At 35.5% G+C, this 1153433-nt stretch overlaps 16 protein-coding genes and 2 long non-coding RNA genes across 33 annotated transcripts; 11 read left to right on the forward strand and 7 right to left on the reverse strand.

Annotated features, from left to right (window-relative positions):
* Positions 1–13190: 13190 nt before the first annotated feature.
* Positions 13191–62641, reverse strand: LOC129004692 (protein turtle homolog A). 2 transcript variants are annotated; one of them, XM_054433257.1, is made up of 7 exons: positions 62384–62641; positions 59142–59405; positions 45470–45530; positions 41726–41858; positions 33892–34021; positions 32032–32175; positions 13191–18319 (listed from the first exon to the last, which is right to left on the reverse strand). In XM_054433257.1, exons 1-7 carry the CDS (start codon positions 62433–62435, stop codon positions 18159–18161), a joined length of 945 nt encoding a protein of 314 aa, XP_054289232.1. In that variant the 5' UTR covers positions 62436–62641; the 3' UTR covers positions 13191–18158. The 2 variants fall into 2 exon arrangements, with proteins under 2 accessions (XP_054289232.1, XP_054289240.1); XM_054433265.1 differs by lacking the exon at positions 13191–18319 and adding an exon at positions 26556–29583.
* A 19595-nt stretch (positions 62642–82236) lies between these two features.
* Positions 82237–348021, forward strand: LOC129004706 (protein retinal degeneration B). Of its 10 annotated transcripts, none has more exons than XM_054433336.1 (30): positions 82237–82595; positions 148640–148717; positions 178463–178561; positions 219902–220034; positions 248178–248381; positions 249096–249235; positions 249934–250051; positions 251345–251476; positions 252937–253141; positions 253824–253999; positions 255815–255838; positions 259828–259920; positions 274433–274603; positions 275850–276012; positions 277953–278170; positions 279623–279730; positions 280442–280493; positions 288401–288513; positions 290989–291159; positions 292119–292268; positions 294481–294629; positions 304797–304913; positions 305159–305267; positions 308805–308961; positions 309296–309445; positions 315678–315858; positions 316975–317076; positions 327192–327355; positions 329806–329879; positions 345966–348021. In XM_054433336.1, exons 3-29 carry the CDS (start codon positions 178484–178486, stop codon positions 329843–329845), a joined length of 3618 nt encoding a protein of 1205 aa, XP_054289311.1. In that variant the 5' UTR covers positions 82237–82595; positions 148640–148717; positions 178463–178483; the 3' UTR covers positions 329846–329879; positions 345966–348021. The 10 variants fall into 10 exon arrangements, with proteins under 10 accessions (XP_054289311.1, XP_054289251.1, XP_054289278.1 ...); XM_054433276.1 differs by lacking the exon at positions 329806–329879 and adding an exon at positions 332217–332290; XM_054433303.1 differs by lacking the exon at positions 329806–329879 and adding an exon at positions 332217–332290 and having other exon boundaries at positions 280445–280493.
* Positions 348022–359281: 11260 nt separating this feature from the next.
* LOC128983170 (uncharacterized) lies at positions 359282–394686 on the forward strand. Its single transcript, XM_054402350.1, has 5 exons — positions 359282–359686; positions 361149–361520; positions 381164–381317; positions 383771–383900; positions 392450–394686. The coding sequence occupies exons 1-5, from the start codon at positions 359557–359559 to the stop codon at positions 392645–392647; spliced, it is 984 nt and encodes a 327-aa protein (XP_054258325.1). The 5' UTR covers positions 359282–359556; the 3' UTR covers positions 392648–394686.
* A 7225-nt stretch (positions 394687–401911) lies between these two features.
* Positions 401912–402538, forward strand: LOC128995030 (uncharacterized). The gene has a single exon (XM_054419903.1). It carries the CDS (start codon positions 401912–401914, stop codon positions 402536–402538), a length of 627 nt encoding a protein of 208 aa, XP_054275878.1.
* Positions 402539–404554: 2016 nt separating this feature from the next.
* LOC129004750 (mRNA export factor Gle1) lies at positions 404555–504485 on the reverse strand. 2 transcript variants are annotated; one of them, XM_054433365.1, is made up of 14 exons: positions 504125–504485; positions 493012–493098; positions 492068–492454; positions 484636–484848; positions 484225–484391; positions 473246–473348; positions 461618–461708; positions 460290–460472; positions 460032–460171; positions 459333–459518; positions 442202–442392; positions 423184–423380; positions 414823–414962; positions 404555–405090 (listed from the first exon to the last, which is right to left on the reverse strand). In XM_054433365.1, the coding sequence occupies exons 1-14, from the start codon at positions 504221–504223 to the stop codon at positions 404974–404976; spliced, it is 2301 nt and encodes a 766-aa protein (XP_054289340.1). In that variant the 5' UTR covers positions 504224–504485; the 3' UTR covers positions 404555–404973. The 2 variants fall into 2 exon arrangements, with proteins under 2 accessions (XP_054289340.1, XP_054289349.1); XM_054433374.1 differs by having other exon boundaries at positions 493012–493089; positions 504125–504484.
* Positions 504486–516949: 12464 nt separating this feature from the next.
* Positions 516950–518392, reverse strand: LOC128995039 (uncharacterized). Its single transcript, XM_054419914.1, has one exon. The coding sequence runs from the start codon at positions 518390–518392 to the stop codon at positions 516950–516952; it is 1443 nt and encodes a 480-aa protein (XP_054275889.1).
* Positions 518393–531694: 13302 nt separating this feature from the next.
* Positions 531695–535629, reverse strand: LOC128995048 (uncharacterized protein K02A2.6-like). Its single transcript, XM_054419926.1, has 2 exons — positions 535481–535629; positions 531695–534359 (listed from the first exon to the last, which is right to left on the reverse strand). Exons 1-2 carry the CDS (start codon positions 535627–535629, stop codon positions 531695–531697), a joined length of 2814 nt encoding a protein of 937 aa, XP_054275901.1.
* A 2646-nt stretch (positions 535630–538275) lies between these two features.
* Positions 538276–648988, forward strand: LOC129004775 (calcium release-activated calcium channel protein 1). Of its 4 annotated transcripts, XM_054433405.1 has the most exons (5): positions 538276–538393; positions 554724–554867; positions 614237–614359; positions 640592–640797; positions 646771–648988. In XM_054433405.1, the coding sequence occupies exons 2-5, from the start codon at positions 554730–554732 to the stop codon at positions 647126–647128; spliced, it is 825 nt and encodes a 274-aa protein (XP_054289380.1). In that variant the 5' UTR covers positions 538276–538393; positions 554724–554729; the 3' UTR covers positions 647129–648988. The 4 variants fall into 4 exon arrangements, with proteins under 4 accessions (XP_054289380.1, XP_054289390.1, XP_054289406.1 ...); XM_054433415.1 differs by lacking the exons at positions 614237–614359; positions 640592–640797; positions 646771–648988 and adding exons at positions 595852–595974; positions 597898–599846; XM_054433431.1 differs by lacking the exons at positions 538276–538393; positions 614237–614359; positions 640592–640797; positions 646771–648988 and adding exons at positions 595782–595974; positions 597898–599846 and having other exon boundaries at positions 554810–554867.
* A 220-nt stretch (positions 648989–649208) lies between these two features.
* Positions 649209–726434, reverse strand: LOC129004760 (ankyrin repeat and MYND domain-containing protein 2). Of its 2 annotated transcripts, none has more exons than XM_054433387.1 (6): positions 726220–726434; positions 717155–717320; positions 694292–694431; positions 668085–668269; positions 663920–664067; positions 649209–649577 (listed from the first exon to the last, which is right to left on the reverse strand). In XM_054433387.1, exons 1-6 carry the CDS (start codon positions 726412–726414, stop codon positions 649320–649322), a joined length of 1092 nt encoding a protein of 363 aa, XP_054289362.1. In that variant the 5' UTR covers positions 726415–726434; the 3' UTR covers positions 649209–649319. The 2 variants fall into 2 exon arrangements, with proteins under 2 accessions (XP_054289362.1, XP_054289369.1); XM_054433394.1 differs by lacking the exon at positions 726220–726434 and adding an exon at positions 726072–726140.
* A 13301-nt stretch (positions 726435–739735) lies between these two features.
* On the forward strand, positions 739736–809929 carry LOC129004798 (transmembrane protein 104 homolog). Its single transcript, XM_054433442.1, has 12 exons — positions 739736–740167; positions 748885–749006; positions 750163–750268; positions 755777–755861; positions 772362–772426; positions 772953–773083; positions 775298–775385; positions 783553–783646; positions 784742–784987; positions 786080–786249; positions 803787–803897; positions 808188–809929. Exons 1-12 carry the CDS (start codon positions 740144–740146, stop codon positions 808410–808412), a joined length of 1467 nt encoding a protein of 488 aa, XP_054289417.1. The 5' UTR covers positions 739736–740143; the 3' UTR covers positions 808413–809929.
* A 4524-nt stretch (positions 809930–814453) lies between these two features.
* On the reverse strand, positions 814454–883559 carry LOC129004808 (uncharacterized). The gene is made up of 4 exons (XM_054433454.1): positions 882886–883559; positions 834647–834849; positions 831025–831184; positions 814454–815894 (listed from the first exon to the last, which is right to left on the reverse strand). The coding sequence occupies exons 1-4, from the start codon at positions 883200–883202 to the stop codon at positions 815732–815734; spliced, it is 843 nt and encodes a 280-aa protein (XP_054289429.1). The 5' UTR covers positions 883203–883559; the 3' UTR covers positions 814454–815731.
* A 7394-nt stretch (positions 883560–890953) lies between these two features.
* LOC128983256 (uncharacterized) lies at positions 890954–897362 on the forward strand. The gene is made up of 6 exons (XM_054402492.1): positions 890954–891037; positions 891875–892000; positions 892868–893044; positions 893842–893964; positions 895336–895524; positions 897067–897362. The coding sequence occupies exons 2-6, from the start codon at positions 891887–891889 to the stop codon at positions 897301–897303; spliced, it is 840 nt and encodes a 279-aa protein (XP_054258467.1). The 5' UTR covers positions 890954–891037; positions 891875–891886; the 3' UTR covers positions 897304–897362.
* Positions 897363–908150: 10788 nt separating this feature from the next.
* Positions 908151–926065, forward strand: LOC128995056 (tripartite motif-containing protein 12A-like). The gene is made up of 6 exons (XM_054419938.1): positions 908151–908346; positions 908830–908903; positions 916780–916960; positions 917687–917757; positions 925842–925926; positions 925983–926065. Exons 2-6 carry the CDS (start codon positions 908832–908834, stop codon positions 926063–926065), a joined length of 492 nt encoding a protein of 163 aa, XP_054275913.1. The 5' UTR covers positions 908151–908346; positions 908830–908831.
* A 626-nt stretch (positions 926066–926691) lies between these two features.
* Positions 926692–933658, forward strand: LOC128999133 (uncharacterized). The gene is made up of 2 exons (XR_008491243.1): positions 926692–926888; positions 933462–933658. It is a non-coding gene; the product is annotated as an uncharacterized LOC128999133 (long non-coding RNA).
* Positions 933659–953210: 19552 nt separating this feature from the next.
* On the forward strand, positions 953211–1029378 carry LOC128983041 (uncharacterized). Its single transcript, XM_054402170.1, has 9 exons — positions 953211–953477; positions 980381–980437; positions 1008012–1008135; positions 1009699–1009829; positions 1011984–1012093; positions 1014794–1014939; positions 1022927–1023128; positions 1025285–1025401; positions 1026809–1029378. The coding sequence occupies exons 2-9, from the start codon at positions 980384–980386 to the stop codon at positions 1026942–1026944; spliced, it is 1020 nt and encodes a 339-aa protein (XP_054258145.1). The 5' UTR covers positions 953211–953477; positions 980381–980383; the 3' UTR covers positions 1026945–1029378.
* A 7316-nt stretch (positions 1029379–1036694) lies between these two features.
* On the forward strand, positions 1036695–1041330 carry LOC128995067 (uncharacterized). The gene is made up of 4 exons (XM_054419949.1): positions 1036695–1036810; positions 1039275–1040060; positions 1040137–1040348; positions 1040993–1041330. Exons 1-4 carry the CDS (start codon positions 1036695–1036697, stop codon positions 1041328–1041330), a joined length of 1452 nt encoding a protein of 483 aa, XP_054275924.1.
* Positions 1041331–1050808: 9478 nt separating this feature from the next.
* Positions 1050809–1147754, reverse strand: LOC128995074 (3 beta-hydroxysteroid dehydrogenase type 7). The gene is made up of 7 exons (XM_054419962.1): positions 1147751–1147754; positions 1138898–1139005; positions 1137812–1137976; positions 1111699–1111944; positions 1108660–1108815; positions 1069700–1069871; positions 1050809–1051473 (listed from the first exon to the last, which is right to left on the reverse strand). The coding sequence occupies exons 1-7, from the start codon at positions 1147752–1147754 to the stop codon at positions 1051218–1051220; spliced, it is 1107 nt and encodes a 368-aa protein (XP_054275937.1). The 3' UTR covers positions 1050809–1051217.
* On the forward strand, positions 1088849–1105869 carry LOC128982951 (uncharacterized). The gene is made up of 3 exons (XR_008489761.1): positions 1088849–1089017; positions 1103805–1104207; positions 1105736–1105869. It is a non-coding gene; the product is annotated as an uncharacterized LOC128982951 (long non-coding RNA).
* Positions 1147755–1153433: the final 5679 nt, after the last annotated feature.

Here is a 1153433-nt window from a genome sequence, read left to right on the forward strand (position 1 = left end):
TCTTCTCAGGATCGATCCGGCAACACTGTACTTGTAAAATATTATTGGAGAAATAACTTGCTGTTAAAGAAATACCACCCACTTAAGTTAGTGCTGCTGTAATCATTGTTTATCATATCACGACAAAAGTAAAGTATCAGCTATTTGTTTCTGTTTAGTTGACAGCTGATCAAAATCACGTGACTTCCTTTTCCTTTATTGGCTGAGCACGCGCTCAACCAATCGTGAATCGTGATGATTCAATCACATTACTTCGTTAGACTATACATGTTTATTTTGAGCAAATTTCCCATTTAGGGAGTATGCTATTACCGTAGGTCTCATGGTAAGACCTAGGCCCGGGACCGATTTACTTTTTAATTTTGAGGTCCCCAGAGGCCAAAAACACCATCCGTTCAAATTCATATAATATATATATGTGTCCGTTAGCGCGATAACTCGAGCAAAAATGATCCATTTTTTATGAAATTTGGTACAAACATGTAAACCAACGTTTATTCGAACGAGTTCGCGAACCAGCATAATCGGACTATGGGAACGGAGTTTTTTTGGGGGTTTTATGGGGTAAAAATATATTTTTCCCATTTTTGACCCTAAAAACTTAAAATTTCTAAATTTTTCTCTAGACCATTTTTGCGCAGAGCTTAAAAAAACAATAATTTAGTACATTTAAGTGTTTTTGTATGTTTATTAACTACGGATGAAATTCAAAAATTGTAAATTTAAAATTCCTATGTTATTTCTATATGGAGAATAAATAAACTGTTGTAGTTTGCATGTTTATGGATATATTTTAATCAAATTTGGCAATTTGATTCATTTTATACTAAGCTATCAAAATTTCAATAAAAAACACACCTCAATATCTTCCCCGTAGCAGCAAACCTAACTACTCACTAAAATTAATGTTATTTAAATAGGAAATAAATCTGACAATTTTTAGGGAATATTTTAGTAGAAATCAAGCCGGGTAAATGGAAATTCGCTTTAGTCTGCTGGTTTGCTTCGACGGAGTTATTTGTTTCTTTGGCGATTGTTTAATATTGTAAAGTATACAATATAAGTTACAGTATTAGCTTAACACTTGCTTTTCATCGGAGTATGAACCAGCTTGAAATTAATAAAAATACCCCCACCACAGCAAACCTGCAGATTGAGCAAATCTCTATAGGTCTGACCAGGATATGGTTTAAAAATGTAAATAGTTATGCTTTATGTTTCCGTGGACAACAATCAAACAAATAATTTCAATTTTTAAGTTTAACCTGCATGGTAAATGTGAAAACTGGGACTGGCAGACATTGGCGTCCAACTAACTTTTCCATAAGGGGGCTGGTAGATCTGGTGGTAAGGATATCCCTCAGCAATGAAGGGGATTGAGGGATCGTATTTTGGGAAATTTGTAAAATTTAAATACATAATGGTTAAATTTACTAATTTCTGTACCCAATTTTTTTTTCAATTTTTTTAGAAACTTACTTTCTGCTGTGTCTACTGGAACCTCCAGTGATACTTTAATTGCGTACCATCACAATGCCTCCATTGATCTTTTAAATGGTTTACTGCAAAAACAGAAAATATGTTGTTAAGGGCGCACCGAAACTCCCCCGCAAAATCCAGGTAGACACCGAAACTCCGCCGCGACCCGTAATCCCGCCCCAGCGGCGCACCGATATTCCCCCGCTGTCCTTCCTGGAATCCAAGGATTATTATATCAAACAAACACACAAACTTTCACATTTATAATATTAAAAACACCCTTATAATCCTCACTAATTGCCGTGGCAGTTTCGGTATGGATTATGATCATAAAACGTCATGGCAGTTTCGGTACAGCCGAAAATAAAATAAGACACTTTGCAGGCATGCATCTGCAAAGTTTCATGGAAACTGGGTGGACAGTTAGGCAACTGATGAATCCAAATTTAACAGATAACAACAAAGATATGCACCAAGCTCAACAACATTTTAACCAACAGAACCTCAAAATCTTAAAATATATACACACATCTGAATTTGATCATTTAGTTATAAGATTAACAGAAAATAAATGGAGAATTTTGATCCATTGAATCATTTTCAGATTTTCACCTATAAAAGCTAGCAAACTGATTTAATGTAGTTTAATTTATCAAACCACAAAAAAAAAAAATCACAATAAACAAAGAATTTCGATAAACATTATCTTCTTGCCATAGATACATACGGCTTAGTTCCACTTGTAACTTCCTGTGTGTAATATTTATCAGTTAAAGTCTGAACAAATATAGAACATCTTGAGAGTTCATCTCTCTTCTTTCTTATCTCATGTTAACAAAACCATACTTTTTAGTCTTCTTAAACCAAGTTAACAAACCTGATAGATCTTTCACAGTAGTTACGATTAATTAACTCCAGTTTAAATAAATAATGATGAATTTTGTTTTTCTTCTCTATAGCAAGATTGTTGCTTCACTTCCATTCCAACGATTTTGATAGTTTTTGGTTTTAATTCTATGTACAGTATATGTTTAAGATAAAAAAAAACTCACCTAAAATTTTACATGACTTACCTTCCAATATGTTTTGAATCTTTGAAATAATTACCAGAAATAATAAAATAATTATTTCACAAACAGATTAATAGGCTTCTTTATTTATTCTTAAGTCTTAACTGAACCTTTAAACAATTAAATTATTTCAATACAAAATATTTAACATGTGGTAAAACAAAACACAGTAGTTTAGAAAGAATATAACAGTCAGATCAAAAGGAAAATCAATGAAGTGAAAACATATTCAATAAAGTTCACAACACAATATATTTTGAATGAACCAGAGAAGTTTTTATTGAGATTAATGATTTTAACCCGGTCAATTTCTTAAAATTTCCAGACAAATTTGACTTGGTTATCATATTAAACCCAAGTCAACATTCATTCAGCCAAATCTAGACTGATTCACTGATTGACCGAGTTGAATCTGTGTGCTACATTTATGAGTCTGTTCAGTCCGTCAATGTCGGATGTTGACAAAAGGGTTTTTTTATTGGTATTTTACATGTAAATCCAACAAAGGGACATATTTTTATATCTACTAGGTGAACCCATTTCGCACGAATAATAAAATAGGATATTATAGAAACGTTGTTAGAAGTTGTGTCGTATCGACATTTCTCTTGAGCTCGATCGTTGGCTTTTTGCATTTCTTTTTGCTGTTCAGTAGGAGTATTTTGCAGGACAGAGCTCATCATGCTGAAAACTTGCACGTATGGATTAATATCAACCAAATGTTGAGTCAAAATGTGCATGAGTTCAGTGCTGCCAAGAGCCATTAGCTTTTGTTTAGCATTGTTTCTTGAACAGCGGTTGTCGTAGATATAAATTTGGGCATATGAGGCATGCTCCCCCTGCTTCTGTGCACCTCATACAGAAAGGCCCTCCACCGTCATGTTCTTCAATTTTATTTTGAGTACTGACCATTGCGAGCGCACAGTTGTACGATCTAATGTTCTCTTTGTAGTTTCTGCTCAAATGATTTGCTCCATTAAGTAGGATCTGGATATAATAGCTTTCTCGGATATAATAGCTCTTCTATAATGGTGGTGGATTCACTTTTCCTTTATGGCAGCAGGATGAAAATTCTTCGCCTCGTCCTCTTTGTTCTTCTTTAAAATGTAGCACACCACATTTCTGACATTATAATGCCATCTCGCCAAGTGAATGCTGCTGAATTCATGTATTTGTCAGTGCAATTTTGTAAGTACAAGCTGCCATTAACTGTTCCAGCTCCTCCTAACTGTCTGGGCTCCTGAATTGCTTGCCGTTTATTACTCGCCGTGTCCGACCGGCAATATTTCTTTGTCATCGGGTCCTTGGCATGTTTAAACTAAAATAAAATGTAAAACTTTAAGGTTTCTAATTATTTTTAAAAATATGCAAACTGTTTACATTTCAACACCAGGGAACAAAACAAAACAGCTGGGATTTAGCTTGTAAACTCAAATGTAAAACCAATTATTGTACTAGTAAATCACACAAAATACCACTCTGTGACTGTCCAGCTGGACACACCTGCCCACCTCATAGTGTATTTCAATTACCTGAGACAACCTGCCTGCCTCACATAGTGTATTTCAAGTTACCTGAGACAACCTGCCCGCCTCACATAGTGTATTTCAAGTTTTCTGAGACAACCTGCCTGCCTCATATAGAGTATTTCAAGTTACCTGAGACAACCTGCCTGCCTCACATAGTGTATTTCAAGTTACCTGAGACAACCTGCCTGCCTCACATAGTGTATTTCAAGTTACCTGAGACAACCTGCCCACCTCACATAGTGTATTTCAAGTTACCTGAGACAACCTGCCTGCCTCATATAGAGTATTTCAAGTTACCTGAGACAACCTGCCCGCCTCACATAGTGTATTTCAAGTTACCTGAGACAACCTGCCCGCCTCACATAGTGTATTTCAAGTTACCTGAGACAACCTGCCCGCCTCATATAGAGTATTTCAAGTTACCTGAGACAACCTGCCCGCCTCACATAGTGTATTTCAAGTTTTCTGAGACAACCTGCCTGCCTCATATAGAGTATTTCAAGTTACCTGAGACAACCTGCCTGCCTCACATAGTGTATTTCAAGTTACCTGAGACAACCTGTCCGCCTCACATAGTGTATTTCAAGTTACCTGAGACAACCTGCCCACCTCACATAGTGTATTTCAAGTTACCTGAGACAACCTGCCTGCCTCATATAGAGTATTTCAAGTTACCTGAGACAACCTGCCCGCCTCACATAGTGTATTTCAAGTTACCTGAGACAACCTGCCCGCCTCACATAGTGTATTTCAAGTTACCTGAGACAACCTGCCCGCCTCATATAGAGTATTTCAAGTTACCTGAGACAACCTGCCCGCCTCACATAGTGTATTTCAAGTTACCTGAGACAACCTGCCCGCCTCACATAGAGTATTTCAAGTTACCTGAGACAACCTACCCGCCTCACATAGTGTATTTCAAGTTACCTGAGACAACCTGCCCGCCTCATATAGAGTATTTCAAGTTACCTGAGACAACCTGCCCGCCTCACATAGTGTATTTCAAGTTACCTGAGACAACCTGCCCGCCTCATATAGTGTTCAAGTTACCTGAGACAACCTGCCCGCCTCACATAGAGTATTTCAAGTTACCTGAGACAACCTGCCCGCCTCACATAGTGTATTTCAAGTTACCTGAGACAACCTGCCCGCCTCATATAGAGTATTTCAAGTTACCTGAGACAACCTGCCCGCCTCACGTAGAGTATTTCAAGTTACCTGAGACAACCTGCCCGCCTCACATAGAGTATTTCAAGTTACCTGAGACAACCTGCCCGCCTCATATAGAGTATTTCAAGTTACCTGAGACAACCTGCCCGCCTCACATAGTGTATTTCAAGTTACCTGAGACAACCTGCCCGCCTCACATAGTGTATTTCAAGTTACCTGAGACAACCTGCCCGCCTCATATAGAGTATTTCAAGTTACCTGAGACAACCTGCCCGCCTTATATAGAGTATTTCAAGTTACCTGAGACAACCTGCCCGCCTCACATAGAGTATTTCAAGTTACCTGAGACAACCTGCCTGCCTCACATAGTGTATTTCAAGTTACCTGAGACAACCTGCCCGCCTCATATAGAGTATTTCAAGTTACCTGAGACAACCTGCCCGCCTCACATAGTGTATTTCAAGTTACCTGAGACAACCTGCCCGCCTCATATAGTGTTCAAGTTACCTGAGACAACCTGCCCGCCTCACATAGAGTATTTCAAGTTACCTGAGACAACCTGCCCGCCTCACATAGAGTATTTCAAGTTACCTGAGACAACCTGCCCGCCTCATATAGAGTATTTCAAGTTACCTGAGACAACCTGCCCGCCTCACATAGAGTATTTCAAGTTACCTGGGACAACCTGCCCGCCTCATATAGAGTATTTCAAGTTACCTGAGACAACCTGCCCGCCTCATATAGAGTATTTCAAGTTACCTGATACAACCTGCCCGCCTCACATAGTGCATTTCAAGTTACTTGAGACAACCTGCCTACCTCACATAGTGTATTTCAAGTTACCTGAGACAACCTGCCCGCCTCACATAGAGTATTTCAAGTTACCTGAGACAACCTGCCCGCCTCATATAGAGTATTTCAAGTTACCTGAGACAACCTGCCCGCCTCACATAGTGTATTTACCTGATACAACCTGCCCGCCTCACATAGAGTATTTCAAGTTACCTAAGACAATCTGCCCGCCTCACATAGAGTATTTCAAGTTACCTAAGACAACCTGCCCGCCTCACATAGAGTATTTCAAGTTACCTGAGTCAACCTGCCCGCCTCATATAGAGTATTTCAAGTTACCTGAGACAACCTGCCCGCCTCACATAGTGTATTTCAAGATACCTGAGACAAAACCTGCCCGCCTCACATAGTGTATTTCAAGTTACCTGAGACAACCCTAAACCTGCCAATTGGCCTTGAGTAAACTTGGCTTCTCATCAGAAGTGTTGTAATATTGAAGTTGAAAGAGTGTACGAATGTTGTCTGTGAGGTGCTCTCTGTTATATGGTTTATGTTCGCCAAAAACTTAAAACCTTAATTTATCGTCATATGTGTGAAATGCACGGAAGCAATTTAATTTAATAAATGATTAATCTGCCTGGAAATGGTATATTCAGTTTGAAAATGGTCAAACAAAAGTTGATGCCCAAAATGGCAAATTGCAAACAATATATCCTCATTTAATCTCCCTTGACTACCAATCAATCAATAATCGTTGAGATGGGGACGCCACCTAGGTGCGTATTTTAACCCAAATATGAGTGAAGGATGAGTGTAGAATGGTGTGTGATGACCTGTGTAGCTTTGTTACTGACTAAGATCAGCGGTTTCACCCTAGGTACCAACACTTTTTTCAAATGACTTTCAATTGTTTCTCAAACTTGGTTAGCAACGCAGCACTTTGATGACGACGAGGAGCTCCGATTGCCTCAAATTGTTTGGTGACTATGAAGAGAAAAGACATACTGTATTTTAATTGCTTTAAAATGAATATAGTAAAATCTTTTCTTGTACATCATTTTTATTTTATCCTTCCTTACTACTGAATAGTCCTTGTAAAAAAACACATGGCTCAGTGATAACTGCTATGCGATATTGCTGATTTAAAACAAGTTATCTGCACTATATGATCAGTCCCTGAGGTCCGGGGTTCGATCCCCACCAAGTCACCAATGGATTTGATCTAAGTCATAATGCCGCAACCCCTAGGTAAAGTAATGTGAAAAACAATCCCAGGCTCGTGCCTAGCGTCCTAGGAAAAAAAACAAAAAAAACTATATGATCACTGTAGTCACGGTTTCCACTCTGAACCATCTTCAGATCACCACTACCACTAAGGTTAATGTGTTTATCAAAAAGCATCAACTTAGTTTTTATTTTAATTTTTTTTTTTTACATGTAAAGATTAATCAATGAAAATACCTTTAATTGCCATTCAATAACTTCAAAGTGTAAAAAAAGACAGATCCAAGTTTAAAAAAATGTATTTCTCAATAAACAACACAAAATAGCCTGTGACAACTAATTGCGTTATCTACATTGTGTTCTAATACAGTAGGATATTACAAACGATTAACCGAAAAATTCACAACCGTCAAACAAAAACTGTTCTATGAGCATTTGGTACAACCATGTCAATAATCTTTACACAAAATAATCTACATTACTTTCCAAATAAAATTACCCTGCAAACACTGACATCACAAGAACAACAATGGCAGAAATATGGTACTTTCATAAAAGTATAAAAGAAAACACTTAGACTACAAGTACAACACTATAAAAAGGTGTGGCAATCTTTAAATCGGCTTTAAAGTGTGGCTCAATGTAAAACCATATTGACAAGTTTGCCCATGAACAAGCTATGCTAACAACAGAACTATCTCACAATTGATAAGTCACATGTTAAACAAGCCATTTACACTACAAACCCCACAGTGAAATCAGTCTTCCTATTACTTTCGTTGCTTTTCAAACAAAATTTAATCAGAACATTTGTTTTATTTGTTAACGGATACCTACTTCAAAATTAGTGTTTAAGGTATGTAAGTTTTAAGTGCTTATAAAATTAACATACTATAATACAAAATATCAACAAAAAGGTAACAAAATGTACTCTACGATCACAGGGAACTCATCAATATTTCTGTTTCCTTTACTCCCAAAAGAAAAATTAAATCATGTTCAAAATATAGGCAGGTAAAATTAAATTAATTTTACTATAAGAATTTGAGTAGTTTGTTTAATCAGGAAATAATATATGCCAACATTAGTTTCAACCTTGTAATTCTAGAATGTAAAGTGTACTTAATTACAGCTGTACTAAATATATTAACTAAGAAAATCGTTACATTTTTATTGATACTATGGAAAGGAATGCAGAAATTTACAAGCTCCCTTAAAGGTACACCATACTTAAAACATATCAAAGAAAGATAAATAAACATAGTACAGTATAACAACAAATAATATACTTATAGACCAAAAGCCAACAACCAAAAAAGTGACATCTAATTCTGAAATAGTATTTTCATCATTAGGGCGTAAAGTGATTTTATTTTCTAGGTCAAGTTTCACGACTGAAGGGAAAATGAGAGAGGGTTGAAAAGACACTGTTTACTTTCTACCATACCATGTTATGGTTACTATACCATAGTATGGGGGGAGAATGTATTGTTTTCGTCAAAATTTTTGAGTTTGGGCTTTGAGTGGATGTATCCGTTTTGGGTTCCTCTGAACCCAAAATAGTGGATTTCTTTATGTGTAAGTCTGTATGTACAAGTCTGGATGTGTACAGAGCTACAGACCACACCTGTAGTCCGATTTTAATGAAATTTGGTATGTAGACATTAATCCATGGTATCTCCAGGTGTTTTTTTTAATTTTTTTTTTAAATTTAGATTTTAATGGTGATTTTTCCATAAAACCCATAAAATAACGGAAAATCCGATTTTCTAAAAAATGGGACGATTTTGACATAAATTTAGTATGTTATAGGCCTAGTCCTTTAAGTTTTAACAAAATGGTACAAATCCCTTTCCTGTAAAAATTATGGTTCAAAAAGTGATTGTAACTTATGTAATTTTTTCACTTAACAAACTATAAAATAACAAAATATGGGATAAAAAAACCGTTTTGATTAAAATTAGTATGTTATGGTCCTTTAAATGCTGAACATAATGGTACAAATCTCATTCCTGTAAAAATTATGGTTCAAAAAGTTATTGTAACTTATGTAATTTTTTCACTTAACAAACTATAAAATAACAAAATATGGGATAAAAAAACCGTTTTGATTAAAAATGTTATGGTCCTTATAATTCTAAAAAATAGTGCAAGCCCCCATTGCTGAAACAAATCGTACGGTTCAAAAGTTATTGCAACTTTTGACATTTTCCCTATAACATATCATAGTTACTCCCAACGATTATTCATGATAAAGGTTGTTCCCAAGCTAATGGGAGAAAGTATGTGTCAGATTGCTGATACCGTTTATTGTCCATGTGATGAACTATATTTTTTGTCATATTGCAACATTTTAACAAACAAAGTTAGAAACCGAAAATGCTTTTCATGTAGAGATAACCTCTTAAAATGACTTTCAATTTGTTTTCGATTTCACTAATGCAAACAAGCAGGGGTTAATTGATTAATCATTTCATCGATTACGATTGTGTTAGTGTACATTATACCATCAACATGTCGAATTATTGACAGGAATGCAACAATAAGCTACAAGCAATAAAATCAATATGTAATTTTGATACATTTGATTACTTACAAAGTTTACAACAGAGTTTACCACAGCTCACTTTTACTCCCTAGGGAGTAAAAGAGCTACTTTAGACCTGCAACGCATGTATTAAAAACAGCTGTTTTTTGCTGAATTATGACGGGAAATATATTTTAAAAATGGTAATTAAGTACGGTAGGCTCTTTACTATTCCCACCTCTGCCAACTCAAATATTATTGATTGTTGAAAAATTGCGCAAAAAGGTATCTAAACATGATAGTTTAATAAAGACTTTTAAAAAATCTGCTAAAATAACACAAAACAGTTAATTTCCACAAAAAACAGTTGTTAATGTATCCCTCATTTCAGTAAACATTTTGAATGGAAAATCATTAGTCCTAAAGATGTAATAAGAACTAATTATTAACTTTTGACAATCAGTTTTTCAAAACAAATATTGTGGTTCTATTTTAATTCAAGTAATAAACTTTGGAAAGTGGTTGGTATGACTATTTAAATGTAAATGATACATTTTATTGGTCATTGACTTTTACTCTATTTAGATGACTACACATTTTTTACATAAAATATTGATTAGATTATTTCGTAAGATATCAATGAAAGAGACTTACAAAATAAACTTACACTAAATCTCTCCTTACACAGACAAAATATTGCTATAATCTCATCGGGAACTGGGCATTCAGGCACTCGGCAAAAATAAACTCTTTGACCAAAATACTCAATGTTGTCACTAATTTATCTGTAAAAATATTTCAAATCAAAATATGAGGCACATTTTGGCCATTCACATAGTAGTTGCACTCTTATTTGAATAGGAAGATTTGTATTGACATTATAGTAAAATTGTTTGTTTTAGTTTTGAGTTCTTGAAGAATATATTAAAAGAAATTGGAACAGCACCTAAACAAGTTTTTTTAAGGAAACATATTTATATAGGTTTTTATTTGGTGAGTGAAATGTAAACTTAGGATGAATCCACATCTCACAAAAAAATATATTACATTCATTATTATTTTGTATGAAAACACTGTTCCAATTTTATGCATGAAAAGGATAGAGAAAACTACGCAAAACATTTGATACAACATTATAAGTGCAGAGAAATAATTGTTGGTACAAGCAGTGCAATATCATCTTATCCTACTTGACGACCAATACTATATATTTACATACGCATGATTAGACAATAAATGAGATATGTGCTGTGTATGTACGTGAACAGAATATCTTGAAATCAAAACTGATTCAAGTGTACAACTAATATGACGACTTTAGCAGTGCCGGATTTAGGGTACCTGCGGCCCTAGGCCAAATTGATCGAGCGGCCCCCATCCCAATGGGGAAAATTCCTGGCGATTGCAGAAAAAAATCGTAGACATCCCCCATTGGCAATCATGGAGACATCATCATCGACACCCACGACCATGGTAAAATCATGAACACCTCCAGTAAGCCGAAATCAAGGCGATATCAACAGTGTCACCTGCCACGGCGGCAAAATCGTGAGTATCTCCCGTACGCCATAATCCCGAGGACATCATCATCGACACACGTGGCAACGGCAAATCGTGATCATCTCCCGTGAGCCGAAAACGGTGATATCATCATTGTCACCCGCGATCTCAGCAATTTAATAATTTAAAAAAATATTTTTTTTTTTTTTGCTCTGAATAAAGAAATTGTCAAGCCTTTGCGGCTCCCTTTTGCTTGTGGCCCTAGGCCAAGGCCTAGTCGGACTAGTGGTAAATCCGGCACTGGACTTTAGTAAGTTATCAGACACATGATAATCCAAAAGAAGGTATGAGATATTTATTGAGTGGGAATCAAATCAGTTATAATTAATCCAAATATTTGAATACAGTATACTTCAATTGGCTTTTGTTATAGTAATCAGGGAACAAAACCATCAATGTTTTGGAGACAGATCTAAGTTTTAAAGGTATCTTGGACCTCTAGCTGAAAGTAAGGGTTTATTCTCTTGAGTCCTAGACCACAAAAGCCTAGAAAGGACTAAACAAGCAAGTAGGTACAGTTGTGCAATAAAACAAAGAAAAGTAAGAATATTCTAAATAATTGTATACAGGGTGTCCCACGAGAGGTGTCTCAAATTGATTACGGGATAACGGCTTAACGTACAAGGATGAAATAAAATTATTTCCTTCTAAATCAACCCCGAGGAAAAACGTAAAAATATTTTTAACTTTTTTCAAATACAGGGTGTGCCAAAAACTGAGGGTCACTAGTTCGAATCTCGGAATTTTCAAATGTAAACATATGTCATGTTATACATCATTTTAAAGGTATTAAATAGACAAACATTTTGGTGAAAACAGAAATTAATTATCTTTTTCCGTTTCAAAATGGCGGCAGTTTTTTTGAAAGAAATCTATATTTTTTTAATACTCTGTATTTCCTATACCAATGCATTTAGCACTTCTCCGGTTGCATTTTCTTACTCGTTATGAAATTAGCTTTACTGTGATTGTATGATATGCAACAAGTAACGGTTTTTTGAAATAATAAAAATTCCAAAAAAATTTATTTTTGAGAATTTGCAAATGCTCATTGTTCAAAATTTTCAAATAGCAACATATGTCAAGTGGCACATCATTTTATAGGTTTTTCAATTCCTAACAACTTTGTAATTTACACTTACTTCGTATCTCTTTTAGTTTTTGTGTAAATAACAAAAAACCTAATTTTCCTATATCAAATGCATGTTATTTGGGTTTGACATGGTTCAACACTAAATGAAATAAACCCAAATAACATGCATTTGATATAGGAAAATTAGGTTTTTTGTTATTTACACAAAAACTAAAAGAGATACGAAGTAAGTGTAAATTACAAAGTTGTTAGGAATTGAAAAACCTATAAAATGATGTGCCACTTGACATATGTTGCTATTTGAAAATTTTGAACAATGAGCATTTGTAAATTTTCAAAAATAAATTTTTTTGGAATTTTTATTATTTAAAAAAACCGTTACTTGTTGCATATCACAGTAAAGCTAATTTCATAACGAGTAAGAAAATGCAACCGGAGAAGTGCTAAATGCATTGGTATAGGAAATACAGAGTATTAAAAAAATATAGATTTCTTTCAAAAAAACTGCCGCCATTTTGAAACGGAAAAAGATAACTAATTTTGGTTTTCGCCAAAATGTTTGTCTATCAAATACCTTTAAAATGATGTATAACATGACATATGTTTACATTTGAAAATTCCGAGATTCGAACTAGTGACCCTCAGTTTTTGGCACACCCTGTATTTGAAAAAAGTTAAAAATATTTTTACGTTATTCCTTGGGGTCGATTTAGTTGGAAATAATTTTATTTCATCCTTGTACGTTAAGCCGTTTTCCAGTAATCGATTTGAGACACCTCTCGAGGGACACCCTGTATATTTATAGATAAAACCCCTGAAAAAATGTATATCAATTACTTGGAAATCCGGTTTTAACTAACCAAATTTAAATTTACAATATTGTATCTTGATATGATTTCAGGAAGTCTCAACTTTATTGCAAATAAAATTAAGTTTCAATACAATTAATTATATAAAAAAATATATATTAAACACATACAACTTAAAAATACTATCACATTTGTTATAATATCGTATTCTAAAAGCAAGGCGACTGTCTAGAAAAAGCATATAATATTCACTCGGCAAGATACTCACTCGGCAACATAATATTCACTCGGCAACATTTATAACTTCACTTTGATCACAACATAAATGCAATCTGTTTAACTAAATGTCATGACGAGACCTTCTCTGGAGGACCCCCCTACCCCCACCGACTAGCATCTCAGGGTCCTGGTCAAAAACCGATGAGAACCTCTTCTGCGAAGGAGTGGGAGATTGTGGGAGAGCCCCTCACGTCGATTTAAGAAAAATTATAAAATTAATTTTATCATTTTTAATTATAATACTAAACCATCATAACCTAACTAAACCAACCAAACTTGCTGATAATATAAAAAAGATATAAGATAAAAACCAAATAAAGGTTTACAAATCGAAAACAAAATATTTCTGTTCATAAAATAAAATTATATATGCCAAAGATTCAAACAAAAGATGTACAGTTAGTTAAGAAGTAATCACATTCTAAGCAAATCCTTTGACAAAAAGTTAGAGTCACCGGTGGGATTCTATCTGGCTATCTCATGGACATCAGCCGAGTACTCTATCCACTATACCACGAACACCAATGGCTGCACCAGGTATCGTTGCGGTAATAGTGTTCCCTCAAGAGAACACGTTCGCCCCACGGCGTGGTGGTGGGGGGTTGGTCCTCCGGAGAAGGTCTAGTAATGTCATGGTAATAGAGTACAGTAATGTAAAAAATTTGTATAAATATTATTTAGAAATGTAAAATAAATCACAAATTATATCTGCAAACCTAATAAGACAATATAAACAACAAAAAATATAAATATCACACAACAAATTGCAATGTTTTTTAAATATTAATTGCGAAAACCACTGTCAAATATATTATAGAAAATCAAGGCAGTATTAATTAGTTAAATTATTAAATTACATTGTATTTCAAAACTTGGGAGTTATTCGTATAAAAACTTTATTACCAAAATGAAAGACAAACATTTACACAGAGATGACCCTAGCTAAGCTATATATGGTGGAAAATATTGTATTTCAAGATGAACAACTTCTAGTTAAGTAAGTCAAGCAAAATAAAAAATAAAACACTGATAGGTTGATTGCTAATTTGTCTTAGGGTCAGCCCTGTGTATACTTGACTATAAAGTATCTTCTAAGCTCATTTATTGAGTTAGGTGTACATTGTATGAAACATGATCTCAATTTTAAAAGTTCATGAATAAGTGAAAGTACTACAAGTAAATAGTGTTTTCAAATGTATTTCTATAAAATTACTTTAATTGTTATTACTATGGAAGGCATGGAAAACTAATTTATTATACTTAGGTTATATGAATTTCAAAGATTGAGAATATGTTTCTTGTATTATGCACTAAGCAAAACCATTTGTAAACAAATATTAGAAAAAATATACATAGGGCCTACTATTATTTTTAGAACAAGAGAGAAGTAAGATGTGTGAGAGACCATAAAAAATGATCGAATGTCAATAATACAGAAAAAAACTTACTAAAACAAGTGATAGTAAAAAGAGAGCTTAGCTTACAACCTAACCTATAGTTTACGTTTACGGTATCACTAAGTGCTGAACATCGAGTACATTACAGGCAGGTAAGTGACGAATGGTAGACCCAAGAACTACGGACTTGTAATCACGACACCATGTCATTTAGAAAATGGAGCAAACATAACCAGACTCGACTTTGATATTTTCAATCAAATTACATTTTTAAAGAAGCTTGTTATTAATAGTCCTCAGATGGTTAGAATTAGGCCTACACCTTATATCTGTTACTACAAAATCCCTATATTAATTTTCAACTTTTTACACAAATTTGACTTCTACACTTAACTGAATTTATAGAAGGTAAAGAAAATGCTCTCATGGACAATGTTTCCCACCTAAAAAGGCATAATAACAGCTTCCTTGTAATTGTAAAATTGTCCTCTGATTTCTACAATACAATTTAACAAATCTACACATTTATACATAATTTGCCTCCAGGATTGATCTATTGACATAAAATGAGGTTACTAATCTCATTTTATGTCAAATCGACACAGTCTCTTAGTACCTTGAGTCCAAACCAAAACATCATCAATGATGAAAATGGATCTTTTTAGTTTGTTTACCACTGCTAGTGTTCTGGTGTTTCTTGCCCACCTCCAATCAGCTGATTTTGTGCAAGGAAAGTTGTGTTTCAGATTAACAGTATAAATGTTAAATTTTCCTTAATTCTGGAATTTATTATTACTTATTGTATGGATGTGAGTAATGGAACTTCAGCAAGATTGACTTTGACTATACTTATAACTAATTATGCATTTCAAATAATTTTTGTTACATATTTGGAATACCGTACTTTGTCATTGGGTACAAACCTATTTTTTTGCACTGTAATACCGTCAAATAAAAAAAATGTTTGTATGGGTAAATTTATTAATTACCAATCAAATCCACAGATTAGCAAACAAGTAATTTTTCAGAAATCTCTCTCTTGCTCATATTTTGAGTTTTCTTGTAATTTTTGTTTCATATCAAGTTCAAGTATTGACAACAGGTTGGAGTTGGAACATTTTGTGAATAAACACAACTACAACACAAACATTTCAGCAGTAGTTTGAAAACTATAAAGATCCATTGACATTACATGTATGCTTATATTAAAAATACAAAACTTACATGGCGCAATAATTCCAAAAATACAAATCACATTTGACTAGGAGCCTTGTACAAATTTGCAGGAAGGCAATAGGGGATCTTTTGTCAACTCACTCCCCATTAATGTTTATAAAATTTAGTTTCCTATGTTTAGAATATAACTATAGTTATGTCATGGGTTATTGGAAGTGAATTGGCAAAAGTGAATAGGTGACAAAACTGCTGCCAAAAGCTCCGTTTGAAAGACTGATCAGTGTTACCTACTCTCACCGGCTTGAGAAAATTATTTTCAACTAATTTCTTAAACATATCATTTATAAAGGATTCTTTTCAGAGATGATTCTGAAAGAAAGTCTTTATTATTTAACCGAGTAAGTCATCTTTTTCATGATGACAACGTCTAGTATTGTAGTCTTATTATATTTATCACTTGTTAGTCTGGAGTTGATAAAATAAAAACAGTCAGTAAAATAAGGAGAAAAAAGATGTTTACTGGAAAACTGACCACCATGCTCAGTGGTGTTAAATTTGTTTGTGTGGTTAAAACAATATAAAACAGCTTGTGTAACCTATGAAAACAAATTTAAATTGTTATTACACAATATCAAATGAATTAAATATGGTTTAAAATGAGCACTAAACAAAATAAAAGAAAACATAATGATCAAACTCAAGTAGGCCTATCAGTGCTCCATTATGCAACATTTCCCTTAATTTTGTCATCTTAATTAATTTAATAGGTTTAAAAAAAAGAATGATCTCAAACAAGATTTTTGATCTCAAATAAGGGTTTTCTATCCGGTGTTGTAACACTGACCAAGAACACAGAAACAACACTGTTGAGCAGCGACAACAGAGAGGCACTCTCTGTCAATGATGATAAGGCCTCTCGCACTGAGTATTCCTCGGCAATCAACAATTATACTGGGCACTACTTGCGTGGTATACGAGAGCTTATATCACCCAAACCAGCATGAACACCTTCTATGGCTCTGTATATCCTTTATATCAATAAAACTGAATAACCTCCAAACAGCAATTTCCATTAACTTTAGATAAGACATAATCTTGAAGAGGTTGGGTAAATCCTAGGCCTACATTTAGTTTTAGGCAATACAATTGTACACTATTGACATCATTCACTAAGACAATTTATGTGAAACAGTTTAAGAGGGATTTAAATTTAGATGCTCACTAATCAGTTGTACAGTGTTGTAGGAAAATCTAAGCTGGAGCTTTGAAAGATGAAAGCTTTGATTAATAATACAGGCTAGTATTATTTTCCTTGGTAGTTAATTCTGAGTTAGAGGGACACATTGAACCATCTTTTGTTTATTTTGTCATCTACTAGTGTTGGCCGTTGGGTGCTTATCAGTAACGCTTAACAAGGTGAACTAAGCTCTCAGCTGCCACAAAAGTCGGCGCCAAGCGTAGACTAACGCTACAACAACATTGGCTCGTGGAACCAACAAGTTTTATACGTCAGTCAATTTTGTTACAATCAGTCGCAAAAAGTCCTCAATGCTTCAAGGAAGTAATACTTGAAAGACCATCTCCACAAGTTATTGCAGTAAAAACATTCTTCAGTTTTTTTGATCAATTACAGAATCTGATGAATATTAAATTGCTTTAAACATTTGTAAACAATAAACAAAAGAAAAAAAAAACGTTTACAAATTATCTACATGATTGACTGATACACGAGCTAGGCTTTCATTTCTGACATTTGGCTTACAATACATTGCATTGCATGCTTTACAACACTATGTAACAAAATTTAAATAATAAATTTATAACATTATGAATAGCAAAACTAAAAAAGCATCATACATAAAACACTATCAATTACAATACATGTGGATTCCAAAGTAGATTTGGACTAATTTTTCCAAAACAAGCAATATCAGCAGTTAGGTAAGCCTGCAGTGATTCGCCAAACAAACCAAAATAGTCTTTTTCAATTACTAGAAAATATAACACCGTCGCAAAGATGGTTTTCCAATGTGGCACTTCCTTCGTTGTGTAGTCAGACGCGGAAAGGTCGAACGACATGGTTGTTGTTGAGTCGTGTGGTTCTAAAGTCGTTGGCGTTCTCGTCTGGATCGCTCCAGCGACTCTCGTCATGAAACCCTGGGTTGAGGATGATGTGAGGAACCAACTCCATTACCTCCTCGCCTTCAGTGATGACTGTACAATGGACAAAGACTGCATTAGTCAGGGAAAATAAACATTGACATTAGTTGAAACTAGGCAAGATGTAAAAGAGCATGAAACATTTTTTGGCTCACCCACTGCTATGATTAAAAGAAAGACAGATTTGTGAGAAAATAATAAAACTCTCAAGAGCTGTACTCATTCAGAAGCAAATTCAATGTTAGTAATCGTAAGAGAATAAGCAGCAAGAAGACAACAAGTAGCCAATACATATTTTTAAAGGTAAAAGCAAAAAGTGGATAGCGAAAGGAGCACAAGCATGAATTGAAAAAGTGTTCGTTTGAACTTAAGTGATTATAATCAAAATCATGCGACGAATATATATTATGTAAAAAAAATGTCTTTAAAACTGTTAAGTAAGGAATGAGAAATCTTTGACATGCATTAACTTGTACATTTATATTGGACATTGTATAAGCACAGGATACCAAAATCTTTGTCTTATAGAATAAAGATATTGACAAATTACATGCAAGTCATTGAAAAAAGGGACAGTGCATACTATTTTATTCGTAGGATAGTATTTCAGGTCGATTTTAGCCATGTGGTTTTAAAATAGGGATGTGCGAGTGGTCGAGTATTTCAGTAACTGGCTCGACTCAAACTTTTTAAAAACTCTACAAGTCAAGCTTCTTAATGAGTTTTCTGGAAACACTTATATTTGTATAGTATGGTGTACAATGTAGTAGGATGAACAAAAACACAGGATTAACATGAGCTTTTTTTCTTTCCAAGACTAAAAAAATGCATGCGACTATTTCATTTTAATTAAGCAGTAGCTTAGATCAGCGGTTCCTAAACTTTTTTCATTTTATTATTCTGGTATTGAACAATTACCCTGATAAGTCACGATAAAAACATGTTTAGTGTTTGGTCTCTTTTCGCGACCCACCAAAATGGCTCCTATAGTTTGGGAACCCCTTGCTTAGATAGTTCCTTTTGCAGCAACGGCAAATAAGTTAGATGTGACGAACAAAGATCTTGGTCATTTGACTATCCGTACATTACTACAAGATTTGAAATTTTTTTAAAGACGACAGACAAGGTAGGCTATGAGTGTAAAATTAGTCATCACTCATTATAAACATAACACTATTGTATATTGAAATGAAATATAAAATATTTATTTACAAAGACAAAGTTAGGGCCACATGGTCCTTTCTTACACTTAAGGAATAATCCGTGTTATGTTCTCGTAGACTCAATTTGACAAATTCGTGTGAATGAAAAATTTTGACTTCCTTTGTCACCTGAAGAAAGTTCCCTGAGGGCTGAAACTGCAGTAGTGTATTACTACTCAAAGGATCACCTGACAGTTAAGGTATTTAAACCATTTATTAATTAACTGAAGCGATTTGAAGGCTAACATAATTAAATAATCTGAGGATATATTAAGTAACACCATTAAAAACTGCATTAGATTGATTTGTAAGAATGTAGTTCACTGGTCAAAGACAAGTAACTACTGTACAACAATTTATATGATCAAATTTAATTCATGCCATAGAGCATAAATACAATTCTCTAAGCATTTTAAGTTAAAATGCTTATTTAACATAACATTATACATGAAAATTTATTTACGTTTGGTGTAAGGTTTAGTTTTATAAGGTTAAGTACAACGATAAATTAATTAAAGTAAAAAGTCTTTTAATTTGAATTTTGGAAAAGGGCAATATTGTTTTTCAGCATTGGCACATTGGCAGTGGCATTTTTTACATTTTTTTATGAATACAGCCATTACACTGGTTTTGTACCTTGGTCTTACGACAGTAACTAGATGTTAGGCCCAATTCACACCGAACGGACGTCAGGCGGAGACGTGGCACGGACGAGGCACATACGTTGCAGTGACGTGGCGTGTACAATGCACACTGAAGAGACGGTGAAGGGACGGTACAGTGGAGAGAAAACTTGTATGTAGACTAGAAGCTTTGGTTTTTGCTTATTTCTGTAGTTATTTATGTCAACTGAATTAGTTATTTCTGTCGACTGTGTCAATTAGTTTGTACGACTGTGATCGTACAAACAAAGGAATTTTTTAACTTCCTGACAAAATCTGTGATTGAATTTAATGTCGTCTCGCATAGTAAAAAGAACAAGAAACAACTCACAATTACTCTAAACACAAAACAACAAACAACGTTGGTAAGTACAATATTTGCAGTCCGAACAACGGGCGTGCTACGGACATGCCACTTCCGATACGCCAAGAGGGACGCCGAAGCGACGTGGCGGTGGCGGGAGGGCGGCCGCCCGCGCCACGTCACTTGTGTGTGCATTGACCAATTTGTTTACATGGGGAGGCGAGGAACGGACATATGTCCTCGCCTCGTCCATGCCACGTCTCCGCCCGACGTCCGTTCGGTGTGAATTGGGCCTTAGGAAGCATTACTAATCGATAGTTCATAAGATATGTATAATTTTGATTAAAGATAAAAGAACGGTTCTTGCACTGAAGTGTACATCAGATTTATGCTGCAATATTCATACAGAGTCTGTGTAAATATTGTAATTGAAACTTACTTAAACTCAAAGCTTTAATTTAAATGAGTTTGTATATACCATCAGTATCACAGAATAATATGTTAAAATGTCTTAATGCCCAGTAACTGTGTACCAAGTTAAGAAGCTCTATCTTTATTACTTTTTGAAATATTTAACTGTCATGGGACTTTTTTTGTATACTTCCATAGCTAATTACTTGGTGACTTTTTAGAGCCGCTGGTGTAAATTTCTAAAATAATTTTTTTGGAAGTCTAAAAGTTTTAAACATTGTTACGTGAAAAAAAATATTTCACTATTTCCAACAGTAGAATTCCTGATATCCGGCCTCCGTTTTACCGGTCCTCAGTTTATTCAACAACTTCAATATAAACATGTTTGTTTTGGTTTATTACCGACACGTAGTTGCAAGCACTAGTCTTACGTTTGCTTATATTCTAATTCACTCCTCAGTTAATTACTAGGTCTAACCTCTGAGTTTGTTGATTATTTTTAGTGAGGTTAGTAAAGTACAGTAATTGTTTTATTTTGTAAAAAAAAAACAAGAAGAATGAAGTTTAGCAGAAAATTACTTATTATTTTACAGCCTAATGATATTCAAGGCCAATTTATTTTGAGTGTTTTAACCTCCATCATTATTTAAAATTAGTTTCTGATGTTATCTGAAACCTTTAATATTTAATTATTCATTAAATAACTACTTAAACCTTTTGCTGACAGAATTTTTTCACTTATCTAGATTCCTTGGTGTAAACATTACAGTGAAACAGTGCAACGTGTTTTCTTAGATTTATTAATTAAAAAGGAAAGTTTATCACATACAAGACATTCCAATACCATGCAATATTTCACAGGATAATAAGAGCGATTTTTTTTTTAAATTCCATGCTATGAATTACTTTAAGTTGTTTTATGAACTTACCACTTCTTTTGAGTAATCCGAACACACTTTGCTGTTATTTTTATGTAAAAACTAAAAAAATATCCAAGCAAAATCAAAATTATACTTAAAGAAGAGTGGGAAATTTATCCATTTTTACAGTCAAAGACGTTTTGACATACAAAGATAAATCAAACTAAAGAATCTGTTATACTCATTATTAAATTTAAATCCATAAGCATAGATTTTAGAAAAATCAGTGGGAGATTATTACTTTAGCAATGATAAGCAAATAGATATTTTGATTTCCTTTTGCTAAAAAGAAACACACACAGCTACAAAATTTCACAATCCAATCCAAACAAATTTGAGCTTTCAACAGTTGTCGAAAACACCGAATAGCTATGTCTGCTCATACTTATATTTCTGTGAGTTCAGAATGATTTCAAGTTAATTTTATACAGTTTATATACAGTTTATATTTTTAACAGTAAATATATAAAAGGTTTAATTTACCTGTTGCGTCAATTGATCCTTAAGTTATGAAATAACAAAGGATTCATAACTTAAGGATCAATTGACGCAACAGGTAAATTAAACCTTTTATATATTTGCATTATCTTGATCCAGAGGCTAACCCATCATGAAATTTTTAACAGTGACTTTAAAATCTTCAATTCAAATTTGAAAATGATATTGAGATATATAGCATTACTAAAAAAGGGGTTTTATACAGTAGATTGATGCTTTAGACTTAGAAAATGAATATTCAGTTTTAAATTCAGAAGAGGAGGTAAAGAATTAGTTATCAAACTGGTTTAAAAGCACCAAATTATTTACTGTTAATATTGATACAACTTTATCAATCTTTGTTAAAATATTAATTTTTTGCATGTTTTATTTATCACAAATGATAATTTACAAGGGATTTTCAGTGATTGATGCCGATTACCTTTTGGTTCTAAAAATAATGACTGAGGAAGAAAAGTTAATACCTCAAACAAAAGTTTATTCCACCTTCTGACCAATAAATGCCCTTTGATATAGCTGACCAAAGAACTTATGTGAAAAAAAAACAAATTTCATACAATAACAAGTTTATTTGAACAAAGCTTTACAAAACGGACAAAAGCATGACAACATTGATGACAGTACAATACTGAACAAAAAAACATCTCTATAAGCGGCTAAACATAGCTAGGAAGCTGATACAACCAACAACATAACTTGCAGTGCAACAACATAGGACAGCTAGGACTGTAACAACTATAAATGCAGTGTAGGAACAACTAGTCTAGCAAGAGACTAAGGCACGTTAACCCATTATTAGCCTGCAAAACTGGTCAAACCGATTCATATATATTGTAAAAACAAAACATACAAATTTCTAGGATATCTTAAATATTATCTTCCACGGTCATGTGGACGTCATCATCATTTCCCACCCATGGTAACAGAAAATCATCATTTTCCTCCGTGATCGCATCAAAAGCGGGAATTTTCTATTTAGAAATCTTTGCAGACGTGTTCTGCGATTGTGATAATAAAAGCTCATCTTGATTCGGCCATTTTTTTTATAAAATACCCAATAGTAGGCCTACAAGTATATAAAGTATATACAAAGAAAAATCCTTTATTCTTTAAAATAGTAATTTAATAAGTTATCACTTAAACTATAGCCTATCCAGCCTATTAGTTTTGTACTGTAGTTGAATGTACCTTATTATTAATACAGTTTTAATAAGAAAGTAGGATATCAAATTTCCATAAGAAATGTGGAAGTAATAATTATTAACAGAGAATTTTTAATATTATTAAATTGTCTTGCAATAGAGACAGGAAAAGGGAGTAGTTTGTTAAGAAAGAAAACAAATTTTATGCATGCTCAAAACTTTTAACGCACACCAACACCAAGTAAAAGTCAAGCAAAACTCTTAAGTCAATCACCCAAAGAAGGGACCCAAATGCAACCCTTAATGTACCAAAATTGCAGATTAATAGAATGCCAAAGTGTTTCTATGCCATTAATTTAAGTGTTAGACTAAGTGAGATAAATATTGGATCTATTTACTGTATTTAATTTCTAAGTGTATCAAACATTAAAACTCCATGAGTTTTTAATGTCATTTAACTTTGATCAATAAATAGTTTAAAAATGATATTGTTAAGCAATACAACTAAGGGCAATACTACTGAATTGCTATTTACATGGCTATAAAGCACTTTGGCAAGATAAGTTTTAACAGTGCCTAGCCTGTACAAAAGCATTTTATGTCAGTGATACTAAATATGCAAATAAGTTCACATCCAGATAGCAGAATGTAAATGATTTATACGGATGAAATCACATTTCAGAAGACTGCTGAAGATATGGTTTAAAATTAATTTACAAACGTCAACACAAAAACATACAAAATTAGGTATACTGGCATAGAAAGGAAATAATCTCTATGCGGAATTTAATAATAAAATGGACAATTAGTTTTATAATCACTGAGCACAAACTAATATGATTATTTAATAGTGGACATGCCAAAAACCATGCCTCATTGAAGTAGTTCACCCTCCAAGTGCTCATAGTTAGTTAGTAAAACAAACACAATGTTCAATGTTGCATGAACATTTTTGAAAGTTAAAAAATAAAAAGAGGTACGGTATTTAAAAATAGTAATACACCATGTTAGAAAAAAAACTCATCTTGATTCAACTTAAAATTTCAAAATGGCGGCCATTTTAATTTTTTAAACTTAAATTACTAAAAAACGGATTATTTTATGAAAAAAAAAACGTCTAGGAACACTGTTATTTAGCATTTTTAATTACCTATCAATCGATACCAAGTTCAAAAAGATTGAATAAGAAATAGCTGAAATATTACTATTTTTAGTTGTAAAATGGGGTAGAATGGGGAAAATGGGGCTACTGTCGAATAAAAGTATAGATACTTTAATACTTTTCAATGAAATAGCTACCATACAAAGTAGGTATTTTAAGCCAAGTAAGAATGGAGATGAGTGTAGGATGAGTGGCGCGATCTTGTAGTCTTGCTAGTGACTAAGGCCGACATATTCCTTAGATACTCGAGTTTGAGCTTTTATTGCAACGTAACCAGTAGACTTAGAAAAATACAAGTTACATCATAATTTTTCAAATTTATTCCTACGTTTATGTGTGTAGGTTAAACATTTTTATGCAGTTTCAACCCATCCTTTCAGCGGGTTGAATGAAAAAAGTACACGTTTTTCGACACTTTTCTAACAACGGGCGTCTTTAAATTTTATAACAAAAAACTACTGATCTAATCGTCATGAAACTTTCGACAGCCTTTAGAACATATACTTATAAAAAATATCTGTAAGTTTCAGAATTTTTCATCGATAAAAAAAAATTCTGCTATGGTTTTTGTAAAGGCATTTTATTGGGAATGTTGCTGGAAGTCAACAGTACCGGAAGGTCAAATAATTTATACTTGTGCCGATAGGTCAAAAACTACAATGTTTGCAGTGTCTGTAGGTCAAAAATCTCATTGAGTCAAATAATATAGTCTGTGCTAAAAACGTAGTCTATATTATAACAATTGACACATTGGGAATTTGACCTAATGCAACAGCAGTGTTAATATGACGAAATACGATAAAATATAAGTTCAGTTTCGCTGAGTCAACAGTGCCGGAAGGTCAAAAATATATTCTGTTAAAAACAATGATAGTCCTCTCGACACATGACTTAAATAATTTCGTGTTTTGGTGTACTTAAAGTTGTGCTAAAATTTTGAAAATTGGCACAGAGCTTCTTGGTTAGTCCTACTTGATGACTGTTTTGTTGGAACTTCAAACTATTTACCAATCTAATTACAAAGTAATTAATAATAATAAACAAATTAATAATATTAATATAAATTAATAATTAATAAGAAATCGATGATTACAAAGATTGCTTTAAAAAATAATTTAAACATCCTAATATTTTACTATACATATTTAATTAATCTGCCATCCTCGTACCGAAGAATTGAATGTATCAATGGTCACCATTACACATAGTATAAATAAGTCAACCCTAAGTATGTCTTTTAATTCGTTTCCAAATGCTGAATTTGTGTCACAAATGCTGAATGTTTACGGCTGTTATGTTAAGCAAATTATATTGTACTAAAAGCTAGCTTAGAAGGTTAGCGTCGGCTGCTAGACTTTTTAAAAATCTAGAAATTTTTAGATCGTCCTGTTTGCAGCGTCAAGGTTATTGTTACCTCTCTTAGGTGAAATATCTCTCGAACCAGAGTGTACCAAACATTTTTCCAAAAACGTAAACGTATGTGTAGCTTATAATTATTAGCATCAATTTTTCCATAGACAAAACATCTCTGACCAATACGTAAACTGATTCCGCGCTTACTAACTATTTCATGCCACAAATTTTGACAAAAGGCTTTTCATTACCTTATATTCGAAAAATAAACTATACCTATTTACAGTTTTGACCAAACAGTTGGCAAGAAGCATTAATAGATAAGCTATGTACCAAATATGATAATTTTAACTCTATTCTAATTATGAAAAAAACACAAAGTAACTAAAAGCGCGTTCTGTTGGTTGTGAGCATTGCAGGAGGTCTACTTTACACTGAATTGACGTTACTTTTAATTGCTTTTGACCTTCCGGCACTGTTGACTCAGCGAAACTGAACTTATATTTTATTGTATTTCGTCATATTAAAACTGCTGTTGCATAGGTCAAATTCCCAATGTGTCAATCGCTTTAACATAGACTACGTTTTTAGCACGGACTGTATTATTTGACTTACTGGGATTTTTGATCTACAGTCACTGCAAACATTGTAGTTTTTGAACTATCGGCACAAGTATAAATTATTTGACCTTCCGGCACTGTTGACTTTCTGCAACGCGTCCATTTTATTTCAGGTATGAAACAAGTAAGAAACTACGACAAAAGCTTGAATTAAAGCTCATCAAAAAAGATATAAATGAAAAGTTAAGTCACACATTAGCTAATTGGCATTGGATAATTAAAATATACGTATAATCAAAGCAGTTTTGGAACGCAGTAATGCGTGAAATTTGTACCGCTATGGATTCGCAGGCAGGGAGTTCTCCCCGCCGGTCCGGTTTTCGGCAGTTACAACATACGTTAGAAACTTTACATTGGAAATTAGGATTCTGTAGTCAGAGTGGAAATGTTTTGTAATTGCGAAGGATAGGTTGGGATATTCTGGAAAATATCGGAACTATAGTTCACAGTGTTAAGAAACCATTCAGCGAAAATAGGGTCATTTGTTCTTATGTGTTTAAAGATGTGAATTTTTTTTCATTGTCTGTGAAGTTGTACGTCCTTGTTGTAAGTGCACATCGATGAGACCTTAAAGTCAAAGATGAGGTACTGTTGTTTGAAGGTAGTCGCTGTGAAGCAATCCTGTCCACACAACTGGCAAAAAGACTTGGCCATCTTCGTTAAAATATGTGCTTAGCGTTACTTAACGTTTTTTCTAGATCCTTCAGGACCTATTATGAAATATGAAGCTTCAATTTTATTTCAAACTAAATGGATTACCTCATCTGTAGTGGCTTTCTGCTCCTCAACTACATATCCGTAAGCTGTTTGTGATTTTTTCCCTCGATAACAACTGGCTAAGGCGGATGATAGGCTTTGCAGTTTCTATCTTGCTGACAAAAAAGTTGCTTCTGGTTCCTTTAGGAAATCCTCACTAAGTGCGTTTTTTAAGGTGACACACAATTAGAGTATGTTAGCGGGATAGTAGAATTTGCTGATGATTGCAAAAATCTGTGTCAATTGTTTCGGCATCTGGTAGCAACTTTGAGCAGACTATTTTGTGTCTTTAAATACCTGTTGGAGTTTTTTTTTTTGCAGCTTCCTGAAAGGAGTAGCAAAGCATCCCATCTACCCTCTGAAAGTCCTCTAAGGATTTGGGCCTGCAATGTGGTGAGTAATAAAGCAGTACTCGCAGATAATATCCAATTCATTTGGTGTTATAATGGGACGTCCCACTGATCGTTGGACCACACAAAGTATTCAGAGACAAAGTAAACTGGTTGTCAAGGATAAAGTAAAAACCAAGTAGGCCTACAGCAAAAGATTGGGAAAGTATTTTATAAATCAAAGTTTTAGTCAATCTAATTCACCTAAAAAATAAAACAGAAAGTCGAATAACATAAATCAACATTTTAAATTAAAATTAAATGATAAAATGAATTGAGTTTTTTCAAGAAACTCTTAAAATATGAGTAAATCAGTAAATTATATATTTTTCCGGTGTAGCGAGCGGTGGATGAGATCTTAAAAATTATACCTTTTTCTATAAAAATGTATGAAGAATTAAGGAAATTATGGTGAACCAACAAAAAAAAAGCACTTTAGAAACTATAAAATACATAGATTTTTTTATATATAGATGTTAGTTGGTAATAGTAGGATTTGCCAATTATAACAGATTTGAATATCCACCAGCTTGCACATCCGCGTGTTTCAGACTTCCAGGGCTGACTGTAGTCCTAAGTCTTATTGACTAGTTCAGTCATACCCCCATTAACGTTTGAAATTCCTTAACGCAAGTCATACAAAACTGATGTACCGGTACAGCAGCAGTCGGCCTACACTATTGAAAACATCATGCAATGTTAAGTCCACCTCCAAACTCCTTTCACCCATTGCATATACTTTCTCCAAACGCTCTACTCCATTTACATCCGTCATCTGGTGATAAACTTGAATAGTGATTGACGACTGAAACACAGAAATATCATCGCAGGATTTATTCTTAGCGGGAACTGTTTTTGTTTACAGCATTTTTAGTAGTATAAGTCAAATAATTGTCGCATAGGGGGTGGGAACTAGCTAGCAGTAGTGAATGAAGTAAGGAACATGAGGTTTGTTTCTTAACTAGCTATTTAAACTATCTTGCCTGGTTTTTAGGGAGCTCTCGATAGAGACCTTAGTTTACAGAGGGTACTTGTAATAAATTTCACCACCGAGACTAAAAGCAAACAATTTACTTGACACCAGTAAAAGGAAACAGAGATCGGTTTCAGTCCTTAAATGGGTAAAGGAACTTATATTTGGTTAAGAATGAACTCAAAACTGAACCTTGAAAAATATGTTCCAAATTTGGAATCTCATCCAAATCATTTAGCATTGAACTTGTTCAAGAACTCAGGCACGGTTTATAGACTTGAAGAGTCGTTGGAGCCTAGACGTTTTAACTAATAAAATAATTTAAAAAATACAAAGAACATTTCTTAATCTCACTGTATACTAGATATTTAAAAAATTATAATCACTTTGGTATTTGAAAAAATATTTTGTGATGGTTAATAACTCTTCAGCGGCTGTTTAAAAATAACAAAATTAAAATTGCTCTCATGGCATGCAAATCCAAGATGGTCGTTTAACTCCCTTGGAAATCAATTCAAAACAACAAAGACAATTTTTAATCTCATAGAATAAAATATATTGAAATTATAATCAGTTTGGTGTTTTAAAACTATTTTTGGATGATAATTCACTCTTCAGCAGCTGTTTAAAATTACCCAAGATGGCCACTAGCGTCCAAGGACTCTTAAGCAGCAAACCCAATAGTCCGACGCTCTCAATTCCATTCTGTTCAGTCTCCGACTGGGTCCCCTATTCGTTCAACGGTCTCTGTCAGTAACCGACGAGAAATTAGATGTTTCAGGAATTTATTGTTCATTTTGGCTGCATTAGTAAAATAGGTTGTTATTTGTACATCCGATGGTTCTTTATTCGCATATTCCTTTTCTATAATAGTTAGTCCACAATTTGAGAACAAATCACAACTCCAATCCATAGTACTTGCATCACTGAAAGCATCAGAATATGTTCAGGCTGCTTTTATCACTTACTGTATAAAGAAAGGGATACTCCCAAACTGCTTCAAGCAAAAGTTCATCTACATTCATGTCACACACAAAGCTTGACAATGACTAAACTAGGCTGGTGCAAGCAGACCACCAGATAACCATATATAACATATATAACCATATATAACCATATATAATAACCATATAACAATGAAACATTGGATCCGACGTCTGACAACAATGCCCCAGAGAGCAATGTCGACGGAAGAAGTCGAAACAGAACTGAACCAAGGGGAGAGCGTCGGGCTAGTGGGTTACAGTCCATTTAAAGCCTTGCAAAGTAATTCTGACAGAAGGCCTTGGAGAGTGAATGGAACGGTACGGATAGGAGAGTGTCGGACTAGTGGGTTTCCTGCTTTAAAAGACCCTCAATTATGGACCTGCCCTTTAGATTTTTGTGAAGTGGTTCATTTGAAAATAATTGTTGTTCACAGTGCTTAGCAGAATGTTAGCAGCTATTTTTAATGCCCAAACATTACTTATTTTATTAGATAACATTTACTTATTGTTCAGTTCATCATATTCATTGAACAGATGATTGTAAAGTAAACAAATGAAAAATAAATATTTTTTTTATATATATCAAACAATATGTTAATTATTATTTTTTTTAGGTTATTGTTTTTATATATCTAACAACTAAATAGTATTGTGGATAAAAGAGGTTCTTAGTTCTTAATGAATATTTGCGACTGAAATAACTATAAAATCAAATGTTGGGTAACAACTGATGAGATTGGCTTAGGAAGCATTGATTGATCCTTTTTTACTAGAAATAATTGTTTGTAAAGGTTTTTTTCATAAAGTAATTGCACTTGGAGGATGAAATAACTGTATGTACAAAAGTTAAAATAGTGTATGATAATAAGAATTAATAGACATCTCCAAAATGTCAGGTATTGAGATAACACTACCAAATTTTAATAACTTTGAGAATAATGTCTTAATAAACTATTTTTTTAAAGATGAACACCTAATAGGGACGTTACTGGTTAAAACTTCATTGAGCAGAGCAAGGGTATTTGAGGTATTTCAAAAATATGTATAGAAAAAATTTTCCTAATAATACATTATAAAAAAATGTGAAAGGTTTATAGAAATACAACTGTCCTGTAAAAGTTGTCCTTTGAAAATTTGACGCAACTTACCAGTAGTAAAAAGTATATTGTTTTAGGTATATTAATATTGTCATTATTGTCATGTTTAAATTGTGTGAATCGTGAACCTAATGATACCTATCATAAACTTATACTTGAACGATATCATGTGATTGCATTTATCTATAAAAATATTAAAAATATCACAAAATAATCAAACTTGCAACATTATTTCACAAAACCCTTAAACAACTTATGACAAATTGTATTTTATAAAACTCAAATTTATGAAAGACAAAGAATTAGGATGTTACAAATAAGGTAACCAAACAACTGGCAACAACTAAAAGACTTAAAAGGCACTTTGATTTAGATAACTTATACATGGTAAAGCTCAAAAGCGCCTTTGATATCACTTGTATTTAGAGATTTACTAAAAATTAGAAGTAAATGCTCAACTACTGTTAACATACACAGGATATTGTGCTACTATTAAGTCTTTGAATAAAAGTGATCCAGTAAAAGCATCTTGTCGAATATTTATAACATCGATTACAAACAGTACTGACTTTTTACAGTGATTTTAAAAGTCAAAGTCAAAACAAATATAAAAAAATCACAATATATTTTGGTTGTATTGAATGCAATGGAAGCACGAAATTATATAATTAATGTAAGAGAAAGATTACGTATAACCCAAAATATTATGTACAAGTCAGTAAAGGAAAAAAACACACCTTCAAATGTTAACATTAAACTATGCTAAAACTCAATTGCTATCATATATTCATTGGAAGCTTTTTAAGAAGAAGTGTAAATCAAAAACATCTACCAACACCCACTGACTACAACTAACTTGTCTGATAACTTGACTGGTAACTTGACTGATAACTAACTTGTCTTGACAGGTTTTAGTGAATTGTGTAATTTTGGGATTGGGTATTATTTTAACTACAACTCGTAATCTTCAGTTCTTTATAAATCCCATAAACAATCAACAAATTTCATGCAAACTAACCTGGCAGGTTTAGTATAAAGTGCTGAATAAACAGAATGATATCTATTGAAAACTATTATTTTAAACCATGTTCGTTTCTAGCTCATATTGTGTTTAGGTCTGCATTAAATAGGCACATTAAACATGATTACAACCTAATGTCAGACTTGTTTTGGCCTATTAAATTGTTAATAATAATATACTGTATGTTAGATACAGTGTTATTCACCGTTACAAATTACACCTTAGTGGTTTGTTGGGCCGAGCTAGCGGGTCTAGAAAGTGACGACTTACTGAGCGGCAGATGACATTCACGGTAGAGAGCGTAGCATGTTCCCAGTGCCAACACTACGAGTGTACCCATGACAACAGCGACTGCGGCTACCCAGTACCTGGTGTCAAATGTCTCCACCCCCTCTAGCAAGTGGCGGCCCAGTTCTGCGTCATTATTACCATTAAAATCGTAGTGACAAAATTAATAACCTTAAAAATACAATTTAACTTATGGATACATCAGCTATAATCAGTTTGAATATTAGCTAGGTAATGGATACTGTTTTCTGTGGCACCACTGTCATTGTTGCAGCAGCCACTGAGGTTAGTAAGAGTGGTTTCTAACCATTTAACCTAAAAAAATGGCTGTTTTTTAGAATCCAACTAGAGCTCGCCCCATGGTCAAAAACTCAACCAAAAGTATGTATTGTGCAAACTTCTCTATTTTCACCCCACACTGTAAATAAAACATATGATTGGAATTTCTTCTATTCGTTTTGATTTTCTGTTTATATTTTGTTGTTATTTCGTCACCAACATGGCAACCCATAAGGTCCATGCTAATTTTTGTTTTAATTTTAAATTCATTTTTGTGCTAATTTTGAGTCTATTTTAATTTATAAAGGTATTCTGCACATCTACAGGCAAATATCTTCCTAACAGTACCCTGCGATGCACAGTAGCTGAGAAAAAGGGTTTTCAATAAACATGCTTGTCTATTAATATATAAAATTAGCCCCATTTTAAATCTCCAAAAGAAAAGTTGAATTACCATTTTTGACCCAATTAAGATTAATATTCTCAAAATAAAAATAAAACCTGCACATATATAGGACTGATAACCTTTATTTTTAGAGATGGGCCGATACCAAAAATTGTCGATACCGATACCACCAAAGTACTCTCGATACCTATCGATACCGATACTTCCGAGGCTGTAGTACGGTCAGGCTAGCTGTCATAAGTTTTGTAAATTTTTTTTGTGTATAAGATGTTTCCATTAGTTTATGGGTTTTTATTGGTAAATCACTAAATTAGCAGCAATAACTTTTAACCCGTAATTTTACAGCAATGAGGGTTGTACCCTTTTTTAAGAAATAAATGGGCTATAATCAAAATCGTTTGGGTCATATTTTAAAATCTAATTTTACCGTTATTTTATGGGCTTTTATAGAAAAAACACATTTAAAAATAAAAAAAATTTTAATAAATGAAAAAATGCCTAAAGATGCCATGTAGTACCCACATACCAAATTTTTATAACATCTGAACCACAGTAGTCTTAAGCTTTGTACACACACACACACATATACACAGACATCACTTTGACAAAAATAATACTTTCTCCATACACTTTAGGGGCTTATTCTCTATATGGGAAATCCGCTTGGATTTAAATCAAACCCATAATGTAAATGATAAACATAAATACAGTAGACTCCCTCTTATCCGGACACCTTTTTAACCGGACATCGGTTTAACCGGACTTCACTCGGCGGAAATGACATCTCTTTAACCAGACAAATTTATCAGCACATTGGTTTAACCGGACTAGATCGGCAGGGCGTGGGCGGTAATGAAATGACTGTTCTCGTGGAAAATATTTTAGACCAGTGATCACATGTCTAAATACAATGCTCTCCTAAATTTAAGTCGAATATCACAGTAAGTGGTCCGTTTTAACGAGTTTTGGCAGACTTCGCGTTAACCGGAAAACCCGTTATCCGGACTGGCCTCGGTCCCGAGAAGTCCGGATAAAAGGGATTCTACTGTATGGAAAAGCTATCTGCACACAAATACAATATTAGAAGACTGGTTTGTCATGAAAAAGAATTTGGCCAATGCTCAAGTAAGTAAGAGATAAAAGTATGTTGATCATACCAATTTCCTCAGAGTCGTGATGTGTAGTACCCTCTACCTGGACTACTTCCCCCTCCCCGAGTTGATTGCTTGCCCAGACTTCAAACAGATAAGTAGAGTTTGGCTCAAGCTTATACACATCTATCTGACTCTAAAACAAAATAAAAACACTGCATACAAATCAATTGAAAAAATATTCTACATGTTCTGTACTCTTACAGTATTATTTCAATTTGTTGTACCATTTCTTTCTTTTGCCTATGAAAATACAGATGGCATTGATTTTGTTACTTATTTGATTGCTTGTGTTGATTCCACTAATTTTACTAATAAAAGTTCACATTTTGTATAAGAAAATAGAAAGTTAGTATTTATTAAATCACAATCTGTAAGTAAACATAAACAATTCAACAAGTAAACAAAATAATAATTTGAACACATGTTAGAAATAAAATGTAAATGAAACATATGTAAGACCTCCTCCTCTATTTACTGTGCTGCTGCACTTTACAAAGAATCAGCTGGTCAACATGTCTTCTTATTATTCGTCCATCTTCTAGCTGAACTACGTACATTACATGTCCTTGCTTTTTAGTTATATAGCCCGAATACCACTTGGACGAACCATTGACATATTCCCGCGCTTGCACTTTATCTCCAACTTTTGAAATTCCTTTTTATACCGACTTGGACTCCTTTCTTCTGATATTTGTTCGGTTTTAATGTTGGAACAATTATTGCAAGGTTTGTTCGTACACTCCTTCCAAACATTAGGTGGTATGCTGATGTACCAGTTGAATTCGGGGATTGCCTGAGCTGCATTAAGAGTCTTTGTATTTTATTTTGCAGTGTACCCTTTTCTCCCTCCATGGATTTTAACGCCGTCTGTACGTATCTTTCAGCCTGGCCGTTTGAGTTTGGATGGTATGGTGCCGTTGTTCTGTGAATAATCCCACATTCATTCATGAAGTTTTTGAACTCTTGAGAAACAAACCGTCTTCCATTATCTGAAACTAAGATGTGAGGAAACCCAAAAGTTGAGAAGATTTTCCGTAATTCTTGGACTGTCCATGTACTTGTAGTTGTTTTTGTCTGTATCACCTCTACCCACTTACTAAAGGCATCCACTAATATCAGGTACTGTTGGCCATCTGTTGGTCCTAAGAAATCAATGTGCACCCTCTCACATGGATTAGAAGGTTGTTCCCATGGATGGATAGTTTTTTTCGGGTTGTTGCATTTTTCAATGCATTGTCGACATTCAGCTACCATCTCTTCAATATCCTTGTCTATACATTTCCACCAGCAAAAACTGCGAGCTAAAGCCTTCATTTTTATTCCTCCTAAATGAGCTACGTGTAGTTCTCGAAGCACATGAGGTCTGAGAGATTGAGGTATCATGACTCTCCAGCCCTTCAGTACACAATCAGGGTGTCTACTACATTCTGGATAACAAATTCATGGACAATTCCCGTACATTTAAGGACACTTTGCCGTAACCTTTGTCGGTGTCATTAGGCCTACCGAATAATTTTTCTGATTTGTCAAACTGTATTAATCTTGTTATTCACTGTAGTTGTACCAGAGAGAAAAGTAAATAATAATAGATAAGAGTTAAAAAATACTAAATAGAAATTTATTGAAAGTAAACAAACATAGGCCTACCTATACTTTAGGTAAAGCTTTTATAGTGTAACAGAGAAACGCAATCATTGTCTCCTGCGATAGCGACAAATATCTCCATCGGTCACGTAAACTTCATAACATAGCTTATACGATCCAGGCCGATTAATTTGGCATGATTCGCCCTGGCACAATGTTAGGTTCTCGACTACTTTTGAAAAAAAATCTTTAATGCATATTGTTACTCAATTCTTAGTACAAAATCAAGGTATGGTAAGCGGCTATTAATAAGCAATAAGCACAGAGTAAGATTACTGTATTGTATTTTCATTTGCAAAGTTAATATCCACACATAGCAATCATTAGTTGTTTATCTTAGGCTCAATTACATTTTCTTAACATATTTTACAGCTCTTTCAAGAATCAAAATACCCAGGCCTAGACCTAATTATTTAGGAGGGCCTATATAAACTGAGTAACAAACAATGAGGTTATAATAGCAGCAAAGTCACTATCATCATTCTAGTTCATATAAGATTTAGATTGCTTAAAGCATACAACTCAATTAATAAACTGAGAAAAAAATAGGTATATGGGAAACAAAAAACATTGAAACCTGAATATCCAACAATATAAGACAAAGATACAGAAAATGCAATGACATACAGTAGAACCCCTCATATCCGGCCTTGGTTTTACCGGTCCTCTGTTTATCCGGCCCCTTCCAGGAAGCCAATATCAAAATGTTTTTCTCACAGATTACAGACGTTTAGATGCAAGCACTAGTCTTTCTGACTGCTCAAGTCGTCAAACAATTTGTTCTCAGTATTTATCTGTTTGTTTATGTTTATACATTTATTTGCTGTGTCACTATACTCAATTGAGCTAGTAGGCCTAACCCCTGATCAGTTGGTTGATTATTTCCAAAGCGGGGTTAGTAAAGTACATTAATCTTTGTATTTCACAAAATGGATAAGAATGTAAAGTTGAAATGCATGTACCATTTAAGTCCCATAACGATCTTCAAGTCCAATTTATTGTCTTTTTTACCACCATTTAATACCTTTTGTTACCTGGAATCATCATATTTGTACTGTACTTGTTTCATTGCTTAACGACTTTAACCTAAAAATATTTTTTGTCTTTTTACAAACATGTTTATTTTTTTAATCCCAGAAAAGGCTGGAATGATACTTTTGACTGCATATTTTGATTACCTATTATTATTAGGTATGAATTGTCATTTTCATAGTAGGTTGGTTTATCCGGCCAAATCGTTATCCGGCCATGAGCTTGGTCCCGTCGTGGCCGGATATGAGGGGTTCTACTGTAATTTGAAACCAAGCAGGCCTACATAGTGATAAAAACAATGCTTGTGGTTTTGTCAATTGAAAGATAAAATGTCCATAAAAAAGGGGTTAACTTACAAAATAAGACTGTAGATTATTTACATGTTTAATATGAAACCATAAACAGTTTTATGGCACTAGGCACTGGCCGCGGCAAATTGAATCTTCAAGCCGAAAGTACAAGTAAGAAGTGAAATTTAACAGCCATTATAAAGCTATTATTTTCATGATAAAATAGGTTTGGGATCTAATAATAATTACCCTAGTAATAAAAAAAGAAGTTGTAAAGGAATAAAAGTGATACAACTTTTATGAGCTAGCTGCTGAGTCAACAGTTCTTGGAAGTACTTGACTTGACACTTGATTTTCGTGATAAAATATTAATGGGTTTGAGATGGTTAATGGGATTTTTATTGCATAATTACTCTAGTAATAAATTATGAAAATGTAAACAAACATCTGATAAACCTTTTATGTGCTCCTAACCAACTAGCGATCAATAAAATTATGGCCCATTAAAGATTTAAGGACATAGTCTGGCATTTAAGGACAATTCCCGTACATTTCATGGCCAGTAAAAATTTAAGTACAAATCCCGGTTTTCCCGGATTTCCCGGTTGGTAGACACCCTGACAATCATCTTGAATGGACAGCTCATTATCGTGAAATCCGTATTGTTCAACAGATTGTCCCAATTTTGAGGCCTGTAGGACTGGACCCAAAACAGCATCGTTGAGAGTTTCCTTAGCCACCACGGTACTGTTGATATTGAGTGTTTCCAGTTGATTTATGTGGTACTTCGAGAGGTCATCTACAGAATGTTCTTGAACAACTTCGATAGGGAAACGTGAAAGATAATCTGCATTGCAATGATGAGCGGTTTGCCTGTACTCTATGTCATAGTCGAACCCGGAGAGAAAGTGAGCATAGTTGAATATCCGTGTTGCCGAGATTGTTGGCAAGGTCTTTTCTGGATTAAAAATTGACACTAGGGGTTTGTGATCTGTGATCAAAGTAAATTTGCGGCCATAACAAAACAGGAAAAACTTTTTCAGGCCCCAATATATTCCCAAGGCTTCCTTATCGATTTGAGAGTATTTTTGTTCAGATTTTGACAAGGATCGAGAAGCGAAGGCAATTGGCCTGTCTGTTCCATCCCTATAGCGGTGTGAAAGAACGGCTCCCACACCTACCGGCGAAGCATCAGTAGCCAAGACCAGTGGCAAGCTAGGATCAAAGTGCACCAATACGTCGTCACTTGTAATAATTTCCTTAATCTTCAGAAAACTCTGTTCACAAGCAGAGCTCCATTTAAAAGTGTTTCCTTTTCGTAGCATCTGATTCAAAGGATGTAGTAGTGTAGCCAAATTCTTTATGAATTTGTTGTAATAATTCGCAAGGCCTAGGAAAGTTCGGAGTTCAGTTACGTTCTCTGGTCTCTTACATTTTAAAATGCTCTGTATTTTAGCATCTGACTTGTGTAGTCCTTTGCTATCGATCACATGACCTAAGTACTCAATTTTGGTCTGGAAAAACTTACACTTTTCCCTATTTAGCCTCAAATCATTTAACTTCAGTCGTTCAAACACCTGTTCCAGTCGGCGAAGAAGCTGTTTCCTGTTAGATCCTTGGACAATTACATCGTCAAAGAAACATTGTACGCCTTATGTAATGTTTTGTCCATGAATCTTTGCCATAACGAGGGTGCCACTTTTACTCTAAACATTAATCTGTTCACTTTAAACAGCCCTTTATGAGTACTGATTGTTTGCATGATGGCACTGTCTTCGTCCATCTCCATGTGCAAGTATGCGTTACTGATATGAAGAGTACAAAATATCTTTCCACAATGCATCTTTGACATGATATCATCGATCCGAGGTATAGGGTAATGTTCGTCTTTAATAACTTTGTTCAAAGTCACCTTGTAGTCAGCACATATTCTGACTGAACCATTGGGTTTGACAACCGGCACAATGGGTGTCCCCCAATCGGATGATTCGACACGTGTAATTATACCCAAAGTCTCCACTCTTTCAAGTTCCTTCTCTACTTTTTCTTGTAATGCATATGGCATGTGTCTCGGTTTGATGTAAATTGGCTGGGTTTCGTCTTTGACATTAAAATGACCCTTTTCGTTTGGTATTTTCCCAATGCCTTCTTTGAAAATTTCTTCATATCAAATCATCTAGTTCTTGAATGTTCTCGTTTTCTTCACTCGAATTTAATGAATGTATGTCAGCTGCATCAAATTGAATCTCTCTTATCCATTCTCTTCCGAATATAGAGTCTACACACTTGTTAGCAATGTACAGTTTTCCAACAAAACTTTGATCTTTATACTGAACATTTACAAAAACAACTCCTCTTGGATTGATTATTTCCCCAGTGTATGTCTTGAGTTGAACATTTGTCTTGAAAATCCTTTTTGGAGAGTTTAAAAGCCTAAATGTATCATATGATACAATGCTAAGAGCCGCTCCTGTATCTAATTCCATTGTCATGAGTCGTCCTTCCACTTTTACCTCGAGCATAAACTTGTCATTTAATTTTGAATTAAGTTGGTAAATTTCATGACTGTCATCGCTTGTATTTTCTGTGGTTTCATCAGATTGTTTTACTTCTTTGTTTGGTTTTCTTAGACATACTCTTGCTAATAGACCAAGTCGTTTGCAAGAGTTGCATTCTGCATTTTTGAACTTACATTGATGTGCTCTATGTGAATCATCACCACATCTATAGCATTTGTTCCTCAGTTTCTCCAAACGAGATTGATACTCAGAGAGTTGTTTACTTGACTTACTATCTGGTTGTTTGTTCTTGCTCGATACTTGGTGTACTTCCTCTTGATTTTCATTTGTCTTTAGTATTCTGCTCTCACTTTTAGCTAGTTCCAATGTAGCAGCCTTTTCGACTACTTCTTTAAACGGTTGCAATAGTTTATCTTGAAGAAGTTGAATACGTATATCAGAGTCTTTTAGTCCCCTGACAAACTGCATTCGAAGTAGAATTTCAGACACGGATTCATTACAAATTGTACAAGTAAACTGACATTCTACACTGAGCTTTCTAAGAGCATTAGCGTAAGCTTGTACAGATTCATTACATAATTGGATACATGTCGTAAATTTGTGCTGACGAGCCCAAATACTGGGTTTTGGTTCTAGTTGAGCCATTAACATGTGAATCAATTCCTCATATGGCTTGTTAAGTGGGTCATCTGGTATGCAAAGATCGTATAGCTGTTCATGTATTTGTGGGGTGATTGCCTGTAAAAATAAATCCACTTTGACTTTTGGACTTAAGTTTCCCCGTAATTTTGTGTAGTTTTCAAAGCGTCGAGTGAAGTTTTGAAAACTTTCCTCTGGTGTATACGGCTGGAAAGGAATATTAGATACATTTTGAGATGTTGCAGAAGCAGACATTGCTGCATGTGTAATGTACTTTTTCTTTTCTGCTTCAAGGGATATTCGTATCTCTCTATATATTTCTTCTAACTGCCATCGAATTTCTAATTCACTTTCTACTGAATCTGTGTGAAGCTCAATATTTGACTGTGTAACTTCAATTTCAGTCCATATTGCTAAAAGTTTATCTGAGTAGTAAGTGCATGTATCTTGAAAATGTTCACATGTAGGTAAATCATCCTTGAGTTTGTTCAGGCGTAGTTCTAGTAGTTTCCTTTTCTTTAGACATAGGTCAAATTCTTTTCTACTTACCATTTTACTCGTCGCCATTGTTGATTCCACTAATTTTACTGATAAAAGTTCACATTTTGTATAAGAAAATAGAAAGTTAGTATTTATTAAATCACAATCTGTAAGTAAACATAAACAATTCAACAAGTAAACAAAATAATAATTTGAACACATGTTAGAAATAAAATGTAAATAAAACATATGTAACAGTTTGAAACACCATGTGATGTAAAACAATGAACTATACTGTTAGATGAAATGAGTAGCAGCAAGAATGTAGATCCCTGTCCTTGTATTGTAACTTAAATATACAATTCTGTAAAAGTACTCCAAAGTTAATTTGTAGGAATAAAACGATTTGTTAATTGTATCTCCATGTAATTTGTGTTAAAATGTATCAAAACCCCGCTTAAGTAACATTGTCCACTACGCAACGCTCAACTCCTATAGAAGGTGCTACCGCTACAACTAGAGTCCACTAGACGCTTCTACAGAGAAAGTTGTACACTACAACTAGTTGTAAATACATATACTCCTTTTACTGGCATAAAGCATACTCTTTTTTCAGCAGGCTAATATTCAATTATGAACTTCAAATGTAGGCCTATGTAAAGTCAAATCCAAAGGTTTTCCCAACCCTAAAGAGTAGGTAGTTAATTAAGTGGGTGGTCAGCTGGTACCATATTTTTGGGAAAATAAGTAGAAAAGGGTGTTTTGCTAGAATCTCTAGAAACAAGATCTTAGTAGAAAAATGTATGTGTTAAAATCCTAAACTATCCAGAAAAATTTAAGGAGTTGAAAGTTGAAAAGTCATAAGTATAGTCATAATAGGTCTAATATGTAACATGAAATACTCAGAAGAGTAGTGTATATAAATAAATAGATAATCTATTACTTTCTGATTTGGCATTAAGTGGCCTTATGCTCTTTTCACAAACAATTTAGACAAAGCAGTAGGACACATATAATTTTGGACAACTGATTTTACTATTCATAAACAATAATAGCAAGAACTATCAGTGAAAAGAGAGCCGCCCCAACTGATGTGGAATTCAATCCACAATCTACGGTGATGTCAACAGGCCTATGAGAAAATGCCATGATCGCTTGCTTGTTGATCACATCTAACGACTAAGTAACTTTAGACTGGACATTCATACATAAAATATGAAAGGCCACACTAACCGCTACGGGACTGATGCGGCCAGGTATGACTTTGTGCCATTCATCTGGAGGTTCATCAGGAGAACTGTGCTTGAGTCTGTACTGAGCTGTGTAGTGAGATATGGGGTAGCCTCCAGTGTCAGCTACATCCCACCTGCAATGATACAGACAATGCTATCATACAGATACAAAGCCACGGGACTGATGCGGCCTGGTATGACTTTGTGCCACTCATGTAGAGGTTCATCAGGAGAACTGTGCTTGAGTCTGTACTGAGCTGTGTAGTGAGATATGGGGTAGCCACCAGTGTCAGCTACATCCCACCTGCAATGATACAGACAATGCTATTATACAGATACAAAGCCACGGGACTGATGCGGCCAGGTATGACTTTGTGCCACTCATGTAGAGGTTCATCAGGAGAACTGTGCTTGAGTCTGTACTGAGCTGTGTAGTGAGATATGGGGTAGCCACCAGTGTCAGCTACATCCCACCTGCAATGATACAGAAAATGCTATCATACAGATACAAAGCCACGGGACTGATGTGGCCAGGTATGACTTTGTGCCACTCATGTGGAGGTTCATCAAGAGAACTGTGCTTGAGTCTGTACTGAGCTGTGTAGTGAGATATGGGGTAGCCACCAGTGTCAGCTACATCCCACCTGCAATGATACAGACAATGCTATTATACAGGTACAAAGCCACGGGACTGATGCGGCCTGGTATGACTTTGTGCCACTCATGTAGAGGTTCATCAGGAGAACTGTGCTTGAGTCTGTACTGAGCTGTGTAGTGAGATATGGGGTAGCCACCAGTGTCAGCTACATCCCACCTGCAATGATACAGACAATGCTATTATACAGATACAAAGCCACGGGACTGATGCGGCCTGGTATGACTTTGTGCCACTCATGTAGAGGTTCATCAGGAGAACTGTGCTTGAGTCTGTACTGAGCTGTGTAGTGAGATATGGGGTAGCCACCAGTGTCAGCTACATCCCACCTGCAATGATACAGAAAATGCTATCATACAGATACAAAGCCACGGGACTGATGCGGCCAGGTATGACTTTGTGCCATTCATCTGGAGGTTCATCAGGAGAACTGTGCTTGAGTCTGTACTGAGCTGTGTAGTGAGATATGGGGTAGCCACCAGTGTCCGCTACATCCCACCTGCAATGATACAGACAATGCTATTATACAGGTACAAAGCCACGGGACTGATGCCGCCTGGTATGACTTTGTGCCACTCATGTAGAGGTTCATCAGGAGAACTGTGCTTGAGTTTGTACTGAGCTGTGTAGTGAGATATGGGGTAGCCACCAGTGTCAGCTACATCCCACCTGCAATGATACAGAAAATGCTATCATACAGATACAAAGCCACAGGACTGATGTGGCCAGGTATGACTTTGTGCCACTCATGTAGAGGTTCATCAGGAGAACTGTGCTTGAGTCTGTACTGAGCTGTGTAGTGAGATATGGGGTAGCCACCAGTGTCAGCTACATCCCACCTGCAATGATACAGACAATGCTATTATACAGATACAAAGCCACGGGACTGATGCGGCCTGGTATGACTTTGTGCCACTCATGTAGAGGTTCATCAGGAGAACTGTGCTTGAGTCTGTACTGAGCTGTGTAGTGAGATATGGGGTAGCCACCAGTGTCAGCTACATCCCACCTGCAATGATACAGACAATGCTATTATACAGATACAAAGCCACGGGACTGATGCGGCCTGGTATGACTTTGTGCCACTCATGTAGAGGTTCATCAGGAGAACTGTGCTTGAGTTTGTACTGAGCTGTGTAGTGAGATATGGGGTAGCCACCAGTGTCAGCTACATCCCACCTGCAATGATACAGACAATGCTATTATACAGGTACAAAGCCACGGGACTGATGCGGCCTGGTATGACTTTGTGCCACTCATGTAGAGGTTCATCAGGAGAACTGTGCTTGAGTTTGTACTGAGCTGTGTAGTGAGATATGGGGTAGCCACCAGTGTCAGCTACATCCCACCTGCAATGATACAGAAAATGCTATCATACAGATACAAAGCCACGGGACTGATGTGGCCAGGTATGACTTTGTGCCACTCATGTAGAGGTTCATCAGGAGAACTGTGCTTGAGTCTGTACTGAGCTGTGTAGTGAGATATGGGGTAGCCACCAGTGTCAGCTACATCCCACCTGCAATGATACAGACAATGCTATTATACAGGTACAAAGCCACGGGACTGATGCGGCCTGGTATGACTTTGTGCCACTCATGTAGAGGTTCATCAGGAGAACTGTGCTTGAGTTTGTACTGAGCTGTGTAGTGAGATATGGGGTAGCCACCAGTGTCAGCTACATCCCACCTGCAATGATACAGAAAATGCTATCATACAGATACAAAGCCACGGGACTGATGTGGCCAGGTATGACTTTGTGCCACTCATGTAGAGGTTCATCAGGAGAACTGTGCTTGAGTCTGTACTGAGCTGTGTAGTGAGATATGGGGTAGCCACCAGTGTCAGCTACATCCCACCTGCAATGATACAGACAATGCTATTATACAGATACAAAGCCACGGGACTGATGCGGCCTGGTATGACTTTGTGCCACTTATGTAGAGGTTCATCAGGAGAACTGTGCTTGAGTCTGTACTGAGCTGTGTAGTGAGATATGGGGTAGCCACCAGTGTCAGCTACATCCCACCTGCAATGATACAGACAAAGCTTTCATACAGATACAAAGCTACAGGACTGATGTGATCAGATATGACTTTGTGCCACTCATGTAGAGGTTCATCAAGAGAACTGTGCTTGAGTCTGTACTGAGCTGTGTAGTGAGATATGGGGTAGCCACCAGTGTCAGCTACATCCCACCTGCAATGATACAGCTAGGAATGGATTTGGTGCCATCTTATACTATAAACAATATTTACACAATTCCAATTGCCTCTCTCCATTCCATTCATTTGGAATGGAATGTAATACGATTGATGTTGGCTAAGGGGTATATTGTATCTCTGTTTTCATTACAATCTGCGGCAAACTGCTATGCTTTTGTTAGTTATTTTTAATCAGCTGCTATAATTATTGTTCTAATGTGTTTTTATTAAGAGGGTTCTACCTGGTCAATTCAAGATGGCGGCTAAACATGCTAATGTTCCTGAACATGGCTCTTCAGTCTCAACATTTTAAAACTATTATTAGCTCGCTTTCTTGTCTGTTTGGTAAAAATTTTGCAATCGATTTTAAACCAACTTCCCGATGAGCTAGAGACTTGAAACTTGAAACATAGCCCACAAATGGATAACGATGCAATATTAAATCATTTTATTTACATATTTCCTTTGGGCTATGCTCCATGGGCTTCCAAATTTTTTATGTTTAAATTTTGGATGAATGTAAATATATCAATTAAATTTTTTAATTTTAAAATAATTTTTTTTTTTAAATAGGCCTACCAATTAAAAAGTAGAAAATAATTTATAAATTATTTTCAACTTTTTTATGCATTTTAAAACATTTTTTACTTTTAAAAGTTTTTTATTCATAACTTTTACAGTTTCTCTTAACTTGACAAACACTTTATTCAAAACCTCTAATACATTATAGGGTAGCTATTAAAAATGATGCTAGCAGCAATCTTGCTGATAAGAACATTTTGTATTCTAAGTAACTTGACTCACAACATGTTCTGGGTATTTCATTCAGTATTATTTGGTAATATTATGTTATATCACCTGACTATGGTAATTGTATTTAACTTGCCTCAACAGTGCCAGGATAGTGGAGGCATGAACAGTCACATTCACCAGACGAGGGGGAGGAGCTGTGGACATTATAGATGAGCTTAGAAATAAAATCACTTTGAGAACAACATTAGAACTATACCTCTAGTGAGAGTTAAAAGATCTAATCTAAGCCATCTCGGTTATTATTATTTTTACCAGTTACTGACTAAATGCAGGCTAGGAGATACAATGAGTCCTACAACATCTGCTGTACTCCATACAGGCTAAGCAAAAGTCTGGAACCCCCCAGTTAACTTTTTAACGCGTTGCAGTCGGAAAACCAAACTCGGCACATGTTTACAACATAAAAAATGCACTTTTTCATTAAAGTTAGAACTTGTACCCGGCCCCCAAAATGGGGTGTTTTGGGGGCAGCCCCAAATTTTCAAACGTAAACACCTATCATGTGACCCCTCATTTTAAAGGGTTTCTCAAGACAAATTAAATGGCGCAAACTAGAGGTCAAAATGGCAGTCATTTTTAAATATCCCCTATTAACTTTCTAACAGGTTTTAGCAGGAAAACTAAACTCAGCATCACCCTTTGGTCGGTATTAAAATATCAATATCAATATCAATTTTTTTTTTTTTTTTTTGTTTTTTTAAGTTAACTGGGGGTGTCAAGACTTTATCTTGCTTGCTCATCTTAAATAATTAAAATGGCTGCCATTGGTGGCGAGAGGTAAGCGTAAGCCCCTCAGGGGGGATGTGGGCCCTTGTGGCACCCTTCCCTCAAGACCGCTGTGAGTCAGTTAATCTGTACTGTGTCCTTTAGTCACAGCCTACATGGGGTGCCACTGTTATCACTAAAGGCAGCGGATCTATGGTGGCAGAGTGAATGTCTGCCCTAGGGTCGGGGAGCAGCGACACTAGTATGACCTGAGGCCGAGGTGATGGACACCGGTCCGGGCTCAGTGTCAATTGAGCAGCAGGCGGAGTGAATGGATCACGGTAAGGCTGCTGCATTGCCCTCCAGTTCTGGTATGTGTGCAGCAGTGCTGGAGTAGGTATTGATGAGCGGAGTGTATGGAACACGGTACGGTCTTCAAACTGCTAACCTGGTATTGTTTCAGAAGCTATGATGTCTGCTAATCAAACTACGGAAACTACCCCAGGTGGGTCAGCGCCTAGGCGTGAATCCCACCCCTCCAACTTGGAGGGCTTGCCCATGGATTCTGGGGAGGGCAAATTATCAGACAATGTTTCAGAGACGAAGGTGGAGGGGGGCAAAGAGGCTTTTGCCAGGAGCTCCCTCATTGCTAGATCTCCACAAAATCTTGGTATCGACGACGTTCAAATGCTTGAGGAAGCACACAGGGCTTTGGCGGGTAGTGTGGCTGACTCAAGCGCCCATTCAAATCTAACCCTGGGCTCTACCTCTGAGGTGGCAACACCGGATCTGAGCGTAGAGACCCAGGCATGTGCAACTGTTCCAGAACAGGAGAGAAGACAACGGCCATCTTTACCCCCTAGTGTGTGGAGGACACAGGTCAGGGCAAGGAAGTAGGCTGAGGGTACTTGGCTTTCAAAAGCTGAGTACAAAAAATCCAAAGGGTTTGTCAACAAGCCCCAGAGGAAAAGGCAGGCTGAAACTCCTAGTCCTGCTGGAGGAGAGGGCTCTGGTATTTCTTCTATGCGTAGAGTTTCAGGTCCACCGCAGCAGCATCAGACTCAGCACACCCCAAAGCGGCCGAGAAGGTGGGATGTCCCACCCCCGCCGCCAAGGAGCGCTGCAGAGGGCGATGCCAGCAAGGACTTGACCTTCAAGGACCAACTCTCGGGCTGGAAGATGGCGATTGTTCCGGAGAACTATCCTGACGATAGGTTCACTGATGAACAATTTTGCTTGTTACAGGAGAAACTGTTTGAGATGGTTATTATGGCCGCCACTCCTCAGCAGATCCTGAAAACCTACAAGGACAAAGGTGCCCTCGCAGTCATGTGCGGAAACGAGGAGACCAGAGATTGGCTCAAGGAGGTGGCTGTTGGTCTGGGTCCGGTGGGCGTGGGGGGGCTGAGTGTGATTGTGGGGGATCATAAAGATCTCCTGCGTACCACCAAGGTCCTTCTCCATACCGACTGGATCCTGGCCAGGAAAGATCCTAAAGAAATCTTTGAGTTTGTCCAGAAGCTGAATCCTGGACTGTCAACCAGAGACTGGAGAGTGGTCAGTTGCAAGCGAGAGGCGGAACACCAAACTCTGGTTCTGGCAATTGACTGCGGGAGTGCCAAGTTCCTGAGGGACAAGGGCTGGAGGATTTTCTTGGGTATAACAAGGGTTCAACTCAAGGTTCTTTCAGGTGCTCCTGATGACGATCCGAATACTGCAGGCGAACCTACAGCACAGTAAAGCTGCCACTGTGGTACTCTGTGCGAGTACAGCGGGTGGGGCTTTTGACTTTGCCCTTATCCAGGAACCCTGGGTTAGAGACGGCAATATAACGGGAATGGGGGTCTCTAGGGGCCAGGTATTCTCGGCTCAGGTCCGGAATCCTAGAACCTGCATTTGGACTAGTAATGACACCATTTGTGTGCCGGTTCTGGAATTTTGTTCCAGAGACATCACGACGGTAGAGACCAAATGCAGGGAGTCCGGACGGCGTCTTCTACTTGCTTCAGTATATATGCCGCAAGATGAGCCCACGCAGGCTCCGCAAGAGGAAGTTAGGAAGCTGGTCGAGCACTCGGCCAGGACCGGCGACGACCTCGTGCTGGGCTGTGACTCCAACTCCCACAACACTCTTTGGGGATGTAGGGATAATAACGCAAGAGGTAAGGCACTTCTTGAATACTTAGCCTCTAATGGTCTAATGATTGCTAATGTCGGTTCAGAACCAACTTTTCATAGCAGGGTTGGGGAATCTGTAATCTGTCCTTTCTGTGGAATCTCTCGTGGGCATGCATGTCACTCAGTCATGGCATGGGCTCAGGAGGAACACAGGAAAAGATGGGTTAGGCTTCAGCACCATAGAGTAAGTAAGCTCACCCTCTTCTCCCCTTCCCAGACGGTCGCCTCCAATGCCCTACGCTTGGACAGGAGGCGACTCAGACAGATCACAGGAATGGTCACTGGACATGGCTTTCTGAAATTACACCTGCATCGCTTGAGGATCCACAATGGTGACACTGCGTGTAGGAAATGTGGGCAATCAGAGGAGACTGCTGATCACCTACTATACAACTGCACAGCTCTGAATGAGGTAAGGGACAGTACTCTTGGTGCAATGACAAGGGGCAGACACCTTCCTCAGGAGGAGCTCATTGACAGGATGCTTGAGTTCATTAAGCAACTCAGGTTTGACGGACTCTGAAGTACCATGTGGGGAGCGCAAAAAGCCCATCAGTGGCTGACGTGCAACAGGACAAGGTCCGCCCCTACAGAATCAATCAATCAATCAATGGCTGCCATTTTGATTAGGGGTGCGATATTGACCTCTAGTTTGCGCCATTCAATTTCTCTTGATAAACCCTTTAACATGAGGGGTCACATGATAGGTGTTTACATTTGAAAATTTGGGGCTGGTGCAAAGTTGTAACTTTGATGAAAAAGTGCAATTTCTTATGTTGTAAATATGTGCCAAGTTTGGTTTTCCTACTGCAACGCGTGAAAAAGTTAACTGGGGGGTTCCAGACTTTTGCCTAACTCTGTATAGTGCCTTTGCCTAAAAGATTCCTAGACCTAGTTTACATCGTCCTACCCTAACTTTATATAATACTGGATCAGAAGAATTTTTAGATTTTTTTCAACAATAACTTTCTAAAACTCAAAGTAAATTAGGATTGTTTTAGGTAAACTCGTTTTAAAAATGTTGAACCACTTCCAAGCAATTGAATTGTGGATATTTATAGACATGATCTATGGATGCGATACTGCCTGGTGTGGATTAACGTCCGCACTAGTGAGTACTACAACTACCCACAGTATTATTCTGATAATTAGATCAATTCGTAAATTACACGGTAAAAATGTGGTTCGGATTCCAATATAAACTGCAGGTCCCTTAGTTGTCATTGGCTGTATCTATTAATTAACAGTCCAGTCTAAGGAACATGTTGGCCATAGTCAGTAGCAAGACTACAAGATCGCTTCACTCATCCTACACTCTATCTCCATTCATACTTGGCTTAAAATACCTACCTTCGTTTGGTCGCAGTTTCAATTAAAAAGTATTTAAAGTATTTAAAAGAAATTTTACAAAAAAAAATTAAATTACACTATGATAAGCACGCGTTTTAATATAGACTGGGACGGGTGGCGTCGTCCTGTAATCCAGCTACTAGGAGGTCACGAATTGTGGATAATTATAGGGATGCACTGTGGATGCGATGCTACTTGGTGTGGATTAACGTGCACACTAGTGAGTACTACGACTATCCGCAGTACTATCCTAATAATTAGACCAATTTGTTAATTATGAGGAAAAAATGTGGTTCGGATTCCACAATAAACTGTAGGTCCCTTAGTTGCCATTAGCTGTAAGGGCTATTAATTAACAGCTGTGTCTAAGGAACATGTCAGCCTTAGTCACTAACAAGACTACAAGATCGCGCCTACACTCATCCTTCACTCATATTTGGGTTAAAATACGCACATAGTGGCGTCCCCATCTTAAATAATTGATAATTGATACAGGGTAGAAAAAAGTCCCAGGACGGTTAAATATTTCAATAAATGAATAAATATAGAGCTTCAAAACTTTATACATAGTTACTGGGTATTAAAATTATTTTGGCACATTATTCAGTGATACACTACCTCCTCAGGGGGACGGCCCGCTTCCTAGCAATCAGAAGAAAAACTTAAATGTAAGCATCTAGGTTAATACAGATCAAATTAAAGACTTTTAATAGTAGAACACAATGCCTCAAATTTGAACTCAATCGGACAACCGAGTCAAAAATGGCAGTCGTTCAAAGATTTCCTGAATCTGCCATTTTGAATTCTTGAACGACTGCCATTTTTTAATCAGTTGTTACTTTGAGCTCAAATTTGCAGCATTGTATTCTGCTAATAACGCCCTTTAATTTTATGTGCATATCGACCTATGCATACGTTTATGATTTTCTTCGGACTTCTAGCGGGCAAACTACCAAAGACCCTTGAGAAGATAGCGTATTATATCATTGCAAATTTAATTCATCTTTGAATAGCTGTCATTTTGGACTCGGTTGTCAGTTTTGAGTTCAGGTTTGTGGTATTGTATTTTACTAACAGACATTTAATTTGATGTGCATATTAACCTATGCTTCAATTTAGATTTTTTTCTGACTCCTAGCGTCCCCTGAAGAGATAGCGCATCACTGAATAACGTGTTAAAATGATTCTAATGCCTAGTAACTGTATCAAGTTGTACCAAGTTTTGAAGCTTTATCTTTATTACTTTTTGAAATGTTAAAACGTCCCTGGACTTTTTTTCCACTCTACCCTGTATATAATAGGTATAATACTAATAATAAAAATTGTGTTATAATGTAAATAAATAATGGCATAAAAATATGTCTATGTCACCGTGGTACTGGTTGTAAGTTGCATTACAAAGTTCAATGTAGGTATCTGTTTTACACTAGTAAAGTTTTTGATTGAAATGGAAATTATGCAATTAAAACTCTTCTCACCCTAAATATTGGGAATTGTTCATCTACTGAAATCACATTTAGGCTAGTTAGTTGGCCCAAAAATGTCTGCATCCTGTACGGCAATCGTTAACACGTTAACAATGTTTTGATATTATCTAGAAGTATTTTTTACAAAGTCTATGGCCTCCGATGCTTTAGAACTAACTATATTACCTTTCAACAATTTTATTTTTCTCATTATAATTGATTTTCTATAAAAAGGCTATATATCATACAAATTATTAGTTAATGTACAATCTACAAAAAGAAATACACTCACCAAGCAAGTGTACAACTTACAAGATTGTTCAGTCAACTTTTGTGTTAACTGCAAACTAGTAATTGTCCAAATGGCCTTGGCAAGTGGTAATTGCTTTTGAACACACGAATGGGTTGTCTGTTTCCATTATTGCTCCTATTATTCAATTATTAACGCTCTCCCTGCCAGAGATAGTTTCGCAAGAAGCAGAATCTATATATATATATATATATATAATAGGCAAACACAACATTTTTGTTGGCAGAACTCCGTAGTTTCTCAACTGGTTTTGTTAGTTTATGGCTTATTTGAAAGATCTCATTAAGTAATGAATTTAAGATCTTATATGTTGAAAAAGTCTCTTGGGGCTATGCCCCAGTGGTCTTTAAAGTTCTAGTGTTATCCGAAGATTAGATTTACATTATGATCAGCTGGATTATTTTATACCATCGTATATTGGATTAAAGCAAAGTTTAAATAAAATTGTTAAAATACATGGTCTAGGTATATATACTAATAACCAACACAAGGTCAACTAGGTTACTCCCAAAAAGTACATATTGGTTGCTAATTTGATAGGTATATTGACAGATGTTTATTATAGATTGCTATATCTACAAAATAGGCTTTCTAAATATCGACAAGAGAATCAGAATGAGGGAAAACGTCAAAATCGAAATTGTAATGTACGTAGTTCAGCTGGAAGATGGACGAATAATAAGAAGACATGTTGACCAGCTGATTCTTCGTAAAGTGCCGCAGCACAGTAAATAGAGGAGGAGGTGTTAGCATATGTTTTATTTACATTTTATTTCTAACATGTGTTCAAACTATTATTTTGTTTACTTATTAAATCACAATCTGTAAGTAAACATAACAATTCAATAAGTAAACAAAATAATAATTTGAACACATGTTAGAAATAAAATGTAAATAAAACATATGCTAACACCTCCTCCTCTATTTACTGTGCTGCGGCACTTTACGAAGAATCAGCTGGTCAACATGTCTTCTTATTATTCGTCCATCTTCCAGCTGAACTACGTACATTACATGTGGGCTGAAATTGAGGTTACACAGTCAAATATTGAACTTCACACAAATTCAGTAGAAAGTGAATTAGAAATTCGATGGCAGTTAGAAGAAATGTATAGAATAGAATAGAATAGAATAGAAATCTTTATTTGCCATTGACATTATACATGTATTAGCAACAGTCAAGAATATAACTAGTCATAAGGTCATAAAATATAAAGCTTACAAGCTAAAATACAATTTTCTTCTTCTCTAAAAACTCTGAGAGGGAATAAAAGGGATTTTTCAAAAGCCAATTATAAAATTGTTTTAAAAACATTGAGTGTGTTGGATATGATTGAACAATTTTACTGAGTTTGTTATATATTACCTGTGACATCACTATGTGGCTTTTTAGAGTCAAATTTAATCTGAAAAAACTTCTTTTAATATTTAAATTGTTTCTCGTATTGTGTCTATGGATATCATTACATAAGGTTTGAAAGGGCAATTTTTTAAGGCTGTAAGCCATGATATCATATATGTACAAATTAATAGCTGTTTGGAATTCAAGTTTAATAAAAAGAGGTTTACAATGAGTATCAGGATGTTCATTACATATAATTCTAACAATATTTTTCTGAATCAGTAAAATATCCTGAATTCCTGAACTGCTTCCCCAAAATATCAAGCCATAGCGATAAATACTTTGAAAAAAGGCGAAATAAGACATTCTTACATAGCTACTGTCAACAAGTGAGATCAGTCTTCTAATTAGATAAACAACGCGAGATAATCTTGTTGATAGATAATCTACATGGGATTCCCAGCTGAGCTGGTTATCAATGTGCATACCTAGGAATTTCACACTGTGTTGTATATTATGAAACACGTGATCTGTGGGTCTTAAACTGAAAAGAATGTTTTGAGTTTTATTGTTGTTCAGAAGAAAATTATTTGACTGAAACCATGCTGAGGCATCACTCATTGCAGTTTGGGTTATTTGTTCTAATTCAATTATTGTTCTGCTCTTTGAAAAGAAAGTTGTATCATCTGCATATAAAATAGATTTAGTAGGTTTTGAAATGTTACTTGGAAGATCATTAATAGAAATTAAGAACATGAGTGGTCCAAGTACGGACCCCTGAGGCACTCCGCAATCCACTATTATCTCATTTGACATCTCACCGTTAACAGAGACAATCTGTCTTCGATTACTAAGATAAGATTTAAGAAACTGAAGAACGGTATCTCCAAAGCCATAGTGTTGAAGTTTCATCAAAAGATCCTGGTGATTCACACAGTCAAAAGCCTTGCTCAGGTCACACAGAGTGGCCCAAGCAAAGGCCCTTGACTCAAAGGCTTCAATGACATCACAAACTAAGGTATCAATGGCATCTAAAGTTGATCTACCACTTCGAAAACCAAATTGTGAAGTAGAAAAAAGGTTATTGTTCTCAAGAAACTCATAAATTTGTTCAAAAACTACTATTTCAATTACCTTAGATAGAATCGGAACTATTGAAATCGGCCTGTAGCTTTCGGGTTTGTCTCTATCTCCTTTCTTGAAAATAGGACAGATGCGGGATAGTTTTAATTGTTCTGGGAAATGTCCATCAGATAAGACTATTAATTACTATAGTTAAAGGGTGTACGATAGCAGGGATTATTTTTTTGAGAATATTATTTGACAAGTTGTAGCAGTCCAATGAATTTGAGTTTTTCAATTTTTTAATAGCATTAATGATACATTTTTGTTTTACTAATTTGAAATTGAATTTTACTGGAGCAACCTGGGCATTATTGACAAAATGCTTTGGGAAAAGATTTGGATTTATAGAGAGATACGGACATTCCTTGAAGCAGAAAAGAAAAAGTACAATACACATACAGCAATTTCTGCTTCTGCAACATGTCAAAATCTATCTAATATTCCTTTCCAGCCGTATACACCAGAGGAAAGTTTTCAAAACTTCACTCGACGCTTTGAAAACTACACAAAATTACGGGGAAACTTAAGTCCAAGAGTCAAAGTGGATTTATTTTTACAGGCAATCACCCCACAAATACATGAACAGCTATACGATCTTTGCATACCAGATGACCCACACAACAAGCCATATGCGTACCCAGTATTTGGGCACGTCAGCACAAATTTACGACACGTACCCAATTGTGTAATGAATCTGTACAAGCTTACGCTAATGCTCTTAGAAAGCTCAGTGTAGAATGTCAGTTTACTTGTACAAGTTGTAATGAATCTGTATCTGAAATTCTACTTCGAATGCAGTTTGTCAGGGGATTAAAAGACTCTGATATACGTCTTCAACTTCTTCAAGATAAACTATTGCAACCGTTTAAAGAAGTAGTCGAAAAGGCTGCTACATTGGAACTAGCGAAAAGTGAAAGCAGAATAGTAAAGACAAATGAAAATCAAGAGGAAGTACACCAAGTATCAAGCAAGAACAAACAGCCAGATAGGAAACCTTGTAAATCTAACAATATACAACTCTCTGAGTATCAAACTCGTTTGGAGAAACTGAGAAACAAATGCTATAGATGTGGTGATGATTCACATAGAGCACATCAATGCAAGTTCAAAAATGCAGAATGTAACTCTTGTAAACGTTTTGGTCACTTAGCAAGAGTATGTCTAAGAAAACCAAACAAAGAAGTAAAACAATCAGATGAAACCGCAGAAAATACAAGCGATGATGACACTCATGAAATTTACCAACTTCATTCAAAATCAAATGACAAGTTTATGCTCGAGGTAAAAGTGGAAGGACGACTCATGACAATGGAGTTAGATACAGGAGCGGCTCTCAGCATTGTATCATATGATACATTTAAGCTTTTAAACTCTCCAAAAAGGATTTTCAAGACAAATGTTCAACTCAAGACATACACTGGGGAAATAATCAATCCAAGAGGAGTTGTTTTTGTAAATGTTCAGTATAAAGATCAAAGTTTTGTTGGAAAACTGTACATTGTTAACAAGTGTGTAGACTCTATATTCGGAAGAGAATGGATAAGAGAGATTCAACTTGATGCAGCTGACATACATTCATTAAATTCAAGTGAAAACGAAAACATCCAAGAACTAGATGATTTGATGATTCGATACGAAGACATTTTCAAAGAAGGCATTGGGAAAATACCAAAAGAAAAGGGTCATTTTAATGTAAAAGACGAAACCCAGCCAATTTACATCAAACCTAGACACATGCCATATGCATTAAAAGAAAAAGTAGAGAAGGAACTTGAAAGACTGGAGACTTTGGGTATAATCACACGTGTCGAATCATCCGATTGGGGCACACCCATTGTGCCGGTTGTCAAACCCAATGGTTCAGTCAGAATATGTGCTGACTACAAGGTGACTTTGAACAAAGTTATTAAAGACGAACATTACCCTATACCTCGGATTGATGATATCATGTCAAAGATGCATTGTGGAAAGATATTTTGTACTCTTGATATCAGTAACGCATACTTGCACATGGAGATGGACGAAGACAGTGCCATCATGCAAACAATCAGTACTCACAAAGGGGTGTTTAAAGTGAACAGATTAATGTTTGGAGTAAAAGTGGCACCCTTGTTATGGCAAAGATTCATGGACAAAACATTACATAACTTAGAAGGCGTACAATGTTTCTTTGACGACGTAATTGTCCAAGGATCTAACAGGGAACAGCTTCTTCGCCGACTGGAACAGGTGTTTGAACGATTGAAGTTAAATGATTTGAGGTTAAATAGAGAGAAGTGTAAGTTTTTCCAGAACAAAATTGAGTACTTAGGTCATGTGATCGATAGCAAAGGACTACACAAGTCAGATGCTAAAATACAGAGCATTTTAAAATGTAAAAGACCAGAGAACGTAACTGAACTCCGAACTTTCCTAGGCCTTGCGAATTATTACAACAAATTCATAAAGAATTTGGCTACACTGCTACATCCTTTGAATCGGCTGCTACGAAAAGGAAACACTTTTACATGGAGCTCTGCTTGTGAACAGAGTTCTCTGAAGATTAAAGAAATTATTACAAGTGATGACGTGTTGGTACACTTTGATCCTAGCTTGCCACTACTTACACTGGTCTTAGCTACTGATGCTTCGCCGGTAGGTGTAGGAGCCGTTCTTTCGCACCGCTATAGGGATGGAACAGACAGGCCAATTGCCTTCGCCTCTCGATCTTTATCAAAATCAGAACAAAAATACTCTCAAATCGATAAGGAAGCCTTGGGAATATATTGGGGCCTGAAAAAGTTTTTCCCGTTTTGTTATGGCCGCAAATTTACTTTGATCACTGATCACAAACCGCTGGTGTCAATTTTTAATCCAGCAAAGACCTTACCAACAATCTCGGCAACACGGATATTCAACTATGCTCACTTTCTCTCCGGGTTCGACTACGACATAGAGTACAGGCAAACTGCTCATCATTGCAATGCAGATTATCTCTCTCGATTCCCTATCGAAGTTGTACAAGAACATTCTGTAGATGACCTCTCGAAGTACCACATAAATCAACTGGAAACACTCAATATCAACAGTACCGTGGTGGCTGAGGAAACTCTCAACGATGCTGTTTTGGGTCCAGTCCTACAGGCCTTGAAATCAGGACAATCTGTTGAACAATACGGATTTCACGATAACGAGCTGTCCATTCAAGATGATTGTGTACTGAAGGGCTGTAGAGTCATGATACCTCAATCTCTCAGACCTCATGTGCTTCGAGAACTACACGTAGCTCATTTAGGAGGAATAAAAATGAAGGCTTTAGCTCGCAGTTTTTGCTGGTGGAAAAGTATAGACAAGGATATTGAAGATATGGTAACTGAATGTCGACAATGCATTGAAAAATGCAACAACCCGAGGAAAACTATCCATCCATGGGAACAACCTTCTAATCCATGGGAGAGGGTGCACATTGATTTCTTAGGACCAACAGATGGCCAACAGTACCTGATATTAGTGGATGCCTTTAGTAAGTGGGTGGATGTGATACAGACGAAAACAACTACAAGTACATGGACAGTCCAAGAATTACGGAAAATCTTCTCAACTTTTGGGTTTCCTCACATCCTAGTTTCAGATAATGGAAGACAGTTTGTTTCTCAAGAGTTCAAAAACTTCATGAATGAATGTGGGATTATTCACAGGACTACGGCACCATACCATCCAAACTCAAATGGCCAGGCTGAAAGGTACGTGCAGACTGTCAAGAAGGCGTTAAAATCCATGGAGGGAGAAAAGGGTACACTGCAAAATAAAATCCAAAGACTTCTAATGCAACTCAGGCAATCCCCGAATTCAACAGGTACATCAGCATATCACCTAATGTTTGGAAGGAGTGTACGAACAAACCTAGCAATAATTGTTCCAACATTAGAACCGAACAAATATCAGAAGAAGGAAGTCCAAGTCGGTATAAAAAGGAATTTCAAAGTTGGAGATAAAGTGCAAGCGCGGGAATATGTCAATGGTTCGTCCAAGTGGTATTCGGGCTATATAACTCAAAAGCAAGGACATGTAATGTACGTAGTTCAGCTGGAAGATGGACGAATAATAAGAAGACATGTTGACCAGCTGATTCTTCGTAAAGTGCCGCAGCACAGTAAATAGAGGAGGAGGTGTTAGCATATGTTTTATTTACATTTTATTTCTAACATGTGTTCAAATTATTATTTTGTTTACTTATTGAATTGTTATGTTTACTTACAGATTGTGATTTAATAAAAACTTACCTTCTATTTTCTTATACAAAATGTGAACTTTTATTACTAAAATTAGTGGAATCAACAGAAATGTTAATGGTTTGAACAAAACTTTATATTTAATATAAAATATTTTTTTTTGTTTTAAAGCAAAAATAGTATAGAGATTGAGAATGTAAAGGTATCATAGGTTAAATGTTCATATTATTCCAAAAGTCTATAAAATGTTATTGTTATTGTACTGTAGTTGCATATGAATTAACAGTTCTACGTAGCCTATATTAGTTTGTGTGTTCTATTTTGCATGTTTTAGTCTCAAGAAACCATTTTCAGTAAAAAAAATAATTGTATTGTAATAATGTTATGTACCACACAAACAATAAATAGGATAGAGAAAAGCTGAAATGTTAACAAAAAGATTATAATTATTTTTATTTCTCTTTTTAAATATGGTTTTAATTTTAATACACGGAAATAAAGTAGATGTCACCCAAACATACCGAAAAGAGTTTTTAAGTCAACATCATCTTTACGAGTTAAACGTATATCTGTTAACTTTGTTATACAAATTAATCATTTATGCATTTTTATTTTATGCCATTAATTTTCTAACTTTTCTCAGATTTCTCCAATCAGACATAAAGAGATATCAATTATGTTTGAAACAGGTGTTTTCATGAGCATCTATTTTAACAATGAGTAAGAAAGATATATCCAGTTTAAAAAAGGGTTGAGATTCAGGTAATTAAATGATTAATCTAACATTAAAAGCCTTGATTATTGATAGAAATAGACATTCCATTCCTATGTTACAGTTGGATGTAATTGAATTGAGCTATCAACAGAGTAAATTACTGATTATTGTGCATCTTTTATCTCACATCAATTATCTTATCATCAAAAATTAAGGCAGAAGAGAGAATTGTAAACTGTGGCGCACTCACTGAGTGGCTCATTCAACTATGTTGTTTTTAAAGATAAGATCGTCCACTTCAGTATCCAAAAGTAAACGCTAAAAGCTACATAAATAAACTCACTTCGGACGAGGACTTTGATCTGCCTCAGTGTGCGGTCGGTGTCAACCTCGATGCACTTGTACGAGCCAGCGTCTTCTCTGCGCATGTGTTCTAGGAACAGAGAGTCGTTGTCCAGCACAGTGGCATCTATAGCTCGGCCCTCATGTACCCAGTACACTTGATAGTCCTCAACCTCCGTCTCAAAGGCCTCCACACATGGCAGCGTCAGGTTGCCCCCCTCGTCCACTCTCACCTCACCATCCTCCAGGTTGGCAACACTGAGCCCTGCAATAAAATATAGCTTCAATTGTCTGGGGTGAGTAAACATGCACTTACCACTACCTTTGGGTCCTTGCTGTTAAATTGAGTGACTGTGGTCCTTGCTGTTAAACTGAGTGACTGTAATCCTTGCTTTCAAACTGAGTGACTATAATCCTTGCTTTCAAACTGATTGACTTGTAACGAGTTATTTTTCCTAGGGGGGTAAATATTTGCTATTTGGCCGTGCGGTTGTAGAGGTAAGCAAGCAGCGGCAGCGAGGCTAGCGAGCGCCCTTTGACCCGGCTTATCAGTGCCGATAAGCCTGGGATATCCTAGATCTTCAGGACAGTATAGGACGGACATTCGAGTCGTGGATCCCGGACAGTGAGGATAGTGTGGTGTCTTGTGGACACGACTGGGTGGTGAACGTAGAGAGGAGTGTACGAGGTTGACAGTGGTGTCGGAGTACGTTGGTGGTGTGATTGCGCCGAGTGTTGGTATAAGTTGGGTACAGACCCACTATTGGTGAGTGGACGACGTTCCTTACTTTTTGGTTTAAGAGTTGATAGTTGATACTAAAACCATAGACTAAGCAACACAAGTAGACTCCTCATCCCATTGTAAATTTTGAAGCTTGTTTTTCATGTCTAGTTCATGTACGTCCACACTGATCGCTGGGGTAGACCACATTTTGTTTCTATTATTTTAGGGTTATTTTCATGATTTGTGCTTTACTATTTGGTTATATAACAAGGGGACCAGTTATTCTTTATGATTAAATCGTTTTATTTGATTAAATGAGGTTTTAAATGACTGAAATAACAAGAAACAAATTGTAAACAAAACATAACCTTTACAGTTGGACGTACAGAACAAACAATAAAATTGGCTTCAGCTGTTCCATAAGGATGACAAATCTACTAAGGGAGTATGATTTATCTATGCTAAAACATTCATCTCTGATTTGATTGTGAGAGTTAAGAGTTGTAACCGTGCTGGTCAAAGCCTGATGGTAGTTAGTATTTGCAGGTTTCAGGAATAATATTAAAGTATATTCCTGACGGTTCTGGGCAGGCGCTAGAGTGCAAATAATATAATTTATTGACTGTAGTAGATATTATTTTGCGTTGTACCAAGAGTTAGTTACATTACTAATGACTCTGAGGCCCGACAAACCTAGGCTGCACGATTTAGCGTGCGTAGTTGGAAGCACGTGGCCAGTAGGCTAGTAGCTAATATTATTAGCCTATTAATAAGTAGCCTAGTCCTATCTTTATTACGATGCATAAACTATTAATCACATCAACATAAATTATAGAGCAAAATAGAATTTATTCACGTAAAATATCAGTAATAGAAGCAAGGCCAAACTGCCGACATGATCATTGTCCTCATTCCAATCCAGAATCATTGACTAATGCCTCAACGTCTGTTAATGAACGTGCCATAGTGCATAATCCCATAGTACATAATCCCATTGTGTCTAAAAGTGAAAACGTGCCACAGTGCATAATTTAATGTATCAGCAACTAATAAATTATGTTACATAATCTAATCTAACCTAACCTAACCCAACCCAACCTTAATAGTAATGTTTAAATCGCATTTTATGTCAGAAAAGGCATGTAAGGAAGATAGGTCGGACTTTATGCGGATTCGTGACTGTATTAAGTCCTTTGAAGTGAGGTTAGATTAGGTAAGTTAAAGGTTAGGTTATAATGAACCGACTCATTAATTTATGCTACTTCCAGACTGTTTTTGCACACTTGAAATAGTGGGTGAAACACAATGAAATAAAAATATCAAAAATGCTTAGGCTACCCATTTTTGATATCGTTATTTCATTGTGTTTCACCCACTATTAAATTGTGCAAAAACAGTCTGGAAGTAGCATAAATTAATGAGTCGGTTCATAATAACCTAACCTTTACCTTCCTAATCTAACCTCACTTCAAAACACTTAATACAGTCACGAATCCGCATAAAACCCGACCTACCTTCCTCACATGCCTAAATAAGAACTGATTCTGATTATCTCTGGTTTCAAAACGAATTGATTTCATTCCGCATTAAGTATCGAGTACAAACAGCTGTTTGCTCTCCTCCTCACTCAATCCTCAGTCCACATACGGACCCGTCCAGACCACGCCATATTGCCATCAGTATAGCTCAATGAACCTTAGATTCGTAATGTTGACCCTCGTTTTACGATTAATTAGGAATCTCTCTGACAAAAACTGATTGCATTTTTGGATTCAGCGTGAAAAATACTGTAAGTAGACATCAAAAAAGTACATAATATCGCGTTGTAGACATACCAAATAATTGCCATTTGATTGTTTCATTCGATATATCGTTTGGTTAGTTAGGTTAGGTTAACCTTACCTAACGAACCAAACGATATATCGAACGAAACAGCCGATTAATCGATACATCAATCAATATTTTAGTTAGAATGAGTGCAGGACCTAAAGTAAAGTGCAGCCTACCCACATGACATATTTTGAGTAAAAAAAGTTTCCCGTTTTTCCATTTTTTCGGTAATTTCCGGTATTTTCCAAAAAATTAAAATGCCATTTTTGGATTCAGCGTGAAATTTAGGTCATTATGGAAAAAAATTTCACTATTGCGAGTGGTCACTACGTCGGAATAATTACCCCATCAGCAAGTTTGGTTGGTTAGGTTAGGTTATGATAGCTTTATTTTATATAGGCCTATATATAAAAATATTGATTAGGTATTAATCAGTATTTTCAATTCGATAGTTTCAATCAATATTAGCATAGCCCAGTTAAGAAACTGTACCCAAGGTGGCAACGCTGGTCTGGTGTCTAGACCAAGAAAACATCAATTTTAAACTAGGCCTAGGCTAGAACCTAGAAACCTATTTACACCTTCGCTTTTTTTAAACCATAAACTAAGTTATGTTAAAGCTCTTCCATATGTTTAAGAAGTGACAAACAAAAAAATAAACCATTAAAATCATGCCTATTTAGACTTACCTCCAATAAAAATAAAAATCAATATAACGTCAGCTACATAAGCGATATACATTCTTCCATGCCACTTCTTATTGTTGTTTGATAAAAATTAATGTTTGTTTGTAATACGTGGTACCGTAACACGAAGTGAAGACCTTTACAGCACACACTTATAACAACAAACTGTAATATCTATCCGTCTTCCATCTTTATAACTGTAAAACTTATTTCTTATTTACATCGTAGCCTACATCCTAAAACCAAACCACAACTTTATTGAATGACAGATGGAGATGGGTGGATTGGATGGGTTGTGGTTGATTGTTGTTGGTGTTAGTTTGGTGGTAATATTATTACTAACTAGACTGAACTGAAACGATTTCGATTAACGAAACTGAACTGAGAAGAGTGAGTCTGAAACTGAAACTGACTGAGCAGTGAGCAGAGCAGACTGACAAGTTTTTCAACAGACCATCTTTTGACGACCTTCTAGTCGAAGGAGGAGGTGCAGCTGTCGCGCATGCGCACAAGCTGTCGCTGCTATTTTCAAAGTAGCAGTTTCAGTTTTGAGAACTTATCACGTTACTTCCCGTTCCCGGTCACCACACACTCGACGTTCTATACCCACGAGCACCTCAGCTTCCACAAGCACAGAAGGACTTCGAACAGTTCCTGGGATAACAGGTATTTGTGTAATAGTTTCACCGTATATCTTTATTGGACCTGTTTCTGTTTAGATAGTTGTTTTTTTTTCAACAGTTACAGTTGCGAACTGTGCATTGTGATTTTAAAAAGGTGTTTATTCTTTAATCTTTACTGTTTGTTTACTTTTGACTTGAGCTGCTTGAAAAGGTGTTTTATGATTATGAAAATTAACGTTTTGTGAGTGTGCTGAAGCTGATTTGTTATTAGGTATTGACAATAAGCCTAAATGTTTTGCGTGCATGAATTATGAAGATTTAAATGTTTACTTAACCTATATTTTTCGGATTCCTCAAGAGAGAGTGATTGTTAGGTTAGGTTAGGTGTTTGTTTGTGTGTGAATTTGTTAGATTGCAGTTTTGGTAGTGGTAGGTCTAAGTTAGCCTCTAAGGTAAACTTAACTTAGGCATACTCTTATTAATAGATAAGTTATTAATTTAACTTTTTCAAAGGCAATAACTTAGACCTAAACTCCACTGAAAGGCCCAACTAACTTAATCAAAATAAACCTAGACCTACCACTACCAAACCTCCAATCTAACAAAACAAATTCACACACAAACGCAACTCAACCTAACATTAACAATCACTCTTTCTTGAGGAATCCGAAAAAGACAGGTTAAGTGAACATTTAAAACTTCATAAATAATTCATGCACGCAAAATATTTAATTGTTAATACCTAATAACAAATAATCAGCCTCAGCTCACTCACAACATTTTAATTTTCATAATCGAAAAACACCTTTTCAAGCAGCTCAAGTCAAAAATAAACAAACAGTAAAGAATAAACACCTTAAAATCACAATGCACAGTTCGCAACTGCAAACTGCGACTGTTGAAACGAAACAACTATCTAAACAGGTCCAATATTAAAGTATACAGTGAAGCTATTACACAAATAGCTGTTATCCTGTGCATGTGGAAGCTGAGGTGCTCGTGGGTACAGAACGTCGAGTGTCACCACACCACACCTTGTAATGTAACGGAGTATGTTTTATCTATGATGTAACGTTGTAACCGTTGACGGAGGGGTCTGACTTAGGGGAGGTACAAATGAGGCATTTAGTTCAAAATTCCTCCGTGAACAGCGCTGTAGTAGAGAGCACTTTGGCAATAACGGTTTTCTAATCGCAAAAATAGTTCTGTTCATAAAATAAAATTATAAATGCCTCAAATTCAATTTTACAATTTTTAATTATAAAATTAAACTATCATAACCTAACCGAACTAACCAAACTTGCTGATAAAGAAATAATATAACAAAAGTTTAGTAATCGGAAAAATAATTCTGTTTATTAAATAAAACTAGAAATTGCTCAATTAAAATTTTATAATGACTTAATAATAAAATTAAACTGTAATAACCAAACCAAACCAACCAAACTTGCTGATAATAAAAAAAATCTTGGACAAAAAGTTAATGCTACCAGCGGGATTCGAACCCGGGACCTACAGTATACCAGCCCGGCACGCTAACCATTGGACCACCGAGGCCGATGGCTATCGAACGTTTTGTTACGGTAATGGCGTTCCCTCAGCTAATAAGAAGCCCTCAGCTGTCATCGTAGCCTCTTCTATACCTCCCCTGAGTAAATACCGTTGACGGAGGGTCCACGCATACTCAGTTTGACAGGTATTAACGGACAGCATTAAGCTAAATACCCCCGCCGCAGCAAACCTACAGACTTAGCGAATTTCCATTTGTATCATTGGATTTACACTAAAATGTCTCCTTAAATATATCACATTTATTCCCTATTTAAATAGAATTAGTTTAACAAATCCTTAGGTTTGCTGCAACAGGGAGGGTAATAAAATTGTTTTTTAATGTAAAATGTTATTAGGTTTGCTGCAACAGGGAGGGTAAAAAGTTGTTTTTAATGTAAAATGTTAATAGGTACTGTAGTTTAGTAAGAAATTAATGTATTTTCCAAATTTGATCAAAATATGTTCATAAATAAGCAAACTACAACAGTTGACTTATTCTCCATAAGAATAACATGGGAATTTTAAAATTATTTTTTTTTGAATTTTCTCCGTAACCCTAAGGCGCATAATAACGCTTCAATATACTAAATTATTTGTTTCTTTAAGCTCTACAAAATGATTTGGAAAGTTATTGTAAAATTTTGTGTTTTTAGGGGAAAAAATGGGATAAACCCCATTTTTACCCCATAAAACCCCCCATAAACCCCCGATCCCATAGTCCGATCGTGCTGGTTTGCGAACTCATTCAAGTTTATCATGCTTTACACCTTTATACCAAATTTCATCAAAATCGGACAAAAATTACTCAAGTTATCGCGTTCACGGACACACACACATATATATAAATCTACTAGCAGTCATACCCGTCCTTCGTACGGGGTTGGCATATAAGTATAAAATGATTATTCCAGTTATACTCAAGCTTTGCGTTTGCAATGGGGGAAGACACAGTTTGATCAAATTTGCTTCTTTAAATTTACAGTATACTATAGTAAGACACATCTACAATAGTCATAACGTTCTACCACTTCACCTAAACAATAGAGAAAAACAAATTTAAAAAATTTGCTAAATATCACAAATTATTCATGAAATAGAAAAATAAACATAACTGTAAACAATCCTACTTTGACAGTTCTCATTGCTTATCACAGATTTTGCTGCTGCTCAGTTCAAATTAGCTGTTTTCATAAATGAAAAAAAAAATAATAGTGCTGCACTCTGTTGGTAAATCTTATAACTTTTAATGCTTTTGCAAATCATAGAACCAACTTTTTCAGTTGAAACAGCTGACTAAATTCTTCAATTTCCTTTAAATATGAATACTCATAAGGTTAACATGGGGAACTTCAGAGCCACTGGGACGGAGCCCGAAAGGATTTTTGAGATAAGAATATGCCTATATGTTAATCGGGAATGTGAGCTATCATCATGCCAAATTTCAGCCCAATCCGTCCAGTAGTTAATTCGTGATTGAACTTCAAACAAACAAACAAACAAACAAACAAATAAACAAACAAACACACAAACTTTCACATTTATAATATTAGTAAGATTTTTAACACAATATATACAATGGATATATTATATTATATAAGTTAGTGCTCCAAAACCTGTTTTCTATCCATATTAATGTAAAACAACAGCAAGCTAATCGATTACATGAATTTATTTGAAAAAGAATTCTGAAAAAAACAATTTAGAAAATAATTTTTATATTATTTTGAGAATATCTTTAAAACTAATGCATATACATAAGAAATGGATATAACCATTCTTGTAGAGAATTTTATCTTTCTTTTAGCGAATTTCCCTATAGGGAAGTAGCTATTACCGTAGGTGGCACGGTAAGACCTAGACCCGGGACCGATTTACTTTTTCATTTTGATGTCCCCAGAGGCCAAAAACACTATTCGTTCAAATTTTTATATATGTATATATATATATATAGAGACTTATATATATATATATATATATATATACGTCCGTGAACGCAATAACTTGAGTAATTTTTGTCCGATTTTGATGAAATTTGGTTTAAAGGTGTAAAGCGGAATAAACTTGAATGAGTTCGCGAACCAGCACGATCGGACCATGGGAACGGGGCTTTACGGGGGGTTTTATGGGGTAAAAATTGGTTTTTCTCACTTTTGACCCTCAAAACACAAAATTTCCCAATTTCTCTTTAGACCTTTTTAAAGAGCTTAAAAAAACAAATAATTTAGTATATAAAAGTATTTTTGTTCGATTATTAGTAACGGAGAAAATTAAAAAAATTGTAAATTTAAAATTCCCATGTTATTCTTATGGAGAATATTGTCAAATGTTGTAGTTTGCTTGTTTATGAATATATTTTGATCAAACTTGGCAAATTTATTTATTTTGTACTAAGCTATCAATATTTTACTCAAAAACACACTTTATTAGTTTCCTTGTAGCCGCAAACCTAGGTACTCGTTAAACCTAATGTTATTAAAATATATTTAACTGAAAATCAATTCAGACAAATGGAAATTCGCTTAGTCGGCAGGTTTGCTGCGGCGGGGGTATTTTATAACTTCTTGATCAGCATTGTACGTGTTATTAAATTTACGGAAAGTAAATAAAAGAAACGTCTTATAACACTTAAAACATATACTGTATTTACGCTTATACTGTTACTCAAAAGACGGTAAATATACAAAAAAGATGGTAAGTGCTTCCGGTAGCCAATAGGGTATAAGTAGGGACGCCATTCAAGATTCTTGTCATTCGCTTATTGGGTCTGATGATGATTGGAGTGTCCAATCGAAATTGATCACCACTTATCATCTTTTAGCGAATTTCCCATATAAAGAATAAGCTATTACCGTAATACTCATGGTAAGACCTGGACGTGGGACCGATTTTTTTTTCGTTTTGAGGTCCCTAGAGGCCAAAAACACCATCCGTTCAAATTCATATATATATATATATATATATATATATATTTATATATTTATATATGTGTCCGTTAGCACGATAACTCGAGCAAAAATGATTCGATTGTGATGAAATTTGGTACAAACGTGTAAACCTTCGTTTGTTCGAACGAGTTCGCGATCCAGCATGATCGGACCATGGGAACGGGGGTTTACAGGGGGTTTTATGGGGTAAAAAAAGGTTTTTCCCTTTTTTGACAAAAAAAACATATAATTTAGCAATTTCTTTCCAAACCATTTTGTAGAGCTTAAAAAAACAAATAATTTAGTATATTGAAGCGTTATTATGCGCCTAATGGTTACGGAGAAAATTCCAAAAAATTGTAAATTTAAAATTCCCATGTTATTCTTATGGAGAATAAGTAAACTGTTGTACAGTAGTTTGTTTGTTTATGAACATATTTTGATCAAATTTGGAAAATGTTTTTATTTCTTACTAACTATTAACATTTTACAAAAAAAAAAAACAGTTTTACCCTCCCTGATGCAGCAAACCTAAGTACTTGTTAGACTAATTCTATTTAAATCGGGGATAAATGTTATATTTTTAAGTAGACATTTCAGTGTAAATCCAATCAGTCAAATGGAAATTCGCTTAGTCTGCAGGTTTGCTGCGGCGGGGGTATTTATAATTTACATTTTTTCCGTACGATGCACGGTTTTCAGTGTAGAAGTAAAAAACTAAAAAATGGGGTCTTTCCCCCTTCCCCCCGCTAAAGCAGCAGGGCTAGGGGCGGGGACTTTTGGTATTTTTATCTTCTAACTACCCCGAACACATTCCCCCAGAAAAATATTTTCCCCCTCTCCATGTCCTCTACACCCTTATTTTGAGCATTCGTTGACTGGACTATATAATCAATGACAAAATAAGAGTAAATAAAATAACCTCATAGTTCCATAGTTTATATTTAACCAGCTGTTAGTTAAAACAAATTATATTGCTCTAAAACAAATCGAAGATTACAAAGATTGCTTTAAAAAATAATTTGAACATCCTAGTATTTTACTATGTATATTTAATTAATCTGTCATCCTCTTACAGAAGAATTGAACGTCTTTAGAATCTTAGCGTCGGCTGCTAGACTTTTTAAAAATTAAAACATAATTTCTAAAAAACTGGGACCCTAAACTAAAATTATGGCTTCGACATTCCCTAGTTCTCAAAATTATCTTTCTTTCAACACAAAAATCATGAAAATCCGTCGAGTGGTTGATTCAGAATCGTGAAATAAAAAAACACTGTTTCGTTTTAATATTATAGATAGATACTCATAAGGTTTACATGTGAAACTCCAGAGCCAGAGCCACTGGGGCGAAGCCTGAAAGGATTTTTGATGTAAGGATATGTCTAAATGTTAATCGGGAGTGTCAGCTATCATCATACCAAATTTCAACCTTGCCGGTTTATATTTTTCGCGTTTACTTATCACAAACATCCATCCATCCATCCATCCATACATCCATACATCCAAACTTTCTTACTTACAATATTAGTAGGATAAGTAAACTGTTGTAATATTGCTTGTTTATGGATAGATTTTTATCAAACTTGGCAAATGTATTTATTTCATACTACATTAATATTTTCCTTAAAATCACACTTTGTTACCCTCCCTGGGGCAACAAACCTAGGTACCGTACTCGTTAAACCTAATGTTATTGAATTAGATTTAATTGAAAATAAAAGTCACACAAATGGAAATTTGCTTTGGCTGCAGGTTTGCTTGGGGGGGGGGGTATTATGAAATTGTAATTGATGTAGAAAGAATACTTTGTGGTAGTACATGATTAACTCTAATTCATATAAGATACTAAATAAATCAATCCCGTTGGTCACAATTAGTAGCGCCATTTGAACAGCTACTGCAAACCAGCGCTACTATTTGTATTTGCTAGCAGCTTTACCCGTTCCTTGCAACGGGGTCAGTATGCAAAAGAGACAATGTTGGATCTTTGAAAATGCAAAATGGTTTCACTCCTACCCTTTAATTTAGAGACAAAATTTCACTGTACTACATAACTTGATAATAGTACGTTTGTGTTAACTCATACTGTGAATACTTATTTAGGCTACCTACGATACAAAACCAATGATAGATTTTAAGGTATAATAAAAGAATGTATTTCATGGTTTGCACTGTAAACAAAAAGCTATCACAATAATTCCAAACCAAAAAATAGAAAAAAATAGGAAAATAGAAATAAATATGGAAAGTAGGGTAATTTCCTAACATATTTCAGTGAAATTATAATCAGGCAAATGGAAATTCGATCAGTCTACAGATTTGCTGCGGGAGGGGGTTATATTACTGTTTATACAAAAATAAATAAAAAATAAACCTCATAAAACTCAGGATAAGGGCGTAGGTTGATACGGCAATGATTATAGAATCTTAATTATTTCCTATATCCATGAATGATTTATTTAATTTTACAAAGAATTATTCCCTGTAAAATATTAATACAGCATTTCTCAAATATTAGAACAGACTCAGTATAATAGATCATAAACATAAACAAATGAAGTAACTAAAAGAATCATATACTAATGAAATTACATTAACATATGGTTTGACAGCTCCATTTAAGTAATGTTAAATAATGTTTACATTCGGGTTAGTGACATCATTATTTTAAATTTATAATCCTTACCCTCTCCGTTCTAATATTCGTGCAGTATTTAATATGTTTGAACCAGCTGTGTGGAATCCTACTAATATTATAAATGAGAAAGTTTAGATGTATGGATGTATGGATGTATGGATGTATGTTTGTGACAAGTGGACGCGAAAAATACTGGTCGGATTGGGCTGAAATTTGGCATGATGATAGCTCACATTCCCGATTAACATATAGGCATATTCTTATTTCAAAAATCCTTTCGGGCTCCGCCCCAGTGGCTCTGGAGTTTCCCATGTTAACCTTATGAGAAATGGAATTATTGAATCTTAACAGCTGTTTCAATTAAACAAGTTGGTTCTGTTCTATGATGTTCAATAGCATTAAAGTTACAAGGATTACCAACAGGGTGCAGCACTATTATTTCTTTACATTTATGACAACAGCTAATTTGCAACCAAAAAGTGAAGGCTAATTTGCTAATTTGCTAACCTGAAGGCAAGTGAGCGCAGCGAACAAACTACAACCAGTACGTGATTGAGCCATGCGAACGAGATAATCTTGACAATTAAGAAGTTAAACGGGGCAAAGCCCGCGGGTTACAGCTAGTTTTGAAATAAAAATTCATTTGTCAGTTAGTTCTGCTTGTTTACATTTTTAAACTTTGTAGGTTTGTTCTTTGTTACCATGGATACCATCAATCAATATTTACTTTTAAATCTCTCACCTCAAATTTTTGAAAACCCACGGGGCAGAGCCCTAGGACAATATCGAAGCGGGAATAGTTCTATATGTATCCTCGGAGCTGTAGCTTCATTTGTGTGCAATTTCAGCCCAGTCGGTTCGGTAGTTTTTGAGATTATCTCATACAAACACACACACAGACACCATCTCTTCTTTATAATAGTATAGATAGATAGATATATATATATAAATCTATATATATATATAAATCTATATATATATATAAATCTATATATATATAAATCTATATATATATAAATCTATATATATATAAATCTATATATATATATATGCATATATAAAATTTTTAACGAATGGTGTTTTTGGCCTCTGGGGACATCAAAATGAAAAAGTAAATCGGGTCCGGGTCTAGGTCTTACCATGCCATCTACGGTAATAGCTTACTTCCCTATAGGGAAATTCGCTAAAAGGGTGTAAAAATGTATACCAACACATCCTAATTACTATTATAGTTATATAGGCCTAAACGAAAATAATAAAACATTCCACCACTAAATTGATAGTAATATAATGCTAGCCTAGCCGCACAATTTGTTATTCAGGATTAGTTTTGCCAACAGTGTAATTTGGAGGCTTCTGAGATTGACTGAAGGTTTACTAATTGAAAAATTAGTTTTGTTCATAAAATAAAATTATAAATGCCTCAAATTCAATTTTATAATTTTTTATTATGAAATTAAACTGTCATAACATAACCAAACCAACCAAACGTGCTGATAATGAAAAAATCAAAGAACACCCTGCAAACAGCTATAACAGTTACACGGTGGCCGTGGAACGGAACTAAAAGTTTATAACTACTACTTTAAAAATAGCAGTGACAGACAGCATGGCAGTGCTTGTATCGTACCTTGGTATCTTAGAAACCAGTGTATATTTTTTATAATTTCATACAACTGTTTTTTTGTATTTTATCCAAGTGTTTAAAAATATCATGCAAAAATATCGCAAGGTACAACCCCGTGTTGTACCTTGGGACTATGGGTATGTTGTACCTCGGGACTAGGTATGTTAGGCTATTTGGGCTATTTTATTGGGAGAATGAAGAAGAAAACAAATTCATATTTAAATAAAAATATTTATTTAAATCTTTCAAAATTATTTAAGTATTTTATCTTGTAGTAAGTTGCAACCTTATATTCAGAACAGGAGTTGGTTTGCATATTTAGTGTGCATTTTTCCAGACATGCTGGCAAAACTATTACTGTACAGGAATACATATAAACCTTCGCAAAAACAATATCTGACAGTTTCAAAGCCAAAACGAATGCTTCGCAATTAAATACCACTCGATCGTGTTATATTTTATATTTTATATCTAATGATAAAAAGTAATTGCTTTTTAGATCTATGAGTCATAGCCTTAAGGTAGGCCTGTAATTTAAAGTTAAACTTTTCACACTGGTTAAAAGTAGTTAAAATACTACCTCAACCTCACTACCGTACACTTTTTTCGGGTTGAAATTTTCATTAACAAAGGTGCTCTTGTCTTTTCCACGAAACACTGAGAAATAAGGACATTAATGCGTTACCAACAGACATACACACGCTACGCTTGCTACGCTTTAACCAAAGCAAATTACAAACAAAATAATTATTTGAAAGTTTTGAGTGCCATAAAATTTTATGATAATCGTTTTTAGGCCTAATCAAACTGTAAAATTGGTGTAAATCAGTTGGCAAATATATAAAGAAGTGAATAAATACAGTCCACAAAACATTTATACGTTAACCAAGCTTTAAAAATTCATGATGGTTAGCTAAAAAATCTTTCACTAATGTTTTATCATTTTCATAGCATAAACTTGTAACGTACTATTGTATAATAATAATTAGATTCCACTTAAAAGAAACATTATTTTACTCGATCCATTCTATTTACAAAATTGGTAAACATAAAAAATTAATTAACGAACACATATGTTTTAAAACTATACATCAACTCTCCCCCCTTAAGCCCCGTTCACACGGGGCGAGTTTACAAGCTACACGCCACACACGATGCTTTTTCCACTCGCTCAGTAGCTGGCTTGAACCAAATCCTCCAACATCTTTGAGTAACAAGCGCACAAGCACAAGCAACTGTGTTCACACTGGGCTACTTTACACGCCTACTCGCTCAAAAGCTGGTGAGTTGGCGTGTAAAGTAGTGGCAGCGTCAACTTTTTCCAGAGCCTTTTTACAAGCAGCTTTTGAGCGAGTACGTCGTTCACACTGAGCTATTTTACTAGCTACGAGTAAAAAAGCCGGCGTGAAGCTTGTAAACTCGCCCCGTGTGAACGGGGCTTTAGTGTAAGGGAAGTATTTGGTCTGAGTGACGAGTCCAAGCTAGTCCAGTGTCTGTCTTGACTTTAAACATAACATTTCCTGTTCTTGAAATTATTTTCCCTTCACTTATCTTCTGAAGAATAATTTCTCACCAGTACCTACTCTCTGACCCACCTGAAAATTTCTTTTCAGCTTGTGTTCCGACGTAGTATTTTTATTCCATTCTACTTTATCTACCATCACATTAAGTTTCGTTCTTATATCTCTCCCAAACATTAACACATAAGCGGAGAGTCCTGTAGAGTTTGGAGCTTTGCGTAACTGAGTTACAAGAAGATCTACTTTATGCAAGTCTCCCTTTTCTTCGCTCATGGCAGCCAATGATTTCTTAACAGTTTGGACGAATTGTTCTGCTTGGCCATTGCTTGAAGGGTGAAAAGGTGCACAATTTCTATGGCAAATTCCATTATTTCTTAAAAACCTTTGAAAAAGTGCACTTGTAAATTGGGAGCCGTTGTCTGTTACTATCATTACTGGCAGTCCAAAATTTGTGAATAAGTGACTTAAATTTTGAATGCACCAATCTGAAGAAGTGTTCTTTGTATGTATAACCTCCAACCATTTTGTATGGGCGTCAATAATTATGAAAAAATAATTTCCATTTACGGGTCCACAAAAATCCAAATGTAAGCGATACCACGGAGCTGTAGGTTCTTCCCAAGGGTGGTGGTTTAATTTGGACGGTTCATTTCTTTTCTGTTTGCATTTGTCACAGTTAGTTCTCTACACCAGTATCCAAGTTTTTCCAATATACATAACTTCGTGCCATAGTCTTCATTTTCAACATGTCTAAATGCCCAATGTGTAGTTCATCGAGAACTTCTTTCTGCAATGCGTTAGGTATTACAACTCGACTACCTCTAAAGATGCAATCTTTATGTAAACTTAAGTCATTATTTCGGAAACCAATCTTGTCAAGATTTTCTCCATTTTCTAGTGCTGTAACTATTGTAGCTAGTGCAGGGTATTTCTTTATGCTCTGCAAGTGTACATTGTGTAAGAGGAAGAACTGCTATTTGATTCATTTGGAACTTGGAATATAAGTCTTCGTCAGCTTGAGTTTGTTCAACTGGAAAACGAGACAAGAAATCTGCGTTACAGTGGTCTGAAGTTCTTCTACGCTCAATTGTGTAATCAAACCGAGCAAGGAAAATTGAGTAGTTCAATAATCGAGTAGCTGACATTGCCGGTAAGCATTTTGATGGATGGAATATGGAAACAAGAGGTTTGTGGTCCGTCTGAAGAACAAACTTTCGCCCATAGCAATAAGCAAAGAATTTCTTCACTCCCCAGTAAATTGCTGTAGCTTCTTTGTCTATTTCTTGATCTATTGTCTAGATCGTGAAGCAAAAGCTATGGGTTGTTCCGACCCATCAGGAAACTTATGGGAGATTAGCCTACTGCTCCCAATCCATAAGGAGATGCGTCAGTTGAGAGTATTAGAGGAAGTTTTAGATTGTAGTGTGCTAGAGTGTTGTCATTAGCTACGTGCTTTTTAACATTGATAAAGCTATTTTCACATTCTTCTGACCATTCAAGTCGCTGTCCTTTCTGTAGCAACTTATTCAATGGATATAGTTTTTCGGCCAGTCTTGGTATAAATTTGTTGTATTAATTGGCCATGCCAATGAAAGATCGTAGTTGATTCACATTTCTAGGTTTTTTTGCCTCTATAATTGCTTTAACTTTTTCTGAGTTTTTCTTCAGCCCGTTCTCACCACTCGTATGTCCCAAGTATGTTATTCTTTGTTGAAAGAATCTACATTTGTCAAAATTTAATTTCAAGTTATGCTCTAAGTTTTTCTATGACAGTTTTTAATCTCTCTAGTGTACTCTTGTAATCTGTACCTTGAATGATTATATCATCGAAAAAGCATTTAACTCCATCAATTCCTTGTAGTACCTTATCCATGAATCTTTGCCACAGTGCTGGTGCTACTTTCACTCCAAACATCAACCTGTTTACTTTAAACAAACCTTTCCGAGTGCTTATATTGTTTGTAGCATAGAACTTTAAGAGTCCATTGGCATGTGTAAGTAAGCATTACCATAGATGAAGTAATATAATATTACTATATATAATTACTTCATATATGGCATTACTACATCAAGTGTAGCCTACAGACAAATTTACCTCCATTCATCTCAGCAAAGATGTCATCAATTCTTTGTATTGGATACTTCTCATCACGGATAACTGTATTCAATGTAGGCTAGTCTTGTAATCTGCACATATTCGTACCGAACCATTAGGTTTTACTACTGGCACAATTGGCGTGCCCCATTCAGAGTTTTACCTTTGTAATAATACCAGCTTGTTCCAGTCGATCGAGTTCTTCTTCCACCTTTTGTTCAATAGCAAAGGGCACTTGCCTCGGCTTCACAAATATTGGACCACAGCCTTCTTTTACATTCAGGTGTCCTTTTTCATTTGGAATGCAACCAATTTCCTTACTGAATATATACGAATAACTGTCAAGAACCTGTGTCAACTCAGATGAGTTTTGATTCAACATTCTAATATCACCAAATTCTAAATTAACTTCTCTTATCCAGACTCTACCAAATATTGGTTCAACATCTTGGTCGATAACATATAGTTTTCCAAAATATATCTTTTCTTTGTACTGGAACCTAACATATACTACTCCCTTCGTTTGTATGATTTCACCTGTATATGTGCGAAGCTGTACATGTGATTTGAACATTCTCTTATTGATATCTAATCTCTTATAGACCTGAAATAACATAGATAATGATAATGGTTAATAGATAATGGTTTTCCTTCAATTTCCATTTTGATAATAAACTTATCACTATTATTTACTTGAAGTTTATAAGAATCATAGGTAGTATGATCTAACTGTTTTTGACTCTCTCAGTCGTCTAGTTGGTCGATTGGTTGTTTTCTTGGTCCTCCCATACATACTTTTGCAATATGCCCTACGTTGTTACATTTATTAGAAAATTCATTTCTAAACTTGCATGTATTTGCTCTATGGTATTTATCTCAACACCGATAACACCGTCCTTTCAGACCTGAAAACTTTGAACAGGAAGGAAAATATTGCTCTTTGTTTGTTGCCTACAGTGTTCTTGCTCCCAGAGTATCCGTCCCATTTTCTTGTCCGATTTTCTACAACCTTGAGCACTGGAACTTCTAGTGGTGCTGTTTGAGCAGTCATAATGTTGTTTTTAGTTCTCTAAGCTTCCAGTGATGTTGCAAGTTCAAGTGCTTCCTTAAAAGTAGTTACAATTTTCCACTGTAAAAGTTGTCCTTTCATATCATGGTCGTGAAGTCCTCTTACCAATTGCATGCGTAATAACATATCAGTTACTGACTTTCCACAATCACAGTTAAACTGACAATCTTTGGACAGTTTCTTTAATTCCATAGCGAATTCCATGATTGACTCATTCGGTTGTTGTACTCTACACACAAAGCGATTTTGTAATGTTAATACACTTGGTAATGGTTCTAAATGTTCTTTCAAAATAGAAATTACATTTTCATAGTTCATCTTGTAAGGGTCATCAGGGGCAACTATGTCCAGAAGTCGTTCATGTAGTTTAGCTGAAAGTGCATGTAGTAAACTACAAAGCTTTGTTTTCTCTTCATTAAAATCTTTAAGTACAAAGAAATTTTCAAATCGTTTAATGAAATTCCTAAAAGATTCTTCTTCATCATATGGAACAAAACTAATGTTTGATGTTGTGCTTGGTTCCTTGTTAAGTGGATGTGCTGCTGTAGGCTCTGTATTATTGTGTCGTGCCTTTTCATGTCTCAAAGCTGCTTCTAAAACGATGTACATTTCTTCTGTATCACTTCTACACGAGGCTAGATTATCTTGTTCTTCATCTTCAGTGGTAAGTTCAATTTTGGTTTGTGCGTCTTCAAATTGTTTCCAATACGATCTTAAAATGTCTAACCTCACATCTATCTCTGAACTTGTCATTTTATTAGTTGATTTATTTTCTACAATTAGTTTAAAGGATTTTGAAATTTGCCTATTTGCAACTGATCTCAACTTTTTTATATTTCCTATTTCCGTCATCCTCGTCGCCATTTATTGTATAATAATTAGATTCCACTTAAAAGAAACATTATTTTACTCAATCCATTTTATTTACAAAATTAGTGAACATAAACAATTAATTAACGAACACATGTTTTAAAACTACATCACGTACTTTCTCAGGTTTTTACCTTTTGTACAGCTATCAGACCTTTTCGGGGTTTTCAGGACACAGATTGACTGAACACTTACATGGATTATGACACATGTATTATTTCAGGATTATTTCTAGGACTATTTACACAAAAAGAACTATATACAATATATACAAATCTCTTCTGTTCACGAAGCCCAGTCTGTGGCTTCTCCCACTTGCTCGACGGCTCTCAGAAGACCTAACACCACGGCTCTACAGACTTCTCCTCTCGGCTCCGGCAGACCTTTTCTCTCGGCTCCTGCAGTCCTCTCCTCTCGGCTCCAGCAGTCCTCTCCTCTAGGCTTCTGCAGTCCTCTCCTCTCGGCTCCTGTGGTCCTCTCCTCTCAGCTCCTGCAGTCCTCTACCTGGCTCCGTCTCGGGAAGTGCTGGGCGGCTCACCAACTAGAGCCCAAACGCAGCAGCTCCTTACGAGGTAACCTGTCCCACTGTCAGATGCGGACTGCCCGAGAAGTGCTGGACGGATCGCTGTCCCAAGCGCAGCAGCTCCTCGCTATGTCGCCAGTAACGCTGACGGATGTAGACTGCCGTCTCTCCTAGACAGCACTCTTCTTAAATAGTGGAGGTGGGCCTCTTCATCCCCCTCCAGACGGATTCATGGTTCCGGGAGGCAGCTCCATTGGCCACCGGGGACTTAAACTGACAATAGAACGGATGTCGGGGCTCAACACGCCTCTAGTGCGGGAACGGAATGTACCGGGCTCAACACGCCTCTAGTACGGGAACAGAATATACCGGGCTCAACACGCCTCTAGTACGGGAACGGAATGTACCGGGCTCAACACGCCTCTAGTGCGGGGGAACGGGAAGCACCGAGCTCAACACGCCTGTAGTGCGGAGAACGGGAAGCGCCAAACTCAACACGCCTCTAGTGCGGGGACGGGATGCACCGAGCTCAACATGCCTCTAGTTCTGGGACGGGATGCACCGAGCTCTACACGCCTCTAGTGCTGGGGAACGGGATGCACCGAGCTCAACACGCCTCTAGTGCTGGGGAACGGGAAGCACCGAGCTCAACACGCCTCTAGTGCGGAGAACGGGAAGCACCGAGCTCAAAACGCCTCTAGTGCTGGGGAACGGGAAGCACCGAGCTCAACACGCCTCTAGTGCTGGTGAATGGGAAGCACCGAGCTCAACACGCCTCTAGTGCTTACCCCACCGGCGGCGAAGGCCCAAAACTGACTAGGTATCCCAAGGATGCTCCTTATATAGATAGGGTCGTAAGGTGCTTGAAGGGTGGGGAGAAGTACCCAGTACCGGCCCCAAACGAAAGTACTGGGCACTTTTTCCTCAGCAGTCAGCACTTTCCCTCAGTTCTTTTCCCTCGTGTCACTGAGTACCTTTTCCTGGTGTTTTCCCTTAGGTATGTCCCTGAGCACTTTTTCCTGAGGGAATTCACTCGGCACTCTCTCTTGTGCTCCGGGTTTTAGGTTTATTTAACGTTATCCACTTTGGCCTTTTTTAACACTTCATTACAAACTAACATTTTGGAGTCCACTTGTGCTCTCTACTACAACGCTGTTAACGGAGGAATTTTGAACTAAACCATGATGTCATCGTTGCCTCATTTGTACCTCCCTTAAGTCAGACCCGTCTCACGGCCACCTTGTGTCTATTAAGGCTATGGTTTTGTCTATTAAGCAAGGCAGTGGCTATTCGCACGTCAGACGTGCGCCGCTGCCACGCACGTCTGCTCCAAATGACGTCACATTACGTTCCTAATCTAGTAACTGTTATAGCTGTTTGGGAACAGGTTGCACACAAAGATATCCTAGTATTAGGAACGGTAACGGTAGAACCTGATATTATTAGACGAAATCGAAATGAATGGGATCAACTTCGTAAAGAGAAAGGTAAAAGAGTTGAACAGAGCCAAAGAGGTTACAAGCAATCAAAATTCAAGGTGCTGGCCAATAATAACATGTTTATTAGAAATACACAGTAGAAGATGAAGATTCAATACATAGGAATAGTAAAAAATTTAAGCCTAGGCCTGATTTTAGCCTACTTTACCTTTACCAATCAAAGGCTAGGCCTATAAAAGGTATGACCTAATATTGGTAGGCCTATGTAGTCCTAGATAGCCCAGAAGTAGGCTAGGCATTAGGATAAAATAATAATAAATCACCAGGCTGTCATCGGCTTAAAGCTTAACATTTTACAGTGTAAGCTTACAAGTAAAATCTTATTTTTGATTTGGCCGCTATCCCGAGCCCGAGCTTGCACTTTTCCTTGTACCACTGTACATGCATCTGTAAGTCAATTGATAATATTTCAAATGATCATTTATGTGTTTTGTTTTTTTTTACTTTTAACACCTTTCTTTCTGGCTCCATCGATTGTTCTGAACTAACCAAAACCAAGTAAGAAGTAACTGAAACTGAACGTTCTGAAATTTCCTGTTGCATTATTTTGTAATACTGGAACTGTAACAGAATACTGGAACGGGAACGGGCTGTGGAGCATTTTGACGTGCGAATAGTCACTTCGATTAAGCAATTCTGGGCTAGCTAAATTTAAAACCATAAAATACCGATTTATAACGTTATTTATTTATTTAGTTCTGATCCAATCCATCTATTCGTACAATACAGTCATGGCAATAATCTATTGGTGGCATCGATTATTAAATACAACAAAAATATATAGGTTAGAAAGCTCGTATACCGAACCTTCCACCATGCTCGTATGCCCATGAGAATGAGACAAATTATTTACAATTTTATGTATTACACTTTTTAATAATAGCATTGACTATATAACACCAAGGGAGTATGTTTTATCATAGATAAAACATACTCTTTGATAACACTACTACTAGTGTTATATAGTCAATGATAATAGCCTACTAGTTGGCCCGACAGACGTCGTCCTGTCCTAATGTGGTTTTATGTCAAATGCTCGTTCATTTTCAAGATGACCTCGTTCGCATCGCTCAATCACGTCCTGGTTGAAGTTCGTTTACTTCGCTTACTCACCTTTAGGTTGGAGCTCGTTCGCTGTCCTCCCTTGCCTTCAGGTTTAGCTCGTTCGCTAAGCTATCTCGCCTCCTGGCACAACCACCTTTAACTACACAGGCTGTGGCCTGGTAGAATTGGGGTCTGACTTATGGGAGGTACGAATGAGGCATTAGTTCAAAATTCCTCCGTGAACAGCGCTGTAGTAGAGAGTACTTTGGCAAAGAAGGTTTACTAATCGCAAAAATAGTTCTGTTCATAAAATAAAATTATAAATGCCTCAAATTCAATTTTATTATTTTTAAATTATATCATAACCTAACCGAGCTAACCAAACTTGCTGATAATGAAATAATATAACAAAAGTTTATTAATAGAAAAAATAATTCTGTTTATTAAATAAAACTAGAAATTGCTCTACTAAAATTTTATAATGACTTAATAATAAAATTAAACTGTCATAACCGAACCAAACCAACCAAACTTGCTGATAATAAAAAAATCTTGGACAAAAAGTTAATGCCATGAGCGGGATTTGAACCCGGGACCTTCAGCATATCAGCCCGGCACGCTAACCATTAGACCACCGAGTCCGATGACTACTGATCGTTTTGTTACGGTAATGGCGTTCCCTCAGCTAATAAGAAGCCCACAGCTGTCATCGTAGCTTCTTCTATACCTCCCCTGAGTAAATACCGTAGAATTCACTGAGCTAAAATTATAACTGGAGGTAGCACTGCCATGGCAGAAGTCTGTCAAAAGCGAGTCGCTGATTTTGTTAGGTTGGTATAGCAGTAAGTTTTCTTACCATAGCAATAACATGGCTTCTTATAACTAGGTTGGTATAGCAGTTAGTATTTTTGTCATACTTGAATACTTTTAATACTTTAATAATTTTCTTTGAAATGGTGACCATACAAAGTAGGTATTTTAAGCCAAGTATAATAATAGTTATAGCAATAATATGGCTTCTTATGGACACCCACCTCACGCAAACATGGCGGCTGGCGACACGCATCTTTGACATTCAGTGCTACCTCCAGTTAGAATTATAGCTCAGTGGTAGAATTGGCAGCGTTGCAAGTGGTGTTGTCTAGCGCTAGACTTCCCATAAGATAACATGGTAGACAAGAGACACCAGCTCATTAATTCGCGTATTATTCATTTAAATTTAAATTTCTGAACATAAATTTATTAAAAGATTGAAAATAAAATAATATATAGAATTTAAAACCAAAACAATGTTTAAATTGAAAATCTATTTTTGTACATCAAATTGGAGTAAATATTTTCATAGCCCAGTAAACAAGCTTTGGGTACAGTTTCTTAACTGGGCTATGCTAATATTGATTGAACTATCGATTCAATTAGTAAACGTTCATGCGATTTTTCACCATCAGCAAGTTTGTTTGGTTAGGTTAGGTTATAATATAGTTTTATTTTATAATAGATTTTTTTTTTAAATATCGATTATTAATCAATATTTTCAATTCGATAGTTTCAATCAATTGACGGCAAGGTCTCGTATCAATATTAGCATAGCCCAGTTATGAAACTGTACCCCAAGCGTTTGTATTCTTAAAAAATACACAAACTACCATTAGCCCCCTCAAAACAAAACAGCTGTTACATTACAACCATTCTTGCGATGTTGCCACTTCGAAGGCCACGGCATGGAGTTTAAAAGTGGCCGTGCTCGGTTGAATTTTACTTTTACAAGTGTCTGTCCTGACAAACATATGGCTTTTATAGTGTTCATTTAAATACAGCTGATGATGTTTTGCTTCTGCTAAAGCTAGGCTAGGCTACTCAAAACAAAACCAAACCAAATTGGTGTTTGGTCGAACGTCGACGTCGGGGTAGTTGTGTAGTAGAATTTCAAACAAATCTGAGAGTTTCTTCATTTCTGTTTATTTTGTCAAGTGATGTAAAATATAAAGATGTAATGTAATGTTTATAAAAATCCAATAGAATTCCATCCACGATAATTTAAATATTACCAAATTGCGGAGTGTTACACTTTCCTTTCACGTTTGTCTCGTTTGTTAGTGGTCATTCATGTTAGCTTTGGAAGGCCTACCTATGAATAATACTTAGTTTAAGACTCTGAATAATTACTAACTGGCATAAGACTGTAATAGGGCTTCTACATGTTAGAAGACATCATATTGGAGTTTCGCAGGTATGTCGAAAATAATGTATTAGCCTATAAGTGTAAGTTACACCTATCTGGACTAGCATAGGCTAGGCCTATGTTATATTTACCTTTGCAAAAAGTCCAAAGTTACTGTATGTTTAAAATTTGCATTATTTAAGCTTGTTTGTGTATCCTATTCAGTAGGTGTATGGCTGTGGGGTCATACACCTACCTTCACTCTAAAAGGGCCTGAAGTGTCCACCGTATTTACACATTAACCTATTTTAACCTAGAGGCTTTATCTTAAAGTAACTGGACTTCAAGTTGTGGTAGACAAATGAACCTGTGTGAGTGTACAGTAGCTTGAATATCTTAACACAAGATTAATTTGGTACGCTAAAACCATTGATCAAAATTTGGTTTAGACACATGTTCGAGACAAGATTGACAGTATGGACGATCTTTCCCATTTTGACATGAAATATGTATAGGTAGGTTATAAAAAAACAGGATCAACTACTGACTTCCTTGAATGGTACTAGATTAAATTAATGGTAGGCTGATAGTAAAGGTATTTATTCCCTAAAAGTGTATGTTACTTAGGCCAACTGTAAACTTGTGGTTCATACGTAAATATTGTGACTGTAATTAACCCTAAGACGCATATACAGAAGTCACTTAGAAGCGCCTTCTTGCTCACACAATACATCTTGTTTCTCATCCTATTAAGACTCAATGTCCTAACTTATAGGCTAAATATGGTGACCATAGGCCTATGTCCTGTTTTGAACGTTACAGTCCCGCTTTACTGTTGTCCCAACAAATCCACGCAGGACACTTATATATGTCCTATTTGACCAATAATTGGTTTTGGATCCACTTTTATGAATCACTTTCGTTTAACTTGGTAACTACCTACTCGGGCAAGTTGTCAGCTCAGGAATCCACCCTGCTACCGTGAAACAAAACACAACTACAAGTAGTAGTGCACAGGTGTAAGATGAGTTTGTGCATGGGTTAATTTTATACAGCATTACTTTGCAATTTTTAAAAGCCTAAACGAGTATGCATAATTGCGTCGGTTTTTACTTGCTTGTCCTGTTGTTTCTGCTGCATATTACAATATCAGCTATCAATGACGTTGTCAGTGGTGGCAGAGACAGTATGAAGATGATATGAATATAGTGAGCAGCACTTCAAATTGGACTTGGTGGTTGCCTATTCTCTCCAACTTCACTAAGTTAGCCTACCATTCTCCAACTATCGAACTCGGATTTTTAATTTCTAGTAACGTTAATAGGTCCTGAAATTAAAAAATAATGAAACTTTTTGTCGTGAACCAACTACCAATTGTAGCGTGAAAGATAGATTAGCAGTTAACTTGAGTTTTTTGGCGAGTGGGGATTCTTATCATTCTCTGATGCATTTGTTTAAAATATCCAGGAAAATCATATCACATATTGTTCCGGAAGTATGTACAGCAACAGTTTGTGCATTATCTAGCTCTGTAAAGAAGTCTTCTGCTGAAGAATGGGTTGCGGTTAAGCTGCTGAATATCGGAGGTGCTTTAAACGGTGCTTTTAAACACGTTGTGTTGCAGTCACCATCGTAGTCGGTACACCTTTAACACAGAGATACGCTATAGTTTGGCCGCTTAGAAAACGACCTGCGCGCTAATGCTAAACCAATGCTGGAGGAGGTGGCTTTCTAAGCGGCCGAACTATAGGGGCTGCAACTCAAAGGGCTGCTCTTTCGAAACCGGACGAACTGGACAAAAATTCGCTTATGGAGCAAACATTTTTGGCTGAACAAAAATTGCGACACGCTACCCCCTCCCTCGCTCTCCGAATGTTCGTTGAACGTTCGTCGATGCGTCCACACTTAATGAATATCGAACGTTCGCTGGTGAACAACGACAGGTTAGCGAGCATTGTTCGTCAAGTGTGGATGCACCTTTAACAATAAAGCCTATTTGTAAAAATTATCTATTAACTATTGAACCCTTATAATTGTGAGGAAAAGTAGCATAGTAGAAGCTACAAATTAATAGCAATACATAAAAGTTGCCCTTTCGACCAAAAAGTTAACCCTCTTTTATATTAACCAACCCAGGATCTACCTCCACTCTGATTAAAAGAACAGCCTCTGCTCTGGCGAAATTAGGATAAATTACTTAAATTGATCGGTAAATCTAGTAACCTCTTAGCGGAGCTTGGTTTAAAATGATTCGCTAGACCCAAAAAATAAGGGATTGTAAAATTGTAATTTTCTAACAGTAGGTAAGTTTTTGTTACTATTTACAGTAGAACCTCTTTAATCCGAACTAATTGGGACCGGGGGTTACAGAACATATTGTTGTTCTTACATAACAATAGCTAGAGAAAAGTGAAAAATACCTTATAAAGTAAAATACAGTGTTTATTTAATACAGTAGTAAACATAGGGAATAAACAGTACTGTATATTACAATTGAAATAATTAAGGTGCGTATATCAATAAATACAGTATACAATAAAGAACTGCTGTACTGTGTATAGACTACAGCAATGAGGCGTTCGGATTTGTGGACGTTCGGATTACAGGGGTTCGTATTAATGAGGTTCTACTGTACTTTAATTCACAGTATGTCTAATGCAGTAAACCTACTAACACATTGACTCGGTTTACACAACACTTTGAAAAAGCTATAAGAATTTTGATTTACCAACTATCCACACTTCCTTAAACTAGGCCTATCTATTAAACATAATTTATTACCGTAAAAATAACCTGATATTGATAAGTAAATATCATTCTTTAAGTTTAGAATATAACTAACACTTCAAACCTTACCTAAACTACCTATTTAACTTTTTTTTTTTAAGTAAAAGAGCACTGTAAAAAAGCACCAGTTTAGTTTGCAAAACTAACCTGATAACTGACAAAAGAGTCGATATTCTCATTTTTTCCTAATTGAGTCTTCCATTAACAAAATTGTGCCTCTCGTGATAGCTTCTAAACTGTTAATAGCGAGTGGGTCTGGTAGTTTAGAATAATTTAAATCTGCCATTATAAAATATGCAAGCTTCGTAATAAGCTGTTTTGTGAACTTGGTACAGCTGTAAATAATAAAAGACTAGTGGCCTGTAGGGGCCATAGCCCCTAACTTAGACTACAATAAAAATAAAGTATATATAAAAAGACAAATACTTGAAATATGTTTTTAAAATTATCAATTTTATGTTACTTACAATTAACAGTGTTTCTTGTTTTATATCTTGGTTTTCCTTCCGTTGGAGTCGTATATTAGTTGCTTCTGATGTGTCAATGAAATACAATTGTCCATATGAAGGCAACTCCTCATTTCGCGGTAGTATGTCAGAAATATATCTATGAATTTGTCCCTGAATTTTAAAACGGTAAGGCCCATTTCCCAGAATCTCTTTTTGTATAGCGGAAAGCGACGCAAAAGCCACTGTTGTATTGTCTTATGTTTTTTATGAAGCTAGAATCATATAAAAACTGTTCTTTTGGTTCGTAATTTACTTGGGGTTGTTGCATGTTAATGAGTTCATTGTGGCAACATGAGTTGAAATGTTTTTTGTGGCCTCCTCTGCGAAGTAAGTGCGCCACAATGCATGCACATGCAAGTGCTGTTAAGAGCACCAAGATTGTGAGAAACAACACTCAAATCATTTTCCAGCCTTCTTCTGAAGGCAGGTTGTAAACCAGCTTGTGTATTTCTTTCATAGTTAGGCCTTAAATTACGTTCTCTTTCAGCATTTCTTGTGTCAGTTGAATTCCTGGATACTCTTCCACGTCTTGCAGGTCTTCCCCTACCTTATCTAGTTACTTCACTCATAATAATAACGGAAAACCAAAAAAATTAACAAATAGGCCTACATTTCATTTCAAAACATTGTTTAACAACATTGACTTTCGGAATAAATTTAAACATTGCAAATAAATAAGTAACAGCTGATTAGAATGCAGACATTTTTCAATCCCCATGCTTTTCTTATGGTGGATATTTTACGTTATATCTCGTTTTCTGGTAACTTTATGGGAATTCTGCTATTTTTCCCGAGTCCCTGGGGTCAAGACCTTTAATTTAAGACCCCTCCCACTTTTCTGCAATTTACCAGACGTCCACAAATTTTATGGTAAAAATTTTGTCTTACAGAATTATATATAAGGACTAGCTGACCCGGCGAACTTCGTATCGCCTAAGTTATAGGTTTCCCCTAAGACAGACCACCGTTACGTTTAATTTTCAAGATGATCTCGTTCGCATCGCTCAATCACGTCCTGGTTGAAGTTCGTTCGCTACGCTCACTCACCTTTGGGTTGGAGCTCGTTCGCTACGCTCACTCACCTTTAGGTTGGAGCTCGTTCGCTGCGCTCACTTGCCTTCAGGTTAGCTCGTTCGCTACGCTAACTCGCCTCCAGGTTGAAGTTCGTTCGCTACGCTCACTCACCTTTTGGTTGCAAATTAGCTGTTGTCATAAATGTAAAAGAAATAATAGTGCTGCACCCTGTTGGTAATCCTTGTAACTTTAATGCTATTGAACATCATAGAACAGAACCAACTTGTTTAATTGAAACAGCTGTTAAGATTCATTAATTCCATTTCTCATAAGGTTAACATGAGAAACTCCAGAGCCACTGGGGCGGAGCCCTTTTAAGAATTTCGAAACGGGAAATAGTTTATGTCCGATTCGCATACCTACAGAATTTACACACCAAATTTCATAACGATCGGTGAAGTCGTTCCGGAGGAGTTTGCAGACAAACACTGTGACACGAGAATTTTATATATTAGAGATAGATCCAATTTTAGAAATTTAAACTTTAATAAAATTTTCAAGTTGTAGCCTATATTGCTGTTTAAAAAAAAATTCTGCCGCAGCAAACCTGCAGACCAAGCCAATTTCCCTTCACCACTATATCCCCTAAAATTGTCACATTTAATATCCAACTAGATAACCCATTGCCTGAAATCGAGCAAAACTGCAACTTGTAATAAAATAATTAAGAACTAAAACATAAACTGCTAGACCTCAATCTCACATTTGAATCTTACTTACTTGACTCCTTGAAGGTCTCGTCCCCACAATTTTCTGCCAAAGTCTAAAAAGATTGGACAGATGGGTTGTTGTTTTCAAGGTGTGACCCTATTTCCCACATACAATTTTATTACATTTTTGATTGAATTTTGTTTCATGCGCTGTTGGGTTCCAGTGTCAACGTCATATATAAATCTGTGCGTGTTTGGTATCACGACCTTCTTGAGGAATGAGAGGACCTACTCGGTGGTAAAACGTGTCATGGATCTTGAAAATTTTAGATTCCATGTTCTAAATAAGTATATAGTATAGAATCTAAATAAGCTTCGTAGCTGGCCATGGCAAAGACAGAGTTAAATTGAAAAATGTTATCCATGATTTCTGGGTATAAGTCTCACAGCGCTGTTTTCAAATGGTGAAATTCCGCAAATGAGGTAAATTGTCGTACTATGCCTAACTGGTTTTAAAACCTCAATATCTATTTGAAATAACCTTTGCTGAAGGCCTAGTTTTGAATTATTTCTGAAAGACTGTTTGTTAATATTGAAAATTATAGTCATGTGTTAATTTGTTTTAAACATGTAAATAAAGTTTAGTTTGTTGTTTTGATTTGCATTGAACACAAGCTCAGTTTTATTCTGCTAAATTTAATGTAGCATTTTGTCATTTCTTAATTTAATATCGTCCGTGATATCACTATTAATTGTGAATCGCGTATCAGTGACAACGACAAAATGAACCTTTCCTTTATGGCAACAAAGAGTAAAAATTTAATTGTCTCGACCAGTATTTTCTTGCTTAAAATGTAAGCCACCACAGTGTAAAATTGGATGTGAAAGCACCACGGCGGACCAGTACTGCTGCTCTGTATCCGTCAATGTTCCATTGGGAGGGTGATGCAAGCGGTCACATTCAAGTCCCACTCACAGTTCTTCGTCTTATATGTGGCATTTAATTTTAAATTAAAGCTAAGCAAACAACATACAAAAATACTAAAAATAAATTGTGATACACATGGTAAATTATAAAATGGTAATGTAGGCTAACAGATAACTGCACTGCAAAAATACGCACTTTTAATTACATTCACTTTATCGTACCGAACTGTAACCAAAACTTCATGATAATTCAGTAAAATACGATGTAAGGTGAAATCAATTTAACTAATACAAACAATTGTTGTCAAGTCTTGCTAGGAATTACTTTACTGAAACAGACCTAGTAAACAGATATAATACCCCCGCCGCAGCAAACCTGCAGACTAAGCGAATTTCAACTTGTCTGATTACATTATTACTAAATTTAAATAACATTAGATTTAACGAGTGCTTAGGTTTGCTGCTACGGGGAAGGTAAAAAGTGTTTTTTGACCATACGTCAATAGTATAGGATGAAATAAATAAATTTGCCAAATTTTATCAACATATATCCATAAACAAGTAAACTACAACAATTTTCATTTTCTCCATAAGAATAACATGGGAATTTTTAATTACACTATTTTTGAATTTTCTCCGTGACCGTTAGGCATACAACAGCGCTTCAATGTACTAAATTATTTCTTTTTTTAAGCTCTACAAAACGGTTTAGAAAGAAATCGCAAAATTTTTTGTTTTTAGGGTCAAAAATGGGAAAAACCCATTTTTACCCCAAAGAACCCCCCATAAACCCCCGCTCCCATGGTCCGATTATGCTGGTTTGCGAACTCGTTCAAATAAAGGTAGGTTTACACGTTTGTACCAAATTTCATAAAAATCGGATCATTTTTGTTCGAGTTATCGCACTAACGGACACATATAAATATATCTTATCTTACTAATATTATAAACTAGGTGAAACCCGTCAAAATCGACGGATACTTTCAAGGCTTACGCTAATTCATCTAACTGCGATAAATTGAGTAAAATTATACATATTTTGAGCATTTAGCTTGTTTAAAGATTAATAAGTGTAAAAACAATAATGATATTAATTGCGTTAGTTACCAAATATGGTTGATCATTCAATGAATAAAATATTTCCCATATTGCACGTCATCGGCGTTGTTAGTATGATATCTGGTATCTATTCCTTTGGAAGAAACTTTAAATAGTATTAAAATTTTATTGGTGGATTTTTCGTAGCTAAACACTTCCGTGATTTCATCAGTGTAATGCAGATTAATCTATGATTTTATTTGAAAAAAAAATCTGTTTGTTGGGAAGACACGTTCTAACTTCAAAGGGAGGTACATTCGTTACAGTGTAAGTTTGATTTTTCCTTCGTCACGTCACGTCAGTTCATATCGTACTTCTGTGCTAATGAATAACCCTCTAGCACAGTTTTGAGAAATTGGTTGTGGGGTTACTGTTAAAGCTGGAATTCCTTGACATGGGGGATGTCAGTTAGTTGTTTCAGCCTTATCAGTTACATAAAGTTGTCAATATAATCTATCTACGGGATGTTAGGTGTAAGGAATATACTTGAAGTGAAGTTGGCTTTTATTCTGAACTGTTAGGGGCCTCCTCATTTATATGGTCGTGCAGCTTCATTGGCAACAAACAATGCGAATGAAATAGTAATATGGCATTTCCAAAAAGCAAAAAATAATGTAAATTCGCTGTTACGTAAATATTGACGTTTACATGCAATGTTAATCAACGTATCTTATAAAGGATAATGTGATCTAGTTTAAAAGGAATATGACCTAGTGGTCATGACAGTAGCTGCTTAAATAGTATTTACTCATTGGGCCATTTTTACAGCCAAAAATGTCGTGTTATTTTCAATAATGTTACCAACCCAGTGGGCCACGGTCACGACCACTGCAAATAATTTGTCAAGATAGGTTCTATTTTAGGCAAGGTTTCTGTATTTGGATGTTATTAGAAACGGTAAGAGCACAATAAAATTCTTCTGCAGATGAATTTTCTGTTGGAAAAATATAAGCCGAATTATATATGTCACAATGCGAGTTTGAGCATTTTGTAACTATATTATATGGGTAAGTTACATAGATTTTTTAGGCTGTTGCTCAGTGCACTTTAAGAATATATATTTTAGAGATAAAAGAAATGGTTTTTGTTGCTGAGTAGCGCTAGTAAACATGCACAACCCTTTTCGTTAGTCTAAAAACATTCAAAGGCTCTTTAAGAGTTCAAGTTCTTATTTGTATACATATCTATATTATGTTTTCACTAAGCTGAATGAATACATCGTAGTGACCTCTGTGAAAAGTCTGCAGTATATTGCAGTTTTCCAGCTTAATGACTTTCTAAATCATACACATATTTCTACATAAATATTGTAAGATGTTTTATCCAGTTGCTGTAAACCACTATTAATTTAACACAATATAGACACTGCTCAAATGGGCACCGTGCCCTTCTGTACTTGTATTATTTTGTATTGTATTACACAATCGACGATTTTTCCAATGATTGAAAGCATGTATGACAATAATCTCATGAACCTATGATGATCCGTCTAGAATAATATGTTAAAAGGTGTGAAAAGGCAGACGCCAACCCGTGAAATAGATATAAGATAGTTCAATAAGAAATAATTGCAAGAGTTTATTGTGATAAAAGGATTTTCCACTGATTTCGTAATGGAACTTTATATTGCAACACATGACATGATAAAAAAAAAATCAATTTTAAAATCAGAAAATAACATTGCAAATACTTCTTTTGGGCTATTCTGTAACTCCCAATAAATGTGTGTTGTTTAAAATACAATTTTAAAATTAACAGCTGTTTTATTAAAAAGTATTATTCACATGACCAAAATGTAAACAAATCTGTCGACGGATCTTTAGAGGCTTCTGGGGCAGAGCCCTAAGCGAATTTATGTAGTTTTTCTTTTGATAACTCATCTAGAGACAAAGACCTTTCTTTGGACACCTCCACCAAGTTTCTACGCCCAGCCGTTCTCTCAAATTAGTGGAGACAAAGTTTCCAATTAAATATTTAGATTCCCCCATGTTAATCTTATGGGAGAAACCCCAACTTTGATGGAAGATCCTGCCCAAACTAATAAAGATATCAAACGAAAAACACTTTGCAAAAATAAAGATCAGGGCCATTGTTTTGACATTTTAATCATCAAAATCGGTCCAAAAATGTGGGAGGAGTTCTGTTTACAAAAATCGGCTTAGCGTATTATGTACAGGGTGTTTTTTTTAAAACTTGCATCTTTATTTATGTAAAAACTGCAATAGATAGAAATATGCAGTTTGCGGGAATCATCTATTGACGTAGGGGGACCAATTGTTTTGAATTCAACGTTACATTCACATTGCCCCCCTTTCCCCCCTGACCCCAACTTAATTTTTTTTAAATAGCAAGGTACCCCTTGTGACATATCAAATAAAAGAGCATAAAAAAAGAAAATGTTTGATGAAAAAAAATTGAAAATCGGTTCATAAATTTGTGAGATATTCCCCCCCTCACCCCCCCGGAACTTAATTTTTTTTAATAGCAAAGTACCCCTTGTGACATATCAAATGAAAGAGCATGAAAAAAGAAAAATTTTGGTGAAATTTATTTTTCATTTGATATGTCACAAGGGCGGGTACCTTGCTATTAAAAAACAAGTTATGGGTAGGGGAAAAGGGGGGTGATTATCTCACAAATTCATGAGCCGATTTTAAATTTTTTTTCACCAAAAATTTTCTTTTTTCATGCTCTTTCATTTGATATGTCACAAGGGGTACTTTGCTATTAAAAAAAAATTTAGTTCCGGGGGGGTGAGGGGGGGAATATCTCACAAATTTATTAACCGATTTTCAATTTTTTTTCATCAAACATTTTCTTTTTTTATGCTCTTTTATTTGATATGTCACAAGGGGTACCTTGCTATTTAAAAAAAACAAGTTGTGGGCAGGGGGGAAAGGGGGGGAATGCGAATGTAACGTTGAATTCAAAACAATTGGTCCCCCTACGTCAATAGATGATTCCCGCAAACTGCATATTTCTATCTATTGCGGTTTTTACATAAATAAAGATGCAAGTTTTTTAAAAAACACCCTATATATGAGGGGTTGAGAGGCCAAGGGAGATAAGTGACTTTTTAAAAAATGTCATTGTATTTTTTTCAGAGTCATAAAAAATAAAATAAAAATAAAAATAAATTCACTTATACCCCTTGGCTTCCAACTCTTAGGTGTTTAGTTTGGAGGCCAAGGGATATAAATGAATTATTTGTTGAAATTCCACCCTTTTTTAACAAAACCCGTTACCATGACAACATTTTTTAAAAAGTCACATATCTCCCTTGGCCTCTCAACCCCTCATATGTAGATGTAAAAGTTTGTGTGTTTGTTTATTTGTTTGTTTGTTTGTTTGTTTGTTTGTTTGAAGTTCAATCACGCATTAACTACTGGACGGATTTGGCTGAAATTTGGCATAATTATAGCTCACATTCCCGATTAACATATAGGCATATTCTTATCTCAAAAATCCTTTCGGGCTCCGCCCCAGTGGCTCTTCAGTTCCCCATGTTAACCTTATGAGTATTCATATTTAAAGGGAATTAAAGAATTTAGTCAGCTGTTTCAACTAAAAAGTTGGTTCTATGATGTGCAAAAGCATTAAAAGTTATAAAATTTACCAACAGGGTGAAGCACTTATTTTTTTTCATTTGTGAAAACAGCTAATTTGAACAAATCAGTACCAAAAATCTGTGATACACAATGAGGACTGTCAAAGTAGGACTGTTTACAGTTATGTTTATTGTTTAAATTTCATGAATAATTTGTGAAATTTTGCGAAGCTTTAATAGTTTATATTTTTCTATTGTTTAGGTGAAGTGGTAGAACATTATGGCTATGGTAAATGTATAGTACTATAGTATACCGTCAATTTAAAGAAGCAACTTTTATCAAACTGTGTCCTCCTCCATTGCAAACGCAAAGCTTGAGTATAATGCCAATCCCGTACAAAGGACGGGTTCTCTGCTAGTATATATTACAACAAAACTAGTGTACCTGTTCCTCGAATTCGAGCAATCGCTAAGTTTTACAGGCGTAATTTAAAATGAATAACAGTCATAATTTCTGATGACTTTAAAAGATTCGACTCAAAGATGATGGAAACACTCAAGATGTACCTACATAACAGATTGATATACTCAACATTTCCTGTAAATAGCGTTTTCTACAAATAGCCTTACTCATAGCCGCATTAGGTTGTCCATAATAACGATTAAAAAAAAAAAAAAAAAAAAAAAAAAACATTATTTCTATTTCTTCTTGGTGGTGTTCTTTGACTTTCCTATGTTTCCATAGTTTGCAAATCGACTCTTTCAATGATTACTAAGAAATACAGCACAGTGTTAATTCAGTTTTCTTTTTAGTAGGCCTATATCAAACTATCCAGGCTCTATCGCTTTTTTCCATTGTAATATTTACACCAACCCAAATTCAAGTAGTAAATATTTCATTTCAACCAAGTCAGTAAATGTTTGTAGCAAACTCCTCTTCCCACCACCACCCCTGGCTTAAGTCTGGGACTTATTTGCCAGGCCAATTCCCCATGAATTTCTTTCTTTTTAGGCTTCAGCCACTTCAATCCTCGTCCAGACACATTATGTGTCCAAAAGCCTAACAGCACAACTCCCTTCCCCATACCGCCCTGAGGGATAGGGATCATTGAGATTTGCTCTAATCTTTCCTCTACCCTTCATGGGCAAGTTATCATTCCTTTTCTTTCTTAGTTTTGCTTGCTTCTTTTTAAAATTCAAAAGCCTGTATGTATCCCTGGTTTTAGCAAATTTCCCTATAGGGAAGTAGCTATTACCGTAGGTGGCACGGTAAGACCTAGACCCGGGACCGATTTACTTTTTCATTTTGATGTCCCCAGAGGCCAAAAACACCATTCATTCAAATTTTTATATATATATATATAGACATATATATATATATATATATACGTCCGTGAACGCGATAACTTGAGTAATTTTTGTCCGATTTTGATGAAATTTGGTTTAAAGGTGTTAAGCGGGATAAACTTAAATGAGTTTGCAAACCAGCACGATCGGACCATGGGAACGGGGCTTTACAGGAGGTTTTATGGGGTAAAAATTGGTTTTTCTCACTTTTGACCCTCAAAACACAAAATTTCCCGATTTCTCTTTAGACCTTTTTAAAGAGCTTAAAAAAACAAATAATTTAGTATATAAAAGTATTTTTGTTCGATTATTAGTAACGGAGAAAATAAAAAAAATTGTAAATTTAAAGTTCCCATGTTAATCTTATGGAGAATATTGTCAAATGTTGTAGTTTGCTTGTTTATGGATATATTTTGATCAAACTTGGCAAATTTATTTATTTTGTACTAAGTTATCAATATTTTACTCAAAAACACACTTTATTAGTTTCCTTGTAGCAGCAAACCTAGGTACTCGTTAAACCTAATGTTATTAAAATATATTTAACTGAAAACCAATTCAGACAAATGAAAATTCGCTTATTCGGCAGGTTTGCTGCGGCGGGGGTATTTAATATTTCCCTAGCTACTTTTCTAAACGTCTCAATTGTTTCCTTGTCACTCATCATGTTTTATTTTCTCATCTCTAGACCCCTCTTATCCAAGACTTATTCCTGTTTTCTCCTATTTGTCTCCTGAAGTGAACAATTTATAAATACTTGACTCGTAGTTTTTATTTCTCCACATCTACATACTTCCTCTTCCAGCAGGTGAAATCTCCACAAATTCGCCTTTAAATTTTCCATGTCCTGTGACAAACTGTGTTTCATAATGGCCCATCTCCCAAACTTGTTCCAGTCTCTTTCTGATGTTAGGTATATATCCGAACGTTTACCTTTAAACGTTAACATAAAACACTCTACTCCCAACGCACTTGCCACTCATATAATATCTCCTCTCTTCTGTTTCTGATGTTGTCCTACCCGCCTCCTTGTCTTCCAAAATCAACAGCTTATGCAGCGATGTGAAATCTTCAGGCGGCTGTTGGAGAGCACACTTAAAACCCAACACGGAAGGTGCTTGCTGTATTCTGCTATCAACAACAATAGTATTATTTGTATTTCGTTCGCGTCTGCCAGTTAAAGTTTGTCGGCCTCCTCTTATTGGCCGTCCTGGTCGACGTCTTAAAGACTCCATTATGTCAAACGGTTTTTTTCTCCATTATGTCAAACAAACATTTTCTCCCTAAGAATAACATGGGAACTTTGAAGGCCACGGGGGCAGAGCCCTGATGGAATTCCAAAGTTTTTTTGTTTGATGGCAAAACTACATGCTAAGACCTTTCTAACGACTAATTATTAAAACCATTGGCATAACGATATTCTTAATTATATAATTTTCCAAGTCAAGATAGATTTAGAATTTAAACATGTGATTGTATTTATTTTCTTTGTTTACATATTAGATTTAATAACATTGTGAAAGACTGTGACCATGACATTAGTGTTGAAATGCATCAGTCATTTAAATTAGGCTAATTTTAAAAATACCCCCGCCGCAGCAAACCTGCAGACTTGGCGAATTTCTATTTCCCTGATTGGATTTACACTAAAATGTCTTTTTAAAAATATCACATTTATTCCCTACTAGCAGAGTACCCGTCCTTCATACGGGGTTGGCATATAAGTTTAAAATGCTTATTTAAATTATACTCAAGCTTTGCGTTTGCAATGGAGGAGGACAAAGTTTGATAAAATTTGTTTCTTTAAATTGACGGTATACTAATGGTATTTACACATATAAAGAAAGATAAATTGTTACAAATTCACAAAAAAATCACAAATTATTCATGACATAAACATAAAAACATAAACATAACTGTAAACAATCCTACTTTGATAGTTCTCATTGCGTATCACAGTTTTTGTTGCTGCTTAGTTTAAATTACTGTAGCTGTTTACATAAATGCAAAAAAAATGTAGTGCTGCGCCCTGTTGGTAAATCTTACAACTTTTTAAAGCTTTTGTATATCATAGAACCAATTTTCTTAGTCGAAACAGCTGACTTAATTCTTTGATTTCCTTTAAATATGAATGCTTATAAGGTTAACACGGGGAACTACAGAGCCACTGGGGCGGAGCCCGAAAGGATTTTTGAGATAAGAATATGCCTAGGCCTATATGTTAGTCGGGAATGTGAGCTATCATTATGCCAAATTTCAGCCCAATCCGTCCAGTGGTTTATGCGTGATTGAACTTCAAACAAACAAACAAACAAAAACACAAACTTTTACATTTATAATATTAGTAAGATTTAAATCGAATTAGTGTAACGAGTACTTAGGTTTGCTGCAACAGGTAGGATAAAAAAGTGTATTTTTTAATGTAAAATGTTAAAAGCTACTGTAGTTTAGTAAGAAATTAATGCATTTTCCAAATTTGATCAAAATATATTCATAAACAAGCAAACTACAACAGTTGACTTGTTCTCCATAAGAATAACATGGGAATTTTAAAATTACAATTTTTTTGAATTTTCTCCGTAACCATCAGGCGCATAATAACGCTTCAATATACTAAATTATTTGTTTTTTTAATCTCTACCAAATGGTTTGGTAAGAAATTGCTAAATTTTAAGTTTTTAGGGTCAAAAATGGGAAAACCCAATTTTTACCCCATAAAACCCCCCATAGACCCCTGTTCCCATAGTCTGATCATGCTGGGTTGCGAACTCGTTCAAATAAACGTAGGTTTACACATTTGTACCAAATTTCATCAAAATCGGATGATTTTTGCTCGAGTTATCGCGCTAACGAACACATACATAAATCGGGTCGCCGGATTTCTACCCCCATGAAAAAACGCCTACGTCATTTTGACGTCACGAGGGGCGGGGCTTATACATGGTCGAGAAACAGCCCGCGACTGTAAATCTACCCCCGGACATCTACCCCCAGACATCTACCCCCGGACATCTACCCCCGGACATCTACCCCCGGAAATCTACCCCCAGTGGTCAGCTCTGCCACGTATCGGCCAATATTCATTGTTGTAATTGATTTTATCAATTGTTTTATGTAAATCAACGTCTCTTCGGTTAATCATTACCCTCTAATATCTAGTATTAAGCATGTGATATGTCATTGCCTTGTTTAACATTATCTATCTTCCTAATAAAATAAGTTGTAACAGCCCTTTTTCACCCGAACTACTTCACTGATATTTATGATTGAGGTCTAATTTTAAATCTTAAGATTCAGCTCAACGCAAAATGGTATTTAAAACCATATGTTGATAAAGGGCTTCAAAAGTGTGACCATTAAGCATTTGATTCATTTCCAGAGAGTGATTTAAATGGTTGACAAACTTTCACATACAGTAACAGCTAACAGCGCATGCATGAGCGCGGATCGGAAGTAGTTATCACAAAAGATTGACCAATACGATTTTAATACTATTTAAAGGTTCTTCCAAAAGAAGAGAAACCGGTTAACATTGTAATAATAACTGTTATGACGTACGGTATGGGAAATATTTTATTCATTGAATGATCAACCATATTTTGTAACTAACGCAATAGTCATTATTGCTTTTACACTTATTACTCATCAAAAAAGCTAAAGAGCTAAATGCTCAAAATTTGTATTACTTCAATCTATTTATCGCAGTTATAAAATGAATTAGCCTTGAAAGTAACCGTCAGTGTCGACGGGTTTAACCTAATTCTGTTCTGTATACTACCTTAAAATGCCTCATTTTAACATTTTACTAACAGGAAACCTGCTTATTCACTTCCTATTTGGTATTCTTATGCATGAATCTTTTGAACAGTTATTTATGGACATAAGTTGACAAGTTTTGTTTTAAGGCAGGATTTTCCAATAAGACTTTATACATGCTCTGAATATGCGAATGTGCTGCAATGGGGGTATTTAGGCGTATATATATATATATATCTATATCTATCTAATATATAAAATTCTCGTGTCACAGTGTTTGTCTGCAAACTCCTCCGGAACGACTTCACCGATCGTTATGAAATTTGGTGTGTAAATTCTGTAGGTATGCGAATCGGACGTAAACTATTTCCCGTTTCGAAATTCTTAAAAGGGCTCCGCCCCAGTGGCTCTGGAGTTTCCCATGTTAACCTTATGAGAAATGGAATTAATGAATCTTAACAGCTGTTTCAATTAAACAAGTTGGTTCTGTTCTATGATGTTCAATAGCATTAAAGTTACAAGGATTACCAACAGGGTGCAGCACTATTATTTCTGTTACATTTATGACAACAGCTAATTTGCAACCAAAAGGTGAGTGAGCGTAGCGAACGAACTTCAACCTGGAGGCGAGTGAGCGTAGCGAACGAGCTAACCTGAAGGCAAGTGAGCGCAGCGAACGAGCTCCAACCTAAAGGTGAGTGAGCGCAGCGAACGAGCTCCAACCCAAAGGTGAGTGAGCGTAGCGAACGAACTTCAACCAGAACGTGATTGAGCGATGCGAACGAGATCATCTTGAAAATTAAACGTAACGGTACTTTCTTTCCATCGGTCTGTCTTAGGGGAAACCTATAACTTAGGCGATACGAAGTTCGCCGGGTCAGCTAGTATATATATATATATTAAAAGATGTTAGGCTATGCTTAAAAAATTGAATGTGGCCATTATTTTGAATTAGAATAATTGTCTTATTTTAGGTATTTAAGAGAAAATACTTTAAAATCCTTTCTTAGTACGCATCTAAAATCTTAGAAACTAAATTTTTTTACTACTAGGTGATATGAAAAATTTACCATTATACACCTGACTTTTTATTGATCCTCTTTCTCAATTTAACAGTTTACAACTGAATTGTCTTATTTTAGGTATTTAAGAGAAATTACTTTAAATCCTTTCTTAGTACGCATTTAAATCTTAGAAACTATTTTTTTTACTAGATGATATGAAAAATTTACCATTATACACCTGACTTTTATTGATCCTCTTTCTCAATTTAACAGTTTACAACTGAGTTTTGTTTTACTAAACAATTATTCCTACTAGGCCTACATTGAATAAACCGGAAGGTCACCACAGTTTATTCACTTTATCCTTTAAGAAATGTGTGTAAAAACAATGGTTCAGTACGATGTAACACTTGACCATGTGAAAAGTGCGCAATATTATATTATTTTCATAACTTTTTCATCTCCTGTTTACAGTTGCAAACGATCATTCATGTTTTCACAACCTGACTTAAAAATTGATCTGATGAGTACTCCTCACATTTCACTTTTAAACTGTTACTGTATAGTGTAAAAGTTGGTCAACCATTGGAAGCACCTTCTAGGAATAAATCAAAGGCTTAGGGGTCAACATTTTGAAGCCATAATCGAAATATCCTTTTAATTACCATTTTGTGCTGCGCTAGATCTTAAGCTTTTAAAAGACACCTCAATCGTAAAAATCAGTGAAGTAGGTCGGGTTGAAAAGGACTGTTACAACTTATTGAATTATAAATATGGATAATGTTAAAACAGACATCGACATATCGCATGTTTACTACTGGATATAAGAAGGTAAAGCAATTTATAAAATCAATTATACAACACAATGAATATTGGCCGATACGCGGCAGAGCTGACCAATGGGGGTAGATTTCCGGGGGTAGATGTCCGGGGGTAGATGTCTGGGGGTAGATGTCCGGGGGTAGATTTCCAGTCGCGGGCTGTTTCTCGAACGTGTATAAGCCCCGCCCCTCGTGACGTCAAAATGACGTAGGCGTTTTTTCATGGGGGTAAATATCCGGGGGTAGAAATCCGTTACCCCCATAAATCTAAATATATAAAAGGCAAAGCCCTGACTGACTGACTGACTCACTCACTCACTCATCACTAATTCTCCCACTTCCCATTTACCTAGGAGGCTGAAATTCGGTACACCGATTCTTTGGGCATTAAATAGGAAAACTAAGTAGTTTTTATTCTGATCGGGCTTTTGGGCTCCGCCCCAGTGGCTCTGGAGTTTCCCATGTTAACCTTATGATTTTTCATATTTAAAAGGAATTTCTTAACAGCTGTTTCAATTAAACAAGTTGGTTCTGTTCTATGATGTTCAATAGCATTAAAGTTAAGAGGATTACCAACAGGGTGCAGCATTATTATTTTTTAAAATTTATGAATACTGCCAATTTGCAACCAAAAGGTGAGTGAGCGTAGCGAACGAACTTCAACCTGGAAGCGAGTTAGCGTAGTGAACGAGCTAACCTGAAGGCAAGTGAGCGGAGCGAACGAGCTCCAACCTAAAGGTGAGTGAGCGTAGCGAACGAACTTCAACCAGAACGTGATTGAGCCATGCGAACGGGCTCACTTGTGAAGTTAAACGGGGCAAAGCCCGCGGGTACAGCTAGTATATATATATATATAAATTTGAACGGATGGTGTTTTTGGTCTCTAAGGACCTCAAACGAAAAAGTAAATTGGTCCCGGGTCCAGGTCTTACCATGAGTACTACGGTAATAGCTTATTCCCTATATGGGAAATTCGCTAAAAGGGTACTAGGGCTATGGTGTATTATTTATTAATATACATATATGAATTTTAAGGGATGGTGTTTTTGGCCTCTAGGGACCTCAAAAAAAAAATTATATCGGTCCCGGGTCCAGGTCTTACCATGAGTACTACGGTAATAGCTTATTTCCTATATGGGAAATTCGCTAAAATGAAAACACAAATTCCGGCTTTGCTTTGAAAGTAATAAGTTAAGTCCTGTAGTCTATGGTTAACCTAAAAAACTATAACCTTTGACTAAAATAGTCAATGCTATAGCTATGTCCACATTATGTTTAGTTGTAAAAAAATTGACATACATGGGGAGCAAATTTAGTTTACGTATAAACCGAGTGATACTGTAGATATAGATAGATATAGATATAGATAAATAGATATTATATAGATTTGAGTGAGTCGGTGGCTCAGTCGGTAGCGTCGCGGACTTCGGACCCAAGGCAGCGATGTCGTGGGTTCGGATTCTGGTCACTGCCGATAACATTTTATCAGTAAAGATCACCTTAGTACTGTACCGGCTCACTCCTTGCTTTGCTGTAAACGATCCACGCACGGGCGCTTAGTCTATGTGGACGGGCAAATGCAAGGTTAAAAGAGGCAGCCAACCTCTTTAAATATATATATATATATATATATATGCCGATGCTTGATGGCAAATCTGTGCGTGAATACCTTCAATTTGAGACCTCAATCATGAAAATCGGTCGGGTAGAAGAGCCAAACGTAGTCGGAAAAGAAAAACGAAGTTTTTTTAAATATATATAATATAAGATAATATACTAGGTGAAACCCGTTGAAATCGACGGTTACTTTCAAGGCTTACGCTAATTCATCAAACTGCGATAAATTGAGTGAAATTATACATATTTTGAGCGTTTAGCATTGTTTAAAGAGTAATAAGTGTAAAAAAATGATATTAATTGCGTTAGTTACCAAAAATGGTTGATCATTCAATGAATAAAATATTTCCCATACCGTACGTCATCGGAGTTATTAGTATGTTATCTGGTACCTCTTCCTTTGGAAGAACCTTGAACTAGTATTAAAATCGTATTGGTGGATCTTTTGTAGTTAAACACTTCCGTGATTTCATCAGTGTAATGCAGATTAATCTACGATTTTATAAAAAAAAAATATCTGCTTGAGTTTGTTGGGAAGACATGTTCTAACTTCAAAGCACATTCAAAGGGAGGTACATAAAGGCTATCCGTTACAGTGCAAGTTTGATTTTTCCTTCGTCACGTCGCGTCAGTTCACATCGTACTTCGGTACTTCTGTGCCAATGAATAACCCTCTAGCACAGTTTTGAGAAATTGGTTGTGGGGTTACTGTTAAAGCTGGAATTCCTTGACATGGGGGATTTCAGTTAGTTGCATCAATTACATAAAGTAGTCAATATAATCTCTCTACGGAACGTTAGGTGTAGTGGAATATACTTGAAGTGAAGTTGGCTTTTATTCTTGAACTGTTAGGGGCCTCCTCGTTTATATGGTCGTGCGGCTTCATTGGCAACAAATAATGCAAATGACATAGCAATGTGGAGTTTCCAAAAAGCAAAAAATATTGTAAATTGGCTGTTACGTAAATATTGACGTTTACATGCATTGTTAAACACCTATAAAGCTACCTAATCCTAAGGTAGTATAATCCTATAAAGGATGATGTGATCTAGTTTAAAAGGAATATAAACACCATGGCTCTCGGCTCTGAACTCGGGGGTTGGCCAGTTAAATTTGTGTTATTGATCATTTGCAAAAGGGAGGGGGAGACTCACCTGTGGCGTTGAAAGTGACGTCATCACCGTTACCAAGGCAACGACGCCGCGCCCGGCTACAACGATGACATCACAGTTGCCATGACAACGGCCGGCAGGGACTATTACGGCATAACAATGACGCAGAGTTGGCATGGTATTGTGCAGCTGCCGATGTGACGTTATAACAACGACGTGATCGTTGTCATGGTAACAGTTCTGTGGGAAAGAACTGTAAGAACCGGTTAAGGTTAGCTCGGTTCTGGGTTAGCAAACCAATGCAACACGATCTAGGGTGACACACGATTACGATTTTTAAAAGCTTGTGTTTCCAATTGTATCAAACATGGGGGAAACAGACAAATAAGCTAAAGTAAAGTATTGTCATATACTTCCTGGTGATAAAACATATTGTTAAACTAGATTGTTGAAAAATACAACACTGCACATCACTGCATCAGTGAAAGACTGTACATAAAATACAATTTTAAATTTTAACCCACCTCTCTTCTCTAATAACTCGTTATAAGATTCTCGCGTCGAAGCAGGACACACTGTATACAACTCACTTACTGTTTCAGGATAGGTAGTTGGATAGTGAATCGCCATTTTCATCTAGTAAATTACTGTAACCTTTAACCCGCAGTCAAGTTTTGGTATAGTGTATCTGAATGATTTTGGATGAGATGTTACGTTTTCTACCAAAGCACTCAATCCACCAGAAAGCATAGTTCGTGGACAGAAAAAGGATCCGAATCTAGTTAATGGCCGAAACGATCATTCACTGGTTAGTATACCCAACTTTGTGAACCAGAAAATGGCAAGCTGTATAAATAATTGTTGGTTAAAATTTAGGTCTTAAATTGAGTATAGAATTGTACCTCAACATGTTTACTGTGAATTATATAAATATATTGCAGTTTCTGTCAATAATCAAAAAACCATTTGTCAAATACAACAAACCTTGGTTGTACAAGTTATACTGGGAAACTTGGAGATGAACTGGTTCGAACACTTAATTTCGTTTGTTGACGATTGACACTTAATGTTTGAGGTAGATTCCAATAAGATCATTTGTGATAGTCTTGGCAAAACAAAAAGCTTGTTAGCTTTGCACGTGAACGTATCTCTTAATGTTTTGTGCAGCCGTATAAATACTACTTTTGTTGTAGGGAAGTTGTTTATCGAAACGCTGAAACTGTCAATTAATTAATAACTATAGACTTTGAATTGACTTGCAATAACTTAGAAAGAAAAATAGGGACATTGGCTTTTAATCTTTTAAGTTTTTTAATCATGTTTTTTTTTTAATATTGGTTATAATCTAATGGCTTTTGATACACGGGTACAAAACCTCACCAACTCCTTGTGGGTGGTAATGACAAATTACAAACATAAGAAACAGAGAAGAATACAAATTAGCAGAGGTTTACCACTGACTACCAGTGTACTACTGTATATATTTGTACACTGAAAAAATATAGTTAATCGTTAAGCTCAAATAAAGGAATCCCGTTCCAAACAAAATATTGAATATCTAGCTATTGACATTGCAGCTCGAACAACCTGGTGTCTAATACAGATCAGACCTCGTAAAATTCGAGTGATACGTTTTGTGTGCGATACATAATTGGTTTAGGTAAAAGTAATATTAGTTACAGTAATTCTGTGAGCATATCTTGACTACAATGGTGTTTTTACGCGGAAAATTATAAAAAAATGCATATAAACAATTTGACTTTATAGTTTGATATTAGAAGTTGAACAGACGAGTGATTATATTGCTCGCCTTGTAATCCAACGAGATAAGTAGCTTTATGATGGTGCGAAACTGGACTCATATGTATAGGCTTTCAACAAATGGGGCTGGCTAAAGTAAAGTACACAGGTCATCTCACTCCATTCTAAACTGACTCAAAGAAGTGTGATCGTCATGGTAACAATGACGTGACGTCAGTGGCCTGTCAAGTAATGTTGTGTGAGCCGAGTTTAATCGCTCGGTATGGAGGAGGAGGTGAACGAGATGACGCGATTATGATTGACGGGGTTTGAACTGTAACTAATCGTGGGGTTTAAATGTTATCGTAGTCGAATCTTCTATCTCCGTTATGGTAGTCATTCTGGTTTTCGGCTCCGTCATTCGAAGCCGATAGTTTTGACATTAATTTCCAAAATTCTGTATGTAAATTTCCCTGGCCAGGCTTATCGTAAGTCCGTGATAGCCAAGCGAGTAGAAGACATGTAAGAACCTTCCCACGCATTAACCGGAGATCACATCACACATCATCAGATATCACACGACTTTCTTCTCTCTGGTTGTGTTTCCATATAATTGGCCATTTTTAAGAGAACTGTTTAACCCCTGGTTTTAGCGAATTTCCCTATAGAAGTAGCTATTACCGTAGGTGGCACGGTAAGACCTAGGCCCGGGACCGATTAACTTTTTCATTTCGATCTCGCCAGATGCCAAAAACATCATTCGATCAAATTGTTACATGTGAACGCAATAACTTGAGTAATGTTTGTCAGATTTTGATGAAATTTGACTAGACGGTGTAGGGTGGAATAAACTTGAACGAGTTGACAACCAGCATGATCGGATCATGGGAATGGGGTTTAACAGGGGGGGGGGGGGTTGTTGTGGGGTAAAATTGGAGTTTCCCACTTGTTTTTGTAAGGTTATTGATTACGGAGAAAATTCAACAATTTTTTGTAAATTTAAAATTTTCATGTTTTTCTTATGGAGAATAAGTAAACTGTTTTAGTTTGTTTGTTTATGGACATATTTTGATCAAACTTGGCAATTTAATTTATTTTATACTAAGCTATTAATATTTTTAAACACCCTTAATCACCCTCCCTGTTGCAGCAAACCTAGGTATTCGTTAAACCTAATTTTATTTAAATAGATTTAATTGAAATACAATTAAGGCATGGGAATTCGCTAAGTGTGCAGGTGTGCTGAGGGGGGGGGGTATTTTAATATTTGTTTTTACCATAAGCAGTTGTACTATTAAAAGTATAGTTAGTAAGCGTGGAAGGTCTTTAGTTAATATATAGATTCAAATACCAAACTTTTTTATTGGGATGGTGTGCATTATACTTGGGATTAGCAGAATGTTATGTCTTAGGCAGCAATTTAACTTAAAGATAATGGCTATATGAGTAGGCTGACTGCCTAATTTTTAAAAACCTCATTGATAACTTTTGGTTTATTTGTTCGGAAGTTAATTACAAATTACCGTAATTGCAAATAATACCAAATAAATAAATGGTCTCGGTAATTTACCGTATGTATAATTAACATAAGGCCCTAACTTTTACCCCCTAACCTTTTGTATAGTTTGCCAAATTAATATCAATGATAAAAACTAAAACTGTTATAAAACAATGTTTTACAGAAAACAAGATAAATACAGGGTGGTAAAAAAGTCCCAGGACAGTTAAATTTTAAAAAAAAATAATGAAGATAGAGCTACAATACTTGGTACAAAGTTACAGGGCATAAACCTCTATTTTAACACATATTCAGTGATCCAATAACTCTTCAGGGGGACGGCCCACAAGGAGTCGGAAGAAAATCTTAAATGGACGCATAGATCAATATGCACATCAAAGATCTTTTTTAGTAAAATACAATGCCGCAAACCGCACTTCAAAAGGTTGATCCTACGCAAAATGACAGTTGTTCAAAGATTCATTTAATTTACATTGCTATTATACGCTTACTCCTCCTAGGGGGCACAGCCCTAGGGATCGGAATAAAATTGTTAACGTAAGTATAGGTCGATATTCACATCAAATTAAAGGTCTTCACTAGTAGATTACGATGCCGCAAATTCAAGCTAAAAAGAATGCCTGAGTAAAAAATGGCAGTCGTTCAAAGATTAAAAATGGCGGATTCAAGAAATCTTTGAACATCTGCCATTTTGCGCAGCACCAACCTTTTGAAGTGCAGTTTGCGGCATTGTATTCTACTAAAAAAGATCTTTAATTTGATGTGCATATTGACCTATGCTTCCATTTAAGATTTTCTTCCGACTCCTTGTGGGCCGTCCCCCTGAAGAGTTATTGGATAATTTAATATGTGTTAAAATAGAGTTTTATGCCCTGTAACTTTGTACCAATTATTGTAGCTCTATCTACATTATTTTTTAAAATATTTAACTGTCCTGGGACTTTTTTACCACCCTGTATATTTGATATTATTCCTATGAATAACATTGTCTTAAAATTGCATATTTGTCATTGTTTTCTACAGAAAATACGTTCCTATAATCGGTTGAATGTAAAAACAAGTAACAATAGGAAGTCGGTCTGCGAATCGCGGCACACCGCTTCCTGGTCCGATCACTGCGGCAAGTTGGTTATGGCCCACCGGTTATTCATGCAACAGATGGACAGAGCAAACGTTTGTTGTTTGTTACATATTCTTCTGTTGCAGGGGTTGTGTTGGTTCGTGTTAAAATTTATTCAATGCTCTTACGTTAAATAGTGGTTTGAAAAATGTGTTCAGTAGATCTTGTTTGTGTTTAGCAATATTTAAACTTTGATTCGTAGATAGACAATGAAATGTGGACATTTGGCGAGATACGTTAAGAATTAACGTCTAAGTAAACTACAAAATATAATTCGATTTAGTTGCCAAATTTTAGCTGACCTTATAGTAAAATTCCCTGTAGTAGTTATTATCCCGTTGTCTTCGTGGTTAGACGTAGGTCTACACCACTGTACTTTTTAGTTGGAGAGTCCACAAAGGCCAAATTCACCAATCGTCCTTTTTAGCGAATTTCCCATATAGGGAATAAGCTATTACCGTAGGTCTCATGGTAAGACCTAGACCCGGGACCGATTTACTTTTTCGTTTTGAGGTCCCCAGAGGCCAAAAACATCATCCGTTCAAATTCATATATATATATATATATATATATTTATATATATATATATATATTTATATATGTGTCCGTTAGCGCGATAACTCGAGCAAAATTGATCCGATTTTGATGAAATTTGGTACAAACGTGTAAACCTACATTTATTCGAACGAGTTCGCAAACCAGCATAATCGGACCATGGGATCAGGGGTTTATGGGGGGTTTTATGGGGTAAAAATGGGTTTTTCTCATTTTTGACCCTAAAAACTTTAAATTTCTAAATTTCTCTCTAGACCATTTTGAAGAGCTTAAAAAAACAAATAATTTAGTATATTGAAGTTTTTTTAAATGTTCATTGACTACGGAGAAAATTAAAGAAATTGTAAATTTAAAATTCCCATGTTATTCTTATGGAGAATAAATAAACTGTTCTAGTTTGCTTGTTTATGGATATATTTTAATCAAATTTGGCAATTTGGCTTATTTCATACTAAGCTATCAATATTTCAATTGAAAAAACACACCTCAACATCTTTCCCGTAGCAGCAAACCTAACTACTCACTAAAATTAATGTTATTTAAATAGGAAATAAATCTGAAAATTTATAGGGAATATTTTAGTAGAAATCGAGCCTGGTGAATGGAAATTCGCTTAGTATGCAGGTTTGCTGCGACGGGGGTATTATATTAAACCTTTTTTTCAAAATTAGAATGAGTATTGCCATTTATTTAAACGTGAAAGTCAAACATTTAGGTAATTTAATTTTTTTTTTTTTTTTTTTTTAAGGGAGAGGAGGGAAAATGCTTTTACGCACACAGGTAGCCAGCCTGTAGTGTGAGACTCCTGAATCTATCGCAGACTACTCACTAAAAAACCCCCTCTACTCTGTTGGACACAGACCTGGAATTGTTTGTCACATTACTTCAAGTCAGGCCAACATGTTACCTAAGCCCTCATGGCTCTCACCGTTTATGGCATTTGGATACTTTAAGACCTACACCGCATCCCGGTCAAGGTCGAGCTTCTTGGCGCGGAGAATACCCTGGATGTAATGTGACACACAGGTCCAATTGTCCTCACCCTCCGTCATCATCGGTATGACCGTGTCCACCGACAGCAGTCCTACTAACTGTTGAGCCTCCAGGCGGGGCCTTTCCCAACGCTGGCAGTGGAAAAATGTATGTTCCACGTCATCGGGAATGCCTGGGCAGTATATGCAATCGGGTGACACGGCTTTGCCCATCCTGAACAGGTACGACCGGAAAAAGCCGTGACCCGTCAGAAATTGGGTGAGGTAGAAGTCCACCTCTCCGCACCGCCGATTAACCCAAGGTTGGACTTGCTGTATCAGTCGCCTGGTCCAGCGTCCCCGAGTCTCCTGTTCCCAGCTCTCTTGCCACAGCTGGTAGGTGCGGGTGCGTTCCTCTGTTCGTGCCTGGTCCTCCCCACGGCGCTGATAAATTGCTTTTCTCTCCGCCGCCAAAAGTTTGACGGGGATGACTCCAGCAACCACCAGGACGGCGGGTTCGGACACTGTTCGGTAGGCGGATGCAACTCTTAGTGCTGCCTGACGCTGCACTCGGGCAAGCCGCATCCTATATACCTCCTTATTTAGAGCGTCTGCCCACACCTCAGCACCGTACAAGAGTACGGACTGGACAGAAGACATTAACAGCCTTCTACGGCTGGACCGAGGCCCTCCGACATTGGCCATCAACCGGCTAAGAGAGGAAACCACCCTAGCGGCCTTGTCCGCCGTACGGAAAATCTGATCCCGCCAGCTAAGCTTGCTGTCCACCATAATCCCAAGGTACTTGGCAGAACGAACGGTCTGGACTTCAACGGCCCCTACCCTCAACGGCACGATGGTGTCAATCAGTTTTTTTGTTAATATCACGATCTCAGTTTTGCTCAAAGCAAGCGAGAGACCGTGGTCTGTCATCCATGCGTTTATAGTACGCATAACTCGGTTCAGCTTTAGCTGAGCCAGCTCAACGCTACGTGCAGCTATCAAAACTGCAACGTCGTCCGCGTACCCAACCAAAACAGTTTCCTCAGGCATTTCAGACCTCAGGAGGCTGTCATACGCGACATTCCAGAGGTCCGGGCCGAGTATGGAACCTTGGGCAGCACCGGAAGTGACACTCATCGTCCGTGGGCCCTCTGTAGTGTCATACAAGAGGAGGCGGAACCGGAGATAATCCTCTATGATACGCATGAGGTATGCCGGGACGTGAAAGGTGTTCTCCAGAGCATCCAGGATATCGCACCACCTCGCCGAATTAAATGCGTTTCGCACATCGAGAGTGACGAGCAGCACAACCCTTCGAGAGTAGTGGTTAAAATCCTCAGCTCTCATCACGGCTTGCTTCACCTCTTCAACAGCGTCAACCGTAGATCGCCCCATCCTAAATCCATACTGCCGAGGGGACAGGTCCCCCGCAGCGACTACGGCTGAATTCAGTCGGGAACGTATCAACTTCTCGAGGACTTTTCCAGCCGTATCCAACATACACAGAGGTCTGTAAGAGGATGGCAGGTCTGGATCTCCCTTCCCCTTCCCAACAAGCACAAGCCTAGCTGTTTTCCAGCACGAAGGGAAAACTCCTTCGACTAGGCAGGCATTGTACATGCGTAAAAGGATCAAGGGGTTAATAGTCAAAACCTTTTTGAGAACTTCGCCGGGTACCCCATCGGGTCCAGGAGCCTTATTGTTCTTCAGGGATAGGACGGCCGCCTTCACCTCTCCAAGACTGAAAAGTGGTACGTCATCCACCCTTCCGAAATCCCGCAGTGGGCGCAACGTGTGAGCCGGGAAAAGGGACTCGACTATCCTCTCCATAGTGGCCCCATCCATGACGGAAGGTGGAGAGCGGGTGCCAAGTTTCTTGGTTACCAGTTTGTAACCCAAGCCCCACGGATTGGAATCGATATCGTCCCTTAATGTCTCCCAGCAACTACGTTTACTCCGGTTGATGGCTCGACGAAGAGACCTCCTAGCCACTCTGTAAGCATCCGACTTACGACGTCTGTCTACAGGTTCTCTGGCCCTGGTAGCAAGTCTTCTGGCTCTCAATGCTGACCGACGCAATTCCGCAATCTCGGCAGTCCACCAGTACACAGGTCGCTTATTGCACCGGGATCTTCCGCGAGGCATAGACTCATCGCAAGCGGAGACGATTAGTCCCATCATGGATGTAACTAACACCTCTGCATGAGCCACACTAGTTGCGGGGGGAACCACCGGTGTTCCTCGTAAGATGGCTTCATTGAATTTTGCCACGTCCAATTTTTTAATATTCCATCGAACGGGCACTTGACGAAACGCGGCTACTTGTCTCTGATGACCATCCAGGACATCAAAAATAATGTACTGGTGGTCACTGCCCGTGTAATCCTCCAGAACTCTCCAGGCTCTGATCCTTGGCAAAAGGGACTCAGATGCAAGGGTTATGTCTGGGATCGTTCCCCGCATCCCAGGGCGCCGGAAAGTTGGCGTGTTTCCCTCGTTGACGACAACGAGTCCGGCTCTGGCAGCAAAGTCCAGAATGTACTTGCCCCGGGAATTGGTGAGGGTCATTCCCCACTCGACAGCCCTAGCATTAAAATCCCCACCCACGACGACGTGTCCTGTGGTATTGCGCACGCTCTCTTCCAGGCGGTCTATCTTCTCACGAAATTCACGGATGGCCTCGTTGGGAGTGAGGTAGACACTAAAGTAAGTGACATCCCGACACCGAACCCAAACGAAACCTCGGCCCTTCGCGTGACCCCGTACTTGTACTTTCGCTGCATTACGCGCCCAGAATGCGCGTTCTTAGGTAATTTAATTGTAATTACATTCCTAATGGTTATCAACCTAAAAACAGAACCTTTCCTTCCATGTTATTCTTATGGATAATACATTCAATATACATATTGCTTATTAATGCTAATTAATTAATTTTATAGTAACCTTTTAAGTAAATACCTAAATCTCTTAACACCTCGGCACCCATTTATGTTCATTGTAAATTTCTTACCTTTCATGGATTGATTTGAATAAATGTTTTATGAATAAATTCAAAAGTAGCCTATAGTTTGCAGGTTTGTGCAACTAGAGTATTTTTCGTAAATCATGATAACAACTTAGAATGAATTCAAAATTACTGAACTACTGAACTATTGTTGTTTAAGGAGTTATTTTGTAGTAGTAGTACAGTAGTAATCATCGGGGAGGCACCCTTTATGTCCCCAACTATTCTGAGACAATAAACGGCCATTTTGTAGACTCAAAAACATAAATTTTGAAAACATAGTCGCCAACAAGTCCTTCAGTATAAGTTACCCGCTTGGACCCTCGCCCGATTGTCTTTTCCACTTGTTCACACGTAATTTGTAGGCCCCTGAATACATGGTTTGACCTAGAAATAATTAGAACACAAATGAAACCATTGTAGTTTGATAGTAAAAAGTATTGTAAATAACATATCAAAAGTCTCCAAAAATATCTTTGGTGGAACACCACCATTTTTTCAAAATGGCGGCCAAATCCAGTAGTTTTTAGCTTTTTATTGAAATTCTGACTTTCCAGTCCAAATTGGTGAAAAGTCGTAAATACATTTTATTTTCCTCCTGAAATTACCTTTAAAATGATACCAAATACATGTACGTACAACCAAAAATAAACCCCGCAGAAATAATAAAATATTTCAAATAAATTTTTCAAATAAATTAATGTAATAATCCAAGCAAACTAATAAAACAGACACAGGGATCATATAACAATTTGCAAGTAAACGTTTTATGGTTTTATTTTTATTTTGTGGTGTGCAGAGTGACATATTAAAAGTTCCAAAAATCAGTCCACGGGAAACCCCTAAATTAATTATATAAAATGGCGGCTTTTCCCAATATTGGACAAATTTAGCAAAAAGAGATACCGAATACTTTTTTGCACATTTTTCGAGATATTGACTTGGGACTACCGCCAATATTTATTAGGTCATTAGTACTGTACTTCATTTTTATAGGGGACACGTTTTTGGCCGCCATCTTGGATCCGCCATATTGGACAAATATTTTTTTAATGTAATGATAGTGTTGTGACACATAATTTCAAACCACATTCTTATACTGATTTCAATGCTGAAATCCATTTTTAAATACCTTTTTTAGTTTAGAAGATATGTTCAAACGAAAACTCTCACCCATACATTTCTTACGGACGTTTCGTAGTTTGATAATTTTTTCAGATTATTTTTCTTATATATCCAGTTCTTATTAACGGTTGCAATTCGTTCTGGCCTTAAAATATTCAGTATTGTAAGGGTTTCCATTTGAGCTCTTGAGCATTAAAATGAGTCGAGTTAAAGACCAGCTAAGAACCTCAGAACAATATCAATTTTAACTTTTTTAGAAATACATTTTTATTAAAAGATTTATAACTCGGGTTGTTAATACGTCACCATGTTCTTTCTGGTCTCAAATTACTCAGTAAGGTAATTCTGAGCAATTACTTGGTCAACCCCATTTTTTTTTCATACTTTACTACGGTCATCAGGATGTTCTTATAAAACAAGAAACATATAATTTAAGCCCCGCAAGGCCATCGTACAGGTTGCAGAGCGATAAGAACTTTTAAATTCCAAGCGATAACAGTGGCTTGCAGGAGACGCGCGGAAGGCCAGTTGGATGAGGACAAAGAACCCGGCGATTACTGAGGTAATTTCTATTTGTATATAACATATATTAACTTTCCCGGGCTGAATTATGTTTTTTTTAGTTTCACATACATCTCTAAAGCCAGTTGCGACAGTACCGATATGTTTGGTTAGGTTAGGTTAGGTAAGGTTAGGTTAATTCATAACCTAACTTAACCTAACCTTACCTAACCTAACTTAACCTTGCGGGGCTTAAATTATATGTTTATTGTTTTCTAAGAACATCCTGATGACCGTAGTATAGTATGAATAAAACTGGGGTTGACCAAGTAATTGCGCAGAATTACCTTCAGGGTATGTTTTGCTTTGATTTTATTAATTATTAAACAAAATCTGACAATTTTAAAATGAGTCATGGATCTTAATTTAACATTAAAATGTATTTATTTTTAAATTTGTCTTTTTGGACGTATATCCCCAATTCTAAATCAATCCCAAAACTCTTTATAGTCCTAAATAATTCGTAACATTGTTGACTTTTATTTTAGCTATGGATTACTTATTGGGTTCGTGATATATGTCCTTAACCAAAGACAAATTTCTAAAAAAAATAAATTACTGTCAAATAAAGATTCATGACTCATTTCAAAATTTTCAGATTTTATTTAGCGATTGATAAAATTAAAGAAAAACATTTACAGAATAATTTAAGACCAGAAAGAACTTGGTGAGTTATTAACAACCCGAGTTATAAATATTTTAATAAAAATATATTTCTAAAAAGTTAAAATTGATATTGTTCTGAGGTTTGTAGCTGGTCTTTAACTCGTCTGATTTTAATGCTCAAGAGCTCAAATGGAAGCCCTTACAATACTGAATATTTTAAGGCCAGAACGAACTGCAACCGTTAATAAGAACTGGATATATAAGAAAAATAATCTGAAAAAAATTATCAAACTACGAAACGTCCATAAGAAATGTATAGGGGAGAGTTTTTGTTTGAACTTATCTTCTAAACTAAAAAAGATATATAAAAACGGATTTCGGTATTGAAATTAGTGTAAAAATGTAGTTTGAAATGATATGTCACAATACTATCATTACATTAAAAAAATATATCTATGTCCAATATGGCGGATCCAAGATGGCGGACAAAACCGCGTTTCCTATTAAATTGAAGTACTAATGACCTAATAAATATCGGCGGTGGTCCCAAGTCAGTTTCTCAAAAATTGTTCATACAAAATGCATGTAGTATCTTTTTCCAAATTTTTCCAATGTTGGGAAAATCCGCCATTTTAAATTGTGATTTCAGTGGTTTTCTCGTGCACCGATTTTGGCAACTTTTAGTATGTTGTTCTGCAAACCCAACACTACAAAACAAAACCATAAAACGTTTTCTTGCAATTTTTTTAAGGTCATATCCTATATTTCTCTGACTAGGACTATTACGTTAATTTTATAAAAAATACTAATATTTTAAATATTTTATTATTTATACGGGGTTTATTTTTGGTTGTAGGTACATGTATTTGGTATTATTTTAAAGGTAATTTCAGGGGGAAAATAAAATGTATTTACGACTTTTCACCAATATTGACTGGAAAGTCAGAATTTCGATAAAAAGCAAAAAACTACTGGATTTGACCGCCATTTTGGAAAAAAGGTGGTGTTCCACCAAAGATATTTTTGGAGACTTTTGATATGTTATTCACAATACCTTTCACTATTGAATAACAATGGTTTCATCTGTGTTCTAATTATTTCTAGGTTTTGCTATTTTTTTCTTATTTTAAGGCGCCTATTGGCTCCCACACCAACCTCGGCGACATTCGATTAGCGAGTAGCGACGTCCCGATATTGCCAATTTGGGGATAAGAGGCTCAGTAGATTGTTTCTTGCAATACAACTGTATGGAATTGTTGGGCCAGTGATAGTTAAATGCCACTCTACAAAAAAATCTGTATCAAAATATTGTTCAACGTGATTATGCTCTGTGTGATTTTGTGTTTAACGATCTTCGTATGATCCTTATAAATTCAAACGGCTTTAAATGCTATCTCATATTGGCACATTTCTTCAGATTGTAGACCTTTTATTGTCTGGGATCCTGAATATCATCCAACATTTTTAAGATTCCGTTCTTAGCCTCATTAATATATATATATACATATATATCTATAAGTATAAAAGAGGATGTTTGTATATTTGTTTGGCAGTGATAAACTCAGACACCGCTGAACCGATTGCCACGAAATATGGTACATACGTGTAGAATTTCATGGAATAGGTTTATACACCATCAATTTCGTGATCCGTCCAATCGGCTCCGCCCCAGTGGCTCTGGAGTTTCCCATGTTAACCTTATGAGAAATGGAATTAATGAATCTTAACAGCTGTTTCAATTAAACAAGTTGGTTCTGTTCTATGATGTTCAATAGAATTAAAGTTACAAGGATTACCAACAGGGTGCAGCACTATTATTTCTTTTACATTTATGACAACAGCTAATTTGCAACCAAAAGGTGAGTGAGCGTAGCGAACGAACTTCAACCTGGAGGCGAGTTAGCGTAGCGAACGAGCTAACCTGAAGGCAAGTGAGCGTAGCGAACGAGCTAACCTGAAAGCAAGTGAGCGCTGCGAACGAGCTCCAACCTAAAGGTGAGTGAGCGTAGCGAACGAACTTCAACCAGGACGTGATTGAGTCATGCGAACGAGATCATCTTGAAAATTAAGAAGTTAAACGGGGCAAAGCCCGCGGGTTACAGCTAGTATGTATATATATTTGTTCAAAATTTATGGAGCATTGATAAATTGATAATACATAAAATCTGGAACAACCGTCACCCACAACATAATTTGAACTGAAGTGATAATTCAAATTTAAATATAATTTTTAACAACCATTGGCATAAAATATTAGTTTCGAACTAAATCTTTTTGCACCACGTAATAAGGTGAACATAGATCTTACTAAGAAAGCTAATAGATGATACATGTACAGCAGTTTTTTCTTTGGCGTTATCATTGACTATTGGATACAGGCGTTATGGTCGCCATTTGCTTCTTAGTGAGCAGATAAATTATCGATTATGTTTACACATTAATGTTTAACTTTAAATTTGTTAATTTTTTGAGGAAAGCCATTTGTGTCCTCATAATTTCGGTTAGTTATTATAATTACAAAAGTCAAACAAATATGAAGCTAAATCTGTCAGTACTTCTTTATCAACTACAAATACAAGAAACGAACATGATGGTAACAAAGAACAATATATTACACGAATTCCATAACCACACATTAGGTTGGAGTTAAATTATAAATGTCCGTAAAGCCACATCCTGCCTGAGGTAACGTACCACATAAACAGATTTTTATTGTAGAGCCAGAGGTAGTTAGGAAACGTTTGTTTGTTTAGTTATCTAAATCTGGAACAAATGTTTACAAAAAGAGACTTGTGTTAAAATAATCTTCAACTAGTGTACCTGTTGCTCGAATTCGAGCAATTGCTAAGTAGGCTATTACAGGCGTTAATTTAAAACGAATAACAGTCATAATTTCTGTTGACTTTAATAGGTTCGACTCAAAGATTATGGAAATACTCAAGATGTATATAACAGATCGATATAATCAACATTTCTTGTAAATAGTGTTTTCTACAATTAGCCTTACTCATAACCGCATTAGGTTGTCCATAATAACGATTTTAAATAAAAAAACCATTATTTATATTTCTTCTCCTTGGTGGTGTTTTATGAATTTCCTATGTTTCCATAGTTTGCAAATCGACTCTTTCAATGATTACTAAGAAATACAGCACAGTGTTAATTCAGTTTTCTTTTTAGTAGGCCTATATCAAACTACCCAGGCTCTATCGCTTTTTTCCAATGTAATATTTACACCAACCCAAATTCAAGTAGTAAATATTTCATTTCAACCAAGTCAGTAAATGTTTGTAGCAAACTCCTCTTCCCACCACCACCCCTGGCTTAAGTCTGGGACTTATTTGCCAGGCCACTTCCCCATGAAAATCTTTATTTTTAGGCTTCAGACACTTCAATCCTCGTCCAGACACATTATGTGTCCAAAAGCCTAACAGCACAACTCCCTTCCCCATACCGCCCTGAGGGATAGGGATCATTGAGATTCGCTCTAACCTTTCCTCTCCCTTTCATGGGCAAGTTTTCATTCCTTTTCTTCTCAGTTTTTGTTTGTTTATTTTTTTTAAATTTAAAAGCCTTATCATGTATTTTCTGTTTTTTCCTAATTCCCTAGCTACTTTTCTAAACGTCTCAATTGTTTCCTTGTCACTCATCATGTTTTATTTTCTCAACTCTTGACCTCTCTTATCCAAGACTTATTCCTGTTCTCTCCTATTTGTCTCCTGAAGTGAACAATTTATAAATACGTGACTCGTGGTTTTTATTTCTCCACATCTACATACTTCCTCTCTCTTCCACCAGGTGAAATCTCCACAAATTTGCCTTTAAATTTTCCATGTCCTGTGACAAACTGCATTTCATAATGGCCCAGTCTCTTTCTGATGTTAGGTATACAGGGTTGCAAATTTGTGGATACCCCTAGTTAACTTTTTAATGGGTGACATTAGGAAAACTTAACTCCACATACCTTCATAAAAAATAAAACTGCACTTTTTGGACGGTATCCCAATTTTTCCCGGGACCCCAAAATGGGGTATTTTGGGGGTAGCTCCAAAATTTTAAATGTAAAGCCCCATCGAGTGACACCTCATTTTAAAGGTCTTTATTAAAGAAGAACATCAGCGAAAACTAGAGGTCTCTATCTCAACCCAGTACGACATGGCGGTCATTTTAAATTGTCATCAGCATGAGAGAAACTCTAAATGAGGTTAAATTGTACGATGAATTTTCAAATGACCGCCATGTCGTACCGGGTTGAGATAGAGACCTCTAGTTTTCTCTGATATTCTTCTTTAATGAAGGCCTTTAAAATGAGGTGTCACTCGATGGGGTTTTACATTTAAAATTGTTGAGCTGCCCCCAAAATACCCCATTTCGGGGTCCCGGGCAAAATTGTGATACCGACCAAAAAGTGTATTTTTGTTTCTTATAAAGGTATGCGGAGTTTAGTTTTCCTGGTATAACCCGCTAAAAAGTTAATATGGGATATTGATGCCTACATTTAAATGGGTTCTCTCAGGCTGATGAAAATTTAAAATGACCGCCATGTCGTACTGGGTTGAGATAGAGACCTCTAGTTTTCGCTGATATTTTTCTTTAATAAAGGCCTTTAAAATGAGGTGTCACTCGATGGGGCTTTACATTTAAAATTTTGAAGCTACCCCCAAAATACCCCATTTTGGGGTCCTGGGAAAAATTGGGATACCATCCAAAAAGTGCAGTTTTATTTTTTATGAAGGTATGTGGGGTTTAGTTTTCCTGGTGTCACCCATTAAAAAGTTAACTAGGGGTATCCACACATTTGCCCAACCCTGTATATCAGAACGTTTACCTTTAAAACTTGCTACCAGTACACTATCGCCGAACATTCGGGTCAGATTGCGACCACGAATGTTGACGAATGTGGAGCCCGAACCATCCCGAACTAACCAAGTACACTATCGGCTAACTTCGGCCGAACTGTGCTGAACCCAATATTGCGTATTCGCGGTAAAACATTCGCACACAATTGTGTGCAACATGGACGCTAACGTCGAAGGATATTCAATTCTAGAAAATTCTAGAGGAAATTCTGTAATTTTCGTTTGGTGTTAGACACCACTACTTGAATGTATCCTAAGTTTCTTACTTCTCTGTGATTTAATAATTTAAAATTAATGCTTGTTTTTTCATTAAAATGCTTGTTTTCTTTAACGATAATGTATACATGTATATATTCAATTTAATTATCCCACGGTCACAAAACAGGCTCACTAAGGTATAGTTCCAAAAATAACAGCGTTTCCTATTAGAATACTCCATACTTTGTACAATTAATTTATCTATATAAGATCTAGTAGAAAATAATTAAATAACAGAAACTAAAAGTAACTCTTAATTACACAACCACTGCAGTAAATACTGTATAAAGAGAGCGTCCTTGACTACGAATGACCAGACGAATGACAGCGAGTGTGTACTGGCTATGTTCGTGTCCGTCTGCGCTCGGCATTCGTCCTAGATCGTCTCCTTTGATTCGCGACGGGAGACCGCCAAAAAAGCGAGCGCACCTGAACACGAATGTTGGCGATGCGAACCACCCCAAATGTACACGAGTACACCTTACATGCCTCGCCTGCAGTACACTATCGCCGAATGTAGACGAACTAAGACGAGCGCGATAGTGTACTCGGTGTGCTCGTGTACATTTGGGGTAGTTCGCATCGCCAACATTCGTGTTCGGGTGCGCTCGCTTTTTTGGCGGTCTCCCGTCGCGAATCAAAGGAGACGAACTAGGACGAATGCCGAGCGCAGACGGGCACGAACACAGCCAGTACACACTCGCTGTCATTCGTACTCACGGACGCTCTTTTTACTGCACTTAACTGCAGTGGTTGTGTAGTTACTTTTAGTTTTTGTTATTTAATTAGGCCTATTTACTACTAGATCTTATATAGATAAATTAAACAAAGTAGGTATTTAGTGTTCTAATTAGGAAACAATGTTATTTTTTAACTATAGGCCTACCATAGTGAGCCTGTTCTGTGACCGTGGGATAATTTAATTGTATATATACATATATAGAATATAACTTAAGAAAACAAACATTGTAATAAATACCCCCGCCACAGCAAACCTGACGACTAAGCGAATTTCCATTTGTCTGAATCGATTTTCATTAAATATTTAAATAACATAAGGTTTAATGATTACCTAGGTTTGCTGCTACAAGGAAACTAATAAAGTCGGTTTTTTTAGTCAAATATTAATAGCTTAGTGTAAAATAAATTAATTTGCCAAGTTTGATCAAAATATATCCATAAACAAGCAAACTACAACATTTTACAATATTCTCCATAAGAATAACATGGGAATTTTAAATTTACAACTTTTTTATTTTATTAAGCTCTTTAAAAAGGTCAAAAGAGAAATTGGGAAATTTTGTGATTTGAGGGTCAAAAGTGAGAAAAACCAATTTTTGCCCCATAAAACCCCCCGTAAAACCCCGTTCCCATGGTCCGATCATGCTGGTTTGCGAACTCATTCAAGTTTTTCCCGCTATACACCTTTAAACCAAATTTAATCAAAATCGGACATAAATTACTCAAGTTATTGCGTTCACGGAAACATATGTATATATACATATATACAAGTTTGAACGAATGGTGTTTTTGGCCTCTGGGGACATCAAAATGAAATAATAAATCGGTCCCGGGCCTAGGTCTTACCATGCCACCTACGGTAATAGCTACTTCCCTATAGGGAAATTCGCTAAAATGTTATAATTAATTTTAAAGTATTAAACCACAGAGAAGTAAGAAAAATATTATACATTCAAGTGGTGTCTTAACACCAAACGACAATTATAGAATTTCCTCTAAAATTTTCTAGAATAGTCTTCAAAGTTAGCGTGTTGCAAACATTTTGGTGCGAATGTTTTCCGCGAATTCACAATATTGGGTTCAGCACAGTTCGACCGAAGTTAGCCGATAGTGTACTTGATTAGTTAGGGATGGTTCGGGCTGCACATTCGTCAACATTCGTGGTCGCAATCTGACCCGAACATTCGGCGAAACATTCAGGCAAATGTTCGGCGATAGTGTACTGGTAGCACACTATCGCGTTCGTCTTGGTTCGCCTACATTCGGCGACAGTGTACTGCAGGCAAATTAAAGCTAGTCTCCATTATGTCGAACGTTTTTTTTGTTATGTTTTAAATTTGTGCAAATAAAAACTGGTTTAAAACAGTGAATCTTTTCAAATAATCTAAAAAATCTTTTTCTACGGTCACCCGACAAAGTTGGCTTCCTTGTACTGTTTATAGTACAGAAAGCTGCTAATTGCTGCATATTTATACTTTGCCGTACGGTTTATACTTTGTCGTACGGTTTATACTTTGCCGCACACCAGGATTCCAACGAAACAACACAAAACAGCGTGGTTCTATTATGGACGTAATCCGTGTACGCTTGGAAATAGGTTGGCAACACTTAAAGATAATAATACTATGAGCAGCTGATTGACTATTATAACTACGATTTAACCTGTCATTTCGTGTTTATAGTTTCGGTATTTCTGAACTTTCTGGACTTTTCTTTTAAACGTTTTTAAAACATTCCTACGATCTTAATAAACAAGAAAATACCTTTAAAGCATTTTTTTAGGCGCGGAAACCACTTCAAATTGCAAAAACATACGGAACTATATTCTCAAAACGCGGAGCACATTTCTTGCCGAGGATAAATAGCGGAGTGATACGGACTGCGGGTACTACTTTCTCTAGGGCACCATTTGTGTTGCCAGCTGAACCTAAAAACGTGTTGTATAGTGTTTGAAAGACTAATTATTTATTTGCTCAATAGTGACTGTAGGAAAAATATAATGTGTAACACGAGTGAAAAAGGCCTTTGCTGCACTCGAGATCAACAACATGCTCTCGTGTGCAGCAAAGTGCCACTTTCACCACTAGTTACACAAATAACCTTTTAGCACATGTCTCCAATTTTTAATATAACCAGCTATTTCAAATATTAGTGTCAATTTCAAAGAATTCATCTGTTCAAACGTAAACAAACATTTTCTCCCTAAGAATATCATGGGAACTTTGAAGGCCGCTGGGGCAGAGCCCTGATGGAATTCCAAAGTTTTTTTGTTTGATGGCAAAACTACATGCTAAGACCTTTCTAACGACACCTTGGACATGGTGATCGATAGCACCACCGCTCCAAAACAATTATGACAAAAATATTCCTAGCGTATTAAAAATATATAGATTGTGTCCATTGCTCAGGACCAAGCAGTGGAATTTAAACGAGCTCGAAGATAATTTTGAATACAATTCGAAATATAGATAGATTTTTAGAGGATGGACATTTTCATATCCCTATTATTATTTTTTTTCAATCATGTGTTAGATATAGTTAACTTTGAATTTTATCTTTGTGCATTGAGAAGAAGTTTCTAGTCTAAAATCTTGACTGTATTTTGAAATAATTTGTTTTTGTCTTCAGATGGATTTGTATAACCTATATAAGTCAGAAATAAGTAGGAAAGAAAATACAATCACATCAATACGCTTATAAATGTATTATTAAATATGACATCATAAAAGTACAGTTTAGAATATCAATGAATTTCCTATGTAGGTACCAAGCTATTACGGTAGGTCTCATGGTACTCAGGGTAAAATATGGACCTAGAACTTTTAACTTTTTTCAATTTAGTTCATGTGCGCGTCCGTTAGTACGATGACTCGAGAAAAAATTATCCGATTTTTATTAAATTCGGTATAAACTTGTGAACCTAAATTTATTCGTACAAGTCCCCGAACCAGTGTGATCGGATATGGGAACGGGTGTTTATGGGGGGTTTTATGGGGTAAAAATAGGTTTTTCCCATTTTTTACCCAAAAAACATAAAATTTAGCAATATCTTTCCAAACTATTATGAAGAGCTTAAAAACAAATAAATTACTGTAGTATACTGACGCGTTGTTATGCGTTTTATAGTTAGAGAAAAGTTCTAAAAACCTTAAATAAATGTAAAACTCTCATGTTATTATCATGGAGTAAACTGACGTAGTTTGCTCGTTTATGAAAATAGTTGATCAAACTTAAAAAAATATTTATTTCATACTAAACTATTAAAATTTTACAAAAAATTCCTTCATTCCCTGTAAAAGCAAACAAAAGTACCAGGCAAATGGAAATTCGCTTAGTCTGCAGGGTTGCTGTGGAGGGGTTATTGGTTTTTGTTCTGGTGTATTTTTGCACACAATTTAATAACACTCTTGTCATAAAGCATTGGCCTCGATTAAATATATATTTAACTACTATTACTGTACTACCTTTTGTGATTTTAATGTTAGGTTTCTACAGTTGATAGCCTTAGTTAAATTGTATTCCAGTGATTTTAAATTGAAAGATTCAATTATGGGCTCATAAAAAACGCTGCAACTTAGTTCCTTAGCTATTTTGTTCATTCCATAAATATTTTAATTCATCTATTTATATATCTTTAAAAATGTTTATTTGTCTGAATACCTGGCGCGATATTTATTCTGGATCCCTCTGCAGAGAAGTAAGTAGTGTAACGTACTTTCTCAGGTTTTTACCTTTGTACAGCATTTAGACCTTTTCGGGGATTTTAGGACTCAGATTGACTGAACACTTGCATGGATTACAACACATTTATTATTTCAGGACTATTTACACAAAAACTATACACAATATATACAAATCTCTTCTGTTCGTGAAGCCCAACCTGTGGCTTCTCCCACTTGCTCCACGGCTCTCAGGAGTCCTAACAGCACGGCTCTACCCTTCTCCTCTCGGCTCAGGCAGACCTTTTCTCACGGCTCCTGCAGTCCTCTCCTCGGCTCCTGCAGTTCTCTCCTTTCGGCTCCTGCAGTCCTCTCCTCTCGGCTCCTGCAGTCCTCTCCTCTCGGCTCCTGCAGTCCCCTTCTCTCAGCTCCTGCAGTCCTCTAACTGGCTCCGTCTCGGGAAGTGCTGGGCGGCTCACCAACCAGAGCCCAAACGCAGCAGCTCCACACGATGCCACCAGTCTCGCTGTCGGACGTCAGCTCCTCTGTCTCGAGAAGTGCTGGGCGGCTCACCAACCAGAGCCCAAACGCAGCAGCTCCTTACAAGGTCGCCTGTCCCACTGTCGGATGCGGACTGCCCGAGAAGTGCTGGGCGGATCGCTGTCCCAAGCGCAGCAGCTCCTCGCGATGTCACCAGCAACGCTGACGGATGTCGACTGCCATCTCTCCTAGACGGCACTGCTCTTACATAGTGGAGGTGGGCCTCTTAATCCCCCTCCAGACGGATTCATGGTCCCGGGAGGCAGCTCCATTGGCCACCGGGGACTTAAACGGAAATAAAACGGATGCTGGGGCTCAACACGCCAACCAGCTGCACCAGGCTCAACACGCCTCTAGTGCCGGAACGGAATGTACCGGGCTCAACACGCCTCTAGTACGGGAACGGAATGCACCGAGCTCAACACGCCTCTAGTGCTGGGGAACGGGAAGCACCGAGCTCAACACGCCTCTAGTGCTGGGGGACGGGATGCACCGAGCTCAACACGCCTCTAGTGCGGGGGGACGGGATGCACCGAGCTCAACACGCCTCTAGTGCGGGGGAACGGGAAGCACCGAGCTCAACACGCCTCTAGTGCTGGGGGACAGGATGCACCGAGCTCAACACGCCTCTAGTGCGGGGGAACGGGAAGCACCGAGCTCAACACGCCTCTAGTGCGGGGGGACGGGATGCACCGAGCTCAACACGCCTCTAGTGCGGGGGAACGGGAAGCACCGAGCTCAACACGCCTCTAGTGCTGGGGGACGGGATGTACCGAGCTCAACACGCCTCTAGTGCTGGGGACGGGATGCACCGAGCTCAACACGCCTCTAGTGCGGGGGAACGGGAAGCACCGAGCTCAACACGCCTCTAGTGCTGGGGGACGGGATGCACCGAGCTCAACACGCCTCTAGTGCTGGGGACGGGATGCACCGAGCTCAACACGCCTCTAGTGCTGGGGGACGGGAAGCACCGAGCTCAACACGCCTCTAGTGCTGGGGGACGGGAAGCACCGAGCTCAACACGCCTCTAGTGCTGGGGGACGGGAAGCACCGAGCTCAACACGCCTCTAGTGCTGGGGGACGGGAAGCACCGAGCTCAACACGCCTCTAGTGCTGGGGACGGGATGCACCGAGCTCAACACGCCTCTAGTGCGGGGAAGGGACCCACCGGTGGCGCCTACCGGCGGGGGCGGGCCCGGAGGCCCAACTCCCGAAGTCCCCCAAGGATGCTCCTTATATAGGGCCAGGAAGTGCTTCGAGAGTGGGGGAAGGTACCCAGTACCCAGCGAAAGTCCTGCGCACTTTTCCCTCAGCACTTTCCCTCAGAAATTTTCCCTCGGGTCACTGAGCACCTTTTCCTGGTACTTTCCCTCAGGTCTTTCCCTCAGTACTTTTCCCTCATGTCACCGAGTACCTTTCCTGGTGTTTACCTCAGGTCTTTTGAAACACTTCATTACACTCCCCCCTTTCTTTATGAAAACAAAAGAAAAGAAAAAAATTTCTTTCTTAAAACCAATATCCCATTCCAGGTCAAAATAAATAATGAGCTCCTTTCAACTAACTACAACTCTTCAAATATGAAAAAAATCTTCTTCACAAAATGCAAATCATAACAGCAACTTCTCAAACGACATTTAAAATTAAACCAATTTATACAGTTTTCCCTTAGTGTCTATAATACTTTACTTTCATTGTCCTATCTCTGAATTTGCGCTCTCTCCTTTGAGGCTTCTGATCCTCCTTTTGCCATTTCTTAAGCGAAAACGACTTTTCTTTCTCAAATGTAGCATTTACAATCTGAGGTTTCCCCAGAATTGTCCCTTTAAAATCTCTGGTATTGGGAACAAAATTTGATCCTCTATCTGGCAGAAATGTTTCATCTCTTTCTACGTAAAAATTTAGATTTAATTTAGGTTCGGAAAAACAGAATATAGGACAACTGTCAGTGGTACTCACGGTTTCCTTCCCTGCCTCTGGCACCTGTTGTATTGTGGTCATCGATTCTTCTTTACCAACTATTGCTGAAGATACAGTTGTCTCACATGGGGGATCCAGATAACTCTTAGTGCAACTACTGATAGTGTGCTTGTCATCTATGGTCGCAGAAGTCGGTGGACGCACAATTTTCTTCAGCACCTCCTGTAACTCATTAACTTTTCGTTTATAAATCCATGATGATTGAAAATTCACGTTATCTTTTTGTGTATGTGGACTTTGGGATTTAAAGTCGTCACCAGACATTATGTTGATAATTTGCCTAACCTTTTTCTAGTTTCAATGAGTCCACCCCTGGTCTGTTGTACAAGTGTCAGTCAATCAGGTCCCTGTTCGGGCGCCAAAATATGTAACGTACTTTCTCAGGTTTTTACCTTTGTACAGCATTTAGACCTTTTCGGGGATTTTAGGACTCAGATTGACTGAACACTTGCATGGATTACAACACATTTATTATTTCAGGACTATTTACACAAAAACTATACACAATATATACAAATCTCTTCTGTTCGTGAAGCCCAACCTGTGGCTTCTCCCACTTGCTCCACGGCTCTCAGGAGTCCTAACAGCACGGCTCTACCCTTCTCCTCTCGGCTCAGGCAGACCTTTTCTCACGGCTCCTGCAGTCCTCTCCTCGGCTCCTGCAGTTCTCTCCTTTCGGCTCCTGCAGTCCTCTCCTCTCGGCTCCTGCAGTCCTCTCCTCTCGGCTCCTGCAGTCCCCTTCTCTCAGCTCCTGCAGTCCTCTAACTGGCTCCGTCTCGGGAAGTGCTGGGCGGCTCACCAACCAGAGCCCAAACGCAGCAGCTCCACACGATGCCACCAGTCTCGCTGTCGGACGTCAGCTCCTCTGTCTCGAGAAGTGCTGGGCGGCTCACCAACCAGAGCCCAAACGCAGCAGCTCCTTACAAGGTCGCCTGTCCCACTGTCGGATGCGGACTGCCCGAGAAGTGCTGGGCGGATCGCTGTCCCAAGCGCAGCAGCTCCTCGCGATGTCACCAGCAACGCTGACGGATGTCGACTGCCATCTCTCCTAGACGGCACTGCTCTTACATAGTGGAGGTGGGCCTCTTAATCCCCCTCCAGACGGATTCATGGTCCCGGGAGGCAGCTCCATTGGCCACCGGGGACTTAAACGGAAATAAAACGGATGCTGGGGCTCAACACGCCAACCAGCTGCACCAGGCTCAACACGCCTCTAGTGCCGGAACGGAATGTACCGGGCTCAACACGCCTCTAGTACGGGAACGGAATGCACCGAGCTCAACACGCCTCTAGTGCTGGGGAACGGGAAGCACCGAGCTCAACACGCCTCTAGTGCTGGGGGACGGGATGCACCGAGCTCAACACGCCTCTAGTGCGGGGGGACGGGATGCACCGAGCTCAACACGCCTCTAGTGCGGGGGAACGGGAAGCACCGAGCTCAACACGCCTCTAGTGCTGGGGGACAGGATGCACCGAGCTCAACACGCCTCTAGTGCGGGGGAACGGGAAGCACCGAGCTCAACACGCCTCTAGTGCGGGGGGACGGGATGCACCGAGCTCAACACGCCTCTAGTGCGGGGGAACGGGAAGCACCGAGCTCAACACGCCTCTAGTGCTGGGGGACGGGATGTACCGAGCTCAACACGCCTCTAGTGCTGGGGACGGGATGCACCGAGCTCAACACGCCTCTAGTGCGGGGGAACGGGAAGCACCGAGCTCAACACGCCTCTAGTGCTGGGGGACGGGATGCACCGAGCTCAACACGCCTCTAGTGCTGGGGACGGGATGCACCGAGCTCAACACGCCTCTAGTGCTGGGGGACGGGAAGCACCGAGCTCAACACGCCTCTAGTGCTGGGGGACGGGAAGCACCGAGCTCAACACGCCTCTAGTGCTGGGGGACGGGAAGCACCGAGCTCAACACGCCTCTAGTGCTGGGGGACGGGAAGCACCGAGCTCAACACGCCTCTAGTGCTGGGGACGGGATGCACCGAGCTCAACACGCCTCTAGTGCGGGGAAGGGACCCACCGGTGGCGCCTACCGGCGGGGGCGGGCCCGGAGGCCCAACTCCCGAAGTCCCCCAAGGATGCTCCTTATATAGGGCCAGGAAGTGCTTCGAGAGTGGGGGAAGGTACCCAGTACCCAGCGAAAGTCCTGCGCACTTTTCCCTCAGCACTTTCCCTCAGAAATTTTCCCTCGGGTCACTGAGCACCTTTTCCTGGTACTTTCCCTCAGGTCTTTCCCTCAGTACTTTTCCCTCATGTCACCGAGTACCTTTCCTGGTGTTTACCTCAGGTCTTTTGAAACACTTCATTACAGTAGACATGGACATGAGCTCTTTGTGATTTCTCTAACTAATAACTAAAAGTAAAATTCACTCAATAAGTCTAGATAAGATATTGTAGTTTTAATTAGTTGGTAAATTTTAATCACGTCTCATAAAACATTTACGGGGGATTTGTCCGTTAATTCGAGCCAATTGTGATCCTGGAGCCAGAGGTAAATATTTGGGATGTGGAGACATCATCCAATTTGATGGGCTATTAGGGAATGAGGCCTGTCGGTATCGAGCGGTGAGGGCAGTAGGGGAAGTTGGGGGAGTTCTGGTACAGAAGGTGGAGGGGTTGGTGACGTCAACATGACGTCATCACGGGGCTGTAGACGTCACCGTTCACATCGGCTCCACGTCCACGTGTCCGCTCTCTGATATAGCCGGATAGCGGATGTGACACAAGCTTTCACATTTCTTATAGTTTTTGTCACTGGAACTTTTAATTGGTGTTTGATTAAAGATGGAAATATCAGTTTGTTAAAGATGGTGGTTTTAATTTTTGAACTAGAAAATGTCATATATAATTTTGAGTGCCAAAAACAACACAAAAACTACTTGGAAAAGTAGTCTGTTTTAAACTATTTCTATGATCTGATCGAAAATTAACTACTCGAGTCTTGTCCATGTTCAAGGAGAGCCCATTTACTCTAAACCAGTTACTTAAAGCGGCCCATTAATGTTGGTTTCCTTTGATATATATCCTTCAAGTATGCAGAGGGTATCCATTTCTTGTATCCACTTATTAAAAAAGTTATCGAGAAACATTATGATTTCTAAACTGGACAAAGCATTATTCGGAAAGTTAGTACATGCAAACAATTTGATCGAATAATTAAATGATATGCAATATTGTATAGGCAAAGAGAAGGATTAAAAAAAGTGGCTAAAAAAATATCCTCACATTTCCGGACGTTTTTCTTGGTATTAAAAAATGCTCTCGTATTGCCTCTAAAACGCCCAAAATCCCGTATCTTTCTTATTGCCACTACTGTGGTTCCACTTAAAAAGTTGACAGTCCGAAATAAGAAGTTTGCACAGATCACTTGCAGTTGAAGACTTTTGGGACAAACAAGGAAGACCAAGGATTATGTATGGTACACTTTTATATGGCCAAAACAATTACATTTCTGATGTATTTCAATACTTAAAAAAATAAAACCTATGTAAAATATAAGATAAGAGACCGACAAAAATAAAAGTGAAATTGAAAAAAGTAAGACTAAATGTTTGAGGGAAAACCTGGTTAAGTTTGTTTTATTACAAAATATCAAATATTTCTTAGATTTTCTATCCCCTTTACAAACACATTACAGTATCTCAATTTTTTTTTTATTTTCACTCCAATGGTAAAGACATGATTGATACATGAACATTACTATCTTATACTAACTTATATTAATGAATCGAAAGTTAATAGGTAATTACCAATTCGTATATACCAAAGGCAAAAATGTGGTTCGGATTCCACTATAAACTGTAGGTCCCTTAGTTGCCATTAGCTGTATGGGCTATTAATTAACAGCTGTGTCTGAGGAATATGTCGGCCTTAGTCACTAACAAGACTACAAGATCGCGCCTCTCATCCTACACTCATCTCCATTCATACTTGGCTTAAAATACCTACTTTATATGGTCGCCATTTCACTAAAAAGTATTAAAGTATTAATGCAATAAATAACAAACCTTATCAGTAAAGTAAAAATGTGCAATAAATGACTAACTAAACAGTATGTACAAATTACAAAGAGTTTAACAAAGAAAGAAAGAGAGAACCTTAAGTTGACATGCACATTGGTTGATAAATATATTATATACCTTATAAATATTACGACCTAGGTATCTAATTCTAATGCTTATATGGTCCCCTCAATTTTCAAACACCAAGTAAGTTTTTTTTATTTATTTACAGAATGCCATTACATCATAAAATGGCAGGACATTTGTCAATCAAATGCATTATAATACTTAAATCTAAATAGTAAAAAGTCCAAATAAAATAAATTCAACACTTAACCCTCCCAATTTCCACTTAAAAATTCATTTAAAGAATCAAATATTTTCCTCATCAACGAGTCTTTGCATTTTTGTTTGTACTTTTTTGGGTTTGCGATGTTTTTTTTTTTATATTATCAGGAATCAAGTTATACAATTTTGGTCCAATATATTAAGATGATGCTTCAAAAACTGATAAATCTTTGGCTAGTGGGCTTAATTAGGTTCTTACGTCTAGTGTTATACCTATGGTTTGTGTGACCCTCCCTGAAAATGGACAAATTGTTGAATACTCAAAACGATGCTTCTAAATTATACATGTCATAAAATGTCAGAACGCGAAAAGCCTGAAAGATGATTTTGCATGGACATATTCGAGGTACCTAAGCTATGATTCTAAGTGCCTTCTTTTTAAGCCTAAAAATATTTTTACCATGGCAAGAATATTCCCAGAAAGTATTCCGTATGACATTAAAGATGAAAAATATGAATGACAAACTGTTAATTCAGTTTTAGAATCTTTAACTTAAGAAATTGTAAAAAAAAATTCTGAAGAAAGTTTTTTCCGTAGTTTGTCAATGTGAGGAAGCCAGTAAACATTTTCGTTTATATGAATACCCAAAAATTGACTGTCTCCTCAGACATTAATTGAGAATTTAGAAAAAGTGGTCTGTTTTAAACTATTTCTATGATCTGATCAAAGATTAACTACTTGAGTCTTGTCCATGTTCAAGGAGAGCCCATTTACTCTAAACCAGTCACTTAAAGTGGCCAATTCTGTATCTACTGTGTGCTGCAGGGATTCAACATTGGGTCCCTTGCATAACAGAATTGTGTCATCAGCAAACTGAAATATATCCATCTTTTACACGTTTGGTCATTATATAAATAAGAAAAAGACAGGGGATTAATATTGATCCCTGAGTCAACTTTTTCCCAATCTAATCAGAATTTATAGTATGTCAAAATTTGATAATTTTAGTCCTTTGATATCTATCCCTGAAGTATGTATAGTGTATCCATTTCTTGTATCCATTTATTAAAAAAGTAATCGAGAAACATTATGATTTCTAAACTGGACACAGCATTATTCGGAAAGTAAATAGCAATACGTCTTAATAACACTTGAAACATTTGCACTTATACAGTTTTATACACTTATACGGTTTTATAAAAGACAGTAAATATACACAAAATATGGAACGGTGATCGATTTTGATTGGGCACTCCAATCACGTTCAAGTCCAATATAGTACAGTTATATTAGGTAAAAATACCCCTCTACCTGGAAATAATTTTCTATATGAGAAAACTTTGCATGTGTAGTACTAGCACCCAGTAACATGATATTAAAAATCAACATTCGTGCGTGCTCGAATATGTGCTAACGCTGCCATCTTAGGAAAATGGCTGCGGATTTTCAATTTTTGGACATATTTCACTAACAGTTGGAAATACAGAAATATCATTGAAACAAAAGTTAGAGAAGACACAAAAGTACATATTTTAGCCTTCATAACTGTTGTCCTATCTATGTACACAATCTGTCGGTTGCTCACATCAACCACACAACGATTTTGATTAAAAAAAGGCGACAACTTTAACATGGGGATGGAACAGGGCGGGTTACACACTGGTATCGCGGATATGATGTCGCCGATATTTCTGATGTCGCGGACATGATGTCTGCGACATGTAATAAAATGCAACCATGGGAAGAGGCACGTGCTAGCGACATGAAAGTGAAGGAATCACATCATTCATCAGTTTAAATAATGTCATCGTCAGAAGAAGATGATATGTTGTTGCTGTTGTTCTTTCTACAAAAACATTAAAGATAACTTCATGGTAATTTTTCCAAAATACATTGTAATTAATTGCATTACAGTACTTACGTAATTTCCTTATAGTGTCAATTGAAGTATTATAATATCACAATACTACATTCCACACCATAATGGCAATAAAGTAAGTAAAAAAGCACCAAAACTACTAGAAACGTGTTCTGCGCATGCGCGGGCCCAAGAGACACGAGACATGTCTGTCCAAACACCGATCGGTTGGTTCGCTCGAGACACGCGTCTGCGACACGAGTCCTGGGCAACGTGTCTGCGACACTGGTGTGTAAAGCTCCATAAGATAACATAGGTTGGTTTTCGAGGGGCACGTCGCGGGCACGAAAAATATCGGCGACATCATATCCGCGATACCGGTGTGTAACCCGCCAGTATAATAATATCAATCGATGGTACTGCAAGTATATGTGTTAAATTCATTGCATTCCAGACATTAAGAAAAACATGTGTTATAATGTAAATAGCAAACGGCTACAACGGTACGAAAATAATATGCACTAAGAAACATAATATAATAATAATCACGATTGATCGTTTCAATTAATTGTTAACTAGTGTACCTGTTGCTCGAATTCGAGCAATTGCGAAGCATTACAGGCGACTCAAAGATTATGGAAATACTCGCGATCTACACAACAGTTAGTTATAATCAAAATCTTTTGTAAATATCTTTTTTTTTTCAAAAAGTTGATCTTGTTTTTTTAGTGTTTTTAGTGTAAAAGAAAACATTATTATTTCTATTTCGTCTACTTGGTTGTGTTCTATGACTTTTTCTATGTTTCTATTGTTTGCAAATCGGTTATTTCAATGATTGCTCAAGAAATGTAGCACAGTGTTAATTCAGTTTTATTTTTAGCCTATATCAAATTGTCCAGGATTTCTTGCTCTTTTACATTGTAATAATTACACCAACCCAAGTTTCTTCTACAGATGCAATATTCCAAAGAATATCATCTACGTACAATCTCCAAGAAGTAGTAAAAAAGGCAGAAACCAACCCATACAATAGATATAAGTTAACTCAATAACATTATATTGCAAAACATGACACGATGCAGAAGAAAATCTATTTTGAAATCAGAAAAATCCGCTGTACTTCATTTTGACAAATTCAATAAATCACAATTTAAATATTAACAGCTGTTGCATTAAAAAGTATTGTACAATTATGCATATGGTCGTAATGTAAACAAATCTGAAGAGGCAACTTTAAAGGCTTCTGGGGCAGAGCCCCAAGGGAATTTACCTCTTTCCTCTTTTGATGGCTCATCTACAAAGACCTTTGTTTAGAGACCCCTACCAAGTTTCTACGCCCAGCCGTTCTCTCAAATTAGCTGTGACAAAAACCCCGTTTTCCTCCATAAGAATAACATGGGATGGGAATTTAAAGGCCACGGGGGCAGAGCCCCAAGGGAATTCACCATATTTCTCTTTTGATGGCTCATCTACAGACCAAGACCTTTCTTTAGACACCTCTACCGAGTTTCTACACCCAGCCGTTCTCTCAAAATAACTGTGACAAAGAAAAACAGTTTCAAATTAATATATAGATTTTTCTTATGTTGTCTGGCTACAGCCCAGGGCGCAGATAGGCCAAACCAAGACGGCATCGTTTTTGCATTCGCAGAAAGGAAGGCGTTGTGTGTTTTGGCATCCTACCGTCCTATTCGTAAATAATCATAGTTGATCGCAAACCTATTATACTTTGTCACTATATACATGACAACAATTAACTTAACACACTATCCTGAGTATTTACTCAACTTTATTTATATTATAAACTGTTTATGACGAGACTATCGTTAGGTTTGGTTCTATAGGTTATTGCTAAATATTATAGCAATTTATAACGGACGTTTGCATAAGGGAACGTTAGAACTGTATGTCTAATTTTACTTTTCAATTGCAGAATAAATATTGCCACGATCAATCATTTATTGATGATGATAATTGTTCCCAATTTGTGAAATAAACGTGTTCAAAACTATTTTAATACCGTTCCTCGATTATTTTGTCTCCTTGTTTCAATCAGCACTCAATCGATTGTACTATATAATGTGTATTGAAGTTTTTAAGTGTGGGAAACTTAAAATTTGATTTGTAATGAATAAAAAATATAATCTAAAAATAAAAATTCAAGTTTTACTATTGACTGTAAAACATACCATAAAATGGTTTATAGTAAATGGTCTTACTGTATAGTCGAATTAATTGTCAAATGATTTGTACTCAGATCTCTGCAGCGCATATTGTCTACTGAAAATGAGCCGTATCAATTATCAGCACATAGTAGAAAGTGATTCTGCTATTTTCCATGGCCATACGTTGAAAAGTAAAAGTTAAGGAATCAATGTTGTGAGCATGTCCAAGTAGATGGGGCCAGTTTCGACTACCCCCTCCCCCCTCCACGGATAAGTGTGCCTCAGGGACAGATACTGAAGGGCAACAGGCCTCTTACATGATTGTCTCTTACCTTTAATATGAAAACGAAATAATCTTTTCCCTACATATTACGTTCGTAAGCTACAAGCATCGAGCACGAATTAAAAATATTTTGACGTAGCCTACTTAATCCCTTTGGCATTTCATATGTGCTTTGTATTGTATAATTACTGTTGTTATTGGTTAGTCTTGAAAATTGCGTTTACAGATTTTTGTATGTCCCTAAGAAAAGTATTGGCAATGGATATTTGAACAGTCGAAAAGGCAAATAAATGTATATAGTGTGCAACAAAAGTACAACGCCTTACAGTTGGTATATTTCCTTATAGGGTGTTTCAGAACTCCCTACCAATATTTAAGAGCATTGTTACCAGGTAAGAATCATATCTAAATATCATATTTAAATTGTCCGGAAGTCCTTAGCTACTCACTCAGCCGCCATTTTGTTTTTACACAACAATTCTACTAGTAGATTATTAATATATGTAATCTACTAGATTTTTTGTTGTATAAACGCATTGAGCATATTAATAGTCCATTGCACTCGGAACACTCAGTTTTATGGAATTCCCTTTGATTTAATTTAAGCAGCTTTGTAGCAAAACACCATCAGTAAATTTAAAATATCACGACACTCTTAGTGTAACCAAGCGTAAACTGCGTACAACCAATGACTATCAATATAGTCACTATATAGTTTACCATGATATCAATATAATTACTTAAGTATACCATGACATCAATATAGTCACTATAGTATACCATGACATCAATATAGTCACTATATACCATGACTATCAAAATAGTCACTATAGTATACCATGATATCAATATAATCACTTTAGTATGCCATGACATCAACATAGTCACTATAGTATACCATGATATCAATATAATCACTTTAGTATACCATGACATCAATATAGTCACTATAGTATACCATGACATCAATATAGTCACTTAAGTATACCATGACATCAATATAGTCACTATATACAATGACTATCAATATAGTCACTATAGTATACCATGCCATCAATATAGTCACTATATACCATGACTATCAATATAGTCACTATAGTATACCATAATATCAATATAATCACTAAAGTATAACATGACTATCAATATAGTCACTATAGTATACCATGATATCAATATAATAACTTTAGTATACCATGACATCAATATAGTCACTATAGTATACCATGAAATCAATATAGTCACTATATACCATGACATCAATATAGTCACTATAGTATACCATGATATCAATATAATCACTTTAGTATACCATGACATCAATATAGTCACTATATACCATGATTATCAATATAGTCACTATAGTATACCATGATATCAATATAATCACTTGAGTATACCATGACATTAATATAGTCACTATAATATACCATGATATCAATATAATCACTTTAGTATACCATGACATCAATATAGTCACTATAGTATACCATGATGTCGATATAATCACTTTAGTATACCATGACATCATTATAGTCTCTATAGTTTGGTATATACTTGGTATATATTACTTGGTAAGTTACAGGGCATAAAACTCTATTTTAACACATATTCAGTGATCCAATAACTCTTCAGGGGGACGGCCCACAAGGAGTCGGAAGAAAATCTTAAACGGAAGCATAGGTCAATATGCACATTAAATTAAAGGTCTTCTTTAGTAGATTACGATGCCGGAAATACAAGCTCAAAAGAATGCCTGAGTCAAAAATGGTAGATGTTCAAAGATTCATTTAATTTACATTGCTATTATACGCTTAATCATCAGGGGGCACAGCCCTAGGAATCGGAAGAAAATTGTTAACGTAAGCATAGGTCGATATGCACATCAAATTAAAGGTCTTCACTAGTAGATTACGATGCCGTAAATACAAGCTCAAAAGAATGCCTGAGTCAAAAATGGTAGATGTTCAAAGATTCATTTAATTTACATTGCTATTATACGCTTAATCATCAGGGGGCACAGCCCTAGGAATCGGAAGAAAATTGTTAACGTAAGCATAGGTCGATATGCACATCAAATTAAAGGTCTTCACTAGTAGATTACGATGCCGTAAATACAAGCTCAAAAGAATGCCTGAGTCAAAAATGGTAGATGTTCAAAGATTCATTTAATTTACATTGCTATTATACGCTTAATCATCAGGGGGCACAGCCCTAGGAATCGGAAGAAAATTGTTAACGTAAGCATAGGTCGATATGCACATCAAATTAAAGGTCTTCACTAGTAGATTACGATGCCGTAAATTCAAGCTCAAAAGAATGCCTGAGTAAAAAAGATTAAAATTGGCGGATTCAAGAAATCTTTGAACATCTGCCATTTTTTACCCAGGCATTCTTTTGAGCTTGAATTTACGGCATCGTAATCTACTAGTGAAGACCTTTAATTCGATGTGCATATTGACCTATGCTTCCATTTAAGATTTTCTTCCGACTCCTTGTGGGCCGTCCCCCTGAAGAGTTATTGGATCACTGAATATGTGTTGAAATAACGTTTTATGCCCTGTAACTTTGTACCATGTATTGTAAATCTATCTGCATTATTTTTTTAAAATATTTATCTGTCCTGGAACTTTTTTACCACCCTGTATAATCACTTTGGTATACCATGACATCAATATAGTCACTATAGTATACCATGATATCAATATAATCACTTAAGTATACCATGACATCATTATAGTCACTATAGTATACCATGACATCAATATAGTCACTATATACCATGACTATCAATATAGTCACTATAGTATACCATGCTATCAATATAATAATTTTAGTATACCATGACATCAATATAGTCACTATAGTATACCATGACATTAATATAGTCACTATATACCATGACTATCAATATAGTCACTATAGTATACCATGATATCAATATAGTCACTATATACCATGACATCAATATAGTCACTATAGTATACCATGATATCAATATAGTCACTATAGTATACCATGACATCAATATAGTCACTATAGTATACCATGACATCAATATATTCATTGGTTGTACCATAGAAAAAACGTTTATCATTATACTTTAATCAATAGCAAGTGTGTAATTATTTTTTAGTTTCAATAACAAATGATAAATATGTATCCAAATGCCGTAATCTGTGGAACGTGTAGAATTTGACTTAAGCCGGCCGATTGTATGTTATTTGTTGATGTTTTATTTACAATTGTAAAATTTATGCCTTAATTAACAATGGGTTTGTTTTCTGGACGTTTTCGCTTACTTATAAATTGGTATAAAGAGCTTAAGGGATAATAGAACAATTCGGGTAAATGTCTTTTTTGTATTACAACCATTTCAACTAAATTGTTGCTTCACAGTGCAACCTGGTGCAATATTATTTAAATATAGGTAGATTTTTCAAGTAAGTACTCTTTAAGCGTAATTTTTAAAAATGTAATCACACAGTTTCATACGCTAGTTATCTACCAGGTAAGAGGTAAAACTTAACTGATTACAACTATTGTCAAAAAGGAAAAAAATCCGATCCAGGACTAAGTTTTAGAATTGATAATCCTAATCTATTTCCTATCTTCTCTCTTAAGATACACAGCCTATTCCGGAACCCTAGCCAGAGCGGGATGAATGGGGGGTGTAACCTTTGACATTTCCACCGCGCACACTCCCGCCCGGCCCACCACCCCACGGGTCGTCCGCGGCCGCGCGCCCAGTCTGGAGTGAACTGTCCTAGGGACGCCCGGCGCGACCCTTTGACATCCCGTCCTGGACCCTAGTAGAGTGTCGGTGGAAACGCAGGTGAATTGATAGTGTGTTTGCGTCAGGTGTTTAGTGGTGTATAGGAACTTGTGTTTGCACCTGATATGGTAAATAGCCGTATGTTGAATAGTTGTCGGAGCTGGGAGTAGACATGTGTTTGTGTCAGCATTGAAACTGATCGTGGTCTGATATTTTTGTAATTTAAGAACGTGAAACATGTTGTTCTGTAGAAAAATATATACTACTAGTAGTCTTCTCGGTATACTATATGTCTTGTACTAATGTTATTTTTCATTTTACGGCCCTCATAAGATAGAGGAATTTAAGCAAAATATGAACTTGTTTGGATGTAACCACGCGTCGTTGGACTAGTATATCTTCTTCTTCGTTTTCACACCTTAAACGTAAAGAAACATTGAAAGATACCCTTTGTGCGAGGTAGACAACTTGGGGAGAGAAGGAGACAACACCACGTCTTGGGGTTGGGTACTAAACATAGGTTTGGGGTTGTATTGTGTCAAGGCAGTCATCACCGAGGTGGATGATTTTATCTATTTCATACGATTGTTTAAAAGTACGAATATGAGGCTCGTGTTTCGATTGAGTATAATAATGGGCGTTCATACATAATCGCACAGATAAAGTACACATGACATGATGAATTTGTGCAGATGCCGAGTTGTTTAATGGGGTTTCATAATTAGTTTGAGCGAATGTTGTGTCATAAATCTTAAGTTATATTTTATATTGTACTATGATCCACCAACGTCCATTCGACGTGAATTGATAGTGGTGCTAAACTTAATCAACAGTTCTTGCAGTAGGCATACGAATTATTTATACCGAAGGCATTGCCCACTAATAAATAAATATAACTGGCGGATGTGCAAATAAATGAAATTTATTCGATAAACCATGGTTACCATGGTTAAACGTTGGTTACATTGCACTTAGTACTTAAGTTCTCAAATTCGACACGAAACATATACAAACACACGGTAAAAGGTGGTTATTTGTAGAGATTTTTTACAGTTTTTTCCAAACCTCTAAAAATGAACATCCCATATTTAACCAGATCCTCCGCTACAAATCGTGTTTGTCCTTCTCTACACCATACATTTATTTACTCATTTCTGGAAATGATCTTTTTAGGTTACCTTAATCATAATTGTGGCCATTATGAATGTGAACCAAGATCTTATCACATTTATAAATAAATAGTGTACCCGTTGCTCGAAATCGAGAAATTACCAAGTGTTACAGGAGTAGGTAATTTCAAATAGCTTACACCCACATACATTTGTACATGTGAAAATGCAGTATCCAACTCTTGATTTTAACTGGCCGTTAGCTTTATTAGTGGCATAGCTAAATATGAAATTACAAAAAATTGAGTTTTTTTATTAATGGATTAAAATTCACTTTGGGTATGAGATATCGTTGCTTAGGCCTACTTGAGGAACCAGTCAAACCAGTCTCTAATGTTGTTATGCAAACGTTGTTCATGTAATTACGTTCCATTAATCAATAAATTTGATAATATTTTACCACTGTTTTTTTTTTTTTTGTATTTGCTGATGTGGTTGCAGTTTACTTAGAGAACAGCATACTTGGGAATAATGAATAGAAATTCTATCGAAAAGCACTATTCGTTAGTTTTTTTGGCTAACTTCTATTTTATTCGTTCGTTTTTAAATTAACTAACTAATAACTTCTATCAGTTACTTTTTACGGGACTAACTAATAACTTGTAACTAGTTAGAATTTTCAACTAACTTTCCCAATTATGCGGAAGCATCTCAAATACGGGTTATTTATTTCACATGATCAGTTAGGGTTGCGTGCGGCCGTGAGAGGTCAGTGCCCTTGTAGACAAACAACGCGGGGGTGGGGAAAGAGAAAGTCAAAGTCCAGTTGCTTTGGAATGCAGTGGGCCTTTGGAAGGGTAGTGACGGCCATTATCAACGAATACCTGTTAATCGCCACCACTGACAATCGCTACCAACTCAAATTTTGCGACAATCGCTACCAGTCTCTACATGCGGCCGTGAGTCACCACCCTCACCGCTACGTGACGACATACCTTAACCAACATACTCCCCTCCCTTCACTAACCAAACCACCCTATTGGGAATGGCCACTGAAGTAACACCTATAGTGCTATAATTCATTCTGTGTTACAAACGGTTCATAAACGGTTCTGTGTTTACGGTACTATAGTTCATACTACTGTTGTTAGAAACAGAGGTCGACGTCGATTTTTTAATTACATTTTTAGCTGATGTAGTTTGGTTGTAATGTAACTTATACAGTATTGTACGATAGGGGGCTTCCTGCCGCGCCGCACCATGCGGATTCTGCCTCTAATCTCACTTTTAATAAAGTTTAGATATTCAACTTTGGACGTGTACAGAAAAGTTCCTAAACTACTTAGAAAAACACGGAGTACATTTAAATGTTCATAGTTTTATTCTTTGTATTCTTCTAAAAATGAATATTGTTAGCTCTTTTATAAAAATCAATATGGCAGTCAGAATATAAAGGAGCGTTGTTTTAAGAGTTTCAAAAACGATCCTGTGCCTTGATAATTCGTATATTGTAAAACAAAGTCAGAACGTTAGCAAATTTTAATAAAATATTGATACATATTTTAAATTAATTTGTATGTTTTCAGAATTTTTTTACGCCGAAAAGTTTTTGTTGTTAATGATGTAAACTAACTTTTTCGAAGAAGGTTCGGATGTTGGCTGTTGAATATTTGCATCATTGAATCATGCTCCTTCTCATGGGTAAATCTTTACGTACTGTATATATTTTTTTTAATAACACGCTAGTTATTATTATTGCAGAATATAATGCCACAAGACAGTTTTAATAGCCTATTGACCAATTCATTCCGTTGATGCATTGCAATGAGTTAATCTCAAGCTTCTGATCTTTTTGATAGCATAAGCAGGCTATTGTGTTAGTTAACAAAACCACGTGTACTGACTAAAAACAAATAGGGTAAGAATCAATATCAAAAATACATCAATATACATTGTGACGTAAACTTTTGAAATTAACTGTCCTTTGGATTTATCGCTAACTCTCCTTTGGATCGGAACTAGCTAATTCTGGTACGGTACTATGAAGTAGCCGTGATCATAGTATGACATACCCTCCCCCCCCCCCTATTTCCAAGAACGGGCCGGACTGGTAGCGATTGTCACTGGTAGCGAATGTCACTGGTGGCGATTTACAGGACACCTTATCAACACCCCAAGCACTGATGGGTGGGAAGGGGAAATGTTTGTTTGGTGATTGATATATCATCTCAAGTGTCAAAACATTGTCTTTAGTTGATGTTCATTATCTGACAAGTTTTATTTCATTTGTTTATGTTGTAGTAATGTAAAATGTGACAATGTTTGATTAAAACACAAGTACCAGGGGACCGATCTTGCTCGAGGTGTTTGATTTGTTCAAGAGGTAAAAAAGAGAGCTTATAAGCCTACAAATATTTTCAGTCTTACTACGATTAATTAAGTAGTAAAGTCAATTCGTTTTTGTTAGACATCCACTTATCCTCAATTTAGTCTACAAAACTTTTTAATCTGGACGATCAATCTATAAAATGTCCACAATAAGCTTCAATCAATATAAAACTCATGATACATAACATCTGTTATCTGACGACCGTTATTGCATTAAGTCACTGGAATTGTGGAACGTTGCAACTATAATTACGGGATGGTGTAATAACGCATCAATTCGTGCGGTGCATCGTCGAAGAATACAAATCTCCTTGGCCTTTCCTTTAGATTTTTAGTTCAATGTCAGTGTATATTGTTTTGCAGTAAAACTGTTTTTGAACAGTCGTAACTATCCCTTTGGTTAGTAAGACATCATACAATGCAAATGTATTATACAAGCAATTTTCAATAGCATTGAAATTGGAGGAAATCGTAGGAGCCATTTTATAAATCATATCGTGCGCAATCTTTACTCATATTATAGTACATATTAGTAACCAAGATGTGACATTAAAAAATACTTTAAAACAACTGCCCAACGAACAGCTAATTTCTACTAAAACTAACTTTATTTTCTATCAGTTAGTTTTTCAACTAACTAATAACTTCTATCAGTTACTTTTTAAACTAACTAACTTATAACTTCTATCAGTTACTTTTTACGGGACTAACTTATAACTTCTAACTAGTTAGAATTTTTGACTAACTTCCCCAACTATGGAGAACAGACAATATAAAATATTAGGGAACCCGCGCGGCTCAGTAAGATCAACAACGTCAACTTGTTAGAAATTGATTTTCGATATCTCTTATTCGCCTAAATGTCTGCTTTATTTTCATTGATTACTTCTAATGAATGCTAAACATGGTCCTTTAATTCCAGTGAACACGTCTGTAATACATGGTGGCTGAAAAGTAACTTGCACCCCCACCTAACTTTTCAACCATTTGAGAGATTTGAAATCGGTTTGCGGCAACCTTCTTAGATATGAGAGGCTACAATAATTATGGTCAATTTTGAAAATTTTGCCCTTAGGGGTAGCGGGGGTAAGGGGTAGCTCAAAATTTTCAAATGACAAGTATAGTCGAGTTCGGTATCATTTTACAGGTCTTGACGAAACATAACAAATAACATAAAGAAAACCAAAATCAGCTCACTAATATTTAAATGGCGCCCTAAAACGTTTCAAATCCAAATAACCATAAGGGTGGAAAAAATTAACTTGCACCCTCTTTAACTTTTTAACTATTTGAGATATTTGAAATCGGTTTGCGGAAACTTGTTTGGAAATGAAGAGCTACAATAATTATGGCCAGTTTTGAAAATTTTGCCCTTAAGGGTAGCGTGGGTAGGGGGTAGCTCAAAATTTTCAAAGGACAAGTATAGTCGAGTTTGGTATCATTTTACAGGTCTTGACGAAATAAAACAAATAAAATAAAGAAAAAAGAAATCGGACCATTAATAACAAAATGGCAGCTAAAAATGATTGAGACAATGGTTATTTAAAGTAATTTTGAACTGCCATTTTGTTAATAATGGTCCAATTTCTATTTTCTTTATGTTAATTGATATGTTTTGTCAAGACCTAAAAATGATACCAAACTCGGCTATACTTGTCATTTGAAAATTTTGAGCTACCCCCTACCCCCGCTACCCTTAAGGGCAAAATTTTCAAAACTGACCATAATTATTGTAGCCCTTCATATCCAAACAAGTTGCCACAAACCAATTTCAAATATCTCAAATAGTAACAAAGTTAAAGAGGGTGCAAGTTAATTTTTTTGCCACCCTCATGGTTATTTGGATTTGAAACGTTTTAGGGCGCCATTTTGTTATTAGTGAGCCGATTTTGGTTTTCTTTATGTCAATATTTATGTTTTGTCAAGACCTGTAAAATGATACCAAACTCGACTATACTTGTCATTTGAAAATTTTGAGCTACCCCCTACCCCCGCTACCCCAAGGGCAAAATTTTCAAAATTGACCATAATTATTGTAGCCCCTCATATCTAAGAAGGTTGCCGCAAACTGATTTCAAATATCTCAAATGGTTGAAAAGTTAAGTGGGGGTGCAAGTTACTTTTCAGCCACCCTGTATATTGCAACAGGTCTGAATAGAAACTTCCTAAAATAAAACGAAAACATCCAATAAAATTCACATTACACATAATTATAACGTTGGTGTCCGGACATCATTAAACGAATCGTCCACACATATCCTTTATATCAATTTCACTGCATCAATCGCTAAATAAATAAGTGTAAACAAAGAAAAGTAAAAACAACAACATATAGTTTGTTTTGTAAACGGTTGAGTCAAAAATAAAATAATATTCATTTGAAAAAAATAACTGGTCACATGTTGAAGGAATTTAAAACGTAAACACGCTAGTAAAGCTAGTGACGTAACTAAAATTGTCTTTGTTCATTATCCATTCCGTTGTAAGTTATAATATCCTTGATAATTAAACCACCCTCATTGAATCAATGTACATCGTTATTCCCCATATTCATTTATTTAAACTATAAAATATCCAGCGCCTCCAAACGTAACCACAACTAAACACACGCCAAACAACTTTTTAGATTTCATCAAAGGATGGTTAGTCTAATTGCAGTATCCTAGGTCAATGATGACGTTGTGTTCAATCTATGTCATTCATCTGTATATCTTTGGATAAAATCCGTCTGAGGTTGTGGTGGTAAAATTTAACATCGTATTCCTGAGGATTCTTGATCTCCTGCTTTATGACATCAATATTTCCGGGCCTAATCCAAACAAAGTTTAGGCATTCAAAAAAATTGATTGTAAACAAAAAGCCACGAAGATGAATTAAAACATGTAAAAATTGTGATTTTCCTACCCTTTCCTAAAAAAGTTGAGCAGTAAAATAATTTGCATATCCTTTTTTTTAAGACTCGTGTACATAGCCTCGACTTGTATACATCGATGGTGTTACTTATCTCGGCGGTCTACTAATCTTACTTATTTCCTATAATCAATGACAAAATCAGAGTAAATAAAATAACCTCATTCTATAGAGCATTTTTATATCTAACCAGCTGTTAGTTAAAAAAAAATATATTGCACTAAAACAAACCGAAGATTACAAAGATTACTTAAAAGAATAATTTGAACATCCTAGTATTTAACTATGTGTATTGAAATAATCTGTCATCCTCTTATCGAAGGATTGAACGTGTCAATGATTAGCATTACACATAGTATAAATAAGTCAACCCTTAGCATGTCTTTTAATCTTATCCAAATGCTGAATTTGTGTTACAAACGCTGAATGTTTACAGCTAATTATGTTAAGCAAATTATATTAATACCAAAAGCCAGTTTAGAATCTTAGCGTCGGCTGCTAGACTTTTCAAAAATTAAAACTTAATTTCCAAAAAACTGGGACTCTAAACTAAATTTATGGCTTCTACATTCCCTAGTTCTCAAAATTATCTTTCTTTCAACACAAAAATCATGAAAATTCGTCGAGTGGTTGATTCAGAATTGTGAAATAAAAAAACCCTGTTACGTTTTAATATTATAGATGAGTAATCTTTAGGTGGCTTACCTCAGTAAAAAAAAAAAATACTGATATTCCAGTTACTGAAGCTTGATATTCAATGGGATGAGCTCACCTTGTACACTCTGTTACTTATTCTTTACAATAAAAAAAAACCCATGAAAGTAAGGTTATTCGATAAAACCCCCTTTGGAACTTGAAATTCGCCTAAAATAATCTACAATTAATTATACTATCTTACTAATAATACTTTCAATTTACTATTAAATTTCAACTTAATCTATAGCTGTTGTTTGTCACTTAAAAATTGTTTCGAAAATACTATTGAAAACATAGCATCGAGGAAAAGAGCAAACAAAAATATTAGTCGAGCTGTTGTTAGCGGCTGGAGGGACTGTTTAAGCAGCTTGTTTTCTTAAATGTCGCGTGCATTTGACAGAAAACCAATCACAATGTTTTAGCTGGTTACGTACATCTTTGTAAAAAGTGGGTAAGCTCGTGTTGTATTGTGATTTATCTTAGTTTAAGTGGGGATTTAGTCTTAATTCTGTGTTTTATACATAATTTGCCTCCAGGATTGATCTATTGACATAAAATGAGGTTATAACCCCGGAACTATAGTCATCGAAGACAATAGAGGACTGATTGACGACAGGTTAGTAACCTCATTTTATGTTAATTCTGTGGTTTTAGGTGGGGATTTATGATGTTGTAGTAGCCATGGTAAAAGATTTGAATATGTGAATGCGATGTTTGATTTTTAACCGACTTCACGACCACCAACAAAAGGAGGAGGTTCTCAATTTGTCTGTGGCAATGTTTTTTTTTTCTATGTATGTTCACCAATTTCTCTGTGATTCGTCTTTTACCGATCAGCGTGGTTCCACCATCAAAATAACCAGGGGAGTTTCTATTTGGTACCATATAGGTATAACATTATGTTTAAATGTAATATTTGTTTCGTGAAAAATGCTTAAAACCTAAAATATTCAACATTTATTTTGTTTATATTTGTGCAGAGAAGTCAATAAATAATAATAATAATATTCCGACAGCTGTTAGTTGAAACCATTTTAATGAAGCTACAGACAGTTCTTCATGAAACAGTTGCTTCGTATTGATTAATAATAATATAAAAAAAAAACAATGATTTATACCTGTAGTTATATATAATCGCCTGCAATATGGACTGGACATCCTATTTAAATGTAGAGTATGTTGTGTCAAAAATCATCATAGAACTGCGCCGACTTGAAATACGTGAGCTTGAATATTACAAAAGTTTTTAATTCTTTTTAGAGCGTTTGAAGTCGGGTTTGTTTTACATAAATTATTTTTCTACATTCGGCTACGCAATTTAATAGGACATTTATATAGTTTATTATTTGTTATTTTACAGAGCAGTATGATAGTCCTATTAAATTGCGTAACTGAATGTATAAAAAAACTGATAACTCGGTTGTTTGGAATTGGATTTAAATTATCTATCTTTTTGATTTGTAGAACAATTTCCTTAATATTTACGGTTTTCATGAAATTTGAAATTTATGATTTTCAATGGCCGCCATATTTAAATGGCTTGAGATATTGGAACGAAACTATCTAAGCTCTTTTTACCTACTAAAATACACATTTATTTAAATTTAGAATTTTCTATATCAAAAAATGCCCAAGATATGAAATAGTTCTTAAAAATCACAAACAGACCGACAAACAAAAATCTAGGCGTTTTCGACCCATACTTATGTGGCAGTTTATGTCTCTAAGACAAACGTGGCGGTTCCTGTATTGACAACTTTATTACGTATATCCATGTGGATCGTTTCTCCGCTGCCGTTGTTCCAACCCGTGTATCTGATCATGATGCGATTAGGATGCTACTGTGGACACAAGACCAACCACCACAGATGAACCTGCTCTTCCGCTGAAAAGAAGCAGGCCTATCAAAGGTTTCGGATTTACTTACTTCATGCATCTAATTAGCACTTTTAATTGGCTTATTTTGTATACAATTAGTGATCCTTCTGATTCTGTTGATATTTTCCTTTCATCATTTGTAGGGATAGTTGATAAGGCTTATCCTTTAGTGCAAAATAAGGTTAAGTTGGGTAAAGGCAATGCACGTGTTAACAAATGGTATACTACTGAATTACACAATCTTAAAAGCTCATGCATTGAAATTTACAGTTCTCTCAAATTAAGTGGCTGTGCCCATGAAGTTTTAAACTTCGCTCAGCGAAGAGTGAATATTTTTCTAACCTTGTAAATCAGTCTGCAGTTAGCTCATTGACCTCCGTAAACACTAAGCCTAAAGTCCGTTTAGGTAATAATTTGAAATTACCTAAACGCCACGTGGGCTAAGACTTAGCCCAAGGAACAAGTCCAGAAAATATGTCCAGACAATTTGGAAAAACTATGTATAATCTATACTACTATAAAAAACTAATTGTGCCTGTCTGTGTGTATGTTAATAAATCACGTAAAACTACGAAACCGATTGGGCTCAAATTTTACAAAAAAAAATGTAGCTACTGTTTTATTTAAGCTACAGTTGAGTGTAAGAACCTTATTTGTTTACTTATCAGCTTACATAAAACTCAGTGTAAAAAAAATAAATTCGTCTTTTTGAGTTTGGCCACCTCTGTGACTGGTAAGATTAGAAAGCGTTGACACACACTTGACTTGAATAATGAATAGGCAAAGCTCCTCCCCTACACGTTGTCATCGCTGCTGTAAGTTTCTCCCCCATTTTTTGTCCCTGCTCATTAGGACCTTTGGTCAGTCTGTATGTTAGAAAAGACCTTTGAACCATTGGGCAATCTGTATGTGGCCACGAATGGCCGATATTTATAGGCATGCACTGTGGATGCGATGCTCCCTGGTGTGGATTAACGTCCGCAATAGTGAGTACTACGACTATCCGCAGTACTATCCTGATAATTAGACCAATTCGTTAATTACAAGGAAAAAATGTGGTTCGGATTGCACTATAAACTCGTACTACATAAACTGTGTCCTCCACCATTGCAAACTCAAATCACCAGGCATCACTGCAATAAGCTCGTTACACCTACACACCAATGCCGTATGAGGACGGGTACACTGCTAGTACAGTAATGAAAATGTATGTATAAATCAGTCATTGAACTTTGTAAGCTAATCAGACAATAATGTTTGTTTCAGTGGCGAGTGGCAAGTGTTGGTGAAGACAGCGATGTGATGAGTCACTCTAGGTCCGCGAGTCCTTCACTGAACACGCTGGTGAGTCACCACTGGGCTTGTCCTCCCCCTGACAAAATCATAACTTAAACATTTATCTAAGCTTTTAAGATTCGAGGCAGTTGAGTACTTGGTCCTATAACAGTCCCAGTGTGGTGCGGTTTCGGCTCCCTGGACTGAAACATCTCGATATGTTTTATAATTTGCTTATGTCTGAGTAGCCGAGTGGTTACATGAAATCTGCGTTGGTTCGATTCCAAGCGAGATCGTTTGCAGACCCCCAAAAGGCATTATTTGTCATTAGTCTATGAATTTATAGTAGCAAAAACAAAATGGTCGACGTTAGATAATAACAAGACAAGGGTTTGAACAGTCTGCTGCTTTCAAAATTTGGCGTAGATACAGCTGTTAAATATTTTTTTTATGTTTTCCTTTTGCTAACTAAAATATATACAGTGTGTTTAAAAATAACTAGTGTAGATGTTGCTCGAAATCGAGCAATTACAAAGAAGTAAAGTTGTTAAAAGTAGTGATTTAAAATCAAATAGGCCTAACTTATTTAAAAACTAATAAATGTCATAATTTCCGATGAGTTTAAAAGACTCAAGTCATAGATTACTTACAACGGTTCCATATAATTGACATTTCTTGTAAATCTATATCTATTTACTTATTTAATACGCAAGCAGGTTTTTTGTGACAATTACTCCTCCGAAACTATTGAACCGATTGACAAGTTTTTGGTGTCATTGGAAAGAGCGTAACGTGAAGTTGTGCAGGAAACTTTCTTTTTAGGGAAATAATTAGAGAGTGAGGCCCTGGGGCCCTTTAAAGTTTCGTATTTCTCCATAAGGATAACATGGGAGATAATTTTTATTTACACAAACATATGTTTGTTACTTGAAAATAGTCAAAGTTTACTACATAATAATTGCTGTGTATTATGACTGTTAATGTATACTACATTTCAATCAAGGATTGTGTACCTTAAAGTTTACTCATAATGGATCTCACTACTTTATTTTAATGCTGGGAATAGTAAAATTTAGTTGAGAATAAGTTACCATGATTTAGAAAACCTTATTATAATAATTGATGTATTTAAAATCACAAATCTTTGACATTACTAATTCATTAGAAACGAAACAGCTGATCGTGAAATCAAATAAATCATCTATTTCATGTAAATAATGTTTTTACACAAACATAGTTTTTTTTAACCAATAACTTGATTCTTTTTTACTTGGGTGTATTTTGAGTTAGCAGTTTTGAAAGCACCAAGCCAAGTAACTTCTATCTAATTTTCTATGTAAACTAACAGTATTAATGAATTACTACATGAACTTGAAAAGTTAGGTAATTAATTGTCAGTATGCCAAGAGGAAGAAGAGTGAGTCCTCGAAAACAGACGAAGGCGGAGACACCCATCTAGAAATTCCAACTGAGTTTTTAAATATAGAGGTCAGTGGATTGCCAAGACACAGATTATACTAATAAAAGGGGGCAGTGGTTTTATTGATATTAATACATCAAAAAGGGCCTCACAAGGCTTCATGTGATCAGAACGGTTAACAACAATGTAAAGTAGAATGTAAAGTCCTAACTGGAACAAGTGAGTAGGGACATATTTTGATTTCGAGGATAAAAATTTGCCCGTCTGAAACAAACTTACCTTTTAAAATGGAAAGATGCTAATTTCGGTTATCTTTGGCATTTGCAGCACAAGAATACAGCTAAAAATGACTGGACTGCTTCCCTTCTATTATTACTGTATTTAATTTTCGACTTCGAGTCAATATATTTAACGCGATGAATTTGTTTTCTAAATTCATATGTTTTTTGCGGGGCATTGAGCCGCACAGGTTCACTAGTTATTTTATAATTTCCAAAAGCTGATCTGGTTTTTAGTGTATTCTACACATATTTCCCACTTATAGCCGCATTAGGTTGTCCATGTTGATCTTCGTCAATGATAATGTAGTCTGCAACTACCCATTGTCCGCCAGTACGTTTACAAATTTCAGTCATTTTTTATAGCGATAACATTTTGTTCACATTACTTAAGAACTGCCTGATTTTCTGCATAACCTCTCTATCACAATTGTATTTGCTTCAATTGGCAATAATTTGGCTAGTTATTGTTATAACGTAAGTTATATCATTGAGTATACACGTATACTCAATTATATACTTGTATACTTAATGGTTATATTTACCAGAAAAAAATGCAGAATTGAAAGGCCTAATGTTGTTCAGATGGTTTTTTGTTTCCCTTAAATGTGAATAATGCAAATCCTTCAATGAAAGTTTTATTGAGGTTTCTTGGATGTAGTCATATTATTTTAAAATCACTTGACTTTTATGAAAACATATTTAATGACCTTGTCGTAACAGTTTAATTCAGCCTTAGAGTGTTTTCCTTTGCCTATCATCATAAGGTTAAGTCCGTGTTTCCTACAAAATAGTAACACTTCGGCCAACATCCTTGTTAATTGTTTGTGTGAATCTTCATATTGTAGGCGTTCTTGATTATATAGGAGGTAAAATATATCAAATTGCCCAGGCTTTCTCGACTTTTTACATTTTAAATTAAAATAGTTAATATTTAATTTCAACAAAATCAGTAAATGTCCAATGCGTTTAGTTGAATTGAAAAATAAATACAGCAATTAAATTGTACAGCTGATCAAAATGTAAACAAGTATGTTCTTCACAAAGATAACATGGGAACTTTCAAAGCCACTAGGGCAAAGCCCAAGGGACTTTTTCAAAAATGTAAGACCAGTTTGCAAATCTACGCGACACGTTCTTTCCAATGAGACGTCAATGGATAAAATCGGTTAAAAAATGGCGGAGTAGTTCAACCGACATGTAGCGTATTAATTATATAGATGGTTTTTAGAACGCCATTCCTCTGTTTTCCCCTTGTAATCGATCCCTGCGCATATGTGTAAATTACCTTTCTTAGAATAACGTCTGTTTAAACAGCAGGGTTTGTCTTTGGTATTACCCGAGTAAAACGTAATATCCTCTTTAATTTCTTGATAAGCATTTTTTTAGATAATAAATAATGATGATTACTATATATATATATATATTAATAGGCAAGCATGTTTATTGGAAACCTTTTTTCTCAGCTCGTGTGCATCGCAGGAAAAATCTACGCATACTATTTGAAATATATTTGCCTGTAGATGTACCCTTTATAAATTAAAATAGGCTCAAAAATAAGCACAAAAAATGAATTTAAAATGTTAAAATAATTAACATTTGCCTTATGGGTTGCCATGCTGGTTACGTAATAACAACGAAATAAAAAATACCCCCGCCGCAGCAAACCTGCAGACTAAGCGAATTTCCATTTGCCTGATTGGATTTACACTAAAATGTCTCCTTAAAAATATCACATTTATTCCCATTTAAATAACATTAGTTTAACGAGTACTTAGGTTTGCTGCAAAAGGGAGGGTAAAAAGGTGTTTTTTTTTGTAAAATGTTAATAGTTTAGTATGAAATGAATGCATTTCCCAAATTTGATCAAAATATGATCATAAACAAGAAAACTACAACAGGTTACTTATTCTCCATAAAAATAACATGGGAATTTTAAATTTACAGTTTTTTGGAATTTTCTCCGTAACCATTAGGCGCATAATAACGCTTCAATATACTAAATTATTTGTTTTTTTAAGCTCTACAAAATGGTTTGAAGAGAAAATGCTAAATTTTAAGTTTTTAGGGTAAAAAATGGGAAAACCCAAATTTTGTCCCATAAAACCCCCCATAAACCCCTTTTCCCATAGTCCGATCATGCTGGTTCGCGAACTCGTTCGAATAAACGTAGGTTTACACGTTTGTACCAAATTTCATCAAAATCGGATGATTTTTGCTCGAGTTATCGCGCTAACGGACACACATATATATATATACTAGCTGACCCGGCGAACTTCGTATCGCCTAAGTTATAGGTTTCCCCTAAGACAGACCGACCCGGCAGACGTTGTCTTGCCTTTGACTATTTATAATTAAAGTACCGTTACGTTTAATTTTCAAGATGATCTCGTTCGCATCGCTCAATCACGTCCTGGTTGAAGTTCGTTCGCTACGCTCACTCACCTTTGGGTTGGAGCTCGTTCGCTACGCTCACTCACCTTTAGGTTGGAGCTCGTTCGCTGCGCTCACTTGCCTTCAGGTTAGCTCGTTCGCTACGCTAACTCGCCTCCAGGTTGAAGTTCGTTCGCTACGCTCACTCACCTTTTGGTTGCAAATTAGCTGTTGTCATAAATGTAAAAGAAATAATAGTGCTGCACCCTGTTGGTAATCCTTGTAACTTTAATGCTATTGAACATCATAGAACAGAACCAACTTGTTTAATTGAAACAGCTGTTAAGATTCATTAATTCCATTTCTCATAAGGTTAACATGGGAAACTCCAGAGCCACTGGGGCGGAGCCCTTTTAAGAATTTCGAAACGGGAAATAGTTTACGTCCAATTCGCATACCTACAGAATTTACACACCAAATTTCATAACGATCGGTGAAGTCGTTCCGGAGGAGTTTGCAGACAAACACTGTGACACGAGAATTTTATATATTAGATATATATATGTGTCCGTTAGTGATAACTCGAGCAAAAATTATCCGATTTTGATGAAATTTGGTATAAATGTGTAAACCTACATTTATTCGAACGAGTTTGCAAACCAGCATGATCGGACTATGGGAACAGGGGTTTATGGGGGGTTTTATGGGGTAAAAATGGGTTTTTCTAATTTTTCACTCTGAAAACATAAAATTTTGCAATTTCTTTCTAAACCATTTTGTAGAGCTCAAAAAAACAAATAATTTAGTATATTTAAGCATTGTTGCATGCCTAATGGTTACGCAAAAATCGCAAAGTAGTGTAAATTTAAAATTACCATGTTATTCTTATGGAGAATAAATACAGTGTTGTAGCTTGCTTGTCTATGGACATATTTTAATGAAATTTTGAAATTTTGTTTACTTCATACTAAGCTATTAATATTTCAATAAAAACCCCCTATTTTCTTCCCTGTAGCAGCAAACCTAAGTACTCATTAATATTAATGATATTTAAATAGGAAATAAATCTGACAATTTTAAGGGAATAATTTAGTGGAATTCCAGATGTGTAGATGGAAATTCGCTTAGTCTGCAGGTTTTGCTGCGGCGGGGGTATTTAGTTATTTAGCGTTTATATAATAGGAATATGACCAAAAAATTGTTTATATATACCTACATATATATTATATATACATATATAAATTTCGGAGTGGGGGAAAGAAAAGCTTAAATAACTTTTTTATTTATTAATATATTTGAAAAAAACTAAGTATTTTCATGTTCCTTACAACCTACTGTAACTTTAATGGTATAATAACCATAGTAACGCAATTGTTACAAAAATTATAGCAATTTTCATAAAGTGTAAAAAATTTGACCTTAAACTTTTACCAAAAATATTTAAAAATATATTTATTTTTGATTGTATAAGGCTTATTATACCATTAAATATAGTTCATAGTATGGGGATGATGTGGTAAAATTTTGAATTGGCTATCTCAAATACTTTTGATTTTATTTAACAAGATGTTAAAAAAATACGACTTTTGGGAAATTGCGTCCAAAGTCCGCGAACACCTGGTTTGCCCAAACCAGCTGTTTTCTCAAACAGCTGGTTACATATTATATTCATATAGCTCAGGTGCATTATAGCATTTTTAACTGTTAAGTGTTTATATGTATGTGATAAATATGCCATTTTTATATATACAAATCATTCTTTACTATATTATAGGGAATATATAGATGATTAAAAAAATAAAACTAAAAATCCGAAAATTCTCACTTTTGTTTTGTGGTCAAGGTACCAATAGTAAATATGGTCAGATATGCATGAAACTTCACATGGATATTGTCAAAAGCATACACAAAAAGAAAATGACATTTTTGGAAAATTGTAAAAAATAAAAAAACACCCATTTTAGTGGTGGCGGATCCCCCTTAAGCAAAATATGGCAATATTCCAAAGTTGCACGTTAGTATCTTTTTAACTGAAACCCGTTAACTCTTGTAATTTGGGGTAGCCATGATAACAGGCTGAGATGAGATTTATTGCATACCATCAAATTTCCGTTATATCTAAACCGCCATCGAAAGAGCTGAAACCGATTTCCATTTATTTGTTGATCCACAATATAAACAAGTAAAAAGAAGATCAACATAGCTCCAAGTTTATCATTATGAGTTAAAATGTTATATCGTGATGATTTAACATCCGACCTACTCAAGTGAGCGTCAGGTGCATTCTGAACATCAACATTCCGAGATTGTAAAATCAGTCGAGAGACCAAGAGACTATTCTGATCACCGTGTCGACCAACTGGTGTAGTAATAGACCAAACCAAACTACGTGTAATACATTGAGTATAAACCTAACCCTAGGTTTATACTCAATGGTGTAATATGTAATCTTGTGTGTTGTTGCACAATCTCTAGCACAGTTTGGCAATGGCAGGGTCCGGGGTGTCGGGTGTGGCACGATCTCTTTGTAGCGGTTATACATCTGTCAAACTGTCGACGTTATCAACTGGTTATCTCTTGATAACAGTCGCTTTGGTACGTCCACGGCCGAGAGAATGTTGTTACTGTACAATATCATTAGAAAAAAAAATTGAATTTGAAGATAAAGTGTGATACTTGCATCTCACCTGGATCCTTAATAATTTTAATTTCAAGATCCTCGTGTTTTATTTTATCCGTATGATTATATTTCTAAATCTTCATGTTTTTACATTTTGTTATTTAGGTTTGTGTGTGTGTCCATGAACACGTCAACTCGAGTAATTATAGCCTTTATTATGATGAAATTTTGCATGAATGTATTAGAGCTGGACACACTTAAATTAGTTCGCGAACCGGCAAGATCGGGTCATTATAGAGGTTTAAAACGTTTCAAAAAAATGTTTTTTTCACCCTTTTTAAGCGCTGGGGGCTTTTATTATTTAAGTTCCAGTAAACTTTCAACTTATTATGATACAGCTGTCCAAATTATGTAAAAAATAGAAAAATTGCATACAAATTTTAAACTCTACCCTTAATAAGAGTGAAACATTGAGTTGATTACAGTGCATTCTGGTATAAAATTTTGGTATTGGTTTGGTGAAATTTGGTATAAAAGTGTAAATCTTCATTTATTCGGACGAGTTCGCGAACCAGCATGATCGGACTATGGGAACGGGGGTTTATGGGGTAAAAATTAAGTTTTCCCATTTTTGACCTTAAAACATACAATTTTGCAATTTCTTTTCAAACCATTTTGTAGAGCTTAATAATAATTTAGTATATTGAAGCTTTATTATGCACCTAATAGTTTAACGGAAAAAAAATAAATTCCCATGATATTCTTATGGAGAATAAGTAAACTGTTGTATTTTGCTTGTTTATGAACTTATTTTGATCAAATTTGGAAAATGTATTCATTTCATACTAAACTATTAACATTCAAAAAACACGTTTTTACCCTCCCTGTTGCAGCAAACCTAAATACTCGTTAAACCAATGCTATTTTAATGAGGAATAAATGGGATATTTTAAGGAGATATTTTGGAGTAAATCCAATCAGGCAAATGGCAATTCGCTTAGTCTGCAGGTTTGCTACGGCGGGGGTATTTTAGCAAATTTCCCTATAGGGAAGTAGCTATTACCGTAGGTGGCATGGTAAGACATAGGCCCGAGACCGGTTTGCCTTTTCATTTTGATGTCCCAGCAGCCGAAAACACCATTCGTTCAAATTTGTATACATGTATATACAGTGTATATATATAAATCCATGTATATATACATATAAATATGGGTGTGTGTGTGTGTGTCCGTGAACACGATAACTTGAGTCATTTTTGTCTGATTTTGATGAAATTTGGTTTGAACGTGTAAGGCGGGATAAACTTGAATGAGTTCGCGAACCAGCATGATAGGACCATGGGAACGGGGTTTTACGGGGGGTTTTATTGGGGGGTATAAATTGGTTTTTCTAATTTTTGACCCTCTAAACACAAAATTTCCCAATTTCTCTCGAGACATTTTTAAAGAGCTTAGAAAAACAAATAGCTTAGTACATCAAAGTGTTTTTGTACAATTATTGGTTACGAAGAAAATTAAAAGAAATGTTATTTTAATATTCCCTTGTTATTCTTATGGATAATTTGTAAAATGGTGTAGTTGGCTTGTTTACAGATATATTTTAATCAAACTTGGTAAATTTACTTATTTTATATCAAGTTATTAATATTTGGCTAAAAACACACACTTTTTACCCTACATGTAGCAGCAAGCCTATGTACTCATAAAACCTAATCTTATATACTAAAAAACTTATGCAAAACTTATGACAGCTAGCCTGACCATACTATTGGACCGAATTACACGCGGTTGGTACCAAATGAAAGATATTTTCCTGTAGATGTGCAGAATCCCTTTATAAATTAAAATAGGCTCGAAAAAGCACGGAAAATAAATTTGATATAAAAAAACATGGGCCTTATGGGTTGCCATTTAAATACATTTGATTGAAAATCTATTCAGGCAACTGGAAATTCGCTTAGTCGGTAGGTTTGCTGCGGCGGGAGTATTTGTATATGCTTATGCTGGGTGGGGACTTTTTGTATATTCTTATGCTGAGTGGGGACTTTTTGTAAAACATTATCCTGGGTGGGGACCTTTTTGTATATGCTCATGCTGGGTGGGGACTTTTTGTATATCCGTATCCTGGATGGGGACTTTTTTGTATATGCTTATGCTGGGTGGGAACTTTTTGTATATTCGTATGCTGGGTGGGGACTTTTTGTATATCCGTACCCTGGGTGGGGACTTTTTTGTATATCTGGGTGGGGACTTTTTTTGTATATGCTTATGCTGGGTGGGGACTTTTTGTATATCCGGATCCTGGGTGGGGACTTTTTGCATATTTATATGCTAGATGACGACTTTTTGTACATCCGTAGGCTGGGTGAGGGCATTTTGTGTGATGGAAACGATACACCACCATCCTAACGGTAAAACAGATTAATAACAATTTAAAGATGTGCCATATTGATAATGCAAATCACTCGTAGAATGTAATGACGATTGGATGGAATTGCAGTAGGGCATATGCTAAAACGTTTAACACTTTGTTAGCTAAATTATATATACTTTTGGATGTTTATTTTTCTTAAAACCAAATTAACAATTTACCTAGTACTTAAAGCTGTTCCTTGTTTACTAACTTTCACTTATTGTTATATGGGATTATTTTCTTGGATAGAAAATTATTAATTCTGATTTTTGATAGGCCAATTAATTATAAATACTATATAAGGGGTGGTGATATATTAAGAACTTAATGTAGACTTAAATAACAAGAAACACTTTTGTTTTTTACCTAAAAAAATATTTAGTATTTTGACGCGTTTTTGTAATCCTAGTGGCCACTGAAAATTCTAAAAAAGTTACTTTTAAAATTCTGATGTTATTCTTAGGGAGAATAATAAACTTTTGTAGTTTGATTGTTTAGGGATATACTTTGATGAAATCTGTCAAATTTGTTTTGTCGTATTAAACTATTAACACTTCAATAAAACCACACTTGATTACCTCCACTGTAGCAGCAAACTTAAGTATTCATGAAAATAGAATTAATGTCATTGAACTAAAGGGACACTAGGAAATAAATCCGACAGTATTTTAAGTGAATATTTTAGAAAAAATCCAACCAGGTAAATGTAAATTAGAGTAGTCTGCAGGTTTGATGCGGCAGGGATGTTTATTTAAAAGTAATCATCAAACATAGTAGGTTGTTTACAAAAATATTAAGAATTAACACATTTTACCTCTTCTTAAAAACCCTACATATATTCCATTCAAATGAGCCTGAATAACAATTATTCAAATAATTTTAAGTTAATTAGGTTTGTTTCATAACATTGTTGATTGTTTAAGACAAACGAAAAAATTAACTAAGGTTTGGATTCAAAGATAAATTTGGAAACAAATAAATAAGCAATGGATTCGTACTGTGTACTGAATCAACACAGGATACGTAAATCTTGTTTCCTTGGGACTTGACAACTTCTTGACCCATACACTAAAAAGAATGATGATAAATAAACCTCAGTACGCCTTATATCTTGCAGTGAGGGGTACACAGTGAGGGGGTAACAGATAAATCGTGTACAAAATATTTAGTGACTCAGAGGGTCGTGTTTGCGTGTGTGTGTATGGTGTGGATGTGTACAGAGCTATATTTTGATTAAATGTGGTATGAGCTGTCCATGGTATCTCCAAGCGGTTTTTTGTTTCATTTTATTTATTTTTTTCAAAGGCGATTTCCCCATAAAAACCGATATAATAACGGGAATATTGGATTTCCTCGAAAATAGCCAGACCGATTTTGATAGAAATTTAGTATGTTATAGTCCTTCAAATTCTAAACAAAATGGTACAAATCCAATTTCCGTACAAATTACGGTTCTAAAGTAACTTATGTTACTTTTCCATTAAAACATCGGATTCTAGGAAAAAATCCAGTTTTGATTAAAATTAACGTTCTGTGGCCCTTTTAGTTCTAAACAAAATAGTGCAACCCCCCTCATTGCTGCAACAATTACGGTTCAAAAGTTATTATTTGCGATTTTTCCCTATAAAATATCTTAGTTACTCCCACCGCTTACCCATGATAAAGGTTATGGTAGAAAGTATGTGTCAGATTGTTGATACAGTTAATTTAATATTAGTATGAAGTATGATTACCGTATATTCAACGATCACTAAAACCAACTGGTTTTATGTTACGTTGGTTATATTCCAATGATCCGCCAAAATGTATCAATCTAAATTATTATTACTAGGGGCACCGAGCAGCGCGATGCTCCGCAGTATTTTTCACAATAGGTATCAAAGATGTAAATCAATTATACAATATAAGAGCATAGTGTTTTACAATATAAGACTTTAACGTATTTTGTGTCAAACATTGACTTTTCAAATCATAGTTAGTTACAATGAACATAAAAGAATATCCCTATAAAGTTAACCTGTGAACATCGATGAATCATAAATTGAATTTAAATTGGATTTTAATTCCTCTAAATTTAGGTTGAAGAGGTCTGGGTTTCCTGGTTGGCAGACAATAGCCATTGTACCCAAGGCGCCTTGGTTAAAGAGATTTTTTGGTGGAAGTACCTACAAACTTAATCCAAATTAAGTCCCTGCACTGATCAAACTCGTAATCGTATTGCATCGTCGAGATTTCCCTGAAGTGCCGCTTTAAGTTCTTATAGCCCAATATAAATATTTAAATATATCGACATACTTTGGATTCAACAGCGAAAACTGCAAAACTCCAGACGTCCTCCATCGATCCTCGTTATCATATCAACAGTTTATTGATTAAAGAATCCACCACTATGTATGTATAGAGAGAATCCCAGTATGATGAAAATCTTTGGGCTGCGAACTGCAACTGTTTTACTGTGTAGTGGTGTCTTGTTGAACTCTCTGCAACTGTAGGCTAATAATACAATAAAATAATATAAGGACAAATAAAAAAATAATAAAATAATATAAGGACGTTTTGTTTTTGATCTTCATTAGTTTCATTAGTCCTCCAGTTTTCAATATTTCTTTTTTGAAGCCGCAGCATTGTATATTCTAAAAAATAAAATAAAATAAAGAATAAATAAATAAATATAAATTAAACTACTGAAAAAAAAAAAAAACTTACTCTACTATAAAAACCAAATTATTCAACCCACACAAAATCTAAATCTTAACGTTTGAGTTTTTAAAGCCTTTATAGTAAAAAAATAAATTAAAATAATACTTTAAATCTGCTTTAGATCTAAGACTTCTCTAAATTAGACGATTATGTATGGTCATTTAACTGTCGGTAAAGGGAAAGTTTAATGTAGATGGAAAATTTAGGAAATTATTTAATATTAAAATCATATAATGCATAAATACCATTTCTTGGAATATTTTAAGTTGTTTGTATGAAAATTAAAACGTCCATCAACAGAAGCGGTGGAAATTACTGAAGGAGGTTTATGAAAGACTGAGGAAGTAAGGAAATGCTACGAGCGATTGGTACATCGAGTTCTTTTATAGTATGATGAAAGGGAAGAGAGGGGTGGATAGAGAGGGGAGATAGTAAGGGTGGGCGAGGAGGTTGTTTTAATGAGAAGTCTCACTAGTCCCATTTTGCTCCTTGAGAACCAGATTCAGTCATCTAAGAAAACAATTTTGGTCCACCAAAGAACTATAGGTTAACTGTATATGTATATATATATATATTATCAAAGTTAGACTATTTAAAAACAAAGTTTAATAGGTACCTATAAATAAGAGGGGATAAAAATAAATGTGATGATGGTTTATCCCCGAAGATCCTCATGAGTTTGTTAAATATATACTCAAAAATGGAGTTACACAGTTGGAAGCACACTGTTCTGGTCTTTACCCTTTGGCGTACCCTTTACTATTTCCCTTTGGATATTACAAGAGTTCTAAATATGTTTCTTAGAAATTGTATAGGGTACAACTTAAGTTGATGCAGTAATGAGATATACGCATATTACAATGATAACAAACCCAACATCCAATAGTCAATGATATTAGTTAAATATTGTAAGAAACAGTCTTCCTGATGATGGTCAATGTTAATGTACGTGCCTAAGCAACGAATTGACATTTCTTGATTCACGTTGTTTTCATGCAGAAGTTAAAATGTCACATGTTGAATATAGTTTTAAAGCTTAAAATGCAGAGAAGTTTTTGTATACTTTGTATATCACAGTTTTTAAGCAAGTTGTGGTGCACTTTTTATTGATTTTTCCTAAATTTGTTCCGAATTCGCAACTGGGCTGTAACAAACTATAGGCTACGTTTTCTGATGGAACATTTAAACGAGATTTAAAAAAAAGAAAAAAAAACATTAACAATGTCATTATGTTGGCTTAAAGTTTAGAAATGTGAGATTTTATCAGGAAATGTCAAAAATTGTTGAACGATCTAAACACGGTTATTGCTAGAAGTAGGAATGAGATGTAACTATCAAAATTGAGTATTTTTATCACAATTTGTGTGCATAATAATGCCTTAAACTCTTTGACACTGACTACCAAACACCCTGTGTGTATTCTCGGTAATATAAAAAAATCATAGCATAATTTGGAAACCTTAGACCATGATTATTCCATAATAACTTAGTAAAGTAGCTCCTTTAGGCTAATGTATTCCGTTAAAAAAAACCGCTAACTATATTCACTGTAATCTTGGCAGTAAAATGTAAGATTTTGATAATGCTTTTGATAATCGAGTACAGTTCTTGAGTTTTGTGCTTATTCCTGGCATTGAGCCAATATCAAGAATCTTCAATATCTTAAGTCCTATGCTGGAAGACACAAAGGGTCCATTGAACGAGTGGACAAAAAAGGTTCAAGCAAAGAAACGATACGATCACCAATAATACAAAGACGGTAAAAAGTGCAAAGATAGAGTGAGAGAATCCAACTAGTATTTAGTTTTTAAGCCATCCAAATTCACGATTAATACATTATATAGTATGAAGTGAAACTTAGGGGTTTAACTGTTGGCAGCAGTGATGATTGCAGACTCGGAGGGTCTTTCTGGAGCTTACGAGGACTCGGTTTATGCCCCATAAAACCCCGATATCTGGCGCTATCCTTAGTCCTTCTCCCAGAGGAGTACAAAATACGCTATCATTACGTCCTTTCCTTTACCAAAGTGTTGATATTTTATATTTAGGTTTTAAGTTCCTAATTCTAGCAAAAATAACTACCTTAATAAAGTAACAACAACCAAACATTTTACCAGGCAAAATTTCTAATTTCCATTTCGTAAAATGACACAAAAAAGAATGGAAGTTGTTCATTTAAAGTACAGTACCCTGTAAAATAAACGCCTAACGACCATCCTAACAACTTACCTACTGTAACACTTTGGGTGAATAACCCTGTATTTGTGTATCAATTTACAACTACTAAATTTTATGAAATTAAACAAGGGCTTGGAATTTATGTTTATGTCAAGGGCAAGTTAAGAGAAAGATCAATGAAAGTATCTCTACATCTATTGACCATGAATCGCTCATAAAAATGATTCATTATTGGGATTGAATGTGAAATCTACATCAAGTGCATGAAGTATCTAAAACTAATGATAGAGATAGGTAGCAGCCAACGATGTGAGTTGTTTATATCGTTGGTAGCAGCTACCTCTAGATTAGAAAGCAACATAGTTAGGATAGTGTAGTAATCTAAATCATGATTTCAAAATTCATGAAAAGTAAATGGTGTGAGCATTCGGCAAAAATATACAATTTATCTCTTCGTTTTGTAACAAAAAATTTTTAATTTTTAAGATGTGTGCCCTAATCCAAACACATTTTAAGTATACACAAATTGTAAACAAATATATACTAGGATTGCATTCATGCCAGTGAAAGCCAGTTGAGCGGAGCGATCACGTATCATGATTAAAGCAATAAATTATAACAATGTATATATATATATATAATTTTATGAATTTTATTATATATATATATATGTACATATATAATACTACTATTTCATCAATTTAACTTATTGGTTTGTATCAGAATTATCAACATCTACAACTTTCATAAGTAAAGATGTTAACATTACATACATTATCGCTAACTAATTTTTCTATGTTTGCTTGCTAATGTCATCTGGTGAACCAACAGTTTTGGTTGAACCCGACCAATCAACATTTTCTCAATCTTGGCCAGATTTGGCAATTCAGACAAATAATCCTACATGGATCCATATCCAGATGTAATTTTGTAAGACTTGCCTGCTGAGAGAATTGCTCAATATGTTTTACATTTCACATATGAAAAGCATTGTTTTCAATCAAGTGCTCTGCATTCAATTATTTTAAGACATTGCCAGAAGAAGTTGTTCGTGCGTTTCGGGCGTTTATTGCTCGTCTTCATTTTCTACAAATATCAGGCAGTTTTTGAGGATGCATTCTGAAATCTTTCTTTTTATGACACTCTTATGCGAATTGGGGTTTCTTTTGTGTGCACGAAAACGCAAACACCCCTACTTTAGGCTAACTTACTTTGGAAATTATATACCCAATGTAGTTTCCAACATGCCGAACAATACAACATGACGACCAAGTGTGTTGTTAACACGATACTATCATACAAGATAAATCAAATTTTACAATAGGTTGAGAATAATTGAACGCGTTGTTTAAACTCAGTGGTAGACCGTGTTTTTTAAATAATAACCAACCTACACAAACATTAATTTAAAAATATTCTTTCTTAGTTAATAACGGCTTATTAAACTTGTTTGTTTAACTCATAATAGCCTATATTTAGATAGAATTATTGATTTCAGAATGCCTAGTTATTTAAATCTGATGATTTATGTAGTTGTTTTAATTCCCAATCGCAGAAGATAATAGTTATTTGTGCAACTAGTGAGAAAAGTGAGCAATTGACTCACTCGAGAGAAATCCTTACTCACGAGCCGTAGGCGAGTGAGGAATGGTTTCTCGAGTGAGGCAATTGTACTTTGAACTCGAGTTGCACATTATACTTTTCCTACAGTTACCATAAAACAAATAAATTGGTGAAGAAACATAACCTATTTTTACACAGAAGTGAACTCTTAATATAACATTTAATGTGAAGTGACAAATACAACAGTACAACAGCTGACCAGCTGATTTACAGCCAGTGCTGCCAACGTATTTCGCTCGCATACGACGTTGCCTGCATGTTACGCGCTCTCTATTTCGTGCCTTCACGTTGCAAATCTGGAGTGAGACAAAGTAATTAGAGTGAGACAATGTTAACATTGTCTCACTGATGAGCGAATTGGCCACTTTGCTTTCTCAAATCAGTGCGAGAACATGTACATTGTTAGGTAACTGTAGGAAAATATTATTTGTTATACCTAATTTAGATTACATAAATAACATCTGTAAAATACTATACCTATTCAATCGGTGGTAGTTTCTAAATAGCGTGTAATACTTTCTCTGTATTATTTTATCCGTGTGGTCATCATCCGAATGTTTATTCTTTGTACTGTGTTTAGGTCGTATATCGGTTTGATTTTAAACATACGCTATGATTCTTTGGATGGACCTTGCTTCAAAATTTGTTATCTGTAACTGTGTCCAAACAGCGTTAGAAAGAAAACTATAAAAATGTCTTCAAAAGAATGATAATTTTGCAACCCGATCGCTTGTGTTTGAAATGAATTGTTTAGAACCACGTACGAGTTGATGCAACTTAGACTGCAGTCAGAAAACTCGACAGTAACATACCGCCACTCAGCTAATCCAATATTGGGGAAGCCTGTCAATAGCCAATAGCCAATACCTGACTGGGTGTGCGAATTGTCACTTTGAATGTGTCGCCTCATAACAATCGTTGTTGTACGAGCGTACAATGTTGGAACGGTACCAAATAATTATGATTTTGATATTAAATGATTCAATGATTTAATCCAATGATTTAATGATTTATTTGGCCATTAAGCAAAAGCAATAGGCTAAGTCACTAACAATACAAAGTAAATAATAAATAGTCCATCTCTTGATTCACAAATAAATGCAAGTTAGATAAATATAATAATAAGGAAACAAATAAAACCATGCAAAACAAAACTGTAGCAAAACCATGCAAAAAAAAAAAAAAAACAGGCAAGAAAATAGCCATGCAAGGCAGTCAGTGCATGAGCATTACCTATAACAAAACTGGTAGTCCTACTTTATAAAATTCAGACAGGTCATAAAAAGGGTTTTCTATCAACCAGTCCTTCATTACTGCCTTGAACCTTGAAATAGGCAAGTCCCTTATGGCTACTGGTAGGTGGTTGAAAAATCTGTAACCTGAAACAGGGAAGCATTTAATTGTTCTGCTCAGCCTGTGTCTATGTGCAAAAACATTTAAACAATTTCTTGTGGCATAGTTATGTACTTGGTTGTTTCTCAAAAGGTGCACTTCATTTGCCTTAATTTCTAAAAGACATTGAAAGATATATACATTGTATACAGTCATGATGCGGTTTTGTTGGAACAGAGGACGGCAGTGTTCCAGGTACTGGGCTTCACTCAGCACCCTGACAGCCTCCTTTTGCAACACTAGAATTTTACGTACACCAGAAGAATGGCCCCAGAGCCTGGTTCCGTAAATAATGATGGAGTAGAAAAAAGCAAAATAAGAGGCTCGAATGAATTCCCCAGACAAGTCAGTACTCAGTCTTCTGAGCAGGAATATGACCCTGTTCAGCCTACTGCACACCGACTCTATGTGGTCTCCCCAGGTGAGGTGCGGGTCCAGAGTGAAGCCCAATAACTTCACAGGTCCAGTCTTTTCACATGCCATGTCTAGACTGAAGGTCATTGATTGGGTTTTGGACTCATTCAAAACAAGTTTGTTATCATTGAACCATGAGGTGGCCATGACAAGAAGGCTTTCAACCTTAGATCTAGAAATACTGAGGATGGGATCCTTTGCAAACAGGGTTGTGTCATCAGCATAAAAATTTTATATGGCTCTACCAGACACATGGTAGTACAAGTCATTAATAGACACAAGGAACAGAAATGGGCCCAAAATGGAGCCTTGAGGAACACCATGATTCACAGACAGAAGAGAGGAGTTTCTACCTCTCCAAGATACTACCTGTTGTCTATTGCTAAGATAGGATCTGAGCACCTTGAGTGCATCGCCGCGTATGCCATATCTTTCCAGCTTCAGGATTAGGATATTGTGTGAAACACAATCAAATGCTCGTGAAAGGTCACAAAGCAAAACTGACACATTTAATCTATTAGCTACTGTTTTTATTAGTATTTATAACTACACAAAATATATCGACTCTCTCTCGTATGTTTAGATGTTGTTTCTGAATAAACATCTCATTACCATTACCTAAATAATTAAAACTGCAATAAAATACTTTGTTCCTAAAACAAGCTGTACACTCATATAAAAATAAAACAAATAACACTGTGTAACATTTTATTTTTCTGATTACATTGAAAATCCCAAAACAAGCACTAGAAAGCTTACTCATACATTAAAAACTAATAATGTACAGTATATAATCTAATCTATTTCTCCTAAAGGCCTATTTTAAAAACCTTTCTATTACGGCTGGCCAACTCTCATCTCGTCAACTGTGAGTGGAATTCGTGAAACAAAGCCCGGGTGAGCTTATACAGTACAAGAATGCTCTGTACCCATGACAGCACTGGGACGCAAACCCACAACATCACTGCCATTTTTAAAATTATCACGGAATAATCGCGTACAGTGTATCTTTACAACACAATTTGCACTAGGCCTAGTTAGATTATTTGTTTATGTTTACAAGACTAAAAAATTCAAGCTCTTGTAATATCATTAATGTAGTAAACAATCCCTTACTTGAGTATTAAAAAATACTTAGATTCTCCTTAGTCTGGGTATAACATAGCTACATGGCAACTGTTGTCGGCCATCATATACTGCACAAGCCAGACAAACAAGCAACTTGGAACACGTGTTTACGATGTTTATGTTTATCATTCCATGATTGTTTGCTCTGCAAATGAAACTTGTCTAAAACTCGTTACTTTGATCTAATTGTGGGACCAACTTGTTCTAACTAGCCAGGACGAAGTGCATATTTTATTTGTTCTGAGTTAAAATGAGAACAAGTTGATTTTCATCTGTATGCTTTTAGTCCAGTCAAATGGTAGTTGAACGTTACAAAAAATAACTGTTACGAGTTTTTTTCTTAACTTTATGTTTTTTGGGGCGCTGAATCCGAATCTGAAGAGATCCAACAAAAATTCCTTGTGCGTTTTGAGCTAGACGCAAAAAATATGAAAATTTTCGCACTTATTTCAGTTTCTTGCTTATAACTCGGAAACTATACATTTTACTAAATTTTACCAAATGTGAAAATGAAAGATCATGAAATTTCCTACAAAATACATAAGTATAATTCTTTATCAAACGCACAATTAGCTCGCTAGAGTGCGCTCCAAAGAGAGAAAAATATCACATTTTTGTAAAAAACACGTTTATTGCCAGATTTTCACATTTATTACTGAAAGTACGCGTTTATTGAAGGTGGACTATGTAAGTAAATTAAGTTTAAATACTTTACATGTAAGCCCCAATTAGTGTACAATTAAAACATATCGACACTTATTTCAGAACAAATAGATGCAAAGACAATAATTGGGACCCGATCCAAAAAGACAAAGATTTTACATTGTTGTAAACAACTTTTTTGTCATATTTTCACATGTATTATTAAAAGTACAGCGTTTCCACTCATCTTCCCTTCTGTAACCTATTTCACTATCTATTTAACTCAATTCTAGCTTAAAAAAAAACCCTTTCAAATAATTACTTTCACCAAAAAAAATCTAAAATTTATCATGAACGAAAGGACAAATATTCTGTGAAACATAACTTGCCACAGTTAGACATTTATTTTTACAACTATACAGTAGCTTATGGTTGGTTAACCTGTAAGTTGAATAAGAATGAAATATTTTACAAAGTTTTAACATAAACAGCTAATTATAACATATTCTCTTTTTATTTTTGTACAAACATTGACGTGACATAAAACGCTAATTTCACTTGTAAGACGCCTTCACAATCCGTCGTCCCGATTAACTATGGTATGGCACCTTTATATACAAAACAATGGAGCAATTCCTCATGATAAGTACTAAAATTGAGGGTAGATTTCGAATTTTAATATTTCTGACAGCATATTCTTTAGATGATTACAAATGCACACATCCATAATTCACATTACCAAAGAGATGGAAAGGTGTTGTGGTGTTCACTTCGAAATCTCTGAGCAGCATAGTAGACAGTGTAGACAGCAGAGAATCCCGAGTTCAGAGGGACGACACAGAATCCATCAAAATCTTGAAATGGGAATTCTCATGTTGAATGATATTTATAATACTTAAATGTTCATTAATATGAGTCTCACATCACGTAACATTCCTTTTACATTATGAAACAATTATCCCAAAATGCGTATACCATATATACTAGCTGTTACCCACGAGCTTCACCCCGTTTTACATCATAAGTATTAATAAAACTAATTGATTGGTTACTTTAAGCTAAAATAAACAAAAGAGAATACCTTAATACAAACAAATAATCACACCTAATTTAAATAAGGTAAACAATTGAAGAATAACAAACAAATAAGTAATTTAGGGATCGAAGACAAGGAAACTCTCGTCATATTGTTAAAGTAACTTCCTAATATCCCTTCCCTTGCCCGTCAGGGCTTGGAGATGCTTAAAGTGTAACAATCAGTGTTTAAAACAAAACTCACGCGGCAGGGACACCTCAAGCGTCCTCCGACATTTTTTTTTTATATGGAAATCGTTCATTTATACAGTGAGCTATTTTCTTATTTATTTTTTCTCGATTCAATTCAATAATTTTGTATTCCAAACTGTTAACATCATTTCTGTCTTTGTACTGTTTCGTTTTAAACATTAAATTCAGCATAACCAGTGAACAACTAAATCAGTGTCTTTAATTTCAATTGTCCACCGATAACTTTAAACTCATTAAAATAATTTCAATAATAGCTACCCAGCTATCAGCGCACCAACCACAAGGAAAAGCAAGATTTTACTGAACCGTATTGTAGGCTACAGAAGAACACCAACCGCATTTGAGGGACTCTAAGCAGCGGTCTTCCACTGCAGTGGAAAAAGTCACTGAAAAAATATTGTCTTTGCTCTTATTTGTTCTGAAATAAATAAGATATTTTTAATTGTACACTAATTGGGGCTTACATGTAAAGTATTTAAACTTAATTTACTTACATCGTCCACCTTCAATAAACGCGTACTTTCAGTAATAAATGTGAAAATCTGGCAATAAACGTGTTTTTTTACAAAATGTTATATTTTTCTCTTTTTGGAGTGCACTCTAGCGAGCTAATTGTGCGTTTGATAAAAAATGATACATATGTATTTTGTAGGAAATTTCATAATCTTTCATTTTCACGTTTGGTAAAATTTAGTAGAATATATAGTTTCCAAGTTATAAGCAAAAAACTGAAAAAACAGCGAAAATTTTCATATTTTTTGCATCTAGCTCAAAACGCACAAGGAATTTTTGTTGGATCTGTTCAGATTTGGATTCAGCGCCCCAAAAAACATAAAGTTAAGGAAAAAACTCGTAACAGTTATTTTTTGTAACGTAAGGTAGATTTCCAAGACGAATTGACTGGACTATTGTTCGACCTGGAAGCACTTTACTTTTTTTAGGTCCCCAGAGGCCAAAAACACCACCTGTCCAAATTCATATGTATATATATATGTGTGTGTGGGTGGGTGTGTGTGTTTATTCAATTTAGTACAAACGTGTATTCAAACCAGCTTAATTGGACTTTGGGAACAGGGGTTTATGAGGGGTGTAATAGGGTAAAAATTGGTGTTCAAATTTTTCACCCTAATAACATTAAATGCCACAACTTCTTTCTAAGCCATTTTGTAGAGTTAAACAAATGTTGTAGGCTACATTGAAGTGAAGTATATGATTTAAAGACATCCATCACTTTAAAAGCCACTTTTTTGGGTTCAGGGGGGCCCAAAACAAATATCCCTCCCCCCAAATCACAACTTAATAATGTTGACGGAAACATACTCTTTTTACACAATGTATTGATGGCGAAAGTCTACAAACTAGAATTTTTTGTGGTAAACTATTGTTTTAAACCTTTGACACAAAGTCCGGTGTAGAAATGGCTTTATGTTATTAGTTTGAAACCTAGTTAGTGATGTGGGCCGGGTAAATACCCAGTGGGTAGGTAAATATAAATTGGGTATTTACCTGGGTATTTACCCCAGGCCCGGGTAAATACCCAAAAACTGGGTATTTATAATTTGTATTAAAGTTAGAGAAGATTGAGATTTTTTTGCAATTATTACCTTGTAAGGATAGCAAAATGATAATAAAATGTGTAAAACAAAATTTCATATGGTCACTACTAGCATTTTACTTCTCCGTATGATCGCCATAAATACCCAGGTCTGAGCATAAAGCATAATCGACATAAATACCCTGGTCGCATGGTTGCACTGGTCCTGACTACTTATGATTTTTTTAATTTCTATGATAGATAGATGAATTTATTTTATTAAAAGTGAAGAAAAATAATTTTTAAAGCAATAATTATTATTTAGAAAGACAGGAAAATTTAACCTAGTAGTGGCCTATGTGTAAACAACTTAAGAAAATAATTAAAATTCGATCTGTAGGATGGCAGGATTTAATAATATTTTTGTTCTAGATCTTTTGTTGGTAAATTTATAAAAAAAAACTAATTTCATAAACTTGCGATACAAAAAATTTGAATCTATAGCACAATAAATCTTTCAAAATTATATTATAGGCCCTAAGTTAGACCAAAAAACAGGAGATACATTTGTTCCCATCCAAGCGGTAACACAGAAAAGTTTAATGTAGACTCCCTCGTCCCTCTTATCCGGACACCTTTTAACCGGACAATTTTTATCAGCCCATTGGTTTAACCTGACTAGATTGGCAAGAAGTGAGCGGTACTGAAACGACTGTTCTCGTGGGAAAGATTTGAGACCAGTGATCACGTATATAAATACAATGCTCTCCTAAATTAAAGTCGAATATGACAGTACCAGTACACGATTTCTGTTTTAACAAGTTTTTGGGGACGTCGGTTTAACCAGAAAACCCGTTATCTGGACTAGCCTCGGTCCCGAGGAGCCCGGATAAGAGGGAGTCTACTGTACATTCAGTATTCTGCCATTTTGCCTATATCAATCAGGTCTTGAGTCTGTCTAGCCTTCCAAACCATTTACACAATACAAATTTTAACTATCATAATTTAATAACAGTAGAAGTAGATTTAGGTTCACTATTTCTCTGATGAGGTGTTGTCTTGATTTCATAAAAACAAGTGCTAAATCATTAAATAAAAGGTACTAGCAATTCAGCAAAGCTTCAAGTTACTGTAAAAGGTGAAATAGACTATCCTAATTTATCATGTAATGATAACAATAACATATTTAGGGGTAGATAAAAATGAATTTCAATCGATTTCATAAATACCCAAAATACCCGGGTATTTATGGATTTTGGGTATTTACCCGGGTAAATACCCAGGGTATTTACCCCGAGTTTTAAATACCCAGGTATTTTACATCACTAAACCTAGTACAATACATATGTTCATATTTTAGACCTAGACCTGGGACCGATTTGCTTTTTTGTTTTAATGTCCCCAGACGCCGAAAAACACCATCCGTTCAAATATATATTATATATGTGTGTGTGTGTGTGTGTGTGTCCGTTAACGCGATAACTCGAGCAAAAATGATCAGATTTTGATGAAATTTGTTACAAACGTGCAAACCTACGTTTTTCCGAACAAGTTCGCAAACCAGCATAATCGGACTATGGGAACGGGGGTTTATAGGGGGTTTTATAGGGTAAAAATTTATTTTTTCCCATTTTTGACCCTAAAAACACAAAATTTCATAATTTCTCTCCAATTCATTTTGTAAAGCTTAAAAAAAGAAATAATTTTGTATCTTAAAGCGTTGTTGTATGCCCAACGGTTACGGAGATAATTAAAAAAATCGCATATTTAAAATTACCATGATATTCTTATGCAGAATAAATAAACTGTTGTAGTTTCCTTGTTTATGGATATATTTCAACCAAATTTGAAAATTTGGTTTATTTCATACTAAGTTATCAACATTGCGATAAAAAACACACCTCAATATCTTTCCTGTAGCAGCAAACCTAAGTACTCCCTAAAATTAATGTTTTTTTGTATGAAATAAATCTGACAATTTTTGGGGAATTTTTTTGTAGAAATCCAGCCAGGTAAATGGAAATTCACTTAGTCAGCAGGTTTGCTGCGGCAGGGTTATTTATTTTTAAAATATTATTTAAACTCATCATTGAATGTAGAACAATTCTTAAAGTTAAATTTTATAGGTAATTTCGTTAAATTGCAGTCAGAGATCGGTTTAAGGCTATATAGTATCACCAAGACAGGCATTGTAAAGGACCACTTTGGTTTGGTAATGGAACTGAAGTTTCTTGCCATCACCAGCAGGTATTCACTTCATGAATGGCATTGCTATTCAATGACACCATGAAGGCTGAATAGTCAAGGGATTGAAATAATAAGGCCCCTCATTGTATCTATCACTACAGACAAATTTCAGAGAATCATTGTACAATGTTTTCATGATTGTAATTTTGTTCTTTTTGTTGGCCAATATGTGGTAAGTTATTACTGAAAAAAAAACCTGTAAGCTGAATAATTCATGATACTCTGAACACCACTCCTATAAGATTAAATGAGGGACAACTACTGCAAACTATTTCCATATCCTTGATCAAAATTGTTAACAAAAAAAACTTTCTACGTATGCCATACATGGAGGGACAAATTAAAATACCCCTGCCACAGCAAACCTGCGCACTAAGCAAGCAAATATCTATCGTCATTGGATTCACAGTTAAATGTTTCCTCAAACATGTACAATTTATTCCCTATTTAAATAACATAAGGTTTAACGAGTAGTTAAAACAACATTAGTCCTAAAACACTTCAAGGTACTAAATTATTTGTTCTCGCAAGCTCTACAAAATGGCTTAGAACCTTCAACATGACAAAATAGTAAATAGACCAAGCGCCGTACTGAAAATTACCAATACTAGCTGTTACCCACAGGCTTCACCCCGTTTGACTTGATAAGTATTAATAAACTATTGATTGGTTAAGTTAAGGTGAAATAAACACAACAGAATAAAGTAATACAAACAAATAATCACACAGATTTTAATAAGGAAATAAATTGAAATAATAACATACAAATAAGTACAGCTGAGGTATTTTTAACATTAGGTATATAGAAAGTTCCCTTTAGAAAGGAATTACGACTTTAAAGGTCAATTTATGAAATAATGGATAGTTTTGCGCAAGGTTTCTCATTATGACAAACCTTTTAAGTATATGTTTTATTGGGGTGTGACTTGTAGTTTTCTCAAACATTCATGGGTACTTTGGGATTTATATATGACTAGCTGTACCTGCGGGATTGCCCCGTTCAACTTCACAAGTGAGCTCTTTCGCATGGCTCAATCACGTCCTGGTTGAAGTTTGTTCGCTACGCTTACTCACCTTTAGGTTGGGGCTCGTTCGCTCCGCTCACTTGTCTTCAGGTTAGCTAGTTCGCTAGCTAACTCGCTTTCAGGTTGAAGTTTGTTCGCTACGCTCACTCACCTTTTGGTTGCAAATTGGCTGTAGTCATAAATAAAAGAAATGATAGTGCTGCAACCTGTTGGTAATCCTTGTAACTTTAATGCTATTGAACATCATAGAACAGAATCAACTTGTTTAATTGAAACAGCTGTTAAGAAATTCCTTTTAAATATGAAAAATCATAAGGTTAACATGGGAAACTCCAGAGCCACTGGGGCGGAGCCAGAAAGCCCGATCAGAATAAAAACTACTTAGTTTTTTACTATTTTACGCAACATGGACAGCACCTAAACAGAAGAGGAAAAAATAAAGTAGCTGAGATGATTGCAAAGTTATTACTTAATGATTACAAAAGAAACAGTCCTAGACGCCAGATCATTGCACCAAAGACGGACATAGTTCCAAGTAATGGTGAGATTCGGGTTGTCGATGCTGACATGGGAAATTTAATAGAAAAGTATAAAGATAACCGGTCAATAGCTTTTTCCCACACAATATCTAACGACTTTGAAAACAATCGCCACATGTCTGCGGGAGTGGCCGTGGTTTTCAGGAGAAAGTTTGGACGGCCGCAACGAAGTGACTGCATCAAAGAAAGACTGGCTTGCCAAAAAAACAGTAATGGGGCCACAGTGTATAGCCTGATTACCAAGGCTGAATATTCGGGGAAACCAGATAGAAAAGATTACGATGAAGGTTTCAATCAATTAAAAGAAGATTTTTTGAAGAAAGAACTTAAAACTCTCATCTGCGTTTCACCAATGGGATGCATAAGAGACCTCATCTTGCCAGAACACTTTGCCAAAAGGATTGTGGACTTCCATCGTGCTACTGGTGCTACTATCTGCATCGTAACCTCTGATCAACCTACAGCAAAGAGAGTTCTGAGGCGTGGGCCTTCCCAAGAGGAGTTTGTAACAAAGTTGATAAAGCTGATCACCACCGAAGAATTTTCAACCCCTCCACAGACAGACATCACAACCGAACTATCTCCAGACATCACCCAACCAGATGAGTCTCCTGTTATCGTTTCAGCAGATGAGCCCTTTGTCACCATTTCACCAGATGAGTCTCCTTTAAACTCTCAAATAAATTACGAATCAGACCCAAGATAAATAAAATTAGTTCAAATATCAGATTGTTTCATCAGAATATCCAAAATTTATCTACTCGTATTGAACAACTAGAAGTTATTTTAACAAATTAGATCCACACATAATCATTTTAAGCGAACATAAAATGAATGGAACTGAATTAGAACGTTTTAATCTAGAAAATTACTCTCTTGTCACACAATACTCCCGCAGCACAACAACCGGTGGGGGTACTGCAATCTTATGCAAAGAGAGTTTGAAGGGGAAACAGCTGGTTTCTGATGAAATCGAAGTGCTATGTCGGGATAAACTGTTTGAATGTTGCTGTTGTACTTTTAAGTCGGGCAGCATCGGCTTCACATTGGTGGGAATATATAGAACACCACAATTACATAATTCAGAGTTTTTAATTCGTTTGAATTCTCTTATTGAAATTCTGTTACATAAAAATAAATGTTTAATCATAATGGGAGATTTTAACATAAATATGCTTGTTGTATCACCTGAATCAAAGGAGTTAAAGAATATTCTTACACGACATGGTATGGATTATTTGATAGATTTTCCAACTCGAGTCACAGATACCTCTAAAACCTGTATTGATAATGTTTTAACAAATTTTCATAAAGAAACCGTAAAAGTAGAGGGTGTAATAACTGCTTTATCCGATCACGATGGGCAAATTATAGAACTATTATTATTACCTAACAGAATAAATCCTCCAAGCATTCACTTTCGGGGAAGAAGTTTTTCTTTTGATAATATGATATTATTTAAATCACTCTTGGCGAATGAAAACTGGATATCACTCTATAACTCGCGAATCGAAGACAAATATAAAACCTTCCATAATATATTTCACTACTATTTTGATTTATCATTTCCGGTTATTCAGAAAAAAATCACAAAAAATACAAACAATTGGATTACACATGAATTAAAAGAAGAAAAAAATAATCTTATTGAACTTAATAAAGTGGCAAGATCTTCTGGCTCAGAAATACTAAAAGCTGAATTTAAGGAAAAAAATCGACAATATAAATTCAATCTATTAAAGTTAAAAAGGGACTATTATGACAATAAAATTAAAAACTCTGAAAATGTAAGTAAAGCCTCATGGGAAATCATAAATAAAGAAACACAAAAAAATACAAACAAAGAGAATAAAAATTATTATACTTTAAGGTCAGATAATGGTGAAATTACAAATCCCAGGGAAGTAGTCAATAGTTTTAACAATTATTTTGTAACTATAATAGATGATATGTTAAAAGACATGACACCGGCACAGGATGGTTGTCATGATAATGATAATGGTTTTGATAATCATATTCCAAATTTTAGATGTCCGCCAATGGAAGAAAAAGAGCTAATTGCCATTTTTGATTCACTAAAAAATAAGTGGTCTAGTGGCTATGATGGGGTACCAGTTAAAGTAATAAAATTTGTTAGGGATCCACTCATCAAGCCATTAGTTCATTTAGTCAACGCTTCGTTCATTTCAGGAATTTTTCCAGAGCAACTCAAAATTTCAAAAGTGGTACCAGTCTTGAAAAAGGGAGATGACACAGAAATTCAAAATTATCGTCCTATTTCTATTTTACCTTCGATATCAAAAATTTTTGAAAAAGCCATGTATTTAAGATTGGTAAAACATTTGAACGATAATAATCTCTTTTGCCCAGAACAACATGGTTTTAGACAGGACAAATCTGTCAATACCGCTCTAATTACTTTCATTGAGTCAGTAATTGAATCAATGGATGAGAAAAACATAGTAACTGGAATTTTTATGGATTTATCTAAAGCCTTTGACAGCATATCCCATACCAAAATTGTTGAAAAATTAAGTAGTATAGGCGTCAAAAACTCATATTTAAATTGGTTTGAAAGTTACCTTCAAAATAGGAGTCAATATGTAGAAATATCAAAAACAGAAGGAAATCAAGTGATAAAATATCAATCAATTTTGCAACCAATCAAACACGGGACGGGGTACCACAAGGGTCAATACTTGGACCTTTATTATTTATTAGTTACATCAGGGATATGCCAAACTATCTAAGTAAACTTAAGGACATAAAAAATCAACTCATACTATATGCAGACGACTCTAATCTTATTATGTCCGCAAAGACTGACTTGGAAATGGAAATCAATTCATTCATAGAATTAGGTAAACTTCAGGATTTTTTTTCATCCAATAATCTAATATTAAACTCGCAGAAGACTAACTACATTCATTTCACTACAAAACAAAACCGAAACAAGAATGATTTTAACATTTTTATTGATAATAATATAATAGAAAGGGTAGATAAATCAAAATTTTTGGGAGTTTATATCGATAACCATCTTAGTTGGGACCTGCATATAGACCATCTTTTAGCAAAAATAAACTCAGGAATTTATGCCTTAAAACGATTGTATTATCTTTGTAATTCAAAAGTTCTAAAAAATGTTTTTCATGCCCACGTGCAATCCCATATATCTTATGGAGTTTGTGTCTATGGAGGTACAACCAAACAAAACCTTTGTGAAATTTTAATTAGTCAAAAAAGAGCTATAAGAGCCATGTTAAATCTCGAGTTTGATGAATCTGTAAGGGAGCATTTTACTAAACAAAATATATTAACCGTCTATAGTTTGTATATCCTTGAGTGTATTATGCATGTCAGGAAAAATAAAGCCAATTTTACAACACATGAAGACATACATAAATACAATACCAGAAATAAAAAAAACATAGTCTTACCTTTTCACAATTCTGAGCTATATAAAAAGAAACCATCCTATGCCGGTTCTGTATTCTTAAAACATATCCCAAAAGAAATATTGAACATAGAAAATCAAAACAAGTTCAAAAGCGAACTCAAAAGTTTTTTAATCAGAAATGCTTTTTACTCTCTTGAAGAGTTGTACAATTTAATCAGTGTGAATGCTGATGCTGTATGACTGAATAATTCAATGCAATGTTAGATTAAGGAACTGTGACACTATTTATTGTATTACTGTACATAAAACAAATAAAGAAGTTTTTGAATTTGAATTTGAATTTTCCTATTTAATGCCCAAAGAATCGGTGTACCGAATTTCAGCCTCCTAGGTAAATGGGAAGTGGGAGAATTATTGATGAGTGAGTGAGTGAGTGAGTCAGTCAGTGAGGGCTTTGCCTTTTATATATTTAGAAGATGGCTTTGGACAGTCTTAAAAATGCTTTTGATGTAAAAAGTGAAAAATTGTTAAAAACTGTGTGTGTCTTTGCTGTCTACTCAATATCATGTAAGTTACAACCTGTACTCGTATTGTGTTTATAGGGGTGAACACCTCGGGCAGCCATGTTGATCAAGGAGTACCACATCCCTCTGCCCCTCACCGTAGATGAGTACCGCATCGCCCAGCTGTACATGATAGCGGTGAGTTACCAACCAATTGTACAGTAGTAAAATATGTTAAAAGTTTTGAGTTAGATATACAGTACCAATGTGGTTGAGCTCCACTCACAGCCAAATAAGCTAGTTTAAATCCAACTCTAACTGTGATCGTTACCTCCCTGACTAGGGATGTTGCGATACCACTGTCTTTCCAATATTTGGTATCGATACCGTATCGCAAAAAAGTATCGATACCTACTCAGTATCGGAACCAAAGTATCGATACCATCAGTATCGTATCCATTCGATACCGGTGACGTCATATTCTGATTGTCTGACCTTCGATTAAAGTTCACTCGCTCCAGTACAGTACAGCCAATATAAAATTTTTATTTGAGCTGCTAAGACCTACTTAATTATGTAAAAAATTGATAAAATTAAAATTAACCAAACATAGCCAACCTTTGTTTTCAATGTTACCTTAAAGTAAAAGTTCAAGGACTTGTTGTTCTAAGCCTATATCATTTATCTTTAAAATAAACCCAATTTTATTACATTACCAACGCATACACACATATTTGTGTTTACCATCAGCCTAAATTGACAAAAAATTTTTTGAAATAACTTTAAGTGCCATCTTTTTAATTCATTTGATGTTTAATAGTCCATATGGTTTCATTTTATTTGCCTAACACTACTTTGCTAACATTGATGTGTAATAAAAATAACTCTGCAACCAAACCCTTAAGTTTTACCATTGAAGTAAAACCATTGACTGTAGGTATATAGTCAATGGTTTTACTCATAGTTCTATAAATGAATAGTGATCATAATTTACACAAAACACATATCAGACAAGCTAAAAAAAAAAATTATTTAATTGGGTTAAAGTCTGTTTCTTTTTTGGGTCACTGTTGCTCCAGCCTTGTAAAACAACCACTCAGAAGGCACGAGCGTAGCCATTTTACTCAGATTTGTCAGAAATTACCTTCCGATACTTACGATACGATACTGGCCTCTTGGTATCGATACCAAGTAAATATCGGAACAACCGATACCGATACGATACCAGCAGTATCGCAATAAAAGTATCGATACCTACTGGTATCGATAGTATCGCAACATCCCTATCCCTGACTACTCTACTACTACAGTACTACACCAGCCCTTTTCCCTTGTGATAATTTATGGCAATGTAAGGGAAATTGAAGCTCCTACCACATAAAAATTACTTTCTGTGAATAGGATATAAACTAGTTGGAATAATAGTCAGAAAAGTAGAGAACATGACACTGGGCTCAGTTTTGAACCCACATATAATAAAATTCCAATAATAAAACCTAGAGGTAGTTTCCGTTTCTTTACGTTTCTTAAACACACCAAAAATATGCAGGTTTCGATAACTGGGTATATAATGTAACTCTAACCAGTCGCAAGAGTTATGAATCAGCCAATGATTAGGCCTATTTTGATAGAATATGTAAAGTCAATTAGACCTTTAAGAGGATCAGAAAAAAATCTAGGGTTAAGTTCAGTCAATGGAATACCTTTACTTTACGCTAATTGTGTTAAGCCTTAACAAAAGGAGTATAAGATTAAAAATATAAACTGGGTAGGGATGCCAATTTAGCGGTTTTGACCAAGAACTAAGCTTATCTCAACACACCTTTATTTGTCTTTTCATATTTGACGAAGACAATTTCCAAAATTCCAACCAGGGAAGCCTTTTTTACCACCATTAACCACAAGACCAATGCTACCTTAATAAACCAGTATTTATTCACAAACAATTATATGTTTGCTGATTTAAGCAGAATTACACCTATGGAGTGATTCAAATTATTTATTGAAAATAACATCAACAAAAGCACACAAAGACAATCAACAAACTGTTTTTTACACAAAAGATGTGGTGTACACCACACCTTACTATTAAAATAAATAAATTGGCCAAGTTTGATCCAAATATATCAATAAACTAGCAAACTACGTCATTTTACAATATTCTCCATAAGAATAACATGGGAATTTTAAATTTAGAATTTTTTGAATTTTCTCCTTTACCAATAACTGTACAAAAACACTTTGATATACTAAATTATTTGTTTTTCTACGCTCTTTAAAAATGTCTAGAGAGAAATTGGTAAATTTTGTGTTTTGAGGGTCTAAAATGTGAAAAACCAATTTTTACCCCATAAAAGCCCTCGTAAAATCCCGTTCCCATGGTCTGATCATGCTGGTTCGCGAACTCATTCAAGTTTATCCCGCCTTACACCTTCAAACCAAATTTCATCAAAATCTGTTTTTGGCCTCTGGGGACATCAAAATGAAAGAAGTAAATCACGGGCCTAGGTCTTACCGTGCCACTTACGGTAATAGCTACTTCTCTATAGGGAAATTCGCTAAAAAGTATGATAAGAAATCAACAACATATACATACCAGTTCATTTTACTTGTTTCTTAGTTCATTGTATTTACATTAATTTACACGCTAGCCTAATCATTGAGTAAATATACTGACAAATATTTAATTAATTTTAGAAGCAAAAGTGAATTGTGTATAGCTTAGTTTTGTGATATTCTCCATAGTAAAATTAAAGCAGTGTTGTAGAAAAGACAACAACACCTTTTTTCTAAATGTGAAAAAAACTACGGTAATGTGAAGTGCATGTTATGAGAAATTAAGCATTTAAGCATCAGGACACTCAATCGAAACCACTCATGAAATGCAGTTCAAAAAGGCTTTAGATTTTACTATAGCATACAAAGAGTAGACTTCAAGTATTTTTAGTAAATTAAGTCTAAGTAAATAATAGAACAAATATAAGTAGTATAAACCTGGACAAAAGAATGGCAGTATAAGTGATGTTTAGTTTGTAAATTGAATACAAACAAATAATAGTGGAAATAGTCACCTAAATGTTTAAAATTATAAAGCTTTCATTTAGTTTTGAAAACAACCATCTAGTTAAAATTTTAATCCAAACATGACATGGCATGTGATAAAATCAGTTCAAATTTGTTAACAAATAGCTCCCGGTACAAAAAAATTTTTATATTGTAATGATCCTTCTGTTTCCATGAAAATATAACAATAACACTACTGTAAGTTACAGTATTATCATAATCAACTTAAGAATCTTGGGAGCAGAATCTGTACCTCTTAAACTCTGCTCTTTGAACTGTAAAATTAAAGTACTTATAGCTGACTTCAATTGATATATTTGTTTATTCATATTCTCCCAAAAGCTCCATAAGCTTAATATACAAACTTTACAGGCCAGTGTGGCTTTGTCCAATAATTCAAAACTGAATATGCCTATATGGTAATCAAGACAAAGACGAATCCAACGAATCAAAAATCATTAAAATCGGTCTAGCCGTTCTTGAGTTATAAAGTGGTGTAACTAACACAACTTTGTTTTACATATATATAGATAAAAAAAATAATGCTTTTATTCCCCTATTCAATGGCACAGCTGTGTGGCTTGTTTCATTACCTTGGATCATTAATTGACACGAGTGAGCGACCTCACTAATTGTCTGTGAATGATTATCATCACTTCCCTCTCTACAGACGCCACTATATTCATCACACATATACATGTACCAACAGTGATTATGAAACACGTATAATTGTTCTGTATCTTTCTCCTTCTTTCAATTCCGACTGCAGATGCCCCATACTTGTCAATATTATAAATCACACAGTTCTTTTCATTTTTTTATTAATAAATCAAAAATTTTCATCTTAGCAATTGACTACAGCAACACAAAATTACCACCCAAGATTTATAAAGAGCTAATGTTTTATTCAACTGTATATTTTATAGGAGTATTAGTTTTTCACGATTTTTGGATTTACAGTCAATATAGTTTAATTAATATAACTTTGATATAACCTTAACAGAACAAAGAACTTCAAAACTAGTTTTTAACCACATTGAATCACACAGATGTAACCATATTAAGCTCAACAATTTGGATTTTTTGTTGAAATTAGTTAGTTTTCTCATTTTTTTGTTTTTTAGCGAATTTCTCTATAGGGAAGTAGCTATTACCGTAGGTCTCATGGTAAGACTTAGGCCCGGGACCGATTTACTTTTTCATTTTGATGTCCCCAGAGGCCAAAAACACCATTCGTTCAAATTTTTATATATGTATATATACCTATATATATATATATAGATTTATATATATATGTGTCCGTGAACACGATAACTTGAGTAATTTTTATCCGATTTTGATGAAATTTGGTTTGAAGGTGTAAGGCGGGATAAACTTGAATGAGTTCGCGATCCAGCATGACCATAGGAACAGGTTTTTATGGGGTAAAAATTGGTTTTTCTCACTTTTGACCCTCAAAACACAAAATTTCCCAATTTTTCTCTAAACCTTCTTAAAGAGCTTAAAAAAACAAACAATTCAGTAAATCAAAGTGTTTTTGTACGATTATTGGTTACGGAGAAAACTAAAAAAATTGTAAATTTAAACTACCCATGTTATTCTTATGGAGAATATTGTAAAATGTTGTAGTTTGCTTGTTTATGGATATCTTTTGATCAAACTTGGCAAATATATTCATTTTCGACTAAGCAATAATTATTTTACTTAAAACACACACTCTATTAGTTTTCTTGTAGCAGCAAACCTAGGTACTCGTTAAACCTAATGTTATTTAAATAGATCGATTGAAAATCAATTCAGCCAAATGGAAATTCGCTTAGACGGCAGGTTTGCTGCGGCGGGGGTATTTTAAGGGAGAGGAGGGAAAATGCTTTTACGCACACAGGTAGCCAGCCTGTAGTGAGAGACTCCTGAATCTATCACAGACTACTCACTAAAAAAACCCCTCTACTCTGTAGGACACAGACCTGGAATTGTTTGTCACATTACTTCAAGTCAGGCCAACATGGGACCTAAGCCCTTAGGGCTCTCACCGTTTTTGGCATTTAGATACTTTATGACCTACACCGTATCCCGGTCAAGGTCGAGCTTCTTGGCGCGGAGAATACCCTGGATGTAATGTGACACACAGGTCCAATTGTCCTCACCCTCCGTCATCATCGGTATGACCGTGTCCACTGACAGCTGTCCTACTAACTGTTGAGCCTCCAGGCGGGACCTTTCCCAACTCTGGCAGTGGAAAAAGGTATGTTCCACGTCATCAGGAATGCCTGGGCAGTATATGCAATCGGGTGACACGGCTTTGCCCATCCTGAACAGGTACGACTGGAAAAAGCCGTGACCCGTCAGAAATTGGGTGAGGTAGAAGTCCATCTCTCCGCACCGCCGATTAACCCATGTTTTGACTTGCTGTATCAGTCCCCTGGTCCAGCGTCCCCGAGTCTCCTGTTCCCAGCTCTCCTGCCACAGCTGGTAGGTGCGGGTGCGTTCCTGTGTTCGTGCCTGGTCCTCCCCACGGCGCTGATAAATTGCGTTTCTCTCTGCCGCCAAAAGTTTGACGGGGATGACTCCAGCAACCACCAGCACAGCAGGTTCGGACACTGTTCGGTAGGCGGATGCAACTCTAAGAGCTGCCTGACGCTGCACTCGGGCGAGCCGCGTCCTATATACCTCCTTATTGAGAGCGTCTGCCCACACCTCAGCACCGTACAAGAGTACGGACTGGACAGAAGACATTAACAGCCTTCTACGGCTGGACCGAGGACCTCCGATATTGGCCATTAACCGGCTAAGTGAGGAGACCACCCTAGCGGCCTTGTCCGCTGTACGGAAAATCTGATCCCGCCAGCTAAGCTTGCTGTCTACCATAACCCCAAGGTACTTGGCAGAACGAACGGTCTGAACTTTGACGGCCCCTACCCTCAACTGGATGGTGTCAATCCGTTTTTTGTTAATATCAGTTTTGCTCAAAGCAAGCGAGAGACCGTGGTCTGTCATCCATGCGTTAATGGTACGCATGACTCGGATCAGCTTTAGCTGAGCCAGCTCAACGCTACGTGCAGCTATCAAAACTGCAACGTCGTCTGCGTACCCAACCAAAACAGTTTCCTCAGGCATTTCAGACCTCAGGAGGCTGTCATACATGACATTCCAGAAGTCTGGGCCGAGTATGGAACCTTGGGCAGCACCGGAAGTGACACTCATCGTCCGTGGGCCCTCTGTAGTTTCATACATGAGGAGGCGGAACCGGAGATAGTTTTCTCATTAGTATACATTTTAATACTAATGCTTTGGATGAATATAAATATGAAGAGGTACTTGATAAAAATCTAAAAACTTGTAAACTGTAAATGAAATTGATATTACATAACAAAAAATAACTGATCAAAAATAAAATAATGCTTTATACTTTCAAATAAATAAATACTTTTTGATACGCCTCACATACATTTGAAAAGCAACTTTGTAATGAATATACGAAATAACCTTTTGGGAAGCACAAAAATACAATAACTGTTACGGAGTAGGCACTATTAGACAAATGTAATTTAATCCAACTGAACTGTAAATTAAAAAAACAACAGTATAATATATAAATTGACAAGTGTTGAAAGATTTTATTACATCCATTGAATTGTGTATATTGAAGTAGACATCCCATCTACATGGATCAACCAGCTGTAACATATTTTTTATGAAAAAAAGGAACGTCACACTTTAGATTCCATTTTATCTTAGTTCAATGGATTTAGCCACTGATATATTTGATGTGACATGAAGATGCTTTACCTATCAATAAATTGTCCTATTAGTTGTACTTGATTTAAAACATTGGCAAATTCAACATAAATCAATAATTTACATCAGGACACCTTGTGATTCAGTTCAAATACTGTATTTCCATTTTTGGTAACAATTTTAACACGAGGGTTTAATGTATAGTTTTATCAATAGTCATGGGAATAATACAGTGTGACTGAAAAGTCCCGGAACGGTGTAATATATTTTTTACCATCATAAATAAAGTAATACAACTAGTTATATCAATAATAGCCATAAATATCTACTCTTTCAAGCTATTATTACTTTTTTACCTCTTAAGGGGGACGGCCCATGAGGGGTAAGAAAAAATTCTCAAATAACGGCATAGGTCGAATTGGTATCAAATTACATAAAGGTATTTGCTAGTAAAACACGACGCCACAAACTCGAACTCAAACGGACAATGCAGTAAAAAATGACGGATGTTCAAAGATTCCTTGAATTTGCAATGCTTAATATAGTGGGGCGCCTGCTAGAAGTCGGAAGAAAATCATAAACGTAAGCATAGATAGATATGCACATCACACTAAAGGTTTTTATTAGTAGAATACAATGCCGCAAATTTGAGCTCAAAATAACAGTTGGGTAACAAATGGCAGCCGTCCAAAGATTCAAAATGGCAGATATAAGAAATATATGAATGGCTGCCATTTTTGTCTCGGTTGTCCAATTGAGTTCCGGTTTGTGGCGTTGTATCTCCTCATGGGCCGTCCCCATTAAGAGGTAAAAAAGTAATACTGTAATAGCTTGAAAGAGTAGACAATTATGGCTATTATTGATATACTAAGCTGTATTGCTTTATCTATAATGGTAAAAAATATATTATACCGTTCCGGGACTTTTCAATCACACTGTATAACATAATAGACAAATAAACATTAAAACTCCATTATTTGTTGGTTAAATTATTAAAAACACAACCAGTAATTACGGTAAGTCGATTATCTGTAACAGCAAAGAAAACACAAGCACAGTATGACACAGAATGATGGTTTGTGGTGGTGTTCCTGTACATTGGAAGGTGGAAGGGGTGAAAAGCTGTTATTACAGCAGCTCCCGCAGCAACACTGTCTCACTAAACGTTAATTCATGTTGACATGCTTAACAACAATTTCTGCTAAACTTTCATTTGTCCTTCATGTTTATTTTACAAATTTGAGATTATATTCTCAAATAAATTTTTCAGCATTCCTAGATAGACTTTTTCAGTCAGACATGTAATTCTAATATAAAAGCTGTATCCAGTTACAGAATACAAAACATCAAGTTGCATTGAGCCACAAACAGAATCTGCTGATGCAAATGACTGATTTCTGTTGAATATGTCATCTGTTTTTTATAACCAAGCTAAACTGAAAAGACGAGTGACTGTAAAGAGTAAACTATAGATTTTTCAATACTACATAAAAAATCTTAGTAATAAAAATTTTAAGAGGTAAAAGAATTTTGACATTAGCACACTCAGTGAGATGTACAACATATGAAATGCATTGAAAAGGCACCTTTTGGCTGCATTTTTTATAGTAATTTGTAGTTCATTTTATTCTTTCAGAATATAATTTTCCACTTTGGTCGATTTCCTTACTATTTACAATTTATTTGCAAAAAAGCTAAGCAGCCTCCAAATTTATAGTGATGATAGATTAATGGCAGAAATGGGTTTGCCAGTATGGGTATGCATCAACTGATCATATGGAACATGTGTTAATAATTGTTGTATTGTTATTTCCTTGATTTTTTGTTTACATGTTGTAAATAAAGCACGTATTATCTACCACGAATATTAGAACAGAAACCGGTATGTTTACTTTCTGGCCAGTAACATTGTTCGTTTATGTTTATGATCCATATCGGAGCTATTCTAGTATTCATCTTATGTACTATTTTTCTAGAGACCGTTTAAGCACAACTTGCTCTGTTGCTCGTTTAAAAAATTTTGTTTTTTAACGTTTGCGTTCCACAGAACAAAATATTCATAAATCCCAATTTTCCCAAAGGGTAATTTAAAGCCAGTTGGTACATGTGTGATGAATGGTGGCGTCTGTACAGAGGGAAGTGATGATAATCATTCACAGACAATTAGGTAATGAAACAAGCCACACAGCCGTGCCATTGTAATATGGTGAATAAAATGATGTAATAACTATGTTTTTAGTTGGTAGTGGCACAATTTTGTCTCTATCTAAAGCACACCCGTTTTATGTTATCAATGTTACTTATCGGTATAGTTAACTAGGATTGCTTTCATAGCAATGAAAGCCAGCTGAACGGAGCAATAATGTTTCATGATTTTTAATAATGCAATAAATTAAAATTGTTTATAGATATAATACAAAATATAAACGGTTTGCACAATCCGCACTCACCACCTCCAATGTTGTGGCCCTGTTTCCCTCCCTTCCCATCGCCTTTTAGGATTGCAGATACACATTTTAGGATTGCAGATACATTTATCTAACTGCCACAGACGGTTCCCACACTCCGGACTGTTCACTTTACTACTTCCTTCACCACTTCCTATGTGTAGGACCTGTTTCCCTCCCTTCCCATAGCATTTAGGATTGCAGATACTTTAATGTAACTGCCACAAATGGTTCCCACACTCCGCATTGCCAGCCTTTACTACTTCCTTCACAACTTCACAACTTCCTACGTTGTGGACTTTTTTTCCCCCTTCCCATATCATTTTAGTATTTTAGATACAATCATCTAACTGCCACACCATGAACTTTTCCCACAATCCACACTTCTTGCCTTTATTACTTCCTTCACTACTTCTTATGTCGTGGACCTCTTTAAGTTTGCCATTTATGAAATGGATCGATGAATGTGATTCACCGATGAATTGTTTAAGATAAAATATTATTTGTTATAACCTTATTTAGTTATTTATTTAGTTATTATAGTAGTTTATTTAGTTATTTAGTAAATCAAATCTGTTAATGTACCTAAGAAAGTATGTTTTAACCATGACTGTATATATTTCATCAGTGGTCGTTTTACAAATTGAGACTTAAATGTAAATCTAAGACTTTCTCTGTGGTATTTGATCAGTAGTTGTCATTATCCATTTTTTTTTCCTTTGTACTGCGTTTAGGTCCTGGCTTGATTTTAACATATGCTATGATTCTTTGTTTTTTTTTTTTTTTTTACATTTAAGTCGTTTTTGTAACCATCATGGCAACCCATAAGACCAATGTTAAAATTTAAAAAGTTTGAGTTACTTACTTTAGCATAACTTTGGCATTATCAAAAATTTAAATTGGATACATCCAAACCATCCAAACATTTGACAAAACAACCTTGGTAAGTTTGGCTAAAATATGTTCAGCCGATATTCAGATTAAGTGTTATAACGATTGCATTGAAGTTGATCCCAAAGAGCTTCACTTTGCTCCGCTCAATGAAGGAAATGAGGAAGTTTGTTAGGTGTAATAGAAAAATGTTATATTTAATTCATCTATAGTAGAATTGTTTTGAAAGTTCAGAGTTTAGTAACCTCTTGGACTTGCATGTTTTAAGCTAATAAATGTATAATTAAAATACATTGGTTAAGCCTCAGGATTACTGTTTTATATTAGACATAGTTTGACTGAAGTAATTCTTGATTGCTGTGGAGGCTGTGGCTGGATAGAACCATCATAAGGCCTAGACAAAAAGTCAATCAAGTGATTCATTTTGAATTCTTGTAGGCCAAACCACAAGCGCTTAATTCCTTACTTACAGTAGTCCCTTTAAGAAACCAAGTATTAATTTATGCAGGTTCAAGTCATTTCATGTATAAATGACAAGTTTTTTTTTTTTAATTAACATCTATCTATTCAATCTATATATTTAATACACAGTTGTAACACTGTTTTCTCAGTAATTAATGGACTGATCTACAAGATTTATGTCTCAAATTAAAGGGGATAATGTGTAGATTTGCCAAACTTCTTTAGAATTTGCGTTTTTTCTAAGGACTACGGACTACAGCCCTTTAAAGGTCGAGTCAATACAATTCTTATTGAAGAATATAATACACAGTTTATAAATCATTCGTTAGCTGTTTAATGTTTGTCAGACATTTTTTATTATTTTTATAACCTCACTTTCAGTATGCAATTATTAAACTTGGAGTTTCTGTTTATAAACACACGATTTTGATCAAGAAAAGTGTATTTGTTAACTTATTTTTGAAATGTTTTAGTTTTCCTGCAAAGTGATCTGAAGGAAAGTGGTAATTGAGTTTAAGTTTGAGTATGGAATGTGAAATAATACCCATAGTAGGGAATGGAAACTTATTGTTTTGATCAATGTAATTGATCCTCTACGGCCACCAGAATAATCATGGGGAAATCCGCTTGCAAGTTGTACATATAATTGCTAATGAGTGGGAAACATACAAACATTTTATAGTAGGCGAAGAATCTTACTCAAGATCAGTGTTAGACGTTCAGTGGTACCAAACTTTACCTTCTCGAGATGGCGAGTACGCTGGGATACGTGGAACTACAATATATCAGTGATTTTTTTTTTCAAGTACACAGGGAAGTTGCTTGAGGAACTGTGACTTACCATTCGGTTCTGGCGAAGAAGTATGTGACTTGATGTTTAATGGCAATGTTGACTCGGGTCATTATAGCGTTATAAAACTTTATAATTAACCCCAGGGTGTGAAAAGTACAAAAAGAAAAAGAAAAGGTAATCATTAACCGGGCTTAAAGAGACATACAGAACGAAAAAAAAAATGTAGAGAACCATCGAACTAAAAAGATAAAGAGCAGTGTTGGTGTTAAATGTGCTCTGGAAGTCCCTACAAAAAAAGAATTGGGGTCGTTAGATTGGATTTGTCACTACTTCAAATCTATGAATTTCGAGTCAGAACAGACTAACTGGGACACAAAAATGTTTTAGTTTTCCTGCAAAGTGATCTGAAGGAAAGTGGTAATTGAGTTTAAGTTTGAGTATGGAATGTGAAATAATACCCATAGTAGGGGACGGAAACTTATTGTTTTGATCAATATAATTTATCCTCTACGGCCACCAGAATAATCATGGGGAAATCCGCTTGCAAGTTGTACGGATAATTGCTAATGATTGGTAAACATACAAACATTTTATTGTAAGTGATTAATCTTCCTCAAGATCAGTGTTCGACGGCCAAATTTTACCTTCTTGAGATGGCAAGTACGCTGGGATATTTGGAACTACAATTTATCAGTGAACTATACCATAACTAGGCCTATATCTGTTCGAGTAGGCCAACACAGGGAAGTTGCTCGAGAAACTGTGACTTACGATTTAGGTTCTGGCGAAGAAGTATCTAACTTGATGTTTAATGGCAATGTTGACTCGGGTCATTATAGCGTTATAAAACTTTATCATTAACCCCACGATGTGAAAAGTACAAAAAGAAAAAGAAAAGGTAATCATTAACCGGGCGTAAAGACACATACAGAACGAAAAAAAAAACACATAGAGAACCATCGAACTACAAAGGTAAAGAGCAGTGTTGGTGTTAAATGTGCTCTGGAAGTCCCTTCTAAAAAATACCAATTTTTTGAATTGGGTCGTTAGATTGGATTTGTCAGTACTGCAAATCTATGAATTTTGAGTCAGAACAGACTAACTGGGACACAAATATTTTTTCCTTATGTTGTCACAAGGGGAAGGTACAATGAACTCCTTATCAACATTTTGAGTTTATGAAAAATCTTATAACAGCGACTATAAAAAAAGTATTGAGGGTCAAAAGAGACAAAAAACTATTTGAGTAAAATATAATACAAATCTGCAGTTGAAATGGCCAGTTCTAAGTCTCATTTGAATCAACATCTTTCTGGTAGTGGTAGTCTACATAGTTTAAAAATCCACGACTCCTTTTCCATCAAATTGGACCGTTAATACCCTCTAACATTGAACAAAGTATGCCCAACTTTATATATACGACGTAAACACAGCTTTTACTCACAGTATGGGTCAAAGATTCGTGAAATGCGACCAACTGCTGATGCGTGATTTATATGTAGGCTAAGTGACTATCTTTATTCCATACAACAAATGTAATGAAAAAAACTAAGAATATAGGAATATACTTGAGTAAATTATCTAAATATCATAAATAGCTGTTTATTAGGTTATCAGCATTGCCCAGTTTGTATACTATTTATTTTTCAAATGAAACTCGAATTAATATAAAACATTCATTTGGTTAAAATAATATATCGGTTTGATTAACATAAAATAGTTTATACAGGCAAACTATCAGTTCTATTTCATGTAAAAAATTAAACAACCCCTAAATAAAATACAAAGCTAAACAGTATTTGTTAATTATTATTTCTTTTATTGCTGACAATATTCCCGTGGCGGAGCACGGGCGGTTAACTAGTACTTATTTAATACGCAAGCAGGTTTCTTGTGACAATTACTCCTCTGAAACTACTGAACCGATTGACATGTTTTTGGTGTCATTGGAAAGAGCGCAACGTGAAGTTGTGCAGGAAACTTTCTTTTTAGGGAAATAATTAGAGAGTGGAGGCCCTGGGGCCCTTTAAAGTTTCGTATTTCTCCATAAGATTAACATGGGAAACAAAAATTGTTATAAAACTCCAGCTGTTGTCAGAAATTAAAAGTGAGAAGAAAAACATATGTTAATTGTAAACCGTCAATAAGTTTGCTAATTTAACAGTATGAAATGAAATATTTACTATTTGAATTTGGGTTGGCATAAATATTACAATGGAAAAAAGCGAAAGAGCCTGGATAAATTGATATACTAAAAAGAAAAATGAGTTAATGAAAAATGAGTTATTTAGTAGATTTTCCCACCAGGGTAGTAGATAACACAAAAACTGCTATTGACAATTTTTTTGTTAAAAATATAGATAAGTCTAACATGGTGGTAGAAGGAATCACATGTCTATCTGATCATGACGGTCAAATTTTGCCACTTAATGTTCCAAATCAACAACAAAAAAAGAAACAACCTTTTAAAAAGGAGATGCGTAAATTTTCTCCTGAAAACATTAGTAATTTTTCAAATCTATTAAGGAAGGAATCGTGGGAAGATGTGTATTTGGCCCCTGTTTCCTGTTGAATTTAAATATGATTTGTTTTACAATACTTTTAATTATATTTTCAATCAAGCTTTTCCTAAAACTTTAATCACTTTTAAAAACAATAATAAAAATTGGGCTACTAAAGACATCAGAAGTACAAATAATCAAATTGTTCAATTAACAAGAGAAATTAGAAGAACTAGGAACTCTAAGTTATCAAAATTATGTAAAAAATTTAAATGCAACCTCAAGCATATGTTAGTAAAATCAAAAAGGGAATATTTTGAGAAGAAAATTAATAACTCAAATAATGTACAAAAAACTGTGTGGGGTCTGATTAACTCAGAGGTTGGGGATAAGCCCAGAAACAGAGTCAATAATGTTCAGTTAAATATTGAAGGAAAGAAAGTATCAAATCCAAAAATTGTGTCTAATTATTTTAATCACTATTTTTCTAGTATAGTTAAAGACAGTAATCCAAATGTTAATGCTTTGAATATTCAAAATAACTCGAAATGTAAAAGTATAGCAGATAGACTGCTTAAACCTATGTTCTGTTTTACTCCTGTAAACAGTGATGAGGTGGAAAAAATCATTACCTCATTGAAAAATACGAAGTCGAGTGGGTATGATGAGGTCCCAGTAACTGTGTTAAAGGAAGTGAAAAGGAATATCAGTAAAATTCTTAGTCACCTGATCAATTCTTCATTTATCACTGGTTCATATCCAACTAAATTTAAAAAATCTAACATTATCCTGGTACCAAAAAAAGGTGATGCTTCAGATGTAAACAACTATCGTCCAATATCTCTGCTTCCATCTTTATCTAAAGTTTTTGAGAAAATAGCTTCAATCCAGTTAAGTAATTATTTAGAAAAATACAATTTATTGGATGATATTCAACACGGCTTTAGATCTGGTAGATCAGTTGTTAGTGCCGCAGTCTCATTTGTGGAATCTGTAATTGAGTCTGTTGACCAAGGAAAATTTACAACTGACATTTTTTTGGACTTGTCTAAAGCCTTTGACAGTGTAAAGCACTCAATTTTATTACAAAAATTACAACCTTTAGGAATATCGAAAAATTCTCTAAATTGGTTTCAGTCATATCTTTGTGACCGCAGTCAGTATGTCGAAGTAACGTTTCTATCAAACTCAAATAAACTTATTAGTATATCTTCAGAAACTCGCCCTGTTAAATTTGGCGTCCCACAAGGTTCAATATTAGGTCCTCTGTTATTTTTATGTTATATGAAAAACATGGAAAATGCCTTGTTATTCCAACCTAATTCAAAATTAATTTTATATGCCGATGATTCAAACTTGAAATTATCATCAGAGACTTTGGAAGAAGCTGAAGTAAATTGTAAACTAGAATTAGAAAACATCAATAAATTTCTCAAGGATCATAATTTATTTTTGAATGTAGGAAAAACTAATTGTATTAATTTTAAAACAACACAAAACAGAAATAAGAGAAAACCAGTGATAGATTTGAATTCTCAGCAAATTATAACAAAACCAAATGCTCTGTTTCTTGGCTTAACTATTGATCAGCATCTAGATTGAAATAACCATGTGGACAAAATTTTACCAAAAATTAGTTCTGGAATATTTGCTTTGAGGAAAATGTCTTTTTATTGTAATATTGAAACAATGCGTAAAATCTATTTTGCATACATACATTCCCATATTGCTTTTGGGATTTGTTTATTTGGAGCAACTTCAAAAATTAATCTTGAAAATATATTAAAAAAACAAGAATATGCAATTAGAATAATGCTAAAACTACAGCGTGATGCCTCTGTGAAAAAACACTTCGTTGAACTCAATATTTTGACAGTCTACGGACAGTATATTTTTGACTGCATTTTAATGGCAATTAAGAAAGCTGATTCTCGTCCTTCAGATTATATTTCAACCCTTCATAAATACAATACTCGACATAAAGACTCCATAATAACAACATTTTTAATAACATCAAACAACATTTTTTGAAAAGAAACCTTCCTACATCGGTCAAAGATATTTAAATACAATTCCAAAAGAAATTAAAAAAGAAAGTAATAAAAACAAATTTAAAAAAAGATTAAAAGAATATCTGATTAAAATAGCTCCGTATTCTTTTGAAGATTTTTTCCACCCATCACAGTCATAATGAATACATAAACACTTTTTCAGTCTCCTGCATAGAGTGGATGAGATTGTCACTTAGGCTAGTTTGAGTTGTTGTACAACCTGACACTATTCGATGTATATATTGTACAAAATGATGAATAAAGAAGTTTGAATTTAATTGAATTAACACTGTGCTGCATTTCTTGGTAATCATTGAACGAGCCTATTTTCAACTATGGAAACATAGGAAAGTCATAGAACACCACCAAGGTGAAGAAATAGAAATAACGTTAAGAAAAAACAAGATCAGCTTTTGAAAAGTGATAAAATATTTATAAGAAATGTTGATTATATCGATATATTAAGTACATCTTGACAATTTTATAATCTTTGAGTAGAATCTTTTAAAGTAATCAGAAATTATGAATGTTATTCGTTTTAAAATAACGCCTGTAATATTTAGCAATTGCTCGAATTCAAGCAACAGGGACACTAGTACTTATTTAATACGAGAACAGGTTTTTTGTGACAATTACTCCTCCGAGACTACTGAACCGATTGACATGTTTTTGGTGTCATTGGAAAGATCGTAACGTGAAGTTATGCAGGAAACTTTCTTTTTAGGGAAATAATTAGAGAGTGAGGCCCTGGGGCCCTTTAAAGTTTCGTATTTCTTCATAAGATTAACATGGGAAACAAAAATTGTTATAAAACTCCAGCTGTTGTCAGAAATTAAAAGTGAGAAAAAAAAACATATGTTAATTGTAAACCGTCAATAAGTTTGCTAATTTAACAGTATGAAATGAAATATTTACTATTTGAATTTGGGTTGGCATAAATATTACAATGGAAAAAAGCGAGAGAGCCTGGATAAATTGATATACTAAAAAGAAAAGTTTGAATTTAATTGAATTAACACTGTGCTGCATTTCTTAGTAATTATTGAACGAGCTGACTTTCAACTATGGAAAAATAGGAAAGTCATAGAACACCACCAAGGTGAAGAAATAGAAATAATGTTAAGAAAAAACAAGATCAGCTTTTGAAAAGTGATAAGATATTTATAAGAAATGTTGATTATATCGATCTATTAAGTACATCTTAAAAATTTTATAATCTTTGAGTAGAATCTTTTAAAGTAATCAGAAATTATGACTGTTATTCATTTAAAATAACGCCTTCAATATTTAGCAATTGCTCGAATTCGAGCAACAGGGACACTAGTTAATTATTTAATACGCGAGCAGGTTTTTTGTGACAATTACTCCTCCGAGACTACTGAACCGATTGACATATTTTTGGTGTCATTGGAAAGATCATAACGTGAAGTTGTGCAGGAAACTTTCTTTTTAGGGAAATAATTAGAGAGTGAGGCCCTGAGGCCTTTTAAAGTTTCATATTTCTCCATAAGATTAACATGGGAAACAAACATTGTTATAAAACTCCAGCTGTTGTCAGAAATTAAAAGTGAGGAGAAAAACTCATGTTAATTATAAAAATAGTTATTTGTGCAACTAGTATAATTTAATATGTATCATCATTGGTAGTTGTTGAACCGTGAAATAATTTTCAGATGGCTTGTAAGTATCCATCTGCCTTAAAAGTATCAAAGTCTACCCAAAACTTAAAATACCCCCGCCGCAGCAAACCTGCAAACTAAGCGAGTTTCAATTTGCATGATTGGATGTTTTTGTACACTTTGCTGTGTGTTTTAAAAGTTTTTTAAACAATTAAATTTCCCGTCACATCCGAGGTAAGGTCAGTGATATTTTTTTTATTACAAGAATCATCCGATGCCAACATTCATCGTCAGATGGCTGGAGGTTATGACACTGATGCAAAGATACCGTGGAAAGTGCAAAAATAGGCTAGGTAGTTTAAAAATGGCTTGAAAATGCACATTTTGAAAGGAATTAAGTTTTTGGTGGGTATCCAGACTTCTCAAAGAAGACCACTAAAGCCGCGTTTATACCGAAGCTTCAAACAAAAAGTTGCAAACTTTTATTGAAAACAGCAGTGGCAAACAGTTGTTTCAAATAAAAGTTTAAAATTTTTATTTCGTGGTTTTATTTACACGTTTCATGAAAATGTTTGAAACACTTTAGACCTTGAATATGACTCGCCTATGTTCTGGTTCCTGGGATCAGTCCTTTTGAGGATGTCAAGTGTCGAGGATGTAATTTTTAATGAAATGTCTTTCTATGCGTAGTTTTTCATGTTTTTATTTTTGTAATCGGAAATAGTTTGGTTCCACAGGACTTGCTGCTCTCTGTACAAGCTAAATAACTTTAGAATGTTGTCATCTCTCCACTCCATCTCACTCAGTAAATTTTCCATTGTCACTCACCACTGATCACTCACAACAAGCACGAGGTAACTATAGTAGTCCAGACAGGGTAATGACACTTTTTTTTTTTTTTTTTTAATAGAGGGCCAGGCTTCAAGTAACCATGGGATTGCATCACAGCTAGAACAGCTTATTGTGCACCCTCATTCACAGGTCCTCATTCTTTGTCAAATCCCAGGTCATTTGTGAACCGTGAGATCCTTTTGACAATGGTGACCCGTTCTTCCCTTTGATCTCCAGTCGATAGGCCAAGGGATCTCATGCGCAGACCTTGCAGGGCTGGGCACATAAATATCACGTGGAATGCTGTCTCCTCCTCCTCTCCACATTTCCTACATAAGAGGCTTTCAACTTGAATTCCCATCTTGTGTAAATGTCCACGGAATACCCAATGGCCGCTAATAAAGCCAACCACCTTCCGCAGGGTCTTCCTACTCAGCCCAAGGGCTTCTGCCGCTATCGCACCTGTAGGTGCCTTCAGCATTCTTTTTGACTGTACATTTCCTTCTGTTCTTTCCCAGTTCCTTTGATGTTCTATGCCCATCCACTGGCGAACAGCTCTCCGTGCTGTGTTGTAAGCAATACCACACGTCGGCTCTGGACCCATGAGCGGGCTTTCAGCTCCTTTGTTTGCCCACTTGTCAGCTCCCTCATTGCCAGCAATACCTTTGTGCCCTGGAACCCAACTAAGGATGATCCTGTTGGTCTTTCCCAGGGCTTTCATGGCTTGATGACAGTCCCATACAGCCTTGGAGGTAAAGTCGAAACTGTCAAGTGCCATTAGTGCTGCTTTGCTGTCTGAGTTCATGTATATAGTGTGGCCTATAAGACCGCGCTTCAAACACACTCTCGCACACTCAGACAGGGCCACCACTTCTGCCTGGAATACAGTGGCCATTTTTCCCAAACTTACGCAGAACTGCACCTTGGGTCTGACTCCATATATTCCAGCCCCCGTGCCCGTTGGCTTTTTCGAGCCATCCGTATACCAGGTGATCCCCCTTTTCATGAATTCAGGTTCACCCTTATCCCAGGCATCCCTGTCAACAATGTTGACATTGTATGGTTTTTCTAGATCTGTGATCTTCACCATCCTGTCTGGTAGCATTTCCAAGGAGTTCTTTTGCACCTTGTCTACAATTCTTGTGTGCTCACTGGAGGCATTATACTTCCAGTTGCCACTACAAGCCATTCTGTAGGCTGCCATCCTTGCCTCTCCTTTCACAATGATGTCGAGAGGTGGCAGGTTTAGCACTACTTCCAGGGCTGCCTCTCATGGCTCCTGTGATGCTAAGGCATGCCACTCGCTGGATCTTTTGTAGTCTCTTTACAGCGGTAGTTTGCATTACCTTGGTCCACCAGACCACCGAGCCATACACCATCATCGGTCTTGCAACCCTAGTGTATAGCCAGTTAGTCATTTGTGGACTTAGACCCCAGGTCTTCCCAACAGCCCGCCTCATCATCATAAGTGTGGTCTGAGAACGTTGCGTTATATTTGCCAAATGGCTGTTCCAGGTGAGCTTGTCGTCCAGCCTTATTCCTAGGTACTTGAACTCCCTCTTAACCTGGATCTGATTACCGAAGAGAGTTGGTACTCTAGCGATATCAACATTTCTCTTCCTTGTAAATGGTACCATTACAGTCTTCATTGGATTGACCCTCAGACCTTCCTGGTTACACCACCTCTCCACTATGGACAATGCCCTCTGCATGAGTTCCAGGCAAGTGTTCATAAATTTTCCTCTTATTAGTACAACAATATCGTCAGCATATCCTTGAGCGTACATGCCCTGTGCATTGAGCTCGGACAGGAGATCGTCAACCACCAGATTCCACAGATTTGGTGACAAGACGCCACCCTGTGGACACCCTCTTTGGGCCTTGACCTCTCTCACCGTCCCACACAGAGAAGCTTGCGCTCTCTTACTTTCGAGCATGTTGCCTATCCACCTCACTACAGTGCTTTCCACATTTCTTGACACCAGCTTTGATACAATAGAGCGAGTACTGGTGTTGTCAAAAGCTCCTTCTATATCAAGAAATGCAGCCACCGCTATTTCCTTGTTCGAGATAGCACTTTCAATCTTACTAACCAGCGCATGCAGGGCTGTTTCGCATGACTTTCCCTTCTGGTAGGCATGTTGGTTCGGATGCAAAGGATGGCTTACCAAGACCCTATCCTTTATTCGTCTATCCACTAATTTCTCCATGGTCTTCAGGAGAAACGATGTAAGGCTGATTGGTCTGAAAGCCTTGGGCACAGCATATGTATCCCTTCCGGGCTTCGGTATGAATACCACCCTTGAGGTCCTCCATGCTGTTGGTATAACTCCACTGGCTAAGCTGGTCCTGAAAAGACGCACCAAGGGGAGTATCAACTGGTCCCCACCTTCCTGCAAAAACCCAGGATAGATGCCATCGGTACCAGGAGCTTTAAATGGTTGAAATGCCCTAAGAGCCCATTTGATACCGTTATAGGTAATCACAGCCCTAGCGCAGGCCCAATCTTCTCTTACCGTCCGCACTCTAGTCTCTCTTTCTATCTCCACCTGGACTGTGCTCTGCGGTTGTAAGGATCCTGGGAAGTGAGCGCTCAAAAGGCTCTCCAGCACTTCTTCTGGGCCGTCTGTATATGTACCATCCTCCTTAAGCATTGTTCCTAAAGGATTAGCTTGACCTCGAGCTAGTACCCTATGAAGCTTTGCACATTCAGAAACACTCTCCATGTTCTGACAGAATTCTCTCCATGACTCTTTCTTAGCTCTTCTAATTGTCCTATTGTAAACAGTGAGCATCTCTGAGTAGTTGTTCCAATTTCCTGTACGCTTTGCCACATTATACAGTCTGCGAACCTTCCTCCTCAGAGCTTCTAGCCCCCTATTCCACCAGCAGGCTTGCCTGGACATGTTCTTTACAGTCTCTGGGCACGCTTCTTGGTATGAGCTTAGTATGGCCGCATTTAGAGAATTCGCCATACTCTCCACCCCATGCCCTTCTGTGTCTTTTAATTGTCTTAGTCTGTCCCCTAGCACCTCTCGATACTGGTTCCAGTCTGTCCTTCTAACGTTCCTATAGGTCTCTTTTACACAGATCGAACCTATAGTGAATTCAATGTAGCTGTGATCTGACGCTGAGTGATCATCAGATACCCCCCATTTTACAACCTTTGTCGCCGCATAATTACCGGCCAAGGTTATGTCCAAAACCTCTTCCCTTAGTACCACCCCTCTCCTCTGTCTAAAGGTTGGTTTGGATCCCTTATTAAGTATAACTAAATTAGATTCAGCTACAAAACTTAACAAGCTCTCACCTCTCTCATTGATATTGCTGCTGCCCCAGGCCACATGATGGGCATTGGCGTCGCAGCCCAACAGCAGGTGTTTTTTTTCCCTGGCTCCATATTCGACAACCATCCTCATTTCTCTGGTCGGTGGTGGTTCCTGGGAGTCATATGGCAGGTATACTGAGGCAAGCAGGATTTTGACGTTAACGTCACCCATCTGCCCGTATACCTCGGTCACGGCACAATCCCTAGAACAGAGATTAGTGACTTTCAGTGTCTTAATATTTCTACTGACAAAAATGCAAGCTCTAGGTTTGTCACTGTCAGTATCATATATCAACTCACCTTTTGCGGTGCCCATCCCCATGATTCTGCCTCCTGCGGTCCATGGCTCCTGGATCAGAGCCACGCCTATGCGGCCGGCAAGAATTTTCTGGCAAAGCGTAGCCGTAGCCGCCTTGCTGTGTTGGAGATTTATCTGGAGCACCGCAACCATCCTCTACTTGTGGGGATCCTTGCTCCCATGCAACCTGAAGGTTACCCTCTCGCAGCCCAAGAATGGGCGCATCGCAAGAGACTTCAGCTTCTGCAGGGAGTTTTCGTCAATTATTATTACCAGGAATTGTCCGCTAGGGTTTGAGTTCCCCCCAACGACCGCCCAGTGGTCTGTGTCAAGGTCATTCTGCAGCTTTATGCCCTGCATCACGTCCTTCTTGGTTGTTGCCCCCGTTGTGGTGGGAACAAACACTGATACTTTCACAGCCTTTACAAGTTCTTTGGCTGGGGCAAGCTTTAGCGAGCTGCCCTCAAAGGGGCTCAGCTCCTGAACCTGTTTGACCAGCCATTCCTTTGTGGTTGTGTTAGTACAGCCGACTACTAGGCATCCACCTTCAAGATGGCAGCTGCTTATCCTGACGTCTTTGCCACGAATGGCCCGTCTGGACAGCTCCCCCTTGATTTTGTTGGCTTCAACCTCTGTCAATTTCCTGTCCGGGTGTTCAGTTCTGGCGATTGCCATCTTCTCTACGGACAATGTCTCTGAATATGTGGGTGCCGATGTCCTCTTTGAAACACCGGACCCCTCTCCTTCCTTCCTCCTTGACTTCTTTTTATCACCCCCAGCATCCTCAGGTGTCAGGTGCTCTCGTCCCCTCTTTCCACCCGTCCTTCTAGAGGCTTCAACAGAGTCGGCTTTGGGAGTGCCGCCCTCACCCTGCTTTTTCCCAGCATCCTGGTTCCCAGAGGAACCGGCTTCGCCGGGAGCAGAGTTCGGGTGCTTGGCAGCCCACGCCAGCTTTCTCTCACTTCTAGATAGCACCTTCTCGCCTTTGGCTAGAGCTTCCGCTATCCTTTGTCTTCGTAGCTCTCCCCTGGAAAGTCGTTTGTTTTTTCGTTCCTTTCCAGTTTCCGGGAGCTTGTCATCTTCATCAGATTTTAGTAGGCCTTCCTCCTCCATTAGGGTCGGATCTTCTACATTTACACTAGCAATAGAAGTGCTTTCGACCTGTAGGTCACACTTTTCTTGCTCATCAGTTATGTTTTTGTCAGTTTGCTCACTAACTTTTGTTTGGACATCCATTTTGTTCCCACGAGTACCGGGTATATAAGGTCCACCTCCCCAGTGACCCGATTAGAGAGGTAAGGGGTTCATACGACTGGGTTCCCCCTGGTTCCCAGAAGGCTCCGTTTCTGACACTGAGTATTAGGCCCCCAGTGCCGCAAGGCTCTCAGCACGGGTCGCATTACACCTTAGCCCAGGGCCCGCAGTGCTCAGACATAGCTATTGCTATGACTGAACGTCTGGGTGGGCGCCCTGCTCTAAGAGAGGCAAGCCTCATCTTAGACCAGCACGAAACACCCAGTTCTGATGGTGCTGCTGCCCCCCACCAGAGAGTCATTCAGGACTCTAGCCTAGATCCGCCGAGATCAGCGTGACAGGGGCCACGACGTGAACGGTGCAGTCATTGGGCTTGACACTTGAGTTGAGACACAGGGTGGTGCGAGTGATCACGTGAGTGAGAAAGGAAGTGGGAGCGTAGGGGATGGCCGGTAAATGTTTCTGTTTCGTGTTTCAACAGCAAATAATGACCGAAACCAGTGTTGCAAACAAAAGTTTGCAACTCCCTTTGATCTTTACCCAACCCACTTCAGGTGGAAACAACAATTTCTGTTGCAAACACTGAAAAACTGTTTGCAGCAGCAAAATGTTTTGTCTAAAATAGTACGTTTTTTAGAGATGTTGCAACTCGTGTTTCAAACTCGGGTGTAAACGCGGCTTAAGAAAAAAAGGATTGCATGGCCATTTTTACACTCCATAACCCATTTCTGCACTTTAGCCTTACTCATTGCATTAGGGACATCACCTTCAGTCTTTTGGCGATGAATGTCAGCAGCGGATCAGTGGCGAAGCCAGGATTCTGCTTTGGGGGGGCCCGATCCGGGGGGTCTGGGGGGTATGGAACACCCCCGAGGACCAAAGGGGGGTCCGGAAAAATTTTGGTGTTTTATGGTGCTAAATTGCAGTTTACAACACCTCTGGTGGCTCTAAAGTAGAGAATAATATTGGTGTATTACCACTTAAAATTAGTTTTTTACTGTTCCGAAATCTAAACAAGCTGCCTAAACTACTATTAATCTGCGTGACGTAATTTTAATAAAATAAATCAAGCTAATAAAACTACACTCAACTTATAGAATAAAGCATATGGCACTTATAATCCAATACTATGTTGTGCGTTAGTTATGTAACTTAGTAAACTTGAATATACATACTATAAAAACTGTTTGTTTTATGATACTAATAGAATACGAAAAAAGGCAGAGCACAAACAATAAATTTTCAGATGAGTTAGGTAGTACAGCACTTTACAGTAGGCCTACATTATACAATTTTTCACTTAAGATAAACTTAGATTAATAGTAAATACTGTGGTGTCAGGTTGATGGACAAGTCTATTTTTATCGTCGTGTATAGGTTAGGTTGGTTCGGGCAGGCCCGTTTGTGACAATGTCAGCACCCTCAAATCAAATCAAATCAAATCAAAAATGCCTTTATTTAGCAAGCGTTCCTCAGTATATACTGCTTTACAGGATAACTCTTGTCAATTTACTAATACTAGATAAAACTAATAACAGAAAGTATATATACAAGCAAAATATTCTATTTACATTTATTACGTTCCCATTTATCACGTACCCTAGGCACAACTAACTAATAGTAGCACCCCTTTGCAATATATATAAAAGGGTGGCCATCGACCGGGTAATCCAAGAATTATGTGTGTATTTTTTTAACCGGGAATTATGCGTGAATGTTGTATTCCTACCTGGAATTGTCAATTTACCGCGATCGCGCATGACAATAGTGACCGGGGGGGAACTTAATTTTCCCACACATGGCCGCAAGAGTTAAGAACTTTGCCACGATCGCAGAAAACGATAACACGACCACAGGAAACAGTCAAAATTTTGCCGCGACAGCGGAAGACGATGATGGTCTTCACATGACTGCGGGATTTCATAAACATTTTGCCGCAATTGCGGGAGGCGATTACAACGTCTTCAGAACCGCGGAAGACGATTATGTTCTCTACATTACCGAGGGAGATACCGGTACAATAATGATATCGGCTGCAAAGGATTATCATATTTTCACCGCAATCGCACAAGACAGATGTCTACACGACCGCGGGAAATATTCAGAATTTTGCCGCAATTGCGGGAGACGATAATGATATCAACACAGCTGCAAGGGATTATCAGAGGTTTAGGTTTACCGCAATCACATACAAATACAATCACCAAATTTATTTCTTTATTTTCCAATTTTTGGCGCCCCCCAAAAAAGCCAACCGCGCCCTAGGCACGTGCCTACCGTGCCTATTTGGTAAATCGGCTCGGGTTTGGGGAGGGGAGGGGCGTCACTCAACGTGCGGCGGCCGAAGCACTGGCGCTGCATCTGCATGTGTATTAATTGTGCATAGATATATAATAACAACACGTATTGTGTAGTGTGTACGCACTCATTTGACCGTTTCTTATTCGTGACTGTTTCTAGAACGCGCGTTGCAACGCTTCCGTGTGCCGTGTGTACAGCAGGGTGTATAGCTATGATTTGAAAAAACATTCAGCACTGAACATCGTAACCCGTGAGCAACTAAAAAAAAAAAAAAAAAAAAATCGGGGGGGGGCCCTCCCTGGATACGCCACTGGCGGATATATTTCATGTAATCAAAAAACGTATCACTGACCTTAGCTCGGACACAAATTCAAATTCAAATAATCTTTATTTGTAAGTAGCATCTAATACATACATGAATAGTGTCAAAAACAGGTATGAAAAAGTATAATCAAAGGTTTCTTAGAATTATCAATGCAAAAATTAACATTACTTCCTACAACTCATCTAAAGAAGATTTGTTGATACATTCATATTAGTTTATTTATTTAAGGGGGAGGTTTACAAATTCATCCAGCGAGTAAATTACTTTGTTAATTAAATAAGCTTTTAGTTGTCTTTTAAATTAAATTAAATTTTTTTCTTTATTAATATTTTCTGGAATTAATTTTAAAAACTGTTTACCAACATATGTTGGTTTTTTTTAATAGAGCTTCAGTCTGTGCTGATTTTGCCTTATAGAGTTCTATTTTCTAGTGTTATAATGATATGTTGGTTCGTGAGGGGCATCATTAGGAATTTTGTTCTTTGCACACAAAATGATGTCAAGAACATATTGGCCATAAACCGTCAGTATTTTTAACTGTTTGAATTGTTCTCTGGCCGAATCATCTTGATTCAATTTCAGCATTACTCTTATAGACCTCTTTTGGAGTCTTAACATACCATCCGAATTTGCTTTTTTTGTTGCTCCAAATAAACAAATATCAAAAATATGAGAATGTATGTAAGCAAAATAAATATTTTTCAATGTTGTTAAATTACAATAAAAAGACATTTTTGAAAGCGCATGAATTCCAGAGTTCATTTTTGACAAGATCTTGTTTACGTGTTCATTCCAATTAAGGTGTTTATCTATAGCCAGGCCAAGAAAGTTTATTCATGTTGAAGCCTTCCGGAATTGGTAATCAATTATAACAGGTTACGTACCTTGACGTCCACAATTCCTTAGTCGGTATTCGTTGACTATAGTTTCGACTACTGCGTAGTCATTATCAAAACGGAACGTTAAATATTACATTCGTTGAATGTCGTCAAATCTTAATACATCGAACACATAAAACAAACATAACACGAACACGGTAGACATTTAACATAATTGGCCGGCCGGCACACGTCACTGAACTGGTCGACGACGACTGACTATTTACCCCACTCCATTTCGTTTATCAGCTGTGCCTCCAGGACTCGTGTTGCCAACATAATTGTTACCAAAGTGATCTAAGACTGTGTTGAATAGTTTGTTTGAACCATAATTAAGTTTTTCATTGAGCATGTTGTACGGGTCGGATTTAGTGGCTTTGTATATTTCAAACTCTTCAAGGGTGTCTAGCATGAAGCCTTTCTTACAAACATGTAGAATTTCTGCATTATCATTAAAACTACTAACAGTATGGTTTGAATTTAATAAATGTTCAGCGAACTTGGATTTTTGTTCTGTTTGTTTTGGTTTAGGTAAATGTTCAGAAAAGCGTTTCTTAAATGATCTGCCGGTCTGGCCTATGTAATAGTTTGGACAGTCAGAACATTTAATTTTATAAGTACCAGTAGCTAATTCCTTAGGTTTACTGTTGTTTGGCAACCTTTTATTTAGTTTCGCCCCAAGTTTGTTAGACGTTCTATAGGCCAGAGTTAAGCCGTGAGGGTTCAATTCTTTCTTTAGTGTGTATTGTAGGCTATTGCTGTATTCCACAGAGACAAAACGTTTATTAACTGTTGTAGTATTACTAGGAGAGGGTTTTCGGTTTTGCATATAGCCTTACACGTTAAAATTTAACACTCCATGTTGTTAAAAGAATTGTTACAATCCACATTAAATTTCCGATTAAAACAACGAATACCGACTAAGGAATTGTGGACGTCAAGGTACGTAACCTGTTATAATTGATTACCAATTCCGGAAGGCTTCAACATGAATAAATTGAACGCTAGTCAAGCAAAATCTGCCTTTGAATATAAGAACGTTAAATTGAAACTATTGAACACGATTCATAACATAACATTCAATAAGACATGTCTACAACACCAAATCGTCCCCAACTATGTTCAAGTAAAAATTAAAAATAGGAGTTTTGCAGCTAAACGAGCTAAATCCATCGCCGAAACAACGTGGATCAAGCAGGAAATTAAAAGCCTATATGCCAAGAAAGACATGTTAAACAAACTCGTCCTCCAAAAACACTTAAAATTAGCAAATTGTTTACACCCATCAGAAATTGATAAAGTATTCGGAATTGTAGAAAGTCAGATCAACAAGAAGACATTCGCTAAAAAAAAAACCCAAGATAAAAAACTAACCTTACTCCTTAAACAACAGGATCCTACAGAAAACTTTGAAACCACTCATAAATTCTTCCCTAGAATTGTCAACCAAACTGATATTAGTTTTAATCAAGATGAAATTAACTTGCTTAACAAAGGGTCCAAGTACAATCTATCTAAACTTGGTAAAAACAATGTTTTCTCCGAAATTATGAATGCTGAAACCGCTATAAAATGTGTCGTTAACCATGAAGAAAGATCTGTTATTAGACATAATGTAAATAGAAAAATAAAGAGTAATCTTGTACATAAACCTAACTATAAGTTTAGCCATTTGCACAAAAAAGAAAGCAAAATCTTAAATGACATAAATGACAAGCTGTCTAGTAACGACTGCCTTATCACAAAAGCCGACAAAGGTCAGTCCCTAGTGGTTTTAAAATCGACTGATTACAAAGAAAAAGTAAATACTTTTATTTCCGAAAATAATATAGAACAAATCGATACTGACCCAACAATGAAATTTCACAATTTATTAAAAACCAGGCTGAATAAGTGTCAGCATATTTTAACCAAAAATGAGGCAAATTCATTAAAAATGATGAACCCACATGCCCCCTCACTCAAGGGACTCCCAAAAGTTCACAAAGAAGGAATGCCAATTAGACCACTAGTCAATTTTATGCCAGCTCCATCTTATAAATTGGCTAAAAAACTAGATAAATTATTGAGACAGCATTTAGTTGTAAATAATACCCATAGTATTAAAAATAGCATTGAATTTGTAGAAAATACCAAAGAACTCCAAATTGACAACCATATGATGATGGCATCTTTCGACATAGTTAATTTGTTTACTAATGTGCCTGTAAATACAACATTGAATGTAATTAAAGAAAATCTGTCACTGAATCCTAACTTAACATCTGACCAAATTAATGAATTAATCTCTCTACTAGAACTGGTCTTAGAACAGAACTATTTCCATTTTGACGGCAAATACTACAAACAAACTAATGGCCTAGCTATGGGTTCACCTTTGTCAAGCATATTATCAGAGGTTTATCTGAACCACATCGAGAACACCCACATTTTCTCTGATAAGAACAAGTATGCCCCGAAGATAAAAGCCTACTTCCGATATGTTGACGACACTTTTTTAATCTTCGCTGGAAACAAAAGACAGTTGGAACTACTTAAAAATTATTTGAACAACATAACAAAAAACCTCAAATTTACTCTGGAAATTGAAGAAAACAATAGTATTAATTTTTTAGATACAACTATTACCAAAAACTCTGGCAAACTCCACTACAATATTTACATAAAGCCTACAGCAACCGACCATACTATCCACTATACTTCATACCACCCTGAAACCCACAAAATGGCTGCTTATAACAGTATGGTTCATCGTCTACTATCTATGCCACTATCTGACGAGGATTACCAAAAGGAAATAAATATAATCAAATATATCGCCGTCGCAAATGGTTATAGAAGTTCCATCGTTGATAGGATAATTAATAAACAAAACCGAAAACCCTCTCCTAGTAATACTACAACAGTTAATAAACGTTTTGTCTCTGTGGAATACAGCAATAGCCTACAATACACACTAAAGAAAGAATTGAACCCTCACGGCTTAACTCTGGCCTATAGAACGTCTAACAAACTTGGGGCGAAACTAAATAAAAGGTTGCCAAACAACAGTAAACCTAAGGAATTAGCTACTGGTACTTATAAAATTAAATGTTCTGACTGTCCAAACTATTACATAGGCCAGACCGGCAGATCATTTAAGAAACGCTTTTCTGAACATTTACCTAAACCAAAACAAACAGAACAAAAATCCAAGTTCGCTGAACATTTATTAAATTCAAACCATACTGTTAGTAGTTTTAATGATAATGCAGAAATTCTACATGTTTGTAAGAAAGGCTTCATGCTAGACACCCTTGAAGAGTTTGAAATATACAAAGCCACTAAATCCGACCCGTACAACATGCTCAATGAAAAACTTAATTATGGTTCAAACAAACTATTCAACACAGTCTTAGATCACTTTGGTAACAATTATGTTGGCAACACGAGTCCTGGAGGCACAGCTGATAAACGAAATGGAGTGGGGTAAATAGTCAGTCGTCGTCGACCAGTTCAGTGACGTGTGCCGGCCGGCCAATTATGTTAAATGTCTACCGTGTTCGTGTTATGTTTGTTTTATGTGTTCGATGTATTAAGATTTGACGACATTCAACGAATGTAATATTTAACGTTCCGTTTTGATAATGACTACGCAGTAGTCGAAACTATAGTCAACGAATACCGACTAAGGAATTGTGGACGTCAAGGTACGTAACCTGTTACAAGAAAGTTTGTACATTGGATCAATTATGTGGGAATCAAACACAATCATTGGTTCTATTTGACTTCTACTTTGTGGAGTTTTAAATGTAATAAAATTGGTTTTTTCATTATTTAATGTTAAATTTTGATACGCTAAGTAATCTCCAATGTTTCCAAGTTCTATGAAAGTAGCAATTTCCGTTTGTTCTATTTTAGGTGTTGAAATGACTAAATTAGAATCATCAGCATACAGGCATAGATCACTGATAGGCTTACATGAAAGAGCTTTGTCCATGTCCTTAACATAGCACAGGAAAACCAATGGACCAAAAATAGACCCTTGCGAAACGCCATATTTTATTGTCTTTAAATCTGATGCTGTCTTAAGGATTTTATTGTTTTTATGATGTGAGATATCCACATATTGAGTTCTATTTGTTAGATATGAATGAAACCATTGCAATGAATTATTTGACAGCCTACTCCAATAGTTTCTAATTTTTTCAAAAGTAAAGAATGTTTGACACTATCAAAAGCTTTAGATAGGTCCACGACACAGTGGGAGATTTGATTGTATAACATTTTTTTTTAAACACACAGCAAAGCGTACATGACAGCCACAGAGCAGAAATTGGTGTAATTATATGTGTGATATGATATGATATACAAGTTATATAAGTCATGTTTTTTTTCTCTTTTCTAAAAGGTATATTTAGTCAGGTTGGGTAGCAGGAAAATATTTCAGTTCTGGCGGGGAGGCTGCAATTTTAGGTGGTTATATTATACAAGTTTCTGAACCTAAAACTGCCCAGACCCCAATTTTTAAGGACCTCGGTCGACCGTAATGACGTCATCAAGATGGCGGCCGTAAGAAGATGCTGGGTCGCCATGAATTGGCTATAATGACCGAATGCCTGAACCGATTTTTATGAAATTTTGCACACAAGTGCTTGAATACATTATCTCGGCCTAGGTTGTCAATAGTCAAGTTTGATCAAGTCGTTTCAAAATGGCGGCCGTTAAAAGCTAAAATAATAAAAAACTCTTTCAGTGTTTTGTGTTCTCAACTCCCTCCCGAGATCTGCAACAACCTATTCACTTTCCTTGCAATCAAAGGTTGCATTACCGTCTCTGCATTTCATGGAATAGGCAAAATACCCCCACCACAGCAAACCTGCAGATTAAGTGAGTTTCCATTTCCCTGATTTGATTATCAATTAAATCAATTGCCAATAACATTAGGTTTCATGAGTACCTAGGTTTGCTGCTAAAGGGAGATTAATAAAGTGATTTTTTATTAATATATTAATAGCTTAGTTTAAAATAAATAAATTTTCCAAGTTTCATTAAAATGTAATCATAAACAAGCAAACTACAACAGCTTATGTACTCCCCGTAATAATAACATAGGAGTTATTCTAATGGAGAGTACATAAACTGTTATAGTTTGCTTGTTTATGAACCATGTTAATGAAACATGGCAAATTTATTTATTTTAAAATAAGCTATTATATATTAATAAAAACTAACTTTATTAATGTCCCTGTAGCAGCAAACCTAGGTACTCAATGAAACCTAATGTTATTGAAATTGATTTAATTGAAGATCAAATCAGGGAAATGGAAACTCACTTAATCTGCAGGTTTGCTGTGGTGGGGAATAGTCATATGGGGAACTGTTACTATTGTAGTGAAAAAGGCAGAAGTGAATCTGACGGACGCAACAGTACACGGGGGATGAACTTAGTATCCATGCATCAGCTGATGTTCCTGTTAATACTTCACAATCTACGTAGTGTCTGTGATTCACTCTTACTCTCATCCTCATTCCGTGATGAGTTCTTCTTTGGTGCTTAAGTTTCTTAACAGTATCACCACAGCATTATTTTTTTAAACTAATTTGTGTGGTGGAAGCCCCGAAACGATTAAGTTATTAAAAATTCAGTTTGGTACTGGTTCTAAACGCTATCAACATCAGTGACAATACTGTTATATACTTTGGAGCTACCAGGCTTTGACCAATTATTTCACTGTTGATCGTCGGACAGTCCTCATTTGTTTGGTTGCTAGAATGGGTTTATTTGCTATATCTGAGGATGGCAATATATCGTTAATGTCACCACATGTTTCCTGAATTACTGGCCCACTTCCAATTATTCGATCTGGCAACTGAATAATATGTGGAACAAAATCATTGTGAATATTTAAAGACTCACCACCTGTTGTAATATTTAATACTGTGCATTTCCTTCTTTAGTTTATGTTTAAATTGTTAAATCATATGTTATTTATGTTTTTGTTAAATGACTGTTTGTACACAATTCCTTACATGTTCAAAGTAGTGTCAATCTTTAGTATTTTAAAGCCTTGTTCTATTAAGGTAATTACTTTAATTTCTATTACAATTTAATTTACTAAAACTGAGAAGAATGGATCGTCTTCTATGTCCAAATGTACTAGAGTTGGAACCAGAATCAAACAATTCATCTACAGTTTGGAATCACTGGCAACACAGATTCCAAAATTTTATTAGAAGTACAAATGCTAATGAGGAAGAGAAATTTCGTCTTCTAATCAATTACATATCACCTACCATATATGAATACGTAAGTCAATGCCATTCTCACAATGAAGCTCTAACTGTCCTCAAAAATGTATTTGTTAAACCTGTAAACGAGGTTTTTGCTAGACATAAACTCTTTACTCGCCGTCAAGAAACAAATGAGACTGTTGACCGGTATTTAGAATCATTAAGACTACTTAGTCGCGACTGCCAATTCAAAGCAGTTACAATTCAAAGCAGTTAGATTGCGGAAAGCAATCGTGATGACTGTATTTGTGATTCAATTATTAGAGGTCTTCTAAGTCCTGTTATACGACAACGCCTACTCGAAAATGAAAATTTGACTTTGGCGGATGCTCATGCTCAAGCTCGTGCTTTGGAGATGGCTCAACTACATTCCTTGCAGTATAACACTCCTTGTGCAACAATAAATGCTGTTTCAAATGACTTATTGACTAAGGACTCTGCTACTGATAAAACCACTAGTGTTAATCAAGACCCTGCTGTAGGAGCTGTGCGTTCCAAATGCTACTTTTGTGGTGGATTTAGACATCCTCGCATAAACTGTCCAGCAAAAGACCAAACTTGTAATAGTTGTGGAAAGACAGGCCATTTTCAGAAAGTTTGCCGGTCACAATCAAAGAAAACTACTTCTGCTATTCAAAATTCTGTGTGTGAAATTTCTTGTTCTATCTCACACCAGTCCAAAGTTAAAACCATTGTCACTATTAACGGTTTCAAGGTTAACGGTATGCCTGATTCTGGAAGTGACTTAAGCTTGATTGATCACAAAGTAGCTCGTCAGCTAAATTTGAAAATTCACAAGATGAATGAAGAGGTGGGATTAGCATCCAATAATCATAAAGTAAAAATCACTGGCAATTGCAACGTAACTCTTGATATGCTTGGTCATAAATACCCCCATACCAAACTTTCTGTCATGTCTAACCTCTGTTCAGAGATAATTGTAGGACGAGATTTACTGCAACTTCATTCATCAGTTCACTTTGAGTTTGGAGGGGATAAGGATCCTCTAGTTGTAAGCGCTCTTACTGCTGCAAATGTTGAACCTGCTAATCTATTTACCAACCTGACTTCTGATTGTAAACCTATAGCTATCAAATCCATTCGCCATTCACTTAACGATTCTCAGTTCATTGAAGCAGAAGTGAATAAGCTGTTAAATGATGGAATCATTGAAAAGAGCAATTCACCATGGCGTGCCCAAGTGCTCGTTACTTCTTCACAAAATCACAAGAAAAGGATGGTCATAGATTATTCTAGAACAATAAACCGCTTCACAGAATTGGATGCCTACCCAATCCCTTCCATTAATGAAATAATGTCTGAAGTTGCTCGTTACAAAGTCTTTAGTACGATAGATTTGAGAAGTGCCTATCATCAAGTCCCTATTCCTGCAAAAGACCGACTATACACTGATTTTGAGGCTGCTGGGGAACTCTACCAGTTTACTAGAATCCCTTTTGGTACAACTAACGGTGTTGCTGCTTTTCAAAGAACCTTGGATCACACTATAAGAAAAGAAAAATTGAAAGATACATTTGCTTACCTAGACGACATAACAATTTGTGGTCGCACTCAAACTGAACATGATGAAAACCTAAAAAATTTTTTGCAAACAGCTTCTAAATACAACTTAACTATGAACCATGAGGAAAGCTCATTTTCTCTACGCAATATCACCCTACTAGGTCACTCCATCAGTAATGGTGTTATTAGACCTGATCCGAAGAGATTTCAGTCACTTTTAGAGTTTCCCCCACCCACTGATACTGCTTCTTTAAAGAGAGCCTTAGGCATGTTCTCTCACTACTCCAAGTTCATACCCTGCTTTTCCGAAAAGATTAAGCTCCTAAAACCAGGTTCTTTTCCGTTATCTGAAGAAGCACTTTCATCGTTCCAGAATCTCAAACATGATATAGAGAAAGCGTCTCTGGACTGTATTGATAATGAAGTTCCATTTTGCGTGGAGACAGATGCCTCAGATACTACAATAGCCGCCACTCTTAGTCAACAAAATCGACCGGTAGCATTCTTCTCCCGATCTCTGTCAGACTCAGAGAAACGCCATTCCTCTGTCGAAAAGGAGGCTTATGCCATGTTGAGGCTGTGAGACATTGGAAACACTTCTTGTTAGGCAGACACTTTCGACTCATCACTGATCAACGATCTGTTGCATTCATGTTTGATTTAAAACATGGGAGCAAGATCAAGAATGAGAAGATTACAAGGTGGAGACTAGATCTATCGTGCTATTCATATGACATAGTGTATCGTCCGGGAAAAGACAATCATGCAGCTGATGCTCTATCTAGAGTCAGTTCTGTATCTTCTACTGTAACTTCCACTGATGCAAAACTTATCTCTCTCCATAAGTTACTATGTCACCCTGGAGTTTCAAGACTTAGCCACTGGATACGTACCAAGAATCTTCCTTACTCCGTAGAAGATGTGTGTCGAATAACATCTGCATGTCGTACCTGTGCTGAAGTAAAGCCAAACTTCCATAAACACCATGGCACTCTCATCAAAGCCTCAGCCCCTTTTGAGCAGCTTAATATTGATTTTAAGGGACCACTTCCATCTCGTTCTCAAAATAAGTATATGCTGACTGTGATAGATGAGTATTCACGTTTCCCGTTTGTTTTTCCTTGTCGTGATACTTCATCATCTTCAGTTATTTCATGTCTTCAACAACTGTTTGGTGTTTTCGGTGCTCCATCGTTCATTCATTCTGATAGAGGCTCAGGATTCATGTCACAAGAATTGAAAACGTGGCTCATGACCTTGGGCCTTGCAACCAGCAGGACGACCCCATACAATCCTAGAGGAAATGGACAAGTTGAACGCTATAATGGTACTATTTGGAAAACTGTTCAACTAGCTCTCAAAGATCTTGGTTTACCCATTACTCGATGGGAAGAAGTCTTAACGAATGCTCTACACTCTATTCGTTCACTGTTGTGTACGGCTACAAATACCACCCCTCACGAAAGAATGTTTGGTTTTTCAAGACGTTCTGCTAATGGCCTATCAACTCCATCTTGGCTTTTAACACCAGGCACCGTTCTTCTACGTAAATTCAACCGGTCTTCAAAATTTGACCCTTTAGTAGAAGAAGTGACACTCTTAGAAGGAAATCCCGAATACGCCCATATCAGATATCCAGATGGAAGAGAAACTACTGTTTCAACACGCCATTTAGCTCCTTTCGGCGAGGTCAATGAAGCTCATGAAAAAGACATTGAAATTAAGATCTACTAGATGTGGACAAGATTGACGAAACTACTACTGATGCTCCTATTTCACAAGATTCTGGCCCTACTGTCCAACTATCCGAATCCAATAGTAGAGACAATAGTTTAAAAAATAACGAGCCCATTAGAAGAAGCAATAGACCTCGGAAGCTTCCTGTCTGTTTGAAGGACTACTTTCATTCCTAAGGAAGGAAGAATTTTGTAATATTTAATACTGTGCCTTTCCTTCTTTAGTTTATGTTTAAATTGTTAAATCATATGTTATTTATGTTTTTGTTAAATGACTGTTTGTACACAATTCCTAACATGTTCAAAGTAGTGTCAATCTTTAGTAAATTAAAGCCTTGTTCTATTAAGGTAATTACTTTCATTTCTATTACACCACCAAACTTCTGGAGGAAATTAACAAAGTCCACTTCAACATGTAAAGCACACATAATTTGAATTTATTTATGCTTGACCACTGTGTGATTTATTTTACAGAGTTTTCTACATTAGTGGTCCGCTATGAATGTGGAAGAATTGGCAGGGTTTGTCGAAAGACAGCGCAAGTAAAATTGTTTTCCACCCAAAAAGTTTATCTTTGTCTCCCTCCTCCGCGATATCTATTAGAAGGCCATCTGTTATGTTTAATGTTAAAACAGGGTACAATGAAATCTCATCAATATTGACCAATGAAGCTTTAGACAACTCTCTTGCTTATTTACTATTTGGTTTTATAGATGAAACTGAAGTTTCCGTTAAGGAAATAGGCAGTTTAAAAAGGTTGTGAATAGTTCTTCCACCTTCAAAACCATATCGACAAAACCATATCGGTAGCTAATTTTTGGAAAAGGGAAGTCTGATTTCCAGACACGGAAAGTAAATAAGTATCCACTATGGAGCCAACATCATCCACTTCATCTGGATCATCTGGGTTTCCTTATCTTCCTCTAACATCTTTCGTACTCGTTCATCAAAATCTGGATCATCCACTGTCCATGATGTGCTACAAGATTTACTTGTACAGTAGACTCCCTCTTATCCAGACTCCCCGGGACCGAGGCCAGTCCGGATAACTGGTTTTCCGGTTAAACCGACATCCCAAAAAACTTGTTATGTAACCCAAATATTTGACTTAAATTTAGGAGAGCATTGTATTTAGACACGTGATCACTGGTCTCAAATCTTTCCCACGAGAAAAGTCGTTTCAGTACCGCCCACTTCCTGCCGATCTAGTCCAGTTAAACCGATGTGCTGATAAAAATTGTCTGGTTAAAGAGATGTCATTCCCGCCGAGTGTTGTCCGCTTAAACCAATGCCAGGTTAAAAGATGCCCGGATAAGAGGGAGTCTACTGTAGTAGGTCCATTGGGTTGGACAATTTTCAAGCAAACACAGGGTGAACAACCAACATAAAAGTTATTTTATAATGATTTTTGTGTGATAAAAAATCAATAGCTCCGGTGTTGTTTATAGGCTTTAATTTGAGCTATTGATTGTTTGAATCGGTTAAGTTCAAGATACTGTATTACTCAATCAATAATCATAAATTTGATTATATCTCGGATATGATATTTATTTTAACGCTGCGGAGCAGCATGGGTCATCTAGTTATATTTATTAAATAAAAAACATAAACATTACTGTAAACAGTCCTACTTTGTCAGGTCTCTTTGTGTATCACAGCTTTTTGTTGCCGCTTAGTTTAAATTAGCTGTTGTCATAAATGCAAACAAATTAATATATAGCTGCACCCTGTTGGTAAAGCTTTTAACTTTGTAATGCTACTAAATATCATAGAGCCAAATGGTTTGGTTGAGACAACTGGAAAAATCCTTTAATTCCTTTTAAATATGAATAGTTGTAAGAATAACATGGAAACTTTGAACCCTTGTGGGGCATCGCCCTATAGAATCTATATATTAATTTGAAACTGTTTTTCTTTGTGACAGCTATTTTGAGAGAACGGCTGGGCGTAGAAACTCAGTAGAGGTGTCTAAAGAAAGGTCCTGGTCTGTAGATGAGCCATCAAAAGAGAAACATGGAGAATTCCCTCGGGGCTCTGCCCCAGTGGCCTTTAAATTCCCACTTATAGTTATTCTTATGGAGGAAAACGAGGTTTTTGTCACAGCTAATTTGAGAGAACGGCTGGGCGTAGAAACTTGGTAGGGGTGTCTAAAGAAAGGTATTGGTCTGTAGGTGAGCCCTCAAAAGAGAAACAATGTAAATTTCCTTGGGGCTCTGCCCCAGAGGCCTTTAAAGTTCACTCTGCAATTTTGTTTACATTTCGACCATATGGATAATTTTACACTACTTTTAATGAGCCAGCTGTTAATATTAAAATTGTATTCAAAGGTTTACTGAAACTGTCAAAATTAAATGTTTACATTATTATTTATGATTTTAAATGGATTCTCCACTGCATGGCAAGTTTTTTATAGTTTCAACAAAATGATGAATTTATGATACGTTTGAAATGTTTTGTTCAAAAATCTATGCTTTATCTTTATTGCTCTTAGAAAATTTTAAATTATGAAATAAGTGTGACTTATCAATTTCAAAGGAACATATAACTATTCCTTATCGGGTTAGCTTATACATATTGTAAGGTTGGCACTTGCCTTTTTTCCTACTTTCAATCACCATTTATTTTTAAATTCAAGAAAGAACACCTGAGATTCATTTATTGGTATAACAGTTTTTGATAATCGGGTTGAAAATTGTGTCATAGATGAGTACGTTGAGGATGGGAGCTGTGTTCAAGTTTTGGAATAGACTAACTACGGAGTCTATGGTTTTGGTAAAGTAGGTGAACTAATGTCAATTCAGGTATTAAAAAAAAAAATGTGTACACAGTTTTTGCTTTGATGTACACATGTAGCTAGGTTACAATCTGAATGATTTTCCTAAAGCAGATGGAATTAGTGGTTAGTAATAAATATTGACTCTTTCCGTAACATGATAGACTAATTATATGAACTCATTCTCCCATATAGTGAAAGTGGCTTTGGTATGAAACAAACTCATGAACAAACAATTATAAGACTCCTAAAAAACCTTTTGGGCAACCTAAAGCCGATAAAAAGAAAGGTAGGAAATATTGTGTTAAACGAATTCATTAATCACGTTTTTTAGGGAACACAATCGTCATAGGCCTACTTATTATTGCTTATCCTCCCTTCATATAACTAAGATTTTAATGACTTCACTCTATCCAACGCAGTTAGCTGAATTTACATAAAACCTCAAGATTTACCGTCGATTTCGACGGGGTTCCACTAGTGTTCACAACTTTAATATGCCTATGTGTTTCTCAAGACTGTCAAGTACCTCTCTGCAAAATGTCAGCTCAATCAGTTCAGTGGTTTTCACGTAATGGAACTTCAGAGTTATATTTCAACATCTCATACTTTTACATTTATAATATTAAGTAGGATAGATAGGGTGTATACCCTTGACTCTAATAAACTATTGTATGACTATACTGTATTGTCACATTCCTAATAGAATAAGTGGTACAGTTTAGTTTTGTTTCTACATTAAATGGAGTGTTTGTATGTGTTCAATTTTAAAACTGTATTTAAGGAACCACATTATTCTCTTTTACTCCCCGAACCTTTTACGAAGCACAGGTAATTTAATTCATTTTTTTCATGATGGATAGCCTCTGGATTAAAATTAGCAGAATATGGTTTATTTTACCTTGCCTAAAATGATCCTGTTTAGTCATTTTTTTTTTCATAATAATCTCTAGAGATAGTATAACAATGAACATAAAATCTCAATCTGCTAGAGAAGTTTTAGTATTAAACTGCATATAGGAAAGCAAACTGCATAATGTGAGTGGAATGTGAAATTGCCATCGTCAGGTGAAATTACTCCCATGGAGTACATTTTGCCGTTGACCTGATTTTGGATGAATCATTTCATTAAGTTCTATTTGAGAACTTCATCTCCACTGCTGGTTTTACGACCGATTTATGTCATTGTCCTACATGAAGTCAGGCCCGTTCACTTTATGTTTCACTTATATAAATTAGTTAATCATTTTGAATTTCCAGTGTAACGTGTGTTTAATAGCTTTATTTTTTTTCACCACACTATGATGTTTTTGGGTGTATTACATACGTTAATTGGTGGCTGAAAGTTACGTTTTGCTGGCCATGCCAGCTGTCATCGTTATTTGGGGACCGAGCAGGTTTTTACAGGCCGGGGCCGCAAAATCAGCTGTCCGCTTACTTACTTAGAACATGAATGCATTTTAAATACACAATCAAAATCCATAGCATTGCAATAGAATTGTCTTATTGTCACCGTTGCCTAGCAACTATTTATTTTATTTTTGCTGATTCCTCAAAATATTTCTTCACATAACCTTAAAGTTGTAGTTGTGTTGACTATCAGTGTGCATTATTATAGTGGTGAATAGTGGTAATAGGGTATAGTGTGGTGAAAAATAGCGTTCGTACCATGGACCAAAATGGTTTTGCAGCTCTCGATCGATTTAAGTTCTCGACTTCGTCTCGAACTTAAAAACTATCTCAAGCCGGCAAAACCTCATTTTCGGCCCTAGGTACGAAATATACTATTACAAAACTCAATTAGACTCATGGTACTTATATTTTAGAAAGTGTTTCAATACTGTTTTTAGTGATTGATGGGACTTACATTGATTGATTGCTTATTTGATAAAAGTCATACTGTAGCATGTACTTTCTAACTGTAACATCTTAACTATAAAATTCTTTAAACAAATCTTTAAACTTGTTGGGTTTTGGGTCTGATTTTAATAATTTTTTCATCTTATGTGTCACAAATAAAGTTGAATTTTACTTTAACCTTGTCTGTATTTAGAAATCGTCTTGTATATTTGATAAACTTGTCAAACATTTTCTAGACTTTTTGTTCCATTGTAAAGTCTGAAACCAGTTTTGATGTGTTTTATGTTCAATCAATGTTTGAGTGTGCTCATGTTAGTAACATGTTTTTAAAATTTTTTCTAGGGGTTTTTTACACTGAATTCCTCAGTCTTTTTTACAATACCATATATATTTATAAATAGATCATTTTATTTGCTTAAGTTAGTGAAAACCAGAATTAATAAATAGTAAACGGATTACCATTCTACATTCATTGAATAGAAATATACTCCAAATTGTATTTAGTTGACCCAAAAGGATAACTTATCTATGAGAGAGTCGGTAAAATATATGCCAAAAATATTTTATTTAATTTTCTGATTTTTTTTTTCAGAAAAAATCGCGGGAGGAAAGCAAAGGGGCTGGCAGCGGAGTAGAAATCTTGGTGAATGAGCCATACAACGACGGCCCTGGCGGAGAGGGGCAGTACACTCGTAAGATCTACCATGTAGGAAGTCATCTACCAGGTTAGTTGTCTGCACTGCAGCAATGTTGAGCCACCCATGTAGCAACTCTGTATCTATACAGATATTGATTCATCTTTGAAAGCTAAGTACCTGGCATAATGTGGGCAGGATGGATGCCTTGTTTCAGAAATGCTGGGTTATCAGGAAAAAGGGCCAAACATAAAACCGAGACATAGATATTTTCCTTTATTCTCATATATAAATATTACTCTTACAACACGATAACATTTAAATAAATAAATTTAACTTGTTAAAGAAAATTTGTCACTTACCTTAAAATTATATACAGTATATATGTCAGTTTTTGGTCAGGCCATCATGACTCACGTCATGCAATGTCACTTAAATGTTTGCTATTGTCCCTCTCATTGTTCTGAGGTAAGTGAAGCCTTTTATAACTGGAAACAACGAGGCAAGTCAGTGGTTGAGGAAAAAGGAATTTCTAAATAAAATAAAAACACTCATTTATCAGTTTACATACAAATAATGCCAATATCACAATACCTAGTAGTAATGTGTATATATATATATATATATACTAGCAGAGTACCCGTACTTCGTACGGGGTTGTCATATAAGTATAAAGTGCTATAATTTACATGGTATGCTATAATATAGAACACTAGGTAAAACCCGTCGAAATCGACGGTTACTTTCAAGGCTTACGCTAATTCATCTAACTGCGATAAATTGAGTTAAATTATACATATTTTGAGCATTTAGCATTGTTTAAAGATTAATAAGCGTAAAAACAATAATGATGTTAATTGGGTTAGTTAATAAAACCAAATATGGTTGATCATTCAATGAATAAAATATTTCCCATACGTATTTCCAATATGAACGTCATCGGAGATAGTATATATCTGATATCTCTTCCTTTGGAAGAACCTTTAAATAGTATTAAAATCGTATTGGTGGATCTTTTGAAGTTAAACACTTTAGTGATTTCACCAGTGTAATGCAGATTAATCTATGATTTTAATTGAAAAAAATAATATATGTTTGTTAGGAAGACACGTTCTAACTTCAAAGGGAGGTATATACGTTACAGTGTAAGTTTGATTTTTCCTTCGTCACGTCGCGTCAGTTCATATCGTACTTCTGTGCAATGAATATTTGCCAATGAATATGAATGCTCTAGCACAGTTTTGAGAAATTGGTTGTGGGGTTACTGGTAAAGCTGGAATTCCTAGACATGGGGGATGTCAGTTAGTTGTCTCAGCCTTATCAATTACATAAAGTTGTCAATATAATCTCTCTACGGAATGTTAGGTGTGGTGGAATGTACTTGAAGTAAAGTTGGCTTTTATTCTTGAACTGTTAGGGGCCTTTTGGTTCATATGGTCGTGCAGCTTCATTGGCAACAAATAATGCAAATTACATAGCAATGGGACATTTCCAAAAAGCAAAAATACTGTAAATTGGCTGTTATGTATACATTGACGTTTACATATTGTTAATCAACGTATCTTATAAAGGATGATGTGATCTAGTTTAAAAGGAATATGACCTTTCTGTCATGACAGTAGCTGCTTAAATAGTATTTACTCATTGGGCCATTTTTACAGCCAAAATGTAGTGTTATTTTCAATAATGACCAACCCAGTGGACCACGGTCCGTAATATAGGCCACTGTAAATAATTTGTCAAGATAGGTACTATTTTAGGCAAGGTATCTGTGTTTGGATGTTATTAGGCACGGTAAGAGCACAATAAAATTATTCTGCAGATGAATTTTCTGTTGGAGAGATATAAGCCGAATTATAAATGTCACAATGCGAGTTTGAGCATTTTGTATCTACAGACTGTCCCAAAAGTCCCGGACCGGTTTAATATTTCCTAAACGACAACAGATAAATCAATAAAATTTTGCACATTAACACCACACTAAAAAATCTACTTTTTTAAGGAACTATCAGTTTTCTGTCATATCATGGGGACGTCCCACAAGGAGTCAGAAGGAAATCTTAAATAGGAGCATAGGTCAATATGCACATCAGTTTAAAGGGCTTAGCTAGCAGAGTTCAATGCCGGAAACCGCGCCTCGAAAGGATCACCCGTTACAAAATGGCGGCCGTTCAAAGATTTCTTGAACCTGCCATTTTGAATCTTTGAACGACTGCCATTTTTTACTCAGGCGTTCTTTTGAGCTTGAATTTACGGCATTGTAATCTACTAGTGAAGACCTTTAATTTGATGTGCATATCGACATATGCTTACGCTAACAAAAATGTTCTGACTCCTAGGGCTCTGCCCCCAAATGCAAATTAAATGAATCTTTGAACCACTGTTACTCTTGACTTGGTTGTCCGTTTGAGTTTAAATTTGCAGCATTATATTCTGCTAGTAAAGACCTTTAATCTGATGTACATGTCAACCTATGCTTCTATTTAAGATTTCCTTCTGACTCCTTGCGGGACGTCCCCATGATGTGACAGAAAATTTATATTTCCATAAAAAAGTAGATTTTTAGGTGTGATGTTGATGTACCAAATCTTGTTGATTTATCTGTTGTCGTTTAGAAAATATTAAACCGGTCCGGGACTTTTGGGACAGTCTGTATATGGGTAAGTTAAATACATTTTTTTAGACTGCTGCTCAGGGTACTTTAAAAATATATATTTTAGAGACAAATTAAATGGTTTTTGTTGCTGAGTAGCGCTAGTAAACATGCACAACCCTTTTCGTTAGTCTAATAACATTCAAAGGCTCTCTAAGAGTTCAAGTTCTTATTTGTATACATTTCTATATTATGTTTTCACTAAGCTGAATGAATACATCAAAGTAACCTCTCTGAAAAGTGAGCAGTATATTGCAGTATTCCAGCTTAATGACTTTCTAAATCCTACACATATTTCTACATAAATATTGTAAAATGTTTTATCCAGTTGCTGTAAACTACTATTAATTTAACAAAATATGGACACGGCTCAAATTGGCACCGTGCCCTTCTGCACTGGTATTATTTTGTATTGTATTACACAATCGAAGATTTTTCCATTGATTAAAAACATGTATGACAATAATCTCATGAACCTACAATGATCTGTCTCGAGTAATATGATAGAACTAGGGGAAACCCGTCGAAATTGACGGTTACTTTCAAGGCTTACGTTAATTCATCTAACTGCGATGAATTGGGTGAAATATACATATTTTGAGCATTTAACATTGTTCAAAGAGTAAGTGTAAAAACAATAACAATATTGCGTTAGTTGCCAAATTTGGTTGTTCATTCAATGATTAAAATATTTTCTATCCTGTACGTCATCGGAGTTATTATTAGTATGTTATATGGTATCTCTTCCTTTGGTAGAACCTTTAAATAGTATTTAAATCGTATTGGTGGATCTTTTGTAGCTAAACACTTCCGTGATTTCATCAGTGTTTGAGAAAAAATATAGGTATGTTTGTTGGGAAGACACGTTCTAACTTCAAAGGGAGGTATATCCGTTACAGTGTAAGTTTGATTTTCCTTCGTCACGTCGCGTCAGTTCATATCGTACTTCTGTGCCAATGAATGAACCCTCTAGCATAGTTTTGAGAAATTGACTGTGGGGTTACTGATAAAGCTGGAATTCCTTGACATGGGGGATGTCAGTTAGTTGTCTCGGGCCCTCGGCCTTATCAATAACATAAAGTTTTCAATATAATCTCTCTACGGAATGTTAGGTGTAGTGGAATACATGAAGTAAAGTTGGCTTTTATTCTTGAACTGTTAGGGGCCTCCTAGTTCATATGATCTTGGCGGCTTCATTGGCAATAAATAATGCAAATGACATAGCAATTGAACATTTCCAAAAAGCAAAAATACTGTAAAATGGCTGTTACGTATATATTGACGTTTACATATTGTTAATCAACGTATATGATAAATACTTTAATCCCTTAATACGTTTTTTTTATGGCGACCATTCATAGTAGGTAAGCCAAGTATGAATGGAGATGAGTGTAGAAAGAGTGGCGCGATCTTGAAGTCTTGTTAGTTACTAAGGCCGACATTCCTTAGATACAGCTGTTAATTAATAGCCCATACAGCGAATGGCAACCAAGGGATCTACAGTTTATAGTTGAATTGGAACCAAATTTTTTTTTGCATTGGTATTTATGAATTGGTATAATTATGAGGATAGCACTGCGGGTAGTCGTAGTACTCACTCGTGCGGCCGTTAATCCACACCAGGGAGTATCGCATCCACAGTGCATTCCTATAAATATCCACAATTCGTGACCTCCTAGTAACTGGATTACAGGACGACGCCACCCGTCCCAGTCAAAGGATTATGTGATCTAGTTTAAAAGGAATATGACCTTTCTGTCATAGCTGCTTTAATAGTATTTTCTCTTTGTACCATATTTTACAGCCAAAATGTCGTGTTATTTTCAATAATGTTACTAATTCAGTGCGCCAAAGTCCGTAATATAGGCAGGTGCAAATTATTTGTCAAGATAGGTACCATTTTAGGCAATGTTTCTAAGTTTGGATTTTATTAGACACAATAAGAGCAGATATTTCTACATAAATATTTGATATTTTGTAGAATAATATGATAAAATGTAGGCAAAAGTGGCGAAAAAGGCACACACCAACCCGTACAATAGATATAAGATAGTTCAATAAGAAATAATTTAAGAATTGCTGTGATAAAAATATTTTCCACTGATTTCGTAATGGAACGTTATATTGCAAAACATGGCATGATAAAGAAGAAAATCAATTTTAAAATCAGAAAATAACATTGCAAATACTTATTTGTTAGAATTCAACTCCCAATAAATATGTGTTGTTTGAAATACAATTTAAAAATGAACAGCTGTTTCATTAAAAAGTATTATTCTCATGGCCAAAATGTAAACAACTCTGTGGAGGGATCTTTAAAGGCTTCTGGGGCAGAGTCCTAAGGGATTTTGCTCAGTTTTTCTTTTCATAACTCATCTACAGACCAAGACCTTTCTTTGGACACCTCTACCAAGTTTCTACGCCCAACCGTTCTCTCAAATTAGTGGGGACAAAGTTTCCAATCAAATATTTAGATTCCCCCATGTTAATCTTATGGGAGAAACTCCAACTTTGATGGCCTGTGGGGCAAAGCCCGAGGATTTTTACTACATGAATTGGTGAAAGGGGGTGTCTACACAAAAAATATTTTATTTTGACACGTCGTTTGTAAAAATTCGTCCATTATTAACGGAGGAGTAGTGTTTTCAAGAAATCGCCTTCTTGTATTATATATAAGGATATAGGGAAAGGCGTGAAAAAGGTAGACACCAACCCGTTAAATAGATATAAGATAGTTCAATAACAAATAGTTGTAAGAGATACTGTGATAACAGGATTTTACACTGATTTCGTAATGGAATGTTATATTGCAAAACATTACATAATACAGAAGAAAATCAATTTTAAAATCAGTAAATAACATTGCAAATACTTCTTTTGGACAATTCAGTAACTCCCAATAAATGTGTGTTGTTTAAAATACAATTTTAAAATTAACAGCTGTTTCATTAAAAAGTATTATCCACATGGCCAAAATGTAAACAAATCTGTAGAGGGATCTTTAAAGGCTTCTAAGGGCAGAGCCCTAAGCAAATTTACTTCGTTTTTCTTTTGATAACTCATCTACAGACCAAGAGCTTTCTTTGGACACCTCTATCAAGTTCCTATGCCCAGCAGTTCTCTCAAATTAGTCGAGACAAAGTTTCCAATTAAATATTTAGATTCCCCCATGTTAATCTTATGGGAGAAAACGCAACTTTGATGAAAGATCCTGCCCAAACTAATAAAGATATCAAAAAACTAAAAACACTTTGCAAAACTACAGATCAAGCCATTGTTTTGACATTTTAATCATCAAAATCGGTCCAAAAATGAGGGAGGAGTTCTGTTTACAAAAATCGGCTTAGCGTATTATATATATAGAAGATTTACCATAGCCATAATGTTCTACCACTGTACCTAAACCATAGAAAAAAGTTCTCATTGTGTACCACAGCTTTTTGTTGCTAGTTAGTATAAATTAGCTGTTGTCATAAATGCCAAAAAATAATAGTGCTGCCCTGTTGATAAACCTTATAACTATTAATTTATAGTGCAGTAAAATAAGCGAAAAATTCCATAAACCCCAAAAAAAAAAAATAGCACAGGTGGGGAATTTGCTACAGATGTCGGGTGTACCTTCCTTTTGAACATACTAAAAGTCCCCTAAAATTGAAGCTGTGCTACGGCCGCCATATTGGAAAATGGCGACATATTTCTGTATTTTTGGTTATAGTGCCTTTATTATTAGAGATACAGGAAAAAGTTAAATATACAAAATGTAGTCCATCTAAAAATACACATTTTTTTGTATTTACCATTTTCCTCTAAACCCAACGGTTTTTGAGTTATTTGTGATTAAGTATATTTAGTTTTTCTATTCATAAAAAATAGGCGAAACCCATGGAAATCAACGGTTATTTTTAAGGTTTACGGCAATTCATCCCATTTAAATAGTGTGATACTATAAAATCTTAAAATGTAACTTTATTTTATGAGTAAAACAACTTCGCCACAGCTAACCTGCAAACTCAGCAAGTTTTCATTTGATTGGATGTTTGATTAAATGTATATAAATAAAATTAGGTTTAACAGGTATCTAGGTTTGCCGCAAACCGTTTAAAAAAATCTTGATTCATTCTAAAGTTATGGGGCCTTTTTAAAACTTTATTTTTAGCCCATTTTAACATTGTGCTTGTACAAACTAAGACCATAATCTCAAAATAGTGCTAGATAAAGATAAGTATACACTACCAGTCATTGCCAACCTATTTCTACTTGGTTATGAATGATGTATTTTTTTGGCCGCCATCTTGGATCTGCCATTTTGAAATGTGATATTATTAATTATATTAAATATAAAAGGGGTGTTGTGACCCATCATTTCGGATTACTTTTTTAAGCTGAACTTAATTCCATGGTCCATTTTTCATTTTCATATTTTGATTTTGAAATATTAACATTTTTAACAAAAATATTGCAATGTTTCATAAATAAAACTTGATAACAAAAAATGGATTGCGGCATTGAGTTTAGCTTAAATAAGTAGTTCAAAATGATGGGTCACAACACACCCTTCATATTTAAAATAATTTATCCCATTTCAAAATGGCAGATCCAAGATGGCGGCCGGAAATGACCACCTTGTCAAAATGAAGTACTCACTACCCAACAATGTTTGTAAGTGGTCTGGGATTGATATTTGAAAAAATGTAGAAAAAAGTTGGGGGGGGGGGGGAAAATTAAAACTCACCCTGTATACAGGGTGGCTAGTCATCACTGTTACAAAACATTTTTGGTGTAAGTACAAAGTAAATGAAGTGTGATGATGCATATAAGAGGTTCCAAGTCTAAAAATTGGCTTCACAAAGAATTATTTTAATTTTGTTTTTTAAAATCATGTTTTTAGACACAATACAACAATTTCTCAATTACCTGCAAATGGATTTTAGTAGATGGTGTCATTTTCGTATTCTACATTAAAATTTGAATAAGAATCATTGCAAATTATGGAGGATCAATAGCAAAAGCTCCATTGTAAATAGTTCCAAAGATTTTAAAGGTCTATGATAAAAATTAAAAAAAGAAATTGGTCTATTGCATTTTCATCTCCCTTGTTAATGACTTATTTCATATATATGTATGACCATTGATTAATCTTTATATTTGTGCTATAACTTATTTGTGAAGATTAAATGTCACATGTTTTTAATAATGTAAAATGAGTAAATAAATAGTGATTGAAATGTTGTACTGAAATTGACTATTCTCATTTTGACTTTGATAATTGACAATTTAACCCTCCGAGTGTCCCTAGTTTTGGCCTTAATGTTTGCCTATTTTTTGCGCATTTGCAAGGTTTTATTAAAACGGATCTGAGAAGCTTAAAAACAATGTTAATTATACTGTTCTATATACCATTTTGTTTGGAAAATCTTGGGCTTCAATATTATACATAAAACATAAAGAACATTTGTTTCAAAAAAATTTTTTAGGTACAAAAAAATATTTTGGAAAATTTTCAAAACAAAAATAAGTTTGCGCTCAATGAAATTGTATAAATTATAGGCCTATAAATATTTGAAAATAGCCACTTTGTTCTAAATTTTATGAGGATTACAAATATATAATAATATAAGGAAGTAGATTTGCAAATAAATAAGTTATGGGCAAAAAACAGATTTCAGTACATACCTTTAGCTAAGAATGCATAGCCTAACCATAGCTAGGAATCTGGCTGATAATTTACATCAATATCACTACCTGCTTCTTCAGGATCATCAACCAGCCCTTCAAAATCACTTAAATCTTCTTATAATGCACCACGTATATCACTACTTTTGATTTTTAACACTAAAACAATGATAAACGTAATAAAGCACATCAGTCATCGGTGCAAGGTTAACCAAGCTGTTTACAAATACGCACGTCAGCTGTCTGCTACAATTATGATCGGCTCAAGAAAAAAAAAGCGCTTAGAGACAGACCTCGGGAGAAAGCTTAGAATCTGCCAAATAAAACGATACCTAACTCGATCCAGTTCAATCCGATTTTGTCAGTCATAGAGCCTTCGCCGTAAACAGTGTTTGTGAGTCGAAAAATCTACACATAACACTACACAAAGTGTGTTATGGGTCGATTTTTTGACACATAACACTCAGAGGGTTAATATTGGTGCCGAAACTAAAAAAGAACCATGTCTTACAGAAAAAGTAATAGGGAAGTTAAACCTCCAAAAAGGTATACCCTGATCAGAAAGAAAATAATGATACTGACAAATTATCAAAGAATGTTTCTGAGAATGGAAACAATGACACTCAAGGAATAGCATTGAGACAAACCAGCATTACTTCTAGTAGTTCAAGGAAAACAAAAAGTAAATCTACAACATCAAGCAACAGGGGACAAATGGAAATAGAACTTGAAAAGTTGGAAGAAATACAAAAACTGGAACGAGAAATTGAAGAAAAGGAGCTGGAAAGACAAAGACTGATGGAGGAGAAGGATATGGAGCGACAACGGTTGGAGAAGGAAATGGAGCGACAACGGCTGGAGAAGGAAATGGAGCGACAACGGCTGGAGAAGGAAATGGAGCGACAACGGCTGGAGAAGGAAATGGAGCGACAAAGGCTGGGGAAGGAAATGGAGCGACAACGGCTGAGAGCAAGAGGGAGCTAGAGCGACGTAAACAAATGCTGGAAATAAGGGCTTCTATGAAATCACTATCGGCAAATGGTAGTCAAGTCTGGGGATCTGAGGTAAGCATATTTCAAAGCTTAATATCTCAGAGAGAGAGAATCTGAGAGTAAAGTCGTAAAGTGGCTGAATGATAATGAACCGACAGTTCATCAGTGTTCATCAACCGCTATGACCACGGCTGCACAATTACTAGCAGATTCAGTTAAAAAAGCTATTTAACCAACCTCTCTTTGCCGCCAACAACTACCAAACTTTAGTGGTAGACCAGATGAGTGGCCTATGTTCTTTTCTACATTTGAAAATACCGTAAAATTGTATTCTGATGATGACAATCTAGCTAGACTTAGAAACTGTCTTGAAGGCGAAGCCTTCAAAATGGTGAAACCTCTTTTTGTTTCCAGTAAAAACTTGCATGCCATAATTAAAACGTTACAGATGCGTTTCGGTAAGCCCGAGTTTATCATTGAGTCTATGATGAACCAAACTAGAATGCTAGCCCCTGTAACTGAAGACGATATTGTTGGCCTCATAGAATTTTCTACAACCATTCTTAACTTTACCTCGACAGCTGAGTCCCTTCATATGGAGTACTACATGACAAACCCTCAACTACTCAGTGAACTGTTAGGAAAATTGCCTTATCAAATGAAGTACCATTGGGCTCAACATGTGAGCAGTATGTGTTTAACTAGACCTAGCCTAAGTGATTTTTCAGATTGGTTAGAGAGACAATGTTCTATCATGAGTATCTATTTTCATCCAAACACGGACGTCCCGACTAGAAACAAAAATGACTTCAAACCTGTGTTGACCAACTCTTCAAAAGCAGCAGTTTGCAGTTGGCCCACTTACCTGTGAGTTCTGTGGTGAAAGCACGAAAATGACAAATGCTCTATACTTCGGAAAGCTGATATTTCCGAAAGGTGGAAAATGGTAGGTGAGAAAAAGCTATGCTTTTCATGTTTCAAACGACATCAACTTACATTTTTTAAGTCTAAAAGAGCTTGTAGCTTGTCTCTTACATAACTCCAATCTTGAACGACCTCCAATGAAAAGAAATGAGGGAGATTTAAAATCTAGAGGTGAAGTAATCGGTAATCATTTTGAAGATAACATATCAAACCGTGTTTTGCTTCGTGTTTGTCCTGTCACGTTGTACGGTCCCAAGTCCCAGGTAGATACTTATGCCCTTTCAGACGACGGCTCGACTGTATCACTTCTGGATTCATCAATTGCCGATGAACTTGGTATCAAGGGTGAGATTGTTCCTTTGACAACATGTTGGTCTAACAACACAAGACACTTTGAATCTCAATCAAAGAGAATAGATCTAAAAATAAAAGGATTTTACGAGGATGAAATCTTTACATTGAAAGGGGTTAGAACTCAGTCCACTTTAGAGTTACCACACCAACAAATAGACAGTGTCAAGTTGAGGAAAATCTGGCCACACTTAGACTCGATCAACCAACCTCTTCCAATAGCGAGTGTCAGGCCCACACTCTTGATAGGCCAAGACAACTGTAATCTTATTCTAACCCGTAAGATTATTGAAGGTCCTACTAACGCCCCAGTACTGTCATGGTGCCTTCTTGGTTGGACTCTACATGGGAAGTGTGCACAATTCAGAGATTGTGTGGATGAGAATTTTACCCTACTCTCATATGAAGAATCTTCACTTCTTGACATGGTAAAGAAATCCTTTGAATTAGAGAAATATGGAGAAACTAGATCAAAGAACCTGAAATTGTCCATAGAAGAAGAACGTGGAGTATCAGTTCTTAAGGATACCATAAAGAAAACAGGAGATCATTACGAAGTTGGTCTTTTATGGAAAGATGACGAATTTAATTTTCCTCCAAGCTATGACAATGCTCTTAGAAGATTAATTATTCTTGAAAAGAAAATGGAAAAAGATCTTGAATTTAAAGAGGCTTACACAACCAAGATTGAGGAATATATGGAAAAAGGTTATATTAGAAAACTCAGCCCTGAAAAAGCTGCTATCATAACAGGTCGAACATTCTATCTACCCCACAACAAACCTAACAAAATAAGATTGGTTTTCGATGCTGCTGCTAAATCTCACGGAGTCTCGTTCAATGATGCACTACTCAGCGGCCCTGACTATTTGAATCCATTGCCATCTGTGCTGTTGAAATTCCGGTTGGGAAAATTTGCCATCGTGGGAGATATAAAGGAGATGTTTCACCAATTAAATATAAGAGATGAAGACGTTGACTCACAAAGATTTCTGTGGCGAAAAGACAAAACCAAACCCCCAGATACCTACATAATGAAAGCGATGACCTTCGGAGCAACATGTTCACCAAGCTCTGCACTGTTTGTTGTAAACCACAATGCAAGACAGTTTCACTCTTTGTATACTGAAGCTAGTAATTCCATACTGACTAAAGAATATATGGACGACCTGCTAGATTCGACCGACACAGAAGAGGAAGCTAAACGACGTGTTCAAGAAATAATTGAGATACATAGAGCTGGAGGATTCCAAATTTGTAACTGGATGTCTAATTCAAAACAAGTACTTTCGAAAATTCGTGAAAACCTGAAAGCCAGCCAAGCCAAACATTTGATGCCCGATACCTCCTACAGAACGAGTACTTGGATTATGGTGGGACGCTGAATCCGACTGCTATGTGTTCCATCGCAATGTCGAAAAACTTGAATTTCTCGAATCTGAGTATCCGACGAAACGAGAGATTCTTAAAGCGGCTATGTTAATTGTTGATCCCCTAGGTCTGATTTCCCCTACCACAGTGAAAAACAGACTACTGGTTAAGGATATATGGAGAACGAAACTAGGTTGGAATGATGTTGTGACACCTGAACTCAGTCTGAAGTGGAAAGCTTGGATGGATGAAGACAAACAAACTATTCCACCTGAAATTAATTAAATAATCAAATTAATTAAATTAATTGGCAATAATCGTAGACAAAAACAATGCACGTAACACCTGGCCCCTTGGAAGAATATCTGCCCTATACCCCGGTCGAGATGGACAAGTAAGAGTTGTTGACATCACAACACCAAAAAGTACTTTTCGGCGTCCGATGACAGAAATTGCCATTCTACCTGAGGAGGGGAAAGATGTTAATGACTAATTTCATATATATGTATGACCATTGATTGATTAATCTTTATATTTGTGCTATAACTTATTTGTGAAGATTAAATGTCACATGTTTTTAATAATGTAAAATGAGTAAATAAATAGTGATTGAAATGTTGTACTGAAATTGACTATTCTTATTTTGACTTTGATAATTGACAGTTTAATAACCCTGTAAACAAGAAGGTAGGGAAATATGTTGAAAACTATGATATTTTACAAGCTTTTCTTATATGCTACTACACTATATTGAGGTTTAAATTTGATTTTGTTTGTTTTAGTGGTTTTAATACTAGAAAACACAGGAAACTTTTGTACTTTTTAGCGAATTTCCCCTATAGGGAATAATTAGCGAATTTACCCTATAGGGAATAAGCTATTACCGTAGTACTCATGGTAAGACCTGGACCCGAAACCGATTTACTTTTTCGTTTTGAGGTCCCTAGAGACCAAAAACACCATCCGTTCAAATTCATATATATATATATATATATTTATATATGTGTCCGTTAGCGTGATAACTCGAGCAAAATCATCCGATTTTGATGAAATTTGGTACAAACGTGTAAACCTATGTTTATTCGAACGAGTTCACGAACCAGCATGATCGGACTATGGGAACAGGGGTTTATGGGGGGTTTTATGGGGCAAAAATTGGTTTTTCCCATTTTTGACCCTAAAAACTAAACATTTAGCATTTTCTTTCCAAACTATTTTGTAGAGCTTAACAAAAATAATAATTTAGTATTGAAGCGTTATTATGCGCCTAATGGTTACGGGGAAAATTCCAAAAAAACTGTAAATTTAATATTCCTATGTTATTCTTGTGTAGAATAAGTAAACTGTTGTAGTTTGCTTGTTTATGATCATATTTTGATAAAATTTTTGGAAAATGCATTCATTTCATACTAAAATATTAACATTTTACAAAAATACCCCCGCCGCAGCAAACCTGTCGACTAAGTGAATTTCCATTTGTCTGAATTGATTTTCAATTAAATATATTTTAACAACATTGGGTTAACGAGTACCTAGGTTTGCTGCTACAAGGAAACTAATAAAGTGTGTTTTTTAGTAAAATATTGATAGCTTAGTACAAAATAAATAAATTGGCCAAGTTTTATCAAAATATATCCATAAACAAGCAAACTACAACATTTGACAATATTCTCCATAAGAATAACAAGGGAATTTTAAATTTACAATTTTTTAAATTTTCTCTGTTACTAATAACCGAACAAAAATACTAAAAAAAAAAAAACTAAAAATACAGTACTAAAAAATAACTAAATATACTAAAAAAAAAATAAACTAAAAATACTAAATATACTAAATTATTTGTTTTTTAAGCTCTTTAAAAAGGTCTAAAGAGAAATTGGGAAATTTTGTGTTTTGAGGGTCAAAAGTGAGAAAAACCAATTTTTACCCCATAAAACCCCCCGTAAAGCCCCGTTCCCATGGTCCGATCATGCTGGTCCGCAAACTCATTCAAGTTTATCCCGCTTTACACCTTTTAACTAAATTTCATCAAAATCGGACAAAAATTACTCAAGTTATCGCGTTCACGGACGTATATATATATATACATATAAAAATTTGAACAAATGGTGTTTTTGGCCTCTGGGGACATCAAAATGAAAAAGTAAATCGGTCTCGGGTCTAGGTCTTACCGTGCCACCTACGGTAATAGCTACTTCCCTATAGGGAAATTCGCTAAAACACCTTTTTACCCTCCCTGTTGCAGCAAACCTAAGTACTGTTAAACTAATGTTATTTAAATCTTACTAATCTTACTAATATTATAAATGTGAAAGTTTGTGTGTTTGTTTGTTTGAAGTTCAATCACGCATAACCCACTGGACGGATTGGGCTGAAATTTGGCATGATGATAGCTTACATTCCCGATTAACATATAGGCATATTCTTATCTCAAAAATCCTTTTGGGATCCGCCCCAGTGGCTCTGTAATTCCCCATGTTAACCTTATGAGTATTCATATTTAAAGGGAATTAAAGAATTTAGTCAGCTGTTTCAATTAAAAAAGTTGGTTCTATGATATGGAAAAGCATTAAAAAGTTATAAGATTTACCAACAGGGTGCAGCACTACCTATTATTTTTTTTTTTTGTATTTATGACAGCAACTCATTTGAACTAGCAGCAACAAAAAGTTGTAACATACAGAACTGTCAACGTAGGATTGTTTACAGTTATAGGTTGTTTATGTTTTAATTTAATAATTGGTGACAAGCATACCTAACAGAGATACTTGGATACTTGATGTGAGTTTTAAAATGATGCAATGGCATACCACACAACAATAGAGTATGAAGAACACAAATTATTAAAAGTATATCAAACTGACAGAGAGTGTATACACTGCAGAGCATTGAAATGTAAAGATGAACCTTCTGGAATGTGTTGTTCTGGTGGAAAAGTTTCTTTACCAGAATTAGAAGAGCCGATACAGTTATGAAAGAACTATAAGCAGCATTATAAGCAGCACCAGACAACGCTTATCGGCTTGGCTTGTGGAGAGACCATTCTACACAGTTGAGGAGTTCATGAACTGGAGAACATCACCGATGTTCCAGTGAGAACTAAACAACCCTCGAATAGTAATAACCATCACTACCGACAGCGCCTCAAAGCCCAAAACTGTGTGCTGTTTTATATTTAAATCTCTGTAATGTTTGACGCCTATTCTGTACTCTATGTTCAAGAATAAAGTATTCTGATTCTGATTCTATACTTGGAAAAGCTGAAGAGTCGTGGCATTTTCAGTTTCTTCTAGATTTTATGTTGTAAGATTTTTTTGTCGGAGATTAAAAAAATAGTTTTAATTTTAATTGGAATTTAATCGCTGTAGAATTTTTAATTGTATCATAATTTTTTAAACTGCACGTGATGCAATGAATAATGATGATATCTTATTTTTGTGATAGTTGGCGAAGCCACTATGGAAAATTATTGTAATGATTGTAATACTCTGTTTATTTCTTATGCTGTATGATGTTTACAGTATGGTTATACCATCTGTTGTGACTTTGAATGAGAGTTCATAATAAGCACGCATTTGAAGAAACTCTTTTATTGAAAAGTAATTTTTACAACTGCAAATTGAAAAGGTAAACATTGTTTTGTAATTAATGACAACAGCTGATAATATACAGTATAAAGAATACTACAATCTCCCCCACTTATTTTGAACTCATTTTGTAACATAGTCTTTAAGGTAATCTGGAGCTTTATGAGTGCGGGTTGAACATCGTATTCGTGGTCGTGGTGATGTTGGTTGTAAGTTCTCTTCAGCTGGTAATCTGACTAATTCTGTAACTTGTCTTGGTAATACGGGAACTTGCATAGGGACTTGCTGTTGCGGGAGTATGGGTACTTGCATTGGAACTTGTGGAATTTGATTAGGTACTTCTTCACATTCGTTGAAACGAACCTTCTTTACTTGAGTTTTCCGGAGTTGGTCTAAATGACGTTTCAGTGTTCTTCCAGAATCTAACCTTACAATATAGTGAAGAGCCCCTAGTTTCTGTATAATCTCACCAAATGTCCATATATATTTATTATTTTGTGAATACTCCCTAATGAGAACTCTCTCCCTCACATTGAATGTTCGAACTCTTATCATCGAAGGTGGATTCTTTGCCGGATGGTAAGGTTGAAGAGCATCCAGCTTGATGCGGATCCTACGATGAAGATATCGTTCTGCAGGTGATTGTCCATTTGAGAGGGGAGTGGTGCGATATTGTTGAAGAATCTCTTGAACCTTTGTATGTATTTGACGATGGTCATCTTCCAATGCTTTTAATCTTTGCTTCAAAGTCTGGATAGTTCTTTCAGCAAGACCATTTGTAGCTGCATGTCCAGGTGCAATCAGTTTCTGGAAAATTCCATTGGATGAACAGTATTTCTTGAATTCTGCTCTGGTGAAAATTGTGGCATTGTCTGATACCATCACTTGAGGATAGCCATTAGATGAGAAAATGTTGTCGAGAAGAATAATAGTATTAGAAGTTGTAGGAGCATTTCTCAATACTTTAACTTCTACCCACTTTGACTTGGCACACACACAAACAAGAAAGTAGTGGTTTTGAAAAGGCCCCGCGTAATCTATATGAATACGCTCCCAGTTTTCTTCTGGCTCTACCCATGGATGAAGGGGTGCTTTGGGAGGATTGAATTTTATGTGGGCGCAAATTTCACACGATTGGACTAATTTCTCTATGTCCTTGTCAATCCCTTGCCAATAAACGTATCTTCGGGCTAATTGCTTCATCTTTGTAATACCAATGTGAGTAGCATGTAGTTGCTGTAAGACTTGAGGTTGAAGGCTGTTAGGAATGACAGCACGAGTTTCCTTGAAAAGTACTCCGTTGTCCAATGTGTATGGTAGGTCAGCAGAAGAAGACAAAAGTTTCCTTTTAATTTCTCTAAGATTTTGGTCAGCTTCAGTTTCCCGGGCTAGAATAGTTGCATTTAAATGTTCTGAAGATATTTCAAAAATTGTTTCTGAATGTAGCAAGGTAACTTCATTGTTTAGGAAAATGTCTAAGGTTTCAGAACGTTGATTTACTGGAGCTCTGGATAAACAATCAACATTAGCATTTGCTTCCCCTTTCTTGAAACGTATTGAATAGTTAAACCCTGATAGAAAAGATGCATAACGGAGTAGACGGCTGGAAGTCATGGGTGGTAAGGTTTTGCTTTCATGGAAAATTCTTGAAAGAGGGGCATTATCTGTAATTAAGGTGAAGTGAAGTCCATACAGATAATTGTAAAAATGACTGACTCCAAACACGATCGCAAGAGCTTCTCGATCGAGCTGACTGTAATTTCGCTCTGATGGAGTTAAGGATCTGGATGCGTAAGCGATCGGTTTCTCTTCATCATCAATTATGTGACTCATTACAGCTGCAATTCCGGTAGGACTGGCATCACATGTTAGAACGATTGGACGATGGGGGTCATATGGTACTAGATCTCTTTTAGAAGTTATTTCCTCCTTGAGACAATCAAATGCAGTTTGACAATCTATTGACCAATGAAATCTTCTATTTTTCTGTAGAAGCTGTCGAAGAGGTGTTGTTTTTGTAGATAGGTCTGGGATGAACCGAGCGTAGTAGGTAACCATTCCAAGAAATTTCCGGACCTCATCAATATTCTTTGGTTGAGGCATATTACAAACAGCTTTAATCTTTTCTGGACTTTTTGATTGTACTTAATCACATGACCAAGATAGTCAATCTGTTCGCAAAAGAATTTGCATTTGTCTTTGTTTAGATGCAAGTCGTTCGCATGTAGACGGAATAGACACAACCGTAAATTATTGTAGCATTCATCTTTTGTTGCACCGTGCACGATTATGTCATCAAAATAAACTTCAGTCTTTGGTAACCCGTTTAGAATTTGGCTTAGAATGCGATTGAATTCGGCAGGCGCGGTCTTGATTCCGAAACTAAGTCTGTGCATCAAGTATGTACCGCGGTGTGTAGTAATAGTTTGAATTTTGCTGCTTGGGGCATCAACTGGAATGTGCAAATAAGCCTTGTAAATATCAAGCTTGCAAAAATATTTAGAGTCTCGCAATCAGTGTAAAACATCTGGAATGTGTTTGATCGGGAAATTAGATGAAACAAGACGATCATTTACGCCTGTTTTGTAATCGACGCATAACCTCACTGTGCCATTTTCTTTAGGAATAACTACCAAAGGTGAACCCCAATCGCTAGCATCGACTTTAGATATTATGCCGGATGATTCAAGACTGTTGAGTTCTTCCTCAACCTGAGATCTAAGGGCAAACGGAACATTACGTTCTTTGGTATACACAGGTTTAGCGTTTTCACGTAATTGAAGTGTAACTTTGTGGTTGGGCAAGCGTCCAATTCTTTGGTCAAAAACTGTGGAAAATTCAGAAAATATGTCATCAATTGAATGGAAGGTTTCGGAGACATTGAAAAAGTTAGGTTGATTTGAACCATCATCTATTTCTTGTAGACTTATATGTAAGTGTTGAATCCATACTCTTCCTAGGACTGCTGGACAATTATCAGGAACTATAAACATATCTTCAATTGATTTATGGTTTTTGTAAGTAACCTCAACTGTAACTTTGCCCAATGGTTTAAATACATTATTTGTATAAGCACGGAAATACACATTAGTTGGGTCAAGTTTGACGTTGAGATTTAACTCATTGAAAGCCTTTTCTGGTATTAATGTAAATCCTGCTCCGGAATCTATCTCAAAACGCATTGGCTTGTTATCAATTGAAACTGTAGCAAAATACTTATGTGAATCGGGTAAATTTGATCGTTCGTTCTGGTCAAATATGTCTATGATATTAGGTTTGGTAACTGGATGAACTTCAGTGATTTGATTTAAGCCTAGTGGAATGTCATCAGAGGTTGAAGAAATGTACTTTGTTGAATTTAACTTAGATTGATTGGTAGAAGACTTATTTTTCATTTGGGTTGAAATGCAAACTTTGGCTACATGGCCTTGTTTCGAACAGGAAGTGCAATGAAGTGATGACTTGCTAGTGCGACACTCAGTTGCGCGGTGATTATTTCTACCGCATCGAAAGCAAAGATCTCCAAAACCTAGGCGATTGAAATCTACTTTTGATTGAGAACGATAAGTATGACCAGAATTTGGATTCTTACGGTAGTTTGAACGACTTCTCTGATGTTTTGTACCTACATTTGAAAGTTTATTGATATCTACATCAGTTGGAATTGAATGCTGATGTTTGTTCAAAGCCTGGGTCTCTAATCGGGAAGCTTCCAAAGCAGTAGCTTTGGTTACAATGTCTTTGAATAAAGTAGTGTCTGATTGTAATAACTGTTCTCGAATCCAGTCATCTTTTAAGCCTCTTATGAATTGAGCTCTTAAAAATGTATCTGAGACTGAAACTTGTTTTGAACATTCACACTGGACTGTAAATTCACATTCAGACAGGTCTTTTTGTAGTGAAGCTATGTATTCAGGAATTGATTGATTTGCTTTTTGATAAGTGTTTAAAAAGTAATGTTGTGAAACTACAACGTTTCTGTGTGGTGAAAGCATGTCACGTAGTGATTTGACCAAAGTAGCAAAATCTAGGTCTTTGATAGGTTTTTCAGGTCCAATTAATGATGAAAGATTATTGTAGTGAGCAGAGCCAATTGAAGCGCAAAGAAGTTGTGCTTTTTTCATTTCATCTGAGATGTTTTTGACAGCAAGATAATTTTCAAAGCGTTCCAAATAGTTTTTAAATTTCTCCTTTTTCTGATCGAAATTTTCAAATGGTTGAATACTTACTAACGTATTACTCTGCTGTACTGGAGGTTGAAGTTGAAGTTTTTCTGTAATCTTCGTTGCAAGTGTAGCTGCAAGTGTGACTTGGCTCTCAGTGAATGCTTTCAGTAGTGCTGTAAATTGTTCTGCATCCATAATGTACAAAATCGAAATTTAGAAAAGGTTTTAAATCCAAATAATGAGTAGAAATTTTGAAAAACTTTTTCTCGTCGCCAATTGTTGTGACTTTGAATTAGAGTTCATAATAAGCACGCATTTGAAGAAACTCTTTTATTGAAAAGTAATATTTACAACTGCAAATTGAAAAGGTAAACATTGTTTTGTAATTAATGACAACAGCTGATAATATACAGTATAAAGAATACTACACCATCGCAGGCGAAGCTGTGGATACAAGCTAGTCTTATACATACATACACAAGACATACAGGGTGGTAAAAAAGTCCCTGGACAGTTAAATATTTAAAAAAATAATGAAGATAGAGCTACAATACTTGGTACAAAGTTACAGGGCATAAAACTCTATTTTAACACATATTCAGTGATCCAATAAATTGTGTCCAGCGCAAAATGGCAGATGTTCAAAGATTTCTTGAATCCGCCATTTTGAATCTTTGAACGACTGCCATTTTTTACTCAGGCATTTTTTTGAGCTTGAATTTGCGGCATCGTAATCTACAAGTGAAGACCTTTAATTTGATGTGCATATCGACCTATTTTTACGTTAACAATTTTCTTCCGATTCCTAGGGCTGTGCCCCCTGAGGAGAAAGCGTATAATAGCAATGTTAATTAAATGAATCTTTGAACAACTGTCATTTTGCGCAGGATCAACCTTTTGAAGTGCGGTTTGCGGCATTGTATTCTACTAAAAAAGATCTTTAATTTGATGTGCATATTGACCTATGCTTCCATTTAAGATTTTCTTCCGACTCCTTGTGGGCCGTCCCCCTGAGGAGTTATTGGATCACTGAATATGTGTTAAAATAGAGTTTTATGCCCTGTAACTTTGTACCAAGTATTGTAGCTCTATCTTCATTATTTTTTAAAATATTTAACTGTCCAGGGACTTTTTTACCACCCTGTATATACATCTCACATTAACTTTGTACGTATACCAAAATTTTGTAACACTGATGACCAGCCACTCTATATAATATGGTGGGATACAACCATCAGCAAGTATTATTTCCTGGGTGCATGGTTGAAGAGTTTTCGGGTAAAAAAGGTAAAAAAAACTTGAGGGAAAAAAGTTTTTCAAAATTTACAGCCTACTAAATAGTAGATAACGCGAAAACTATACAAGATTATGAAAAATGATTCTGATTAACACTGGTTGTAAAAGCTGCAATTCGCTAAAGTTAGTCATTTTGCTAGGTCGCATAGATTTTGAGATTTCAGCAAAAAAAAAAAAAAAAAAAATAGTACCTTCAAGTACCCTACCCCTCCCCACTGGCTCAAAGACTACAGGGACTTTTGATCAGTGGTGAAGATGTGATTTTTCCAGTGTGGAAACGCAAACCATCATCCAAAAACTGACCACCATATTAATTTATCAAAATCAGAGTGGGTTTTCCTGCCCCACTAAACCAATACTTTTGACAAATTCACCTCATAACTTGTCCAAACAAAGTTACAACATCAAAAATTGTGTTCCAAACATTTCCCTCTGTACCTATATTTGAGCCTGAACTATCTCCCTTGTTGGGACAACTCGTGACCTTGTCAGGACTCGAGTTAGTGCAAATGTGAATTTTTACATATCAAAACCACACTTTATCTGTGCACTATTGCAAAAAATACTATACTGGGTGTTCAAAAAAGGCGGGGACATAATTTACGTAGTGATTCCTTTGGTCAAACTCAAAATAAAAAGAAAATCAGGAATAACATTTGTTCCAAAATGGCTTCGTTAACCAGATATCCGCCATTTTGTTTTTTTACATAAACATTTTTATCTTACAATTTTTTAGACCGATCTTTATGAAACTTGGTATGTATGTTAAAATAAAAGAGACCCATGTTGGAAAAAAAATTCATCTTGATTCAATTTAAAATTTCAAAATGGCGCCCATTTAAATTTTTTAAACTTAATTTACACAAAAACGGTCAATTTTATGATAAAATGTCAGGGACACTTTTATTTAGCATTTTTAATATCCTATCAAACGATATGTTCAAAAAGATTGAATAAGAAATAGCTGAAATATTACGATTTGTAGTTGTAAAATGGGGTAGAATGGTAGAATATGGCTAAGATAGTCCGGTTTGCCCCATTTTACAGAGTTTTTCTTGACGCCCCTATCTAGGTTTTAGTTTTATTTCTTAGAAATTCATCTACATATATCGCATAGAATTTGTTTAGTTATAAAATTTGTTTTTAAAAGAATGTACAAATTTCCTAAAATATGACTAACCTTTTACTTCATTATAAAATCAATATTTTTCTAGTATAATTGCTTCATTGTATTTAATTGAATTTGAATCAGCTGCATGTATTTTCTTTGATCTTCAAAAGGCATTTAACATGGTTTTCATGAAATTCTTTTAGATAAACTCAAAGAGATTGGTGTTAGAGGGGTGGCAAACAAATGGTTTTGCTCCCTTTTAACTAGACGTCGTCAGACCATTAAATTCTCGATCAAAAAATGTGGGATATTGAGGAAATTTAGCTCTAATGTCAAATTGGTAAAGGCAGGTGTACCCCAGGGTTCAATTTTGTTGAATATTCCGAGAATCTACAAATTATCACTAACTAGAAAACTATAAAAAAGTTATTTTAACAAAAAAACCTGAATGATGTTGTTTATTCAAATTCAACTTTTTTATAGTTTTCTAGTTAGTGATAATTTGTAGATTCTCGGAATATTCAGCATGGTAGCAGAAGCCCGTGGTTCGAATTCACTAACTAATTTCATGTTGTCTTGTGTCAATGTTAATTTATTTTGCAAAAGTCAAAATTAAATATTTGTGTTGTTTGTAAACCTCTTCAAGATTATTTGTTAGTAAATATAAATAATGGAGTTTACCAAACTGCAAGTAGGACTTTTTGATGGCAAAAATTGGTCAACTTGGAAATATAAAATATGCATACTTCTAAGAAGCATACCAAAAGCGTTGGACGTTATGGAGGGAAATCTGCAAATGCCCAAGGAGCTGAATCCAGGAGCAACAGAAGAGGAGAAGGCTAGGTATGATTTAGATGTAGCTAATTTTACCAAGGCTGACAGCATGGCACTGATAGTTATGACAACAAACATGACTGAGGAAACTTTACAAAAAGTTATGCGTTTTTCAAAGGCTAGGGAAGTATGGCTAGAACTTCATAAGCTGTACGATGGTGTCTCAGAGGACAAAGCTTATAATATTTGTTTGGAATTCTTTAGCTACAAAAGAGATTCCACTGATGACATATCCAGCCACATGTCAAAGCTCAAAAACCTATGTAATGACTTAAAGCTAGAAATTAGTAAAGACACTCAAAGTAACTGTAACTTACCTGAATTATTTCTAATTTGCAAAATTCTAGACACTTTACCGGAGGAGTTTTTCTCATTTAAGTCTAGTTGGATGTTAATGGGGAAGTCTGAGAGAACCATTGACACACTTACTACACAGCTTTGTGCATATGAAAAAGCATTGAATGCCAGAAATGAGCAAAACTGTAGTGAGGCTTTAGTGGTAAAATCTGGAAGAAAGATTAATGACCATGCCTTGAGTAAGAATTCAGGAGTAAAGGACAGTAAACATAAGAAATGCTTAGTTTGCCATTATTGTAAGCAATCAGGTCATAAAGTTAGGCAATGTAATAAGTGGAAAGCTGATGGTAGGCCAGTCAAACCTTCCAATCAGATATCTAACTTTAGCAAATGAGAGGGAGGAGATTCTGGAATGAACATGGGTCTCATGACAAGTAAATTTAACTGAAGGCTCTGATGAAAATTGCTGGTATGTAGATAACGGAGCAACTAATCACGTAACTTTTAAAGAAGATTTATTTCAGACCTTTGAGCCCTTTGTAGACAGTCGAGTGATGAAGACAGCAAATGGAGAGTCAATCTGTGCTCTAGGGAATGGTACTGTAGAGGTGGAAGCAGCAGTAAATGGAAAGTGGATGAAACATAAACTTCTTGATGTCTGGTATGTACCTAGTATTAAGAAAAACCTATTTTCTGTGCTTGCCACTCAAGATTTGCATCTCAAGAGTGAGTTCATTTCAAGAACTGAAAGTTGTTTTTTGAAAGTTGATGGTGAGGTAAAACTGTTTGGTTCACGCACCAGGAGAGGGGGTTTGTACAAGCTAGCATTGAGAGCAATCAAACCACTGAACTCCATTCAAGTCAACAAACTAACTTCAGATGAGAACTTGTTGCAGATCTATCATGAACGTTTAGAACACCAAAATAAACGTCATGTGAAAGCTACAATTGAACGAGAACTTGGAGTAAAGCTGAAACTGGACAGTGAGTTGTGTGAAGGATGTATTTTTGGTAAAAGTCACAGGTTGAAGTTTGGTACTCGAAAACAAGCGACTAAGCCTGGTGAGCTGATTCACACAGATGTCTGTGGTCCATTTGTAAGTTCAGTATCAGGTTATCGATACTTTGTACTGTTTAAAGATGATTTCTCTATATACAGACAGGTGTATTTCATGAAGCAGAAGTCAGAAGTACCAGAGAAACTTAAGCAGTTTTTGGCTGAAAGTAAGACTACAGGAGTGATTGTAAAGGAAATATTAAGTGACAACAGTGGTGAGTTTGATAGTGGTATTGTGAGACAAATATTACAGCATCATGGGATTAAGCACAGGTTAACAATGCCATACACGCCTTAGCAAAACGGCTGTAGTGAGCGAGACAACCGGACATTGGTGGAGACAGCACAAGCAATGATGCACGCCCATGAGACAATACCAGAAATGTTATGGGCTGAAATGGTTAACACAGCGACCTACATTTTAAACCGAACTGGTCCATCAAGTGTACAAGAGATATGCCCTATTGAGCTGTGGTCAAGAAAGAAGCCAGTAATAAAGAATCTAAGGATCATAGGATGCAATTGCTATGCACATGTTCCTAAACCTAAACGAAAAAAGATGGAAAAGAAGTCAGTAAAAGGGATCTTAATCGGTTATGATGATAACGATGGATATCGAATTTGGTGTAAGGAAAATAACTCTTTGATTAGATCAAGAGATGTAACTTTTCATGAAGAACCATTATTTCAGAGACCCTTGTTACAGTTACCAAACCATGAACCATCAAAACCTCAAGAAGGAAATACTTCAAAAGAAGTAGGAACTCGGGAAAATATCGTTGGACTGGATTCTGAGGAAGAATCAGAAAGAGAAGATAGTCCGAAATACGAGTTGCGAAAGCGTGAAGACATCAAAGCTCCCAAGAGACTTGAAGACTATGTAATGTTTGCAATGTGCCATATACATGAACAAGACATACACATGAAGTGACATACATGAACCGCAAACGGATCCTGAAATGCTCGAAGACTTCATGAAAGACTTGAAACAAGAGTTGAAAATAGTAGAAAAACCGGCATCTTACTTTCTTGGGCTAGAAATAAAGCAAGAAGAAGGTGGATCTATAAGAATTAACCCGGAGGGATATACCAAAAGAATTCTGAAACGATTCGGCATGGAAGACTGTAAACCCGCAATGACCCCTATCATAAAGGACACAACAGTAGGGAAAGTAGACCTTGAAGAAAAAGTGAAATCTAAAGAATTCCCCTACAGAGAATGTGTTGGAGCATGTATGTATCTGGTGACCGGAACCATAGATAAAACATACTCCCTTAGTAGATTTCTCATCCTTATCGAACAGCTGAAGACAATTTTATTGATAGTTCTGTACGGTTTATGTAGAGGTCGTGTTTTGTTTACAATTTGTTTCCCGTTATTTCAGCCATTTAAAACCTTGTTTAACTAAATAATACAATCTAATCATAAACAATAACTTGTCCCCTAGTTATATAACCAAACAGTAAAGCACAAATCAAGAAATTAACCCTAAAATAATGGAAACAAGTTTCATCGACACTAGCGCCTTTGTGTCACGTACATCAACTAGACACGAAAATCGTGCTTCAAAATTTACAATGGGATGAGAAGTCTACTTGTGTTGGTTAGTCTATGCCGGAACTCGTCCTGATATTGCTTTTGCTGTGGGGAAAGCATCTCAGTCATTGGAGAATCGTTCATATGAAGACTGGATTAAAGTTAAAAGGATACTAAGATACTTGAAAGGTACAATGAATTTATCTTTGGAATATAAGTCAAATTATAAATCAGGACAGCTAGAATGTTACAGTGATGCTGATCATGCTGGGGACAATAGCAGTGGACGTTCGACAACTGGGGTTGTTTGCATGTATAGTGGAGGAGCTATAACATGGTTCAGTCAGAAACAATCATTTGTAGCTATTTCAAGTACAGAAGCTGAAATTGTTGCTGCAAGTGAAGCTTGTAGGGAAATAATTTGGCTTGTTAGATTGCTAAAGGATATGATAAATCTAAAGCAGTTGCCAATCCTGAATATAGACAACATAGCAGCAATACGCCTAGCTGAAAACCCTGAGAATCATAGAAGAACGAAACATATTCAGACTAGACACTTCTTTGTGAGAGAAATGGTTTCAGAAGGCAAACTGGCCGTTAATCATATGCCAGCAGAATTTCAGTTAGCAGACTGTTTGACCAAACCACAGCACAGACCACGACTGAAGACCGTGTGTGAAGCTATGGGGTTGAAATAAACTTTATTGAAGCAGTTATAAATATGAGGGAAAGTGTTGAGATTTAGTTATATCTCTAATCATGTTTCTAACAGTCTGTGTTTAATATTAATTTATTGTTTATTAACAGATGATTTGTTAGTCTTAAAGTTGAATTTGAATAAACAACATCATTCAGGTTTTTGTTAAAATAACTTTTTATAGTTTTCTAGTTAGTGATAATTTGTAAATTCTCGGAATATTCAACAAATTTTAGGTCCCGTATTATTTATCACATTCATAAATGATATTCCACAAAGTGTGTCTGATGCTGAGATATTTTTGTTTGCTGATGACACATTTGTAAAGGATAAATGTCGGAAGAACTTGGAGATTAAAGTGTTTCTTCAGTCCAATGCCGTTCTTCAATGGTTTTTAGACAACAATCTAATTGTGAATACAAAAAAGACTAGTTTAGTTGATTTTAGGATTGCATCTCACCTATCCGAGGAAATGACTTTGCACGTGGATTACGTGGAGGTCGAGTCCGAACATAATGTCAAATTTCTAGGCATCTCTATCAATAGGAATCTGAACTATTTCTCTGATACTGATTGTGTGACTGCGAAGTCAGGATCTTCACCATTTGTTCTTTGCAGACTTTCAAAATTTATGAGCAGAGATGTTTTGCGAACTGTATATTTTTCCCTCGTATATCCACATTTGTCATATGCCGTTGGTATTTGGGGATCCGAAATCGTCCACACCAAACCAATCTTTAGGATGCAGAAGAAAGCCATCAGAGTCTTAGGTCATCTCAATAAAAAATAGGCCCTAATCATGAAAGCATTTTTTTTTCTGAAACGGGTTTTACTTTTCCGTGTGTTTACATTTTTCATACACTGCTTTTTCCTAAGAAAAACTCTTAACTTTATCGGCATCTTATACCAAATTAAATGTATAAAACAAGATTTTTATCAGATGTTTTACAATTCTATCATTTTTTTAATGCCCTCCCAAATAATTTCAGGAGTGAAATGGACTTTTGTAAATTTAAGAGACAGCTTAAAGAGTTTTTAATTTGCAATTGTTTTTATAGTATTGAGGATTTTAGTTGTTAGTGAAAACAATGCAACATGTTTATTTTGTATACTTATTGATTGTGACGCTTGCCAATGCCTGTATTGAGTTTAACTGCAATAAACACAATTTTATTGTGGATAAAATCTCAGCATGCACCCTCTCCCGTTACACTGACCTTAAAAACCACTAAAAACTATTTTTTAAACTCATTATCTTTTTTTAAATATTACTCATGACTAATTGTTGTTCAATTTAGAATTTTAAACTAAATTGGTTCATTATAAATTTAGTTATAATTTAATTGCAAAATTACATGATAAAATAAAATAAAATTAAATAAATTTGTATGATTACGTGATGTGAAAAAAGCTTCGGCAAGTGCTTTCTCACGTTTTAAAGGTTAAGCACCCGAGGGTTAAAAAGGCTACAACAAAGCAGCGGATGAGTGCAAGTGTGATGTGACAGTCAAACATAGGCCTACTATGTCTTCCACACCATTCAGACTAAACTAATCTGAACTGAAAAGAGTCTATGAGAATAAGGAGTATGCATAATAAAGTTTCAAACCATCACCCCTCATCACTTTTAGTACCAGTGTAGTGTAGTAATCTAATCCAGCAAATTAAAGGTTATTGTTTGCATCAGGATGGATCAAGTCTCTTCTGCCCAAGTCAGCACTCAGTGTGGAGGAAGAGGCGTGGAATGCTTACCCTTACACCAAAACACGCTACACTTGTCCGTTTGTGGAGAAGTTCTCCTTGGAGATAGAGACCAAATATCTGCCGGACAACGGAAATCAGGAGAATGTCTTTCAACTGAGTGGTAGTGAACTGCGCAACAGGATCATTGGTCAGTCGCTTAGTAGTTAATACTCTTGTAAATATGTAATCAAGTAGATCTGTTAATATAGATTATAAGACTCTCTCCACTGAATGAATAAATGAATGAATGAATGAATGAATTCTTTATTATTTCAGTACAGTACATCAGTTCAATGGTACTAAAAACGATTTATGAAATATAATCCCCAAATGGGCTATATGCCTGTGGTTGGACTGTTGGAAAGAAAGCAAATTTGTAAACAAATATTATCGTAGTTTCTTTTAGAATATAAAATTAATATTTAGAGAAATAGATAAAATACCCCCGCCGCAGCAAACCTGGAGACAAAGCAAATTTTTATTTCCCTGATTGGCTTTTCTCTAAAATATTTCCTTAGATTTGTCAGGTTCATTCCTTATCAAAAACATTAGGTTGAATGAGTACTTAGGTTTGCTGCAACAGGTAGGGTAGTATATTGTGTTTTTAATTAAACATAAAAGCTTAGTATGAAATAAATAAACTTACCAAAATTGATCAAAATATATCCTTAAGCAAGCTTGATTATTGTCATATATTTTTATTAGTTTTGTAATCCTGCTTTTAAACATATCCATTACAAAATCCTTAAAAACCCTGGCCCTAAAGCCATAATACCAAAAAAATTTCATAACCTATCTATATGTAATTCTTTTACGTTCAAAGTTGTCGTCACCATCTCTGTTACCCCTTGCCTACTTGTAGATTTGATTGATGTGGTGAAAGATCAACTGTACGGGGGAGACTATGTTAGAGAGGAAGACCCTACGATATACCAGAGCCAGAAGACAAGTCGGGGGCCTCTGACAGAAAACTGGCTGCAGGACTACTGGAATGAGTGCAAGGTGGGGTGGCATTGGTTGTACACAATCTAACCCAATGAATATAGGTTTTATTTTAAAGTAATCTGTTTCAGTGAACACAAATTATTTTTTAGTCTGATTAATCAGTCGGAACTCAAATGGAGACATGATCTGATTGTAATAAATTATTTTCTTTATTTAAAGGACAATAATTCCAGTCTATGTTTTTGTTTGTTTTTCATTACATATTGTCCTATACAAATTTGTCTGTTATAATTAAGGCTATCACATCACAATCCTTCTCAAGTCGAAAAAAAAGGTTTAACATTACATGGCTATTTACAATCGGTAGCAAAAGAAGTATTAGTTCAAATTAACTACTAACGTCCACAATTAATATCCTTTGATTATTGTTCTGGATGCACACACTAAACACCTTTCCATCTAGCCTCCTAGTAACCATATTAATATTATATTCAATTACTACTAACCATTTCCAATCTTAAGTTGTCAAACTACATCTTTGTCCTATATTAGAATCAAGTTCTGAGGTTGCAAAACAGTGTTTTTTATATTTGCTTATAAGTAAATTATAGTAAAAAAATCTTGAGTTTGAGTTAAGTTTTAGGCTAGGCTATGCTCCAAAATCGAGCTGCTCACATACATATAATTTAAAGCATTGAATTGTATGCTTCTAGCACAAGTTAATCAAACATATATCCTTCTATTTGTTTTCAAAGGGGAAACAAATGCCTCTTCTCAATGGGAAATCGCTAATGTGTGCCTACAAGCTATGTAAGGTGGAGTTCAGGTATTGGGGCATGCAGACCAAACTAGAGAAGTTCATTCATGATGTTGGTAAGTCTTGACACAACAAACTATGATATAAGTTAAATTAGGTAAATAGTAAATTTATAGGAAATAACTATTTAAATTAATCGCTAGAAATGATCACGATATTTCGGTGAATGCAAGAGATTGCCATGACATTACAGGAGATGATTAGGATGTTGATGTGATTGGGAGGCTGGACCACGATCATTGTGATATTTCCGTGATTGTAGAGTATAATCTAATACAGAATTTTCGGGTGCTATCTTTGACTATTAATTAATACAACTAGACATTCCATCCCCATGTTAAATTTGTAGCCAGGCTTTTTAACAAAGTCGTCGTAATTGATGTGAGCTACCGACGGATTTCGCTGATCTAAATTACTAAATTCTGTCAAATACACAAACCTTTTTACCAAATCAAACTTAGGGAGTGACTTATGGTGAGCTATAGCAACTGTTATGACCCATCAACCTGGTTAGCGACAAAAATAAGGTATAAAATAGAATTTTAGACACTAGCGCATTCTGTGACTGGCTCACACAACTACGTTTTTTTTTTTTAAATTGGCCACAGCTGGATATAGATGGGATGTCTACTTCAGTATCCAATAGTCAATGGTGCTATCTAGAGAAGTGTAATTTGCTACTTTTCCGTTGATCTTAGGCAATGAACACTGCAAACCAGTAGCTGCATTCAAGCTATTTTTGTGAATTATTAGTAATGAATCATCAGTTAAGTATATAGTGTTTTGGTTTCTGCTGCGACAGCTACAAAACCACACAAGTATTTAATAGCAGCAAATTTGAAAGGATCCAAAGCAGTGTGGGTTGTCTAATCTTAAAATAAAATTCAAATTAGGTTTAAAATAGAAATGGGGAAATTCTTTTGGTCCCCAAAAGGTGATCTAGTCTTAAGAAGGCAAAATACTGACGAAAGTAAAGAGCACCAACCCTGAAAGGATAGCTATAGTAGTGTAGGTTACCTGTCCCTAAAAGAAGCTCCAAACGGAAATAAGTTGTTTCTTTTATAACTTGAAAAAGGCAACCATGTATATAAAACAAAGTTTTTAAAAATTAAATACAAAATGTTTCACAAATTTTGACAAATTTTAATGAGGCCATGGACGCTTCGTCAATGCCGACGTGGGTCTCGCCAAATCTATCAGCCTTTTCAGCGCATAGGCCTCTTCTCCGTAGTGCACACCATGCAGCCGTATGGTCCTTGACCCAGCCCTGTTAGAAGTTAACTAGCTGGGCTTGTATGAATGTTGACTTGTTAGTTGACAAATGGGTAATTTTCATGTTCTGTTGGCAGCTCTGAGGAAGACCATGTTGAGAGCTCACAGACAAGCTTGGGCGTGGCAGGACGAGTGGTATGGATTGACTATGGAAGACATTAGACAAATAGAAAAACAAACACAAGAAGCTCTCAAGGCAACCATGGCTGGTAATGTTTGAAACTGTATAAAATGTCTAGCAAGTCTTGTTCTTGATTAATAATTATCTTTTTAGATTATTTACTGTTTTTATTATTGTTTCTTCTAGTTCTGTTTTAATTAGGTGGATCATTGGATTAGTCAGATTAATTCTAGCTCCAACCGAACCTACAGGATTTTCTGCTGTACTTAGTTTTAAATTCTACAACAGGAATTAAAATGGTAGTGTTAAGAAAGTAAGTAGATTAGATTAAGAGTTATTTTTGACTAAGTTAAGCTAATTTGTTGATCAAAACCACTAGTTATTCATCTAACAAAATTTAATATTCTTCCTTGAATTAAAAATTAAGTTTTTCAGTTTTACAGTAAAGTTACACAAACTTGGAATCCAAAATTCCTGCAATACGGATTTCTTGATGAACAGGTAAAGAATTTTTACATAAAAGTTCCGCATAACCCTACACTTGTAATAATGATGACCCTGGGGGTAGACTACACAACGTGGTGGCTTCAATAGCTACACAGTATTTTACCATCCTCATTTGTACTCAGCGCCACTTGCGGACATTTAAACCAGGATATGTGAATCATGCATATCTGACGACTGGAGTGCTTGGCAGTCAATATATCTTGAAGTAACTACGAGGCATGTTTTTTAAGTAAGTACCGTTTTTAAATTTCTCCGTTCCAGCCCTGCGATTGGCATTTTCGACATTTGCACTGTGTATGGGCAAATATTGGTAATACCTAGCCGTAAATTCGAGAACAATCGGCCGTGTTTACGTCTGGTTACAAGCATTCAAAATGTTGCCGCCAATTGAGACTGCCGCCGGCTGTGAAGTGCGCGCTGTAATTAGATTTTTAAGTGCTAAAGGTTTGAAAGCTATTGAATATCATGGACAGATTAGTAAAGTGTATGGCGAGAACATTATGAGTGACGGAATGGTACGCAAGTAGGTAAGGGCATTTAAAGACGGTACCACCAACGTTCACGATGAGTAACACACTGGGCACGGGGACAGTAGACGCCGCCCATTTTGAATGCTCGAAACCGGACGTAAACACGGCCGATTGTTCTCGAATTTCCGGCTAGGTATTACCAATAGATGCCCATACACAGCGCAAATGTCGAAAATGCCAATCGCAGTGCTGGAACGGAGAAATTTAAAAACGGTACTTACTTAAAAAACATGCCTCGTATATGAAGAAGGACTAACTTCTAGCACCATAACCTTAAAATTTATGGTAAAAAGTTAGCAAGTCAAACTTTAGTATTTAAATGTTGTTGTGTTGTAAATGTAGTTTTTTTGTATGATAAATAAAAGAGAAATGTTATTAATATGACTTAATATTAATTTTCCTCCCACTTTATGGATAACGTAGCTTCTGGTCCAGTTTGTGACACTGTACTATATTGAAACACTGGCGACCTTATAACTGATAATGATGGATAATCTTCCCATTCCTGCAGGTATGGAGGACGGGGAGGGAGGAAGTAAGGAAGATGGGGAAGGAGCGACACCGACAACCAACAAGTCTCTGGCCGTGACACTGGGCAGCATAGAGAAGACAGAGCCTGAGGTGGCGAGTCCGGTGACCAGCCACAGAGACAACAAACCTAACAACACCAGCAGCGACGCAAGTCCTGACGACTCTCCCTCAGACATCATGCACAGGTAGGGCAAAGTAGGAATAATAATGAAAACGTACATAAAGAACTTTTTGCCAAAACAAATAAACTAACATAGAATGGGGAATATACTGACCTAAATATGCTGAAGCCAAAAGCCTGTGGATAGGTTAAGTTGCTGTCAGCAACTTAACAAACTTCTTGTGCATTAAAGGAATTAATATGAAAAATAAAATTAAGGATCCAAAGACAAATTTTTATGAAAATTTATCATCTAAAAACTTTGGAACTTGACGTGTAAATCAAATCCTCTATTGAGGGAAAATTGTGTATGACAGTAGTTATGGAAGGTATTGTCATGATTTACAGCAACAGCAAAATCTTTAAAAAAATTTCATGATAGCGTATAAACGGTGTTGCTACATCATAACCATTTCTCATATTGTAATAAAAAGACAGTCAGTAAAACTATTTTCACTAAAAACTACATGTCTAGTGTACTTTTGAAGAGAGAGTAACACAATGCTTGTGAGTAAATGCTCTTCTAGACAGTGTTCACCTTTAAAGTGTACCATGTATTTAAATCAGGCCCGCTGTTTTTATTTGATGCACTATGGACCTGAGAGATCATTGCGCTCCACACTTGTGGGGGAATTTTTCTCTTCCTTGCACCCCTGGACCCGTTTAATAAAGTGGCCCTGATTAAAATTATCCCTGTTTGCTCGCAGGGACCTCCAAGAGAATCGTAGAGCCGTTTGGACGAGGAGTAACTCCAAAGCTCACCTGTCTCCGACGACGGCGCAGAGCTTTGACATTGCCACGGCATCATGGCGGATGGAGAGCATCGTCCGAGATTCCGACGACGACAGTTGCGACGATGATGACGAATTCTTCGACTGCCAGGGTAAGTTTGGTATGCTTTTTCACAAATTGTCTATTGGCGTTTAATATTTTTTAAATAGCCTACTTTTTATATATTTTCTTAAACACTTTTATGTTTATGTCTTGTTTAGTACAATTCTGTCTGATTACTGATGAATATTTTTTATCCTTGGACTTGTCAGATAAATCTAACCCAAATATATTTGACTGTTGATACGTTTTTTAAACAATTGGCTATTGAAAAGTTTCCAAGTTGTACTTTTCACAACAACTCACATGGTACACAAAAGAATTATAAAATAATTTTGTACAGTTTTAATACCTACATTTTTATTTTGACTAAAAATTGTAATATCTGTACATTTTTGTAGTTTTAAAACTCACCTAACCCCTGTGTGTTTAGCTAGTAAGTAGTATTTTCAAGTAATTGCTACTAAATCATCTTGGATCCAGGGTAGTTTACCTGTTGATGAATGATAGTTTTGATCTTAAAATAGTAAAGACCTTTAGAATGTAAAATTTATACATTGTAGTTGGAAGTATTTATTGTATTTTATTTAGTCTGTTTCAACTTATTTTATGAAACTAACAGAAACTCACAAAACTATGTGACATGTTAGTACTTTAAGCATGGAGTGTGTATAAATGTTGTTCACTTACTATTTAATTTTGGTTGGTAATTGAATATTTGTTCTATTATTATGAATGATTTTTACTTGTCTTTACAAATTTATTTGAATACCTCAAAAGAGGATTTGTTTTTACTGTTCAAACCCCTTATTTTTTTGTACTGTTAACAAATTTTTAGATTCCTTCATTCACCTATCAGTAGCCTTTTTAAATTAACTCATAAAGCTTGTATAATGTTGTTTCATTTACAGAGTGTTAAAATGCCTATTCACTATTCAGTGTCTGTTTTTAATCGAAGAAGAAATGTTTTAAATTATACTTCAAGAACACCGTTCAGTGCATGCTGTGGTGTAGATACATAAGTCCAAAGACACATATCTTTTTCGTCTGATAATTCAGTTATGTACACAACATTTCAACCTTGCCAGTTGTCTAGTGCATTTTTATTTTATGATACTAGCCCAAATTTAAAAGTAACACAATGACAAGTAAGATTATTGAAACCAAGCTATGTTGTTAGTTATTTTAGAACAGGCACACATTTCAATTAGACACACAGCAAATGTTATTTTTTAGTAAATTCATTGTCAACAACCACTTATACCATATACCACTTATACGAATATGTTTGCCAATAAAACTGGCTCACTTGCTAAAATAGTCATCTATTTATTTATTGGCCCAAGTTTTTACTTAATTTATACTATGTTTAAACTTTTGGTAAAGCAATTTGTGCTGTTAATAAAATTTTACACCTTTTCAAATGTTCTTTAACCACACATTTTTCTGTTGTTAATTTTTGTTTTGTTCAGTAAAATAGAAAATTTGAGTTTTTGTATTATTTGTGTAAACATTTTTTTATTTCCAACCCAGTAATTTTTGTAGTTTTTTTCACAACTTATTATATCTATGTCGAGTTGTATATTATGAATAAAGAAATTCCTTAACTTCTATGGACTTTTTGTTTTGAATGTGAACAAATAAAATAAAATGTTTTGGCACAAAAAATTACATATATTACTCAAAGCAATCACTTGTGGCTTGTCGAATTATCGTATGTTTATCTACAAACGCATACACCTTTTAAAATACAACAACTAAAGCGTGTATACAAAACTATTTACCATTTATAAAATATGATAAGCTATGTGTCTTGGGCTGAGTTAAGATGGTTTGCTAGCTGCTCTCATCGATTCTTTTTTCCCAGGGTTTGTTATCCCTGCCATTAAGGGTACGTTCTCTATCTTTCTCTCTCACCCTTTGCTTGTAGGTAGGCCCCTAGAGAACCCTATATCTCCGTGGAGACTTGGAAAATGCCTGAATAAATGTACTGTTTCAGCCCTTTGCTTTGCTACCTTTTGTCTTTCTCAAGTACAAACCTGATAAGGTTTATTAATGTCCAGTATATATATTTTAGTTAGGGATGTGTTGATTCTCGATACCACTGATACTTGGACGTTGGTAAAAAACCTCCAAACGTAAACTTTGTGTTTGTATTTTTATTTTTATTGAGAATCGATTGTCAAAAGTCGATAACCTTTCCCGTCACGCCTGCGCGATCGGAAAATTACCACTACAGCCGCGATTGTTCAAAACGACAATGGCGTTTCGGTGACCACGGGAGATAATGATGACGTCTACACAGCTAAGGAGATGTTAATGATTTTGCCATAATCGCTGAAGATGATGATGATGTTCATAATTTGGCCACGATCACAGACTTTTTCACTTTTCTAATTTTTCTATTGCTACTCATCAAAGTATGCCTCTACTTATGTCTAGTTGATAATTTATAGAAATGAAGAATTAATGCTATAATTTTTTACTGATACAAGAGGTGCATGGAATAACAATGTTTGGTTAATCTTTAATGTTCTATGTTTAACTTTGAGACTTTGAGGTGATGATTCTAAAACATGAGTCAAATAAACGGTATCAGCAATCTGACACATACTTTCTCCCATTAGATTGTCAACAACCTTTATCATCAGTAAGAGATGAGAGTAACTGACTATGACATTTATTAGGTAAAATCAAAATCACAAATAAAAAGTGGCATTCACTTTTCAACAGAATTTTTTACAAGATTGGTGGGTTGCACTATTTTTTTACAATTCTAAGGACCATAGCAGACAAATATCAATCAGAATCGGTTGTTTTAAATCTATTTTTCCGGTTTTTTCATTGGGTTTTATGGTTAACACAAGTTACAATAACTTTTGAACCATAGTTCTTACAGATATAGGAGCTGCACTATGTTGTTAAGAATTATAACAACCATCACATACTAATTTCAATCAAAACAGGTTTTTTTTTAAATATGATTTTCTCTTATTTTATGGGTTTTTTTAGAGGGACCCAAAACCCAAACTTGAAAATTTTGACGAAAACAATACTTTCTTCATATAGGCTACTAGGTATAGGGGGAGAAAGTAAAAATGATCTTAATTTGCAATATGATTTTTCTTTAAATTAAATTTTCTTTAAATATTATGCTTGCTAACAACATCTTTCTTGCCATTAAGTGTGGATACCAATTTGAATTTTCAACCATTCCATGCAAACTAGATTTTCATAACCTATCAACAGGTCAACTTATTTTATTTCTGACGTCTGTTATTGCTTATTCTGGCTTGATTTCAAATCTCCATGGAATACATTCTGATAAATGTGTCAAAAACAATTGTCACGCCAAATTCAAAACCAACTACATAAATACTAAGAGAGATTTCCTTGTACTTTTCATTCCGATTTCCTTTAACAAGTTTTTACATTTTTGACACATTTTCAGTTCCCCACATAACTATATTCAATCCTTTAGTAGTAGCGTTGTTTGTATAGTGCATCTCTTTTATATCTAGGTGTTATAATCTTTATATTATGTTGATTTGCCCTATTTCTTTATTCATTGTTACACTTTTAAATCTTTAGTTAAATAATTCCTCATAAGATTGTTTAAGAAGTAAAAAAAAATTCAATTTAGTATTATAAACAAATTAATTTACAACAAATCATCTGACATTTAACAATACAGTATGAGTATAGTTTGATTCAACAATTCTAATAACAGTATTTCATATGTTATTAAAATATGCCATGCAGTTTTAGCGAATTTCCCTATAGGGAAAGTAGCTATTACCGTAGGTGTCATGGTAAGACCTAGGCCCGGGACCGATTTACTTTTTCATTTTGATGTCCCTAGAGGCCAAAAACACCATTCGTTCAAATTTATATATATGTATATATATATAGATTTATATATATATATGTGTCCGTGAACGCGATAACTTGAGTATTTTTTGTCCAATTTTGATGAAATTTGGTTTAAAGGTGTAAAGCAGGATAAACTTGAATGAGTTCGCGAACTAGCATGATCGGACTATGGGAACGGGGGTTTATGGGGGTTTTGTGGGGTAAAAATAGGGTTTTTCCATTGTTGACCTCAAAAAACAAAATTTCACAATTTCTTTCTAAATGATTTTTAGAGCTTAAAAAACAAATAATTTAGTATAATGAAGCGTTATTATCCGCCTAATGGTTACGGAGAAAATTCAAAAAAATTGTAATTTTAAAATTCCCATGTTATTTTTATGGAGAATAAGTCAACTGTTGTAGTTTGCTTGTTTATGAACATATTTTGATCAAATTTGGAAAATACATTAATTTCTTACTAAACTACAGTACGTATTAAAATTTTACAATAAAAAAACACGTTTTTACCCTCCCTGTTGCAGCAAACCTAAGTAGGTACTCGAAACTAATTCTATTTAAATAGGGAATAAATGTGATATTAAGGAGACATTTTAGTGTAAATCCAATCAGGCATATGGAAATTCGCTAAGTCTGCAGGTTTGCTGCGGCGGGGGTATTTTTATGTTTTTTTGTTGTTGTTGTTTACCGTAGGAAAAAAACAACCCATCAAAACTACAGTTAAGATCTTATGTTTTTTCCAGTAGACATTTCATTAAACCATTACTGTATTGGTATCTTAATAAGCATAAATGTATAGATGTTTTATTTTAATAAAAAGCCAAATAAGTCTCATTGCCTAACCTATTTATCATTTATTATTTTATTATTTTAAATGTCTTGTAATGGTACTTCTTGTAAAGGTATGAGTTAGTATTGATTGATTCTTATTGACCATTTTGAAGAACTGTGTCTTTGATACTTTAAAGTAAATTTGACTAATATGAATTAAATTATCAATGTTACTTGTACAAAATTCTTTATTGTTGACATTACAACTATGGATTGACTTAATACTGGGAAATAGTATATTTCACTACTAGTCACGAAAGTGACCCATTTCGGGGTGAGTCTTGAGGTCTTCGACTCGCAAGAAAAACACTATCGAGCCCCAAAATTGGACTTTCATGACGAGTATTGAACGATACTTTTTATCACAATGAAAAAACAAACACTTCATCAAACTTTAAAAAAATTATTGGATATTTTGTTAACCATTTATTTTTCTAATCCAAACACAATACTGCTGTACAATTCATTAATTTTAGTAAAAAATTCAGCTGATAGAAAAAGAAAATAAATCAATTTTCTGTTATGTATTTTAAATGGTGCTCGCACCTTTTGAGTTAACCGGGAACTTCAGTTGTAACTTTGTTGATGTCAGGCAAAGTATTGTTTGCGTGGCGAAAGTAATGTTTATGTCAGGAAAAGTCAGCTGATCACCCGTAGTCTGTGCCCATACTACTAGGTGGTTAAATTAGTTTTTTTGTGTATGGAAATTGAAGATTTTTGAAGATCTCCGCTGTATGAAAATGGGCTATTTTCGAATACAGAGTGATGAAAAAACAGAGTTACATGATGTAAAAGAAGACATTTTATGTACAATATTACTTACAAGTTATTATTTATCATCAAATATTGGATTACAATTTGTTTCTTTAAATATTATAATTTGTTTTTTTTTATTGGATTTATAAATCAATCCTACATACAGTTACAGTAGTATTGGAGAAAGAAATGACCAGTAACGATTGTTTTCTAAATATATCAAAAATTTAAGTTCGAATTCATCTTTGAGATCTCATTGATCATATTTTTGGATATGTAAAGTCCATTAAAATTGTTCAAACTCAGTTTTATTGGTCTGGAAATTACTTTAATGAGATAAAGCATAGTTAGATAGAAAGACACAAGTACACAACATAATACACAAAAATAAGTGCAATGCTTGTAATTGTTGTTTTTGTTTAGAAGACTCTGCCTCACTAGCGAAATGGAGTTCTCTAAATCTTCTCACGGAAGAAGATGACTCCATGTCTCCCTCTGTCATTGTTGAAAAACAAGGTGCGTATACATATATCTATTTCATCAATATTTAAACACTCTTAATAACTTACATTGAGTATTTAAAACATGAAGATATCAGTATGCTATACTGTCGTTTTAGTACTATCAGTTCATATTGTACTCAAAATTGAAATATTTAAGAACAATTTGTATTTAATTTCAATTGTAAAAAGAAAAATGTAATCGAAGGATAAAGATAAAATATCAAAAGTAAAATTAAAGAAAGTAATTTTAATATTTATTTTCTATTTAAATAACATCATGTTACGTTTAGTGACTGAATGAAATTTCATCACTAAGTGACTCTTTTCGACCGGAGTTCGCTGAGGTTGGTAAATGAGCGATGGTTGAAAAGACACTTTTAGCATGTGTGATGAACTATATTTTTTGTCATATTGCACCATTATTTGGACAAACTATGTTACAAAAATAATAGACAATAGACAATAGACAATTAATCTTTATTTACACATTCATTAAGAATAGTAGTAGCGTCAATTTACAATTTTATCTAAATGTGTGGTTGAGGTGTTGTTTAGTCAAAGACCTGTTGATGGTAATTTTTTTAAGGAATAGAAAGGTCGATTAATGAGCCATTGATGCAAAGCTGGTTTGAGGTCATCTTCTGACTTGCTTCTTAGATCTGGAGGTAGCCTGTTGTAGATTTTCATTCCTGCGTATGAAGGTTTCTTTTCAAACTGTGTCGTGCGATGTTGTGGAAGGTTGTACTGCATGGTGTTTCTCAGGTTGTGTTGGTGCATTTCGCCACACCTTGTAGGGTTATTTCTTACTGCAAATAACACAACTTCCTGGATGTAGAGTGCTACAAGGGTAAGTACTTTGAGTGACCTGAATGCTTCCCTGCAGCTGTCGAGTCTGTGGAGTCCTGCAGTTATTCTGACTGCCTTTTTTTGTTTTCTGAGAACTCTTTGCACGTTAGTGGCAGAGGTTCCACCCCATGCTACAAGTCCATATCTCATATGCGACTCGAAAAGTGCAAAGTATGCTACTTTTGTTGTCATGTCATCTGTTGCATTTTTTTATATGTTTAAGAGCATAGATGGTTGAACTTAATTTTTTACATATATTGTCGACATGAGGGGTCCAGGTTAAATTCTTGTCGAGTGTGATGCCCAAAAACTTAGCTTCATCTTCCACTTCTACATCTGGGAGTCGTGGCACTTCATGAGATTTACGGCCAAAAGCTATTTGAGTTGTTTTAGACGTGTTTACTGCGAGATCATTGTTATAGCAGTATTGGTAGGCCATACTGAGTGACACATAGGATTTTACTTCTAGATTTTCAGCTAGTGGTTCATAAAACACTAAGGTTGCGTCATCAGCATACATAAGAGTAAGGCAGGCGTCTCCTATTTGTTGCGGCAAATCGTTGGTAAAAAGAATAAACAGTACCGGACCCATAACTGACCCTTGGGGAACTCCTCGATTTATTGGTTGAAAATGTTATCTTGCTTTTCTTATTAGGCTGTTATCTCTGTGCCTTAGTTCTACAAACTGACTCTGTCTGTAAGGTAGCTTTGAAACCATTCTCTTACTATCCCTGATACCCCCAGGGAATCCAGCTTTTTAATGATTAGCTGGTGGTCAAGGCAGTCAAATGCCTTACTGAAATCAAGAAAGATTCCTGTTGTTAGATTTCCTTCAGCTAGGCTGTCAATCAGGGACTCAACCATCTGAATTATTGCTGTTGTTGTGGATTTCCCTTTTGTAAATCATGTTGCAGGTTGTTTAGTAGGTTGTGATTTGTGCAGTGGTCTAAAAGTCTTTTTAAAACAACTTTTTCGTATATTTTGGAGAAGGTGGAAACAAGGGAAATTGGTCTGTAGTTGCTTGCTTCTAATGTGCTACCTTTTTTAAATTCCGGGTATACTTTAGTTATTTTAAGTAGTGAAGGAAAGATGCCTTGTTTTAGGGACTTATTTATCAAATCAGCCAATGGTAGTGCTAGTTCATTGCAGCAATGCTTAAGTATTTTTGATGAGACTTCATCGATTCCAAACGAGTTTTTTGCTTTAAGTTTGTTTATAATCATTTTAACTTCCTTCTCGTCTGTGCTTTGAAAGGAGGAAAACGGTGGACCTGTTTGAGTTAAATGTGGAGTTTGAGCTGTGTTCTTTAGGTGTTTTTGTTTCTCTACTGTTTTTTCTCCTACCTGTGTAAAAAATGTATTCAAATGCTCTGCAACATGGGTCACATTACTTATGAGTTGGCCATCTACTTGCAGGGTTATTTCATTTAGGGATGTTTCGTTTTTGGACCACACTGTGTTTATTGTTTCCCAGATAGCTTTAGATTTATTTTCAGCTTTCATCAACTGGTCAGAGTTAACCTTTTTCCGCATCGTTTTCAAGTACAGTTTTCATAGTTCTTTTTATTTTCAATAGAAACCCTTCTGTCATCTGGATTTCCCGTCACCTCAAACTTTCTTAGAGCTTTAAGAAATTCGGCTTTGAGTCTCACTGCTTCTGGGTCCATAGAGAATTTTAGTTTACGTTTTCTTTGTGTTTTTATCTTCTTTTGGGGACAGGCTGCATCCATAGCTACTCTCACTATGTTACTAAAAGTTTTGAAAGCTTCTTCACCATTGTTTATTGATGTAACATTAAGCCAGTTTTCTTTACTGAGAAGATACTTGAGGTCTTGCAGGTTTTTATTTTTTAGGCAGCGTCCAATTTGGGCTGGATAACTTGAGTTGATGTGTGAGTTGAAGTTTACAGTACAGAGTTGAGCAGTGTGATCCGAAAGTCCTGCATTGATGACTTCTGGAGTGAGTTGGTTCCATTTTTGTACATATCCAGTCAATGGAGGTTTGTGTTAGATTTGTTATTCTTGTAGGTGGAAGCTGTAGTCTCTGAATGTTGTGCATAGCAAGAGTTTCATTTTTTTTGTTTCCTCAATTAGTTCTGTAAAGGTGGTTAATGATTCCTCAAGGTCTCCGTTTGGCGGTCTGTAGGTTCCCAGTACAAACAGATTTGAGTTCTTGAATTTTATTTTTATAAGAGCTGCTTCAAATAACAGTTCTTTACAGTACTTGGAAACATCTATGGCTACTGTGCTGCTCTCAAGGCTTTCTATTACAAGAATGCACACACCTCCCTTTCTGTGTTCTATTCTACTATAGTAAGCCTTGAGGCAGAATCCAGTAGCTATGACGGTGCTACTTATTGTGTCAGGTTTCAGTCAGTGTTCTGTCAGAATTACTATGTCAGGTTTGGTATCTTCTAAAAGGTGCTGTAGTCTATTTATTTTATTTGAGACTTCCTGTGTATTTTGGTGCAGCAGGATGAGTATGGAGTTTACATCCTGACTCGATTGTCTAAAAAACAGTCAGGTTGCGTTTCTCTTGTCTCTGCTGATTTTTGCAGTTTTCTTAAAGTAAAATCAGGCTGCGTTGGAATAATCTGAGAAGGTGAGGAAAAAACAAAGTTATTATCCTGTGAAGTCAAAGTCAACTTTATTGTCACAAAACGTTTTTTTTTTTTAAATGCTCTGGCACAGCCAGACAAAACAGGTGACATTGTCAAACTATAATAAAATAAACTAGCTTATATTGGTAAAAATAAATACATAGTAGGTAACAAAACAAACAATTCACATTGATTTGTCTTCGAGAAACTGATCAATACGATAATAATTCTTTTCCAACAAAAATTCAAAAATTCTTTAAAAGATACTAATCCTATTATAGATTTGTAGTACCCAGGCAAATTGTTAAAAAATCTTTACCCATATAAGAAGGTGTCCTTTCCACAAGATTTAATCTGTGTATAGGATATTGAAAATCTGTATGAAATCTATTGTTATAGGCCTAATTGTGCCGATTATTTTCACTGTGGAGTTTTTCAAAATTTGATTTCACATACAATAAACATTTAAGAATATACAAATTAGGGACGGTTAGAATCTTTGGTTCTTTAAAAAGTTGTTTGCAAGAATGTTTTACGGGTTTAAAAGTCATAATTCTAAGTATTCTTTTTTGAAGTTTAAAAAGTTGATACGAATCAGATGTGATGCCCCAAAGGTCTATTCCATACTGTAAAATTGACGAAAATAAAGCGTGATAAATCATTAGTCTAGTGTTAAAATCAACAACATTTCTTAAGACCAACACATACTGAATTTAACTTTTTAGAGGTGTTATGAATGTGATTCTTCCAATTCAATAAACTATCTACATCAATTCCTAAAAATTTAGCTATGTTGCTAAGATATATTTTTTCATTATCAAAATAAACAAAGCCTTCAAGATCGTCCCTACACTGTGCAGTTTGAAATTTTACTATTTGTGTTTTAATGTGGTTCATTTTTAAACCGTTTACTTTAAACCATTTTGATAGATCTTGAAGAGCTTGATTCAAGGCTAAACTTAGTTCATGACTGTCTTTTGATTTAATGATGGCTGTCGTATCGTCAGCATATAACAAAAAACTAGGTTTAACATTCTTAGGTAGATCATTTATGTACATCAAAAACAATAACGGTCCTAATATAGAGCCCTGAGGCACCCCCATAACAATCTTTTCCCATTCAGAAGCATACTTAATGTTTTCTTTAATAATAGCTGTTCTTTGAAAGCAATCATTTAGATATGATTTCAACCACAAAATAACTGATTCTGAGAATCTATAGGAGGATAATTTATCAAGAAGAATTTGATGGTGTACACTATCAAAGGCTTTGGATAGATCACAGAACACGCCAATAGTGCTCTGTGACCCATCCAAGCTCTGTGTTATTGAATTTACAAAATGAGCCACAGTGGAAGTGGTACTTCGATTTTTCGTAAAACCAAACTGTTCTAATAATCTAAATCTAATAAGTTATTAGATTCCAGAAAATAGGACATTTGATTGAATGCAATTTTTTCAAATATCTTTGAAAAAGAAGGCAGGACAGAAACAGGTCAGTAGTTATCTGAATTACTCTTAGAACATTTTTTAAAATAATGGCTTCACCTCTGCATACTTCAAATCATTAGGGAAAGTGCTATTGGAAAGTCTGATTGATGATTATGGACAATGGCTCAGCAACAAACTTAATTATTTTTTTTTATCATAGTAGTTGAAATCCCATCCCAACCAGCCGTTTTTTATCGCTTAGTGACTTGACTATTTTGATAACTTGCTGAGGTGTAACTAAACTAAAGTTAAAAATTGGAATATCAGGCCTATGTGTGATTGATTTTTTTACTAGTTCCATTGCCTTACTCTTGGAAAAATTTACCCCTAAATCCTTCCCTACCTCAATAAATTTAGAATTAAAGTGACTTGCAATAACTGTGCCATCTGAGACTTTATACTTTATACTTTCTTATGAAATGGCGACCATACAATGTAGGTATTTTAAGCCAAGTATGAATGGAGATGAGTGTAGGATGAGTGGCGCGATCTTGTAGTCTTGTTAGTGACTAAGGCCGACATTCCTTAGACACAGCTGTTAATTAATAGCCCAAACAGCTAATGGCAACTAAGGGACCTACAGTTTATAGTGGAATCCAAACCACATTTTTTCCTTGGTATATACGAATTGGTCTAATTATCAGGATAGTACTGCGGATAGTCGTAGTACTCACTAGTGCGGACGTTAATCCACACCAGGGAGTATTCCATCCACAGTGCATGCCTATAAATATCCACAATCCGTGACCTCCAAGTAGCTGGATTACAGGACGACGCCACCCTAACTTGCTATCAATAACTAAATCAGGAAAAGAATTATTGATTGGCTTGTAACCAAGTTCGGCTTTAACCACAACCCATGCTGCTTCAGTCTTATTACTAGCCTTATTTATATAACTACAATTATACATTTTCTTTGCTAGGTTACAAACAGATTTAAAAACTTTTTTGTACATTTTTACATAGCCAATTAAGTTAACATCAGTAGAACTCTTTGCTAAGTTGCTTAACATTCTTTTCTTTTGGCTAGAAATTTGAATACCTTGTGTTACCCATTTTTTATTTACTATTTTCTTTTTAATTTTAACATGTTTGAAAGGGAAAGATTCCTCAAAAATTCTTTGAAAAGAACCAAAAAAATTATTACTGTTTAGAAAAAGGTCGTTATTTTTTGTAGTATTCCAATTCATTTTGCTGATAGAGTTTATAAAGTTATTAATATTTCTTTCAGAAAAAATTCTTTGCTTAAAAGAAGTGTGTAATTTTTGTCTATCCTCATCATTTCCCTGTAAAGAAATAAAAAGAGACCTGTGGTCAGAAAGACCAGTTTCAATATTCATACAGATTTTTGTATCAATTGGCTTAATTTTGAATGTTATGATATTATCTATGCATGAAATTTTGTTCGGCGTAATTCTTGTTGGTGATTCTATATTTATACCTAAACCAAAAATATCTAACAAATTCAAAAAATCCAATCTCTGTTGTGGAAAAGTACATGTATCTAAAATGTCAACATTAAAGTCACCTACAATATAAACATCCTTAGAACCTAGCTCTTTCTGCAGTAAAATAAAAATAAACACATTTTCTAATTTATTTAAACTAGGTGGCGTTCGCAGAGCCATCCACAAAATTGAGCGGAGCTGCAGTAAAAACAGTCGTTTTTAATGCATGCGTTGCGGGTCTAAGGCTACGGCCACACGTGCGATTTTTTTCACGCAGTAAAATGTAGCTTATTCTCACGCCGGTTGAAGTCCAGGAGCGGCAAAATGCAGTGGGAACCCGCAGTTGATTGGCGAATTCACGTAATTATGTTATATATCTTCCTCATGGCCGGAATAGTAACCATGTTTCTGACTAGTGAACAAGAAATATGAATGGTATATTGATTTCGATACGAAAACAATACTAAAATTATTTTATTTTGTTAACCATTCATTTAATTATTTTCATTTAGTATAAAAAAATGACTATAATATATTAATTTCGATACGAAAACAACACTAAAATTATTTTATTTTGACATTTAGTATAAAAAATAAATATAATATAAATATTTTTATGGCAAGATTTTCATCAGATCTTTGAATAATCTACTACATAAATGCCTTTCCTTTTAGTAACAAATTATTAAGTGGTCCAGTAACGTCGACCTAAGTTTAAGATAAAACGTGTAGTTCTACTGTGTAATTGGCTAGACCCAAAAATATTTTACGCTATCCTGGACAAAATTAGATAAATTTATATTTATTTTAACTTGCTAGGAAGACTTGATCAAAGCTGCGTGTTGCTCCCGCCCGTGTGGCCAGGGACAGAGCGTGAAAACAAGCTTCAAAAATGCACCCCAGTCCATTCTTCTGCGGGCCCGCGGCGGTCGATTTTGAAGACGCGCCGAATCTGCGTGAAAACATACTCCGTGTGACATACCTCATTACATTAAGTGCTGCCCATATTTCTCGCGTTTTTTCATGCTGCGTTCTTGCGTGAAAAAACGCCCGTGTGGCCGTAGCCTAAGTAGCATTTTTACTCTTTTGGGAGTAAAAATCGTTTTTAGCCTCTATGGAGTAAAACTCAGCTGTTTTAAATTTGTTGTAAATTTTGATTGCAAATGATTGCATATATCGAAAATATGTATCGATTCGTGCTTCGTAATCATTTTAACGTACGGTCTACAGTCTCTTCCCATAGAATTTTAGCATTGCAGATACATTAATCCATTCCCACACTCAACACTGCTCACCTTTACTTCTTCTTTCACCACCCCCTTCGTTGTGGACCTGTTTTCCTCTCTTCCCATAGCATTTTAGGATTGCAAATACATGAATGTAATTGCCAAAGACAGTTCCACACTCTGCACTGTTAGCCTTACTACTTCCTTCACCATTTCCTACGTCATAGACCTGTTTCCTTCCCTTTTCATAGCATTTAAGTATTACAGATACATTTATACTGCCCAAACGGTTCCCGCACTCTGCACAGCCAACCTTTACTACTTCCTTTACCTCTTCCTACGTCGTGGGGCCTGTTTCCTTCCCTTCTCATAGCATTTTAGGATTGAAGATACATTAATCTAACTGCCACAGACGGTTCTCACACTATGCTCACATTGACTATTTCCTTCACCACTTCCTACGTCTCGGACCTATTTTCCTTCCCTCCAATAGCATTTTAGGATTGCAGATCCTTTAATCTAATCGTCATAAAAAGTACCCACAATCCGGACTGCTCTTCTTTACTACTTCCTTCACCACTTCCTACGTCACAGAACTGTTTCCCTCCCTTCCCATAGCATCATAGGATTGCAAATACCCTTATCTAATGGTCATAAACATATCCCATACCCCGAACAGCTCGCCTTTACTACTTCCTTCACCACTTCCTACGTCGTGGACCTGTTTCCTTCCCTTCCATTAGGATTTTATTATTGCAGATACCTTAATCTAGTCGTCATAAACAGTTCCCACACTCCGGACAGCTCGCCTTGACTACTTCCTTCACCACTTCCTACGTCGTGGGCCTGATTTCCTCCCTTCCTATAGAATTTTAGGAATGCAGATACCTTAATCTAATCGTCATAAACAGTTCCCACACTCCAGACTGCTCACCTTTACTACTTCCTTCACCACTTCCTACGTCACGGACCTCAAGCTAGTGTCCTCATTTGATTATATTTATGATCCATACTGTTTCTGTTCTAATATCTGTGTAATAATTCTATCAGCTTTTTCTTTATCTACTGCATTCAAAAGTCAACAGCCGGTCATATGTCTTTGTTTATGTGTCAAATACTGCTTCCATAAGGATTACATTGGAACTTTGAGACCCAGTGGGGCGGATTCCTGAGAGACTTTTTTAATGCCATATAGATGTTGGCACTCACCGATATGGTCTTTATCACCATGCAAAATTTGAAAACGATCGATTCATCCGTCTAGGAGGAGTTTGCGTATTACGAAATGCATAAGAGTCGACGTATAAGAGCTTCGCTCGCTCCGCTCAAAAAATTCTAAAATTTGAAATACATGGAATTCTATAAATGGAAATAATAATTGCATTGAAACAAACTATCTCAATACAGCACATTTCAAAAACTAACTCATCACTGAATATACAAAGATCCTTTCTTTTAAAGAAATTCAAATTTATTTTATTAATATACATGAGCCTCCATGAGCTGTATTTTCTCTACAAAAATGAGCAGCAACTGTGTAATTTTCTATACCGTTTAAAATATTAATTTGATCTTTTTTAAGCCAATGTTCATTTAAGCTAAGCACAGATATATTAGACTCAAGCAAAAGTAGGCTCAATTCATTTTTTTTATCTGTAATTCCTCCTTGTATATTCAAGTGCATTAACCATGCATATTTTTTACTTAACCTAGCCTCCTCACAGATAGGCCATACAAAAGATTTCTTTTTGGGTTTTCTGCTATTATTATTTAAAAAAGAATCATGATTTGAATTACACATTACGCAAAAGTTTTTAAAATTTCGTAATTCTTTAAAATTAAAAAAAAATTAAAATCTGCATTGATGCAGCCTTCCTTTTTACTAAACATCTATAATGCTTCTTCATATGTTCTGAATAAAATCCTATATTTTTTACAAAGAAATCATTCTAATCCTCGTTTGTAATTGGCTTAGCATTTAGGGGTGGAAATTTATTTTTATTTTTAGTCTCTTTCTAGTCTTTAGTCTCTTTTTAGTCTCTTAAGCTTTTACTGTTTGTGACAGTTTTTGTGGCGGGGTTTGGCTGGTTCCCTCTGTTGATACTTGTTCCGTTGAGGTCTCAGATGACAGTTTTTTTTAGGGATGGTCAAGTCTCGAAATTTCGGGAAATTTTCGGGAAATTTTAAATCTCGTTACACGAGACGAGATTTTTTTTTGACCGAGATTTTTATCGAGACAAGAATATATATAAAAAAAAAAAAAAAAAAAAAATTAAAAACGCCTGCAGAAAGTCAATGCAATGTGCAATACAGGAGCGTGTTGTAGTTGCGTTTCCTTTGCGAAGGCGTTCTTATTTAATTAATTCTTTAAATGTAAATATTATTTTAATTATTTTAATAATATTACTTTAATAACATTTGAGAAGTTTTGTTAAGTGTAAGCAGTGTGAGGAATGTTTTATTACTATAAAAAGTCAAAACAAGTAACTATTTTATAAAAATTACAATCTTACAATTTACAATTTATTTTATGATTTATTTTATTTTAGGATAAGTTTAACTCTATCCTAACTGATATCACTATGTTTCCTAATCGTAGGCATTTTTAATAAGTTAGGCGTGATTAATAAAAAAATGTTATGCTGATGTTTTTTAATAAAAGATTGTAAATATTCTTGCCTATTATCATTATTTTTGTATTTAAACAGTCATCTAACAATGTTACAAAATCAGGTAAAAATTTTGAACGTGCATTTCCCGTTGTGTATGAGAAGGGAAATCCCGTCTCGATCTCGTCTCGAAATTTTATGAGAAATAAAAAATCTCGTCTCGTCTCGTCTCGAACTAAAAATCCAATCTCGTCCATCCCTAGTTTTTTTGTAGGAGTTTGTCTGACTCCAGGTTGTAGTCTCTGTTGGCAGTTTTTTAGTAGGAGTTTGTCTGACTCTCCCGGTTGTAGTCTCGGTTGGCAGTATTTTAGTAGGAGTTTGTCTGACTCTCCCGGTTGTAGTCTCGGTTGGCAGTATTTTAGTAGGAGTTTGTCTGACTCTCCCTGTTGTAGTCTCTGTTGGCAGTTTTTTAGTAGGAGTTTGTCTGACTCTCCCGGTTGTAGTCTCGGTTGGCAGTATTTTAGTAGGACATTGTCTGACTCTCCCTGTCGTAGTCTCTGTTGGCAGTTTTTTAGTAGGAGTTTGTCTGACTCTCCCGGTTGTTGCTTCAGTTTGCAGTTTTTTCGTTGGAGTTTGTCTGGCTCTCCACGTTGTGTTTTTGAAGGTTTTGCTGGTTCTTTCTCGGCAGTTTTTTCAAAATGAGCTGTTTGTCGGATTTATAAGGTATGTAACCTATTTATTATATTAAAAATGTTACCTTAGACCTGCAACGCATACATTAAAAACGGCAATTTTTGCTGCAGTATGATAAAATAATTTTTTTAAAGTGAGTGTCACAACCTTTCTTACATGTAACCTCCTAAATACTAAATATAAACTCAACAATACATTTTTGCTAATTTTCCTATAGAGAAAACTGCAAGCTGCAGGGAAAGACCTAGACCGGTACAGATTTACTATTTCATTTTAATGTCTCCAGTGATATATATATATATAACTCGAGTAATTTTGGGCTGATTTTGATGAAATTTGGTATTGATTGATTGATTCTGTTGGGGCGAACCTTGTCTAGTTGCACGTCAGCCACTGATGGGCTTTTTGCGCTCCCCACATGGTACATCAGATTCCGTCAAACCCGAGTTGATTAATGAACTTCAGCATCCTATCTATGAGCTCCTCCTGAGTAAGGTGTCTGCCCCTTGTCATTGCTCCAAGAGTACTGTCCCTTACCTCGTTCAGATCTGTACAGTCGTAGAGTAGGTGATTTGCAGTCTCCTCTGACTGCCCACATTTTCTACACACAGTGTCTCCATTGTGTTTCCTCAAGCGATGCAGGTGCAATTTCAGGAAGCCATGGCCAGTGACCATTCCTGTGATCTGTCCGAGTTGCCTCTTGTCTAAACGTTAAGCATTGGAGGCGACCGTCTGGGAAGGGAAGAAGAGAGTGAGCTTATTTACCCTATGGTGCTGAAGCCTAAACTTTTTTATCCTGTGTTCCTCCTGAGCCCATGACATGACTGAGTGACATGCATGGCCACGAGATATTCCACAGAAAGGCTGTGGTCCCACGAAGTCTGAGGCTGATATGACATTTGCTAGCCTGTCAGCCACCTCGTTCCCTTCTATCTCTGAGTGCCCTGGAACCCAACAGAGTGTGTTACCTTGTTGCGCCTGCCCAGGTTACTGCCGAGAGGCAGTCCCAGACCACCTTGGAATTGAATTCGTAGGAGTCAAGCGCTTTGAGCGCAGGCTGTATGGAAAAATTGGAAATGTTGGTATAAATTTGAAGAGCTGGATAAACTTGATAGACTTGAGTTTTCAAATCATTAAAATTGGGTTATGGGGTTTTGTAATTTTCAAAAATTGTTCTTTCAACTTTTTCCCTTTAAAACATTGAAATTGCATGTTTTTATTGAAACCATTGTATGGCACTTTAAAATAAAAAACAGTTTTGTAGATTAAAGTATTTTTGTACAATTGAAGGTTACTGCGGAAAAAAACTACTTTTAAAATTCCTATATTATTCCTAATGAGAAAATGAAAGCTGTTGTAGTTTGCTTTTTAATGGATATATTTTGTTCAAATTTGGCAAATTTATGTATTTCATCCTATACATTTCATCGAAACCAATTTACCTACTCCGTAGCAGCAAACCTAGTTACTTGTCAAATCCAATTTTATTTAAATAGGGAAAAAATATGACTTGTCAATGGAAATATCTGAGTTAAAATCCAATCAGAAAAGTTGAAATTTGCTTAGTCTGCAGGTTTGCTGTGGAGGGTTAGCAAAAATTGTTGTATACATAAAGCAATAACTATAAACTAAAGTCACAAATCATAGTCCTTAAGATATTCACACACACACGTTCACTCTCCGCCACATCTAGGCCTAGCACATGCCACCCTGCCAAGCCACAGTCATCTGATCGAGAAAGTTAACTTTCAGAGCCGCCGTTACTTCAGAACTGGAATCTCGGCACCCGATGGTGTAGGGTAGGGAGTTCCAAAGGCAACATGATGTGTGTTACTGTAAATCTATATAATTAATTTTCCAACATGAAATTAGTCAGTTGAACCAATGAATACAAACTCTTTAAGAAGCGAAATGCTTAATAGAGAATATTCAGACTGGAATTTCGTCACCGAAATGAGCTTCGCGCGAACGCTGCTAGGATCGCTTCTCACGGCGGCCGTGCTACTCTATCTATCCATCTCTCTCTCTCTCTCTCTCTCTATGCCGATTCTTTGTCTCACTACCTCTCACTCAGTCAGCTGACTTGGCCGATGGCCGCGCGCTTGCGATAGTTTACCTAGCGACCGCCACGGGAACTATCCGAAATTCAAATATTTTCAGACTGAATTTTTATCAAAGGCATTGGGCTACTCAAAAGGTTATATACTCATTGGTTGAAACTCCTCTGCCATTTATTAACCGATTTTTACCATTCTGTTTCATTGAAAAGAGTGTGTCGCGTAGATGTGCAAACTGATCTTAAATTTTCAAAAAATTCCCTTGGACTCTGCCCTAGCGGCTTTTAAAGTTCCCATGTTATCCTTATGAAGAACATATTTGTTTACATTATGGTCAGCTGGATACTTTAATTACTGTTGATATTAAGTTGCAATTCAAGGAAATGCCTGATACAACATTAAATTTTAATGACATGGTTGGAATTAAATATTTACTATTTGAATTTGGGTTTGTGTTCATATTACAATGGAAAAAGCGAGAAAGCCTGGACAATGTGTTATATTTCACCAAATAAGAAAACTGAATCGACAAAGTACTGTATTTCTTGAACAATCATTGAAAGAACCTATTTGCAAACTATGGAAACATAGAAAGAACACCACCAAGTCTAGAAATAGAGATAATGTTTTTTTATAGAATTTATTATCGTTATTAGCCTATATAATGAAGAACACCTACGAGATGAAGATACCTACAAACGATAAATGAGGATGTTGGCCGAAGTGCTACCATTTTTAGTTGGAAACATGGACTTAAAAGTTTGTGATCATTGCAGAGGAAAGCCCTCTAAGGCTAAAAAAAAACTGGTACATCAAGGACATGTTAAACAACAAGGATCATGTTCTGGATTAACGTTTCCATAAAAGTTAAGTGATTTTAGAAAAATATGACTACATCCAAGAAACCTTTACATCACTTTCATTGAAGAATTCAATTATTATCCACAGTTAAGGGATACAAAAATCCACCTGAACAACATGAGGCCTTTTAACTTACCATTCTCAGGTAAATATAATTGACGTTTTTCAGCAACTAACCAAAAGAAGAAAATAGACGATTACCGATGTTGCCGAGACTGCAAGACATGTTTATGGGTAGCGGGATAAGATTACCGATATCGCCGAGACTACAAGACATGTTCACGGGTGTTTCCGTGGTAGCGGGAGACGATTGACGATGTTGTCGAAACTGCAAGACATGAGTTTTGGCCATGGTGGCGGGCGACAATAACTGAAGTCGTGGTCAGATTTGAGGGGTTCTACTTTACTTTACGTTCTTATGTCAATGCCCTTTCTTTTATTTTGGTTAACAATTGGGGGCATGCTTATCATACGATTGCCGTATAGGAAGTTCACATACATTAAACATACACGAAAGTGTATACATGAAACTTTGCTCATTCAGAAAAACTTGTTGCACATTGCATCACAGAAAATGACTGCCAGTAAACTAAAAATTCTAAGAACTACATCCTTGTTAGCTTTTCAAGATTAATCATGATAGTGATCAATCCTAGGAACATGATGAATAAAATTATGATTTCCTATATTGAACAGTTCACGATGACAGCATATTCTGTGGAACGTACCTTAAGCGAGCTGCTAGTGAGAGAGGTCGTAGTGTAGATATCAGCTGTCCAGGAAGTCCGACGCTTCACTCGACCAATCATCAGAGCTCGTGTACCACCACTGTGCTGCTACTGGTGCTGCACGCTGGCAGTGTGCTCGGTAAACTAACCTAACCTTATTTCTCTGCTGTGAAAATGTGATCATTGAATATACAGGGTGAATAAAAAGTCAAGACCCTCCCTTTTAATAATTTTCCCATTAAATATACAGAGATATCCTTTTGGTGGTCGAGCAATCTTAGCAGGAAGTTTCATTTTATGATTTTGAAATTTTTGAGTGTCCCCCCAAAAGAGGGGATTTGGGGGGTAACTCAAATATTTTAAATGTAAACCCCCTTCAAGTGATGCCTCATTTTGAAGTGTTTACAAAAACTTAAAGAATGATGAAAATTAGAGGTCGCTATCTCTTCTGTATCCAAAATGGTAAAATTGGTTCGTAATGGTAATATTGGCTACCATTTTGGATAGAGAAGAGATAGCAAACTCTGGTTTTCACCATTCTTTAAGATTTTGTAAACACTTCAAAATGAGGTGTCACTTGATGGGGTTTACATTGAAACATTTTTAGTTGCCCCCCAATCCCCCCTTTTGGGGGGACACTTAAAAATTTTAAATGTAAACCCCCATTTTTTGATACATTTTGATTACACGACCACCAAAAGGATATCTCTGTATATTTACTTGGAAGAATATTAGAGGGGGGGGGGTCTTGACTTTTTATTCACCCTGTATATTTTTTATAATATACTCCTTATGTTCTATGGGATCAATTAAATGACCGTTTGAATAAAAATATTTGTAATCCAAAAAATCGTAGCAGTATATTAAATACTGTAAGATTTTCAAAGAATTGTGATTCCTTATTTTAGAAACCAAAAAGTGTAAGTTCTGGAAATATTCATGTAACTATTAGTAGTAATAATCTCAATTCCCTAGGTGTATGTTGTAAAAGTTTCTAAACTGTTTTAAGAGGTTCGATCTGTTTAATTTGTTCAACAAGTTACCACTGATCCTTAAAATTCTTTCTGAATTACTCTTTCAAAAGAGTAGGCCTAATGATAGTTGTTTGCAACAATCCTTGCTATTCAGTGATAAAAATTGCATGCCATTGTGAAGCACTTATCAATTTACTTTTGACATGCCTATTGAGTCTGTGTGCGTAATGGCTCAATTAATGATTTGATTTCATTCATGCACACTTCTTATTGTACCTATTGATGATACTTAAAGTTATTCAATGATATTCCTCTTAAAATAAATTAAACTTGAATTATTAGGTAATGCACTTCATAAATATGTTTTGAATTTTAATATTTGCAGTTTTAAAATGAATTTCCTGCCCCCAGATGCTAACGTTGACCTGACTGCCAAGAAGAGTGATATAACCACATTCCGAGGGGCGTTTGAGTGTGTTATCCGCTCCCACTACCCCACACTAGTAGGACACATTCATATCAAGCTGGTTTCTTGTCCGTCCATTTGCACTGATAGTCTCAGTGTTTTGTCCAGGTAAGCACAACGTTTAAAATTTGTTTTAAATAATCGCAGCAAAATATTTTTTACATTATACTGCAGTGAAAATAGCTGTTTTTAATACATGTATGGTATAATTATCACAAATTTTTTCATTAAAAAAAGTTTAAAAGGGAGGCAAATTTAAATTTTAACGCTAATGGGATTCATTAACGTCAGATCTAGATGTGTGTCTTTTTTAACTTTTATTTTTTTCTTAAAAAATTCATGGTAATTAATAAATGTATTATCATTGTTTTGTTAATGAAATTCATTTTTTTAAATGTTTTATCATCGTGTTACATTGTGTATTTCACTACAACAAATACCCCTTATTGATATTAGACTTACTGATCTAACAAATAAAAAACTACGGAATTACATTAAATTGAATGAGAATTTTTACTTTATTGACAGGTTAATCCCTGTTGCATCCTACAAATTATTTGAGCCAACTCATAAAATCTAACAACTAATATATATATATATATATTTATTTATTGGTTTTGTGAACCAGTTACCCTAAGAAATGGTGCTGTGTGACAAAAAAATTTACTAAACGTGTCTCTTTTACCCTTGCAACGTTGAACAAGTTACTAGAATTTAATCAAAACTTGTTCCAGACAAGAAGCACCAGCATCTACACTCTCTCGGCCATGCCTACCAAAATGTAAAGATGTAACTGAAATTTCCTTCTAAAATGCTCAAATTATGAAGTAATTAGGGCCTATATTCATCCAAGTCATCTATATAAATAAAATTAGAGTTTTGTCTGTACATTGCTCAGAATTATATATTTTTAGGTTATTTTTACGTTTCATACATTAAAGAAGCAGAAACAATTCTTATCTCTATTTCTGTCTGTCTGTCTGTCTGTAACACTCAAGATGGCATTTTACGCAATCTTCTCCATGAAAACGAGAGTACCTATCAAGATCCAAGTCATTTTAATGTATTCACTGGATTGGCGAGAGTGTCTTAAGTAATTAAAATATGGCCCCGCTACTTTTTAAATAAAATTACGGATGTTCAAAAATGCAGTTTTGTGCGATTTTTGTCAAATTTTCGTACAATTTTTATCTCATAATCATCTATGAAATAACGAACATCTGTTCGGATCAAGATTATTTTTTCTAGCTGTCACTGATATGTTTACAAATGTTGTTTACAAATACCGCAACCATTTCCGATCACGTTTTGAAAGCAAATCCCGGCCAAGTGAGATTAAAAACGTTTTTCTTACATAACGGATTTAATTAATCGCAAGTGCAATATTATAGTGTAACCGTAAATGAAATTAAATAACTAGGCATCATCCAGGTCAGTAACCAGAAATTATTTGTGTATAAAATTGTTCTTGGAGTTTTGATAACCAGAAAAAAGACCTTGAATCAGTGTTGTATACGGCTGGGACAATGAATGATCGTCGCCAATAGCTTACAAACAAGGTCTCCACTCATTGACGGCGCTTCAATGGCGATTGTGTAAAGTGTAAAGTAAAAAAATCACAACTGCAGTGGGTGATTGTAACAGAGGTTTACGGATGATGCTAAACTCGCTTTTCCAATGTGTCACTTTCTGTTTCTACTCATCGCAATCGCTGGACCATACAGCCAATAGGCCCATAGACTGTATCTTGGGTACGTGCGCCTACCTATTTATTCATAACAACCTTTTCGACGACGATCCTTGATACCGGTACTTTTCCATAGAATACATGGCCTACCTACTTAAGAAATAAAATTACAAATGTCCAAAAACCCAACATTGTGTGATTTTTGTCACATTCAACTGACTACTATAAGATCCCCGTGCATAGAACGGGCACACAGCTAGTCCTAAATATTAAATGAGGCTAATCTTAATTAATAAAACATCCAATGACATATTCAGATATCACATACATTAGTACAATTCCGCCTTGTTTTTGTCTGCAGCTTGAGCCCGTACAGTTTTGACGTATCTCCTTCATGCAGTGACACTCCCCATGTGACTCATGACTCTGTACCCATCGGAGCCATCCCTCTGCTGTCCACAGCCTCACCAGAGTACCAAGATGCTATCAGTCGCACCATCAGTGCTGCCAACCTGGCCTACCAAGACTTTATCAGGAGTGAGGAGGGGAAGGGGTTCAACGGTCAGGTTAACCTGATAGGTTAGTAAAAAGTATTTCTACAGCAATGACCGTAGTCGATGTTTTGAATGATTTATATGCTGACAATATAGTGCTGTTATGACAAGAAAACGTTGAATCTGCATTAATACAATTTTTACTTATCCATTTACATATTCATCCCTGCACACATTTTATATACTTGTCGGCGCCACACTATCCCGTTTAGCGGGATACGGTTGAGCGAAATGCGTTTTTGCCGCATTGACATTACCCTATCACACCTTCCTGCTCTACTGCAACATACTTTTCCTACAGTTACCTAACAATGTACATGTTCTTTTACTGATTTGAGAAAGCAAAGTGGCCAATTTGCTCATCAGTGAGACAATGTTAACATTGTCTCACTCTAATTACTTTGTCTCACTCCAGATTTGCAACGTGGAGGCACGAAATAGTGAGCGTGTAACATGCAGGCAACGTCGTATGCGCGCGAAATACGTTGGCAGCACTGGCTGTAAATCAGCTGGTCAGCGTTGTACTGTTGTATTTGTCACTTCAAATTTTAAATGTTATATTAAAAGTTCACTTCTGTGTAAAAATAGGTTATGTTTCTTCACAAATTTATTTTGTTTTATGGTAACTGTAGGAAAAGTATAATGTGCAACTCGAGTTCAAAGTACAATTGCCTCACTCGAGAAACCATTCCTCGTGAGTAAGCATTTCTCTCGAGTGAGTCAATTGCTCACTTTTCTCACTAGTTGCACAAATAACTATTGAGTGAAGAGCGCGAGCATCACATGCTAAGTACACTTGACAACAGTGGCAGTAGGTATAAACACTCGGCACAACCTGATAGTATGACTGCTCTCATTTATCTGCATGTGTTTCGCCATTTGTCCCGTCTTCCGGTTGTCCCACTACACCGATCAGCATGCATGCGGTGGATCCCTTCGACGCACCGCAACTGCAACAATGTGGCTGCGCCCATTAAAAACCATGAGTTTGAATCATCCCGTCAAACGAGTCCCGTTTGACCGGACCGGCGAAACGGGATAGTTTGGTGCCGGCCTTTCTTGTACTTTATTTTTTCATTCTCCCCCTATTAGGAGAAAGCACGAATACTAGAAAAATACCCGGTATGGATCATAAACATAAACAAATGACGTTGTTGGCCCGAATCCTATACTAATAGCGTTTTTGCAGTTGTTAAATAATGTTTATTTTCGGGTTAAAAAATGTCATTTGTTGATGTTTATGATCCATACCAGTATTTTTCTAGTAATCGTGGGAGAAAGTATTGTTTTCGTCAACATTTTTCAGTTTGAGTTTTGGGTGGATACATCCGTTTTGGATTCCCCTGAATATAAAAAAAGTGGTCTTTGAAGTGATATCTGTGTGTGTGAGTGGGGTTGTTGACAAGCTAAGGGGAGAAAGTATGTGTCATATTGCTGATACCATTTATTTTCAATAATGTTTGGTATTGTTGATCAGGGGACTCCATGGGATCCATCTTGGCGTATGATGCCTTATGTAGATCCAACTCAGATGCAACACCCTCGCGACAAGAGATAGACAATATACTGGATGCCGAGTTTACAGGTGATGAAATTTATTAATTACATCAAAACAACGAAGAGAAAAATTTAGATTTTACTTTTATATTGCAGATAAGTTAATTTTCAAGAATGAAGTATATTTATTCATATATAGGAACCGGAGTCCCGCGCTCAAACCACTGAAGAGAATTAGAGGGATGGTGGAGAATAGATAAGAGAATCAAAAGCTCTTGCTAGTTTTTCTTTCCGGTACCTCAAATTTTAGCATCAAGCACAGTGTATACAAATAAAGCATTTAAACATAATAATCCAATAACTTTGTTTGAGGCGATGTTTGAAACTTAAAATACAATAAATAAATCAGCAGAGTTGTATATAGAGGTAGGTCAAAAGTTTCAAGAAATATTTATAAACTTAAAAAGTCAAATGATAACTAACATACACAAACATTTGTGTTGTTGTTAGTGCTACTTATTATCAAATCCACAATCTAGCATGTTACCCAAAATTATAACATTATACTCTCAATAATAGAAAACGTTAGACTTCCTTTTTGGTATTTCAACCGATTGAATTGATTTTTTGTAAGCCTACTTTTTATTTTTTCACAAAACTTTCCCCACATATGTTTTTTAATTTGCCAATTTTCGAATAAACTAATCTGTGGGTAGACAGTTGAACGTTGTCTTCAAACCTGCTGAATAGCTGATATTGATTTTGTTTAACATTATGGCTCTTCTTTTGTTTGTTTTAGTAGAGAGTCATCTTACAGCTCCTTTACCAAGAAGAAGATCATCATCGACAAGGTAAAATTATTAATAAAAACTAGAGGATTGGGTTGGAATCAAAATAATTGTTAAAAAACTAATATCAAGAGTTATAAAATGTTAACTTAAATTAAAAGTTATAGTTAACTTTCATTTTAAAACGTTTTTATTAGCTCGCTTTCTTGTCCGGTACAAATTTTGCAATTAATTTTATACTAACTTCCCGATGAGCTAGAGACTTTAAACTTGAAACATAGCTCACAAATAGAAGACAATGCAATATTATATCAATTAATTTTCATATTTCCCTTGGGCTATGCCGCATGGGCTTGTTTTTATTAGCCCGCTTTCCTACAAATTTTGATATCAATTCTAAACGAAGTTTCCGATGACCTAGAGACTTGAAATTTGATTCATAGCTCACAAATGGATGACAATGCAATATTATATCATTTAATTTTCATATTTCCCTTGGGCTACGCCCCATGGGCTTCCAAATTTTCCATGTTTACATTTTAAAAGAATGTAAATATATCAATTAATTTAAGTCTGCTGTAAATACTTAAATTTGACAGTTCGGAGAGCAGAGGTTAAGAGGTACAAGTTATGCTCCCAAGAGATTCATTATACAAACAAACATTTCAAAATAAAGATAAACAATCTGATTGCAGATATAAAGGTGTTTGTTAATAATGACAATTTATTATTTATTTAGTATTCTATAAAGTAAACAATAAATTAAATAGTTTGATATATTTATAGTTAGTAGGTAGGTCATTACATTCAATCTAATACATAATTATATGAAAAGAAACTCAAATAAATCTTAGATTTCCCACATGCCTCTCTGTCTTAATCTGATATAGATGCTTGAAATAGATTTAACATCCATACACATTAAAAACTAAACAGTAGAAAATAATTTATAAATAAAAATACTTTTTAGAAATGCTACGTTTTTAAACGCACTAAAAAGTATAAAATAATTTATAAATATGTTGAGAGAATAAATACTTGTAAGATTTAAAACGAAAAACGTGGGCGCATGCTAATTTACAATTAATTTCGCCTATTGAACTATTATGATCCATTGCATGCCCCCCACATTTTTCGTTTTAAATCTTACAAGTATTTATTCTCTCAACATATTTAAAAATTATTTTATACTTTTTAGTGCGTTTAAAAACGTGGTATTTTTAAAAAGTATTTTTATTTATAAATTATTACTGCCCTGATTGCTATGAATGTTTCTGTCATGTAGGGTTATATGGCTAGTCTCTAGGCATAAGACCACTCTACGATAGGCCCAAGTTAAAATTTTGCCAATAACCAATGACTTTTATCCATGTTTATGTTATAATACTGGGACATTTTGTGCTTTAGTAGAGCATGGTAGGGTATTTAGGTTAAATTAAGCTGTATTGCACTGATTTATTTTTACAACCTCTGTTACTACCTCAAAAACTTTCATATAATTCTTAGTTTTGAGAAAAAAGCATTTTCAAAACTTTTGCTTTAAATTGATTAAACAGTAGAACCCCTCATATCCGATCCTGACGGGACCAGCCAAAAGGTCAGATATCGGGAGGAGCATAACCTGCAGTCTCCGGGTCATCTGTAATTGTCTCCCGCAACCGCAAAACACCCATGAGTGTAACTTGCACTTACAGTAGAACCCCTCATATCCGACCATGACAGGAACAGCCAAAAGGTCGGGTATTGAAATTCAAATAATCTTTATTTGTTAGTAGTATACAATACATACATAAATAGTTTCAGGTAGTACAGGTATTGAAAAATAAAAAACAAAGGTTTCTTAGAATTATTAACAATGCAAAAATTGACATTACTTCCTACAACTCATCGAAAGAATAAATAGCTTTGTTGATGAGGTACTGCTTCAATTTAATTTTGAATTTTTTTGTTGACACCTCATCTGTTAGTTATGCTTTTTGGAATTTTGTTATACAATTTTGAACCAGCATATTTAGGTTTGTTTTTTAAAAGTTCCAGAGCGTAAGAGCTCATTTCGATACAGCCCCGATTTCTGGTGTTATATTCATGATTGTTACCGATTAGCTCCAATTCCTGAAATCTATTTTTTATGGATAAAACTGTTTCAAAAACATACATTCCATAAACAGTCATGATGTTTTCTAATTTAAAATAATCTTTAACCCTTTTAAGGCCGACGGCTGTAATAGGCACCCGCGGGTAAAACGGCGTTCACGGCCGGCGGCCGTAATAGCCCCCCGCGGGCAAAGTCACGTTCGCGGCCGACGGCCGTAATAGGCACCCGCCTCTTTTTTTCCATTCACTGGCTGCTTAATTTTTCCAAACGTCACAAACCTTGGTATTGTTGTGTAGGAGGATTTCCAGGCTACATGAATAACAGCAATGATTGCCGTTTTCGTAATTTTTTTTTATTTCTGTGCATTCTGCTAGCGAAATCAGCTTGCTTACTCCGTGCCGTGGTCTTCCGTCGTGAGTGAGTGAGGTATTGTTTACATTTCGTTGTGCGTTTTGGTAATGTTTATTGTTGATTGTACCTTTAACAAGATTGTTGTTTGTACATTTTAACATAAATTATGAGTAAAAGACATCGTGAAAAGTCACCCACAAGTGAAGGTACTCTAATACAGAACGTTATACAAGTGGTGTTACTTTTATTGATGATGGTGACTTGTGTCCTACTGTTGAAAATGAACTGAGAGAAAATGATTCTGGTGAGGAGGATAGTGATTTTGACATAGCCGATGATACGGATGAGGACCCCGATTTCATTCCAGAGGATCATGAGGTAGAAGAAGAGGAGGGCGAAGATATTGATGATCCAGGGCCATCAACTTCCTCAGGTAGGCCTAGGCCTAGGGGTAGACTGCGATCATCTAACCTAGGTAATGATCAAAATAGTGGTGGTGGAAGTTTTGAAACTAGGCCTAGGCCTAGAGGTAGGCAAAGGCGTGTGGTAAATGATGACAAGGATGTCTACAATGTTCAATGGCCTATATTTGAGTCAGACGCCAATGCAGGGTGGAAAATCGTTTCGGAAGAAAATGATCTAGGTAATGTCACAGAGCATGGATTTTATGAAGAACCAGGACCTAGACATTGCCCTGCTAACAATGCTAGGCCTATTGATTATTTCTACCTTTTTTTACTGAGACATTACTGACAACCTTTGTTACTATGACAAACTTGTATGCTGCTAGGTACTTGGAGAAATTCCCAAATTCTTCCATAAAGTGGTCACCAGTTACATTGGCTGAAATCAAGGCTTTTATAGCAGTCATACTGAACATGGGCCTAAACAAAAGGCCTACAATTGATAGTTATTGGAGAACCAAAAGTAAAAGCCAATCCTTACCCTGGTTTAGAGAGATGTTCAGTCGTAACCGCTTCGAAATTATTTTACGATTCTTCCATATAACCGATTCAAGTGTCCTCCCTAAGCCAGGAGAACCAAATTATGACCCATGCTCTAGATTCTCCCTGTTAGTAGAACATGCCAATAGAGTTTTCCGACGTTATTATGTACCACATCGAGAATTGTCCATAGACGAGAGTTTGATTGGTACAAAAAGCCACACAATGATGACACAGTATTTGCCCAACAAACATCATCATAGGTGGGGAATCAAATTATGGATGATGTGTGATTCTGTCAGTAACTATTTGTTGTGTTTTAAATAAAGAATAGATTTGAATAACTTAATGAACTCATTTTATTAAGATGTAAACAGAAAAACAAAACTGTAAAATCAAAACATAAACAATCATATTAAAATAATGATCAGCTGGTATAGCAATGTAGGCGGTTAATGTTTGCAGTTTCTTTTAGCATTGTATTTCCATCTCTCCGGTTAATCTCATAACTTTCAGATTTAGATTGTTCTATGGAAATCGCAGTTTGTACCACTTCGTTGTAAGAAATTTTACCATCTTTTTCTTGAAGAAGTCTAATTCTAATTTCATTGTCTTTTAACCCCCGTATGAACTGCATTTTTAAGAACATATCACTTACCGTACTTTCACAGTTATAACAATAAAAATCACAGTCCGTTGCTAAACGTTTAAGTTCTCTGGCATATACGGCTATGTTCTCTCCAGGTTCTTGAACCTTGCAAACAAATTTATGTTGGTTAGCTAGTATGCTAGGTGAAGGCTCAAGACAATTTTTCAAAGATTCTGTGAGTTCATTGAAGGTTTTGTCACCTGGTAACTCAGGAGCTAATGTATCACACAATGTTTGGTGCATCTCTGGAGAAAGTGTACTGACAAACAAACATGTCTTGGTCTTTTCATCTGTAATTTTCTTTAACTGAAAATAGTTTTCAAGTCTCATCAAAAAGTTTTTAAATGTCTCGTTCTCTGTGTAAGGTGTAAAGTTAATGTTAGGTACATGGCTATCGTGTGCAACTGATATAGAAGTTGTGTGTTCATCTGTAGATTTGTTCGGTATAAAGAATGGCTGTAACAATGCTCTTATCTCTAAATATACCTCTTCTACATCAGCCCTGTAATCTTCTTCTTGTTCAAAATCATCTTCATCTTCTATTTGTAAAATATCTTCGTGTAGTGAGATGAATTTATGCCAAGCTTCCTCTGCTACATTTAATCTGCCAGGAGCATCATTGACTGATGAACCCTTGCTTTTTAATAGGTGTAGAGTTCTTGTAATCTGGCCTTTTAGTGCTCCTCTTTTATGTTTCAGTCTTCTGATATCATTTCTTTCATCACTCGTCGCCATTTGTTGTGTTTTAAATAAAGAATAGATTTGAATAACTTAATGAACTCATTTTATTAAGATGTAAACAGAAAAACAAAACTGTAAAATCAAAACATAAACAATCATATTAAAATAATGATCAGCTGGTATAGCACTATTGTTTGGGCTTTTTCTGTTATTAAGGGAAAAAAGAAAATGAACTGAATGAAAACAAGCAAGAAGGTTTGGCCCATAAAGTTGTAGTTAAATTACTAGAAGTGGGAAACTACCTAAATAAGGGATACCACATTTTCGTCGACAATTTTTTTTTGTCTATACCATTAGCTAGGTTTCTGTTCTCAAAAGAAACATATATTACTGGGACCATAAGGAGGAACAGGCAGGAAATCCCATACATAATAAAAGAGAAATTAAAAGTTGGTCAGCAGTGCTACGTAAGAAATGAAAATGAAAATATCCTTATGCTCAGTTACCGAGAAAAGAAGACCCAGAAAAACCCGGTTCTTTTGCTGTCAACTAAGTTTAAGGCAAAAACAGTGGAGAAAACAAAGAAAAGGCAGAATGATTTTATTACTAATAAAAAACCAGAGGTCATAGATAAATACAATATGTTTATGGGTGGTATTGACACTTCGGACCAGATGGTGTACTGCTATCTAGATGAACGCAGAACTCTACGACGCAGATACGATTACACAGCTGACATTATTGATCAATTAGCTGAGGAGTGGTTTGAAACTCGACAAGTTGTTGCGCCTGTGGGAGGAGGTGGAGATGGAATCGACCATTTACCTGGTAGGTTAGAGAAAAACTGTTCAGTGTGTAGCCCTATCAGTACAGCAAATGGTGGGCCAAGGAAAAGATCCAGATATTGTTGCAAAAGGTACAAAAGGGGTATCCATCCCCTATGTTTTGGACAACATCGCTGTAAATAAGCCTGTCGGCGTTGAAGATGTATATAATTTTTGTGTGTGTATATAAGTTAGGTTAGGTTGATTAACTCTTATTTTTTGTTTTTATTATGTGTAGCTGTAATTTATTTTGACTGAAATTATGGAACTACAAGTGATATGGAAGTGTTAGGGCATTCGCTTGCATTTCGCATTTTGGATGAAAATCAGTGTGGTGTCACCGTTCATATGATACGCCATAACTCAACTTCAAATAAAGGTAGGCACTTCAAAATTTGTAATTTTACTAATAATTAACTATAGTTTATATATATGTATGGTTACAAGTGATATATGAAGGTAGAATATTTTTAAGTGAAGGCTAAACATAAAATTTATAAAAAAAAAAATTAAAAAAAATATTATTTTTGAATTTTTTTTTATTTGTAGAATTTGTGGGTAATTTGTATATTTACTGAAAGCCTATTCGATTTCCAACAAGTAAAAAAAAATTATTGGTTTATGATAAAAAATAAAGCTGTTATGAATTTTTAACCAAAACTATGCTCGCAAGCTGGAAAATCACCTGGCCTTTCTGGGACAAACCACAATAAAACAGCTGGCCTTTGAGGGATGGGCGCCGTTTTGGTGCTTGGCCTTAAAAGGGTTAACTGAAGTTCTGGGTTGTAAATTACGAATAATTCTAATGGTTTTTTTTGCATTATCAAAAGAGAGTTTTAAGTTTTCTTTAGTAGTTGCGCCATAAAGAGATAGCCCAAATGATATCACTGGATGGATGTAAGATAAATAAACAACTTCTAGAGATTCTTTTTCACAAAAAATCTTCAGCCTAACCAATGCGTAAAGGCCAGAAGAAATTTTAGCGAGTAATTTTTCAACATGACGGTTCCATTTAAGTGTACTTTCTATTTCTAATCCTAAAAATTGTATGCTGTCTTTCACTTAAATATTTTAATCAAATATGGTAACATTAGGTTGAGTTATATTTTGAGCTGATCGAGTTTTAAAACAAATAATATTAGTTTTTTTCAGGATTTAAAAGCAAATTGTTGGCATAAAAAAAAATTTAAGAGAGATAGGTCAGTATTAATTTTAGTTTCTAATTCAGCATCGGTTGATGCAGTGATTTTCAAATTGGTGTCATCAGCATACAGACAAAGTTTACTGAAATCAGAAAGCTGAGGGAAGTCTCTTAAATAGCAAATAAATAAAAGGGGACCTGAAATGGATCCCTGTGGCACCCCATATTTAACAGCTGTAATAGCGGAACGATAAGGGATTTTATAATATTTGTTGTTATGATAAATAATTTCAACAAACTGTTTTCTATCATGAAGGTAAGATTTTAGCCAGTTTAAAGTATTGTTTTTAATTCCTAATTTACTCAATTTAAAAGTTAATAAATCATGTGATATTGAATCAAAGGCTTTGCTAATGTCCATGAATAGACCCGCAATTTTAACTTTGTTGCCTAGACTATCTATAACAGATTCAATGAAGTCTGTGGCAGCTGTAATAACAGATCGACCATAGCAGAAGCCATGTTGACAGTCCTCAAATAGATGATTTTTTTTCCAAAAAATTTACCAGTTGGTTATTATCTACTTTTCATAAATTTTTGAGATAGCTGGTAACAATGCTGTAGGGCGAAAGTTTGATACAATTTTATTGTCTCCTTTTTTGAAGAGTGGTTTTAATTTTGTAATCTTAAGTTTGTTTGGGAAAATACCTGAAATTAAGGAAGAATTTATAAGGTGAGTAATAGGTTTTAGTAAGACTGATTTAGCTTTTTTTTAGAAGTACCACAGGGACATCATCATACCCCATACTGAAAGAATTTTTTAGGCTGCAGATAATAGCATCTATGTCCCATCAACAAAGCTAAAACCAAATTTCCTGTCACATGGAAGTATCTCTCTCCCAGTATTACTACTGCTATGATCATCTCTGGCTTGCTCTACGAGATCAGGAGGATCATAACCTGCAGTCTCCGCGACTTCAGTAATCGTCTCCTGCGACCGCGGCAACACCCGTTATCGTAGACAGTGATAATCATCTGCTGCAATTACTGCAACATCCACGATCGGTCTTTCGATTAACTGATTGCGCTTGGCGTTATCGCCCCAGACAGGAAACAACTATGTGGTCGGATATCTTGAGGAGTCGGTTATTCCAAGGTCGGATATGAGAGGTTCTACTGTAAGGTAATATTTTATTAAAATGGCAGATGAGTTCAATTGAGTTTTTTACTAATAGACGAGTTTATAATTTTTCGGCTTGATTAAATCTTCTGTTTTCTATTCCAGTGAGCAGTCGAGTCAAAAGTTTGACTTTGAAGTGAATGAGTTATTTATGTTTGGCAGTCCACTTTCGCTTGTCCTTGCCTACAGAAAAATAGCATCTGTCGATGAAAAAACAAGTAAGTAGGCCTATCGGAATCTACTTAAAACTCAAAGGTTTGAAAACAAATGAACTTATATTGCTTATGATAAGTTTTAATTAAATTAAGAACCAAAGCTAAGATTACTTGCGGTACGCGGTCTCAAGTCTGCATTTGAGCGGAGCAATCAAAATTGCAAACAATTAAACTTATTTATAAACAACATTGTCCATTGATAAATATCATAGATTATGACATAAGAACCTAATTAATCTTTTAATGATCAATTAAATACCTTATAATACGTGTAGGCCTATCTAATTAATTTTAAACCCACCTTTACAAGCGCTCTTGAGTCTTTTCATCTCCTTTTTCTTTACTATCCAAACAGTTTGCTTGTAAGTTTGAACATTTCAACAACAGCTGATTAATATCTTGTTACTTAAGTTACTTGTTTAAGTTCTTAGTATCGGGGGGACCGAGACATGGCTCGGTATAGTTGATTTTTATGGTAAATGCAATATAAAGGACTCACCTTTTTTGACAACTAATTTTGTCACTGGAATTTAAAATTATTATGATGGAAATTTTAACGTGGCAATCCACAACACATAATTTATTTTACGCCACACTACACTATTTTGACTAACTTCCCACTAAGATTTAGGCCAGAAAACAGCTGTTTGCTGCCAGCTTAATCTAATGGGGTTTCATTAAGAATAAGAATAAGAATATTTTATTTCCATTGATCTGTTTGTACAGAAATAGGACAAGTCAATTTGTTATACAAATGTAACATATAGCAAATAAAAATAAAACAAGACATTAATGTATTAAAAAGAAATACAAACTTGTGTATTAAAAAACTCCTCAAGTTTATAAAAGGGATTTTCTACCAGCCAGGTGTACAATACAGATTTAAACCTGTTTAAACTAACCTCTCTTGCATTCTCAGGCAGCTTATTGAAAAAGTAAATGCAATTTAGTTTAAAAGAAGTTTTAGTTTTGGTAAGCCTATGTGGTACTATATCCATGTTCCCCCTCCCCCTGGTATATGGATTATGTGTTTGTACAGAAATAGGACAAGTCAATTTGTTATACAAATGTAACATATAGCAAATAAAAATAAAACAAGACATTAATGTATTAAAAAGAAATACAAACTTGTGTATTAAAAAACTCCTCAAGTTTATAAAAGGGATTTTCTACCAGCCAGGTGTACAATACAGATTTAAACCTGTTTAAACTAACCTCTCTTGCGTTCTCAGGCAGCTTATTGAAAAAGTAAATGCAATTTAGTTTAAAAGAAGTTTTAGTTTTGGTAAGCCTATGTGGTACTATATCCATGTTCCCCCTCCCCCTGGTATATGGATTATGAATATTGTGCCTAGTACGAAACATATTTAAGTTTGTTTTATAATAAACCAGAACTTGAAAGATGTATAGATTGAATACTGTAGGAATTCTGAACTCTACAAAAAGTTGCTTACAGTGTGCTACGTGATCGACTCCTGCCATATTACGAATAGCTTTTTTTTGAAGCAATAGGATGGCATTAAATGTTGTATGGTGAGTGATCCCATGCAAGCAATCCATATATTACATGTGCCTGAAAGAGGCCAAAGTATGCTAGTCACAACTAATCAGGACTAACAAAACTTTTGAGTTTCCAAAGCAGGCAAGTCAATCTTGAAATTTCGCTACAAACAGTTTAGATGAGAACAGACCAGTTTAATTTTGAATCAATATGTATTCCTAAAAGCTTGACCGATTCCATATTGACTTCTCTTTTTAAACTAAATGTTATATATTGTGTTTTTTCCAAATTAAAAGATAGTTTATTTGTCGAGAACAAATCATAAGCCACTGTCTCAGCTTGTCGGGACATTTCTTGTAAATAAATCAAGTTTTCATGATTGGAAAGTAATGTTGTATCATCAGCATAAATAATGGTATAGGTATTTAAGTTTTTGGGCAAATCATTAATATAAACTGTAAAGAAAAAAGGGCCAAGGATTGATCCTTGTGGGACTCCAGATACCACTTCAATCATCTTGGAACAATTATTTCTAACGGAAACATATTGTAATCTCTTTAAGAGGTATGACTCAATCAGTTTCAAGGAGCTTTGCGCCACACCGTAAAACTGAAGTTTTTTTAGGAGAATATGAAATGGGACACTGTCAAATGCTTTACTGAGGTCACACAGCACTAGAGAAAATAAGAACAATCAACAACAAAACATGTGTTTCTTCTAATAGACACTAGCCACTGCATCTCCGTCTGCTCCAGGAGCAGTGGTCCGCGATAGACGCTAGCGGCTGAGTTACAGACGCTGGCGGCTGTAGCGATAGATACTTTTGGCAAAATAGACTAACCTGAAACAATGCAAAGCAGTGGGCAGTGATTAACGCAGAGCAGTCATTGCTGAGCATTAGACGCACGAGCCGCTTCTGTCAAAACAGGCCTTTAACATGTTGTTTTCAAGATTATTTACACAACTGTTGTTTTCAGACCCCATCCCCAGGCCGGCAGTCCAGCAGGTGTATAACCTCTTTCACCCCACAGACCCCGTAGCTGTGAGGTTAGAACCCCTCATATCAGCCAGGTTCTCTATCCTACCACCAGTCAACATTCCACGCTACCAGAAGTACCCTCTGGGCAATGGACAGCCGTACCACCTCTGTAAGTTGACATTATAATATTACAATAACACGATTATTAATGTTATTCATATAAATATTAAATATACAGTTGGAATTAGTGTTGGGTCGGTTCCACTTTTTCAATGTCGGTACCGGTTCCTAGCCGAAATCGGTTCTCGGTTCCGATACCATCGGTTCCTTATTTTAACAGTTCAGAGGCAAAATTGTCATTGTTGCAATAACAACTATCTTGGTTCACAAAGTCTGGAAACTGCCGAACCTAAACCTAAGATAACACCTTCCATTCAATTAATTTCAACACCTTCATCTAACTCCACTTCATCCAGCCTAGCAAGCAGGCTTACATACATATTTAGTTTTTTTTTTATTTTTTTTTTATTTATAATACTATCCCAGATTTATTTACAAATACACAAAATTTAATTCTTACATTAATTTTAAATACATATTTAGTATTTATCTATACAAAATAATTTTGCTTGATCAGCTTCTAACTTCATTGTACTGTGAGTAGCCTCCGGATTGTGAAGAATAACTAATAATAATGGTTTAAATAAATACCTGATTCTGGCAATCCAAATGCTGTATCCACAACTAGTTTCAACCTACTAAGAGGTCATCATCAGCTGAGTACAAAGATCATTTACAAGAATCATCCTTATACTTACCTGATGATGACCTCAGAATGTTGGAACTAGTTGTGGATACAACATTTGGAATACCAGAATCAGGTATTTAAACCATTATTATTAGTATCTATTATAGGCTGCCATTAGGGCTGAAGAAAACTCTCTTCAAAAATCTAAATTGCTGTCAGTGTATTTGAAATATTCTAATGTTTTGTTTATAGTGCAAAGTTTTGTAACTCTAGATACAATTCTATAGTCTTTTGCTATAAAATTTGTAATTATTTATTTGTTACGATGCTCATTATTTTTGATAGCAGTCTACAATTACTAATGAAGTTCCTCTCCACAGTGGAGATTGTCCACACCAATCCGCAGCTCTTCACAGAAGGCCTTAGTGTCGCATCTCCCTCCATACATTTGCGGAGATTGTCTGAGGTCAGCATCCAGAGCACCATGTCAGGAGTGGTGGACTCATTGCCTCTCCACACCATCAACCAACGTAAGTCAAATATTAATTGGCGATTGCATAAACAAATTTCTTAAGGGTATTAAATCAAATCAAATGTATTTATTTCCATTTGGTACAATAAAGTACAATAGGATAGGTCAGATTGCATTTTACAAATTGTCATGAAGCAAATTAAAGTAGATGTAAATTTAAAATTAAACTTAAATTGTATAATATATAGAACAAAACAACTAAACAAACAATTTCTCCTTCAAGCTGGCCTGGAACATCAATAACAGATAAAATAGAAAATAATTTCTGATAACATCATATCTTAATAAAAAAAAGAGAGGATTAGTTTTCAATAATAGTTTCAATGTGAAGAATAATTTATAGAGTGTGGGGATTTGTATTTAAGTGTATAGAACGATCTAGAAAGCAATTTGGCAAGAAAAAACTCATTAAGTGAATAAAGTGGGTTTATTAATAACCAGTTATAAAACTTTCTCTTGAATTGTTTGACATCATATTTTGAGAAAAGGCCAATGAGTTTTGTAAACCTTAGGAGCTACAACAACATGGCTGTTTATAGATTTTGAGGGCCTGTGGTAGTCAATGGAAGTATGACTTTTATTTCTAGTATTATATCTGTGTTTATGGAATTTTAGTATTAGTGTGTTATTTATTAAATATACAGTTAAATCAAAGATATACAGATTAATAATAGTAGGAATTTTCATTGAAACAAAAAGAGGTTTACAATGTTCATCAAGTTCAGATTCAGCGATAACCCTAACGGCTCTTTTTTGGAGAATTAAGATTTCATTCACTCTACTGCAGTTACCCCAGAGAATTAATCCATATCGAATTATTGATTGAAAGTTTGCAAAATAGGCAGTTCTAACAGAATTTGTTTCCAAGCAATGAACCAGGCGTCTTAGGAGAAATATTGTTCTTGATAGTTTTGGAGTTATATAATCAATGTGAGATCCCCAGGTAAGAGTACTGTCTATTTTTAGTAAACAAAACCAGTAATAAATACAGCTGTATATTTTTTTAATAAATTTAATAACAATTACAACAATTAGTGTGACTTGAGATGCTTGAAAGTGGTCATTTTGTCAAATGTTGGTACAAACGTAGGTGAACCACAGGTCTGACAAATTTGTAAACTTGCTATTAATTATGCTTACAAAAATACTATACTTTCCTCCCAAATTTTCAAAAATGTTCATAAGCTTGTCACTATAAAATAAATTTCAAAATACTAGGTCACAATTATAGTTAATGGAAAAATGTGTCATTTTCATGGGGCTATAGCTATTTACTTGTTGCAATTTTTTCAAAGTAAATATCTGTTTTCACTTGACCTATGCATTTGTGTCTTTAATTTTGAAATTTGCCTTCTGAGGCCTAGTGGGCTACCCCGCACAAACACAAGGAGGTACATACAGTGCCACTATGTGCACTCCTACACATGAGAATGCGGCTACCCCACTCATTACAAAGAAGGAGTGTGTATTGTACTCACTCTCTTTCTCTTTGCCCCTTGCCTTTCCCTCTTCTCTCTTTTTCACTTCACGTGGTCGTTATAGTGTCGAATACTGGTGACTGTGCTCCTGTGCTACTATCTAACATTTTACCATTGTAATTTGAACAATCAAAAAGCTTCTAAAAAAGAAAACTTCTTTTATGCACCAGCAGGGCCGTAAGTAGGAGGTGGCAAAATGGACACTAGCCAAGGGCACCATGAAAGATAAGAGTAAACGCCAAACGGAGCCCAAAATTTCAGGAAAGAAAAATATATCCTCGTTCATGAGGCGAGACTAGATGTAATTCGTAATTATTTATTCCAACTATCATCGTCGTAAGCAATTTCTATGTCTTCATGATTGCCGGGAGGTGTTTACAATGGTGTTGCCAACCCAGGAGTCAATGATAATAACTCTGTAACTGCAGGAGATATCTCGCAGGTGATGTCCACGGTTTTACACGGGAACATTAATGCTCATTATCATTTACAAGCCTCTGTTCTGAAACAGGATGTTCCTGTAGCCTGTGACTAGCAGGAGCTTACAAGTACTGTTTTTTTTTCATTACGTAAATTATTACTGTACTGTACAGTGTTTGGCTTTAGCCAGCAACTTGCTAAGTCTACTTTCCTCATGTATAAGCCGCTATAGGTCGTATCGCAACACGGTGCGGTGTTTTCATGCCAGTTGTCAAACATAGTGTTATGTTGGATTGTGTTTGTGTTTCATAGTTACACAGAAGTGGTGGGGGGCCAAAAGACTGGACTACGCTCTCTACTGCCCCGAAGGCCTGGCTAACTTCCCCACCAATGCACTTCCTCACCTGTTCCACGCCAGCTACTGGGAGAGCTCTGATGTCATTGCCTTTATATTGAGACAGGTCAGCTGACAGATATAGCAGAAATTTATTAATAAAGGATATATTTAAGGATATATTTTGATCAAATTCGGTAAATTTACTTATTTTATATTAAGCTGTTCAGTAAAAGGCCAGCTGACCATATGAGCATATTAAAATAATCCCCACATGTCAACAACAATACAATAATAAAATGTTAAAAATGTAAACATTCCAAGGTAAACATTCTGGTTCAAGAAGTGCAACTTTTCTCTCTTGTAATATCGTTTCTTTGTGTAACATAATTCATTTCTCTCTCCTTTTATTTTGACTTATTTCATTTACCTTTTCCTTTTGTGTTCATTAAATAAACCCTTTTTAATTTCACTCTAAATTCTGTGTACCTACTGTGAGAACATTTGGACATTAATGAAACATATTATCTTCTCGACTAGAGCCAACATTCGACCAGATCTTCTTTCAAGACCTTAACGTCAAAGTGGTAACATAACTATAGTTCAGTGTTAAAAAATTATACCAAAAGTCCAATATTTTCTGTTGTCAAAATTAAATTAATAACCCATATACAGTCCACTTTATTATTTCTACAATAACCTTTTGATTACGCTACATCTTTGGTCCTTCGAGCCGGATTGTTGATTAACCAATTGATTGAACTAATTATTTGGACTTTTGGTGAAGATTAAAGACGAACATAACCTCATAAACTCTCAATATTGTCGTTCCCACATATTTTGTACTTCCCCTCTACCTCTATCTCTCTCACTCTCTCGATCACATTAGCCTAATAGGCATACTCCAATGTCTGAAAGACTCTGTGACATTATAGTAATTTTGTAAACATTATACCAATCCTTCAGTGTTTATATTTTTTGTTGATTGGTTCCGAGTTTAGGCCCACAAACTATTTAAGTTGAACTAGCCTAATTCATTTTTTTATGTAACGAAGTGAAATAACTTTTTGTGTCTTATGTATTTTGACTGTATTTTTGTTCAATTATGGCCCCTGTGAACCTAGCCCCGATTAAGGTTTGTACTTATAAAAGACTAACCAAACAATTCAAAGTTAGGCTTGGAAAAATTCAAGAAAATATAGATTATATTATCGCTCATTCAAATCATGTGAAACTCATTCGTTACCATCTGTGGACGAAATCATTAAATTTCTCAATGAAGAATGCTCAAACAGTGAAGATGCCAACCTACACTCTTCAACTTTTTGTCACAAGGCTAATTCAAAGCCTGCCCTCACATCTAGTAAAAATTACTCCAAACCAAGCACCCGCTATACTGCACTTGTAAGCTCGGGTGATCACTCCACTTCTGTAAAGACATTTCCATCATGCTTTGCCTGTCAACAAACCGATCACAAAATCTACATGTGTAAGGTTTTTGCTAAGAAATCTCCAAACGAGCGTTACAAACTTGTAAAGGAGCAAAATAAATGTATTTCATGTCTTGGCAATCACACACTCAAAGATTGTCGCTCAACAGGCACATGTCTTAAATGTAAACAAAAACACCATACCTTGTTACATTTCGAAAATGTTGTAAAGTCGGTGCAGCCTCCTCCTATAGCCAAACCCTCAAAACCTTCAACTGCTACACCTTCTGTAGTCGCTTCTGCTCAACCAGAAATGTCGCTCTCGATTTCTCAGCCTGCAACTACGGTACTTCTAGGCAGCGCTCTCATTAAAATTACCGCTACTAATGGAATCTCTCATGTCTTTCGATGTCTGCTCGACAGTGGAAGTCAACTCAACTTCATGACAGAGAGGGCAGCACAGCTATTAAACGTCTCTCGTCACCGCTCTACTCACACAATCGTGGGAATCTCTGCATCGCAATCCTCGACAAAGGGACATGCACTCCTAGAACTATCCACACTAGGCAGTGAAGTAATTGCTTCAAATCAACCTTTCCATATTCTAGATAGAATTTCCGCTCCTTTGCCTCGTACTCAACTCTCTTTTGAGGTTTACAAACTGGTAAAACCTTTTGTCCTCGCAGATCCGACCTTTCATATTCCTCAGAATATTGATATTCTCATAGGAGGTGCTTTGTTTCCAGAACTTCTTACTCATCAATCCTACCCATTGGGCTCAAACCTTCCATTCGTTATTGGAACACGATTGGGATTTGTGTTAATGGGCAATGCACCAACTTTGTCTAACTCTTCTCCCACCTCATGCCATTCATCTCTACTCTCCACTACGGACGAGCTACATAATACTCTACTTCGCTTTTGGCAACAAGAAGAGGTACCGCAGTGCAATCCTATCTCTGAAAACGATCGCCTCGCTGAAGATCACTTCAAATCAACTCACTCCCGCTCTCCAGATGGAACATATGTGGTTCGACTCCCTTTCAAGGACCAACATCAACCACTGGGCACTTCAAAATCTGCTGCTGAACATAGACTTCAATCAATTGAACGAAAGTTTGAATCCAACTCTAATTTCAAAGAATTGATCCCCTCTCACTCCTGGCGCTACGTTCCCTCAACAGACAACCCCGCTGATTGTGCGTCACGTGGTTTGCTTCCCGCTCAACTCATTGATCATCCTCTATGGTGGAATGGCCCTCCATGGTTAATTCTTTCAGATAATCATTGGCCATCTAATCGCTTCGTTCCCATCAACTTGGAAGACACTCAAGAATGTAAAACTACTCCTCTAAATGTCCTAGTTTCAACCCAACCTCCAGAATGGGATCTTCTCTCCAAGTACTCATCGTGGTCCAAACTACTTAGAGTAACAAGCTATGTCTTGCGCTTTATCCACAATGCACGAAGCTCTGACCGAAGAAATGGGCATCTCACCGTCTCTGAACTTAAGAACTCAGAGCGTACGATCATCAAGTGTGTACAAGCTACATGTTTTACGAATGAATTGACTCTACTTTGCAAAAACAAACCCAGTACCTCTAATCTTCAACGTTTAAACCCTTTTCTGGATGCTTCCGGCATAATTCGTGTGGGAGGCCGGCTTAAGAAGCTATCGCTGAAATTCAACGTCAAACACCCAATAGTACTTCCAAAGAAGCACCATATCGTTGATCTTCTCATAGACTTTGTCCACACTACTCACTTACATTCCGGACCACAACTGACTCAAGCAATCCTTTGCCAAAACTATTGGATTCTTTCGGCTCGTCGAGTCATACGGACACGTATTCATAAATGTGTAAAATGTTTCAAAGTGAAACCAAAGAACATCTCTCCACTCCTGGGAGATCTTCCTACCGCAAGAGTAACTCCAGCTCAACCATTCACTTACCAGTGGCTAACTACCAGTGGCGTTGACTATTGTGGTCCCTTTGATGTGAAAGTTGTTAAAGTGTTCCCTTTCCCTCAAAACTAAGCCATAAAACTTAGAAAGACCTGTAAATAGTTGTAAATAATATAAAAAAATATTCTTCAGTGCTCCGTTTTTTGTACAATTGTGTGCTCATTGTTATAAAACTATCGTTTTATGGAGGCCGGTATGTTCAGTAAAAGGCCAGCTGACCATATGAGCATATTAAAATAATCCCCACATGTCAACAACAATACAATAATAAAATGTTAAAAATGTAAACATTCCAAGGTAAACATTCTGGTTCAAGAAGTGCAACTTTTCTCTCTTGTAATATCGTTTCTTTGTGTAACATAATTCATTTCTCTCTCCTTTTATTTTGACTTATTTCATTTACCTTTTCCTTTTGTGTTCATTAAATAAACCCTTTTTAATTTCACTCTAAATTCTGTGTACCTACTGTGAGAACATTTGGACATTAATGAAACATATTATCTTCTCGACTAGAGCCAACATTCGACCAGATCTTCTTTCAAGACCTTAACGTCAAAGTGGTAACATAACTATAGTTCAGTGTTAAAAAATTATACCAAAAGTCCAATATTTTCTGTTGTCAAAATTAAATTAATAACCCATATACAGTCCACTTTATTATTTCTACAATAACCTTTTGATTACGCTACATAAGCTATTGACATTTTTTTACTAAAAGACACACTTAATTAACTTTCCTTTTAACAGAATACTCTTTACAGCTAATGTTATTTCAATAGAGAATAAACCTGACATGATTAGGGAAATATTTTAGTGAAAATCAAAACAGGCAAATGAACATTTGCTTAGTCTGCTGGTTTGTCACAGCATAGTTATTTAAACTTTAACTGTCAGCCATGATATATCTGTACGCGGATAAAACAATATAATGAAATAAAAGTATATTCATCCTGTTTTAATAATGTACACAATGAAGAAAAAACAATATATTTATGAAATAGCTATCATGCTTATGGGGTATCACTAGTGATTGTCGAATCCAGGAATTTCAAATCTCGAATCCGAATCCTAAAAAAAATTGAATCTCGAATCTCGAATCTTCGAAACTCTAGTCCCAAAAATAATTACAAATTGGCTTATGGTGATTAAAAAAGCAAGAATGGAATAGGAACCATTTAACACTTATAACCACCACCACGACAATAACCTCTATGGTTGGTCAATGTCACAGTACTGTATATTACGACGTCAATAACCTATATGGTTAGTCAATGTCACAGTACTGTATATTACGCGTCAATAATCTTTATGGTCAGGCAATGTCACAGTTACTGTATATAACAACGTCAATAACCTCTATGGTTAGTCAACATCACAGTACTGTATATTATGACATCAATAACCTTTATGGTCAGGCAATGTCACAGTTACTGTATATAACAACGTCAATAACCTCTATGGTTAGTCAACATCACAGTACTGTATATTATGACATCAATAACCTTTATGGTCAGGCAATGTCACAGTACTGTATATTAGGACGTCAATAACCTTTATGAGATTCGGATTCGACACATCCCTAGATAGCACCTATGTAGGCCAAACAATGAACAGCCACTACACCCTTGGCCAGCTATTAGTGATTACAGTGATAAGATGCAGGTCTCACACCAGCAATGTCTGACTTATCAGGTATAAATGCCACTGTTGAACTACTATGTATCGTGTTTGCTACTATCATTACTTAGTGGTTGTAACAAGGTGTCCAGCCTACCGGGAAACTGGGAATTGTACAAAGATTTTGTTAAATGGCAAAAAATCTGTAAAATGTATTTGAACTTGTTGAAGAACCGGGAAAAAATAATGTTTGAATAATATCTGAAAAATCTGTCTGAAATCAGGGATTTTTCTCATTTTGCGTAGCCGAAAATCATGATTGTGGGAAACTTTTACGAGTAAAAGATGTTACCCTGATCTCAAAGAAATGACCACGGGTCGGGCGAAAGATCGCGGGAAATTATCACGAATTTCGCCACGCAAAATATTTTCACGGGTGTTGAGATAATCTCTAGAGTGGAGATGATCACGAATGTTGGCAAATTTCTGTAATAATGCGCAAATTTTGCATACTTCCTACCATTAACATAAAAAAAAGTTCCTTTTCCCCCTAGCGGAAAATCGAAGTACTCGTTAAATCTAATGTTATTTAAATGGGGAATAAAAATGACTTGTTTATGAGATGTCAGATGACAGCTGACTCAAATTTTATAAACACAAGCAAAAATATTCCTTCCACTTAATTTTTACTAAAATACTTAAATAAGTGTTATTTATAATAGTTTTTATCAAATCTTTAACAAAATAATGCATTCTAAATTTCATCCAAGTGATCAACTTTATCATTAAAAGTAAAAAATAACAGAAGAGGATCAATACCATTGGCCTTAACCTCAATCAAGAACCTTTGAATGGGGACAGCAGAAGAATATTTTTCAGTTATAAGAACAGAGAAGGGTGGAAACTGCTTATTTCGTACTGTAAGTCAACACTTATTTAACAATCAAAATAGCCATTCTAATTACAAACTCAAGCAGTTCAGTATTTAAATAAACATTGGGAAGAAGTAAAAACATTTGTAGTTGATGAAAGCAAAGCTTTAGAGAAAGATAAATATATTCAACTAATGAGGAATGATGGAACATACGGCACGTCCCTTGAATGCCTTGCTCTATCCCAAATATACCAATTTAATTTTCATATATACCTTCAATCTACAGAACCAAGAATAATGACAAGAACGATAGCTATGAGGAAGCCTCCAATAAAAATCTCTTCTGGTGATAACAATAAAATAATAAATTTATTATTATCTGGCAATCCTGTGTCTGGACATTTTGACCTACTTATTCCAAAATCTAAAACTTGGGAAATAGATACAGACAGCAATTATAGTGTTATAGATTCAAAAACTAATCAAAACAAATGTACTGAATGTGAGATTATTTTCAAAAGTCATGCAAGATTCCTCAATCACTTGAACAAAGATCATTCTAAAAAAATTAATGATTCATTGACAACTCTTAATCCACCCAAACACACCGAATGCAGATCTCCTGATTATCTCTCAAAATATTTCGAAGTAAATCCAATACAAACCTCTGAGGATCAAGTACCATCTAGATGGTTGCCTCATTGGGTAAGATCGTTACTCTTAAAAGATTGCAATATAATTTGCCAAAAGGATCCATTGGAGACAAATTTGTACAATTACTAGCGGAAGAAATATCATTGCTGGCAACTGGAAAAGAAACCTCTGAAAGAGTAATATGTTTCATTGCTGTTAATTTGCAGAGAGAAAAAATGATAAAACAAACAAAAGACATCAGAAGACTAATTGATAGAAGAATTAATGAGTGGAAGGAGGAGAGGTATGATGACCTTATAAATGAGGCAATCCGATGCGATAGATCTTTAAAGAACAAGTGTGAAAAACTTGATACAAATGAACAAAAACAGTTTACAGAAACTTATTTCAACAGACTTGTTCAATGTGGAAAAATAAAAGATGCATCAAGAGCAGTAAACCAAAATATGGTAGGAGGAATCCTTAATCCTAATGATTATATCAGTGACACCAACACTGCAGTTTATGATTATATTAAAAGAAAAACATCCAGACCCAATAATTCCAAACAAAGATTTAATAAAACTACCTGAAACCATGAGTGAAGTTCCCAAACTAGAAAACACAGAAATAACAGCAGAGCATGTTGAGAAGGTAGCAAGACAACTTCATGGAAGTGGTGGCCCAGGAGGAAGCTCCTCAGAAAATTGGACGGATTTCTTGTTAAGACATGGAAAGAAAAGTGCGCTTCTTAGCTCTTCAATAGCCTCTTTAGCCACGAAATTAAATGGAGAAATAATACCTTGGCATAAAATAAGAGCCTTAATGGCAAATAGATTGATAGCCATCGACAAATGTCCCGGAGTGAGACCAATTGGAATTGGAGAATGCCTAAGACGGACCATATAAATGCATGATAGTAGCATTTGGTGATGATGCAAAACATGCTTTAGGTACTAATCAACTATGTGGAGGCCTAAAATCAGGCATAGAGGGAGCAATACATTTTATGCAAACTGTTATGGATGAGAACTTTGACAATACAAATGAATGGTGCATTATATTAGTTGATGCTGATAACTCCTTCAATAAAATTAACAGAGTAAATGCATTGTGGCAAGTAAGGTTACATTGGCCTAGAGCTGCCAGATTTATTTACAACACTTATCAATGCAACGTAGACTTGATATTCCCTGGAACTAGTAAAAGACTGTTCAGCAAAGAAGGTGTCACCCAAGGTGACCCTTTATCAATGATTTTGTATGGATTAGCAACTCTTCCACTAATTCAGGAATTTAAAAAATGCCAGATGTTTTCCAGACCTGGTATGCAGATGATTCATCTTGTCAAGGATCCCTTAATAATGTGATACAATGGTAGCAAAAACTTTAATAAATTGGTCCAAAATATGGATACTACCCTCAAGCAAAAAAACCAAACTAATTTGGAACCATGATTTTGAAATTCCCCAAAAAGTAATGAAACAAATGGAGGGAATCGAAGTTGTTCATGGCAGCAAGTTTTTAGGAGGCTTTATTGGCTGTGAGGAAGAAAAGAAAAAGTTTGCAACAGAAAAGATCAATGCTTGGACCCAGCGTGTTGAAAATATTGCTGAGATTGCTAAAAAACACCCTCAATCGGCCCATACTGTTGCTACAAAATCATTACAAGCAGAATGGACTTTTTTCCAGAGAGTAGTAAAAGTTGAACCAGAAATGTTCAGTCCAATTCAGCACACTATTAGAACATCACTTTTCCCCAATCTGTTTGGATTACAAGAAGGCATGTGTAAAGAAGAGCATGAATTACTTCATCTAACAGTAAAAAGTGGAGGAATAGGGATGGCTGATCCAATAGTACAATCTAAACACATATATGAAACGTCAAAAAGAGGGTGTGAAGTTCTCTTACAATCTCTTGCATTAAAAACCTCTTTTGAGTTCAGTGAGCATGAAGATGCTTTAAAAAAAGCATTAAAGTTCCATAGAGAACAAAAGAAAACTGAAGAAAACAAATTATTAAATGAAAATTTAAAATATTTTTCACTACAAAAGCAAAATGTAATCTTACGAAATGCTGACCCTAAATCAAAACATGGCAGCTGGTTATCCTGTGTACCATTGAAGAAAAATAATTTAGACATGTCACCCCAAGAATTTAGGGATTCCCTGGCACTCAGATATGGTCGGACACCGATCCATTTACCAACAAAATGTGATGGCTGTGGGAAAGAATTTAATACAGACCATGCCCTTACATGTCCTGTAGGTGGCCTAATTATCAAACGACACAATGAAATTAGAGATGCTTTAGGAAACATTATGGAACAGGCATGGGGGAATTGTATCAAAGATCCCCTTATAGCAGAGAATAGAAATGCAAACGGGCCTGCAATTAAAGCTGACTTGGCATGTAGAGGGGTATGGGAGACATAGAGGGAAGCATTATTTGATATCCGTGTCGTAGACACCGATGCTCCCTCATATGCTTCCAAACCTCATGACAATGTCATACAAAATGCAGAAGAAGAAAAGAAAAGAAAGTATATTTCAGCCTGTGAGATGATAACATCAGTCTGCGGAATCCTAGGCAAAGATTTTCAAACACTAATAAGAGCACTAGCTGAGAGATTGTCAGAAAAATGGGTTAAGCCTTACAGCCTGGTAATTAATTGGATCAGAACGAGACTGACTTGCTCAATTTTAAGGGCAACAAGTATGTGCCTGAGAAGATCTAAAACAAAATGGAGATATGCTCGAGAATTCGAAGATGGAGCAGGCATCCAACATATTCATTGAAAGAATCAAAATGTTTAGTAATATCTGTAAATTTAGATTTAGTTGTCTTGTAATTATCTATATTAAATTGACTTTGATTTTAAAAAAAACTTGTTTATGAAAATATTTTAGTTAAAAATCAGACATGGTGAAATTCACTTAGCTTGCAGGTATGCTGCGGCGAGGTTATTTACCCGAGTTATCGTGCTAACGGACACACACGTAATATATATTTGAATTTGCTAGGTTAATAGGAGAGAAAAAATTGGCATTGGCAAATTCACTTTAATTCTCAAGTGGAATGTACCATTTAGCTAACACTGTAAATGATATGTCATTTTTCCTAACAAAAATGAACAAATAAACACTAATTTAAAATTGTTTCACAAAACTTATCCACATTAGTTTGTTTATGTTCATAATGTTTAATATTCAAATAAGGAATTTCACAAGGATTCTTAAAGTTACATACAATAAACCCCACTCAAACATTATTTTTAATACAACTATTGTTATTCTTATGGAGATCTATTAAACTGTTGTAGTTTGCTTGTTTATGGATATTTTATATTTTGATGAAATTTGCCAAATTTATTTATCTTGTACATCCACTATAGGCCTACTATTACTAATTATAAACAAAAACTTTCCCTAAAGCAGCAAACCTAAGTAATCGTTAAACATAATGTTTTTTTAAATATGCTTGTATTTAAGGAAATACTTTTGTAAAAATACAATTGAACAAATGAAATTTGGCGAAGTCTGCAGGGTATGTTGTGGCAGGAGTATTCTTGATTAGCTATTAATACTTTACTTATGTGTGAGAAAATGTACATAAACCAAATTTTCTCTTAAAAAATCTTAGATGTGTTTCATTCTGGGCTGTTCAGAAAGGTAACAGTTAACTTTATCTTACAAAATACTTTGCGAGTGTTTTTCACTATTTTATAAATTTGTTCATAGGGCTGAATTGACAATGTTTTTTTTCTTCTTGTAGATCTGCAGGTTTGAGTTCACACCCAATTTAACACAAGACGAAAAAGACCAGTCAAACTTTAATCCAGGACAACCAAGAGAAAAATGGATTAGGAAAAGGACATCAGTGAAATTAAAGGTTAGTTTGATATTTACGATGTAAAAATATAGAAATAAAGTTGTTTTTTTTTTATTATAGTAATTCTGCAACTAAATTGGCTAGTAGTAGCTCCTTTACACACAGTCAAAATGAGTGTTTTAAGTTAATAATATAAGAATTTATAATTTTTATCTGAAATTCCTATTAAAATATTATGATCAAATATTAATTTCCAAAACTTGTTTGATTGTAATATAAAAAAGTAAATATATTTGCAATTACAGAATGTGAACGCCAACCACCGAGCCAATGATGTGATAGTCAAGGAAGGAGCAGCCCAGACACTGATGGCCAGGTTCATGTATGGACCTCTAGACATGATAACACTGGCAGGTAAGTTATTCTTCTCACTACTATCTGTTGTCAACCACCGAGTCAATGATGTGATAGTCAAGGAAGGAGCAGCCCAGACACTGATGGCCAGGTTCATGTATGGACCTCTGGACATGATAACACTGGCAGGTAAGTCACTCTTCTCACTACTATCTGTTGTCAACCACCGAGCCAATGATGTGATAGTCAAGGAAGGAGCAGCCCAGACACTGATGGCCAGGTTCATGTATGGTCCTCTGGACATGATAACACTGGCAGATAAGTCACTCTTCTCACTACTATCTGTTGTCAACCATCGAGTCAATGATGTGATAGTCAAGGAAGGAGCAGCCCAGACACTGATGGCCAGGTTCATGTATGGTCCTCTGGACATGATAACACTGGCAGATAAGTCACTCTTCTCACTACTATCTGTTGTCAACCATCGAGTCAATGATGTGATAGTCAAGGAAGGAGCAGCCCAGACACTGATGGCCAGGTTCATGTATGGTCCTCTGGACATGATAACACTGGCAGATAAGTCACTCTTCTCACTACTATCTGTTGTCAACCATCGAGTCAATGATGTGATAGTCAAGGAAGGAGCAGCCCAGACACTGATGGCCAGGTTCATGTATGGTCCTCTGGACATGATAACACTGGCAGATAAGTCACTCTTCTCACTACTATCTGTTGTCAACCATCGAGTCAATGATGTGATAGTCAAGGAAGGAGCAGCCCAGACACTGATGGCCAGGTTCATGTATGGTCCTCTGGACATGATAACACTGGCAGATAAGTCACTCTTCTCACTACTATCTGTTGTCAACCATCGAGTCAATGATGTGATAGTCAAGGAAGGAGCAGCCCAGACACTGATGGCCAGGTTCATGTATGGTCCTCTGGACATGATAACACTGGCAGATAAGTCACTCTTCTCACTACTATCTGTTGTCAACCATCGAGTCAATGATGTGTTGCTCATGGAAGGAGCAGCCCAGACACTGATGGCCAGGTTCATGTATGGACCTCTGGACATGATAACACTGGCAGATAAGTCACTCTTCTCACTACTATCTGTTGTCAACCATCGAGTCAATGATGTGTTGCTCATGGAAGGAGCAGCCCAGACACTGATGGCCAGGTTCATGTATGGTCCTCTGGACATGATAACACTGGCAGATAAGTCACTCTTCTCACTACTATCTGTTGTCAACCATCGAGCCAATGATGTGTTGCTCATGGAAGGAGCAGCCCAGACACTGATGGCCAGGTTCATGTATGGACCTCTGGACATGATAACACTGGCAGGTAAGTCACTCTTCTCACTACTATCTGTTGTCAACCACCGAGCCAATGATGTGATAGTCAAGGAAGGAGCAGCCCAGACACTGATGGCCAGGTTCATGTATGGTCCTCTGGACATGATAACACTGGCAGATAAGTCACTCTTCTCACTACTATCTGTTGTCAACCACCGAGCCAATGATGTGATAGTCAAGGAAGGAGCAGCCCAGACACTGATGCACTGATGGCCGGGTTCATGTATGGACCTCTGGACATGATAACACTGGCAGATAAGTCACTCTTCTCACTACTATCTGTTGTCAACCATCGAGTCAATGATGTGATAGTCAAGGAAGGAGCAGCCCAGACACTGATGGCCGGGTTCATGTATGGTCCTCTGGACATGATAACACTGGCAGATAAGTCACTCTTCTCACTACTATCTGTTGTCAACCATCGAGTCAATGATGTGATAGTCAAGGAAGGAGCAGCCCAGACACTGATGGCCAGGTTCATGTATGGTCCTCTGTACATGATTACAATGGCAGGTAAGTCACTCTTATCACTACTTTCTGTTGTCAACCACCGAGCCAATGATGTGATAGTCAAGGAAGGAGCAGCCCAGGCACTGATGGCCAGGTTCATGTATGGACCTCTGGACATGATAACACTGGCAGGTAAGTCACTCTTATCACTACTATCTGTTGTCAACCCCAAACCAATGATGTGTTGCTCATGGAAGGAGTACCCCAGACACTACAGTTTTTAATTGGCAAACAAAAGATAATAAATTGACTAATTTAAATCATTATTGTAAACTCATTAGTGTGTAGATCAAATGTGTAGCTAATTAGGGAAAGTAAATACTTATACTTGGTGTACGCCACTAACACAGTTATAAAAGTAAAAAAATTATCGTCTATCTGGTAATACTGCACTAAAGTGGAACTGATCTATCTGTCAAGACACAATGAGTTTGCCTCATTCTGATATATCGATGTTCCTTGCAGTGGCTTATCGGCTTCTAATACTAAACGATTAATACTAATACGAAACGATTATCGGTGTCGCTGAAACTGCAAAATATGCTCACGGGTGTTGCCGCGATCGCGGGAGACGATAACTGGTGCTGCTTTACCTACCAGTAATACTATTCTATAATATTATTTTTTTGAAAAGTTTTGTTTCAAAGTTATACTGCCTAAGCTACCAGGTTTTGAAAAAATAAATAACACAATTCCTAACTTACTATTTCTGAAGTACATTTTTAAAATACATTAGTTAAATGCATTATGTGACTAAAATGATGATTTCTTTTTAAAAATCTTTTAAAAGTTTTTTCTTTTTTATATAAAACGGTGTGATCAAGTTAAAGTTGGGTTCTGATAGCAGTTCTTAAAATTCAGGTATTTGTCTTGAATTCTCCTCGAAAACTCCTTGAATTTTTCACTTTATTTGGTATTGGTGTTTCAGGATGTCTACCAAAATCTGGTTTGAAAAATTCAAGGAGTTTTCGAGGAGAATTCAAGACAAATACCTGAATTTTAAGAACTGCTATCAGAACCCAACTTTAAGCTTGATCACGTTTTATATAAAAAATAAAAAACTTTTAAAAGATTTAAAAAAAGAAATCATCATTTTAGTTACATAATGCATTTAACTAATGTATTTTTTAAATGTGTTTCAGAAATAGTAAGTTAGGAATTGTGTTATTTATTTTTTCAAAACCTGGTGGCCTAGGTAGTATAACTTTGAAACAAAACTTTTCCAAAGAATAATATCATAAAATGGTATTACTGGTAGGTAAAGCAGCACCAGTTATCGTCTCCCGTGATCGCGGCAATACCCGTGAGCATATTTTGAGGTTTTAACGATACCGATATTCGTTTCCCGCGATCGCAGCAGTACCCGTAAGTATATTTTGCGGTTTCGACAACAACAATAACTGTTTCCTGTTATCGCGTAAACACCTGTGAGCATATTTTGCAGTTTAGGTAACACTGATAATCGTTTTCCGCTATCGCGTTAAGACTCGTGAGCATATTTTGTGGTTTTGGCGACTAAAATAATCGTTTCCCACAATCACCCACAATCACGGGCAACACCTTGCAGTCCTGGCGACACCGATAACTGTCTCCTGCGATCATGGCAACAGGCAACAACAGGCACGACAGGTGATATAAATACGAGACACAATAAAAGCGAGATTAAAGAACGGGATGGCAGCCACGAGGATGATTTAGCAATTAAATTGTGACTTTTCAATTGTAGGTGAGAAGGTGGACATCCACATTATGAGGGACGCTGGCAGTGGGGAGTGGGCGTATCTGAGCACAGAAGTGACTGACAAGACTGGACGAGTCACCTACACTATACCAGACGACAAGGCACTCAGCTTTGGATTGTACCCAGTTAAAATGGTTGTCAGGTGGGTGCCAATCATTCTAAGGGTGTCACCTACTAACTGAGTACTAAAAAGCATTATCTACATTTGAATAGGGACTAGTGTATTTTTTAAACAATCGAATATCAAATACCTTGGACACATTTTAAACTAAATTAGTCCACATAAGTCCTAAACAAACATGATGATTTAAACTTAATCACTGTAACAAAAACAAGATTACTGGACATGTAAACGTTATATCATTGATTGAACCATCAAAGTATGTGGTTATGTATGTCTGGTCCCTCTACCTTTTTGTTTGATGGATTTTAACGTAAAGCTACATATACAACCTGTGGTTGTCACCATTGTGCAGGGGTGACCACACATCTGTGGACTTCTCTTTGGCTGTGGTCCCTCCCAAGACAGAGTGTGTAGTGTTCAGCATCGATGGATCATTCACTGCCTCTGTCTCAGTCACTGGCCGAGACCCCAAAGTGAGGGCTAGTGCTGTGGACATAGTCAGGTGAGGCAACCTGAACCTGAATAGCTTAGCCTTGAGCTAATAATTAGCTTTGATAATTTTACAACTAATAATCGTGATATTTCAGTTATTTTTTATTCAATCTTTATAAGCTTGGTGTCATTTGATAGGAAATTTTAAATGCTAAATAAGAGTGTTCTAGTCATTTTTTCATAATATTAGCCATTTATCATTTTTGATTTTGATTTAAGAAATTGTCACCATTTTGAAATTTTTAATTGAATTAAGATATTTTTTATGACCTGGGCCTGTTTTACCTAAAAATACATACCAAGTTTCATAATGATTGGTTGAAAAAAATTCAAAGATAAAAATGTTTATGTGATAACCAAATGGCTAATATCTAAAACCAAATATCTGGTTAACCAGGCTATTTTGGAAAAAAATGTATTCCTGATTTTCTTTTATTTTGACTTATAGAACAATTTCCAGGAGTTTGGCTGTTTACTTACGGGACACCCTGTATAATCTTTTGTGATAAACATTGGTCCCAATTTTTTTCAACTCCAGTTTATAATGCTGTAATTATTACACACACTTCTTGTATTTGTTGGCAGCCACCACCTTATCACATCTTTTTATGTCGATTCTAAAGCTATGTGACCTTGCATCAATAAAAACTCTTTTACTTTTTACTTTCTTACTCAATATTAAAAATTAACTTTCCAAAATATTTTGTAAATGACTAAGTTTGTAGCTGAATGATATTAATTCACGCTCTGCATTATTAACTCTTCATAAAACCGCAGCATACAACAGAGTGTTTTTTGGTACTACTAGTCGTCTTTGGAATGATCTCCCTCTTGCCATTAGAACCCTTGATAGCAGGCCACGGTTTGTAGCAACACTCAAAAATCAGTTTTAGCGAATTTCCCATATAGGGAATAAGCCATTACCGTAGTACTCATGGTAAGACCTGGACGCGGGACCGATTTTTTTTTTCGTTTTGAGGTCCCTAGAGGCCAAAAACACCATCCGTTCAAATTCATATATATATATATTTATATATTTATATATATATATATATATGAAAAATAGAAAAATAGGGCTACTATATATAAATAAAGATTAAACATTAATAAACTTAGTACCCAAGGAAAATTATTTATTAAAATATTTACTACTATAGTTTCGGCTCTAAGGCCATTTTCAAAGTAAACAAAAATCAAAATAAGATATATATTTTAATAAATAATTTTACTTGGGTACTAAGTTTATTAATGTTTAATCTTTATATATATATACTAGCCAGGGTGTCTAGTAGTCGGGAAAATCGGGAAAGTCGGGAATTAGTATTGAATTTAAAAATGGTCTTGAAAAGTCGGGATTTAGTCGTAAATTTGATTTCAAAGTCGGGAATTTTCATGATTTTGCCGCGATAGTGGACGACGACGATGACGTTTCCGAAACCACGAGAGACGACAATGACGTTTCTGTGACAGCGGGAGACGACGATGACGTTACCGTGACCGCGGGAGACGACGATAACGTTTCCTTGACCACGAGAGACGACGATGACGTTTCTGTGACCGCGGGAGACGACGTTGATGTTTACACGGGCGGGGAGACTCATGATTTTTCCACGATCGCGGAGGACGACGATTACGTTTCCGTGACCGTGGGAGTCAATGATGATGTCTACACGGCCGCAAGAAATTTTCATGATTTTGCCGTGATCGCGGACGACGACGATAACTTTTCCGTGACCGCGGGAGATGACGGTGATGTCTAAACAGTCGCGGGAAATGTTCATGATTTTGCCGCGATCGCGGACGACGACGATGACGTTACCGTGACCGCGGGAGACGACGATGACGTTACCGTGACCGCGGGAAACGACGATGACGTTTCCGTGACCACGGGAGATGACGATGACGTTTCCGTGACAGCGGGAGACGACGATGATATCTGCTCGGCCGCGGGAAATGTTCATGATTTTGTCGCGATCGCGGACGACGACGATGACGTTTCCGTGACTGCGGGAGATGACGTTGACGTTTCCGTGACCGCGGGAGACGACGATGACGTTTCCGTGACAGCGGGAGACGATGATGGCGTTTCCGTGACCGCGGGAGGTGACGATGACGTTTCCGTGACCGCGGGAGACGACGATGATATCTGCTCGGCCGCGGGAAATGTTCATGATTTTGTCACGATCGCGGACGACGACGATGACGTTTCCGTGACCGCGGGAGACGACGATGACGTTTCCGTGACCGCGGGAGACGACGATGACGTTTCCGTGACCGCGGGAGACGACGATGATATCTGCTCGGCCGCGGGAAATGTTCATGATTTTGTCGCGATCGCGGACGACGACGATGACGTTTCCGTGACTGCGGGAGATGACAATGACGTATCCGTGACCGCGGGAGACGACGATGATATCTGCTCGGCCGCGGGAAATGTTCATGATTTTGCCGTGATCGTGGACGACGACGATAACGTTTCCGTGACCGCGGGAGATGACGGTGATGTCTAAACAGTCGCGGGAAATGTTCATGATTTTGCCGCGATCGCGGGAGACGACGATGACGTTTCCGTGACCGCGGGAAACGACGATGATATCTGCTCGGCCACGGGAAATGTTAATGATTTTGTCGCGATCGCAGACGACGACGATGACGTTTCCGTGCCCGTGGGAGATGACGATGACGTTTCCGTGACCGCGGGAGACGACGATGATTTCTACACGGCCGCGGGAAATGTTCTAGATTTTGCCGTGATCTCGGACGTCGACGATAACGTTTCCGTGACCGCGGGAGATGACGGTGATGTCTAAACAGCCGCGGGAAATGTTCATGATTTTGCCGCGATCGCGGACGATGACGTTTCTGAGACTGCGGGAGACGGCGATGATGTCATTGATGTCTAAAAGGCCGCGGGAAATGTTCATGATTTTTCCGTGATCGCGGACGACGACGATCACGTTTCTGTAACCGCTGCAGTCAATGATGATGTCTAAACGTACGGTACGCGGAAGATTCCATGATAAAAAAAACCAAATTTGCTAGTTAGGATTTTTTATTGCTGCATTATTTCTTTACTTGAAAACACGACATTATCATAATACTACTTTATGACAAAGACAGGGGTTGGTGTAGTATTATTTAGAAAATTTGGTTAAGCTATAAAAATTGGTATCGGTATCAAGAATTGAGAATCGATACATTTTGGTATCAACATCCACTAATTGTTGAAAAAACTAGTCTTGAAAGATCTGGAGTTAGTCTTGAAAAGTCTGGAATTAGTCTTGAATTTTGTAATGGAAATAAACTAGACACCCTGACTAGCTGACCCGGCGAACTTCGTATCGCCTAAGTTATAGGTTTCCCCTAAGACAGACCGATGGAAAGAAAGTACCGTTATGTTTAATTTTCAAGATGATCTCGTTCGCATCGCTCAATCACGTCCTGGTTGAAGTTCGTTCGCTACGCTCACTCACCTTTGGGTTGGAGCTTGTTTGCTACGCTCATACACCTTTAGGTTGGAGCTCGTTCGCTGCGCTCACTTGCCTTCAGGTTAGCTCGTTCGCTACGCTCACTCACCTCCAGGTTGAAGTTCGTTCGCTACGCTCACTCACCTTTTGGTTGCAAATTAGCTGTTGTCATAAATGTAAAAGAAATAAAAGTGCTGCACCCTGTTGGTAATCCTTGTAACTTTAATGCTATTGAACATCATAGAACAGAACCAACTTGTTTAATTGAAACAGCTGTTAAGATTCATTAATTCCATTTCTCATAAGGTTAACATGGGAAACTCCAGAGCCACTGGGGCGGAGCCCTTTTAAGAATTTCGAAACGGGAAATAGTTTATGTCCGATTCGCATACCTACAGAATTTACACACCAAATTTCATAACGATCGGTGAAGTCGTTCCGGAGGAGTTTGCAGACAAACACTGTGACACGAGAATTTTATATATTAGATATATATATGTGTCCGTCAGCACGATAACTCGAGCAAAAATGATCCGATTTTGATGAAATTTGGTACAAACGTGTAAACGTACATTTATTCGAACGAGTTCGCGATCCAGCATGATCAGACCATGGGAATGGGGGTTTACGGGGGGTTTTATGGGGTAAAAATAGGTTTTTCCCATTTTTGACCCAAAAAACATAAAATTTAGCAATTTCTTTCCAAACCATTTTGTAGAGCTTAAAAAAAACAAATAATTTAGTATATTGAAGCGTTATTATGCGCCTAATGGTTACGGAGAAAATTCCAAAAAATTGTAAATTTAAAATCCCCATGTTATTCTTATGGAGAATAAGTAAACTGTTGTAGTTTGCTTGTTTGTGAACATATTTTGATAAAATTTGGAAAATGTTTTTATTTCTTACTAACTATTCACTTTTTACAAAAAAACAGTTTTACCCTCCCTGATGCAGCAAACCTAAGTACTTGTTTAACTAATTCTATTTAAATCAAGAATAAATGTTATATTTTTAAGTAGACATTTCAGTGTAAATCCAATCAGTCAAATAGAAATTCGCTTAGTCTGCAGGTTTGCTGCGGCGGGGGTATTTGATTATAAGGTTGGTTTGTCCAAGGGAGGTACGAATTTGGGATAACTGACAAGAGAGGAGTGTGTGTGCGTGTGTGATAATGTAAAATTTTAAATGTGTTTAATTTTCATTTCTCATAGAGTTTGTTAAACTTAAGTATTATGTTTTTGTTTTTCTCCATTTTTGTAAATTTTTCATATTTTATATTAATTATATATTTTAAATATGTTCATGTTGCAATTTTGTATATACAGGTTAAGTTACAGATAAACAGGCCTGTTAAAATAAACTTTTTTTTCCTTTTTTAATATTTCATTCATTTTAAAATCTACCCCCAGATCTGATGTTGTAGAAATAGCAGAGTTGAGCTGCAGCAGTTAATTACCCTGATTATATCAAATGATTTAGACAGTTAGTTAACATGAAACTAATTTAATTGGGAATAAGATAGAATGCAACAACTGAATGTAAACAGGTCAACTATAAACAAACTCATAACAATATAGAAATATATCATAAACCATATGTTATAACAAATTAGGCAGGCAAGATGAATATGTAAATAAGACATTAAAACATCCTCCAAACTTGCATATTCCTTGCTCCTTGATACATTTCATGAGCTTGTCTTTGTCTTGTGTTATCCTTAGAATATTTTCACTTGTTTTCTTTGAACTTTTTCTTAAGAGCTTCCTTCCTTTTTAACAGTTTAATGCTTGATGATCAAGAAAATCTTCTTGTTTTTCCTATCCCGGGTTATTCTTAATCCCAGAATAAATTTTGCTGTCCCTATATCTTTAATTTTGAATTCTTTTATTAGTCGTATTTTAAGGATTTCTTTGAAATGTAAATGTTTATTATTGTGAAAAACTACTAAATTGTCCTCCCAGGCTGTAACGATTAACATCCTCCCATTTTTCACCATGTGATAAACACTGGAATCAAAGATTGACTGAGTCATTCCTACTCTAATCAAACATGAGTGTAGTTTTTGGTTCCACTGACAAGAGGCTTTTTCATGTTTAGGATGATTCATGCATATTTCTTCTGTGGGTTCTTCTTGAGGAAATGCAGAGACAGCATCCATTCGGTCTATAGGTCCCTTTCAGCAGCTAATGCCATTAAATGGTGTACAGATTTTCTTCATACAACTGAATGTAAACAGGTCAACTATAAACAAACTCATAACAATATAGAAATATATCATAAACCATATGTTATAACAAATTAGGCAGGCAAGATGAAAATGTAAGTTAGACATTACAACAACAACAAAATCAAGTACATCGACTTACTTTAAGTCAAAGCCTTCTTTAGTAGGTCAGCATAAAACATTATTGTTTAGCAACTCCTTCAGCCTACTCACACAACATTGCCAAACATGTTATCCTAAAAATTTGACGCCTCCTATTAGATAGGATGAATACAACTAGTTTACAACACAACACAAACATGTGTATAATCTGTTGTAGACACTGGCAGGAGCTAGGCTACATGATAATCTACATCACAGGACGGCCAGACATGCAGCAGTCCAGAGTGTTGGCCTGGCTTTCACAACACAAACATGTGTATAATCTGTTGTAGACACTGGCAGGAGCTAGGCTACATGATAATCTACATCACAGGACGGCCAGACATGCAGAGCAGTCCAGAGTGTTGGCCTGGCTTTCACAACACAAACATGTGTATAATATGTTGTAGACACTGGCAGGAGCTAGGCTACATGATAATCTACATCACAGGACGGCCAGACATGCAGCAGTCCAGAGTTTTGGCCTGGCTTTCACAACACAATTTCCCCCATGGCCTTGTCTCTTTTGCTGATGGACTCTCCACAGACCCTCTAGGCCACAAAGCTACATACCTCAAAAACCTGATACAGGTGAATAATTTTTCAACTAGACACTTTGAAATGAATTTTACTTTAACCCTCCGAGTGTCCATAGTTTAGGCCTTAATGTCCGCCTATTTTTGGCGCATTTGCAAGGTTTTATTGAAACGGATCTGAAAAGCTTAAAACAATGTTAATTCTACTGTCCTATATACCATTTTGTTTGGAAAATCATGGGCTTCAATATCATACATAAAACCTAAGGAATATTTGTTTCAAAAAAAATTTTTTAGGTAAAAATAAAAATTATAAAAAAAAAAAAAATAAGTTTGCGCTTAATGAAATTGTATAAATTATAGGCCTATAAATATTTGAAAATAGCCACTTTGTTCTAAATTTTATGAGGATTACAAATATATAATAATATAAGGAAGTAGATTTGCAAATAAATAAGTTATGGGCAAAAAACAGATTTCAGTACGTAGTGTTTAGCTAAGAATGCATAGCCTAACCATAGCTAGGAATCTGGCTGATAATTTACATCAATATCACTACCTACTTCTTCAGGATCATCAACCAGCCCTTCAAAATCACTTAAATCTTCTTATAATGCACCACCATCACTACTTTTGATTTTTAACACTAAAACAATGATAAACATAATAAAACACATCAGTCATCGGTCCGAGGTTAACTAACCTGTTTACAAATACGCACGTCAGCTGTCTGCTACAATTACGATCGGCTCGGAGAACATAAAGCGCTTAGAGACAGACCTCTGGAGAAAGCTTAGAATCTAACGAAAAGAACGATACCTAACTCGATCCAGTTCAATCCGATTTTGTCAGTCATAGAGCCTTCGCCGTAAACAGTGTTCGTGAGTCGCTGCAGCGACGCATGACACCACACAAAGTGTGTTACGTGTCGCTGCAGCGACGCATGACACTCGGAGGGTTAATATTTCTGGTGCGGTTTGAGCAGCCAGATGCAGCAATTTAATTGTAAACTGAAAGGTTGATTTATTTTTTATTTATCTGGCAGCGTTTTCAAACTGTACAATACATTAACATATTCAGTTAAAACAAAATCAATTCTTGTATTGTTTAAATGTAAACAAATTGATTGTTTGACTGTCAAGGCAACTAAACTCTATGAATACACTTACAGAATCATGGAGTGATCGTGCATGTTGCTTATGGAAGCAGTAAGGACATCAGTGTCTACACAGCCATTGGCCTTAAGCCCAAACAGATCTTCATCGTTGGGAAGGTAAGACTTTGTTTGCAAATTGTAATTGAATTAATCATTTTTTTAACCCGTAAGAGATACGTAATTTGTCTACTGACCAAATACAAAACTATAGGTCGGCCGGTTAGAAAGCGACCTTCGCAAAATTTTTAGCACATGTAGGGGAGGTAACGACGAGGGAGGGTATGTTCCCCCTCTCCGCGTATTTGTTTACATTTTGATCAGCTGTATAATTTAATTGCTGTTAATATTTTAGTTGCAATTTAAGGGGGCGTGTGTTCAGGAAGGGTGGGCGGCAGCGGAGTGGGGGAAGAGCCATAGTCTGTCTCACTCCCACAGCTCGGTATCTTTCTCGCACCAATGCTACGAGGAGGTCGTTTTCTAAGTGGCCAACCTATAGCTTTTTGGATTTTTTACTCCTTTTATTTGAAATCCAGCATAAACGTAGGTTAGGATTATTATTAATGTAATGTATAATTTGTAAACAAATATACAAATTTTTTTACTGTTTGTATTTACTCAACTATTTGATATTTAAATTTTAAATATTTATACTTTTGTTAAGTAGTTTTTTTAGGTTAGTTGGTTCTTGATTTGTAACTGTTTGTTTAGGAAAGGAAAACTAATAAGTTGACTTACTCAACGTGTTGAAGCCAAAGAGGAAATTTAAGGCCTTTTAAAACAATAAAATCCTAACTCTAACCTCTTATGAAATTTTATGCTAATTCCTGAGACTTGATTGCTGTGAAAAATAACAAAACACAATTTATGACAAAAGGAAATGTATTAAAGAAAATAAATATTATGCTTACAAATAAAATTAAATAACCCTTGAATGAAAATAAAAGTGTTACAAATAATATTTAAACAATTTTAAATGAGCAAAAAGATATTGCTACCAGGTAGGGTGGAACCCGGGAACGTGAGATTGTAAATCCAATGCTCTGACCACTAGACCACAGATGAGTTGAAGAGTAGCTGTATTAGCCTCAGTTAGTGACTACTGTACTGTATTGGAGCTTGTTCAGGATTGCACAATTATGTACAGCACACTGAATATAAAAGTTTGTTGAAAATATGCAGGGATACTGCTGACCCTTAGAAAATTAATAAATAATGAGAAAGGGATGCTGATGACCCTTGAAATTAATGTCTGTAAATGTCTGACTCACAACTACATGGTGAAAAATCTTCTCTTCAGTCCAAGCACAAAACACATGTCACATTCTGTCTCTATCCACTCTCTGACCACTGAAGCAACCATTGAGACCGTCCAGCATGACCATTGTACCCAACCTGGCAGCTTACCCTATCTATGAGTGATTTACTTAACTAACTACAATGAATGAATGAAACCATTTCATGAGAACTATTCTAACAAATGTAATACAAAGTTTTAAATATTTATGAAACTACAAATTGAGTTATTAAGATAAAATGAATATTTTTTAAATACAATAAAATAAAATCTACTTATTTTTAATTAAATAAAAAGATGCTTAATCACAACGTGATATATTTATTTACTACTTCTCCGTTAATAATGGACGGATTTTTACAAATTATGTGTCAAAATTAAGTATTTTTTGTGTAGACGGCCCCGTTTCACCAATTCCTGTAATGAAAGTCCTCGGGCTTTGCCCCACAGGCCATCAAAATCCCAATCTATTTCTTAAGAAGAAAATCTACTAACCCAGCTGTTTAGTAAATCTTACTAGAGTAGTGGAATTAAGTGTCAAGATATTTTGCGTCATGTGTACATGTTATACAGTATTTTATCCCAAAACCAGGCAAACCACCTAATGAAGCATCTTCTCACAGACCCATAAGCTTGCTTCCTATAGCATCAAAATTGCTTGAAAAGGTAATACTCAACAGGTTAACCCCGACTGTAGATGAATTAAACTTAATACCCAATCATCAGTTCGGCTTCCGCAAACAACATTCCACCATTCATCAAACTCACAGATTAGTGTATATTATAAAAAACACATTTGAGAATAAGCAGTACTGTTCTGCTGCATTTTTGGATGTACAACAGGCTTTTGACAAGGTGTGGCATGTTGGATTTCTGTTTAAACTCAAAAGGTTGTATAACCTCATACCCTCACACTTTGTATAACCTTCTAAAATCATATCCGACCAATCGATCTTTTCAAATAAAATTAGAAAAATCGTTATCTGATCTGAGGCCGATACAGTCTGGAGTATCTCAGGGGAGTGTCCTTGGTCCCTTGCTATATTTGATATATACGGCAGACATCTCTATGGTCCCCAACGTCACACACATTCACTACATTCGCTGATAACACTGCACTGCTGTCAAGTCACGTGGACCTTCAAGTCGCTTCCATTACTCTGCAAGCTGCCTTGAATGAGCTCCAACATTGGCTTAAAAAGTGGAGGATAAAAGTCAACAAAAACAAGTCTAAATATATTGTTTTTACTCTGAGAACAGAGTAAAATCCTCCAGTATCCATTAATAATGTAGCTTTACCGGAGGCAGAGAGTAAAAAATATTTAGGTCTAACTCTTGACAAAAAATTAAATTGGAAATCTCATTTCTGGTGCAACAGACAGCAAATGGAATTAAAAATTTGAAAACTCAATTGGCTACTAGGTACAAATTCTGAATCATCATTGGCTAACAAAATTTTAAACTATATAAAGTTATGATCAAACCAATTTATTTGGACATACAGTATTCAACTTTGAAGGACCTCGAGCAAATCCAACATCGAAATTCTTGAACAATTTCAGGCTAAGACTTTGAGAAGAATTATTGGCGCACCCTGGTTCGTATCTAACACTACAATTAGGAATGATTTCAAAATTAAATCAATGAAAGAAGAAATTACAGACCATCGCAAAAAGTACCAAGAAAAATTAGAATATCATCCAAACAGTCTGGCTTTTAATCTTCTGGACAATAGTCAATGTATAACCAGATAAAAAGTGTTGGTCATGTGTTGGACCTGAGCTACAGATTTCTATGATTGATCAACATTTCTGGTAAGACTTGTTGAAGAACAGGTGCTTGCTTCCAGCCATTTTTTTTTAGTATTTTACTTATTGTTCTTATAGTCTTATGAACAGATTGTAAAATAAATTCTGATACAAAAAAAATTGTACATGTAGGGTGTTTACTCAAGGAGGTATAGATGAGCCTACGATGACGATTTGAAGGCTTCTGATTAGCTGAGGGAACACCATTACCGCAACGATACGGTGTGTAGCCATTGGCCTCGGTGGTCTAATGGATAGTGTGCCGGGCTGGTAAACTGAAGGTGCCAGGTTCGAATCCCGCGGATAGCACTAACTTTTTGTCTAAGATTTTTTCATTATCAGGTTGGTTTGGTTCGGTTATGACAGTTTAATTTTATAATTAAAACATTATAAAATTGAATTTGAGCCAATTCTAATTTTATTTTATGAACAGAACTATTTTTTGTATTAGTAAACCTTCATTATAGCCAAAGTGCTCTCTACTACAGTGCTGTTCACCACGGAGGAATTTTGAACTAAACTATGATGTCATCGAAGCCTCATTCATACCTCCCGTAAGTCAAACCCGTACATGTTGTTAGTTGAATATAAACAAACAACATGGTTTAATATAAAGCAAGTATTAGGTTAGATACAATATCAGAAGATTTGTTTCTTGGTACCATGTGGTTAATGAATTAGACTTTTGAATAAAATATTTTAATATTGATGTTCTTTGGACCAGGATCACTTCTTGAATATTAAAATGGTATAAGATTACCTGTTTCCATCTGTGATCCTAAATTTGTTGTATTGAGCAACCGGTTTCAAGGTTATATCTTCATCATTAGGCTCTTGTTATCACTCTTGCAAGATCGTTGAGTTTTAGAAACACACAAAGTCACTAATATTTAAATAAATAAAACACCAGACATATTGACAGACGATCAACATAAATTCAGGAACTAGTTCCACACACAACGCGGCACGGGCAAACGTGATTAATTGCATTATTTGTAAACAACTTTTAATGTAAACATATCGGTGACAGTTTAAAGAAACAACCTTTATCTGGACAACGGTTTGTTATTTAATAGATAAAAATATGACAAATTCTCTAAACAATGGTTGGCATAGTTAGTAATCATTGGGAGGAAATGTGACAAAAATCGCATAAAAATGAGTTTTTGGACATTTGTAATTTTATTTCCTATGTAGGTAGCTTAGGCCATGTATTCTAGGGAAAAGTACCGGTATCAAGAATCGTTGTCGAAATGTGGTTATGAATTATTGGGTAGGCCAACGTAACCAAGAGATGGGCTTATTGGATTGGCGTTATGGTCGGTCCAGCGATTGTAGCACATAGCGGTGAGTAGAAAACGAAATTGTCTCTTTGCAAAAGCAAGTTTAGTAGTATCCGTAAACCTCTGTTACGAACACAACAAAATCAAAAAGATCCTCTTAGATCGCAGCAACATCCATTATCACCCACTGCAGTTGTGATTATTTACTTTACAATTTACACTACTATCATTGAATTGTCGTGAATAAGTGGAAACCTTGTTTGTAAGCTGTTGGCGAAGATGATTAAAATACCCTCGCCGCAGCAAACCTGCAGACTTAGCGAATTTCCATTTGTCTGATTGGATATACACTAAAATGTCTCCTTAAAAATATCACATTTGTTCCCTATTTAAACAGAATTAGTTTACTTACTTACTTGAATACTTGGATCCTTGGAGAATTCCTACCGGTATCGCATCAGCGACGTGGTCGTCAGGTTTTTATACATTTCTTGGTATTAATTTATATAGATTAATATAGATATATAGATTAATATAGATTTATATAGATTAATTTATATAGATGGATTCATTTCCTCTTCAGGGATGTACATGGCCTAGACATATATCCCATCAACACTGTAGTAGGCCACTTGACTTAAGAATGTTTTTAGCAGGTTCTTGAATTTGTTGATAGAGGACTCTTGCGTGATGTACTGAGGCAATTTATTGTAAATTTTTATACTATTGAAGTAAGGGCTCTTGCTTGCAAGGGTGGAAAATAGTTGAGATACATGTGGATTTGTTGCTCTTCTTGTATTGTAATTGTGGACCATGCTGTTTGTTACAAAAATATTGGGATTCTTCTTAACAAGCAATGCGGATTCCAATATAAAGAGGGACGGAAGTGTGAGAATGTTCAGTTCTTGGAACAAAGGTTTACAGTGTGTCCGTCTATGGACTCCACATATTTTTCTAATTGCACGCTTTTGAAGGATGAAGATGCGTTTTGCCTCACTGCAACCACCCCAAAATACCAAACCATATGAGATTATGCTATGAAAACAGCCATAATAAACCTTAAGGAGAATCTCGATGTCAACCAGCTTTTGAAGTCTAAACAGCAGGTAGGTAATAGATGACAGTCTGGGCGCTATTGCATCGACATGTGTTCCCCAATTAAGGTTCTCCGTAATGTGTAGGCCCTAGTATTTGGTTTCACTACAGGTCTCAAGTGGCACCCCGTCTAAGGTCAATACCGGAGGTGGTTCAGGCTTCTTCCTGTTATAAAATTCCATTAATTTGGTTTTACTAGAATTTAGGACCAGATGATTTTTGCTACACCAAGTTGACATTTCAAGCAAGCCAGTTTGGGTGTTTTCAATCGTGATGTTTTGATTTGGGCTTGGGACTAGGTGACAGGCGTCATCGGCAAAAAGCCATAAATTTCCAAAGGATATGGAGCCAGGCAAGTCATTCAAGTATAACAGGAATAGGATGGGCCCAAGGTTTGATCCCTGGGGGACACCAATGTTCAGAGCTGGTGATGGAGACGATTTATATGTCCGGAGGATGTTGTCAGGGCCTCTGTGCTTCAAGGATACAATCATGTGCCGATCTTTAAGATACGATGAAATCCATCGCAGTGGGTTTCCAGAAATGCCAAGCATTCGCAGCTTATCCAGAAGGATCCTGTGGTCAAGAAGATCAAAAGCCTTTGTCTTGTCGTAAAAGAGACATAGTAAGCTGTCAGATATGTCAAGGTGGTTATATACTTCCTTTAAAAAGGCGAAAATGGCATTACAGGTAGACATGTTTTTTCTGAACCCAAATTGGTTATTTGACAAGATGTTATTTGTTTCAATAAAACTTAGCAATCTTTTAAGAAAAATAATCTCAAAGATTTTACCAAAACAAGGCTGGAAAGAATAAGGCCGGTAGTTACTTGCGTTAAGAGGATAATTTTTCTTAAATACAGGGACAACCTTTGAAGTTTTCAATGAATCAGGAAAGCAACCAGTTTCAAACGACTTGTTAATAGCGCAGGCCAATGCTTCAAAGATGTTTTCATTACAAAGTTTGAGAAGGCTGCATGGGACTTCATCAATGCCAGAACTTTTTTTGATCCTATTAATAAGAGGACTTCACGAACCTCAGACGCAGAAGTAGGGGACAGTACAAAGCGACTCGCTTCGAGATCAGTGGGCAACACAGGGGCTACATTATCTTTAGCCAATGTGCATATTTCCTGGTGAAAAGATTTACAGAAATAGTCTACTATTGTCTGAGGATTTTTGACTTCTTGTCATCGATCATAAGAATCAGGTTCGATTGGGTCTGATACTTTTCATCGCACAGTGTACGGACCACTGCCCAAGATTCCTTGCTTGTGTTTTTGGAATTTAATATTTTGTTACCAAAAAAGGCCTTTTTTGTTTTGTTAACAAGTGCAGAGTGGTGACGTTTAGCTGTGCGATAAGCATTTTTTCCATCGACAGAACAGTGAGGCGACCTAGTATTCCAGTACAGGTCCAAGAGTGCTTCATGCAACTGCGATACCTCATGACTGACCCAAGAAGAGCTATGTTCATTCTTTGTATTTGAAGTAGACACAGGGAAACTTACATTAAAAACATACATGAACGAATCGTAGAAATGGTCAAATAAATCATTAGAGGTAATATTTCTTAAATTAGGTTCTGGCATCCAAGCTTCATTGCTAGATAAAATTTTGAAGGCTTCAAAAGTCGAGGCTGTAAATTTCCTCTTCACTGTCTTATTTGCATTTCTCTCTCCAAAACGTTCACACAACAAGTGTACTCTGATACCAAATGGTGGTCAGAAAAAAAAACAAGTTTGGCACTGGGGGCACGAAACATATGTGCAACAAACAAGTCAACAATAAAATAGTCAAGCTGAGTTATACAGTCAGGTGTTACTCTCGTTCGTCCTTTAAATATAATGTTCAGGTTATTACATTCCAACAAATCCTGAAGCAGCTGACTTTCCCAGGATCTCTCAAGATTGTTTATATTTAAGTCAGCGCAAATAAGAAGCGGGATATTAAACTTATCTCTGAGGGTAGAAATCAACAAGTCGAAACGATCAATAAAATCAATCACATCAGCGCTGTTGGCAGTCCCAGGCCGATACAATACCACAACAATAATTTGGAATTTGTCTAGCTGCATTAGTCCCAAACAGAACTCAAATACACCTTCAGAACAAATGTCTTCGTCAATAGATAATGTCATAGGCTTAAAATTAAGCCTAGAGTCAGTTTTAAGCAACAGAGCAACTCCACCCCCTACTCGCTTAGGTCTAGAATATTCAGAAATGGTTTTGAATCCATTTACTTTAAAACAATTCAGCTTAGATTCATTAAGCCACGTTTCAGCAACACACAATACTTCAGGGTTCTCATTATGTAACAAAACTTCGAGGTCTTCTATCTTGTTAAAAATAGACCTAATATTTAAGAAATCAAACCTAAAACTAATATCACAGTTTTTTTCCACCCCAAGACAATGTGAGTTGGGGCTTACGTCCCGTTTTTTGACCATCAGAAGTCTTTGAAGTAGGCCTAGGCCTATCATGTTGTTCAAGGTTAGGCCTAGTACTGGTCCTGTGACTATTATTAGTTCTAGGAGTCATATGATCATATCATATATGAATCAACAGGCATATATCAATTTACATATGAGTATTCCCTCAGGCCAGAGATTACTATCCAACAGGTTGTCAATAGAGTCAGAAGGTACACCTACCTTAAAAGATGAGTAACCCTGGTACTTAGTGGGAAGTTGTTCACACTGGATTTGCGAGTGTTCAATAGGACACAAGTTCCTTATATACTCGACTAGGCTTTCAGGTTTCACACATTGGTCAAATCTTGATAAAAACATCCAGGATTTCTGCTGTGCCACAACAAGAGGTCCAGTTTGTTTGGCTTTGCCAATTATAGCTCGGTTTCGTTGCACTTTAGATTGAGGACGTACTGAATTTGACTTCTCTCTGTCACCGCGACTATTTACATTACTCCTTTTCGTCCTAGTCATTTGATTCCGATTGCCATCAGCACCAGGAGACATACATAACTGAGGCGATACCACAGCATTGGTAGTGATATTGGAAGTGTTTTTACCACGATTCAGCACCTCACTATAACATTCACTTCTAGAGGGGTTAGCAAAATTACTAATACCGTCAGCGTCATCGGCCATCTTGATGAGGCGTAACGTCATCGTCAGTGCTGCCAGTCTTACAGCAATTATTAAAACTAAGTTCATCATCTCCATGCAGTGGAGAGTACGTCACAGAATTATTTCCATTACTTCCAACTACTTGAGTCAAAGTAGAGTCTGAATCAGCATTATGTACTTCGTCATTGATTTGAACTTCCGGTGGGCTCACATTGCTTTTTAACCTACAAACGTCACTGGAAATATTATCTAGCTTTGCTTTAATCAAACAATTGTCAGTTACTATATCATTCACTAATTTAAATAGCTTTCCAACATTCTGAAGTAGGTTACAGTTGTCATCAAAGCTCAGAGCATAATCCTTAAGCCTAGCTAACCTGACTTTGCAGCCTGCACAAAACCATTTGACTGAGTCTCCCAGCTCTTTTATAGATTTATCACTTTAAAATGACACACAATCGGTATGGAACGATTTACAACAAAATCCGTCACATGTAACTCCAGGATTTCCTTTATTCACGGTGTTTTTCACAGACGCCACAGGGATAACGAACTGTACGACCCGACATCTTGACCGGGGTTTAACGAGTACTTAGGTTTGCTGCAACAGGGAGGGTAAAAAAGTTTTTTTTTTAATGTAAAATTTTTAAAGGTACTGTAGTTTAGTAAGAAATTAATGTATTTTCCAAATTTTATCACAATATGTTTATAAACAAGCAAACTACAACAGTTGACTTATTCTCCATAAGAATAACATGGGAATTTTAAAATTACAATTTTTTAAATTTTATTCAAAACAATTAGGCGCATAATAACGCTTCAATATACTAAATTATTTGTTTTTTTAAGCTCTACAAAATGGTTTTGAAAGAAATTGTGAAATTTTGTGTTTTTTTAAGGTCAAAAATGGGAAAAACCTATTTTTACCCTATAAAACCCCTAATAAACCCCCGTTCCCATAGTCCAATCATGCTGGTTCGCGAACTCATTCAAGTTTATCCCGCCTTACACCTTTAAACCAAATTTTATCAAAATCGGACAAAAATTACTCAAGTTATCGTGCAGATGGACACAATTAATTAAATCCGTTATGCACAACGTTTTTTATCTCACTTGGTTTGGTTTTTCTTACAAAACGTGATCGTAAAAGGTTGCAGTATTAGTAAACAATATTATTAATATGTAAACAAATCAGTGACAGCCAGAAAAAATTATCTTGATCCAAACAGCTGTTCGTTATTTTCATAGATGACGTACTTTCAAAACAGATTATAATATTTCATAAATGACGTATGTGGTAAACATTGGGAGAAAACTAGACAAAAATCGCACAGAATTGTGTTTTTAAAACGTCCATTATTTTATTTACAAAGTGTCTAGTGTTAAGTTATTTACGTGAGGCCCCATTTTAATGGCTAAAAACACTCTCACCAATCCAGTGAATGCATTAAAATTGTAGAGCAACTAGTAATAATAATAATCTTGGCCATCAATGGAAGTCTTTCATCATAGTGAAATTCCAGCTGATTAAACATTTGTATTATGATCAACAGTTTTAAATTTTAAAACAAATCGTTTTTCAGATTGAAATCACTATAAATATAGAATAACCACGCAAATTCTAATATTACTTTATTTTAAAATTCAACGTTTTTATATCCACCAGGTTTCCAAGAAACACCACTCTCAAGCTACAATACTAGCGGAGGGTTACGCAGCGCATCTGTCTAACCTGCTGTGCCATGGAAACTCTCGTCCAGCGCAAGGCAACGCGCGGATGGTCCTCGTGCCACGAGGCTTTGGTCACAACGCTTCAATCCGACGAAGAAGGTAAATTTTAGAAAGTAACAATAATTGATTGTAATCACTCGGTGTTTTTCAACAATGAAATTGTTAGACAAGCAGTAAAATTTAATTTTAATATAAATGTCTTAGTTTTATTAGTGTAAATACATTATTTGATATTTTAAAAACTACTTTTGAGTTTTATAATTGAGATAAAGTTTTGCTATGGCATTTTAGTTTACCTCTTCTTTCCCTCTAGTATAATTTGTGTAAGGCTGAGAACTTTGCTGCTTTTTGTAAACATTATTAGTAGTTTTGGTGAATGAAGCAGGTGGTAGGTAAAGGTATGCATAAAACTATCAGATCTGTAAAGTCTTTGCTATTTATTAACAAATGTACAGAAAATATTAAAACTGTCTCAAAGTCTAGTTACTAACACAAATTTAAGGTGAAGTACCTGAGGTATTTTGCCATAATGTTACGAACAAAAAAACGTGTGCAGAACTGTGGAGATAAATTGGTATGTTTATGTTTGTAAAAATTGGTAAGGTTTGCACTTTTGATTGAGTTAGTCATTAAGGAAAAAATTATCTTTTTATGAGTCGTATGATTTGATTGATGACAGACAACGTTAAATAAATGTGGCTTTAAACAAGGTTTTATTTATTTAATGGAAGACTGAATCACCAGTGTTCTCTTAAATAAGGTGAAATTTAAAGCTCTCATAAAATAACAATGATAAAAAAAAAATACAAGTTTTGCCTTCACTTGCAAATTTTCTTACTTGTTGAAAAGAAGGAGGGAAAACACAATATTCTGATCTTGGGATACAAATTCTAAAAGCATTTACCCACACAAGATTCTCTAAAATCGCTACCAGGCAACGTCTCTAAACAATCCAATCACCTAAAGAAGATTCTTGACAATCCAAAATACTAGACTCTAAACTGGCACACACACTTATAAAATTCCTAAAAGTTCATTCATACTTTGCAAGAATAGATACAAAACTTATAAAATTCATATCCTTATCCACCACAGGATAAAGATATGGGGTAAAGCGATAACAGGACTGATTCTGACCTGGGCCAGCCTGAGTTCCCTGGGGCAGTAATGCGGCATTTTCCGAGGGTGCGACATTAGGACTGAATGAAATCTCCCCGTTCTCCCTGCCTAATTCCCATCACCCTACCCCCGCACCGGACACATAGTGTGAAATAGTGGGTTCGGCTCATGAAATCGTTCACAGAAATATTTACTCCATGTAAATTGTCAGCACTTGTCTTTATTAAAACAGGTAAATTGCCTTTTTATGTAATAAAAATATTTTAGTAAATATTGTTATGGTTTGAGGTTTGGTTAGGTTAGGTTATATTAAGCTAGGTTAGGATAGGACATTTCTGTCTTGATCTGAAAAATTATGCCACACAGTTATGTTTGATCTCTTCGAAAACACGACGCATCAATTTGGTGAACGATTCCATGAGGTGATCAGTTCTCTTGCCTGTGTGTATGTATATAGGGAGAAGGGAGCTGGCTGTGGGAGAACGGGAAGAAACCGATGCGGCAAGGAAGGTTTCCTCAGTCCTATTGTCGCACCCCTGAAATTGTTCGCATAGCTGCCCTTGCGGACCTAGGCCGAACCAGGTCAAATTCAGTCCTGTTCCACCACTACATGTGAGATATGAAAAATAATAACAACGATAAACCCAAAAAATACCTCATGACTACTAATTTAACTACAACACCTATGTTAATAGTAGATTTCCCAAACAAACAAACAAATAATAAAGGCCTTGTTCAAAAACGCAATTCTTCAGAATTGGGTAGACAGAAACGTTCTCATCATTGGATCTAAACCTGGATTTCACCCAAATAAAAAATGAGAAAGCTACCCTATCCCCAGAAAGATTTTGTATGTTGTAAATATAATATATATATGCTTGAAAATGTAGTTAATGGATTTCATTTGACACATAGAATACTTAATACTATAATGATCAAAAATGTAAACTGGACATTATCAGTGTTCCTACAGTGGGAATAACAATCTACACCTGAAGAAGGAGCTGGTACTGTAGTTCCAGAAAACTCCTGTGCTTTTTTTCAATTTATTCACTGCTATATTTTATCCACCAGACAAGTCTAAAAATGGTTGTAATGGTTCTTAACAGCAAAAAATCAAATTGTACTTGATTATTCATGTCATGTTTTTGTTTAAGACTTATCATAATACTTTTCTGGCTGGTTGAATAAATGTAGAGACATCTAATAAAAAAAGTTGGCCTTATGTTAGGTTTGCTGTAACTTTACTCATATTGTACACCCTCTTTTTTTAACTGTTGGTTTTTTAGGTACACCTTTTCCTGCATTTACTTGAAATTCAGTTTAATGGATTCACTTCTTGTCTTGATAATGATATTATTACGCTATACAAAGCCTATTTTTTTGTATAAATCGTTTTCCTACAATATACAATGTTCGATTTACGTCAGGTGTGGAGCAGGGATCGTGCCGAAACGAACAGACGTTTGATCCGGCTCTGCCGTTTAATTGCGTTTGAGTCAAGGTAACGACTGGTCTGATGATGGTGATGTGAACAGCTGTTGCATTCGCACAAGCATCTTGAATGAGACTTCCAGTTGGTCTCTCACTTTCTGTCTTCATCTCAGCTAATTGTTAATGTGTTAAACCGTAAACAAACTAACAATGTTAAACTATACTTGTGCCTAATTACATGTGATACAGCAACAGTTATGGTAGAAAAGTAATTTTAAGAAAAGAATAAATTAAGAGCAGACTGTAAATAATATTATGACTAAATAAACCATGTAAAACTTTATTAACATTTACGATTATTTAGAGTTTTGAACGGGATAAATCTTCCACTTTGAGTCCCAAGTTATCATATATTTTCATTAAACAATCGCCGAATAGGCCCTACATAATTAAAGGTATTAAAAAAAATTTAGATTTTGTTATTGGAAAAATTTATAAAATCATGTATGTTTTACATTTGATTTATTTTAACTTTATTGTTGGTTGGATGGAAAATTCCATGAACAATAAAACTTTTTCTAGAGGTTTTCTTTAGTGAATCTCTGCCAATTCATGCAATAATGACTCAAGTTTGAATACTACATTTTCAATATTATTCTCCTCTTATATAAAAATTATAAAAATTACCGCATTTTTTGTTAGCGAATTTTCCATATAGGGAATTAAGCTACTACCGTAGGTCTCACGGTAAGACGTGGATCCAGAACCAATTTTAGCGAATTTCCCTATAGGGAAGTAGCTATTACCGTAGGTCTCATGGTAAGACCTAAGCCCGGGACCGATTTACTTTTTCATTTTGATGTCCCCAGAGGCCAAAAACACCATTCGTTCAAATTTTTATATATCTATATATAGAGATATATATATGTGTCCATCCGCACGATAACTTGAGTAATTTTTGTCCGATTTTCATAAAATTTGGTTTAAAGGTGTAAGGCGGGATAAACTTGAATGAGTTCGCGAACCAGCATGATCGGACTATGGGAACGGGTGTTTATGGGGGGTTTTATGGGGTAAAAATAGGTTTTTCCCATTTTTGACCATAAAAACACAAAATTTCACAATTTCTTTTTAAACCATTTTGTAGAGCTTAAAAAAACAAATAACTTAGTATATTGAAGCGTTATAATGCGCCTAACTGTTACGGAGAAAATTAAAAAAAATTGTAATTTTAAATTCCCATGTTATTCTTATGGAGAATAAGTCAACTGTTGTAGTTTGCTTGTTTATGAACATATTTTGATCAAATTTGGAAAATACATTTTGTACTTTTTAACATTTTACATTAAAAAAAATTTTTACCCTCCCTGTTGCAGCAAACCTAAGTACTCACTAAACTAATTCTGTTTAAATAGGGAATAAGTGTGATATTTTTAAGGAGACATTTTAGTTTAAATCCAATCAGGCAAATGGAAATTCGCTAAGTCTGCAGGTTTGCTGCGGCGGGGTATTTGTTTTGTTTTGATGTCCTCATAGGCCAAAAACACCACCCATTTATATTCATATATACTGTATATATGTATGTGTCCGTTAGCACAATAACTCGAGCAAGAATCATCCGATTTCAATGCAATTTGTTAAAAATGTGTAAACTTACATTCATTTAAACGAGTTTGCGAACCAGCATTATCGGATGGAAACAGGGTTTTATGGGGTGAAAATTGGTTTTTCTCATTTTGAGCGTAAAAAATTCAGTTTTCTAATTTGTCTCTAAACCATTTTGAAGAGCTTAAAAAACAAATAATTTAGTATGTTTGTTGAAGGGTTTTTGTGTATTAATTGGTTACGGATAAAATAAAAATAAATTGTAAATTTAAAATTCCCATGTTATCCATATGGAGAATAAAATAAATAGTTGTAGTTTGCTTGTTTATGGATACCGGTATATGTTGATCAAACTTGGCAAATCAAAAGTATTTATTTTATACAAAGCTTTTTTAATTTTACTAAACACACACTTTATTGCCCTCAGTGTAGCAGAAACTCTAAGTTCTTTTTAAACCTAGTGTTATTTAGGCCTAAATAGATTTAAAGTGAGAATCAAATCAGACAAATAGAAATTCGCTTGGTCTGCAGGTTTGCTGCTCAGGGATATTTTTTATCTTTATGTTACTTACAAAGTGAACAAAGTTACTGGGGCTCAAAGTTGATAAATAACATTTAACTTTGCATTGCTAATCTATGATACCAATGCTAAATAATGCTGTAATTGCTGTGCATAGCTATCCAATTTGAGCATAAACAGTTTTATAATTATGTTATGCTAACATTTTAGATTATTTTTTGAGTTTTCATTACTAACAAAGCAAGTAACCATAACCAATCCTTATATTATTTTTTCCTGCAGGATGATTCTTAATTTCTGTCGGCGAAATATTCCAGAAAATGCACTTTTGGAAAAGGCACCCAAAACACCACTAAGTAATTATTTAATTTTTTATAAAAAGGGTTTATTGAAAGTTTGTTTTGTTACTTGTTTTGTGCAGCAGATTTGGTACACTAACATTTACTGGTATGGATTCAATTAGGATATCAGGGTTGGAATAATCTATAAATAGAACCATAAATAAAACTCTAAACATATCAGTGTGTAAGTATGTGTGTTGGCTATGATCGGACTGGTGTTATTCTGCTAAGCTGTAAACATTTCCCAGTGTGATTTTAAATGGTAAGGGCTACTTTAAATTAAGTACTCACTCTCTCACTTAATGTATAATGAAACATTAACCCGAGGTATAATTATAGTAGTTTACGCAACGATTGCGTAAAGATAGTGTTAACGACACGAGTACAAAATTTTATGTACGAGCCTTGGCGAGTGCCTTAAAAACTTCTACGATTGTCGTTAACACTGTTTACGTGTGTTGCGTACACTAACTACTTTACCTACGGCCGTTTTTTAATTACTAATAATCACTACTCAAAACTAGCAAACATAATGATTTCTAAATTTCTGTCATTACATTTACCGCAAGGGTTTTATTTATTGGTTTAAACTCATATTAAATTCCAGAATTTATTTACCTTTTGCATTTTTTATTTTATTGATATTTCAAGTAGCCCTTCAGATTTTGCATGCTTTTCAGCTTAGCATGTGACAGAATTTCTTCTCATAATACAAATTACTATTTTCAAACATATCACTTCTCCCTATTTAATTCATATAACTACAAATAACTTTTATTGGAGATATGCAATTTGAATGTACTGTACAGTAAAATGTTGCTAGTATTTTTTTTTTTTAACTAAGTGAAAATATTAGAGAAACTCTAAATCATTGAATGCCCAAGTCAAATTACCAATAATAATAAATCATAATATTTAAATTTATTATGGCTACAGATTACTTATCAAAACATTTATACAAATATCTTTGTCTGTTTTATCACACAATTTACAAACAAGTAAGTGAAAATTAATGTACAATACCTGAATATATACTTACAAATTACAAACACATAAAATTTGTTCAAAATGCAATCAGGAACATGGAAAAACATATTAATTTTAACTAAGCACCTAATCACCATATCATATTAGAGTGCGAAATTAAAAAGCTTGTCTTTTTCAAACTTGTTTGGATATTTGTACACAGTAGTTTTATGAGTTGGTGGCTCAGTCAAAGTCATTTTGTGGGTTTGTATTGATCGTGTTGCCTGCCACAAAATGTCATCAGTTCAGTTCACTCTTGTACTGTACCAACTCACACTGGCTTTGTTAAATACATTCCACATACTGGCCCCAAGTCTAGGTTGATGGTCAAATGCAAAAAGAACTTTTCCGCCAACCTCTTAAAAAAATGTTTACTGTAATAATTTGTTAGAATTGAAAAGGCATTTTTATATTACATCGTGAGGCTCTAAATAACAGTAATAAATTTAACTTTCAATTACAACACAATTTAATCCAAATAACGTTTTAGCTCTGCAAAACTTCATAAACTCTTGAAATTTGCCAAAACAAATAATTGTAGCAAAAAAAAACTTAAATATCAGGAAGATTGAAATTGATATACAATAAACTGAGAACCTACATAATATTGTCAATAGCCAGGTTTTACTGTATTTTCCTGCATTATGGTTTCATTTTTTCATCCCGTTTTTATCTCTTGGTAAAGATCGTGTCAGCCAAGGAAGGAGTAAGCGTGAGTAAAACATCCTAAAGGCACCATCCTTGTTTAATCTCCCTTCTTCACTCAAGCACATCTCCAATAGTTTAACACACAAAGTGTCACAAGCATGACACTACAACACTTGAAACACAGTTTTCGAATTGATCACTAACTTCTGTGTGTCATTTCTCTGCAGTGTTGCACTTTCTATTCATGCTGGTTGGTGCTTCTAAGTAGATTAGGCTTAGTTCTGCAGGAAAGATGGACGCTGTGAATTGGCTTTTCGTGCATCATAGAGTAAAAATGTGTCGTTTTATGTCTTAAGTAAATGCGTAATGTTAGTATTTTGTTTATCAGTGTTTTCAGGTTTAAATCATGATCTAATGTTTTTAGCCTTGGTAATAACGTATCAGATAGTTAAGATTGGAATTGGGTGAATGTGAGTTTGGGTAATTTTGATCGTTTTAAATTAGTTTGGAGATATATATATATATATATTACTAGCTGACCCGGCGAACTTCGTATCGCCTAAGTTATAGGTTTCCCCTAAGACAGACCGATGGAAAGAAAGTACCGTTACGTTTAATTTTCAAGATGATCTCGTTCGCATCGCTCAATCACGTCCTGGTTGAAGTTCGTTCGCTACGCTCACTCACCTTTGGGTTGGAGCTCGTTCGCTACGCTCACTCACCTTTAGGTTGGAGCTCGTTCGCTGCGCTCACTTGCCTTCAGGTTAGCTCGTTCGCTACGCTAACTCGCCTCCAGGTTGAAGTTCGTTCGCTACGCTCACTCACCTTTTAGTTGCAAATTAGCTGTTGTCATAAATGTAAAAGAAATAATAGTGCTGCACCCTGTTGGTAATCCTTGTAACTTTAATGCTATTGAACATCATAGAACAGAACCAACTTGTTTAATTGAAACAGCTGTTAAGATTCATTAATTCCATTTCTCATAAGGTTAACATGGGAAACTCCAGAGCCACTGGGGCGGAGCCCTTTTAAGAATTTCGAAACGGGAAATAGTTTACGTCCGATTCGCATACCTACAGAATTTACACACCAAATTTCATAACGATCGGTGAAGTCGTTCCGGAGGAGTTTGCAGACAAACACTGTGACACGAGAATTTTATATATTAGATAATATTCATCCTTTGAATTTGATGTAACCTTTATTGGCTGATTTGTGTTCCGTTTTATATTTAAGAATATCATAAGATTTTTGAACTTTTGTATTTTTTAAATAATTTATTTCTGAGGCTGGACATATATTAGGTTTTTGAAATCTATTAATTTTAAATAACATTAAAAAGAAAAACTTTCAATCAAACATTATCTACATGATATTTTTTATAAGTAATAAAAACTAGCAGAGTACCTGTCCTTCGTAAGTGTTTGGCAAATAAAGTGCTTATTGCAGTTATACTCAAGCTTTGCTTTTGTATTGGGTAGGACACAATTTGGTAAAATTAAATTTGTTTCTTTAAATTTACCGTATGCTATAGTATAACCCATCTACCATAGCCATAATGTTCTACCACTGCACCTAAATCATAGAAAAAAATATATTATCAAATATTCGCACAATATCACAAATTATTCATTAAATTAAAAACATAAACATAACTGTAAACAACCCTACTTTGATAGTTCTCATTGAGTATCACAGCTTTTAGTTGCTGCTTTCAAATTAGCCGTTGTCATAAATGAAAAAAAAATAATAGTGCTGCACCCTGTTGGTAAACCTTATAACTGTGCCGATTTAAAATCAACAGATATAAAATCCGCGCCAGGCAATGGACAAGTCATCCAACCATGACGTAACGCGGAAGGATACAAACATCCAAGGACTGGAAAACCGTTGGGAGCCGTGCCGTGTGCAAACGTCTCGTCGACACTCGTGGTCCAGTGCTCGCACAATCAACATGTAAAGTCGCGTTTGTCGCTGGTGTAGGACGATTTTATTAATATCTTCATTCCTAGCTCGGAAATTCGCGTTCGGGCGAAAATTGTACGTGCATCAATTGATCGCAATTGTCAAAATTTCGCCGAATTGCAATTGGGGGTGTGATTTTATTAGTATTAAGTCGAGACAGTTGAGTTGCTGGATTGATTGTTGATGAAAATTCGTACATGCATCATATCAATAGCAAATGTCAGTTTCTAGCGAATCGTAGATCGTCGAGACGGTATTTCAATTGAATCATTAAACGCCAGCTCGAAAAAACAAGAATTAATAAGTCCTACACCAGAAAAAACCGTGTCGTGATATTCCGCTCGGTCAGACAAAAAGTCACAAATCACCACGAGTCAGTTTTTAAATGTTCCGTACGTGTGAATCTTCGTCAGAATGAATGTGAATGTGTCGACATGTGTACATAAGTAAATGTATCGTGTTATTTGTGTTTTAGTATTAATGTAGTCCTGCCAATCTGCCACATTTTTTCACATGTACCACTAGTTTTACAAGTTATAAATCGTGTCCTGTTTGGTTTGAATATTTCATGTTTCGTTTTGGTATACCTTGAGCACATGGTCACAATTCAGGATAAAAATGTTTAATTGAATTTTATCATGTCACATAAAGAATTTAAGTTATAATAGTGATCTTAGTCAAATGAAAATTGTTTATTAAATTGAATTGAGATGATATATTAATTTTAAGAGCAATGTTTATCTGTGATATAGTATTATTTTTATGTAAAGTCAAATTCTATCATCATCTGTCTGTCACGTAAACCTGCTACAACTTTGTTCTTACTTAAATATTTTGATTTAAATCACTTCTAAAGTATATATAGAGATCTGAGAGTGTTTGATTGTGTATCAAATTCAGTTTTGGACCAGAGCATGGCCCCGGTTGAAGGGTAGGATTGAAGTACAGGCTATAAGGATAGGCTTCCATTAACGCCATAAAAGTCATTTTATTAACACAAATTAAACAATCGACTCAGTAGTCGATTTGGCCCAGTTTGCCACTGAGCAATATGGTGTGTTATACACAGAACTACGAATAGCCCCTTTGCACATTTGAGTCAGCTGGCCAGTTGTTAAATAATACCATAGACAAAAAGAATGAAATAGACTGTCAGCCGTGCTGCGGTTGCCATGGTTATCATAGGTTCCGGCGCACACCGCTGTAGTTTACGTAGCGCGTACGCCGTAACTACCGTGGTGCTCCAAGCGGTGTGCGCCAGAACCTATGGTAACTGCAGTACAGCTGACGGTCTATATTTAATTCTTGTTGTCTATGATAATACACAGCCTGATAGCCTAAAAATAGATTAAATAAATCAAACCTAGGTTCCCGAGGCTCTGCTATCAATATTTTTAGAAAACAAAAGAAGGTCCAAAATCACAATCAATACTCTCCATTTTACATAGAAGTGTCAGTAGAACAAAAACCCTTGAATTATCATTGATACTTGTAACAGCTGTAAATATTTGAGTGACAATATACAAAGCTTATTTTTTCAACAATTTTATTGATTCTCCTGTGTTGGTCTTTTATCAAGGTAATCGGCTTAACCGAACAATTGCAATAAAATACATTATCAGTCAATTGTCTATCATTATATAAATTATTACATATTGGTTTAATCAGTGTTTGGTATTATCATTTCAGTACCGGTACTACAGAATCATTGCCATATTTTAATAGAATTTCAACAAAGAGTACATTTTGCATTCAGAGTATTGGTTCACATTTTATTACATTTTAAGAGGTGTTACATTATAAGATCATTGAAGGTATTTTCAGGAGGACATATCAGACCTCTCACGGTTCATAAATCGGATTTCTGGGGTATTTAATTTCAGGGCCCACACTTAACATCTTTATTTCCACTGCGCAGCTCTGTGATTTAGTCCTCAGTTGTCTGATTAAATTAAATTAAATTTCATTTTCAAACCCCACCAGGGGGCAACTTTTTGTTATATTCACACCTGTATGGAATATTTAAATTGTATTACATAGAGGTGTGAGGTGATTTTATACTTGATGGAATGATCAATTAAATAAGGAAATAAAGTAGTAATATTTCCTTACCAAAAGAAATAAGTAAGGAATCTTTTTATTTTTCTTTAAGTAAAGAACTTTTTATTTTTCTTTACATAACTTTTTAATGCTATTGAATATCATAGAACCAACGTAAATAGTTGAAACAGCTGACTAAATTATATAATTCCTTTTAAGTATGAATACTCATCATGGGGAACTACAGAGCCACTGGGGCAGAGCCTGAAAGGATTTTTGAGATAAGAATAGGCCTATATGTTAATTGGGAATGTGAGCTATCATCATGCCAAATTTCAGCCCAATCCGTCCAGTGGTTATTGCTGATTGAACTTCAAACAAACAAACACAAACTTTCACATTTATAATATTAGTATGATTATTATTGTAAATTGACCAAAATTAATTATTTTAATTACTTATTTTTAAACTGGGAAGAGATTGTTAAAGTAATAAATAACTGTCAAAATAGTTGTATCATGTTTTATGTTTTTTCCCTATAGGGAAGTAGCTATTACCGTAGGTAACACGGTAAGACCTATACCCAGGTTTGATATACTTTTTGTTTTGATGACACTAGAGGCCAAAAACACTATTCCTTAAAATTTGTAGTATACACAGTGAGTCTTCTAAGCTTTCCTAAACAGATTAAAGATGAACAGCTTGACATACAGAGATGAAAAAAAAACATTCCCCCACTAATTCATACCCAAGGAACAACGTAAAAATATTTTTTCCATTTATTTTAAATACAGGGTGTTCAAGAAACTGGGGGCCATGGGTTCGAATCTCGGAGTTTTCAAATATAAACATATGTCGTGTTATGCATAATTTTATAGCTCTGAACTAGGCAAACAATGTAGTAAAAACAGAACTCCTTTATCTTTATCGGTTTCAAAATGGCAGCTACTTATATGGAAAATATTGATATTTACAGAATATCCTGTATTTTGGAAACCACTAAACTTAAATTTTTTGTCAATGATTTTATTTTTTTATGTTGGTAGCCTTGTAAATGAAAAATTTTGAACGGCAACATATGTCAAATGGGGAATAGTTTTGTTTCATCTCTGTATGTCAAGCCGTTCGTCTGTAATCTGTTTAGGACAGCAGAAGACTCACCCTGTATATGTATGTATACATACTTCCGTAAACGCGATAACTAGAGTAATTTTTTATCAATTTTGATGAAATTTGGCTTGAAGATTTAGGGTTGGATAAACTTGAATGAGCTCGCAAAATTAGCATGATTGGACCATAGGAACGGGGTTTTATAGAAGGGGTTTTGTGGAGTAAACATTTTTTTCTAATTTTTCCCCTTAAAACATAATACTTCCTAATCATTTTTAAGAGCTTAAAAAACCAAATAATTTAGTATAATATTGAAGTGCTTTTTACAGTTATTTTTTACGGGGAATAAAAAAATTATAATCTAAAATTACCATGTTATTCTTATGAAGAATATGTAAACAATAGTAGTTTGCTCGTTTATATTGATCAATCTTGGCAAATTTATTTTATTTTTACTAAGTTATTAATATTTTACTAAAAAAACACATCATTTTCCTCCCTATAGCAGCAAACCTGGTTCTTGTTAAACCTAATGTTATTTAAATATATTAATTCATATACAATCAGGAAAATGGAAATTTGTTTAGTCTGCAGGTTTGCTGCAGCGGGGGGTATTTTTGTTTTATGTTTGGATATAGAATACATTACATTTAGAATGGATATCCTACTATAATATTATAAACTAGGCGAAACCCGTCGAAGACGACGGTTACTTTCAAGGCTCACGCTAATTCATCTAACTGTGATAAATTGAATGAAATTATACATATTTTAAGCATTTAGCATTGTTTAAAGTGTAATTGCGTTAGTTACCAAATATGGTTGATCATTCAATGAATAAAATACTTCCCACACCGTACGGCATCGGAGTTATTATTAGTATGTTAACTGGTATCTCTTCTTTTGGAAGAACCTTTAGATAGTATTAAAATCGTATTGGTGGATCTGTTGTAGTTAAAAACTTCCGTGATTTCATCAGTGTAATAAAGATAATCTATGATTTTATTTGAGAAGAAATATCTGTTTGTTGATAAGACACGTTCTAACTTCAAAGGGAGGTCCATACGTTACAGTGTAAGTTTGATTTTTCCTTTGTCACGTCGCGTCAGGTCATATCATACTAACTTATGTGCCAATGAATGACCATCTAGCATAGTTTTGAGAAATTAGTTGTGGGGTTACTGTTAAAGCAAATAAGACACTTCTGCACTTGTATTATTTTGTATTGTATTACACGATTGAAGATTTTTCCAATAATTGAAAACATGTATGACAATAATCTCATGAACTTATTATGATCTGTCTAGAATAATATAATAAAATATTACCAAAAGTGTGTTGAAAAAGGCAGACACAAACCTGTACAATAGATATAAGATAGTTCAATAAGAAATAATTACAAGGAGTTACTATGATAAAAGGATTTTCCACTGATTTCATAATGAAACATTATATTGCAAAACTTGACATGACACAGAAGAAAATCAATTTTAAAATCTGAAAATAACGTTGCAAATACTTCTTTTGGACAATTCAGTTCCCAATAAATGTGTGTGTTGTTTAAAACACAATTCAAAAATTAACAGCTGTTTCATTAAAAAGTACTTTCCTCATGGCCAAAATGTAAACAAATCTGTGAAGGGATCTTTAAAGGCTTCTGGGGCAGAGCCCTAAGGGAATTTACTTTGTTTTTCTTTTGGTGGCTCATCTACAGACCGAGACCTTTCTTTTGACACCTCTACCAAGTTTCTACGCCCAGCCGTTCTCTCAAATTTGTCGAGACAAAATTTCCAATTAAGTATTTAGATTTCCCCATCTTAATCTTATGGGAGAAAACCCAACTTTGATGGAAGATCCTGCCCAAAACAAAAGAGATTTCAAAAAATGAAAAACACTTTGCAAAACTACAGATCAGGGAAATTTTTTTTTTAACACTATAATCATCAAAATCGGTCCAAAAATGAGGGAGGAGTTCTGTTAACAAAGATCGGCTTAGTGTATTTTTATTATCCTACTAATATTATAAATGAGAAAGTTTGGATGTATGGATGTATGTATGTTTGTGACAAGTAAACACGAAAAATACTGGTTGGATTGGGCTGAAATTTGGCATGATCATAGCTCACATTCCCGATTAACATATAGGCATATTCTTATCTCAAAAATCCTTTTGGGCTCCGCCCCAGTGGCTCTGCAGTTCCCCATGTTAACCTTATGAGTATTCATATTTAGAGGGAATTAAAGAATTTAGCCAGCTGTTTCAACTAAAAGAGTTGGTTCTATGATATGCAAAAGCATTAAAAATTTATAGGATTTACCAACAGGGTGCAGCACTATAATTTTTTTCATTATTTATGCAAACAGCTAATTTGAACTAAGCAGCAACAAAAAACTGTGATAATGAGAACTGTCAAAGTAGGATTGTTTACAGTTGTGTTTATGTTTTTAATTTCGTAAATAATTTATGATATTTTGCGAATTTTTAATAATCTATCTTTCTCTATTGTGTAGGTGAAGTAGTAGAACATTATGGCTATGGTAGATGTGTAATACTATCGTACTATTTGAGGAAGCAAATTTTCTCAAACCGTGTTTTCTCACATCGCAAACGCAAAGATCGGGTATAACTGTAATAAGCATTTTATACTTATTTGCCAACCCCGTACGAAGGACGGGTACTCTGCTAGTTATATATATAGATGAGAAAAATTGGATGTATGTATGTTTGTGACAAGTAAACGCGAAAAATACTGGTCGGATTGGGCTGAAATTTGGCTTGATGATAGCTCACAATTCCCGATTAACATTTCATATTTAAAGGAAATTAAAGAATTCAGTCAGTTGTTTCAACTAAAAAGTTGGTTCTATGACATGCAAAAGCATTATAAAGTTATAATCTACAGGCTGCAGCACTTTTATTTTTGTACATTTATGAAAACAAGCAGCAACAAAAAAATGTGATACGCAATGAGAACTGTCAAAGTAGGGATTTTTATAGTTATGTTTATGCTTTAAATTTCTTGAATAATTTGTGAAATTTTGTGAATTTTTAATAATTAATTTTTCTCTATTGTTTAGGTGAAGTGGTAGTATGGCTATGGTAGATGTGTATTACTATAGTATACCTTAAATTTAAAGAATCGGCTTGTACGTAATTAATATAAAGATATGCCAACCTCGTACGAAGGACGGGTACTCTGCTAGTAGTTAAATAAGGAGAGAAGTAGTCAAAATACTGTACCGCTATCTAGTAGAGACACTTTCAGAAGTGTACATACAGTAGTTGGAACCCTGTCAAAGTCAGGAATGGGCATACGGGAGGGACGATGGCTAAAGTTGTGGTGATGTCATATCTATAGTGGCTAATGTCTTCTCTTGAGGCAACACGATTACCGTAACGAGACGATGTGTTTCCAGCAGCGGTCGTGGGATAGTTGATAGCGCATCGGACTAGTGTTCAGGAGGTCTCGGGTTCGAAACCCGCTGGGGATACTAACTTTTTGTCAAAGATTTTGCTTTATTTGATTTTTATCGTATTTCTTTTTTAAATTATCAGCAAGTTTGGTTGGTTAGGTTAGTTTATGACAGTTTAATTTTATAATACTAAATGTTCAAATTGATTTTATAATTAAAAATTATAAGTAAACACTCATTTCATTTTTATCATATCTATTTTTTATATCATCAGCAAGTTTGGTTGGTTAGGTTATGACAGTTTAATTTTAAAATTAAAAAGTTCATTTTTTAACTAAAAATTATGAAATTAATTTAAATTTTTCAACTTAGCGGTTCTAGCGGCGAACGCTGACACTATGTTAGCCATCGTCCCTCCCGTGTGCCCCACCGGTCAAAGTCAGACTGTATAATAGCCTACAGTTAAATAAACTATCATAGAAACATTATACTTTGATACCCAACAATAACTTAAATCTTTATGTCATTCATAGCTGGAATCAGTTGTGGTTTCATTAACACTTTGGAATAAAAATTCTTCCTATAAATTTTCATTAGCAACTTTCATATTTTTTTCATTTTACTACTCAAGTCTTTAAAATTATCCAAACACATTACTCCATGAAAAATATTCTGTAGTTCCTATATGGACAGTACAAGTTTGTATATACTCAGTTTTCTTTCTGTCAATGAATAAATTCTTCTCAACACGGTACATATATATCATAAACCTCTCCTGAACAAATCAATATAACCCACATAAATAAACAGCCAAATAATAATATTTAGAATCAATTCTTTAGTTTGCTTTCAGGCAATAATAAAGCATTATACTATTTTTATAAATTATTTATCTATTACGAAGGCTATTCAGAAAGTAAGGAACGGTAGGCGCGCGCCGATTGCGTACATCTTGGTGCGTGAGTACTCGGCAACTCAGTCGGCGTCTAGCCGTGACAACGGAAACATCCTTGCGCTGCATGTATTTTGCAATCTCAACTTATGATGTGTGCTGCGATTGAAAATCCTGCCAGTTGTGAGGTGCGGTCAGTGATAGGCAAACAACCTAAAACCGATAGAAATTCATCGCCAAGTGAAGTTTGCGGAGAAAACATAATTAATGAAAGTTCCGTGCGAAAATTGTTCATTCAGCTCAAAAATGGGCGAACTTACGTTCGTGACGAAGCAAAGAGCGGACCTCATTGTGACTGATGAACTGGTTGCTAAAGTTGATGAAAAGGTTTCCGAAAACCACCGATAAACGATAACAGAGCTTTCACTTTCTTTCATACAAGTTTCACGGACTTTGTTATTTGAAATTGTCACACAAAGGTTAGGCTACCATTAATTTTGCACAAGATGGGTGCTGAAAATGCTCACGGACAACCATATAAAGGTCACAAATGGGGGCATCTATGACATTTCTGGATGCCTACAACAGACATGGTGAGTCACTACTGGATCGCATCGTAACTGGTGATGAGACGTGGGTTGAATACGTTAAGTGTGAAACAAAATAACAGTTCATAGAGTCGGGGCACACAAGCTCCCCGTAAAAACCAAGAAAAGTTTGCAAACATTTTCAGCAAGGAAGATTATGGCGACAGTTTTTTGGGACAAGTGTGCTTCTTATTGACTGTCTTGAACGTGGTGCAACAATAAACTCTGAGTGGTACTGTGAAACTTTGCGCAACCTTAGGAGAGCAGTTCAAAACCAGCGCTGAGGGAAATTTACGTCGTAAATTTTATTTGTGCATGACAATGCCTGACCTCACACAGCAAACAGCACCAAATAACTCCTTTGGCTTTTTCAAATGGAAGGTTTTCCCTCATCCACCCTATGGTCCTGACCTTGCACCAAGTGATTTTCACTTGTTTCCAAGAATGAAGACCTGGCTAGCAACACAGCACTTTGACGACGTGGAGCTCAAGGCGCCCGCCACTGAGTGGCTGAGATTGCAGGCGGCAGACTTCTATTTTGAAGGAATTTCAAATCTTGTGCACCTTTACGATAAGTGTCTCAATCGGTTTCGGGACTACGTAGAAAAAGAAAAAAGAAAAGTAATATTTTAGTTGCTCTTTCAGATGAACGAAAATATGTTTTACTTTTTAGCGAATTTCCCATATAGGGAATAAGCTATTACCGTAGTACTCATGGTAAGACCTGGACCCGGGACCGATTTTTTTTTTCGTTTTGAGGTCCCTAGAGGCCAAAAACACCATCCGTTCAAATTCATATATATATATTTATAGATGTGTCCGTTAGCGCGATATCTCGAGCAAAAACGATCCGATTTTGATGAAATTTGGAACAAACGTGTAAACCTACGTTTATTCGAACGAGTTAAGGAACCAGCATGATCGGACCATGGGAACGGGGGTTTATGGGGGGTTTTATGGGGTAAAAATGGGTTTTTCCCACTTTTGACTCAAAAAACATAAAATTTTGCAATTTCTTTCCAAATCATTTTGTAGAGCTTAAAAAAACAAATAATTTAGTATATTGAAGCGCTATAATGCACCTAATGGTTACAGAAAAAATTCCAAAAATTGTAAATTTAAAATTCCCATGTTATTATTATGGAGAATAAGTAAACTGTTGTAGTTTGCTTGTTTATAAACATTTTTTGCCCAAATTTGGAAAATGTTATTATTTTTTACTAACTATTAACATTTTACATAAAAAACACTTTTACCCTCCCTGTTGCAGCAAACCTAAGTATGTGTTAAACTGATTCTATTTAAATAGGGAATAAATTAATGTGATATTTTTAAGGAGACATTTTAGTGTAAATCCAATCAGGCAAATGGACATTCGCTTAGTCTGCAGGTTTGCTGCGGCGGGGATATTATTTTATTTAGAAACATTCCTTACTTTCTAAAAAGCCCTCGTATATCTCAATTTCCCTGTAGTTGAATGAGTGGAGAGTGCACAGAGTCTGTTCAATATGCAATGCTATGTTTACTGTGCAGCACAGATAAAACATTACTGAAAACATTATGTTGTTGTCTTGCAATTTCTATCAACTGTTCTTAAAATCCTTGTGAGGTTGCTAAAGTATATTTTACTCATTATTTCTGTAATGTTAAGCTTTTTTTAGATTGATATTTTTATTTGGTTATTTGGATTTTGAATTTGGTATTGTAAAGATTTGTACAATACGAATACACATTAGAAAATATCAAGGATTAAGAAGCATTTCCTGATGTTTATATTGTCATATAGACTGCTCCGTACTGCTTGGTGAACACGGATAGGAGTAAAGTTACTATAAAAAATACTGTAGGGCCATACATATATTTATCCTCATAGATATATCCCCCCCAAAAAATAATGTTACCGCAAAATTTAAAAAGAGCTTCCATAGTTGTATGGTTTCATGTGCTTAGTCTGGTAGCTTGTGTTGCCTCTTTGTTGTCACTAATCCACATTTGCGTGGTGACGCAGTGTTTTGCGCAGGTCAGCCAAGCGTACAACGTCGTTCCCCCTGAGTGGAGTGTCAACGCCGCCCCCCTCCATCAGCTCTGAGCGACGCCACGACAAGCTGTGACGATGGTCACTGCTCTGCGGTCACCGAGACAACGTTTAGCTGTATTTGTTGTTTCTCCAACCATTACCAAGTATTGCGGGCATTCTTGTATAAACAGGTTTCAAGTTAAAAAAAAAAAAAAAAAAAACTACTTTGTTTTATGAATACCTAAATTCCATCGTTTTATTGTCACTTAAGGTTTTGCAAAGAGACCTTTTTAAGTTGCTAGTTTCATTACATATGAAGGTTGTATTTAGCATTTATATATATATTTTTTTTCTTCTTAATTTTGTATTTTCCAACATGAAACCTTTGATTATTTTTTTGTATTTATTTTGGTAATATTATTTATAGTATTTATTTTTATTGTATTTATATTATTTTGTAATCTTTTAATTTTATTTACGTTTGGAAATTATCAATTAAAATAGCACATGTTGTAAAAAAGATATCCTAAAAGTTTGTATCTGTTATTTTAAAATGTACACAGGACTTACAGACATAATAACAAGTGTTTTGTGCAGAAAGCTCGCAAGACCCACGTTACTAGTTTGTAGTTAAATGTGCGTGTGTAGCCGAGATCTCACACTCTAATGGCTGTGAGCGATTGAAATTATAACGAACTGTCGTAAATTGTACAGGTGATATTGTTTGCATTCCTTCACTACAACTCCTTTACATAATAACTGTAAAAAAATTAATTTTTTTTTTATTTTTTATTCATGGTTAAAAACTAAATTTAAACTGAAACACAAAGCTGTTATATCTTTAAAATGCTCACTTTCTAAACTGGAGATTGCCTGTTTGACCCTGTGAAGTATTGTTTCTGGATTTATTCACTATTTTTCATTGGGCTATAAGTTAACAATGCTTTCTAACAACAGGTGTAAGTTAAATAGTAAAAGTACCAAGGTTTAATATGTTTCCATTAAAAAAAACAAGCGCATATATGCAACGCTTGGATATGCAAAGAGATTGAAACATTTTGTGAACATTTCAAATTGGTTAGGTTTTGCAAATGTGAGTAGGTACCTCGGAGCACTTATGGAATTTTGAGCAGTCTCCTAGTCTACCAGTAATCAGTATTGACGAACTATTGTAAAAGGTTGAGTGATTAATTTCTACATTGAACCATTAGTACTTTTACTTCTGGTTACTACTTTACTTGACAGTTGATATTAAACCTGAACCTAATTCAAGTCTATGTATTAAACAGTGATTCAACCCCTCTTTACTAATACAGCTAAAGAGTTGAATTTAAAGCCATGACGTGAACATTAAGAAATATAGTTTAAATGATTTGTTTATTGTGAATGACTAACAGACTAACCATCCTCCATTCCAGGTGCCTTATCAGTCTGCTTAGTACTGTTTTTCTGTTCTCAGCTGTATCATCTGCACAGTTTACAAGTTCTCACCATATGACGCTTATAGATGTTAACACTCTCTGCAACTAAATGTTGTGTGTAGAATAGAGTTGTTGCTCTGTATATAAACTGAATGTTCTGTCTTTAAAGTTTATCGATTGTTTAGAGTTTTTAACGATGTATTTATATTTTATAAAGTGTTTATACATATTCTAAAAGTTTTACTCAATAGTTTCACAAGTTCAAATATGTTGTTAGACATTTTTTTTCTTTTGTGAAATTTAGCTATAAGTTTCACGCTGTAAGATATATTTATACAGTGTTGTAAATGGTAGTTTTGTGTTTGCTTCCAATTACAATTTGCGTTTTACAATTGTTTACCCTGTTCCAATCGCTGTTTCTGTTATGTTTAATATTGATCTCCTTTGTCGATGTTTAGTGGCTCGTATTTCTTGTTATCATTAGTCAGAAGTTGGTCATAAGTTGTGCTTTTTTTCATTGTAGTTCTCCGTGTTGGATTCTTTTGTGAATGCCTAGCTAGACCATGTAGCTGTGTGTTGTAAATAATAAACTGTAAAAACTGCATTTAAATTTTTATGCCCTTAAATCAGTTATACTTGTAATACTTTTTCCATTTGTGATTTTATACTACTAATTGTGATTTCTGATTTAGATTTTCCCCTGGTTTTGCTTGGTTGCACATTATAATTGTGTTCTCTCGTCGAATACTTGCGCTTCCTTTTCAAAATCACAATTATGAAACTGAGAAGGGTCAATGGAAATGAAACATAAAGGTGACATATTCTCACTTATTTACCTTACTTATTAGTATTGTTGTATTTTAAATCCTTGTAAATATGTACATGTTAACTTTATCTTTATCATTCATTACCAATTTTACTATGTTAAATATTTTTTACGAATTGTTCTATTATTTCTACGCTTTTCATTAGATATACAATAAAGGCCTAATATTTACATATCATTTGTGGATTGCGTTGAAATTTCATGTCTATGTATTGTTTGTAGCAAATGTTTATTAATTATTGTCTACAGTTTATTTCTTCTGAAAAAGACTACGGTTCCTTATTTAAGAATCTAAAATTAAGTGTTAATGTATTTGCTAACCCTAAAAACTTAGGAGATTCCCAAAAGTGTCTAGTTGTTTAAAAAGACAAAATTGGTTAATATTTGTTTTAAAAATAGATTTGTTGAAACAAAGTATTTAAGTATTTTTGTGATAAAATTTCTTAAAAGTGCTCTCTTACATTGATATTGTTAGTGTTATTGTTTTTTAGTGTTTGTGAACTAATAGATAATTATCTGTTTACCTGGTTTTATCCCCAGTTTCACTTTAGATTCTAGAAGACTGTCAAGAAACTTTTAAAAATTGTGTAATTGTAATTACTCCCTTCAAATACTCTTAATTAGCATGTTTAACTTCACCAATAAAATAACATTGAACCTACTGAAATAGTTTAATTAAACATTTTGACATCTCTAAGCAGGACTCAAACATAAAGCTATATCTTACAAGATTAGCCCTTTCATACGGTATTTTTAAACTTTAAAACCAGGTAAGCAAATAATATCCCTACCTATTCCTACAATGTGCCACGAGTTAATCTTAAGTGTTTTCATTGACTATACACAGATTTGTATCGTCAATACAAATATACAGATTTCTGTGTATACTCAATGGCGTTAGTTATTTAAACATTGTTGTTTTTATCATTGAGAGAATATTATTATGTATGGGATGAAAAAGACCGTGTTGTAATAGTAGGTGAAAGCCTTTTAACTGTATTAAAAAATCATTGCTTTTTAATTTTTACTAATGTCTTCTTGAAAAAGAATTATAATTTGTGTAAAAATTGTTACAAAGTCTTATCATTATGGTTAACTCTTCCTTTCACCGACCACCATTATATTATATAGCCTAAATATTTTACTTTTAATACATTTTACAAGCAATGTGTACAATCTTTGACTATTAGTAAATAGTACAATATACAGTAGAGTCCCGCAAACTCGGCGTAATGTGGACTGGAAGGGTGCCGAGTTTGTGAAATGCCAGGTTATCGGGAACTAGAGTTAAAAATAAGAACAATACAGTTATTAAGCTTTTTAACCGCCTTTTTTATTTATATTTATATTACAAGTCAGTATTAAGTCATCAGATATAGTACAAAAAATCCTTAGTACCAGTTGCGAATAATTTTACTTAAGCTGGCTTGAGTCCGTGATTAACTCGGACTCAAAAAATCACTAATTTTTTGAGCCAGGTGATGGCCGAGTTATCCAGACTGCCGGGTTATCGAGTGCCGAATTTGCGGGACTCTACTGTAGTCAAATTTATTTGATAAAAATGTATAAAATCCAATATTTTTAATGATTTATATTTTAAAACAAATTATGAGTTTTTGCTTATAGTTCAAGGTATATGGATGAACTGTTACAAAAACAATCACCTTTCTCGTATTATTGTTTTGCGCAAGCTTAAATCAAATTTTGTCTCATGTCACCATAAAACTGTTATGAAAATATAAACATTGTTATTGCTAAGTGTGTTTTATTTATTTTAATCACTTTCTCTTTTATTTTTATTTTTTATTTTTATTTTTATTTCTATTTTTATTTTGGGTTGTGAAGGTTGTAAAAAGCAAGACATGATAATAATGATAATTTCGTGGTTTTGTGTGCTTAAGTTATAGGAGCAAATTTTAAAACCATAACATGGAAGTAATTATAGATTATAGTACTGTAATTATAAAGACAAAAAATTTGAATTTTTTTAAAATTTTAGATAGTGATATAAATGTTTTTTTTCAATCCTCTCTGGCACACTCATTTTAAATGCATCTTCTATTCCATTTAGATTCCTGATGCAATTTTCTTTTATTTTCTGCTGAAATTTTGATTCCTAAAGTAATCCAATTTTTCTTTTTTGTGTTTTACTTATACTTAAATTAACTGTTTTTGGAAAAACCCCATTAAATACATTTAGAAATGTATTAAGAAAGTTGTTGTAGTTTGTGTCTACATTTGGTGTGTTAATATCATAGTGTGCATTCTTTAAAGCCATTTTGAAAGTTTTAAAATTTTGTTCTGTAAATTTACGAGTTGTTCTTGGTTTTCACATCTGAGTATTGGAGAAGAACAGCTGTTAAGATTCATTAATTCCATTTCTCATAAGGTTAACATGGGAAACTCCAGAGCCACTGGGGCGGAGCCTATTGGACGGATCACGAAATTGATGGTGTATAAACCTATTCCATGAAATTCTACACGTATGTACCAAGTTTCGTGGCAATCGGTTCAGCGGTGTCTGAGTTTATCACTGCCAAACAATCAAATATATATATATACTAGCTGTACCCGCGGGCTTTGCCCCGTTTTACTTCATAAGTGAGCTTGTTCGCATGGCTCAATCACGTCCTGGTTGAAGTTCGTTCGCTACGCTCACTCACCTTTAGGCTGGAGCTCGTTCGCTGCGCTCACTTGCCTTCAGGTTAGCTCGTTTGCTACGCTAACTCGCCTCCAGGTTGAAGTTCGTTCGCTACGCTCACTCACCTTTTGGTTGCAAATTAGCTGTTGTCATAAATACAAAAAAAAATAGTGCTGCACCCTGTTGGTAATCCTTATAACTTTAATGCTATTGAACATCATAGAACAGAACCAACTTGCTTAATTGAAACAGCTGTTAAGATTCATTAATTCCATTTAAATATGAGTACTCGTAAGGTTAACATGGGAAACTCCAGAGCCACTGGGGCGGAGCCCGAGAGTCCGATCAGAATAAAAACAACTTAGTTTTCCTATTTAATGCCTAAAGAATCAGTGTACCAAATTTCAGCCTCCTAGGTAAATGGGAAGTGGGAGAATTAGTGATGAGTGAGTGAGTGAGTGAGTGAGTCAGTCAGTGAGGGCTTTGCCTTTTATATATATAGATATACAAACATCCTCTTTTATACTTATAGATATATATATATATATGTCCATCCGCACGATAACTTGAGTAATTTTTGTCCGATTTTGATAACATTTGGTTTGAAGGTGTAAGGCGGGATAAACTTGAATGAGTTCGCGAACCAGCATGATCGGACTATGGGAACGGGGGTTTATGGGGGGTTTTATGGGGTAAAAATAGGTTTTTCCCATTTTTGCCCCTAAAAACACAAAATTTCACAATTTCTTTTTAAACCATTTTGTAGAGCTTAAAAAAAAAAATAATTTAGTATATTGAAGCGTTATTATGCGCCTAATTGTTACGGAGAAAATTCAAAAAAATTGTAATTTTAAAATTCCCATGTTATTCTTATGGAGAATAAGTCGACTGTTGCAGTTTGCTTGTTTATGAACATATTTTGATCGATTTTGGAAAATACTTTTATTTCTTACTAAACTATTATCATTTTATAAAAAAATCTTTTTTACCCTCCCTGTTGCAGCAAACCTAAGGTACTTGTTAAACTAATTCTATTTAAATAGGAAATAAATGTGCTATTTTTATGGAGGCATTTTAGTGTAAATCCAATCAGGTCAATGGAAATTCGCTTAGTATGCAGGTTTGCTGCGGCGGGGGTATTTTATATAATCGTATTAATTAATTCCAATGATAAATAAAAGTCATAAGTACAATTAACAATAAATCAAACAATCAATTATTGAGTAAAAACTCAATCCTGGCAGCCCCGACCAGTTGTAACGGTTTGTTTTTATGTGTTACTTCTTTTAAATAATGTTTATTACTATACAGGGTGACAAAAAAGTCTGGAAACGGTTTAATATCTTTTTAGCTAAATCCATTAGCAAATTCAAACCTTTCACATCAACTTACATGTATAAAAACTACTTTTTCCAAGAATTATCATTTTTTTACCTCTACCAGGGGACGGCCCATGAGGAGTACCTAGGTACATAATCTTTAATGTAAGCATAGGTTGATATGCACATCATTTTAAAGGTCTGGTCAAGTGGAGTTCATTGCCGGAAACCGCGTCAAAAAAGGTTCATCCGTTACAAAATGGCGGCTGTCCAAAGTTCTTGTTGAATATACCTGCACAGGCCTTACTATTAGTAAATACTCGTATTAAACATAAGCTTGAGAGCTGAAACTGTATTTTAAAGTCAACTAGCTCATAGACTAATATTATTCAATCTTCAAAACAAATTTAAACGGGTTTCAGATTTCCCGGCTAATGTTGAATATGAGTATTTACCAATACTAAGGTCGCTGCAGGTATATTCCGCAAGAACTTTGGACAGCCGACATTTTGTAACGGATGAACCTTTTTTGATGCGGTTTCCGGCAATGAACTCCACTTGACCAGACCTTTAAAATGATGTGCATATCAACCTATGCTTACATTAAAGATTATGTACCTACTCCTCATGGTTCGTCCCCTGGTAGAGGTAAAAAAATGATAATTCTTGGAAAAAGTAGTTTTTATAAATATAAGTTTATGTGAAAAATTTGGATTTTCTAACGAATTTTGTTAAAAAGATATCAAGCCGTTTCCAGACTTTTTTGTCACCCTGTATAGTGTATATTGTGGGGGTTGAGCTCGCTTGGCAGTGAGCACAAAGAAAGGTACTCGAGATTCGATTATACAAAATTCTATATTATATTCTCAACACAAGTAGTTTTAATAATTACAGAGATAAAGGGAAAAATAGAATATAGATATTATATCAAGAACAATGAATGGCAAATACTAAATAGCAAAATATGATTTTCAATCAAAAATAATTGTTTATGTTATTATTCTCAAAATAACTATTCAACCAAAGAGGCAATAGAAATTGGTAAATTTATATATATTATTTCAAATAACTCTGTGTTATTGAGCGTGTGCTCGAATTGATCCGCGGTCAGAGGGTAGTTTTGGATCATTCAAACTGACCCGGGGGTTTGGCAGGTAGGTAATAGCGTCGCTTGAAACCTGTGATCTGATCCACGAGTCGTTGAGGGAGGCATGGGAATTCTCCCCGTCCTCTACGGGAAAATAAGTTGAGTAATATACTTAGTATTTGCTTATATACCCATACTAATATGATTTAGCCTATTAGCTCATTTGAGCAATTTAATTTATTTGGCTTGATATAGCTAGCCTAGTTTAGTTTTTTATTTAGTTTATTGTGTGTATTCAATTCCGTCCAAATATTCTATAAGTTTCGATATCAAATGGTTTCTACAATTGGCAAAAAGTTAACATAAAGTCTTTCTTAGTGCTATGACTATGGGCGTTCAACACGGTTTAGAGTACAAGTAACTATATCAATGATTAAAACATAAAATTAATACTATTATATCCTAATAATCACACTCAAGTCAACATCTTACAGCAATATCAAGTTTTTTCAAACTGCATACTTCGTCTCGACCGGGTCGAGTTTTCGGAATTCTTCACCCAAATAGACATCGTTACGCAAGACATTTTTACAGAGAAGACGTCAAATTCCTTATAGGGTGAGTGTACCTGTGTATGACCTCTTCCTCATCCTATATCGCATGGTTTGGGTACAAAAAAAAAAGTATTTTGGACAAGGCAACGTAGGCCTACAATATGCGTGTACATGAAAATATTATATTTTATTCATTATTTCATGGTTTTCTAAAACTATCTGGAATATTCTAGGAGGTCTTATAGCTTTATGAATTAACTATGGAAGTGCGTGATAGTAGTTAATCTGGAATGATCTAGAAAGAATATTCCAGCTTTGTTTAGATAGTACTAAAATTATAGATGATCTTACAGCATTTTATCATTCAGGATTGTTTTTTTATTAATATACACACCAAACAAGGTAGGTATGAAGGTCTTGAATAGAATTAAATATTCCTCCCACTACTAATTACTATATAATCGCCATTGTATTTTGATACGGGTATCGCGTAGTTCGCCGCCAATATTTTAAACATATTGTCAATACAACAATATTGTAATTGTATAGCAGTAATTACTGATTTATAGTTATGTGTACAAATTTAAATTAAATGCACACTTTTTTACACATTTAGTCGCGGTATTCGCCCAATACTATACATTTAAACACCGCATAAACATTTTAACCTAAAAACAGAAAAACAATAAACACACAAATACGTAATGTTTTCAGCTGGTATGTTTACAACAGCTTATCGAAAAACCTTAGCAGTACAGTACTTCCATTAGAAAATGACTGAATCTCTGACAGCCTGTGGTGTAGAGCAGGGGTAATTTTTGACACTTCTGATATTTTTGATATTCTGATATAATTTGTTCCCACAGTCCTTGGACCTTGAGCTTTAAAATGAATCCTCAACAGCCATTCTACCTTTTACGTAGGTCGGGATATTTAATGGGGACCGATTCGCTTACGGAAATAAATTGATAGATTTAATATCATTTACGTAATATGACTCAAATTAAATACAAGCATTGACTATTGGATACTGAAGTAGACATCCCATCTAAATGGACCAGCTCTGTAGCCAGTGTTTTGTTAAAAAAGAACGTAGTTGTGTGAGCCAGCCACATAATGCGCTAGCGACTAACTATTTTGTACTTGATTTTTTGTATTATTAATAGTCATAAGCCAATTCTGTACTTTACTTTAAAGTAAACCTATTTTTCGAATTATGAATCAAGAAACATGAATTCGCACTGAATACTTTTACGTAAATACATCACTTTCATTGTGCGCAAGGGATTTAATAGAATTCGTTTTTTTATGATTACAAAGTAATACGATAACTTGTGTATTAACAATTAAATATAAATCATATTACTAATTGTTTCCATCATTATTATCCAATTACTTTCTGTAAGTATCAAACGTACCAATTTAATAACAAATATATTGTTATCATAAAAAGCTTACAAGAACTAAGAAATACATAACCATATCCTAAACTTAAATAAAAAAACTAGGCCTATATTTTTAAATTTTAGAAAGCTACATCAGACAAAACAAATGGCACCAATGATAATTTACAACAAACGATGTATTATTTTTAAGGATAGTAAAAAGAACCCTGTAACAAATAGAGTAATACTCTAAATGTTAGCGTTCTATAGGATTAGCATAGGCGCTTTAAGAGCCCTGGCTCTGGGGCGAAGCATTCGCTACACACTGAGCTCAGCTTAACATACAAAGATTAAAATGACAAAAAAACCTTCAAAAATTGTTTAAAACTTAGAGTAAGTTATAATCACTCAATTAGAACCCTATAGCAATGTAAGTTATCACTGATGTATTTCTGTAGGTTTGTACTAAATAACAATTAGTTTTTACTAAGTGAAAGATTTTAAAAAACGATAGCAATATTTAAGCCAAATGAACTTAATTGCAAAAATAAGCTTTTAGGCTAAATCATATTACTGGTTGTACAAGGAAGGACTTTGTCTGTTGCTCAACTTATTTTCCCCGTAGAAGCCTGAAGAATTTCCCGTCCTCCCTCAACGACTCGCGGGTCAGATCACATGTTTCAAGCGACCCTATTATCTACCTACAAGACCCCCGGGTCAGTTTGAGTGATCCAAAACTACCCTCTACCGCGGATCAGTCTGTATGCAGCCGTTATTGAAAGTATGAATTTAATATGACAAGTATTAAGTGTCTTTATTAGTATTTCAAATCTATCTGTGCTCTAAGTCCAAAAATATTAAAAGAGTATAACGGCCTTACCTTGGCCAGCCGGCGCTGGTTCCTAAGGAAGAGTGAATTATTGGTAAAAGGTCTACCACCGATGGTACTTACAATTTGGCTGCAAAGAGAGAGGGTAAGGCCATGATCAGCAATTTGTTGGGTATTGAACCTACTGAATGCAAGAAGCAGCACAAAACTGCTTACACTCAGCAATCTACTTTACACAACCAACGACTGCTGTAACTGAGAATTCTACAATTGTTTGATTGATTGAAAATCATTTACAATATGAATTTTTAAATTTATTATTGAATTAAATTTTCCTCAAAACGTCCTACCATCACATATATATGTGTCCATCCATAACTTGAGTAATTTTTGTCCGATTTTGATAAAATTTGCTTTGAAGGTGTAAGGCGGGATAAACTTGAATGAGTTCGCGAACCAGCATGATCGGACTATGGGAACGGAAAATTTATGGGAAACCACAGTACCTTTTAATATTTTACATTAAAAAAACTTTTTTACCCTCCCTGTTGCAGCAAACCTAAGTACTCATTAAACTAATTCTGTTTAAATAGGGAATAAATGTGATATTTTTAAGGAGACATTTTAGTTAAAATCCAATCAGGCAGATGGAAATTCGCTAAGTCTGCAGGTTTGCTGCGGCGGGGGTATTTTCTCTAGCCTAGGAACCAGGGGGTGGAAAATGCCCCCCTGCCCCCTCCAAATGACGCGCCTGCAATTCCCCCTCGGAACCCAAAATGCTCAAATATTGGGATAGCTCAAAAATGTTAAATGCAATGCCTGAAAACTAAAAACTGCCGCCATTTTGTACTGGGTTGAGACAAGGCCCTTTGGTTTGTACCGATATTCTTTTTAACTGATAGCTTTCAAAATGAGGTCTCACTTGATGGAGTCACTTTGTGTTTAAACATTTTGAACTTTCCCTAAAATACCTCATTTTGGGGTCATGGGCAAAACTGTACGTCATATCGACCAAAAAGTAGTTTTTAGTTTCTTGTTACGGTAATACTCTGAGTTTAGTTCTCCTGGTAGAACACATAAAAACAATAATAGGTTTTTTACATACCTCAGTCAAATAGTCCAAAAATGGTATTGCTCAACAGCTTACATGTTTCGTTGCGAAGACAACATTATCAAAGCTTGCAACTCGTCAAAAACACATTTAAAACACGAACACGAACACAGAAGACATTAATACGGTACGAATACACATGAGAGGAGACGATGTGACGTGACCTCCAGTCTGCTACCAGCCCCGCGCCGCGCCGGACCAAATCAGTATTATGATAGCGCTATCTAAATGTCAATTGTGTATTCGTACCGTATTAATGTCTTCTGTGTTCGTGTTCGTGTTTTAAATGTGTTTTTGACGAGTTGCAAGCTTTGATAATGTTGTCTTCGCAACGAAACATGTAAGCTGTTGAGCAATACCATTTTTGGACTATTTGACTGAGGTATGTAAAAAACCTATTATTGTCTTAACAATATAGTCCAGGGGCCGAAAACATGAATTTTGACACATAAAAACATTATATGGGGAAATTGATGTATATTTTTACATGGGGTTTCTCAGGCTGATAAAAATAAATACCCCCGCCGCAGCAAACCTGCAGACTCAGTGAATTTCCATTTGCCTGATTGGATTTACACTAAAATGTCTCCTTAAAAATATCATATTTATTCACTATTTAAATGAATAACATTAGTTTAACAAGTACTTAGCTTTACTGCAACAGGGAGGGTAAAAAGGTGTTTTTTGTAAAATGTTAATTGTTTAGTATGAAATGACTACATTTTCCAAATTTGATCAAAATATGTTCATAAACAAGCAAACTACAACAGTTTACTTTTTTCTCCATAAGAATAACATGGGAATTTTAAAATTACAGATTTTTTAATTTTTTTCCGTAACCATTAGGCGCATAATAACGCTTCAATATACTAAATTATTTGTTTTTTAAGCTCTACAAAATGGTTTGAAAAAAATTGCTAAATTTTAAGTTTTTAGGGTCAAAAATGGGAAAACCCAATTTTTACCCCATAAACCCCCGTTCCCCTAGTACAATCATGCTGGTTCGTGAACTTTTTTGAATGGATGTAGGTTTACACGTTTGTACCAAATGTCATCAAAATCGGATAGTTTTTGCTCGAGTTAACGCGCTAACGGACACATATATAAATATATAGCCTATATATTTATGGATGTGAACGGATGGTGTTTTTGGCCTCTAGGGACCTCAAAACGAAAAAGTAAATCGGTTCCGGGTCCAGGTCTCACAATGAGTACTACGGTAATGGTAATAGCTTATTCCCTATAGGGGAAATTCGCTAAAATGGCAGCCATTCTGTAATGAGTTGAGATGGATACAGACCTCTAGTTTTCGCCGACATTCTTTTTAACTAATGGCCTTTAAAACGAGGTGTCACTTGATATGGGAGTTTATACTGTATTTACAATTTTTAAGCTACCCCCGAAATAACCCATTTTGGGACTAATAGTGTTTTTGGATTTTGGGGACAACAAAATGAAAAAAGAAATCGGTCCCGGGTCCAGGTCATTCCGTGCTGCTTACTGTAATAGTTTCTTTCCAATAGAGAAATTAGAAATTCGCTAAAAGCAAAAGTGGCAAATAACTTAAACTCACTGCACATGATCATATAATTATTTATTGATTCTTATTATTCATTTGTAACTTATCATCTTATTTTAATGCTAAAACGGTCTATTTCATTTTTATATTAGAGACCTTATTGATTTTTGTATGTCACCTTCTTGGATTTATTTTATGCAGTCCATAACATTGCACTGTTGTGGTTGTTCTACAACTTCCAATCATAAATTAGTGTCTGTCTGGGATGCTGTAGATAGTGTAGTATAACATAAGTTTCGTATCAAGAATAGGAAACGGGGTACCTTAAATCGACAACAGACAACAGGAACAAATAAGTTTTTTACTTCAAGGAGGAAATTTGAATGAGAGTTAGCGGCCACGGGAGCAGATGGCGTATACACGCCTACGCCAGTACGCCACACGGAAGCCGGAAAATGCGCGAGTCGCTGGCATGTTGGGAAGAAACGCGCATGCGCAGACTACATTTTGTGCACATCTGCTCCTCTCTCTGCTCTCCTACGTTGAGATAGGGGAGGGGAGGGGTGGGAGCGAAATTCGATACCAGCTCAAGCAGCTGTCTGTGTGCGAGTGCGGGGCGGGTGCGACGCCGGCACTGAGGTTTTCTAATAATAGAAACCTAGCTCGCTAGTCGCTTCAAACAAAAACGGTGCATTAAACTAAACTTTTCTTTTATCGGCGTTGCCATAGGAAACTAAGCTATTTACCCATCATAATAACCTAAAACCAAATAATATTGTGGTTGGGATTTAATCAAGGTTAAAATTTGAGTCAGCTGATTTGCCGAAGCCAGTTATCGATCGATACTACAAGCTAGTGGATATGTGGTAAGGACGCCGAAGTGAAATATAATGATTTTCGACGATTTGCACAAGCTTTTCCTTTACCAAAAGCTGAATTTGGGATTCGAGTGCCAGTTGTGCAAGCAGAAGTTTTACAATAGAAACGAGCATTTGGAACATTCGAGGATCTGTCAAAAAGGTAGCTTATTGTTTAGGTTGTTTGTTTACAAACAAAATCCTTTGCATCTTTGGCTATTGTATTGTAATGTATAATGATTGTATTGCACTTTTGTCTGTGATTGAACTCACTAATAACTAAGGCAATACGATTTCTCCTGAATTAATAATGGTAATAAATATAAATTGATGCTGTGTCAAACATATTTTTGATGATGGTTGTATAAATAACTTTTAAATTAAATAGACAAGATGGCTTTATATACACCCTTCCGCTCAGGATAACCGGTACCCTTCTTCCAGAACGTCTACCTACAGTAGGCTGTTGAGTTGAGCCTTCTAATAGACGAAAAACAATTGATAGCGAGGAATCACTTTTTCACCTACCTCCTCATATTTTACTTCTGCAAGTTACAGAATTTTATTATTTTTTTTTTTCATTGCTATATACCATTTTTGGTATAAACATTTCAATAAATCAAGAATTTAATCACAATCTACCCTAGAATCAAGAATTGATATTTTATTCCAGTAGACACATACATGCATATGGACACGTAAAAAATTTGATTACATGCTAAAAAAACATAAGTCAGAGATAAATACAGTACATACAAAATTCAGGCATTTAACAAAAGAAATTAAATAAAGTTATAGAGGCCATTTAGATGGCACAGTGAGGAATATGGTGTAACTTACAGAAAATAAACACAAGATATTAGTTAATATAGTGAAAAACATTATTTACAAAAAGAAAAACTTATGAACAAAGCAGTAACTATAGATTACAATTTCTTTGGTTGAACATTCATAAAATTCTCCCAGACGATAAAAAGGGTGTTAGTCAGCCACTGAAGAATTTTATTTTTGAAGGCTTTGTTGGTTGACAAGAGTATTTCCTTGGCCAGTTTATTGAGGCATTTGAGATACCCAGCACTTCATAAAAAGATTTAGTTTTTTTCTAATCTAACATAAGGGATGTAAATTTTCCCTCCATTCCTGGTATTAAAATTGTGGACATCACCCCTAAGAGTGTGGGATTTCAGGTTCTTAAAACTAGTCAACAAAATGTTATATATAAATAAATTAACAACAGTCAAACTCTTAAAATCTACAAACACAGAATTCCTTAATTGTGATAGACATTTGCCATGATCCTGATCACCTTTTTCTGTTTCAAAAGAACTTCAGTGATGTGAGGGCTGCTGCCCAAAACATTATTCCATAATCAAGAGCTGATTGGAAAAGTGCAAAATAAGCAGTTTTTATGTAGTCAAAAAGAACTACATCATTAAGTTTTCTGAAAATAAATGTCAATTTACCTAGTCTAGTACAAAAGATGTTCAACATGATATGACCATGATGCGAGTTGATCCACATAAACACCCAAAAACGTAACAACTTTGACGATTACTACCCTAGAAAGAAATTAAACCAATAACTTATAAGTTTACGATAGTCTAAATTTAAAATGTTACTTTCAGTTCCGGATCTAAAATGTACAAAATGTGGGAAGACGTTTGGCCATGTTCGTATTCTCCAGCTTCACATGCAGTTTCACAATGTGAGCGAGTCTTTGGGGCATCAGTCACCTGAGAAAGAGTCAACAACTGTCAGTGAAACTACAACACTATCAGACAATGGCAGTGGCAGCAGTGAACTCAAAGCTAATAGTAAACACATTCGAGAAGAGATCAAAACAGATGTGAAAACTATTAACAAAACCACTGCAACTTCTACCAGTTGTGTAGGAAGCGTTGATGGTAAAAATAGCATGTCTAACTCTTTTAAAATATTAGAACTCAGTGAACCAAAGAAAAAGTCTAGTCCAAGAACAAAAGTAAAGCCAAAACCAGGTATGTATGGATACAAATTTTAACTATCTCAAATAATAATAGAATAATAGGCAAATTTTTGATAGTAAATAGACTTTTATTTAGTACCCAACCCATACAGTACCTATATTTTTGTTTTTACTGTACCATTGAAATTTTCAGGATATAATGTAGATTTCATTGTTGATGTTAGCATCCGGATTAAGTTGAATATAAAAATTGGTGTAAAATACCTGCTTCTTGTAATCCAAAATGTTGCTGCTATGACGCAACTAGTTTCAACTTCCCAAAAAGTCATCTTCGGGCGTCCAGGGGATGTCAAATCACTTCATCAGAGACAGAAGGTCGTCAATAAACACATTATATACGTTCATACACGAACATGGTCACGGGTAAGAACACGAACATTGAAACGAAAAAGTACAATTTGTTTTTAACGAGTGAAAGGCTAAAAATGGTAACAAAGTTGAGGATGATGCATCACGACTGGATGGATGTAGCGTCTAGACTGCCGGTCAACGTGGTCGGTCGGACAGCTGACTGATAACAAGAACAAAATAATGATGTCACAGCGCCGACCGACTATGTTGACCGGCAGTCTAGACGCTACATCCATCCGGTTGTGACGCATCATCTTCACCGTTGTTACCATTTTTAGCCTTTCACTCATAAAAAATAAATTGTACTTTTTTGTTTCAATATTCGTGTTTGTGTTTGTGTCTGTGACCATGTTCGTGTATGAATAATGTGTGTATTGACGACCTTCTGATGTTGGTACTGCAGGTACCTTAGTTGCCATTAGCTGTATGGGCTATTAATTACAAAGTTGCTACGCCAAAAACCATGCAGCAGCTAAGATCGCGACCTATCTCTGTGTTACCTGCAATTTCAAAGATAGGCCTACTGGAAAAGATAGTAACCGAACAAATCACTTTATTTCTAGATGAGTATAATATACTGCCTAAGCTACAGTCAGGTTTTAGAAAAAACCACAGCACGTGTCGTGTACTGCACTGACTAATATTGCTGATCTATTTGAAGCCAAAGACAAAGGACTCTACAGCACATTAGCTATTTTAGATTATTCTCAAGCTTTTGACTCTATTGATCATAAATTATTATTGGCAAAAATGAAATACTATGGTTGCAACAAAAAAGTTGTATGTTGGTTTCGGCATTGACTATATAACCACAACAAGGTTTGTGGTTATATAGTCAATGGTTTCGGTCCTATTTGGAGTCCCGACTGCAGGTTACTAAAATAGGGAGTGGGACATCAGATCCGCTTTGCAAATTGCGAGGTGTTCCTCAAGGTAGTTGTTTAGGCTCTGTGCTGTTCAATTTATACTGGACCACATATTCTAATGCAGGAGTGGAGAAAATCTGACATTGAAGTCACCCTTGATGGCATGGGATTGTCTGTTTGTGACACTGTTAACACGCTTGTTGTTGTACTTGACAAAGACCTCTTGTTTTCTGACCACGTCACATCTACAGTCCAACGCGCAGTGGGAAGATTGAGGTAAATTTAATTAAAATTTTAAAAAATTTTAAATTTTAAGGTTTGCAAATTACGTTTTGCAAAAAAAACTCAAATTTTTTAAATTAACAAAAAATTAAATTTTTCTAAATTTAAAATTTCAAAAATACTTTAAAATTTTTGTTTTTAATTTAAATTTGTTTTTATTGGAATTTTTGTTAAATTAAATTTTTTTTTAATTTTAAATTAAAAGTTTGCAATTAACGTTTTGCTAAAAAACTTAGCAGTTTAAAAATCTTGTTTAGATTAAAATTTTTTTTAAAATTAGATTTTTTTTTTATCTCGTCTCGAAAATATCCCGTTAGCATTTTAATCCCGCCCGAAGCTTCGAGACAAAATAAATCTCGAAGTTTCGGGTCTTGTCCATCACTAATCAGTGGTTCAGGACACGAAATGTGGTTGCGGTGCTGTTTCTTTGCGTGTTACTAGCAATATTATTTTTGTGAATGATTTCGTTTCCAAATAAACTATTTGTCTTTGAAAATGCGTACCGTAATGTATTCAATTATTTACCTCATATAATTATCTAGGCCTTAGTACAGTACTTTGAACTTGAGGTTAAGCATTTTAAGATCTAAATAGTATTAATGTATTGTACCGATGGACACATCACACGTTTTTAAGAAGATTTGTAAGGAATCAGTTTCAGTCCAATTGAGGGGGGGCGCCAAAATAGGTGTTTGCCCCGAGTGCCTAGTTACGTCCCTGCAAAGGCAGTGTTTGCCAATCTGTCTGCAGCTTCATTTCCTTTTATGCCTGAGGGTCCATGCACCCAGCAGAGCGTAAGATCATTTCTCCTACCCAACTCAGACACAGAAGCAAGGCAGTCCCACACGAGTCTAGAGTTGAATTCGTAAGAGTTTAATGCTTTTAAGGTAGCTTGACTACCAGTATAGATATTGATTGTTTTGTCTCTGATCTCTTTGTTAAGATGTTCTCGAGCACAAACCAGAATGGCAGTGACCTCTGCTTGAAAAACAGTTGGGTACACCCCCATGGGAAGACAAATGCCAGTGCCTTCATTTATGCATGTACACATGCTCCAGTGCCCCCATTTTTGATTGATCTTAGAACCATTAGTGTAGCATTCTAAATCACCTGTGGTGATGGGCCCTTTTCTGCCAGACCAATCCTTCCTATCTGGTATTAGTACTTTCCTGTAGTAGTAGTAGTAGTAGTAATCTCCTGATAAGACTGGTCAAGGTCAGGATCACCAAGTAACTCAGGTGGACTTGTTGTGTCGTCTGTTTGTTTACGTTATTTTCTGGACTTTTGTTAATTTAACTCATTATAATAAAAATATTTTTTAAATAGTAAAACAATTTTATATTTTAACTTGGTGAACATTTTTACTATTAAAAATAAATGTTGTTTATAATTAATGAAGTAGGTAATTAAATTAATCTTTGCAGTGATATTAGCACAAGTTAAATACATTGTCTAAAATATGGGAATAAGAGAGGGTGATTTTGTATTTGCAACAGTGAAAGGATACCCTCCCTGGCCAGCTATTGTGGATCAAGTTGAGGAGAAAAATAAAATAAAGTATTTTAATGTAACATTCTTTGGTACAAAAGAAACGGCAAAGTGTAGGCAATCAAGTGTATGTCTTTATGTTGAAAACAAAAATAAATTAGGAATCCCTAAGAAAAAAAATAACAGCTTTAATATAGCACTGCAAGAAATTGAGAGGGCAGTAAAGACTAAATAAACTAAGCCAAAATACCTCGTCTAGAACACCTAAAACCTCGAAAACTGGACATTCACTATTTACATTGACAAATAAATGTAAAAACACAGTAAGCAAACCATCTCAGTGCTCTACACCCATAGTAACAACACCTGACACCTTGCTTGTTGCCCCGAATATGGTAAATTCCATTGACAAATCATATAATGAAGACCTAAAGTCTCAGATAATTGATGTCAAAAATAAGTGTATTGAATTAGAAAAGACTTTAAATGAAAGAAAACCCTCAGATAGGTACTATTTTAGAAAATACAGAAATTAATCCCAATCAGCCGAAAAACAACTTGCCACAAAATGAAGATTTTCATACAAAAATATTGAAGCAGGAGCTGGCTAAAATAAAAATTGAAAACCAAAACTCAGTAAAAACTGTAGAAATCTTACAATCGGACTACAACACATTGGAAAAAGAATATGAACAGTTTAATTTAATTGCACTCATTGCTTCCCCCGCTTTCAACCTATCCTTGGAAGCCAGTGGCCGACCTACAAATTTACAGCTGTTAACAATGAAATTGGTTTTGAAAGTAATAATTCTTTCGCTGTCTTGGAAGAAATCAGTGAGGAAAGTAATGCACAGAGTCAACCTAGCCTTCTTAATGGGCCAAATAAGAGAAAGTATCAATCACAAAAGAAACATGAAAATAGGAAGGATGCAAATAAACAAAAACTCACTATTTTGGCTGATAGCCATGGCAGAAATTTAGGACACCTAATAGAACAAAGATCATGCTTTAATGTCTTCAGTGTTGTCAAATCTAGTGCTAAGCTAAGCAATGTCATTGAAAGGGCTGGAGAGCTAAGCAAGGACCTATGAGCGGAGGATTCTCTTCTGGTGATTGGAGGCACTAACGACATGGAGACCCACAACTCTGAATCTCTCCTAAATGAAATTAACCATCTCATTTCAATCACTAACCACACTAACCTGGTTATTGCAACTTTACCATGGAGATATGACAAGATGGGGCTGGACCTGAAAATTGGAGAAATTAACAGGAAATTAGAAGACATTGTTGCCCAGCACCCTAAGGTTTCATTACTGCCGCTGTACTCTCTTCCCCGCCACCTTTCACACCACATGGATTGCACTTCAATGCCAGGGGTAAGGTAAGGGTAGCTGACATGTTCTTGAAGCTGGTGAGAGCAAAGTCCAATAGAGCTTCACAGGTAAAATCTTTAATGATGTTTGGCAATGGGAAAATTAATATTGTTGAAGAACACATGAAAACAATGATTGATGAAATGAGGAGTGATAGTTCAGTGGGTTTTGCACACAATATCTCGGTGGATTTTGGAGATCCGAAGCTCATGTCTGCAGGTGTTGCCGTGATCTTTAGAAATAAATTTGGGAGACCACAATCTACTGATAAAATCTCAAAAAATCTAACAAAGCAGCAATACTTAAATAAGGGTGCAACAGTCTTTAGTCTAGTGACAAAGGAAGTCTTTTGGGGAAAGCCATCGAAGATAGACTACGACAGCGCTTTTAAACAGCTAACAGAAAACTTTAAATCTAGTGGGCTTAAGACTTTGGTGTGCTCACCAATGGGTTGAGTCCGGGACCTAATTGAAGTGGATCATTTTATACAGAAACTAGTGGAATTCCAGCAGGCAACTGAGGCTACAGTAATCATTGTCTCTTATTTCCAAAAATCAATCCGAATTCTGAGATGTAAAATTATAAATAATAAATTATAAAATTATAAATTCTCACAAAGATTTTGTGAGAGCCCCGGAACACTCTGTGGTTAAATGGACTGCTGCCCCCCACACTCAACAGTCATCACCAGCGCAGAATGCAAAGCATCAGCAGCCAACTCCGTCAATGAGAGCCACAGCAGTCGACACTAATATCTAGCAACCACCTCAACAGCAGCCAACTACATCTTTGAGCTCCCCACCATAGACTCCTTTCTATATGTCGACACTACCGACTACCACCAACCACCCTCATCCACCATCAGCACCAGCACCTCTACACTATTAGCAGAAAGTTCTCCCAAGTGCAGTGTAACCTGTGATGATAAGAATGAAAGTGAAAGTGTAATGGAAAAAGGTAAAGAAATGTCAAAATCTTTTTTAGATTAATTTAAGTCAACGTATGTTGTTTAAGAAATAAAATTTTACAGTCAGAACATTTATGTAAAAAAAAAGGATTTGAATGTAATTTGCTTGTTTGAACACTGGCTGAAAGGTGATCAGATTAGTTTATTTGTTCCTAAAGATTTTGTTCCAGCCAGTGTTATATGTAGGGAATCTAAACTAAGTGGGTGTTTATATTACAAATTCTCTGATTTTTTTCAGTTATTGATGTTACTGAATTTTATATTGAGTCTGATTTTGAAATTTGCTGCATAAAACTTACGGATGAAAACATTTTGATTGCTAGTATTTATAGAGCTCCAAGTGGAGATGTGAATAATTTTTTTGACTGTTTTGAGCGTTGTATTAAAAAACTATTACTTAAGAACCCCTTAATAATTATTGCGGGTGATTTTAACATTGAAATGGGGAAAAATAATAATGACTTAAATAGCAGTTTCACTAGATTTAGTAATATTTTGAGATCACTTGACCTTTTTTTAACAAATAGACAACCCACACGTATTAATTCCTGCATAGATAACATTATTGTAAATTTCAGTAAGAATTTATATCAGACTACACTTGGGGATAGCTATTTTGCTGACCATATTCCTCTATTAGCGAATTTCCCATATAGGGAATAAGCTATTACCGTAGGTCTCATGGTAAGACCTAGACCCGGGACCGATTTACTTTTTTGTTTTGAGGTCCCCAGAGGCCAAAAACACCATCCGTTCAAATTCATATATATATATATATATATATTTATATATGTGTCCGTTAGCGCGATAACTCGAGCAAAATTGATCCGATTTTGATGAAATTTGGTACAAACGTGTAAACCTACATTTATTCGAACGAGTTCGCGAACCAGCATAATCGGACCATGGGATCAGGGGTTTATGGGGGGTTTTATGGGGTAAAAATGGGTTTTTCTAATTTTTGACCCTAAAAACTTTAAATTTCTAAATTTCTCTCTAGACCATTTTGAAGAGCTTAAAAAAACAAATAATTTAGTATATTGAAGTTTTTTTGAATGTTCATTGACTACGGAGAAAATTTAAAAAATTTAAAATTTAAAATTCCCATGTTATTCTTATGGAGAATAAATAAACTGTTCTAGTTTGCTTGTTTATGGATATATTTTAATTAAATTTGGCAATTTGGCTTATTTCATACTAAGCTATCAATATTTCAATTGAAAAAACACACCTCAACATCTTCCCCGTAGCAGCAAACCTAACTACTCACTAAAATTAATGTTATTTAAATCTATATATTAATTTGAAACTGTTTTTCTTTGTCATAGCTATTTTGAGAGAACGGCTGGGCGTAGAAACTCGGTAGGGGTGTCTAAAGAAAGGTCTTGGTCTGTAGATGAGCCATCAAAAGAGAAACGTGGTAAATTCCCTAGGGGCTCTGCCCCAGTGGCCTTTAAAGTCCCATCCCATGTTATTCGTATGGAGGAAAACGGGGTTTTTGTCACAGCTAATTTGAGAGAACGGCTGGGTGTAGAAACTTGGTAGGGGTGTCTAAAGAAAGGTATTGGTCTGTAGGTGAGCCCTCAAAAGAGAAACGAGGTAAATTTCCTTGGGACTCTGCCCCAGCCTTTAAAGTTCACTCAGCAATTTTGTTTACATTACGACCATATGGATAATTTTACACTACTTTTAATGAACCAGCTGTTAATATAAATTGTATTCAAAGGTCTACTGAAACTGTCAAAATTGAATGTTTACATTATTATTTATGATTTTAAATTGATTCTCCACTGCATGGCAAGTTTTTTATAGATTCAACAAAATGATGAATTTATTATACGTTTTAAATGTTGTGATCAAAAATATATGCTTTATTGCTCTTAGAAAATTTTAAATTATGAAATAAGTGTGACATATCAATTTTAAAGGAACATAATTATTCCTTATCGGGTTAGCTTATATATATTGTAAGGTTGGCACTTGCCTTTTTTTGCCTACTTTCAAATACCATTTATTTTTGAATTCAAGAAAGAACACCAGAAATTCATTTATTGGTATAAAAGTTTTCGACAATCGGGTTAAAAATTGTGTCAGAGATGAGTACGTTGAGGATGAGAGCTGTGTTCAAGTTTTGGAATAGACTAACTACGGAGTATGTTTCATCTATGGTTTTGGTGAAATAGGTGAACTAATGTCAATTCAGGTATTTAAAAAAAATGTGTACAGGGTTTTTACTTTGCTGTACACATGTAACAACGCATCTAAACCTCACTACATGCAAAGCATTCGGAAACACAACAGTGTCATCACATCTAATCGCATTTGCATAATTTGTTACCAAGGCTGGACCAGGTTATGGATTTGGTTCCGCAAATGTTCAAGATTTGTGATCAAATTTCCTATAATTGTAGGAAATTCATCCACGGTTCATTCCATCCACGAAATACATGCACAGCTTTATGTTATCGATCTGGCCAAGGCGAAACTATCCCATAAGTTAATGAATTATCAAGTAAGAACAGGATGATTAAATACATGGGTCGATGTAGCAAGAGAAGGAATTAAAATTGCTTAGTTCGAAGTAAGAATCTTACTGCTTTCTAGAGAATCAGATATTTTTATCAAATACAAAAAAAAACTGATTTAATATGCTGATAAAATTCTGTATTTTTATGACCAAAGATGAAGATTTACTTATAAATCCGGATACAATCTGAATGATTTACCTAAAGTAGATTGAATTAGTTAGTAATAAATATTGACTCTTTCCGTAACATGATAGACTAATTATATGAACTCATTCTCCCATATAGTGAAAGTGGCTTTGACATGAAACAAACTCATGAACAAACAATCATAAGACTCCTAAAAAACCTTTTGGGCAACCTAAAACCGATAAAAAGGTAGGAAATATTGTGTAAACGAATTTATCAATCACGTTTTTTAGGGAACACAATCGTCATACTTATTATGTTTATCCTCCCTTCATTTAACTAAGATTTTAATGACCTCACTCTATCTATCGCAGTTAGCTGAATTTACATAAAACCTCAAGATTAACCGTCGATATCGACGGGGTTCTACAAGTAGGAAATAAATCTGAAAATGTATAGGGAATATTTTAGTAGAAATCAAGCCGGGTAAATGGAAATTCGCTTAGTATGCAGGTTTGCTGCGACGGGGGTATTTTTTGAAATGTGTACAACTAAGTATCCACAAAGAAATGAAAACAAGGTGTGTTCCAGTGATTTGTATTTTAGAAAACAAAATTAAGAAAATATTGGTTTATTTATAGCTTACCTAAAACAAGAAAACTGGGATATGATTGGTGATTTTAAACAAAATAAAATAAATGTTGAAAACCTATTTGACAAATTTTTTAAAAGATATATAGATTTGTGGTATTCTTGTTCACCATTAATAAAAGCAAAAAACAAACAAAATATAAAAACCAATAAATTAATCAACTGGTACACACCGGAATTAGAAAAGACAAGAAACGAAATGTTACTGTTATTTTCTGTTTATAAGAATCTTCTTTCAATAAGATCAGAACAATCTCAGGCAGCTTACAATGCATATATTCAAATTAAAAGAAGGTACAGAAAAGAATTGGCAGGAGCAAAAAAATATATTAACAATGCCCCAAACAAGTGCAGAGCCGCTTGGAAGGTAATTAGAGACGAAAATTCCCCCTCTTTTACCCCGGATGTCAGCCTGGATCCAGATGAATTTAATACATATTTTCAAAACTCAATAAAAGAGTTAAGTGTGTAATTCCTACTACACCTTTTAGTATGGAACACTTTTTGGGAGATAAATCTATCTGCCAAGATTCATTCATGTGGCAAAAAGTCTCACCGGTGGACATTATAAAAGTTGTGTCTAAATTTTCAAACTCTAAGGCTATGGATTTTTATTGGTAATCTTCTAAATATATAAAAGGCAAAGCCCTCACTGACTGACTCACACACTCACTCGCTCATCACTAATTCTCCCACTTCCCATTTACCTAGGAGGCTGAAATTCGGTACACCGATTCTTTGGGTATTAAATAGGAAAACTAAGTAGTTTTTATTCTGATCGGGCTATCGGGCTCCGCCCCAGTGGCTCTGGAGTTTCCCGTGTTAACCTTATGATTTTTCATATTTAAAAGCAACTAGTGAACCTGTGCGGCTCAATGCCCCGCAAAATAACATATGAATTTAGAAAACAAATTCATCGTGTTATATATTGACTCGACGTCGAAAATTAAATACATTAATAATAAAGCCTTAAAAGGGAAGCAGTCCAGCCATTTTCTAGCTGAATGTGTATTATATTTAGTAAATTAATAAGTGTTGAAGTTCAAGTATGTTATAGGGTAGTTATTTTTTAAAGATTTTTAAAAACAGATTCATCAAACAATTTGATCATATCAAACCAATAGGCCTGTGTAGCATATTTTGAGGGTCATAAAATGCTGCTTGAAGAAAATACTTTAAAAAATAAACACTACAAAACAAAATTTTTTTCACAAAAGCACTTCCATGAATACTACGATTTTAGTCATAAAGTTACCTTCAGGAATATTACCCTGGTCAGAATTTTCCGTAATGAATATGCGTATCCTATTAAAAGATGTTGCCTTACTTAAAACAACATATAATATAGTTGCTCATGCACTGAAATTGGTCTGGGTAAGAACAGTGCTGCTCTTTAATTTAAAGTGCTTGTGCTACAAATACCAAAGATAACAGAAATTAGCATCTTTCCATTAAAAGGTAAGTTTGTTTCAGACGGGCAAATTTTTATCCTCGAAATCAAAATATGTCCCCACTCACTTGTTCCAGTTAGGACTTTTCATTCTATTAAGTTGTTGACCGTTCTGATCACATGAAGCCTTGTCCCATTAATGAGGCCCTTTTTGATGTATTAATATTCCTCATCAATAAAACCACTGCCCCCTTTTATTAGTCTAATCTGTGTCTTGGCAATCCACTGACCTCTATTTTATATTTAAAAACTCAGTTGGATTTTCTAGATGGGAGTCTCCGCCTTCGTCTGTTTTCGAGGACCCGCTCTTCTTTCCCTTGGTATACTGACAATACATTGTCAAGTCCATGTAGTAATTCATTACTACTGTTAGTTTATAAAGAAAATTAGATAAAAGTTACTTAGCTTAGTGCTATCATAACTGCAAACTCAAAATACACCCACAAGTAAAAAAGAATCAAGTTATTGGTTAACAAAAATTATGTTTGTGTAACAATATTATTCACATGAAGTAGATGATTTGTTTGATTTGTTGATCAGCTGTTTAGTTTCAAATGAATTAATAGTGTCAAAGATTTGTGATTTTAAATACATAATAGTTATTTGTGCAACTAGTGAGAAAAGTGAGCAATTGACTCACTCGAGAGAAATCCTTACTCACGAGCCGTAGGCGAGTGAGGAATGGTTTCTCGAGTGAGGCAATTGTACTTTGAACTCGAGTTGCACATTATACTTTTCCTACAGTTACCACAAAACAAATAAATTGGTGAAGAAACTTAACCTATTTTCACACAGAAGTGAACTTTAAATATAACATTTAACGTGAAGTGACAAATACAACAGTACAACAGCTGACCAGCTGATTTACAGCCAGTGCTGCCAATGTATTTCGCGCGCATATGACGTTGCCTGCATGTTACGCGCTCACTATTTCGTGCCTTCACGTTGCAAATCTGGAGTGAGACAAAGTAATTAGAGTGAGACAATGTTAACATTGTCTCACTGATGAGCGAATTGGCCACTTTGCTTTCTCAAATCAGTGAGAGAACATGTACATTGTTAGGTAACTGTAGGAAAATTATTATATTAAAGTTTTCTAAATCATGGTAGAATATTCTCAACTGAATTTTACCATTCCCAGCATTAAAATAAAGTAGTAAGATCCATTATGAGTAAACTTTAAGGTACACAACCCTAGATTGAAATGTAATATACATTAACAGTCATAATACTCAGCAATTGTTATGTAGTAGACTTTGACTATTTTCAAGAAACAAACATATGTTTCTGTAAATAAAAATTATCTCCCATGTTATCCTTATGGAGAAATACGAAACTTTAAAGGGCCCCAGGGCCTCACTCTCTAATTATTTCCCTAAAAAGAAAGTTTCCTGCACAACTTCAAGTTACGCTCTTTCCAATGACACCAAAAACATGTCAATCGGTTCAGTAGTTTCGGAGGAGTAATTGTCACAAAAAACCTGCTTGCGTATTAAATAAGTACTAGTGGTCGTCCTGTGGTCGAAACTCGACCAAAAATAATTAATGTACAGACTTCTCTATTTTCTCCCCACACTGTAAATAAAACATGTGATTGGAATTTCTTCCATTTGTTTTGATTTTCTGTTTACATTTTGTTGTTATTTCGTCACCATCATGGCAACCCATATGGTCCATGTTAATTTTTTGAAGTTTTCAAATTAATTTTTTGTTCTTATTTGTTAGCCTATTTTAATTTTTAAAAGCATTCTGCACATCTACAGGAAAATATCTTTCCAACAGTATGCGTAGATTTTCCCTGCGATGCACACGAGCTGAGAAAAAAGGTTTTAAAGAAACATGCTTGCCTATTAATATATAGATATATATATAGATTTTTTAACAGCTGTTTCAATTAAACAAGTTGGTTCTGTTCTATGATGTTCAATAGCATTAAAGTTACAATAGCCCAGTCAATGAAGGGAAAAAATAGTGCTTTGTCGGAAGTAATTAGTGAAAGGCTGATTTTTTCATGGGTGTTAGTAGATCATATAAGGAACATTTTCTAAAAAGTCCCCGCCCCTCCCCCTCTTGCTTCCCCCCCTACACCCTTTTAAGTGTATTTGTGTAAGCTTTTATTATTTGATCAATATCTCAGAAACAAACAGCAATAGAATAAATTTTGTTTTGCCATTTCAATCCTTAATATATTCTCTACAAAAAACGTAATAAGAGTGTAATCGATATATTCAGTAGTTTTCTTTTCATTTAAGTTTGAATGTAAATTTTTTCAATTTTTTAATTTCAACCTTCGTGTGTTAAGTTGATTTGTATTGAAATGAGACGAGATAGAGAAAGATTTTTTATATAAAAAGTTGGCGTATTTCTTAATCTTCAAAATGATATGGGTTTTACGTATTTTAATTCCAGTCAGTTGACAGAATCAGTCCGAAAACGAAAGGCGGCGTCGGGTGCAAGAGTAAGGCGCGGATCCGTGAGTATAGTTAGTCCGGTCAACCTGTGTTTTTAAGGGATGGGGAATTAGTAGAAAGCTGATTTTTCCCCATCGACTACTACCATTTAGACAAGAGTTTAGCCAAAAGTAACCACCCCTAAACCCCCTTGCTTCCCTCCCCTGTGCCCCCCTAAACATATAAAGTGTAAGAGTTTCGTAAATCACGTTTTTTATATTGTTAAACGACATACATATTGAATTGTAATTAGTTTTATTGTCTTTGGTATAAAATTTCCTACAATCCTGCTCAGTTAACTTTCGTCGTAGCTGTTACCGTTTGTTCGTTTTGTATAAAAATGTAAAGATTAATATATTTTTGAACACATAATTTTATGTTTGTTGCCTTAAATTTTTTCGCTGACTTTTTATGAAAATATGTTTAGAACAAAAGCTGCAGCTGCTTTTATTAGCTTTGAAATTATGTATTAATAGTACTTTAATGAAAATCCTGCGAGATTCAGCCGCTGTAATGCAGTATGTGTGTGTGTAATCAGTGGGTTTGGTCTAGGTGGGGCTAGCGCAAAATACAATCATTGTTGTAATGTGGAGAATTGTTTTTTTTTTGTTCTTAAGATACACTATAGTATTATCCTAAAAAAAATCAAAACCCCATGTAAAGTTAATAACATTTTATGTTCATATTTTTAAATTCATACAAAAAATATTTAGTTTATTATTTAAAAAGCATGTAGTTATTTTTTTAGGTATGTAGTATTTTTAAAGGATGTTATCTTTGAACAAAGATCTGGAAGTTAAAAATGTAACGCACATTGAATTGCAATTGTTTTATTCCCTTTGTAATAACATTTCTTATAATTATGTCCAGTCAAATTCCGTCGTAACTGTTACCATTTGTTTGCTATCCGTAGAATAATGTAAAGGTAAATTTTTTGTACTTGTAATTTTTTTTGCAAAACGCTGTTATTTTATGAAAGTATTTTTCAAACTAAATTGTAGCTGCTATCAGCTTTAAAATGATGTATTGAAACGTGTACTTTATGGTTATGTAACGCCATCAACCGTGAATGCATGGTGTGTGCACTATTTTTATGTGGCGCTCCTTAGCTGATCCGTTGCCGCACTCGAGCACGATGTTTCTACCCATTATTGTATTTATCTAGATTTTTGTAATTTTAAGACACCAATAAACAAAAGGAAAGCAGTCGATTTACTTCATACTGTAATTCAACTACTAAACAAACTATAAGTAAATCTATTGAAAATAGGAAAACTAATTGGGGTGATTAGGTTAGGTCAAGGCTAGAAGGATTTGTTTACCTTGTTATACTAGGTTTTTGAAACAGCCCATTCAATCACCCAATACGTGTGCAGGTCGTGGTAGACCAGTTAACGATTTATTAAAAGAATTATTCATAAAAGTTTGCGTTTCATTGAGGAAAACAATGATTGCCAGCAAAGTATTCCTAACCTTTTGCAATTGATGAAAAATATATCAGGTCAGGTGAAATGTATATGTACCAGGTTTATGAAACAAAGTACTTCAAAACATAATTTTTTAATCACTTAGTGAAAGACTTCTTATTAGACTACGAACATAAAAATAAATCCTTGATAGTTTGTTTAAGAGATAGGGTGGGCAAGATTTTCTCTGAAACTTGGTACTCTTAAAATAAAAGGCCATTAACGGTGATAAGATTAAGAGAATCGTTTCTACAGCTGCGGCTTTGATAAGACAATAAATTAAAAACCGAGTGTATGATGACTCGTCTTACCCGGGTGTTGAAAATATAAGATCAGAGGGGAAAGAAGTTGTAAGGGAAAAATTACAATTCGATGTATGAGTAATTCTTAACTTCAAATCATGATAATGCAATTATTTGTTCAAAAATAACTTCCAATACAATTAATACGAACATATAAAATTTATTTCATGATTTTTTAATACAAAGGATAGAAATAAATTGTATTAACTGTACATGGGTTTTGTTTCAGTTGTATTTTTTAGCAAATCCCTCATATAGGGAATAAGCTATTACCGTCTCATGATAAGACCTAGACCCGGGCCTGATTTACTTTTTTGTTTTGAGGCTCTCAGAGGACGAAAACACCCTCCGCCGTTCAAATTCATAAATAAAAAGTAAAATTTAAAATCATATATATATATATATATATGAGTCTGTAAGCGTGATAACTCAAGCAAAAATGATCCGATATTGATGAAATTGGATACAAACGTATCAATTTACGTTTATTCGAACGAGTTTGCGAACCAGCATGATCGGACTATGGGGATAGGGGTTTATGGGAGTTTTTATGGGGTAAAAGTTGGTTATTCCCATTTCCCCCCTAAAACCCCAAAATATTACAATTTCTTTCCAAACCATTTTGTAGAGCTTAAAAAAATAAATAATTTTGTATATTGGAGCAACGTTGTACGCCTAACGGTTATGGAGAAAATTCATAAAAATTTAAATTTCAAATTCCTATTTTATTCTTTAAAAAACTGTTGTAGTTTGCTTGTTCATAGATATATTTTAATGAAATTTATTTATTTCATAAAACGCTATCAACATTTCAATAGATGAACACTCTTCAATACCTTGGCTGTAGCAGCAAACCTAAGTGTTCATTAAAATAATCTGATCAAGAAATAATTATGACGATTTTAAGGGAATGTTTTAGTAAATATCGAGCCAGGTAAATGAAAATTTGCGTAGTCGCAGGTTTGCTGCGGTGGGATATGGAGATAATGCAATAGTGTACCTTAAGTAAAAAAAAAAAAAAAAAAAAAACTCCATATTACAACAATGATAGTATTGCAACGCCGCGCCAGCCCCACTTAGCTCACTGATTGAGTATGCTTACTGCATTACATCGTATAAATCTCGCAGGGCTTTTATTAAAGTAAGTACTATTATACATCATTGTAAAGCTAATGAAAGCAGCTACAACTTTTGTATAAAACATATTTTCATAAAACGTCAGCAAAAAAAGTTAAGGCGACAAAACTAAAATTATATGTTAAAAAAAATATAAATCTTTACATTTTTATACAAATAACTAACAAGCGGTAACAGCTACAACGAAAGTCAACTAAACAGGATTGTAGGAAATTTTATAACAAAGACAATAAAACTAATTGCATTTCAATATGTCGTTTAACAATCGAGAAAAACATGATTTACGAAACCCTTACACTTTATATGTTTAGGGGGGCACAGGGGGGGAAGCAAGAGGGGTGGGGGTGGGGACTTTTGGCTGAACACTTGTCTAAAAGGTAATAGTCGATGGGCAAAAAATCAGCCTTTCACTAATTACTTCCGACACAATCCCTTTATTGACTGGGCTACAAGGACGGTTACAAGTTACAACAGGGTGCAGCACTATTATTTTTTTTATTTATGACTACAGCCAATTTGCAACCAAAAGGTGAGTAAGCGTAGCGAACGAACTTTAACCTGGAAGCGAGTTAGCTTAGCGAACGAGCTAACCTGAAGGCAAGTGAGCGGAGCGAACGAGCTCCAACCTAAAGGTGAGTGAGCGTAGCAAACGAACTTCAACCAGGACGTGATTGAGCCATGCGAACGAGCTCACTTGTGAAGTTGAACGGGGCAAAGCCCGCGGGTACAGCTAGTCAAATCATATAATCAAACAAACAATTGAATTTATAAGTAAACCACTTGCTTTTATCTTAAATAACTGCATGCAGGAAGGTTATTTTGCTCAATCACTTAAGGTTTCAAAACATTACTTTCCAATCATGAAAACTTGATTTATTTACAAGAAATGTCCCGACAAGCAGAGACAATTAATGGCTTATGATTGGTTCTCGACAAATAAACTATCTTGTAATTTGGAAAAAACACAATATATAACATATTGAGTTTAAAAAGAGAAGTCAATATGGAATCGGTCAAGCTTTTAGGAATACATATTGACTCAAAATTAAACTCGTCTGATCACATCAAATCTGTTTGTAGCAAAATTTCAAGAGTGACTTGCCTGCTTTGGAAACTCAAAAGTTTTGTTAGTCCTGATTATTTGAGACTAGCATACTTTGGCCTCTTTCAGGCACATGTAATATATGGATTGTCTGCATGGGGTCACTCACCACATGTTAATGACATCCTATTGCTTCAAAAAAAAAGCTATTCGTAATATGGCAGGAGTCGATCACGTAACACACTGTAAGCAACTTTTTGTAGAGTTCAAAATTCCTACAGTATTCAATCTGTACATCTTTCAAGTTCTGGTTTATGCTAAAACAAACTTAAATATGTTTCGTACTAGGCAAAATATTCATATTCATAATACCAGGGGGAGAGGGAATTTGGATATAGTACCACATAGGCTTACCAAAACTAAAACTTCTTTTAAACTAAATTGCATTTACTTTTTTAATAAGCTGCCTGAGAATGCAAGAGAGGTTAGTTTAAACAGGTTTAAATCTGTATTGTACACCTGGCTGGTAGAAAATCCCTTTTAGCGAATTTCCCATATAGGGAATAAGCTATTACCGTAGTACTCATGGTAAGACCTGGATGCGGGACCGATTTTTTTTTCGTTTTGAGGTCCCTAGAGGCCAAAAACACCATCCGTTCAAATTCATATATATATATATATATATATACAAACGTGTAAACGTACGTTTATTCGAACGAGTTCGCGATCCAGTGTAATCGGACCATGGGAACGGGGGTTTACGGGGGGTTTTATGGGGTAAAAATAGGTTTTTCCCATTTTTGACCCAAAAAACATAAAATTTAGCAATTTCTTTCCAAACCATTTTGTAGAGCTTAAAAAAAAAACAAATAATTTAGTATATTGAAGCATTATTATGCGCCTAATGGTTACAGAGAAAATTCAAAAAAATTGTAAATTTAAAATTCCCATGTTATTCTTATGGAGAATAAGTAAACTGTTGTAGTTTGCTTGTTTGTGAACATATTTTGATCAAATTTGGAAAATGTTTTCATTTCTTACTATTCACATTTTACAAAAAAAAAACAAAAAAAAACAGTTTTACCCTTCCTGATGCAGCAAACCTAAGTAGGTACTTGTTAAACTAGTTCTATTTAAATCAAGAATAAATGTTATATTTTTAAGTAGACATTTTAGTGTAAATCCAATCAGTCAAATGGAAATTTGCTTAGTCTGCAGGTTTGCTGCGGCGGGGGTATTTTATTTTTATTTGCTATATGTTACATTTGTATAACATTGTATAACAAATTGACTTGTCCTATTTCTGTACAAACAGATCAATGGAAATAAAATATTCTTATTCTTCTTATTTTTATTCTTTGAAAGGCTTTCCAAAGGAGTATTTTTTGGACATGTGATCTGAAGGCAGGTCCAACTCATCATTGTGTACCACCTGAACAATTTTGGAGTGCCCTTTATTGTTTCCTGTGGTTATCCATAAGTTTTCGCATCTTAGGCTTAGGGCTGTTTTTCTAGCTACCACCTTGATAAAAATGTTGATGGTTAGCTTGTCAAGCAGACAATCTAGAGCTGCTCCAGGACAGCTACTTACTGCCCCAGTTATCATTTTACCACAATCGCATGCAAATACAACCACCAAAATCTTTTAATTTTTCTTTTTTTTTCGCGCCACTCCAAAAAAGCCAATTGTTTCGCGCCCTAGGCACGTGTCTACCGTGCCAATTCGGTAAATCGGCCCTGAATAATGCTATAATTGAATGTGAATCATAGGTATACAAGGGGGTACCGTGGCACTCTTTACAGCCAGGCTTTTTACAAAGTTAGTTCTGGTATCTATGTGCTTATTTCAGGCTATGTTTATATTTCAGGCTTGTCAGAGGCCTATAGTTTTAAGGAGCTAGTCTTTAGAAAATGTGTTAGACTATACGAGATTGATGCAGAAAATGCATGCATGCTATGAGTAAGACGTGTAATGGTGCTACAAAAGGTCTCCAGGCCGAAGTAGCTAGGGGTATGCCATTACCCCAGCCCCCACAAAAAAAAAAAAAAAAAAAAAAGACGTGTAATAGATATAATGTTTTTTACCAGAGACGGTGGGATCGACTCTGAGTGGTAGGCCTACTTGTAAAGTAAACACTGTCTGAGAGACTTCATTGGCGCGGACTGTATGAAACAGTTTCATATTATGACAGTGTTAAAACTGTATGGCTAAGTTTGCAATCACAAGTTGTTCTAGAGAACGTGGCTTTTCAAAATTAATCAATAGTGAAAAGAAAAGGCGTGTTTACATTAATTCAAGCTCACATTCAAGTTAATGGAATGCGATAGCGAACGAGTTCTGTGGCCGATTACTTGCTACGAGCATTGCTCATTATGTGTTTGGGGGGGAGGGCGCCTGACAGCATCCTGCCCAGGGCGTCAACAAACCACGTGACGGCCCTGTTAATGAATTTATGTAATCTTTTAAAATTGTATTAGAAACAAAAAATGTTTTGGAGATATATTTTTGTCTCATTATTAATTGCAAGAAAAATAAAAAGCATTATTTTCACAGTAGTTTTTACAATTTAGTACAACATAAAAATGTTTATAATTCAATACAATAAAACTTTGTAAAGCATTCAGAAAATAAATTTGGCACTTGGTGAGAGGGAGGGGATATTCAGTGATTTGGACCTTGAGCGGTGGCGCAGAGAAATGCCACGTGTCCCCGACAGTGTTATTCCGATCGCTGTCGACGTTGTCTTGTAGTTGTAGTTGTACGTGTTAGGCCTATATAATCTACTAATTTATTTACATAAGATAATTACTATTCAAGCTTTTTACTCAGACAACTTTTTAACCATTATTGTTGGGGTTTGAATTTGCTGAAATATTTTTGAATCACAAACATCAATAAGGTTAAAATCATAGTAATTTTCAATGTTTAAAAAAAAGTTTTAACAATTATTTAAAACTCGATGTTCCAGCTCAATTTTTTTTTAATTTTCATACATTTTTACTAAAAACAAAAAAATAAAAAAAACACAATGTTGGCAGAAACAATGTTTGGCTACAATGATATCAAAGCTTTTACCAAGCCGTGCTTTCCTCTTAGGACTGACCTTCACTGTTTGGGAAATTTAAAAGTAAAACAAAATAATTTTGTTCCAGCGAAAAAGCAAGTTGGCCTAACAAAGATCAGGATGGAGGATTGTTTGCGATGTGATGCTTGCTCTTGCATTTATATTGACGAGAAAGATTATTACAAACACATGAGGAACTTTCATCATAAAGATGTGAATAAAACACCAACCAAGCAACAGAGGTAAGGTCCATTTAAAAGTGAAGTCCTCGCTTTATTAACATATCCAGAAGGTTAATTACTCTAACTCTTAAGTATTAAAAAAAATTATATCACAAAAACAAACATAACAAAAATAATTTTTTTTTAATATTTACATAGAAAAAATTTAAGAATTTGAAACTGTATCGCATGTCAACAATCATATAATTTTGCAGGTAAGGCAATTCCAAGGAACTTTCAAATTGAAACCTTATCTGTAACTCTTTTAGTGTTCGTTTCATCTACTAAAAACATGATTTCCCGATATAAAACACTATTGCATATCAAACTAAAGCTTTAGCTCATAAGGAATGTAAAATTTTAATGAAAATAGAGATATATGCATTTTCAAGAAAAATATAGGACACCTATTGAGTAACAAATGTTTCACATTAAGAGCTGCTAGGCCTATGAAACAACTAATAGTAGTCAAAGTCTGATCCCACCAAAATGATTTTTATGTATTAATCAGAGTTTTAAAATTATTGTAATATGACATAATATGTTTGAATTTGACTATCAGTAGGCATATAAAATTGTGAGGTTTTAACTAGTGAATCTCTGGTTTTGGTTCATTATTCAAAAATATTTAAAATATTTTAAAGTTATTCCTTGAAGTTTATTGGGAAAAGTTTTTATTTCTTCATTGTGGGACCAATGGTTTGTCTCAAATCAATGGTTGACACCTAACAAGATTCACCCTGTATAAGTGCATTTTTAAACCTAAAATCTGTTTACTAGGGCATAAATATCCTCACAGAAGAATTCTTTATGACATTAAGGATTAAACATATGGGTGATAAACTGTCGATAGAGTTTTAGTGTCTGTGGCTTGATAAGTTATTTAACTTATTTAATTATTTAATGTGAGGGAACCAGTCAATATTTTTGTTTATATGAAAGAATACACGAACAATTGGTACCAGTGTCACTGCAGATATAAAATGAGAATTTGGAAAAGTGATCTGTTTTAAACTCTACTATCAAATTGTTATTTCCCCCCTTATTTCTTCATACTTTGATAGTTGTATTTGATATTGAAGACACTAATGTTTAGAATAAACTATTCTTTCAGTTTGGCATGGTTAAAAAGTTGGTACATTCAGGGTCTCTAGTTTATTTCCATTTAAAAATTCAAGGCGAATTCCATACTTTTCAAGACTAATTCCAGATTTTCAAGACCAGTTTTTTCAACAATTAGTGATGTGTTGATTCCAAAATGTAACAATTCTCAATTCTTGATACCAATACCAATTTTTATAATTTAACCAAATTTTTAAATTTTACACCACCCCTGTCTTTATGTCATAAAATATTATTAAAATAATGGGGTGTTTTTCAAGTAAAGAAAAAATGCAGCAATGAAAAATTCAAACTAGCCAATTTAGATTTTTTGGATTATGAAAATCTTCCATGACCAAGTAGACATCATCATTGACTGCTGCAGTAACGGAAACGTCATCATCGTCGTACGCGATCGCAGCAAAATCGTGAACACCTTCGACGGCCGTGTAGACATCTTGGACCCCTCAGTCATAACATCATTGTCGTGTCCGACGGTCACAGAAACGTTGTCGTCATCTCTCGCGGTCTTGGAAACGTCATTGTCTGCAATCACAGAAAATTATGAACATTTCCCACGGCCGTGTAGACATCATCGTCGTCTCCCTCGGTCAGGGAAATGTCATCGTCGTCTCCTGCGGTCTCGGAAACGCCATCGTCATCGTCCGCAATGGCATCAAAATTATGAATGTTTCCTGCAGCTGTGTAGACATCATCATTGATTCCAGCGGCCACGGAAAAGTCATCGTCGTCGTCTGCGATCGCGGCAAAATCGTGAACATCTTCCGCAGCCGTGTAGACATCGTCGTCGTCTCCCTCGGTCACGGAAACGTCATTGTCTTCTCCTGCGGTCTTGGAAATGTCAACGTCGTCTTCCGCAAAGGCGGCAAAATTATGAACATTTCCCGTGGCTGTTTAGACATCATTGTCGTTCTCGATCGCGGAAAAATCATGAAAGTTCCTGACTTTTCAACACCATTTCGAAATTCAATACTAATTCCCGACTTTCCTGTTTTTCCCGACCACTAGACACCCTGTAAACAGAGGTGGCTTGATTAAAACTATAACTGGCTACAACCTAAGCAATGGGATCTTTATGCAAACACTTTTTTCGGCATCAACCATATTGTCCACGATGACCTTACCCCTACACTAATTAGACCCTTCCCAGACTCAGTCCAAGCCTAGTCACTGAGAATGCCTCCTCACAGTAAGGGCAAAATGTCTGGAAAAAATTTATAATAATTGACAACGCGGTTTGACGCCGAAAACCACCATGGATTTACATGGGTTGGGATGTCTACTTAAATCCTTAGCCAATGGTAGTAGATTGAGACGGTGAGAATGTTCTGATTGTCTCTGTGTTTTGTTAGATCCAAGAGGAAGTGTCAGTCGTGTTGTAAGCAGTGCCGAGGCTCGCACTGTCTTCCTGTCAAACGTCCCCGAGCCACACAACCATCAAGCAACCTCATATTTAGGTTCAGCATGAAGGACAATATCAAGGTAAGAGTATCTCAGCCAAAGTGCAATAATTTTGCACAACCTGACTAGGAGCATATTTTAACACAAATATGAGTGTAGGATGAGTAGTGCGATCTTGTAGTCTGTTCCTAAAACACAGCTGTTAATTAATAACTCATACAGCCAATGTTTAACGAGTACTTAGGTTTGCTGTTACAGGGAGGGTAACAAAGTGTGTTTTTAGTAACATTAAAATAGCTTAGTATAAAATAAATAAATTTGACAAGTCTGATCAAAATAAAAATATATCCATAAACAAGCAAATTACAACAGTTTACTTATTCTCCATAAGAATAATATGGGAATTTAAATTTTTTTTATTTTCTCTGTAACAAATAATTGTACAAAAACACTTTGATATACAAAATTATGTATAAATCCGTTTGAGAAATATGTCTATTTTCAAAAAATTAATTGTTTTATTATTTAATTTTTAATCTGATTTACACAACAGTTTACGTTAACCGTTTAACAGTTAATCTGAACAGTTTACGTTAGTCAATTGTACAAATTAATGCTAACCAGGTACGCCAGCCGCAACAGACGGGCTTTATGTCCATTGTTGTTGTAGTTAGTGCTAAGAAGTTATTTTTTTTTTGTACGAATATTTGTAAATAAAAGCACTTTTTCATTCATTAATTCATTCAAAAATTCATTCATTCATTCATTCATTCATTCATACAAAATTATTTGTTTTTTTTTTAATTCCTTCAAAATGGTTTAGAGAGAAGTTGGGAAATTTTTAGTTTTGAATGCTAAAATTAGGAAAACCTATTTTTACCCCGTAAATCCCCCCATAAAACCCTGTTCCCATGACGATTTGCGAACTCGTTTGAATAAAGGTAGGTTTACACATTTCTACCAAATTTAATCAAAATCGGATAAATTTTCCTCGAGTTATCGTGCTAATGGACGACACCCTACTATAATATTATAAGTGAGAAAGTTTGGAAGTATGGATGGATGTTTGTGACAAGTAATCGCGACAAATACTAAACCGACAGGGTTGAAATTTGGTATGATGATAGCTAACATTCCCGATTAACATATAGACATATTCTTATCTCAAAAATCTTTTCAGGCTCCGCCCCCGTGGCTCTGGAGTTTCCCATGTTAACCTAATGAGTATTCATATTTAACCCCTTCGCTTAACGTTTTTAAAAAACAGAAAAAAGCAATCCGTATCCTAGCTGGCATAAAAAGTAGAGTTAGTTGTAAGACCTTTTTTCCTGAATACAAAATTCTCACTTTACCAAGTGTGTACATTTTGCAGAATATCATTTTTGTAAAAACAAATATTGAACAATTCTCATCTCGCTCATTAACTCACAATCATTACACCAGACTAAGGAATAATTTAGAGTTACCATCATTAAGACTGGCCTCAACACAGCGCAGCTATAAATATTTACAACTTAAACTTTTCAATGCCCTCCCTGAAAATGTACGCAACTTGCCTATTAAGTCACTGAAAAATGTATTGACCGATTTTTTGAACAGAAAGGTTATCTACTCTATCGAGGAATTTTTATCTTTCAAACATGATGATTTTCTGTAAAATTCTAATTGTTAAGTAGGGTATTGTTTCTAAAGTATGTAATAATGGTTTCATGAACTGTGATATAATAGTCTTTCATAATAATGTTATTTCTGTGAACTTTATTTAAAAATTTATTGTTATTTAGTTTTAAGCTGTATCTCTCTGCCAATTTTAGCCTTGTAATTATTTTGTTATAGGCACTTACCCAACTTGTTTGCTTAACTATAAACAGTATTATTATCATCATTATCAATACATCTCAAATACTTTTGTACAAAAACCCAGTATTATTAGTTTATTAGTATAGCATGTTCATCTATTTACACTTGACTCTGTACATTGTACTTTGAATTGTATATTATCTCCATTGACCTGGCCTATTGTATGACATGTATACTTAATGGCAATAAACTATTTGAATTTGAATTTGAATTTGAATTTAAAGCGACGGCGGTGCTCCTGCGAGCCATTGTGTGAAGCGACGGCGAATCGCCGTCCGCCATTAAAACCATTGAGGAGGCTGATGACCCCAGTTTTATTGAAAACATTTCTTTTCAAGTACCTGAGTATAGTAGAGGTACAACTATTGGTAGATCAAAGGGAAGGGGAAGACATAGAGGCAGGCCTAAAGGAAAAAATCCTAGTTTAGTGCTACCTAAGCCTACTAAGCTGTCCAAGGGCCAACCTAAAACAGCTGCAAAAAGAAAAAGAAAAAAACAAGGTTGGAAATGGACCAACACCATAGAAGATAATAGTATTTTCAAAATACCTTTTACAGGCTGCCCTGGTGTCAGGGCAAGCTTAGCCAGAAATTTAGGTCCTTCTCCATCTGAAGTTGAAGTATTCAACACGTTTGTCGAGGATGATTTTTGGCAACATGTTGCTACAGATACGAACAAATACGCCAAAGAGACGATTGAAAAAAATAATGCAAGTGGTAAAGATAAACAGTAACTCTCTGAATGGTTTGAAACAACTCCTGATGAAATGACATGTTTTTACAGTCTATGTATTTTGATATCACTTGTGAAGAAAAGGACCATTCAATCGTATTGGGCCCCTACTGCTACTACTGAGACTCCATTTTTTTTTAGAAAAGTTATGCCTTTACGTAGGTTTTGCTCTTATCAACAATGTTTCATATTTGTGATGATAAAAATAAGCCCCAGAATGACAAACTGTGGAAACTGAGGTATGTCATTGATTATATGAATCAAAAGTTTTCTCGGTTATATTTGGCCGATGAAAATATTGCAGTAGACGAAAGCTTGATGAAATTTCGTGGGAGGTTGGGGTACCTATGTGCAATTCAACCCCAAGAAAAGAGCCAGGTTCGGGATCAAATTTTACAAATGTTGTGAGTTGAGCAGTGGATACTGTTCAAAATTTAAAATATACACCGGGGCTGAAGTGAAACAAGGTAAAACAGTGGAAGAAGGGGGTGGAGACACTGCTGAGGAGGAAAAACTTTTGTTGAGCAAGGCCATAGTGATTGAAATGGCCAAGGAATGTTCCGGTAATGGTCATAACATCACAATTGACAACTGGTACTCCTCACCTCTCCTCTACTATAGATTGAAACATATTGGTTTCAATGTGATTGGGACGGTGAACTCGTGGAGGACAAATATGCCTGACAGTTTCAAAAGTGAAAAACTTGATGTCGGTGAGTATGAAGTTGGGTTTAGCTGTGACATGATGGCTCTAAGATGACAGGACAAGAAAGAAGTGTGTCTCTTGTCTACTTTCCACAGTAAGGGGGACAAAAAAAACAACTGGAAAGAGAGACAGAGTCAGCGGAGAGGTCAAAGGAATCAAAGAAATGGATTGACTCAGGGTAGCGTCTTAGCCCCAGCTCTTTATAACATATACACTAACGACCAACCGTTGCCAAACGCTACACGTCAGTAAATATATGCCGATGATACAATCGTTACTTTCATTTGGCTTTATCGTATGGAGCGGAGCTTTTTCCACTGTTTTAGAACCATTATTTGTCCTTCAGAAATTGTTAGTCAAAGTTTGTTTAAATTTCAATAAACCTATTCGTTACCCCACACTAATTTACTATTTCGTGAAGTTTCCTTGCTTAGTGTAAGACAGTTGTTCATCAAGTTTCTTTCAATTCATATTTCAAGAACTTCGATTCTTAATTTTTACAATAAATCACATTCTTATAGAGCCCGATATGCACAGAATGTAGGAATAACTGCCTCATATTTATCAAGTTCTAACTTAATGACAAATTCCTTGTAAGAAGTTTTATATCGTAATATTAACTCCCGCTGTAATTCTTATCAGTTGTTTTACTCTCCATTGATTATTATTTTCTAGAAATGCATCACTAGTCGGTTAGTAGAGGGGGGGTTGTAGAAAAATCAGAACACCTTATCTAACCAGAGTACAGGAAGATTTGACCCTACTTCATTTTCCTCCGCATCTATTACTTAACTACTGTTTCATTCCCTCCGTATTCCATTCCCTCAAAATTACCTAAATTCAGTCATTAAACTTCAGCCATACAAAAATCACATTCCATTCATAAATATTCCACTGAACATTCCTATTCTTGTCTTTCCAATACAAAATATCCACTCATAGCGACTGAGCCTACGCACAGGCTCCCAAGCCCATGTAGACTTATTTCCCAAATTTTTAAATTGAGCATTGCTTTGTGCATTATCATATGTTCTATGATGATCAAAACATTACAAATTTTTCCCTCCAAATTATTTAAAGAAATTTGTCAATTTTCAGTTTGTTATTAGCTCTGTGATATGTTTTTTATTTTACTAAACAGTTATTTTGAAATTGGAATTATGTGAATTACCTTTAACTTTAAGAAGAATGGAAAGATATGAGAGGTAAATTTTATCCTAACCTATAAACAATCTAGTAAGAACAAACATTAAGAAAATATTGTTGATATTAAGAATTTTTCTTTTAATTCGTCTTTGTGTATTGGATTCCTTGTATTCTTGTGAAGCTAGAGAGATTTCCGTAGTAATTTCCGTAGTATGAACTGTGTGATGATGGTATTTAATTTTAATCAACAGTCAATACATTATGACATTAGTTTAGAAAGGATTTTGTACGGAAAACACAAACGAATTTAGAAACAAATTCATAAAACTAAATACAGAAATGTTAATTACACATTTGCAATACTAATGACTTTAATACTCCTTTGTGGGGATGTTGAATCAAACCCCGGACCAAGGCAAGACCCTAATTCTGATTGTTCAACAGTTAGAGAGGCAAGACCTGACCCTCCAAGCACATCCACTGGTTTATATAAGACAACGATGGGCAGAGACGAGAGATACATGAGACCTTGTTTTAAGTGGCAAGGTGACGACAGCAGTTTTTCAAGTGAGTCACAGTGCCCTGAAGAAGATGTACCTTTATCAGAAGTAAATGTGACACCAGAATTTACAGATGCTATGTCAGAAAGGTCACAATTATCTGTCGAACCTTATCCTTTGCCTCTGTTTGACATAGATTGATATGATTTTTGTCCCAAATGTAAAAAAAATATACTAAAAGAGCCATAAAAATTCATATTAAAAATTGTAAAGGCACTGGTAAAGCTGAAGATTAAGTAACAAGTACTGACAGTCCATACAATGATAATGCAATTAAAATTAAAAAGAATAAGAGAAGCTATTTCATCAACAAACCAATCCCAACTAAAACACCTTGTCCTCTTAAAAAATTCTGAAACATTATATCAACCAAAGCTTTTACAGTTGGATAATTTGAATGAATGTAAAGATTTAGTAGAATCTTTCAACATAAATAATTCTATAGAAGAACACCAAATTACCTCAGATTGGAAGTCCCGTTGGAAAAAAATCATACATCTCAATAGATTACAATACGACCTACCATGTGGCTCTATAGGTGACAGATTTGTGAAAATGTTAGCTGAAGAAATTTTACTTTTAGCAAATGGTCAAGAATTTTCCGAGCGATTCATATGTTTCATTGCTGTTATATTACAAAAAGAAAATATGGTAAGACAGGCGATATTAGAAAATTAATTGAAAGAAGACTTGATAAGTGGACTAATAATGCTATGATGAATTAATAGATGAAGCAATTGGATGTAATAGGTCCCTAAAATCAAAGAATAAAGCCGAAAATAATGATAATGAAGAGTTCATTAAAACTAAATTCAATGGATTGTTTTAAAGAGGAAAAATAAAAGAAGCATCTCAGATTATTAATCAAGACAATAAAGGAGGCATATTAAGTCCTGATACTATAATAGATGGTGATAGACGCACAGTATTTGATATATTGAAAGAAAAACATCCAAATGGCACAATGCCTCATCCGGATTTGTTAAGACTACCTAGCCACATGAAAGAAATGCCTAGATTAGAGTCAGTTGAAATCACAGCTGAACATGTAGAAAAAGTTGCAAGAAAATTGCATGGAAGTGGAGGGCCAGGCGGGAGTACTTCTGAACAATGGACAGATTTTTTACTAAGGAATGGTAGAAAAAGTGCTTTTTTAAGAGCGTCAATTGCTGAATTAGCAATGAAGTTAAATGAGGAAATCATACCTTGGTCAAAAATTCAATCTCTTATGGCTAATCGGTTGGTTGCAATTGACAAATGCCCTGGTGTTAGACCGGTGGGTATACTGTAGGAGAAGTGCTCCGCCGTATCTTAGCAAAATGCATAATTCTTGCAGCTGGTGATGAAGTTATTGAAATATGTTTCACTGATCAACTCTGTGTAGGGTTAAAAGCAGGAATTGAAGGTGCAATACATTTCATGAGAGACCAATATGAAGAAAAACGTCAAACTGAAGAAGACAGCTGCATGATAATGGTTGATGCTGACAATGCCTTCAACAGGATAAACAGAGTTCATGCGTTTTGGCAGGCAAGAATTAAATGGCCAAGGGCTGCACGACTCATTTTCAACACATACCAGAGTAAGGCTGCACTAATTATGCCAGGAAGTAAAAAACAACTGTATAGCAGAGAAGGCGTTACTCAGGGAGACCCTTTATCCATGATATTATATGGATCAGCCACTTTGCCGTTAATTAATGAATTAAAAACCATCACAGATACAAACCAAGTATGGTATGCGGATGACTCATCATGTCAAGGAAAACTTTATAATGTGATAAAATGGTGGGAGAAATTACAAGAAATTGGGCCTAAAGATGGTTACTACCCACAAGCTCACAAAACCCGTTTGATTGTTGGATCTGAACCATCAACATTAGACCTATCCAACATATCAGGATTAAAGATTGTTACTGGGAGTAGTTATTTAGGAGGATTTATTGGATGTGACAAAACTGAAAAAGAAGTCTTTATTAAAAAGAAGGTAGAAAAGTGGAATTGTCATTTGGTAAGTCTGGGGAATGAATGTAGCTAAAAAATACCCACAATCTGCACACACTGTTGCCACAAAATCCATACAAGCTAAATGGAATTTCTTTCAAAGAGTTGTTGAAAGTGAAGACATTAATTTTCATCCAATAAAAAACTCAATAGAACAAAACCTATTTCCTGCTTTATTTGGCTCTCACCTAAACCAAGATGAACAAAAAATATTACATCTGCAAATAAAAAATGGAGGAATTGGTTTAGTTGACCCTACCGCTCAGGGAAAAGCATTGTTCCGAGCTTCAAAGAGATGTTGTAAATTCATCATAGACTCCCTAAAACTAAGAGGAAAATAAGTATCCAAGAACATGAAGAACATTTGATTATCACAAAAAAGGACTTGAAAGAGGAGAGAAGATTAGAACAAGAAAACATTTTGAAATCGACTATTCAAAATCTTCCTCTAAAACAACAAAAAATTATCTTGCAAGGAGCAAATACTAAAGCAAAACACGGTGGATGGCTGTCATGCATTCCTCTGAAAAAACTTAACTTAGATCTTTCTCCACTGGAGTTCAGAGATGTTCTTGCATTAAGATATGGGAAAACTCCTATACACCTCCCCTCTTCATGTGATGGCTGTGGCAAAAACTTCAATATGGAACATACCCTTAACTGTCGCACAGGTGGTTTGATAATAAGAAGACATAATGAGGTAAGGGATACCCTTGGAAGCTTGATGGAGCTAGCATGGGGAAACTGTGTTCGAGAACCAATGATCTCTGAGCAAGGGTCATTTGATACTGCAGCGTTAAAAGCAGACTTGGCTTGTAGGGGTGTATGGGAGGTTCAGACGGAAGCATTATTCGATGTACGTGTCGCTGACACTGATGCTCCGTCGTACTTGAACCTCCTATACAAAAAAGTGTTGGTGAATGCAGAAAGAGAGAAGAAGAGGAAATATTTAACAATAACAGAAACCAGAAATGCATCTTTTACCCCACTAGTCACGTCTGTGGACGGAATGCTGGGCAAAGAGTTTCAGACCTTGCTCAGAGCAATGGCAGAATGCCTAACAGAAAAATGGAAGAAACCTTACAGTTTAGTGATGAACTGGATAGGTGTAAAAACCATCTGTGCGACGTTAAGGGCCAGCAGCATGTGTCTAAGGAGGACAAGGAAGAAGTGGAGGACCCTTAGAGAGTTTGAAGATGGGACTGGAGTAACAGTTATTTATTAATTTAAATATATTTAAATGTTTTATTATTTTTAATGTCAAAATTGTACTATAACTTATTATATTAAAGTGTTTTGGATCTTAAAAAAAAATAATTCTAGTTTATAAGATTTTTATTTTTTTATATTGGTAAAGTTGGTAAGGTTCACTGGAAATGGATATTCATGAATTCAATTGTATCACTTTTTGTTGGAAATAAACTTTATTTTGATTTTCGATTTGATTATTCATCACATTAAAACTTTTTTTGGGTTCAGGGAGACCCAAAATAGATATTTCCACCCAAAACTCAAACTCAATTTTTTTAACAACATCAATACTTTCTCCAAGATTTACTGAAACGGTAAAAAATAATAGTTTAAAAATTAATGCCAGTAAATTTCTTGTGTTTTATGTTACAGAATCGATGGAGCAAAATGTTATCACAACAGCTGACTGAAAGTTCACTGGCAGGTTCAACACCTGGACTTTGTGAACCGGAACTGGTCAACATCAAATCAGATCTGGACAGAATCAAACAAGAACCTGAGCCTGACCTGAGCTACCTTCTGAGTCAGGTAGAGGTGAAAATCAAGACTGAACCTCCAGACGATTATTGACAAAATTTTAGTTTATCGAATCTTATATTCAAGGAACCAAAGATTTCATTTCCTTATGAGTGTATTCATAGACGCAGACTGCTCCTCCAGGGGCAGTCTGCTCCACTTCTAGGGAAATAGTAACATTAAATTACCATAAAGACAAGAGGAGAGCGTAATCAGCTATCTATATCTGATGCTGGGAAAACCCAACTTAAGGATTAAAGAACATAAATCATTTAGCTAAAGGATCAACTATTGTATTAATAAAGAGGTATCGGCGGATAAACTCTTAAAAAGTCATTCCTTGGTATCAGGAAATATAATTTACAACTCTTTTTGGAAAATACAAACTTTTTGAGTCCGTCTAATCCAAACTAATAAGACCGAACACTGTTTGGATTGGCCGAAATAATTTAAATAAGGTTGAACCTCAATTACTCCTACAGTACAGTAGAACCCTGGGTGATTTGGGAGAGGGAGATCACGAATAATCAAAACCAGGATAAATCCAACATGGAAAAAACATATAACAAAACAAACAACTCAAAAACCGACAATTTAATACTCTGTAAATAGACATTAATGTCATTCATCATTAGCGTTTTTACATAAATAAAATAACAATATTGCGCAATCATAAATATTGTGTTATAGTCTAGTTTATTTCCATTTTAAAACTCAAGACTAATTCCAAACTTTTCAAGACTAGTTTTTTCAACAATTTGTGATGTGTCAATACCAAAATGTATAGGTTCTCAATTCTTGAGACTATTAAAAATTTGTATAGTTTTACAAAATTTTCAAAATAATTTGGTTATACTACACCAACTCCTGTCTTTATGTCATAAAGTTATTAAGATAATGGGGTTTTAACAATTAAAGAAAAAAATGAAGCTATGAAAAGTTCTATCCAGCCAATGGGTTTTAAAACTCTTCTTAACACATTAAATAACTACCATATCAAGGGTAAATGAAGATCTAACGACGAAAAGAATATTTTATTATAACTAGAGGTGTGCCAGCCTGATATTTTCATTCAAGCCAAACTAGCGGTAATCATCCCATAGTACCATACAGCGTATCATCTGCAATCATGGTAGACTTCTGGGATTACTGCAACGTAAATTCACAAATATTTCCCACCTGTCATGTGGACATCATCATCACGCTGGGCGCTAGTGTCAACAAAGTTTTGTTTATATTATTTTAGGGTTAATTTATTGATTTGTGCTTTACTGTTTGGTTATATAACTAGGGGACAAGTTATTGTTTATGATTAGATCGGACTACAGTATTTGGCTAAACGAGGTTTTAAATTACTGTAATAACAAGAAACAAATTCTAAACAAAACACGACCTCTACATAAACCGTACAGAACAATAAAATCGTCTTCAGCAAAAAACACCATATGGAAGGTTTCCATAAGGATGAGAAATCTACTAAGGGAATATGTTTTATCTATGATATAACTATGGGCCTATTTATTTTCTATCCCAGTTTCAAGAACATATATTAGTATTAGATTTACAACAGACAACAACAGCAAAGGTAAATATAATAATTTGCCGAAACAGTTGAATATACAGCAAAATCCATTTTAACACACTAGGATTAAGAAATATAATTTTAAAACATTTCTAGGTATTTAGTCTTGTAAAATATATATTTTTACATCAGGGGAAATTATTTACAAAAATTTCTGGAACTTGTTTGAATTAAGCGGACATTCGTATTACCCGTGTTCTGCGGGACCGTTCGAGTGTAGTTACATTTTAATGTAGGTACTTTCAATAATTTAATTTAATATTTATTAGAATTAAAATTCTAAATATAAATTATCTGTAATCGGCGATGATGTAAAATAGGTTAATTTTTTTTAATTGTCAAACTTTTATGTCAATATTAGTTTACTATGGTGTTATGTAATTTGACTTGAGTGATTTTCTAGTCGATATATTTACTTGATTCATGTGCTTTGTAAACAATCTCTAGTCCAGTTATTTTGTTGTACTTAATAAAGTGAAAGTAAACCATGTTCAAATTAATTTATTTTAAATACAATACAATTGTTTTAAGTAAAATGTTTGCTTTTCATGAACCTTGTTTAGATAAGTTGCTTGATAACTCCACCAAAATGTTTCAAAATGATAAGTGACTTGGGCATTTGTTGCAAATACACAGTATTGGATTACATTCTATTAATCTGCTTCGTTATTTACATTTTTATATTCTACTGTCTACTTAGGCAATATATGTACAAGATTTATATATAGCCTACAACAGTGGTTCCCAATCTATTGGTCGCAACCCAATAGTGGGTCGTGGAAGCAATTTTGGTGGGTGGCGGGAGGAGAAAATGTGTGGGTGGTACATTGAAAATGTTTTTTTCTTGGGGACTCTTAATTTGCATTACTGAAACTGGAATTAACAGTTTAGTGAGCACCAGAATAGTACCGAGCGGGAAGCAAGAGTCACGGCTGTACATTATAACATTCACAGTTTATTGTGTGTTTTAGCTTAATAATAGGCTACTAGGAATTTTTAACAACAATTGTTTGGGAATTATTTATTCTCAATTTAATGTGTGGATTTGAATACTTTATTAGGACTTTTTGGGTGTGAATAAAGCTCTAATAATGTGACAATGTGACCAATAATAATTTTCTCTCAAGTTTTTGTAAGATCATGATGTTACCACAGACGAGGACGATGCTTACGAAGTGACCGTGGATCGTTGGAGATGATCAGGTTAATGCCGCAATTACAAGATATAGTTATGAATGAGAATGAGATTTTTATTTACCAGTTAATATTCCATACCAGCATACATTGGCACGTCAAATTAGTCATAACATAACATTAATTAAAATCTAGTGGAGTCAGTGTTCTTGACATATAATCTTCTATCGAGTATAATGGCTGATTACAAAGAAAGTTATTTATTTTAATCTTGAAATCCTTATCACTAAGTAATCTTATGGCTATTGGTAACTTGTTATAAAATTTACTGCTTAAAATTAATGGTTTTTTATTAGTTTTAGCAAGTCTAACATAAGGAAGATTTATATTAAATTTATGACGAGTATTATGGCAGTGTATATCTCTCCTATAATCTAACTTATCTAATTGTGGTCTTAAATATAACAGGCATTGCTTAATAAATAGAGAAAACAGTATTAATATTTAGTATTCTTTAAAAAAATCAGTGCAATCATGGTGCCTATCTACAGCAGCTATTACCCTAATTGCCCTTTGCTGCAAGTTGAAAATTTCTTTTGCATGAGCAGAAGACCCCCAAACAAGTAACCCATAGCTTAAATGGCTATGAAAAAAGTCCATAGTATGCCTGTATGAGAGAAGGCCGTTCTAGTTCGCCACATAATTGTTTAAGAGCAAATATACTTGAACTCAGTTTATTTTTTAAAACTATAACATGGTCATGCCAGGTCAAAGTAGAATCAAAAGTTAATCCTAAAAATTTTGAATTTCTCTCATCCATTGGCGTACTATGTACTTCACGAAGGTTAAACAAAACAGTTTTTGTCTTATCATTATTCAGAACAAGATTATTAGAAATTAACCAGTTTTCAGCCAGCTTCAGATTATGCATAGAGTCAACAAAAATTTGTTCATGATCTGCATGTCTAGTAATGGTGGTTGTGTCGTCGGCATATAAGGGATATTAACACTTAAATCATTAACTACTACCAAAAACAACAGAGGCCCAAGCACAGATCCTTGGGGAACTCCACAAAATACAGGCTTAAGAGATGATGCATCTTCTCCCAAAACTACGCAAGACAAATATAAAAAAAAATTAACTATACGGTTTTTTCCTCCTATATATTTTTTACTTCCCATTTAAATTAATCTTTTCGCAACTCGAGTCTACGCACAGGCCCTGCCTATGTAGACTTTTTCCTTTCCTATAGAATGTATTTTTTTTACACTTTTATTCACCTATTTCTACAGTATATAATTTTTGTTTTGTTATCTAGTTAGTAATGTTTTGCTGTATCATATTTAAGTAAAGAAAAAAATACAATGTACTTATCTGTAAATAATTAATGGGAAATAAAATATTATTTCATTTCATTATTTCATTTCATTTACATATTGTGTTCTGTTTGACAACTAAGATCTAAATAAATCTAACACTTTACCTTTAATGTTATAATATTCTAATTTTTTTACCAAAATTTCATGGGATACTCGATCGAATGCTTTACTGAGATCACAGAATGTAATTGCAGCAAAATCCTTATTTTCATAACAGTCGAGAATTTCATCAACCAAGGAAGTAATGGCATGTGTCGTTGAAAGCCCTTTACGAAATCCAAAATGTTCTGTACAAAGGAGTTGATTTGATTCTAAGTATTGCATTAACTGTTTACCAATAACTATTTCAAGAACTTTAGACAGAACAGGAACAATTTGGCAACAGGCCTATAGTTACCTATTTCATCTTTTTTCCTTTTTCGGAAATAGGATGAACTTTACTTATTTTAATGATATCAGGAAAAACACCTTGAGCCATACAGTTGTTAATCAAAATTGTTAATGGGGTTACTAAGTAAGGTATGGTCTCCTTGAGAGCATTTGTCATTCCAAAATGACCCATGCTTTTTTTTGGAGCTAACTGTTTTACTACATCTAAAACATCATTTTCCGTCACATATTTAAAAACTAAATCTCTAACACTATCAGGTACTACTTTTTCCTTAAATAATGAGTAAAGTTACAACAATTACTTATTCCTACATTTTGACTAGAATTTACATTATCACAGGCAGTATTCACAAAATATTCATTTAATTCATCTGACTTAAAATAATTATCTACTCTACATTTGCTTGACTTATTTTTATGTTTATTTACAATATTCCATAAAGCTTTTGTTTTATTTTTGGCGTTTTCTATGGCATAGCATTTTCCCTTTTTTGGCATTTTTAATCTTACATTTATACACATTTTTAAGTTTTCTGTACTCATTTCTATACCAAACAACATTTGTGTCTTTATATAAATGGTAGAGAGAATCCAATCTTTCTTTAAGTTTTTGTAGCTCTGAATTATACCAAGAACATTTGTTAAAGGTCTTCTTTTTCCTTTGACATTTTTTACATGTTTTACAAAACAAAGGTTAAAATAAAAACACAAAATATTTACAAAACTACTAAATGCTAAGTTAATGTCGTTAATGTAAAAAACCTCTTTCCAATTTTCTTTTCTTAAATAATACTTGAATTCTCTTATACCGTGTAGTCCTATTCCGCCCGTAACCTAATTAGTCCTAGTTCGCCCACGGTCCCAGATTGACCCTTATAATCCTCAGCTCTACCTGCGTCAGGAGTCCTATTCCATCCACGGAGGACCCCACCCACCCCCAACTATGTAAAAGCCCTCCCCTACCCATCACCCGGTTATCCACCTTCGACTAATATTTGTTTGACAAATCAAGCAAATTTCCTTTATAGTATTAATGCAAAGTTTAAACACAAAGATATCTTTAAAATATTTATAAAATTTACTGTCCATGTACTGTTAGTTACTGTATGTTTGTCTCCCTATCCAAAATGTGCATATAAGCAATTTAATTATTTAAAATATTGCGCTTAACGTCAAACAGAAACATATGATAACACTGCAATCCAAGACATGGCCAAACAAAGGCCACTAGTTAGCTGCTCCTAGTGTTAAATACCCATCTGCAACTGCACACCTTTGAGTTTTCTTTATTATACAATTCAAATAATTCGCCTATTGGAATGGTTAATGATGATTGGAGTGTCGAATCAAACTCGATCACCATTTGCCATCTTTTGTGTATATTTATCGTCTGGTGAGATAACAGTATAAGAGCACAAATATATGTTTTAAGTGTTATTAGACGTATTTTTTTATTACTTTTCGTATACAATGTAATATACTGTAGTAGTTTACGCAAGGAATACGTTGAGATAGTGTCGTTTACTTTATTTACGCGAGTTGCATACACTACTTTACCTACGACAATATTTTAATTACTTATACCACTATTCACAACTTCTAAGAGAGGTTATGTTTTCGTTTAAGTTATAAAATCTCATTGCCACTGACAGTGATGCAACGAACCATTGTACCAATGCTGTTTTGTAAATAAACAATGCTGTTAAGAGAATCTTTCCAATTCTAAGAATTGCACTGAAATGGTTAGCTTAAAAACAGTCGTTCGTATTAGTTTATAGTATCGTATTAATTGTTGTAATTTTATAATAAGGAGTAGAAAGTAAGTCATTACATATTTGAGACCATTTTTTAAGTTTGGGATTTATCAAGCACTTTAAATGGTCGAGATTATGCATAGACCCACCTTCACTAGTGTTTTGAACGTTACTCTTCGCCACACCACAAAGAATAATTATTTTCTTCATTAATAAGATTTTTTATCTTCTTCATCAAGGCATAACCAGTTTGTTGGTTATGCCTAGAATAAAAAGTTAATACTTACTTTCACCACAGACAAGGGAAACTTTTATTTCCTTAGTCAATGCTTTCACATAGTAAACATTCTTATGCCGTAGTAAACAATGTAATGAAGAGTTTTCGCAGGTGATAAACATGTAACGATAACAGGTGATTTCACAGTATTGTTGCGAAATAGTATATATATTACGTTACTATAGTAGTCCTAAAAATAAGTGTTTACCGGACCAGTGTGGTCGTTCCCGTGCGAGACGAAGTCTAGCAAGGGATTACCATACGATTCCGGTACACACATTTTGGACAAGTTACACACATTTTGGACAAGTTACGTACAATACTTAACGCCATACTACTAAATCTGTACGAATCCTTATAAATTTCCACAAACTAAAGGACTAAAAATCCATAGTCATAGCTTCTAAGAGAGGTTATGTTTTTGTTTATAAACAGTTATTGCCACCTAAATACAGTATAATCAGCTGATTGGTGTCCGGTAAAACTCATTACAGTATAGTAGTTCGCAATAAAACCCCATTTGAATAAGCTGGTGGCAAACAGCTGTTTTCTGGACTAAATCCTTGGGTGGTAAGTTCGTTAAAAAATGTAGTGTGGCGTAAAATATATAAATAAATAATAAAATAATAAAACTAGACCACCAGATCACTTCACCAGATTTATTCTCGCGTTTTTATAATATCCATACCCGTTGTAAATAAGACTAAGCGCACCTCTATTAGTAGTTGTGTACTCCATCGCGATGTGTAACAGTCAACGTCACATAAAATGGAAATGAGATTTAGCTCTCATCTCCCCAAAAAGAAGCATACCGATGACGAATCCTTAATGACCACCCTCTCTTGGAAAAATGGGAAACTCTGCTATTTCTCCCCTGTTATTTCGCACGGACAACGCTTGGACTTTCCAAGTCAACATCCCTCGCGCTTCATCCACATCCTGTCAACACATCTGGTTATTCATGAGAAAATATTGTCGTAGGTAAAGTAGTGTACGCAACTCGCGTAAATAGAGTAAACGATACTACCTTAACGCAATCCTTGTGTAAACTACTACACATTACATTGTATAAGAAAAGTAAAAAAAATACGTCTAATAACACTTAAAATATATATTTGTGCTCTTATACTGTTATCTCACCAGACGATAATTATACACAAAAGATGGCAAATGGTGATCGAGTTCGATTCGACGCTCCAATCATCATTAACCATTCCAATAGGCGAATTATTTGAATTGTATAATAAAGAAAACTCAAAGGTGTGCAGTTGCAGATGGGTATTTAACACTAGGAGCAGCTAACTAGTGGCCTTTGTTTGGCCATGTCTTGGATTGCAGTGTTATCATATGTTTCTGTTTGACGTTAAGCGCAATATTATAATAATTAAATTGCTTATTTGCACATTTTGGATAGACAAACATACAGTAACTAACAGTACATGGACAGTAAATTTTATAAATATTTTACAGATATCTTTGTGTTTAAACTTTACATTAATACTATAAAGGAAATTCCCTTGATTTGTCAAACAAATATTTGAAGCTTAAATAACCGTGTAGTCGAAGGTGGATAACCGGGTGATGGGTAGGGGAGGGCTTTTACATAGTTGGGGGTGGGTGGGGTCCTCCGTGGATGGAATAGGACTCCTGACGCAGGTAGAGCTGAGGATTATAAGGGTTAATCTGGGACCGTGTGCGAACTGGGACTAATTAGGTTACGGGCGAAATAAAACTCGAGCGGAATAGGACATAACTTCTTATACCAGCCTCAGATATTTTTGTGACTGTTTTACCTTTATATACAGGAAAGTAATCCTTCCCTTCCACCCTATAATTATAAGTAAAAACTTGAGCAAGGTGATCACTAACATGTTTATTAAGCACAGAGGCTGTATAATTATTTTCTAATGAGGTGAATATGTTGTCCAAACAATTATTACCTCGCGTAGGCTCATGAATTGTCATATGCAACCCATACATACTAAAAAGGTTTAAAAGGTTTACAGAGTCACTATCATCATTACTAAGAAAATTAATGTTAAAGTCGCCACATACAATTGACTGTTTTTTCTGCCGATTGATTTGGCTTAGTAACTTTTCTAAGATGCTAAAAAAATTTGGACATTTCCATTAGGACTACGGTATATGGTTACTAGCAATAAATTCATGTTTATTATTTCAACAGCTGCTATTTCACAGTCTAAATCAACAGATAATTTATTCATATCATCCATTACTTTGATACATGATGGGTCATAGCGAGAAAAAATTGCTGTGCCCCCATGAATTCTAGAAGTTCGGCAATAGCTAGTGACATGATGAAGGTCGCTAATTGAACATATGTTGATTTCGTTAACTTTTACCAGTGTTCAGTTACACAGAGAAAATCTAAATTCATTTCTTTTGCAATCAATTCCAATGTATTGACTTTATTCAGAAGGCTTTGACAATTTTGGTGATAAATTGTTACAGTGTTTTTTGTGTGAACATTATTATAATTTTTATTACCTGTAAAACTATTTTTTTTTTATTGTTTGTAGTTCTTATTCATTAAACCATTCTCACATTTACTGGACTTACTTAAGCTAATTTCATCACAACTAGTAAAATTTATTACATCTATGGGTGGGTCAGAGGGTCTGGTTGTTGTCGATGAACCGTTGAAGCCGGTGGGGTGGAGTTTCCCGACAGCAACTCTGTTCCTGGAGGAGGTGGTTGACTCATATCTCCTGGTCTCTGAGGGCATCTTGACATCACTGGTACAGACACACCAGGCTCTTCTGTGTTAGATTGTCTTACTAATGGTTCCAGCAGGGTTTCCTCCTCACAGCAAATCAGACTGGACCAAAGTACTGCCCTTTGTCCTTCTCGGAATAAGATCTGCTTTCAAGGAGGACATCTCTGCTTCATCGGCTGAACTGGTGTTTGGAGAACCACTACGTCTTCCGGGAGAGTTTTTCGTAATACCTTCCCACGAGAGCAACGAGCCACAAGAATTGGTATCAGGGCTGCGTAAGCATATGAATCAACTAAGACCTACACCCGCATCACGCCACATTAAACCAGGGTCGTTTGTGTTCAAGAACCTCTGTACTTGTGACTTTGTATTTCTTCGACAGGACTGTTTAAGGAAATCTTTACAGGTCCCATATTCTGGTCCTTACAAGGTCATATGCCGTGAAGAAAAGACAATTACCATCATTGTAAGAGGCCAAGAAACTAAGGTATCTTTGGACAGGGTCAAACCAGCCTATAATGTTGCCGATGAAAATCCTATTCCTGAGCCCATGAAACGTTTGGTGCCGGCTGGACAAACGGAGGAAACCTCAAACCTACCACCATCTTGTCAAACTCCATCTCCGAAGTCTTATACAACTTGTTCTGGAAGACAAATCCGACCACGGGTTACTTTTCAAAATGATGTATAGATTCCTTTTCTCCGTGGGGGGCTGTTGTAGCGTCAGCTGATGACGTTGTCATAGCAACGCATTATGATTTAGTCTGGTTTTTGTTTCAGGATTGTACACAAAATTTAACTCTTTTTATTAAAATACTTTTCTATTACTTATTTGGTCGTAATTTATTTGATGTGCACAAACAACCACGACCAAAATTAGTCCAGCCCAAAACTACTAATACATCTTTCTCTGTCAGCTTCTCACCCCTCAGGTTTGCTGGGTTAAGAACAAGCTTCGCCCCCCCACCAGGAGCTACAAAGGCCACCGTTTCGTGGGACTAAAGAATATTATTTATGTTCCGAGATAGCTCACGTCCATGACTATCAGCACACACCAACATCCTATAATCAGCCTTTTTTGGATTATCTTCTGCTTTTTTGTAGGGCTGATTCGAATGGGAATCTTTGAAAGCTGTCAGTTTAGATGATGTTTTCCTTCCAGAAATCTTTTTCTTCACAGGCTTACTAATAAACTTATTGGTGACTTCAGGTGCAGATGAAGAGTTAGGTCCAATAGCACAAATATCGCTCCTGTCATCGTTTTGTGCTACATCAGCATCAGGTGCTGTAAGAATATCAAAACGATTGCTACATGGAATATTAAATGATAGACTTTCATTTTGAGTTAGACTTGGCCTTTGTAATACCCTCCCATCATTACTCTGAACATTTTCTTAAACTGGGTAATAGTGCAAACACAGATTAGAGTTCTGAGAATGGAGATTTGATACCTCACTTTCTAGGGTATTTTTATCTTGCTCTAACACTTTAATAATAGCATTAAGATTTTTTACTTCCTGTTTTTTTAGATTTAATTCTTGTAGAATAATTTGTGTTTGATAGTCTTTAGATATAGGTTTAGTTTCAGTACATTTGCTCGATTCATCATGTATTATAAGCTCTTCCCTAAGCTGAAGCTCGGCTCTTAGCTTTCTCTCAAGAGTTTTAATCAGTGGATTTTTTTCCTCTATTCTCTCATTGTGAGTTGAAGTCATTGTTCTTATGTAAACTTCTTTTTGCGGCAACTTATCTTCAAGTTCCATTTCAAAGAGAGACTTTTTATTCTTCATTTCAACTGTTGTTTCAAGTTTTCATTTTCTTGGAGGATAGCGCCATCAATTTCTGCAGCGAGGGAAAGGTTTAATTCGGATTCAACAAACTCATTTTCCACATTGATATTAGATGTTTCAGTAGCCAAACCGTTTATACATGAAGGACAATTCCATTTACCTAATTCTAATTTGGACATCGTTTTTACATCAGAGTATTTCAAATTTATGCATCTGAAGTGGATCCATTTACCACAGGGACCTGTGCAAAGTATGGCACTACTTTTGGCGTTCTTGTTGCAGACTCCACAGCTGTACACTCTAGGTCTATCCATTATAACACTTAAGGATAACGTTAACGCACTTAATTATAACGTTAGGATTGATTTGGGATAAACGCACGATTTACTAAACAAACTTGTAAACATATAAAACATGTGTTTATACCTCTAGCTTTTTTAAACTCAATTGGGTCGTAAAAAGCGCATTTGTGTGTGAGAGGGCAACCTACTTATAAATTAAGTACAGTGATAGAATATCTGTAGAAAATGCCCAACACATACAGTAGCAGTCAGCTTTAAATTACACAATCATTAGCCACATTAAGTCACTTGTAAATATTAGGCATAAACTTTAGTTCTAAATAGTTTCTCAAAAAAAGTTTTTTTGACTTCATGCCTACTTTTATTACCATCATAATCACATTGTTTATTTAGTTGTATGTTTCTTAGTGGACATGATTATATTAATAAATTTATAATAATAAATAATTATAGTCTATTATTATGTGAGGTTGCAAAAAAGATTCCAAGGTGATGGTGGAAAAGCTAGAAAAATTTGGGATCCGCTGGCCTACAAGATACAAGAACTCCTCACTAAATCTACCAGTGATTATTTTCAATACACTAATGCATTTCACTGGGTACAAAAACAAGCAATTTGTATAAAAATGTCTTTATTCAACAATATGAAATGGATATGTACAATAAATACTACAACAATATACATGATTAAATAACATCCACATGTACGCGAGAAAGTAATATCTAACTATTACTACAGCATCCAATATTATGACTAAGGGGTAATTCACACCTTAATCTGGATTGTGTGAGTACAAATTATGAAAACTACAGTTTTATTCTTTACTGTATCAAATTATAACTAAATTTAATATATTCTTACTGCATCAAGTGATAACTAAATTTAAATATGATGAACATCATTACCTCAGCTTATTAATGTATGAGTACACTCCAGAGTCAACTAGTTTACACAAATATATAACGGAAGACCTCTTTTGAAGTTTTTGCTCTGTTTTACATGAAAACTAACTGACCAGCTGTCTAGTCTTGCACTACCAGAAGTTAGGTGGAAGCAGACCATTGGGAGGAGAAACATCTCCTTCCTTGAGAACCTTCTCCAGGAAGTTCTTTAACCTCACCACTGGACCCCCGCATTCATCTGGTGTGATCTAGATAAAAAAACTTACTTTGATATATGTATATATACAGGGTTCGGTTTATAAAAAATAGGTTGCTGCAACAGGGAGGGTTGAAAAGTGTTTTTTGTGAAATGTTAATATGTAATTTAGTATAAAATAATGAATTTTCCAAATATGATCCAAAATATTTTCATAAACAAGCAAACTACAACAGTTTACTCATTATAGTTACGCAACAATGATGATTTAGTCACCTTTCTGGTTTGGATTTTGTGGTTAATAGTCATTAAGTACGCGAAACAATAGTAACACGGATAAAAAAAACTTTTTTATGAAATAAATATATTATTTATATTAAAATCGTACAAATTAGAGTGCAAATCCTGTGTTTTTGTAATGTGTGGCATTTATTGCCATTTACACTTGATTTGTAGTTGTTTGAGCAAAGTAAAACAAACACAAAATGATATTTTTGATTTTAAGTTAGCCTACATGAAAGTCGATCTAGGCACCATCTAACAAAGGTTGTGCCATTTTTTGGGACGGTAAAAGTATTCTTGAACAGATTTATGAACATCATTTTGTTGTCAAATGTTTTGTGTTCAAACTATTATTGTTAAATATGTAATTTACCGTGAAAAATTATGTATTGTTGTTACGTGTAATTGGTTTATTGCCATTTATACATGATTTGTAAATGTTTGAGCAATGTTAAACTCACTCAACAAAATAAATTAGTTTCAATATCCTTACTAACAGTTTTTAAACAGGCTTCAATGTATTGTTCAATATAGGACCGATTTAGTCATCATTTAGTTATTAATTACACAAAATAATAATTAAATAGCAATTGTATATATGCAAATTTACCGTGCTTATATTATAAATGTATAAATTAGAATAAATATTGCATGCATCAATCACTGTGTGCGTAGTAGGGTAGTATAGTGAGAGACGTGTAGTCGCAAGGCAGCGCCCGAGCGTCGGCGGGTCCCAAATTTTGCTTCCTCTTCTACCTGATTTATTTCCAAAACTACTCATCATTAATTTTTCAAAAAAAATATATGTTATGATTCAACTCAAGCTCTCAAACTTTGCTGCTGACGAAACTCTCCTGACCAAAAAATAAAAAAAATCTAGATCACTTACTTTTTCATGTTCTAATTCATAATTTAATAATTTCTTTGGGTTTTAACGGCTGTTAAAATTACAATAAAATTAATTTTTTATATTCCAACCTTACTGTCAGTGAGAAGCACTAATTTATAGTAGCTGTGCCAAATTTGGTAATTTTAAGTCTACTCTAAGTGTGTCAAATCATCGTACATTTGGAAAAGGTGATCTACCGCTATATGCAGCAGTTGCCGCCACTTGCCCGTATAAGTGGTGGGGGATTGGCTACACTGCCTGCAATGCTTGCTGGATATACGTAGCCCCTCTATTTCTATTCTGTGCTCTCTGCATGAATCCCATTATATTTTTAACACTCTCCTCCGTCACTACAATTAGTGCAATATCAGCTTTTGATAACACAGACGACAATCCAGAAACCACGTCTTTCCGTCATAACCTGATTCAGTTTACTTTCAGTCCTGCCCGCGGCAATATACGGGACCGCGCCGAACTTGGACAACGACACACGCGGACAACGTTAAAGTTGGACAGATTAAGTTTCCAGGGTTGTCGTTTGCGTGCAACGTTACCCTTGGACACATTTGAATGTGTCCAGATTCGTCGTGTCGTGCAACGCCACCCCTGGACAACTTAAAAACTTGTCCAGGTTCGTCGTTTGCATGCAACGTTAAACTTGGACACATTTGAATGTGTCCAGATTCGTCGTGTCGTGCAACGCCACCCCTGGACAACTTATAAATGTGTCCAGGTTCGTCGTTTGCGTGCAACGTTAAGCTTGGACACATTTGAATGTGTCCAGTTTCGTCGTGTCGTGCAACGACGAATCTGGACATTTGTCTTAAGTCTCTTGTTTTGGGACCTGACTGTACATTCTACCTGTCAAAGTCCATTGTTTGGGATTTCGACCAAGGCCCCACTAGAAAAACACGCCATGCTGAAGGTTCATGACGTCACACTAGTGGATAGATTCACTACAATATCCCGTATTTTTAAGGTAATAAAGCTGGCTGTTTTCAGATTTTACGGTTACATTTTCGTACAACTATCCACCACTGTGACGTAGTGTTGCACATAGTCGGTATTTTTGCATAATTAAAAGTAAACGAATATTTTCTATTCCCTACGGACGGAAAAACTAACACTTGCTCTGTGTGTAGTATGAGTCTACTTTTTAATCGGTGAATAGCAATACAACTAAATCGCTGAACGTTAATATTTCGTGCTTGGTGACTGGCGCATGTCTGGAACCGCCTTTAGGATAAAGAAAATGCATCCCTCAGGCTTTCGTTTTACGTTGTCCATGTTCGTCGCCAATATTTCAGATCAGTTGAACTATACTTTTTTCTGTTTTCATAGCTTAGTATTATTTTTAATTTTCAGGACATTATGGATTAAATATAAATGAAATAATCATGACAGTATTAATAAGATTACATATACGTCTTACTTTGTCAATCCTAATATAGTTTCGGGCGACTATTTCAAAATATCTGTTTGGTTTTCAAGCCTCTTCATTTCACATAAAATTATATTTGATTGGAATGTGTGTATTTTAAGACCAGACTTTCTATTTATTAGCAGGTAAATATTTTATATGTTGTCCATACATAACTAATATGAAACGTAGCTTCTATCTTCAAACGTGACTTAATAAAAAATAAATAGTAGTTCAGGTTTATTTAAAAAGTATCGGTGCTATTTGCACATTTTCACACATTTTGTGTTACTGCACAAAAGTAATTGAAAACCATTGTATGCCTAAATAAACTCGCATTATTGACACAGTAAAAATTACCAACATAAAAATTATGCATTTAAAAATGGTATCATTACAGTATTATCATTTTTAAAGCTGCACCATATTATAGGCCTAAGACTTGATGTTATAACGGTTAATCACATATTTGATAGTTTATTGGCCTATATTTAACATCGGATTTCCTCTACCAATTAGACGCATCATACAGTTTTGTGTTAGGCCAAAAAAGGTTACGTTCATTCAAAACTAATGAATTCCACTGATAATAAATCTACTGTTAGAAATAAGTACATATTTTTGTATACATAAAACTGCAAATAAACACTCCGAAGACTCTAAGATGTGATTTTCTGCTGTATAATGTATTTTATAATGCTGATTTTAAGGACTTGCAAAAAAATGTCATAGTCTTTACTTTATGCTCTTGAGTCTGGAGCATATTTATCCAAGTGTTAAGAGGTTAGTTTTCTTACTGCATCTCATTAAAAATATGTCTAACGAAAATAAAACAATCATGTTTAAGGTAAACTAAACTATTAATCTGGAACTCTAGTTAACCTATAAAACATATATACCTTGTTTTACGTGTAAATCGTGTTTATTTAAAACTAGCTAAGTGCCCATTCTACGCACGGCGATAGTGTAGTCCTCACCATTGAACACTTTATCCAATTTGACATTTTCATTAACAAAAGTGCTCTTGACTTTTTCGTGAAACACTGAGTAATAAAGGCGTTAATGCGTTACAAACAGACATACACACGAAAATGCAGAATTTAATTAGTTAAGGAATTTGCTACGGTTTCACCATAGCAAAGTACATATAAAATCAGTAAGCGCCGCCAATGAGTGGAAACCTAATTTGTGTAAGTTAGTGACGACAATGATTTAAAAAAATGTAAGTTTCCCAGCCCTAAACAACACTGATTCAATGTTTTTCCCGGTTATCAAAAATCAGGAACTATTTGATACACAAAGAATCTCCGGTTCCTGACCTGGATGATGCCAAGTTATTCAATTTCATTTGCGGTTACACATTCTGCACTTGCGATTAATTAAATCCGTTATGTAAGGACAATTTTTTTTTAATGTCACTTGGTTTGGCTTTTATTTCAAAACGTGATTGAAATTGTTGCGGTATTTGTAAACAAAAATTTTTTTTACGTTTTGGGAGAGGGAAATAAATTCTTTGATAAGTCTATTCTTGAACTTCCACGCTGTTTTTGTCCAATGTGTAAGATAAGTTTCTCTCAGTTAGTTACTGTTTTTTGGCTAGGATTGAAAGTATATATTTGGAATCTGATATTTCTCATAATTAATTTTACTTATTTAAGTTGTTCATTTTTGTGGTTGAGTGGGCAAGCAAGACACTTCTCTCGCTACAATGGAAGGCCTAGTGGTAAATATTTATTAATTCTTCCAAATACATTATGAGCTATTTAAATGTATGATTAATTGGCCAGAAGTCAAACAGCATCCTAAAGATTTAGTCTCAAATGCAACATCTGTTATGATCTGGAACTAAGTTTATATGTTCCACTACAATTTTCTTACAAATTCTAATAACCAAAAAGCTTTTAGTATTTTGTTAGCCATTTCATGATGACACTTTTGTATGCTGAGGTGGCCATTTGACAATGGTAGGCTTAAACTACTAGGTGGCGTTTGCAGAAGCATCCACAAAATTGAGCGGAATCATCAAGGGTTCATAATATATTGTTTTTGCCATACTACATAAAAACAGTCGTTTTTAATGCATGCGTTGCGGGTCTTAAGTAGCATTTTTACTCTTTAGGGAGTAAGAATCATTTTTAGCCTCTATGGAGTAAAAATCAGCTGTTGTCAACTCAGTTGTAAATTTCTATTGTAAACGATTGCATGTATCGAAAATATGTATCGATTCGTGCTTCGTAACCATTTTAACCTACAGTCTACAGTCTCTTCCCATAGCATTTAGCATTGCAGATACATTAATCAATTCCCACACTCAACACTGCTCACCTTTATTATTTTCTTCACCACCCCCTACGTCCGTGCTATATCCGTGCTTCGCAACGAGAGAGAATAATTATTATGTTCCATAGATATACTGAATGAAAAGAACCAACGAATAAATAAACACAATTTCGATAGATCAGCAGCCTGATTATTTTCAAATTACTCTTCGTATAAATTTATACGATATAATATAATAAATTACGTTATACATTTGAAAATTCCAATATTAAGCGTATTCATAAGAATAACGTAGAAACGTTTAAGGCAGACAGGGCAGAGCCCTAGGAGAGTACTCTTGTGGAGAATAAGTTGTTGTTTGCTTGTTTATAAACAAAATTTTATCAAATTTGGAAAATGTATTTATTTATACTATACTGTCAACATTGAACTATAAAAACACCTTACAGCCTTCCCTGTAGCAGCATACATAAAAACTCGTTAAACTAATGTTATAGTAATAGGGAATAAATATTTCATTTTTAAGGAGATATTTTATTGACAACACAGTCAGACTAAAGTAAAGTAGCTTTTAGTCTGCAGGTTCGTTGTGGCGGGGGTAGTTATAGTTCCGTAACGATTTTGCAAAGTATTACCTGTAGTGGATTCACTAACGATCTCAAATACACGCCTGATATGTTGTCATTGTGTATCACTGCTATTTTGCTGCTTTGTTCAAATAATCCTCAAACGAATCAGTATTATTATTTCTAGGTACGATATGTGATCGTAGGATACGATAGACTGCACATTGTGAAACAGGTTTAGTCGAACAGGATCCATTTACACATAATTAAATAATCCATAACAATTTGACTGCTCTATTGCAGTTTTGCCACGAAAACGTTAAAATCTAAGGCATCGGTTTGCTTCATTTTGTTAGTTTATCCATGTTAGAGGTTGACGACTGATACATTCGTTCAATATATATATTTAATACACAGTTGTAACACTGTTATCTCAATATAATACACAGTTTATAAATTATTCGTCAGCTGTTTAATGTTTGTCAGACATTTGTTATTATCTTTATAACCTCACTTTCAGTATGCAATTATTAAACTTGGAGTTTATGTTTATAAACACTCGATTTTGATCAAGGAAAGTGTATTTGTTAACTTATTTTTGAAATGTTTTAGTTTTCCTGCAAAGTGATCTGAAGAAAAGTGGTAATTGAGTTTAAGTTTGAGTATGGAATGTGAAATAATACCCATAGTAGGGAACGGAAACTTATTGTTTTGATCAATATAATTTATTCTCTACGGCCACCAGAATAATCATGGGGAAATCCGCTTGCAAGTTGTACATATAATTGCTAATGAGTGGGAAACATACAAACATTTTATAGTAGGTGACGAATCTTACTCAAGATCAGTGTTAGACGTTCAGTGGTACCAAACTTTACCTTCTCGAGATGGCGAGTACGCTGGGATATTTGGAACTACAATTTATCAGTGAACTATACCCTAACTATATTTGTTCGAGTAGGCCTACACAGGGAAGTTGCTTGAGAAACTGTGACTTACGATTTCGGTTCTGGCGAAGAAGTATCTGACTTGACGTTTAATGGCAATGTTGACTCGGGTCATTATGGCGTTAAAAAACTTTATCATTAACCCCATGATGTGAAAAGTACAAAAATAAAAAGAAAAAGTAATCATTATCCGGGCGTAAAGAGACATACAGAACAAAAAAACATGTAGAGAGCCATCGATCTAAAGAGGTAAAGAGCAGTGATGGTGTTAAATGTGCTCTGCAAGTCCCTTCTAAAAAATACCATTTTTTTAAATTGGGGTCATTAGATTGGATTTGTCAGTACTGCAAATCTATGAATTTTGAGTCAGAACAGACTAACTGGGACACAAATATTTTTTCCTTATGTTGTCACAAGGGGAAGGTAAAATGAACTCCTTATCAACATTTTGAGTTTATGGAAAATCTTATCGACAGCGACTATAAAAAAGTATTAAGGGTCAAAAGAGACAAAAAACTATTTGAGTAAAATATAATACAAATCTGCATTTGAAATGGCCAGTTCTAAGTCTCACTTGAATCAACACCTTTCTGGTAGTGGTAGACTGGTAGTCTACATAGTTTTAAAATCCACGACTCCTTTTCCATCAAATTGTACCGTTGATACCCTCTAACATTGAACAAAGTATGCCCAACTTTATATATACGACGTAAACACAGCTTTTACTCACAGTATGGGTCAGAGATTCGTGAAATGCGACCAACTGCTGATGCGTGATTTACATGTAGGCTAAGTGACTATCTTTATTCCATACAACAAATGTAATGAAAAAAATAACGACGAAGATTGGAATATACTTGAGCAAATTATCTAAATATCATAAATAGCTGCTTATTAGGTTATCAGCATTGCCCAGTTCGTATACTATTTATTTTTCAAATGAAAGTCGAATTAATATAAAACATTCATTTGGTTAAAATAATATTTCGGGTTGATTAACATAAAATAGTTTATACAGGCAAACTATCAGTTCTATTTCATGTAAAAAATTAAATAACCCCTAAATAAAATACGATCTAAACAGTATTTGTTAATTATTATTGCTTTTATTGCTGACAATATTCCCGTGGCGGAGCACGGGCGGTTAAATAGTCATTGAAAAACCAAGGCCAAACCCCCAGACAAAAACACTCCACATATTTCGTTTCTTGCGTTTCTATAAACCATTAACAAATTTTAATTTCAGCCGCAGCTCCATATTGCAAATATATGTTTTGAAGATTCAAGCGTGCCAAAAACAATGGACAGCTAATTACTATTGAAGGGCACTAAAAATCACTTAAATATGGCAGTTTTAAAATGAGCCTAAATTAAATTTTCTACGACACTTAGCAACACGTATATTTAACAAAAGCTGTAGATTTGAACCATCCATTTGGGACACGGTGTATCCAGGTCCCATAAGTTTTATTTTTTTATTAATATCCAGCAAACATTTACAACGACCAAATAAACATGCAATTAAATTTCCGAATTTATAATGTGCAATGTGTTTCGCGGACTATGAGTCACTACAACACAGTGTATTAGTAACAATGTGTTAGAAAGAAGCCTTGTAACAATAAGGCGTATTCACGGCATTTCTGTTTTAGGAAGCTCATTCAGAGTTTATCAACCGAACCGAGCGAGACTGAGAATTTGATGAGCCTGGTGTACAGTCTGTTCAAAAACTAAGAGTGTCCAGGTTCGTCGTTTGCGTGCAATGTTAAACTTGGACACATTTGAATGTGTCCAGATTCGTCGTGTCGTGCAACGCCACCCCTGGACAACTTAAAAACTTGTCCAGGTTCGTCGTTTGCATGCAACGTTAAACTTGGACACATTTGAATGTGTCCAAGGGTAACGTTGCACGCAAACGACAACCCTGGACAACTTAAAAACTTGTCCAGGTTCGTCGTTTGCATGCAACGTTAAACTTGGACACATTTGAATGTGTCCAGATTCGTCGTGTCGTGCAACGCCACCCCTGGACAACTTATGAATGTGTCCAGGTTCGTCGTTTGCGTGCAACGTTAAGCTTGGACACATTTGAATGTGTCCATGTTCGTCTTTGTCTGCTTTTATCGTTGTCTGATTGAGGCGGTGTCTGCTTTTAACGTAGTCCACGTTTAACGTTGTCCAACTTCGACATCCTCCCCAATATACATACACGCGTGAATTGATAGGCCTATCTCTGTTATCGTTTCGTGTTTAACATATTCTGACAACACCTCCAGAAGTGGATCCTTTTGTAAGCCTGACGATAGTGGAGTTAAAGAACCACCAGAACATATTTAGCAAGTAAAATTCGACACTAAAATTTGGTACATATATATTATTAAGGATTGTCTGACAAGATGCGTTTCTACTATTATTAGTCATAAAAGGCAATCCTGGGGCTATCAAAGTGAATTATAAGATTACTTCGTCCCAAAAACCTTTTGTACTGGGGGCAATTAATTAAGGTATTGTAGGTATTTTGCCCGGCGATTTTTGTAGAAGGCAGCCTGGGAGTGGCGAGCAACAAGTCTGTCCTTTTTCATGATTCTGCCTATAATTTTGAAACAGCATACTTTTTGCCAAAGTATTATTAATTCAATTAAAGCGGTTTGAATTCTTAAGCCCAGTAAAAATTGACGCTACCTAATATATTTGTACTTGGTTGGTACTTGTACAGTTACAGTACTGTGTTGGAGTAGAGTAATTCACCGAGTATGTTGTTGAACGTTTTAAAGACGTTGTCTATTGCAATACTGAGCACATGTTGGCTGACAATACATATTCTGAATTTTAAATTGAAAAACTTCTAATTTGTCCATTAGTTAGATATAATGATGTATTGTTAAATGACGTTTCCTAATAATCATTTAATTTTGATTATCAGCAAATTTGTTTTTCTTTACCTCAAGTTTACTAAATACTTGAAATGCTCGTTTTATGATGTAAAGGGAAAATTGTCAGATAAATTGGTGGGGGGGGGGGATTGCGCCTCTGGGTTTGGGGGGGTTGGGCACCTCTGGCGGAAGCCTATTGTGTCGGCGGGACGTTTTGGACCAAGCGAGGAGTCAGAATTCAAATATTCCCAGACTGAATCTTTAACAAAGGCATAGCGCTTCTTAATAGAGGTTTGTATTCATTGTTCATACTGTGCTTTTCTTGGTAGAAAATAGGCTTAAAATGAAAATATTAGCAGAATGGCAAAACTGAATCTTTCCAACCAATTTCATTGGGAGTTTAAAAACATTTGGGTAAAACAAGTAAAAATCTGATATAAAGTTATTGCGAACAAGACAAAAGATTACTGTGGGTAAATAAGCGAAATTAATAAAATTAAACAAATAAAATTCAATTTTAATCTTACCTTTTCAATGAGTGGGAAGTAATCAGCACACAAGACGTGAAGCAATTTGGTGAACTGAAGACCGTAGATACGAAAGAACAGAAATCCGGTGACTTCTAGGAAATCCAAGATGAGTGTAGCACTGATGTCAGGACGGGGTTCTGAACACAGAAAACAAAATAAAACTATACTTTGAAAAATTTAAGTCTTAAGACTTTAGGAGCTATGTCCTGTTTGTTAAATGGATTCTCCTGTCGTGGTTATCTAGTGAATAGCAGCTATGACTTAAGAAAAGATAATTTTGATTAAAGTTATACCCACACACATTGAAGATTGGACTTTTGTCCCAAATAGAATTTGTGCATAATGAATAAACCCTTTAACAGAGACAATAACTGGGCTAAATGAATAATATGCAAGGATTCCATAACAAGCAAAAACATGTAATTTTTATTCCAAACTCCAAACCTTTAAATACTTTAGTCTTGCAAACTGTACCCTTGCTAAAATATTAAATGTAGTTATAATCTTGATAACAACTTGCAAATTAACACTTTGAATACTGTATAGATGGTTTTGAATTGGAATATACAGTTTCAAAGATTAGATTACTTAAGGGTTTGCGAGACAAAAAAGTCAAAGTCTTAATTTTATGCTCTAGAGGCTATGTGATGTGATTTTATAGGGTATAAAAAAATTGTTTTTTTTACAGTACTAACCTACATTTAGAATATTTTTTTTCTGTTATGTTCAAATGAAACTAACATGTTAGAACAAAAATGTCACGTTAGAATTCGGCACGCTAGTTAAGCTACTATTACAAATACTGTAACTTACATCATTTATTCATTTACCTTTAAATTATCTTCATTCTCAGTTTACCTACGTTTAATTAAGTTATAAAGACATCTCATGGACCACCAACTACTTATTCTTCAAATTTAATTAACAACAATTTCCATCAACCACAGTCTCGCAAGAATGGGATTGTGGAACAACCCCATTGTTCAACATTAGGTTGACCGCACCAGCACATTGTGTAAAAAACTATACAACAGCCTCCAAAACTAGACATCAACAATGGCTTTTCCTCAATAATACGAGGCTTGCCCAAAAAGTAAGTACCGTTCTGGAAAAAAACCATAAAGATAATTTTATTTCTAGAAGAGGATATCTTTCTATTTTTCTACATAGTTTCCACCATTGTTGACATTTGTCATAGCGAGGAGCCAAATTTTTTTATGTACCCTCTTCACAGAAAGATGCCATTGAAGAGAAACATTGCTGTAAGCATTTTCGCAACCCAGCGGGAATACATCTTGCGATAATTCAAGCGATTAACCACAGTATCATGGGAAGGAGATTTTGAAATTTGTGGGAATTCATCAGAAAGCATTCTTATGGTGAAACGTCTGTTTTCGTTTTCACAAATTTTTTCATTCACTTTTTCAACCAATTCCTGACTTACAACAGATGGCTGCCCGCTGCGAGCCTCGTCATGAACATTAGTTGACCCATCATTGAATTGCCGAATCCATTTTCTTAACATTCCATCACTGATAATTTTTCCTCCATAAACTTCTGTAAGTCGGCAATGAACTTCAGCAGGCTTCACGTTCCTTGCATTCAAAAATCCTATTAAAGAACGTACTTCACAGTCTGCGGGAACAGAGATTTTTTCAAAAATTTTGAGTGCACACTAACTAATGTAAACACAACTCAATTTTGCCGTAATTGCATCAGCTGTTCAACAATGAACGAAGGAGACTAGTGTGCATGCGCGTAACATCGTTGTTAGCGCTGTGCCAGAGGTAGAAGGAAACAGTACTTACTTTCTGGACAAGCCTCGTACAATAATGTAATGTTTGAAAAAAAGACTCTGCATATTGACAGACATATTTTTCCCACAGCTCAATAATACACCTTATGTATCTATATAAATAAAATTAGAGTTTTGTCTATACATTGCGTGGAATCATAAATGTTTCAGTTATTTTTTTGTTTCATACTATAGGAAAGCCAAAATGCATGTTATCTTAATTTCAGTCTCTCTTCTCTGGTAAAATGAGAAAACAGATTATGATGAATCTATTTCGACACATGCATGAGAAGGTTTTTAATTAGGTCTACTTAAAACGTGTCTACATCCATTGGTAATAAAATAACAAACGCTCAAAACCCCAATTTTTTGCGGTACTAGACTAATTTTGTTTTAAGTTTTACCATACAAGTCAAGTGATCTATTGTAAATTAAATAATATCAGCTGTTCCTGGAATATTTCACACCTAACACAAAACTCTGGATATCTTGATCTGTGATATTTATATAACATGTTTTAATATTATACTATATACAATTTTACATTTTATCCAAGAGTTACGTCCTTAGGAAGTTGCTATTCTCAGTGAAGACAGTAAATGGTGTTTTGGTTATTTCTAACTTATTTCTATTTGAAGCATTGGACGGGACATTGAACGATTAGAAACAGTCCAACCACCATGGAGAAGTAACGGTGACTGTGATGTTTTCTGGTGACTTAAGACAAACTCTAACCCTACTGTTCGGGTGCGTGGAGGAGGGCTGACGAGATCAATGTATCTCTGAAGCGATCCACTTTGTGGCCAACCAAAGAACGCCTCTCATTCACATTAAATACGAAAGCTGTTTGCATTGATCAACGTGGAGCTGAGGAATTCATAGAGATTCTAATGAAGAATGGAGACAGAACATTAGAAAATATAAATATGATAATAATTGCCTCCTTCACTTGGTGTTGTCAGATCACAAGAAAACCTGATAACCAGTGTCTTCCCAGAAGTTCATGAACTACTTAACATGGATAGTGCCTGGCTTGTGATTGTGCAATTCTGACACCTAAAAACGAGCAAGCAACGCAGATAAACGTTGAGGCCATGGCTCTCTTCCACATTAAAGAACGTATAATATTCTCATATAAAGAACGTACGTATAAATCAGTGAACACCGTCCTGAGAGGGGACGATACTGTAAACTACCCGGCAGAGTTTATCGACTCAGTATTAGCACCCGGCTTGTCTGCTTATGAACTCACCATGAAGGTGGTGGAGCTCCAGTGATGCTGCTAAGAAACTAACATCCAGCAAAATTGTGTAATGGGACGCGTCTTCGAATTCAGAGTCTCCAGTGATACATCATTGAAGCAGAGATTCTCACAGATGGGGAATTTGTAATCATCCCAATAATTGAATAATTCCATTAATTCCTAGCAACTACCCGTTAAGAGTTTTATTGTAATTTTTTATAAAAATGTCATATTATTATCGTTATGTTTAATAGTTTAACTGTCATTATTTCCATATAGTATTTCTTTTTAATGCACTGTACTTACTATTGTGTTAGTTATAACTCTTTCTTTGTATTAATACTGTAAATTAAATGCTTAAATTTATACTTGACGTAATAAGATGCCTCATTCTATTGCTTGTACTGTATTTTATTCAACCTGTACGTAGAACGGGTACACAGCTAGTTATGTAATAAAATGCAAAATTGGTATCCATTGGAATGAAATTTCTTTTGTACTCCATTCTGTAATTTTCTAGTATACTGTAGGTGGTACGGGCAGGCCCTACCAGTAATACCTCAAACAGTATGGCATGAGATCAAGCAACTCAACTTAACAAAGAAAATGAGAGGTCTGGCATCTGAACAAGAATTCATAGCTTTCCTTAAGCATATCGGGGATAAAAAGACCTACGGTAATAGCTACTTCCCTATAGGGAAATTCGCTAAAAAGAAAAAAAAATACCCCCGCCGCAGCAAACCTGCAGACTTAGCGAATTTCTATTTGCCTGATTGGATTTACACTAAAATGTCTCCTTAAAAATATCACATTTGTTCCCTATTTGAACAGAATTAGTTTAACGAGTACTTAGGTTTTCTGCAACAGGGAGGGTAAAAAAGTTTTTTTTTATGTAAAATGTTAAAAGGTACTCTAGTTTAGTAAGAAATTAATGTATTTTCCAAATTTTATCAAAATATGTTTATAAACAAGCAAACTACAACAGTTGACTTATTCTCCATAAGAATAACATGGGAATTTTAAAATAAAATTTTTTTAAAATTTTATCCGTAACAATTAGGCGCATAATAACGCTTCAATATACTAAATTATTAGTTTTTTTAAGCTCTACAAAATGGTTTGGAAAGAAATTGTGAAATTTTGTGTTTTTAGGGTCAAAAATGGGAAAACCCTATTTTTACCACATAAAACCCCCCATAAACCCCCGTTCCCTTAGTCCGATCATGCTGGTTCGCGAACTCATTCAAGTTTATCTTGCCTACACCTTCAAACCAAATTTAATCAAAATCGGACAAAAATTACTCAAGTTATCGTGCGGATGGACATATATAGGGTGTCCCACGAAGGGGTTTAAACGTTTGATTTTATATTACGCGCCCATTCATACACCGAACTTTTTGAAACTTTACACAGTTTACAAGGTAGGTTTTAAAAATATTCTGGAAAAATTTCAACTCCCTAACCTTAGAAGAAACAAAATGGCGGCATATTGAAAAAGTTACTTTAAAACATTAAAAAAGGTATTTTTTTTTTTATAAAATATTTTTATTGTTACTTTCCAGGGCAATATGACTTTAAAAAAAGAAAAAATTAGAACATAGCCAAATGGAAAACTAAAAATTAATCAAATAACTAATAAATAATAATAATAAATAAATAACTAATAATAAATCATGAAAGTAGTTTTTATAGAAAGCACATTGGTAAATTTGTCAATAAGCCGCCATTTTGTTTCTACTAAGGTTAGGGAGTTGAAATTTTTCCAGAATATTTTTAGAACCTACTTTGTAAACTGTGTAAAGTTTAAAAAGGTTTGGTGCATGAATGGGCACGTAATATAAAATCAAACGTTTAAACCCCTTCGTGGGACACCCGGTATATATATATCTAATATATAAAATTCTCGTGTCACAGTGTTTGTCTACAAACTTCTCCGGAACGACTTCACCGATCGTTATGAAATTTGGTGTGTAAATTCTGTAGGTATGCGAATCGGACGTAAACTATTTCCCGTTTCGAAATTCTTAAAAGGGCTCCGCCCCAGTGGCTCTGGAGTTTCCCATGTTAACCTTATGAGAAATGGAATTAATGAATCTTAACAGCTGTTTCAATTAAACAAGTTGGTTCTGTTCTATGATGTTCAATAGCATTAAAGTTACAAGGATTACCAACAGGGTGCAGCACTATTATTTCTTTTACATTTATGACAACAGCTAATTTGCAACCAAAAGGTGAGTGAGCGTAGCGAACGAACTTCAACCTGGAGGCGAGTGAGCGTAGCGAACGAGCTATCCTGAAGGCAAGTGAGCGCAGCGAACGAGCTAACCTGAAGGCAAGTGAGCGCAGCGAACGAGCTCCAACCTAAAGGTGAGTGAGCGTAGCGAACGAGCTCCAACCCAAAGGTGAGTGAGCGTAGCGAACGAACTTCAACCAGGACGTGATTGAGCGATGCGAACGAGATCATCTTGAAAATTAAACGTAACGGTACTTTCTTTCCATCGGTCTGTCTTAGGGGAAACCTATAACTCAGGCGATACGAAGTTCGCCGGGTCAGCTAGTATATATATATATATCTTTACTTAAACACAATATCTAACCAAATAAAATTTACAATAGAAATACAAACACATAGTATCAACTTTTTAGACTTGAAAATTACAAGAAATAATTCAAAACATTTATTCAAAGTTTATAGAAAAGAAACCCAAACAGACCTCGTTATACCAATAAATTCCAACGCCCCATGGCAACACAAAATGGCAAGTTTTAATTCACCGATACCCAGAATGCTCCAAATTCCAATGACTAGACAAGACTATGAAACTGAAAAATCAATGATTGAAAACATAGCAAAAGCCAATGGCTATAACCTTAATTTAATAAACAAGAAAATTTACAAAATCAAAAAACAAAAACTCAAGAATGAAGAAGAAAAACAGAAAAAAGACTTTATATGTCTCCCATTCAGTACCTCGATCGATAAACCATTAAGAAAAACATGTGACAAGTCAAAATTCAAAATTAGTTATAGAACAAGAAATAACTCCTTCAGATTAATACAACAAATGTCCAACAATAATCGGCAACCAATGAATAAATATGAAAAACCAGGAATATACCAAATCAATTAAAAATTATTGTTCTAAATTTTATATCGGACAAACAGGGCGATCAATTTCTTGCCGATTCAAAGAACACATTCAATCAGTAAAATCCAACAACATGACAACTCAAAAATCAATGTACGCGGAACACATTTTATCACATAACCATAGTAGTTATGGAAAAATTGAAGATAGTGTCAAAATTTTAAAATATGAATAAAAAGGAGAAAGGATGAATGTAAAAAAAGAATTACATATATATCTAGCAACAAGAAAAAATGAAAGCAACATCCTTAACATAATGCAAACACAAAATTTAAACCCAATTTATGATAAGATCCAAGAAGTAAGACAAAATTAATAATTAAAACCATTGGTATAACGATATCCTTAATTATATAATTTTCCAAGTCAAGATACATTTAGTTAAAATTTAAACATGTGATTGTATTAATTTTCTTTGTTTACATATTAGATTTAATAACATTGTGAAAGACTGTGACCATGACCTTAGTGTTGAAATACATCAGTCATTAAAAATAAATTAAAAAAAGGGTACTATGGTGTAGTGATGTGTCAAAACCAAATCTCAAATCTCAAAACCATCAAAACTTTGGAAAAGTTTCAGTTTCGAGATTCAATCACCGAGTTTTGAGATTCAAAAGTTTCGAAATAGGAAGTTTTGGCACTTATATTTTAGAAAATCATGACATTTTTGTGTCATTATTATTAACATTGTTTACACACAAGCTAGTAGCAATCGAGCAAACACATCTCCATTAACACTAATGAAACAATTAAATTGTATTCTGAACTGCAAAAGGCATCTTAAATACTGGAACAGCTTAGAATTCGGTTTCATATCGATATTTATTTAAAAAAAGAAATATTGATCACTAAATGTTCTGATTAATGTAATGTTTATGTTTATTTCAATGTCAAGAGTTTCATTTAGGCTATTTTAATGTTAGTTGTTTAACAAAAATGTTATTTTGTTTATGTGTCACATTTATGTTATTACCTATATCTGGATTAGGAGTCAATCTCTTTCAGTTTTGATCGCATAATCTCATAACCATAATGAAAATGTTATCATTACCTGTATTTTTTATTTTTTAGCAACCTTGACCAAGAAACTAAAAAGTTTCGCGTTCAAGTTTCGAGATTCGGGATTCGATTTTTTTAAGTCTCGGTTTTGGTTTCGAGATTCAAAATTTCTGGTTTTGACCATCACTACTATGGTGTTTTTGGCCTCTGGGGACATCAAAATGAAAAATTAAATCGGTCCCAGGACTAGGTCTTACCATGAGACCTACGGTAATAGCTACTTCCCTATAGGGAAATTCGCTAAAACACTGTTTGGTCATGGAACCATGTACATGTTGATACACACGCATGGTGCACGCAACATTTTCAATCAACCAAAATATAGATTTTACTGTATAGAAAATAAAATTTAAAATCCTTGAACCAAAAATTAACTTATCAAAGAGAATCATTTACCCTACCGACTTTACAAAAAAATGACAGTAAACTGCAAAAGCAATTAGGCCTTCCAACATCTCCATCTTTACCAACAAAACCGAAATACCAGAAAACGCAAAATTTTAAAAAATGACCAAAAAAAGTTTTTCTCCTCACATAAACTGTGCCTAGATTGCACTCGATTCTATGTGCCAGGTTCTCTAGTGCTTAATAAAAGTACTTTTAGTTTCCCAGGGAAAACCATACTGACCACTTCCAATTTTCCAATTAAAACCTCTGTATTGATGACAAGATTGGATGAGTAGGACTAGTGATTGGCAGGAAAACAACTAAAAATTATCTGCAGGTTTGATTTAAGGATTTTTACTGTGACTTCCAATGTTTAATTTAATAATTATAGACATTTTTTAAATCTCAACTTAAATCTATGTTTATTTGCATCCCAATCCTAAAAACCACAAGGGCCTAGGGGGTTGATTTAGTCTTGTAGTAGAAAGCAGGACTTCGGTTTAAGTCCTGCCAATCACCAATGGATTGTATCAATGTGACAATGCTGTGACCCTCAAAACATATCCTGAGGTAATGTGAAAAACTGTTCAGAGTGAGACCTAGCACCCTAAGATGTGAAGGTGGAACATAAAAACAAAGGTGCTGAGAAGCAATTATTTCAGTATTCCATGGAAGGTTTTGCAATTGTAGAATCGAGACGAGTATTTACAAGTTTAACTCACTAAGATTGAGTGATGCCGCCAGCCATCGCCATGCTTCCTGCATGCCGTAGGGGTGTGACATGGACCTGGATGCTAGGGAGCGCTTGAGTGGCGTAACCAAGATGGCAGCGTACAACCGCATCACACCGGACATTCTGCGTAGAAATTTGTTCTGTGGCTCTACCTTGCCATCCTCCGTGTACTGATATCCTAACATCCTGTGTAGAACAATGGAAGGACTTTTAGATATGAGCGGAACAGATTATACATTAAAATACCCCCGCTGCAGCAAACCTGCCGACTAAGTGAATTACCATTTGCCTGGATTGGTTTTCCAATTAATCTATTAAATTAACATTTATGTGTAACGAGTACCTAGGTATGCTGCTACAGGGAACTAATAAAGTGTGTTTTTTATTAAAATATTAATAGCTTAGTATAAAATAAATACATATGCCAAGTTTGATAAAAATATATCCATAAACAAGCCAATTACAAAATTTTACAATATTCTCCATAAAATAACATTGGAATTTTAAATGAACAATTCTTTTAATTTTCTCCGTAACCAATAACCTTACAAAAACACTTTGATATACTAATTTATTTGCTTTTTTAAGCTCTCTAAAAAGTTTTGGAGAAAAATTGATAAATTTGGTGTTTTATGGGGGAAAAAAGAGAAAAACCCGTTTTTACCCCATAAAACCCCGTTCCAATGGTCCGATCATGCTGGTTTGCAAACTCATTTAAGTTTATCTCGCCTTACACCTTCAAACCAAATTTTATCAAAATCTAAAAAAAATTACTCAAGTTATGGTCTTTACGCACACACACACACACACACACACACACATACGCGTTTGGCAACCAATGTGAGCTCCATGGTATTACACAGTAATGTGAGCTCCGGTAGAAGGAGAGGTTATTTAAAGAAAATATATGTCACTTTTTTAAAAGATGTCTTGTACTTAACTGTGGACACTTAAAACTCAAGGTTTGATTAAAATTCACAACTTGGATTTTGTAATGCAATGTGAGCTCCGGTATGTAAGTCGACCTGAGCTCCGGAAGTGTGTATGGTCAATGTGAGCTCCGGCAGTGTGTATGCTCAATGTGAGCTCCGGCAGTGTGTATGCACAATGTGAGCTCCGGAAGTGTGTATGCTCATTGTGAGCTCCGGTATGGTGTATGCTCAATGTGAGCTCCGGGAATGGTAAGTTCGAAGGTAACACCAATACTCGTCTTCGTTCTACGGAAAGTTACTAGTCTTGCCTAGGAACCCAGTTTTGGATCTGTTCAATGTGAGAGGCATTACTAGCTTCATTCCCACTGTTCTTGTGAACTTAACTCTAGATCAGACTGTTGCTTCATCCGCTTCTTCATCAGTTAATTTTTCATCTTAAAATCTAAAAAATATCTTTTTGGTACCTATGTTATCACCCACGGGATCTTTGAATAATTTTAGGCTTAACTGAATCTGAAGTGTATGTGGTTTGGTGGTTGGTCATTGTAATGAATTATATAAGATAAACCTGCATTACACTATCGACAAATTAACTATCAAATATTTATTAAAACACTGAGGCATACTGCAAACGCTGAGTCATACTGCAGCAAAAACAGCCGTATTTAAAGAGCTTAAAGTAGGTCTTTTCACTCTTTTCTCCCTAGGAAGTGAAAATCAGCTGATTTAAACTCAGTAATGAGCTTCGATTGTATGCAATCGCATGTATCGAAAGTATGTATAATTTTTTTTCACCACACTATAATGTTTTAGTGGTTCTACATACGTTAATTGGTGGCTGAAAGTTACGTTTTGCTGGCCATGCCAGCTGTCATCGTTATTTGGGGACCGAGCAGGTCCCTAGGGCCGCAAAATTAGCTGCCCGCTTACTTACTTAAAACATGAATGCATATTAAATGCACAATCAGTATCCATAGCATTGCAATAGAATTATTTTATTGTCACCGTTGCCTAGCAACTATTTATTTTTATTTTTGCTGATTCCTCGAATTATTTCTTCACATAACCTTAAAGTTGTAGTTGTGTTGACCATCAGTGTGCATTTATTATAGAGGTGAATAGTGGCAATAGGGTATACTGTGGTGCAAAATAGCGTTCGTACCACGGACCTAAATGGTTTTGCAGCTCTCGATCGAGACGAAGTCGAGAACTTAAAAACTATCTCGAGCCGGCAAAACCTTATTTTTGGCCCTAGGGACGAAATATACTATTAAATGGGTTGTAGCTTAATCGGGTTTCAACTTTATTTAATTTACAGTCTGTTTCAAAAGTAGACAAATAAGCAAATACATTAACAATAATACAACATTAAAAGTATAGTGATTTACCACTCTCAACACTAGCTAACAAAGATAATTTTGATAACACAGCCGAATCTGAATGGGAGGTTTAATATCGTAAGTCGCTTCAGTCTGTAAATGGTGTTGTGATTGTCCAATAAATTTAGTGCAAGATGAGAGCTCGCCCTGTGGTCGGAAACTTGACCAAAAGTATGTATTTTTCCAACTTATCTATATTTACCCTATGCTATAAATAAGACATGTAAATGGAATTTCTTCTATTTGGTTTTATTTTCTGTTTACATTTAGTTGTTATTTCGTTACCTACATGGCAACCCATACGGCCCAAGTTATTTTTTTAATTTTAAATTCGTTTCTTGTGTTTATTTTTGAGCCTATTTTAATTTATAAAGGGATTCATCACATCTACAGGAAAATATCTTTCATTTGGTAGGCCTACCAACCGCGTGAAATTCGTTCCAGTAGTATGGTCAGGCTAGCTGTCAAGTTTTGCAAAAGTTGTTTTGTATAAGACGATTTTGAATGATTTTCCAATTTGATAATCTTTTTTCACTAGATTTTGTAATTTCTTCTTTGACTTTTCAAATTCTAAGATTATTATGAAGTGTTCTGTTGGTAACAAACCAAGGTGCGTTGCGTTGACAATTTTACGTAGCAATTTTGATTGGTATCGTTGAAAAATTTCAATGTTTTGATGTACTTGATGATCCCCAAAGTTGGATCCCATAAGTCCAAATTGGTTTCATAACTTTTCTGTAAAGTAACATTATTTTGTGTACTAAGTTTTGATTTAGATCCAAGAAGACAATTAAGCTTCGTTATTTTTAAATTTGATATTGTCTTTTAGTCCAGATATGTGCCTTCAAATTAAGCTTTGCATCTAAGTGCATGCCCAAGTATTTTATTTCTGTTACTTTAGGGTGGTGAATATTGTTCATGGAACAATGTCCGGAGGACATGTAGCCAGATTTAGGGTAAAAGTAATGTTTTCTGATTTATTTTCATAAATTTTGAACCTCTGTGTTTTAAACCAATGTGAAATTTCATCCAAGTTTAACTGTAAATTTGCTGTAGTTTGAACCAGTTTGTCGTGGACAGATAAAATGGTCATATCATCCGCAAATGTGGCAACCATAGTGTTTACAATTTCTGGTAGGTCCGATGTATAGGGAATATACAAGTATGGTTCAAGCACGCTTCCTTTGGGGATTCCTGATTCTATAGGGTAAAGGTCAGTTAAATAATTTTGATGTTTAATTTGGAAAGTTCTGTTTGTAAGATATGATTTTTAAATATGAAAAACTGAATGGGGTAGCTAAATGTGGCATTCTTGTCAATAGTTCGACATATCGGTAGTAATGTACACCAACACAATCGTAATAAACGAAATAATTTAATTATATTTACGAAACAGATGCTTGTTTGCATTCGCAAAATAAATAACAATTTAGAAGTCATTTTGAGAAGTTATCTAAGTATTTCTGTTAAAGAAATGACATTTCTTCATAATCTTAACATCTCAAATTATTTTAATACTTTCTTCTGAAATGGCTACCATACTAAATTCAAACTCACATAACAAGAAATTAAATAACATATAAACATAAATTAAAAAGTTTTACACCACAATTAAAAAACAAATGTACGATTGCTCTTGCTCATTCTTCATCAGATTAGGCATAGGCACGAGACCCTCCTTCATTGCGCAGTCTGTAGTCTTGGAGATAAGAGAGATATGCGGTAAAGATAAGGGAGAACTGGAACGGTCCGTTGTGGGTTTGCAATATTTATCTCAAAATCCAGCGCAAGGTTAACTAAATTTTGGAATTAGGGTCTGAATACGTGATTGGTGAAATCCAGGAGGCAATACTGAACTTGCACTACTTATGTTATATAGCATTTTTTACCTTATCTACAAAAATTTTGCTATTTTAAGCACTTTTTCCTTTGGAGCTTTAGGGGGAAACGACTATTTCACCCTGAAAATCACGTTTGAAAATCGAGAAAAGCTTTAGAAATCGGCGATTATAAGCGCTCGAAAAATCTTTTTTCCTTTTAATGGTAGCCTATTTTTCTTATTATTCGAATCATTTCAAACTTCTTTTCCTTTTGCACTTTTTGCAGCAAACACATATTTCACCACGAAAAACACGTTTGAAAATCGTGAAAAGCGTTATAAATCATTAATATCGCCACATTTGACTGGTAAGTGTCAATAAAAGAGTGCAAAAGAGTCCTTGGAGCCTAGACGTTCTAACTCATAAAACAATGAAAGAACTACAAAGACACAATATACTTTTATAATCTCACAATAAACTAGATATTTAAATTACAATCACTCTGGTGTTTGAAGAAATATTTTTGGACTGTAAATAACTCTCCAGCTGCTGTTTGAAATTAACGTAATTAACACTGCTCTTATGGGGGACAAATCCAAGATGGCTGTTAGCTTTCATTGACTCCCTTGGAGAACAATAAAAAACTACAAAGAACATTTCTAATCTCACAGTATACTCGATGTTAAATTATTATCACTTTGGTGTTTGAAAAAAATATTTTTGGACGATAAATCTCTCTTCAGCAGCTGTTTGAAATTATCCAAGATGGCCACTAGCCTCCAAGGACTCCCTAATATAACCTTTAGCTGAGCTCCTCAGCTTAACCTAACCTAAGCTGCGTTTACCCAAAATCGGTAATTTTCGGCACTTTGCTGATCTAAGCATGGGTTAGGTTAGGTTAGGTTAGAGTAAGCTAGGTTGGATTACTTTGGTTTACCCACAAATTGGTAATTTTCGGCACTTTGCTATTTTTTACGAATTTTAAAACCTGGGTTTCTGGGTAAAAATGGCGTTTGCTGGAAAACTGTTAGCAGCAATTTTTTTTAGATGGGTTTAATAATAATAAAAACACATTAAAAGTAGGGTAAAAAATCAAGCTCCAAAAATCTTCGGTTTCCATCGCTTTTTGCTATGTTCAATCGAGATTTTCGAGCGTAGGAAAGATGCGGACAAGAAAAGAAAGTTAGGGACAAATAGGAGAGTTGTCCTTTTTGCGATTTATTACCACGTAAAACCTAAACAATATTTATAGGTTGGAAATTGGAGGTCAATCACACTCTCGCAATATCACAAAAGTGAACTGACCCGAGTGACCCGACACTCCAATAACTGGGATGACCTGTTGCAAAAGGAAAATCTAAGAAATTGCTTATGAAGTCCATTTGGAGTAACGTGTGAATAACGTGTTAACGGGACATTCCTGTATTCTGCTCACTCATATTTCCTTTACCTTTCCAAGTACTGAATGTTTATGAGTTTGCTTAGATTAAACAATATGTGGAACACTTTGTACCAGGTGCCTACGATTATATCTTACTAGAGGTAGCTAGTCGTGGTTTGTTCCCGAATTAAGAATAAAACATATTGTGTTATTGCGTTATAATACAAACGAGAGAAATTCGCCCATATTCAAGGTTGTATAAAATAAATCGGAGGCTATAAAGTCCACACGAAGTTGAAGCTATTGTTTTTAAAATAGTCAAGTATATTTTGATAAAATAAGGATTCGCTGCGTCGCGAGTGACGATGATGACACTTCCGTGATTGCGAGAGAATTTCACGATATGGTTCGGCGGACCTAGGAGACGATGATGTATCCGTAATCGCGGGAGATATTTATCCTGGCAAAGTAACCTCGAGCACAGAAAACGTTCTTAATATGTTTTCTGTGGCACGAGGTATGTTGAAGTTAGCACCGTGACCACGAGACATGTCAACGATGGCACCGTGAGTGCAAGATACGTTGACGGTTAACGCCATGACCGCAAAAACGTTGACGATAACACTGGAACCATGAGACATGTTGACGTTGGTACCATGACCTCAAAACATGTTGACGATAATGCCGTGACCGGAGACATAATCGAGACGTGTTGACAATGGCATCGTAACCGCAAAACATGTCAATGATTACGCCACGACCGTGAGAAATTTTTACGATGGTACCACAACCATGAGACATGTTGACGATCGCGCCATGAGCGTGGGCAGCGAGGGAAGTGTTTGCGATGGTGCCGTGAACGCGGGTAATGTTGATGATGGCACCGTGCTCACAAGCGATGGTGCTCTGACCGCGGGACATTCGGGGACACGTTGACGATCCGGCCGCGAGCGTGGGGCGTGTTGTGGACATATATATAATACAGATTTGTTGTATTATATAGAGATCTTTGGTTGTGGATCAGGCGCCGAGATTACGAGATGTGTTGACTGCTGAGACGCCTGGACAACTGAATATAGCGCCGCGAACATGGTCACGGTGGCTCCGTCATCACGGGAGATCTTCACAATGATGTCACAATTGAGGATTAAAGTCATGCAAAAATAATGACATTGTGATAGGCACATGTTAAAATATTTAGGATTGGGCCTGCCTGATTAAACTCTACTGCTGTTTTACAAGTAACCATATATCAGGCCTTAAGACTTTACTCAAGTTTTTTTATGTAGTTGTATTCGTGTCGTATTCACGTTAAATGTCTATATAAGGTTAGCATTTGGTGTTTTATAATTATATTTATGTTTCATAGTTAATTGAACCAAAAATTAAATTTGTTTAGTCAACAACAGATCTTGTTACTGTACTTGTTTAATTTTTATACAGAATTGTTTTTAGTACGATGCTTGTTTTCAATATTATTGCTATCTGCAATAATATTTAACCTAGTTGTTTTACCCCAAACAATCGGGAAGGAAATAAAAATCACGTCCCGAAATAAAAATAAAAAAAAAACTTAATACTGAAATGAAATGTAAACAGTTAGTTGTGGATACAATTAAGCATTTTAAAGAACATACGACGGAACAGCTGTTTCAAGATAGCTGACTATTGATTACTGATTTGGAGAATTGGTAGATCGACTTGAAAAAAATAAATAAGTACCAGGGTACTAAGCTTTGCTCGGGGAAATCATTACTATACCCTCAGAGAAGGCTTTGGTTTATGCAATTTATCCTTATCATAAATTAAAGAATATTTTATTTTCAGCGGTAAACACAGCTGGAGAACGCAACAGACTACAACAATGCTATGCTGACGGCGAAGCTACCTCCCCCCTCCTCAGTGCCTATAAACACGACATGGATATACAGTAGTCTGGATCGCGTTCTGGCACTAGAAATTCGAGAATAACGCGCTGAAAACAACTAAATGCGGAGCGGAAGTCAGAACAATAGCGGAACTCACATTGACTGTGTGGAACCATGTTGGTGTGCATCGAAGAGTGTAAACGCGATCGTAGCGCGACGTGGTGTCGATTTTATGAAGCTATACACTCGCACACTTTGGTAAAAAGCAGTAAAATGAGCTCCGACCTAGTTCGAGCTATTTCGGGTATTTCCGTGATGCCGAAGTCACTAGGACAACGAATCAGAGGCTTTCTCAATCCGAGCTCCGGGGGGTCGGAGCTCACATTGAAAACGGAGCTCACGTTGTTGGTGTGTAACCATACGTCGGATCTCACAATGTATCATTCCCCAACACACACACACACACACACACACACACACATATATAGATATATATATAGATATAGATATATATATAGATATAGATATATATATAGATATAGATATATATATATAGATATAGATATAGATATATATATATAGATATAGATATATATATAGATATAGATATATATATAGATATAGATATATATATATATATATTTTAACCAATAGTATTTTTGGCATCTGGGGACATCAAAATGAAAAAGAAAAAAGTAAATCGGTCCCGGGCCTAGGTCTTACCATGAGACCTACGGTAATAGCTACTTCCCTATATAGGGAAATTTGCTACAAATATTAAATAATAAAAATCATAATTACCAAAAAGACTATACAACAAGTGTTACAGGATCGCCACAAAATTTAATGTTTGAAGTTGAATTTTTGGTGATAAAGTTGGTTTTTACATGTACATTATTTATCATATTATTATTCCAGACATTTTCCATCACAACTAGTAAAAGAAAACAATGTTTTCATTATGTTTTGGGAGAAGTGAGAAATTAACACCTGAAAGCTTACTTTCTCACATGAAGATCAGATTCCAAATCCCAAATCCCCAAAACATTCTTGTGAAAACATTTTTTTTATAGGCCTAGTCATGATGGAAAATGTCTGCAATAAATTGTTGGATAATGAAAATTCAACTACGGCAATTTTTTTATCAAAAACCTCGGTCAAAAGGTTTATTTTTTGGAGCAATAACTTTGTAACATCAATCAAGTTATAAACCACACTGCTAGATAAACACAAAAAGACATTTAAACCAACTATAAGTACATTTTATAAAACCTGAGTAGGATTATAAGGCCTGATATGCTAACCCGTAGAAAAGCAGTACAGAGTTTAGGTTTAGTAGGCCTAACCATAAAATTTGTAATGTCTAACTATAACAATGTAATAATTTTTCATGACTTTAAACCGCAATTGTCACACTATTAAGTGAAGATCTCCCGCAATGACAAGGTCATTGAAAAATATCCACATTTGGGGTGCTATATTCAACGTGTCCTGAGGTCAAGGCGCTTAAGACAACACATCTCACAATCACGACGCTATCGTCAACATATCCCACATAGCAGTCATGGCGCCATCTTCAACATGGATTGTGGTCACAGTGCCATCGTCAACATGTCTCGCAGTCGCAGTGCCATCGTGAACATCTCCCGCCAAAACGGCACCATCTGACTAAATTCCCGCAGTTAAGGAATCATCATAAACATGTCCCACGCTTGAGATGTGATTTTCAACATGTCTCACGGTTACGACGGTATCTTCAACATGTTTTGGGCTCATGGTGCTGTATGGGTACTTGCATTGGAACTTGTCGTGGAATTATGAGAACTTGATTAGGTGCTTCTTTACATTCATGGAAACAAACCTTCTTTACTTCGGTTTTTCAGAGTTGGTCTAAATAACGTTTCAGTGTTCTCCCATAATCTAACCTTACAATATAGTGAAGAGTCCCTAGTTTCTGTATAATCTCACCAAAGGTCCATATATTATTTGGTGAATACTCACTAATGAGAACTCTATCCCCCACATTGAATGTTCAAACTCTTATGAACGAAGGTGGATTATTTGTTGGATGGTAAGGTCGAAGAGCATCCAGCTTGATGCGGATTCTACGATGAAGATGTCGTTCTGCAGGTGATTGTCCATTTGAGAGAGGAGTAGGACGATATTGTTGAAGAATCTCTTGAACCTTTGTATATTTTTGACAATGATCATCTTCTAGTGCTTTTAAACTTTGCTTCAAAGTCTGGATAATTCTTTCAGCAAGACCATTTGTGGCTGCATGTCCAGGTGCAATCAGTTCCTGGAAAATTCCATTGGATGAACAGTATGTCTTTAATTCTGCGCTTGTGAAAGTTGTGGCATTGTCTGATACCATCACTTGAGGATAGCCATTAGATGAGAAGATGTTGTCGAGAAGAATAATAGTATTAGAAGTTGTAGGAGCATTTCTCAATACTTTAACTTCTACCCACTTCGACTTAGCACACACACAAACAAGAAAGTATTGGTTTTGAAAAGGCTCCGCGTAATCTAAATGAATACGCTTCCAGTTTTCTTCTGGCTCTACCCATGGATGTAGGGGTGCTTTGGGAGGATTGAATTTTATGTGGGCGCAAATTCAACACAATTGGACTAATTTGTCTATGTCCTTGACAATTCCTTGCCAATTAACGTATCTTCGGGCCAATTGCTTCATCTTTGTAATACCAATATGAGTAGCATGAAGTTGCTGTAAGACTTGAGGTTGAAGGATGTTAGGAATGACAGCACGAGTTTCATTGAAAAGTACTCTGTTGTCTAATGTGTATGGTAGGTCAGTAGAAGAAGACAAAAGTTTTCTTTTAATTTCTCTAAGATTTTGGTCAGCTTTAGTTTCCCAGGCTAGAATAGTTGCATTTATAAGTTCAGAAGATATTTCAAAAATTGTTTCTGAATGTAGCAAGATAATAGTAACTTATTTGTTTAGGAAAATGTATAAGGTTTCAGAATGTTGAGTGACTGGAGCTCTTGATAAACAATCAACATTAGCATTTGCTTCCCCTTTCTTGAAATGTATTGAATAGTTAAACCCTGAGAGAAATTATGCTTAACGGAGAAGTCAGCTGGAAGTCATGGGTGGTAAGGATTTGCTTTCATGTAAAACTCTTGAAAGAGGGGGATTATCTGTAATTAAGGTCAAGTGAAGTCCATGCAGATAATAGTAAAAGCGACTGACTCCAAACACGATCGCAAGAGCTTCTCGATTGAGCTGACTGTAATTTCGCTCTGATGTACGAGAAGGATCTGGATGCGTAAGCGATTGGTTTCTCTTCATCATCAATTATGTAACTCATTACAGCTGCAATTCCAGTAGGATTGGCATCACATGTTAGAACGATTGGACAATGGGTTTATATGGTACTAGAACTCTTTTAATGGTAATTTCCTCCTTGAGACAACCAAATACAGTTTGACAATCTATTGACCAATGAAATCTTCTATTTTTCTGGAGAAGCTGTAGAAGATGTGTTGTTTTTGTAGATAGGTCTGGGATGAACAGAGTGTAAATGGTAAACAATTCCAAGAAATTTCCGGACCTCATCAATATTTCTTGGTTTGACGCATATTACAAACAGGTCTAATCTTTTCTGGACTTTTAGAAATTTGATTGTACTTAATCACATGACCAAGATAGTCAATTTGTTTGCAGAAGAATTTGCATTTGTCTTGGTTTAGATGCAAGTCGTTCTCATATAGACGGGATAGACACAACCGTAAATTATTGTAGCATTCATCTTTATTTGTACAGTGCACGATTATGTCGTCGAAATAAACTTCAGTCTTTGGTAACCCGTTTAGAATTTGTGATTGAATTCGGCAGGTGCGGTCTTGATTCCGAAACTGAGACTGTGCATCAAGTATGTTCCGCGGTGTGTAGTAAGCTTGCAAAAATATTTAGAGTCTCACAAACAGTGTAAAACATCTGGAATGTGTTTGATCGGGAAGTTAGATGAAACAAGACGATCATTTACGCCTGTTTTGTAATCCATGCATAACCTCACTGATCCATTTTCTTTAGGAATGACAGACAACCAAAGGTGAACCCCAATCGCTAGCATCGACTTTAGATATTATGCTGGATGATTCAAGACTGTTGAGTTCTTCCTCAACCTGAGATCTAAGGGCAAACGGAACATTACGTTCTTTGGTATACACAGGTTTAGCGTTTTCTTGTAATTGAAGTGTAACTTTGTGGTTGGGCAAGCATCCAATACTTTGGTCAAAAAGTGTGGAAAATTCAGAAAATATGTCATCAATTGAATGGAAGGTTTCGGAGACATTGAAAAGTTAGGTTGATTTGAACCACTATCATCTATTTCTTGTAGACTTATATGTAAGTGTTGAATCCACGCTCTTCCTAGGACTGCTGGACAATGATAAGGAACTATATACATATCTTCAATTGATTTATGGTTTTTGTAAGTAACCTCAACTCTAACTTTTCCCAAAGGTTTAAATACATTATTTGTATAAGCACGGAAATACACATTAGTTGGGTCAAGTTTGACATTGAGATTTAACTCATTGAAAGCCTTTTCTGGGATTAATGTAAATCCTGCTCTGGAATCTATCTCAAAACGCATTGGCTTGTTATTGATTGAAACTGTATGTGATTGTGAATATATGTGTAGACTAGAAGAAATAGGAGAAACTGCAAAACATGTTTCACTAAACCTGTTACCTTAAAAATCAAGAAAGAAGTATGAACAAGCATACAAACTGTTTTCCTTTTGGTGCGTAAGTAAGAAAGTTACAAAAAGTTACAATCTACTTGTTTATTCTGTTTATACTGATTATTACTGTTTATATGCGTACTCTTGAAAATAAGTAACACTTAAAGATACTACGACTACAATCAGCTGGTGCAGTATTTCCCATTCCGTTTAGCGCTTGGATTTAACCTAACCTAAAAACGTGTTGTATAGTGTTTGAAAGACTAATTATTTATATGCTTTATAGTGACTGTAGGAAAAATATAATGTGTAACATTAGCGCAAATGGCTTTTACTGTACTCGAGATACATTCCGCACAACATTTCTCTCGTTTGCAGCAAAGTACTCCTTTGCTCACTAGTTACACAAACATTTTCCAAATTAAACTTATCACACCCTTTAAAAAAAATTCTATATTTCGGCATTAGCCTTCTTCAGGAACAAACTAACAAATAGAAGTGTTTACCACTCTGAATCAGATAGTTTTAGCAAAAATCCAAAATACATATAATTTATAAAGTAAAAAATTAAATGTTGATAGAAAGAAAGAAAGAAAATATGTTTTATATACTATCTCAAATTTAGACCGGAAGGTGTTTTAGATTTAAGTATTAATTGATGAGCTTGCTCAAGCTGTCTTAACTTTAAGTCTGATGCGTCTTTTGCCAATTTTCTTATTCCTTTTAATGAATAACATTGTTGAAAATTTTAAGAATGCATGAATAGTCACAGGTTTTTATCTATCAGGATGGTTTACATCATATCTGTGGCCATTCATACGAACTCCAAGAGCATTTGTGGTTTTGCAAATGTAGTCTTTAGGACAATTTTTGAAGGAAATTTGGTAAATTACATTAGTAGAATCACAAGTGATGTTATACAATCTTTTAGTTTGGCTGCTAGTGAAAGTTTTTGATGGGATGATTAATTTGCAAGTGGCACATCGTGGTTTGTTGCATTGATTACAGCCCGAAGGTTTTTCTGATGGTTGGGAAGTGGGTAGTTTGGGTGTTGAAAGAATGTCTTTCAAGTTAGGAGCTTTTTTGTATATTAGTCTTGGGGGTTTGGAAAACAAATTATGGGTCAGAGGTGAATTTGAAAGAATATTATGTACCACTCTTAAAACATTATTAACTTTGTAAAGGCCAGGAAAGTATTGGGTGATGAATTTTGGATCTTTTTTGAAACTGTGTTAGGATTTTTTTAACTTTTTATTTGACTGTCTATTAAATTTTTAGGATAACCTCTTCTGTTAAGTGAATTGCTGAGTTTTTCAATATAATTTTGGTAATCACGATTTTCAGAACAAAGGGTTTTTGCTCTTATTGATAGGCTTTTTGGTATGGATTTTTTAATATGTGCAGGATGACAGCTTGAGTAAGCTAAGTAATCCATTGTATTCGTATCTTTTACATGGATTTTTGATTTTAACATACCATTTCTAACAAAAACGCCAACATCCAAAATAACTATTGTTGGATTGAACTTAGTCATTGGTAGAAGACTTATTTTTCATTTTGGGTTGAAATGCAAACTTTTGGCTCCATGGCCTTATTTCGAACAGGAAGTGCAATGAAGTGATGACTTGCTAGTGCGACACTCAGTTGCAGGGTGACTATTTCGACCGCATCAAAAGCAAAGATCGCCAAAACCTAGGCGATTGAAATCTACTTTTGACTTTTAACGATAAGTATGACCAGACTTTTGTTTGTTACGATAGATTGAATGACTTCTCTGATGTTTTGTGCCTACATTTGAAAGTTTATTGATATCTACATCAGTTGAAATTGAAGGCTGATGTTTGTTCAAAGCCTCGGTCTCTAATCGGGAAGCTTCCAAAGCAGTAGCTTTGGTAAGAATGTCTTGGAATGAAGTAGTGTCTGATTGTATAACTGTTCTCGAATCCAGTCATCTTTTAAGCTTCTTATGAATTGAGCTCTTACAAATATATCTGAGACTGAAACTTGTTTTGTACACTCACACTGAACTGTAAATTCACATTCAGACCGGTCTTTAAGTAGTGAAGCTATGTACTCAGGAATTGATTGATTTACTTTTTGATAAGTACATGTACTTAAAAAGTAATGCTGTGAAACTACAACGTTCCTGTGTGGTGAAAGCATGTCACTTAGTGATTTGACCAAAGTAGCAAAATCTAGGTCTTTAATAGGTTTTTCAGATCCAATTAATGCTGACAGATTATTGTAGTGATCAGAGCCAATTAGAGCCCAAAGAAGTTGTGCTTTATTCTTTTCATCTGAAATGTTTTTGGCAGCAAGATAGTTTTCAAAGCGTTCCAAATAGTTTAAAATTTTTCCTTTTTCTGATCAAAGTTTTCAAATGGTTGAATACTTACTAGAGTATTACTCTGTTGTACTGGAGATTGATGTTAAAGTTTGTCTGTAATCTTCGTTGCAAGTGTAGCTGCAAGTGTGATTTGGCTCTCAGTGAATGCTTTCAGTAGTGCTGTAAATTGTTCTGCATCCATAATGTACAAAATCAAAATTTAGAAAAGGTTCTGGATCCAAATGTTGAGTAGAATTTTTGAAAAACTTTTATTTGTTGCCAATTGTTGTGACTTTGAATTAGAGTTAATAATTGCACACGTTTGAACAAACTCTTTTATTGAATGGAATATTTACAAACTGTAAATTGAAAAGGTAAACATTGAACTACATTGTTTTAAAATTAATAACAACAGCTGATCATAGAAAGTATAAAGATACTACACACGCACACCTCTAGTGTTCAGTCTTGTCTTAATTTGTCCTTGTCATCGTTTTCTATTATAAGTTCAAATATATTTACATCCATACCGAGACTGCATAGAAAATAGTAAATCTATATAAAAATACAATAGGTGGTCAACAGTACAGTAATCAATTTAGACTGGACCCCAATCACCAGACCCATAAATAGGATGATACAACTGTACCGGCTCAGCTAATTCCGTATTCCTCTCCCTCACCTAAGTGTTTGTGTCTTTGTAGGACGTCCGAAACTGTAAGTAGTTAATGTTATTTATTGTTATATCTATAGTTTTCAGTGAGTCGCACATGTGTAGAATTTTCCTGTCATAGTTTGTTATATCCTGTTATATTAGCACATGTTTTCAGGTTCAAGTCCTCATTAGTATTTTTAATATCCATTTCTGGTAAATCAATCTGCATTGTTTAGTAAACTGTGATTTTCTCATTATATAGGACTAATTAAATTGTATAGGGTTTTGTATTTGTATTGAATGTAACTTGTAAATTATTCTACTGACACCAATTCACAACAGAGTAATTGTTTAATTTTTTTTAAATTTTTTTTCCATAGTTATCAGTATCCTGGGTATTTCTCTTAGCATTAACAGTCATTCAATAGAAATTTGGTAATATATAGTGAGTAAGAAGGGCCACTGCAAAAGATTCACATTTGAAGTGCAACACTAGGTTTAGTGTGGCAGTGTGCAGAGTAAATTCAGTGTATTTTAAGATTTATTTACCGTATTTCAGTCTGGAAGAACTTCAAACAGTGCCAGGGACGTCCCATAAGGACTTCTGGGGATTATTTTATTCTACAGGGCCCACTCAAATATTATTTTAACATCAAGCTTCCACTACCAACGCTCTGTTGTTTATATTATTCTCAGTTCTTCCAACCCAGGGGCAACCAAAATTTGTAAAGATTAAATTGTTAGAGAGTTATTGAGGTGATAACAAGGAGAGTGAAAAATATATTTAAGTTATACTTAAATATATATAAATAGAAGTCGAAGGTTTTTTTCTTTACAAATAAACATATTTAAATATTTATATTTGAATGTGTTTATTGTAGTTTTTTTATTTTTCTTTACAAATAAATGAAATCATTGCGTGATTTCCTGGTACTGTTTGTGTCTGTGCGATTCACTGAAATTGTTTAAATTATTAGAAATTATATTATTATTGTTATTGTTATCATCGTTATTGTTGTGCATTGTGTTGTGAATCATTGTTAATCGTTGTTTGTCGTCGTAAAGTATTCTTTCTTGTCAAACAGAGATATATTATCGTTAATTGATCTATTTTCCTAGCGAGAAAATGCAGCGACAATTTGGGCCAGGGTATAATACGACCGCGGATGAAAGACGTAACCGAATGCCGAGAAGAAATTTAGAACAATTAATCGACTTAAATGCGACGATCAACCAAAACCATGAATTAATTCCGCCAAACGATAATGTTGCTAGTTTATGTAGACAAAATCCCGATTGTCGTTTACCGATCGTAAACGATGACGAACCATCGCCAATTAGACAAAATTCCAATAGTTGTTTAATGGATCTAAACAACCACGAATTGACTGAAGTTTTATCAAGTACATCGAATACAAATCAAAACAGTCATGCCAATAGCTCATCGTACGTGGACATTCAACCTTCGAACGAGTGTGCCGAGAGAGGGAGATAGTAACTGCACAATACACGTCGTTTCCGGCAACGGCTGGTGCATTGTCTACTGCCCACCGTACACCATTGTGCTGTCACAGACCCCTCACATATACCACATACTCACACCATCACACAACCTGACACTTGGACATATACACAACATGCACATGACACCCACATACATGCTCATGCTCATTCATACAATGTTAATCACACACTCTCCAAAACAGATCAGATTGTAATAATTGAATTAATAAATAAATTGAACACAGTAGACGGCACAGATGAACTTGAATTAATTTCATTCCTCAAAAATATTAAACCAATATTTGACATTTTCTCCAAATTGTCACACAGAGATCATTAAACTCATCATCCCTAAGGTCAAAGGTCAGATGCTTCAACTATTTTTAGAAGCCGTATCGGGTAATGTACGCTGGAATGTCTTACATGATGAGATATTACACAGATTTATTCCGTCAATTAGGCGACGAGAGATTGCATCGTTCGAGTTGGATCGACCGATTAGAAATTTGGTAATATATAGTGAGTAAGAAGGGCCACTGCAAAAGATTCACATTTGAAGTGCAACACTAGGTTTAGTGTGGCAGTGGGCAGAGTAAATTCAGTGTACTTTAAGTTTGACTGTACACAAGAAACGTTTTCTCAATACAAAGAGATTTGAAAACTACTTAGAGGTGAAAAACGTTTTCTCAGACAAAGATCTCTGTTCCCAGATATTTATTAACAGTCTAGGCTCTTCTGGCTACGACTTGTTGTCTACCTTATCGTTGCCAAAGAAGGTAAATGAGCTGATGTACGAAGAGCTAACTGCCCTAATGACAAATCACTTTCCTGCTCAAAACAAAATTGTCGAACAACACAAATTCTTTTCTCAGGTACAAAAGTCTGAGGAGTCAATTTCCAGTTATGTCATGTCCCTCAAAAAGCAAATTTCGACTTGTAATGTGGCCTGTTCTACTTGTAACGCTTCTGTTTCTGACCTATTCCTCAGGGCACAATTCTTAAGAGGAATTAGGGATTCTTCCATAAGAGAGAACCTTATTCAACAGAATGAGCTAACTTTTGACTCTGCTGTAACACGAGCTTTAGCAATTGAAGCTTCAAAGCTGAATTCCAATGCCATAGACGAGTTTTCACAGCAGTCACAACCGTCTTACAGCAACGTAGGCGTCAACAAGGTGGCAGTACATTCGAAAAGGCATCGATCGTCAGCTAGATTCAGCCATCGTTTGTCAGGCGAGAGCAGCAGTCGTTCTTCCGACAGCAGTCGCAACAGCTCAATTTCTTCTGCTACACTAAAAGGACATTATTGGCGCAAAGAACAAGTTGATTTAATTGCTCTTGGCTTGAATGGCGTTTGTCTTCGGTGTGGCAAGAACAATCATACGTCACATCAATGCAGACTGCACAGATCTCGAGTCCGCTGTAATGCCTGTAACAAAAAGGGTCACATTTCGAAGGTATGTATCAAGTCCCTACTGTCTAAACAAAGTGGTTCAAAAAAAAAAAAACACTTAAATCAAGATAATGATAACCAGTCCGTGGAGTCAGACGTTGATGGTATTTATGGCATAGGTCAAATTGGAAACATTCATGACATACACCTTCCAGACACTGATAAGTTTATAACGACAGTTCTTATTAATGACCGGCCCCAAAAGTTCGAGGTTGATTCAGGTTGCGCCCACACTCTACTTCCTAGAGGAGACTTAAATCGTTTAAACATTTCAATGGACACTTTAACCCCAACATCTGTCAAATTTCGTTCTTACACAGGGAAGCTACTATCTCCGCTGGGCATTGCTTCAGTAAGAGTGAAAAGCAATGGGACATCAACCGTCGAACAGTTATTTGTTGTTCCTGACGGATACAGTCCTCTTTTGGGTCGAACATGGATACGACACTTGCAAATCAACCTAAGTAAGAAAAAATCAGAAAATGGTCTAAATCATCCACAGAAGATACATGTGTCAGAAAAACTAGCTGGAAAAAGTCTTCCACCAAAAAGAAGGAATTTAGTGAAAACATTGAAAATACAGACTTGACATTTTTTCCTCCGTTCAACACTAACAGTTATTCGTCTACCAGTCATTCATCCACCAGTCATGCATCAACCAGTCATCAACCAGACACAAGTACATCTGGATATTATGGACTAACACCTTCACGTCGACATTCATCAAGACAGATCAAACGACCGACACAATACACGCCTTGAACACTTACTCAGTGCGGAAGAATCTGTTATATATTTTTTATTTGCATTCCTCATCAATCATATGTTATTTTAAATATTTATTAATCCTGATGTTTTTACTATTGTGATTATCAAAACATTGTTCTGAAAATACAAGACTCATTACAACACCATCTTGAAACAATTTATTCTATACTAATTATCAAATATTACTTCAAGTATTTTAAAGACACCTACTTGTAGTAATCCTGATCTGACTGTCCCTCAGTTTGTGGTAGGAAGGCTGGTATGAGGTAGGGACATTCTCGATGGAAGTGAGCCAACAACAGTCGCCCCAGCTCAGGGAACTGCGCCCACAGTGACACAATGACGGCTGCTATAGCAAACGCTGCCTCTGGCTTGCTAGACACTGTGTGCTCTCCTTGTTTCTGTAACATTTATCATATGAAAAAAAAATTAAATATAAATTTTTGGGGTAAAACGTTTTTGAATAAAATGGGATTGTTACATGTACAGGGTCGAACAGGCCAAAATGTTTTTTTTTAAAATTATTCTTTAATACTTTCATTTGAAAAAGCGACTATACAAATGTAGATATTTTTAAGCCATGTATAAATGGAGATGAGTGTAGGTGGGGGAAAAAACCTACACAGCTATCTGTGGGTGTACAGGGTGTCTGCCAGATTTCTCAAATGGAATTCCCGACTTTTCATTACAATTTTTATATACATCCCGACCAAAAACTCTGCCCATTCTCCATGTTACTACACCTTTTTCCGTCTCACGGTCACGGTACCTTCGTCAACATATGTTGTCACTCGCGACGCAGCGAAATCACTGACGATCGAAACGAATCACATGCCGAGAAAATCCCGTATTAAATGTAGGGGTGTGTGAAGCAGCAAAACATTTCAATTCAAAGCAACGATTCGATTAAAAAAAAGGTTGATGTAACTCGATTCGAAGCAACATGGAATTTTTCTATTCAACTTGTCAGTGGAGTGAAATATCTGTTTTCAATCATACATTAGAAGAACCAGTATTTCTGGAAATATCAGTAAGCTTCTTGCCTAATTCATAGTTTTTACTTGCAGCATCATGTTGTTAAGCATTTTATTTTATTGATTTTATAAATAAATATATGTTTGTGTGTAAACAAATAAAAACCTTTGTAAGATTTAAATACTGAATCTTTCAATTGGTTTACATTGACAAAATAAGAGGATAGAATCAGAACTACAAGGTATAAATAACTTCTTGTATGGCGAAGCAATGTCTCAGTGTATGCCATGTACTTGGATGGCAATAACATGTATGGCAAAGCAATGTCTCAATGTATACCATGTACTTGGATGGCAATAACCTGTATGGCGAAGCAATGTCTCAGTGTATGCCATGTACTTGGATGGCAATAACCTGTATGGCGAAGCAATGTCTCAGTGTATGCCATGTACTTGGATGGCAATAACCTGTATGGCGAAGCAATGTCTCAGTGTATGCCATGTACTTGGATGGCAATAACCTGTATGGCGAAGCAATGTCTCAGTGTATGCCATGTACTTGGATGGCAATAACCTGTATGGGTAAGCAATGTCTCTGTGTATGCCATGTACTTGGATGGCAATAACCTGTATGGCTAAGCAATGTCTCAGTGTATGCCATGTACTTGGATGGCAATAGCCTGTATGGCGAAGCAATGTCTCAGTGTATGCCATGTACTTGGATGGTAATAACTTGTATGGCAAAGCAATGTCTGAGTGAATAACTTATATAATTAATGTCAATCATTTGAATAATGTCAATAAGTTATATGGATACTGATAGTCAAAGTAACAGTATCATTGTAACAGTCAACTACGTATATGGATACTGATTCAATAACGTATGGATGGATACTGATTCAAAAACGTATTTGGATACTGATTCAATAGCGTATATAGATACTGACTCAAAAATGTATGGATACTGATTTAATACCGTATATAGATACTGATTCAATAATGTATAGATACTGATTCAAAAACGTATTGGGATACTGATTCAATAACGTATATAGATACTGATTCAATAAGGTATGGATACTAATTCTAAAACGTATTTGGATACTGATTCAATAACGTGTGGATACTGATTGAAATAAGTATTTGGATACTGATTCAATAACCTATGAATACTGATTAAAAAACGTATTTGGATACTGATTCAATAACGTATATAGATACTGACTAAAAAATGTATGGATACTGATTCAATACCGTATATAGATACTGATTCAATAATGTATAGATACTGATTCAAAAACGTATTTGGATACTGATTCAATAACGTATATAGATACTGATTCAATAAGGTATGGATACTAATTCTAAATCGTATATGAATACTGATTCAATACCGCATATAGATATCCAATAACGTATGGATACTGATTCAAAACGTAAGGATACTGCTTCAATAACGTATATAGATACTGATTCAATGTGGTATGGATACGGATTCAATAACATATGGATACTGATTCAAAAACATATATAAATACTGATTCAATAACGTATATGGATACTGAATGCCCATGATTCATATCGTTAGGAAATTTTGATCATCACTGAATCAAATTGGAATTCTGATGCATTTTCGATTCATCCCACACCCCTCAAATGTAATCCCGTCCCAATGATCAGGAATATAAGATCCAAAACATTTTTTTTAAAGTTTTGGGACCCGTTCATCCCTCATTTTGAAAGGTTAGATTATTCCCGACTTTTGGCCGAAATTCATGACTTTTTCACGACTTTTCCAGAACTTTCAAAATCCCCTACCTACTTTTTCCCAGATTTCCCGACTGGTAGACACCCTGGTGTAGATGAGGGTGGGGGAAGCCCCTTGTGCTACAAGAACTATTTCACTTGTGCTCCTCAGTTTTCTCAAAGTTTTGCCAGTTTATTATATTTTTATACAAAGTATTTAGTACCAAATTCATCAGTTTGAAATTTTGTGCAAAAGTATGCAGCCAGTTTTTCTTTAAAGTAACCGGTTTTTATAAAATCAAGGTTTTTCCAAAATATTACAGAATTATTTTAGTTATCAGTGAATAGATGGGACCAGAGACAAGACCTCAGAAGTGGCAGTGAGTGTGGTGAGTGTTTGACCTTTGTACCTGCAACTGATATCCAGCCCACTTGCAAACTTGCCTTGGATACTTCAGCTTCAGTCTCATAATCAGCAGATTTGTTTACATTGAGAACTGACCCTTCACCTGAACTTCCACTGAACAGGACTATTATAAACTTTCAGCACCATATACTTCCCTGTATTATTTTAAGAAAAGCAGTTTATTTTTATTTATTTACCGTACTGATTTATTTTTATAATTTTAATTACTAATTGAGATTTTGTCCTTGGGCTTAAACAGCTTAGCAATTTTATATTATTGAAGACTAAGCATAGATATTTAAGTAAATAAAAATGCCTTCACCTTCTAATGCAAATGAATATAAAATAGGCAACTTAGTTTTTGCTAAGATTAAAGGATATCCTTATTGGCCAGCCAGAATACAAAATATTGATAAGACTACTTATAAAACTATTGTTAAATATGAAGTTTTATTTTTTGCGATAAATGAAACAAGCTTTGTAGACAGGACTGATCTGATGCACTACCACAAAAATAAGCTAAAAATGCCCACTGGAATCGATATCCCAGAAACACAAAGACCAATATAAGACTGCATTGATAGAGATTCGAAAGGCATGGGAGATTTGAAAAAACTTTTAGCTCCCCATCTGTTAAACCAATACCTACACCAAGCAAAAAGCTTTAACTTGATCTAAGTAGACGTAGTACGAACCAAAGGCGACAAAAACTAATGAAACGCAACTTTGTTCTCTTGATGACTTAAGCTGCATCAGAAAATACTCTAAAACGTTCAGATGATAATTGCCAGCGAAGTGTCCCTACAGAAACATGTAGCTTCCAGCTTCCAGAAAATCCTCTGATTAATGAAAACATTAGCAAAACTAATGACTTCCACACCCAAATACTCAAACAAGAATTAAATAAATACAAAGAAGAAAATAAAAACCTTCAAGGTATAATTGAAGTTTTGTCTAGAGACAAAAATGAACTGCAGATCCAGATTGAAAATCTGAGGTCCAACATCCAGAATTGTAATAGTTGCCACCCAACTGTTAACCCAAATAATAGGAATGAAACTCTGTGGCAGACTAACATTAAATCTAAAACAAAGACTAAACAACCAATTGATGATAACATAATCTGTACGAACCCATATAGCTTACTTTCAACAGATGACAATTCACTTCCGGAGCCTCTACCTTCACTTGAAAAAAATACCAACATTACATTACCACCACATCAAGAGAAGCAGCAAAAATTCAACGTAACTAATCACTCACCTAAAGCCAGAAAACACAGCGAAAAACTAGTAGAAAATAGCAAAAATCTACTAATTATTCTTGCTGATAGTCACAGAAAGAGAATAAGTGAACTAATAGAAAAAAGACTGGTCTAAATGTGTGTGCATTTATCAGACCTAGAGCACAGTTTGACAAAATGATAGAAGAACAACATCAACTTACCAAAGACCTGAATATAAAAGATTACCTATTGGTTATGGGTGGTGCCAATAATATTGAGAATACTGGAATCAAGAAACTAATGGATGGAATACAAAAACCAATCAGGGACTCAAAACACACAAACCTCATACTATCAACTAACCCAATGAGGCATGACAATCCTAAATTTGATCTAAAAATCTCCAAAATTAATGCTGAAATTGAGAAAATGTCAAAAAAGCATTCTAACTTGAAACTTCTGCCGGTTCACTTATTCCCACGACACTGCTTTACAAGTCATGGGCTTCACATGAACAGACATGGTAAACTGAAAATTGCCAATCTAATAGAAGAAATTACATTGCAGGCAACCTAGCCAGTTTTATCTCCACAACAAACACTCAACAGTAAAATCAAAATTTGCAATACTGGTATGAATAAGGTTATAGATCAGTTCAGAACTGACCAAACAGTTGGTTTCGCTCACTCCATATCAGAAGACAGACATATGTCGGCGGGAGTGGCAGTTGTTTTCCGTATAAAGTTTGGACGACCCCTACTTGCCGATCGCATTTCAAAACATCTAGCTTGTCAGAGTATTACAGGTGGATCAAAAATTTATAGTTTAATAACAAAAGCAGCATATTTTGACAAGCCGACTCCAGAGGACTATAGCATAGCTTTCAAGAAACTCCAGGATCACTTCAAAGCCCAGGGATTAAAGCCTTATTCTGTTCAGCAATTGGATGTGTAATAGATCTTGTTCACCCACACACGTTTGCAAGACACATAGTGAAATTCCAGAAATCCACAGGAGCTGATGTGCACATTGTTTCCTATGAACAGAAAACAGCTAAAAGACCCCTATAGAGAGGATTAACACATCAAGATTTCCTTTTACGTTTAAAAGCTGAAATTGAAGCAGAGTATGATGCAGAGTGTCCCATCATAACTAACTTGGTATCCACCTCATCTTCACAAACGACCGTCAATATGCAGCTTGACCTTGACTCAACCTCAACACCGTCTCCACTTTGGACGGATGAGAATCTACAGATGTCGAGAACACACAACCTTTCAGCTACACCTACCAGCCCACCAGTAGCACCGGGGCATCTGAGTTACAGTGAAGTGACAAAAAGTGTAACCAAAAAGCAGAGCAATAGTGTGTGTGATATCGATGATGGTGTCGTTTCAGTGGAAAAATTATCCCACATAGCCTTCCTAGACATCCCTTAATCTCACACAGCCCATAAACACCAGGCTACCTTTAAACTCCGACACTCCGAAAAATATACCAATAAAGTAAAAAATTGTAAACCAGCAGCACACGATAAAATATCACAAAAATCACACATCTTAAAAATTTTTCACCTTAATATTCAACATCTACCAAGCAGAATAGAGCCATTAGAAATTACTATTCAAGAAATTGACCCAGATATGTCATGAATTGGAGCTTCTCACCATAACCGGATATAATATTAACACTTTTTATTCACGTAGTTTAAATGCTGGAGGTGGAGTCATAATACTATCAAAAACAAATTTAATGGCTAAACATTTCAAAATTAAAAGTTTAAATTAAATTCCGCACTAGGAACATCTTGCATAATAAAGGGTCCAGCAACAAATTAAACAACACCGGTGTTTACCAGATCAGTTGCCCAGATTGCCCATTCAAATATATAGGCCAGAAGGGTCGGGCATTTGAAACCCGCTACAGAGAACATAGGCCAACTCCAAAAATGGTCAAACAAAAATCAGCCTTTGCACAACACCTGGTTGATTCAAATCACTCAATGAGTAGCATTGACGATGGTTTAAAAATTCTACATGTCTGTGGGAAAGGTAGCAAACTTGACACCTTGGAGGAGTTCGAGATTTATAAAATTTATAATGACGAACAGTGTAAGGACCACATCCTTAACAAAAAATTACAGTTCCAGTCTCACTCGATTTTTAATACAATATTAAATTCAGGAACAGCTGATCGAAGATCTGATAACATCAGTGATAACAGTAGAAGAGACGACGTGACGTGACCTCCAGTCTGCTACCAGCCCCGCGCCGCGCCGGACCAAATCAGTATTATGATAGAGCTATCTAAATGATAATCGTGTATTCGTACCGTATTAATGTCTTCTGTGTTCGTGTTTTAAATGTGTTTTTGACGAGTTGCAAGCTTTGATAATGTTGTCTTCGCAACAAAACATGTAAGCTGTTGAGCAATACCATTTTTGGACTATTTGATTGAGGTATGTAAAAAACCTATTATTGTCTTAACAATATAGTCCAGGGGCCGAAAACATGAATTTTGATTTAAATTAAAAGTTGAAATCAAGAAACTATTAGAAGCTTATTCCAGAACGTTAATTTAACCGATCAGAACAAGAGTTTTAAAATAATTTTTATTTCAAAACCAAATTTAATTATGATTAAGACAAGATTAAATTCTAACGCCTCCCAATCACCCCAACCTGAGATAGAGATCCATGTAATAAAACCCCTGAGTCTAAATTAAAAATAGCCTGTACTAGCCTAAAGCTTTTAATTAGTAAATGCAACTCCCCACCTTGTAAACTCTTTTTGTGAATCCCTTTTTTTACCACCATTATTTAACAAACTCATCATTATTTAATCATTATTATTATTTAATGACTATTATTTAGTAAAATTAAGTTTCTGTATTGTAAATATGGAGTTTCCGTTTTAGGCCTAAGTTTAAGTGAAGAGTGATTATAAAGATTTTCCCGATTTTTGGGACGGGATTACATTTTACTTGGGAATTTTTCGGGACAGTATTTGATCCGATCATTGGCGATTTTGCCGCTTCGCAAATGACGATGATGCCGCTATCGCGAGAGATGTTCACGATTGTTCCATGAACACAGGAGGCGTAGGTATTTCGACTAACGCGCCGTGACCTAGAGTCATTTCGACGATCGCGCCGTGACCACGAGTCATTTCGAAAATCACCAGGTGACCAGAAGTAATTTTCATGATCACGCCGTGACCACAAGACATTTCGTCGATCACGCTATGACCGGGAGTCATTTTGAAGATCAGTTTTATTAACCCCTTATCTGGTTTCCATTTCTCGTGTGGGGCCTCAACTTAGCTAAGTTTACGTATTACCTTAGCATTTTTTTTATATTAGATGTTAAAAGTAAGAATGTTGGCAGTGATTAAAATAGATTTTGAACATAAGAGGACTGTTCAAAACATATCAAACCTTATTTTTTATCTAGTAATCCAACAACCGCATTGAGGTGCACTCTGATGAACATTGATATGGTGTCAGTTTGTTTTTGGCCACCTAACGTGAAACTGTGTACATAGTGTTCATCGTGTTTTTGTGCTAAGCCTTTGAAGAAGACACTATCCATCAAGTTATCGTTCAACATCAAGTTTTAGTGGTGGAGGATTGACGTAGTACTGTTCGTGATCTAGCTAAGGAAATGGAAAGCAGTATTGGTTCAGTCCATTCAATTTTAACGGAATATTTGTCTATACGCAGAGTTGCTGCAAAATTATTCCCAAAGAACTTGACTGATGAACAAAAGGAATTGCGACTAGAAGTTGCTCAAGACAAGCTGGAATGTATTCAGAATGAACCAAACTTTCTCAAAACAGTTATAACTTGTGATGAGTCAAGGGTGTACGGGTATGATCCTGAAACCAAGTGTCTTCTCAGTGGAAACACTCAAAACACTCGCCAAAATAGCGAAACCAAAGACATGCTGACTAGTCTTTTTCGACTGCAAAGGAACTACTTAGAAGTTCTACACCACATGTGGGATGCAGTGTGTCGCAAGCGTCCTGATTTGTGGACCACAAACTCTTGGTGGCTTCAACAATGCTCCAGTGCATTCTTCCAATCATGTTCAAGGCTTTTTGGCAAAACAGGGCATTCCTGGGCTACGCCAGGCCCTCTACTCACCGGATATGGCACCGTGTGACTTCTGGCTGTTCCTTACCTTTAGATTTGTCAGAGTTAAGGAAAAGATCAAAGTATTGGTAGAAGCAACAGTCGTCCAAGCTGATATCAGCGATCATTGTCTGATAAGAGTCGTGGTCAGTGTTGCGGGGAAGGACAGTGGCGGTCCCCCTCCCACCCCCGCCAAGGTGGCACACAGATTACTTGAAACTGAGACAGCTGTTAGCTGAAGCTGATTGGACTAGTGTATATGAAGCTACAAATGCTTCAATTGTGTTTGACAATTGTTTAAATTTGTTACAAAGTTTTATAGAGCGAAGTAAAGTAGAAGTAAATTGTAAAAAACAAGTTTTCAATAAAATAAAACCTTGGATGAACAATTTTATATGCTTAAAAATCAAGAAAAGAAATCATATTTTTAAGCTTATGAAGCGCCATTTCAACAATGAGAACCTAAAAAAAACCAAAAGAAATATATAAATGCTCTTAATAATGTAATTAGCAAATTGAAAGACGATTTCTACAAAAAAAGTTTTGAAAGCTGTAGTGGTAATTCCAAGAAAACTTGGAACTATTGAATGAGCTGACTGGTCAGTCCAAGAAAAAAGATGAATTTCTTAGATTAGAAGTAAATAATATTTTGATTGGAGATTCATTAGCAGTGGCAAATGAATTTAATAGGTATTTTTTTAGATATTGTAAAAAATCTCAAAATGAATTATCTTAATTTTGTGGATCTTAAGAGTTCTTTTCCTGGAATACAAAAACAACTTTTCCCAATCATTTCAAGTCAAAACAATTTTTATTGGCCAGCAGATCTTTGTACCCTAATAAGAATCTTAAAAAAAATAATACATCTCCTGGAATTGGTGGCGTAAATACAAGTGTAATTAAGGAAATGTTACCAGAAATCGAGAATGTTCTCTTATTTATAATTAATTAAAGTTTAACAACTTGTGTTTTTCCTTCAAGATTAAAAAATGCAGTAGTAATACCAATTTTTAAGAGTGGGCTGAAGACAAAATCTAGTAATTATCGTACGATATCTCTGTTGTCTTATATATGAAAAAATCATGAAGAACAAATTACTATCATTTTTGGATCAAACAAATTTTTTTAGCAAGAATCAATTTGGATTTAGAACTGTCATGAACACTGAACATGCTTTGCTAAATTTATTGATGGGGGTTAATGAAGGTGTGAATGAGGGTAAAAAGGTGGGTGGGCTTTTTCTTGATATAAAAAAAGCTTTTGATACAGTTGACCACACACTGCTGTTGAATAAGCTGTTCAATATTGGAATTAGAGGTGTTGCCCATGAATGGTTTAAAAGTTATCCCTCAGACAGGAAACAGTGTGTAAAAATTAATTCAATCATAAGTGATATGGGAACTATTAAAAGTGGTGTACCCCAGGGATCTATATTGGGGGCAATTTTATTCATTATAATATATTAATGACCTGTGTGAGGGTAAATTTCATGGTAGTTTAACCTCATTTGCTGATGACAGAGCATTGTGCTTCTCTGACAGTAAACTGGCAGTCTGTTCAGAAGGCAATGAACAGAGATCTTTGGTTATTGAAATGGTGGTTCACTGTTAATAGTTTGGTGCTGAGTGCTGAGAAAACCAAATACAAAAATTTTAGCCTTAAGAAACCAATTACATTTCCAGACCCTGTCAAATTTAAATGTACACTCTGCTTGAGTAAGCATTCAACCAAACCTGTATGTTTAAATGTGCTACTGTTCATCAAACCGGTTGTGTTAAATATTTGGGTCTTGATGTAGATGAAGAACTTGGTTGGAAAATTCATATAAAAAAACTAAAGGACAAAATAAACAATTCAATTAGATATTTTTACTTTTTAAGAAGTCTCAGTAACTGTCAAGTTTTGCGCATGCTGTATTATGCTTTGATACAAAGTAGGCTTGAATATGGAATAGTTTTCTGGGGTAATACATCTGAGTCATATACAAAACCATTATATATTCAACAAAAACATGCATTAAGATTAATCTCATAAAACCAGATTTGACCCTTCAGGACCTCTTTTTATCCAATACAAAATGTTTCCATTAAAGTACTTGTATGTTTATAAAACTTTAAATCTTTTATGTACATTATATAAGACCATTCCCAAAATAAAAATTAATACATACTCAAACTTAGAAATCCTAACCAGTTTCTGGTTTCTAAACCCAACAATACATTTTATATTAAAACGTTCAGATTTATTGCACCAAAATTTTTCGATAAATTGCCTACTAATATAAAGAAGATAGTAGAAAATAAAAAAATGTTTTTAAGTAAAGTTAAGAAATGGCTTTCACAGCAAGAAGAAATTGACGAATTATTTTCATTACTACAGTAAATAGTGTTGCTTTAGAATTTTTCTTTCTTTTTTCATTATATACATATATAGGATTGATTAATTATAAGGGCACACTTTGGCGGGCTATGCCACTCAGGGTCTATACATTCTATGTAGTGAGCTATGTTGGCCCTTGGGTTGGGGCTAGCAGCCGCCTGGTGGTGATAGTACAGTGGGTTGTTAGAGTTGTGACGGTCAGGAAGTTATTGACCGTATTTTTTATTGTTATTATGGATAACATCCCAAAGCCCAGTATTTGATATCGACATTGGTAAGATGGGCAATCGTGTCGCAACTCCGCCAGTCAGCATTGTCTTGTAATTTATTTGGGGTTTTGTTGAGTGTCACAAAGTATTGGGTACATCGATTGCTACATCACGTTCGGTTGTTTGGATCGTGGCATGGAATGCATGGCCTGATTGTTTTGCTGACATGAGGTGTCATCATTCTGTGTGACGTGTGGGACCTCCGAACCTGGGGTAGTCAGTCAGAGTCGAGATCGAGGTGTCGGTGAGCCGCGGTGATGCGCTACCCTTCCCTTCCCCGCGGGTGGGCATGTCCGTCTATTTTAATATTTTGATAATTATTTAAGTTCTCCAAACATGTTCAATTTTAAATAGTTTAACCCAAATCGTCTGTATCACCAACCGTTAGCAACTTATCAAAGAAGTCTTTTTGTTCATTTAACACTCGGCCCGTAATAAATTAAATACTGAATTTTCTACTAGCTGCATTTGTTTATTGAGTTTCTACCCTTCCCGTGCGCGGTCGTTACATTGGTGTCGGTGCGGGGTCAGATGCAAGAATTCTGACAAAATGGAAGGAATATTCTGTATTTTCTTGTTCCTGGGATGCGCTTTTTGCTTCCAACAAGGAGTGGTCTTCGAGGGAGGAGAGGACGTCCTTCTGACAGATAGCTACTGGACCTTGACTCTCCAGTACAATCTGTCCCAGGTTTCAGCGGAAAATGGAAACCTAAGTATCTTGTTGGAGGAAGTAAAAACACATTTTGATGGGTTCTTCAAGGGGTTTTTGGAAAAAAATGTAAGCATTCATTCACCTGCTCCGGAATTAGAAAACAGTTTTAGATATGAGTATGCCACCCTTCACAAAATGATTTTTGAGTATGTGGGAAAAGTGGATGATTTGTTGAGTTTGCTACCCAGGGAAAGGATTAAAAGGGGGTTGATGGATGCAGGGGGGCATATATTAAAGTTTTTATTTGGTACTATGGACAGTTCAGATTTGGAAACAATCGATGGTAAATTAACTTCAATGAAGGATGTGGTTAATGAAATGTATCATGATGAACAAGCCCAAGTAACATTTATGAGTAATATGCAAAACGAAATTACGGTAAACTCACGTGCAATAAATCAGATTTTTGAATCATCTTGCTAGGGATTACCGGAGGGAGATGATGGCATTGTCAAAATTGAAAACTCTTTTTAGCTACCTTAAACTAAACGCAGCTTTATCAGATACAAAGGACACGGTGGCGAGTGCGATTCAGAGAATGAGCAGGTTTCACGAAGCTATAGAAGCGTTGTCCTTGGGAAGATTAAGTAGCAGTTTACTTTCTCCTCACAAATTTCTTGAAATTTTGACGTCAATCGAAAGGACTGTTCCAGCCCCCAGTAAATTGTTTGCTTCGGTAAGCATAGATAATTTACATAAATTTTACAGTGCAGCTCGGGTCAGGTCGTACGCCACCAGTAACAGTTTAGTGGTAGTTGTCAAATTGCCCTTAAGGCAGAGTGATAATCTTTTCCAAATTTTTGACGTTGTAGTATTTCCAGTGTATGATAAGGCGGTAAAAAAATGGGTCAAATGGGATGTTGATGAAACTAAATTGTTGATAAGTAAAGATAGACAGAGTTATTCCATCTATAACAGTTTTCAGATGGAGTCAGTTCACTCCATACAAGGTTTAAAGGTTTACCCGCTTTCCGGTGTCATTTTGGACGTTTATAAACGCCCTAGCTGCGTAGTTGAATTATTTTTGCGCTCTAAGACTCAGCTGTGTGGCCGTAAATTGATTTCGGGGTTGCAGTCACCCGTATTGGTGAAAACTGCATACCGTTGGATTTATAGTACCTCGGGGGACGATCGGATCACGCTGAACTGTTACAGCGAGGGCGGACGTTTAAATGTTACAGCGCTGGAACTAAATGGTGTTGGTGAACTGCCCCGGGGTAGGCCATGTGATGTGCTGGCCGATGGGTACAAGATACCGGCTCAATTCTTTGGAAACTCGGAGCAGAACATGTCCTTGGGTACGATTGTCTTTCCGGAGTTAAAAAGTGTCCTTTCGGAAGATGAAATAAGTATTTTTAGAGATGATATTAATGCCACGTTGGAGGTCCTTAAGGGACTGGATGACAAATTAGGTACGCTTAGCGTTAAGGAGTATCCTCTGGAAGGGGCGCTCCAGTACCTGAGATACCATAAAGAGTACCGTGCCCGGTTCAGATATTTGGTAGTGAGTTTAGGAACCGGGATATCGGTGGTAATATTTGTTCTTGTGTTTAGGTGGAGACGAGTGGTTGCCAAGTGTTTTGCTGCCCTGGGTACCTCTGCCCGCCTGTTGCGTCCACGAGGTCGACGGACAGCTGCTGAGTCCCCAGGCCAAGCTATGGTGATGGAGCCGGCCGGCAGTGTCGATGTGGAAGCTGCGTCAGCTGTTGACAGCTCAGCAAGGTCGCCTGACGCCTCTCAAGTGAAGCGACTCAGCGCTATGATGAATCAATGTTGCAGCTAAGTTGTTTTGGTCAGGCCTGACGAACGTTCAAAAGTCGTTTCATCAAGGTGGAGTGAGCTCTTATGGACGTACATATGGTGCGCGAATGTAGGCCTACAAATTTGTGCGGAAAGATAAGTAGTTTGCGAATATAGTATATGATAAGGTTTAGTTCATAACATCATGGGACAACGTCAATGAACGTTAAAACGGGTAGCCGTCGCGTGTTTCAATTAATTCTTGTTTATTCGTTCTTAAGGTGCTTTGTTTTATCTATCTGTTCAAAAGTTAAATGTTTTAGGTGTAGCTGTTGGTAGTTAGATTTGTTAAAGTTGAGTTTGTTTTAAAGGTAGTTTAAAGGGTTTTTATGTTCTAAGTAGGCTAAATTTAGCTGTCACCATAACCGTAGCTGCAATTCTGCCAGGCGACCACATGAAGGTTGTGTTGCGCAAACGGCTGGAGTGTGTGGGCCAGGCAATAGTTTCTTAAAGTCATCGGAGTGAGCGTAAAAAAAAAAATTGCTCAGTGGAATAATTTGGAATTGCAGTGAAACGGTTCCTTGTGAAAGGGCTTGATCACCCCTTAAGCAAGAAGCGTTGGTGATAGGTATGATAAGTTTTGATGTGTTTAGTATTTGTGAATAATTGTTGTGCATAGGTTAGGTTCTATTTGTTTTATTTATTGTTAGGCGTATATTTATGTTGTAACAATATAATTATTTATTAGTTTGCTTTACGTTTAAGGCGAGCAGCCAAATTGATGTTTTATATGATGATGTGTAATTGGGTTGCGAATACGCACGGAAATGGACTTGATTAGTAATCATGTTAGTTAAGTACTACATATTTTTGTTAATATTTAGTTAGGTTACGTATTTAGGTTATTGTGACACTATATATCAATATTTGGAATGTCATATTTCAGCAGCAATTGTTGTTAATTTAGTTACTATAGAGCTGTTGAAATTTTATTAATGTCTTAGGGTTCAATTTGTAATCACATTTGTATTTTTGGTTTAAATGCACTTCATTTATGGTGCTAGCATTTAAGTATGTGTTATTTTAAATTTGTGCTTATATAGATACGAGTAGGGTTTTATTTGAATTTGTAAAGATGTGTGGACAAAGGGAAGGTAGCGAGCGTTTCGTCAAATACATTTTCAGACAAAATTTAAGGGGAAAGATGTTTGAATGCAAATAACTTAAAAAGTTAGCTGTGAATTGGCTTGAATTAATCCGGTAATTAATTGGTTTACCATGTACCGATAGTTTGTGACACTTTTAAGTAAAGGGGGGGTTCAATAATACCAAGACATGTTGGCTGGAGTAGCGCGCGGTCATTGCACCAGATGAGTTGTTCACTGGGCGGTGCGACGTATTGTTGTGCTGAGTCGGCGTGACCTTGCAGTCAGCCGCAAGTACACACTGGATCAGCTGTGAGGAAAGTCAGCTGTTCTCATATTACTCCACTACAGTATGACATACGCATCAACTGTTGCCATTGTATGTTGGTAATGTGGAAGTTTAATTGAAGGCCTGAGGGCAGGCCTCCGTCTGAGTTGGGGAGAATGTGACGGTCAGGAAGTTATTGACCGTATTTTTTATTGTTATTATGGATAACATCCCAAAGCCCAGTATTTGATATCGACATTGGTAAGATGGGCAATCGTGTCGCAACTCCGCTAGTCAGCATTGTCTTGTAATTTATTTGGGGTTTTGTTGAGTGTCACAAAGTATTGGGTACATCGATTGCTACATCACGTTCGGTTGTTTGGATCGTGGCATGGAATGCATGGCCTGATTGTTTTGCTGACATGAGGTGTCATCATTCTGTGTGACGTGTGGGACCTCCGAACCTGGAGTAGTCAGTCAGAGTCGACATCGAGGTGTCGGTGAGCCGCGGTGATGCGCTACCCTTCCCTTCCCCGCGGGTGGGCATGTCCGTCTATTTTAATATTTTGATAATTATTTAAGTTCTCCAAACATGTTCAATTTTAAATAGTTTAACCCAAATCGTCTGTATCACCAACCGTTAGCAACTTATCAAAGAAGTCTTTTTGTTCATTTAACACTCGGCCCGTAATAAATTAAATACTGAATTTTCTACTAGCTGCATTTGTTTATTGAGTTTCTACCCTTCCCGTGCGCGGTCGTTACAGAGTTATCAGACCAACAAGATAACTCCCAGGGTCTATCCATATCAAGTGATCCAGAAATAAAATAATTGGTTGCTTGACCATTTTTAAAAATAATAATATTTTTATCCTAGATACCTATATCAATCCTGGGTTCAAAAGTGGTTTTAAATTTTTTTTATCTCTTTTGTTATTTCTACGGCGGCCATTTTTGTTTTGCGGAACACGCAAATTTTTGCTCTTGTAAGGGTTTGCGTTAACTTGCATAACTCGGTAACCATGAACACTAGTGATGAAATTGTTTTTGTGTGTGTAGCAACTCAGTAGAACTGTTTGTATTTCAAATATCAACCCTCAGACTTAATTCCTTTAAAAGTTATCATTTTTCAAAAACTGAAATTTTTTGAAAAATTTAAATTTTGAGTCTCAATATCTTTGTTTGTATTTTATGCCAACAACCCAGCTGGCACCCTTAGAGGATCCGACTAATTTTGTGTCTAGATTACGACTCAAGATTTCATCAATAAAACCAACAAATATCAAGAGACACGGCATTAACCGAAGCTTCATTTTTCGTGATTTGGACACATGTTCACACATTTTTCTGAGAGTGGATGCTATGAGAAAATCTTTACAACATCCATACACCGGACCTCATCCAGTGATCAAGAAAGACAGTAAAACTAACACAATAAAAGTGAATGGTTCTAATGTTAAAGTTAGTCTTGACAGAGTTAAACCGGCCTATGTCCTTCAGAATGATGAAGTTAACTGTATCTCAAACTTCAAAAGATGTGGATTTTCAAAAGTCGTATACGACAAAGTCTGGAAGAAAAGTGACATTCAAGAATCCAATTTCAGTTTGATGGAAATTGCCTTTGTCCTTGCTGTTATTATTATTATTTTTTTTTTATTTGTTATTTTTTGTGACTTTTCGGAACCCTCCAAAAACTACATGGACTTCCAGTCTTCGCAGGGGGCTCCTGTAGTGAGTTGACAGATCCATTAGCTGACAGATGTTTTAAATAGTTTTATTGAATTTTGGTTGCTAAGAAGAGAAAAATAAACAAAGAGATTCTTTTAGGCTTTTCCAACAAAAGTGGTTCATTTTTATTTGCTCTAAACAAATAATTTTTAATTACTTTTAAAAGTATGATAAATTTAACAATAATATTTAGTGGAAACCTCTAGACTTTTATTTAAGGTATTTCTCCTATTTAAATGAGGTTCTTTTCACTAAAAAATAAACAAATATTCTATTCTATTCTATTCTAAGATGCTGTATACAGCAAAGGACCTGATTTCAGAGCAAAAATGGGATAATGCAAAAGCTTGTCTGAAGTCCATTAAGAAGGAAGAGTTCCAGGCTTGTTTCCAAAAGTGGCAGGAGTGCTGGAATAAGTGTGTGGAGTCCCAGGGGAACTATTTTGAAGGAGATCACATGTTAAAACAAATTTATCAATAAATTAAGCTTTTCCTGAACATTGTGGGATACTTTTTGAACAGACCTCATACACAATCATGTCTACAGAATTGTATTGGGCTTGAATATAATTGTAACTGAGAACTGTATTTGATATTTACTATTTGGTATTAAACTCACCACCAACTTCTTGGCGAGCAGGTTAGTACAGTAGGCAACTCCCAGGGGATGACCAGTGGCTAGGAACATTGTTGTTCCAAGAGGTACAGCCTGACCCTGCAGTAGACGGGACAGTTTGTACCACTTATCCTCTAGATGTAGGTCGTCCAGTGGGGAGATTGCGTTGACAGGCACGTTCACAACTTTCTAACACCATTACCACAAAAAAAGGTTCTAAGTAAGATGATTAGTTCCACAAACCCTCTATATGAATTTAATCAAACAAATTATTGTTAATTTATATAGCTTCAGGATTGCAAGATAAGACAAATAATGGCTAAAACATACCTTGTAAGTAAAAAAATCCTGGTTTTAAGCTAAATGCATCGTGTAGTAAAAATGAGTTGTAGTGAACAAGAATACAGCCTCAAATTACACAAAGGGTTATACCTAAGGATTTTAATGAGGAGAAAAAAAGAAAGGGTTTGCCATAGATACCAACTTACCAAGGTCGGAGTGAATTTATGCAGTAATTATAACCACATGGCTAAAGGCAAAACAGCAGGTTTTAGACATCCCGGTCCTGTTTTTTTTTTTTTTTTTTTTTTTATAAACTAAACAAGATTACGCTTTATAACAAGGTTACTCACAAGTCTTGCTGGATAACAGAAACAACTAACATTCCATTAATTATCAAAGTGAACAATAAACTAAACTTACTTGGCAGTCAAATCGGAACTTTTTCAAAGACTCGTTAGTAATTAGAGGTTGGAGTTTTTTCTCGTAGTCGTCCAAATACTTCCTCAGCCCCAGATGCCACTTCAAACACTCAGCACTAAAGCAGTCATCTACACTTCTCACTGAAAACCCATACTTCAGTAGTAGGATTACAAAAATGTACAGGACAACCTAGCCTACTCAACACATAGTTTAACAATTGACTTCATTTCAATTTTTGGATCAATAAAATATAATTACCCTGTCTTCCCGAACTTTCCGCCTCTTTTGGTTTCTCATTTTCCATCTTCTCTTTTTCAATTTTCTCATTCTCTTCTTTTTGCCTTTGTTCTCTTTCAGCCGCTACCTGTTTTATTCGCAGCACCTTCTCAATCTCATCTTTCTTCTCTTCTTCAGCTTTGTCCATCGTAGCATTAATTTGTCCTGAAAATACCAAAGCAGAAATATTGACTAAGGATATATTTAACTACTGTACTTGAAACAAGATTTATGATTCACAAAATATAAAAGTAATTCAGAAAATACAGGGTGTTTTTAAAAGAATGCCGGGATTTCAAACGGTCGTTGCTCGGGACTATTCAAGATAATTAAATGATTTAAACGTCAAATTGAAGGGAAAAGAATAAAGTTTTTTTCTCATTCTTTCATACAATTCGGAATGATTTAATAAAATTCAGATTTTCATAAATCTTATATGAGCGTAAAACTGGCAAAGTCTGTACGCTTAGGGCGATCGGCAGGTTTGTCTGATGTGTTAACTGAATCTTTTCGGCACAAAGACTCTAACTTTTATAGATAACATCATAAAGTGACCAATTTAGGTTTGTTAAACTGAAGACTTTGTCAGGCAATCGATTTTTTCGGGCCTCTGATGCAGAATTGTCGGATTTCTTTTACTATGTCATCGCTTGTTTTTAGCCGGGCAGGTGAATGTCATTTCACAAACACTTCGGTGCCACTCAACTCATTAAACCAGCTGCAAGTTTCTGTATCATCAAGTAGATTTAAGTTTAGTTTAATTTAGCAATGTATATAAACTCTGCGAACTACATATTACAATCTGTGCCTTCTGTTGCGCCGTAAACGTCGTACTGGCAACTGTCGTAAGGCGAATGAGTCACAATAGCGACCTATCACCCCGCACCTGTTTTACACATGCTTAAGTCAAAGTTTCCTCCCTTGCCACATGGGTTACAAAACTTTGTTATTTTAGCTTCAATTTGACGCATAAAACGTTTAGTTACCTTGAATAGTATCCAAGCAATTACCATTTAAAATCCCGGCATTCTTTTAAAAACACCCTGTATTTTTTAAATCAGGATTAGGAAAAGATGTACGACAAAAGAATACAAAAAATAATACTTATTTCAAAACAATTAGTATGATTAAAAACAAAAAATAGGTGGTAATAAATTTTACCTGATTGTTTTATGTGTTAAATCATGGTAAAAAAGCTCTTACCTACTTTTATCTTTAAGCCTTTACAATATTAAGAACTTGGTTGGAAAAAGTAAGTAAAAATACATATTTGAATAAAAATATGTTATTTTTAACATTTGCATACTTACCAACATGTTTAGAAAACGTATCAGCTATTACTGTGATCTGTTGTACAAGATTTTCAGCTAACTTCAAATCTTGCGGGGTGACGTTTCCTTCCTAAACACAATATTAAAATAAAATGAATTGCAAGAGAATTTGTCAAATACATGCATAGGATAAAACAATCATTGAAAATGAAATAAATATGAAAAAGAAGTGCTAAAAAAAATGTTTGCTGATTAGTTTGGATAATTTTATTCGTAAAAACAGAAACGCAAAAGTTAAGGAAGGAGGAATTGATACACTACTAACACCAGAACTAACGGGGGACTGATAACAAATTTTGATAATAATTCTTAAGTCCTTCTAAAGATTTTTAGATCTTAGTTTCAATTCTAAAGTTGATTATTGATGTGTATCTATTTCAATCAGCAAAAGAAAAGAACCACATTAATCTCTCCCACATTCCGTTGCAAAGCACAGTGGTTTGACTGATGGTATTGATATATATTTTAACACTGATGCAAATCTTTGAATTAATTTAATAAGCAGACAATATTTTTGTCATCAGCTAAAAAAAAATTTGCATTAGACAAAATTAAAGCAAACTTGGTTCAAACATGTATATATACTAGCAGCTATACCCGTGCCTTGCAACGGGGTCAGTATGCAAAAGAGACAATGTTGGTTCTTTGAAAAAGCCTTAAAAATGGTTTCACACCTACCACTTAATTAAGAAACAAAATTGAACTGTATTACTTAACTTAATAATAATAGTACGTTTTTGTTAACTCAGACTGTAAACACTTTTTTGGCTACCTAGGATACAAAATCAATGATAGATTTTGAGGTATAATCAAATAACATGTTGAATGGTTTGTACTGTAAACGCAAAGCTATCACAATAGTTCCAATCCTGTCAATAGTGTAATTTTCTAACATATTCTAGTGAAATAACAATCAGGCAAATGGAAATTGTTGTAAATGGACTTAAATTATGTAGAATGATAAAGAGAAAGGTGTTTTAGGTACAAGTTTTACTCAATACAAAACCACAACATAGCTTTTCACACAACACATCTGGTATCCATGACAACTAGCTTATTCAGAACACATGTGATGCCAAAATGAACTGTTCACACAATATTTCAACACCCTCCTTATTTGTGGAATCCCTGGAACTTAATGCAGTCTCTGAATTTTTCACTGTCAAGCGCCTTTGTTAGAGAATCAGCAACCATCTCTTTAGTAGGAACGTAAATGAAGGAAAGCTGTTTGGATTGAATCTTCTCCCTCAAGAAATGATGACTCACATCAATATGTTTCGTCCTGGCTTGGTACGTTCCATTCAAGGCTAAGTTCCTGGCTCCCTGGTTGTCACAATATATCTGTATCAGACTCTTTGAAGATGGGTCAATTTCTTCAGCTAAACCTCTTAGCCACAATGCTTCTTGAGCAGCTGAAGACATTGCCATATATTCGGCTTCTGTTGTCGAGAGTGCCACAGTAGGTTGTCGTTTGGTACATTACGAAATCGGACCATCGCACTTCATAAATAGGTACCCCGTGACGGATCTTCTTTCGTCTGGATCACTTGCCCAATCAGCGTCACAGTATACAAACAAGTTTCCACCCTTAAAACCATCGTACTGTAACTTCCACGATGAAGTTCCCTTTAAATATCTGAAGATTCGTTTTATGCCAGTCCAATGCTCAATCCCTGGATTGTTGTTAAATCTACTCAGATTACTGACAGCATATGCGATATCAGGTCTTGAAACTTGGGCTGCAAACAACAGACTACCAATAGCTTCTTGATAAGGAATTGTTCTAATCTTCTCCTTTTCAACTTCATTTTTCGGCATCTGAGCTTTACTAAATTTATCACTGCAGCTCATTGGAGTTGATACTGGGTGGCACTGGTCCATTCTGAAACGTGTCAGCATCTTGTTGATGTACGTTTCTTGGCTTAACCATATCTTTTTCTCCTTTCTGTCCCTGGTCAGTTGAAATCCCAAGACAGACTTAGCTTCACCAAAATCTTTCATTTTAAAAGACTTCATCATCTGAGTTTTCATTTCCTGTTTAAGATTCTGATTGTTGGAGAATATTAAAATATCATCAACCCAAACTGCGAGCAAAAACAATACACCTTCTTCAATTTGATAATAAACACAACGGTCAAATTTCGATTGTTTCAGTCCCAGACCTTGTAAACAAGAATCAAGTTTTTGGTTCCACACCCTGCTGGCTTGCTTGAGGCCATATATACTTTTATGAAGGCGGCAAACTCTAGAAGTCCCGTCTTCATATCCAGGTGGCTGGCACATGTATATCTCCTCTTCCAGTTCTCCCTGCAGAAAAGCGGAAACAGCATCCATTTGATCGATGTCTAAGTCGTGTTCAGCAGCAAGAGCTAATAGAAACCTAATCGAACTGTAAAGCACAACAGGTGAAAATGTTTCATCATAGTCTATTCCCCTCCTTTGGTCGAATCCTTTAACAACTAGCCGTGCTTTATGACAAGTCACCTGGCCCTTCTCGTTTTCCTTTGATTTGAAAACCCATTTACAGTTTAAAGGTTTCCTCAAGGCTGGGGGTTCGACCAATTCCCAAGTCTTATTTTCGATTTGAGACTTAAACTCACGGTCCATAGCATTCTTCCAAGAGTCTTTTAACTCACTATTCAATACTTCTTCGCGAGATATTGGATCGGATAGCTCGCCAGAGAAATAAGTAACATAATCGTTCAACGCAGCTGGGAGAGGTTTCTGACGCGCTGCGGTCGAGTTGTTGTGCCCGGAATAATGTTCATGTCAGTAACATCGTCGTTACTTCTGTTTACACCAGATCCTGTTGGAAGCACATCATCATTATTGGACACATCAGGACCGGTTTGTGTCTGACCACTAGTACTGTCCTGACTATCAGACAAACTTCCTGTTGGTTCGGGAAACACATAAAAATCTAAGTCTTTACTCACATTTTTCAATAAAGAACTTCCCCACTGATTTTCAGAAAAAGTAACGTCTCTAGATATGAAAGTTATTTTCTTCTGAGGATCATACAACCTGTACCCTTTACTAAACTGACAATAACCAACAAATATACAAGGAGTAGATCGTGGACTAAGTTTTTTATGTTTCTCGGCAGAAATATGAGCAAATGCCTTACAACCGAAAATTCTGAGATGTTGTAGAGTAAGCTTGTTACCTGACCACACTTGTATTGGAGTTAGTTCCACGGACCTGCATGGTGATCTGTTCAGAAGGTAAGCAGCAGTATTCACAGCTTCAGCCCAAAAACTAGATGGAAGCCCAGACTCTATCAGCAAACATCCTGCTCGTTCTAGGAGGGAACGGTTGAGACGCTCTGCCTTTCCGTTTTGCTGAGGTGTGTAAGGACATGTAGTTTGATGCACAATACCTGATGACTTAAAAAACTCAGTTAAGTTGCGATTACAGTACTCCGTACCATTATCTGTACGCCACACTTTTATCTTCTTGTCAGTTTGTTTTTCAGCATACTCTTTGAACGTTTTAAAGTGACCATTGACTTCGTCCTTTGATCTTAAAAAATAAACAAAACACATGTGACTGTAGTCATCTAAAAAGGTCAAAATATACCTAGACCCTCCAAGACTATTCACTTCCATAGGACCTACCAAGTCAGAATGCACTAGCTCCAGGTAATGGCTACATTTAGACTCACTCTTAGGAAAGGGTAAACGATGGCTTTTTCCTAACATACAGATATCACAAATAGTTTCTGGCTTACTACCAGAAATGTTGATATCATTAATTAATCTTGTAAGGCTATCCTAATTCAAATGTCCCATACGCTGATGCCAGAGTGTTAAGCCATTGCTTTGCATGGATAATGCAGATGTGTTCGTAGGCATATCCAACTTAAACAGATTGTTTATTAAACTAGCAGAAGCAATGAGCTGTCCTGTTGAATTGAAAACTTTGGCTCCATCACTATTGAATACCACAGAGTTTCCTTTATTTACAATTTGACTCACTGATAAAAGATTAACTTTTAAGTTAGGCACATAATGTACATTACTCACATTTGCTTCTGAGACCTCACCAGAAATAATTATTGGAAGCTCCAAATCACCGACGGTATCAGTCACCATTGTCCCATTATTTGCTGTGGTGATCGTTAGTGCTTGGCCTTTTCTTGCGTTCAGAAGCATGCTAACATCAACACATAAATGACAAGATGCACCGCTGTCTAAAAAGAACTCATTACTAACGCCCGATTGCATTGAAAATGCAGCAAAGAGTGACGTATTAGATTTCCTAGAGTTTACGTTATTTTTGCCCACTACTCTCGTAGATGTACAGTTCTTTGAGATGTGACCGTAAACATTGCATTTATAACATGACGGACCTTTCTTCACATTTTTGTCCGAACTACTCGTGTTTCTGTTCTTTTGATACACTTTGTGAACTGTCCCTCTTGAACTGGAACCATACAGTGCAGAATCAGTTCCTGCAAAAGTCATATCACGTTGTACTGGAGACACATCTTGCAATAACTTTGTTTTTATTGCATCCGCCGTGACTTTATTGCCTGAAGATTCAATTCCCATTATCATTGGTTCATACCGGATGGGTAAACCAGCTAGTAAGATTGTTCCAACCCATTCATCGGTTACAGACCCACATTTGTAAGCTTGTGAGCAGTTGTGACTATGCGGTTCACGTATTCCTCAACAGAACTATCTTCCTGCTTTGTAGTTATTAGAATACGGAGAAGTCCAACTCTCCTGCTTAAACCATCATCTTGAAAAGCCTTCGTTAAATTGTCCCAAGCTGCCTTTGCGGTGGTTGTGTTTTGAATATGTACATAATTCACCGGATCAACCAATAAGATCAGCTTTGATCGACATTTAGTGTTCTTTTTCTTATCCTGTTCTACACCAGATACACAGTCCCACAGATCCAAATCTTCCAGGCTTGTACTGCAAACTTCCATGTATCAAAATTCTCACAACCTTTAAGCCTTTCAATTGGTAATGAATTTTGAGCCATATTGCTGTTACAAACTTATGAAGTTGGTATTCTTTAAATGAAGCACTGAATAAAATAATCTGGGCCCATAACCAGTTGTAAATGGACTTAAATTATGTAGAATGATAAAGAGAAAGGTGTTTTAGGTACAAGTTTTACTCAATACAAAACCACAACATAGCTTTTCACACAACACATCTGGTATCCATGACAACTAACTTATTCAGAACACATGTGATACCAAAATGAACTGTTCACACAAATCATATTTCAACGGAAATTCACTTAGTCTGCAGGTTTGATGTGGCAGGGGTATTTTATTACTGTTTACACAAAAATATATCTAAAAAATAATTCTCATAAAACTCAGGATAACTACATGGACTCTTATCCTGTCTATCTTGTTAGTATGGCAATGATTATAGAATCCTAATATTATTTCCTATATCCATGAATAATTTCTTTTACAATGACCTATTGCCATTGTAATATTATTAGCACTAGTGTACATGTTGCTCGAATTCGAGCAATTGCAAAGTATTACAGGAGTTATTTCAAAACGAATAACAGTCATATTTACAATGAGTTTAAAAGAGTCAACTCAAAGATTACCGGTGTGAAACTCAGACCATGTTAATCTTCATTATTGATTTAAACATAAAGCATTCCGGCTGGTTTTCTCCTTCTCAAAATGCCTCGCTTTAAAGGCAACACAGGTCATTGATAGAGGGCCAATTGAGAACGAAAAGTCATTTTGGGGTAGTGTTAGGGCGCATTTGTAACCTAATAGTTGAGGTTGTCCAGGGTCAGGTGCTGACTGTGATGAGTTAAGCCTATTACGCGCCACTGTTTTGTAGCTGCGGTCGTTATCATGATTACGCCTCCTGTCTATGTTTCGTTGTCGTCGCGTCGGAGGCATTTAAAAGAATAAAAAACAACAAATAAAAAAGTTATAGCTACACAAAATAACGATAAATGTACAATTTTTAGTTACACTCATGCTAACACGATCCGTCATAGCGACACAAAACAACGATAAATACACAAATTTAAGATACAACCACGATCCGTCTTGGGGGTTATGTTTACACAAACTCAAATAGTAAATAAATGTACTCAATGCGTTTCATTGAATTGAAAAAAAAATAACAGCAATTAAATTATACAGCTGATCAAAATGTAAACAATTATGTTCTCCATAAGGATAACATGGGAACTTTCAAAGCCACTGGGGCAGAGCCCAAGGAAATTTTTCAAAAATGTAAGGGCAGTTTGAAAATCTACGCGACACGCTCTTTCCAATGAGACGTCAATGGATAAAATCGGTTTAGAAATGACGGAGGAGTTTAACCGACAAAGTTTCATGTAGCGTATTAATTATATAGAAGACTAGCAGAGTACCCGTCCTTCGTACGGGGTTGGAATATATAAGTATAAAATTCTTATTGCAATTATACTCAAGCTTTGCCCCGTTTAACTTCTTAATTTTCAAGATGATCTCGTTTGCATGGCTCAATCACGTCCTGGTTGAAGTTCGTTCGCTACGCTCACTCACCTTTAGGTTGGAGCTCGTTCGCTGCGCTCACTTTCCTTCAGGTTAGCTCGTTCGCTACGCTCACTTGCCTTCAGGTTAGCTCGTTCGCTACGCTCACTCGCCTCCAGGTTGAAGTTCGTTCGCTACGCTCACTCACCCTTTGGTTGCAAATTAGCTGTTGTCATAAATGTAAAAGAAATAATAGTGCTAGTGCTGCACCCTGTTGGTAATCCTTGTAACTTTAATGCTATTGAACATCACAGAACAGAACCAACTTGTTTAATTGAAACAGCTGTTAAGATTCAATAATTTCATTTCTCATAAGGTTAACATGGGAAACTCCAGAGCCACTGGGGCGGAGCCCGAAAGGATTTTTGGGATAAAAATATGCCTATATGTTAATCGGGAATGTGAGCTATCATCATGCCGAATTTCAGCCCGATCCGACCAGTATTTTTCGCGTTTACTTTTCCCATACATACAGCAACCACCTCTTTTTTATAATAGTATAGATTTCACAAATATTAGAACAGACTCAGTATAGATCATAAACATAAGCAACTGAAAAGATCCTATACTAATGAAATAACATTAACATATGGTTTGACAGCTCCATTTAAGTAATATTAATAATAATGTTTACATTCCGCGGAGTGACATCATTATTTTATATTTATGATCTATACCCTTTCTGTTTTAATATTCGTGTAGTATTTAATATGTTTGAACCGGCTGTGTGGAAATGTGAAATCAAAATTCATATGAAATTTTTGCATGTTTACAACTTTGTGAGATTGTACTTTGTTACCATGGAGACCAATCAATATTTACTTTTCAATTTCTCACCTCAGAACTTTGAAAGAGTCCTAGGTCAATATCGAAGAAGGAATAGTTCTATATGTATCCTCAGAGCGGTAGCATTATTTTTGTCTAATTTGAGCAGTCTGTTTAGTTGTTTTTGAGTTTAGCTCATAAAAACACACAGACACACAGACAGATAGACAGACAAATACCACCTCTTTTTTATAATAGTACTAGCAGCTTGTATTGTACTTTCTCAGCTTTTCCTTACTTTACTGCTTTAGACCTTTTTCAGGACTCAGATAGACTGAACAAATGAAATTATTTAACATTTATTGTTCTCAGGACTATTTCTAAATCTATATACAATATATACAAATTTCTTCTGTTCACAAAGCCCAGTCTGTGGCTTCTCCTACTTGACTTTCAGACGTTGATTCCCTTCGACTCTCAGAAGTCCTACCGACATGGCTCCGTCTCGGAAAATGCTGGGCGGCTTACTATCCCAAACGCAGCAGCTCCCGTCGGTGTTGCTAGTTCTGTTGTCAGATGCAGACTGCCATCTCCGCCTATAGTACGGGAACAGGATGGACCGAGCTCAACACGCCTCTAGTGCGGGGACGGGATGCACCGGGCTCAATACGCCTCTAGTGCTGGGGATGGGATGCACCGGGCTCAACACGCCTCTAGTGCGGGGTGTACAGGGCTCAACACGCCTCTAGTGCGGGGTGTACAGGGCTCAACACGCCTCTAGTGCGGGGTGTACAGGGCTCAACACGCCTCTATAGTAGGGGGACGGGAAGCACCGAGCTCAACACGCCTCTAGTGCTGGGGATGGGATGCACCGGGCTCAACACGCCTCTAGTGCGGGATGTACAGGGCTCAGCACGCCTCTAGTGCGGGGTGTACAGGGCTCAACACGCCTCTATAGTAGGGGGACGGGAAGCACCGAGCTCAACACGCCTCTAGTGCTGGGGATGGGATGCACCGAGCTTAACACGCCTCTAGTGCTGGGGATGGGATGCACCGGGCTCAACACGCCTCTAGTGCGGGGTGTACAGGGCTCAACACGCCTCTAGTGCGGGGTGTACAGGGCTCAACGCGCCTCTATAGTAGGGGGACGGGAAGCACCGAGCTCAACACGCCTCTAGTGCTGGGGATGGGATGCACCGGGCTCAACACGCCTCTAGTGCTGGATGTACAGGGCTCAACACGCCTCTAGTGCGGGGTGTACAGGGCTCAACACGCCTCTATAGTAGGGGGACGGGAAGCACCGAGCTCAATACGCCTCTAGTGCGGGGTGTACAGGGCTCAACACGCCTCTATAGTAGGGGGACGGGAAGCACCGAGCTCAACACGCCTCTAGTGCTGGGGATGGGATGCACCGGGCTCAACACGCCTCTAGTGCGGGGTGTACAGGGCTCAACACGCCTCTAGTGCGGGGTGTACAGGGCTCAACACGCCTTTATAGTAGGGGGACAGGAAGCACCGAGCTCAACACGCCTCTAGTGCTGGGGATGGGATGCACCGAGCTCAACACGCCTCTAGTGCTGGGGATGGGATGCACCGGGCTCAACACGCCTCTAGTGCGGGGTGTACAGGGCTCAACACGCCTCTAGTGCGGGGTGTACAGGGCTCCACACGCCTCTATAGTAGGGGGACGGGAAGCACCGAGCTCAACACGCCTCTAGTGCTGGGGATGGGATGCACCGGGCTCAACACGCCTCTAGTGCTGGATGTACAGGGCTCAACACGCCTCTAGTGCGGGGTGTACAGGGCTCAACACGCCTCTATAGTAGGGGGACGGGAAGCACCGAGCTCAATACGCCTCTAGTGCGGGGTGTACAGGGCTCAACACGCCTCTAGTGCGGGGTGTACAGGGCTCAACACGCCTCTATAGTAGGGGGACGGGAAGCACCGAGCTCAACACGCCTCTAGTGCTGGGGATGGGATGCACCGGGCTCAACACGCCTCTAGTGCGGGGTGTACAGGGCTCAACACGCCTCTAGTGCGGGGTGTACAGGGCTCAACACGCCTCTATTGTAGGGGGACGGGAAGCACCGAGCTCAACACGCCTCTAGTGCTGGGGATGGGATGCACCGGGCTCAACACGCCTCTAGTGCGGGATGTACAGGGCTCAGCACGCCTCTAGTACGGGGACGGGATGCAACGAGCTCAACACGCCTTTAGTGCGAGGACGGGATACACCGGGGTCAACACGCCTCTAGTACGGGGTTGTACCAGGCCCAATTCAATTAAATCTATATAAATAACATTAGGTTTAATGAGTACCGTACCTAGGTTTGCTTCTACAAGGAAACTAATAAAGTTTATTTTTTAGTAAAATATTGATAGCTTAGTATAAAATAAATAAATTTGTCAAGTTTGATCAAAATATATCTGTAAACGAGCAAACTACAACATTTTACAATAGTCTCCATAAGAATAACATTGGAATTTTTAATTTACAATTTTTTTAATATTCTCCGTTACCAATTACTGTACAAAAACACTTTGATATACTAAATTATTTCTTTTTTTCAGCTCTTTAAAAACGTCTACAGGGAAATTTTGTGTTTTGAGGCTCAAAAATGAGAAAAACCATTTTTTACCAAATAAACCCCGTTACCATAGTTTGATCATGCTGGTTTGCGAACTCATTCAAGTTTATCCTGCCTTACACCTTTAAATAAAACTAGTGTACATGTTGCTCGAAATCGAGCATTTGCAAAGAAGTACAGGAGTTATTTACAAACAAATTACTTGGTTGAAAACTTATAACAGTCATAATTTCCAATGATTTTAAAAGAGCAAAAGAGCCAACTAAAAGATTATCAACCAATGGAAATACTTACAATTTACATAACAGTCCTTTTCCATTTTAAAGGGTGAATTTTTAACAATCAAACTGCCCATGGACGGGAAAATGTAAGCTTACAATTTAAAGTCAACGTAAAAAGAATGTCAGCTTTTATTAAGTATGGTACCGTACCTAAGTTATCTAGCCAATTTGTAGACAATAAGGTGTAGGCTACTTTAAACTCTACAGGACAGAGTTAGGCAATAACTGGCAGAAATCTGAAATGGTGTTATTTATCATAGGCTTAGTCATATGCCAAATCCTTAAAACTTAAAATACAAATTTAATAACTAACTTATACCATTAAACACAAACCAACATCCAAAACTATACACATTGTTAATACAACTTCGATAATTTACACATTGACTGTTTACAACATATCTTTTTCTTCTCACTATTAATTTTTGCTTCACAACGGGAAAAATTTGTTTCATAATTATTGAAATAGATTTATAATAATCTATCATATAGTTTAAGATTAAATAAACCTACCACATAGTTGTTTTATTTTTTTTATCAGCTGTCTAAAATTGTGAAATAGGCATTTGACAGTTCTGGTTGTTTACATTTAAATGTCAAAGCAAAAGTAAACATTGTGAATTTTTTCATGCTTCCATGGAGACCAATTATCAATATTTAATTTCTGACAACAGCTGGAGTTTCAAAACAATTTGTGTTTCCCATGTTAATCTTATGGAGAAATACGAAACTTTAAAGGGCCCCAGGGCCTCACTCTCTAATTATTTCCCTAAAAAGAAAGTTTCCTGCACAACTTCACGTTACGCTCTTTCCAATGACACCAAAAACATGTCAATCGGTTCAGTAGTTTCGGAGGAGTAATTGTCACAAAATTCCTGCTTGCGTATTAAATAAGTATAGATTTCATCAAAATCGGACAAAAATTACTTAAGTTATCACGTTCACGGATGTATATATATATATACATATATATAGGCCTATATATATATATATTTGGCCTCTGGGGACATCAAAATGAAAAAGTAAATCGGTCCCGGGCATAGGTCTTACCGTGCCACCTACCTACGGTAATAGCTCCTTCCCTATAGGGAAATTCGCTAACAAATGAATGGCAAATATTGCATGCCCATAAGAATAACATTGGAACTTTAAGGCTCGTAGAGCACATACTTTACTCAAAAGTGAGATTTACTCCTGTATGTGTGTGGGAGGGAGTCATTATAATCTTATTCTTGTTTTTTTTTTATTATCAAAAGAAAAGGAATGGTGGCTATAAGATTTAAGGGGGAAATTGAAACCAATATTTTACATACTGTACTTAACAAGTGTTGCATGAGTTGTGTCATGGCAAATGAATTCACTTTTCCTAGCAAGACCTACTCAACCATTATTTGAATCTAGCCTACTTTCTACTGCAGAGTAAATAACAAATCCAAACCTCAATACTAATACTTACCCCACATTTGTCAACAAGTTTTGTTAATGTTTCGCCCATTTCCTTTAACTTTTGATGGTCACTGGAAATTTTTGTGTACAGAAGCTGCCCATTTTTGCATTTTCTAAAAAGAAAACTGTAATTAGTGTAGTACTGATGCAAGAGAGAAGTTAGGTACAGAGCAAATATTCAATGGTACACTTAACCCATTGGCCTACTTCGATGATCGCCAACCGCCGCAGTGTGCGAAGCCCACCAAATACATTGACAGTTAGCAACCGCGGCTGAAGTAGTTCTGTTTAATCCTTCTAGTACTAATCGGCAATCTGCGTTACCGTGTTGTCATCGCTAATAGACTGGCTCAGATATTTTGTTTTACGTGTTGGTAGAACAGTTTTTTGTTGTTGTGAAAATCAGTAATATTATGATCCAGCTGTCTAAATATTGTTATATTTGTTTACTAACATGGCGGGTCGCGATGTTTGTCTTCGTTCAAGTGAAATTAACCGGTTTATTGATAATGACAGCTTTCTGTTGAATGATTTAGATAGTGAAATCTATGTAAATGGTGTCTACATAACCGCAAGAGATGTTCATGATTTTGCCGCGATCGTGGATGATGACGAAGACGTTTCCGTGACCGTGGGAGTTCATGATGTTGTCTACACGGCCGCAGGGGATGTTCATGATTTTCATGATGATGACTTCTACACAATGACGTTTCCGTGACTGTGGGAGTCAATTTTTATGTTTAAACGGCCGCGGAAGATGATTTTATAGCGATTGCGGACGACGAAGATGACGTTACTACGATACCGGGAGACGATGATGACGTCTACATGCCGCAAGAGATGTTCATGATTTTGCCGCGAACGTGGACGACGACGAAAACGTTTCCGAGACTGTGCGAGTCAATGATGATGTTTACACGGCCGCGGAAGATGATTTTGCCACGATCGCGGACAACGAAGATGACGTTACTGGGATATCGAGAGACGATGATGACGTCTACATGCCGCAAGAGATGTTCATGATTTTTCTGCGATCGCAGAAGACAATGAAGACTTTTCTGTGACCGCTCATGATGATGTCTACACGGCCGCAGAAGATGTCCACGATTTTGGCACGATGGCGGGATATGATGATGAAGTCTACTTGACCATAAGTGATGTTCATGATGGTCATGTGCCGCAATCGTGGAAGAAGATGATGATGTCTACACGGCCGCAGGAGATTTTCAAGAATTTGCCACGACCGTGAAAAACAGTGATGATTTTTCAGTAATTAAGAAAGATGCAGTGATCTTGGATTTTGCAGTGATCTCAGAAAACGATGATTATCACAAGGTATATTGCTTTGAGTTTCGCCAGACTGAAAATATCAGGTTGGCACACCTCTATGAAATACCTTAGTTATGGAAGTTATTTGAGGTGATGAGAAAGGTTTACACTTGGAAATCGGCTCGTTAGAATTATTCATTGCTGCATACATTTTTTTACTTGAAATACACCCTAACAGCCTACCGCAAAAATACTTAATAGAAAGTAGGGGTCTGCGGGTCAGACTTTTTTGGTTCGGGTCGGGTCGGGTCGGGCCGATAATTTTGGTCCTCGGGTTTCGGGCCAAAATCGGGTCGGGCCAAAAATTATTAATTACCGGATTTTTTATATTTTTTTAACTCCTATCTGTGTTTTTAATATTACTTGAAAATAACATATGGGGAAAATGTATTTATGTATATTATTTCATGTTCATAACTTATTTACAGCTTAGAAGTTGCCTCAACTGCAAGAAAGAAGAAAATAATTTTTTATATCAAGCCATTCTTTCCCATTTTCATAACTGTTGAAATATCTAAACAGCTATATTACAACAAGTTTGTAATGGAACTTAATATAAAAGGATCATAAACAAATCAATTAACCTTATCACAAGTTTAGGGCCTGTGGACTGGCTTCAAGACTGCAAGCAAGAAGAAAATAAAAATTCTATGTTTCCACCATGCAATATGAATCATTCATTCCCTGCCTCCTAACCTCCTAAGTACAAAAACCTCACACTTACAATAGCATTATTAGTTACATCATCATAAATAAAGAATTATCTATTATTGGCATTAGTAGGCCTACAGCTTTACATAGGAATTATTTTTTATAGGGCCTAAAATAGTAATAGACTAAGCAACATGACAAGTGGAGAACTCATTGAAGAAAATATATTGTGTAAACTAATTTACTATAAAACTCTAAAACAGTAAAAATAGCACACATACATTGTTTATGGTATAGTTATAGTAAAGACTGTAAAAATTGCATATCATGTCATAGGTACACAGTTATAGATACACAGTTATAGGCACAGTTATAGGTATTGCAAGAGATCCTAAAACAACTGATTTTAGCTAATAAATGAAAAGAATTAAAAATCCATAAACTCAAGTCAAACAATATCACAATTATTAGGTACCCAAAAAGGAACTCTTAATATAAAGAAAATTATATTAAATCAAGAGAAAAGAAAGTTAAATGCTAATTTGGCAACATAAGCAGACAGCAGAGACATTATAGTGCCCTAATTAGCAACACAACTCAATGTTTTTATACTGTAAGTCAATGTTTTTGAAACCGTAGGGTCTTTTTCTGGGAAGGAAGGGTAGTATAATGTAAACAAAAAACCATGAATCACTCTCACAGCCGGGCCCGGCGACACTCAAGGTTACAGACCCTCCCCCTCCCCTCCCCTCCCCTCTTACACAACCCGAGCCAGGCCCGGGGACACTCAAGGTCATAGACCCTCCCCCTCCCCCGCCCCTATTACACCACCTGGTTGTTCCAATTGCTGACAAAATGCAAGTAACGAAACAAGGAAGTAGAGACAAAAAGATATATTTTCTTTATTCAAAAATATAAAACTGTTACAGATAATTTATAAAGAAATTAATTCATGGAAGTTTGTGTCTTGTAAATATTGTATTGGATCTTAGAAATATCTTTTTTGAAACTCTATCTAACCTAAGAAAAAAATAATTTTACTGATGAAAACTTTCATAAAATAAAATTATAAAATATTTAGGCCTAACCTCTTTGTAGACTTGCTGATACTTGATACTTTAAAAAAAAAAAATGAAATAGTGACCATACTATGCCTAACCAGACGATCAGAAGTGTTGTTTTGTTTTGTTACTGAATGACAAAAAGGACAATAGGAAAATAAAAGAACAAGATACAGATCTGTACACTATATAAGATATTTCTTTTGTTTATAATTTATTATGTAAATAAAATACTAAAATATATTTTAAACAATAAATAATTAAAATGGGACCTCTGGATAAATAGTCTTTCTTTTGACCTCGTTTTCTTTGCACTGTTGAGTCACGGCTTTTGTTTTGTCAGTAGACGACTGGCTCTGGCTAGTGACAGTAAGGCAATTGCTCTGTTGTGTCTTTGTTCTTAAACGTGAGCAAACTTAATATTTAATTCTAATTTTAACATTTTAATTCCTCTGTAATAATATATAAGAGTGTTTCTTTGAAAATTACTTATTATAACTTTGAAAATAATAATAATTTTTTTTGGCCCGACCCGATCTTGGCCCGAACAAATCTCTGACCCGACCCGGTCTCTCGGGCCTTCCGCTGGCCCGACCCGACCCGAAAAAATCGGGGACCCGCAGACCCCTAATAGAAAGACACAAGGACAAGGCTATTGTAGTATAACCAATCCATTCAGTAAACTTGGTTAAACTATTTTAAAAATGGTATTGGTACTGGTATTGAGAATTTTTTTTTACGTATCGGTATAGAGAATCCATAAATTTTGGTATCAACATATCACCAATTAATCAAATATTTGTAACACTTCTTCTACATTATATATTATTTTGATTTGAATCTGTTTGGCTATTTCAGTGCGTTTTTTTTGTGCAAATAAGTTTAACTTTCTTAATCCCTTAAGTTGTGTACCAACCTATACTAATGCTTCTCAGGGACTTCTCAGAGGGGAGAAGAAAGAAGACTGGCAGAAGTCTCTAACTGGGACGAAATATTAAGTTTTTCTGTGTTGTGTCATCGTCATGTGTTTTATGTGTAATCAAGGCTAATCTGGACTCTGTCTACCAGGTAAGCTAGCTGATCCCTATCCTTGTACATAATAATCCTAATCAGCCAATTGGCCTTTCCTTAACTCCTAAAGTAGTCATAAACAAATTGATACCTATGTTTGCACGGTTTGGAATTCCGGAACCTTGTGTAAAATTCCGGACAATGGCCCTCCTTTTACATCCTGTGAATTTAGCAAGTTTTTAAAAGCTAATGGGGTTAGGCATACGCTTACACCACCTTATTTTCCCGCTAGTAATGACCAAGCGGAAAATGCTGTAAAAACAGTTAAGAAAAGAATAAGAGGGGCTTTGTTTTCAAATGAAAATGCAGACTTAGCTTTAAGTAGATTTTTGTTGGCATATCGAAATGCAGTACATAACACAACCAATGAAACTCCAGCCAAACTAATGTTTGGTAGATTATTGCGAACTACATTAGATTTGATACGTCCTTCTGTTAGTAAAACGGTTTTGTCAAACCAAAACAAACAAATTGTAAACCAAGGGGGCAGTCAAACTAGAGAACTGTCAATAGGACAGCCTGTTTTAGTGTGTGATTACAGGGGAAGGAATAAATGGACACAAGGTATAGTGATTAAAGTGTTAAGTCCTGTATCTTATTTAGTAAAATTAGACTCAGGTATTGTATGGAAGCGCCATATTGACCAGCTAGTCCGGTTAAACACTAAGGTAAATTTAGAGCTAGAGAGGTAGTGTTATAGAGGTTTGATCTCAATAAAGTTTCCGGATTGGCTACAACCTGTCATGCCACTTTTCCCTCCACGTTTAACTGCCGATCCAAAAGTTTCCTTGCTCCTCCAGTCCTCAAGATTCCAGGAAACCCTAAACATGTAGTCGGGCGGGTTTTATTTCACCCCCAAATGGTGTTTTCATTTCAATTAGTGCATCCCAAAATGTTCCAGTTGCAAAGCTTTTGCTCACGTACCAAGTGGACAAAGAAAGAAGCTCGATCCCAAAAGTCGTGAGTTGATTTTTGTTGGTTATTGCCAAAACTCTAAAGCCTACAGACTTGTTGATCCAAGATATCCCTCTAAGATAATCATATCCAGAGATGATGAAACCAAAGGACATGGGACCATTTGAAGTATATAATGTGGTTCATGATCATATACCAACCTGTGTATTTGGAGCATTAAATGGGAAAGAAAAAGATCTCTGGGAAAAAACAATGAAAGAAGAATATCTCTCGTTCAAAGAAAATTATGCTTGGAGTTTGGTTGACTTACCCAAAAGAGCAAAACCTGTCAAGAGTAAATGGGTCTTTAAGATCAAGAGAGACAGTAATGGAGACATAACAAACTACAAGGCTCGGCTAGTAGCAAAAGGGTTTACACAAAAGTATGGTGTTGACTACAAAGAGACTTTTTCTCCTGTTGTGAGAAACTGCACTCTCAGAACGTCGATGGTTCTAGCAACAGAAATGAATCTAGATATTCATCATTTAGATTTTTCAACTGCTTTTCTGAACGGACAACTAAAGGAAACTATGTATAAGCAAAAGCCAGAAAACTTTGTTGTTCCAGGCAAAGAAGACAAAGTATGTTTATTAAAACGGTCCATCTATGGTATTAAACAGTCATCAAGAACGTGGTATGAGAAAATAAATCAAGTATTTACATCTTTGGAATTCAAAAGATTGAATTCTGAACCTTGTGTCTTTCAAAGAAGAAGTGGCAATAGTGTGACAATAATTGCACTGTATGTTGATGATTTGTATTTATTTTACAATAACAAAGATGAAAAACTTCAACTTATTGAGCAACTAATGAGTACTTTTAAAATTAAAGACCTAGGACCAGCTCAAAATATCCTTGGAATGAGAATTGTGATGCAAAATTCCAGGGGGGGGAATAAACTAGTATCCACAAAGTCAGGCTAGGACTACCCCTAGAACCAGCCACACTCAAATTTCTTCCCCGGAGTGCTCGGAAGGAGCTGAGAAAAATCCAAGGGTCGATACGAAATTGTCACGGCTTTGACTGATCACTTTGTTAAATTTAATCGAAGGCTCAGAGCTATAGAAGCGCTCAGGAAATCCTGCAGACGCTCAGTAGGAGCTATATCATCCTCACCTTCGTTAAAGTGTTTTGGTAAATTTTGCCTAACTTTTATACGGACTTTGTAGGGCCGACGAATATTCAATCTTAGCCAATGTGATATAACTAATCGTATTAAAATTTAAAATATTTGGCTAAAGACGTAAGTAAATAATAAAAAATAGAATACAATGTAAAAAGCAATTCCTACAGTCGTCGGGGCCTAATTAATATAATTGAACGGAGAATTTATAGTGTTATTATAAAATAATTCTTTTTAACCACGGGAATATCAATTTATAATTTATCAACGTGCTTCTCTTTTGAACGGATGCATAATAAAGGTCAATGACCTAAAATATCATGATTGTGCAATATTGCATTTTGATGTTGAAATTCAAATCATGACAAAAGTTTGTACATTTCCCCTGGTCCGTAGCATTTAATCATTTAATATACACAATCAATGCTAAATAATCGTGGTTAGTTCTAATTTTATTTTTTAATATTCAAAGTTTCTACACAATAAGACAATCCAAAGTCAAACCGGGCAATGAATACCCGAAAAACAACGTATCTTGTCCTGTGATTGGAATACCACTCGCCAGTCCTTTAGGTTTAGGGAAGTAGTGCAAGTCTATATATAGCTTCAAGGTCGTACCCACCCCTTCCCCCCTCACGGCCTACTCGAATGACTGTTGCTACCCGGACTCCTTTCGAGGTCATTGCACAACCCCTCCCACCCTTCTATTGTGTTGCCTTTCTATTGTTTCTATTCTGACTTTTTTCGGGAAACATTAAATCTTTTGTTTACGTAACAGCACAGAAGTAGGCTAGATTTTTATACTTGAAAACAGTACTGTAAAAAAAGTATTACGCATAGCGCCCCTAGTATCAGGAGACAAGCACGAGTTGACCATGGTAGTTCTTCTTCATGGTCTGTTCGTTCCAGATGAATCTAATCGTTAAAGCAAAACAGCCGATAACGACTAAACTATACATCAGTATTGCATCATACGGCTTCTTTGTCGTTTGCTGTTACGTCGTTGGAAATGTATTGCTGTAATTTTGTCCTGGGAAACTAATGATGGTAATGAAGATTTAGTATTCTGTCCAAAACGTCAAAATATGTTGTCTATCCGAAAAAGTCGGATATATGATAGTGTAGGATACCAAATTTGGGCTCGGTAGGGGATATCCGAACCTAACCGAATCCGACCCGATTTTCGGATATCTGCACACCTCTAGTTCTTATACAGGATATATTTTCACTAAATCAATAAATAGAGTTACCTTCGTCAATCAGCTCATAGTAGTTGTAAAATTGTTACGGCCGTTTCAGCATCTTCGTGCCATCATGAGACATTCAGCCTAAGTGGCGTCGTTAATATACAAATACCCCCCACCGCAGCAAACCTGCAGACTAAGCGAATTTCCATTTGACTGATTGGATTTACACTGAAATGTCTACTTAAAAATAAAACATTATTCCCTATTTAAATAGAATTAGTTTAACAAGTACTTAGGTTTGCTGCATCAGGGAGGGTAAAACTTTTTTTTTTGTATAATGTTAATAGTTAGTAAGAAATTAAAACATTTTCCAAATTTGATCAAAATATGTTCATAAACAAGCAAACTACAACAGTTTACTTATTCTCCATAAGAATAACATAGGAATTTTAAATTTACAATTTTTTGGAATTTTCTCCGTAACCATTAGGCGCATAATAACGCTTCAATATACTAAATTATTTGTTTTTTTTAAGCTCTACAAAATGGTTTGGAAAGGAATTGCTAAATTTTATGTTTTTTGCGTCAAAAATGGGAAAAACCTATTTTTACCCTATAAAACTAAACCCCCATTCCCATGGTCCGATCATGCTGGATCGCGAACTCGTTCGAATAAACGTAGGTTTACACGTTTGTACCAAATTTCATCAAAATCGGATCATATTTGCTCGAGTCATCGTGCTAACGGACACATATATATAAATATTAATAAATGAAATAAATAATTAAACATTTAGTACCCTTTTTTTTTAGTTATTAATTTATTGAATAAACTTACATGTTTCGGCTCTTAGGCCATGATCACAGTTATGAACAAATAGTAAATAAATAGAAATGTAAATAATAAATAAGTAAATTATCATATGATTTTGGAATTTTGTCTAGTATATAGGTTGGCTTAGGTGTTGTTTTCTTTTGATTTATTATATAAGATTTTTTCATATATTATGTTTTCTTTTTGAATTTGCATTGTATTAAGTATGTTTTCAGGATCTTTTTTATGGTTTCTATATATGTGGAATTATTCTTTAATGAATAATTTGGCTTTGTTTGGTTCAAATTCAATTATTGATAAATTATTTTCTATATTTTGATATTTATGATTAGTTTTTATTAGGTGTTCTGCGTAGTTTGATTTCATACTTCAAAAAATCAATACTTCAATTCATACTTCAATTTAAATGCCTGTATATGTTCTTGGAATCTACATTTGAAGCTTCTACTAGTTTGGCCAATATAATACTTGTTACAGTCTGTACAGGAAATTTTGTAACAGCTTTTGTAAAATTTTGATTATTCTTCAGTTATTTGTTGATGTTTGGACACTTTTGAATTTATAATCTTAAAGACGTTGTTTTTTGTTCTATATGTTGCTTTGTAATTTGTTTTAGATAAGGTTTTCCTTATTGCTTTATTTGTTTTAGAGTTATGAGGGAGACATATGTATTCTTTTTTCAATTTCTCTTCTTTTTTCTTTTGTTTCTTAATTTTGTTTTTTATCATATTATCAATAAGATTGTCCTTATATCCATTTTCGGCTGCAATATATTTTATTATCTTCTTTTCTTTTTCAAAATTTGTTTTGTTTAGGGGCAATGTTATTAGTCTGTAAATCATAGAGTGAAATGCTGCCATTTTTTGCTGCCAAGGATGGTTTGATGATTTAGGTATTATTAATTTAGAAGTGGTTGTTTTTCTAAAAATATCAAATGAGTGTTTTTTGTCAATTTTTTAGATTGTTAAGTCCAGACAATAGATTTTTTTCTTTTTGGGCATCTTTGGTAAACTTGATATTCTTAGATATAGAATTTATGTATGTTAGAAGTGTGTCATTATATATATACATGAATTTGAACGGATGGTTTTTTGGCCTCTAGGGACCTCAAAACGAAAAAACAATCGGTCCTGCGTCCAGGTCTTACCATGAGTACTACGGTAATAGCTTGTTCCCTATATGGGAAATTCGCTAAAACACAACTGTCACATGCGACGTACACATACATAAACGGGGGTTTTTGACTAAACAGGCCTGTTGATTATACATATCCGCACTCGAGCAAGTAGCTGACTGGAGTCATTCTTGCGGTGTCGTGTCAGCGGCGGCATTATCATTTGTACTTTGCCCTCTTGGTCTTAAATTTCACTTTTAACACTTTTAAAACTAGATATAAGGAACATCATCCAAAACCGAAAGCTGACAAACAAAAGTCTACATTTGCCCAACATCTAATGGACAATAATCACAACCTAAATGACCTCAACACTGGCTTGGAAATCCTTCACACATGTACAAAAGGCAATAAATTGGACACCCTGGAAGAATTTGAAATTTACAGAGCACATACAAAAAATGACAATAGCGAACTTATTTTAAATGACGAACTAGAATTTAAATCACACGTAATTTTCAATAGTATTTTAAATCAGAGGAAGGATTCAAGACCAAGAGGGCAAAGTACAAATGATAATGCCGCCACTGACACGACACCGCAAGAATTACTCCAGTCAGCTACTTGCTCGAGTGCGGATATGTGTAATCAACAGGCCTGTTTAGTCAAAAACCCCCGTTAATGTATGTGTACGTCGCGTGTGACAGTTTGTGTTTTTGTATATTAATGACACCACTAAGGCTGAACGTCTGATGATGGCACGAAGATGCTGAAACGGCAGTACAATGTTACAACTACTATGAGCTAAGGTAACTCTATTTATTGATTTAGTCACAAGATCAGCTCAGAGGCTAAAAAATATGGATTTTAATATATTTTCAAGTGAAGTGTGTTGAAAGAACTCTTAGGGAAGAAGGATGCAATTATAATTTACAATGATAACCAATCCGTCCAAAAACTATCAGTAAACCACAAGTTGAATCGCAGAACGAAGCATATTGACATACAAAATCATTTCATAAGAGAAACTGTGGAACAAGGGGACATCATTCTGTATAAGCCAACAGCAGAAATGCCAGCAGATATATTGACAAAAGGTGTTCCTAGCCCACGACATCAAGAGTTAGTCCAATTGATTGGACTGGATCAAGTTGATAAACATTAAGGGAGTATTTAAAGGAGTAATATTTCTCATCTTGTCTTTACATCATCACCTGATCAAATGTTAATTGTCTTGTTTAACTTTTGTATGTTACGGTTTGGTGTAATTGTTAAAAAGATGTATTAATAATTTTGTTCAGTATAAAACGTTTTCCATAATATTTGTGGGCTATTTATTACATTAACTATTAGTCTGTGCTGATAGTAATAATGGAAAGATAATTATTGTTTGTTTCAGTTTAAGAATTTCCTCAAATGACTAAGTTTTCTATACTAGACATCATATTAAGCTTATCTCAAAAGGATGTTTATGTTCTCATAGTTTTTGTCTACAGTACAGGGATAAGCAGACTTATGTTTGAGTAAAGTTAACTGCAGCCTCCTTTACTATAGACAATTAGTTTATTTTATGATTTTCTGTAACACTCAAAGAAAACGTAGCTATCCTTTAGTTGTATGCATACATTTGAAATTAGGATGATTTAAAAGAATCACCACTTACTTTGTCACTTCTGATATCTGGTTGTACTTTAGTCCATACGCGACTTGGACTTGGAATATTCCTTCAATACATCGTTTTAGCTCTTCTCTTTTTTTCTTCTGTTTTTCTTCTAGCTCTTTTCGTTTCTGTTCTATCTGCTTCAGTCGTTCACTTGTTTCTGCAATTCTCTAAAAAAAGATACCTCCTTTCAATATTCCAAAGGCACAGTCAACAAAAAAGAAGAGAAAAAGACCAATTTACTTGTTAAATTTACAAACGTGATGAAATTAATTGATCTATGAATAATATCCAATATATTTTTATACTTCAAAGGGTCAATAGCAAGATTTTTTCATTCTTCAAATAAAGATTTACTAAACATAAACAATTAAAACAACAATTCAGAATCAATAAAACACTACGAAAACAAACCTTATCATGATCTGATTTACTCTGCTGTAACTCCTGGTTTTTAACTTTTTGAGAAGACTCTTTACCCTCAGTGACAAACTTTTGAGACTCTATGTACAGATTTTGTATACGTATAAGCATTTCTCGGTCCATTTCGATTTTCTGGGCCTGTAATTTTTCTTTGATCTTGGCATCATTTTCTAACCACTTTTTAATCTGCTGCTGTTTTTTTCTCTGTAAAATAACAAAAAAACTCTTGAGTAAATAAAAACACATTGGTAAATCTTGTATAAAAGGTAGGCCTGGTTATATTATACATTTCTAGTGTTAATTATTTGATACAGTGTGGATACCCATGTAATACCCAATAAACAACTTTTATTATCGGTAGTAGAAATTTTTTTTGTCATTATGCTACATTAAGTTATCAATAAAGGTCAGACTAAATAAGAAGCAAAAAAAGAAATTGCTGTAAGCCCACACATATGTGACGGCCTAGAATATTTCTGCTTAATTTTGATATGAATTCTAAACTTTGAGCTTTAGTTGACTGGCCATACTCCCTAAACCTGTCCTATTGGCCGACACAGGATATTCAATAGGTTGGTGTACCGACCATGTTTAGCAGTATTGTATTTTTTTATTTAACTTCATATAAAAAAAAGGAAATTAAAAATGAAAAATGTTTATTTATCCCAAGAATTATAAACTAAAACAGAGAGTAGCTATACAACATTAACAGTACAAAATTTCTAAAATAAAATTTGCCTAACTTATGGGGTAGGCCTACATGGGCAGGTGCCTGTGCGTAGGCCTGGCTGTTATCAGTCTAAACAAATTGAGGGCACAAACTAAAATTGGGAAGATTTTTAAGCCTTGTTAGTTTAACTTGATCGTTTAGCCGATGAGAGAATGTCGGCGACGACAACCAAAGCCAGTGCAATCTAAGACATAAGACATTCCGAGGGCGAGGGGGTCGAAGGGTCAAGGATTGTTTAGTCAGGGTCAAGTATGATTAGGTCTGATCAAAGTTTCGGCCTCTTCATTGGTAATTGTGTGACTGCTGTAAGGGATCGTGTTTGAGTTTTTGAATGTGTGACTAAGAAGAAACTGAATGAAAATATGTCTGACTGGTAATACTCCCGTCTCACGGAATAGAGCATCAGTGGAGTACCTTTTATTTTTTCTAAAAGCTACTTTCAAAATTGATCTTTCGACCACATTCAATGGTTCCAAGGTGGTGTGATAGCATGCTCCCCAGCAAATAATTCCAAATGAAATCAAGGATTGTACATAAGCGAAATAAGCTCTCTTTACGTCCTCCTCGTCTAAAATGACACTCAGTTGATTAAAAGCATATATGTATTTACGAATCCTTTTCTTTAAGAAATCTACATGCTCTGACCACCTCATTCGGTAGTCAAAATAAACACCTAAATATTTGTAATAATCTACTTTTTCAATGTATTCACAATTATGTATATACTGTTATGGTCGCCGCAACAATGAATCTTCAAATTGTCTAGACTATAATCAGTGCTTGTACTGAGTGATATCTGAAGAAATTTAGTCTTGTTCACATTAAGTGAGAGCACATTTTGATCGAACCATTTTTTTAGAAGTGAGAGGTCACGGAGAGCTTTAGACCTGACATCCTCCCATGAACGACCAATTATTTACGACCCAGGAATTATTTAACAAAACTAATGTGTCGTCAGCAAATGAAAATGGTGAACTAACCATCCAGGTTCAGTTTTGAAATGTTATTTATATAGATTAGAAAAAGTATAGGCCCCAGAGTACTTCCCTGAATAACCCCATACTCAATTGAATTTGCATCACTATTCACACCACAGATGGAAACCACTTGATGTCTGTCAGATAAATAGTTTTTGAACCAGGAGAGAGCAGTGCCTCTGACACCGATCTGTTCCAATTTTGTTAGCAACAAGTTTGGAACAGATTGGTGAGTAAGTCTCCAAGTGAACCTTAAAATGCATACTTTAGTCCATTGTATTATTTCATAACTCTACTATGGTCCTAACCAGACATCAGGTTTTCCCCTCGTGCTGGAAAACAGCTAGGCTTGTGCTTGTTGGGAAGGGCAAGGGAGACCCAGACCTGCCATCCTCTTACAGACTTCTGTGTATGTTGGATACAGCTGGCAAAGTCCTCAAGAAATTGATCCGTTCCTGGCTGAATTCAGCCGTTGTCGCTGCAGGGGACCTCACCCCTTGTCCGTATGGATTCAGGATCAACGGTTGACGCAATTGGAGGGGTGAAGCAAGTCGTGATGAGAGCTGAGGATTTTAACCACTCTCGTAGGGTTCAATTCAATTCAAATATCTTTATTCGTTTTTATGTACACTGTACAATAAATAGTGTCAAAATAATTACAATAAATAGTGTCAAAATAGTTCAACAGTATAAAAAACAGCAAAACATGAAGAATGGTTATAAAAACAACAAATACATTTTACAAATCTAGTAGGATAATTAATTTCAACTATCATAGCGACTGAGGGAGGTGAAAAAATCATCAACAGAATAAATTGCTAAATTTATTAAAAACTCTTTCAATATTTTTTTTAAACTTGTTTGGATCTGTTTCTTTTTTAATATTTTTTGGAATAAATTTAAAAAATCTATTACCTGCATAAGATGGTTTCTTTTCAAAAAATTTTGTCCTGTGTGGTTGTACATTTTCGTTCTTATTTCTTAAATTATAAGAATGGGATTTTTCTTTTGGTTCGAATATACTTCTTGTTTTTTGCAATTATTATTGATTCATATATATACTGCCCGTAAACAGTAAAGATTTTTAGGTCCTTAAAATGCTCTTTGGCTGACTCATCACGCTGCAGCTTAAGCATGATTCTAACCGCTCTTTTTTGCTCCTTTAAAATGCTATCTAGATTACATATTTTTGTTGAGCCGTAGAGTGCTATGACAAACAAGATATGTGAATGCACATGTGCAAAATATATATTTTTTAAAGTTTTTAAATCACAGTAAAAAGACATAAGACATACTTGATAAAGCATGAATTCCGGAATTAATTTTACTTAAACTTTTGTGGACATGTTTATCCCAATTCAAGTGCTGATCTAGTGTTAAACCCAAAAAATTGGTACTAATTTCTTCATCAATATTTTGTAAGTTATAGCTTATTGTTGTTGACTCCTTTTGTCTATTTTGTTTTGTCTTAAAATTTATAAATTTAGTTTTTTGTAAATTTATCATCAAGTTATGGTTATTAAGAAAATTTCCGATACTTTCCAATTCTATATAAGCGAACATTTCTGTTTGCTCTATTGAGTTGGATGATATTACCAAATTCGAGTCATCAGCATACAGACATAGTGTTGAATTTGTATTATATATTAAAGAATCTTTCATTCCACATAGATAGCACAAAAAAGCAGGGGTCCTTATAAGTACCCTATAATAAGTACCTTATAATCCTTATAAGGGCCTAACATTGAGCCTTATGGCACTCCGAAAACTATTGGCTTATAAGTTGAGCATGATTTAATAATTCTATTGTAATTTGTCAAGTGAGTTATTTCTACGTATTGAGATCTTTCACTGGGATATGACGTAAACCAATTAAGAGTTCGTTTTGGTTGTGATTGGTAGGTGATTGGTTGTGCTACTCGTAAAACTCGATGTGCGAAATGCATTTAATTCCACGAGGTGGTCTGATATGCTGGACGCTTTGGAGAACACCTTCCATGTTCCGGCATACCTCATCTTAGAGGATTATCTCCGGTTCCGCCTCCTCACGTATGACACTACGGAGGGCCCTCGGTTGATGAGTGTCACTTCTGGTGCTACCCAAGGTTCCATACTCAGCCCAGACCCCTGGCATGTCGCTTATGACAGCCTTCTGAGGTCTGAAATGCCTGAGGAAACTGTTTTGGTTGGGTACGTAGACGACGTTGCAGCTTTGATAGCTGCACGCAGCGTTGAGCTGGCTCAGCTAAAGCCAAACTAAGTTATGCGTACCATAAGCGCATGGATTCAATGGACGGATTCAGAACAAGATGGATTTCAAGCAGGCAAATCGACAGTCACTGCAGTTATTGAATTTATTGAAAGTATAATAAATGCAGTGGATAAGAGAGAAAAAGTAATTGGCATTTTTCTTGATTTAACAAGGGGATTTGATAGTGTATCGCATGAAAATCTTATCGACACTTTATCAAAATTAGGTATTCATGAAAAAGAATTAAATTGGTTTAGATCCTACCTATTTCTTAGGCAACAATATGTTGAGATAGAACATTATAAATCAGATTTCTCAAGTAAATATAATTACATCCAAAAGTTTAATTCAAAGATGCAGAGGGTCCGCCATGGAGTTCCGCAGGGGTCAGTGTTGGGGCCCCTCTTGTTCCTAATATACTTGAGGGGTCTGCCGGACTTGATGCCTGTGGGCAGGGCGGCCTTTTTGTATGCTGACGATACTAATATTACCATTTGTGGAAATTCAAAAGAAAGTATTGAGGCATCATCATTGGTCAGTCTCTCCATCATAAAAAAATTCTTAAATAGCAAAAACCTTCTTTTAAACCCTGAAAAATCTAATTTTGTATCATTTTCTACAAAACAAAACAAAAACAAATTAAATCCAGACATAATCTTAGAAGATTATAAATTACAACAGGTAGAACATACAAAATTTCTTGGTTTAATAATTGATAAAAATCTAGCCTGGGACAAACATGTTGATCATGTTATCAAAAAAATGTCTTCAGGAGTATCTGCTTTAAGACAAATGTATAAAGTTTGCAGCTTAAAAACATTAATATCAATATATTATGCCTTAGTTCATTCTAATTTAGCTTATGGAATCAGTATATATGGAGCAACTACATCAAAAAACTTAAAACGAATTTTATCGTACCAGAAAAGGGCAATTAGGGCAATGTTTAATTTGAAAAGGAAAGATTCGGTAAAACATATTTTTACCGATCTTGGAATACTAACTGTTCATGGACTATATATCTTGGAAACTATTATTTATGCAAAAAATATTACAAAAACTCAGGTATCAAACAAAATTAATCATAATTATAACACTCGTTCTCAATCTCAAATTGATAGACACAATCTAGAATTTTATAAAAAGAAAACAAAATTCACAGGAAATAAATTTATGTCCCATCTTCCAAAAATACTTCTAACTGAAAATGATACAAAAAAGTTTAAAAATTGTCTGAAACAGTATTTGATTAAAATTGCCCCTTATTCTCTTGAAGAGTTTTGGGAGAACAAATAAAATAAATATTCTGTCTTATTATTAGTTCTTAAATGTAAAACATTTTATTTTGTAAGATCTGACTCTATTCCTGTACAATTGTACTTAAATGAATAAAGGATATTTTGATTTGATTGATTTGATTTGATGGATGGCAGACCATGGTCGCTCGCTTGCTTTGAGCAAAACCGAGATCGTGATTTTGGCAAAAAAAGGATTGACACCATCCGTTGAGGGTGGGGGCCGTCGAGGTCCAAACCGTTCGTTCTGCCAAGTACCTTGGGGTCATGGTGGACAGCAAGCTTAGCAGGCGGGATCAGATCTTCCATACAGCGGACAAGGCCGTTAGGGTGGTTTCTTCTCTTAGCCGGTTGATGGCCAATGTCGGAGGGCCTCGGTCCAGTCGTAGAAGGCTATTAATGTCTTTTGGTCCTGTCCGTACTCTTGTACGGTGCTGAGGTGTAGGCAGACGCTCTCAATAAGGAGGTATACAGGATGCGGCTCGCCCGAGTGCAGCGTCAGGCAGCTCTAAGGGTAGCATCTGCCTACCAAACAGTGTCCGAGCCCGCCGTCCTGGAGTCATTCCCGTCAAACTTTTGGCGGTGTAGAGAAAGGCAATTTACCGGCGCCGTGGGGAGGACCAGGCACGAACAGAGGAACGCACCCGCAGCTACCAGCTGTGGCAGGAGAGCTGGGAACAGGAGACACGGGGACGCTGGACCAGGCAACTGATACAGCAAATCCAACCTTGGGTTAATCGGCGGTGCGGTGAGGTGAATTTCTACATCACCCAATTCCTGACGGGTCACGGCTTTTTTCGGTCGTACCTGTTCAAGATGGGCAAAGTCACCCGATTGCATATACTGCCCAGGCACTCCTGATGACGTGGAACATACTTTTTTTCACTGCCAGCATTGGGAAAGGCCCCATCTGGAGGCTCAGCAGTTTGTAGGACTGCTGTCGGTGGACACGGTCATACCGATGATGACGGAGGGTGAAGACTATTGGACCTGTGTGTCACATTATATCCAGGGTATTCTCCGCGCCAAGAAGCTCGACCTTGGCCGGGATGCGGTGTAGGTCATAAAGAATCTAAATGCCAGAAACAGTGCGAGCCCTGAGGGCTTAGGTCACATGTTGGCCTGACTTAAAGTAATGTGACAAACAATTCCAGGTCTGTGTCCAACAGAGTAGAGGGGTTTTTTTAGTGAGTAGTCTAATAATTTCAGGAGTCTCACACTACAGGTTACCTGTGTGCGTAAAAGCATTTTCCCTCCTCCCCCTTAAAAAAAAAAAAAAAAACCAGACGTCATGGCTTGGACGGATATATCATGGAATGCACTGACACTAAAGTGCACGTTGATACCGATGGTGTGATTTTACATTTATAGCCTCATTCTTAATTTCATTAGTTTCGCTTGCGCCTTAAGTAATGTAAGTTTGGGTGCAGCACTAGTCGAGCTTCAGCTGTCGCATTGAATCATGGGCTGAAGGCTCAGCGTCCTCTGATTGGTCAAAACTTGTTGGTTTTCGTTTGAAGGTTCAACATTTATTCAAAGCAACTAGATAATCCATGGGACGTGTGATTAAAATATTCAAAATGTGCACATAAATAAAAAACGTCTTATTCTATTAGTAAATTATAACATTTTTTGCATGATAATAAAGGGTTACAGTATGTCAGAATCACAAACAGCAATCAGTGAAGAATGATAGAGAGTTAATTGAAAGTTTTCAAAGATGTAAAAAGTTATAAGCTATAAATCGTTAAAAATTTGATATTCTAGCTCCAATTTAAAATTTTGCGGGAATAAATGCCTGGACCATTCAGAAGCTCTGGCACCCCCGTTTCCAAGAGTCTGGACACACCTAAGACGACAGCAAAGGTTTTTTTTTGTTTTTATTTAGGGAAGCCTTTATTCTTTTAACCTTCCATTTGCCCGTTCACTTAGGCCATGGGCTCATGCAAGGATCGTATCCAGCAAAGCAAGGGATGAGCCAATATAGTGTAAGAGTGGACTGTACTGATCAAATTCTGTGGCAGGCACTAGGATAGGAACCCCATGAAATCGCTGTCCAGGATCCGTGGTCCGCCATGCCACCGACTCACCAAGATTACCAGATTAGAATGGTACCATTTTATCCAGATGGATTTTCAAGAAGGTTTGAGATAAAAAAAGATTCACTTACCTCACCGCATTTGACAATCTGAGTTTCGATATTCTTCAAGCATTCGTTTTTCAGCAGTGTCAACTGATCTACTTCATAACTCGTGGGAGAAACATTCGAGTCATGTATTATTTGTGAAATGTTAAATGTCTCACTTTTGTAGCAATCAACAGAATCCTCAATTTTTTTTACTTTTATTCTCTCGTTTGATTTTAAAGGTGTAGAGGTAACAACATTTTGTAAGTCGACTTTTTCATTGTCAATGGATTCAAAATCAGGAGTGTCTGTGGAGTGGGAATGAGGGCCGATTGTGCAGTTTACAACATCAGGAGCAATTGCGATTGCTTTAGACAGTGCATTAATCTTTAGCCTATTCCAAGCCTGGTAGATTTTGTTTTCATTGTCATCCTGAAAATGAAAATCAGAATTTTTACTTTTGTCATTACAGTAGAGTCCCGCAAACTTGGCACTCGATAACCCGGCAGTCTGGATAACTCGGCCATCACCTGGCTCAGAAAATTAGTGATTTTTTTAGTCCGAGTTAAACATGGACACTAGTCAGCTCTAGTAAGCTTTGTAACTCGTACTAAGGATTTGTTGTACTAAATCCTATGACTTAATACTGACTTATAATATAAATCTAATTAAAAAAGGCGGTTAAAAAGCTTAAAAATTTTATTGTTCTTATTTTTAACTCTAGTTCCCGATAACCCGGCACTTCACAAACTCGGCACCCTTCCAGTCCACATTACGCCGAGTTTGCGGGACTCTACTGTATTACTAAATACAAAGAAGTATATCAAGACCTAAGTGTAACCTTTTAAATTGGAAGCCACTATTTTAGTTTCAAAACAGGTATAAATAATTATGTTTGTTTGAGAATTGAAAAGCTTGCTAAGGTAAATATAACTGAGTTCCAGATCCAATGTAAATTCGATCTAAAACAGTTTTTAAAAATTACTTACAGAAGTGGGGGGTCCACTGCCTCCTCGAATTGTGATTTCTGGTGGTGATGCAATTTTTTCATTTATAAGTTTGTGAACCTGAAAAAACTGTTTGATTCAACAACAACATAACATGAATATGGAAATAAAAACCTTAATATTTTTGGGTACCATTCAAATGCCTACATACGATTAGTTACACAATTTGTATATCAAACTTAGATTGACTGTAAATATCTTAGCACTCAATAACTAGGCTTGTTTTCATAGCAGTGAAAGTCAGTTGAGCAAAATGATCACGTTTCATGGTTTTTAATAAACCAATAAATTAAAATATTGTTTATAGGTATAATACAACTATTTCATCAATTTAACTTATCAGTTTGTCTCAGAGCTATCAACATCTATAACAAGATTCATAAGTCAAGATGTGGACATTACATACATCCTTTGTATCAGTATTTTTTCTATGTTTGCTTGGTAATATCATCTGGTGAACTGACAGTTTTGGTTGAATCCGGCCAATCGACATTTTCTCAATCTTGGCTAGATTTGACATTTCAGGCAAAAATTAAATAATCCTGCATGCCATATGATTAGCAGATGTAACTTTTTAAATTCTGCCTGCTTCCCTAGTAGCACAAATATGTATTTTATAAATATTTTATATATTTAAAGTTGTATTTGATAGAACCTCGAATAAAATATATATATATAATATATCTTTAATAATAGTTTGATATATTCAAATATATATTAAAAATATTACCAAAAAGCAATGCAAAATATAAATTAAATATAAGTTTTGAATATATAAAATAGATTCATAATATATATTGATAAAACAAGTATAGAATCTATAATATACATATTTTATATGTATATTTTTCCTATTAAATATTTAAAAAAATTATGTGTTGAGAATATTTTAAATATATATAAAACATATTGTTGAAACTATATTATATATTTAAATTATTTATAAATATATTTTGAAACACGTCTAATATTTTTATTAATAAAATAATATTATATTTTTAGAATATATAGCCTATAATCTATATATTAGCAAATAAATAATTTGCATCTTTTTGTTTTTTATAGTGTCTATCGATTTATACATGCATTTTTTGTATGATAATTGCTATTGTGAAAGCGTTAAAATTAAGTTAATAATAATACGTACTCTGAATGGTGTCACTCTATCATACACGTAAAGAAATAAAATAGCATATAGTCAAGAGGCAGTAGGCCTATACATGTTTGACAGCTACAAAAAAAAAGTGTTGATGGGTTTTATTTTTTAATTGCAATATTTGACAATGAATGTGATCATAGAAATCTCGAATGATTGGCTAGAAAAGGGTGCTAGTGACTGGCGACCTTTTAAGAAACTAATTACGGTTGTATATGACGTTCTAAAAATAATTATTTGATTTACATATGCCATAAATTTCATAATATTTGTCATAGTATTTAAATTTTGTAGTTTACTGTATTTGTATTTGTGGAGACTACTCACTATTCACTACAGCACTATTCAACTCAACTACTTGATGCCAAAACAGAATCATATTATACTGTAGTATCATAAATATTTCAAGTATTGCAACCATTGCAACTGAGGGCCACTCTTTCACCATTTGAAAACCAATGCTAACAACGATCACAAGTAGCTCAGTGGTAAGGTAGGAGGCTCATAAGTCGAAGGACCCAGGTTCGAGACCCACCGGGGCTGAAAAAATTTTATCCAGCAATTTTTTCAAAATTTATTTTTATGAACTATTCAATCAATTTACTCAACTGATAATTGTGTTTTTCATACTAAATCTTTATTATTTTGTGTTTTTATGTTTAGGCCTAATGGGATGTTTGGAAGAGATATTAAATACATTTTTTATTTAAATATTATTCAATAAAATATATTATTGGAACATATTTTTTTAATATTTAATAGATTCAAAAACATATTTTTTATATATTTAATATATTTTAAATATTATATAAAATTTACATTAATACACACTTAAGATATATAAAATAGATTTTAAATATATTTATTCATATGTATTTAATATATATTTGTGCTACTAGGGTTTGAGAAAATTGTATGAATAGTTTTCAACATTCTGATCAATACAACATGACGATCAAGTGTGTTACCAACACGATATTATCTTAAAAAGTATTTCAAATTTTACAATTGGTTGGGAAGTATAGAATGTGTTGTATAAACTCAGCGATACCGTAGACCACATGTTTTGTTGAACTTACATAAACATTAGTTTAACAACATGCTTTATTAGAGTTAAAAAAGTTTATTAAAATGGGTTGTTTAGCTCTCATTTTACATATGATCAATATTATATCTTTGTTATCAAACCCATGTGGTTACATTTAGTCAAATTTGGCACACTCAAAAGTTTCCACATAAAATTTCACAACAGGATAAGAAGTTTACTTGACCTGTTGAAAGTAAATAATAAGACCGCATCTTCATAATAGCCTATTTAGATAAAAATACCCCCGCCGCAGCAAACCTGCCGACTAAGCGAATTTCCATTTGTCTGAATTAATCTTCAATTAAATATATTTAAATAACATTAGGTATAACGAGTACCTAGGTTTGATGCTACAAGGAAACTAATAAAATGTGTTTTAGTAAGATAGCTTAGTATAAAATAAATAAATTGGCCAAGTTTGATCAAAATATATCCATAAACAAGCAAACTACAACATTTTACAATATTCTCCATAAGAATAACATGGAAATTTTAAATTTAAATTTTTTTTAAATTTTCTCCGTTACCAATAACTAAACAAAAATACTTTTATATACTAAATTACAGTAGAACCTTGATAACAAGACTCTCATGGGGTTTGTAAAATAAGACTTGTTATCAAGGTTGACTTCTTATCGAGGTTTGTAATAACATGTGATTAGGGGTAAAATAATTTTAAGGGGATTTGAAAATGACCCTTGTTATCAAGGGCGACTTGTTATCGAGGGTCTTCTTATCAAGGTTCCACTGTATTTGTTTTTTAAGCTTTTTAAAAAGTTCTAAAGAGGAATTGGGAATTTTTCTGTTTCAAGGGTCAAAAGTGAGAAAAACCAATTTTTACCCCATAAAACCTCTTGTAAAGCCCGGTTCCCATGGTCCGATCATGCTGGTTCGCGAACTAATTCAAGTTTATCCTGCTTTACACTTTTAAACCAAATTTCATCAAAATCGGACAAAAATTACTCAACTTATCGCCTCGGACATATATATCTTACTAATATTATAAATCTGAAAGTTTGTGAGTTTGTGTGTATGTTTGTGTGTGTGTGTGTGTGTGTTGCTCAATCACGCATAAACTACTGGACGGATTGGGCTGAAATTTGGCATGATGATAGCTCACATTCCCGATTAACATTAAAGGCGAGTTAGCGTAGCGAACGAGCTAACCGGAAGGCAAGTGAGCGCAGCGAACGAGCTCTAACCTAAAGGTGAGTGAGCGTAGCGAACGAACTTCAACCAGGACGTGAATGAGCCATGCGAATACTTATGAAGTTAAACGGGGCGAAGCCCGCGGGTACAGCTTGTATATATATATATATCCAATTCAATTCAAATTCTCTTTAAGTTATTCATTTACAGTAAAAATTTTTATACAATGAATAGCGTCAAATAAATATAAAGATGAATTATGCCTTACTTATCGCTAAAACAATCATTATCTTTACAAAACAAATGCTAAACCTAAGAAGAATAAACAAAACAAAATTAAATGAAATCATCTTTATTAACCATCATTTATGATTTCTCTTGAATTCCAAAAAACCCTTTTGGGCTCCACCCCAGTGGCTCTGTAGTTCCCCATGTTAATCTTATGATTTTTCATATTTAAAAGGAATGAATGAATCTTAACAGCTGTTTCAATTAAACAAGTTGGTTCTGTTCTATGATGTTCAATAGCATAAAAGTTACAAGGATTACCAACAGGGTGTAGCACTATTATTTTTTTTTTTTTTATTTATGACAACAGCTAATTTCCAACCAAAAGGTGAGTGAGCGTAGCGAACGAACTTCAACCTGGAGGCGATTTAGCGTAGCGAACGAGCTAACCGGAAGGCAAGTGAGCGCAGCGAACGAGCTCTAACCTAAAGGTGAGTGAGCGTAGCGAACGAACTTCAACCAGGACGTGAATGAGCCATGCGAATACTTATGAAGTTAAACGGGGCGAAGCCCGCGGGTACAGCTTGTATATATATATATATTCAATTCAATTCAAATTCTCTTTAAGTTATTCATTTACAGTACAAATTTTTATACAATGAATAGCGTCAAATAAATATAAAGATGAATTATGCCTTACTTATCGCTAAAACAATCATTATCTTTACAAAACAAATGCTAAACCTAAGAAGAATAAACAAAACAAAATTAAATGAAATCATCTTTATTAACCATCATTTATGATTTCTCTTGAATTCCAAAAAACCCTTTTGGGCTCCACCCCAGTGGCTCTGTAGTTCCCCATGATAATCTTATGATTTTTCATATTTAAAAGGAATGAATGAATCTTAACAGCTGTTTCAATTAAACAAGTTGGTTCTGTTCTATGATGTTCAATAGCATAAAAGTTACAAAGATTACCAACAGGGTGTAGCACTATTATTTTTTTTTTTTAATTTATGACAACAGCTAATTTCCAACCAAAAGGTGAGTGAGCGTAGCGAACGAACTTCAACCTGGAGGCGATTTAGCGTAGCGAACGAGCTAACTGGAAGGCAAGTGAGCGCAGCGAACGAGCTCTAATCTAAAGGTGAGTGAGCGTAGCGAACGAACTTCAACCAGGACGTGAATGAGCCATGCGAATACTTATGAAGTTAAACGGGGCGAAGCCCGCGGGTACAGCTTGTATATATATATATATTCAATTCAATTCAAATTCTCTTTAAGTTATTCATTTACAGTACAAATTTTTATACAATGAATAGCGTCAAATAAATATAAAGATGAATTATGCCGTACTTATCGCTAAAACAATCATTATCTTTACAAAACAAATGCTAAACCTAAGAAGAATAAACAAAACAAAATTAAATGAAATCATCTTTATTAACCATCATTTATGATTTCTCTTGAATTCCAAAATTCATCCAAAGAATACAAAGACAATGAAAGGAGATAAATTTTCAATCTTTTTTTAAAAACATCAAAGCTTTTTTCCTCTATTATAATTTTAGGTAAATTAAATAAGAATTTAATGTCAATGAAACTACATTTCTTCTCAAAAAACTTTGATTTATGTTGTTCAACCTGCCTAGTATGCCTTAATTTATAGTGTCGAATATTTGTACTATTAATTTGGAGGTTTAATTTTTTTTACATGTAATATAGTTTCATAAATATACAAGTCATAGACTGTCATAACACCTAATTTATAAAAGAATGGTTTCATTGATTGGCGTTTATTTTTAATTTTGAAAATAATTCGGAGTGCTTTTTTTACGATGAAGAATTTTATCCAAATTTTTCTGGGTAGTTCCTCCATAAATTGCTATACCATAGGATATATGAGAATTTATTAATGCAAAGTATATGGTTTTTAAAGTATCAATATCACACACCCTTGACATTTGTCGCAGGGCATATCTATCTTTTGACATTTTATCAATTACATTCTCAACATGCTTATCCCAATTTAGGTTTTGATCCAATATCAATTTATTAGGAGATTTTTGCTACTTGAGAAATCATTTATATTTAATTGATAAAAGATTTAGAAAAGATTTCAGTTCAACTTCCTCTTGGGAATTGCCTGTAACTGTGATGTTGGTGTCATCAGCATAAAGACACACTGAACTTCCTCCATCGACAGCTAGTGGGAACACCTTCATATAACAAAGAAATAAAAGAGGGCCCAAAATAGATCCCTGGGGGACATCATATTTAATATTTTTGTATTTAGAGTAAACATTTTGAGTATAAGAGTATTTACTATTTGGATGGCAGAAATTATGCTGTATTTGGACACATTGTTGCCTTCCTCGCAAGTATGAACTGAACCACTTAAGCTCTTTATTATTTATATTTAAACCGTGAAGAATTTCTAGCAATTTCTTATGCGAAACGGAGTCAAATGCTTTTGAAAAGTCGAGAAAAATTCGAATTACCTTCTCATTTCTGTCAATGGAGTCAATTATTGATTCAATAAAATCGATACCAGCAGTTATCGTAGATCTGTAGTAAGCTGCATTGACCCTGAAGCACAGTTCATCGTAGAAACTGAGAGTACCATTGCTGCTACTTTGACTCAATCGAACCGTCCAGTCGCATTCTTCTCAAGGATACTTTCTCCAGCAGAACAAAGACATTCAAGTATCGAAAAAGAAGCACAAGCCATTGTGGAAGCACTGCGGAAATGGCGTCACTATTTGGTTGGAAAACATTTCAAGCTGATTACTGACCAGAGGTCGGTTGCTTTTATGTTCGATAACAACCATCATGGCAAAGTGAAAAATGAAAAGATAATGAGGTGGAAACTGGAATTGTCGTGCTTTCATTATGATATTGTATAAAGACCCGGTAAAGATAATATGGCTGCAGATGCCCTGACTAGAGTATGTTCTTCAATCCAAAATCAAGAAAAACTGTTTGATTGATTTACATGCGAATCTATGTCACCCAGGTGTGACACGTTTCTACTCGATTGATGAAATCAGACGAATAACAAACTCCTGCAATGTGTGTGCTGCTGTGAAACATAGATTCTTCAAACACGGAGGGATTTTGAATAAAGCCACTTCTGCATTTGAACGGCTGAATATCGATTTCAAAGGCCCGCTGCCTTCATCAAGTCGAAAACCGTTTATTAGTAATAGTAGACGAGTTTTCACGGTTCCCTTTCGCTTTCCCGTGTTCAGACATGTCATCGTCAACAGTTAAGTCAAAACTAAAAACATTATTTTCTACTTTTGGGGTTCCTAGTTACATACATTCGGACAGAGGAACATCATTTCTGAGCCAAGACTTAAAAAGCTACTTGAACTCACTTGGAATCTCAACTAGTAGAACCACTGCGTACAATCCAGCAGGTAATGGGCAAGTTGAAAGGTATAACGGCATTCTATGGAAAACAATTGAACTGGCATTGAAATCACTTAACTTGGAAATAAACCAATGGGAGACAGTTTTAGAGGATGCCCTCAGCTCAGTGAGATAATTACTTTGCACAGTCACAAATCAAACTCCTCACGAGCGTATGTTCTTACATCCACGTAGATCTGGGAACAATGGTGTTTCATCTCCTTCATGGCTTCTCAATTCCGTCCTTGTCTACTTGAAGAAATTCAATCGTACGTCCAAGAGCCACTTGTTGAAGAGGTCCAACTTCTTCACGGGAATGCCGAGTATGCTCATGTTAAGTTGCCTGATGGAAGAGAAACTACCGTGTCTAGACGTCATCTTGCTCCGCTTGGTGAGTACCAAACCGACATAGAGCAAACCGATTTTGAGAGTGATGGAAATACTCTATTACCCACTTCTCAACCTGAACCTGAATACTTTCCTAGTCCATCATCAACACAGAATCAAGAAGATGAAATGAATACTACTGCCGAGAATTTACAACCTAGACAAGAAGCTTCTAGAGGAGAGAACCATAACACATATCCGAGAAGAAGTTTCAGAAGCAGAAGACCTCCTAATTATTTAAATGACTACGTTCATTAACATTAGGGAGGAAGAATGTAGTAAAAAACATGTGTCTTCAATTGTTTTGTTGTGTTTGTAAACAAATCCATTATAATTCAATGTAGTATTGTTCAAGTTATTAAAAACCTTTCTAAAGGTGATAAAAGTTCTTTTTCATTCATTCTTACTCTCATTACACATTGTTTGATATTAAAGAATTGTGTACTGTAACATAGATTGTCATCTGTACTTTTTGACTTAAATTATACAGCCTTACCGTAGCATTTAAGTTAGCCTAAGTTTGTTTAGCCTTACATCCTTGATGCATTTTTTGAAGCAGACTTTAGATCTAGGCTACCGGTACTTAATTTTGCATGTTTTTCTAACATTAAGTTTGCTGCTCATTCATTTTATAGAATGAACCATTTTAATTTAGTGTAGGCTGGGCCTAGCATCTTTTAGCGAATTTCTCATATTAGGAATAAGCTGTATTACCATAGTAGGCCTACTCATGGTAAGACCTGGACCCGGGACCGATTTAATTTTTCGTTTTGAGGTCCCTAGAGGCCAAAAACACCATCCGTTCAATTTAAATATATATATATTATATACCGTACATATATATATTTATCTTACTGTGTGTGTGTGTTGATAAATCACGCATAAACTAATGGATGGATTGGGATGAAATTTGGCATGATGATAGCTCACATTCCCAATTAACATTTAGGCATATTCTTATCTCAAAAATCCTTTCGGGCTTTGCCCCAGTGGCTTTGTAGTTCCCCATGTTAACCTTATGAGTAGCCTATTTATATTTAAATGGAATTAAAGAATCTTAACAGCTGGTTCAACTAAACAATTTGATTCTGTGATGTTCAATAGCATTAAAAAGTTAATAGGTTTACCTACAGAGTGCAGCAGTATTATTTTTTATTTATTTATGAAAACAGCTAATTTGCAACCAAAAGGTGAGTGAGCGTAGCGAACGAACTTCAACCTGGAGGCGAGTTAGTGTAGCGAACGTGCTAAATCTGAAGGCAAGTGAGCGCAGTGAACAAGCTCCAACATAAAGGTGAGTAAGCGTAGCAAAAGAACTTCAACCAGGACGTGATTGAGCGATGCGAACGAGCTCATCTTGTTCTTGGAAATTAAACGAGCATTTGACATAAAACCACATTAGGACAGGACGACCTCTGTCGGGCCAAAAAGTTATGGTACACAATGAGAACTTTACTTTTTTCTATGGTTTAGCTGCAGTGGTACGACATTTGGGCTATGGTAGCCTAGATGTGTGGTAGGCCTACACTATAGGATTCCTTATAAATTAAAAGGTGTTTAAGTGTTGTTTATCAATGATTTGGTTCAGCATTTGGATTCAAATGTACTGCTTTTTGCTGATGATGCCAAGATCTTCAGAGAGATTTCACATGTGAGAGACTGCGAGGCTCTACAGAATAGTATTGATTTACTGTCAGTGTGGTGCCAGATGAATGAAATGTCTTTGAATGTCTCAAAGTGCTCTGTGGTAACCTTCACCAGATCTAATAATCCTATTATTCATCCGTATAAACTAGCAGATCAGCAACTTCAACGTTCTTCAAAGGTCAAAGACTTAGGCATCATACTCTCTCCTGACCTCAATCCTCAAGAGCACATTAACTAAATTTGCAAGAAGGCCAACTCAGCACTTAATTTCATCACCAGGGTCAGTCATGACAGATTTTCAGTATCGGCACTGGTAACTCTTTATATCCATCTTGTCAGACCCATACTTGAGTTTTCCTCCACAGTTTGGAATCCGTACCAGTCTGGTCAGATCGCCAGGCTGGAAAACACTCAAAGCCGTTTTGTTCGCCTGGTTGGTCTACGTTTGGGGATGCAATACCGTGCTGTTCCTGTTCATGATCTGCAACTCCAGTTGAACCTGTTGCCTCTTTCTACCAGACGTGAGGTAAATGATGTCTTATTCCTGAAGAAATTGATCACATCCTCCATTGATGCTCCCGACCTGCTCTTGGAACTAGACTTCCGCACATCACGTAGCCTTCGCCATACCCAGCTGTTTGCGAGGCGGCAGTACTCAACACAGTACATGTACCACAGTGCACTTCCTCGTCTGCAACGTCTGGCAAACAACCTACCTGGTCAATTGGACTTGTTCAGCATGAACAATGAAACGTTTAAAAAAAACTCGTTAGCAGCTTGCGTTCCTCGTAGATTTATCATTATTGTTTTGTTGTTCTTGTCCGTGTTATGCTTCATTGTTACTTTTTATATTTATATTTATATTGTTATTTACTATATTTTGTTATATTTATTTCCTATTTACACTGTTGTTGCTTGTTATATCGTTATATCATCTTGTTATATCTATATCTTGTTATATCTATACCTTGTTATTTCTTATATCTTTATATCTTATATCTTTCTGTTATCATTGTTAATCTATTTATTGAATGTACTTCAAGTTGGCTAAAATTTCATCAAAAATGTCTATTTTTTTTTTTTAGTCTTATATAAGTTTTGTCATATTTATGTATTGGTTTGACCATTGGTATAAATAAATAAATAAATAAATAAATAAAAGACCAAATTTTCTTAAACCGTGTCCTCTCCCATAACTTCAATAAGCATTTTATACTTATATGATGTTAAATCCGTACGAAGGACGAGTACTCTGCTAGTATACATATGTGTGTCCGTTAGCGCGATAACTCGAGCAAAAATGAACTGATAGTGATGAAATTTGGTAAAAACGTGTAAACCTACGTTTATTCTAACGAGTTTGCGAACCAGCATAATCGGACAATGGGAGCGGGGTTTATGGGGGGGTTTTATGGGGGTAAAAATAGGTTTTATGGAATAAATTTTATGGATTACAAAAAATTTTGCAATAACTTTTTTACCGTTTGGTAGAGTTTAAAAAAATAACTTAAAAATAATAATGCGGTATATTGAAGCGCACTTTAAACGGAGAAAATTTAAAAATAGTGTAGGCCTAATTTAAAATTCCCAAGTTATTCTTATGGAGAAAATGAAAACTGTTGTAGTTTACTTCTTTACATCAATATTTTGTTTGTACATCAATATTTTCGTTTGACATCAATGGTTTTGGGCTAAGTAGTGAGATAACTTTTCGATGTTTTCCAACTAAATAGTAGGCTACAAAATCAGACCAAAAACTGTAAAAAACATCGAAAAACAATTGATGTTTTAGTCCCAAAAACATTGATGTTTTAGCAATAACGTTATCGGTGCATCAATGGTTGACGTCGATGTTACTATCGATACTCATCCCTACTAACTTATAGAATATTATGCCATCATAACAAGCTGCAGGAGAAACCAACAACTAAAAATAGCATCAGTGGCCTTAGGCTCTTGTTTTACATACATAACTTATTAGCCTAAACAAAAAAACCTGTTGAATAGGCCTATTGTGCACTAACCTTGATTTCACTTTTAGGGCTTTTGATTCTGATGACAGGTTTGACTACAGGCTTCATTTTAGTATTAATCCTGTTTGGTGATGTGGTTACAGTTGACATGTTTACAAGTACAGTATTCCTGCCAAATCTTAAAACACGGTAAAAATTCAGTTCCCACAACTCACCTAAAAACTTTTTACTAGCCTATCCCTTTTTTATTCAGTAAACCATTTGTAAATAACTTATCACATTAAAAAAAAAGTGTCTTGTGTTTTCAAATAAAACCATTGCCTTCTTTCTTAGGCCCTACCATACCATAACATAACCACTAACCATAACATAACCTCACTTTAAGTTTTCACTGTTTTCAGTTTCCCGTTTCCCTTTCGGGTCTGACTTATAGGGGGGAGGTACACCAGATTGAAGCATTAGTTCAAAATTCCTCCGTGAGCAGCGCTGTAGTAGAGAGCATTTTGGCAATGAAGGTGGCTGAGAGTTGGCTCCGTGTTTAGCCACGGCCGCCTTTAACTACAGGCCGCGGCCATCGAACTGGCAACGTCGCAAGTGGTGCTGTGTCACGTGACTGTGTTGTTTACATTTTGTTTGGATTGGAAGCAGCCGACGCCGACACGCACTTTTAATATTTTTACACACTTTGCACTTGCAGAATGCAGACCAGACAAGTAAGTACAATTGTACAATTGACAAGTACAGTTGTATAATCAAGTAGTCTGTTGTTGTTCAACTTGTACAGTACATTATTTTCACGAAATATGCTAAGTTAATTATTATTTCTCTAAATCATTTGAAGAATCGAGTTGTATCAGCAACAATACGTAAGTTTGATTTTGGTACAAAAACTAAAAACTAGCCTACAGATTAAAGAACCAGCTAAGATTTCAGTTCTAATCTTATTGTCTAATTGCCCATGTATTTATTAACTTATTAAGTAAGCCTATTTTGTAGTTTGGTCTAGGCATTGTCTTTATAAATATATCCAATATAGATCTGAAAGTAACAGACATAAATTGCGTCAATTAATCCCTTCATAAAGTTGAACGCAGATAAATTTAAATGCATTTTTTAAAGTAATAATTGAACAACAAAACGACCCTCACGAAAGTATTCGTGCTACTGACCTATTGTCTTAACTTTACAGCATTAACATAGACATTAAATTTATGATCCATACCGTGTCTGTTCGTTTAAAGCCTATCATTGGCCTGTTCCTGTTCTAAGTTAAGTTAGTACTGTATTCGTGGGTTAGACAAGACATAGCCTATAGAAGCATTACATAGTTAGTTTCTCTAAATTTTTGTCTAGACAAGGTAGTATCAGAGAGTGCCTAGGCTAGGCTTCACTGTGGACATCTAACTGATAACCTATTTAGTCTACCATGATCATTTAATGCTTAGGGAATTAAGTTAACAGGCATGCAGGCTATTGGTTAGTGACTGACTTAAATAACTTACATAAAACTAAAATGGCTATTTGCAAGACTAAACAAGTAGACTCACAATACTCACTTGTGAAGTCTAAATATTGTATTTCTTCGACTCTAGGTAGGTTATAAGTTAGCAAATATTTTAGTAAGTTATAGTCTATGTAACTACTTAGTATGATAACTTATTGTCGGTTTATGTCGATTTCTTAAATATATTTTTTAAGTATACAGATTTGCACTCTGTCCATCTTTTATGCTACATTTCCGTTATTTAACTTAAGGTCACTTCAAATTTACAACTACAATAATTTTTCATTGTTCAGTATCAACAGTCTTTGGTGAGTCGGTGGCTCAGTTGGTAGCGTCCGGACTTCGGGCCTAAGGCAGCGATGCCGTGGGTCCGGATCCTGGTTACTGCCACTAAAATTTATCAGTACAGTTCACCTTCGTACTGTACCGGTTCACCCCTTGCTTTGCTAGATACGTTCCACAGCCAGATCTGTAGTCTTTTTGGATAACCTATGCAAACACAAACCTAAACACAAAATAAACCAATACTGGTTAAACAATGTTTTTTTTTTTAATATATATTTTACACTTTGCCCGACACACCTATGGGCATGCTTAGTACTTTTAATTGGAATGGTGACCATACGAAGGTAGTTAAGATATAGAATGCCTAAGCATTATACACAATGGCTTGTCAAAGTGTTTGGAATCCTATAGTTATTATGCTTTTCCTTTATTTTGCCTAAATGCTTCAGGCATTGTATAGAAAGCCTGCATTATATACTTTGCCTGTGACATGTATATTAAACTTGGCCTTTAGTTCCTTAGTACTTCCTGAGCTTGCCTTGTTTAGAATATTAAGTGTTAAAACATAATCCCTTATAGACTTGTCATTCTTATTGATCAGCCAAAGAAGATTTAAAGTTTTGTTTCCGCCTGCTATTTGTTGAGGGGTTTTTGTTATTTACTCTTTAATATCTTGCTTAAACATATAAATAAAACTAAATTTTGGTAAAATCAATCTATGTCCTCTAGTATTCAGAACATAACCCAATTTGGAGGATTTCCCCTAACATATGAGAGAAACGTATATTCTACCGTAACGTTTTAATGTATCATAAATAACCTGCTTGCCACAAAGTTTTTTTTTCATTGGGGGACCGAGCAAGGCAGATTTTGGAAAGGCTAAACCAAACAAGTGCATCTCTTGGTAAGTTTTAATGTAGGATAATTAAATCTTAACCTAAATGGCTTCGCCAATTATTGGTATCAGCCCTAAATGAAAGAGTTGAATTAAAAAAAAAAAAAAATTTGTCTGGATGTCAATGTATGTAGTAGAGATATCTAACTCATTTATGTTTTACCAGGTGGATTGCTGAACAGCATGGGTGAAAGATTTCTACAACAGTACATCTACAGCAGATGTAACTAGTAACTAGGAGGATGGTGGTTGAACTAATTGCTACAACATTTTTCCATTCAGAAAAAAATATGGGGACCGAGCAAGGCTAAACCAAACAAATGCAAATGTTGGTAAGTTTAATGAAATTACATCCGTACCTACATGGCTTTGCCAATTATTGGTATCAGCCTAAATGAAAGAGTGAGTTGAAATGCATAAACTTGTTTGAATTTCAATGTAATAAAGATGCAATCTTGTTTTTTACAATTGTTTAAAGGGAACGGAAAAATCAGTTGTTTGATCTGGGTAACTATTATTAACCAATTAAACTAAAAATTTGAATTAAAAAAAATCAACTGCATTTTAATTATTTACAGCTTGCAGGCTAATTAAAAGTGTAATTCAAAATTGTTTTTATTTAAAAAAAGTTTTATTTAGGCCTAATTAATTAGTTAATAATATCTACCCATATCACTAGTGGTGATCTATTAAACTCATTGCTACATTGTTGTCTAATGTTAAACATAGACTAAACATTCATAATAGCTCAATAGACATAACAGTAAATGATGTAGCCTACCTAACTTATATAATATCTAACAGATTAGCCTACCTGAGACGGGTAACCATTAGCTTAAGTAGAAATATTTTTGTCTTAGTGTGGATTTATAATTTATTATAATGTCATCATGAATATCACCCGAGATCACAGCCGTTATATTATCTACCGTTACTTACTTACGCACTCCTGTGGCCATTTAAACCCTAGGCGGTCTTTGGCGTCGCCAACCATGTGCCTCCAGGATCCTCCATCTTCTGCCAGCTCTAGGTTTGCTCCCATTCTCCTTAGGACTTTTTCCCAATGCTCTCCTATCCTCCATAGTACCTCTTATCACATGCTTTACTATCTCTCTCTCACCTGTCTTTTGAATGTGGCCCAGCTATCTCAACCTTCTACTTGCCACTACCACAATAGGTACCTATCTAGTTCTCTAGTTCTCTATGAAATTCCCTCAACCCCCTATTTTTTTATTCTCCACAAAACTTATCTTTTATTGGTCCAAAAAACGCTTCTTAATATTTTATTTTCAAAAGTATTAAGTCTTTATTGGGATTTTTTAGTGAAAGAACAAGTCTATAAACCGTATAAAACTTACGTACCTCATCCCGCATTTTCAGTCTTAAAAAATTAGTCTGGGGATGACTAGCTTCGCGTCAAAGACCCATTATCAAATCCACATCAAACTGGGCGACAGAGGTCTTCATCAAAATGTATATATACGAGTCGACACATAAAGCTCAAATTTACACATAGATACAAGCACATTTATATACATTTAAAAAGCTATTGGCCGGCCACATTCGTTCACATACTGGATAAACCGACACAGTTTGTATGGCGGACACGATGGAACTATCCACAGTTCCATCATGTCCGACAAACAATAACAAATCGACACAGGAACTATGGATTTCATTACAATATTAGGCAGTTTTAGGTTAAATTCCCCCTCCCCTAAAACCGTCTTAGAAATATTGTGGACAAATCCATAGTTCCTGTGTCGGTTTGTCCTGTGCGTGAAGGAATGTGGCCGGCCTATAGCTTTTTAAATGTAAGTTAGGTACTCATATCCGTGTGAAAATTTGAACTTTGTGTCGACTCGTGTATATGTACGTTTTGATGAAGAATTCCGTTCCGTCGGATTATAAACTCTTCAATTTGATGTGGATTTGATAATGGGTCTTTGACCTGAAACTAGTCATCCCCAGACTATTTTCAAGACTGAAAACAGACAGAAGTACGTAACATAAATGTAAAAGAAATAATAGTGTTGTAACTTTAATGCTATTGAACATTATAGAACAGAACTAACTTGTTTAATTGAAACAGCTGTTAAGATTCATTAATTCCATTTCTCATAAGGTTAACATGGGAAACTCCAGAGCCACTGGGGCGAAGCCGATTGGACGGATCACGAAATTGATGGTGTATAAACCTATTCCATGAAATTCTACACGTATGTACCAAGTTTCGTGGCAATCGGTTCAGTGGTGTCTGAGTTTATCACTGCCAAATATATATACAAACATCCTCTTTTATACTTTATAGATAATTTCTAGTACTGTAATTGTTAATTAATTAATGCTCTATGAATATTTTTTCTTCTTATTTCAGATAGTAAAAACCTGCCGTTGGAATGGATCGAGTTGATGAGATTTACGCCTTTCATGCCATTCCCCATTTATGTCTTGGAACTTTTCAGTCAAACTTACATCATCATGAAAATGTTTAATACATACCACAGAGCTTGCATTGGGTTCCCAATCTGTTCTAGAAATTGCACGAATCCACGCCCTACACAATTCAGGATTCTTCGGGAAAGAAAATGTACTAGTAACGGGTACACTTCCATATCTGTTGGCACTAATATCGAATGAGTACTTTTTATATCGAACGAGTACTTTTTATCGATATATCGATTAATCGATATATAACCTAACCTAACTAATTAAACTATCGAATGAGTACTTTTTATCGATATATCGATTGTTCGATATATCGATAAAAAGTACTCGTTCGATATTAGTGCCAACAGATATGGAAGTGTACCCCTAGTAACTCCTTCATCTTTTACATTATTTCTATAATTTGATTTGCAAACAGGAACAACACATGCTTGAGGCATTTCAACATCACTTTATTACTTGTACTTCATAAATAGTGAATAACTTGAATAAACATGGTTTCTAATTCACTTTGGTAACTTAATTTTACCCACTTCACTGGTGAAAATACCCAATATAACCCACTTAGCTCAGTGAAGAGTTAGGCCTATGTACCGGTATTTATCTATCTTATGGAAGGATTATTTTCAAAATACCTACCTATATGAATAGACCAATTAAATAGATAAAATACAAATTTGACAGATATTAATGAATATTAAGTATACGATGATAAGCCTATAGTGCTGAGCAGTGTTGGGAAGTAGCGACGCTACAGTAGCGCGCTATTTATTTTGTAGCGTTAGCTGTAGCTACGCTACTTTTCAAATTTTGTAGCTAGAGCAGTAGCGAGCTACTTTTTTTAAGTAGTTGTAGCGGAATATTAGCTACTTTCCTAGCTACTTATATATTTCTTGAGCTAGTGATTTATATCACAACCTTACTCTTAACAACGTCTTTTGAACTAAAGTTTCAAAATAAATTAGGCTTAACTACTTGTATGAAGCCAAAATCTAGACGCAGCTGTTTTATAATTTTTCTTTGCAGTTTTGCATAGATACTGAGGCCAAAGAGTATTGATTATGTTGATGTTAAAGACATTTTTCACTCTCATTCCTTTAATTCGCTACTCTATGGTCACTCTATCAGACCCAACCGCTCGACGCAGACAACGTTTAAAAACTGTTAGAACAGAACTCTAGTTACAGGCTATTAAACGTTTGTGAGTTTGACAAGTCTAGTTACATAGGCTAGGTCTAAACTTAATTCTACAATTGGCTGTTAGTTAAGTTAAGTAGCCTATGATCCTATAATTTTGTTTTGCAGCACTAAACTTAGCCACTTACAACCCTACTGTCACATCTTCAATGGTCTTCTGTAAGTTAGGGTAACTTAGTTTGCTCTTACATAAAGAACAATTTTAACTAATTTAATTACCTCCTTCGTGACCGAGACCAGCGATGTGCTAGTTAGGTTGGCCAAATGAAATAATCGGTACGGTATATCAAAATAGGCTAATCTAAGCCTTTAGGCTTATATAGATATTTATCATTTGAATGAGTGTAGGACAGACTAAAGTGCAGCCATAAGTTAATATTTACCGTAAGTTGAAATAAAGGGTTTAGGCTTACACACTTAAATTTGACAGGACATTTTCCAGTAGATGACACGTCAACTCCGTCAACTAAGCTAACCCTGTTGAATAACCAAAATATCGCATAATATTCCTAAAGTTAATAGCCTAGGCCTAAGATAGTGTTAGGCCACACAAACATCTTTAAACCCATCAACTATACCAATATCAAAGCTTGTGTTAGCTTATCTGTACCAGTAGATGCCTATGACAGGCCTGTAGGCCTAAACTATTTGGCCTACCTAAGTTAGGCATATTACTCTTAAAGTTTCAAAAGTGATTTATAATTACCATATCCCCTAACATTAGGCCTAGCTCTAACTTAAATCAGCTTGGGAGACTGAGATTAAATTTTTGTTTGATCATCCTTGTAACTTACCTAGTCCAACCAAAGCCAAAAGAAAAAGAAATAGACCTACTGAGTTTTTAGATTAAGTAGAGGTTTTTCTTTCAAAGGTTAGGGTGAAACTGTAGCTTCACAAGATTTTTAAACACATTGCTAATCAAGGCTTGTGTAGTTGTGTACCAACAAAAATAAAGGAAAACATCTGAATTTTTGTTATTGAAATTATTGAACACAAAGATGTTTGTCATTAACTCTTATTATTAGTTTTATTTGTAAAGTGTACAAACTAAGTTACTGGCTCGGTGTCAACTCAACTAAGTAAGTAAGTAAGCTACTGCTACTGGTATAACCTTATCAGAATTTTTGTTTACTAGGCTACTAAGTTATAGCATAGATAAAACATACTCCCTTGTGTTGCTTAGTCTATGGTTATAGTGAGCTTTCTGGACGGCCCTGCTTTCTGTCAAGTAAATCTTGCATTTTCCTTTAACTAGCCTACTAACCAACAGACAATCAGAGTTGCGAGAAGATAAATTATTTTGAACTACAAGGCTGAAACCGGGCTTAACTTACCTAGTTTTGAAATGAGAATTTTTTAGAATAGGATAGGCTAGAGGAGTAGGACATTGGACGATTTGTCACTGGGCTAGTAGGTTAGGGCTATAAAAAACGACTCCGGTTTGAATGTAGGAATAGATTTTCAATTAAAATCGTTTTGGTTTAGAACACTATATGTTTTATATTAAATATTTTAATGGATTTATGATCATACATTTACATTTAAATAAATAATCCGTAAATTACTGAGCTGGTGTCACTCGCTTTCCATGTTATCTTATGGGACTTTCAGGGCTGGACAGCACCACTTGCAACGTTGCCAATTCTACAAGGCCGCGGCCTGTAGTTAAAGGCGGCCGTGGTTTAGCCCGGACGTGTTTGACGCGGACACCCTCAAAATGGTGTTTCACCCGGACGGACGCTTCAGAAATCCCCGCGCCACGGCTGGGTGGGTAATTCGTCGCTTTTCGCCCCCATTATATCGAGTAAGGACGCTCGGTGGCGTTTCCCTCCCAACACAGGGAATTATTACTATCGTAACCAGAACTGGTGGGCCCGTAGCTACAAGTGGTAGAAAATACAGTTTTTTTGTTTATTATTAATTCTATTCGGATTTCAAAAACTAAACGCTATTACTACCTGTATAATTGCAAGCACGGAATCTATAATGTTATAAATTACAATTAAAAATATTGAAAGTAAAAAGTAAAGCCTTCAAATGTTAGTATTATATCAAATATTGCACATACTTATTAACAATGAACCTGAGCATATTCCATAACAATTAGAGAATGATTACTTAGGTGGCTATTTTAAAATCAAAATTTAAACTTCAATTTTAGTCCTGCCCCACGGATGGGGAACAAGACTGTTTCATGATTTTTAGCCTGAATTTTATATACTGCTTTACTGCTGTACCGGATTTTTTAAATTATGACACAACTATATATTAATGACGTAAGCCGATTCTTTGCGTCAAAATTGTGGGCAACTGGGAAGTTGTAGAACGACCGGAGAGGGCTCAAATTAAAGGTCTCGATCCCGTAACGGTGGGAAAAATACCGGTAGTGAAATTCCAAAACTGTTTTGATCGTGATTTATCTTTAAGCCAGTATGCAAAATTACATTTGGATTACTCCATTTGCTAGTCTAAGCATACCTCAACACACCTTCTTTGCCTTTATTTGCATTTTTATATTTCACGAAGGCAATGTCTAACATTCAAATCAGGGAATCCTTTTTTATGCAAGTTAATCACGAAACTAAATCTACCTTAGTATGACAGTACCGTATTTATTCACAAACAAGTATATGTTTGCTGCCTTTAGCAGAGTGATTTACTTATGGAGTGATTCAAATAATCTATTGAAAATAACATCATCAAAAGCAAACAAAAACGAACAACAAACAAACTCTACACAAAAGTAAAGTAAATTAAAGTAATGTGTTCTCCATAAGAATAGCATTAGCAGCCATTTTACAGCTGATTTTTGTTTACTTCAATACTGCTGATCGTGATTTATCACTAATCCAGTACGCAATATTATAATTTAGAGGATTGCGTATATAATTCAAATATACTCTTATTTGCCAGTATATTCGGCAATGTACTGTATACTTTATAAAACCAGAAATAATGTTTTCTGCATAGACCCTTTTCGTTCGTCTAATAACATCCAAAGGCTCTCTAAGAGTTCAAGTTCTTATTTGTATACTTATCTATTTTGAGATAGACCTATTATGTTTTCACTAAGCTGAATGAATACATCGAAGTAACCTCTCTGAAACATCTGCAGTATATTGCAGTATATCAAATCTATACTATTATAAAAAAGAGGTGGTTGCTGTATGTGTGTATGGGAAAAGTAAACTCGAAAAATACTGGTCGGATTGGGCTGAAATTTGGCATGATGATAGCTCACATTCCCGATTAACATATAGGCATATTCTTATTTCAAAAATCCTTTCGGGCTCCGCCCCAGTGGCTCTGGAGTTTCCCATGTTAACCTTATGAGAAATGGAATTATTGAATCTTAACAGCTGTTTCAATTAAACAAGTTGGTTCTGATCTATGATGTTCAATAGCATTAAAGTTACAAGGATTACCAACAGGGTGCAGCACTATTATTTCTTTTACATTTATGACAACAGCTAATTTGCAACCAAAAGGTGAGTGAGCGTAGCGAACGAACTTCAACCTGGAGGCGAGTTAGCGTAGCGAACGAGCTAACCTGAAGGCATGTGAGCGCAGCGAACGAGCTCCAACCTAAAGGTGAGTGAGCGTAGCGAACAAACTTCAACCAGGACGTGATTGAGCCATGCGAACGAGATAATCTTGAAAATTAAGAAGTTAAACGGGGCAAAGCCCGCGGGTTACAGCTAGTATTTAATAAAATCACAATTTTATAATTATTTGCAAATCTACATGGCTTAGGCTTTCTAATGACCCATTAATTACAGGCCCACTTTTATAAACGGGCAGACTGGGCATATGCCCAGGGGCGCCGGCGGTTGGGGGTTTTATCAGCCGGGATTTCAAAAATAAAATGGGTGATTTCAACTTGTAGTCAAGTGATTTTCCTTTATTGCAAAAGTAAATAAACACAACAAAATTGAAAATACTCGACCTTCAGATTATACCTCGTGTAGTCAGGGAAAGGCAGGCAGCAGTGTGAACCGGGCGCACTCACTATACTATCAGAGGCAGGGAGGCCTGCATGGTGGAAGGAAAATACATAAGTGTGCTATTCCCATCATATGCTGACGTCACTCAGATTGCATACCATTTTACCATTGAGAAAAATTATAAAAACAATAACAATCAAATCAAAACAAATATATACTTATATGGCAATACATCAGCTGATTTTTTGTTTGCAATTTGGGTGACGTCCGCAAATTACGGGAATAGCATGTAGGCCAGCTGTAGTCTACAGACCTACGGTTCACGTGCCCCTCCTCTCCATCCCAGTCCCACCCCCATCCCCATAAGTCACAACTACAATACCAACTACCGCGAGGCGCCAGTCCGGCCAGTCCAGTACAGTACTCCTCCCTCAGTAGTCAGTCAGTAGGTTGTGTTCGTGTTGTGCCTGCTGCACAGTCTTTAAATCAGTCACAACACAACCTAAACTGTGACAGTCACTAGTCAGTGTTGACACTCACACTACAGTTAGTGAACCAGTAATAAATAAATAGAGAAATACAAGTAATTAGGCTTATAAACAGTGAAAAATGCATAAAAAACCTAGTGGAGCCGAGAGCTGCAAGCGGTTAGCTCAAAGAAAACAAACTCAAGAAGCAGATTTAAAGAACGTGAAATGTTAACCAGTATTTCCATTGATAAGGAATTGAAAACTCCCTCCCGAAACAAAACTGGTAAAAAAACACGCTAATGTATAAATATATATATGCATAGGCTTATAGTAGAACCATGGAAAAAACATACTCCTTAGTAGAATCTCGTTCAATACGTGTGTAATGCAATGAACTGTACTGTACTGAACAGTAATAATGGAATCACTGCGTAGTGCATTAAGCTATTAGCGCACGGCAAGAGGCATTCGCACAGCAACTACTGTCAAGTTCATTGCACTCACCCCAACCCCCAACCTACCTCCTGCAGAGAATTTCGGTGAACTGATGAGTCAACCCTCCTTCCCTCTTTCCCTCCCTACAATGCTGTGGTCAAAACCTTTATAGTTATATATATAGATACTTTGAAAATGGCCTTAGAGCCGAAACTATAGTCAGTAAATATTTTAATAAATAATTTTACTTGGGTACTATGTCTGGCAGAAGCTCGAAGGACTCTTGCGGATTAGGCCACCCTCACTCACACACACACACACTCTCACCAGCGGCGGCCCAGTACCTGCCCCTCCTTCCCCCGGCGGCCGGTGACTCACCACTGGATTGCACCAGTAAATAAGATGACAATGTAATTTTTTAATATTTTTCGTTTCATTTGCAATTATTTGTTTTCACAATAAAATTGTGAGTTTATCAAGCTAAAATTCGACTTGATCCCACGACTTCAAGCTTTCAAAAACACTATTTTTTATTTCTAGGTTGTATGAAAAGTGTGTTGCATAATATTTAGTTGTGATGAGTAAGCTTTTGATACGCACTAATCAAAGGTCTTTAAAATAAACTCAAGTTCCTTTAAAAAAATCTTTTATTAATCTCTAATACTATGATACACAATAACGTAGAGGACTTAGAAAAATACAAATGTACAATATATACATACGTAATAAGTTATAATACTCAGTACAACGTAAGAACCAGTTTGATAGATATTTTTAAAGGCTATACTTAAATTCTTAGTCTGGCTTCTGGCTTAGCGGGTAAAAATGTAAAAAATTGGTTTTAATTAAAAACTTTAAGATATGATAAAAACGTACTATTAGCCTCAAAATATGACATACAAATAAAACGGTAGAAAATATCAATTTATAAATAACTGGCACACACACTTAAAAATGATATTGAAACTAATAATAATAATAATAACAAAGTGAAACCCAGTTTGGCATAACGGGCCTAATTAAACTACATAAACGGTAAATATCAAACAAAACGATAAAATATCAAATCTTAATAAACGGGAGATAATGTAATATAATATCATACTAATGTTTAATTAATAAAACTATAAATAAAATAATTTAATACCAGGTTACAGCGCAACATTGTATGAATAAATAAACAGGATTTACGTTAATAACTTTTATTTTTCAATTTGTAATGTATTCTTTAAAGAAACAGTATAGGGCCTATTTATAACTGATTGAAAAACTAAATAGGCCTAAACATCATAAATAAATAAGAAAAAAATACAAGCCCGACAGTAAATATATTTAAAGTAAAAAATACATGCCCGACAGTAAACATATTTAAGGTAAAAATATAAGCCCGACAGTAAAAATATTTAAGGTAAAACGTATAAGTTGACAGTAAATCTATAAAAAAATACAAGCCTTCCAGCAAACATTTAAAGTAAAAAAATATGCCCCACAGTAAACATATTTAAATAAAAAAAATACAAGCCCGACAACATATTTAAAGTAAAAATAAAAATATCCGAAAATACTAATATCCTAGTAAATAGCAAGTCAATATAATAAAATCACAGATGGAACACAATTTTACGCTACTGTATTAGATTAAATAGTTTTTTTTATGTATCACAGACACATACCTCGCATCACTACCACACCAGGTGTCTAGTCTAAAGGAAAAATATCCAGATCTTCATCAGACTCGTCATCATTGTCACTTGATCCATCGTCGGAGTCATCTGGACACAAGTTGATGATAAAGTCCTGGATGCTAGAGTCATTCAGCCCCTCACTTGTCCAGTCGGCGTCGATAGATTTCTTGGCGTGGTCCACGTACTTCTTCCACTGTTCTGGCGTTACGGTGCTGATTGATTCCATGAACAGCTTCTGGATGTCACCCAACTTAAAAGTCTTGTTTCTTTCTTTTACGTACCCTTTGAGATACCCCCATACCATCTCTATGGGGTTGTAGTGGCAGTGGTATGGCGGAAGTCGAATCACCGAGTATCCTAATTCGGCCGCCCTTGCATCGATTGCATATTTTGGCTGGGGTGGTTTATGTAGCTTTACAACTTCATAGATTTCCCATTTTCTCAAGTCGGGACTAAACGGTATTTGTTTATCTTGCAGCCATTTCACCATCTCTGCTTTGTTGCTGCTTGTGGTTGGCGCTTTGTCTTTTACCCTTGAGTGGTACGGCGCGTTGTCCATCACAATCACACTTCCAGGGGGGATTGCTGGTAGCAAAACCTCAAAGAACCATCCCTCAAAAACGTCGCCATTCATGTCTTCATGGTAGTCGCCCGTCTTTTTGGATTCAAAAATAAGAGGTGGATCATTTATCCATCCCTTCTGTCCCCCCGCATGGCAAATAATCAAACGTTTACCCTTTCCCAAAGGGGTACTCAGGGTTCCTTTGACTGAATCGTCAGTCCAACCTTTGTCTTTCGTTAAATTTGCATTTATCCAAGTTTCATCCAAGAACACAATGTTTTCAGGATTTATATTGTGAATTTTTCTTAGAAACTGGCATCTCAGGAGTGCAACTGACGGTTTTTCCATCAAACATTTCCTACTATTAAACTTTTTGTATACAAAGCCTATCGCTTTAAGTATTTTAGCTAATGAAAATCTACTGCCATGAAACAGATCAGCATCTTTCAAGGAGACAATAAGTTTTCTAAGTGTCGGTACCTCTTTTCTTTCATAATAAGATAAGATGTGTCGGTGGATAGCTGATTTCTGAAAGTCGTCTAAATTACAAACATGGCTATTATACGACTTACGACGGGGTTTCCTCGGTGTACGGATGATGGTCCGGCTTTTCTTTGAAACAGGTGTTTCTTCATCTTCGAAGTCGTTTGTAGCACTTACGACTCGGCTTAAAGAGCCACATTCACTTCCGACGTCCTTCGTTACTTCTTTCAGTTCACTATTAATTCGGCGCACAGTCCTGTATGGCACTTTGCAAGCAGCGGCAACCCTTTCAAGAACCTTGTTTAAATCAATAAGAGGTCCAAAATTATTCTTCTCTAAATAAAAATAGTCTATCACAGACGCCACAATAGTTCTAGCTTGAGTATGTAATACTTCCCTTTTAGAAGTCATTATAGAATCACTTGTTTACGAAAAACTAACTGATCCCGCACTTAAAGAACAACTACCCTATCATAACTAATCTATAGGCCTAACTTGCGATGTTTCACTTGGTCACGTTCACGAGCTACTAAATCACAATCGCACAAAATGTTTCTTTCCTCACTAAACTGTGTCATCAGTGACTCACAGGATAGCCAAAGTGCGGGAAGTGGCCATAACGGGTAGATAATGTTATTAGAAAAGACAGCGCTGAGTCATAGTTTAAGCAAATAATATTCCATTTTGGGAACGCAAAGCTACAACCTCCACCGTTAGGGGTTAGAGAGCAAACCCTAACTCTAAAAAGGGATAACTTAATCAAATCTCTATTTAAACATTACGTTAAAAAAAAAGATTAAGTAGTAATCCCGTGCGGTCCAATGCGCTGCAAGTAAAAAGGTTTTAACTATCTTAAGTTTTAATACCACAGTCTAATATGGTTTTTATTCTGTAATAGTACTTTAAAAACAGACACAACAATCATTGACCACCTTTTAATTCATGGAAAATTGGTCTATAATGCTACCTTAGACCCCGTCACGTAAAAGAATCCCTTTGTAAATTTGGACACAAACCTACCGTTTATTTTAATGAATCTTTTTATTATAAGTTTTTTAAAGTGTAAGTTGGTTGCCAATTAGGAAATATTAGACCTACAACATTAACTATACATAGCTATACATAGTACCAAAGATTACATATGCTACGCAAAAAGCATATTTTGCGTAGCATATGTAATCTTTGATAGTACTTATCAAAGCTAACTCACATTAATAAAATATTATGCAAAAACCTATACCCCAGAAATCAAAATAGTGTTTTCAAAGCTTAAAGTCGTGGGATCAAGTCGAATTTTAGCTTGTTAAACTCACAACTTTATTGTCAATTCAAATAATTACAATTAAAACAAAAAATTTAAAAAATTTTCATTTTCATATTTGTTATGGCCGCAAGCCAGTGGTGAGTCACCTGCCGGGCGGGCGAGGGATGGGACAGGTATTGAGCAGCCGCTGGTGAGTGCGCGTGCGTGGGTGAAGGGTCGCCTAATCCGCTGGAGTCCTTCGAGCTTCTGCCAGACTATAAGTTTATTAATGAATCTTTATTTATATATATATATAAGGGGGGCGCTGCTTTTGGGTTTGCCCAGGGCGCCACTGACCCTTAACGCGGCCCTGATTAATTAACAAAATCGTTCCAGTGGAAGTCTAGATTTAGTTGTACAAAGTTTAACAAAAATATCCCAAACTCAATATTTTCTCATTACTATAAATTCGGAGGTTGCTTAGCTTTTTTGCAAATAACTTTTAAATGGTGAGGAAATCGACCAAAGTGAAAGGTAATATTCTGAAAGAGAATAAAGTTTCCTACAAATTGATACCATGCACTTCTTGGAAATATTCAAAAATGGCAGCTAAAAGTCGCGCCCAAATAAAAAGTGTGAAAAACACCGTTTTCAATGTATTTCTTATGGAAAACACGTTTTCTTTAATTTATCACCATAAATCATAACAAAAACAAACTTTCATAATTAAAGTTCATTGTTGGTGATGGTGAGTTAATGTTGTTCAAAGGTTTATTGCGGACATTTTCCATCACGAATGTAAAAAAACAATACACAACTTTTCGGGATCTGGAATCTGATCCCGTCTTCAGGTGAAAAAAACTTAACTAACACATTACAACTAACAATACACAAACGCCCAACCTAAGTTGGAATACACTACAGAGGGTAGTAGTCAAAAAATATGCACTGTATAGCAGTCAAGTCATGATACAACATGCAATTAATAACAAATCACAAAACACTATAATCATAAAAGGTTTAACGTAAAAAACTAACACAATGGAACACTAAAAGCACTGCACGCAATGACTCCACCAATGAGAATGAGACTGAACCAACATGGCTGACCAATCGGAAACACGGAGACAACAGAAATGGCTTCCGGTCACTGGAAAAGTAAAACCAACAAAATGGCGGAGCGATGTACGATGCCGCAAGATGGGTGTTAATTATGTTTATTCCTATCATGAGTTTTACTACGAGTTAACATAACGTGCGAATTTTGAGGAGAGCTCGTTATTTCCCTATTTATTGAACAATTAAGTTCCCTATCCTTTAGTTCCTTGTTCAAAATGGGTAGCCAATGTGGCCTTATTTCAACCGATGACTGACTGATTGGTTGGTCTGCTAATTTAATGTATGAGGCTTCAATGAGTTTACGTTTGAAAAAATGAGGTTCCTTATGGACAATTTTTGCCTCTTCAAAATTCATACGATGATTTTCGGACCAGCAGTGATGAGCGATCTTAGATTTAACCGAAACGTTGTGTATTGTTTTTTTACATTCGTGATGGAAAATGTCCGCAATAAACCTTTGAACAACATTTCATAATTATTTGCAAATCTACACAACTTAAGCTTTCCGACGACCCATTAATTAATAAAATCGGTCCAGTATAACTCTAGATTTAGTTGTACAAAGATTTTTAAAAGTGAATCTATAAAAGAGGATGTTTGTATATTTGTTTGGCAGTGATAAACTCAGACACCGCTGAACCGATTGCCACGAAACTTGGTACATACGCGTAGAATGTCATGGAATAGGTTTATACACCATCAATTTCGCGATCCGTCCAATCGGCTCCGCCCCAGTGGCTCTGGAGTTTCCCATGTTAACCTTATGAGAAATGGAATTAATGAATCTTAACAGCTGTTTCAATTAAACAAGTTGGTTCTGTTCTATGATGTTCAATAGCGTTTAAGTTACAAGGATTACCAACAGGGTGCAGCACTATTATTTCTTTTACATTTAGGACAACAGCTAATTTACAAGCAAAAGGTGAGTGAGCGTAGCGAACGAACTTCAACCTGGAGGCGAGTTAGCGTAGCGAACGAGCTCCAACCTAAAGGTGAGTGAGTGTAGCGAACGAACTTCAACCAGGACGTGATTGAGCCATGCGAACGAGATCATCTTGAAAATTAAGAAGTGAGAATGAGAATGAGAATGAGAATGAGAATGAGAATGAGAATGAGAATGAGAATGAGAATGAGAATGAGAATTTTATTTGGTCTTTTAAACATGCAGTTACATGCAATCAGACAAGTCATATAATAATCATCTGGCAACAATCAGTTAGGCTAACAGTCCCAGTTAGTAAACTGGGTTGACTTAGCTTAAATCACACCATGCACAAAAACAGGCAAATATAATTAAGTTAAACGGGGCAAAGCCCGCGGGTTACAGCTAGTTATATACAGGGTGTTCATTTGAAAACTTTCCATATCTGTTGTGTGCAAAGGTAAGGCTTTTAACACTTGTTTGTTCTCAATTCCCCCTAATTTGGACATGCCAAATCCAATAAAATTATTTTCAATTTTGAAAAATGCCCCAAAAAGGGCCCAATTTGGGGGGTAGGGGTGCTTTTTGAGAAATTTTCAAATGTAAACATGGGTTGTGTGATACATCAATTTAAAGGTCTAATCACCCCGATCATTTTGGTGCAAAAAAAGATTAATTATCTTTAACTGTATTTACAGGGTGGGTCAAAACGTTTTAAAAAAGGACTTTGAAGTTAAGTACCGTATTACCCTAAATACTGAACGGAACAGCGCCAAATTTCTTTCCAAGCTTATTCTTGAGCTACTCTTTAAGATAACTTGTAGTAAGGGCATTTTCCATGTTATTTTCTAATCAAAAAAAAAATCTCAAATTTTAAGAATAAAAGAAAGCTGAAAACTCAAAATTCTTAAATAGCAAGGTATGACAAATTTCATACCACGTGAAAGGTCCTTTTTTAACAAACATTTTACGTATTTAAGTTTTCTTTCTATCTCTTACCGTTTAAAAATTGCAGTAGAGAAACATAATTTTCTATGGTAAAATTGTAACTAGTTTTCTAATAAAACAGCCAAAATTCGTCTCTAGACACATTAAATGGTGCAATAACTGAAGGAAACAATTCATAATTATTTTTAGGCAGATAGGCAAACAAGTCATTACGTTTTACTTTGTGAAAAACAAGTTTTATAGCTGATGAGAAAAACCCAAGCGTGGGCCGCTTTCTGTTGTACCATTGACTAGTCAATGGTAGTACTAATTTCAAAAGTACCATTTTCTGTAGTACCTAATCAAATATGGTGTAAACTTAAAAAAATAGACTTTATTTTTACTTATTGGTCATAACAAAAGTGTTCCAGGATAACTGCAAAGTGTTTAACAATAGATATCCAGGTATAACCTTGAGTCATATGGCTGTAAATGATTTAGTTAGGAAGTTTTCTGAAACTGGCTCAGTTACCAATGAGAAAAGAACAGGATGAAGAGTCCAAGATGAATTCTGACACACGTTAAAGTAGTCGATCAATTTGTTATGAATCCTACTACATCGTTGTACAAAGTGCAATGTGTTTTATTAGAAAACTAGTTATAATTTTACCATAGAAAATTATGTTTTTCCACTGCAATTTTTAAACGGTAAGAGATAGAAAGAAAACTTAAATACGTAAAATGTTTGTTAAAAAAGGACCTTTCACGTGGTATGAAATTTGTCATACCTTGCTATTTAAGAATTTTGAGTTTTCAGCTTTCTTTTATTCTTAAAATTTGAGATTTTTTTTTATTAGAAAATAACATGGAAAATGCCCTTACTACAAGTTATCTTAAAGAGTAGCTCAAGAATAAGCTTGGAAAGAAATTTGGCGCTGTTCCGTTCAGTATTTAGGGTAATACGGTACTTAACTTCAAAGTCCTTTTTTAAAACGTTTTGACCCACCCTGTAAATACGGTTAAAGATAATTAAACTTTTTTTGCACCAAAATGATCGGGGTGATTAGACCTTTAAATTGATGTATCACACAACCCATGTTTACATTTGAAAATTTCTCAAAAAGCACCCCTACCCCCCAAATTGGGCCCTTTTGGGGCATTTTTCAAAATTGAAAATAATTTTATTGGATTTGGCATGTCCAAATTAGGGGGAAATGAGAACGAACAAGTGTTAAAAGCCTTACCTTTGCACACAACAGATATGGAAAGTTTTCAAATGAACACCCTGTATATAGAATAGATTTGTGGATGGATACTGTTTTACTAAGGTAGCTTTGGTCTTGTGGTTGATTATAATATACAGGCTTCTTTTTTATTACTTTCATTACATTTTTCATTACTTAATATTCTTATTATTATAATTGATGTAGTATTACAGAAATTGATAAAATTTGTGCCCTGATTTACGATAATATTATATGACTTTCATACAAAATGTAATACAAGTTTTCCGTCATTTTATTTTTGCTTACTGTGTGTGATATTTACATAATGAGCTGCAGGTAATGATTCCTGACAAAAGTTCAGTAGGTAGGGTACAACATAGGCCTATCGATTTTATGTGAAATCATAAATTGTTTTTTTGCTAATACAGTACCCTACGTTGTGCAATTCTTATGTACCCATTAACTTATAATTTGTTTTTCAACTAAGTAAACTTTTAAGTAAGCGCAATATTTGAAAATTAAATCGTATGTTGAAGTATTTTCATACATGTATCAGCGCCTCATATAATTTTTACTAGGAAGCCTTATAAGTTAGCCTAACTTGAAAGAAAGATATTTTTCCAAACTAAGAGGTCCAATTAATTTTTTTTAATAATGCAAAATAATACAACTTCCTTTACTGTAACAATTACGGTTCAAAAGTTATTGCAACTTTTGGGGGTTTTTGTACAAAATTATTATAGTTACTCATCCCACCACTTACCCATGATAAAGGTTGTTTACAAGCTTATGGGAGAAAGTATGTGTCAGATTTGTGATACTGTTTATTTAGTTTCTTTAGACTATTTAAAGATTTTTACACATTTTTTAATTTTCTTCTATTTGCCGAAAGACATTTTGTTGGACAACTTCAGGTTCGTGTTCAGAACCTCCAAAAATATAAAGTAAGCCTTAAAAAACAATTACCTATGAACTTTCCACTTCAAGCCCTTTTAAAAACCCACTTGACTAGACTATAAGGTCGTTATTTTAAATACAAAATTAATGTAGGTTAGGATAAGGTTGCCGTCATAAATATCCTTATATATAATTCTGTAAGACAAAATTTTTACCCTAAAATTGTGAACGTCTGGTAAGTTGCAGAAACGTGGGAGGGGTCTTAAATTAAAGGTCTTGACCCCAAGGACTCAGGAAAAATAGCAGAATTTCCATAAAGTTACAAGAAAACGACATGTAACGTTAAATATTCTTTGTAATAACTAGCTGTTACCCACGGGCTTCGCCCCGTTTGAGTTCATAAGTTTAATAGCATTATTGATTGGTTGAGTTGGGCTGAAATAAACAAAACAGAATAAAGTAATACAAACAAATAAGTACAGCTGAGGAATTTTAACATTAGGTAAATGGAAAGTTTCCTTTAGAAAAGAATTACGACCTTAAAGGGCAATTTATGAAATAATGGATAGTTTTGCACAAGGTTTCTCGTCATTACGAACATTTTAAGTATATGGTTTATGGGCATGGTGGAAGATGTTTGTGACTCGGTCCCTGCACTGAAGCTTTGCTTCATAGGGACCTGATTTCAGATTATTTAATGTAAAAAGTATATGTAATGTTTATTTTTTCTAAATAAATGAATCAATTGAATTGAATGAATTATATGAATTATATGTTTGCTGCCTTTAGCAGAGTTAAACTTATGGAGTGATTCAAATTATTTATTGATAATAAATATATTTTCATGACTCACAACACCGTATAACATCAACAAAAGCAAACAAAGGCAAAACACCAAAATGTTTTTTTTACACAAAATATATGGTGTACGGGGAAATCTATTCTGACACATTGATAACATATTTATGAGATTTTTTAAATATTAAAATAATTTGTCAATTATTCAGCTTTTTAGGGACTTATGTCCTTACAAGCCACTAGTGATATTTATTTAAGTAAATAAAATAGGTATGTTGAACTTTAGCTTATGTTCTTTATTTTCACACCTATTAATAATTGCTGCGGCACGCGTGATGCGCCAATATTTTGGTAATAATAAAAACTAACACTTTTAACTGAACTATGATTTTATTGATGTAAATATGAACAAATTGTATCAGTGGACTGTATAGTGAAACTACAATAAATGAATTTCTATATCGAAACTGATTTGGTTGTAAACTAAATGTGAATTTAAGAATATTATGAAGCTGAAAGAAAGCAATGTTATTCGGCCGAACACGACAATCTCTAGGCTAGACCCTACTAATCATATTGACCACAGAACACCCTTAACCCACGGTCCTAGATAGCAATTCTAAAGACAAATAGAAAGGGAGTTTATGTGACCGTATTAGTTCTTTACGCAGAAGGACGGTCTCAACTGCTTTGTTAAGAAGCCGACTTGCCCTAGCAGAACGAATGAGTGGTTTATGCGATCGTAAACAACTCTAGATGTTTGACAATATTTGAAATTTAGAAACGTAACTATCTTCTAAAAACATAAATATAAAGACACACAACAGATGAATTAGATACACTCTCCCCAACAATGATTGTTTCAAGCAAAATTACTCATAAATAAAAAACAAATTTTTGAATGAATAGTATACAAGTATTTGCCAAAATCGTGTACGCCATCTTTAATTTTGGACTTCCGAGACTCCGATTTCTTTATACCGTTTCCCTAGTAAATGGTAAATGCACACAATTCTTAGTCAAAATAACCAATTAAACAATTTAAAGCAATTTTCTTAGGGTTGTCTTACGGATTTACTCGACTATATTCAAATCTTTGAATTATGTTTCAATTGTTTACTTATTAGTTCAGTATATTTTGAAAACACAGAAATTGATGTTGCTGACAAATGCTGTGAATACTATTCAGTGACACAAGAACAAAAAATCTATGTAAATAATACCCCCGCCGCAGCAAGCCTGCAGTCTAAGCGAATTTCCATTTACCCGGTTCGTTCGATTTTTACTAAAATATTCCCACAAAATTGTCAGATTTATTTCCTATTTCTAAATATCATTAAATTTAGTGAGTACTTAGGTTTGCTGCTACGGGAAAGATATTGAGGTGTGATTTTTATTGAAATGTTGATAACTATGTTGATAGCTTAGTATGAAATAAACGAAATTGCCAAATTTGATTAAAATATATCCATAAACAATCAAACTACAACAGTTTATTTATCCTCCATAAGAATAACATGGGAATGTTAAATTTACAATTTTTAAAATTATCTCCAAACCGTTGGGCATACAACAACTCTTCAATATACGAGTACAAAATTATTTATTTTTTAAGCTCTACAATATGGTTTGGAGAGAAATTTAAAAAAAATTGTGTTTTGGGGTCAAAAATAGGAAAAATCAATTTTCACCCCATAAAACTGGTTAGCAAACTCGTTCGAATAAACGTAGGTTTACACGTTTGTGCCAAAATGTCATCAAAATCGGATCATTTTTGCTCTAGTTATCCTCAAAACGATAACGTAAATCGGTTCCGGGTCTAGTCTTACCATGTGTTACATGTGTCTTACCATGAGACCTACGGTGAATTTTTGCTTAGTCCCTATATAGGAAATTCGCTAAAATTAGAGTTTTGTCTGTACACTGCTTAGAATCATAAATGTTTCGGTTAGTTTCATCGTATGGAACGAGTATTACGATAGGAAAGCCAAAACGCGTGTATCTCAATTTCTGTATAAAAAGGTTTAGGTGTAAGGTTATAAAAAGTACAAACAAAGAAACAGCCAAGAATAAATTATTCACAAACACAATTGTAGCGTATTACAATGTAAATGATCACTGTTTTACAGGGTTTTGCCCGTGGTCTGTGTGTACTGTTATCCAAGTGACAGCCGGTCTATGTGTAAGATGCAAATGTATACTTCGGTCTGTGGCAATGACCGCGGCACGTGTTAAACGTGTCGACATTTTAGATGAGTACGGTAACGCCAAACCCTGAACATATAAATCAACAAATCCTAAATTAACACATAGACCTATTCACGTCTTAAATTTAAATTGAAGATTCCACAGCATTTTAGAGTTTAAAGATTTGTCTAACCCTTCTAAAATGTTAACATTAAAAATTTGGACGTCCACGGGGAGTAACCAGAGGTGACTAGGCCTACGTGTTAGGTACTTGTAATTGGGTTATTAGAAATTATAGATAAAACATAGTCTCTTAGCTATTAACCTACAAAATCAGAGCTTTATTGCTTCGGTAGTTTAGGTGTGTTTGAAAGAACTGGGCGCTGGGAGGCAAAACGCGATAATTCCTCGGACGATTCGGTAACGGGGATTCCCCGCGAGCCGGGTAGATGCAGGGAGACGTCCGCTCAATTACCCACCCGAACCAGTTTTGTCCGCCTCACGCACTGTCCGCCTCAAACACGTCCGGGGGAAACACGGCACCCTGAGAGTTACAGGCGGCCGTGGTTGAGGCCTACTAATCGCAAAAATAGTTCTATTCATAAAATAAAATTATAAATGCCACAAATTCAATTTTATAATTTTTTATTATAAAACTAAACTATCATAACCTAAATGAACTAACCAAATTTGCTGATAATGAAATGAAATTAAAAAAGTTTACTAATAAAAAAAATTTTGGGAAAGACTTGTTGAAGAACAGGTGCTTGCTTCCTGACATTGTTTGATATATGTTTTACCATAGATAAAACATACTCCCTTAGTTGGTACATAAACCCTTGTGTTGGTTAGTCTATGGTTTTACTTATTGTTCTCATATTTGAAGTTTGAACAGATTGTAATATAAATACCGATGAAAAAAATGTTTTGAAGAATTTTCCTAACCTAGCTTGTGTTTGTAAATGAACGTTACCGTTACTGTTAGAAGATGAGTGAAATGGATAGTGAAAAATATTGTTCGTAACCTCCTGTATATTGTCGGGTCAGGTAAAATCTTGTACGTTACGCGTTACGCAATAGCGTGTTTACATCAGTTCGGTAAATTATGCAACTCGCTTCCGCTCGTTGCACAACATTCACCTGCGTGATGTAAAAACGCTCTTACTATACTTGTAAGGTAAATAGCTATTACAAAAGCTTGGTTACTGCCGGTTACTGGACTATGAAAATATTGACTCCGCATTAAGTTGTACAGATATAGATTTTCAATTTATATTGTTTTGGTTTTTAATTCTGTATGTTTTATTTTCAATATTAATAAGTTTATGTTCATAGATTTAATTGAAATCAATAATGTGCGGATAAATGATCTGATGCCTTCTGTCTGTCATGTTATGTTGTTGGACGTCTGACACTAAAACAACCCTACTTGTGACGTTGTCTATTCTACAAGGCCGCGTCCTGGATTTTAAAGGCGACCGTAAGAGTTAAAGGCGGCCGTGGTGCAATGCACGGTAAAAGTACATAACGTTACTTTTCCGTGTTTAGGCACGGTAAAGGGCAACTTTCCAGCCTATCAATACGGATGAATAGGTACGTGTTTTAAAGGTGACCGTAAGAGTTAAAGACGGCCGTGGTGCAGTGCACGGTAAAAGTACATAACGTTACTTTTCCGTGTTTAGGCACGGTAAAGGGCAACTTTCCAGCCTATCAATACGGATGAATAGGTACGTGTTTATGTGTAGTATGATTTAAAATAAATAAATTACTTAAGCCGGGTTTTCCTCGACGCGGAAGGGGAGCGCGGAGAGCGGAAAAGTGATTAACATGGCATTCCGCTCCACTTATAGGAAAACAGTAACATTAAATTACCTAAGACAAGAGGAGTCCGCTCTCCACGTTCCTCTCTCCGCGCTCCGCTTCCGCACCTAGGCAAACCATAGATATATATGAGGAAAACCCAGCTTTAAGGAAACGGAATGCTTCTTGTTGTAACTGTTACAGTTATTCAGTATCTTATGAGTAGAATGAGCAAGAAGTAACTTTGCCACAGACCTAAGATTATGTTCCTAGAGTTCCAAAAAAAGGCAAGCAATTTTACTGCGGCGAGACGGTCGATGGTCGTATGGACGGACGGCGACGATGGTCTTTACTTTACGAAACTCAAAACTTGGGACTGCCCAAATTATAATAATTATTTCAGAGATAAACATCTTGAAGAAACTATAGGAAGTATAGAAACAACCTACAAGAAGCCCTGAAATCTGGAAATGATCATATTTACAAGGAAATGAACAATTATTTGAAGGAAATAGGAAAAGCAATATAAAAGAACAAAGAAACACAAACACTATTAGAATCACATTTATGTTGTCCACTCTTGGGTTTCTTAATCCGTGACCCTCCTCTTCTCTTCTGGGTAGTTAGGTATGCCTGATGGGGCCCTGGTAAAGAAGATCATCTATCTCGACCATCCTAAAGAATCCCTTGAACCTTTAGATTATCCTATCTTGAATATATAATTAGGTTCATTAACAAAAACTAGAACAATATCAACATGAAACATTGTGCATATTTATGAAGAGACGTATTTAAGTATCTGCCGCCTCTAGGCAACAAAGTTTGCCGCCGCCCCTCCCGCTCCCATTTTTCAACGCACTCCCCGACCTCACTAATATCACCTCAATGGCCAATACATGCCCTGTCAGCTGGTTTTGTGGAAAAATAATCGGTAATATTGCATGCTGCATCAACAAATTTAATAACTTTTCACCACACTATGATGTTTTTAGCTGTTTTACATGCGTTAATTGGTGGCTGAAAGTTACGAGGTCAGTCTCAGCAAGATAAACCTATCATCGGAACCAAGGGAATGAGCGGTTCTTCTAACCTCAAAGTCGTCAAGAGGAAGAAATGGATATTTGTTTCAAGACTTTCTCCTGGTGTGTGCTGTGATGATCTTAAAACCTACTTAATGGACAGTAATATACAAAACGCTGACTGTGAAGAACTACCTACACGATACACGTCCTACAAGTCTTTTAAAGTCGGTCTGTATCCCATGGATGCTGAGAAAGTGTTGGTCAGTGAGTTTTGGCCGGCTGGTACTCTCATATCTAACTATGTTCAACGCAAAAGAAGGACTTATATTGACTCAGGGTCTGTAAATGAGACTAGCAATTCTTTAAACGAAGAGCGCCCCAGTCTCCCTGCCACAACCTAGGTAATGATCATGACCTAGGCCTAGAACTCAATATCACATCGAACATTAGTAAAGACTTTTCTACAAATAGGCTTGTCCTAACATTCCTGTTTCTAAATATTCAAGGTTATGGTGATAAACAAACTTTGCTAGAAGATATGTCACTGCAACATAACTATGATTTTATATGTCTCTCTGAACATTGGATATCTAAAATAAATGTAGACTTCTGCACCCTTAAGGGCTACAATCTAGTCAGTAAATTTGCCCGTGATAGCTCTAGCAGAGGTGGAACTCTATTTTTTTCCAAAAGTGAACTTCAGTGCTGTGAAATTAACCTTTCAGACTTTTGCATTGAAAAGTCTATTGAAGCGTGTGCTGTAGTTATAAGTAAGCACAAGCTTATTCTTATCTCTATATACCGCACACCAGATAGCAGTGTATGGCTATTTCTTGAAAACCTGGAAAAAATTCTCCACCTTATCTCAAAATGGCCCAATTACAAAATTATAATTGGTGGTGATGTTAATGCCCAGTTCGACGTTACCAAGCCAAGTACTCCGGTCACCAGACTCCTGAACCTATTAAGACAACATAACCTGTATCACCACAACGACCAACCAACAAGATATAACGCCTGCCTTGACAACGTGTTCACAAACTGTGGCAGCGACAACCTCTCCACCTCTGTTGTTCCTTGTCACTTTTCGGACCATGATGGACTCGCTCTGTTTGCTATTGTATGTAAAAACCTTGAGCCTGTAAATACAGACGAGAATACCTTTATAAGGCCTTTCTCTGAACACAATCTCACACTTTTTAAGTCAAAAATGCTCAACACTGATTGGACAAAGGAATTGACTACCCTTGGAACACTACAACCAGGTAACATTTTTCAAAACTTTTTTGACACTTTTATGCATGAGTTTGCTTTGTGTTTTCCACTGATTAGATCTAAGCCTCAGAATAACAAGAACACACTTAAACATAGTTGGTTTGTGTATCACGACCGTCTATACTTCTCGTGATAATAATACTCAGGAATGATCTAAATTGGTAACATTTTATTTGAACATGTCTTTTGTAAGAAGTCTCTAACACTAATAACAATATTTGTTTACATCTGATCATAATAATATAATATCCTAAATAAAACATATGTTTTATTTACAGTCTTGAAACATCCCCCTCCTTAAAGGTCGAGTCTCCTTGGAGGATGTACTTGACGTCCGTGTCTAGTCTTGTAACTTGAGTTGTCCTCTTGTGGTTTTGGACTTCTGGTACAGACACTTGTTGAATTTTGTTCTGTCACATTGTCTCGTGATGGTGTACTTTTCAAGTCATCGGGAAATGGTAGAAGATGGAAACGGTTTCTTCTTAGGTCTCTTGTATCAGTCCTGACAATATATGATCGTGGCTCAGTTGCTGTTTTTACAACCGTTCCAGGTTTTCCCACGTCAGATATCCAAACGCTGTCTCCAGATTTCAAACTTCCAAGAGATTTGGCACCATGCCTGGAGTCATAATTTCTCTTGTACTTTTCTCTATAATTCCTCTCCCTTTGTTTCAAGCCACTCAAATCTGGCTTTTCTGTTAAAAGTCCTGGCAAAACTGGTAGGTTGTCTCGTAAACGTCGTCCCATTAGTAGTTGTGCAGGGCTAAACCCGTTCGATATTGGAGTGTTACGGTATGATAAGAGTGCCAGGTAAGGGTCTTCTTTATTTTTCTTTAGGATGCATTTTGCTACCTTCACTGCAGCCTCTGCAGCTCCATTACTCTGATGGAAGTGAGGGCTACTTGTCTTTAACTTGAAATTGTAGTCTTTGGAAAACTGCTGGAATTCCGAACCTTGACGCATGGTGAATTGGGTTCCGCTGTCGGTTCTGATTTCTTCTGGAATTCCATGACGACTAAATACTGATTTACATTTTTCAATGACTTGATGACTTGTCAAAGAACGTAAGGTTGCAATTTCAAAGTATCGTGAGTAACAATCTGTTAACACGATGAACCATTGACCACTTAACTTGAAAAGATCCATTGCTGCAATCTGCCAAGGTCTTGAAGGGAACTCTGCTGGAATAAGTGGTTCGTTTTTATTTTTCCTGTGCTGAATACATTGTGGACAACTTTCAACCATCTTTGCAATCTCACGAGATATTCCTGGCCACCAAAGACTGTTGCTGGCTCGGAGTCTACATTTTGTTATTCCCAAGTGTCCTACATGGATTCGTTTTAGCATTTCTTCTCTCAATGCTTCTGGAACATATATTCTTGTTCCTCGTAATACAAGATCATCAGCAACAGAAAGTTCTTCCTTTACGTTGAAAAATGTCTTTAATTGATCTGGAATTTCAGATTTTTCTGGCCAACCATCAATGATTAAGTTCCGTAATTTCATACAAATTGGATCTTGTCTTTGACAATGTAGGATTTTCTGTATGTTTTCATCAGTAGTTGGAACATTGGAAATGACTTGTCTCACGTAGTAAGTGAGTTCCTCCTCTAAGTCATAGTTTTCAGTGTCCTTTAGAGGGTTACGTGAAAGACAGTCAGCTGTTATTAGGTGTTTTCCAGGAGTATACACAAGATTGTATGAGTAACGCATCATTCTTAGTCTTATTCTCTGTAGACGTGGAGTTAATTCATCTAAGTTTTTTGACGTCAAAATCTTCAAAAGTGGTTTATGATCTGTCTCGATTATTATGTCCTTACCAACTATGTAGTCTTTCAACTTGTCACATGCCCAGGCGATTCCCAGAGCTTCTCGTTCTATGTTGGAATATCTTCTTTCTGTATCAGTGAGAGAACGTGATATGTAGCTTACTGGTTTGAATGTGCCACTTTTTTCTCGTTGCAACAATACTCCGCCGATACCAAATGATGATGCATCAGATGAAATCATTGTTTGAAGATTAGGGTCATAGAAAGCTAAGTGAGGAGCCGTAGTAAGAAGATTTTTGATAGTATCAAAAGCTTTTTGTTGTGGTTTGTCCCATATCCATTCATTATTTTTGTTGAGTAGCTCGTGAATAGGCTTCAAAATCTCAGACCTATTTGGAATATATCTTCCACTAAAATTGATCATTCCAAGATATCTTTGTACACCTTTCACATCAGTTGGAGGCTCCATCTCAGAAATAGCCTTAACTCTCTCCTGATCAAGAGAAATGCCATCAGCACTCAGTTCAAAGCCAAGGAACTTAATTTTTGGCTTTGAAAAGACTGTTTTCTCTTTATTCAAGGTAATGCCTTCCTTTTGAAGCTTTTCCAGAACCTCCACCAAAACCTTGTCATGCTCGGCTTGTGTGCTTCCCCATATTAGGATATCATCAATGTAAGCTTTTACATTTCTTTGATCACTAAGAGCAGCATGGATGCGTTTCTGGAAATACTCCGGAGCTGATGTAATGCCAAAGGGGAGGACCTTGAACTTAAATCGTCCCCAAGGTGTCAAAAAAGTGGTGAGATCTTGTGATTTTTCTTCCAAAGGTATTTGCCAAAACCCGTGATTGGCGTCTAGTTTAGAGAACACAGTAGCTCCTTTGATCTGTGCTATTGTGTATTCTATCCCTGGAATTGGATGTAACTGGCGCCGAACACTTTGGTTTAGTTTCGAAAGATCAACACATATCCGGACGTTACCGCTGTCTTTCTTTGGTACGACGACCATCGGAGAACACCAAGGTGTAGCATGGTCTACTGGAGTTATGACCTCCATATTTACCATTCTTTGAACCTCTTCCTTGGTTTTTGACCATAATGGTAGAGGTATTCGTCGAGGCACTGTAATTGAGAATGGCTTTGCTCCCATTTTTAGCTCAATTTCATAAGCTCCGTTCATTTTACCTAAACCACTGAAAAGAGATGGATATTTTTCGTACCAGTTTGTCGAAGTTGAAGACACACTTCGGACAACTTGTAGAAGGTTTAGTTTTTCAATGGCTGGTTTACCTAGGAGTGGTGTTTTACATTTTTCTGCTACATAAAAATGCTCAAAACAAGATTTGTTCTTATAGTCTAACTTTACATTTACCATCCCTCGTACAGCTAACTGAGTCCCATCCGGTCCTGAAAGTCTTTTACACGTATGTTGTAATGGAACTTTTTTGTTTAGCTTTATATTAGCTGGCAAAACTGAAACGTCTGCTCCAGTATCGATTTTAAACTTAATAATGTCAGAATCATTAAACCTGAGGTCAATTTCCCAAGATTCAGGGTTTAGAGCACTGTTTTCAGTAATTTTACCTATGAATTCTTCAGAATTTGATGAATTTGTACAATATTGATTAACAAACTGTGGTTCACTACTGACTTCATTAACCTTTTGCTTAGAACAAACTTTAGCAAAGTGACCGTTTGCTTTACCCAACACCGAACGTTTTTGGCAGGACACAAGCCTCGGCGATGGGATGGAGTATTCCCACACCATTTACATAGGTTTTCTGGATTGTATTTTCCATGGTTATTAGAAACTGTTTTCTTACAAAAAGACTTTTTAGGAGTGGTAAATTTTACCCGATCAACGGAGGGATCAGCTAGGTCAAGTTTTTGCCTAACTAATGCCTCTGAACTGCGAAGAGCATCAACTGCAGTTTCTAATTTTAGTGAGCTTTGTAACTGTAAGCGATCACTAAGGTTTTGATCATTCATTCCAACGATAAGTTGCATGAGAATCATTTCATCCCTTAAATCTCCCCAGTTGCATGGTTTTGCAAGAGTATGTAAGTCTGTGATGAAATTTTCAGCAGACTCTGAGGATCCCTGTTTTCGTCTAAGAAATTTAGCACGCTGATAAATTATGTTTGTTTTAGGAACGAAATGGTTTTCGAATTTTCCCATAATCAATTCATAATTTTCCAACTCATCAGGGCTTAGATTAAAGGAATCAAATATTTCCTCAGCCTTATCCCCCATACAGTAGCAAAGAATGTCAACTTGCCTTTTCCCATGTGCTTTATGTAGATCGCTGACTGACCTGTACCTTTCAAAGCGTTTCTTCCACGCACTCCAATCATAGGGGTTGAAGGAAAAATTGTCTGGAGGCTTGACATGGATTTGATTTCTTTGAAGTCTGTTCTCTTCAATTTCCTGTTGGATCTGTAGGTTTACATCAGACTGCGCCATGTATCACGACCGTCTATACTTCTCGTGATAATAATACTCAGGAATGATCTAAATTGGTAACATTTTATTTGAACATGTCTTTTGTAAGAAGTCTCTAACACTAATAACAATATTTGTTTACATCTGATCATAATAATATAATATCCTAAATAAAACATATGTTTTATTTACAGTCTTGAAACAGTTTGATGATAATTTATTCAGGCTCAAGGAACAACTTCATCTTAAATACCTTAACCTTAAGTCTAGTAATAATTGTCCTACCCTTAAGTTGGAATATCAAAATTCTAAGAAGTTCTATAGAAAAGCAATCAATGATGCCAAGCTAAAACACAATGCCAAGGTAATAGAGAACTCGCAAAACAATGCAAAACTGCTTGGAAAATTGTAAAAGAGAACTCTGGTGGTAGTACAAAAAAAGTTGACATTCCCTTGCATCCCAATGATCTCAATAAAGGTTTTATTGACTCTGTAATTAGTATTAGATCTGAGATAAGTAGTGTAAATACTTCTTTTGATGTTTTTCTAAAGAGTGTACCTCAAACAAATGCATCTTTCATGTTTGGTTATGTAACTTGTGATGAAGTCCTATCGGTAATTAGGAAAATGAAAAACTCAAAAACAAAAGATATTTATGACATTTCTAACTGGTTCATCAAAGAGACCTCCTCCTGTGTTGTTTTCCCTCTCACAGTATGCATAAATGCTTGTCTTCAGGAAGGACACTTTCCTGAATTTTTAAAATTGTCAAAGATCTGTCCGATTTTCAAAAAGGGGGATAAAGCTAGTCCTCAGAGCTATCGGCCTATCAGTCTGGTACCGACTTTGGCTAAGGTAGTCGAACATGTGATTTATAACCAGGTGAGAAATTTTTTGAGTATCATGCTCTGTTCAACGAACAACAATTTGGTTTCAGGGCTGGACGCTCTACTACGGGGGCCATCGATGCCATGGTCCGCACAGTCTTCAATTGTTTTGAAAGTCGAGAGGCTGCTTGGGCCACTTTTATTGACCTAAGCAAGGCCTTTGATTGTGTTGACCATGGCATCCTCCTCCAAAAGCTGGAGTATTATGGTATCCGTGGTGCGAGCCTCAGCCTATTCAGGACATACCTTGCTGATCGAAGACAGGCAGTTTGCATAGGCAATACCTGGTCCTCTGTCCTATCCACTAACTGTGGAGTACCTCAGGGCTCAGTATTAGGTCCTCTCCTGTTCCTCATTGCCATCAATGACCTGCCCTTCAGCCTCAACTGTGAAGCATATTTGTATGCAGACGATACCACCATTCTAAATAAGGGTGCAGATGTAACGCAGCTTGTAGCTGCAGTGGAAAGTAGCCTAAGTTTGACCTCTGAATGGTTTGCAGCAAATAAATTCCTTGTCAACGAGGACAAAACACAGTCTATGCTATTTAGCTTGCGGCCTATACCTCAAATGGAGGAAACTATAAAAAACAACTCAAATGTTAAGATTCTTGGAGTAATTGTTGATCCCCAACTAACTTGGAACTCCGAGGTACAACATATATGCACAAGACTAAGTAGGCTTACTTTTTTATTTAGAAAATTAAGGAACCTTCTGCCTCTAAATCATCTCAAAAATGTTTACTTTGCACTTGTCCAGTCAATTCTAAGCTACGGGATAATCCTTTGGGGAAATAGTTACCACATCAATGATGTTCTTGTTGCCCAAAAAGAGATTATTAGAACTATATTTAACAAAGATCAAAATGAACATTGTAAACCATTATTTATTAACTTTAATGCTTTGACTGTGATAAACCTTTATATTTATAATGTATTGTTATCTAGTTTTAAGTTGCATGAAACCTTTGCTCTAAGGGGTGATTTTCATTGCTTTGACACTAGGAAAAGAGAAAACCTTGACATTCCTTTTACAAGACTGGAAAAGATTAAAAGAAGCCATATTATTATGGGTAGCAAGTTGTGGAACAAACTATCGCCAAGAATAATTCAACTCCCTTACAATAGTTTTAAGAATGCAATTTATGAATGGCTTGTCAGAAACCCCCTGTATAAGATTGATGAGTTTTTTGCTCTACAACCAATGACATAACCTCAAATGATTATTTAATACCAGCCTTGCATGTATTTTCAGCCTGTCTATAGCTTATCTGCTTTTGTATGATTATTTATTTGCATGATTTGTAATAATTCTTTATTATTACTATTAGTTGCTTGAACTTGACTTGTGCCTCTACCAGCATGTATTTATATAATTTGACTGTGTCTCATGCATTTATATAATGTCTATAGACGAATAAATATCATTTCATTTCATTTCATCATTTCATTTCATTTCATTTCATTACGTTTTGCTGGCCATGCCGGCCATGCCAGTCATCGTCATTTGGGGACCGAGCAGGTTCTTACATCCCTAGGGCCGCAAAATCAGCTGATCGCTTACTTTTTTAAACATGAATGCATATTAAATACACAAACAGTATCCAAGATTTATGTTCAATAACAAATGTTTGTAAACTAACAAATAACCTTAATTGCAGGATGAATTGGAAGCAATCACAACTCAGTATGTCTACATCGAGGCTGCCTGGTATATTAAACCGAAGCCCTCTAAGCAAGCTAGAGGGGAAAAAAACATGGCCAAGTTAAATAAAAGTTAAAGTAACTCTACTGAACTCATCGCTGTCTGTCTATTTTACTCCCTGTGTTTTGCAATATAAGATAATAAACAATAATTATTTTGCAATGTCTTGTTGGCTCGCAATTATTCTTGTGAAGGTACAGTAATCAATTGGGCATCAATACTTTCTTGTACTTCCCTTCATTTAATTAATAAAATTTTATTTAAATTAGGACCATTCAACCTCATATTTAATTTTGAGTAGGCACAGTGGTCCTAACTTGTCATACAACCTCCTGCTTTTCATAATGAATAATGTTAATCTACCAGTTTCCTTTAACATTTTTGCATACAACTAACCTAGCCTAATTTCCTCATATCCAATACAACTTCTTAGATCTTGGATTCCGTTCTTGTCCATCTTTGTTTACTAGGCCTAACCTATAGGCCTACCTAGTTTGATAAAACGTTTTTAAATTGGACACAGTTACTTAACTGGGCTACGCTAATATTGATTGCAACTATCGATTCGATTATAGTTAACCTTCATGCGATTTTTTCACCATCAGCAAGTTTGGTTGGTTAGGTTAGGTTATGATAGTTTAATTTTATAATAGATAACTTATATTTTAAAATATCGATTATTAATCAATATTTTCAATTCGATAGTTTCAATCAATATTAGCGTAGCCCAGTTAAGAAACTGTACCCTTCAAATTCGTAGAGGATAGGCCTAAACGTCCTGTAATCGGACGTGGATTAAGCGTCTGGCAGTTACTGTCATAACCTAACCGAACCAACAAAACTTGCTGGTAATGAAAAAATCAAATGAAGGTTAAATTCTAATCATAAAATAAAATTATAAATGCCAAAAATTCTAACTGAAGATGTAGGCCTACAGTTAAGAAGAAATGGCATTCAAAGCAAAATCTTTGACAAAAAGTTAAAGTTACTGATGGAATTCGAACCATTGACTTCTTGCATATCAGCCGAGCATTCTATCCACTACACCACGAACATCAATGGCTATACATCGTATGATTGTGGTAATGGCATTCCCAGCCCGCACAACCCGGTGATGTTACTGCCGGACGCCTAATCCACGTCCAGTTACCGGACGCGTATCCTCTGTGTTTTAAATTACCTACCTTAAATGTCTAGTGTCTTTGCTGTCTTGGTCAGTTCCCTTGTTAGCGAATTTCCCAATAGGGAAGTGTAGCTATTACCGTAGGTCTCATGGTAAGACTTAGGCCCGGGACCGATTTACTTTTTTGATGTCCCCAGAGGCCAAAAACACCATTCGTTCACATTTTTATATATGTATATATATACATCTATTACATATATATATGTGTGTGTCCATCCCCACGCGGGTCATTCCATATGAAATCAACCAATGGTCTGGAACTTGAAATCACAGAATTCAATGATAATTTTTTTATAAGTTATACTATGCCTATTAGAGAATATGAAAAATACCAAGTTTTAGATTTTTTTGACTTTTTGTTTCTGAGTTACCTATAAATTTTTGAAAATCTAAAAATCGGCCGATTTTTGACGCGTTTGGAAATCTTTAAATACCTCTACCTACAAAACCATTTAACTTAGAGAGTTCAAACTTTCACCATTCTCTTTAGGATTTCAAGAGCTACAATTTGATATGTCACTTGACTATATTAGCTTCGTAATAAAAATTTTCAAAAATCCAAAAAAAGTTTTTTTGAAAAATCTTAAAATCGAAATGTTTAATTTTTTTGGGGAAAAAATATGTTTTTTGTTTTTCTTATTAGAGTGCATGTGCCAAATTTCATTATGGTACTCCAATGGGATCATATTAAAAAAAATACTACTGTGTAGTTAAACATGTAAAATGAACACCTAAAAAGTGTTTATTGACTATAGATGCATGACGTAACATAGTACCTACTGTAGCAAAGAAAAATTTATTGTGAAAATACATAATTATAAAGAAAGATCTATATTACAGTGCAGTAAAATAAACTTTAATAATGATACTAATAAAATAATAACTACATTGAATACATTTGGGACTGACTATTTTGTTGACCCGGGTCAACAAATTCAATATATTTCGAAAAAAAAACACTTGGAATGTAGATATGTACTTGAAACTTGGAACGAAGGTATATCCACATGTATTCTACACGTATGTTAAATTTGGTAACGATTAAAAAATATTTACCTACTTTATTAACAAAAAACCGCCGCAAAAAGCTAATTTTATTTTGTTGACCCGGGTCAATCACCAATAAAAGGTACTTAGAATTTAACTAGCCTATATACATGAAACTTGGAAAGAAGGTATATCTACATGTATTCTACACGTATGTGACATTTGGTAACGATAAAAATTTATTTACCTATTTTATTAACCAAAAACCGCCCAAAACTGCTAATTTTATTTTGTTGACCCGGGTCAATCGCCAATAAAAGGTACTTAGAATTAGACTATATACATGAAACTTGGAAAGAAGATATATCTACATGTATTCTACACGTATGTGACATTTGGTAACGATAAAAATTCATTTACCTATTTTATTAACTAAAAACCGCCCAAAATAGCTCATTTTATTTTGTTGACCCGGGTCAATCGCCTAAAAAAGGTACTTAGAATTAAACTATATACATGAAACTTGGAACGAAGGTATGTCCACATGTATTCTACACGTATGTTAAATTTGGTAACAATTAAAAAATAGTTACCTATTTTATTAACTAAAAACCGCCCAAAATAGCTCATTTTATTTTGTTGACCCGGGTCAATAGCCAATAAAAGGTACTTAGAATTAAACTATATACATGAAACTTGGAACGAAGGTATGTCCGCATGTATTCTACACGTATGTGACATTTGGTAACGATAAAAATTTATTTACCTATTTTATTAACTAAAAACCGCCCAAAACTGCTAATTTTATTTTGTTGACCCGGGTCAATCGCCAATAAAAGGTACTTAGCATTAGACTATATACATGAAACTTGGAACGAAGGTATGTCCACATGTATTCTACACGTATGTAAAATTTGGTAACAATTAAAAAATAGTTACCTATTTTATTAACTAAAAACCGCCCAAAATAGCTCATTTTATTTTGTTGACCCGGGTCAATCGCCTAAAAAAGGTACTTAGAATTAAACTATGTACATGAAACTTGGAACGAAGGTATGTCCACATGTATTCTACACGTATGTTAAATTTGGTGACGATTAAAAAATATTTACCTACTTTATTAACAAAAAACTGCCGCAAAAAGCTAATTTTATTTTGTTGACCCGGGTCAATCACCAATAAAAGGTACATAGAATTAAACTATATACATGAAACTTGGATCGAAGGTATATCTACATGTATTCTACACGTATGTGACATCCGGTAACGATAAAAATTATTAACCTATTTTATTAACTAAAAACCGCCCAAAACTGCTAATTTTATTTTGTTGACCCGGGTCAATCGCCAATAAAAGGTACTTAGCATTAGACTATATACATGAAACTTGGAACGAAGGTATATCCACATGTATTCTACACGTATGTAACATTTGGTAACAATTAAAAAATAGTTACATATTTTATTAACTAAAAACCGCCCAAAATGGCTCATTTTATTTTGTTGGCCCTGGTCAATCACCAATAAAAGGTACTTAAAATTAAACTATATACATGAAACTTGGAACGAAGGTATATCCACATGTATTCTACACTTATGTAACATTTGGTAACAATTAAAAAATAGTTACCTATTTTATTATAGTTAATAAAATAGGTTAATAATTTTTATCGTTACCGGATGTCACATACGTGTAGAATACATGTAGATATACCTTCGATCCAAGTTTCATGTATATAGTTTAATTCTATGTACCTTTTATTGGTGATTGACCCGGGTCAACAAAATAAAATGAGCCATTTTGGGTGGTTTTTAGTTAATAAAATAGGTAACTATTTTTTAATTGTTACCAAATGTTACATAAGTGTAGAATACATGTGGATATACCTTCGTTCCAAGTTTCATGTATATAGTTTAATTTAAGTACCTTTTATTGGTGATTGACCAGGGCCAACAAAATAAAATGAGCCATTTTGGGCGGTTTTTAGTTAATAAAATATGTAACTATTTTTTAATTGTTACCAAATGTTACATACGTGTAGAATACATGTGGATATACCTTCGTTCCAAGTTTCATGTATATAGTTTAATTCTAAGTACCTTTTATTGGCGATTGACCCGGGTCAACAAAATAAAAATAGCAGTTTTGGGTGGTTTTTAGTTAATAAAATAGGTTAATAATTTTTATCGTTACCGGGTGTCACATACGTGTAGAATACATGTAGATATACCTTCGATCCAAGTTTCATGTATATAGTTTAATTCTATGTACCTTTTATTGGTGATTGACCCGGGTCAACAAAATAAAATGAGCCATTTTGTGTGGTTTTTAGTTAATAAAATAGGTAACTATTTTTTAATTGTTACCAAATGTTACATAAGTGTAGAATACATGTGGATATACCTTCGTTCCAAGTTTCATGTATATAGTTTAATTCTAAGTACCTTTTTTATGCGATTGACCCGGGTCAACAAAATCAAATTAGCTATTTTGGGCGGTTTTTAGTTAATAAAATAGGCCTAGGTAAATAAATTTGTATCGTTACCAAATTTCACATACGTGTAGAATACATGTGGATATACCTTCGTTCCAAGTTTCATGTATATAGTTTAATTTTAAGTAGCCTACCTTTTATTGGTGATTGACCCGGGTCAACAAAATTAAATGAGCCATTTTGGGCGGTTTTTAGTTAATAAAATAGGTAAATATTTTTTAATTGTTACCAAATTTTACATACGTGTAGAATACATGTGGACATACCTTCGTTCCAAGTTTCATGTATATAGTTTAATTCTAAGTACCTTTTTTAGGCGATTGACCCGGGTCAACAAAATAAAATGAGCTATTTTGGGCGGTTTTTAGTTAATAAAATAGGTAAATAAATTTTTATCGTTACCAAATTTAACATACGTGTAGAATACATGTGGATATAACTTCGTTCCAAGTTTCGTGTATATAATTTAATTCTAAGTACCTTTTATTGGTGATTGACCCTGGTCAACAAAATAAAATTAGCTTTTTGCGGCAGTTTTTTGTTAATAAAGTAGGTAAATATTTTTTAATCATCACCAAATTTTACATACGTGTAGAATACATGTGGACATACCTTCGTTCCAAGTTTCATGTATATAGTTTAATTCTAAGTACCTTTTTTAGGCGATTGACCCGGGTCAACAAAATAAAATGAGCTATTTTGGGCGGTTTTTAGTTAATAAAATAGGTAAATAAATTTTTATCGTTACCAAATTTAACATACGTGTAGAATACATGTGGATATAACTTCGTTCCAAGTTTCATGTATATAATTTAATTCTAAGTACCTTTTATTGGTGATTGACCCGGGTCAACAAAATAAAATTAGCTTTTTGCGGCAGTTTTTTGTTAATAAAGTAGGTAAATATTTTTTAATCGTCACCAAATTTAACATACGTGTAGAATACATGTGGATATACCTTCGTTCCAAGTTTCATGTATATAGTCTAATGCTAAGTACCTTTTATTGGCGATTGACCCGGGTCAACAAAATAAAATTAGCTATTTTGGGCGGTTTTTAGTTAATAAAATATATAAATATTTTTTTATCGTTACCAAATTTTACATACGAGTAGAAAACATGTTTATATACCTTCGTTCCAAGTTTCATGTAAATATCTACATTCCAAGTGTTTTTTCTTCTTAATATATTGAATTTGTTGACCCGGGTCAACAAAATAGGGAGTCCCAATACATTTTACCAATCAGTAGGATATAAGCCTATGCCTGCCATTGTATTTTGTAGCAAATGATTCATAAAAGTCATTGATATTCTTACCACCTCTTTATAATCATGAAATTAATTGTTATGTTTTTTGAATACTGTAATGTCTTTTTCATTTCAGGCTATCACTTTAAAATAACCAATTTAATGTTGTTTATTTATAAAATATTATTTTTGATAACATTATATATTTAAGATGGTCATATTTCAGTGTTCAATTTATTTACAATACAAAAACATTATCATCTAGTAAACTGATGTGAACACAAGCCACTGTCTTGAAACCAGTATGTAATGGTTTTATGCATATAGGCCTAATGCTTGCTTCTTCTTTGATAAAATTTGGGAAGCTTTGGACATCTTGTCGGCAGATAATTTGTATGTCCTACCAGTTGGCGTGGTTCGATTAACACTGCATTAATAAAATTATGTGTCACTGTTAATACATCTGGTCTTCTGAGATATGCAAAAGAAGGAGGTGGTCCAATGAGGATGGAGAAATGGTATTTTTGTCTATGGTATAACTTAGTAAGTTCTTTTTCAGATTGGTTTTTAGACAAAACACAAGCTATCCAACATTTTCTGTTATATGCACAAGCAACAAATCCATTTATTTCTTCAAATGGTACATCATTAACTTAGCATCTGGAGCAACTTGTACGACGTGAAGATCCTACTTTTCAGTATCAGATATAATTTTTATGTCATATCAATGACTTTTTTATGAATCATTTGCTACAAAATACAATGGCAGGCATAGGCCTAAAGCCTACTGATTGGTAAAATGTATTCAATGTAGTTATTATTTTATTAGTATCATTATTATACTATCATTATTATAGTATTTTACTGCACTATAATACAGATCTTTCTTTATACTTATGTATTTTCACAATACATTTTTCTTTGTTCAAACCTATTAAGATTACAGTACACTATAACACGTCATGCATCTATAGTCAATAAAAACTTGTGTTCATTTTACCTGTTTAACTACACAGTAGTATTTTTTTTAAATATGATCCCATAGGAGTACCATAATTAAATTTGGCACATGCACTATAATAAGAAGTACAAAACACATATTTTTTCCCCAAAAAAATTAAACATTTCGATTTTAAGATTTTTCAAAAAAACTTTTTTTGGATTTGTGAAAATTTTTATTACGAAGCTAATATAGTCAAGTGACATATCAAATTGTAGCTCTTGAAATTCTAAAGAGAATGGTGAAAATTTGAACTCTCTAAGTTGAATGGTTTTGTAGGTAGAGGTATTTAAAGATTTCCAAACGCGTCAAAAATTGGCCGATTTTTAGATTTTCAAAAATGTATAACTCAGAAACAAAAAGTCAAAAAAATCTAAAATTTTGTATTTTCAATTACTTTGAGGTATAGAACAAAATTACCAAATATTACCCATTTTGAAAACCTTAAGTTGGTTCTGAAATTATTTTTTTATTGGTTGATTTGACATGGAATGACCCGAAACGCGGAAAAACGACCAAAACAACCAAAAATTCTTTTTACCAAAACACGTCATGTGGGTAGACCGACTCAAATTAACCGTAATATTAAGCAGATCACGACGATGCAAGTATTTTTTGGATCCGAGTTCAAATAAGCGAGATTTTCACGTAAATCTGCGATATTTTGGATTTTTGCTCCAACTTTTGTCTGTGTTAAAATACCAGCTGATCAGGATCAGCTGGTCATTATTTTATTATATTTGTTTAGGTTTAATTTAACAGGTAAAAGGGATGATACTAAGCATAACCTAACCTACCATAACCTAACATAACCTAACCAACCTAACCTAACCAACCTAACCTAACCTAACCTAACCTAACCAACCTAACCTAACCAACCTAACCTAACCTAACCAGCCTAACCTAACCTAACAAGCAACATGGCAGTGCTACTACAACCAATGAATAGGTTGGTAGCCTACTGAAAAAAATCCCAATTTCAACCCTATTTCCCATAATTCTCCCGACTAATTACCCATTATTTTTTACACATTAAATTACAATGATAAACCACGTTAGATGTCTCCTTAACCCAAAACCCCAAATTCCCACCTGTCCCCTAGTGAGTTGGAGTTATTGCTGGTAGTATCACGTTTTCGTGAAAATCTCGCTTATTTGACGTCGGATCCAAAAAATACTTGCATCGTCGTGATCTGCTTAATATTCCGGTTAATTTGAGTACTCACATGATGTGTTTTGGTAAAAAAATGTTTTTCCGCGTTATGGTCGTTTTCGGTGGAAAAAGAACGCCATTTTCGGAATCAGCGTCGAATTTCGAGTAGAATGAAAAAATTTCAAAAATCGCGTGCAAACCCGATAACTAAAATGCATTTAAGTTATTCTGATCTTGTTTAGGTTAAAATATAGTCTATTATGGATTAAGAAATGAAACTGTTCCAAGCTAACCTTAACATAACCAACCAGTCCGTTTCATAACAGAAAAGGCAAGTGGAGAATATTAAACGGAATGTTTAATAATACATTACAGCTAGTTTGGTTAGTTTTGTTAAATTAGTTTAGAACAGTTTCATTTAAATAATTAAATTATCGTTTGTTGATACTGAACCATATTTATTTATCGTAGTTGTCAGCTGATAACTTATGTTTCAATTCGTTATTATCGAGTAAAATCATCATGCGTCAATTCGATATATCGAGAAAAAATCATCGATAATAATGAATGTTCCCTTTAACAGGAGAGTACCGAGTAATGTGTGTCAAGCCTTTTTAGTAAAGCTTTAATTCTTATGAAGTCAGTATTTTCATCCCTTAAAAGTCCTTTAATTTAATTTTTAGTTTTAGTTAGGCCTAATGTTCTTCTTGTGACTCCTCTTGTTTTCTTTACTTTGGTAATGTCCATCTTGACTCAATAATGTACTCTCTGAAAGACTACAGTACCTTTTGAAATAAACTCCATTGCAATATTTTTTTTTTTTTTTTTTTTTTTTTTTTTTCTTAGGGAGAGGAGGGAAAATGCTTTTACGCACACAGGTAGCCAGCCTGTAGTGTGAGACTCCTGAAAATTATCAGACTACTCACTAAAAAACCCCCTCTACTCTGTTGGACACAGACCTGGAATTGTTTGTCACATTACTTCAAGTCAGGCCAACATGTGACCTAAGCCCTCAGGGCTCGCACCGTTTCTGGCATTTAGATTCTTAATGACCTACACCGCATCCCGGTCAAGGTCAATCTTCTTGGCGCGGAGAATACCCTGGATATAATGTGACACACAGGTCCAATTGTCCTCACCCTCCGTCATAATCGGTATGACCGTGTCCACCGACAGCAGTCCTACTAACTGTTGAGCCTCCAGGCGGGGCCTTTCCCAGCGCTGGCAGTGAAAAAATGTATGTTCCACGTCATCGAGAATGCCTGGGCAGTATATGCAGTCGGGTGACACGGCTTTGTCCATCCTGAACAGGTACGACCGTAAAAAGCCGTGTCCCGTCAGAAATTGGGTGAGGTAGAAGTCCACCTCTCCGTGCCGCCGATCCACCCAAGGTTGGACTTGCTGTATCAGTCGCCTGGTCCAGAGTCCCCGTGTCTCCTGTTCCCAGCCCTCCTGCCACAGCTGGTAGGTGCGGGTGCGTTCCTCTGTTCGTGCCTCGTCCTCCCCACGGCGCCGGTAAATTGCCTTTCTCTCCGCCGCCAAAAGTTTGACGGGGATGACTCCAGCAATCACCAGGACGGCGGGCTCGGACACTGTTCGGTAGGCAGATGCTACCCTCAGTGCTGCCTGACGCTGCACTCGGGCGAGCCGCATCCTGTATGCCTCCTTATTTAGTGCGTCTGCCCACACCTCCGCACCGTACAAGAGTACGGACTGGACCGAAGACATTAACAGCCTTCTACGACTGGACCGAGGCCCTCCGACATTGGCCATCAACCGGCTAAGAGAAGAAACCACCCTAGCGGCCTTGTCAGCTGTACGGAAGATCTGATCCCGCCAGCTAAGCTTGCTGTCTACCATGACCCCAAGATACTTGGCAGAACGAACAGTTTGAACCTCGACGGCTCCCACCCTCAACGGCACGATGGTGTCAATCCGTTTTTTTTTGTCAAAATCACGATCTCGGTTTTGCTCAGAGCAAGCGAGAGACCGTGGTCTGCCATCCATGCGTTTATGGTACGCATAACTCGGTTTAGCTTTAGGTGAGCCAGCTCAACGCTACGTGCAGCTATCAAAGCTGCAACGTCATCTGCGTACCCAACCAAAACCGTTCTCCTCAGGCATTTCAGACCTCAGAAGGCTGTCATAAGCGACGTTCCAGAGGTCTGGGCCGAGTATGGAACCTTGGGCAGCACCAGAAGTGACACTCATCGTTCGCGGGCCCTCCGCAGTGTCATACGTTAGGAGGCGAAACCGGAGATAATCCTCTATGATGCGCATGAGGTATGCCGGCACGTGGAAGGTGTTCTCCAGAGCGTCCAGCATATCGCACCACCTCGCAGAATTAAATGCATTTCGCACATCGAGCGTTACGAGCAGCACAACCCTGCGAGAGTAGCTTCACCTCCTCAATCGCATCAATCGTTGATTGCCCCATCCTGAATCCATACTGACGAGGGGAGAGGCCCCCGCAGCGACAACGGCTGAATTTAGCTGGGAACGGATCAATTTCTCAAGGACTTTGCCAGCCGTATCCAACATACACAGAGGTCTGTAAGAGGATGGCAGATCTGGGTCTCCCTTGCCCTTCTCAACAAGCACAAGCCTAGCTGTCTTCCAGCACAAGGGGAAAACCCCTTCAACCAGGCAGGCGTTGTACATGCTCAAAAGGATCAAGGGGTTGGTTGTCAAAACCTTCTTGAGGACTTCACCGGGTACCCCATCGGGACCAGGAGCCTTGTTGTTCTTCAGGGATATTACGGCCGCCACCAGCTCTTCAGGGCTGAAAAGTGGGACATCGTCCACCCTTCCAAAATCCCGCAGTGGGCGCAACGCGTGAGCCGGGAAAAGGGACTCGACCATCCTCTCCATAGTGACCCTGTCCATGACGGAAGGTGGAGAGCGGGTTCCAAGTTTCTTGGTTACAAGTTTGTAACCCAGGCCCCACGGGTTGGAATCAACATCGTCCCTTAATTTATCCCAGCAACTGCGTTTATTCCGATTGATGGCTCGACGAAGATACCTCCTAGCCACCCTATAAGCATCCGACTTACGCCGTCTGTCTAGGGGTTCTCTAGCCCTGGTAGCAAGTCTTCTGGCCCTCAATGCTGCTTGACGCAATTCCGCAATCTCGGCAGTCCACCAGTACACAGGACGCTTATTGCACCGGTATCTCCTGCGAGGCATAGACTCATCGCAGGCCGAGACAATCAGTTTCATCGTGGATGCAACTAACGCCTCTGCGTGAGGGAAGCCAGTTGTAGGATGAACCACCGGCGTTCTTCGTAGGATGGCTCCATTGAATTTTGCCACGTCCAGTTTTTTAATGTTCCATCGAACGGGCACTTGACGAAACGCTGCCACTTGTCTCTGATGACCATCCAGGACGTCAAAAATTATGTACTGGTGGTCACTGGCCGTGTAATCCTCCAGGACTCTCCAGGCTCTGATCCTTGGCAAAAGAGACTCAGATCCCGCATCCCAGGGCGCCGGAAAGTTGGCGTGTTGCCCTCGTTGACGACAACGAGTCCGGCTCTGGCAGCAAAGTCCAGAATGTACTTGCCCCGGGAATTTGTGAGAGTCATTCCCCACTCGACAGCCCTAGCATTAAAATCCCCACCCACGACGACGTGTCCTGTGGTATTGCGCACGCTCTCTTCCAGGCGGTCTATCTTCTCACGAAAGTCACGGATGGCCTCATTGGGAGACACTAAAGTAAGTGACATCCCGGCACCGAACCCAAACGAAACCTCGGCCCTTCGCGTGACCCCGTACTTGTACTGTAGCTGCATTACGCGCCCAGATTGCAGCAGTACCAAGACTATCAGGGAACCAAAAAGCTGGGTCCCTATCACGGTACTGGTACTGTTCGCTGACTAAAAGCGCGTCGACATCGTGTTCTAGGGCAAGCTGACATAGAAGTGCGTCAGCCGTCCTGGATCGCTCAAGATTGCATTGAAGGATTCTTATCTTCGTGGGAGGGCTTTCGCTTGTTGTAGTGCAGATTTAAATACACTGCACTTTCCAGACCCAGCTATATGATTCAAGTGTTTTTCAGCGAGCCCATTTTCTTTGCAAAGAAAACAGGACTCGACTTGGCAGTCCTTACGGATGTGACCGACCTCCCCGCACCGAAGGCAGTTCTTGCTTCGGTCCGGTCCCTTGCAGTTTCGGGAGGAATGGCCGAAACAGAGGCATTTAAAACACCTTCCACTCTCCGTCTAAGCCTGCAGTTGACCCAGCCGACTCTCAGATGCTGGAGTGCCAGCACCTTATTGGCATGTGCGTCTGCCATTTCGGCGACCGCCATCCGCTGCTGGCTCCTATTCGGTTTTGTGAGCCACACCTTAAGAAAAGCCGTTTGCCCATCAAGCTCGGGGATAGCTTTCTTCAGGGCTTCCACAACATCAACCTCCGTCGACACACAATTGTAACGGTCGTATTCCCCTTGGAATACCTACCGCTACTTTGGGTGATGTAGCTCAGAAATGAAACTCAGCACTCGCTTACAAAACCCAACTTTATTAAATACTCAAAAACAACACAAAGATAAACTCACAATCATAAAAGGTAGAGTAGACTGGAACTGTATAAATCATTTAGTTAGAAACTGAAACCCCAATTTGGAAAAGACTCTAAACCCCTATTTTGAAAACCCTTTACATTTTCTTACCTGGACCCAAGGCCAAGGGCCTTGGGCTCCAGTTCCCCCAGCAGGACCCCTTCCTCTGGTGCACCACACAAACCACTCCACACCAAACTGACCCCTTGATCAAGTGCACTGGCCTACTTAAAGCAACAGCCTTCAGTAGGTCAGCACAACAAGTTATTGTTTAACAACACTACCAGCCTACTCACACAACATTGCCAAACACTTCCTCTTTACAATATTTGACCCTCCTATTACATCCCCCCATTTCCTCCAGACGATGTCCCCAGCGTCTCAACTACATAGATATATCCACTCAGAGAGAAAAAAAATTAATAACAAAAACTGATTAAAATCTTTTAAAATTGTACCTAAACAAAATTAAAATAAGGTTTAGGAGGGGAAGAACTGACCAACTGTTTGCTGACTTCCTCAGCAGTTGCGTCGATAAAGCCTCCTCGAACAGTCGTTGGTCTTCAGATGTTTGACTTCAGCCATGTCTTCTGCGATATCTCTCACTTCGGTGTCTATAGTCTGTAGTCCATCCAGCGTTCCTTGACAGCATTGATGATGAATCGACTTTGGTTGACGATGACGTTGGACTGCTTTTTCCATTGATTGAGTGTACTGCAGCCTGAAGTTCTCTTCTTAAAAGCCCTTGCCCCCAGCTGCGTTTCCCCAGTTTTCATTGAGTTTGACAAAGTCTCTTCCTCCGATCACAATGTTGAAGATAACACGGCAAATCATGAAGTTCTTGTAGCCTTGTCTACAGTTGGTCAGTGGGGATGGGTAAATAGGAAGCCTACACAAACATATAACTCACAAATACAACATATAATTTATAAAAAAAACCCTAGACTTTTAAAGAAATTCTCAAACTCACATTAAGAACAAAACAACACAACCAACATTAAAACAAAAATTATTGAAACTAAGAGAAGTGTTTGGAATGTGTTACCTTAACAAATCATAGGCCTATACGATGAAATAACAAAACATTATAAATAATTTCAGATTGATTTACTTTAAATTCTTCAAATATAACCTTTTTCAAAGTATTTAAAACAATAAATGATGGAACAGTCTTTCATTTCTAGTATAATTTAATTTAATTCTGAATAAACAAAAATATTCAATTCAAGGTTATCCTCTAGTTTTGCCATTCCATTTTTTACCACTTGATTTACGGCTCTCTGGGTCCGGAATGTGTCCAGCATAGCCTTAATTGTCTTTTCCATGTCACGGAGCCGGGTTTCAATGTTACTATCTGCGTCAAGATATTCCTGACGCAGAAGCATAATCTCCGAGCTTTCAGACCGCGACGTCGCTGTGAAGGTTTCCTTCAGCATCCCTACAACAGTTCCCGGCAATGCCAGTTCAACATCTACATCGCCAACATTTTCTGCACCGTTTCCAGCTCCACTCTCCAAAGGAGATCCTAACGGGGGGAACGTAGAGCACTTGAAAGGTGCAGGTGGCGGAGATGTCCTTACGTTTTTCGGTGGTGGCAACCTCTTAAGCTTGGAGCTTCGATCAAAGGGGTTCTGCTCCACTTCAGACGTTTCTATTTGCTCATTGGAGCTCCTATTCAATGATGTGTTTGTAGGGTTTTTATTCAAATTCATCGTGTTTTCTCCAGCGCATCGTGCGGCAAGGAGCGGCCCGGAATCAGTCAGGAACGGGTATACCCTCGGGGACAAAAAACCCCCTACCCCGGTTCCCGGGGGCCCGACCTCCGTTTGCCCAGCACCGGATACCTGACATGCCGGGGGTCGCCCGTCGCAATGCAGAGCCCGACCTCTGCATCCATGCCGCACTCCCTGACCAAGGACCGAAGTGGCTGGTTTCTCACGACCCACTGATAAAACCCATCGGCAGTGCAGAGCACACATCAACCCCTGCAACACAACAGGGGCACTCCCAGGGACTCCCAGTGAGTTCGTCGGTCACCCTTTTAGTCGCCTCTTACGACAAGCCCGAGAAGGCTGCGGTGCTATTCTAACCCGGTACCGCAAGGGGAAACTCCATTGCAATATTAGGCCTATATCAGTCTTTAAATAAGGAATTGTCCTGTCACGGTCGCCACTTATGTAGGAAATATACGTGAATGCTATTAAAATCGTCTTTTCCCTACTATTATTATAAACTACAAGAAATAAATATTTTGCTGATACAATACTGCAATTCTTTTAATAATCTGAATAAAAACTGTTTACATAATTCTCACAATGTACAAAACAACTGGTCCAAAACAAATAGGAAATTTAAAAAGATCAGCTGTCTGTAAAAAGGCAAAAGGCAAAATGGACCAACTACTGATACCAACAACAACGGTAATAGCTTATTCCCTAAATGGGAAATTCGCTAAAATAAAACTGTTTTAGACCATACATAGTGTATATTTCTCCATTTACCATAAGTTAGGATAGGTTTTATTTAACATCGATAAAACGGGAGTACCTATGTTTTATCAATGGTTTTGATAACAAAGTTAGGCTATGTTCATTAACTTATGTAAGTTAAAGTATGTAAGTTACTTTCTTACTCATAGCTACATACATACATACATGATACATGATCTCTCCGTCCATAGTCCTTTGCCTTAAGGAATTGGACAGGTCAGGGTTAAAACAAAGAATAACCAACCTTAATACTAGTTTTTGTCACCGTTAAGGTAAATGTCTATATCATGAAAACTTAACTCCACTAGATATTTTTTCAATTCTAATTTAAATTTTGTTAAGCTCTGAATTTCAAGTAATTTTTTCGGTAGGGCCTGGTACAATTTCATTCCCATGTAATCTGGTTTGTGTTCAAATTTTGTGAGTTTATGTTGGACTGCATGTGTGCCCTTTGTTCGGGTGTTGTAAGTGTGATTTGTAAAAGTTGGTTTAATGTTCTGTGATTTTATATAGCAAACTTATTCAAAGATAAAAAGTGAAGGGACTGTGAGAAAGCCAAGTTCTTTAAAAACATTTTTGCAGCTGGTCCGAGGCGGCATGCCCAAGATTGCTCTTACTGCCATGTTCTGCCAAACAAAGATCTGCTCAATATTCTTCTTCACAGCTCCCCATAGGATGATTGAATACAAAATGTGTTGTTCTATTAGGCCAAAATACACAAGTTTAGAGAGAGCCAGGTTTCCGAAGGTCCTTATTCTTCTAAGTACAAAGACCCCTCGAGCCAATGACCCCTCCAGTTTTTTTATTTGTGCATCCCAGCTCGATTTATCATCCAATCTCACTCCCAAAAAGTCGGCAGTTTTTGAAATTTGGATTTTATCCTCTCCAATTAATAGGTTCGGAGTCCTATTATTTTTTAAATTTTGTCTTTTCGCAGTTTGGATACACATGTATCCTGTTTTTTGTAAATTTAATTTGAGTTTGAATAAAAAAAGTCAGCCAGGTCATTTGCTCTTTGATTAGATTTTGCTTTCAACTTAAACATGACTTGTTTCTGATTGAATTTTATTTTCAATTATCGAGATCAAATCAACTAAAATTGTAGCCTAACTCTTATTTTTAAACATTAACTTGTAGCATTGACTTTATATCTACATCTGTAGATATAAAGTCAATGCTTGTAGGCTATGTGACCTTCGTTTCCAAATATGAATGAAATAAATTAGTATAAGTTAATGGATCCTTTCAAGACTGCGCTACGCTAACTTACCATTGCACACACAGGTCCCTCAGTAAAATAAAAACCAGGATAAATAAGTTAATACAAGATGAACTAACCTTACTTAAGTTTAACTGAAATATTCCCTTAAACTCAAAATTACAAGATAACTTAATTGTCTGCCTCCAGGTGTAAATGCGGTTGCCACGGTGTGACACGTCCATGTCATCGTGGTCCAACAGCACTGGTCATCACACAGTGGACCTATTCAACAACACTAACTATCCTCAGGGGCACGAGTTTCTTTGGTCTAAATTATTCAACCCTAAACGAGTAAGTACAACTAAACTTAGATAACCATTTTTTCAGTTGATTGCAATAAATTTCTGTATATTATAGTTTTTTAACCACTACCAGTTAAAAGTTCCATAAAGACATAATTTTAAATATTTTTATAATGTGAATACGGTTAACTGTTACCTACTCTATGAATAAAAAAAGTTCCTTGGCTAGTGGTTCTCTTTGTCTCAAGTAATCGACAAAATTGTTGCTCGTAAAATGTAAACAAAAAACAAGAAGAAGGTAGCTCTTAATGTTATTCTTATGGGACAAAATGAAAATGGTTTTTTTAGGATTTTATAATTATTACAGAACAGATTATCTCCAAAAAAACAATCCCACACAAGATATTAAGCTATAAATTCTTTGTGCAAAATATCAAGTTGATGTATAGTCATTGTCGAGAAATCGTTTCACAAAGAGATGCACTTCGTACCAGTATGAGAATTCACTTCATTCAATTTCTTAATCCATACTACTACTTCCTTCATCACTTCCTACGTCGCGGACCTGTTTCCTTCCCTTCCTATAGCATTTAAGGATTGCAGATACCTTAATCTAATCGTCATAAACACTTCCCACACTCCAGACTGCTCGTCTTTACTATTTCCTTCACCACTTCCTACGTCACGGACCTATTTCCCTCCCTTCCCATTGCATTTTAGGATTGCAGATACCTTAATCTAATCGTCATAAACAGTTCCCACACTCCAGACTGCTCGCATATACTATTTCCTTCACCACTTCCTGCGTCTCGGAGCTGTTTCAATCCATTCCCATTTCACTTTTAGGATTGCCGATACCGGATCTAAGTAGGCTATCTTAGATTTACTTATAACAGGCCGATGTATTTTGCAAAAACATGTCCTGTGAATGATATCATTATATTATTGTTGTGTTTGAATTTGCTATTACTACCTGTTCATTGATAAAATCAAAGATGCAGTACCGGTAAGTTACAACTGACATGTTACGGTATCCTATAGTCTAATAAGCGCGTGTACTTACAGTTAGAGGTGTGCGGATAGTGAAATTTCATTTCGGATCGGATTCGGATCGGATAGTTGAGGTTCGGTTCGGATCGGATCGGATATTGGGAGGTTCGGATTCGGATATTTTCGGATTCGGATAGTTCGGCGCGGTTAATAATAAGCTGCATATGTATTTTTAACCTATAAAACAATGTAAAGCTGTGTAAATAAACTTAAATGACGATTTTGAACTATAGAATTTCAAATTAGCCAAGTCCACAGTTTTCTCTCTCTTGAAAATCACAATTCACAACATTTATTTTCAAAAGTTGGTTGCTTGAATTAAGTATACTAGCAGCTGAAATCTTCACACAACACCTTAGCTCAGCAGGACTGATGTCAAACGTTTGGGCTTGTTTACTTGAGGTTATGTTTTATCTTGTTTCCTGGTTCTCACAAGCCAAGGAGTTCGATCTCAAGTTTATTTTCACAATGTATTTCCTTACGTTTTTGGAACGGATTATTGGCCTTAAGTGGCATTTTGCGGGTTTGCCAAGTTTAGAAAACATCACTAATGCACTAAGATGGGCTCTAGCTCACGATTTGATGTTGGGCAATTAAATTAGACTTTATAACTGTATAAAAGGTGTGTATCCCTGAATTTATAAATTGCATTCTCTACACTTATTCACTGCCAAACATAATTCAGTAGAACCTTGATGAACCGAGAATTACACTAGCCTACATAACTTCATTACCCCAAGTAAAATACCAAGATAATTTTTATAATTGTATTTGAATCGTATAATCTTAGTTTGTTAAAAATGGATTGTATGTTCAACAATAATTGCAGTCCATTATTGTTAAGCAGTATGGTCCCAAATTATTGTTTTTGATTTTGAAACATCACAGTTCATTAGACAAAATTATAGTTGAAGCAGCCCAATGTCAAGTCACGCTTGTGCAATAGTTTGTTTACAAGCTTTCTCCAAACCACGGGGGAGGGGAGGGTCTGATAAGCCGTCTATTGTTCACCCCCAAGAAGGTCCGACCCTCATTAGTGCCGCTCGGCTGCACTCAGTGGGGAACCCAATACCACAAATCAATCTTTTAAATTAATACAAATATTTGGTAATAATTGTTTTATTAATATTCACCTTGAAATTTCAATAAATTTGGTGTAAAATTTGACAAAAATCGGCCGTTTTGACCGATTATTAATACAGTACCAAATACCAATAAAGTAGTGCATTCATTGTTAATTAAATAATAGGTAAAAATTAACCGATTTTCGTCAAGTTTTACCCCACTGCTGTGCGCTATGTCACAAAAGCTGATAACGACATGGGTGATTAGTAACCATGGCAACTTGTTGAATGCGTGATGAAGGGAAACCCAAGAAGTAGAAGAACAAAGAGAAAGAATAACGACGTTGTTATCTTTATACCCTTTTTACAATTTCCGTTATTGTTATCTTTATGTAAGATTTTATGATTTTGTTTTATAGGTTTATAAAATAATTCTTTTTAACTACGGGAATATCAATTTATAATTTATCAACGTGCTTCTCTTCTGAAACAGCAATACCCGATGCATAATAAAGGTCAATGACCTAAAATATCACGATTGTGCAATATTGTATTTTGATGTTGAAATTAAAATCACGACAAAAGTTTGTATATATATCCATGGCCCCTATAGTTTAATCATTCAATATGTACACAATCAATGCTAAATAATCGTGGTTAGTTCTAACTTTATTTTTTATTATTCAAAGTTTGTACACAGTAAGACAATCCAAAGTCAAACCGGGCAATGAATACCCAAGAAACAACATATCTTGTCCTGTGATTGAAATACCACTCGCCGGCCAGTCCTTTAGGTTTAGGGAAGTAGTGCAAGTCTATATATATCTTCATGGTCTTACCCACCCCTTCCCCCTCCAGTCCTACTTGACTCACTACCCGCACTCCTTTCGAGGTCATTGCCCAACCCCTCCCACCCTTCTATTGTATTGCCTTTCTATTGTTTCTATTCTGACTTTTTTTCGGGAAACATTAAATCTATTGTTTACGTAACATCACAGTAGTAGGCTAGATTTTTCTACTTTGAAACAGTACTGTAAAAAAAACTATTACGCAGCGCCCCTAGTATCAGGAGCGAGACAAGCACGAGTTGACTTTCATTTGACCATGGTAGTTCTTTTCTGCTTTATGTCTGTTCGTTCCAGACGAATCTAATCGTAAAGCAAAACAGCCGATAACGACTAAACTAGTTATCAGTATTGCATCATACGGCTTCTTTGCCGTTTGCTGTTAGGTCGTTGGAAACGTATTGCTGTAATTTTGTCCTGGGAAACTAATGGTGGCTATGGCGATTTAGTTTTCTGTCCAAAACGTCAAAATATATTGTCTATCCGAAAAAGTCGGATAGTGTCGGAAATCGAATTTGGGCCCGGTTCGGATACGGATATCCGAACCAAACCGAATCCGACCCGATTTTTCGGATATCCGCACACCTCTACTTACAGTACAGTAAAACTTTTATTTTCGTCCAAGGATTTAAAATATTTTCATTAATTGTGGGGTATTTGGCCTTGAGAAATCGATTGGAGATGATCACAAGGTTGTGAAAAACCAAGTTTCCGTCCTACAGCCCTTGAAAGTGCCCATGTTAAGGTCAATACCTTTTTGTAGCTGCAGTTAATAAATACCCCCGCCGCAGCAAACCTGCAGACTAAGCCAATTTTCACTTGCCTGATTTGATTTTCAATTACAGTAAATCTATTTTAACAATAACATTAGGTATAACGAGTAGGCTACCTAGGTTTGCTGCTACAGGGAGGGTAATAAAGTTGGTTTTTTTTAGTAAAACATTAACCCTAGCAGTGGCCAATGTTAGAAGTGGGGAATGGCCAACCCATTTTGGCTATTTTGCAAACCTTTTTTTGAAAATTCATAAAAATTCAACCGTACAAGTAAACCTAGCCAACCTCATATTCATTTTGTTCAGAAATAGTAATATCATAATGATTTAGACAGTGTATTTTATCGGTAAAGTGAAAAAAATAAAAATAAAATTGTTTTTTTCTTTTGAAATTTCAAAAGCGGCCTCGGTATTTTTTTTTCTACGGATTTCTTATGGGAAATTCATTATATACATTTTGTAGACAATCTAATTCCCTACATAGAAATATATAACATGTTAGGAAAATAATTTTTTTTTTAAGTTTTTGGGGCGAAATATAATGACAAACGGAGAACCGAAAAAATTGAAAACCGTACAGTGTTAGTTTATGTTGTAAAAAGTTATATAATATATGTGTACAATACTAATAATGATATATACATGTTTGTAAAGCTAATGAAGTAAGGAATAAAAAAAAGTCATACAGTTTATGGTAAAAATAATTTTTTACCTATAAACATATGTATATAAAATAATGTTTTTATATTTTAGCGATTTCGCGAGAAAAAAAATTCACAGTATTTAGTATACAACTTTTGTACCAAATTTGTTTACTTCAAACCAACATAATAATCTTGTAGTGTATTCAATTACCTACATAAAAATGTATAAAATGTTAGAAATTTTTTTTTTTGTACGTAATAGGGACATAATAATATAATAACAACAAAACCGCAAATAAGTGTAAACTATACAGTGTTTGTTTGTGTTGTGAAACATGTAGGCTAATATATGTATAAACTAATGATGATATGTACATATTTGTAAAACTAATTAAATAAGGAATCCAAAAAAGTCATAAGTATGATGGTAAAAAGTAATTTTCACCTATGATTATGTATCAATTTGAGAACGTTTTGAATTTTTTGCGCATTTCGAGAAAATGGAGTGTACAGTATTTAGTATATAACTTTTTTACCAAATTCTTTACACCCAAACCAATATAAACATGTTGTAGTGTATTCAATTACCTTTATAAAAATGTATAAAACCTTGGGTAAATCATTATATAGCATATATAGCACGGCGAACTAAGATCCGTCTCGTACAACAATCTCTGAATGTCAGAATCGTCATTTTTGGACATGATGCTAAAAAAATATAGTATTTAGTATAGGCTATAACTTTTACGGAAAGTAAATAAAAGAAACGTCTTATAACACTTAAAACATATATTTACGCTTATACTGCTACTCACAAGACGGTAAATATACAAAACAGATGGTAAGTGGTGATCGATTTCGATTGGACACTCCAATCATCATCAGACCCAATAGGCGAATGTTTTTACCCCCAAACCAATATAAACATGTTGTAGTGTATTCATTTACCTTTATAAAAATGTATAACACCTTGAGTATATCATTATATAGCATATATAACACGTCGATTTAAGGTCCGTCTCGTACAACAATCTCTGAATGTCAGAATCGTCATTTTTGGACATGATGCTAACAAAATACAACCTTTTATGAACACTATTTCACACAATTCAGTAATATCTATGCATAATAAAATGCATGAAGATTACTGTTATACACACACACAAACTTCACTAACACTAACACTACGAACTAATAACGTATTTAGTAATAAATCGCGGATAACACGAGAGCGAACACTCACCGGCAACAACAAACAATGGCGAATACACAAGACAGCTGTTGCAGTAACGACTCACTTCCGTCGTCTTCATGTGAGCAGACTTAAATAACCCTGAGCGCAAGGAGCCACTCTCACAATCTATATTTCTTCCTCTTCAATATGACATATTATATGACTAGTAATAATAACTTACAATGTATGTAATTCGTATTTTCCATACCGTCACCTGACGACGGTTGGCCATTTGTTATAAATTTCGAAAACAGCTGTTTTCATAAAATCGTACCGGTTGTCAAATCAATATTTAGTTATAAATATCACTACCACAATGAAGATAAAATCAATGGCTATCCAGTGGTACCACCCGCAACATCCCAAGACGAAAATTACCCGAGCAGGGTAATGACAAACAAGCAGTGTTTTGCCAGTTCCCAAGTGTCGGCTGCAAAAGTCGTGCCGCGCCAAAAATTCATTTGATTTCTAATCGTCTTGACGTTGTTATATACCTGCTACAGGGTTTGTTTATGTAATAAAATGAAAGTTCAGAATGTGATCTTTCGAATGGTATATATATTATTCTTATCTGAGTTGATTATAAGTGTTTTTCTTACCGTTAAAAAAATTTCGGCCCATTCCGTCACCAGACGACGGTAGACATTTTAAGCATCAACGTCAAACCGTCACTAGACGACGGTTGGCCACTGCTAGGGTTAATGGCTTATTAATAACTTAAAAAACTAGATTTGCACTGTTGGATCAAAATATATTCATAAGCAAGCAAATTACAACAGTTTTCTTATCCTATATTCTAATATGAGCAATGTTTGCTTGTATGTATGTATGCTTGCTTGCAGAAATATCTCTAAAACGGATTAGTCCTATGGGTTGCTAAGTAACCATCTTGGCTGAATTAAATAACAAGGAAAAAGTAAACAAAAGACTTGTAAGTTGTCTATCCACAGTATACTAGCAAATTAAAAATACAGTACAAAAGGAAAAACTTCAGTTGTTACTATTGAGCAAAGATTATACTGAAGATTACTCGATACATTGTAGTCAAGGGTAGCAGTGTGGAGTGTGGGATCTGTTTATGACGATTAAAATACGGTTTTTGCAATCGTCAAATGCTATGAGAGGGGAAGGAAACAGGTCCGCGACGTAGGAAGTGATGAAGGAAGTAGTAAATGCGACCAGGAGTGTGGGAACTGTTAATGACGATTAGATTAAGGTATCTGCAATCGTCAAATGCTATGGGAAGGGAAGGAAACAGGTCCGCGACGTAGGAAGTGATGAAAGAAGTAGTTAATGCGACCAGTCCGGAGTGTGGGAACTGTTTATGACGATTAGATTAAGGTATCTGCAATCCAAAAATGTTATGAGGAGGGAGGAAAACAGGTCCGCGACGTAAGAAGTGGTGAAGGAAGTAGTCAAAGCGAGCTGTCCGGAGTGCGGGATATGTTTATGACGAATAGATTAAGATATATGCAATCTTAAAATGCTATGTGAAGGGAGGGAAACAAGTCCGTGACGTAGGAAGTGATGAAGGAAGTATTAAAGGCGAGCAGTCCGGAGTGTGGGAACTGTTTGTGACGATTAGATTAAGGTATCGGCAATCCTAAAAGTGAAATGGGAATGGATTGAAACAGCTCCGAGACGCAGGAAGTGGTGAAGGAAATAGTAAAGGCGACCAGTCTGGAGTGTGGGAACTGTTTATGACGATTAGATTAAGGTAACTGCAATCCTAAACTGCAATGGAAAGGGAGGGAAATAGGTCCGTGACGTAGGAAGTGGTGAAGGAAATAGTAAAGACAAGCAGTCTGGAGTGTGGGAAGTGTTTATGACGATTAGATTAAGGTATCTGCAATCCTTAAATGCTATAGGAAGGGAAGGAAACAGGTCCGCGACGTAGGAAGTGATGAAGGAAGTAGTAAAGGCGAGCAGTCCGTAGTGTGGGAACTGTTTATGACGATTATATTAAGGTATCTGCAATCCTAAAATGCAATGGGGAGGGAGGGAAATAGGTCCGCGACGTAGGAAGTGGTGAATGAAGTAGTAAAGGCAAGCGGTTTGGAGTGTGGGAACTGTTAATGACGATTAGATTAAGGTATTCGCAATCCTAAAATGCCGTGGGAAGGGTGGGAAACAGGTCCGTGACGTAGGAAGTGGTGAAGGAAGTAGTAAAGGTGAGCAGTCCGGAGTGTGGGGACTGGTTATGACGATTACATTAAGGTATCTGCAATCCTAAAATGCTATGGAAAAGGAGGAAAACAGGTCCGAGTCGTAGAAAGTGGTGAAGGAAGTAGTCAAGGTGAGCTATCCGGAGTGTGGGAACCGTTTATGTCGATTATATTAAGGTATATGCAATCCTAAAATGCTATGGGATGGGAGGGAAACAGGTCCGCGACTGGGGTGAAGGAAGTAGAAAAGGTGAGCAGTGTGGTGTGTGGGAACTGAAAATAGTTTGTAGCAGTTAGAATAATGTATCTGCAATACTGGAGTACTGAGTATCTGCAGTACTGAGAAGGCATGGAAACATGTCCACGACACAGGAAATGGTGAGAGAATTAGTAAAGGATAGCAGTGTGGAGTGTGGGGAATGGATTCATGTATATGCAATACTAAGACTGCTTTCAGAATAAACTAATGATCTTTCCCAAGCAATGCTCGGTCCCCAGGTACTTCTCCATAAGAATAACATGGGGATTTAAAATTTAGATTTCTCTGTAACCAATAGGTGTAATTGTACAAAAACAATTTAAATTACAAAAATATTTGTTTTTTTAACCTCTTCAAAATGGTTTAGAGAGAAATTGATAAACTATGTATTGTTGATAGTCAAAAACAAGGAAAACCAATTTTCACCCTATAAATCCCTTCATAAAACCCTGTTCTCATGGTCCGATTATGCTGGTTTGTACCAAATTTCATCGATATGGGATCATTTTTGCTTGAGTTATCGTGCTAACGGACACACACACGTACGGGTCTTTACCGAATACTCGCAATCACCAAATTGTGGCATCTTTCAAATTGCGGCCACCAGTGGATGAAGGAAGGTACCAAAACCTTGTGTACATCGATATTTCTAATGAACACTCCATTTTTAGGATTGCAGATACCTTAATCTAATCGTCATAAACAGTTCCCACACTCCAGACTGCTCGCCTTTACTATTTCCTTCACCACTTCCTGCGTCTCGGAGCTGTTTCCATCCATTTCCATTTCATTTTTAGGATTGCCGATACCTTAATCTAATCGTCACAAACAGTTCCCACACTCCGGACTGCTCGCCTTTAATACTTCCTTCATCACTTCCTACGTCACGGACTTGTTTCCCTCCCTTCACATAGCATTTTAGGATTGCATATATCTTAATCTAATCGTCATAAACATTTCCCACACTCCGGACAGCTCGCTATGACTACTTCCTTCACCACTTTCTACGTCGCGGACCTGTTTTCCTCCCTCCTCATAACATTTTTGGATTGCAGATACCTTAATCTAATCGTCATAAACAGTTCCCACACTCCGGACTGGTCGCATTAACTACTTCTTTCATCACTTCCTACGTCGCGGACCTGTTTCCTTCCCTTCCCATAACATTTGACGATTGCAGATACCTTAATCTAATCGTCATAAACAGTTCCCACACTCCGGACTGGTCGCATTTACTACTTCCTTCATCACTTCCTACATCGCGGACCTGTTTCCTTCCCTTCCCATAGCATTTGACGATTACAAAAACCGTATTTTAATCGTCATAAACAGATCCCACACTCCACGCTGCTACCCTTGACTACAATGTATCGAGTAATCTTCAGTATAATCTTTGCTCAATAGTAACAACTGATGTTTTTTTTCATTTGTACTGTATTTTTAATTTGCTAGTATACTGTGGATAGACAACTTACAAGTCTTTTGTTTCCTTTTTCCTTGTTATTTAATTCAGCCAAGATGGTTACTTTGCAACCCATAAGACTAATGTTAAAAAAATGTGACTTTCAGTTTTTTTTTCTATGTAATTAGATTTTTGTTGGCAGTTCTTACTGCAGTAAACTTGTTTTTAGGCCAGGAATAAACTATTTACAACATTTGAAGAAAATCGTTGGAGCCGTTTTCGAGATATTTCTGCAAGCAAGCATACATACAAGCAAACATTGCTCATATTAGAATATAGGATTAGTTTAATGATTTGTTTACATATTTTACCAAACCGGTATTATAATTGTACCGAACCAACAGTTTGACAATAGGATTTAGAGTCAATAAACTGAATAAAATGTCAGGAGGATTAAATCTAGATGAAGATTAAGTCGTAGATAATAATATAATATTGTATTACTATGTCGTTAATATCTTCAACTTGATTGCTAGGAAAAGTATAAAAAACTTGAAACTAAGATAAACAAATTTAAGTATCAACAAAAACATGTTTACTTTCAACCAGTGGCATGACTTGTTAACGTTTATGATCTTAATTGTACTATTTCTGTTCTTAATATTTGTGGATTTTCATTTGTTATTTTTGTGATCGTTATTATAACAGCCTTATTATGGTTACCATGGTACAAAGGGTGTTAATTTCGACACAGACACAGACATGATTATACAAAAATAAATTACAAGTACAAAATGAAATTACAAGTTCTACAAAATATTGAAATTAGGGAATTCATAACTTTTGATGATTTATAAATATAAATTTTAATTATAGAAACTCGTTGCCGCCAGAAGAAATATATTTTCGGTAACACCCACTTTTCATAATGTTTTTGGAATATTAAATACTATATTATTAGGCTAATAAGGATTATGAATTTTTGAGAAAATCTTAAGCCGCACACCTATCAACCGCAAACTTGAATGAAATGCCTTGATGAGCTCAGTAAAATATCAGTTTTCCAATAAACTCTCTTAACACAGGAACCTTAATTAAAGAATTATTTAAAACTAGTGGCTTGTAGGGACATAAGTCCCTATAAAGCGCTCAAATGTAAAACAAATTATCGTAAGAATTATACAATCTATACGTGTCAGAATAAATATCCCTGTTCAATATTTATCTTTAGTGTGAAAATGATTTTTGTTTGACTTTGTCTGCTTTTGTTGACCTTATTTTCAATAAATAATTTGAATCACTCCAGAGGTTTGGTTTAACTCTGCTAAAGGCAGCAAACCTATAATTGTTTGTGAATAAATACTGGTTTACAAAGGTAGCTTTGGTGTTTGGTCTTGTGGTTAATGGTGATAACAATTGGCTTCTCTGATTGACATTTTATAAATTGTTTTCGTCAAATATGAAAAGGCGAAAAAGGTGTGTTGAGAGAAGCTTAGTTCTTGGTCAAAACCGCTCAAGCATACAGAACCAGTTATTATTTCTAAGTTTAAACTCCTTTTGTAGAGATTTGACAAATTTAGTGTAAAGTAAAGGCATCCCATTTTGTTTCTGATTAACTTAAAAAATCTATAATTAGTGTAGATTTATGTGGTGGTATTCCTCCTAGAGGTTTCAGTTGCATTCCTGGATACTCTTCCATGCCTTGCAGGTCTTCCCCTAACCCTGTCTAGTTACTTCACTCATTATAAAAACAGAAAACAAAAAAATTAAACACAATTCATTTTGAAACATTATTTACCAACATTGACTTTCGGAATAAATGTAAACATTGCAAATAAATAAGTAACAGCTGATAGAATGCAGACGTTTTTCAGTCACCATGCATTTCTTATGGTGGATATTTTACGTTATATCTCGTTTTCTGGTAACTTTATGGAAATTCTGCTATTTTTCCCGAGTCCCTTTGGTCAAGACCTTTCATTCACGATCCCTCCCACTTTTCTGTGACTTACCAGACGTCCACAATTTTCTGGTAAAAATTTGGTCTTACAGAATTATATATATAGATGTAAAATATATATCAGCTTTTACATTGATCACTTGATTCTCATTATAGATGTTTGCATTTTGATAAATTTATTACTTTTGATTCTACCTCACAGTTTCGTGGCAATACACAAAAGGTTTTCTTTAAAAAAAGCAATAAGTACGACTGCGTTTTGTCCATGGTATATAATTAATTCATGGTAAAGTAAAAGTATGAGTAGGCCTAACTAATTTTTTACGGTAGATTGATAGACGCAAAGATTCTTACCCTGTGGCAAAACAATCGATGTATACATCGATGGGCGCAACACAAACAGAATACTATAGTTGATATAAGATTTTAAATCTATATAAATAAAATAACAGTTTCGTCCGTACATAGCGTAGAATGAGAATCATGAAGTTTTTGGTTATTTCTACATTTTATACCATAAGAAAGCCGAAACAAGTTTCATCTCAATTTCGGTCTGCTTGTTCGTCTGTCTGTCTGTCATTCAGTAGCGGCTAGCCCATAAGGACTCTCGGACGCCGCCCTCCCAACAATACAGAAATCAATATTTTTTGTATTTATGTAATAAAAAAATAATCTATCGTAAGTTAAATTAAATTACAATTACTTACGAGTACTTTAATCAATATGATAATAATATGAAATGAAATAGTTAAGTTTTAAATTTTGAATCCAGTAATGGCTATTTTGCGATAGTCGCTTTCATAATGTGGATTGCGGACGGCAGCCACCTCCGTCCCAAACTCAATGAATGTAGTCTTACGGTAGAAACACCTAACAGCGCTGAGGGTGCCATGACGTCATTCCAATGCTTTACAATAGGGACTCTGGGGCAGAGTCCAAAGCTGCGCGCGCATTCATAAATCAGGGCAGCCACCCTAAACTGGATAATTCTGCATCACACACGATTAGGATAGGAAGAACCATGTTGGCAGCGCTGGAGCCATCATCCACACTGTCACTACCATAAACATAAACTAACCTCACTTCTTTCCATGTCCATGACCACAGTTCAGTTAAAGTTTAGTGCCAAACGACCTGTTGTTTTGTGATAAATAGTGTTTAGTGATAGTTATAGTGATGGAGGTCTAAGTAAGGCAGCGGGAGTTTGTTGAAGATTGAAAGAGCTAAGTAGAAATTATTAATAGTTATACTTAATTGATTGAGTTAGTTAGTTGGCATTTTTGAGTCAATAAGTTACGTCTGTAGTTTTAGTATAGGCTAACCTAATTAACCCGAAAACTAAGTAAACTAACCATAGGTAAAGTGACTCGGACAATTTTAGTTATAGTTACTTATTCTTAGTCTTAATATTACGGGTAAATTTGCCGTGGGTTGTAGGCCTAAATAATAATGGACGGCGGCATTTCGTTGTCGTCGACGGCTAACGTCACTAAAAAACTAAGTTAGCCTGATTATCAATGAAGGGATCAAAAATATTGACCACAGAATTTCTTTGAAAAAATTAGTCTTACCCTCATGGTTGGTTTTCTATTCGTTATTGCCGTGGATGTTTATTTAAACATTCAATTATTGTCAGGCCTTACTGTTTGTTTATCTACTCCTTATTGCTGTGGATTTTTTAATATTAAATTATTTATTGTTATATTTTCAATACAGTGTAGACCCGTTTTATAAGGCCGTAGGCAGGGGAGGGGGTTAGAGGGTCAAACCCCTCCCCCAAAATTCCGAAATTGAGCAGTAAAAATTAAAACTAGGTTTAAAAAGTGCAAGTTAAATTATAAAATAGAAACCACAATAAAGGATTAATTGTTATGTTTTGAGTTTAGTTATGAATTTAGTTATGAATTAATCTATTCATATTTAATATAGGCCTATAGTTCTATTAGGATAATAAATCTGATCTAGGCCTATTAAATAAATTGGTAAAAACTATTTAAAAAATATACTACTCTACCGTACTCTACTTATGTCTACTTGCTCATGACAAACAACAGGTGAAATGGGAGTTTTTGGACTATTATTGGACACAGTTAAAGGTGTCAGTTAGGTGTTAAAAATGTCTTTAGAAAGTCACCAAACGGCTTTAAAAATGTAAAATTTTTTCAGGGACCCCCCTCTTCCGTCCTCGTACGGAAGTCGCTAACTCGGTCCCTCGGCGGAACTCGCTAACTCCCAATAAGAAGCCTTGCCAAATCCCATGGCCGTCCAATGGGAGCCAAGCACGAAGATTTTTGGCCAACGTTTCCGAAAGTGCAGTACCTATATCGTATCGGTACCATAATGTCGTATCCTACGAATAATTAGGAGTAAGAGCAACGTAGCCGATAAAATAAATATATTTAGTGAAGTATGTTTAATATTATTCTTATGGTTATTAGGGTTGAAAATGCATTATAGTCTTACCATAGACTAACCAAAACAAGTAAACTTTACATCCTATTGTAAACTTTGAAGTTCGTTTTTCGTGTCCAAGTGTGTTCATGTCCGGGGACACTGATCGCTAGTGTCGACGGAATTGTGTTTGTATTATTTTATAGTTAACTTCATTATTTGTTCTTTACTGTTTGGTTATATAACTAGGGTACATGTTATAAGTTGTGATTAAAACGTTTTATTTGGTTAAACGAGGTTTTAAATGACTGAAAACAAGAAACAATTGTAAACAAAACACGACCTCTAAAGACAGTGCACCGGACATAACTATCAATAAAACTGTCTTCAGCTGATCCTTAAGTATGAGAAATGTACTAATATAAGGGAGTATGTTTTATATATGTGGTTTTCTTACTTAAATAGTAGTTTATTGGGATGCAAAATGATAATACTGTACATTTAATTAGGATATTATACATGTTATAAAATATCTATTTTCGTAGTCCACCATTTGTTTCTTTTATTCGAATAAATACCATTTTGTTAACTTCTGCAATAAAATTATTAAGTTCGTATTTTATATACTGGGCTCGTATCCTTTAATCATAAATTGAATCATAAATCATGATAAAATTTACACGTTAAACGTCATTACAGAAATGCATTGTAGTGGTAATTTATTTTTAAATAGAGCTATTGAATTTAAATAAATATTGATCAATACATTATAAAGTGGTAGGCCTAATGTATTCATGGATTGCCTTAAAAATTTGTCTATGCATAAATACAAATGGCAAATTTCTATTATCGTAGGCTATTAGGCCTACTGTAGTGTACAACCTGTGTCATCCTCTTAATTTTGTTTAATTAATATTAATTTTACGTCTTTAAGTCCTAATGTCATGGATTGCATTAAAAATTTGTCTATGCATAAATACAAATTGCAAATTTCTATTATCATAGGCTATTAGGCCTACTGTAGTGTACAACTCGTGTCATCGTCTTAATTTTGTTTAATTAATATTAATTTTACGTCTTTCGTAGGCCTACTTTTTAAAAGTTTTGAGTTTTTATGGTTCTAAATGGACCCAGGTGTTCTTGTTTGTTACCATTTTTATGAATGGTGGCTATAGCTAAAACTACCTGATCTTATCTAAAAACAAAGCTATTGCCTATTGAGTAGCTCAGTACCGGGGAACGGGGAACCGAGCAATGGCTTGGTATACACTCTCGATTATAAAAATGATATGAAATGAAATGAAATGAATGAATAAAATGAAAAAGTGCTTTATTTACACAAAAATAAACTGCATAATACATATCAACTTATAACTAAACATAATCTTCTGCATAAGGAAAACAAAATTAAAATTAACTAAAAATAGCACATTACAGCAATGGTCATAAGACCGTCTGCCGGGTTGACAACATTTTCTTTTATACAACTAAACTATTTGTTATAAGCTATAATATTTATATTGTTTTGCTGCTAGACATTGAATTCTAAAACCAAATCCCACCTATACTTCCAAGCCTCTTTAAGAAAATTTGCCAGCGAACGCCAATCCTTACCATTAAGAAAATTTATAAACTCTGAGCGAGTTAAAACAGGTTTCAATAGCCATTTATTTCTAATTTATGTTAAAATTGGACAACGAGCAACAAAATGATAAGTGTTCTCATTCTCATTTAGATTACACAAAGAACATATAAAATTAGCGTCTGTCATCCAAGGTTTAAAATTTAAGGAAATAGTCTCTGTCCTTACTTTGAATACCCATCATCTAACAATATCAGGAACGTTATCTGATAGATATCCATTATCTCCAAGGTCAAGATTCAGTGAAGCATAAGTTGTGTGGTATCGTGAGGCCAATGCCGCCTGGACTAACCCCCGCCTGCTCTCCCCCCTTACTGCCTCTACTACTGATAACAGGTGTCGCTGGGTATCCTCAATTGAATTCACATCAAAGGATAATTCAATTCCATGTTTACTTCCAAGACCCTTCCAATCTCTGCTCCAATAAATATTTTCGCTGATTATTTTCTTTGCTAATTTATTTGGTAGACGGTTCGGCGGCAGTGACAGAGCATGTATGATGTAACGAGCATGCATGCTGAGTGTATAAATGTACTCTTTTTCTAGTCCAGTTTCGAGATACAATGCATAGTTGGGAGTATTTTTTGCCAATCCTAAAATTTTCTTTACAAAATAACAAAGAGTCCCATCTACATAATCACTTTCCCATAAACCCCATATTTGACACCCATAACAAAGAGTTGATCTGACAATTGAAAAATAAATAGTGAATTTTTTACTTAAAGGTACATTTTTGTTATTTAGAAATGTATTCCAAATACTGTTAATTGCTAATTTTGAAGAGCTGCACTTGTGTTTTAAATGCAAACCCCAGGATAGTTTAGAATTTAAGTTTATTCCCAAATATTTATAATCATTAACCACACTGATTCTTTCACCTCGAAAATACCATTTGTCATTTTTCCTCAGTTTCCCTCCTTTCCTAAAAACCATAATCTTTGACTTACTTAAATTCACAGTCAAGTTCCATTGTTGACAATATCTCTCAAGGTCATTTATCATTAACTGCAGACTGGTTCCCGTCGGAGCCATCAACACAATGTCGTCAGCATATAACAAAGCCTTATTTGAACATCTCCAAAAATGCAGCCTCCACTTAATGAATCTATAATGTCATTTACAAATAAGTTAAAACATAAAGGACTCAAAATATCTCCTTGTTGTAGACCGAGGCCTGTTTCAAAGTAGTCTGTTATTCCATCTTTACACAAGACAGCTGACGAAGTACCATTATATAAATCCATTAAAACACGTAACATATGTGTAGAAATACCAAGACATGATAACTTATAAAACAAAGCATTTCTATCTATTGTATCGAAAGCTGCAGTAAAATCTACAAAAAAAGTATATAATTTACCCTTTTTTTTACTGAGACACAATTTTGCAGCATTTGAAAGAATAAAAACATTACCGATTGTCGAATAGCCACTCCTGAAACCGGCTTGATATTCACACAGCTTATCATGATCTGTTATCCGAAGATTTAATCTGTTGTGCAGTAAACTTGTGTATAACTTTGCTACGCAATCTATAAATGATAAACCCCTATAATTTTGTGCAATGTTTTTATCACCTTTCTTAAACAGAGGATAGATAATTGATTGTTTAAAACTTTTCGGTACTTTATTAGTTTTGAAAATATTGTTATAAAAATTCAGCAACTTAACTAAAAATGACTCTGAACCGTTTTTAAAGAACTCGTAGGGTATTCCGTCAGCTCCTGGTGCCTTACCATTCTTTACTTTCAATAAAACTGTTTTTAATACGTTCAAATTAAATTCTTTATCTAGAAAGTCGTCTTGAATAAGAGGAAGCGCATAACAGACATTGGCTGACAGCAGGGGCGGGTTCAAGAGACTCTTATTGTGTTCTAACCATTCGTTTGGGCTGACTTGACCACCTGTATTAGGACTTTGAATCTTAAAACTATTTATAAGTTTCCATAAACATTTACTGTCTTTAGCCTGAGTCAAAGATAAATACATATTGTCAAAGTAAGCAGTTTTTTTTGCTTTAAGTAAATTTTTTAATGATCTGTTGGCCTCAATATATTCATTTTTTATCTCAATTTCATCGCTTTTTCTGTACTTTCTCAATAGTTTAAACACATTGTGCCTAGCTTTAGCGCACTGTAAGTCAAACCATGGCTGTTTCCTTGCAAACTTGAAAGAGTTATTTGTATTTGACTTTACTTGTTTAACATGAGCTGACTCTGTAATGCATTGAATGAGACTCTTAACATTTCTTTCCTCGTCTATGTCCAATTGCAAATTTAAAGCAGCATTGTGTATTCTTTCCTTAAAATTAAAATCATCAAAATTGGTCCACTTTAATCTTGGAAGTAAAGATAAAACTTGTCCCTCGACTAATTCTTTCCTTATCTTAAGAGTTAATTGTATTGGCAAGTGATCTGACCCAATGTACTCTATTATCTTAAAATCACTAACTATTTGTAAACAATGAATTGAAACAAGTGCTAAGTCTATCACTGACGCTCCCAATTTATTTATGAAAGTAAATTCACCCTTAGAACCACACTTTGTTCTCCCATTCAATACAAGTAATCCAAAATCATCACACATTTCTAAAATTTTTTTCCTATTTACATTTAAAACTGTATCTTTTGACTTTCGATCATAATTTAGGCATGCATTGGTCAGTATATTAGTACCTTCAGTAATGTTTTGCTCACTAGAAGTTCGACTGTTTAGATCTCCAATTACGATTAAATTTTTACCATTGTTACCATGGATTATTTCATACAAATTTTCAAAATCATTTTCCCAAGTGCTATAATTCAAATAAATTGGCAAAATAATAAATTCTCTATTATAGTTTTCTTCTAGTAACTTAAAAGCAGTTATATTTCTAAAATATTCAAACTTAATATTATTGAAGAATTTTGACTGTTTATTTATTCCTAAAACTATACCACCTGACTGTCTACCTAGTGTTGCATTTCTTACTGCAAATTTAAAATCTATCTTAAAGTTAACTAGTCTTTTAAAAACTAAATCATGTTGCTCGTGATTAACAAATGTTTCTTGTAAAAAAATTAAATCATACTCATTGACAAAATCTATAAATAAATTATCCTCTAGCTTATTTTTAAGTCCACAAACATTGTATGCTAATACAGTCCAACCTCAGTATAACGAATCTGAAGGGACCAAACTGAATATTCGTTATATCAAGGATTTCGTTAAAACGAGGTTCGTTATTTACAGGTTAGGTTTGGAGGAATTTCGCTAAGTCGAGGTTCAGAACCAGCGTCGGTCAATATAGGTCGGGATTTGACCTCATTCAAATACAGTACAATTAAAGTACTATAGGCTACAATACTTTACAGTACAGTGTTTACATTGTACAGTAGAACCTAAATTATCCGGCATAATAAAGAGGAGGGATCTTGAATATTGCGCAATCATGACAATGGCATTGACAGTACAGGTTAAAAACTGTAAGTTTAAAATCACAGCTTGTTCTAACCCTCCTAAAACCTAGCCAAACACTGTATTGCGTAGTCATAAACAAAGAAAGAACAAAACAAAACAGTAGAAAGTTTTGCAAGCTACTGCTCGCGATAGGCCGGTAGGCTACTTACAGTACAGTACTGCTTTATCACATCAGAAAAATGTCAATAATAATCATTAACTATAGCATTGGTGTTGCTAGTTGAAACAAATCGTTGAAAACATTAAATTGTTAGATAAGTCATTATAAAAGTGTATAATCATAGCCAACTTAAGGATAGTAAAAACACTCGTAAAAGGAATGTTAAAATAACAATGTTGCTATTCTTTCTCTTTGGTTTTTTTTTTAATATTCTTTCTTAGGTATCTCTTTATCCAAAAATTGTACAATTCAGCATAGTTATCCCATATCGCCCAATCACAGTTTACTAAACATTTCGTCGTCATCAGTCCTCAGAGAATGAAATCAGTTCTCAGTTGCAACATAGCGCGCGCAGCGACAGCAGACAAAGATGTAAAATGGAGCAGACGAACTAACGAACGAAATGGACGACGTTAGCGCAAGCGATGACGTGACCTTTCCATTTCATTTGATAAAGAAACAGATTTTCCCAAAACAATAATTGGGTGGGGGATTTGTTATATCGAGGGAAAGACGTAGACAATTCGTTATGCAGAGGTTCTGATAATGATAAATTCGTTATATTGAGGTGTCTTATTTTAGCCGAAATCACGAAAAATTTGTTAAATCAAGGTCGTTGTTATGGTTTGTTCGTTATGTAGAGGTAAAATATACATTGTGTCTTAGGGAGAGTTCTAGGGGATTAAAAAAAATTTGTTATATCAAGGAATTTGTTATATCGAGGTTCGTTATATCAAGGTTAGACTGTATACTAAGTTCCTTGTTCGCTCTGTAAGTAGTCACACTTACAGGATCGGCGTCCACTCCCTAGGTCTTGGCACCTGGAGATGAAGCCATGGACTCCACCGGCGATGCTGTCGGTGTCGGTTTGGTCGTACCCGCCGCCGTCGACACGTGCTGCTGCTCCCTCGCCACTTTCGTCGCCTCCGCGTACGTTGTTCTCACATCTGGGTTGCGGTCTGTCCTCTTCCCAGGGCCCTTCTCAGCGAGATTCTTAAGAAAATCCGTGAAGTCCTTGCCGAGGATGTGTAGTAGCTTCTGGCCTCCGTCTTCTCTCCCAGCCATCAATTTATTCTCTCCCAGGTGAAGCGAGTGTTCTCCACCTTCAGATGGTCGTGGACGATCGGCATTCTGAGCTTCCCGGAGACTTTCTCAATTTCCGTACGGACTTCGGCTAGATAGGCGCGTTTCGTTCTAACCTCCCGAGTCAAATCTCGATGGACCACGTACCTGGTGCCTTTAAGGTCCCTCACATGAGCCATTATGTATTCAAGGTCGTAGTCGTCCGGAATATGCGCTATAATGGCTTTACCGTCCCTCCCCAAGGGGTGTGCGCGATTGATCCATAGCTTAGACTTATCAGTTCCAAAATGCTCCGAACAGAAGTCCCTTATTATTTGACAAAAATCCGGTGTACCACTCCACTTTAGTCCTCTAAACACGAGATTATTTCGCCGCGAACGACTCTCTAGGTCATTTATTCTAGCAATCAACCTCGAGTTCTGGGTCTTTAATGAGTCTATGTCTTCATTTATTTTATCACATACCTTACTAAGGTTACTAACCTCCATTGATAAGGTGACTAAATCCTGCTTGGAAGCTAGATTAGCGAGTTTTTGGTCTAGTAATCTACTTATGTTATCATTTAGTCCCTCTAACAATTGACCCATAGTCAAACTGCTTACCGCTAAACTCTCCATATCGCACGTCAATCTAGCACGCCTGTCAGGGTTTGTGTTCGATTCCAACTCTGGTGAACTAGAGTATCTATGTCGTTTAAATCTAAGAGGGGTAAAATAAACACTGATTTTGCGGTCGGACATATAACCTCAAAATGTCTGTCACCACGTGGTGTCCTCACTGCTCCACTCGCCCGCACAGACCCGCTCGGCCGCACCACCACAACGCACCACAGATTGTTTACCTCGGCACACGATTAGCTTCGGGCTGATAGCTAATTAATCTTATGCGGACACTAAATAATCTTTTAAACACAAAATTAAGTCTTCTAACGTCAATAAATCCACTAAAACTGCTAGAAATGTGGGAGCTGTCGTACCAGTAGTCTTAATCACATGCAGTCAGTGCTGCCAACCATAAAAATGATATAAAGGAAACCCAACACTCAAATCAGGAAAATCCGTCAAGTCGTTGATTAAGAATCGTGAATTAAAATAACCCTGTTCCGTTTTATAACATGTATTATATCTTCTCCTATTATTTACTAGAGGTGCATAGGTGTACAATCTAAAAACTGTTTTAAAACATGTAACATTATTACTAAATAATTCAACACATTTTAGAATTAGGCAACTATTTACTAGTAGACCTACAATGCTTTGTTTTAAACTATTAGGCCTAGATTTACGCCTAAGCTTTTCTATAATTGATATAAAACTTAGTCTATGTCATATTTTTTTACACGTAAGTTGGAAGATTCAACGACGAACATTTAATTTTAAATCTATGAATTAGTTATGAAAGTTACAATGGTTGATTACTGTATTAATTGATGGTTTTGGTTTATTACGACATTACGATTAAATTTGTTTTCCGTGTTTGAGAACTTGATTGTATTTTAGCTTAATTTCGTTGATGTTTAATTATTTAGTACCAATTAAACTGAATTTTAAATATTTTTCATATTTTATTATTTTTCTTATACTGATAGCATTTATGTTTAAGATCAAAATAATAAACATTTAATTAATTGGCCATTGTACAGTTCAATAACAAAAAAAAAACACTTTTTCATGACTTTTTAATTGTCTTTTAATTACTTTGGGCTAGTTATCTGTTCAAAGTGGAGTTGATAACAAAAAAACAATAACATTTACTGTATCTTCATTGACACTGATATTTTGAAATACGGGGCAGTGTACGATTATTTCGTCGTGTAAGGTTGGCAACGCTCCATGCAGTGGGCGCGGCTGGGTTAGCGACTTCCAGAGTTAGCGAATTCCGCCGCGAGACAAAATCGAGTTAGCAGGTTCCGGAGTTAGCCAATTCCTGACTGAGACGATTAGCCAGTTCCAGAGTTAGCCAGTTCCGACACACGACCGAGTTAGCGAGTTCCTGAGTTAGCCAATTCCTACGTCTCACTAGGCATCATCCAGGTCGGCAACAGGAGAGTCTGGGTTGTATCAAATTTTAGGCTGCTTGAGTTTTGACAACCAGTAAAAAGACCGTACACCAGTGTTTTATAGGACTACTCTTTTTTAAACCATCGTAGCTAGCCTACTATTGAGGTTTCCACTCTTTAACGGCGTTTCTATGGCTTTTGTGTCAAGTCCAAAATCACAACTGCTGTGGGTTATTGTGGCTGTTGCTGCTACCTCGGAAGATCTTTACAATTTGGTTGCGATCATAACAGTGGTTTAGGGATGCTGCTAAACTCGCTTTTCCAATGTGCCACTTTCGGATTTGACTGACCATTATTATTATTGACCGTTACTATTGCGCTGCCATCGCTGGACCGTACCACTAATAAAAGATGGGTCTATGGCCCATCTTCTATCGGTACGCTGTCCTGTTTAATTGTCCATAACCACAATTTTTCATCATCGGGTTTTGGTGCCGGTACTTTTTCGCTAGAACCGGGGGTAGCAAGAATCGTTTTTGGATACCAACACATCACTCTTTACAACTTCGTTATCGTTGATTTTGCACCTTTCTTACTATTATATTAAATTTAATTGATGTCTTACTGTTTAAGATTTGTGTTTTCTGTCTATGTTCCACATCTTCTGCGTTTATAATATGAATATTTTAACACATTTTAGCAAACCGTCATGAATTATTACATACCAACCTGTAGGGCCTAGTGGTGACATTGGGGGGTGGAAGTCTAAATTTAGTACATTACAATTAAGTCAATGACCTTGAGCTCTGGTAGTAAGATGCCGTGGTTTAGTGGCGTGTCGGGGAGAAAGGTAAAGGGTTTTATTATTGTTCATGCTTACTCATTCGCTCTTACCCACAAACTTATTTCAAGCCTAAAATGAAGAATGAAGATCCAACTTCTATATTCGTTTGGAAAACGTCAGTCTTAGAGGCAAGTCTAGACTGTTCCTCTGCCTGCGCGGTCCATTTCACAAGTTACTGTCTTCACTACTTTTTTTAGTAAGCCTATGTGTCGATTGTGTATCTTGTGCAATGTAAAATCAATATGACGTTGTTCAAACTAAGATATAAGTTTGGACTTCCTTGTGTGACCAAAATAGTCGCCTACAGAGCAACAGAAGAATCCAGTGGCGTAAAAAATTTTTACGGGCCCCCCTGCAAACTTATTTTTTGGGCCCCCCCCCCCCACTCATGAGTTATTTTTAGACCACCAATACAACATAATCAAACGCCCTCCCCCTCCCACCAGAGTATTTTGTGGACCACCTATACAATGATCAAGCAGATTAATCATAAAATGAGTGGTAAATAAATTATGAAAAAAAATATTAAATTAAAATATTAAATTGTGAGATATGTTCCATAAAAGGGTATGTGTTAAGTATTTTCAGTCGTGGTTTGATGGAAGTGTTACATCACTACATCATTATATCAGTTTTAGTGTTTGTAAATAGTTTTGAAATCAAATAAAAACCCCTTATTTTCCATCCGTCTATCAGAATGTTTATATCAAGGAGGTTAAAAACTTTACATTTAATTTCTCACACATGTTATCCATTTTTATTTCCCTGATAATTAGACTAATTCGTTAATTACAAGGCAAAATGTGGTCCGAATTCCCCTATTAACCACCTTAGGCCCCTTAGTTGCCTTTTGCTGTATTAGCTAATTAATTAACATCTGTGTCTAATGTCTAAGGAACATGTCGGCCTTAGTCCCTTTCAACACTAAAAGGTTGGGCTACTCATCTCCATTAATTCTTGGCTTAAAATACCTACATTGGTATGGTCGCCATTTCAAAGTAAATTATTAAAGTCAATCAATCAATTATTTAAGATGGGGACGCCAATATGTGCGTATTTAAACCCAAATATGACTGAAGGATGAGAAAGTATTAATTTATTAGGTTAGTGTAACTCTTTGGTTATAATTAACTCATACACTAAAAGCTGGTTAGTTTAATAGATTGACGTACTATAATCACAGGCTAAAATAGCCTATTGCATTTTTTATTTTATCTTTGTATGGATTTCAAGCGTCTTATTATGTTGTAAGCGTTTATCTTACAACTAATGTCTTTATTAATGGTTAATTGTGGGGCTAACAAATACAGTCAGTAGAGTAGCAGTATATTGTATTTAACAAAACACAATCAATATTAGGACAAAGCTAAAATGTAAAATAATACAATATTAAATGCCCCAGCCAACGTTCATGACTCCAGGCTCCAAAGTAACAAAATGATTGCAGACGACATAAGCAGTGTACGAAATCACCGAGAAGTAAAATATTTCTCGGTGACGAAAGTAAGATTGCATAATAATCAAAGACCCACGTTATAACATGTTAAATTTGTTACCCTAGTTCGTTATCACTGAAGAGGCCTAACGAAATTAAACGATAACTGATAACAACATATTATTAATAACATCAATGTTATTACTTGTTCAATACAATTATTGAATGAATGAACTCCAATTTTTCGGCCCCACTCGTCTCACGGGCCTCTCCGCTCACCGTTTCCCGCTCACCGGTTCGCGGGCCCCCTCAGCTCCCGGGCCTCCCCGCATCGCGGGCCCTGCGGGCCCTTCTGTTACGCCTCTGGAAGAATCTACCATTTTTTTACAAAATTAGTTTTTTCGATGTTTGCAGACAGTTTTATATAATTGTTTTAAGGAAACCCATAATCTATTGGAAATCATATATTAATATGATTTCAATATTTTGCCTCCTACAAATGAAACACCATGCGCATATTGGTCCTCTGGTCCTGTTAATACAATTTTGTGAAGGTTTTCTTTTATCATTTGAAACTATATCATTGCACAAGCATTTTCAAGGACACGCATCAGTTTTGCGTAGGCCTACTCTTGAAACTACTACCGGTAATTCTAAAATTCAAGAATCAGTTTGGTAACAAATTAAAAATAATGTGTTTATACATTATAAAAATCTAACTGTTAAATATCATAGTTTTTGAGGGTGAGACTGGAACTTTATACCTATATTATAGTTTTGCATTCATAGTGGAACATTATAGACCAACAGAAAAAAAGATTGTTTAGAATTATCAAGTTGGTTTTAAAACAAACAATGTTTGCTCCGCCTCCCAGTTAACTGAGAATATCAAGAAGTAGAGACATATTAAATAAATAATAAATGAAGTAAAATACGAGTATAACAATTTTTTTTTTTTACATTACACAAACTTGACATATACCAATATACAGTATTTCCAACCATACTAGGAATTTTCTAAAAAAGTAACAGATAGATTGACAAAATTGTAAAACGATTGTATAATATCAAACGATATAAAATTATTTACAGTATCACGGTTACAACATTTAAACTACTCTTGTAATGACTCAAAGTTAACCTCTAAAAACCTCATCCCTTTCATTTTATGCTTTTGTTAGTGGAGACTGGTTAAAACACCACAGTAGGTTTTGCAAAATGTGATTGTGAGATCTCATATAATCTGAACTAGTTTATGCATGTTGTTAATAATATGTATTTTAATTTAAGTACTTTTATTGATTCGGTTATATGTTTACCTCATATAACATTTGAACAAGGAATTGAAACATTAGATGTCTTTGGAATACTCTGAGAGTGAGAAGCAAAACATAACTTTCAGCATTGATGCATCGAAATCTACCTTTTACTGTGTGATTCAGAAATGTAATTGTAAAATATTATGTCAACATGACTAGAATAAAAAAAAAAATAGAATTACCAAAAAAAATAGCACGAAATAGTTTGTAAGATAAAAAATTGCAGCATAGGGCAATTTATACAGTCTTCTAACCTAAAACATTGTTATTGTTTCAATGTCAAAATGCTATTGATACAAAGTAACTACGTTACAAATTTATGTTTGTAAATAAAAATATAAATTTTAAATAGTGGCATAAAAACAATTTAAATAATTATTTACTACACAAATTATTTGTAATGTAAAACATCGTTCACCACTCGGAGCAAAAGTATATTATTTATGGTACTTAAATTGTTTTATAGTACGTGGCAGTACAGTATTATTAGTTTATTAGTTGCTTGTTGGACTGTTCTACACACTGCTCAAGCCCTACAACTCATTAAGTGGGATCCTGTCCACACACTGTTCATGTATACTGAATTGCGGCATGGTGCCACTATTAAAAACTAGAGTGTAAGCTGGCGCAAGAATTGGCAACGCAGCATTAAGGAAGTTGTAGTTCCGGTGGACGACGCGAGGCGCGCTAGCTGCTGGCATGGTTTCGTGTTCCACAATTCGGCGTGTGCCTGCGCTACTTAAACACACATCGACGAGATGAAAATGTTTCTATGAGTCCAAATTACAAAAAGGGGCCAGTCTTCTCAATGCAAAATTGCCTGAATTAATTTTTAAACATACTTTCTCAACATGTTTTGTCCAGTTACGAGTGTGATCTAATTGTAGGCCCAAAAAAGTAGTATTATCAGAAAGTTAAAGCTGCACACTATCTGAATGATTTAATTTAGAAATATCTTTACACTTAAAATTGATTATTGTGGTTTTATTTTTACTAGTGAACCTGTGCGGCTCAATGCCCCGCAAAATAACATATGAATTTAGAAAACAAATTCATCGTCTTATATATTGACTTGACGTCGAAAATTAAATACAGTAATAATAAAGCCTTAGAAGGGAATCAGTCCAGCCATTTTCTAGCTGTATTTGTATTATATCTAGTAAATTAATAAGTGTTCAAGTTCAAGTATGTTATAGGGTAGTTATTTTTTAAGATTTTTAAAACACATTTAACAAAACATTTTATCATACCAAACCAATAGGCCTATGTAGCATATTTTGAGGGTCATAACAATGATGTTTGAAGAATACACTTTTAAAAATAAACACTAAAAAAAACAATATTTTTATCACAAAAGCACTTCCACGTATACTAAGATTTTTGTCTTAAAGTTACCTTCAGGAAGATTACGCTGGTCAGAATTTTCCGTGATGAATATGCGTATCCTATTAAAAGATATAGCCTTACTTAAAACAACATACAATATAGTTGCTCATGACTGAAATTGGTCTGGGTAAGAACATTGCTGCTCTTTAATTAAAGTGCTTGTGCTGCAAATGCCAAAGATAACAGAAATTAGCATCTTTCCATTTTAAAAGGTAAGTTTGTTTCAGATAGGCACATTTTTATCCTCGAAATCAAAATATGTCCCCACTCACTTGTCCCAGTTAAGACTTTACATTCTATTAAGTTGTTAACCATTCTGATCACAAGAAGCCTTGTACCATTAATGTATTAGGCTAATACATTAATACTAGGTGAAACCTGTCGAAATCGACGGTTACTTTCAAGGCTTACGTTAATTCATCTAACTGCGATAAATTGTGTGAAATATACATATTTTGAGCATTTAGCATTGTTTAAAGAGTAATAAGTGTAAAAACAATAATGATATTAATTGCGTTAGTTGCCAAATTTGGTTGATCATTCAATGAATAAAATATTTCTCATACCGTCATCGGAGTTATTATTAGTATGTTATATATATGGTATGTCTTCCTGTGGAAGAACCTTTAAATAGTATTAAAATCGTATTGGTGGATCTTTTGTAGTTAAACACTTCCGTGATTTCATCAGTGTAATATAATTTTATTTCAAAAGAAAATATTTTTTGGGAAGACATATTCTAACTTCAAAGGGAGGTATATCCGTTACAGTGTATGTTTTATTTTTCATGTTTTATTTATTTTTATTGTTCATATCATACTTCTGTGCCAATGAATGAACCCTCTAGCATAGTTTTGAGAAATTGATTGTGGGGATACTGTTAAAGCTGGAATTCCTTGACATAGGGGATGTCAGTTAGTTGTCTCAGCCTTATCAATAACATAACATTGTCAATATAATCTCTCTACGGAATTTTAGGTGTAGTGGAATACTTGAAGTGAAGTTGGCTTTTATTCTCGAACTGTTAGGAGCCTCCTAGCTCATATGGTCTTGCGGCTTCATTGTCAACAAATAATGCAAATGGCATGGCGATGGGACATTTCCAAAAAGCAAAAAAAATTGTGAATTGGCTGTTACATTGACTTTTACATATTGCTAATCAACGTATCTTATAAAGGATTATGTGATCTAGTTTAAAAGGAAAATGACCTTTCTGCCATGACAGTAGCTGCTTAAATAGTATTTTCTCTTTGTACACATTTTACCACATTTTACAGCCAAAATGTCGTGTAATTTCCAATAATGTTACCAACCCATGCGCCAAAGTTCGTAATATAGGCAGGTGCAAACAATTTGTGAAGATAGGTACCATTTTAGGCAAGGTTTCTATGTTTGGCGATTTTATTAGACACGATAAGAGCAAACGTTTCTACATAAATATTTGATATGTGTAGAATAATATGATAAAATGTAGGCAAAAGTGGTGAAAAGGCAGACACCAACCCGTACAATAGATGTAAGATAGTTCAATAAGAAATAATTTAAGAATTGCTGTGATAAAAGGGTTTTCCACTGATTTCGTAATGGAACGTTATATTGCAAAACATGACATGATAAAGAAGAAAATCAATTTTAAAATCTGAAAATAACATTGCAAATTTGGTAGAATTCAATAACTCCCAATATAAATTTGTGTTGTTTGAAATACAATTTAAAAATGAACAGCTGTTCCATTAAAAAGTATTATCATAGATAAATCATACTCCCTTAGTAGATTTGTCATCCTTATGGAACAGCTGAAGCCAATTTTATTGTTGGTTCTGTACGTCCAACTGTAGAGGTTATGTTTTGTTTACAATTTGTTTCTTGTTATTTCAGTCATTTAAAATCTCATTTAACCAAATAAAACGATTTAATCATAAACAATAACTGGTCTCCTAGTTATATAACCAAATAGTAAAGCACAAATCATGAAAATAACAGAAACAAAATGTTGTCTACCCCAGCGATCAGTGTGGACGTACATGAACTAGACACAAAAACAAGCTTCAATATTTACAATGGGATGAGGAGTCTACTTGTGTTGCTTAGTCTATGGTATTATTCACATGGCCAAAACGTAAACAACTCTGTAGAGGGATCTTTAAAGGCTTCTGGGGCAGAGTCCTAAGGGATTTTGCTTAGTTTTTCTTTTATAACTCATCTACAGACCAAGACCTTTCTTTGGACATCTCTACCAAGTTTCTACGCCCAGCCGTTCTCTCAAATTAGTGGGGACAATGTTTCAAGTTAAATATTTAGATTCCCCCATGTTAATCTTATGGGATAAATTCCAACTTTGACGACCTGTGGGGCAAAGCCCGAGGATTTTTATTACATGAATTGGTGAAAGGGGGCGTCTACACAAAAAATACTTTATTTTGAGACGTTGTTTGTAAAAATCCATTCATTATTAACGGAGGAGTAGTGTTTCGTAGAAATCGCCTTCACGTATTATACTTAGGCCGTCCAGAAAGTAAAGAACGTTTCGTTATGACGCCGCTAGGCGCGCGCCGATCTCGTACATTTTGGTATTTGCGTACTCGGCAACTCAGTCGGCATCCAGCCGTGACAATTGGAGTATTCTAGCGCTGCCCGTTTTTTCACAATTTCAACTTAAGATGAGCGCTGCAATAAAAAATCCCGCCAGTTAAGGAGTGCGGTCAGTGATACGGTTTTTTTTGGAAAACACTTAAAACCGAAACTTCTCCTCAATTTTCACGGACTTTGTTGTTTAAAATTGTCACGCAACAAAGCGAAAGACCCGTTATCGGGAATCGGCGGTTTTTGCGAACCTTTTCATCAACTTTACCAGTTCCATCAGTCACAATGCTCGGGCGTCCGCCCTTCGCTTCGTCATGACTCATGAGCGTCAGATCGGCCATTTTTAATCTGAATGCACCATTTTCTCAGAACTTTCAATCATTACGTTTTTTTCCTTAAACTTCATACCCTTGGCGATAAATGTCTATCGATTTTAAGTTTAATGCCAACACAAACCGTATCACTGACCGCACCTCTTAACTGGCGGAATTTTTAATCGCAGCGCTCATCTTAAGTTGAAATTGTGAAAAAACGGGCAGCGCTAGAATGCTCCCGTTGTCACGGCTGGATGCCGACTGAGTTGCCGAGTACGCACATACCAAAATGTACGAGATCGGCGCGCGCCTAGCGGCGTCATAACAAAACGTTCTTTACTTTCTGGACAACCCACGTATATAAGGATGGTCCTTTTTGATGTATTAACATTCCTCATCAATAAAACCACTGCTCCCTTTTATTGGTCTAATCTGTGTCTTGGCAATCCTCTGACCTCTATAATTCAAAATTAGTTATAGAACAAGAAATAACTCCTTCAGATTAATACAACAAATGTCCAACAATAATTGGCTGCCAATTAATAAATATGAAAAACCAGGAATATACCAAATCAATTGCAAAGATTGTTCTAAATTTTATATCGGACAAACAGGGCGATCAATTTCTTGCCGATTCAAAGAACACATTCAATCAGTAAAATCCAACAACATGACAACTCAAAAATCAATGTACGCGGAACACATTTTATCACATAACCATAGTTATGGAAAAATTGAAGATAGTGTCAAAATTTTAGAATAAGAACAAAAAGGAGAAAGGATGAATGTAAAAGAAGAATTACACATATATCTAGCAACAAGAAAAAATGAAAGCAACATCCTTAACATAATGCAAACACAAAATTTAAAACCAATTTATGATAAGATCCAAGAATTAAGACAAAATGAATAAGTAAAACCATTGGTATAACGATATTCTTAATTATATAATTTTCCAAGTCAAGATAGATTTAGTTAAAATTTAAACATGTGATTGTATTTATTTTCTTTGTTTACATATTAGATTAATAACATTGTGAAAGACTGTGACCATGACCTTAGAGTCGAAATGCATCAGTCATTAAAAATAATTAAAAAAAAGGGTACTATGGTGTATTATTTATTAATATTAATTACAGTAGCCCTAAACGTGAACAATATCAAATACAATATATAAATAAATATATATATATATATATATATGAATTTGAACGGATGGTGTTTTTGGCCTCTAGGGACCTCAAAACAAAAAAAAATCGGTCCCGCGTCCAGGTTTTACCATGAGTACTACGGTAATAGCTTAATTCCTATATGGGAAATTTGCTAAAATGATTATGATTATTTAAACTCAAAGTAGAAAGAGATTTTTGCAAACCACCCAAATAGCATAAAAATAGTACAGGGCTCAAAACAGACCCTTGGGGCACAGAATATTTTATGTTTCTGGTTTTTGATTTAATTTTGAAAAGTTTATTATTAAAAATGTCACTAATTTCAGTTTACTTGACGTTGTTTGTTGTTAAATTTAATAAACATTTCCCTTACATTAGTATACATGACAGAAATAAATAATTAGTAATTTGGTAATACTAACAGATGTATAGATAACACCATCCATAGTTTATCGTGTGATTATATTTGCTTATCCTTTCTTAACAACTACTATCTTGAGTTGTATCACTTTTCAATCTTCAGGACTTGTTGAGTTTATTTCCAAATTGGTAGCCTACCGTTGTTTAGAATCAGACAGTTTGTTTGGTTACCCGAGAGCGCATTTGCTAGGCCTTGCTATTTCTATCTAGACTCTGCGTTTTGTGAGTAGCTCTCAAGAAATGTTCCCTAGGTCATGATTTACTTGCTGGCGCTTTAACTAAAGCTTTTTAAATATCATTTTACGAAGACATACCAATTAAAGAGCTTGGAGTAGGTTGGTTAAGTTTGGTCAACATGAACGTGGAAGATTGGATATTGATTCATTTCTCACAAGTAAGTAAAGTTTATTAATCTCATGTGATTTGCTGTGTGTTTGTTTGGTTTTAGAATGTTCAAATTTAGTCAATTTAGAATTCACCTAACAGTAGGCTAATTAATTGTTTTAATCTTTCATTCCCTTAAACCTACTCTCTTAAAAATATATTTTCTACTGTGATTATGAGCAATGGCGTATCCAGGGAACACCTCCCCCCCCCCCCGTGATTTATTGATATATATTTAGTGATGTGTTGATACCAGCAACCAAAGAATAACATAGACTGGCAATCCCTATGCCCAATACATTACCAGAGATGAAGCCGTTCCCCTACTACTCTCTTAGGCAAGACGACAAATATTTTTCTAAGACCACAGGAGACAATGATGATGTCTACACGACCATGGGAGATGTTCATGATTTTACCGCAATCGCAGAAGACTACGATGATATTTTTGTTACTACGGGGATATTCAGGATTTTGACGTGACCACGGGAGACAATGACAATGTCTCCATGGACTCGGGGAAATGATCAACATAGTTTCAGGAGACGATGATGATGTCTACACGACCGTGAAAGATGATGATGATGACTACGCGACTGTGGGAGACGATTGTGATGTCTACAGGACAGCGGGAGGTTATCAGAATTTGCCGCAGTCGCAAAAATCTACGATAATTTCCACTTGACCGTTAGAAAACGGTGATGTTCGTGGTTTTGCTGCGATAGAGGGAGACGATGATGGTGTTTCTGTGACTGGAGGAAGATATTCAGGATTTTGCAGTGACCCTAGAACATGACGACAATGTTTCCCCGACCGCAGGAGATTATCACGATATTACCTTGAGTTTGGCACGATAGAAAATCTCAGGCTAGCACAACAAGCTAGTTTGGCTATAAAAATTTTTTTTTTTTTTTTAGATCTTCATTTATTTTTGTGATATGGTAGTTAGTTACAGAAATGTGTTGAGAAGGGGTTAAACTTAATAGTCCTTGAAGGTGTCCATCTTGGATAATTTCAAAGAGCTGCTGAAGAGTTATTTGTCATCCAAAAATATTTTCTTTTTATACACCAATGTGATTATAATTTAAATATCTAGTATACTGTGTCGTGAGATTAGAAATGTTCTTTGTAGTTTTGAATAGTAGTCCAAGGGAGTCCATGGAAGCCAACGGCCATCTTGGATTTGCCCGCCATAAGAGCAATGTTAATTTCGTTAAGTTCAAACATCCGCTGATTTTCACGAGTAATTGGCCTGGCAAATAAGTCCCAGACTTAAGCCAGGGGCGGTGGTGGGAACGAAGAGTTTGCTACAAACATTTACTGACTTGGTTGAAATGAAATATTTACTACCTATTTGAATTTTGGTTGGCGTAGTTATTAAAAAAGAAAAAAGCGAGAGAGCATGGATAATTTGATATACTAAAAAGAAAACTGAATTAACACTGTGCTGTATTTCTTAGTAATCATTGAAAGAGCCGATTTGCAAACTATGGAAACATAGGAAAGTCATATAGAACACCACCAAGAAGAAGAAATAGAAATGATGTTTTTTTAGCGAATTTCCCATATGGGGAATAAGCTATTACCGTAGTACTCATGGTAAGACCCGGACCCAGGACCAATTTAATTTTTCATTTTGAGGTCCCTAGAGGCCAAAAACACTATCCGTTCAAATTCATATATATATATATATATACATACCTATGTCCGTTAGCGCGATAACTCGAGCAAAAATGATCCAATTTTCATGAAATTTGGTACCAACGTGTAAATTTACGTTTATTCGAACGAGTTCACGATCCAGCATAATCGGACCACGGGAACGAGGGTTTATGGGGGGGTTTTATGGGGTAAAAATGGGGTTTTCCCATTTTTGACCCTAAAAACAAAAAATTTTGCAATTTCTTTTCCAACCGTTTTGTAGAGCTTAAGAAAAGAAATTAGTAGATTGATTGTTGTTGTATGCCTAACGGTCATGGAGAAAGTTCAAAAATAGTGTGATTTAAAATTCCCATGTTATTCTTATGGAGAAAATGGAAATTGTTGTAGTTTACTTGTTTGTAGATATATTGATAAAATTTTGCAAATTTATTTATTTCATCCTATACTAATGGCGTATGGTCAAAAAACACTTTTTACCTTCCCCGTAGCAGCCAACCTAAGCACTTGTTAAATCTAATGTTATTTAAATCTTACTAATACTATAAATGTGAAAGTTTGTGTGTTTGTTTGAAGTTCAATCACGCATTAACTGGACGGATTGGGCTGAAATTCGGTATGATGATAGCCTCAGATTCCCGATTAACATATTAGCATATTCTTATCCCAAAAATACTTTCGGGCTACGCCCCAGTGGCTCTGTAGCTCCCCATGTTAACCTTATATATTTAAAGGGAATTAAAGAATTTAGTCAGCTGTTTCAACTAAAAAAGTTGGTTCTATGATATGAAAAAGCATTAAAAAGATATAAGATTTACCAACAGGGTGCAGCACTATTATTTTTTTGCATTTATGAAAACAACTAATTTGAACTAAGCAGCAACAAAAAACTGTGATACACAATGAGAACTGTCAAAGTAGGACTGTTTACAGTTATGTTCATGTTTTTGATTTCCTAAAAATTAGTGATATTTTGCAAAATTTTGATAATTTATTTTTCTTATTGTTTAGGTGAATTTCTAAAACAATATGGCTATGGTAGATGTCTAATACGAATCGTAGGCTATAACTGTAAATTTAAAGAAGCAAATTTTATCAAACTGTGTTCTCCCCTATTGCAAACGCAAAGCTTGAGTATAACTGCAATAAGCATTTTATACTTATACAGGGTGAGTTTTAATTGTCCCCCCCCAACTTTTTTCTACATTTTTTCAAATATCAATCTCAGACCACTTCCAAACATTGTTGGGTAGTAAGTACTTCATTTTGACAAGGTGGTCATTTCCGGCCGCCATCTTGGATCCGCCATATTGGATGCACAATTTTTTTTTCAAATGTAAAGGTAGGGTTGTGACCTATTATTTCGAACTAGAATTTTACCCTGATTACAATGCCGCAAACTGTTTTAAAAAATCTTGATTCATTCTAAAGTTATGAGGGTTTTTTAAAACTTTATTTTTAGCCCATTTTAACATTGTGCATTTACAAATTAAGACCATAATCTCAAAATAGTGCCAGATAAAGATAAGTATACACTACCAGTAATTGTCGACCTATTTTCACTTGGTTATGACTGATGTATTTTTTTCGGCCGCCATCTTGGATCCGCCATTTTGAAATGTGATAAATTATTTTAAATATGAAGGGGGTATTGTGACCCATAATTTCTAACTATCTTTTTAAGCTTAACTTAATTCCAAGATCCGTTTTTCATTTTCATTTTTTGATTTTTAAATATTGACATTTTTAACAAAAAAATTGCAATATTTCATAAATAAATCTTGATAACAAAAAATGGATTGCGGCATTGAGTTTAGCAGAAAAAAGTAGTTCGAAATGATGGGTCACAACACCCCCTTCATATTTAAAATAATTTATCACATTTCAAAATGGCGGATCCAAGATGGCGGCCGAAAAAAATACATCAGTCATAACCAAGTGAAAATAGGTCGACAATTACTGGTAGTGTATACTTATCTTTATCTGGCACTATTTTGAGATTATGGTCTTAGTTTGTAAATGCACAATATTAAAATGGGCTAAAAATAAAGTTTTAAAAAACCCTCATAACTTTAGAATGAATCAAGATTTTTAAAAACAGTTTGCGGCATTGTAATCAGGGTAAAAATCTAGTTCGAAATAATAGGTCACAACCCTACCTTTACATTTGAAAAAAAAAAATTGCATTCAATATGGCGGATCCAAGATGGCGGCCGGAAATGACCACCTTGTCAAAATGAAGTACTTACTACCCAACAATGTTTGGAAGTGGTCTGGGATTGATATTTGAAAAAATGTAGAAAAAAGTTTGGGGGGGGGGACAATTAAAACTCACCCTGTATGCCAACCCCGTACGAAGGATGGGTACTCTGCTAGTAGGGAATAAATATGTCTTTTATGGAAATATTTTAGTAAAAATGTAATCAGACCTTCCGTTGACCAACCGCTACCGCTATCGCTTGCACAATTTTGACAAAATTTTCACAGCGGGAACGGGCCCACTAGCTCCCGCTCTTGGTGCAATAACGGGGCCTAAGTACTTACTAAAATTAATGTTATTTAAATAGGAAATAAATCTTGACAATTTTTAGGGAATATTTTAGTAGAAATCAAGCCTGGTAAATGGAAATTTGCTTAGTCTGCAGGCTTGCTGCGGGGGGGGGGGGTATTTTATTATTGTAATTTTTACAAATTTTTCCTTATGTTTTCATTAGATGCTGTTAAATAATGTATGCTAAAGCAACTCCTATCAAATTATACAAATCCACCAATAACCTGATTAAATATTGTCTATTGTACCCATTTTAGTCAATGGCTAACAAATATTCTTTACTTTTAACTTGCATTACAATTTACTGCGCAAAATATTACAAAACCCAATTATTTAAACTAACTTTTTACAAAACTAATAGTAGAGGAGCAATTAATAATTGTTGAGTATACTTACTACATGTATAAAACTATAGTGGTTTCTGCTGATGAGTGTTCAGAATACTAGTTAGGGGCATTTAGGTCAAAACCACTTGACTTGATAAGAAAGACAGTCAGCTGTTTAATTACTGGCAATGTAAACATGATCACATGACCTAACCACTAAACACTGCTAAAGCTTTACGAACTAGTCAAGCAAAATGGCTGAAGAAAACAATCTTATATCCAACAAGGAAGTGAGTTTTTATATGAATAGTAATAATACATAAATAATATATGTAATTACAGGTATAAATTTGTATAACACAAAATACAAATGTATCTGTTATTAATTCAAATTTGTTAATGAATGTTTAAATATAAAATACACCAGATTAAGGTTATAATGAATTGTGTGCCATAATAAAATAAATTATTTAAGGTTTTTTTTAAGTATCTTGTATTTTTTTCAGATTTGAGTTACACTCTGTGTTTCAAACCTTAATTTTTATCCATTAGCATTCATTGTAAAAGCAAATGGTAATTCCCTAATAAAAATCAATTAATATTGGTAAGACAAATTATATGTATAAAATAATAAAATAAAGGCTCAATAGAGCAATGGGGGAATTGCGGCACCATCTTCAAACTGAATGCTTCGAATTTTACGTCTTGTTCTAGCAATATTATTGGGACTAATAATTATTGGGAAGATATTGAGGGGTATTTTTTTATCGAAATGTTGATAGCTTAGTATGAAATAAACAAAATTGTTACGTTGCTTTAGCATTCACTGTTAATTAAAGTTCGATGAATTTGTGACTCGATAAAGTAAACCTTGGGTAGTGTCCTGTTTAATTAAACCTCTGCGATAGTAATTTGGGCTGTGTTTAAAAAAAACCACACTGTTTCACCAAAGTGATTGATAAGGTCCAATTTGTGGTCAGCATTTAAGGCCATTAACCAAATAAAAATATGGCTACTGTGTATGGCTCATCAAAATGAAACTCTTAAGTTTGTAGATTCGCGAAAAATTACTGGTATAAACAAATTCCCTAAGGGCTCTAATCTACAGGCTGGTTTCCTAAGGGCTCCACTTGACATGCTTTAAAAGGTTACATTATTTAATTAAATAAACGATAAACAGTTGGTCGATGCAATTCACAGTTGTTTGTTTATTTCTATTAATGTTTACTTATTTCAATATATACTTTTATGTTCTTAGAAGCGGCGCAGTACATTAACATTGATATTATTTCCCACCCGATAAAAGAAGGTTTTTAAAAGACATTATAGGTGAGGTAAATAAATAATTAAGCTAAGTGAAACAAACGATAAAGCTCCACTGTCAGAGTGAAGTTTGCAAGTGTTTCCAAAAAGAAGAATTCTTAAAGAAATAATACTACAAATCTAAAGAATCACATTAGGCCTTTTCCCTTTTTGTGTCCTTTTCCCTTTTTGTGTCCTCTTCCCTTAGCGAAGTACGGGTATAGCAGATAGTTATTATTACATTTTTAGTTAGCCTAAGCACTAATAAAATAGTTTAATATTGTATCAAATTTATGGGTCAAGATTGTTGGATAATACCTGTAAATCTTATACTTGTATGGTATGAAACTATGATGATCTAACCTAACCTTAAACAAATTTCTAAAATAAAATTAGAAGGTTCAAAACAATTGAAACTGTACTTTAATTTGTTGTTGGTGTTTAATTCTCAAACCAAGTAAGTGTTTGCCCTTACTTTTGCTAATATAAAAGTCCTAGTAGTGATGGATTTCATTTAAAAAATAAGCTTTGCTTGAAAGTATAACATAAAAAGTAAATTAAAAATACGTCTTATAACACATTTACACTTATACTGTTAACTCGCAAGAGGGTAAATATACATAAAAGATGGTAAGTGGGGATTGATTTCCATTGGACACTTCAATCATCATCAGACCCAATAGGCGGATGTTGTTCGCCTATTGGGTCTGATGGTGAATGGAGTATAACACACTGATTTATATGATTATAATCTTGCTGCTTTTGTGTTGCTTTGATGTGATTAGTTTAATACCAGTTTGATATGATACTTCGTATTCTTATAAAAAGTACTGTTTAATTTTTGGTTTGCCTTATATTATTTTATTTATTAATTATCCATCTTAACAGCGTGTTTTTAGCCTCTTACGTCTCTTTTCCATTTTTCAGATTCCAGTCTCTTCTTGTAAAACTATTTCTCAGTGGTTCTATCTCATAATTCATAAAAACAATTAATCTTTGTTTTGGAGGTTGTCTGCCTAAAGAGGTAAAATGCTGTTTTGCTAGGGTAAAAAGCTTTTGTTTGGTTTTTGTTTGTCTACATTGGTTTAATGTGGGTTTCTAGTTAATTTTGTTGATCAATAGGGTTTTACAAGAGTGCTATTGTGAAATATATTTTGATCTGTAATCACTAAGGTATTGAATCTCTAAAGGTATGAACACTTTTAAGGGGTTTTTGACAAAAACAATTTTTACAATGATATTTGACCAATCTCACACATAGAAATCTATAATACCGCTTCAAACTCGTACAAACACAAATAAAACTACTGAATATTGGGCTTTTGCAAGTTTTTTCACACTTCGTAAAAAAATGTTTTGAATATGAAGGGGTCTTTGAAATAGCAGGTGTTTCCCACTGAAACAAGCAACAAACACTTTTTTAGTTTTTAGTAGGCCTACACTTAAAAGCATTTGTTGTGGGGACTTGAAGTATGCTTCTCTTAGAGCTAAGCAAAATTGATTTTTTTGAAAGTGGGCCTTTGCACCATGATATCAGTGGTTTAGTCTTCAGTGTTGGACAGTTACAGCACTGCCTACTAATAGGACCGCCGCACATTGGAGCGAGGACTTTTTCCTGTCACCGCACATTGAAGCGAGACGGGACAGAGGTTTCCTAGCTTTGGTCCTACAATATCACGAGTTGAGGAAGATTTTTTGTACCTTGAACCTGAATCTGATTGTGAGTTTAATAATTATAGTTTTACTCTATGCGCTATCAAAAAAAATTCCAAAAAATATTTTTTGGAAATGTGATTACCGGTACATAAAAAAAAGATTAAGCCATGGAGTATGTTTTAACTACTGAACTGCCAGACAGGTCTTTTGGAGAATATTTTTGTGTGAACAAACAGCAGCTTGATGATATCCATAAGTTGATTGAAAGTGGCATTAGTCATCCAGCACAGGGTTATCTTGTACCATCTGAATTAAATGCTCCATTACTATATCTTTTACTCACAAAACACTAGAAAACCAACGCAGGCGCGAACGAGGTGCATGAAAACTGTATTCCAACTACAAAGCCGCGTAGGCCTGACAGAGGCTGCACTCAATGAGCGGGGCTCCATTTAAACACGTTTATTACAGAATCAGTCTCGCCTCGCCTTCACCTCACCTCCCTCCAATGTGTGGCGGGCCATAGACCAGTCAGTTGAGATCGTTCGCTAAAAAATATATTTTTTCTTTACTCATAGAATTGTTATAGTTTTGCTTTGGTTTGGGTATGTCAATTTTGGTTTTCTGTAATGTAAACTATGCACTCGTATAGAGACTGACCCCAACAAACTATTTTGAACATGAAATACTAAAATGATGAACACCGAATGTTAAGTAAGTCTGCCAGCCGCAATGATTGAAACTGTCAACCTATCCCTCTTTTTCACCGTAGTCTTCTTACTTGGATGTTAATCTTTTATTTCAACTACGTAAACTTTGAGAACGCAATCCTTCCTTCAGAAATAATATACAGTTTAAAAAGGTATTGAGGGTAGAATGTCTTCTTTTAATACTCTGCTTAGTCATATTTCTCCTGAGATCTTTTGTAAAGAGGTACTTATTGGGGATATGAAAAAAATTTCTGCCCCAGGCTTGCTCATCTTACCAAGTTTAACCTATTGGAAATAAATTTACTGAAAGTCTGGCTTACCACTTGTAGTGATGGCTTGCCAGTTCCTGGAGAATCAGTTCTAGCCCCATACAATCTAGCAATGCTTTGGGAAATATTTGTCCTTAGAAATAAATTCTTAAATTTTGAACCAACATCAGATGTAGATTAGTAGATAGCGCAGCTAACCCAGTGTTGTACTAATGTGGTTAGGTTTAATCCTAGAAGGTAGGTCTAAGATCAGTCAGCTATGGACTGACACTCAGCTCAGACAATGATTTATTTAGTCCTTAAAAGTCTAAACAGACGGGTTAGACATCACAAGCTTTCCTTCGATTAGACTATGTAGCAATGGAGCAAATTTTTCTGTCAATTCTTTTTATAACATTTGCATCCCAGATTTTACACCACTAACACAGGCCACTTATGTTTCTGATTTTTGCTCAACGTGTTAAGTAACTGACGCTGTGTTCTTAATATTTATTATGTGTTCAGTACACCCAATATGCAATTGAACGAGTACAGAAGTGCATAATGCGACGTTTTAATGCATCTGTCTGCTCAGATGTCAACATCAGGCGAAGCTCTCAACTCGCCCAGCTATCTCTCATGGAGAAAGCTGCAACTTAGTCGGGCCAAGTTAAAGGCTTCCAGCAAAACATCAGCTCTGCTCTCTGGATTCGCTATGGTGAGGCTTGCTTCTTGATTATAATAAAAGTGTGTGTGTACTAAGGGAGTATGTTTTATCTATGGTAAATAGTTACTTGTAAGTAGTGTGCGAAGTGGCACTTTGCATTCACGTTACACATTATATTTTTCCAACAGTTACTGAACGAAATGGGTAACACTGCATTAGCTGATTGTAGCCGTAGTTTTTTAAGTGTTGTCAACTTATTTTCAAGCGTACATGTATTATGTGCCTAATAAAAGCACACTTGTTAGTGTTGTTTGGTTGGAATACTGGAGTGCAGCAAAAGTAAGTACCTATGTAAATGCAGAAATTAGCTTCTTTGCATTCTATAATCAGTACAAGAAAGCCCGCTTTGTCAGGTAACTGTAGGAAAAGTAACTTTAATACGGTACTCATTCAACTGAATACAGCTTTTCAAATTATGTAGAACTATAAAAAAGAGTGCATAAAAATTGTAAAATCTACCCTTAAATAAGAGTGAAACATTAATTGACAGCAGTGCACTCAACACGAAACACTCATCAACACTCATTTATTTATTTATATTTGTACATACTGCACATGTAGCCTAATGTCTTATATCTTATGATACTGTATTTGACTTTTTCTATTGCCATGTGCTTAACGACAATAAAATTATCGATTCTTGATTCAACACTTGCTCTATTTTTCCCTATATCAAGTAATCTTCAGTGTAATCTTTTGCTATGGTTACAACTAATGTTTTTTCCCTTGTACTGTATTTTGTAATTTGCTAGTATACTGTGGATGGCTTGTTGTAAACACAAGCTGCAAGTCTTTTATTTACTTTTTCCTTGTTATTTTGTTAAACCAACATAGTTACTTGGCAACAAATAACACCAATGTTAAATTTGTACACAAATGAGATGTGTAGCGAAATAAAATTTTTCCTGAGGTTGTGCGTGATGCCGGTGTTTTTAGGGCTACAAGTCTTTAATTCCAAAGTTTAATAAAAATCCTTATGCTGTATTTCGAGATAATACAGACACACATAGCTTGTATTAGAGTATAGGATTATACAGGTAGCCTATAAGAAGACATTTTTCGATACCGAAAACTATATCTAGACACCTTAAGCACTCGTATGTAGTTACATTTATGCTACTTGACTAGAAAATAGCCATTGAATTTACAAGGACATCATGAAAACATTATGAACTCACTAAAACAAACAAAAAATACCTTAGTAGGCTTGCTGCTACAAAGGTGTATGTTTCCATTTACTGTTAGTATGAAAGAACTTTCAACAATAAATGTTTAACCTGCTGTAATGACCATATAAAACTTTTTCACATTCCACCAGAACCCTCAGAATTTGCCATTGACATGTTTTTGAAAAATAGGTACCGAGTTTAGTTTGCAGTAGTCGAAAAACAGGTGTGGTTGTATCAATTATTTAAGATGGGGACGCCACTATGTGCGTATTTTAACCCAAATATGAGTGAAGGATGAGTGTAGGATGAGTGGCGCGATCTTGTAGTCTTGTTAGTGACTAAGGCCGACATGTTCCTTAGACACAACTGTTAATTAATAGCCCATACAGCTAATGGCAACCAAGGGACCCACAGTTTATTGTGGAATCCGAACCACATTTTTTCCTCGTAATTAACTTTATAACTCGTAATTAAATTGTAGTTTACTTCTCCACAAAAGTTGAACAGTGCTTAGTTGTCTGTAATCTAAATTAAATGAATTTTATAAATGATGGCTAATTTAAACACACAGCCAGTCTTTATAAGTAACAACTCATTATGAGGCATCTCAACCATTCATCTTTCGGTCAAATTTACCTAGTTTTGTTTTTGTATAGTCAAAATTAACGATACTCCATTATAATTCCATTAGGTCCAAAACACTGTCCTGTGGAACCCTAAACTTAACAGTGCCCACTATTTGCAGGTGGCGATGGTGGAAGTACAGCTGAGCAATGAAACTCATGTTCCTCCAGAGATGTTAGTAGCATTTGCAGTCTGCACGACTCTCCTCGTTGCTGTACACATGTTGGCTCTCATGATCAGCACATGTATCTTGCCCAACATTGACGCAGTGTGCAACCTCCACTCCATCTCATTGGTTCACGAATCTCCCCACGAGAGGCTCCATTGGTACATTGAGACAGCCTGGGCGTTCTCCACACTCATTGGTCTAGTTCTCTTCCTATTTGAAATTGCCCTTCTGTGTTGGGTGAAGTTCTACGATTTTTCTAGAGTGGCCGCTTGGTCAGCTTCCGTTATTTTGATACCAGTGGTCATAATTTTCATCTTATTCGCTGTCCATTTTTACCGATCATTGGTGACACATAAGTACGAAGTGACGGCGTCAGGAATCAGAGAACTAGAGTTATTGAAACAACAGATAGAAGCAGGAGATATGGAGGCGCGCAATGGGATGTCTCTGATCGGTGGGGGTGGACACACGGAAATTGTCTAAAAGATGAGAACGAATGGGCGCTTCCTTACTTACTTAGGCTGTAGAATCTCATGTGATACTTTGTAATTAATATAGTATTTTGTAACATTTGTACGGATATCGGTAAAACCAATTGAAAAGTTTATTTTTTTTACTTATATTTTTAATAGTGGAACTTTAGTTTCGGTGTGTATATGTACGTGTCTTTATTTGATGTCAGAAATTTTAATATTTTTGCTTTGTGTTAATTCTATTAGTATAAATACATTTTATAACTGTTACAAAGACAAATTAAATATATAGAAGAGGTGTTTTGGTTTTGTTGATACATCACATTTATTATTTATAATTTGTTGTTAAACTTAGTTTATATGTTTTGTATACAATTTTAATCTTCTCCTAGTAAATACGGGTTGAAAAGTATGGGGAGAATGATTAAAATTGTATAGTTTGTATAATTTTATTTTTGTTCATTGTCACTTTCAGCCACAGTCAGCCAGATGGCCAACACCTTAAAGTATTACCATCACTTCTAAACCCTCTAAAGTGTCGCACTACACTTATGGTTACCTTGGCTATGAGAAGATTGTACTGATTTTGTTAGAAGTGTGAACAATTTCCCATTGGAAGATTCCTTACAAAACAAAAAGATATATGTAGAGAAAAATATGATTTATTCAAAACTAATTCCAAAATAGACAATTTAAGCTATCACCAAACTAAAACCATTATAAGAAATTATACAGGGTGTTTTTTTTTTTTCAATGCAACCCAAATAATATTAATATTACAATTAACATGAGGTACTTTTTTAGCAAGGAAACCAGCTTATATGATGGTATCACTGTTAACCTTGAACCTTGAACATCACCTACAATTGTGACTAAATTATCAATTTTAGATCACACATCTTCGCAAATGTTTTCCGCAACCGTAGAAAAAAACGCTCTGATCAACTAGAGCTTGGTCCGATAATCATTTTAGGCTAACCAATGGTCCAATAGACCTGAAAATTGTGAACTCCCAGACCCTTGAAAGGCATATTTGGCGACCAGGAATAATGACTGCGTTTTTCTGCCTGGAAAATAATGAAACATATGTGAAAATATATTTCCAGGAGTTCTGGAACCAACCACCCTGGATGCAGCTAGTGTGATCTTTGTAAAATTAGACTTCTAGAGTAAAAACCAAGAACATAATAGTCCAATTATGGCACTATATTTTTAATTCAGTGTAAACTCTATCTGAAACCCCCATTATCTGATTTTTTTAAAACACTATTTGTGCTATTTATTTATAGATCTTTGTATATTTTTGTTGATTATCCTGTTTTGTACATTTTGTAAATATTGATCCACAATGTTACTAAACTTTGTTGTTAAAAGAACAAAGTTACTTTTGGAGTTTTAAGGCAATAAACACAATCGTGCCAACATTAATTGTATTGCTAATTTGTACCCATTGTTTGACCTTTTTTTAAACATTTGCATGGTCAATGTGTGTTGAAGTAATAAATACCACCTTTGTTGCATGGAGATTGAAAATTATTATTGAATAATTATTGATATTATTATTGAAAATTATTTACACTAAACAAATCTCACTTGAAATCAATGGTTAAACAGTTAAGGACTCAAGCCAAGTGGCAAACACATTTAACCAATATTTTCATCAGTGGCATTACCAAATCCCTTTTTTAAAATTCCATCTCATGCCACAAATGTGCCTAGGGGTGCTGTCTCCTGTTTCTGAGGCTGATGTGGCACGTTTCGTTAATTTGAATCCAAAGACAAGCTGTGACATCGGCGGATTGTCTGTGTGGTTACTCAAGCGCTAAGTCACTCATACTCTGAAACCATTGGCAAAATTAGTGAACATCTCTTTTAAAAGTGGAGTCTTTCTAAACAACTGAAGCTGGCAAAGGTGCTTCCTATTTTCAAAAAGGACGATCCCACCTGTGCCATCAATTACAGGCCGATTTCAATTTTGCCTGTTCTAAGTAAAGTCTTTGAAAAACTTTTCCTTGAAAAACTGACTTTCTTGAACGTTTTGAAATCCTCTCATCAAATCAGTTCGGTTTCAGAAAAGAACACTCCACAGTTAATGCAATCACCAATCTCATTGAAATGGTTATTGATGGCCTCGAGAGGCGAGAACATGTCCTCAGCATATTCCTCGACCTCTCGAAAGCTTTTGACTGTGTGCATCATGAGACATTATTGCTCCAGTTAGAGACGTGCGACATTCGTGGAGTTCCTCACAAGTGGTTAGCTTCTTATCTGAGAGACCGTTCTCAGTGTCAGTGGCGTAGCGACCGTGGAGCGAGTGGAGCGGTCACTCCAGGGCGGAAGGCTCTAGGGGGCGGGACTTCAAGAAAATAAAACTGTTATATTTTTTTAAATTCTGATATATAGTACATTTAAATATGAAATTAAAGTAAGATTTTCTCTGATCATGTAAATATTTTGAAAACAAATATTATTATTATAAACAATTAAATTTCTCTCCAAGCCTAATTATAATATTCTTAGATGAATAGGTGATCGTTGCCCTGGCGCTCGCTGCCGCCTATAGCCAGGCTGCGGCCAGTGGCGTATAGTCTGCCGCTGGGATTTCACTCGTCCAATGAATTACACGTTTCGTGATGTTTATTAAGTTGCTAGTTACATTATCATAACTGAATACAATGGAAAATATATCTTACTTATTAAACTACCAAAACCATTAAACTTATTGAACCAAGTTAGAAAATAATAATAAAGTTTTGCTTTTTGAACAACACCCGACTTGTATCAATTTTATAAAACAAAAACTACTGCTCAAATCAAAACAAAATTTTAACAGATTGTGAAATATATATTTCTCTGCTTTATTTATGGGTTTTAGTTTTTAATTAAAGACTCAACACCTTTAGGCTAAATAAAGCAGAAAAATGTATGCTGTGTTTACAAATTATTTATATAACAGCTATTTTCAATTTCAATAGGTACCTACTGTACTTACGTCGCATGGCTAAAGTAGTTCTTTGTGTTATTTTCTCCATATAGGCAAAAATGAATCAGCTGATGTTGTTGAGGATATTACCTGTACACTTTAATAAGGGCTATAAAAGTCGTCCGCTGGTTTGGCCGAAGAAAATAGTCCTGATAGGCAAATGTTATTTATTAGAAAAACGTGTTTGTGTTTATCATCATGTTGTAGTTTACTACTAAAATACCCCTTACCGACTTGTATGAATATTAAAATGTAAAAGAATTCAAGTATAACAAAATGAATTTATTATTATTTTTTTTAATAACAGTATTTTTTGCTTCACATTCATCAGTTGAATCAGATGGAAACTATTTTGAGGGCTAGCCTATAGTAAACAATGTACGAAATGTATGTTTTGTGAATCATGCAGCTTAATGAATGGTGAGGTGTGGTGTGGCAAAAAATATAGTACATCTCACTGGCGAAAAGTATCTTCTGATGGCACGAGTGCCAAAATCTGTTTGGTAATTTATTGTGAAATAAAAGTTTAGTATGGCACAAGTTGTGTTTTAGGCGCTTATTGAACACAAGATCATCTTAAAAGGCCATTATTGTAAGGAAATTTAATACATAGTGGTGATGCTCAATGTTAAAGGGGGGGTGGGGCGCTTAAGCAACTAACTCTAGGCTCCAGGGCGCTCCAAACCTGGCTACGCCACTGCTCAGTGTGTAGAGGTCAGTTGAATACTTTCTCAAAGAGAACCAATTTTCCATAGGGTGTCCCCCAGGGATCTATTTTGGGACTGATTCTGTTTCTTCTGTACGTCAATAACATGAGTTCATCGATACACAATGGGGAGATGATACAATACGCAGATGAGACAACCATCTGTGTAAGAGCAAAAACAGCCCAAGACTTAGAGGTTATGTCATTTGTCGATTTGAATTTGTGTATTCAAACATTTTCTGAGATTAATTTAAAAACAAACCATTCAAATCCAAAGTAGTCTCTATACTGTTATAATACTGTTTATACTGTTCAATGAAATGGCAACCATACAAAGTAGGTATTTTAAGCCAAGTATGAATGGAGATGAGTGTAGGATGAGTGGCGCGATCTTGTAGTCTTGTTAGTATTTTGTTTACGGCAACAGGAAGGAGATATTCAACCTGTGGTTATGGCGGATGATGTACCATTGGAGGTTGCAAATTCCATTAAATTTTTGGGGATGCACCTTGACAAAGGGCAAACCTAGGGAGATGAAGTTGATCACATTTATGCCAAGGTTACATCTAGAATGTTTGTTTTACGTTACCTTGCAAAACTTTGCACAAATGAAGTGCTTTTAATGGCATATTTTGGTCTCATCTTCCCTCACATTTCTTATGGAATAAGACTGTGGGGAAGCTGTTCTATCTTCAGACTCAAACGAGATTTCAAACTGTAGAAAAAGGCAGTGAGGATAATCTGCAAATTACGGAGGAGAGACTCATGTAAAAATGCTTTCAGGGTGTTGGGATTGCTCACTGTACCCTGTCTCTACATCTTGGATGTGGCCATGTACTGTAAGTATAAATGCTCACTAGTGCAGGGCCGAGACGTCCATTATTATGAGACTAGGGGCAGGGACAATTACCGGACTCTGCAGCATAGAAGTGTGGCGTTCGAGTCTTTGCCATCGCAGATTGGTATTACAATCCTCAACAAACTTCCTGCCAGCATCAAACATGCCAAAACAAAAAAAAAAAAAAACTATTCAAAACTCGGCTAAAAGGTCTTTTGGTGTCCGATGTGCTGTACTCTGTTGACAATTTCATGAACAACCGCTGGTATATTTAAATTCTATGAAATACTGCGGAAAAAAATTCAGGCACTAGTGTTAAAAAAAACCCTCTGACAAAATGCAAATAATAAATTGTATTGTTTTTTTACAAATACTATGCTATCTGACGTTTGTAATACAATGTATTTTGTCGGCTTTGCAGTTGAATGAAACTTCAGTTTAGCTATAAGTAATAGGACAAACTAGAAGTTATCAAAATCTTTTTGTTTAGATGGTTGATTGTAAACATATTGCTAATTTGTGAAAAATTGGGACCAAAAAGAAGTCAGTTGATGAAACTTTGGTACTTACTTACTTTCCGTGTCCGGAAATCTGACTTCGCTTTTCCAAAAATTAGCTACCGATATGGCTTTGTCATTCGCATGTAAAAGATCATCTAATGTGCAAGACTGGTCTACGCGTGGGCAGATCAGCAGATGGCGAGGATCCTGAACAGCACCACACGCGCACAAGATGTTTTCTTCGTCTGGTAAGAGACCCCATTTCTGCATGTTTGTCTTGCATTTTGGTACCTCGACCCTAATTCGATTTAGGGTCTTCCACACCGTGTAATGAAGGCCTCCACCAGGAGCCAGTTCCTCCCTGGCTGGTATGGGAGGGTTAGTCAACGTGGCCTCCCACCTTGCCACCCGATTGCTTGAGAGTGATCCATCCAGGACTCGTGTCCGTGATAAAAAGCTCTTTCTGGACCGAAGCCGTCGCTCTACAGGTTGGTGGCCGTGTAATGGGTGACGAGGGTCTGTCTCTTGCCTTTCTGCGTCGGCAGCGACATCACACCGGATTGATGGAGGGGCGATCCCTATGATAGGGTAAAGTTTGTGTTTTGGGGTTGGTTTCAAACACCCAGTTACAATCCGAGCCATGTCATTGACTGCAATGTCAACCTTTTTTGCATGTGACGGTGCATTCCATACTGGTGCAGCGTACTCCGCAGCCGACACACTGAGCGCTAAAGCTGAGGTTCTGAGGACATTAGGGTTAGCACCCCAGCATCTGCTGGTGAGCTTCCTGATGATATTATTCCTCGCTGAGACTTTACCTCTTGTCGCAATACAATGCGCCTTAAATGTCAGTGTGCGGTCCAGTATGACACCAAGATATTTGGGTGTAGGACAATGCTGAAGACGGTCTCCCCGCCACCTCACATTCAACTGCTTCTCTATTGTTTAGGTGAAAGGCACAAACTTGGGTCTTAGCAGGGTTCGGCTTGAGGTGGTTTGCGTCATAGTACTGGGAAAGTTCATTTAGAGTCATAGTCAACTTCTGTTCCACCTCTTCAAAACTCCGACCTTGTGCCACCACCGCCGTATCATCGGCATATATATACTGACGTGTAGCGTTTGGCAAAGTTTGGTTGTTAGTGTAAATGTTATAAAGAGCTGGGGCTAAGACGCTACCCTGAGGCAATCCATTTCTTTGATTCCTCCATCTACTTTTCTTGCCTTGAAGGGACACGAAAAACCGCCTGTTATGAAGAAAAGTGCCTATCATTGAAGTCAGCTGATAGTCTTTGGTAATACTGTACACTTTTCCCAAGAGTCTTCGATGGTTTACGGTATCGTAGACAGCTGTTAAATCTACAAAAGCGACACCCGTGATCTGTTTTCTCTCAAACCCATCCTCAATGTGCTGGGTCAGGTTTAAAACTTGGCCACAACAAGACTTGCCTGACGAAAGCCTGCCTGTTGTGGAATGATCTTTTGTTCCAGAAAATCGCCGATTCGATTGAGTATCAGACGTTCTAATATTTTATATGTGTGGCATTATAGAGAAACAGGTCGAAAGTTCTTAGGATCGTTTGGATCTTTCCCAGGTCTGAGCAGTGCAGCCACACGAGCTTTCCTCCATGCCTTTGGTATATGCTTTAGCTTACGCACATGTTCATGAGGCTCAACAACCATTGCATAGCATTTCCACCCAGGTTCTTCAGTTGTTCGACTCTGATCACGTCAATACGTGGAGCTCTATTAGTCTTTAAGCTGGTAATGACTGCAGTTAGCTCGGACATGGTGAATGGTTCTTCCAGGAAGTGATTCTCACTTGCCACATCACGCACAACAGGCTCCCGGTATTTCCTTCCATAGGTTTCGCCATTTAAAAGAAGGTTGGTAGCGACTTGATAGGCAGTAACTGTTGTAAAGTTGTCTTTTGGTTTTGTCGCATCTCCATTTATGTTCTTGAGGAACTTCCAGGCCCGTCTGCTGTTCACCTGCATATCTAAACTCTCCACAAGATCACACCACTTAGTTTTGCGATTTTCGGCAATGACTGACATAAGCTCTTCACCTGCTAGGAGTGTGTCCTCAGCAAAGGGATCATTGTCAAAGAGACCTTGGTATCGTTCTAGCAGTGGCTTTGCCTCTTCAGAGAGTCCTGCGATGTAATGGGTTCGACAGCCTCTAGGTATCATTTTTCTCGAGACCTGCTGGACAAGCCTTAACGAAGGAGTCATACATATCAGGTTGTGGAGGGATATTGGCGATTTCTCTGCCAATGATCTCCCTAAAACCCGTCCAGTTGGCCTTTTTGAAATTAAACCTGCGCCTTAGAGGAACAACTTCAGGTTTAACAACAGCACTAACGGTGCATACTATAGGTCTGTGTTGAGTTCGGGGAATCGGATCACCTACAGACTTTTCACACTGGGAGGCAATCCTGCTGCTCACAAAGATGTTGTCAGAGTTATAACCCCTCTTCCATCTACCGCTGTTAAAGGAGCAAGGGAGCTTAGGATGTGTATGAGCTGTAGGTCATTTGCCTCAGCCCAGGTTTCAAGTTTTGTCCCATTTTCAAGTCTCTTTGTATCCCCAAGCAATGCTCTGACAATTAAAATCGCCCAAGATGAAATTAATGTCATCATAGCATAGATTATCGGGCTCTGTAAATACATACTGACATTCGGGAGGCTTATACAAAGAGGTGACACTGTACTGTGATGTCCTGACCGTTAGTATCTCAGTATCGTTCCTCTCAGTAAGCGAAGCTGATGTGATGTCAATGTATGGCCTGGCAGAAACAGCACTACCATATTGATCATGAGGTCTCTCTAGAATCAGTCTCATTCCCTCTATGTTGGGTCTAGGTTTTAAAAAGCCCCGGTGTGTTTCTTGCACAAGGAGGAAGTCGCATTCGTACGTCTTGCACACATCAGACAGTAATACTTCTTTGTCTCTCGATATTCCCTCGATATTAATCGAGATCGTTACTAATGGCCTTGAAAAAAACCGTTTAGGCAGATTCATTTTTCGAAGTCGTCCGGTAGAAGGATTTGCCGCTGACATGTCAGCGTTGCCCGGGGTGCGCCCGATTGTGATGTCGTTCATAGCGTGTAATGGTCACAATCTTCAGGGAGGCTCCTTCTGTGCACCCCAAAACTTTGATAACACAAGTGGAAATAGTTGTATTTCAATAAACAAAAATATCTTTGAAATTATAACATAACACTAAATTGTGTCATCCAGATTACGTTTATTAATTCACACGGATTTAAACTTGCTTTAGTACCTAATAAAAATGTATTGTTGTATTACTAGCGTAACTTGCACTGTATACACAATACACATCTTAACACTAGTGAACTTTTTAGTGAAGTAATCTTTATTTGGGATTGGAAGTGAACTTTTTAAAAAGATAGAAAATGAAATCATTGTTATTTACTCTCCAAACCAAGTTTAAGAACTTCCATAAGAAATGTTTTAAGAGTAGTTAATTTTGTGTACTAAAAATATTGAAAGTAATTTAAAATTAACCAAATAAAAATAATCTTTTGCAAATATAAAATCTGTTAAAATATGCTTGATTTTATCATAGGCTATGCTATTACTCTTTTGGTTTGTTTACGTTTACGTAGTTATTTTGTAACCATCATGGCATCCCATAAGGCTAATGTTATAATTTAAAAACTTTGAATTACTTTTAAATTACATAGGCATTATCAAAAATCGAAATTGCTTTCGTCTAAACCATCCAAACATTTAATAAAACCATCTTGGTAAGTTTGGTTAAAAATTTTCAGCCGCTATTGAGATTATATGTTATAAAGTTTGCATTGAAGTAGATCCCAAAGAGCTTCTCTTCGCTCCGCTCAATTATAATGTGTGAAGAACCAAGTATTGCGCAGATCTGAAGTTGAAGCCACAAACACGTTGAAGCACGTAATCCAATAGGATTCAAACAACACCACGTGGCAAATTAGGTTATAACTACCTTTTATTTATTATGAATATGGGCAGGGCCGTACTCAGACTGGGTTTTCCGGATGATTTTACCCCCCCCCCCCAACATATACTTCAAGGGGAGGCGGGCCTGGCCTAATATCATTACCAGGGCCTGCCAAAGCTGGGTACAGACTTGGATAAGGGGATGGTTCCACAGTTGTAATTTCTCTTGTTTATACTTTGACATAAACCCTTTAGAATTAATTTAGCTTGGATTTAAACCTAATTATGCATGTGAAATATTAATCACGAGTATTTAAATGACACCTTCTGACTCTGAACTCGTCTTTCTGTGCTATTTATTGTTAAATGCTAAGAGTAGGGAGACAAACATGTGAAGACGAATTTATTGACACTATAAATAACAACAATAAGTTTCATCATAAATATAATCCTTCATAATTATGTTACAAGAAAGCATTCACTTTTGGATACTAAAGTAAAAGTGGAAGAAATCCAAACCATACACATGTTACATGTATATTGGTTTTCTCCATGTTAAGATTGATTATTTTCAACTGGGTTGGTCATACATACTGTTGGACGATTAACAGCAGTGGAGGATTTAGGATACTTGCGGCCCTCTAGGCCTAACTAACCCCAATGGTCCCAGCATCTTATGTCGAACTTCCCTGCAATCAAGGTGACACCATTATTGTTATGTTACCTGCGTTTGTTGAAAATTTATACATTTTTGTTCTAAAAATTGTTTTGTACAAAAAACTGCGGCCCTAGACATAGAGGGCATAGAGGGCCTGGTGGTAAATCCGGCACTGATTAACAGGGCATAATTCTTTTACTACTACTCTTCATGAAAATTCATAAGTGTAAACACAGCTAATAAATAGTAGCCTTTTACATCGCATCAAGCCAGTAACCAAACAAAAATTGATTTTTATTGATTTTAGTAAAGCTTTTGATACCCTAGAACACAATAAAATTGCAGTGGCTTTAGAAAAAGCAGGAATTAGAGGTCCATGTAAAGACTGGTTTATAAACTATAAAAAAAAAACAGAAAAATTAAAGTAAGATTAAATGATAAATTTAGTGAAGAAAAAGAATTAGAATACGGTGTACCCCAAGGAAGTATATTAGTGCCTTTGATGTACCTAATTTATGTAAATGAGCTGCCAGATGCTATATTTTTTCATGTTTTTGAAAGTTTTATTTTTTAAGACCACTATGCCCTGATAGAGTACTGATTCAAATCTGCCATGCTTTTGTCCATTCTAAGTTTAGTTATGGAATTTTTTTTGGGGGGTAGTACAAACGTTAGTTATATTAAGCCTATAATTACTCTCCAGAAAACTTACATTCGGATAATATGCAAGGAGAAATTTAGAACAGAATTGTAACCGTTATTCTCCAAATTAAATATATTACCGTTAAGATATCTTTACTTATTTAAGGTTTTAATTTTATTCTACAAAGTAAGTAAGTGGAAATGTTGGTGCTGTTGTCGATTGTAACCCTGAGCGTCGCATAACTAGATATGCTCATAATGTAAGACTTCCGGCCAAAACCCAATACTTCTTTTTTCCAAAAGACCTTCACTTACCTGGGTCCTAAATTTCTTAATGTTATTCCTAAACGTATTTTAAATATAAATTCAAACCAGTCCTTAAAGAAATCATCAAAAACATACTTATTGAGTATGGAAATAGAGGATTTCCATAAACAATAATTTTTGATAATGCAATGATGAATTTAATAATTTTACTCAATGTCAAATAATTCAAACTATTGATGAAATTTTCAGTAATTTATCTAGGATATGGAACATCACTTAATTTTACGAAGAGATTCTGTGGTTATAAATTTTAAATTATATTCAGTCCGTAGCAGGGGCTTCTTATTTTTTTATAATATATATAAATATCCGTTAGATAAGATTTTTGTTACATGTTAAGTCTTTTGAAATGAAATATGATTTACAGCATTTTAAAAGAAAATTGACACAAACTTGTTACTGACAAGAACAATTAAATACAAAAATTAAGTCTTTTACCGTCTTTTGTGTTAAATCCGACAGAATATTCAGATTTTCAACAACATTTCAAGCACAAACACAAGCGTGTGTTCACTAATTCAGTCTTTTGTTAACCTTTATGTCCTATTTTTCTATAAACAAGAATTGTATTTGAATTTGTCAAGATGGCCCATTAATTAATTTATGTTGTCATTTCATGTTAGCTAATATTATATTTCAATCACTTTGTATTTATACTTGCGTGCAAACTCCTATGTGCGAACAGGAAAATCTTTTCCTAGCACGTTAGTAATTTATTTCCATACCTATATAGAATAAGTTGTAGCTAAGATTTAAATTGTGATAATTTAGTATGTGTCTAAGTAAATATTTTACCTTCGTCAGGCCAGTTTGACGTTTGTATTTTTAAGATACATGCTAAGAAATAGTTTTGCATTTTAATCAAATTTGTAAAAATATTTTTTGGAAATAAAAAATACTTTGACTTTGACATAGGTGCATGTCTCAAAGGGGCCCACACCCTTACAATTTACAAAATAATGCCAATGGTCATGTTTTATCAACATAGATAGTACCTCATTATTACTCTGAGATAGTACGTTAATTGGTGGCGTGGTAATTTTTCTGAATGGGAATGGTCACCATGGTCTGAAAACTAACATCAGAGATGATCATGACTTTGCCAAGGTCGCAGAAGACAATGATAGTGTATACGTGACTGTGGAAGGTGTCCACAATTTTTCCATGATCACAGGAGATGTTGACGATTTTCCTGCCATCGCAGGAGACATACTTATCAGATTTGAATACTATTTTAAATTGATAACACTCATACAGCAGCTGTTAAGCTATGGCTCAGAAAAAACACTAGTCGTTTAATAATTTATGACACTATTGGAAAAAGCAGATTAGGCACGCAACACCTTTCCTTCATATTCCTGCCCCACTACACCAAGAAAATAGGCCTACTTGGAAAAACATGGCATCCTCTTGAAAAAAACTTGAATTTTATGGCATAATTGGTGTTCAAAATTCTCTTTTCAAATCGTACCTCAGCAATCGGTTGAACAAAAAAGTTTTTGCAAACGGCAAATTTTCTCAACTATCTGAGGTTAACCTCGGTGTACCACAGGGGTCTGTTCTTGGGCCTCTCTTGTTTTTAATTATGATCAATGATCTGGAATACAATGTTAGCTATAGTTCTGTAATGTTTGCAGACGATGTAAGTTTTTTTGGTTCAAGTTCAAATGTTAATGGAAAGGAAATAAAAGAAACGTCTTATAACACTTAAAACATATATTTACGCTTATACTGTTACTCACAAGACAGTAAATATACAAAAAAGATGGTAAGTGGTGATCGATTTCGATTGGACACTCCAATCATCATCAGACCCAATAGGCGAATGACAAGAATCTTGAATGGCGTCCCTACTTATACCCTATTGGCTACCGGAAGCACCGGCCAATACATTTTTATAAGTACAACTGGAATCAAAATGTATTTGTTCATTAATCAACTTATTTCTATCTTTACATTTTTCCTTATAAATACCCATGTAGCACAGATGGTTGGGCCAACGTTGGCCAACTGTGGGACAGTTGGTCGATGGTTGGTTGGAGCTTCCACAACCAACCAACCGTTGTCCAACTGTATATCTCGTAGTTGGGCCAACCAATATTTACAACTGTGGACCAACATCGGTTCATTGTTAATGAAATACATTAATATGCATTGTTGGGTATCATACATCAAGCCAACCGTTGTCCAACCGTTTTTCACTCCGTTGGACCAACAAAAGATACTTTTGTTGGACCAACGATGGTCCATAGTTGAGTTTACACGACTTTCATTCTCTGGGTCTAGCTTTCACAACATAATTATAATAAAATATCTGGTTTTACAATACCTTTATCAGTTCCAAAAGTTTCCAAAAATTTTGGAACTGATAAAGGTATTGTAAAACCAGATATTTTATATATTACAGTTCCGGGGCTACAACAATGAATTTTAATAATTATAATAATGCAAATATTTTTAAAATTAATATTCTTTAACTTATTTGCAACAATTTAAGGGGAAAGAGTAATTAATCATATAACAGTCAATTATAATAGCATTAATAATCTAACGGTAATTAATTAATCTATATTCAAATACCAGTATCCTCTCTAACTCCAAAAAAAAAAATAACTACTTATAATGCCTTAACAGATTAACAGAATCATATTATACTGTGTAGTATCAAAAATGTTTGAAGTATTGCGACCATTGCAACTGTCGGCTACTCTTTCACCACTTTAAAACTCTCTGAATCAACAATCACAGATAGCTCAGTGGTAAGGTAAGAGGCTCATAAGTCGAAGGACCCGGGTTCGAGACCCGTCTGGGCCAAAAATTTTGTTCCAGCTTTTTTTCAAAATTTGTTTTTATGAACTATTTAATCAATTTACTCAACTAATAATTATGCTTTTCGTACTAAATCTTTATTATTTTGTGTGAAATAATTTTGGTTGGGCCATTGTTGGACAAAGGTTGGCTGGAAAACAGTTTAAAGAGGTGACATTTCTACCGTTGGCCAACTGTGTGGCTCCACAATTTACCAACGTTGGCCCAACCATCTGTGCTACATCCTACATGGGTATACAATTCTTCCCAAGCATTCATTACATATCCTTTCTTACAATCCTTTAAAATATCTAGACTATCCTCCATTTTTCCTAGTGAGTGCCCATTTTAATGAAATGCAATGTTAATGAAACACATTTTAAATTAGGCTAATTCACATGATTGACGAAGCTTATGAATGGTATAAATCAAATTTATTGTTACGAAATTTAGATAAAATACAAAAAATCTTATTTTATATAAAGAGCTCTGAGTACAATAAGTATAAGTTTGTTAAACCTTCTAGGTATCACTCTTGATACTAGACTGTCTTGGAACCACCAAATCAATAATGTCAATAAGGGTCATCTGCCTATTGAGGAAATTAAAAAATTGCGTTGAAATTAGTTACCTTAAAATGGTATACTTTGCTCTATTCCAGAGTGTCATGACCTATGGCCTTCTTATAGGGGTAGTGGCAGTAATGTCTATGATGTTTTGATTTTGCAAAAGAGAGCTGTTAGATTTGTCAATAATGCACCCTATCTAGCTCACTGTAGGCCTCTTTTTGTTGATAGTAAAATATAACTGTTTTAAATATGTAAATCTTTCTATGTTTGTTGCATGTTGAAAGAAAATTCGGTAGTTCAGTTTTAAATGAAAACGTTCACTCATACAATACTAGAAGCTCTCACTGTGTCTCATGTTACTTTTGCTAGACTAAGTTAGGTGAAAAATTCTTTTGAATTCATAGGTACCTTTCAACTTTCACTTTTCAACAAACTAAATTACACTTCTCACCATGTTAATTATAAAGACCACTATGTACAGACGGTTAGCCATCCTTTTTACAAACTAGATGAGTTTTTTAAAAGTGATATTTCAAATCTGATGTTTTAAAAGCAAACACAATGACCCCAACTTGTTCAGTTTTTTGTGCCATTCTAGTCATATTTATTTAGTAAACTTGTTTCTAAAGTTAACCATTTTGATATAGTATTATTTTTATCAACCTTTGTTAATTTGTTTCAAAATCTATTTTTATCATCCTGTCATAATAGTATTGTTTCTATGTACTCGTTCTCTTTTGAATTGTATTTTGCCCATATTTTTTTGCCTTATGTTTCACTATGTACCTGCCATTAGTAGACTAGATTTTAGATTAGAACCAGGACAGCTTGTCGTCTTAACTTATTTGATTAAATTACCTTTGTTACTAGGCCTATATTATGTGAAATATTAAATTACATTTTAATATTATGTAGCAAATTACGAACCCTTTTGCACTGTAAAATGTTTAAAGGGAATTAAGATTCTTATTTTTATTTTTGATACGAGATCGCGGCTAACTTATAACTACCGATTTGTTATTTTCTTGTTGATTTCCCAATGCACAGTCTTATCTTTAAATTTTGCGGCCAATCTTGACCCGAATTAACCTGAGTTATACAGATTGAGTTTGAAGTCCCTTCCCCTCTAATTTTTTTTAAACAGTGTAAGTTAGAATGTTTCAACTCCGCACATCTTTGTTAGAACTTGTTTTTCATGGGTTCGTTGACTCTCAACCACAAAAGGCATTTCTTGAATCTGCCATTTTGAATCTTTTAACAGCTGCCATTTTTTACTCAGTTGTTCTTTTGAGCTCAAATTTGCGGCATTACGCTCTACTAATAAATACCGTTAATTTGATGTGCATATCGATCGATGCTTTCGTTTATGATTTTCTTCTGCCTTCTACCGCCCCTTTGGAGGTAGCGTATAACAATGCAAATTCAATGAATCTTTGAACAGCTGTAATTTTTTACTCGATTGTCCATTTGAGGTCCAGTTTGCGGCATTGGTTTTAGCTCAACAATACCTTTAATTTGATGAACATGTCAACCTATTCTTACATTTAAGAATCTCGGCTTACTCCTCGTCAACCGTCCCCCGTTGGAAGTGGAGATTCAATGAACCCATGAAAAACAAGATATTTAGGTCCAACAAAGATGAGCTTAACATTCTAACTTTTAAAAAACGGTAGGGGGAAGGGACTACAAACTCACCCTGTAGATTAACCATATTAAAGTAGTCTAATTACTTAAAATTTCTTATTTGTATGAGTACAAAATACCATTAGACAGATATAATAATAGAGGTTCTCTGGAAGTTGTTAAGAGTAAGCCTAGTAGCACACAATAATTTATTTAATGTTACAGATGTCCAATTCAGGCGAGACTCTCAACTCGCCGAGTTACCTGTCATGGCGCAAGTTGCAACTTAGCAGAGCAAAACTGCAGGCCTCTAGCAAAACATCAGCCCTTCTATCCGGATTTGCCATGGTAATTCCACATTATAATTCATTGTATTTAAATTCATTGTACTCAATTCATTGTATATAATTAGCTTTATACAGTAACAAATAGAAGATCTTATCAATCACATTACTCAAAATCCCAAGAATCAAGAAGTTTATTCACCATTGAGTAATACAAGATTACAATTAATAGGTCCATCAGTTATACATTGAAAGACGGTACCAAGATAAGTTGAAGATGAGCCACACTGCCAGGACTTTGGGCGTAATACTCAGGGTGTCTAGTTTATTTCCATTATAAAATTCAAGACTAATTCCAGACTTTTCAAGACTAATTCCAGATTTTTCAAGACTAGTTTTTTCAACAATTAGTGGGCGTTGATACCAAAATGTATCGATTCTCGATTCTTGATACCGATACCAATTTTTATAGCTTAACCAAAATTACTAAATAATACTACTGTACACCAACCCCTGTCTTTGTCCTAAAGTAGTATTATGATAATGAGGAGTTTTCAAGTAAAGAAATAATGCAGCAATAAAAAATTCTAACAAGCAAATTTGGTTGTTTTTTTATCATGAAATCTTCCGCATACCGTACGTTTAGACATCATCATTGACTGCAGCGGTTACAGAAACATGATCGTTGTCGTCCGCGCGGCAAAATCATGAACATTTCCCGCGGCCGTGTAGACATCATCGTCATCTCCCGCGGTCACGGAAACGTCATCGTCGTCGTCCGGGATCGCGGCAAAATCATGAACATTTCCCGCGGCTGTTTAGACATCACCGTCGTCTCCCGCGGTCACGGAAATGTCATCGTCATCTCCTGCGGTCACGGAAACGTCATCGTCGTCGTCCGCGATCACGGCAAAATCATGAACATTTCCCGCGGCCGTGTAGACATCATCGTTGTCTCCCACGGTCGCCAGCAGCTCCACTTTCCCAGATTGAGGCTGGAGGTAGGCAGGAGAGGGTTCTCTTAATTTTGACCTAAGCTGTATAATGGCCTCCCTGTGCTTGTCTGATTCTACTTGTAGTACAGTTGGCTCTCGAAAGTCCGACACTTAACAGTCCGACACGCTCGGTAGTCCGACGCTGCGGCAAACTACAGTAGACAGCTGTCTAGACTGACATCGGTCTAGGCGTCTCACGTGTTTCCGGTAGCTGGTTCCAGTGTTCAGTAGCGAAGTGACTCGTGCATACGTACTGTACTTTTGGTGATCAAGTGACAGTTTACCTTCAGTGTTTTTAGTGTTAGAGTTTTGTTAAGTGTTGTGTGATGGCGAGCACAAGTGGAACCAATAAACGTAAGCATAAAACATTAACTCTTCCCGAAAAATGGGAAATTATTAAGAGGTATGACCGTGGTGAAACTCCCACGGCTATTTCTAAGGTTTATGACATCGGGCGACCTACCGTTTATGACATTGTGAAAAATAGGGAAAAAATAGAACATTTTATAAAATGTGTTGAAGACGATTCTAAGAGAAAAACACTTAAAATGAGCGAATATCCCCAAGTTGAGGAAGCTCTTTATGCGTGGTTTAAACAGCAAAGAAACAGACATGCCCCGATTTCTGGGGATATTTTAAAAGAGAAAGCACGGTTTTTTTATCGTGAAATCATCAAAAAAGATGATTTTCGTGCCAGCGATGGCTGGTTTGAAAATTTCAAAAAGCGACACGGTATTCGTTTCTTACAGATGAGTGGAGAGAAACTATCTGCCGATGTGACAGAAATTTCTAACTTTATTGAGACCCTTCAAGCTAAAATCACTGAACTAGGCCTTACGCCTGAACAAGTTTACAATGCCGACGAAACCGGCATTGAGACGTAATTCTCTTCAGTAAGTGGGACAGTTATGAGCCTATATACCATACTATGAAATGCTGCCAGTTTATGTTGTGTTGGGTGGTTTGATTGGGCGTGAATTACGTGGTCAGTGGTAGTTGGTTTTCTATATATGTTGAAGCTGAAATTGTTTTTCGTTCTGGTGATAGTTAAGTCTAGGTAGTTAAGGGATTTTTCAGATTCTATTTCTAGGGTGAACTTAAGTTTTGGGTGGATGGTGTTGATATATTTCAGTAGGACTTCGAGCTGTCTTTTGTTACCTTGGAATGCAACTATGATGTCGTCAGCATATCTGTGGTATTCTTATATTTTAGAAGTTTGTCTGTTCTTTTCATTGTTCAGGATTTCGGTGTTCAACCTACCACGGAAAGATTAACAACTCCTTCCATAAAATCCTAGAAGAACAAGGACTCAAAGTTGCTTACAGATCAACAAACAACCTCGGAAGCTTGTTAAACAAAAAGGAACCAACGACTACAGACAACTTTGAGGGTACGGGAGTCTACAAATTAAATTGTGGCTCTTGCCCTAAATTCTATATTGGGCAAACGGGCAGAAGTTTCTACCAACGCTTCAAAGAACATCTTCCCAAAAAGAATCCAACCAGCTCATCAACATATTCCGAACATTTAATCTCAGAAAACCACTCTTATACCTCAATAGATGTTAACTTAGAGATCCTACACAAAGCCCCAAAAAACAACAAATTAAATACAATAGAGCATTTTCATATATATAACGCTACCAAAACGGATCCATCCCTCATACTAAACGACCAAAGAAACTTTGCCTCAAACATCATGTTTGATTCACTAATTGAAATAAAAAATAAAAAGTTCAATGAAATATCATCAAACACCTAATCGCAAAAATACATTACTCTATGGAGTGATAACAACCATACAAAAAATTTGAAGTCACTAAAATCATCCTTATCACATCTCAACTTTTGGAGGTTAGGATTGACAGACAAGATCATGGCCATGCATCTAACCTCTCCACTGTGTCTTTGTAAATATTTATGTATAATCAGTGTTTATATTTGTAAATATCCTACTCAACCGACAATATCTCAAGTAAGAGATGAAACACAAAAAGTTTAGCTTAGCCTAGGACTGACGATAACGCTCCGGCGTAGAAACCTAGGTCTCCACAATAAATTAATTGGATCGTAAGGTAAGCCTTAGATTATAATAACTCTAATTAAGTCATGGAAAAATGTTTGGCCAGAAAACCCACTCCTCCAAAATAACAACGATGGAAATGACAATGGTCAAGATGACAACGGAGTTGTGGAGGACACACTAACACTTTGCGATGATATTAACGTTTCGCAAGAATCTTCAGAAGACCTAAGAAGATGGGTATTAGACGACAACCTGTGTGCTGACCTAACAGATGAAGATATAGTACAGGAAGTCATATCTAATGAACAAGACGACACAATTGAGGAGGCCGTGGAGGCAAAATACACGATCAGCTGTGACGAAGCTATGTTGGCTGCAAACACTTTGATTCGCTGGTGTGAAGAGCGTGGACTTGACTTGAACAACGTGTTAATGTTGAGACACATTCAAGAAAATGCAATGACAGACTGTTTGCGTAAAAAGAAACAAAAGACTATCACAGATGTTTTCAACCCGTAAATGTGTAGGCCTACACCGTAGTTACAGTACAGTAATTACAATGTTGTAATGTATTTAGAAAAAACGGAGCACTAGCCTACATTGTATTTTAGTTTTGATTTATACTGTACTGATTTTTGTATTTTTATATGCAATAAATCTTTCTTTTTTGTAATATGTAATGCCTAAGTTGATTAGTTTATACCTATAACAGTTAAATAGTACGTGATATGTATTAAAAACTGGGTTTTCTTAACGTATGCAGTTAAATTCAGTGAAATAAAGCTAACCTTTGGTAATCCGACGTTTTTGGTAATCCGACACCCCCCCGGTCCCGTAACTGTCGGACTATCGAGAGCCAACTGTAGTTTCGTTCTTATCACAGGGTCTCGCAATCCCCTGATGAACTGTAAACGTAGCATAGTTTCAGCTGTAGATTTTCCACAAGAACATTTGAATTCACATTCACATATTGATGAAAAATATGAAGATATTAAAGAACAATTGAAATTCATTCCAGCATTAGAAAAAGAGGTGATTAAGTTGCAAAATATTATACAAGAGAAGAACAAACAAATTGGAGAACTTCAGGCTCGTGTGATACAACTGGAGCAATATGGACGTAATAGAAATTTAGAAATAAGTGAAGTTGCTGAGAAGAAGGGTGAAGATGTGGAAGAAATTGTTGTTAATGTGGCCAAGGGACTTGGAGTGAACCTAGAGAAGAATGACATCGAGGCTGCGCATCGCCTGCCAAAGACCAGAGGTGCTACCCGACCGGCAACCATTATTGTCCAGTTTGCTCGGAGGAAGAAGAGGGATGAGGTGTTTGCCGAGAGGAAGAAAGTGGTGACTAACTCCCAGGTGACCGGATTGAATAGCGACCGAATATACGTAAGTGAGAACCTAACTCCTCATTTCAGAAACTTACTCAAAGAGGTAAAAAAGAAGGCAAAGGATCTTGGTTATAAATACATTTGGTACAAATATGGCAGCGTCAATGTGAGAAAGACTGATGATCAAGATGTGATCTCTATCACTGAAACGTCTCAGCTAGGAAAAATAAAGTGAAAGATATTTGTTTTCTCACTTTGTTTCTTTGGTATAATAAAATTGAATGCAGCCATTTGATATATTAGAAATAGAGGAACATATTACCTTTAACCACAAAGATGTTAAACTTTTTGAAAACTCTTGCATAAAGAACAAATATCAAACTGGAATTACTATATTGCATTTAAATATTAGATCCATAAGAATTAACTGGGATAATTTTTGTATTATGTTTAGTAATAGTATTGTTAATCTTTTTGATGTTATGATTTTTACTGAGGTTAATGTTAAGGATGATTTGTTGGACTTGCTTAGTTTATTCAGATTAAGTAATTTTTGCATGTTTCATAATTTAAGGAAAGGAAAGAAGGGAGGAGGGAGGTGAAAGGAGGGAGGTGGTGCTCAGATCACGCACCCTCTTGATTTAATTGTGCTTTGTGTCTACAGACCTACCGTGTATACCAAAATTGCATATGATATTTTTTTTTCTAGCTTGCGTTCACTTTTACAATATTCTATTCTTAAGAATCCTAAATCCTTTTTTATACTTACAGGAGATTTTAACATTGATATTTTGAAAAATAGTTCTCAATCTGAAGAGTTTCTTTCAATATTAAATTCATTCAATCTTTTTACAACTATAAAGGTACCCACTGCAACCTCAGGGTTTTTAGGTTCGTGCTTGGAACTCTCTTTTATTACCAATTTCCTTGCTAATAGCCTATTTTAATTTGAAACTTTTTTTTATGATAATAAAGTTAGCCTATGATTTCTTTTTTTTACTAAATAATTTTATATAGAATTTGGATAAGGTTGTTCTAAAACAAAAGTTTTTACTTGAATCAAGAATATAAATTTTAACAGCTAGGAGGCTACTCGATCCACCTCAGAATTAGGCTAATGTTCTCAAATTGTCCAACACTTAAATAGAATTGTCTGTAATAATAAGATGGAGATTACCAAATTTCTTCCAAGTTTCCACATTTCTTCTTGTTTAAACTATTTGAAATAACTAGACTATTGGTTTAGCTTTTCACTTTTTACTAGAAAATATTTTAATATAAAAATCATACAAACTAGTTTTTACACTTTCATCAGGCTAGTTAATGGTAGAAGAAGGAAATCCAGTTGTTACCTAACACATGTTTTTAGCAACAATGTCTTCTAGGTCTTCAAGGTCTTCTAGATCTTGAAGTTCACTTTTAGTCACTCAGGCCAATTAATATTATATGAAATTTAATTTGGGTAAATTACTTTTTGAGATTTTGTTTGGATATATATAATTATTTTTACTTTAGCTTGTGTTTGAAATAGATTTTAAGCATAGTATATTTCAAATAGGTTTTTGGGCTTAATTGACTGGTAATAGGCTATTTATATATTATTTAATTATACAAAATTTTATGAACTGTTGCAATATCCCCGCAGAAACTGAATATTACAGGTAATATGAGGTTTCGATACACAGTGAAATAAATTTTGGTTTGAAATGTGAACATTTAATAAAATAAGACTTAACTATTAATGAAGAACGATGGGTAGAACATGGTTATTGAAATACAAATACTTAATCAACACAATTATTGAATCATGAACAATATAACAACAAAATTATAACAATTAATAACATTAAAGATAGGAGAAGGAAGTACTATTGTTTATGTATTGGGGACAATGGGGTAATATGACTTTCTCATCACTATTATTATAGTTCATATGAGTTATTGTTCCTTAACGTCTTTTCTCACTTCACACTTTTTAAGTTAATATTTCATTACACTGCAGAGCGTCTATTTTATGTTTTCAATTTACATATTTCTTCTGGTATTTAATTCACTTTGTGGAGTGTCTATATTATTTACATTTAACTATTTACATGGGTTTAAGGTCTCTCTACACACACTTTTCATTTAATTTTCTTCAATTTAAAATTTTCTTTAAATAAACTATTATTTTCATTCATATACTTTTGATTATTAAACTTGTATCTTCGGCTGAGGAAGAATATATCTTTTTAGTGCTGAAATGTCGTATGGTCCAAATGTCTTCTTATCATCTAGAGTGCTTACATAAGTTGAATGCCCTAAAATTGTACTGATCTTGAATGCGCCTTCGTAGACTTCCTGTATTTTTACTCATATTTAAGTTAGGATTGTAATAGTTTGTTTTCATATCATTATTAATACTATCATAATTATCTTCATAATATTTATCATCATTATTTTCGTTCTCAATGCTTCGCCTTGGGCTTTGCTCAAATACAAAATTGCAATTTATACCTTCAACAGATACCTCTCCGAACTTCAAAGTAATATTATTATTATTAATCTTCAACTTAATAACTTTTTCTTTAAAATTCATTTCAAACTGCCATATATTTAATACATCATTCCCAATTATTAAAATTCCTAACTAAGTTTGGTATGAGTAAAACTTGTAGTTGAGTTTCTTCATTTTCTATCATTACAGGTAACATTATGATTTTAGTTATGCGCTTAGATCGATCTCCCGTAGCGGTTTTAATATGTGTATTTGTAATTGGCAATTCTTCAAAATGACCTATGTGGTGTTTATTTTCTAGGAACCATTTTTCCGATATACATATTACATTAGAGCCGGTGTCAATTAGAGCATTTATCTTCGATTTATTAATTTTAACACTAATTCACTAATTTCTGGAAAATCAATTTGTTTAATCTCGTGGGAATCATTAATTGATTCATCTTCTTCACTTAATAAAAATTCTCTGTCACAACAGATAACATCAGTTTCATAACAATTATTTAATTCATTATATACATTTGGCCTTATTTTTCCGAGGGGATTTTCTTGCACTGAAGAGACAATTGAGGGAATATTATTTTCAGGGGAAGTGGTGTGTAGGCCATTTTTGCTCTCAGTGCTCTTTAGTTTAAATCCGACTTATGTGGTTGGTCGGTTTTATCGATTATGGTGGTACAGACTTGTCGTTGTTCTGGGGTCATATAATTGGGTTCAGTTCGGTTTCCGTTCCTACTGGGATAATTATTTGAATTTTGTGGAAATCTGCCTTGTGGGTAAGGGAACCAGTTTTGTTGGTTTGGCCGGTTGTTGTATTGTTGGTTGTGGTTGTATGGTCGATTGTTTTGTTGATACTTCATGTCATATCTTGGTTGGTATGCATTTTGGTTGATGTTATTAGTGCGATCAGGATATCTGTTTTGTGGTTGTGTGTTATAGTTAGGCCTTGGTTCATTTCGGTTTGTCACTGGTGTATTGTTTGATGGGGAATGGTTTTGTTTATTCCGGCGATTTCCGTCTTTTATATCTTCACGCTGGAGGATCGATTCAAATGCAAAAATTGTGTTGGCATTCTGTACTATGCGGGCATCTTGTATTAGTTCACTGAAGTGATCGCTTAGCAATGTAATAATTTCTTCATCAGTCAAAGGTGGGGACATTGATTTCAACGTTATGACTCTCTCTATAAAGTATTCTGAGCGGGTCAGTTTTCCTCCAGGACGGTACTTCTCGTTTTCCAATCTATGTCGAATTCCACGCTGTACTGATTGGCTCCAAAATTTCATGAGAAACATGCTCTCAAACTCATCCCATGTATTAATATTATTTTTGATAAGATAAAACCATCGTGAAGCGCTCCCTTCTAAACTCATCTCTATCGTATCGATTAGGAATTCTTTAGGGTCGGTTGTGGGACTCTGGCGAACCAAATTACGACAGTAATATTTTTGTAGTTTGTTTAAGAACTCTTTGGGGTTGTGTGCTCGTCCAGTGAATTTAGGTACGTTTGAGTCAACATTAGTTCCGCTACCACAAGATACATAAATGTTAGGAGTGAATATACTCTGCTTAACAGTGGCTTCGTTTTGTAGAGATTCAATCTTGTTATGATGTTCACTTAGTGTTGTTTTCATGTTTTCTATTAATTCAATGTTTTGTTCAACTCTCTCTTGATTTGCTTTAATCTGTGGTTCTAGTTGTTCTTGAATCCGTTGAGTGTTTTCGCTTACTGTGTGTCTGAGTTGTTTATGTTGTGTTTCATATGTTTCCTGAATTTGACTTTGAATATTATTTAAATTAGTATTCATAGTCTGGCTCATCTCTTCCCTAATAATTTGATTTTGGGTATGGACTAAGCTATTTACTTCAGTTTTATGGGCATTTAGATCTGCTATCAGGTCCATTTTTAGATTATAGGAGCTTTCGGCAATTTGGGTAGTTAATTTAGATTCAATTGATTTCATTTCCTCTGATTGTTTTTGTTGATTTTCCTTCACATAGTTTAATTCCAATTGTAGTTTGTTTTGTGATTCAGTGATAGATTCAATTTTAGTATCAAGGATTTTATAGTGGGTCTTTATTTCATCTTTAATGCTGGTTTCCAACGATATCATTTTATTATCCAAAGATTGGAATAGCGTTTGAATTTGGGCCATAAAGTCGGGTTTCGGGTCGGGTAGTTGAGTGACGGTGCTTGCTGTAGCATGTTGAGAAGCTCGCTGTGATTGATCGTCATGAAACTGTGTTGTGATTGGCTGTTGTGTTTCTGTTGCCGTCGGAAGGAACGTAGGCCTATCAGCTGTCATATTCATTCCCATCATTCCTGGTTCATCGTTCACCGGGACGTTGGTTTGGTCAGTAAAATTTGTTTGCTTTGAGGTTAGGGCTACAATTTCTGATGACTCGGAACCGTGGAATGATCGCTCGTCGAAGGATTTGTTTTCTGCTTCTGAGTGTGTTTGTTGTGATAATGTTTCAGGGCTTTTCGCTGTTAGTGTGCATGATTCATCTTCACTAATATCGCTGGTGTTAGTGTTTGTGTGAATTTCAATGTTGTTGTCGTCTTGATTATGATCGTCACTATCCCCGCTATTTTCGACTAGTTTCCTAGAGGGTTTAGGGTTTGGGCGTAAATTGTATTGACTTGTCATCTTGGATATCTTTAACTAACAGGTGACTGATAGGCTAATTATGAAAGGGGAAACAGGTGGGGAATCTTAACTTAGATACCTTTGTAATAGTACAACACTCTTATAGGCTATTCTTAGTTTAACCTAAAAATCACTATTTCAAACACATGAGCTAGGCCTACTTGTATTATTAGCAAGGTTTGGTCAATAAGAGAGCCCCACTCGTTGCGGCGCCAATTGTAAGCTCAGGGTTTTTAGGTTCGTGCTTGGAACTCTCTTTTATTACCAATTTCCTTGCTAATAGCCTATTTTAATTTGAAACTTTTTTTTATGATAGCCTAATAAAGTTAGCCTATGATTTCTTTTTTTTACTAAATAATTTTATATAGAATTTGGATAAGGTTGTTCTAAAACAAAAGTTTTTACTTGAATCAAGAATATAAATTTTAACAGCTAGGAGGCTACTCGATCCACCTCAGAATTAGGCTAATGTTCTCAAATTGTCCAACACTTAAATAGAATTGTCTGTAATAATAAGATGGAGATTACCAAATTTCTTCCAAGTTTCCACATTTCTTCTTGTTTAAACTATTTGAAATAACTAGACTATTGGTTTAGCTTTTCACTTTTTACTAGAAAATATTTTAATATAAAAATCATACAAACTAGTTTTTACACTTTCATCAGGCTAGTTAATGGTAGAAGAAGGAAATCCAGTTGTTACCTAACACATGTTTTTAGCAACAATGTCTTCTAGGTCTTCAAGGTCTTCTAGATCTTGAAGTTCACTTTTAGTCACTCAGGCCAATTAATATTATATGAAATTTAATTTGGGTAAATTACTTTTTGAGATTTTGTTTGGATATATATAATTATTTTTACTTTAGCTTGTGTTTGAAATAGATTTTAAGCATAGTATATTTCAAATAGGTTTTTGGGCTTAATTGACTGGTAATAGGCTATTTATATATTATTTAATTATACAAAATTTTATGAACTGTTGCACCACTCGGGTTTCAAATGTTTCTAGTACATGTATTGATAATATTATAACAAATTTTAAACCCAATTTATGTTTGCCTTCTGTGGTACAAAATGGTTTATCTGATCACTTAACTCAATATCTTCAAGTGAATTGTGAATATTTTACCAAGAAACATACAGAAACTGTGGTTAATAAAAAAACAATATACGTAAGACATTTTTCTAAGGTTAATATCTCCAATTTTGTCAATTCTTTAAAATCAGAGGATTGGTCTTACTTCTTTCAGAAATTAAATGTAACATCTGATGCAAATACTATTTATAAGTGTTTTTTACATATTTTTAAACTACATTTTAATGCGTCTTTTCCATTAGTTAAGGCTAAAAATAGTCTTAACCGGAATAAAGATAAAGGTTGGCTTACAAGTGGGATAAAAAGATCTAGTAAACATAAACGGGAACTTTTTGAGCTCAGCAAACGATCCACAAATCTGCATTTTAAAAACTATGTTAAAAAGTACAGCAAAGTGCTCAGTAAATGTATAAGAACTGCTAAAATATTACATAATAAAAATAAAATTAAACAATCGTTCAACAAGACTAAAACTGCTTGGCAAATTGTAAAAACAGAAACGAATACTTCCGCCAGTAAAATAGACAAATTTCCATTTTTATCCGAATCCGTAAACATCAAAAATCAGTTAAATTATGTTAACAAATTCTTTACAGAAACTTGCAAACTTCTAAATGTTAATTCTGATCCTGAAAGCTCAATAAATTTTTTACAACAAGGGGTCCGACCTAATTCCATGTTAATATCTTTCAAAACTACAGATCCTCAAGAAATTCAGCAAATAATTAACGAATTAAAACCTTCCAAATCGTGTGGATGGGATGAAATATCACCCTTCATCATAAAACAATGTTCATCTTTTATTTCAATCCCACTTGCTCATTTAATCAACACTTCACTCTATACAGGTGTGTTTCCGGATGTATTAAAGCTCTCAAACGTGATACCAGTTATAAAAAAAGGCAATCCAAAAGAACTAACTAATTATAGGCCCATTTCATTACTGCCGACATTCTCAAAAATTTTTGAAAAGATAGTTTTTAATAGGCTGTATGATTACCTTGATAAATGTCAACTCTTCAACATGAATCAGTATGGGTTTAGAAGGGGTAAAAGCACTGTAGATGCCATATTTAGTTTTGTATCTGAGGTTGCGGATGCTCTTGACAGGTCGCAGAATGTATCTGGTCTCTTCTGTGACCTGTCAAGAGCGTTCGACTGTGTAAACCATAATATACTGATTCGGATGTTGCAGTTTTATGGTATATCGGGCAGGACCAGTAAATGGTTGGTTTCATTTCTATCCAACAGAAAACAGTGTATAAATTTGCAGTCACTGGGAATTAAATCTGATTATAGATTAATCACAGATGGTGTACCTCAAGGGTCCATTATTGGACCCTTACTCTTCCTGGTTTATGTCAATGACTTGCCCATGACCTTAAATTTTAAATTGGTTATGTTTGCTGACGATACTTCTGCTATCTTCACCCATCCAGATAAATCAATGTTTCCACAGCTTATCAAACAAGAATTCCAAAAGCTGGAAAGTTGGTTTCAAGCTAATGGACTTTTACTAAATCAATCCAAGTCTCTTTTAATGAACTTTAAAAAAAATTATTTTAATAACAATTTTTCTCACGAAAACACCACTCTATCTTGCAACCTTGCCAACTCCACCAAATTTTTAGGAATAACAGTAGATCATAAATTAACCTGGAAAACTCACATAACAGACGTCATCAAAAAGTTAAATAAAGCATATTTTGTAACTCTCATTCTTTCTAGATCAGTTGATATTTCTACTCTTATGATGGTATACTATGGCTATGTTTATCCTATTCTCAATTACGGAATTATTTTTTGGGGAAATTCCGACAAAAATAAAAAAGTTTTTAAATTGCAAAAAAGAATAATTAGAACAATTTATTCTATCAAAGCTAGGGGTTCTTGTAAAAATACATTTAAAAACAATAATATCCTTACTTTTCCCAGTCTGTATATCTACAATTTATTAATTTTTATGAAACAAAATATTTCTAAATTTTCTGTTAATTCGGACAATCATAATTATAATACCCGACACAAAAGCTGCCTTTTATACCCTAAACATAAATCCTCAACTTTAGAATCTTCTCCCCACTACTCTGGTGTTAAGTTTTACAATAACCTGCCTGATTCGATTAAATCTGTAGCTTCCCTTAAGTCGTTTAAGAAACAGTTATTTAAGTTTTTATGTAGTAAATGCTGTTATAAGGTAAAAGATTTTTTCCACTGACTCTTGTACATTAGTTTTAAGATATTTGTTTTATCACGATTATTGTATTGACGCTATTTATGTATATTGTATACTAAATGAATAAAGGATAATTTGATTTGATTTGATTTGATTTGAGGGATTTTAATTTTTGTAAAAGAAAATATAAAAGTAGAGGAGAAACCCTGCAATAGTCACCATTTTGAAAGCGCTATAATTAGTATTAAAAAGTGTGATATTGATTTGAATATTATTGCTGTCTACAGACCACCATCTAAAAGTGAAATATTATTTATACAAGAACTGGACCAAATTATAAAAGATCATAAAGGAAATTTATTAGTAATGGGTGACATGAACATTGATATAAAAAATGTACAAAAGTATGATGTCCAGGAATATATGAGTGTTTTGGCAAGCCATGGTTTGAAATCTTACATAAATGACTTTACAAGAGAAGAAATCAGAGCAGGAAAACTGTGTCAGAGTTGCATTGACCATGCATGCTTGAGAATAAGGAAGGCCAAAGCTCAGTCAGATATCGTTCAAGTCAAGATAGCTGACCACTACGCTTGTGTGATAAACATCCAGCCTGACGATTCCTGCCCAGCTTATCTGGTAGATAAGACATACAAGGCTGTCAATGGTCACCAGCTAGGACAGGTCTTAGGGCAGATGGACTGGCAGTCTTTAGACAATATAGATGATATTGATGAGCAGTACAGAATGTTTTGCTCTTACTTTACAAAAGCGTATAATGAATGTACGTATGATAAAAAAGTTAGTAAAAATAAAACACCTAAAAAACCTTGGATGACCCATAACATTTTAAACATGATTAAAGATAGAGATGCATCGTTTATCAAATATAAGAAACATCCAAACAGAGTTGATTATAAAGAGGGATTCATTTTTCTGAGAAATAAAATAAACAAAGAAATTGTTAAAGCCAAAAGGAATTTCTATCACAATATTTTTACCATTAATAAAAGAAATATCAGAAAAACATGGTCCCAGATAAATTATATTTTAGGAAAAAATCACAAAGAAAGTACAGATAATATTGTGATTAAATTCTTAGGAAAAACGAATACAACCCAAGAAATAACCAATAATTTTGTTGAACTTTTTACTCAGGGAATAGATGAAGTAGTTCATGACTGTAATATTGAAACTATACAATCTACACAGCAGACAGAGGTTAAATCATCTTTATACATCCCTTTGATAGATATAAACACACTGAAAGCCATACTTAACTCAATGAATAAAAAAGGTCCTGGATTAGATGGAATAAAAATTACTGATTTAAAAATGAATTCAGATGTGTTAGCTGGAACTTTGGTCAAACTTATAAATAATTCCTTGAAGAAAGGCAAGATTCCAGAGGATATGAAAAAAGCCATTATAAGACCAGTTTTCAAATCTGGAAGTCATTACAATTACTCTAACTACCGTCCGATATCAATTTTATCCTCTGTTAATAAGATTATTGAGAGATATGTGGCAAATAATTTGAATAGATTTTTAAATGAGAATAAAATCATCAACAACTGTCAATATGCATATTAAACAGGAAAAGGAACAAATGATTTATTGGCAGATTTCTCAGATTTAGTAAATAATGAGCTAAGTGGTGGAAAACAAGTACTGGTAGTTTTTATAGATTTTTCTAAGGCATTTGATACCCTTAAACATGACAAAATTAGTGATGCTTTAGAGAGAAGTGGTGTAAGAGGAATTTTCAAATATTGGTTTATGGATTATATCAGCAATAGAAATATTATTGTTGTTACGAATTGAATTTAATAGACTTTGGTTTCATTAATCCCTATTTAAAAGACTTTGGTTTAATCAACTACTGTACTATGTGGAACTAACATATGATCATATGTTTGATTATTATTCTGATTTTGTAAACAGAGTAGTAGTAGTGATGAATTTTTAAGAATACAGTTTCTTTTAGTAAGTGAATAAAAGAGGTTTTTATTTTAATTACTCGTTAGAACCTGAAGGGAATATTTAATATTTTTAAGGAATTTCCCCTAAGTTGTAATATATGGCGACCGTGACAGGACGTGATAACGAGTAAATTTGACCCTGTTTTATTGAACACACAAAATTGTTTTGATTGTTTTGATTACTGAAACAGTGAATTGGAAAACATGGCTGAACTAACAAAACTAAAGAAATCAAGATCGGCTATTCGAAGGACATTTACTGTGACAGTTAAAAAACTTGAAGATATTTTAAAGGAAGAAATAGTTGATTTTATACAAGTATCAGCACAGCTTGAAGTAATAAATAATCATTTTTGCACTCTCAACGACCTAAATTCATCAATATATGATCAATTGTTAGATGGTGATGCGAAAGATGAAGACATTGATGAAGAACTTCAAGGGCAAAATGAATATATTGTACAATATCATCTTATTTCTAAGAAAGTGGAACATCTAAAAATTAATGAAATGAATTCACATCAAGATGAAAGGAGTGAAACAACGCAAAAAGGCTCAGGATCGGGTAAAGCAGGACGCTCATACAAGCTACCTTATCTGAAACTAAAAGAGTTTAACGGGGAACTAGGTGAGTGGCTCCCATTTTGGTCTCAATTTAAGAAGATCGACGAAGACCAGAATGTAGACCTAGCAGATAAGATCCAGTATCTTATAATGGCAACTGCGGTTGGATCGCCTGCCCGTGACTTGGTTGAAAGCTACCCTGCGACGCCTGAAATGTACAACGAAGTTGTTGAAGCTCTAAAGAGTCAATTCGGAAGAGACGATCTCTTGAAAGAGTATTACATGAGGCAAATGTTGGCTCTAACGATACAGAACGTCACAAGTAAAGAAAAACCAACTTTGCCGGTTCTTTACGACAAGATCTAGTCACACTTAAGGAATCTTAATGCACTGGGAGTGACTTCAGAGCATTGTGCCTCACTGCTATTTCCAATGGTAACATCAAGTCTGCCCGAAGACGTCCTCAAACTTTGGCAGCGAACAATGAACCATAACTATAACAATCATGAAAGTTCATCTAAAGAAGTTCTGGAGAATCTGTTGACGTTCCTTAAAAACGAGGTAGAGGGAGAACAAAAAGTATCTATGGCATTGGAAGGGTTTGGAATTGCAAGTACCAAACACAATGTAAAACATCCTTCAAGTTCCTCTGAAGATTTGTGGGGATCTTCTATAAAAAAAAATAAAGGTTTTGAGAAACAAAACAATCGGAAGCCTTTAGAGAAACAGCCTTCGGCGGCGGCATTTGTATCGACTACAGAAGGTACTTATTCATTGACTTGTGTGTTTTGTGATAAAAACCACAGATCTCAAGATTGTGTGAAAGCTTTGGATATGACTCTTCTTGAGCGAAAAGATATTTTAAAGAAGAAAGGGTCTTGTTTCAAGTGTTTAAAAGGTCGACACATGAGTAATTCCTGTAAAGCTATGGTAAAATGTGCAGCTTGTTTAAGAAAACACTATCCAATTATGTGTGAAGATCTACAAAAGAAAACTACCCTTTCATTAAATGAAACTGAAAAATCTGATGAACAGAAAACTATTTCTGAGGATAGTACAAGTCAGGCATTAGTGTCGAGTACTAGTAAATCAACAGTGGTTTACCTAAGCACGCTTCTTGTGAAAATCGTCGTGGGAACCCAAGAACACACAGTTCGTGCGTTGATTGACTCTGGAAGCCAAAAAAGTTATAGGCCTATTTTGAAATCTTGTGTGACTGATTTAAAACTGAAGAGAATAGGTAAAACTGTAACGAGTCAAGAGTTGTTTGGGGGACAGAAAACAAATTTAAGGTCTCATGGAGTTTATTCTGTAAAACTTCAATCCACATCTGATGGTTTTAATGAGGATTTCAAAGTTTTGGACACACCTTGTATCTGCGGATTCATACCTAAAGTGTCAGACGTCAGAATATATGAAAATCTCAAAGCAAAAGGTGTGATTTTGTCAGATTTTTGTGAATCCTCAGAAGAAGTAAGTGATATACAGTTGCTTCTTGGAGCTAACAGTTGGTCTAAATTGATTACATCGGAGTATGTAAAAGTATGTAATGATTTGGCTGCTGAGAAAACAAAACTAGGATGGACACTAGTTGGTGAATCTGAATCAGACAGTGAAACTAGAATGACTTCTTCGATGTTATTGACTCTTACTAATCAAGTTAATCTCTCTCACTTTTGGGAACCTGAACTTTTAGGAATTAAGGACCCTGGTACGAAAAAACTTCAGAGTGAAAATGATAGTCAAGTAGCTGAGTTTTTTGAAAATACTGTTCAACAAGAAGATTCTGGGAGATATGTTGTGAAACTTCCTTGGAGTGAAGGACAGCCTGTACTAGAGGACAACAAATACGTTGAAGAAAAGAGACTTAGTTCTACTACCAAAACACTGAAACTTATTGGTAAGTATGATGATTATGATTCTGTGTTTGATTCATGGCTTAAGCTTGAAATAATCGAGACAGTTCCCGAAGATGAGTTAAATAATATTAATGCACACTACCTTCCCCATAGAGCTGTTTTTAAGGAAAGTAGTACAACTAAGGTGCGCCCAGTGTTTGACGCATCCGCTGTCGACATTAATGGTCATAGTTTGAACAATTCCATGGAAAAAGGACCTAACTTAATTGAGCTAATACCACTTTAGTCTAAGACCAGTAGCATAAAACTAGGCCTGACCTCGGCAAAATTAATAACAAAACAAAACCAACTGGAATGTGTTAGGCATGCTTCCCTTAACATTTTGTGAAAATTCCCAACTTTTCCCACTGTAGCAAAATCCGCCATCTTGGAAAATGGCGGACAATCTGTAAAACACTGCAAGGTTCCACTTAAAAACTTATTGTTCCCAAACCATTCCATCTAGAAAAGTCTAGTTGGTCTTAGATTCTTCGCCATATTATTATGTACAAGAAAATATCATATTAAATAATAGTAATATGACTTTTAGTAGGGAAAAAACAAATTAAATTTTAAAATATGTAAATAAAAGTAGACATTTTCTTACTTTTTGGGGGTTTTCGCCATTATTATTGAGGAAATGCAGATTTTACCTTCAACAATCATGTAGAGCTCTAAATTCCGCTTCATTTCCATATATAATATAACAATGTTTGAGCAATATTGACGTAAATGGCGAGTGTCAAAGTACACTCTCATGTAACGCATCTGTGGGACCAAAATGCATATAGTGTGGTTGTATGGTTGTACAAAGTGGCAGAATACTTCAGTTTTGGCGGGGAACATGCAACTTGAGGTAGTAGCATAGTATAGAAGTCCCTGAACGTAAAACTGCCCAGACCCCAATTTTTAAGGACCTCGGTCGTCCGTAATGACGTCATCAAGATGGCGGCTGTAAAAGGATGCTGGGTCGCCATGAATCGGTTATAACACCCAATTGCCTGAACCGATTTTAATGAAATTTGGCATACAAGTGCTTGAATACATTATCTCAGCCCAGGTTGTCAATGGTCGAGTTTGAGTGAGTTGTTTCAAAATGGCGGCCGTTAATAATTAAAATAATACAAATGTTTCAGTTTTTTGTGTTTTCAACTCCCTCCAGAGATCTGCATCAACCTATTAATATCCCTTGCAATCACAGGTTGTGATGCCGTCTCTAAATTTCATGGAATTGGCAAAATACCCCCACCACAGCAAACCTGCAGACTTAAGTGAGTTTCTATTTGCCTGATTTATTTATTTATTTATTTTACATTTCAACGGACAACTCCATTTTTTCAGTTTTGAACAATAAGAAAGAAAGAACTCAAGATACTGGCGAACATGCATATAAATGTTTAACAAAAATAAATATGCTTAAATATGAAGTATAGATGGCAATGACAAATGACAAAAGAATGAAAATGAGAATGAAAATAATTTTGCAATGTGTAAAATTGTGGGGTCTCCTTCTGCCTTTTTACCTTTTTTTTATAGCAATATTTATTGAAGGGCAGATAAGGGGATTACAATGGTCCCTATGGGTTACATGCAGTTAGAATGATGTTGACATAGAGATGTATAACAAATGTTGTATAGTAATATTACATTTGAAACAGCTAGACAGTTAAGAAGTTATGCAGAGTGAAATGTCTTCCCTCCGCTGTAGCATCTCCTAGACAGACAACTCATGCAGACTGGCGATCCTCCTCTTGAGCACTGGTATACTGTCCAAGAAAAAGTCAACGACGTCGGCGACGCTATTACCAGATCTCTGAAGCCGGTACATCGTGTCGTTTGCTGCATAGTTGGTACGATGTTGCTGCCTAGCGAACAGGTCTCTGGAGCGAGTGGCTGAAGGGGTCCTGAACAGGATCTGGCTCAGCTGATTTGATTTTAAATTAAATCTATTTCAATAACATTAGACTTCGTGAGTACCTGGGTTTGCTGCTACAGGGAGAGTAATAAAGCAAGTTTTTTAATTTATATAATAGTAGCAAAGTTTAAAATAAATACATTTGCCAAGTTTCATAAAAATATATTCATAAACAAGCAAACTACAACAGTTTACGTATTCTCCGTAAGAATAACATGGGAATAATTTTAAAAAATTGAACTTTCTCCGTAACCTATAACCGTACAAATACACTTCAATATACTAAATTATTTTTGTTTTTTTTCAAGATCTTGGAATTGTTTGAAGATAAATTGGAGAATGTTATGTTTTGAGGTTTAAACATAAGAAACCCCAATTTTTACCCCTTAAATCCCGCCTAAAACCTCGTACCAATGGTCCGATTACGCTGGTTCGCGAACTTGTTCGAAGAAACGTAGGTTTACACGTTTGTACCAAATGTCATCAAAATCGGATGCGTGTTCAAAAAGGGTAGGAACAAAATTTACAAATTGATCCCTTGTGCCAAAATAAGAAGAACATAGTTTCGTTCAGATATCCACTGTTTTTTTAATTTTTATTAAAATTTGTATCTTTGGATTGAACTTTATGAAACTTGCTATGTTTGTAAAGGTAGAATAGGCCTATGCCAATTTTAGGTAAAAAAAATTACCTTGGTCCAATTCAAAAATTTAAAATGGCGTTTTAATTTTTAAATACAAAATTATTGATAATTGAAGATTTTATGAAAAAGTGTCAAGGACACTTCTGTATAACATTTAAAATTCCCTATCAAACGATACTAAGTTCAAAAAAATCTTAAGAGAAATGACTGATATGTCACGATTTTTAGTTGTAAATATAGTCAGAATGAGGCTAAGCTAGCCAGGTTTTCTTCAATTTACAACTAAAAGTCTTAATATTTAAATTATTTTTATTTAATCGTTTTGAACTGGAAGTAGTTTGATAGGAAATTTAAATGCTAACCAAAAGTTTTCTTGACACTTTATCATAAAATCTGCCATTTTAAGTAATTTTGATTTAAAAAATTAAAATGCCCGCCATTTTGAAATTTTGAATTGGACCAAGGTAATTATTTTTCCTAAAATTGGTATGTAGGTGTTTTTGAACACCCTGTTTATGTGTGCGTCCGTTAGCACAATAAATCACACAAAAATGATCCGATTTCGATGAAATTTTGTACAAACGTGTAAACCTACGTTTCTTCGAATAAGTTCACGAACCAGCTTGACCGGACCATGGGAACGGGGTGGTTGGGGGATTTATGGGGTAAAAATTGGGTTTTCTCATTTTTGACCATCAAAACATAGAAATCCCTAATTTATCTCTAAAAAATTGTGAAGAAATTAGGCAAATAAATAATTTAGTATACTGATATATTTTTGTACGGGTATTGGTTACGGAGATAATTCAAAGAATTGTAAATTTGAAATTATTCTTACGGATAATAAATAAACTGTTTTAGTTTGCTTGGTTGGAGATATATTTTGATGAAACTAGGCAAATTTATTTATTTTAAACTAAGCTATTATTATATTAATAAAAAATCACTTTATAACTCTCCCTGTGGCAGCAAACCTAGGTACTCATGAAAACGAATTTTATTGAAATAGATTTAATTGAATATAAATATAGGCAAATGGAACTCACTTGGTCTGCAGGTTTGCTGTGGTGGGGGAACCAATTCCATGAAAAGTAGAGACGGCATCACAACCTGTGATTGCAAGGAATATTAATAGGTTGATTCAGATCTCTGGAGGGAGTTGAAAACACGAAAAAGCGAAACATTTGTATTATTTTAATTATTAACGGGCGCCATTTTGAAACGACTTAATCAAACTCTACCATTGACAGACAACCTGGGCTGAGATAATATATTCAAGCACTTGTATGCCAAATTTCATTAAATTCGGTTCAGGCAATTGGAGGTTATAACCGATTCATGGCGACCCAGCATCCTTTTACAGTCGCCATCTTGATGACGTCATTACGGACGACCGAGGTCTTTAAAAATTGGGGTCTGGGCAGTTTTACGTTCAGGGACTTCTATACTATGCTACCACCTCAAGTTGCATGTTCCCCGCCAGAACGAAGTATTCTGCCACTTTATACAACCATACAACCACACTACATGCATTTTGGTCCCACAGGTGCGTTACATGAGAGTGTACTTTGACACTCGCCGTTTACGTCAATATTGCTCAACAATTGTTATATTATGTATGGAAATGAAGCGGAATTTAGAGCTCTACATGATTGTTGAAGGTAAAATCTGCATTTCCTCAATAATAATGGCGAAAACCCCCAAAAAGTAAGAAAATGTCTTATTTTTTTACATATTTTAAAGTTTAATTTGTTTTTTCACTATTAACAATCATATTACTATTATTTAATATGGTATTTTCTTGTAGATAATATTATGCCGAAGAATCTAAGACTAATTAGACTTTTATAGATGGAATGGTTTGGGAACAATAAGTTTTTAAGTGGAACCTTGCAGTGTTTTACAGATTGTCCGCCATTTTCCAAGATGGCGGATTTTGCTACAGTGGGAAAAGTTGGGAATTTTCACAAAATGTTAAGGGAAGCATGCCTAACACATTCCAGTTGGTTTTGCTTTGTTATTAATTTTGCCCAGGTAAAAGTCTAAAAGGCCTAGCCTACTTGTTCTAACTAAATTCAGACAAAATGCTATTGGTGTCATATCGGATATTGAAAAGGCATTTCTTCAGATTTCGGTATGCCCTGATGTTAGAGACTGGTTAAGATTTCCATGGTGGGGAGGATATTGGAAGCGGTTAATACTTGTGTTAAAGGGCCTTCTTAAGCAAAACTCATTGTGTTTCAAAGAACTGATGACGTTAGTATGTGAGTGTGAGTATCTTATGAACAGCCGTCCCTTGAATTATGTCAGTGACAACCCAAATGAACTTACTCCTCTCAGCCCTTTCTTATTCCTTTCAAATCTTCCGAGCTCTGAAATGACTGACCTTGATGAGATTGAAAATATGAGTATTCAGAAAAGACTACGTTTTATACAAAAGCTTCGAAACGGACTTCAGATCCGATTCCATAAAGAATATCTGGGATTTTTGCGAACCACAAAGAAACATCAACAACATAAAACATTATCAGTAGGTGATGTAGTTTTGGTAGGAAATGAAAAGAAAAGATTAGAATGGATCCTGGCACGAGTATCTGAGTTGATTCCTGGACGTGATGGAATTGTTCGTCTTGTCAAGTTAAGAACCGCCAAAGGTGAAATTTTGCTACCTATACAGAGGTTATATCCCTTAGAAATTGGATCTCAAGACAACTTTGACGGGAACTTCGAACCTGAGATGACACCATCAAATACTACAATTGACACTGGTGGATTAACTGTGAACCAGGAAGAAACTATCTCGTTAACACAAGGTCCAACAAAGAACAACGTAAAAACTCGAAGTGGCCGAGAGATAAAACCAAGGAAAATCCTAGACATGTGAATGCTTTTATACGAATTGTGACGTTTACTAATTTTATGAATTAAGTGTTTGTAAATTGTTGTCAAACTCCTCAATTTACAAAGGTGGGGAGTGTGTTACGAATTGAATTTAATAGACTTTGGTTTCATTAATCCCTATTTAAAAGACTTTGGTTTAATCAACTACTGTACTATGTGGAACTAACATATGATCATATGTTTGATTATTATTCTGATTTTGTAAACAGAGTAGTAGTAGTGATGAATTTTTAAGAATACAGTTTCTTTTAGTAAGTGAATAAAAGAGGTTTTTATTTTAATTACTCGTTAGAACCTGAAGGGAATATTTAATATTTTTAAGGAATTTCCCCTAAGTTGTAATAATTGTAAAAGTAGATAAGGCATACAGTAAAACAGAGGTCTTGAAATATGGCGTGCCCCAAGGAAGCATTTTAGGCCCTTTAGTATACCTTTTATATGTGAATAACATGTCAAATGTAATAAAAAACAGTAAAATCTATATGTATGCTGATGACACAGTGTTGATTACCTCGGACAAAAGTGTAGAACTGGCAGAGAAAAAATTACAGGAGGACTTCTTATATTTAACCAAATGGTGTCATGACAACGGATTAAAGATAAACGAGAAAAAATCTAAAATAATGCATATACATTCACCCTTTTTTACCTGTAGAAATCCTCAAATAAAAGCTCACTCTCATAATTGCTTACATCTTGAAACTCACAAAGGAGATAAATGTCAATGTAGATGCCTAGACAATGTATGTAGTTTTAAATATTTAGGAATTATAGTGGATCATAATTTCAAATGGGATGTACATGTAAGAGAAGTCACAAAAAAGCTAAGGGTGTGTGCAGCAAAATTCTACTATCTACGACAATATCTGCCCTACAACACCATGAAATTATTGTATTCCTCAATGTGCGAGTCAATAATTAGATATGGCCTAAAAGCATGGGGAAGTGCTGCACACACGACCATGCTCCAAGTACAGACGGCCCAAACAAGATTATTAAAAATTATAGCAAAGCTTGATGGTGCTATTGTTGGGGCTAATCCTATTTGTTGTTTTGAGGTTACTAACACGTTGTCAGTTGAAAAATTGTTCAAGTTCTTGTTAATTATAGACTATTATTTTCTCTAATAGATTTAAAGAAAAAAACTCTCATAAATATAATTCTAGGAGAACCTTTTATGTTATACCTTGCGTGAACAATAAATATACAAAGAGAACTAGACATTATTTAGTGCCATATTTGTTTAATGAGTTACCAATGAGTTTAAGTAATTTTAAGTCATACTCTTCCTTGAAAGCTGAATTAAAAAGATTTTTGATTAATTGTTAAGGTTTTCAGAATTTATCTTTGTTAATAGTTATAATTCTATGAATTGTTATTGTTAAATATTGTTTAAATAGTTTAAGTAAAACATGGGTTTGTTAATTACCTGTAGTAATTTGTTGTTTATTTCAAATATTTATTTACTTGTATTAAAATTTTTGTTATATTAGTTTTTCCTATTATTGTTAAAAAATGAAAGAAATGGTAATGAAATGTGAAAACCTATTTATTTAATACAACAGATGGGGAGAATAGCTTGAACCAGATAAGAAACTGACTGGAATCTTTGTGAATGGACTTTTGAACTGGACTCTTATCTATAGCTGCGGACAAGCCTACTGAGGCTTTTGTAGCTTTGTATGAAATGTATTTTGATTATTATGTTTTTTTTGTTGCATGAATAAATAAATAAATAATAAATTAGTAACAAGGAGTAACAAGTTTCTTTAGTTTAACTGTAAAATCTGTAACGGATTCACCTATCATTTGCTCTCGTACTATGAAATTAACATGCCGTGCCCAAACGCTTGGTTGAGGATCCAAGTATTGCTTTAATAAAGCTGTAAGGTCATCATAATCTTTCTGATGTGGTGTTTCAGGTGCACAAATGTTATAGAGCTTTTGATGTAACGTAGGAGGTAGGTCATTAAGTAGGGTGAATGTCTTTGTAGTTTTGTGTGATATGTGTTTCAGGTGCATAAATACTTCAAGTATTTTTGTAAAATTGTCAAAAGATTCATCTTCACTGAAAGGTACAAATGAAATATGGGATGTTGAAGCTGTATTGCCAGTAGAGTTGCTCGCATTACCATTGATTTCTTGAGTTGTATTCAAAAATGAAATAGGTTTCAACTGCCTCAACATAATCTTCAACTTAATGAATACTTCTTCAATGTCCATCTTGTAATTGACTTGTAATTTGACAGTAATGTGGTGGGTTGATGACGAATTGAGAGGCATTTGAATACCTGAGATAGCACGTATGATTATTATTCACTTAATAATTTATATTAGATAAAAATATTAAGGCATTGCCATCCCTTTTATTGTATAATACTATGTTAAAGGTTTTTATGTTTACATATTTAACATTGGAGAATTTAAACGTTGTTGAGTGCACATGTGTGCTGCGATTGGGGTTTAATATATTTGGACCTATTCAAAAGTAAAAGTGTTTTCTGTACTGCACTCTGTGGAAACATTGTGGCACTATTTCAAATCATGACTAATACAGATAATGATATTCTAACAGGTTTAAATAATATTTCACCATTACATTGCTTATAATAGTTAAAATCAGTGTGCATGTAAGACTCATTATATTATATTGTGTATATAATCGTATATCCATACTGGGGGCTCCGTTGGCAAATTTGCCCGGGGCCCCTGCAGCCATAAGTACGGGCCTGAAAGTTTACTGCCACTGCCACCCGGATTTTACTCTAAACTATCGTTTATAAAACCAGTGTTAGTTTTGACACATTTTTGTTGGTGAAATCAGATTTCCTTAACCGTGGTTTAAATCATCAGTTAGTTTTAACCAAAGATTAACTAAACCATCGTTAGCGTGAATTTGGTGAAATTGGGCCTTAGTGATCTATACCAATAATCTATACTTATTAAAAATAAAAAGTAAAATCTACTCATTTAACCACCACTCACTCACTGATCACTAACATACCTAAAAAACTACAAGCCATAAAAACTCAGGAATCGGCATGGATGTTCCAATCAACCACTATGTGTGCAATAAGTAGTGTTTTCAAGAAATTCCAATAGGGCTCTGCCCCAGTAGCTTAGCTGGTTATATTTCATAACATAAAATGAAAATATTTACATTATTTTCGTGGCTTGAAAAAGTGTTTTACTGCATAAGAGATTTTTAATAGTTAAATGAATAAAAAATCAAGAAGTGTAGGCCCTACTCAGATTGAAAATTGAACTCTTTAATTTAAATTTTCGTGAGCGAAGCCACGATGGCTTTGCTAGTCAATCTATAAACCAAATAAAGTTTACCTCAAAATAATAATAAGTAAGGATAAAGTTTTTCTCAACATTTTTCTCTACGCGTTTTCGACATATACCGATTTTTCACCGGCATGTGGAACTGCAGCATTGATTGTGTGGCCAAATAGATTTAGTACTATTTGAATGAGGTTACATACAACTCCCAAACTATGTCAAGAGACCTTTTTGGTGTTTTTGTAACAAATTACAGGTACCTGATAAAAAGGGTGTGCCCAAGACAGTGTCTTGTAACCCCATCATCACTAATTTTTCTACTTGTTAAGTGCAGGTGGCCATGGTTGAAGTGCAACTTAGCAACGAGACGCATGTTCCGCCCGGGATGCTGATTCTGTTTGCAGTATGCACGACTCTCCTCGTTGCTGTACACATGTTGGCTCTCATGATCAGCACATGTATCTTGCCCAACATTGACGCAGTGTGCAACCTCCACTCCATCTCATTGGTTCACGAATCTCCCCACGAGAGGCTCCATTGGTATTCCACATTTTTGTCTATAGAATCGAACCTGTTAAGATAAAAAAATCTAGATTTATAATACAGGGACATAAAAAAATACAACAATAATCATCTGTATTTGATATAAAAACAAAAATGATATGACTTTTTGCTATATGAGATTGTCAAGAGAATTTAAAAAATAGTTTTTATCATGTTTTTATCATGATAGTTTTTATCATGTAAACAAGTTCACAATATGCGCCCTTCTTGAAACTCGAAAATCATCAACCTAATACTCAAATTTATTCTACATTCTCTATATAAAGAGACAAACCGTTTATTTTAAAGGTTGTGTTTAGCAATGAAGCAACTTTTTATCTTTCTGAGAAAGTCAACCAACACAATGTGTTCATAAAGAGTTCTCAGAATCTGTGGGAAACAATTGAGTAGAGTGATTCGCTTGAGGCAACAGTTTTTTATTTCGTTTCAGCCAATAAAGTTTTTGGTCAACCTTTCTTTGAAGGTGCATCTTTAACTGAGCTCGACGATGTTGGAGAGTGTGTTGTTCTCTAAACTTGAATAAAAATTCATAATCCTCTTGCATGGAGCATTGACAACCATCCCTCGTTCACAATTTGAATGAGGACTAACAGGCCCGCTCTGGCTCCATTGGAGGCTCTCGGCTATATGGTGATTTGAGGCCCTCCGCCAACGGAAATAAAATAAGGACCATTTGGTCCTCTCACGACAACAATAGTTACAAAACCTGTTTGGTGTTGAGGCTGGTTTCTAGTGGGGCCTTGGGCTGACTGGTCGAATGAAATCAGTTGTAGATAAACTGAGGTATACAAATTGGGAACAGTTTTTAGGGATAGGCCTACTTAAAATGTAATTTGCATGTATTTTTATTGTCTTTAAAAATATAAAATTTCCAAATCACTGTGTTTTATGTATTTAGATATAAATGCTTATAAATCAAATCTGTTTTAAAAACCAGGTAATAAATAAATAAGAATATTTGTTTTACTGAGTTAACCCTCCAAGTGTCCATAGTTTAGGCCTTAATGTCCACCTATTTTTGGCGCATTTGCAAGGTTTTATTAAAACGGATCTGAGAAGCTTAAAACAATGTTAATTCTAATGTTCTATATACCATTTTGTTTGGAAAATCATGGGCTTCAATATTATATATAAAACATAAGGAACATTTTTTCAAAAAAAAAATTTTTAGGTAAAAAAAATATAATTTTCGAAAATTTTCAAAAAAAAAATAAGTTCGCGCTCAATGAAATTGTATAAATTATAGGCCTATAAATATTTGAAAATAGCCACTTTGTTCTAAATTTTATGAGGATTACAAATATATAATAATATAAGGAAGTAGATTTGCAAATAAATAAGTTATGGGCAAAAAACTGATTTCAGTACATAGCGTTTAGCTAAGAATGCATAGCCTAACCATAGCTAGGAATCTGGCTGATAATTTACATCAATATCACTACCTACTTCTTCAGGATCATCAACCAGCACTTCAAAACCACTTAAATCTTCTTATAATGCACCACGTATATCACTACTTTTGATTTTTAACACTAAAACAATGATAAACGTAATAAAACACATCAGTCATCGGTCCGGGGGAACCTAGCTGTTTACAAATACACGCACGTCAGCTGTCTGCTACAATATTTTCGGAACTAAAATGAATAGCGCTTAGAGACAGACCTCTGGAGAAAGCTTAGAATATTACGGAAAGAACGATACCTAACTCGATCCAGTTCAATCCGATTCAGTCAGTCATAGAGCCTTCGCCGTAAACGATGTCTGCGTGTCGAAAAATCGACAAGTAACACTACACAAAGTGTGCTGCTTGTCGAATTTTCGTCAAGTAACACTGGGAGGGTTAAGAGACATTAAACCTACAGAATAATTTACATCTTCCCAGTCATGTAATAAACTATTAATTTAAGTAATTATGCTTAAATGTGTAACAAAGTCCTTGTAGGCCTAAATATGGGTAATTTCCCATCAATAAACATCGATGGAATACAAATTTTTGTTTGTTGTTGGTAGGCCTACTCACATACATGTTTGTAAAGCTAATGAAGTAAGGAATCCAAAAAAGTCACAAAGTTTATGGTAAAATTATTTTTTATTTATAAATGTAAATTTATAATTTTTTATTTATTATGTTTTATATTTTAACAATTTTGTAAAAAAAATTCTTAGTATTTAGTATAAAACTTTTGTACCAAATTTGTTTACTTCAAACCAACATAATCTTGTAGTGTATTCAATTACCTACATAAAAATGTATAACACGTTGGGTAACAGTTTTTCTTTTACGTGTTAGGGGCATAATAATGTAATAAACGGAAAACTGCAAAATACAACCGCAAGAAAAATACAACCTTTTATAAACACAATTTCACACTATTCGGTAAATATTCGTGCATACTAAAATGCATGAAGATTACTGTTATATACACACACACATTTCTATAACAATATGAAATAACAACGAATTTAGTAAAAAATCGTGGATAACACGAGAGCGAAAACTCACCGGCAACAACATGCAATGACCAAATGAATACAAGGCACTTTGTGTATGAGACCTTGACAGTAGTGACACACTTTCGTTGACTTCATGAGAGAAAACGGAAATAACCCTGAGCGCAGGGCTGCCACTATCACAAGCTACATTTCTTTCTCTTCAAAACGACATATTATATGACTAGTAATAATAACTTACACTGTATGTAATTCGTATTTTCCATACTAGCGTATTACGCTTGTTGGCCATTTGTTATAAATTTCTAAAACAGCTGTTATAAAATTGTACCTGTTGTGCAATCAATATTCCATTCTAAATATCAATACAACAATGAAGATAAAATCAATGGCTATCCAGTGGTACCACCCGCAACATCCCATACCATATCATACCATTTTGTTGTCGAAGGAGCCAAAACACCCCGACGGCTACCCGGTACCTATTACTTAACCCAGGTCCCATAGTGTCGGCCGGAGCTTACGCACCAACCTTGAACCCACCATGGGTGGATGACTTAAGGCCATTAAGCTCACCGGCTCCCGAAGCAACTCTTCGGAAAGAGGGTTACCCCTCAATCCTAACCAGGGATACCGGTTACTTGGTCGCATGTACACTCCAAATGGGTTCCACCAGGGCTGACACCCTGAAGGACCATAATGGAATGCCCTGAACGCAACACAGTGCAAGCAACGATGGGACCTATCTAATTCCTGACAGGCCAAACCCGCCATCAAAGGGGAGCGTCAGCTAACCACCTATTTACACTACCCGATCGAGGCCAACCCATTTACTGGGAAACCAGGGATAACCAGGGCGATAGATCCCCAGATACCCCCAGCGGGCTTGATCCCAGCACCCGATCTACTTCGTTTGCCCATATAGCCCAACATCACTGCCAGGCCATCAGGGTTTCCCAAAAGGAGGCAGGTATAGAAGTGGGACCCACCCGGATGAACCTATCCACCAAAGGTGGCGACACCCTTAACTCAATTGAGGTTCCAGAGAAAACCCCCCCCCACTCTCGAGAACCATACCCTCCGGGCTCAGAGACAGGGATAGGCTGATTGAGTGTGACCACCAGCCGTTGCCCTCACACCTGCGGAAAGTTCCATTCCCCTAGAGTGTCCCCGTGAGCTTACGGGTACTCGCCCATTTTCACCTCCCCTGAAAAGGCTACTAGGCCTACCTGAAAAGTCGAGCTTTTGCCACACATAATGTTGGTGGCACACAACAAGCGGGCCGAAGCCCATAGAACCACAGCCACAGGCAGATGGGAGATTGATGGCACACAACCACCTCTCCGAGAGCTGAACACCCCACCTTCCTGGATGGAGGAATGTCACTGGGAACTCTCCCCTAAGGGGCTAGCTTGCCCAGTTGTCCATAACTGTGGCCTACTTCAAATGCCGATTCCGACACCGAGCAGCTACCTCCCCTTTGGGGGCACCCACAACATCCCAAGACGAAAATTACCTGAACAGGGTAATCCCAAACAAGTCGTGTTTTGACAGTTCCCAAGTGTCAGCTGCAAAAGTCGTGCCGCGCCAAAAATTCATTTGATTTCTTATCGTCGTGACATTGTTATATACCTGCTACAGGGTTTGTTTATATAACAAAATGAAAGTTCAGAATGTGATCTTTCGAATGGTATATATTGTGTCAAGAGTTTATTATACACTCCCTAAGACATTCTACCAATAGTCTGTGGGTTTTAATTGATTGTTTGTACTTAATTTGACACATTTTGGAAATTTATTAATTAGGTCGGAGACAACCTTATGCTGAGACCATTGTGTAGCTTACATGCACTCAAAACCAAATTTAAGATAAAAGTTTTTCTTTGATGACACTTCAGATTTGCAAGTAGTGTTAAAAATAAATCATAGTTTCTTGCTGCAAATTCATTATCCTTTAGTGGTAGTTAAGTAGTGTGCATAAATCCCAATCATTTCAATGATATTGCTATTTATTCACATGAACTCAAATTCAAAACATGTTATAACAAAATAATTTCTTTCTTCAAGGATAAAATACTTTAAATAACAGTTGGCTATATTCTATTCCAAAACAAAATAAATGGGTGGATCTTACTTTTAGAAAACTGCATTTCAGTGGTTTGGCAGACCTGGGCTGTTCTTACTGCTACTCATATTAGTTAACACCTCCCCATGGCAGTACATAAGGCAATTATTACACCTTAAATTTTTGTCTGAAACATCGAAACGGCACACGGAAGATTTCTCAGGTGCCGTTTGATGTCACTAACTGCTGACGTCACTTTGAGGGAACACCAATACCGCAACGATACGGAATTGGAGCCATCGGCCTCGGTGGTGCAGTGGATAGCGTTGCGAGCTGATAATCCAAATGTGCCGGGTTCGAATCCCGCCGGCGGCACAAACTTTTTATCAACATTTTTTTTCATATCAGCAAGTTGGGTTGGTTTGGTTAGGTTATTACAGTTTAATTTTATAATTAAAAAATTATAAAATTGAATTTTAGGCAATTATAATTTTATTTTATGAACAAAACTATTTTTTAGATTAGTAAACCTTTATTCAATTTTTCCATTATCAGCACGTTTGGTTAGTTTGGTTAGGTTATGACAGTTTAATTTAATAATAGAAAATTATAAAATTGTCTGTTTCTTCAGACGCAGCAGTTAGTGACGTCAGCAGTTAGTGACGTCAAACGGCACCTGAGAAATCTTCCGTGTGCCCCACCGCTGAAACATTACCCAATATACAAATAAAATGTATTCTACTAACCTGAAAATATCACATGATTATTAAATGGTTTGTATTACATTCAGGCATCAAGTAATTACACATGATTTAGAAATTAATATAGCCACTTATTTAAATATTTCTCAAACAAAATAAAATCAGAAAAATTTAGAGTAAAATCACATGAGGACTCAACTGATTATTACGTTATAAGCCATTCATTGATAACTAAAACTAAAATCTTTCTTTGACAGAACATAGTGGACCTGTAGGCCCTAAAACATAATTACAAAACATAATTTTCAGTAATACTTAAATCTAAAATAAATTAAAATAATTTCGTACCTTGTCGACGATTTCTCTGGTACCACAATATAAGGCAAAATACTCTGCAATTCCCCCTCAGTCAACACTGCACTAATAAACTAAGTAAGAAATTAGTACAATATTTCCCTCTTGTGCATAAACAGTATATTGCTTCAATTTTTATTTACTATATTTATTCCATGAATAGTACAAAAGCGGTTCTTTCACCGTTAAAAAAATTTCGGCCCATACTAGTGTATTACGCTGGTGGCCATTCTAGGCGTCACGGAGAACGAGCGTATTACACTCGTTGGCCACTGCTAGGGTTAATTGATCATTTTCTTTTGATGCCCTCAACAAAATATGCACTACGATTCCTGGGTCAAATTTACTTATTGAAGTAACAAATTTTTGTTTCAGGTACATCGAGATAGCCTGGGCTTTCTCCACGCTCCTAGGTCTCGTCTTGTTTCTCTTTGAGATAGCGATCCTTTGTTGGGTCAAGTTTTACGATTTCTCCAAGGAGGCTGCCTGGTCCGCCAGCATCATCTTGATCCCTGTCCTCGTCATTTTCCTAGTTTTCGCCATTCACTTCTACATCTCCCTGGTGACTCACAAGTATGAAGTCACCATCTCCGGGATCCGAGAGCTGGAGTTGCTCAAAGAACAGATAGAGGCGGGAGATATGGAGACAAGGATGCAGAATATGAACGTTCCCACAGGCATTGTGGGTGCAGGCTTGTCTCTCATTGGAGCAGGGAATACCCAGATTGTGTGATTTTAGGTGATAGTAATTGTTATTTATTAAATATAATGAAGGTACAAGATTTTTATTATAACAAACATTCAAATGTTGAACTGCGCAAAATGGATTTTTTAGCACAAGGTTAGTAGCATTTTCTTGATAAAACTTTATTTAAAGAGTGATACATAACGTTTTTATCACATTGTTTACTAAACAATAAATTTATAAAATTGGATCAACTGTTTATAAAAGAAGCTGTGTTCAAATTGACAACAACATTAAATTGGCTGAGTCAGAAAGTCTATGCACTGAAAATGCTAAGGTTTATTTTGACACAGTGGTTTGGGCTGCCTTAAACAACTATTCTACTTAGGCCTAACTCAAAGGATTTAGTCTTCTTATAATCTTTATGATATCAATAGATTGAGTAACTGGAAGTATTACTGAGCAGTATAGGCCTATAACTGTCGTACTTTATCACTTTGTATAACCAATATTAATTTGTACTTATTGCTTTAAAATGTTTGCTTAATATATTCAAGGTTCATGTTTCATTAATTGCTCCTTTAAATGTATGTACTTGGTGCATGTTCCTTTACATTTTTCATTCAAATTGTTTTTGTATTATTGATCAAACAAATATGTTTATTTTTATTTTTTATGTTCTAAGACTTGAATTAACCCTTTCAGTGCTAAGCCAATAATTCATATTTTGTAAGTCTTTTTTGTTTGCCTTTTAATTCCATTACCCGTTGTTGAATTTTAACTGTCATGTTGTCACTATTTTATTAATTAGGCTAATTTTGAATAATAACACTATAAGAAAATATATAAGAAAGATAAATCCCGGTATTTGTAGTAAACATCAAATAAAACTTAGTTTTTGTTGTAATTTTCCTGGTTTTCCTATAAATTTTTATGTTCTGATAGCATTATTTGAAACCGAAATCTCACAATATCAAAAGACATATAGTTTACAATGTAATATTGAATTTAACCCTGATTTAGTTGGACAAGGTTATTGTAATAAAGCAATTTTAGGGAAACTAATGTTTTGCAGCAAAGTCTCAGGAACACATTTACTACTACTAAAACTAAAAGATTGCATCTAAATAGTCCGTGACTAGCTGGTGCTGCTACCTAGTAACACATTGAACAACCATCTGCAGAGCAATCTGTTCGCAATCGGTGGCGACAGCTTAAATACCGGGTTTTGACTCCCCAGTCTTCAAGCACAGATAGCCGAGAAGGCTAGGGCGTGTGTCACTTGGCCAGTGGCATTCGTCTGCTCGGGTTCGAATCCCGTCCTGTGTGGCAAATAATTGGTGACCTGCTGTGTGTTTGTAGCGATATACTACAACCACTGGGGCATAGTGAGGTGTTCATAATCCTTGGTTTAGAGACATACACCTCGAAATAATCGGATTGGGCGAATCTTTTAGCTAAGTGGTTGGTAGTGTATCCTATAAACATGCAGGTCACCAATGGCCGTTTTGCTATTTTTTTAAAAATAACCTTCCTCTCTATATCCCTTAGGGTTTTTTTAAAACAACGATATATCGTTTCATAGCACTGAAAGGGTTAACTTATAAGTTGTAACACAATTTGTGATATTTGTTGGAAAGTTTGCTATGATGGTGCTTTGTTTTAGGTTTGTAGTAGCAACAAGGTTTATTTCTGTCTGTAAATTGATAATGTCTATAGTTAAAAAAAATGTAGAATAATGTAGTTTGAATTAAATTTACAGGACAGGTATTCATGTAACAACCAAAGTGTGTATATTATTATTATTACTTAAAATAAATTTAGAGTACTTAAGAAATATATCTGAATTTAAGAGGCCTTAAGAATAATTATTGTATATTTATACTGAAATAAACTATGTTAATGAAACGTCCATGGTGTTATTACCAGGGTCTGTTACACAGTTGATTAAGAACTAAATTACCATTTTAAGATATCATAATGGTTTTAGTGGTGAAGTACATCCAATGGAAACACTTCTTCTTTACTGATTAAAACTTAAGACTTTTTTCATCTCGGTTAATAAACCTACTATACAGCTCAAGGTGGGATTGAACCACAAGGTAATTCAAATTGCAAAACACACTAAAACCGCAAATACATAAAAACTATTTAATAGTGAGAAAGATCATATAAATGGGCATACTATAAGTAAGACACGACAATAAATATCTATAATTTACAAACAATTAGACTAGAGTTAGTTATCTTCCTTCTCCTCTCTACTTGACGTAGATATTCTCTCACACTCTTTCTTGTGCACAAACCAATGCAGTCTCTGGCAGTTTCTATCACAGTACTGAGTGTTTTTACACTTGGAGCACTTCTTGACAGCTGACTCTTCTCCACATGTCGCACAAGAGGGCTTCTCATTGTCAGGAAATAGTTGAGGACAGATCATTGAGCTGACAACACTCAGAGCCGATGGTGCGTCCTTCTTGGCAAGTATTGTCACCATCTGTGCCAAATATTCCAATTTTTAAAAGTGGTAGGAAACATTGCTTAACCTTGGCTTATCTGCTCTTACTAATTGCTCACTTCTTAGTTTTATATAATTAATTGACAAAAAAATATAAGTTAAAGTTACTAGAATTACCCAATAAGTCCATATCTGAAATCCAAAGAAGGAAGAAAATGTATTACATCCACATTATGACAGACTGTTATATTTTTGTGCTGCCATATTTTGTAAGTAAGTATCATATGTCATATGTGCTTTAGTGAGGTATCCAACTTATATTGCAATACCTTGTTATAGAGTAACACAAAGCGAAAAGAATGTTTTCTAATACATTATTATTCTGGGATCAACAATTATGGTCAAAAGAAAACCTGAAAATTCAGAGAGTATAATATAGATAACTACAAGCCAGAGAAATTATCTGACTGTCCCATTAGTATCATCCAGATAAGCGAAAAGTGAACCAAGATTCATGTGTATTAAAGTAATCAACGAGATTCCATTAGAAAAGAGAAGTATTGGAGATGAAGTCTTTAAATCCAAATCAAAAGAATAAATTCCTGTAAATGAGGCCTTGATACTCTGTGGAAGAACTTTCCAATGATTAGGCCAACGACAAAATTACGAACACGGCACATCAGTGCTTACAGTGGCAGACTGTATCAACATTGACTATATATACCTATAGTCTATAGACTGTAGGTATATATAGTCAATGGTATCAAGTAAGTAAAATTTTATCCTGACAATTGGGAAGCCTTAAAAGTAAATTCAGTTCTATAAAGATTTTGAATTATTATAAAAATCTGGCAAACTTAATTGTGTTCATTTTTAGACCTTTACAAAATGACCCTCTTACAGAGTCAAATTTACAAAAACTTGGGGAAAATAAATCTGTTCCCAGTACCAGTAGCTCTTTGATATTAGTTATTAATAAAGAAGTATTAGGTTTCATTTCAATAATCCTTAGAGATGGGCGAGTACTCGAGATTTCGAGTTTGAGTCGAGTATGGCCTTGAAACTCGAGCTTATCTTTGAACTCAGCAGTTTCGAGTCGAGTTTGGTTTAAAATTGTAAAAAATCAATATTTGTTAAAATGTAACTTTTGTTTACATAAAATGCTTTATAATTTGTATTAGTTCAAATATTTCTACAGTGTAGAAATAAGCAAGAGGTAGCTGTCCTAACCTATTTTTATAGCTGTCACAACATAATAGGTCAACTCAAAGCAGTCGTCAAACTGACTGGCAATGGCATAATCTGGACTTGACACAGAATGACATGATTGGTAGTGATTTTGTTTTAAAGTACTGTTTCACAATAGAAAATTCCATTCCACTATTGAACTGTTGAACGTAAGCAATACATCTATGTTTTAAAAAGTCGGAATAGAAAAACTAGAAAGGCAAAACATTAGAAGGGAGGAAGGGGTTGTGCAATAACCTTGAAAGGAGCTGGCATGGAGTAGTGGTTGGGGGGAAGGGGAGGGTGAGACCTTGGAGCTATATTTAGACTAGACTTTCACTACTTCCCAAATGGTGGGGTAGGGGCAGGGGGATTACAATAGCAGGTTTTTTCCTTGCCTGGTTTGACTTTTGTCTTTTGTTTTTGACTTTTATGTGCAAGGGACCAGGAGAAATATTATTCAAATTAGAGTAAATGCCATGATTTGCATTCTTACATCAAAATACAACATTGCCCAATCATGATGTTTTGGGTCATTGACCTTAATAACGCATCTGTTATAAGTTGATAATTATAAATTGATGTTCCCGTGGTTGAAAATAATTATTCTGTAAACTTGTAAAACATTAGATAACTCACAAATAAGTATAAAATCATTCATTAAGACAATAGTAGCACTGCTAAAAAGGATGGAATACAATCGATTATAGTGAGTTAGGCCTAAGTCTAGGTTTCATTTGATTTCTATTAGAGATGTGAGAGCACAGGTTTTTCAGCTTGAGTCGAGTTTAAACCAAAAAGATCGAAGGATGTGTAAGTTTTAAGTAACCCTTAGGCTTAGAGCATGAAACTTGTAAATTAACCTTGTTACAAGCTGAAGTAGAATTATAAATAAATTAATTATTAATATTTGTGCAGTAACATCTATTCTATATATAATTCAGTTTCAAAAATCTTTGTACAACTAAATCTAGAGTTCTACTGGACCGATTTTATTAATTAACAAGGAAAGGTTGAAAAAGTTAAGTCGTGTAGATTTGCGAATAATTATGAAAGTTTGTTTTTGTTATGATTTATGGTGAAAAGTTTAAAAAAAAAAACATGTTTTCCATAAGAAATACATTTAAAACGGTGTTTTTCACACTTTTTATTTGCGTGCGACTTTTAGCTGCCATTTTTGAATATTTCCAAGAAGTGCATGGTATCAATTTGTAGGAAGTTTTATTCTCTTTCAGAATATCACCCTCCACTTTCGTCGATTTCCTCACCATTTAAAAGTTATTTGCAAAATATCGAAGCAACCTCCGAATTTATAGTAATGAGAAAATATTGAGTTTGGGATATTTTTGTTAAACTTTCCACAACTAAATCTAGACTTCTACTGGACCGATTTTGTTAATTAATGGGTCATTCGAAAGCCTAACTCATGCTGATTTGCAAATAATTATAAAATTGTGACTTTATTAAATATTTGTGGTGAAAAAGTAAAAATAACAAAAATACATTAAAAACTGTTTTTTTCAAGTTTCTGTTTTCAAGATTCTATTTGTTGCCAGCTTTTGGCTGCCTTTATTAAGTATTTTCAAGAAATGCATAGTAGTTATTTGTAGTAAATTTTATTCTCTTTCAGAATATCACATTCAGTTTGGTCGATTTCCCCTCCATTTAAAAGATATTGGCAATAAACTCCAAATTCTCCAAATTTATAGTGGTGAGAAAATACTGAATTAGATATATTTTTGTTAAACTTTGTAAAACTAAATCTAGACTTCTACCGGACCGATTTTGTTACTTAATGGGTCGTTGGAAAGCCTAATTTGTGTAGATTTGCAAATAATTATAAAAGTTAGATTTTATTAGATATTTGAGCTGAAAAAAATAAAAATAAAAAATAATACATTTTAAACTCCTTTTTCCCAAGTTTATATTTCCAATTTTATATTTGTAGCCAGCATTAGGCTGCCTTTATTGAGTATTTTCAAGAAGTACATAATAGTAATTTGTATGAAATTTTATTCTCTTTCAGAATATCACCTTCCACTTTGGTCGATTTCCTCACCATTTCAAAGTTATTTGCAAAAACGTTAAGCAACCTCCAAATTTATAGTAGTGAGAAAATACTGAATTAAAGATGTTATTGTTAAGCTTTGTACAATTAAATCTACAGTTCTACTGAACCGATTTTATTAATTAATAGGTCATTGGATAGCCTAATTTGTGAAGATTTGCAAATAATTATGAAAGTACTGTTGAGGTTGCAAGCAAGATCGTTTGGCTATAAATCGATGATAAATAACTCCATTTTTTGAACAATTTGTGTTGGTTGTGATTTAGCTGTGTGCTTTAATGAAATAGAAGCTGGTATTTCAATGAAGGTTCTTAGGTCAAAACAAATAGAATAACGTAATTAGAATTAAGTAAATATATCTATAAAACTAAATTCCATATTCAAGATATAATCAAATTTATATTTTCTGATTAAGCGATAAAGTATCTTGAACTAAACTGATTAAAACTATCAATATCTCAAGTGAAAGCCTTTGAAGTATTTTAAGACAAAGACATATAAAATAACTTAAATAAAAATAGTTACGGATCATTGATTGCAGATAGGTACTAAAACGATAGTAATTATTGTTGATTCGTGATTCAGCAGCGTGCTTTAGGTAGCCCGATCTTAATAATCAATAGCTCAAATGAGAGCTGGTATTTCACTTAAGGTTTTTAGACCAAAATGTATAATGTAATTAGAACTGTTGGAAAACATCGTTAATTGAGGTAAAAAAAAATTCGTTCGTCGAGTAATACATTAGATAAATTAATGATGATGCTTAATGACAAATATGTGCTTGCATAGCTTTAAGATTTAAGACCAAAATTATGAAAATCGGGAGGGTAGAAGAGCCCTCCTGTAAACCATCGCCCGCCTGCGAAACATTGAACTCGAAAAAAAACAAATTTAACTCCCATAAGAAAAGTACAGGGAGGCAGTTTGTGCATAACTCGAAATATACGTCAAAATGAATGCCGATGCTTGATGGCAAATCTGCGGAACGTCCACACCTTTTTAGGGCCAAAATTATGAAAATCGGTCGGGTAGAAGAGCTAACACGACTCGGAAAAGAAAAACCATTTATTTTTATAGATGGCAATAATTAGTTTACCAGTATCCATAATCTAATCATACGAAACATGTGTTAATAATTCAACAGCTTATTGTTATATTGTTATCTAATTAATTTTTCTTTGATTAAATGTTGTTGTTAACAATTTGCATTTGTGTTTAAAGTAGAGGTGTGCGGATATCCGAAAAATCGGGTCGGGTTCGGTTCGGATATCCGTATCCGAACCGGGACGAAATTCGATATCCGACACTATCCGTTATATATCCGACTTTTTCGGATAGACAATATATTTTGACGTTTTGGACAGAAAACTAAATCTCCATAGCCACCATTAGTTTCCCAGGACAAGATTACAGCAATACGTTTCCAACGACCTAACAGCAAACGGCAAAGAAGCCGTATGATGCAATACTGATAACTAGTTTAGTCTTTAGTCGTTATCGGCTGTTTTGCTTTACGATTAGATTCGTCTGGAACAAACAGACATAAAGCAGAAAAGAACTACCATGGTCAAATGAAAGTCAACTCGTGCTTGTCTCGCTCCTGATACTAGGGGCGCTGCGTAATAGTTTTTTTTTACAGTACTGTTTCAAAGTAGAAAAATCTAGCCTACTACTGTGATGTTACGTAAACAATAGATTTAATGTTTCCCGAAAAAAAGTCAGAATAGAAACAATAGAAAGGCAACACAATAGAAGGGTGGGAGGGGTTGGGCAATGACCTCCTCATTGTGAGGAATTCTCTTGTGAGAAAGTGCTATCTGTTGTACATAAGATGAATAGCTCTAAAAGTAAGGATGTTTTTGATCTCTCTGCAATCTTAATTAAGAATGTGATTTATCATATTTTAGTTCCACTCACCTATTGTATCAATGTTTGTATCAAGGAGAGCGTTTTTCCAGATGTCCTAAAAACAGAGTAGTCCCTGTCCATAAAAAGGGGAACCATAATGTGCCTGAAAATTTTAGACCTGTATCTATTCTCCCTGTGTTTGGTAAGATTTTTGAAGGTATAATTAAGGATCAAATGTTACCTTATTTTGAAAGTAATGGACTGCTTGTGTCAGCCCAGTATGGTTTCAGATCAGGCCGTTCCACAATTGATGCAGTTGAAGTTCTGACTGGGGTTGTTTTAAAATCATTTGAGAGGGGAGGCTTTGCTGGGGCCACAATGTGTGACCTCAGCAAGGCTTTTGACACCGTGGACCACAAAATTTTGCTTGACAAACTCCATTTTTATGGAGTTAGGGGTAAGGGTTTGGACTTACTGGGATCATACTTGGGCGGGCGCAGACAGTTTGTCTCTGTAAATGGTCAGTCCTCTGTTGTCAAATCTTTAACTCATGGCGTCCCACAGGGGTCTGTCCTTGGGCCCTTGCTTTTCAACATAATGATAAATGACCTTTCTTTGCATTTGGGAGAGGGGGTTGTTTGCTATGCAGATGACACTACTCTGATTGGGGTAAATGATAACTTAAATGTCCTGCAGGGCACTATGTCTCAGACTCTCCAAATGGCCTCGACGTGGTTTCGAGCTTAACTTTCTCTTCCTGAATGATAGTAAGACTCAGTCCATAATATTTAGTCTTAGACAGCTTAAGCAAGATGTCACAAGCGTTAAACTACTTGGATTAATGTTGGATCCTAAGCTGGATTGGAATAGTCACATATCTTTTGTATGTAGTAGACTTTCCAGGGTGATTCACTTGCTCAGGAACTTGAAGAACTCTGTACCCACTGAATGGCTAAGAGCTGCCTACCTTGCCTTTTTTCAGAGCATAATTCTTTATGGTTTAAGACTTTGGGGTGGCACTCCGGGAGTCGAGAGGGTTTTGACGCTCCAAAAGGCGGCAGTCAGAATCTTGGCAGGTGCTGATTTTCTAGACCACTGCAACGATCACATAAGACCAATAGATGGAGCACGCCTATCTAACTAACATTAAAGCAGGTGAAGCCAGGTCCGCCATCTTATTGTAGGATAGAAGCGCTAGATGTCAATGAAAACGGCACCAAAACTCAATGTTCCGCTTCAAAATAACTCGACATTTAGCCTACTTAGACTTAAGTTATATGGTTGAAACTTCGTATGAGTGAAGTCAATAAGTCTATGACACTATTGGTTTTAATTAAAAGCTTAAAAGTTAGTATTTTCTATTTTAAATCTTCAAATAAAGTCGGTACTTTTAAATGAGTTTTAAAATATGACATGAAAAAGTTCGTCGGCTGCCATTTTTTTTATTTTTTGGTCAGGTAAGTTAAAAAACGGTGGATTTTGTAGCTAAAGAGTTGAACCTTTTGGATCATATTTTTTAAAATTTTTAGCTGGCGTAGTTTGGTTGTAATTTAAATTGTAATATAGAGATCTACCCGCCGCGCCGCGTGGCGTCATGCGGGCAGATTCTGCCTACAACGTCACTTGTAATACAGTTTAGATACTTAAATTTGGAGCTATACAGGAAAATTACTAAACTAATTAGAAAAACACGGATTACATATAACTTTTCTTCGTTTTATTCTTTGTATTCATCTAAAAATTAATATTTTTTAGCTCTTTCATGAAAATTAATATGACAGTCAGAATATAAAGGAGAGTTGTATAAAGAGTTTCAGAAATTATCTTGTCACTTTGAAAATTCGTAGATTGTAAACCAAACATCAGAACTTTATCAAACTTTAATACGATGTAGATACATATATTATAAACAGATTTGTAGCTTTTCAGAATTTTCCTTTCGCCCAAAAAGTTTTTGTTCTTAATTATGTAAACTAACTTTTTCTAAGAAACGGTAAAAGCTAGAAAAAAAATCAAAAGCGTATTTTGAAGGTCATTGTGTTAGTAACACAAATATTTGTAATACAACGGCGTATTGTCATGGATACCATTGCTATCAACTAACGTTTAATTAGCTGCGAGTGCTACTAGGGCTCATCACAGCCGGTAGCCGCCATCTTGTTGTAGATTAGTGAAAAATACTGGCTTCACGTCGCGGCCAACATGCTCCATCTATTGGTCTTATGTGATCGTTGGAACACTGCAAACCTATCTTTATTTCTGAATCCGTTATGACAGTGTACAGCTTATATATTTACCAATCTATTCTGTGTACTAAGCAGGAGTCAGGCTCTCTCAAACTCCGAAGTGATATCCACCCTCACAATACTAGGAGGAAGGACGACTTGAATGTACCCTATGTTAGATTAAGAAAGGTCCAATCTAGCTATTGTATACAGAGATATAAGTTTTTTAACAAACTCCCTTGTACAGCTCGGAACCTGCCGGAAGCAAAATTCAAAATGGGGATAGAATCTCTTCTGTTGGCAAATCCGATTTACTCATTCAAAGAGTATTTTGAAATTTCACCTGGCCAAGTAAGTAAGTTTTTTTAGCCAATGAGTGCCAATGTGTGATGATAAATAAGTTTTGTTTTTGTTTTTCAATTCTCTGCATGGTGTGTTGCAGGCTTAGGCTAAGATTTTGATGTATTGACGTTTCCTTGTACATATTATGCTTTCAGGAAATAAATCATTCTCTCTCTCTCGAAAGGAGCGCGGGTAGTGAGTCAAGTAGGACCGGAGGGGGAAGGGGTGGGTAAGATCTTGAAGCTATATATAGACTTGCACTACTTCCCTAAACCTAAAGGACTGGCCGGCGAGTGGTATTCCAATCACAGGACAAGATACGTTGTTTTTTGGGTATTCATTGCCCGGTTTGAATTTGGATTGTCTTACTGTGTAGAAACTTTGAATAACAAAAAATAAAGTCAAAACTAACCACAATTATTTAGCATTGATCGTGTACATATTAAATTATTAAACTATAGGGACCATGGATATATACAAACTTTTGTCGTGATTTTAATTTCAACATCAAAATACAATATTGCACAATTGTGATATTTTAGGTCATTGACCTTTATTATGCATCCGGTAGGCCTATTGCTGTTTCAGAAGAGAAGCACGTTGATAAGTTATAAATTGATATTCCCGTAGTTAAAAAGAATTATTTTATAAACCTATAAAACAAAATCATAAAATCTTACATAAAGATAACAATAACGGAAATTGTAAAAAGGGTATAAAGACAACGTTTATTCTTTCTCTTTGTTCTTCTATTTCTTGGGTTTCCCTTCATCACGCATTCAACAAGTTGCCATGGTTACTAATCACCCATGTCGTTATCAGCTTTTGTGACATAGTGCACAGCAGGGGGGTAAAACTTGACGAAAATCGGTTAATTTTTACCTATTATTTAATTACCAATGAATGTACTACTTTATTGGTATTTGGTACTGTATTAATAATCGGTCAAAATGGCCGATTTTTGTCAAATTTTACACCAAATTTATTGAAATTTCAAGGTGAATATTAATAAAACAATTATTACCAAATATTTGTATTCATTTAAAAGATTGACCTTCTTAGGGGTGAACAATAGATGCTTATCAGACCCTCCCCTCCCCCGTGGTCTGGAGAAAGCTTGTAAACAAACTATTGCACAAGCGTGACTTGACATTGGGCTGCTTCAACTATAATTTTGTCAAATGAACTGTGATGTTTCAAAATCAAAAACAATAATTTGGGACCATACTGCTTAACAATAATGGACTGCAATTATTGTTGAACATACAATCCATTTTTAACAAACTAGATTATACGATTCAAATACAATTATAAAAATTATCTTGGTATTTTACTTGGGGTAATCAAGTTATGTAGGCTAGTGTAATTCTCGGTTCATCAAGGTTCTACTGAATTATGTTTGGCAGTGAATAAGTGTAGAATGCAATTTATAAATTCAGGGATACACACCTTTTACACAGTTATAAAGTCTAATTTAATTGCCCAACATCAAATCGTGAGCTAGAGCCCATCATAGTGCATTAGCTAATTTGAAATTCTATAGTTCAAAATCGTCATTTAAGTTTATTTACACAGCTTTACATTGTTTTATAGGTTAAAAATATATTTGCAGCTTATTATTAACCACGCCGAACTATCCGAATCCGAAAATATCCGAATCCCAACCTCCCAATATCCGATCCGAACCGAGCCTCAACTATCCGATCCGAAATGAAATTTCACTATCCGCACACCTCTAGTTTAAAGTAATGTTCCTTATGTTAATTGTGTGATTCTAATGTTATGTGCTTAAACGGTACCATTAATATTAGTGAGTAAAGTGGTGTATGGATTTCATAACCATTATTTTACTAGAGACCGTTGTATTTAACCACAACGGGCACTGTTACTGTTGCTAGTATCAATATAATGCATAGAAAATAATTTTAAAACAACAACAATAGAGCTCATAAATGAACTTCTACATCTGTAAAAAATAGGTAAGTGAGCATATATTTATTTATCCAAAAATTAACTACATTAATCCCTATTAATAAGTAATATTGTATAATACTTGGCTAAAATTACTCAATACTTGCATCTATTAGATATTAAGGCTTCAATTTACAATATAAAGTTTAATATAGAGATTTAGTCTAAAACTTGAAAATTTCCTACCTTTCCACCTTTAGTTTTGTAAGTTTATTACCACTATTCTTAGTTGGTGTGGTTTTTGTAACAGTAGGCCTACAAAATTTCCAATAATTTGACAGTGGGTAAAGGAAAAATAAATGTTTAAATTAAAGAAAATTAAATTTTTTAATCTTGTAGCCTATGTTAATTGTAAACAAACATTCTGTCAAAACAAAATACTCAAAATGTATGTTAAAAATAGAGTACTTAAAGAGGCATTAAAGTAGTCTAACTTACTTTTAAACAAAATAATAATAATTGTATATTGATCATTGTATTGAATAATGTAATAGGCTCATACAATAGTAGTTGAGCGGAGTGAGCGAAGCGAGCGTAGCTCTTTGGGATCAACTTCAATGCAACAAATAGAGAAACATCACTCAATAACGGCTGAACGCATTTCAGCCAAACTTAACCAAATTACTTCGACTAATAGTGAGATGGTTTTTAAACAATCAAATTTCAATTAGATAATACTAATGCAATTTAAAACGAACTTAAAATTTCCAATTTTTAACATTAGGCTTATGGGACTAAAGTAGCCATATGACAGTTTTTTGTTTACAAGAAAAATGTAAACAAGAGAATCATAAGGTATTTCTTAACTTTCTAGAATTTTCTTTTAAACGTTTTTAAACCATTCCTATGATTTTAATAAACAAGAAAATGCCGTTAAAACATTTTTTCAAGGCGCGGAATTCACTGAAAATTGAGAAAATATACGGAACTACTTTCTCAATGCGCGGAGCATAAACAAGGAGCGGAGGGATACGGACCGCGGTGACTACTTTCTTGGGAACCTATTTGTGTTGCCAGCTGATTAGAATTTAGAAACAGCCAATGTTAGAAATCAGAATCTAATAAGCGATATATCGAACCGCATCGAAATCGATATCCGATAATACCTCACAGGTTATATTATGTCGAATTACATCGACGGTGCAGTAAGTCATTACACTTATTAATAAAACGCAGATTGAACACTGATCTAATTTCGGCATGTGGGGAAGGTAGGTCGGGGTTTATGAGTATTCGTGGTTTATGAGTATTAGTGTTTTGAAGTAAGGTTAGATTAGGAAGGTAAAGTGTAGGTTATAGGTAGGTGATCGGGCTGTTTATTTGTGTTGCAACATATAATTTTTATCTTTTGGAATAGTTGGTTAAACGGGGAAACGATTACAAAAATGCTTTCATTATGGTATTAACAAGCCATCTACGGTATTCTAGCATTGTCTTTATATAAGGTCAATGATTCTAGAAAATTACTACATAAAAACCAAATGAAAAGAACATTTGGATTTGGATCTTTGACCATAGCAAAACTAACATGTAATTTATGAAATATGAAAAGTTGTATATCATTAAATACTATTCTGTAATATTAATAATTGTTCGGCAAATCCTCATTTTAATGGCTCGGCTGAAAATGGAATCTGAATTTTGTGAAACAGTAATTTGGTAACAATTCAGTAATTTCAAATGTTGATAACAGTAGCATATCCTGTATAAATACTGGTATTTGATTGCCAAGCCACGGGCTATACATACGTCCAGTTACAACCATAATAATAAGTAAATAAATTAATTAGCTAGGCTTATAGAAGTCCACTTTTAACCACGGTATTAATAATTGTCAAGGCTTGTCCAGAAGTAGGCTACTAATTTCTAATTATATTATCTACATTGTATATTTAAGGCATGTCCTCCCTTATTATTATTATTCTGTTTTCACTTAAATCAGCTGAATGCGATGTTTACTTATTACTTATGTTTAGGCCTACATTTCAGCCATTTTATGTTGCACGGTTGAATTTAAATGTCAAATTTCCCCCTCCTGTTGTTATACTTTAATACTCGTTTTTTTATAGTTACTGTTTTTTTTTTATATACTTAAATACTTTAACCGATTGTAAGGGTGAAAAATGTAGCCCAATGTTTTTTTGTTGTAGGCTGCAGTTGCATTTGAATGTTAAATTATCTTTCTCTTTTTTATACTTTACTTTTTGGATGTTAATATCAGATTCCAACTACTGTAATATTTTCATGGTCAAAACTACCATAATGCACTTCTGGAAGAGGTATCTGAATAACAAGATGTAGGCCTAGTAAAAACAAATTTGAATTATTATAATTTTAATCAATAAAACCAGCATTAGTACATCTATTGACCTTTTTACATTTAATTACTTATACAAATATCAAATCACGTTTGTTCCGCTCAACTGGCTTTCACCTCTCTGAAAGCAACCCTAGTTATAGAAATAAAATGAAGGCCTAACTCACTATAATCAATTGTATTCCATGCACATTAACCACATTAATGTAAAGTTGTCATGAAGGAAAACAAACTATGTAACCTAGATTTAGGCCAAGCCAAACTGATAAGCCTACTTATTGTAAGCTAAAGAATTTGTAATCAAATTTATAGAAGGCCAAGTGCAAGCACTTAATTATTTTGAGATATTTGTAAGCTTTAGTAACAGAAAGCATTTGTTGTTTATTCCCATACATAAAAATTACTTTATTTAGTCTATGTTATAACTCTTTAATAGCTTCAACAAGAAAAAATATGTTGTTATCAATAACTGATGATAACAGCTCAGCTGATTATGAGTAATGCATAGAAGTCCCTAATGGGAATGGGGTGATTATAGTAACCATGGCAACTGGTTGAATGCGTGGATGAAGAGAACCCAAAGAAAAGAAGTGAAAGTATAATGATGTTTTTATGTTGTCATCTTTAAATCCTTTTTTTGGAGTGCTACTATAATTATTGTCTTTATGAATGATTTTATACTTATTTATGAGTTACGGTATCTAATGTTTTACAAGTTTACACAATAATTATTTTCAACCACGGGAACATTAATTTATAATCATCAACTTATAACAGATGTGTTATTAAAGTCAATGACCCAAAACATCATGATTGCGCAATGTTGTATTTTGATGTAAAAATGCAAATCATGGCATTAACTCTAATTTGAATAATATTTATCCTGGTCTCTTGCAGATTGTAATATCAATGCTAAATAATTGTGGTCAATTCAAACTATATTTTTTATGATTCAAATCTCCTACACAAAAAGACAAAAGTCAAACCAGGCAAGGAAAAAAACCTGCTATTGTAATCCCCCTGCCCCTACCCAGCCATTTGGGAAGTGGTGAAAGTCTAGTCTTATCTTATCTCTAGACTATCTGGTCTAAATATAGCTCAATGGTCTCACCCTACCCTTCCCCCCCAACCCCCTAACACCACCCACTGTTGGCTCCTTTCAAGGTAAATAGATTTATTGCTTACGTAACAGTTCAGTAGTGGAGTTTTCTATTGTGAAACAGTACTTTAAAACACCCATGTCATTCTGTGTCAAGTCCAGATTATGCCATTGCCATTAATGCCAGTCAGTCGCAGGTGACTGCTTTGAGTTGACCTATTCTGTTGTGACAGCTATAAAAATAGGTTAGGACAACTACCTCTTGCTTATTTCTACACAGTATAAATATTTGTAACAAAATTATAAAGCATTTTATGTAAACACAAGTTATATTTTAACAAATATTGATTTTTTACAATTTCAAACCAAACTCGACTCGAAACTGCCGAGTTCACAGATAAGCTCGAGTTTCAAGGCCGTACTCGACTCGAACTCGAAATCTCGAGTACTCGCACATCTCTAATTTCTATAACTACTATTGTATGAGCCTATTACATTATTCAGTACAATGTTCAATCTACAATTGTTTTGTTTAACAGTAAGGTAGGCTACTTGTAGGCCTATTTTTTATTTATTTAGGTTAATAAATTTAATTTTCTTTAATTTTAAAAATGTATTTTTCTTTTACCCACTGCCAAACTATTGGAAATTTTGTAGACCTACTGATACAAAAACCACACAAACTAAGAATAATCGTAATAAACTTACAAAACTAAAGGTGAAAAGATAGAAAATAAAATTTCAAGATTTAGAATAAATCTCTATATTAAACTATATATTGTAATTGCAACCTTAATAACTAATAGATTGCAAGTATTAAGTAATTTTAGCCAAGTATTATGCAATATTACTTATCAATAGGGATTAATGTAGTTAATTTTTTGATAAATAAATATATGCTCACTTGCCTATTTTTCACAGAAGTTGAAGTTCATTTATGAGCTCTATTGTTGTTGTTTTAATATTATTTTCTATGCATTATATTGATATTTTACAGCACAAATATTAATAATTAACTAATTTATAATCTTACTTCAGCTTGTAACAAGGTTGTTTTACAAGTTACATGTTCTAGGCCTAAGGAGTTACTTAAACTTACACATCCTTCAATCTTTTTGGTTTAAACTCGACTCGAACTCGAGAACCGAATCTTTTGCCAATTACTCGACTCGAACTCGACTCGACCTGAAAAACCTGTGCTCGCACATCTCTAAAATCCTCACAGCTACCAAAAAGATTGCAAAATGCTCTGCAAGTAAAATACTACAAAAATATTCTACATACTTGTCTGAATATCGTACACTCTCTGTGAGGGAACTCTCGCACCAAGTCTCGTATGAAGCTTTCTACGTACTCTTTGCCCCGAACACTCTTGAGAACCTTACGAGCAAATGCTTCCACTGGATCCATCGGCTTTTCTCTCTCTGCTTGTCTGTAACATACAGGGTGGGATTCAAAGTAATGAGCCTTTGTTGGAAAACTATGATTCACTGATCTGATCAGTACATGGGACTAAAAATCTTCAAAATAGGTAAGGGTAGGCGAGTAATGATCTAGCAATTTGAGTCGAGTCGAGTAGTTGCGCGTAAAGTAGGCCTAGGCCTAAATAGGTAGTTTTAGTATAGCCTACACCAAATTGTCTAAGTAATATGGTTACTACTTATTAGTATTAGGCCTTATAACAAATTTGGCCAAGCCTTTTTGTTGGCTGCAGCATTAAATTTACACATCACTTGTTATTGTGTGTTAGCGAATTTCCCATTTAGGGAATAAGCTATTACCGTAGTACTCATGGTAAGACCTGGACCTGGGACCGATTTACTTTCTAGTTTTGAGGTCCCTAGAGGCCAAAAACACCATCCGTTCAAATTCATATACATATGTATCCGTTAGCACGGTACGAGTTACCAGCAGAAATAATCCGATTTTGTTGAAATTTGGTACAAACGTGTACACCTACATTTATTCAAACGAGTTCACGAACCAGTTTGATCAGACTATGGGAACGGGGGTTTATGGGGTAAAAATAGCGTTTTCCCATTTTTGACCCTAAAACACAAAATTTTACAATTTCTTTCCAAACCATTTGGTAGAGCTTGAAAAAACAAATAATTTAGTATATTGAAGCGTTATTGTGCGCCTAATGGTTACGGAGAAAATTTAAAAAAAATTTATTTAAAATTCTCATGTTATTCTTATAGAGAATAAGTCAACTGTTGTAGTTTGCTTGTTTATGAACATTTTTTGATTGAATTTGAAAAATACATTTATTTCTTACTAAGAATAAAGTAGTCTATTAACATAAAAAAAAAAACAACACTTTTGTACCCTCCCTGTTGCAGCAAAACTAAGAAATCGTTAAAACTAATTCTATTTAAATAGGGAATAAATGTGTTATTTTTAAGGAGGCATTTTAGTGTAAATCCAATCAGGCTAATGGAAATTCGCTTAGTCAGCAGGTTTGCTGAAGCGGGGGTATTTTGTTTTTTCTTACCTTTTCCTCCTCCTCATAAACATGATAATCAACATAGGTTCAACTTAACTAAATAACTTTAACCTAGGTAACTAAACAACTTTAAGAATACTGTAATTTCAATTCAATAAAGAAACAGAATTTGTAAAAATAAATTTATTTATAAAACAGATAACTTAATATAACTACATGTATAGTTAAAAACATCATATGCAATAAAGTATTTTAAAATAATCACTTGGATAAGCACTTCATCTGCCTTAAGTTTGAAGGTTATGGTTACTAGGGCTATCTTCTTCACTCATTACATTTATAAGAATGATAAAGTCACTCGTCTCTGACAGATTAAAAATATCAAACAAAAACGTAGTAGGCCTATTATCTTGAAATAAAATACTCCATTGAACAATTAATTTTAAAATAAACACATTTCACTTTAGCCGGGTATAGCCTTGGTTTACTAAACTCACCACTTTTTAGGTTATGGTACAATTCAAACTGCAGTTGTCATGTTTCTGCCACCAGATTGAAAATTGCACAATCAAAATCACAAATAGAATATGTTTATTTTAATTTATATCAAACTTCAACTAAACAAAATCAATTGTATTATAAGTTACAAATTCACTTCAAAAGTAAAAACATTCCAAACTGACTAGACATATCACTCCATTCCATTATGTTTTGTTGTTACACCATCTCCCTCTGTCTTTCTTTCTACTGCTCATTCTGCTTCTGCTTTCTTTTCCCATCAAATAGCTGTTTTGCAGGGCTGACGTTGCCATATTTATCATTACATCATTATGGTGAATGCCTGCAAAATTATCATAAAATTGCTACAGCTTTTGATTTGTAAACACAAGTTAATGGTTTGGCTAATTTAAATCATGTTTATGTAAATTCATTAGAAAATGATACTTATACTTTGTTCCGCTACCACAACAGTCATAAAAGTACAAAAATTGTTGTCCATCTGGCAACACTACACTCACACTGAAGTGGAATTATTGATCTTTCTGGCTTTCTGCCAAGACCCAATGTTCCTTGCAGTAACTTATAGGCTTTTAAAACTAACACCAATACCGATTAAAGTGAAAAAATACAATGCAATAATAGTTAATTTTTATTTGTTGTATTAATGTATTTTGGTATAAAATATTTTTATGACAATTTAAACTTAATCTAATACTGTACTTTATAATATCTTCAAGAATCATCTGCCTATGACTTAATAATCACGAGACTCCCTTGTTGACTATTGACTGACTACTGTAACTCGATAGATTCATTCAATGCTTTATTTGGTTTAACTTACCGTATCGTTATCGAGACGTATTGTTGGCTGATGTAGCCTAGGAAAGTAGTAAGTCCTCTTGCTAGCTCTGCCGAATGACAATATGGATGGTTGTTTGTTGAACATTTGATTTACTAGCCTCTAAGTTATATTAAGTTAGATGGTCGTTTTTTTTTTTTTTTTTGGAATGGGGATTAAATAAGACATCAACACAAAAACAAACATCATTTATTAAATACAGGCCATAGAAAATCGTGAAGTGGCACTTTTTATAACTACTTGACTCGAGGTCGAGTATTTGGAAAAATTTGAGTAATTGCTTGAAAGTCGAGTACTCGCCCACCTCTAAAAATAGGACCCTAATGCGTCAATACACTTTTGTTTTTTGACTGTCCCAGGTCTCTAAAGCGCCCGCATAGGCCTTTCCAAGATGGCTGCAATCGCCTCCTTGCCAGCAGTTTGTATTGAAATGAGAAACCCCCGTCCTTTTAAAGGAATTTAAAGCAATTTTAAAGCGTGGAAATAAAAAAATGTCAGGGGGAAACATTTCAGCATTGAATGAAGAAATTTAGGATCACCATTGCACATTTGAAGCAGTTCTAGACATCTCAGCGCACTCAAATTTCTTTCTTTTTGCCAGTCAAGAGCCTGGAGACAACTTGGTGCACAGCTTCCGCATGTGCAGATCCTCCGTAATAATGTGTTGCGCCGGTTTCTGCCACTTGAAAATGACTTAACCAACGGTCTGTGATAAAAAATGTGCACACCCTCTGGACCGTTCAGGCTATTGACAAGCGTCCAGACCAGGGCTCATCGCCAACATCTTCCCGGCCATCCTGGAAAACCCTTGTTCCGCTATTTTTGTTTGGGAAATTGAAAGACACTGATCCCCAAAGGCCTGCCAAAGCATGGCAAATGTTTCTGAAGGAGTCTTGCCCAACTAGAGACACAATTTAATTGCTTGTTGTTGTTATAAAGAACTCCATTTCGCTGTGTCATGAATCAACAGACGTTGCTCCTAGAGCTTGGAGGCGGCTTCCACCTGTTGCCAGGTGAAGCAGACATCCTCCAAAACAAAGCGTGATGTTGCACAGCGCTGCTCACGGTTTTGTTCTGTCAGGTAAAACAAGGCTCATTACTTTTGAATCCTACCCTGTATATATCTATGTAGTTTACTCATAAATTATTTTTCAGGGAACGATACACAATTGAATGGTGAGTGAAAAGAGATATGTAGTATTAGAAATGATTGTTTGTGGTTTTTCTGTTTTACCAATTCCTAAAAAAAAAACACACTGTAAAGGAGTCAACTCTTACCCTTTGACATTTTACTTTTATTTCATGAGGTAACTTAAAAATAGAAACCTTACAGTCATAAATCATAAAGAAAATATTTTGTAAACAGTTAAGGTTTTTGGGGTATTTAATACACTTAAGAACGCAGAGAGCGTATTCCTTGCCTAAGAGACCTACAATTTTCTGCTTTCAGACAAGGACCTTCACCTTATAGTGGTACCCCAAACCACCAGTTTGCAGTTATCACAAGCTAATAGCCAGATCATCTAAACTACAAGACCAGTCCCACCATGGATCTTCTATTTGATAAATGAGCTGTGAAGAAAAAAATTCTTTAGCCCAACACCATTCATGAAAAACCTCCTAAAAATAAATCTAACACATACCTGCATTTAGCCACCTCTGCCACCACGCAAGACAGGTAGTGCATTTTGAAGCTCATGAGTTCGTTGGTCTCCTTCCGCCTCATTTCTCGTTCGCTCATTTGTGTCAACACTGTGCGTAGAGGGTCGAGGTGGTTCACTAGGTCAGGCTGGAGGTTTAGTGCGATTCGTATGGGATGCATATTCACCTGAAATAACACAGTACAAGATTACCATCTCAGTTTACAAGAGTTCCCTTATTAGGTTTGTGTGGCTGGATGTTTCAAATTAACATGTTCTCAAACCCAAACACATGCTTCTCTATCTACATAAGTAAAGTGTAGTGGTTTTAGTTTATCTGCAACAGAATTCCTTCTCAATCACATATTCATTCAGATTCAGAGCATTCTTAATTCTTGAAGGTTTCAGATCCTTAACAATATCTCGTACTCTATTGGCAATTTTCAACTGCATTAACAGCTTGTTTAGTTTACCTTATGTTGTTGTTATCTACCCTAGTTCATGTTTTAGGTAAGCCTATTGACTTTTTTAGAATGTGGATTGTAAGTTATTTTTAACTGATAATATGCAATGCTGAATATGCCTAATGGACTAATAGTCATATTTTAACATTAATACTTGTACAGTCCAACCTCGGTAAAACGAATCTGATGGGACCGAACTGAACATTCGTTATATCAACGATTAAAATGACAAGGTTGAGAATCAGCATCGGTCAATATAGGTCTGGATTTGACCTCATTAAAACACAATTAAGTAGCATAGGCTACAATACTTTACAGTAGGCCTACAGTGTTTACATTTTAAAGTAGAACCTTGATTATCCGGGGTAATAAAGAGGGAGGGAGACTACAGATAGTAAAAACCACAGTATAGACCCATGGTATAAAAAATATGAAAAACTCATAAAACACTGAAATACTGTGTAAATAAAAATGTCCATTAATGTCACAATTTACATTTTAAATAACAAAATACAATATTACACAATCATTAATATTGCGCAATCATGACATTTGTAGTCATTGACCTTGGTTCAGGTTATATACTGTAAGTTTAAAATCACAGCTTACTCTTTTAACCCACATAAAACCTAGTCAAGCACTGTATTGTATAGCAATAAACCACGTAAAGAACAAAACAAAACAGTAGAGAGTTTTGTAAGCTTCTGCTCTTGAAAGGCCGGTATGCTACATTAATGTTTTATCACAACAGTGGATTATCAATAATAATCATCAACCAGAGCATTGGTGTTGCCTTAGTTAAAACAAATCGTATTGAAAACAATAAATAACTTCTTGATCAGCATTGTACGTGTTATTAAGGGTGCGCTCTACCTCAGCTCGGAAATCTCAGAACGATGTTCGAAGTGTCCGCCAGACTGCGCCGTGTCAGTGCAACCCAGTTGGAGGGGAAATGGTGGGAGGAGCTAGGAGGTTCCAGGTTCGCGAGTTCAGTTGACTGCTACGCTAGACTAGACAGACAGTGCCCTGCGGAGCTCCCGACGTACACACGCGCAAGCGCAACCGGGTTGTTATTCACGTGTCCGCGTATCTTTTGCTTCTGCTCAAACCTTCATCATGCCCTGCCACCGACACTCACTGGCAGCAACGTGACGTTCGCTATCGCTCCCATAAGCTTATACAGTAAAAAGTAAAACATTCCTAAATATTGAGTCTTGTTTGTCATTATTGAATATAAAAAAAAATACTTTAGTTATACTTTGTAAAGTATCACTACATTAAATTATAGTAATCTTAAGGTTTTTTTAATCAACTGTTATATTTATTTATTTTCTTTTGTTGATGTTTAAGATTTTCATTATTATTATTTAACTCTATTCCAACTGTAGCTACACCGTAATGGGCACAGAATCAGTCGGTATCTCACACATTCTTGGGGATTATAATTATGTAATTAATGTTTACAAAAAAGGAAATGGTGATATGAAAATTTCATTTTTAAAGTATCTTTTATCACATAAAGAAAGAATCCACTCATTAATTTTTCATCGTTCATTATTAAAACCAATCATTTAAGTAAGGTTGTGTGGTTAACAAATAAAGCAATCTAAATGACAATGGTCCATTTGATTCACATAAATAAGATGCCTATTTGCAGTATTCAAAGTCAATGTTACGTCGGGTTCTAAAGTCAGAGTTGCTTCTGCCTTATTCCGGCGACCATAATTATTGGTTACCGTATTCATTTTGTAGTAAATTATTCTCAATAATATAAATATGATTGTTCTTCCCTCTTTCTGTGTCCTACACGGTAATGTACTTTTTAGACGATTCGTTGACTAACATACGTGGCGAGTCTTGTTTACCTTTTTAATGTTATCTCGCTAATAACATCATAGCAACCTGTTACATACATACGCTACAACATAAGCTTGTAAATTTAGTCAACCATCCTTCGTAATGTAATGACGTATTTAATGTGTATTATGATAATTAAATGCCAGAAACTGAGTATCTAAATCCCGTAAACTGATGCCTAAATATCGTACAAACACCAGGCGGCCCGCTGCCAGTCGCGGAAGACATTTTTGTTTACAAATATAAATCTGTTTTAAAAACACTTTTGTTCGCGTTATAAATCCGTAATATTGGTGTTATTTCTTGTGTCACGACAAACACGATGGTATTTTGAATGGAGTTTTTAGCGTCTTATTAACGATGTTAGCATACGTTTTAAAAATTAACAGCAGCATAAAAACTATTGCGAGTAAAATTTTACAATGCATGGAAATGTTAACAATAAACCTACCAGTAAGCCATACAAATTTCAGAGAGATTGGCTCAGTGATTTGTTTACAATTAAATTTTAAACTTCAGTGTTAGTGCAGAGTTTCTTAAAAACCGGTGCTTTTTAGGATCTTTCAACTATATAAATTTTTCTGGTAAACGGATTTTTTTTTTCGTTGTTACCACGTACAATTTATTTAAACCAGCTTATATTTTATTTTTGTTTCAACAAACTCGGATAATTCATCTAAGAGATATTTAGGCTCATACTCGAGTGCACATATTTATTTCGCCGACAGTAGCCGGCCGAGCTCCTAGCGCCAATGCCGCGCCAAGCGATTTTATGCCCATTTTTAATCGCTTAAAAATGATACAAGCAAACTCCGTATCAAAAAAAGCTTCATATAAAAAATAAAATTCATACTTTAATCCAAAACTTTGCCGCAGGAATTTTTTTCCTGACCAAAAAATAAAAAAGTTCCTCGCTTACTACATTTTTCATGTTTTTAGTTGTGTTAAAAAACGATCATCAGTTTTAGTTTGCCTAAATAAATTATAAAAAATATGTTTAGGTATACAGTAAGAAGCACTGTCTTTTCCAGAAAATAAAAATAAAAATTTGAAATTTTTACGTTGGCAAATAAGTGAAGCAGGGCAGGTTGAGTGAAAGTATGTTTGTGTAAAAGGCAGAGGTTCATTCGGCCCGTCCGCCTCGGTATCCCACCAATTCGACTGGTGGGCACGGACCGTTTTCCCACCACACAGCGCTCTATCCAGTAGAGTATTATACCATGGTCTGACCTTGACTAATTAAATTGCGTACGTTGTGCACTAGTGTAGTTGACAATCAATGTCAACTAAACTCTCTTGAAAATGGCGTTTGCCGTGTATGTAATAAATAAATAAAAATACTTCATTTCACTAATACTAGCTTCATTCTACTCGTAATCATTGGTTCAGGACACGAACTGTGGTTGCGGTGCTGTTTCTTTGCGTGTTACTAGCAATATTATTTTCGTGAATGATTTTGTTTTCAAATAAACTATTTGTCTTTGAAAATACGTACCATACTGTATTCTTTTAATACTTTTCGATGAAATGCTAACATACAAAGTAGGTATTTTAAGCCAAGTATGAATGGAGATGAGTATTCAGTATTCAGTTGTCATCTTCCCGCGCGCGCATGCGCAGGCTCGGAGCCATGGTTTTGGGGATGGGGATGGGATTTTGAGGCTGTAGCCTAGTAGAGCAGTATAAGGCCTTAGCCACTTATAACCCCTCTCTATACTAAATAAATAAATAAATATACTATTTGACCGAAAACTTGATTTTGGCAAGAGGTCATCGGTGCAGAGTAATTTAGTATATTGAAGCGCTGTTGTATGCCTACGGTCAGGAAGAAAATTAAAACCGTTTTAATTTACTTGTTTATGGATATACTGTATGTTGATAACATTTGGCAAATTCATTAATTTCATTCTACTGACGTATGGTCAAGAAACACTTTTTACCTTCCCCGTAGCAGCAAACCTAAGCACTCGTTAAATCTAATGTTATTTAAATAGGAATAAGTTTGTATTACTTATGGAAATATTTTAGTAAAAAATACTGTAATCATACAAGTTGAAATTCGCTTAGTGAATAGTTTTGCTGCGACAGGGTATTTTATTTGTAGCCCGTGTTATGACTTGTAGTGAATTTGAACTTGAAGTTGAATGGCTGAGTGGACCATAGGGTAAGTAAGCTCACCCTCTTCTCCCCTTCCCAGACGGTCGCCTCCAATGCCCTACGCTTGGACAGGAGGCGACTCAGACAGATCACAGGAATGGTCACTGGACATGGCTTTCTGAAATTACACCTGCATCGCTTGAGGATCCACAATGGTGACACTGCGTGTAGGAAATGTGGGCAATCAGAGGAGACTGCTGATCACCTACTCTACGACTGCACAGCTCTGAATGAGGTAAGGGACAGTACTCTTGGTGCAATGACAAGGGGCAGACACCTTCCTCAGGAGGAGCTCATTAACAGGATGCTGGAGTTCATTAAGCAACTCAGGTTTGACGGACTCTGAAGTACCATGTGGGGAGCGCAAAAAGCCCATCAGTGGCTGACGTGCAACAGGACAAGGTCCGCCCCTACAGAATCAATCAATCAATGGCTGAGTGGTCAATAGTCTAGCTAGAACATTTGAGGTATCAGATTCAAGTCCCCAACTTGGAGGGGTTAATTACAAAAATTTAAGAATGCTGTTTTAATACAGTACTATTGAGTATTGGTTTTCTTAAACTACTTTTATTATGGTTGTTATTACAACAATCTCATACCCGACGTTTATAAACAAACTTATATTTTGGTAAAGTTTTAAAGCTGTATCTGTGCAAGCAATTTGCGTTGGCTGAGTATAACTGTTTACAAAGAGGACAGTATACTCATATGTGTGAAAACGGCGATGACGCAGAGATAGAACAGAATCAACCGAGAGGAGGGGAAATATCGATCGATGGCTGTGGTGGGAGAGCCGACGACAGGTTGAGCCGTTGGCCGCATGGCCGCGCCACTGCACGGCGCCTTGAAGAGCGCTTGCAAGCCTTTCGAGTCTGCGTGTTTACATAGTTATCATTCAACTTTTTAGTAAACTAATTCCAGGTTCTTGTTTTTAAGAATCTATTGCAAATTTCCCGTTTTTTATTTTTTCTCTAAAAATTATTTTAATGTATTAAAACTCATGATAAAAAACGCCTATTTTTACATTTTTCACCAACCTTTGAGCCCAACATTTTTTAAATTATCAAAATTAAAAAAAACGGGAAACCTACAATAACATTTAACGAAAAATATGACACCAAGATCTTTTAAATCGGTTCACAATTGGGGCTACAATCAGGAAGAACTAAAACCCTTACATTTGCGCGAGCCAGACGGGTAGAGCGCACCCTTAAATTTACGGAAAGTAAATAAAAGAAACATCTTATAACACTTAAAACATATATTTACGCTTATACTGTTACTCACAAGATGGTAAATATAAAAAATACCCCCGCCGCAGCAAACCTGCAGACTAAGCGAATTTTCATTTGACTGATTTGATTTACACTAAAATGTCTACTTAAAAATATAACATTTATTCCCGATTTAAATAGAATTAGTTTAACAAGTACTTAGGTTTGCTGCATCAGGGAGGGTAAAACTGTTTTTTTTTGTAAAATGTTAATAGTTAGTAAGAAATAAAAACGATTTCCAAATTTGATCAAAATATGTTCATAAACAAGCAAACTACAACAGTTTACTTCTTCTCCATAAGAATAATTTTAAATTTACAATTTTTTTGAATTTTCTCCGTAACCATTAGGCGCATAATAACGCTTCAATATACTAAATTATTTGTTTTTTTTAAGCTCTGCAAAATGGTTTGGAAAGAAATTGCTAAATTTTATGTTTTTTGGGTCAAAAATGGGAAAAACCTATTTTTACCCCATAAAACCCCCCGTAAACCCCCGTTCCCATGGTCCGATCATGCTGGATCGCGAACTCGTTCGAATAAACGTAGGTTTACACGTTTGTACCAAATTTCATCAAAATCGGATCATTTTTGCTTGAGTTATCGTGCTAACGGACACATATATATATATATATAATATATATAAATATATATATATATATATGAATTTGAACGGATGGTGTTTTTGGCCTCTAGGGACCTCAAGACGAAAAAAAAAATCGGTCCCGCGTCCAGGTCTTACAATGAGTACAACGGTAATAGCTTATTCCCTATATGGGAAATTCGCTAAAAGATGGTAAGTGGTGATCGATTTCGATTGGACACTCCAATCATCATCACACCCAATAGGCGAATGACAAGAATCTTAATGGCGTCCCTACTTATACCCTATTGGCTACCGGAAGCACCGGCCAGTACATTTTTATAAGTGCAACTGGAATCAAAATGTATTTGTTCATTAATCGACTTATTTCTATTTTTACATTTTTCCTTATAAATATACAATTATTCCCAAGCATTCATTACATATCCTTTCTTACAATTCTTTAAAATATCTAGACTATCCTCAATTTTTCCTAGTGAGTGGCCATTTTGTAACAGGTGTTGTGCGACATTTGATCTTTCCGGTTTGTTGTTCCTCCATGCAGATATGTGGTTTTTGAAGCGGTTAACGAAGTTCACAGTCTGTCCAATTTAGAAGCTATCACAATCAATACAATTTATTTATTTATTTAAATGCTACAATACAGACTTACGTCCAATTACATTGCAGCATAGTACAAATACTCATAATACAGTACATACTTTGTGTGAACACGTGTCAAAATGTCTTTTCTTCATCATGTAGGCAACAACACAATATTAAATAAATAACACTTTACATAAACAACAGTACAACAACGACAGAAAATGAGCAACTTAAATTAAATTGAAACACAACAAATTTAATTGAGACAATAGCCATGGTACTATGAAATTATTCTTAAAATAAATTATCATTCAGCAGATTTCTGTAAGAGGCTAGGGTCGAGTTGAATAAATCAATACCCTGGGGTAATGTATTATAAAGCCTCATTAAAACATTGGCAGGAGACTGGGCACCCAGGCAAGTCCGGGCGAACGTAGGAGCGAACAAAACGCGGACTCTGGACGAGGGACGAGGCACGAGGAAAGATAACAGCGATAAGATCTCGCTATCATCAACTTTTCCATTGACCAATTTGTGGAGGAATGTCAGCATTAGTACATCCCGTCGACTCTTTAAGCTCTTCATTTCGAACAGATCCAGTAATATAGGATATGATATGTCATATGTGAAATAGCCGAATCTTTTGAAAAATAGATACCGTAGGAATTTTATTTGGATTTGTTCTATCATCTCAATGAGATAAGCATGATGTGGATACCACACTATTGAACCGAATTCAAGTCTAGACCTAACCAGGGAGAAATATAGTAGCTTGAGTCCATATATGCCTTTCAGGAAATTCCCAGATCTGAATATAAAACCCAAGTTACGATAAGCCATCTTACAGGATTCAGCAATATGGTCTGCATACGAAAACTTGTCATCAATTGTAATTCCAAGATCTTTGGTTTTATAAAGAGATTGAAGGACAGCACCATTCATTGAGTAGCGAAAATTAATGATATTCTGCGTACGTCTTGTGTACCTCACGACAGCACATTTATCTGGATGAAATTTTAAGCCCTTATTACTCCAGCCTACTAAACGATCTAGGTCTTCCTGAAGAAGTATACAGTCATTAACAGTGTTTATTTCTTTGAAGACTTTTAAATCATCAGCATATAGAAGAACTTTACTATGATGAATACATTCAACAATGTCATTAATAAAAAATGTGAAAAGTAGAGGACCTAAATTAGAACCCTGCGGAACACCAGATGAAACAATGAATTCATTAGAATAATAGCCTTGGAATACGACATATTGCTTTCTATTAAATAAATAAGTGGAGAAAAATTTTAGTACATCATAAGAAAACCCGTAATAATTCAGTTTAGACAAAAGGATCAAATGACTGACTGTATCAAACGCTTTTTCAAAATCTGTGTAAATAACGTCAATCTGACCTCCCCTATCTAAAGAAGATATGCAGAAATTAGAAAAATTAAGAAGGTTGGTATTTATGGAACGACCCGGGGAAAAAACCATGCTGAAAAGGAGTGATGTAGTTTTTTATATAAAGAAATATTCTATTGTACAACAAGGATTCCAAAATTTTCGCTGGGGTTGATAAAATGGCAACAGGTCTGTGATTCTTTAGGTCGTTTTTCTTTCCTTTCTTGTGAATAGGGACAACCTTCGTGCGTTTCCAGCGATCAGAAAAATATGAATTGCTAATAGAAAGATTAAAAATCTTTAATCTTCTAAAAAATCTTTCTACCTTTATTAAAGGTAGAACTAACAATTCAGCACAGCCTTTGAAGATGTACGAAGGTATGCCATCCGGACCAGAAGAACGTTTTGTCTTGAGCTTCTTAAAAGCCGAAATCAATTCATCCTCAGATATATCATGCAAAGTGAATTCGTCAATATAATTATGTACTGGAGAACAAACTGCCTGACGACATAACTCCTCACTATCAAGATTGGAAGGTACGTACACTGATTGGAAATAAGTGGCAAATGCCTCCGGGCTATCGCTTCACCCCCCTCCACCTCCTCCCCGTCCAGTGTCATTGTTGCGGAACTATTATTGCTCGACCTTAGCCTCTTTACAATTCCCCAGAAAGAATTCGGATTTTTTATAATACTATTTTCGATATCACACATATAATTTAAATAATCTTGTTTAATACTACGTTTGGACTGAGTGCGCAGGTCTTTGTAATCATCATAAAAATGAAATGGAATATGGTTTTTCTTCAATTTCCTTCTTATTTTTTCCTTATTTTTTATTAATTGAATCGAATGAATAGAGAACCATGGTGGATATTTGCGTTTCATTTTAACATGCAGAGGAACAAGGCTATCAAAAACAGAGTTCAAACAAACAACAATTGATTTTATAGATGCCCGAAGCGTCGAATTTGTTGAAATCTTCTATTTTCGGATGCAGTATTTTATTCATGGTGTTCTGAGTCCTGTAGGCAATTGAAACTCCGTATTTCTTGAATTTGTTAGCAGTCCTTTGTGTTGTAGTCCCCGTGTAGCTAAATGTGATATATCTGGTGTTTTCCTCTTTTATTTCTTCTAATGTTGTTCTGCTGTGTAGTATATTCTGCCTATCGATTTTCCTCCTCGTCTTCCTTGCGATGTCCTCTATCGTCTTGGTTCGAAATCCATTAACTTGAGCGATCTTCTTAATAATGTCTAGTTCTTTCTTCCTATTGGCTTGGCTAAGTGGGATCTTATAGGCTCGGTACAGCATAGATCTAAAGGCTGCGGTCTTGTGGATTGTCGGATGGATAACTGCTGGATGCTGTTGATTGTAGTGTCCGTTTGCGTAGGTTTCCTGTAGATGTTTAACTCCTACCTACAAATGTGCTCCTACCCAGGGCCAGGGATAGTAGCTAGTAAGGGCTAGACCACTCTTTTGATGTTTGGCAGAAGCCGCCGCGCCAGGTAGTGGGGGGGTCGGCGGCCGCGTGACGTCACGTGGTTGCCTCGCCTAGCGCTTCTGCAATGAACCCCTTGTTTGTTTGCATTCAATGCGCTAAGTATGTAGTTCAGTTTTAATGTTAGCTGTGGTTGGAAGTGTTCTGAAGTCAAATAATATGTGACTGACTGATAGTTTGTTTATGATATTCATCTGTTTCCTATGGAATTATTGTTTGTAAAATCCCGGAGAATGTGGCACTGGCACAGAGATGAATCGCGATGGAATACCCGATGTGATCAATTGCAAAGACTGTAAAACTAAAACAGAAATAAATTAAAAACTACAAACTGAAGTAGCAATCTTAAAATCACAACAACTGAAACAAGCTAGACGAAAAAATAAAGTTTTAGCTAGCATAAAACGTAAGAATATCTTGCAGCTCTAAAAAGGTAAAGAGCACGATTGAAATTGTAGGTGTTTACAAAGTATGTGTTTTGAACAAAAACTGTAAAAAACAAGTAGCAATAACAAAGTGGGCTACTACAGTTCTAAGTGGGCTGAGAAAATATGACTCCTATGCAAATACAAAACAAATAATTAATGATTAATCATTTTTAATTAGATAGTTAAATTATGATCTTACAGTGGTATTAATGAGTATCTTAAAAAAGATCCGATATATCATAATATCACAATAAATTATTATCCATAGAACATTTTTGTGTGTGTTATTTTCATAATGCATTCATTCTGAAGTAAACATAAAATACAAGAAAATAATTCCTTTGATTTTGTTTATAACAAAACAGTTCAGTGTGTTTTTTTTATATTTATGATATCCAGCTACAATTTATTGATTTTCAAAATACACTCTCAATCTTTTATTTTATTAATCCTTTTTTTATTTTTTATTTTTTTTATTAATTAATGGCAGATAGAGCCGTCTTGAAATACGTGAGCTTGACTAATACAAAAGTTTACTTTATTGAGATTATTTCATTCTGTCGGTTGTATTTTTTTTTACAAAAATACATTATTTTACGATTTTTAGTGACCGTATAATTTGTTATATATTAATTACTTGAGGTTTTTCGATAAGCAAATTTGTTTGAAACAATCAAAAGTGTCAGAGAACAATCATTAGTTTTAAAACTGCTTGAGTTTTACATTTTTACAAAAGTTTTAGTTGGCATTTAAAAAGGTTTAAGAACATGATAGGAAATTCTAATTAAATATTTATATCGCCACCCAAATAATATTTTGTTATTTTAACCTAATTTTAGTAAGCTTGTCTTAAAAGTTGTAAAAATAAAACTTGAATTTTGAATAGAAATATTACTATTGAGAAAGGCTAAATACATGTTTTTTTTATTTCGAGAAACCCTTAGGGAACACAAATAAATTGTTTATTTGGTTAAATATTTCATATTCTTTTCAAAAACATAATTAAAGTAACCACATGTTCAAAGTCTAGGACAGTTCTTCGTACTTTGATCTTCAATAATAAATAGTAAATAATAATATTCATATGAACAAGTTACACCATTCCATAGACAATTTAATTTCCTTTTAAGAATGCCAGAGGTTAACAAAATAGGTCTTTAAATTCAGCAGGAATTTTAATTCGAAACAGAGCACGCGCTGCCGAGCATTGCCATCATACTACAGCACAGGCGCGGCTGACAACCACGTGATGTCACAGGGTGAATCGTGCGGGATGCAGGTACACCAGCGGAGTGGTCTAGCCCTTACCAGCTACTATCCCTGGCCCTACTCCTACCTACAATGTTTCAAAATTGTTAGCAAGTAAGCTCAGCAATGATTTAGAATTAGAATATGTATACAATGTAAAGAATAGTTATGAATTTGTTGAACGTGTAAAGAACATAGATATAGATTTGAATAGTAGGCTAGTCTCATTTCATATCGTAAATCTGTACACCAACATACCTGTATCTGAAACTGTAGATCTTGTTAAATGTAGGCTTTTACAGAATAGTTTAGACGATGAATATGTCAATCAGATTGTAAAATTGCTTGTGAATGTTTTGAAACAAAATTATTTTAGATTTAACAATAGATTTTACGAACAAACAGATGGTTTAGCTATGGGAAGTCCACTTTCGGCAATTTTGTCAGAAATATTTTTACAGCATCAGGAAAAAGAAATGTTAAAGAATTTAAGAAAGAATCATGATGTAAAACTGTATATTAGATATGTAGACGACATTCTTGTTATCTTCAGATAAGCCCAGGAGCAAGAGCACGAAACGATGATGCAGACACTAAACAGCCACCACTCGAACCTCACCTTTACCAACGAGTTTGAAGAAAACAAAAAGATCAACTTCCTGGACCTCACATTAGAGAGAAAAGACAGCAAGATAGAGTTTGACATCTACAGGAAACCTACGCAAACGGACACTACAATCAACAGCAAGTCTATCCATCCGACAATCCACAAGACCGCAGCCTTTAGATCTATGCTGTACCGAGCCTACAAGATCCCACTTAGCCAAGCCAATAGGAAGAAAGAACTAGACACCATTAAGAAGATCGCTCAAGTTAATGGATTTCAAGCCAAGACGATAGAGGACATTGCAAGGAAGAGGAGGAGGAAAATCGATAGGCAGAATACACTACACAGCAGAACAACATTAGAAGAAATAAAAGAGGAAAACACCAGATATATCACATTTAGCTACACGGGGACTACAACACAAAGGACTGCTAACAAATTCAAGAAATACGGAGTTTCAATTGCCTACAGGACTCAGAACACCATGAGTAAAATACTGCATCCGAAAATAGAAGATTTCAACAAATTCGACGCTTTGGGCATCTATAAAATCAATTGTAACGATTGTGATAGCTTCTACATTGGACAGACTGTGAACTTCGTTAACCGCTTCAAAAACCACATATCTGAGTGGAGGAACAACAAACTGGAAAGATCAAATGTCGCACAACACCTGTTACAAAATGGCCACTCACTAGGAAAAATGGAGGATAGTCTAGATATTTTAAAGAATTGTAAGAAAGGATATGTAATGAATGCTTGGGAAGAATTGTATATTTATGAGGAAAAATGTAAAAATAGAAATAAGTTGATTAATGAACAAATACATTTTGATTCCAGTTGCATTTATAAAAATGTACTGGCCGGTGCTTCCGGTAGCCAATAGGGTATAAGTAGGGACGCCATTAAGATTCTTGTCATTTGCCTATTGGGTCTGATGATGATTGGAGTCTCCAATCGAAATCGATCACCACTTACCATCTTTTTTGTATATTTACCGTCTTGTAAATAACAGTATAAGCGTAAATATATGTTTTAAGTGTTATAAGATGTTTCTTTTATTTATAAGTCATTATAAAGCGTATAATCATAGCCAACTTAAAGATAATAAAAACACTCGTAAAAGGAATGTTAAGATAACGATGTTGCTATTCTTTCTCTTTGCTTTTGTTCCTATTCTTTCCTTTCTTAGGTTTCTCTTCATCCAAAAATTGTACAAGTCACAATAGTTACTTATCACCCAATCACAGTTTACTAAACATTACGTCACCATCAGTCCTCAGAGAATGAAATAAGTCTTCAGTTGTCACATAGCGTGCAGCGAAAGCAGACAGAGATGTGTAAACGGAGCGGACGAATGTTAGCGCAAGCATTGATGTCACCTTTCCATTTCTAGATGAAGAAACTGATATTTCATAAACAATTATGGGGGGGAGGGTTTCGTTATATCGAGGGAGAGGTGCAGACAATTCGTTAAGTAGAGGTTAAACTCGCTATAAAGAGGTTCTGACAATGATAAATATGTTATATTGAGGTGTCTTGTGATGTTTTTAAATCAAGGTCATTGATATGCTTTATTCGTTTAAAGAGGTAAAACATAACTGTGGTGTTTTAAACTGTGTCTTTTGGAGAGTTCTAGGAGATTTCAAAAAGTTCATTATATCAAGGAATTCGTTATATTGAGATTCGTTATATCAAGGTTAGACTGTATAACCAAACCAAAATGAGGCTGCAATCTCGTAATAACTGTAAGAGTTAAAGGTTTCAAATTCAACGAGTCTTCATTTTACATGAATATTTTTTTCCTGAGACGCTAGACATGACCTCAGGATTGTTTTTGACATTACTTCAGATTAGACCTAGGGGTTGTGGCACATAAGACTTGGATAAAATCCATTGTTGATTTGGCGGGATTTGAACCTGGACCTCAGGGACTGAAGTCCCGCGCTCTACTATTGGACCAGCTCGCTCCCCCCTTGAAAGAGTATTAGACTGAAACTGATTCAAAATTGTCATTGCTGACCAGATGAGCTACTTGCTCGAGTGCGGGAACGTACAGTCCTCAGCAGGCCTGTTTTTTATAAACCTGTTTTTACTATGTGTGTGTTTTGCTTGCTATGTCTACTAAATCTGGTTTGAAAAATCCAAGGAGTTTTCCAGAAGAATTGAAGACAAATTCCTGAATTTGAAGAACACTATCGGAACCCAACTTTAAGCTTTATTACGCAGTTTTATATTTTTTTTTAACTTTTTAAAGATTTTTAAATAGAAATAATTTTTGTCACATAATGCATTTAACTACCTACAGTGATGTATTTAAAAAATGTACTTAAAAAATAGTAAGTTAGAAATTGTATTATTTACTAGCTGTAACCCGCAGGCTTTGCCCCGTTTAACTTCTTAATTTTCAAGATTATCTCGTTCGCATGGCTCAATCACGTCCTGGTTGAAGTTTGTTCGCTACGCTCACTCACCTTTAGGTTGGAGCTCGTTCGCTACGCTCACTCACCTTTAGGTTGGAGCTCGTTCGCTACGCTCACTCACCTTTAGGTTGGAGCTCGTTCGCTGCGCTCACTTGCCTTCAGGTTAGCTCGTTCGCTACGCTAACTCGCCTCCAGGTTGAAGTTCGTTCGCTACGCTCACTCACCTTTTGGTTGCAAATTAGCTGTTGTCATAAATGTAAAAGAAATAATAGTGCTGCACCCTCTTGGTAATCCTTGTAACTTTAATGCTATTGAACATCATAGAACAGAACCAACTTGTTTAATTGAAACAGCTGTTAAGATTCAATAATTCCATTTCTCATAAGGTTAACATGGGAAACTCCAGAGCCACTGGGGCGGAGCCCGAAAGGATTTTTGAAATAAGAATATTCCTATATGTTAATCGGGAATGTGAGCTATCATCATGCCAAATTTCAGCCCAATCCGACCAGTATTTATCGAGTTTACTTTTCCCATACACACATACAGCCCTTGAGAATGTGTCACCATTGAAGTAGTTATCATGTGTATGTCGAATCCATCTTGAGGTATTGTGAGGTGTTTATGTCGGGTAGGGCACCTATCGTAAACTTACCTCCGATTTGCTCGGACAGCTCGAGTAGTCCAGGGTCTCGCTGACAGTCCTCGTCGCTCGCTTACCACTTCTAGATCTTCGTAGATGTTAATGTCGCGCCGATCTGCTAGTACACAAGTACACACTGTGTACCTCGGCACGTCGACGCACCGTACACGAGTTGCTATTAAGGAATACACTAAATATGGTTACTCCTATAACTTGGTGTCAGCACAGCGACGCGCTGACAAGGCCAAGTCGACGTTAACTACTAGGGCTGGTGGATAACTAGGCGAAGATTAGAAAATAAAATAAATACCCAGCTCCTAGGCTTAACGAAAGGTCTCACTTTTCAAAATAAAACTAAAAATAATCTTCTCGGAATTAAAAGAAAACGACGCTAACTCGCGATAAGTAAATAATGAAATAAAACAAAACGTAGAAGGCGCTTATGCCAATTCTCCTTGGCTTTAAGGAAAATAAATAAAAACTCTCGATTAAAATGAAACAAAACACTTTGGATAACTAAAAGTAGGCGTAGGTGACTACGACACTACAATCGCAGCGTCGGTCGTTAAATTACGATTTTCTATTAACTACGATAAACGTCCTAGAATAGCCTAATAAATAACGCAATTTCCCTCGCCAAAGTGGATACGGGGATGAATACAACGTATACGCTAGCTATATACAGTGTACTTACGTAACACGACACTTCCAGATTTGCATCCAGGTTACTCTCGCCTTCGTCCGGATACCTTATTATTTGGTTCGCTCGCACGGCCTAAGGAGGGTTGGTTGGTGTGCGCGAACCTAACGCTCGACGCCGACTGTCTCAAGAACTGTCCACTGTCCGCTGGTCTCGGCTTCTCCCCACCACGTCTACGGCAGCGCTTCAAGGTGACAGCGGCCGAGTCTCGAACTAGGAGACATGACCAGCTGCAGTGGACATGTGTGACATTGTTGTCAAGCGCGCTCAAGCCTTCGCGGCCTTTAAATAATTAAAACGAACCCCCCAATAAAATGTGACCATTACACCCCCTTTTCACTTTGGCGACAAAAAAAAAACAAACAAAAAAAAGGTACCTGCCTACAGGTATCTTCGCTCGTACAAACGCTTCTTCTAGTGGGCGAGGCGACAAACCATCCCCGCACCCAACGCTCGGCCCTTCTTCTCTGGCGGGGAGAACGCTCTCCTCTCACGCCTATGCAAAAGAGAAGTATCGACCTGTTTGTCAAAGTTAGATGTCAATCTACGATTTGGCTGAGTTGTATCGCACAACCTCAGGAAACCGTTCCTACGCTTGACATGGATATCACTCGGCGACGACCGATTATCCTTTCGACTTGCAACGGACATTTGGCGCTCGTTTTTAAGAGCACCCATCCTCCTTCTCTGATCGCGACTATCACTGTCCGTATCCTTCCGACCGTTCAACCGAAATAGCTTGCCGCTACGAATAATGTATTTATCGAAACTCCCGGGATTAACATTCACCTTGGTCCAAAGTTTATCGTACCATCTGTCTGTGCCACCAGATCGTTTATTCAACCTTTCTGGATCACTCCCTGGTGTTTTAGCGTCCGAGTTAACGCATACTTGAAGGGGACACACCGCTGTCTCGATGGAGGTATACTCGGCGACACCTTCGGCCTGTCGCGATAACGCACCAGCCACATTGTTGGCGGTACCTGTCTGGTACTGAGCCTCAACACCGTGCCGTTCGTTCACTCCATCAGCCGCGTCCGGTCTCGTATTCTCTACCTCCAAGTGGTATGTTACCAAGTTCAGTCGGTCTAAACTATCGATCCCGAGAACTATGTCACTGGTAAGCGTGGGAAGATACAGAGCATGAAACTCTTCCATTCGTCCTTTCAATAGACCTTTGAAGTGATAGGACTTGTCCGACTTCGAATAATTACCGTTGGCGAGTCTCACTACCATAGGAGTCAAAACAGACATAATTCCAGACCGTTCCAAGTGACGTGCCACCGCCGTGCCGATCAACGTGACTACGGCACCTGTATCTATTAGCGCGGCGAACTCTCGCCCTGCTATCGTCACTGATACGTGCGGTCGTCTGTCGTTGGTCTGAATCTGAGCGTTCTCGGTTTCCGGGAATTGCTTAATTTTCTCTAACCAAGCGCACCAGTCCGGGGAGGTCTTCGTAGAAGGTACTACTGAGGATTCAGGCGACCTCATTTGGTATTTTCCTCGACACCGACAATCGTGGGTTCGGATACCCACCTTTTTACAATAGAAACACTTTAAAGTTCTTGGCATACGGCAGTCACGAAACATGTGACCTTTCTTGTCACAGTTCCAACATGTGAGATACGATTTTTCTCTCATGTAATTCGGCCATCGCGGAACTGCGCTGTTTTCTCGGGGTGAACCTTCGCGCTCACGCTCCGAGTTACGTCGTGGTTTTGTAGATGACGAAGTCCTCGTAAAATTACCCGTCCGGGGGTTCGGAGAGTTCTCTCGTGACCTACGTGGTCTTGCCTCGGACCGGAAGCCTACGCGCTTCTCGGTTAATCGTCCCGTCACGCCAGTTGACGACTGACACTCGCCAATCGTCGAAACTCCGAAATTATCTCCCGATTTATTATCGCGTCCTCGTCTCGGGTGATAAGCCGTTTCGGGGACCAACGCTGCTGACGGAGGGGGAGGGGGACGGAAAAGAGATTTTTCCCTAAAATAGCTCTCAACGTGTTCCGCTTGTCTGAGCATTTCGTCGACCGAGAAAAAATCGTGTCTCCTCATCGTCAATTTATATTCGGGTCTCATATTCGTATACAAAATATTCAATTGTTCGTGGAGACTGAGGGTTCCCTTGCGTCGCATGAGAGTAGTTAAAGCCACAACAAAGTTTCTAAAAGCTTCGTTGTCACCTTGAGTCCGACGCCGAATTTCTTCGTCTAGATTTCGCTGGTATCCCGGTGGTAGGAATTGTAGTTCGAAACTCGATTTAAATGACTCATAATTATGCCAGGAGTCTTTATAGTTTCGATACCACAACAGTGCATTACTATGTAGTAGCTCGGGGAGTGCTCGTATAATATCGTTCTTATTTATTTCGTAGGCCTCCATAAGCTCTTCCAGGCGTTCCAAGAAAGAAACGGGGTCCTTTGAGCCGTCAAAACGAACGTTCCACTTTCGAACTAAATTACACAACGCCGAGACGTCAACACCAACCTTACGAATTACGTTCGAATTTTCGTGACACGAAGGCAAACCACTACTGAATCCGTGATTCACGCTTGCCTGTGTAGCAATACCTAGTTGTTCGCTCGCGAACCCATCGTACGGTCGCTGACCGGTACCGGACACCGTAGTTCGATGAATCGGATCTGTAGAGTGGGAGGTGTCGAAAGCATAGTTAACACTTGGTCTGGTTAGTGTACTATACACTAACCCCTCGGAATTTGTAAAACGATCTGATTGTGTCCTATTGACTGGATAATTACTAGCCTGATTGTTGGCCTGATTGTTATCAGCGCGCATTGTCAGGCTTGATAACGAACGACAAACGTCCTCAAAGTTGGTTCCTGGAGGCAAACCAACTATCTCCCGTACTCTGTCAAGTTCCGCACTTCGTATGTCACTGTTACCCGGTCGCGAGTCGACATATCCCGTGTCGTACCGATGTGGAAGTGCAGTCGCACCGTCCACGCTATCATTCACGTCCTTACCGTACACTGCTCGGGGAATGCCATGTTTCCAAAATTTACAAAAAGATTTTCGAAGTTCCTCGACTGTCCCCATATTCGGCAAACCGTATCGACTCATTTCGTAACGAAGTTCATCCTTGGTTAACGTGTGAATCCACCCAATTCGCGGGTCATCCTCTGAGGGACTCTTAGACATCAACGTACGATCAGTCGTAGTAAGTAAATTTAAAGTCGTTGGTACCATTAACTGTGTCGTCGTTGTACCTACTTGAGGCTGAGTAGCCTCTGCGGTCGTAGCGGGAAAACTTAAAGTCGATGGCACAGTTGGTTGTGAAATAGTTTGCGCTACTTGAGCTTGTAAAGACCCGGCAGTTGTAGTCGTCGTAGTCGAGGTCGATTCAGTCACCGCTCTGACCGTTTTAGGCGTAGTTTTCGCGCTAACACTCGATCCTACCATTTTCGCTTTTTCTTATATTCCAAAGAAAAAACCACTACGATATCGATTTAACCGTTCGGGCGCCAATACGTGAAGCACGTATGAATATTACGATAATAACGAAACTTTCAATGTCCCTGTTCGGAGGCGCCACTTTGTGAGGTGTTTATGTCGGGTAGGGCACCTATCGTAAACTTACCTCCGATTTGCTCGGACAGCTCGAGTAGTCCAGGGTCTCGCTGACAGTCCTCGTCGCTCGCTTACCACTTCTAGATCTTCGTAGATGTTAATGTCGCGCCGATCTGCTAGTACACAAGTACACACTGTGTACCTCGGCACGTCGACGCACCGTACACGAGTTGCTATTAAGGAATACACTAAATATGGTTACTCCTATAACTTGGTGTCAGCACAGCGACGCGCTGACAAGGCCAAGTCGACGTTAACTACTAGGGCTGGTGGATAACTAGGCGAAGATTAGAAAATAAAATAAATACCCAGCTCCTAGGCTTAACAAAAGGTCTCACTTTTCAAAATAAAACTAAAAATAATCTTCTCGGAATTAAAAGAAAACGACGCTAACTCGCGATAAGTAAATAATGAAATAAAACAAAACGTAGAAGGCGCTTATGCCAATTCTCCTTGGCTTTAAGGAAAATAAATAAAAACTCTCGATTAAAATGAAACAAAACACTTTGGATAACTAAAAGTAGGCGTAGGTGACTACGACACTACAATCGCAGCGTCGGTCGTTAAATTACGATTTTCTATTAACTACGATAAACGTCCTAGAATAGCCTAATAAATAACGCAATTTCCCTCGCCAAAGTGGATACGGGGATGAATACAACGTATACGCTAGCTATATACAGTGTACTTACGTAACACGACACTTCCAGATTTGCATCCAGGTTACTCTCGCCTTCGTCCGGATACCTTATTATTTGGTTCGCTCGCACGGCCTAAGGAGGGTTGGTTGGTGTGCGCGAACCTAACGCTCGACGCCGACTGTCTCAAGAACTGTCCACTGTCCGCTGGTCTCGGCTTCTCCCCACCACGTCTACGGCAGCGCTTCAAGGTGACAGCGGCCGAGTCTCGAACTAGGAGACATGACCAGCTGCAGTGGACATGTGTGACATTGTTGTCAAGCGCGCTCAAGCCTTCGCGGCCTTTAAATAATTAAAACGAACCCCCCAATAAAATGTGACCATTACAGTATGGTGTGATTTTGTGGGGACAGGCAACTGATAGAAAAACTATTTTCAGACTTCAGAAAAGAATCATCCAAATTATGACTAATTTCCACCCCAGAAGTCCTTGTAAATCACATTTTCAAAATTTAAAAATCCAAACACTCACAGGACTATACATACAGGGTGGCTGAAAAGTAACTTACACCCGCCCTTAACTTTTCAACGATTTGAGATATTTGAAATCTGTTTGCGGCAACCTTCTTAGATATGAGGGGCTACAATAATTATGGTCAATTTTGAAAATTTTGCCCTTAGGGGTAGTGGGGGTAGGGGTAGCTCAAAACTTTCAAATAACAAGTATAGTCAAGTTTGTATCATTTTACAGCCAACAGGTTTTGACAAAACATAAAAATTTACATATCCTAAAACATTTCAAATCCAAATAACCACAAGGTGCTTTATAAGTCATTATAAAGCGTATAATCATAGCCAACTTAAAGATAATGAAAACACTCGTAAAAGGAATGTTAAGATAACGATGTTGCTATTCTTTCTCTTTGCTTTTGTTCCTATTCTTTCCTTTCTTAGGTTTCTCTTCATCCAAAAATTGTACAAGTCACAATAGTTACTTATCACCCAATCACAGTTTACTAAACATTACGTCACCATCAGTCCTCAGAGAATGAAATAAGTCTTCAGTTGTCACATAGCGTGCAGCGAAAGCAGACAGAGATGTGTAAACGGAGCGGACGAATGTTAGCGCAAGCATTGATGTCACCTTTCCATTTCTAGATGAAGAAACTGATATTTCATAAACAATTATGGGGGGGAGGGTTTCGTTATATCGAGGGAGAGGTGCAGACAATTCGTTAAGTAGAGGTTAAATTCGCTATAAAGAGGTTCTGACAATGATAAATATGTTATATTGAGGTGTCTTGTGATGTTTTTAAATCAAGGTCATTGATATGCTTTATTCGTTTAAAGAGGTAAAACATAACTGTGGTGTTTTAAACTGTGTCTTTTGGAGAGTTCTAGGAGATTTCAAAAAGTTCATTATATCAAGGAATTCGTTATATTGAGATTCGTTATATCAAGGTTAGACTGTATAACCAAACCAAAATGAGGCTGCAATCTCGTAATAACTGTAAGAGTTAAAGGTTTCAAATTCAACGAGTCTTCATTTTACATGAATATTTTTTTCCTGAGACACTAGACATGACCTCAGGATTGTTTTTGACATTACTTCAGATTAGACCTAGGGGTTGTGGCACATAAGACTTGGATAAAATCCATTGTTGATTTGGCGGGATTTGAACCTGGACCTCAGGGACTGAAGTCCCGCGCTCTACTACTGGACCAGCTCGCTCCCCCCTTGAAAGAGTATTAGACTGAAACTGATTCAAAATTGTCATTGCTGACCAGATGAGCTACTTGCTCGAGTGCGGGAACGTACAGTCCTCAGCAGGCCTGTTTTTTATAAACCTGTTTTTACTATGTGTCTGTTTTGCTTGCTATGTCTACTAAATCTGGTTTGAAAAATCCAAGGAGTTTTCCAGAAGAATTGAAGACAAATTCCTGAATTTGAAGAACACTATCGGAACCCAACTTTAAGCTTTATTACGCAGTTTTATATTTTTTTTTACTTTTTAAAGATTTTTAAATAGAAATAATTTTTGTCACATAATGCATTTAACTACCTACAGTGATGTATTTAAAAAATGTACTTAAAAAATAGTAAGTTAGAAATTGTATTATTTACTAGCTGTAACCCGCAGGCTTTGCCCCGTTTAACTTCTTAATTTTCAAGATTATCTCGTTCGCATGGCTCAATCACGTCCTGGTTGAAGTTTGTTCGCTACGCTCACTCACCTTTAGGTTGGAGCTCGTTCGCTACGCTCACTCACCTTTAGGTTGGAGCTCGTTCGCTACGCTCACTCACCTTTAGGTTGGAGCTCGTTCGCTGCGCTCACTTGCCTTCAGGTTAGCTCGTTCGCTACGCTAACTCGCCTCCAGGTTGAAGTTCGTTCGCTACGCTCACTCACCTTTTGGTTGCAAATTAGCTGTTGTCATAAATGTAAAAGAAATAATAGTGCTGCACCCTCTTGGTAATCCTTGTAACTTTAATGCTATTGAACATCATAGAACAGAACCAACTTGTTTAATTGAAACAGCTGTTAAGATTCAATAATTCCATTTCTCATAAGGTTAACATGGGAAACTCCAGAGCCACTGGGGCGGAGCCCGAAAGGATTTTTGAAATAAGAATATTCCTATATGTTAATCGGGAATGTGAGCTATCATCATGCCAAATTTCAGCCCAATCCGACCAGTATTTATCGAGTTTACTTTTCCCATACACACATACAGCCCTTGAGAATGTGTCACCATTGAAGTAGTTATCATGTGTATGTCGAATCCATCTTGAGGTATGGTGTGATTTTGTGGGGACAGGCAACTGATAGAAAAACTATTTTCAGACTTCAGAAAAGAATCATCCAAATTATGACTAATTTCCACCCCAGAAGTCCTTGTAAATCACATTTTCAAAATTTAAAAATCCAAACACTCACAGGACTATACATACAGGGTGGCTGAAAAGTAACTTACACCCGCCCTTAACTTTTCAACGATTTGAGATATTTGAAATCTGTTTGCGGCAACCTTCTTAGATATGAGGGGCTACAATAATTATGGTCAATTTTGAAAATTTTGCCCTTAGGGGTAGTGGGGGTAGGGGTAGCTCAAAACTTTCAAATAACAAGTATAGTCAAGTTTGTATCATTTTACAGCCAACAGGTCTTGACAAAACATAAAAATTTACATATCCTAAAACATTTCAAATCCAAATAACCACAAGGGTGGCTGAAAATTAACTTCCACCCCCTTTAACTTTTTAACTATATGAGATATTTGACATTTTACAGGTCTTGACAAAACATAACAATTAACCTTTTTCAGTATTTTCTGTGAAATAACTTGTCTAGGCAGTATTATTCGCATGTGTATCAGTAGCGTAGCCAGGATTATGTCAAGGAAGGGGGGGGGGTTCACAAAGCTGATCTGGAGGGGGGGGGGTTTGAGGGTCATAGCCGTAACCTTAGAAAAGAAATAATAAGGTTTGTTTAGGGCCATTTAAAAAATAACTAAAGGCCATAAAAAAAACAAGTGTAAGATGTGATCTAACAATGTAAGCACAGTAGGTACAGTAGAGTCCCGCAAACTCGGCACTCGATAGCTCGGCAGTCTGGGTAACTCGGCCATCACCTGGCTCAAAAAATTAGTGATTTTTTGAGTCCCAGTTAAACATGGGCTCAAGTCAAAGCATTTGCAACTCGTAACAAGGATTTGTTGTACTATATCTGATGACTTAATACCTACTTGTAAAATAGATATAAATAAATAAGGCAGCTAAAAAGAAAAAAAATTGTATGGTTCTTATTTTTAACCCTAGTTTCCGATAACCCGGCATTTCACAAACTAGGCACCCTTCAAGTCCATATTACGCTGAGTTTGCGGGACTCTACTGTAGCTGATTTGCTATGTATAACCTCTCGCCTCTAGTACATTTGATTTTTCAATACTCCTCATTTGCACAGTTCCACTTGAGAACTAAACATAATAAGCTAAATAGCAGTGAGGTCCAGTTTTTTTTTTCAGTAAGTATGTTATCTATTGTCTATTAAGAACCTCGATTAACCAGAGTGGTCAATATAACTGCTTCTAAAATTATGTTACATAACCTCATTATCCAATACCAAGAAAGTTTTATACATTGTGTTTCTTTAGTGTAATGTGTTGAATGCATTTTATATTTAATCTTACTACGTTTTTACCATTATTATTTATATGCGGTAGGTTCTCACATTATTGTTTTTGAAACATCACAGTTTATTTGACAAAAATAAAATGGAAGCATAACAAAACAAAGATTCGGCTGATAGCTTCAAGATCAATTGACCTATGCCGCCTATGCGTATGCGCTTGCACTGACAGTCGTCTGCTCCTTACACATCCCCAAAACCCCCCCTTGGCTACGCCACTGGTGTGTATGATATATTATAATTTTCGAGTAAAGTTCGTGAGTCATGGAAATCAATGGTAAATGGTCATGGATAGTCATGGAAATTAATGACAAATTTTTGTGTGGACACTCCGAATATCTAAAAAATGTTGGCCTACCTGGCCTAACCTCTGGAGCCGCCCCTGCCAGGAGTTAATTTTTTATATTGTGTATGTAATTTTAATGAATGTAATATTTGTGATATTTATTACAACAGATAACATTTATTACAGATAACAATTGAGATAACCCATTGTAACATTTTTGTCACTGAAATAAAACACTGTATTATACAAACATTGTTTTGAATTCATTTATCCTACACACCATGGTAATTAAAAAGGCTATTTTTAGCATATTGGTTAACCGAAAAATCCGAAACGGCTCTCCATCTTTTATTTCGGTTAACCAGGGTGCTACTGTACAACAATGAACTACTACAAACTCAAAACTCATAAACTAATACAACTGTAATAAATTGAATCGTCACACATTTGTGAAAAATCCTGATAAATGCTACAATAGCCATGGTTACGGTCGACTAGAGCATTGAATGGTCCCTTCAAATCCATCCATCATTGAGGATTTCCATGACTTTCAATGACCAGATTTTTTTCCATGACTTTCAACAATGACTATCCCTGACTTTCCAGAATGTGGACACCCTGATATTTTAAAATTACGGCATATTTTAGAGCATATTTTACGGTTTAGGTAATACCGATAATCATTTCCCGCAACCGTGGCAATACACGTGAGCATATTTTTACGGTTTCGGCGACAACGATAATCGTTTTCCGCGGTCACAGCAATACCTGTGAGCATATTTTGCGATTTCGACGATAACAACCGTTTCCCGCAATCCCGGCAACACCCGTGAGCACATTTTACGGTTTAGGCAACACCGATAATCGTTTCCCGCCATTGCAGCAACACCCTTGAGCATATTTTGCGGTTTTGACGCAACCAATGATCGTTTCCCGCGAACGTGGCAATACCAGTGGTGGACTTTTGGTTAAACTACGGGGCTCCGTATTCCCGGAGGTTTGGGTAAATTCCTGGAGTTTTCCAGGATATTTCAAGGTAAGATAAAATTCCTGAAGGTTTCCCGATTTTTCCGGAAAGTAGACACCATGGTGTGACATTTATGTTTTTGTTTTATAACAAAACCTTATGGCTAAGCATCTGATGATGGCACAGTGATACTGAAACGACCATAACACTTGTTAAATACTGTAGGAGCTGGTTGGGGAAGGTAATATTTTGATTTAATTCATATAGGCTACCATACAGTTACAGTATTTTAAACACATGTCAGTGCCACTAATATACTGCACTAGGTTCCCTACAAAATTTAAACCCCTAACTTGAATCAAAAGAAAAATGATTTTAACAAACTAAGCGTTAAAAATAATTTATGTTGGTCAAATGAATGATGGATGTGTAGTTACTTATATGGAAAAAATACAATGTTCTCTTCCACGTCCTCTTCAGGTTGTGAAGAACGAGTGCAGCAGCTAGTAAATGTGTGCAATAAAAAGATATGCTTTGAAAATTATAACCAGCCATGGAATTTAAGTTCATTTGAGACAAGGTTACCTGTCTCATTTAATTTATTTCAAGTTATGCCTGCCAACTGGCCTTGTATAAACGCTGCTTTAAAACCACTAACCTGCATGGCAAATTTGTGTACAGGGCTAGCAAGGAAAGGAGACAACTTCGGGACTGACTCCAATCCATGAGAAACTGTGAAGTAGTCGATTTCAGATTGAGGTATGAAGTTGTTAATAACAGCGACACAGAGATGATTGCCTGCATTAGAAATTATATTGTTAATGCATGAATACAAACACTAAAATTAATGTTAAGAAGACAGACAAATGCTTAACTCTTCCCTAGGTAGGCCTATCTAATTTTCCAGGACTAACTTAAAAATCCAGACTTAAGATAGTTGCAGATTGAAAGTTGAGTTGCTCATCTTGAACTATTTAAACTAGGCCTACTCTGTTTTATGGAAAGACAAACATATTATTGATGTTTGTTTACTGCAGCCAATCATCGTTTAGGAAGCTTTATAGAAGGTAGAATTATCTATACTGTTAATATTAAAAGGCTTTGGCTAATCTGTTGAAACATACCTAAATGCAAAAATCACATAGGCCTACCTTGCTTGATATATTCAATTATGTTAGTAAATATAAGAGATCACAATTAGCATAAGCAATAAATAGAATTGAGGTTTGCCCCTACTGATCCCTGGTAAGTGCGTTGTAGCTGTTTCTTACGGTAGATTTTAGAAAATTAACGTTACTCTCTTCAAATTTGGAACTGACGACAGGTAATATAAAACCAAAATTAGTCATTCTCTTCTGTATTTTCATTTGTAGCAAAGCTCGGGCAGAACTAGTGATTATAACAAGGTGATCTTTAGAGCAAAACACATTAGTTTAATTTGATATTATAGTTCATAGCTGATCATTAAAATAAACTATATAAATTTGCAGTTAAGAGGCAACTAAATTATGTACTGTAACTAGAAACTGATATCCACTTCCTAACAGTGCAACTGCTGAAAGAAACACGTTAGGCTACAATAGTTACTATGCAGAGGAACACACTAGTTATGCTCAACGAGCACATAATATAAATAGAGAGGACACACTTCTAAAGTGTAGTACAGTGGAGTGCCGCCAGTCCAGAGCGCCCCGACCCAGCAAAGATGGCGGCCGAAAGCATGAGTCACCACACTAGCGAGCGTCGAACTACACTACACAGTGGTGCAATCCGACAATACTATACTGTATAGACGCTCGACGTATAAACACACATATTTGTTGTAAATCTTGTATTTTTAAACAATGATAACCGTAGTAAGGTGTGATCTGTAGAGTTGACTGGTGATACTTGACATATTTTGTATTTATTTTGTTTTATTTATTTATTTAGCTTAGTTTCAACAGTGCATTATTTCGGTTAAGATACAATAATGCCGCGAACTTGTGCTGCCTACGGACGCAACAATAGAGGAAAAACTAATGTTATGTAACTGAGATGTTACTTTTCATAGGTAAGCATTAATATTAGCAGGAATACAAGTTAATTACTTTTGATCAGTGTAGTGTATTCATGTACAAAAATTTGTACTGTGTGAATAAAGACTCTTTGAATCTTGAATCCTACTAAACTAAAATATTTGTTTATGTTTCCTCTTAATCTGTCAGTTCAACAAAGTCTTACACCAGAGGAAACTGTAATCTTGATGGAAACTGGAATAAGAAAGTGAAAAATACATCAAGTAGTTTTTTAATAAACATGAATTAGCTATTATAGTTTATACATATATAACAACTCTATATTAAGTTATTGTCTATATAAATAAAATTAGAGTTTTGTCTGTACATTGCTCAGAATTATATATGTTTAGGTTATTTTTACGTCTTATACATTAAATAAGCAGAAACGAGTCTTATCTCAATTTATGTCTGTCTGTCTGTCTGTCTGTCTGTCTTTCCCTCTGTCTGTAACACTCAAGATGGCATTTTACGCTATCTTCTCCTGGAAAACGAGAGTACCTATCAAGATCCAAGTAATTTTAATTTATTCACTGGATTGACGAGATTGTCTTTAGCCATTAAAATATGGCCTCACTATTTTGTAAATAATATTACTAACATTCAAAAATGTAGTTTTGTGCGATTTATGTCAAGTTTTCGTCCAATTTTTATTGCATAATCATCTATGAAATAACGAACAGCTGTTCGGATCAAGATTATTTTTTTAAGCTGTCACTGATATGTTTACAAATGTTGTTTACAAATACCGCAACCTTTTTCAATCACGTTTTGAATGCAAATCCCAACCAAGTGAGATTAAAAAACGTTTTTCTTACATAACAGATTTAATTAATCGAAAGTGCAATAATAGAGTGTAATAGTGTAACCGTAAATGAAATTAAATAACTAGGCATCATCCAGTTCAGGAGCCAGAGATTTTTTGTGTATAAATTGTTCTTGAGTTTTGATAACCCGAAAGAAGACCTTGAATCAGTGTTGTATACGGCTGGGAAACTTAAATTTAATAATGATCGTCGCCAATAGCTCAGAAACATGGTTTCCACTCATTGACGGCACTTCAATGGCGGTTGTGTAAAGTGTAAAGTAAAAAATCACAACTGCAGTGGGTGATTGTACCAGAGGTTTACGGATGATGCTAAACTCGCTTTTCTAATGTGTTATTTTCTGTTCCTACCATTGACTATATATATATAGTGAATAGTACCTACTCACCGTGTGATGCAATCGCTGGACCATACAGCCAATAGGCCCATAGCCCATCTCTTGGGTACGTACGCCTACCCAATTATTCATAACAACCTTTTCGACGACGATCCTTGATACCGGTACTTTTCCCTAGAATACACGGCCTACCTACTTAAGAAATAAAATTACAAACGTCCAAAAAAACCAACGTTGTGTGATTTTTGTCACATTTCCTTCTAATGTTAATAGATAGCCTAGATACCAATCATTGTTTAGAGAATACGTAATCTATTAAATAACAAAAAGTTTTTTTTTCAAACTGACACCGATAAGTTTACATTAAAAGTTGTTTACAAATAAAGCAATTAATGGGAAATAACTTTGATTGCCGTTTTAAAACGTTTTACGCGAAAATCCAAAACCAAGAGATCAATAACCTCGGGACTTGATTAACTCGTATAATTGGTCAGCTGTACTATAGTTCTCAACTGTGAACGTTGGTTTTTGGTACCAGTTCTATTCCTTAGACCAGTTGGTACTGTTGGTAGCAGCAAGAATCATTTTTAAGTACCAACACATCACTGTACTTTACAAATTAGTTATCGTTGGTGTTGCACCTTATTTATTATTACAGGCGTATTCAATTTAATTGATGTCTTAACTGTACAATTTTTGCTTTTTCTTCTTTGATTCCAAAATGTTTGTTTATGCTAAGAAAACGATAACGCATTTAAACGATAACGCATTTTAGTAAAACATCTATTCAGCAAACCATCATGAATTGTTTAAACGCTTTACGTTGTTTATGTACCAATAGTTCATGGCCTATTTTGGTAATTTTTATTATAAATTACCAATCTAAATTGTCTATAGTACTTCATTTCATATAGTAAGCCGTCATTTCGGGTCATCATCGGTCCAAGCAAATATAAATTGTTATGATGAAATTTGATGACATTAACAAAGATTTCAGATACTAATTTTATAAGTACTTTGTTATGCTTAAAGCGTAGCAAATTCCCTAATTAAGTTCTGTATTTTTGTGTGTATGTCTGTTGGTAACGCATTAATGTCCTTATTTCTCAGTGTTTCACGGAAAGGACAAAAGCACCTTTATAATGAAAATGTCAACCCGAATAAAGTGTTAAATTGTGAGGTTGAGGGAGTACCTTAAATTCTTTTAACCATTGTGGAAGGTAATTTTCAATTATAGGCCTACATTAGGGCTATGCCTCATAGATCTATAAAGCATTTTTTAGATTAATAATTGGATTTAACATATGGACCAACACGAGACCCAGGTTACATTTAATTTCGAAGCATTTGTTTTGGCTTTAAACTGTCAGATACTGTATTTGCGAAGGTTTATATATAATAGTTTTACCAGTATATCTGAAAATATGCAAACCAACTTCTGTTCTTAATAAGAAGGTTTCAACTGACTACAATAAGATCCCCGTGCGTAGAACGGGCACACAGCTAGTAGTAAATAAAGTACAACTGAGCACCCTGAATATTATATTTTTAATATAAGTGACATGTTTTGGACATACTGTAAGTCCATTTTCAAACTTCAAATAATATTATTTCAATGTTATTTGAAGTTTGAAAATGGACTTATGTCCGAAACATGTAACTTCTATTATAAATATAATATTCAGGGTGCTCACTACAATAATTTAATATATCAGCAGCCCTATTACGTGAACACCTAAATTAAAACAACTCTATACTATATTTTGGTAAAATAGGAAAACTGTTATCTATATAGATAAAAGGCAAAGCCCTCACTGACTGACTTGACTGACTCACTCACTCATCACTAATTCTCCCACTTCCCATTTACCTAGGAGGCTGAAATTTGGTACACTGATTCTTTAGGCATTAAATAGGAAAACTAAGTTGTTTTTATTCTGATCGGCCTCTCAGGCTCCGCCCCAGTGGCTCTGGAGTTTCCCATGTTAACCTTATGAGTACTCATATTTAAATGGAATTAATGAATCTTAACAGCTGTTGGTTTTAAACAAGTTGGTTCTGTTCTATTTCTATGATTTTCAATAGCATTAAAGTTACAAGGATTACCAACAGGATGCAGCACTATTATTTTTAATTTATGACAACAGCTAATTTTCAACCAAAAGGTGAGTGAGCGTAGCGAACGAACTTCAACCAGGAAGTAATTGAACCATAGTCCAGTAAATCTGTCAGAAAATATGGGGTTGCTGTGCAAAAGGTCGGGTAGTTCTGATTTTTGGATATGTTGTTAGTATTGAGCCCATAACATAAAATCCAAGTTATCCACCTCGAGATACTGCCGCTCGCCGCGGGGCGCGCCACTTGTTATCGAAATATCAAAAATATGGCAATTCCTATTGTTTTTTACTCAATCTCGCGAACCGTTGATTTTACCAAAAATTTTATATTATTACATTAAAGAATAATAAATTTGTGACAGTTTAAGCCCAACAGCAAGTATGTAGCGTAAATAATGGTCAAAATACAGACCATCAAAATAAATAAATTTACCAAAGACCGATAAAAATTGTGGTTTTTTCAATATTTACAATATAGTTGTTTGAAGCAAACACCGTATTGATTTAGAGAGTATGCCAGTTTATTTGCTATTAATAGAAAATAAATGAAAGTATGAATAAAAATACTCCCACCTCAGCAGACCTGCAGAATAAGCGACTTTCCATTTGCTTGATTCGATTTTCACAAACCTATTTAAATAACATTAGGTTTAACTGGTGCCTAGGTTTGCTGCTACAGGGAGGGTAATATAGTATATAAAATAATAATAGTATGATAAGAAACAAATAAGTTTACCCAATTTTATACAAATGTGTCTATAAATGAGGAAAAAAACAATAATTAAAAATCTTCGCTATTGGAATAACTTGAGGTTTTTTTAATTTATATTTTTTAATTTTCTCCGTAACCAATAACTGTAAAAAACATTTTAATGTACTAAATTATTTGTTTTTAAGCTCTACAAAATTCTTTAATGATACAATTGTAAAATTGTATGTTTTGAGGGTTAAAAATGAAAAAAAAATATTCTTACCGGCAAATTACCTATAAAGCAACCGTTCCTATGGCCTTATCATGACGATCATGCTTTGCTCGTTTTAATAAATAAATGTACGTGTGCATGATTCAATGATTTATATAGGCCATTAAGCAAAAGCTATAGGCTAAGTCACTTAAAATACAAAGTAAATGATAAATAGTCCATCTCTTGATTCACAAATAAAAGTAAGGTTTTACCAAATTCCACTAAATCGGATGATTTTTGGGAATCATCGTGCTAACGGACGATAATAACTTTTTTGGATACAGTTTAGTAAAATCTTTAGTTTTTTTTTATACAGGGTCTCCAAAAAACTTACCTAGATTGAAAATTTATTTATTTATTGTACTAGATACAAACTACTGTTCAAAGACTGATACCATAGAGAAGGCTATGGTATAATGAAAGGTAATAAAATAAAAGTTATTTTAACACTATCACACCTCAATATGCGAACCATTTGTTGCCCTGCAGACATTCAAGCTATTTTTACTCATTTTTATCATTAATATTTTATTATTTGTATTATAATTTATTACCAAAACTATGTTCAAGGTTAAATAGGTGTACTCAACTCATTGCCAACGTACGAAACTAAAACTTTGAAGTATACTCTACACAGCACGAAATGATTATTACTCATCCATTTGAACAATAGTATCGTGAGGTATGTTTAAAACTATGGAGTCTTTTTCGAACACCCGGTATATATATATTTATATATGTTATAACAATTTGAACCAACAGTATTTTTGGCCTCTTGGAATACCAAAATGAAAAAGTAAATCAGTCCCGGGTCTAGGTCTTACCATGAGACCTACTGTAATAGCGTATTCCCTATAAGGGAAATTTGCTAATAATCAGCATATCATTTATATTGAATGGTGTGTGTTGAGGAAACCACTATTGAATCTTTTCATCAATTTCGTTGTCTCGAGCAATGCGAGAATGGCGCACGTCAACATGTTGCTCACTGTTAATGTTCAACTGACTTCATTTTTTATAATATTTCTCAACTTCCTACAGATTTGATGAGGACGGATCATCCCAAGCGCCCATCAAGTTACAACATTTTGTCTGTTATCCCTCGTCCCCGAGTCAATCCACCAGAGCTTTTCATTGTCTTTATGAGGGCCTGTTCGATGGCCTAATCAGACCAAATTCCACACCAGAACTTGTCTGTACGTCTTGTAGTGAAATTTCCGATCTTTGTGAATTTTTTGTGTTCTTCAATATCAATCCTGTATTTCAATTCATATTCAGAATGTCCTGTATAGATGGGCGCACTTGGCGTGGAAAAATTGCCCGCTGCATGGAAGATCTGTCGAGTGATTGTAATTGGAAGATCTTATTTGCCTGATCTTTCAGCCTCAATAAACTGTTAACTATGTTAAACTGTTTTATTTTGTTTTCATGTGAAAGTATTGTACCCAAAGCTTAGCTTAAATGTTTATGTATAAACTTTTGACAGCTTTGGGAAGAGTAGTTTTGCCGTTGAAGGTATATTTTGAAGGTCTGTTTTTCGGCATGTAAACCTACATTTATTAAAACGAGTTCGCGAAGCATGATCATTGAAGTATAAGACAAAACTTAGGAAATTAATTTATGTTTTTAGAAACGTACGCGAAATTCTTAACATTAATGAAATAAAAATGTTATACTATGCATTTGTCCAATCGGTACTTCAATATGGAATTATAGTATGGGGAGGAGCTAGTAGCAATATTTTAAAGCCACTGTTTGTCATACAAAAACTAATTATTAAAATAGCTTTTTAATTCAACAGGCGTTTCCCTACAAATTTATTATTCAAAAACACTCAATTACTTTCGGTGCGTCAAATTTTATCAAAACTTTACTTGTATACCTACTCCAATCAAGATTTGATAGTGACGCCAATCACACATAACTATCCCACCACAAAAGCAGTAAATGTAGGTATGCAGGTACCCCGAGTTTTCAAGTCTGCAAACCTTATCAATGCTTTTTATGTTGCGAGTTTTTTGTATAGGAATATACCATCAGAGATTAGAGATCTACAGGTATCTCTTCCAGTTTATAAACGTTCGGTAAGCAGTTGGCTGTCGGAGATTGGGCTCGATTAGTCTGAGACACTTATCAGTTCAGTATACAATACATAACAATAATAAATACACAAGTACACCAAACAATATTTAGCGTACAGACAATAGTAACTGCAACTCCATTCATTCGACTACCTTTTACTTAGCATTAACATTTCCTGTAGCTGTCTCATAGCTTAGTTGTAAATAGTATTTTGATTAATTTAGTTTTAGTTTTGAAGAATATTTCTAATTTGATTTGTAATGGAGCTCGTCCTGCGCACAGGTTTTTTACGGCCTTTGCGGGACTATTGTTCGTATTTTGTATATGTATATATTGTAAAAAATTTTTGGAAATAAAACAGATTTTGATTTGATTTCATCAGGCCATGGGAACAACAATAACGGTTGCTTTACAGTAAAACCCCTCATATCCGGCCTTGGTTTTACCGGTCCTCTGTTTATCCGGCCCCTTCCAGGAAGCCAATATCAAAATGTTTTTCTCACAGCTTACGGACGTTAAGATGCAAGCACTAGTCTTTGTGACTGCTCAAGTTATCAAATAAATTGTTCTCACTATTTATCTGTTTGTTTATACATTTTTTGCTGTGTCACTATACTAAGTTGAGCTAGTAGGCCTAAACCTTTTGATCAGTTGGTTGATTATTACCAAAGTAGGGTTAGTACAGTACAGTATATTATTAATTTTGGTATATTACAAAATGGATAAAAATGTTGAGTTGAAATCACATTCTGTGGTTGAAATGAATGTAGGCCTACCATTTGAGTCCTAATGATTTTCAAGTCCAATTTATAGTCATTTTTACCTTCATTAATAGTTTTTGTTGCCTGGAATCATAATATTTGTACGTTCTTCATTACTTAACGATTTTAACCTACAAATATGTTTTTTTCTTTTTACAAACATTTTTATTTTTTTATAACCCCAGAACAGACTGGAATGATACTTTTCACTGCATATATTGATTATCTATTGTTATAACTGGTATGAATTATCATTTTCATTGTAGGTTGGTTTATCCAGCCAAATCGTTATCCGGCCAGGGGCTTGGTCCCGTGGTGGCCGGTTATGAGGGGTTCTACTGTATGGGGTTTTTTGTTAAGAACGGGTTTTTCGGATTTTTGACCCTTAAAACATACAATTTTACAATGTATCTCTAGACCATTTTGTAGAGCTTAAAAACAAATAATTTAGTACATTAAAATGTTTTTACAGTTATTGGTTAAGGAGAAAATTAAAAAATGTAAAATAAAAACCTCAAGTTATTCCAATAGCGAAGATTTTTTAATTATTGTTTTTTCCTTATTTATAGACACATTTTTATAAAATTGGGTAAACTTATTTGTTTCTTATCATACTATTATTATTTTATATACTATATTACCCTCCCTGTAGCAGCAAACCTAGGCACCAGTTAAACCTAATGTTATTTAAATAGGTTTGTGAAAATCAAATCAAGCAAATGGAAATTCGCTTAGTCTGCAGGTCTGCTGAGGTGGGGGTATTTTTATTCATACTTTCATTTATTTTCTATTAATAGCAAATAAACTGGCATACTCTCTAAATCAATACGGTGTTTGCTTCAAACAACTATATTGTGGAAATATTGAAAAAACCACAATTTTTATCGGTCTTTGGGAAATTTATTTATTTTGATGGTCTGTATTTTGACCATTATTTACGCTACATACTTGCTGTTGGGCTTAAACTGTCACAAATTTATTATTCTTTAATGTAATAATATACAATTTTCGGTAAAATGAGCGGTTCGCGAGATTGAGGGAAAAACAATAGGAATTGCCATATTTTTGATATTTCGATAACAAGTGGCGCGCCCCGCGGCGAGTGGCAGCATCTCGAGGTGGATAACTTGGATTTTATTTTATGGGCCCAATACTAACAACATATCCAAAAATCAGAACTACCCGACCTTTTGCATACCAAAATGTCTTATTTTACTGGACTACCATGCGAATGAGCTTACTTATGAAATAAAACTGGGCAAAGCCCGTGGGTACAGCTAGTCATCTATAATATTAAAACGAAACAGTGTTTTTTTATTTCACGATTCTGAATCAACCACTCTACGGATTTTCATGATTTTTGTGTTGAAAGAAAGATAATTTTGAGAACTAGGGAATGTCAAAGCCATAATTTTTGTTTAGGGTGCCAGTTTTTTAGAAATTAAGTTTTAATTTTTAAAAAGTCTAGCAGCCGACGCTAAGATTCTAAACTAGCTTTTGGCATAAAATAATTTGCTTAACATAACAGCTGTAAACATTCAGCTTTTGTGTCACAAATTCAGCATTTGGATAAAAATGTAAAGACATACTTAGGGTTGACTTATTTATACTATGTGTAATGCTAATCATTGATACGTTTAATTCTTCTGTAAGAGGATGACAGATTAATTAAATATAAATAGTAAAGTACTAGGATGTTCAAATTATTTTTTAAAGCAATCTTTGTAATCTTCGATTTGTTTTAGAGCAATATAATTTGTTTTAACTAACAGCTGGTTAAATATAAACTATGGAACTATGAGGTTATTTTATTTACCCTTATTTTGTCATTGATTATAGGAAATAAGTAATATTAGTAGAGATGATTAGACCACAGTTTAAAATAGTTTAGACCAAAATTAATTAAACCACAGAACAAATCGAGGCTCTGTACACGAGTCTTAGTAAAAAAGGATAAATGCAAATGATTTTACTGCTCCACTTTTCAAGGAAAGATTCGAAAAATAACAATGTTTACATTCTTCATGGTAGCTTTTTGTTTACAATTAATGTTTGTCTGCTTTAACATTGTTTGGATTAGGCCCAGAAATATTGATGTCATAAAAAGAAGATCAAGAATAATCAGGAATCACGATTTTAAATTACCACCACAACCTCAGCCGGGTTTTATACAAAGATAAACAGATGGATGACATAGATTGAACACAACGTCAACATTGACCTAGGATACTGCAATTAGACAAACCATCCTTTTATGAAATCGTATTCAGTTGTGGTTACGTTTGGGGGTGCCTATATCAGCGCCCCCAAACGTGAAAATATCACTTTTATTTCAACTATGAATATATTGTAGTTTAAATTAACTAATATGGGAAATTACGATGTACATTTATTCAATGAGGGTGGGTAATTATCAAGGATAGAACTGATAATGGTATGGATAATAAACATAGACTATTACGTCATTAGCTAGTAAAGTAGTGTTTATTTTTTATATTCCTGCTACATGTAACCAGTTCTTTTTTTCAAATGAATGTTATTTGAACCAAACAGCTGTTTCAAAACAAACTGTTATTGTTTTTACTTTTCTTTGTTTACACTTATTTATTTAGCAATTAATGCAGTGAAATTGATATAAAGGATATGTGTGACGATTAGTTTTGATGTTAGGACACCAAAGTTAAATTATGTGTACAGTAGAACCTCTTTAAGGGCACGCTCCCCCTAACGGCAAGTTTGTATGCGACGCCAGCGCGCTCTACAGCGGCGGTTTGAACTAGAAAGCTGAGTCACAACTAAAGTAGTTCCCTCCGCAAGGGCGGGTGGCGGGAACCCACTGAGAACTGAGTGAAAACGCGACGGCGACAGGCCGACAGTGGTCCCTTGGTCCGTGTTGTATATTCCTTCTGCATCACTGATTATCGATTCTCAATTCTCCTATAGCTTTATTATTTTACCAAATTTGACTCGTCAATTCCAACACAGTAGTAAAGGAATGGCGCAAATAATCTTGACTACAGGGCTGTGTTTACTTATATTATAACAAATACCAGACTATGAAATATGGTCTATATATTTTTTAACAGCTTTAGTGTGATGAAAAGTCCTATTTCGTGTCTAGTAGTGATATATACCATTAATAGATCCACTTACAATCAATTTAATTTGAAACTGTGACATGCCAGTACTCAATAGGCGTGTAGAATGTCCAAGGACCTATATTATACGATTATTTTTGGCAATTTCTATAAGGTGCAAGTGTTATTTATTAAACTTACAGTATAAACAAATTAAATAAGCAAACTACTCAGGAATTTCGTAACATACTGTACACGATTTTGTTATAAGTGTGTGGGAAAATGATTTGTTAGGCTCAATCTATAATTGAAATTGTTATTTTAATATACAAATTTTATATACATATAAAAACATGTACACATATTTTACAAAGGGAACCTGATGGAAAGTTACGTTACCAGGAGTATGCATATTTTTCTTTTAGCTACAGTAAGGAATAATGCAAACACTAATAATTGCGATTTTAAAAACATTACTAATAATCAAAGACATAAATTTAATTTGCATAGTCTCTATTATCTAGGTGTAAGAAAAAAATCTTTTTTCAATAAAATTTCATATTTCACAATTAAAGAACCATGTATATTGTACTGTAACTTCATTTTAAGTAAATTTTATATTTCCATAATTCCAGGAGGATATAACTGTCAGAATAAAACAGTACAACACATAGACTATTAATTATACATTACCCACCAAACTGATCATTAAGCATTACAAAATATCTATATAACATTAAAAAAACTGTAAAGGGACATCTTAAAATTTCCATTTTTTACTGTAAATACTACAACGTTGCATTGAAAATTACTATTTACATTTGCCTTTGACCCTGGAGCAATGCCTATAAATATCGGTAAGTAGTTCTGATAAACCATTTATAGGCCTAAATAATGTAATTGAGCGGTCACTTTTATGCAATTCATTGTACACAAACTCCTCCTACACAGGTTTAGCGATTAGTTACAAATTTTGCATTGTGTTATTGAATATTCCGGTGATGGCCAATATCTATAACTTTATTTTGGCGAATTTCCCTATAGGGAAGTAGCTATAGCCCAGGCGCAACGGCCCGGCGCATATTGAGACGCAGTCGGAGTAGCGCAGCGTAGTGCAGCGCAGGGCAGTGTTTTGTAAACCACATGTTTGCTAGGACAAGCACATATTATGGCGCAGCGCAGTGTAGGACAGTGCAGTCCCGCACGTGGACTGCGCACACTTGTGGTCGAGTAAGTGTCTGTGCCGCATTGCTCACCTGCGCTGGGTTGACTAGTGTTTGCGCCTGGGCAAATTGAGCTGTGCGGCACGGTCCGGGCAGTGCAGCACAGCACAGGGCAGAATTGGTCAAAATGTCTGTGTTGCACAGTTGACATCGCATATTGGGAAACAGTGTCGTACAGTTCTCGTATAGGAGTTTTACAGTTTCTTGTGTGAACATGTTGTTAAATATTAGGATTTGAGTTCTGAGTCAGATTCAGGTGCTGATCAAGATTTATTGTTACTTCTTCACAAGAGAACAAGAAAGAAGGAGCGAAAAAATTTGCAATGTTTAGTGATTTGCGTATTTTCTTCCAGATTTTATTCTTGTAATTACTCTTTATGTACTAACTACGACTGGTAACGTCAAAACTGGATAAAAACGCACAATTTCTATTATTATCCTCTAGATCCGTCACAAAACACTAGTCAACCCGGCGCAGGTGAGCAATGCGGCACAGACACTTGTCACTCGACCACAAGTGCGCGCAGTCCACGTGCGGGACTACACTGCCCTGCCCTGCGATGCGCCATAGCGGATGCGCGTGTAGCGAACATACTGCCCTGCCCTGCCCTGCGCTGCGCTGCGCTGCTCCGACTGCGTCTCAATATGCGCCGTGCCAGGTGGCACGGTAATACATAAGCCCGGGACCGATTTACTTTTGCATTTTGATGTCCTCAGAAGTGAAAAACACCATTCGTACAAATTAGTATACATGTATATATATGTATAGATATTGTTAGAGTGTCCCGTAACTCTCTGGACACATGTATAATAGCGTTATTTCAACTTAGGAACATGGGTCTGTTGTGCCTAGTTTTCCGTCTGCCTGTATTTATGTGATTTTACAAAATATTAAATAACTCATAAACGGTTTGAGATACAGCGTTAAGATTTTGCAAAACATGTTTATCTTATTGAGACCCTTTTTTAAAAAAAAACTTTAAAAAAATCCATCAACCTTTTGAAATGGCGCTAATTTTAAATATTTCATGTCGATTTCACAAAAACCAATAACTTTGGAAACGTTGCGAAAGACAAAAAAGTTAGTAAAATACTAAACAGTTAAATGGCCGCCATTTTGAAAAGATTGATGATGATTATTTTATCAAAAATTAAAAAAATAGGTCTCAATGAGATAGACAATTTGCAAAATCTGAATGCTGTATTTCAAAGCGCTTAGGAGTTAAATGTTTAGTTTTTTTATATTATATTTTGCCAATCACACATTTACTTTTGGGTAGCCATCACAAGCCCACACATCTAAATGTGACTTATATCAGGAGAATGAGGGGAACGAGCGCAGCGAGAAGTTATCATTCGTAAACACCACCTAATAATACACTTACCACGCCAGATAAAGAGTTGAAGTTGGTTCTGTACGATCTCTTCGACCAGCTCCCGTCAGCCACCACGGTAAGCAAGGGCACGCCTTCCTTGTCCACGTCATTACGCTGTCGCGCGAGGGCTGCTTCTTCTTCTGCTGCAATCTTCATTTCTGCAAGGGCAGAATCTTCCCAGCCTTTGGAGATAACATGTTTGTACTTTTCGTAAGTATTGAACCCCATGCACCAAACGTTCATGGACCCTAAAAACTTTGTTAAATTTGCAAAGCCACCTCCTGTGCTCATGGAACCAGCCACCGCTGCCGCGTTGATGTCCAATTACGATTCGTTGTTGGGGTCAGACCACACAGTTTCTTTAAAACCGCACATGTTGCACACAAATATAAAACCGGAACGTAGTCCACGCGTTATTTCTCTTGTAAGTGTCAAATTACTAAAAGAACAACCAAACTGTGGGGCGTGATTGTTCAATTGCTTCAATTTTTCAAACAAGTAGGCTATATCAATAATTCGCCTTCCTTGAACCACTTCATGTTCATTACAATCGTCTTCTGGAACTTCTTTAATAACAAGGTCTTGAAGTGAAGTTTCATAGTCCGGCTCCGGGCTGCATAGAGCATCATTACAATAGCTCGAAGTGGTAGCACTGTCTGTTCTTTCATTTGTAATGACAGTCGAAGGCAAGCAGTTATACGATTTCAAAATACGCCACTCCTGAAGACGTTCACCTCCACGATTTTTACGCCGCTTTTTTATCTTACGCCGACATTTGCTGCCCATTTCGACATATAGCTAAAACTAACAAAAGGTAATTAAAAAAACACGCTCTTACTATTTGCCTAAAATAATAAATGTACCTTTATAGTATAGACAACGAAAACACTGTAGTTAACTAAAATTCACAACAAACTAAAAGGCGCACACCCACTCACTCGGACATCTTGGCAGTAGAGAGCACAGAAGGTAAATAGAGAGGGCATTGGGCACGAAATGGGCGCGAAATACAGGTGAAGCCACCGGAAGCCACCCGAAAATCAGTGTTGTCATATAAGGAGTGGGTAGAGCGATGAGTCATCCTAGTTACGCGCGTATCCTATAGTAGCCCACAGAGAAGATCTAACAAAGTTTGTAACATTTTTAGGGCAGTAAAAGCAGTTTTGTGTACACACAGCTTTATGTACAGTATTTTTTTTTTCAAATGTTTTGTGTTCAACTATTATTATCAAGACATTGTAATGTGCCGTAAAAATCTGTGTTTTTGTAAAAATTGTTATTTAAAATATTTGTTGTTTGAGCAAAGTAAAACTTACATAAAAGGATAAATTTGTTTTAATATCCTTATTAAAAAAAGTTTATAAACAGGCTTCAATGCATTGTTTCATATAGAGCCGATTTGGTCGTCATTTAGTTATTAATTAAACAAAATAATAATACAATTAATGTGGATAGCAATTTTATGTATACGAATGTTACCTTACTTGACTCATAATAAATATAAATATTGTGCATCAATCACTGTGTGTGTATGTGGTTGCTAGAGACGTGTAATCGAAAGGCAGCGGTCGAGCGTCGCGTCGGCGGGACAAAAATTTTGCTTCCTCTTCTACCTGATTCATTTCCAAAAGTATTCTTAAAAACAACTTTTTGTTAAATGTATATCATGATACAACTCAAGCTTTCAAACTTTGCCGCTGACGAAACTTTCCTGGCCAAAAAATCAAAAAAAAATCAGATCACTTACTTTTTCATGTTCTAATTCTCAATTTTAAAATTTCTTAGAGTTTTAACGGTTGTTAAAATAACAAAAAATATTATTTTTAATTACAGCCTTACCATCAGCGAGAAGCACTAATTTATAGTAGCTGTACCAATTTTGTTAATATTAAGTCGACTCGAAGTGTGTCAAATCATTGTACATTTGAAAAAGGTGATCTACTGCTATTTGTAGCAGTTGCCATCCCAAACTCCATTCCCGTGCCAGCAACTCAAGTAAGACGAATATCACTCCGCTGCTAGTTTCGAGAACGACCGCTAGAGTGCAGTCGGACCTGTTGATATTTTGGAGTAAGAAACTCGCTGCAACACTCTCGTTTGGCCCCAAATTTTTTGGTTATTTTTTATCCGATTTTAATAATTTTTTTTATTAATCTTAATGAAACTTGTAATGCTTTTTGTTTTTTAAAATTATACATAATTAATTGCCTTAAACATTACCAAAAATATTGTAAACTTACCCATGTTTACTAGTTTATTTTTAAAAACATAAATTACTATTTTTAAAATTTGGTCCACGAGTTGCATTTAGGATTATATTACCTTTCAAATGACACCACATTTGTAATTTTACGTTGAAAAATAACGATAAAATTAGGGTATATTCGTTAGCATTGGTCTTATGGAGGATCAATCCAATATGGCCGACGGGGGGAGCGTGGCCTTAATCCGAACTAATTGGGACCAGGGGTAGTTCGGACTAGTGAATAGTTCGGATTACAGAACATATTGTTGTTTAGCTAAAACATGGCTAAAATTGATCTAAATTATTTAAGTGAAAAAAATGTTTTATAAATTAAAATACAGTGTTTATTTAATACAGTAGTAAACATGGTGAATAAATAGTACTGTACATTAAATACAGTATACAATAAAGAACTGCTGTACCGGTACTGTGTATAGAGTACAGCAATGAGGGGTTCGGATTAGTGGACGTTCGGATTACGGGGGATCGGATTAAAGAGGTTCTACTGTACTGTGAATTTTATTGGATATTATCGTTTTATTTTAGGTCGTTTCTATTCAGACCTACTGGAAATTGTGTACAGTAGTTGTATTGTGGTGATAATAATTATGGAAGAGGCAGGTATGCTATGGAAGGTGGTATCGTTGACTAGGTATATACACTTCTCAATTGACTATTACTCTCTCTACTGTAGGCTACTTATAATCAGTGTGCGTCTGTGCGAATCGGCTGCAAATCTCACTTCAACGCTTTTCACATCGTAAAAATTGCAGAATTGCTGTTTTATTGTAAAATTATCGGTATTTATTGGTAAAATTATAATAATCGTGTTTTTTAAAATATTGATATGTATATAGTTAAATTTGTATCTGTTCTGACTTTATACTAGGATTATGATCTAAACAAACATAATTTTATTTTTAGCTTTCCGAAAAATGAAGAACTGCGGATCAAATAGATCAATGCTGTTAAAAGGAAAGACTACTAAGTGGACTAAACTGTGTTCGGCACACATCCGTGAAATGCAAGGCGTATGAAAGAAGGTGTGTGCATAGTGACGTCAGTGCAAGCAAAACGTGTTTTAATTTACCAAATCATATGTTTTATTTTAATTTCCCAAAGACTTTTGAATGACAATCATTAAGAATTAGCATTACATATATATACACTATTTAGCGCTTTATAACCAATATAGTGTTGTATACAATATTGAATATACTGTATATTCAATGATGGTATAGTCCTCGCAACCCTAAGTTGAGGCAGCCAAAGGCCACACTAGATATACGCCGTGCGGCCTTGGGCTGCCTCAACTTAGGGTGGCGAGGACTATAGTATATAACATTTTGATAGTGAGTACCTTTTAATCGAAAAACAGTAAAGCAGTAAATACTGTAACTGTGTCTGCCTAACAGGCAATATATTTTTAGGTGACCATATACAAATAGTTTTTTATATAATACCTTTTTTGCAGCTCCTACTTATGTTTTATATAATTGAAAATCTCTCATTTAAGTAGCCTTAGTGGAAAATAAAACGTTACAAACAAATTGTCAAGATTGTATTTACATATATTTAACAAAAACAGCATATATTTAACAAAATGTTGTAGCGATTTTATTACACTTTAATGACATACACTAAACCCAAGCACTAAACTACTAAACCGTAAGGGAACCCCTCGGACTATGGTTTTTCTTAATAACTTCAAAAATTTACAAGAAGCTTACCGAACAGCCTCTCTCGTTTTGCGAAGTGGAAATTTGTGACCGCAGCAAACGATCACGAATACAGGATGTCACCGCAATCGCCAGAAATCATCACGGCTGTTGCCGCGAACAACATACATACGAAAAATCATGACGAATCTCGCCACGATTAAGATATGATCAGAGATATGGCCGCAATCACAAATAGGCCTGAAGTCATGGATGCTGAGATAATCGCAGGAGATTATCGCGGATGTTGCGGCGATTGTGTGACGCGAATAACGTGACTGCAATTAATTATTATGGCGTTGCCAACATCGCAAGCAACGATCAAACATGGCTATACAGTATATATATTTTTTTGTTTTTAAGTGGTTGGTGGCCTTTTATTGAATTTCCCATATAGGGAATAAGCTATTAGGCCTACCGTAGTAGGCCTATTCATGGTAAGACCTGGATCCGGGACGGCAAGGCGTATAAAAGAAGGTGTGTGCAAGCGCATCCCCCACCCCTCCAATCAGCCAAAATGTGACGTAGTGTGCGATGCACAGCTGATGCTACAGCCGAGCTGTACGTTATGCAGGAAACGCCAGACCACTGAAGATTCCTCAACATTAAGTTGTAATTAGTTGGCAATGCCGATTTGCGCTGTTTTTGGATGTGGTAATTCTAACAAGAAAAGTGGTTGCTCTGGAGTAAAGTTTCATCATTTCCCGAAAAAATCTGGATTGCAAAACAAACGGATTGGAGCATGCAAAAGACAAGAAAAGATAAACATAAAATCAGGTAAATAATTTATTGAAAACATTATTATTAATTAATTAAATTATAGACATACCGTAACTACTTTAATTATTATTATTATTATTATTATTATTATTACTTTAATTTAAAATCTGTCGTCGTTACTGTACGCGATTCACTAATGATTGTTTTTGAACCCACAGATGGATTTGAGCAAGGATATCAAGTATCAAAGTATTCGTATCAAGTATTTACTGCTACTACTTTACTGATTTTCGATTAAATGGTACTTACTATCAAATGTTCTAGGCTACTGCCATATTGTATAACACTACTACAGTATATTCAATATTGTATACAACACTATACTGGATATAAAACGCTAAATAGTGTTATATATTCAATGCTAATTCGTAATGATTGTCATTCGAAAGTCTTTGGGAAATTATAAGAAAACATATGATTTGGTAAAATAAAACACGTTTCGCTCGCACTGACGTCACTATGCACACACCTTCTTTCATACGCCTTGGGTGAAATAGACATTGACAGAACAATCAAATCGTGTGTCAGACTCAGGGACGGAGCTGTTCACGCTATTTTCCCAGCTATTTCAAGTACAGTAGACCCTCTCTAATCCCGCACTTCGCCACTCTGGCACTCCAGTAATCCGGCGTCTTTTGACAGGTGAGTTCTTCTGCGATCGTGGCAAAATTCTGATTAAATCTCCCACGGCCGAGTCGGCATCATCATCCACTCCTACGATCACGGCTTTCGCGGTAGCGGCAAAATCATGAATATCTGCTGCGGTCACGGAAACTTCATCGTTGTCTTACGCGATTGCGGCAAAATCATGAACATCTTGTGCGGCCGTTTAGACATTATCGTTGTCTTCTGTGATCGCGGCAAAAGTCTGATCATCTCCCTTGGACATTTAGACATTATCGTCGCCTCCCGCAGTCATGGAAACGTTATCGTCGTCATGCCCGATCGCGGCAATAGCGGTTTTTGTTTCCCCGATCCCCGGAGGAGCAGAGACGTGTTTTAAGTGCTAAAATGCACTTGTTGCAGTGTTTTTATTGATAACATTCCAGTAATCCGGCATTTTCACTAATCCGGCAGTATCACGGTCCTATATCTGCCGGATTACCGAGAGCCTACTGTACAGTAGATCGGGCTTCTTTAAAAAGGAAAATTGATAAGGGTGAGTCAAGCCAGAATATGTTCTACAGTCAGTTTCCGACCAAAAAATTGAAATCAGAGTTAGTTAAAAGTCAAACGCGCTTAAAGTCGTATAAAACCAAATTAAACCTCTTACAAAAAAAAAGAAGGCTGGAGAAAAAGGTCATCACTCTGGCTAACATTGTTAAAGCATTGAGAGAGGGAAAAGGGATGTCTGAGGAATCTTGTTCTCTTTTAAGTTCATTATCAAAAACCTCAGCCTGCCATATAAAAAGGTGTATTGAAAAAAAGAAAAAGAAATTTTAAAAAAATCTATAAAGACCGACTAAAAGCTTGCAGCTTTGCACTTTCTTTCTCCCAAAGCATATTCCTTTTTCAGGAGAACTTCGTTCAAACGTTCAAATGGAACCGACATCGTTGCTGGTATCATCCAATACATTGCAGGCTTTGTCGCACGATCCATCAGAAAACAAATAATTTACAATGACTGTTGTGACCTTTTAGTCAAAAATTCTTCATCCTCTGTGGATGCCTTGATTTCTGCTAAGAATTGAGGTGGGCAAATTGAACCATCAGGTGCTGTCATAAAAGTGTACAAATGTCGTGAGTCAGTTTTTAAGAAAAAATAAATATGGATGGCAGAAATATTCCCAACAAAATATGTAGGCCTACTTAAGAAAATGACCACTACTGTTATGGCACAGTTTATAGGGCTGCCACTTTTTTCTGGTGACCACTGATTTCAACAAGAAGCCGGCCAAAATAACCACAATTTACTACTCAAATATATATGCAAAAAATATTTTACAGCAAGATTACATCATTTTAGCAAGGAATTCAATGATCAGATCCACACAAGCAGAATCAGAATCCATCTTAACAAAACAATCACCTTTCTTGGTCAGTAAAAATTAGTAAAGAATGCTATGTGTTAAAATATACTATTGTAAAACTACAACCAGAATATAATTATTTACACTTCCCATGTACAGTGATAGCAAAACGGGAGTGCCGATGGAGACCAGGTCAAGTCCCTCCAAACGCACGCACCGCCACAGGTCTCCATCGGCACTCCCGTTTTGCTAACACTATAAGTTCCTTACTTCCTGGATTAACTTGGTAGTTTATCAAAAATTAATTATAATATATGAATAAGCTTTTAGAAATTGATATGGAATGTATAACAGACATATTACGTACTACTTTGAATTTGTTTCAAGCTTTCTGTTTCCTGAATGTTTAACATCATATGAAATACTGTACGTTCTTTACTTAACTAAATTTTGCTAATAGCAGTGTTTTCAATATAACTTCTTCAATATACAATCCTGTAGCCAACAATCAATTGTTCTTTTAATATACAATCCTACTTTCAAGTCGCCATGTTAGAAATATCCAGGGATGCCTGATCGAGGACCACACGGTGGCAGAAATGAGTAAATATTTAGCATTATTCAACTCGGCCTAACCCCCAAACTAAGGCCCCCACAAAAAAAGGTTTCAAGTGAAAAAATTGCCTCATTTAATGACCTTGACATTTATAAACCTTAAAACTTGCCTGACCAAAAATAAAGAACTTCCTCAGAGTAACTTTTTGGTGTCAAAATCTATAATTGTGATGTGGAAAGCAAATAGGCACCTCTTGTTGGGAATTTGTGATTTTGAGTTATATATATATATTTGAATTCCTTATTAAATTCTGAATCACTTGGTACAAGTCACATGCATCTACAAGTTTTTTTGTTAAAGTTATAGGACTTTGAAATTTTGTTACGGAAAAGGGTCATTTTGAGAAAAACTATTTTGAAAATTTCAAAATAAAACAGTTTTTTTTTAATATTTAAGAAACAATTTTGGTATCAAAAGAAAGCTTATAATGTCCTCTTTGGAGGCAAAACAAATATCTGTCTTAACTCCAGGTAGTTTTAATTTAAATCATTGTTTTATTGAAGCATGTCGTAAAAATCACATTTCAGAAAAGGAACCTCTTGTCGGCTCTATGTTATTTCTCAAGATAAGAAAAGGTACCTCTTATCGGGACAGCAAAATTTGTGAGATATTTTGTTCCCCGTACACTGAACTTTGTTGTAGTTCTCTAAATTTCCTCTAGAATGCAGGACAATTAATTTTTTGGACTAAAGTCTGTTTATAAAAAGTGAATATTAGAAATGGGACCTCTTGTCTTTATGGAGAAATAACATTGAGCGACAAGAGGTACCTTTTCTCAGACCCTGCAGAGGCTAACAAAATAATTTATTTCGACCTTTTACGTCTTCAATTCGATATTTTAACCGATACTGTCCTGTTCTGTGGTAAATGAGGTAACAATCAATAAAAACCCGAATTTCGATACTTTCGACCTTATTACTTATATCGGCTGAAATGAAATTTTTGCATCGCCGACAAGAGGTCCCTTTTCGCTTTCCACATCACAATTATAAAAACATAACATTAGTTATTGTTATATAAATAAAAGTTTAACTACTTCAGATACAATTAAAATAGTACTGATCATGAAAGAAGGACCTAAACTTCAACTGTGCAAAGTTTGAAAATTTGATCTGCACTCTAAGAATTCTTGATCACGGTGTATTCTGTGCGTGTTCAATTAAATGTTGTTCACTGCAGCGACCCAGTTCGAGCTCATTGACCAATTCAATATGGCGGAACTGGCGACACTGGGCAGAGTGGTAATAATATAAATAGCCCCTCTATTTTTATTATGTGCTCGTTGGTTATGCTGGGTGTCTTTCAATTTGATCTCAGGTGTTTACACATTAATTCTAACTTTTAAAACTAAGTGTAACACAAAAGTTTACCAACAAAAGCTGCCATTTCTGAAGGAGTTTTCCCGACAGAATTAGTAGCATGGCTCTTGGCACCAGCCTTAAGTAAAAGGAGACAGACATCAGCGTTTCCGGAGAGAACAGCAAAGTGCAAAGCACTGTAGCCATGTTCATGCCGACTTGAGTTCACATCCGCTCCCTAAATATGAAAGAGTGACGATTAAGTAGCTACCAGTAACTTAAGTACAATTAAAGAGAACAATAATATTAACGGTGGAATAACTCAGAACAAATTGTAAACAGCTAGGCCTCAATTAATTGAGCTACCCATAGCCTCTTTACACATAAAATTGATAAAGTGGGTTGGGTTGTAAACAGTGCTGTACATGCAAACAAAACTTCTTCATCACTAATGAGTGGTACCTTCAAGTGACATCCCTTTCCTCTTGATAGTCCAGTTTTTGACAGTTACTCTCATTCCGATGTGGGGTTTTGCTGGAGACTTAGATATCTTCTTGTTTTTAATCACATATCCTGTGACATATGTGATGCTTTCTTGGAACAATGTGCATTTATTTCGGTTGAGATAAAGATTGTTGGTTTGAAGTCTTTTTAGACAAGCTATAAGGTTTTTGAAACAATTATTCAAATTTGATCTGTGGACATTTATGTCGTCAAAGTAAGCTGACACCTGATAGGTCTTGTAGAAGTTGTTCCATCTCTAAAAATTGAATCGTGCAACTGGGATTCACCCTTCCCTTGGTTGTAGTGTCTAAGCCTGATGGTACACTTAGGCTAGTATGCGCAGACTATAAAGTCAGTCAACTCTACGATTCCTAGGATTGACAAAATACTCCACAAACTGAGAGACGCCAAGTTTTTCTGTACATTCGACCTCTTTAAAGCTTACCTACACATAAGTGACGATGAAGAAAGTGCTTGTGTTAAAAAGAATATCAACCCATAAAGGTACTTCCAAAGTCAACAGATTGTCTTTTGGAATCAAGACACTAATATTTTTTTTTTAGGTGTTGCCTTCCAGATTACTTAACAATATTATTCTAGAGGTTAAATACCTTATTGTTGCCACTGTAATCCTCTGTCGCCTGGATGGCGACCTGTTTTCGACACTCATGGTGTCATTGTCAAGCCTTAAAGACGTGTTGTCGCTCTTAGGAGGTCGTTATAAAGTCTTGAAAACATATACACGAGACACAAACAAACATATTATCAAATAAATTACACAGTATGGCCATACACAAACACTAATTATTCCAGCATTGAAAATCTCATATTCTTCAATAGTATCTAGAAAACATATTTTTTTATGAAAATGTAGGACATCGATGGTTTTGTCAATATTTGATATATCGTGGTTATTATTAATCAGATAATTGGCAAAAGCAGAATTGGGTTTGTTGATGGATGGTTTGGATCGGTGTTCCATATATCTCATTTTAAATGAGTGGGCGGTTTGTCCAATATAAAACTCGGGCAGCTGTCACCATTAAGTTTGTAAACACCAGATACTTCAGTTTTTTCAGTGGCATAATAGGTTTTCTTCCTTTGTTTCTCAAAACAGCTGAAAGTTTATTTGGTAGCTACAACATTGTTTTTTTACATTTCTTTCTTCAATGTCAAGAAGGCTAGTCGTATAGTTTGCAATCGGCACAATACCTCCAGACATGTCAGCCACAGGTCACTGAGACAGGTAGCGGCAGGCATTAGAGATAAGATCACTGACAAAGAGTAAGTAAGTAATTCTCTAATGGTCAAGTTATTTCATAAAAGTAGAATAATTTTATAAAGTAAGTTGTATTTTTCAATGCACAGTAACTATTTTCCATGAATACAGGCCTATGCCTAGGTCAGTTTGTTTGTTTTGATTTAACCTTAACAATTTGACAAGTATGAACCATCGAAGTATATAACACAACTGGAATGCTAGGTACGTGTTCACGAAAGCGCGCCGTTGTGGCAGCCTTCCTGCACCACCATGTGGGACACAGCGGATTTTAGCCAATTCATCGAATAGTGCACGCAGTTGGTAACTCGCTCCTAGCCTTCAACAACAAAGATTAAGTACAATAATCTTTATATATTTGTAATCTGCATTAAATGCAGAATGTAATGGTATAAATAAATTTTAATTTTGATTTGAAATAGAATTTCCATAGTTAAAAAGAGTAACAATTTTTACATTGTGACATGAAAAAGTTAGTATGCGAGGAAGTATTTTATTTTTGGGCCAGAAGAAATCTGTAAGCGACAAAGTTGTAGTTTAATAGATGTTTTTTAACATGTGATCGAGCAATTTACAATTAAGTTTGTAGTATAGGCCTAGTGATTAATAGCGCGACGAAGTTGATTTTATGTCGCACCAACCTCCTCAGTCCAGCAACTCTTTATGTTTTTGCTACTCGATCATTGTAAAGGTAAAGCTAAATAAATTTTAACCTTTAAATAGTTTATATAAGTTAAAGAATACAACTAACTATTCTATGGATGTGATCATCTATTTCATTTATTTGCAGAAGATAAATATCAATACCGGTACCAGGCTGCCGCCCATGAATGACACTTTTAGGGACACTGTTTTACAAAACTGTTTGTTTCTCCAATGCTAGGAACATTATGAATTAATGTAACAAAAATAAGTTAGGTGTAAGGCAGAGATTGAAGAAATTGGTTTTGTTTCACAACATGTAATGCAACCTTTGTACTAGATTTAAGCACGATTGTGGGCAGTAAAACATATATTCTTAAAAGTACTGTTTAGTATTATTAACCAAACCCCTTTTCTCTTATGTGTGATGATATGAATTTTAAAACATATACATAGTGATGTGGGCCGGGAATATTCCCAGTGGGAGGTAACTTATAAAATGGGAATATTGCCGGGAATATTTCTTTGGCCCAAAACTGGGAATATTCCCAAAAATTGGGAATTTATAATTTTTTTTAATTCTGAACGTTTTAACACATATTGACGGTTAAAGAACCTTAAAACTATGTTACCTATAGTAAAAATTCTTACATTTAAATCTAAGAGTTGTCATTCCATGTACATTCCTGTAATTTTTTTTAATTTATGAAACTGAATGGATTTTAATTATTGCATTCCAAGAAAAGAAACAGACTTTTATCTGAGCGAGCAGCAAAACTGACATTTCTTTGTTATAACTGGAAACTCATAAATGCTCAACCTCTAAGAGAGAGTAAGCAAGCAGAAGACAACCCAGAGGAAACAGGACAGGAAGAAAATGAAGACATCCTTGAGATTGAAAAGGGATGAGGATGAGATTGACTTGTCAAGTAACAATGAAGACGATTTTTGTGGATTTGGAGATGTAGATGACGAGAAGGACGAAGGAAATATAATTGACATAAAAAGTGACAGTGAATAGGAAACTAAACAAAAAATAATACAGAAAGCAAATATGACATTTCAGTATTTCCTATCTAACCTTTTCGTTTTTAATATGTAGTCTTGATTTAATACGTTAAATTAACAATTTTTTCAAATAATATTTTTATTTCCTGGATATTTACTAGGTTATGTTTGTTTCTGATTATCTATATATCTATACTTATTTAATACGCAAGCAGGTTTTTTGTGACAATTACTCCTCCGTAACTACTGTACCGATTGACATGTTTTTGGTGTCATTGGAAAGAGCGTAACGTGAAGTTGTGCAGGAAACTTTCTTTTTAGGAAAATAACTAGAGAGTGAGGCCCTGGGGCCCTTTAAAGTTTTGTATATTTCTCCATAAGATTAACATGGGAAACAAACATTGTTATGAAACTCCAGCTGTTGTCAGAAATTAAAAGTGAGAAGAATAACATATTTTAATTGTAAACAGTCAATAAGTTTGCTAATTTAACAGGTTGCTACAAACATTTACTGACTTGGATTAAATGAAATATTTTCTAGGCCTATTTGAATTTGGGTTGGCGTAAATATTACAATGGGAAAAAGCGAGAGAGCCTGGATAATTTGATATACTAAAGAGAAAACTGAATTAACACTGTGGTGCATTTCTTACTAATCATTGAAAGAGCTAATTTGCAAACTATGGAAACATAGGAAAGTCATAGAACACCACCAAGAAGAAGAAATAGAAAAAATGTTTTTTTTAGAATTTATAATCGTTATTATGGACAACCTAATGGGGCTATGAGTAAGGCTATTTGTAGAAAATGCTAAAAACAATATCAGTTTTTGAAAAATGATAAGATAGCCTATTTAAAACAAATGTTGATTATATCGATCTGTTATGTACATCTTGAGTATTTCCATAATTGTAGAGTGGAAATGAAAACCGGGTTAAGTGCCAAAAACATCTTTTTGAGTTATTGCATAAAATATCAATAAAACCATTACTGTAATTTTTTTTATACCAGATTATTTACAGTAGCTACAACAAAAGATGAGTAATCATAATTTTATGAAACAACTCTTTTTAAAAGTCACTAATAGAATTTATAAATTTTTAAAGTTACACATTTGAGACAAGGGGTATGTCCATAATCATAGTGGTGAAAAGCGAGCTAAGTACCTATACTTCAAAACCATAAAACGGGCTATGTGCAGAGTTAGTAAACATAAAAGATTCTAAATATTTTAACATTTCAGACGGGTAAAATATAAATTAAACAAAATAATATTGAAATCAAGTTTTATTATCATAAAACATCACAAGACCCGTAAAAAACATGAAAGGGTAAACGACAAATGTGTTGGTTTTAGGTATAAAAATTTAACAGTTAACTCTCTGTAACAGTGTTTACATATTCTTCCTTCAGAAATGGTATCATATTCTTAAGTTCATATTTCTTCTCTTTTTTCATTTTGTTTATAGCATTCAAGGACTTGTGGTAGGTGTTTCAGAGCCTCTAGCTGCACATTTTCTTTAAAACTTTGATTTTTTACATGGCTCCAAAGCACTGAATGTTTTTTTAGGACGTCTCTTCTTAGGATTAACTTCTACTAACTCTGTATCGCCCATTTTAAGTATAAACTCACGTGAACACCTCTACCAAAACTGCCGGAACATTGCATAGCCTCAAAATGGGTTGTAAAGACGCTTGGCACATAGCCCGGTTTTCATTTCCTCAGCTGATGAAGTTGACCCATGCGCATTCTAGCGGCCACTGTTTAAACGTCTTGGAGCTATTGTTTTGGAGATAACCCGCTTTTTAACGTATTGGGCTTGGCAGATAGCACACATTTTGACACTTAACTCATTTTTTTATTTTTTGGCACTTAGCCCGGTTTTCATTTCCACTCTACAATTATTGAGTCGAATCTTTTAAAGTCATCAGAAATTATGACTGTTATTTGTTTTAAAATAACGCCTGTAATAGCTCGAATTCAAGCAACAGGTCCACTAGTTGTATTAAATCAACACTTTAGGAATATAGATTGTGTTTTATTTAAAACAAACTACCACAGTGACTGATTTGAGCAATTTAGCATATAAAATTATAAATTCCCAGTTATTTATTTCAATTCAAACTCTGTATTATAATATATTTCAATTTTTGTGGTTGATTTAACCTTATAATTATGGCTTTTACCTATTAAGTAACAGTTTTTAAACCTACCTTGCTAATTAAAAATAAATTCCCGGGAATATTTCCTCGATATTAAATTCCCGGGAATTTTACATCACTAAGGAATAACAATGACACTCAAAACAAAACACTTTTTTACTAATTGTGTCTTTGCAACATTATACAAATACTCATATTGTCAAAGGAACACGACTAACAATTCAATTTGTAAATTTATTATTCAATTTTTGTTATTGCCTTTAAGCTATATACTTCCTATTTATGACCTTATCAATTATTTGCTCTGAGCCTTAATATTTGAAATTTCTCATTAATTACCAAACAAAGCGGATAATACTTGATCCCTTGTTACATTTAAACAAAGGGGGATTACCAGTCCCTGTCCCTGTACATATAGTCTACATTTTATATTTTAATTTACGGTAACATTGTACGGTATGTAAATAGTTTACCTAGAAGGTGATAGGCCTTATACAGTATTTAGTTATGTGTTACCTGTAATGAAAATTTATTTAATATAACTATTGGTTGTACTCAAAACGTTTCTGGGAGTACCGTAAACGTAAAGATCAGCGGAACCAGGGAGAACGGCCCGCAGGGCGATTTATAAATAACCTCTTTGCGTTACTTTACTCCATTACACACGACTAGAAAATGCTATTTGAAATTGCTTGGTTATGCTGGAAGATCATCTCATTAGCTACAATTTTGTCGCTTAAAGTTTGCTTCTGACCAATAAATTTTAAAAAATCCTCACTTAATAACTTTTTCATGTCAAGGTGTGATATTTGTTTAACATTTTTAGTTGTTAAAATTCGAATTACGATTTAAATACGAAACGAATTACGATTTAAATAAGATTGATTTAAATAAGATAATCTTATTTAAATCGTAATTCAATTTTTAACAACTAAAAATGTTAAACAAATATCACATATTTATACTGTCAGATTCTGCAGTTAATGCAGATTCCGAATATATAACTTTAATTGCAGTCAACCTTTTGTATGCACGGCCAGGAGCGTATTAACAACCGCGTGCACGGCTTGAGGAACTGACATAGCCTATCTGCATTGGGTCCCACATAGTAGTGGGCGAAGGTTGCCGAAACGGCGCGCTTTTTATCCCACGTCGTCTCCTATCTACCCAGTGTTCCAGTTGTGTTATATACTTCAATGGTATGGTATGAACACATGATCACACTACAGACAAGTAATTTCATCGCAAAAGATAAGTTTAGTCCACCATACCTTTAACTGCTTCAAGGTAAAAAAAATCGGTACTTTCCTGTTAAAGGGAACATTCATTATTATCGATGATTTCTTTTCGATATATCGATATTTTTGTTTTCCTTGACGATTCATATTCCTTAGCTTATGTTTAAAATATTCAAACGCATTTAAACTACGAATTGAGAACTACCTGTATGGATTAAGAAATGAAACTATTCTAAACTAACCTAACATACTAACTAACCAATCTTGCTGTAGGCTAAGTTACCGTTTCAAAATTCCATTTGCTAACTTAACTGGGCTATGCTAATATCGATTGAAACTATCGAATTGAAAATATGGTAATTATTTACCCTATTTACACTGGGATTTGATGTAATTTTGATATGTCTACTTACAGTATTTTTAACGCTGAATCCAAAAATGCAATCAGTTTTTTTCGGGGAGATTCCTAAGTAGCCGTACAGTTATATAATTAATATTAAGCTTCAGTTTTGTTGATTTACTAACATATTTATGGTATGGACGAGTCCAAGTTCTAGTGGCGACTAACACTAAAAGGGGTGGAAGGTTTGTGGAGTGCAAACAGCTGTAAGTTATTTACATTCTATACTAAACATACAAAACCACACACGACGCCATGAGAGCAAAATCAGAGTTACAATGTTCAATAACTAGATTTTAAAAAGAAAATGGACTTTGGTGCTGTTCATAAAATACAATAAATCAACTACCATACATAAACTATTAATCACATGAACATAAATTATAAAACAAAATAGAATTTATTCGAACGTAAAATATCAGTAATAGAAGCTAGGCCACTGATGACATGATCATCGTCCTCATTCCAATCCTCAATCATTGACTAATGCCTCAACGTCTGGTAATGAACGTGCCACAGTGCATAATCCCATAGTGTCTAAAAGTGAAAACGTGCCACAGTGCATAATTTAATGTATCAGCAACTAATAAATGATGTTACTTAATCTAATCTAATCCAACCCAACCTTAATATTAATGTTTAAATCGCATTTTATGTCAGAAAAGGCATGTGAGGAAGATAGGTCAGACTTTATGCAGATTCGTGACTGTCCTTTGAAGTGAGGTTAGATTAGGTATGTTAAAGGTTAGGTTATAATGAACAGACTCATTAATTTATGCAACTTCCAGACTGTTTTTGCACAATTGAAATAGTGGGTGAAACACAATGAAATAACAATATCAAAAATGCGCAAGCATTTTTGATATCGTTATTTCATTGTGGAAGTTCATAAAATTATTCATAAAAGGAATTCAGTCTGGAAGTTGCATAAAATTAATGAGTCGGTTCATTATAACCTAACCTTTACCCTTCCTAATCTAACCTCACTTCAAAACACTTAATACAGTCACGAATCCGCATAAAACCCAACCTACCTTTCTCACATGCCTAAATAAGAACTGAACTGATTATTTGGTTTCAAAACGAATTGATTTGACTTCATTCCGCATTAGATCAAGTATAAACAGTTGTTTGCTCTTCTCACTCAGTCCTCACTCCTCACTCTTCACTCAGTACGGACCCGTCCAGACCACGCCATATTACCAAATATTACCTTCAGTACAGTACCGCAACCGCACTGCTCAATTATCCTTAGATTCGTAATCCTAACCTTCGTTTTACGGCCACTTAGGAATCTCTCCGACAAAAACTTATTGCATTTTTGGATTCAGCGTTAAAAATACTGTTAGTAGACATAACTTATCAAAATTACATCATATCCCAGTGTAAATACGGTAAATATTTGCCGAAAAGATTGATTAATAATCAATATTTTTAAATATATTTGTTATCAAATTAAACTATCATAACCTATCCTAACCAACCAAACTTGCTGATGGTGAAAAAATTGCATGAAGGTTTACTAATTGAATCGATAGTTTCAATCGATAGGTATTAGCATAGCCCAGTTAAGAAACTGTACCCATTGAAAGTGCTTTATTGTGCCAGTTTGGTCTCTTTCCCATTCAGCTAAATAATCCTACTATCCTCCCTCACAAAAAAATCCTAAAAACTCAAGCCCTTGAGCTCTATGAAAACACTAATACGTAGGTATAACTTAGTACAGTACTCAATTAACTTAGTTGATAAATTTACCTTACACCATAGGCTTTGGTTAAAATACATGCTTACAACCGTAAGCGAATAGGCCTTCACACAAAGAATAACCTTGCTTTGCTACCAGTAAAATAAGGGCAACTTGCTTAATAAGGACAATTTATTATGAATAACAAAAAGGCCTAACCTGATCCAGAAGGAATTGAACGATTTCTTTATTTCCTTTATAAGCTGCATGTTGCAAAGGTGTCATTCCATGTTCGTCGTAAATATCACCATAGAAGTTTTTTAAAAGCACTTTTAACTCAGAAACATTATTTTTGGTAATGCAATCAAAAATCTGTTTCTCAGTATCTTTATCTAAACATGTAGAGGGTGCCATTTTTAAAATGAACCTTCTGCTTTCTGCTTTCTGTTCTGCTTCTGCCTTCAGCAGTGTTGCCAACCGACCTCTTTGGTTTTCCCCGCATGAAACGACGGAAATCCTCGATTTTCCTCGCAAGGATTCTAAAATTACTCGCAAAATCCTCGATAGCATCCAAGATTGAAATAATATGAAATGTCCCCATATTTACATGATAATATACGTGTCCACGTATTCCTTTTTTTACTAGAGGTGCAAATAACCAAACATACATGCATATAACCTATTGTACTTTAAAAATTAGGGGCTCTGGTAAATAGTATGAGTATTGGCGGGTATTGGTCTAGCCATATAGACCAATCAACACAATGGAATATATTTAAGCCTATCTTTGATTTAACGCATGCATTATTCATTATATATAGCCAATGGTAAAAATAGGTTTTCCATCCCTGAACCCTGACCCTTGTCAAATCTGAATAAGTAGTTCATCTTGGTTAATTTGTGGGTGTGCTGATGTCGACGTCGAAATTTTTTATTAAATCATAAACTATTTATTTTTATTTTAGGGTATAATAATTCAGGTAAGCTCTTAATCACACCTTATAGGTGGCCGTTTCTTAATACTGTACTATACAAATAAGAAAAAAACCCTGTGTTTATACGGTACATGAAAAAATACATTATATAATACTTATACCTGCATTGATAATAATATATTTGTTATTAACTTTGAAAATTAACAAATTATAAATTATTGAGATGGGGTCGCCACTTATGTACGTATTTTTACCCAAATTTGAGTGAAAGATGAGTGTAGAATGGTGTGAGATGATCTGTGTAACTTTGTTATTGACTAAGATAAGCTATTTCATTAGCCAGGACAATTGATTTAAAGCCCAATCAGCATGAACAGCTAAGTAATAAATCGTAGATTGTTAGGTTCTTCTACTACGTAGGCCTAAGTGAAATGAAATTTGAATTGAAGGCAACCAACAAACGACAAGTTTCTGTACAGGGGCCCTATTTTTGAAATGGTTGACAGTTGACTCTACAGTCAACACTCAACTCAACCAACGACAGGATTTGGTATTTTTGAAATCCAACAGTTTGGAAGTGAGTTGGAAATCAGTAGTTGAGTGACTCGTTTTGGAAATGTAGAGCATACGACCGCCCGAAATTCAGATGACGTCATTTTAAACCAATCACAATGCAGAGTTTTTGTGATCTTCGATTTTACCTCTTCTTACTCTAAAATCTGGATCAGCTAATCTCAATCTAACATATTTCGAGAAACTGTCAACTCCGTTCTTGAGGGATTGAGGTTATGTCTTGCTTAATCTTAGTGATTGCCGCAAAAGTACCTTATATAAACTTATACTATTAACAATAAAATTTACTATGGATGTTTGTTTGTTTTATGGTGTAGCTCATTATAAGTTTAGGCATATCCTAAATACATTATTATTTTTGCTTTCTTCGTATCTATTTCAGAACACATCACCTTATTTTAGTTTTCTTCATCGTTTTGTTTCATGTTATTTTTAATTGTGTTTTTATTTAGGTTAAAGCTTATGGCTAGGCCTATTTGCCATTGCACTGAAAGCTTATCGTAACTTGAATTAATTTGATCCCTTTATTAGGCGAATGGTATTGAAACAAACTATGATATTGTTCCTCTCTACCACAATCTTTAATACCTTAAATCATAGGTCTAATAACAATAATTATCTTTTAATAAGTTCAATTAGTATGCCTAGTGTATTTCAAACAAATTAAATAGTCTTATAACAAAGTAAATAGATTAAATAGACTAGTATTGACAAAGTAAATAAAATTAACAATCGCATAAAGTATTGTTTGCTAAGACATTGACAACAAATACATAACCTCTAAATCGCAATTAGTAAATTAAAGCCGAAAGAGAGGAAGAAGAAAGTGCAGTCAACCTCCACTCAACAGCTCATAGGTGTTGGGTAGTTTTGGTTGTATAAGTCCACCGTCAATCGTTTCAAAAATACGAAACGATTGGAAATAGAATGACTCGACACTCAACTCAACAGTCAACCATTTCAAAAATAGGGCCCCAGGTGAAAAAGCTAAAAAGGTGTAGTAGTTTGTTGTTTAACACATATCGGCCCCAGTCATATCCTAAATAGTTCAATTCGAATTCTCATTCACTTCATAATTAATTGCAGGCTTATACCATACAGCTCAGCTGAGCTGACAGCGACAGCTGGAGCTGAGCATAGCATTACTGTACTTCACTTCACTTCAGTCCAGTTTCCAGTTTGGCAGTTAGTTCAGTTCTAAGTTCACGCTAATTTCATTGTCTTCTTCTTCATCTACTTGTTCGTTCTTAGATCTTGATTGGTTGATTGATTGACTTTTTTCAGTTGTGGACGCCGTTCTTTCAATGCTTAGATTCAGAGGGATTTTCAATATATTTTTAAAGAGACCCAGTCACTGAGAATACTCGATTATCAGAAAAATCCTAGGTGCTTTACCTGAAAATCCTCGAAAATACTCGCAAAATCTGAATCCTCGCATAAATCCTCGCAGGGTCTGGAAATCCTCGAAAAACGAGGATTTTCCCCGCAATTGGCAACACTGGCCTTCAGTGCCTTCTGCTTCTTCGCTTCAAATCAAGGCAGCTGGCAGGGCGCGTTCTGGGAACATATTGTAATTAATTGTACTGGTACTCTTGCGGTATTTACTCAGGGGAGGTATAGAAGAGGCTACGATGACAGCTGTGGGCTTTTTATTAGCTGAGGGAACGCCATTACCGTAACAAAACGATCGGTAGCCATCGGCCTCGGTGGTCTATTGGTTAGCGTGCCGGGCTGATATACTGTATGTCCCGGGTTCGAATCCCGCTGATAACATTAACTTTTTGTCCAAGATTTTTTTATTATCAGCAAGTTTGGTTGGTTTGGTTCGGTTATTACAGTTTAATTTTATTATTAAGTCATTATAAAATTTTAATTGAGCAAATTCTAGTTCTATTTAATAAACAGAATTATTTTTCCGATTACTAAACTTTTGTTATATTATTTCTTTATCAGCAAGTTTGGTTAGTTCGGTTAGGTTATGATAGTTTAATTTTATAATTAAAAAATAATAAAATTGAATTTGAGACATTTATAATTTTATTTTATTAACAGAACTATTTTTGCGATTAGTAAACCTTCATTGCCAAAGTTATCTCTACTACAGCGCTGTTCACGGAGGAATTTTGAACTAAATGCCTCATTCGTACCTCCCCTAAGTCAGACCCGTACTCTTGCCCGCTTGCACCGGGTGGGGAATGGGCACACGGAAGGGACTAAGGCTAAAGGTGTAGTGACGTCATATCTCTAGTGGTTAATGTCTTCTCTTGAGGCGACACGATTACCGTAACGAAACGATGTGATTTCAGCGGCGTTCGTGGCATAGTTGGTAGCGTTTCTGATTGATGTTCAGGAGGTCCGGGGTTCGAAACCCGCCGGTGGCATTAATTTTTTATCAACAAATTTTTCATATCAGCAAGTTTGGTTGGTTAGGTTAGGTTATGACAGCTTAATTTTATAATACTAAATTTTAAAATTAATTTTATAATTAATTAAAAATTATAAGTTATCATTAATTAGATTTTTATCTTATATAGTTTTTATATTATCAGCAAGTCTGGTTGGTTAGTTTATGTTATGACAATATAATTTTAAAAATTAAAAATTTATTTTGTAATTTTAATTTAATAATTACAAAGTTAATTTTATAACAAAAAATTAAAAATTAATTTAAATTTTTTCAACTTAGCAGTCCTAGCGGCGAACGCTGACACTACAAGATATGTTAGCCTTAGTCCCTCCCGTGTGCCCCACCGCCCCGGGTGGTACCCTAGGAGGATTAAACATTAAGGAGAGGGCACTCGAATAGGAATACACATGTTGCGGTGAAGCCAGCTTTAGCAGAACACTAGAGGGGCACGCGGAGCCGTAGAGTGGCAAAAAGCCGCTGCTATAACATGGGAGAGATAGGGAAAAACGCGACGCGCGCTGTTTCGAATTAAAATTGCCGCTAAACTAAAACACCTGTGTTATTCACCGATGGCATTCTTAAAGTAAATTAAATTTCCTATCGAACGGTGTCAATCATTCATATAAAAACTATTATTTATTATTTATTATTTATTATTGAAGATCAAAGTTGAAAGAATTGGCCTGGACTTTGAACATATGATTACTTTAATTACGTTTTTGAAAAAAATATGATGTATCTACACAAATTAACAATTTATTCGTGTTCCTTAAGAGTTTATCGAAATAAAAAATATATATTTACCTATATTTAAAAGTGGTATTTAGAAAAATAATTACAATAAAGTTTATTTTTAATTTTTTCAGTTTATAATACAATCCTGCTAATTATAGGTTAAAATTAAAATTTTTATTCGGGTGGTGAAATACATTTTAAACTTGCATTTTTCATAGTTTTCTCGATTTTTTAATATCAGTTTTTACTAGTTTTAAGGCATTTATGTGCTAGGCAGGTGATTTTAAATAGCCAAAGTTAAGAAAAAATTCAAAGCCGTTCTAACTTTGTTTACACCAACAGCCGTTACAATTAAATTACAAACATAAAAAGTAAAACAGTTTCTTGGCAATCAAATTCTTGATTTTTTAATATCATATTGAACTATATTTGATCTGTTTGCCCAAAGAAACTTCGAGTAAAAAGTGTAAATGGTCAACAATCATCTTCTGACCGCCAAAGTGCGTTTATCATTCTTTTAAAGGATTAAATCTTAAGAAACATTTTCAAAAACATATACAGTACTACTCATGATTTAAGTTTTAATATATGAACAGTAAAATCCATTGGTGATATGGCGGGATTTGAACCCGGGACCCCAGGAACCGGAGTCCCGCGCTCTGGTAAGAGTATTTATAAATAATACACAATATAAGTATGGCAAAAAATAAAAACAAGGACAACGAATTCTAAAAAACAAGTCATCCTTGTGTAAATTTCTCACCTTTGAACTTACTATTGATGGTTCATAAATATGACTTTCCTCTTAATAGGTTCCTAATATTACGGTTAGAATTTAAATTTTTAATTTTCGTAGCATGATGAAGTCTAATTTTTGAATAGTTAATTCAAGATTTCTGTTACCAAATCTTCCAGTAACGCATACAACGCAGAATGAGAGGGGGGCGGGAGAGTAGCGCTGCCTCCCCCCCCCTCACCAGGACGCTCACGATGGCTTCAACGAAACTACAGCGTGTCCTCTCCTTAATGTTTAATCCTCCTAGGTGGTACCAGTGACAACGAAACGGCACACGGAAGATTTCTCAGGTGCCGTTTGACGTCACTAACTGCTGACGTCACTTTGAGGGAACACCAATTAATACCGCAACGATACGGTTTAAGCCATCGGCCTCGGTGGTGCAGTGGATAGAGTTGCGGACTGATAATCCGAATGTTCCGGGTTCGAATCCCGCCGGCGGCACTAACTTTTTATCAACATTTTTTTTTCATATTAGCAAGTTTGGTTGGTTTGGTTAGGTTATGACAGTTTAATTTTATAATTAAAAAATTATAAAATTGAATTTTAGGCAATTATAATTATATTTTATGAAAAAAACTATTTTTTAGATTAGTAAACCTTTATTCGATTTTTCCATTATCAGCACGTTTGGTTAGTTTGGTTAGGTTTTGACAGTTTAATTTAATAATAGAAAATTATAAAATTGTCTGTTTCTTCAGACGCAGCAGTTAGTGACGTCAGCAGAGTGACGTCAAACGGCACCTGAGAAATCTTCCGTGTGCCCCACCGCCAGTGACAAGCGTCTACGGTCTACAGGCCCAGGAATTTTAGAAAAAATAATGCCCTAAAATAGAACAAATTAATAATAGTTGATTTTTGGTGTGGTGTTAGTATGTTATTAGGTAAAGTTCCCCTGACTTCCTCCGCTTGCTTCATCCGGTACTCAAACCGGTCTGAAATGCTTAGACAAGATGGTGGTAGTTTTGAGGTTTCCTCCGCTTGTCCAGTCGGCACCAAACGTTTGGTATTTACATTGTAAATACCAAATTTATATTGTACTCAGGGGAGGTATAGAAGAGGCTACGATCACAGCTGTGGGCTTCTTATAGCTGAGGGAACGCCATTACCGTAGCAAAACGATCAGTAGCCATCGGCCTCGGTGGACTAATGGTTAGCGTACCGGGCTGATATGCTGAAAGTCCCGGGTTCGAATGCCGTTGATAACTGTAACTTTTTGTCCAAGATTTTTTTATTATCAGCAAGTTTGGTTGGTTTGGTTCGATTATGACAGTTTAATTTTATTATTAAGTCATTATAAAATTTTAATTGAGCAATTTCTAGTTTTATTTAATAAACAGAATTATTTTTTCTATTACTAAACTGTTGTTATATTATTTCATTATCAGCAAGTTTGGTTAGTTCGGTTAGGTTATGATAGTTTAATTTTATAATTAAAAAATAATAAAATTGAATTTGAGGCATTTATAATTTTATTTTATGAACAGAATAATTTTTGCGATTAGTAATCCTTCATTGCCAAAGTGCTCTCTACTACAGCGCTGTTCACGGAGGAATTTTGAACTAATGCCTCAATCGTACCTCCCCTAAGTCAGACCCCAAACGTTTCGAGGGCTCAGGAATAGGATTTTCACTGGCAACAATATAGGCTGGCTAGAAAGCGTCTAAAGTGACGTAAAAATACAAAAATCTTTATTGTCACCGATTTTAGTGGTTTTAGTCTTAAATCATTTAGAATGAAAGTAGTCATGCTAAATAATTACCACAACAATAATTCATAGCACTTTAGGGCGTTTTATATTACATATTTTAATTTTTCTAGTAAGTTTTAGGTTATTTTAATCGTTTTTTGCTGAGAATTTCATCAGTTTTTATGACAGATACAACCCCTACTTATTATTTTTTATTTGTCCTCAAATATATTAAAGGAAATTTTAAAATAAAGGAAACACTGATATAAATCATTATTGTGATTTTGAATGCGCATAGTTAGACCAAAATATAGATGTAAAGTTAATAGTTCGCTAGCAATAGTAAGTAGTTGTAGCTTAGTAACGCCTATTATAATTTATCTTTGTAAAAAAATATGACCGACTTCAAAATGCTCTAAAAAGAATGAAATAATTTCAATAAAGTAAACTTTTGTATTAGTCAAGCTCGCGTATTTTAAGTCGGCGCGGCTCTATGATGATTTTTGATACAAAATTTAAAGAGGATGTCCACATTGCAGATAACTATCTATAACTAAATGTGATTATAATCTTATAGTGATATTAACGAGTATCTGTAAAAAGATTATAATGTATTTACATATTTCTAACTTGGAAAAGTAACGTTTTAATTTTAAACAAGCTTCTTTTCCCTATCATAATATCAAAATAAATTATTTTCCTATTCATATAGAACATTGGTGAGTGTTATTTTCATTATGGGATCATTCTGAAGTAAACATAAAATACAAGAAAATACTTACTTTGATATATATAAACGAAACAGTTCAGTTTGTTTTTTTGTATATTTATGTTATCCAGTTACAATTTATTGATTTTCAAAATACACTCTCAATATTTCTTATTTTATTTATACTTGCAGTTAGAGCCGCGCCGACTTGAAATACTTGAGCTTGACTAATACAAAAGTTTACTTTATTGAAATTATTTCATTCAAGTTTTTTGATAAGTAAAACTGTTTGAAACAATCAAAAGTGCCACAGAACAATAATTATTTTTAAACTGCTTGAGACACCTGTTCAGTTTACATAATGAATGGGTATAAAAATTAACATTTTTGGATTTTCCTTTAAAAAAACAAAGAGTTGTCCATTACATTAGGCCTAATGAAAAAAGAATGTCTTTCCTAGAGACATTGAAATGCCAGACATCATTCAAACGAAATACGGTAAGGTCTCAAGCCTTTTGGAACAACAAGAAAGTTTCTCAGCCACCAGCACTAAAAATCTCTTAAAAGTAGAAAATTGGTTGTTATCACGTAAGTTATATTACCTTTGAAAAATACGTATATGAAAGATTGGTTCAGCTAAAAGTGGTGTAAGGGGTAGGTGGTTTTGTTTGCTCGAGATGTAGTCGAAATTGCAAATCAGCTTCCCATTTCCGAAGTAGGCATAAAATATTATTGACAGTGAAGAATATTAATAAACATTCCACATCTTCAAATGCATGTTTAGTAATTAAAATATTTAACACTTTTAAGACGATTGACGATTATGCAATCTCACACCTCTTATGTGGTTTAAAGAATAATTGCATCTAATTTATGTTTAGACCTCTTTTACGAATGCTTTGGTTTTCACAATACACTTTAAATTGTCAAAATAATACAGCTATTCACTATGTTTTTATAAGTCAGAACATTTAATATTCAAAACAGAATCATACACAAATCAGGTAAAACGTTGAAATACATTTTTTATAGTCACCAAAACAAAATGCATTTTTCAATGTAACTTATTTAGGCTCCATGGCAAGAAATAGTTTATTAATCAATATGAAGCAACTGTTTCATGAAGAAACTGCCTGTAGCTTCATTTAAATGGTTTTAACTAACAGCTGTAGGAATGTTATTATTATTTATTGCCTTCTCTGCAAAAATGTAAACATGGGGAATTACAGATCCACTGGGGCGGAGCCCGAAAGGATTTTTGAGATGAGAATATGCCTAAATGTTAATAGGGAATGTGAGCTATCATCATGCCAAATTTTAGCCCAATCCGTCCAGTAGTTTATGCGTGATTGAGCAACACACAAACATACACACAAACTCACAAACTTTCAGATTTATAATATTAGTAAGATAAGGCGTTTAGGAAAACACGACACATCAGACCCGGTGTCGATAAGGAACCTAGTTCGTGAATTTCTATCCATCACAAAGAGATTTTGGTCATGGTTGTTTCTGTACATCAAATAAATTACGACCAAATAAGTAAGAGAAAAGTATCTATATATTAATACGCAAGCAGTTTTCTTTTCACTGTCATAACTCAATAACGGCTATTGATGGATTTTAAAGTTTGAGGTGTCAAATTAAAGGTATTTTCACGTAGATGTGCAAATACGTCTCAGAATATTTAGAAAGGGTACCACTTAAGTACACTTAAGGGCTAAAGTTTGGAAGGCGGCGCTATCTGTTGACATTCGATCAAACTCATTTCCCTGTGTTTACAAATAACATATGAATGTAGTTTGAAATAGTTTTTAAGGTTAACCACAGACTGCAGGACTTAAAACTTCCCCAGAGCAAAGCTGGAATTTATATTTTGTTTCGATCTGTTAACTAAGTCTGGTTAATAATTAAGAGTTTCATATCAATAATAGACAACAAAGTGTTTAAGAATAAATATTTAATTCTTTTTGTCTATGGTTAAATTGATTTACCTTACAACGTATTTTACTGATTATCACAGTTCGATGTGATGAAGTGAATGTTTAAAAGTGATTATTCGCAGGGCAGTTATCAGTTACATTACCATATTATCATGTAATTTACAATGTGTATCAAAATTCCAATTCCTTTATAGTGTTTTCTGTTGTTTGGTTAACTTTCTTATTTCATTTCAATTTAAAATCAAATGCCACCAGTACGACGAAGAACTGTGAGTGGCTGGAGGGAACGCGAACATGACCGCTTGCATCAACCTCTCAATTGAACATTTGATGGGTACATAGTGGTAGTACCACCGTTGTGATAGTCCAATCTCGGACAAATGAACGTTAACTGTTTACATTGTAGTGGCTTACATATTTTTAATCAAGAAAAGACTGCCCGAGACAGTTAAGTTTGTACACTTTGTTGCCATAAATGACAGGTCCGTTAACATCATTTGTGCAATTCACTACAATAAACTTCGGGTTCTTATTGGAAACTCCCAATCTGAAAATAGGACTGTGAGACTTATATCCAGAAATTATTTGGATAAAGTTCGTTAATTCAGTTCTGCCTTTACCATGGTCAGTTCCAAAGCTCATTAAGATGAGAAAGTTCCACAGGGGATCTACAATTGTAAGATCCGTGACACGTTTTACCACCGAGTGGGTCCTCCAATTCCTTAAGAAGGTGTTCCGAGGAATCAAGTGAGATTCTTACGTACATAATAAGAGACAGAAGAAGTGTCTTCTCTAGCTACAATGGTGCTGCTACCTGTGTAGATTTCGCAGCAATTTTTAAAGCTGAAAACAAAGCACCACCTGGCCAAGTAAATCGTATAGTTTTTTCAACATTAATTATGTTAAACGCGTATCCATTATAGATCTGTCGTTAGATCCACTTGCTTACCCTCTTATGTTCCCAACCGGAGACTTGGGTTGGGGCCCCTAATTTAAATACGCCCAAAACAGAACACATCAATAATAAGTAAGTACGACAATGTCACTAGAACCCAAAGGAGAACCAAGCACAATTATAAAAAAATGCAATGAAAAAAATATGCGGGAAATAGGGTCACAATGCCAACCCATTTGCAAATCTTTGAAGACTGTGGCAGACATTATGTAGGGACGAGAGCTCCGAGAAGTCAAGTGAGATTCTTATTTAAATACGCCTAAAACATAACACACCAAAGAAATAATTTAACAATGCTAGAATAAGAGTAGCGATAGTTGGCGTCAAGAGAGGAATTGAGCTACATTATGTCAAAAGCTCACTTTACAGTGTGTGGTTGACATCTACGTCCTCATAGAGTACACCCGCCTACTATACAGAGATAACCAAAGCAATATGAGAGTGATGAATGTAAATTTAAATATTGTAGATTGCTTTTATATTTTTTTACATCATAATATTTTTATATTTCTATAATCAGTCATATAAACTATTTTAGAGTGACTCTTTGATTAAGGTCTTGCTGTTTATGTTTTTTGTTTATTTTTTTATACAAATTTCAGTTTTGCTCGATTTCGAGCAACAGGTTATCTAGTTTTAATAAAAGAGTTAAATTTTGTGTACAATCCTCTAAAAAAAACAAAAACCAGACTAACTATAATGCGTTGCTATGACAACGTAACATCAGCTGACACTACAAGCATGTAATGTGTATGGTACTGTACAGTAATACATTGAAATACATTCAACTTATTTGGCCATGTATCACACACAATTTGGTTGTGCATCATAGAATTCGTTAGGTTAAAAAAATATGTTCATAATTTTTTATTAACATAGTACATAGTAAAGGTGAGCAGTCCGGAGTGTGGGAAATGTTTATGACGATTAGACTAAGGTATCTACAATCCTAAAATGCTATGGGAAGGGAGGGAAACAGGTCCGCGACGTAGGAAGTGGTGAAGGAAGTAGTAAAGGTGAGCAGTCTGGAGTGTGGGAACTATTAATGGGGATTAGATTAAGGTATCTACAATCCTAAAATGCTATGAGAAGGGAGGAAAACAGGTCCATGACATATGAAATGGTGAGGGAAGTAGTAAGGTTAGCAGTGCAGAGTTTGGGAACTGTCTGTGGTATTTATGTATCTGCAATTCTAAAATGGTATTGGGAAGGAGGGCAAACAGGTCTACGACGTAGGGGTTGTGAAGGAAGTAGTAAAGGTGAGCAGTGTGGAGTTTGGTAGTGGATTAGGATTAATGTATCCCCAATACTTAACTACTTTCAGAGTAAACTAATGATTTTCCCCGAGCAAAGTTTGGTCCCCGGGTACTAAAACGATAAAACTATTGATTGGTTAAATTGAGCTGAAATAAACAAAACAGAATAAGTACGGTAATACCAAATACAAACAAATAATCACACCTTATTTTAATATAGTAATAAATTGAAAGAAAAACATACAAATAAGTAGGCAGGGAGTATTATCTATGGTAGGCCTACAGCTGAGGTATTTTTAACATTAGGTATATGGAAAGTACCCTTAGCAATTACTTATAGGGCAATTTATGAAATAATGGATAGTTTTGTGCAAGGTTTCTCGTCATGAGGAACATTTTAAGTACCATGGTTTATGGGGGTGTGAGTTGTAGTTTTCTCAAAAGTTCATGGGTACTTTGGGCTTTATTTATTTATTTTGAAAACTGAGTTTATTAATAAACTTTGCCTATTAGACACAGTAAAAAAAAAACAACTTAAATTTACGATATAAATAACATGTAACATAGATTAATAACGTTGTCCATATAAATGATTTTGAATGATTTTACATGATTCTTTTAGCACTTTTAAGACTATTTCATTTTTTAATTTTGATGGAAGATTATATTTTTTTTTAATTCGTCAAAAAATTTTGTAATAGTCCCTCTTGCACCAATCATTATGCCAATTACTGATATTGAATTTAGATTATATTTGTTTCTTAAATAAGTTTCACATTTTTACTATAAATTTTCCTCTTTTCTTCATCTACTTCTAGGGGTTGGTTTGTTGATGTTTCGAACCTTATTATTGGATCAATTACAATTCCACTTTTAGATTTTTTATCAAAAATTAAAATGTCCAATCTTCTGTTTGATCCACCATCTTCAGTGCAATGTATTTCTTCTACTACTTGCCAGCCTTTTTTTCGTAGTTCTTCTGCGATCATTGCTCTTACAGCATGGTGTCTTGCATTACGCAGTAAGGCACCAAAGGGACAAGAGCCAAGGGCATGCGGAAGGGTTTCAGGCTCCTTGCAATGTCTGCAAAGGGTTCCATCCTGGCTTCGCCCTGGTACGCTGCGTACTGGTACAACACCAGATATCATTTTTAATGAAGTGATCCATTCTCCTGTAGTAAGGCCATTTTTTAAATATATCCATGTGTTGCTACTAGGCACTTCTTTGAATAATTCTATTCCTCTACCTCTAATTACATAAAAAAAAAAAACTTAAGAATAAGTGTTAATAGTACCGGTACTTCAATTATGTTAACTCATTACATTGATTATGATTGATCATGTCAGGAAGATAAATGATTTTTCAAAAGAAGTCTCTTAAACCCTGATTTTTAGGTATATAAGAGCTTAAACATATGCCGCGACAATGCAGAAGCAATACGCTGCGTTGCGCTTTTGTCCACTCTCACCCTTCATTTCCTTGAACGCAACCACTGCTGGTGGCTCGGGCAGCGGAGCGGCGCTGCCGATCCAGTACACTGACTCAACTTCCAACCAGTTCCACTTGTGTATTGGCATAGATTAAACATAGTCCCTTAGTAGATTTCCCATCCTTATGGAACAGCTAAGGGACCATGTTTTATCTCTATGGTATTGGTATTGCGTATTGTCTGTCAGTTTTGTTTTGTTTTGTTATTGTTATTTATTTGTTGCCTTGTCGCCTTGTCAAACCTCAAGCCTCAAACCAAACCAAACAGTGTTAGTCTAGTTTAAGTTTTGCAAATTGTAATTAATTGATCCAAGTTACATTTGATAACAGTTACTATGTAAATTAAATAATTTATTTTAAAGCATTTTGAGTCAAAAAGGATAGCGACCATGTACACTAATTCAATTTTATATTAGGCCTAGGGTATTTTATTTTGAAAATATTTTCTAACCTGATAAAAATGAACCATATCTGACATATTTGCTGAAACCCTGGGCTATTTTATTTTGGACGAGTTTATTTTGTGGACAAGTACATTATTTTAAAACTTATTAGGGTTGTTTATCCTTAACTTATTAAGGCCTAACTTACTTTTTATTAAACAAGGTGGGGTTATTGTTTTTGAACCATCCAACCACCTTTTAAGGTTTTGACTATGTCCGAAACTTATTCATCATTGGTAAGTAGAAATCAGCTTTTAACCCTAGGAAGGTATTGTCATACAGTAAGTTATGACGCTAAGGGTATCAATACGTAAATTTGACGTACATAGGAATTGCATACAGTAAGGCATCGTCATACAGTGTAACGCTAAGTGTATCAATATGTAGGTAGCCTAAATTTGGTGTAGGCCTACTACCGGCCATTTTACTATACACAAAGGGTATTGAAACGTAAGTTTGACATATATGCGTTCCAAGAAACCGACTAGCAAGGAAATAAAGAAACACACTACGACCTAACCAAGGCAGCCATCACAAGGCAAATGACTGCTGAGTAGGGACGTTCCGATACTACTGATAAGTTACCAGTAGGTATCGATACTTTGGGTCCGATATGATTACCCTTGATCATAACAAAAAAAAAAAAAAATCCATAGTAAAAACTTGTAAAAATCTTGGCCAGAGAAAACATCAATTTGTTTAAATCAAAACTGAAAGATGAGAATTGGATGGAAATTTACATGTCTCCTATTGAATATAAGTACTCTAAGTTCCATCAGAAATTTGTTTATTATTTTAATGAGTGTTTTCCACAAATTACTGTTGGAACAGGCTCCAAAAAGAATTGCTGGATGAATAACTTACTAGGTTAAGAGAAGAGAGGGAAACTATTGTTAGGCTAAGTTAAGTGTGCAAGGAATCAAGACAAAGAGTGCAAAGAACTTAAAATTCAACAAAGAAAATTTAAATTTGATATTTTCAAGACAAAAAAAGAATATTATAACAAAAAAATTAAACATTCATCAAACATTTCAAAAACAAACATGGTCAATTATTAACAAAGGAAGTCTTTAACGGCAAAAAAAAGAACAGGAAAATATGTCATTGAAAGTTAACAATAAGATACCGTAGTTAACAATCCAAAAGAAATAACAAATAATTTTAACTCATTTTTTACAAAATCCTCAATGTTACATACAAAATTTTGTAATACTACATCAGACACCTCTTCAAAAAATATATGGCATACAAAATTGTATTTCGAACCAGTAACTGATACCGAAGTAATAACTATTATAGCCTACAATCTTTAAAAAATAAAACATCTGGCTATGACGATTTATCAGTAAAAATGTTAAAAGAGGTGAAAGATGAGATTAAATTCATTTTAATGCACCTAATTAACTCATCATTTGTAACAGGAATTTTTCCAAATGAGCTTAAAATTGCTAGAGTGGTACCTGTTTATAAGAAAAACTCTAAGAAAGATATTTCAAACTACAGGCCAGTGTCAATTCTCCCGGCAATATCAAAGGTATATGAGAAGGCAGTGTACAACAGGTTGAACAGTTTCTTGAACCAGTATGATCTAATTGATAATGATCAACATGGTTTCCGTGCTGGTAGATTGACTGTTACATTCACTAGATAAGGGTTTAAATTCAGCTGGCATCTTCATGGATATGTCCCAGGCATTTGATAATGTAGACCACCATCAATTAATAGCTAAACTTGATAATTTGGGTATTAAAGGAGTCACTCTCAAATGGTTTAAATCATACTTAGAGGAACGTTACCAATTTGTGGAAATATCAACTTTGTCAAAAAATAACATCATCCAAAAAACAAGATCTAATTTATCAAAGATATCATCTGGTGTCCCACAGGGATCGATTCTTGGTCCTCTTTTATTCATATGTTACCTTAAAAATCTTCCAAATTCTCTAAAAGACCCAGGTAGTAAGATAAGTATATGAGTGAAAATTTAAAAACGTACGTTTTCAGGAAACACACTTTGCAAATTTTTTTCCCCTTTTTTCAAAACTTTTATTATTTTTTTGATTTCATTAATATTTGAAGTTTCATAAAATGTCCATGGTAACGCAATATCTTTGGTAGTTTTTTTTTTAAAAGAGCATCTTTAGTGGAAAAACACAAAATCCTGTCACGACCATAACAGACGTTTAAATGAATATTAAAAATGGTTAATATTATTTTTATAACTATGTTTTGCTATAAACTAATTTACTTTTATGACCATTATACATTAAAAAGGTCACTGAGCTTTTAGTATATTTGGTCTTTCTAGAAAAAAATAAAAAACTCAAAAAAATTGAAAAAAAGCCAATAAAATCTTTTTAAGTTTGTATAACTCCGAAAAAACTTACCTGAGACCCGAAAAATCGTTATGTTTGCATAGAGGCGTGCTTCTTTTGTGTATAAAACATTGAAATATGACGATATTTTAATTTTTGAAATTTTTATGACAGAAATCATAAACGTGATGGTCAGGGACAAGCGGTACGGTCGTGAATTTTATAAAACAATCTAAATCTTTCTAAACAATCCTTTAATTATACTATTAGTTATAATAAAAATATGTGTTTCAATTGAACTAAACTGTTCAAATTACAATTATATTAAAGTTATTGTCACGACCAAACACACTATAATCCATAAGGCTGGATAGGTCGTGAAAAAACCCGCGATGGTCGTGAAACTTTGGTCGTGAAATTACGTGTTATTTGGCTCTGTTCTGGCGGTAGCTCTGCACCTCATGTTCGAGGATACAAAGTGGACTTCTAGGTTAATCTAGCAATTGAAATATCTTATAAACAAAAATTAACACCATGTCTACTTCATCGAATGACTATGTACGGTCATGGACACACCAAAATTACAAAAAACACAACCTTTCCTGTATTAATCTTGTAATTCCTCCTTTCAACTCGAAACGACCGGCACTACAATCCTGACGTACACCCCGAACTAGTCTCTAAAACCAACTGACTCCATCAACGCGAGGCTTGCCACTGTCGTGCTCCAAAGTTGAAAAATTTTCCCAAATGGTCGTGACGCCAAATCGAGGGACAGACTTATTATGTCATGGTAGTCAGTTTGCAATGACAATAAAATTATAATATGCTCCTTTTTTGTAAGTTTAATAACCATTGATGACATAAAAATATGGCTTTATATATTGCTGCATGAATAATTAGTCTAAAAACAGCGTGAAAGTTGGAAAATGTACCCTAGGGACACGTCATGGTCGTGAATTTCGAGACTTTAAAAATACGAAAAAAATACCTAGAACCTATTTAAAACCAAATAAATGTGTGTAACATGTTGCCCCCATCCCAAAAAATATTAAAACACATAATAATAAACTACAAATCCAGTAGCTACGAAGTAAAATGCCAGGGACATGAAAACGTACGTTTTTAAATTTTCACTCATATATGCAGATGATATTAATCTTAACACAACTGGGAAATCCCTAACTGATTTAGAAATGTCTGCTAAATCAGAATTAAAAAGTCTGAATCAGTTTTTTAAAAAACCATAATTTAGTACCGGTACTTAATACTAGTAAAACTAATTTCATTCTTTTCCAAACAATACCCCCGCCGCAGCAAACCTGCCGACTAAGCGAATTTCCATTTGTCTGAATTGATTTTCAGTTAAATATATTTTAATAACATTAGGTTTAACGAGTACCTAGGTTTGCTGCTACAAGGAAACTAATAAAGTGTGTTTTTGAGTAAAATATTGATAGCTTAGTACAAAATAAATAAATTTGCCAAGTTTGATCAAAATATATCCATAGACAAGCAAACTACAACATTTGACAATATTCTCCATAAGAATAACATGGGAATTTTAAATTTACAATTTTTTTAATTTTCTCCATTACTAATAATCGAACAAAAATACTTTTATATACGTAATTATTTGTTTTTTTAAGCTCTTTAAAAAGGTCTAAAGAGTAATCGGGAAATTTTGTGTTTTAAGGGTCAAAAGTGAGAAAAGCCAATTTTTACCCCATAAAACCCCCCGTAAAGCCCCGTTCCCATGGTCCGATCGTGCTGGTTCGCGAACTCATTCAAGTTTATCCCGCTTTACACCTTTAAACCAAATTTCATAAAAATCGGACAAAAATTATTCAAGCTATCGCGTTCACGGACGTATAATATATATATATATATATATATATATATATACATATATATATATATATATATATATATATATATATATATATACATATATAAAAATTTTAACGAATGGTGTTTTTGGCCTCTTGGTACATCAAAATGAAAAAGTAAATCGGTCCCGGGTCTAGGTCTTACCGTGCCACCTACAGTAATAGCTACTTCCCTATAGGGAAATTTGCTAAAAAGAGACAAAAATGATAAAAGTATAAAGTTAGATATAGATACAAATTCCATTGCTCAAGTTTAAACCTCAAAACTATTGGGTTTGATAATAGATGAGGATTTTAGCTGGAATAAACATGTCGAGTATTTAATAAAAAAACAATTCTGGTATATTCGTCCTAAGAACAATGTCATATCTCTGTGAAGGATCAGACCTTAAAATGATATATCATGCTCATATTGAATCACATATTAACTATGGAATTAGTATTTATGGTGGGACAAAGAAAAAGAATTTAAAAAAGATTTTGAAAATACAAAAAAAGCTATCAGGATAATACATAAATTAAAATATAACCAGTCCGTCAAATCTTATTTTAAAGGAATGGGCATTTTTACAGTTCACGCCTAATATATTTTTGAAACAATTAAATATTTTTTAAATATTGCTGGGACACAAGAATTGCCTGCGCATAATTATAATACAAGGGGTGAAAATTATTTAGCTAAAGAAAAACCAAGACTTGAACTTTTTGAAAATAAACCTTCTTATATTGGAAACTATTTTTTTAGAAAACTTCCTAGCTTTTTAAAAAAAGAAAAAGACAAATCTAAATTTATGAAAAAACTGAAGGCATTCTTACTTGACCTTGCACCTTACAAAATAGAAGATTATAGTAATTTCAATTTAAAATAATGTAGCCTATAGTATTTTGTTTAAATGTTTCTTATTGCTAATTTAGGCAGTAAGTAACAATAGACACTATTCATTTACGAAAATTTGTACAGTGTGAATAAAGACATCTTGAAAACGGAGTATTGGAACATCGGTATCGGAAAAGTAGTTCCTACAGAATTAGGAGTTTATTTAAGAAATACATTTTTGTTTTAAGTTCAATGGTCATGAATAATTATCTAAGTACATGTTTTTTCGGGTAAAATTACAATATAAAATATAGGTTACGGTCGAGATTTTTAAAAACTTCCCTTATTAAATTGACTTAATAGGTTAGGCCTACTCCGCTGAACGCCAGCCACAATAGCCAGCATAAGTCAAACTGTGTTTAAATGTGTTTACATTTTTGTTTAAATAAATAACACCTTTGTAATTATATATTCGCCTAGGCTAGCCTATTTTATATTTATTCATTTGCCTTTTGGCTGTACTTTCATAAGCGGCACAAATGAAGGTAGGCCTATGCTATCGGTTATGTTAGGTTGGGTTATTGATAAATTACTAGCGCTTTCATTTGTGCCGCTTATGAAAGTGCAACCTGCTTTTTCAAGCTTTCGTTCTGTGTTCATTGTCCAGTTTATTTTTCTGATACTGAGATGGTATCGATACTACACTTCCGATACCATATCGACACCAAGTATCGTATCGAAAGCGGTATCGGAACGTCCCTACTGCTGAGAGCACTGCTGGAAGGAGGGTAGCGTCGGTTGAAGGGGTGGGGGTGGAATGTTAAAAATAACTCACCCTACGTCAAATTTACGTGCGATACCCATCTATGGTTAACTAACTTAAGTTTAGTTAAGTTACCCTACTGTATAAAGGGTAGCTACAGTTCCGCACAGAACCTGCAATAGGTGTAGTTATTGGACTAAAAACCAATTTGATTCAGTTTGATAACTTATTATACCATGATATCAGTTAACTTAAATAAAAAGCAATACCTAATAGGCCTACAGTTTTTTGTTTATGTTAACCTTAGTTTTGTCTCGTGATGGAAAATGGCCTCTGGGTCGTATAAATCAACTAATATAGCCTAGATTTAGATTACGTGTTTGTTGTCAAAACGATCCTTAGTTGAGCAGAGCAAGCGAAGCTCTTATACGTCGACTCTTATACATTTCGTAATATGCAAACTCCTCCTAGACGGCTGAATCAATCGTTTTCAAATTTTGCATGGTGATAAAGACCATATCGGTGAGTGCCAACATCTATATGGCGTTAAAAAAGACTCTCAGGAATCCGCCCCACTAGGTCTCAAAGTTTCAATGTAATCCTTATGGAAGCAGTATTTGACACGTAAACAAAGACATATGATCAGCTGTTGACTTTTGAATGCAGTAGATAAAGAAATAGCTGATAGCATTATTCCACAGATATTAGAACAGAAACGGTATGGATCATAAATATAATCAAATGACGACACTAGGTGTAGATCCGTGACGTAGGAAGTGGTTAAGGAAGTAGTAAAGGTGAGCAGTCTAGAGTGTGGAAAGTGTTTGTTTATGACGATTAGATTTAGGTATCTGCATTCCTAAAATTCTATTGGAAGGGAGAAAAACGGGTCCGCGACGTAGGAGGTGGTGAAGAAAGTAGTCAAGGCAAGCAGTCCGGACTGTGGGAACTGTTTGTGACAATTAGATTAAGGTATCTACAATCCTAAAATGCTATGGGAAGGGAGGAAAACAGGTCCGCGATGTAGGAAGTGGTGAAGGAAGTAGTCAAGGCGAGCAGTCCGGACTGTGGGAACTGTTTATGACGATTAGATTTAGGTATCTGCGTTCCTAATGTTCTATGGGAAATGAGGAAAACGGGTCCGCGACGTAGGAAGTAGTCAAGGCGAGCTGTCCGGAGTGTGGGAACTGTTTATAACGATTGGATTAAGGTATCTACAATCCTAAAATGCTATGGGAAGAAAGGAAACAGGTCCGCGACGTAGGAAGTGGTGAAGGAAGTAGTAAAGGCAAGCATTCCGGATTGTGGGAACTGTTTATGACGATTAGATTTAGGTATCTGCAATCCTAAAGTTCTATGTGAAAGGAGGAAAACGGGTCTGCGACATAGGAAGTGGTGAAGGAAGTAGTCAAGGCGAGCTGTCCGGAGTGTGGAAACTGTTTATGACGATTAGATTAAGGTATTTACAATCCTAAAATGCTATGGGAAGGAAGGAAACAGGTTCGCGACGTAGGAAGTGGTGAAGGAAGTAGTTCAAGACAAGCAGTCCGGACCGTGGGAACTGTTTATGACGATTAGATTTAGGTATCTGCTCCGTTCCCAAAGTTCTATGGGAAGGGAGGAAAACGGAGCCACGACGTAGGAAGTGGTGAAGGAAGTAGTCAAGGCGAGCTGTCTGGAGTGTGGAAACAGTTTATGACGATTAGATTAAGGTATCTACAATCCTAAAATGCTATGGAAAGTGATGAAAACAGGTCCACGATGTAGGAAGTGAATTAGGAAGCAGTAAAGTATGAGCACAGTGTGAGAACCGTCTGTGGCAGTTAGATTAATGTATCTTCAATCCTAAAATACTATGAGAAGGGAAGGAAACAGGTCTATGACGTAGGAAATGGTGAAGGAAGTAGTAAGGCTTGCAGTGCAGAGTGTAGGGACTGTCTTTGGCAATTACATTAATGTATTTGCAATCCTAAAATGCTATGGGAAGAGAGGGAAACAGGCCCACGACGTAGGGGGTGGTGAAGGAAGTAGAAAAGGTGAGCAGTGTTGAGTGTGGGAATGGATTAATGGATCTGCAATGCTAAAATGCTATGGGAAGAGACTGTAGACTTTAGGTTAAAATGATTACGAAGCAAGCATCGATACATATTTTGATACATGCAATCGTTTACAATAGAAATTTACAACTGAGTTGACAACAGCTGATTTTTATTCCATAGAGGCTAAAAACGATTTTTACTCCCTAAAGAGTAAAAATGCTACTTTGGACCCGCAACGCATGCATTAAAAACTAGGCCTACTGAACCTTTGATGACTCCGCTCAATTTTGTGGATGCCTCTGCGAATGCCACCTAGTTAGTACCAATGTAACAATCCCGTTTTCATATAACAGTTCACTTTAGTTGAAACAAAAGTGTTTGTAGTCATTGTTAGCACTAAGTTTGTGACTACAGCTGTTTTGTGCTTGTAGAGACATCTTCAGGTCAAAAATATCTTATTTAAGTTATTTATTTATCTCTACATACAAACAGCAGACCTATAAAAAAAATAACAAAATAGCTACCTAGGGCCTATACTAACAACAAATAAATAATAATGTAACAATCAATTGATAGTCCTAACAAGAGAAAAATTAACAAATAAAAATTGTGAAACTCAACAAATTATAAATAAGTTAGGTAGCATAAAACTCACAACAAAAGTAAATAATGGTGACTCAATAGGCTACATCGGAAAAAGATTAGGCTTAAGCCTATTGATAGGCTGTTGCTCACCAAGGACAGTTAGAAACTTTCTTCGAGCCAGTTTGAAGCCGCTGAAGAAAAGTCCAGTCCTCATCGCTTGACTCTGTTTCCCAGGCGAATAATCCTAGTGAGTGGATTGTTGGCGTCAAAAGATGTTGAACTCTCAGAAGAACATATAGATTGTCAACTACTAAAGTGTAGCGTTGACAGGGTTTCTGGTAATGATAAGAAAACCCATTCTTTATCTTAGTCTAGGCCTTTAATCTATAAACATGTGTTTAAAAACAGATTTAGAAGTAGCCCTATCTCCTAAGCTCTCAAATAATTGTCACTATCCCTGTTATTGTTGAAAATGTCTATTGTGCCTTTTGAAATATCTGAATTACCAAATTAATGTCAACAATCAAGTTTTGTTCTTCTTTCAGACTGGCTTAGTGTATATTTTCAACTTGATCGTAGGCACAGGTGCTCTGACATTACCAGCAGCATTTTATCGCTCTGGATGGGCTTTGGGCTCAATACTTATGTGCATTTTATCTTTTGTTAGGTAAGTATAAAGTTATTTTGTTCATTATAGCCTACTTTCAATTTAAAACCCTAACATTTTTCAAAACTCATTTATAGCCTATGTTGCCTCTTTTAATGCAGATGATGTGGCCAGTCATCTTTTCATCACTAGGCCTACATAATATTCCTCAAAATGATTTAGGCTAGTTTAATCTTTAAAAAAGTAAATACATTTTTTTAAGGTAAAATATTTCAATAGACGTTCATGTAACCCTCTGCAACAGAGTCCCGCTGATACGAAGCATATTAACCTAAATATTGCATCAAAACCAAACTGTTTTGGGAAAAGTATAGTTTATTTAAATAAAAACTAGTTAAAAACAAAACGATTAGCTCTTAATTACTAACCAGAGTGTCTAGCCACTCGGTTAACAGAGAAAACCGAATCAGTTGTGAATTTTGATGATGGAGAAATGTTGGTTGTCATGATTACAGCAGAACTATATTATGTTACCCTTAGGGAATAATCAACCCACGGCACAGGGTGGATTTTGATATAGAATACAAGTTGAAGCTAAATCCAATTAACACAGTTTTATTTTTTTTACCATCATTGACTGGACTTTAATAGGCTAAGATGTTTGTGGAAATAACCGACCGCAGGGGAAATCGCCATAGTCTTCAAATCAACTAAAGCGAACCTCCGGCACGTTGATGTAGGCCTAGCCTATATATAATTATTTACCACAGGCAAGATGATCAAAACTACCTAAGTGGTAAAGTAAACTACTGGTACCTAATTTCGAATCGAATTAGCTTTTTGTACTACCATCAAAAAGTCACAAGGCCAAAGCTTGAACATAGGTGAGATGTATTTAAATAAACTAGTATTTACTTTCATACAATAATTATTATAAGTTGCTTTAGCAGAGTTCAAACTCCGGAAGGAATAAAATAATATAATGTATACCTATAACAACTAAAGAGAATGTTCCCACAAAAAAAAAAAATAATAATTGTGTGCAGGTAAATTACTCATAGATAATTTTGGTTGTCATAGTTTGTTTGGCTTGGTATTTCAATAATATATTTTACATCTGGGTGTTTAACTTAAGGGCTTCTGCCCATACGAACCACAGTTGACTTTGGTATTTCAATAATATATTTTACATCTGGGTGTTTAACTTACTTTTTAGCTATGTCACTGCAACATTCGTAGTCGAAGCCATGGCTACCAGCAATGCTTTGCTCAATTTTTCTAAGGCTAAACAACTCAGAAGGATTGGTCATTATTTAGATATGGTGAGTAGCTTTCTTTTATGATTTTAAGTTTCAAACCTATTATCCTTGTATGCAGGTTTATTTTACAACGTTATCCAGAAGTTTTTTTTTTTTAGACTAATGAATTTAACATGTTTGCTACTACAATAGTACAACATTTTTCATTCACATGGACCAGCGACACACATATGCGACGGCCGGTTTCCACTCATAGACTGTCGCATATTTGCGTCGGGGTTCTAATGTTATTAAAATGCTCATCTTTGTAACGGTCTATTAGAAGGCACTGAATTCCCTGCAGTGGTCTATAGAGATGTCTGACGCACAACTACGTCGCTTGGTCTGTGGATATGATGATTGGTGACGTCATAATGATAGTTAAAAAAACTGGTCTTTACTTTTCTGCATCACTATCGTATGTATGCTGCATTATCCTATGTAGCTTTTATATTCGCTCAGTTATAAACTGTTCTTGAATAATCTGTTTTGTTTACTTACTTTACCCTCAAAACACAAACAAAAATGAACTGTCGCATGTATGCGACGTTTGGTCCATTTCAAGAAAACTATGATAATTTTCACTACCTATTGTCTTCGCTGTAGACCGGGCATCGCAAATATGCGACATTACAAAATGTTATAAAAACTACAAAAGAAAACAAGAATGAATTATTTACAAACACGATTGTAGCGTATTACAATGTAAATTATCACTGTTTTACAGGTTTTCGCCCGTGGTCTGTGTGTACTGTTAACCAAGTGACAGCCGGTCTATGCGTAAGGTTCAAATTTATACCTCGGTCTGTGGCAATGACCACGGCGTTGCATATATGCGACGCTCAGTAGCGAACGTGTTAAAAACCTACTTTTTTAAATGTTGGTAAAAAATACATACATATTTCACAGTTAATTACCTACTTCAAATAAATTACCTACTTCAAATAAATTACGAATTAAATGTGGAATTATAACTAGCACCAGCACATACTTCACAACCTACCAATCTTAGAAATATTTAACATCAAGCTTTGTCATTTATTTTAGGGCAAAATATAGCAGGTCTACACACTTTGTGAGTCTTTTGTGGGGAGATATTGCTTTTCTCATAACAGTGTCATGTTTCCCAATAAGCGGTGAAACACAGTTGAGGAGCTCAACATAGGTCTTCTCGTTCATTTGGTTCATTTTGCAAATACATTCAACAAATTTACATGAGAGAAATTCCTTCTTTTTAGCAACCATTCACAGCTCACTGTCTTCTTGGTTTTTACGACTGTTTCATCTTTCTTGCTAAGGCCCTGTACACATGAGGGCGGCTGCCGCCGCGGTTGCCATTGCGCGGGAACCGCGGCGGTTGAAAGTACAAAGGAGCAAATGGGACCGTTCACATGCAACCGCCCACTTCCAATCAACCGCAACAAACCGCGGCGGTCGTAGATTTCCCTTCGACCGCCGCAGCTCCCGTGCGGTTGAAGTTACTAGAGTTGGCATGAGAGCGTACACATGAGGGCGGTAGCCGCCGCGGTTGACTGCAGTTGCTACTATATAGGATCACAGACATCTGCGCGCTTGCCTTGTGGACATCGCTCTCTCTTTCTGTGTTGGTGAAGTGTGTAGCTGTGGCTGGAGTTGATGTAGTGCTCGTAGTGTAAGTTTACAATGGCCATGTGTGCTGCTGTGGAACCAGAAAACTTTGACACTGAACTGTTCATTAAAGTAGTACAAAAAGAAGATACGTTTAGGACATAAACTAAAAAAGATTGCGTGGCAAGTTAGTTAGTTGAGTATTGAGTTAGTTGAGTTTTTTGTTGAAAAGAATTGTCAAGCGTTACGCTTTTAAAAGAAATTAATTGGGTAAATACAGTACTGGCTGTTGAGCGACGGTCAATTCACACCGCAACCGCAGCGTAAACCTCGACTCCAACCGCTGCCATGTGTACAGGGCCTAAGCAACTGATGTGCAGCTACAGTAAGACTACTTCCTCTATGACAAACTATTTTCTTGAGTTGATAGCTGTCAACTGCAGAATACTGACAATTTGACAAGAAATGTTACAATTGATCATAGCGTATGGAATGGCCTACCATCACTAGATTTATCAAAACAATAAATTAGTCAATCAGATTATTGCATAATAATAGATAATTGCATGTTCTATCCGAAAACATGATAAAATATAGGGTGTTCCATTAAAAATTTAAAAGTTAACCGCCATATTGGAAAATGGCCATTTACAAAAATTGTATTTAATTATTTTTGAACCTCTTTAAAAACAAGGGAATGTTCCCCATTTAAAGTTCACTGTAAAATCACAGCAGTGTTACTGAGATCCCAATGGTGGCACACTTAAAAAAAACACCCTGTATAACTAAACGAGAATACATTTGTGACAGTTTAAGCCCAACAGCAAGTATGTAGCGTAAATAACGGCCAAAATACAGACCATCAAAATAAATAAATTTTCCCAAGATGTTTAACAATTGTGGTTTTTTCAATATTTCCACAATATAATTGTTTGAAGCAAACACCGTATTGATTTAGAGAGTATGCCAGTTTGTTTGCTATTAATACAAAATAAATGGAAGTATGAATAAAAATACCCCCACCTCAGCAAACCTGCATACTAAGCAAATTTCCATTTGCTTGATTTGATTTTCACAAACTTATTTAAATAACATTAGGTTTGACTAGTACCTAGGTTTGCTGCTACAGAGAGGGCAATAAGTATATCTCTTAATAAAATAATAATAGTATGATAAGAAACAAATAAATTTACCCAATTTTATAAAAAATGTATTTATAAATAAGGAAAACATCAATCATTAAAAATCTTCGCTACTAGAATAACATGGGATTTTTTTTTGCATTTTTTAATTTTCTCCGTAACCAATAACTGTAAAAAACATTTTTATGTACTAAATTATTTGTTTTTAATCTCTACAAAATGTTTTAATCATACAATTGTGAGGGTTAAAAATGAAGAAAAAAACTACTGTTACCGACAAAATACCTATAAATCAACCATTCCCATGGCCTTATCATACCGATCATGCTTCGCGGACTCGTTTTAATAAATAAATGTTCGTTTACATGTTTGTACCAAATTCCACTAAGTCGGATGATTTTTGCTCGAGTTATTTTCGTGCTAACGGACATAAATACAGGGTCTCCAATAAACTCACCTAGTTTGAAAATTCATTTATTTATTGTATTAGATACAAATTTTAACGACTGATTCCATAGAGGTGGCTATGCTGATACATTAAATGAAAGGTAATAAAATATAAAAAAAAATAACACTATCAAACCTCAATATGCGAACCATTTGTAATCCTGCAGACATGCAAGCTATTTTTACAAATTTTTATCATTACTATTTTATTTTTTATATTATAATTTATTACCAAATCTACGCTCAAGGTCAAATAGGTGTACGCAACTTATTGCCAACGTACGAAACTAAAACTTTGAAGTATACTCTACACAGCACGAAAAGATCGTGAGGTGTTTTTAAAACTAGGGAGTCTTTTTCGGACACCCGGTATATATACATATATATTTATATATTATAACAATTTGAACCAACAGTATTTTTGGCATCTAGGAATACCAAAATGAAAAAGTAAATCGGTCCGGGGTCTAGGTCTTACCATGATACCTAAGGTAATGGCGTATTCCCTTTAAGGGAAATATGCTAATAATCAGCACATCATTTATATTGAATGGTGTGTGTTGAGGAAACTAATAATCTTTTCATCAATTTCGTTGTCTTGTGCGAGAATTAATGGCGCACTTCAACATGTTGCTCACTAGTCACTGACGTCATTTTTTATAATACTTCTCAACTTCCTACAGATTTGATGAGGACGGATCATACCAAGCGCCCATCGAGTTACAACATTTTGTCTGTTATCTCTCGTCCTCGAGTCAATCCACCAGAGCTTTTCATTGTCTTTAAGATGTTTGATGGCCTAAACAGACCAAATTCCAGACCAGTACTTGTAGTGAAATTTCCATTATTTATGAATTTTTTGTGTTCTTCTATATCAATCCTGTATTTCAATTCATATTCAGCATGTCCTGTATAGATGGGCGCACTTGACATGGAAAAATGACCCGCTGCATGGAAGATCTGTAGAGTGATTGTAATTGGAAGATCCCATTTGCCTGATCTTTCAGCCTGAATAAACTGTTAACTATGTTAAACTGTTTTATTTTTTTTTCATGTGATAGTACTGTACCCAAAGCTTAGCTTAAATGTTTATGTATAAACTTTTGACAGCTTTGGGAAGAGTAGTTTTGCCGTTAAAGGTATATTATGAAGGTATGTTTTTCGGCATGTAAACCTAGATTTATTAAAACAAGTTCGCGAAGCATGATCAGGCCATGGAAACGGTTGCTTTATGGGGTTTTTTTATTAAGAACAGTTTTTTCGTATTTTTGACCCTCAAAAGATACAATTTTTACAACGTATATTTAAACCATTTTGTAGAGCTTAAAACCTAATAATTTAGTACATCAAAATGTGTTTTTAAAGTTATTGGTTACGGAGAAAATTAAAAAATGCAAAATAAAAACGCCCATGTTATTCTAATAGTGAAGATTTTTAATTATTGTTTTTTCCTTATTTATAGATACATTTTTAAAATATTGGGTAAATTTATTTGTTTCTTATCGTACTATTATTATTTTATAAAAAAATATATAGGCTACTATATTATCCTCCCTGTAACAGCAAACCTAGGTACTAGTTAAACCTAATGTTATTTAAAAAAGTTTGTGAAAATCAAATCCGGCAAATGGAAATTCGCTTAGTATGCAGGTTTGCTGAGGTGGGGGTATTTTTATTCATACTTCCATTTATTTTATATTAATAGCAAATAAACTGGCATACTCTCTAAATCAATACGGTGTTTGCTTCAAACAACTATATTGTGGAAATATTGAAAAAACCACAATTGTTAAACATCTTTGGAAAATTTATTTTTTTGATGGTCTGTATTTTGGCCGTTATTTGCGCTACATACTTGCTGTTGGGCTTAAACTATCACAAAATGTATCCCCGTTTAATTATATAAAGTAATACTTTCAGTAAAATCAACTGTTCGCGAGATAGAGCGAAAACCTACAGGAACAATGTTAAAAAAATTGTACTTTCAGTTTCATTTTTCTACGCAATAAGATGGCAGTTCTTACTGCAGTAAATACGTTTTAGGACAGAAATAAACTATTCACAACATTTGAAGAAAATCGTCAAAACCGTTTTGAGATCGTCGTGCAAGCATACAAGCAAACATTGCTCATAATAGAGTCTAGGATAGATGATAGAAATTGTAAATATGCAAGCCTATGATTTTTAACACCTCAAACAAATTAAACACCACGTGCATTGCTTGGTCGTTATTTATGATACTGGTACTTATTTATGATATAAGTTTTCTGTACATCTTACTGACATAAATGTTTCAACTGCTTGCCTTAATTTTCTACTGCGAAGCCCAAAATATTTCACTGTAATTTAATTGTAGGCTCATCAGATTTCTGGATATACAACAGAGAGTGAAGAGGAAAGCTACAGATCACCTTCTGAAGAATCTCCGCTCACTGCACCTGGTACAGTATGCTGTAAACCCTAAAATAAATTATCAAAACTAAGTATTTTAGGAATAGAACCCCTATCCTACATATTCAGGCTGATATTAACTGGCAGCAATCTGAAAACTCTTGCATTAAAAATGCTTTAACACGTGAGACATAGCTAGCTTTATATTTTTACAAATTTTATTTTTTCCTTTTAACCTCAGTGAAAAAATTGCCTTGGAAAAAACATTTAAATAAACAAAATTAAAATGAACAACTTTCTTTGTAATCAGCCATTTCACTCTATACAGGGGCACTACTAAATGCACTAATTGTAACTGCTTTTTCTACTCGTCAAAAGGAATAAAAAATGTATATAACCCTGGTCTGACCTTTACGTTTAGCTGTTATGGCGTAATTTTTAAAAATAACATGACTTTTTTACTGTTTATTTGACGTTATAAGCCAAACCCACGTATCCGTGGCGTAGCCAGGTTTGGAGCCCCTTGGAGCGAAAATTGCTTAACCGTCCCCAATCCCGAACATCAAACATCACCATAAACATAAAGTAATTTTATTTCCCTCTTAACGGTCTTTGCGGATGTTTAGTTGATAAGCACTCAAAACACAATGTAGGCTATGTAATTTTTCAATTGACAATAAATTACAAATTACATAATACTATTATTGAGCAGAGCGAGTGAATCGAGGGAAGCTCTTTGAGATCTTCTAATATTATTCAATCTTCAAAACAAATTTAACCGGATTTCAGCTTTCCCGGCTAATGTTGACTATGAGTATTTACCAATACTAAGGCCTGTGCAGGTATTTTCCACAAGAACTTTGGACTGCCACCATTTTGTAACTAATGAACCTTTTGAGACGCGGTTTCCGGCAATGAACTCCACTTGACCAGACCTTTAAAATGATGTGCATATCAACAACCTATACTTACATTAAAGATTATGTACCTACTCCTCATTTGCCGTCCCCTGGTGAAGGTCAAAAAATGGTAATGCTTGCAAAAAGTAGTTTTCATACATATAAGTTGATATGAAAAGTTTGAATTTTCTAATGGATTTAGTTGAAAATATATTAAGCCGTTTCCAGACTTTTTTGTCATCCTATATATATATGTATATATATATATATAATATATATATATACTCGCCTTTGGCTCCAGACCCCCTTTTTTGGTAGGGGGAAAGTACAAATGAGCCACGGGGGACAGGACGCAAGACCTACATTCGAGCCAAATTTCAGATCTTTAGCTAATCTAGAAGTGGGTAAACTTGATTTAGACCGGTGCACCTGTAGGAATAACAATGGGGGGGGATTCTATATTTCACGGGGGGGGGGGGGGGCTATATTTGTAAAATGTCACTTTTCGAAAAGGGCGCAAGACCTACAATCATGCCAAATGTCTTTTAATATCAGCTGTTTAATTATATTATTATGTTGTTCTAATGTGTTCACAGTTTGAAGTGTTAATGTTTTAATATCTTTCATTTTTACATCAATTATTAATAAAGTATTTTATGTATTTTATTCCCTCGTTTCATCAGGTTACGGGCCCAGAAGACGTTTTTGATATAATTCATTTTGAATATGATTGTATAAAACTACATTAAAATGAAGAATTCAGGACTGAATGTGTTTGGTAAGATTTCTAGGCTTATGAACAATATTTTGTTATCTAATTTCTTGCACTGAATTTTTATGTTGTTTGACCTAAAATGGAAACTACATAAGTAAACACTAATACAACTCATACTATTACACCTACCTCAAGTAATACCGGATTGTCTAGTATGACAAATATTATAATGGGAGGAAATTGTAATGTTGAACGTCTAGAGGGTGTTTCAAATTATAACAATTGGAAGTTTTCAATGAAAATGGCCTTAATATTTGATGGACTTTGGGATTGTGTATCTAATGATACTGAAATTAAAGATAAAAACAGGGATCAAAAGGCTCTCGCAAAAATTTGTTTAAATGTTTTGCCTACTTGTTATCCTTACGTTAGGGCAGCTAACACTGCTAAAGAAGCTTGGGATGATCTCCAAAATGCTTTTGAAAACAAAAGTTTGGTTAGAAGACTTAGTCTTTTAAGACATTTACTTAGAACTAAATTGGAAGATTTTAGCACAATGGCAGACTATGTAAATGGAACTTTGTCCTTAGTTCAACAGTTAGCAGACATAAATCACATTGTTGGTGATTAAGAAGTTGCAATGCTACTTCTGGGTGGTTTACCTTCAGAATATGAACCGCTTATTATGGGTATTGAAGTTACTCAAACAACTGTCTCAAGTGAGTTTGTTAAAACTCGTCTCTTACAAGAAGATTTTAGGAGGTCTGAAAATACTTCAACTGGAAGTGAATCGGCTTTGGCAACTAAACATTCTTATGCCAAGAAAATTGAGAAGTTGAAAGATTCAAAAGGTAAGTTTAGACCACAGAAGGAAATTATTTGTCATCATTGTAACCAACCTGGACATATTAAGCCTAACTGTCCTAATCTTGGCAATAACTCTCAGCACAGATCTAAGGCAAATTATGCTGGGAAACACAAAGAAAATGACAATGTGTTGCTTACAACTGTTTTCCATACTGAAAATATAAAATCTTATGAATCTAAAGTTGATCATAATGATTGGGTAATTTCAGGTTGTACAACTCATATGAGTAATCAAATGGTGAAAAATGGTAAGTTAGAAAATAAGGAAGTTTTGGTGGCCAATAATGCAAAACTTACAAGTAATTGTGTTGGTGATATTGAACTTTATATAGAAAATTCTAATAAAGTTACTGTTATATAAGGATGTTTTATACATACCACAACTTGTTACTAATTTGTTGTCGGTAAATAAAAGAACAGAAAAAGGTAAAATAGTAGTTTTTGACAAAGATTCGTGCAGAATTTATTCAGAAAATGACTGTCGAATAGAGGGAAATAGTGACATTTCTGCTGTGAATGACGGTGGTGTATATAAACTAAACTTCATTGAGCCAACAGAGTTGAATGGTCACTCTGAATTCAAAGAAGATAATTCATCAGCTGCTCTAACAGTTGCTACCAAAGGTACGTGGCACCGTAGATTAGGCCATCTAAGTCATAAAGGAATGGATTTACTAAGAAATGGTTTAGTTAATGGAGTAAATTATTCAAAATCAGAAAAGGAGAATACTTGTACCGCATGTATTGAAGCGGATCACAAAGCGCAAAGTAGTGGTTATAATGATAACAAGAAAATCTTTTCCTAAAGGTCAAAGTATCAGAGCTACTTCATTACTTGAGCTAATTCATTCAGACTTATGTGGACCAATGTCAGTTAAAAGTTGGGGTGGATCTCTTTATCTTTTAACATTCACCGATGATCTCTCAAGAAAAACTTTTGGCTATTCACTTAAACACAAAAATGAAGTTTTAAGTAAGTTCAAAGACTTCAAAATGGATGTTGAAAATCAAACTGTCTTAAAAATTAAGCGCTTGAGAACTGATAATGGCAAGGGTGAGTATGTTAACAAACAATTTTCAGATTTTCTACATTTAAATGGTATTATTCATGAGACCACTATACCCCACACTCCAGAGCAAAATGGTGTAAGTGAACGTGTTAACCGAACACTAGTTGAAAAGACAAGATGTTTACTTCAAGATTCAGGTTTAGGAAAACGATATTGGGGAGAAGCTATAAACACAGCTATCTATTTGAAGAATCGTAGTCCTACAGCAGCTTTAAAGGATGTAACACCAGAGAAAGTTTGGACTGGTTCAAAGGTTGATCTAAGTCACTTACGGGTTTTTGGCTGTAAAGCTTATGTTCATATTCCCAAATGTTACAGAAAGAAACTTGACACAAAAGCAAAGCCTTGTATTATGGTTGGATATTGTGAACATTCCAAAGGCTACAGACTAATTGATCCTAAGAAACCTTATTCTATTATAAAAGCACGTGATGTTGTTTTTGTAGAAGACCAATGTCATACCTCTAATGTGAATGATCATGATGACCTGAAAAATGAAAGTCAACAAGTTGAATATACTGTTATTAACAGTAGCACAACTGAACTTGTGGAGGAACCAAACAATGATATAACATCTGTTGACAACAAAGAAAATCTTGTTCATTCTAACAGTGAAAGTGAACAGGAAGTTTCAAAAAATGAAAATTCTTATCTAGAACAGCAAGTTTTGGAAGAAGGAAATTCTTTGATTGAAGATAAAAGACCTGAACGTGATCGCAGAAAACCATTATGGATGAACGACTTCAAATCAAATCAAATCAAATCAAATCAAACTTTATTGTCACAAAACGTTTATACATAGCTTAGCTACAAAACAGGTGACATTGTCAAAATTATAATAAATACATTGTTGATCATCTTACATTCTATAGTTAAAAAATTTAATACAATGAAGATAAAAATACTGACTTTGATTTAAAAATAGTTTACAACAAATACTCACTAATATGGTAGTAGTTTTTTTCTATTAAAAATTTTGATAGATTCTTTTTAAATGACATTGTATTGGCTATATTTTTTAAACCTAGTGGTAACTTATTGTACAGTTTTTTCCCCATGTATGTTGGTGTCTTTTCAATGAGACGCAGACGATGGATCGGTAATTGAAAATTATTTTTAAACCTTGTGTTGTATCTATGGTCAAAATTATCATTTAATAAATTTTCATAGTTTGATTGTACCATTACTAAGGTTTTGAATATGTATAAATTTGGAACAGTTAAGATATTTAATTCCCTGAACAGCAATTTACAAGATTTCCTAAAATATGAGAAAGTCATTATTCTTAAAAACCTTTTCTGTACTTTAAAAACTTTAGCTGAATCACATGATAATCCCCAGAACTCAATCCCATAGTTAATAATTGAAAAAAAGAAAGCATAGTAGATATCAATTCTAGTTTTGAGGTCAATATAATTACGTAGTACTAGCATTTGATAACAGGCTGAATTTAATTTACTAATAATATTATCAATACAATTACTCCAAGAAAAATTAATATCCAGTTCCAAACCAAGGTAATTTGCGCTGCCACTGAGTGGTATCAACTGGTCCTGAAAGATAATTTCTGAACTGTAACCTTCTTTTGACTGTGCGGTACGAAAATTTAATAGTTGGGTTTTATCTTGATTGAGTTTTAGTCCATTAACTTCAAACCAGCTTGCCAATTCATGGAAAGTTTGATTAATTTTATGCTCCAATTCAAAATGGGACCTAGCTTTAATAATTGCTGTTGTGTCATCTGCATATAGAATGATTTTTGTTGAAACATTCCTAGGTAAATCATTTATATATAGTAAAAAGAGCAAAGGTCCTAAGATAGACCCTTGTGGGACACCCATTTTAATGTTCTCCCAAGGAGACTTAGATACTAAATAATTTTTCAAAATTACAGTTCTTTGGAACCGGTTTTCCAGGTATGATTTAATCCATGTAATTGATTGCTTTGAGAATTTGTACACATCAAGCTTTTTTAAAAGTATGCTATGGTTAACACAATCAAAGGCCTTGGAAAGGTCACAGAAGACCCCCATGGTACTCTGTGACCCATCCAGAGCCCAAGATACTTCGTTAACAAGTTCGTTTAGAGCCCCTACTATACTGTGACCTTTTCGAAATCCAAATTGCTCAGCGACCAAAACTGAGTGTGCGTCTAAAAATGTAAAAATTTGATTTAGTGCTATCTTTTCAAAGATTTTTGAAAAAGAAGGAAGAACTGAAATAGGACGATAATTATTAGGATTTTCTTTTTGTCCTTTCTTAAAAAGAGGTTTTACTTCTGCAAACTTTAAATTTTGAGGAAAAACTGAAAATTTAAAAGATTGATTTATTAAAACCGATACAGGAACAGCAATAGAGTGCATTACTTTTTTCATAATATCCAATGGTATTTCATCCCATCCTGCTGATTTTTTATTTTTTAATGACTTTATTGTTTTAATCACATCATCTGGAGTCACATTTGTGAAACTAAATTTTACTTGATTTAAATCAAAGTCAGTCTGAGTTAAGATTAATGCTTCCTGCTCACGTGGTTGAATACTTATATCATTGCTCAGTTCAATAAATTTTTTGTTGAAAAAACTAGCTATATCATATCCATTTTTTATAGGCATACTGTTATCTATTACAATATCAGGAAAATTAAGACAAGGTTTATTACAACCGAGCTCAGATTTTACAACTTTCCAAGCAGCTTTACTCTTATTTTCTGCATTTTTTATAAGACTAGAATTATACATTTTCTTTGACAATTTACAAACGTTACTGAAGATCTTTTTATAATTTTTAACATAATTAATAAAATGTATATCGTTTGACTGCTTTGCTAGTCTACTTAGCTCTCTCTTTTTAATGCTCGATATCTTAATACCATTTGTTATCCATTTTTTGTTGTTTGAAGGTTTAACTTTATTACAAAAAAATTTCAAAGGAAAGCATTCATCAAAAATTCTTTGAAAACATCCAAAAAAGTTTGAACAGTTTTCCTTAAACATTTTATCTAGTGAAATTTGCCAATTAGTAATACTGATTTTTTTAATGAACGAATTAATGTTTTTATTTGAAAAAAATCGTCTTTTAACCCTAGGTAAATCAGTTTTGTGCTGAGATGAAATATTTCTAGAAATATCCACAAAGATTGCCCTATGATCTGATATACCTAGTTCTAGGTTCATTGATGGAGTTACTTCACACGTTTTTAACTTTAGTGATAGTATGTTATCAATACAAGAAGCTTTATTGTTGGTTATCCTTGTGGGAGAAGTTAAGTTTGCAATGAAACCGTATGTCTCTACTAGAGAAAGAAACTAAAATCTTTGCTGTGGTTTATTTGTGTATTCCAAAACATCAATATTGAAATCCGCTGCAATGTAAACATTATTTATTTGGTTGTCTTTGTTAAGAATCCTTAATAAATCTTCGAACTTATTTAAAAATAATTTAAAGTTAGAATCATCCGGTACTCTGTAAATAGATATGACAATTATTTTTAAATCAATAACCTCTACACAAGACATTTCAAAAACAGAATCTAAATTAAAAATACATAAATCTTCCCTAATTTTATATTCTAATTTATTATTTAAAAGTATACATGAACCACCATAACCACAGTTATCTCTACAATAAAAATGTGCCAAATTATAATTTTCAAAACTATTTAAAATATCAATATTTCCTCTACTTAACCAATGTTCATTTAGGCAAATAACAAGTATGTTTGAGCTATCTAAAATCACCTCTAAATCTATTTTCTTATCAATCAGACCACCTTGAATATTCAAATGTAATAGCCAATTATATTTCTTATCTATTTTGATTTCTTTACATACAGGCCATACTCTATTTACATTTGTAAGACTGTGAAATTGGTTGCAAAATAAACAAAAATTGTCTACATTTAAGTGGTCTGTATAGTCTTGTTTACGGTTTCGTTTTTTGAGAGAACAGGGTTATCTTTGGCATTGGACAGAGATTCATTACTATTTACATGATTTACAACTAAAACACTATTTACAATAGGAGACCTGTGGCTTGTAGAACACACCTTGTCTACCTTTGGGGTACTGGATGCAGGGCCAGTTGAGACGTCAAGGTCGGTTGTGCAGATTAGATCGGATGCGTTGGAGTCCTTTGGATTGGAAAGTTGTTGTCTGATCTTCTTGACAAAATCATCATAGGGAAGTCCGCCTCGTAGAACTCTTGAGGAATATTCATTTTTCACAACCACCATGATTTTGACTCCCGTTTTCTTGCGTAGCTCCAGTAGTTTTGTAGCAAAGTGTTCGATGGTTATGTTGTCCCTAACACAACCCAGCGGGGAACACACCACAAGTTTTTGACCATTTTTTTCAATATCCTTTAAGAGAGTATCAAATGCAGTGTTGTAATCTTGAATATTAGGTTTGGAGTAATATCTAGGTTTAGTTACCAGTCCATAAACTAGGGTTTTATTGAATTTTTGACAGGTAAGGCTGTTATTTACAAAGTTTGAGGACAATGGTTTTTTAAAATGTTTTTTGAAGGCAGTTGCAACCCCAGCACTCATGTGCCTGTCATCATTTACATCTGCAGAGATGCAGTGGGCAAAGGCAGTGTTTTCGGTGTCTCGCAGCTTGTGAATTACCTTATTCATGTCAGCCTCTACAACTGTGACGGGTTCTTCATCTGAAGGCAGTCGGATGTTGAAGTTATTGGATAGAGCGGGGTTGAAACAGCAGTCACGGACTATATTTAGGATTTCTTCAGAAATTTTGCTTTTACCTTTTTTGTTGAAATGCAAACCATGATTTGTGTACATTTCCCGAGGCAAGAGGTGTAGTTCTAGCAATCTTCTTTTTTCTACGGAGTTCTTCAATTTTTCTTCAAGCCAATAGTTTATATTACTAATTTTGTTGTCTAATTTTGGCAAGTCATGTCGCATAGGCAGTGATGCAATAATCAGGTTTGTGTTATTGATACTGGTTAGTAAAGTGTTGAGTTCTTCTTTTATACTGCTTACACTTTTGTCTTCTATATCATTTGTCCCACCTATTACCAACAGATAATCATTTTCACTCAAGTCTTTGGAAAGATCCTTAACTTCTTTTATGACATCACACAGCAATGCCCCAGGTTTTACAAAGGAAGTGACGTTAACAACGGTCTTTTGTTGTACAAGATTGCCAAGGCCACGGCCATGGCTATCAGCCAAAATTAGTAGTCTTGACTTGTTTGGTTTGTTGCGAGAAATAGTCATTTTCTTTGGTTTTACATGTGTTTTTAAATTTTGTTTATTATTTTTTCTATGTGTAGAGGCTGTTATTGGTTGGGCTGTTGGAATTTTATCCTCACCATTAGTATTTACATCCGAAATAACTGCAAACTTATTTTGACATTCAACTGTAGGCCTACACATTTCTTTTTCCCCCTTATTGGCTTTTGATGGATTTCTCGGTGTTTGCCACTCAGCACATGCTGAATTTTTAGTATTTATTTTCGGAAAACAATTTAAACATTTTAAACTGCACTGTTGGTTATTTTGCAGCTGAAGGTTTTTGTTTCTGAGTTCCTCATTTTCACTTTGTAGAACGCTAATGATAGACTCTAGTGATCTTATGGAGTCAATCATGTTTTTTGTTTCCTGACCATAAATATCACATCTTTTACAAATAGTTTCAGTAGACTTATCATTGGTAGAATGTAGATCAGAAGCTGCTTGTAGAGTTAGTTGATCATTTAATTTTTTTAGAGTATTGACCTTGTTTTCTAAAGATTTAATTATAGCACCTAACTCATCTTCCTTTTCTTCTTTGGTTCTGATAAGATTTTTTATTTCATCATCTTTAACGATTAATTTATCTTCTAATTCAAGCTCATGCAGTGATTTTGAATTTTGTACATCATGTAAAGTTTGCTTTAACTCCTCATTCTCACGGAGAATTGCGCTTCCTAGCTCAGTAGCTAAAGTGAGAGAATTTTCAAGGTTCTCATTAACAGGTAACAATTTACTGCTCTCCAATGTGCTTGTGGTTTCATCTTCCTCATCTCCTGATTTTAAACATGCATTACACAGCCATAATTTTGCGTTATCCAAAGATATTTTTTTAGCCTCATTGTAGGTCAGATTTACACACCTAAGATGGTGCCACTTTTTACAGGGACCATTGCAAAATACAGCTCCAAAGGTAGCATTTTTCTCACAAACCCCACAAGGATACTTATTTGGTTTTAAACATTTTTGTTCCATCTTAATTTCTATGAAATGCAAAATAAATTATATTAGTTAAGTAATGTTTTTATAAGTATAAATTAATAAATAAATTAATATATGGAATTTTCATACAAATAAGTATAAGTTACTATGAGTTGTTTGTAAACAAAGATAACCAAGTGACAGTTCTATTTACAAAGGAAGAATTCAAACGAAAATCCGGTCAGGTTATCTTATCAGTAGCCGAGTATGGATTGAACAAACTTGCAGAGTTGAGCAGGAATGATCAGTTCAGTCCTCTTGTTTGAAAAGCCCAACTAATAATTCCAGTTTACAAAAGTGTTCATGAAGTTAAAACTAGTATTAGTGCTCACCAGGTCTATTGATGTTATGAGAAAAACATTCACTACTTTTATTTTTGAAACAGTGAGTATTGATAAATATTATTTAATTTTAAAGCACACACATTTATAAGTCAACTTTAACCATCCGCCATCTTGCTTTTTCATCCTTAGTTTCATATCAAGCTGTTGATGTTTTTGATCAACCGCAAACTTTCAATGAGGCAATTAAAAGTAATTTTAAAGAAGAATGGATGAATATCAAGGATGAAGAGTATAATTCTCTGATTAAAGCTACCAAGATGAATTAAAACACGTAAACATTGTTATTTTTATACTCTTTCCTTAAAAAAAGTAGAGTAGCAAAACCATTTGCATATCCTTTCTCTTAAGACTCCGTGGACAGAGCCTAGATTTGTATAAGCATTGTATTATTGGTTTTACTTATCTCTGTGGTCTAATTATCTCTACTAATCTTATTCATTCCCTAATCAATGTATAATCAATGACAAAATCATAGAGCAAATAAAATAACCTCATAGTTCTATCCAATATTGTTTATATTTAACCAGCTGTTAGTTAAAACAAATGATTTTTCACTAAAACCAACAGAAAATTTTAAAGATTGCTTAAAAAAATTATCTGAACATCATCTAGTAATCTACTTCATAATCATTTTACTATGTATATTTAATTAATCTGTCATCCTCTTACTGAAGAATGGAACGTATCAATGATTATATCATTACACATGACACATAGTATAAATAATTCAACCATACGTGTGTCTTTTCATTTTTATCCAAATGCTAAATTTGTGTCACAAACGCTGAATGTTTGCAGCTGTTATGTTAAGCAAATTATTTTATACCAAAAGCTAGTTTAGAATGTTAGCGTCGGCTGCTAGACTTTTTAAAAATTAAAATTTAATTTCCAAAAAACTGGAACCCTAAACTAAAATTATGGCTTCGACATTCCCTAGTTCTAAAAATTATATTTTCAACACAAAAATGATGAAAATCCGTCAAGTGGTTGATTCAGAATCGTGAAATAAAAAAAACCCTGTCACGTTTTAATATATAAGATATGTGCTCTAAACACTGATATATATCTATTTACCCTGGACAATCTCAACTATTAATTAGGTTACAAATGCGCCCTACACTACCCCAAAACGACTTTTCGTTCTCAATTGGCCCTCTATCAATAACCTGTGTTGCCTGTACAGCGAGGCATTTTGAGAAGGAGAAAACCGGCCGGAATGATTTAGGTTTATCAATAACGAAGAAAAACATGGTCTGAGTTACACACCGGTAATCTTAGAGTTGACTCTTTTAAACTCATTGTAAATATGACTGTTATTCGTTTTGAAATAGCTCCTGTAATAATTTGCAATTGCTCGAATTCGAGCAACATGTAAACTAGTTTAAATGAAAACTGGTTAAAAAAATTTTTGTACAACTAATAAAATAATATAAAATAAAATTTTTAATAAAACACATTTATTTTTTCAAACTATAAAATTTTTTCTAAATTACACTTAACTTATTAACCAATACTATATTTCGATTTACTATATGTTGTTTTGTCATAGTACACTAATTTTCATTAATTTTGGTCAATAAATAATAATAAAAAAATATTTTAGAAAAATAGTAGTGTTGTTGCAAAAATCTATCATTGTAGGCCTACACCCTAAAATAAACATAAAACTTAATAGCGTCAGGCATTTACATGTAGTTTTTGTATTTTTTATTCTTTTGTTGCTGAAATATAATGAACCACGATTCTGAATCAACCACTTGACGGATTTTCATCATTTTTGTGCTGAACATATAATTTTTAGAACTAGGGAATGTCGAAGCCATAATTTTAGTTTAGGGATCCAGTTTTTTGGAAATTAAATTTTAATTTTTAAAAAGTCTAGCAGCCGACGCTAACATTCTAAACTAGCTTTTGGTATAAAATAATTTGCTTAACATAACAGCTGTAAACATTCAGCGTTTGTGACACAAATTTATACACAGTTTTAACTGACTACTCGACTCCCCTACGTAGGACGGGCTAACCCCTCGTTTATATTTAAAACAAAAAAAAGAAATAAGGTTCTATCTATATTATATGGGAAGTTACCGGTATAGTAAAAAAAAATAAACATTGCAAAATCACATGATTTGGCCTGGTAATTCTGGTTGTCATATGGCTAATAGCCCTTGCAGCTGAATGTTACACACAGAAAACTCAGCTGGCCGTTCTGGCACAGAAAACAGCAAAAGTTCTTGGCAGCCAAAGGGTTAATACAACTATAGATAAAACATACTCCCTTAGTAGATTTCTCATCCTAATGGAACAGCTGAAGACAATTTTATTGTTAGTTCTGTACGGTTTATGTAGAGGTCGTGTTTTGTTTACAATTTGTTTCCCGTTAATACAGTCATTGAAAACCTCGTTTAGCCAAATAATACAATCTAATCATAAACAATAAATTGTCCCCTAGTTATTTAACCAAACAGTAAAGTACAAATCAAGAAATTAACCCTAAAATAATAGAAACAAAATTTCGTCGACACTATTGCCCAGTGTGGCGTACATGAACTAGACATGAAAAACGAGCTTCAAAATTTACAATGGGATGAGAAGTCTACTTGTGTTGGTTAGTCTATGATACAACACAGTTTACTTTTATTTAAACACTCCTTTTTACTATTCAAATATTCCACTCGAGTCATCTCAGTTGGCGACGATTTGGTAAAAAACTATTATCAATTCTTGTTTTATTCTATTATTTTCAAGATATTTTATTTCGTTAAACATTAACTTAAAATGAATTAAGAACAATTTGAAAGGCGTATGAATGTTTTAGCTGCAGCTCTAGGTAATACAACTTCAACTCCCCAAATCAATCCTTTTGAACATTTTGATTCAAATAATGATAAATTGAAATCATATTTGGAACGTTTTGAAGATTATTGCAATTTGAAGAACATTAGTGAAGACAAGATGAAAGCTCACCTCCTGTGCTTTTCTATTGGTAAGGAACATTACAATAATCTGGCAACTCTTTTAGGCCCAGAAAACCCTGTAAAAGACTTAAGTTTTTCACAATTAATCGAACATTTCACAGTGATGTTGTCACCGACATTATCTCATATTGTTGCACAACACTATTTCCTCAGCGTTTCACAACAGTTGCATCAATCTATCTCTGATTTTGTCACAGTCCTGAAAGATAACCTGAATAATTGTAATTTTTACACTTCTTGCAATGAATGTGAAAGTAAAATTTCAATTGCTGATGAATTTCTTCGCCCTCAATTTATTAGAGGACTAAAAGACAATTGGATACGTGAACAACTTCTACAAGACACTAATCTCAACAGTTTTGACCCACTCCTCAAGAAAGCAATTGCCTTAGAAGCTTCCCGCTATGAATCAAATAAAATTTGTAATCCTGTCACACAATCATCAAGTTAAAATGCGGATACACACAAAATTGATAGGCATTCAAGGTCTAAGGCCCCCTTCACACTGGGCCACCATGGTGGTGACACCGGTGGCGACACCATGGTGGCTTTGTTACATTAGCATTGATTTAAATGGGACATCTTCACACTGAGCTTTGGTGGCGCGTCTGGCCGCGCGACCAGAAATGCGGTGGCTCGGGGTTGCAATTTTCAAAGACACCAGTCTGGTGGCGCCACCAGTTTACACCATGGTTTCTTATCAGACTGTTCACATTGGAGCAACTGGCAGCGCCACCAGACACTACCAGTGGGCATTACTCAGTATACTAGTTTACTAATCTTTTGAAGTTGTTAAGGTAATAAATATGGGGAAACAATTTTAATGATATAACAAAATGTATACTCTATTTCAATAACATCTTTTCGTCATTGCAATGTATACATTAAGTCAAGGTATTACAGTGTTATTAATAAATGGTATATTAACTATGTTTTTATTTAATTTTCCACAACGTTAGTAGCAGCCCGCAGTCTCGTAGATTGTCCTGATATTTTATCTTTCAGACGTCCCAGAAGCTCATCAAAACTTAAAACACTCATTCTTGAGTAAGTGTGAAACGTGTCAGGGTTATTTCTTAGGTCTTGGTAGTGAATGAAAAAAGTCCCTCTGGTACTTATATCTCATAAAACGGATGAACCAAAAAACTACATTTTTTCTTATGTTTTGGCAATTTCAAAAAAATATATACGCTAAGCACCTGCCTCTTCGACGTCCAACTGTGAGCTTTGTGGCTGCAGGTGCACTGGTGGCTGAGCTGGTGGTTGAGCTGGTGGTCCATGCGCATTTTGACCTGCCACCAGTGTCACCAACGGTGTCGCCACCATGGTGGCCCAGTGTGAATAAGACAAAGGAATATCAAAGTTTCAAGCAATTTAAGACTCCAAAATATGATGACCGTGGTTCCAATAGATCTCAATCACAACATTTTCGTAACAAAAGCTTAAAAATACGCGTTAACTACAAAGCTTTGGGTATTGATGGACTTTGTTTCAAATGTGGTCGATCAAACCATCAATCTAATGAATGCAAAACTAATCCGAATAACCTTAATTGCACTTCCTGTGGAAAACAAGGACACGTAGGCTATCAAAAGTTTGTATCACTTCTCTACTAAAGAACTCTACAACAAACATCCTGTTGTCTCATTACACTGAAGATGAATCCAGTTACCCAGATGAGTATGGAATCACACAAATCAACGACATAGAAGATCTTTACACAGTAGGACCAGACTCAGACAAATACATGGTTACAGTCACTATCAACAACAAGCCTCTGACATTTGATGTAGACGCTGGTGCACGATTTTCCTTAGGCCTAATCTCAGAAACGGACTTTGATAAACTTGGACTTAAATTACCACTTCAACCAACTCCTATCTCATTTAGCTCCTACTTTGATCATATAATAAAACCTAAAGGTAAAGTAACTGTCTCGGTTTCTTACAATAAAAAAATACTAAATGCTGATTTATTTGTAGTACCTGAGGGTAATGGTTGTTAGGACGAATTTAGATTCGTGGACTTGAAATTGAACTCAGTGAGATAGACAACAGAAAACCATCACCGATGAATACAGTTGATGTTAATCTAGTTCCGTCTCTAGAGGATATATTCAAAAAATACTCAGCAATTTTCGAAGATAGACTGTCAAGCACCACCACAAGAGATCCATCCAGAGTCTGAATAGTATACAAATAATCCAACAGAACTAGACGGTACTCTAAGGGAAGAAAATCTAGACAACCCTCAAGCCACAGAACCAGGCGAACAAAAAGAAAATAAATCAACTCGTCCTTCCAGACAACGCAAGGTTCCATCCTATCTTAAGGACTTTGCTCTCCAGTGATTAAGTGGGGGAGAATGTTATGAACATATAAAGCTAATTGTCACCATAGCAGCCAGTTATGTTTATTATTCAATGATGTTTATTTTATATTCAGATTTAATATAACACAGTTTACTTTTATTTCAACACTCAGTCTTTTTACTATTCAAATATTCCACTTGAGTCATCTCAACTGTATTTTGTAATTGGCAGAGGATACACGTCCGGTAACCAGACGTGGATTAGACGTCCGGCAATTACTGTCATAACCTAACCTAACCAACCAAACTTGCTGATAATGAAAAAATCGAATTAAGGTTAAATTCTTTCTCTATAAAAAAATTATAAATGCCAAAAATTCTAATAAAAGATGTACAGTTAAGAATAAATGGTATTCAATGCAAAATCTTCGACAAAAAGTTAAAGTCACCAATGGGACTCGAACCCTGGACCCCTTGAATATGAGCCGAGCACCTTATCCACTACACCACGACCACCGATGGCTGGTCATGGTATTGTTGTAGTAAAGGCGTTCCAGGCTCCCGCAACCCCATGACGTCATTGCCGTACGCCTTATCCACGTCCGGTTACCGGACGCGTATCCTCTATGTTTGTAATTTGCTAGTATACTATAGATGACTTGTTGTAAACACATGTTACAAGTCAGTTTTGTTTACTTTTTCCTTGTTATTTTGTTCAACCAACATAGTTCATTAGCAACCCATAGGCCAATGTTAAATTTTTAAATTTTCAAATGAGTTGTGTAGCGAAATACAAATTTTCCTGAGGTAGTGGCTGTTACCAATAACGTTTTTAGGGCTATAAGTCCATAATTCCAAAATTTAGTAAAAATACTTTTGCTGCATTTTGAGATATATATTACAGACAACAGACATAGCTCGTATTGATACAAGTTAAGGAGGAAAAGGGGGAGGGAGTTAAGGGAGTTAAGTATAGGAAGGATAGGATAGCTACTTAAGTGCTATTAGACGTATTTTTTATTCACGCTATTATTTTTATTTTGTAAATTTAACAACATGTACAATGTTCACCAAGAAATTATTTAAAGAAAAGTTTAACTTAGATAAAGGAATTTATTTTAAATTTTTACAGGGTCAATCCAGAACTTCCCTTCAGATCCTGTAGCCTTTTATACAATCGACAATAAAGTTGAAATGGTAAGGCAATATTACAGACTTATTATTTTAGAGTGCAGTATTATTGTTTGTCATATTTTAAACATATTCAACATTTACCGGTATCTTACGATGATCACAATTGTTAGCTTTAAAATGCTAAGAGCCGTTAATATACACTTTGTGTTTGGCTAACTTTCATAGTTTGTTGCCATTGTTAATCAGCACAAAAATTGAATGCTAAAGGTTTAGTATACCATGAATAAATGTATGTAGATTTTGAAAAAGATTTGCCTTGAAGCCTAGCATGAGTTATGGATACCAACCAATTCTCAAGGGATATTAGAAAGACTCATTGACTATTTTCTGAATGTGCCATAATTTGAGACTCCCCCTCCCACCCGTGTTAACTTCCTAGTTACTCCTACATAAATTATTGGAAGTGAAAATGAACACAAAAGAACATGAATCACATTGTGACTTAAGACATAGTCATAAAAGAGTAAACATTATTGAATAACATTTAGTTTGTTTCTTTAGTTTAACTTTGGCGTTTTACTGTGTTCAGGGAGAGATGGCTGCCCTACTTTTCAACCGAGGTGGCCGACTCGCATTCTTCCTTTGTTTTGTATCTTATCTGTTCGGAGACTTGTCTATCTATGCCGCAGCCATTGGGCAGTCTCTAGTGGACACATACTGGTAACTCATTATACAACTTTAGTTTTGAAAGTGTTAAGAAATTACAGAAATATGTATAGTTTTATTAATACGTCAATATGTGCTTCCTTCTTTGTGGGGAGGAATTTTGGGAGGAATCTACCGTACGGAAGGACAGTGGCGTAACAAATTTTTACGGGCCCCCCTGCAAACTTATTTGTTGGGCCCCCCTCTCATGAGTTTTTTTTAGACCATCGATACAACATAATCAAACGCCCTCCCCTTCCACCCAGAGTTATTTTTGGACCACCGATACAATGATGAAACAGATAAATCATAAAAAGAGTAGTAAATAAATTATGAAAAAATATTAAATTAAAAATTAAAATATTAAATTATGGGTTATGTTCCATAAAAGGGTGTGTTAAGTATTTCAGTTGTGGTTTGATGAAAATGTTACATCACTACATCATTATATCAATATCAGTGTTTGTAAATAGTTTTGAAATCAAATAAAAAAACCTTATTTTCCATCCGTGTATCAGAATGTTTATATCAAGAAGGTTAAAAATTTTTCATTTAATTTATCATTATCACACATGTTATCCATTTTTATTACCCTGATAATTAGACAAATTTGTTAATTACAAGGCAAAATGAGGTTTGAATTCCCCTATTAACCCCCTTAGGCCCTTTAGTTGCCTTTGGCTGTTGGCTATTAATCAACAGCTGTATCTAAGGAATATGTCGGCCTTTGTCTCTTTCAAAACTAAAAGGTTGCGCCACTCATCCTACACTCATCTCCATTAATTCTTGGCTTAAAATACCTACATCGGTATGGTCACCATTTCAAAGTACAGTATTAAAATATTAATTTATCAGGTTAGTTTAATCTTTGGTTATAATTAACTCATACACTAAAAAATGGTTAATTAAACCCTCCAAGTGTCCATAGTAATGGCATCAATGTCGGCCCATTTATTGCAGAATCACAGGGTTTTATTAAAATGTATCTTAGAAACTTAAAAACACTCTAAAGTATACGGTTTTATATACGATTTTGTTTGGAAAATTATGGGCTTCAATATAATATATAAAACACTACAAAAAAAGTTTTCTAGGGAGCGGGTTGTTTTTCAAGTAAAGGAAAAATAATGCAGCAATGAAAAATTCTAACTAGCTAATTTAGGTGTTTGTCCTTCTAAACACATCAAATAACTACCATATTTTAAATCTTCTATTTTCATTATTTTGATATAGGCTAGCAAAAAAAAAAAAAAATCTGTATTATACCTAGAGATGTGCTAGCCCAAGCTTTTTTATCAAACCAAACTTGGGGTAATATCCTGATCATCTACCACAGTTGTGGATACATTATTGACGTCTTCTGGAGTCACAGCAAAAGCCTGAAGGCACGGGAAAACCATCATCGTTTCCCGCGGTCACAAAAACCTCGTGGTAAAATCACAAACATCTCTGGTTTCTCAGGGTAATGTGGAAATTATCGTAGTCTTCTGGAATTGCTGCAAAATTCATATCATTTCCCGCGGTTGTGTAGACATCATTGTCGTCTTCGCGGTCGTTTGGACACCAAAACTCAAAACATATTATCAATTAGAAATCATAGTTAAAAAAACCAAAAAAGAACTAGAAGAATGGCTCTCTCAAAATGGACTATTGTTGAGCAATTAAAAAACACAAATCTTGCAATTTAAGAGGAAAAACTGTTCTGTTCATATTCGTTAAATAGTAGCGTATTAACCCCGGCGGATTCACAGAAAGTGTTAGGAATACATATTGATTCAAAATTAAATTAGGGAGATCATGTTCAATATGTAACAAATAAATTCAAGCTCAAGTCAATCTGAAGCAACCCGAACTCGAACAAACTATCACTGTCTGCCTCAGCGATGAATTCACGCATGATTCATGATAAATAATTTATATTTTGGTACTTATTTTTTCTTCATATCCATTATTTCTGAGCCCCTTATACCTTATATACGCCTCTACCTAAGCCTTTTAAGCCTCTGCAATAGCGCCGAGTGGCTAGGAAAGTATAAATGTGATGAAGACGCTTAAAATTATACTATTCTAAAAGCTTTTATATCAGCAATTGTTCTCATTTGAATTAAATGAGACTGGTCAACCAAAATAAAGTGGTCTAACGTTCAACTAAGTTTGCAGATTTGCTGTGAAGTGTACATTGTATTTTACATAATTTTAATTTGCACTTCTGTTTATCAAATGTTTCAGCAAGTCAACAAATTTCACTGATCCTGATGATAAACCGTGCCTGCCTAATCATTCCTACTCGACGATAGAAGCCTACAGGGTATTCCTGGTAAGAATAATACATACAAGTAGGCTATGCATTTCAATCAACACTAGATTTAGGGTACTTGCGACCCTAGGCCAAATTAACCTGAGCGGCCCCTGCTCCTTAAGCGGAACTTCCTGCGATCGCAGTAATATCGTAAACATCTCCTGAGATCTTGGGGATATCATCATCACTACCCGTGATCGAGGCATTGTGAACAACTCCTGCAATCACGAGAAAATCGTCATCATCAACCGCGATCACGGCGAAATCGTGAACATCTCGCTTGGTCACGGGTTCATCATCGTACCCCGCAAACATCGCAAATTATTAATTTAAAAAAATTGAAATTCCATTTTTGCTACAGCAAAATTTTTTGTGTGAGACTCAGCGGAACGAAACTACGACCTTGCTGGCCTAGTGATCAGTAGTTGGCTTATGAGGTACTGATTTCAATACCTCAGATAGATCACTACTCACTAGCATAGTAAAATTATTACCTTATGGCACCAATATGTTGTATTGTATTGTGAGAGGGGTGGGCTCGTGGTCTAAGCAAGTCAACCGAAGCTTATTGTGCATCCCCACTTGCCGCTAACTGGGTAAGCCTATGCCGATATCTTTGTCTTGGTACAGGAGCTTAAGCCCAATGTTAGCGTCTGGCTCATCACCTGGCTGCTTTAGACCAAATGGAGCCCTTCTCCTAGCTCAAGTCTATCACAATCCATAATGATGTGTTTTGCATTCTCATCTGACTGGTTGAAAAGTCGACACTCTTCATTGTCATTGACATCCTAGAGTGCGGAGGTGTTTCCTGAAATGGCCATGTCCAGTGATAAGAGCAAGTACCTGCATGACCTGCTCTCTCCCCAGCCTTATCAGCCAGCGAGTGAAGAGGGTGCTAGGTTCTGAGAGCAATTTCTCGCCAAGTGATTGTCCACGATAATTACGCCAGCGCGCCAGGGTGTTGTCCCCTGTATCATTTGGTTATTGTGTGTTTAGCGGTAGCTTTGCTGGTGCCACAGAACGGCTCCGGTCCAAAAAACGGCATGCTTGCACCTTTTTTTCCAGCTTATCTGCCTCTCATTATCGCCTTTGCCAGCATGGCCTGTAACCCAGCCAAGAGTTCGCAGATTCGCATGTGGAAAGTTTACAGAGGGTGTTCAAACACTCCCAAACTAGTTGTGAGGTGACCTCATTTGAGTCAAGAGCTTTAAGAGCAGCCTGACAATCAGACATAATCACTATCTTCTTGTCTTGGCAGCATCTGGCTAGTCCTAGGTTGGCACAAGTCAAGATACCACAAATTTATGCCTCAAAGATGGTACAGTATAGTCCCAAATTGGCAGAAAGTTCTGTTCTGGGTGGTCGACTGTATACTCCAAAACCATATTTTCCATCGACTAGGGAGCCTTCTGTGTACCAGACGAAACTCTCCGTTTCTTGGAGGTACTCATCCCTAGATCGGAATCCAACAGTGAAGGGTTTGGTGAAAAATGCCTCTGTACATAGGACGCCCGAGGTCATTTCAAGCACAGGACACGGAGCCACAGTTTTGGCAATGACGCAGTGGCCTGCCCCTGACATGCAGTCCCTTCACAGATTTACAACCTTTAAACAGTAAGTTGTCTTGAAGGCTTCAGCTTTGATAAAGATGTCCAGAGGTAGCAGCCCAAGAGCGACTTCTAGAGTAGCAGATGGACTGCTCCTGAAGACACCAGTGGTTTGTAGCGTACCAAGCCTTTGCAGGCTTTCTAGTTTGGCTATGCCAGTTACCAGATTCACTTTTGTCCACCAGACTAGCGAACCATAGGTAATTTGAGGACTAACCACAGCTTCAGTGCTTACAGGGGTTTAATTCCCTAAGGCCCGATTTTACCAAATTCTTGCTAACGATGGTTAGGTTAATCTTCGGTTAAAACTAACCGATGATTTAAACCACGGTTAAGGAAATCTGGTTTCACCACCGAAAACGCGTCAAAACTAACACTGGTTTTATAAACGAGAGTTTAGAGTAAAATCCAGGTGGCGGTGGCAATGAACTGTCATAATACCGGGCTGTTATTGGAGCAAGTAAACATAACCTCGAAAATAAATCAGTGTTGACAGTGTTTATGAGGTAGTGAAAACAAAACTGAAGACAGCAAAGTTTACAGGAATACAATAGATTCTGAGCAAAAAGACAAAAATAACAACAGAAAGCAAGAATAAATAGCAAAACAATTAACACAAGTAAATAAAGGCAAAGCAATGTTGATCAAACATATTCAATTGAGGAACAAATTGATTGAGTTTTGCGGTCGAGTCAAGACTCAAAATCTAACTTTTTACAGGGATGTTCAATATTCTGTTTGATAACTATGCCTAACCAGTTTGGTACATTTGAAGTAGTGAAAAAACTGGAGTCAAAATAATTACAAGAACGAAACCCAATAAAGATAAAACCAAAATAATGATTTTCTATAAAATACTAGCAGAATAATGACAATTTAGGTTTAGATATCTATCTATCTATCAATATATTAATTACGTAAGCCGATTCTTTGCGTCAAAATTGTGGGCGACTGGGAAGTCGTAGGACGACGGGAGAGGGCTCAAATTAAAGGTCTTGATCCCGTGACGGCGGGAAATTAGATATAACGTAAAATGTTCTCCATAAGAATAGCATTAGAAGGCATTTACTGCTGATTTTTGTTTACTTCAATACAGCTGATCGTGATTTATCATTAAGCAAGTAAGCTTACATTTGGATTACTCATTTGCCAGTCAAACCTGCAATGTAATGTATACCATGGTGGAAGGAAAAATTAATAAAAACAATAACAATCAAATCAAAACAAATACATACTAATTTGACCGTTACAATCAGGTGATCTTTTTGCAATCCGAGTGACGTCAGAATATGACGGGAATAGCACACCTATGTTTTTTCCTTCCACCATGAATGTATACTATATAAAACCAACTATATAAAAGGATAATGTTACCCTTAATAATCAAGACTTTTTAGTTATGTCAAAGTTTTAAGATTAAAGAAACGATTCAAGATTAAAAGAAGATCTTCTTTGTTTTGATTTCAAAACATATGTTAAAGATTTATTCCATTTTTTTTGTAAATTTACTAACATTTATATTTGATTTAGATTTATTGTAGTGTTTAATCAATATTTTGTATAAAGTGGAATAACCTCAACGGTTACTCTTAGAAAACAATTTGGGAATAAAGATGAAGTGGGTTCATACAGGTATTTGTTCATTAAGTAGTTAAGTACTTTGTTAATTGCTCCAATCAAAAAAGGTTCAAATAATATAGCCTAGCATGCGCGGTAGAAAAGAAAGCACCTATATATAACAGTAGAACATAGAGGTAAATTCCGTTTCTTAAAACTAACAAAAAGTATTTATGTCGTGATTAGTTTCAATAACTGGGTAATGGAACCCTAACCAGTCGCAAAATAGTTAGTAATTAAACGTTGATTAGGCCCTTTTTTTGTAGAATATGTAAATCAATCACACCTTAAGGAGGATTACCACCACATATACTTACACTAGGCTAATAATAGTGGTTTTTTTAATGTTCATCAGAAACAAATTTAGGGTTAAGTTCTGTCAATGGGATGCCTTTACTTAAGACTAATTTTGTTAAACCTTTACAAAATGAGCATAGACTTAGAAATAATAACTGGGTAGGGTAGGGATGCTAATTTAGCGGTTTTGACCGAGAACTAAGTTTATGACAACACACCATTTTTTGCCTTTTCTTATTTGACGAAGACAATTTCCAATACTGTATTTCAATCATGGAAGCCTTTTTATCAGCATTAACCAAAAAACCAAAGCTACCTTAATAAACCAATATTTATTCTTGGTACCTCTGGAATCATTAAAATTCTTTATTGAAAATAACATCAACAAAAGCAAACAACGACAAATAACAAACTGTTTTTGTTTTTTTTTTTACACAAAAGATGTTGTACTGGGATATCTATCCTGACACATATATCATTTGATTCTGAGTTTGATTAAATATTACAATAATTTCTTTTCCATTTGAGCTTTTTAGGGACTTATGTCCCTACAAGCCACTAGTTTTCTTTAATTACGTCTGACCGAACGCTAAACAATTGTTTGGACGTTGGGTTAGGATTACCCAAAGCCGGGAAAAGGAAAATAGACCCTATATTTTGAATACAATAAAAAAAGTAATTTAATAATGTTGGTAGAAAACAATCTTTTTAGGCGGGATAAAAGAGTATGGCTCTTGATCGCCAATCAGTTTAACGCGATCGCTGATCACAGAGATGCTTACGCCTTAACTAAAAACCTTGTGGGATAACCTAAAGCAATGCACTATGTGGTGTGGGATAGCCTAAGCACAAACCACTAGTGGTTTGTATTTATTGCCTAAATAAAAAGACTAAACGTTTTGATAGTTCATATCTAATAATAAAATCAATTTCATCTTTGTTTTTAAAATCATTAATCCTTTCTTTTATCCACCTAGTTCGGCGAACAACATAGGCTACTCTTCATCGCAATCACTTTCTAAAGCTTATTTGTATCGTATTCTCTTCTACCATTTGGCATTTCCATATAAACTTAAAACCTTAAAGACAGCTGATATTTACTTAACGAAGAATTAAAGAAGTTAACCGGTCAAAATTGGGCAGTTAATTATCTAACGACGGTTTAGTCTAAACTAGCTCTAACGGCGGGTGGTGAAATCTGATTTCGTCAGCTAAGACTTAACTGCAGTTAGAGCATGGTTTAACGGCGGTTTAAAGTGTTTTTTGAAATCGGGCCTTAGTAGTTCCTGCAAATCTCCTTGTCCATTTGGCCTTATGCAGTGTGTTGTTCCACATCAGCTTGGAGTCAAGTGTCAGTCCTAAATACTTGACTCTACTCAACACTCTCAGCTAATTAGTGCTAACTTTCAGCCTGGAATGAGAATCCAAGTTCTTTTTCCTGTGAAAGGGACTTTGACTGTCTTGGAGGGATTAATATTGAGTCCTTCTTTGAGACACCATGCTTTAAACATATTGCAGGTTGACATTAGTGACTTCAGCTACAATGTTATGGAAATGTGTCTACATAGGCAGGGCCTGTGCGTAGACATGAGTTGCGGGTAATTTGTTTAGTGAATGGGAATTTTTTTTTGAAGTGATTGTTATCACGTCTGAAAATAAATGTTGTCTTGCTTGGAACTGGACTACGATATTTCTCTGAAACTAAGTAGAATCTAAAGTGCTTCACAAAAATCAAGTGATAGGTTGAGCGGAGAGGAGTGGCGGGTTGTGTATTAGTTAGTCATTGAAGGTGGTGTATCAGTGATTGTGTGTTGTAGTGTAGGGTCAACGGTCAGGTCAGCCCGACGCGATAACAGCCTCGGTGTCCTCTGAACTCAGTCCCACAAGCCACGCTACTACATGTCTCTTAAACAAAGAGAGAGATGGTGAATTTAAAATTTCAAAATTCTGGTATTTATCACACAACTTACGATAGATAATTTGGGTTAAATGAAAGCAGTTTGTGTGTGAAAATGATTTTACAGTCTGTGGAACAAATATACCAACGTTTTGAGAGAAGCGCGTGTTGTGTGAATGAGTAGTTTTTTCAAAAATATTATCAAAATTGTTGTACATGTGTACTAAAATAAATTTCAAAAACAACTGCCTAACTGTCAAAACTCCTAATTCTGCAAATAGGTCGTCAGTTGAATATCTAAAGTGTTTTTTAAAAGCAACTTTTAAAATTGTTTTCTGCATTACAAAAAGAGGCTGCAAGATAGTTTTGTAAGCACCACCAAAAGCAATAATTCCAAATGATAACAATGATTGAACGTATGCGTAGTAAGCAATTTTAATTTCTCGCTCTTCGAGAACATCACTAAGTTGTCTGAATGCATAAATGTATTTACGTAGCTTATTTTTTAGATATTCAACATGCCCTGGACAAAGCCCTGGACAAAGATGCCCTTGTTGATGAGTTCACATTAAAGACCTTCCACCACAAGGTTCCACAGTAAGGGTGAAAGTACACCGCCCTGTGGACATCCTCCTAAAGGGTGCGATCACAATTTTTTCCACATGAAAGTCAACCACGCCGCGTATTGAGTTAAGCATAGACTCTGCCCATCTGCACAAAGATTGCTCAAGTCTACGCTTACAAACTCCCTGCACCATAGGGACAGACAAACTCCGTATGATGCACACCAATTTGTTACTTTAGTATGTGATAGTATAATGGTCGTGGGGGAGCGAGCTGGTCTAGTGGTTAGAGTGCGGGATTCCGGTTCCTGGGGTCCCGGGTTCAAATCCCGCCAAATCACCGATGGATTTTATATAAGTGATATTGCCGTAACCCCTAGGTCTAGCCTGAAGTAATGTGAAAAACAATTCCGGGCTCGTGCCTAGCATCCTAGGACAAGAAAAAAAATTAAAAAAGTACAATGGTCCTGTAAAGAAAGTTAAATATAGTAAAGGTGTCTGATTTGCTCATAAAATGCTATAAATTCTTTTTATAAATTTGTTTACCCTAATTGGAGTGTGACTGATTAAATGGTCAGAGAAAGTAGTGTTTATGTCTTAGTGCTCGATCTGCGGCAGAACGGCGTTCCAGTGCCTCTCTTTCCGAAAGATAAAAATATTGGCATAAATAAATAGGTACATAAATTGGTACTTATCACATTAAATAGGTTACAGTTCCAGCACTTCATTTTTTACAAATCGAGCACAGCTTAGAGGTATTGGTTAAAAGCCGCCAATTACCAATGGCTCTGTTTTTTGTGATAATGATAATGCCATGTCGAACGGTTCAGAGCCCACCGTCAAATCAAATCAAATCAATCTTTATTCCAAGACACCAATGTACACCAATTCTTATGTTCTTATGTTCTTGTGTTCACCTATTGTATTATTTAGTATTTAGTATTTATTATTGCTTGTTATCTCCCGTATGTAATGGTATTATTGTACAATGGCTTCTGCCGTGAATAAACTAATTGAATTGAATTGAATTGAATTGAATGTACAAAAATCATACAATGCTGTAAAGGCTGTGACAATATAGTAAACAATAAATTAATAAAACATTCTTTAAGTCAAAATGATTCTCCTAAATCAGAAACACAGTGTTTCAATAACAAATTCTTAACAGATATTTTAAATTTATCTAATGGTAACACTTGAACAACTTAATCGAGGAATATTTAAAACTATTTTGAGTAATACTGTAAGTACAGTAATAATTTGTAAGCTAAGCACAGATTCTAGTTTTATAACTATGGATATCATTATGGAAAGACCAAGTGTTAATGTTCTTTTTACAATATATAAGACAGTGAAAAATATACATTTACAAATAAGAGGATTTACAGAAAAACAATTAAAAATGGGTTTAACTTGAATTTTTGGTGGAACACCAGCAATTAATCCAAGCACTCTCTTTTGCAACACAAATAAAGATTTTACCTAACCACAATTAGCCCGAAGAATGGTACCACAAGTAAGATGACAGTGTATGTAACTATAGTAAAGAGGAAGCAGAACTTCCCTCGAAACAACAATTTTTGGTTTTCTTTATGTAAACATACCTTTGGATATTTTAACAACTACGAAGTCAATATGAAGTTACTCTGAATTAAGACAGCTTAAAATGTAATAGGTTGTTGATTAGATTCTGTTTTGGCCTAAGATATTGTTAGATCTTGAGTTGTATTTATATTTAATTGTGATTGTGTGATTTATTCAGATTACTTGGTGTAGTGATAGATAATTTACTACCATTATACTAACAGAGCCAACAGTGATTACATTCTACAAGTCCTTAGGAATTTAAAAATTTTGACAAACATTATCAGCGTACATACTACAAGAAACAAATTCATTCTGTATATTATAAGGCAGATCATTAACATAAATTATAAACAGCAAAAATCCTAAGATCAAATCTTGTGGAATGCCATGTTTAGACTCTAGCAAATTCGACAAAACACCGCCAAAGAACACTGCCTGACTTCTATCACGACGTAGATAAGATTCCATCAATGGAACTTAGTTATCAGTTAACCTTTTGGTCCATCGATCCAACACAGGTCCCTTAAGCTACAACAACCTTATTTGTATTAAAGCACCAAAAGTCGTTGAATATGCTATTTAATCCGCATGTAGTTCATGATTACATATTTTTTCAGATAACTTTTCTGCTGATATTTGGGCCCTTTGTGTTCTTCAACGTACAGAAGACGAAATACATTCAACTCTTCACAACACTTACAAGATGGCTAGGTAACAATTTGTGCTAAATAAAAATATGTAGAAAAAATTTAATTGTTGTAAATTACTTTTTCTGAGGTTTAAACAAAGAATAACTCTGGTGAAGTTTTGTCGGTTAAAATTAAATTAACGTCAATTATTTAATGTTAGAACTGAATGGGATGGAAAATAATTAATTGTCAATTGAATGTACCATTATATAGTTAAGGTATTCTTGGTATGTCAGAAGAGGTTTTTGATAGGAAGATTAAGCTTACCTGTAGAGTGGGTCAGTCTTCTCATCAGGAAACACATTTATAAACACACAACATTTAAATACTACCTTATGTCCACTGACAACTTTGTCTGGTAATGTAGGATGTCAGGTAAGGTAAGGTGGATGTTTCGGATGTGTCTACTACCTGCGCCAGGACCGTCCGTGTCGTGTCTTAATGTTCGTTTTGTGTTATTTATTTATTGAGTGCATATGACAGTAATGTCTTTTTTTATGTATTTGTACCCTGACAATGCCGTATTAACGGTGAAACATGTAGGTTTTTAACCTCACATCAACAACATTGGATTACTTGACGTGGTAATTATAACACAATATTATAGTTTCGGATGCATCGCAGCAATGGCCTTCAAGGCAAGCCACAATTTTAACTGTGAGGTTGGCCAGTTTTTTTGTCAGATCGAGAACACAATCATCTCCCGAATACCAAAATGTGAGAGTTTTAAAGTATTTTATGTTTGATAAGGTTTGAGTGAGGTAATATAAATTGGTATATTATTGTTTAAAATTGCAATTCAAGTTGTCCTTCACCAATATTGCAATCTCCCTTCCTTTGTGATTACTGTAACTAAATTATCAGTGGTCGAGAAATATTTAAATATTGTGCAAATTTGTAAACATGTTTCCTATTGAGAAGGCTGAGGCACTGTAAACATAAGTCTGTTCTTCCTATCAAAAACAAAATCCAACCTCATAATATAGTTTGCTTACTTTGCTGATTAAATTTTGAATAAAAAACCTATTTCTCCTCATTGTCTGGTTGTAACTTTTTGTAATCTCGTGTAAAGCCTATTCCACTGACCATTCTGTCATAGTTATTCTCCCTGTTGCAGCGTTCACTGTGATGATCTACCTGACAGTGTCTCGTCTGCTAGACCCGTCAGTCCCCCACTCCTCCCCTCACCCTGCAGTTGTGTCGGGGTTCCCCTCTCTCCTCAGCTCATGTGTGTACGCCTTCATGTGTCATCACTCCTTACCCTCACTCCTCTCTCCCATCAGGAACAAGGAGAATCTACATCGCAATCTAGCCGCAGACTACTTACTGGTGCTCATGTTCTACCTCACACTCGCCGTTCCAGGTAGGTTAGGTCAGGTGCTCAACATGCGTTTGTAATAACAGGAAACAGTTAAAAATTATTTTCATATTTTTGTTGGTTGTGCTTGTTGGAGTACCTATTTATTTTCAGTATTTTAAATATTATTTTTATTGTCAATGTTGTGTATGCTTGGATGGTCAGTGTTTTAGTTTAGTTTAGTGTTTTAGTTTGCACTTTTATTAATTACAGTTTTCTGTAATTAACGGCATCTTGAAAATCCATTTTCTGTACTGTAAAATACCAAGAACTAACCTAGGTCTAATGTGAACTTGTTACCATGCCATGTAAAGATCTTATTTCTATATCACACATGTGTTGGAGTTTGTTCGAATTTATGTTTGTAAAAGGCAATTACTTTTGTATGTTTACTGGAATAAACTGATTTGGGATTTGAATTGTTTGCAGCAACACATTTTTATTGTAGGATACTAATACCGAAGACACCTAAAAAGAATAATATTACTATATATAATGTAAAGTTATATAATTGTAATCATTTTACATAATTTATATCTTTAAGGGTAAAAAAGGCATTATTTGAAGTCCCAGTCAAACGTAAAAAATAGATGTAATTCAGATGGTTTGTGTTTTTTTACATTAAATAGTCCATAAACTTACATAATATATATGTAAAGGCTTTAGTAATTTAAAAACAGTATTTTCAACAATTTTTTACTTTATCAACTTTTGATAAATGTATTAGTTTTTTCACAATTATTTTATTAACATTCAGAAGTGTTTTATTTCATGATAAACCCCATGAAAATGTAAACATATATAGGAGTAATAATTTTACACAGTTTATGCTAGAATTTCTTAGCAGGCTAAAAGAATCAGATAGGCTAGTACAGTCAAGTACAGATGCCTAAAGTCTGGACTTATCTTCAGAATGAACCACTATAGTGCATAACCATACCACTAGGAAATAACACAGAATTTCATTACTCTACTGTACGTAGGGAGGGTTAGACAAGGCTACTCTACCAGAGTTTAAATGCTTATTAAGTATTTTATTTGTCCACAAGAGTTTTTATTTTAATTTGATAATTTAAAACTATTGATGCAATGTTCCAGCTGTGTTTGCGTTCCCCCATATCAATGATTTGTTCACCCTCAACTTTGTTCCACAACCCGGAGACTCTGAGGAGTTGCAGATTGCTGACTACTTCCTCATCCTGTTCCCAGTTTTCACCCTCACTGCCAGCTTCCCTGTCATCTCGGTTACACTGCGCAACAACTTGCAGGTATATCTAACATACATGCTGATCTTGATAACATACTCCCTTATAGTTCATTATACTTTAATTTTACAAAATACTTGCTGGAGATGATGTAAAATCTAGTAAATTGCATGCAGATTACAAGCTTATTGTGGACAAAGAATAACTGAGAAAAACATTTTTCTTATTGCCATACCTTCAGTTATCTCAATTTAAACAATGTTAAAAAGTAGTGTTATCAATTTAACATTGTTGAAATGGTGTGTAGGTATGGTAAGAAGAAGAATTAATTTCTCAGTTATTCTTCGTTATTCTTATTATAATATCCATCTACTAGGAGGTCACAAATTGTGGATAGTTAAAGGCATGCACTGTGGATGCGATACTCCCTGGTGTGGATTAACGTCTGCACGAGTGAGTACTACGACTATCCGCAGTACTATCCTGATAATTAGACCAATTTGTATGTACCAAGTAGTGATGTGTCAAAACCAAATCTCAAATCTCAAAACCATCAAAACTTTGGAAAAGTTTCAGTTTTGATATTTGATCACCGAGTTTTGAGATTCAAAAGTTTCAAAATTGAAGATTTTTTAAATTTTATTTTTGAAACTACTGTCTTTTTTGTGTCATTATTATTGTTTTTAACACTGTTTCCTCACAAGCTGGTAGCAATAGAGCAAAAATATCACCATTCTATATACTAGGGTTGCTTTCAGAGAGGTGAAAGCCAGTTGAGCGGAACAAACTTGATTTGATATTTGTATAAGTAAATATATGTAAAAAAGTCAATAGATATACTAATGCTTGTTTTATTGATACAAATTTTAATAATTCAAATTTGTTTTAACTACATCTTGTTATTCAGATACCTATCCGGAAGTGCATTATGGTAGTTTTGACCAGAAAAATATTACAGTAGTTGGAATCTGATATTAACATCCAAAAAGTGCATTCAAGTATAAAAAAGGGAAAGGAAATTTAACATTCAAATTAAACTGTAGCTTACAAAAAAAAAATTGGACTTCATTTTTCACCCTTACAATCGGTTAAAGTATTTGAGTATAAAAAAAAACAGTAACTATTTAAAAAACGAGTATTAAAGTATAACATCAGGAGGGGAAATTTGACATTTAAATTCAACTGTGCAACATAAACATTGGTCTTCATTTCAACCATTGCAATCGGTTAAACTCAGCTTTCTTTGCTGGAAATAGTTTATGATTGTTAATACCAAGTATTCTTGATGGAGGATATGATTGTAATGTAACTGGAATGTAGGTCTTCTACCATTATTGGGACGATTTAGAGACGGCATTTTAATACTGGCCTTAATAAAACCATTGGACAGCCCTAGACAATTATCCATACCGTGGTTAAAAGTGTACTTCTATTAAGCCCAGGTAATTAATTATTTACTTATTACGGTTGTAACTGGACGTATGTATAGTCTATCGTATGTACGTATGTATGTATTGTCGTGGCTTGGCAATCAAATAGCAGTATTTAGGATAGGCTACTGTTATCAACATTTGAAATTACTGAATTGTTACCAAATTACTGTTTCACAAAATGCAGATTCCATTTTTAGCCAAGCCATTAAAATGAGGATTTGCCAAACGATTATTAATTGGCTATTACAGAATAGTATTTAATGATATACAACTTTTCACATTTCATAAATTATATGTTAGTTTTGCTATGGTCAAAGGTCCAAATCCAAATGTTCTTTTCTTTTGGTCTGTATGTAGTAATTTGCTAGTATCATTGACTTTATATAAAGTCAATGCTAGAATACTGTAGATGGTTTGTTAAGACCATAATATGCAAGCATTTTTGAAATCGTTTCCCCGTTTAACCAACTATTCCAAAAAATAAAAAAATAATATGGTGCAACACAAATAAATAAACCGATCACCTACTTTTAACCTACACTTTACCTTCCTAATCTAACCTTACTTCAAAACACTTAATGTAGTCACGAATACTCATAAACCCCGACCTACCTTCCCCACATGCCTAAATTAGATCAGTGTTCAATCTGCGTTTTATTAATAAGTGTAATAACTTACTGTATCGTCGATGTAATTCAACATAATATAACCTGTGAGGTATTATCGGATTAAATATCGATTTCGATGCGGTTCGATATATCGCTTATTAAATCCTTATTTCTAACATTGACTGTTTCTAATCAGCTGGCAACACAAATAGGTGCCCAAGAGTAAGTAGTCACTGCGATATGCTCCGCGCATTGAAAAAGTAGCTCCGTCCATTTTCGCAATTTGTAGTGAATTCCGCGCCTTAAAAAATGTTTTAACGGTATTTTCTTGTTTATTAAGATCATAGGAATGATTTAAAAACGTTTAAAAGAAAAGTCTAGAAAGTTCAGAAATACCTTATGATTCTCTTGTTTACATTTTTCTTGTAAACAAAAAACTGTCATATGGCTACTTTAGTCCCATAAGCCTAATGTTAAAAATTGGAAATTTTAAGTTCGTTTTAAATTGCATTAGCATTATCTAATTGAAAATTGTTTGTTTAAAAACCATCTCACTATTAGTCTAAGTAATTGTGTTAAGTTTGGCTGAAATGCGTTCAGCCGTTATTGAGTGATGTTTCTCTATTTGTTGCATTGAAGTTGATCCCAAAGAGCTTCGCTCGCTTCGCTCGCTCCGCTCAATAATTCAGTTTTAAAAATCTTTGTACAACTAAATCTAGAGTTCTACTGGACCGATTTTATTAATTAAGGGGTCTTTGGAAAGCTTAAGTCGTGTAGATTTGCAAATAACTATGAAAGTTTGTTTTTATTATGATTTATGGTGAAAATAAAAAAAAAACATGTTTTCCATAAGAAATACATTGAAAACTGTGTTTTCACACTTTTTATTTGGGTGCGACTTTTGGCTGCCTTTTTGAGTATTTCCAAGAAGTGCATGGTATCAATTTGTAGGAAATTTTCAGATCACCGTTTCAAAGTTATTTGCAAAAAAGCTAAGCAACCTCCGAATTTATAGTAATGAGAAAATATTGAGTTTGGGATTTTTTTTAACTTTGTACAACTAAATCTAGACTTCTACTGGACCGATTTGGTTAATTAATGGCTCATTGAAAAGCCTAACTCATGTAGATATGCAAACAATTATAAAATTGTGATTTTATTAAATTTTTTTGTTAAAAAAGTAAAAATAACAAAAATACATTAAAAACTGCTTTTTTTAAGTTTCTGTTTTTAAGATTCTATTTGTAGCCAGCTTTTGGCTGCCTTTATTAAGTATTAACAAGAAATACATAGTAATTATTTGTAGTAAATTTTATTCTCTTTCAGAATATCACATCCACTTTGATTTTTGATTGGTAGATTTTTCCTCCGTTTAAAAGTTATTGGCTAAGTTATTGGAGCTAAGTGATCTCCAAATTTATAGTGGTGAGAAAATACTGAATTAGATATATTTTTGTTAAACTTTGTACAATTAAATCTAGACTTCTACCTGACCGATTTTGTTACTTAAAGGGTCATTGGAAAGTCTAATTTGTGTAGATTTGCAAATAATTATGAGAGTTTGATTTTATTAGATATTTGAGGTGAAAAAATAAAAATAAACAATAATATACATTTAAAACTCATTTTTTTCCAAGTTTATATTTCCAAGTTTATATTTGTAGCCAACTTTAGGCTGCCTTTACTGAGTATTTTCAAGAAATACATAACAGTAATTTGTAGGAAATTTTATTCTCTTTCAGAATATCATCTTCCACTTTGGTCGATTTCCTCACCGTTTCAAAGTTATTTGCAAAAACGTTAAGCAACCTCCCAATTTATAGTGGTGAGAAAATACTGAATTAAGGATGTTGTTGTTAAACTTTGTACAAATAAATCTACAGTTTTACTGAACCGATTTTATTAATTAACACGTTCGCGGCGGCATGGGAGCGATCGCTCCCATACGGAACCCTAATGCCATCCTGGTGGGTGCGATCGCTCCCAAGCTGCATAGCAGTACAAAATGATTTATTTTTAAGCCAGGATTAGAGCTAGAAACTTGAAACCTCGCACAGCACTGCTCAATAGTATGCGGAATTTTTTGTGGTGTAGGTTGGTAGTAAATTTCCCCGTAAAATCCCCATCTGGCAATCTCAAAATCGACTTTTAGTCCCGTCTTTATCCCTCCATTTGGCAATATAATTCCAATGGGACCGGCTACGTTCCAAGCAGTGCTGCTATCTGTAGGTGTTTAGCGAACTACGTCGACTCTCGTTGTAAAGCAGGACATCCTCGCACGTTATTTGCTATTTGTCAGACCGAAATTGGAAAGCCAATCACACGCGGCAATCGGGTTTGTTCGACGCTGAGGGCGCGCCGCACTGGGGATATGCCCGCCATTTGACGTGCCGCCGCGAACGTGTTAAAAGGTCATTGGAAAGCTTAATTTGTGTGGATTTGCAAATAATTATAAACGTTTTTTTAAAGATTTTCTAGGTGAAATCCGTCAAAGTCGACAGTTACTGTTGAGGTTGCAAGCAAGATCGTTTGACTATAAATCAATCATAAATAACTCAATTTTTTTAACAATTTGTGTTGTTCGTGATTTAGCTGTGTGCTTTAGGTACGTCTATCTTAATAATCAATAAATCAAATGGAAGCTGGCATTTCACTGAAGGTTCTTAGGTGTAAAGAAAAATGAAACACTTCTTTGCCTTCTAAATTTATATATTTAAATATGTATTTAAATATATGTTTTTACTCTCCTTGCTATCACCTCAATAACTCTCTGACAATTTAATCTTTACAAATTTTGGTTGCCCCTGGGTTGGAAGAACTGTGAATAATATAAACAACAGAGCGTTTGGCAGTGGAAGTTTGATGTTAAATAATATTTTAGTGGGCCCTGTAGAATAAAATTATCCCCAGAAGTCCTTATGGGACGTCCCTGATACTGTTTGAAGTTCTTCCAGACTGAAATAAATCTTAAAGTACACTGAATTTACTCTCTACACTGCCACACTAAACCTAGTGTTGCACTTCAAATGTGAATCTTTTGCAGTGGCCCTTTTTACTCACTACATATTACCAAATTTCTATTGAATGACTGTTAATGCTAAAAGAAATACCCAGGATACTGATAACTATGGAAATATATAACAATTCAATTTATTTTGCAGAATTAGTAAAACGTTTACACTTTAATATTTGTTTTTTTAATGACTACTTAGCGAATATTTGTGTGTCTGTAATTTATTCACAATGATATAATAATAGCTGAAACCCGGCTTCGAGTGCAACAATCAATTATAACCTTTAATTAAAAAATGGTGAATGAACCCATCGAAAGGGAAGTATGTGGCGCGGTTACACACTGATCCCGAATATGTCAAATGAGGTGTGATATTTACTTTAAAATTTGAGATGACCAGTACCAGCAAATCCTTTCGTTGGCCAACGAATTAAAAAACAAAGTTCGAGTCTCGTAGTCCAACCTGATTAAACAGTGTTCTGTTTAATCGCAGTAATATGTGCTAAAAGATTGCTTAGTATTTTATGGCTAAAAGGTACTTTGGCGGCTCATCTATTGCAAAACACACACTACCCCAATTAACGCCTCCGTATCTAGCCGAACCAGCTGCCTACCTCCACTTTCAATATTATTTGATTTTCACCAAATAAAATAATGACTGTGGCACTCTTAAATAATCTCTGATTTAATATCGCAGCAGAATTAAACAATGACTCTGTTGTGAATTTGTATCAATAGAATAATTTACAAGTTACATTAAATATAAATACAAAATCCTATACAATTTAATTAGTCCGATATAATGAGAATATCACAGTTTACTAGACAAAACAGATTGATATACTAGAAATGGATATTAAAAATACTAATGAGGACTTGAACCTGAAAACATGTGCTAATATTAGACAAGGCGATTTAGCCCAAAAAAGCCTCTAAGATAGAACAAATTCCAACAAATGGTTTTTCGACGGTTTTTGCTAGTAATTAATAGGTGTAGAAAGTACCAGGAAAAAAGTCTACCAAAATCGGACAACCGGAATTTGGGTTTTTCCAAGATGGCCGCCGCAAGGCCCTCAAATCTACAAGATGACTGCAAATTCGTCGATTCATAGTTCCAGGATTGGCCGATTTCCACGAAAATTGGCAAACACATGTAGAACTATATTTCCAATCTTAAATATGAAAACTAGGAAGACAAGTAACCCAAAGATGAATTATCAGGGTATTATGTGCTATAAAATAAGATTTTTTACCTCAAATATATGTTTTTCTAATATTTTGTACAAAGTTTGTTATAATTTCAAATTTATTTTTTCACCATTAGATTTAACACAAAAAACCTAACAATTTAGTATATTAAATCTTTGTTCTGCTTCAATTTGTTACAGAGATATTGAAAGTAATAACTTTAGTATGTTTTCTTGCCGAGATAACTCAATGTTAATCTTATGGAGAATAAGCATAAATATTAATATTATTTTTCATTAAACCTATATAGATAAGACTTTTTTTCTGCTTCATATTATCTGTTTTAATATTTTTTTTTACTAAAAATTCCTTTTTTGGCAGTTACCATTGCAGCAAACCTACGTATTCGGTTCCTCAGTTTTAATCATAAAGAAAATAAGCAAAAATCAATTTTTTTATTAGTCCAAGATGTATAGAACCTTAAAAATTGCAAGAAAACGTTTTATGGTTTTTTGTTGTAGTGTTGGGTATGCAGAGTAACATAGTAAAAATTCCCAAATATCGGTCTACTGGAAAACCCCTAGAATCAAGATTTAATATGACGGATTTTCTCAACATTGGAAAAATTAAAAATAAAATCCACATGCATTTTCATTGATATTGACTTCAGACCACCACCGATATTTATTGGGTGGTAATTTCTTCATTTCGATAGGGAAAATGTTTTCGGCCATCATTTTGGATCCCCCTATCGGATATAAATATTTTTTAAATGTAATGTTAGTGTCATTTCAATAGGGAACGTGTTTTTGGCCGTCATCTTGTATCGGCCATATTTTATATAAATAATTTGTTTAATGTAATGGCAATGTTGTGACACATTATTTTAAACTAGATTTTCACGCCCATTCCATTGCCAAAATGAGTTTTTAAATATCTTTTTTTCGTTTTAAAGATATATTCAAACGAAAATTCTCCTGCATACATTTCTTAAGGACGTTTCGTATTTTGAACATTTTTTCTTATATCTCCAGTACATATTAACGCTTGCAGTTCGTTCTAGCCTTAAACATTTAGTAATGTAAGGGATTTCATTTGAGCTATTGATCATTAAAATCTGACGAGTTAGAGACTAGTTACGAACGCCAACAAAATATGAAATTTCACTTTTTAGAAATAAATTTTTATTAAAATATTTATATCTCGGGTTCTTAATACGCCACCAAGTTCTTTTTGGTTTCATATTACTCAGTAAATGTTTGGGTTAATTTTTTTAATCACTAAATAAAATGTGACAAATTTAATATGGGTCTGTCTTATTTAAAAATAATTTTTTCCCGAGATTTGTCTTAAGTTTAAGACATATACCCCCAAATCGAAAAATAACTCCCAATACTCTTTATAATCTTAAAAGATTCATCAAAGTATTGACTTTTACAGTAGTTATGGATTATTTATTGGGAGTTATTAGAATTGGGGATATATGTACTTAACTAAAGACAAATTTTAAATGCAAATAATTTAATATGAAATTAGGGTGCATGACTCATTTTTTATTAATTAGTCAGATATTATTTAGTGACTAATAAAATAAAAAACCTAATTCTCTACTGAGTAATTTGAGAGCAGAAAGAACTTGGTGACGTATTAAGAACCCGAGATATAAATCATTTAATAAAAACTGATTTATAAAAAGTTAAATTTAATATTTTGTTGGGATTGGTATCTCGTCTCTAACTCGTTCAATTTTAATGATCAATAGCTCAAATGAAAGCCCTTACATCATTAATTATTTAAGAATGAATACTAACTGAAGATAGGCTAAGGAAAATAATCGTAAAAAAAATTTCAAAGTACAAAACGTTTAAAACAAAAAAATGTATTTAAAAACGGATTTCGGCAATGGAATATGTGTGAAAATCTAGTATATATAGTAATAATGTGTCACAACACTGTCGTTACAACAACAACAAATTATATCCATTAAGGTGGATCCAAAATGGCGGCCAAAATACGTTTCCCATCGAAATGAAGTACTGACCACCCAATAAATATCGATGTTGGTCCCAAGTCAATATTTAGAAAATTGTGCATAGAAAATGGTTATGGTATCTTTTTTTCAAAATTTGTCCAATGTTGGGAAAATCCGACTCTGCACACCCAAAACTACAACATAAAACCATAAAACGTTTTCTTGTATTGTTTTTAAGGTTATTCTAGGGACCTATACTTCTCGGACTAATAAGAAATTGATTTTTGCTTATTCTCTTTATGATTAAAACTGAGGAACCGAATACGTAGGTTTGCTGCATTGGTAACTGCCAAAAAAGGAATTTTTTGTAAAAAAATATTAAAACAGATAATATGAAGCAGAAAAAAAGTCTTATCTATATAGGTTTAATGAAAAATAATATTAATATTTATGCTTATTCTCCATAAGATTAACATTGAGCTATCTTGGCAAGAAAACATACTAAAGTTATTACTTTCAATATCTCTGTAACAAATTGAAGCAGAACAAAGATTCAATATACTAAATTGTTAGGTTTTTTGTGTTGAATCTAATGATGAAAAAATTAATTTGAAATTATAACAAACTTTGTACAAAATATTAGAAAAACATATATTTTAGGTAAAAAATCTTATTTTTTTAGCACATAATACCCTGAAAATTCATCTTTGGGTTACTTTGTCTGCCTAGTTTTCATATTTAAGGTTGGAAATATAGTTCTACATGTGTTTGCCAATTTTCGTGGAAATCGGCCAATCCTGGAACTATGAATCGACGAATTTGTAGATTTGAGGGCCTCCAGCGGCCATTTTGGAAAAACCCCACTTCCGGTTGTCCGATTTTGGTAGACATTTTTCCTGGTACCTTCTACACCTATTAGTACCAAAAACCGTCGAAAAACCATTTGTTGGAATTTGTTCTATCTCAAGTGCCTATATTTACTCGACTAATATAACAGGATGTAACAAACTATAACAGGAAAATTCTACACATGTGCGACTCACTGAAAACTATAAATATAACAATAAATAACATTAACTACTTACAATTTCGGACGTCCTACAAAGACACAAACACTAAGGTGTGGGAGGGGAATACGGAATTAGCTGAGCTTTTTTCCAAAAGACGCGATTGAAAGATTTGGACAACGAACGTGAATTTTCAATGGCGGTCTGTGTTTGCCGGTAAAGTTACGTTACAACACTTTCTTGTTCAAAAACTGATTTTATTTGCACCACGCGCGGCAAATATATCCCTACGGAATATAGGCGGAATATAGGATTGATGAAAATAATGATTGCTGGGACAAACACCGCGGATTGAATTTAATTTGCACGATCGATTTTCGATAGCTTAACTAATACACGTGGGACGGGTAGGAGGAAACGACAACGACTGAGAGACGAGAACTATCCATAGCTGGCCAATTTTACCCCCTCTCCTCGTAGTGCATTGTGGGTGCTTTGCCTATTGTTCCGATCAGCTGACTATCTGTTCGTGTTTACTCATATTGATTTGTTGTAAAAACGCGTAAATCGGTACATAGGTCAAAACAAATAGAATAACGTAATTAGAATTAAGTAAATATATCTAAAACTAAATTCCATATCCAAGATATAATCAAATTTATATTTTCTGATTGAGCGATACAGTATCTTGAAGTTAACTGATTTAAACTATCAATATCTCAAGTGAAAGCCTTTGAAGTATTTTATGACCAAGACATATAAAATAACTGAAATAAAAATAGAGTTACGTATCATTGATTGCAGATAAGTAGTTGATTCGTGATTCAGCAGCGTCCTTAAGGTAGTCCAATCTTAATTTTCAATAGCTCAAATAAAAGCTGGTATTTAACTAAAGGTTTTTAGACCAAAACATATAGGGTAATGTAATTAGAACTGCTGGAATACATCTTTAATTGAAGTGAAAAAAAAAAAAATTAAATTCTTTTGTCGAGTAATATATTAGATACATTAATGATGATGCTTGATGACAAATATGTGCTTGCATAGCTTAATTTTAAAACCAAAATTATGAAAATCAGGCGGGTAGAAGAGCCAAACGAACTAAAACAAAAAACGAATTTAACTCACATAAGAAATGTACAGGTAGGCAGTTTGTGTTCAACTCAAAATATACGTCAAATGAATGCCGATGCTTGATGGCAAATCTGTGGTACATCCATACCTTTAGTTTAAGGCCAAAATTATGATAATCGGTCAGGTAGAAAAGCTAACCCGACTCGGAAAAGAAAAACCAATAATTTTTATAGACGACAATAATTGGTTTACCAGTATGCATAATCTAATCATACGAAACATATGTTAGTAATTCAACAGCTTATTGTTATATTGTTATCTAATTGATTTTTCTTTGATCAAATATTGTTTTTAACAATTTGCATTTGTGTTTAAAGTGTGTTCCTTATGTTAAGTGTGTGATTCTAATGTTATGTGCTTAATCTGTACCATTAATTAATATTAGAGAGTAAAGTGTGTATGGATTTCATAACCATTTACTGGAGACCGTTGTATTTAACCACAACGAGCACTGTTGCTAGTTAAAAATAATGAAACACGTAAATTGTATTCTGAACTTCAAAATGCATCTTAAATTATTGTAAGAACTTATGTCAATCTTAAATACTATAACTGGAACGACGTACGATTCAGTTTCATATCAATACTTACTAAACACAAAGAAATATTGACCACTAAATGTTCTAATTAATCTAATATTCATGTTTATGTTGGTGTTAGGATTTTAATTTTTATTATTATTGGTTGTTAATACAAAATTATGTTGTATTGGGTTTTAAGATTATCAGTCACATATTTATGTTATGTTACGGCCAGGAGACGTTTTCTTTTAGTTTTGATTACATAATTAACATTTAATATTAGGCCCTACCTGTACTTTTTGTAACCTTGGGCTGAGGTTTTGAGATTCGAGATTTAGATTTTGATTTTTAAGTTTCGGTTTTGTTTTTGAGATTCAAAATTTCTGGTTTTGACCATCACTAGTACCAAGACAAAAATGTGGTTCAGATTTCACTATAAACTGTAGGTCCCTTAGTTGCCATTAGGTGTATGGGCTATTAATTAACAGCTGTGTCTTGTGACGTCGCCAGTGTGACGACATCTTAACTTGACAGGAGACGGGACTAGTGAGAATAAAAAACTACATAATTGGTTAATACCACGGGCTGCACGGACCGAGATAAAGGTGTACGGTTGCAGGACTAGGTCGGACTGACGTAGTGGTTAGATAGACGGGTATAGCGTGGTCGCGGCAGCCAATGGGAATTTATTAAAAATCACCTGATATGACGTCACAGACGTGGCGTGATGTACAGCTCGGCCAAAACTTCTGTGCGCGTGGACGGGTCGCTACTAGCCGAACTAAAACAAACGGGCACCGGCTATTGGCAGTGCTGGGGGTAGTGGTGAGTGAGTAGCAAGACACAAATGTTTTCACAAAAGTACCCCCGCCAACCCCCTCGCCTAGACTCAACCAGATCTGTTTGCGCACAGAAACTTTGGCCGACCTGTACACACACACTAACACACATTTACATTTTATACAAATCTGGTTTCCTACAAGAAACGCTGTTTTACAGATATAATATTGAATACATAAAATCATCAAATATACTACATCCCTCCCGTGTAATTTTTATATACATCTCAGCAAAAACGTTAGAACATGTAAAACAAAACTATTAATTTCAAAAACAAACTTAAAAAATCAGACATTCAATTTTTACAAATCAAGGCGTTCTACTGGTTTTATTATTCTACTGGGATATCTACGTGCTGTTGTAGTAACAGGTGTTTGGGGATGTACAATGGGCGACTGTTGTGGAGAACGGGCAATGGGAGTGCTAGGTGAGGAGGGGAAGGAAGTATGACGTGTAGCAGGAGTACTACGATCAGGTGATCGGTTGGTTACGCTGTGTCTATTTTTAGACTGGGAGTGGGATTGCTGTAACGGAGTTTTGGGGGGATCAGCTGATGGTACCACTGCCGGCTCACATACTGTTTCAGGATGCGCATTCCTGTCATCCTACCCTCAAACCTACCAATTGATCAATATGTCTCTTCCAAACAACACCTGAACTTAGCCTAACTTCATACAAAACATTACTCAATCTTTTATGTATAGTACCTTCTACCCATTAATAATTCTAACCCATTAATAATTCTACCCATAGTCTCTAATTAATACAGACTGATTTGGGTACAGAACTCAGGTTTTACTGCCACCAAAATACTCTCTTTGTTTGTTTTGTTTACACTCAACATGACTTGGTAAGTTAGGTTTTAGCAAATCTAACCTGGTCCTTAGGGGATGTTTAAACATCAGCATAGCTGGAGTCTCATTGGTAACAGCATGCACGGAGTTTCTATAGTCAAACAATATACGACTTAGAGCAACATTAAAATCAGTGTTATCATTTAGTGCACATTTAAGCTTAGTTTTAGCATATCTTACTGAGTTCTCGGCTTGGCCGTTTGATTGGGCATGATAGGGAGGTGAGAATGTTTGTATTACTCCATTTGACTTTAGGAATTGTTTAAACTCAAGTGATGTGAATGGTGGACCTCACTGTGACAAGTTACTGGCAAACCAAATCTAGCAAACAAATCTCTTAAATGTACAATTGGTTGTTTGGCTGAGGTGGAACCTACTTCAAAAGCCTCCAGCCACTTAGTATGAGCATCTACTACAATTAAAAACATTTTGCCTCTTATTGGTCCAAAATAGTCCAGATGTAATCTTTCCCAAGGCTTAGATGGATAGTGCCAATTATGCAAGAAACTTTTAGTTGGGTTATAACGTTCCATAAGGCAGGAAGAACAGCTGTTTGCTAAGGCTTCTATGTTTTGGTCTATATTTGGCCACCAAATATACGACCTTGCCACTGACTTCATTTTTACGATTCCCATATGACTACAATGTAACTCTTTTAAAACATAATCCCTCATAGAATTAGGAACCACAACTTTCTACCCCCACATTAAAATGCCCATCTCTACAGTCAATTCTTCCTTCCTTTGGAAATAAGGTAACATATCACCTCTCTCTTCCGGCAAAAAACTAGGCCAACCATGCAGGACATAGCTACACACTTTGTGTAAAATAGGGTCTTTTTGCGTTTTGACTTTAACGTGTTCAAAGGTTAGTGGCACTGAGCTTTCAAAAATACAATTTAAATATGTGCCTTGCCATTGGAAATCATTACTTTCAATCGGATGTGGGACTTGTATTGGTAATCGTGACAGAGCGTCTGCGTTACAATGACTTGCTCACTTAACATATTTGATGTCAAAAATGTAGCCTGACAAAAACAAAGCGTATCTTTGTAGCCTACTAGCTGCAAAAACTGGCAACCCCTTCTTAGGGCCAAAAATACTTATTAATGGTTTATGATCTGTACATAAGGTAAACCTTCTACCATACAAGTACTGGTTACACTTTTTAACACCGAAAACAATGGCCAGAGCTTCTTTTTCTACCTGACTATACTTAACTTCAGTGGGTGACAAAGTACGTGAAAAATATGCAACAGGTTTCTCTACTCCTTCACTTGTTTTGATACTTAACACACAACCTAGCCCTGTTGAACTTGCGCCAGTTGCTAATATTACAGGCAAACTTGAGTCATAATGAGCAAGAGTAGGGGCATTTGTCAATAATTCTTTAACCTTGTTGAAAGATTGCATACATTCAGCATTGAAATTAAATGGACCATCTTTCTTAAGCAAATTATATACAGGACTCAGAATGGTAGGCATGTTAGGAATGAATTTTCCGTAGTAGTTTACTAAACCAATAAAAGCTTTTACTTCAGTTACGTTCTTAGGTACAGGTGCTTTTACTATTGCTTCAACCTTGGCTTGGGAGGTGTGGAGACCTTCCTTGTCGATACAAAATCCCAAATACTCTAATTTGTCTGAAAAGAACTTGCATTTACTCTTTTTGATGGTAAACCCCTTATCATTTAGCCGTGTAAGAACTTCCCAAAAGCTACTCAAATGAGTGTTAGTATCTTTAGCTGTAATCAAAATATCATCCAAGAATACTGCCACACCTTCCAACCCTTGGAGTGTCTGTTCAATGACCTTTTGAAAAATGCCAGGAGCTGATGAGATGCCATATGGCATTCTCTGATAGGAAAATAGCCCTTTATAAGTACTGATAGTGCATCATTTCTTTGACTCGTCATTTAATTTAAGTTGCATGTAAGCTTGGCTGAGATCAATTTTACTAAAGGTTTGTCCACCTTGTAAATTAGCAAAAAGCTCCTCGATTCTAGGTAGAGGATATTTTTCCACTTCTAGGAATGGATTTAAAGTTACTTTAAAATCCCCACAGATTCTAATTTCCCCACTTTTCTTTAAAACTGGGACGATAGGCGTCCCCCTAGATGAGCTACTTACAGGTACTAAAACTTCCTCAGTTTGTAATCTTTCTAACTCTGCCTCTACTTTACTTTTCAACGAAAAATGTATCGGTCTAGGTTTGAAATACTTAGGAGTAGCATTCTCTTTTAACTTGAGCTCTACAGGATCTCCCTTATATTGACCTAACTTGTCACTGAAAACTTTTGGAAACTCTTTTTCCAACTCAACTACCATTTTGTCAAACTGCTCATTGTGTGATAACAACTTAAAATTTTTGTCACTCAACAAATTGGTTTTGAACGATATATTTACCCCTAATACTTGAAGCCAATTACGCCTCATTAATGGATGTGCGCCTTTTTTAATCACATACAGATCTAGGTTATCCTTGAAATCCTGGTAACTAACATTCACTTTTATTTTACCAATAGGGACAATAGGTTCGTTAGCATACGAACTTAAGGATAGATCATTAGGATGTAATTTACAAAATGACAGATTTTTGTTGTAAAAATCCTCACTACAAACACTGACACTAGCTCCAGTGTCAACTTCAAACGTGACTTTTTTACCTTCTACAATAGCATCAATTTTAAGTGGAGCTACCTTAACGTTGACATTACTATTATTAGGCCTATCTACCTCAATTTCGTCCTCAATTTGAAATAGTGTAGAAATATCGTCAACATACTCATCACAACTATCATTAGAATTTATCTGAGATTTCCTGTCAGAAACAAAGTTATGGATTTTGTTGTTTTTACTAAACTGTCCATTAGTCCTTTCAGTTTTAAAATTGTTCTTATCATTCTTAAAAGTATAATTTTTGTTTTACTTACCTAACAGCTTTGATCTGCACACTTTAGCTAAATGATTCTTTTTTCCACAAAAATGACATACCACAACACCCAATAATCTACACTCATTTCTCATGTGACCGAAGCCACCACAACAGAAACACTGCACTGATTTGTTTTGAGGTCGAGGTGCTGATTTTGACGTTTGATTGTGCTGCTGGCCGCCGCCGCTGCTCCCTGAATCTCGTCGTCGTTGTGCCGCTGCATTCTTCTCCGCCGCTTCCGCTGATGAGACGATTTTCACAGCTTGAGCAAACGTTAAACTGGACTCTGATAACGGTTTCTGTTTGATAGTGTCACTTCTTATTCCACTAACTAGACGATCTCGAAGAAAGTCGTTCAACGATGCGCCGAACTCGCAGTGCGTGGACATCTTCTTCAAATTTGCGACGTATTCGGCAACTCCTTCCCCCTCTAATTGGTTGCGTTTACTAAAATTGTAACGTTCCGCGATGAATGATGGTTTAGGATGTAAATGATCCTGAATTAACTTCACTATATCTTCAAAAGATTTCGCGTTTGGTTTATCGGGCGTGCACAAATCGCGTAACAGATTGTACGTTTTCTTCCCGACTACTGTCAATAAAGTACTAACTTTTTGGCATCACTAATCCCGTTACACTCGACAAATAACTCAAACCTTTCAACGTACGAGGTCCAAGATTCTTCACTCTCGTCAAAGTCTCCGATTCCGACGATGATTCCAGACATTGTATCTTGTTCAAAGAAGACACGAGATAAAATTAACACTGGGTTGTCGTAATCGGACATTAACCCTAATACTTATAAAAATACGGTCGAACAGTTACACCGCACACACGAATAATTAGGTTCTTAATAACGCCATTGTTATCACTGTAACTTCCTCGTCGCCAGTGTGACGTCGCCAGTGTGACGACGTCTTAACTTGACAGGAGACAGGACTAGTGAGAATAAAAACTACATAATTAGTTAATACCACGGGCTGCACGGACCGGGATAAAGGTGTACGGTTGCAGGACTAGAACGGACTGACGTAGTGGTTAGATACACGGGTATAGCGTGGTCGCGGCAGCCAATGGGAATTTATTAAAAATCACCTGATATGACGTCACAGACGTGGCGTGATGTACACACACACTAACACACATTTACATTTTATACAAATCTGGTTTCCTACAAGAAACGCTGTTTTACAAATATAATATTGAATACATAAAATCTTCAAATATACTACATGTCTAAGGAATGTCGGCCTTAGTCACTAACAAAACTATAAGATCGCGCCACTCATCTTACACTCATCTCCATCCATACTTGGCTTAAAATATCTACTTTGTATGGTCGCCATTTCATTGAAAAATATTAAAGTATTTGTCTAAACTAAGCTTTCAAAATATTGTTATAATCTGTATAAAATTTATTAGATTTTACATCTCTTGCAAATATTTTATAAAATTAACGGTTTTATGGAATTTGGTATCAAATATTTTTTAAGCCGCCATTTTTAAATGATTTAAGAGTTTTTGTTCATATTTTGCATAAACATAGTGGTCAATAAGATGAACATTTTTACAGGATTTCAACGCTGTAGCTCAAACAATTCAAAGGAGTTATGCATGTTTTTGTAAAAATCACATACAGACAGAAAGACCGAAAACGGAATAAGATAGGACACATGATACATTACATTTTTTAGTTTATTTTGACATGCTGCATAACATGTCAAAGTTTGTTCATATCTTACATATTTTACCATAAGTTGATGCTAGATTCAACCATAGAATTAAAGTATGGATTAATTGACAATCTTTATGGATTACCTTAAAACCATATGAAGATTTAAGGATTAACAGATTTGTTTGCTGTTGCTACATTTGAAACAACTGGTTTGCTTCAGACAATCGTGTTCCATTTAAGTTGAGTTATTTAATTTTCTTTTTACATTGTAACTGTTATTCTTGGATTCAACAGGAGATCAGTTTACCCACCACCATTGCCATATACGTTTTGTAAGCTTGACACAGAACATACCTTGCTTGAAATTATATGGTTTGACATGATTTGTTAAGTTTAGATTACAAGTGATATGACATTTCAGTCAGTGGTGTCACCCAGCAGATCCAAGCTACTGAGGCTAGTTATCCTCCCACTGGCTGCTGTCGTACCTCCTGTTTTGTTGGCCGTGTTCCTCCCAAACCTGCAGTTTTTGGTAATGTATTTTTTTTATACTGCTAGTGAACTCCGACTTTCACTTTACCAATACATATCCAACCATACATATTTAACCAATACATATCTTTAAAAGTTTTACTTTAAAAATTTGTTTATTTGTATAGTTTTGTGATTTGTATTAGATTATCTATATTAGTTGATCAGGACAGAGTCTACCTTGACACAAGACCTCAGTTCGTTGAAGACTCACAGGAAGAATTGAAACTCAAAGCCAATCCATGCCTGAGGGTTGCTGGTAGCTGGTACGATCCCAAATGAGGTCAATTTAAAACCTAGATAACGTTTTTCATTGGGAGAATACCGGTAATTGTTGATTTTATTATTTACACTAGATAGTAACAAGATCAAAGCTGAAACCGTTCAATAAAAAAAATGTGAAACATGCCCATGAGCTACAACATACTACACATACAAATAAAAAATCTAAAAAAAGTATTATTGAAAAGGTATTAACTATTTTTTAAGATTTGCTGATTTCAGTTTTATTATGTTGTGCACATTGCTGATAATAAAAATACTCGAAGAAAGGATACTAGAGTTATGCGAGCCTGTGATTTTTGGTTGAGCTGAGCCTGAGTAAAGCTTTTCATATCATGAATTTTACGTAATGTTACATACTGTAATAAGTTAATCTGTCACAAACAATTGTGTAAACATCATCATGGTCTTCCCCGATTATTTTCGTCATCTGCAATCATGACAAAAGCTAGAATTTGTTGAATGCCCGTTCTTACCAGACGCGCCCTGCAATCTTAACAGCTTGGCTCGGTGTCTCAAGCTTGTAGGCTACGCTCAGCTCTCATAGCACTTACGGACACCCAAGTTGAATGAATAAAATGAAATGAAATGAAAAAGTGCTTTATTGAAAAATAAGGTAAATATGTACATGCAAAAACATAACACTTAATACAAAATGGTTGATAATAACTGTCCCTTTGAATGTCACAAGTTTTGCCTTCCAAAATAAAGTATGAATATTTAACAACATTCAGCACAAAAAGAAATTAAAATGTTCCTATACAATAAATAAAAGAATAATTAAACACAATTTTAGTACTTTTAACAGACAGAGACAACAAAACATATTACATAATTAAGGATATCAGATAAAAAGTAAATGAGTTTCAAGATTTTATTTTAGTTTGATTTACTACAAATTTAGACGTTTTCTCACTTATACGTTCCCATCTATACTTCCAGGCTTCCCCATGGTAGTTTTTAAAGACATGCCAATTCTTCCCGTTTAGATCTTGATAATATTCTATTACACTCATAATATCTACCCCTTCAATTTATATAACCAATTTATGCACCGAAATATGTGCTTTTCAATCATCTGTTTATAAATAAATAAATAAAAATGTCTTTATTAAGCGTTTCTCTGGTACACCAGCTTTTCAGGACAACTTTCGTCACTATGCTAAATAAAATATCTTATTCTACTATTTAGCCGTTATACACTTATACTGAACAATGTTTTGCTAATAGTCTAGGTAATCTATTATTAGGCAAAGATAACACTCTTACTATATAATGAATATTTTTTCTTAAAGTATGGAAATAGTAGTTTTCACCACAAGGCGCGAAAGTGTCTTTTTGGTACTTAATCGTATTTTAAAAGCAAGGCACAACTTATACCTCAACCCCATACGAAGGATGGGTACTCTGCTAGTAGTACATAATTAGAAGTATTACAATAGTACGGACTCGACAAGATAACTATTTATAATAACCCCACACTTGCGCCCAGTAAAAAATTATAGCCTTAACTATCGGCTCAAAGCAAATAGTATTGGAAGATATTGGCACATTTTTATTTATTATCAGCCTGTCCCAAATTGAATTTTAAGCAAATTTACAGATTTTACATTTATCTTTGGATTGCGAGGTCCATGATAGCGAGCTTGTCAAATTGGTTCCTAAATATTTGTACTGATTTACTATTTCAATCTTTTACTCTTGTACCACCACTTGTCCTCTTTTTTAATCTTTTCACCATTCGTGAATATCATAATTTTAGATTTCTGTAAATTAACGTTAAGGTTCCATGTATTACGATAAGCCTCTAATTTGTTTATCATGTGCTGAAGGACGTGTAATTCGCCTAGTTGAATGAATAAGTGACTTCAATTGAAACTCAATAGTTACACATATTGAATTTAAAGTCAGTCTGTCCAAACATCCAAATTTTTAACATTAAAAATTTATTTTTAAGTCACTTTTTGTCACTTAGTGAGACTTTACTTATTATAAATCTTTTCTTTTAAGATATGTTACCTTTTTTAAGCTATGTTTGTAGATGATGTTTTGTTAAAATATATAAATATTTAGTTTGAACTTACTTAGAGTATTTAATTGCTTCATTATGCAATTGTTGTAACTGGAACCAGTTTCTTCTCATATGGTCAAAACAATTTTACTTCTTCTTTTCACTTCCATCCTCAATGTAACTGTGTATAGTAAGTGTGTTTGAATTTATATATGTAAATGCGTATTGCGGTTGGATTGCCTTGATATTGAAATTGGTTATATAAATTGAAGGGGGGATATTATTTGGGCCTTAACTCACTGGAGACTTATCTCGGAATGGTTCCGTGATCGGCTGAATATTCCCAGAAACCTTATCACGGAACCCTTCGGTGATGATGACATAGCATTATTATTGATTTTTAAAATAATTAATTGTTGCGTAGTTACTAATATGTATGTATTGAAATATTTCTAAAGAGTTAAAAGTATTAAAAATAATATACTTATAATAATAAGTGGTATAAGTAATAAACTAAAAGTAATAAGTAGGAAACAAGTAACAAAAAGTGTACAAATATTACGTCTTTAAAAGTTGTTTTACTGTATGTATATGGAATCAAAGGTATTATACTATGTAACATCTGTCGTGTTTTATTTGTTACATTTGTTAAGTCTACAGTTTTATAATATAATAGTTTTATTATTCTCTCTGTAATATTAGACATTGACAATGGATATTATTTTCATTTGTACGGTTTTTAATATTGTGCAACAGATGTTTTGTGATTCTTTACGTTCTTGATGTTCAGACGTTTGTGATTGTTTGTGTTCATACTTTCAGTGGTGATAGGTCATTATAACTTAGTTAGGCCTACGGGTTTATTATTATGTTTTATAAATGGGGGGCATACAAACTAATTCTATCGCATATTGTCGAGTGAGATTGAGTAGATTGACAGACTTTTGTGGGAAAATGACAGTGATAGTGACAGCGAATCGGGCGGCGTAGGCCTATCGGACAACAACAATGGTGATGAGAGGTTAGGCAGTGTTTTACATAAATAGCTGTAAATCATAGACTATTGTAGATGTAATTATAAATTAAAAACTTTTATGTAGGGAATTAAATAAAAGAAAGGAATAAAAGCAAGAAATAGTTTTTCCTACAGTTACCTAACAATGTACATGTTCTCTCACTGATTTGAGAAAGCAAAGTGGTCAATGTTATCATTGTCTCACTCTAATTACTTTGTCTCACTCACTCCAGATTTGCAACGTGAAGGCACGAAATAGTGAGCGCGTTACATGCAGACAAAGTCGTATGCGCGCGAAATACGTTGGCAGCACTGGCTGTAAATCAGCTGGTCAGCTGTTGTACTGTTGTATCATTAAATGTCATATTAAAAGTTCACTTCTGTGTAAAAATATGTCACGTTTCTTTACCAATTTATTTTTTTTTATGGTAACTGTAGGAAAAAAATAATGTTCAACTCGAGTGCAAAGTGCAATTGCTCACTAGTTGCACAAATAACTATTATTAAATGATTTATACTACATTTTTTGACGTTGTTTTTGAAAAAGGTTTTAAACATTTTTTATTTGTTTGTAAGATTTTTTAAAATTATTATTATTATTATTTTTACTTTAAACATGTTTATTACAATAGGAAATTTAATTTAGATTAATTTACATGCAACTTTTATCTATTTAAGTAAAAAAAACAAATGTTTATGATTTTTTACTGAAATAATGTAATTAGTAATTTTTTATTGGATTCTAAAGGTCTAACTCAATACCAAGTCTCCAATGGGTTAATGTTAACAATAGAAAGTTTAAAAGACTAAAAGAATTTATATAAGTTAATATAAGTTTAATATAAGTTTCACTCTATGCTTTTGGTTTTGATGAATAAAATTCAACTTTGACGGCTTTTATTTTAAGACATTATTCAGTAACTGTTTATTTAACATGTTTTGGACATTAATTAGATTACTGAGATTCTTTTACTTCTCCTCAGGTTGGAATAACTGGTGCTTATGCTGGAGTTGGTATCCAGTATGTTATCCCAGCCACACTTGTTATGTCTTCCCGACGTAGTGTTCCAAGAGAACTGTCATCTGTAGAGAACACCTTCGCTTCCCCCTTCAGACACCCAGCGTGGCCATTGCTAGTCATCTTGTGGGCAATCATCTGCATATCCTTTTCTTCAGTGCACATTATCAAACAACATCTAGGCTCGTAACACATCCTTCATGTCTGTCATCTGTAGAGAACACCTTCGCTTCCCCCTTCAGACACCCAGCGTGGCCATTGCTAGTCATCTTGTGGGCAATCATCTGCATATCCTTTACTTCAGTGCACATCATCAACCAACATCTAGGCTTGTAACACATCCTTCATGTCTGTCATCTGTAGAGAACACCTTTGCTTCCCCCTTCAGACACCCAGCGTGGCCATTGCTAGTCATCTTGTGGGCAATCATCTGCATATCCTTTACTTCAGTGCACATCATCAACCAACATCTAGACTCGTAACACATCCTTCATGTCTGTCATCTGTAGAGAACACCTTCGCTTCCCCCTTCAGACACCCAGCGTGGCCATTGCTAGTCATCTTGTGGGCAATCATCTGCATATCCTTTACTTCAGTGCACATCATCAACCAACATCTAGGCTTGTAACACATCCTTCATGTCTGTCATCTGTAGAGAACACCTTCGCTTCCCCCTTCAGACACCCAGCGTGGCCATTGCTAGTCATCTTGTGGGCAATCATCTGCATATCCTTTACTTCAGTGCACATCATCAACCAACATCTAGGCTTGTAACACATCCTTCATGTCTGTCATCTGTAGAGAACACCTTTGCTTCCCCCTTCAGACACCCAGCGTGGCCATTGCTAGTCATCTTGTGGGCAATCATCTGCATATCCTTTACTTCAGTGCACATCAACAACCAACAACTAGGCCATTGCTACAGTATAGTGCGCATCATGAACCAATATCTAGGCTCATTATATCCTTCATGTCTGTTATTTGCAGAGAAGTCCTTTCTTTTATCCATTTCAATTATTGCTATTGAAGAAAACGTCTGTGATGATTTCACGATAAAATTGCGGAGACAATGATGATCTCTATACGACTGAGGGAGATATTCAAGGTTTTGCAGCGATCATGGAAGATGATGATGATGTTTCTGTGATCGCAGGAGACAATGATGATGTCCACACCACCCTGGGAGACTTTCAGGATTTTGTTGCTATCACAGAAGATGATGATGATGTTTTCGTGACCATGGGAGATGACAATGATGTCCATACTACTGTTGGTCATGTTCAGGATTTTTCTGCGACCACAGCTTTACCTTCTCCAATAATAACTCTTTATACTGTAGTTTCAGGTTTTTAAAATTCTTTCTGTAAGCGATTCAGATTGTTGGAGTTCTACTATATTTCAATTAGGTCAAATCAAAGAGTTTTTTTTTGTTATTTTTTGATATTGGGTTGCATGATGAAAATTAAAGAGAGCCATTTCAAAAGTAATATGATTTTGTTTATTTTATATTTTTATCTACTGTCATCGGTGAGCGTGAAAAATAAACAATGGGTTTTAATAACTAGAGGGGAGAAAAATGCTGTACGAGTAGCTCTTTAACTTATAGTAAAATAATTCAATTTATGTTTACCTTTTTTGTTTACCGTTTTTTTTTTTTTCACTTTAAAGTTGTTATTATTTCAGCGATTAAAAAATGTTTTCAGGCTAGTTTCTGTTTTTTTTTTTTTTCATTAAATGTCTCTGTTTATAATATTATTTAGACTATTAAAGCCAATTCAGTTTTATTAACCACAACCAAGCAAGGCTTGGTCCCCAGGTATTGATGATAGAATAAACTGAATAAAATAAAAATATTTGTAAGAATTAAGAGTTATACCACGGAATCCCAACTATTCATTTTATCTTCGATAATTGTATGAAAATGTTTTAGAGTATATTTTTTAATAGCTAACAGACAATATTGTGTTGACTAACCGATCTTCGTCATGAATTTTCCCTTCTCTAGTATATTGTGGACTAAAACTTGACACTAAAACCAGGTTGTGGCAAAAAAAAAAATTAAATTCTGAGCTACTATTTAAAGTTACCAAAAGAAACCATCATGAAAGTATTTAAGGCTGGTGGTGAAATAGAAAAGGGGGATGGAAATAGTGGCTTATGGCTATTGTAATTTTGTCAGTTTAATATTTCTATCAATTATTTTAATTTTTTTATGTACAAGTGTTTGTGGCCTATTATAATACAAAAATACAACGTGTTTCTGACATTTGAAATTTTGAATGAATAGTATTCTTGTTTTATAAAATAAAGTAGATCTTTAATTAATTTTTTTAAATTCCATTTATGCGATTTTATTTGAACCTAACATGAAATCTTTTATAATTGTAAAAGTGGGGCTTATACAGCTTTTTGAGTGAATTTTACTTTTATTACAATTGGGCTAACGTAAGAGGTCACTTTTTGTTTTTATTTTAAGTAACTTTTAGAAATCTGAATTAAGTCAAATACCTGATCTCAACCTCTTCTGTTTAAAATGAGACTGATGTATAAATGAAATTTTTAAGAATGTGCATTTTCAAATAATGGTAATGTTTTGTACCTATTTGTTATGTGATAGACATTTAAAAATAAATGTTAAAGGAAATTTATCCTCCGTTTAAAAAATAAATGATAAAGTAGTTTGTTAAGTGAAAATACATGCAAAGTGATGACTTTCTGTCACCAATACTTATCTGGATGAAAAGAGTAATGAGTCTTAAATAGGCTTTTTATATCCCAAGTTTTTTTAGAGTAGGCTACTTAAACACTCTGTCAATAAATTTATGTTAAGCTAAGACTATTTATAAAAGATTTATCATAAGGCGTGTGAAAGTAATATTTTAATTTTGTTCTTATTCTTTAAATTTTGTATATAGAAGAATTCATCTTTTTGGAATTAATTGTGTTGTTAGGTAGTCATTATGGTAGTTTTGAGTAAATACAAATTTAATGTTTTAATGTTAATGCCTTCTAGGTCAAATATATTTTCTTATGTATAAAATTGTGTTATACATGCTGATATAACATTGTATAATGATGACTTGTTGAATGATTTTTGCATTATTATTCTTTGGGAATTAATTTTATACTTACTTAACACTTGAAGTCTTCGTCTATGACTGCATATTCCAGATTAATTGTGTCAGGTTTCTTATTATTTTCTAAAACTGCATTTCCTCATATTCGCATAGGTAGTATAATGGACAAAAAGAATTAAATATAGACAGACGAAGTATGGAACTCAGAAAATACCTAGTTGCTGGAAAAATAGGCATACAGTGGGCAAGATAATCGGCCGAGGCAATAATACAAAGGGCTTTCTTTTGTAGGAGTAGGATTTTAGAACATACTGGCTTGTGTCCCGATAACACAATGCCATAGTTAACCAAATATCTCTCAGCCACAACATATTGCTTCCTCAACAGACAAACCACCACTCTTGACAACTTGGACCCAATTCATTCCAGTGTGTTTTTGATTACATTAAGTATTTTACTGCTAATGGAATAGCCTTAAGAATATATAATTTATGTTACTTGCATATCTGTATGGTACAGTGTTTATCTTTTTTATTGTTGTATATTAAGTCTTTTATTATCTACTTTACTAGGCCCTAGACTGAGTCAAAGACTTATCAAGTATGCTTAGTCCAATGTTATCAAGATTTTTCCATTTTACAAGTCCAAAATTAATTAATCGTAAAATTACTATAAAATAAATTAGTAGTATTTTCTGCAATACAGAATTTATTCTAAACAAAAATGAATTCCGGTAGCAGTTTTGGTATACTAGCCTATAATTTTTTCTGTCTTCTGTACCATGTGTTATATTTATTGAAAACTGTTTTTGGTTAGCAAATTATTGATTCTTACTTTTAAGTTGTGACAATATTGAGCAACATGTTCAGGCTACGAAATGTTGATGACTTTAGACTATTAAGGCAGAGAAAAAGCGTGTATTAAGTTTCATCTTTATTTGATGTTGACAATCATACTTGCATATTTTACCACATCTAGCTTTTATGTAGTCAGAACACTGTTACTATGTGCAATTAACTATTTTAAATAAAATTAGTCATTGACTTTATAACTGCAAGGCCAATGGGATATCCTAATGTCAATTTATAATCAAACTTATGGTGTAGAGTGATAGAGAGTAATGGTAATGCACAAGTGAGCATTTATTTGTATTATTATATCATTGTTAATTAAGCTGAAAGTTTTTAAAATATTGTTATGATGTTGGTATTGATGCATTGTCTTAGTGTTTATTTTTATTTTTGTGGAACTCATCTTAGTTGCTGAAATATTAATATGGTAAGTGACATTACAATGTGTCGACAAATCTTTCTTACATATTGAATCATAATACAATTCATTTTTTATGAATATAAAATGTCATTTAGGTTATGTTTGCTTTGTTTATGTTATTTCTTAACGGTTACCGGTTGATAACTAATGTACCGAATCCACGGCTGTAGTTTGCCTAGAAACGGCACTCTCGAGCATAATGAGCCATTCCCACTCAAGAGCGACAATGAGCTATTTTACGTACTGTTTACAGGTATGGCAATGTTATAATTTCCAACCAGAAAAAATAGTTAATAATGCTATTATTATTACTGTACTGTTATTATTTATTTATTTTACTATAATTTATTTACCATGTTCAATTATTAATTAGTTTTTCTCTTTGCTATTTATTTAAGGATGGTTTACAAAAAATTAGATTTTAACTACCGAGACCAAAAAAAGTGCTAGTTAAATTGTTAAACTACAATGCTTGAATTAATTGTTTATAAATATTTATATTTTTTATATAAACTAATGTTGTTACGCTTTGATGCTCAATAAAGGTTTTTAATTATAAGTTTTATTTTTTATTTCCCTGTAATAAGAAAAAATTTTGCCAGAAAAAGATTCCTAAATTTGACATCTTTACAAAAATATAGCCATATTTATATGGAGAAATGTTGAATAAACAGATACATTTTTTGTTGCGTATTTCTTACACTTACTTGTTGAAAAAAATTTCAATTAACACTTAAATAAATTTACATTTGTATTGTGTTTGGATAAAAAATAACTAATTCATAAATTATTTTCAAAGTTAGTTGTACAACCTTTTAAAAATCCAGAAGCAATTTTATTTTAATGTGTTAAAACAACTATAGGCCCTATGTAAGAAATGGTAAATGACCGGAGTAAATGGCTTTATGCATAAGAGTTTTTACATTATAATTCTAAACTTTCCAGGGTAATAAGTTTCTAATCCATTAAAAACCAACCGACTCTAAAATCATCCTCAGCTTTAATTACTGTTGATTATCAATACTTTTACTAACGTGATATTGGTTAAATAATTTGAATTTTTACATATATACAGTACTTTAAACTGTTTTAATAATATTATCACTGAACTACTTTTTTTGTCGGTTGTCGTTGATTCTGATTCTATTCTCATTACTTTGATAACAAATTATTACGAAATAGTTAGGGATATGTTGGGCATATGTGGCATGGTGAAGAATAGAGAAGATAAAACGAGATCACAGACAATGGAATAAACATTAAAGTATTATATTGTCTGTGACGAGATAGTCTGCTAAAAACACTACAAGATTATTAAAAAATTGAAATCACAGTGCGCTTGATATACAGGCTAAAAAAATAAATTATGTACGTCTATTTATATAGTTTTTACAATAATATGGCTTAGATGGTTTAGGAGCCTATTTCTGAGAATTTGAATTAGCTAAGCTAAGGCCTACTTAAATGACAAATGATTTTGGCCTAACATTAACTGTTGTGTACACTTAGTCAACAATGAATAACCAATTAAGTTTGGGCCTGTATATTGTGTGGGAAAGATTAAACTCGGGCGTCTACTAAAAACACTTCAGAATAATTTTAGAAAAAGAAAAACAACTCCCTTTATTTTAAGGTTAGTTAAACAAAATACCTATATGTTTTAGCAACTAGGTAAAACAAAGATGCCTATTAAAAGTTACTCCAAAATTCTTATTTTGTATTAGTTATGAAGGAAATGCATTCACTACTTTTTCTATTTATTGTTTTTGGGTGTATTGGTTGAAAAAAACCTTTTGTATACTGCAAAAAACAATATTTTTTGGATATATGACATTGACCAAAGATTACTCTTAGAGTATAGCCTACTAATGATTTTCTCCGAGCAAAGCTCGGTCACCAGGTACTATATATGTATCTGAGAAAAAAAACCAAATAGTCTAACGTATGGAAATTAAAATTGTATGTCTCACCAAACATAATCTAATGGGCCTTCAAATAAATAAACCATATTATAAAAAAATATTTATCATTCATAATACATTTTAATTTACAAAAAATATGAAAACTTAGTCTAAATTACTATGTACATTTATCTATTACAAATTTTCCCAAAAATTTATTCATCTTTATTTTAGCTAAACATTGTTGCTGAGTAATTTATCAAAATACTTTTAAGTTCAGTTGATTATTGAAGTCAATATTGAAAATAATAAACATTTCAGTAAAGGAAAGTAGTACTGTAAATCTTAATGTAAAAAATCTATCCTTAATAACACAAACATTGCAAGTTTATGGTAATGGACTAATTTTTTTAAAAGTTATTCTATGAAAGTTAAATATTATCTCTCACAGTAAAAGGCTACATTAACAAGCTTACTATTATATTAATGTTTGTTTAATTAGTTTGACAATTATTGGGGTTCTTTCTAATAATTGGTTTATTGAGAAGATAATATAACTTTCGAATGAAACATCAATGTATGTTCCATACAAATAAAATCGGATAGAGTAAACATTTCACAAATTAGATTTTGCAATATATTATCAGCACTTCATAAAAAAAAGTATGTTTTTAGTTTTTATAACATTTGCTCTACAATATTTAATTTTATTTTTAAACAAGTAAAATTGTCTCTGATACTATTACTATTCTGATTATATATTATTTAAATTATAAATACTAATTTAATATCTTACTAAAGCATGATTAACCGGTCTTTCCTCCATTTCCCGGCATTATGCCTGAGCCTAATTTTTTGACTCCCTTCGCTTCTCAGAGACTTTTCTCAGGGACTTTCCTCCAGTTGAGTAGGCCTACTTGCGACCCTGGGTCAAATTAACCCGAGCAGTCCACGCCAATCAGATGAAACTACCCTGTGACTGTAGTGACGTCACCATTGCCACCTGCGGCCGTGGTGGTAACAAGAACATTTGCCACAATCTCATGGAGATCATCATCGTAGGCAATAACAGAAAATTGTTAATTTTTAAAAACTTAAAATTCAATCTTTGTTTAAAAAAATAATTTTGATAAAATGTTGCGGCCCTAGGCCGGCCTAGTGGTAAATCCGGCACTGCCCAGTTGTGATGTTTCCCTAGATAGTGAAGGGTGTAAACTAACCCCCCCCCCCCTACACAGTATATCTTGACACAGGAAGATTCATGAGTATCTCTCGGCTGGTTGAAACACACTGCGTTCTTTGCTCTGCCGCACACACGGGACTTTTAGCAGGTTGAAGTAGATGTTACCCATGATGTCTGCCAGAGGGTTGTGTGAAGACTTGAGACATTGTTGTAGCAGTGCGTCACAGGTGCAGTGTGATCTGCAATATTATCACCAGTTAGTGGGAACCATTGTTTGTGGAGGCCTTGGTAGTTATTAAAGAGTTTGTACAGCAGCCAATACAAATGGCAGCTAAAATTACTTTTAATAATCGGCGTCTTAAACATTTTTAGCTTCCATTTTGTTAATAGTGGTCTGATATCTATTTTATTTATGTCAATTGTTTAGTTTTCTCAGGACCTGTAAAATTATATGAAAGTCGACTATACTTCCCATTTGAAAATTTTGAGCTACCCCCACTACTCCCCTAAGGACAAAATTTTCAAAATTAACCATCATAATTGTAGCCCCTCGTATCTAAGAAGGTTGCCGCAAACCGATTTCAAATATCTCAAATGGTTGAAAAGTTAAGAAAAGGGGGGTGTGCAAGTTACTTTTCATAGCCACCCTGTACCTATACAGCATTTTGGTACACATAGCTTTTAGTCGGGTGGTGGAAGGAATGTGTAATCTTGCCTATCTGGGATTTTACACAAAAAACTACCTGTCATATAATTCCTTTCTATCTGTACATTGTGACATCTGTTCAAATGTTTAGAAGTTGTTTTTGTTTACTATGATGTTAGTTTGTTTCATATTGTTAATTCTCTATCATGCTAGATTCTATGTTCAATAAATAGTACAGGTAAAATAATACAAAAACACTCCATATAAACAACAAAATTTGTACATTCATGAAATTTCACCTGTGAGTTACTAATAACATGAGAAATGAAGATCCGATGAGTCCCCAAAATTTTGGGCGTCCTAAGGCCCTTTTTGGGGCCCTTTTTGTTCCGAAGGGCCCTTGTTCCTGAATAATTATGTTTTTACATTTAAGGTCGAGTGAGGTGTGGTTTTCGATGGTTTTAGTTATTTTAAATCAATTGGGACTAGTTTTAAGTGTGTTAAACCACTCCATACAGGGTGTTTCGAAATATTATTACTTTTTACGATATTTAAACATTTATTCAAAAAGTGATAAAATTAGTTACCTCCATGCTCTATATAAAAGGGGATTATAGAAAATAACTGTAATTCTTTCCTATATAAGAGGGAAGGATCACAAGGAGTAAGAGAAAATATTAAATACCCCCGTCACAGCAAACCTGCAGACTAAGCAAATTTTCATTTGCCCGATTTTCAATTAAATCTAAAATAGCATCGAGTTTAATGAATACTTAGGTTTGCTGCTACAAGGAGGCTAATAAAGTGTGTTTGCAGTATAGTAAAATATTAACAGCCTTGTATAAAACAAATAAATTTGACAAGTTTTATTAAGACATATCTATAAACAAACAAACAAAATCATTTTACACTATTCTCCTTAAGAATAACATGGAATTTTAAATTTACAATTTTTGAACTTTATTCGTAACTAATACACTTACAAAACGCGTTAATATACTAAATTATTTGTTTTCTTTAAACTCTTTAAAATGCTCTAGAGAGAAATTGGGAAAATTTGCCTTTTGAGGGTCAAAGATTACAAATTTTTACCACATAAAACCCTGTTCCACGGACCGATTATGCCGGTTTCGTTAAAATTGAACCAAAATTACTCGAGTTATCATGTTTACGGACACGTATATAACATGGATATATTATATTATATATGTGAATATATAATATTTTTAGTGGATGGTGCCTTAGGCTTCTGGGGGCATCGAAATGAAAACGTAAATCGGTTTCGGGCCTATGTTTTACCATCAGTAATAGCTTATCTCCTATTTGGGATGTTCGCTAAAAGGGGATGGATTAAGTTTTACACTATAACATAATAACATAGGTTACTAAGCAAACAAATCAACTTTTAAGGTGGTGTGAATAATCTTTCAACGTGTTTTTATGCAAATCTATTAAGACCAATTTCAAATTGATATGTATTTTTCTTAGGTAGCTATTTAAGTTATTTTTTTACATTTATTAAAAATTAAAACAATTGTATTTGTATAAAACCTTACATTACATATTAAAATGAAGTACTTAAACTAAACTATTTTTCTACAATTTCCGTAGTATCTCTCTTTACAATTTCATCATCACAATAATTATTCTCAAACGACTCATTAACAATTTTATTATTCTTAGCAACTTGTCCATATTTACTGATTTTGTCCAAGTTGGTGTTCAAGCAGGATTCCTCTTTACAAACCTAAAACCTTGCATATTGCAGAACAGGCAACACCAATCTTAAAGCACGAACAATTTGGTGCAAAAACACCTTTCATACATACTGACGTTTGCAACTTGTATCATAAGTTCCTCAAACTTATTTTCAATCAATACAAGTACGGTTATCTTTCGTGGTTATGACGAACAGGACAGCACTAAGACATCAGAGCAGCATTGTCGGTACAAGCATTTTTGTCCTGAACAATGGGAACGAGATTTATGGGGTAAAAATTGGGTTTTCTTATTTACTTTACCCTCAAAACACAAAGTTTCCCAATTTTTCTCTAGAACATTTTAAATAGCTTAAAAACAAATAATTTAGTATATTAACGTGTTTTTGTATGGTTATTAGTTACGGATAAAAATACTAAAATTGTAAATTTAAAATTCCCATGTTATTCTTAAGGAGAATAGTGTAAAATGATTTTGTTTGTTTGTAATAGATATACTTTGACCAAACTTGTCAAAATTATTTGTTTTATACTAGGCTATTAATATTTTACTATAAACACACTTTATTAGTCTCCTTGTAGCAGCAAACCTAGGTAATCGTTAAACGCAATGCTATTTTAGATTTAATTGAAAATCAAGTAAGTAAAACGGAAATTCGCTAGGTCTGCAGGTTTGCTGTGACGGGGGTATTTAATATTTTCTCTTACTCCTTGTGATCCTTTCCCCTTACGTAGTAAAGAATTACATTTATTTTCAATAATCCCCTTTTATATAGAGCATGGAGGTAACTAATTTTATTACTTTATGAATAAACTAGCTGTGTACCCGTTCTACGCACGGGGATCTTATAATATTCAGTTGAAACCTTCTTATATAACGAACAGCAGTTGGTTTGCATATTTTAAGATATGCTGGCCAAACTATTATACATAGCTTCATTTTATGTTGTTTTTTGTTGTTCCGGATCGGTATGACAATCAATAAAAGGTTAAATTACCTCTGTGTCTGCCGGTCGATCCTATAACGGTAGGCTTACTTTTATTTTTACTATCTGATCTCGTTTGCATGGCTCAATCACGTCCTGGTTGAAGTTCGTTCGCTACGCTCACTCACCTGTATGTTGGAGCTCGTTCGCTGCGCTCACTTTCCTTCAGGTTAGCTCGTTCGCTACGCTCACTTGCCTTCAGGTTAGCTCGTTCGCTACGCTCACTCGCCTCCAGGTTGCAAATTAGCTGTTGTCATAAATGTAAAAGAAATAATAGTGCTAGTGCTGCACCCTGTTGGTAATCCTTGTAACTTTAATGCTATTGAACATCACAGAACAGAACCAACTTGTTTAATTGAAACAGCTGTTAAGATTCAATAATTTCATTTCTCATAAGGTTAACATGGGCTTCCAGAAATTCCACGTCAAAAATCGACAAAAACTTGATTTTCAAGGGTTTACTGTTAAATATCTAACTGTCTCATATTCGATGAAATACGTCTAAAACCATCTCATATATGTATAGTATTTGGAAAATAAGTTTCAGGCGGGACAGTGCTATAGTTATTGAGGAGTAGTTGTAATAAAGTGCGTATTTTAGCGTTACCAAGAGAATGACAGATAGACAGACAGACAGACAGACAGAAATTGAGATAAGGTTTGATTCGGTTTCTCTGACCTATGAAATGTAAAAATAACCAAAAAGTTCATTATTCTAAGCAATGTACAGACAAAACTCTAATTTTATTTATATAGATGTTTAAATATCGTAAAAAGTAATAATATTTCAAAACACCCTGTATGGAGTGGTTTAATACACTTAAAAATAGTCCCAATCGATTTAAAATAACCAAAACCATCGAAAACCACACCTCACTCGTCCTTAAACGTAAAAACAAAATTATTCAGGAACAAGGGCCCTTCGGAACAAAAAGGGCCCCAAAAAGGGCCTTAGGACGCCCAAAATTTTGGGGACTCATCGGATCTTCATTTCTCATATTATTAGTAACTCACAGGTGAAATTTCATGAATGTACAAATTTTGTTGTTTATAAAACCCTATTTTACCTGTACTAAAAGCCTAACTAAAGGTAATTTGGTTTATTCATTCAATCTACAACAATTTATTTATTGGACATAGAATATTTTATTAAAATATACATCTATCTTTTTCATGGAACGAATTCTTAGACCTGAAAGATTTAATGTCAATCCTAATGAAGTCAATGCAAGTCAAGATTGGAAACATTGGTACCATACTTTTGAAAACTTCATCGAAGCTAGTAAAATCAGTGAAGAATTGAGGCTTAAAGTATTAACCAATTTCATTTCACCATCCGTTTATGAATATGAAATGACTGTGAAACATACAAACAAGCAATTGATGTGTTGAAAAAGTTGTACTTGAAACCTGTCAATGAAATTTATGCACGTCATAAACTAAGAATCAGAAGACAAGAGTCTGGTGAGTGCATTGATACATACGTAGAATCTCTGAAGCGACTTTCCAAAGATTGTAACTTTAAAGCTGTCAATGCTGTATCAAGTAGAGATGAATATATCAGAGACACATTCATTGATGGCTTGCTAGTACCTCACATTCGTCAACGGTTGTTGGAAAGCTCTACTTTGTCTTTAGATGAAGCAGTTTCTCAAGCCAGATCACTCGAACTTGCTAAATATCACTCTGAACAGTACAACTTAGACAAGTGCTTACCAACAATCAACGCTGTTGCCTCAAAATCTATCACTGAAAAGAATCCATACTTGTCCAGTCCTGATCCAACACCTTCTGCTGCCGAGCCAGAATCGTATCTATCTCAAGAAAATATAGCGTGTTCACTCAATCAGACATGTTACTTCTGCGGCTTTAAGAAACACAACAGAGCTGTTTGTTGAGCTAAAGAAGCTATATGCAGAGGATGCGGCATTAAAGGTCATTACCAAAAGGTATGTAGGAAATCCAAAACACCAACTTCTACAGTAAAGGCATCAGTCCATCAGTCAAATTGTATTGCCTCAGTACCATCGTGTTTGAGTAAAGCTGTATAATCCACTTGCTAGGGGGGTTCCCGTGTGCATTTTATGTATAGAAAAACACCCTGAGGGATCATGTAGGTACTATGTGGGTTATCATTTTTCACGTGGGTGCCAGCTTGGCAGAGTGGGCATAACCTCAGAATCAACAATTTTAAAAATGGCGGCGGCATTTATTACATGAAACTCATCGGGAGCTTATATCTCGAAAACGGTAATATATAGCGAGTTACTTTTATTACAATAAATGTTGCTTACACAATGAGGAACAGCTTTTGTATTTACAAAAATGCCCTAAATATAACTATTTAGGAGTAGTTGAGCAATTTATGCTAATGTAACCTATAAAGTTTTACTCTGTTTGACAAAAACATTCTAATATCTAAAAAAAAAAAAAATAACTGTTCTTTTTAATTTGGCACATAGCACTAATTTCTCTTTACATCCAAGGTCTAAATACCCCCGCCGCAGCAAACCTGCAGAATTAGCAAACATTTACCTGGCTGCATTTCTACTAAAATATTTAAATTGTCATATTTAACCTAAAAATTGTATCTCTGTTGCCAAAAAATCTAATAATTATAAAAAAGCTGTTATTTTGTAATGTGATACAAAGCAATAATTTTTCTTCTCATTTAAGGTAAAATACCTGCAAAAAGCATTCGAGAAGCTTCTGACAGATATATAAGTTATTAAAATGATACAAAATATTTTTAAACTAATTTTTTGTTATTACATGACGCATACAAATTTTAAAATAAATATAAACCTTTCTATATAAGGATTTTTTATTATTACAAGTAATAATAAATCTACGGATGTAACAGAAATTATTGTTATAATTCATAACATTTATTATTAAAACGGTGATGGAGCGGGAGTGGGACCGGCGGCAAAGTTGGTGCATCGGCCAAGCATTGACGTCTCGTTAACACAACCTGTACCTTGACATTGGTGGTAGGCTGCTTCGGACTGATTGTATTGATATTGAACTAGTTTCGTGGATCATTAAATTTGAGCGCAGTTATTGGATCTAAATTTTAAGCCTTTTAGGTTAAGAGGAATATCTGTTCTCTTTTATAGTCATCAGAAAATGAAACTGTTCACAATATACTTGTGTGCATTGCGGCAGTCAACTATAGGAACACTTCTACATTTAAAAAAGGACAACACGGTATGCCAGCTAGTTTCGTACACATGTGCAGCTTTGATTGGGACAGGTTTTGCAGTTGCAGCCGTCTAATAGATCACTTGGGCAAAGCTGGAAATCAAATTTTGACCAAAAACCAACAAATAAGAGTAACCACCATCACTGTATCCAAATTTTAAAGGATTGAGTTGAAAAACGTGTTCTTCCAGGCAATGGATTTGGATGTATGTACAATAAATAGCACGTAAGGTATGCTGTCTAGTAGCTCTACTAGACAGAATTTCTTCACGAGCAACGGATGCAGTTCTTTAAGAGTATTCGTTGTACAGTGACAGTACAACAGACTCCAGTACAGGGACAGTGATCCAGTGTCTTAGATCATTCATAGTTAGATCATTCATAGCTTCACACTGACGATCCTTTTTTTAATGTGAACTAAATACTTCTCAGTGTTTTTCAAACTTTTTCTATCCCTTCCTCCCAATCTTTTCCAAAGTCCATTAGCAAAGTACTTGGATTACATTTTAGGGTAGCACGCTTTGTTCCAAATTTGCTGGCAAAGTCACAGCCAGTTAAAATATGGAGTGTTGGGAGAACTGAGCAAAGGTTACTTCCAAGCCTGTTTGCTATAATGTGAACTAGTACATATCATGAAGTTCTGACTGAACCAAGTCGCATCCACAATTCCTGCAAACCTTCCGAAAAGAATCCATTCATAAAATGTAAAGCCAACATTACGACATCCTGTATCCGAAGACAAAACTACGACTTAATTTGATAACTCGAGCAAAAATGATCCAATTTTAATTAAATTTATCACAAACGTGTAAACCTTCGTTTTCAGATGAGTTTGGACTATTAAACCAGCACGATCGGACTATGGGAACGGGGGTTTATAGGGAGTTTTATGGGGTAAAAATACATTTTTCCGATTTTCGAGCCTAAAAACACGAAATTTTTTAATGAACCAAACCATTTTGTAGAGCTCAAAAAAGAAATAATTTTGTATATTAAAGCGTTTTTGTATGCCCAAAAGTTACGGAGATAATAAAAAAAATTAAATTTTAAATTCCCATGTTATTCTTATAGAGAATAAATAAACTGTTTTAGTTTCCTTGTTTATGGATATATTATAATCAAATTATTTGAAAATGTTGTTTCATTCATACTAAGCTATCAACATTTCAATAAAAATATAAAAAAACGGCAAGGAGCCACTTAATACAACGAATCGCCATGGCCATACAGAAAGGAAATGCCGCCAGCATAATTGGTTCCACACCCACAAACGACGACCTTTCATCAATATTTTATTTGTAAAATTAATGTAAGAATTAAATTTTGTCTAAAAAAAAACACCTCAATACCTTTCCTGAACCAGCAAACTTAAGTACTCATTACAAATCAATGTCATTTAAATAGGAAATCACTCTGTCAATTTTAATATTTTAGAAGAAATGCAGCCAGATAAATGTTTGCTTAGTCTGCAGTTTTGCTGCGGCGGGGGTATTTAGACCTTAGATGTAAAGAGCAATTACTGCTATGTGCCAAGTTAAAAAGAACAGTTTTTTTTAAGATATTAGAATTTTTTGTCAAACAGAGTAAAAATTTATAGGTTAAATTAGCATAAATTGCTCAACTACTCCTAAATAGTTATATTTAGGGCATTTTCGTAAATACAAAAGTTGTTCCTCATTGTGTAAGCAACATTTATTGTAATAAAAGTAACTCGCTATATATTACCGTTTTCGAGATATAAGCTCCCGATGAGTTTCATGTAATAAATGCCGCCGCCATTTTTAAAATGGCGGATTCTGAGGTTATGCCCACTCTGCCAAGCTGGCACCCACGTGAAAAATGATAACCCACATAGTACCTACATGATCCCTTAGGGTGTTTTTCTATACATAAAATGCACACGGGAACCCCCCTAGCAAGTGGATTAGTAGTACAATTAAATGGAGTTGATGCATACACTCTTATAGATACTGGTAGTTCTGGTAGTTTTATCAATCAAAGCTCAGCACTTAGATTCAACATCCCTGTCATTCCATGTAATGGGGGAGAGGTATCAATGGCTTCCACAACTCTGCGTTCTTCAATAAAAGGGTACTGTAAAATCAATCTTAAATTACAAGATCATACTTACAAGAATGTGGTCTTCAGCGTACTTACAAACTTATGTTCTGACATTATTATAGGACATGACATTCTAAAAAGACACTCAAGTTTACAAGTACAATTTGGAGGAAAAGAGTCGCCTCTCAACATATGTAGTGTGGCTTTAGCTAATGTTGAGCCAGTAGAACTATTTCGTAATCTATCTCCAGATTGTAAGCCTATTGCAACAAAATCTCGAAGGCACTCAGCAATTGACGAACAGTTTGTTGAAAGTGAAATTCAATTACTGTTAAAAGAGGGTATTATTAAAGAAAGCAGGTCTCCATGGAGAGCACAAGTCCTTGTTGTTTCATCAGATAACCAAAAACGGAGAATGGTTGTCGATTATTCACAGACAATTAATTGTTTTACAGAACTTGATGCATTTCCACTCCCTAGGATTGATGACATAGTCAACAAAGTAGCTTCATACAAAGTTTATAGTTCTATTGATCTTAAGAGTGCCTATCACCAAATCCCAATAACAGAAAATGACAAACCTTACACGGCATTTGAAGCTTGCGGGAATTTGTACCAATTCACACGAGTGCCTTTTGGAGCTCGTAATGGTGTCCCTGCTTTTCAACGTACGTTAACCAACATTACTTATGAAAAACTTGAAGGTGTTCAAGTCTATCTGGATGATATAACAATCTGTGGCAATGATCAGGCTGAACATGACAGGAACTTGAGCAATTTTATGAAAGCTGTTTCCAAATATAATCTTACCTTGAACAAACATTAATGCAAGTTTTCTACAGCCATGATCCATCTATTAGGTTATGTAATCAGTCATAAATCAATAAGACCAGATCCAGATCGTTTGCAACCACTTCGAGATCTTCCCATTCCAACCAACTCAAACTCTCTTCACAGAGCTCTTGGTATGTTCTCCCACTATTCACAATTCATTCCTAAATTTTCTGAGAAGGCGAGCTGTTTAAACAGAAGTTCATTTCCACTGAATGAAGAAGCTAAATGTATATTCCAAAGACTTAAACAAGACATTGTTAATGCAGTAACTTCTTCGATTGACTGTGATGGGTTGTTAACAGTTGAAACTGATGCATCAAATCATGCAATAGGAGCAGCTTTGACTATTGATGGTAGACCAGTAGCGTTTTTCTCTAGAACACTAACAAACTCGGAACAGAAACATTCATCTATTGAGAAAGAAGCATATGCAATAGTTGAAGCGTTAAGAAAATGGAGGCACTATCTCATAGGCAGACACTTCCGCCTTATAACAGACCAACGATCTGTAGCATTCATGTTCAGTGATCGGAATGCAAGCAAAATCAAGAATGATAAAATAATGAGATTGAGAATTGAGTTATCCTGTTATAAGTATGAGATTATTTACAGAGCTGGAAAAGAGAACAAAACAGCAGATGCTTTATCCAGGGTGTGTTCATCGATGGAAGGAAGTTGATCAAATCTTGTATCACTACATGACGCTTTATGTCATCCAGGAGTGTCTCGAATGTATCATTGGACTCGGAGTAAAAACTTGCCTTATTCACTGGATGAGATCAGAAAAGTAACTTCCTCCTGTCGAACCTGCTTAGAGGTAAACCCTCGATTCCACAAACATGAAGGACAACTTATCAAAGCTACTCAACCATTTGAAAGACTGAATATAGATTTTAAAGGGCCACTTCCATCCAAAAGTAGAAATTGTTATCTTTTAATAGTCGTAGATGAATACTCTCGATTTCCATTCGCGTTCCCTACTCAAGACACAACTGCTAGGACTGTTATTCTGAGACTTAAGGAACTTTTCTCAATGTTTGGAGTACCGGCTTATATTCATTCTGACAGAGGTTCATGTTTTATGTCTCAAGAACTAAAATCATTTTTATGTTCACTAGGAGTTGCTTCCAGTCGTACAACAGCTTACAATCCTCAGGGCAACGAACAAGCTGAGAGGTATGTTGGTATTATATGGAAGACAATCGAACTATCACTTAAAAGTAAAAATCTGGAAATATCTGATTGGGAAAAAGTACATTTAGAAGCTTTGCACTCTATCCGGTCGTTATTGTGTACTTCAACAAATACAACACCGCATGAAAGACTATTTCTCTTTTCTAGAAGATCTAGTAATGGTAAGACAACTCCATCTTGGCTCATGAATCCAGGTCCAGTGCTCATGAAACGGCCTGTCAGGAGCTCGAAATACGAACCACTCGTTGAAGAAGTACTGCTCCTTGAGGGGAATCCTGAGTATTCTCATATAAGATATGCAGATGGCCGTGAAACCACAGTGAGTTCCAGGCAATTAGCACCTGTAGGAGAAGTGTCACATTATGACGAAGACTCAAACTCCAATCTACGACATGAAGAAGACTCAAATCCCAATCTACGACATGAAGAAGACTCAAACACCAATCTACAACATGAAGAAGACTCAAACACCAATCTACAAATAAATGAAAGAAGTTCTCAAGTTGATGTTGGACCTGAGCCTATCTTCCAAGACGAGGAAAGACTGAATCCGGACCAGATTGCTTTAAGGAGAAGCTCCAGAAGTAAACACCCGCCTTTGTATCTAAAAGACTATGTCAGCTAGGAGGGGAAGAATGTCATATTACATATATAATTCCTTTCTATCTGTACATTGTAACATCTGTTCAAATGTTTAGAAGTTGTTTTCGTTTACTATGATGTTAGTTTGTTTCATATTGTTAACTAGTGAACCTGTGCGGCTCAATGCCCCGCAAAATAACATATGAATTTAGAAAACAAATTCATCGTGTTATATATTGACTCGACGTCGAAAATTAAATACAGTACGGTAATAATAAAGCCTTAAAGCGAAGCAGTCCAGCCATTTTCTAGCTGAATGTGTATTATATTTAGTAAATTAATAAGTGTTGAAGTTCAAGTATGTTATAGGGTAGTTATTTTTTTAAGATTTTTAAAAACAGATTCAACAAACAATTTGATCATATCAAACCAATAGGCCTGTGTAGCATATTTTGAGGGTCATAAAATGCTGCTTGAAGAAAACACTTTAAAAAATAAACACTAGCCTACAAAACAAAATTTTTTCACAAAATCACTTCCATTAATACTACGATTTTAGTCATAAAGTTACCTTCAGGAATATTACCCTGGTCAGAATTTTCCGTAATGAATATGCGTATCCTATTAAAAGATGTTGCCTTACTTAAAACAACATAATATAGTTGCTCATGCACTGAAATTGGTCTGGGTAAGAACAGTGCTGCTCTTTAATTAAAGTGCTTGTGCTGCAAATGCTAAAAGATAACAGAAATTAGCATCTTTCCATTTTAAAAGGTAAGTTTGTTTCAGACGGGCAAATTTGTATCCTCGAAATCAAAATATGTCCCCACTCACTTGTTCCAGTTAGGACTTTTCATTCTATTAAGTTGTTGACCGTTCTGATCACATGAAGCCTTGTCCCATTAATGAGGCCCTTTTTGATGTATTAATATTCCTCGTCAATAAAACCACTGCCCCCTTTTATTAGTCTAATCTGTGCCTTGGCAATCTACTGACCTTTATTTTTTATTTAAAAACTCAGTTGGATTTTCTAGATGGGTGTCTCCGCCTTCGTCTGTTTTCGAGGACCCGCTCTTCTTTACCTTGGTATACTGACAATAAATTGTCAAGTCCATGTAGTAATTCATTAATACTGTTAGTTTATAAAGAAAATTAGATGTGTATGTAATCTTAAAGGAAGGGGGGGTAACATTAAAGGAAGGGTTGTAATATTAAACATTGGCTCAAACTGCGCGGAATGGTAGTGAAGTTGACCACTCCAGTCATCATCATGTTAGTGAACAAACCACAGAATCTCACAATCTGTCTGACATTATAAAAAAATGTTTCTCACGTTTTGAGAGCACATATTATCTAAACAAACAGAACACATTAATACTTTACTTAATCTTCTTACCACCGTTATTGCCCGCATAAAATTAATATTCTCCTTATAGTAGCATTAAAGTTACTTGGCTTAGTTCTATCATAACTGCAAACTCAAAATACACCCACAAGTAAAAAAGAATCAAGTTATTGGTTAACAAAAATTATGTTTGTGTAACAATATTATTCACATGAAGTAGATGATTTGTTTGATTTATTGATCAGCTGTTTAGTTTCAAATGAATTAATATTGTCAAAGATTTGTGATTTTAAATACATAAATTATTATATTAAAGTTTTCTAAATCATGGTAACTTATTCTCAACTAAATTTTACCATTCCCAGCATTAAAATAAAGTAGTGACATCCATTATGAGTAAACTTTAAGGTACTTAATCCTTGATTGAAATGTAATATACATTAACAGTCATAATACTCAGCAATTATTATGTAGTAGACTTTGACTATTTTCAAGAAACATACATATGTTTCTGTAAATAAAAATTATCTCCCATGTTATCCTTATGGAGAAATACGAAACTTTAAAGGGCCCCAGGGCCTCACTCTCTAATTATTTCCCTAAAAAGAAAGTTTCCTGCACAACTTCAAGTTACGCTCTTTCCAATGACACCAAAAACATGTCAATCGGTTCAGTAGTTTCGGAGGAGTAATTGTCACAAAAAACCTGCTTGCGTATTAAATAAGTACTAGTGAACCTGTGCGGCTCAATGCCCCGCAAAATAACATATGAATTTAGAAAACAAATTCATTGTGTTATACTGTATTATATTGACTCGACGTTGAAAATTAAATACAGTAATAATAAAGCCTTAGAAGAGAAGCAGTCCAGCCATTTTCTAGCTGTATGTTTGTTATATTTAGTAAATTAATAAGTGTTCAAGTTTAAGTATGTTATAGGGTAGTTATTTTTTAAAGATTTTTAAAAACACATTTAACAAAACATTTTATTATATCAAACCAATAGGTCTATGTAGCATATTTTGAGGTCAAGCCAACAAAAAGATTATCAACCAATGGAAATACTTACAATTTACGTAACAGTCCTTTTCCATTTTGAAGGGTGAATTTTTGGGAAAAGGTAAGCTTACAATTTAAGGTCAACGTAAAAAGGCTGTCAGCTTTTATTAAGTACCGTACCTAAGTTATCTAGCCAATTTGTAGACAATAAGGTGTAGGCTACTTTAAACTCTACAGGACAGAGTTAGGCAATAACTGGCAGAAATCTGAAATGGTGTTATTTATCATAGGCTTAGTCATATGCCAAATCCTTAAAACTTAAAATAAAAATTTAATAACTAACTTATATCATTAAACACAAACCAACATCCAAAACTATACACATTTTTAATACAACTTCGATAATTTACACATTGACTGTTTACAACATATCTTTTTCTTCTTGCTATTATTTTTTGCTTCGCAACGGGAAAAATTTGTTTCATAATTATTGAAATAGATTTATAATAATCTATCATATAGTTTAAGATTAAATAAACCTACCACATAGTTGTTTTTTTTGTTTTTTTTTATCAGCTGTCTAAAATTGTGAAATAGGCATTTGACAGTTCTGGTTGTTTAAATTTAAATGTCAAAGCAAATGTTTACATTGTGAATTTTCTCATGCTTCCATGGAGACCAATTATTCCATTCCATTATTCCATTTCTTTTTTTTTATTCCATTATTTATTTATTGTTTTTATTCCATTATTTATTTATTGTTTTTATTCCATTTCTAACAACAGCTGGAGTTTCAAAACAATGTTTGTTTCCCATGTTAATCTTATGGAGAAATACAAAACTTTAAAGGGCCCCAGGGCCTCGCTCTCTAATTATTTACCTAAAAAGAAAGTTTCCTGCACAACTTCACGTTACGCTCTTTCCAATGACACCAAAAACATGTCAATCGGTTCAGTAGTTTTGGAGGAGTAATTGTCACAAAAATCCTGCTTGCGTATTAAATAAGTACGAGAGGTCGTCCAGTGGTCGAAACTCGACCAAAAATATGTAATGTACTCACTTAACTATTTTCACCCCACACTGTAAATAAAACATGTGATTGGAGTTTCCTCCATTTGTTTTGATTTTCTGTTTATATTTCGTTGTTATTTCGTAACCAGCATAGCAACGCATAAGATCCATGTTAATTTTTTACAACTTTTAAACTTATTTTTTGTGCTTATCTTTGAGCCTATTTAAATTTATAAAGGGATTCTGCACACCTACAGGAAAATAGCTTTCCAACGGTATGCGTAGATTTTCCCTACGATGCACACGAGCTGAGAAAAAAGGTTTTAAAGAAACATGCTTGCCTATTAATATATAGATAGATAGATATAGAATATAGATTCTATATCATGCTAGATTCTATGTTCAATAAAGCCTAACTAAAGGTAATTTGGTTTATTCATTCAATCTACAACACTACCATATACATAAAATAATACCTTCCCACACAGTTTATTTTATCCAATAGCATTTGGTCTTCTTATAATACCATATTTATTTATAATATCATTGACTTTACACCTAATATTTATTATTAACTTAACATTAAATTTGTAGAGAAATGTTTAAAATAATATTTTAATGTTTGGAAATCTAGAACCAATATTCTAGGCAATAAATGCCTTAAAATTTCTTTTCAGGACTTTTGGATCATTAGTAGCAAAATTAGTTACTTTCCTGATTTTCCAGGACCTATGACAACCCTGTACACAGTTGATTCTCAGAGTTACACTACTGAATCACATGAACTCACTTAGTGTATAGAGATTTGTTGGTCAGGTTGTATCGGCTTGTGTAGGCTCGTACTTTGACGGGACACAGGTCATGAGCTCGGCAACACTTGTCCAAGTTGGCTTCAGCTCCGAGGTCAAAGTAGTTCTTGGCCAGGTCACCAGCTCCACACCATTTGGTTCCTGTAAACATAAGCTAATAATAGAACTCAGCAGTTGTTATTTTGTTTATATGTATATATATATATATACTCATACTCTTAGCTTTGATTTTTAAGCAAGAAAAAGCAAAGGATTACTGTAGAGCAAACAAGCGTGATGCTTTGGTATCAACAGCTGGGGTCAGTTTCAATAAAGGGAACCCAGGTGACTTTACGATTACTATGCGGGCACTACAACAACTGCTATAATTCTGAAGACAAAGCTTTGTAGAATTTCTGATTTACCTTTACCTTTTATAATAAGCCTTGATTTGATAGATTTAAGATTACTGCCAAAGCAGAAAAAAAGAAAAAAAACTGCTAAAAGTAGACTCTATTGTGTGTTCAGCTTCCACAAGGACAAACTTTACCAGATTATTCGGGAGGTCAAAATAAAATAAAAAAATTCATTACTACACGTCCTATCTTGAACCATTAACTGTACTGTATGTATTTTTTACAAAACCATTTATTACAGGGATTTGAGCTACAGAGTTGAAATTCACAAAAATGTTCATCTTTCTCGCCACTATCTTTGTGCGAAATATAAATAAAAACTTGAAGCATTTGAAATTGTACCGTAACTTTAGTAAAAATTTGATGCCATATTCCCACATAACGATTAATAAAAAAAAACAAAAAAAAACACACACACACAGGATACATAAAGTTTAGTTAATTGAGCGGAGCGAGCGAAGCTCTTATACGTCGACTCTTATGCATTTCGTAATACGCAAACTCCTCCTAGACGGCTGAATCAATCGTTTTCAAATTTTGCATGGTGATAAAGACCATATCGGTGAGTGCCAACATCTATATGGCGTTAAAAAAGTATCTCAGGAATCCACCCCACTGGGTCTCAAAGTTTCAGTGTAATCCTTATGGAAGCAGTATTTGACACCTAAACAAAGACATATCATCTGCTGTTGACTTTTGAATGCAGTAGATAAAGAAATAGCTGATAGCATTAATCCACAGATATTGGAACAGAAACGGTATAGATCATAAATATAATCAAATGACGACACTAGCTTGAGGTCCGTGACGTAGGAAGTGGTGAAGGAAGTAGTAAAGGTGAGCAGTCTGGGGTGTGGAAACTGTTCATGACGATTAGATTTTGGTATCTGCATTCCTAAAATTCTATGGGAAGAGAGGAAAATGGGTCCGCGACTTAGGAAGTGGTGAAGGAAGTAGTCAAGGCGAGCTGTCTGGAGTGTGGAAACTGTTTATGACGATTAGATTAAGGTATCTGCATTCCTAATATTCTATGGGAAGGGAGGAAAACGGGTCCGCGACGTAGGAAGTGGTGAAGGAAGTAGTCAAGGTTAGCTGTCCGGAGTGTGGGAACTGTTTATGACGATTAGATTAAGCTATCTGCGATCCTAAAATGCTATTGGAAGGGAAGGCAACAGGTCCACGACGTAGAAAGTGGTGAAGGATGTAGTCAAGGCGAGCTGTCCGGAGTGTGGAAACTGTTTATGACGATTAGGTTAAGGTATTTGCAATCCAATAATGCTAAGGGAAGGGAGGTAAACAGGTTCGTGACGTAGGAAGTGATGAAGGAAGTAGTAAAGGCGAGTTTTTTGGAGTGTGGGAACTGTTTATCACGATTAGATTAAGGTATCTGCAATCCTAAAATGCTATGGAAATGGAGGTAAAGAGGTCCGTGACGTAGGAAGTGGTGAAGGAAGTAGTAAAGGTGAGCTGCCCGGAGTGTGGGAACTGTTTATGACAATTAGATTAAGGTATCTGCAATCCTAAAATGCTATGGAAAGGCAGGGAAACAGGTCCGTGACGTAGGAAGTGGTGAAGGAAGTAGTAAAAGCGAGCTGTCCGGAGTGTGGGAACTGTTTATGACCAATAGATTAAGGTATTTGCAATCCAATAATGCTAAAGGAAGGGAGGGAAACAAGGCCGCGACGTAAGAAGAGGTGAAGGAAGTAGTAAGGTGAGCAGTGTGGAGTGTGGGAACTGGAAACCGTTTGTAGCAGTTTGATTAATGTATCTGCAATGCTGAAATGCTATGAGAAGGGATGGAAGCATGCCCACGACATAGAAAATGGTGAAAGAAGTAGTAAAGGCTAGCAGTGCGGAGTGTGGACAATGTTTGTGGCAATTAGATTAACGTATCTAAAATACTAAAATGCTATAGAAAGTGTTGAAAACAGGTCCACGATGTAGGAAGTGGCTTAGGAAGTAGTAAAGTATTAGCATAGTGTGAGAACCGTCTGTGGCAGTTAGATTAATGTATCTTCAATCCTAAAATGCTATGAGAAGGGAAGGAAACAGGCCCTACGACGTAGGAAGTGGTGAAGGAAGTAGTAAAGGATGGCAGTGCAGAGTGGGAGAACCGTTTGGGTAGTTAGATAAATGTATCTAATACTTAAATGCTATGAGAAGGGAGGAAACAGGTCTATGACGTAGGAAATGGTGAAGGAAGTAGTAAGGTTTGCAGTGCAGAGTGTGGGAACTGTCTCTGGCAATTACATTAATGTATCTGCAATCCTAAAATGCTATGGGAAGAGAGGGAAACAGGTCCACGACGTAGGGGGTGGTGAAGGAGGTAGTAAAGGTGAGCAGTGTTGAGTGTATGGGAATGGATTAATCTATCTGCAATGCTAAAATGCTATGGGAAGAGACTCTAGACTGTAGGTTAAAATAATTACGAATCACAAATCGATACATATTGTGATATGCAATCGTTTACAATAGAAATTTACAACTGAGTTGACAACAGCTGATTTTTACTCCATAGAGGCTAAAAAAGATTTTTACTCCCTAAAGAGTAAAAATGCTACTTTAGACCCGCAACGCATGCACATAATATGAACCCTTGATGACTCCGCTCAATTTTGTGGATGCCTCTGCGAACGCCACCTAGTTTTATACAGATTTCAACGATATCTTATAACCTTTAGTTTGGACAAATAATTACTGAGAAGTTAGTTTTTTCTTGTTATACCGTACCTACAGTTTTCTCCATTTAAAAATGTTAAATCGTTAAAACTTCTTATTAACATTCCTAGCTGAACTTTCTCATGAATCCTATCCGATTTAAACACACACACTGTTTTCGGTTTTGATAGAAACGAGGTTACCTATTTGATAGCTGTGCCTGATTCACCATAAAAGTTTGATTTTTGTATCAACAAGCCGAGAGAAAGATAAGTAAGGGAAGATATTTGACACAGAGCACTTGGATTGCTCACTACTCAGACGGGTAATTACTATAGTCAGTGAAATTGTGATGGCCATTACATTTCATACTAGTTCTTCTCCGTGTGTTATGTCTGAGCCTAATTTACGACTCACATCACTTCCCAGGAGACTTTTCTTGTCACCATCCTGCTTGTGATATGGATTTCGGTGGATGGATTTGTCCAATTAATGCAAATGGATGTAAAAACTATTTATTTTTATTTTTACCTACAATTGATTTCCTCACCTGGTAATATCCCACTGAGGATGGTGACAGGGTTGATGTTGGGTATTGCCCTCCCCCCACCACCACTTCTGTCCGAGGGAGTGTAGGGAGAAGACAGCTGATTACACAGAGTCATCAGTTCCACCATCTCCTCAAAGGTGAGGCGATACGGCTTTGCAAACGAGGATAAGTTGCGAAGAGCCATCTTCAGTTCTCCAGATTTGCTGCAAGAGAAGAAATTGTGTCAAAAAACATACACAATACCACTATAGTATTCTTTAAATCTTCCAGGTCTCCCTTAATTACATTATAATTTATACCTTTACACGTGATAAATTCAATAATCATAAAGACTAAACTACATAGAAAGTATATGGTATGGTTTATGGTAAGTTTATGTATATTAATGGGTATTCTTTATACTAGTGTAGGCCTACATGTTGCTTGAATTTGAGCAATTGCTAAGTATTATTACAGGAGATATTTAAAAACGTATAACAGTCATAATTTCCAATGAGCTTAAAAGGAGTCAATTCAGAGATTATGTACCTAAATGAAATACTCACAATGTCCATACCAGTTTGATATAATCAAAATTTCTTGTAAATATTTTATCATTTTTCAAAAACCGATCTTGTATTTTAATTTTTTCTAAAAATATTAAACGACTTACTCATAACCGCATAAGGTTGTCCGTCTAAAGGTTGTCGTTATTGGTAATGTAATGTAGCCTGCATGGTACCACAATTGTCGTCAGTATGTTTACAAACTTCAGTCATTTTTTTAATAATAAAAAAAAATTCAAATTCTATGACCTTTCTATGTTTCCATAGCTTACAAATCGGTTCTTTCAATGATTGCTTAAGAAATACTTGAAACTTTTTTTTTCTTACTCAGTGTAGGTAGTATGTCAATAAGTTTTTCTTTTTTGGTGAAATATATCCAATTGTCCAGGCTTTCTCGCTTTTTCCGCAAAACCCGCAAAAAATTTACGCAAACCCAATTTAAAATAGTATTTAATTTCAACCAAATCAGTAAATGTTTATACATGCGTTTCCTTGAATTGTAACTTAAATATTAACATCAATTAAACTAAACTATTAGCTGATCATAATGTTAACAAGACATGATCTTCATATGGATAACATGGGAACTTTAAAGCCACTTGGGGCATAGCCCAAGGGACTTTTTCAAAAATTTAAGTTTGCAAATCTAGGTGACACGTTCTTTCCAATGAGACGTCAATTGTCGATATGTCAGAGGAGTTAAATGCACAAATTTTGAGTGTGATTGTAATTTCTTCCATTTGTTTTTATCAGAGCTGACCATGGCAAAGGCGGAATTGAATTGACGAATCTTATCCAGATAATTTCTGGACCCAAGCCTCACAGTCCTGTTTTCAGATTGGGAGTTTCCAATAAGTTTCTAAAAGTATGGTGAATTCCGCAAATGAGGTACACAATCCTTTCATTTATGGCAACAAAGAGTAAAAATTGAACTGTCTCGGCCAGTCTTTCCTTGCTTAAAATGTAAGCCACCACAATGTAAAAATCAGGATTAGGTAGGAGCCTGAGGTGTTTCACTGTCTTTAAGTGTTTGATAGACTAAGATAGTGTTACCAGTAACATTTTTTTTTTTTTTTTCTTAGGGAGAGGAGGGAAAATGCTTTTACGCACACAAGTAGCCAGCCTGTAGTGTGAGACTCCTGAAAATTATCAGACTACTCACTAAAAAACCCCCTCTACTCTGTTGGACACAGACCTGGAATTGTTTGTCACATTACTTCAAGTCAGGCCAACATGTGACCTAAGCCCTCAGGGCTCGCACCGTTTCTGGCATTTAGATTCTTAATGACCTACACCGCATCCCGGTCAAGGTCGATCTTCTTGGCGCGGAGAATACCCTGGATATAATGTGACACACAGGTCCAATTGTCCTCACCCTCCGTCATAATCGGTATGACCGTGTCCACCGACAGCAGTCCTACTAACTGTTGAGCCTCCAGGCGAGGCCTTTCCCAGCGCTGGCAGTGGAAAAATGTATGTTCCACGTCATCGAGAATGCCTGGGCAGTATATGCAGTCGGGTGACACGGCTTTGCCCATCCTGAACAGGTACGACCGGAAAAAGCCGTGTCCCGTCAGAAATTGGGTGAGGTAGAAGTCCACCTCTCCGTGCCGCCGATCCACCCAAGGTTGGACTTGCTGTATCAGTCGCCTGGTCCAGAGTCCCCGTATCTCCTGTTCCCAGCCCTCCTGCCATAGCTGGTAGGTGCGGGTGCGTTCCTCTGTTCATGCCTCGTCCTCCCCACGGCGCCGATAAATTGCCTTTCTCTCCGCCGCCAAAAGTTTGACGGGGATGACTCCAGCAATCACCAGGACGGCGGGCTCGGACACTGTTCGGTAGGCAGATGCTACCCTCAGTGCTGCCTGACGCTGCACTCGGGCGAGCCGCATCCTGTATGCCTCCTTATTTAGTGCGTCTGACCACACCTCCGCACCGTACAAGAGTACGGACTGGACCGAAGACATTAACAGCCTTCTACGACTGGACCAAGGCCCTCCGACATTGGCCATCAACCGGCTAAGAGAAGAAACCACCCTAGCGGCCTTGTCCGCAGTACGGAAGATCTGATCCCGCCAGCTAAGCTTGCTGTCTACCATGACCCCAAGATACTTGGCAGAACGAACAGTTTGAACCTCGACGGCTCCCACCCTCAACCGGAAGGTCGAGCTATGTAAGCTATTGATGGTGTCAATCCGTTTTTTTGTCAAAATCACGATCTCGGTTTTGCTCAGAGCAAGCGAGAGACCGTGGTCTGCCATCCATGCGTTTATGGTACGCATAACTCGGTTTAGCTTTGGCTGAGCCAGCTCAACGCTTTGTGCAGCTATCAAAGCTGCAACGTCGTCTGCGTACCCAACCAAAACTGTTTCCTCAGGCATTTCAGACCTCAGAAGGCTGTCATAAGCGACGTTCCAGAGGTCTGGGCCGAGTATGGAACCTTGGGAAGCACCAGAAGTGACACTCATCGTCCGCGGGCCCTCCGCAGTGTCATACGTTAGGAGGCGAAACCGGAGATAATCCTCTATGATGCGCATGAGGTATGCCGGCACGTGGAAAGTGTTCTCCAGAGCGTCCAGCATATCGCACCACCTCGCAGAATTAAATGCGTTTCGCACATCGAGCGTTACGAGCAGCACAACCCTGCGAGAGTAGTGGTTAAAATCCTCAGCTCTCATCACGGCTTGCTTCACCTCCTCAATCGCATCAATTGTTGATCGCCCCATCCTGAATCCATACTGACGAGGGGAGAGGTCCCCCGCAGCGACAACGGCTGAATTTAGCCGGGAACGGATCAATTTCTCGAGGACTTTGCCAGCCGTATCCAACATACACAGAGGTCTGTAAGAGGATGGCAGATCTGGGTCTCCTTTGCCCTTCCCAACAAGCACAAGCCTAGCTGTCTTCCAGCACAAGGGGAAAACCCCTTCAACCAGGCAGGCGTTGTACATGCTCAAAAGGATCAAGGGGTTGGTAGTCAAAACCTTCTTAAAGACTTCACCGGGTACCCCATCGGGACCAGGAGCCTTGTTGTTCTTCAGGGATATGACGGCTGCCACCAGCTCTTCAGGGCTGAAAAGTGGGACGTCGTCCACCCTTCCAAAATCCCGCAGTGGGCGCAACGCGTGAGCTGGGAAAAGGGACTCGACCATCCTCTCCATAGTGACCCTGTCCATGACGGAAGGTGGAGAGCGGGTTCCAAGTTTCTTGGTTACAAGTTTGTAACCCAGGCCCCACGGGTTGGAAACAACATCGTCCCTTAATTTATCCCAGCAACTGCGTTTACTCCGATTGATGGCTCGACGAAGATACCTCCTAGCCACCCTATAAGCATCCGACTTACGCCGTCTGTCTAGGGGTTCTCTAGCCCTGGTAGCAAGTCTTCTGGCCCTCAATGCTGCTCGACGCAATTCCGCAATCTCGGCAGTCCACCAGTACACAGGACGCTTATTGCACCGGTATCTCCTGCGAGGCATAGACTCATCGCAGGCCGAGACAATCAGTCCTTTTGATGTATCGTTAATCGTGGATGCAACTAACGCCTCTGCGTGAGGCACGCCAGTTGCAGGATGAACCACCGGCGTTCTTCGTAGGATGGCTCCATTGAATTTTGCCACGTCCAGTTTTTTAATGTTCCATCGAACAGGCACTTGACGAAACGCTGCCACTTGTCTCTGATGACCATCCAGGACGTCAAAAATTATGTACTGGTGGCCACTGGCCGTGTAATCCTCCAGGACTCTCCAGGCTCTGATCCTTGGCAAAAGAGACTCAGATGCAAGGGTAATGTCTGGGATCGTTCCCCGCATCCCAGGGCGCCGGAAAGTTGGCGTGTTGCCCTCGTTTACGACAACGAGTCCGGCTCTGGCAGCAAAGTCCAGAATGTACTTGCCCCGGGAATTTGTGAGGGTCATTCCCCACTCGACAGCCCTAGCATTAAAATCCCCACCCACGACGACGTGTCCTGTGGTATTGCGCACGCTCTCTTCCAGGCGGTTTATCTTCTCACGAAAGTCACGGATGGCCTCATTGGGAGTGAGGTAGACACTAAAGTAAGTGACATCCCAGCACCGAACCCAAACGAAACCTCGGCCCTTCGCGTGACCCCGTACTTGTACTGTAGCTGCATTACGCGCCCAGATTGCAGCAGTGCCAAGACTATCAGGGAACCAAAAAGCTGGGTCCCTATCACGGTACTGGTACTGTTCGCTGACTAAAAGCGCGTCGACATCGTGTTCTAGGGCAAGCTGACATAGAAGTGCGTCAGCCGTCCTGGTTCGCTCAAGATTGCATTGAAGGATTCTTATCTTCGTGGGAGGGCTTTCGCTTGTTGTAGTGCAGATTTAAATACACTGCACTTTCCAGACCCAGCTATATGATTCAAGTGTTTTTCAGCGAGCCCATTTTCTTTGCAAAGAAAACAGGACTCGACTTGGCAGTCCTTACGGATGTGACCGACCTCCCCGCACCGGCAGTTCTTGCTTCGGTCGGGTCCCTTGCAGTTTCGGGAGGAATGGCCGAAACAGAGGCATTTAAAACACCTCTTTACTTCCACTCTCCGTCTGAGCCTGCAGTTGACCCAGCCGACTCTCAGATGCTGGAGTGCCAGCACCTTGTTGGCATGTAGTCTGCCATTTCGGCGACCGCCATCCGCTGGTGGCTCCTATTCGGTTTTGTGAGCCACACCTTAAGAAAAGCCGTTTGCCCACCAAGCTCGGGGATAGCTTTCTTCAGAGCTTCCACAACATCAACCTCCGTCGACACACAATCAATGTCTCGAACCTCGACTGATGTCTTTGGTTTAAGAGAACGGACGGTGCCCTGGCCTTCAACAGCTGCCTTCAGTTCGGCAGTAAAGGCTGCTTTGTCTTTCGACCTACCCAGTTCAAGGAGAACGTCCCCGTCCCGGGTTTGTCTAATCGACCGTACAACCGTATCGGTCTGTTCTGGTTTAGCATTGGCCTTAATTGCACCCAAGACCTCGGCAAAAGATCTCCCCCCTGAGGGTTTGACAATGATTGCCTCCATCCTGGGCTTTTTTGGCCGAAACCTTTTAGGTGCAGACACCGAACCGGGCCCAGTTTGGGCCACACCAGTTGGCTGTGCCTTCACTGCCTCATTCTTCATGGAGGCGACCTCCGCCCGCCTCAATTGCCTCTTCTCCTTTTTGGAAAGGCGTTTTTCCCACACAGCCCCAGGTGTCTCCACCACTGACCCCTTTCGGGAACTCCCCTGAAGAGGGGTCGTGGGTTGCTGTGCCAGTTGGCGCCTCTCTCAAGCTGCAGTTACGTCCGAAAAGGGTCTGGGCACGGCAGACGAGAGGTCCATCTGAGTCGCCTTGGCCTTTACCGTGGTATTTTTGGTCTCGACGCCTTCTTCTCTTTTTGGAGGACTCTCCGATGTGGAAGGCCTCCGACGTTTCTTAGAAGGCAGCGCTCTTTCATCGGGCAGGGACACTACCTTTTCGGCAATCTTTTCCATGGTCGCCTTGCTTACCAGACGGCAGGCAAAGACGAAACCAAGGTCATCCTCTAGTTTTGCCATTCCATTTTTTACCACTTGATTTATGGCTCTCTGGGTCTGGAAAGTGTCCAGCATAGCCTTAATGGTCTTTTCCATGTCACGGAGCCGGGTTTCAATGTTACTATCTGCGTCAAGATATTCCTGACGCAGAAGCACAATCTCCGAGCTTTCCGACCGCGACGCCACTGTGAAGGTTTCCTTCGGCATCCCTACAACAGTTCCCGGCAATGCCAGTTCGACATCTACATCGCCAACATTTTCTGCACCGTTTCCAGCTCCACTCTCCGAAGGAGATCCTAACGGGGGGAACGTATTTATATTCACTTTCAGTATATTTAATACCACGCAAAATACCGATAAAGAAGTTATTTATCACATTTTATTGAATTCACTTATTCCAAAATCTTGTGTAACATTTTTTATTCGTTTAAAACTGCGTTTAATAAAATGTAGGCACACCGAATAAATATTTACTTACGAATTTTCGTGCACCTCCACTGTTCCAGTTTCTGTATAAATGTTGCAACATCGTGTTCTATTAAAGTTGCCCCCCTTTGACTAAAAAACTTTTTAACATGACAAAAATATCGGTCTGCTTACTCCATTCACTAACACACAGCGGGGATTTATTGGGAGAAGGGGTAGCATAAAGGTATTTAGACTTTCTGTCATTGTAATGCATTTTGAAGGTAAGGGAGACTTTGCTAAAAGACTTCGCTTCGAAACCCCAAATTTGCCACATTCAATGATGCCGAGAGCGCTGCAAGAACTTGCTGTTTTTGACCTGTACAGTGAAGTGATGCATTGTTTAGAGCTTTGCGATGACATGATGACCTGGCAAGGGAACTCCAAAATTCGCAAAATTCTTTGGTGAGGTATTTATTGTTTGTTTACATCACGCTTCGTGCATCATTTCCCCGCTGGATTAGCCGCCCCAAACTACCTGGATCCCCCGGGACCAGTGGAGTCGTTTTAATCCCTGACCTTTTCCGACCCTCGGATTACGCGACCAGCTAACCATTACCTGTTGTAGAATATAGACTCTATGCATGTTCCTTGGGGAATTCCTCTTTATTTTGAAAGCTGAGCTGATATTTCATCGATGATTTTGTGAGGTACCAAATTTTAAAGGGGGTAAAAACGTATTGCTAGTCAACAAACACCATAACTTACCCGATTTTTATCCACAACATCCTACTCCTAGGCCTATGTGTTGGCCATAGCTTGGGCTATGGGCCAAAGAACGTAGGCCTACTTTTAATAACAGTGAAGTACACAAACACACCCACAACGATATATTTATTCATAATAGCACTTCGTTTCACAAAATAAAGTTAAAACGACCGATTTTATGAATATTTAATGCCGATGACAACATCACTTAACCTCGAAATGGTGTTTGTTGACCAACGACAGACGACAACTAGACCGGCTCAACAGGCGAATTTCCGATCAGCTGTTGGCTAGTTCTCAAACTCACCACCAGAGCGATTAAGGCTGTGGTACACCCCTGCCACTCCGTGGAAAGGAAATGCAGAGCTTTCGTTTTACACTGATTGCATACGCTGTATATAAGTTAAGAACAAACTTAAGGTCTCGTTTGAAAGCTTAACAGTTTATCTACCTTTCCTTGTTTTTAGAATTTCTTAAAATTACTAAGGGAAGTATAAAAGACGTATCAAATTGCATGGAAATTGGTACTTTTCAAAGTAGAATTAGAGGTGCAAAAAAAATTTTTGTTTAATTTTTAAAACTAGAGAAAGGTAGATTCAAGTGTGCCCTGTAATAATAAGTTTAGTTAATTTTAATAACCCAATAAAAAAAAGCATTACGAGTGTAAAACCAACCGTCTGCAACCCAAAATTTTTCTGCCGTTTGGTGGTGCTCGTAGCGGCCAGACAGCGTAACTCTTGCGGCGCGCCCCACCCCTGCCTTTCCGTTTCCCCTCCACTGGTGAGGACACACGTGGTTGAATTTTAAGCTTTGACATTTCGATACAGCTGTGTTTGCGAATTGTTGGAAATCATGTTTATGTTATAACTAGCAACAGAGCCCGTTGTGGTTACAACGGTCTCTAGTAAAATAATGGTTGTGAAATCCATACACCACTTTACTCACTAATATTAATGGTACAGATTAAGCACATAACATTAGAATCGCATACTTAACAAAAGGAACTCACTTTAAACACAAATGCAAATTGTTAACACCATTTAATCAAAGAAAAATCAATTGAATAATAATATAACAATAAGCTGTTAAATTATTAACACATGTTTTTTTCCGAGTCGGGTTAAAGGTCTTATACCCGACCGATTTTCATGATTTTGGCTTTAAACTAAAGTTATGGACTCACCACAGATTTAGTCCTACCTAAAGCAAACTGCTGAATCATGAATCAACAATATTTATAATCGTTTTAGTACTTATCTGCAATCAATGATACTTAACTCAAATGTTATTTAAGTTATTTAAGTTATTTTATGTGTCTTGGACATAAAATACTTTAAAGGCTTTCACTTGAGATATTAATAGTTTTAATCAGTTAAGTTAAAGATATACTGTATCGCTCAATCAGAAAACATAAATTGAATTATATCTTGGATATGGAATTTAGTTTTAGATATATTTACTCAATTCTAATTACGTTATTCTATTTGTTTTGACCTAAGAACCTTCAGTGAAATACCAGCTTCCATTTGCATTATCGATTATTAAGATCGGATGTACCTAAAGCACACTGCTAAATCACGAACAACCCAAATTGTTTTAAAAATGGAGTTATTTATCATCGATTTATAGTCAAACGGTCTTGCTTGCAACCTCAACAGTAACTGTCATTAGACGGGTTTTACCTAGTACCCTAAATCTTTATAAAATCTAACTTTCATAATTATTTGCAAATCTACACGAATTAGGCTTTCCAATGACCTATTAATTAATAAAATCGGTTTAGTAGAACTGTATATTTAATTGTACAAAGTTGAACAACAAAATCTTTAGTTCAGTATTTTCTCACCATTATAAATTTGGAGGTTGCTTAACATTTTTTCAAATAACTTTGAAATGGTGAGGAAATCGACTAAAGTGGAAGGTGATATTCTGAAAGAGAATAAAATTTCCTTCAAATTGATACTATATACTTCTTGGAAACACTCAAGAAAGGCAGCCAAAAGTCTCACTCAAATAAAAAGTGTGAAAAACGCCGTTTTCAATGTATTTCTTATGTAAAACAAGTTTTTTTTTAAATTTTTCACCATAAATCATAACAAAAACAAACTTTCATAATTATTTGCAAATCTACACGCATTAAGCTTTCCAACGACCCATTAATTAATAAAATCGGTCCAGCAGAACTCTGGAAATTTAGTTGTACAAAGATTTTTAAAACTGAATTATTTAAAGAATAGATTTTATTTTGTAAGTTGTTACGATTCCACCAACATGCAAAAATAAAGGACTCTACCTCTCTTCAAAACGGAAGAAGAATGACGGAAACGAACAATAAACACACAAACTTTCACATTTATAATATTTGTAAGATAATAATCGAGTTAAGAAAGTAGAAAAAGATCAACTATGAGCGTACCACTACACGTATAATGGTTCTAATTCGGTAACGATTCGCTCAAAACTGAAACCAAATTCAAATCAAATCAAAATTTCTTTGATGACTGACTAGTCTTCAAAGTATGACTAACTAGGCCGAGGGTTTGCTACCTATGCACACCACCATCAGCTCCAGGACGATGGCTAGCGACAGCGACGGTAGTCCACTATGGAGCGGTGGAGCTGAATGATCAGCTGTTGCGAGACTGGGGTGAAACACCCCTCGCACCATTGGACGCGCCCGCGAAGGCCGCACGATAGCAGAGCTTTCTGCTGTACTATAGTGGTACTGTAGCAAAACGCGAGTGCCGATAACATCCATAACATATAACATATAACATCCATCACCGGCACACGTGCTGTCGTACTCAGTCTCAGTCTCATTCTGTTATAATATCCTAGATTGATGTTTCACTCGTTTGTATTGTAGGTTCTATTATCTAGAAAATACACGTGCATTTAGGGGTTATTGTACATATAGGGTACATATAGGGGCTATTGACCCTACAAGCCACTAGTGAAGGTAATGTAATGTGTGATTTTTTCTAGCTGTCACCGGATAAGTTTACATTAAATGTTGTTTACAAAAACTGCAACCATTTTCGAACGCGGTTTTGTAAGAAAATCCAAAACCAAGTGGGACTAAAAATTGTGTGCCTCACATAAAGTGGCCTACACACTACATGTGCGTTGCACGCCGTGCGATTTTTTTTTTTTGGCACGCCGTGCTCGGCTCGGCACGTTATTGCCCACACACTTGATCTTCGTAGCCTGAATAAATTGCATCGTCTTTTCGTACAAATTAAATGCAGAACACACTGACACGTGGCATGTTTTAAGGACATAATTAGTTGATAAAAAATAGAAACTAGACAGCACTAAGCCGCCTTAGGTTGGTCCAGACCTTGCACCTCACTGCCGTACAGATATATACCGGCAGGGCACTTGGTTCCCAATACCGTGTTGGGAGATGTATGTTCTATAATATATATTACAGTATATGGATATCTATGACTGCGTCTAGGGTTTGCTATTTGAGAAAAATGAGTCACCCCCTACCCTGTTAGAGGGGTTACAAAATATTTTTGATGTAAAAAATTGCGAAACCTTTGTTAACAATTATTACCACAAACAAAATATGTCTATCTATTTCTGTTTTAAAAATACAGATTTGTTTCAATACTTAATTTACACACTGTATAATAAATCGATACCGTAGTTATACATATACAGGGTTAGTAAAAAGTGTGGAGACCCCCTGTTATTTTTTTTACGGGCCATACTAGAAAAACGAAACTCGGCACACCTTTATGGCATGATATGAAGAATTTTTTGGGCATAACCGCCACATAGTGTACATCCCCAAAATGGGGGATTTTGAGGGAAACTCAAACATTTTAAATGATAAGCACCATCGAGTGACCCCTTATTTTGAAGGTCCTGGTAAAAGAAAACTAACAACGCAACCTAGAGGTTTCCATCTCAATCCAGTAAAAAATGGAAGCTGATTGAAATCTTTAGAAATCAGAAATAACTTGCAATTTTATATTAAATTGGCTGCCATATTTTACCGTGTTAAGATAGAGACCTCTAGTTTGCGTTGTTAGTTTTCTTTTATTATGACCTTCAAAATGAGGGGTCACTTGACGGGGGCTTATCTTTAAAATGTTTGAGTTTCCCCCAAAATCCTCCATTTTGGGTTAGGGAACCAAGTAGCTATTAGGCTTAAAAAGTACTTCATGACATGCTAAAAGGTGTGTAGAGTTTAGTTTTCCAAGTGTGAGCCGTTACAAAATTTACAGGGGGTCTCCAGACTTGGAAAGCTGTAAGTTAAATTTAACTACTGAGAATTTCAATTGGCTACCATTTTTTACTGGATTGAGATAGAGACCTCTAGTTTGCATTGTTGATTTTCTTTTACCAGGAACTTCAAAATGAGGGGTCACTCGATGGGTCTTTCCATTTTAAATTTTTGAGCTTTCTACAAAATCCCCCATTTTGGGGATGTACACCAAGTGGCGGTTATGCCCAAAAAGTACTTCATAACATGCCATAAAGGTGTGCCGAGTTTAGTTTTTCTAGTATGGGCCGTTAAACAAATAACAGGGGGTCTCCACACTTTTTACTAACCCTGTACATTAAATCTTACTTGTACATAGATATTTATTTATCCATTAACTTTCAAGGGAGGGTAAATAAAATTTGTGGTAAAATCAGCAAGCTTAAAACTTAAATGGAAGATATTAAGCTATAATATTTGAGTTTTCATAGGTGCTGTAAGCACAATTAATTGTCAGTGGTCAGTGTGAGTAGCCAGCGGTTGCAGTGGCAGAGTTGAGCGCAGCGATAAGCGAGCATTTGTTGTTGTGTACCGTGGCTGGCTCGACTCGAACCAGTACCAGTCCAACCCAGACACTAACTAATCCCCTCCATGGAGGCGGTGTCCCTTCCCCTCACGCGCCTGGCCGAGGAGCGCGCCAAGCGGCAGTCGGTCGAACTGTAATGCGATTTTGCTGCTCAGGTAGACCGGACCCTTACCGAGGAAATCATGATTTGAGCCGGACAAGAATTATTCGCTGTTTGACCACCGACTAGCTCGCACGAGTCACGAATACGACAACGACATTATTACGAAGGTTAGCTACCATACTAGTTAGGCCCCTTTTGACGTTATACGTTATTTCTGTTTTATCTTACGCATAATTAACTTATTATACCTTTTCGTTTTCTTAATATTCCGTTTCGAATTATTAAATTTAATATCTTAACTTGAGTCTAGACCCGCCAGTTCCTGCCTGCCAGTGGACTAGCGGTGGCTATCGTTTATTTAATTTTAATTCATTAGTTTCGAAATTACGATTTCTACGTTCGCTCAACAAATAATTATCACGTCCAAATGATATCTCGTTTTCACAGTTTTAATACCCCGAGACTTGTCGTCTAAGTTCTAAACCCCGTCTTTGGCGGGTGAAAGAATCAAGTCTTGGGAGCAGGCTGATTTGAACAATCAGCTACGTAAATTAATATTAAATCTATTTTAAACGACATCACGATAAATTCTCCGTCCAATTGTATTAATTAGGCCCCGACGACTCTGTAGGGATTGGGTTTTACATTATATTCGATTTTATATTATTTACCTAGGCCTTTAGCTAATTATTTTAAAGTTCATTACGAGTAATTGAATCATATTGGCTTCAGATTGAATACTCGTCGGCCCTACAGAGTCATTCTAAAAGTTAGGCAAAATTCTCCAAAACACTTTTACGGAGGCTGGGATGATATAGCTCCAACTGGGCGTCTGCAGGATTTCCTGAGCGCTTCTAGAGCTCTGAGCCTTCGATTAAATTTAAATAAATTGATCAGTCAAAGCCGTGACAACTTCGTATCGACCCCTGGATTTTTCTCGGCTCCTTCTGAGCACTCCGGGGAAGAAATTTGAGTGTGGCCGGTTCTAGGGTAGGCCTAGCCTGACTTAGGTGAATACTAGTTTATTCCCCCCCCTAGAATTTTGCGTCACATCTCTGGCGCCCGAACATTTGGACTCGAAAACACGGTTTTGGACTTTGAAATTTAGACGAAATGACTGGAGAAACAAAATCAACGACTTCGAGTACCCCGACGACCATTGCCCGACCCGATACGCTACCGATCGGTCACGTGACGATATCCACGGTGGGAATTCAAACGTCAACGACGACCACGACCACGACGACGATCTCCCAAATACCTTCGACGATGGAGAGCATCCCGAAATCGCCGTTGGACGACCCACGCGTCGGCTGGATTCATACTCTGAGCAAACAGCACCTGATTGCTGAGATGACAAAATATCAGCTAGATACTGAGGGTAGCGTCGCCGAGCTCCGCAAACGTTTTTGCGATTATTGGAAGAACCCGTTGGGAAGCATCGGTCAACCGATGAACCCGACGGCGATCGCGGTATCGGGGCCTACTGCCTCTACAGCCTACGATACACAATTTCGACCACAGTGGCTGGCACCTCCTTCAACGCAACAGGAGATGGCCAGCGTTCGAGAAATGCTGGGACTCCCACCAAACGCCGATTCTGAGTCCGTTCGACGAACTCTCGCGACGTTGGTGAAGCTGCCGGCTAACGCCCCGTCACCTGGTCAAGATATTACGTCACGTCACACACTTTTCGGACCACTGGCGGAACACGACTATCGTACTACGTTTGATAGACCCAACGAACGGCCAACAGCTTACCCGACGACCTACGAAACGACCCTGCCTCGACCGTACGCCTTCCAGTCGCAAACCCAGACGTCTCGTTACGATTTCGGCGACCGGACAAACCACTGGTCACAGCCCAACCAGGACCCGTGGACGTCACGATTCCAACCCGGCTTCTCAACCTCACGTCCAGACAACCCTAACCCGTGTGGTGGGACGAGAGTGGGAGACGACACGCCGTCGTTGTGCAATCGGGTTCGCAAGTGGAATCTGCGGTTTGACGGCAAGAAGGACCCGGTATCGTTTCTAGAACGTCTGGAGGAGTTGGCGGAAGCCTACTCGATCGACCTCAACGAAGTGACGAAGGCGCTGCCGGAACTTCTTCACGGCCCGGCTTTGCTTTGGCACCGTAACTGCCGCGGTAGTTGGCGCTCGTACGGAGATTTTAAACGCCAGTTCGAGGATCAATTTCTACCTCCGTTGTACCATCAGGACCTAGACGACGAGGTAAGGCGACGGACACAAGGCGAGCGCGAATCCATTCGGGACTACGTCGTCGCGCTCTCAACGCTGATTCGGAGGAGCGGTACGTTCTCGGAGCAAGGCAAACTTGACCTCATCTACCGCAACATGCGCCCGGAGTACAAATTAACTATACGTCGTGCCGATTTTTGTACTCTGGAGGAGTTGCTGGAGAGAGCTGAGGGCTACGAGGCATACGTTCGCAGCCGGCAGACCTTCCGTCCGCCACCACCACCTTCGCTGTCACTGATTCCGGAGACCGCCTACGTTCGCGATCGGAAAGTCGACCGGGTCTACAACAGCGCGGCAATTGATCGCTTGTCGGACGACCATGCCGAGGAATCCGAGGTGACGGCCAGGTCTCGACCTGGTAAACCCTTGGAGGACGGCCGCAAGAGAACTACGTTTGCTCGGTCCAACTCCCGTGACCCTTCGCCACGAGACGATTATAGGCGGAGGCGGACGCCCGACTCTACGAAGACCAGATCACCCGGTACGGCGGACCAACGATCGGCAAACTCACGGCAATTCGTGTGCTGGAACTGCGACGAAACCGGACATATGTTTCGCGAGTGTCCGAAGCCCAAGGTCCTGCGTTGCTACCACTGCAAGAGGGTAGGTATCTCCACGCGTCGGTGCAACTGCGTCTCGGGAAACGGCCATCGGGTTCAGTCTGCGGGAGGTCGCCTGAGCCCCGTAGAACGAAACGCCGTACGACCTCCGAGGAGTGGAATCGCTGGCTCGGCTTCATAACGGAATTCACTGGAACCGTCAGCCGCGAACGCGCCCCCAGAGATGACCGACCCTTCGTCGACGTGGTCATCTCAGGTGAGACGTTCAGTGCCCTCGTCGATACCGGCTCGTCGGTCAGTCTGATTGGAGATCGCGCCGTACGTCACCTTCGGGCGTGCGGCAGCGTACCCGACCAGGCTGACGTCAACCTACGTATGGCCAACGGAGCGAGTTGCCGTGTCTCGGATCGATACAGAGTGGATGGTGAAATCGCGGGCCAGACGTATTCGTGGGATGCCCTACATGTCCCGAACCTGAGTGTGGAGGTGGTACTCGGCATTCGGTGTATTACTGACCTCGCTCTTGTCAGTGTACACACCGCTGTACGAAACCTCCGCAACGACGACGTTCCCCCGTCCTATCCGGTAAACGCCCTCGAAAATTTGACCTCCGAAGAAGACGCGAGACTCACAGAATTCCTGGAACGCGAACTACCACTGTTTGACGACGTTTCGGGGAAGACGGCGTTGGCTGAGCACACGATACGGCTCAAAGAAAACGCCGCTCCCGTCAAGCAACGGTATTATCCCAGGAATCCCGCGATGCAAGCTATCATCGACGAAGAGGTGGCGACGATGCTCCGCGATGGTGTTATCGAACCATCGGATAGCCCTTGGAGTTCGCCAGTCGTGCTGACGAGGAAGAGCAACGGAAAGTTTCGGTTTTGCATCGATATGCGTAAAGTCAACGAGTGCTCTGTCCCCGACGCGTATCCGCTGCCCAGAATCAACGCGATTCTGGAGAAACTACGGCCGGCGAGGTACATCAGCACACTGGACTTAAAACAAGGCTATTGGCAGGTGCCGTTAGCGAAGGAAAGCCGACCGATCACCGCGTTCACCGTACCCGGGTTAGGCCTATTCCAGTTTACGGTAATGCCCTTCGGACTCCATTCCGCCGGAGCGACCTTTCAACGCCTCCTGGACAAGGTCATCGGTCCGGAGCTTGAGCCGAAGGTGTTCGCCTACCTCGACGACCTCGTTGTGGTGTCCGCCACGTTTACTGAGCACTTGCAGATCCTCCGGGTGGTCTTCGAACGCCTTAGAAAGGCTGGCCTACGTTTAAACCCAGAGAAGTGTAACTTCTGCAAAAAGGAGCTCAGATATCTCGGACACGTCGTCAACAACGAGGGGATATCGACCGACCCAGAGAAGGTCCGTGCTATCGACGAGTTCCCACGACCTACGAACGGCAAAACCCTTCGAAGCTTTCTCGGTCTCGCGTCCTGGTACCGTCGTTTCGTGGACAGGTTTGCCCAAGTAACCGCCCCGATGCGACAACTGTTGAAGAAGAACGCTCGGTGGCTGTGGGGCCCTGAACAGGAGGACTCGTTCGAAGAACTAAAACGACGCCTCACCTCTGCTCCTGTCCTGGCCTGTCCCGACTTCTCGGTCCCGTTTGTCCTCCAGACCGACGCGTCGACCATCGGTCTTGGAGCCGCTCTCACGCAGAACCAAGAAACCGGCGAAGTCGTAATCGCTTACGCTAGCCGACTGCTTACGGACCAAGAGAAGAACTATACAACGACGGAGTTAGAGTGTCTTGCGTTGGTTTGGGCGACCCGAAAATTCAAGCCGTACCTCGAGGGTTACAAGTTCGTCGCCATAACCGACCACGTCGCGCTGAAATGGCTAATGAGGCTACACGAGCCTAGCGGACGTCTAGCGCGGTGGGTGATGGAACTTCAGCAGTACACCTTCGAGATCAAGTACCGGAAGGGCACCCTGAACCGCGTCGCTGACGCTTTGTCGAGGCAACCCGTGACCAACGAGGGCCAATCGGGCCTGGTCGCGGTGAGTCACCTCACATCGGAGGTGACAGACGCGCCTCGCGAGCGACGCACGACCAGACGCAGGGAATCGACGAGACCGGAAAACCAACCGAGTGACGCGATGCAACCCGACGAACGCCCCAACGAAGCCAACGACGTCCCTCCGACTGATTGGTACGACCGGTTGTACGCAGCTGTGACCGCCAACCCACGACGCTATCCGCGATATCAAATCGTGGAGAACCGCCTTTACCGAACCTCCCAACGCCATGGGAGTGGTGGTAGGCTGTCCTGGAGAATGTGCGTTCCTCCAGGGCAAGTAGAGGCGGTACTACGACAGAACCACGATGACGCTACGGCAGGACACCTTGGTGTCAAGAAAACACTTTGCCGTGTAGGGCCCGAATATTTTTGGCCTGGATGGCGTCGGGAGACGAAAGCCTACGTGAGATCCTGTGATGCATGCCAAAAGTACAAGGTGGCGCAGACGAAACCGGCAGGGAAGATGTACTTCCGGGCTCCAAAAGGTCCGTGGTACACGGTGTCCGCCGACCTAGTGGGTCCGCTACCCAGGTCTGGCAAGGGCCACCGCTTCCTGCTGGTGATCCAGGACACGTACAGCAAGTGGGTTGAGCTATGTCCTATCGGGTCGGCAACGGCCAAGAACGTTGTCAGTAAAACTAAGGAGATGCTCCTTCGATACGGAGCACCTGAGTCCATAATCACCGACAACGGGACTCAGTTCGTTTCGAACCTCTTTAGAGACCTGGCGACGGATTGGGACATAGCTTTCACAAACACAGCTCCCTACAGTCCGCAATCGAACCCGGTGGAACGAGTCAACCGCGTTGTGAAGACCATGATTTCTCAGTTTGTGAAAGAAAATCATAGGTCATGGGACGCCCATATCGCCGAGCTCCAGTTCGCCATAAACACCGCCGTCCACGATTCGACGGGTTACACGCCGGCGATGCTAACGTTAGGCCGCGAACTCAGAGTTCCGAAAGCTGTCCGAGGGAAAACGTTGGAGGCGACACCCGACGTTGACGGACAGCCAACGCTCGCCGATGTCCACGACAGACGAACGCAAGAATTTGGACGCATCTACAAGAAGGTCCACGCCAACCTCAAGACCGCCTACGAGCAGCAGGCGAGGTACTACAACCTCCGCCGACGGGAGGTGAAGTACCATAACGGCGATCGCGTGCTGCGGCGAATTCACACGCTGTCTTCCGCGGCCGACGCCGTGGTCGGGAAGCTCGCGCCCAAGTTCGACGGGCCCTGCGAGGTTGAGGAGCGGCGTGGGGCCAACATGTACACGGTGAGAGACGTGCGCACGGGGGTGTCACACGTGGTTCACGTGAAGGACCTGAAGCCCTACCACCAACGTTGAGGGCCGAAGAATCATTACCCTACGTTCGATGATTCAGAAGTATTTTTTTGTTTGTTTTACCGTTCATCCTTTTTTCCGATTTTACGAGAGGTGTTTTTATACCAGTTTGGTTTTTATTTTCGTTCAAGAAGTCCTTTTTATTTTGTTATCAAGAAGATTGTATTTTTTCGTTTCCTTTTCCCTCTCGTACACGACCTCTTCCGATTTAACGCCGTTTCTTCAGCTACCCCTTCTACGAGACCTTTGGACCAACCCCCCTACGTTTGGATTTTTTTTTCTCTTTTTTTTTGTGAAGTTGGTAAGGGGTGTGAGGTACCAAATTTTAAAGGGGGTAAAAACGTATTGCTAGTCAACAAACACCATAACTTACCCGATTTTTATCCACAACATCCTACTCCTAGGCCTATGTGTTGGCCATAGCTTGGGCTATGGGCCAAAGAACGTAGGCCTACTTTTAATAACAGTGAAGTACACAAACACACCCACAACGATATATTTATTCATAATAGCACTTCGTTTCACAAAATAAAGTTAAAACGACCGATTTTATGAATATTTAATGCCGATGACAACATCACTTAACCTCGAAATGGTGTTTGTTGACCAACGACAGACGACAACTAGACCGGCTCAACAGGCGAATTTCCGATCAGCTGTTGGCTAGTTCTCAAACTCACCACCAGAGCGATTAAGCCTCGACCGAGGAAATCATGATTTGAGCCGGACAAGAATTATTCGCTGTTTGACCACCGACTAGCTCGCACGAGTCACGAATACGACAACGACATTATTACGAAGGTTAGCTACCATACTAGTTAGGCCCCTTTTGACGTTATACGTTATTTCTGTTTTATCTTACGCATAATTAACTTATTATACCTTTTCGTTTTCTTAATATTCCGTTTCGAATTATTAAATTTAATATCTTAACTTGAGTCTAGACCCGCCAGTTCCTGCCTGCCAGTGGACTAGCGGTGGCTATCGTTTATTTAATTTTAATTCATTAGTTTCGAAATTACGATTTCTACGTTCGCTCAACAAATAATTATCACGTCCAAATGATATCTCGTTTTCACAGTTTTAATACCCCGAGACTTGTCGTCTAAGTTCTAAACCCCGTCTTTGGCGGGTGAAAGAATCAAGTCTTGGGAGCAGGCTGATTTGAACAATCAGCTACGTAAATTAATATTAAATCTATTTTAAACGACATCACGATAAATTCTCCGTCCAATTGTATTAATTAGGCCCCGACGACTCTGTAGGGATTGGGTTTTACATTATATTCGATTTTATATTATTTACCTAGGCCTTTAGCTAATTATTTTAAAGTTCATTACGAGTAATTGAATCATATTGGCTTCAGATTGAATACTCGTCGGCCCTACAGAGTCATTCTAAAAGTTAGGCAAAATTCTCCAAAACACTTTTACGGAGGCTGGGATGATATAGCTCCAACTGGGCGTCTGCAGGATTTCCTGAGCGCTTCTAGAGCTCTGAGCCTTCGATTAAATTTAAATAAATTGATCAGTCAAAGCCGTGACAACTTCGTATCGACCCCTGGATTTTTCTCGGCTCCTTCTGAGCACTCCGGGGAAGAAATTTGAGTGTGGCCGGTTCTAGGGTAGGCCTAGCCTGACTTAGGTGAATACTAGTTTATTCCCCCCCTAGAATTTTGCGTCACAATTTTTGTTACCTGAGTTCTATTTTTTAAGTATGATTCAACCCAATTCACTGCTGACTCATCAAATCCGAAACAGTATAGTTTTGCTAGCAACAATTTGTGAGATATTGAATCAAATGCCTGGGAATAATCCAACATGACTACACAGAGCTGCATTAACTAACATCCTTCATTTCAAAGATATCACTCATCATATTTAAAAGGGAAGTGCAAGTGCTATAGTTTTCCTGAAACCTGATTGCTGTTTCTGTAAAATGTGTTCTGTTTCAAATAATTCAGTTATTTTTGTACTAAAAGTTTCTCTAAGATTTTAGATAACGTTGGTAATACAGATAATAGGCCTTAGATGATCTACCTTCGTCGAGTGTTTAGTCTTGGGCAATACAATGGGCTTACAATACATTGTTTCCAAGCATCTGGAAAGAATCCGGTATTCAGAAATAGCGGTGGGAGCTATGCCTATATTAAAACGCAACGGGGTTTTTTTATTTAACGATTCTGAATCAACCACTTGACGGATTTTCATGATTTTTGTGTTGAAAGAAACATAATTTTGAGAACTAGGGAATGTCGAAGCCATAATTTTAGTTTAGGGTTTCAGTTTTTTAGAAATTAAGTTTTAATTTTCAAAAAGTCTAGCAGCCGACGGACGAGTTTTAAGTTGTGCTGGTTTAACTAACAGCTGGTTTCTAACTGTCATTGAAATGTTTATGTTACAAGTTGTTTGTACCGGTATACAAAAATATTGATCGTCAGAGTTTGCCTATACACTATTTCACTTTAAAATATAGTTTCTTTCCTACCGTAAAAGATTTATTTTATAAGGAGATTGTATAATTTTGAACTAACATTTTTAAACGTATAATCAAGTTTTGTCATAAATGCAATCCGTCTAAGTATAAGTGCTAAATCCTTTAAGATATAAGTGGTTTACGTGTTGATACATCTTTTTCTAGATGTTTGAATATAAGTATGACTGCATACAGTACACATTTTATTCGTAATGAAAATGTCAACCGGTGTAGTAGGTCTCCAGAAAGCTTACCAGTAAGCTGCAGGGTGTCAGTAGAAACCAAAATCGATTCATACCATATCATAACTATCCCAGTAGTACTGTATGATTCAGAAACTTGATAAAGGGGTACATTCCAAAAGTAGACCAAAAGGCTCGGATCTCGGATGGGCTGGGCAGGCTTTGCATGGCGGAGAGAAGATACTTCAACTTTTAAAAGTGTATTCCAAGGAGTACTACAAGGTAGTAAACAAGGTACGGTAAGTGATAGTATGCAGTGGAAGGTGGTATGTAGCTACTGTACTCAAAGCCAGTGTGTGTGAATCGGCCACCAAGTTGTAAACTAGCTGTTCTGAATCATATTCAGATTTAATTGACTATTCGATTCCCGTACGTAGGACGGGCCAACAGCTCGTGTATGGAAAGGTTACAAAAACTTTTGAACTGTAATTTTTACAGCGATGGGGGTTGTAACATTTGTACAATGGTACCATGGAGCTAGGTCTTACCATGAGACCTACGTAATTATTCCCCATACAGAAATTCCCTAATACAAGCGTAATTTGACAAAACCATCTTTGATATATGGTGTCATTATTAAAACAATTTACGTCATCCTCAGTGCCAGGATCTGCAATTATTATGAAAATCACAATCATGTAACACTCTGAAGTCCTTGGAATTTCCAAACAATCATTTGCTTCAACAACACTTCCTACCATAACACTAAGAGAGCTTGTCCATTGTTTTTTGTTTTTACTCTGTGTAGCTTTGTTACGCAAAATATTTTGAAATTCGTCCCTTGGCACAGTAGTCAGGGAGATTTTCTTTTGACTAGTAAAGAGTTTCTTGGAAGCTTGCAGAACATCACCAATTGAATTTTAATATGATGTGATTCAAAGTCAAGACTGGAAAGCGTAAGTAAGCAAGAAGATTATAGGACAGACTACACAATACTTGGTAACTAACAACAGTTTAGTAACATAAGTTATATTATGCAGTAATATATTGCACAAGTTTTATTTGATTTTTCTTTCCAATGGTCAAGACCGTTTTATAACTGATACATGCAATTACAATCTTACAGTCCTACTAAATAGGCAGTTTGCAATACAATAAATAACAAATAAATAAATGCATCAGTTATTTAAAATAGTTTAACAAGGAAAGGAAGAGAGATTACTCTAAGTTTTTGATGTGCACATCGATTGATGAATCCTAACAGTTGAAGGTGATTTATGTTAATAATGGACGGATTTTTTCAACGATGTGTTAAAATTAAGTATTTTTTTGTGTAGACGCCCCCTTTCACCAATTTCTGTAATAAAAGTCCTCAGGCTTTGCCCCAAAGGCACAGGCCATCAACATCCCAATATAAATGATTTTGAAGAAACGATTTTGAAGAAAAGATTTTGTTTACTTATACATACCATTGACTTTATATCTACAATGTGTAGATAAAAAGTCAATGCTTATACAGACAGACGAATAATTTGTATTAATTACATCTGTTCATAGTAAACACATGATAGACACAAGAGCGTTCGTTTTCAGAGTTCGTTTTCACTTTCGATAACTGGAGTGGAGTGATTGATTACAATTATTATCTTTGAGTTGACTCTTTGAAGTCATGGATATTATCATTTTAAAACGCCTGTAATACTTTGCAATTGCTTGAATTCGAGCAAAATGCTTCATATGAACTACTGTAGTATTTATATATTATTGGAAACAAAATACAACTCCTTAATGTTTTCATTATGGTACGTAACAGATATAAAAAAAAACATGAATAACATAATGATAAAAATTAAGTCAAGGTACAATTAATATAGTACAGTATAACAATACCGAACTATACCAGCCGTTGGACTGGCCCCTTACAAAAAGGGTAAGGAAATGTTTTTATAAACAATCAAGTAAACAAAAATGATTTTTAAATGTAAAGCTGATTTTGACCAAATAAATCTTTACTATCCAACTCTACTTCAATTAGCAAATTCCATAAGGAGATAAATTAACTGAGCCGTGACTACGTTCCACAGGCAAATGTCACAACTCGTTTAGTTTTAAGATCCATATATAAACTCGGACTCGGTTACCGGTAATTGAGTCTGTCGTCAGTTTTTAGCCGTGCACGTGCCTGAATGTTTTCGTGTCGTGTCCGTGTCTTGTGTTACATGTATTATTTATTAAACTTTGACGGAATGAAAATTAAGAAACCACGTAAAAAATGTAAATAGATCAGTTTAGTGTATGATGACTAGGCATCCGACGATGGAGTTATCTCCGAAACGGCCGTAGTGCTCAATTAACAGGATTGCGAAGACTGTAAGTAGCCTTTATAAAAGTAGGAAACATAAAATAAAACGATACATCTAATACACTGTAGTCAATTACGTCATTGATGCCACCTCCAAACAATGGGTGTGACAAAGAAGAGTCAACGCCAGTGGCCATTACTTTCACCGCGAAAGAAAGGCTTTCACCATAGTCCGTCATGCCCATGCCGTCGTGCGTCGCATGTCAGTGGGGAGGGGGCCAGGCCAGACACCAGGCAGAGGCAGCGCATCTATTGTAGGCCCTCAGGACTCAGCTCTGACACAAGGAGACATTGCCCTCTAGCCACCACGGTAGCTACAAATAAAGGGATTTAAATGTTTGTCCATTTCAGAAATGGGAGAAATATAAAGTACTCCGAATTCGAACAAGAGAATATTTCGTCGTGAGAGAGGAATGTGCAAAAATAATATGGCAACTATCGTATAACGTATAAGACGTCCGTGATTGATATAATTACCCTACAGCTAGCTGTTTATATTTTGAAAATTCAACACACAAAAAATAGTGCTGCACTATGTTGATAAACCTAAGCCGTGAAACTTTGTAATTTTACTGAACATCATACAACCATAGACTAAGCAACACATGATTTATCTTAAGGCGCCTGATTTTATTAGGTCCGTGATTTGATACTCCAGAAGGGATGTCGCCGAGAGCTCTTGAAAAGGTCTGGACAGGGACAGTCTCATCGGTGTCCGGGCAAATGCGGACACGGAATATTGGGGACACATCATTAAAGAGGGCAAAAGCGGACACTAGAGATTACTGCTACCTGACAAGGGGTTGACAGGTCTCTGCAAATATTTCAAGGGCGGAACATTGCGGACACATGTATCTACGACGGGGAAAAAGGTGCGAGGGAGGGAGGCCACGGGTATTTGGCAGTTTAAATCTTTATCTTTCTATTTAAAGCTAGACTATCCCTATACTATCATACGCGTTACGTTTGTGCTTACAATGTAAAAATGCGCCAAGGATTTCCAAAACTGGAACTAATAGCCTTCAACAAATGTTGTTATTTATTATGAATATTTCGTGGAGTTTACTGTCAATAATTAAATTTTCATTAGAGATCACTTGCCAGATTGACAATGTTTGTTAATTAAATAAAGAATAAAGACGGGGAATGGCTAAGAGAAATTGGTTTTTCTTACTTTATTAGTCCGGCCAAGCTGGTTCGCGATCTCCTTTGGAAAACGTAGATTTTTACACGTTTGTTTCAAATGTTGCCAACATCGTATTTTTCTTACTTGAGTGCTAATGGACGCATGTACAAATATCTCTATATTGCACATTCATATTTGAACGGATAGTTTTTGGCCTTTGGGGAGCTTAAAACAAAAAATAAAATCTGTTTTGGTTTCGGGCCTAGGTCTTGCTATGAGACCTATGTTTAGCGAATTTCCATTTGTGCTATTGGATGTATTATGCCTATCCTGTTGTGCCGCATCACGGCAATAGATTATTCCCTTTAAAAACAATTTGCTTTAACAGATTATAGGAATAATAACCGATATGCGTATCCCTTATAAAGAGCACAAGGCCTACCCTTTTGCGTAGTTGTAGCTTCCATACCGAAGGATGCGTACACTGTGACGGTAAGAAGCAAACTGACATCTAATAGTAACCTCCCAACCCAGGCAAACTCGCCCTGTGTATTCTACGTTTGCAAAATTCCAAACAGAAAAATACCAGTAACAACCCAATTTGACAATCGCGCCCCAAGAATTGTTCGTTTGCAAAATTCCAAACAGAAAACTACCAGTGAACTTAATCAATTTACTTAAACCAAATTTTAATAATAACGTATTGATAATATTGTTCAGAAGTGCATTTGATATGTTTCGTTTTAGTTTTACATGTATAATAGGTTTACAAATGTAAACTAATTTCTCTACCATTTTTAATGTTTATTTACATCGACCCCCAATATGTTTGACATTATAAATATCTCTTAAGTTTAATGTATTCTTTAAATAAAAAGACCTATTGTTTGTATTTCAACTACTTATTGAAAGCTGGAATATAAGTTGAACATCATTCTGTTATCGAGTTCTATATGATATTAATAGTTAGAACAAGTGGATAGAGTGTGGTCCATTATCATTTTGTCAATTATTCATTACAAATTATTGTCAATTGATTGTCAAGGCGATAGACACGTCGTACAGTTTTGACAGGCCTACAGGAATGGTATATTACACTACTAGCCCGGTAAATGGTGTTTTACCGTACAAGCACGACAGTTTGCGGATTTTCACAGGATTTTCGTGCGAGAACAGTGAAGCTTACCGGGGGAGTAACGTACGGTACCTGACATCATACAACACAGAAAAATTAGTATATTTTTAACTCACGAAACAATTTGTTTGGATATAACATAAATTATAACATTTTTATATTTCAGAAAATAAAATAGGCCGTTGAATTTTACTGTTTATTCATCAGCTGACTAAGTGCACGGTAAAAAACTTTTACGCCACACTATACTGGTTTTACGAACTTCCCACACAAGGGTTTAGTCCATATAACAGCTGTTTTCTAATAAAGTAAGAAAACAAATATCTCTTAGCGATTCCTCGTCTTTATTCTTTATTTAATTAACAAACATTGTCAATCTGGCAAGTGATCTCTAATGAAAATTTAATTATTGACAGTAAACTCCACGAAATATTCATAATAAATAACAACATTTGTTGAAGGCTATTAGTTCCAGTTTTGGAAATCCTTGGCGCATTTTTACATTGTAAGCACAAACGTAACGCGTATGATAGTATAGGGATAGTCTAGATTTAAATAGAAAGATAAAGATTTAAACTGCCAAATACCCGTGGCCTCCCTCCCTCGCACCTTTTTCCCCGTCGTAGATACATGTGTCCGCAATGTTCCGCCCTTGAAATATTTGCAGAGACCTGTCAACCCCTTGTCAGGTAGCAGTAATCTCTAGTGTCCGCTTTTGCCCTCTTTAATGATGTGTCCCCAATATTCCGTGTCCGCATTTGCCCGGACACCGGTCCGTCGAAGGTTCGGCCTAGCCATTGTCCTGCTATACCCTCTGGTCAGGTAGTCTGCCTCAACTTAACATGAGACAGGCTTTAATGCCATAGATTACAGCAGTATTCTAATACAATAGTAATGTATTTCATAGAAGGTTGGCTCCAATGCTATTTGCCCTGTTTCCTGTGTCGACGACCCTGTCCACCACCCCACAGGTATTTCCGGGAGATTCCTGGGATTTAGTGGGTAAAGCGCAAGCTCAGGTCAGGTACCTACTCCCGAGAAACCTACCCTTTACACCACATAATAGGGGCAGCCCAGGCCGAGTCAGGGGCAGCGCAGGCCGAAAGTCCGTTTCCCCGTGGGAAGGAACTACCTCACTTGTCCGGTAAAGACCTATTTTCAGGCCTAGTAAGATAATATACTATTTTGTATTTCATAACATTTGTGGGTGAGTGTAACTTTGCGTTCGTAGGTTAAATGTTCTTATATCCATATCTAAAGCCCAAAGTACCCATGAACTTTTGAAAAAACTACAAGTCACACCCCTATTAACCATATAGGCTACTTAAAACGTTCGTCATGAAGAGAAACCTTGCACTAAACTATCCATTATTAAATAAATTTCCCTTTAAGGTCATAATTCCTTTCCAAAGGGAACTTTCCATAAAACTAATGTTAAAAAACCTCAGCTGTACTTATTTGTATGTTATTATTTCAATTTATTGCCTTATGTAATTATTTGTTTGTATTACTGTATTCTGTTTTGTTCATTTCAGCTTAACTTCAATCAATAGTTTTATTAATCTATATATTCATTTGAAACAACGGCTGGGCGTAGAAATTTGGTAGAGGTTCTAAAGAAAGGGCTTGGTCTGTAGATGAGCCATCAAAAGAGAAATGTGGTAAATTCCCTTGGGGCTCCGTCCCAGTGGCCTTTAAATTCCCATCCCATGTTATTTTTATGGAGGCAAAACGGGGTTTTGTCACAGCTAATTTCAGAGAACGGCTGGGCGTAGAAACTTGGTAGGGGCCTCAAAAGAAAGGCCTTGGTCTGTAGTAGATGAGCCATCAAAAGAGAAACAAGTTAAATTCCATTGGGGCTCTGACCCAGAGGCCTTTAAAGTCCTCAGCAGATTTGTTTACATTATGACCATATGTATAATTTTACACTACTTAATGAACTGTTAATTTTAAAATTGTATTTCAAAGGCCAAGTGTTATGAGCGTTTACTGAAACTGTCAAAATTAAATGTTTACATTATTATTTATGATTTTAAAATTGATTCTTCACTGCATGGCAAGCTTTTTATAGTTTGAACAAAATAATGAATTTATGATATGTTTTAATTTTTTTTTCAAAAATCTATGCTGTAATGCATTTAAAAAAGTTTATATTATAAAATTAGTTGGACTTATCAATTTCAAAGGAACAGATAACTATTCCTTATCGGGTTAGCTTATATTTATTGTAGGGGTTTGTACTTCAAATAATCATTTGTAGATGAGTACGTTGAGGATGTGAGCTACGTTCCAAGTTTTGGAATATACTAAGCACGGAGTAGGTTTAATCTATGGTTTGGTGCAGTAGGTGAATTAATGGCAGTTCAATATTAAAAAAAGGGAGAAAGGCTTTTTACTTTGATGTACATATCTAGCTAGGTCGAACAATGCATCTAAGCCTCGCTACATACAAAACATTCGGAAATAACAGTGCCATCACATCTCATCTCATTTGCATAATTTGTTGCCAACCAAGCTGGACTAGGTTATGTATGTGGTTCAGCAAATGTTCAAGTTTTGTGGTCAAATTCACAACAATTATGGTCCATCCCATCCATAAAAATACATGCACAACTTTATGTGATCGATACGGCCAAGGCAAAACTACGCCAGAAGTTAATCAATTAGCGAATAAGTACAGGATGATAAAATACATTGGTCGATGTGGCAAGAGAAGTGATTAAAATTGCTTCGATCGAAGTAAGAATGTTTCTGCGTTCTGGAGAATCAGATGTTTTTATCAAATACAAAACCAACTGATTTAATATGATGATGAAATTCTGTATTTTTATGACCAAAGATGGCGATTCACTTATGCAATCCAAATACGGTCTGAATGATTTTCCTAAAGTAGATGTAACCAGTATTAGTAATATAGGCTCTTTCCGTAAGATGACAGACCAGTTATATGAACTCCTTTTCCCATATAGTGAAAGTGGCTTTAACATGAACAAAACTTATGAACAAGAAACAATTATAAGACTCCTAAAAAGTCTTTTGGGCACAAACCAACCACATTTTTGAAGGTAGTTACACAATCTTATATTCATTATTTTGCTTATCCTCCCTTAATTTAACTAAGATTTTCACTCTATCATCGCAGTTAGCTGAAGTTACATAAAACCTCAAGAGTAACCGTCGATTTCGACGGGTTTCTCCTAGTACTTATGAAGTCAAACAGGGTGAAGCCCGTGGGTAACAGCTAAGTCATTAGTAATTTGTACGACAGTCTTGTACAATAATGAAGTTTCAAAAACAATACAACAGATCTCTTGACCTAAAATATGTTAAAATGAAAAAAAAATACTTTTTAATTCATGAATGATTAAGAAATTACGTTTGCGATTGTACGATTGTTTGAACGTGTGTGTTGATTTTTAAAAGGACAACAAGATCTATACATGTAAATGTAATGTAATGACGCTTTCATATGAAACTTACTGCAGCTATGAAATTAACACGTAATTGTAAATTATACGTTTTAATTAACAAAAAAAAATATTTTCACATTAAAATTAATTTACATTTGATTGTTCAATATTGTGGCAATATCAATGTGTCTCCCTACCCAAAATGAAGGTTAGTACATAATTACTTGTGTTACATTTGATAAAATAAACTTAAATATTTTGATTTGTATTTAAGATATAAATGGATTGTCTTATAACATTGCTACACTATACAGACACTCAAATCACCTGGGAGTGACGTAGGGTTTAGGTTTAATACATGTTGTTGTAGTCCTTGAATCAGTTATTCTGTACCTTCACCTACCTATTAGCGGAAGACGGTAGCGGACGCTCATTTGGTCGTCTTTGACCTCGGATCCATTTGGACGTCTTTGATGCACAACGACGTGTGAAATCACTTGTTTACGAGTTCGTTGTATTACTCTGTGAATATTTATGCGAATGGAACTTGAAAATACCAAAAAAGTAGAAAGTGTTTAATTACATCACTAAAAAAATATAGTCATCCGTTCTGCGAGGCTACTGGTATATTGATTGATTTTTGTTCAAACGAAACGATGATATAAAATCTGGATGGTGGCTTAAACTAAATAAATAATATTTCATCGACATGAAAACAATACAAGCAATTAATAGGCTTATAATAATATTTCTTTAACAGTTTAATAATGTGTATGTAAATTTTGTTACCAAGAAGAGTTATGTATTCAGTCAGTGTCAGTAAGCCCACCTCGACGGTAGGAATGAAATTGATTAAGTGTGGACATTTCTCACATTTTTGGATAGTCGTTTGACATTTTATTTCCAAAAATTGAACTAGAACATGCAGTAACCCAACAGTTGAAAAAGTTACTAAGGAACAACATCAACATGGCTATGGGATGGCTAAGAACACCAGCAATACTAAACTGTATAACTCCTGCCAAATTGAATATACTAACCTTGAGCAACTGAAATTAATTATCTTGGTAATTTCACTTAGAAAGACAATTTGAATGGCATTTTAAAATTGTTAAAAAAATATTTAAAAAAACCCCGATTCAGCAAAATAAAGACCAAGCGAATTTCAATTTGCCCAATAGAATCTTCTTTTATTCTTCTCCGTAAGGAATTTATTGTGCACAGCAAAACTCTTTTATTGATGAATCAATTTTGATGAATAAGGTAATTCTCTGTAGAAGTCATGGAATAACTTTTGTCAAGCTCAGCCCAATATGCTTTGCTTTATTGGACTTGAAATTTTTCATATATTTTAAATATAAGTCAAATTTGTTAAGATTACCTAACATATGATTCATTTCTAAAACAAAATATCGCTCATAAAAATAGCCTCTTTCCCTTCTGTCGATTTAACTTTTACTTTTTCTGTTTACCTCTCAGGAATAGTCAAAGCTATCAGTTTACATTGAAATACAAAGATAACTTATCAAATATGCAGTTTCGTTCATAGGGAGTAAAAATCAGCCTATTTAATTAAGGGATTGTATTTTATTTTTCAGATATGGTGTGTTTAACCTTTTCATGGATATTTTTATGAGTTGTGTTTTCCCATTTTTAATTTTGATTATGATAAAATGCTACCCAGAAGAAACAATCCCGTGTTTGCGATTCGGCGACGTATTAACAACAGAGATCTTATGATAATAAATCGTGAAAAGTTACCTATGCTGGTTTTTTAAATTCAAAGAAATTGTATCCGACTGCGTGATTATTTTAAAACGTTTTTATTAGCTCGCACTCTTGTCCGTTACAAATTTTGCAATCAATTTTATACTAACTTCCCGATGAGCTAGAGACTTGAGACTTGAAACATAGCTCACAAATGGAAGACAATGCAATATTATATATCATTTAATTTTCATACTTCCCTTGGGCTACACCCCATGGGCTTGTTTTCATTAGCTCGCTTTCTTACAAATTTTGATACTAATTTTAAACGAAGTTCCCGATGAGCTAGAGACTTGAAACTTAAAACATAGCTCACAAATGGATGACAATGCAATATTAAATCATTTTGCTGTCTTGGGCTACGCCCCATGGGCTTCCAAATTTTCCATGTTTACATTTAGAAAGAATATAAATATATCAATTAATTTAACTCAGCTGTAAATACTTAAATTTGACAGTTCGAAGAGCAGAGGTTAAGAGGTAGAGGTTCTGCTCCCGAGATATTCTAAAAATATTTTTCTTTTACATTTTAGTTAATTGAGCGAAGCTCTTTGAGATCAGAACTCATGCAAACTATGTCATCAGATGACTCAATAACGGCTGGACATATTATAGCCAAACTTTACAGGGTTACTTAGACAAACAGTGAGCATGTTTGTACACAAACAAATATCAATTTGATAATGTCTGTACGAATTAAAACTAATCTAAATTTGTTAACACTGGCCTTATGGGTTGCTATGATAGTTACCAATTAACAAAACAATGTAAACGTAAGTAAAGAAAGACTAAATGACATTTCGTTATGACAAACCATCTACAGTAAGGTAGCAAATTACAAAATACAGTACAAAAGAGAACAGTCCAATTAATACCATTGATCATTGATTACTACTCTTAGGTTGTATTACTGAGCAATGATATATATAATATAATATGAATGTTTAAATGTTGTTTTACCATTGACGGAAAATATTTATTGTCTGGATGCAGTCAAAATGGTTGCTGTTAGAAATGTTAGAGTGCGCTGATGTCGACTAAATGTTTTATATGAACATAAAAAATAATATTGATCCATGCAAATAGGAGTAAAAAAATTTCAATCAGCTACTTTAACCAGCGAACACAGAATAATAACTTAATTCAGTATTATTGAACGTTCATGAACATTAATTAAGCGATAAAAAATATTTTGCTAATCTTGGGTTTGTCGTAGAAACGATGCAAGAAGGATGTAACGCCTCGAAATTGGCAAAAATTAGTAGAATAAACGTTATAAATTTACTACTGATTTTGACAACCTTCCAATATTAAGATGAAATTTTGAAAATAGGTAGACACCTTGAAAATAATCCCGTCATACAAAGAGTATATTTTTAAAATTAATATTTGGTTGGTTATGTTCATTAATATTAAAAGTTTATTTTGGATAAAAAACTGGAATCTTTGGATGACGTTCAGATTTGATTCACTGGATGTCCCCCACAGTTGGATACTATACGTCCACACTGGTTTTAGAATAGTTTTGTATAAAAGCAATTTATTTTCTGTTGCTAATTTTGAACTTTGATTTAATAGCCAAGAAAGATTTCTAAATTTAAAATTTAACGAAGTTGTCTTGTTCCAGATGTTGCTTTTCCAAGTAAGTCTTCTGTCAAGGGTCATGCCCAAGTATATAAAAATATAAAACAAGCATTTCAAAGTAAAGATAAAACATATGATATAGGAAAATTCTCTAACATTGAATTAAAAATTAAAATTCCTATACTGTAGAAACATGTGCAAGTGATGTATTTGTGTTTCATTGGTGTTTTGATTTCCTTCAGTTACTTCACCGATGAACCACACATACTTGGTGTAATTATTTTATGTAACAAGATATGAATTTATAATGGATAATTTTTCCACGAGTAAACAGTTATTCTTGTGCAACATTACATAAACAAAAGGTCGAATTCGAGTAAAGAGGTCACAACCGAGTTAATTTCCCTGCGATTTCATTTTACAACTTGGAACTTGCTGGGCAAGGACGCGTTTGGTTTGAAGTGTTTGGTTGGAAGTGTTTGGTGGTCCATGACTATCAAGGACGTGCAAAACTGCAGAATGTCACCGGACATGACACAATGGTGGGAGTCAGCAGAGTAGCAGAGTAGCAGACAACAGTAGCTGTTCAGCGCTGCGGCTCGGTGACATGACACAATGGTGGGAGTCAGCAGAGTAGCAGAGTAGCAGACAACAGTAGCTGTTCAGCGCTGCGGCTCGGTGACGCATGATTCTTAGATTTTCACAGAGTAGCAGAGTAGCAGACAACAGTAGCTGTTCAGCGCTGCGGCTCGGTGACGCATGATTCTTAGATTTTCACAGAGTAGCAGAGTAGCAGACAACAGTAGCTGTTCAGCGCTGCGGCTCGGTGACGCATGATTCTTAGATTTTCACAGAGTAGCAGAGTAGCAGACAACAGTAGCTGTTCAGCGCTGCGGCTCGGTGACGCATGATTCTTAGATTTTCACAGAGTAGCAGAGTAGCAGACAACAGTAGCTGTTCAGCGCTGCGGCTCGGTGACGCATGATTCTTAGATTTTCACTTTCGCTCTCCTAAGCACTTTTACTCTTTAAAATTTTACGCTACGCGCACGACTTTTGATTGAGAAGACCTTGGAGTTTTTACGAAGTGCTAAGTTTTAAATTCAAATTTGTAAATAATTGTACATATCTGCAAATAGCGATTACAACATCCTTTCTACGTATACACTACATTTGCCAACATTATTTCAATATGGGTCATGGCCCCCACAAGGGTGGGGCTGGTGCAACTCTGGTCACAGGGCCCGGGCCTCAGGGGGCCCGGGCCTACCCATTTTTTTTCTTTTTTTCTTTTTTCCCCATTGAAGATCACTTTACAGCAGATCATAAATTGAAGATAAAAATAATATATATTTTACAAAAAACAAAGTTAAATAATTTAAAATGTATTAATTCTAGATTTTAAGGTAGTTTACATTTAAATACTATAGGTGCGTACTGCGTAGGTGCGTATGTACTATACAACAGCAGAACAGCAAGCTCGGGCCCCAGTGGCCGGCTCCACAAACTCCCTCTACCCCTTCCTCCCGCCAGGCGCCTAGGCACTCCTACCTCATTCCCCCCATAATAAACAAAGTTTGGTTTTATAATTGAACTGATAGTTTCAAGAATGAATCCTTATAGTTATAAGTTAAAATAAAATTTGTAAAGCATTGAAAAATTGACATGTACTATGTACCATAGCTAAGGTGACCAGACGTCCCGTTTTAGAGGGACTGGTCCGTCCCGACAAATCCTCTTGGGACGCTTATTTGTCCCGTTTTATCAACATTTGGTCCCTCTTCGGTTGCACTTTTATGTATGGAATATTTCAATTAATAATTGCAATCTAGGTTATTTGACACAAACTTAAAAATTATTTACTTTTGGAGTTTTAAAAATATGAAAGATAATATTAGTAAGATTGTAATAATTTTGACCTAAGTTTTCTTCCCAATTCGCTCGGTATAATACTGTACTAAAGCATGGATTGGATAGCACCGGCATCGACAGCATCGGTCATTCTCGGCATTACTCGTGCACATTCGTTTTTCTCCGTGACTACTCGCGCAAGTTCGGCAGCTCAAACTTCCAATCCCAAAAAATGTAGTATTGTTAAAATTCTTGATGAAAATTGTCACTGAATAAAATATGATTTCATTGGTGTAAGCTGTTAAACTCGATTTACGTAAGTTTTTTTTCTACTCCATATTACAAAGTACAATTATAGCAGTTAAGATAGCCAAACCTTTTACAGGGAAATAAAAAAGACAAAATATTAATAGGCAAAATATTAATATGGAGCTTTTGTGTATTGATATAATAGTTTTAATTGCTGAATTCCTGTAATTTTAAGTCTTATAAAACTCATTGAAGAACTCTTTTCTTCCTTAAAAAAGGCTGCAAAAGTGCCATTTACCACTCACAAATTTAATACCTAGATTGCCTTAAAAACTCACTAAAATACATGACATTTTCAAAATTTTCCCGGAGGAGAACCCCCGGACCCCCCTCTAGGCTGGGGGGTATTCCATACCCCCCCCCCCCGACCCCCCCTCTAGGCTGGGGGGTATTCCATACCCCCCCCCCCGACCCCCCGGTTAGTAGGGGGCCCGAGCCAGATCCTGGTAACAGGGCCCACAATTAAATGTGGGGGCCATGATATGGGTAGGTAGTTGTATTGTTCAGTTACAAGCCAATCGAAGTAAAAGGAAACTTTAAGAAGGTTCTTACATTATTTCAATTTTAAATTATATAAAAAGTGTTTTGACTAATTGCAACACGTGCCACTGGACATAATTTCAGTAAATCGTTATCAAATGTAGCACGCACTCTTCGAATAAAAGTTTCAGGCATCGTTTTTCCTTCAAGAAACGTTTTGCAAATATAATTCATTTTAAAATTTAAATGAAATAGGTTGGGTATAAATACGTCACTTGCTTTAGCCATTGATCATGATAAAAACTTGATGTATAAGAAAGAAAACTCTATAATTTGCCAGAAGCACATTCTGTCTGTGACTCAACTGGTAACAACTTTGACATGAGGAGAGAATATACTTTACGGTTGTGCATCTATAGTCAATGGCTGTACACAGTTGAGTCACCTACAACAATCAAAATGCAGTTTCGTAATGGGAAGATGCAATTTATGATGGTACCCGTGCCTTTCTGTCATGGTCAAGGCAAGGTCTCGCCTAGGATCCCTAACTTAGATCCTGACTGTAGTAACATAACGTTTCCACCATTCCTGTTGTACAAAATAATAACCAGATATCCCAATGCAATAACCTTAAACATCCTGTTCTAACAATAGGTGTTTTAATATCCTGCCTTATTTGACACATAAACAAATTCAACAACTGTACAAATTCTCCGTCGCATGCAAGTAGACATTGGGTAGGCCTTCTTGACAAACAAATATCCGCCGGGCAAATCCTAACCCATGCGAGTAGTTTACCACAGACCTGGATAAGGATCATACTTATTTCCCATCGTAAACATCGAGGTAAACTGTGTTTTATAGAAATATGTTTCACAACACAGCTTGTATGTATATTATTAGTTACACGAAAATCACTAAAATCTTTTCAAAATATGAGAATGATTAGTTTTAAACACAAAACTGTGGTGTGTGATTTTTCCGGTGTTCCTTTTAAAAGAATTTTGGCATAGTTTTAAAACCTGTTGAGAAAGTTAAAGAATCGAGCGTCAAATTACGCAACTGAATCGAAACGTAACAGACTGAAAAGAGGAAAAGTTGTATCGCTAAATATTTTCTCGTATACATACTGATTGCAACCAATAATACAATATTTTTTGAAGAATATAGTAGAAAGTAAAATTTATTGCCATTCTCGTTAAATAATGAGACTGATGAAAGGTCAAATATAAAGGCTTGAACAAAGACAAATAGAGGAAATTGCACAGAAAAGTTCAATATCAACCATAAAGCATTTGAAGGCCATGTAGATACTAAAGTGGGACGTGGAACAATGTGCATAAGTAAGATGGCGATTAAAGTAGAATTTTTCAATTATGGATCAATTTGTTTTTACTTGGTTCATTCTTTATGCTCACTTTAATGTGTGTTCGGCACAGTTTGGAAAGTCGGAATGCAGTAGGAAATCGCTGGAAATTTTGTTGATAAGATGCAATAATGATGACAGCATTTCAGCGTATTATCCCCATACAATTTAAATCCTTTGAATCTATCGCCTCGGAGTCAAAAGTTCTTGGACCAAAATTTGTAGGAAACCATAAAGATCTACACTGTACCATGAGCATAAACATTTTTTTAAATTTATTGTTATGTAGAATAACTTTGCTATTTCTAAATTACTGCCCGTCAAAAACGTACATATAATTTTAGTACTTTGCTATTCCCTATTCCTATACAAAAAAAGGCTCGAGTAATCAATAATAATTGATATTGTGATGAGTAGTTTTGAAACTCAGAGCTTTGTAGAAAATCCTAAGACTATTTGATTCCGTTAAAATCTTAATGGAGTACAAAATGTACAACTTCATGAGTTTTTGGATTAGTTTAAAAATGTTGTGTTTATTACGAACAAAGGAGTTTTTCTTAAATTTCTTGCATCATACAAATATTGAAACACTTTGTGGTGGGAATTCGTATTATATTACGCAAGCGCAAGTCTTCATGAAGCTGAACACCAGCCTTGTGACAGAATTAGATCAAAAGAGCTGACAAACAAAGAACGAGCTATTATGAATGTCCAAGGTAAACAGCTGATCGTTGCGTGTACCAACAGAAAGTTTCAGACATTTCTATTGCACCTGCGATTGTGAAAGGTCATTACTGTGATGTTTGCTGTCGTCTGCAACCTAGGCCAGCTGTTTGTACGTTGGCGAATGTTATGGTCCGTCGAACCTTCAATCGAGGTCTAGTAGGAATGAAAACACAGGAAATTGACATTGGAGGATAAAAGGAGATAATTTTACAATTGTGCAATGTCAAAATTAAATGACTACAGGTTTTCATCGACAATTTTAACAAAAACTGGTTAAAAAATCTTTGAGTTTTTAGCGAAACTCTCAATTTTAATTTTTGTTTCTATTTGACAGCGTCCAAAATATATCTCGTTAGAATTTTGGGGTATCCATTTAAAATATAAGGATTTTTTTTACAAAATTTTGCTAGACGTATTCGTATTGCAGTGACACCAACAAAAAAATACGCAAGAATGGTAATGTCACTAAAGACTGCAACCTCAAACAAGGGAATATTATTCCTTTGTCTGTGCTGCAACCTATTAAATGATGTGTGTAAAATAATCTTAAAGATGTTAAAAAAAACAGCAAAGTTTATTCATCGAATTATATAACTCGTGTACAATATTTTAAATTGAAATAAATAGTTCCGAACTGTTATAGAAAATATTGATTCCAAAGCATCACTCACCCTTATCCAAAAATACAAACGATATAAATTTATTTTGGGGACAACTATTAGAAATTACCATATTAAATCTGCACTATTCGACAGCATTTTTCATATGCTAGCATGACATTTTTTCGTTGATAACTTCTTAATCAGCTTATTACGTGTTTTATGGAAAAAAGTTTTGTTTGTAAACTGCAAAATGTAATTTAATAGTAGTATTGTTTTCATACAAATATAATGAAAGATACAAGTGCCGTTGTTACGATTAGAAATTGAATTTATACCGTTGATTATTGAATTACGAAGGCGTGCATAGCTTTACAAAATAACGTAACACAAAGTTTACGGAACATTCTGGAGGTCGGAAGCAGCGAAGGTCTTTGCTTGAGGAATCATCAGCCACATTGGTGTATGCAAGTAAATAGATAGCCATTTGTCCAGTTTGTTTGTTTAGGTTATATTTTCGATGTGTTTTCCATTTCCAATTTCAGTTTTGATGATAATAACTTAATGAGTATGGTTCGTGTTATCAAAGTTACGTAAAGTAAATAAAATACTGGTACCTTGTAATATCTTGTAAACTTAAAACATATATTTACTCTTATAATATTTACTCACTAGACAGTAAATACTTATAAAAGATGGAAAGTTGTGATCTATTTCGATTAGACCCAATAGGCAAAATAGTTCTAAATATTTTTTTGGAAAACTTAAGATTGAAAATAATACTTGAGTTTATGTATTACTTCTATAAACCGTTTTTTAAAGGCAGCCTTTTTGAATGGGTAAATTTAAGGACCCTATATTTCACTACTTATGAACTAAGTTTGAAGTCAATCGCTTAAAGGGGTTCAGAAATTATGGATGAATTTGAAAAAATTGCATACATACAGACAGACAGAAAACCAGGCATTTTAGACCCATACCTATACGACGTTTCTTATTGTTTTGGCCATAGAATAAACACACTATATTTTCAGTGAGTTTGTGTACACCCTGTATAATGGGTTGTATTAATCACAAAAACATTTGTGCTTTTAGGCATTTACGAATGCCACAATCATGCAAAATATTGAATGGGTTTTAGAGGGAGTATGATTTATCTATGGTTTTAGTTTCATAACAGATTAAGACATTATTTTTGATGTGATCCATAAAAATCTAAATTTTTTCGTTATCAATGTAAAACTCAAAACATCTTTTATAATGCTTAAGTTATGATATTGTTTATATCGACCTTTTAAATTAAAGAAATTAAAAACCACACTCTTTTACCATGAACTTGTTAAGATTTGGTTTAAAATAAAATAAAAGTTTCGTCTAGAGCTAGATCTCAACCTCTATGATCCGCCAGATCCGTGTAGTCGTGCGTAAGTAGTTAGGGTGATACGGTTTTGATTCAATTTGGTACAGTACAAACGTTTCAACCTAAGTTTATTCGAACAAGTCCACAAACCGGCGATCGGACTACGAGAGCTGGCGTTTATGAAGGTTTTTATGGGTTAATAAATTATAAAATATAGTTTCGCAATTCCTTTCTGAACCATTTAATAGAGCTTCAAAAAACTATTTAGTCTTTTGAAGCAAGAGAAAAAAAATTAAAATTAAAATTCCCATGTTATGCTCATGGTAAATAAATAAACTGTTGTAGGTAGTTTGCTTTTTTATATTCATATTTTGATCACATTTGGAAAATGTATTCATTTCACACTGAACAATTAACATTTACGAAATAACAATATTAGCCTTCTTGTAACAGCAAACTGGTGAACTAACTAAAAAATGTTATCTAAACAGGGAATAAATCTGACATTTTCAAGGAGGTATTTGAGTGAAAATATAATCAGGCAAGTAGAAATTCGCTTAGTCTGCAGGTTTGCTGAGGCGGTGGTATCATGTTTGTATTGAACTGTTAGTAATATAATTATGAAAACTATACATGTTTACTGTGATTTTGAATTTGAAATTGGACCACCTTTAGTGATTAGAATTACTAAAGAACCTTACGATAATAATTAGAGATCAAATGGATCGTTACTTTGTCTCATTGAAACTCGTCTTATAACGATGTGTGACGGATTATCTGATGGTCCATCGAACTTTGAGATTACGCGAACTGCAACAATTCGTGTTCCACCGTTCCACACGTCACACGTCACGAGCACTCAAGAAAACTAATACAGTACTAAAGTCGGAAACAACGTTCTGCAAATCAGGCGTACAAATTTACGTTAGAATTTTGAATTAAGTTACGGTTTCGATTTTGTGCTGTTCTAACAAACATATCTACTTGTTTTATAGAGAAGTTTGAATTTGTTTGTTAGCGAATTTCCCTAAAGGGAAGTAGCTATTATCGTAGGGGCACGGTAAGACCTAGGCCCGGGACCGATTTACTTTTTCATTTTGATGTCTCCAGAGGCCAAAAACACCATTCGTTCAATTTTATATATATATATATATATATATAGATTTACACACACATATGTGTGTGTGTCCGTGAACGCGATAACTTAAGTAATTTTGGTCCGATTTTAATGAGGCGGGATAAACTTGAATGAGTTCGCGAACCAGCATGATCGGACCATGGGAACGGGGTTTTACGGGGGGTTTTATGGGGTAAAAATTGGGTTTTCTGATTATTGATCCTCAAACACAAAATATCATAATTTCTCTCTAGACCTTTTTAAAAATCTAAAAATACCCTCGCCACAGCAAACCTGTCAACTACGCGAATTCCCATTTGTCTGAATTGATTTTCAATTAATTAAGCTTACAGTATTTTCAACAATAAAATTAAACAAACGGCTTCTTGTTATGTCAATCCATGATTGAATTATACAATATTTGTGGAGCTCCAAACTATCAGATGGTCTTTCAGATAGACCTACATTGGAACATAATGGTATGTAAGCATGGAAAACATGACGCCATAATAAATATGTGTGGAAATAGCAAAAATTTTACTGAATATTACAAAAACAGAATAACACGGTAATTCATAAGTAGGCCAATAACCCTATGATCATTAAACTACCAATTAACGTAGAAAGCAGACCGTGTGCCGTTGTACTAATGGCGGAAACAGAAAGCTTCACTGTTAATTTGACATCGTAATGCACTATTAGTAAAGGATACTGAAGGTAGGATAGTGCGTGTTTAATTTGCATGTCATTAAATAAATTACGGAGAACAGACTAAAATAGGGGTGAAGGATGGATCGATTCAATACATCGAGCTTTTATGTTTAGAATACTGGACAGAAAGCTGAACAAGACAAACACTGCGATGTTATGATTACAGCAATTTATTTTTGACATGTACAATTTATTAATGATTAGAGTAGCCACAAGTAGTGACGCAAACATTATTGGTGCAAACAGAATCTTTGGTTTGGGGTAGGGGGCTTCCCAAGTGTGTCCTTTTATCACCTTTAATTACCAGAAATACTACAGGAAAAAATTCATTATAATAGATAAGTGTAACATTTGTTTTATACAAAAACAATATTTAAAACCCTTATGCCTCCAAAGACCTCCCACCAAAGATTCTTTAGGTGCACCATAAGTATCATTTGGTAAGTGGGAGTTAATTGAATTGAATCATAAAAACAATACAAGAGAGGTATCTGGCAAGAAAATGGAGTTAAATTCAACCAAATCTCTTTTATAGGACAAATGAATTAATATAATCGGTACGTGTATGATCTCCAAACAACGGGTTGTCTATTTTAAAGGCAACGATTTCGTTACTATTCAAGGAGAATAGTAGGATGTATAGGGAAAACTAATCATACAAGACCAACAATCATTTGGACAGTATAATATCATGTAATTCCAAAGTAAGTCTAAGCAATTTTCGAGCAGCTTGCACAAAAAACGACGTTGAAACGCTTCAGTCTTTAAGAAGTTAGACACAATATTTGAACATACTTACAGAAGTCTCTAAGAGTCAATGACAGTTTAGAAAGTTGGAGCTATTAGCTCACTTAGCTGTTCCAACAGATACAGTGGAATGTGTCTGTTACCGCGAGATACCCCATAGGCGTACTTGGGGCGGTCGAGAATATCTTCCTGGCTCAAGTAAGCTAATCTCTAATACAGTACAGTATAATAATACCGCTGTTACAAATGTTAAATCAATTTGCTGAGCAGAGTTCAGAGGGAGAAAAGTTGCAACCATATCGACGAAGAAATGCTCAATATTATTGTCTGTTTTATAGAACTCCTTATGGAATTTCTTTGAGCTCCTTTGAAAAATTGTAGTTCAGATTTTAAAATGAAGTAAAAAGAAAAGAATACCATTTATAGTACAATTGTTTTGGACGTTGATCTGCAGTATAAAAACACCCATCGTCTCACAGATTTTTTAAATAGGTTCACGTTGACCTTTATCGGCTTTGGTTGCGAAACACCAAGCCACGGGATTGTCACAGAGGAAATTATTGCTGTATTGGTGTTTTGATAGATCAAAACCCAAAGTCTTCTAGACAGAAGGTTTGCACTCAAACCACTAGACCAGAAGCCTCCTTTACTAGCTTAATTCCTAAACTATTTGAATTTTTTAGAATCACACAATTGTCTAGGCCATTCATGAACTATTACTGTACAATTGATTGATAACATTATGATAAGACGTTCTACATGGTATTTTAAGCAAATCGACAAACAATACCTTCTTATTTTCTGTTCTAATACCCTATCTTTCCTCTAATACTATTTTTAATTAAAAAAACCATCCCAGAATTATGACAATCAATGGGACGGAAACAATATAATGCACATTTTAGTCGTGATAGTCACTTCTTAATCTTCTTAGCCAAAGGATATCATTGCTGATAGTGGCAACCAACCAAGTCCTGCACTTCATGCAGCGTCACTGATGAGTTGTCTATTATGTGCATGCAAGTATTCTGGTCGGTTGTAACATTGACTTTAGATTCTGCAAGTAGACTTGTCATTCTATTTTTAAATCTGAAGTTTGCTGTGGTTGTGCGTTGGCATGTTCAGTTGGTAATTACTAGAAATTTGTTATTTACACGGCATTATTCCATTTCCATATTTGGTGTAAAGCTTAATGAGTTTCTCGGTATAAAAACATATCTGTATTTAGTTCATTTGGAAGCAACAATAACTAGCTTCAAAATCTGTCATTCACGTGTAATTGATAGGTTAATATTATGCCAAAGTAGCGCTGGAAGGCACTGTAAACACAAACCTAATTACATACTATCGGGAATGTACATTGACAGATTTTGGCTGACGGAGATGAACCAAAGATCAACAACCAGTAGAAGGCTGCTGCAGAAAGCGCAAGTCTTTAATGAGGAGTGTCGAGGAAACCGGTTGAGAACTAGGCTCCGGCCTCCTTAGAAACTTTCCTTGGACGAGGACTTGGTAGAGTACGGCAGCGACATACTTTCGACCTTCGAGAGACAGCGGGCCCTTTGGTTTACTTGGGATCCGTCGAATTGTGTCAAAACATTAGCTAGAAAATAGCTCAAAGTTAAATCTACATATTTGCAACACTCAAGTGTATGCCAATGTTCGATACGAATCCTGACTTAGAATAAACACCTTGAAAGACAAATAGGTTACAAGTTTCTGGTTCAAGTTAAAAAACGCTAGTTCTTTTTATTGCTTGGAATTCAACTTCAAACTGTGGGATAGCTATGGAAAATTATTAAACTTTTGCCTGCATATAGAGTGATAAGCTATGTATTAATTCTGAGTTCTTATTTATCCTCGATTAAATACGTTGTGGATAAAAACAGTCAACGAGTTATAAGTAATACAACAATTAATAAACTAATCCCATTACAGTAACGAAATTTCACCAAGCTTTAGTTGTACAAATATATACAACTAGAATTTATAAGCTCTGTATGGTAGCTTATTTTAAATGTTTAATAAATCTTACTAACCACAGAAACTTACTTCATTCATTGGGTTTCATCTATAAGTATAAAAGAGGATGTTTGTATATATATTTGGCAGTGATAAACTCAGACACCGCTGAACCGATTGCCACGAAACTTGGTACATACGTGTAGAATTCCATGGAATAGGTTTATACACCATCAATTCGTGATCCGTCCAATCGGCTCCGCCCCAGTGGCTTTTCCCATGTTTCCCATGTTAACCTTATGGAGTGTAGGAGTTTTGCCAACGGGTATCAGGTAGAAAGGGTCCCCATCCATGAATTCCACATACCTGCGGAGTTTTGCCAACGGTTGCGGGTTGCGCGAGAGGGGGAGGAGGAGAGAGAGAGAGATTACAAGTGACCGTGAGGGTGGCTTCCGCTAGGGGTGGACAAACCAGGCAGGATGCTGACTGTGTTCAAAGTAATGGAGTTATGCACTTCTGACTGTGAAAGGATATGTATTGAATTTTTAACCTAACCTAACCTAATCTAACCTAACCTAACCCACTGCGACAAGCGCATAACTGCCAAGCGTAGACAACCCTGACAATCGCTCTCCTTCCCTCCGTCACACTCTTTCTCCCACCACCACCGTTGGCAAATCTCCGCACCAAGAGGTGGCCGAAGGCATCCCCCCCATCTACCTGACACCTGTTGGCAAAACTCCGGTTCCCAACCTTATGAGAAATGGAATTAATGAATCTTAACAGCTGTTTCAATTAAACAAGTTGGTTCTGTTCTATGATGTTCAATAGCATTAAAGTTACAAGGATTACCAACAGGGTGCAGCACTATTATTTCTTTTACATTTATGACAACAGCTAATTTGCAACCAAAAGGTGAGTGAGCATAGCGAACGAACTTCAACCTGGAGGCGAGTTAGCGTAGTGAACGAGCTAACCTGAAGGCAAGTGAGCGTAGCGAACGAGCTCCAACCTAAAGGGGAGTGAGCGTAGCGAACGAACTTCAACTAGGACGTGATTGAGCCATGCGAACGAGATCATCTTGAAAATTAACAAGTTAAACGGGGCAAAGCCCGCGGGTTACAGCTAGTACGAGTATAAAAACGTAAGCTGTGACATCCCTCGGCAAAAACTTAACACTGGATTTCACTATATAGTGTCAGTATCAAATTAATGCATTTTGGTCATAGTTTTTTAAATGTAAGTGCTTGTTACATTTTTAACATTAAGCAATAAAATAGCCATTAGCTAGTTTATTTGTCTTTGACAATAATAACACTAAATTATCTTCACAGTGAGAAATCATGATAGTTGTTAGAAGGCTTATACAATTTCGCATGATCTCGTAATTAGGATTTCATTAAGCTATACAGCTAACTTGTTTATAATCATGAAACTATTTATGGCACCACCCGATTCCCTTTTCTTCCAGACTTTGATACAGCACACAGTCTTTGACACATGTAATTATGCAACTGACGTTTAATTTACGATTCTTTCTCTGATAACACGCTGATAAGAACGGCGGTGGCGTTTTCTATTATGGGCGTAAAAACAATATGTGTTACAGTCTTGCAAAATGATTGGTTTTGTCCCCTTCACGGTTTCAAACTAGTTAAATTAATTGAATACGATTATATAGATTGAGAAAGTTATTGTTACCGGTAGGTATTTTATTTAAAAAGTAACTTGTTGACGGATAGCTTATGCAAATCTCAAAACTACGAATCCGAGTTTGCATAAATAGTGAATGGCACACCAGCTAAATTGTACACGCTATTACAACAATGACATAATAAGGCTTTTGATTGACTCTTTTTACTTGCTAATGATGTCAATGCGTTCAGCAACTCCGCACGCCATTTGATCCGTGTTTCATAAACGAACCGGTTATTTTTCACGCAAAGGACTTTAATACTACGAGTAGTACTGTACATAATTATCAATTAGGGTACAGTTTTGAACATCCTCCGACTTTTTAAATGATTATTTTTTTTTTCGTTAAAGCGTATCAAATTTAAATCATATAAACATCCACATAATAGGCCTATTATTATATTATTAAAGTGATACAATCAAATTTTATGTAAACGGTTAAGGTCATTTACCAAATAAAAATATAGGCATATGGCACATCAAAATGAAGCTTAGAGTGTGTAGATTTGCCGAAAAGAATTGATATGGACCAATTTCCTAAGGGCTCTGCCCCACAGGCTGATTTCCAAAGGGCTACGCCTGGCATGCTTCCAATGTTTAAATGATTTAATTTAATTTAGTTAATGAAACAGCTGGTCAGTACAATGAACTGACGTTTGTTTATTTACTCGAATAAGATGTTTGTGACGCTTTATGTAGATTGAGGAGGGTTATGTTTGGTTTAAAAGTGAGGTTGTATATACGTTTTGTAAAGTATTGCTCAAAGTTTTAAGTTTTAATTTATATAGTAAGCTACATGTGAAGAGGCTTGACTTAAATTGAAGAATTATGGTAAAACATTTAATTCATGAAGCATCAATATGAAGCAATTGATGCTATTGCTACACTAAGGTATGTTGTCATATTCTTATGTATCTATTAACATCAAAAGTAGGGGTTTGAAAGTAAGTAGGTTTACGCTTCTAAATCAGTTTATGTTTTCAAACTAAATCAAAGAGTTGATGTATTTTAAAACACACACTAGCGCTACTTTAATAGCTCTCTAGGTCACATTTTCTTCCCGTTGCAAAGCACGGGTATAGCATCTTGTATTTAATTTATACGGTAGTCAGGAATTGTTTCTAGGTGTGTAATACTTTAAAGACTTTGTGTGACTGTGCACTTCTTTACATACAACTAACACTTGTCCCACACACACTTGTCACAACGAAAAACGCACAGCAGAAGAATTATGTGTCTCCAAAGATACTCCAAAAGAGTAATAATATTTTACCTATACCAAAGCTCAATTTCCAGAGAATATTACCGATTACACAGTTTTATTTTGGATTTTTATGTAAGAGATTTTGAAGTTTTGTTAGTGTATTTTGTGGACGTTTTATATCAAATTATGTTTTGTATACACTATTTAACAATTTATTTTAGGTTTAAACAAGTAATTTTACATTCTCATACCTCCGTTGGCTTTAATTGTGAAAATCAGCGATGGTTAGGAATTCGACATTCGATTGTACTTCTAATAAAAAATATTTATCATTGATGTGATAGGGGTTGTGACTCCAATCGTATAACTACAGTACTTTTATATGTTTTAACGCATACAAAAATATACTCGTATAAATAAGCACAGTAAGGTGTGATATAAGTACAAATACATAATATTTGACACCGACACACCAGAGTTTTATTTGTGTACGTGAAAATGAGTGAATGGATGATTTGATAGGTTGGTACAGTCCTTTGGTAAAGACTACAATTAGTTGGTTCTATGGCCAGGATAATTTTAAAAACGTATCAACCTAAGACAGCTGAGTCCACTTTCAAACTTTTATAAAGACTAGAGGTTGTCCAGTGGTCGAAAACTCGACCAAATATATATAAAAATATATGTACACACTTCTCTATTTTCAAATATATATTCAAGTATATTTAACTACTATACTTAATAGACTATTACTTTTAATAGACTATTGTCAATTAAATAATATATTATGCATGTTTGTTTGTTTTGATTTAACCTCAAAATTTGACCCGTATGAATACATGGTCGCACTACAAAGTTTCATCTTCAAAGATATTCTACCACAGCTTAACAGCTTCTAGCTAAAACAAAATACAATTGCACTGTACAAACTTCTCAATTTTTCACCCCATACTGTAAATAAAACATGTAATTGGAATTTCTTCCATTGGTTTTGCTTTTCTATTTATATTTCATTGTCATTTCGTCAACAGCATGGCAACCCATTAGGCCCTTGATAATTTTTATATTTTAAATTTATATTTTGTGATTATTTTGAACCTAGTTTAATTTATAAAGGAATTCTGCACATCTACAGGAAAATGTCTTTCTAACAGTATGCGTAGATTTTCCCTGCGATGCACACGAGCTGAGAAAAAGGTTTTGAAGAAACATGCTCGCCTATTAATTATAGGACTTTGACTTTATTTAGGATTATATGTAACCCCAACCTTCCGATTACTGAACGATCCTGTAACCACGCCACTCTCTTCTTCAGATACAAAATCTGTGCTCAGAGGTATGCTCAAGAATTGTTACTAGTACGGTACAGTAGGTGATAAAATATAAGCATAACAGAGTATTTAGGCGATTGTATTTCAATCCGGACATGAAGCAGAAATATGAGATCGGCTTCGGCTGGACGTGTACATAAGCAAGATGCCGGCTCCTCAATTAAAACATATCGTTAAATAATAATCGTGCGTAGAACTCCAGCAGAAAGCCAAAGCAAAGATGGTAGGATCCAGAAAGACTGGGAAGGAGCAAAGAGTGGACAGAAGATCGTGGAGAAGTCTGCAGGCTGGGTGGGGTGCAGGGGATGTAATACCTTGGAGACGAAGAGTCACAGGGCAGTAAGTATGTAAGTAAGGCGATAATGTGAGAATGTATGTTGATATTTTGTACTTACTAGACCTCTATAAGTTCACAGTTGTACAGTTCCCTGGCCGGCCCAACCTCCACTACAGCGACGGTCTGTTCGTGGTAGTACGCCATCCTCTTGGCGTCCGGCTGCACCCGTATCCCGCTGTATCCCTTGAACGGCGACGTGTTGCCTGTGATGCCCACCCCTCTCTGACCCGCCACCATGGGGACGGTGGTCATCACAAGGAGGAGCCCCAGGGCGGCCATGGGGAGAGACCACTGTAGGTCGCCGGTCCGGGCTACAACGGGGGTGGAGTCCTCATCCAAGGGGTTCGGGAGGTCTTCTCGAAGAGGAGAAATCATTGTGGTAGGTTTAAACTTTAGAAATGCCTACTAATTTGTACGTGCTGTTATATTGTCTGCGTATAGTTAAATCCTGTAGAGATGCATTATCCGTTGCAAATACAAAATGTAGAGTTGATTCTTCTAGGTTTCAAAGAAAAACTCGTTTACCTCTTGAAACGCCAAAAATCCCCACACTTTTTGAGAGCACTTGTCACAAAAATATTGTAAATTAACTAAACGAAATGACCTGTATCATTTATACTTAACACTTTTTTAATGTAAAATAAATGAAATGTTTCTAATCACTAGTAGAGAGCGCACGTGTAACTGATGTTAACACGGTCGGTCGACACAGTGGCGCACACCGGACCTGACTGAAACTACGCGCTCTCTCGCTCTAGCTCTATATCTTGCTGATACTCTAGAGAATGGAGGGGGGAGGCGTGCTGACGAAGTGTGAAACCCTGACGAAACGCGGGGAAAATCTTAAAATATCACTAACCCTCCCTCTTTCCTCCTTCCTCCTCACGATTTTTAAATTAAGAAAGTTAAGAAATGTTAAAAGTTTATAATTTAAACAAAGCAGGGGAAGGTATGAGGAAGATTGATAATATTTTGAGGGAAATTGTTTTAATAAATCTCATTTTTTCTGGTTATTAACTGTTGAATGTCGTACATGGCTTTAATAAAGTTTGGCGTTTAATTTAAACATTGCTTATATTCATTTAGAGGGTCGCCGGAATTTTATCCCCCTGGAATTTTACCCCCTGGGCAAAGCTGACGTCACTATGACGTAGTAGCCTGAGTGGCCAAAAGTTTGTTCGCGGCCGGAATTTTACCCCCGTGGATTTGGAAGTCTAATGAAAATAGTCAGAGCGTGATTAATTAGATTAGCGATAAAAACCTGAATTTTACCCCCTGTCCATATAACTAGCGTTTAGGCAACTGAAGATGTACGGGCCGGATTTTTACCCCCGGAATTTTACCCCCCGGAATTTTACCCCCTGGCTGATTTTAGAAATTGAATGATTGGTTTTTTTATTTCTGTTTTTAATTAATTGTAAACATTTCATTATTTAGTAGCCTATCTTTATTTATTTATTTTGTAATCTCAACTAAGTAAACAGAATTCGCTGTTTTATTTTGATCATATTAACCAACAGTTGGCTTCAAAGATCGAATCCTGACACTCGAATCTCAAAATTAATATTAAAACCCTGTTCGATTAGTTAATGTTACATATAAATTAAGATAGGCTACTTAATAATAAAATGTTTACCATTAAATTAAAACTGAATGACGATAATTAATCATTCTCACTAATTTATATCTGGCCAGGGGGTAAAATTCCGGGGGGTAAAATTCCGGGGGGTAAAATTCCGGGGGTAAAATTCCGGGGGTAAAAATCCGGGGGGTAAAATTCCGGGGGTAAAATTCCGGGGGTAAAAATCCGGGCCGTACATTCTAGGTTTTTATAATTTGATGTGTTCTGATTAAACCCACAACCGTGAAAATATATGTTTAATTCCGCGTTTAATCCATCGAGCTGATGTCGCGAAACTCAAAAGTTCACGGCCGGAATTTTACCCCCTGGTTTGTGACGTCACGTTTGCCCAGGGGGTAAAATTCCAGGGGGATAAAAATCCGCTACCCCCATTTAGATGGTAATAAAACTTACTGCTTAAAAGCACAAATATAGTCTGTGGTTAAAACTCCTTACTCCGTGAAAAATCCATGGCGTTTTAAATTGCACTATTTGGCAGGAACTTTAAAGTTGTAATAATATGTGTAGGCCCAGTTTGTTAAATTTTAAAAGAACAAGTTGTGAAAAAAGAAAAGAAGTTTAGAAGAAAAAAAAGTCAAGTTGAAATATGGAGTTAAATAGACCAGATCCACTTAACCTATCATATGGAAACAAATCAGATAAATTCAAACAGAGAAAAAAATCAACATTTACTGCCACAAAAACGACATAAACAAATAACATGTTAACATGTTAATAAAACGTTTTTAATATTAATATTCCCCTTGAGCCCCATCTTATATACTAAAAATCGTTTGAAAAACTTATGACAGCTAGCCTGACCATACTACTGGACCGAATTACACGCGGTTGGTGCCAAATGAAAGATATTTTCCTGTAAATGTGCAGAATCCCTTTATAAACTAAAATAGGCCCAAAAATAAGCACAAATTTGAAATTAAAAATACCCTCGCTGCAGCAAACCTGCCGACTAAGCGAATCTCCATTTGTCTGAATTGATTTTCTATTAAATCTATCTAACATTAGGTTTAACGAGTACCTAGGTTTGCTGCTACAAGAAAACTAATTAACGGTGTTTTTAGTAAAATATTAATAGCTTAGTATAAAATAAATAAAAATGCCAAGTTCGATCAAAATATATCCATTTACAGGCAAACTACAACATTTTACAATATTCTCCATAAGAATAACATGGGAATTTTAAATTTACTATTTTTGAATTTTCTTCGTTACCAATTATCGTACAAAAACACTTTGATGTACTAAATTATTAGTTTTTTTAAGCTATTTAAAAAGGTCTCGAGGGAAGCTAAGAAATTGTAAGTTTTTAGGGTCAAAAATAAGAAAAACAAAATTTTACCCCATAAAACCCCCCGTAAAACCCCGTTCCCATGGTCCACCTTTAAACCAAATTTCATCAAAATCGGACAAAAATTAATCAAGTTATCGCGTTCACGGACACATATACATATATATATAAATATAAATATATATACATATATACAAATTTGAACGAATGGTGTTTTTGGCTTCTGGGGACATCAAAATGAAAAAGTAAATCGGTCCCGGGCCTAGGTCTTACCGTGCCACCTACGGTAATAGCTACAAAGCTGGACAAATTCTCTAAAAAACGTTGGTCTTATGGGTTGCCATGTTGGTAACGAAATAACAACAAAATATAAGCTAAACAGAAAATCAAAACAAATTGAAGAAATTCCAATCACATGTCTTATTTACAGTTTGGGGTGAAAATAGAGATGTTCGCTCAATACATACTTTGGGTCGAGTTTTCGACCACGGGGTGAGCTCTCGTATAGATCTATATATCTATATCTCTACTTATTTAATACGCAAGCAGGTTTTAAACTACTTAACCGATTGACATGTTTTTGGCGTCATTGGAAAGAGAGTGTAACGTGAAGTTGTGCAGCAAACATTCTTTTTAGGGAAATAATTATTAGAAAGTGAGGCCCTAGGGCCCTTTAAAGTTTCGTATTTCTACATAAGATTAACATGGGAAACACATATCGTCATGAAACTCCAGCTGTTGTCAGAAATTTAAAGTGAGAAAAAGAACATATGTTGTAATTGTAAACAGTCAATAAGTTTGCTAATTTAACAGTTTGCTACAAGCATTTACTGACTTGGTTGAAATGAAAAATTTACTATTTGAATGTTTGTTGGCGTAAATATTACAATGGAAAAAAGTGAGAGAGCCTGGATAGATTGATATAGGCCTACCAAAAAGAAAACTGAATTAACACTGTGCTGCATTTCTTAGTAATCATTGAAAGAGACAAACTAACAACCAACGAAAAACTAACTAACGATTTGCAAACTATGGAAACATGGGAAAGTCATAGAACACCACCAAGGAGAAGAAATAGAAATAATGTTTTTTTAAGAATTTATAATCGTTATTATGGACAACCTAATGCGGCTATGAGTAAGGCTATTAGTAGAAAACACAAAAAAACCAGCTTTTGAACAATTATAATACATTTACAAGAAATCTTGATTATATTGAACTGATATGTACATCGTGAGTATTTCCATAATCTTTGAGTCAACTCTTTTAAAAGTCATCGGAAATGATGACTGTTTTAAAATAACGCCTGTAATACTTCGCAATTGATCGAATTCGAGCAACAGGAACACTATATACAACACACAAAATAATTTTGTAAAAAAGTAATTTTGTAAAAAAAAACTGGTGACAATGGTGGTCATGTAAGCTACAGTATCAATGATGAAGATTAACATGTACAACTTTATGCGGCTATGGGTGAGTCGGAAACATTTTGTAGAAACACTAAAATCAAGGTTAGCTTCTGAAAAGTTATAAATCATTTACAAGAAATGTTGATTATGTCAAACTGTTACGAACAGCGTGATTATTTCCATTAGTTACATAAGATAAGCTTTTAGTTGAGCCTTACAACTCATTGAAAATTATGACCGTTATTCGTTTTAAAAATAGTAATACAGGTACTTGACAATTGCTCGATTTCGAGCAACAGGTACACTAGTAGAGACTAAATGAAATCTGGTTTGTTGAAGTTTCTTCACTAATTTATTATTCCCACAAATACTTGATTTTTTTTCGTATTCGTGATTATTCCTTAACATCTAATTAAAACTTAACATATATTTTCAACTATTTTAGTAATAGGATCACCGTAAAAACAAACTATTTTAGCACTGCACAGTGCCCGTATTTTTCTCCGGTAGAATACTTGCACGGATTGTCGAGTTTTAAATGTTTTTTTTTAAGTATCGTGCGTAATTTGTGTTCCTTTATGACCAAAATCAAAAGCAAATCGTAAAAAAATATAAAATGTTAAAGATAATTTAAAATGTAGACCTAATTATGAATGACCCTGAGGTAGATTTTGAGTAAAATCCAAACACGACTGCAGCGAGAGGTGGTTATTTCCTGCATTCCTGCATTCAGCGAGTCCTGCTCCTGGGTCATAATGTAAATGTCCTGGGAACACCGTACTGGGTGGTATGGAAAGCCCTGAATATCTTACTAAACTGTGACTGCCCAGAAATGCAGCATGACTAATACAGTATTACGATTAGTCTACCAAAATTGATCGGTAAATTATTAATTAATACAAACTAGAGCTCGCCCCGTGGTCGAAAACTTTGCAATAATAACATAAAGTATGCAGTGTGCAAACTTCTCAATTTTCTCCCCACGCTGTGAATAAAACATGTGATTGGTATTTCTTCCAATTGTTTTGATTTTCTGTTTATATTTCGTCACCAAAATGGCAACCTATTAGGCCGGATTCTGCACATCACAGACTGATATATTTCAGTATGCGTAGATTTTCCCTGCGATGCACAGGAGCTGAGAAAAAAGGGTTTCAATAAACATGCTTGTCTATTATTAATATACAGGGTTGGGCAAATGTGTGGATACCCCTGGTTAACTTTTTAATGGGTGACACCAGGAAAACTAAACTAGATATACCTTCATAAAAAATAGCGGTGCCAATTTTTCCCGGGACCGCAAAATGGGGGTAGCTCCAAAATTTTAAATGTAAAGCCCCATCGAGTGACACCTCATTTTAAAGGTCTATATTAAAGAAGAATATCAGCGAAAACTAGAGGTCTCTATCTCAACCCAGTACGACATGGCGGTCATTTTAAATTTTCATCAGCCTGAGAGAAACTTTTAATGAGGTTAAATTGTACGATGAATTTTCATCAAAAATAAAACCTCCACAAATATGACCGATAAAATTTATTTTGGTACAACCCGCGTGTAATTCGGTTCAGTAGTATGGTCAGGCTAGCTGTCATAAGTTTTGCAAAAGTTTTGCAGTAGGTATATAAGATGGGGCTCAAGGGTAATATTAATATTAAATAAGTTTTATTTAATTACATGTTCCTAATATAAGTTAATATAAGTTTTTTAATATATAAGATTAGTTGTATCTTAACAGAATAGCTATCAATGAATAACATATATTTGCAATTTTTTGCTTTGAACCCTCTTTATACAATATTTTAACCCCCAGATCCAATCAGTATTGATCATGAATGAAATAGATATGTTACCTACCGGAAAAGTACTATATCTAGACAATCACTAATCGGCACATATCACAACGCTTTTAGGCAAAGTATGAAATGGTTATTTTAATTCGATAAGATGAAATTGCAAAACAGTTTCAAAAAGTCCTACAACGGGCAAAGTATAAGATGGGCTTGATTCCATACTTTGCCGGGCTCGTTTTTCGCTATTTATAGATTAATCATGCCTTCTATTAATCTCTGAATATATACTTTGCAAGTATCACCTAGCCAATTCCCAAACTTTGACTCTGGGTTTACAGCGAGTTGAGCGATTTTCTAAATACTTTCAAAAATCTGTGTTTTGTACTAATAATATAGCATTTATTTATGTTACTCTCCGCTCTCCACAAACCGATAAACTCATTTAAAATTAGACGGCAAGTAATAGTCAAAATAAAGTGCACCACTTGATCTTTTTTACTCTTGATCAGTAGCACGAAATTCTCGCAGTTCCATGCTGACTTGTCTAGAATCCCGGATTAGGTAGAAAGTGTATCGGTCAAACAGACGGACGAGAATGGAGTGCGACCTACTCTGTCACTGTTGACAATTTGAGACTCAACCAACACGAAGATGCGACGAGGACACTAGCGAAAAGTTCATATCCTGCGATCTATACAATAACATATGTTGAGATATAAGGTGTAAGGTCCCAGTCAGTAATGAGAAGAGATGCAGCGTTCAGTCAAAATAATCTACGAAATAAATGTCATTTTCGAAATAAAGTCCAAAAATGGAAACAGCATTTCGGTAGGTAGGCCTATTTGAGAAGTTTAACGATTGTTTTATTGAACAGAGCAGTTTTGAACATGTACAATTTGGGACGGTAATTTAAAAACTGACCAGAGCTGTAAAGTATAATTACAATAAATGCCCTATAGGTTTACCGTACACACAAATCCCTTACAATAGTACTTGGAATATCGTACGTCAAGGGGTGTTGGGGTGTAGAAAGTTTCCAAAATTAAGCCAACAACTACTGTGTGTGCCTCTGGATAGTCAGGAATAGTTTACTTAACCTAATTATAATTACAATTTCGTAACCCACTTAGTAATATTATGAAATTATATACTGTATTTTGAAACATCCTTTTTATAAATCGGGGTTTTCATTATTATATTGAAACTGATCTGTGGTACAAAAAATTAAAGCAAACATCTCGGTGGCAATCTTGGTATTTTATGGCGTTTAAAATTAAAAATTCCGAACCCTACAAAGTATTCTCAAATATAAAACATATTTTCCAACGGTAAATTGTTTTAGTTCACGGTTTCCGGTTAAACAGTTGGGTTTTATTCACGTTCCAAGCAGAATGTAATATTAGCAAAACTAAATTTGCATGGAACCTTTCAGGAATGTGTCTCCGTTATACTTAGACTTAATATGATTGTTTTGTAATGTCCTTTCCCTCAAACAAAAACTAAAAAATATGTGTACATCACTTGAAAATTGACTTACTAGTTTGAACGTCAGTTAATCTTTTGCATCCAAAATAATGATACTTAGATCAATAGCAATTTTATATTATGTTACAGCAGACTTGTGTTATAGTTTCGTATTTTATTGCGGTTGACGTTATTTCTTTTACCGTCAATTGGTAAATATGATCTATCAGATTGCATCCCCTCCGGGAACCCGAATAGAGGAAACGGTTTGTTATAAAGTAACTAACCCGAATAGAGGAAACGGTTTGTTACAAAGTAACTAACGCAAAAATAAGTTACAATATAAAATATAAAAGTTTCATTGAACCGTACCGTTCAAAGTATTATAAAGCTTGTACCTATCAGGAAACAATTCTTGAACTAGTTTTAAAGTCTTGTAAAACAGAAGAATATCCATCCAATTTCAGAAAAACTATATAGACAGAGCAAAATTTAATTTAATTTGTTGTTACCGTCGCCAAGGAAATGAGTTACAAAAGCTGATTAACTATTGTCAAGAAATAGTAAATTTCATTGTGTAAATTTAAAGTCATATTTTTCAGAACGATTTTAGGTAAGTTGTTTTTTTTCTGGCAGTAGTTTTACAATATTAATAAGATTACCTTGTTTGACTGAGTTCTTAACAGTTGTATTCCACAATAGGCCCGTAGGCCTACTGTATGCATTTTTCTACAATCGTATCTATAACTTATATCTTCAACACTCTTTTTCACCAAAAGTCTATTTATATTTACACCTAATATTACGGGGTTGGTTATAACTCGTGTCTAGGTTTGCATAAACGGTTAACTGGGGAATACATTCAATCCTGTAGCTCGATATACAGAGATATACTAACTAGCAACTCTCAGGATAAAGATTACGTCAATGTTTTGTGCATTGCTGTTTCATTAATTGGTCTAGCATCTAATTGTTCTTCAAACGTAATTCAATACCTAATGAAATACAAGTTTACACGTTTTAAATGTTAGCCAAAGTAAAAGCTCATTAAATAGAACTTTCAAGTAAAAAAATATATCTACCAATTTCATAGTAATGATTGCTAATTATAATGCGAAGACTTTAAAACTACACCAATGGTATTTAGAACTTCTCTTGTTATCCTTATGGAGAATTGATCGTTTCTTTGTGTTATGGATAAAAATGAAACAAATTTTGTTTCACGGTAGGCTTATTATGTTTATCCCAAACCAATTTTTGTTGATCATCACGGCTAAACCTAATTTTTCATCGAGTCTAACTTTTACCATAATTCGTCAATTTCCTTTAAATTAAAAAGAATTTAAAAGCAAATTCTGAAGCAATGGCAATTCAGTCTACAGGTTTGATGCTACCAAGTCAACTTTGATAGTAATTTATAAACCCAGATAATGGGAATCTTTTCTTTCAGAAAACTATCAAGATGCAGGTGTCGCAAGAAACTGAGTTTCCTTATTCCATGTACATCAGTTCTCAAGAGGAAGAGGGAAGAAAGGAGCTTGCCGCTAGACCGGTGAAAAAGGAGGCTTTGATAAGGGTATGGAAGCAAATTTATTATAAAGTTAGTTAATAAGAAATGTTTGAGATTCGTGTTTTTGTGGTTAGACCAAGATGTACACCGATTTAATTTTCTCTTGGGCTACGAATACTTCAATGGAATCTTTTAATACCTAATTACGGTATAAGGAAAAACATACCTATGATCCTTCAACTTAAAAATCCAACTTTGTGAATTTGAAAACTAAACATGGGTCTGAATCGACACATGTTTTCTATGGGGTTTACGTGATAACTATAGAGCCTTCATCTATGAATCTGTCTTTATGCAATGCTTGACTGTATTGCAACGAGTTCTAGCGGCCCTGATAATGAAGGCGTTGGATCCATGAACTTTCTTTCACTTGCCTCTCTAAAAAATCTAGTCATTATAATAAACTACTAGTTATGAAATGTGTCCTGAGCTGAGAGTCTCAATACCAAATATATGATTGAAGATAGTGTTGACATAGCTCAAGGTTTCCTGGAGAATAATAAAAAAAATTGACGTTCCAATTTATAAAACCCCTTAAAGTGTTGCAACAGGCTGCTGATTTATACACAGGTACTGATCATCCGTCAAAAATTCTACCTTATCAAAGGCCTAGACTGAAGCCTGAACAAAACAGACTCATTGGGATCTCCAAGTCATGAAAGGATTATTTTGGCAGGATGTTATCTGCATTTTAAAATTTAATGGATCCAAGCACAAAACTAAAATCTGTTAGAAGGTATGGACTAAAATGTTTGTCAGGTTACCGATACTCTAAGACGATTAGGGTTGGGTTGGGGTATAATACCTGAAACCTCTAATGTAGCCTATATATGTCCTACTTATTTCGTTTGAGCTGAGTGAACATTTTTCCAGGCCATGGGAGAAATAGGGATGGCAGGAGAGTGGAGAATCACCCAAACTAGCTGTGGACTCATCGTCAGCTTCATGAGGGACGAAGACCTTCTCAACTTCCAGGAGGTGGATGTAGGGAATGTTCTGGGAGTAGAGGCTACTGGGTACTCTTTCTCTTCCTTGGACACTTACAGACAGGTAAATACAGACAAAGAGAAACAAGAGATCATAGAGGAGGGCTGGGGGAATGGCTTTTGTGGGACAGTTTGAAGTAAATAACATAGTATAAAGTTGAAAATTAGAATGTAATAGAAACAGGTATGAAAAAAATTTGATGCTCCAAATATTCTCGTTCTAGACACTTTTGAGGAAATACTTGCAGTAAATACAAGGATAGATAAGTATTTATAGTGGTATAAGTTTTGAAAATGAGAGAGTGGTAAAAACAGACATGTAAAGCAATTTTAGGGTAAAATCTTTGAATATGAATTGTCTCAGAAGGATTTGGAATGGTAATGTTCGTAACTTATTAAACTATTTGTTAAATTAAACATTTACAGAGATATCGATTACAGTCTGCCTAAAATACAAAAAAAATTACCGACCCAGCCAAAACAGTTGCTGCCATGTGCTATTTCGATCATGAAAATTAATTGATATTACCTAAAATTTCTTTATTTTTTTAACTTTTTATAAGAAGTACTGTATATAGCTTTTTTATTGTTGGGAGATGATAAAACTATATTTGAATAAAGTTCTTTATAAATTTCACATTTTTACCCTACGATAAAACACCTTTAGTCTTGGTATAAGAGGAGATAATGCATAGGCATGGAAAACAAGTGTCTGAACTATGAAATATAAAGTCAGAAGTTGTAATAGATATAGGAATTTGTAAGTATGGGCCCTATAGTTGAAAGTAGCAAGCAAAATCTTTTAAGGGGAGAGGAAGCAGCAAGGATAATTTTTACTGATCAAACTCCAAAATGTTATAGAAAGTCCTGATAAAAGACTTGCCACTGCTAATCAGCTCAAGAGAGGTGGAGAGCGCATTAAATAGACAAGGGGTGTTCCCTCTATCTACTGTGAGGACTAGACAAGGGAACATTATGGTGGAGGTAGGTGTACAATACATATCTATTGACAATACACTTTACTTGATTGCTAACTTACCAATTTTTTTAGTTGTGAATTTTCCAGTCCAGGAATGCTTATGGTTGTCTTGAAATACACAGGTTGTCTATTATGTATAAGAGTTTTGGGAAAAGTTTCCAAGTGTTCCTGTCAGTGGCGTACATTGTAAGTACATTGAGCGGTGAGCCCCCCCCCCCCCGCACCACAATGGGATGGTGCCCCCTCCCCTCCCCACACCACTTCACCAAAACATCACTACTTATGTTTTATTCATTTATCTCAGCAAAAGCCGTGATCGGGGCAAAATACAAAAACTCGTGGACGTTTTTAATCACTTCCCTAGATCATGGAAACATCGTCATCTTTTTCTGGATCACTGTTGCACCTTAAATATCTGCGTTTATATAGACATGATTATCTTATCCCACAGTCATTAAAACTCGTCATCGTTTTCTGTGATCATGGCAGCATCTTGTTCAAAATCTGCGGTCTCGAAGACATCATCATCATCGTCTTCCGCGGTCACGAAAACAACATAATCTTTTTTCCACATTTGCGGCAAAATCATGATTATCTTCTTCATCCTTGAAGACATTATCATAATCTCCCACGGTCATGGAAACAACGTCACCTTTTTTTGCGACTGCAGTGAGCTGTGACAGTCGGACCTCAGAGCCCCCTGGACCTCAGGCGCCCCTTTGACCTCGGCCCCCCCCCCCGCACTGCAGGGCGTGACGGGGGGGGGGGGGGTGTTATTAACGCCATTGGTTACTGCTCCACAACACCACTGTGTAATGTACGGTGATGATGATGATAAAGTTACCATTTAGCTAGACTGCAGTAGTGCTCTAAATTTGAAGCTGGATCTCAGAGAAATAATAGTAGTAATCACGAATACTTATGTATTCAAAACATCTAATCCATTACAACCGGCTCAATTCTTTAAGGAGGAGAAGTATTGACAAGAGTAGTCCTTAAACTTGACTACTTTTATTTACTGCTAGACATTCAAATTACGGTAATTCATCTGATAATAATAAAGAGTAGGTATTGGAGTTGATTTGAAATTCAGTGATACAAAGTCCTATGATTGGTTTCAAAATTTTTAGATGTAGTCTATGTTTTAATTTTTTTAGTTGGGTTTCCGCACAAATTTTCATTTTGTTTACCCCTTGGTAGAAATAGTATTAAATCAGATAACAGTTCTGCTGCAGTTGACCCAGATATCCATATTCTAGAATACGGAATTTAATAAATTGCCTTGCATTTAAAATAACCCATTTAGCTTCAAAGGGCCAAACCATCTAAAGTAACCCATCATTATCATCTTCCTATTATTATTTTATAATCCTCAGCTAGGTGATGCTAGTTACCTGATGGCATTACTGCGAGATGGTTTTGACTTCTACGGAACAGCCAAGTTTGCTTGCATCCCCGTACCAACTTTGCCACCCCCGCCTACAACTATAGCCCCACAATGGGACATGGTCCTGCCAGCCCCACCTCCACCACGGGATAGTGTGGTTCAGTGCTTCAAATGTCAGGTATTAATGCCATAAGTTGTTGCGAATGTAAGTTTTGGCAACTTATCATAGAATAGCAAAAACTAGTTGTTTTTCTCAAAACCATTCTAGTTCTTGCTACTTGGCTTTGCAAAAAATGTCTCATGATTAGCTATGTTCAATTAAATGTTATATGTTTTGAAAGATAAAAACTGACACTTCTTCACTTCTAATTAATACTCTAACTTATAAATAATTAATTTGCAACTTTTCAAACTTCTTTGTCTGAATACAATTCCAAACCCAAATCGTTAAAGAGGGATTTTTTGCAAAGCCAAATGATGTAATGGCATAGGTGCAAATATTTAAAAAAAAAAGCTTTCAACACCACCACACTTTAATGTTTAGCACAAAACCAATTACCACCAAACATTTTACAACTACAACATCAAAAACTACTACTCTGCACTACAATGTAACACGGCTGGCTGTTGTTTTTTGTAGAGTGTGAGGTCTGGGTGCCCAAACAGTGATAATGCTTGCATTCAAATCAAAGGGTTGATAGCTCGATCCTGAGAGGTCAATTTTGGACCCAAATACCATTTTGCATTGGGCTATCCATTGGTGATATCTATGACAAAAGTTTGATGTTACATTGTAATAACACCATAGCATGGATTTTTCACAAAAACACAAACATTCCACTGATATAGCTCATACAAACATACCTATTCTATTGCATGATTATGAGAATGAGCAGGTTACAAATCAGAAAATATTTTAAGCCTCATGTAATATTATGAATATGTCTTTAACAACCTATATATTACCAAGGTGCCACTACAAAAAAACAGGACATGCTGCAGAGCGGGCAGCGCAACACTATGTCACAGTGGTGGATAGTTGTACTAAATTTGCCAGACATAAACAGCCAGACCTAAAACAAATGGAATATGGCAGTGACTATCCATTGTGACGTCATGTCATGGATCCTAGCATGGCCTGATTTTCTAGTGGGACCTTGATATTACCGTACCATAGATACAAAAAGAATAAATATAGACTGTCAAAGGAAGGTTCCGGCGCCCACCGCTAGGAGTGCCGTGTAGTTACGGCGCACTCCACTGCAGGTGAGGAGCGCAGGGGACGTATATGTGACCAGCAGACGCCGCAGGGGTGTGCACCCCCACACACGCAAACCTACACACGCAAACTTACACACGCAAACTACACGGCAAACCTAGCGGTGGACGGCTGAACTTATGCTAATTGCAGCACAGCTGACGGTCTATATTTATTCTATTTGTCTATGATATTACGCACAAACATTACATAGGTAATTGACCCCCAAGTGATCTGTATATTTCTGTAATATATGCATGGTCTGAACTGAAAACCATCATGATATACTTATTAGGTATAATCTTAATTTATTACTCTAGGTCAAGTTAGTGTAGGACATTTTTCAAAGAAGCTTTCCTCTCTCCTGTAGAATGGATAATGCATGGATAATACATAGAATGGATAATACATAAGCGTCCCAATATTATTGCCAATCTTACAAGTATTCCTTGCATATTCCAGGGGTTCTGGCACTTTGCAGCGCAGTGTCCCGGCCCCCAGAGGTGTGTCCGGTGTGGAGACGGCCATCCAGTGTCTGAATGTTCCCGTCCCAGGAATGACCCCATCTGTGTCCACTGCTCTGGCAACCATCACGCAGCATACAAGCTCTGTCCTGTCAGGCTCCAGATGAAGACTTATGTTCCTCTACCTCAGGTGTACTTCCCTGCCTACCTCCCACACCCGGGCTACCCTCAGTGACCTCCCTCATGTGTTGTCCTGTCTTGATTAAATTTTGTGTCGTTTTGTCGGAGATTGTATAGTCTAGTTATTTATTTAATTTTTTTATTTTTATATTTATATATAAGTGAGGTTAGTTAGTAGGTAACCTTTTGAAGATTTAAAACTGAGCCCTGTAAATTGGCCTTGATCGTTGGGCTTTTAATAAATAGTCCTGAATAAAAATACTGCTGGCGCAGCAAAACAATAAATTTCCAAAAGTTTGATCAAATTATATCCATAAACAAGCAAACTACAACATTTTACAATATTCTCCATAAGAATAACATGGGAACTTGAAATTTAAAATTTTTTGAGTTTTCACCGTAACCAATAACCGTATAAAAACACTGATATACTGAATTATTTGTTTTTTTTAAGCTTTTTAAGAAGGTCTAGAGAGAAATTGGGAAATCAATGTTTTGAGGGTCAAAAATGAGATAAACCAATTTTTACCCCATAAAACCCCGTTCCCATGGTCTGATCATGCTGTTTCGCGAACTCATTCAAGTTTTTCCCGCCTTACACCTTTAAACCAAATTTCATCAAAATCGGAAAAAAATTATTCAAGTTATCGTGTTTATGGACACATTTATATGTATAGTTATATATAAATCTATAGGTATACACATATAAAATTTGAAAGAATGGTGTTTTTGGCCTCTGGGGAGATCAAAATGAAAAAGTAAATCGGTCCCGGGCCTAGGTCTTACCGTGTCACCTATGGTAACAACTACTTCCTTATAGGGAAATTCGCTAAAGAATCTATTCTTAGTAAGAATACGGCCACAAAAGCATTTTTTCACGCAAGAGCGTAGCGTGAAAAAACGTGAGAAATATGAGCAGCATTAAATGTAATGAGGTATGCCACACGGAGCGTGTTTTCACGCAGATACGACGCGTCTTCAAAATCGCAAGCCGCGGGCCCGCAGAAGAATGGAGTGGTGCATTTTTTAAGCATGTTTTCACCCTCTGTCCCTGGCCACACGGGTGGGACTGGCGGGAGCAACACCAGCGTTGCTCAAGTGGTCCTGGCAATTTTAAATCAAGATAAATGTAATTTTTTCCAGAATAGCGTCAAATATTTTTGGGTCTAGCCAATTGCACAGTACACGTTTTAACCAAAACAAATGTCGATCTTACTGGACCACTTAATAATTTTTTACTAAAAGGAAAGAAATTTAGTTAAACCAAAGAATGTGAAGAGACATTTATGTAGAGCAATATTTTAGTTATATTCAAAGATTTGATGAAAATCTTGTTAGAAATTAATTTTAAACATGTCATAGATAAATTTATTTTATATTAAATTTTTTTTATACAAAATGTAAATAATTAAATAATGGTTAACAAAATACAATAATTTTAGTGTTGTTTTCGTATTGAAATTCATTCATAATTCTTGTTCACTAGTCAAAAACAAGGTTACTATTACGACCATGAGGAAGATATACAACATATAATCATGTGAATTCAGCAACCGACTGCGGGTTGCCACTGCGTTTTGCCGCTCTTAGACTTCAACCAAATAAGCATGAACATCCAATTAACATTTTACCGCGTTAAAAAACGCACAAGTGGCCTATTTCAAGCAGCATGAAAATATGCTAGAGTATTCACCGCGTGAAAAAATGCCCGTGTGGCCGTAGCCTAACAAAGCTACACATATACCGGTAATCTCAATACATTGGGTGTTTTCATGCTTTACAGGATGCCACCAAGCATAGTAACAGCACAGCGTCAACGGTAATCTAACGAAGTTTACAATCTTATTAGGGCTTTCATACCATGGATGTGTCTATTAGTCTAGTTGCCAAAAGGCATTTTTCACCCAAACCTGAAAGTAAGGTCCACCCAATGTTTTTTAGTGTTTTCTGTTTCTTTAAGACCTACATAATTAAAATCTGCAGGGTGCCACTTTGTCACCCTTTAGCAAATTGAAATATTCAAAATGGCGGCCAAGATGGCTTAAAAACTGTATATTTGCTGTATCTTTCCCTATAGAAGAGACAGGATAGTAATTTTTGGGTCTAATTTTATGTTTTAAGGGTCAGAGAATACCAATAATTGATTATCTTAGTAATAAAATACCCCCGCCGCAGCAAACCTGCCAACTAGGCGAATTTCCAGTTGCCTGAATTGATTTTCAATTAAATGTATTTAATTAACATTGATTTTTATGAGTATTTAGGCTTGCTGCTACAGGGAGAGTAAAAAAGTTTGTTTTTTAGTGAAATATTAATAACTTAGTATAAAATAAATAAATTTACCAAGTTTGATCAAAATATATCCATAAACAAGCAGACTACAACATTTTACATTATTCCCCATAAGAGTAACATGTGAATTATTAAATAACAATTATTTGAATTTTCTCCGTAACTAATAATGGTACAAAAACACTTTGATATACTAAAGTATTTGTTTTTTTAAGCTCCTCTTTAAGAAGGTCTGAAGAGAAATTGGAAAATTTTGCGTTTAGAGGGTCAAAAATTAGAAAAACCAATTTTTACCCCATAAAACCCCGTTCCCATGGTCCGATCATGCTGGTTCGCGAACTCATTCAAGTTTATCCCGCCTTACACCTTCAAACCAAATTTCATCAAAATTGTATAAAATTACTCAAGTTATCGTGTTCACGGACACATATATGCAATTGTCTATTATGAAAAATTGAATTTTGGTATGTTTCAAAACTCCTACTTTTTCAGTGTTTTCATGCTCGGATTTTGTCAGATTTTTTTTATACATTGCCCTATATGTATGAATGTATGATTCCAAAATATGTCTTAAATGTTCTCAAAGTAATTTTTCCCACCTCTAAGTGTATTTCAATCGGACTAGATGTAGTGGTGCAGCACGGCTAGCGCTCCAAGTTGAAGACTAATAACAATATATCCCATAATATATCTTCAATGAATATACAAACTGATATGAGGTTGATAATTGTTCAAAATTTAATGCAGATTCTTTTAAGAGCCACAAAATATGAATGTTCTTATCACCTGAGTTTGTATTTGCAAACATTTAAAGGTTTTACAAAAAAATCTTCGAAATTTGGTATTGTTTCTATTTAAAGCTGTCTCTTTTAAATAAATCAATATTGAAATGGTATAAAGTTATTATTATCTTAAAGTAAACTTGATGAGGAAGCTATTAAGACAAACCGCAGATTGTTAAGACGATTAGTCGTCAAATTATTGATGTTTTACTAAAAGCTTACATAAATCCAATGTGGCGGAAGTTTTATCAAAAATGGCGGCTTTCCGCCACTTGGATTTTTCTTGATTTTTAGTATAATATTCTTGACACCTTTGTTGACAAAATCCCATATATTTTGGAATATATGGGGAAGAAATATATTTTATTTCTTTTACCTAATTTTGATGTTGGACCGTATTTTGACTAGCCTAAAGAACAGTGTTTTTTTCGCAGTTGATAAAGTCATTCACGGTTCCTGAAGAAGGATAATGCACTGTCCACAGAACAGCACAAGCATCAATTAGGAGAACTGCTTGTAAGTTAACTGATTTGATGACTGTGTTCTGTTTGAATGTTGCACTTATCCTCAGAAACCATAGATTTATATTGTTTTAAGTCAAGTAAATACTTGAAAACATTGTTGATAAGGTAACTAAGCAACAAATTAATGTGGAAATTATTAAAAACTTATATTGATTTATTATTTTGGGTAATTTTCCAATTAAAACATCAAACTAGGCACAAAATGATTATCCTGTCTCTTCTATAGGCAAAGATATAGCAGATGTACAGGGTTAGTAAAAAGTGAGGAGACCCCCTGTTATTTTTTTAATAGCCCATACTAGAAAAACTAAACTCGGCACACCTTTATGACATGTTATGAAGTACTTTTTGGGCATAACCGTCACTTGGTGTAAATCCACAAAATGGGGGATTTTGGGGGAAACTCAAAAATTTCAAACACAAAGACCCATCATGTGACCCCTCATTTTGAAGGTCCTGGTAAAAGAAAACTAACAACGCAAACTAGAGGTTTCTATCTCAATCCGGTAAAAAATGGTAGCTGATTGAAATCTTTAGAAATCGGAAATAACTTGCAATTTTATATTCAATTGGCTGCCATATTTTACTGTGTTAACATAGAGTAGTTTGCGTTGTTATTTTTCTTTTATTATGACCTTCAAAATGAGGGGTCACTCGATGGGGTTTATCATTTAAAATTTTTGAGTTTCCACCAAAATCCCCCATTTTGGGATTGGGAACTTATGAGAATTTCAATTGGCTGCTATTTTTTACTGAACTGAGATAGATACCTCTAATTTGCGTTGTTGGTTTTATTTTACCAGGACCTTTAAAATGAGGGATCACTCGATGGGTCTTTGTATTTGAAATTTTTGAGTTTCCCCCAAAATCCCCATTTTGGGGATGAACACCAAGTGGCGGTTATGCCCAAAAAGTAGTTCATAACATGCCATAATGGTGTGCCGAGTTTAGTTTTTCTAGTATGGGCCGTTAAAAAAATAACAGCGGGTCTCCACACTTTATACTAAACCCCTATATAGTTTTAAGTCATCTTGGCCGTCATCTTAAATATCTCAATTTGCTCAAGGGTGACAAAGTGGCACCCTGCCTATTTTAATTATGTAGGTCTTGAAGAAACAGAAATCACTAAAAAACATCGGGTGGACCTTGCTTTCAGGTTTTTTGACCTGCAACCAGACTATATGCGCTATTGAGGTTTTAATACTAACCTTGAATTATTCATATTCAGCTGCTATCTCAAAAAAGATTATAATAGTGAGTAATGGTTTATTATTTACCAAATAGACAAGACACACAAACAATGAAGTTGTTTATTGTTCCATCACTTTAGTTTGAATCTAACTTTTGACTAAGGATAGAACTTGATCCTCTATTCTCATGTAAAAGTTGTGGTCAGATTTAGAATAAAAATTAACCAACTTGAATAAGTAAATTCACTGATCTTCTGTACCAAGCTAAACTACAAGGACAACTTATGTACTGTAGCATCTTAGTTTAAAGGTCACACCATTGACTATTGGATACTGAAGTAGACATTCCATCTATATGGAACAGCTATCACCAATTTTTTATTTAAAAAAAATATAAATGTGTTAACAAGTCGCCCCCTTGGATGTCCAAAGTTTTGAGGTACAAATTCTAGACCACTTCTAGAAGTGCTAGGGAGTTGAAATTTGACACGCGGTTAGGTCTTGGGCCCAAACCCCCGGGAAAATTCCAAAAAGTCGCATTTTCAAATTTTAATCCCCCCGAAATTAAGGGTCTCCCCTCCATGTTATTCTTATGGGGAATAACATTAAAAATGGCCGACTTTGGTGTGCCCGTCTCAACGACTTAGAAACGTGCTAGAGACTTCAAATTTGCGTAGTATTGTAGTAAGAGATCTTACATTGCCGGTGGAATATGCAAAAGTCCCATTTTCAAATTTTAACCCACCCAAAAATCCAAAATGGCGGACCTCTGAAAACGAAAAAACACTTTTTTTTCAACCGGATGTAGCTCGAAAACGGTAAGAGCTAGTAAAGATTTGAAAGTATACAGGAACAGGAATTAAATTTTCTACAAAACCCTCTTAGGCGTTTTCCAAAAATCGCACTCCTTCAGCTTCAAAAAACGCCCTACTTTCAAAATTTGGTAAATTTTTATTACATTTTTACCGGTTTTCGCTACTTTTCATACTTAAATAATTTATTTTTGCAAAAATTATTCTTGCTTTGTATTTTCCTTACTTTACTTTAAATTTTACTCTTTACATGTTTTTTCGTAACTTTACTCCTTGACCCCCAAAACTTAATTTTAATGTCAAAATTTGAAAGTTTTTAAGAGCCCCAAGTTATTCTTATGGAGAATAGCATTGAAATTTGATGACTTTGTTATGGTCATCTGAATCGTTTAGAAACGTGCTAGAGACTTGTAATTTGGTAGTAATGTAGTATGGGATCCTAAGTTAAGGGTAATATTTACAACCCACCCCCCCCCCGAAATATTAAATCCTCCCCCCAATGTTATTCTTACAGATGTATAACTCTAAATCACGTTTACCCATTTCTAGATTGACTGGATATCTGAAATTTGGCATGATTGTACATCTTGCGCCCTTTCCGAAAAGTGAAATTTTACAAATATAACTCCCCCCCCCCACGAAAATTAGAATCCCCCCCCCAATGTTATTCCTACAGGTGCATCGGTCTAAATCAATTTTACCCACTTCTAGATTAGCTAAAGATTTGAAATTTGGCTCAATTGCAGGTCTTGCGCCATGGCCCATTTCTTTTTACCCCCAACCAAAAAAGGGGGCCTGGGGGCGGAGGGCATTGTCATCCCTTTTATTGTTTATAATACTTTGATAAAGGTTTTTATGTTTTTAATATTTAACATTGGAGAATTTAAACGTTGTTGAGTGCACAGGTGTGCTGCGATTGGGGTTTAATACATTTGGACTTATTCAAAAGTAAAATTGTTTTCTGTGCTGCACTCTGTAGAAACACTGTGGCACTATTTCAAATCATGACTAATGCTAATACAGAATGTTGTGATTATTCAATCCTACAAAACAGTTGGTGAAAGTAAACATCTGCTTTTAATATATTTATTTGTTAACATTGTAAATAAAAAAGTCTGACATCGGCCCACTTAAAACCCTCTGGGGCAGAGCCCTTTTGATGGATCTGCACCAAACTTCACTCGAACCATCCTTGAAAGATGCTTAGTAATGCCTGAAAGTTTCATTACAATATGTCGAGCGGTTTCGGAATCCATAACGTATATACATACACATATATATATATATTTTTTTTTTTTATATCAGAATTTATTTTACAATCTGTTCAAACATGAGAACAATAAGTAAAACATATATCAAAACAATGTCATGAAGCAAGCACTTGTTCATCAACAAGTCTTGCCAAAAATTTGATCAGTCATTTAAATATTTACAGAATTCTGTAGCTTAGGTCCAGCACATGCACAACACTTTGGTAATTGGTAACACACACCTGGTAAATACACACATATATCCATACATATAGTTCCTCTTTTCTATAAGTATAAAAGAGGATGTTGGTATATTTGGCAGTGATAAACTCAGACACCGCTGGACCGATGGCCACGAAACTTGGTACATACGTGTAGAATTTCATGGAATAGGTTTATACACCATCAATTTCGTGATCCGTCCAATCGGCTCCGCCCCAGTGGCTCTGGAGTTTCCCATGTTAACCTTGTGAGGAATGGAATTAATGAATCTTAACAGCTGTTTCAATTAAACAAGTTGGTTCTGTTCTATGATGTTCAATAGCATTAAAGTTACAAGGATTACCAACAGGGTGCAGCACTATTATTTCTTTTACATTTATGACAACAGCTAATTTACAACCAAAAGGTGAGTGAGCGTAGCGAACGAACTTCAACCTATGGAGGCGAGTTAGCGTAGTGAACGAGCTAACCTGAAGGCAAGTGAGCGTAGCGAACGAGCTAACCTGAAGGCAAGTGAGCGCAGCGAACGAGCTCCAACCTAAAGGTGAGTGAGCGTAGCGAACGAACTTCAAACAGGACGTGATTGAGCCATGCGAACGAGATCATCTTGAAAATTAAGAAGTTAAACGGGGCAAAGCCCGCGGGTTACAGCTAGTATAGATATAGATTAATAGGCAAGCATGTTTCTTTAAAACCTTTTTTCTCAGCTCGTGTGCATCGTAGGGAAAATCTACGCTTACCGTTAGAAAGATATTTTCCTGTAGAAGTGCAGAATCCCTTTAAAAATTAAAATAAGCTCAAATACAAGCACAAAAAATTGATTTGAAATTAAAAAAAAATTAACATGGGCTTTATGGGTTGCCAAGTTGGCAACAAAATAACAACAAATTATAAACAGAAAATCAAAACAAATGGAAGAAATTACAATCACATGTTTTATTTACAGCGTGGGGTGAAAATAGAGAAGCCTGTAACTTTACATTCCATCCCCATGTTAAAGCTGTCACCAGTTTTTAAAATTAAATTCGTCGTAGTTGATGTAAGCCACCTACAGATTGCGCTGATCTAAATGACTAATTTTCTGTCTAATTCACAATGTTTTTTACCAAGTGAAACTTATGGAATGACTTATTATGAGCTATAGCAACTGTTATGACCCATCAACTTTATCAGCTCAGCAACAAAAAATAATGCAGAAAATATAATTTAAGACACGCATTCGGTAACTGGCTAACACAACAATATGTTTTTAAATTTAAAAATAGCGACAACTGGTTTATATAAATGGGATGTCTACTTCAGTATACAATAGTCAATACGTGTATATTACATGTTTCTGGTCGAGTTTTCGACCACTGGACGACCACTAGTTAATAGGCAAGCATGTTTCTTTAAGCCCTTTTTTCTAAGCTCGAGTGCATCGCAGGGAAAATCTACTCATACTGTTATAAAGATATTTTTCTGTAGATGTGCCCTTTATAAATTAAAATTGGCTAAAAAGTTAGCTTAGAAAATAAGTTTATAATATTTTTTTAAATTACATGGGTCTATTGTCTATTGTAAGTTTGCAGTTGAGGGAGGAGCCTATTTACTATATGGTTTTGAATGAACCAATGAGAACCCCATCCAATGGTGTTGCCAAGTCTGTTAATACCAGCTGATTTTAATAAATTGCTTAGTATATTTTATTAGTGTTGTCAACGGGCGATGTGGCAACGTCGCACTAGCCTTGTCTTGTGATTGGCTGCCTCCAACTGCAAACTTACGTGGTCCGGACAATAATGGGTTGCGATACTGGTGACAAAATATCAACAAAATATAAACAGAAAATCAATACAAATGGAAGAAATTTCAATCACATGTTTTATTTACAGTGTGGGGTGAGAATATAGAAATCTGTTTATTACATATTTTTGGTCGAACTTTCGACCACTGGACGACCTCTAGTATTAATAATTGGTCTCCATGGAAGCATGAGAAAATTCACAATGTTTACCTTTGCATACATTTCAATGTAAACAATCAGATCAGAACTGCCAAATGCTTGATTCACAATTTCAGACAGCTGATCCAAACAAATTAAATAATGTAATATTTTACACAGCTATGTGGTAGTAGGTTTATTTAAGACTATTATAAAGCTTTGACACGAAATATTTATTTTAAAACTATGTCATTGATTAAAGAAATAAAAATAAATCTATAACCGTTGCTGTATCAACCCAGGCTCTCTGCATTTGATTTATTAAAGTGTCTTAAATTATGAAAATAATGTTATTGATATATTTTCACGTAAACAGTAGGACAATTACAATGTAGGTTATACTTGTTGTATATTTTGGTTGTTTTTTATAAATTCGAACTACTTAACAAGTGTTTGGATTAGGCGGTATTAATAGTACATCTTCCCATTGCAAAGCACGGGTACAGCAGCTAGTTAATTATATTTTCTCCCTACTTTGTGTTTCTGACCAAGTTTATGGGTCATAATAGTTGCTATAGCTCACATTAGGTAATTTATTAAGCTTGACTTGGTAAAAGATTTTGTGTATTCGAAATAAATTAGTAATTTAGTTAAGCACAATCTGTCAGTGCCTAACATCAGCTACAACGACTTTTATAAAAAAAAATTGGCGACAAATTTTACATAGGGATGGAATGTCTAAAGTTGTATCAATAGTCAAACGTCACATCACCTGTCACAGTAACAAAAACCTGGGGGGGGGGGGGCGAAATAAAATCATAGACTGTATCTTACACTCTGTTATTGGCACACTTCACCTTGCTATTTTATAATATTAGTATTTGCTTGTAGTATTTAATATTAGGACTTTATAATAATATTTTCTGCAGCTGTGGTCTATATATATGGGATGTCTACCTCAGTATGCATAAGTCATTGGCACAGTATATAAAATAATGCATCAAGCTAATAGGCATAGGTATGAGGGAAGAGAATAGTACCTCACTTCTTTTATGAGGAGCGCCACAAGGCCTAAGTACCAACAAGCTCTGAAAACCTAATTAAATTGTGGTCCTGACTAATATCAGCCATGAGTTAAAAAACAGTGTAAAAGAAACAATAATCACTCATTTTAAAATTTAAAAGAACAAATAAACAAGAGAAAATCACTCAGTGTTCCAAACATAAAATCATCTGAATGAGAAATGAAATCATATTATATTTTAATAGGTATGAACTGGTTGGCTCTCTTATATTACCACTACGACTTGTAAACAAGTTTTATTAACGTCTCTTGATAATTAATTGGTAAACTTCACTGACGTACGTTGAAGCTACACAACTAAAAGAAACCCTCAAAACATTGTGGTTATTCCTGGGATTAACCAAAAGTTATGGATTACAGAGTAGTTAATAGGTTATAATTTTTAGATTAGTAAAAAATGTTACCTTTTTCCTGACAAAATGCTGAGTTAAATTATACAGAGAGAATAGTTTGTATAAATTTAAATAGTTGATGACGTTGAGATTCTATAATCTATGCTAATTCTGTAAGTTACCAAAAACTATTTGTATCTCTTTACGTTCTCAATTCAGTGTGAAGCAGGTATTAAACTACTACTCTGGTCTGTTAGAAAATTAAAAATTTGAAAGTAATTGTAATTGTAAAATTATTAAAGAATTGAATAAAATTAAACAATATTTAATCTAAATACCCCTCCCGCAGAAAACAATTTTCAATTTAAAGCAATTTTCTTATTTAATAAGACAAAGGAAGGTTGAAAAATGTTGAAATACTTTCTGTAGAAAGAAACACATGTGACCAAAAGTAAATAAATAATACAATTCTTTTGTTGTAACACATGTTAAACTACTATTAATGTTTAAATGTTGACTAATTTCTAAATTCAAATAAAAATAATTTCAGTAGGATTAGTTTAAAAGTGATTTAAACTAATTTAGCAGTTGATATATTTAGGGACTCACTTTAAATTGTGTGTTGTGTCATCATTTAAAAAGAAAACTCTATTTCGGATTCAAGCAAAACCTTCAATAACAGTAAGGTGCACAGCTCTTTAGTACTAATCCTAGGCTACCAATGGATATGGAGTTACATTAAAAATTGTAAATTCACTTCAACGGGGAAAAACATAGCCCTTTAGTAGATTACTACCTAATCATTTCTAACTAATCTGTAATAGATTTTTGTGATTTCGTGCCCAGCAATAACATAGTGAACCAGCGACCATTATATTTTAGTTTATGAACTAACTGTTCTGAACTTAACAAATATGATCAATTATTAAATTTAGCATGTTATCTGACAAGCCAGCCCTTAAATAACTTAATTTAAAATCAATCACCATATTGAAAAACAACAAAATTAATTTCACAATTTAGCACACTCATAATGTTGTTAGAAAATATTGAAGAGGCATGTACACCAGGTACTCATAATAATGGCTGAAATTGGATATTGGTTTCATTAGATAAGCATGCATTAACAAACACTTTCCATAAATTTATGATTTTTATTCCATTTCCAGATATGGCAAAACAAGATATTACAAATTTGGAAAATCTTCTTACGTGCAACATTTGCAGAAAAATATTTGATGAGGTGAGTTTTACCATAGAGAAGCTATAGGTTATACAGGGTGTCCCGTAAGTAAACAGACAAACTCCAGAAAATGGTTATAGTGCTATAAAATGGGTCAAAATAAAAAGAAAATCAAGATTGAAATTGTACCCTAAAAATTCTTTGTTAACTAAATAAATATACATCATTTTAAATTTTTTAAATAAGCTTTTAGCGAATTTCCCATAGGGAATAAGCTATTATCGTAGTAGGCCTACTACGGTACTCATGGTAAGACCTGGACCCGGGACCGATTTATTTTTCGTTTTGAGGTCCCTAGAGGCCAAAAACACCATCCGTTCAAAATCATATATAGGCCTTATAGTCTATATATACAGGGTGACAAAAAAGTCTGGAAACGGCTTAATAACTTTTTAACTAAATCCGTTAGAAAATTCAAACCTCTCACATCAACTTACATGTAGGTATAAAAACTACTTTTTCCAAGCATTTTAATTTTTTTACCTCTACCAGGGGACGGCCCATGAGGAGTAGGTACATAATCTTTAATGTAAGCATAGGTTGATATGCACATCATTTGAAAGGTCTGATCAAGTGGAGTTCATTGCCGGAAACCACGTCTCAAAAGGTTCATCCGTTACAAAATGGCGGCTATTCAAAGTTCTTGTGGAATATACCTGCACAGGCCTTAGTATTGGTAAATACTCGTATTAAACATTAGCTTGAGAGCTGAAATTGTATTTTAAAGTCAACTAGCTCATAGACTAAGTTTATTCAATCTTCAAAACAAATTTAACCGGGTTTCAGATTTCCCAGCTAATGTTGACTACGAGTATTTACCATTACTAAGGCCTGTGCAGGTATATTCCGCAAGAACACAATACATAATAGCAATTAAAAATCATCATGTGTTCATCATCATGTGTTTGGACTGCCGCCATTTTGTAATGGATGAGCCTTTTTTGACGCGGTTTCCGGCAATGAACTCCACTTGACCAGACCATTAAAATGATGTGCATATCAACCTATGCTTACATTGAAGATTATGTACTTACTCCTCATGGGTCGTCTCCTGGTAGAGGTAAAAAAATTAAAATGTTTGGAAAAAGTAGTTTTTATACATGTAAGTTGATGTGAAAGGTTAGAATTTTCTAACGGATTTAGTTAAAAGGTTATTAAGCCGTTTCCAGACTTTTTTGTCACCCTGTATATATTTATATATATATTAATATAAACACATATTAACCCTTCCAGGGCTAAATTAAATGAAGAGCTGGAGCTTATAATTATTTTTTGCAAAAATTAAAAACCAAAGTGGTTGTGTTTTGTATTTATTTCATTTGAAATAATTCATGGACCATAAAAATATTTTCCTTAGGGCTGAACTAATTTTTGTACAAAAGTTATGAAGAAAACAAAATTTGATTTGACGGATATATACGTCTTTGGCCCACAAAAAACATAAGGTGGACGGATATATCCGTCTGCCGCCCTCAGTGATAATCACAAAATATGAACACTGCCAATAATCTTGAGTATTCTTGTGGGCGGCAGACGGATATATCTGTCAACCTTAGTCTATTCATTCCCTTGTTTAATCTTTTATCCATAAAAATGTATCTATCATTCTGAAGTAAATCTAAACCACTCAGTTCCGCTCCCATGTCCTCAATCCCATTCCCCGCCAAGACTTCCACTACGTAAAGACTGTTCTTCAGGTTCATCATATCAATCACATTCCATTATATTATTTTCACTGCCAAGTATAAAACCCCTCTTAGACATACTTTTATTAAGCATGTCAATAACATCTACAAATTTCAGATTGTTTGCATTAGCAACTTTAGCTCAATAACATAAATACCCCCGCCGCAGCAAACCTGCCGACTAAGCGAATTTCCATCTGAATGATTTTCACTTAATTCTATTTAAATAACATTAGGTTTAACGAGTACCTAGGTTTGCTGCCACAAGGAAACTAAAACTAATAAAGTGTGTTTTAGTAAAATATTAATAGCTTAGTATAAAATAAATAAATTTGCCAAGTTTGATCAAAATATATCCATAAACAAACAAACTACAACATTTTCAATATTCTCCATAAGAATAACATGGGAATTTTTCATTTACAATTTTTTGAATTTTCTCCGTTACCAATAACCGCACAAAAACATTTTGATATACTAAATTATTTGTTTTTTTAAGCTCTTTAATATTGTCTAGAGATAAATTGGGAAATTTTGTGTTTTAGCGGTCAAAAATGAGAAAAACCAATTTTTACCCCATAAAACCCCGTTCCCATGGTCCGATCATGCTGGTTCGCGAACTCATTCAAGTTCATCCCCCCTTACACCTTTAAACCAAATTTCATCAAAATCGGACAAAAATTACTCAAGTTATCGTGCGGATGGACACATATATCTAATATATAAAATTCTCGTGTCACAGTGTTTGTCTGCAAACTCCTCCGGAATGACTTCACCGATCGTTATGAAATTTGGTGTGTAAATTCTGTAGGTATGCGAATCGGACGTAAACTATTTCCCGTTTCGAAATTCTTAAAAGGGCTCCGCCCCAGTGGCTCTGGAGTTTCCCATGTTAACCTTATGAGAAATGGAATTAATGAATCTTAATAGCTGTTTCAATTAAACAAGTTGGTTCTGTTCTATGATGTTCAATAGCATTAAAGTTACAAGGATTACCAACAGGGTGCAGCACTATTATTTCTTTTACATTTATGACAACAGCTAATTTGCAACCAAAAGGTGAGTGAGCGTAGCGAATGAACTTCAACCTGGAGGCGAGTTAGCGTAGCGAACGAGCTAACCTGAAGGCAAGTGAGCGCAGCGAACGAGCTCCAACCTAAAGGTGAGTGAGCGTAGCGAACGAGCTCCAACCCAAAGGTGAGTGAGCGTAGCGAACGAACTTCAACCTGGAGGCGAGTTAGCGTAGCGAACGAGCTAACCTGAAGGCAAGTGAGCGCAGTGAAGGAGCTCCAACCTAAAGGTGAGTGAGCGTAGCGAACGAGCTCCAACCCAAAGGTGAGTGAGCGTAGCGAACGAACTTCAACCAGGACGTGATTGAGCGATGCGAACGAGATCATCTTGAAAATTAAACGTAACGGTACTTTCTTTCCATCGGTCTGTCTTAGGGGAAACCTATAACTTAGGCGATACGAAGTTCGCCGGGTCAGCTAGTATCTATATATAAAAGGCAAAGCCCTCACTGACTGACTGACTGACTCACTCACTCATCACTAATTCTCCCACTTCCCATTTACCTAGGAGGCTGAAATTTGGTACACTGATTCTTTAGGCATTAAATAGGAAAACTAAGTTGTTTTTATTCTGATCGGACTCTCGGGCTCCGCCCCAGTGGCTCTGGAGTTTCCCATGTTAACCTTATGATTTTTCATATTTAAAAGGAATTTCTTAACAGCTGTTTCAATTAAACAAGTTGGTTCTGTTCTATGATGTTTAATATCATTAAAGTTACAAGGATTACCAACAGGGTGCAGCACTATTATTTCTTCTACATTTATGACAACAGCTAATTTGCAACCAAAAGGTGAGTGAGCGTAGCGAACGAACTTCAACCTGGAGGCGAGTTAGCGTAGCGAATGAGCTAACTTGAAGGCAAGTGAGCGCAGCGAACGAGCTCCAACCTAAAGGTGAGTGAGCATATCGAACGAACTTCAACCAGGACGTGATTGAGCCATGCGAACGAGCTCACAGCTCACTTATGAAGTAAAACGGGGCAAAGCCCGAGGGTACAGCTAGTCTATATATATAAAAGGCAAAGCCCTCACTGACTGACTGACTCACTCACTCACTCACTCATCACTAATTCTCCCACTTCCCATTTACCCAGGAGGCTGAAATTTGGTACACTGATTCTTTAGGCATTAAATAGGAAAACTAAGTTGTTTTTATTCCGATAGGACTCTCAGGCTCCGCCCCAGTGGCTCTGGAGTTTCCCGTGTTAACCATGTGAGTACTCATATTTAAATGGAATTAATGAATCTTAACAGCTGTTTCAATTAAACAAGTTGGTTCTGTTCTATGATGTTCAATAGGATTTAAGTTACAAGGATTACCAACAGGGTGCAGCACTATTATTTTCTTTAATTTATGACAACAGCTAATTTGCAACCAAAAGGTGAGTGAGCGTATCGAACAAACTTCAACCTGGAGGCGAGTTAGCGTAGCGAACGAGTTAACCTGAAGGCAAGTGAGCGCAGCGAACGAGCTCCAACCTAAAGGTGAGTGAGCGTAGCGAACGAACTTCAACCAGGACGTGATTGAGCCATTTGAACGAGCTTTCTTATGAAGTAAAACGGGGCAAAGCCCGCGGGTGAGTGAAAATTTAAAAACGTACGTTTTCAGAAAAAGCACTTTGCAAATTTTTTCCCCTTTTTTCAAAACTTTAATTATTTTTTTTATTTCATTAACATTTGAAGTTTCATAAAATGTCCCTGGTAACGCAATATCTTTGGTGGTTTCTTTTTAAAAGAGCATCTTTAGTGGAAAAACACAAAATCCTGTCACGACCATAACGGATGTTTAAATGAATATTAAAAATAGTTAATATTATTTTTATAACTATGTTTTGCTATAAACTAATTTACTTTTATGACCATTATACAATAAAAAGGTCACTGAGCTTTTGGTGTATTTGGTCTTTATAAAAAAAAATAAAAAACTCAAAAAATTGAAAAAAAACCAATAAAATCTTTTTCAGTTTGTATAACTCCGAAAAAACTTACCTGAGACCCGAAAAATCGTTATGTTTGTATAGAGGTATGCTTCTTTTGTGTATAAAACATTGAAATATGACGATATTTTAATTTTTGAAATTTTTATGATAAAAATTATAAACATGATGGTCAGGGACAAGCAGTACGGTCGTGAGTTTTCTGGAATAATCTAAATCTTTCTAAACAATCCTTCAATTATCCTGTTAGTTATAATAAAAATATGTGTTTCAATTGAACTAAACCGTTCAATTTACAATTATATTAAAGTTATTGTCACGACCAAACACACTATAATCCATAAGGCTAGATTGGTCGTGAAAAAACCCGCGATGGTCGTGAAACTTTGGTCGTGAAATTACGTGTTATTTTGCTCTGTTCTGGCGGTAGCCCTGCACCTCATGTTCGAGGATACAAAGTGGACTTCTAGGTTAATCTAGCAATTGAAATATCTTATAAACAAAAATTAACACCATGTCTACTTCATCGAATGACTACGTACGGTCATGGACACACCAAAATTACAAAAAACACAATCTTTCCTTTATTAATCTTGTAATTTCTCCTTTCAACTCGAAACGACCGGCACTACAATCCTGACGTACACCCCGAACTAGTCTCTAAAACCAACTGACTCCATCGACACCAGGCTTGCCACTGTCGTGCTCCAAAGTTGAAAATTTTTCCCAAATGGTCGTGACGCCAAATCGAGGGACAGACTTATTTTGTCATGATAGTCAGTTTGTAATGACAATAAAATTATAATATGCTCCTTTTTTGTATGTTTAATAACCATTGATGACATAAAAATATGGCTTTATATATTTCGGCATGAATAATTAGTCTAAGAACAGCGCGAAAGTTGGAAAGTGTACCCTAGGGACACGTCATGGTCGTGAATTTCGAGACTTTAAAAATACGAAAAAAATACCTAGAACCTATTTAGAACCAAATAAATGTGTGTAACATGTTGCCCCCGTCCCAAAAATATTAAAACACATAATAATATACTACAAATCCAGTATCTACGAAGTAAAAGGCCAGGGACATGAAAACGTACGTTTTTAAATTTTCACTCGGGTACAGCTAGTATATATATATAGATATATAAAAATTTGAACGAATGGTGTTTTTGGCCTCTGGGGACATCAAAATGAAAAAGTAAATCGGTCCCGGGCCTAGGTCTTACCATGAGACCTACGGTAATAGCTACTTCCCTATAGGGAAATTCGCTAAAAAATAAAGTACAAAACACAAAAATGTAAACATCACAACCATGTGTGAAGTGACAGCAATATTTACTTACGCACACTCTATGGTGCAAAATAGCCGAAACAGCTGCGGCAATTATTATTGCCAACCACAAAAACATAATATCCTATTTATAATGCAGTATATTACCGTATTATACACATTGTATATCAATTCGCTTTTTGGACGGATATATCCGTCTTTATCCCAGAAAAGAAATTTCTCGGGACGGATATATCCGTTTTCAGCCCAGAAAGTAAACAAAGATTGACGGATATATCCGTCCATAGCCCTGGAAGGGTTAAATAGAAAAAATCAGCTTGAACAAAAATTATCCGATTTTGATGAAATTCAGTACAAACATGTAAACCTACGTTTATTCTAACGAGTTCGGGAACCAGTATGATCAGACCATGTGAACGGGGGTTTATGGGGGGGGTTTTGGGGTAAAAATAGGTTTTTCTCATTTTTGACCCCAAAAAACATAAAACTTAGCAATTTCCTTCCAAACCATTTTGTAGAGCTTAAAAAAGAAATAATTTAGTATATTGAAGCGTTATTATGCGCTTAATAGTCACGGAGAAAGTTCCAAAAAATATGAATTTAAAATTCCATGTTATTCTTATGGAGAATAAGTAAACTGTTGTTTGCTTGTTTATGAGTATATTATTTTGATCACATTTTTTGGAAAATGCATTTATTTCATACTAAAATATTAACATTTTACAAAAAATAAAAAATAAACTTGCGCCCTGCCTATTGCAGCAAACCTAGAGTACTAGTTAAACTAATGCCATTTAAATAGAGAATAAATGTGATATTTTTAAGAAGACATTTTAGTGTAAATCCAATTAGGCAAATGGAAATTCGCTTAGTCTGCAGGTTTGCTGTGGTGGGGTTATTTATGTTGTTGCTATAGTGTTTAAAAAACTATGCACTCTTATGGCGATAATTAGCCTATTATTCTGTTTCAAAAAATATTATTCCATCGAAAAAATTACCAGTAACAAAATCTGTGACTATGTTGGCTTGAAGTAATATAGAAATTAAGTTATTACCTGTTTTAATTAAATATGGTAATTTAATGCTGGTCATACTGCGAGGAACCCCACAAATTATACTTTTATTAATTTGTGGTTACTTAATTGGATTAATCAACGTTGTTATATAACTGAATTTACCTGCATTACCTGTATACCCCACCTAACACGTAATAATATTGTTTTTGTCTTGGCTAAAATTACTTATCCATCACCGATTCAGGGCATAAAATAACATGTTAACTGGGCGACAGTGCTGGGATTTTGTCGCCCAGTGACTATGGGTGGTGCCAGAATATTTTTTTTAATAATTCACATTTTAAATGTATTGGAATTTAAAAAATAACATTATGTAAATATTTTAGAGTATTGAGCTATGATTTTGGCCCAAGAGGTTGTCAAGGGAGCCACAACCTCAAACCTATAAAGTTCTAGAATACGTAATTAAGCGAGATTAAATGGACTATTTACAAGTAAATATAATTGAAAAATTCATTAAAAGATATGTAGAAATGTGTAATTTTCACTTAAATTTATGCAAAAATTTCCGGGGGGGGGCCTAGGATCCCCCTTTTTTATGGGGGGTATTCCAGACCCCCCGGTAAGTCTGGCGCCACTGTCGCCCAGTGGAAATCCCTTAAAATATGCTCTGATCGCCATGCCTTTGATAGAAATAACGGTGTTTACATTGCCTGGAATCAGCAAGGTAAGTTAAAGGCTGACAAGGTAAATGCTTGGACGTAGATAAATAACACTGTACGTAGCTTTGTAGATAGCTGTTGTGGCTTTGTATGTAGTCTTGCAGGTCTACTGTATAGCAAGGTTTAATACACATTTTTATTTTTTGTATCAGCCTACAATCCTGGGCTGCGGTCACACATTTTGCTTTTCCTGTTTGACTAAAAGCACAAACTGTCCTGAATGTGCCCAAAAACTCTGCAGATGGAGAAAAAGGACCAACAGCAAAATTGCAATACAAGTCAAGTGGCATTTGGGAAACGAAATTGTAAAAAGTTTGAAAACGGATCCAAAAGGTAAGTTAGAACATGGTCATCATTGGACTAGGTCTACTCATACCCAGAGCTGTGCCTTAGGTATGTGGCTCAGTGAAAACATTCAGACATTTGTAACCCAACAAAAATAACCAACAAAAAATATCTCTGTATTTACACACTCCCCTTTTTCTCCTTTTATAATTGACATTAGTTACTCCCCCTATATTATATATATGGAGAAAGTATTGTTTTCGTCAAAATTTTCGAGTTTGAGTTTTGAGTGGGGACCCAAATAAGTGTTTTTCAAAGTGAAGTTTGTGTGAGTGTTTGTGTCTGTATATATGTGTGGTTGTGCACAGAACTACAGACCACACCTGTAGTTCGACTTTGATGAAATTTGGTATGTAGGTACTAATCCATGGTATCTCTAGGTTTTTTCACTTTTTGAAATTTTGCGTCAGATTCCTGACAACATTTATTTGTTTGTATTTTGTACCTAGCACGGGACGGGGCTCCCTGCGGGTGCAGCCTTTGCATATGTCTAAAGCTGGCTCTGGGTCTACCATCCAGTAGGCTACTCTGATGGGAATAATAATTGCCCTTAAGTCAGCTGTGAGAGGCCTCATAAAATATATTTCTATTTAAACTAAGACTATTTTAAACTATTACCCATTTAAACAATTATAAACTAGTATTTAGGGAGGCAAACATTGCTGCAGAATATTTTATCAGTGCTTCTTTTAAACACTGATATTTATTTTCCAGATAAAGAAAACATTCTGAAAATAATAAAAGTAAATATGAAATGCGCTGTGTGCTGTGCTTATGTTGTTAAGGTAAGTCCTTAGGCAAACACAGTGTAAACATTTATTGATAATGATTTTAAGAAAATTAATATCATTAACTTCTAATAATCAGTATTCTATTTAGAGGTGCAGAGTAAAAGAGAGGAGTGTGATATAAACAATGATTTGGCCACGCTTTCCACTTAAGGAATCTACATAAACTTGTCATAAATTTATTGGTGGGAATTGTTGTATATTAGTTCCTTTAAAGTTTGTGTGTTGTTAAAAATAAAAGTGATATTCTGTTAAAAATTTTAGTTTCAATATATATAGGTGTGTGTTTTAACCCAAATATGAGTGAAGGATGAGTGTGGGATGAGTAGGACGATCTTGTAGTCTTGTTAGTGACTAAAGGCTGACATGTTCCTTAGATAGAGCTGTTAATTAATAGCCCATACAGCCAATGGCAACTAAGGGAGCTACAGTTTATAATGGAATCCGAACCACATGTTTGCCTTGTAATTAACGAATTGGTCTAATTATCAGGATAGCACTGCAGGTAGTCGTAGCCTAGTACTCACTAATGCGGATGTTAATCCACACCAGGGAGTAATCGCATCAAAAGTGCATGCCTTAAAATATCACAATTCGTGGGTTATTACACCCATTTAAAGTGTGGACAAAGCACCTTATCATCAAATAAAAACCAAGCTGAGAAAAAAAATTATTTTCATAGTACTGAGCCGGGTCAATGCTCGTGTCGCCACTCTCATATCCCCGACTCATTTTTTTATAGTATGTATAAGTTGTCAGTGTGTTTGTTATTTTGTTGGCTGTGTGCTGTCAGGCTTTGGAAGTCCATGGACGGAAGCAGACCGTTAGAGCGTTGAAAATTTTCGTCAGCCACACATGTTCTCATTTTGTCTTGTTAAATGTTTCTACTAGAATTTTTAAATTTTCCCTTTTTGTTCTGGGATTTAGTTTTTGTATCATGCGTGGCTAATTAGGTTGAAACGTCCATTTCTATGGGGTCAATTTCTCGAGATAGTCTTTCTGGAACCGCAGCTAACTTCGGCTGCCCCAGGATGGACCGCTGACCAACCTGTGCATGAACTGTGTTTTTTCTATCTGTGATTTTTGAATTAATTACAAAAAAAAACAAAAGGAACTTTAACTCACGATGAAAATTTAGGAAGTTTAATTCAGCTGTTTTGCGTTTGTTATATATTCTATTTATTGTTAATTAGTTTTATTAAGCTAGTAGTTTATTTCATTAGGAACCCACCCTTTGGCAGAGGCCTCCCATTGGAATTCCGCCCAATTGTTCTAAATTTCGATACGCAAATTATTTCCTTAAGAATTTTTCTAACCGTAAAAATGTTTTTTTAATATTTCATTTTGGTGGGTGCACCCAACCTTTACCACTGAAGCTTAATTATTCAGTATTTTGATTTATCCTGCAAGTTTTTTAAAATTTTAAACTGATTAATAATATTTTATGATTTGTGATATCTCTCACAGGTAGGTATAGTGTTTTTGAACTTTAATATATTTTTTCTTGCACGCCAAATCCACCCTTTTATTGGTACCTTTGGTAAACCTATGGTCTGGACACCCACATAGTTAATTATATATTTACTGCACATGGGTAGTGCGTTTCCAGTTTTGGGTGGGGTCGAGGCTGGTGTCCGTTTCAGATAATAGCAGAGCGTGGTTATTTGGCGTGCAAAGCCCTCAAAAAGGGGGGGACTTGTGGAGATGTGGATGTTTCTCAGTTTTGAACGTTTAGTTAAGTTGTGTAATTGTTGTTGTGCGAATTGTTTTGCTGTTGTTGTGCGACATGGCTGTTTTGCTGGTGCCTGAGCATCTCTCAAAACCGGAGTTGGTTTTTGAGGTGACCTCCAGGTGTGGAGGGGTGTGTGAACCGTTAAGCAATGTTCGGGGGTTGAGAACCCAGCTGCGTGAATGCATGAGCCTTGAGCGCTCGTGGCATGCCACTTTTGTTCTGGAAGATGAAGTAATAGCCAGTAAAACTCGTATTGAGGATTTAGAGGATGAGATTGCAGAGGGGTCCTTGCCTTTGACAGGTACGGCCCGGGTAAAGTTAGGTTGTCATTTGTTGCACTGGGTTGCTGCGGGTTGCGCTTGTTGGTTCCGCACCCGGGGTCAACTCAGAAGTGAAAGAATGGGCACCAAGTACTTCTCAGAAGTTGACTTCCGCTTGGAAACGTTGGAGGGGGTGAAGTATCTGAAGGAAAGGGAGGATGTTTCAAAATACAGGGCCGTCATGTTCCCAAAGAATGACGAGTCAGAAGTTGTTATTTCACAGAATGTTGTTGTGTCTGCTCTGCCCAATCTTGGGGGACAGACTGTTTTGCACACACACCCCCTTCCGTACCTGATTTAGCTCATGGCTCCCTGAACCGGCCCTTCTTAGCTTTCGCTAAATTGCCCGACCCACTTGCAGGGACCTTGCAAGGTATTCCTCGCACTGATGGGCTTGAAATCAATGTTCTTTTGGAGTTTTTGGGGAACCTTTTGGAACTCAAGGAATTTCGCAGCATGACAGACTCAATGTTGATGGAGTTTTGTCAACAATTTGTTTGGGCCCTTTCCCTTTGAGGGATAGAGTCTTGGACTGTTTGAGACGTGGGACGTTCTTTGACTCTTTCCGTGAGGAAGTGCTAGAATATTTTGTTCCCGTCAGAGTGATGAGCGCTTGCGTGCTGAGCTTTTGTATAGGCCTCAGGAACCAGCCGAGACACTGAGTCGTTTTAACGGGGAGATGCGAAGGGTGTTGAGATTGGGTTTCAGTGAGCGTCAGTTGGTGGATTTGATCTTGGAGGGGATCAAACCTGAGGATCGCTCCCGCTTGGTTTTCTGTGTGCGTCCATCTTCTTTTGCAGAACTGGATCGATTCGCCATTGCTTCTAGAGCGGTCCAGGATTCCCGAAGGAGAGATTTCATGGGGCATCATCCCCGCGGCCCTCCAAGACCGGTTGTAGCTCCGGTGCAGCCAGGACCGGAAGTACAGAGGTTTCAGGGGCAACCCCCCATTTGTTTTGGTTGTGGTCAGAGAGGCCATGTTAGGAGATTTTGCCGCCAAAACCAGAAAGAGGCAATAACAACTCCTGACTAGCCGTTTCACGGGGGAATGTTAATGTTGTTTCGCCCCTTGAAGATGCATGCAAAGAGAGTTACAGTAAAAGTTCAAGAAAATTAATTTCTTGTAAAAGGTCAAATGAGAAACATAGTAAGTCAAGCTTTTCTAAAAGTGGGGAGGTTGCAGCCTTGGCTGCACTATGGGTGAAGACTAGTCGCTCAGCCTGCCCACAGTTGGACATCTTGGTAGGCAACGTGGAGCAGAAGGCCCTTGTGGACTCTGGGTCAGCTCGCAGTCTGATTTCCCTTACCTTTTATGAGGAGTTGTTATCCGTTGGGCTTATTAGGCAGGTTGAGCCCAGTTCCCTTATCTGCTGGATGGCATTCCGCACCCCTTTACCCATTATCCGTGAAGCCCAATTCAAATTGTAAACTCATGGTTTTTCCTGGTATTGGACTTGCTTGGTAGCTAGAGAGTTGTGTTTTCCTTTCATTCTGGGGGAAGATATTATATGGAAGTCTGGCATGATTTTGGACTTAGGGCGTGGCCAGTGCTTCTTTTTATTTTCTCGACGGGTGTCAATACCTTTTTCTGATGGAAATCCTCTTGGCGCAGCTACCGGAAAGCCTGATGCGGGAAAAGCTGAGCCTGTCGATCAGTTAGGGCATCTGACTTCCAAAACTCCAAAACTGAAGATCACTAGTCTACTGGAGTATGAGATCCGACTATCTGACACCCGTCCTGTACGCTCTCATCCGTACAAGTTAGCTCCTCCCAAGATGGAGACTTTGAGAGGAATCATCAATGAACTGCTCGATAATGGGATGATTGAGCCTCCGCGCTCAAGTTTTGCCAGTCCAGCATTTCTAGTACAGAAACCAAAATGCTCACTAAATGAGTAGTAACATTTGCTTATCATAAATATTTTCAATTTATTTTTAAATGTCTTAATATTATTAATTTCCATGATATCTTTAGGCAGAAAATAAAAAAAACCTAGTACCTGCAGCGGTGGGGTTTTATTGTAAAACTCTAAATTATGAATATTGTATAATTTTTCTTGAGTTGTTTTAATGTCTGGTTCAGTTCCCTGTCTTTGGTTATCCTTATATGTTGGCTAAGGTCAATAATATTTCCTTTTTAGCGAATTTCCCTATAGGGAAGTAGCTATTACCGTAGGTCTCATGGTAAGACCTAAGCCCGGGACCGATTTACTTTTTCATTTTGATGTCCCCAGAGGCCAAAAACACCATTCGTTCAAATTTTTATATATCTATATATATATATATATATGTGTGTGTGTGTGTGTGTGTGTGTGTGTGTGTGTCCATCCGCACGATAACTTGAGTAATTTTTGTCCGATTTTGATAAAATTTGGTTTGAAGGTGTAAGGCGGGATAAACTTGAATGAGTTCGCGAACCAGCTTGATCGGACTATGGGAACGGGGGTTTATGGGGGGTTTTATGGGGTAAAAATAGGTTTTTCCCATTTTTGACCCTAAAAACACAAAATTTCACAATTTATTTTTAAACCATTTTGTAGAGCTTAAAAAAACAAATAATTTAGTATATTGAAGCGTTATTATGCGCCTAATTGTTACGGAGAAAATTCAAAAAAATTGTAATTTTAAAATTCCCATGTTAGTCTTATGGAAAATAAGTCAACTGTTGTAGTTTGCTTGTTTATGTAAATATTTTGATCAAATTTGGAAAATACATGAATTTCTTACTAAACCGCAGTACCTTTTAATATTTTACATAAAAAAAACTTTTTTACCCTCCCTGTTGCAGCAAACTTATGTAGGTACTCATTAAACTAATTCTGTTTAAATAGGGAATAAATGTGATATTTTTAAGGAGACATTTTAGTTTAAATCCAATCAGGCAAATGGAAATGGGGTAGCGGATTTCTACCCCCGGATATTTACCCCCATGAAAAAACGCCTACGTCATTTTGACGTCACGAGGGGCGGGGCCTATACACGGTCGAGAAACAGCCCGCGACTGGAAATTTACCCCCAATATATTATTAAATAATCAGCATGTAATTTTTTGATTATAAAGTGATTTACCATAGCACGGAAATCTACCCCCGGACATCTACCCCCAGAAATCTACCCCCAGACATTTACCCCCGGATATCTACCCCCAGACATTTACCCCCAGATATCTACCCCCGGACATCTACCCCCGGATATCTACCCCCGGAAATCTACCCCCGGACATCTACCCCCAGATATCTACCCCCGGACATCTACCCCCAGACATCTGACCCCGGACATCTACCCCCGGAAATCAACGGCTCTTCGGTTAAGCATTGTCTTGCAAAAAATTGGGGGTTTGAACCAAATGTATTTTAATTCAAAAGTAGTGAGGCCATATTTTAATGGCTTAAGTTACTCGTGTCAATCCACCGAATCCAAAAAGACTATTTAAATCGAATCACGATCGATGCTCCAGTTTTTGAGAAGAAGGCCACGTAAAATACCTTCTGGGCCTTGACAGACAAGACAGAAATTGAGATAAAGACTTGTTTTGGCTTCTTTAATGTATGAAACGTAAAAATGACCAAAAAATATGTAATTTTAAGCAATGTTCATACTAAACTCTAATTTCATAAAAATAAATTCGTAAAACCAAAAGAACCATGTATGAGGTAAAAATACCTTCCCTATCCCGAAATATCAAATTTTATTCTTTCACATTATTCTCCGTTATTTCACAACCAGCATTGACAACCAGAACCAATCATAAAATATTTTTATGTTTTATTTTTTACGATTAATTATTTGTGTAAACAACTAGACTTTTTAGCCAATGTAAAACTCCGGATAGTGTCTACGACATAGGGATTATGCTATTTCGTATTACTAGGAGGTAATTGATAGTGAAAAAATTATTAATTCATTAATCAACAAGCCTGTGGCAGGATTTTTATCAACATTTAATTGCATTTTTCCCACTAGTAATCAGAAAATAACCTCCTTCAGTGATGTGCCCTTCGTGCATGCGCCGTTAGCTATGAGTTCATGTGAAAATTGGTTAACAATTTAAATCACTGTCTGAAAATAAATCAAATGCTTATGGGGTAAACCTTTGGAGCCCTTTATCAAAATATCCTTTTTAATTACCATTTGCGTTGCACTGAATCTTAAGCTTAAAAATGACACCTAAATCAGTAACAGCTTAATGAATTTTGAAGATAGATGACAAGACAACGACATATCACATGCTTAATACTAGATATTAGAGGGTAATTATTAAACGAAGAGCTATTGATTATTTTTATAAACCAATTACTAAAATCAACTACAACAATGAATATTGACCGATACGTAGTGTAGCACGGGGGTCGGAAATAAATAATTCCGGGGTCGGACATTTATGATTTGACCACTGGGGGTACATTTCTGGGGGTAGATTTCCTGGGGTAGATATCCGGGGGTTGATGTCTGGGGGTAAATGTCCGGGGGTAGATGTCCGGGGGTAGATGTCCGGGGGTAGATGTCCGGGGGTAGATGGCCGGGGGTAGATGTCTGGGGGTAGATTTCCGGGGGTAGATGTCTGGGGGTAAATGTCCGGGGGTAGATGTCCGGGGGTGGATGTCTGGGGGTAGATTTCCGGGGGTAAAGTTCCGGGGGTAAAGTTCCGGTGTCAGGTTTATTAGCATTTTGATTAATTAAAACTGTTAAGTAAACCGTGAAATGCGAGTTGATTGAATATACAATAATTTATCCATCCTAAAAGTTCGCGGCCGGAAATCTACCCCCATACATGTGACGTCAAAGTGACGTAGGCGTTTTTTCATGGGGGTAAATATCCGGGGGTAGAAATCCGGCGACCCATGGAAATTCGCTAAGTCTGCAGGTTTGCTGCGGCGGGGGTATCCTTTTTCTTTTTAATTGTGGAGTGATCAAGCTTTTAGCCTTTGGGTAAACTCTTAACTTTATTTTTGGAAAACACAAGTAAAAATGTTTAAGAATACTTTGTATTTATCTTAAATCGGTGCAAAATCTAGTCCAGACCAAGTTTCTTGTGCCAGATAGTTATTGAAATTAGCGATATTTTGATGAGTAAATTTCTGATTTTCTTGTGTTGAAGGTTATTAGCGAATTTCCCTATAGGGAAGTAGCTATTACCGTAGGTGGCATGGTAAGACCTAAGCCCGGGACCGATTTACTTTTTCATTTTGATGTCCCCAGATGCCAAAAACACCATTTGTTCAAATTTTTATATATGTATATATATATATATATATATAGAAATTTAGGATTTCTAAATAATTGAGCATCCTAATCGGATAGTTCTGTTATTATAGCTGATATTGATAGTTTATTTCTTGGAATTGATGTAAATATAATATCGATACTACTTTTACCATCCAGAGTTACTCTAGTCGGAAAATCTATCAAGTATTGCATATTAAATTCTTTTAAAATGTTACAAAATGTTTTATACCCAGGAGAATTTTTTAAAACATTAATATCACCAGCCACTATTAGGCCTACTCTTGAGTATTTTTTAAATATGCTTTACAATTACCATGATTATCCTGTCTGTAGATATATTATCATCAATTGGCAGAAAGTTTCAATTTTGCAGTGTTCTAGTCTGCAGGCAGTAGCAGCACTCTGTGGGCACGTGTTTTGCAATGCTTGTCTCGAGGCCTGTACAAACGCTCAACACCAAGATTGTCCTGTGTGTAGATATATTAACGATTGGCAGAAAGTTTGAATTGTGCAGCGTTCTTGTCCGCAGGCAGTAGCAACACTCTACTCTGTGGGCATGTGTTCTGCAGTGCTTGTCTGGAGGCCTGGACAAACGCTCAACACCGTGTAGATATATTAACGATTGGCAGAAAGGTTCAATTTTGCATTGTTCTTGTCTGCAGGCAGTAGCAGCACTCTGTGGGCATGTGTTCTGCAGTTCTTGTCTGGAGACCTGGACAAACTCTCAACACCAAGATTTTCATGAGTGTAGGTATATTAATGATTGGCAGAAAGGTTCAATTTTGCATTGTTCTTGTCTGCAGGCAGTAGCAACACTCTGTGGGCATGTGTTCTGCAGTTCTTGTCTGGAGACCTGGACAAACTCTCAACACCAAGATTGTCATGAGTGTAGGTATATTAATGATTGGCAGAAAGGTTCAATTTTGCATTGTTCTTGTCTGCAGGCAGTAGCAGCACTCTGTGGGCATGTGTTCTGCAGTTCTTGTCTGGAGACCTGGACAAACTCTCAACACCAAGATTGTCATGAGTGTAGGTATATTAATGATTGGCAGAAAGGTTCAATTTTGCATTGTTCTTGTCTGCAGGCAGTAGCAACACTCTGTGGGCACGTGTTCTGCAGTTCTTGTCTGGAGGCCTGGACAAACTCTCAACACCAAGATTGTCATGAGTGTAGGTATATTAATGATTGGCAGAAAGGTTCAATTTTGCATTGTTCTTGTCTGCAGGCAGTAGCAGCACTCTGTGGGCACGTGTTCTGCAGTTCTTGTCTGGAGGCCTGGACAAACTCTCAACACCAAGATTGTCATGAGTGTAGGTATATTAATGATTGGCAGAAAGGTTCAATTTTGCATTGTTCTTGTCTGCAGGCAGTAGCAACACTCTGTGGGCACGTGTTCTGCAGTTCTTGTCTGGAGGCCTGGACAAACTCTCAACACCAAGATTGTCATGAGTGTAGGTATATTAATGATTGGCAGAAAGGTTCAATTTTGCATTGTTCTTGTCTGCAGGCAGTAGCAGCACTCTGTGGGCATGTGTTCTGCAGTTCTTGTCTGGATACCTGGACAAACTCTCAACACCAAGATTGTCATGAGTGTAGATATATTAATGATTGGCAGAAAGGTTCAATTTTGCATTGTTCTTGTCTGCAGGCAGTAGCAACACTCTGTGGGCACGTGTTCTGCAGTTCTTGTCTGGAGGCCTGGACAAACGCCCAACACCATGATTGTCCTGTATGCAGAGCTAAGTTCGCCACTCCTCCCATGATATCCTGGCCCCTTGGGGACCGCCTGGCCGAGGAAACGAGGATGACTCTAAAACGCTGCAGACCTGATGACTCCGGTAAGATACCGGTAAGACACTATCTACTTAAATTTGTTAAAATTGCTTTAAGTGAAGCATTTTTCAAAGTTTTGATCCTTCAAAGTATTGTAATCATTTCGTCGACTCCAGATATACTAATCAACAACAAGCAACGCACTAACTTGTGGCTTCATCTCTGGTAGATGTTTTATTGAGGTGAACTGAGGACCTCAACATGGTATCTATATATATATAAGGCAAAGCCCTCACTGACTCACTGACTGACTCACTCACTCACTCATCACTAATTCTCTTACTTCCCATTTACCTAGGAGGCTGAAATTTGGTACACTGATTCTTTAGGCATTAAATAGGAAAACTAAGCTGTTTTTATTCTGATCGGACTCTTGGGCTCCGCCCCAGTGGCTCTGGAGTTTCCCATGTTAACCTTATCACTCATATTTAAATGGAATTAATGAATCTTAACAGCTGTTTCAATTAAACAAGTTGGTTCTGTTCTATTATGTTCAATAGCATTTAAGTTACAAGGATTACCAACAGGGTGCAGCACTATTATTTCTTTTACATTTATGACAACATCTAATTTGCAGCCAAAAGGTGAGTGAGCGTAGCCACGAACTTCAACCAGGACGTGATTGAGCCATGCGAACGAGCTCACTTATGAAGTTAAACGGGGCAAAGCCCGCGGGTACAGCTAGTTTTCTTATAATTAAGACTCTGATTTAACTTCATACATTTAATCCTTCTTGGTAGATATGCGTTGAAACATTAGCCTACATATTCCAAGATTGATAACAGGTGAATTATTTTTTCTTAGAAGTATTTTTTTAAAGTTTTGATACATTGTTGATCTAAAGCTATGGACAAGGTGTGTACTTACTTGAGTAACATTGGAGTTAGAGTCTGAATTCATTGATTGAGTTGTGCAGCGTTCTTGTCCGCAGGTAGAATGATCCATTTTTAACCAAAGTTTTAAATCCTCAGAATGGTTATGCTTTAAGTTGAAGCCTCAGATATTCCTAGATTAATAACTTTAAATTATCCCTAATTGGGTAGTTGTTGGTGTTTAAAAATATTGCTGAGTATTTACGAGCAATGAGCATATTGACTTTTTTGGCATCTATATATATAAAAGAGGATGTTTGTATATATATTTGTTTGTTTGGGGGTGATAAACTCGGACACCGCTGAACCGATTGCCACGAAACTTGGTACATACGTGTAGATTGTAGAATGTCATGGAATAGGTTTATACTTATACACCATCAATTTCGTGATCCGTCCAATAGGCTCCGCCCCAGTGGCTCTGGAGTTTCCCATGTTAACCTTATGAGAAATGGAATTAATGAATCTTAACAGCTGTTTCAATTAAACAAGTTGGTTCTGTTCTATGATGTTCAATAGCATTAAAGTTACAAGGATTACCAACAGGGTGCAGCACTATTATTTCTTCTACATTTATGACAACAGCTAATTTTCAACCAAAAAGGTGAGTGAGCGTAGCGAACGAGCTAACCTGAAGGCAAGTGAGCGTAGCGAACGAGCTAACCTGAAGGCAAGTGAGCGCAGCGAACGAGCTCCAACCTAAAGGTGAGTGAGCGTAGCGAACGAGCTCCAACCTAAAGGTGAGTGAGCGTAGCGAACGAACTTCAACCAGGACGTGATTGAGCCATGCGAACGAGATCATCTTGAAAATTAAGAAGTTAAACGGGGCAAAGCCCGCGGGTTACAGCTAGTTGGCTATATAAAAATTTGTTTCTAATATGCGTGGGTAAATTCTAGAAGTCAATACTTACTTACTCATGTACTTCATACTTCTTCCCTTCATCTTTGACCAGTGATACTGGATAGATGGTGTCAATAATACCTTTAAAACTAATATTTAGGACTGTACAAAACAAATATTTAAAACTGTACACTATTTACACATTTTGGGTCATATATTTGGCGGCAGGTCTTTGCAGAGCTAGGCCTTAGATATTTTGGGTCTCTGCTTGATAAAACTCCTCAATGGAGTAGAAAGGATTTTTCCTCAACCAGCGTTCTACCCGAGTCTTGAATTTCCCTGCCTCCAGATTTCTTTCACTGGTTGGGAGCTTGTTGAAGAGTTTTATTGCCAGGACTGGGAAGCATTCCTTCTTTTTACTCAGCCTACAATAAGGGATATCAATTTTTTCCCTCCCTCGGGTGTTATATGGGTGCAGTGCAGCTCCCCTCTCATAGAGAGCGAAGATATAAGTTTTCCCTGACATAAAGTAGGCTAAGAAGAATATATTGGCTATACACGGTACAGACTTCAAGTTTTATAAATATAGGTTTGCAGTGATGTAGAAAACCAGCAGAGTCTATGATTCTCAAGGCTTTTTTCTGCTCAAGTAGGATATTATTGCATCCCGATACGTGGCCCCATACAGCTGAAGCCCATATATAATATGACTGTAAAACAGTGCATAATATACCATTAATAGGTGCTCCTTAGATAGTAGAGGCTTTAGGCGTCTGAGGTGACTTGTTACTTTAGCTAGTTTTAGGCAGATGTTGGCCGTGTGGGGTGTGACTGTTCCAGCTAAATTTAGCATCAAGGGTAAAACCCAGTAACTTAACTTCCGGAGAAGTTGATGATTGGCTTAAACTGAGGCCACATATAATTTCTTGTGTCTTGTCTTAGTTTAAGCTCAGCTTATTGTCGAGAAACCACTGTTTGGCCACAACAAAGTTTCCTGTTACCGATTCCTAGTAGGCCAGTAAAATTAGTAAAAAAAATTGGCTGTGCCTGGAAATTATTCTCGGAAAGCTAAAAATCGTTTTAATCCTTTTGTTTTATATAGAAGTAAAAGGATTTGAAGTTTGTCCCATTTTTCCAGGTGAGCTTCTGACCTGGGACCACAAAAACCTTGAAATTTAGAGTTATTTTTTAGTTTTTACTAAAACGTCAAAGAACCGTCCAGCCTACAGAAAAACACATAATATAGGAATTGTAGAGCGTAAAATTCCGCATCCATTGAGTATATGGTGATGAATATCGAACCAATATTAAGTTATTTATACAGTAGTAATTTAAATAAAGTTATTTTATTAAGAAATTATTGAACATTGCATATTTAACATGTATATTTCTTCTAGAAAATATATTCCAAGTACATTATTATTTACAAAGTAATTAATACGAATTACAAATACCCTCGCCGCAGCAAACCTGCAGACTAAGTGATTTTCCATTTACATGGCTGGATTTATACAAAAATATTCCCTAAAAATTGTCAGATTTATTTCTTATTTAATTAACATTAATTTTAGTGACTACTTAGGTTTGCTGCTACGGGGAAGATATTGAGATGTTTTTTTTTTATTGCAATGTCGATAGCTTAGTATTAAATAAACACAATTTCCAAATTTGGTTTAAATATATCCATAAACAAGCAAACTACAACAGTTTATTTATTCTCCATAAGAATAACATAGGAATTTAAATTTACAATTTTTTAAATTATCCCCGTAACCGTTGGGCATACAACAACGCGCGCACAGAGGAGGAGGCAGTTAGACCTGCAATTCATGATTAACGACAAAAGAGACAAGTGATCAGTTTTTTGTAATTCGTAATGATTACTTTGTAAATAATAATGTACTTGGAATCCATTTTCTATAAGTAATATAAATGTTAAATATCCAATGTTCAATGATCTGATTTTGATTAAATTTGGTACAAACGTGTAAACCTACATTTATTCTTATGAGTTCACGAACCATCCTAATCGTACTATGGAAGCGGGGGTTTATGGGGGGTTTAATGGGGTAAAAATAGATTTCCCCATTTTTGACCCCAAAAGCACAAAATTTCATAATTTCCCTCCAAACCATTTTGTAGAGATTAAACAAATAAATAATTTATTTGTATATTGAAGCGTTGTTGCATGCCCAACGGTTACGGGGATAATTAAAAAAATTGTAAATTTAAATTCCTATGTTATTCTTATTTCCGAGAGGAAGGCCAAAACAAAAATGGTGGAGCCAAGTAAAGAAAGACATTGAGCAACTAGGAGCAACTGAGGAGGATGCAGAGGATAGAGCAAGATGGAGAGGCTTTGTTGGTGCGGCCAAATATTTTCTTAGATATGCATAGCCCTGAGAGTAAGAGTAAGTATGTTATTCTTATGGAGAATAAATAAACTGTTTTAGTTTGCTTGTTTATGGATATATTTAAACCAAATTTGAAATCTTTGTTCATTTAATACTAAGCTATCGACATTGCAATAAAAAAAAACATCTCAATATCTTCCCTGTAGCAGCAAACCTAAGTAGTCACTAAAATTAATGTTAATTAAATAAGAAATAAATCTGACAATTTTTATGGAATATTTTAGTATAAATCCAGCCAGGTAAATGGAAAATCACTAGTCTGCAGGTTTGCTGCGGCAAGGGTATTTGTAAATCGTATTAATTACTTTGTAAATAATAATGTACTTGGAATATATTTTCTAGAAGAAATATACATGTTAAATATGCAATGTTCAATAATTTCTTAATAAAATAACTTTATTTAAATTACTATAAATAACTTAATATTGGTTCGATATTCATCACCATATACTCAATGGATGCGGAATTTTACGCTCTACAATTCCTATACTATGTGTTTTTCTGTAGGCTGGACGGTTCTTTGACGTTTTAATAAAAACTAAAAAATAACTCTAAATTTCTAGGTTTTTGTGGTCCCAGGTCAGAAGCTCACCTGGAAAAATGGGACAAACTTCAAATCCTTTTACTTCTATATAAAACAAAAGGATTAAAACGATTTCCAACTTTCCGAGAATTATTTCCGGGCAAAAACCTATTTTTACTGGCCTATAGGCCAGGTCAGGTGTTTTGCCTCTTGCAAAAAAGGTGGTATCATCTGTGAATGTATGTGTATGTCTTCCTACACACCGAGGTCGTTAATCAAGACCAAGAAGACAACCGGAGAATACTTTTTGAAACCAACAATCAAAGTATAAGGACTAGATTATGGTAGTTGAATGAGCCAATTTAAGGTTGTTTCCTAACTACGGAAAGTCAAAGTTTGATTTATACAAGTCAGCGGGCTCAAGAATGTTAATTTATTCAGATTATTTTATTAATTGATTAATTTGATTAATTTATTAGATTATTAGGCCTAATTTATTATTTACTAGCTGTACCCGCGGGCTTTGCCCCGTTTAACTTCTTAATTTTCAAGATGAGCTCGTTCGCATGGCTCAATTACGTGTTGGTTGAAGTTCGTTCTCTACGCTCACTCACCTATAGGTTGAAGCTAGTTCGCTGCGCTCACTTGCCTTCAGGTTAGCTCGTTCGCTACGCTAACTCGCCTCCAGGTTAAAGTTCGTTCGCTACGCTCACTCACCTTTTGATTGCAAATTAGCTGTTGTCATAAATTTAAAAAAACAATAGTGCTGCACCCTGTTGGTAATCCTAGTAACTTTAATGCTATTGAACATCATAGAACAGAACCAACTTGTTTAATTGAAACAGCTGATAAGATTCATTAATTCCTTTTAAATATGAAAAATCATAAGGTTAACATGGGAAACTCCAGAGCCACTGGGGCGGAGCCCGAGGGTCCGATCAGAATAAAAACAACTTAGTTTTCCTACTTAATACCTAAAGAATCGGTGTGCCAAATTTCAGCCTCCTAGGTAAATGGGAAGTGGGAGAATTAGTGATGAGTGAGTGAGTGAGTGTGTCAGTGAGGGCTTTGCCTTTTATAAGTATAGATAAATTTCGAATTCTTCAACAGTGTCCATGTAATGCCCTTTGTTGCAAAAATGTAATACTTCTAAGTTATTATGTATGTTGGTGTAATTGTGGTTGGAGGATATAAGATGGTTTGCGTAGGCTGATTTTGAGTTTTTCTTCGGTATGTGTTCTTTAAACCTAGTGGAAAACGATCTTGCTGTCTGACCTATATAAAAATTAGGACAATCATCACATATCAATTTGTAAATTCCAGTTTTATTAATTTTATCAGAATCTGGTTTAGTTCTCTCAGTGATTATCAGTGACAATCATTAGTGAGGGCATTACATGGACACTGTTGGAGAATTCGAAATGTATAAAGCATCAAAAAGTCAACCACAAAACATCCTGAACGAGAAATTGTCATTCGAATCCAACATTATTTATAACACCGCCATCCATATCACCAGTAAGCAGACAAGAAAAGAGCGAGATAAGGATAACACAGGGGTAGGGGTCAACGCTGCCGACACGTGACAGTCGCGACTTTTACCTTCCACCGGCGCCGTGTCTCGTGAATCAGCGTCTGGTCGACCAGTTTTATTAAATGTATTTTCGTGTGTGTCATATCTGTATGTGTGTCCCGTTTATTTATTTGTTTATATTTTTGATGAACTCTGCATGAGGGATTAGCAAGACATTCTGGACCTGAAGATGTGCTATTTTTGAAAAGCATGAAACAGCTGTAGTCATCATACTACTAAACTGATCGTTTTGACAGAAAACAGGTAATTTAAACCTATATTAGTTTATTCAGACGATCTAGAGGCCATTCCATCATCTAATTTCTCTCTACACTATTGAATCAAGACAAAATTTTTTCTTTTCAGATTTTGAGTCCGAGAAAGAAAATGAAAACAAGAAGCTCAACAGCAAAAAAAGAGCAAGAAGGTGTCAAAATTATGTGATCTTTGCTCGTAGAAATGTAATATTATTGTTGATGCTTATGTCCTATGGCATAACTGCCTCTCTGGTACATTTAATGCCACTTTGGCAGACATAAAAATACACTGTCTTTAATTAATAATGCTTATATTTTTGCTTTTTGAATATTAGGTATACTATTACACGGGGTAAATAATACTTTATTGTGAAACATAATCGGATAAATTATTAAGTTAATTTTAAAGTTATTTTAATATCTTTATACACTTTGAAAAATATTAACATGGGCTTTAAGGGTTGCCATGCTGGTGACGAAATAACAACGAAATATAAACAGAAAATCAAAACAAATGGAAAAAATAATACAATCAATGTTTTATTTACAGCGTGAGGTGAAAATAGAGAAGCCTGTACCTACTTTTGACTTAAAACTAGACATTCCATCCCTATGTGAAAGTTGTCGCCAGTTTTAATTAAATCCGTCGTAGTTGATGTGGGCCACAAACAGATTGAGCTGATCAAAATTACTAATTTGTCTCGAATACACGATGATTTTTACCAAGTCAAACTTATGGAATGATCTATTAAGAGCTATAGCATCTAACTGTTATGACCCATCAGCTTTGTCAGCAACAAAAAATAAGATAGAAAATACAATTTTAGACACAAATACTGTGACTGGTTCACACAACTACATGTTTTTAATTAAAAAATGGCGACAACTGGTTCATATAGGTGGAATATCTACTTTAGTATCCAATATTCAAAGCGGGTACATTACATAATTTTGGTCGAGTTTTCGACCACTGGACAACCACTAGTTATTATAAAAAGAAACTTCCTATTTTCATCCAATATGTTTGTCACTGATGTAAATAATTATAAAACACTCAAACCTTTGCCTATAACTACTTATAACCTATAACCTGTAGACTATAACACTTTCTCTCCCTATAAATAGTATGGCCAAAGTATTATTTTCGTCAAAATGTTGGAGCCTGTGTTTTGGCTGGATACCTGTTTTATCCCCTCTGAAGCTAAAAAAGTGGCTTTGAAATAGTGTGTCAGTGCGTGTGTTTGTAAGTGTGTGTCCAGCACGATTAAAAATCATCCGATTTTGATGAAATTCAGTAACATTTAAATAATAATCACTTTTTTATGACATTCCTCGTAGCAGCAAACCTAAGTACTCATAAGTATGTATGTAAAGCTAATGTTATTTCTATGGGAAGTAAATCTACATGTTTTATGGAATATTTCAGAGGAAATCGGACCAGGAAAATGAAAATTCGCTTAGTCAGCAGGTTTGTTAATTGCAGGAGGTGTTTATGTTATATTTTTTTAACAAACCACGAATTACCGAAATTGATAGCCAATTTGTTAGTAATAGCGTAATAGCTGAGAGAATAGACCATTGGTGGTCTATTGTCTGTGGTAATAGTTTATACCCCCGCCGCAGCAAACTAAGCGAACTTCCATTTGCCTGATTGAATTTATACTAAAATGCCTCCTTAAAATATCATATTTATTCCCAATTTAAATAGAATTAGTTTAACTAGGTAGTACTTAGGTTTGCTGCAACAGGGAGGGTAAAAAGGTGTTTTTTGTTATAAAATATAAATATTTTAGTAAGAAATTAATGTATTTTCCAAATTTGATCAAAATATGTCCATAAACAAGCAAACTACGACAGTTGACTTATTCTCCATAAGAATAACATAAGAATTTTAAATTACAATTTTTTGGAATTTTCTTCGTAACTATTAGGCACATAATAATGCTTCAATATAATAAATTTTTTTTAAATTGTGAAATGTAATGTTTTTAGCGTCAAAAACGGGAAAAACTCCATTTTTACCCCATAAAACCCCCCATCAACCCCCGTTCCAATAGTCTGATCATGCTGGTTCACAAACTCGTTTGAATAAATGTAGGTTTACACGTTTATACCAAATTTAATCAAAATCGGATCATTATTGCTCGAGTTATCGTGCTAACGGCACACACACACACACACACACACACACATATATACAAGGTGTTTTTTTTAAACTTGCATCTTTATTTATGTAAAACCCGCAATAGATAGAAATATGCAGTTGGTGGGAATCATCTGTTGACGTAGGGGGCACATTTTTTAAATTCAACGTTACATTCACATTCCCCCCCTTTCCTCCCTGCCCCCAACTTATTTTTTTTTAATAGCAAGGTACCCCTTGTGACATATCAAATAAAAGAGCATGAAAAAAGAAAATGTTTGTTGAAAAAAAATTTGAATCGGCTCATGAATTTGTGAGAGAACCCCCCCCCCCCTTTTCCCCTACCCATGACTTACCCTACCCTTACCCCTACCCTTACCCTTAACTTACCCCTACCCTTGTGACCTATCAAATGTAAAATAATAAATTTCACCAAACATGTTCTTTTTTCATGCTCTTTCATTTGATATGTCACAAGGGGTACCTTGCTATTAAAAAAAATTAAGTTCCGGGGAGAGGGGGGAAAATATCTCACAAATTTATGAACCGATTTTCAATAGTTTTTCATCAAACATTTTCTTTTTTCATGCTCTTTCATTTGATATGTCACAAGGGGTACCTTGCTATTAAAAAAAATTAAGTTGGGGCAAGGGGGGAAAGGGGGGGAATGTAAATGTAACGTTGAATTCAAATCAATTGGGCCCCCTACGTCGATATATGATTCCCGCAAACTGCATATTTCTATCTTTTGCGGTTTTTACATAAATAAAGATGAAAGTTTTTAAAAAAACACCATGTGTATATATATATATTTAAAAATTTGAACGGATGGTGTTTTTGGCTTCTAGGGACCTCAAAATGAAAAAGTAAATCGGTCCCGGGTCCAGGTCTTACCATGAGTACTATGGTAATAGCTTATACCCTATATGGGAAATTTGCTAATCTATCCTTATATATAATACGTGAAGGTGATTTCTACGAAACACTATACTCCTCCGTTAATAATGGACGGATTTTTACAAACGACGTGTCAAAATTAAGTATTTTTTGTGTAGACGCCCCCTTTCACCAATTCCTGTAATAAAAATCCTCGGGCTTTGCCCCACAGGCCATCAAAGTTGGAGTTTCTCTCATAAGATTAACATGGAGGAATCTAAATATTTGATTGGGAACTTTGTCCCCAATAATTTGAGAGAACGGCTGGGCGTAGAAACTTGGTAGAGGTGTCCAAAGAAAGGTCTTGGTCTGTAGATGAGTTACCAAAAGGAAAACTAAGCAAAATTCCTTAGGACTCTGCCCCAGAAGCTATTAAAGATCCCTCCATAGAGTTGTTTACATTTTGGCCATGTGAATAATACTTTTTAATGAAACAGCTGTTCATTTTTAAATTTTATTTCAAACAACACACAGGGAGCTATGTTATTTTCTTACTAGTGGCTTGTAGGGACATAAGTCCCTAAAAAGCTCAAATGTAAAACAACTTTTTGCAATACCGGTATTTAAACAAACTCAGAATAACATTATCTATGTGTCAGAATAGGCATCCCTACACCATATCTTTTGTGTAAAAACCAGTTTGTTGTTCTTCTTTGTTTGCTTTTGTTGATGTCATTTTCAATAAATAATTTGAATCACTCCAGTGATTTAACATGAAAAGGCAGCAAACATATCATTGTTTGTGAATAAATACTGGTTTACTAAGGTAGCTTTGGTCTTGTGGTTAATGAGGATAAATAAAAGCTTCCCTGTTTGGAATTTTAAAAATTCATTGGAGGTTCGCCTTCAGATGAATTGAAGACGCCTGCAATTTCATCTGCAGTAGGCTTATTATACCTACGACGATCCATATTTATCCTGTCTACAAACCTAAGTTCTAATTCACTGTCACCTTGTACAACCATTTCATCCGAAGCTCTTTTGTAAATTTGTGCAAATGGATTTTCTAATAGAATTTCAGCTAGTTTTGACAATATTTCAGGTTTTAAGTCACTATTTTCTCGACGCCTTTGACGAATTTCTGTTGCTGTTGATGTGTTAATAATGTACAATTGGCCATACACGGGGTCTTCATCATGTTGAGGCAGGAAATCTGAGATTGAACGATAAATCTGTCCTTGAATTTTGAAACTTAAAAAATATAACTCTATGGAGCCAACGACGTTTAACGCTAGAAATCAGCTGTGTGCTTGAATTTTATTGTTATGTTTTGAAGAATTTTCCTAACCTAGCTTTTGTTTGTAAATGAACCTTACTGTTATAAGATGAGTGAAATGGGTAATGAAAAATATTGTTCGTAACCTCCTGTATATTGTCGGGTCAGGTAAAATCGTGTACGTTACACGTTACGCAAGAGCATGTTTACATCACTTAGGTAAATTATGCAACTCGCTTCGCTCGTTGCACAACTTTCACCTGCGTGATGTAAAAACGCTCTTACTACACTTGTAATGTAAATAGCTATTAACACGACAATAACGTAAAAGCATGAAAAATGAAACTTGAGTATATGATTTAAATATAAACAAAGAATGCAGACGTTTTTCCGACTAATCTTCAATATTTCAGTTTTATTATAGTATACATTTCATAGTTGACTGGCTAAAAGTAAACCAAATGTGTGTATTGATCACTGTTTTCAAATCTGTGGCACAGCTGTTTTAATTTCAAAAGATGTAAACAAATTAAACCCCATGTTGTTTTAATGGGAAAAGTTTTATTCTGTTGCGAATTTATGGTAAAAAAATAAGAAAAATGAATAGTTTTCCCTCAAAATTCACGTCAAGACCTTTAAAATAAGACCCCTCCCATCCTTCTACGGCCATCCAGTCACTCACAATTGCTTTACAAAAATTTGACTTACGTAATTATATATACTAGTAGAACCCCGTCGAAATCGACGGTTAATCTTGAGGTTTATGTAAATTCAGCTAACTGTGATAGATAGAGTGAAGTCATTAAAATCTTAGTTAAATGAAGGGATGATAAACATAGTAAAAAGTATGACTATTGTGTTCCCTAAAAAACGTGATTGATGAATTCGTTTAACACAATATTTCTTACCTTTTTATCGGCTTTAGGTTGCCCAAAAGGTTTTTTAGGAGTCTTATAAAATTGTTTGTTCATGAGTTTGTTTCATGTCAAAGCCACTTTCACTATATTGGAGAATAAGTTCATATAATTAGTCTATCATGTTACGGAAAGAGTCAATATTTATTACTAACAACTAATTCAATCTGCTTTAGGAAAATCATTCAGATTGTATCCGGATTTATAAGTAAATCTTCATCTTTGGTCATAAAAATACAGAATTTTATCAGCATATTAAATCAGTTTTTTTTTGTATTTGATAAAAATATCTGATTCTCTAGAAAGCAGTAAGATTCTTACTTCGACCTAAGCAATTTTAATTCCTTCTCTTGCCACATCGACCCATGTATTTAATCATCCTGCTCTTACTTGATAATTCATTAACTTATAGTTCGGGATAGTTTCGCCTTGGCCAGATCGATAACATAAAGCTGTGCATGTATTTCGTGGATGGAATGAACCATAATTGTAGGAAATTTGAACACAAATCTTGAACATTTGCGGAGCCAAATCCATAACCTAGTCCAGCCTTAGTAACAAATTATGCAAATGCGATTAGATGTGATGACACTGTTGTGTTTCCGAATGCTTTGTATATAGTGAGGTTTAGATGCGTTGTTACATGTGTACAGCAAAGTAAAAACCCTGTACACATTTTTTTAAATACCTGAATTGACATTAGTTCACCTACTTCACCAAAAACCATAGATGAAACATACTCCGTAGTTAGTCAATTCCAAAACTTGAACACAGCTCTCATCCTCAACGTACTCATCTATGACACAATTTTTAACCCGATTGACGAAAACTTTTATACCAATAAATTCCTGGTAAAATAAATAAATAAATAAATAAATTTCTGGTGTTCTTTCTTGAATTCAAAAATAAATGGTAATTGAAAGTAGGCAAAAAAAGGCAAGTGCCAACCTTACAATATACCTATATAAGCTAACCCGATAAGGAATAATTATGTTCCTTTGAAATTGATATGTCACACTTATTTCATAATTTAAAATTTTCTAAGAGCAATAAAGCATATATTTTTGATCACAACATTTAAAACGTATCATAAATTCATCATTTTGTTGAAACTATAAACAACTTGCCATGGAGTGGAGAATCAATTTTAAATCATAAATAATAATGTAAACATTTAATTTTGACAGTTTCAGTAGACTTTTGAATACAATTTTAATACTAACAGCTGGTTCATTAAAAGTAGTGTAAAATTATCCATATGGTCGTAATGTAAACAAAATTGCTGAGTTAACTTTAAAGGCCTCTGGGGCAGAGTCCCAAGGAAATTTACCTCGTTTCTCTTTTGAGGGCTCACCTACAGACCAATACCTTTCTTTAGACACCCCTACCAAGTTTCTACACCCAGCCGTTCTCTCAAATTAGCTGTGACAAAAATCCCGTTTTCCTCCATAAGAATAACATGGGATGGGACTTTAAAGGCCACTGGGGCAGAGCCCCTAGGGAATTTCCCACGTTTCTCTTTTGATGGCTCATCTACAGACCAAGACCTTTCTTTAGACACCCCTACCGAGTTTCTACGCCCAGCCGTTCTCTCAAAATAGCTATGACAAAGAAAAACAGTTTCAAATTAATATATAGATAGATTTCAAAATTGATTTTCTTCTTTATAATGTCATGTTTTGCAATATAACGTTCCTTTACGAAATCAGTGGAAAATCCTTTTATCACATCAATTTTTAAATTATTTCTTATTGAACTATTGTATTGTTTTTATATCTATTGTACGGGGTGGTGTCTGCCTTTTTCACCACTTTTGCCTACATTTTATCATATTATTCTACACATATCAAATATTTATGTAGAAATATCTGCTCTTATCGTGTCTAATAAAATCCAAACATAGAAACCTTGCCTAAAATGGTACCTATCTTGACAAATTATTTGCACCTGCCTATATAACGGACTTTGGCGCACTGGATTGGTAACATTATTGAAAATAACACGACATTTTGGCTGTAAAATATGGTACAAAGAGAAAACACTGTTTAAGCAGTTACTGTCATGACAGAAAGGTCACATTCCTTTTAAACTAGATCACATAATCCTTTATAAGATACGTTGATTAACAATATGTAAACGTCAATTTATACGAAAACAAGAAACCTGTGGCATATATATCTCGGACTCTAACGCCTTCTGAAGAAAACTACAGTAACATTGAGAGGTAACAGCCAATTTACAGTCTTTTTGCTTTTTGGAAATGTCCCATTGCTTTGTCATTTGCATAATTTGTTGCCAATGAAGCCGCCAAGACCATATGAACTAGGAGGCCCCTAACAGTTCAAGAATAAAATCCAACATCACTTCAAGTATTCCACTACACCTAACATTCCGTAGAGAGATTATATTGACAACTTTATGTTATTGATAAGGCTGAGACAACTAACTGACATCCCCCATGTCAAGGAATTCCAGCTTCAACAGTAACCCAAAAATCAATTTCTCAAAAGTATGCAAGAGGGTTCATTCATTAGCACAGAAGTACGATATGAACTGACGCAACGTGACGAAGGAAAAATCAAACTTACACTGTAACGGATATACCTCCCTTTGAAATTAGAATATATCTTCCCAAAAAAATTTTCTTTTCAAATAAAATCATATTACACTGATGAAATTACGGAAGTGTTTAACAACAAAAGATCCACCAATACGATTTTAATACTATTTAAAGGTTCTTCCAAAGGAAGAGATACCAGATAACATACTAATAATAATAATAACTCCGATGACGTACGGTATGGTGAATATTTTATTCATTGAATGAGCAACCAAATTTGGCAACTAACGCAATTAATATCATTATTGTTTTTACACTTATTATTCTTTAAACAATGCTAAATGCTCAAAATATGTATATTTCACCCAATTTATCGCAGTTAGGTGAATTAACGTAAGCCTTGAAAGTAACCGTCGATTTCGACGGGTTTCACCTAGTACTTATTTAATACGCAAGCAGGATTTTTGTGACAATTTTACTCCTCCAAAACTACTGAGCCGATTGACATGTTTTTGGTGTCATTGGAAAGGGCGTAACCTGAAGTTGTGCAGGAAGCTTTCTTTTTAGGTAAATAATTATAGAGTGAGGCCCTGGGGCCCTTTAAAGTTTCGTATTTCTCCATAAGATTAACATGGGAAACAAACATTGTTTTGAAACTCCAGCTGTTGTCAGAAATCAAATATTAATAATTGGTCTCCATGGAAGCAAGAGAAAATTCACAATGTTTACATTTGCTTTGACATTTAAATGTAAACAACCAGAACTGTCAAATGCCTATTTCACAATTTCAGACAGCTGATCCAAAAAAAATAAAACAACTACGGTAGGTCAAAGTCTTAAACTTTATGATAGATTATTTATTTTAAATCTATTTCAATGATTATGAAACAGATTTTTCCCGTTGCGAAGCAAAAATTAGTAGTGAGAAGAAGAACATATGTTAATCTATACTTATTTAATACGCAAGCAGGTTTTTTGTGACAATTACTCCTCCGAAACTACTGAACCGATTGACATGTTTTTGGTGTCATTGGAAAGAGCTTAACGTGAAGTTGTGCAGGAAACCTTCTTTTTGAGGAAATAATTAGAGAGTGAGGCCCTGGGGCCGTTTAAAGTTTCGTATTTCTCCATAAGGATAACATGGGAGATAATTTTTATTAACAGAAACATATGTTTGTTACTTGAAAATAGTCAAGTCCACTACATAATAATTAATGTGTATTATGACTCTTAATGTATACCTACTACATTTCAATCAAGGATTGTGTAACTTAAAGTTTACCCATAATGGATCTTACTACTTTTTTTTAATGCTGGGAATAGTAAAATTTAGCGGAGAATAAGTTACCACGATTTAGAAAACTTAACTATAATAATTTATGTATTTAAATCACAAATCTTTGACATTATTAATTCATTTGAAACTAAACAGCTGATCGACAAATCAAACAAATCATATACTTCATGTGAATAATGTTATTACACAAACATAGTTTTTTTTAACCGATATCTTGATTCTTTTTTACTTGTGGGTGTATTTTGAGTTTGCAGTTATGAAAGCACCAAGCCAAGTAACTTTTATCTAATTTTCTTTATAAACTAACAGTATTAATGAATTACTACATGAACTTGACAAGTCAGCTAATTAATTGTCAGTATACCAAGGGGAAGAATAGTGGGTCCTTGAAAACAGACGAAGGCGGAGACACCCATCTAGAAAATCCAACTGAGTGTTTAAATATAGAGGTCAGTGGATTGCCAAGACACAGATTAGACTAATAAAAGGGGGCAGTGGTTTTATTGATGAGGAATATTAATACATCTAAAAGGGCCTCATTAATGGCACAAAGCTTCATGTGATCAGAATGGTTAACAACTTAATAGAATGTAAAGTCTTAACTGGAACAAGTGAGTGGGGACGTATTTTGATTTCGAGGATAAATTAACCGTCTGAAACAAACTTACCTTTTAAAATGGAAAGATGCTAATTTCTGTTACCTTTGGCATTTGCAGCGCTATATTATATGTTGTTTTAAGTAAGGCTACATCTTTTAATAGGATACGCATATTCGTTTCGGAAAACTCTGACAAGGGTAATCTTCCTGAAGGTAACTTTAAGGCTAAAATCGTAGTATTCATGGAAGTGCTTTTGTGGTAAAAATATTGTTTTTAGTGTTTATTTTTAAAAGTGTGTTTTCTTCAAGCAGCATTTTTATGACCCTCAAAATATGCTACATAGCCTATTGGTTTGATATGATAAAATGTTTTGTTAAATGTGTTTTACAACGTGCAACATGAACGTTCACATGCACGTTTGGTTATGTTTTGATTTTGTGCAAATAAAAACTTTTCAACTTTTTTAATCCTATACTCTAATACGAGCAATGTTTGCTTGTATGTATGCTTGCTTGCTTGCTTGCAGAAAGATCTCGAAAACGGCTCCGACGATTTTCTTCAAATCTTGTAAATAGTTTATTTTTGGCCTAAAAACGAGTTTCATGCAGTTAGAACTGCCAACAAAAATCTAATTACGTAGAAAAACGAAACTGAAAGTCACATTATTTTAACATTAGTCTTATGGGTTGCTAAGTAACCATCTATGCTGAATTAAATAACAAGGAAAAAGTAAACAAAAGACTTGTAAGTTGTCTATCTACAGTATACTAGCAAAATAAAATACAGTACAAAAGGAAATACATCAGTTGTTACTATTGAGCAAAGATTATACTGAAGATTACTCGATACATTGTAGTCAAGGGTGTATGTAGTGTGGGATCTGTTAATGGCGATTAGATTACGGTATCTGCAATCTGCATATGCTTAAGGGAAGGGAGGGAAACAGGTCCGCGACGTACGAAGTGGTAAAGAAATAGTCAAGGCAAGCTGTCCGGAGTGCGGGTTATGACGATTAGGTTAAGGTATTTGCAATCTTAAAATGCTAAGGGAAGGGAGGAAAACAGGTCCGTGACGTAGGAAGTGGTGAAGGAAGTAGTCAAGGCGAGTAGACCGGAGTGTGGGAACTGTTTATGACGATTAGATCTGCAATCTTAAAATGCTTAGGGAAGGGAGGGAAACGGGTCCGTGACGTAGGAAGTGGTGAGGGAAATAGTCAAGACGAGTAGGCTGGAGTGTGGGAACTGTTTATGACGATTAGATTAAGGTATCTGCAATCCTAAAATGCTATAAGAAGGGAGGGAAACAGGTCCGCGACGTAGGAAGTGGTGAAGGAAGTAGTCAAGGCAAGTTGTCCGGAGTGTGGGAACTGTTTTTGAAGATAAGATTAAGGTATCTGCAAAACTTAAAATGCCAAGGGAAGGGAGGGAAACAGGTCCGTGACGTAGGAAGTGGTGCGGGAAGTAGTCAAGGCGAGTAGTCCGGAGTGTGGGAACTGTTTATGACGATTAAATTAAGGTATCTGCAAACTTAAAATGCTAAGGGAAGGGAGGGAAACAGGTCCGTGACGTAGGAAGTGGTGAGGGAAGTAGTCAAGGCGAGTAGTCCGGAGTGTGGGAACTTTTTTTGAAGATTAGATTAAGGTATCTGCAATCTTAAAATGCTATGGGAAGGGAGGGAAACAGGTCCGCGACGTAGGAAGTGGTGAAGGAAGTAGTAAAGGCGAGTAGTCCGCAGTGTGGGAACTGTTTATGACGATTAAATTAAGGTATCTGTAATCTTAAAATGCTATGGGAAGGGAAGGAACAGGCCCACGACGTAGGAAGTGGTGAAGGAAGTAGTAAAGGCGAGGTGTGGATTTTGGGAATGGATTAATGTATCTGCAATACTAAGACTGCTTTAATAGTAAACTAATGGTTTTTCCCGAGCAAAGCTCGGTCCCTAGGTACTCTATTAAATCCTCATAGTACATGCCTCCAATCTTAGTATAACCAGCTGTTTCAAATATTAGTGTCAATTCCAAAGTATTTATCTGTTCAAATGTAAACAAACATTTTCTCCCTAAGAATAATATGGGAACTTTGAAGGCCACTGGGGCAGAGCCCTGATGGAATTCCAAAGTTTTTTTTTTATGGCATAACTATATACATGCTAAGACTTTCTAACGACACCTTGGACATGGTGATCGGTAGCACCTCCGCTCCAAAACAATTATGACAAAAATATGCCTAACGTATTAAATATATAGATTTTAAGAGTTACTATGATATTAGGATTTTCCATTGATTTGGTAATAGAACATTATATTGCAAAACATGGCACGATTCAGAAGAAAATCGATTTTAAAATCAGAAAAAAACCATTGCAAATACTTCATTTTGACAAATTTAGTAAATCACAATTTAATAATAACAGCTGTTATTATTAGGTCATTTAAGTGTTATTATTACAGTCATTCAAAAGTAGTGTAAATGTATGCATATGGTCGTAATGTAAACAAATCTGAAGAGGGAACTGTAAAGGCCTCTGGGGCAGAGAGCCCCAAAGGAATTGACCTCGTTTATCTTTTGATGGCTCATCTACAGACCAAGACCTTACTTTAGAGACCCCTACCAAGTTTCTACATCCAGCCGTTCTCTGTAATTAGCTGTGACAAAACCCCGTTTTCCCTCCATAAGAATAACATGGAATGGGAATTTAAAGGCCACTGGGGCAGAGCCCCAAGGGAATTTACCACGTTTCTCTTTTGATGGCTCATCTACAGACCAAGACCTTTCTTTAGAGACCCCTACCAAGTTTCTACACCCAGCGGTTCTCTCAAATTAGCTGTCACAAAGAAAAACAGTTTCAAATTAATATATAGACTAGTGGAACCCCGTCGAAATCGACGGTTAATCTTGAGGTTTTATGTAAATTCAGCTAACTGCGTTGGATAGAGTGAAGTCATTAAAATCTTAGTTATATGAAGGGAGGATAAGCAATAATAAGTAGGCCTATGACGATTGTGGTCCCTAAAAAACGTGATTGATGAATTTGTTTAACACAATATTTCCTACCTTTCTTTATATCGGCTTTAGGTTGCCCAAAAGGTTTTTTAGGAGTCTCATAATTGTTTGTTCATGAGTTTGTTTCATACCAAAGCCACTTTCACTATATGGGACAATGAGTTCATATAATTAGTCTATCATGTTACGGAAAGAGTCAATATTTATTACTAACCACTAATTCCATCTGCTTTATGATAATCATTCAGATTGTATCCGGATTTATCAAAGATGTAAATCTTCATCTTTTTTTTGATAAAAATATCTGATTCTCCAGAAAGCAGTAACATTCTTACTTCGATCTCAGCAATTTTAAATCCTTCTCTTGCCACATCGACCCATGTATGTAATCATCCTGTTCTTACTTGATAATTCATTAACTTATGGGGTAGTTTTGCCTTAACCATATAGATCACATAAAGCTGTGCATGTATTTCGTGGATTGGAATGAACCATAATTGTAGGAAATTTGAACACAAATCTTGAACATTTGCGGAACCAAATCCATAACCTAGTCCAGCATTGGTAACAAATTATGCAAATGCGATGAGATGTGATGACACTGTTGTGTTTACGAATGTTTTGTATGTAGTGAGGTTTAGATGCGTTGTTCAACCTAGCTACATGTGTACATCAAAGTAAAAACTGTGTACACATTTTTTTTAAATACCTGAATTGACATTAGTTCACCTACTTTACCATAACCATAGACTCTGTAGTTAGTCTATTCCAAAACTTGAACACAGCTCTCATCCTCAACTCATCTATGAAACAATTTTCAACCCGATTATCAAAAACTGTTATACCAATAAATGAATCTCAGGTGTTCTTTCTTGAATTTAAAAATAAATGGTGATTGAAAGTAGGAAAAAAGGCAAGTGCCAACCTTACAATATGTATAAGCTAACCCGATAAGGAATAGTTATATGTTCCTTTGAAATTGATAAGTCACACTTATTTCATAATTTAAAATTTTGTAAGAGCAATAAATCATAGATTTTTGAACAAAACATTTCAAACGTATCATAAATTCATCATTTTGTTGAAACTATAAAAAACTTGCCATGCAGTGGAGAATCCATTTAAAATCATAAATAATAATGTAAACATTTAATTTTGACAGTTTCAGTAAACCTTTGAATACAATTTTAATATTAACAGCTGGTTCATTAAAAGTAGTGTAAAATTATCCATATGGTCGAAATGTAAACAAAATTGCAGAGAGAACTTTAAAGGCCTCTGGGCAGAGCCCCAAGGAAATTAACATCGTTTCTCTTTTGAGGGCTCACATACAGACCAATACCTTTCTTTAGACACCCCTACCAAGTTTCTACGCCCAGCCGTTCTCTCAAATTAGCTGTGACAAAAACCTCGTCTTCCTCCATAAGAATAACATGGGATGGGAATTTAAAGGCCACTGGGGCAGAGCCCCAAGAGAATTCTCCATGTTTCTTTTTTGATGGCTCATCTACAGACCAGGACCTTTATTTAGACACCTCAACCGAGTTTCTACGCCCAGCCGTTCTCTCAAAATAGCTGTCACAAAGAAAAACAGTTTCAAATTAATATATAGACAATTGGTCTCCATGGAAGCATGAGAAAATTCACAATGTTTACATTTGCTTTGACATTTAAATGTAAACAACCAGAACTGTCAAATGCCTATTTCACAAGTTCAGACAGCTGATAAAAAAAAAAAAAAAAAAAAAAAAAAAAAAAAAAACAACTATGTGGTAGGGCCTTTGGGTTAATTTAATATTAAACTTTATGATAGATTATTTATTATAAATCTATTTCAATGATTATGAAACAGATTTTTCCCGTTGCCAAGCAAAAATTAAAAGTAATAAGAAGAACATATGTTAATTGTAAACAGTCAATGTGTAAATTATCTATGTTGTATTAAAATGTATATAGTTTTGGATGTTGGTTTGTTTTTAATGATATAAGTTATTAATTATATAATTTTTATTTTAAGGATTTGGTATATGAGTAAGCCTATGATAAATAACACAATTTCACAGTTCTGCCAGTTTTTGCCTTACTCTGTCCTGTAGAGTTTAAAGTAGCCTACACCTAATTGTCTACAAATTGGCTAAATAACTTAGGTACTGAAAATTATAAAAGCTGACAGCCTTTTTACATTGACTTAAATTGTAAGCTTACCTTTTCCCGTCCATGGGCAATTTGATAGTTAAAAATTAACCCTTTAAACTGGAAGAGGACTTTTATGTAAATTGTGAGTGTTTCCATTAGTTAATAATCTATTAGTCGACTCTTTTAAAATCATCGGAAATTATGGCTGTTATTAGTTTTTAAACAAGTTATTTATTTATAAATAACTCCAGTACGTCTTTGCAATTGCTCGATTTCGAGCAACATGTACACTAGTAATATGTAATGTACAGACTTCTCTTTTTTACTCCAAACATGTGATTAGAATTTCTTCCATTTGTTTTGAATATTATTATTTCGTCACCAGCATGGCAACCAGTAAGCCACAGGTAAAAAAAATTGAACTTATTTGATGTGCTTATTTTTGAGCCTATTTAAATTTATAAGGTATTCTGCACATCTACAGGCAAATGTCTTTCTGACAGTATGCGTGGATTTTCCCTCCGATGCACACAAACTGAGAAAAAATGTTATTAAGAAACATGCTTTCCTATATATAGATGATTATATCTTCAAATGGCAGACAGTAGTAGATAGAAGACATAGAGTACTTCTAACACAATTATGTTATGTCAACTACGTTTCCTGAGTTTAGTTGAAATTTTTTAAACTTTTTCTTGGACGACAATTTATGTCACAACAATGCATTGCACTTAAGAATCGGGGAATGAGAATACAAAAAAATGTGGATTTAAAAAGTGACACACTGAAGCTCGTATGTAGAAAAATTACTAACTATATAATAAAGGCACTATATTTTATCTTAAAAAAAATCATATTAACCTCGAACCTCCATAGGAAAACATTTAAGACGTACAAATTAAGCAAGTTTTACAATAAACTTGTGGAGTACTAACTGTATTACGACTATTGGTCGAAGTGTACATCTTAGCGCCTCCAAACTAAGTGACACCACTTAGTTGCTTCATTGGCCTGCAAGTAGCTTTGCTGAAGCTTGCAGGCAGTGAGACAGGCATGTGACATACATACACTTACTACGAAACTACTGGAGCCAATGTTCTGTCCCTGTTGATATAAATCATTCATTCTAATTATTGCAAATTCAGTTGTGTTTGAAAACATTTTTTCCTAAATAAAAACAACACAGTAGATTGTACTTGCAAATTAGAATGATCTTATAACTCACTCTATATGGTTCGGTTCTCATGGAGGATATCAACTGTTAATTTGCATACATTGACACATGCGTGCAATTTGTTTTATATCATAGTCCTCACACATTAAATCACATTGTTGAATAGGCCCCAGCCACAGAAAACCTTGGTAATTCAGTCTAATAATATATACTAGTGGTCGTCCAGTGGTCAAAAACTCGACCAAAAATATGTAATGTACCCGCATTGAATATTGGATACTGAAGTAAATATTCCATCTATATGGACCAGTTGTTGCAATTTTTTTTTTTTTTTATTAAAAACATGTAGTTGTGTGAACCAGTCACAGTATGCGTGTCTAAAATTATATTTTCTATCTTATTTTTTGTTACTGACAAAGTTGATGGGTCATAACAGTTGCCCATAATCAGTTGCTCATAATAAGTCATTTCATAACTTTGACTTTGTCATTTAGATCAGCGCAATCTATTGGTGGCTCACATCAACTACGGCGAATTTAATAAAAAAACTGGCGACATTTTTAACATGGGGATGGAATGTCGCAGTTGTAAGTCAAATGGAGAGTCTTCTCTATTTTCACCCCAAGCTGTAAATAAAACATGTGATTGGAATTCCTTCCATTTGTTTTGATTTTCTGTTTATATTTCGTTGTTATTTCGTCACCAGCATGGCAACCCATAAAGCCCATGTTATTTTTTTAAATTTAAAATTAATTTTTTTAGCTTATATTTAAGCCTATTTGAGTTTTTAAAGGGATTCTGCACATCTACAGGAAAATATCTTTCTATCAGTATGCCTAAAGTTTCCCTGCCATGCACACGAGCTGAAAAAAAGGTTTGAAAGAAACATGCTTGCCTATTAATATACAGAGTAACAAAAAAGTCTGGAAACGGCTTGATATCTGTTTAACTAAATTCGTAAGAAAATTTAAACCTTTCACATCAACTTATATTTATGAACACTACTTTTTGCAAGCATTAATATTTTTTTACCTTCACCAGGGGACGGCCCATGAGGATTAGTTACATAATCTTTAACGTAAGCATGTTGATGTGCAAATCATTTTAAAGGTCTGGTCACTTGACCAGTTGGTATCCGTGTAACATTTCGGTCGAAAAGTCGTAAGCCTACCTAAGTTGCTATAAAAAACATCAACAACTTGTAAATTCAAATACTATAGGAAAAATAGTCTCTTGGAAGAAATCATCCTAGATAAAATTGACAAACAAGCTAGTTAAGTTATATTGCTAACATTTAAAAGGTTAACTTCTACTTTAAACTACGTCTTTGTATTTGTTTACAAAACAAAACGAGCGTTTACTTCATACTAACAAAGATATAACTAGTTATTCTTCCAGAAAGTTTATCATTCACAAAATCAATTTAACATAAAAAAACTGCCTTTATACGGGTTTTGTCCGTAAAAAATATATACATTTTAAATATTGTTTTGTCATAATAATTCATCTTTTAAATTCCATTTTGTAGCCCCTGAACTGTGTAGTATAGACTAAACTATTACGTACCTCGTATTGCAGTTCAAATCTATGGGGTAGAAACAGGCTAAGCAAGTCAGGTTTGTCCCATTTTACAACTAAAAATCGTAATATTTCAGCTATTTCTTATTCGATATTTTTAAGCTTGATATCGTTTGATAGGGAATTAAAAATGCCAAATAAAGTATTCTTGTCATTTTTTTCATAAAATCAGCCATTTGTTAGTAATTTAAGTTTAAAAAATTAAAATGGCCTCCATTTTGAAATTTAAGACGAATCAAGATGATTTTTTTCTAATATTGGTCTCTATTACCTTAATATACATACCAAGTTGCATAATGATCGGTTTAAAGAATACAAATGTTTATGTGAAAAAAAAACAAAATGGCGAATATCTGGTTAACGAAGCGATTTTGGAAAACATGTTATTCTTTTGACCCATAGAACCCTTTCCCGGAGTTTGCCTGTTTACTTACGGGACACTCTGTATATAATATTTAAATGTGTGTCTGTTAGCACGATAACTCGAGCAAAAATGATCCGATTTTGATGAAATTTGGTATAAACGTGTTAACTTACATTTATTCCAACGAGTTCACGAACTAGCATGATCGTACCATGGGGACGAGGGTTTATGGGTAAAAATGGGTTTGTCTATTTTTGACCCTAAACTAATAATATTTTGAAATTTCTTTCTAAATTATTTTGTAGAGCGTAAACAAAGAAATAATTTAGTATATTGACGCACTGTTGTATGTCTAACGGTTACAAAGGAAAATTACAAAAAGTGTAAATTTAAAATTTTTATGTTATATTTATTATGGAGAAAATTAAAAAAAGTTTGAATTTAAAATTCTCATGTTATCTTATGGAGACAATGAAAACTGTTGTAGTTGACCTGTTTATGGATATATGTTGATAACATTTGGCAAATTTATTTATATCACCCTATGCTATTATGTTTGGTCAAAAACCACTTTTTACCTTCCCCGTAGCGGCAAACCTAACCACTCTTTAAATCTAATGCTATTTAAATTCGGAATAAATATGTCTAATTTATGGAAATAGTTTTATAAAAATGTAATCCGGCAAGTTGAAATTCACTTAGTCTGCAGGTTTGCTGTGGTGGGGGTATTTGTAATTTTTTAAGTCTTCTTTTGTGATTCTATTCTCAACAAAAAGGCACATTTGATAACAATTAAGAATAGTCATTGTTCTAGAACTTATAGAAAACAATCAAAATACATCACCTATTATTTTTTAAGTGATCAAGTGGAATTCGTGATAATCGTTTAAGGAAATTATTAATCAGGCCATATAAAATATAGACAGTTGGCACGTCACAATGAAAATAAGAGTGTGAAGATTTGCCGAAAATTGTTGGTATGAACGAATTACCTTAGGGCTTTGCCCCACAGGCCGATTTCTACAGGGCTACGCCTTCCATGCTTTTTAAGTTTACATTATTAATGAGTTTCATTATTAGTTAATTAATTAAATGAACTACATCTGGTCGATACAATTGACAGCTGTTTGTTTGTTTACTTGAAAGGGTTATATTGATTTGTGCTTTATTTACGTTGTGAAAATGTGTGAGTGATTCAGTATAAGGTGTGCGGAGGTTGGGTGTTGAATGTAAGTACAAGGTATGTATACACTTAAAAACTCATCTTACAATAAAATGAAATCATTAAGTCGTCATCACCTAGCTTAATCATCATCGACACGAATCACTTCAAAGGGGATTTAGATCTTAAAATGAAGTTAGAAGTCTACTTCTACTATTCAAAAGTCAATTATAAAGTTTTAAACCAAAATATCAAATATGCACATTATATACAGCTGGAGTGACTTGGGTGGTGGTGGGGGTCAGTTGAGGACTACCCTAACAGTTCAGATATGTATTGTCCGTGTCACCGCCTACAGGACTGGACACACAACTTCAGGTCAGTTCTTTACTGTCCTACTACAATATACCTACTCATCACTACAGTAACTGTTTATACAGCTGGAGTGACTTGGGTGGTGGTGGGGGTCAGTTGAGGACTACCCTAACAGTTCAGATCTGTATTGTCAGTGTCACCGCCTACAGGACTGGACACACGACTTCAGGTCAGTTCTTTACTGTCCTACTACAATATACCTACTCATCACTACAGTAACTGTATATACAGCTGGAGTGACTTGGGTGGTGGTGGGGGTCAGTTGAGGACTACCCTAACAGTTCAGATCTGTATTGTCAGTGTCACCGCCTACAGGACTGGACACACGACTTCAGGTCAGTTCTTTACTGTCCTACTACAATATATACCTACTCATCACTACAGTAACTGTATGTACAGCTGGAGTGACTTGGGTGGTGGTGGGGGTCAGTTGAGGACTACCCTAACAGTTCAGATCTGTATTGTCAGTGTCACCGCCTACAGGACTGGACACACAACTTCAGGTCAGTTCTTTACTGTCCTACTACAATATACCTACTCATCACTACAGTAACTGTATATACAGCTGGAGTGACTTGGGTGGTGGTGGGGGTCAGTTGAGGACTACCCTAACAGTTCAGATCTGTATTGTCAGTGTCACCGCCTACAGGACTGGACACACGACTTCAGGTCTGTTTACTGTAACATTTTATGTGAAAATTACTATGGTTAAATTATTAATTTGTTTAAGTTATTAAGTCACATAAGTGAAAAATGTTATTAACCAAGTTATAATTTTTAGAAACAAAACTAGGAAAGACTAAGCTATTTTTTTAACAATTAATTTACAATACAGGTTTAAATTCGGGGATAATGGTTTAAACCATAAACAAGGGTTTTATGCCAATTAAACATAACTGGAACTTTTCTGATAGAATATTCTCTTACAAATTAAACATGTTTTTCTTACTCAAATGCCGCACCATATCTATGTTTATTTAACAATACTTTTTTTAAATTTTAACTCTTAAGGCTTATAAATAGATCGCATTAAAAACTTAAAGAATCATTTCATTCTTTTGAATGTTTCACCTTTTATAAAACATATAAGTATATTTTTTATCGATAATTCAATGTACGTACAGCATTTTCTAGTATTGTAATTATACTATGCAAACCACAAAAAATTTAAAATGATAAAATAGCCAGTTTACCATTGGACCTTTTCATGATAACTAAATCGAACAAAATTCACATTCTGACGATTTCTGACGATTGAGTTCTCAAAATACGCCCTTTATAGTATTAAAAAAAAAGTAAAAAAGGCACCTTTGTATGTGCCATTATGGCACATATATATTATGTTCACTTACTATATTTTAAACGGCAGTTTAGTAAAACAATTCCTTTCTGGTTTCTGATTAACGTTTCAATTCTTTGATATAACTTACCTATTTTTGTATCGGGTTGAACTTTATATTCTCCTTCGATGGATGAATATTTGATTAAAATCCATAAAAATTGAAGACGGTTAGTATTACTAAATATTTATCCGACTGTTTTAACCGAATGTGTGACAGTGTAAAACATAAATTCTTAAATAAGTGTAAAACACTTGTTTATACATTTTAAATTTTTGTAAAAAAGTGTAAAAGTTGTAGTTATCATTTTCGTCACCAAGCTGAACTAATAAATAGTATGTTTATCATTTACAGTAGCGATGTAAAAACAAACTGTAGAGCTATATTCAATGCCATAATTAATGTAGTTTAAACTATCTATAATTAAAAGTTGTCTTATAAACATTAGTGTTAAAACACTAAATTGTGTTATGTGCGATTGATTTCATGCAGGGAATTTTGAAAGTTGCAATTGAAATACAAAATCTTACTTTTGGCTTCCTGTTGGTCACTCAACATTTAAACTAACCGGTGTGTTCAAAATATCAGGGACTGTTTAAATTTACGTAAAAAAGCGGTTATTGTACCCCGCTCTTACGTCATCAGTCAAATTTAAATGTTTTATTTATATGACTTTCTCAGGTTTAAGCAATTGATTGTTTTTATTATTTGTATTACTTGATAATAATCATAGTTTGAAATAATTTCGTAGTTTTGCAGAAGCTACTTTTAAGCTTATCTAGACAGCTATTTATTTTTGTTTTTGTTTTGTGTTTTTTACTGATTTGTTTTTTAGTTAATAATTGTTGTTTTAAGATACATAAGTTGCCAATAATTATTTTAAATTTATATATTGCATTGCTTACTAACTTTCTATCAAGAGATTGAGTTAGTACGGGTTGAAAAGTTATGAGTAACTTTCTGTAGTTTTATTTAAACACGTCATCTATGGAAACAAGAGAACATTGTCAACTACCCCTTTAACTGAGTAAAATCATAATGAAATTGTATTATTGCTAACATATGATCATAGAGACATAAGGCTGTTTGCGAAAAGTTAACCTTTTAGCATTGACTATTATTAATAGTCAAAGCTTTTAGTTTAGCACATTAATATTGGGGTATACGCATTAACACGGGTTTTCTCAGCAGCCCCAGCATGTTAAGACTATACTTCCCTGTGCAGCACAAACACAGTTTATAAACTGATTGACTCAACTAACACAAATGTGCATGGATGTAGAGTAGAATGTCTACTTTACGGTAGGCTAGTGTGTTCATGAGGATAGGTGACACCTCGCAGCATTATATTCATCATTCATGCAATATAAGTGTACAATGTTAGACACACTGTTACAGCACACCCACATGAGCTTCATCTACTGCATAGTAAAAGTGGATCCGCTACGCTGCCAAGTATTTAAGTATTCGATTAGTTTGATCCATTATATACCAATCTAATTAGACCGACCGCTATGTGCACAAAGACATTCGACGAACTTCTAATTAGATTAAATTACCTACGCTTCTCTATTCTCTGACCTACCTTTAGATGGGCGAATCCTTGTGTATGGCGGTGGTATGCACTCACTCCCACATTCTACATAATGCGATTGATTAATTAAACTCCCTCAGTCAGTAGTTCATGAAACGTAACCTTGTCTCGATAGGTTGATCACAGGAACCACAAAGGTTTACAGTCAATGGCTGCGTCATCACAATAATATTAGTAGTACATACATAAAAAATCCCCTCATTGGGTATCCAATAAGTTACCTACTTATATTGTTTCACAACTAAAACATATCTAATGCGGTCTAAGATTGTGTGTGTGTGTGGGGTGGGGGCGTCTAGTGGTTTTATAACTAATTTAAATGTTTTTCAATGCAACCCAAATATAAAATCCTCTCAAATTAGATTTTCTGGATAAGCCTTTAATTTCAACTAATTTATTATGCCTGGTAAAACTGCAGGAGAATTAAAACAAATCAGAAAACGGTTCTATTGTTATAATTTAAAAACCCGAGTTTAGGCATACACCAAGCCCCCAAGTCATAGCCTACCTGAGAATTACAACAGAACATTTATATTTCTGATATATTCGTGATTTTCCGCAAAGTCGTACGGTAAACAACCTAAATTAATGAAAGACTGTATTATTTTGCAATACTAGAAGTATAATAATTTACTCAATGGAGTTTTGAATTCTACTACTGTGTAATAAACACTCTTTCAGTAATTGGCTTAAATTTAATGAAAAATAAAACACACAGTCTTGTGGAGTATTTAAGATGTTTTCATAATCCTAACTTAGGTATTTAAAAACGATTTAACTAAAATAAAACTAGCAAATTAGCTTTACCGATATTGTGGCCAAATAATGAAGCAAAAGTTGTTAAATCTATAGTAAAATAAAAGAAAAACACTTTTCTATATCAGTGCAGCTGGTGTGAAATTGTATGAAACACAATTTTAAACAGGCTTCAGATGTAACAATGGGATGAGAAGTGTACTTGCCGTATACAAAGTAATTACTGTGATCAGTTGAATTATTCGTGAAAGAAGTTCATTTTTAGTGAAGATTACGCTAAATCAAAGAATGATTCTGTGGCTACTACTTATCAGTTTTTTTAACAGCTGAGTCAGTATTCATTGTCGTAAGTGTCAATCCAGGCCAGAGTCAAGGCAGACTTACGTAACATCAACATCGGATGATCCTGCCGGACAGGTTGACCAACCTTCTGTCAAAAAACGACAACATGCAAAAAATAAACCGTACCTTACTTGACTTCGAACAGTTATCTAGCTAGCTTGGTGTTGAGTATGGATAAAAAAAACATTGTATAAAAATTTACACAAGAGGGTGACATGGGGCCTTTTGTCGATCCCTTTTCCCGAGAAAATTGTATCGAGTGTAAATAAATAGTCAAATTATATACTATATTTTATAGTTTGATTTTAGTTCAGTTAATTTTAAATGTCTTGTGATAAGTTTATAGGACGTATAAACGGCGTTTTATATTTCGGGTTGGTAAGAACACTGTCTAGCTATTAAAATAGAAACCCGAATACCGTTGGAGTAATGTTTACTACAGTTTTCCGTCAGAAAATATTTTGACGCTTTCCGTGTGGAATAAACAGCTTTAAGTGAGCATCGTAAGTACGATCGGGTTTTATCAACAGGCACAGATTTATAAAGAGTATAATTAAATCGGTGAGTATTAGACAACATTATTTCTATGCTGTACTTGAAAGACAAAATAAACAATCGAGCCATCGGGATATTTATTTTAAGCGGTACCAGGGTAGGATTTTGTAACTTAATTAGTTGTAAAAAACAAACAAATCAAAGACTGGCAAACATTTAAAATAGTCATTAGTGTTGTGCCAAATGGTGTTTATAACATAATTATGTTGTAATCTAAGACATAAGTGTTTCATTTACGGATACAATAGTTCCCAGGCCTTGATCTTGTAATTCAGACATTTTGTTATCTCTGATCTACAATTTATGATCTCGCAAGCTTGTGACTACCAGCTTGCTTCTTGTAGTTTTATCTTAGATCAAATATTCTTGGGATTGCTCTACAAAATATTTTCCATCATTTCAATGTGGCAATTTCTTGTTTTTGTTGCGATTTCCTTATTTTAAACCTGAAATGTTACTACTTAAGTTCTAGAGAATGCTGCACGTGTGAGAAATGCTACATGTTAAGCCATATTTTATAACCAATGGTCAATGTTTTTGTCAATGTAAATAATATTCTATGGACTTTAGCAACACTTCTATCACTGCAAGGTTAATAACAAATTAAATAAATGGTACCTCTGCCTGTTTAATTGATTTCCATTCTTACAAATGGTTAAACTATATCATTTATGAGTAAATTTTAAAAATTCATGACATTTATTAATTGTTCTAGTATAGAACAGATTGTAAATAAAATACTTGTAAAAAAATCCTAAAGTAGATAAAGATTTAACCTAAAACAAAACCAGTGCGCTATATTAATTTATAATCAGCTGACTGGTTAAGTGTCACGTTCACAAAAATTAAATTACAATTCCATCTCGTACAACTAAATATTTTAGAAATATTACAAGTCAATTTTTGGTAATATTTTATTACAGTAAATGTACGTTTTCTTAGTTGATAAATACATCATGTAGTACAGAACCTGCATAAATTACAAAGCAGCAATGCATATTTTATGGACGAACCACAAGTCACTCACTTGTTTGTTTTTTTCTTTTTTCTTGAAAGTTGAATTCTTTGATTTTTATCGTTCCTCAAATTACCGATTCAACCCAGTAATCTGGGGTTAACCCAATGCAATGTTAACAAATTTACATGACCAGATATTCTAAAGGAATTTACAACGTTGCTCATTCTGTAAGTTCGCTAAAAATCAACAGAATACAGTTGAGGAGTTGTCTTATTAGGAAGGCAATAAAACACCGTTGTGTCTGTGCCCTAGTGCCACTGTAGTCGCTGAAGGCACTTAATATGCACAGTGTGCAAGCTTGAGTCTAGCCTCCGGCGTTTGCCAAATGGGGCGCTAGCCATGGCGAGAGCGGCACTTAAATGTTTTAGTGGTGTTTACCTGTATTAAGTGTTCTTGGTGATAAGCTGGAGATTATTGTGTTTGATGGATGATGATACGAGGGCATTTTAAGGGGTTTCTGTTTGACCAGCCTTTTAGAGTTAATAGTTAGCTCTAAATAACAAAATATATCTTTGACGGAAAGAACGAAAGCTTTTCAACAGTCAATGGAGACAACACATGGACAGTCAATTTGTTCGTGTCTGTAAATTAAGTACGAAAACCTAGACCTATGTTTTTATAACTAACTTAAACTTGAGTACTCTGAGATTCATTTTGTTAGCAGAATATTTACTCCTACATTTTCTCTACATTTACTTCCTACATCCTTAAATAAATGAACTAATTACGAAACAGTAATTTGAAAACAAATAATTTATAAATAAAAAACTTTTTTAAACAAAACGTTTTTAAACGCCCTAAAATGTAGAAAATAATTTACAAATAATTTATAGATATGTTGAGAGAGTATAAATACTTGTACGATTTAAAACGAAAAACGTTGGGTGCATGCAATAGATGGTTTACAATTACCTTCACCTACTGAACTAATGTATTATTATCAATTATTTGCATGCACCCAACGTTTTTCGTTTTAAATCGTACAAGTATTTATACTCTCTCAACATATTTATAAATTATTTGTAAATTATTTTCTACTTTTTAGGGCGTTTAAAAACGTTTTGTTTAAAAAAGTTTTTTATTTATAAATTATTTTATACTTTTTAGTTTTAATGTGTGTGCATGTTAAATCTATTTCTATAGTACCATAATATGAGTTATCATAATAATATATGGAATTTCTCTGCAGTGCATTCACTCGAAATAGTTATTGTTTACTTTATAGAATACTAAATAAACAAAAATTGACATTATTTACAAACACCTTGATACCTGTAATCAGATTGTTTATCTTTATTTTGAAATGTTTGTTTGTATAAAGAATCTCTTGGGAGCATAACCTGTACCTCTTAATCTCTGCTCTTCGAACTGTAAAATTTAACTATTTACAGCTGACTTAAATTAGTTGATATATTTACATCCTTTCAAAATGTAAACATGAAAAATTTGGAAGCCCATGGGACGTAGCCCAAGGTAAATATGAAAATTAAATGATATAATATTGCATTGTCATGCATTTGTGAGCTATGTTTCAAATTTCAAGTCTCTAGCTTATCGGGAACATCGTTTAAAATTGATATCAAAATTTGTAGGAAAGCGAGCTAATAAAAACAAGCCCATGGGGCGTAGCCCGAAAGGAAATATGAAAATTAAATGATATAATATTGCAATGTCATCCATTTGTGAGCTATGTTTCAAATTTCAAGTCTCTAGCTCATCGGGAAGTATCAAAATTTTCAAGAAATCGATTTAATAAAAACAAGCCCATGGGGCGTAGCCCAAGGGAAATATGAAAATTAAATTGTATAATATTGCATTGTCTTCCATTTGTGAGATATGTTTCAAGTTTCAAGTCCCTAGCTCATCGGGAAGTTAGTATAAAATCGGTTGCAAAATTTGTAGCGGACAAGAAAGCGACCTAATAAAAACGTTTTAAAATACAATAAAAAAAACGTAATGCAATGTTACCTAGGCATGCAGTGCAATACTAATACAGGTTTTATGATACGACTTGTACGGCTTATATATACATGTAGTGTTTGACACAAATTTGCGATCTTAATTGAAATACCCAAGTGGCAGTAAACCTACAAATTAAGCTAATTTCAATTAGTCTGATTGGTTTTTTGCTAAAATATTTCCATTTCTAAGTCATTATTCCCCCCTACGATAACAAGATTTAACAAGTACTTAGGGTTGTTGCTACGGAGAAGGGAAGAAGTGTTTTTGTATATTAAATGTTAATAGTATAGGATGAAATAAATGCGTTTCCCAAATACTATATTCTAATACAAGCTAAGTCTATTTGTCCGTCTGTCTGTAATATATATACATATATTAACATATTTGACAAAAAAAAATTAACATTGGTCTTATGGGTTGCTAAACTATGTTGGTTGAACAAAATAACAAGGAGAAAGTAAACAAAACTGACTTGTGTTGTACTGTAACGTTTACCTGATTTATCTGAGACATCCACAATACTAGCCAACTACATAATACAGTACAAAGGGACTAATATCAGTTGTAACTATTGAGCAATGATTACACATAAGATAACTCGATATACGGGAAAATAGAGCAAGTGTTGATGAGTGTTTCGTGTTGGTGACGTATGAGTGCACTGGCGTCTACTCAAATGTTTCACTCTATTTAAGGGTAGATTTTACAATTTGTATGCACTCTTTATGGTTTACATAATTTGGACATTTGAATTCAGGAACATTTCCATCATAATAAATTATAATTCCACTTAAATAATAAAAGCCAATATTAATTGTACATAAAACGTGAGTTCCCTTTATAAATCAAATGAAATGAAATGAAAATACTTCTTTATTGAGGTGAACTTAGGACCTCGTGGTCCTTTCTTCCAGTTGAACACTTTAGATTGCTTTTACAATCGAATAAACTATACCGAGCCATGGCTCAGTCCCCAGGTACTTTGATAAAAATATATCCATAAACAACCAACTACAACAGTTTTATTTTCTCAATAAGAGTTTTAAATCTGCGACAATTCATAAATTTCTCCTTAACTTTTAATTGTTGAACAATTATTCATCAACATTCAAAACTGTTTGTTTTTTAAGCTGTAAGGGTTTGTCATTGTTTTGAGGGTGATAAGTAATAAAGGTTCAAATTTCAAAACCTCATCACACCTTGTTCTATCTTGCTGGATCGCGAACTCATTCAAGTTTATCAAACTATACACATTCATGCCAAATTTCATCAAAATTGGACGAAAATGACTCAAATAATGTATAAAAGCTACTTATGTTTATTTAATTAATCGTTAATATTATAAACAGTGCCTAGTTATAAAGCGAATAGTAGTTTTGGACTCTACGGACATTAGAATGATTGGAATGAAAAAGTAAATTGGTCCCTGGACCAGGTTATTTCGTTGCACCTACGATAATAGCTACTTCCCAATAGGCAAATTCGCAAAAACACAATAGAATTGGTTTTATTGACATAGCAAATCTAAATTCAATACATAAGCAAATGTGGTCGAACAATACAGCCACCCAGACGTATTTAAGGTATGACTTATGGGGATAACACGGCAGAATTAGCATATCTACATCGGTAATCTGTAGGGATTGCATTAAGGGGGGGGGATAAAAAACGGGTTCCGAAATGTCATCAGATGACCCTCGGGACGCCCCTGGGTGGGTACTGGGCGGGGGAGGTTCCGGAATTTGAAATTGGGGTCGACCTAGAACTTTATGTAGATATTAGTAACTAAGTCAAATCTTCAAAGATGCTAAAAATTGTGTTTGGTATAGTGGTTAGAATGCAAAACTTGTATTTGGTATAGTGGTTAGAATGCAACAACTATTGGTAGGTTTAAGTGGGTTAAGAAAGTTTTTTTCCAATCAAACTGTTATCAATCAATCATTTTTACTATTTTATTCTCTTTTGACTGTTTGGTTCGGTACCCAAACGTCCAGGAAACCAACAAAGGAAATGACCATAGATAAGGATTTTTTTTCTCTCGCCTGTAATTTATCGCACCATATAAATCATATCAAATCAAATTGACGATTCTTGATAATTGGTTTTAGGTTAGCTAGGATTTAAATTTATGCAAGTCCTTTTTTTAAAGATGCGAAATACTTTTTTACTCTGTTTTCTTTCATTTAACACGTAAAACATCAAAGTTTGTGTACGAAACTGACTAAGCAAAAAAAAAGATACTAGTAATATTTCATTAAATTACAGGGGCAAAATATTTAAGGTGGTTTAATATAGCTTTTACAAGATAAAGCCTCTTGTATTATAATTAAGAACACTCGCGAAAAATGTTTCAGAAATACACTGAGCAGTACGATGAGTAGTAGGATTTAGCTAAAAATGCATTTTCGAGGGTCAAAACTGTAATTCGGCAACCAATGCATATTAATTATGGAAAAATATGTCCATCTGAAACTATTCCTTTTCCTTAGACAGCATAACGTCTGGCGTTGCAATGCGTTTTTAAAAGGATTCAAAATTTGTCTCCCAGGAATTTCGAATAATGCAATGGCAATACCCCTTAACATTCAAAGATGACTCTACATAGACTTAATATGGCATTCGATTTATTTCTGGAGCTTGCTTTCGACGATCAGTGATGCTGCTGCCAACTGTCTTCATAACTGTTTTAATGTTAATTGTAATTTATCAGCTGATACTTCGATTGCACGTTTAATCACAGTCAGATTGTAAACCAGAGACAAAACAGTTGATGAAAATGGAATTTTTAAATTTTTAATATACTACTTTTTTATCATTTTCACCTGATTGAAGTAAGTAAATCATTATTTATGGCATGGATCTATTAACAAAATTGTTTTGTAAATTAGTAATAATAGTTTTGTTAACTAATTATTTTATTCACCTAATAACCGTCATACAAAAAATAATTTATGAAAGGTAAAACCATTTAAAACACACATAACCATGCCCACTCGTATTATCTATACTAATGTATAAAAATGAAATGTGTGTGTGTGTGTCTGTGTGTCTACTACTCAATTACGCCAGAACGAACCGATTTAAATTAAATTTCGTATGAAGTTAGTTTATAAACTGGCTAACACTATTGGTAATAGGATTCCTATTCTCATATTCCCCATGGGCTTCCAAAGTTTCAATGTTTACATTTTGGAAGAATGTAAATAGTCAAATATTGATTGGTCAGCTGTGAATACTTAAATTTGACAGTTCAAAGAGCAGAGGTTAAGAGGTACAGGTTTTAATTCCAAGTTTCTAAAGTTTTATAAATATGGGAATAGTTGTATTGATATATTTTCATGGAAACAGAAGGATCAATACAATGTAGCCTATAAAATGTTTGGGAATTAATTTGATGTGGTAGCTTTTTGTTTACAAATGTGAACAGATTAACACATTTCTGGATTAGTATTTAAAATAGATGGATGTTTTAAAAACTAAGAGATTGATGCACATTTTAAACATTTTTGTCTCAATGTTTACACTAATATTTGGAGTTTCATTAATTTACTAACAAAATTTTAATTATACTACAATTTTTTCTGTCCAGAGTTATATTTTAGTTATATTTATAGTTAAATTTTAATTTGATAATTTAATAATTAGCATTCGCTAGAGATACTTTGATACTTCGTGTGAGTTTAAAAATGATGCAATGGAATACCACGCAATAATAGACTATAGACAATATAAATTATTACAAATACATCGAGTGGACAGATAGTGTATACACTGCAGAGCATTAAAATGTAAAGATGAGCCTGCTGGAATGTGTTATTCTGGTGGAAAAGTTTCTTTACCTGCATTAGAAGAGTCGATACAGCTATGAAAGAACTATACTTGGAGAAGCTGAAGAGTCGCGGCATTTTCAGTTTCAAGATTTTATGTTGTAAATTTTTTAGTCGGAGATTAAACAAATGATATACATTTAGTTTTAATTGTAATTTAATCACTGTATTTTTAATCGCAACATTGTTTTTTAACTGTGCGTGGCGCGATGAATAATAATAACTTATTTTTGTGATTGTTGGCGTAGCCACTACGGGTAATTATTGTAATTATTGTAATACTCTGTTTATTTCTTATTCGGTATAATATTTATGGTTATACCAATGCAGGCGAAGCCGAGGGCACAAGCTAGTATATATATATATATATATATATATATATATATATATATATATATATATATATATCCATTCTTTAAAATCTACCATAATAATTTCACGTTACACAAAAAAGTAAAAACAAGCGAGACACTGGCAGCGTTGAATTTCAAACTCCGATTTGCAATTCAGATTAGGTAGATAATTAACTAATCCTATTATTAATCATTAAGCATACATAGTGGATATGTTATGTTTCAAAATTATAAATAAAACATAAATCAAACAGAGGCAAAGGTCTTGTAGAATTGCTTTGGAGGGATCCGCCCGATGGTCTTGGTGTCCTTGTAAGATTTCGAGTTTGACCGGGTGTGGTCGGACACTTAAAATTATACAGCTATTTTGGACATTTTTAAGTCTTCGATATTACCTCAAGTTGTTACCTTTTTAAGTTAACAATATACGGACTGTGCTCTGAACATAGGCCTATATTAAATTATAAATTATAAATGTTGTTTTTAAACGTAGTGGTCAAGATATTGCCAGAACCAAAAATTGGACACATTTTGTTAAATTTGTCCTAAAAATGGTCAAACTACGTGGTAGGTTTATTTAATCCAAAACTTTATCATGCATTATTTATTACAAAAAACTTTATCAATTATTATAGATATAAAATACCCCCACCAAAGCAAACCTGCAGACTAAACAAATTTCCATTTGCCTGATTGGATTTACACTATAATATCTCCTTAAAAATATCACATTTATTCCCTATTCAAATAGCATTAGTTTAACATTTACTTATGTTTTTCTGCAACAAGGAGGGTAAAAGTGTTTTTTTTTATATTATTAGTTTAGTATAATATAAATGCATTTTCCAAATTCGGTCAAAATAGGATAATAAACAAGTAACAGTTTACTTATTGTCCATAAGAATAACATGGGAATTTTAGATTTACAATCTTTTATAATTTTCTCCGTAACTATTAGGCACATAAAAACGCTTCAGTATACTAATTTGTTTGTGTTTTGAGCTCTACAAAATGGTTTAGAAAGAAGTTGCAAAATGTTTTGTTTCAGGGTTAAAACACCCCATAAACCACCGTCCCCATAGTCCGATCATGCTGGTTCGCGAACTCGTTTGAATAGATGTAGGTTTACACGGTTGTACCAAATTTAATCAAAATCAGATCATTTTTGTTCGAGTTATCGTGCTAACGGACACATGTATAAAATGAGCGCCTAACGTGTTCTGGGTAAATATATATATATATATTATATATATATGTATATAAGAATTCGAACGGGTGGTGTTTTGGGGCTCTAGGGACATCAATACGAACAAGTAAATCGGTCCCGGTCCAGGCCTTACCATGAGTAAGTTAATAGCTTATTCCCTATACGGGAAATTCACTAAAAGGCTCTGCTTTAGATTTTTTAATGTTTATAAGTTATGAAAATGATGCTATTGATATATTTTCAAGGAAACAGTATATTTTTGATGCTATTTTTTATTTATTCGAACTGCTTAACATGTGTTGTACTAACTTAACAAAACTTGCACTTAACATGATTGACTTTTTTATATTTAGGCACATTTAGTAATCGTGTTTGTCTACACTACTGATTAAATTAAACTAAATAATATCTTTGATAAATTTATTATTTTTGTTTTGCTACACCTGTGCTTAAATTAAACTAAATATTATCTTTGATAAATTTATTATTTGTGTTTTGATACACCTATGCTTAAATTTAACTAAATAATATCTTTGATAAATTTATTATTTGTGTTTTGCTACACCTGTGCTTAAATTAAAATAAATAATAATCTTTGATAAATTTATTATTTGTGTTTTGCTACACTACTGATTAAATTAAACTAAATAATATCTTTGATAAATTTATTATATGTGTTTTGCTGATTAAATTAAACCAAGGAAAATTTCGTAAACTAAGCTGTACAGTGTTCTTTTGTTACTAAAATCAATGAAATATTTGTTACAATGTTTATTTAATGGTAAGTGTGAAAATGTAAAGGCAATGGACTATAGGACTGATTAAAAGAACTGGTTTGTATATTATGTTGTGCGTTGATACTTTTGTAGGATAGAATAAGAGATGCAATGAATGACTATTAAATTTTGTAGTCCTTGATGTTTTGATAATCATATTAGTTTTGTCTGCCGTTTGCTCAATTCCAATTGTAAATTAAAATTGAATAATATGTACTAAGGATATAAAAAATAAAGTGCTATTTATTATTTCATTAAAGATAAATCCTTATTGGCATTACTACTTAAACAAGCTAAATTAATAATTTACAACTTGTTATAGTAGATAGTAGATTATATATTATATCGTTTCTTTAATAGATCAAAATACTAATGATAAGGCACAACAATATTTCTAAAGTTTATAACAGCTGATGTTAGTGTTGCTAAGATTTATTGTGAACTAGCTGTACTCGCGGGCTTTGCCCCGTTTAACTTCATAAGTATTCGCATGGCTCATTCACGTCCTGGTTGAAGTTCGTTCGCTACGCTCACTCACCTTTAGGTTGGAGCTCGTTCGCTGCGCTTACTTACCTTCAGGTTAGCTCGTTCGCTACGCTAACTCGTCTCCAGGTTGAAGTTCTTTCGCTACGCTCACTCACCCTTTGGTTGCAAATTAGCTGTTGTCATAAATAAAAAAAATAATAATAGTGCTGCACCCTGTTGGTAATCCTTGTAACTTTGATGCTATTGAACATCATAGAACAGAACCAACTTGTTTCATTGAAACAGCTGTAAAGATTCATTAATTCCTTTTAAATATGAAAAATCATAAGGTTAACATGGGGAACTACAGAGCCACTGGGGCGGAGCCCGAAAGGATTTTTGAGATAAGAATATGCTTTAATGTTAATCGGGAATGTGAGCTATCATCATGCCAAATTTCAGCCCAATCCGTCCAGTAGTTTATGCGTGATTGAGCAACACACACACACACACACAAACACACACACAAACTCACAAACGTTCAGATTTATAATATTAGTAAGATGAAGATGGAAGGATTTGTGATTTAATTTGAAGGTGTACCTAAAAATATTCATTTAAATTTAATAATAAGTAGTTTTGAAACTTCAAGATTTAAATTTAAAATGTCAAAAATAAAGAAAAAAAGATATTTAAATAAGGGAGATGAAGATAAATCATATATGTAAAAATGTTATTTGAAAAGTTGGTTAGTTTTCTCATATCAACCTACTTAAGATTTTAAAACAATCCAAACCAAAATGGCGGTTTCCACTACTTACTGGATTTAAAATTCACAAACGTAAAGTCCATAAAGATTGGATTTTGTTTCTAAAAGCTTTGGTCAGTGTGTAACTATTTTATACAACAGATGTAAAAATGTTATAAATATCAAAATGTTTCTATTTCGTGTCTTCTTCCCGTTGCAAAGCACGGGTACAACAGCTAGTAACTAATATGGCTGAAATGAGCAAGTGGGCCAAATACTCCACGTGCTCTTCATTGTCAAACTTTGCTCAACAGGGTTTTTATCTTTGATTCAACGACTAACGTTGGCTGAGGCTTTATCACCTCTGCCTCGATTTTATACTTTGACCCGCTTCCTCTAGCATGCAGATTATTTAGATAAACGTTGTAATCAAATTTTATAACAATAACCCTACGTTATTCTTTTCTCGCGCTGCAGGTATAAATCCAAAACACTTGGTTGGCATGACATGTAACATTCTACGGCAGACGGCAGACGACACCTAGACAAGCTAATGTGGTGATAGCCTCAGGATGTTTACACCAACAATCGTCACAGGTTCAGATAGTGGACGATAAGTACGGTTGAATATACGGGGTGTCCCGCAACTATGCTTGTAAACTTATAACTTTATGCGTTTTTGATCACCGAGTGAGAGTCCCAGATCAATCAACGGTACAGAACACAATTAACAAAACCACAGTAATACCTCTAATAATTCAACTTGTTTGGATTTCAACAAGTAAAGAAATAAAAAGGTATGCATAACCGATTTCTTATGTTCATTTCGTATCCAGCTTTAGTTTAATATCGTGGAAATAATTCCATATAAGCCTAGTCAGTTTATTTGAAGTTATCTCTCTAATTTCTTGAAGGGTTTAATGTAATACTGTCGGTGATCCGGGTTTAGGTCAAAAACCCAGGTTTCGAACCTTAAGATTCATTTTCAAGCTGTCACCAGTTAAAACACATTCCAAACAAATCTTCTTCATAACTGGGAAGTCGTTAAACACACGAAATACAAAAATATAAAAATGGCCAATTATTGTTAAGTTGGATGATCACGACAGAATAGTTCATTTGTTGACAGTTCCATGCCCTCTAGTATTATTACTAAAAGTAAAGCGAGCAGTGTGTGGTTTACTTTGAACTAGGAAGGATGTATTTAGACAAAATAACGCTCTCCAGTATTACCGGACACGAAACACGCCATAAGAAGGATTAGTGTTATACTTGCAGTACCCGTGTGCTAAACACTTAAATCTCATATGAGTGGAACACGTTTTAAAGAAGAGAAGAGATCTTTCAGTCAAGAAACAGATCTACTGAGGCATATAATATTTTTTGGTAGAGACAGATTTCCTATAAAGGCTCTCTAGTTCTGAGGGAGCATTTTTTCACTTGTGGGTACAATACTTTACCAAGGCCTATGTATTGTTATATTACAATGTATTGTTGTACAATGTATTGTGTATTGTACAGTGTATGTAATGTATTGTTATATTACACAGATAAATGTCAGTAGTGATTGGCGAGTTTCGAACCTGGTACTCCGAGACAGAAGTCTCGCACTCTAAACTAAAAAAATATTTACTATTAACGGAAACATCAATTAATAAATTGCATAAAGAGACAGATTGGTTTTCTTATGAGGGAATACACGGGGTTATATAGTTATTGACCTCTTAAAAGATTCGTATATTAAGGTATAATAAAAGTTAATTTTGAATATATCAACAGTTAGCGTACAGATAGATATCTACAAGGTAGATAACGAGTTAGTTATTCAATATAGCGTATAGCGCGGTGGGACGTCTCGCCGCCGCCACGCTCTGCCAGCTGATAAATGTCAGCTGATTTTATTGTTAATATGAGCTGTGGTCAATATATTAGTGACTATACTATATGCAAGATACCTCTTGTTATATTTTAAAATCATCGTTGATGTGTGTTTCATATATGAGAACGTTAGAGTGCCCTGATATTGACTATTATTTATGTTTCTTTTTATATAGTAGATTTGTCTGATTTACATTTTGGTTCCAATTCCAGAGGGCAGAGGGCAAGCAGACGTTCATAAATAAATAGTTAGCCAATATTTGTATTACAATAAAGCATTGCAAAGCTTAGAGATTTTCTCTCTGTTCCACTTTTTAGTTGTTTAAAATATCCGTTCTTCCAAATAATAATAAAATTACTGACTCCACAACCAAAAATATGTACTGTATTACAGAAAAAATTATAACGTTCATGGTCTGTTCGTTTGAATTATTTCCAGTTACAAAATAAAAAAATAAACACCTGACTTGCAGGCAAACCAATTACATGACACCTTGGAAATACTGTAATTGAAACTTTACATAAAGAAACAGTTTGTTGAAAAAAAAACTCGCGTTCGGAATCTTTGTAATCAATCGTTATCGTATGCGGTAAAAATTAAACTCGTTTTAATAATAGGGATCAGCTGGTAATGGTGAACTTGACATGTGTACCAATATAACTCAGCTGTAATCACTGTAACCACCAGTGTTGCCAATTTTAGCTAACTAATGCGAAAAAGAACCGGCAGACGTCCTTCGGTAAGCCTAAACTGGTTCAACGCATCGTCTGCTGGGCTTCCTTTGGTATTAATGAGTTCGACAGGGTATATAAGCCTGAGCTTCCTTGTTAAAATATTTGTATTTACTAAATCCAAAACCAACAAAATTATCATGAATGAAACAATTTTAATATTTGAACACAAAGGTCAATAGGGGCCATGGTTAAAGGTAAATTGAATGCAGGAAGTTCCATTTGAGAAACATAATATATTATGAGATAATAATGTAGCAAGATAACCGGTGAGAGCTCCAATATTAGATGATTCAGAGACCTCGTAGCCAATGACCTAGTTCACGCCCGAGACAGGAAACTCGTCATGCCTTCTGAGTGACACATCCAGGGGTCGCGGATAATGATGGAAGATGTGATGAGGTCAGGACCCACGATTGTGGTTACTGTCTGTCAAATCTAAATAGCAACAAGAATTTAGAGAATGACGCACGACATTTAACAAGTTTTTTACGGATCTTGAATTTAACAATAACGGAGATGCAACTATGAAATACGGCCTTGGTTCCAAGTTCATTCTTAGGTGTTATATGGTATAAAGTGTATCCTTAGTGACAAGGGTTAAATTATTCTCCCATACAAGCTGCGAATGACTTAAATGAATAACAAATCAGATCAAATGAATCTTTATTTTCTAAAATAATAAAGCAGCATTAACATTTATAACAAAACGAATTTCTCATAGGCTTCCGCCTGTGAATTGTATGAGTTCTCATTATCTTTAAAGTTGACGAATGTTAACTAGCACTCACGAAAATTTTGTACCTCTTAATCTACTTTGACGATGAATACATCTTTTTAGGCAAGATAAGAGCGAATATGGACCCACGAAATACAGTATGTATAATTTATAGGCTATGGTAATTTTACATCAGAATGAATTAATAACTCTATTACAAGCTGACTGAAGATTTATGATACCGTATTTCAAGTTTTCAAAATTAATTGACCATTTCGCTAATATCGGGAGATAAATTTCCTTGGAACGGAATTATAATTCGTCCAATTTAAAACTTCCCATTTCAAGTTACAACATAATATAAATATTGGTTTATACAGTAAAGTTCGATTAATGAAATGAGCAGTTTAAAGGGTTATTCATTTTTCATGGGAAGCTTTATTTTTTTATTATACTATAATGAATTCGTGATTGGTGATTTAGACAAATCTTCAAAGTATAGCAACATTATTTCATTGTACTTCTAAAGAAAAACATCAAGTGTTTTTGTCAGTTATATAACAAGTTCTTTATTAAGAGAAACCGTATACTACTTGCATATCTTAAGATGCAATCTACAAATCCTAACAATCTATTCGACTGCATGTTTCCTAGTAAATTAAAATAGTGAAAGGAGTCAAACAGTCAAGGAGCAGTCAACTGTAGTTATAATCCTTTTGAGCAGAAAGGCTTGATAAAGCTTTTGATATTGTCTGATGTTATCAATTCCGGGGTTTCCTCGACTAATCTCTTTATTTGTGAACGAATCACTTCGACTTGTATCAAACTGTTGTGGAAAATAACATTCCTCAAAACAAACTTAGGTGCTCTGTGTTATGTAACCAAATTATCACTGTACAAATATTTATAAATTCAGTGGGTATATAACTGAATTATAGTGTGGATAGTTGGTTATAGTTTTTATAGGTTTATATATTACTGAAACATCTTTTCTGTTGATATTGGCCACGTTTCCTATTAAGTCCTATTAAGAGAATGAAAATATTACTCTACCCCAACGCTCACAATACAATTAAAAAATGAAAACTATGTCAAATTAGGAGTTTTGATTGAAACTATGCTCACAGCACTCATACAAATGCAGTAAAATGTTGTTTTAATGTACAGAATAAATTAAAACAAAATAATACTTAAAACTATATAAAATAAACGAGTTTGAAATGTTGTAAGCATACTTATATATTTGTTACTACGATATTTCAAACTATAGTAACATTTAGCAATTCTTAATTATTATTGGCTACTAGCAGAAATTGAAAACAGTAACTAACAAACTCCAAACACTGCAAGACCATTGAGCAAAAATGTGCATTTTTTCCTTAAATGTGCGCGTATCTTAAAAGTAAAAAATACTGTACATGAAATCATGTCCAGTATTTCAACCTCTGTAACATGTTGCAACTAGAAGTCAATTTATGTCCGTGGACGGATTTAGATTGAGAAGCTGCAAATATTTGTCCGCCTCAGTAAGGCTGAGAGATGTACTGATAGTGCGCTCACTAAGCCGACATAGAGTCCTTGCATCGAGTCTTGAGTCACATACAGAACAGGGCCGCGGCACAGGTAGGTACCACTAAGCCTGGCATACGATTATATTTTATTCCTTAACTATTCGCTGTATAATTTAATTGACCATATTTAATGTAGTTTTACTAAATTTAATCATGCTCAAAAACGAAATGTCTAAGTTTCTCTGTTGGCAAGACTTTATGGTCGTGTTTGTATATTCACAGAACAATCGTTAAATATATAGGATTGTTTTGAAGCTAGACAGTCTATTTCATACAAAAACTAAATGCTTCAATATTTGATATTTTTGCGCGATCACATGGTAAAAATGTTTAGAGAATTGGGAAGGGTAAAACTTTAAGCCATTTTCTGATCCTAATGTTAATTTAGTGGTTGATTTGTTTTGTATTGCATGTTCATTAATTTTTTTTTAGAATTAATTTTTAAAATCTTTTGAATTTTTCAGATTTAAAAAAAAATTTAGAATTGATAGTTTAACAATAGCTGTATGGTACCATAGATAAAACAATGAGTATGTTTTATCTATGATAGTACATGACGTTATATGGGGACCTCTGCTCAAATTGTGACTTTAGGCTTTAAAATGAAACCTAAATCTAAAAAGTTTGTTAATTAGGACGGGTAAAATGGATGTTACAAACAAAGTATACACAATAAATGGATTAAATAGCATGTTACTGTATTTATTTATGGCCAAAGGCCTATTGTAATATTTTATAAAGTTGTACTTAGTACAGGATGTTTGTTTCCAAACACACATTGTATTCCGTTGGGAAGATTTGTACTAGCTGAGTTTTTTTGTGTAAGACCCATTGTATGTACTTTTACTATAGCCGCACTGACGGTAGACTTCGTTAATCGTTTCTCTAAGACAGCTTGAAAACCGAGTACCGGTAGCCTATAAATGCTACAGTGGAGAGGCCAGAGGGTAGCTTTGTAACTGGTTCCAACGCACATTGGATGAAGTTGTATTTTGTTTAAGGCGGTGACACACTATCGATCTTTTCCCCGATCAAGACCCCGAACCGAGCAGGGAGAAGGGAGAAGGGAGATAAATATCAGCAAAATTTTACTCCGAACATTTCCCCGAACATGACAAAGACCAGACGAATTCTACCGAGCGCGGCAAAAGGAAGTTTGGAGAGAGATAGAGAGTGTGTGTGAGTGAGAGCGCGGAGGTTTCTATAACATAAAAATTATTGTTAAAAGTCGCATTTTGAAAACTTGTCGCAAAAATAAAATATTCTAGAAAGGATGCTTGGTTATATCTATTGATTTCTATTGGTTTTATTCATTGAAATAACGTTACAGAATGATCATTTTAATTGCCTTTAATAATATTAATGTTTATATTATTTTTGAAAGAATTTAAGTCAACATCAATTACTTAATTCAACCTTAATATTAATGATATAATTGATTTAACGGTTTCTACACTTTCAACCTTGACCAAACAAACCACAAACATTACATATTAAATGATTATAATATATAACGGAAACATATTACCCAACATTTATTTATTTTACCAATTAAAGAGTTTAATTGCCATATTAAATCAGAACTATCAATGCTAGCGCAGGCGGCCGCTCGGTGCGGCGCTCGCGACGATGTACGGGGCAAAAATGTACCGTGACACACTATCGTACATCGGACCGTACATCGGACCGATCTTTTCTTTGATCTTTCGCCAAAAAACCGCCTCCAGAGCGCTCGTCTCCCTGCTCGGCCTGATGTCTTGTTCGGCGTCTTGATCGGTGTACGGACCCGTGACACACTATCGAACATCCTCCCTTCGACCTCCCTTCTCCCTTCTCCCTGCTCGGTTCGGGGTCTTGTTCGGGGAAAAGATCGATAGTGTGTCACCGTCTTTATGGTTCTACGCCATTTCGGATGAGATAGTGTAATGCTTGGTCTGGGTGGTATATGGTTTCAACAAACATTGGATGAAGTTGAACTATATATCTTCCTCCAACACAAATTTGACGAAGTTTCAATGTGTTACATATACTTCTGTTGTGTTGGATGAGGTTGTACTGTAGCTGTATCTGGATCACAATGTCTTTTTCTATAAAGTTGCTCCAAAGCCTCGACCCTTGTGGTGGTAACCAGTTGCTTCTTCCTTGCCAAACTTTACTTCAAGGTTGACATCGAAGGAGAGCTGGATTCATTCAGACTTCACTGCTTTCTTATTTATAAGACCACTTATCCTAATGCAGTCAGAGCAAATTGCATAAATAAATATAGCAAGCAGCAAATTGTTCGTTGACTCAAACCGATAGTTTAGTTCCAGTAAGTTGTATTATATAGTCACTAAAGCTTAATTTTACAACCTAAGAAACATATTATATAATTTATAATTTGAACTATTTACTTTTCTTCCGTTGTAACAATTGAAGATTTCCGAGTTAAGTTAAAACTCCAGATTAAAGAGGATGAGTTGAATGTTTCAAATTAGTATGAGCGATTGGGTGGTTTTGTGTATCAAAAATTAGTAACGTTTTTTAAAACATTTCCCAAATTGTAAATAGATTTTTTCTTGTTCCAGCTAATCTTAAAATACTAACTATGTGTAATGTTATATTATTTTGCGCCTATTGGCAAATAAGATAGATATCCGTGGGGCTTACCTTAAACGTGTATGGTGGGATCCTTATTATACCTAGATGGGTTATGATTACACACAAGGAAATTAATAAATTTAATGGTACAGCTGATCTTAGTCAGTAACAAAGCTACACGGATAGTCTCACTCCATTCTACACCATACTTAACTTATATTTGGGTGACAATTGCACTTAGATTGCGTACCCATCTCAATTAATAATAATAATTAAATGAAAAAAAATACTATATGCTTTTGAAGATTTTATAATGTTAAAAGTTGCTTGTGTGTATTGTCATAGCAAATATAAAAACTCACTGCGCCAATTTTCTTTATACTGATAAAGAATAGGTAAACCTGCATATCATTTCTCCTTGAATATAGTGTATAACGTCATTTTATTAAAATGGCTTGAAACTCGGTTAGTCTGCATGAGTTTACGTCGAAAGTGTTGTTATAGCGTTGATTAACTGAAGTATGATATAATATTACTTCTTCTTATAGCTTCACTTCAGCTACCACATAAACAAAATTTATATTATAGCTGTCTATAATTCACTATTATTTGTGAACATTCAATACTTTCCATCAGTTTTTGCTTGACGAGGTTTAATTACCGAAAACTAAAAAGTACAAACGTAATTAGGCGTTGAAACGTCAAAGAATCTATGAAATGTCGCATGAATGTCGTATGAAATGGACGCAAAACTGTATTAATTTGTTACAGTGAACATTTCAATTACACTCCCTTGATTAAAACCTAACTGACTACAGTTTTGGGAAGTGATCACGTTTTTGCAAAAACTCGATCTCAATGCAGCTTTTCCCTATTCAAAGAGACGCCTCCATTAGTGGCCGATACGACGGTGTATTTACTGACTTTGACAGCGATGCAGACCGACGTGTGCATGTTTTGTGGGGTATTCGGTTTCAATTGCACCAATTTGTTGTCGCATTTTGTCGCGGTTTTGCACCGCTTCGCTCTCAACATTCCGTTTATTGTCTGACCGGTTTTACTTGGCTTTTTGTTTCTGTCTGAGATCTGTCGTCCGCACGCAAGGGCGTTGCCGCGATTTGATTAAAAAGGTTGAATGATAATGATAACGTAGGCTAAGGGATTTGAATTCACTATTTTACTGGCTTCGGGCTGATACTCCAAGGTTTAAGGTAGATTTAGCTTTTTTATTCTCAAACTTCCTTATTTTATTTAGGCTCTTAGTTTTGTTCTCAAGGTCAAAGAGGCTACTAAGCCAAAGTTTATTTAAAATGTGGTGACAGTGTAATGACAGTAAAAGGTATATGGGAACGAATCTTACCACCCTGCACTTGTACTCCTCACCTCAGATGCACACCTCTAGTGATTCTCTGAAATTTGTAGGAAGTTCGATGAATGTAATGATGAATTCTAACCTAATTCAAACTAAAAAAAAATAAATTTCAATAGGTCTATGTCGTCTGTCGTCTGTCTTCTCTGTTTGTCTTTTTTTCCGAAAATTGTCCATCCGATCGCACTCCTCTAGCCAACCTAGAACTGACAGGTCAACGCGTCCGTACGGCACACGACGGGCGACGAGAATATTATTATTTTCTACTCCCGTTCTTGAACTCCCCTACGAAACCGTCCCCAACCTTCTTAAGGCTCAATATAAGTAAAATAAATATAATGATTCATAAAGGCATAATAAGATGAATATTTAAAAATTAAAGCCGAGTGGATGTGTTTATTGGCGTTACGAAAAATCCTTTTTAAAGGTAATGAATCACTATGGTGTAAGACTTGAATACAAAATTTGGAAATTTTCACAGTTAATTTGAGGTAATAATAACCATAATAGGATTCCGAAATGAAATTGTTAGATATGAATTCATAAAAATAAAACTGTAGGATAATATTTATTTAAACTAAATGTTAGGGAAACAATATTATGTTTCCAATTATACAAAATTCTTCTAGGTCTTTTTAGGTTTTGAAATTTTAACTACTTATATATGTTTAGAAAGGGTTTACGCTTTATATTAGGGTTTACGCTTACAATGTTAAAGGCCATTTATTTGATACGTTATATCAAACTTATCAGCCAACTTGCGGTTGGCATATGGCTAGAAGGTAACATATAGCCTAAAGTTAAGATAATAACTTGCTAGTTTAGGATAGATTTTAGATTAGGTCAAGCTTAGACTGCTGCTTTGTACGCCTCTACCTTCAGATCATATGCCTTTTACAAGTTATTGCAGTAACTTTAGAGCGTGTATACAACAACCTTTTATATTAATAAAGTGATTTCAGTTATATTATCGAAATGGACACATAGTATAAAGAGTAGATGACTTATAGTCGTTACTCATAATCTATTTAACTCGAAAACAGGAAACAATTTTCAATATTTCATCTTTTAACTAACGAATTAGAAATAAATTTGCCATACAAGTATAAAATTGATCAAGGTTGATCTTTTTATACCAAAACCTCGCGCTCTTATCTCTCAATGCCAAGGCTCAGAGATCGACAAACGCTTGAAAGCGTTAAGCTCTCCCAATAAGGCGTTTTGATGATAAAGCACAGTCGGGCGTCAAGCCTGTCATTTGGGTAAACACCACAATCATCCAATGAACTGTTCTAATTAGACAAGAATTTTGGGCGTTGGCTCCTCTGTCGGGATGTCTCGCTACCGTCTTCTGCAGCCATGTGGTAGGTGTCTTAAAGTTGATTGTGGTTTTCAGAACTTAATTTGGCATAGAGAAAGTTGACTTGTTCCAAGATTCCAATCCAATTTGAGAATTCGAAAAAAATTATATGTAGGTATTTGCATATATTTTTAAATCTCGAATTTTGAAACAAAACAATGTTTATTTGAGGCGGGTATTCACAACCCGTTGTCACTTCCTGCTAATGATTAGAGTAGTCTTACTTCTTTAAAAACATTCCAGTAAATAGAACAAGCTAATTGCTAAATTTAAATTGTTAACTTAGCTGCTTGAATGCTTTGTACACAAAATATGACATTTAAAAGTAAGTTTTAGAGCCCACTCTTCAACTATTCCTCACTAACATTAATGAAAATAATTAGTATAAAAGGATTTTACTAGATTTAGCTTACTTCACAATTTATTCATTGTTAATATTTCTTCTCGTGTGGTTAACATTAACATTTTTCAAACAAACTTTATTCCTCATTAACGCATTTTTTCAATGATCTGTACATATTTTCAATGTTATCAATTCCATCCAGTACAAATATGCTTTGTGTCAAAAGAAACTCCAAACGGACAAGTTATGATTTTGTTAATTAAAACTTCAGTCCGCCCAGCCGTTAAAGTCTCCCAAGTTTCCCATTGTGTGATAGCCAAGGAACCCACGTGTGTAATCCTCGTTTTGGGGACATATAATAATATCGCCCACATTTTGTGGACACGGACGAGGATGTGGAGTGGTTAGTAGTAGAGGTATCCTGACCATGACATTTAAAACCATCAAGTATCTTGTTTCCAAAAATAAACAACTTTTCTACTAACGCAACGATCGCCAGCTTTTAGATCCCGCTTCCTCGGCTCGAGTGGTGTTCGTTACGCTGTTGAACATGGTAGTAAATTACCCATCCACTTTGAATTATTGACAAACTGTGGATCATTAAACTGTATGACAGAAGTTTTTGTGAGGAAGTATTAAATCAGTGCGGGCAAGAATCATTTAAGACTACTGAATAAATCTGTGGTTACGTTTTCAATTAGACTCTAAGGTTGATCAGTAAATTTTATAAGGAATGCTATAATATTTTCGGTGACTTTTATGTGTGTCGTTCTAACAATGAACTTGATGATCCAGCTTAGAATTAAGTAAGTTTCGAATGTTTGTACAACATTGAATTTAAGATTATTTATTTACAAGATTTCTTTACTACCCTCCCCACTTGCAATGACATTAGCTTTAGTTATTAATGGATTCAACATTGATGGGTGTGAGTCAATACACCAAACCTCAACTACTGTTAACAGTTAACAGAGTCTAACCCCATTCGAGAAAATGTTTCATTGTAAATCATTGTTGATAAAATTTAATTTGATAGCTACCTAAGAAGACTCCTGTTTTTTAGACGTATTAAAGTCCTGGCACCAATGATATAAAAAGCCACAATCAAAATGACAACAAGCTATATTATAATGCCATGACTTGGTAGTAATATGTGCCCAGACATCTACGTAGCGAGGAAAAGGATGCGGACTTTATATACACAAGGTATATAGGGGATCTGTACAAAAAATTCATCTGTTAAGTTTCTCAAGTGTATTCCAAGGGAATTATAAAAGTCTAAAACTGGTTGGATACGTTTGATGTGTTGAAGTGTTAAAAGTCTTTCTATCAAAGAAAAATGTTAGCAACCACTTATTGTATAACCTAAATCTAAAATATTTTATATTCTTTTCAAATATAATTTTAACAAATAAACCAAAATAACTTTTAGTGTTGTAATTTTTGTGTGGATTTGAATACAAATGCCAGGTCACCTAGTCATCTGACTGATATGCGTAGAGGGCGTAGGCTTCAGTCCCGTAGTCAAGGTGGGGTCACTTCATTGAGCAAACACTTCTCACTTCTCCTGTCACTGACTGATGCACACACACACACCTTTGCAGACAAGAGCCTTTCCAGACGGATTGAAATGTCTGAATTTTTGTAAGCGACAAACACATTTTATTACATATAAAAGCGTATAATTTGGCGTTCTTCAGGGTTACACTTGCACACTGGGACCACTAACATTGTTAGAGCACTTGCTTGTGACATGCTTCTAAAATCATTCTTGAGTTTTAGTTATTAAGAATTGTACATTTTTTCGTATTGTATACAGTAATAATCAGTGAGTGGTTACACTTTAAATCAGTTGGTTTCTGTTTTGACCGAGAATTATCTATATGGATCAAGCTACCATTTGTCATTGGACTATTGATTTTTATTGATGATTCTTTCGAGAAACAGGTCGATGGCAGATAGTCAAACAGCATGAAGGGGGTTGCTCCCTTGATCGATAAATATACTGTACAAAATGAACTATGGAATTTATGTTTAGTTTATTTCCATTACTTCAAACGCCAATTACATTGTTGCAGGTGATGATGGGCCTCGAAACGATCTCACTGACAACAACATGCATATTCCTAGTCCAGGTAAAACGTTATCTATGTTTACAATGGTAGATTAATTAATATACTAGATATTATTCACGTTGTATTGGCCCATGTATGGTGACACAATTAGCCGTAAAAATAATGATATATACATAACAATCCCCATGGGGCGGTTGTTCATTGTAAGATGTTATGATTATTTTTGGTACCTCATTTCACGTTTATATATAAGGTCCTGTAAACCTAAAAAAAAATTTTATGCATGTGCTAATTCACTCGACATTTTCTGGTTTAAAAATGAGTTCTAAAGCAATTAAGCAATTATAACTGTTTAAATTATACCTGCTCATATACTTGTGAATACCTTGTTTTAAACACACCAAACAATAAATTATCAAATAGAGTACGATTTCCTTTTGTTCTTATAACGTTGTGATAAAGAGATAGTAACAAACTCAACTGGTCCTATGAGTATGTTAATGTTGAATCTAAATAGAACCATCGACTAACTAACCAACACAAGCAAGTAGAACTATCAACCAATTAAGATTATTAAGACAATTTGCCTACAGCACACAACGATGAACATGTCGTCCTACAAAGTTATATCTCGTTATCTGTCAAAGTTAGGGCAATAAATCTTTTCAGGAGCAAATAGGCAAATAAATTAGCACAAAATGGCCAAAGTGTAAGCAAAAGCTATCGAAGACTTAATCAAGTATTCAGTGGCAGAAGGAGCAATATGTCAAAGTCTGGCTAGGCCCCAAACTGCCTCAGGAGGTGAATTCATTATTAAAAACGAGACCTGGCTGTCTACTTTTGGAAAACGTCCCAATATCGGTAAAACCACTTAAATGTATCCATATCCATAACATACAAAAGCAGCTTTTGTGTCTGAGGAGTAAAATATTTGTTGACCCCGTCGATTAATTATTGGATGGTTAGTTTGAATTCATAGGTTGTACTTAACTATAATTTAGTTTTTAGGCTTAATCCTTAGCATAACTGAGCCTAGTCTCTATTACTTTTCAAATGTTACGGATGGCAAAGCCAAAACAAAGACTTTTGAAAATTGTTTGAAACTGTAAATAAAATAGCGTAGAAGTATTTGTACACATTTTACAAATCCTATAAATTGAAAACAATAGGCTAGTTTTGTTATTATTTTGAGTAAAATTGAAGTTCTCTTACTTAAAAAAATATGACTACGTGAATCGAAGAACGAAGAATTTGTCTTGTAATGATTAATAGTAAAGTCGGTAAAGTGGACACGATTTTGAAAATTCGACTTAAATAAACTTGATATTTATTGCATGACATATTTCATTTAAGCAAATGTATTGTTTTCTAAAACGTAAAAAGAATTGCAAATTTCATAATGAAGTAGGCCTACACCATAATTTTGCAGCTCAAAATCTTACCCTGGCAAAACGTATGTGGTTTTGGAAAGGGATCCCTGGCACGAGCGAAGAGTCATAAAATGTCTCGCCAAATTTGAGTCACCCACGAGAACATAAGCTGGATGATGTTTGGACACCCGCTGGGCGTTGGTAGAACGGCTTTTGAGAACGGTGGCTTGTCTGATTAGGCAGTGCGTGTGCGCGTGACTGGGTTTATAAGTGTATGCGTGTGTCAGTCGGGAGCGGGTCTCAGTGGGTTGCCGAGGTGTTACCATGACCTAGTGGGAAATAATGGTGTTTCATAGAAGGGGCAGTACACAAAAATAATCCTTTGTGAATCTACAAAGCTTTTTGTAGGGGGGACTGTTTTCACGGATTGGTGATTGGTACCGGTACTTTGACGTAATGTCAACTCAACGTGTTTGTAATTTGAAATGGTGGTAGCTTGACGTGATGGCAACTTGACTTGGTGGTAAGTTGAAGATGTCGTGTTGAATAACAAAATTATAAAATCTTTATTCCTGGAGCTTTTGGGACGTCGCTTTGGACGTTTGGTGGGTTGCCTCCTCCACAACAACCCGTCCAGTCTAGCCTACCGCTAAAACTCTAATAAACACTTAGCCTATAGATAATACAGATGTGTGTTTATTTATTAGGCCTCATCCCATAGCTATGTGCTTTGTTAACAATCGTTTGAATTTTATTGGCTGGTATATTTTATTTTTCGAATGAAAAGATCGTGTGGGGATTAATAAGCAATGCGATATGGACTGTGGTCTATAAATTACTGAGCCTTGTCCTTGGAGCGAAAATATTAAACTACTTAAGCGCCGCAATAAGGTACAATGAAGCCGTAAAAAAATTGCATCCTTGAATGCAGCAGTTTTGCAGCGTCATGACGAAAAAGACAATACGTAGGTCATTCCTACTGGTTCTTATCACGTTAGGAACATTAATGACTGGAATATTTGGTAACATACGTATTATCAGAGCTATTTAGAGTATCATGCTGCCCTGTGACTGTATACCAATTTGGCTTCCAGGAGAAAAAAGGTCCTTTGTATTAACTTGCTAAGATTTGTACTACACATAACAACTCTATCATTGTTATGCTATGTGCGTAAAAATAAGTTTATAAGAGTAAGGCATGTTGGTAGTTGGTCACACCACATGATCTTTACGTCGTCCTGACTTGGAACATAACGTTTGTCCAATAAATAAAAATACCCCCGCCGCAGCAAACTAAGCGCAGACTAAGCAGACTAAGCGAACTTCAATTTGTCTGTTTGTAGTTTTTACTAAACTATTTCTATGAACAAGTCATCTCTATTCCCTATCCTATCCTATACTCTTATATGAGCAATGTTTGCTTTTATGTATGTATGTATTGTATGCTTGCACAAAGATCTCTAAAATGACTTCGACGATTTCCTTCGAATTTTGTAAATTACTTATTTTAGGCCTAAAACGTAATTGATGACAGCCACTACCTCAGGAAAATTCATATTTCGCTACACAGCTCATTTTAAAATTTCTATAGGCTCATAACACAAATAATGGAGAACAATAATGTTTTCTGAAGTTAAAACTACAAATTTGGGCAAATTAAATAGATTAGCAGATATTACCTTCATAAAAATGCAATTTTCTCCATTATTTGTATTACGATCTTTTTAAAATTGTACATTTCTTTAAATTGAATTAAATTTACACCTCTTTTGTCACTTGTGACGTTTTAGCGAATTTCCCCATAGGGAAGTAGCTATTACCATAGGTGGCCCGGGACCGATTTACTTTTTCATTTTGATGTCCCCAGAGACCAAAAACACCATCCGTTCAAATGTTTTTATGTGTATATGTATATATATATATATATATATATATATTATATACGTCCGTGACCGCGATATTTTGAGTAGTTTTGCGGACAAAAACTACTCAAAATATCGCGGTCATTCATAATCGGAATTTTGATGACATTTGGTTTGGGTTTAAAGGTGTAAGGCGGGATAAACTTGAATGAGTTCGCGAACCAACATGATCGGACCATGGGAACGGGGTTTTACGGGGTGTTTTATGGGGTAAAAAATGGCTTTTTTATTTTTGACCCTCAAAACACAACATTTCTCTATTGATTTTAAGCTTTTATGAATAGCTTAAAAATAACAAAATTAGTTCCTATACCAAAGTGTTTTTGCGGTTATTGGTAACGAAAAAAATTAATATCATTGTAAATTTAAAATTCCCATGTTATTCTTATGAAGAACTAGCTGTTGTACCCGTGCTTTGCAACGGGAAGAGGACACAAAATAGAAACATTTTAATCTTTACATATGTTGCATATAATAGTTACACATCCGCCAACGCTTTTGGAAACAAAATTTTACTTTTATGGCCTTAATAGAAACGTTTAAGTTATGACTTTTAAATCTGGTAAGTAGTGGATACCACCACTTTGGTTTTGATTAATTTTAAATATTGTGTAGGCTGATATGAGAAACACTGACCAAATCTTCAAATAAAACTTTCACATACATGATTTACCTTCATCTCCCTTAGTTACATATCTTTTTTCTTTATTTTTGACATTTCAAATTTCAATTTTGAAGTTGAAAAAATACTAATTATTAAATTTAAATGAACATTTTTTTTTTAATTTCACTCTTCTTTATATTAAATCACAAATCCTTCCATCTTCAGTTTCTTCACTCACAATAAATCATTAGCAAAACTAAGTCAGCTGTTATAAACTTTAGAAATATTGTTGTGCCTTATCAATAGTCTTTTGAAAATATTAAAGAAACTATATCTATACTATAAAAAATGTTAAACATAATTTACCATTAAAGACAGTAGACAAAACTAATATGATTATCAAAGCATCAAGGACTAAAAAATGGAATAGCAAATACAGTATATGTTTCATTGCATCTCTGATTCTACTCTACAAAAATATCAACAAACAACTAAATATACAAACCAGTTCTTTTAATCAGTTCCATCGTCCATTGCCTTTACATTTTCACACTTACCATTAAGTAAACATAGTAATCGATATTTCATAGATTTTAGAAACAAAAGAACACTGTGTACTGCTTAGTTTTATGAAATTTTCCTTGGTTTAATTTAATCAGTGGTGTGGCAAAACACAAATAATAAATTTATCAAATTAAGTAAATGTGAACTGAAAGCTATGTTAAGATAAAATAAAAGTATTTTGTATTACTATTTGATAATTAAATATTATATGTATACACTGTTGTATACACATATAGGTACAACAGATTTTAGAACACAAAAATCAACGACGTACAATTTAGTTATTGATGATATTCTTTAGTTTAATTTAAGCATAGGTTTAGCAAAACACAATAACTAAATTTACCTAAATATACATATAATATGATGTGCAAGTTATGTTAAGTTAATCTAACACATGTTAAGCAGTTCGAATTTATTTAAAGTAGCCTCCAAATTCATATAACACATCTATACATTGTAATTTTCTTACTGTTTCCATGAAAATGTATCAGTAACATTATTTTCATAACACTTAGGACTTTTCCTTCCACCATGACTTAAGACACTTTAAAAATCGAAAGCAGAGCCTGAGTTGATACGTAGTTACATTGAAATGTGAAGGCAAATGTAAACATTGTGAGTATTCTCATTGCAGCCATGGAGACCAATCAATATTTACTTTTAAAATCCTCACCTCAGAACTTTTAAAGCCAAAGGGGCAAAGCCCACGGTCAGTATCGAAGTGTGAATAGTCCTATAATGGTCCTTGGTATGGTAGCTATATTTTTGTAAAATTTAAGCCCAGTGGGTTCAGTAGTTTTTGCACCTATTAGTAATACACATACATACAGACACCATTAGATTTTTATATAATAGTATAGATATTGTAAAATGTTGTAGTTTGCTTGTTCATTGATATATTTTCATCAAACTTGACACATTTATTTATTGTATACTAAACTATTAATATTTTACTAAAAACCCCCACTTTAATAGTTTCCTTGAAGCAGCAAACCTAGGCACTGGTTAAATCTAATATTATTTAAATAGATATAATTGAAAATCCATTCAGAAAAAAAAAGAAATTTGTTTTAGTCGGCAGGTTTGCTGTGGTGGGAGTATTTATAAATCCTATGTTTTTTTAGTTATTAATGTTTGAAAAATAAAAATGGCCGCCATTTTGAAATTATACAAAGTAGAAACTTGATGCTTTGCAAAATAGTATTTCCTATTAGTCATACACGTACCAAGTTAGAAGTTGGTTACTCAAGTGGTTCAAAGGTTATGGGAAGTTATGTAAAAAATGCATACACACTGACAGTTGTAAAACGAAGTGAGATAGGGCATATTTTTATGACATGTTTGTTTTTTCTTGCCTAAGGAACATGCCCACGGAAATTGGGGAGAATGTTTCTAATTACCCACGAGATTTTATACAACAGTAAAATACTGATATTAAATCAGTATACTATACTGGCTAATGGTTGGGGGAGCGAGCTGATCTAGTGGTTGGAGCGCGGGACTTCGGTTCCAGAGGTCCCGGGTTCAAATCACTCCAAATCACAAATGGATTTATCCATGTGATAATGCCACAACCCATAGGTCTAGCCTTAAGTAATTTAAAAAACAATTCTGGGCTCGTGTCTAGGAAAAAAATAGTGATATTATTCGACACTAACTACTGTTTTAAAATCAAACTTATCATGGATTAAGACCTAATATATTTATACCATGCAATCGTATAATAAACTAATTTATATTTATTTTACATGATATAACATTAAAAAATGGTACTAAACGCCCACCTGATTCACCGACGTCACATTATAAATGTGACGGGTTTCGGGGTTTCCACAAGGTTCGGCACTCAGTCCATTGCTATTCCGTCCTTGAGGTTAAGAGGGATAATATTACATCTTAATCGACTGCTTACCCTGGTCCTGTCCAAACATCAGCTATCACCAGCTTTATTTCATTCTCATACTTGTCAGATTAAACCATTTTACTACTAACATTCAGATTCGCATTTGCATTGTTGGTTTTAAAAATAAATTATTATTTCCATTTGAATCGGGTTTTGTAGTGTTGCGTTTTGTATTGTAAACCACTAATGATACGGAAACATTATATCATGCTCAAGTGTTGCTGCTATTTAAACAACATTGTGTTCACAACTTTACATCCTCCAAGTCCATCAAAGTTATTAAAAACAATTGTGAATAAACAAGCATAACTGACAAAGCCAACAAAAAATACCAAAATGAGAAAATCTGCATTCGAAAATAGCATACCAATTCATTTTATCTTTATTTTGCAATATCTGTATATTTCTATTCCAATTAAATTTAAAATATTTTTTGTAAGTTGTAGTATTACATGTAAACCATTCACCATAAATATTAATTTGACTTTCATTTTGTACGTTTTCTCCCATAATGTTTGTTATTACCAAAAATAATATGTTACCAGTCATTAAAAATGTTCTAGCGTTTAATATGTGATATTTTCAATTTCGCAGTATAACATATTGGGAAGGATGTTAGCCTCATGATCCATCAACATACTTTCATCTTCCATGTTAAGTTCAGGAACCAAGTAATGCAAGAATTCGTCATTTACGTTGAAGCAGCTTTATCACTAACCTTAATAACTTTTTCATGTAATTTTATTTCATACCAAATCCAGGTTAAACATGCCCTTGATCTTGTCACTCTACGCGTCAGTCTCAAAGAGAACACACCTTATGAATTAATGGGTTGGGCTGGGGGGCAGCCGTTACGAAAAGGTTAAAAGGAATATTATAAGGCTGTAAATAATTTTGACATCCGCCGACCTCATATAGGTGGAGGCCATCACAATTATCTTATGGCAAAGACGGGGTTAAGTTGATTTCCCTCTCGTGTAACATGCAGTATATTGTTATTTAATAAATGTGATACAAACTTGGGACAATATGACTGAGGGTTGTTTCCGTACGCATTTTATACTTGAGGACAAAAAATTTACCTCTTAATCTTATTTGAATACTTTTTTCTTCGCCTATGGTTTCTTCCATAACATGATGGTTTAGGGATAGGCTGTTATCGTATTATTTTATTTTAACATTTATTGTAATATTTTATTTTAACATTTATTTTAACATTTTATTGTAACGTAAAGTAAGTAGTACGCCATGCAAAGAACTAATGGATTGAACGAACCATAAATAAATTGAAGTTCAAAACAAGAATATCAAGATATATACTCAACAGATTAGCTTACCTTGGTTAATGGATACTTGTGTACTAGTACAGTACAATCTGTACAAATGGGTAACCCCCATTGGAAATTTAGGTTTATTTCAACCTCAGGTTCTATTGTATATGTTTTTCTAGGAGAGGTAGATAGATAACTGTTGCATTCAAAAATGTATTTCTCTGTTCAAACAATAACAACATGAAATATTTTCTTAACAGTAGTAATTATATCATTTAGACTATCAATTATCATTGAGTTTCTAAGACAAAAATCACTGTTGAATAATTGAAACGCTTCGCTCACCAACCAAAACGACCTATTTGCAGTGGAAGTGACTTAAGTGCCAAGCTAAATCGGCAGCCACAAAAACCCGTCCAGTCACACCAAAGAGTAATATTGCATTTCAATTATCATAAACAAGTGTCTGAAGAGGTGTGGGTTTGTAGATTTCACGGTCAGCGTCTTTTAGTGGTCTTTGACTGCTGAGGCGCACAGAGTAGTAACCGGACACCTGCAGACTCCTTACTCGGTGGAAAAAACTCCCGAGTATTACAGTACCTCTGTGGTGACATACGCATTATTGAAGTGAATTCAATCTGTCAATGGAAAACTGGAAGGTTTCATCGTACATCCTTTTTGCTAACGATGCCACCCGATGATTTTTTGCTGTTTCTTACCCGACAAAGGTCGCACTGAATTGAAAACGTGAGGCGTCGCAAAGGGCCTTTTGACCGGGTACACAAAAAAAAGACATATTTCAATAGGAATTATATTTTATGTCCTCAAAGTAGTAAAAATTGTGTAAAGCATTTAATTTACAACCTTCTGGATGTGATAAAACATTTAATGGGCAGTTATAATAAAATCATACATCTTGCATTGTTAGTTTTTTGTAAACCGTTTCTTATATAACTCAATAATACCTCAAAGGTTTTTTATGTATCTATAAATGACAAATACATATGAAAAAACTGTATAGTTATATATAAAAACATAGTTCATTAAAAGATTTCTGTTATAAATTATGATGAGTCTTCATGTCTTGTAAAGATAAAATTCCTTTCGAGTTTCAAGATTCATCTTTATTATTAAAATTGTCACCTCCCTCATCAATCATCAATGGTTCATTGAAAAGGTGCCTTAGAAAATATCCTGAAAAACATCCTCATTAAACGTTCAACATCCTAATCCCTCTCAACTAATAGATTAAAACTGTAGCCAATCAACAATTTAAAGAATAATAACCATAAATTTACAAACCAGGAGGAGACGCACACTCATAACACGAGGAGACGCACAGAGTGGAATCGATCAGTACATGACAAAAAGCTGTCGCTATACTGAAATGAGGAGGTGAAGGATGGGGAAAAGTATGTCACAGTGTTCCTGGAATGTGGTGTGTTGTGCACAGTAAAGGCTGGCAACACCGACGATCAATAATTATAATCTTTTCACAAAAAAAAGTACAAACCCGGCCATTTAGACAGCTATGCGACCTCTCGCGGGAGGCTAGCATCAGCTGATGACCTAGCATTACCGTATTGGTCACTGCACAGTGCACAGTTAGTTGTAAGGTGCTGTCCTATGTTATGGTATGTTTGTGACTGGATTGCTATAGCTCTGATCAGTTATAAAGTATGGGTTAATATGATGGATCCGTTGGAGGATAGGACATTTACAAATCGTCCTTGTCTTGAAATGTTGCCTTTATTTTTGAGATCTATAATGCATATACGTTTACCTCAGGGCTTATGTTATAGCTCGGAATAACGAGTAGTCTTATCGTCATTCTTAAGTCATAGCTTGATACATCGAAAATGCTATATCCAAACACTGCATTAGGTGGAACTAGAAAAATACAGGATGGAAGAGGTTTCTGTGGACTTTGTCTAAACACATGAAAGAGGTGTAGAGCTTAATGGATTTCAAGAACCTTTATCGCCATTAATCTAGTAAAATGCAGCAATATGGGCCAAATCAACAAACGTACTACGGTATATTGCACTAAATATACGAAGAATTGTCAAAACTTACCATTTAACTAAATAAAGTGTGGGTACAGATAGCAAAATATGTAGGAAAAATGGTTAAATGTATTAAAAAATTGAAACTTATACGTTGATATTGTCGGTATGGTGAGAAAGAAAAACGACAAACAAAAAAAGGAAATTCAGATCCTATTTTGACTGTCAATAGTGTCAATGAATAACGTGTTGTACAGCAAAAATAAATCTAACAGGTACAATTTTCCCAGGAATGTATAGGCTTATCAAACACCATCATAGAATAAAATTAAAGAAATCGTGACTAAAATAATCAGAGCTTTCAATTTTGACCTTTCCAACCAAATGGCAGTAGCACCTACTACAGGCTACGCCCGGCGTTGCCGCTCTTATAATGATACAGATTATAAATCACCTCAGAGATATAAATCCGCTGTCACTGAGATATTTTGACAAATCCCTGATCAATCCCAGTATCAATTACCATATCAGATGTTGTATTTGATCTCTCGTTTTGTGTTCTGGAGTACCTTCATTTTCTCTCTGGGGGTTTTATTGTTAGCGGGACGCCTCCCCCCTGACAAAACGTATATAGGAAAAGTAAAGCCTGATCAAGTGAAAACTAATTTTAAAGGCCATTAGCTTAAAAGAATATCGGCGAAAACCAGAGGTATCTTACTCATTCCATTACAGAATGGCGACCATTTTTATTTTGCATTCTATACATGTGTCCCGTAAACACGATAACTCGGGTAATTTTTGTCGAATTTTGAATTTTGATTTGAAGTGTAGGGTGGGATAAACTTGAATGAGTTCGAGAACCAGCATGATCGGACCATGGGAACGAGGTTTCATGGGGGTAAAAATTGGCTTTTCTCATTTTGACCCTTGAAACCCAAAAGTTCACAATTTCTCTCTAGACCAATTAGAAAAGCTAAACAAAATAATTTGTTAAAGTTTTTTTGTACGCTTATTGGTTACGAAGAATATTCAAATACTCGTTTTACTAAAACGTTTATATTCGTGACTTTTTTTGTAATAATTTTGAATCACACTAAGACAAGAATTAGCTCCATAAGATCACAAATATTGTTTATTAGTTTTATTTAATTTTTGTACGGGATTTAAGATAGTAACATGCAGTTTTTTCTGATTTAAAATTAGAACCTAAAAGTATCGATTGGGATTAGTTTGCTTCGAATCAGTTACATTTTGGGCCATGTTATTAAGTGACTTTAAAATGCTTGAAAAAAGGTTCGAAATTTTTAAAGTTACCGGACCCCATCTGGCTGGGCGGTTCAGTATTCCAATCGTCCCCTTGAAGGCTGTGCGTGGTGGGTTTTGGCAATTTCAACAATAGGGTAATAGCTATTTATATTACAAGTGTAGTAAGAGCGTTTTTACATCACGCAGGTGAAAGTTGTGCAACGAGCGTAAGCGAGTTGCATAATAATTCACCTAAGTGATGTAAACACGCTCTTGCGTAACGTGTAACGTACAAGATTTTACCTGACCCGACAATATACATGGGGTTACGTGCAACATTTTTCATTATCCATTTCACTCAGCTTCTAACAGTAACGTTCTTTTACAAACAAAAGCTAGGTTAGGAAATAGTAGTTTACGCAACGATTGCGTTAAGTGAGTCTTTACGACACGAGTAGAAAATTACTTACTAGTAAAAAACTTCTACGAGTGTCGTAAAGACTATTAACGCGAGTTGCGTACACTACTTTACCTACGACCGTTTTTTAATCACTATCAATCTGGATTTAATTACTAACAATCACTACTGATAACTTTTTAGAGAGGCTATGTTTTCGTGTATTGTCATTGCCACTGAAAGTGATGCAACGACTTGTTGTATAATCAGCTGATTTCCTGTAATTACGTGTTTGTTAAACTTTGTTTAATTGAGCGGAGCGAGCGAAGCGAGCGAAGCTCTTTGGGATCAACTTCAATGCAAACAATATAACACCATCACTCAATAACGGCTGAACACATTTCAGCCAAACTTAACAAGACTACTTAGACTAATAATGAGATGGTTTGTAAACAAACAAATTTCAATTAGATAATGCTAATGCAATTTAAAACTAACTTAAAATTTCAAATTTTTAACATTAGGCTTATGGGACTAAAGCAGCTATGACAGTTTTTTGTTTACAAGAAAAATGTAAACAAGAGAATCATAAGGTATTTCTGAACTTTCTATACTTTTCTTTTAAACGTTTTTAAACCATTCCTATGATTTTAATAAACAAGAAAATGCCGTTAAAACATTTTTTTAAGGCGCGGAATTCACTGAAAATCGAGAAAATATACGGAACTACTTTCTCAATGCGCGGAGCATAAACAAGGAGCGGAGGGATACGGACCGGTGACTACTTTCTTGGGAACCTATTTGTGTTGCCAGCTGATTAGAAACAGCCAATGTTAGAAATCAGGATTTAATAAGCGATATATCGAACCACATCGAAATCGGTATTTAATCCGATAATACCTCATAGGTTATATTATGTTGAATTACATCGACGGTACAGTAAATTATTACACTTATTGATAAAACGCAGATTGAACACTGATCTAATTTAGGCATGTGGGGAGGTAGGTCGGGGTTTATGAGTATTCGTGACTACATAAAGTGTTTTGAAGTAAGGTTAGATTAGGAAGGTAAAGTGTAGGTTATAGGTAGGTGATCGGGTTGTTTATTTGTGTTGCACCATATAATTTTTATCTTTTGGAATGGAATATTTGGTTAAGGTTAAACGGGGAAACGATTTCAAAAATGCTTTCATATGGTCTTAACTTAACAAACCATCTACAGTATTCTAGCTTTGACTTTATATAAAGTCAATGATTCTAGCAAATTATTACATACTGACCAAAAGAAAAGAGAACATTTGGATTTGGACCTTTGACCATAGCAAAACTAACATATAATTTATGGAATGTGAAAAGTTGTACATCATTATATACTATTCTGTAATATTAATAATTGTTCGGCAAATCCTCATTTTAATGGCTCGGCTGAAAATGGAATCTGCATTTTGTGAAACAGTAATTTGGTAACAATTCAGTCATTTCAAATGTTGATAAAAGTAGCCTATCCTATATAAATACTGTTATTTGATTGCCAAGCCACGGACTATACATACGTCCAGTTACAACCGTAATAAGTAAACCTGGGCTTATAGAAGTACACTTTTAACCACGGTATGGGTAATTGTCTAGGCCTGTCCAGAAGTAGGCTACTAATTTCTAATTATATTATCTACATTGTATATTTAAGGCATGTCTTCCCTACTTATTATATTATTCTGTTTTCACTTAAATCAGCTGAATGCGATGTTTACTTATTACTTATGTTTATGCCTACATTTCAGCCATCTTATTTTATTGTTCAATAAGTAAGTCTTTTTGTAGTTTTTACGTTTTTACCCATTGAAATACATGACTGATAATTCAGTTTATTTTAGTCTTTTAAAGGCCCTACATTTTTCGTAGGCCTATGTTTTATCTTTGACTATCAATACAACTAGACATTCCATCCCCATGTTGAATTTGTAGCCAGCATTTTCATCAAAATCTACTGTATTCAATGGCCAATGGTATTATTAAGGCCAGTGTTAAAATGCCGTCGCTAAATCGTCCTAATAATGACAGAAGACCTACATTCCAGTTACATTACAATCATATCCTTCATCAAGAATACTTGGTATTAACAATCATAAATTATTTCCAGCAAAGAAAGCTGAGTTTATCCGATGTTTATGCTGCACAGTTGAATTTAAATGTCACATTTCCTCTCCTGTTGTTATACAATACTCGTTTTTTAATAGGTACTGTTTTTTTATACTTAAATACTTTAACCAATTGTAAGGGTGAAAAATGAAGTCCAATGTTTTTGTTGTAGGCTACAGTTGAATTTGAATGTTAAATTTCCTTTCTCTTTTTTATACTTTAATGCCCTTTTTGGATGTTAATATCAGATTCCAACTACTGTAATATTTTCCTGGTCAAAACTACCATAATGCACTTCTCGAAGAGGTAAATTTGAATTATAATAATTTTAATCTTTAAAACCAGCATTAGTAAATAAATCTATTTACCTTTTTACAAATATCAAATCACGTTTGTTCCGCTCAATTGGCTTTCACCTCTCTGAAAGCAACCCTAGTATTACATTGCTAGCAGCATTCTTACCATAAATAATATTGTATCAGGTACAATTCGGCAAATATTTAATTTATTTTTGGACTTCCACCAACTTAATTAAGAATTAAGAATACGCGAGTATCAACATGAACAAGTCGGATCAACAATTTAAATTGGTCAACTGATCAGCTGATCAGCTGATTAGTTGACGTTCGAAGCATTACAATTTTAATTCTTTTCTCTCAATACTTGAACCTCATTGGTCCGTTACCTGTGTGGATATGAGAAAACTATGCGGATATGAAATGAAACTATGCGGATATGAAAGTAAACAGCTGTAAAGTGGAACTTTTCAATTCTAAGAACTGGACTGAAATGGCTACTTTAAAATACCCCCGCCGCAGCAAACCTGCCGACTAAGCGAATTTCCATTTGTCTGAATTGATTTTCAGTTAAATATATTTTAATAACATTAGGTTTAACGAGTACCTAGGTTTGCTGCTACATGGAAACTAATAAAGTGTGTTTTTGAGTAAAATATTGATAGCTTAGTACAAAATAAATAAATTTGCCAAGTTTGATCAAAATATATCCATAAACAAGCAAACTACAACATTTGACAATATTCTCCATAAGAATAACATGGGAATTTTAAATTTACAATTTTTTTAATTTTCTTCGTTACTAATAATCGAACAAAAATACTTTTATATACTAAATTATTTGTTTTTTTAAGCTCTTTAAAAAGGTCTAAAGAGAAATCGGGAAATTTTGTGTTTTGAGGGTCAAAAGTGAGAAAAACCAATTTTTACGCCATAAAACCCCCCGTAAAGCCCCGTACCCATGGTCCGATCGTGCTGGTTCGCGAACTCATTCAAGTTTATCCCGCTTTACACCTTTAAACCAAATTTCATCAAAATCGGACAAAAATTACTCAAGTTATCGCGTTCACGGACGTATATATATATAAGTCTATATATATATATATATACATACATACATATATAAAAATTTGAACGAATGGTGTTTTTGGCCTCTGGGGACATCAAAATGAAAAAGTAAATCGGTCCCGGGTCTAGGTCTTACCGTGCCACCTACGGTAATAGCTACTTCCCTATGGGGAAATTCGCTAAAACGGTCGTAGGTAAATACTTTAAAGCATAACAATAACATTCAAGCGCACAGCTGATTTTTTGCGTTGAACGTCGTTGGCTCCATAGAGGTATATTTTTTACGTTAAGCACTCAATGTTATTTAAATGGGTTTCATTACCTCACCGAGTGAGTTTTTCTCAACTTTACATCACTCGAGAAGTAAGGAAGTTGTATACATCACGCTTGGGATAGGGAAGTTTAACATGGCGGGTTAGGTAAATATTCATAAAACTGTCTAGGATTATCTGTTGATTTGATGGGAATTTTGGTTACCATCGTACAATTTAGCTTTTTAGGCATTTATATGGATAGAAGATTATTTTTATCATGACTACGGTAATGGTCATTTATAATACCTTACAGTTTATTTATTGCTGAATCTCACTTAGATCTAATGGTATGTTTTGGAAACGATTATATAACCATTACAACTAACCATTACAACTAACTATAACACTTTTATATTTTTTCTTCGTGCATCACGTGAAAATAACTATAGCCTACACGTGAGAGTCTCGAGCTACGATCCTTACAAATCATCTTTTAGACTTCAAATTTGTAAAAGTGTTCCATTAATATTGTTCACATATTCCACAATACCGTACTAACCGCGATCTACAGCAATTTAAATTAGATTGAATTCAAGAGTAGGTGTAGCTATGTAACAGTTCTATAGTGACAAGAGTAATCACCAATCAACTTAGTATCAAGTTTTCTCGCATTGAATAAGATGACATCAAGAATTGATTAGGATTAAAAACTAAAGAGAGTCTGATTTGTTTAAAAATGTTTCAAATTAGTTTGAGCTTGATTAGTTTATATAGTTAGGAGATTAATTGCTATAGTTCGGCCGCTTAGAAAGCGACCTCCTCCAGCATTGGTTTAGCATTAGCGCGCAGGTCGTTTTCTAAGCGGCCGAACTATAGTAAAAAGTGTTACGTATTATATTATGAACTTTGTCATAAAAAATAAATTACTGTTTTTAAATGTCATAAATAAAAGGTTCAGTTTGAAAGCCTATAAAAAGTTTATTTCAGAGTATAACAGATTTCTGAAAATTAACCACATATTTTTGGACGGGTCAGTTTTTTATGGATTGGACAAAAACGCGTCTACATTATTAAATCAACCTTCACAATACGTTTGTCTCCCATTTTCGATCTCGAGCAAGCTAATTTATCAAGATGTGAACTTTGCGAAAGATTTATGGAAGACAATAAATAACGATCGCGACTTCAGGCGGTGTCGAACTTGATCTATTGCATCTCATTTGACTGTTTCTATAGATTTGGATCATATTGATTGTTAACTTCTAATTTAAATATTCAGAACTACCTTATTGAACTTTGAACTTTGGTTCGTTTTTTTTATTGTTTGGATATTTCTTTTTTTTTAGATATCTAATGATTTTTTTGAACGGCGGTAAATTTTTGTGATCATAGTGAAGGACAAGGACTATTTTTACACAATATGTCGTTTTTAACTACTGTAATCCACCATGAGGTTGTTTAAACCAGACTGTAAGATGAACATTATCTTATGCATGCGTTTTAGGGAGGCAAAAATAAATCCAACCAAACAGTGATTTGTGGATACGATGGAATGCATCAGTCAAAACTCGGTGTCGTTGGACGTACGGCATCTGTCTGCGACGACACTCATTGATAAAAGTACTTTGAGAAATACAAAATACCAAGGTCTCTGTGGTCCAAAATGTTAATGGAGTAGCCTACTCAAAACTTGATAAAATAATGTGATATTCTTATTTCGTTTCTTATAGTCATCAAAGTTTCTGAATATCACAAAATATTTGGGTAATAGGTTATACATTGTGTTTTTTTTGGGGGGTTTTTGTTAATCTAGCCTACCTTTTATGATGTGATTAGAAAAGCGTAAATGGTTCTATCAGATAAACACCTTGACTTTACTCCTGCTCATTTTACAATACAAAATACAGCTTTTTACAATACTACTAATAACTCAGGAACCAATCTGCAACTCCAATCACAATTTAACATATTTAACGTCGTCTGAGGTAGATAATATTCATTCCACTCAAGGAATTCACAAGATTACAGGATTATACCGTAACTGTCAATTTTATGAGTCTAGATCTCATGTTAGTCTAACTTATTGCGACAACTCTGACTACTGCTATTCCTCAGGTTACGGATTACTGGAATTAATTTGTTTTGAACTAAATTTTGCTTTATATCTCTTTTATGGTTGTTAAAAGTGTTATGTGATTATAAGAAAACCTACAGTTATTTTTAAATTTCCAACGGTTATAAAACTATGTATTCAAATTGAGAAGGAAGCACTGTAGAACACATTGCATATTTCTTCATTGCAAATTAAATATCTTAGATTTAAATATTTTCTGCACCGTATACATTTCTGTTACTCCTTTGTCACTCCTGATACTCATTTGTTTATCTATGATAACACTTATGTCACTCTGTTATGAAATGGATTTCGTTGGCGTTGGTTCAAACTTCTGAATGTTACACTTTCATTGCATTCAATATCAATAAAAAATGTCCATTACAATTCACAGTTTGAGTGTGTTTTGCGAAACAAAGTTTTTCAAAGTATCTCGTAAAAACTTTATGACAATTCTTTGATCTCTATTATTGGTTCATTTATAAAAGAGGAAGTTTGTATATATATTTGAACGTTATGGACTCCGAAACCACTAGACAGATTGTAATGAAACCTTCGGGCATTATTAAGCATTATTCAAGGATGGTTTGTGTGAAGTTTTGTGCAGATCCGTCAAAAGGGCTCCACCCCAGTGGCTCTGGAGTTTCCCATGTTAACCTTATGAGTACTCATATTTAAATGGAATTAAAGAATCATAACACTTGTTCCAACTAAACATTTTGATTCTGTGGTGATAGCAATAGCATTAAAAGGTTACAAAATGTACCAACATGGTGCAGCACTATTAATTGTCTAAATTTATGACAACAGTTGCTAATTTCGACCAAGTAGCTGTGATACAAAATAAGAACTGTCAAAGAAGGATTTTTTACAGAGTTGTTAATGTTTTTTTAATTTAATATATAATTTTTGATATTGTGGGAATAAGGCGTTTTAGTGCGTAATTCTAACTTATTGAATTTCTTTTCCCCAAAATGTTTATAAACACCTATTGAATTTGTATGGTTTATTTCCCAAAAAAATAATGTCTGGGAAACGAAAGTAGCCAGTTAATATTTTAAGTTAATACTTTAAGTGGATTACTAAAAGTTTATCTACATGCAGCAGATCTATGGAATAATAATTATTCTCTTAAGCGTTCTCTTCCCGTTGCGAAGCACGGGTATGGTGGCTAGTTTACAATAAAAAAGCAAATCCACAATAATGAATAACATTTAGCAAATTACTATTGCATGTCTCAAAGTGCACGATAGGCCCTCTAGAAAGACAGGTTTAGGGGCAATCAACCTAACGAATAGGAAAAGTTGTGTCATAAAGTTCGGATCCAGTTTTAATTTGACAGTTTGCGCCTCCCAGTGACCTTGAATTCCAAACTCAAGGTCGAATATTATCTCAGAATATCTGCTGAGGCGTCAAATATAATCAACATCAATTTGCTTAAAATAATAATGGAAAGTTGTTCTACCGTTAAGTTCTCAAAGAATAATTATTTTACATATTAATGTATGTATCAAAGTTAATAATTACTTTTGAAATATTTAATCGCGTTTTGTTGACAATCGTTATAAAACCTTCAAATAACTCTTGCTACGTAAACTTGAAATATATCCAACAACTGCTACTTTTTACTTTAAACTATCACAATGAGAATTAGATATAAAAACCAATAAAATAATCAATGGTTAGTAAGTATTTATAGAATACAGTTTAAATTCCTTATTTTATCTCCAGGAAGGGTGGTTCGAGTTCTATACGAGTAAGTTCTATATGAGTAAGTTCAAGTTCCTCGTATTAAGGTAAAACATGTTTACATTTTTTGTGGACGAATATTGTGAATAATATATTTTAAACTTGATTAAATGTATATTTTTAACACACATTTTTTACATTTGTTTCAACAAATATTTTTTTGTTTTTCCTTGGTTGGGGTAATTGAAATGTACTATTTCCTAACTGAATTGTTGTAGTCTCTAACCAAGAGGATTCAATGTATTCATGATACCACCGTCGCAGCAACCCTGCAGACTAAGCTAACTTTCATTTGCCTGAATAGATTTTTACTAAAATATTTAATTAAACGTGACAGATTTATTTCCCATGTATTCAAATAACATGAGATTTAATGAGTACTGTACTTAGGTTTGATGCTAGGTAGTGACAGTTTTACATAATTTCATTTGTATTTAGCCCTTGTTGTAAGATTTTTCTTTACCTATTGACTTTAAATAGTATAGGTAGTTTTTTCAAGTTAATAACATTTTAAGTCAGCGTATGATTTGAAAGTTAAGCCAATCTTACCGTTAAAGTATTTTTATATATGTGTTATCAGCTATACAGTATATTTGACTGAAAGGCGAATGAGATTTCTCCGCTTATTTTAATTAGAAAAGAGACTTAAATTAGTAAGCTAAATTGGGTGTGAATTTTGAGTCTAAAATCAATGATAGATGTGTAACTATATCATACTAAAAGGAAGTAAGTTACCCTCCCCTGCCTCCTCCCTCCGTTGCAAACGCAAAGCACGGGTAAATGCAAAACGGAAAAAAGCCACCTCCTGTTATCTAGTGTATAGGTAAATTTGAAAGGATGATGTTTTGGCATCTTGGTACATCAAAACCAAATAGTTAATCGGTCTCGGGTCTAGATAAAAAAAAAACGTATTCCCCACATGGGAAATTCAATAAAAGTATTGTCAATGTTATTTAAATTTACTGTGCTTACTTCTCGATATAATTATTGATTTATTTTACTCTGCCACCCGGCTCATTGAATTAAAACCAACAAAATGTTAAGTGGAACAGTTAAGATTATTTGTAAGACTAACGATGATGTGTAATTGTTGTTTTCGACTGAAAAGTGCCGTATGGTCCTCTTCTACACTAACACCTCGTCACGAAGAACTGGTAAATATGAGGATGAGGATGACAGGTCAGGGCGTGGTCCTGTGTTAGAAGGACCTTGACTTTTGTCGAGTCTTGTCGTGCTCCTCACATGAGATGGATTGACATTATCTTAAAGTTTAAAAGCTCAGGAAACTTTCAGACGAAAGTACAACGAAAAACCACACGACATTTGCGTGGTTCTGTGATTACAGATTTCCTTACCACGACCACAGCAGAACAACAATGGTAAGACCTGGTAATACTCATGGTAACCCGGGACCAATTTACTTTTTCGTTTTGAGGTCCATAGAGGTCCAAAACACCATCCGTTCAAATTCATATATATATACTAGCTAGCCCGACAGACGTCGTCCTGTCCTAATGTGGTTTTATGTCAATGTTCGTTCATTTTCAAGAAGAGCTCGATCGCATCAATCACGTCCTGTTTGAAGTTCGCTCGCTACGCTCACTCACCTTTTGGTTGCAAATTAGCAGTTTTCTGAAATTTAAAAAAATAATAGTGCTGCACCCTGTTGGTAAACCTATTAACTTTTTAATGCTATTGAACATCACAGAATCAAATTGTTTAGTTGAACTAGCTGTTAAGATTCTTTAATTCCATTTAAATATGAGTACTCATAAGGTTATCATGGGAAACTCCAGAGCCACTGAGGCGGAGCCCTTTTGACGGATCTGCACCAAACTTCACACAAACCATCCTTGAATAATGCTTAATAATGCCTGAAGGTTTCATTACAATCTGTCGAGTGGTTTCGGAGTCCATAAAGGAAACATACATTGGATTATATATATATATATATATATATATATATATATATATAATATATATAAGTCACCCCCTACCACCTACCCTGTTAGAGGGGTTAAAAAATTTTTTAGGTGTAAAAAGTTGCGGAACCTTTGTTAAGAAAATTGCTACAAACAGAATATTTCTATCTATTTCGGTTTTAAAAATACAGATTTGTTTCAGGACTTAATTTACACACTGTATATATAATTATATAACTCATTCGAGTTTATATTCTGCCTCCACCTCTAAGCAAAATTTCATCAAAATTCTACCAAAATTACTGAAGTCTTCAAGGAAACTAATATTAAAAAACAATACTCGCTACCGTGTCACCTCACACCTACGGTAATAGCTACTTCCTAGAGAAATATTTGCTAAAAATACGATGATGGTAGGACTTGGTGCTATTAAGATCACGTAGGTGGTAATACGTAATAGGATTGCATTTACATCTCAACATTTTGTTTTTTTATAATTTATTTTTGTAAAAAAATACAACCGACTTCAAACGCTCTAAAAAGAATGAAATAATTTCAATAAAGTAAACTTTTGTATTAGGCAAGCTCACGTATTTTAAGTCGGCGCGGCTCTATGATGATTTTTTATGCAAAATTGAAAGAGGGTGTCCATATTGCAGGTGACTATCTATAACTAAAGGTGTTAATCTGCATGTCTTTTTCAGAGTTATGCGTTAAGTGTTATTTATTACCGTAATCAGAGATCGGTATTATAGTGGTATCAACGAGTATCTTTAAAAAGATTATAACGCATTTAAATGTTTCTAACTTGGAAAAGTAACGTTTTAATACTAAACTAGCTTCTTTTCCCTATCATAATATCAAACTAAATTATTTTCCTATTCATATAGAACATTTGTGTGTGTTATTTTCATAATGCATTTATTCTGAAGTAAACATAAAATACAAGAAAATATTTCCTTTAATATATAAACAATAAAACAGTTCAGTACCCGCGGGCTTTGCCCCGTTTAACTTCTTAATTTTCAAGATTATCTCGTTCGCATGGCTCAATCACGTCCTGGTTGGAGCTCGTTCGCTGCGCTTACATGCCTTCAGGTTAGCTCGTTCGCTACGCTAACTCGCCTCCCGGTTGAAGTTCGTTCGCTACGCTCACTCACCTTTTGGTTGCAAATTAGCTGTTGCCATAAATGTAAAATACATAATAGTGCTGCACCCTGTTGGTAATCCTTGTAGCTTTAATGCTATTGAACATCATAGAACAGAACCAACTTGTTTAATTGTGAAACAGCTGTTAAGATTCAATAATTCCATTTCTCATAAGGATAACATGGGAAACTCCAGAGCCACTGGGGTGGAGCCCGAAAGGATTTTTGAAATAAGAATATGCCTATATGTTAATCGGGAATGTGAGCTATCATCATGCCAAATTTCAGCCCAATCCGACCAGTATTTTTCGCGTTCACTTGTCACAAACATACATCCATACATCCATACATCCAAACTTTCTCATCCTTATATATAATACGTGAAGGCGATTTCTTGAAAACACTACTCCTCCGTTAATAATGGACGGATTTTTACAAACGACGTGTCAAAATAAAGTATTTTTTGTGTAGACGCCCCCTTTCACCAATTCATGTAATAAAAATCCTCGGGCTTTGCCCCACAGGCCATCAAAGTTGGATTTTCTCCCATAAGATTAACATGGGGGAATTAAAATATTTTATTGGAAACTTTGTCCCCACTAATTTGAGAGAACGGCTGGGCGTAGAAACTTGGTAGAGGTGTCCAAAGAAAGGTCTTGGTCTGTAGATGAGTTATCAAAAGAAAAACTAAGAAAAATCCCTTAGGGCTCTGCCCCAGAAGCCTTTAAAGATCCCTCCACAGAGTTGTTTACATTTTGGCCATGTGAATAATACTTTTTAATAAAACAGCTGTTCATTTTTAAATTGTATTTCAAACCACACATAATTATTGGGTTACTGAATTGTACCAAATAAGTATTTGCAATGTTATTTTCTGATTTTAAAATTAATTTTCCTCTTTATCATGTCATGTTTTGCAATTTAACGTTCTATTATGAAATCAGTAGAAATTATCCACAGAAATTCTTAAATTATTTCTTATTGAACTATCTTATATCTATTGTACGGGTTGGTGCCTGACTTTTCGTGTCTAATAAAATCCAAACATAGAAACCTTGCCTAAAATGGTACCCATCTTGACAAATTATATGCACCTGCCTATATTACGGACTTTGGTGCACTGGGTTGGTAACATTATTGAAAATAATACTACATTTTGGCTGTAAAATATGGTACAAAGAGAAAATACGATTTAAGCAGCTACTGTCATGACAGAAAGGTCATATTCCTTATAAAAACTAGATCACACAATACTTTATAAGATACGTTGATTACCAATATATAAACGTCAATATATACGTAACAGCCAATTTACAGTATTTTTGCTTTTTGGAAACGTCCCATTGCTATGTCATTTGTATTATTTGTTGTCAATGAAGCCGCCAAGACCATATAAATGAGGAGGCCCCTAACAGTTCAAGAATAAAAGCCAACTTCACTTCAAGTATTCCACTACACCTAACATTCCGTAGAGAGATTATTTTGACAACTTTATGTTATTGATAAGGCTGAGACAACTAACTGACATCCCCCATGTCAAGGAATTCCAGCTTTAATAGTAACCCCACAATAAATTTCTCAAAACTATGCTAGAGGGTTCATTCATTGGCACAGATGTACGATATGAACTGACGCGACGTGACGAAGGAAAATCAAACTTACACTGTAACGGACATACTTCCCTTTGAAGTTAGAACATGTCTTCCCAAAAAATATTTTCTTTTCAAATAAAATCATATTACACTGATGAAATCACAGAAGTTTTTAACTACAAAAGACCCACCAATACGATTTTAATACTATTTAAATGTTCTTCCAAAGGAAGAGATATAATATAACATACTAATAATAACTCCGATGAGTCAAATGACGTACGGTATGGGAAATATTTTAATAATTGAATGATCAACCAAATTTGGCAACTAACGCAATTAAAATCATTATTGTTTTCACACTTATTACCCTTTAAACAATGCTAAATGCTCAAAATATGTATATTTCACCCAATTTATCGCAGTTAGATGAATTAACGTAAGCCTTGAAAGTAGCCGTCGATTTCGACGGGTTTCCCCTAGTTTATAATATTAGTAGGATTTTGTTTTAATTTTCCAACTCTGGGATGTTGTTTTGAGGATCATGACCAGTAGACGTTTGATCGAATGTCACGGTTTTTCCGAGCGTAAAAAATAGTTCTTGTTCGGGTGTCAAGATGGTAGACAGAAGGTCATACGGTTGAGTCAGAGATTGCCAAATCGTTCTGCTTCATGAAACGAGAGAAGCGAAATGTTAGTGTAAAACTATCCCGGCCGTAGAACTAACTCGTAATTTCTGTATATATTAAGACCATATTTTGATTTTTTTTGCTACACTTGCATTTCAAATGGCACGTGATGTAGCGATTACTTCAGATTGTTACACTGTTGTTAGTCTATTAAAACATTTTTTTTTAATTTTACAAACTTCAGTTTTCCATTTTCTTAAAACCTGAGAATCTTAGTTCATCATTCAGCAATCACAGAAAAAATATAACGAGAAATGGAATATTTAAGTGTTGTACATGCATTGATGGGATTTCGGAAAATCTTGGAAGTTATGGTTCAGATTGCTCGCAATATTTAGATTAATTTTGGTAGGTACTGTTCTTTGTTGTTTCAACCCCCTGTACTAAACAAGGGTGACCGATAAAACTGACGCTTTAAAATAAACATCAGTCGATTTTTTCATGCAAATTTATAACTTTAATTACATTAAAATGTCCCTAAACTTTGCCATTTTGGAAATACCCTATTAACTAAACATAGTTAATAACAATAACAAATCATTGCTCCATTTGTCAGATGCACTTTACTTTTAGAAAACATTGTCTTTCAGGTGAATTCCACTTTCTTTTACGTAGGTTTCAATTTTGTTATTAAATTATTTCACGTTTCAGAGTTTCAAGGCAACCATTAACTGTCACCACTTTCTGTTTAATTGCTTTCTTAAGATCCATTAGGGTTCAAGGTTTGTGAGTGTAGACGCAAAGTTTGAGAACGCTCCAAAGAAAAATCACAAATGCTCAAATCAATATGCACAATCTGTACCTTAAGGGCTACAGAATATCACAGAAACGTGAAATACAGTAAACCTTCTTAGTAACATAATTCATACCATGGTCATTGAATCTAGAGCAGTGTACGCGGTGGATTTTGTCTTAAATAAACATATACTGTATAGGTATTGATTTTCAAACGTTGCTGTCTCAACTGTGACCTGAAAAAGTGCTTGAGCATTTCAACACTTACGAATCAAAGTTTGACTAGGCCTAATCGTTTTAACATTTACAACGTCCCAACAGTTATTTTCGTTCGAGCGGCTTTTTTTAGAGATCCTGTTTTCCTTAGTAGTCAAGTTGATAATCCACTTGAGAACAGTATTTTGGCTGAACACTATACCATGGCGGTTAAGATGAAAGGGAACTAAAAATATTATCATGTCACTCAAAACGCAGTTATGAATCAATAAGCTATTTTTAATTCACTCACATGTTATCAGAATGAAGTTTTACCAACCGAGCATAGCTAATAATAGTAAATCGTAAGTGTAACATAACTCACTAGCCTGAGGTGGGTTTGAACTGGCCTTGTCAACAAGTTAACGCAAATTACTGCGATCATGACTAAAGGACCGCGACGCCCCGAGGTTCCCGCCAAAATTGACTTACTTCGCGCCGAAACTGCAATTTGTCTGCACACCTCCAATGCCTTCAATTATGTCTGCAAATCAAGTTAATTTACGATAGTCTTATGACATGTAGTGATATGACATGCAGTTTAACACAAAACATGTATTTCCTCAAAGACTATTCATAATTTTCGTTGATTTAATCTTTCTCTATAAAAAAAACTTGAACTATAAGAATCGTCCTCATAGTCGAAACATACGAGAAAGATAAAATAACCAAAGTTAACACATAACTGGTCAATCTAAAACCTCCATCAGTTATTTAGAGTTTAATATGTTGGGTGTGCTGGTGTGCACATAATGTAGTATAAAATGTTAGTGTTCTTCTATCCATTGTTTTGTCGAATACCTATCAGGACCGTGCATGATATGAGTAGAAATTACAAATATCACCAGGGTCTGTTTTAGTCGATAAGAGAAAATAATATCACCACCACCCCCAGCTTAAGTTCTTACTCAGAAATGTCAAAGCTCTTTCAACAACTCCAGGTACAAGACAAGTGGATGTTATGAAAACCTGAAACAACAGCAGATTCCCTTCTCATATTTAAAAGGGCCGTTGATCATGCCAAATACATATTCGACTAGTCCAGTAGTCAAATTAGAATGCTGCCGCACCAGATCAAGTGTGAATGTCAACGTCTTCAGCCCGAGGCGGGGGAGTGTCTCGACCTTGGACTTGACCTTGGACTGTAAATTACATCGAAACTCCAGAGGAGACGTCCCCTCGCCCTCCCATCTGCCCAGTGTTGGTGCGGATACCGATGGCCAAAAAGGAAAGTTGTCACGTAAAATCAACTCTTTTTATCCTCCAATCAATCGAAATGCCTCGCAAATGCAAATACTCCTCAGTCGAAATGGACAGCGCGTTCCCACATGATTCTGAAGATCAAAGACCCAAGTGGCGTTGGTAAAAAGGTTTTACCATTGACTATTGGATACAGAACTATCACAAACCCTCGATGAAAAGAATTTAAATGATTGAATTCTGCTTGATTGATAGATTTAAAAAGTTGCATTCCTACAACTAAAATGACAAACCATATTGTTAGTAAAATAATCCTTTAGGGTAAATCATATTTTACTATATTTTCTTCTTCGAATAGGAAGAATCATTGTATTTTTACATCCACGCCAGTTGCGTTGAGTAAGGAAAGAAAATTAAGATGTTTAAGGGAAAGACGCATAAACTCCTTAGAAATATTAGAAATATTCAGGGGATATTCCAGTGATTGAACTCATCACTCACACCAATTCGTCCAAAACCACACTTCCATCTGTAATCCAAAGTTATAGAACAACAATTGACCGTCAAGTATTCATTTGTAAATTCCATAAATGTATTTGTTGTTTTTATTTGCAAATATCTGTATTAGTAAAACATCAGTTGACATACAAAACAAGAATGACATGACTTCATAGTAGGTTATTGTTCAGCTATGAGTAAAATATTATAGTATTTTAAGTTGGTGTGTGGTTTTATCTTTTAATACAAATTACACACGAAACCAAATAATGACCATCCTATCGTCCTATTGTGTTTTATCCTAAACGTGCTGATGGGCTTATTCACGAGGACAGAGGAAGTGGATGACAATATCCATTTTTGTTTTTGAATTACAGCTAATCCATTTAATGTCCATGTTTGATTGAGTTCAAACAAGGCCCCACTAGAAAAAACAGGCCATGCTGCAGCGCGGGGAGCGCAACACTACGTCACAGTGGTGGATAGCTGTACTAAAATCTTACCGTTAACATCTGACAAACAGCCAGCTTATTTACCTAAAACATGGGATATGGCAGTGAATCTATCTACATATCTATCCACTAGTGTGACGTCATGGATCATGCAGCATAGCCTGTTTTTCTAGTTCAAAGCATCTGACCTGTCCATCAGCACGTAACAGTCAGCTGACCAGTGACACCATGTTACAGATGGTGCGAGTGTCCGGCCATGGTCGCCTGATGGACCCTCCTGCGCGCAACAGCATGTGGAGGTTCGGGTTCGCAAACCCTGTCAACTACAACGACAATGAACTCTTCTGTGGGGGCTACGCAGGTTGGTTCTGAAGCAACTACAGCAATTGTTAGTGTTTCAAACTGAAATATTGTTAAGTACATGTTTCTTCGGGGCACCAAGTAGTGTGAATTGTGATATTAGTTGCATAAATGGAAAGGTTAATGACTTAAAAGGTGAAAAATACAGAAACCCTTTGAATACATTAAAAACTGCTTTTTTCAATTTTCTATTTCCAAGCTTCTATTTGTAGCCAACTTAAGGCTGAATTAATTGATTGAGTATTTTCAGGAATAATTTGTTATGACTGTAATTTGTAGGAAACTTAATTCTCTTTCAGAAAATCAGCTTACACTTTGGTCGATTTCCTCTCTATTTAAAAGTTATTTGCAAAAGAGCTAAGCAGCCTCTTAATTTATAGTGGTGCGAAAATACTAAATTAAAGATATTGTTGTTAAACTTTGTACAATTAAATCTACATTCAGTATAATAGTGATAATATTGCGATTTTATTAAACATCTGTGGTTAAAAAGTAAAAAGTGGTATTGTTAGAAAATTCTGAATTAGAGACACTTTGTTAAACTTTATACAACTAAATTTGCAGTTATAATGGGCCAATTTTATTTATTAATAGGTCAATAAAAATCCTAATCTATGTAGCTTTGAAAATAATTATAAAAGTTCGATTTTTTTGAAAGATTTATGACAGTAGTAGTGGGTTTGCTGGTATGCATAATCGGAACATATGAAACATGTGTTAATAATTTAACAGCTGATTGTTGTATTGTTATTGCATTGATTTTTATTTGTTTTCGTATTGTTGTTCACAATTTGCATTTGTGTTTAAAGGGTGTGTTCCTTTTGTTAGGTGTTTTTCTAATAAGTGCTTAATTGTACCAATAGTTATTAGTGAGTATACTGGGGTATGCGAATTTCATAACCATATTTTCCTCGAAACCGTTGTATTAACCTCAACGGGTTCTGTTGCTAGTCATTACATATTGTTTAAAACGAAAAAAAATGGTTGCTATGCGAAAGTAATGTTTACTATCTTTATTGGATTTTGCCAACGTAAACAAACAAAGATTTGCTATTATTTTGTCAACGACAGTTTAAAGTTTCAACAACCAAAACTGTACAACTAAAGTAAATATTAACTTTAAATTGAAGGCATAACCTTAAAAAATCTATGTGTTTTGTAATGTTCCTAACTGTAAACTCACCAGTTAGAAACGGTAGCTCAGAAAACCAGGCTGTAGAATAGACAAAGTTTTAAATGTTAAGTTTTGAAAGGAATCCAAAAAGTGGCTCTTAAAAAAAATATTCAATGTCTGTTTTAATTAATAAAAGAATTAGTCTTTGTAGTGTAGCGAAAGTAACGTTCAAAACACTAGTGAAAGTGGGTTTATACATATTCCCGACCATTTAAATTCAAGGTCTCAAATATGTAATGACTCACTTGCTACTCTTGTTATGAAATACACTATTACACTTCACCTCCTCACACTTCAGGTAAAACACCCTTTAAGTTGCACCTGTAAGCTGCTCTAGCAATGTTTCTAGCCGCAGTTTGTAATGTTAAGCGTAGTTTTCCCAATGTCCAGTGCAGTATGAGCAGAACCAAGGCAAGTGCGGAGTTTGTGGAGACTCCTTCGGCATCAATGAACCTCGTCCGCACGAGGCTGGTGGTCAGTACGCCAAGGGGATCATCGGCAGATACTACAGCACAGGGCAGGTGAGGATATAGGCTACTCTGTTACTTCATACAACTTTCAATAAGGCGCTAATAGCCATTAAGGCTATAAGAGATATAAGAAAAACAATAAAAAAATGACCAGAGTACGAAACGTCCATGGGGGAGAGTTTTCATTTGAATATATCTTCCAAACGAGAAAATAAATTTAAAAACGGGTTTAGGCATTGAAATCAGCGTGAAAACTTAGTTTATAATGATGTGTCACAACACTATCATTACATTAAAAAAAAATATTAATATCCAATATGGCAGATCCAAGATGGCGGCCGAAAACACCAGCAAGGCCACGCTTTCAGACAAAACATCCGGTAGCACACGATTCTACATGTCATTACCTATCTATCACCACCAATCATACAATTGCTCCATTCGAAATTCCACGAAATTATATATGCCCCACAAATATAAAAGAATATTTATATTCACTTAATAATTTGCGAAAAATTATGGGATTAAGCCTAAAACTAATAAATATTAATAAATTGAGACAGGTACACATCACAATCCTGAAGGTGCATTATGTAGCCCAAAATAATTTATTAGAATGTAGTTAAATTACTCACATAATGTAAACAAATCATTTTTTTCATTTTATGTGGATTAAATATGACTTTCTCCAACTCTAGCCAAACTAGTCAAGTTATTGATACTGTAATGTACATTATATTCCGACCATATCGGAAAATGTTAATTGGTTAATGGTGGATTGTAAACAATGCCTAAACCTAAAATACCACGTCCTGTTTTTATATTAACTCTCTTCATTGCTTGCTTCAGGTTGTATTCAATTCATAGTATTGATTCCTGAAACAAGGTAATATTACCTTTATTTTTAACCAAACAAAAAGGAATAGTTTAATGTGCTACTAAAGTATTTAAAATATAATATACAGTCTGAGTGTACCATGACAACAGTCAGCAGCCTCATAATATACATGGACAATCCCTTAGCTTGTGTATTATGAATATGCTACATAACTATTCAGCAATCCATGTAGTCTACTAATTATCTGTTTTATACATAGCCTAAAAATTTTTAAGATTTTTAAATTTGTAATTCAATGTTGAGATATTAATATACATAGAAACTTAAAAGAGGATTTTCATAGTCCTATTAAAAAGGAAATCTAGAGAGAACACACAGAAAGTCAAATCCCACACTCTCAACTCTTAATTTAGTAATCATCAAAACAACCATGCTCTCACACTTCAATTAACCGCGTTCAATCATCATAAGTCCCTTCCTAATTGGTTGTGTAAAGGTTCGTAGGCGAGTGTAATGGGACAGCAGTAGATATATTGACCAATAAACAGCTAATATGTCTTTAGACACCCACACACTATCAGGCCCCGTGTCACATGTAGGCGTGCAATGTGCATCCACACTCACACAACACAGATTGTTTGGAGTTTAACTTATTCGTAAAGGATTTTACTACAAGATTAGCTATCTTGTGATATTTCCATAATATCTATTTTAGTTGATTTTGAAAATATAAAATTAGAACAGTGCACATTGGGATTTGAGTTACAACATTTTGGTTCAACAATAAATTAATTAGTTTAAATACTCATATTGTGAGTTTACCCCTGTCACAGTCGGTGGTTACACCATGTTACTTCTTTTCTGGAGGCAAAAGTTTAAATATTGCCAATCATGAATGACATTCAGCATTGCGAAATGTTGCGACCGCGTGGTTCTGAGCCCTCCTAACATTGTCCACATTATAGACAAAATAAAAATAAGAGATCTCTCAGATGTGAACTCCCCCACTAAAAGCTTTACAACAATTAATATTAATTAATTGTTCATATTTATTAATATTAATAATTTATTAATGTATTAATTGTTATTATGTTTCATTGAGTTAACAATCTAACAATCTTACAAATTTCAAACCACCATTTCATCAATTGGGTGTAGCCAATTTAAAATTCTCCTGAATATGGTTAGTTCAGCTACTCTTAACTTCTTTTGTTCTTCTTTGAGCTTTTTGAAAATAATTCTATACACCATAAGCAGTAATTCAAACTTGTTCGTTTAACAAAATAATGTTAGAGCTGATAGAGGGAATTTAGAGTATCTAGAGCACAGCTTTACACCACCTAATCCCCTGATCTGTTTGTATGCAGGAGATAGACGTTGAAGTAGAGTTGACGGCCAACCACTGGGGCAGGTTTGAGATGTTCCTGTGCCCCAACAACAACCCTCGGTACGAGGCGACACAACCCTGTCTAGACAGGTAACATCAAATGTTATAAATCTATAGAATTGCAATTATTGACTTTTTGTACAGTTTTAATTTGAACGCTAGTACCTATAGACGACCCCCTTAACTAATAAGTGTTTTCTTCTTACTTTCATAAAAACTGTACGGAAAGTAAATAAAAGAAACGTCTAATAACACTGAAAACATATATTTACGCTTATAATGTTACTCACAAGACGGTAAATATACATAAATGATGGTAAGTGGTGATCTATTTCGATTGGACACTCCAATCATCATCAGGCCCAATAGGCGAATGACAAAAAACTGTACACATAAAGGCCTTTTCTTTTTGCTACACAACAACTAGACCTTCCTTTTACGAAAAGCCATGATTGAAAAATATTGTAAGCATTTCAAAATTTGTAACATTTATAAACCTAAACTAAATTTGATTTTAGCGAATTTCCCATTATAGGGAATACGCTATTACCTTTGTACTCATATTAATACCTGGACCCGGGACCGATTTTTTACTTTTTCGTTTTGACGTCCCTAGAGGTCAAAACACCATCCGTTCAAATTCATATATATATAAATATCGCGAGTCCCATGCCTCTCTTAACAGGAGCCTAAATCTGTCTTAAAATAAGTTAAAATAATCTTAAAATAAAAGTTTAAAATGTAATGTTTGCTATATCTTGTTGTCTACATTGAAGACGGGGATTTTCAATTTTCTTTTCATTTTGAGGCAATTTTTGGTACCTTTCTTGAGTATTTTCAAGAAATGCATAATAGTAGATTGTAGGAAATGTTATCCTCTTTTGGAATATTACCTTCAACTTTGGTCGATTTCCTCACCATTTAAAAGTTATTTGCAAAAACGTCAAGCAGCCTCCAAATTTCTAGTGGTAAACAAGTTGGAGATTACTTTTTAACTTTGTACAATTAAATCTACAGTTCTGCTGGATCGATTTTGTTAAATAATGTGTCTTTGGAAGGCATAAACTCTTTAAGTTGCTTTTTCGTTTGATGTGTGTTTATAGGGGTAAGTTTAATAGTATAAATGTTATAAAGCGTTAAAACCGGGTCATTCATTTTGAAACACCCGATATATGTGTGTGTGTGTCCGCACGATAACTCGAGCAAAAATGATCAGATTTTGACGAAACTTGGTATAAACATGTAAACTTACATTTATTCGAGTAAGTTCACGAACCAGCATGATCGGACTAAGGGAACGATGGTTTACGGGGTAAAAATTGGGGTTTCCCAATCTTTAATCAAAAAACATAAAATTTAGCAATTTATTTTCAAAAGATTTTGTAAAGCTTAAAAACAAATAATTTCGTATAATGAAGCGTTGTTATGCGCCTAATAGTTACGGAGAAAATTTTAAAAAAATGTAAATTTAAAATTCCCATGTTATTCTTAAGGAGAATAACTGTTTGCTTGTTTATTAACATACTTTGATCAGATTTGGAAAATGCATTTATTTATTAATAAGCTATTAACATAAAAAACACACTTTTTTACCCTCCCTGTTGCAGCAAACCTAAGTACTCGTTAAACTGATTCTATTTAAATAGGGAATAAATGTGATATTACACCTAAAAATAAATGTGATATTATTTAGGTGATATTTTAGTGTAAATCCAAACAGGCAATCGGAAATTCGCTTAGTCTGCAGATTTGCTGGGGTGGGGGTATTTATTATTGGGAGAACAACTTATTTCCCAATTTTCTGTTCTTATGTGATGATTTTTTTATTTCCTTTTGTCAAAATATACACCATCTAGTCAAATATGTTTCTGTACACAATGCTACTATACATAAGGTAAATGCATCAGTAGCTGACAGTGCTCCAGAAGCTGACAGTTTGAGTTTTTTAACATTATAATGTGGTATCTTAAAAATATTTACACATGATTGCATTGTTAGAAGAACATATGTTTATTCTTGATTTGTTTACAAACAAATCAGTGAAATTTAGCCCATACTCGCGGAATGGTGGTGGTTTGAAAGCGACCCTGTCTGTACACATCACATTTAGTCGATTCCCTTAATGAAATTGTTAAGAAAGTAAGTTTGGTTTTTTTGTCATTTCGCTAAATTTCTTAAATAGTATTAATGATTAGGCACATTATTTTTATCAATTATACCTTTGTTGACAATTTCATGATAAAATTGGGGTGTTAGGGGATTTGGATTTAAAATTATATCAATGTCAGGCTTTGGTACACAAAAGCCATACAAGTTCCACTAGCTGACAGGGGATATTTGCTACTTGCACAATATTAAATTGGTTTTACCCATCGAAATTTGCATGCTATTTATAATTTATGTGATCTCACATTTTTATAAAATGATTTTAATTTTTTAATTTATAAGCCAAATTATCTTAAAAATGTATATTTTTTAAATATATATATATATATATATATATTAATGTAAATATTTTTTATTTTAAAATATGTAAAATAAAATTTCTTAATAATGTTTTACATGATTTTTTACGTGACCTTAAATACAAAACAGTTAGTTAAAGTATAGACTACACGTTTTTATTGTTGTCGTGGATTCATAAATTAATGGTTAACAGCTTACATGAACAAATTAAATAATCTATCATTGCTTACCAATTTAGTTTTTGTATTTACATCATAAATACTTTAAAGCATGTAGCCTATGTTTGATAAGATTTTTCTCTAATGTATATTACTCTATTGTTAGGTTCCCGTTGTACGTGTCGGGTACTCGTAGTTTCCGGTTCCTAATTCCTGAGAAGAGTAAGAAGAAGGAGATTTTCCGATACAAAGTTAGACTTCCGCCGTACGTCACATGTTCACAGTGTGTTCTTCAGTGGACCTACTATACAGGTACTGTACCAGTATCAGTATCAAGATAAATTTAAGTTGGTCTATTTAACTTTGTCACTTTTAATCCATTGAACTGTTAAATTGTTATTGGTCCACGTAGGCACTAGGCCCATTATAAAATGAATTTTTGAATATTGGGTCGATAATTACACTCACAGGTTTAAAATAGGTTGTTAGAAAATTTAATGTGTGAAGTACAACAACAAAAGGTTTACGTTATAAGCTTAAGTTTTGCATAAATATGCACTGATGGCTTTTTTCTTTCAATCTATTCTATCTATCTATATAGGCAATCATGTTTATTTAACACCTTTTTTCTCAGATCGTGTGCATCGCAGGGAAAAATCTACGCATACCGTTGTTGTTGTAAAGATATTTTCCTGTAGATATCCAGAATCGCTTTATTAATTAAAATAGGCTCAAAAATAAACAAAAAAAATTAATTTAAAATTTAAAAAAAATTAACATGGGCCTTATGGGTTGCCATGCTGGTTACGAAATAACAACGTAATATAAACAGAAAATCAAAACGATTGGAAGAAATTCCAATCACGTGTTTTATTTATAGTGTGGGGTGGAAATAGAGAATTCTGTACATTAAATATTTTTTGGTTGAGTTTTCGACCATTGGACGACCTATCAAGTAGTATAAAAGAGGAAGTATATGTATGTATGTATAATGTATGTATATATATATACCCTATGGATTCCGAAACCACTCAACAGATTGTAATGAAACTTTCAGGCATTATTAAGCACTATTCATGAAGGGTTATTAGATAAGTCAAAATATATTAAACCCCAATCGCAGCACAGCTGTGTACTCAACAACGTTTAAATTCTCCCCTACTGTATTAAATATCTAAACATAAAAAGTAAAAACCTTTATCAAAGTAAAACCCTATATATGCATATAACTAATTGAGCGGAGCGAGCGAAGTGAGCGAAGCTCTTATACTACACTCCTGTTTTTAAATACATAAAGATATAGATTGTAAAGAACAAATAACCATTTAAAATAACAGTTGTTAGCGCAGCAACGCGCGCCGGATAACCGCTATAAAAAAAGTATATATATATATGTCCAATAGAGCGATAACTTGAGCAAAAATTATCCGATTTTGATGATATTTGGTAGAAACGTATAAACCTACATTTATTCAAAGGAGTTCGCAAACCAGCATGATCGGACTATGGGAACGGGGGTTTATGGGGTTTTTTTGGGTAAAAATTGGTTTTTCCTATTTTTGACTCTAAAAACAAAAAATTTTACAATTTCTTTCCAGGGCATTTTGTAGAGCTTAAAAAAAGAAATAACTTTGTATTTTGAAGTATTATTGTATGCCTAACAGTTACGGAGATAATTTCAAAAAACTTTAAATTTAAAATTCCCATGTTATGTAGAAATAATAAACTGTTGTGGTTTGCTTGTTTATGGATATAGTACCTGGAAACCGAGCTTTGCTCGGGGAAAATCATTAGTTTACTCTGAAAGCAGTCTTAGTATTGCAGATACATAAATCCATTCCCAAACTCCACACTGCTCGCCTTTACTACTTCCTTCACCACTCCCTACGTAGCGGCCCTGTTTTCCTCCCTTCCCATAGCATTTCAGGATTGCAGACACATTAATCTAATCGTCATAAACAGTTCCCACACTTCAGACTACTCGCCTTTACTACTTCCTTCACCACTTCCTACGTCACGGACCTGTTTCCTTCTCTTCGCATAGCATTTTAGGATTGCATATACCTTAATCTAATCGACATAAACAGATCCACACTTCGCACTGCTAGCCTTTACCAGGCCTACAATGTATCGAGTAATCTTCAGTATAATCTTTGCTCAATAGTAACAAGTGATGTTTTTCCTTTTGTACTGTATTTTGTAATTTCTAGTATACTGTGGGTAGATGGCTTATTATGAACACATGCTACAACTTCAAGTCTTTTGTTTACTTTTTCCTTGTTATTTAATTCATCCAACATGGTTACTTAGCAACCCATAAGACTAATGTTAAAAAAATGTGACTTTCAGTTTCATTTTTCTACGTAATTAGATTTTTGTTGGCAGTTCTAACTGCAGTAAACTCGTTTTTAGGCCAGAAATAAACTATTTACAACATTTGAAGAAAATCGTCGGAGCCGATTTCGAGATCTTGTTTGCAAGCAAGCATACATACATACATACAAGCAAACCTTGCTCATATTAGAGTATAGGATTTTAATCAAATTTGGCAAGTTTGTTTATTTCATACTAAGCTATCAACATTTCAATAAAAACACGCCACAACACCTTCCCTGTAGCAGCAAACCTAGGTTCTCATTAAAATTAATATTAATTAAATAGGAAATAAACCTGACAATTTTCAGGGAATATTTTAGTACAAATCCAGCCAGGTAGATGGAATTTCCCTTAGTCCTCAGGTTTGCCGCGGCGGGGGTATTTTGTTTTTGGTATACATCTATATATATAATTCTGTAAGACAAAATGTTTACCAGAAAATTGTGGACGTCTGGTAAGTAGCAGAAAAGTGGGCGGGGTCTTAAATTAAAGGTCTTGACTCCAGGGACTCGGGAAAAATAGCAGAAATCCCATAAAGTTACCAGAAAACGAGATATAACGTAAAATGTTCTCCATAAGAATAGCATTAGAAGCCATCCTACTGCAGATTTTTGGTTACTTCAATACAGCTGATCGTGATTTATCAGTAAACCAGTATGCAATATTAACATTTGGATTACTTATTTGTCCAATACAATTCTGCAATGTACTGCAAAACTGTATGTACCTACTATATAAAACCAGGGATAACGTTACCTATAATAACTAGTAGTACGCTTATTCTGCGCGTAACGGGATGAGTGAACATGAGCGCAATAATGAAAGAGTCCACCCACACCTAGCATACTTACCGGTGTCACTGGTGAACACAATAATGTTATTTGTATGGGCAAATCAACCCATGAGTCGGGGCAAATAATGGTGAGTCGGTGGCTCAGTTGGTAGCGTCACGTGGACTTCGGGTGTTAAATAACATTATTCTGAAAGCTGTGAAATTATAATGATATACATTCATAGACGCCAAACTGTTTACTCCATGAATGAAAGAGCTTAGAGTAAAAGTCGTTCTCTCTGTCTTAAGTAGACAACAAAATTATTGTTGGTCGCAAAACGTAAACAAATAAAAAGAAGAAGAAGGTAGCTCCTAATGTTATTCTTATAGGACAAATTTAAAAATGTTTTTTAAGTATTTTATTATTACTACTGAGTGGAATCGTCTAGAATTTTAATGGTGTCTTTACACTGGTGTCATAACTATTTGTGCAAAATTTGAACGCTATAAGTGCAACGGTTCTTGAGTTTTAGGTGCGAGCACAGTCACACACATACTCCAGCGGACAACTTTTCTCCGACTCCGCTATACACGATACATAGATTCGTTCACTTCGTTCACTCATCTATTAAGACTATTTAGTTACGTCTTAGAATGTTGATATAAATTATGTTACTGTGAAACTTATCAAACATTTCTATTTTTATATAAATAAGCTAAGCGTGTGATATGTAGAAGAATCATGGGAGTAGGCTTAAAAAAGGACTGAACTTAGAATTGCTGAAAAAATATCGAATCCTTTTCTTCTAATCTAAAGGTTATTGTTGTGTTGAAGGAATGTTTAACATTAAATAACCAAATTGACTAAATAATAAATGATTCATGATTAAATGGAAAACTTTTGCTTTGTTTTGATTTCAATACATATGTTAAAGATTTATTCTACACTTGACTTTCTTTGTAAATTTACTAACATTTTCAATTTGATATTTATTGTACTGTAGTCTTTCAATATTTTTTATGAAGTGGAACAACCTCAACGGCTGCTCTTGGGAAATAACCTGGGAATAAAGATGGAATAGGTTCGTAAAGGAAATATATTTGTTAATTAAGTAATTACTATGGCAAGTTCCAACGAACAGAAAACAATATTTTTGGAGATTTTAAACAGGTACTGTCTGTTGCTCTAAGCAAAAACGGTTAAAACAATATATGGTATATAATAGTAAAGGGAACATCCAAATATAACAGTAAAAACTAGAGGTAGTTTCCGTTTCTTTACGTGTCTTAAACAAACCAATAATATGCATGTCAATGCTGATGAAAAGTAATTTCGTGATTGGTTTCGATAACTGGGTATTGGAACCCTAGCCAGTCGCAAAAGAGTTAGGAATCAGCCGATGATTAGGTATATTTTATTCGATAGAATATGTAAAGTTAAATCGCCCCTTCAAGATGAATACCACCACATAAACTTACACTAATTGTAGTTTTTTTTTATGTTGAACGGAAAAAAATCTAGGGTTAAGTTTGGTCAATGGGATGCCTTTACTTTACACTAATTTTGTTAAACCTTAACAAAAGGAGTATACATTTAGAAATATTAACTGGGAAGGAATGCTAATTTAGCGGTTTTGGCCAAGAACTAAGCTTACCTCAACACTCCTTTATTTGCTTTTTCATATTTAAAGAAGACAATTTCCAAAAGTCTAATCAGGGAAGCCTTTTTTATCACCATTAATCACAAAACCAAAGCTACATTAATAAACCAGTATTTATTCACAAACAATTACAGTATGTTTGCTGCCTTTAGCAGAGTTAACCCTATGGAGTTACCTATTTAAATTATTTATTGAAAATAACCAACAAAAGCAAACAAAGACAAACAACAAACTGTTGTCACATAAAAGAAATTGTGTATAGGGATATTATATTCTGACACATAGATAATATATTTCTGAGTTTGTTTGAATATTAAAATAATTTGTTTTATATTATTGAGCTTTTAGGGACTTATGTCCCTACATGCCACTAGTTTTTATTATTTATCGTAAAGAACAAATTACCTGTGGTGTCAACTTAGCCACAGCTGTGATGCCTCTGATATTTACTTTATTTTAATATTTATTATGTATGTAACAGCTGTTGCTAGGTTGTTAAAATGTTTAGTTTTGACTATATGTCATGATTTAGCACACTTCTTCATTTGTTTGTAAATAAAACGTTATAAAAATATTTGTTCATATAGCGGTGCAATTACTCATACAGATTAAACATCGCTTGGTGACCCGAACAACGACAACAAGATTTAGGCCTAGGCCCTACGACATTCCTTCCTCAATATTACAAATGTCGCTAGAGGAAATCGAAGCTCAATTAGTGAATCTACGAGAGCAACAAAATGAACTCGCCCCTACGTTCAGCAAACGCAACGACCCTGGTAATGTATCAGTTCATCGAGTTGCAGTAAAGCTTCGACCATTCTGGGCCGATCAACCTAGTCTATGGTTTAGTCAGGTAGATTCCCAGTTCGCGATCTCAGGCATCACAAGCGATGACACGCTTGAAACACGTTACACAGTTGTTGAAGTAGAGGACATCATCACAAATCCACCTGCAACGATTCGTTACACGGTACTTTGTTCGAAGCTAATTGAAAGGCTGCCTACTAGTGAAAAAAACAATGCGTTCGCCAGTCGATCAGCGACGAAGACATCGGAGATCGCAAGCCATCATAGTTCTTACGCCACCTACGTGCTCTGATCGGTCCAGCCCAACTACAGGACAACATCCTTCGAGCACTCTGGCTACGTTGTCTCCCTGTTAACCATTCAAGCGATTGTCACAGCTCAAAATGAATTTCCACTTGATAAACTTGCAGATATAGCGGATAAAGTCATTGAAGTTTCTACAAGTAGCCTACACCACAAGCATCAGTAAATGCTACGGCAATTCGTGAACATACACACAGTCTAATGACGACCTCACTGCTGCCATTGCAAGACTGGCGCAGATGATTGATGCACTCGAAGTATCCCTCCTCTGGCACAATCGTTTGACCTATCATGACAAGAAAACACCAAAAAACGCAAATCAAGATCAGCACAAATCTACAAGCCATATCTGATGCTGATATGCCAAATTTGGTGAGCACGCATCAAAATGTACTTCCCCTTGCTCTTACGCGGGAAACTCCAAGGACGGTCAGTAGCCTAACAGCGGCGGCTGACTATCAAGCACCCAGCCGCAGAATTGTTGTCTCGGATCAAAAGTCGAAACTCCGGTTCTTGATCGACACTGGCTCTGAGGTATCATGTTATCCAAAACGTCTGCTAAGAGACCGTTGCACATCTACAGACTTTGAACTGAGTGCCGCCAATGGTAGTACTATCAAGACTTACGGAACCTGTTTTATGACATTGGACGTAAGCCTTTGCCATAGTTTTGCATGGTAGTTCACAGTTGCAGATGTCAGTGTTCCAAATGATTGGCTCGGACTTCCTCAGTTACTACCATTTGCTTCCTACTGTGTCGTTTTTTGCAATTTCACGATGCCAAAACTGGACTTATTACAGGAAGACAACTTTCCGTTACGACTCAAAGTAGCGTAAAATCTGTAGTCACTACTTCTCCCGTCTCTAAAATCTTACTTAAATTCCCTGAAATTACTTCGCCCTCCAGGAATGTGCGGAATTCACTCTCGAGAAGTGAAGCACCCAGACAGTACAGAGTACAGTAGACCCCCTCTTAACCGACCCTAATGGGACCGGACCTAGGTCGGATAATTCAAAAGGTCGGATAAAACGGGCAATCCCTAAAATCATAACATAATGAAGTGCTATTCATTTAGTATTATATAATCATTATTTTGAAGTCATACTTGCATTATTTATAAAATAAACTACTCTTATCTCCGTTTTCATATTGATAGAAATGTCACAAATAAACACAAAACACAGTTAAGTCAAATAGGCCTACTTTCAGTGAATATATTATAATACTAGGCAAGAGTCAATAAAATTCCGATTTTAATAACTTTACTACAGTAGTGTATTAATTAATGCTTTCCAAATACATTGTAATACAGTACAGTACCTTTTGTCGTCATTAAAGATACAAGCGACCATTTTGTTACAAGACAGGACGTTTATTTATGGCCACTCACTGGAGGTTCGAAGCACAAAAACTATCTTGACCTTGGAGTTGTTAACACCCCTTCCCTGCCCTCCCTACAAGTTGCGTTGTTTGTTTACTCCAGCGATAAGATAATCAGTTCTCAAAATCGTAACGCACTTTATGATGTTATAAATTTGCCGCACAGATAACATATCTGATCAGATGTGCTCGAGCTACGAACGATGATGACAAACTGACAATAGGCTATGCTATATTTTTTGTGATCAACACAAAATAACTTATTGTTAGTCATATCCTGTGAAGATAAGCGTACGTTTCAGTTCTCATCGCCCAGCGTGGGAGCGGAACTGCCGAGATTCCTAGAAAGCGGCGGTTAAACCGAGCTGCTCTCAAAGCAAGGTCGGTTAAAACAAACTGTATTATTTTACGATCAAAGGCGGATAATCCGATTATCGGTTAATACGAGGTCGGTTAAGAGGGGGTCACATACACACGACTCCAGGACCCTCTTTATTCTGCCGACCATAACGACTGGCTCCTGAAAAGCTCAGTATTGCAAAGAATGAATTTGCTGACATGGTAAAAAGTGGTACGTCCATCAGACAGTCTGTGGGCTTCACCCCTGCATCTGGCACCAGGAGAAAATGGATGGAGACCGTGTGGAGACTACCCTGAATTGAATACGCTCACCACTCCTGATAGGTACCTTGTCCGACACAATCGCGGTACCCGCTATCAATCGCGGTACCCGCAATCAATAGCGGGTGAGTTGGTGTCTCTGTCGGTAGCTTCGAAACCATGGCAGCCATGTCATGGGTTTTGATTGAGGTACCCGTCACATTCCATCAGTACAGTACAGTTCAACTCTTGTACGGTACTGTACTGGCTCACCCCTTTTTTTTTTAAAACGTTCCAAGCACAGACCAGAGTCCTATGTGGACAGGCAAATGCAAGGTTCAAAAGAGGGTGCCAAAAAATTTTAAACGATTAAGTAAATTCAAAATCCCTCTCCAGGTAACATGTGGGGGCGTTGTGCCAACGGGACAGAGGCTGTAGGTTGTGGTTCTCCAGAGACATTCCGCAACTGTGCTGACATTGCGATTGTCACCTCCACCCTCGGACTTCCACCCCAGTTTGTCTCCCAGGTGTCTGCAGACAACCCCTTCCTGCTCAAATATCTTCGGGCACCCCAGGTCGCCTACCCTCTGGTCGTCAGGTTTGTATGACAATCTTTTCTTTATTTAGAGAGGAAAAATATCTGTAAGCAGATGCCTTAGGGAGTCCACCCTCCAAGGGTATGTGGTGATGATGCCTTCCCAACTCCCTCCTAGTGACTTACTAAAAACAACCACTCATCTTCTTGCACTTTCTCTGACCTCTCAGTATTACTTTGTTAGAGAGGTTTCATTTTGAGGTTTAAGATCTTCCATTTCTTGTGCCATAATTCCGCAGGATCTTGTATAACAAAAGTACTTTTGGTGGAGAGAAATCCCAAATAAAAAGAAAATGTCTCATCACTTGGTATTCCTGGAATTATAGGTAATCAACCAATATAAACAATGATTAACCGAAAATTTTGTTAGGATAACAGGCTTATTTAGGCACTCTGGCACTAAACAAAAAAAAACTTAACATTAATATTTGTGTGTAAATCTTTTGGTATACTTTTACGAAAGTATGTGGTATACTTTTACCAAGGTATTCCCCTTTCCGGTAAGCTTGTTATTCCAACAAAAATCCCTTGTGCTCTATGCAACATCCTTTAAACAAATATTAGCCATTAAGACAATTCTCATCAGTCTTAGACAAAAATAATTAAATATACATACTGTCAGCCGTGCTGCGGTTACAATGGTTACCATAGTTTCGTACCATAGTTTCGATGTGTAGTTACGTAGCGCGTACGCCGTAACTACATGGCGCTACCAGCAGTGTGTGCCAGAACCTATGGTAACCGCAGCATAGCTGACAGTCTATATTTAATTCTTTTTATATATGGTCTTACATGTGTATTGATCAACAGTTTGCAAAATCAAAAAATTGATTGGCTTTGACCATTATTTGTAACCAACATGCTAGGTGAATCCACATTTGCTCTGGTTTCGCCTTTATATTTTGTTTTGTCATTTTAAAAATGCAGCGATGAGCGAGAGAGAAAAAGGTAGTTAAGTTGTTGGGTATAAGGTAGTAAGGCACTAACTATTTACAGTTAGAGGACCTAGTAGAGTCTGTTCAACTAGTCAGACAGTTATCTTTTAGTTCTTAATTATCTGAGACAGTGATGAACTCTTAGGAGATGCATATTTTAAACTTATTAATGAATACAAGATGAGTGTAGAATGGAATGGAATACAAGTAAGATGGCCTGTGTAGCTTTGTTACTGGCTATAAGATAACCAGTTTATTTAGCCAAGACTATTTATTAAAAGCTTAATGATCAAGGACAGCTTGGTTAGGTTTTGAACCATTAAAAATCTACTGATTTTCCACACAGGATCGAACTGAAGACCTTCTAATTACCAGGTAACCAATCAGCAACCCAACTACATAAAGCTGATTGAGATATAGTTTAGAGTATATCCTATATCCTGTAGTGTTTTTAGCGAATTTCCCATATAGGGAATAAGCTATTACCATAGTACTCATGGTAAGACCTGGACCCGGGACCGATTTAATTTTTCATTTCGAGGTCCCTAGAGGCCAAAAACACCATCCGTTCAAATTCAAATATATATATATGTGTATCCGTTAGCGCGATAACTCGAGCAAAAATCATCCGATTTTGATGAAATTTGGTACGAACGTGTAAACCTACGTTTATTTGAACGAGTTCGCGATCCAGCATAATTGTACCACGGGAACGGGGGTTTATGGGGGGTTTTATGGGGTAAAAATGGGTTTTTCCCATTTTTGACCCTAAAAACAAAAAATTTGCAATTTCTTTCCAAACCGTTTTGTAGAGCTTAAAAAAAGAAATAATTTAGTATATTGAAGCGCTGTTGTATGCCTAATGGTCACTGAGAAAATTCAAAAATAGTGTAATTTAAAATTCCCATGTTATTCTTATGGAGAAAATGAAAATTGTTGTAGTTTACTTGTTTATGGATATATATTGATAAAATTTAGCAAAATTTATTTATTTCATCCTATACTATTGACGTATGGTCAAAAAACACTTTTTACCTTCCCCGTAGCAGCAAACCTAAGCACTCGTTAAATCTAATGTTATTTAAATAGGGAATAAATATATCTTATTTATGGAAATATTTTAGTAAAAATGTAATCAGACAAGTTGAAATTCGCTTAGTCTGCTCTGCAGGTTTGCTGTGGCGGGGGTATTTCCACTATATAACTGTTGCAATATGTTGTCAGGGACACAGTGTGTGTTGCTACTCCTCTATACCGCAGTCTGAGAGGTGTGGACGACTGGTGTCAACAGAACTGTCTCAACTTCCCTCCAAACTGTCCTCCTTCAGTGTGCTACTGCCCGTGAGTAATTCCTATCACTATAATTATGTATCAATTTTCTTGATTAATTTGTTAATTGATCAATTAATTATGTATCAAATAAGTTAGTCCGGATAACGGTTTTTCCGGTTAAACCGAAGTCCGCAAAATCTCATTAAAACGGACTGTTTAAATGCATACTCTATACAGTATTTGAATTAAAATTAGAAGAGCATTGTATTTAGACACATAATCACTGGTCTCAAATCTTTCCCACGAGAATAGTCGTTTCAGTACCGCCCACTTCCTGCCGATCTAGTCCGGTTAAACCGATGTGCTGATCAAAATTATCCGGAGAAAGAGATGTCACTTCTACCAAGTGTGGTTCGATTAAACCAATGTCCGGTTAAAAGGTGTCCGGATAAGAGGGAGTCTACTGTATTACATCTATACAGAAACTAAAAATGGTTTAAAATTGTAGAAATAAAAAGGATGAAGTATGAAAAATTGTATAGTTAAAAATATTATTACTTTACGTGTGAATACTGATATACAGTATATATGATTTCATTGGACAGTTGAGTATTAAACATTATGAATATCGTACATGAAAATAAAAATGATTAGAATGCAGGCTGATGTCATGGTTTACATCTTATTAAAAAGAGGGCAGACCTCCAATTATTGCACACCTTAGTCAGAGATAATATATTCAGGGACCTTCAATGTCCAGGCACCTGATGAATCAACCTGATTGACATTCTACAAATCACTGATCGGTTTCTCTTCAGGAAGATGGCTCCTTACCAGATTGGCAGATTGCCAAGAGTTATCCTTCTTAGCTAAGAAAGCTCCTCACAGTCAAAAATGAGGTGATCATCAGTTTCCTCTGACCTTTCACACTTCCTGTATAGTGGGGCACCATCATATACACCAATTCAATGCAGATACTCCCTGAACTGACCAGGAGTCAGTTCAAATGTTTGTTTGATTCTTCGCCTATCTAACTCTTTCATACAAGACCATAGGTGGCTGCAACCATAGTGGCCGCCACTTCTTAAACATTGTTTTAAATGGAGACCTTCAGATGAGGTCACTGCATATGCCGGTCAGGACACAGTGCCAGAGCAGTGTCTCCTTGCGCAACTGGTGGCCTCAAGTGAAAGAGCCCTTAGATTGTCCGAGGCAAACCATTTTGAAGGTGTATAAAGAGTGAGCTTATACTTAAGTGGCGCATAAAGGGATAGAAGTTCACATAGTTTACTTACAACTCACACACTTTTACTAAGCTAAACAAACAATTAATCTTAGCAATAATTTAAATGTTTGGTTCATATTCAGAGACAAATCTGAGGTGAAAGATTAGTGTGCTGTAAAGTCAATGCTTAATAATAAAAGAAAGTCATCATTTATATAAACTTTAATTTTGACAACCATGTCTTTTTCCAGTGATACTTGTGATGCCATCGGAGAAATAGCTGGCAGGAGTGGAGCGGATGAGTACTGCCAGGACAAATGCATTGTGTACCCCAGCAAGTGTCCTCCCAACAGGTGTAGATGTTATCAGTCCCGCAGGATTAACTAGAGTAGAGGAGGGAACATCATCCAGTGTATATACTTAAGTAGACATCTCACAGTGCTGTGCCAGATATAGTAAAATGTAAATGATGTATTAAGCGTTACTTTGAGAGCACTTTTGCAATATTATAAGAGGGTTTGTTTGTTCAGCCTTTGCACTAGCCTCTGAGGCATTTTAGATAGAAACCATTATTAGAGGTGAAGAGTTTAAATTGAGTGTAAGGCATTCATGGAATAAATCCAACGTATGGGAAACCACTGATGTTTTTTTTTTCAAGTGGACAAATAGGTAGCTTTTTCCAGGGGTTCAGGTTTCCCAAGAAAAATAGTGTTGATATAAAAACGAACTAGCACTTATTTTTTATTTTGGATATCTAAATGTAGAATCCTATTTCGGAAGCATTTACAATATACTTGTTTGTCACTAAAAACTTTACGAAGGTTTTGACACAAGGGTAGAAATATAGGAGTTTCTTGAGTACTGCTTAAAATTAATCAATACTTAAACATAATCTATTTTTAACTATGCCTGAATATCATATCCAATAGTTGATCTATACTACCTTTATGAACATTTAAAGTAAGCTACCCAAAATGTTTTCAGATTATGTGTTTAGTAAACTTACTATATAGGATGTCTACTTAGTATCTATATTCATGTTTATCCCTAACATTGGTAACATGAGGAATGGTTCTCTTTAGAATGATAAGTTGATGATTTTTTATGGCAATAGAGAGGAACAAAAGTTACTAATTAGCTATTTTAATGATTGAGTTGAACTATTTGCCAATATTTTGTGTTGTTACAGAACATTTTCTCCCTCCTATCTTTCTATTCAGTTTGAGATTAATACAATTGATAAAATGTATAAAAATAAGTGTAAGAAAAATCTAATGAATATTGTTCTAAAATTGGTATATTTTACTTTATTTTTTTTTAGGAAAAGACACTTGGCTCTACATTTTAAGGAAGAAGGAATGGACTACCGGTAACTTACTATAACTAACGAAAAGAGTTCCTTCATACTTCTTTAGTTCTTTATACTGAAGAAGAGTCCTTGTAAGGGGGAAATTTCTGTAAGGGGGAATTAAATTTCAAGTATATTAATCGTGCTGTTAACTTTTATGTGCTTTCAACTGCCTGGAACTCTTTTCTTGTAGTTGTGTATGCATCTCTTCTTCCTTAATTCTGAAAAAATAAAATACCCCCGCCGCAGAAAACCTGCAGACTAAGCGAATTTCCATTTGACTGATTGGATTTACCGGTACGCTAAAATATCTCCTTAAAAATATCACATTTATTCTCTATTTAAATAGCATTAGTTTAACAAGTACATACTTAGGTTTCCTGCAAAAGGGAGGGTAAAAAATTGTTTGTTGTAAAATGTTAATAGTTTAGTACAAAATAAATGCATTTTCCAAATTTGATCAAAATATTGTCATAAATGAGCAAACTACAACAGTTTACTTATATTCTCCGTAAGAATAACATGGGAATTTTAAATTTATAATTTTTTGGAATTTTTTCTGTAACTATTAGGCGCATAACAAAGCTTCAATATACTGAATTATTTTTTTTGAGCTCTACAAAATAGTTTGGAAAGAAATTGCAAAACTTAGTCCGATCATGCTGGTTTGCGAACTCGTTCGAATAAATGTAGGTTTACACGTTTGTACCAAATTTCATCAAAATGAAATCATTTTTGCTCGAGTTATCATGCTAACGGACATATATATATATATACACCATCCGTTCAGGTCTTACCATGAGTACTATGGTAATAGCTTATTCCCTATATGGGAAATTCGCTAAAAAAACTCTAAATTTGTTTTATTATGGAGAATAACTAAACTGTTTAGTTAGCATGTTTATCAATATATTTTGATCACATTTTGTATTTTCATATATTTAAAACCAAGCTAACGTTGTGCGAAAAGACACACATAATTAACATTCCTTGTGGCAGCAAACCTATGTACTAAGTGCATCCCGCATCTAATCTAATATTTTTTTAAATAGACAAAATAAATCTGACATCTTTATGAAATATTTTACTGCAATCTTATCAGGCAAATGGACATTTGCTTAGTCTGCTAGTTTGCTGCGGCAGGAATAGTCTAATGATTTTTATGACTACGCAAGTTTGAAAATATACAAATTAAGGTACCGTAGTTGTAATGGATGCGTATTTTTGTAATTGTTCATGTCAATGGATAATATGTACATATGCGAGTGTGTAATGTACTGTATATTTTAAGGATTTAGGTTACAATGTTTACAACAAGAAAGAATAGGTAGATGACTTGAACCATTTTTAATAAAAGAATGATTCTCTCATCTATCATTCTATCTCTGGTAAAACACAATCAGTTAAACAATGAAGTACAATTTTACTTTTGTATGTGTTGTAGTTTTAGAGAGTGAGTAAGAAATAAAAATAGTTGGAAACACTCCTGTAACAATGATTTTAACTGCCTTTAATATCGATTATAAGCCCTCAAGGATCTATAAGCCCTCGGACAACGGTAATTAACCCTCCAGTACACATGTGGCTAATAGTAACACCAAGTACGCATACGTCTTATATAGGCCTACGTCTTACGTCTTACTGGAAACTCTCTTTTATACCTAATAAAGTTAATATAGAATCAAAATTTTAAATTATCCAAATGTAGGTAAATAGATATAGATAAATTTCAAAATAATTACAAATTTTTCAAATGGAATATGTTGTGTTGATAACCAATCAGTCAATCGCTGGCCTGTTCTTCATCCTCTTGAAACACGACGTGCCTAACTTTACACCCTTGTAGCGCAGGACCAACTGACGCTAAGACAGTCGTCAAAACACCGCCATTGTCCTTGGAAAAGTAGTGGGGGAAGGTAGATGGGACGTCATGTCATTTGCTTGCGGATTCACTTATTTCGCTTTTTCAAATGTGCGGACTCTGAGTCCTCGGCGCGTTTACTGGAGGGATAAACTTGCTGCGTAGGATAAATAAAACGAAGAAACTTGAATAATATTTGAAATGGGATTTTCATTGAAGATCCTCAGACAATAGCGTATGAGATTATCTCTTATCAGGCCCGTTTTTGATCCTGTCAGCGCCCTAGGCACAACTAACAGTAGCGCCCCTTTGCAATATATATAACAGGGTGTCCACCAACCGGGAAATCCGGGAATCATGCGGGAGTTTTTTGAACCGGGAATTATGTCTGAATTTTGTATTTATACCTAGAGTTTTCAATTTATCGTGATCGCACATGACAACATCAGTGATGTTTCCGTGACCGCGGGAGACGATAATATGTCTACACACGGCCGTGAGGGATGATCAGAATTACCACGATCACGGAAGACAATGATAATGTCCACCCGACCGCGGGAAACAGCAAGAATTTTGCCGCGATTGCAGAAGACGATGATGATCTCCACACAACTTCGGGACATGATTAACATTTTTCCGCAATCGCGGGAGATGATTTCCATGTATTCACGACTACGGGAGACTGTTACGATGTCTACAGGACCGCGGGAGATACAATAATGATTTTTACACGGCCGTGAGGGATGATCAGAATTATGCCACGATCGCGCAAGACGATGATAATGTCCACATGACCGTGGGAAAAATTTTGCCTCATTCGTGGAAGACAATGATTACCATTTTTCCGCAATCGCGGGAGACGATTACAATGTCTTCACGACTACGGGAGATGATTACGATGTCTACAGGACCGCGGGAGATACGATAATGATTTATACACGGCCGTGAGGGATGATCAGATATTGCCGCGATCACGGAAAACGATGATAATGGGCCAAACGGTCGCGGGAAAAAGTCGGAACTTTGCCTAATTTGCGGAAGAGGATGATGATCCCCACAAGACCGGGGGAGATAATTACCATTTTGCCACAATCGCTGGAGGCGATTACTTTGTCCACAAGACCGCAGGGGACGATATAATGATGTCTTCACGGCCTCGAAGGGTGTTCAGAATTTGACCGCGATCGCGCAAGACGAGGATAATGTCCTCACGACCGCGGGAAGAAGATCAGAATTTTCCCTCATTCACGGTAGACGATGATAATCTCCTCACGACCGCTGGATATGCTTATGTATTGCCTCGATAATGGAAGACGATAATTATGTCTAAACGACCCGACCACGGAAAATAGTGAGAATCTCGCCGCAAACGCGGGATACTATTACGATGTCTACACGGCCGCGAGGGATTATCAGAAGTTTACCGTGATCGCATGCAAACACCAATTTTTTTATTTACAAAATTGTTGGCGCCCCCCCAAAAAAGCCAATTGCCTCGCGCCCTAGGCACGTGCCTACCGTGCCTATTCGGTAAATCGGCCCTGTCTCTTATCAATCTCAACAATGTTAGGCTACAACAATGAGCTTTTTAGCTAACTATACTTTCCTGTCCACATTATTTGACCTCCTTTTATCTATTACCAACAGACACAGACTATTTAGAAATACTTAAAGTAGGTAATTAATAGTTTAATAAATAAACAGTATCAGCAATTCTTTTATTTTTCGCTGGTAGGAAGGTGTGTAGGTCATAGTCACTGCAGGAGTAGTAGAGTGTATCAACATTGTCTACTATACCTTGATGGACTCTTGACTCTTAAAAGATAACAAAATAATAAATATGGCTACAACAACAACATATTACAACAAATTATCTTATTGAACTCACCACTCTTACTGGTAATTATTGTGGTTCAATTATTCAAAGTGTACGTTATTTTCTTTAATTATATAATTTTGGGTACCGGTAAAAGAAACACTATTATATTATTAAAGAAACGAATAATATTTTTCTATTTTATCAGTTCAGTATCATAAAAAAACACTTAAATACAAAACATTTAAATTTTTTCTCTTCTGTTTCAAACACCATAGAATGGTTTTATTTGCAATTATTTTTTAAGCAGAATAATTTTACTATTTTTAAAAAGTCGTTGCTAAAGTTGCCTAAGTTGCCTAATAGTCGGGGGGCAAACTGTATTCCGTGGGATTTTTTGTGAAGGGAATGTGTGACTATGTGGAATCTCTTTATTATATGTCACATAATGGTGTAGTACCGGGTGTTTACCCTCAAATTGCGGGGTTTGGTTTTTATGACGTTGTAAATCCAAGATGGCCGCCATGTGTGACATCTATTCATTAAATTAATAATAACTCTTTTCAGAGTAAAATAATCGAATTTTAATTTACACCATTGAATTCAGCTCTAAAAATCAAACAATTTGGTGTTTTGAATCATTGCTCTATGACCATTGGTAACCGAGATATTGAAGGCGGAAAACACAGAACATGGTCCCTATGTTATCCTTATGGGGAAACAATAAAATTGTATTATTTAGCTTATTACTCAGCATATCTTAATAATAATCGGTATGTGGCTTCATTTAGTAGAGATCTACTTGATTATGACCTAAAATCCCCCATTTTTACATTTCCGTGGCAGCAAACCTGCATACTAACTTCCAATGGTATTCTTATGGACAATGTTTATGCTTGTTATGCTTGTTATTATGCTTGTAATTATGCTTGTTTATGAACATACGTGTTGAGAAATGTTAATGAGTGGCCCCATTTTAATTATTTATTGAAGCATTTGCAATTCGTTGAGTATACAGGTCTGCTGCTACGGGTAGGTATGCTATAAACAAATAACAGGTATTAGAAAATAAAATAAATTAGACTATAGTTGTGAGGCATATGTAATTTTGTAGGATTTTGAATTAAGCAATTGTATGATTGTTGGCGATAGGTAATGGACATGGACATGTAGAACCGTGTAGGCCCTACTACCGAGTATTTTGTCTGAAAGTCTGGCCAAGCTGGTGTTTTTGGCCGCCATTTTGGATATTAATAACTTTTTTTATGCAATGCTAGTGTTGTGACACATCATTATGAACTAGATTTTCACGCTGATTTCAATGCTGAAATATGTTTTTAAATATATTTTTTTGTTTGGAAGATATATTCAAATAAAAACTCTCCCCCATACATTTCTTACGGACGTTTCGTACTTTGAACATTTTTAAGATTATTTTTCTTATATCTCCAGTTCCTATTACAGCTTGCAGTTCGTTCTGGTCTTAAAATATTCAGTGATGTATGAGCTTTCATTTGAGCTATTGATCTTTAAATTCGGTCTTAGAGCGTTACGAGTCGAGCTACGAACCCTAACACAATATTAAATTTAACTTATTACAAATCTGTTGTTATTAATTAATTAAGATGTGTATCTCGGGTTGTTAATACGTCACGAAGTTCTTCCTGGTCTCAAATTACTTGTTTAATGTTTGATTTTACATTTGATTAATCACTAAATTAAATCTGACTGAGTTATTTTGAAATGAGTCATGAACCAATAAATAATTTAACATTAAATTATTTTTATGTCCAAAACTTTCTTTGGTTTAAGACATACAGGGCTGGTCATCAGTGTTAAAATTTTTAGACGTGGAACCGCTTAGTCTTATATGCCTCATCACACATCATTTACTTTGTACTTACGCCAAACAAATGTTGTAACCCTGATAACCAGCCCTGTATGTCTTTAATTGCTTTAACCAAAGACAAATTTCAAAATAAAAATGATTATTAATGTTAAATAAAGGCCGATAACTCATTTTCAATTAATCAGATTTCATTTAGTGATTAATAAAATTTTAAACCAAACATTTACTGAGTAATTTGAGACCAGAATGAACCGTATGACGTATTAACAACCCGAGATATAAATCTTCTAATAAAAACTGATTTGGAAAAAGTTACATTTAATATTGTGTTGCGGTTCATAGCTCAACTATAACTGGTCAGATTTTAATGATCGATAGCTTAAATAAAAGCCCTTACATCACTGAATACTTTAAGACTATAACGAATTGCAAGCGATAATAAGAACTGGATATATGAGAAAAATAATCTGAAAAATTATCAAAGTACGAAACGTCCGTAAAAAATGTATGGGGGGGAGATTTCATTTCAATATATCTTCGAAACGAAAGACGATATTTAGACGGTTTTCGGAATTGAAAATAGCGTAAACACATATAGTTTATAATGATGAGTCACGACACCAGCATTACATTAAAAAAATTATATTAATATCGAATATGGTGGATCCAAGACGGCGGGCCAAAAACACCAGCTAGGCCACACTTTCAGACAAAACACCCGGTAGTACACGATTCTATATGTCACCTATCTATCACCACCAATCATACAATCACACGAAATTACATATGACCCAAAACTATAGTCTATTTTAATTTATTTTATACCTATAATTTGTGAGATTTTTTATAGATACAAAACCCCCGTAGCAGCTGACCTGTATACTCAACGAATTGCAAATGCTTCAATAAATATTTAAAATGGAGCCACACATCATCACTTCTCAAAGTATGTTCATGAACAAGCATGCAAAAAATTGTCCATAAGAATAACATTGGAAGCTAGTATGCAGGTTTGCTGCCACGGAAATGTAAAAATGGGGGATTTTAGGTCATAATCAAGTAGATCTCTACTAAATGAAGCCACATACCAATTATTATTAAGATATGCTGAGTAATAAGCTAGATATACAATTTTATTTTTCCCCCATAAGGATAACATAGGGACCATGTTCTGTGTTTTCCGCCTTCAATATCTCGGTAACCAATGGTCACAGAGCAATGATTCAAAACACCAAATTGTTTGATTTTTAGAGCTGAATTCAATGGTGTAAATTAAAATTCGATTATTTTACTCTGAAAAGAGTTATTATTAATTTAATGAATAGATGTCACACATGGCGGCCATCTTGGATTTACGACGTCATAAAAACCAAACCCCGCAATTTGAGGGTAAACACCCGGTACTACACCATTATGTGACATATCATAAAGAGATTCCACATAGTCACACATTCCCTTCACAAAAAATCCCACGGAAGCTGGATATGTGCAGTTTGCTCCTGGACTATAATGCAATTTCTTAGAAATTCTCTTCTAGCAGCTCACAAATTTGCAACTAAGTCTTTTTTTAAATTTCCAGTTGAATAGGGGTTATATGTTCGTAAAGACAACTACAATGGATGGTAAAATTATTAAAAGTAGTAGACGTGTAAAAAAAGAGCCCAAATTAGTTTGTATACAGTGTTTACAAAAGAACACCGAGATTTTAAACGGCCAATGCTCGGAGACTATTAAAGATAACTAAACGATTTAAACATAAAATTGAAGGGAAGAGAACAAAGTTTTTTTTCTCATACTTTGATAATATTTGGAAGAATTTAATAAAATTCATATTTTCATCAATGTCACAAGAGTATAACTGGCAAAGTCTGTACCCTTAGGGCGATCGGCAGGTTTATCTGACGTCTTAACTAAATTTTATTGGCACAAAGACTCAATCTTTTAGGAATAACGTCATGAAGTGAGTTATGTTCAACGGAAGACTTCATTGGGTTATCAATTCTTTCAGGCTTTTTGATGCAATTGTCGGATTTCTTCGACGATGTCATCACTTGTTTTTAACCGGCCAGAGGTGAATGTCTTTTTAAATACTACCGTGCCACAAAACACACTAAACCAGCATCAAATGTCTTTATCATTAAGTAGATTTTAATTTAGTTTAGTTAAGCAATTGATTTAAACTCTGCGAACCACAGATTACACTCTATGCCTTCTGTTGCACCGTAAAGATCGTACTGGCGACTGGGGTCAGTGGTGTGAGATCGCAACGTCGACCTACCACGGTGCCCTTTTTTGCACATACCAAGGTTAAATTTTCCTCCCTTGGTACATGGGAAACAAAACTTTCAATTTGACGTACAAAACGTTTAATTACCTTAAATTGTACCCAAACAATTACCATTGATTGATTGATTCCTTCAGGGCGGACCTTGACCTGATGCACGTCAGCTACAGATTGACTTTTTGTGCTCCCCCCTTGGTGGTCATTAAACCTGAGTTGCTTGATGAACTGCAGCATCCTATCCTCTTCCTGGGGAAGGTGTCTGCCCCTTATCATTGTTCCAAGAGTGCTTTCGCTTACCTTGTTCAGAGCTGTACAGTCATAGAGTAGATGATGATCTGCGGTCTCCTCGGACTGCCCACATTTCCTACACGCAGTGTCTCCATTATGGGTTTCAAGTGATGCAGGTGCAGTTACAGGAAGCCATGGACAGTGACCATTCCTGTGATCTGACTAAGTTGCCTCCTGTCTAATCGTAGAGCATTGGAGGCAACGGTCTGGGAAGGAGAGAAGAGAGTGAGCTTATTTACACTATATTGTTGAAGCCTAACACATCTTTTAGGCTCAGGGGTCGGCGATCCAATCGCCTGGTGCCTAGCCATTGCAATCAGCCTCCCTGACTCCCTACTCTTCAACTGAGCAGGGTCTATCCTTTCACTCCATGTTTTTCTTCTTCTTCACAAGCATGGACCAACTGTGTCTTCATCTTACTGCCTCTGCTCTTTTCTTCTCCCAACTCCCGCCCCCTCCTTTTCCTTCCTCTGTTACAGGCCAACCAAAGGTGTTAGGTGGACCGTGCTGAGAAGTTGATGACACGAGGCCTCTTTGGTATGGTGTCTAAACAGTGCTTGCAGGATACCAGACGCCCTCCTGCAGTAAGCAGCCTTGCCTGGGCATGCGGGGCTCTGTCCAGGTCGACTTCAGATCCATAGCTTGTCGTGGGAACACGGGCTAGTACCGCAAGCATGGAAGGGGAGGTAAAATGCCCCGACCTTTGAAGAACTACCCAAAACCAGGAGATCCTGGTGGAAAGGATGATCCTCATAGAGTGGGACAGAAACACAGTGAGGAGTGGTACCTGAGTGAAAATTTAAAAACGTACGTTTTCATGTCCCTGGCCTTTTACTTCGTAGATACTGGATTTGTAGTTTATTATTATGTGTTTTAATATTTTTTGGGACGGGGCCAACATGTTACACATATTTATTTTGTTTTAAATATGTTCTAGGTATTTTTTTCGTATTTTTAAAGACTCGAAATTCACGACCATGACGTGTCCCTAGAGTACATTTTCCAACTTTCACGCTGTTTTTAGACTAATTATTCATGCCGAAATATATAAAGCCATATTTTTATGTCATCAATGGTTATTAAATTTACATAAAAGGAGCATATTATAATTTTATTGTCATTGCAAACTGACTACCATGACAAAATTAGTCTGTCCTTCGATTTGGCATCACGACCATTTGGGACAAATTTTCAACTTTGGAGCACGACAGTGGCATGCCTGGCGTCGATGGAGTCAGTTGGTTTTAGAGACCAGTTCGGGGTGTACGTCAGGATTGTAGTGCCGGTCGTTTCGAGTCGAAAGGAGGAATTACAAGATTAATAAAGGAAAGATTGTGTTTTTTGTAATTTTGGTGTGTCCATGACCGTACGTAGTCATTCAATGAAGTAGACATGGTGTTAATTTTTGTTTATTAGATATTTCAATTGCTAGATTAACCTAGAAGTCCACTTTGTATCCTCGAACATGAGGTGCAGGGCTACCGCCAGAACAGAGCCAATTAACACGTAATTTCACGACCAAAGTTTCACGACCATCGCAGGTTTTTTCACGACCAATCCAGCCTTATGGATTATAGTGTGTTTGGTCGTGACAATAACTTTAATATAATTGTAAATCGAACAGTTTAGTTCAATTGAAACACATATTTTTATTATAACTAACAGTATAATTGAAGGATTGTTTAGAAAGATTTAGATTATTCCAGACAATTCACGACCGTACCGCTTGTCCCTGACCACCACGTTTATGATTTCTATCATAAAAATTTCAAAAATTAAAATATCGTCATATTTCAATGTTTTATACACAAAAGAAGCACACCTCTATACAAACATAACGATTTTTTGGGTCTCAGGTAAGTTTTTTCGGAGTTATACAAACTTAAAAAGATTTTATTGGCTTATTTTCAATTTTTTGAGATTTTTAGCGAATTTCCCTATAGGGAAGTAGCTATTACCGTAGGTGGCATGGTAAGACCTAGGTGCGGGACCGATTTACTTTTTCATTTTGATGTCCCCAGAGGCCAAAAACACCATGCGTTCAAATTTTTATATATGTATATATATATATATATATATATAGATATATATATATATAGATTTATATATATATATATGTGTCCGTGAACACGATAACTTGAGTAATTTTTATCCGATTTTGATGAAATTTGGTTTGAAGGTGTAAGGCAGGATAAACTTGAATGAGTTCGCGAACCAGCATGATCGGACCATGGGAACGGGGTTTTACGGGGGGTTTTATGGGGTAAAAATGGGTTTTTCTAATTTTTGACCCTACAAACGAAAAATTTCCCAATTTCTCTTCAGACCTTCTTAAAGAGCTTAAAAAAACAAATAATTTAGTATATCAAAGTGTTTTTGTACTATTATTAGTTACGGAGAAAATTCAAATAATTATTATTTTAAAATTCCCATGTTATTCTTATGGGGAATATTGTAAAATGTTGTAGTCTGCTTGTTTATGGATATATTTTGATCAAACTTGGTAAATTTATTTATTTTATACTAAGTTATTAATATTTCTCTAAAAAACACACTTTTTTACCCTCCCTGTAGCAGCAAGCCTATGTACTCATTAAAATTAATGTTTATTAAATACATTTAATTGAAAATCAATTCAGGCAACTGGAAATTCGCTTAGTCGGCAGGTTTGCTGCGGCGGGGGTATTTATTTTTTTCTAGGAAGACCAAATATACCAAAAGCTCAGTGACCTTTTTATTGTATAATGGTCATAAAAGTAAATTAGTTTATAGCAAAACATAGTTATAAAAATAATATTAACCATTTTTAATATTCATTTAAACATCCGTTATAGTCGTGAAAGGATTTTGTGTTTTTCCACTAAAGATGCTCTTTAAAAAAAAAAACTACCAAAGATATTGCGTTACCATGGACATTTTATGAAACATCAGTTTTGAAAAAAGGGGAAAAAAATTTGCAAAGTGCTTTTCCTAAAAACGTACGTTTTTAAATTTTCCCTCACCTACGTTTCTTAGAACAAGTAGCTATTACAGCAGGTGGCACGGTAAGACCTAGGCTCAGGATGGATTTACTTTTTCATTTTGATATCCCCAGAGGCCAAATACACCATTTGTTAAAATTTTTATAAATGAGTTTTATATTATACAGTATAATAGCTGTTACCCACGGGCTTCACTCCGTTTGACTTCATAAGTATTAATAAAATTATTGATTGGTTAAGTTAACCCCTTCACTACCACGTCTCACACAGCTGAGTGTGACGGCCGGTAGGCAGCGTGTTAACCCACTCTCTACCACGTCTCACAACGCCTCTCTCATACAGCTGAGTGTGACGGCCGGTAGGCAGCGTGTTAACCCACTCTCTACCACGTCTCACAACGCCTCTCTCATACAGCTGAGTGTGACGGCCGGTAGGCAGCGTGTTAACCCACTCTCTACCACGTCTCACAACGCCTCTCTCATACAGCTGAGTGTGACGGCCGGTAGGCAGCGTGTTAACCCACTCTCTACCATGTCTCACAACGCCTCTCTCATACAGCTGAGTGTGACGGCCGGTAGGCAGCGTGTTAACCCACTCTCTACCACGTCTCACAACGCCTCTCTCATACAGCTGAGTGTGACGGCCGGTAGGCAGCGTGTTAACCCACTCTCTACCACGTCTCACAACGCCCCTCTCATACAGCTGAGTGTGACGGCCGGTAGGCAGCGTGTTAACCCACTCTCTACCACGTCTCACAACGCCTCTCTCATACAGCTGAGTGTGACGGCCGGTAGGCAGCGTGTTAACCCACTCTCTACCACGTCTCACAACGCCTCTCTCATACAGCTGAGTGTGACGGCCGGTAGGCAGCGTGTTAACCCACTCTCTACCACGTCTCACAACGCCTCTCTCATACAGCTGAGTGTGACGGCCGGTAGGCAGCGTGTTAACCCACTCTCTACCACGTCTCACAACGCCTCTCTCATACAGCTGAGTGTGACGGCCGGTAGGCAGCGTGTTAACCCACTCTCTACCACGTCTCACAACGCCCCTCATACAGCTGAGTGTGACGGCCGGTAGGCAGCGTGTTAACCCACTCTCTACCACGTCTCACAACGCCTCTCTCATACAGCTGAGTGTGACGGCCGGTAGGCAGCGTGTTAACCCACTCTCTACCACGTCTCACAACGCCTCTCTCATACAGCTGAGTGTGACGGCCGGTAGGCAGCGTGTTAACCCACTCTCTACCACGTCTCACAACGCCTCTCTCATACAGCTGAGTGTGACGGCCGGTAGGCAGCGTGTTAACCCACTCTCTACCACGTCTCACAACGCCTCTCTCATACAGCTGAGTGTGACGGCCGGTAGGCAGCGTGTTAACCCACTCTCTACCACGTCTCACAACGCCCCTCATACAGCTGAGTGTGACGGCCGGTAGGCAGCGTGTTAACCCACTCTCTACCACGTCTCACAACGCCTCTCTCATACAGCTGAGTGTGACGGCCGGTAGGCAGCGTGTTAACCCACTCTCTACCACGTCTCACAACGCCTCTCTCATACAGCTGAGTGTGACGGCCGGTAGGCAGCGTGTTAACCCACTCTCTACCACGTCTCACAACGCCCCTCATACAGCTGAGTGTGACGGCCGGTAGGCAGCGTGTTAACCCACTCTCTACCACGTCTCACAACGCCTCTCTCATACAGCTGAGTGTGACGGCCGGTAGGCAGCGTGTTAACCCACTCTCTACCACGTCTCACAACGCCCCTCATACAGCTGAGTGTGACGGCCGGTAGGCAGCGTGTTAACCCACTCTCTACCACGTCTCACAACGCCTCTCTCATACAGCTGAGTGTGACGGCCGGTAGGCAGCGTGTTAACCCACTCTCTACCACGTCTCACAACGCCCCTCATACAGCTGAGTGTGACGGCCGGTAGGCAGCGTGTTAACCCACTCTCTACCACGTCTCACAACGCCTCTCTCATACAGCTGAGTGTGACGGCCGGTAGGCAGCGTGTTAACCCACTCTCTACCACGTCTCACAACGCCCCTCATACAGCTGAGTGTGACGGCCGGTAGGCAGCGTGTTAACCCACTCTCTACCACGTCTCACAACGCCTCTCTCATACAGCTGAGTGTGACGGCCGGTAGGCAGCGTGTTAACCCACTCTCTACCACGTCTCACAACGCCTCTCTCATACAGCTGAGTGTGACGGCCGGTAGGCAGCGTGTTAACCCACTCTCTACCACGTCTCACAACGCCTCTCTCATACAGCTGAGTGTGACGGCCGGTAGGCAGCGTGTTAACCCACTCTACCACGTCTCACAACGCCCCTCATACAGCTGAGTGTGACGGCTGAAAGGCAACGTGTTTTGCTGAAATAAACAAAACAGAATACAGCAATACAGACAAATAAACACAGTACAGCAGAGGTATTTTTAACATTAGGTATATGGAAAGTTCCCTTTAGAAAGGAATTACAACATAAAAGGGCAATTTATGAAATAATTGATTGTTTTGGGCAAGGTTTCTCAACATGACAAACATTTTATGTATATGATTTATGGGGGTGTGACTTGTAGTTTTCTCAAAAGTTCATGGGTACTTTGGGATTTATTTATGGAAATACAGTAAACCTTCGATAGTTCGACACTCAATAGTTTGACACTCCTTGTAGTTCAAAACGGGCTGACCTATTATGTCAAGTGATATTTAATGGTTACTATTGTTATATAAGCTGACTTGAACATTAATTTGTCATTTATTGTTGACTTGAGACTTGACTAATGAACAGTGAAATTAACTGTTAAGCTTTTTTTGGGTGATTTTTATATAAGACTTGTGTTTCTACTTTCCTGTATATTAAACTCCATTAAATTTACTCCCTATAGTTTAACATTTCGATATCCACGTGTGTATATATATATATATATATATATATATATATATATATATAGAGAGAGAGAGAGAGAGAGGGGGGGGGAGGGAGAGAGGTTTTTGGCCTAAGCCCAGCGGTCCCTCCACCACCCCTGGTTTCAGTCAGAGACTTATTCACCAGGCCGCTTTCCTGAAAAATCTTCGGATTCCTCTTCCTGCTGTCAGCTTTAATCTTTGTCCTTCCAGGCACATTCTGTGCCTAACCAACACTTCTCCCCTCACCTAGTACCCTCTGTACTAGGATCATCGGTTTTTTTTTCAATCTTCTTAATATGTTCTTTCTTTCCTAGCATTTTTCCATTTAAAATTCCAGCCTGTCCTCCCGCATTTTCAAATTCATGCTTTTTCGTTATTATCCTTCGGCACATTCTGGCATAAACTCCAACGCAGATTCTTCCAGAGAGAGAGAGAGAGAGTTATGTGTCCATGAAAGTGATAACTTGAGTAATTTTTATCCGGGGGGTCTTAGGCCCGCCGCACATTGGAGCGAGGCGAGGTGCAGGCGAGATACAGGCTAGGTACAGGCGGGAGCGAGGACTTTTTCGTGTCACATTGAAGCGAGGCGTGGAGGAAAACTGTATTCCAACTAAAACGCCGCGGAGGCCTAACAGAGGCTGCAGCTCATCTGCGCAAATGTGTGGTGCTCCTTATGAGGTAAAAATAGGTTTTAGCGAATTTCCCTATAGGGAAGTAGCTATTACCGTAGGTCTCATGGTAAGAACTAAGCCCGGGACCGATTTACTTTTTCATTTTGATGTCCCCAGAGGCCAAAAACACCATTCGTTCAAATTTTTAAATATATACAGGGTGGTCGCGAATAAGCGTTAAACTTTTTATTGGGTATAATAGGAGCATAAATGGAACTCGTAAACGTGGTTTAAAAAAATATATCTCATACACACCCCCAGAGATGACATGTTTTAAGTTTTTTGAAAAAAATTTACATAAATGCAAAAATGTTGCATTTTTTGGGTTAATTTAAAACTTTTAGCAACAATTAACTGTACCATCGCGTTCTCCACAAAATTTTGAATAAAAATACATGTATTTCAACTTGCCAAAATCTGCATAGCTACTTATTAAATTGAATAGAAATAAAAATTTGTGTTTTTCAAAAGATTTAAAAAAAATACGTAAACATAAAACTTTTTTCAAAAAAGGTTTTAACGAGCAGCAAACACTTTTAAAAACTGCTCCATGATCTAAGCTTTCAAACAATACCATAAAACGTAATATTTGATCCCGCTAAATGTCCGCTATTCAAGTTTGAATGGCGTAAAACACAGGTTACCCAAAACATTTTTACTACTGTCGCGTCGTAATAATGTTTTTTAGATTAATTAAAATAGCACCATTTAAACGTATTTTGAAATCAATTTTTTGGCAATCTTTTTTCAAACTGGATGAATTAACTCAGCTATAAGGCTAATCTTATACCAATTCAAGTAAAATATGTACCTATGATATGAAATTAAAAATTAATAATAATTCATTTCGTAGTAGAGAAATTAGTTTTATTATTTACAGTACAGCCATATGAAACAAAAAAAGACTTAGTCGTTTTCTCTTATTTACACTACTGCATACTTCACTAAAACGACAAGGCTGTACCCTACAACCTAAAAAACCACGATACAGATATTTGATAAACTTCAACTTAATAAATAAAAGTAGCCTTAAAATATGTTAAAATGAAAATATTACAGTAGTTGGGGATTAAATTGAACACATGAGACAAATAATTTAGTTTCAGGTAATAAAAATGTTCAACATTTTTGATAGCTTGTACAGACATTTAATCAAATTTTAATAAAAAACACAGTTAGCCCTAAAATACGGTAAAATTAAAAGATTAAATAATGGATTAAAATAAACAAAAAGAGAATAGCTTTACTTCAACTTCCCTACTTGGATCGGACGAGGAGGCACTGTTTCTTGGCCTGCCAGATCTCCGGATCTTAACCCAATGGATTTTTTGTTTGGGGGTTTATGAAATCGGTCGTCTACGCAACCCCTGTAAACACTGAAGAAGAACTTATGAACATGATCATTGGAGCAGCAGAAGTGGTCACGGGAAAAATGAGCCATAGCGTAACTGTTCAATCTATGAGAAAGAGAGCCAGAGACTGTATTAGACGGAATGGCCATAATTTCGAAAATGTTCTTAAGTGAATGCCGACCTCTCTTGTTTCAAATGTCCACACAACTTTCCACTTTTCCGAGAGATTTGAACATGAATATTTTCCCCAAAATCAATTGTGTCTTTCATAGCTTTTTGTTTATTTTAATCCATTATTTAATCTTTTAATTTGACCATATTTTAGGGCTAATTGTGTTTTTTATTAAAATTTGATGAAATGTCTGTACAAGCTATCCAAAATGTTGAACATTTGTATTACCTGAAACTAAATTATTTGTCTCATGTGTTCAATTTAATCCCCAACTACTGTAATATTTTCATTTTAACATATTTTAAGGCTACTTTTATTTATTAAGTTGAAGTTTATCAAATATCTGTATCGTGGTATTTTTAGGTTGTAGGGCACAGCCTTGTCGTTTTAGTGAAGTATGCAGTAGTGTAAAAGAGAGAAAACGACTAAGTCATTTTTTGTTTCATATGGCTGTACTGTAAATAATAAAACTAATTTCTCTATTACGAAATGAATTATTATTAATTTTTAATTTCATATCATAGGTACATATCTTACTTGAATTGGTATAAGATTAGCCTTATACCTGAGTTAATTCATCCAGTTTGAAAAAAGATTGCCAAAAAATTTATTTCAAAATCCGTTTAAATGGTGCTATTTTAATTAATCTAAAAAACATTATTACGACGCGACAGTAGTAAAAATGTTTTGGGTAACCTGTGTTTTACGCCATTCAAACTTGAATAGCGGACATTTATCGGGATCAAATATTACGTTTTATGGCATTGTTTGAAAGCTTAGATCATGGAGCAGTTTTTAAAAGTGTTTGCTGCTCGTTAAAACCTTTTTTGAAAAAAGTTTTATGTTTACGTATTTTTTTAAAATCTTTTTAAAAACACAAATTTTTATTTCTATTCAATTTAATAAGTAGCTATGCAGATTTTGGCAAGTTGAAATACATGTATTTTTATTCAAAATTTTGTGGAGAACGCGATGGTACAGTTAATTGTTGCTGAAAGTTTTAAATTTACCCGAAAAATGTAACATTTTTGCATTTATGTCAACTTTATTCAAAAAACTTAAAACATGTCATCTCTGGGGGGTGTGTATGAGATATATTTTTTTAAACCACGTTTACGAGTTCCATTTATGCTCCTATTATACCCACTAAAAAGTTTAACGCTTATTCGCGACCACCCTGTATATATATGTGTGTGTGTGTGTGTCCATCCGCACAATAACTTGAGTAATTTTTGTCCGATTTTGATAAAATTTCGTTTGAAGGTGTAAGGCGGGATAACCTTGAATGAGTTCGCGAACCAGCATGATCAGACTATGGGAACGGGGGTTTATGGGGGGTTTTATGGGGTAAAAATAGGTTTTTCCTATTTTTGACCCTAAAAACACAAAATTTCACAATTTATTCTTAAACCATTTTGTAGAGCTTAAAAAAACAAATAATTTAGTATATTGAAGCGTTATTATGCGCCTAATTGTTACGGAGAAAAATAAAAAAAATTGTAATTTTAAAATTCCCATGTTATTCTTATGGAGAATAAGTCAACTGTTGTAGTTTGCTTATTTATGAACATATTTTGATCGATTTTGGAAAATACTTTTATTTCTTACTAAACTATTATCATTTTATTTAAAAAAAATCTTTTTTACCCTCCCTGTTGCAGCAAACCTAAGTACTCGTTAAACTAATTCTATTTAAATAGGAAATAAATGTGCTATTTTTATGGAGGAATTTTAGTGTAAATCCAATCAGGTTAATGGAAATTTGCTTAGTCTGCAGGTTTGCTGCGGCGGGGGTATTTATAATTTTTGACCCTCAAAACACAACATTTCACAAAAATTTCTCTCTAGTCCTTTTTAAAGATCTAAAAAAACAAATAATCTAGTAGGTATATCAAAGTGTTATTGTATGGTTATTAGTAACGGAGAAAATTCAAAAAAATTTAAATTTAAAATTGCCTGTTGTTATTTTTATTCAGAATATAGATATATTTTTGAGCGGAGTGAGCGAAGCTCGTATACGTCGACTCTTATGCATTTTGAAATACGCAAACTCCTCCTAGATGGCTGAATCAATCGTTTTCAAATTTTGCATGGTGATAAAGACCATATCGGTGAGTGCCAACATCTATATGGCAATAAAAAAAGTCTTTCAGGAATCCGCCCAACTGGGTCTCAAAGTTTCAATGTAATCCTTATGAAAGCAGTATTTGACACATAAACAAAGACATATGATCAGCTGTAGCTGTTGACTTTTGAATGCAGTAGATAAAGAAATAGCTGATAGCATTATTCCACAGATATTAGAACAGAAACGGTATGGATCATAAATATAATCAAATGAAGACACTAGCTAGAGGTCCATGACGTATGAAGTGGCGAAGGAAGTAGTAAAGGTGAGCAGTCTGGAGTGTGAAAACTATTTATGACGATTAGAGTAAGGTATCAGCATTCCTAAAATTCTATGGGAAGGGAGGAAAACCGGTCCGCGACGTAGGAAGTGGTGAAGGAAGTAGTAAAGTCGAGCAGTATGGAGTGTGGAAACTGCTTATGACGATTAGATTAAGGTATCTGCATTCCTAAAATTCTATGGGATGGGAAGAAAACAGGTCCGCGACACACTTCCTTTGAATGAAGTACCTATTAAAGGCGAGCAGTCTGGAGTGTGGAAACTGTTTATGACGATTAGATTAAGGTATCTGCATTCCTAAAATTCGATGGGAAGGGAGGAAAACAGGTCCGCGACATTGGAAGTGGTGAAGGAAGTAGTAAATGCGAGCAGTCTGGAGTGTGGAAACCGTTTATGACGATTAGATTAAGGAATCTGCATTCCTAAAATTCTATGGGAAGGGAGGACAACAGGTCAGCGACGTAGGAAGTGGTGAAGGCAGTCGTAAAGGCGAGCAGTCTGAAGTGTGGAAACTGATTATGCCGATTAGATTAAGGTATCTGCATTCCAAAAATTCTAAGGGAAGGGAGGAAAACAGGTCCGCGACGTAGGAAGTGGTGAAGGCAGTCGTAAAGGCGAGCAGTCTGGAGGGTGGAAACTGTTTATGACGAATAGATTAAGGTATCTGCATTCCTAAAATGCTATTGGAAGGGAAGGAAACAGGTCCGCGACGTAGGAAGTGGTGAAGGAAGTAGTAAAGACGAGCTGTTCGGGGTGTGGGATCTGGTTGTGACCATTAGATAAAGGTATTTGCAATCCTATGGTGCCATGGGAAGGGAGGGAAACCGGTCCGTGACGTAGGAAGTGGTGAAGGAAGTAGTTAAGGCAAGCAGTCCGGACTGTGGGAACTGTTTGTGACGATTAGATTAAGGTATCTGCAATCCTAAAATGCTATGGAAGGGGAAGAAAACAGGTCCACGAAGTAGGAAGTGGTGTTGGTGAATAAGTAGTAAAGGCGAGTTGTTCGGAGTGTGGGATCTGTTTATGACGATTAGATTTAGGTATCTACAATCTTAAAATGCTATGGGAAGAGAGGGAAACAGATCCGCAACGTAAGAAGAGGTGAAAGAAGTAGTGAGGTGAGCAGTGTGGAGTGTGGGAACTGGAAACCGTTTGTAGCAGTTTTAATGTATCTGCAATGCTGAAATGCTATGAGAAGGGATGGAAGCATGCCCACGACATGGGAAATGGTGCAGGGTGTCCACAAAAAATTTGTCATTAATTTCCATGACTTTCCATGACCATTTACCATTGATTTCAATGACTCACGAACTTTACACGCAAATTATAATATAACATACACACACAAATATAACTGCCTGGACATGTTATTTTGCAGAAAATACTGAAATATGTAATAACAGATAACAATGGAGTACAATAGGTACAACAATGAACTAAAACAAACCAAAAACTCATAAAATAATACAACTGTAATAAATTGAATTGTCGAACATTTGTGAAAAATCCTGAAAAATGCTAAAACAGTCCGGGTTACAGCTGACTAGAGCATTGAATGGTCCCCTCAAATCCATCCATAATTGGAAATTTCCATGACTTTCCATGACTTCTTGCCTATTTCCCTGACTTTCAATGACCAAAATTTTTTTCCATGACTTTCCATGACTATCCCTGACTTTCCAGAATGTGGACACCCTGTGGTGAATGGTGGCAGTACGGAGTGTGGGAATGTTTGTGGAAATTAGATTAACGTATCTAAAATACTAAAATGCTATGGAAAGTGATGAATACAGGTCCATGACGTAGGAAGTGGCTTAGGAAGTAGTAAAGTATGAGCATCAGCATTGTGTGAGATACGTCTGTGGCAGTTAGATTAATGTATCTTCAATACTAAAATGCTATGAGAAGGGAAGGAAACAGGCCCCACGACGTAGGAAGTGGTGAAGGAAGTAGTAAAGGCTGGCAGTGCAGAGTGGAGGAACCGTTTGGGCAGTTAGATAAATGAATCTGTAATACTTAAATGCTATGAGAAAGGAAGGAAACAGGTCTATGACGTATTAAATGGCGAAGGAAGTAGTAAGGCTAGCAGTGTTGAGTTTGGGAATGGATTAATGTATCTGCAATGCTAAAATGCTACGGGAAGAGACTGTAGACTGTATGTTAAAATGATTACGAAGCACGAATCGATACATATTTTCGATAAATGCAATCGTTTACAATCAAAATTTACAACTGAGTTGGTTTTTACTCCATAGAGGCTAAAAACGATTTTTACTCCCTAAATATTAAAAATGCTACTTTAGACCCGCAACGCATGCATTAAAAACTACTGTTTTTACTGCAGTATGGCAAAAACAATATAATATGAACCCTTGATGAAGCTCAATTTTGTGGAAGCCTCTGCGAACGCCACCTAGTTATCAAACTTGGTAAATTTATTCATTTTATACTAAGCTATTAATATTTTACAAATAAACTCACTTTATTAGTTTCCCTATACAGTAGACTCCCAGGTTTTCCCGGTTAAACTGACGTCCCCAAAAACTCATTAAAACAGACCGTTTAAATGCATACTGTATAGGCCTACAGTAGCCTATTTGACTTAAATTTAGGAGAGCATTGTATTTAGACACGTGATCACTGGTCTCAAATCTTTCCCATAAGAACAGTTGTTTCAGTACCGCTCACTTACTGCCGATCTAGTTCGGTTAAACCGATGAGCTGATAAAAATTGTGCGGTTAAAGAGATGTCATTTCCGCCGAGTGTAGTCCGGTTAGACCGATGTCCGGTCAGATAAATGGAAATTCGCTTAGTCGGCAGGTTTGCTGCGGCTGGGGTTAAGTCTGTTGGATGTCTTCCTCGCAGTGACCTTGGCATCAGGTTAGTTAAAGTAAGTTTGAGAAAGCAGTCCAGTGAAGCTCCCGGACAGCTGCTCATTGCGTCCGTGATGATGAGACAGGCGAGTCTTTGGACGGCAGCCAGATCTCTAACTACCGACACCGAGTCCATTTTGGGCCATCACACGAGTGAACTGTATGTCATTGAACAGCCATTGCATGAGCCCCGGCTTGAGCCCTCAGGTCCCTCCCACTATTACCCTGCATGTCATGAGTGACCACTTACCTAGGTCAATGATCTTTTGGAGTTGTGTTCCCCATTTCAGCTTTCGGTCCAATACCACACCCAGGTACTTTACTTGATTCTACAGTACGAGCACTGAGCCTTGCAGTCTAAGATGTCTGTAGATCCCGCCTCCTGGTGAAGGGGATCATCGCCACTTTCGAGGGGTGGATGGAAAGGCCTACCTCTGTGCACCACTGACCAACTGACCTCAAAGCCGTGTTCATGAGGTCGGTGACCGTGTTATTGAATCTGCCCACAACCAGTATCTCAATGTCATCAGCATATCCTTGAACGAATACACCACTGTCACTGAAAGAGCTGATTAGATCGTTTACCATGAGGTTCCAGAGGAGTGGAGAAAGTACCCTGGGACACCCTCATGTGATCCTGGCCTCCAGAACCTCATTGTGAAGTTAAAGTCTTACCCTCCTCTTATCCAGAAGAGATTCTACCCACCTGCACACCACCTCATGGAATCCACGAGCTCTGGCAGCATTGATAACAGCCTCGGTTTCAGTGTTGTCAAAGGCACCCTGGATGTCAAGGAAAGCACTGAGGGCTATCTCTTTGGATTTCAACGCCTTGTTGATCCTGCTTATCAAGTGAAGTAGCACAGAGTCAACGGATCTTCCTGGAGTGTAAGAGTGCTGATGGCTGTGTAAGGGATTGACTCAAGCAATTACCATTTAAAATCCCGACATTATTTTGTAAACACCCTGTATTACTATTTAAAATTAATGAAATGTATTATTCAATTGATTAAAAACTATTATTTTATTGTTTAATAACAATATTTAATACTAGTGCGGAAAATTAAAACACAAAAAATTATCTATTATATATTATTAAAGTGATACAATCAAATTTTATGTAAACGGTTAAGGTCATTTGCCAAATAAAAATATAGGCATATGGCACATCAAAATGAAGCTTAGAGTGTGTAGATTTGCCGAAAAGTATTGATATGGACGGACTTCCTAAGGGCTCTGCCCCACAGGCTAATTTCCAAAGGGCTACCCCTGGCATATTTCCAAAGTTCAAATGATATTATTCAATTTAGTTCATGAAACAGCTGGTCAGTGCAATGAATTGGTGTTTGTTTATTTACTAGAAAAATGAAGATTGAGGAGGGTTATGTTTGGTTTTAAAGAAAGCTTGTATAAGTTTTGTTTAAGTATTGCTCAAAGTTTTTATTTTGTAATTTATATAGTAAGCTACATGGAAAGAGGCTTGACTAAAATTGAAGAATTATGGTAAAACATGTCATTCATGAAGCAGCAATATGAAGAAATTGATGCTAAGGTATGTGTCCGTATGGAGGTAGGTATATTCTTTTGGATCTATTAACATCAAAAGTAGGGGGTTTGAAAGTAGGATTACACTTTTAAATCAGTTTATATTTTCAAACTAAATCATAGAGTTGCTGTATTTTAAAACACACATCAGCACCACTTGAATAGCTCTCTAGGTCACATTTTTTTCCCGTTGCAAAGCACGGGTATAGCAGCTTGTATACTTATAATATAGTTTCTATTTTACACTTCACAACCTACAAAACACATGATGTATCAATCTATAAACATTACATCAACAATCAGATTAACTTTTTGTGTGATGCCCGAAGTCTTGCCTCCTCGATGTAGTACTTGATTGTCCTAGTGCGGACAGACTCGTAGGTATATACAGGAGAGTATCGGAGGTGTGTGTCAGCGCGGAGACGAGAGTACAGCACGATGGAAGCAAGGAACGTAACTGCGGCGGAGGGTCGGAAAGGCATGGAGCCATAGACTGCAGTCAGGATTGGCTCTAGCAGAAGAGCAAGAAAGTATGACACCAGGGACGGCAAATACCTGCACAAAGAAACGTGGATTTGATGATTTAGATTGGACTTATATGCGACAGCGAAACAAAAGGGTCCATATTTTAAGCCGGGTATTCCTAGGCGCAGAAGTGGAGCGCAGAACGCGTAACGGGGAGAACGGACTCCACTTGTCTTAGGCAATTTAATGTTACTGTTTTCCTTGAAGCGGAGTGGAACACCTCTTGTTAATCTCTTTTCCGTGCTCCGCGTTCCTCTTCCGTGCCTAAGAAAACCCAGCTTTAAGGGAGATGGATGAATAAACAGTAATGAAATTATGGCTATTGACTGGAAATAAACTGGTCCATTAGCCAGAACCATTTTCTTTGTAAGCCAGTGATTAAAGACTTTGTCATTGTTGAAACCCCCCGTCTTTGTCTGAGGACTAACGTATGTAAGAGCTAGTCTCAGACAAATTTGACTTCCCGGAAAAGAAACCATTTTTATTTGCAGCATATAATTGTAAATATATCTCACTCATATCAATAGAGTGCCACACTTTGCATTACCTACCTCTTACTCATTAGTTTCATGATTTTTTTAATGCTCGGGTAAAAAAAAAAAAAAAAAACTGCTCCGTGAACTTAATCTGGAAATCTTTTCAAAGTTTCAAAATAAAAGCAATAAATCTATAACAGGTATGTAAAATTGTAAAATGAAAGCTACAAGAATGGTTTCAAACAACGGGCAGGTAATTTCAAACCACTTAGAATAACATAATAATGTAGTTAGGGACTTCAACAACTAGAGTGGTGCACACTGCACATTTCATCTTGTTAGATTACCATAACCAATACAAGTAGACTTCTCATCCCATTGTAAATTTTGAAGCTCGTTTTTCATGTCTAGTTCATGTCAGGTGTCAGGTTGGCTAGTGTTGAAGAAATTGTGTTTCTAGTATTTGGGTTAATTTAATGATTTTTGCTTTAAGTTTACTGTTTGGGTTATATAACTAAAGGATGAGTTATTGTTTATGCTTAGATTGTTTTATTTGGTTACACAACTGAAATAACGAGAAACTTATTTTAAACAAAACACGACATCTACATAGTGCACCGGACAGAAACTAACAATAAAATTGGCTTCAGCTATTCCGAGGATGAGAAATCTACTAATGGAGTATATTATATCCAAGATATTATTTCTTCCTAAGTGAAAGATCACAGTGAAAGAAGAGCCACTTTAAAAAAATGAATTTTACTTCGAGCCTCTTTTTGACTGTCATTGGACCATGAGTATTTCTCTTACAGTAAAACTGTTTAAGATACAGTGGTTTCATTAAATTCTTTTGGTAAAAATAGAATCTACTACTATCTACTCTTATTCAAATTATTGCCAATTTTAGAATTAAAAAACAATGAAATTATTGATTTCTTTTCTGCCAAATAAACATACTTTTTACCAAAGGGACAACTCATTTTAATCTATAGAATATTTTATGATCAACTATCACAGTACAGTAATAAAAACTGAAGGGGAAAATAGAAATTTAGGTTCTAGCATTATCAGCATTCAACTACGCTATGATAAAAAATTGTAACGGCTCGTCCATTATGGGATGTCTATTTCAGTATCCAAAAGTCAATTTACTTATTAAAAAATGTTCGAGGCCATCTGCATTTTTCAATTCTAAGTCACTCTGAAATGCATTTTAGGGTTTTCCGTAGCCATCAAGCTCCCGTTGTGTTAAAAGGAGCTAGCTCAAATTGTTATGGGTTTCTAGGTCATTCCCACACTTATGCAATGATAGTATTTTCATAGTAGTTAAGAACTATGTGAAGGAAAATCAATGCTACTGCCAAACATGAGTCGTTTTCACTGATTATACTTTTGTTATCTAAGGCATCATCTGCTTTTGAATTCTACTGGCAGTTGAAGGATGTGAATGGAGCAGAGTTTGTGTTGAATTGGATTGGAACTTGTGCATAAGAGGCGGAGAGAGTTCAAAGGTGGTTGTACATGTTTGCACATGGGATGTTTTGGATGGTGTATACCAACTGCAGACTGCAGTCATTCATCGGTCTCATTTGAGGCAAAATGTATAGGGATTTTCAATGATACTGATCAAGTGACTGCCAAACTGATAGGAGACATCTCTAACTATCAAATCAAGGAATATGGGGAATAAACTGGTAGCTTTACGGTGGAATTCTTTATTCTGTGGTCTCACACACGCCGATCAGCATGTAAAGTTTCTTAAACACTATAATAACGTCTAGATGGAAACGATTGAAAGGCTTCGGCAGGAATATTCAAACATACACGGGGGGCCACTAGTTGACCGACAAGATACTTGGTCGTTTGGCCACTAGACCGTCTTTTTAAATTAAATAGATAAATACTGAAAACCAGTACATCGACAAGTTATTTCATCGTCAGTCCAGTTGACCGGCCTGTAAAACTAAATTATTATATACGAGAAACCAACTGGTCGTTAATCGACCCGACCGACATACCACTTGTTCGTCTTTTAGGTGGGGATGTGTTGAGCGCTGCCGCCAGCAGCGCGCGCAGCTGTGGAGGGCGCTGCAGGCGTACCAGCTTCTGTATCTTGTAGCGGCGGTTTTTATTACGACGATTTTCAGCTATCACAATGCAGCGGACTAGTGAGGTTTATTTATTATGTGTAATTGTTTGCTTCTTAATTGATATTTTCTATATACAGTACAGTGAATTTAAATAGGCCTATATTAGTTTACTTCAATTAAATAAATGTTTTACTTTGAACATTTCATTACAGCTAAGAAAGTGATGTCAATAGGATGGTTAAATTAGAATTCTCCGTGAAGAAATATAAAATGCTCAGATCATCCTACTAATCCTACTAATATTATAAATGAGAAAGTTTGGATGTATGTTTGTGACAAGTGAACGCGAAAAATACTGGTCGGATTGGGCTGAAATTTGGCATGATGATAGCTCACATTCCCGATTAACATATAGGCATATTCTTATTTCAAAAATCCTTTCGGGCTCCGCCCCAGTGGCTCTGGAGTTTCCCATGTTAACCTTATGAGAAATGGAATTATTGAATCTTAACAGCTGTTTCAAATTAAACAAGTTGGTTCTGTTCTATGATGTTCAATAGCATTAAAGTTACAAGGATTACCAACAGGGTGCAGCACTATTATTTCTTTTACATTTATGACAACAGCTAATTTGCAACCAAAAGGTGAGTGAGCGTAGCGAACGAACTTCAACCTGGAGGCGAGTTAGCGTAGCGAACGAGCTAACCTGAAGGCAAGTGAGCGCAGCGAACGAGCTCCAACCTAAAGGTGAGTGAGCGTAGCGAACAAACTTCAACCAGGACGCGATTGAGCCATGCGAACGAGATAATCTTGAAAATTAAGAAATTAAACGGGGCAAAGCCCGCGGGTTACAGCTAGTCTTCTATATAATTAATACGCCAACACAAAATTTGTCGGTCGAACTACTCCACCATTTCTCAACCGATTTTATCTATTGACGTCTCATTGGAAAGAGCGTGTTGCGTAGATTTTAAATCTGATCTTACATTTTTGGAAAAACCCCTTGGACAATGCCCCAGTGGCTTTTAAAGTTTCCATGTTATCCTTTTTTTAAGAACATATTTGTTTACATTATTATCAGCTGCTGGATATTTAATTGCTGTTAATATTTAAGCTGAAATTCAAAGAAAGGAGTCCTACAAAAATTAAATCCTTAAAAATGAAATCATTGAAAGGACCCAATTGTAAATTATGGAAACATAAAAAGTCATAGAACGCCACCGAGTAGAGGAAATAAAGAGGATATTTTTTTAAGGATTTATTATTGTTATTAGCCAAATAATGAAAAACATTACAAGATTCAGATTCCTACAAACGATGAACGAGAATGTTATCCGAAGTGCTACAATTTTTAGTAGGAAACATGAACTTAACTTTGTGATCAATGCAGAGGAAAGCCCTCTACGGCCAAATAAATCTTGTAGTCAATGACATTAATCTTTATTTTCATAAAAGTAAAGTGATTTTAGAATAAAAGCTATAATAGCCTATGAAAATATCCAAGAAACCCTTGCCAACATTTTTATTGAAGGCATTTAATTATTATTCATGCATTATAGCTAAGGAAAACAAAACCAACTGAACAACAACAGGTATTTAACTCTGAATTTTCTCAGGTAAATATATGAACGTTATTGTAACAAAACAAAAATACACCAATTCAACAAATAAAATTGTGACAGACAACAGGAAGTCCGTATGGTGATGAAAAAAGTTTTTATCTTTAATAAAGAATTACTGAAATTTGAAAACTTACTGCTGTCGACAAGGGTGGTAGTGCATAGGTTTATCAATAACGAAGATAAACATGGACAACCTTATGCGGCTATAAGTCAGGAAACGCTTGTAGAAAACATTAAAAAGCAATACCAGGTTATGAAATATGATAAAATATTTATTGTAAATGTGACTGTTATTCGTTTTGAAATAACTTCTGTAATATTTTGCAATTGCTCGAATTCGAGCAACATGTTCACGAGTTTGACGGTTAAATTATGTTTTATTCTCTCACGTTGTTGCATAGACAATACTAGGGTGATTCAATTCTGCGTATTCAATTGTCTAACTGGCCCTAACTGAAGCATCCCTGTTTTTTCCACGAAATAATCTAGTCTACTTCCGTAGATCTTTACGTGTTATTGTGTAACTGTCCTCAAGTATGTATTTTGAGAAAGTACTTCAAATGCACGGCACTACTGTATATTAAGATTTTCTAATGTACGATCCAAGTTCATCTGGACGACCCTGCAAATCGTTTCTAGTTAAAATTGTTTTCATTTGGTTTATGTTTATGAACCTGTGTGAGTGTTATTAACTAAAGCTAAATTCTCATCAAATTAATTTATCTAATTTATTTTAATAGTATTTCTAATTTATTTCAGTTTGAAGAACATATAGTAAATAAATAAATCCTTGTAGAAACGGCTGTACTATCCATGCAATTATTGTCAAACTATCTGTTCAAAGATTCCTGGACGGCTATGTTATAATACTAGTTGGAGCAGAGGTACTGAATCTAGGTACTGGGTCTAGGGGCTTTGTAACGTGTAAGGTATATCATTGGGTATATCACTGCAGAAAGTAGCTTTAACAGGCAGTTAGCTCAAGAATTGAGACGCGGATGAAAAAGATTGATAGTTTTTGCGGTAATTATTAACACAAAAAACTAGGTACATAAAATCATTCACAGGTTTTTTTCTCGCAGTCTATTGAATAGCCTGCAGTTAAGTAGTGTAATGAAAAATATATACGTGACCATAGTTCCAAACGATATACGTAACAACTGTTTACATGAACAAACTGTAGTCATGACTTTAACCTACAACTGTGCGGTCGGACATTGCAAGTTTTTGTCGGTAGGCCTACCCGTAATTGTAAAATGTGTTTATTTATTATGTGTCCGTGTTGTGTATTTAAACTTTTGACGACCTTTTCGAAGTGATAGATGTGTTTCTTGTACAAGATCTGATGATGAGGACTTAAGCTCCTCGAACCTTGTAATCCGTAAGGACCAACAGGATCACTCTGGCAGTACTCAGGTAATTTTATACCTTTTATAGTTTGTTCTGTGATCCAGAGACAAAAACAACTCAAAATATGAAGCTTCATTTTGTTTGAGTTAAGCCTCCAAATCACTGATCAAAACGTGTACTGGTGAAAATACCTGCTGTCAAGTGATCCTTGAGTCTAAACTCAACTTCCGTGTCGCCCGCCGCTCCACCGATCGGTACCATAATAGTTATTGGCCATTTTTCTTGTTTTGTGTTTTTGTGTTTTAAATGTAAAAAAATGTTAACTCAATGTTTTTTAAAAAACGACGTGTTCGCAAGAACGAAAAGAAAATGACGACGTCCGCGTGAGGATCGAAACCGGTCGCCTTTCAAGGTCAAAAGGATCACTTGACAGCAGGTAATTTCACCAGTACACGTTATAATCAGCTACTCGCTTAGTTGATTTTGAAATATTTAAATGGTTCAGATCAGATAAATTGACAACAAAAATTGCGTTTAAAAAATTCCCAATGGCATATTTCTGATGAAGGTATGCGAACGGTTGACAAGGTCATCCAAAGCGGCTTCTCTTTCATCTACGCAGTACTAGGCTTCCTTGGACTTGTTGTTCAGATAGGGAAAACCGCTGCGGTGGCGTTCTTTTGAAGATATTGACTGCCCTAGTGGCAAGTCCCGCATCACTTTCCCAAGACTTCATTTCTCACAGTGATGTACGTCCAGTGAATTGGAAATTAAAACTGATTTATATAAGTTCCTTGTCATTTTTATGATAGTACCTTACCTATTCAGTGAAAGTTTTTCAGGGGTGTTCTTAAGTAAGATAATAGGGATGACAGACGCGGTAGCGTTCTTTAGAAGTGGTAGCTCCCGCTACTGTCAACTTAAATATTTGAAGGTTTTGGTATTTTTTTAAACTTTGAAGTAAATATAAGTTAAGGACTTATACAGATCTTCACGGTTCACTACAATGCGTTCTATACTTCCTAACCTATCGTGAAGTTTAAAATTGGGAACACACTAGATCGGCATGTTGTGTTGATCGCAACTTGGGGTAGGCCTATATAATATACATATTATGGTTGCCCAAGTAAGTAAGCTTAAAGTAGTTCTTTTAAGTTTTACAAGAAAATACCTAATTCACATAAGAGTGTAATATTAAGGACAAATTCAGAATGCATTCTCAAAAACTTCCTGAAATGAAGACGAGCAATAAATAACAGAAATGCACGAACAACTACGTATTAATACGTATCCGCAGTACTATCCTGATAATTAGACCAATTCGTTAAATACCAAGGAAAAATGTGGTTCGGATTCCACTCTAAACTGTAGGTCCCTGAGTTGCCGATTGGCTGTATGGGCTATTAATTAACAGCTGTGTCTAAGGAACAAGTCGGCCTCAGTCACTAACAAGACTACAAGATCGCGCCACTCATCCTACACTACTCATATTTGGGTTAAAATACGCACAAAGTGGCGTCCCCATCTTAAATAATTGATAATTGATTGATTGAATTGTACAATACGTACGTACAACTATACTATACGTACAACTACGAAAGTTGTACGTACATAATTTAATAAAAGAGACCTTAGAAGGTTTTGTGAAGACTATTTGTGTGATTATATCTCAACCAGAACTGTGGGTTCATCAAATGACATTAGCAAGCAAACATAGAAAAAATACCGATACCGTATGTATGTAATGTACAAATCTTTACTTGAGAAACTTCTTGTATGTGTTGAAGGTTCTGAGACATACTGAAAAGTTAATTAAATAGTTTAGTTATATATATATATATATATGTGTATATATATATATATACTAGAAGACCCATGCTGCTTCGCAACGTTAAAATAAATATAATATCCAAGAAATTATTAAATTTATTATTTTTGATTGAGTAATACAGTATCTCGGAGCTTAACTGATTCAAACGATCAATAGCTCAAATTAAAGCCTATAATGTATTGATTATTTTGAGACTAAAACATATAAAAACATGAACAATACTGAGCTATTAATTTTTAATCATAGAAAAACCTATTGAAAAATAATTTTTATGTTGGTTGTTCTCCTTATGTTTGCTTGAAACTCGTCCGATTTGAATAACTGATAGCTTAAAAGCCAGTTTTTCACTTTAGGTTCTTAGACAAAAAATATATATATAGGATTATATAATTATAAATGGTAAACTACATCTTAAATTGAAGTAAGAATTAAAAAATTAATCAAATTATGTTTTTTTGCGTTAAACTTGGAGAAGAGAAACCAAATTTAACACCCATAAGCAATACATGGGGAGCAAATTTCGTTTACGTATAAGCCGAGTGGGATTTAAAAAAAATATATGCCAATGCTTGATGGCAAATCTGTGTGTTCATACCTTCAAGTTGAGACCTCGATCATGACAATCGGTTGGGTATAAGAGTCAAACGACCTTGGAAAAGAGGAACCAAATTTAACTCCCATAAGAAATACATGGGGAGCGAATTTCGTTTACGAATAGGCCGATTAGGATTATAGATAGATATATGCCGATGCTTGATGGCACATCTGTGCATGCATACCTTCAATTTGAGACCTCATTCATGAAAGTCGGTCGGGTAGAAGAGCCAAACGTACTCAACAAATTTAACTCCCATAAGAAATACATAGAGAGCAAATTTTGTTTACGTATAAGCCAAGTGAGATTATGGATAAACATATGACAATGCTTGATAGCAAATCTGTGCGTGCATACCTTCAATTTGAGACCTCAATCATGAAAATCGGTCGGGTAGAAGAGCCAAACGCATTCGGCAAAGAGAAACCAAATTTAACTCCCATAAGAAATACATGGAGAGCAAATTTTGTTTACGTATAAGCCTAGTGAGATTATGGATAAACATATGACGATGCTTTGATGGCAAATCTGTGCGTGCTTACCTTCAATTTGAGACCTCAATCATGAAAATCGGTCGGGTAGGAGAGCCAAACGAACTCGGAAAAGAAAAACCAAATATTTTTAATATATAAGAAGATAAATATAAAGTGCTGTTTTAACGTATTGCTTTAGCCTTTAAGTATTGCTACCTTGATTGGCCTACACTCTTATGAAAGCAATCCTAGTAACATAATAGGTACTCTGTATTGTATCCTTGTATAAGTACGCGAATAAAACATTGCAGGTCTACTCTGCAGATTTATCTACATTTACAATGGAAAAAGTCAAACGTGTTGGTTTGTCCATGGGTTTACGTATATTTGCTTGTTGGTAGGCTATATTTAATTTCCTGGTTAATTCCTTTCATAATAATTCCATATATTCTTTGAGTAAACAACCTATGTAAGTGTGATTTAAATGTGTACATTTGTATTAATAAACATGTATTTTGCCGCATCAAGCGTTTATTATTTTACTACTGTTGTCTACAATTATTGTGTATAATTAATTGTATCGTATTGTTACATATAATTTTAAAGAATGGTATTTGGTATCAGCCCACATATAGGTTTAAAATAATCAGTGGGTATGCACACCTTTAAGGAATGAAGCGCCATGTGGGGATGGTGGGGGTTGAAGTGTGAAACTGAGGGGGTTGGGTTGGGGGGGGGTTGCAGATTTAAGAAGCGTGCGCCGTCACATTTACATTCGCTCAAACTTGACAAAGCGGAAATTGTACTTTGAAAAAGGTTCTTGGCTTGTTCAAGGCACATACTAACGAACACATAGTTTCGTGGCTGGATATGTGTAATATTAAAACAAAATAGCATAATTTAAAAATGTAATCTTAAATTGTAAGATAGTTATTAGATAAATTGTACAACTAACATGCCCTTTTTGAATTTTGAAGAGTGTGCATCGAGCCTACTATATCAACAGAGTTAACTACCTAGCTCGACAAGTTTACTAATATGAATTGAAGTGGCCTATTTTCAATCCATGTTCACAATTAATTTTGTATCTTCTTTATAATCAGACTTAAGTTAGACATTCAATTTACGCTGTTAAATGATAATTCACCAATGGCAAACAATTAATGTACAGCTTAACATCATCGACCACCTACTACTTAATAAATTAATAAATTAAATAAATTAGTTAATAAATTAAATATGAAGACTTTTTAATTATTTTGATTGTTTAAATTTTATTTCTTTAATGGATATTCATTTTTCATTATTTTCTCAAATGTTGATTTTTTTATTTACTCAATGAACTATTATTCAAAATGATTTCGTTATTTTATAATGTGTTATCTGTTGTGATCATTTATGGCTATATTATGTCCATCATATATAGGCTACATTCAAGTTTTATGTTACTTTTATAATGTGTTGTAAGGTTGATTATTTTTTAATTTAAACATATCTTTGAGATATGGTGTTTAAATTACAAATCAAAATGTAGGTTTGTTAATATAACAGCTATTTGAAAAGGTTTTTTGCTTGTACTGAATGATGATTTGTATGTAAATGTATAACTTATTCTGTCATTTTCGAATCCTTTTAATTACTGTTATAGGATACTTGTTACATACATAATTAAATGAAAAATATTCAGCCTATGCTATCTTTTTACCAAACATGCGGTTTTATTTTCCATCTACCTTCCCATTATCTATCATGTATAAACTATAAATGACAAAATAAATAATAAATAAATAAGGTCTTTATTTATGAGCGTTTCGCTTTAGGCGAATATTTCTTACTGTTACACATGTTTGAAATTTACACCTTGTATAATATACAACTTTGTGCCTGTTGGCTACTATGAATTGTTCGGATTAATTTCAGATATTAAACTTTGTTGATATTCACAAGGTAAATTGACCTCCATGATACCCATAATTATACACCGGTACCCGGTACCATACTACCACACTACAAATTTAAGTCTACAATATACGGTACGTAGGTTTATCCAAACAAACGATCAAAAACCCCGAATAAAATTGTTATTTTACTCAATAGTCAATGGAAATAAGCGAGTCTCAACTTCCGATGCAGTTAAATAATACAATGGCAGAGGAATGCGCGAGACCGAGGACAAGGTCATGGAACGGTTGCCATAGAAACTGTGAAGAAACTATTTATTAAATCAAAATCAACATTTTAGGAACAGTATTTTATCTAGTAATTTCAATAACTCATCTCAAAACAAAAGGTAAACAACAATAATAAATAAACAGTTCATCTGATCTTTTAAACATTAAACATGGTTAATTAATAACACCACATCTCCCTTTGTCACACATCTTCTTTTAATCATATCGTTTTGGTCTTCTTAGGAGTCTCTGACTTCTTCGAGAAGGGTTGTGGGTTTTCTGATCAGGTACCTGAGGGATTGTATTAGGCTGTCCAATATTCACTCTTTCTTCTAATGGCAATAGTGTTAGATGCCATCGATTTCTTCTAAGCCGTCTTCCATTATTTAGTGTTACCCAATATGATCGGGGATAAATGTCTGATTTTGAAAAGATTGCTCCGTTACATTTCAGGTCTCTAATCCAGACCTTATCCCCTTCTTCCAGAGGTTTTAGTTCACTTGCTCGTCTCCTGCTGTCAAAATTCCTTTTCATTCTCTCTTTTATGCGTTTGTCGTTTTGTCGAAAACCAGCCAAATCATTAGTGTTCACTTTTTCAAAATCTTTCAATGATGGAAGATTTGACCTCAATTTTCTCCCATAAAGCAACTCTGCTGGAGACAGTCCCGATTCTAGCTTTGTTGTCCGGTAAACTAATAGCCCTAGATTTGGATCTTTATTTTTCAACAAAATTCTTTTGGCTATTGACACTGCATTCTCAGCACCTCCATTTGCCTGAGGAAAGTACGGACTAGTGGTCGTTGCTTCAAACCCGTACTCTTTTGCAAAATCTTTGAACTCTTGAGATGTGAATTGAGTTCCACCATCAGTCCGAATCTTATATGGAATTCCATGTCTTGCAAAAATGTCCCTTAACTTTCCTATAACCAAATTGGAGGACAGAACACTGAGTTCAATTAACTCAATAAATCTTGAAAAATAGTCTTGAACCACCAAATACCACTTCCTATTACACATAAATAGATCTGCGGAAAGATAAATCCAAGGACCTTTTGGAGGTTCTGTGGGCATCAAAGGCTCTTTGTTCACTTGACGGTGTTCAAGACACACAAGACAGTTTTCTACTTCAGACTTCACATCTCTCGAACAGCCCGGCCACCAGACGGATTCTTTTGCTCTTGAACGACATTTCACAACACCTAAATGGCCTTTGTGAATTTTGTTTAAAATTTCCTTCCGTAAACTTCTAGGTATAAACATTCTTCTTCCTTTTACGATCAAGCCATCTTCCAAAACAAGTTCATCTTTATATTTCCAAAATATCGAGTTCTTACGCCATTTATTCTCCAAAATTGACGATAAGATTTCACGGCTCTCGGGATCATTACCTTGAGCTTGTTTAATTTCTTCTAGTCGTTTATCTGAACAAGGAAAGGTTTCTACAATGCTCCTGATGAATAGTGCATCGTCTACAGTCAGTTCATAGATTCTGTCTTTGGCAAAGTCTTCTTTGAGGTTTCCAGGGCTTCGAGATAAACAATCTGCCGTGAAGTTTTCTTTCCCAGGTAGATAAATTGCCTTATAATCGAAGACTAAAAGCCTCATTCTAAATCTTTGAAGCCTAGACGAAAGCTCTGAAATAGGCTTAGACCCTAGAATTTCTACTAATGGTTTGTGGTCTGTGTACACTTGGAATTGCTTTCCCAACACATACATTGAAAACTTTTCACATGCCCAAGTCACACCTAATGCTTCCTTTTCTATTTGTGCATTAGTCCAAGAATTTTAGGAATAATAAAGCCATTCGACCTAACAAATTCGGACTAAGTGGAAACTTTGCACAGTTGTTTAGTAAGCCTAAATAAATAAAATTTCAAAAGTCCCCATAAATCCCTGCTGTGCTTCAGCCGCCATCTTGGAAAATGGCGGCCAATTTTCACTTTTTTGGCAATATTTCTCAAACTATTGGTATTAGAGAATTTTTGTAAAGACAAAAGTTAAAGAACGTCTAAAAATACATCTTTTTTATATTATAAGGTTTGCTCTATCTCTAATGGTTATTGAGATAAATAATAAAAGTTAGTATTAAATAAAAAATTCTCATGTTGTTCTTATGGAGGAAAATAAAATTGTTGCAGTTTGCTTATTTATGGATATATTTTTATCAAACTTGGCAAATTTATTTATTTTATACTAAGTTATTATTTTTTAACATGAATACACTTTGATACCCTCCCTATAGCAGTAAACCTAGTTCTTGTTAAAATTAAAGTTATTTAAATAGGGAATCTATCTTACATTTTTAGGATATATTTTAGTAATGATCCAAGTAAAATATATATAAAATATATTTTAGTAATGATGGCAAATGGAAATTAATTTTTTTAGACATATTAACCATAGTTTTCCCTTATTAATATTAGTAAGTTTAAAGCTCACTCACTATATTTTCACTACTATATAACTACTTACATGGTAGGCCTACTTATTACTCCCGGTATAATTATTTTGTCGGTAAATGTTAGGAAATTCAACCTTAAAATCCAGACTTAATGCGGCTGAGGCACAGCCGGAATTTTTGGGAACTTTTGCCATTTTCATCAACTAGTCTCACTGTGCTTAACTGTGCAAAATTTCAATTTAGTCCGGATTTTAAGGTTCAATTTCCTAATATTTACCGACAAAAAAATATACCGGGAGTAATAACGTAGGTACCACTTAAGTTTTTAGTAGTTACATGGTAGTTACAAAATAGTAAGTAGGCTTTAAATCATAACACTAATAAGAAAAATGATTGTTAATATGATTGAAAAGTGAATTCAACACAATATGACTGAACGCAGGGAGCGGCAGAAATATCTGACGGTTTTCAAGCGAGTACAGTCCGGCAGCCGAGTGGAGGGGGGTGGTGGGGAGCGGCTCATTCTCAAGGCCAAGTGTGACCATTTTAGTCGCCATGGAGCAGTGGACCAGTATACATCGCGCGTTTGCCGTTGAGGCGTTTTTTAAAAATGGCGATTCTGTTGTTGGTACGCAACGTAAGTTTCGGAGACATTTCAATGTGGCTCGTGGGGAACCTATCCCATCCCGAAACACCATCAAATTGTGGGTGGATACCTTTAGATCACAGGATCAACTGCAAAACGTAGGCCTACAGGCCGTCCAAGGCCAGTGAGGACACCTGAGAACGTGGAGCGAGTGCGACAAGCTGTGCTAACGAGCCCCCATCGCCCGGAGCGTAGACAAGCTGCTGCTCTTGGCATGTCTAATCGCTATATTTGACGAATATTGCACTCAGGCCTTCACTTTCACCCGACAGCGATCAGACATGCCAAAAGCAGCAGCTTGTCTACGCTCCGGGCGATGCGGGCTCGTTAGCACAGCTTGTCGCACTCGCTCCACGTTCTCAGGCGTCCTCACTGGCCTTGGACGGCCTGTAGGCCTACGTTTTGCAGTTGATCCTGTGATCTAAAGGTATCCACCCACAATTTGATGGTGTTTCGGGATGGGATAGGTTCCCCACGAGCCATATTAAAATGCCTCCGAAACTTACGTTGCGTACCAACAACAGAATCGCCATTTTTAAAAAACGCCTCAACGGCAAACGCGCGATGTATACTGGTCCACTGCTCCATGGCGACTAAAATGGTCACACTTGGCCTTGAGAATGAGCCGCTCCCCACCACCCCCCTCCACTCGGCTGCCGGACTGTACTCGCTTGAAAACCGTCAGATATTTCTGCCGCTCCCTGTATTTGCCTGACTGGATATTTACTAAAATATATCCTAAAAATGTAAGATAGATTCCCCATTTAAATAACTTTAAATTTAACGAGTACTAGGTTTACTGCTATTATAGGGAGGGTACTAAAGTGTATATTTATGTTAAATATTAATAGCTTATTATGAAATAAATAAATTTGCCAAGTTTGATAAAAATATAACTATAAATAAGCAAACTGCAACAATTTTATTTTCCTCCATAAACATGGGAATTTTTTATTTAATACTAACTTTTATTATTTATCTCAATAACCATTAGAGATAGAGCAAACCTTGTAATATAAAAAATATGTATTTTTAGACGTTCTTTAACTTTTGTATTTACAAAAATTCTCTAATACCAATAGTTTGTAAAATATTGTAAAAAAAGAGAAAATTGGCCGCCATTTTCCAAGATGGCGGCTGAAGCACAGCAGGGATTATATGGGGACTTTTGAAATTGTATTTATTTAGGCTTACTAAACAACTGTGCAAAGTTTTCACTTAGTCCGAATTTGTTAGGTCGATTTTCCTAATATTCTTTCACTACATAGCGAGTTTCAACATCAGTCAAACTTCTGGATGCATGTGCTACTGGTCTCCACACCTCACCATGCAGCTGCTCCATTACCGCCCCAATGCCATATGAAGATGCATCTGCCGTAACTCTAATCTCAGCATTACTTTTGTAAGGAGCCAACACTGGGGATTTTGTCACTGCATCTTTTAACAATTTGAACGCCTTGTCCTGGGATTCCCCCCATACCCACAAACTTTGTTTCTTCAATAGACAGCGTAAAGGCGCTGTCAGTCAGTTCTAATAGGTTTGGTACAAATTTCATCACCATACCCAAAAACTGTCTCAGCTCTGAAACACAAGTGGGTTCCTTCATAGAAGAAATGGCCTTAATCTTTTCTGGGTCTGGGCTTATACCATCTTGAGTTATCAAATGTCCAAGGAATGTTACATTTGTGAGACCAAATAAACAATTGTTTTTATTAAGAGTCACTCCATTTTCTGACAATCTTTCAATCACAAGCTTTACTCTAGTGTCGTGTTCCTCTTCTGTATTCCCTACAACCAATATGTCGTCAGCCTGATAATCACTCCTGGAATGTCTGCTAGTATCTGACTTATCCTCTTTTGGAATACCCCTGGGCCAGAACAAATTCCAAATGGTAACCTTTTGAAATAATACCTTCCAAATGGAGTAATGAAAGTTGTTAACTTGTATGAACTTTCATCAAGAGGTATTTGCCAAAATCCATTAGCTGCGTCCAGTTTACTGAAATATTTGCCTCCTTCAATCTTAGCTAAGGATTCTTCAACTGATGGTAGTTGTAAATGTTCTCTTTGCACGTATGTATAATCTACACATAACCTTATTCTACCTCCTACACGATACCATTCTGTTAGTTCTGATATGACTTCAATAACACCTTCTTTTATCATTTTATCTAGCTCTTCTCGTACTGGTTGGTATAGAGATACAGCCACTCTTCTGGGGGACATTACTGCATAAGGCTGAGCATTATCTTGTAGTTTAATCTTGTAACTACTGTTTAGACTGTCCATCCCATTGAACACCTCTGGGCATAACTGTTCAACATCATCCTTATCAATCAAATTGACATTGAAGGTTATCAGACCTAAACTAAGTAATGCATTTTGGCTAAGCAACGGGGAATTTTGTTTACCTAGCACGTACAAATCTTCTGGCAATACTCGGTCATTGTATTTGAGAAGAACCTTAGCTACACCCAGAATGTTGAGCCTATTTTTGCCCGGTCCATACAATACACGATCGCAACATTGCAATTGGAGACCGAGGGATCGAGCCTGATGTTCTCCTATGACTGATACATCGGCCCCTGTATCCATTTTAAACAGTACTTTACATTCATTGATTTCTATTTCAACTACAGGACATTCTTTGCCATATTTCTTAACTTGAATTTCACCTAGACGAGAATTTTAAGTTTCATTTTCCTTTTTGTCCTCAACTTCCCGTATTGTTTTCTGTCCATTTATACAACACCTAGCAAAATGTCCCTTGACACCACATCTAAGACACTCAACTTTATATGCCAGGCACTCCCTATACTTATGAAATAGGTTACATTTACTACATCTTAACTTGTTTCTGAAAGAGTTTACTTTATTGCTAACTACTCCTACTTCCTCTTGGCTAATTGTATTTGATATGTCACTAGCTCTATCTCTTACTACATTTTGCTGTTTCAAAACAGACTCGGATTGCCGAACTTTGGTAATAGCCTTGCTTAAAGTTAGTGAATCGTCCATTTGTAGAGTCTCTGAAAGTTTGGAATCATGGACTCCAATTACAATCAAATCACGTATCAACTCTTCCTTCAAATTTCCGAATTCACACGTTTCAGCTAATTTATGAAGGTCATTTATAAAAGAATCCACTGTTTCATCGGCCCCTTGTCTTCTCTTAAGAAACTTGGCACGTTCATACACAATGTTACATTTGACTTTTAAGAAATCATTAAAGCTTTTAACTACTTCTTCATACTGAAGATTATTTTCTTCTGAAATACCAAAGGTACGGAAAAGATCCTCACCCTTGTCGCCTAGAGTGTACAAGAGCATACTTATCTGTTGACTGTCAGGCTTAAAGCAGAGCTCTGAAGCAATCCTGTACCTCTCAAACCTTTTCATCCAACGAGGCCACAAGGCGGGATTTTGAAAATCAAAAGCTTCAGGTGGAGAAATTTGAATTTGCATACCTGACACTGAAGTAACTCTCGAAGCTTCAGTTGAGGTTTTATCTCTGTAACCGCTCTTCAAACAAACCTGATTCCAAGGCCTAGACTCATCTTCACTTGATTCAAGATCAAATTCGTTTTGTAAGTAATCCCTTTTCTTCAAATTTCTTTTAGATGTTCTTTTATTTCTGCTTCCCATATTTATTTCTACCTGACACCATGTGAAGAAACTATTTATTAAATCAAAATCAACATTTTAGGAACAGTATTTTATCTAGTAATTTCAATAACTCATCTCAAAACAAAAGGTAAACAACAATAATAAATAAACAGTTCATCTGATCTCATAAACATTAAACATATGGTTAATTAATAACACCACAGAAACTTACAATAGCGCGCCAATAACTACAGTACTTCGGACGGCGGATTGCATAACAAAACACGCCGCGTGTGTACTGCTCGACGGAGCTAGTACTTTCGGTTGGCAATACTGGCTTCTAGCCTCGAGCGACGTGGTTCGACCATGGGAAGCGCCTCACACTCCTGGGTAATCCCGGTTAGCTCCTCCCCCTCTGTCCCCTATCCCCACTTAAAAGAAGAGAAAGTGGTTTGTCGGTCGGGTCGATTGACGAGCAGTTGGTTTCCCGCATATAATAATTTAGTTTTACAGGCCGGTCAACTGGACTGAGGAAGAAATAACTTGTCGACATACTGGTTTTCAGTATTTATCTATTTATTTTAAAAAGACGGTCTAGTGGCCAGACGACCAAGTATCTTGTCGGTCTACTGGTAGGCTCCAAAAATACACATACGGCAATCTGCACATTCCATAAGCTACTCATTCACATTTGTCTAGGTCTAAAGGTGTTCCTACGTACGCATCTGCCAACCAGCAATGATATCAAAAGTAGTTGACATGACTCATACTTGGCAGAATTGTTGATTTTTTCACACCGTTATTGGCTCTTATGATAAGAATTACCGCTTAGGAGTGGAAACTGGCTGAAGAGCAGTAGATTTGAGTTAGCTCACTTACACATGATAGAAACTTATTGGAGACCTTAATTTATAGACAAGCCTTGTAAATATCAATGACCAAGGATACAGAGAACAGTGCAGAAGTTTTGTAAGTTTTGAGTTGTGACACGGACCACCAAGAGTGTTTGTAAGGAGAGCGTTGGTCTGAGGTGGTGAGGTGGACACAGAACTTGGTGACGTCGGTGATGGGAGAGTCATCTGTGACAAACACTGAGAGACCTCCAACAGCAGTCGGGCTGTCTAGTAGGCTGTCCTTGGCACACACATGGGCCCAGGCTGCGTTACCTGGCAAACACACTTTCATGTACAAAAATATGGGGGTAAACTCCCTCTTTTAGACACTTCAATACTGGGGACGTTTTCCAATCCCCATATGCCAACAACATGGGACAAATGTGGATATAAAAGGAAAAATATACAGTTTGCAAAATATCTCTTATCCATCCCCACCCCCCCAGGGCCGGATTTATCTTTATGCCGCCTGTAGGCTACCAATCCTCATGCCGCCCCTTATATATGTATATATTTACTGCTGAAAACATATTTATAGGAAAATTACCCCCACTCTACCTCGTGGTAATATTTGGTTATTCATGCGCACAGACTAATTTTTGCCGTTCTGCACAGTACCGCTCGGTAGTCGGCGATCGAAAATACACGTGCAAACATAAAATATAACCTACGAATACTATTACTATATAATCATACCAATCAACTCCACCTGTATACTATACAAAATAACATGTATCATAAATTTTTGGACTTATAATGTTAATGTTACGTCAAATAAAATACATTTGAGATCATTCTTATATATAAGAAATATATACATTTCTGTGCTATTGAATATCTTTTAATACTGGAAAATTGTTAAATTAAATTTAGATAGTTCTGCAAGGTGAAATTTAAGTTGAAGAAATTATTTGAATCACTGGTTTATTAGTTGAAATATTTACAACGACAAAAAAACTTCGTGTATAGTCCAATACAAGTATTTCATTGAGCGATTAACAAAACTGATAACTAATTTATTGTGTATACAGTATTTAAAAGGCTTTCTTGCGAGGCTTTCTTGTACCACGGACTGACTGTATGGTTAAGTGTCAGTGGTGGGGAGGGGGCTGTCGGCTGTCACTTCGGCGTCGTGGCTGCCGCTCCTGGTCGTACATCCACCAGCTGCAGCCCGCCTGAGAGTCGCCAGCTTCCAGTGTTGCCAACACCAGATCGCCGCTCGCTGCGTGTTGGCGCAATGCGATTGTACATATTAGATTGTGTAATAATACGTATGTCGAAATAGAAAATAAGAATGTATGAATATTCTAAAAGCTTTATTTAAATGACATGTATACTTGAATTTGTAAGGAAAATAATATTGCATGTAAAAAAAAATATTTTAATTTTTAAAATCTGCCGCCCCTAAATTTTGCCGCTCTAGGCTGCAGCCTACTTAGCCTATTTAGAAATACGGTCCTGCACCCCCCAAAAATTACTCATTAGTCTTTAGGTGTGTTTGGGAGATTTAAAACAATTTCCCTGATTTCTGTGGGCCCTTCCCCGGAAAATGTTGCAGTTTTGAAACAAAAAAGAGGGATTTAAGCTTATTTTAACTATCAAAAGCACTTTGAATAAAAACAAAATTACTCATCATTCGTCATTCATATCATATCCTATATATCATACGTGAACAAAATTACTCATCATTCGTCATTCATATCATATCCTATATATCTACGAAACACTACTCCTCCGTTAATAATGGACGGATTTTTACAAACGATGTGTCAAAATTAAGTATTTTTTGTGTAGACACCCCCTTTCATCAATTCCGGTAATAAAAGTCCTCGGGCTTCGCCCCACAGGCCATCAAAGTTGGGGTTTCCCCCTTAAGACTAACATGGGGGAATCGAAATATTTAATTTGAAACTTTGTCCCCACTAATTTAAGAGAACGGCTGGGCGTAGAAACTTGGTAGAGGTGTCCAAAGAAAGGTCTTGGTCTGTAGATGAGTTATCAAAAGAAAAACGCACTAAATTATCTTTGGGCTCTACCCCAGAAGCCTTTAAAGATCCCTCCACAAATTTGTTTACATTTTGACCAAGAGGATAATACTTTTTAATCAAACAGCTGTTAATTTTTAAATTTGTATTTCAAACAACACACATTTATTGGGAATTAGGGAATTGTCCAAAAGAAGTATTTGCAATGTTATTTTCTGTTTTTAAATAGATTTTCTTCTGTATCATGTCATGTTTTGCAATAACGTTCCATTACAAAATCACTGGAAAATCCTTTTATCACAGTAACTCTTACAATTATTTCTTATTGAACTATCTAATATCTGTTGTACGAGTTAGTGTCTGCCTTTTTCACCACTTTTGCCTGCATTTTACATATTCTATACAGATCATCATAGGCTCATGTGATTATTGTCATACATGTTTTAAATCATCGGAAAAATCTTCCATTGTGTAATACAATACAAAATCATGCAAGTGCAGAAGGGCACGTTGCCCATATGAGCCGTGTCCTCAATTTGAGAAATTAATAGTATTTTACAGCAACTGGATAATACATTTTACAATATTTGTGTAGAAATATGTGCATGATTTAGAAAGTCATTAAGCTGGAAAACTGCAATTTACTGCAGACTTTTCAAAGAGGTTAATTCGATGTATTAATTCAGCTTAATGAAAACATAATATAGATATGTATACAAATAAGAACTTGAACTCTTTGAGTGCCTTTGAATGTTATTAGACTAATGAAAAGGGTTGTGCATGTTTACAAGCGCTACTCATTAACAAAAACCATTTAATTCATCTCTAAAAAATATATTTTTAAAGTGCACTGAGCAGCAGCCTACAAAAAGAAAAAAAGCCTACAAAATACTGTACTATAACTTGCCCATATAGTTAAAAATGCTCTAACTCAAATTGTGACATTTATAATTCGGCTTATATTTCTCCAACAGATTATTCATCTGCAGAAGAAGATCATTGTGTTCTTGTGTCTAAAAACATCCAAACACAGAAACCTTGCATAAACCTAAAATGGTGCCTATCTGTACAAATCATGTGTAGTGTCCTATATTACGGACCATGGCCAATGAATACACAAACTTAGTGTATTCATTGCCATGGCCCACTGGGTTGGTAACATTATTGAAAATTATACGAAATTTTGGCTGCATTTAAGCAGCTACTGTCATGACGGAAAAGGTTGTATTCCTTTTAAAATATATCACATCAGCCTTTATAAAAGACGTTGATTAACAATGCATGTAAACGTCAATATTTACATAGGTAACAGCCAATTTACAGTATTTATTTTGCTTTTTTGAAATGCCACATTGATATTTCATTTGCATTATTTTATTGCAAAAGAAGCCACATGACCATATAAACGAGTAGGCCCCTAACTTTCCGTAGAGAGATTATATTGACAACTTTATGTATGTATAAGGCTGAGACGAGACAACTAACTGACATTCCCCATGTCAAGGAATTCCAGCTTTAACAGTAACCCCACAACCAATTTCTCAAAACTATGCTAGAGGGTTATTCATTGGCACGGAAGTACGATTTTATGAACTGACACGACAAAGACGAATGAAATATTAAACTTACACTGTAACGGATATACAACCCTTCGAAGTTAGAACGTGTCTTCTCAACAAACAGAATTGTTTTCTCAAATAAAATCATAGATTAATCTGCTTTACTGTACAATGGTAAAATCGCGGATCATATAGAAATCACTACTAAAAAATTTAGCAATTTTTAAAACCAGAACAGGTAGATTGTTTAGCTACAAGAGATCCACAAATACAACTTTAATACTTTTTAAAGGTTCTTCCAGAAGAAGAGATACCAGTTAACAAACGAATAATAACTCTGATGACGTACGGCATGGGAAATATTTTATTCATGGAATAACCAACCACATCAACCACATCAACCACATTTGGTAACTAAAGCAATTAATATCATTATTATTTTTACACTTATTACTCTTTAAACAATGCTAAATGATCAAAATATGTATACTCTCACTCAATTTATCGCAGTTAGATGAATTAGCCTGAGCCTTGAAAGTAGCCCTCGATTTCGATGGGTTTCGCCTAGTATATTAAAATGTGACAGGGTTTTTTAATTTCACGATTCTGAATCAACCACTTGACGGATTTTCTTGGCTTTTGTGTTAAAAGAAAGATAATTTTGAGAACTAGGGAATGTCGAAGCCATAATTTTAGTTTAGGGTTTCTGTTTTTTACAAATTAAGTTTTAATTTTTAAAAAGTCTAGCAGCCGACGCTAACATTCTAGATTAGCTTTTGGTATAAAACCATTTGCTTAACGTAACAGCTGTAAACATTCAGAGTCTGTGACATAAATTCAGCATTTGAAAATTGTATAGAAATGAAATGACATACGTAGGGTTGACTTATTTATACTATGTGTAATGTTATAATAATTTATACATTAATTTATTTGTTAAGGGGATGACATATTATACAGGGTGACAAAAAAGTCTGGAAACGGCTTGATATCTTTTAAACAAAATTCGTTAGAAAATTCAAACCTTTCACATCAACTTATATGTATGAAAACTACTTTTTGCAAGAATTATCATTTTTTTACCTTCACCAGGGGACGGCCCATGAGGAGTAGGTACATAATCCTTAATGTATGCATAGGTTGATATGCACATCATTTTAAAGGTCTGGTCAAGTGGAGTTCATTGCCGGAAACCGCGTCAAAAAAGGTTCATCCGTTACAAAATGGCGGCAGTCCAAAGTTCTTGCGGAATATACCTGCGAAATGAAATTCTTGGAAAAAGTAGTTTTATACATGTAAGTTGATGTGAAAGGTTTGAATTTTCTAACGGATTTAGTTAAAAAGATATTAAACCATTTCCAGACTTTTTTGTCATCATGTATATAAATATACTGTTAATGACTAATTTCATATATATGTATGACCTTTGATCAATCTTTATATTTGTGCTATAACTTATTTGTGAAGATTAAATGTCACATGTTTTTAATAATGTTAAAATGATGGGTAAATAAATAGTGATTGAAATGTTGTACTGAAATTGACTATTCTTATTTTGACTTTGATAATTGACAATTATTTAATATTGGTGCCGAAACTAAAAAAGAACCATGTCTTACAGAAAAAGTAATAGGGAAGTTAAACCTCCAAAAAGGTATACCCCTGATCAGAAAGAAAATAATGATACTGACAAATTATCAAAGAATGTTTCTGAGAATGGAAACAATGACACTCAAAGAGTAGCATTGAGACAAACCAGCATTACTTCTAGTAGTTCAAGGAAAACAAAAAGTAAATCAGCAACATCAAGCAGCAGGAGACAAATGGAAATAGAACTTGAAAAGTTGGAGGAAATACAAAAACTGGAACGAGAAAATGAAGAAAAGGAGCTGGAAAGACAAAGACTGATGGAGGAGAAGGAGGTGGAGCTACAAAGACTGGAGCTAGAGAAGGATATGGAGCCACAACGTCTGGAGAAGGAAATGGAGCGACTACGTCTGGTCTGGAGAAGAAAATGGAGCGACAACGTCTGGAGAAGGAAATGGAGCGACCACGGCTGAGAGACGAGAGGGAGCTAGAGCGACGTAAACAAATGCTGGAAATAAGGGCTTCTATGAAATCACTATCGGCAAATGGTAGTCAAGTCTGCGGATCTGAGATAAGCATAAGTCAAAGCTTAATATCTCAGAGAGAAGAGAGAGAATCTGAGAGTATTGTCGTAAAGTGGCTGAATGATAATGAACCGACAGTTCATCAGTGTTCATCAACCGCTATGACCACGGCTGCACAATTACTAGCAGATTCAGTCAAAAAAGTTATTCAACCAACCTCTCTTTGCCGCCAACAACTAGGTACCAAACTTTAGTGGTAGACCAGATGAGTGGCCTATGTTCTTTTCTGCATTTGAAAATACCGTAAAATTGTATTCTGATGATGACAATCTAGCTAGACTTAGAAACTGTCTTGAAGGCGAAGCCTTCAAAATGGTGAAACCTCTTTTTGTTTCCAGTAAAAACTTGCATGCCATAATTAAAACATTACAGATGCGTTTTGGTAAGCCCGAGTTTATCATTGAGTCTATGATGAACCAAACTAGAATGCTAGCCCCTGTAACTGAAGATGATATTGTTGGCCTCATCGAGTTTTCTACAACCATTCTTAACTTTACCTCGACAGCTGAGTCCCTTCATACATGACAAACCCTCAACTACTCAGTGAGCTGTTAGGAAAATTGCCTTATCAAATGAAGTACCATTGGGCTCAGCATGTGAGCAGTATGTGTTTAACTAGACCTAGCCTAAGTGAATTTTCAGATTGGTTAGAGAGACAATGTTTTATCATGAGTATCTATTTTCATCCAAACAAGGATGTCCCGACTAGAAAGAAAAATTACTTCAAACCTGTGTTGACCAACTCTTCAAAAGCAGCAGTTCGCAGTTGGCCCACTTACCTGTGAGTTCTGTGGTGGTAAGCACGATAATGACAAATGCTCTATACTTCGGAAAGCTGATATTTCCGAAAGGTGGAAAATGGTAGGTGAGAAAAAGCTATGCTTTTCTTGTTTCAAACGACATCAACTTAAATTTTGTAAATCTAAAAGAGCTTGTAGTATAAACGGTTGTAAGCTGTACCATCACCGTCTCTTACATAACCCCAATCTTGAACGACCTCCAAAGAAAAGAAATGAGGGAGGGTTAAAATCTAGAGATGAAGTAATCGGTAATCATTTTGAGAATAACATATCAAACCGTGTTTTGCTTCGTGTTTGTCCTGTCACGTTGTATGGTCCCAAGTCCCAGGTAGATACTTTTGCCCTTTTAGACGACGGCTCGACTGTATCACTTCTGGGTTCATCAATTGCCGATGAACTTGGTATCAAGGGTGAGATTGTTCCTTTGACAACATGTTGGTCTAACAACACAAGACACTTTGAATCTCAATCAAAGAGAATAGATCTAAAAATAAAAGGATTTTACGAGGATGAAATCTTTACATTGAAAGGGGTTAGAACTCAGTCCACTTTAGAGTTACCACACCAACAAATAGACAGTGTCAAATTGAGGAAAAACTTGCCACACTTAGACTCGATCAACCAACCTCTTCCAATAGCGAGTTTCAGGCCCACTCTCTTGATAGGCCAAGACAACTGTAATCTTATTCTAACCCATAAGATTGTTGAAGGTCCTACTAACGCCCCAGTACTGTCATGGTGCCTTCTTGGTTGGACTCTACATGGGAAGTATGCACAATTCAGAGATCGTGTGGATGAGAATTTTGCCCTACTCTCGTATGAAGAATCTTCACTTCAAGACATGGTAAAGAAATCCTTTGAATTAGAGAAATATGGAGAGACTAGATCAAAGAACCTGAAATTGTCCATAGAAGAAGAACGTGGAGTATCAATTCTTGAGGATACCATAAAGAAAACAGGAGATCATTACGAAGTTTGCCTTTTATGGAAAGATGGCGAATTTAATTTTCCTCCAAGCTTTGACAATGCTCTTAGAAGATTAAATACTCTTGAAAAGAAAATGGAAAAATATCTTGAATTTAAAGAGGCTTACACAACCAAGATTGAGGAATATAAGGAAAAAGGTTATATTAGAAAACTCAGCCCTAAAAAAGCTGCTATCATAACAGGTCGAACATTCTATCCACCCCACTTTGGAGTATTGAACCTGAACAAACCTAACAAAATAAGATTGGTTTTCGATGCTGCTGCTAAATCTCACGGAGTCTCGTTCAATGATGCACTACTCAGCGGCCCTGACTATTTGAATCCATTGCCATCTGTGCTGTTGAAATTCCGGTTAGGAAAATTTGCTATCGTGGGAGATATAAAGGAGATGTTTCACCAAGTAAATATAAGAGATGAAGACATTGACTCACAAAGATTTCTGTGGCGAAAAGACAAAACCAAACCCCCAGATACCTACATAATGAAAGCAATGACCTTCGGAGCAACATGTTCACCAAGCTCTGCACTGTTTGTTGTAAACCACAACGCAAGACAGTTTCAATCTTTGTATCCTGAAGCTAGTAATTCCATACTGACTAAAGAATATATGGACGACCTGCTAGATTCAACCGACACAGAAGAGGAAGCTAAACGACGTGTTCAAGAAATAATTGAGATACATAGAGCTGGAGGGTTCCAAATTTGTAACTGGATGTCTAATTCAAAAAAAGTACTTTCTAAAATTCCTGAAAACCTGAAAGCTAGCCAAGCCAACATTTGATGCCCGATACTCGACTTCCTACAGAACGAGAGTACTTGGATTATGGTGGGACGCTGAATCCGACTGCTTTGTGTTTCATCGCAACGTTGAAAAACTTGAATTTCTCGAATCTGACTATCCGACGAAACGAGAGATTCTTAAAGCAGCTATGTCAATTTTCGATCCTCTATGTCTAATTGCCCCTACCACAGTAAAAGGGAGACTACTGGTTCAAGATATATGGAAAACAAAACTAGGTTGGGATGATGTTGTGACACCTGAACTTAGTCTGAAGTGGAAAGCTTGGATGGATGAAGTCAAAAGTCTTCGAACACTGAAAATACAAAGATGCTACTTCAACACACAAGTCAGTGACTCAGTTGAACTTAACATATTTGTTGACGCAAGCGAAGAAGCTTTTGCTGCAACTGCATATCGGCATCAGGACTCAGGAGAACAAAAACACTTACGAAACGACATTGATCATGTGTTGTGCCAAGGTGGCACCCGTCAAGAACCTGACTGTACCTAGACTGGAACTCCAAGCTGCCGTTTTAGGATGTAGAGTAGCTTCTGCTGCCGAACAAGATTTGGGCGTTTCAATCCAAAAGAAATTTATTGGTCTGATTCTCAAACAGTCCTACACTGGATTAAGTCAGATCCAAAAAAACTATAAACAGTTTGTCTCTAATAGAATTGGAGAAATCCAAGAACTTTCTGTAATGTATTTATTATAGTGTATACCAATGTAATCAATGGTTTACTAATCTATATGGCATAATAAACACTGGGACGGGTGGCGTCGTCCTGTAATCCAGCTACTAGGAGGTCACGAATTGTGGATATTTATATGGATGCACTGTGGGTGATATGCTCCCTGGTGTGGATTAACGTCCGCACTAGTGAGTACGACTATCCGCAGTACTATCCTGATAATTAGACCAATTCGTAAATTACAAGGAAAAATGTGGTTCGGATTCCACTATAAACTGTAGGTCCCTTAGTTGCCATTAGCTGTATGGGCTATTAATTAACAGCTGTGTCTAAGGAACATGTCGGCCTTAGTCACTAACAAGACTACAAGATCGCGCCACTCATCCTACACTCATCCTTCACTCATATTTGGGTTAAAATACGCACATAGTGGCGTCCCCATCTTAACTAATTGATAATTGATAATTGATAATTGAAATGTGATTGGCCAACAGCCTATCCCCACCCCTACCCAGGGTCCTGTGCGGCCAGTCCATAATACTCTATACTCTTCTTCCGGCATCATCTCTCGATCATGGAATCTCCTTCCGTCACCATGTTGGACCGTCACAAGTCTGTATAAAACCGTGTTATTATTTATACCTCGGTACACCCCAATTAGCATGGCGACGAGATTAACAGTATAGTTGTGCGGCAAGTTTAGTGCCGACGGAAAGTAATTCGCTAGTAGCGCGATTGGCCTATGGTTAGCAGATCTATGTATACAGATCACGAACATCAAGAAGACGGGACGAGTGACGCCTCGCCATTTTCGACCACGTTGACGCCGAGACCAGAATCAAAAATGTCTGGGAAACTTGGAAGTTTAGGGGAATTCGACTCTAGTTGTGAGACTTGGGAAGCTTATATTGAGAGATTCAAACTATTTTTAACGTGTAATAACATTAAGGAGGATAAGAAAGTGTGTACACTGTTGACAGTAGTGGGTGTAAAAACGTTCAACTTACTAAGGGATTTATGTACGCCCGAAAAACCATCGACGAAGACTTACGACAACCTTGTGAAATTGATTGGTGACCATCTGTATCCAAAACCCAATGCAATCGCCGAGCGCTACAAGTTTAGTCAGCGGAATCAGCGTGAAGGAGAGACTATAGCTCAGTATGTGGCGAGTTTGAAAAAACTTTCAACTCATTGTGATTTTGGTAACAATCTTAACGAGTACCTAAGAGACAGAGTGGTAGGCGGAATTCGTAATGAACATACAAAACAGCGGTTGTTAGCAGAAACCGGCCTAACCTTCGAAAAGGCAGTATCGATGATAGCTTCAGTCGAGACATCGGAGAAAGACGCAGCATCACTTTCAACCAATGCAGACATCAGCGGGAAGCTGCAGAAAATGACGGTCCGACCAAAGGGAGCAGCAGCATCAGCGCCAAGGGATGGAGAGCAGCATGGGATAAAGAAGCAGGCAGCACAGACATTCCATCAGACACAGTTCAATCGTGGGATCAACAACAGAAGTGATAAGAAGTGTAACTGTTGTGGTTATGTAGGACACTGTAGTCGTGAGTGTAAATATTATGGTGCAGTTTGTCATTTCTGTAAGATGAAAAATCATTTAGCCAAAGTTTGTAGATCCCGATTGGGTAAGTCCAGTACTGATTTTAATAGGTCTAATAACTATGTTAATAAACATAAGAATGTAAGCAAACATAACTATGCCGGAGTAGTTGAGGAGGCGAAAAATGTCCAGAATGATGAAGTTTTTGATGTATCACCTTTATTTAAGTTAGACGAAACAGCAGGCCTATCTCAACCAGAATCAAATAAAGTAGGACCTTTTTATGTAGATATCTATGTAGAAAATCAACTTGTAAATTTTGAGATTGATTCCGGAGCTGCAGTATCCGTTTGTAGTGATAAGTTCTATGAAAAACATCTTAGTAACCTTGAATTGATACCAAGTGGTATGGCTTTGAGCACTTACAATCACAAACCAATTGAGCCTATGGGCAAAGTTAATGTAGATGTATCCTATAAAGACTTTAATAAAGTTCTCCAATTGTATGTCATTAAAGATGGTGCACATCCACTCATAGGTAGGGACTGGATGACAGAATTACAGATAAGTATAGTTATACCTAGGCCTAACTCTCTTTTTGTAGCAAATAGTGTTAATTGCGATAAGCCTAAGTCAAATGTTCTGACTCAGGAATTTGAAAATATTTTGAAAGATTTCCCAGAAGTGTTTACTGACAAACTTGGGGAGTGTACGTAAGAGCGAACCAGTAACGTTACATCTGAAAGAAAATGCTATACCAAAATATTTCAAGCCTAGAGTTTTGCCTTTTTTCAAAGTTGAGTCTGAATTGCAACGGTTAGTAGAAGCTAACATACTATGTCCTGTGAAAAGTTCTGAATGGGCTACACCCATTGTCCCGGTTATGAAAACCGACGGTAACATTAGAGTTTGTGCGGATTATAGAATCAGCTTAAATCCTTACTTAGAAGTAGATCGTCATCCTATACCCAGGGTAGAGGATTTGTTTAATGAGCTTGAAAAGGGTGGTTTATTCAGTAAAATTGACTTATCTCAAGCGTACATGCAACTCAGACTAGATGAACTGTCACAAAAACTCTGTAGGCCTACAATAAGTACACATAAGGGTCTATTTAAAATACCAGCGTCTACCGTTTGGCATTTCATCAGCGCCTGGAATCTTTCAAAGAAAGATTGAAGAGACATTGCAAGGTCTGCCAGGTGTGATAGTCTTTTTAGACGATATTCTAATCTCAGCGAAAGATAATGGAAGTCATGTAAGCAAATTGCGTGAAGTTTGTAAAAGACTTAAAGACGCGGGGTTTACGGTTAGAGCTGACAAATGTAAGTTTTTTGTTCCAAAGTTGGAATTTCTTGGGTTTACAATTGACAAGAACGGACTTCACACCTCACAATCCAAAATCAAAGCTATTGTAGATGCCCCATTACCTAAGAATACAACTGAGGTAAAATCAAAATCGTTTGTTGGTTTGATTACACTTATTATGGTAAATTCGTACCTCACCTATCAACTGTGCTCAGTCCGTTATATAATCTTTTGAGCAAAAATGTACCTTTTGTTTTAGACAAAAAATGTGTAGATGCATTTAATGAAGTAAAGATGTTGTTGTTGTTGATTAATGCCCCAGTGCTAGCGCACTATGATCCTGATGCACCACTCATTTTAACAGTTGATGCCAGTAGCACCGGGTTTAGGTTGTGTGTTAAGTACAGTCGATAAGGAGGGTATCGAAAAACCAATTTCGTACAGTTCACGTACACTGTCAGATGCGGAGAAACATTATTCACAAATAGATAAAGAGGCTCTTGCAGTGGTTTATGGTGTAAAAAAATACCACCAATATTTGTGGGGTAGACATTTCATTCTTAAAAGTGACCACAAGCCACTTATAAGTATTTTTGGGCCTAAGAAGGGGTTACCTACCTGTCTTTGCTGCAAGTAGATTGCAAAGATATGCATTATTTTTGTCAGGCTATAAATTTGATATCCAGAGTATGTTAAATCAGACCAAAATAGCGCGGATGCATTGTCAAGGTTGTCCTTACCAGTAAAACAACCACCTGTTAAAGACGAAGAATCACTGTTAGGTTCTTATTTTACATTGTATTCAAGAAAGTAATCTCCCTGTAACATGTGAAGAAATTAAGTTGGAAACACAAAAAGATCCACTTTTGCAAAAGGTATTTGGTTACATTATGTATGGATGGCCTAACTATGAACCGGGAACTCATAAAGAATTATCATCATTTTTCCAAAGGAAGGATGAACTAACTATTGAACATGGGGTGATAATGTGGGCTTATAAAGTTGTTGTTCCCAGTAAATTACGATTAAGGTTGTTGAAAGATTTGCATTCTAGCCACTTAGGCATAGTAAAAATGAAGAGCGTTGCCAGGTCTTATATCTGGTGGCCTAATTTAGATCAAGATATTGAGTCACTGGCCCGTGGTTGTCCATCCTGCCTCATGGAAAGGCCTAATCCTCACAAACGTGAACTTCACAATTGGCATTACCCAAGTTCTCCATGGGAGAGATTACACGTAGATTATCTAGGACCATTTCATGGTAAAATGTATTTGGTAGTAGTAGATGCACATAGTAAATGGTTAGAAGTTTTTGAAACACGTTCAACCAATTCTAAAGAAGCTATTGATCATCTCAGAGAATTGTTCTCGCGTTTTGGTTTGCCTGTATCTATCCATTCTGATAATGGACCCCCGTTCAATTCAAGTGAGTTTAACATGTTTTTGAAAATGAATGGTGTAAGACACACTACTTCTGCTCCCTACCATCCTCAATCAAATGGGCAAGCAGAAAATTCTGTTAAGTATGCCAAAAATAAGCTAAAACGTGCTTTTAGAGACAAATCTGATGTGTCAGTCTCCTTACAAAGAATTTTATTTGATTACAGAAATTCTGTACATAGCACCACAAATGAGACCCCAGCAAAATTAATGTTCAACCGTAATCTCAGAACTAGGTTTGATTTACTTAGACCTGATTTATCCAAATATGTAGGGAATAAACAAGACAAACAAAAGTTATATGCAGGAGGTTGTAAAACAAGAACGCTTTTCCCTAATCAAAATGTTTTTGTCAGAGATTACCGTACTAAAAATAAGTGGGTAGAGGGTATTGTGGTAGAACAAATTAGTCCAAACATGTACATAGTCCAAATAAGTTCTGGTCAATTGTGGAAACGCCATGATCAACTGTATGCTGTTGAGGTATCTGTTAAGTACTAGTAGGGATGTTGATGTAACCAACCATGTGATCCCAATTTCCCTACCGAAACAGGAAGAGGCTGTAACATGTAGGCCTAACTCATCGTCTGATCAGCAGGCAACACCTCTCTTGCTTTCACCACAAACTCCTAACCGCACTCCTGTAAAATCACCTAGGCCTCATGTCACTAACGACGAACCCTCTCCAAAGATGCCTAATCCTGCTGATACACTTGTTCCCAGAAGATATCCTGTGAGGGAGCGTAAACCTTTGGAGCGCCTTAATATTTAGGTCAATCAAAGAATTTTGTTGTTTTGTAAAATATGTTTAATTTTTCTTATAGGCTTTAAAGTATTTGCCGTGTCACTATAAATTTACTAATTAAGTTATTATTTGGTGTTCTATGAAGATTTAAGAGTATAGGCTATTGTGACTGGTGTAACAGTAATAAGAACGGAGGAATGTAATGTATTTATTATAGTGTATACCAATGTAATCAATGGTTTACTAATCTATATGGCATAATAAATGTGATTGGCCAACAGCCTATCCCCACCCCTACCCAGAGTCCTGTGCGGCCAGTCCATCATACTCTATACTCTTCTTCCGGCATCATCTCTCGATCATGGAATCTCCTTCCCTCACCATGTTGGACCGTCACAAGTCTGTATAAAACCGTGTTATTATTTATACCTCGGTACACCCCAATTAGCACTTTCTTCAGCAGAAGACTGGAAATGGGTCCCCACAAAATTGAACCCTGTAGGCTAGTCAAAATACGGTTCAACATCAAACTTAAAGCAATGGAAACGAAATATATGGGAATTTGTCAACAAAGGGATCCACAACATCATACTAAAAATCGAAAAAAATCTAAGTGGTGGAAAGCCGCCATATTGGAAATTATTATTATTCTATTATCAAAAATTGAATTTTGGTATGTTTGAAAACGTCTACTTTTTCAGTGTTCCCATGCTCGGATTTTTGTTTGTTTATTATCCCGTATAAATGATTTCAAAATATGGCTTAAATTTTCTTAAAGCAATTTTTCCCACCTCAAAGTGTATTTCACCCGGATTAGATGTAGCGGTGCAGCGCGCGTCACGGCTAGCGCTCAAGTAGAAGACTAATAACAAATATATCACATAATATATCCCATCTTCAAGGCAAGATACAAACTGATGGGATGATTATTATTGTTCAAAATTTAATGCAGATTATTTTAATAGCCACAAAATATGTATTTTCATATCACCTGAGTTTGTATTTGCAAAAGATTAAAGGTTTTACTCAAATAAATCTTTGAAATTTGGTATTTTTTAAATTTAAAGCTGTCTAATTTAAACACAAAAAAAATTAAATAATATAAAAGTTGTTATCTTGAAGTTGACTTAATGAGGAAGCTATTAAAACAAACTGGAGATTTTTAAGACACTTAGTTGTCAAACTATATCCATTTTGCTAAAAGCCTACACAAATCCAATATGGCGGCTTTCTGCCACTTCGATTTTTCTCGATTTTTAGTATGATGTTGTGGACCCCTTTGTTGACAAATTCCCATATATTTCATTTCTATTGCTTATTTTGACTCTAGATTGACTAGCCTACTGCCGACTATGCAACTAGAAGCATGAAAAGGTTCAAGTCTGACATTCAAAACATATGGCTCCATGGCCCCCAATTTCTATATTTAAACTGTGAACACTGTCCCACACAACCAACGAACCTACAAGTAAAAGAAGACCATGAAACGAAACGCCGGTTTACCGGCTTACATGCAGATGTCGAAGCAAAAATAATTGACATTTCAAAGTTTTCATCATGGGAGAAACCGACTAGAATTGTTGCTTGGATTTTGAGATATGTCAATAACTTAAAATCGAGGTGCAAATCAAACGACAAAACTCAACTTCAATTTAGACCAATAGACTACAACAGCATCGTTGAGCTGGAACCTGAAGAACTGAAAGCTGCCGAAGAAATTCTTTTAAAATCTGTACAGGATGAAACCTTTGGTGAAGAAAAGAAACTTTTGTTGAGAAAGAAGTCCATTCCGAAGTCAAACCGCATTTATTCATTCTCCCTATATTTGGATTGTAACAACATTTTAATAATGTCGTCAAGAACCTCAAACTCACCTGAACTGACGGAAGATCAGAAAAATCTTATAATATTAGATGGTCGACACTTTACTTCGAGATTGATAGGACAAATGTATCATAATGAATGTTTCCATCAAGGTCTCGAGACAGTTGGGTGCAAGATAAGAGAAAAATTCTGGATAACAAATCTACGATCACTTCTAAAGAAAATTAAGAAAGAATGCATGAGGTGCAGATTGAATTGTGCGAAGCCTGTTCCCCCCCCCCACCAAATGGCGCCTCTACCAGAATTCAGAGTAACAAGAACTAGCCACCCGTTCTTCTACACTGGAGTAGATTAATTTGGACCGATAGAAGTAACTGTAGGGAGGAGACACGAGAAACGTTGTGGAGTTGTGTTCACATGTTTGACAACTAGAGCTGTCCACTTGGAAGTTGCACATTCTTTGAACACAGAAAGTTGTATCATGGCAATCCAACGTTTCATTAGCCGAAGACCCTGTCCATCGGAGATGTTCTCGGACAAGGGGACAAAATTTGTTGGGAGTGACAAAGAACTCAGGAATGCTACTAAGTGTTTAAACAATGCCCACATTCAGAGGGTCATATCCAGACAAGGTATCGAATGGAACTTTATTCCTCCTCGAGCCCCACATATGGGCGGATGCTGGGAGAGACTCATCAGATCAGTTAAAACCGCATTAAAATTTGTCATGCGTTCCCAGTATCCTAAGGATGAAGAACTTCAAACCTTTCTTGTTCGAATAGAATTTATCATCAATTCAAGACCACTGACTAATGTACCAATTGACCCATTCGATCGAGACCTGCTCACTCCAAACCATTTCCTTAGAGACGCCATCAAAATAGATATCAATGAAGGCAAACTTTGCAGAAGGTAACTAACTCGAGTTAAGACCCTACTGGACATTTTTTGGAAAAGGTGGATTCATGAGTATTTACCCTGCTTGACAAGGAAAGGAAGTGCAAATGGCATAAAAGAACTGTTCCACCTGAATTTGACGACTGGGCAATAATCGTAGACGAAGACAATGCAAGTAACACCTGGTCCCTTGGAAGAATATCTTCCCTATACCCCGGTCGAGATGGACAAGTAAGAGTTGTTGACATCACAACACCAAAAGGTACTTTTCGGCGTCCGATGACAAAAATTGCCATTCTACCTGAGGAGGGGAAAGATGTTAATGACTAATTTCATAAGTATGACCACTGATCAATCTTTATATTTGTGCTACAACTTATTTGTGAAGATTAAATGTCACATGTTTTTAATAATGTTAAAATGATGGGTAAATAAATAGTGATTGAAATGTTGTACTGAAATTGACTATTCTTATTTTGACTTTGATAATTGACAACTTAATATATACATTGTAAATTACGGATAATCTATTTTGTTTTTTTAGAGCAGTCTTTAAAATCTTGGGTTTGTTGTAGTGCGATATAATTTGATTGAAATAACAGCTAGATGGATATACAAATATTCTATAGAACTATGAGGTTATTCTATTTAGTCATTGATTATAGGAAATTAGTAGAGATAAGTAGACAATAGAGATAAGTAAGACCATTGTCGTCTACAAATCGAGGCTCTGCCTATCAGTCTTGTAAGAAAAGAATATGCAAATTATTTTACAGGGTTTATTCAGAGATAAACAGATGGATGACATAGATTAAACACGATTTAATCATTAACATAGGATACTGCAAGTAGACTTACTAACCTTAAGTACAATCTAAAACGTTGTTTGGCGTGTGTTCATGCACGGCCGCCTTTAACTCCAGGCCGCGGCCTTCGAACTGGCAACGTCGCAAGTGGTTTTGTAACAGCTGTTTTGTTTGGAAGCAGCGTATTTGAGTATTTACGAAAGATTGGTTACTGGACTTTGACAATATTGACTCCGGTTTCCTTCCACCATGGACTCCGCTTAAAAATGTACAGATACAGATTTTAATTCATATTGTTTCGGTTTTCAATTCTGTATGTTTTATTTTCAATATTTTAATAAATTTATGTTCATAAATTTAAATTTAAATCAATAAAGGGAGAATTAATGAGCTGATGTCACCTGTCTGCCATGTTATCTTATGGGACGTCTGTCACTGAACAACACCACTTGCGATGTTGCCAATTCTACCAGGCTGCGGCCAGTAGTTTATTATTTTTATTATAACCAAGTTGTTTTTGTTGTTTTACTTCAAGTGAAAATTAGTGTACAATAATTGTGAAAGATGTACAATGTATTGTAAGTTCTTAAAACTAGAAACTAGAGAAAATAAATATATATTCTATTCTATTCTAGTTAAAGGCGGCCGTGGTTCATGTGAGGTTACCGGTATATATTTGGAAGCGCTGATGTAGGCAAAATATCATTTTTTTAACTAAATATCTTATAGTTTGAATAAATGAATATGGGAAATTAGGATGCACATGAGAGTGGGTATTATCACAGATAGTATTAAAGCTGATAGTATTATGGATAATAAACATAGAAAAATTACGTCACTAGCTTACTAGCGTGTTTACTTTTTCAAATTCCTTCCAGAGATGACAAGTTCTTTTTTTCAAATAAATGTTATTTTAACTAAACATCTCTTTCAAAACAAACTATCTGTTATTGCTTTTACTTTTCTTTGTTTACTAATTTATCATTGTTTTAAGTCTTTGTTAAGTCCAATAAGCTGCAGGGTGTCAGTAGATACTAAAGTGGATTCATACCATACCATTTTATCCCAGTAGTGTATGTTTCAGAAACTTGGGCACTGACCAAAGAACCGAAAAAGCTTATTGCTGGGTTTGAGAAATAGAGTGCAGAGAAAATAGACCATAGACGGGCCATATATGAAACGAAGGTTGAGATACGAAACAACAGAGAGCTAAGAGGAATATTAAAAAACCTATATATGCGTGGAGGAGGGAAGATACGTTAAATTTTAAAAATGTATTCCAATGAGTACCACAAATAAGACGACCACTTGGAGGAGCAAGCAATGACAGACTTCTCCAGACTGGGATCAACATTAGGAGAGGCAAGGGATAGAAGAGTATCTAGATAATGGGAGGCCAAAACCCTCTTAAGGTTTCAGTGAACATAGGTTTAGTTAAAATTCTGGCTAAATAAATGATTTGAAATGATTCAGAATGAAAAAGTAAGTAGAAGAGAAATTAACTTAAACCTGCTTTTTTTTTGAGCGAACTGACTGAAAATCTTTGACGTGCAGGACACAAAAATATTATGCTCATGTGCTGTCCCTAGAGGACAGTCCCTAGACTAGAGTATAGGAATAGGATAGAGGAAGAAGAAGTTGGCTCTGGCTGAGCTGAGCAGTGAGCACACAGGTCAGGACTGGATCCCTGGATCGTCTCTTGGGCAGCTCCTCAGTTTTTAACAGTTTATAAACGTTTTCTTTTAAAATTAAACCCTCAATACAGTTTCAAAGTGATTTAAAAAGTGTGTTACATCTGAAAAACTCACAACTTTATAATATACTGGCAAGTATTGACACGAAAAGGACATCGCAACATATTGGTAAGACCATGCCATTTTCTCAACCATAGGAGCTTCACTCAGAACTTTCATTCATTATTTCTAAATTAGTATCTCCAAATTTTTAATTATTCAAGACTCCATAAACTCAAACAATCTTACAACCTCTGAAAATTCAAAGTGCTTTCTGTGATAGCTGAACTTATTCATCATTAACATCTATTCAAAAGTTAATTATGTAACTGTGATCCGCCATCTTGATTCAATCAAGAAGCCAAGCTCAGAAAGCAAAACACCTCAACCAATCAGAGGACAGCTTAGGAAAACTTCATCAAGTTCAGCCAACCAATCACACGTCACATACATACATCATTATAGTCCTCGCCACCCTAACTTGAGGCAGCCCAAGGCCGCACACCATATATCTAGTGCGGCCTTGGGCAGCCTCAAGTTAGAGTGGCGAGGACTATGGACTATGACTATACACTAGTGATGGGACAACCGACTGGAAAAAAACAATCAACTAGTCAATCGGTTGTTTTTAAAACCAGTCGGGGTTTTCAGTTGAATGAAAAACCGAGTGAATTCCACTACAAACTACAACTGGTGGTGGTGTTCAATCGCCTTAATGGTTTCATTCATGGCAAGGAAAATGATCTATCACATTATTACTGGAAACGTTAGAGTTTTTGTTGTTGATTTATTGTTTGTTGTCTTTTGTGTTGAAATGTTGTATATGTATTGTTACCAGTACTTAATAAAATTTTTTTAGCTTATAGGACAAGTTATCAATTATCCAGTAGTCCTACCATCTCAAACTTAACTCAGTAAAACAAATATTCCTAAGTTAGGCCTATATGTTTATTACTTGGTTATGGTTTTTGAAGCGGATGTTAGGCCTACTCTATTAGTCATTTACATCTAAATCACGAGTTCCTAAACTAAAAAACAGTGACTTGGAAATTAAACATTTTTTAAGACATCAAAATACACATAAGTTACATTATTTTAATTATACCTAAACACTGTTCAAAATTTGTGTACAGTACGAGTTTATTATCTACAACCGTTACCGTTTTCATTCACCAGTCAGTGGTTCTTCCGACTAGTTGCAATCACCGACATATTGACTGTTTCCAGTTATTCCAACGAGTGGTTGACTGGTTCCAGTCGCTGTAGGACCGAGAGTATGAAGTGACTAGGCCTAGTTTCAATCACATCCGGGGAACAACCGACTATTCGGTTGTTTTCCAACAATCGATTGAATCGGTTGTTTTCAATCAGTTGTTCCCATCACTACTATACTCGAACTATTGCTACAGAACACAAATAGGCCTATACACATAGTTTTACACCCAAACAAACAAAAAAACTACCAAAAATCACATGAAACACTCACATAAACCTAGATATACAAACACATAAGCAACTCTTCCCCCACCAAAGTAATAATTTAGATAGCCTACCAAACTCTGGCCCTTAGCTAGTCCTAGACACCCACTGTCTCCTTTCTCTGAATTTGTATTGTCTCTTTTTTTATCTTATTGTGTATTATTTTTGTATATCATATGTAATATTTTGTATACAGTATCATATTGCTCATCTTTTACTACATCATCCTGCTTCATATCTTGTAATCCCACACCTTCTCATCTACCCACCAAATCATACATCCTATGTCATTCACCCCATCCCACACACACTATATATCATTAGGCCTACCTACCAACAACCACAAGTATTAAATCGCACCTCACCTTGCATCCACCACACTCACACATCACCCACCATAGCATCCGTCAATCCTCCTCCAAACCTAACCTAACCAAACCAACCTCTGAAACAACAAATTAAATAACCATGACAAGGTCATCCCAAATTAACAATCAGGGCCCTATCCACCCCTGTGCTGTATGTAACATAGAAGTACAAGAAAACGACAAAGCAATCAAATGTGATTGTCTAATATGGTATCATATAAAGTGTAAATGCCACCGACAAGCAATATAGGACGTTTTCCCTAAACAATCATTTCTTTGATCGGATGTGTAAGACCTGCTCAAGCAGGACTGAACCCACAAAAAAAGATCCGCCTGACAATAACGTAAGCCCAGACCCAGTACTACCACAGCCGGAAGTCTCTCAATGCCTAACATATAAAAAAACTGACCAAACAAACAAGATTGTTGAACTTCTGTTAGAGAACATACACCCTAAAAACTCAATTAGACACAAAAAATGAAGAAAACCTAAAACTATTTGACATAATAGCCCGCAAATTGAAAGTCATATCCAGACTTGAGGAAACCATCCACGATCTAGTATAGGAGACCTCTAAACTTCCCTCCAGCCCTGAAAATAACCAAACATCTACAAACCCGATTACTGACATACCCTTCGAGAGCGCCCGACACAAAAACAGATTCATAATCTAACCAAACTAAACCCAACCGCAAACAAGTCTGACTATAGGCCTAATCTGAATATGCCCAACCCCAGATGCTATAAAACTTAACAGCCAGCAACCAAAAAAAGTACATTACTGATCGGAGACTCAACACTAAGAGCTGCAGCAAGCATTATAAAAGAGAACCACAAGATTGATGTCATAACCATAGTCCGATCTGGAGCCATCATAAGAGACTTGAGTCAGTAGGCTACCTAAGCGAAGCAGATAAACTGCCTGACCAAATAGTTATTAATATTGGATCAAATAATTTGGCACACTCAAAAACCAGGTTGGCTAGTGACCTGGAAAACCTGGAAATGTCAGGGAATATTAAATATCTAGAAAAGTCATGGAAAAGTCAGGGAATTTTGTCATAAGTCAGGGAAAATTGTAAAATGTTTAACATAATTTAAATAATTGTTAGGAAAGGTCGAGAGTATGTGTGCCGTGTGGGTGAAAACTAAGAAATGTGTCTCTACAAATAAATTTTGTGTTTTTGTACTAATCAAATTTTATTATAAACTGCGTATCATCTTAACTCAGTTTAATTTTATTAAGGTAAGTTGCAAAGTTTGAATATAAGCTAGCCTGTATCTATAGATTTTATGTTTGTTTTTCATGTAAACAAACATAAGATATTCTTCAGATAAAGATTAGTCATTTTGAATAATTAGTTAGGTAGTATTAACATTGTAATTTGGAATTTGTCGATCAGGGAAAGTTTAAAAAAATCATGGAATTGTCAGGGAATTTTTCAATGTGATTTCACTAGCCACCCTGAAAAACGCCCAACCATGTTGTGAGGCCGCTTTGGCTGACAATAGAGGCCGCCAAAATGAAATCCCCACACACTAAATGATTTTTAAATGGCATAATCTATCAATGAGACATAAGAGACAAACACATAGAAGAAACAAATGCAGCACTGAACTACATGTGTAATGAGCTCAAATTAAATTTCATTGACACCAACCCAGCCTGCCAAGAAGACTGCTACGGACCCGACAACATTCACCCCAACCGTAAATGTGCCACTATTCTTTCTAACATTATCACCGACCTCAGCCTAGCATGGAAACCAATCTTACCACCCATCCCAGCCACAAACCAACCAGTGAACACCCATGCCCTCAACACCAAAGCAAAATCCCTCAGCCAACTGAAGAAACCCAGGAAGCCTCCACCCAACAAATACCCATCAACTCCCAACCAACCACAGTAAATACCAACAACCTAAAACCGGCCCCGTCTCCAAAAAACATACAAACTCCCCCCCCCCTCCTGCCACAAGTTAAACCTAAACCCACCACCCCAAAAACCATCCAAGAAACAGCATCCACTAGAAAAATCACTCGAAAAAATTAAAAATCTTGCACCTCAACATTCAACGAGGGCTCCACAGTAAACTAAGTAAATTACAATCAGAAATCAGCTCAATAGACCCAGACATTATCATCATATCCGAACACGGCCTAACCGAAGAACACATAAACCAAATTAATTTACCCGACTACTCCCTGACTACAAGTTTCTCAAGGACATTACATAAATGGGGAGGGATCGCCATCTCTCTAAAAAATCAAACAACAACTCCTACTCAGAAATTTACATCAAGCCACATTGCGAGGAACTCACCCTCAGAAATGGTTGCAATACACCTTCCTAAACAACAACTAACAGTGATTGGAGCTTAAATAGATCTCCCTCTAAACCCATCGAAGAATTTACCAAACATCTAGATCCCTTCCTGGAAATATACTCTAAAAGAAACAAAAGACCATCTATGGGAGACATAAATGTAAATATCCTACGCCCACACGAACCAGACACATTGAAATTAATAGCTTTTGCAGACCAACACAACCTAGGGATCGGAAAAGTCTTGGCCACCAGAATAACCCCCACCTCGGTCAGCAGTATTGACATCTGCCTTACAAATCTGGGACTCCACAACACTGCCCTAAAAACCCACAAAATGTCCTTCTCAGACCATCTGGGAATCAGCTGCACCTTAATAAACCGCCACAACCTACCCATCAAGAAACAAGTCAGGCATATTACAAAAACCAAACTAGACCAGCTCAAAATAAACCTAAGCCAATACGGCTGGAGTGAAATCTACACAGCTCAATCTGTCGACACTAAATACAATGCCCTTGTAAATATCCTAACACATGAAATAAATAATACTATGCCGAAGATTAGCATAAATTTTTAGAAAAAAACCCAATCATACTTTCTGGGATGAAACCACAGCCAAGCTTAGCCCATGACAAATATCTGCTCAGCGGTAGTGAGGAAGACAAAAAAATCTACAGTAACTTCAAAAGAGCATATGACAGATATAAAAAAAGAAGTCTGAACATACAATGAGCATAATAAACAATGCCCCTAACAGAAACAAGACAGTATGGAACATCATCAATAAAGAAAGGGAAAATCAACATCCTCAACTCAGATGGACGTAAAATAACCAACCCAACATCGATCTGCAACACCTTCAACAGCTATTTTATCAACATCGGTAACCACGCACTACGAAACCCAAACGTCAACAAAGCATCTGTTCCCACCCCACCTGATATGACACAGAAACCACATCTATCTGCCTTCAAAACAATCACCCAACATGAACTCGATAAACTTTTCAAAATCCTTCCTCCAAAATCTTCGTGCGGACTGGACGAAATCCCAAACAAAATCCTAAAGCACTGCAAAAATGAACTGATCCCTCCCTTGGCAAATATTATTAACACTTCCATAATACAAGCCACAGTTCCACAAGCCATGAAACAAGCTCTGGTCTACCTCTCCTTTTTTTGAATTTGGGGTAGACGGTCTACCCCAAATTCAAAAAAGGAGAACCCACCCTCCCTAACCGAAAACTATAGACCAATTTCCATACAATACCCTAACATAGCACCATGGTAACAAACTTTGTCTATGGTCAAATATGTTTTACTTTAAAATTTTAGTAAATTGAAAGAGATTATCGTACAGATGTAGAGGAAACATACCTCGAGGCAAGAGCTTTATTACAACCATTCTTTGTCACTATTAAGCAAACAGAAGTTGAAAGGAATGTTTCTAGTGAATTAAATGATCCTTATAAATTAAACATACCGAATGTGAGTTTCACACCCTACACAGAAAATGAAACCTTTCGGAATTTCCTAATGCGGTTTAAAAATTTCTTGGATCTAAAACAAATCACGGAGCCCAAAACCAAAACACAACTGTTTGTTAGTACTCTTACACCCGAAATGCATCAGGCATTATGTGACACAATTGCTCCTGAGACACCAGGTGACAAATCGTATGAAGAACTATCAGATATACTGCAAAACTGTTTGGAACCTACTCCAAGTGTACTTGCTAATCAAAATAGGTTCATCAGTAAAGTTCAAGATACTGAAGAGGGAATTTCTACGTATGCTCGAGAATTAAAACGTTTGGCAATTGACTGTGACTTTAAGTGTTACAACTGTGAACATTCAGTCTGTGATATGTTCTTGAAGATGCAATTCATTCGAGGATTAAGAGATAATGAAGTGAGAGTTAGGCTTCTTCAGGAAAAGGGAAATAAACAATCATTTAAGGAAGTGGTAGAAATGGCTATTTCTATTGAACAATCCAAACTGGAAAGTTATGCAATAAAACCTAAGTACTCTCATTACGTTACAGAACAAACTAAAGATGTTAACTATGTGAGTAAACAACCTGGGTTAACAAGAAAGAGTAGAAATGAAATCAAACCGCATATTACCTTTCAAGATTTAAGAAGTAAATGTTACAGATGCGGCAGTGCTCAACATAAAGCTGATACTTGCAAGTTTAAAAATGAATTTTGTAGGAAGTGTAATAAGACCGGACACATTGCGAATGTTTGTCTTACACGCAACAGGGTTAGCAATGCAAGCGAGAACACTTACAAGTTAAAATCGAATAAAATTGATGTTGAAGATGATAATGAAAACATTCATGAGGTTTACATGGTGGGGACACCAAATGTGAATGACAAGTTCATGATTAACGTTTCTATTGAAGGCAAGTCATTGAATATGGAACTTGATACAGGGGCGGCTTTGAGCTCATTATCATACAGTGATTTTCTAAGGCCTGTAGGAGTCTGTTTTGTTGAATGCAAGTACAGAGATTTCAGTTTCCATGGGAAACTCTATGTTTTAATACAAAATGTAGACCCAATATTTGGACGTGAATGGCTCCGAGAAGTCAAGATGGATTGGGCTGATATAAATCTTGCGGATACTAACACATCAGAGGAACTTGATAAACTCCTAACAACTTTTCAGGACATTTTCAAGGCAGAAATCGGTAAAATAAATTCAGAACAAGGACATATACAGCTAAAGGAAGGAGCTAAACCAATTTTTGTTAAACCACGACAAGTACCTTATGCTCTAAGGAAATCTGTTGAAGATGAGCTACATAGACTAGAGAGCAGTGGTATAATCTCCAAAGTTGAAAACTCGCAATGGGGAACACCAATTGTTCCGGTAAAAAAGCCTAATGGAAGTGTAAGGCTCTGCGCTGACTACAAGGTAACAGCCAACAAACTAATATTAGATGAGAAGTACCCTATCCCTCGCATTGAAGACATTTTTACACACATGAATAGAGGAAAATTTTTCTGCACCTTGGACATTAGTAATGCCTATTTGCACCTTCCTATGGATGAAGAATCAAGAGAAATACAAACCATAAGTACTCATTTAGGTTTGTTCAAAGTAAATCGCCTAATGTTCGGTATAAAAGTAGCTCCAAGTATATGGCAACGATTTATGGACAAGTTTCTCCATGGACTAGAAGGAACTGTATGTTTCTTTGACGACATACTCATTCAAGGGAGCACATTCCAAGAAACTATGAGTCGACTAAAAGAGGTTTTTCAAAGAATTAGACAATACAACTTACTATTAAATCGGGACAAATGCAAATTCTTCAAGAAAAGTGTGAAGTATCTAGGCCATGTTATAGACGAGAATGGACTTCATAAATCACCTGACAATGTTGAAGCTATAAGTAAAGCAAAGAGACCCGAAGATGTTACTCAACTAAGAAGTTTCCTAGGACTCACAAATTACTACACTCGATTTGTGCCAAACATGTCAACCTATCTGGAACCATTAAATAATCTACTAAGACATGGAAAGAAGTTTACATGGAATAAGGAGTGCGAGGATGCCTTTGTGAAGATCAAAGCTGAAATCACCAGTGAACGAATATTAGCTCATTATGATCCGAGTGCAGCATTGGTACTTGCTACAGATGCAAGTCCAACTGGCTTAGGTGCTTGTTTATCTCACAGATACAAAGATGGATCAGAGAAACCAATAGCATTCGCCTCAAGAACTCTCACAAAATCAGAAAGGAAGTACAGCCAAATCGACAAAGAAGCGGTAGGAATTTACTGGGGGTTAAAATTTGTTCTAATAACAGATCACAAACCCCTCGTTTCCATTTTTGATCCTGCAAAAACCTTACCTTCAATGACAGCTTCAAGAATGTTTAACTACGCTCACTTTTTATCAGGATTTGATTACACGATTGAATACCGCAATACAACAGAACACGCTAATGCAGACTTTTTATCTCGATTTCCGGTCACTGAGGTACCAGAAAATGTATTTGATGATCACGAGCAGTACCTGATGAACCAAGTGGAAGCAATGCCAGTGACAAGAATAAAGATTGAAGAGGAAACAAGGAAAGATGAAAATCTCAAAGTGATATCACACTATTTAAACACAGGAAAAAGTTTAAAAGAACTGGGATTAAATGACAATGAGTTTTGCTTAATGGATGGCTGTGTGTTCAGAGGGAATAGAATATGCGTACCTTTAACTTTAAGAAAACAAGTTCTAAACGAGTTGCATGCCGGTCATATGGGCATGACGAAGATGAAACTTCTGGCTAGAAGTTACTGCTATTGGCAGAATATTGATCAGGAAATAGAAAATTTAGTCAAACATTGCTATTCATGCCAACAAAAACTCAAAAGTCCACCTAAGGAAACGGTCCACCCATGGGAACCTCCAAGCGGGCCATGAGAGTATTCACGTAGACTTTGCAGGACCAATAAAAGGCTGGAGTTACTTCATTGATGTCGATGCTTAGAGCAAATGGGTAGAGGTCATCCCGACTAAATCGACAACAACTGACTGGTGCCTAAAACAACTAGATAAATTATTTGCAACATTCGGTTTTCCTCATGTCCTTGTTTCAGACAACGGGACTCAGTTAACATCAATTTTGTTTGAAAACTACCTCAAGAAGTATCAAATAATACATAAAACAATCGCTCCTTTTTGTCCAAAATCTGATGGTCAAGCAGAAAGGTCTGTTCAAACGGTCAAGAACCTCTTACATACTTGTGGGGGAGGACACAATGAGGATAAGGTAAACACGATACTGAAACAGCTAAGGAAGACGCACCATTCAGCAACAGGACAATCTCCATACTTGCTTATGTTTGGAAGAAACATAAGGACCGAAATGGATTTAATGGTTGAGAGGACACCCACACCGCAAATCAAACGTCAAGTTTTAACTAGAAGAAGTTTCTCAAAAGGACAAATAGTGTTGATGAGGAATTACTCAAACATGTCAGAAGAAAAGTGGTCAACAGGAACAGTAGAAAGGCCGCTTGGGAACGTGATGTATCTTGTTAAATCAGAAGACGGGCGGTTATTTAAGAGACACTGCGACCAACTAAGAGCAGCTTAATAGGGGGGAGGATTGTCATATGCTTAAATAATCAGATGATTATTGTTGATATTATTGTTATTGTTTACATTTTATCTTTTGTGTTGAATTAGTTCTGGAATAAAGCTTACTAATTAATTTTAATTAATTTAGTATATTTTATGAAGATATATCAACATTCATTCAAAAAGAGAAGTTTCGAGAAGGTTCCAAAACACTCTCTAAGTTCTGTTTCCGGTAGAATGGGCGTACAGAGCTGCCTACTAGAAAAAGTGGAACTAAAAATGTCCAGAAGATCGTTGCCCGCTCTGCTCTCAAACGCTAGAAAAACAAAAAAGATTGTTCCAAAGTTAACCGCTACGCTCGCAATAGCGGTTTGTTTACATTACTACTTGATTGAATAGGTTTGATTTTTTCGCTCTAAATCGCGCCACTCCGCCCCGCTCCCAGTCGTTGTAAGTTTGTTTCTACCCTAAACGGTTCATCGGGGGGTTAACACGTAAGGGATACATTTTGTAGCATATTTTGTGTACTTTAATTTTAATAATATAGACTATTAACGAAAAGTTGATATTTTTTTAGGTATCAAAACTACAATGATGCCAAGTTTCCTCATTTTTGTCAATGTTGGGTCTAAAATTTTTGTAAGCAAACCTCAGATTCAGATTCAGCGCCCCCCAAAAAAAATACTAAATGCGAAAAATCACAACTTTCCCGCTAGGATTACATCTAAGTACAAAGTAGCCTACCAGGAGACCGAGCTATGCTCGGCTCGGATTGAACTAAGGATTTAATTTATTTAATAAGTTAATTAGCTTAATTAAAGATATTTATGTATGGTAATAAATATGAACATATTTTAGATGATACAAAGGAAACATTTTAATACACCTTGTTAAATACAAATTGCAATACAAATAATTTGTACTAGCTGTTTTTATTAACTGCAACTACAAAAAGGTATTTACAATAACGCGGGCACTTTCAAGGGCTGTAGAGCGCAAACTGGATTTTTTTCAGCCTTGTGACCAACTCCAATTGATTTCTTGTAGCCAAATACCCCATAGTAAAAAAAAAGTTAAAAATCCTCAGACGAAAAAAAAGTTTGTTCATACAGATGCTTGATTTATAGAATTTACAGGATTAAAAATTAAAATTTAAGTGTTGGAATGTGTTTCTTTTTTTACAGTTTACAATATTTTTATTATTTCAAACTTAACAAAATAAAAAAATACCCCCGCCGCATCAAACTTGCAGAGTGTTTTTTTATGTTAAATGTTAATAGTTAGTAAGAAACAAAAACATTTTCCAAATTTGGGCAAAATGTGTTAATATACAAGCAAACTACAACAGTTTACTTATTGTCCATAAGAATAACATGAGAATTTTAAATTTACAGTTTTTTGGAATTTTCTCCGTAACCATTAGGCACATTATAATGCTTCACTATACTCAATTATTTGTTTTTTTAAGCTCTACAAAATTGTTTGGAAAGAAATTGCAAAATTTTATGTTTTTTGGGTCAAAAATGGGAGAAACCCATTTTTACCCCATAAAAGCCCCCATAAACCCCCGTTCCCATGGTCCGATCATGCTGGTTCGCGAACTCGTTCGAATAAACGTAGGTTTACACGTTTGTACCAAATTTCATCAAAATCGGATCATTTTTGCTCGAGTTATCGCGCTAACGGACACAAATATATATATATATATATATAAACATATACAAATATATATATATAAATATATATATATATATAGATATATATATAAACATATACAAATATATATATATATATATGAATTTGAACGGATGGTGTTTTTAACCTCTAGGGACCTCAAAACAAAACAAAAAAAACGGTCCCGGGTCCAAATCTTACCATGAGTACTACGGTAATAGCTTATTCCCTATATGGGAAATTCGCTAAAAACAAAAATACGAATCACAGCTGATGCTACAGACATTTTTTGACGGGAGCAAAGTTCTTATACTGTAAGCGTACGACTTTTTTGCGAGCCGGGTGCGTGGGGGGAGAGCGGTACCAATCTCCCACCACGCAGCCAAAGTTTCCGTAGCATTGGTCGGACTACGCCTTCTAAAAACATTCGACCAGCGCTGTTCGCGTTGTTTTCCTTTTTTGCGTACATTTTTTGAGAATTTAAATTTGAATTTAATTCAAGTACAATACAATGTAATTACTAAGGGTTCTATATTATTGTTTTGGTACTGTAGTAGAGTATTTTATTTTGATATGACTATTTTTTTTACTTATTTAAATGTTCACCAAATATCATATTATCATATTAGGCCTATATTCCAATATTTGTAAAGTTTGACTTTTTAGGTGTAAATTATTAACTTTTATAGTTAGAGTTTATAGGCGATATCTTAAGATGTAGTATTTTATGTAAAAACACTAACAGATATACCTATAAACAGAAAACCATAACAAGGCTTAGTACATATCATTATGGAAACTTTTGCTTATTTTCATATTATGTACAATAAATAACACCTTAAAATATCGGACAGGTTTTCCAAACACCCTTTAAAACGGTTAATGGCTTGCAGTTATTTTTTTAATATCCCTAAGTTGATAAAACGACAGTCGGTCTATGAATGTCGTGCGTAAAGTATTTTATGACAATATATTTTATGACCGGAAGAGTATAATATTCTATCGTGTTCTATCGACTGTCAGTTTATTGGACTGTGCTGTTTAGATGAGTAGTGCGGTTGAGTAATTGAGTGAAAATTTAAAAACGTACGTTTTCAGGAAAAGCACTTTGCAAATTTTTTTCCACTTTTTTCAAAACGTTTATTATTTTTTTTATTTCATTAACATTTGAAGTTTCATCAAATGTCCATGGTAACGCAATATCTTTGGTAGTTTCTTTTTAAAAGAGCATCTTTAGTGGAAAAAACACAAAATCCTGTCACGACCATAACGGACGTTTAAATGAATATTAAAAATAGTTAATATTATTTTTATAACTATGTTTTGCTATAAACTAATTTACTTTTATGGCCATTATACAATAAAAAGGTCACTGAGCTTTCGGTATATTTGGTCTTTCTAGAAAAAAATAAAAAACTCAAAAAATTGAAAAAAAGCCAATAAAATCTTTTTAAGTTTGTATAACTCCGAAAAAACTTACCTGAGACCCGAAAAATCGTTATGTTTGTATAGAGGTGTGCTTCTTTTGTGTATAAAACATTGAAATATGACAATATTATAATTTTTGAAATTTTTATGATAGAAATCATAAACGTGATGGTCAGGGACAAGCGGTACGGTCGTGAATTGTCTGGAATAATCTAAATCTTTCTAAACAATCCTTCAATTATCCTGTTAGTTATAATAAAAATATGTGTTTCAATTGAACTAAACTGTTCAATTTACAATTATATTAAAGTTATTGTCACGACCAAACACACTATAATCCATAAGGCTGGATTGGTCGTGAAAAAACCCGCGATGGTCGTGAAACTTTGGTCGTGAAATTACGTGTTATTTGGCTCTGTTCTGGCGGTAGCCCTGCACCTCATGTTCGAGGATACAAAGTGGACTTCTAGGTTAATCTAGCAATTGAAATATCTTATAAACAAAAATTAACACCATGTCTACTTCATCGAATGACTACGTACGGTCATGGACACACCAAAATTACAAAAAACACTATCTTTCCTTTATTAATCTTGTAATTCCTCCTTTCAACTCGAAACTACCGGCACTACAATCCTGACGTACACCCCGAACTACTCTCTAAAACCAACTGACTCCATCGACGCCAGGCTTGCCACTGTCGTGCTCCAAAGTTGAAAATTTTCCCCAAATGGTCGTGACGCCAAATCGAGGGACAGACTTATTTTGTCATGGTAGTCAGTTTGTAATGACAATAAAATTATAATATGCTCCTTTTTTGTAAGTTTAATAACCATTGATGACATAAAAATATGGCTTTAAATATTTCGGCATGAATAATTAGTCTAAAAACAGCGTGAAAGTTGGAAAATGTACCCTAGGGACACGTCATGGTCGTGAATTTCGAGACTTTAAAAATATGAAAAAAATACCTAGAACCTATTTAAAACCAAATAAATGTGTGTAACATGTTGCCCCCGTCCCAAAAAATATTAAAACACATAATAATAAACTACAAATCCAGTATCTACGAAGTAAAAGGCCAGGGACATGAAAACGTACGTTTTTAAATTTTCACTCAATTATTGAGTGATTGTTAAGCCGTGGGTTAAAAAAGTGTCAGGCTAGTCTAACATAGATTTATATCATAACAACTGCCCGTAAAAAAAGGCAAACCATTCACAGAGTAGCAATGGAAATATTATAAGACCATCAGGTGCCGTGTGCTGGTGTTACGCATCCGCTGGGAGTAGAAGTAGTAGGCCTATAATAAACAACATTTTTTTAGGGCGACTAGTAGCAGATCACCAAGCACCGGGCTGTGGTGGGAGCCTCTTCTGGCTAAAGGCCTTTTCACACCGGCGTACTGTACGTTTGGTACGTTTTTTTTTCAACAAATCGCTGTCCATGTTATCATATGGGCTCGTTCACACCGCGCGTACAGAACGTACTGTACGTACAGTACGTACGCGATGGTTTTGTGAGAATCGCTCGGAGAGCGATTTTTCTAAATCGTACGAGGCGTACGCGAGCTCGCGCATGCGCAGTGGTCACACCAAAACCACGTGCTCAGCCAGTGTTACTTGTCTGACTGCAACCGAACAAGTGTACGTTTTGGAAGTTTCTGTGCGGTGTGAAAGGGCCGCATACAGTACGTACTGTACGTACAGTACGTCCAGTACGCCGGTGTGAAAAGGCCTTAAAGGTGGCGGTCGAGGGGCCACGCGCAAACAAGTCGTGCGCTTACAGTACTACACTCCTGCTTTTGTATTACAAATACTCCTCCTGAACGACTGAAGCGATCCGTGTGAAATTTAGCACAGTCATAGTAACTATCTCTGGGAAGGTATAAATCTGAAATGGTACTAAAAGGCTTTTCTCAACTTAAATTTACATTTTTAGAAACTTATCATGGGCCTTATGGGTTTATTGGTTGCCATGACATTTGCAAGATAACAAAACAAGGACTTTTCCTCAATCATCTGTGTTAAATTCTCTTTTTTTGGGCAGTTTTAAATTTCAAGAAGTTAGTTTTTAGTGTGTTAAGTAACAAATTATGATTTTTTAAGTAATCATTTAAATTTTCTAGCTCTATAAAAGATTGTATTTCCATTTGTTCTATTGAGTTTGGTGTTATTTTAAAATTGGAATCATCAGCATATAGATAAACCTGATTGTTGTTCTTATAAGATAGAACCTTATTTATATCCTTGATATATATTACAAGCAAAGGTCATAATATTGATCCTTGTGGGACACCATATTTTACCAGTTCCAGGTCTGAAGCTATATTCGTTGTTTTTAATTTAATAAATAATTTGTGTTATTGAGCAAATGTTTGATAATTTACTTTTTTCAGGTTTTCAATCAGCTTATTTACTCTAAATCTATGCCAATGATTACGCAACTGATTTGTCTTCCCGTTGCGAAACATGGGTACAGCAGCTTGTACAGTATAGTTGGAGTTATTACTAACAATTAATTGATAGTGTGTTGTCTTATTTCCAGTTCAAATTGAATTGAAAAGAATGGAAAGAAACCCCTCAAATGACTTATCTAAAAGACAAAGAAGAATGTTAACGAGTGTCAACCAAGAAGAGGCTCAGAAAACATCAAATAGTGCTCACGTTTCACTTTCTGATTTAAAGGTGGAAGCTCAAAGCACATCAAACAATAGAAAAAGCGTCACCAAAAGCAATAAGACATCAGTTTCTGATACTAATTCACCATCATTGGATCCTAAATTACAAGATGATATTGAAAAATGGGCAGTAGAAAACGATATATCTCATGAAGCACTATCAGAATTACTGAAAATAACCAAGAAATTTTGTCGTTGTTTACCCAAAAAGAACTAATTATGTCACTGAATCGTCATAACACAACACCTTTTGAAAATAGAGGAATGACAGTAAGTGTATGATTGAATACAATGAGTTTATTATAATCTTTTGAGTTGTGCATGTTTAATGTTCTTTATTCTATATGAGCCCCAATTATGAACTGTTAAAAAGTCGGTCTTGAAGTTAAAACAGTTTGTAAACGTGATTAAAAAAATAATATAATTTATTAATGATTTAAATCTTAAAGATAATAATGTCAGGAGTACAGGAGTAAGTAATAACTGAATTACTGCTGAGAAACTTTGAATGGTGTCAATGCCAATTTAATTCCTAATTTCATCAAACTTTTTAAGTTAGACACCTTTTCCTACAAGTTTTGAACATCAACATTATCAAAATTGGACCCACAGGAAAGTGGGTGGTGTCATTTTGTTTTGATTTGAAATCTTTGTAAACCACAACTTAATCTTTTATCAAAACTATAGAATAGTTTTGTCTTAACTAAACTTATGTAAACTTGAAACTAAAAAAAATAATAATAATAACTGAATACGGCTATTGTAAGTATTTAGTATTTACATATAATGTTCACAGTTATGAATCCCAAAGTACCCATGAACTTTTGAGAAAACTACAAGTCACACCCCCATAAACCATATACTTAAAATGTTCGTCATGACGAGAAACCTCCATTATTTCATAAATTGCCCTTTAAGGTCGTAATTCCTATCTAAAGAGAACTTTCCATATGTAATCTTAAAAATACCTCAGCTGTACTTATTCGTTTGTTATTCTTTCAATTTATTACCTTATTAAAATCAGGTGTGATTATTTGTTTGTATTAATGTATTCTGTTTGTTTATTCCATCTTAACTTAATCATAGACAAATTGAATAAATATAGACTGTCAAAGGAAAGTTCCGGCGCCCACTGCTAGGAGTACCGTGTAGTTACGGCGCACACCGCTGCAGGCGAGGAGCGCAGGAGCCGTATGTGACCAGCAGACGCTGCAGCGGTGTGCGCCGTAACTACATGGCAAACCTAGCGGTGGACGCCAGAACTTATGCTAACCGCAGCACAGCTGACGGTCTATATTTATTCTATTTGATAAAATGGAAGAATTACCTTATCCAACCACAGTTGCTAGTATGACAACTAGTTTTGTTCCTTAGAACATCGTCAGGTCATTGTATGCAACCACATCTTCAATGTATTAATACATTGTGGTATGTCAAAAGATTCTTTAAAACACTGTCAGAATCACAATAGTAAAAACTAGTCATGTTGATCAAATTATTAAAATTGAATAAAAAGTGATAAAACTGGTTAAAACTGTAAAGGCTGGCCAGCACTCTCTTATCACTGTCACTGACTAAATAAAACTGACTGAATCATGAGGTGTCTTCATCTTCATCTCTCCAGTGCCACCTGTATTTCAGTTTGTTTTGTTTTTCTTATTTGATAATTCTTTGATTTGTAGCTTGTCAATATATGTATATGTATTAATACTTATGAAGTCAAACGGGGTGAAGCCTGTGGGCAACAGCTAGTGTGTAGTAATCTGTATTTTGTTGTTTTATGAAGTAATATTTTCAGGGCTCAAGATGGTGCCTTTGAAAACCAAATTTGTGCTATGTTTGTGACTAAATGGCGACCAACAAACAGGATTGGCTATAAATCAACATTTTGTAAAAACATATTTGACTGCAATATAGTTAATTTTATCACTATTATGTTTTCTTGGATATTATTTCTCTACCTACCGATATATATATAATTATGTACCTCTTTAACACTGGTCTAAAATTAAGTGCATCTTCATGGAGAAATGTAGGCAAGATTTGGAAATGAAAGTCATAAAGCTTTACTGAAGATTGTCGATGGGATGTTACTTTCATATATCAGGATAAGAGAGTAAGAGCAAGAGCTATCGAGGGCTTGCTAATTAAGCTATTTTGTATAGGGAGAGTTCTTGTAACTCTTATGCTTGTCATAAACAAAAACAGTAAATGGACGTTAGGTACTCGTATGAAGTATTGTATTGATCATAAAAAGTTTTCTTAGGTTGTTGTGTTATATTATATTTTTAAAATAAAATGTTATTATTAGAAATATAAGATTATTTGTTTACTATTTTGTTTGCCCCGCTCAATCTGCGGACCTGAGACTGTACACCTACTGTAGTAGAAAAACTATCGTGGACAGAATGATAAACAGGTAGGTAGGTGTTTGATGAACTAATTAACAGAATCATATCCTCCTCTAATACATTATCTAACAAAAAACCACTAAGTGGTAACACTTTCCCCGCCAAGTCAGCAATCCAAAAAAGATAATAAATCATTACTTTTTCCACCAAGAAAAACAATGTAATGTATGTAAGTTTGGCAAGGCAGACTTTTACTTGTTGTTTTTTTCATTAAAGTTACGTTCGTGGATAATTTCACAAATCAACTTCTCTAATTAATTAGTCCAACTAAGTATAATAATTTCTAGGTAATCAGTAAATATAAAACCATCACTATTATGATTTTATGAAATGTGGCACAAATAAGGTCAAATTTTGTAAAATAAGCTCTCACCTAACAATGTACTAATGGGAGAGATACTTGCTCAATGAAACTAGTTTTATGGTATTTTTTAAAGTGATCGAGCAAAAGTCTGCCGCCAAGTTGCCAAACTTACATTCTTTACATTGTTTTTCTTTGTGGAAAAAGTAATGATTTATTATCTATTTTGGATTGCTGACTTGGCGGGGAAAGTGTTACCACTTAGTGGTTTTTTGTTAGATTTTATTTATTTTTGTAGAAAATCAACAATTAAAATAAAAATTCTCTTTTCTCTGATATATAGACCACGGCACAACTACATCTCATTTAATTTCAATAATATTGTTTGTGTAGAACTAAATTCTACATTTTTGGTCTTATCTGCTTTAAACCGATTAAAAACTTTTTGACACACGTACCAAAGTTACTATTTAACAAACCCGCTGGGCTTAAACTCAGTTTCAAATTTCATCAATGGTCATCTTGAACAACATAAAATGCGTTGGTGTTACGTAAGTGTTCTGATAATTAAACCCGCATATCTAAAGACTAGTGTAAATTGAGCCTTTATTAGAGAAGTAAAAATGTAATCAAACAGATTAGGTTTGTTAGAAATAGCATAAGACAAAACTAGTATTGAAAAACTCATTTATCCTAAATTTACATATCACTTTTTAATTGCTTGTTTAACATACGTAGAGTGATTTTCCCGATAGTTTTATTTGATATAGTGTATCAAAACATAAAACAAACCTTAGTACTAGTACTAAGTTTCAAGTTCCTAGGTTTCATATGCTTTGATAAGTACCAGTGTACTATCGGTACACTGCATTTTTCAATGGAAAGTATCGGGGAATATCACTGCTCTAAGTAATTTTATATAGTAAGTAGTTCAAATCATTCGGTATACCTAAAAAAATACTTTATAAAAGTTTTAAAATAATTTTTCAGCTGTTCCTATGAATTTCTCTAACATTTAAATTAATTGAGATTTAATCGCAGTTGGTCCTTCTTTTGTTTTGATTTTAATCCCATGTTATTTAAATGGGCCAAAATCGTACTTTGAGGGCTTGCCAAGGGTTTATGGGTCAACGCACCGACTTGAGACCCTCAAAAGGCACATCTACACGGCTTTCAAACAACATAATCCCGATTGTTTTATTTGTTATAGTGTATCAAAACATAAAACAAACCTTAGTACTAGTACTAAGTTTCAAGTTCCTAGGTTTCATATGCTTTGATAAGTACCAGTGTACTATCGGTACACTGCATTTTTCAATGGAAAGTATCGGGGAATATCACTGCTCTAAGTAATTTTATATAGTAAGTAGTTCAAATCATTCGGTATACCTAAAAAAATACTTTATAAAAGTTTTAAAATAATTTTTCAGCTGTTCCTATGAATTTCTCTAACATTTAAATTAATTGAGATTTAATCGCAGTTGGTCCTTCTTTTGTTTTGATTTTAATCCCATGTTATTTAAATGGGCCAAAATCGTACTTTGAGGGCTTGCCAAGGGTTTATGGGTCAACGCACCGACTTGAGACCCTCAAAAGGCACATCTACACGGCTTTCAAACAACATAAAAAACATTACAATTGAGCCAGTGGTTTGGGCTGTAGGTCCGTCAAAATTCAAGGAGAAGGAGAACACGGAAAATTTGCGAATTTTCAAACTAGTTTTTCTTGGCTCAAACACAACCGTTTTTTAAATTCTTTTTTTTATATTTTGTTGAGAATGAGTGCCCCTTTCCAGTAGATGAATAATTATTTTGATAGCTTTTGTTTCTTCAGAGCTATAGACGAGTAAAAAAGCCACTTTGTCACGTCATGTGTATATACACTGCAGCAGCTGTGTACCGCACCGCTGGGGGACTTGGCGGGGCGGAACGCTGCCGCGTTCCTTAATTAGATTACACTATGACAGAATCTTGTAAACAATGAAACAAGACTTTTCACTTGTTCACTTACCAGCATATGTCAGCTGGTGTTTCCCCCCGGGGCCGCTGATTCTCGGAAATGTTCCCTCGAGTTGGTCGGCCACTGACATCAGCCTTGGCAATAGTCCTCGGTCCTCCTCACCGTAGAGAGGGGTCGGCCTCAGCGCCACCGTCCTCAGTTTCAAACCTGCAAACACACATTGACTTTGAGAAACTGAAGTATGCATCCCATCTGCATGGACCAGTTTAAGTTCATTTAATTTGTAATTCAAATAGAACAATGCTAGAGCCACTCACAGACTGCGCTGTTGTCAAAATTCAATTTACTAGTTTAGTTTTTGGTACTATAATATATTTAATGTGACATAAAATATGTTTAATTTTGCACCAAGATGTAACTTTGTGCCTTTTTACTTTACTTTTTCATAAGATTTGCGTCAATATTTTAAGGGGGCCGAAAAATCAAAATGTTATTCCTTAGCATTCAGTTTATGGCGCACCAAATTAATTAGTACAGATCATTTAAATTATAGGCCCTACTAACTGTTCAATAACATGGCAAAAGTAAAGAAACTATCACATTTGTTAAATAAAATTGACATTAAAAGGTCTTAATAAAATAATGATGTGAAATAACAAAAATAACTTCAAATTGTTTGAATCTATTTATACTGAAGGACTATACTAATAGGCTACAGGGTGTTTCACAGCTCTCTGCCAACCTTTTAATGTATTGTTTCTGGGTTCATGAATGTAAATATCGCATGTAGGCAGAGTTGCCATTTCATATTTTTCAAAAATTGCTTTCTCTCAATAACTGTGACAGTGACAACTTTGAACAATTTCATGAATATTAATACCAGCGTCACTAACTTACAAAAGAATAATCAAATTTACAACAAAAAATTCAAAATGGCGGCCATTTTAACTTCTTGAACGCAAATCTATCCATACCATAATACGAGTTACGTTTACGCACAATGATTTAAAACATGGCTCCTATGATTTCCTCCCAATTGTTTGGAAATATCTTAGTTTTAGGATATAAATATCCATGCTACGCTCTGTTCTGGAAAAAGTAGTTTTTCGTTAAAAAATTTAATATTTATTTTTAAACATTAGTCTAATGGATTGCCAAATAGCTATGGCAGTTTTACTAAAATGTAAATGAATGAATTGTAACATATGCTTGCTTATAACAAATCATCTACAGTACAGTAGCAAATTACAAAATGCAGTACACAAAAGAAAAGGACATTCCTATGAATGCTGTATTGATTATATAATACACATGGGATGTCTGATTATTGCTAAGCAATGGGGTAATTATGACGGTTCGAAAACTAATAGTCTCACTACTTTGGGATTATGAATTTAGTTTAAATCAAACACAATGTCCAATAAAATGATGTTCACACTGTGAAGAGTTGGCAGGATCTGGGGAGAGGCAATGGTAGAAGCTCAGGAAGTCCATGTCCATTGTTGAAATTATGTACAGCTGGTTAATTCACATAAATGACACTTGCCACAGTAATTTTGATTTTCTTTGGATAATTTTGAAAAGTGATACTATATTTAAGATGTTATTACTATATTGCAATTTTCTTACAATTATATATTATTCTAAGTAAATGATTATTGTTGGTTTTTGATAAGTACAGGATAGGTATGGAGAGAATTGGCAAAAATATTATATTGTAACATAAAATACCCCCGCCGCAGCAAACCTGCCGTCTAAGCGAATTTCCATTTGGCTGAATTGATATGATTTTCAATTGGTCTATTTAAATAACATTAGGTTTAACGAGTACCTAGGTTTGCTGTTACAAGGAAACTAATAAATAGTGTGTTTTAAGTAAAATAATTATTGCTTAGTATAAAATTAATATATTTGCCAAGTTTGATCAAAAGATATCCATAAACAAGCAAACTACAACATTTTACAATATTCTCCATAAGAAGAACATGGGAATTTTAAATTTAATTTTTTTTTGTTTTCTCCGTAACCAATAACCGTACAAAAACACTTTGATATACTGAATTGTTTGTTTTTTTAAGCTCTTTAAGAAGGTTTAGAGAAAAATTGGAAAATTTTGTGTTTTGAGGGTCAAAAGTGAGAAAAACCAATTTTTACCCCATAAAACCCCCCATAAAATCCTGTTCCCATGGTCCGATCATGCTGGATCGCGAACTCATTCAAGTTTATCCCGCCTTACACCTTCAAACCAAATTTCATCAAAATCGGTTAAAAATTACTCAAGTTATCGTGTTCACGGACACATATAATATGTTTTATACATATATAAAAATTTGACCGAATGGTGTTTTTGGCCTCTGGGGACTTCAAAATGAAAAAGTAAATCGGTCCCGGGCCTAAGTCTTACCATGAGACCTACGGTAATAGCTACTTCCCTATAGGGAAATTCGCTAATAGGATGATGTTTCTGTGGGGTGATGGGATATTATATAACATTGAACAAAATTTGATAAAATAACACATTAACAAGGAGAAACATATAACTAATAATACATTATCAGGGGCATTAACAGACATTATGGGAGAAAATATACAAAATAATAAAGAAATTAATGTTAATGATGAATGAATGACATGTAATATTACAAAAATTCAGAAATATTGGCGAAGTTGTTATTTCAAATTAGTATTAATTCCAATATTAACAGTTCTTCTTGAAGAAACCTAAGTATGCTTATTCGGTAAACTTGATTGGTATTTAAATTGGAAATAAATTTGAAATTTTTTAAAGGAAATATTTTTTCACCACTCTACTAATTTTTTTAGCCGTTTTACTAAATGTTAGTTGGAGACTGAAAGCTACGTTGCTGTCCATACCAGCTGTCGTCGTCATTTGGGGACCGAGCCGGTCTCGCGGCCCTAGGGCCGAAAATCTGCTGTTAGCTTATTTACTTAAAATAATGTATATTTAATCTTACGTACCTAGCCTTCAGGTTTGCTGCAGCGGGGGTATTTTAATATAGGAAAAAAATGCAAAAACTGCTAGTTATAAATGTGTTTGTTTTCATGCCTTGTGTATCTGTAACCTCTTACCCGATTTCAGTGGAGTTCCGTGAGCCTGCAATATTATCCTTTCTGCTTGTAGCTTGGTGGAAGCATAGTCAGAGAACACCAGGTCGGTTGGGTCTTTAGGCCAACCAGCCTTAGTCTCCGTCTGATGGACCACGGCTGCAAAGAACCCTCGCTTGAACAACGGGACGAGCGTCACCTCCGACGTGGAGGTGAACACTAGTCGAGGAATGTTCATCTCTATACAGAGCTTGATCACGTTCCTTGTGCCTGATTGAAAAGAAAACCAGATGTTTAGTCTTACAAAAATCTTGTACCTGATTATTAACTCACAATAACAATTTGCTTGAGTAGAAGCTAAGTAAATCGTATGAATTTAAATTTATCGAGGGGTACAATGCGTGGTGGAAGGAAAAAACATAGGTGTGCTATTCCCACATATTCTGACGTCACTCGGATTGCAAACAAAAGATCATCTGATTGTAACTGTCAAATTAATATATGTATTTGTTTTGATTTGGTTGTTATTGTTTTTATTATTATAAAAACAATAACAATCAAAACAAATACATACTAATTTGACAGTTACAATCAGGTGCGATCTTTTGTTTGCAATCCGAGTGACGTCAGAATATGTGGGAATAGCACTTCTATGTTTTTTCCTTCCACCGGGTACGATGCATAAATTAAAAAAAAATTATAATTAGATGTTTTTATAAAGGTAGTACCACGATTACTAGAAAAATACCGGTATGGATCATAAACATAAACAAATGACTTTGTTGGCCCGAATCCTATACTAACAGCATTGAACATATGTTTTGGCAGTTCCATTTACGCAATGTTTTTTTAACATTTTATTTAATTTACAATCTGTTAAAAAAAAAATAGAACAATAAGCAAATTTGATAAAATTTAAACACAGTAGTTAGTCTTTATCCAACAATAGAGCTAACACATAAAACTTTGCATTTTTGGTACAAAGTTTAAAGTCTAAAAACGACTACTTAAGTCCAAAACATGGCATCTTTTCAATCTGTATGTATAGTTGCTGTTGACCAATAAATTTAAAGCAAGGTAGTTAGGATGTTTAAAATACTTGAAGTAATATTAGATAATTAATATAGAATAAATTATTTCAAGATGGTGTTGTAATGAGTCTTATATTGAGAACAATGTTTTGATAATCACAATAGTAAAAACATCAGGAATAATAAATATTTAAAATAACATATGATTTTTGAGGAATGCAAATAGAAAATATATAACAGATTCTTCCGCACTGAGGAAGTGTTCAAGGCGTGAATCGTGTCTGTCGTTTGTTCTGTCTTGATGTATGTCGTCGTGAAGGTGTTGGTCCATAATATACAGATGTACTTGTGTCTGGTTGATGAGTGGTTGATGCATGACTGGTTGATGAATGACTGGTAGGCGAATAACTGTTAGTGTTTTCAATAAATTCTTTCTTTTTGGTGGAAGACTTTTTCCAGCTAGCTTTTTCTGATACACGTATCTTCTGTGGATGATTTCGATCCTTTTCTGATTTCTTCTTACTTAGGTTGATTTGCAAGTGTCGTATCCATGTTCGACCCAAAAGAGGACTGTATCCGTCAGGAACAACAAATAACTGTTCGACGGTTGATGTTCCATTGCTTTTCACTCTTACTGAAGCAATGCCCAGTGGAGATAGTAGCTCCCCTGTGTAAGAGCGAAATTTGACGGATGTTGGTGTTATAGTGTCCATTGAAATGTTTAAACGCTTTAAGTCTCCTCTAGGAAGTAGAGTGTGGGCGCAACCTGAATCAACTTCGAACTTTTGGGGCCGGTTATTAATAAGAACTGTCATTATAAACTTATCAGTGTCTGGAAGGTGTATGTCATGAATGTTTCCAATTTGACCTACGCCATAAATATCATCAACGTCTGACTCCACGGACTGGTTATCATTATCTTGATTTAAGTTTTTGATTGATTTTGAACCACTTTGTTTAGATAGTAGGGACTTGGTACATACCTTCGAAATGTGGCCCTTTTTGTTACAGGCATTACAGCGGACTCGAGATCTGTGCAGTCTGCATTGATGTGACGTGTGATTGTTCTTGCCACACCGAAGACAAACGCCATTCAAGCCAAGAGCAATTAAATCAACTTGTTCTTTGCGCCGACAATGTCCTTGTAGTGTAGCAGAAGAAATTGAGCTGTTGCGACTGCTGTCGGAAGAACGACTGCTGCTCTCGCCTGACGAACGATGGTTGAATCTAGCTGACGATCGGTGCCTTTTCGAATGTCCTGCCAACTTGTTGACGCCTACGTTGCTGTAAGACGGTTGTGACTGCTGCGAAAACTCGTCTATGGCATTGGAATTCAGCTTTGAAGCTTCAATTGCTAAAGCTCGTATTACAGCAGAGTCAAAAGTTAGATCCTTCTGTTGAAGAAGGTTCTCCCTTATGGAAGAATCCCTAATTCCTCGTATGAATTGTGCCCTGAGGAATAGGTCAGAAACAGAAGCGTTGCAAGTAGAACAGGCCACATTACAAGTCGAAATTTGCTTTTTGAGGGACATGACATAACTGGAAATACACTCATCAGACTTTTGTACCCGAGAAAAGAATTTGTGTTGTTCGACAATTTCGTTTTGAGCAGGAAAGTGATTTGTCATTAAGGCAGTAAGCTCTTCATACTTCAGCTCAGTTACCTTCTTTGGCAACGATAATGTAGACAACAAGTCGTAGCCAGAAGAGCCTAGACTGTTAATAAATATCTGGGCACAGAGATCTTTGTCTGAGAAAACGTTTTTCAACTTTAAGTAGTTTTCAAATCTCTCTTTGTATTGAGAAAACGTTTCTTGTGTACAGTCAAACTGGTCAAAATTTGAAATCAGTGTTAAATTCTTTGATGGTTGGGAATCATACATACCTTGAAGGGCTGTTATAAGTGTTTGTAGAAATAATTGAAACTGTTCCTGGTCCATCTTGCCGTTTTCCTCGTCGCCACTTTAAAATACTTGAAGTAATATTAGATAATTAATATAGAATAAATTATTTCAAGATGGTGTTGTAATGAGTCTTATATTGAGAACAATGTTTTGATAATCACAATAGTAAAAACATCAGGAATAATAAATATTTAAAATAACATATGATTTTTGAGGAATGCAAATAGAAAATATATAACAGGATGGTACTCTAATTTCTTTATTTGGCACTTAATTTTGAAATTTCTTTTTTAACTGTTGGGGTTCGACTGTCCCTGTGAATCACTTCGTTATTGACGAACCATGGTGCCTGGAGAATGTGTCTTAGAACTTTAGATTGGAATCTTTGGATGATGTTCAGATTGGATTCACTGGATGTCCCCCACAGTTGGATACCGTACGTCCACACTGGTTTCAGAATAGTTTGATATAATAGCAATTTAAATAATGTTTATTTTCGGGCCAAAAACGTCATTTGTTTATGTTTATGATCCATACCGGGGTAGTACTGTAGCTTAAAAATCGATTAAAGAATTGGAACAGTCAGCAGGCGCTTGACTTTTCATGGTAAGTGTTGTTTAGTTAGGGGTTTAAACCTGTTGATTATTGATATTTTTCGTCATACTCCAGAAAAAACAGCCGTTTTAGCGAATTTCCCTATAGGGAAGTAGCTATTACCGTAGGTGGCACACGGTAAGACCTAGGCCCGAGGCCGATTTACTTTTTCATTTTGATGTCCCCATAGGCCAAAAACAGCATTCGTTAAAAAATATATATGTATTAATTTGTGATACAAAAAACTTCAGTAATTTTTGTCCGATTTTGATGAAATTCGGTTTAAAGGTGTAAAGCGGGATGAACTTGAATGAGTTCGTTAACCAGCATGATTGGATCAAGGGAACGGGGTTTTGTGGGATAAAAATTGGCCTTTCTAATTTTTGACCCTCAAAACACGGTTTTTCAATTTCTCTCTAGACCTTTTTAAAGAGCTTAAAAACAAATAATTCAGTATATAAAAGTGTTTTTGTACGGTTATTGGTAACGGAGAAAATTGTAAATTTAAAATTCCCATGTTATGGAGACATTTTGTAAAATTTGTAGTTTGCTTGTTTATCGATATATGTTGACAAAACTTGGCAAATGTATTCATTTTAGCGAATTTCCCATATAGGGAATAAGCTATTACCGTAGTACTCATGGTAAGACCTGGACGCGGGACCGATTTTTTTTTTCGTTTTGAGGTCCCTAGAGGCCAAAAACACCATCCGTTCAAATTCATATATATATATATATATGTGTCCGTTAGCACGATAACTCGAGCAAAAATGATCCGATTTTGATGAAATTTGGTACAAACGTGTAAACCTACGTTTATTCGAACGAGTTCGCGATCCAGCATGATCGGACCATGGGAACGGGGGTTTACGGGGGGTTTTATGGGGTAAAAATAGGTTTTTCCCATTTTTGACCCAAAAAACATAAAATTTAACAATTTCTTTCCAAACCATTTTGTAGAGCTTAAAAAAACAAATAATTTAGTACATTGAAGCGTTAATATACGCCTAATGGTTACGGAGAAAATTCCAAAAAATTGTAAATTTAAAATTCCCATGTTATTCTTATGGAGAATAAGTAAACTGTTGTAGTTTGCTTGTTTATGAACATATTTTGATCAAATTTGGAAAATGTTTTTATTTCTTACTACCATTTAACATTTTACAAAAAAAAAGTTTTACCCCCCCTGATGCAGCAAACCTAAGTACTTGTTAAACTAATTCTATTTAAATCGGGAATAAATGTTATATTTTTAAGTAGACATTTCAGTGTAAATCAAATCAGTCAAATGGAAATTCGCTTAGTCTGCAGGTTTGCTGCGGCGGGGGTATTTTACTAAGCTATTATTACTTTACTAAAATACACACTTTATTAGTTTCATTGTTGCAGCAAACCTAGGTACTTGTTAAACCTAATGTTATTTAAATAGATTTAATTGAAAACCAATTCAGTCAAATGGAAATTCACTTAGTCGGCAGGTTTGCTGCGGCGGGGGCATTTGATACATGCGTTGCTGGTCTAAAAGCAGCTCTTTTTATTTATATTTGTCTGTTTTCTGCCTCGTCTCTAACCTCCATTCCTGAATCTCTAACCTATCACCAAATTTAGGCTGCGTACAAACTGATACGCAGTCATAGGGTAGTTTTGGATCATACAAACTGATCCGGGGGTCTGGCAGGTAAATAATAGGGTCGCTTGACACATTGGAATTGACCCGCGAATCGTTGATGGAAAGAGGGGACCTCTCCCGGCCTCTACGGGGGAAATAAGGTGAATAATACCACATATTAAACGTTTAATCTATGATAATACACTAAGTATCTCCTTACACCTACGATTTAGTTAATTTGGCTTAATATCACTAGCCTATTTTATGGACCTTTTCAACTAGTAAAACTAATTTTTATTATTTAGTACTAGCTGTTGTACCCGTGCTTTGCAACGGGAAGAGGACACAAAATAGAAACATTTTAATCTTTACATCTGTTGCATATAATAGTTACACATCCGCCAACGCTTTTAGAAACAAAATTCAACTTTTATGGCCCTTAATTTGACAGCGTGCCATTATTGGCACATGAGGATTCAAAAAAATGTCACGTTCGCCTGTTAACTTTTTAATTCCAAAAAACGGCGTCCAAAGGTTCTTTGCCTATTGCTATTATGGTTTAGTGCACTATAGTGGATGTTTTGGAAATTACTTTCACTTTAGACCAACATATAGAAAAGGAAGTATGGAGCCTTAGTGTAGAAGGTTAGTAAATTACTTCTTATTTCAATATTTTAGCTTGTTTACTTATATATCTAAGTGATTTGCACAGATTAAAGATGAGAAAACATAACACAGGTCAGTAATTAGCTTAAATATGAATATTGATTTTTTTATAAACTAAACAATTTGAGTGTGACAAAAATGGCACATTGCCAAAGAACCAGGGAACAATGAAAATTGTTGGGCGTGCTAAAAATGGCACATTACCAAAAAGATGGAGTTATTTTTTTTAGTTTATTGAGCGCGCCTATAGTGGCACACTGTTTATAAAACAGGGAAAGATATTTATATTTGTAAATGTATGTCTCTTATTTCCACAAATTGTAAAATAAAAATGTTTTTGTGAGGAAAGATTTTATAGACTGTTTAGAAAAGACTTTGGCTTTACAAAAAATCCCGACCATCCATGGCAACAAATATCTACCATAAAGAGTTTTATTTCCTGCTGAAAGTGAATCTTCTTATATGAAAGTTGATTGTGCATTCCGATAAAGACTTTTGGTACTTACAAATATTTGCTCACCGTATCGACATATCGTGGAATAACGCATTGCTGCTACGTTGAAAATAATTAAACTGAAAACCAGCAAGACAATATGTCACTAAAAAATTTTAGTTATGGGATGTTTGAATCGCTAACCAAAGAAAGGAGTAAAAGACAAGTTCTAAAAGACAAGGATTTACTTCTTCTCACACCAGCTGCTCTGATGTATGTTGAAGATGTACGCTTTGATGGTGTTATGGACACTACCCTTTCATTGTATACATCAAGAGGTCGATGCAGATTTTGCAAAAATAAAAAATCGTCGATAGAGTGTTCAAAGTGCAATGCGAGGCTGTAACTGAAAGAAAATAGCAATTGTTTTGTGGGGTTTCACCAAAAGTAGATGACGTTTCTTGATGGACATACTCTAATGAAATTTAAAAAGATTTTCCTGATGGGCATGACTAATGAAATATCAATAAATTATATAATAATGTATTTTCTATTGTAATCACATAGTTTTGTAGAAAATTTACACATGTATACATTTTAGTTCCTTTTTTATCATGACGTTTATACCATTTTATATTGGATTGATAACTTTTGTGGAGAAATTGATTTTTTTATTTCTTACATATAATTATAGTTATACAATTTTGATATCCAATATGTGATAATGTCGACTTATTCAAACCCTAAAGTTTATTTTTAAGTGCTATACAGATAAACTTGTTGTATTTAATTCAACATGAGATTCCTAGAGAAATCTCCGCATCTTTGGCAAAGTGCCAAAAATGGCACACATGAAAAAATTGTGAAAAATACTTATAAGAATTTTAAAATTATTTTTTTGTAGTTCCTTTGGACTTTTTTGATTGAAATATTTCAAGGAAAAGGTAGTTTTCAAAAAAAGATTTGTTTGCCAAATTAAGGGTTAATAGAAACGTTTAAGTTATGACTTTTAAATCTGGTAAGTAGTGGATACCACCATTTTGGTTTTGATTAATTTTAAATATTGTGTAGGCTGATATGAGAAACACTGACCAAATCTTCAAATAAAACTTTCATATACATGATTTACCTTCATCTCCCTTAGTTACATATCTTTTTTCTTTATTTTTGACATTTCAAATTTCAATTTTGAAGTTGCAAAAATACTAATTATTAAATTTAAATGAACATTTTTTTTAATTTCACTCTTCTTCATATTAAATCACAAATCCTTCCATCTTCAGTTTCTTCACTTAGTGCAGTAGAAATAGGGTTTGAGGTGGAACTAATTGCAACAGAAATTATTCCAGTTAGAAATGGTAGGTAATACACTTATAAAAAACATACTAAAAATATACATTTGTACTGTTACGCAAAATACGGTTTTTTGGTCGCCATTTAAAAAAAACTGTAAAATTTTAAATTATTGTTAAAAAAATCTGGTTTGGTATCAAATTATAGAACATTTCATGCTGGAAAAGAATATAATGGTTGAATTTAAAATATACTGTTAACAGTGATGCACTATAGACGAAAAAGGTGCGTTTAAAAACGTGGCATTTGAAAAGTTTTTTATTTATAAGTTATTTTATACTTTAAATTTTTTTTTTTCATTTTTGACCCTTTAAACGTAAAATTTCCCAATTTCTCTCTAGACCTTTTTAAAGAGCTTCAAAAACAAATAGTTAAGTATATCAAAGGGGTTTTGTACGATTATTGATAACGGGGAAAATTAAAAAAATTGGAAATTCAAAATCCCGATGTTATTCTTATGGAGAATATGGTAAAAAGTTGTAGTTTCCTTGTTTATGGATATATTTTGATACAACGTTGAAGATTTATTTATTTTATACTAAACAATTAATATTTTACTAAAAACACACTTAATTGGTTTCCTTGTAGCAGCAAACCTTGGTACTCGTTTCGTTAAACCTAATGTTATTTATTTAATAGACTAGCAACAGAGCCCATTGTGGTCAAATTAATGCAACGGTCTCTAGTAAAATAATGGTTATGAAATTCATACACCACTTTACTCACTAATATTTGGTACATACTGTATTAAGCTCATAACATTAGAATCACACACTTAACATAAGAAACACACTTTAAACACAAATGCAAATTGTTAACAACAATATTTAATCAAAGAAAATTTAATTAAATAACAATATAACAATAAGCTGTTAAATTATCAACTTATTTTTCGTATGGTTAGATTATGCATACTGGTAAATCAATTATTGCCATCTATAAAAATAATTGGTGTTTCTTTCCCGAGTCGGGTTAGCTCTTCTACCAGACCGATTTTCATAATTTTGGCCTTAAGCCGGGTTTACACTATGTAGCTAAACCTGCTACATTGCAGATTTGTGTAACATCTAGCAATGTTATATAATATTTGCTAGAAGTAGAAAAAGTAACTTTACAAAAGTGCTATATAACACTGCTATATGTAGCAGATCCTGCTATATATAGCTAAAATTGTGCTATCCATCGGGAGTCGGTAAATATAAAAAAATACGTGCTACATCTAACATTGCCATATGTAGCGCTGAACGGTTTTGCTCAGCGATCTTTGTTTACAATGGAAGGACTGGAAACGGAAAGTGGCAGTGCCTAGGATCGGGATGATATTATCGGGGCTATTGATATTATAAACTTAATTGAACTGTTCCGTGGACAACCGGCGTTGTTATCATACGTAAAACGTTTTTGAAGTTACCGTCGCCTTATTTAGCGTTTTAATTGTGGATTGTCAGGGTATTCATCATCATTAAGGTCCCGTAATAAATCTGCTACACTGTACTTATTTCTCGAAGCAAGAAGCGGTCAAACCTAAAACTTGCTAAAATCTTCGCTCGTGTCTGTCTCTCTCTCTGACTTCCAAGATCACCACGATAGCTGCCACGAACAATGTCTCTTCAGCGCACATTTCGATACGGAATGCGAATGAGGTAGTGCTATGTACATATAACATATAGCACGAGCACCAGAATCACTAAAATTGTTTGTAAATTTTTCATACAGCAAAAGTTATAAAGCAATGTTATATAGCAAAAGTTATATAGCAGGTTTTGCTACATAGTGTAAATTCGGCTTTAAACTAAAACTATTGATGCACCATAGATTTGCTATTAAGCATCAGCACTCATTTTGACGTATATTTTGAGCTATGCACAAACTGCCTCCCTGTACATTACTTACGGGAGTTAAATTTTTTTTTCGAGTTCGTTTGGCTCTTCTACCGGACCGATTGTTATAATTTTGGTCTCAAAGCTATGCAAGCACATATTTGTCATCATTAATTTATCAAATGTATAACCCTACGAAAACAATTAAATTGGATTTTTTCAATTTTTACTTCAATTAAAAATGTATTCCAGCAGTTACATTATCCTATATGTTTTTATCTAAAAATCTTCAGTGGAATACCAGATTCCATTGGCATTATTGATTATTGAGATTGGACGTACCTAAAGCACACTGCTAAATTATAAACGACCCAAATTGTTTAAAAATGGAGTTATCTATCATCGATTTATAGTTAAAAAGATCTTACTTGCAAACTCAACAGTACCTAAGCTAATTGTCGACGTTGACGGGTTTAACCTAGCAAATCTTAAAAAAATCAAACTTTAATAATTATTTGAAAATCTACACGAATTCCTTTCCAATGACCCATTAGGCTATAAAATCGGTCCAGTAGACTAGTTAGATTTAGTTAGTAGATTTAGTTGTACAAAGATTTTTAATACTGAATTACTAGATTTTAATTGAAAATCAATTAAGACAAATGGAAATTCGTTTAGTCAGCAGGTTTGCTGCGGCGGGGGTATTTTGTACTACGATTGTATTTCTAAATAGTGCTTATAACCACTATTATAACATTTTTCAGCATTAAATTTCCTATAATTTGATACCCAAAAAGTTATTTTTACGAATATTAAAATTTTGACACTTTTTTCAAGATGGCGGCCAAAAAACGTATTTTGCGCCACAGTACGGATGTATATTTTTAGTATGTTGATTAGAAGCATACTACCTACCATTCACAGCAAGAATCATTTCTGTTGCAATTAGTTCCACCTTAAGCTATATTTTCGATTATTTCTACTGCACTAACTCACAATAAATCATTAGCAAAACTAAGTCATCTGTTATAATCTTTAGAAATATTGTTGTGCCTTATCAATAGTCTTTTGAAAATATTAAAGAAACTACATCTATACTATAAAAAGTTGTAAACATTTAGCATTAAAAACAGCAGACAAAACTAATATGATTATCAAAGCATCAAGGACTAAAAAATGTAATAGCAAATACAGTATTATGTTTCATTGCATCTCTGATTCTACTCAACAAAAATATCAACAAACAACATAATATACACTGAGCTATATCTCAATGATAATATACAAACCAGTTCTTTTAATCAGTTCCATCACCATTGCATTTACATTTTCACACTTACCTTAAGTAAGCATAGTAACAGATATTTCATTGATTTTAGAAACAAAAGAACACTGTGTACTGCTTAGTTTATGATATTTTCCTTGGTTAAATTTAATCAGGGGTGTGACAATACACAAATAATAAATTTATCAAATAAAGTAAATGTGAACTGAAAGATATGTTAAGATAAAATAAGAGTATTTTGTATTACCATTTGAAAATTAAATATTACTAGTGAACCTGTGCGGCTCAATGCCCCGCAAAAACATATGAATTTAGAAAACAAATTCATCGTGTTATATATTGACTCGTTGAAAATTAAATACAGTAATAATAAAGCATTAGAAAGGAAGCAATCCAGCCCTTTTCTAGCTGTATGCGTATTATATTTAGTAAATTAATAAGTGTTCAAGTTCAAGTATGTTACGGGTTAGTTATTTTTTAAGACTTTTAAAAACACATTTAACAAAACATTTTATCATATCAAACCAATAGGCAGTGAATGTAGCATATTCCTATGTAGCATATTTTGAGGGTCATAAAATGCTGCTTGAAGACAACACTTTTAAAAATAAACACTGAAAAACAATATTTTTTTCACAAAAGCACTTCCATAAATACTACGATTTTAGTTTTAAAGTTACCTTCAGGAATATTACCCTGGTCAGAATTTTCCGTAATGAATATGCTTGTCCTACTATTAAAAGATGTAGGTCCTAGCCTTACTTAAAACAACATATACATATATAATATATAGTTGCTCATGACTGAAATTGGTCTGGCTAAGAACATTGCTGCTCTTTAAATAAATTGCTTGTGCTGCAAATACCAAAGATAACAGAAATTAGCATCTTTCCATTTTAAAAGGTAACTTTGTTTCAGACGGGCAAATTTGTTATCCTCGAAATCAAAATATGTCCTTACTCACTTGTTCCATGTTAGGACTTTAGATTCTACTTTACATTGTTTTTAACCGTTCCGATCATGAAGCCTTGGGCCATTAATGAGGCCCTTTTTGATGTATTAATATCAATAAAACCACTGCCTCCTTTTATTAGTCTAATCTGTGTCTTGGCAATCCACTGACCTCTATATTTAAAAACTCAGTTGGATTTTCTAGATGGGTGCCTCTGCCTTCGACTGTTTTCGAGGACCCACTCTTCCCCTTGGCATACTGACAATTAATTACCTAACTTGTAAAGTTCATGTAGTAATTCATTAATACTGTTAGTTTATAAAGAAAATTAGATAAAAGGTACTTGGCTTGGTGCTTTCATAACTGCAAACTCAAAATACACCCACAAGTAAAAAAGAATCAAGTTATTGGTTAAAAAAACTTTGTTTGTGTAAAAACATTAGTCACATGAAGTAGATGATTTGTTTGATTTCTCGATCAGCTGTTTCGTTTCTAATGAATTAATAATGTCAAAGATTTGTGATTTTAAATACATCAATTATTATAGTAAAATTTTCTAAATATGGTAACTTTATTCTCAACTAAATTTTACTATTCCCAGCATTAAAATAAAGTAGTAAGATCCATTAGGAGTATAGTTTAAGGCACACAATCCTTGATTGAAATGTAGTATACATTAACAGTCATAATACACAGCAATTATTATGTAGTAGACTTTGACTATTTTCAAGTAACAAACATATGTTTCCGTAAATAAAAATTATCTCCCTTGTTATCCTTATGGAGAAATACGAAACTTTAAAGGGCCCCAGGGCCTCACTCTCTAATTATTTCCTTAAAAAGAATGTTTCCTGCACAACTTCACGTTACGCTCTTTCCAATGACACCAAAAACATGTCAATTGGTTCAGTAGTTTCGGAGGAGTAATTGTCACAAAAATCGTGCTTGCGTATTAAATAAGTACGAGAGCACGCCCCGTGGTCGAAAAATCGACCAAAAGTATGTTTTGTGCAAACTTCTCTATTTTCACCCCACACTGTTAAATAAAACATGTGATTGGAATGTCTTCCATTTGTTTTGATTTTCTGTTTATATTTTGTTGTTAATTCGTCATCACCATAGCAACCCATAAAACCCATGTTAATTTTTTAAAATTTCAAATTCATTTTTTGTGCTTATTTTTGTGCCTATTTTAGTTTATAAAGGGATTCTGCACACCTACAGGAAAATAGCTTTCTAACGGTATGCGTAGATTTTCCGTACGATACACACGAGCTGAGAAAAGAGGTTTTAAAGAAACATGCTTGCCTATTAATATATAGATAGATAGATATGTATACACATATACAACAGATTTTAGAACACAAAAATCAAATACAATTTAGTTATTAATGATATTCTTTAGTTTAATTTAAGCACAGGTTTAGCAAAACACAATAACTAAATTTACCTAAATATACGGATGATACAGCTGGTTCTTATTTATAGTGACTGTGTTGATTTTTGCTCTGTGAATAATTATCTTTTTTACGTATTTTTGAGCTCGGGCTCTCTTTTAAAGTTGTGACAAGTTTAATTCTTTGTTTGTTCTTTGTACTTGTTTCATAGTATCGCGGAAATAGTTAAATTAAACAATAAAACTTCGTTCAAACATAGGTCTAACCTACAAGCTCCTCCTGTTACAAGATTGTCAACAACTAATGTAAACAAAGCTAAGTATAATGTGCAACAAACAAACGAGTTCCTTGCTATGCCATTTGATGAAAATGTAAGTGATCCTGATGATGATTTTGTCTTTCCAAAACGTAAACTTACCTTTTCTTCCTCTGAATCTCAACCGAAACGCTATGTTTTAGATTCAAGTGAACTATGTAAAGGCAATCTATATAATTAATACGCTACATGAAACTTTGTCGGTTGAACTCCTCCGCCATTTCTTAACCGATTTTATCCATTGACGTCTCATTGGAAAGAGCGTGTCGCGTAGATTTGCAAACTGGCCTTACATTTTTGACAAAGTCCCTTGGGTTCTGCCCCAGTGGCTTTGAAAGTTCCCATGTTATCCTTATGAAGAACATAATTGTTTACATTTTGATCAGCTGTATAATTTAATTGCTGTTATTTATTGAGCGGAGCGAGCGAAGCGAGCGAAGCTCTTATACGTCGACTCTTATGCATTTCGTAATACGCAAACTCCTCCTAGACGGCTGAATCAATCGTTTTAAAATTTTGCATGGTGATAAAGACCATATCGGTGAGTGCCAACATCTATATGGCGTTAAAAAAGTCTCTCAGGAATCCGCCCCACTGGGTCTCAAAGTTTCAATGTAATCCTTATGGAAGTAGTATTTGACAGATAAACAAAGACATATGATCAGCTGTTGACTTTTAAATGCAGCAGATAAAGAAATAGCTGATAGCATTAATCCACAGATACTAGAACAGAAACGGTATGGATCATAAATATAATCAAATGACGACACTAGCTTGAGGTCCGTGACGTACGAAGTGGTGAAGGAAGTAGTAAAGGTGAGCAGTCTGGAGTGTAGAAACTGTCTGTGACGATTAGATTTAGGTATCTACATTCCTAAAATTCTATGGGAAGGGAAGAAAACGAGTTAGCGACGTAGGAAGTGGTGAAGGAAGTAGTCAATGAAAACTGTCCGGAGTGTGAGTACTGTTTATGACGATTAGATTAAGGTATCTGCATTCCTAAAATTCTATGGGAAGGGAGGAAAACGGGTTAGCGACGTAGGAAGTGGTGAAGGAAGTAGTCAATGAAAACTGTCCGGAGTGTGGGAACTGTTTATGACGATTAGATTAAGGTTTCTGCATCCCTAAAATTCTATGGGAAGGGAGGAAAATGGGTCCGCGACGTAGGAAGTGGTGAAGGAAGTAGTCAAGGCGAGCTGTCTGGAGTGTGGAAACTGTTTATGACGATTAGATTAAGATATCTACAATCCTAAAATGCTATGAAAAGGAAGGCAAACAGGGCCGTGACGTAGGAAGTGGTGTAGGAAGTAGTAAATGCGAGTTGTCTGGAGTTTGGGATCTGTTTATGACCAATAGATTAAAGTATTGGCAATCCAATAATGCTAAGGAGAGGGAGGTAAACAGGTCCGTGACGTAGGAAGTGATGAAGGAAGTAGTAAAAGCGAGTTTTTCGGAGTGTGGGAACTGTTTATGAAGATTAGATTAAGGTATCTGAAACCCTAAAATGCTATTTGAAGGGTAGGAAACAGGTCCGTGACGTAGAAAGTGGTGAAGGAAGTAGTCAAGGCGAACTGTCCGGAGTGCGAGAACTGTTTATGACGACTAGATTAAAGTATCTGCATTCCTAAAATTCTATGGGAAGGGAGGAAAACGGGTCCGTGACGTAGGAAGTGGTGAATAAAGTAGTCAAGGTAAGCAGTCCGGAGTGTGGAAACTGTTTATGACGATTAGATTTAGGTATCTGCACTCCTAAAATTCTATGGAAAGGGAGGAAAACGGGTTAGCGACGTAGGAAGTGGTGAAGGAAGTAGTCAATGAAAACTGTCCGGAGCGTTGGAACTGTTTATGACGATTACATTAAGGTATATGCATTCCAAAAATTCTATGGGAAGGGAGGACAACGGGTCCGCGACGTAGGAAGTGGTGAAGGAAGTAGTCAATGACAACTGTCCGGAGTGTGGAAACTGTTTATGACGATTATATTAAGATATCTACAATCCTAAAATGCTATGGAAAGGGAGGATAACAGGTCCGTAATGTAGGAAGTGGTGTAGGAAGTAGTAAAGGCGAGTTGTCTGGAGTTTGGGATCTGTTTATGACCAATAGATTAAGGTATTGGCAATCCAATAATGCTAAGGGAAGGGAGGTAAACAGGTCCGTGACGTAGGAAGTGATGAAGGAAGAAGTAAAAGCGAGTTTTTCGGAGTGTGGGAACTGTTTATGACGATTAGATTAAGGTATCTGAAATCCTAAAATGATATTGAAAGGGAAGGAAACAGGTCCATGACGTAGAAAGTGGTAAAGGAAGTAGTAAAGGCGAGCTGTCCGGAGTGTGAGAACCGGTTATGACGATTAGATTAAGGTATCTACAATCTTAAAATGTTATGGGAAGAGAGGGAGACAGGTCCGTGACGTAGGAAGTGGTGAAGGAAGTAGTAAAGGGGAGCAGTGTGGAGTTTGGGAACTGGAATCCGTTTGTAGTAGTTAGATTAATGTATCTGCAATGCTGAAATGCTATGAGAAGGGAGGGAAGCATGCCCGCGACATAGAAAATGGTGAAAGAAGTAGTAAAGGATAGCAGTACGGAGTGTGGGCAATGTTTGTGGCAATTAGATTAACGTATCTAAAATGCTAAAATGCTATGGAAAGTGATGAAATCAGGTCCACGGCTTAGGAAGTAGTAAAGTATGAGCATAGTGTGAGAACCGTCTGTGGCAGTTAGATTAATGTATCTTCAATCCTAAAATGCTATGAGAAGGGAAGGAAACAGGCCCCACGGCGTAGGAAGTGGTGAAGGAAGTAGTAACGGCTGGCAGTGCAGAGTGGGGGAACCGTTTGGGCAGTTAGATAAATGTATCTAATACTTAATTGCTATGAAAAGTGAAGGATACAGGCCTATGAAGTAGGAAATGGTGAAGGAAGTAGTAAGGCTTGCAGAGCAGAGTGTGGGAACTGTCTTTGGCAATTACATTAATGTATCTGCAATCCTAAAATGCTATGGGAAGGGAGGTAAACAGGTCAACAACGTAGGGGGTGGTGAAGGAAGTAGTAAAGGTGAGCAGTGTTGAGTGTGGGAATGGATTAATGTATCTGCAATGCTAAAATGCTATGGGAAGAGACTGTAGACTGTAGTTTAAAATGATTACGAAGCACGAATCGATACATATTTCGATACATGCAATCGTTTACAATAGAAATTTACAACTGAGTTGACAACAGCTGATTTTTACTCCATAGAGACTGAAAACGATTTTTCCTCCCTAAAGAGTAAAAATGTTACTTTAGACCCGCAACGCATGCATTAAAAACGACTGTGTTTACTGTAGTATGACAAAAATAATATAATATGAACCTTTGATGACTCCGCTCAATTTTGTGGATGCCTCTGCGAACGCCACCTAGTTTTTCAATTCAATGAAACGCATTGAGTACATTTATTTACTCTTTGAGTTTGTGTAAACATAACCCCCAAAACAAAAACAGATTGTGTTAGTATGATTGTAACTTAAATTTTTGAATTTATCGCTGTTTTGTGTAGATATAATTTGTTTATTTGTTGTTTTTTTCTTTTAAATGCATCCGACGCTACGACAATGAAACATAGACAGGAGGCGTAATCGTGATAACGACCGTAGCTACAGAACAGTGACACGTAATAGGCTCAACTATTAGGTTAAAATGCGCCCTAAGGCCAGGCGCACACAGGCGATTTTGAGTCGCGCAACAGTTGCCCGACTAAAATGTTCAACATTGTTTTAAATTGGAGTGCGCACACGAAGGAAACAGTCTGGGGACAGTCGCGCAACTGTTGCAACCGATGTTCCCGGACCCAATTTGCCAGCGACTGCTCTGCGACTCAATTGTTGCGGGACTGTCGCTCCAGGTTTGGTGTCCATTGAAACAAGTGTAGATGCGCACACATGCAACTAAATAGTCGCTGTGTCGCTCAGTCTCACCCCAGGAGTTCAACTACTCGTGGCCAGAACTGTCAAAGTAGTGTTTGCTCTCTTGTTGTGTGAAGTTTTTAGAAAATTACAAGTATGAGTGTGCGTGATGAGGATGTCGAACAATTAATTGATGAAGTTGAGAAGAGGCCGACTATATTTAAAGTCATTAAAACTGTCCTTTCACAAGTCGCTCACTATATATGGGATGAACCCAGTATCTTCTCTTTTTCTTTCGCGCGCGAAACTTCAGCAACAAAGCACATACTACGGCTGTATCATTGAAATCCATTCGGAACGCTGTAATGAATGTATTTCCAACACGTCTCAAGACTAGATCCGCGACTAAAAAGTTGCCTGTGTGCGCACTCCAGCTCAACTGTCGCTAGACTTCAGAGTCTCCGAGAGAGTTGTGCAACAGTCCCCCGATTAGTCGGGCAACTGTTGCGCAACTCAAAATCGCCTGCGTGCGCCTGGCCTAACACTACCCCAAAACAACTTTTCGTTCAAAATTGGCCCTCTATCAATGACCTGTGTTGCCTGTACAGCGAGGCATTTTGAGAAGGAGGTTTATTAATAATGAAGATAAACATGATCTGAATTACACACCGGTAATCTTTGAGTTGAATCTTTTAAATTCATTGTAAATATGACTGTTATTCGTTTTGAAATAACTCCTGTAATACTTTGCAATTGCTCGAATTTGAGCAACATGTACACTAGTAAATATCAAATTCTATCTGAACATTCTTATAGTTCTAATGGTAATGGCAATGGCGTGGATCAATCACGCGAGATGGATGATTCTACTTTGGAAAACCAAGTAAATGACCCAAAGTTAAAAATCCCTCCTATATTTTTGCACAACGTAAACAACCACCAAGAAATAATAAAAGATGTCCGAAATATGGTAAAGGCAACTTTTTCGACTCAAGTTCGAGGGCAGTCCCTTAAAGTGAACTTGTCTAATATAGATGACTTTAGAAATTTGACAGCCTTTTATGATTCTTCTAACATTAAATATCATACTTTTCAACCCCTACATGACAAAAAACTAGAAGTGATTGTCAGGAACGTCCCTACATCATTATCTGAGAATTAAATTAAAACTGAGCTAACAGATCAAAACTATCCTGTCATTAGAGTCACTAGGTTACTCAACAAAAACAAACTTCCACTCCCTCTTTGTGCAGTAGACTTAGAAAACAACGACAACAGCAAAGCTATCTTTAATTTAACCACAATATGTTTTGCAGTTGTAAGTGTCGAAATGAAAAGAAAATCTAGGCAAATTCCCCAATGCACTCGATGTCAACGCTATGGGCACACGAAGAACTTTTGTAAGTTGGACCCAAGGTGCGTGCGGTGCACTGGTCAACATCACTACTCTGAATGTCCTAAACAAAAAACTACAGCTCCTCAATGTGTTAATTGTGGCGAAAGCCACACAGCTAACTACAGAGGCTGTCAAGTATACCAGAAAATAACCAATCACAATCGGGGTAGTCCTCGCAATCGCCATCAAAACGCTACTGAGAAAAAAGAAAATACTCCTTCTCCCCCTGATTTGAATTCTGCTACTCATTTTCCTGAGATTCATACAAACTTTTCGCCTCAGGAACCTTCCACATCACGAGTTTCATTTGCTAAAGTTGCTGCTACGAGCCGCCGCAATATTAATAATTCATTCTCACAAGAACAACATGATGATGCTCCTGATACGTCTGTGTTTCAAAACTTTGAACAAATAATCCTAGATGTGGTGAAATCGTTCATTCCTACTCTCAAAAAGATAATAAGTAATGTGATAAGCTCTATTCTCTCAAATGGATCAGGTCAATTATTTTCAAATTAACAATTTAACCCTCCTTAACTGGAATGCCAATGGGCTTAGAGATAAACGTGCTACTTTTATCGCGTTTATGGTTAGACATAGCATCGATATTGCATGCATTACTGAGACACACCTGACCAATGTGGAAAATTTCAAAATTAATGGGTATTCTATATACAGGAAATATAGGCCTAATCCAATAGCTTCAGGTGGCGTTGCAATCTTTGTGCGAAGAACTTTGGACCATCATAATATATTTTTACCTCGTTTATCTTCGGTAGAAGCTGTTGGTGTAAAAATTAATTTAAGTCATGGTGCAGACTTTCGCTTAATTTCTGTCTACAAACCCCCGAACAAACGGCTACACAATAATGACTTGCAGGTGCTATTTGCAGAAAATTGTTCGACTGTTGTTATGGGGGACCTAAATTGTAAACATCAGATATGGGGTTGCAGAACCACAAACCCAAATGGAAACCGTTTGTTACGACTTACAAATAACTCAAACGTAATGATTGATGCGCCACAAGAACCACCACATTTCCCATGGCAACCTAATTATCAACCAGATATACTAGATTTGGTTTTGCACAAAAACTTTACAGCTCCAATCATTCAAAATGTTTTACCCGAGCTGGACTCTGACCATTCTCCCGTTATAGTAACCTTCTTCACGCAACCTCAATTTAGTTGTCCACCTCAACGATTAATTAATGGAAAGATAAATTGGGAAATTTTCAGTGCAGAATTGGATAAATGTTTAGAAGGTATGCCTAAATTATCGTCTTGCATCGAAATAGAAAACTCTGTAAAAATATTTACCGAATCATTGAAAACTTGTGCCAGGAAAGCTATCTTAAATCCCTCACGATCCACGCCAAATAACGACTACTATCATCCTCCGATGAGAATAATGCGTCTGATTAGAGAAAAACATAAAGTTAGACGACTTTGGCAGCGATACCATCTACCACACTTTAAAAGGCAACTCAACGAACTGGGAAGACGAGTGAAAACAGAACTCGAGGAATTTAGAATAGACAACTATAAGAAGTATGTTTCTGATATTCATCCGAGTGACCCAAATATGTGGAAAGCAACTAAACGTCTTTTAAGTACTCCTTCGATCATACCTACGTTGAAAAAAGACAACCTAATCTGTGAGACTGATTCACAGAAGTGTGAACTGTTGGCAGATTTTTATGAAACTACATTTCAACCCACTGATCTTGCTGATTATGGTGACGATGAGATGGTGAAAGAAACTTTGAATGGACAATTTTTATCTGCTGAACTACCAATAAAGTTTGCATGCCAATCTGAAATTAAAGCAGTAATTAAAAAACTTCCACTCCGTAAATCACCTGGCCATGACCTTATTCCTAATATTATTTTGCGAAATCTCACCAACAAAGGCTTTTCATATTTCACATCAATTATTAATGCATGTTTGTCTAAATCTTACTTCCCTTCTATTTGGAAGCATGCGGAAATATCAGTTATTCATAAACCCAATAAACCGAAGTCTTCTCCATCGAGTTACCGTCCAATCAGCTTACTTTCTACGCTTTCTAAAGTCTTTGAAAAAATCATCTTGAAACGAATTGCCTGTTACATGGATGCTGCAAATATAATTCCTGCTCATCAATTTGGATTTCGGCCAAAACATTCGCCCATACATCAAATCCTACGAATATATGAAACGATAGTCAAAGGGTTTGAGAGGAAACAGCACACAGTAACGGCATTTCTTGACATATCTCAGGCATTTTATAAGGTATGGCATGACGGTCTTGTCTTTAAATTGATTAATTTCCGATTTCCAAAATATTTAACCAGTATTGTAAAATCGTTTCTCTGTCACAGGACCTTCTCTGTTAAAATTAGTTCTTCCAAATCATCTGTACGACGAGTCAATGCAGGAGTTCCACAAGGTTCAATTTTGGGCCCTGTATTATTCAATCTATACATGGCAGACATCCCTCTTCCAGAAGACGCCTCATTAGCTCTCTACGCCGACGACACTGCTATCCTGTGCCAACATTCCGACATCCACGAGGCCACGTATTCCCTGCAATACTCTGTGGATCTTCTCATTGATTGGTTCTACAAGTGGAAATTTTGCCTAAATTCAACTAAATGTGAGACAAAAATATTTTCCTTGAAAAAACATACATTGCCACATGAAATTCAAATATATGGTAACTTTCTACCTTGGAACCCTGATGACCAGGCCATAAAATATCTTGGAGTATGGCTGGACAAAAAACTGAATTGGAACTACCACGTTAATCAAAAACTGTCCCAAGGTTATGCACGCCTTGCAAAGCTTTTCCCTTTAATCAATAGGAAATCTACTCTGAAGCCAGCTTGTACAGTTCTAATCTACAAATCAATAATTCGGCCTTTGATTACATTTGCATCTCCTATCTGGGGATTAGCTATATCAAAAAACAAACTCTTCAAAATTCAAGTGATTCAAAACAAAATTCTAAGAATAGCGGTGAATGCTCCCTGGTTTGTTAGAAACAGGCATATACATGAAGAACTAGGAGTGGAGTCTATCTCGGCCTTTATTGAAAAAACCACCTCAAAATTTCTAAAATCTTTAAACGATGTTCCTGGTGCATTAACTTTTCATCTTGGTGAAGCAACTGAGAACAGGAGGCTACGTCGAAGGCTCCCTCAAGATCTATTGGATGAATGAAGCCTAAAGACGATTAAATTATTCTCTAAATTAATTATGTTACAGGGTGACTCAGGTTTGGGCGAACCCACGATGTTATTATAGTTAATTTCTTTTTAATTTTGTTAACACTTCTGTGTATAATGTCTACATTGAACCAGAAATAAATGCTGTTAAAAAAAAACCTAAATATACATATAAAAAAAAAAAAATGTGATGTGCAAGTTATGTTAGGTTAATCTAACACATGTTAAGCAGTTCAAATTTATTTAAATTAGCCTCCAAATGCATACAAAATATCTATACATTGTAATTTTCTTACTGTTTCCATGAAAATATATCAATAACATTATTTTCATAACACTTAAGATCGAAAGCAGAGCCTGAGTTGATACAGCAACGCTTTTAGAACATCTTTTTTTATTTCTATAATCATTGACATAGTTTTTGAATAAATGATCTTTGATACATTTTAGATTAAACTAGCTGTAACCCGCGGGCTTTGCCCTGTTTAACTTCTTAATTTTCAAGATGATCTCGTTCGCATGGCTCAATAACGTCCTGGTTGAAGTTCGTTCGCTACGCTCACTCACCTTTAGGTTGGAGCTCGTTCGCTACGCTCACTCACCTTTAGGTTGGAGCTCGTTCGCTGCGATCACTCGTCTCGCTCTCAAAGCGTTGTCTAAGTTAATCTTATAGAATGTTATTATTTACGTGAGCTTTGCTCATTTGTACATTTTAAATTTTACGTTCTTGAACTTTCACGTGAATTTCCTTATTTATTTCTGTGTTTTATACTTTTCAAATAATACATAGTTTGTTGTAAATTATTCTTGATACACCAGTTATAGTACTATTGTGTCATTAAAAAAAACATAACGCCTTCAATTAAATACCTTAAGCACAATGTCAGTTTTAGTCTTTTAATTATGTACTTATGTACAAGTATTCAGTACGAGTTCACGTTTCTTGATCCATAGTTCAACAAGTAACTACAAAGTTAGTTTATGTTGAATTTTACGCCTATTAGATAAACAAAAATGAAAATTGTCTATCATTGACAAGGGTTTAAACAGACTAGCAGCGATACCCGTGTCAAAATACAATGCCAATTATACAATTTGTGGGAGGAATATTATATAACATTCAAGACCTACTTATATAGCAATAAAAACACTCCTGAATGATCTAAAATGCTGTTACAACATCTACAGGTGTACCAAATTAATTGATTTCAGACAAACCGTTGGTTCATTATACAATGGCGAAATACAATTATTTTCACTAAATCAATCCCAATGAATAACGTAAAAATATGATTAATGTTCTTTAATACATTGTGTTCAAAAACTATAGGTGTCACTAGTTCAAATCTCGGAAATATCAAATAAAAATATAGGCTATCATATTATAGATGATTTCAAAGCCCGTTAAAAAAGAAACATTTTGGTAAAAACAGGAGTAAATGATCTTTAGCAGTTTTAAAATGGTGGTCACTTTTTTGAAAAAGTTTGATTTTTACGGAATAACCTGTATTTTTTCAATTTGCAGATATTTTTACCCTGATTAATATTATCACATTCCTTATGAGCTAATCTTTATTCTGGTATCCGATATCATAATATTATCAAACTAAATAACAAAACAACAAATGTCAAACAAATTTGTTTTTGAAAATATTTACAACGCCAAATCTCTAGAAATTCAAAGAGCATTATATGTCAAACAGCAAATCATTTTATAGGTCTTGCTATTCCAAGCAACTTTCGAATTTAAACCACACCCATATCTCTTTTAGTTTTTGAGTTATCAAAAAATAACATTATTTCCCCATATAAAACGCATTGTAATTGTTAACGCAGGTCATAGTAATAGGACTATATTTCACAAAAATCGGACGGATCATAAAAAATTTATGATTTTATGTTAAGATGCCTCTACATTGTAGTAAAAATAAAGATTTAGATATCCCCCGATCAGCTGTCCGATTGAGCAAAATAGAGTGATACAATTCTGGCAAAGGGTGTTCTGTGGAAAAAGATTGGCTTATTAACAATTTTCTATTTAAAATTTACCAGAATTTACCATTTAAAATCGGTTACAAGACAGATAATCTGACGTTACATTTTTATTCTTTGCCTGCTGAGATATATTACAAGTTCTAAATGCAGAACGTTATCTCCTACATTCCTCTCTCTATGAATAAACAAATCACATGATTATGTCAATTTAAGTAAATACATTTTGTTAATGTCAACACAACAACTTGTTAACAGAACTATACACTCATTTATATTTTATTTTATTATTATTTATTTATATTAAATAAAGTATCTATACTGTATCGTGAACCTGATTACTAAATACTTGCTGTAAGAGCGAAATTTGAACTAACCATTTTGTTACCTCCACCCAATAATGCTGTCCTCGTCTGGACAGCAAAGAGCAACCCTTACCTTAAGTTGTTATAAGAAGTATTATAAGAAGTATGTTTCTGATATTCATCCGAGTGACCCAAATATGTGGAAAGCAACTAAACGTCTTTTAAGTACTCCTTCGGTCATACCTACGTTGAAAAAAGACAACCTAATCTGTGAGAGTGATTCACAGAAGTGTGAACTGTTGGCAGATTTTTATGAAAGTACATTTCAACCCACTGATCTTGCTGATTATGGTGACGATGAGATGGTGAAAGAGACTTTGAATGGACAATTTTTATCTGCTGAACTACCAATAAAGTTTGCACGCCAACCTGAAATTAAAGCAGTAATTAAAAAACTTCCACTCAGTAAATCACCTGGCCATGACCTCATTCCTAATATTATTTTGCGAAATCTCACCAATAAGGGCTTTTCATATTTCACATCAATTATTAATGCATGTTTGTCTAAATCTTACTTCCCTTCTATTTGGAAGCATGCGGAAATATCAGTTATTCATAAACCCAATAAACCGAAGTCTTCTCCATCGAGTTACCGTCCAATCAGCTTACTTTCTACACTTTCTAAAGTTTTTGAAAAAATCATCTTGAAACGAATTGTCTGTTAGATGGATGCTGCAAATATAATTCCTGCTCATCAATTTGGATTTCGGCCAAAACATTCGCCCACACATCAAATCTTACAAATATATGAAACGATAGTCAACGGGTTTGAGAGGAAACAGCACACAGTAACGGCATTTCTTGACATATCTCAGACATTTGACAAGGTATGGCATGACGGTCTTGTCTTTAAATTGATTAATTTTGGATTTCCAAAATATTTAACCAATATTGTAAAATCGTTTCTCTGTCACAGGACCTTCTCTGTTAAAATAAGTTCTTCCAAATCATCTGTACGACGAGTCAATGCAGGAGTTCCACAAGGTTCAATTTTGGGCCCTGTATTATTCAATCTATACATGGCAGACATCCCTCTTCCAGAAGACGCCTCATTAGCTCTCTACGCCGACGACACTGCTATCCTGTGCCAACATTCCGACATCCACGAGGCCACGTATTCCCTGCAATACTCTGTGGATCTTCTCATTGATTGGTTCTACAAGTGGAAATTTTGCCTAAATTCAACAAAATGTGAAACCAAAATATTCTCCTTGAAAAAACATACATTGCCACATGAAATTCAAATATATGGTAACTTTCTACCTTGGAACCCTGATGACCAGGCCATAAAATATCTTGGAGTATGGCTGGACAAAAAACTGAATTGGAACTACCACGTTAATCAAAAACTGTCCCAAGGTTATGCACGCCTTGCAAAGCTTTTCCCTTTAATCAATAGGAAATCTACTCTGAAGCCAGCTTGTACAGTTCTAATCTATAAATCAATAATTCGGCCCTTGATTACATATGCATCTCCTATCTGGGGATTAGCTATATCAAAAAACAAACTCTTCAAAATTCAAGTGATTCAAAACAAAATTCTAAGAATAGCGGCGAATGCTCCCTGGTTTGTTAGAAACAGGCATATACATGAAGAACTAGGAGTGGAGTCTATCTCGGCCTTTATTGAAAAAACCACCTCAAAATTTCTAAAATCTTTAAACGATGTTCCTGGTGCATTAACTTTTCATCTTGGTGAAGCAACTGAGAACAGGAGGCTACGTCGAAGGCTCCCTCAAGATCTATTGGAGGAATGAAGCCTAAAGAAGATTAAATTATTCTCTAAATTAATTATGTTACAGGGTGACTCAGGTTTGGGCGAACCAACGATGTTATTATAGTTAATTTCTTATTAATTTTGTTAACATTTCTGTGTATAATGTCTACATTGAACCAGAAATAAATGATGCTGTAAAAAAAACCCCCTTACCTTGTACGTTTATATTCTGCAGCCTTCGTAAGTCAGAGGGATAATCATATGTGACCAAGGCAGCGCAGTGGATAACACAGTCTACATCTCGGAATGCGTTCTTGCAGCTGTCCGGAGCTGTGATGTCGCCTACGATGCTCACTATGGGCTTTTTGATCTCATGACCTGTGCGGAGAGGATCAAATCATATCAGAGCAGAGAAGCTAGAACTGTCAACTGTCACAGTCGATTTATTGACAGATTGATCGTCATGTATGCAATTAGTTATATCAAACTTGCTTTCTATTTGGGCCAATTAGTTTCTAAAAGCATCAGTGTTGTTCGTAAGTTGTTGATCATAGATTATGTTGAAATATATGCAAATATGCAACATTTCCATTCCCCGGGTTTAAGTTGGATACTGTTGATCTGTAATAGTATAGATGATGATACAATACCAAGCCAATGTACTATAAAGTAAAAATCATGCATCACGTTTTTAGGGCCTAGTATTTTAGAATGAATGGTTGGCCTATTAAATCCTCTATGGAAATCGGAAAATTATACTTTGTATCACAATATCAACATTTGTTGTAAAGAAGTTAAAGTAGAATATAACGCAAGAAAGTTGTCCGGTGAGACTTTATGCAAAGTAGGCAGGTATTTAGAGTACACTAGATATTATGATCAAAACTTCAAACAATTTATATTCAACTGTTCCGGTGTAACCTGGCCATATTTTAACTTAAATGTGAATGCAATATGAGTATATTGAAAGCCAGCTATCAAAGGGAAATTGACAGCTGGGTCTCGGGAAAAGAGTTTAGGAAGAAAGGTTTCTTAGGAAGAAGGAGTTTATGGTGATAGAAGGAAAGAAGATCTGAGAAGAAAACTAAAAGGAGGTGGATGGTTGAGAGATGAATGAATGAGATGGTGACTTAAGAGGCAGTGAAGGAGTAGTCAAAGATGGAGGGACCCAGTCGCACACAGATTCTAGGAATTACCATCAGAATAAAAGAGGATTTGCATGTACTGTATGAATCACATAGTGTAATATGTTCGCACTCAATAACAAACTTATGCATTAGTACCATGTTCTAACATTACCCAGTCTGTTGTTGTATGGGAGAAGATCCAACACCCTGATCTCCGTCACCCGTGGGTCTCGCTCCTGCAACTCCCGGACAATGTGTTGTCCCAGAAACCCACTGCCTCCTGCACACAATCGGCAAAACATCTCAGGGAAATATATCCACAGAACTACTGGAATTGGGATTCTGAATTCATCGATACTGTTGTGAGCTAAGTTTTCTACATCAGAATTAATATTAGCCTATGGACTTTGTTTAAGTGAATACATTTTTATGTCAAAACTCCTGTTATGCCCATATTAAACAATTAACTTTCTCAAGTTAAAATTTTAGAATTGTTTGTTTAGCTTAGTAAAGCTAAAGTTTAATCTAACTAAAGCTGTCCATAAAGATTATATTCATCCCCTTCAATGTACAAGGTCATTTATAATAGCAACTAAAATGATCAAAAACTCATAAACGAAAATCAAACTAATGATGACAAATTAGATGTAGATTACAGAATTCAAATATTGTAAATTGGCAGCAACATCAATTATTAAAAATTAATTTAACACATTATTTTAAATTTAAGGGGTAAAAAATATATATCTTAGGATGTCACATGTTAGTCATTTATTCCCAATATCCATTGTGATATGAGTTATCCATAGTCCAAAGTGAATTTTATAACCTTCGATTTATTTTATTATATACTAGCATAAGATTTTCCTGCGAACTGGTGTCACCGTGTCATCAATCATAAAATCTGTTTCTAAAAACAAAATTTCAAATAAAGATTTAGTGATACCAGTAATGAAATAGGATGTCAAGAACAATATAGGCCAAGATTAGATCTACGCATAAATGAGTTTCCAATTTCGACAACAAACTATTTTGATTCCGATTCCATAACGAATTGCCAACGGCTTTAAAAACTTGAATACATTCTTGAGTGGGTGTTAACTGTTATCTGATAATAATATTTGTTTAAGTAATGCCATCAGCATCAGCTAAAGAAAAGACGAATGCATAAGGCAAGAACATATTTGAAGAAAATCAAATATTGGAATAAAATATTTGTCTATGACAATCATTTAACTAAGAACTGATTAATGATCTAAATTAATTTGTTTAGAAACTAATATTCAGGTGGGGTTTATAATTAACTAAATATTATTAAATAACTATTTTTTTTGTGTGTGATACATCTTTCAATCAATGAGTTATCTCTTTTTAAAAACTGATTTTGTTTTTAATTGTTTTCTACAAATGTTTCCCACTCATAGCCGCATTAGGTTGTCCATAATAACGATTATAAATTCTAAAAAAACACATTATTTATATTTCTTCTACTTGGTGGTGTTCTATGACATTCCTGTGTCCATAGTTTGCAAATCGGCTCAATGATTGCTCAAGAAATGCAGCACAGTAACAATGTTAATTCAGTTTTCTTTTTAGTATATCAACTTTTCCAGGCTTTCTCGCATTTCCATTGTAACATTTACACCAACATAAATTCAAATACCTAGTATTAATTATTGTAATAGTCAAATCTAGTAGCCTAAATATTTAATTTAAACCAAATCAGTTTTGAAGTACTTGTTTTCTTAATTTAAACTAAAATATTAACAGCAATTAAATAATCCAGCTGATCATAATGTAATCAAATATGTTCTTCATCAGGATAACATGGTAACTTTAAAAGCCACTGGGGCAGAGCTCAAGGGACTTCAAAAATGTAAGGTCAGTTTGCAAATCTACACACCTAGAAACAACCACATACACGAAGAGCTAGGAATACTATAAATAATGGAAGTCTGTATATATAAGTCTTTATAATGAAGGTTTTGGAATAAATGAAAGTCTGACTCGACCTTCATTGAAAAATCAGCCTTCAAATTTCTAAATTCTCTACACAATGTTCCTGGAGCACTGGCATTCAATCTTGGCGAAACCATAAAAAATGAAGATTGCGCCGAAGGCTTCCCCAAGACTTCTTGTTCGACGAAGCCTAAAGAAAATTGAACATGTGACCTGCATCTAAATTTACTATGTTACAGGGTGTCTCAAGTTTGAGCAAACCCACTATCTTATTTATGTTATTTATTTATTTTTTTTTTTTTGTTAAAACTTCTGTGAATAATGTAATATTGAACCAGAAATAAATATTGTACAAAAATGAAGTCAAACGTGGAGAAGCCAGTTGGTAACAGCTAGTTTGTATATAGATAAAAGCTACTCCCCTTGTGTTGATTAGTCTATGGTTTGTATGTGTATATTGCTATGTTCAACCAACTGTTTCCTAATTTATATATATATATATTTATTTATTTATACATATTACATACTATTATAAAGAAGAGGTGGTATCTGCGTGTCTGTCTGTGTGTTTGTATGAGATAAACTCAACAACTACTGAATTGACTGGGCTCAAATTGCACACAAATGGAGCTACAGTTCCGAGGATACATATAGAACTATTCCCGCTTCGATATTGACCTAGGGCTCTGCCCAGTGGGCTTTCAAAAATTTGAGGTGAGAGATTTAAAAGTAAATATATTGATTGATGGTATTCATGGTAACAAAGAACAAACCTACAAAGTTTAAAAATGTAAACAAGCAGAACTAACTGTCAAATGAATTTTGATTTCACAATTTCACACAGCTGGTTCAAACATATTAAATACTGCACGGATATTAGAACAGAGTGGGTAAGGATTAAAAATTTAAAATAACGATGTCACTAGCCCGAATGTAAACATTTTTTAACATTACTTAAATGGGACTGTAAAACCATATGTTAATGTAATTTCATTAGTATAGGATTCTTTAAGTTACTTCATTTGTTTATGTTTATGAGCTATTATACTGAGTCTGTTCTAATATTTGAATAATCATTGCCGTATCAACCTAGGCCCTTATCCTGAGTTTCATGAGGTTTATTTTTTTATTTATTTTTTTTTAAGTATAATCCCCCTGCCGCAGCAAACCAAATGCAGAAAATGTTTTGTCAATTGTCTATTAGTATGTGTTGTTAGTGCTGTGATGGACTGAGTGAATTTCCATTCGCCTGATTATAATTTCACTAAAATATGTTAGAAAATTACCCTATTGACAGGTTTGGAACTATTGTGATAGCTTTTCGTTTACAGTGCAAACCATTAAACACATTCTTTTATTATACCTTAAAATCTATCATTGGTTTCGTATGGTTGGTAGCCTAAATAAGTAATCACAGCATGAGTTAACAAAAACGTATTATTATCAAGTTAAGTAATACAGTTAAATTTTGTTTCTAAATTAAATGGTAGGAGTGAAACCATTTGGCATTTTTAAAGAACCATCGTCTCTTTTGCATACTGACCCCGTTGCAAAGCACGGGTATTAGCGCTGGTTGCAGTATAGCCAGTCAAATAACAAGCGACCGGCGCTACTAATTGTGACCAACGGGATTGATTTATTTAGTATCTTATATAAATTAGGGTTAATCATTTACTACCACAAAGTCTTCTGTCTACATCAATTACAATTCCATAATACCCCCGCCGCAGCAAACCTGCAGCTTAAGCAAATTTCCATTTGTGTGACTTAATTTTCAATTAAATCTAATTCAATAACATTAGGTTTAACGAGTACCTAGGTTTGCTGCAACAGGGAGGGTACTGAAGTGTGAATTTTAGGAAAATATTATTAGCTTAGTATAAACTAAATAAATTTGCCAGGTTTGATAAAAATATATCCATAAACAAACAATATTACAACAGTTTACTTATCCTACTAATATTATAGGTAATATTATAGGAAGTTTGGATGAATGGATGTATGGATGCATGGATGTATGGATGGATAGATGGATGGATGGAGGATGGATGTATGTGACAAGTAAACGCAAAAAATACTAAACCGACAAGGTTGAAATTTGGTATGATGATAGCTGACATTCCCGATTAACATATACTGTAGACATATTCTTAACTCAAAAATCCTTTCGGGCTCCGCCCCAATGGCTTTGGAGTTTCTTATGTTAACCTTATGAGTATTCATATTTAAAGGAATTAAAGAATTTTGTCAGCCGTTTCAACTGCACAAGTTTGTTCTATGATATTAAATAGCATTCAAAAGTTATAAGACTTACCAACAGGGTGCAGCACTATTATGTTTTTTGCATTTATGACAGCTAATTTGAACCAACTAGCAACAAAAAGTTGTGGTACACAAGAGAACTTTACTTTTTTCTTAGGTGCAGTGGTAGAACATTAGGGCTATGGTAGATGTGTGCTACATTATAGGATACCGTATAAATTAAAAGACCAAATTGTCTTAAACCATGTCCTCTCCCATAACTGCAATTAGCATCTATCTATATTATAGGTAATATTATAGGAAGTTTGGATGAATGGATGTATGGATGCATGGATGTATGGATGGATAGATGGATGGATGGAGGATGGATGTATGTGACAAGTAAACGCAAAAAATACTAAACCGACAAGGTTGAAATTTGGTATGATGATAGCTGACATTCCCGATTAACATATACTGTAGACATATTCTTAACTCAAAAATGTTAACCTTATGAGTATTCATATTTAAAGGAATTAAAGAATTTTGTCAGCCGTTTCAACTGCACAAGTTTATCTATATTAGGTGAAACCCGTCGAAATCGACGGTTACTTTCAAGGCTTACGTTAATTCAACTATTTATAGGCTACATATTTTGAGCATTTAGCATTGTTTAAAGAATAATAAGTGTAAAAACAATAATGATATTAATTGCGTTAGTTGCCAAATTTGGTTGACCATTCAATGAATAAAATATTCCCCATACCGTACGTCATCGGAGTTATTAGTATGTTATCTGGTATCTCTTCCTTTGGAAGAGAACCTTTAAATAGTATTAAACTCGTATTGGTGGATCTTTTGTAGTTAAACACTTCCGTGATTTCATCAGTGTAATATGATTTTATTTGAAAAGAAACATTTTTTTGGGAAGACATATTCCAATTTCAAAGGGAGGTATATCCGTTACAGTGTAAGTTTGATTTTTCCTTCGTCACGCCGTGTCAGTTCATATCGTACAGTGCCAACGAATGAACCCTCTAGCTTACTTTTGAGAAATTTATTTTGGGGTTACTGTTAAAGCTGGAATTTCTTGACATGGGGGATGTCAGTTAGTTGTCTCAGCCTTATCAATAACATAAAGTTGTCAATATAATCTCTCTACGGAATGATAGGTGTAGTGTAATACTTGAAGTGAAGTTGGATTTTATTCTTGAACTGTTAGGGGCCTCCTAGTTCATACGGCCTTTCGACTTTATTGGCAACAAATAATGCAAATGACATAGCAATGGGACATTTCCAAAAACAAAAAATTCTGTAAATTGGCTGTTACGTATACATTGGCGTTTACATATTGTTAATCAACGTATCTTATAAACGATTATGTGATCTAGTTTAAAAGGAATATGACCTTTCTGTCATGACTGTAGCTGCATAAATAGTATTTTCTCTCTGTACCATATATCTTACAGCCAAAATGTTGTGTTATTTTCAATAATGTTACCAACCCAGTGCGCCAAAGTCCGTAATATAGGCAGGTGCAAATAATTTGTCAAGATAGGTACCATTTTAGGCAAGGTTTCTATGTTTGGATTTTATTAGACACGACAAGAGCAGATATTTCTACATAAATATTTGACATGTGTAGAATAATATGATAAAATGTAGGCAAAAGTGGTGAAAAAGGCAGACATCATCAAGTACAATAGATATAAGATAGTTCAATAAGAAATGATTTAAGAATTGCTGTGATAAAAGGATTTTGCACTGATTTCGTAATGGAACGTTACATTGCAAAACATGGCATGGTAAAGAAGGAAATGAATTTTAAAATAAGAAAATAACATTGCAAAATACTTATTTTGGTAGAATTCAGTAACTTCCAATAAATGTGTGTTGTTTGAAATACAATTTAAAAATGAACAGCTGTTTAATGAAAAAGTATTATTTACATGGCCAAAATGTATACAACTCTGTGGAGGAATCTTTAAAGGCTTCTAGGGCAGAGTCCTAAGGGATTTTGCTCAGTTTTTCTTTTGATAACTCATCTACAGACCAATACCTTTCTTTGGACACCTCTACCAAGTTTTCAGCACTATTATTACACACCCTTACCCTGTTGGTAATCCTTGTAACTTTAATGCTATTGAACATCATAGAACAGAACCAACTTGTTTAATTGAAACAGCTGTTAAGATTCATTAATTCTATTTCTCATAAGGTTAACATGGGAAACTCCAGAGCCACTGGGGCGGAGCCCTTTTAAGAATTTCGAAACGGGAAATAGTTTACGTCCGATTCGCATACCTACAGAATTTACACACCAAATTTCATAACGATCGGTGAAGTCGTTCCGGAGGAGTTTGCAGACAAACACTGTGACACGAGAATTTTATATATTATATATATATGTGTGTGTGTCCGTCAGCACGATAACTCGAGCAAAAATGATCCGATTTTGATGAAATTTGGTACAAACGTGTAAACCTACGTTTATTCGAACGAGTTCGCGATCCAGCATGATCGGACCATGGGAACGGGTGTTTACGGGGGTTTTATGGGGTAAAAATAGGTTTTTCCCATTTTTGACCCAAAAAACATAAAATTTAGCAATTTATTTCCAAACCATTTTGTAGAGCTTCAAAAAACAAATAATTTAGTATATTGAAGCGTTATTATGCGCCTAATGGTTACGGAGAAAATTCCAAAAAATTTTAAATTTAAAATTCCCATGTTATTCTTATGGAGAATGAGTAAACTGTTGTAGTTTGCTTGTTTATGAACATATTTTGATCAAATTTGGAAAATGTTTTTATTTCTTACTAACTATTAACATTTTACAAAAAAAAAACAGTTTTACCCTCCCTGATGCAGCAAACCTAAGTACTTGTTAAACTAATTCTATTTAAATCGGGAATAAATGTTATATTTTTAAGTAGACATTTCAGTGTAAATCCAATCAGTCAAATGGAAATTCGCTTAGTCTGCAGGTTTGCTGCGGCGGGGACCATTGGATATATTTATTAGTTTGGGCAGGATCTTCCATCAAAGTTAGAGTTTCTCTCATAAGATTGACATGGGGGAAATCTAAATATTTAATTAGAAACTTTGTCTCCACTAATTTGAGAGAACGGCTGGGCGTAGAAACTTGGTAGAGGTGTCCAAAGAAAGGTCTTGGTCTGTTGTAGATGAGTTATTAAAAGAAAAACGAAGTAAATTATCTTTGGGCTCTACCCCAGAAGCCTTTAAAGATCCCTCCACAGATTTGTTTACATTTTGGCCATGTGGATATAACTTTTTAATGAAACAGCTGTTAATTTTAAAATTGTACAGGGTTATTCTAAATGATGGACCCATTTTTAATGCTTTATAATTTTTATACTATTAAACTTACCGCTATAAAATACACATCAAACGAAAAAGCACCTCAAAGAGTTTATGCCTTCCAAAGACACATCATTTAACAATATCGATCCAACAGAACTGTAGATTTAATTGTACAAAGTTAAAAAGTAATCTACAACTGTTTTTACCACTAGAAATTTGGAGGTTACTTGACGTTTTTGCAAATAACTTTTAAATGGTGAGGAAATCGACCAAAGTGGAAGGTATTATTACGAAAGAGAATAAAATTTCCTACAATCTACTATTATGCATTTTTTGAAAATACTCAAGATGGGTACCAAAAATTTTCTCAAAATGAATAAAAATTGAAAATCCCCGTCTTCAACTGTAGACAATAATCATAGCAAACATTAAATTTCACACTTTTTTATTTTAAGCCAAATTTAGGCTACATTTATTGAGTATTTTCAACATATGCGTAGTAGATTGTAGGAAATTTTATTCTCTTTCGGAATAATACCTTCCACTTTGGTCGATTTCCTCACCATTTAAAAGTTATTTGCAAAAACGTCAAGTAACCTCCAAATTTCTAGTGGTAAAAAAAGTTGGAGATTATTTTATAACTTTGTACAATTAAATCTACAGTTCTGTTGGATCATTATTAAATGATGTGTCTTTGGAAGGCATAAACTCTTTGAGTTGCTTTTTCGTTTGATGTGTATTTTATAGCGGTAAGTTTAATAGTATAAAAAAAAACACATTTATTGGAAGTTACTGAATTGTCCAGTATTTTCAATGCTATTTTCTGATTTTTAAATTGATTTTCTTCTTTATTATGTCATGTTTTGCAATATAACGTTCCATTACGAAATCAGTGGAAAATCCTTTTATCACAGTAACTCTTACAATTATTTATTATTGAACTATCTTATATCTATTTTACGGGTTGGTGTCTGCCTTTTTCACACCTTTTCCCTATATTTTATCATATTATTCTAGACGGATCTTCATAGGTTCATGAGATTATTGTCATACATGTTCTCAATCAATGGAAAAATATTCGATTGTGTAATACAATACAAAATAATACAAGTGCAGAAGGGCACGGTGACTATTTGAGCCGTGTCCATATTTCGTTAAATTCATACGGTAGTTTACAGCAACTGGATAAAACATTTTACAATATTTATGTAGAAATATGAGAATGATTTAGAAAATCATTAAGCTGGAAAACTGCAATGTACTGCAGACTTTTCAGAGATGTTACTTCGATGTATTCATTCAGCTTAGTGAAAACGTAATATAGATATGTATAAAAATAAGAACTTGAACTCTTAGAGAGCCTTTGAATGTTATTAGACTAACGAAAAGGGCTGTGCATGTTTACTAGCGCTACTCAGCAACAAAAACCATTTAATTTATCTCTAAAATATATATTCTTAAAGTGTATTGAGAAGCACTTACAGAAATCTATGTAACTTACCCATATAGTTACAAAACGCTCAAACTCGGATTGTGACATTTATAATTCGGCTTATATTTCTCCAACAGAAAATTCATCTGCAGAAGAATTTTATTGTGCTCTTACCGTGTCCAATAACATCCAAACACAGAAACCTTGCCTAAATTGGTACCTATCTTGACAAATTATTTGCAGTGGCCTATATTACGGACCGTGGCACACTGGGTTGGTAACATAACATTATTGAAAATAACACTACATTTTGGCTGTAAAAAATGGCCCAATGAGTAAATACTATTTAAGCAGCTACTGTCATGGCAGAAAGGTCATATTCCTTTTAAACTAGATCACATCATCCTTTATAAGATACACGTTGATTAACAATGCATGTAAACGTCAATATTTACGTAATAGCCAATTTACATTATTTTTTGCTTTTTGGAAATGCAACAATTCTATGTCATTTGCATTTTGTTGCCAATGAAGCCGCACGGCCCTAAATGAGGACGCCCCTAACAGTTCAAGAATAATAGCCAACAAGTAGAATAATAGCCTTCAAGTATATTCCACTACACCTAACATTCCGTAGAGAGATTATATTGACAACTTTATGTAATATATAAGGCTGAGACAACTAACTGACATCCCCCATGTCAAGGAATTCCAGCTTAAACAGTAACCCCACATCACAACCAATTTCTCTAAACTGTGCTTATTGGCACAGAAGTACGATATGAACTGACGCGACGTGACGAAGGAAAAATCAAACTTACACTGTAACGGATATTCTTCCTTTTGAAGTTAGAACCTGTCTTCCCAACAAACAGATTTTTTTTCCAAATAAAATCATAGATATAATCTGCATTACACTGATGAAATCACGGAAGTGTTTAACTACAAAAGATCCACCAATACGATTTTAATACTACAGTATTTAAAGGTTCTTCCAAAGGAAGAGATGCCAGATAACATACTAATAACTCCGACGACGTACAGTATAGGAAATATTTTATTCATTGAATGATTAACCATAGTTAATCCCCCCATAGGTAACTAAAGCAATTAATATCATTATTGTCTGTACACTTATTAATCTTTAAACAATGCTAAATGCTCAAAGTATGTATAATTTCATTCAATTTATCGCAGTTAGATGAATTAGCGCAAGCCTTGAAAGTAACCGTCGATTTCGACGGGTTTCACCTAGTTTTAGCGAATTTCCCAAATAGGGAATAAGCTATTAACGTAGTACTCATGGTAAGACCTGGACCCGGGACCGATTTACCTTTTCGTTTTGAGGTCCCTAGAGGCCAAAAACACCATCCGTTCAAATTCATATATATATATATATATATATATACTAGCTGTACCCGCGGGCTTTGCCCCGTTTAACTCCATAAGTATTCGCATGGCTCATTCGCGATCGGACCATAGGAATGGGGGTTTATGGGTGGTTTAATGGGGGTAAAAATAGGGGTTTCTCATTTTTAACCCTCAAAAACAAAATGTCCTAATTTATCTTTAAACCATTTTAAAGAGCTTAAAAAATAATTTAGTATAATGAAGTGTCTTTTAGCGAATTTCCCTATAGGGAAGTAGCTATTACCGTAGGTCTCATGGTAAGACTTAGGCCCGGGACCGATTTACTTTTTCATTTTGATGTCCCCAGAGGCCAAAAACTCCATTCGTTCAAATTTTTATATATGTATATATATATATATATATATATTCATATATATATATATATATATATATATGTGTGTGTGTCCGTGAACACGATAACTTGAGTAATTTTTATCCGATTTTGATGAAATTTGGTTTGAAGGTGTAAGGCGGGATAACCTTGAATGAGTTCGCGATCCAGCATGATCGGACCATGGGAACAGGGTTTTATGGGGGGTTTTATGGGGTAAAAATTGGGTTTTCTCACTTTTGACCCTCAAAACACAAAATTTCCCAATTTTTCTCTAAACCTTCTTAAAGAGCTTAAAAAACAAACAATTCAGTATATCAAAGTGTTTTTGTACGGTTATTGGTTACGGAGAAAACTAAAAAAATGGTAAATTTAAAATTCCCATGTTATTCTTATGGAGAATATTGCCAAATGTTGTAGTTTGCTTGTTTATGGATATATTTTAATCAAACTTGGCAAATTTATTTATTTTATAGTAAGCTATCAATATTTTACTAAAAACACACTTTATTAGTTTCCTTTGTAGCAGCATACCTAGGTACTCGTTAAACCTAATGTTATTTAAATAGATCAATTGAAAATCAATTCAGCCAAATGGAAATTCGCTTAGACGGCAGGTTTGCTGCGGCGGGGGTATTTATGGTTATTAATATCGGAGAATATCGGAGAAAAAGGTTTAAATTCAAAATTCCCATGTTATTCTTATGGAGAATAAGTTAAAACTGTTGTAGTTTGCTTTTTTATGGATGTATTTTGATGAAACCTGTAAGCTTTTTATTATTTTGCTAAAAACAAACTATATTACCCTCCCTGTAGCAGCAAACCTAGGTACTTGTTAAACCTGATGATATTTAAGTAGATTTATAATTGAAAATCCATTCAGTTAAATGTAAATTCTCTTAGTCTGCAGGTTTGCTGCGGTGGGGGTATTAATCTCTTTAAAATGGTCTAGAGAGAAATTGAAAAATATTTGTTTTTTTAGGGTCAAAAATAAGAAAGACCAACTTTTACCCCATAAAACCTCCTGTAAAACCCCGTTCCCATGGTCCGACCATGCTGGTTCGCGAACTCATTTAAGTTTATCCCATTTTACACCTTTAAACCAAATTTGACCAAAATCGGAAAAACATTATTCAAGTAATCGCTTTCACGGACACACACATATATGTATTAATCTATATATACGTTTGAACGGATGGTGTTTTTGGCCTTTTGGTACATCAAAATTAAAAAAATGATTGGACCCGGGTCTTAATACGAGACCCATGAGAGCTACTTCCTTATAGGGAAATTCTCTAAGACTGAAATCGACAAAGGATAAATTAGGTTTGAAATACTCGATGTTACCCTCAGTTTGACTCCACAAGTCCAGATTGGCTTGATGACTACTTTGTAGGCTCTATATTAAAAATTGTTTTCAATGGTAAATTTTGATTTATCGTTTTGGAGCCAGGAAGGATTTTTATATTTTAAATGAATCAATTGATAAAAGATTATAACATGGAAAATCACATCTGGATCAAAAGAATGTATCCATAAGCTCTGTGATGTAAGGTTTTAATCAGCTGTTTTAAACACAATCAATTTACAAACACAAGTTTACCTATTCGAAATGACATTTTAAATCTAAATTATTCGTTATGGCTGTTTTTAAATCTTTCTGCGGGTCTCTCAGCCTCCAGGCTGGAGTAGTGATTCTGGCAGCAGCGTTGATTCAAATCGCGATTGTGATTCTCATAAAGAACTTCCACGTTATGCCCTTATTCCCCACCAGTCTGATATTCGTGCTAGTGTTCGTGCTGGTTCTCCTGATCGTCGGAGTCGTCATGATATCAGCAGCTTACAAGGAAAAAAGAAGTATATGTATGATGGCGTTGCTACTTTTGGTTCTATTAATCATTTTGTTTCTAGTGGGGTCTATTATTTCTTTTTCTAACCAGAAGTCTCTCACTGACATGGTGTGTGTAAGTGATCGATGCCCAGAAACTTTGTGGTGTGCGTCATTGTCATACAGACAACGCGGGGGAGTTGGAACTCACGGAGATCAAGAGGAGCAAACCGAACTCGAATACCGAATGTTCAACCACAGGCTCAGCAACAAACATCTTGATCAACCAATCGAAGAATTAGAAGCGTCAGAATATCACAGACGTCGTCGAGACGACAATTTCCCAAACAAGGATGGAGAGTTTGACGCAGAAGAATCCAAATATTTACGCAAACGTCGAGAAGATGATGGCAGTTCATCTACAAATACAACAACAAAATCTACTGAGAATGCAACATTGACAATAGATTCTAATACAACATCGTCAGGTGAACCAATCCAACGACCAGGTAACCACCAATCCAATGGTGACGACGATAACCATACTACCAAGAGCCCTGAGGACACGGAAGAGGGAGAATTATTGTACGGGGGAGATGAATACACGGGTTACGACATCGGGGTCAGTTTTATCGCAGCTTTAGTGTTATGTGTTATAAACGCCATATTCTTTTTGTTCTGTGCTCTAATTGTCTACAGCTACGCCAACGAGCTCAAGTATACGAGTATTTACAAGATTTAAGTAGGGTAATAGATTATTATGTTTTCTATTTTTTGTTGATAAATATTTTATGTCAGACTTTATTTTGAGATACGTGATTGTTTCAGTAGGATTTATTTGTTCATCTATGATTTTACGTAAACATAAGCCAACGCTCTTTTAGCGGATTCCCCGTATAGGGAAGAAGCTAATACCATTGGTGGCATGGTAGGACCTAGATGCAGGACCGATTTACATTTTCATTTAGATATCTCTTAAGAGTTAAAAAACACTATTCGTTCAAATGTGTATATAGTTATAGTGAGCGTGCGTGTGCGAGTTGGTGTGCGTGCGTGCGTGAACACGACAACTCGAGCAATTTTGATAAAGTTTGGCATAAACTTGTAGGGCTGGGATAAACTAGATTAAGTTTGCAAACTAGCAAGATCGGGTAATAGAAACAAGGCGTTTTAGAATTTAAATTATCTTTAAAACAATCGGGATTTCAATTTTTTGTTACATGAGATGTTCAATTATTATTGCTGCTATTTCGATAACTTTAAAAAATCATTTTTGTATATTGCAACGTTGTTGTAAATTCAAAGTGACGGAGAAAATTCCTAGACTGTATGCTACATTCAAAATTCCTATGTTGTTCTTGTAGAAAAAGTCAACCGTTTTAGTTTGCTTGTTTATGGATATATTTTGATAAAATTTGGTTAGTTTATTCATTTAAACTACGGTATGGTCCATAGGCCTATTAAAATTTTACAAAAAACAGTTTTCTTTAAAAAAAAACCAATCAGACTAATGGAAATTCGCTTTTGGAGCAGGTTTGCTGCGGCGGGGTATTTTTTGCGCACTACCTACTAGTAATCTAACTTTAACTTGTATAAGGCACGGAAGCCTAGATAGCCGTATACTAGAATATTTTGCTTAAGTTAAAATCCACTCTAAAAATACATATATTACTTTAAAAATTGCTGTGTTGCTATAGTAAAACCCCCCAATTAATGTAAACATTTGAAGCCAAGAAAATAGATGAAGTACAGCACCATCTCGCCAGAATGTACTATTGTATTGGGTTAAATCTATATATTAATAGGCAAGCATGTTTCTTTAAGACCTTTTTTTCTCAGCTCGTGTATTGCAGGGAAAATCTACGCATAGGTATTGTTGGAATGATATTTTCATGTAGATGTGCAGAATCCCTTCGTAAATTATCATAGGCTCAAAAATAAAACAAAAAATGAATTAAAAATATTTAAAGATTAACATGGACCATATGGGTTGCCGTACTGGTGACGAAATAACAATGCAATATAAAGAGAAAATCAAAACAAATTGAATGAACTTCAATCAAATGTTTTATTTACATCGTAGGGTCAAAATAGAGAAGTCTGGACGTTACATATTTTTGGTAGTTTTCGACCACTGGACGAGCTCTATAGTATTAATTAAAATCAATGCAGTAACATAGCAA

This window comes from Macrosteles quadrilineatus, unplaced genomic scaffold (assembly GCF_028750875.1).
Source record: "Macrosteles quadrilineatus isolate MER2022 unplaced genomic scaffold, UCM_ALF_1.0 Scaffold_1__1_contigs__length_201487025, whole genome shotgun sequence".
NCBI lineage: Eukaryota > Metazoa > Arthropoda > Insecta > Hemiptera > Cicadellidae > Macrosteles > Macrosteles quadrilineatus.

What these genes read in the sequence shown, in the direction of transcription:
- LOC129004692 (XM_054433257.1), bottom strand. Translation starts at nt 62,435, where the DNA reads ATGTATATCGCTTATGTAGCTGACGTTATATTGATTTTTATTTTTATT. An exon ending in GATTTTTATTTTTATTGGAG is followed by an intron (nt 59,406 to 62,383) that starts GTAAGTCTAAAT and finishes ATTTTATTGCAG; the next exon opens with GGCTCAGTGTTGCCAACCTG. An exon ending in ACTATCCTGGCACTGTTGAG is followed by an intron (nt 41,859 to 45,469) that starts GCAAGTTAAATA and finishes GTATCATTGCAG; the next exon opens with GTGGGATGTAGCTGACACTG.
- LOC129004706 (XM_054433276.1), top strand. Translation starts at nt 178,484, where the DNA reads ATGTTGATCAAGGAGTACCACATCCCTCTGCCCCTCACCGTAGATGAG. An exon ending in GCACGCTGGCAGTGTGCTCG is followed by an intron (nt 274,604 to 275,849) that starts GTAAACTAACCT and finishes TCCTGCCCCCAG; the next exon opens with ATGCTAACGTTGACCTGACT. An exon ending in GGACATCAGTGAAATTAAAG is followed by an intron (nt 304,914 to 305,158) that starts GTTAGTTTGATA and finishes TTGCAATTACAG; the next exon opens with AATGTGAACGCCAACCACCG.
- LOC128983170 (XM_054402350.1), top strand. Translation starts at nt 359,557, where the DNA reads ATGATTTTCGACGATTTGCACAAGCTTTTCCTTTACCAAAAGCTGAAT. An exon ending in TTCGAGGATCTGTCAAAAAG is followed by an intron (nt 359,687 to 361,148) that starts GTAGCTTATTGT and finishes TGTTACTTTCAG; the next exon opens with TTCCGGATCTAAAATGTACA. An exon ending in ACACCAACCAAGCAACAGAG is followed by an intron (nt 381,318 to 383,770) that starts GTAAGGTCCATT and finishes GTGTTTTGTTAG; the next exon opens with ATCCAAGAGGAAGTGTCAGT.
- LOC128995030 (XM_054419903.1), top strand. Translation starts at nt 401,912, where the DNA reads ATGGTTCCAGCAGGGTTTCCTCCTCACAGCAAATCAGACTGGACCAAA.
- LOC129004750 (XM_054433365.1), bottom strand. Translation starts at nt 504,223, where the DNA reads ATGTCAACTGTAACCACATCACCAAACAGGATTAATACTAAAATGAAG. An exon ending in CAGATATCAGAAGTGACAAA is followed by an intron (nt 473,349 to 484,224) that starts GTAAGTGGTGAT and finishes TTTTCTTTTTAG; the next exon opens with AAAATGCAAAAATGGGCAGC. An exon ending in AACTTGTTGACAAATGTGGG is followed by an intron (nt 461,709 to 473,245) that starts GTAAGTATTAGT and finishes TATTGTGTTTAG; the next exon opens with GAAGGAAACGTCACCCCGCA.
- LOC128995039 (XM_054419914.1), bottom strand. Translation starts at nt 518,392, where the DNA reads ATGACTTCTAAAAGGGAAGTATTACATACTCAAGCTAGAACTATTGTG.
- LOC128995048 (XM_054419926.1), bottom strand. Translation starts at nt 535,629, where the DNA reads ATGGCGCAGTCTGATGTAAACCTACAGATCCAACAGGAAATTGAAGAG. An exon ending in AAACGCTTTGAAAGGTACAG is followed by an intron (nt 534,360 to 535,480) that starts GTCAGTCAGCGA and finishes ATCTCTTTTCAG; the next exon opens with TGGTTTAGGTAAAATGAACG.
- LOC129004775 (XM_054433405.1), top strand. Translation starts at nt 554,730, where the DNA reads ATGCGGTTGCCACGGTGTGACACGTCCATGTCATCGTGGTCCAACAGC. An exon ending in TTCTATCCGGATTTGCCATG is followed by an intron (nt 614,360 to 640,591) that starts GTAATTCCACAT and finishes TGTTAAGTGCAG; the next exon opens with GTGGCCATGGTTGAAGTGCA. An exon ending in CCCCACGAGAGGCTCCATTG is followed by an intron (nt 640,798 to 646,770) that starts GTATTCCACATT and finishes TTTTTGTTTCAG; the next exon opens with GTACATCGAGATAGCCTGGG.
- LOC129004760 (XM_054433387.1), bottom strand. Translation starts at nt 726,414, where the DNA reads ATGGCACCCTCTACATGTTTAGATAAAGATACTGAGAAACAGATTTTT. An exon ending in TTCAATTCCTTCTGGATCAG is followed by an intron (nt 717,321 to 726,219) that starts GTTAGGCCTTTT and finishes TTTCATATTTAG; the next exon opens with GGAGCGGATGTGAACTCAAG. An exon ending in AGTGTACGATATTCAGACAA is followed by an intron (nt 649,578 to 663,919) that starts GTATGTAGAATA and finishes TATTTGGCACAG; the next exon opens with ATGGTGACAATACTTGCCAA.
- LOC129004798 (XM_054433442.1), top strand. Translation starts at nt 740,144, where the DNA reads ATGTCCGAAACTTATTCATCATTG. An exon ending in CCGAAACTTATTCATCATTG is followed by an intron (nt 740,168 to 748,884) that starts GTAAGTAGAAAT and finishes TTCTTCTTTCAG; the next exon opens with ACTGGCTTAGTGTATATTTT. An exon ending in TCCCAAACCTGCAGTTTTTG is followed by an intron (nt 803,898 to 808,187) that starts GTAATGTATTTT and finishes ACTTCTCCTCAG; the next exon opens with GTTGGAATAACTGGTGCTTA.
- LOC129004808 (XM_054433454.1), bottom strand. Translation starts at nt 883,202, where the DNA reads ATGATTTCTCCTCTTCGAGAAGACCTCCCGAACCCCTTGGATGAGGAC. An exon ending in CCTCAGTGGGATATTACCAG is followed by an intron (nt 831,185 to 834,646) that starts GTGAGGAAATCA and finishes TTATGTTTACAG; the next exon opens with GAACCAAATGGTGTGGAGCT. An exon ending in AACAAATCTCTATACACTAA is followed by an intron (nt 815,895 to 831,024) that starts GTGAGTTCATGT and finishes ATAATATTGCAG; the next exon opens with ATCACACTGCACCTGTGACG.
- LOC128983256 (XM_054402492.1), top strand. Translation starts at nt 891,887, where the DNA reads ATGCAGGTGTCGCAAGAAACTGAGTTTCCTTATTCCATGTACATCAGT. An exon ending in CCTTGGACACTTACAGACAG is followed by an intron (nt 893,045 to 893,841) that starts GTAAATACAGAC and finishes AAAATGTTATAG; the next exon opens with AAAGTCCTGATAAAAGACTT. An exon ending in TTCAGTGCTTCAAATGTCAG is followed by an intron (nt 895,525 to 897,066) that starts GTATTAATGCCA and finishes TGCATATTCCAG; the next exon opens with GGGTTCTGGCACTTTGCAGC.
- LOC128995056 (XM_054419938.1), top strand. Translation starts at nt 908,832, where the DNA reads ATGGCAAAACAAGATATTACAAATTTGGAAAATCTTCTTACGTGCAAC. An exon ending in TTTGAAAACGGATCCAAAAG is followed by an intron (nt 916,961 to 917,686) that starts GTAAGTTAGAAC and finishes TTTATTTTCCAG; the next exon opens with ATAAAGAAAACATTCTGAAA. An exon ending in ACACCAAGATTGTCATGAGT is followed by an intron (nt 925,927 to 925,982) that starts GTAGGTATATTA and finishes TCTTGTCTGCAG; the next exon opens with GCAGTAGCAGCACTCTGTGG.
- LOC128983041 (XM_054402170.1), top strand. Translation starts at nt 980,384, where the DNA reads ATGATGGGCCTCGAAACGATCTCACTGACAACAACATGCATATTCCTA. An exon ending in CTTCTGTGGGGGCTACGCAG is followed by an intron (nt 1,008,136 to 1,009,698) that starts GTTGGTTCTGAA and finishes CCCAATGTCCAG; the next exon opens with TGCAGTATGAGCAGAACCAA. An exon ending in CCTTCAGTGTGCTACTGCCC is followed by an intron (nt 1,025,402 to 1,026,808) that starts GTGAGTAATTCC and finishes GTCTTTTTCCAG; the next exon opens with TGATACTTGTGATGCCATCG.
- LOC128995067 (XM_054419949.1), top strand. Translation starts at nt 1,036,695, where the DNA reads ATGCCCCGACCTTTGAAGAACTACCCAAAACCAGGAGATCCTGGTGGA. An exon ending in ACAGCTGAGTGTGACGGCCG is followed by an intron (nt 1,040,061 to 1,040,136) that starts GTAGGCAGCGTG and finishes GACGGCCGGTAG; the next exon opens with GCAGCGTGTTAACCCACTCT. An exon ending in ACAGCTGAGTGTGACGGCCG is followed by an intron (nt 1,040,349 to 1,040,992) that starts GTAGGCAGCGTG and finishes GACGGCCGGTAG; the next exon opens with GCAGCGTGTTAACCCACTCT.
- LOC128995074 (XM_054419962.1), bottom strand. An exon ending in GCAGAATATAAACGTACAAG is followed by an intron (nt 1,111,945 to 1,137,811) that starts GTAAGGGGGTTT and finishes CTTTTCAATCAG; the next exon opens with GCACAAGGAACGTGATCAAG. An exon ending in CGGAACTCCACTGAAATCGG is followed by an intron (nt 1,108,816 to 1,111,698) that starts GTAAGAGGTTAC and finishes GTGTGTTTGCAG; the next exon opens with GTTTGAAACTGAGGACGGTG.